Source organism: Camelus ferus, chromosome 25 (assembly GCF_009834535.1).
Source record: "Camelus ferus isolate YT-003-E chromosome 25, BCGSAC_Cfer_1.0, whole genome shotgun sequence".
NCBI lineage: Eukaryota > Metazoa > Chordata > Mammalia > Artiodactyla > Camelidae > Camelus > Camelus ferus.
In genome coordinates this window covers 14844670-15897089 of record NC_045720.1, presented here as the reverse complement: position 1 = coordinate 15897089, position 1052420 = coordinate 14844670, and the positions used below count along the sequence as shown (strand labels likewise).

General features: G+C 38.9%; 5 protein-coding genes and 2 non-coding genes across 17 annotated transcripts; 5 read left to right on the top strand and 2 right to left on the bottom strand.

Annotated features, from left to right (window-relative positions):
• The first annotated feature begins 40772 nt into the window (after window positions 1–40772).
• On the top strand, window positions 40773–225110 carry COL14A1 (collagen type XIV alpha 1 chain). Of its 3 annotated transcripts, none has more exons than XM_014560694.2 (48): window positions 40773–41026; window positions 53912–54037; window positions 62302–62418; window positions 65796–65939; window positions 70144–70233; window positions 83316–83471; window positions 84452–84571; window positions 86084–86248; window positions 88683–88844; window positions 90886–91037; window positions 92021–92150; window positions 93640–93785; window positions 96620–96749; window positions 98759–98898; window positions 104963–105089; window positions 106825–106964; window positions 107442–107574; window positions 108922–108981; window positions 110601–110743; window positions 116402–116531; window positions 118397–118519; window positions 120868–121017; window positions 123945–124061; window positions 132344–132490; window positions 136299–136355; window positions 139684–139823; window positions 141930–142053; window positions 142237–142380; window positions 143206–143370; window positions 144196–144234; window positions 144384–144522; window positions 147917–148059; window positions 151160–151269; window positions 155040–155198; window positions 163153–163230; window positions 165407–165493; window positions 171575–171628; window positions 175022–175117; window positions 176272–176325; window positions 176717–176770; window positions 188946–188999; window positions 189495–189566; window positions 197739–197774; window positions 198766–198832; window positions 201658–201846; window positions 220773–220850; window positions 222476–222631; window positions 224264–225110. In XM_014560694.2, exons 2-48 carry the CDS (start codon window positions 53950–53952, stop codon window positions 224341–224343), a joined length of 5385 nt encoding a protein of 1794 aa, XP_014416180.1. In that variant the 5' UTR covers window positions 40773–41026; window positions 53912–53949; the 3' UTR covers window positions 224344–225110. The 3 variants fall into 3 exon arrangements, with proteins under 3 accessions (XP_014416180.1, XP_014416178.1, XP_014416181.1); XM_014560692.2 differs by having other exon boundaries at window positions 110601–110752; XM_014560695.2 differs by having other exon boundaries at window positions 40774–41026; window positions 110601–110752; window positions 223434–225110.
• Window positions 113919–113990, top strand: TRNAA-CGC. Its single transcript has one exon. It is a non-coding gene; the product is annotated as a tRNA-Ala (tRNA).
• Window positions 225111–238413: 13303 nt separating the features above from the next.
• On the bottom strand, window positions 238414–277403 carry MRPL13 (mitochondrial ribosomal protein L13). 2 transcript variants are annotated; one of them, XM_006186481.3, is made up of 7 exons: window positions 277288–277403; window positions 274128–274251; window positions 269767–269860; window positions 265434–265494; window positions 261460–261546; window positions 251237–251358; window positions 238414–238695 (listed from the first exon to the last, which is right to left on the bottom strand). In XM_006186481.3, exons 1-7 carry the CDS (start codon window positions 277312–277314, stop codon window positions 238674–238676), a joined length of 537 nt encoding a protein of 178 aa, XP_006186543.2. In that variant the 5' UTR covers window positions 277315–277403; the 3' UTR covers window positions 238414–238673. The 2 variants fall into 2 exon arrangements, with proteins under 2 accessions (XP_006186543.2, XP_014416200.2); XM_014560714.2 differs by lacking the exon at window positions 277288–277403 and adding an exon at window positions 277126–277281.
• A 123-nt stretch (window positions 277404–277526) lies between these two features.
• On the top strand, window positions 277527–335442 carry MTBP (MDM2 binding protein). Of its 2 annotated transcripts, XM_006186482.3 has the most exons (22): window positions 277527–277807; window positions 278633–278713; window positions 283928–284001; window positions 284096–284247; window positions 285847–285905; window positions 287411–287555; window positions 288568–288685; window positions 290566–290700; window positions 292508–292602; window positions 293422–293494; window positions 297807–297924; window positions 307301–307474; window positions 309186–309293; window positions 313672–313839; window positions 316989–317106; window positions 320275–320430; window positions 323364–323459; window positions 327820–328086; window positions 329554–329803; window positions 330312–330425; window positions 333252–333317; window positions 334288–335442. In XM_006186482.3, exons 1-22 carry the CDS (start codon window positions 277690–277692, stop codon window positions 334324–334326), a joined length of 2724 nt encoding a protein of 907 aa, XP_006186544.1. In that variant the 5' UTR covers window positions 277527–277689; the 3' UTR covers window positions 334327–335442. The 2 variants fall into 2 exon arrangements, with proteins under 2 accessions (XP_006186544.1, XP_032323608.1); XM_032467717.1 differs by lacking the exon at window positions 309186–309293.
• Window positions 335443–338592: 3150 nt separating this feature from the next.
• Window positions 338593–538531, bottom strand: SNTB1 (syntrophin beta 1). Of its 3 annotated transcripts, none has more exons than XM_032467986.1 (8): window positions 538417–538531; window positions 537137–537893; window positions 444509–444725; window positions 410717–410924; window positions 365387–365526; window positions 348116–348312; window positions 344775–344965; window positions 338593–341850 (listed from the first exon to the last, which is right to left on the bottom strand). In XM_032467986.1, exons 2-8 carry the CDS (start codon window positions 537687–537689, stop codon window positions 341758–341760), a joined length of 1599 nt encoding a protein of 532 aa, XP_032323877.1. In that variant the 5' UTR covers window positions 537690–537893; window positions 538417–538531; the 3' UTR covers window positions 338593–341757. The 3 variants fall into 3 exon arrangements, with proteins under 3 accessions (XP_032323877.1, XP_032323876.1, XP_006186545.2); XM_032467985.1 differs by lacking the exon at window positions 538417–538531 and adding an exon at window positions 538067–538196; XM_006186483.2 differs by lacking the exon at window positions 538417–538531 and having other exon boundaries at window positions 537137–538041.
• A 263-nt stretch (window positions 538532–538794) lies between these two features.
• On the top strand, window positions 538795–960880 carry LOC116659869. Of its 5 annotated transcripts, XR_004315229.1 has the most exons (18): window positions 538795–540280; window positions 540404–540518; window positions 577701–577830; window positions 618557–618743; window positions 630066–630305; window positions 649852–650016; window positions 666276–666382; window positions 768862–768926; window positions 827396–827563; window positions 849684–849993; window positions 851820–851995; window positions 856184–856334; window positions 911561–911693; window positions 920547–920662; window positions 924188–924241; window positions 924625–924776; window positions 924914–925003; window positions 944793–945015. XR_004315229.1 is itself a non-coding variant. In XM_032467987.1 (11 exons), exons 6-11 carry the CDS (start codon window positions 924719–924721, stop codon window positions 960732–960734), a joined length of 765 nt encoding a protein of 254 aa, XP_032323878.1. In that variant the 5' UTR covers window positions 899253–899279; window positions 909550–909671; window positions 911561–911693; window positions 920547–920662; window positions 924188–924241; window positions 924625–924718; the 3' UTR covers window positions 960735–960880. The 5 variants fall into 5 exon arrangements, 1 of the variants encoding a protein (XP_032323878.1); XR_004315230.1 differs by lacking the exons at window positions 911561–911693; window positions 920547–920662; window positions 924188–924241; ... (1 more) ...; window positions 924914–925003; window positions 944793–945015 and adding an exon at window positions 870842–871611; XM_032467987.1 differs by lacking the exons at window positions 538795–540280; window positions 540404–540518; window positions 577701–577830; ... (8 more) ...; window positions 856184–856334; window positions 944793–945015 and adding exons at window positions 899253–899279; window positions 909550–909671; window positions 945774–945867; ... (1 more) ...; window positions 953534–953588; window positions 960401–960880.
• Window positions 904151–904223, top strand: TRNAM-CAU. The gene has a single exon. It is a non-coding gene; the product is annotated as a tRNA-Met (tRNA).
• Window positions 960881–1052420: the final 91540 nt, after the last annotated feature.

Sequence of the window (1052420 nt, the reverse complement as noted above, 5' to 3'; positions counted from 1 at the left end):
ACCATCCAACCCCAGAATCAGAGCACTGACAACTTACATTTAGCTATTGTCTCTTTCCCAATCCTGTCCCTCACTTTCCCTTACCTAAAGTGAGCACAGTGATGAGTGAATTCTGAGTTTACCGTTCTTTTGTTCTTTTTGTTCTTAATAATTGCTTAGGTTTTTTTTTTTAAGGAACTTCATTAAAAGAGCATCAAGTTTTATATTAACTTCTGGGACTTGCTTATTTTCATTCAGGAAGACACTACTAAGATGCTTCTAGATTTGTGTGTGTGTTTGTAATGAATGCACTTTTTACAGCTTCATAAATTATTTGTCTGCTTTCTTGTCAGTGGGCATTTGGGTTGTTTCCATCGTTGTTGTCATTGTCATAAAAAGGATTCCTGTGAACATTCTGATACCATCTCCTGGGAATGACAGCAGGAGTTTTTCTTCGGTATCCACTCAGGAGAAGAATTTCCAAGTCACAGGAAATGTGAATACTAATTTTACAAGGTCACATCTCACTAGTTTTTGAAGTGGTTGAACCAATATAGATGCCCACCCAAAATGTAGAAGTGATAGATGTTGATCAGTAACTCCTCCACCACCTACATTCTGAAACTTCTTAATTTTTGTCAAATGTGTATTTGGTCAATGATACTGAGAATCCTAATTTGCTGCAAAGCTCATAAAACTTAAAGCACAAAGAATGTAAGAAGTATTTTCTGATCCTAACTTAGTACATCCATATCTTCAAAATACCTAGGATGTCTTTGAAATTTACCCTGCATCAACTCTGTGATTTTGATGAGGCAAGGATTATTGTAAGTCATATAACATACTCAAAAACATCCAAAAATAATTTATTAAGCACCTGCTGTGGGCCTGTCATTAAGTCTTTTAGCCAACAGCAGTAAATAAGAAAGGTCCCAGTCCGTACGAAGTTACATACTCTTGGGGGACTGAAAGGAGTTCTGCACCCAATTCCATCAAGGAGAAGGATTCCCTCTCCACCACCACCAAGCGATGCTCGGACATCAGCTGAGTGTCCTGCAATTCCATCCTATTCTGCACTACCTACTCGGAGAGAGCATTAGATTCCACAGGTGAAGGGTTCAGTCCTCCAAGACGGCCCCTCCCCTTCACTTAAGCTGTCAACAGCAAGCCTGGGTTATCACCTGTGCTTCTGACCGAATGGACATAAATCAGGTTCTCATGACCCTTCCTTTGGCTTTGACTAATTTGCTAGAGCTGCTCACAGGACGCAGAGAAATGTTTTACCTATTAGATTACTGGTTTATTATAAAAAAGTATAACTCAGGAGCAGCCAGATGGAAGTGATGCATAGGGCACGGTGTGGGGAAGGGCCGAAGCTTCCACGTCTTCTCAGTGCACACGACTCTCCCCCATCTCCGTGTGTTCAAACCCTGAAACTTTCCCAGCCCCAGCCTTTTGGTTTTGTTTGTTTGTTTGTTTGTTTTAATAGAGGTTTCATTACATAGACATGATTAATTAAATCATCGGCTGTTGATAATCAACTCAACCTCCAGTCCCTCTCCCTTCCCCAGAGGTCAGGGAGGTGGGACTGAAAGCTCCAACCCTCTAATCCTGTGGTTGGTTCCTGGCACCACCACCTTTAGCTATGTTTGGAAAGTCACTGATTAACATAACACAAGACACCTTTATTGCTCTCCTCACTTAGGAAATTCCAAGGGTTTTAGGAACTCTGCCAGAAATGGGAAAAAGACAAATATACATGTCTTATTATGAATCACAACATCACAGGGACACAGAAAATAATTAAATAAATAAAATAACTCATCTTAGATGGGGGGAGTTTTAAGAAGTAAAGGAAACTAGATGGGGTGATAGGGAAGGGCCAGATTTCACGTGGTGGTCAGCGAAAACGGCTGCCACTTTGCTCGATTCCAGTGGGGCACCTTTTACGTTACCGTCCCTGGGAACAGCGCCCCCTGGAGGTATGCAGTGCAACCGCCCTGAGCCAAAGCTTCTGCAAGCTGGATTTTTTTTTTTAATTTATTTATTTATTTATTTATTTATTTATTTATTTATTGAGTTAATGCCTAAAGGATAGGATTGAGCCAGCCTCAGAGAAATCTTGAAGAGTACTGCAGGTGAAGGAAACAAGTCTGAAGCTTGAAGGGTCGTGGGGGTTAAGAGTTCTGGAGACTTACAGGCCTGGATTCAGATTCCAGCTCCAGCACTTAGGAGCGCATCCAGTCCCTGAACCTCTCTAGGCGTCACTATCCTTGTCCGTAAAGTGAAGATGACAATACCTACCCCATTTGACGACTGTGAGCATCACATGAGATAATGCACGTAAAATGCGTATCCTTGTACCAGACCCATAATCATCAATAATTGGCTATTTCTCTTGTTTTATTTTTGCTGTGTGTTTTGGCCTACTAAGTGGAAAAGAAAAAGTTATGACGTTCCCCTAGACTCATGCCAACTAACCTGTACGTGGGACTGGCCCCCAAAATGCTCAGCCAGTTCTCTTATTAACACGATTTTCTGTGCCTTGGTTTTCTCATTTTTGAGAAATAATCTCACAAGGCTATTCTAAAGATTAATGAGTTAGTACATTTAAAGGTCTTACAAGCACTTAACAAGTCATTAAGTGCTCCAAAAATAACTAATGATAGCCATTATAATTTTTATCACACTATACCAGGCTGATCATCTGACATCTTGAAAGACCCGCATTCATCTATAAGGTTGTCTTTATATATTGTATGTACACATATATTTTCATCATCGACAATACACATTTTAGTTTTAACTGTTATAAGACTAGGTAATAGAAGGGTTAGAAAAATAGATACGATCAACTGTATGTTCAGTTGATTACATTTATAAAAAGTCATCCAGGCTGTCACTGTCCCTCTATTCCTCAGGTACTGAGGAGCAAGGAGAGCCACAGGTTGGTAGAAAATTTAGCTCTGGATTCGTGGCTGTCAGTTGGGAGAGAGAAAAACAATTTTGCATTGGATTCTTGTCCTTCTTCCGCTACCTACCTCTTGAAACTAAACATTATATGTAAATAACTTACTGAGCATCATCTTTAAAACTCAAGATTTCGTGTAAAATAATTTCACAAAACTGCGTGGTGTTAGCTATTTACTACCTTATCAAGCATCCCAGCCCTTTAGCATCCTGTTAAGAAAGCAATAAAAGTCTTCAAATGTTGGGCCTTACATCTCACGGCAAACACTGTCTCCCAGGATATATGGGAGACTTAGTCCTGATTATAAAGGAGGTTCTTTTCCTGAGCACGCCTTCATTGAGACATCATTTCATTTGTCTTCTGTGGGCAGCTTCCCAAGCCTAGAGGTTCAGGAGATTCCTGCTGGAATTATGTAAGCAAAACCAGCACCTTGTGCTTCTGTTAGCACATGCTTTGTGCAGGCAGGGAGTGGAGGCACGGGTCGCTGCTTGCCTCGGACGCCTGGTGAAGGTTCTGAGCAAAATAATGGAGAGCTCTGTGCAGAACTTGGCAAAATGTCTCCTGTTCTTCCATCCGGAATTTGGACGACTCTTTCCCTTCGCATGTTATTCTGACTCTCATTGCCTCCTGGGACTCCATATCATATTTTAAATCCCCTTTGTTCCCTGGCGGTTAAATATTAAACTCATTTCTTCCTGAAGTCTGAAATGCCTGGGTCCACAAAGGCTGATTGTTAATATAAACTTTATGAAGGTGTCTCGTGATGCCTCTGGAGGTCCATCTGAGTGGATGGGACTCGAGGTGGACAGGACAGTCAGGAGGAGAAAGGGAGAGAGAAGGAAGGGCATTGGTTCTGTTACCTCAACTTTGACAATGTGAATGTGAGTGTAGCCAAAACTGGGAGATGAGCCCAGCTTTTAAAAGTTCTGGATGTTTCTGCCACCATGCAAGGTGAAGAAGTGCAACACTTGCCCTGGCGAATCCCATGGACCGTGTGACATGGGAACAGGAAAGTTAGTTAATGATGAAGTGGGGAGACCCCAGGTCTGGCCGTTCCCAGCAGGAAAGGGAGAGAAATGCTGTGAGATTAAGGAAGACGGCAGTCCGCGGACGTCAGACCCGCCCATCCATGTGAGACAAAGAACCTCTGTTTTTTCAGATTTTCTTTCTGCCAATCTAAGCTGCATCAGATGTGAAAAATCATTTCTGGTGCTTTCCTTGCTGGAAAGGGAATGGGAGGCAGTGGTACACCGTCTTACTTTTAAAGTGCGTATTATTTCTCATCACCAGCACACAGTCATCCTCTCACTTTGTCAGCCCACCTGCTTTGCTTCCCTTCTTGCTTAAGAGAACTGGCTTGCCCACACTCCACACGCCCATCTTAGTATATAATTGGAAAAAAAAAAAGTGTGAAATCAGAATCGTCTCTTTTTATCAGTGAGAGACCTTGTACATTTGCTGGTTTACCCTGTCATTTTATGAATGGAGAAGCAGTCTTAGAAAAATTGATAATAATAGTAAGAGCTAACATTCATTGCACTCTAAATATACATTATGTCTTCTCTGGAGGATCTCATTTAATCCTCACACGACTCCATAAGGTAGGGTCTAGTAAAAACCCTCATTTTATAGGCAAAGAGCTCTCTCTCGGTGGCACAAGGTCACACAACATCCAAGTGGTGGGTCAGAACTGGAACCTCGTCCCTCTGGCTACTGATGGAATCTGCCTCCTGCGGCCACCAGTTTGCCCCCAAATCCAAGATCCCACGTGCTCGTGGTGGCAGAGAACCATCTAGAGCCAGACGTGAGAGCACTCTGCTTCCGTGATGATGCTGTGGGGGACCACAGGCAGCACCACACTCCTGAGCGGTGAGGATCTGGAGCTGGTTCCCCTTCCCTGGTGGCAGCTGTTTCACGCTCACTTTCCTCCAGCAACATCAGGGCTCACGCCTGCTTTCCTGTCTCTTCTCGACATCACTGCCTATCATTTGGTTCATTCTTAGGGTTCCCTTTGGCCCCAAACTAGGCATGTAGTGGCTATTTCTCCAACTTCCTTCTTACATGCTCTTCTGGAAGAAGCGGACCCCCTCAGACGCTTTTGTGTTCATGCATGCATTTCATTTCATCCATTCAACACATAATAATAGATGCCTCCTATTGCTATGCTAAGTGCTAATCACTACAGCCAGGCAACCAAAACGTCACTTGGGAGTCCTAGAGGATGGGAACTACATCAACGCATCCTATAGCTCCAGGACCTAGTAAGGAACCCAGCACAGTCACCTCTCAGTAAATGTTTGTTAAATGAAAGTATGGGTTTGCAAAAATCTCCTCAAATGTGCAGTGTACTTTCCTGAGATGGAAGTGGGCTTTGAAGTCTTGCTAATGCCTCCTCTTTCCTGCCGCATTTCTCAGATGGCCTGTGAAAGACACTCCACTCTCCTTTTCATTCATTCCTGGGAGCAGGCTTGTGTGTTTTTTAGTTTTCCCAAGGTCCTCCCATGAGGTCAGACTGACACCTGCTGGAGCATAGGAGACCTTCAATCTGGCGTCTTTCTTGGAGCTTAGAGAGAAGAAAGGACAGGGGAGAGGCAAAGGGAACTTCTTTTTTTTTGTAATCCCCTACCCCTATCTTGCTCCTCCCGCCTTCCCTCTCCCCACTGGTAACCACTAGTTTGTTCTCTGTATCTGTGAGTCTGCTTCTTTTTTGTTAAATTCACTAGTTTGTTGTATTTTTTAGATTCCACATGTAAGTGATACCATGCAGTATTTGTCTTTCTCTGACTGACTTATTTCACTTAGCATAATTCCTTCCTAGTCCATTCATACAGATGTCAAAATGTCATTCTTTTATATGGCTGAGTAGTATTCCATTGTGTGTGTGTGTGTGTGTGTGTGTGTGTACCTGGAACACCTTCTTTTAGAAAGACAGACATTTAGGTCACAGACCCACCATAAAAGAAATCAAGGCAAATCTCCAGGACTCCAGGCCTCTAGAAAGTGCTTCTCAATGATACTAGTGGTAGTTACTGAGTGTCCATTACGTGCTGTGCCCATGTGAAGTGTTTTATGCACATTATTAAGTGTTTTATTTATTTCGTGCACATTGTCCCAAGTAACCATTTTCTAACGCATCTCACAATGTTTTATCAACTCCATCTTTAGTTTTTAAAATTGAAGTATAGTCAATTTACAATGTTGTGTTAATTTCTGGTGTACAGCATCGTGATTCATTTATGGACTTTGTGATACAGCTAGACTTTGGACTCCCACACGAATGTTCACACAAACACACACACACACACACACACACACACACACACACAGATTTAAAAGAAATGAAACTCATCTTAATGCAGGTTGTGAGAGTTGCTGCTGCCTTTTAATTCCTGACAAATCCTTCATTCTTAGATCTGTGGTGCTTTTTCTTACATGAGTTAGAAGTCAAGAAGAGTATGTTGGAGTTTACACTTAGAAATGGGAACATGTCCTCTGACTCTTGAAGGCTACCTCAACATCCTAGCGCAGTTACTGACTATGACAGATTTTCTCAGGAGAGAAAGGGACTGTTGATAACCCAAGATCATTAGTGCCCAGAACAAGAAAAGCTCAATGGCTCTGCATATTTACGGTTGCTTAACACAATGCACATAATTGTTAGGGGGCTTCCTGACTTCAGCTCCCAGCTGTGTGAAGCAGGAACAGAATGCACACACACCCCTCCCGCCACGTTCATCCAAGGGCTGAAGAACCCTCTTCTTACTCCTTGGAACTGGCTTCTGTTCACATCCCCTATATAGTGGATGCCTTTGGATGATGTCAACCTCTTAATATGAAAAAGAGCAAGTCCAGAAACAAAGCATGCATTGGTGGGGTTGGGTGAGTCTGGTGGGGCCAGACAATTGTAGGGTTCTGTGGGGGCTGAGACCTTCCTTGTATGAACAGAAACTGCCTCTCATTTGCCTGCTGGAGCTCCCCCGACTCCTCACCCCTGCCACCCCAAAGGGAATTCAATTGCAAAAAATAAAAACAGTGCTCACGCGGCTTCTCATTCCATATTCTCCTTTCTTGGTGAAAAGTTTCTTTACGGGTAGTGTCCAGACTGTAGACTAAGTTCGAGGAAAGCTTCCTTTTTAAAAAAATTTATGCTGACTGTGAGTTGGAGTGCAAGGCTATTTCCTTTTGAGCCTCCTTGCCCATTGTTCCTTTAACCACCAACCGACTTTCTCTCTTACTCTTTCCTTCCCCATTTTGACTTAAAATCTGTTATTTCTCGTTATCAGCTTCTAGCAGCCTCTTTCAGCAGTTATGAATGCTGAAGTCTATCTCTGGGATGCTGGCTGGAATGGGGCAAGCATAAAAATGGGTGCAAAACTATGTAATAGGAAGCACTGGAGAATCCATGTGGGGAGGCTATGTCTGTTGGTGGGTCCAGTGCTGGATGACAAGCAAGAAATAGAGCCAAGGTCCGCACCAAGGCAACAGAAGGGAATCAGGGGACAAGCCCAGGGGCTGTCGTAATTTCTGAAGTAGGAGATGAAGCCAAAAGTTATAACCTAGACAAGGAAAAAATGAATTAGTACGTAAAATAAAAGATATAAAGCGAGCACACGATCTTTTGTCATAGGCAATATCCTCCAGAACATCCTTCCATTTCCATTTGATGTCTTTGTGAATCAACCCTGGTTAAATTAAATCATGGAATTCAAGCAGACTCATCCTTATGCCCTTGTAAGTGTTTGTTTCATATTAACTCTATTTACACAGTTGTTATGTCTTACCATTGAAGACCTGAGCGACCCATTTTGGAATACCCCACAGCCCCATCGTATAACTCCAGAACAAACGATTCGTTTCCAGACACAGGCATTAAAGACAGTACTAGTATGCTATTTTAACATCCTAACTTGGGCAGTTGTCCTGTGGAACGTGAAATGCACCAAAAAAATGAAATGAATAATTACTGATGCCAGCCATTACCACAACATTTATCTTGTTTAATCCTTGTAACGCTCATGAGATTGTTGTGAGGATTAAGTTAAATGAGATAGTTCATGTAAAGAGCTTATTGTATGCATGGTATATATTATATTCTTGGCTTAATATCATTACACTTACTATAATAAGTGTATAATAACATTATGCAGTTTTATTTTCAGCACACACCAACTGGGAAATGTGATTTGGGGTAGACTAACTGGATTCTTGATCACCAATCCTGCTTCCTCTTCCTGGGCACACAGGAAGTCTATCCTTTTCTGCCTGCCTTGCGTCTGGGAGGGGCGGTGCGACTCAGTTCTGGCCGGTGGTGTCTGGGTAGAAGTTACGTACACCACTGCCAAGGCTGGCTGGAGCATAGTCAGTGAAATCCTGTGCTCCTTCTTACATGGGCTAGAAGAGAATGCTTCTGCACTAGAGAAGCCATGTGGTGGAAAGAGCCTGGATCCCTGAGTCAGCTCTGGAGGAGAGCCTCCTGATTCACATCAGGCTATAATGTGAGCAGAAAATAAACTGGTTGTTTAAGCCACTGAGATTTATCGGCTTATTCATTATTGTAACATAGATGATCTTATTCCGACTAATACAGTGATGTTGAAGAGAAGGGAAACCAATATTCTTTAAATTAGTTATATGAAAGCAACTCATTACCAAATAAGGCAGAAGTAAGTATCCACACATGAAACAAATCTGCAGAATTGTCTGTGGAGTTTTGGGAAAGCTATGGGGCATCATTCTGCTGTGGGGTTAAGTCCTAGATTCGCATAATGACAATAATGGCAGAACTGGGACATAAACCAGGCGAGTCTGACTTCAGGACCAGTGCTTTTCTTTACTCCCTCCTACATCAGTTTGGGATGAACCAGTAGAGGTGCCTCCTGCCAGAGCCTGTGATAAGGTGTAAGGCCTCAGGGGCCAGACTAGATGCAATGATGTATTAGCCCATTAGGACTTTACTAGGTGCAGGATGGTGGGGAAGGAGAGAACCAAGAGGCAAAGCTCAAGAGGCAGTACTGAAAGCTCGGATCAGTGAGACGTGGTGTGAGTGAGAAAACGTATGGCAAGGCCAGAAGCCAAAAGAGAGAACAGGGCCGAGTGCAGAGAGATGGAATCAGGAAGAGGGGCTCAGTCTGGAGACTGAATTTCATGTGATGCTGGCCAAGGGGTCAGCCCTGATGGAGACGGCCCAGCAAAGTGGACTTGAAGCAAGAGAATGAGAACAGCAGGAACCCTCCAAAAGTCCCTCCAAATGCCAGCCCAAACTCCTGTGTCCTGATCATGGTCTACAGAAATGCACTGTAAAGACTGGCTCCATTATCACTTGGGGTGGTCAGATTTGGGGATCAATGGTTTTTCCAGAAAGATCGATCACCTCATCTCCATTTTTTCTGAGCACCAGTCACATGTATTTTAAGAGCTCACTCAGCTCTCATTGGTACAGACATACTAATAGCTAGCAAAACTACCAAACGGCATCATTAAATACACATTGTTGAATATGCTTTTGGTCTCCTGGCACTAGTTCCCCCCCTCTTTTTTTTTATTTTTGCTAAAAACTCCTATATTTAGGGGGGTGAATTGCCTCTCCCTCATTTAGCACAGTTATAATAAGATTTCTATCATGGTGCCCTGGTCTCTCCTAGTAAAAGAATGAGCCCCAAACCCAAGTTAAATCAACACTTTCTTCCAGGACCTTGACTTTTGAGCAGAATAATGCATGGATGGGAAAAATAGTTGAAGTTCATTAAACACAACTATTCGCTAAACGTCATTAAACTTGAAGTCCCTCAAACATACCCTGGCTCTTTTCTTCTCTAAGCCTGGTCCCGGAGCCTTCTGATGAAATCTGTGGGCCATGCTGACCTTTGGTGAAGCGCTCAAGATCAGGACAAGGGGGTTGAGTAAGCTTGGAAGAGCACAAGGTGTCAATTCCACAGAGCAAGTGGAGACCGAGAGCCAGATATAGAATCAGGTATCTGCCAAAGAGTTCAAGCAACTAGAAACAGTCAGGTTTAGGAGTTGTACTGTGGAAAGATCTCCTGATTAATTTAGAAAAGGGTGGTAGGTCAGTTAGAATGTTTTTTGATTGCAAACAACAGAAAACCAGCTTGAACTAACTTAAGTGGGTCTGTGGGGCGGCAGGTGGGGGTAGGGGGGAAAGACTTGGTTGCTTTATTTAAGCACACTGCAATAGGAGCAATGGTTATATAATTTATCATCCGCCTGGAACACTTCTGAGAATGAGAGAGGGAGACGTTAATGATTAAGCTGGGATAACAGATGTAAACCCGGCCTGCCTTAGGCAAACTGGGAGGGATGTCTGCTCATCTAAGTGTAAAGAAATCAGAATGAATAAAACCTAAAAGGGGCCAGGGGTTTCTCTTTTTGTTTAGCTGTTACTTTTCTCTACTTTCTACTCTCAGGTGGGCTTTATTTGCATAAGCGTACATAGCAGGGGGCACAGAAAGTCCAGGCTCAACTTCTTAGAGATTACCAATCAGAGAGGAAAAGACGATTTTCCATCTGCTCCAGTATGAAATACCCTGCCCCAGAATTCCAAGTAGTCTGGCCTGAGTCACCTGACCATCCCTGGACCAATCTTTGTGAAAGAAGGGATACCTTCCTACCATCGCTGCACCTTGGGCCATGTGACCTTCTGGTGTCAAAGACATAGGAGTACAATTAATCAACAGCCCCAGTCGTTTGAAGAAGCATTTCCCCAAAGAGAAGAGTTATTCTAGGAGACAAAACAGTGTATATCCACAATGACAGCCTCTTATAGAGTGCGTGCCGCCAAGCCCACTGGTTTTATGGGAACATAAAACACAGCTGTTGGATAAAACACATGTTATGCATGACACAGCTGTCTGAATGCTGGAGCTACCTGGGAATGGGTTAAACCATGAACTCTGCAACCCTGAAAACCCTTTACCGTCCAGTCTAACAAAGTGGATTGCTCTGTCCCTTTACAGTCCAGTGTGTTAGAGACAGGGAAGGCCCTGAGCTTCATGGTCCTACAAGCCTCTCGAACCTCTCAGATGACGTGACCCAGAAAGCCACTGGCAGAAGCCTAAGGGCACTGGGCACCTTGAGTTTAAATGGGGAGCCGGGAGATCAGAAAGGAAAGTGAGGACTCCATAGAAAAGGGTTGAGAAAGAGGATGCTTGAGGTGGATTGCCCTTCCAGGCCAGCTTGGCCAAGCTCCCAATTCTGCTGCCACTGGCTCCTGTTTCAGCTCCGTGATTGGACAGCACCACTGTTTATGATGAAACCTGTAACAGAGAGAAATGCTACCTCCTGCCACCCTGGAATGGTCCTCTCCACCTTGCATGGAGGCTAAAACTCGCCAGCAGCCTGCCTGCTCCCTGGCCAGCCCTTCCATGGGAGAAAAAGGAGTGGATAAATGTGTGGAAGGCTGGCTAGCTGGCTGTGGGCTCCCCGCCAAAGAAGCAACCCAGGGCAGCGGCCAGGTGGAGAGCGAGGGCCAGCAGAATATTTCACAATGGGTCCCTTGCCACCACAGGGAACAGAGTGTTTGCTGGAGAGAGCTCGCCAACCTCAGAGCCCTCTGTGCCTTCCAGAAAACTGCAGCTTGAACTCTAATGAATAACCTCGGCTCAGCCTGAGCCCTGCTGGAGCAGACGGGGCTATCCTTGCCACAGTGCTGAGCAGCAGGAATGCTGCTGGCAAACCCCGCCCTTCGGAACCAGCCAGCAAGGCTGAAAATGCTGGAAGCGGGACCCACTCATTGGAACTCCACATTCCAAATGGGAGATTCCACAAGTGCTGTTAATAGGTAAATTCTCTCCTGCTGGGCTTCAAGCATCTGGGCCAGTCACAGGAAACTCTGCTTGGAACTAAACAGTCTGTGAATAAACAAACAGGCACTGACATATGGTTTAGGAGGAGTAGCTAATGAAATGTCATAGCTCACCTTGGCCTGGAGTTCAGGGTAATGAAACAAACTACTGGTAGTTGATAAAACCATTTCAGTGCTGGTCTATGGTCAATGTACATATTGGCTGTCCCACTTTGTTCATTTGGTTTTTTTTTTCAAGAGTTTCCTTTCTCTTCATCCATTGGTCAAGACAGACTATTTCTTTTTTCAACTTTTAATTCAAACATGGAGTAGTTGCTGTAGACCCCTTCCAGACTGAGGCACTCAATCACCCAGCTGCTGATGGCCAGCAACTCTCAGCTGAGCCCCTCTCCCGTCCACGCCCTCTGCTAAAGAGAGCTGCCTTGCATTATTCACAACAGCCAGGGTGCAGAGAGACCCTCAGTGTTTGTCAATAGGTGAGTGGATCTAGAAGATGTGGCATATCTATACCATGGGATATCATTCAGCCTTAAAAAAGAAGTAAATCCTGCCATTTGCCACAAGATAGATGAACTGGGAGGGCATTATGCTCAGTGAAATAAGCCAGACGAAGACAAATACTGCATGGTACCACTTATATGTGGAATCTAAAAACAACAACAAAAAAAGTTGAATGTCTAGAAACAGAGAGTAGAAAAGTGGTTAGCAGGGGTTGGGGATGGGGGAAATATGAAGAGGTTAGTACAAGATTTCAGTTATAAGATGAGTAAGATCTGAGGATCTAATGTAGAACCTGGTGACTGTAATTGATAACACTGTATTGTAGCACTGAAATTTGCTAAGAGAGCAGAAGTTAAATATTCTGATATAGATATAGATACAGAGAGAGACAGACAGAGGGAGCGTGAGTGCACACTGCCTGGTCCAAGGTCATGACCCCTTCCTTGGGGGAAGTCCATATCTTTAAAGAAAGAACCGATTTGCTGAACAGAAAATTCACCAAGACTTGCAGAGACACTTCTCAAAAAAGAATATGTAGTTAATTTGTGTTTATATGGCCTGACTCTCTCACTTCCGCTTGGGATGACTCTGAAGGGCCATCCTAACTCCAGAGTTCCCTGTGGGGTTTCCAGCCACCTGATCTCTGCTCAGTCATGTCCTGACTCTCACAGATACTGTTCCTGAGAGCTCCCACCCAATCAACTTTTTGCATATAAATCTCCATCTTCCCAGTAACCTAACCCCTGATAACATACAGCACAGACACAGACAAGTGCATTGACCATAACTGTACAACCTGATGAATTTTTACAAAATGAGCACACCTGTATAACCGGCACCCAAATCAAGAGACATCCCACACTGCTCTCTTCCCATCACTAAGGGTAACCACTATTACCACTTCTAATAGCAGAGATTTGTTTCGTCTGTTTTAGGGCCTTATGGAAATGGTGTCATATGCTCTTTTTATGGCAGGCTTCTATTGCTTAACATTTTGTGAGATTCATTCATGTTGCTGCATGAGGCTGTACGTAATTCATTCCTATTGCTATGTAGTATTTCCTAGTGTGAGAATACAATGCCATTTATTTTTCTACTCTGTAGTTGATGAGAATTGTATTGCCAGTGTGAGGCAGTTAGGAACAGCACTGCAAAGAACATTCTAGAATATGTTTTTTGGGGGGGCTTGAACACTCATTGTTGTAGGGAATTTAAAATACTTAGTTTTAGTAGATATTGCCAAACAGTCTTCCAAAGTGGCCACACCAAGTTACACTGCCACTTGTAGACCATGAGCATTAAGACCAATACTTGGTGTTTTCCACCCTCAGTCACTGCAATGGTTAGAATATTGCGGTTTTAACTCACATTTTTCTGGAAACCAATGAGGCTGAGCACATTTTCATGTTTATTGGCCATTTGGATATTCTCCTTTGAAAATGCTCAGTTCTTCGCCCACTTTCTGTTGCGTTATCAAGACAATTCTTTCTTTTCTGTTGGATGTTGGGAGAGACAGCAGAGATCATCTTTGGTCGAAAGGGAAAGAGGAATGGTGTTTTGTCCAAGGACAAAGCATGTAGGGATGTAGGTGATGATAAACACACGCTTCGAAGCTACTGGAAGAGGGAAGGAGAAATGAGATTCATCCACAGGAGCAAAGTCATAGACTCGTGTGGGGAAAAGTAAGTTGAGGTGGGGTCCAGGACGCCACGGACACAGATGGGGTCCAGCTGTTCGACGCAGGAAAGCCAAAGTGGGTGGGTTCCAACAAGAATCCACTCAGTTGGATCCACAGGAATCCACTCAAGTGATAAGACTCTGATACACGAGCAGTGCTATTCATGATTTCCAGAATAGTTAGAAAAGGCTGTGGCTCCTGGGTGGCACCCAAAAACGGGTTAGAATGAAATAGGACTGTGGTGGTTAGTCTTGTATATCCAGGCAGAGTCATGAGATCATTAGGTGGCTTGGCATGGTTTTAGAGCTGCTTCCTCTCTTCTGAGAGGGTGCACTTTTTTTCCAGGTTCACTCAACCACCACACGTGAGAAATAATAAGGGCAGAGTGACTGAGAGCACAACAACCTCATTATCCAGGCAGCTATCTTCCTGGGGAACAGCCCACAACCTCAAACAGCAGAGAGGGGGCAGAGTCAGATCTGCTGTGACTTTGCGCCCTCTTTCTGCCTGCCCACAGAATCAGCTCTCCCCCTACCCCGGCTCCAGCATCAGACCAGTCCTTACCTGCTCCAGGGAGTTTTGAAACTTCTCTGGATCCTGATTTTCTATCAGTTTGACCTGAAGAGGTTCTTTGTGCTGAGTCTTGGGTCCTGGTGGCTGACCCTAAAAACCCGGACACTCTTTTGCCCTTTTCATACCCTGGCCCGAGGACTTGTGCGCTGGTAAAAATCCTACTCTTTTGTTAAGAATAGGTTCTCTTGAGGGACTCTTTTTATTTTAGAGTTGGAGGGAAGATGGAAAAAGAGATACTTTCCACAAACCTAGTCTCCCCTATTGATCCTGCAGGAACCTTGTGCCTGTTAATTAACAGATAAGGGCTGCAGAAAAAGATGAATTTCATTTGTTCATTCAGTGATACTTTTATTGTGCATCTGCTACGTGCTGGGTGATGTGCACCCTGGAGACACAGCAGGACACAAGACAGACACAGTGCCTTCGTGGAGCATTTATTCCAGTAAGTCACAGAGATATTAAGTAGGTAACGTCAATAAAGTATAAAAACAGGGAAGCTCAGATTCCTTTCTCTCAGAGAGGTTAACGTTCTTGTATGTTTTTGTTGTTTAATAGGAAGAATTCATTGAAAACCCTCTAAGCACAGTTTCTCCAACTGTGTTTCTCAACTGGGACTGGTCTTGTTCCCGGGGGGGGGGGCATTTGGCAACGTCTGCAAACATGGGAGCATCTAATGGGTGGCATCCTTGGATGCTGCTAAACATCCTGCAGTGCGCAGGACAGCCCCCCACAATAAAGAACTATTCATCCCTAAATGCCAGTAATGCCAAGGTTTAGAAACCCTGATCATCTGACCATATGACTAGTACCTCAATATCTTTCCTAAAAACTCCACTGTGCACAGGACAGCCTCCCGCAACAAGGAATTTTCTGACCCCAAATTTTAATAGTGCTGCAGATGAGAGAGTAGCTTTTGTTGTTCCAAACCAAATTCTTTGGCACTATATTTACTACAAATAACTTATTAGCACTTACAGGGGGAGGGTATAGCTCAGTGGTAGAGTGCATGCTTCGCATGCATGACGTCCTGGATTCAATCCCCAGCACCTCCATTAAAAATAAATAAATAGACATAATTACCACCCCTTAAAACAAACAAACAAAAGCACGTACTATGGAAAAGACTTTGTGTTAAGACCTTTCCATTTATTATCTCATTTACTCATCAGGAAAATATGGCGTACATAATGTTATCCTCATTTTCAAGTAAGGAAGCAGAGATTCAAAGAAATTAAATAACGTCCCCAAGGTCACACAGCTCATCAGTGGCAGAGCCAGCAATTGAGACCAGGTCTGACAAACCCTCTAACTGACTTATTCTACTTGTTCTTGTGATAATTTCATTACTTTACATTTTCATGAGGTTTCCTAGTTTTCAGTACACTTTGACAAGATCATCCCCAAAACAGGGTTTTGCGGTAAAGCACCGGCTTGAAGTTCAATGTATGAGACCTAGTCCTTGCTTACCTTGTGATCTTAGATAAACGACCTCTTTTGGCCTCTGAATTCTCGACTCTAAAATGAGAGCATTGAACTAGATGATTTCTCAGGGTCCTTCCAGTTCTAATCCTTTTACTGATAAATGACGTATGGTAAAACTGCAGTCTGTGTCATTGGCTATCAAATATCTTGATTACGACATTTAGTAAGAGATTCATTTTGCATCGTGACTCAGTATATGTATATGAAGTTTGAAATGTAGGTTTCACAGAGCATACTGAAATGGTCAGACCCACCAGGTTATGCTGCAGGAATACACAATTCCCAAATCTTAAAGCAATAAAGATTTTGCTCTGGCTCGTGTCATGTGCACCAGGAGGTGGTTGGAGGTACTGCTTTACTTTGTCCTCAGGCTGATGGAGCAACCTCCATATCAAGAACCACCAGTCCTAATGGCAGAGGGGAGGAGACTGGTGAATCCCACACTGGCAGGTGAAGTGCCACTCAGCTCTCTTTCTGCCATGGGAGGACACCGTGAGATGTCAGCTGTTGGCATCCCAGAAGAGGGTTCTCACCAGAAGCTGACCCTGACCTCAGGGTCACACTTCCAGCCTCCAGGGCTGTGAGAAGTAGATTTTTGTTGCTTATTTAAAATAAAACAAAACAAAAAAACTCCCATTCAGACTGGCACACATCACTTCTGCTTACATTTCTTTGGCCAAATCACTTGACTACGTCTGACTTCAGGAAGGCATGGAAATGCAATTCCACCATATGCCTGGGGAAAGAATCAAAAATATCTGGTAAATGGGATGAATGACTCCCACAAATGCGTACCATGATGGTTAATTTTATGTGTCAGCTTGGCTAGGCCACCGTGATGCCCAGATATATTTGGTCAGACATTATTCTAGGTGTTTTGTGAGGGTGTATTTGGATAATATTTACATTTAAATCAGTGGACTTTGAGTAAAGGCCTCACCCAATCAGTCGAAGGTCTGACTAGAACAAGAGACTGACCATCCCCTGAGCAAGAAGGAATTCTGCCAACAGACAGCCTTTGGGTTTCCAGCCTGCAGCCCACCCTGCCGATTTGGGACTTGCTAGCTTCCTTAATCAGGGGAGCTAATCCCTTTAAATAATTATCTTTATACATACATCCTGTTGGTTCTGTTACTCTGGCGAATCCCAGTGGATACACGTACCAATACTGTGTAGGACACATGCTGATGTTTGTTTGTTTCTTCAACTTAATTGAGCTCTAGCCTACCCTATTATATTCTATTTCATTTTTTTTTAATGCTAGTCACAATCCAATCAACTAATTTCAAACTCATCTATGGATTGCAATTATAAATTTCAAAAAGACTGGCTTATATCCAACTGGAAGTGAAACAGTTAAGAGTAAATCCTAATTTTAGCCAATCAGAGATTATTTTACTGGTTTTACACAGGAAATGTCATAGTGTCCATGTTTCTGCTTAAAAGGAAAACAACAAAATAGAACCTTGCTTTATTTTATCACAGTTTAGCAAGGCTCTCTTCTCGTCCCAGGAGGCAAACTCCAGTCACCTTCACTGATACAGCAAGAGCAGATTATTGATCTGGCAGAACAGGTGCAAACCGCCAGGGACTGAACTGAGCAGATGTCCAGAAGTCAGGTTGCAATATTTAGCAAACAAAGAAAAATCACCCCTAGGATGATGGATGTTATGGGTTGCATTGTTAGGAACCCCCTTGTACCTCAGAATTTGTAGGGACAGACTAAACCCACACTCCAGAATGAGAATTATTTACACTTTACTATAGAATTAACATTCCACAATTCTATGGCTCAAACTCCAGTTACTGTGTAATGATAGTCTGCCAGAGAATGCCAATGATTCCTCACCAAGGAACTGCTGAAGGTCATTAGTTTGTGTAAGTCAGTCTGTCCCAACAAATTCTATTGTATAATAAAGCTCCAAGTTAAAGAAACTCTCTAGGAGTTATCATAAATATTAGATATATGAAAGGGACAAACCTTACCTATTTAAAAGAGATATGTTCAGATACAAATAGGAAAAACCACATTTCATAGAGCCAGTGGGTAAAGGCCATGCTGGTGACATGCTGCACAACTGTACTGGACATGGTCACACACACTTAGAGGAGTGATGTCCCTCAGAGCTGTGCAGCATGGTGGCCTTGCCCAGAGAAGCAGTCTCCCTTGTAGAACGTGTCTTGTTGGGCTTTTTCCCTCTGGCTCTAACTAGGTAACCAAAGCTCTGAGCACTGAATGATAGACCAAAAGATGCTCCTCCACTCTATTTCCATATGAAGGAAATGAGACTTTGTGAAGCCGTGGTAGGGGACACCACCAAAGTGTCACAGTCAATAAAAGACAAAGCCATTGCAGTAGTTTAGACCAGCACTTTTCTGTCTGCTCCTCCGTCTACTTTGTCTTGAAGATACTTCACTTCTTCTGGTCGAAGAGCAAAAACAAAAACAAAACTCCAAAAAACAAAACCCAGTAGAACAAAAGAAACAAATGACAATCTTTGAGACATTGCAATGAGTGGAATTCTTAAAGTAGGAAAATATGATTGAACGGAGGTGTGTAAAGATAGAAGAAAAGTCTAACTTCTCTGTGAATGTAACAGCTCAGCTTCAAGGACCTTGACCTGACTCATGATACACCCGAGTACAGGAATTAAAAATGGTTTCACCGACCGCTCCTGCTCAGCATGAAAAAACATGAAAGCAAGGGAAGGAAGCTAAAATCCAGAAGCTTCTCCCACCCAGCCCATAGCTTGGGGTTGTATTTGTGCTCACAGCCTCCCAATGAGTCAGGAGATTTCTGAATGCTTGGATCTGCCTGATATCTTGTTGTTTATCTAGGACAAGACCGAGCCAAGAGTCACATCATTTAAAACATGTGAAAAGGAGCAAGTGATTTGTCTCACCTGTTAAAAAGGTGAGACATAATGAAAAGATTAACAGAGCTGCCTCCCTTCTGCTGAATCCAGCCCTGCAAACTGGGTGAAGAGGCGGGCGTGAACTGTGCAGAGAGGAGAGAGGAAGGGCAGGTCTGGGAGCTGGTGGATTTCAGTTGGGTGTGGATTCTGTGTTTGCCAGAGAGGATGTAGCACGGTCTTTCTGCCACGAGAAGCCCCACGACAGAAATTAAGGTGGGTTGTGATCCGTAGAGACTTTCTGTATGTTGAGGAGATGCTCACCTCAAATGCCTGACTGACAGATGGGTGATGGAAACATGTGGCGAGCCACCACCTAGACTAGAGCGAGTGGCGGGGCTGTGGTTCGTGTAGAAGGCACACTCTTCCTAAAGCATTCAATTCACATCCGTGGTTGTTTTAAAACAACATAGAACAAAATCACTGCCTTAACGAAACAGAACACCTCTGCAGGCACCCCTCAGTGCACACATTATTAATCCCTGATTAAAAGGGCCAGGAGCTGCCAGAGCAGAGCCTCCACTTCTTCCAAAGGCCACAGAGTCGCCATGCAATGTTCTTTTTATTTGCTGCTTCAGCCTTGCTCTGAAGGGCACTCTTGCTCAGGCAATTTACCCAAGAACATGGTGATAATTCTTCTGCAGACAAAGGTAGAGTGAATCATATTAATTACATCCTGGTGTGGCTATTTACTAGGTTAGCGTTTAGAATCTATACCAGGAAATATGAATTAAAGATGATTTTGTATTGATCAGTACCATCTGTGTATGTAAATGCATTGATTTCCAGAGTTGTTTAAATTTTCTCTCTTTAAGTAAACCAAAGTCATTAAGCCAAGAATAATAACAAGTAACATTTATTATCCTTCTATGAGTCAGGCACTATAGACTTTACATGGATTATCTCATTGTCTTGTTTAACGCTTGTTAACAACCCTCTAAGGTAGGTGAGAGAATGTGATAAAACCTGATTCAAAGGGGAAATGAAAACGCACAACTTTAACATTTGCAAACCACATTTTTAAAAACTATCACAATCTAACCGTTCCCTCAAGGCCTCCTTTATATTGAAGATTAGCACATGTTTAAATTGGGAGCATAATTTTACTCTAGAAGTTGATTCACATTTTACTCAGATTAAACTACTCATTTTCAGTAATGGGTGTCACGCACTTATGCCCTAATCTGTGTCCACAGTGAATGGAGATCTTATCTGTGGGTCATCTGGTGGGAGGTTAACCATTTCCAGCACGCAGCAAGTGCTGCGTAACCCAAGGGACCACTTGAGACAATAGGAATAGGAAAGCACTCGATCCACAGTCAGGAAACAAACTGTGGTCCTTCCTTTGCCACTTCTTTTTTTTTTTAAAACACCTTTATTGTGGTATGGTTCCTGCACAGTAAACTATAAATATTTCAGATGTACAATTTGATTAATTGTGATAGATGTATATACATCAATGAAACCACCACCGCAATCAAGACAGCTGACATTTCCATCACTCCCCAAGAAATGCAAATTTCTAATTCCCAATTCATCCCTTCCCACACCTATACCCTCTGGTAAGCATAAGTTTGTTCTCTGTCTGTTTCTGTTTTGTAGTTAAGTTCATTTGTGTCCTTTTTTCTTAGATTCCACATATAAATGACATATGGCATTTTTCGTTCTCTTTCTGGCTTACTTCACTTAGAACGATGCTGCTGTGAACATAGGCGTGCATGTGTATTTTCGAATTATATTTTCCTCCGGATATATACCCAGGAGTGGGATTGCTGGATCATATGGTAAGTTTGTATTTAGTTTTTTAAGGAACCTCCATGCTGTCTTCCATAGTGGCTGCACCAATTTACTTCCCAGCACAGCTAAGGATACCATCAACAAAATGAAAGGACAGCCTACAGAATGGGAGAAAATATTTGCAAATGATGCAACCAACAAGGGACTCATTTCCAAAATATACAAACAACTCATTTAACTTAATATCAAAAAAACAAGCAACCCAATTAAAAAATGGGCAGAAGACCTAAACAGACATCTCTCCAAAGAAGACATCCAGATGGCCAACAAGCACTTGAAAAGATACTCAACATCATTAATTGTTAGAGAAATGCAAATCAAAACTACAATGAAGTGTCACCTCACACCAGTCAGAATGGCCATCATTAAAAAGTCTACAAATGATAAATGCCAGAGAGGGTGTGGGGAAAAAAGGAACTTGCTCTGCCACTCTTGACCTCTGGTTTAAGGGAACTTAAAATGTTTCCTGTAATAACCTCTCTGAACTTTCGTTTTCCTCATTCGATAAAACACTCTCTTTAAAGTCCATCCTCAATCCATGTATCTTTACTAAAAAAAAGCCTCTTCAGCATTCTCCATTTATAATGTTATGAAATGCTGCCCCCTTGTGTTTTCTCAGGGTTCATCCAGTTTTAAATAATTTAAATAAATTCTTCATTTTAAATTGATTAAAATTCTTAATTTAAAAATTGATCTTTTATGCTCAGCTCCCACTGAACCAAATATTCCTGATACTTGGTTTTAAAAATAAGTTTCAAAAAGCTCCCTTGTAAATGCCAACCCCATTCCATTAAAGTGGCTGTCCTTCCATTTGGAACGCTGAAGACCTTCAGGTGAGCCACGGTGTTAGTGTCACCTGGGGACGTATTGTCTTTGTTTTGGGGAAATTGTGGAAAACATTGTCCAAACACAAATTTCAGCACCTCAGGGCACTTCAGGACTTTAAAATGATTTCCATTGTGCAGTCAGTCAGTTCCCTCAGTCAGATTCAGAATGAATCATATTTTTAAAATGAATGTTTTAATAGAAGTATTTCATACATACATAAAATGCATAAGCCGTAAGTGTACAGCTCAGTAAATTATCAAAAAATGACCCCAACTCTCTAACCAACACCTGAGTCAGGAAGTGGGCCATTACCAGAGTCCCAGAAGGCTCCCTAGGTCCCCTTCATGATCACTGCTCCACTCATTCCAAAGGTAACCATTGTCTTGACTGCTAATACTATAGATTCATGAAGTGAAGGTGAGGGAAACACTCTATATCTTGATCTGCGTTGGATGCGCTGGGTGATATCACATTTTACACATTACATATATAAACATACATTAACAGATATACATTACTATATACAAAATAGATAAACAACAGGACCTACTGTATAGCATAGGGAACAATAACTGAATCACTTTGCTGTACACCTGAAACTAACATTGTAAAGTGACCACACTTCAATAAAAGATAAGAATAAAAAACTTTTTGAATACATTAAGGCACCATACACAAAAATAAACTCAAAATAGCTTAAAGACTTGCATACAAGACATGACATCATAAAACTCCCAGAAGAGAACATAGGCAAAACATCCTCTGACATAAATCATAGCAATGCTTTCTTAGAACGGTCTCCCAAAGGAAAAGAAATAAAAAGCAAAAATAAACACATGGGACCTAATCAAACTTATAAGCTTTTGCACAGCAAAAGAAATCATAAATAAAATGAAAAGACAACCTATGGAATGAGAGAAGATATTTGCAAATGATGCAACCAACAAGGGCTTAATTTCCAAAATATACAAACAGCTCATACAGCTTAATACAAAAGAACAAACAAACAAGCAATAATTACCAAAACCAGGAAATTAAAATCGGTAAGGTACACTGAGCCTCTCTCATGCCTTCTTAGATACTGTTCTCGATGATCACAACTGCACCCGCTTAGCCCCCCCCCCCCCCCATTGTAAGACTAGAATGAAGCAACACAAAACAGTTCGTGGAATCTGGCTTCCTCAGTAGCTGCCAAGGGGTTAGATGCTACAACCAGGAAGTACAAAGGACTTAGCTTCTCCAGGATGAAACATGGCCAAGAGAAAATAAAATTCCCCTACCATTCTCTTTCCCATAGACTATTCAAAGATGCAGTTCCTCCTTGCAATCCTTCTAGAGAAGTCCTGCGTGCAAACCAAATTGCTGTGTCTTTTTGCAACATGTAGTGGAATAAGTAGTCAGTCCAGAACACATCCTCTTGTGTTGCTCTGTTTCTTTCCTTGCCTTACCCTCTCTATTCCTCTATTTACATTATCCTGGGTTTTCACCCCCAAATATGTTAGGATCTTAATGCTTGCTTCAGGCTCTGTTTCCAAGAGGACCTAGTCTAACACAAGGGATTTATTTAAATAATAATAATAGCTCATGTCTCAAAATGAATCTATGTTGTGCCTGGCACTGAGCCAAGCCCTTTCTCTGTGTTATTTCATACAAACCTCCCAATAATTCAATAAAATGTCATTATCTTGCAGATGAGGGAACTCATCACTCAGAGCAGTTAGATAACTTCTTTAAGATCACAAAGTAAGTGGGATAATTTATTTTAAGAACACGCTGTAATTCTGACTCACTTTTAACAGGGTTATTTGGAGAACTTGCTTCCCCACAGCTCCACAAATATTAATGACTTGGACATGCAATGCCTATAATATTCATGCAATTAGCATTCTTCACAAGCAATTAAAGAGAATACTTAATCACAAAAGGTTGAGAGGATTTTGTCTGAATGAGGAGCTTATTAAAAATGTGGACAAACACAGAACAAACTCTGCCTTTTTGTGGTGATGGTGTAGTGCTGAGAAATAGATAATTTTGTGTGGAAAATAAACCCATGAACATTTAACAGATAATTTCAGGGGGAAAAAAGTGCTTAAAGGAGGTTATATAAATAATGTAGATAGGTTTTGATCCATTATTGGGTTGTGAAATACATGAGTAGGTCAAAAAAAAGAAGAAGAGAAGTCTTAAAGAAGAAATAGGATAGACTAGAAATGATCTATTTATACACAGTAAAATTGCATATTGTTTTATGAAGCTTTCCTTTGTAGACGTATGTTAGAATGTATGTGTGTATAAGGAATCATGCTGTATTTTTTTTAATTGTGGTGGAAAAGATTTTAAAAACACTGATATATTTGGTGATAGTATCACATGGTTAAAAAAATGAAACAAAACATGTTTTTGGAGTCAAAGACATGTAGGTTCAAATATTTTCCCAACTGTAATTTTTGTAAGAATTTAAGTCTAATCAGCTTGCACACTTGCTGCTCTCCAGTGGGACAGTCTTGTGGAAAAAATTTAGAGACTTCTGAATATTCTTTTCACGAGGAAGCTCATGTCTCTTAATGCTTACAGAACATCACTGAAATGTACTTCCTGGAGGGTCTGCTCCAAACATGTGTCTATGTACGTATGATGGACTGGACCCCATGGACATTTGCACCTGGTTCTCACACATCACCCATCACGGCATCTTCCTCACGCTCTCCACACCTGGGAGAAACTTAAGGTTGTTGAGGGACTGGGGTTAATACTGGACTCGGACTCTGACGTATCTTTGGTATGGAAAACTTTTACTCTCAGAATCATTTCTTTCCAGAAGATTCATTCCTGAGCTCTGACAAAGCACCTAAGCTTTAGGGAGATTCTTGGGCAGGAGAAGACCAGGAGGTCATCCAGTCCTGGTGAAATGGAAAACATTTAAACTCTGAAGGAATTTGAACTCCCTTCTGGCAAGTACCCTCCATTCTTCCAGGCTCACCGCCCAAGCATAGATTCACTCTGCCTTTTGCAGGTGTCTGCATGACACAGCAGGAATCATTTCACGGCCAATGCATGGGCTGGAGAAGACCTGGCTTAATATCAAAATAGATAGTTTGAGGATGTGAAGGAAACTCAGTTTTTTTCTTTTCTTTTTTTAATAAAGGTAATCTTTATTGAGTACTTACTTTGTGGGGGTTTTTTTTTGGTTTTTTTTTTGGAGTTGGGAAGGTAATTAGGTTTATTTATTTGTAGAGGAGGTACTGGGGATTGAACCCAGGATCTCATGCATGCCAAGCATGTGCTCTACCACTTGAGCTATACCCTGCCCCCCATTTCTTTCTTTTTTATGTTATGTTATTTAAAACTTTTTTTAATTCTTATTTTTTATTTAAGTGTAGTCAATTTACAATGTTAATTTCAGGTATACAGCGAAGTGATTCAGTTATACACATACATATATACATATATATTGTCAGTTTCTTTTTCAATATGACTCATTACAAGAAATTGAATATAGTTCCCTGTGCTATATGGTAGGTCCTTGTTGTTTATCTATTTTTCATACAGTAGTGTGTATCTGGTAATCCCAAACTCCTAATCTATCCCTCCCTGCTTTCCCTCTTGATAACCACAGTTTGTTTTCTATGTCCATGAGTCTATTTCTGGAAACTCAACTTCTTAATGTTTCCCCAACACTCACACTTACAACTAGATTCCTCTTTCTTGGAATTTTAACTTCTACTCCTGGAGCAGAGGGCATTTAAAAATGCTTTCAAACGCAGAAAAGACCCACCCACAAATTTTTAAAAAATAAAAAATAACCTGTGTAAAAATTATAAAAGAAAGGCATAATAATTATAGAGAACATTAGCAATAGAGAGAAGTTAAAAGAAGGAAGTTTATATTATCTCGTCACCTATTTTTTCAGTAGACCAACAGATTTAATATTCTATTGCAGTTTCCAGTGATGCAGAATACAGTTGCAATTGTGTTTCAAGGAGCAGCCGAGTACGGCTGGCAGTCCCTGCAGAACGGAGCTGCTCCTGGGCCCATGTGCAGCCTCAGTAGACACCCCTCCATGGTGGTGAGGCCCTGGCCCCACCTCTGGTTCCCCTGTAGTGTCCGCATCATTACAGTTCCATGTGCAAGACTTTCCCTTTTTCATTAAAAGCCTCTCTCTGCTCAGTGCTCTGTAGCTTAGTGTGTGCTCATCAGCTCTTTGGCCTGTCCTTTATCATAAGATTTGCTGAATCACTTATGAGAATAACTCCCCAAGCAAAAAGCTGTTGTTTACATTCTTGGTATATACTCTTCCAGACTTTATGCAAATAAGACACAAGTTGTTTTGCTGTTACAATTTTCTTTGCCATTTCAACGTATAGCTGGGATCATTCCTTTCTTAGAAAAATTGCTACAAACAATAGAAAATAATTACTACAGATAATTACTATATTTCCTGAGTCAAACAGTACACACCTTTTGAAGGTCCTGTCTCTCAGAACCAGTTTTCATACACGTTCCTAGCCTTCCTCTTCCCTCTGTACGCAAACTGGTTGTATGCCAAGGTTCACAGCACTGCTGTTGTCGTTCTGCTGGAGTCTATAATATCCCCTTTTGCTGGGAAATTATTTGATGAAAGTGTCTCGTCATTTCCCCAAAGGTTAGCAGAATCTGCCATCCCCAGCTATGCCCCTTTGGTATAAAGATTATTTTGAACTGAAGGCAAACAAGAAGAAGTAGATACAAGAAAAATTTTCTGCCCTCCTTATTTGCTTACAAGCAGAATATAAATGTATAAAGGTATCTCCCCACTCCTCTCTTGCCTAAAGAGCAGAAGTTAATCACCAGAGACAACTCTTGTCGCTTAGGAGCTTTTGAGATGGAACCAGAGGAATCTACATAACAAAACTTGCTAAAACTACCTTTTATCTACCGTAAGTTGCCCATATATTTGTCTTCCCACAGTTTGCCACCCCTAGAATCTCAAAATCTTTTTTCCTTTGTTTAGTCACTTCTCCAAAAATGTATTGTTCTTTTGTTAAGATGCTCTATAAGCCCAAGTTCTAACCACCTCTTTGAGTTTCTCATCACTGGGTGCTCTCATATGTGTGTACAATGCACATGTTAGTAAACTTCTATTTTTCTCTTGTTAATCTGGCTTTTGTTAGGGCCCCAGCTGAAGGAACTAATAGATAGCAGAAAAAAAATTTTCTCCTCTACACCCCCAAATGCAAATATTTCTATACATATGTTATAGAATTAAAATGAGCTCAGGAAACAATCTTGATACATCTTAGATATAAATACTGTGAACTAAGGTTAATGGGTATGTATATATATATGTATACATACCTGGAAAATAATATATATATATATATATATATTCTGGAAAATAATATGTATATATACATATACATATATGTATGTGTTACCTATATCACCTTGTTGTATGCCAGAAATTAACACATTATAAATCAACCACATTTCAATTAAAAATTAAATTACATTTTAAAAAGAACTTTAAAAAAAAGAGTTCTTTACACATTTGTGATATTAGTTCTTTATTGACAAAACATGCCACAAATATTTTTCTTCCACTTTGTAATTTGCCTTTTGACTTTGCTTATAGAGTTTTGTGCCATGCAAAGCTTTTTTTTTATCCAGTTGAATTTATGAATCTTTTCTTTTATTGCATCTGAAGTTTCAGAGGTATTTCAAAAGTCTTTCCTTACAGGTTTAAAAGGAACATACCTGTTTTCTTCTAGCACTTATATGGCTCCATTTTTATAATTAGGGTTTATATCTATTTGTTGTTATTGTTGTTTTTTTAGTTTTGTACAGTGTGAGTTGGGGATATAGTTTATCTCTTTCTAAATGGCTTTCCAGTTATTTTGGTCTACTTTTGGTCCAGAGATTGGAGATGTCAACTTTATCACACATTACATTTCCATATATGTTTGTACTGTTTAGTCTTTTCCACTGATCCACGTGTGAATTTGTGAGCTAGTCCCATGCTCTTGCACTTGCAACGGCTTTCTGATATATTTGACTCTAATGGAGATTTCTGCCTCTCCCTGCCCTCTAACGGCTCTTCTTTTTTGGTGTTTCTCCGGCTATTCTTGCATGTTTATTTTTCATGTGACTTTTAGTATTAACTTATCTCATTTTAAGAAAAAAGGTTTTTTGGTATTTTTATAGAGGCTTTATGAAACACTTATTAAATTAACTTATAAAAATCTGACATTTTTATGATGTTGACTCATTTTACCCAAGAACAAGCATGCCTGTCCATTTGGTTAAGTTCATATTTCTTCCAGGAGTGTTTTGGCATTTCCTCATGTAGATTTTGCAAATTTCATGTTGTTTATTCTAAGTATTTTATCTTTTTTTTTTGGCTGTTATAAATGGGATTCACTCTTCCATTATTTTGTGAAATAAAGGATATTAATTTTATATGTTAATTTTATACCTTGCTATCTTTCTGATTTTTAAAATTGTATTTATTTTAGTGTTAATTCTCTAGATCCATTGAGTTTTTAATTTTTTTAATATTAGTTTTTTCTTTCCTCAAAGCTCCTTTTTTCTTCCAAATCTGCTCAACTATTTTTATAACCTCTTATTCTTACTCATATTCTTAATTATATCTTTTGTTTTTTAAGCATTTTAAAATAACAGCGTGTATGTTTCACTATCTCAAGTCTTTGTGGATCTCACTCTGTCATCTCTGTTTTATTTCTGCTGGCTGTTGCTCATGCTCTCTTATTTCTTATGCGTTTTGTGATTTTTTTTTTTTTTGGACCATGTATTTATATTCCTTGGAACTCTATCTGAAATTATTTGAGGCCTGCATTTAGAGAGTTCTTCCAGAAGGGACCCAGTTTGCTTCTGCTAGATGTTTACGGACAATATCAACATGTGACCTGTTCAAAATAATCCTTAGCCTTGAGTCTTTCAACTTCACACAGATAGTATGAATTCAAGCCATGAACCTGGATGAGGGCTGTCTTAGAGCCATAATTTCTCAGACAATTTCTCTCCCCACTATTCACCCAGTTCCGAGATGAAAAAAATAAAGCAAAACTGCTCTTCACAGTCTGCTTCTGAGAGCAGGTTTATTTCTGGGTCTCCCTCTCACTGATGGTATGGCCTCCGGGGTTCCCAGCTGTATGTGGGGGTCTCCTAGAGGAATTCCCTCTTGGGCGGCCCTACCCTTGGGCTTGAGAGGCTGTCCAAACAGACCAGTCTCCAGGATCTGGCAGATACCACAGGACACAGCATGCTTCTGTGGTTACTCTCTTCTGGATTCCTGCCTTTTATTAATTTTTGCCTTCTAAGGATTTAAAAAAAAAATTCTTACTGGTTTAACAATGTATTTGAATAGCTTTTATTTAAATAAGTTATAGAGATTTTTGGCTTTTTAATGGAAAAGTTGTTAAGAATACCTAGGCTGTCCCACCTCTACCAGACTTGGAGGTTTATGGTGATTTTTAAAAACATTCAATACATTTAAAATTAATTAAAATTAGCATATAGATATCTATTTATAAACATGGAAACATGGCAGCTTAATGGTCAGTGAAGAAAAAGATATAAATTGTAAAAAGTATGAGCTCATCAGAAAATATTCACAGAGCTCCCTGTGCACAGAGGAACTAGTTTTAAACAATAGTGGCTATTAACAGTGGCTGTTTCAAGGACGTTGAATATGGGGTGATTCTTTTTTCTTTTATTTCTCCTTTTATAATTTTTCATAACGAACATGAATTATTTGGCTAAAATATTTTTAAAAACTACTTAAAAATTATATAAATCTGAATGGAAACATTTCAGAACTAAGCAGGAATGGGGTTAGTTTTCTTTTAAAAGCCATTTGAATATCTTTTACAGTTTATCAGCTTTGATTTAATGTCTCTTTCTCTCCCTGTGTCTCTCTCTTTCTGTATCTCACCACACACATTACACACACACACATATGTTTTTGGTCTATGGGTAAAATCAATAGGGTATAGGCCTCTATTTTCTATAAAGCTATTTGGTTTGTAGGAATGAAAGCAGATAAGGGAGGGTGGTTCTCCTTCATTGGAATCCTCCAAAAGTTTGAGGGAGTTTGAGGAGTTGAAATGACTTAGAAGCAGAAAATAAAAGAGATACTTTCCAGTGGATGATTCTATCATTTTGTATGAGTGTTCCATGCCTGGAATGATGTATTATTTTTTCTCCACTACTTCATTTAACTAATTCCAGATGAAGAATCTTACAGCTTTCAATTCTTTCAGAGTCTATCTTGTTAATGGGTCTTTCTAGAATTGCTTAGGAAAGTGTATAGACAGAAATTAAGTATGGAAATCAGCAGACCACGAGCTCCAGGGACACTCTGATAGACCTGTTTCCGGGCAAATGTGCAGGAAGATGCCCCTCCGACAAGACCAACTGTGTATAAAAGTGGCGGCTGCAAGATCATGACAGAGTTTGGGAAAACACTTGAGACTCCAGGAAGATTCCACTTGCATGCATCATAAAATTAGAGCAAAAAAGAAAGATTGTGTAAGGCCATCCAAGTCAACTGTTTTCTATCAGATGGCCCCACAGACTTGGGGGTGACCAACTGTCATTTAAACTGTGACACTCAAATGTATAAAATACATTCTCAAATTTTATAGGAACACTCTTCTGCGATGTATTTCAAGTTTATCAGAATTTCACACCCTCACCAACAGAATTTTTACTTCCTCTCCATGTGGTTAGGTTTAAGTACTAAAAAAACAATTACCAAAAGCTCTTACAGTGTTACAAATGAATATAATTTGCATACCAGCAGCAAATCTACTTATTTCAAAGATGAGATGGATATGTTTATTTTGATCGTTGATTTGAAACCTCTTAGATGAAAATGCATTTTTGTCCTGTGTGGTAAGAAAATATTTTTGAAATCATGTTCAATTCTGTCATTACAGGTCATCATAAATTACTTCATTATCACAAGTGTTGACAGATCAGACTTGGCAAGATCACAGGAGGTTTGGAATGAGCTGAAGGTTTCTCAGGATTTCTCCCCCAGTTTAAGGTGGGGTCCTGTGTAGATACCTCCTCTAGGCAGGGAATATATCTAAACTTTTATATTCCTGGGCCATCCTCTGGGTTTCTAAATGGAAGTGTTTTGTGTGGTGTTTGGGAAATCAAGCGAATTGATTACACAGTCAGTTGAATCCTATCCTGAAAGAGGCAGTTCTTCTTGGGAATCTGCCATGACCTACAAGAAATCTTTTTCTTATTTACTATCTTCCTGCCTCCATTTGTTTTTCTAAATGGACGATACTGGGCACTGTTTCTAACACGATAATTTTGTGGTGAAGATCGCGCGTGATAGTTTATTTCGGGACACTTTCAAAGAAGAATGGCCATCCCATAAAAATAATTCTTCTGCTCCTCACTCTCAAAAACAAGATTTTCAGATGAAGGAAGCAAGTGAGAAAGAGAAATCTTGGAAGTCTGAGTGATTCTTCTGGTAGTGAAATCTGACCGGACCCCTCCCGGGTTTAGAACTCCCCTTCCCATGCAGAGTAAAATCCAAAGGCTTTGCCTGAAGGCTTCAAGGTGTCTGGACCCAGGTACCTCTCTGGTCTCATCCCTCCACTGTGCCCATCTTGTTCACTCCTCTTATGCCTCTTGCGGTTCCTCTGTCCTCAGGGACTTTGCATGTTTGGTCCTCTCTGCCCTTCCTCGGGTGAGTTCCACCGATGGCTCCCCGCCCTCATTCAGTCTGCTCGAATGTCCTCTCCTGGGACTCATCCCTGGGCTCCCTCTTTAAAAAAGCAGTTTGTCCTCTTCCACCCCTTTGTCCAAGTCTCCTTTCCAGCACTTAGCAATGACATTGTGTTGTATATTTACCAGTTTATGTGTTTTCCATCTCTCCTCCTCCATGAGTAAGTTCCAAGAAGTTCCTGCTTCAATAAGCATTTGCTGATTGAATGAATATGTAAATAAACGGATGGCTCTTGAGGCTTCTGTCACTTCCATCAGACCGCCAGCATGTGCACCACATGTGGATTTAGGTGGATGACTTAAAACTGATGACAGCCACATGGGAACTGAGGATGCATAACTGACTAATTTCATTCACTTCAGTGGAGCAAACACCTACCCAGCCCCTATTCTGAGTAAGACCCTATGTGGGAGTTGATATTAGCACATCTGCTTCTCTGAAGAAGCCTTGTAATGAACAGTTTTACTCAGGAAGAAGCAAAGCAGAAAGACTTTTGCAACCAGTTGGGACTCTCCTACTTTCTGATTCCTGCTGAAATGAATTTAAATTGACAAGCCTTTGTCGAATCCCTGCTACAATCAAGGCACTAGGCAGCTGATTATCCCCACTGATAGGCTTCATAATGGTATTGCTCCTTGACATATGGCAAACCAACACTCAGGAAAAAGAATTCAGTACAGCAATAGAGAATAAGACTATAGACTTTGCAGAGCGGTATTAACCAGTGCTCCTAGAAGTGCAAATATTAAAGCTACTAAAATTCTACCGGAGTCATGCACCCACACTGCTCATTGATGTGCACTTTTGATTGAGACAAGAAAAAAGTACATATTACAAATTAGCCAAAAAACCATATCTTTTCGTCATTATTTTCTGAACACTTAGGGCACACTTTTTTTGCAAGTATTTTGTGCATATACTTATATAGTTTATTTCTGGTCTATTTTATCTATATCATTTGATACGAGTAAATTTTATTTTATTTGCTGTTTTTTTTAAACATTTTTTATTGATTTATAATCAGTTTTACAATGTTGTGTCAAATTCCAGTGTAGAGCACAGTTTTTCAATTATACATGAACATATATATATTCATTGTCACATTCCTTTCTCTGTGAGCTACCATAAGATCTTGTATATATTTCCCTGTGCTATACAGTATAATCTTGTTTATCTATTCTACAGTTTTGAAATCCCAGTCTATCTCTTCCCACCCCCCACCCCCTTGGCAACCACAAGTCTGTATTCTATGTCTATGAGTCTATTTCTGTTCTGTATTTATGCTTTGCTTGTTTGTTTGTTTTAGATTCCACATATGAGCGATCTCATATGGTATTTTTCTTTCTCTTTCTGGCTTGCTTCACTTAGAATGACATTCTCCAGGAGCATCCATGTTGCTGTAAATGGCGTTATGTTGTCGGTTTTTATGGCTGAGTAGTATTCCATTGTATAAATATACCACTTCTTTATCCAGTCATCTGTTGATGGACATTAAGGCTGTTTCCATGCCTTGGCTATTGTAAATAGTGCTGCTATGAACATTGGGGTGCAGGAGTCATCCTGAAGTAGGGTTCCTTCTGGATATAAGCCCAGGAGCGGGATTCCTGGGTCATATGGTAAGTCTATTCCTAGTCTTTTGAGGAATCTCCATACTATTTTCCACAGTGGCTGCACCAAACTGCATTCCCACCAGCAGTGTAGGAGGCTTCCCTTTTCTCTACAGCCTCTCCAGCATTTGTCATTTGTGGATTTTTGAATGATGGCCATTCTGACTGGTGTGAGGTGATACCTCATTGTAGTTTTGATTTGCATTTCTCTGATAATTAGTGCTATTGAGCATTTTTCCATGTGTCTATTGATCATTTGTACATCTTCCTTGGAGAATTGCTTGTTTAGGTCTTCTGCCCATTTTTGGATTGGGTTGTTTATTTTCTTCTTATTGAAAAGTATGGGCTGCTTATATATTCTGGAGAGCAAGCCTTTGTCGGTTTCATTTGCAAAAATTTTTTCCCATTCTGTAGGTTGTCTTTTTGTTTTACTTCTGGTTTCCTTTGCTGTGCAGAAGCTTGTAAGTTTCATTAGGTCCCATTTGCTTATTCTTGCTTTTATTTCTTCTAGAAGAAAATTTTTGAGATGTATGTCAGATAATGCTTTGCCTATATTTTCCTCTAGGAGGTTTATTTTATCTTGTCTTATGTTTAAGTCTTTGATCCATTTTGAGTTGATTTTTGTGTATGGTGTAAGGGAGTGTTCTAGCTTCATTGTTTAACATGCTGCTGTCCAGTTTTCCCAACACCATTTGCTGAAGAGACTGTCTTTATTCCATTGTATATTCTTGCCTCCTTTGTCGAAGATTAGTTGACCAAAAGTTTGTGGGTTCATTTCTGGGCTCTCTATTCTGTTCCATTGGTCCATATGTCTGTTTTTGTACCAATACCATGCTGTCTTGATGACTGTAGCTCTATAGTATTGTCTGAAGTCTGGGAGAGTTATTCCTCTAGCCTCTTTCTTTCTCTTCAGTAATGCTTTGGCAATTCTAGGTCTTTGATGGTTCCATATAAATTTTATTATGATTTGTTCTAGTTCTGTGAAATATGTCCTGGGTAATTTGATAGGGATTGCATTAAATCTGCAGATTTCTTTGGGCAGTGTGACCATTTTAACAATATTGATTCTTCCAATCCAAGAGCATGGCTTACCTTTCCATTTTTCAAAGTCTTCTTTAATTTCCTTCATTAATGGTTTATAGTTTTCTGTGTATAATTCTTTCACCTCCTTGGTTAGATTTATTCCCAGATATTTTATTACTTTGGGTGCTATTTTAAAGGGGATTGTTTCTTTACTTTCTTTTTCTGTTGATTCATCATTAGTGTAAAGAAATGCCACTGATTTTTGAATGTTAATCTTGTAACCTGCTACCTTGCTGAATTCTTCAATCAGCTCTAGTAGCTTTTGTGTGGACCTTTTAGGGTTTTCTATATATAGTAACATGTTGTCGGCATATAGTGACACTTTTACCTCTTCTTTTCCAATTTGGATCCCTTTTGTTTCTCTGTCTTGTCTGATTGCTGTGGCTAGGACTTCCAGGACTATGTTGAATAGGAGTGGTGATAGTGGGCATCCTTGTCTTGTCCCAGATTGTAGTGGGAAGCTTTTGAGTTTTTCACCGTTGAGTACTATGCTGGCTGTAGGTTTGTCACATATAGCTTTTATTATGTTGAGATACGTTCCCCCTAAACCCACTTTGGTGAGAGTTTTTATCATAGATGGGTGTTGAATTTTATCAAATGCTTTTTCTGCATCTATTGAGATGATCATGTGGTTTTTGTCTTTCTCTTGTTGATGTGTTGTACTACATTGATTGATTTGCATATGTTGAACCACCCTTGTGTCCCTGGGATGAACCCCACTTGGTCATGATTCATATGAGTAAATTTTAAATGCACACATATATATTAAGACCTCATACAAAGGATGAAATAAAAAGAGTGGAGGGTACAAGGTAGTATCTGGCAGAGTTAATGTCAGCTGTGAGAACCTACTGGATTCCTGATACTCATCTAGGGCTTTAATGGATTAATTAGATTGGATGAATTCATTCATTCAATTCTCACAACAGGCCCAAGAGGCAAGTACTCTTATCATTCCCATTTTACAAATTAGGAAGCAGGAACAAAGAGGTTCAGTAATTTGTCCATGGTTAGTAGTGGTGACAGAACTCTGTGCCAGAATCCATGCTCTAACCACTATTTCATTGTCTCCCAGGAAGCATGCGTTCTACCTGGGAAGGCAGGAAAGAAATATATTCAATATCAACCAGAAATTGATACCAATCAAAGAGCTCTCTTAAAGTAATATATGATTTTTCTTTTTGCAAAAATAGACAATAATTACTGTTAGAGCTCAAAGAGGGGAAAGGCAAGTTCTGCCTGGGATGGAGCTGACCGGAAAGCAGGATGGCAGCTTTGCCACAACAGCAATGCTGGAAGCAAGAAATTAGGGAGCAATACCTTCAAAATGTTGAAGGAAATGATTTCTAAGCTAGAATTCTATGCACAGTCTGACTAAAAATGAGATTTGTGTGTAAAGTCAGTACAAGGTCTCAAAAATATATTTCCACCTCCCAATGCCCAGGCTTAGGATACTGCTAGAGGATGTCCTTCTTCAAAATGAGGGAATATTGTATCTCTCTGAGATGATGGGTGTTCACTAAACTTACTGCGATGGTATTTCATGACGTGTGTAAGTCAAGTCATTATGTCATATGCCTTCAACTTCTATAGTACTTGTATGTCAGTTATATTGTAATAAAAGTGGAGGAAAGAAATTCAACCAAAAAAAAAAAAAACCAAAGAAAGTAAAATTCAATATAAGAAGATGCGCAAAATTGAAAACAGGATAGCCAGCTGAGAAGAGAAACAGAGAGAACTCCTGGAACAGTCATTGTGGTGTGGATAATCATAATTCAGAACTGAAGGGCAGCCATGCAGATTGAAGAAGCATGACTCAGAGACAAGCTTTTGGGAGCTGGCATCACCATGCCTGCGGCTGCTGAACCATCTTTTTAATCAGAGGAAACTCCTGGAGAAGGTGTCAACCCAAACAAGGGAAAAATTGTAAGAAAGAGGAAGGTATGAGACCCAGGCACTAGGGAAGCCAATCCTAGGGGAAGGCAGAGGGAATCTCAAGTGTCGTAGAAAACAAAGGCCGGAATGACAACTGAGCAGCAGGTCTAAAGGGAAATCTGCCTGGAGAAGAAAGAATGTTTAAACAGATTTTTTACCTGGTACCACTGACTTATGGCACATTGTACTGAGATGTTATTGAAAACAGTTGGAAAAATTAGCAAAAAGCAAATAAAGTAAATGAAAAAGCAAGACAGTTATTAACTTCAGAACAAAACTAAAAGTAGAAGGGAAAATGATCACAATATATCATAATGCTTTTATATGAAGATTTGTCTAGCAAATGAATGGAAACACTGAATATGGAGTTAACCATAAATTGTAATCTAATCACATCGGGAAGCTATAAGAAGAGAAGTAGGGGATGGCAGCCTGAAGGAGCTACATCTTTTTCTACCATAATAGGAAACATCTAAATCATTAAAATTGATTATTAAACACACACCAGTATTTGCATTATATTGAGAAACTAGATACTTCAAAATGTCATAAAAAACTGCCAGAAGAGTCAAAAGTGATTATTTCTCGTGAGCAAGACAATATTTTTAAAAATAAGCTTTTAGTATTATTTGAAATTTTAAATTACATATATGAATTATTTAAAAAAAAATAACATTCAAAAATTTAAAGTGTCCATGTGAACTTTCCCAAAATATTTGGTATCCAAAAGAATCTCAACAAATCTTCTTCTTCTTATGGTATTATTATTGGAAAGGGTCTTGGATTATTGTTAGGTGATACTGAATCTGGTAATATCTGATTCTTTCTAGGGATTTAATTCATTAGACCTCAGTTGCTTCACTTGCAAAGTGAAGAGGTTAGCATACATGTGGTCTCTTAGGCCTGCTCCAGCGCTATTATGCTATGAATAGACCCTTTTATGCAACACGCATCCACTGACAGGTTGCTGTCACACATGAGAAACTTGGCTGTTTTTAAAGTCCTGACTTTGATCTGGGCCATGGAGCCGAGAAGATGAGGAATGCCTTAATCACTGGTTCAAGAACGCCAAAGGTGATTGTGAGAAGGGAGGATTACGGCACTACAAAGGACAGAGTAAGACAACACGATTCTAACCTCCATAATGATTCTTACCTTGCAGAGCTGATGTATTAAAACAGAATGATGTACGTGAATGCCCTTTGCGAGGTGAAAAGCCTATACAAGCATAGATCTCTAGTATTGTTTGGAAAGAGGTCCAGCCCACTCTAATGGGAAAGCTCTTGCCTGGGAGTTAAGACATTTGAACTCTAGTGTTGACTTTGCTATTAGACCTCCGGATAAGTTTGACAAGCTCTCACACGTCCTCTGTCTCTGCTTCAGGTCTGGTAAAATAAAGATTGGCTCAAGGTTCTTTGGTTAGCAGAAAAAGAAATCAGATTTGGCAAAAAATAGGGTAGCTCATAGAACTGAGACAAAAGCTTCAGAGAGGACAGAAGCCAAAGATACTGTAAAGCACTGAGCAGGGCTGATATTCAAACAATTAAACAGCAAATAGCACAGGCACAACCCAACGGGAAAGGGTGCCGGTAGCCACACAGGGACCTAGAGACCCTCAGCCAATGTACGGTGTCTTAATCCATTCCATTTGAGCAACTGTAACAAAATTCAATAGACCGGGTAGCTGATAAATGACAGAAACGTATTTCTCACAGTCCTGGAGACTGGAAGTCCAAGCTGAGGGTGCCAGGGAGGGTGGAAGGAAGGCTGTCTTCCAGGTCTCAGACTTCTCATCGTATCCTCATATGGCGGAAGGGGCTAGGGAGCTCTCAAGGCAAGAGCACTAATCCCATTCACGGTAAGTGTTCCACTCTCATGACTTAAGCAACTCCCAAAGGCCCCACCTTCATATGGCTTTGGGGGAGACACAAGCATTCAGACCACAGCACAAGGGCTACCTCTTCAGTTGTTGGATCAAAGGGAAAGCTGGGGTAGTGATCCTAGGAAGGGGATGGTGGAGAGCCCACTCAGGGTTGTAGGGAGGCATCTATTTGCCAACTGGTATGCAGACCTATCCGAAGTGTCAAAGTGCTTCTGTTGAGAAACATCACAAGGAGAATTATCTGTAGTGGCTGCTGAAGAGAAAATAGCCTTATGCAACAGGCAGAAGGGAGATGGTCCTAGTTTGGGTGGTATAGCTGCCATTTATTACTTAGTATGGATTAAGTCCCTAAAGACATCTGTCATTTAATCTGCATGACCACTCCCTGAGATACTATTAATTACCACCTTCTATACACAAGGAATTACACTCAGAGAGGCAAAATTACTTCACCAAAGTGAGACAAGCAAGGGGCAAAGTCCCTTCAATTCAAGTTTGAGTTCAAAGTCTTCCTGCAGGTTTTTAGGGCACTGAAGGGAAGGGGCAACAGGGTGTGCATGGAGTCCTTCCAGAGAAATAGGATCACAGTCATGTCACAAACTCAGGATGAGATTCTAGGAAGAACTGTTAAGTTCTGGAATCAATTACTGTGGAAAGATGGAATTTTTTGGATATCTTTGAAAGGGCCCCAGCTATTCACATGTTCTTTCAGAGATACCTTTTTTGGTGGTTGTTTTTTATTTTTAGATTGAGGGAGGAGACCATTAGTGGGGTCTTCTGGTCTTGTTTCTATGATTCAGTTTGAATCTGCCAGACTCCAAGGGCTGACCTTAAGATGAATGTTGAATAAACACTCCCATGAAAGGACTGGAAATTCACCCACAACTGCAACTAAATGCAAAACTCATTAAAATCAGCCATTCGGATTCCACATTAATTGAAATATACCTACTTTGAAAGTGAAATAAATGCAAGAAGTCAAAAAGTCAAAAGGTGAAAGAAGGATGAGTTAGAATTTTTAAAAGTAACATTTTATATCATTACAAAATCAATATACATTATCATATAAGATTTTTATGGAACAAAGATTCTGCTTCTCTATTTTCTGTGTATGGATTTTTGCACATATATTTCACATTTTAAAATCATCCGTGAAGTCCTCATTCCCAACTACCTATAATTCCACCATAAGTACTTTTTCTCGCCTTTTGCCTAAAACTTTGCTAACATCCCACTACCTCCCCTGAGGGAACTAAGAGTAAAATTAATGTTAGGCGAGCCTTCTGCATCTTGGTAAAAATGAAGGACATAAGAGTAGATTTCATTAGTTCAAAGGGGGACAGAGTATGAAGGCAGTGTGCACTTCCTTGAGGGGGCAGAGGAAAGGAGATCTAACCAACGTAGCTGTCTCCAGGAGTAAATACTGAAGTTCAGGAATTCTGGTCTCTGCGTGACAATCTAGGATGGATGGGTGTCTTTCCAATTCCCGCCCTATCCCGAACCCCTGGCGCCACCACCAGGTGGCGGTCGCATCCTTGCAGTGCGCGAACTGAGCTCTCGGATTTGGACCCTGTCTCCTAATAAGCTGCGCCGGCTGCGCGGCCCCAGAGAACTGTGTTCAGTGAAGCGCAGAGGCAGAGCGGCGCCCAGCTCGGGCCCCGCCCCGTGGCAGACCTGAGGGCAGTTTGGAAAGGGGCTGACCCACGCTGGGCAGCGGTTGGGGCTGGAGCGGGCCCTTTGCACTCCAGCCGCAAGGCCAGCAGGGAAGTTAAAGGCATGGACAAGGCGATGCAAACACCAGGAAAATCGAGGAAAGCAGAGGAGGTGGCTTGGGAAGGTTAGAATATCCGAAGGACCCCCTTGAGAGGGGGAGGGGTGTCACGGCCCCCCTTACTGTATTCTCAGCTGGGCGTGATGGAAGCAGGTTCGGGGACCTTTTAAGAGTACTGCTTACCCTTTCTCTCCTCTCCATTACCAGCCTTTAACTGTGGTGAAATAATCTCTTTTCAGTTTTCCAAGGCGAGAGTATTTTCTCACAAAAGCGGCTTCTTGATAGTCTGTTTTTATACCTCCCTTCTGAACTTTTATGCGCACACAACAAGCTGGATTGTAAAGCTGCCGCGGGGGGTGGGGGGGAGGTTGTTCTCACAGTTTGAAAAAATGAGTAATGATGTCTTTCCAAGGGGGCCCTGCGGATGACGGCGCAGGGCCGAGTCCTTGGAGGCCTGGCGGGAAGTCCTGGCGTGCCTTGTGGGCTTCACATCTCAAGTAGAGCCTCTTGGAGGGTGGCCTGCAGTGACAGAACAGCCAGGGTGTTTGATAAATGCAGAGTCCCTGGCCTCAGCCAGACCAGAGAAATAGGATCTCTGTGAGTGAACCCATGCAGTTTAGGAAGTCCGACCACAGGACACAGACGACATTCGTCCTTTTAAACCTACAAAAAAAGAAAAATCTCGCTCAACACCCCTAGGTGATTCTCCTGCACATTAAAATTTGAGCATCGCTGTTTTGGCGGTTTATAGCCCCTGTCTGGGAAAAGGAAGGGAGAGAAGGGGAGGCAGTTACCTTCTTTGTGGGTGCCCGAGCCCAGGGTCCTCCACGAGGCTGGTTTTTGGGAACAGGGAAGTGGGCACACAGCGCTAGCGTACAGGAGGGCTCCAGACCTCGCAAAGCACCCCCAGGGCCTGGTTCAGCGGCCAGCCCCACACTAGTCTGGGTCGGGGTGGAGGGGCAAAAGCAGCTCTTGTCCGGCAAGCTACACGAGGCTGCCGCGTGCACCAGGGGCGGCCGCCAGGTCTGGGCGGGCGCGTGTGCGGCGCTGGGCAGGCTTCTCGGAGCATCCCTCGTGGGACCCGGGAGGCGGGGAAAGAGGAGGAGAGAAAATTGGGGGCGTTAGGAATTTAGGCCTGCCTCCCACCTCCCCAACCCCCGCCCCCCGCCCCCCGCGGCCACCCTCTGCTTTATAATTGGCTGCCCGCGGGCCTTCCTTTCCCCTTATCTGATCCCGGGCGCCCAGCAGGAGGGAAGTGCTGGGGAGGAGGAGGCAGCTCGGGCGGCTGGGAGTGGGAGCCGGAGAGAGTAGGGAAGAGGGAGAGGGAGAGAGGCTAGTTACAAGAGCACCAGGGCGGGAAGCGCGTGTCAGCGGTGCCTCGCCAAGAGCCAACTAGCGAGGAAACTGGATCTTCCCTAGACACCGAGAGGTTCCCTACCTGGGCTGGAACCTTGCCCTGCACAGGTCAGTTCCAATCTTTCTATGCTCTTCCTTCGAGTTGGCTTTGAAAAGTGTGTTCTTGAGGAAGGGAAAGTGGAGAGGTCGAGCCACCTGCAGACGCAATTCCATGTACCTTCTCTTCGCGCGCGCCCAATATGGCCCGGACACCTTTGAGGTGGGATGAGACGGTGAACTCGGATCCCTTCTCAAAGGGGATCAGTGCGCAGGGCGGTTGGAGGCGCTGTGTGGTGCGAATGCAGAGGCAGTGAAGATGCCTTGTGTTGCTCTCGGGAGCTTTACCTCCGGTACTTGCGTACTGTGAGCGCACCGCGGAAAGAAGCGAGTTTGGCTTTAAGACAGTGGCGACTCCATCATTTCCAAGTAGAAGGTGCTTAGTAAAGGCGACCATTCTGGTGAGAAAGGGGCTTAGAAATTGTTTTGGAGGGCTGTATATAAACAGAAAGTACAGTTTTTAGATTGTTTTGGGGGTCGCTTGGGAGGCTCGCTGGAGATCATGGGGGGAAAGCACACCCAGGACCCCCGTGGGCGATTAGCGCTGGGGACCAGGCGTTAGACGCAAAGAGGTGCAAACAAACGGAGCGCTATCGACGCAGGATGTTGGCAGTAGTAGTTCTTCCCCGTCTCTGCGCGGGGAAACCCAGATGCTTCGCGCGCTTTGGTGTCTGGACCCAGGTGGTCGCGGCTTTAAGATGCACTACCAGGCTGTGGTGTGAGGGTCTTCTCGCCCTGAGTTTTCTACCTCTCACCACCCCTTCTCTTTTATCTCTCTGGACTGCTCGCTGCTTCAAGCCCTCTAGTCTGCAGCGCCTTGGCGGAGATGCGTCCTGTGGAGCTTCGTTTTAGCGTGCAGGGGTCACCGGCAAGACAGGGTTAGGGCCCAGCAAGGAGGAGCCGGCGTTGGGCCACTAGAGTGGCCTTAATCCTAAGCAAGAGTCTGAATGCTGCCTGCAAGTCCGGGACCACGGGCACTCCGATTTTGGAGCTGGGTTCTTGGGTCCTCTGTGGGAAGCTCACTGTCGCCCGTGCCAAGCTCAGGTTTGACCGGCAGTCGTTTGTTCTGCTTAGGCTTTGGGCTTGTCTCGAGGGCAAGTGTTCAAATGAAGTTTGCGCTGCAGCTCTCATAGGAGCCTGGATTCCACCCCCATCCCAACCCCAGCCGTGAAAAGTGCTTCTGGAGCTGCAGCTCAGAGCCTCATTCCCTCTGGAAGTTTTGGAAACTCTTATGGAAATTTTGCAGAAGGAGGTGGGAGGGGGCAGAAACAAAGAAATATGGAGATGAGACTTTGGGGGCTCTGTGGGGAACAGAAATGAAAAAGTTTTCCTGCAACTCCCCTGTTAAAGGCCCTGGGGCTCCTCATCCACAAAGGGCCAAGGGGGGCACTTCCTGGTTGCAGCAGGTGATAAAGAGGCCCTGCTAAAATCAAACAGGTTTGAGCTGGATGCTGTGAGAAGGGGTGTTCTGTTTCTGACAAGGTGGTTGAGTTCTGCAGGCAGAGCACTCACTGGTAAATTTAAAATGAGTGAATGAATGAATGCATGGATAGCACTTGGATTTCTGGTTGTTTCAAAAGAGTAACTTCAATGGATTTCCTTTGAACTTGGTCCCATGGGAGTGGTTACTATAAAGTAGACTTCAGAAAAGTTTTTTTTTGAGAGCTTTATTGGAATAGAATTCATATACCACACATGTGTGCAATTCAGTGGTTTTTAGTCTATTCATGGAGTTGTACAACCATCACCACAATCAATTTTAGAACATTTTTATCACTCCCCGACTCCCCAGATTCTCCCCCTGTTAGCAGCACCTCCTCATTTCTTCCCAAGCGTTTCTCAACACCCTTGGCAACCACTAATCTACTTTCTGCTGACGTTGCATATAAATGGAAGCACACAGTGTGTGTGTGGTCCTTTGTGACGGGCTTCTTTCACCTAGCAAAATGTTTTCAAGGTTTATCCACTGTGTACAGGACACTCTTTCTAAGCACTGGGCATCTCCTCCTTGTGCCTGGGGAGCCCTGAGCCAGGATAGACCTGAACCTCCACTGCATCCCTGACCTCCTGGGGGTCCCTTCGAAAGAATAAGAACCACACTGGTGAGGCCTCTCAGTAATTCCCTGGATACGACTCCTTGGAACCCGTCAGAATTCCTGGAGCAGTTTTGGGCAGGTCCCAGACTTCAGGATTGATGGGAGGAGTCCTTTGGCGTTTATCCTGCTGCTGCTAACGGTCCAGCTGTTGATTTCAGAGAGCTCGCCGGGCCTTCCGTGTGTGTCTCGGTGTTTGGAATCAGCCAGGGCTGGCCTTAAAGAATTGGCCGAACGAGCTGGTATGATTTGAGGAGGAGCTGGGGTGTTCTTCCTTTGGCTCTTAAATGCTTCCTAGTGTCACCTAGTAAAGCACAAAGATCTTATGCCTGCTTTAAGCTGACAGTCTTTGCAGTTATATGACTCTACAATCACATTTGCTGTCATTTTTATTCAAACTCAACCAGATGACTGCTGTTTTCCTGGCCCGTCCAGTGTAGCCCAAGATTCCTTTAAAGGATGGGGGCCTTCCTGAATTGCTGTGAGCTGAGGTGGTGTTGTTTGAGCACCACTGAGCTTAACAATTATCTGGGATTATGACAGTTCATGGAGAACAAATGGTAAATGACCCCAGGAAAACAGAGGAACCGAGGGGGTAGGAGAGGGGAGAAGAGAAAGTTTAAGGGAAAGGGCCAGAAACAGACTTCCTCCTTGACAGATTTGCCAATAGTGCTGGATGTCAGAAAACAATCTCCTCTTGTTTCTTCTATAATTAAATAAAATGTGGCCTGGCTCCGGTTACTCTTCTATATAGAATAAGCCTTGTGGAGACCAAGCCTCATCCTGTTCTGGTCGGGGGACGGGTATGCTTGTGGTGGACATGCTGATATATGCTTCAAGTCTACCAATTGGGTGCCTGCCCTTTTCTCTTTCAGAAACATGTTTGAGTCTCCCAGTTCCTTGTGGAAGTAAATATCCTTCTTTTAGAGATAAGATCACTGAGCTTCAGGGATAAAAAACACTTTGCTTGGGTTCACAAAGCCAGCAAGTGACAGACACAGGATTAAGAAAAGTCTGTATGAGAGAGGAACCCAGGCCCCATTGGCCACTTTCTTCATCACCTTCTTTGGTGAGGGCGGGGTGAGGGGTGTGTGGCCAGAAGTGGATGATGTCATCACAGAGGCCAGCAAATCTGGTAGCTGGCACAGAGGACGGAAGGCAGAGAAACATGGGTGCAATCGAAACCTGCTCGTTCTGTGCCTTGTCCGTGTCCATGTTCCTTAACCTCCCAGAACCTCCCAGAGCTTCGATTTTCTCGTTCTAGAAAACAGGGTTAACAATCGCCACTCCATAGTGTTGGTTTTTTCTTTTTACTTTATTTTTTTCTAACAGAGGCACTGGGGATTGAACCCGGGACCTCATGCATGCTACGCAGGCGCTTTACCACTGAGCTCTACCCAGTCCCCTCCCTTCCCCCTCCCACTCCCCCATTGTGTTGTTTTAAGGCCTAAAATGATCTAGTACAGAGCCTGGAAGACAAAAATGGTTTCTCTTGTCTCCTGCTTCTTTTTCCTTCTTTCCACTTTTTTTTTCTTTTTCTCACTTTTCCTCTTTTCTCTGTGTGTTTTTTTGTTTTGTTTTGTTTTTTGTTTTTTTTTTTTGCCGGGATTGTGACTAGAAAGACTATGGGAAATTCTGAGAACTCTCTATTTAGGTCAAGGCTTACAGTCTAGACTCCCCATTTCTTCAAGGTGTTTTTTTTAACCTCAATTGCTCTTGATGAACTTTTTTGCCAGTGGGCCTTTGTTGCAGCTCACCTGGCAAATGTTCCTAACTTTTAATTTTAGGGAGTAGTGTTTGGTGATTTTCATCCCAGAAATAACCCGAGTTGTTTAGGAAAATTGATTTAAAGGGAGGCCAGGCTTTGCTTGAATTTATCCAAATGTTATGTGTCTATGACTAGAGGTGTTCAGGGAATCTTCTATTGGATTAAGTCTCTTCCTGGATGGCTTTCTGCCTGCTTTTGCAAAGAGGAGCACACTGAATTATATTAAAAAAAAAAAAAAAAAGATGTTCTACTACAGGTTTAGAATAAAAACACAAAAATAACTATTGTAGGAATCCCAGAAGGGGCATCTAGCCCAGACTTGGAAGATCAGGAAGTCTTCCTAAAGGATGAGATGTCTATGCTGAGATGTGTAGCTACCCTTTATGCTGCTTATACATACGAGAGTTGAGTTAAAAACAACTCTGATTTTGGGAAGGGGCACTGAGCTATACCCTCCCACCAACTCTCATTTCTTTGACCAAGAAGCTATGTTAGTCCTAAAAAAAAAAAAAAAAAAAAGCCAGGTGATGGAACATTCCTGAGTGAAAGGGCTGTCACTCCAGTTCACCATAATTTTGGGATGGCTCTGCTTTCTATTGTGCAGGACATACAGCAACGTAGTTTAAGACTGAGCAGCTTCATTTCTGAGGCTGATTTGCAGTCAAATCCCTTTCATTTGAACCATTCGCTGGGCTGCTGTTATCCTACATAGGGTCTTTCTGTGCCTTAGAAGAGGGTCCTTCTGGGCAGCCCCAGGCCATTGGGAGAAGGAAATAGCATCCTTTCCTCTGGAGAACAGTTTTGCATTCAACTTGTGGAGAGTGTCTGCTAATTTCAGCTATTACTTACCCTAGGCCAATTGTAAATTGTGCAGTGCGCCAACTGTGAACTGTATGCATTAGCTCCATTCATTCAATCATGAATCATTAAATCAATCAGTGTTTATTGACTGCCTGTTATGCACTTTGAAACTTTTTGATTATGGGTTAGACTGCCCATCTAGATGTCTTATAGTACCCAAGATCCAGAAAATGGAAATAGGGGCCATGAAGTTAGCTGGAGAGTTATAATAGGATAAGAGGCAGATGCAATGCATTGGAGATTGATCACTCTTTCTAAAGATTTTTCAACTTTATTAATATTTTGAAGAAACAAATTTTGGCTTTGTTAATATTCACTAATACTAGTTTTAAATATTTTGGGTTTTTATGCTTATCTTTATTAATCCCTTTCTTCAACTTAATTAGGATTTAATGTGCTCTTATTTTTGTCTTCTTAAGGTGAAAAATTAGATTATTGACTATTAAATCTTTCTTTTTTTAAGTGTTTCTTTATTTTAACCTATAAATTTCTGTCTAATCCTTTAGCTGCATCCCACAAATTTTCATGTGTTGTCTTTCTATTCCCTTCCAACTACTTTTAAAATTTTCATTGAGATTTCTCTTTTGACCCATGGATTAACTAGAAGCATATTATTTAATTTCCAAATATTTTTGAATTTGTAAAGATATTTTATTATTATTGATTTCTAGTTTAATTCTGTTGTTGTCAGGAAACATACTCTGCAAACTTGGAGTCTTTTGAAATTTACTGAGTCTCATTTTATGGCCCAGAATATAGCCCATTTTGTAAGACATTAAGAAAAACATTCTGGAGTTATTGGATGTAGCATTCAATAGATACTAGCTACTCATTGACAGAGCTGTTCATGTCTTCTATACACTTACTGATATTCAATCAATTCCTGAGAGACGTTTTAACATCCCTAACTTTGTTATTTTCTCTTTGGTTCTATCAGTTTTTGCTTCATGTATTTTGAAACTCTGTTATTAAGTGCATACTCATTTATGATTGTTAAGTTTTTTTGATTGATTGACCCTTTATTCTGAAATGTGCAGAACTTGAGAGGGGTTTTTATGCAGATTTGATTCCCCCTCATTGTGGCTTACTCTTTTCTGATGCACCCCTTCTCAATTTCTAGTCTCTGGCATTCCTGAACTCTTCTACCCTTTGACACTTTATGCTAATAAGACTGTGGCTTTCCACTTGGTTTCTAATCACAATGCCTTGCACAGTGGAGGGCTGACTCAGTGGGGAAAAGGCTGGGCACCAACCTAATAGTAACAAAACTAGGTCTTTATGTCTAACTTAGAGTTGTTTTCTACTATGCCGTGATGCTAACAGAGAACAGTAATACTAATGACTTCCTCCAGGGTCTGTTTTTAAGTAGACCTCCTTAGCTGATCCTGAAAACCCTTTTGGAGGGGTTTCTGGATGTAAGGAGGGTGGTAAATCACTAGAGAGATGAAATAAGGAATGCTAAACAATGTCAACACACTGGGCTAATACAGTAGCCCAGTTTTGAGTCTTTGCTTTCTTATCTGCAAATCTGTGTGACCTAGATCAGCAGTTGGCTGTAAAATTCTCCTTCTATACAGTGGATATTGAAATATTGACAATGTAGAGTTCAGAAAGAGTTCCAACTTAAACAATTTGTCCAGTTCCCCTGCCCACAAACTCAGGAATCCTTCCTATAACATCTCTTATGTATAAAAATTAGCCAGTAGAAGCTTCTAGTAAAAGAGAAGAACTTGTTCAAATTGTTAGAGAATTTTTATACCCAATTCCACATCTCTGTGGATCAGTCCATTGATTCAAAGTTCTATGTGCAGAAGCTACACAAAATAATCTTATCGTCCACATGAAACTCTTCAAATATTTGAAGACATCCATTATGTACCTCCGATATTTATTTTTCCTAGGCTTAAAATGTGCTTCATCATTCCCATTTCCTTCGTCTTCTTTGCATGGGCTTGTCAACTAGAACCACTAAGTCTTTTTCTAAGTCTGTGAGTTGCTCTTAAGTCACATCTTCCACATCCTCACATGGTTGATGATTCTAACCTATATAGAGCTGTCATCTGGAAAATGATAAAAATGGATAGGAATGTATTTAGAAAAGTTTAAAGTCGTTCACCCATGTGAACAATTGTGCCTCTGTCATTGTCTGGATCTTTTGTTTTTGCCTAAACCTTTATGCCAAGTTGGTCCCACAACCTTCACAAGATGGGAGAGAGAAAGACTTCTTGATTCTCTTCCTCCTTTAGTCTTTACCCAGATAGCACACTCATTGGTGATTATCATTCCTTTTTCCTTTGTATTCTTTCAGCCTGTTGCTAACATGCTACTAGTTAGAACTTTTTTGAGAGCTGCCCGTGTTTCTAAGTACATTATTTACATCATCACAATCATCCTATAAGGTAGATGTTAACCTGCACATTTTACGATAAAGAAACCAAGTCATAGTGTGGTTAAACTAGTCAATCAAATCATTGGTAGATCTGTCTTCCTAACTCCCAGTTTTCTATTCATACCACTAGTTTATGCCACTTCTTTGTTCTGTTTCAGACTTGCTTCATTTAGCTTTGCAATATATTTGCCTGCAGTCTTTCTTTTTCAATAAAATTGTGAGTTGACAGAAGGCAGGGATGGTATAGTATGAACTGTTGGTATCTCTTTTAGAGTTGAGAGCTTGGTTATGTAGTAGGACTCTCAGTAGTGATTGTTGGAATGAAAACTCTGATACTCCAGTAACAGTCTCTCTCGGGGCCTGGTAGCCAGATGGCTAGCAACAATTTTGTTTACATTTATAGTTTTTTATGTCACCACAGATTGAATAGAACTTTATCCAAGTTTGGGGTATATACGTGGGTTAAGTCTACGAGTGTATATGTGTGTGTGTTTATATGAGCAGTTTACAAAAACTTTAGGATAAATATTTTAAGGAATTTTGATAAAACTGGCATGCACAAGGGCCTTTGCTCCTTGTTAAACTTAATTGTATAAATGAGATTAAATAAAATAAACATATGAAGTAGAGGAAGCGTCAGTTAGTTCTAATGGGGATAGTTTTAAGTTACTGATTACAAAGTCGTGACAGTGTTTTGAGAAAACTTGTGCTAAACATGATCAACTTTTCCCAAATTGGGTTTATACCTTCTGAACTTAGAGCTAAATTATCATTTCTAACATGAGGTTTTTAAACCAAAAAAATTAAAAATAAAAATAAAATTAAGGCAGAGTTATTTGTTTTATGCAAGCTTTTAGGCAAAGTTTCAACAAATTAAGCTTTGACATTTCGGTAAATGTTACAATATCTCATGGCATTTTAATAGGAATTGGGATTTTTTCTTGCCTCTATTTTACTACCCAAAAAAGAGTCTTGGCAGAAAACTTTGGGAAGATTAAAATTCCACTTCTCCCAATATGGTATTACTTATCCTAATTTAAAATAAACAACAAAAGGGGAAGAATTTAAAGATAAGCTATGGCTACAATTTTTTTCCATGTAAAAATGCTCAGTTTTCAAAAAAAAAGGTTGCCTAGATTATTTATTTATTTATGTACTTAAATTATGTGAAATGCAGATGAACTTCTAATGTGGCATGTTAAATGTTGCTTCAAAACACCTGGGCACAGGAATTGTAGTGCTTGGATGAGAGAAGACAAAGACTGTTGGATTGTGGCTTGTAAAAGAACTTCCTCTCTTGTGTTAGCATTGTATCATGTGCTGTCTGATCAAAGTCCCTGATCTTAACGGACATGCCAAGAAGACGAAGTGTTTCCTTACCTCTCCTCTTTGCCTTGTTCTGGTTGAAACTTATGGTTATAATAATGTTTGGGGAATAAAATCTTAGAAAGAATATGTTGTTTGAGTTGAGCAAGTGATTCTGCTGCTGTGGTTTTCTTTGGATGTTGTGTCTTGATTGTGATAGCGCTGACACCTGTGCCCAGATCTTTTCAAATCCCCTGTATTCATGCCTTCTGTCAAGCTACTCACAGCCCTTTGGATAACTTACCTAATCCTGTTCTAACTGCCTCAGTAGGGTAGGGGTTCAATAGATGCCTCAGGGCCTTTCCTCCTGTGTTTCATCTAAACTCACTCACCATTTGTCCCATTTCCTCTGTGCTCTGACAAATGGTTGGTTAACTAATCTGTAATAAGTTAATAATAAATTAATCCAGGCTAAAATGCCATATATATCATATATAAAAAAATCACTTAATACATTCCCTATTCCATTAAGAATTTTAGGGGTTTTCCAGTTTGTGAATGTCTTAATTTAAGAAAATATTCTTTAGTAATTAGCATTTTGGAAGTATGGTAGGCTGGTTGAGGGAAATATTTTTTGGATCCCCTAAATATAAATGAGTACATTATAGGATCTTGGTTATTTATATGATTATCAAAGCATGTGGATTTTCCTTTAACTGACAACACAAAATAGTTGCACACTAGACTGTCATTGGATGTTATAAAAAAGTAGTTGCCAATTTTTTTTTTACTGAATGATTTCTTGAAGGAACATACTTAATTTATGCCTCTGGATATACTGTATTACTCTGGAATAAAACCAGAAAATCATAAGTTTAAGTACATGAGTCATATTGTTTTGAAGGTTCATAGAATTATGCTTTGCTACATTCACTGAAATAACTCTTGGGGTAAAAAAGAAATGAAAGCTTATTTGAAGCTGCCAAAGCAGATTCAGGGAAAAATTAGTGACCTCAAGTAGAGAATAATATTGCTTAGCTAATAATGAGCTTAGCGCTGACTCAGATCTACAGTGGCCTTGACAATTCCTCATCCAGTGATGCTCAGCTGAGCCTCAGGGCCCTGTGTGGTACTGCTAGCAAGGCCCAGGTGCCCCGGAGAATGGCAGAGGCCAGATTCTAACATCGGGGAGCTCACTGAAGTAGGTCATCGGAGGTTTGAGAGTCTATAGCTACTACCTGAAGGCTGTACCAGTCCTCCTCCTCACCTTATTCACAGAATTGGACAGTAGGAGGACTCACTTTTACTGGCACCCAATACCCACTCAGTGCAGTTTTCCCATTAAACTCTTCAGACTGAAATAAGGGAAACATGATTGTTTGAAAAATATTTCCCAGGACTGGCTCCAACCTAAGGCCTGGCTGACACATGCTTTACTGGATCATATGCGTTGTTTCAAAGAAGGGGCCAGTGTAGCATCCCTCAAAAGAACAGCAGTCAGGACTGGGCAAAGTAGCATGATAGCAATAAAAAAAAAAAACTTGGATTAAATAAGCAATATGGATTGCTTTAAAAAAAAAATGCAAGCGTCAGAATCCCTTCCTAAGCTTTGTATACTAAGAGAGAGCTCACACTCCACTAGATATAATCCAAAGCTACAGTACGGATTTTATCTGGATCTGTCAAAGTTCTTGAAGTGTTAATAGTATGAACACACTAGGTAAATTTAAAGTGGCATAAAACATCACTGTAATAATAATATTTTAAACCTTACACTCTTCCAATTGGGGATACATGTCACCTGGAATAGTCCTCTCACTCTTGTCCCTTAAACAGAATTAATATCCAAATTTTGTAAGTCCTGCAAGCAATCATGTTCACGGTTAATTTGCAGATGAGTAACTTGATTTGTTTTATTTTTGCCACCACAGACATATTTATAACAGAGAAAATTATAGGTATTTTAAGTTTTAAAACTTTTTGCAAAATCATTAGCATTTAAGAAAGAGTGATTGCATTTGATTGGTTCATTAGGAGTTAGAAAGATGGAATCTTTTGCTGTCTTTGTTGTTGAAGAACATAGGCAATCAAGAGCTCAAATGTTACTGAATCTTCTTTAAAAAAAATTGTATAATTGTCATCTATTTGAAAATGGCTTGGCTTAAAACGAAAACCATTATAATTACACGAAAGTTAAAAAGCAATAATTTCCATTAACAGGTAGGATTTATTTCTTTATTGCAAGGATAGATTAATATTAGACACTATCAAAATAATAAATTACACTAAGAGGTAAAGATGAAAAACATGAACATCTCAATAGATGAAAAATCATAAAGGCAAGATTAAGCTTCCATTTCTGATTGAAAAAAATATTCAGCAAAAAGTCAAGAAGTTTTTTTTTTAAACAGAAAGAGACAATACTTCTTAACCCAGCTGCTAGCAATATGCTTATTTATTGAAATATTTGAGGTATTCCTAGGAAAATAATGGTTTTAAAACTACTGGCCTATACAATTAGACACACACACACACACACACACACACACACACACACACTGGTGGCAAGTGATGTGGTCATCCCAGAACACTCAGGAGATTAAACTGGAAAAATATAGAACTAGTAAGAGTTCAGAATGGTGGCCTACTATAAAATAAATAGATAAAAATCACTGTCTTTTCTATGTTAAAAATAATCCAAGATCCTATTTGCAACTGGAACTTAAAAATTAAGACAAATAGAAATATACTTTGAGGTGGAAAAGACTATTTTACCCATGACACTGAATCAGAAACCATAAAGAAAAAGGTCAGATCAGACGCTGTACCTTAAAAAAAAAAAATTCTTGACCCAGCAAATGGAACTGAAAGGCAAAAAACAAACTTGAAAAATATTGTAATATATATGTTAAAATTAATCATATATAAAGAGTTCTTATAAATCAATGAGAAAATGGGTAAAGGATATGAATAGGTATTTCATTAAAAAGTATAAATAACCAACAAACACAAAATGTTACCTTTTACTGATTATGACGACATTGTGATAATCACACTTTCTCTCTCAAATCAGGATATGATGAAAACAGTGAACCCTGTGATGGTGGAAGTGATGTGCTTTGGTATTCATAGAAGATGCTGATGGAAGTGGAAACCAGTATAAGGCATTATGTACTCATGTTTCAAAAATCTTTAAAATACATGTCTTGTTTTACCCAGCTGTTTCACAATTATTTAGCCAAAGGAAATCAGTAATCACGTATTCAAGGAGATGTGGATAAGGATAGTTGTTGCAGTATTATATGTTTTAGGGAAATTTAGAAACAATCTAAATTTCCAAATAAAGCTAGATAATAAATAAATTGTGATACTGCCTGTGTATTGTAACAGGACATTTACTATCGTTAGAAAATATTCACGCATAGTCTTAATTGTGCTTTTTTGTATTTTCTGATTTTCTATGATTCAAACTCATTATTTTTGTAACCAGAGCAAGAAAAGAGATATCAAAACAGATTGAAGGGGTATGCAGTGTGATACTATAGAAACATTTTCCTACGGTGCTCCTACCGTGTCTGATTGTCATGTCTGTGTGGGCAGAAATTCTGGATCCTGAACTCACTAGTTATATGACTTGAGGAAACTCTGTGCCTCATTTTCCTCATCTGTAAATCAATATTATAATCATACCAACTTCAAAAAATATCCTGGGTAGAAGAAAAATTTTGAGATGTCTTAATCTCTGAAGAAAGGACTCAATTTCTCCTCTGTACTGGCTTGTAATAGAATTATAGTCGACAACTGTAGACATGTAGAAATTAACACCAAACATTCACCCTTTTTCCTCTCTCCCTCCTACTCTCCCTCCTTCCCATCCTCCCTCCTTCCTTAATTTCCCCCTTTTTCATTTCTCTCTCTTTTTCTTGTAGCTTTTCTTTTTCTAACATTCTAACAAAAAGGATGATCTTGGAAGAGTTTCAGACTCACACACATGAGAAAAAAAATTATAAGAAAAGATGAAAAGATTAAGAGTTATTCAGCCCAGTGAAGTGAAAGCTGAGTAATGATTTAATAATAGCACAAACTGGTTTTTCAAATGCTTCTTCATCACCTGAAGAAAGGTCCTTATGTCTATACTCATGATGGCCAAGGAAGTTGTAGTCTGATCATAATGCTCATATCAGGTATACTTTTGGAATTTATCCATCTGGGAAATTCACTGTGCAATTTATGTCTTACAAAGGAGTCAAAAAGTCCCTCCTGAACTTCTCTCCCAAATATTTCCAATCATTCTATTTACAACATCGTCTCAAAATCCTTTCTTTCATCAGTTTCTGCTTGAGAGGGAAATAAACAATGCCCTAAGGAATGGATTACTTCCTGACAATACTAATCCATGTTGGCTTGTTCACCTCTTCCAGATGACTGCATATACTTTATTTTCATTCTTCTCAAGATATCCCTATGCTCTCTGTTTCCAGGACTGCTGCTACACCTCATGTGAAAAGCAGGAAATAAGATGAAGATTTTTCATTGCAAGATGCAGTACTGGCTGTTTCCAGCTTTTCTGGCAATTACTTACTTTTGCATCACTGTCCAGGGTCAAGGTAATGGAAAACTTTAACATTATCATTAGGATCTGGAATGCTAACCATCTTGGTGCTGATCATAATTTTTTTGTTTTATTTACCTGATTGGTGCTTCATTGGTTTAGCTGTATTTTTAGGCAGGGTCGTATGTTGGCTTTTACTCAGTGTTACCAACTGTTTACATTGTATAAATGTGCCTCAACTTTGATGGGGGTTATGACCTCACCAGTGACTGAGCATATTGATTTTGTGGCACTTGGTTAAACAGCTCATTTTTAATGTCCCTCTGGAAAATGCTATGCAAATTTAATCAGTAAAGTCAAATTTGCATGTAGCAAAATCAATTCTATTAATAAGGAGCTATAAGTTGTGTGTATATGTATCTCAATGCCTTATCACTTAAAAAGAGTGTCTACGAAATACTTCTGCCACTTCATATCTGGTCCTTATTTTTTACTCCTTTTTTTAAAACTAAGTAGGCAGTCTAAAGGTAACTAAGGGTCTGACAGAGGCTACTGATATGCCTTTTTAAGCATATATAATGATGTCTAGCTTTGTTTCATTTGAACATAGTTTTTGAAACCTACTATTTGTATTATTGAAACCTGCATCTTTATTTCTGATTCCCACTCATTCTTTTAAAGTATACCAGGAATTGACAAACTACCACTTAGGGGCCAAATCTGCTTTTGTCAATAAAGTTTTATTGGAACACAGCCATGCTGATTAGTTTACATACTGTCTGTGGCTGCTTTTGCACTGCAACGGCAAAGTGGAGTAGATGTGACAGACACCGTGTAGGTCACAAAGCCTAAAATATTTATTATCTGACCTTATGCAAAAAAAGTGTGCTAATCTCTGAAACAAGTACACAATATGTAGAAGTGTGCAAAGCGACATTACTTGATAAACACTGTAATTCTGCAGAAATCACAATGTGGATGCTGAAATAGTCATTCATCAGCTAAATAAGGAGGTCTAAATGTGATTAAGTATTGAAGGAATGTTAATGTCTAATGCTTGGAATTTAAGGTTGCAGAAAAGTCAGAGGCAAGAACCACCACACCCTGCTTCTTTCAAGTGAGGCCCACTTGTTTGGAAAGGAATGGAGCTTGACTCTTTGCATGCTTAAATAGTATTAAAACACTTGAAGTTAATCATCATATTTACAACTATTTCATGCAAGGATTTAGGTAGACAAATTCTCCTTACCTTATTTACACTGAGAAAAGAATGCTTTTAGCTTTTGCAGTTAGAGATGTGATCATAGGAATCCTCGATAACTCACCCTCTAACTATGGGATATGAGACACGGGTCCTTGGGAACAAAAAGTGGGCACATCACAAGGCCTTCAGAGTTGCCATCTCAGTCCGGCTTAATGCAGGCATGGTTATTCATGGAGTAACTCATCATAGAGAGCTCTTCTGGGGTGCTTTCAGGGATGCTGTTTGCCAGATATATGTTGTTAGCCAAATTCTGTTTCAAGTTAACATTCGTGGGAAACATATGATGTGTTAGGTTCAGGATGCCAAGCTGAATAAAACTTTACTCTTTGTCTTCCAGCAGCTTGCTCTCCACTAAAAAAGTAGAAGTACAAGCAGACAACTTGCAATATAAGCTTTGTGGGCGGCGTGGCCAAAGACAAGAGATGGAAAGATGGATTGGAGTCAGATTATGAAAGATTTTAAACTACCAGCAATATTGCCGGTGCTCATCGGGGTTTAGGGAATAGGAATTACTAAACTAAGAGAGGCTGTTAGAAGATTGTATTGTTTCCCAGGACATAGGTGTTGAGGGTTTGATGTAGGCAACCAGAATAAAGAGAAGAGAATTAAATCAAGAAACACTTAAGAAGTAGAAGTAGATACAAAAAAAAAAAAAAAAGACGTAGAAGAAGTAGGACTTGTTTATTGATTTGATGTGGAAGGAGCTGAAGAGATGGAAGTATCAAGGATGACTCAGGCTTTTTGCTGGAGCACTGAGTAGATGGGGCTTTTAATTTCAACCCCTGTGTTATTATTATGTCTGTATCTTTGTATCGCAATTATTTATCCAAGCTCATTAAAGGCAGTGGTTCTCTCTTTAGTGCTATCTCTGGTACAGAGCAAATACCTCAGTTTTAGCAGATGTTTGCTGAAGAAATTAATAAAAGAATAAAGGGTGAAGCAAGTATTGGAAGCTAAAGATAATGAATTCAGTCTTAGACAAATACATGGATCTTGCAGTGCGGTGGGGCATCCGGAAGGAGATGTCTGGTTGGTAGATGGTGTGGATCCTCAGGAGAAAGGGATAAGGGCAGGTGATTATATTTGAATTGCATTGTAGTTGAGAATTTGCTTATGGAAACTTGAAGTCTTAGAGGTAGAATTAGAAAGGGATGGCCCAATGAATGGACAGAAGAGAGGATGAAATCTGGCAGACACCAATAATTAAAAGGTTTTTAAAAGAACTGATTGAAAGTGTTAAAACACACACACACACACACACACACACACACACACACAATTATAAGGAGAGTCAGGGGAATGTAGTGGCCTAGAAGTGAAGGCTGGAGAAACTTTCAAGAAGGAAGATGGTGGGCATATGCTGGAGAAAACCCAGTAAGAAAAGGCTTTAGATGGCATTGGCTTTGGTTTTTAGCAAAGTACGTCAGACCTTTGAGAAACCAAATCTTATTTTTACCGGGACACCATTTATTTACATGAATGATTTTGAACAAATAATATGAATTGCTTTATTTGATTAATTTTCTACTTTTAAAGCAGACATAGTGATGAGTTCTTATGGGTTAGCCAATTTTGACACTAATTTGCCAAGCTATATGTGGCTGTGTTGGATGTTCAGTATTTTGCTAATGCTGGGGTGTTGGCTTGCTAGCTGACACTAATTACTCTCAAACCTTATACTCTTATAGACAACTTGAAAGTCATGCTCATGAACAAAATGAAAAAAAAAGTCAGTGTGGTAGCCTGCAAAGAGGTTCACATCTGAATCCCCAGATCCTAAATATGTTATATTATATGAAAAAGTGGAATTAAGATGTCATATGGAATTAAGTTTGCTAATCAGCGACATTAAAACAGGGAGATTATCCTGGATTAGATAACCCAGTGAGCCCAATGTGGTTCCAGTCTCAGAGTCCTTAAATATGGAAGAGGGAGGCAGAGAAGCCAATGTCAGAGTGATGCCATGTGAGAAAGACTGGACCAACTATTGTTGGTTTTGAAGATGGAAGGGGGCTGAGTCAAGGAATGTGGGAACCCTCTAGAAGGTGGGAAAGGAAAGAAAATGGATTCTCCCCTAGAACCTCCAACACCTTTTTCAGCCCAGTGAGACCCATTTCAGACTTCTGACTCCCAGGACTGTAAGATAATATGTTTCTGTTATTTTAAGCACTGACTTTGTGATAATTTGTTAATTTGCAGCAATGGAGAACTAATATAGTCAGTATCAAAAGACATACAGGAAATTAATTCCGTCCTCTTAAATTGCTAATCAGCCAAATGCACTTTGCCCCCTTAGTCTCTCCGTGTAATTCTTTATGAAGAACTTTCCCTCGGCAGAGAATGTGAACCCACATCGGCTCAAATAACTGTTTATCCCTGGATTATTCCAGCATCCTCTTTTCAAGACAAGCTGTTAAATGAATTGGAACACAGAGAGAGTAATGGTGTGTTGGTTGTAGGGAAAAAACCGTGTATAATGTGACAGAATGGTGGCACCAATACTTCGTCAGAATTTCATAGTAAATCTATACTTGGTTCTAGCAGTGTTTGTTTTGGATAGTTACAAGAAGGAACCACTAAAGGTAAAGTAACTGTCACTTAAAAACATCAAAGAATATAAATTTGGAGACTTTGCACAGGGGCTAGATTTCACTTTATAAAGACTTCGGTGTTAATACATTTCGTCTTACGTTTGACTATTATTAGTATTCAAGTATATTTGGAAGTTTGAGGATATTTTCCTTACTGCTGTCTTTACCATCTTTGTAATAGATCATGAAGACTATAACATTTCAGAGTCTAAGTAAGGTAAAAAGGACCCTCTAGTATAACCCACGGTAAATTTCCCTCAAATTCTAATTTCTCTTATTTATAGAACAAATGTTCTATAAATGCATTTAATTGAAAAATGACTGAGCTAAAAAGCTGTGTTTTGTTGTTTGTTTGGGGGTTTTAAAGATCACGTGGAAAATCAACCAAATACTTCTCTACTGTTTAAATGTCTTTTGCTTAATGAATGCAATAGGTTATTGCATTGATTTAACACCCAAAACTGTGTTGTGAAGGGGAAACACTCTTAGTGTCCACACTTCACTTCTATTAGTCAGAGATTTGGGGTTGCAAATAAAAGAAACTTTCTCTGGCCAGTTTCAGCAAAAAATATATTACTGGTAGACTATGAAGTAGTTCATATAATTATAGTAAAAGTTAAATAATTAAGCTTTGGAAAGTGTAGGAATCTGGGGACACTTGGGATATAGTTTCTAGGAACTAGTGACTTTTTTTTTTTTTAGGGCAAGTCTTTGGAATAAAATGATTGGAGCTATTTTCCATCCTTCCATCATCAGACTCAAGTTTCAGATTTTTGGGAGAGTCTGCCTTACTGGTTTGAGTCATTTTCTCATCCCTTAGCCAAGGGAGGATGGCTGATTGATAGACCAGCCAAAGCTCCATGTAGTGGGAAGGGAGTGCTGTTCCTTGGAAGAAAACCAAGGTGCTGTTAGAAAAGGAAGAAGGGAAGTGATCGTGGGTAGGGAAGAACAGAAGATGTTCACTTCAGTGTTCCTTTGTGAAAAGTAGTGTTTCAAGAAATTAATGAGACTATTTCATTAGAAATAAAACTTTGCATAGGTCGTCACTTGTCAAAACAGCAAGATTTCATTTGAGTGGAGTTGAAGTGAAAGAGAGGATGGAAGGAAGGAAGGGCAGAAAATTAGTCCTTTAATAAATAGTTGTATTATGAAATAAAATTTCCTAAGTACCTGATGCCAGTGAGGCTTCCATGGAATGACATAAACATTCCTTTTCTGCCTATGAGATTTGATTTCTATGAGAATGATTGCAGTGAAATTCTTTGAATTTAAAGAAGATCTCTCCTCTGAAAAAATACAGCACAGCAAAATAAAAACACTCCTATATTTTCAATAACAAGCCTAACCCTGCAGTAGAGGAAGATAACAAATGGACCCTCCCCAGTTTTCCTTCTCAATCCGCCTTTGGGATGAAGTTTATATATTCACAAATGTTGTAATTGGCCCTACCCGACATAGAAGTCTGACTTCACCATATAAAAGATGAGTTTATTGGCTTGCTTTTCTTGGTGTGTGCCAGAATTCAAACTTGACTCTTGACTTTTGTCTTTTTAAAAAGGATATGATTTTAACTGACACAAATTAACTATTGAGTCAAGTTCGTGCAAGCATTTATTCTTATTACTGGGAGTTAAGTATATGTATCGAAGCACCTCTTGTGCTTGCAAAAAAAAAAAAAAATCATGGGTCTGGTATTAAATATACACAAATTTTTTTCCATGAGATAAGAACAACTATTTCTCTACTGCACTTACAGTGTTTCTTTCAGTCTTGCTGCCCTTGCTTTGGCATAAGTCCCAGTGCCTTCCATACAAGGAAAAAGGAGCTAACTTTAAAGTTCAAAGCTGTGACCTCATGCCTCCTTCTTTCTTAACTGGCATTTCTTCTTTTCAGTGTTTTCCCCCTAAAGGCAAAAACCTAGAGGAAATGTAAATTTTATGCCTAACCAAGATTTTCTTTTAATGATTGTGAAAATGTTCAGGCACCCATAGGCAATAGATGGGGTCCACTGATAGAAGAAAATGGTGGTATTGCTTTTTGCTAGTAGTTGTGATGGGACTGTAGTCATATGAAGTATTTGTAAATTGTTTTTAAAAAAAAGTTGAATATTGATGGATTTCGTTGTTGCCGTTCCTTCCCACTGGAGTTCCCTGAGTAGTTCAATGGAAGCCAATGACCCTCCGGGTTCCGGAGCACTGCCCATGTTGTCATCAGGGCATGATCAATGTTATCCTCATCACTTTCTCCTGGAGGTTCAGAAGGTTAGCTATTGACTAAAAAAGATGTTGCAGGCTATAAACTCAGACCACATTTAAAGAACAATGGCCTGGGTAGAAAATGCTACAGAGATTTCTAATCTTTAACCTAGGAATCCTGAATATTGTTAACTTCTTTGCCCTCCTTGAGATGTCAGGACACCTGTGATGCTGACAGAATCAAGTGACCCTCTTGGAACTGTCAGACTGAAGCCTTCATTCTGCTTCTAGTACTTTTCCACTTGACGTTTCCCAAACATGCCCACTTTCTCCCACCAGGGCATTCGTGCAAAACTTTGCAATATGCTCGGCCAGTGATGCCTGTCAGTCCACTGGCAAGATTTGGCTCAGAAACTAGATATGTTGTTTAACCTTTTTAAATTCTTCTTTTAAATTTTCTTCCATAAGAACCCATATAAAAAATTTTTTTCTCCTCAAGTTCCAGATGAAGCAAAATAGTAACAGTTTCTCTGAGGGTATAGCTCTGTGGTAGAGTGTGTGCCTCGTATGTTCAAGGTACTGGGTTCAATCCCCAGTACCTGCATTAAAAATAAATAAATAAAAACCTAATTACCTCCCCCCACCAAAAAAAAATTGTGTCCTTCAGTGCTTACTGATTTTACATGAGCGAAGAGTTTGTGGAGGAGTAAATTACTCATTCTTCTAGTTCAATGAAGGGTGACTTCTTAATATAACTCTGCTCTCAAAGAAACAGAGCATTTTGTTTGGGCTCAAAGATTGTCGTGCACCAGTATGTGAACTTGGATGAATTTCTTAGCTCCTCTTGGCTTCACTTATATATAAAATTGGGGTAGCAATGTGCTTTTGTGAGTATTAAATGAGCTTTTGAGATCACCCATTAGATGAAGTAAGGAGGAAGGGCAATATTTATTGACCACCTATTATAAGGTACTATATCCATTATTCTCTTTAACATTGTCACTTATCCTGTGCAGAAAGTATTACTGTCACCTTTTGTAAAAAATAAGACCTTTTTTTTGTCTTTTTCTTAATTTGGTGGGGCAGGTAATTAGGTTTACTTATTTATTTATTTTAATGGAATGGAACCCAGGACCTCATGTGTGCTAAACACAGACTCTACCACTGAGCTATACCCCTCCCCTAGAAAATAAGGCTTTAGAAGACACAGTCACTTGCTTAATATTTTTTTTTTCGCATGGATAAATATTTTTTAAATTGAAGTATGGTCAGTTTACAATGTTGTGTCAGTTTCTGGTATACAGCATAATTGGTTATTCATGTAATAAGTGACAAAACTGGGAATCAAACAATCAAACTAACGTCCACATCTCATGTTATGCTACATACCTATTAAGGAGAATGTCTGTTTCCTTCCCCAGAAAGAAAGACCAGGCATAAAAATGGGTAATAAGCACTAACTTTTCTGTTAGGCTTTAGATTTTCTTTTTTGGACAAATTAGTTTAGATATTATATAATAAAAATCTTATGAAAGTATTTCTTTTGAAATTCTGGAATGTGGTGTAGAATTCCAAAAATACGTTTTTAAGTTTGAATGACTTACACAAAAAGTAATACAGACCTACCCATTTTGTGAACTACCAGAAAAGAGTAAATATGCTGAGTAATTCATAACCATGTGACGTGTATCTTTCTGAAAGGTATAAATCAGCTACGCTTGAAGAATGAATCCAAGTTTATAAAATGATTATCTTTTATTATTATTATGTTTTATTTTGGCCCTTTACAATCTCAAATATTTTTAAATGAAGGTCTTATTACCGTAAGAGGTACGTAATAGCCCTAAATTATCCTCTCGTAAAAAATACTGCATTAATAAAGTGAAAAACCTAAAAGCATAAAACAGATCCCAGTAGAGTAGATTGCAAAATCTCACATGTTCCAAGTAGAAAAATTCATCCTCATAACATAATAAAAACATTTTACAAGGTTGGCTTCAATTATTAAACTAGACTAGGGTATTAAATTCTAACCCTAAGTCATAGTTCTTTGTCATAAGGTCAGTTTACTACTTGGAAAATGCTTGTCTCTTAAGTAAGAAACACTTTTGGGTTTGTGTTATTTTGCAAACTGATCAATTCATTAATGGGGCTGTAGGAAGAACATGAAAACTGGTGTGTATTTGATTACTTTACTTTGGCTTTTCCATTTAACAAATGGAAGCTCACACGTTTCAATATTTAAACAATTTTTGTTTTTCCTTTTCAGTGGCTCCACCCACAAGGTTAAGATATAATGTATTATCTCATGATAGCATCCAGATTTCATGGAAGGCTCCAAGAGGGAAATTTGGTGGATACAAACTTCTTGTGACTCCAGCTGGAGGTAAAAACAGTCAACTGTATTTTTTAGAGTATTAGCAACTTTTTGCACACAGGTAACTAAAAATGTGTTGTGCCAAGTGTTGCTTTGAAATCATTTGAGTTTTTTTGTTTGTTGTATTTAATCTTTTGGGCTTGAAATCTTACCCTTTACTCAAGAAAATAATGTTCCCCCAAATCAAAAGAATAATTATCAGGCTCACCATAATTCTCCTTGGGTGAAATTTTCAGACTATCAGAAATCCTCACTACCACTGTTCCAACATGGATGAATACTTTTGGTCTATTGACACTTAAAAAAATACCTCCAAAAGTAGTGACCCACTGAGTAAATTATAATTAACTTGATAGAACATTACTCAACAATTATACATTAAATTATAAACTCTAAGTAGAGACATGGTGAAAATAAATGATGAATTAGAGCAGGAAAAACAAAGGTTAAACAGATTTATTGATCATGAAGATTAAAGTAATTAAAAATTTTAAAATTACATTTTGGGTGAATTTTTCTCTTCCCCATTTTATGTTTTTATTACACACATATAATCAGCTAAAACGATACAGAGCACGTAAAGGAATTGCTACTGCTTCCTAAGTGTCATGGAGATGAAGATGGGGTCAACAACTGGGTGGCTTAAGTTCAAAACCAGGCTCCATGACTTATAAGTAATGTCATCCATTGGGGCAAGTTACTTAATTGCTCGGTGCCTCAGTTTCCTCTTCTGTAAAATGTGAAAACAATATTAGTCCCTACCTCATGGAGTTGTTGTGATGCTTGGAACTCAAAACATGGGCTGGGGACCAGAGGCATCAGCATCACCTGAGAGCAAATGTAGAATATTGGTCCCTACACCCTACCTGCTGAATCAGCGTCTGAATTTTAACAAGATCGATGATTCCTATGCATATTACTTTGGGAAGCAAATTGTGAGGACTGAATGAATTGATAAACATACAGCACTTAGCACAGTGATTGGCAGATTATAAGTGCCCAGTAAGTCTTACCCATGATTGCTATATAGGTGCTCATAGTATAGCTCTCAGTTCTCATTTCTTCCCCTAAAATCCATTTCCCATAGTACATAAGTACTTAATAATAGCCTATTTATATAATATATGTGTATTTATATAAATATGTTTTTTTTCTTTTTGTTGGTAATAAAGATGGTTATATGGAGCTGGACTCCTTTCTGTTGGAGACCTTTTCCCAACTCATTTAATGAGGCAGACAGATGCTCTATTGTTTCTAAATGGGGACATCTTACTCAGTAGTGGATTTAAAATCTCAAAAGAAACAAGCAAATGAAACACCTGGTTTCTTGCTCGGTCACTGAAAAGGAATCTTCTTTTATTAACGAATATTGTGCACAGGCTTCTTAAAATGACTTTTGGTTCAGTGACATCAGATGCCAACTTTCCGTGTGTCGGTCTACGTAAGTGACTGTCTTGTGGAAAGCAATATTTTATTCTCAAGCCTGGTTCAGAATTTTCATTTTGGAACTTTGCCCAATTTTGAAATAACTTTGACTTCTAAAAATATAGTTTGGTTTCTAAAATAAGCCATCATGGGAAACTTAAGTTTAAGAGATTGTTGAGTATTATTATGACCTAAAGATCAAAGTATTAGTTAGTAATTTGTGATACCTCTGAGAATTCCTTACGTCTGATTTTGAAAGGTATTTAGTTTCCCTCCAGGTAACCAGGGTTTTAACTTTCCTGGGTTAATTGCTGATAATACCAAACTCTCCCAAGCAGGTGTCATTGAGGAATCAGAATCTTAGAAGTGACTTAGATGACTTAGGCCTTTGAACCGAGCCTCAGCTTCATCCTTCAGTCCCCTCTGCTATAGCACCCCTCAAAACTAGACCTCCAGCTCTTGCTTAAACACCTCCAATGACAAATAAAAATTGAGGATCAAAACAAATGGTTTCTTCATGAAAACTGGATATATTTCCCCTAGTGATCCAGTGTCTTACTGCAGTGGCCCAAGCCAATAAAAGTCTTGACACTGTGGTATCTACTTGATCAAACATAAAATAAATAGAGTAAATAAAAGGAGTAATAAATAAATCTAGACACAGAATGTTTGTAGATGTTTTTGCACTATAAGACACATTCTGAGTATTGTTTATACCAGTCTTTCCCAAGACGTTTCCCATGGTATATGTCAGGATGCTAACAGCTATTACATAATCAAGCGGTTATTAATGGTCAAATAAATTTGAGAAATGCTGTTTTAAACAGAGTTTGAAACTTTTTTTTTATTGCGGGATTCTCAAAGTCTTTAAAATAATACACCCAATGCCTCTCAGTGAGGGATTCTATTACATAGAGATTTTCTAAGGAATTTTTATGTAGTGAAGCACTAAATTAGGGAAGATTCATTTGGTGCATTTTGTAAATGAGTTTTAAACGGTAGGAGAAGTTTCTGAAACCAAACTTAACATCTTGGACATAAATGCATTTAAGGACTTGGATTTTGGCGAGAAAAAGACTCAGTTCTGCCAGGCAGCATGGGTGATAGGAACATCGTATTTCAGACTTAACATAAATAATTTTATTAGAATATGATCAAAATATATTGTAATCTGTGTTGTGCTTGATTAATTAAGCAAGTTTCAGAGCTTTTTTTGCTGTTACTGCTAGAGGGGCAGAAGTTTTAAATTAACTTTCCCTTTCTCAGACATACTAATCACTGCCAGAAATTAGAGAAGAAAGGTGTATTTGGAATTTTGCATACAAGCTGAGTATGTCATCAATAGCATTTTCAGAAAAGCCTTAGATGTTGGTCTAAGTTGATTGAGACGTAATGGGGGCTTGAAATCTTTTCAAGAATCAGGCTAACTTTTAAGTAGCCAGGCAATGAATGGTTCCTTCAACATCCTGAGCCAGTGAAGTTCAGATTTAAGATCATTAAATTGCTAATACTTCGAGGATGCTTTGATTCAGTTCAGAGAGAACATTGGAAAAATTCCAGTGTAGATAATTGTGTTCAGTCTACCCGTATCTTTTCCTTCACTTTAGAGTGATAGTCTTTCTTTGAAGAGTATATTTGATGTTGAGGGCTCTCTGTCTTCTAATCTTGTACTGTGGATTTCCCTAGTGTCTAAAATATAGTGTGTTACAATGAAAGATCTTTCTTTGTGAATGTGTTTTTATCTAACTTAGACAACTGTTTGAGTTGTCCAATACAAAGAGCATAACTGAAAATGGGAATGGAAAATATACTTAAATTTAAGTATCATGTAACATTCAACATTTAACATTTTTTTTTAATGTCTTCACTTTTTAAAATCCTGGCTGCTGGTTAATAAAATTTCTTAGTGTACACAGTTAACCTACTTCTTATAACTGATTTATCTTTCTGTTTTATTATAGGTGGAAAAACCAATCAATTGAATCTCCAGAACACTGCGACAAAGGCAATTATTCAAGGTCTTATGCCAGACCAGAACTACACAGTTCAAATTATCGCATATAACAAAGACAAAGAAAGCAAGCCAGCCCAAGGTCAATTCAGAAGTAAGTATTTACAGGTCTTCAAGTGCTGCCATGGGACTCTGTCCAAGCTCTGAGTTTCAGTCTGTGGTAAATATTGTTAACAAGTTAAAATACTAGATTGTTTAGATTTGAAAAGATTTTAAAACACATTTCATATAATCTTCTATGAGTTCCTTCTATCTCTAATGTTCTGCCCTTCTTTTTACCCATTTCACTGTACTCCTAGTTATTCTTTAAATTTTAGTCTTCAAATGCTCTCCCAGACACTGTCCCCTGAGCCTTATCCAGATATCTCATCTACCCAGCACATAATAGGTGCTCAATAAATAATTTTAGGATTCCGTGAAGGGAGCTGCTCTCTCTACCCCCAAAATGGGCTACGATGGGATGGGGAGAGGCTTCATAGTTGAGCCAGGTCTCAAATAGTAAGTAGGGCTGACAAAGGACTTGGCATACATTCTGAGCAGAGGGGAAAGCTCCAATCCACGTCTGCATTGTTTCATAGAAATCCTTTCCTTATGCTGAATTTAAAAGTTGTCCACACATGTCCTGATTCTTTTGCCTTTTAGGAGATATTCATTCATTCACTCATTTATTTTTTTCATTTAATATATATGTATTATCTGGCTACTAAGTGCCAGAGGCCCCATTCTAGGCACTGGGAACATGACAAATCCCTGCTCCCACTGGACCCTGTATTCTAATGACCAGAGACTTACAGCAACTCCCTCTTCCTGGAGGTGACCTTTCAAACGTGGAGGGCAGAGTTTTGTGTATCGTGAGTGCAAACAGAAGAGGTCTGTCCTACTTAACTTTCTGTGTTGCTTCATTGTTCAGAGAGACTCTAAAAAACCCAACTCATTCTTAAGAACAATTTTAAACATAACTGAAAAAGTCAGCAGAATCTTAAAATGAACCCTTACATATCCATCACTTGTTTGAACAGTTAACCACTCATGGCCAGTCTTGTTTCATCTATACACCTACACCCGCCTCTCCCATATTATTTTGAAGTAAATCCCAGACATAACTTCAAATAACAATAACTTTTAAAGGGTGAATCCACAAATCAGGGAGGCCGTGGGTTGTAGAAATCTATGTGCAGCAATGTTCTATATGGATTTTCTACCCCTCCTTCCTTTTATTCTTTCTCTTCTGAGTAATGTTTTATGAGACATATTTTGTGATTTTTCTTAAAAAAAAAAACAACCTTCAACTTTGTTAATTTGCTGTCTCTTGAAACTTCTGAACTGAGACATTTGGTAAATCCACCTGTCAGCGGGACATACAGATGTTTTAAATGTTACATTCTTTTGGGATTCTCAGTGTCTGGAAGCTCTGGGAAAGGTTTTCATGTTATTTTCAATATAAATCAGCCTTCTGTCTCATTTTATTGGCACTGTGCTTCAGTTTCTGGCCTCCGACATTCCTTCATGAGTAAGGGAAATAACGTTTCTTAAAGTTTGTTGAGAAGCAGTAAAAGGGACAAGGAGAAACAATTCATTTCACTTTAGTCTTCAGGTTTGGTGCAATTGATTATTTCAAATATTCCACCGACTAGCAACATAAGAAACACAAGTAGCCAGCCTCAAAGAGCTTTGCCGATAGTTACTTAATCAAAACGTTTAAGAAGAAATGCATTTGTTTGCAGCTCATTTAGCTCTGCTGAAATAATCTTAGTGAAATTGTCCAACTGGTTAGTTAGTAAATTACGTGGAAGCATATACATTTTTTAGCTGTGTTGTTTTTATTGGTAGATTAGACGGATTAGTTCTCCCCAAATAATAGTTTATAAGAATAAAATTAAAATAACTTTGTTTGGATGGATTCCTTTTGCATTTTGCATTTCAGTTATGTTTTTTTGCTCCTGGTGAGATGGAGCTAAAGCCTGGCCTCCCCTGCCTGGAAAAACCTTCATGCTTGGATGCAGGAAAATGATGATTTAGACAAATCCTGTGGATATTAGTTTGCAATTAGTGTAAGGATGTGAATTTTTCATCAGTCCATCTTCTGATACACAGGGACACATAAGAAACAATCTTTGGGTTTTGAAGACAGAAAGGCATCTCTGAACTGTTGTGATTCCACATCTGGTGCACGTAGTTGGCCAAGCAACTCAGCCACTTCCAGCCTCAGTATCCTCATTTGCAAATGGAAGTGATGACTTTTTTTTAAGACTTTATTTTATTTTTTTTAACATTTTTTATTGATTTATAGTCATTTTACAATGCTGTGTCAAATTCCAGTGTAGAGCACAATTTTTCAGTTATACATGAACATATATGTATTCATTGTCACTGGAAGTGATGATTTGTGCCTATTGTTGTGTGGATTAACTCACTTCAGCACACAGCGGGGGCATGGTTGCTATTGTTGTTATGATTAATACCACTTTGCTCCTGATAGTCTGTTTTCTACCTGATTTTGCCTCCTGCATGAGACAGACAGCAGCTTGCTGTGACAAGTGTTACATCTTGTATGTGACCTAGTGGCCCAGTTCAGGGTGACTGTTATTTTTTTCTTGTTCATCTGTAGAAAGGTTTTTGGTCCTATTTTGGCAAACTTCCTTTTTGGCCACCATTTTCCTCTTTGGAATGACATTTGCTAATCTCTTGCTCATCTTTCAAAGTCTGGCTCTAATGTCACCTTCCCAGTGAAGCTTCCTGGAATCTCCACCTCTGGAATTAATTCTTTTCCAGATATATCTCTACTTTAAGCACAACTTCCCTGACATTGAAGTTGCAGACTTATTTTCTTTTACAGAATGTAAGCAATTTGAGGCCATGGCCTATGTGTGGGTGGGGTTGGAGATGTAGGTTTGGAAATCATCCATGGCAGGGTGAGAATTAAAATTGTAGGATGATAAAATTATAGGCGAGGTGAACAGAGACACAAGGTAAATGCAGTATATGATCACGTTTCAGGAACGGAAGCAGAAGAAGGATCCAAGGGATGAGACTACAAAGGAGGGGTCAGAGGATTATGAGAAAATCCTGGATAATGCCTTTTAAAAACTGAGAAAGAAAATAATTTTAAGGAAGGGGTGTTCCAAAGTGGCCAACCCTTATAAAAGAAGTCAGAAAATGAGGTCTAAAAAGTGGATTTAGAAAATTAGAAGGGCAGTGGAAATAGCAGGATTAAGCCATCTTGTATTTATTGTTGTTATTATTTTTAATCTTGGAATTTAATCTCGAAGTACTAGAAAGCCAAGGGAGGTTTCTAAGGAAAGGAGTGATAGCACTAGAGCAACCTGACCTTGACAGACAGCAAGTCTCAAACCTTTTAAGCAAAGGGATGGAAGCCAGGAGAAAGAAGACGAGGAAGAGATGAGAAGGACAGAGTTAATGGACTAATACCCTGGAGAAGGCGGGAAGGTCAGTGCAGAGGAAATCATTGCTTACCCTACAGAGCCCTCCCTCCAATAGGTTTGCTGTTTTCCATGAAGTAAACGCAACAACTAAATGAAATATCTTTGCCATGGGATCCTTTCTGCCTTTTCACAGGGTATTTTATTTGCAAAGACGTCGCTGCCATTTAGCAATGACTCAAACAACTTAAGATGCCAGGCAAGAGCAGGAAAGCTGCTGTGGAGTGGGACGTAAAGGTCCTGGACTAGATTAGTATGAATGTATTAAAGACCAAGGGTCAGTCTGGGTCCCTGAATAGTTCATAATGAAAGTGACAAAGAAATACTACTACTTGCTAGTAGGGAAACTTTTTTTTTTAAGTTTGAAAAGAAACTGTTATGATGTTCTCCATCTTCTATTGTAGATAGACCAACACCAAATGAGGACACTTGTGGCTAAGATCTTTCTAGAACAGGGGCCAACTGACAGGCCTTGTCCAGGGATCTGAAAATGTGGCTTGAATCCTGTGCCAACACTTTCTGGTTTTATGAGATATGTTAGCCTCTTGGTCCTTCATTCTCTCACGTCTGAAATCCGGTTAATCGTGAATGTTATAGCAGTTAGGAAAGATTAAATTTATTTGATACATCTGTCCATAGTGAGTGCTTGACCAAAGTAATTCCTTAAGTATTTTCTATACCTTCCCATGACAAAGATGAGCAAAAATAACAATTCCAATCTTTTGGAATAAGATTCTACCATCAAGCTAATTTCTACTCATATTTCTCAATACTTTCAAGGGTTTTAGTGAAAACTCATCAAATATTTTCTCTTAGATTTTAACCTAACATGTTGCTTTATTTTTACTTTTCTTCCAGTTAAAGATTTAGAAAAAAGAAAGGAACCAAAACCCAGAGTCAAGGTTGTGGACAAAGGAGATGGGAATAAACCATCTGCACCAGAAGAAGGTCAGATTTTTTTTTTATTTGATTATTTGGGTGGAGGTTGAGTTGTTTTAATAACCCAGGCAATACACACACCCCTGGCCATTGGTCCCATCAGAAGAGCACACATCTAAAATGAAAATCTCCCTCAGCCCCAGCTCATTCCTCCTTCCTTCCTTCCTCACTCGTAGTAACTGTCAGCACTTCCCTCTCCCTTTCTTTTCTGTATTTAATACATTGCTAAGTTCTAGTGGGTTTATTTTCTATCGAAATACTGATAGACTCTGTTCATTTCTTTCCATGTCTATTGCCAATACTCAGCTAAGTTCCCATTTCTTTCCTGGTGTACTGTATTATTTAACAAGATCTCAATTTGTTCTCTACCCAGAAGTTAGCATGATCTTCGCAAAACAAATCTGACTCTATCTGACCCCTCGTCCCTACACACACACATTAAAACCCCTTCAATAGCTTTCCACTGTTCTTAAGATAGAGAGTGATTAAAGAATGACATTCAAGATGAAATCTATCTTCCACCCACGGACTAGAGTTTGAACCCAGAATTTAGCTATAGCTAGGTATTCCTAAAATGTCCTCAGTTCTCCATTCTTTTCTCTGATACACCTTCCTCCTGCCCTTCTAAAACCTAGGACTAGGTGAAGTGAACTAAAAATAGGGAAACGGACACTGAAAATTGAGCGTAATGTTAATATACATTTGATAAGTCCTCGTGAACATCTGTGGAAAGACCTTTCATTCAGCAGTTCATTTGCTTTACTCACTAAACTCATGTTTATGGACGGGCCTTTCCTGAACCCACCATCAGGAGGGCCGGTTTCACAGTATTATTGCAGTGATGAAGCCCTGAGCGAAGGCAAAAACTTTGGGAGGTTTGTAGACTAAAGGGGGCTTCCGTGAAGTGTATGCAGGGGCAGTGAGGATTCTGAGGGCACTGGTGGTATGGGAGAATTGTCTTAAGAAGTAAGTTGTAAACAATGATGACAATCCAGATCAGAGTTAGGGCTCCCAGGAGAGTGAGGCGGAGTGTTAGTAGGGCCCACTGGAGATAAAAGCCCTTCCCCAACTAAGCCTTAATGCATCACTTGCCGTTGCTTCTCTTTCAAGATGTGCAAGTGCCATGATTCACATTGAACTATGCTGCTCCTGGTTTTCCCTACAATCTACAATTTTTTTGGTACAAGAGTCTAAACTGATAGTGGCTTAGATACAATCAGACATATTTCAAATATTTTAGAATTTTAGTTTAAATGCAAAGATCCTTAACAGAAGTTGCTGTGCACTTAATTCCTTGTTTTCAGTCTACGGTACGTGTTTCTTCAATAATCCCAAACCAGCTCCGAAACAAAAGTGGTATTTGCCTTGAAGCATAATATTGGCACATTTGCATTAACTGCTGTTTCTTCTGTGTTATTCAAACAGCTTTCTCCAGTTATTTTTGATGTTTTGCATAAGAATGCAGGACCAGATTTAAAAAAAAATTATGAGTCAGAAAAAGTAGCATTGGGTTTTTTGTTTTTTTTTTAACCTCCTAATGATTTTTAAATTAAGATCTCTGACCCTCTTTGCATTTTTTAATGAATTTTTTATCCTGTGCAGGGAGAAGGTAAGGGGAGGGTCCCAATGCTCTCATTTCTGGGGAGGGGAGTGAGACAGGTTTAAGTTTTTCTTTTCCAGGATTGGCAAACTATGTATGGCCCATGGGCCAGGCCAGTCCTCTGTTTTCTTAAATGGGTAAATGGGTTTTAGTGATGCACAGCTGTGCTCATTCCTTCACATGTCATGTATAGCTGCTTCCCCACAATGTCAGGGTTGAGTAGATGCGACAGAGATCATCACATAGCCTGCCAAGACTGAAATGTTTTCTGTTTTGCCCTTTTCAGAAAGTTTCCTGATTCTTGCTTTAGAATGTTTAAAACTTTTTTTAAAGGGTTTTTTTTTTTTGTAATTAGTTTTGTTTGTTTATTTATTTATTTGTTTGTCTGTTTTTAGAGGAGGTACTGGGGATTGAACCCAGGACCTTGGACCTTGTGTATGCTAAGCATGTGCTCTACCACTTGAGCTATACCCACCCCCTAAAACTTTTGAATGTGTTGCAACAGAATTACTCTCTGAATTGAGTAATTCATTATTTTTCTGAGGATAGCTGTCCATTTTGGTATTTCCAATGAGAATTGCATAGAATGTACTCACATATATATACCTTCAAGGGTTCCTACTCTTCATACTCCTACAGTTGGGTTTTTTCCCCTACCTGAAACATGAATACCAGTGCTTAATATGAAATGAGTTAATATGTGTAAAGTGTCTAGAACATAGTAAGTGCTATGTAGCTATTGACTATTAAAATTAGATTATATAGTTTGCATGAATTAATATAATCATAGACCAATCTTCCGTGTTACTGATTCAACAATCCATGCACAGAAGAGGTTTGGTGATTACCCTCTATTGCTGAGCTCTGAGTTAGGCACTGGGAACTAATTGGTGATCATGGTAGGCAGGATTCCACCCTCATGAAAGTCACATAGTCCAGCAAGGACTTAATGTGTGTCCTCAACATGTTCTCTTGGAAAGGAGTCAGTTTTGAATTATGCTGAGTTGTTGTGGTTGAAGATAGCCAGGGCACTGGAGTATTCTCACGTTGTATTTCCACTTACTGGGGTTGCTTACTTTCCACAATACTTTTATAGTTCTTGGCTTCACAGTTAAGAGATCAATTTGAAAGTTTACCACATTTTCCACTAGCTATTCTGGGTCTTAGAACTACTGAACCCAGGACTGTGAGTTCAGTTCAACAAGAGTAGGGATTTTTTTTAACTTGGGTCACATAGGAACCAGAAGATTAGCCAAATGTCGGCTAGATCTTGGCTTTCGGAGATGAGAGGGATAGGATTGAGTCCAGTCATAAACTGGACTTCAGGATTAGGTTATGGATTGAAATTCATGCATTAAAGGGTTAAGAACGATGTCTGACCCAGAGAGTATCCTCTGTGAGTGTTCCTTCCCCTCCTCTTTTGTTTCTTCTTCATTTTTCCCTTATAAGACTTTTATTATCCTCTTCCTCCTCCTTATTATCATCATAATGATAGTCATCTAGACCGTTGACATTGTGTGCCAGCAACAACACTAGGGTGAACTACAAAATCCCTGCTCATAAGCAAGAGATTTAGGAAGCCCCTCTGTCTATGCCTGTGTCCTGCGTGGGAAAAGGCCTCCTTGAGAATTCATAACCACAGGCCTGTGCCCCACACAGATTAGGCATTGAAATGTACACTCCTCACATACTCTGGGGTCCTTCTAGTCAAGAAATTAGTTTTAAAATTGCTCAGAGCTGGTAAAAGTACGGTGCCTGGCAGAAGCAATCACAGAACCACATTTGAGGCACGTATGTTCAGCTCAAATTCTGCAGATTGCCACAGAGAAAGCAATGCCAAGAATGAGTTTATAATCCAAAATTTTGAAACACAGAAGTAAAACTAGGAGTATGAGTCAGAAGACACAAAAAATGATGGTCTCAGAATCCCATGATTTTCAATTATGGAAAGATTACATAGACACTTTAAAATAAACAACAAAATTATTGAAGCCATAGAAATATTCAAAACAAGCGAAGAATGAGAGACTATTCTGAAGAGCACAAATGGAAAGTTAGTCACAGCCAGCACTTGGTAAAACAGTAGAACACGAAAGTCAAAGATAAGATTTTAAAAGACAAAGTAGGAAGAGGGAGGAATAAAAAGACTTGTTGAAGCCGTTTCTGAGTGATGTAGGTATATCTATGGGCAGCTGTCTGTTCTTCAATTCTTTGGTTCTTTAACATCATTACAAATGATGTTAATTAACTTTATTAATTTATTAATTTTTTTAAAAAGCTTGAGAAACCCTGATCTAACAGAAGTGATTATATTATTTGGCCCTGTTTCTCCTTACCTCTGGCCTCTGATCATTCCATAGCATCTCATAGAAGCACAGAGCAACTCCTGAGATAGTTCATCAATGAGCAATGTCTAATGCTCAAGGCATGAGACATATGGTAGGTCCCTGATTGTGAGTAACCATGCTCAGAAGAGAAATCAGAAAGTGACATGAGTGGCTTTCAAATCTGAGGCTTAAGAGGATAAACAATAACATTTTCATTAGAATATTTTTTTTTTTCCTTCCCATACCGACCTTTCCTTTTTTCCCCTCAATTTCCTTGTTACTTCTTGAGGTCAGTGTGGCTCAGTGTATAGCACACAGGTTTTGTAGTGACACATCCCTTGGAATGAAATCTTCCCTTGCTTCCTACCTAGCTATGTAACCTTAGGCGTATAGACCTGGCTGAGCCCCAGTTTTCTCATTGGCAAAATGAGCAGCGTGGTCATAAGGAGCACCAGGCTTGGGAGGATTAAATGCTATCACGTTTGTGACATACCTGGGGCCTAGCAGGTACTGGCCAAATGTCAGCTTCTACCTCCTTTTCCATTTCCTGTTTTTTTTTTTAATGCCTTTTTTCAAAGAGAAAATATTAGCATGCAAAATGCATCAGAGTGTCTTACATTGTCAATAACTGTTTGTTGACTATTTGTATTTGGCTTAGATTCATGGAGAGAGGTTCACAATCCCCTGAAGAAGATCAAGGAAGACTATTTTTATGAAAAGAATGTTTTTATCATAAAAAAGCAGAAAGCAGAATTCCATTTTTCCCTTGATGTGAAGCATTATAATTCATGTTTTCAGGAACTCAAAAAAGCATGACAGAATCAGTCATTCATAAAATAATCATTGAACACCTGCAAAGTACATTATACCTACGCATTAAATTATAAGGTTTTCCTGAGGGCAAGGGGATGGGATTCACCTATCAACAGACCTTGTTTCCCCTCAACCCTCGACCACTCTTGATAAGACATTTTAAAGCGATTTTGACACCTTTTCGGTTGGTTTCCAGCAAACTTTATCATTCTTAACCCTTGAATTGTCCCGTGGTAATCTATCTATCTATCTATCTATCTATCTATCCAATATATACACATATATATAATATATATGTAGCTCTGTCTTGAATAAGTTTTCAAATGTCCTCATTTTTAAAAGAATTTGTCATATATCTTTAAAAATGTTTTATATTTTTTAATATCTTTTTTTTTTTAATCAGGTATTTTACAACTGTGAACACTGCTATGGATTTTGGCAGGATCTGTTTCCTGGAGCAATGCTTGGGCTTGTCTGATTGATACTTTCCTTCTTGTCTAAGAATTTTCTATTAAACATCTTGTTTCTATACCCAGAGGGATGTCGGTGTCAAACTAAGCAGGTGTTTCAGCCTTAGAAATTATGAAATGTCAGGATCTGTTTGTTATTGATGAATTGGAGGAACAGGGATAATGCAGTTGTTGCATTTTTCAGAAAATCACCATGAACAACTTAACATATAGCCAAATCACGTAATACTATATACAGAGCTGAAAATACATGTGAATACTGCCATCCTGAAGTTGAGCAAGTTTTGTGTTTAAATAGAGGTTCTCAGGCAAAATAGCCTCTGATGGGTTAGCATTGACTTATGAAAGTAAAATTTTAGAACAGACTTTATATAAAAGTGTTTTAAAAGGAGCGTATATTGTCCAAGGAAATACAACCCGTTTTAGGTATCTTGCATTGTGGTAGGTAGAGTTTGGAGAGAGTAGATAGGAAGAGATGGTAGGGGTGAGGAGAATAAAAATTAAGTCAGAAGTCTCAGAGATGGGCACATTGTAGGGGGAAAGAATAGTTAATTGTATTGGGATGAAGTGAGAAATAAATATGGACAGGTCAAGTGCAGTTGAGTTATGGAGAGCTTTGAAGAGCCCAGTGAATAGTTATTAGATAGGTGGGGGAGGGAAGAAATAATCTTAAAATCTGGAGTTGGAAGATAACTTTGAGATCCATGTAGTTCAACCAATTAAGAGGATGGTTGAGGCTCTTCAGCCATGCCATCGAGGGTTGACCAGCATCTATCTGCTTTCATTGACAGAGCTCTCACTACTTCCCAACGCAGTGGTCTATAGAAATCTTGACTGTTAGGAAGTTCTTTCTTGAGTTGAGTTGAGATCTGTCTCCTTGTGGGCATACAGAACATTTCTAATCCCCCTTCTGTATGGCAGCCCTTTAAATATTTGAAGACAGCTGTCATGTCTTCTCTTAGTCCCTTATGGTTTATGAGCAGAGGAGAAATGTGGTGAATGGGATGTTTACAGGATTGTCAGTTACTGTTAAGATGCAGAGCTCTGAGTGACAGCTCAGCTATTCCTTTGGCTGAGGTTCAGGGACTGGGCTTCACATGCCTGCAAGTTGTCATGGCATTATTCATCCCAGGTTGGATATAGAACATGTGAGTATGGCTTTGAATTCATACAATCTTTAATGGCAAGACTTAGCAATCTATCTTTCCTTCCTTCCTTCCTTCGTTCCTTCGTTCCTTCCTTCCTTCCCTCTCTCTCTCCTATTTTTTTTTTTAAAGGAGAGATTAGCGAGAGTTAGGGAGGTGTTGAAGACCAATAGCACCCCCCCCCCAGATATGTTTTCCTTGAAGCAATCAGAAGAAAAAAGAACTGACAAGGAAGTAATTTGTTATCATGTGATTCAAGGTGAACCACCTAATATGTTCTTGGACTGAAGGTGGGATTCATCCCACGCTGGGAGGTACTCTGGATTTCAGTGATTGTTGACTTCTTTTGGCTTCTCAAAGGGGTCTTTGGCCCCCAAAGGATTAAGAACTGTTCTTGTAAGCAAGTGTCTTTTCTAAAGAGGGTGGGAAGAGGGAGGACACCAGAGAGCTGGAGGGTTCAGGGAAGCAATAGGAAAGGACACCACAGCCAGCACAGGGGAACCGTCTGCTCTGATGGAGATGTGCAGCATGGTGGCCACCACCACACGTGATCGTTGAGCACTTCCTCTCTCTCCCTCTTTGCCCATCTCTCCTCCTTTCCTTTCTCCTTTGCTTCCTTTCAAATACTTTTCTTCTCTTCTTTTATAGGAGTTGAATAGCACAATGGCTAAATAGTTCAGGCTTTGGAGTCAGTCCTGAATTTGAATTCCAGCTTTTCTACCTGCTTAGTGTGTGATGATGGGCAAGTTGTTTAACCTTTCTAGTTACTTAATTTTTCTTTTGCAATGGAGTGAGAAGAACACCTACCTTATAGGATTACTATCTGGCTTAAATAGAAAAGACATACATAAATCATCTGATGAAAGCAGTCACTAAATGGAGGTCTTATTTTATACATATATATGGAAGCAATGAAAAGTGTCTGCTATAGTCAATAAATAAATATGTATTAGTTAAGATTCTCCAGAAAAACAGAAACAATAGGATGCATGTGTATAAATATGAGATTTATTATAAGGAATTGGCTCACATGATTATGGGGCTAAGATCTACCGCCAGCCAACTAGAGACCCAGGGGAGTCAATGGTGTAAATTCCCATCTGAGAACTGGCAGGCTCGAGACCCAAGAAGAGCCAGTGTTTCAGTTTGAATCCAATGTTCCAACTCAAGGCAGTCAGGCAGGGGCAATTCCTTTTTACTCAGCCTCTTTGTTCTATTCATGTCTTCAATTAATTGGATGAGAACCAACTACATTAGGGAAGGCAATCTGCTTTACTCAGTCTGTGTTCAAATGTTAATCTCATCCAGAAACACCCTCCCAAACAAACTCAGAGTAATATTTGATCAAATGTCTAGGCACTCCGTGGACCAGTCAAGTTGACATATAAAATTAACCGTTACACTATAGAGTATATTTCTAGGAAGTAAGAAGTTCTGCAAAGAAAAATAAAACAGAATAAGGGAAGAGAGTGAGGGGGAGTGCTGTTTTAGATAGAGTGGTCATCTGTCAGGGATGCTTTGAAAGTCATCGCCATGACTATATGAGTACTAAGCTCACTCTGATTAATGTCAACTCTGAACGCAACTGAAATGAACCCCCTGCTCTCCTTCCCATAGATGGACAACTTATAACATTAATATAGCAGATGACTAGTGACCACCTATGTTGCATTATGTGAGGACATCTTCCATGGTGCTGGTAGCATGGGAGGATGAAAAAGGCAACCAAACATTTACAAGGCCTGGTGTCCAGTCCTGGCTGTACCAGTAATCACTAAGTTATTTGCTTCTCTGTCTGAATCTCAATTTCATTTTCTGAAAATTGAGGAAAATAATGGCTCCCCACAAATATATTGTGAGAATAAGATATACCATTGTATTGAAAGACCTTTTTAGAATCACTGAGCCCCTGGCAAATGTCAAATGATGTTAACTCTTAAAAAAAAAAATTCAGGGATGTGGCAGAAGCCGATCTTGGAAGAGAGCTCTTGGTTTGGAAATTTGAACTCAACTTCACTGGATACTTTAGTGAAAAATTGTTCTGAGGCCACAGTTTTCCTTAAGCTGTCTTGGTTAATGAATAGCCTAGCTGGATATTTTGCTAGTGGCATAGAGAAAAAGAATTCAGAGCCACTAAATGAATCAGACCTGTTGTGGTAAAAATCATCATGAGATTTTCTAAGTGCATATTAAGATAATGTGAGTAAAAATAGTACATGCTCCCCTTTCATTTAGCTTTGCCTCTGGCATTGGGAAAATATCAAAGAAGACAGGCAAAACTGATGCAGTCTCCCTGATCCCTAAATAACCATAATCCACCTTTCTAGTGTGATAATGTAGCAGGGCAAGAGGAGAGACCACATTTGAGCCATTATTGTTCATTTTTCTAGTGCCCTACTAGAGATAGGAAGTATGTGAAAAGAGTTCTTCTCTTAACAAGACAGTTCAATGTTGTTTACATTTATTGATGTACTATGTGCCAAGACCTCAGCCAGACTAAGGGGATAAAAAGATACAAATCCCTTACTTCTCAAGGAGGTTAGTCTAATCAGGGAGATAAAAATGGAAACAAATTATAATAGTGTTCTGAGTACAATAAACCATTTACAGATGCAGAATCAGTAAAGAGGGGCAGATAATGAGTCCAATCTGAGGACTGTTGGAAGAGCTTCATAGAATTGGTGAAGTATAACCTGGGTTTTGAAGAATGAATAAGAGTTTACGTGGTAGAAAAAAGGCTGCTTCTGTCAATTCTTCCTTTTCTATTTTAATTAACTATGTAGGTGAGTACCTTTCTCCATAAATACATTGTAAATATTTTTATACTAGCCGTAATTAGGTCTTTAATTTGAATGTCATTAGAACAAAAGGAATACTACCGCAAAGATCTCCATGTTGCCTTTTTATAACCACATCCACCTCCTTCCTACCCTTCATCCTTAACCTGTCACAACCATGAATTGGTCCTTAATTTCTAAATTTTTTTCATTTAGGAAGTGTTTCTTAAATGGAACCCTCACATAGGTAACCTTTTGGGATTAGCTTTTTTTCACTCAGGATAATTCCCTGAGGATTCATCCAAGTCATCAATAGTTCCTTTTTATGTCTGAGTAGTAGTATTCATGGTATACATGTACCACAGTTTCTTTAACCATTAACTTGTTGAAGAACATTTGGATTAATTTCAGTTTGGGGCTATTATGAATAAAACTGCTATGAACATTTGTATAGAGTTTTTTGAGTGAATGTAAGTTTTCAGTTCTCTGGAATAAATATCCAAGAGTGTAATAGCTGAATTGTATGGTAATTTTATATATACTTTTAAGGAAGCTGCCAACCTGTTTTCAGAGTAGTTATATCGTTTTATATTCCCATGAGCAATGTGTGAGTGATATCATTTCTACTTGTCAGCATTTGTTATCACTTTTATTTAGCCATTTTGATAGGTGTGGACAGTGAAATCTCACTGTGATTTTAATTTGCATTTTCCTGATGGCAAATGATGTTGAACATCTTTTCATGTGCTTATTTGTCATCTGTGTATCTTTGATGAAATATCTATTCAGGTTTTACTCATTTTCTGATTGGATTGTTTGTTTTTATTTACCAGTGCATTTTGAGTGTTCTTTATGGAGTCTAGATACTAATCTGTTGCTGAGCGTGTGGTTTGCAAATATTTTTTCCCTGTCTGTAGCTTCTCTTTTCATCTTCTTCATATGAGCTTTCACAGAGCAAAAAGATTTTATTTTGATGAATCCAATTTATCAAATTTTCTTCTTATGTGTTTGTACTTTTGGTGCCAACTCTGAGAACTCTTATTCCAACCCTTCATTCCAAAGATTTTCTCCTATTTTTTTTTCCTAAAAGCTTTACTTTTTATGTATAAGTTGATCATCAACTTAGTTTTGGTATAAAATATGGGGTTTAGGTCAAGTTTCTTTTTCTTTCTTTCTCTCTTTCTTTCTTCCTTCCTTTCTTTCTTTCTTTTTCTTTTTCTTTTTCTTTTTTTTTTTTTTTTGCATGGATGTCCAATTGCTCCAGCACCAATTTACTGAGGTACTTTTGAACATTTGTTTAAAATCATATAGTTGAGCATATTTGTATGGATCTATTTTTGCTTTTCTATACTTTTTCATTAATGTATATATCTATCCCTCTGAAATACCCACTACTTATGTGTAGTACATACGCTTAATAGCTAGTAAAATGATTCCTTCCATGTTATTCTTCTTTGTCATGATTGTTTTAACTATTCTAGAGTTTAAGCCTTCCCATATAAATTTTAGAATAAGCTTGTCTATGTCTTTAAAAAAACAACCTTTCTGGCATTTTGATAGGAATTGCATTAAACCTATAGATCAATTTAGGGATAATTGACATCTCTACTATGTTCAGTCTTCCTGTCCATGAATATGGTAAACCTATCCATTGATTTATGTCCTCTTTGACTTGTTCTATCACTAGTGTAATTTTCAGCACCAGTTCTTGCACATGTTTTAAGTATATACCTAAATATTTCATCATCTTTGGAGTAATTATAAATGGTATCTATTAATTTTTTCCAATTGAATGAGCACAAATTGTATCTCATTGTGATTCTTGATTTTTTTTATTATTGTTATCATCATGTAGTTAAATAGTCTCTTCATTCATTTATTAACCATATGTATATATTTTCTATTTCTAAAGTATCCTTTTTATATATGTTTTTATATATTCCTTTTTAATATAATCTTGATGTTGATTCTTTTTCAGTTTTTTATATTGCACATGTCTTTTCCCAGTTGTAACTTATCTTTTTATTTTCTTTAAGGTATTTTTTTATGAATAACTTAAAATTTTTATTACTAAGTTTATCAATCTAATTTCTAGTCAATTAATTTTATATCTTAATTTGGGGCTATTTAGAATTTATATCTCCAAGTCACAATGACTTGAATGAGCTAAATTAACACAACATTTTTATTGGAAACAATTTTAAAATGGAAAATACCAGTTTTCATAGTCCTATTCTAAATAAGCAGAGAGAAACTGTTCCCTTTCTAAGACCCTATCTACAATGTACCCAAACAATTAAAAAATTTTTTTGAATTAAAAACTGAAATAATATCCCCAATAGTTTTGGGGAAAAAAAAAAAACTTTCTGTTTCAGGTAAGTTTCCCCATAAAAACTGAGAGAAATAGATTCCTGGAGGTTATCTTAAGACTTTAATTTTCGCTGATTATTTCCAAAACACAAACTAATTTTTATCCCATGACTTCTTACAGTATTCTGTTTTGGAATGTTTCAGTGTGGTACAGAGGGCTGACACCTAAGTTAGTGGTTAAGTATTTGGCTATTAAAGAAAGGAGATTTGGTGCCCAAAAATGTAATATATAAACTTTGGATTGAGCTGCAGTATTTAGCTTCCATAATGAGTATCGGAGTATTTCCTTGGTAAATACATTTTTCTCCCATCTGGTAAAAGGATCTAGGTATTCCACACATTTATGTCTGAGGAAAAACAAAAAACAAAAACAAGATCCTTTTAGTTAAGTGTGGCCTGTAGGTGCAGAGACATATTAAACTGCCTACTCCGACTAGAGTAGTTCAACTATTCCCCCCCCCCAGGAAAAAATGTATTCAATTTATTTATGAACACTTCTTTATTTTGGTTTTCATTACATAAATTATATTTTGAAGACTGTTCTATTGTCATTTTAATATTAGAAAGTAAAGTAGGGGTTTGCTGGGCAATTTCAAGAAGTTGACATGGTTCTTAATCACATTAAGAATATTCTAGTATTTTGGCTCTGTATGAATGTAAGTGGTGGTTTTTACCTCATCCAGCACAGACCTACCCTATATCAGATAGCCTCCCCCTTTGCTGCAAAGACAGCTGTTTGCCTTTTGCATCTTGCCCACAATGACTGTTGGGCTGGGACTTCCACTGAAGGTAAAGTTTAGGGTAGTTCCCCTCCAGCCACTGGGCATCCTTTTGTAGATCCTTATTATGAAACTTGATTTAAAAATACACAAGAAATTGATAAGACATTGTAAACTGACTCTACTTCAACTAAACAAAAAAAATTTTTTTAATCAATTACTTAAATGATTTTGGAGGGTAAAATCCTACTGTCACATAGACACAATATGTAAAAGAATTTGAATTGAGGGAAATTCTTGGGCTCTTTTCCAATTTTCTTCTTCCACAAACCCTTCCTATTTTAGCAAAGGTCTATGTACCTTACTTAGATTAAATGCATGGCCCTGACTTTTCCTTGAATTCAGGAAGCCTGTATTTCTCTTCTCTTATCACTTCCTCCAGCATAGACTTATCAGAATAGGAGAGCCGCCTCTCTGCTTCCTGGCCATCTTCCCATCTCTGCTGACTCCCACACTGGTGTTGCTAAGACCTTTCCTGGAAAGAATCTACAGGCTAAAACCCAAGGCTGGATGATTTTGCACAGACATTACTTTCTGAAATATGTGGAAGGCTTGCGTTGCCAGGATGGTGTGAACCTGCCAGTGTTTTGCTAACTATTTCCAGAACTTTGGCTCAGCTGCCAGCTGTTAACCACGTTGTTTTTTCCCTAGTAAAAATGCATTTAAAAGAAGGGTTATAAAAATATGGTTGCTTTAATAGGAACTTTATTGTATTCTTAGCACCAAATTATCTGAAAGATATTAAAACAGACCCACCCTTTTAAAAGTTCTAACAGTAACACGGATGCTTTTTTGGTCTGTACTTTGCAGAAGTGAAATTCTTCTGTCAAACTCCAGCAATTGCTGATATTGTAATCCTGGTTGATGGCTCGTGGAGTATTGGAAGATTCAACTTCAGACTGGTTCGGTCTTTTTTGGAAAACCTGGTTACAGCATTCAATGTGGGCTCAGAGAAGACACGAATTGGTACATCTTCTATTATTAACAGCAGTTGGCTGTCAATGTAAAACCAGTAGGAAGTTTCTTAAGAAATTTCAAAGATTCTTTACAAAATCGTTTTCAGAATTACAGGTTCAACTATAGTGATGGTCCCCAAAGGGCAAATTTAAATCAATAAATATTTATTCCTATAAAGTTTTGCTATAGCATTTGCCTTCAATTAACCATTGAACACCTTCCAATTTTCTGGAAAGTCAAAATCTTCTTGACCTAATAATAATAATAATAGTAATAATAATAAAACTGTTGAAGTTCCCTTGATTGAAGAATTTATCAGGTAAAAGTTTTCTTTTTATTTAAAAGACGTGACTGAATCCAGTGGAATGATTAACTCAATGGAAATTGGAAATAGTTTCAATAGTGCAAGATAATCTTTACCAATTTAATTCTAGCTGAGATAAAAAGCAAAAACAAAAAAGTTGTAAATCTTTGAGCAACGTTATCTACCTTGTTGTATGAAAACTTGTTGTTTCACTTCTAAATAGCCATTAAGGAAACTCATTCCTTTGGAAATAAAAACAAACACCAAAAGTTTAATTTCATCCACTTTTGGTGGTGAACCTACTATAGGGTATACAGAAGTCAAGATACAGTGTTGTACACATGAAGCTTGTATAATTTTATAAACCAATGTACCCCAATTTTAAAAATTCAATAAATTTAGATCTTTTATCTATAAACACGACTGGACTTAAAAAATGCTCAGTATCTTCTTGGGTGCTCACTTTTAGATGACTAGAAAATATGTCCATTTCCCCAGCCCCCAGGTATGTTGAAATTAATTCCTTAAATTGATGTCAACAATTCATTTGGAAAATACACAGTGAGGCAGTGGAAAAAAACGTTGCAAAGATTAGGCCCTTCATCATTCTAGTTTCTCAAATGGTCCACTAGATCTCTGAGTAACCCGTCATTTCTGGATGGGCTTTCTCATCTTTCTTTTCCAGGTCTTGCACAGTATAGCGGTGATCCAAGAATAGAATGGCACCTGAATGCCTTTAAAACAAAAGATGAGGTGATCGAAGCCATCCGAAATCTACCATACAAGGGAGGAAATACACTAACAGGTATGTTTTGTTTAGTCCACATTTTCAGCAACGTATCTTGCTGAAGAATAGTTTTATTGCTTTCTTTTGCCACTGTGTAAGACTTAGCATGGTATTTTTTTAACCAAACTAGCATCTAAAGTTCTTAGATGGCTCTTTTTCTCAAACTCAGCATTAAGAGTTAAAACTCAGGCATCTTGTTTCTTTTGCTGTATGAGTGTGACATCCCAGGAAGGGCTTGCTTGAGCTAGAAGAAAACGGATGCTGACAGCCTTTCGTGGCTGTCTTAACCTTTGTCAGTTCATCTTCCTTCCTTTTTTCACCAGTTTTCTTCTCCAGTCACCCTGTTAATTAAATAAAAACAAATTTCTGTTTTCAAAGAAGGTATTTCCTTTGTCCTTATCCTGCCATCAGTAGTGATCATGAAAATATTTATGGAGCTTTAGCTCACCAGTATTTTTGATAAATGAGTACAGTCGCCCTTCACATTCACAGATTCAACCAACCAGGGATCAAAAATATTTGGAAAAATATTCCAGGAATTTCCAAAAAACAGAACTTGAATTTGTTGCATGCTGGCAATTATTTACACAGCATTTACATTCTATTGGCTGTCATAAGTAATCTAGAGATGATTTAAAGTATACAGAAAGATGTGCATGGATTATATGCAAATACTATGCCATTTCAAATAAATGAGCATCTGTGGATTTTGGTATCCACAGAAGGTCCTATAACCAATCCCACCACAGATACCAAGGAACGACTATAAGAATATTTAGATTATAATTATCCATGGCCCAACCACAAGCGTTTATCACAGGTTTTAACCCATGCTATTTCCTTCTACAAGCACACAATGTAGATCCTCAGTGTAAACAAGAGATGCTCTCATTGAATTTTAAGTAAACCACTGAAATCCTGATAAACAGCTTTGCCAATTTGAGGCATAATCTAACAGGTTTTTTTGTTAATACAACAAAAATTTATTTAACACAAATCCTATAACAATATTTGGCATTTCCTATTTTTGGGAGGTGAAAAGTGTCACATTCAAAAGGCCAGGGGTTCAGTTATCATTTTATATCTGTCCCGTCTACCCTTATAAAACCGAGAAAGAGCTTGGTGGTTCTTTAGATAATCATGAACAGAATGAAAGTATAGTGATAAGATTTGGAACAGTTGCTTCTGTATGGATATTCTTGTTTCACCCTAAATTTTAAAGGTTTAGATTTTCTTGTACACAGATCTGTCAACATCTGTTGACCATGAATTCAACGTTCATTATAAATGTTAGTTTCTGAAATGATGCAGTGTTCAAGTATTTTTTATTATTTCTCTTCTGGTGGATTTTAGTTTTTCATCAGATCTGTCAAAGAAAAATTCACTGTAAAAATGAAGATGGAAGTTTGCATCTAATAAAACTCTTTTAACTCTAGTAAGTTACTCATCTTGTGGTTACATTTTGCAGAAATGGAAGGCTTTTTATTAGAGATGGTTGGTTTGTATTTATTTTTTCTTGTTTTCTTCCAGGTCTTGCTTTGAACTACATTTTTGAAAATAGCTTTAAACCAGAAGCAGGAGCAAGGACTGGAGTGTCCAAAATTGGCATTTTAATCACAGATGGAAAGTCCCAAGATGATATTATTCCACCATCCAGAAACCTTCGTGAATCTGGTGTGGAACTGTTTGCTATAGGTATGTGTTCATTACGGTCCTGTTTCAACAGTGGGCACAGACACACGACCACTTAACACTACACACAGCGCGAAGTGCACGTCACTGAAAGCCAGGAGACCTGAACACTTTCGAGTCTTGGCCCTGGCAGTAGCCAGTCATGTGATCTGAGTCCAACTTCCTTACATTTAAAACAGAAGGGATGGTACCGGTCCTGGATCCTGCAGTGTGCAGATCTCTAGGAGAGATGCCATACACAAAATGTTGTGAAAGGGGTGAAGGGTGAAGGTTAGGCACATATTCCTTACCATTTAGTTAGTCGAGACTTTTCTCTTTGGTGTCATTTTATAGCTGTCTCTCCTCTGATAGTATAGGGAGAAACTAAGTGACCATTTTCAAGGAATTAAGGTCCTTTATCTATTTAAAGAAAGTACAGGGTGGTAGATATGCAGGATTATTTCTTTGAAATTAACCCTTTGTAAGGTATTAGTTTTGTGAAAAGGATATATATGGCATATACACAGAAAAACTGCAAAATATTTAGTTGATATAACTTTGCTCTTGATTAAGTTGTTTAATTTTTTTTCTTTTTTTGGCAGTAGAAAGGCCTTCCGTTTAGTAGAGGCTGACAAAGAACACAAACAAACAAATCCTCTGACTTGTTCCTGGATTTGTTACTCAAAATGTGCTTTGTGGAATGTTTTATTCGAATAGTATTTGCTTATTTGCTGGGTGGCTTGCACTGTGGTAGGTGGTGGAGCCTAGAGATGAACAAGGCAAAATCCTTACAAAACAAATTCCTTCCAAGTCATGATGACCATTTCCTCACTTTTCCATGCTCTTTGCAAGTTAAACTGTTTTGTTTGGAAAGGTGAGAGAGAAAGAGAGAGAGAGAGAGAGATTTAGAGCTAGCTTCTCTAGAATTTTTAAATGAATCCAAACTTGTTGGTTTTAACTAAATGCCATAAAAAGTATTATTGACATTAAGCTTATGGCTTCAGCATGTACTGTTATTTTGTTATTGTGGACATAGATCCAACTGTGCATTTTATTTGTTTGTTTGTTTGTTTATTTATTTGGGGGGGAGGTAATTAGGTTTATTTTTTAATTTAGTTATTGTTTAACGGGGGTACTGGGGATTGAACCCAGGACCTCGTGCATGCTAAGCACTCACTCCACCACTGAGCTGTACCCTTTCCCAGCAACTGTACATTTTAGAAGCTACAGTAGAAAACCTTCAGGCAAGAAACATCAGAGAGATTGATTTAATTTTTATTGTTTGTTTTGCTATCCTTTTGTTCAACAAAGAAAATCCCTGCAGAAGACTTAAACGAATAGGGGATTAATTAATGTGTTTACTCTCCATGCTGTGGTCTTGTTAATAATGAATGGATAAGTTTAGGTGAACTCATTCGGATGTGATTTGGACTTTTTCTCTGGGAATTACCTGGAAATCAGTAGTATTTATTATCTTATAACCCCCTAAAGCAATCAGTTCAGAAACAACCGATGCTTTGTTATTCAGTCTGTTGAGGTTGGCAGATCAATTAAACGGCACAGCCAGGCATCTCAGAAGTAATTAATGTTGCCCCAAGTAATCTCTCTTCCTGGCTTCTGTCGTACCTCTTTTTAACATCCTTAGTTAATCGCAGTGACAGGGATTTTTAAAGAAATGCTCCTTGTTTGCTGAATCCTGGGGAAGAGAAATCTGCCTTTACACCTGTGAAACCCAATCCTGTGCCTCCTTTTTTTCTATTTCTAATTTCACTTGTAAATATTTGCTCATATTAATGTGCAGTCTTCTGAGAGGCAGCTTGAGATGGTGATCAAGAGCATATGACTTTGGATCTGGACTGCCTGGGTGGAACCCCAGATGCACACCTACCGGTTGTGCTTCCTTGAGCTAGTTAATTAACCTCTCTGTGCTTCAGTGTACTCATCTGTAAAACGGGAGAAACAAGAATGCCAAACTCATAGGGTTAATTGTGAGGATTAAATGTGTTCATATACAGAAGACACTGATGTGCTTGGGGCATAGTAAGCACACCCTAATTGTTAGCACCCATGGCTAAGACAGGCTGGAATATTTCACGAGAGCCAAAGATTTTCTGTCTCAATTTAAGTAAACTAATGTTTTAGGAATTTAAAGATGAAGTTTTGATAGTGTAGAATTCTGGTTTAATTACTATTGCTTCTGCAGTATTTATGAAAGGCAGATGGTAGTTTCATCAATACATCTTTCTGCTAAGATGTACTGAATAAGATTAAAATGTAATCATTTAAAAGTTTTTTTGAAAGTACCTTTTTAAAAAGCAATCTGACTCGAGGTATGCCTCTTTAAAGTACAGATGCTTTGATTACGGTGGCGACTGATGGTTACATGTAAGGCTCGCCACAGTTGTGTTTTCAAATGGGGCATGACTGTTATAACCCCTCCTGTGGTCCTCAATGCCAGGGGTGAAAAACGCAGATGAGAATGAACTGCAGGAGATTGCCTCCGAACCGGACAGCATGCACGTGTACAACGTTGCCGAATTTGACCTGATGCACACAGTTGTGGAGAGCCTGACAAGGACTGTCTGCTCCAGGGTGGAAGAACAGGACAAAGAGATCAAAGGTAAAATGAACGACAGGGAGCAGACGTTCTGCTCATGTGGGTATCACCTTGCACGAACGTCTATCATGGATTATGAAAATTCATATCATGTTTCATGTTGACTTTCTAAATAGAGTCCTTTTTTCTCCTAAGAGGTGGATCATCAGAGTAGAAGAGGGCAAGTTCTGTAGGGGTGAGGGAGGGGTACTTTAAACTACTAGGTAATTTTCTCCATGGTATTGCATTTAGACCATAATATTTTTTTAATTAAATGTTGGATTTTGAGATAATTTCACATTCACATAAAGCTGTGAGAAATTATGCAGAAAGAGATTGTGTCTATCTTTACCCCTTTCCCTCAATGGTAACATATTACAAGGCTGCAGTACAACATCCCAGGCAGGAAATTGGCATTGATACAGTCAAGATGCGGAACATTTCCATCACCAGGAGGGTCATTTCTGTTGTCTTTTTACAGCCACATTCACTCCTTCAATCTCTTCCTTTGGGTAAGTACCCCTAGCAGATAAAAAATCCTAAAGTTCAAGGACTTTGAACATCACATGTCCCAAATCTTTTATAGACTTACTGTTTTTTTTTTAATTTTTATTTTTTATTGAAGTGTAGTGGATTTACAATGTTAGTTTCAGGTGTACAGTGAAGTGATTCAGTTACACATATACATACATATATATTTTTTCTTTTCAGATTCTTTTTCATTATATGTTATTATAAGAAATTGAGTATAGTTCCCTGTGCTACACAGTAGATCCTTGTTGTTTATCTATTTTATATATAGTAATGTGCGTCTCTTAAGCCCCAACCCCTGGTTTATCCCTCCCTGCCCTTTCCCCTTTGATAACCATAGTTTACTATGTCCATGTAAACTTACTGTTTTGATATGTATGTTACACACACAAAGTGCTTACATAATTCCTAGTTCACAGTGGGCATTCAGTACATGTTAGTTGCTTTTTCTTCTCTTTTTTACTGTTAAATATTGGCCATTTGTTGAACTAAAGTCTTCAGGATAGAGGCTGTACCCCCTGTTACTTAAAAACATAGGCTCTTATGTCAAGAAACTTGAGTGTCAGTTTCAGCTCTGATACTTACTGAGTGTGAGACTTGGGCAAGTTGTTTAGCTTCATTCGGACTTGATTTTCTCACCTACAAAATGGGAATAATAAAAGCTACTACTGAGAATTAAACGAGGTGATACTTCTAAGAAGCGCCAAAGAGTACCTTTAGATACACACGAATTCATTAATGTTGTGTTTTTGCTTTGTTTTTTACTATCTTACAGCAATGTCTTTAAGAAAGTTCCTTAGAGTCAAGGACTATGTCTTATTTGTGTCCTAAGAACCTAGCACAGTGATTGGTACCTGAAAGACACTAAAATGTTTCCATGAACAAATGTAGCTCAGGCAGACTGTGTTACTTTGCTTTGCTTTATTGCACTTGGCAGGTACTGTATTTTTTTTACAAATGGAAGGTTTGTGGCAACCCTGTGTTGAGCAAGTCTGTTGGTGCCATTTTCCCAAAAGCAACACTTTTTAAATAAGATATGTACATTTTTAAGACATAATGCTAGAGCACACTTAATAGACTACAGCGTAATGTGAACATAACTTTTATATGCACTGGAAAACCAGAAAATTTGTGACTCGCTTTACTGCAGTGGTCTGGAACTCAATGTGCAATATCTCCAAAGTATGCCAGTAATGAATTACTGAATCAACTTATCTAGAGCTGAACATCTTAGAGGCAGCATAAAATCAATAGTCATTCCCAGAATTCTGCACCTACTCTCTGCCACAGGGAACTATATTCAATATCTTGTAATAACCTACAATGGAAAAAAATCTGAAAAAGAACAGATAGATACATGTATAACTGAATCACTCTGCTCACTGCTGTACACCTGAAACACTGTAAATCAACTAGACTTCAATTAAAATTAACAAAAAAATAATCAACAGTCATTGCTGACTAATAGAGCTTCCTAGGTTCATAAGAAATAACTTTGGGACAGAGTTTCATTTTATGTGTTTCTTTAATTTAGCCTCAGCCCTTGCCACCGTTGGGCCACCTACAGAGTTGATTACTTCTGAAGTCACTGCCAGAAGCTTTATGGTTAATTGGACTCATGCCCCAGGAAAAGTGGAAAAATACAGAGTCGTGTATTATCCTGCCAGGGGTGGAAAACCAGAAGAGGTAATAAGGAGGCAATACTTTCAAACCACTGTTTTCATTCTCTCAAGTCTTCTACAGTAGTGAGGACGAGAGAAATGTATATACAAGGAGATGATTCTGTCACAAGCATTTAAAATGACTTGACTGACGTCATTCCCCTGTGTCCATGTTGTCCTTCCATCTTGGCAGGTTATGGTGTTTACATTATTTACATCTTCTCTCACCTCCATCGAATAATCTTCAGAACTGGTCATGTGTCTTTTTCTGCACAACTTACTGTGACTTCATTTTTTTGGTGTAATTTTAAACATTAAGGAGTTCTAAAGCCAAAGGAATCAGTAGTTAATTATCTGGCCAGAACCCTCTTTTGCTACTCATGCTTTCTGTCTACTTTGGGAGAGGGTCTGAACTTTCTGCCTTAAGGAAGTCTGTGTGTTCCAAATAATGTGTTTACATGGTCTTCTGGGGTTTGGGATTTCTCAGACATTTGTGGAGATTAGCGCAATGGAGAAGCCATAATAAGTCGTCTGTGGCTGGCCTTTCTCATGGGTTGACCATCCCAGTAGAGGACACCTATTGCCAGATCAAGTTAGTGAAGTAGATCATGGGAGTTTTAAATCATTTGCTTAAAAAAAAATCAGAGTGCTTCCAATAGTTCTGTATTTTTCATGACTAATAAACCTTTTAAATTCCTCCCAGAGCCCCATGGAAAAATATCACATGCCAGCTGGTACTAAGTAGATGTGATGAGGATGACAGTTAGCCTAAGAATGACACAGTTCCCATTAGATGTGAATGAATAAGGGACTTTTGGACATATTCCATAGAAGGTCACTTCATGTGAGGATTCAGGGACAATTGACTGCCACCGTGGAAAAGAAGATGTGGTGCAAATAGGAAAATACTTAATGAAAGATTCTTGCTAGAGATAGTTTTGCTTTTTGACTTCATTTCTGTAGGTGAGCTACTCCGTCCTCTCATTCCTCGATTCGTTCTTTAAACAGGTGGTGGTGGATGGAAGCGTGTCCTCCACGGTGTTGAAGAACCTGATGTCTTTAACTGAATATCAGATAGCAGTCTTTGCAATATACGCTCACACTGCTAGTGAAGGCCTGCGGGGAACCGAAACCACACGTATGTATTGAATTCTACCCACTTCTGACTCTGCATAGCACTGTGCAGGGGACTTAGTTGTCACTCTGTATGCAGCACTGGTTCCTGCTGTATCTGTTGTTGGCCGGTGCTACATATTGGAAGGGCTATTATAAAACTGTGGTATGTTTAGGAGAGAGAAGCCTTAGTGATGAAGGATGCAAAATGCATTTATTCATCTGATAAATAAATATTTAGCTTATGCCTATTATATACTAAGCACTGGGCTTGAATTTGTCAGTAGAAATAGAGAAGGACCTCCATAGCTCTCCTGCCCAGTAGAGTATCAGGAAAGTATGTTACATCTATTTTCATTATGAGCATCATTATAATTAAAACAAGCTTCTGAACACTAGTAATCCCTTATCTCAGCAAGATCATGATCACACGCACACACACACACACACACACACACACACACATTCAGAGAATCCTGGGAGAAGATAATCTTAAGAAACTTGATCACTCACTCATTTAGTTATTTTGGACATTAACTGAGTTCCCGTTACACGCGAGGCACTATGCAAAGTTGGTCTAAACACATTGCCTCTGATAGAACAGAAGTGATGTAAACAACAAGAAGAAAGTGCCAGGTATTATGATAATCAGGCTTCATGTCCAACACATTGGGTTTATCCCTGAAAGCAATTTGTAAGGCAAGGGTCAATACTCCTGCTTTGCAGAAACATTTTAGTGACAATCTCTGCCCTTAAGGAAGTTTTAGTCTAGCAAGGCAGAAAATGCAAACCAAGGATATGCAAATGAACTAGCCTGATGAAGTGCTACAGGCAGTCCAGTATGAGTGTGACCGAGGCTGCACGTGTAAGCAAAGTCCTGAACATGGCATTGTGGTTGGAAAAGCAAGCAGATCCTGGAAGTATATTTAAAAACAAAGTTTCATAGATTTTATCACCATTGTTTAAGCCAGGAACTTGCAGTTTATTTTTAAGCCCTTTATCTCTGTCTCTCAAATGTGGCCAATCTTATTTCTTTATTAACTCCATTTTATTCAAACCCTATTGCTCCTGACTTAGTCTTGTTCCCTGACTGTCTTTGGTTGAATGCGTTCAGTGAGTATTTATTCATTCATGCATTTGCTCATCCAGCAACTCATTTATTCTGTCATTTATTAAGTGACCCAACAACTGTTTTTGTTGGCTGCTTGCATGTCAGACACTGTGCTTGGTAATGGCCATGAAATGATGATCAGAAGAGACTCCCTGCTCTCGAATGGCTCCCAAAGAAATGTGCCTGTCACTGTAATAAGATATGAGAAACCAGATGTCATTCCTGCTTTTAAACATTCAGGATGTTGACCCTCCTCAAAGGAGCTTACATGGCTATGTGAACAGATACAAGGATGAAAATTATCTGAAAAACATGTTTACTTAACAGATCTTAACATACAGATACCTTGAAATAAGCAAGCACACTAAGTGACTGACTATTTTTAAAAAATCTTCTCTTGCAGTTTCTTTACCTATAGTTTCCGACCTTGAACTGTACGATGTGACTGAGAACAGTCTGAGAGCAAGATGGAATGCAGTGGCTGGGGCGTCCGGGTACCTGATCCTTTATGCTCCTCTCACGGAAGGTCTGGCTGGGGATGAAAAAGAGGTAACCACTTGCTGCGTATCAGAGTCCCAGAATCTTTGACTTCCTTAACATAGTTTTTTGTTTTTACTACAAAAATGTCATGTATTAAGTCTAGAAAAGTCATATTAGCAAAAGGCAAATAAAACACTTGTAATCCCAACACTTGGAAGTAGCCACTGTCAACATTTAGTTAGTAGTCTTTTTTCTTTTAAGAATACCAGATACTCAAAATTTATTCTGTGGATAAAAATACAGTGACTTAGATGACGAATGTTTAGTTTTTTTTTTTTTTTTCTTTTTAAAGAGAGTTAGAAAACTTAGTTTTAGCATAAGAAACTTTAATGACCAATATGTCATTAAGGGATATTTTGGTTGTTTTGAGATTTGCTGATTTAAAACTTGATGAGGAATAATTTAAAATGCTCACATATTTTAGAGAAATATACGTATTAACCTCACAACTAACCATCCCTTTTTTTTTTCCAGTTAGTGGTCTTTTTAATGCATTTTTAACACAACCAGTGGGAATGGTTTTGTAGTTTTCATTTGGTTTATTGTGAATATCTTTCCATACCATTAAATAGTGTTTTGTATAGTTATTTTAAATAGCTTTATAGTATTCTGTTGTTGGTTTGTACTAGGCCGTGTTCAATTAATATCATGTTATGGGACATTTAGATAATTTGCTGTCTAAATAGGCTTTGAGACCGTTCTCAACATATAAGCTTGCATGGTCGTCTGATTATTTCCTTAGGATAAATTTCTAGAATAAAGTTTCTTTTTTCAAAGAGTATGCAAATTATTAAGCCTTATACCAGGTATTACCACATTATTCTAGAGAAATTTTATATAATTTATACTGCTATATGCAGTTCACAAATGACTGTAATGACCCTATGTACATTGACTTAGAAAAATTTGTTTTACTAATCTGAGAGGTAGATGAATATATCTCATTGATGTGGATTTTATGCATTTATTCCGATTTAAATGATGAATCTTTGACTTTCGAATCACTTATTTTAGTTCTCATTTTTAACTTACGGGGAACGATTACTGTAATACGGATATTCAAGAAATAGAGAGGAAATGTCTGTGCTTGTTGGGAGTGCCTTGACCAGGGGAGTGGATAAAAGAGGACGTTCAGAATTCCATTCTTCAGCGTTGTCTAAAACCTGCCTCTGGTGACAGAAATCTTTAGAGCCAAGAACAAGCATACGGTGAATCTAATGTCAAGAACAGAATATTGGTGACGTGTTCTTTTATTTCCAAAGTTTAGACAGCTTTTGCCCATTTGGATTTAATGTTAATTGGAATTATTTTGGTGGAAGGAAAACTTTAAAATGATGCTGAAAAGACACTCAGATTCACCAGGAAGGAAAAAAATAAAAAAGACGGAAATACCTGTTCACACCCAATAAATTGGCAGAATTTTTGAAGTCTGATAATATTGTGTGTTAGTGAGCATGTGGGAACCCAGAATCACTCATGCAAACTAGGATGTCAATTGGTACAGCTGCCGTGGAGAATAATTTGAAATATGTCATCAAGTTAAAGATATATACAGTTTTTTAGATATATACCATAGGGAAACATTCTTCAAGGACTTTTCAGTGCAGCACTTGGTCAGAATAAATTACTGCAAACAAATGCTGTGTTCATCAATAGAAGAATGGACAATAGCAGCATATTTATATAAAAGAATATCATAAGGGCACTAAATAATGTCAACTCGGCCTCTGTGTATCAACATGAATAAGTCTTAAAACATAATATTATCAGGGGAAAAATTGTAAAAATATTACATTGATATGGTCCCATTTATGCACATTGTTAAACATATGAACCATATATTATTTATAGATATATACATATGTATGGAGAAGAAAAAATGGATCAATGAGATACACCTCAACATCAGGGTACAGGTAGTGAACAGAAAGAGTGAGAAAGAATTTGTGTTTTACCTGACTATGTTAGTTCTTTTTAAAATAAGATCTGAAGTCAATATGACAAAATGTTGATATTTATTAAATTTGAGTGGTGGGTGTGTCAGGATATATTAAGTTATTTCCTCTACATTTATATTATATACACTGAGATATTTCAAGATCAGAAATTTTCATTTGACCATAACGCTGGCAATTGTGTGACTGGAGACAGTCTACAGAGAGATTTTCCTTCTTTCCAAAACAAAGATAAAACCATCCCTGTCGTGCAGTTGTCACTCAGTTGTCAGACAACTGAGAATGTTGGCTGGTTTGACCGACTCCAAGGGTCAGAAAAATCATCCCAAAGTCAAAAAGCAGGTTGCCGATTTGGGCATCAAGGTAGGTTGATCTCTCCTGAATCCTGAAAGGGATTTGCAGTCCAAGTAGACAGGCCCCTGTGTTGAATGGGGCAACAACCGGGCTTGATGTAAAAACTCAGCATCCAGTCAGAGGACTGGTGAGAATCAGCCATTTGGTGAAAGCTGCCCACTTGGCATCCAGCCCCCGCACGCTGGTCTGGAGCTTACACTCCTCCTAGAGAAACATTTCTGATTCAGTTCCACCCCCGCTCTCCTGGGGACCGAATATTTGACACTGTATCCTCTGGATACAGCTGCCACTTGTCCAGATGTAAGGAGTTCTCCTAAAAGAGCATGCACAGTACGTTCAGTTTTATATGGTTTCAGAGCATCTGTCTCTAATATAAAACAACATGAGATGATGAAACAACTTGAGGCCAGTTTGATGAAGGGGGCTGTGAGGAGACAGTCTTATTCCATGAAATCTCACCTTTATTCAGTTCCCCTCTAATCAGCGTGAATAATAGACACTGGCAAACGGTCTGATAACCTGTGTTCTTTTCAGATGAAAATTGGAGAGACCCACACAGATATTGAACTGAGTGGGTTGTTGCCCAACACGGAATACACAGTCACAGTTTACGCTATGTTTGGAGAAGAGGCCAGCGATCCCGTTACAGGACAAGAAACAACATGTGAGCAGTTCAGTCATCTAGATGAAACGCTGTAATAAAAGCCCAAGTAAACGTGGGAATTCCGAATTAGAAACACTGGTTTAGGTTGAAACAACCTCTTAAGAGCTAATTGTAATGTAAGACACTGTGTATTTTATTTAGGGGAAGGAAATGTATTTCTTTTATATATATATTTATATACTTTATTTAAAAGTATGATATAGAGAAAATGCTACTCTGGCATTTTCTTTTCTTTCTCCTACACTTACTCTCTAGCCCCTTCAGTATTGAGAGTCACTGAGTCCTTTACACTCTTTATTGCCATATAGTTAGGACGTATTGAATTAATGAAAGAATTAGCCTTTGGGTGAGGAAGCATCATGCTTTGTGGAGACAGCTGATAACTGTCAGGATTTATCTCCTAGGTTGTTGCTGGTTCTATCAGCACAGGCTCTCAAATCAATTGACCAATTGCCTGGATTGAACTCTAACAGCTCTTCTGCTCCTGCTAACTGTGACCTTGGCTAAGTGACCTCAGTTTCATGATTATATAATGGGGCTAGTTGTAATTCTATCCCTGCCATCTAATGTAAGGGTTTAATGAGATAACGTGTTACATCTTGAAAGCGTGCAGTAAATATTAACAATTGTTTTTGCTATAAACCTGTGAAAGCTCACCAAACTCTAAAAGATTTTTAACAAACTTTACAAGGACTCAGGGGTCCTTGAAGAAGTGTGGAAAGCTATGGAATTGATAGTCAGTAATCTGCAGAAATGCCATCACCTCTTTAAATATGTTTAAAGTCTCAGCAAAGTGTTTATTTTTACCTAGTCTCATGAAGCCATTGGGATTTATCCAGGGCAAGACCTTTACTCATTGATTCTAGAAATGTTTATTGAGAACTTGCTATATTGGGGATAAAGATGGAAACAAAATGAAACCAAATTCCGTAGTCCCCTGAGATTACAATATATTGAAAAAGAGAGACAATAGACCAAAAAATGTGCAGTAAAAAGATAAATCAGGGAAGAGGGATAAGTAGCACTAATGTGGAAGGACTGTTTTACGTAAGGCGATCATGGACAGCCTCGCTGAGAACAGGACACATGTTCAAAAACCTACATCTTAGAGGATCAAGGTTTTGGCCTGAGCCATGGGAAGAATAGGGTTTTCATTTACTCAGAAAGGAAAGACTGAGGGAGGAGATGGAGAGAGGCGGCAGGAGTCAGTGGTTCAGTTTTGGACGTGATAAGCTGGAAATGCCTACTGGATACTCAAGTGGAGATGGCAGATGGGACATGATTTTACACGTGGGAAATTGTGTATCAGAGTAGAATGACTCTGCCAGAATTATATGATAGTTGAATGCAATAGCTGAGATTTAATTTCGGGTGTCCTGGGGTTTTTTGGAGGGGGTGGGGGATGAGGTAATTGCATCTATCTATCTATCTATCTATCTATCTATCTATCTATCTATCTATCTCATCTATTTATCTATTTATCTGTCTGTCTGTCTGTCTGTCTATCTATCTATCTATCTATCTATCTATCTATCTATCTATCTATCTATCTATCTATCTTATCTATCTATCTATCTATCTATCTATCTATCTATCTATCTATCTATGGAGGTACTGGGGATTGAAACCAGGACCTCATGCATGCCAAGCTCATGCTCTACCACTGAGCTATACCCTCCCCACCTCAGATGTCCTGGTTTTTGATCCATTAGATTTTTTATTTATATCAGCCTGTAATAATAGTATTGACTAAAGAAGAAAGGCACAGAAAATTTACTTAAACTTGATTTATTCCAGGTATGTGTAAGATATTGCTACCATTCATTCTGTAGAAGGAAAACTTTTTTTCTTTGTTAATTTGTTAATGTTCTTTGTTATAAGTTATTATCTGTGTGAAATTTTTCATATGTAAGTAGTTCAGATGTCAAAGATGCTGTGTTTTTTTTAGTTTCTGTTTATATGTATGTTATTTAAAATTCTATTTATTTTTTACTCCACTTATTGCGAAGTGCCCTTAAGTCCACCAAGAAACCTGAGAATCTCCAACGTTGGCTCTAACAGTGCTCGCTTAGCCTGGGATCCAGCTTCCAGTAGAATCAATGGTTATCGAATTGTATATAACAACGCAGATGGGACTGAAATCAATGAGGTAAGCTGTGGAACACAATGTCTATTTTTCTGGTGGTTGGGTATTAGTGTTTTATGGCTGTGTAACTGATCATCCCAAAACATTGTGGCTTAAAACAGTACCAGTTGTTTATTTTCTCTTCCATTTCTGTGGGTCAGGATGTGTATTTCTGGCTTGGGAATCACTCATGAGATTGTAGCCAGAGGATGGCTGGAGCTGGTGTCATCACGATTTCCGTATTCATATGTCTGGTGCCTGGTCTGGCAAGACTGGACCAGCTGGGAGATGGAGCAGCTCTCTGCATCTCTAAGTAGATTCTTCACATGATCCTCTGGCATGGCAGTTTTAGGGGAGCTGGAGTTTTTACATGTTGGCTTAGAAGTCCCCAGACATGTAGAAAAGAGAAACACAGAGAGAAGCTGAGTGGAAGCTCAGAAGTCACAGAATCCACCACACTCTAATGGTAGGAGGTATCACAAATCCCTGCTTGGATTCAAGTTGGGAAAAAAAACACAGCACCCACTTATGGTGGCAAGCACATGGGATGGGAGATAGAAGTTGGCACAGCCATCTCTGGAAAATACAGATGGCCGCAGTGAATGGGGATTGAGAAGTGTGTATCTTCATAGAAGTAGTAAGCTAGAAATATCAGTGATTTCCAGTTTAATCCCTCTGCTTTTTAGTAAACTGGCATCTGAAGGACCCTAGTTTGATAAGCTTAAATTGAAAACTGAATAATTCAAATTTTGTATAGGAAGATACTTTCAAATAATGGAACTTATTGAAACCCATGAAGTTACAGTATTTTGCACTCGGTGACTAATAATCTTCAGAAATTCTTTCCTTGGAGATGTACTTTAGCAGGCTAGATAGCAAAGTTATTTTTATTTTATTTTTCTTATCTTGGTCCAAGAAGCTAAGACAACAAGGCAAATATGTTGGATTACATCATTTCTATTTTCTAACCAAATAAAGCAATTATTTTCATGTGCAGAAGACAAACTTTTATAATTAATTCAACTCAAGCAATATTTTCGAGAATGTGCCCTCATATGGGACCTTGAGTAGTGAATGGACAATAACTGCACATTTGTTAACAGTACAGAAATAGTGTTCAACATCTTTCATTAAATTTTCATAAATCTTGAAGCTGGAACCCTTTGGATTAGTTGCTTTGCTTTTGAAGAACAGTAAAAAGATTGAAACCAAAAGCTCTGAGCTATCAATGTCTCTTTGTTATCAGTGATAAATAAATTACTTTCCCAAGAGTTGCAAATTCAGTAGATCAAGCAGATAATATAAGTGAGTGAAGTGCCATTAAGTGTGCAGAAATTGTCACACCTGCAAAGAAATACACTCTCACCTGTTTTTCTTGAAACATGAGGCTACCTTAAGCTATATTTTGTATTCCCATTTTTGGGACATGTGTGTAGGAGAAATTCTTTACTGAAAGAAAGACAGCAGTTCAAGACTGATCATAAGTGACAATGAACAACAGGTGATAGTGACAGGGATGCCAGGGCACGGCGGGCACTGATGTGCTGGGGAATGCATATGTGTTCATCCAGGATACAACCAGCGTCAGCTCTGAAGACTGTTGTTGCACAGAAATCTAGGCAGGGGCTACCAGATCTTGTTACCCTTGATAATGTGACCAGAGATCTCTATTTTTATGTGAAGTTTAAAAATGTTGACTCATGGAGCATCCAAAGTAACATAACTGTATTTACCAATAAGTATTTGTTCACTGCAGAGCATTCTTCTTTGGCAATAATTTTTCATGAAACAAAAATAAACTGTCATATAAGTATCATATGATATCACTTATATGTGGAATCTAAAAAAAAAAAAAAAAGATACAAGTTAACTTATTCACAAACCAGAAATAAACTCACAGACACAGAAAACAAACTACAGTTACCAATAGGGAAAGGGGTTGGCGGGAGAGGGATAGATTAGGAGTTTGAGATTAATGTATACACACTGCTATATGTAAAATAGATAACCAGCAAGGACCTACTGTATAGCACAGGGACTATATTCAATATCCTGAAATAGCCTATAATGGAAAAGAATCTAGAAAAGTATATAGAATATGTATCTGTGTAACTGAATCAGTTTGCTGTACACCCAAAACTATCACATCGCAAATTAACTATAGCTCAATAAAAGTAGATAAATAAATAGAATCATACAATAAAAAATACAGTTTCCTAAAAAATAAACTGTCTTATTATATATGTATATGTGAGTTATATAAATGTAATTCATATATTTTATTGAGGTATAATTGGCATATAACATTATATGTATAATATATTATTGTATGTATTTTATACTATGTATATATTTTATTATATGTATAATATGTTACTTTTAGGTATACAACATAATGATTCAATATGTGTATACATTGTAAAATGATCACAGTAGGTCTAGTTAATATCCATTAAAAAAATTATAGCTGTTCTGGCCTCTCATGGCATTTTATGTTACTTGCCTTTATAAAGAATGACCCCAGACTAATATATTTGTTGAGAAATATATGTGCTTTTTTGAAGTGTTTTTCAATCTTGGGGATGTCTTTGGCACTTGCTATTTATAATTTATAATGTGCTGGGAAATTAGTAAACTTTGGTAATATTGAATTTAAAATATGAGTAAATAGACTAGGAAAATCTGAGAATATTTTATTTGAGTAAAATGCATAAACAATGCATGGATTTTGTAACATTTCTATTTTGACTGGTGTGTGTGCTCTTAATTCTCAATTTTTAACCATGCAATTGAGACTAAAATTTGCTGGACAAGTGTCTTGTCCAAGTTAAATATTACCTTACCTAATTTTGGAATATATGATTTTAAGGGTGAATATTTCTACCATATTTGGTTTACTTTTCTTAATTTAAGGTTCTATTTATAGCTAATGATGCAATTAGGTTCTTAGGAAATTCCCAGAACATTCTGGATTGAACTTTGAAATGTCTCAACTAAAATCTCCTTAGTACATAACATGTAATCGATTGTAAAAGCTTTGTTTTCAACTCAATTTATATTTCCCTCCTTCACTTCCTCTTCCTCCTTCTGTGTCTTTTCTGCGTTACCCCTCTCCTCAACTTTTTTGGAGATACCAAAGAAGAAAAATAAAACAGAGCACTGAAACAAATGTCAGTGTTGATGATGGTGATGATGATGGTGATGATGATGTTGATGGTGATGATGGTGATGAGATGATGGTGGTGGTGATGATGGTGATGATGGTGGTGGTGATGATGGTGATGATGGTGGTGACGATGGTGATGATGATGGTGATGTTGGTAATCATGATGATGGTGGTGATGATGATGATGATGATGATGATGATGATGGCGGCAGGTAACACACGCTGAGTGCTTATCCTGAGCCAGCCTCTGAGATTTTTACAAAGAACACCTTTTGCAATTTTTATAGAAAAAATGCTGCCAAAGCCTGACCTGTGACACTGAGAACAGAAGCCATCTCAGATACCATGTACTGTGAAAGGATTTGGGGAAATGTGCAAACATGATGGAGAACTAAAGTGCTGCCAGTCTGAATTTTGTAAATGAAAGGCCACAGTTTTTAGACTCTGAGAGGCAAGTCCAGTTTCCAAGAGCAGTGACTCGACAACAGAGCCCAGAGCAGAGTCCAAGTCCTTCATTTCTTATCAGGGACTCTTTCTTCATCCCTCCTAGAATTAGTCAGCCTAAAGTGAAGATTTAGCCAGACTATTTGAAAACCTTTGCTCAAAGATAGTTGCATAGCAGTGAGATCATGGTCATTTGTTATCATTTTCCCAAATTCTTCTCCTACATCTTAAAAGTCCTACCGATAACATCAGTTCCAGAACTTAGTCTGAAACATAATATGATAGCAAATAAAAATAAATGATACCTAAAAGTTTTCATTTTATAAAATAAAATAATTAAATGCATAAAATACAGTCTGTTCAGCATCAAATAAAATGCTTTAAACAAATAAACTAGATCTCTTCAATGGATAGATATATGTCTGTTGAAAAGACATATACTTTTACATAATATGCTTTTATATATATCCACATACATATATATAAAAGGTGAAAACTGTGTGTGTATATACACAATTTTTCCCTCTTTGTCTCTTAGTGTACCTAGGAAAATTTGATTTTAACTGCTTTTGTGTACGTTTGATATCTTCACCAAATTCCCATTTGTCACTGATTTGACGTTAAAAGATCAGGGCCTAACTATCCATTCCATTTAATAGCTTTATGGCTCCAAGAAAGTTAATTAAGGCCTTTAGGCCTCCGGTTTGTTCCTCATTCATAAAATCATCATTAAAAATACCTAGTGTTTGGTGGGGGATGAGGAGGCTAAATAAGACAATGAATGTAAGGTCTCTGACATGTTGTAAGTGCTCAGTAAATCCTAGCCATTACAATGCAAAACGGCAGAAAGCAATAGGTAAGTATAGTTTAGAAGAACATCTTGAACTCGTATTTCAAGTCTGGATTTGTCTTTTCAGTGGATTTAAATAATGAAGCCATGATGTAAATAGTATTTACAAACATGGAATTTAGAGTATGAAACACTTGTGTTTAAGTCCTAGGAGCTAGCTGGTTTTCCCTTGGGCAAGTTCCTTAACTTTTTGGAGTCTCATTTTTCCCATCTTCCAATTATGGGTAATAATTAGCTACCTTATAAGGCTGTGGCAAGGATTAAGTGCCACAAATGCAGGTAAGCATGCAATTAACTCCCAGACCAGAGTAAACATCAAATGCTAAGAATGACCCATCGTATTATCAGGTTTAGATTCTGAAAAAGATAATACATATTTTCAGTTTTCTGTTGCTATATAGCCAATACCCTGGCTTAACATAACAGCCCATGATGATGTAACTTGGGCAGGCCTTGCAGGGTCAGCTTGTCTCTGCTCCATGTGGTGTCAGCCAAGGTGACTCTTGCGTTCATCTGGAAGCTTGACTGGATTGGAACTTCCAGGACATCTACACTCCCACGTCTGGGGTGGCTGAAAAGGCTGGGGTTGGCTGGCCCTCTAGAGTGGAGTAGCTCAGGGTTCCAAAAGCAAAAAAAGGAAGCTCCTCCCCCAGATCGGCAGTCTTTTAGTTTTTGGGTGTTTTTTTGTTTTGTTTTGTTTTTTTGACCTGCAGCTAATTCTTTCGAGATGTATATGGTTTCTGGATTCGTTCTTTGTTCAGATGAGCTGTTTCTTATCTCTTGTAAGGATCTTTGGTGCCTCCATCCCAGTTTTCATTTACTTATTCTATTTGGCCAACAAAATATGTAGTTCAACATACAGTAGTAAAGAAGCTAACCAAGGTCCTGCCCTCAAGGGGCTTATACTCTATGCAGGAAATAATAGACATCTCCTATATTGGAAATAAAACAATTTCAGGCTGCAATTGGCCCAAGGGAGAAAACAAACAAGGGCAGTGTTAGAGAATCACCCTGCTGAGACAGATGGAAAGATGAATCCCTCTGACAGATGGCAAAGGCCTAATTTTTTGAAAAGAGCTAGGGAAATAGTGTCCCAGACATTATGAATTGCATGTGCAAAGGCCCTGAGGTGGGAAAGACATGGACAGAAGTTTGGTGTGGCTGACCAGGGATTTCTCTTTTTATGTGAAACTTACCAATTAAAACACATTGACTCATTGAACAACCGAAATAACACAACAACTGTGTTCACCTTCCCCTGTAGGGTTGCTCATCTATACAACTCTTAGAGGGGTTGCTGCATATGACCCACTACCTCCAGCAGATCAGGCTGAAACACTACATTTATTTATATTAGAATGCTAATTGTGTGTACTTCACTTTCTATACCTTTAATGAATGGAAATAATATTGGTTGCAACAGTCTCCTGAGAATGAACTAATAGGTTTTCTATTTAAGAAGGTAAGATTAGAAATGTGACTATATAGGTGGCTTTATAACTTGGTATTTGTTTTGCAGGACTTACAGCTCTGCTGTCAGCCAAGTGAACTGCAGACAGTAAGATGATTTTTGTTTCCCGTCTTTAGAGAGTATCTGATTTAGCTATTATGACTTCTCTCTGTTGCAGGTTGAAGTCGATCCTGTCACTACATTCCCTCTGAAGGGCTTGACGCCCCTCACGGAGTATACTGTTGCCATTTTCTCCATCTATGATGAAGGGCAGTCCGAGCCTCTGACTGGGATTTTTACCACAGGTAAGCCTCATTCTGGTTTGAAAAGTTTCCGAGAGTAACTATCTGGAAACCGAAAGCTAGAGCAACTTCTTCAATTGTGAGTTTGAAAGGTTGCACTTCAATTTTTATTTATTTTATACTATTATTACCAAATGAACAGTTAGGTGACTAGAATGCCTACTGGCTAATTATTTTCTATCATAGCAAGGGAAAGAGAAGTGGGACCATCTAAATTCAAAGGTCTCAGTTAAGTAAGAGTGTGCCCTGTTCTCCTGCTAATCTCATACCCTTTCTTTCATTTTATTGACATAAGATTTTCACATTTCTTCCATTCCTGTGTATATATTAAGCTGTACAATTCCAAAATTATAGCTATCCAACAGCTTTTGATATATGAAAAGGACAGTTTCATGCAATTTAACCGAATATATCAATCTGTAGCCAATAATGTATTTTCATGCAGCTTGCAACTTTAATACAATAAGGGATATCTCACATATTAAAATGAAAAATAAAGCATGAATGCATTGTGTTTCTTTTCCATATATACCCTGTAGTCACTCAATAAATAGAACTTTTCTTTGCTTCTTGCAACAATTCTATTGTTTCCTTTCTGGACCTATCATTAATTGCGCTTGGAAACAAACTGAGTGCTCTATTGAAAAGATGAGAGGATAATTTGGAGAAGGATGAGAAATAAACTGGACTGAGAAGTAATGTTCACAGATCAGTAATTTCCCAAAATCTCCTGAGGGCTAATTCTAGTTGGAATTCTCATGGTGTCCTGTCAAAGAGTGTTAAGATCTTTGATTTCCAATAATATAAAAATCAATGACTGACAGTTCATTTTGGTTGTAATTAGATGTTATGGTCTCTGTTGTACATCCCAGAAGTGTGGAAACAATGAAATAGTAGAAGGTCTGATAAATTATATTTCACTTCTGATGGCAACCATATGTACATGATGAAAAGGATGAACAGACTTCTCTGGGATTTAACTTATTACTGGGGAAGGGATTTAGACACGAAACTGAATAAAACCAAAAGTGGCATTTCTCAGGCCTCTAGGGCATCTTTTTGTTAATTTCTTCAAAATAGTTGGAAAACAGACATAGAAAACAAACTGTGGTTACCAGCAGGGGACGGGGGTGGGGGGAGGATAGATTAGGAGTTTGGGATTACCAAATACACAATACTATGTGTGGAACGGATAAACAACAAGGACCTACTGTATAGCACAGGGAACTATATTCAATTTCTTGTAATGAGCTGTAATGGAAAAGAAACTGAAAAAAATTTATGTCTGTATGTATAAGTATAACTGAATCGCTTTGTTGTACACCTGAAACTAACATTATAAATCGACTATACTTCAATAAAAAATAAGAATAGAAACAAACAAACAAATAAAAAATTTATAATAATTTTTAAAACTTGGAAAACAGTATCTTTATAAAATAACGAATATGGCACTCTTATTTTTTATAGTTAATGAAAAGGGCCAAACAGAATCTAAGAGTTCTGTGAATTACTGGAAAACTGTAAAATTCTGCTGTGTCCCTGGTCTTCCTAATTTATACTGTGGATAAATGCTGGAAACCGAAATCTTAAGCCCACACTGGACTGATCAACCCCATTTTCCTAAAGCAAGAGGCTCCCCAGGGTCTTCTCTCTCTATGGCTCCCAGGGAACAGCTTGAATTACGGTTTTCCTACCTTCTCAATTCCCTAACAAGATCTCCTTCCTCGGCTTACAGAGGAAGTGCCAGCCCAGCAATACTTGGAAATTGATGAGGTGACGACAGACAGTTTTAGAGTGTCCTGGCATCCCCTCTCGGCTGATGAAGGGCAACACAAGTTGATGTGGATTCCAGTCTATGGTGGGAATACTGAAGAGGTGAGTTGTCTGAGACTGAATAATCCAGAGCATTTTATCTGGAAGTGAATGCTCAGGGCTGCACTCAAATTGGCCTTTGCTTTAAAATAGATTGGGAATCCCAGAAGTAATTAATATTTTGCGTGGAGTTTTATAAATGTCACATCACATGGTTTTTCTAAGATTAAAATGCATTTTCACTAGGGCTTTAGTTATATATGTTATGTATTTTCAGATTCTTTGATTTTTGTGAGTGACCTTTAATAAAACTTCAAAATGCCACTTTTGTAATATTAATCTTTTATTTGCTGAAGGAATGGAAAGGAAGAAAGTCTCTGGTTTGACTTTAAGGTTGAATTCAATAGCCCTGGAGTTCTTTATGCTTAGCTGTTTCTTGCTTACACTTGGGATAGCATTTTTCCTTTGTATTATTTTTTTCTTAACTTTCTTTTCTGTTATTCAAGTAAACTCGGTTACTAAGCACTGAATACTTTTCAGGTTGTCCTAAGTGAAGATCAAGACTCATATGTTATTGAAGGTCTGGAACCTGGCACTGAATATGAAGTTTCACTGTTGGCTGTACTGGATGATGGAAGCGAGAGTGAGGTGGTGACTGCTGTTGGGACCACACGTAAGTCTTGATTGGGCCAACATGGACTTCATAAGCTCCTATCATTCATTCTGACACCCTCTTCACCCTACCAGGTTCCCTGCCCATCACCCTTATTCCTGGCTACAGAGGCTTCAGTTTCTCTTTGTCCTCAGTATTCTTCATACATTTTACCTTTAATGAAACCAATATGTGGACATCTTAGACTCGTGGTCTATTATCACCTAAAGGCAGGGACCGTACCTGACTTGCTAACCGTGTTACCCCAACACCTAGCACAGCATTTGGGATGTTTTAACTGTGCAATGAATATTTATTGAATGGATGGATGGATGGATGGATGGATGTATAAATGGATAGTTGGATGGATGGATGGATGAAACAACTTATAAATGAATAAATGAGCAAACCATTAAGTGTAGGGCAAAATGTCCAAAAGTTTCTGGAATTTCCCAAGTTCATCTTGGTTCCAAGAACGTTGTACAAAATTCACTTGCTGATTCATTCATCCCTTCATTTTTTAAATATGAGGTATTAACCACATATTCAATTGTCTTTGATTGGGTTTCCTGGAATCAGATTCTGAAATAGAAAATTGCATCCAGAAGGTTTACTGAAGGGTGTAGTTGGGAGATGCATCTGTAAGAAAACAAGGAGGGCAGGATAGGGCACAGGGAGAAGCAAAAACTGAGCCCTCGGCTAATTCTGTTAGGAATTCTGGACCTGGGATGACCCTTTTGTGTTGTCCCAGATTGAGTCAAAGGGGCCAGGCTTTGTATCCCTACATCCACGGTCATTGGAGGAAGGCCATCCCCTGACAGTCTGCAGCCACAGGCAAGACAATTCCCAGAGCTCTGGGCCCTTGGCAGCCAGTACTCCAGAAGCTGGCGGATGAGTGTGTTGACCCTGAAGAAGGGATCTGAGCAGAGCAGCACACAGCCACTCCATCCACTGGCTGCCCAGGGAGGATAAAAGAAATAGTAAACACATGTCTTATTGTCTTTCTTAGGGGTCCTGTTTGGTAGCCCGTTCACTCCTGGATCTACAGCACTGTTTAATATCCTTTCATCGCCCCATTTCAAACTGGGAGGTTTCATAATTTTATAGATGTAATACAAATGTTTATATGAAGGTTGGGATCTGTGATTAGAAACTAACTTCTTTGGGTTTCACTTTTCTTACCTGTGGAATGGATATCATGCCTGCCTTACACCTCACTTCTTCTTTCCTGCAACCACAGTCAAGGACGTTGTGAGAAACAAGTGAGATAATATAGACGGACTTTTCTTTGAAAACTATAGAATGCTCTACACCAATGTATAGAGTTAATTTCATTACAGAATTTTAAAGTTATGAATTTTTTTTTAGTTGACGATGTTTGGACGGAACCAGCTACAACTATAGCACCTACAAGACCTGTGACATCAGGTAAGGATAAATAGAAACCCATTTACCTGTAAGAAAAGTTTGATTTAAACAACAAGTTATGTTATCCCAGTTTTATTTAATTTATATTACTAATTAGGAACAGGACATGCCGGTTCAAATTTCACTCCTCTTAGAACCTCTCAGCATCTTCTGATCTATCTAATCTATCTAGTCTTTTAGTCTACTAATCTCACTGTTCTGTCTCTCTACATTTTTCGTCTTTGTTTTGGATTCCCATTCAATCTCCCAGAGGATGTTAGCATAGCCAGCCCTAGGAGTCTCTGCCCTACTGTTGATCTCAGTGAGTTCTCCTATTGCTCTGTTGAGAATTACTCAATTGTTCATATCGTGAATTCTTTGCATTTCTATGAGTAACTCACATTTCTGTGGGGAACTGAGACCTGGCTGGCTTATTGGTCTTCCTACAGCAACTGTTTTCTCTCTCAGCTTAACTTTCCCCTCCATTGTCATATACCTCCCAACTAGTTGTCAGAGTCAACTAGGTAAAAGAAGTTTAATGACATCATTTATTTCCCAACCTAAAACCGTTCCATGGCCCTCCATTACTTATTCATCGATTCATTCATTCTTCAGTTAACCTTTACTGAGCCCTTCTTTGTGCCGCCCCCCAAATCTCTTTATCATCGCATCCAAGATGCTTTCTGATTGGGTCTGCTTCCCTTCCTGGACTCAGCCATATTTTTTATGCTTTCCTCATATCCTCCTGCCTTGTAAAGATAGTGCATTCTGTTCCCACAGCCCGGTACGCTCACCCAGTTTTCCCTGGTACATGTCACTCTCCTGCCTCCTCTGTGACCCTTTAATTACTTTTGTCGAGTGTTAACCATTATATACCTTAAAGGCCTGACATAGTTGGACATATAGGAAAAGCTCAATGAATGTTTGCTGAATGAATGAATGAATGAATGAAGAGAAGAAAAAGTCGGTGGTGATGGACCAAATGAAAGGAAGTTAGCACGAGACAGAGAAGGAAAAATGAGACAAATGAGAGAGCAGTCACCTTGGGAGATAAGGAGTGTGTCAGAGAACACGGGTGAAGGAGTGTGGACAGATACCAGAGAAAGGATAACATCGCGTGGGCTGAATGGACAGAGGCTGTCATGGTGGGAGGTAATAGGTAGAGACAGCAGTAATGGTGGCAGATTTGTTAAAACAGAAATGGGGGAGCAGGTGAGTGGATGGATGTGGGATGCTGGATTGCACGCTGAGGCTGACCACATCTGGCCCCTCACACCCATTTCTCCAACTCAGCCCTCACGTGAAGTCCTCACGATCATGTTCCGCTTTTTGCTCCCCTTCTGGCTTCCTAGTCCAATGGCTGCTCCCCAGTTCCCCCCACTAGTGTATATACAAACCTGGTAGTTCCAAAGGGTTCGTGATCTTACCTTGAAAGCATCTCTTAAACCCATTTTTGTTTGTTACCAGTAGGTGTCATGGCTCCCCATTAACCACTAAAACTGAGTTGTTGCTTCATGTGGGTCTACATGTTAGAGATATACTAAATGTACCATTTGCCATGTCCACGAATCACCTCTGTAGCTCATTTTGGAATATGATGGATGAAAAATTCTTTAAATCCTTGGTTGTGTTTATTCCAGTTTTCCGCACAGGAATCAGAAACCTGGTTATAGATGATGAAACCACTTCTAGCCTGCGGGTAAAATGGGACATTTCAGACGGCAGTGTACAGCAGTTCAGGGTGACCTACCTGACTGCTCAAGGGGACCCTGCGGAAGAAGTGGTAGGAACGGTCTGTATAAATCAGCTGACTAGAAACTCCGCGGTTCCCTGACTAACCAGGCTAACGGGGCTATTTCCAGAGATTAATGCCAGCTTCCTTGCTCATTTCTTGGTGACTCACCGTCTCTGGAAACTAATGTTTTTGCTTAATCCAAACTTAATGACTGGTTTCTTGATGACTTTTCTATCTCCAGAACTTAACTTGCTCCACATACAACCTGCTTTAAATTGATAATGTTTCTAAACCTTCTTTCCTGTGTTCCTTCTGCTTCCTTGACAACCTGCTAGAGCACAAAAACTGGGTTATATACAATTTATACACTTGTCTCTGTATGTGTGTGTATATACATATATAGAGAGAAATTTTTGATACATAAATTTTTAATATATAAACTTTATATATATATTTATACATATATATGTAACTTTTTTGCCCTTGGGAATCTGATTAAAAGTTTTTAAGCAAAGCATAACTCAAAGGTTTTCTTTACATAGTTGAAGTGTTCCTGATAAGATGCCATCCATTAACAAATAGTTGTATTTTTCACTGACATTGATTCTCTTTGGGCAGATTGATAGTCACTTCTAATGTATTCATAATCGTGAGTGTTTCCCTAAGGGATTTAGATTTTTTATGTGTTTTCTTTAAGTTGTTTCATCTATATTTGTTTTTCTATATTGAAAACCTGAGTACACTCTATTTTTAGAAATAAAGTATTTTTTAAATTTTAAAAATATTTTTATATAGTTTTAAAGATTATTTTCCATTTACATTTATTACAAAATATTGGCTATATTCCCTGTGGTGTACAATATGTCTTTGAGCCTATCTTACACCCAATCGTTTGTGCCTCCCCCTCTCTCCTCCCCTTACCCTACTGGTAACCACTAATTTGTTCTCTGTATCTATGCATCTGCTTCTTTTTTGTTATATTCACTAGTTTGTTGTATTTTTTTAGATTTTACATACAAATGATATACAGTATTTGTCTTTCTCTCTCTTATTTCATTTGACATAATGCCTTCCAAGTCCATCTATGTTGTTGTAAATGGCAACATTTCAGTCTTTTTATAGCTAAGTAGTATTCCATTGTATATGTATAGCACATCTTCTTTATCCATTTATCTGTTGGTGGACACTTAGGTTGTTTCCATATCTTGGCAATTGTAAATAATGCTGCTATGAACATTAGGATGCATGTATCTTTTCAAATTAGTATTTTTGGAACACTTGGGTATACTCTTAATCATGGCCTTTCCATGTCTTCTTCATTTATACCATACCATTCCTTTTACTCTAGAATCTGAAAATTGTTTTCTAGACATGCTTCCCATCGGACCAGATAACTCCATTTTGCAGCCAAGAGAAAGTTTTCTTTTTAGTCATGGAATATGCTCTTTTCGGCCTCATTAGTTGCATTTCTTGCTTTCTGCTGCATTATTTTTGTGACACTGTAGGAAACAACTCTCCAAATACATTATTGCTCAAGAATAACGTTACTACCCTTTCTTTCTTACTCTTCCTTATTTGATGGCAAATTATTTTTATTTATATGGTCTATAAAAATTATTTGAGCTCAAGATTCTCTCAGGAAAGTACTTAATTTTAGGCTGATAGATGAATCGTCACAGAACACAATGATAACGCAATAGCCACGTCTACTGGGAATAGCCAGAAAGTCCATGAAACTGGTCTGAGAGTACTTTTGCAAAACTAATGGACACTTAAACAAAATAGGTTGAATTATAAATTTACTCGGACCATAGATTTCAAATGATCCATGATTGGAAAATTCAAAAAAATTAAAATTGTGCTTAGCCATGGTAACTAAAAATATTATTTGGATGTTTTATTTTCCCTATTATTGTTCTCATATTTTAATTTGGTCCCTAATATGAAACCCATAAGAATTTCCCAGAGTGAGAGTTTTGTTTTTTGTTTTTTGTTTCTACTCTTTCCAAGAAACACATCAAGCTTCTTGCTAAATTATTCCCACTAATTTGGAATGAGTGACAATTTAATCTTACGTGAGCACTTGTAAGCTGTACAAGGTAAAATAATAATAATATTTACTTTGGATTGTCTCTAGATAATTTTCCCTTTGCTAGTTTCTTTCATTTCACACTGTTTATTTTGAAACACTTGGACACCTAGATGAAGGAAAAAAAGATCAAAAGTCTTCAACACACATGCACCAGCTAAACAAACCCATAGTAAAAATGAAAAATATTGATAAATTTGATGATGATTATTTGCTGTGCAGAAGTGTTTATGCTACACAGAAGAAAGTACTTTAGAATTCCTTAACCATCAAGCCTGTTTAGTGAATTCCAATTAAATTGGGTTTTGCAATCTTAATTTACAGGCATATTTTCAGGGACTCAACTGAAGAGTAATTGAGTATTTATATCTCAGTGTTTTGTAACATGTTACTGCTATATAAATGTAATGTATTATTATCAAAGACAGAAAGTGCATGCGTCTAGATTTAGATTGCAAACCCAAGGTGGGTCAGCACCTGGAGATCTATGTTAACTCCCACACACCAAATGGATATATTAAAATAATGATGCAGGCAGGGAACGAACAATACTATAAAAAGTAAGAAAGAAAATGTGTATGGATAAGAGAAATGCTTCTTACCATCTTTCCAAATTTTCCTTACCTATAAAAGCTGAGTAAATTTGCCTGAGGAAATGATAAGATAGAGTATTGGACCTGGAGAGTAGCATATATGTATACCATTGTAAATCTAAGGCAAGCTTTAGTATATGTGAAACAAGAGGCATTAAATTTACTTTTCCAGTTGAGGTTAAGTGAAATATTGATACAGTTTCTAGGCATAATCCAATCTACCAAATACAATATTCCCAGTAAAAAGCTTTTGAACTCCTAGAAAGTAAAACTCCCTATTAAATATTTCGTAAGGATTGACTTTCACCTCTGCTCTGAAATACGGAGAAGTGGTCATGACATTGACCTGCATTTTGTTGTCAGGGGAGGGAGGTCTCACATATCTTTTTTTGTGAAAGACTGATCAGGATTCCAGACTTTTCTAGAGCCTACCTGTCAAAATCTAAAACCACAACCTGAATTCTGAGTTGCGAAAAATGTTCTCGAGCAGAATGTGGCTCATTAGCCTCTGAGTTCAGGTATTAAGATTAAACTTGAAGGGGAGGGTATAGCTCAGTGGTAGAGTGCATGCTTCGCATGCATGAAGTCCTGGGTTCAGTCCCCAGTACCTCCATCAAACAAACAAACAAACAAACAAACAAGCCTGATTACCTCCTCCCTCAAAAAAAAGCAAAAAGATCAAGCTTTTAGAAACATTTACAGCAATTTGACATTGCTGTACATCCAAGCATATGATCATATTTTCTATCAATTTTGTTTTGTCATATTCTATAAAAATATTGGTCTTCAGGGATTGAGATTGAAACACCAGCAAGCAACACTACGTAGTCCTTCACCATGGAAAGCATGAGAATCACTGTCTAGAAACAGAACTTTCTAAGACGGAAACGAAATGCAATGCAGGGAGTCCTGCTTCTACTGCGGAAACAGCTTGCTGGATGGGATCCAGTCCACTCTGAAGAGCTTTGGGCAGTAATGGATCCAGATATGGAGTTGCATTTCTGAAAAATTGGAAACATGAAGTTCAGCTGGTTAGATTTGCATCTCATTTAACCATGAACATCTTTTATAGAATTGTTTTTATAAACAAAACCATTATTTGCTACGAGCTGTAGCATCTGTTTTTAGTAGGCGTCCATCTTTGCCTTGCTTTGTGCAGACAGAGATCAAGCGGAAGGAACTTTGCATACCCATGAGGAGGTTTCTGTTTTATTCTTGGGAATGAGTATCGCTAGGATAGAGAGGTTTGCATAGTGCAGGTGGAATAGACAGTGCTGGTTTAAAAAAGGCTCGGGCCAGCTATTCAGGATTTCAGTATGGCTTTTTAAAAACTCAGTAGCTGTGTGGGTCTCAGTTTCCCCATCTGTCAAATGAGTGTACTGATACTTCTTGCCTCAAAGGGGTATGGTGAAGAGTAAGTGAATTATTACATTAGAATACTTAGAGTAGCACGTGGCAGACAATACTAACTAGCTAAATGGGGGCTATTATTATAAACCACAGTAACTACTACCTCCAGAATGGTCCCACTGCCTTTCAGCACCCTACAGGCTAAATTTGATTTGTTCCGAGGTCATGTACTTCTCCGTTTGAGAGATGACCTTATTTCAGGAACATCAGCATGGGTGGTTTGCTAGACAGACATCTTGGAACAAATGCCCAGTCTCTGGGCTCCAGAGGGTTGTATTAGAAAAGAAAGGCCCTGAAAGAAACTGCGTTGATGGGGTAAGACAAGTGAGGGCAGCCGCAATTCTTCCTTTACATGTTCTTAATGCCAGGGTTATCTCACTCTTCCTAGAATAAAACAGACCTCCTTTTGTAAAATCTCTCTCCCAGGACTATGTCAGTTCCCACCCCATATATTTCAATGTCATTTCATATGATGAGCAAAAATCATATTAATCTGATATAAATCACCTAATTCAGACTTCCTTTTTTTTGTATTAAGAAAAATCCCTGCTTTTAGAGCTTAGCAATATCTTAGCAACAGCTGCTTTTGAGTTCAACTCGAGGCTTTCTAGGGCTTATTCTATGATTTATAGGTTCCTTGACTCATCCAGAAGTAGACAGCATGCCCTTTGCCTGCTGGCATTTTACCCAGCTCTTGAATCCAAAAGCATCTCCAGCTGTCCCAGTCTTGTGACTCCCTTAAATGCGTTTGGGTCGGTTCTTACATCCTAGCATTTTTTTTTTTCCAGCCATGGTTAAGTCTTTTAAAAGGCCCAGAGATGTGCCAACTGCTAGAGCCTAGGCAGAAAGTGTTGTGGTTTTAGCATTGAGAACATGTGGCTTTTCTGGTCCATATATTCTTTCAGGGATGCCAGGATTTGCACTGCTGAGCCACATGGAACATTGCACTGATCGCTGGGGCAGTGTCCACCCCACCGCTGCACTTGATTTTTTGCAGCCTTTAGAGTCAGAGGAATGGTGATTTCAGACTGAAGACTACATCTCCTTTCAGAAATAAAAAAGCTGCAATATTTATTTCTTAGTGTCACTGGTAAATATGTTTCAACTCAGAAATCTTGGATTTACTGTGTGGTTGTGTTGTTCTTGGCTAGCGTCCATCCTTTTCTAAAATACTGGGATTAGATGATCTCTGAAAGGGGGAGAATGGAAAGCTGAATTCCAGGAGAATACTTAAGTAGAATCAAATATGATACATAGGCTCGGTTATAGAATGAACTCTCCTAAGCCATAAACACCTGCTTTCCAAAGAGATGATTATTCTCTCTTCTGGATACTTTACAAACGCTGAAAAGGTGTTGAGAGAAGACTATTCCTCAGAGCTTAAAAGCTTCCAATTTAAGCCTTCTGCATTAGTGATTAGAATCTAATGGTTGCTCTGAGGGGAATTTCAGAGAAAAATGCTTCTGCATGTATACCCTTTTTCTCTCATCATCCTCCAAGCACATCTCCTTGCTTCTGATTATTTCAAAGTGCCTACAGTCCTACTGCATTTGTAGATCAGTAGGAACAAGAGTCTGACTAAGACCACGCACGATCCTTTGCTTTTCTCCTCAGGTTATGGTGCCTGGAAGCCAGAACGATCTCTTTCTGAAGAATCTGCTTTCCGATACTGAATACAAAGTCACAGTGACTCCCATCTACGATGACGGAGAAGGGGTCAGTGTCTCTGTCCCTGGAAAAACCTGTGAGTGAAGCTTTCTCCCTGTGTTTCCTAGCTGACTAATTAAGTGAAAATGTTTGTCCCTCGTAAGTGCACGCTGGTAGCCGCAGGGTCAGGTGGTGAAAACAGCAAAAGGGATTTGGAGACAGAAAGTCTGTTTGAATTTTGTCTTCACGTATTTCAACCTGTGTGACTTTGGGCAAGTTGTTTAACTGTTCTGGGCTTCTCTGCTGTAATCTACTGGTCAAGGTGGTGATCAAGCCGACCTGCTTCAAAAAGAGCAACATACCCTTCACCTCTCAATGGGAGGAAGGTCAAAAAAACCTGTGCCCATCTTTAATCTCCCACAATTACCAAACCGTTAATACATGATTAGGTGCAGAATGGCGGTAAGGGCTGAATTCTGTACCTGGGCACGTAAACATGGAGTTTTCAAGTAAGTGTGCAAGCCATTACAATTCTGTAGCTGCAACTCAAAGTCCTGACTCTGCTCAGCTGAGCACATGGATGTCATTTCCTCATTTGACAGTGTGGGCATCTCTCCCTCTTCCCTGGGTCCACACTGTGAGTGTCTCCACTCAGACTCACAGCAAGCCTGCACATTTTGCTGCAGATCACCCAGATCAGAGTACGAGGAGCCCAATGAATTGCTCCAGTTTCTTCCCCAGGGATCACGTGGGAGGAGAGAAGGCGAGGGAAGGAGCTCCAGGCTCTTCACTCCACTTTTACGCGTACATTGCCATCTAGATTTGCTCTACACATTGGTGTTCCTGGCATATTTTGGTATTTTGCTACTAAACAGATGTTTGAGAACCACAGACTTAAACAGCAATTTAAGAAGAAAAGCAAGTAGTATTCAGCCTAACATATATGGAACATCTACTATGTGCTTTTAAATTGAAGTTTAAAAAAAGAGCAGGCAAGAATGGTTTTAAAATTAGCAAAATCAGCTTAGTTAATTTTGCTATTCTGAGTTGGTTTGGATTGTGTTCTTTAACACTCTAAAGTTCCATAAGGTTACCTTAAACCCGCCACTGTGGGGAAGGGGAGGGAAGAAGCAGGAAAGTAAAGGGGCTCCATCTAACAGCTGATGACCTGGGCTCAAAAACCTACTTTTAACTTTCACGTGTTAAAGTTTATAAAAGGGTTCCATAATGAACACATATCCACCCACACAAATTAAAAACTATTGAAAGGTGATTACCATAGAAATATGACTTGAGTCTCCTTACGGAAGTACCATCACATTTAACAATCTCTATACAGTAAAATTATTTCAGAATGTGGCCTTTGAAATAACCTTGGATTATTTTAAGCAGTGGTCAACACAACTAAGTTCCATCAACCACAAAATAATAATGATAGTGGTAATATCCGTCAGTGTGCACAGTAGTTTACAAAGGTCGTCCATGTGATGGTTTTAATGTTTTGATAAAAGTTGATAAATGATAATATAAAATTATATAGGCAATACGAAGATGAAAGCAAAAAAAGATCATCTGAATCTTGCCTCCGAGAATCACCATCATTACTGATGCTGCTGTGCAAACATCCTTTGATAATGGAACAGAGTGGTGTGTAGACAGAAATTTTTAATAAACACTATTCAATTCAGCTTTACTTAAAATTACCCGAAGAAAAAGGAACCAAAATTACACTGAATGAACCGCTGACCTTCAGATAAAAGTGTCTCATCACAAGAGCATACATTTAATATTTAATATTTAACACAACCATGGAGTCTCTAAAGGGTGTGTGTTTTAGTGCATTTTCACTTGTAAATAGTTTTCACATTCTGGGAAGATATCTTGGATTTTGTTAACAACGGTGTAAGTTGTAAAGATGGAAGCTACGCTAAACCCGCTTTTTTCATTTTCCTTCCTGCTCAGTGCCACCCTTTGGTCCCCAAAACTTGCGGGTTTCAGAAGAATGGTATAACAGATTGCGCATTACATGGGATCCCCCATCTTCCCCTGTAAAGGGTTATAGGATTGTCTACAAACCTGTCAGTGGTAAGTCATGCTTTTTAAAAAATGTTATCTTTAAAGCTAGATTAGTTTTGTTTTTACTTTCTATTGGTTTTATCTTTGGTTTTAAGAAATGGGAAGAGTGTCTTACCTTTTTTTTAAAAAAAAAACAACAAAAAAGCTTTGACGTTATGACCTCACCTGAAAAAACGACTGGGTATGTTAATGAGCAGAATATATACTTGGTAGACACCTGACCTGTATACACCCTATCCAAGGAGGCAGCTTAAGAAAACCTTGACTCTATAGCAATAGGAAGAGCCCATGGTTTGATGGATAAGAAAGCTCTAGACATTTGGAACCTCTGATTTCTAATTCCTCTTCTACCTCTTCTTGAATTAGTTGGAAAAGGTCCATTTAGCAACTTTTCAGTCTCCCATTTTGGAAACTGTGTTAGGGTATAAAATTCATCAGAGCCCTAAGATTGTGCTAGTAAAAGTCTTCTCCATGAGCCTCTCAGCCACCTGGATAAGGGGACCCTTCTCTCCCCACCTCCCACATCGTTATATCCTGAAGGCGGGAGAATGACCCAAATGGGGGAGACCGTGCCCTTGGTTCACATGCCTGTGGAGACCATGTGCACCGTCACCCACTATGGTATCATCTCCTGACACTCAGCACTTCAAGTTTAAACAAGAGGCTAAAAATAGGTATTGTAAGAGTCTTCTTTGTTTTCAGGACCTGGGCCTTCAGTCCTCTGGTTGTTCAACAGAAAAGGCTTCTCCGATTATTTCTCTTGATTTGGCAGGAAAATTTAAAATCATCCTTTGGGCCATTAAAAATTTCTTCCTGCCCTCAAAAATTCGGAGTCTCAATCTGTCATCCAAGGTGCTGCTCTTGCTTCTATAACACTTTCCAGACTTTTCTTTTGTGTCCCAGTATCCAGGTCTGCACAATTAAAATACCCCACCTCCAATTTCTCCAGACAGACATCTCTGAACCATGAACCTGAGTTGGCAAGAATACACCATGGATGCCCTAGTCTACTCAAGACTGATGCTTTGGGAATCACCACCAACTTTTTTGTTTCTTTTCTTTAGGCCTGAGGCTCATGTTCATGTGCTTGCTAAATTTGTTCTTTGGACCATTCTATAAATATTTATCGGTGGGGGGAGGGTATAGCTCAGTGGTAGAGCATGTGCTTAGCATACATGAGGTCGTGGGTTCAATCCCCAGTACCTCCATTAAAAAAATAAATAAAAATAAAAATAAAATAAACCTAATTACCTCCTCCCCTGGAAAAAAATTTATCAGACTTTCTGTGGGAAAATAGCTTTGTTTTAGGTGAATGATTCTCAGTTGCTACAGTTTTGCTACCCAACAGAGATATTCTTGACTGTCACCACTTGGCGGGTAGGGAGTGGCTACTGGCCTCTAGCAGGAATGATTAAACATCTTACAAGTCACTGTAGGCAACTTTCTTCCCAATTGCTCTAGAATGAAGAATTATCTAGCCCAAAATGTCAACAGTGCTGAGGTTAAAAACCCTGTTCTAGGTCAAGTGGAAAATTGTATAGTGTCATTTGCACCGAGAGGTTGGGGTGTGGGACAATCCCTACCAAGATAACACATACATTTTTCTGTAAAAAATACAAATATGTTGTTGGAAGGGGAGAGTTCTGGGGTAAAGTAATGAGTGTTTTAGGAACTTGTCACTAACACAAAGCTCTTAAAGAATGAGCCCATATGGGGAGAGGCAGGAGGTAAATGAACTTGTATGGGACATAGCAAGGAATGTTTTTAATGCTCAAGCAAAGATTCCACTGGGTTGAAACAGAGGTGAAAATGTAAAAGCCCAAAGAAGCCAGCTGGTCAAGAGCCTTCGAATTAGAGCATCATCTGTCTGGTCTTAAAAATCGGAGGAAGGGTGGATAGCACTGTTAACGGTAACATATATCCTGCCCCCCTCCCCCCGTGTATGGCATGGTGTCCATGATAAAATTCGCTGCTATGGCCACTTGCATGCCTTTGAGGACAAAGCTGGGTATCTGAGAAGGGTAATTGAGAATGACTTCTTCAGTTTGGCACACGTTCCAAAGCCCACGGCCACACAGTGCTGCACTGTGCAGTCCTCGCAGTACGTTCGGTGGAGGGTGGATTGTGGGAGGGACCAGCTCCTTTGAGTAAGTGCTAGGGAAAGAACTGTAATTGAGAAAAGGAGCAGCTGCCTAAAAAGAGCCTTAGTCTTGGAGCTTAAGTGGGGCTGGATGCAAACCCCAGCTCTGTTCACGTTCTGGGAGATCTGAAGAGCAGTTGAGTAAGGACAGTAACTTCAGGAATGGTCTCATTTTTCCATATTCTGTTGTCGCTGAAACACACGCTTTCTCCTTCAGTCGCTGGCCCAACACTGGAAACGTTTGTGGGAGCCAACATCAACACCATCCTTATCACAAACCTCCTCAGTGGAATGGACTACAACGTGAAAATATTTGCTTCCCAGGCTTCGGGTTTCAGCGATGCTCTGACCGGCGTGGTGAAAACATGTAAGAGCCATGTCCTGTCGATTCGGCCCCCACGTGCAGTTTTGCAGCTCTGTTTTCACTGTAACTCAACCCCTGCTTCAGCTTGGTCTTTTGGCTTTTCTTCTCCTCAGCGGTGCCCTTTTCTGGATGGTGTTTCATGGAAAGAAAGGTGTGCTCCTTATTCAGGGCTGTAGTTCAGAGTCCTAGTTGGCAGCCAGAATGTCAGAACCTGGCGTTCAAATACACTTGATGGTGGCGGATGGGATTTCCTTCTGGAAAGTCTTTGTTGGTATTTTTCAAATTAGGTGAAATTTTCCAACCAGCCTGTAGCCTGATGTGGCCAAAGCCTTTTCTCAAAGCCTTTGCCCCTTCCCCCTTTCACACACACACACACACACACACACCCCATCTATAAAAGATACATGCACTACTAGAAAGACTTCTTTCTCTGTCTCTCAAGGATTTACATGCTCTCTGCACACCACCTGGGACTTCTCCTTGGCGTCCACCCCTCCCAGACACCCAGGGCATAATACAACATTTTCCAAACTCCAGCACGTATGTTCCATATTCCTGATGTTTGCTAAACTTCCACACCATCTGTTTAATATATTTCTTTAAGTCTACTTACAGTTTCTTTTTTTTTTCTTAAATGCTTTCAAAACACACATAGTTACTCTCAACGGAAAACCAGTATTTTTAATACACATTAAATATAATACATAAATGACCCAAATAAAAATGGTTTGTCTGTGTGATCATTGAAATCATCCTGAGTGCTGTCAATAGTACATGCCCCATGCTTGAGAATGATAGTCAAGTTATAACCAAAATATAAGCCTTAAAAATATAGAAAACAAATATATGTATGTATGTGCATGACTGGGACATTGTGCTGTACACCAGGAATTGACACGTTGTAACTGACTGTGCTTTAATAAAATAAATAAATAAACAAAATATAAGCCTTAAATCTTCTTAGCTAAGGCCCTGAGCAAATTACTTAATTCTCCAAGCCCAAGGGTTCTCAACTCTGAAATTAAGATAGTAATAACCATTTACATGCTGATTGGGGGGATTAAAGAAGTAATGTATAAAAAGTGTCTACCATATGGCAAGCACTCAGTGAATCACCACTATTATTTTTGTAATAATTGTGCTTTATGCACTTGACGCATATCTCACTCTCATCGCTGATCAAATAATTAATCCAATAAAAGGAATTAGGCAAGAATGGGACCCCATTCTTCAACCCAACCCCAGCCACCTGTATCTGGCCACCTATGTTTTATATTGGGCCTACCCTTTCGTTAGAGGAAGCGTCCTGAGTTCTTTTTTATGGGATATCTTGAGATTTGAAAGGCTAAATATGGAATCAGTTTAACCCCAAAAGAAATAGTCTCTGTCTTCAACAGATCTGGGAAGACTTTGGCTTGTGGTTATGATCTCATACTTGGCTGTTGAAATGATACTGTTTTAGGTATTACTGTAACCTCCAAGTCCCTTCCCTGTGTTATGTATCTTCCCACCCTTTAACCTCCTCTCCCCTCTGGTTTGTCTTCATCTTCCTCTCAAGATTATCCTTCCTGTCTGTGCCACTTTTTCTGTCTCTATGACTTTTTATTGGTCTCTCTTCTCTTTTCTCTCTCTCGTCTCTTTCTGTCCTCCTTTCTCTGCCCCTTCTCTTCCTTCTGTTTCATCCCTCTTCTCTTCTTTAATAAATGTGGTGAGTCTTCCAAGTATATTTTAAAAGACTGGGAGAATTAAATTGTTTTATATTCTGTCCTTAAAGTAAAAAATTACATTGGTTTATTGTTTGTTTTCTCTCTCTCCTAAGTGAAATAAAACCTCATACAATGACAAATAAATTAAGGTGTTTTTTTAAAGTTAACGTAGTTATGCTCTTGATCTTAGCCAAAAGGCCGAGAAGCAATAAAGTTAGTGTGCTTATGGAAATCATGAATGATTTCCTTTTTTGTGGGGCTAGAGTGTTGTCCAGTTGGCCTTAGGGAAAAAGGTCTTCCCTTGCTGGCTGATCTAACAGAAAAGAACATGTGTCAACATGTAAACTGCGATTAGGTTGTTTTTCCATCTTGAATAATAATTTTTAGCTCTTTTTTCAATTTTATGAAGCAGCTAAAAGAGAGGGAGAGGTATGAGAAAATGATATGGATGGAAGTCAGGTCATTGGGGAAGGTAAATATTATCAATGTTCTGCTTTTTCTCCTTAGGTCTAAGTGCTAAACACTGAATGCTGATTCTTCTATTGTACTGGAGAAACAGTATTTTTATTGCTTCTGCAAATAAATTTCCTGTGAATCATTTTTGTATAACACTGTGTTTGTTCTAAGATGAATAAGAATCTGTGTATTTCTTTTGTTTTTAATCATTTTTTATCTGTGTTAAATCTTCCCTTTTTAAATTTTCAAAAATGAGTTCACTCTAACTCAGTCATGTTTTGAAGGCCAGTCCAGGTGAGCTGCTCCTGTTTGAGTGAAGTTCCCTTTTGTTGGCTTTGTTCTTCCCTTTTATTTAAACCATGACTATCTTTCAGTGGTTGATAAATACATATTGTATTTAGCATTTTTATGATAAAAGCATTATATATTAATCGTGGCATACTTAAAAAGCACAAATAAATAAAGAGGAAAGATTTAAAATCACCCATAATTTCACCATCCATTGCATCTGGTCTTCTCCAGAATGTACTTTCTTTTTCCGTTTACAAATATCAAAGACTCCATCACCCATCATTCTTGCAACTGCTTTTTTAAAATCATAAAATAGTTATCTTTTATGCACTAATGTGTTATGACTCAATGGATTTCTCACCACCGGCCATGGAACTTTGAATTCAAATTTTACCCACGTTAAAGTTAATTTCAGACTTGGGGACATTTACGGCATTGTCTGCAGTGTGACATAGTTGTGTTTCTATTTCATTGTAGTGTTTTTGGGGGTGACCGATCTTCAGGCAGACCAGATCCGAATGACCAGCTTGTGTGCTCGGTGGCAGGTGCAGCGTCACGCCACTGCCTACAGGATAGTCCTAGAATCCCGCCAGGGTAAGTGCAACCCATCATGTATGTTTTCGTGAAGCACTCATGTACCTAGCTCTGTGCAAACCACTGAGGGCAATGCACAAGTAACATTAGACAGAAGCATTCTTCTGGAGGAAGCAATATTACCTTATGGATGGAGCAGACTGCGGAGTCAGAATGGCTGGTTAAGCCAGTTATGTAACCTCTCCAAACCCCCATTTTCCCATCTATGGTCAGTGGGTATAACCATAATGCTGATCTTGCGGCATGTTGCGAGAATTAAGCTGAGATGATCCTTGTAAAATATTTGCAGCAGTGCTTTGCACATGTTAAGCACCCAGGAGATGTAAGCTGCTATTAGTGGTAGGATCTGAACAGGCAGGACTAATCAGATGCAAAATGTACAGTGTTATCATTTTGGTCTTTACCCCATGGGGATCTAGGTTTGACTTTCATGTCTTCCTCAGTGACTCTTTTTTCTTTGGGGGATAATTGGTGAGCAGCAAAGTCTCATTCGGGAGGTGATATGACGTATCTGTGCCATCATGGGCAGTTCCTTCAGCATCACGGTTCTCAAGTGCATCTACAACTTGGGACTTGGTTTCCAGGTTGAAACACTAAAATGTCTACTTATCTTCATCAAAAGTATCAAGAACAGCAAAAGACTGATTCCCCAAAAGTGAGTTTCCAGGGACTGTTAATCCTCTTTTCACATTGTCAGCATGGATAATATTCAGAAGATGAAATCAAAGAATGGAAATTACTTTAATCAGATTTGTGTTATTAATAGAAAAAGTGCATCTTGTTATTTTAGGGGGACATGGGAGACACTAGAGAATCTCTGATGAGTTTTTTTTACTCTTTCAAACTTGATAAGAAAATTGTTAAATTTTCTTCTTTCTGGGCAAATGATCATGGTTTCCCCAGTTTAAAAAGCAGAAGGAGCCAATTTTTCAAGTCTGGATAGGACTGAATTTAGTAGCCCACATCCCTGGCTATAACTCCATTCAATATGCAGAAATTCCACTTTTGATCCAATCCAGAAAGTAGAAAGCAACATTTAGTAGAGTGTGGAGAGCATTTGGAGATATGCTAAAAATATGAGGATAGAATCTGAACAACGTGAGAGGAGCTTCCTGCCAACACCAACCAAGGCATTGTCTCCACACACGTGCTAAGCCGCGGATTCTTTAGTTCCCTGCGTGTGCTCTTGTAAGGATTCCTTTAGCCAGGCATTGGCTAAGCATATGGGAGTGGCTTTAATCTGCAATAAACATTGAATAAGGGGAAGTCAGGGCAAATGACATGGATTTTGTGGTGGTATTTATGTGATTTATGGGATGCTTAGGCAGAATTAGATGAAAGATATACAACTGTTTACGAAACAACTATAAACTCTTGATGAGTTATGTTTCATATCTCTTTTTAAGACTAGCTAAGTTGCACTTTGATATAGAAGGGTTGACATTTAGTGGTATTTGTTAAGCTTTAAAAAAATAGTAACTATAAAAATCACACTTCCAAACCACCCTAGAATATTTTTATCTTTTATGTCATTTAAGAAGTTGATGTGATGGGACATAGGCTCCTGTAGATAGTCATTGTCCTTCATAAAAATTGTAATTATGTAGATTGACATAAAGACATCAAACTATATTTATCATGGGATTAGTGAAATCCATACTTTTTTTTAGTTATTAAATACTTTTACTTTAGCATATTTACAAAATAGCTCTGGAATTCTTATCAGAGCTTATCAGATGTGCCTGATGTGTCTAATAACATTCATCTGGTAATTTAAAACCTCAGTAAGCTCTTTCTGAAACCACATTTTCCTCCTTATCTTCCAGCTAAGTTAATTTGTGCTCCCTCAGTATTATTTTCAGGCTGCGAAAAACGTCTTCAGCTGAGCCTCAAGAGTCTCAATTGGGGGGGAAGGATATAGCTCAGTGCTAGAGCATGTGCTTAGCCTGCAGGAAGTCCTGGGTTCAATCCCCAGAACCTCCACTAAAAATAAATAAATAAATAAGCCCAACCCCCGCCCCATGAATGAATAAAAAGAAACTGCCACCTTAAAAAAAATTTTTTTAAAGAGTCTCAATTAAACAAGAATGAACAAAAGTGTTGTTCAATTTATTTTTTATCAACATTTAGAGCTGAGAGGTTTAGAAGCCAAATTAGCCTATGTCTCATTCACTCAGGTGTCCAACTGAGTATCATTCACCAACTAGACAGCAACAGAGTCTGACAGCCTCAAAAAGGACTGTTGGGACTGAGGAGTAAATGTGGGGAAAGCAGTAGGGAATATGTTTAAATATTTTAATTTACACAATTGAAGTCAAGGAGTAGTCTTGTCACTTCGGAGTAGGGAAGAATTAGGTTGAGTTTCTTTATCTTACAGAGGAATGTGATCATCGTCCTGATCACTGCCTTCAAAGGACTGTGATCAGAAGTCCCCTCTCCCATGGGCAGATGAGACCCAGAGCTCCTGCTGTTTTAACTCTGTAATATCTCCCATCGGCTACATATGCTGCCTCAGCAGAAATTTCATCCCCCACCCCCCCAAATCAGAGGAGAAATGGGACCCAATTCCTCCATGTGATGGAGAAAAGTCTTATCCCAGGCTGACTTATTTCGGAAATGTCTCTGCCAGTTCCTTCTGTTTGACAGGTAATTTTTTCAGTGTTGTTCTTTTTTTTTTAATTCCCCATAGTCTGGTCATGTGCACTTCTATTCTAAGATGAAGTCAGTGGGTATGCCTCTGCTCTAACCACAACTGCTGGCCAGTTTCCAAGGGTTTTGTGAATAAAGCAGCCAGGCTATATCATTCAGGTTTGTTTGTTTTGTTGTTTTGTAATAAATGGCAGAAACACAAATAAAAGGGACTTAAGCAAAAGGGTCTGTTTATTGGCTAATGTACTGAGAGATTCAACAGTATCTGGCTTCAGGCACATCTAAATCTAGGTGTTCAAACAGTTGAGAAGCATTGAGAGGAAGCCTTGCTCCATCCTTCTGCTTTGCTCTCCTCTGCCTTCAATCTTAGCCAGATTGGGAATTGGCACCAGTTAGATCCAGAATTACATCCTTCTAGCCTCCAGCTTAATAGTCGTAGTGAAAGACTTGTTAGAGAGCTCCTCTTTCTCAATAATCCCCGCGAAAGTCCAGGAACTGAGTCATATTGGCTGGGTTTTATGTAACATGCCCCTAAATCAGTCGCTGAGTTCAAAGGCATGAAATAATTACTGATGGGTGGGACCTGGTTACCTCCCACACCTGTATCTGTAGAGGGAGGTGGGTGTTCTTATTCAGTCCTTTCCAAATCAAAAAGACCAAGAGTGAGGAGGAATGGATTCAAAGACAGAGAAATCAGATGGAAGACAGGCAAAAACAACAGCTGTTCTCTACCCATGTAAATATTATGACACTTTTTAATAGCCAAGAAGGAAAAATAGAACCATTACCAGAAGGATCGAGTCCTCTCAGGAGAGACTGAAATCAAATCTGCTTTTGATTCAGTCATCTACTTCCCAAATTAAATTGTAGGCTTTTGGTTATTGTAGGAGAAAACAGAGTCAGAGGTTTTGGGTTGGTTTTGAGTAACTCAGAACCTAATGAGAGCCTCTTTTAGTTCTGCAGATGCTCTGGAGGTCTGTCTCTCCAGCTGTTTCTGAGTTGACGTGGCACCCGAGGTTGGATATAGCATTTTCCTTCAAGTTCATGTGTTTATACACCACCTGGGGCCCAATACTGATTTCCTTCCCTAATCCCCTTAACTTGGTAAATTTCTTTCTAGCCCGATGTTTTAAAGTTTTATTAGCAGATAGTGGGGCCCCTAAATAGGAAGTGCACCAAAGTGTGGGTCCTTGCTGCTGGCTGTGAAAGAATTTGAGCAGCAGAGGCCAAGGGACAAAGTGAACAGCTGCTTTATTGCTCAAAAGAGGAGAAGGAAAGAAAAGTGCTCGAGCGGAGAGCTATCAGGCAAGACGGTGGTAGAGACAGCTCCAGCTGCAGATTGGGCCATGTGGACTTTTCTGGGAGGCTTCAGCCATCATGTTGTCTTCTGGGTGTGCTGGAGCCAATTGCCTTTCTTTCCTGTTCTTACATGAGGGCTTTTTGGTTGTTGTCATGGCAATTGTCAACTGTCATGGGCAGGCGGGGTGTGTCACTTAGCATGCTGATGATGCATTACAATGACCATATAATGAGGCTCAAGGTCCACTAGAAGTCAAATCCTCTGCCATCTTGGGCTTCGCAGGTTGTAACCAGCCTTTGTTTCTATTTGAGGGAGTGGCAGGGGTATGATCCTGGGGATAACGTCCTTGGTAACCAGGACCCTGCCCCAAAGCTGCACTATTGTTTCTTGATTGTTCCTCCTTTGTTTCTGTATCCCCTCCCTTCCCTGATTAGCAGCTGTTTGAATCTGCCCTCTGGAACTCAGGGAAGGTCAAGGAGGCTGAATGAAGTCTATTTCCTACACACAAGAAATAGGGAACATGGGAAGATTTGTACCAGGGAGGATCCCACAGGGTCCTGCTCGGTTTCGGTTTTGAAGGATGCTCAACTTGTTTTCTATGTTTAGGTACTGGAATGTCAGTATGTGTCATCCATTGACAGGAACAGAGGATTGTAGCATGGTGGAGAGGCTACCTACCTAATCAGGGACCAGATCCAAAAATAAAAAGATCATACGAAACAAAACTTATTCTTAAGATTAAACTTTTCAGGGGGAAAAAAAAGATTAAACTTTCTGAAGCAGTGATACTATGATTGTGTCAGGGTATTTGAAAGAGCTGGGGAGTGGAAACATGTATCGCAGAATTCTAGCCGAGTGTCCCGAATCCTGGATATTCTTTGCTTATGGATCTCAGGAACTACTCATTGGACATTTTGGTGAGCAAGTTGGTGGCATGATGATCAGTATGAGAGTAACCCAGAGAATGTATTTAGCCTTGCTGCATAGGAATGAATGAACAAAGACAGATTTTTCCCCCCATTCCAAAAAAATAAATTTAACTCCCAGCTTTTGGCACAAGGGGTTGAGGAAATTAGTCATCATTTGATCAGTTTAAATGTTTTTCTTTAAGGCAAAGCCATTAGACCTGAGTCACACGTGCCAAAAGCAACATGGATACACTCCCATTCATGTAACCCCTCTTTGGTAGTATTGGGATCAAACGGATACAGTTTCCCGTTAATTTTACAGCGCCTGTTCCAGTCTCCCAATGAGTTGTAGATTTTTGTTTTTGTTTTTGTTGTAGCAATAAAACCAATTTATATTCTATTGTCAAGGTTCTGCAGAGTGCATGGGCATTCACCAGAAATAGAGGAAATGACAGAAAAATGCATTTCTAGACTTGATGCCTGGAGGGTCTCTGGAAGCTTTCGTGGAGACAGATAAAGATGCTCCACGTACAGGATTTAGGAAATGTTCCTATTACTGGTGGCTCACAGAAGCTTGCAGAAGGCTCCAAAGAGTGGTTAAGGGTCAGAAAGAAGCAACTATTATGGGGTTCTGAGCCCAGGAAAGCCACACTGAACTTGGACATCAGCAAAATAGAGGGCAGGGTTTACTGATATTTTCTTACTATTAAACTCCTTTCACAGCAATAATCTCACAAACACCTTAACAATTTTTTTGTTTCATCATTTTGTATAATATGTGATAAAGAAAATATCAAGATGGACCTTAAGTCATTCCAAACAAATATATTACTAAAGATTATATTATAAAGTTCACTTTTGAAACTCTTTAATATTCACAATTATAAAAATAAATTTCAAATTCCATTTAACAAGTGGTCTTAATTTAATTATATTTAAAAATCAGGATTTGTCCATAGACAAAATTTTAAATGACATATGTCATGTTTGTTCTGATACGTGTATTATAATGAATATATTTTTGTTCATATATATGTTAAAATATAGACTGAAATTTAATACGTATTTCACTTTCAAAAATAGACCAAAATCATTATTTAACATTTTTACATTTTATGTTTAAAACAGCAATGGATCTTTAAAAACTTTTTTTTCTATATTTTGTTTATATTTATAAACTATAAATAACATTTTACAGGAGTTCTTTTTAACCACTAAATAATATGTATAATGTTCAATCAATGTAGATTTTTAGCATTGCTTTTCAAATTCCTAGAAATAAAGCTACATAAGGCTTTGATGAGGTGGGCGCAATTTACAGGTCAGATGAAAATCAATCCAGAGGGAAATTTGCGTGATAGTTTATTGAGTGGTAGCAGTTTCTTCTTTTTAGCAAATTATATGTGTGGTTAAAAAAATAATAAACACTCTATGCCTCTGAAGAAAACCCATGTGAAATTCTTCAGTAATTAAAGCCACCAACATAGACAGCTATGTTTAATGGAATGATAAAATCCTGGAGACATGAGAGGTCCTCCTCTGATCTCCCCTAACCATTATACTTACTAATTTCATCCATATACAGTAGCTCTCAGACTGATTCATTTTGAAAAAAAAAATCATAGATTTAAGTTACGTTATTTTATGATATAGCAATGGAAATCAAAGCAACATCCTCTGAGACTGGGCTTTAGAGTTTGGAATGTACATTTTAGTTCTGCTGCTTAGTGTATGGACTTGGGTAAGCTACTAACTTTTCTGGCCTTTAGTCTCTTGTCTTCAAATTGGGGTAAGTATAAATATCGCAAGGGTCGAATGAGTTCAGACATATAAAATTCTTAGAATACTGCCTGGTACGTGGTAAGTGCTTACAAAATGTTGGCCATTGTTCCCTTGCTGTTATTTTGGTCATTAGTGACCAAGCACAGAACCTGGTCCCATAGTAAGCTCTCAGGAAATGATTAATATGATTAATCCAGCTTCGCACTGACTCCAGACACGAGGGCAAGCACTAATTCTTCCAGGAAGGCCAAGCAATTTTGCTGTAGATATGGGAGTGAAAAAAGTAGCCAACAGTTAATCAGGCCTCCTGAGTTCTTTGTGCCTCTTCGTGGTGGGGATGGGACAGAGAAGGTGGGATGTGGCAAGTCTTTTTGGCAGAACAAAAAGAATCTTGGGACAGGAGTTAGAAGATCGAGTTCTATGGGATTGTATGGTCCTCAGCCACGTAAGCGCACCATGTAAGCAGTCCTATTTCCTCAATTATGATTAAAAGGCTGAAAAAGGATCTTTAAAGTGAATCTGAGGAATTTGGAGAGCCTCCTCTGAGCTTCCTAGGGGTCTCCTTTGCTATTGAAAGAAATCATGAATGTCAGTTAGAAATCAAGACTGAACAAACTACTATATATAAAATAAACAACAAGACCCTAGTGTATAGCACAGGGAACTATATTCAATATCTTGAGATAACCCATAATGAAAAAGAATATGAATATATATGTCTGACTGAATCACTATGCTATACACCAGAAACTAACACAACATTGTAAATCAACTTTATTTCAATTAAAAAAAAAATCAAGACATTGAGAAGTAGAAATTGGACAGTCTGGGGACACCCTGGCTGTCCCAGTGCTGCTTGAAGCTCTTGCCTGCATTTGTGGCAGCTTTGAAAACTACCTGAACCCATGAATGAAACTTCTGAAACTCTGGAAGCCCACCTCTTGGCCCAAAGTCATGAGGACTACTTAGAACCCTACAATTTCTAACTTCATGCTTACATCTTTAGACCACTGTCAAGAAGGTCATCCTATTGTATGGTAACAAGCTGTATGGGGCCAAAAGGATGTATCTTTTTATGTCAACTTTTAATTGTTTGTGTTCTGGAGAATCATGTTGAATAAAAGGGAATTCTAATCTTTTTAACATTTTTTTATTGAGTTATAGTCATTTTATAATGTTGTGTCAAATTCCAGTGTAGAGCACAATTTTTCAGTTATACAGGAATATACATATATTCATTGTCACATTTTTTTTTCGCAGTGAGCTACCACCAGATCTTGTATATATTTGGGAATTCTAATTTTTTTAAAGATAAATATGCTCACCTCCCTACCTGTCCAAAAGATCAATTACGATGTACACATTAATTATAACCATTAACAATTCTCCATTCATTAACGGGTTGACCTTAACAGCCTTTTATTAGTATGTCTCACTTCTGAGCAAATAAAATGTGATTTTCAATTATAAAAAAAAATCGATGGATATATTAACTCTTTTAAAAAAGATACAATACCTCAGACAAGTCCAGTTCATTCTGGAGTTTCTGAATAGGCCATGCATCTTAAGCATTTTAGAAGTAAATCATCTACTGATGGCTGTTTTAAAAAATTTCATTTATGTATGTTTTATTTTTATTATAGATACACAAAAGCAAGAATCCACTGTGGGTGGAGGGACAACAAGGCATTGCTTCTATGGACTTCAGCCTGATTCAGAGTATAAAATCAGTGTTTACACAAGGCTCCAGGAGATTGAGGGACCCGGTGTGAGCATAATGGAAAAAACACGTAAGTCAAGCATGCTCTCTCCTGATCCCTGTCTCCATGAACAAACAGTATTTTAGGTATCCTGTTTTGGTTCAAAAACCATATTCCATTTAGAAAAATATTAGCCATTGCTGTCCAGGAATATCTGTAATACAAGTTTTGCTCATTTTATTCAGTCCCAGAATTCACTGCATGAGGTCCACTGACGTCATCTGTTTGTTTTATTTTTTCCATCCTCCATATGTTGTTACAAGGGACTATAAGGCCTTATGATGGCAAAGTGCTTAAAACAATGACCTATATTGTGATCTATTTCCATTAGGAACACTTGTGGTATGTGGAGTGTGAAACGAAGTGTAGGGTCTGGGTCCCAGCATTAAAACAATGACATATTTCTGCAGCCACTAGGGTGGGAGTGGAGCCAAGATGCTCCAACTGGCTGACCCTAGACTGCCTACTTAAGAGACTCGCACTTTTTCCAAGTTGGCTGAAAATCTGATGCATTGTAGAGAAAGGCAAAGTCTAGAAATGAAAGCAAAGCACTTTTTACATATTCTGAAGAGCAACGAGGGTGTCAACTTCTTGGGAATGGATTTTAATGAAGGATTTCTGATCTAGAGACCACAAACATTGAAATGGTTTGATGTGAACGCTGGGGGACCTTTCAAAATCCCTGTCGATGGGTGTCTGAATAGGTGGTGGGCAGTGGGCTTTCTTGGAGACCCTCTATCGTGTATCTGACGTTACGGAAGTTCTACTGCCCATGTACATAGGTCTTTCAGTTGCTCTTCACAAGCAGAAGGAAATCATCATCAACATGTGAGCTTCAAACACAGAAGGTGAATGTACAGAAGTATAGTTAACTGAATCATCTACTTTTTTTTTCCTCCCAATACAGGGACTTTATCTCATAACACTGAAATATTCAACATTTTATATTATGCATGTATTTTGAGGTATAATTTACATTCCATAAGTTCACCCATTTTAAGTGTGCGATTCAATGCTTTTTAGTACATTTAAAGAGCTGTGCAGTCATTACTGCAATCCAGGCTGAGAATATTCCCTTCCACCCAGAGAGATCTTCCATACTCATTTAGACTCAGTCCTCTTTCCCACAGTCTGCCCCAGGCAATCTACTCTCTCTTCTTATAAATTTGTCTTCCCCAGACATTTCATATAAATGGAAATATGTAACATGCAGTCTTTTGCATCTGGCATCTTTCACTTAAGCATATGTTTTTGAGGCTTATTTATGCTGGAGAATGTATTGGTAGTTTTTTGCTTTTTATTGCTCATTTGAATTTATTTTGTGGATAGAGGATTGTATAACTTTGAAATGCTTAGAGATCTCGTAGTACATAAGATTTAGAGTCAAACAGGCTGTGCTGAGGTCCTTGTTAACACTGTGGCCTTGGCCAGCTAAACATCTCTGAGCTGCTTTTTGCTCATCAATAAAATTAAATAGCTACTCTCTTAACTCCTGGGGTGATGATAAAGATGCAGTGAAAAGACCCTGCTGAGGAACTTTTCAACCTGTATCTTATTGAGCAAGTGCTTTTTGTTATCACTGTTGCTGAATTCCTGGAAGTCACAAACTGATGGCCATGGGGTTAGATCTCACCATCAGGCATGTTGCCTCCAGGCCGTTTTAAAGTATTCTTAAAAATTCAAAAGCTCTGACAACACTGAGCACACATATCTTCATGGTGCTAATTGACAGAAACCCGGTCACTGCTGTCTGTTTTAGACAGTGTGTGTGCTCTCAAGTTTGTTATTCCTTAATGTTTAGGATAAGTTCTAATGCTCACATTCATTACTTGCCTGAGCTCTAAAAATATTTGCATTTGGGGCCCCTGATCGACTTCAACTTCCTCTAACCTTAAACCCCACAACTGTTAACTACCAATCCAGGGTTAATTTGGAAAGCTCTGTTTGATGTAAATGTTTTCCTTCTGTTGGGAACATCTGTCTTCTTGTAGCTTCCACTGGCTCTAGTTCAAACTTCTGAAGCAATGCAGACCAAGACTGCTCCCTCTTCTCTGTGTCAGCTTCTCGCATACTTGAAGACAAGGACCATCTGTGTGCCACACATTGACTATGAACACGTGTTGCCAGTTCATTGTGGTTCTTCTTCCCCAAGATGGTCTTAGACCAGGTGTTCTGACCAAACATATCCATCAGGCTGCCATAGCTGCTCATTAATTTGGTTCTTGATTTACTTACTGAATTTAGGATATGCCTCAGTTTTTCACATTAAAGAAAATGCACAGTTATAAAGATGATGACGCACTGCTTCCGTAGATTTTTAAGGTAAATACATACGGCTTTAGAGCAATTTTATGATGCTTTCAAAAAGTTTTTCAATCCTAGTTTTAATATTAAAGTTTCTCAAACTTTGTTTTTACTTTTGAAACTTTTTAGTTTCCAAAAAATTGCCTTTAAAAGATAAAAGCACATAGTGTCTATAATAATGCAATAGAGTGTAAGAAGAGCAATGTCAGCTTCCCTCTTGCCTCACTCTTCCTTCCCAGAAATACCCATTTGTATCAGCTTGGTACCTTCAAGAAATTCCACCTGTTGAATATGTATATATATATCAGATATACAACCATATAGACATATATAGGTAAATCTATATTTTATATATATATACACACACACACACACACACACACACATATGTCAGATAAATAGAATTTTTTATGTTTCACAAATGGGATCATACCACGGTATTCTGCTTCATTCCATATAATAATTAATTTCAAACAACTTTCCATATCAGTAATATACAGTTACCTCACTTCTTTAAATATTGAATCATTGTACTCAAATAATTTTATTTTATTGGCTCTTAGAATTGGAAGAGACCTTAAAGTTCATCTCTTCCAAATTTCCTACCAGTGAAGGAATTCCCTTTACAACATTCCCAGCAAAGTCTGCCTGAGCTCAAATCCTTGTAGCTATTGGGCACTTACTGTTTCCCCCTGTGTGAATGACTATGATTAATTGAGGATTTTCTCTCATATTACATTGGGATAGTAAAAAGAATTTTCTCAATTTTTCGTAAATCTTTAGCATCAAGTAAGAATTTTAAAAATATATACAAAAAGAATATTAAGAGGTTTACCTAATGATGCCGTAACTTCCTAGTGCTTTGCTGTGTGACTTGGTATGAAAGTCACCACTCTGATGAAACAATACCCATGATCTTTAACCAAACCACATCTCCACATATAACACAGACTTCTCACCCTTCATCATCCAAGTTCTACTGATCCGGGCACACTGTAGCCTCCCAATGTCCTGCCATTTTGTCCTCAGAACTGAAAGTTTTCCAGACACAGTCTGAACAGAACAGAGAGTGACTCGAATTCCCTGGGGACCACATCCTGGGGATGCTGGGTGGAAAGGGAGAAAGTGCTACTGAATAAGGATTGATGGCCAGTCCTTAGGCAGAATGGAAATAAAGTTCATAATATGTGTGAAAACAGCCAGAAGCTAAGCTGAAATAGGTTGGCGGGGTTCCTGCCTTAAATCAGCATTAGAACCACTTTGTAGTTGACAGTTTGATTGCATTGACTCCTGCTGCGTAAACTGAATTGTGGCAAAATGGCGTTTAAAGCCTTAAGTCTGAGGTTGAGGGGGTGGTTGGAACCAGTTTCCACAGGCTTTGGCTAGTTTATAGTGGGAACTAAATTCACGAAATTCTCAATGAAGGCAGTTGTCAAAATCATTGACTCCCCCTAGGAATTATGTCTTCATGATCTCTCTCTCTTCGCCACAGGGAAGATGGCTAATTGATGATCTTTCTCCCTCCCCTTTATAGAATCACCTCCTACTCCACCACCTACTTTTCCTCCAACTATTCCACCAGCAAAAGAAGGTAAAAAAAAAATAATAATACAGTAATGATATGATTTTAGGTTTTGAGTTTCTGTTGGTTTTGTTTGACTGTTTATTTAAAAACCAAGCTATTAATAAAAGATATTTTCTCTTTAATATAAATGCCTGTCAAACCCTTATTGGCTACAAACTTATAATGAGTAGCAAATAAGACATGGAGACCTAATGCACAGTCTAATGATTATAGGCGATAATATTGTATTGTAATTATGTAATGGGATAGAGGTGCTAAAAATAACTACATCAACCATGTTACAATATAGAAATGTACCAAACTAATATGTTGCACACTTTAAATTTATGCAGTGTTATATATCAAAAATATTCAATAAAAAAGCTAACAGTAGATTTTGTACACACAGAGTAGATTTTCTAACAGAATTTCTTCATATTTATTTCACTGAAAATATCAGAGTAATAAATGTTTACCCAGGGAAAACAGTTATATAATTTGTGAGTGAGAACATAGTTTGTAATTCTGTAGACAAGAGTAACCATTTCCAGTTTACCTCTGAAATGCCTCTCCCAGTTTTTTGTTTCTGTCTTCATCACAAGAGTTTCTCCTCACCTCTCACCTGAGCTGTTAAGGTAACTTTCTAAAAGAGCTCCCAAACACAATAGTGATTGTTAATTTTTTTATTCTGTTAATGAACATTTATTAACCTTACTATTTATTCTCAAAGTTCTTCACACTGGCTACTTAGAATACAGTAACAATCTATGGTTGCTGCTTTCTGCTTCTTTTCAGTATTGCAAGAGAAATGGGTGCTTGCCTAGATAATTACCAGTCAAAGACATCAGTAGAAAGTGGAAATTATACTGTGGTAGCCCAGAAATGAGAACAGTTCATATTGGTGCAGGTTAATTACTTGTAAAGGGGAAGGAGGAATTTGATCTACATTTTGAAGAATGAGTTCTACAGATAAATAATGGAGAAATTGGAACCCAAAGTCATGGAGTGATGTAAGCACATAATGTGTTTGGGGAACCATAAGTGCTTTGGTGTGGCCCATAGAAAAGGTAAAGACAGTCATGAAGTGGTTTGTGTGCCTGAAGAAGTCTGGGCTTTATCCTATAGGACATCATGTGCCATGAGGAGTTTTAGGAAGGGAGAATGACCTACAAAAATCTGTTTGAGAAAGATAACCTTGGTGAAATGGGGAGGAGGGATTGGGGCAGGAGGGGGTAAAGGTGAAACACTAGTTGGAAGGTTGCTTTGGAAGACTTCTTCCTCTTACCATGCATTTTAAAGTACTTGTTACATAGTAGAGCTACAATGAAAAGTAAGTTGTTGCCACCTTACTGGAGGGATGTCTGGTCCATGCCCAAAGAGCCTTGATATTTGATCCTGTCCAGAACCATTTGGCATGGACCAAATATGCTCATGGACATTTTGGATAGGACCAAATTTCAAGAACTTTTGGTACAAACCAAGTATCTTTTGGACATTTTGGACAGGCCCAAATGTCCTGCAAGGCACAGCAGCTTAATCAGAGGGATCAGATGCTGGAGAGTATAAGGGTCAAGGAAACAAAGAGGTAATGAGAAACTCTACAAAAATAAAGCTCAGTGTCCCTCCTAGCATACCAGGCAAAGTGCTCAATGAGCAGCCTACACTGTGACATCATTTCCCAAAGTATATTAGTTAACAGCAAAATTGTAGAACTCTGAGTTCCCCCTACATGCCTTATGCTGTTCTGCATCTTTTAAGGCTATTTACGCTACTTGGAATGCCAGACTTTCTTCTGCAGTCATATCTAGCCTTTTCTAGCCTAACTATGATGATTTTTCACTTTTGGAACTGAAAACAGAATCCTAATTGATGAATTTACTAGACATTTCTGGTACAGATGTTGCAGAATTCTCTGAGGGCAAAATATTTTTATTTACAGCAGAGCATGGGTATTATTCAGTCAACATTCATGAATGCTCATGGGAGACGTGAGATTTGAAAGGGTCTGTGAGAGTGAGGGTTGCCAGTGTAGAAACACTGGTCCTGTAGATTTCATCATGATGATTTTAGACAGTGGGCCTTTTGCAACTTGAATGCATTATTCATTTTAGTCTCTCTTTGTCCTGAGTGTATTTAATAAAGCCTGTAAACTTTTTATTATTAAAGTGATACTGAATATTCATTAAACCAATGTTAAGAAATAGAAAAAAGTGCAGAGAAGAAAATTAAAAACACAATTTCATATCCCAGAGGTAATTCCCTTTCATGCATTTTGATGTATTTTCTTTTTTCCTTTGTATTAAAGAAATTTTTCATTCTGAGTATATTTTCAACGGATTTTGCTCTCATTTCGAAGGTGAAACTTAATCTAGATTTCATCTTTCCTTAGAAATGGAACACCAGGTTTTCTTTTATACGCTTATAATTAATTAGCAGATCTTGTGATTCCTTTCAGCTTTAAATTCAAACCAGAAACATGTAAAATGTAAAATTTTGTAAATCATGGAACTCATGAAAATAACCTCACCAAATCCTTACTGTACATGGAGTATTAACTCACTTGGAGATGGTTTATTTTATATTGTAAATAGCTTTAAGGGACTGAAGTTGCACCTAATAAAAACCAAGTGAAATTCTTTTCTAAAGAAAGACAAAAGGTACACTATCTCATAGAATATTTGTGTGCAAATGGCCTAAGATTAAAAGATTCAGATTATTAAAGACAAAATTGTTTCATCATTAAACAGAGTCAACCACAATGATCTAATGAAGGAAAAGAGAGCTGTGTAGATAACCTGAAACAAAACATGAAATAGGACATAGACAGAATTTTTGAGCAAGGCTGGAATTAAAGTTTGCTTCTGGCCTCAGTCCAAATGCATATCAAGTTTCAGATTAATCTGCTTTCATTATGTGGCATGCCTTCCTTCTGGAGGTTCAATCTCTGTGATGTTATTAACTCAAGCAGAGGGTGGGGTGCACAGAGTGATAACTTAGATTTCCTTCCAGTCAGTAGGCACTAGAGGGCTTGCTGATGCTTCTGTGTCTAAATCACTTTCGTTCCACATTTTTCCATCCTCTCCTGTCTATTCTTTGGGGCTGAGATGGGTGAATTTTTTTCCTCTTGAATTCCACATATTCGAAAGAAGCTTCTTCGTCATGATGAGGAAACTTCAGTATAGGAGAGAAATGATGGCCAGGAAGCAGAGTGAGCAAGAATTTGGAACATGATTTATACCTTTCCTTTGGGAAAGAGCTCTAGTTACCAGAGGGGAACCATTACGTGTTTTGTTGGTTTAATAGCTACTACGTTTTCCCCTTTTTCTCTGGTTCAAAATTCATTCTCGGTCTCCAGTATGCAAAGCTGCCAAAGCCGACCTGGTGTTTATGGTGGATGGATCCTGGAGTATTGGAGATGAAAATTTCAATAAGATCATTAACTTTCTGTATAGCACTGTTGGAGCTCTGGACAAGATCGGTGCAGATGGAACTCAAGTAAGGCTCATAGATCAATCATTAATTCATTCTATGCATTAAATAATTATTGCAAGCTGTTATGATAGTTGCTTGTCAGGGAATATGGGTAAAGAACTATACTGATTGGATCCAGCCCTAAATGAGAGAATAGGCAGGTCTGAGTTTGGAAGCAGCTTACTGGTGTCTGATAGAGCTTGAGAAGATGTTAGTCCTGGAAAGCTATTGAGTTCAGCAAACTAAAGCAGGTTAGAATGGCCATGTCAGCAGGTGTTTCTTTTATATACTAGAAAAGAGTAACTCCTTTAAGGACACAATCAATATTTTTTTTTTTTTGCCCTCAGGGACATTAAAATCTTTAAAGAGAGAGATCATGGTCATAAATTACTATGGATCAAGCAGACCATAAAACTAATTTATTCATCCAACTAGCATTTATTGAGGACTTATTTGGGTTAGGTACAGTATTGTCATATGGGTATGACAATATCCCTATTTCATGGTGCTCACTTTCTTAAAGGCAGGGAGAGGAGGAGAGACAGATATAAACAGGCAAACAAATAAATTCACAAGGTAGGGATGCCAGCTTTTGAGCTGAGATTTAAGTTTACCAAAGGTTATTTTAAATTATGTGGGGGAGTTATTTTATTTTACTGGGGTTTTTTTTGGGGGGAGTGGTAATTAGGTTTATTTGTTTATTTTAATGGAGGTACTAGGGATTGAACCCAGGACCTCGTGCATGCTAAGCATGCAGTCTACCACTGAGCTACACCCTCCTTGCCTTGGGAGAGTTATTTTAAGTTGCACAATAACAAAGGCCTCTTTGAGGAGATGTCTTCTGAGCTGAAATGTAAATGATGCTGAGAAGATCTCAGAGTAGAATTTCCAGAGAGGGAGAGTAGTAAGTGCAAAGGGTCTAAGATGAGAATGAGTTTTGAGGCTTCAGGTGCTAAAAACTTGTGGCTGGAATAGAGCAGGTGAGCATGTGGGGGTGGGGGAAGAGGAGAGGTGGAAGAAGGAGGCAAAGCCAGATCATCTTGAGTCTTATGGACCATCTAAGGAAATGGGTGTCACCCTAAATGCAATGGGAAGTTTTAAGGAGAGAAGATCTGATATGCTTTTTTAAAAAGATTATTCTGACTCTTTGTGGAACGTGAGTACTGATAGAGGTGAGAGTGGAAGTGGACAGACCAGTTAGGATGCTGCTCTCCTGGTCTAACAAGGAGATGATGGAGGCCTGGGCCAGGGTGGCAGATCTGAGATGCACTGAAATGAACAGATTGGGAATATGTTTTTGAACAATGACTGAGGAAATTTGGATGTAGGGGGTAACCTGTAAGAGAAAAATAGAAAAGGTGCTCAGAATTTCAGGGAGGGAAAATTTGTTTTGACTAGAGAAATCAGAGGAAGTGTTCTAAAGATGATGACATTTGCAGTAGACTTTGATAAACTGGTAGCAGTTGAAGGCTCATAAAATCAAAGAAAGGCTAGTAAGATGCTGTATTTACTCCCTTCATCATAATTCTGAAAACCAAAGCCAAAAAAAAAAAAATCTAAAATGTCCCCAAAGTTGCATAGGAATAAAAGCAAATTATAGGAAATGAAGCCGGGATGGTTTATATTGAAATGATTAAGAATAGATTTTGAAGTAGAATTACCTGGCTTCAACTGTTGGTTCTGCCAGTGACTATCCTAGTAGTCTTATGTAAGTTTCTTGACTTCGTGTGCCTCAGTTTCCTGATCTGTAAAATGGTAGAATTGTAGTAATTACTTCATAGGTTTACTTCATAAAGAAATCCTTGGAAAGAATCCAACATCGATTCCCTGACCACTGTCAAGGTAGGAGGCGAAGGCTGCTGTTTTTCCATCTGTCAAGCAAGAAGGCAAAGGGCCTCTAGGCTTTAGGGAGAGATTTTAAAAATAAACTACTTCCTGTAAAGTACTTCAGAGAAAAAAATGCTAGTTAATGTCAGATTTGGTATGTAACGTGTGTGAAATTTTAAGCCAAGGAAATTGTGGGTTGGGTTAAAAAAGAAATTAAAACTGTGGTTGTGATCGTGCTTTAGTATGTGCTCCCTGGCCCAGAGGACGTCTGCATATACAAACAAACATACCTTCTCTCTCCAGGTTGCAATGGTTCAGTTCACTGATGACCCCAGGACAGAATTTAAACTAAACTCTTACAAAACCAAAGAGACTCTTCTTGATGCAATTAAACATATCTCATACAAAGGAGGAAATACAAAAACAGGTAAGACCAAAAGTAATTAATTCTTACTAATTACTGAAATGACTTCTTTTTGAAGCATTATAATATGAATTTTTTTAAGAAAAGATTTTTCATCGATTTAAGAACTTTGTTCCTACCCTTCCATCTCCAGCAACACAAAAGTGGGAGGGAATGAAATTGAACTGTCGCCGTCCTTTGTTTCAGGAAAAGCAATTAAACATGTACGAGACACCTTGTTTACTGCAGAGGCAGGAATCAGAAGAGGTATCCCAAAGGTCATCGTGGTTATAACTGATGGGAGGTCACAAGATGATGTGACCAAAATCTCCAGGGAGATGCAGTCAGATGGTAAGTTTTACATAGACAAGCAACAGTGCCTACCAATAATACTCTTAGCATTGTTGTTTTCTGAATACAAATTTAGAAGCTACATCAGCACAACTTAAATGTTTCAAAATCTTAATATTAACTGGACCATGCGATTTTTAAAGTACTTTCCAGATTACAAATCTATTATTTTGCTGTATCTTCTCTAATACTTCCGTTACATACTGGATGCCCTCTGTAAGAAACGCCATCAAACAAGGGCAATACTATAAAAAGGACTATCATGAAGGGCCAGGGAGGGAACCGGATCACAGAAACTCCTCAGTCTCAGCACCACCCCCAGTCTGTAAGATGGAGACTGCAGAATGTGAAGATTACATTGCATAAGATCTTCACAGCGAAGACTAGTTTCATATTTATTTACCAAGCATTGAACTGTGAACCACCTCAGGCTTCTAAGCCTATTAATGTCTCAGTTTCTACTTTTGGAAAAAAAAAAAACTGAAATAAAGTTTCTTTATTTCAACCACACTTTATCCCACCAATACTGAAATAATTATTAAAAATACACAAACATGAAGATGTTTCTCAAATAGTAACTATTTTGTTTCAAGCACTGGCTCTCTTAAGCTTCTTTAAAATGGAAAATTTCTTTAGGGGATGATGGGTTATTAATCATATAGTGAATTATGTGTATCCAGAATTCTGATGAACTGTAAAGAATTATCCACCCCCACTGGCCCTCCTAAATAAACATATTTTAAACATTTGGACGTGTCTTAAGTTGCATTGTTTGTTTTTGGTGCAATTTAAAGTAATCAGGCATCGGTTCCCCTTCCACCACAGGCTACAGCATTTTTGCAGTCGGTGTGGCTGATGCCGATTACTCGGAGTTGGTTAGCATTGGCAGTAAGCCCAGTGCCCGGCACGTCTTCTTTGTGGATGACTTCGACGCCTTTAAGAAAATTGAAGATGAGTTGATTACTTTTGTCTGCGAAACCGCATCAGCAAGTTAGTGCTTTGGAATTTGCACTTAACATGGCTTAAAGGCTGAGAAATTTATACCAGTTAAATAATGAGTCTTATCCCGATCTGAAGAAAGCATATTGACTTGGAGTGCTGTTTGTTATGCAGACATTTCGTTTTGTGGTTTTGAGCATTTGGAAGTAAACCTTACCTCCTCCAAGTTTAGGGTTTTAGGCTGATAAACCTAAGAAGATGAGATTCTGTTTCAAAGCAACTCTGTTAAACAGCTGTAGCAGATAGTTTTCAAGAATGCGTTAAGACTGCTCATCAGTGTAACACATTAGAAGTGAGACTTCTCGCAACGTCTGTTCTCAAGTGACCACCATGGATTTTAATAGATCCAGGAGAGGAGAAGGGAGCTGTGACCCTTTGGGGTTTTTTAAATAATGTATATATATGTCATTTTTAATTTCTTCTTGGAATTGTCCTAGGATGCAAGCTTCTAAACATGGATTTAAATTGTGTGTGTGTGTGTGTGTGTGTGTGTGTGGAGGGGAGGTAATTAGGTTTGTCTATTTGTTTATTTATTCAGTGGAGGTACTTGGAGATTGAACTCAGGACCTTGTGCATGCTAAGCACGCACTCTACCACTGGGCTATTACCCCACCCCTGTGACCCTTTAGTTTTAATAGAAGTGAGAGCCTTTCAGTCTTTAGGAGTCCACAGAAAGCCATAGCCACATCTGGTTTGAATTCCCTCCATAATTGACCTCCACAAAAATTATGTTAGCTTCCTGTTTTCTGGACAAGAGAAGAATATTTTCGAAAAATATCTAAATTAGGGTTTTATTTTGTTTGTTTTCTTTCCCAGCCTGCCCACTGGTGCATAAGGATGGCATGGATCTTGCAGGTATGCAGTGTACCAAATTTTCCAAATGCAAATATATTAAAAATTCCCATTTGGGTTCCAGATTTTTTTTTAATCCTTAATAGACCAATTTTGAAATTTAAAATCCTGAAGTGACTATTCTCTCTCTCTCCCTCTCTCTCTTTTTTAAGGATTTAAGATGATGGAAATGTTTGGTTTGGTTGAAAAGGATTTTTCATCAGTGAACGGGGTTTCTATGGAGCCTGGTACCTTCAATGTGTATCCTTGTTACCAACTTCACAAAGATGCCCTGGTTTCCCAGCCAACCAAGTATGTTTTCATTGCAAGATACTAAAGCCAATTATTGTTTATATCTCAATGTGAAAATGGTGTCAACTTGAAATATGTTGTAATAGTTCCCAGCAGGATTTTCCGTGATGAATAGAGCAGATATTTAAATTTCTTTAAAAACATTAGACTCACATAATGCTGGTTGAACTTTAATATCTATTCATCTGAGAAAATATGTCAAGGTAGTTAATACTTACATAGCACTACCATATACCAGGCAGTGTTCTAAACGCATGTGTATAGTAACTCACTCAAACCTCCCAACAACTCTATGAAGTAGAGTCATTTATTATCTCAGTTTTGCAAATAATGGAACTAAAGCACAAAGAAGCTGAATGACTTGAATGAGATCACATAGTTTGTTAAGGACCATCCTGGGATTTGCACGTGGCAATCGGGCCCCAGAGCCCACCACACCCTGGGTCATTTTATGCAGTGCTATGAATTCAGATGGCTTTTATCTTTGAGAAGTCACAACAGCAACTCCAAGTACTTTATGTAAAAATCACATTATCTAGTCATTCTACAGTCTATGATGCACATAGGGATTTCTGCGGTCATTTTCAGCAGTTCTGAAGACACCAGAGGTACTTGAGAATACAAATTAGGAATTCCTGGTTTGAGGGGTCATCTCTCAAGATGTCATCAACTACTTTACATTCCAAATCAACATTTGTTTTTGTCTCAAGATACCTTCAGTATTTGCATGTGAAACATCTTCCATGTCTGAATCTTGTAGTGTGCACGTGTGCGTGAACAAGTTGGGGAGATCATATTCGAGTATTAAATTCATCTGTCCAATTTATAAACTAGTTGCTTTTCCATCTTCTTCCAAAATACTGTCTGTTGAATTCAAACCTATTACAGTATATGTGGCTTTAGATAAAGCAAACATCTAATGTTACCTTTTGACAGATTTTTTTTTTACACTGTCAAGTGATGAATATTAAAATGGATATTTGGAAATCGTTCCTACAGACCTAGCCTAAAATGAGAATTGGCAAAGGGAACATCTGTTCCTACTCCACTGCAATTGTTCACCCAGTCAGCAGTGCCCTCCACTCTGCTAAACCCAGTCATTGCTTCCCAGCCCTTATCTCAATCGACCTGTCACCAGCATCTGCATTCACTCTCCTCCTTGGGCTTCTGGGACACACTCTGTCTTGAGTTTCCATTACAGGCTGTTCCTTTTCAGTGCTGGCTCCTCTTTTGTCCTCCTCCTCTTTATGTTGGAGGAACCAGGACTCACTGAAGACCTCCTTGTTTACTCTGTCTATATCTGATCCCTAGTGATCTTCTCAGTTGCATAGTGTTGAGCCCTGTATACATGCCAGGGACTCCAAAATGGTACTTCCAGTCCACCCATTTCCCCAAATTTAGACCTGCATATCCAACTGCTTTCTAGATGTCTCTATTTGGATGTCTCATGGGCATTTCATACTTCATAGGTTCAATATCACATCCCTGATCCTCCCTCCAGAGCTAGCTTCACCCTAAACCTTTTTCATCTTAATGACAAATACATCTCACGAGTTTCTTAGGCCAAAATCCCGACTCCTTTCTTTCTCTCATGCCCTAAATCCATCTACTAAGGAATGCTGTTGTCTCTGCCCTCCCACCACCTCCATTGTCCTCACCCTGATGTGAGCCACCTCTTCCCTACGTCACTGCAGCAGCCTCCTCAGTGGTCTTCCTGCTGCTCCCCTTGCTTTCTTAGAGTTTGTCCTGCAAGTAGCAGTCAGAATGATTTTTTTTTTAACTATAAATTAGATCATGTCACTTCAAAATCTGCCGGTGATTCTCCATTCCTCTTGGAATAAAAGTCAAAGTTCTTGAATGGCCGAAGAGCCCTGCCTTATCTGGGTAGCTATGGTCTCTTTGATTTCACCTCTTGTCTCTTTTAGCCAGTTCTCAAAATACACCAGGCACACCCCACTAGAGTTAGTCTTTGTGCTGGCTGGATGTCTTCATCTCCTGTGGGTTTTTCTTCAAATACTGCCTTCTCAATGAACCTTTGCTCCAATGTAACCTTTTCAGTGAGCCTTCTAAGTGAAGCCAACACTGATGACTTTAATCAAAATTGCACAATAGAGCATTCTGGCATTCCCAATCCCTGTTATGCTGCCCCTTTTTCTGTTGTTGTCTTTTGATAGGATAGCACTTACCATCTTCTAATATACTATATCATTCTCCCTGCTAAATTTAAGTGCTGGTACAAGAGTAGAATCCTTGTCAGTTTTATTCGCTGATGTGTCTCAAATACCTGGTAATAGGCACTCAACAAATATTGAATAAAGGAATGAATAAATAAATATTTAATGTATGCAAATCAAACTTTCATTTTAAAATTCATGCTCAATTCCCACATATTCACAAATTTATCCATTTAATTAATAAATATTATGAATCTCCTTTATATGTAAAAGACCATATTTGTTGCTTGAGGGAAACATTTTGAAGTATATAAATGAGCCACTTAATTGTTAGAGAGATGAGGTGGTGTAGCAGGCTGGGTTCCCTAGGAAGCGGATCCAGAGGGGGAGAACAGAGTGCGGGAAGTTGATGAGACTGTGTTCTTGTGGAAGGAAACAGAAGGAAGTGAGATGGGGCAAAGGAGAGAAGCCATGCTGTGAAGCAGTCTCAGTAAAAGCTTCAGTTGGCCTCAGTTGACAGGAGTTCTGAAAATGGAGCTATCTCCTTTAGAATGAGAGACTCTGGTCCTTATATCCCCTCAAAGACCAGTCATTGAAAAGAGGTGTCATTAAAAACTAGGCATGACCTTGGGAGAGGCATCTCTCTTCCACTGAGGCAAGTCTGAGAGCTGTCTGCAGACATCACTCCCAGTAGCAGGAGTAATTCTTAATTCTTGAAGGTGGCTCTGGATGGTGCATCACTGCACACAGCACAGCCAGGAATGCAACTAACTACAACATGTGGTAGAAAGTGACTGAGTTAAGTTTTATAAAAGGACTGTAGATAAACATTATTTATAATATTAAAACTTGAAACTACTTTAATGTTTAAGTCAGATAAATAATGGACTAGCCAAACAAGAGGTTGTACAGACATTAAATATCATGCTGTTGAAAAGTATTTAAGGATATATGAAATGTATAGTAAACAGTGCTAAGAAAAGAAAGGGAGAAAACATATAAATTGGACAAATACTTACATTCTTTAAAGACTGGAGGGAAATTCATGACAGCAACACAGTGGTCACTTCTGAATGGGATTAATGGTGGTCTGTTCATTTTTTCTTTTCTGTTTTTCAATTCTTATATGATGACAGTGTATTTGCTTTTATTAAACACTTTTATAAATAACCTCTTGAAGAGGTAAACAATAAAATACACTCTTTGCTTTCCATTTTCAGATATTTACATCCAGAAGGATTGCCCTCTGACTACACGATCAGTTTTCTTTTCCGGATTCTTCCTGACACTCCAGAGGAACCATTTGCTCTTTGGGAGATTTTAAATAAAAATTCTGATCCATTGGTTGGAGTCATTTTAGATAGTAAGTATATTTATTTATAAAACAGTTGCTCATATGTGTATGAGTAATGTATATGCGTGCCAACTTCCCTCTTTTGTGTGTACTGTAGAGTAATTCACTTATTTTAAGACATTTGGAAATACTAATAATGAATTACGGTTCGTTCGTTTATCTACTCATTCTTGCAGCAAATATTCATTGAGTTCCTACTGTGTGCCAGCACTAGGCTCTGGGACTCAGTAGTGAGCAAGGTGGAGAGATAATTCCTGAGACAGCAGGAAGAGCAAGATTGATGTGGGGGAGGAATCAGCCAGAGGGGTGGGGTCAGAAGTCACTTTTCATACATGGATATGATAAGTGTAAGATGCCTCTTTTGGGTTATTGGACCTGATTCCAACATGTGTGTTGGCGGGTGAGGGATGGAGGAAAGGCTTCTCACACAACACCAAGCAGTTCGTGGACACCAGCAGGGTATCTGAGAATTCAACTCAGATCTGACACTGTTTATCCAGAGGTAGTGTCAGATTCCACAGGTTGAGGGCTCATTCCTACGGGACTGTTCCCCTGCTGCTCCCCCTCCATTTCAGCCACCAGTGGCAAGCTTAGCCTATTACCAGCTATGAATTGGAGGTTCCAACAACCCCCTCCAACTCAGGATGTCAATCACAAATCCAGTAGTTCTGACTGACAGTCTATAAATCAGAGATTCCCACAAATTCCTCCTCTGGTTTGATTCATTTAGTAAATTACTAGAGTGGCTCACAGAATTCAAAGAAGCATTTTGCTATCTAGATTACCAGTTTACTATAAAAGGATATAGCTCAGGAACAGCCAGATGGAAGAGATATATAGAGCAGGGCATGGGAAAGGGGTGTGGAGCTTCCATGTCCTCTCCAAGCCCTCTAATCTCCCAGCACCTCCCCATGTGTTCACCAAACTGGAAGCTCTCTGAACCCCATCCTTCTGGACTGTTATGGAGGCTTCATTACATAGGAATGATTGATTAAGTAACTGGCCGTTGCCAATTAAACTCAGTCTCCGACCCCTCTCCCCTCCCTAGAAGTTGTGGAGAGGGGAGGTGGGACTGACAGTTCTAACCCTCTAATCTTGAGTGGTTCTCCTGGCAACCAACCCTTCATCCTTAGGTTACCTAAGGGATTTCTAAAAGCCACCTTATTAACGTAACAAAAGACACATTTATTGCTCTTACCGCAGGAAATTCCAAGGGTCTTAGGAGCTGTGAGGCAGGAACCATAGACAAAGACCAAGTATATATGAGAAATATATTTTGCTCATCTGAGTAACAAATAAATATTTCTTACAAATCACAATATTGCAATGCCACTTTCATATCCCAGGAAAAAATATCAGATTGGCAGCAGCGTATTTTGGGAAGAATTCTGGGATGGAGTTTTATATGTGTGATGCATAAGCCCTAATACTGGGTGAGATCATCTAGAGAGTGAGTTTAGAAAAGAAAGAGATTGGTTCTGAAGAATGAGAAATTCCATTGTTTGGAGGTTGGAAAGTTGAAGGGGAAACAATAAAGGAAACTTCTTAACCTTATGGTCTTGGATGTCACAAATGATGATCACTTAAGAGAATTATCAAGTTTTTGGTTAATGTCCCTGAGTTTTCTAAATATATTTTTAGTTTAGGATTCCAGTCAAGCTGGGAACCAAAATTGGTGGCTATTGTTAGGTACTAACTCAAAAGTTTGGATAAGGAAAGCATTTTAAGCTTATTTCCAACTAGTCTTTACTAAAGGACTTTTCAGAACATGGAAATAAATCAACAACTAAACATTGTGAAAACATTTGCATTGATATTGAAACTAAGGGAAAGCTGTAGATTAAAAAGATATAGGTTGTTAACTCCATTTATACCCAGGACTTGAAGACAAAGAAATCTCTTGAAATGATTAATACTTATTTGCTCTTTTTGAAAACATAATGAAAAATTAAATTGTAACCTAGGAATGAATTAGTGAGAAAAATATACCTTTTTTTTGTAATAAAATACTCCTTGTAATATGAAGTACTCAAGATTAGAAAGGTTTTGTCACCGAACTCAGGTCCGGCTGCTCACTGCTCGAAAGTCAGTAGGAGAGGCAAGTATTGGTAAGAATGAGAACAGTTGCTTTAATTAGAAAGCTGGCAATCTGAGGAGAAGGCAGACTCATGTCCCAAAACAAACTCTGAAGAGTCTGCTCAGCCATACAAGATCTTAAAGGGAAAGGGGAAATAATCTCAGTTAATCAGTTAGATGGGGGATCAGACTTGTGACCATCTCCCACTGCATGCAGGCTTGTCAACTCCTCATCATCTTTCTTTAGATGCTATCTTGTTTATACAGTTTGTTCAAGAGACTACTAAAAGGGAAGCTAGGGAAAAGAACTAGTCATCTATTAATTCTTTATTCTTCATTTCTACTTCTTTGATCTATGGAAACAACCAACAGGTTAGGCAAGGTATTGTATGATCAAAAGATTTGAAAGGTACGCTTGGGCTGGAGATGAGTAGAGTGTGAGGGTGCCTGGTTTAAGGTTAGTTACAATATAGCTTTGCTGAAGTGACAAGACAAACAGGGCCTTCTGCAAAGAGCTCTTTCCTGAAAAGAACTCTTGCCTGCCAAAAGCTGCTTATAGTTTTTGTCTAGTTGTTTGTTTGTTCATAATAAAAGACACATTGTAATATCACTATTTTGAGGTGGGGTAAGTTACACGTCCTGGGAAACTTGGTTTGTCCAGTGATTAATAAAGCCAAGGATCTGTTATTTATGTCTTAATATTTGATGAACTTCATTCTTCCTTTTTGTCTGCCTGTACTTCCAACTTCAGACAGCCATCTCCTGAAAGGGTGTTGGGGGTGAGAGTAAATAGGCAAGGAAGTATAGAGGAAGGGTATCTGTAGGGGTCCTTGCCTCATCTTCACTATGGCCAATTGAAAGCCTGGGGCAACCCAAGGACTGTAGATCATTTCCTCACCTCCTCATCATTTTATCCTAAACACAGCCTCAAAACAAAGGTTACGTCATTTTCAGTCATGAGTTGACTTTTAGAAAAATTACTCACCCACTTTAATACTTTCTAAAATGTTCTCATTTTCCTTTGCTTGATTAGATGGTGGGAAAACTCTAACATATTTCAACTATGACTACAGTGGGGATTTTCAAACTGTTACTTTTGAAGGACCTGAAATTAGGAAAATTTTCTATGGAAGCTTTCACAAGGTAAGTGATACCTTATATACATATATCCTTTATTATGTTTGCTGTAGGTAAAGCAACAGAGAAATGTAAAAAGAATTCCATACAGCTTTGGGCCTCATGTTTCAACTGGACCAGGAATTGCCTGAGGAGCTTGGTAACAATGCCCAGAGATTCTGATTTGGTAGTTCTGGGATGAGGCCCTAAAATGTACATTTTTAGCAGGTACCCCAGGAGATATTGACAGTGTCAGGAGGAAGACATTTTTCTCTACCCCTTTAGGTTCTTCTGGGTGATCTAAGAATTAAATTGACATGAGACAGATTAATGGGAGAAAACTCAAACAAAAGTTTAATAACATTTATACATGGAAGAGACCCAGGAAAACTGAGTAACTCACTAAAATAGCCAAAACCCTCACCTTTAATAATACTATCTTCAGCTTAAGACAAAAGAGGATCTTGTAGGTTGTGGCTTGGGACTTCAGATAGGAGGAAGGCAAGTCACACAGAGATGGAAAAGCAAATGCTTGATAAATAAATAAATGTTGCTAGGTTCATGCAGAGACAATAGGACACAGTGTGGACTCTGCTTTTTAGACCCTGCCTAGATTTTCCCCCACCACACCTAGCCCTTCTTCTTTGCAGACATCTCTGGTGATAGCTCTGTTCCAGAAACAAGCCCTCTGTCTAAATTGTTTTACACAGTTAGAAAGAAGGTCAAAGTTTCAGGAAGAAGAGTCTCTTGGGCCTTGATTATTTGCAGCTTGAAATAATCCACATACCAAAGAGATATTTTGGCGTGGCAAATTTTGGTCCCCTACAATAGAAGTGGTCCAGGTTTCTACTTTGAGGAACGATGTAGTAAAGGGTACTGTATTATTAAGCAGATAGTTGTTTACAATTTGCTACATCTGTGTGATATAGGGAGGACTGCTGGTCTACCTGCCTACCAACATAGATAAAGTACAATCAGCCAAATCATATTGAAATATGAAGACAGATTGCACTGAGACTTTTATGTATGTACAGACAACCCAGCGCTGCCATCATATAAGCTACCCTTTGGAAGAATTTTGTAAAACCTGATTAGTTGTTTTGATTCTAACCTGGCACTTGTGGTAGAACTCTGTCCCTTAACATTTCACATCTCTGAAATACTTAATTTTGGTGATCACTGGAGTAGACATGCTTCCTTCTAACATTTACTGTTTCCTTTGTGTTTAGTGAATAATCACACTGATTTCTGGCCTGTTAAGGAATGCAACACCAAGACTGTCCGGAGAGCAAAACATTTACTAGGTGGTGCTGCGAAAAGCCTTGCCTCTTAACCTCACCCTTCTTGTCCTGTCAGGGGGAGGGAAGGGATACCACACAGTTGTCTTCATCTTGGCTTCGTCTCCTGACCTAGAATGTGGTCAGATCTGTCTAATTTACACAACTTTGCTACTTTCTGGGGTTTTGAATACCACAACTGCATAAGAACAATTGCATAACAAAATTCTTACTCTTATTTTTTGCATCAGAAAAGTTGCACAAAAATTTTTTTTCCTAGTTTCATACGACTATATAACCAGAAGTACAATGCATCTTACAAACACATGAGATTCAAGTGATTTATTAGTTCATGGTTCCAAATTGTCCCGTGAGAATTTCTTTGGAGTTACTGTCCTTTATTTATCAACTTCTTCTAGACATGATTCTTTTCTTGGTTAGGCAGAGTCAACTGCAAAGTAGTCAAGAAATATTACAGGGGAAATGAAAAGCATGTGAGATTTCATCAGTGTTTGCTTTAAAAAACACACTGATATAGGCATGAACATGTCATTCTTATTCCAGACACTCCTTCATGAATCTTAGGTAAATGTTAAGCTTTACTTATCTTACTAGAAAAACTCAAAGACTAAGGCTAATTGAAAATTGGTTTCAAATTTATATACCTTCAAGTTTTTTAAAGTTGTTTGAGGAAAATCCTTCCTTCATTTTGTTAAGTGTTAGCAAAGCCAAACAACCAAACAAACAAAGTAAAGGCTTATCATATAACAAACTGCTTTATTAACAGATTGATGAATGGAAAATATTGATGCATATTCAATTGGTAGAGATCAAATTTGATTTTTTAATAAACTTATATTACAATTGAATCACTACTTTACCCTAATTTCTCATTGATTTTTCCATTGGCTTTACTTTTTTACACTTTGGATGTGCAGTGTGGCCCCAAGGTGTCTTTCAAAAAAGTTAATAATGACATAAATTGAACCTTAAGTGCAACCAAAGAAGCAGAATATATTTTAAAACCTTTCAATGTCTCCTTTTGTCAAGCAAAAACTGTTTTATTTTTAATATGTGAATAATCTCCCCACAAGAATGATAATAATTCTTAAAGCATGGATATTATACGTTAGGTTATCTAGCACCCAACATGAAAATTTCTGTAATTTACAATAAAGAAAAGTATTCCAAGGCTCAGAAATGCACCAGAGTCAAATTATTCCCTTCTAAATGATGGTAAAGGGGATGTTAATTAACTTGTTAAAGCAAGTAATGTGGGGGATTTCCTTTAGCATGTTTCTCTTTCTGGTTATGGTTAACTTTTGCAGAAAAAAAGAATTCTCAAGAGCCTCCACTGTTGACTTAAATTATTTTTATCATGATGTAACTTAAATAAAGCACTAAATAAAAATTAGTCTAAATCTTTATGCTTTTAGTTCCTATGCAAAACAATGAAATAAAAATAAATAAGTTGCATGAAGCCAATAAAATTAAAAATAACGTTATTTCAATATGAAAAGTGACATTATTTCACTGACATTCAACCTCTGCTCACAATGCAAATACAGTGCTAGCTGTTAATAACTCTCAGAACCACCATTCCCATTGTCCTATGCTTTTTTTCTTTGAACTACCATGCTGCCTTCCCTTATGCAGTTGTTTGTATCTTCTTTGGGCTTTCTCTTGATGTGGAAATCATCATTTGCCTATTAATTCCCTCTTTCAGCTCACTAAATAAGTAGACTGTCCTGGCAAGAGGTATTCACAGGGCAGACATCATGGTAAATTGAAATGCATTTATAAGCACTGAAATATCACGGCAGAACTTACAGTGTTGTTCGTCTAGAATATACTTACCTTTGATGATCATCTACATGGAAACACAGATTTTTACAAATCCTCTCAAGAATGTGTAGACTCCTGAATATATTACCATGGACCTCCAGATTCTAGAGACTAGAGTTTGAAGAAAATTGCACCATACATTAAACCAAAGAGCATTAACTCATTTGGACCTGGAGTCACCAGAAAGCATTCCTCCTTTTCTTTTGAATTCTAGATCTCCTCTCCTCATCTTAAATTAAATAAATTATCAAAGTGTGATTTGCCAACCACTAGTAATATCTTAGTTTTTTTTTTTTTTCCTGGTGAATCAACCAGCATTTAAAAAAATTTTTTTTGTGTTTATTTTAATGTGCATTCAGAAAAGGCATAACTAACAGAAATCTTGTGATTTCAAGACATTACTGTTTTAGAGGAAGGCTAGATATTAAAAAGTGAATCTTTTCAAAATAATTTTAAAGAAAAGTATTAATTACATAAAAATAGGGATGGTACCTGAGTGTGGGACAATCATGGAAATGGTAAAAGTAAAATTTTTCTCCTCAAGCAAAATGCATAGAGACAGAATTCCTTCTCTTCTCTTTCATACTTTTTTGGTGATGAGTCATGCAATTATGTAAATTTGGTTGATATTTTCTCCTACTTCTTAGCTCCTAAAACATCTTTACTTTTACCCAGCTACACATTGTTGTCAGCAAGACTTTGGCCAAAGTGGTAATTGACTGCAAGCAAGTTGGTGAGAAGGCAATAAATGCATCATCTAATATCACATCGGATGGTGTAGAAGTTCTAGGAAGAATGGTTAGATCAAGAGGACCAAATGGAAACTCGGCACCAGTAAGTGGATAAATAGTGAAATTGTGTTATTGTTATAAAAAAAAATCCCCTTAAAATACAATTATCTGTTTTCCAGGGGAAAAGTTTGGTAGAAGGATGGATGGATGGAGGAATAGATGGATGATAAATAGACTGGATGGATTGATGAATGGATAGATAAATAGATAATGACTTCTTCCGGTGAATTAGAGCATGAACACACAAATCTCTTGGCATGTGCTTCTGCTATATTATAAGGAGAATGATCCAGGAATTAGACTAGTTGATTTCCTAAATGCATTTTAAAATTCGAATAGTAAAATAATCATATTTTAAAATTCAAATAAAATATTGTGGCATAGATGGTTTGTTAATGAGAATCAAAACTGTAAATGAACCTCATTTATATAAGCAAACACAAATTTGTACAAAATATGTGGTGGTTATACACAGGAAATTGACATAAGCCTCTCATTTGGGTTAGATTTGGGCATTTTAAAAGTAGGTTTTTGCTATTGCTAATGTAAAGTTTACCCTTTAATCTAATAATTACTGAAATAACAAATCATTCTAAGGTACATTTTTCATCATGCAATATGGAATTTAAGGCTAGGAGACTTCCAACTGGCAAAGAAACCAAATTCCCTTTAGTCACTACCCACAAAAAAGAGTAGTGTATACAAGCTGTTGTTTTAACAACACACATTCACAGCTAATTAGCAACATTCTCTAATTTGAATCATTCAAGAGTTAGGACCAATTATCCTGGAGGGAATTTTATTTTTGGAAGCAATTCCATGTATTCAAATCTACATTTCTCTTGTGTGGAACAGAATAATCAAGTTAATTATGATTTACTATTACGATGATTTATTATTATTGTAGCACACAGATCTGTAGAACTAGCCAGCCATATGGAATTTTAGAAGGACCTGGTGGTTCTTAAAGTTTTTTTAAGCTGAAATCCCTTAGTGCAAATGAAATCTTCTAATATATCAAATAAATGAATGCAATTAAAACAGACCCATGTTGATTGAATGGGAGAGGGGACATGGGGTAGCAGGTGTCCCCACACTCCAATGATCCCTAAGGGAACTTCCAGGAACACAGTTCTAATTTCATTGCTCTAGAGTAACCCATTCAATTTATACACTAGGAAACAGTCCCCGAGTGGTAAAGGGGTTTACTTTGGGACACTTGGTTGTTTCATGGCATTTCTCTTTGCTGTAACAATAGACATGAAATCTTTGTGTACAATAGGGGAATGCTAATGCTTTCAGACCTTGATAGAGGCGTGCTAATTAATTTAACTACTTAGCTTTTAAATATCTTTATAAGTTCTTTTGTCCTACTTTGCTTTGGAGAACTATAGATTAGATGTTTGGAAAGAGAGAATATGAACAGCTGTGGAAGGCTCTTTTGTTTTCAGTTGTGGTAAGAGACTGTTAAGAACATTTACATAATATTGAGGAGTTACCTCCTCTCAATGTGTGGTATTTCATGCTGATTAAGAAACACACCACCTTCTGCTTCATGGAGGATGCTTTAATGACAGCACTCTCCAGAGTTTATAAGGTTCCCGAATTAGCAAACTAAGGATGCTCAGATGGATGGATGAATCAACTCTAACTTAAGAAAAAGAAACAATTCCAAGTGTATGAGATTATGATCCATATCACTTAGTACTATTGTTTTTTTTTTATTTTAGACATAATGCATATAAAATCCCTGACACTTAGTAGGCATTCAGTGAAGAGCATCTATTATTATTGAAGGATGTCCACAATATCTTTTCCATTTTATCTATTTTAAACCTCTAGGATTTGCTTAACAGCTATTTGTAGTCACATATTATTTTCTTGATCTTCCATACATCTGCATTTCACATCTCCACCCAGAGTATAAATCCCTTGAAGTAGAAACCATGTCATGGTCTTCACTTGCAACCACTTGCTTCTACCCTACATCACAACATCTAATAAATTCATATGAACAGAGCAAGTTCTCAAGAAACGCTTGATAGAAATTAAATAGAATATCATCTATTTGAATAGTATATGTTCTTTCTTAAAATGCTGTTTTGTATATATCGTCTTCCATGTGTGGTACCAACAACAAGCCAACAATAATTATCATACCTTCTCCCAATGATAATTTGTATTTTACAAGACAGGTTTATAATTACAATAGCTACACTTCAAATTATGCTCTGTGTAGTAATTGTAGTCCAAACATATCACCAATTAAATATTAAAGGCTTTACTTCTGAAAGCAAAAGGGACTATAGATTTCAGGCCTACCAGTGATGAATCTTTACTTTTGGCCATGAAAGAAAAGCAATTAAACAGAGCACCCTCTGTGGTAACGTCCACCCAGTAGTAGACAAAGGGGAATTTATAGAAGTCAATAATTAAAGAGTTCTTTGTAGAGCTAGTAGAAGAGTTGTGGCTTTTGTTGGAATTTTACTAAATAGATTTTCAGTCTACCCACTTATTGAGGAATTTGATTCTGTTGAAATGGATGATATTAGATTAGATCTCAAGAATGTGATTGGAAACTCACTTGCTTTTTTTTTTTTTTTTTGGCTATTTATTGTTTCAGTGCAAGGCAAGAGAGAAGCTTCAGTCTTCAGTCTTCAATTTAGAAATCACAGATTGCTAACATCATCTTGATATACATATGTAGTCTAGTACCCAGCAACAGGGAATGTGTAATGTACAAGTTTTAGATTATTCCAAGAGACTTAAGTACACAAGAGAAATTAGTAGTTCATAGGTCAGCATTCCCTGACAAATTTAGCAATGATTCAAAAAAATGCCAGATGATGGAAAAACTCTAAATTTTAAGTCTTTGAAGACTATTGTCTTTTTAAACCAAAGTTGAGTGGAGGAAAGATTAATGAATTTAGGAATATAGTAACTACTGTGTTGAAATTACTCATATTCGTAATAAAAACAACTTGTCTTCAGATATGCAAGATTTTACAGGCAGCAGAAGTCCCTAGTGGGACTAAACTAATAAGCAGGTTTAATTTAGCTGTCAAAACACACATGGGAATTTTATTTACAGATTAAACCTTTTATGTAGGAATCAGCAGTAGACTAGTCCATGATCCTATGGAAACAAGTGTTTTTAAATCACAAGAAAATTACTGTGTTTTCACAGGAATTATATCTTTTAATCCTTAAAATGATGATAGTGGCTAATATTTATATATTTTTTCAATTTTTTAAATATATATTTTATTGAAGTGCAGTCAGTTTACCATGTTGTGTCAATTTCTGGTGTACAGCACAATACTTCACATAGAAACATATATACATTCATTCTCATATTCTTCTTCACCATAGGTTACAAGTTATTGAATATGGTTCCCTGTGCTATACAGTAGAAACTTATTTTTTATCTATTAGTGGCTAGTATTTAATGCATGCCTACTATGGACTAGGCAGTGTGTACTTTTCTGAGATGACCTCATTTAATCTTCTAATAACCCTAGGAAGAGATACTTATTCCCATTTTATTGGTACAGAAACTAAGACTTGAAGTTAGGGAAGGATCCCTTTTCAAAAGTGGGGAAAGTGTGATAAAAGGCTGTGCCTGAGTTGCATATATTACCTGCCTTCCATACTGAGCTCTTTTCCACTGAGTCAGACTGACTATGATAGAACTTAAGGCAGAGGAAAGAATCTTGTCTGAACAGCATCAGTGTCTGCTCATTGGCAAGTTCAAAAACTCGCCATTATTTGAATTACAACCTTGAAATAAACATGATCAAAATGTTCCCCCGCCAAGCATGTCTACACCTAAACATTCTAATTACTACCAACAAGTACAACAGCTGTTAATCTTCATCTTCTAATTTAGCTAGTAACATCATGGTTTCCCTTAAATTCAAGAAGTTGATTAAAAGTAGATAAAACACTATGTTCAATAGCTGACAAGTGATAAATGCTTAATAAATCTTAGTTTTGAGGTGGAGTCAACAAAAGTTACACACCAAATCAAAAGCAGAAGCTTGCTTAGGTCCCCAGTACTCTTTCTCCTGTGTTCCCGGGCAATGTAGAGCTCTCTAAATGTGTGGGTAAGTTCAGGTCCAGTTTGACTTCATATTATAAGCTTAAAAATGTTATGCTAGAAAAAAATCAGAAGAAATCTGGTCATGAGTGGCAAGTTGAGCCGAGAGTACATTCTAATTCCCATTCACAGATCACAGTGACTCAACTGCTGAGGAATATTTTAATCTTATTTTTATGCTAACATTTGACCCCAAACGACTTGTCTTTTGTGCTACACCCAGACAAAAATGTCCAATAATGAAAAATGAGCATTTGTAATTGTCTAACTATTCTCTTGAAAGAGATTATAAAAAGTTAAAGTGGGAGGGGTTTTTTTTTTTTTTGCACAGATATATTTTTTCATAATGTTCAGTTAATTACAAGGGGGGAAAGTTCCAAAAGTAAAAAGAGGCTGACTCTTGCTTTAGTTGCTTGAAGTGTGATTTATTTTGAACCACACTGTCTTGCATTTTCAGGCACTCAAATATAAGATCTTTTAACATATCATCTCTGAAATATTTCCTCCATAATTTGTATAAATTTGTATGTAATTGCTTCTGGAATAAAAGCCAGATTTTTCAAAAATCAATCCCCAGAAATGTGCCTTGGAAAAGACATCTCTAAATGAAGGCTGAGGAATCTAACTATTACGAATGCAAAACAATTGTGAATAAATTTGTTGTACTCACACCAAAAAGACTGCTGACTTCATCTAACTTGCAAAAGAAACGACAACCCACAAGCATTCTTCGAATGATAGTATTAGCTTCATTCAGCACTTAGTAGGCATTAAACCTCTTGCATAAATAAAATGAACTCATAAGAATCCCAGTAAATCAATAGGGTAGAAGAAGTTTAGCCAAAGGTTTGTATGGAGACATTGTACTGTTGTAGGAGATTGGGCGATGAATGTTTATTTGAAAAACTTCAGGAAACCCTGGTGTGTCTTAGGACTAGTGAAAGGCCTTTGATTTAAATAAATCTTTCCATTCACTAAAATGTTTTTACACTGAGGGCTCTATTCAGAAATGGAAAATTTCTTAATGGATGAATGACTTACAGAATCAACTGAATCTATGTACTGCTATCATAATAGGACCCATTTAATAAATGTCCCCGGACAAATGGCATTGTAAAGTTAGGCTAGGGTGTCTGGATTTTAAACATTTCACCAAAGATCTGTTCACTACAAAATAAACCACGAGAAAATGAGGTGTGCTGTTCACTTCAATTTTGCAATTGTTTTCGAGGATCTTAAAAGGTCTGGCTACAGAGTGAAGGAACTGGCAGCACCATGTCTGGGAGAAAGGGGACCGATGAGCCCATGACCCTGCAGTCACAGAAGTTCCAAATAGGAGACTCTTTGGACACAGCAATCACCCCTCCAAATCGGGCACCATCTCCTTCAGGGCGCATGGGACCATGTTCAATCTTATTTACTATTTCTTGAGTTTATTTTTCATTCAGTTATATAAAATAAACCTATGCTTTTCCCTCCTCCTCTTATGACCATGAAGCCTTTAAACTGTAAACAAATTGTAATGCCTCTATTTAGGAGTCAGATTTGGATTTGCTATGGGGTGAATATTAATAGAAAGTCCGTATGTTTCAAGTCCTTCTGTAAAATATGAAGAAAAGTGCTCTTAACATTCTATGTAAAATTGTATTGTTAAATTTACATTGCAAGTGAAAAAAGAAAAGAAAAGAAATGAGGTGTGCTGTTCCAATCCCAACCAGAATTCAGCTTTCAACATGGGCTTAAATCACTTAGGGTTTTTTTTGTCCCAGGTCCTAATTTACAGAATGGGGTTGACATTACTATTCTCATACTTCATGATGGTGATTAGAAGATTCAATGTTAGAGGTAAAGTCCTTAGGATTGTGCCTGACACATAGGAAGTTTTTCAATAAATATTTGCTGCTATTATTGTTATTTGCTAAGTTTTTTCTCAACCAAAATATTAAACAGATATGATTATTGTGGAAAAAAACTAGTATTACATTTCTGCTCTCAATACTGCATCACCTTCACTTTGATTCCACTGTTTTGGCCTCTGTTAATATATCCTTCTGCAGCTTGAAGATCTATTAGGCAAGGGCTGTCCATGTTACATTAAAATAATATTTATTATTTATAACTCTATTCCAGGAACTCTTCTAATTATTTCCCTTTGTGAATTCACTTTATTGTTACGGCTACTATTGCTACACTAATGAATAGCTACTGTCATTATGCTAATTTTACAGATAAGGAAAATTGAGACTCCAACACATTAAGTGATTTGTTTAAAATGACTTAGCTTGTGGGTGGATTACACCCAGGCAGTCCAGCTCCATAGCCTCCTAACTCCTATGCTCCTTGAAATATTTTGTTGCTATTGTTGTGTTTCATGAAAATCAGCAGCCATGTTCTTTAAAAATACTTTACTTTTAAAAGCCTAATTTTTTAATGATTATAATTTGGCTCTATGTTTGCTCTAAACAGACTCAGATACCACATCCTTTGGGAACAATTTTTTTTTATTATTCTGGAAAAAAAAAAAAAGAGAGTAGTGAGCCATGCACATATTTCTTCAAGCAGCACAATAATTGTATATAGAAATAAGAAAACATGGTGTTTTGATTTATGGATCTGCTTTCAATATTTAAGGGTTATTTTATTAGTCTTGCAAAACTCACTTAGGGGAGGGATGTTAGCAACCACGTCTTCCTGGATATAACAAGAGAAAGCTTGACTTTACTTTCTTTGCTGTCACGTAGGGCAGGCTCTTTTGTGATGCTGCATGCATTGATAGTAACCTGTTTCAGTCATATGATCTACTTGGGTATTCTCATTTTTATCCAGGGGATCCTTGACAGGGATGAGGGCAAATAAGGCGCCAAGAGCTTCCAGTTCTTGCTGAAAACACCACTTGCTGAAGGAAAGCTACAGATTTAAAATGAAAAGAATTTCATTCTTCTCCCAGCTCTGTAATTGATTTTAATATTTGAAAATAACATAGGAAGAAATACAGTATTAGAAATGGTTGGGTCATGAAGCTACTGTGAGCCCTTAATGATATTATAATGATGTTTCTAAATATTTCAAAATATACATTAAGTTTTTGCCAGCATACATGAGTAGAACAGGACTGTCTAAGTATTTACGGTGTGATCAATGGCTTAAATAAAAATATACTTTGCACAAGTTCTCACAGTCCTGTATGTGAATCTGTCATGATGCTTACCACATTGTAAACAGTCAGTGTGTGTCTGTCTCTTACTCCTTGTAAATTCTTTGAGGGCAGGACTCTGGTTTTGTTCATTTTCATCTTCTGAAGGTCTACACGGTGTCTGGCTTGCATTACGCACTAGAGAAAAAGTTGCCAAATATATGCACAAGTGATGAAAATCAGAATTAATTCGATAAGCTTTCATGAATACCCACTGCATGCCCCATGTTATGATAGAGGACACAAAGATGAATAAGTGCTTCTCTGTCCTTTGACGAGTTCCCAGTCTAAGGAAAAGAAAATATGAATAATTGCATTGTATGGTGGGAGATACGCTATAAAAGACATACAGAGAATTGTGGGACTACAGGGGTGCTTGGAGTAGCTGTGATGAACAGTAGGGAAGATTTCGACAGAAGTACTGAGCTTTTTTAGGTAGAGATGGGAGGGGGCAGCTGTGATAAATAAGGGAGTCTGGAAGGTAGATGGAGTAACTACTGATAAAAATCTTAAATCACTGTGTGTTTGAGAAACAAAATTAGGTTGATATTGTTGGAATGACTTTTTAATTTATTCACCGCAATATTATATTATAAATGTATTGATGTTCTATTTATGTGGTATATACTATGAAATCATTATAATTACAAACACAAGGGATCTATAGATCTTTTATTGAATGACAATTTTCTTTTTAAATTGCAGTTCCAGTTACAGATGTTCGATATTGTTTGTTCCACATCATGGGCCAATAAAGACAAATGCTGTGAACTTCCCGGCTTGGTAAGACTTCTTCTTTCATTATTTGGTCTGTTCTTTATTGAAATTTTCAGAAGTTGTATTTAATGCTCCCTGAAAATGAAATCGTGTTTCACAAAAGCCATGTCAGAGATAATTCATTATGATGATAATGAAAATTAGAAGGAGGTATGTTTGGAATCAGCAGGACACACTGACACACATGGTGGGAACTGCCCAGCTCCATGGGGTGCCACTTACTCAGAGTCCAGATGTTCCCAAGTGTCATGGTTCATGAAGACTTTAGTGTCACAATGCTTTTTTTCATGGCACCCCTAAGCCTAGAGAAAAACCTGACAATTCTATATATGAGATCGTTAGATCCAAATAGCTTCATTAAGTCTTTACATCCTAACAACTCAGTAGCTGTGTAAAAAAATAATGTATATAAATTGAAATTCTGAGATTATATATTTTATTTTTAAATAACCACAGTTGCTTACTAATGGGATGGGTGTGCCTGTTGAGAATGCACAACTTCTCATATCTTGGAATCACTTCTTTTTCCATATTGATTTTTCCCATAGTACTTGCTTTCCTTCATAGGAACTGCTGAAAAACTAAATTTGCAAATATATGACAGCATCAAAAAAAGTGCTTCAAAATCTAATGTTGAGACTGTGAACCACCTTGAGCTAGTTTTTCATATGAAGTCCAATGGATGCTGAGTATTGGGGTTTCTCTTGATTTTTTTAAACACTCGGGGTGCCCCTGTGAGTTTGCGTAGTGCCCTAGGGCATCTTCCCACACAGTTTGGGAATCAGTCATGATCTATATAACCTATGCAATGCTGCTAGAAAACCAAATCTTTTCTCGTTATTAATACCAAATGTAATTCATTGGAGGGTATACCTGTGCATATAAAAACATTCATGTTTTAGAATCCTAAGGGTCGTTGAGTGGAAATGTTGACCTTGTTGTGGTTGGACAGGAGTCAGGTCAATAGCTAAACCTGGAGACTGGGCATGGGGAAGATTTCAGCAAGTCTAAAAGATTTGCTTTTTTAAGACCATATACCGGATCACATCATCTGTTGCAGGCAGTAAATTCATGGTGATTATGTCTGAGAAGGAAGTAACTTCTTTTTTTGTTAAAATAAATTTCCATTAAACTCTGGTGAGGAGTTAAATCAGATACACTATGCTGTTATGCTTAAGAGCAGGTAGATTGGAAATTGGAAGGGGAAATACTCTGAATCTTGCGCTGTATCAAGCAAAATGTGATCACCATGTCCCCTAGGAAGGACCCAGCCCTTCTCAGAGCTCTCCTTTTCATGTCTATTGCTGAAGATGTGGAAATCCCATGGTAGAAAGACATGGATGGAGACACAGTCAAGAGCAATGGCAAAACCATCACTGAGTCTCTGGTCATGGGAGGCCTGCTGTCAGCCTCATTTAGGGGATCTTTCAGGATGCTTAAGTTTGTATTTCACTCCAGCCACCCAAGATATCAGGATAGATATGTTAGCAGAAGTTTTTTTCTGAAACTTTTCGTGAGCTGAAACTTTTGACTATTGTGCACTGTTTAGAGAAAAGCAAGTAAGACCCTTCGCTCAGCTTTCTGGGGGTTTCTATTGTGAGTAGTTTAGAGACTGAGATTATTTTCAACTTGATAAATTAATTACCACCTGTGCTCTATTCGACTCTAACTTCTTTCCCCCAAAGTCTTCAAAAATGAAGCTCACTTTCTCTCTATCCAAAGGGACTGAGGAACCCTTTGAAGTTCTATAGTTTCTTAACCCAGGGTGGACTTCTATTTGACTGCTACTCTAAATGGGATATTCACAAATCCACAAAAAAATAGCTCTTAGCAGGTGCTCTGTCTTCCTCTACACTCCAGTGGCTCATTCAGATATATTCAGATTGACGTTCATAATCCATCTTGTAGTGTCGCCTGGCAGCAGAATTCTCCAAGAGGAAATGACCTTCTATCTCAAAGCTTTAGATGAATGCTGTGATGTTTTTCCTTATTTTCAACCCATTCACTGTTTTTTTTAAAAAGAAGAGTTTATGGTCAGAAGAAAATATTTTCCACCTTTCTAGACAAATGCTCACTTAAGAATTTTTTTAAAGTGTCTTAAATTGAAGTGTTTTCTTTGAGTTTATAAAGCCATTTGTATAGACTAGCTTGTTAACTAGTTATGCTATTTTTTCCCCCTCAGAGGGATGAGGAGACCTGCCCAGACCTTCCACATTCCTGCTCCTGTTCTGAAATCAACAAAGGGGCTCTGGGACCAGCAGGCCCACCAGTAAGTCTTGCCTAGTTTGGGCTTAAGTGTTCTTTAATAGTATTTATAACAATCACTTGTTGCATGTCTAATATGGGACAGCCACTGTGCTAAACACTTACTTAATCCTGTGAGCAAACTGAAGCACAGAGAGGTCAAGTAACTTGCCTAAAGAACACAGCCTGGAGGAGCTGCTCTTCAAACCCAGGTCCCCCGATGCCTGCAGATGAGGCTCTTAACTGCTGTGCCGTGCTCCTCTCACAGTGCTCTCTAATCAGGAGCTTCCCTTTTAAGGCCTGGGCTTTGTTTTCAGTGTGAATGTTCCAAACACTGGCCCTCTGCTTGTAGCTGTAAGATTTACATATACTCCCTCTGCCCATCCTGTCTCAAAATTTATATGTGAAAGGAGGATTTCAGAATCTCTGGGAAAGTTACCTGATGTGAGCATGAAGTTTTCCACTGTGGACTGGAACTTCCTACAGAAAAGGAGGGAGAGAAATCGAGGGAGAGAGAGAGAGAGAAAAGAGGGAGAGAAGAGGAGAAAGAAAACATTTTTTTAATATAAAATATATATATAATTGCACTCTCTGGGTCTTTGAATTTACCATGATAAATCTTTTGTAATATGTCTAAATGCTTATGTCTAACCGGCTAACCTGGGGTGATCAGTGTTTCTTTAAAATAAGTATGATATAGCTGGTCTGTGGTTAGGAAATGGCAAATGTATCGAGGCAGAAAGACAAAGAAAACAGGGAGGAGGTGCATGAGCAGATAAAGAAATTCAGACCTCGCAGGAGGAATATTCTGATCCAGACCAGTGCTTGCACATGGCTTGCCATTGGTGGCCGGGCCCAGTCAGCATGCATGCAGTCGATAACCCTCACTGACAGCTGGCTTGCAACATGAAAGTTGGCTCCAGGTTGACCCCACCTACATAATTTTCCTTCATTCACGTACCACACTTCCTATTCTGAACAAAAAGGAATAGAACCTACTGAATGTGTCTAGACTATATCCCACTAATTTCTCCTTTATCTTTGGCACAGAGAACATTCTTTCAAGCTCTGGATATAGAACCCAAATAGGTACTTTTGATAGTTGTTACCGAGATTGCTAATTGCCCCCCATACTCATTACCGCTGCCTTTTAAAAATAGTAGGATGCCCTGAGTTTCAGCCAAGTGCACTTGGCTGTTCAGCTAGGGATTTGATTATTTGCGAGTAAATGTGACCTTATGACTAAGTTCTGGCCAGTGAGAGAGAAGGTATATGCAGTCACCCGGATGGTTGTTTTTAAATGAAAACCAAATGTCTTCCTTAACCACGCTCACCCTTCTCAGCAGACTAGAGTGGGAACATGTGGTAGTGAATCCACTTTGATAAGCAATGTCCTTGGGCACAGCGCAGCAATAAGATGGGAGCAACCGAGGTTCCATGCTGCCCTGCTTGGTAAATCTACTCTACTCTGCTGGACCAGCTCAGGTTTTAATATAAGAGCATAATAAACCTCCTACGTTGCTTGAAGTTTTAATATTGACGTCAATTAAAGCAGACAGACAACTTCCCAAACTAATAAACTGAGAGTGCAATTCAAGATTAGCAGCTATTTTCTCTGAGCACTTTTCCCTGAGCTATGACAGTTTTATAGCTTGCATTGTTGCTAGGGAAAAGCCAGCTGTCCGTTGAATTGTCATTCTTCTGTGACAAATCTTTTCTCCCTGATTGCTTGCAAGATTCCTCTGTTTTTAGTGATCTGAAGTTTCACTGCAGTACGTTTTGGTGTGGATTTTTGATGTTATTGTTTCGCTGTTTTGGAAATTTTTGGTTTTCATGAATTTGAATCCCAGTGTTTTTCATTATATTTGGATTTTCTTAGTCATTATTTCTTTGAATATTGCCTCTCTCCAATCATCTCTGTGTTTTCCTGAAACTTCAACTAGAGGCACATTAACATTTGTAATTTTACTCTGCCTTTTTAACCTCTTATTTATTTTCTGCTTGTGCCTCCAGGCTTTATTCTGGGTAACATCTTCAAAATTACTTTCTGTGTACTCTGTGTTTAACTATGGGTAATGTGCTATTTAGCCTATCTATTGCACTTCTGATTTTGATTATTGTTTTTAACAGATCTACAAGTTATATTTTGTTCCTTTTCAAACCTTCTGGTCATTTGTATAGTCTCTTCCTCTTTTGTAACATTTTCAAAATTATTTTTTTTAAATATATTCAGTATGGTATTTACATTCTTTATGTGATGATTTCAGTATCTGCAATGTATGTGGTTCTAATTCAGCCTTTATTTTTCTATTTTCTTTTTTTTTTTTTTTGCTGATTTTACTCATGCTATCTTATTTCCACATGTATTTTGTCATTATTGGGGTACATATTTGAATTTGCATTACTGGAACCTTTATCTCTGGGAATATTTTGAACCCATTTTTGAGCTGTATTTTCCCGGAACATATATGTGCCTGCTTCTGCTAAGCTCCTGGGTATACAGCCAACTGAAAACCACCTTAAAAGTTTGACTTTGGAGTTTCGTGTGACCCTCATAGGCCATGTAAATTCTGGTTCCTTGATTGTATGCGAATCAGCTTCTGGGTAATATTTCTTAGTGGAGACATTTTCTTCTCCTCCCAAAGCTAAAGTGGAAACAATATCTTGATTCTCCACCTGCTAGTGGGCTTTTTTCTTTTTTTTTCCTTTTTCCCTAGCTCATTCAGAGTGCAGTCTTTCAATTTCCTCAGCTTTAAAGAATGTTTCGTATCCTACCCTCCCCCACCTGTGATATGTCCAAGTTCACATTTCGTTGCCTTGTGTGGGCTATAAAATACACCCTTTGCAGCAAACCTCAACCATCCTTCCCCATCCTCCCCCATGGCAGCCTCAGTGCACATGCCTGCTGCTCCAGCTTTTGGTTTCTTCTTCATTCCTGATACTTAAGGATTCAGTTCTTAATTAGAATAATGTTTATTTTATTTCAAACAGCATTAATAAGTTTTTTTAGCTGGAGGGTTTTCAGGTTTTTTCATCTGCGATGCTGCTGGAACAAGTTATAAAATATTTACATATGACCTAAGAGTCAAACTTTTTAATGAGAATAAAAGCAGCAGAGACGTGAAGGAGAAGTGTTGAGCTCTGATTTGGGGGTGAAAGAAAAGGTGAAACAGGAGAAAAACTGTTGACATTTTTTAAATGTCAAAAGTTTAATGAACTACTTAAGAAACAGTACCACAAACAGTATGTAATAAACCTTGTCTGATGATTTTACATAGTTGTCATTTTTCTCATTCAAGAATTTACTCTGCAGTATTATGTGCCAATAAAACTCTAGAAGAGCTAGAGGAAGGTGTGGGTGAAAGAAACATATTCCTTTTGCCTAGAATAACCCTATCTTATTGAAAGGATGGAAGTTGACACCACAAAAATTTGTTGAGTTCTTGTTATATACTCAGTGATGAGGGTTAGGGATAAGGTAGAAAATTAGTTAGAAGTATTTTAGATATGATACTTCGGGTATGAATATCTGTGAGCCAATTGAACACATTTGGAGAAAATCTTCAGTTAAAAAACAATCACTTGAAATGAGCAAACAAAATTTAAAAGGTGCCAGAGTGGGAATGTTACTTGGGATGCACTGGGTTTGTTGCGAGAAACAGAAAATTTGACCAACACGATAGTGTAAACAGTTGGGACATGTGGACATCCATTGTTTACTCAACAAGAGGCTTAGAGACAGATGGTCCCAGGGCACATGTGGCTGTTCAACAACTTTATCAAGACCAGAGCCTGTTCCAGCTTCCCAATGTGCTCTCCGTAGGCTTGTGCCTTCTTGATCAAGTTGGCCCAAACTGGTTCACATGCCCGTTCCTGATTGCAAAGGAGGCCAAGCAAGCAAACCTTTGTCTATAGAAGGAGAAATAAAATGGAGAAGAAAATGGAGAAGGAAGTCAGGAAAAACTCTTTGATAGCCAACCAACAGTGTCTGCCACAGTTGGGAAAAATATTCACATTATCTATAACAGTTAAAGATGTAGTATCCAAAGAGATGAAGAATTTCTGCACGTTAAAGAGGAAAAGACTTGCAACCCAATAGAAAATTGGGTAAAGTACATAAGTAGGTAGTTGTGCTGATATGTAATGCAATATATAATGCAAATAAAATGCAAATGGATAAATGTTACAAAAAGGTGCTCAACCACAGTAGTTTTAAGGGGAATTAAAATAAAAATAAGAGTAAAGTGTTATTTTTACCAGTCAGGTTGGTAAAAAAAGTAAAAGTTTGACAATATCAAGTGTAGACTGAGGTTCAGAGAAACAAGGACCCTCAAACTCTTGACAAATAAATAAACTGGCACAGTGTTTATGGAGCACATTTTGACAATTTATCCATCAAAATTTTATTTAAAATTCTACTTGTTGATATCTTTTTTTTTAATCTTGTCCTTTAGATTAAAAAAAATTTATTTTCATTGATTTATAGTTGGTTTACCATGCTGTGTCAATTTCTGGCATACAGCACTTTTTTTCAGTCATACATGAATATACATATATTCATTTTCATATTCTTTTCCCCCATACTTGTTGATATTTTAAATATTAACATTTGTACCTAAATATTACAGTTTGTACTTAAGGCGATTTGTGAGGATATTAATTGCACTATTGTTTAGATAGCAAAAAAATTGTCAGGAAAACTCCTACACTTTCAGCAATGAAAGAATGGTTAAACTATCATACGCCCAGGGTTCAGACAACTACTCAACTCATTAATAATAAGTTTGATTGTATGTTTTGTCACGGAAAAATCTCTAAAACATATTAAGTTTAAAACCCCAGAGATATATAAAAAGTGTGATATCACATATGCAATCTACACATAACAAATAGTACCACAAAAATACTATAGGTCATATTTGCTGTAGAAACATATACACAGGCATAAAGTGCAATTTTATAATTAGAAGTTAAAAGTCTGGAAGATAAGCAACCAACTGATATTGAGGAGGGGCGTGAGTTTTGGCAGTTAAAATAAATTGGAAGAAACCTTAAAGATCACCCTATCCAGTCTTTTCCCAAGTGGTGCAAGTGTTTTGCTGATGGCACATGAAGTAATTTTCAGGAGTCAGTGACATAGCGTGAAGTAAACTGGAATCACATAGTGAGAAATCTATCCTGTTTTCAGCGATCTTTTCATCTTTCTGCTCAAGTGAAGACAATATTCTCAGTCTGGTGCTCATATGACCCTTCGAATACTTATTCTTCTCCCTTTTCAACAAAGAGCAAACCCATTGCCCACAGACTTTATTAGGAACAAGATCTAGCTAGGTTTACTAACATTGTCATAGTGTATTTTTAAGGTTACCTTCCATTCTGACTAAGTAACGTGTTTTTCTATCTACCAGTACTATAATATTTGCCTATAAATGGATTTATTTAGTGAAATAGTGAGTAAATTAAAAAATATTCAAAATGAGTATATATGCATATATATGCACACATATACGAAGAATATGTTCACAAAGGATACATATACATATTTACATATATGCATATTTTTATGTATGTACATATGTATCTATATAAAGAAAATACAATTAAATCATATTTCAGGCAGTGGAGTAATACGACAAAAATCTTGAGGGGAAATGCAAATAACTGAAGTTTCAGAAATACTAACTTTTTACGGTATAAATAAAGAAAATTAAATTATTATTTTTTTATGCTTGTTACAATTTAATTAAATAACCTTCATCTCAAAGTCATGGTTTGAGATATACACAATTTTAGATTAACAGTGTATTTTTATTATTTGCTTCTATTAATAGCAGTAGTCTTACACACTCAAAAGATCTTGTAGCTTTTTTTAATTTAAAGGGATTTGGCATAGAAAGTTTTCTCAAACCATGAAACAAATCATTGGGGAAAGGTGAGTCTGGGGGGCAGATTCCCAGTTAAGGATCATGATGAATGTACACCATTACACAATGTGTTGGCCTCTATACAAAACAAGAATTACATAATCCATATTATTAAGGAAAATGAGTGAAATATATTGCTTTCAGACTTGACTTTGTGCTAATACTTAACATCTGTTTGCCAGGGTGGTCCAGGACTACGAGGACCAAAGGGCCAACGTGGTGAACAAGGTCCAAAGGTAATGTTTCTTCTCCCTCTTATATCACCAGCCATAATATAATTCTGGCGTTAAGTAGTATTTACCCTTTGCAGTTTAAAGCTCTTTATATTTTTAATGAAAGTTGTGTCTAAGACTTTTCCCTTATTCTTAAAAGCTTGTGATTTTTTAACAAAAAAAATTAGTAACTTAGTAAGAAGAAAGGTTTCTGGGTCAGAAGTAGCGTGTCAATGTTCTGAGTGATTTGCTACCCAAGGTAGTTCTCTCTCTTGAACATTCTCCTTTTCCTCTGTCTACAACAAGGATGAATCTTTGGGGCAGCACTGAATCACAACTAGCCAGCAGTCCTCTGGGTAGTTTCACAGGTTTTAGACTCCTCTTTCTCCCTTCCCACTGTGTGTAATCAAACACACAGCTCTATCTTCCATTTTCACTGCCCAAGGCCACCAAACGTGGTGGTTCAGGTTGTACACTGTACAAAGGCACCAGCTAAGAGAACCATGTCGAGGCACACATTTTTCCGCTTTGCACAAAGGCACCCTAAGGGATGGCAGAAGCCCAGCCACTAATTGAGTTCGGGTCTCATCATCTTCTATCTGGCTTTTTGGCAAATCTTCTAATTGGTCTCCTGGCTCCAGTGGCTTGATTTTTTTTATTGCTGCTTCACATCTGCCCCCAGATTTATTTCTTTAAAGTTATACTGGATCACATCATACTCTTAAAACCTGCCATTATGTGCGACTGCCTTGAGAATACACGTCAGCCTCCTTGGCATAGCATTCAAGGCCCTTTATGATTTGACTCCCTATCTCGCTTATTCATGGAGAAGAGAACATGGCAGCTTTTTTTTTACTAGAAAATTGGAAACAAATGGAGCAAGGTAGGAGAGAATGAGGAGGAGAAAAGGAGTAAATGAAAGAAGGCTGAAGATAATCAAGTACAATCCAACTCAAAACTCAAACCATAAAGCAGCTCCTTTTTCTGTTTTAGTTTTTGGTATTGTGACACATTTTCTCAGGCAGAGACCTGATGTATCTTACTTGGCTCCATCTCTCATGTGCTACAAGGGAGGCCAATGGTTTGAAGGCCTCTTCTCAGGCAGTGATACACTAGGTCTTTCCCGGTTTCACCCAAGGGCAGTGCCATGAACTTCTGAGGATCCTGGAACCCCTCCCCTCGGCACCTCAAACACCGTGATCCCATTGTGTTTCTAGTGTTCTTACTGGATGATGATTCTGAACATGAAGACATGTTAGGGGTTCATAGATATTTGATGATCTCAAGATTTACCCCTTTCCTCTAACAATCCCACAGGACCACTACTGATGTGATTATTTCTGTGTAATAATTTTGATGAATCATGGATGCAAGTATGTAGTGGTTTAAGGAAAAAGTCTTGTTGGAAAAAGGATGCTCCTTTGTCCATCAATGTGGACAGAGTAGGAACAGATAAACTAAACCTTCCGTATGGAAAGCCCCGATATGTAATATTTTTTATTTCATGGCTCTATATTTCAACTGCAGCAAAAAGATCATAAGAAAGTAGAAGCTCAAAGCAGCCCTGTCTCTGGTCTTTTCTGCTCATTTTTGTCTCATACAAATAAAATGGGACTACCTACCTTCTGTCCTTCTACTCCATTTTCAATTCCTTAATAAAATGCAAATAATATTATTCAACTATTACAAAGAATAAATAATATTCATAAATCACCTCCATGTCTGTTCCATCATATTTTTAAAAACCTAGCTACCTCTACCCTCCTCTAATACCATGTTTCTTGTAAAAATGTTTTCATTCAGTGCTTCTGCATCCTCACCTCCAACATAGTTCTTTTTGGGGGGGTCCATAAACTTTTTATAGCACCTTTATTCACAGTAGCAAAAAACTGGAAACAGTTTGAATGTCCATCATCAGAAGGTGAATGAACAATTTTCTGTCCATCCATGCGATGGAATACTCCTCAGCAATCAAAAGGGACTTACTACTGAAACATACAACAACGTGGGATGAACCTCAGAAACTCTCTGCCAAGTGAAAGAAGCAAGCAGGAAAGGAGTGATTAATTCCATTTACATACACTCTTAACCCACATGATTTCTGTATCCCTAGGAGTCCTGTAAAATTGCTCTCATTAAAGTCACCAGTCTTCCTTGTTACCAAATTCATGGGCTGTAGTTTCATTCTTATCTTGGGATTTCTGCAGCATTTGGCATGACCGGACACCTCTCTATTTGAAATTTCCCCCTCTTCTGGCCTTTCCTGCACCACTCCACCCATCCATCTTTATTCTCCTCTTGATTTTCAGTCTTTTTCGTTTAAGATTCTTTCCCAGGCTTCTCGTTGTCTCCCTTCTACCTGGTTGTCATCTCATCTTTATCCATTTCCTCTTTCACTCTATCAGCAATCTCCTTAGAGATTCTCACCCAGAAACTTATCTTCAACTACCCCCAAATCCACCGCAGCTCAGATCTCTCTTGACCCTTGAACAACTAGATGTCCCCACAGGGTTATGCTCACACACCTAAAACTGAACAAGTCTCCGGCTGCACCCATATTTACCCCACTTTACGCCATTTTTCTCTTCTTCTGTATTGCTTGTCCGGAGTAATGGATTCATCGATCTCACATTTAAGATTATTCCCAGGTGTTGGGAATCATAATTTATAAAAGACTAGCTTTTGTTGGAGTCACAGAATGAGAGAACGTGAAGATGAAGTTGAGGATCAGTAGGTTTACGGGGTCTAAGATCATAGAGGTGGTGTCGTTTTGGCAAATTACAACAAATTCCAAACTGTAGAAGTGTCAGAGTTGCTAAAGTGAAAGGAATGTCTGATCCTGAGAAGAAAGGAAATCACACAACGTTGCGCCTAGGGCAGATTATTCAGTGGACACGGAAGAGGTATAGGTGATGGCAGGTTCATGATGAGGAAGAAAACAGAGGTTAGGTGCAACGTCCTCAATAAATGCAGGGGACTGTCTCAGAGATGGAGTGTTTACAGTAGTGAAGGTGGAGAGAATGTGGTTCAGCTGGGTACGGTGAACCTTCACAGACCAAGAGGGTGGTCTTATATCGCTTACATCTTTTGGATCTGTTGTGGAGTGTGGGGGGTCTAGTTACTCACATAATTGGCACAGTGTTCTTATGTATGGAGGCAAAAAATACATAAATAAATAAAGTTGCAGTAGGTCCTGTGTGTTTACTCTTTTGGCTTCCTGATGACACTTTGACTGGGGGGTGTGAATCATCTGAGGCTTGTTGTCTTGTTATTCTATGAGTGTTTTATGTCTTAGGAAAAATTATTTAATGAAATAAATTATAAATGCCCTGAGCAGAAATATCTGGGTAGCAGATATTTCTGGGCACCAGAGGGTTTCACTTACCTCTGGGGTGACTTTCCTCTCTTGTCTTCCAGGGACCAGATGGCCCTCGGGGTGAAACAGGCCCTCCAGGACCGCAGGGTCCCCCTGGACCCCAAGGACCAAGTGGTCTGTCCATTCAAGGAATGCCTGTGAGTTTGTGTGAACAGTCAGATGGATTTTACTGTAACCACTTTTCCATAAGTTATAAAGAATGAACTTTTGTCTTCTGAGCCTTAATAATGATCTTTAGTCTCTACCAGCCCCTAAAAACAAGAATTGAGAAATGAAAATAACGATGGAGAGTTCATTCTTTAGCCAATTTTTTGTTCAGTGAAGGGGCCCTCTTACAAATCGATACGTGCCTGGGGAGTAGGTGTATCCACTATAGAAAAGAAATCGGGTCTTGACATGCATGGCCCTTTTTCTCGTTTGACGAGTCCTTAGTGTGTGTGATACAGTCTAGAAAGTAACAAATATTGTGCAAATTTAAGTTATTCGTTTTGTATTTGTAGTAATTGTGGAGATAGATTCACGGAAGTCACTGATGTATGATCTTTAGCTCAACAAGCATCAAAGCGTGATGCCCCAAGTATGAGTTTTAGATCATAGACAATACACTCTCTACAGCTGCCTTTCTTTGTATAAGCTGTCTGTACCTTTGAAAACAAATTTAATTCCACTCGCTGATTTTCATTAATCTTCCTGGAAGGATCTAGATTTAAGGAACAAAACCAGCCTCTGTAATTGGTATTTGAAGCCTGATGCTTTTCAGCACCTTTTTGAGCAAACTTTCTGTGCCTATGGTTGGGTCTCTGTGGCTAAGAAGTCTTCCTTTCCAGAGCTCTTTTCACATTTTAGAAAGCATTGCCCACTGCCAGTGTGTATGATTACTGCTGCTACTACCGAGTACTGGTGGTCTTTGTCCCCACCAGGTACTCTGTTTGCTGTTCCATTCTTATAAATTTCTAGTCAAAACAAAAGAAAAATCTATGTAGATATGAGCTTTAAAATCTAAACTATAAATAATACTGAAATGGTCAAGGATCCTGTCGTATATTTACAGTGTGTGCTGAGCCCTATCAGACTGGCTATTCTGTGTTTAAACTATTCTGATACACAAACATTTAGCTCTGTAAGAATGCTTACATAAGTGGTGTAGCTTATGTGAGAAGTGAAGTATGTTGTATTTGGATGTTAATGTGAAAGCAATTTAATATTGCAAACGTTAAGAGTCAGTGGGGAGAAAGAAAAGGCTGAGAATTTACCTCTGTGAACTTAACCTCACGTCTTTTTGGATATTCAGGGAATGTCAGGTGAAAAAGGAGAGAAAGGAGAAACCGGTCCTCCTGGCCCACAGGTATTAGTTTTTTTTTGTTTGTTTTTTTGTTTTTTGTTTTTTTAGTCTATTGCTCTCAGCTCTAGAGCTTTGCCAGGGGAAAATAAGGCTGTAGCTCCTGAAGTCAGCTGTGGTCTTGGCAATGAGTGGTTTCTATACTGAGGACCATTACCCTGTATTCATTTACCTGAAGCCCCGTTGTCAGAGGGGCCTACTGATGCTCCCCAGGGTGAGCCCTGGTGGGGAACATTTCTTGCCTGTGAGTAACTTCTGGGTTCTGAATTCTCCATCACGAAGACCTCACCTTTATGCTCTCAGCTTTGTTTGGAGGCCTTGATCTATTTCAGGGAAGCTGGGTGAGAGGGTAACTGATTTCCACGATTCTGACTCTTCCTGTCCTTGCTCTCTCTAGGGTATCCCGGGAAGTGTTGGTTCACCAGGACGTGATGGCTCACCAGGCCAGAGGGTAAGGACATGCCCAAGGTTGCTTGTTAAACTAACATAGTAGATTTCACAGAAAGTCACTCTTTGCCACTGGCAAGTTTCTATGCAAGGAAGTCAAATCAGGTTTTTTTCTTTTTCCTCTATCTTTCCTTTCATCGATCTACATTCTACCTATTCTACATCTCTTTCCCTTTTCTGATGTCTTCCATGCCCATTACTTTCCTTCAAACCTAGAAACTTTCATCATACCTGCCCAAATTAGCCATACCTCTTTCTGAACGTTCCTATAACCTGAGTACTCTTTGCACTGAATTCTGTGTACTGGTCTAACAGATTTTCCAGTTGTTTCAAATTCTCAAGTCACAAACCTAAAGGAAATCAAAAATCATATGAATTGAAATTAAATTATGACCATCTGCAGTATTCCCCATATGTTTAATATTTGTTAGTTATCAGTTCATTGAATCCATTCAAGTGGACAGTGGTAAAAGAAAGTATAAGAATGGTGGAGGGCTGAGTTAACATCTAGTATTTGTTTAGTCAACACATCTTCACTGAGCCAGGTTTGAAATTCTTGTACTCAAAGAGTTTATCGCTTATTGGGAGGAAATAGAATCAAATAAGAAACTGTAACATACGCTATAATTGGAGTATTTACAGAGCCCTATGGGAGCATGAAGAATAGATAATTAAGCCAGACTTGAAGGGTCAGGGAAAGCTTCCCAAAAGAGGCACAATGTAGGCTGAGTCTCAGTTGAGGGAAATTAGCCAGATACATGAGCAAAGGAAAGCTATTGCAAGTAGAGAGAATGGCATAGACAAAGAGGTGGAGTTGGAGAGAAGGTGGGCCATTTCCACTACTGCCCATGGTTTAATATGACTGGAGATTAGAGTGCAATGTGCAGTGTGAGTGTGTGTGTATGTGAGTGTGCACATGTCTGCACACACCTAGGTGTGGAGCGATTGTCAAGAGAGATGAAGCTGAAGAGCTAAACACAAATCCACTTAAATCATCTGTTCTTTTTTCAGACCCAGGATTTTGAGCTTTCACAGATAGGCAATAGGAAGCCATTACATTTTCATCAAGAGAGAGAGGCTGATCTTCCTTTAATGGTCACCAGTGTAGACATGTGGGCAGCTACAGTTTCTCTCAAGACTGAATTATATGCGGTGGCAACCACTTAGATCCAATCCAGTGAAAGACTACATATTTGGTGACATTCACTGGTATTTTGGGGGACAGCTAACCTATTAGGTTAGTAAATGATTGGCTGGAAAACATACATCTCTACTCAAACAAGGCTACCTTTAGCAATACTGCTCAAGAATAAGGAAATTATTTTTTCCATAGAAGTGTAGGTGTGGAGACTTAAATTTCTTCCATGTTAGGTTTTGTTTTTTGTTGGGTTTTTCTTTTTGGTTTTACATCAAACTTTTATTTACTTAATCTCAGTTTAGTCTCTATCCATCCATCAAGTGGAATTATTCAGTCTGTAAAGCATGTCCAGGTAAGTGTATCTAAAGGAGGCATTCTCCAACAGTTAGACTTACGTATGTTTCTTGTACATGTAGAAGGAGCGTCTGAAAGTATTTATGTGTTTTGGCAAAGGGCTTAGGCTTAGATCCTGTGTGGTTACACACCTAGATTCCTTCATAATTCCTGAATCTCTGAAAACAGCAATTCTAAAGATTTGGTTCAGTGAATTTACTTCATTTGTCTATGCATAGAGTCTAGTCTGGGCAAAGACCTCCCAAATCAAACATACTGGATTAATGTCTAGATTGTGTGGGTTTGGAATTCTTTAAAAACCAATATACCAACATAAACTTTTTATAAATATTTTGTCATTCTTCCAAACATGGCTTCTTCTATAGGATAAAAAGTCTTAGAGCTGTAGTAAAGTGTTGAGATACCTGTACATGGATTTTATTTCCCTTTCTCTCTCAGTTTGGAGGTAAAACTTTCAAGTATCTCTAATCCTACTTTGAAAAATTCTTGGATGGGAATGGAATTACTTTTTATAACTGGTTTCCAGAGGATACTCATTATTTATTTATTTTTTATTTTTTAATTGAAGTACAGTCAGTTACAATGTGTCAGTTTCTGGTGTCCAGCACAATATCCCAGTCATGCATATACAAACATATATTCCTTTTCATATTCTTTTTCATTAAAGGTTATTACTAGATATTGAATATTGTTCCCTGGGCTATACAGAATAAAACTTGTCTTTTTAGTCTATTTTTATATATAGTAGTTAACATTTGCAAATCTCAAACTCCCAAATTTATCCCTTCCCACCCGCTTTTCCAGGTACACATAAGATTGATACTGTGTCTATGAGAGGATATTCATTCTTTATAGGGCCATGTAAAAGAATTGTGCAAATCCTGTGACAGTTGTTTTAGAAAAGATATATGAGGGCAATACTATTCCAGTGTACAACTCTAGTGGGTGCCATTCATGCAGACTAAAATATAGTGGTGCCCCCTGGAATTGCATAACATGGCTGCCCTGCTTGGGGGAGGGATTGCATCTATATTTTTTGATATCTTATTTAATCAGATATTAGTTGAGCACATATCTTAGTTGAGAACATCCATGTGTCACATACTATGCTCAGCCTGGAGAGAGTTATCCATTACTACCTCCAGAGGGGAAGGGTCCAGAAGAGGAGAGACCTTCAGCAGCTAAGGCAGGCAATTTGTGCACCGTCTACCTGGAGGACGCAGAAGGATGAAGTAGAGTCAAGGGCATGACTCTTTTCTGGGCCAGGAAAACCAATGGGTCTTCATCAGTCAAGAAGGGAGGAAAGATGGGTGAAAACAGAGTTATTTAAGTGGCTCTGATCTGTTTAGTCAAGTATCTGGGGGCTTAATGAAACTAAAAGACCTAAGACAATTAGATAGTTACTTGGCAGGATTATACAGTTGGAGGTCAGGGACCAACTTTCATGGTGGTAGGAAAAGATCGAAGACATGGACCGCCTTTCTTGAGGGCCAGGCCTCTCTGGTGAGGTAGTGGGAGAGAGGCCTTGCTGAAACAGTACTGAGGACAAACAATTAAGATGATTCCTGTTCTGCCTTAGGCCATCCTAAGAGGCAAAGTTGCATTCAGAGAGAAAATAATGATGACAATGACAATGGCAGTAACAACTGTGGCACAGAACAGACTGAGGGCGAACACACTGGATGACGAGACTTGCTGCTGAAATGCCTGAGCCGGGAAATTGCCCATTTGGGCTTAGCTGTCCAGGCAATCAGGAAGGCAGAGTTCTCTTGCCTTTTCTTTACTCCAAGCACTGAAATCACTCACTGTTACCCTGATCCTGAGTGAGTAAAGGCAAACTCAAGGCAAAGAAGGAGGAAGTTGGGTTAAGTATGTGTGATGATGTCCAGTCAGTGCTTCTAGCTCCTTGGAGAGTCGCAGAGGGCAGGTGAGTGAGCTGTGCTATAGGAGTGGTGGGCTGTTCCTTACTGGTCATTCTTTCTTTTTAATCTTTGTCTTTTCTTATCAACAGTTAAGAATTCACAGCCCAAAGCTAGAACCATCACCTTGGCTATTAGCTTAGGGCAAAGTTAGCACCTCTTACCTGGAACCAGTGCCAGTGTGACCCCTTCATTTAGTCTGCAAGAAGGGAGAATTTAGCAGAGAATCATGATTAAGCATCTCCTCTTTAAACAGGAAACATGTTTCCTAATGTTCCTAGCTTATTCTGGCTTTTCCTGAAGGGAATCTTTGATTTCTAGGCAGTTCGTATTCCACCCTGGGCGTCAGGCCATAAGCAAGTCCAGCAAAAGTTGGACTTGTTCATTGAACCAGTCTCAGGCTCTAGCTGGGAAGCCAACAGAGCACAACGCAGGACCACACTATGCAAAGCATCAGTCCAAGTGCAGATTTAATAGCTCGGTGCATCCAGGCATCAGTTTTCATTCTGAGCCGTTCCAACCAACAGCATCCTTGTCTTGTCTTTCTTTTCCATTGTCAATCTTGCCATGTCCCTTTTGCCCCCTTCCTCTTCTTTTCTTGATGTCTGTAAACCCAGGGTCCACCCTGTGATCTTTGGGCTCCTCTGATGGAGGGTGGATCTCTCAACCCCCACCCTAGACATCCAGGTGGTCCTTAGAGAAATCAGGAAGAAAAGGAGAGACATGGACGATAAGTACAAGAAGTGAAAGAAAGAACTGAAAAACAAGGAAAGGAAAAACCACCTCTTTGCTAGTTCTGAGGCTCACCTATGTCTGAGACCACCAGCTTTCTGTCAAGACACTCCAAATAGAAACTTTAGAGAGTATTTTTATTTTCTAATTCCCAATACGGTTTTATAAAAAACCAGAGAGAGAAGAAATAAAAGTGACCAGGAGATACATATTTTATGGCACCTGGAAGATAGTAATTCGTCCCTGGTACCAAGGGTATTAGTTTTAAAATTCCAAGTAAATTGGATTTGGGACGCTTCCTTTCCCCCAAGTAACTGCTCCCTACATCTCCTGTCCTCATGTCATAGCCACAGCCTTCCTTTTTCATCTGGAAAAGATGAAATGCTGTTTTAAAAAATTTCTGCATATGAATTCTGCTGAACGTGTGTGGTTTTGAGAAGCAGGATGGCCCGGTGGTGAATATCATAGGCTTGGACCGTTAGCCAGGCCTGAGATTGAACCTGAACCATATGACTTTGAGCCAGTTACTTAGAATTTCCAAGCCTCACTTTCCTCATCTGTGAAGTGGAAAAAATAATATTCAGCTCCATAGAGCTATTGTGGGAATTAATTTATATAAGGAATTTCTATATAAAAATTCAATTTTAGCTGATAAAAGTATTCACTATTTTCAGTGTAAACCTAATGAGTCAGGACAGTCCACGATTTTACAATGCCTGTCCTTGAAATTATTAAGGTGCCTTAGAAGAGTTTAATGAACTAGGGAAAAAGTCTAAAGAAAAAGTAAGTAGTTTGTTGTCGCTGTTTAATTTTCTTGGACTCCCCCTTGAAAGGATGCTTGGAACACGTTTCCTTTTTATGTGGGTTTGATGTACACAAAGGCCATATTTGTGATGAATGTCCCACTTCATCAAAGTGAGTTGGACTCAAAATCTACTCAAGAAATTGAACCTGAGTCAACGATCTGGATTTAATTTCTGTCCCAAATGCCAAGCAGCGATGAGAGATTCATCTAAGGAATATTTTGTTAAATATTAAGATTCATGATAATTATCCCCTAGAGTTTCTTCCTCCTTTAGAAGAGGAAATGTAAAAAACCATCACAAAGCTCATGGAGACAATGATTGGACTTTCTTTTTCATAGGTCTAGACGGGTTTTTATAAAACTCCAGGAAAACATTCTCACAGTCAACCACAGAGATGATAGTTTATGCAATGGGGACTTGGCAGATTATTTTAATAAAAATAGCAGCAGGCACTATCACAGATTATTGACTAAATTCAGTGCTTTACAAATCTTATGTTCTCTAATCCTCAGAGTAAGCGCGAACGCTAGGCGCTCTTACCCCACTTTACAGATACAGAATCTGAAGCTCAGGAAGTTGAAGTAACAATGCCACACAGCACGTAAGCGCTGGAGCCAGGATTACAATCCATCTCTCAAGCTCCAGCATAGCACTCTTTCTTTCCACAAACTTATGTTAAAAGTTAAAGTGAGATTTTATTAATGCGGGCAGTTCTTCCAGGAGAGACATTGATAAGCCAGACTCCGTCCCTGAAGGTATCTCACCCAGCATTTTGGGGGCAAAAGGAACCCAGTGTGAGTTACTTTCTTGATGAAGTAGAAGCTAATAGTTTACACATTTGAATATGTTTCTTTAATTACTTTTCACCTTTACGTGGATGGTGGCCCATCTGAGGAGAGAACCGTTACTCAGGGAATAAATTTCATGTCATTACTGGCTTTAAAGAAGCTTCTCTTGGGGCACAGGGTACAAATGATACCTGTCTTGCACTAAGATTCTAACACTGTCCTTTGGGGTCAGGCCAGACATTTTAATGTTTGTAAACCAGCAGCTGCACAACTTGAGTCATCAAGTTGTTATTTTGTGTTCTGCTTTTTTTTTTTTTTTTAAATACATGGATTCCTGGACTTCAACCTGAGGGATTCTGATACAAAAGGTCTTGGATGTGGTTTAGGAATGTCCAGTTTTAAAAAGCTTGATGATTCTAATAATCAGCTAGGTTTTGGAGCCCCTGGATAGTGCATTATGTTAAGCCCTTTGCATGTCAAAGTAATTTCTTAGAATATTGCTGTTGTTTTAATTCACTCAAGTCACCATTGCAGTTACTAAAAATATACACGTTTCTATTTCTATATATACATTTAGATTATATGTGTTATATGTGTGCATTTAAAAATAGTGCATGTGAGCATATGCAAAAATATATACATATGTTTACATATACACATGTATACACGCATACATATTATGTGTGTGAGTGAAAATTCCCCATTGTGACTCAACATGGTATCACACATAAGGACTGACCTTGGATCTCTAACCTGGGCCAGTGTTTCCAGAGTCTGTGGCTTTTTGTTGCTTGGCCTCTTAATCTGGTGGTTGGTCTTAATCCTTTGCTGCAAGTAGCAGCCTTGTTTCTTATGGCCGACTGCCACGCAGGTCCCTTGCTGTTGCCCTCAGCAGTCCAGAGCCATGCCACAGGGCTGAAATTGTGCAGCGGGAGCGTCTTCAAGTGTGTATTTAGTCCTTGATGCTTGAGTTTGGTCTGTTCCAACAAGCTCACCAGGTGCCAGCTACTTACAGATCCCACTGTGCCTGAGAGTGTAGAGCTGGTCAAAGGACATTAATTTACAATTGGCTGTGTTCCAGAATCCTAGGGGTAAGTGTCCATGATCCACCATTGCTGACTTCAAAGAAGGCATGGATGGGAAATACCATAACCAAGTCACTGGCTCTGACTGCTTTTTTTCTGATAGCTACATAAACATAAATATTCTAGCTGCTGACTTTAATTTTAGTTACAACACACTCTGTGGGCACATCCATTTCATCCTTTAGATGCCATAGACACAGTCCCTTGAAACCACAAACTTTTTAAGAGCCTACAAAAAATGCTTTCCACCTGAAAAAAGCATATATGTTTTCTCTAGGGTATGGAAAAGAAAACTGAAAAATGGAAATTAGTAAATTAGTTAAAATGTCTATAAAATGTTACATTTTGCTAATTTCAGCCATAGTTAAATTTAGTATTTATTCAAATATCAGTAATTTTGAAAACGTATTTTGGGATGGATTTCCTTTTGCTGATAAATCATAGCCAACCATAACTTAGTAAGTTGCTCAGAGCCAAATGTTTTCAAAACAAATTATAAAAAATCCTTTGAAGTTTTTATAGCAGAAATTATTTTTAATGTGGATTGTGGGTGCATGTTAATATTTTGAAGTAGGAATCTCAAAAAGGAAAAATACTCATGTTATAAAACATCATTGTTTGTTGGTGGCTGTTTTTATGCACTTTAAAAAATATGTGTTGGTTTAAGTGAATTCTTACATTATGCTTATTATTTAATCTTCTGTTGATTCTTCACTGCTTAATTAAGAGTTTCTGCTTTTTTATGAAGGTGTGTAATCCACAAACATACATCTGTTGAGATTGGCTCCCTGATATGAAATGGAAAATTTGTAGATCTAGAAATGTTTCAGGAAGTACAAATTTTTTTTTAATTGAAGTAGAGTCAGTTACAATGTGTCAATTTCTGATGTACAGCATATGTCCCAGTCATGCATACGTATACACTTACTCTTTTTGCATATGTATATATACATATATTCATTTACAAACACATTTTTAGCTGTTAAGTGAGCTTTGATTAAAGTTAAGCTGAATCACAAAACTAGAATTTGCCAATTCTTTTGCCTTGTAAAATGCAGGCATTTGATTTAGTTTTTCTTTTCACCAAGTTTATTGCTTTGATGTAAAAAGCTGCCATTGCTCCTCACCCTGAGATGAAGAGGTGAGGAAAGGGACTGGACTTGGTCCCTCCCTGCCTAAGACTTGACTGGCATGTGAGAATGGGCTGTGATGCAGCTGCCACAGGGGAACTGGAGCAGGGAGAGGAATGCAATGTCCCAGCCATCCTGGGGCCCTTGACTTAAACACCCCTCTCCTGCGACACCCTCCCTGGACCCCCCACGCCTGGACTAGGTGCTCTTCCTACAGGTCCCCTTGGACCCTCTAGTCCATCATCACAGCACATTATCATTTTCTTTCAATTGTTGACTTTTCTCAAAGCCGTAGCCTCCTTGAGAAGAAACTGTCTTGTTCATCATTGTCGATCCAAAACCTAGCAGAATGCCCAGCACGTCGTAGTTCTGCAAATATTTTTTCAAGAATGTGACAAATGGGAGGCTTACAAGTTGAAAAAAAAATCTTTCAAAGGTAAACTTAAAGCGGAATTCAAAAGTTAAAAAATAAAACTATTTCTATGATGTGAGCTTTTTGATTTTTTAGGGTTAAGAAGAAATTTGGGGAAAGAAGGGCCTTGATTATGTTTCTAAAAATGATGTTAAGCCTAGCATCCTTTTAGTCAATAACAAGGTATAGCAAGTAAATTTTAATTTGGAACGAAGGAAACAGGTATCTCATAGTATCCTTAAGAATGCCTTTGTTCTTGAACTACTATATCTAAAATGTGCAATTTTTCATGACAATCCATGAAAGAAAGTCCTAAATAAAGTAAAATGCATTGGAATGGATGCTACTGGTGCCCTGGTCAGATTCCCTTTACCTGGCAGGTGTATTCCATCCCCCAGCTGCTATGGGTTTGACTGCTCACAATTCACAATTACCTCTTCCACAGAGAAATACCCTTGGAAATGCCGCCTAGGCCCCAGTCAATGACCAACTGATGTGGATGTATAAAACCTTGCCCTGGATCAACTCTGAGGTGTAACTCAGACTCCAGGGCTCCCCATGGGATCAGACTGAGGCCAGACTTTAGCTCAATCCAATTCTAACCTAACCTCTTGGCCTGCTTTCTTCTGCCTCCTTCACTAGCTAAAAGGTTTCTCCCAAGAACACACCTATAAATCAAAGGCACAACATCCCCATCTGCTTCTAGGAAACCTCCCTTAAGATTTTCACTGAAATGAAATTACAGCTTCTGAGTAGATAACTCCTGATGCCTTTCCTCTACGCTTAGGAAGGGTTCCAGAGCAAGGAGGGGCGACACTGGCATTCCCCCCTCCCCAACACCTTTCCAGACTAATTATATCTGCAATTCATATGCATTTGTTTCAACACGATAATCCGAGCACTTCTTCTAGGAACCTCAATTTTATTTGCAGTAAACGTTTTATTAGTACCTATTTTGTGCCCAGCATGTACTACGAAGGTATTAGGAATGGAACAGCGAATAAAACATAATTTCTGCCCTCAAAAAAAAGAAAGAAAGAAAGAAACTTCAGCTTCTGAGGATGCTCTTCAGGTGGAAGAATACAGAGCAGATAAACATCTAGTCTCCTCTTGTGATCTGATCATCACACTGAAGCAATAGCCTCTCGGCCAAATTGAGCTCCTATATTAGAACATCCTCTTCCCTTCCAGACAGTACACACGTGGTGTCTGTAAATCGTTCTCAGGGGTATCCTTACGGTGCCAGCATGCAGGAGAGCACTGCCAGATCATTGCTTTTTAAACTCCTTCCACACGACTGGGAGGGAGGCCGTCAACATGTTATTTCCTGCAGGTCTTCCTTGGAATGATGCAGTTATCTTTTAAGAAAATATGCCATGGTTTGCCTCCTTCTGTGAATAAAATTGCCCTTGCTTGTTTTTTGAGATTTTTTTTTTCTCTCTCTGACACAGCCTGGAAGAGTTAGGGAATAATTCCTGCAGCAATGCTTCAGTTTCAGCTGCTGGGCAGTTGTGTTGACCATGTGTCACATGTGGGCTTACCCACATGTGTAAGTGTGTGTTTGGCCCCAGCCAGTGCTGGAAGAGTTTTAAGGCAGGAAGCAAAAGATGTCCTTTTTAAAATATCTTCTTAAATTATTCAATATGTGCTCAGAGTTCATTTTTTTCTTATGTGACTTCATCTAGGAAATAATAATCATTTTTTTTAAATTTTTTATTTTTTTCATGGTAAGGTCTCCTAACTGCTCCTGGTCCCGAGTTTTCCTACTTATAATATGAGAGTGTTGGACTGGACGAGTTCTAAGATTCAGTTTTTCTCTGACATATTCTGATTTTTTATGCCCTCTTTCTGGATATGCTATATTTAAACTCCATGTAAAATTGTCTCTTTCAACCTATGTCATGTCAGTATTCAGTCCTGTTGTTTAGTTAGCAAATCCAAGGAAGGGTGTGTGTGTGTGTCTGTGTGTGTGTAACTTAGTCTGTATCAGGGCCTATCACTGCAGCTTTCTGACTTAATATTGTTAACTGAATAACTGAAATGAAAGAACGGAAGTAGCAGTGACATTGGCTTGTGTATTAGTGTAGGATAACTGCTATAACAAACAACCCTAAACTCTCAGTGGTTTAAAGCAATAAAAAAAAAATAATAAATGAAGCAAAATTAAATTAAATTAAATTTAAAAGTCTGTTGTTTGTTCACAGCCCAGTGCCATCATCAGGATGGGCAGAGGAGTTGGGACGGGGAGATCTAGTCTCTGCTCCATGTAGTCATTTAAAGACTCGAGGTCTTTCCATCTTGAGATAATTTGATCTTCAACACATGGGTCCTAAAGTTGTTCCAGAAGGAAAAAAGAAGATGGAGAATTATCCACAGGGAGTTTCTATGAGCTAGAACGGGAACTGGCCCCTTTCCACTGGCCGGAACTCAGCCCTGTGGCTCCAGCAAAACTGCTGGAACAAGAGGCTGGAAAATGCAACCTCACCATATGCCCGGACAGAAAAGGAGAACCATGAATACTGCTGAGTTCTAGAATCCTCTGCCTTATCTGGTTTAGACTAGCGAGTATTTGAGGTGAGAGTGTGATGGAAGGGCCTTGCTGATCAGTGCGTTTTCTACACACCTACCCTGCCTCTGCTTCAGGGCACCCTTCATTTCATTCCTTTTCTCCCAACTCACACACCATATCCTTTTGTCCAGCCTCATCTTTACTCTCTTTTATCTGATACCTTGAGTTGAGGAGAGAGGATGTGAATGTGGGTGGGGACCCCTAGGAAGATGGATTTTCGTAAGGAAGATAATTGGAAAAGACAGCTCACTGGAAAAGTGGCATGAATTTCAGAAAGGGAATTGAGAGAGGCTGCGAGGAAGTCGGGGGATGTTGGTTTGAGTTGGTTTGAGAGGAGAATGGATTATTCTAGTAAGAGACAAATCCCAGGGTGAAAAGTCCATTTCTCCATGTAGTAGAAGGTGATGTTTTGAACAAAATTTTATGAACTTATAAAATTCAGATTGAAAATCCTCTCTTACGTTTTTATCCGCCTTGGAAAGACCAGCATCCACAATTAAGAACTGTAACCATTTAAGAGTAAGTCATTCCTGTGGCTCTATTTTTTTTTAACATTCACATAAAAATAACACACACACATACACACACTCAATAATTTAGAAAGATTTTTTAATAAAGAACCTCATTTGTTTTCTGCCTTAAACTCTTCCAACGTGGACTGGACCGCAAACATGTACTGGTGATGCCACACATTCAGCAAACCTGCCCAGCAACCAAAGCTGAATTACTGCAGCAGGAAGCCCCTCAGAGTCACCCGCAGGCAGCCCCTGAACAGCTGCAGATACTGTATATAGTCTTCCCAACTGGCAATACACATTCCTGTGATAGGGATTCCCTGCCCCGAAATCTCTTAGGTCCTGAAAGACACTAATTCTTCTTTTTTTGTCTGGTCATTAATGATGACCAAAATTGATCTGTCTTCTCATTTGTTATGCTTAGTTTAATAAAAACAAAAAACAAACAATCCCCCCCCCAACACTTTCTGGAAACAAATCCCTGTTTAAGTTTGTAAGTGACATTTCTTACACCTAAAATTCTTGCACTGGACAATTTCATAGAGCCAACAGACACAAACGCCTTTGCCAAGAACAATTCCCATGAAGGGTTTAAAAGCAGTGAATCCTTGGAAGTCCAGAGCAAATGACAGGACTTGCCCCCTGAAATATTAAGTGGGATTAGGTGCACCTTTTCTGAACGCCATGTAAAGCAACTGCATGGCTGACACACTGTGTTTTTCCTCCCCCAGGGCTTTCCTGGAAAGGATGGATCCTCTGGCCCTCCAGGACCACCAGGGCCAATTGTAAGTGTTTCCAGGAACTACTGGGATGTGTTTTAAAGGAATTCAGGTCTTTTGAGAGATTTTCTTCTCCCAGACCTTTCGTCTTGGCAGCCATCTTTGCTGTGGTGTAACAACCATCCCTTGGTACAAAGCTCTGCCTAAGACATCCTTTAAAAGTCATGCATCCATGCGGCTTGATTATTCTATCTCTGAGCCATTTTGCCATAAGGTTGCTGGCATTGATTTAGTTTTTGTTAGACACAGATAAGGCTTGAATTTGAAAGAACTACATCTAACTGATAGAGTGGAGACTTTTCCAAAGAAAAATGTCTTCCTTGCCTTTTTGGTAGTCGGAAACAGGAATGAGCAGTGAGTCCTGGAGTCTTTATTGGAGGATGGGGTGGGGTGGGGCAGGGGAGGGTTAACTGTATGTGTTTGTTGCTCCTTCCTGAGAGCTGGCTGCTTCCAATGAGAGTGTGTGAGTCTTCATCTTTGCTCCATTTTCCTGTCTCTTAGGGCATTCCTGGAGCCCCTGGAGTCCCAGGGATCACAGGGAGCATGGGACCCCAAGGCGCCCTCGGACCACCTGTGAGTATGTGGCAGTAGCCAGTCGGGATGGTTGCCAGCTCATCCCTTTGGTTTATTATGTGCTTAAATTTACAGCATCTCTGTTGCTCAAAAATGTATTTTCAGTATTGGACTCTGGGAATCCATGAAGGAAAACAGAGAAGCTTCTAAGATAAAAGATTAAGATCAGACTGTGCGTATGTCATGGCTAAGGACAAAGGGTTCCCAACAGGGGATGATCTGCAGCAATGCTTCTGTTTATATATATTTTTACATTGTTTGTGACTCTGCTTTTGGCTAAGTAAACTCGGTGCCATCTTTACAGGGATTGGGTACAATGCTATCTGTTAATTAGACCTGTCTCTGGATAGATTTTTCTTTTCTAAGTTCTACAAGAAAGACAGAATTCACCATTACAACATACACTCACACACAAGGGAACAGGGTGTAAATGAAAGCCCAGTGAATGGAATTAATTACCTCCCATTTTTGTCCGTCTGATCCCTTAGGTTGGTCATTACACGTGATCAGTGGAGGAGGTCGGGTAGGGTAGGATCGGCAAGAAAGAAATGGGCCTATTTTCTTACCTGTAAAATGATAGTTTCATTACAGCCTTCGAAGCCACATTTGACATCTTCTGTGGCTTGCAAGTTGCTCTGTCCAGGGGTAAGGAGTAGTCAGCATTCTGATGTTGTCTGTGATGTACCAAATCTGCATCCATAAACTGAAACAATTAAGACATGTAAATATATATACATTGCAGATATGCTAAGAATTCATGGAACAGTGAAATCTGAAGGGTGAGGGCAGGAGAGTTTAGATTTCTGTTGCTGCTGTAACAAATTACCACTATCTCAGTGGCTTAAACAACAGCAGTTTATTATCTGATAGTTCTGTAGGTCAGAAACCTGAGATTCTCACTGGATTAGAATCAAGATGTCAGCATTTCCTTTCTAGAGATATCCAGGGCCTTTTTTCAGCTTCCAAAGACTTCCCACATTTCCTTGGTTTGTGGCCCACTTCCATCTTCAACACCAGCAACATGGCATCTCTCTAATAATCATATCTCCATCTGAACACAGCACAAAAAGGTTCTTTGCTTTTATTTTTATTATTTTTTTGTTTCTTTGCTTTTAATGACCTATGTGATGACCTTTGGGCCACTCAGATCATCCTAGATAATCTCCCTAGGTAACCTACTCTCCCTAGGTAACTAAATCACATTCTCAGAGTCCCTGTTGCCACATAAGATAATATATTCACAAATTCTGGGGATTAGGGCATAGACACTTTGGCAGGGTGGGGGAGAGGGGGTGTCTGCCTACCACGATGAATAAGACATAACAGAAACACTGGTTCTCATTCAGAAAGACAGCTCTCTCCCTCTCCCCCAGGTACTCAGATAGTCATGTGACTCTTTTCTTGAAACTCATTTCAATAAAATAATTTTGTCCTCAGGGTCCTATTCTAGGTTGTGATTCACATGACTTATACTCAGGCACACAAACACAAGACATGAACCTAAAAATGCCTCCAGATTTTAGCAAACACATCCTAATTTGCACACCCAAATAAACGCTCTTCTTTGCAGTCATTTTACAAAGCCATAGACTTATGCCAACTAGAATGCAGTTACATTGTCATTGTTGAAAACACTTTTAGATCTCCTCTTCTCGAATCAGGCTAGTATTAGGTCACAGAAGAAAATCTGACTGCTTTATCCTCACACATCTTCTTTCATTATCTCGTCTGCTTCCCAAAATGTGCTCCTGGGAGCAAGAGTTCCAGAATATGTCAGCAGGGCTTGGGGAGCAAGGGCTTCTGGGTAAAGAAGTCTCAGAGACAGTACATACTAACTCTGTTTCTTCGAAAGTCATGAGAAATTTTAGGATATCAAAGGCTTTGAGGTATCCTGAAGTGAAACAAAAAACCAAAACAACTAGTTTAATGTGGTTAGACAATACACAAATGTATTTGTGCAGTTTCCCTTAACCCGGGCTGGGGATTCTGATCCCAGAGGAAGGGGATAGGATGGGAAAGAAGAGTGGGGGTGGGGGTGCTTGGGAGAGGACAGTGGGGTGCGGGAGGGGTAGAGTGAGACGTGGAATATGTTAGGTAAGTAGGACCTGCTTCTGCACCTGGGCTTTCTCAGCTGTGGAACAGACTTGAAATGTGGGGCGTACAGAAATAGCAATCTTTTTTTTTCCTGGAAATAAAACACTTCTTAATAATATTATCTTCAATTGTCATAAATCAACAGAAAAGGGCTCTTGGTGGTGGAGACGGAAACCACTCGTCTATAGGCGCTGGATAGCTTCTCAAAAGCCAGTTGTTCTCTGAGCTGCCCAGCCCAGGCTGTTCCCTGTGCTCTGGGCCGTGAGCAGCCTTGTGCCTGCTGGCTTCCAGGTTGGCGAGCCTAGTGAAGCAGGCTCGTGTCATGGTGTGAAGGCCTTGATTGATTTCCCATGGATGTCTGTCTAGGAAGGCAGGAAGGAGAGAGACCAAGAAAGACACACTGCCCTGCTGAAAATAGCTGTGTGTTTCCTCGAGTTGGTGCCAGGAAAACGATTGCTTTCCGGCAACCTGCCTTCAGCTGCCGACTTCCCGGGGCAGAACATGCATTACTGCTATTGTGGTCAGAATTCCTACCTGAGGCTTAAGCATAAGCTAAAATATGGTGCGCCCCCTGCAGGAGAGTACATGGTGAGCAAGTATATGGAGAAGGGGCCATGCACTTAGCTTGAGATCAGTATAGATAGACAGGTCCGGTGCTACATCATTTAAAGAGCACTGCATTAGAAGTTGGGTACCTGGATCCTAGGTATGGCCCTCACACGAACTTGACTAGCTGTGTGAGCCGCATCACGTAAGCAATTTATCTAGCCTCTCAGACTGTCAGTTTCCTAATGAATGCATTTAAAAATATTTACTGAGTAGCCACAATTTGTACAAGAGACATGAGGGAGAGGGGTCCCGAGGGGAGAAGATGACCAAGATATTTCTGCACATTAGTGGAAAATCTAGAGAGAAGGATGATTTTGTTATATATGTAGGTCTCATAAAAGGCAGAAAGTGAAAACTGCCTTAAAGGAAAGACAACGAGGTGGCTATGAAAGTTCCATTGACGAACAGACAGGGACAGAGACGCAGGGAAGGGGATCCCGCCCCTGAATTAGGGCAGCAGGGAGAACAGGTCCTGAAGGAGGCAGCGTTTTAATGTGATCTTGGAAGATGGGTGTAATTTCCACCTACAAAGACAGGAAGATGGCGTCCTTTAGATGGGAATTAGAGTAAAACAGAAAGCCCTGTCTTTTGTACATTGTAATACTTTTCAACACTGTCTCAAGCTCCATCTCCACTGTCACAGCTTTATTTCAAGCCTTGTATCTCTCCCCAAGACTGTCATGAGAAACTCTAATTGGCCCCCTTGCCTCTGCTCCAGCTCTGGTCTGATCCATTCTCCAGCCGCCAGAAGATCTTTCTAGTAGTGATCTTTCTGTGGTGTCACTTCCTGGCTCGAATCTCCTCCCTGGATCCCTGTCACCAGAGGATGGGTCCCAAGTATTCAGCCAGGTATACGTGGCCCTTCATGGTGGGCACTTACTTTGCCCCTGGACCTACCTGGCATCATCGCTTTGCTTGGAGCTGAATCACCCCAAAGTATTTAAAGCTTCCCCAATATATGCCATCCTGTTTCACACCTTTTTTTGGCCTTTGGGGGATGCTCTTCCATTTGTCTGGACTGTTTTCTCCTCCTTTCTCCATCTGGTTAGCTCCTGGCTATTCTGTCTTTGAAACCGTGCACTTGGTGTGAGAGGCCACCCTCCTTGGGCTGAGATGCTTCATTTCAAATGTCGGTGTCCATCTCTCCATGAAAAGGAGAGTTCTGTGAGGACAGAAACCCTATTGTACTCATATTCTTATCCCTAGACCCCAACTCAGTAGCATATGTATCAAATAGTGTATTTGTTAAAGAAAGGATGAGGTATGATTGCATTCTGGTTAGGCTGATGTTCAGGTGAGTCTGAGATGATTCTTATAGATTGAGGGGGGCGGTCACACATGGAAGACCTTCAGAGCCAAGCTAGGGATGTTTTGATTTTGGTTAGCAGGCATCTTTACTGTAGGGGACTTGGACCATGCGATCATTCTTCCCTTCAGAACTAAAATTCTGTGACTTGGTGAATGTAGCCACTGTATTTTCTTTTCTTTACATTCCAAGTGTTCCTGAAATTAAAGGCAATGTGCCACTTTTTCTTGCCTCCACCTACAGGGAATGTGTATTTTCCCTCAAAGCATACTTAGGTGGAGTCATGGACCTTCGCTTGCTCAGGAATTTTTATTTTGTTTTTGTTTTACTTTGCAAAAATCGTAGGAAAGATGTCAGAGAAGTTGGAATAAAAAATAACTTCTCTCCATGCAGGCATTTCACTAAATGGGTCTTTCTCTGCAACTACCTAGCTGTGTCTTGTAGCTACTTAATAACACGCATCGTGAGGCAGATTTTGAGGAATTTCAGGCTCGATTAAACACATCCATCCCCATGTGCCAGAAGGTGCCAACAGCTGATTCTGTCCATTTACCTTATCACTCAGGTTTGCACTGCAGTTTCTTTTTCTAAGTTTCAGACATTTCAAACAAGCCACTGTAATAAATTAAACCAGCAACAGAAATTCAAAGAATACACTGGTTCAGAAATAAAAATATTCAGGTCAAAATGGATTATAAGGACTGATTCAAATTAAAATCTAATTCTGAATTACTAGAGTTAGGTTTGGGAGATGTACATTTTCTTTTTAAAAATTATTATTTAATTAGAAAAAATGCTATCTTCACTGAACTAGAAGACTCTGACCAGCAAGCTTGTTGAGCGGTGCTCTCTTTCAGGGCAGCAGGAGAATACACTGGAGAGAGGGTAGACTCTGGAGCCCAGCAGATGGGGTTCTGGTCCCGGCTTTTCCATTTTCTTACCATGTGACCTTGCACAAGTTATTTACCTTCTCAATGCACCACTTTCCTTATGTGTAAAATGGAAGTGATATCTCATAGGGTTGTTGTAAAGAATAAATGAATTTATCTCACAGAATTCTTATCAGGATTAAATAAATTAATTTTTAGGGCTTATTAAATGACTTAATACACTGAGAACAGTGCTTGCAACATGAAAAAAAGCAGCTTAAATTAAACAACTAGAATTTATAGTTTCTGCATGTATTAAAAATGTAGAATACTTACTTATTTTGGTTTGCTGATTTTTGTTTTTGTTTTGGGTCAAATGCTTGAAAATCTGGTTCCATTAAGGATTTATTTTGTGGTAACATAAGTAGCTCTTTTCTCCAGTTAGACCTGCCAGAGGACGTTACTGCATTTTTAGGGACTTGGCCATTTGGGGCACCTAAGAAATGAAGGAAGGGGACAGAGCCGGTACATTGGTTTCCCAAAAGAATAGTGAGGAGAGGGGTGCTTTAGAAATCTTACTTATGAAAAAAGTTTTTATAATGAAAATGAGACCCTTTTTAACAGAATGAACTCTTTTTCTAATGCTCTCAAAGCCCAGTGCCTGAGTATATCTTAAACATTTTTTTCTTTCTTTTTTTCAATCAAGGAAGTTAAAATGAAGCACAAACTGGCTTGTCATTCACACTTGAAGTGGAATTCAGCCATTCATTCGTTCAGTTAACACGGATTTTGAGCACCTGACATGTCCCAAGTGTTGTCCTAGGAACTGGGGATTCAAAAGCCCACAAGCTAGAAGACACACTGCCTTAGGGAACTCATACGCCGAGAGGGGTCACAAACAGTCAGGGTCTGCTTTCTTTGTTGAGATCAAGATCCATTCATTGCAAGCCCAGCTTTGGTATTTTTCATCAATTTCTGCCCCGTGAGCTACCTCGTTCTGAATATTGACTACATTATGAGATGCTAGACTGTTAGTCTTGTAAGGGACGCCAGGGACCTTTTAATTTAATGGCTTCATTTTAAGTGGCTTGAAGATCCCATGACTTATATATTTTTTCCCCAGAATATTAGTAAGAAAACTTTCAAATGCCCACAAAATTTAAAAAATGTAGTACAAACATCCACATACCCAACACTAAGATTCTACCACTATGCATATGAGTGTGTGTGTATTTTTGAATAAAGTTCTCTTGGACTTCACTGATTATTGCTCTCATTTGTCATACTGGAAAATTATTTTATGACACACTAAAGGGTGGGCTTATACATCTAGTTGAAGTCAGTTAACATTTTCTTTCATTTCATTAGTGAAAGAAAACTCAAGGTCAGAAGAAGTAGGCACCAGTCCTAGGTTTATAGTATTTTAATTTAATATTGGACTTAATTGAATGTTTGAGTGACTCATGCAAAAAACAGCCTAGATGGTTTTGAAAATATAAAGTAATATCAGTTATTACCACCTACCCGGAGAGAAGTCCATGCGTTGACTTGTTGTTAAATGTTAGGACAATAAAAACTTAGCATGGAATAGCTGATACTTGAAGGAAGTACTGCATTACAATATTCCTACTGTAGATACTTAATGTATAAGATCTGTGCTTAATACTTTCCCCACATTTCAAATGTATACACTGAGTAGACCACGTCTGTGGGAATGAGAAGTGGAAATTTTGATGAGCAGGAGATAAGAGAAGTTGGGTCTAAGTAACAAGAGTTTGAACTTGAGGACTTTGTCACACGCACGTCTAAGAATCACTGAGTGGTTCTGAGTAGAGGAAGAGCTGCCGTCAGTCCTCAGTCACTGAGCTTTCTCAGCTGTACACTCATAGTATCTGAGGAAGGTGAGAATGGTGGTTGTGTAGATGGTGAACTGGAAGAGGGAGGTCCTTGTTAGGGAAGCCAGTTAGAAGGAGGTTGCAAATGCCTGGGTGTGAGATGGTTAGGGTAGCACCTGCGTGATGGAGTAGAAGGGATGGATAGAAGAGGAACTGCAGTGCAAAAATACGTGTGTGTGTGTGTGTGTGTGTGTGTGTGTGTGAATAGACATGGGATAGGCAAAGGAAGGGAGGAGAAAAGACAGAAGCAGTGGGACCAGGGGTGGGCTTGGCTGGCTTGCGCCTGCTTGGGAGAGTTAAGCACTTCTCCTCCCTTCACAACTCCATCTTCAGCAACAGCACATTTGTTACTCAAAATCAGCCATAGTGTAAGTATTTACACCTCCAAAAGCAGCAAACACTGCAAATCAGGATATTTTATTTTTCCAGAAAGCCAGTTTACCATACACCATGGGGTGAAGCCAGAATTTTGAATTTAAGTAACCAACTAAACAGAGATTTTGGAGAAGATACTGAGTTTGATTTGAGACCTGCTGAGATTGTAGTAACAACTGAGAACAGTCAGACAACGTCGCAAATTCCATCTATAAATGGCACTCACTATCCTTTCGGTAGAGACTGTAAAAGCGTTGTTCAGTAAATCTATTGCACTGCCCTGGTGTTGAAACGGAGAGATGAAATTCTTCTGAAGACGCATGTTTTGTATTATACGTGTAATTTCATTGCAGAATCACTGAAAAACGCCATTGTTTTTTCAGTAGAAGTTCTTACAGTTATGGTAACATTTCCTATGGGTCAAAGAGTAGATAAGCCACAAAACGAAATAGTAGTTCAGCTTAGAATTCACCTTAATATGAGCTCGTGTTATCAGGGAGAATCCAGGGGAAAGAATTGTGTGCTGTTATTCTGGGCGGAGAGCAGAGCGAGGCTGTGGGATTTCACAAATCTCATCTTTCACTTGAACTCTTTGGTCGCAAGACCTTTTCCTTCCTGGGAGAGAGATTCTTTCAAAAATTAAAACACCTTTTTTTGTTTAGAAGAGATTTGTGAAATAAACTATGCAGCATCAGTCGTGTACAATTCAGAGAGTGGTATTTAGTGTGAAAAGATGTGAATTGGCTTACTTGGTAAAACTCTTGTGCTGCGCAATCCCAATTTTGTATTCAGGTATACTGTGTCTATGCATTCAAGGTCTGGAAGAGGAACTTGTTTAAAAGTGTTATCTGCTTGGTGGGATTACGGGTTACTGTTCATTTATCCCTGTTGTTATGTGTCTATTTTTGCTGCTAAATTACTATAGCTAAGAAAACAGTCTTGATCTAATAAGAAAAGATAAACTATCATTATGCCTGGGTGAGTGCAGTGTCACAAGTAACTTGACAATTTAAATTTTTTACAGGGTGTCCCTGGAGCAAAGGGAGAGAGAGGAGAAAGAGTAAGTAACCTCCGGGCTATTGACCAGCCTCAGCTGGTTGCACAACTTTTGCGGCCTAAGCCTGATAAAGGACGACCATTTACTAGCGTGATTACTCATTGCCCTCAAGCCATTCCTCCACCCCCTCCTCACCTCAGCTCATTTGCCCCTGAGCACATCTTCAAGTGGAAAACACTCTGGGCTAGAAGCCCACAGGAGCGCTGGCTCCCAGGTGCAGGTCTGCTGCTGTCCAGCTAGCTGCCCATTTCTTTAAAAGATAAAATGGAGAGAATCAAACTTGTCTAACTCACAAAGTGGATTTGATGAAGAAATTCTATAATGGGTATGAGAAGTCTTCAGAAAAGGAAAAGCTCCATACAAAATGCCAAGCAGTAGAATGAGGCTCATGTGTTTCCAATACTGGCACCTGGGAAGACGATGGCAGTGTGGAATCAAAGAACTGGATGTGAAACTGAAACTGATGTATCCTAGGAGCCTTCCCTCTCCCTTGAAAATAGTGCCACTGCTAATTTAATTGTGCTGTCGGCTCTCGTAGAAACAGCAGTGAGCTTGGGCTCATCCAGTTACCTCTCTGAAAGCTTGGGCAATATGTTTAACTTTGTTCATCTGTAAAATGGGTTGAACACCTTTCCCCTGAGTTGTTAGTATTAATTAAGCCACTGCTTGAGAAAATGCTGTATTTTATAAGCTCTAAAGAGCGATAAACAAGGCATTCAGTATAGAAGGGTTTGTTTCAAAACTATTACATTTTTTTAGAATCTGGAGCCGGTAATGCTTACTTGAGCTTATTTAATAAAGGCTCCCAGGAGCCTTGTACCATGAGTATCAGATTGCTTCCACCTTCTCTGTGTGCACCATGGTGATCAATCCCACCTGTTAGGAGCCACAGAGCCCAGGTGAGAACGATGGGTCAAGTGATCTCCATCCCGGAAGTCCTGCCATTGGCGGGGCTTGTGGCTGAGGGTCAGGAGTCTGCTTTTTTCTCACCTAGGGTGACCTACAATCTCAAGCCATGGTAAGAGCAGTGGCACGTCAGGTGTGCGAACAGCTCATCCAAAGTAAGTGCATTACATTTACACGTTTTCTATTACTTTTCCAAATGGGAATCTGCCTTTCACATACGTGTAAAGACTAAGCTTTGTGCAGACACACAAGCTTTACAGGTGGCCACCACTAAGCCAACTAAGAAATCATCGGAGATTACCCTAAGTGCTCTGCATCGTTGATACAGAGGCCAAATTTCTCTGTTTGCTGTTTGTCCGTATAGATTTAAGTTGACTGCCTAGATCAAATCTTTGATTCCTTCTTTACCTCTCCAAATAGACTTTTCCCCCCAATTCCTCAGCACTTGAAAGCTGCCAGACTAAGTCATCGGAAGCTAACTTCAAATTGCTAGATTTAAATCAATACTTCTTTCTTATCCATTTCTTTTGGTTAGCCCAAGGTCCTTCCCTTTATTCTTTAAGACTTATGCCAAAAAATACAGACACACAAACACACACGCACACATGGGGACAAGCTTCATGTGTCATTTGGTATGATACTTGGGTTCCGTGTCAGAATTACACTGGAACACACTTTATATCACACCTGTCCCATTTCTTCATTTTAAACTTGGACTTTCCCACAGCCCAGTATTTCAGTGACTGATTTATGCTCGTTCACTTTCGTAGCCATGGATTCTGTACCTTTCTCCCCTGCCCACTGTCTCTATTTTGTTTCAGTAATCTAACCAGAGGGTTACTAGGGTGAGCCCTCCTCTTTGCCAGTAGTTCGTTTAGTTCCACAAAGGTCTGAGGCCACGTAGAGATGAGATCGTTCTCTGAAACCCGGCTCTGCTGTCAAGCCCCACCTCTACCCTGTGCTTATAGCATCCTTTTTCTCCAGGGCTGATATTACCCGAGTGGCTGCCTTAACAACTTTGAGGTTCTATTTTTTTAACCCAGGAAGTTTGGGAGTCCTGTAAGTGTCCAAGAAGGCCCTACTGGCTGAGTCCAAAATTCCATCTGTAGTGGATAAATCCAGATCTCACCCTGGGGAAGGCACAGAGGTCTGTCGGGGCTTGGAGAGTTTCCATTAAGACAAAAATCTCAGAGGAACTGAGTACAAAGCCACTATCTTCAGATGTAGTAGCACACCTACTAGATTTTAACTTGATTTCATTTTATATTATGTTGCCCAAACTCGTGTGTGTGAGAGAATTTACCAGTTAAGTGAAACTACTTAAATTTAATGCCAAAATAGGATTCTCTGACAACCCCGGTAATTATAAAAGGGAAACTGAACATTAAGTAGAATACGTCCAAAGCTAAACTGTATCTTGAATTATTTCGTGGGTTTCTCATTCCAAGTATACAATGAAAATGGGTGGTTAATTATTTTAAGGAAACCTAAGGGTTAAATCCTAATATGACTCACTGACCATAGTATAAGGAAAATTTCACAGTCGTTGCTGTCTTATTCTGCTGTAGAATAAAAATCTTATATAAATATGTGATTATTTGAAACATGCCCTAAAAATTAAGAGTTCAAAATCCAGTTTTTCCCCTCAGGCATTCTCAGATTCTTGTGAACAACTTCTAGGAAATGGAAACCAGCAGGGGTTATACAAGAGCTGAAACAGGTCTATAAAATAGGGAGGTCTGGCCTGTCAATGCCATTGTAAGAGGAAAAATATAGAAGAGACCACATGCAACTTTATGAGCAGGACCCAGCTGACCCAGCTTACCCAGACGCTGGCTTTCTGGCACCTCAACCATCTTCCCGTACACGACTTCACATTTCTCTGGGCTTCTTGTTTCCTTCCATTGGCACCACCTCAGAACTTGATTTCTCATTTAGCATATAATTCCTCTCTTGCTCAGTTATTTGGTTTAAGTCCAGAGCTGGTCTGAAGTGTTATGCTAGGAAAGGTTATATGGGAAACTGTCGAGGCCACGCTGATGACAGCTAGAGAAGTGATAAAGGATGACCCCCTTGTCAAAGGAGGAAGCTGATGTGAGAATGCCTGATCCCACCCAGACCTTCATGAACGTGCCTACTGATGGCTCCTGAGTCATCAGCCAGTCCCTTCCTTGTTCCACTCATGGTTCTAAGCTTAAGAATGCATTGACTACATCTTAGAAATAATCCCTCTAAAAATGGTTACTCTTCTTTATTTAGATTTGAATGTTTAAAAAGGAATAAATAATAGTCATCTAGAAAATTCACTTCTGTGGGGAAACCTTGTCTCCTGATGAAGCTGGAAAAATGGGGCATTATGGTGTCAAATACTTTATCAATCGGTACCTCGGATTGTTCAAGTGCATTCTTCCAGGCACAACTGAGTTACGAGATTATGGGAGAAAGAGCCAGATTTAAAAAAAATAATAAAGCTAGTGGGAACTTCTGCAGCTGGGACCCAAGTAAAGAGTTCTGCAAAAAGGCTTGGCAATGAAGCGATGAATTAAAACAAAGCACTTGTCTGGGGATTTGTGAGCAAGAGAGTGGAGCCGGCTTTGTGGGTTGGAAAAAAGATAAATCACTGGGGTGGAAATTGCTGGAGAAAAGGGGCAGCTGGGTGAGGGTTTAGGGGTCAGATAAATGTTGGGGGTGAAGATCAAATTTATGACTTCTGCTCAGTGATGTTTACTGGGATGCTGACGTGAGCTGCAGAATTCCAAACACATGAGATGCGACTTGAATACAGTCCAGCTGTTAATATCATCCAAAGTAAAATGCAAGAGTTTTTTAAGTTGGAAACCAACTTATCCCAGAGGGGTGTGCTTCTTCCCTTGGTGGGTGTCTAACAGAATCCTTCAGAGTCTTGACGCATAATACCTGCAGTCCTCCCTTTCTGCGAGTGACAGTTCACCGAGTGCTGTCTTTGTCCTTCGTGTCTCAGGTCACATGGCCAGGTACACAGCCATCCTCAACCAGATTCCCAGCCACTCCTCATCAATCCGGACCATCCAAGGGCCTCCTGGGGAGCCTGGGAGACCAGGCTCACCTGGAACCCCCGGTGAGCAAGGACCCCCAGGTGCTCCAGGCTTCCCGGGAAATGCAGGTGTGCCAGGGACCCCAGGAGAACGAGGTAAGCTGGACCCCTCCTCTCACGGTGTGCACTGAAGCAGAGCGTAACAGTAGTGCTTACACAGTGATAAAGTTCCAAATAATGGATGTAAATTAATTCTACTCCATCTATTCTTCAACTTCTTGCTTATTCCCAGTGTTGAGAAAATTGAGTAATCTAAAAGTGTTCATTAAGAGCCATGTCTGCTTGTATGGAAAAGGGGGATCAGAACCCCCAACTCACCTCTGAGAAGCTTTTGAGCTAATAAGAGGCAGCTTTCCACTCTAGATGGATAAATTAAGAAAATATGCCCCTTCCTACTAGAAGAATTAGAAATGATACACCCCCTCCCCAGACAGATGCAGCATCACACATGTGTGTCAACTGAAAAAAAATTGCGCAACCTAAACGTTGAGAATTATGTTTTATTTCGTGACTTGGCTGAGGACTTAAGCCCATAAGACAGCCTCTGAGATAGCTCTGAGGGACTGCTCCAAAGAGGTAAGGGAGGAGCCAGCATATGTAGGAGTTTTACAGCAAAAAAAAAACAGTAGTTAGAATGTGAAAAGATAATTATTAATTAAAGAAAAACAGACATCTCAGGTTAATGAATTTAGCACTTTTCTATGTATGGGAAGATGCAAGAGTCTGGGCTCACTGAAATCATTCCTTTGATCTGCACCTTAAGGATCTAGGGCCACTATCTTGTTCTTTCCCAGCCTGAATCTCCTCAGGGTGCACTGATGAGGGTGGCTGCAGTGGCTGAGGGGGCAGCCTGTTTGTCTCCATCCTGAGTTCCCTCAGGCCTCACCTTCGGGGCAGCTACAGAAGCTGATGGCTTGATGGCTGCATCATCCTTTGCTAATATGGCAGGGGGCATTCTTTGTCCACATCTATCATGGCAAAGTAGCAAACTCTTTTTCAAGATCTGGTGCTTTTTTTTTGTGCAGTGTTCATACTGGGCAACAGTCAGTAGCAATCTTGAGATAATCTCATTAGTCATACCAACATATGATTCACATGTGCCATTATGGACTATGCCAATTCCAGACTCCAAATTAAATACTATTTGTGGCTCATCTTCCTACAACAGGAGGCAGTATTTTATTTAATAGTTCCATGGGCCAATATCTTCTTTCCTACTAAAATTTCTTTCAAATAGAGATCCATCTTAGCCTTTTCGTCTACACTTTACAGGTCTTACAATAAAAGACTCTTGATTGAATTTCACTCAATTCTGTAACTGACCAAGATCTCCCACTCCAGAAGCAGATCAGATCAAAGAGATGTGGCAAAACAGGGTTACATATCAACCACAAAGAAAGTGATGGGAAAACAGATAACCGATAGAAGTATTTTCTAGGATACAAGTTTATAGAATGTAGATCAGGAGAAAAATCTAACTATTACCAATCTGCTCTGTGAGTCATACTGCTTTGGTGAGATGGGTCGGAGATATTCCTTTGATCAGATTTGAGATGCAAAATGCAGACGACAGAGAGAGTATTTCATGTTCGTTCTTGGTCCGTGCCCACAGGCCATGTGCATTTCTGCCTCTGCACTTTGGAACACTTTGTTCTTCCCCCTTTGGAAATGTCCTTTCCTTTCGCCTTACTCTTTTTTTTTAAATTTAATTTTATTTATGTATTTATTTTTATTGGAGTACCATCAGTTATAATGTGTTAATTTCTGCTGTACAGCACAATGTCCCAGTCATGCGTATACATACATATATGGTTCTTGCTCTTAGTTCAAGGCTCAGCTTAACCCCTCTCTCATGCATGAAGTTTTTGTTGGTTTTCCCAGACTGACAAGTGTCTGCACCCCCTGAATACCTAACGCACTGTCTCTCCCACTCATTTTAGCAGTTACTGAACAATACTATGGCCAAAAGCAGAGATCAGGTCTGAATTGCTTTGCACATAATAGATCCTCACTAGATGATTGTTACTTTGATTGCTTTGCACATAACAGGTCCTCACTAGATAATTGTTACTTTGATTGCAACCCAGTTCTGATTTTCCTTTCTGAAGGTTTTTCCTATGCCAGGGCACTAAATCAGCAGATGTAGAGAAGGTTATAATTTCATCACAGCACACCAAAGATCTGGAGGCCAGGAAGGTGGCCACCTCTGTCAGCAGGACACCCTCTAATGGTGTCGGTGATGGATCAGCTGTGACTGGGGAAGTGCAGAGCCAGCACCTGAGTCACTCTAGGCAAGTCACAAGTTGTCTTTGTTCCTTTTGGAAGTCCTGACCTTGGGCTTGCCAGACTGAGTCTTTCCTTCTCTGTAAGAACACTTGAATGCTTAGATCAGAGGAAAATCAGCCAGGGGTTCTCAAGCAGTGGTCCAGACAACCCTTGAAATATGAATTTCCATGATATAATTTTCTGACATACATGTATACATTCGTAAAGAGTATAGTCGACAAGCAGAATCCTGTATTTCACAAACACATAGGGGATGACAGTACGACAAAGTGAGAAATGCCCTTTGAGCATGAGGGGAGGTGATTTTGGTTGATCACCAATTGAGGGGGTGTGCCTTGGGGTTTAAGGCTGGTGTTTATAGTTTAACACTCAGGGGACCTTTCATTCCCAGCAAAGGGCTTCAATCCTGTTGCAGCTGAGATTCACGGTTGCAAGGAGAACAATAATTAAAAAAAAAAATTTTTTTTATTGAAGTATAGTTGGTTTACAATGTTGTGTTAGTTTCAGGTGTACAGCAAAGTGACTCATATTTTGATCTTAGCCTTGTGGTTCAAATCCCCAGGAAAGACTGAGACAGAAAAATGTCTGCCTTTCCACTAAATCAAAGCAATAGAATTTTAAAACTGAAGAAACCGAAGCCATCTTTTCTCCTGACCCTCTCATTTTATTGTAAAAAAAAAAAAAAAAGGAGCATATGAAGGCATTGAGGCCTAGAGATGCTAGAAGTCAGCCAATGTCAGGACTGGATCATGTTTTCAGGTTTTTTTTTCTGTATAAAATACAATTATCACTATGCTCTAGAATACAGGTTTTAAAGGACGTTGTAATGAGTGAAAATACGTATTATTACTAGGTGGTGTACTTAGACAAACAGTAAGCTACAAAAGCAAGACTAAAAGAAATATGGATGTTGAAAATATGCTGACATAGTACTTAAGTGGAACCTCACTCTCTGCTGAGTCTTTATTTAAAAATTCATGGCTCCATTGACTTTGGCTAATTTTTCACCAGAAGTGCTCCGTCTGATTTCCCTCTTACAATTTTTCAAAAGTTTTTAACAATTTTTTAAATGTGGTGCCACAGGAAAAAATACATTTTACATCAACGACACAGTACGTGTGTGTACTTGAATGCATACAAACTAGCAGAACTGAGGCAAATGGAAATAATGCCTACCCTTTCTGTTGTTTCCTGTTTTCTTTAATCAAAAGGCTGAGCAGATTTTATGGATTTTATGACCTCCATTTGAAATACGCTGTTCTAATTCAGGATCTTCAATTAACCCCTTTCTTATCATTGACATAGCCAGAGAATATGCATTTTTAGAGAAGAGAAAAGAAGTGACAAACAATCCTTCCACCTTAGCAAGGAGAAACAGATGCCGGTTCATGGCTTTCCTCATTACCTAACAGAAGGCTGTGTTTTCACTCCATCTGATTGCCTTCCTCTCTCTCGTTAGCCTTTGTCTTTTTCAACTTAAATGAAGTATTTTTCATACGATTGTGTGGAACCGTCTTTTGTCTATCTTCTCACGTAGATTGTAAACAATGTAGAATCCTTAGAACTTAAGCACTCAGAGGGCCCTGAAGCTCTCGTTTATCTGAAGCTTGCACTCCACCTTGGACTTGGCTAATTATTGGCACTGGAATTGAAGGGGTTCCATTTGCATAACATAAGCAAAATGTTCTGCAGCGCAGTTTCTCACCCGCTTTTTCTCCTTGCTCATATTACACCGTTAACTTATGCCAAAGAAAAGCAGTTCCTTTGTGGGCTATGATTTTGTTGCCTCTCCCCACTAAACCCTGCACTGTCTTCGGGTAAATGGCTCTATATCCCCGCTTCTACAATTCAGAAAATGAGTCAGATCAGCTCTGAGGCTCCTCATTTGTTCCCTGAACTGTGACAATTGAGTCCAGACTATTCTGACCTAAACTCACTCTCCAATCCCAGCATTGTGTGATTTTAATAGATCCCCTGGATAACGACTCAGTTTCTATTTCTGATCTCTGCATGTCATTCCCAGTTATTAATCTGTTTATTTCCTTATTCCATTTACTTACATGTTCATTATGCACACTGATGTCTTAAACCATATACAAACCCAGTCGACAGTAAGCTCGTTGGTATATAGTTCACAAAACTAAGTTTCTTTATTTACCTGAAGAGAACTGGGAAATTTTCCTGATTTCAGTCTTTGTGCAACCCCTTCAGTTTCCATGATTCTCCAAAAAATATTGTATCAGAGGAGTCATCGAACTAAGGATTTTTATGTTTAGATTGTGTATCCATAACAGCTGGAATTCAAATCTGTTTTATTTTATACCATAAATCAACAAATATTTATGAATGTAAAGTTTTTCAGTTTCCATGATTCTCCAAAAAATATTGGATCAGAGGAGTCATCAAACTAAGGATTTTTATGTTTAGATTGTGTATCCATAACAGCTGAAATTCAAATCTGATTTATTTTGTACCATAAATCAACAAATATTTATGAATGTAAAGTTTATGTAAGGCTTTTGGTTGGGGAGTGTGTGAGCTAATACTATTACTAATGGTTTTCATTTGTCAGGTACCCAGTGCATCTGCCAATATTGCTCTCAGTCCTATGTACACACTCTCATTTGGATAAAATAGAGGACGTGGTTTGGATAAGGAAAGAATATGAACCATCACTGAATGTACACACTGGGAGATGGTAAATGCTAATCAGCAAGTTATGTAGAAAGTAAATGCTGTTGGAATTTAGAGGCAGACATCACTATGACCTTTGATAAGAAACAGTTCTATCATTTATTAAGCAGTTACTTATTAAACTCTCAGTTGCTTGGTACATTATGAATTCTCATAAAAAATTTTATGAGATCAGTATTAGGCCCATTTTTAGGTGAGGAGACTGAGACTCAGCAAGATGGTCAATTGTCACAAAGCCCACTAAGCTGAACAACAGGGGACCAGAATTCAAATCCAGATGTCTATGATTCCAGATGTATATGTATTCATGCTTACTTCCCTCTGCCCTGTTGTCATCTATGAATTCATTGCTTGGCAGGTGGGGTTTTTACAGAAGAGAGGCCAGAACTGTGCAGTCTATGTGGTGAACTCTATTTCATTATAGATTCCAACTTCCACAATTCAAAGCATGTGAACTGCTGGACTGACCAGAGTGTTTCAGTGGGTTGTGGTCGTACTATCCACAAGCTTCTTGTGCACTCTGCTCTGCTGTGTTTGGAGATGCAGCCTTGGGGCATCCATGACCTGGTAGATAACCAGCTTTGAGGTGAAGTTGGGTGATTGTTTTGGGGAAATATGAATAGGATTAAAAACATTTTTTGTGGTTATACATTTTGGCACTTGAGAATTCTAGGATGTTAGCATGTGCCTAGTAGAGGAATTACCTTTAGGGAAGCTGGTCATGGCTTTGGCAATTTGGGGTGCACTCACAGAAGTTATCCTTCTAGTATAATACCTCACCCTAGTGGCACACAGGGGAGAAACCTGGAACTAAATAATTCAATTTTGTTTTACTTCTGATATTTTAGAAGAGAAACCATTTTTATCTCTACGTGTGATTCTGCTTTAGCTGGAAGCAGCATGATGGGATGGTAAGAATGGAGTCTGGGGCATCAATCACATATGAGCTAGAATCTTAGCTTTACCACTTACTAGTTATGTAATCTTGGCTGCTTAATCTTGCAACTTAATCTTTCTGGATCTTCATTCATTCATCTAACCAGCACTTACTGAGTATCTAATATATGTTAGGTCTGGTGCTGGTTGTTACAACATAGTGGTAAACAGGAGATACAGTTCTTGCCTTTTATGTGCCTAGCATGGAGACAGATATTAACCAAAAATACATGAATAGATTAATTTCAGTTGTTTTAAGTGTTATGAAAAAATGTCAGCTGCTCTCTGAGCACAGAAGAGGGGACTCTGACTTAGTCTTTTAGCCAAGACCTGGAAGTTGAGGAGTTTGCCATATCAATCATAGAGTCAGGAGAGAGCATTCTTGGCAGAGACAGCAATAACATGTGCAAAGGTCCTGAGGTGGGAAAGGACTTGAAACCTGTAGAGCCAGGATTCTCAACCCTAGTAAACATGTTGTCTCCTTTTTATACCAAATAATTTGCAACATCTCCTTTACTGTTCTAAACTAAAATTCATAGATAATAAATGTAACCTACCTTCATACATAATTGAAAAAAAAAAAACTAGAATGCCCTCTGGTGTAGTACAAAGAAGTAGAAGGAAAGTAATCAATGAGTCAAATAATTTATTCCAATATGGAAATTTTCAGCATAGCTGCACTGGAAACATAATGAAGTCAGAATGAACTTATATTCGAGAATTATTAAAATACAACAGCTACAAATTCAGGCTGATATAGTTGAGTTTATCAATTACTTATGTCTCTGTGTTCATCTCTATTGTGTTCACAGTGAAGATCTACTAAGATAGCAAATACATCATTGGCATTATGCAAACAAATGTGAATTACCTTCTACTTTTTCAAACACATGTTCCTTGGTTAACAGACCTCTTGGTTTTCCATTATATTTCTGTTTCCTTCTAGGGCTTTCTCTAGAGAAGCCTTGTAATACTGACTATTCCCTCCCACCCATTGATGGTGGCAGTGTCTTTCCCCATTCCAGTGTCTGGGAAAAGTTAAATGGAAATGACTGGGGGCCATCATTCCAAAGACTTTCCCTGCTGGAATTCATTGGTTTCTATAAAGGTCATTAGTACTTTACATCTACTCTGTGGGATCAAATATTTTGGGTGCTAAGAGCTCTAATCACTCCAGTATTGCTACTGAGGCTAAAAATTATCATCTTAATTAACGTTGGAATAAAATTGGAATGTCATCCTCAATCAAGAGAAAATTTCAGGTTTTTGTTTAAGAGCTTGATGCTAGGACAGTTTTCTCCCTCTGTCTGCTACTTAGGCTAATTTATTATTGTTCTTTGAGGATAAAATCCCTGAGTGAATTTTGAAGTTGGAAAATGAGTCCCCTCAAGCTTTCCCTGCCACAGAAGACAAAAATTCTAGTGATTAAATGTAAAGAAAGATGAGATTTAAGAATCAGTATTTATCAGTTCTAAGGTTCTAGGTGTTAACTTGAAGAAGGTAGACTTTGTTTCAGAAAATGAGAATGGGGGCTGGAAGGAAGATGAGAAAATAAAATACTACTGAACTCCCCCAAGCAAACACAGGTAGAAAAGGAATCAGCCATTCTCTGATCCCGTAAGTCTCCTATGTCATTTCAGGGACATAGAAATGGCAGTCAGGGTGGAAGACGCTGTGCATACATACTAAAGCTAGCATTCAGTCCCCGGGGCTCACGCTACAGTTTATTATGAATCCACAGGGCTGAGAATTCTAGAGAAAAAAACTGGGTCCCCAAAGGATTCAAAACTGGGAGAGAGAAGTAGGGTTCTTATATTCAGTATTCCTGTGGTTGAAAAGAGCTGTTGGCATGGAAGACACATTTGGCGGAAAACTTTGGTCACAAATTCAGAAATGAAGTGTAGTAGTTGTGAGCCAAGAATGCCTCAATGTTTTTAAGCATCTGTGAAACTTCTTAATGTCCCTTGTATCCTGGTTTGTTCCCGGAAAATATTATCTTTATGGGACAGGTCAACTCGATTAAAGATAGAGGGCTGGTAGAGCTCTTATAATAATTTACTGGTTGACGCTTAAATATTTACAGATCTTCCCTGTGTTGTTGTGTTATAGTCGGTATTCAGTTGCATGAGATGGTGTTATTTTCATTGCTGATAAAAATCTGCTGAAATACAAGTTTGCCTTCTTCCTCTCTTGCTTCCCCATTCCCTGCCTCTCATCTCCTGAGAGAGGAATTCCAGAGAAATAGAGTTTTCTCTTTTCTCATCCATTAATTATCTGGTAAAGTCCAATTTGAATGACCTTTGGAACAAGACCTTTCTCTGAAGGTTTGATGGATTGTGTTTTCCTAGTGCGTAGTGACCTTAAGGCATTGCCAATGAATGCTCTTTCTCTTTTTCTCTTTGTACCATCTGTTAATTTTAGGGTTTTTTGTTTTTTGTTTTTTGTTTTTTTTGTCCTGTTGCAGAGTGACCCTTTGCATTCATTATGGCTGCAGAGAGAAGCTCAGTGTGTTGATCTTAGGGTCATTGAACAAATTACCCTAAAACTCAGCAGATTAAAACAACAAAATATATATAACCATGGATTTTATGGGTCTGGGATTCAGGAGTGGTTTGGCTGGGTGCTTCTGGCTCAGGGTCTCTCATAAGGTTGCAGTCAAGATCTCAGTCAGGGCTACAGTTATCTGAAGGCTTGAGTGGGGCTGGCAGATCTGCTTCCAAGACGGTCGGCTCACTCACAGTGCTACGGGCAGAGTCTCAGGCCCTCCCTGACTTCTTCTTACATTTGCATGAGAAGGGTGGGTCTCTCCTTTGGGGTGCTTGAATGTTCTCACAACATGACAGCTTCTTTTTCAGAGCCAATGATCCAAGAGAGAGCAGAGAGGAGTTCATAGTGCCTTTTCTGACTAGTCCCAGAAGTCACAGCTTTTACTTTCAGTATATTGTCTTTATTAGAAGGGAATCACTAAGTCTTGCCCATACTCAAGGAGAGAACTAAGCTGTACATTGTGAAGGGAAGAGTATCACATATTTGTGAATATGTAGTTAATCACACTCCTTTAAATTAAACCAGGGTCTCCTGCCCTTATAATGTTAACTGGGTGGTGCTTTCATCCACAAGAATGATTTCCAAGCAGCCTGACTTCTAGGACACTTGTGAAGGTTTGGCTTATGCTGTGTCTGACTGTTTTGCCCATTTAAATGGGTGTTTTTCTCTCCCACCCCTTTAAATTATTCAAATGCCAGATGTAATTTCTAGAGGGAAATATAAGACATAGATTTAAGCACCTTGAAAGAGCAGTACCTGTTGGAAAAGAATTTTCGTTGACTGACATTTTCCGTATTCCTGTTTCTGGAATTAATTGTAGTAAGAATAGAATCATTTTCCAAACAAACACTAAGCATGATTTTTTAAAAGTCATTGACAAATTAAAATTATTATCAGATTGTACTTTGTACTATTGTAATATGGCTATTACAATAACAAAAATCTGTAACAGGTGTTTTGTCTTCTATTTGTCATGAAAGCTGATGAAGTTGTTTTTATAGCTTAATTTTTTTTTTTTTTTTTTTGGAATCCTTAATTGCAGAGTCTGTGTAGTAGGTCATAGCAGATTCTTTGCATTGGATTTCAGTCCTTGTCTGGAGTAATGAGTATAATATTATGCTAGAAATACTGCTCAACATTAGTGCCATCTCAGTAAGATATCTTTGGGTCATCCCAGGTCATATTTTCCAGTCAGCTTCACTTCAGGTCTGTACCTTTTGCTCTAGCCAAACTGAACTGCTCAGGGCTCTCGGTATTAGTCAGCTTTTGCTGCATGACAGTCCAAAAAAAATCTCAATAGCATACAATAATAAATAATATTTCTCAATACATCTGGGGGAGGCAGGGGCATCTCTGCTCTGCCAGAGCCCTGGCTGGAGAGGCAGTAGCTCCCTAGAGTATGTTCTCCTTGTGACAATGGCAGAAATAAAACAGAGCAACCCAACCACCCAATCATATTTCAAGCCTCTGTTCCTGTCACTGCCAGTGATATCCCATTGGTCAAAGCAGGTCACATGGCCAAGCCTCAATCCAAGGGGTAAGGAAATGCAGGAGCCTATTGCAAGAAAATAAATGTCTAATTCTATTGTAGAGCAGTGAAGAATTCATACCATTCATTCAGTTTACCAAATTCTTCATACATGACTTTTCCTTTCCACACTCAATGCTGATTCCTGTTATGCCCTGTTCTTACAGACTTTCATGGATTTTCACATGCTCTTCCAACTCTCCCGAACTCCCTTTCTTCCTCTGGTTCATTTAGACTCCAACTTTGAAACTTATTTCAAGAGTCACCTCTGCCAGACCACTCCTTCCTCAGCATGGTTTATTTGTTTGGCAGTTGTGTTTGTTGTTGCTACCCTGCGTTCTTCCAGCTGAGTGAAACTGAGTAAAATCTCCCTCGGTCCCCAAGCACAGGCCTCCATCACAGCAGTTTCCCATTATATTGTAATTGTTGATGTCCTTGTCTGTCTTTCTGCTGGACTGTGAGTTCCTTGCATGGGGCTGTGACTTTCATCTCAACATCCCTCCATCCACAAGGAATCTGAACAGATATTTTTAACAAATGAGTGAATGGCTGATCCCTACCTCATTACTATATGAAACATATCACTTAGCACCCAGGTAGAATATACTTTCTTGAGTCAACCTTTATTGATTTCACTTCTGTTAATCCTATTTCACCAATGAGGCTCTGTGCTCCCCACAAAACATATTTAATATGTATTTTCCTTTTATTCCTCATAATACCTGACATCCAGTAGTTACTTCGTGAATCATAAGTGATTTATGGTGCTAATTACCACTTGGCTAGATTTTTGGCTGCCATTTCCCATTCAATCCTAGAGCCATGATAAAAGCAGGAGCCCATGTGGTTAAGTAATCAATCCAAAGACATCCTGTTAATAGCCAATTACTGCCAAGTTGACAATGTCAGCATTTTCTTCAAGTCATCATCATATAAATTTAGCTAAACAAGCAGGGTGAAACTTCTAAATAGAAATTTTGGTTATACTGGGTAGGAAGTGCATATAAAATAGCAAACGCATTGGAAATTTCAGTGCCTAAATTTGTGTGTCTAATTTAAATGTCTGTGGTTGCAAGATCAAAGGACTATATTGCCTCGGGGGGTGTGTGTGTGTGTGTGTGTGAATAAGAGGTAACTCCCTTTTATTTTTAATCATTTTTTTCTTTTTTCCTCTAGTTTTATTGAGATATAATTGACATACAGCACTGTCTAAGTTTGAGGTGTAAAGCATAATGATTTGACTTACTTACATCATGAAGTGATTATCACAGTAAGTTTAGTGAAACTCCATCATCTTGTATAGACACAAAATTAAAGAAACAGGAAAAAAATTTTTATCTTGTGAAAATATTTTTCTCTTAGGATTTACTCTCTTGACAGCTTTCATATATAATGTACAGCAGTATTAATTATTTTTGTCATATTGCACCTTCCATCTCCAGTACTTACTTATCTTATAACTGGAAGTTTGTACCTTTTACTGCCTCCAACCACTTCCCACTCCCTTCACTCCCTTTCTTTTAAATGTAGGAATGTGCTTTGGTGTCTTCTAAATTTCTGGCCTTGAACATAAACAAGTAAAATGGAAGTGTAACATGTACTAGTTTATATGATAAAACTAAAGTTATTTATATTAGCTATGATAAACCATTTTCAGTGAATTTTTTGACATGGCTTTTAAAGCAATAAATATCTCATAATGAATAAAAATACCAAAATACATTTGTGTATCTGGGTGAAAATATACATAGAAAAGATACATTCATTAACCCTTTCCATTTTCATTGATTCTAGATTTGACTTTAACATTTAAATTACTATGAGAATATAGCAAAGTAATTTGACTTTCCTGAACTTTGCTAGCTTGGAAAAACATGATGAAGATCCTAGATGTAAGATGTGTTCATCTTAATAGTGATTCTTGATGCTTGTTGTGAAGGGCTGTTGGTTATAACACATTTTGTTTTAAACTCTGTAGACCCTGACCTTGTCCCAGTGCCCTGACATGGCTCCCTTCTTTCCCAGGAATAGAGAGCATTGTATCACTTTTCAGTTCTCTAAAGAATGAAGACTAGACCAAGCTCTAAATATCATCAACTAGTTGAATATTCATGCTGAATCTACAATGATCATTTTTTAAGCCATAGCAACTGGCTAATTTTTCTGCTAATTTTGGATCATTTATAATTTTCCCAACAGTCAATGTTGGAAATAATATTGAAGGAGGATCAATCAAAATTTTGGAGCTGAAAGTGATAGATTGGCATTTGATCCGACATTCTTGTCATATACCCATTAGGTCATAATATCAGTGGCAATACCAGGTGGATACCTGGTGCCCTGTGTAACCCCTGTTCCTTTTTGCTTTGCACGTGCAGTTGTGAATGGTCCACCTGCAATGAGATGGGGACGGTGTGCATCGATGAGCTGTATGTCTCACTGTCTTCTTTCCCCACCTCCCTTCTCCCTTTACAACTTCCATTCTCCCTCCTGCACTCCCTCCTCCCTGTTGCACTTCCCTCCTCCCCCTCATTGCCCAAATGTAAGTGTGTCTAATTTAGATGTCCATGGTCAAAAGGCCAAAGGACCTCCTGCCTGTATTACCATGTCTCTAAGTGCTAGAAAATCCTGAAGCACAAAATATCCTGTTGTCTTGATCTTGATCTGGTTAATGAGTTCCTTAAGTAACCCTACTAAATGATTAAATGCGCCTTTCCCTGGCTTTCCTGTGGGACTAGCACAGTGTTTATTGGTGGAGTTGAGCTCTGTGGGATTCCCATCCGCCTCAGCTAATTGTATTGCTTTGGAGCACCCAGCTCAGGTAGATCCAGGTTTTGTGCATCCTGAAGCTTCAACAGTTTGAGTTCTCTTTAAGAAAAAGAGTATGACATTACCCACAAAAAAACTAGGTCGGAAGTTCTATGTGCCTGAGGGTCCACATCCAAACTCCACAGTCTTCTACACAGAGTTCGTCATGACCTGGCCTAGATCAGCCCCTTATTCTGCCACTCCCCAGCCTGCAGCTGCCACAGCCATTCCAAACCACTTCTAGTTCCCCAGGCACCTCTCTTCTCTCTCATCTGCGAGTCTTTGTGTGTGTGTTTCCATCTGCCCCTTCTTTCCTTAGCTAATGCCTGCTCATCAAGACTTAACTTCAAGGCGGGGAGGATATAGCTCAGTGGTAGAGCGCATGCTTAGTATGCACAGAGCCCTAGGTTCAATCCCCAGTACCTCCATTAAATAAGTAACTGTAAACTTAATTGCCTCCCCCTACACCCCCAAAAAGACTTAACTTCAAGAGTCAGCTCTACTGGAAAGCCTTCTGAGAGTCCCCACTGATGCTCAGTTCTGTGCCCCCACATTTTGTTGTAGCGATTCTCACCCTGCTTTACAGCTACTTGTTTATCTGTCTGTTTTCCTTACTGCATGGTGACTGGCTACAGGCAGGAAGGATGCTTTCGGCCCTGAGTTCTCCGTGCCTGATATTGGGATTGGACGAGGGAGTTTGCTCTCGGTTGGCTCTTCTCCCTCCTATGGCTGTGGGTCACCATGCCTCCAGGCTCCCTTGCTCTCTGCTCCTGGGCAGTTTAGCCAGTGGGAGGCACTGAGGAGGATCAGAGGGTTTGAAGAGGAGAAAAGTCAATCTGTTTCTCCTCACTCCCTCCCCTGCCTCCTCTGTGACTCCAGTTGTGGGCTACAGCCCCTGTGTGACTCTTGCTTCCACTAGACAATCTCATTCTCATTCTAGAACCTACCAGAGACCACAGGCACTGGGTTCCAGTCACACTATTTCCTCTCAATGTCCCTGCACTCCTAGGGGTGATAGTTGCTTCCTGCTGTAGCTAATGTGTGAGTTGCCTCATCACCTCCATTTGGCTTCACAGTCCTTCTATCCCCCATGTAACCAAGTCCCTGTATTAAATTCCTTTGCCTGAAAGATCTAGAGTGGTTTACCTTCTCCTGGCTGAGCTCTGAGTTACTAGCTATCCAGTTGTTTTATGAAAAAGGCAACAGGGAGAAGGACCTTTAGCAATGATTTGCATATTTTTTTTACATTTAAAATCACTATGTATTTTCCAGTCTTGGCCACTGTAGCATAAAATGTGGAGTCTCACATAATGGTGCTAATCCTACAAGCCAAACATGTAAAAATAGCAGAGTCTGGAAAAGGGCATAAAGTACTGGTTGGATTGAGTCCAATTACTTGCCATCTTGTAGCTAGGTACTTGGTCCAATACCTTGTACCTAGCAGGCATTCAAGCATACATTGAATGAAAAATAGACTTTACTTGAAATGTATCACCAGTATTTCCCAGGCAACAGACAATATAATAACACAGCTGAAGCCGTGTCTCACATTTTCTGTGGCTTTTTGGTAGAATGACAATGAAAGCATTACCAGGCCTTGCCTATCTGCCTGGGCATAAATCCTGGGAATTTCTCAGAACGTCTGGGGTCAAGACGGAGTGAGTGCTCCGTGGAGTAGCATGAGACTCCAGCCTGAGCGCTTGGTGTGGTCAGGGAGGCATAGGAATGAGTAAAATCTCCCTACTCAGAGGCCAACAGGCCAAAGAAAATAGGAAACCCATAAGCAAGGGCTGGACCCTGGACAAGTCATCAACGTGAGCAGGGTAAATCCTCTTAAAATCAACCCTAAGTCTTTCTCAAAGCAGAGGGCAGGTGTGCAAAACAAGAGAAGTGAGGAAATGTGATAAAAAACAGAACTGATTTCTGAGTGTGGAGCCAGTGAAAATGTGCAGACTAATTGGGCCACCAGTTCAGGAAGCCGTGACTACAGCAAACAAGACGAGAAATGCAGCCTATTAGTCTTGCTTGGGGTGGGGAGGCAGGGAGCGTTGTGGTTAAGTGTGTCAGCTTCGGCACCAACCTGTCTGTGTTGAAATCTTGGCTCTTGTTACTTGCTAGCTAAGGACAGGTGACTTCACCTTTCTCTCTCACAGCCTCTTTTGGGATTAGTAGGAGTGCCGCCCTCTTGGTTCTTGTGAAGACTGATTTTATACATGGAAAGCATCTGGCTTTCAAAACCTGATGAGGCCATTTATAGGCAGAGCTGATACACCAGCTAGCTACATTTTTGGTTTAAGTCCGCAATCAGATTTGGTATTTTATTCATTCATCCCTTTGTTTGACAGATATTTCTTGAGTGCCTGATATGTGCCTGGTTCTAGGAATACAATGATGAACTAAAACACAGATCTCTGCCTTAGTAGATCCCTAAAAGAAAATATTGGAGGATCAGTGTTAGATTAGTGGTAAAGGGAGACTCAGGTTGCCCTGATGTGGTTTCTAATGAGACTCTGAAGGAAGAATGACTATGACAAAGGTGAGGGTTGTTGATAATGGTGGAGACCATGCAAGTGTAGTGGGGAGGGGTGTATGGGAAATCTCTCTACTTTCTGTTCTGTATTGCTGTGAACCTAAAACTGCTCTAAAAAAGTAAGGTCTATTTAAAAAGTTTTAAAAAAAGAAAGAAAAGATCTTAAGATTTTAGTAAGAGAATAAGATCTAAAAGAGTAGATATTAAAATTTCTCATTAAAAAAGAAAGAATGAATGAATGAATAATAGAAAAGACCTGTCTTTATCCTAAATATTTTTGGTAACTCCTTAGAAAACTGAGGATATTCTAATCTTAGGTAAATCTCATTTTTGGTAAGTTACATCTTCATTTATATCAGCTGTGCTCGTTTTTTTAAAATGGGAGAAACTTAAATTTAATTGGAGTCCATTATATTCATCTCTAAGAAGCACTCGTAGTTTATATTGCCACATAAGGAACTTGTTAGGAAAAAACAGTGTTCACAGAAGCCAGGCGTGTGAAAGTCAAAGCAGAGCTCCAGCCTAAAGAATTTTGTTTGTTGTTCCTTCAAAGGTCGTGCTTGCTGTTAACAGTCAGCCGCATCTTGATGTAGACTTTCATTCAGCTAATCTTCTAGTATTTTACTGGACCACCTACTGTGGTCTAGCTCTGATGCTAGAGCAATAAATGAGGCATGATCCTTGCAGTCAACAGGATCATAGTTCCAGGCCAGATGAACATGAGAACAAGCAATGCAGTGGGATGAGTGCCAAAGGAGGCACAGATAATATGGAGGCAGATGGTTCATTCACTCATTCATTTGTTCATTCAATAAATATTTGTTCATTAGGTACTATGTGGAAGGCACCACAGAAGTGTTGGGGATGTAGCTATGATTGAGATAGATAATCTTTGACCCCTGATCTGCTGTGCTTCTGCCTGTTATGGTTGTAAAGAAGCTTTGAGTTGAGTCTTGAAGAATGAGGAATATTTATGGAGACAGCCAAGGTAATAAAGATATTTCAGCAGGGAATGTCCTGTGAACTCTGGAATTCCCATGCTTTTGTGGAAAGGATGCTGGTACTTAGCTCTGGTGACCCCCTCTCACACCAGGTGGCCCCACCTTGGATCCTCACAAAAGAGATGTGTGAGGGAGCCCTTAGTATGAGTGATAACTGTGTATAAAGAATGACTCTGCCCAGACTTTATTGTCATCTCATGGACAGTCAGAGGCTGACATTTTAGGATATTTCATTTCCCTCCTATTAATTAGGTCCAACTTACCAAAAGTATATCCAGTTTTATTTTTAGAGATCTGAGGTCATTAACCTTAGCCTTCAGTTTCAGTCCTCATCTTCAATACTTAAATATTGATTTTTTAACATGCTTTTTTTTTTCATTCCAAAAAAAGATTTACAACCAAGTTCAGTTGTCAAGGACATGAATATTCCTTCAGTCTAAGAAACATAAGTGAAGACATAGACAAAGTATATTAGCCTACATGTAGTTGGAACATAACTCCAAGGATAATAAAATCTAAAATTCTCTGTTAATGTATTACTGTATCCTTAGAGTTTTGTTTGTTTTTTAAAGCCGTATTGAGGGACTGGAATGTTCTTGTGAGGATTTTCCTCTTACCTTGACTTGTATTACAGATGACACCAAACACCACTTGGTTTTCTCCACATGACTGGAAAATTAGAACAACCAGACTTTCTACTCCCCAATCTTTTCCACCTTTTGCTTTCTTTGTGAATAAGCAAAGGATAGGCCAGGAAACTCTTATCAGAGGTTTGTTCCCAAGGATACTTTCCTGGATGTCCTGTTCAGCCTAATCTCCTGTGTCTTCCGCTTGTGGAGGATCCCAGAGAAGCCATTCGTTAACATTGAGCTTTGGGTAACGTAAGGTCATGGGAGGTTTCTGAGTCACCATGCAGCTTGGTGTTAGTCATCGGTGTATTTTCTTGTGCTCCAATTCTTTAAAAATCAGTGATTCCCTGTGGGGAAAGTGATTCCAGTTCTCACGGAAGAAGAGGCAATTTCTGCTCGATTTCCAGACGTACATTAGGACACAATCGTTTGCAAGACAGGGAGCACCTACTTCCAATTTTAAAAAGTCCTCACTCTAATTATTACCCAATTAGCTAAATCAGTAACTAATTGGATAACACCCAGTCAACATACTCAGGGTGGTTTTCTGTCTAAACAACTTGATTTAGCAATTGAGTATTAAATGTTAACTAATCTGCGTAAGTTCTGTGCTTTTTAAACTCAGGTCGGGTTTTGAAAAATCACTCCTTTCCTATTAGTCCTTAGGAGAAAGGTCGGGCTCAGAAGAGGAGGTCAGAGGTTTGGTGGTCAGTGTCCTGCCCTCTCCCTGCAGTTCTGATCTTCTGTGAGCTCAGGAAACTCCACCAAGGCCACGTGCAATAGACGTGGGTGTTAGGGAAGCAGAGCAGCGGTGAAGCAGCCTTGAGGACCACTAACAGGGAAGAAGGGCTTTTTAAAAGATGACAGGTATACCTTGACTCCAAGAGGTGGTCACAAGGAACACAGCAGATATCAAAACTTCAAATCAAAGGGGCTGCACATAAGAAGCTGCTATTGCAAGAGAAAATACCGTATCAACACCTTTCTTTCTGGAAGTTACAAACCAAGGTGTTAAAAGTGATTATTTTCTAGGACTGGAGTCCTTGTTTATTGTGTCTTCTAATTTGTCTACAGTGAATATGCATTACACTTAGAAGGGGGGAAAAGTTATTTATAATTTCAAACACTTTCAATCACTTGCATGCCTGCCATCTATCAAATTGATTACTTTCCTTTATTTACATCTGCTAGGCTTTGCTACTTCACCCACAATTTCTTTGTAATTACAGAGAGATGCAGTTCTGCATTCTATTATTTCAAAGTATTGTTGTACATGAAAAATAGATACCAGAGACTTTCTGTGATGTGAGCCAGGGTAACCCAGATCCCAGTCTGATGCAACTCTCTGTCTGACTGGCTGGGTCTCAGTGTAGCAATCCTCTCACCTGTCCAGCAATCTTGGGATAGGACCTGTTTGGACGATGAGGTGTCAGCGTATATGTTTCTTTGTTTTTCTGCCTGTGAAAATGTATAGTTTGTTAATAGCACTGTAAATTATTTGGAATAAGAAGTTTGTTCAGTGGAAAAGAAACATGAATAGGTTTAGATTTTTATGGGGCTGAATCAGCCAAATCAAACACAGGCTTTCCTGAAGCTTCCAAGTTTTTAATGGAAACTCACGCTCTTTAGAACTTTGCTGCCCTAATTATAATTCATGCCTTTTGCAGATATATTACAGGGTGGACCAAAAGGAAAATGTTAGACACGTCCACTTGTGATTTCTATTGTGTTACTAATGGAGTGCCAACTGCGTACGTTGAATGGTCTGGTGCGTGCAAAGACACAAGCCAGTTCCTGGCAGGCTGAGCCACTTCAGTGGGAGGGAGGACAATAAACTTGCAGTATTACAAATGCAGACGCCATGCTCAGATACAGAACCAGCCTTCTGTATGTGGTTGTGCATAAGTTACCAGTGTCAGAATTTAGAAGTCCCATGGTAACCATAACCCCAAACCAACCCTCATCATTGTCTTCATCAGAGAGGTCCTTTTGAAATACAGAAAAATGGAACTATCCAGATTTCAGTTTAAGGGGAACTTTTTATTTTCTTTTTTTAAAAACAGGTTTAACTGGTGTGAAGGGAGAAAAAGGAAATCCAGGCATTGGAACTCAAGGTCCAAGAGGTCCCCCTGGGCCAGCAGGTAACACTTCCTACCTCACAGGGAACTGCAAGGTGGAAATCCTAAATCTTTACATTCACTTGACATTGAGGAAAATGGCCATATTACGTCCTTGTGTCCAACTGGAATGGCTGTGTTTCTCATTCATTTCACTGGAAGGCTAGTTTGTTAGTAAGGGGCCTCCCAACACACAAGCCTTCAAAGTTATAGCATATTCTGGGATCTTATTGGTTGCATGAATTAGGCTGGGCGAGGCTATGCTGTAGTAACAAATAAACCCCAAATGCTTAGCTCATTGACCCTCACCCAAAGTTTGATGTGGGTGGGGTGAGTCCCCTCCCCCACACTTTGGAACAAAAGGCCTTGAGGAGAACGATAAAGGAGGCACATCAGCTTTCTGAGTGCAGGATGACTGATGTCACTTCCACTCATATTTCACTGCCTTGAACTAGTCACATAGCCCCACCTGCACTGTATGGGAGCCTCAAAGTCTAGAGGAACTCATGAGTATTTGATGAGCATTCGTAGTTTCTGCCACCTTGATTGTATTATTCAATGAGTTTTGTGTAAGTTTTGAGTTTTGTGTATTTTATTATGTGCTTCTAGAATGGTCCATAGATGATCATACTCATTTATTAGAATAAGTTTGCAGTCCTATTGGGTATTTATAATCCCAGTCTTGGCCGTATTGAATTAAATGCTTCACAGATTTTCCTTTCCAACCTAATGATGATTGTGGAAAATACTTTTGTAGGAGTGATTCCTAATGCAACAGATTGACCTTGAGCATAAATACTCCTGTTGTTAGAGATTATATGAGGGACTGATCTAGCTTAATGCTTTACACAGAATGAATGGTTGGTGGATGTTTATTGAGTGGAACTGAATGTATCTGAGAGTCACAACACTTTTCAAATATTAGGTGGTACTTGTTTCTGATTTGATTTTCATTTTGGTTCTTGTTGAAGGAGATATACTTTTTAAATTTGTTGAATCTAGGTCTAAATCAAAACAAAACATACACACACACACACACACACACACACACACACAGCCTGACATACTTCTTAAATTCACAAAAATTTTAATCCTCTCATTTTCACTCAATCTAAGTCCTCAGTTGTTATAAGCTATCCTAAAGGAATTTTGGATTCATATATTGGGTCCAATTTCAGACTTTTCATTTTTCTTCTCCAGGATAATTTCTTTCAGACCTAAACTAATTTATCTCAATTATCTGGGGAGATCAAGTATGTTCCTGTGTGCGTGCACATGTATGTGTGTGTGTGCGTGCCCATACGTTGGATGCATCAGGAACCTCCATTGGGAAACAAGCTCCGTAAAGAAAACAAGGTTGACGGTGGTATGCTCCTTTCCCTTTAATACCCAAGAGGTGATAGAGAAGAATACATTCTGCTTTCTGGTTTCCTGAGCTGATTAAAAGCACTGATCTCCACGAGGACGTGTGATTGCATTATGATTCTCTGTCCTGCAAATCCAGCCTAGGAATAGAACTCAATGAGCAGAGAGAGGCAGATCACCCTAGATATCAAGATGTGTAAGATGGCTTCTTGTAAAAGTTAGTTGACGGAAGTCACCCTGTAGTGGTAAAAGACCAACTGTTCTCCTTTGTAACTACTTCTTAGGACCTTCAGGAGAGAGTCGACCAGGAAGCCCTGGGCCTCCTGGCTCTCCTGGACCAAGGGGTCCACCAGGTCACTTGGGGGTGCCTGGGCCACAAGGTCCTTCCGGCCAGCCTGGATACTGCGACCCCTCTTCATGTTCTGCCTACGGTGTGGGAGGTAAGTGTCATCCTCTTGTGGGATTTGAGCAAAGTCTTACTATGCTTAGGCCCATAATGGTGGGGATGCTATGAAAAGTAGACCTGTGATGAGCATGGAGCAGAGCTTGAGCTGCTCACCAACTTAACTTATCCAGAGGCATTTTCTATAAAGTGCAAATTGCTGTAGAGGTTACCCTTTCAGAGGAAATTTAAAATAATCCCACATCTAAGTCTTCCTTGCTTCTAAATGGCAATCCACACAGAGTTGACCTCTTACTTTATATTTGATCATTGAGGGACATGTTTGAATGTTCTTTTGGGCCTCTCATTCTGTGTGACTTCTGTGGTATGGCCAAGATGTCCCATAAAATGTTACTCTTGTGGGCAAACCTCAAACTTAGAACTTCCCCCGTAATTAGGAGGGCCCTGGAGATGCATTGGGTGACATCCTGCCCACCACATGCATGTTAGGTGACCAAGGATAATTTTAAGAAACAAAAGTGACCATGCTGTCCTTGCCTCTTACTAACTACTGGACTGAGATTCTGAAAAGAGTATGCTTCCTAAAAATCCCTGCAGTCTGCATGTGGAGGGTTGGGTAATGGGACGTTTTCTAACATAGTCACTCTTGGAAGCATCAAGAGAGAGGATCAGAGAAGGCTTTGGGGCAATGAACTTATTAGTCAGTGAATTTAAATTTTCTGCTTTAGAAGAAATTTAACCTTATTTACCAGAGGGACTGGTCAAAGTTTTGCTGATATGTTTTTCTCTGTTCATCTCTTCCCTCCCTGTTCTCTCAAATCTCCCTGTCCCTTATTAAGATCTGATCCCTTACAATGATTACCAGCACTGACGTGGAACTCTTCCACTCTGATTACATTGGGCTGGGCAATTGGCTATAGATACAGAACTGTCCTGTTGACCACCACACCCAGCCTCTGCCCCTAACAATGGGCACGCCGCTTCCCTGCCTCACCTGCTTCCCTACCTGCCCACTTTCACATCTCCTGCCCTCCCTGCTCCAAACACATACAACGATAATACTGGAACATAAGCAAATCACATGTGTCAGTTGTCATAGGAACTGACTGCTCCATGTCAGCCTGAGTGTAGGTGTAAGATTGTCTACCAGGAATGTATCTCAGCCTTCCCTAGGTGACGGCCCAGGAATAGTTACTTCAATGTCCTTCTCCTCTTTCCTGTCCCCTCCCACAAGGATGGGCATCTTTCTCCCTGACCAGTCTCCTACCCCTTCCTCTTCTGATCACCTCCCTTCCCTACTGTCCCCTGGTGATGGGCTTCTAACATGAGATTGGTTTTTAAAATTTATTTTTCTTGCATAATTCTGCTGACATTTCAGGGTTTCTTTTGTAAATAAAACATATAATATTTAAGCACTTGGCTGCGATGCTCGTTTGCTAACGGTTTCTGCCGTGTATCTGTCCCGTCCTCCTTTCACTAACCATCTGAGACCTCGTGCGGAAGGTGCAAGCAGCGTGGGGGATAAAGGTGGCTGCTACTTTCTCCCCAAGCAGGATATCTCTGTACTTTAGTGACCAACTCTATGTCTCTGTGGACCCATATGAGGAGAGGATATCAATTTATGGTTCCTGGGTTCTATCAAGTCCCCACCCCCACTCTTCTTCTCTAGTTTCTCATCCTGATCAGCCAGAATTCACCCCTGTTCAAGACGAGCTGGAAGCCATGGAACTGTGGGGCTCCGGGATCTGATAGTCTCAGGAGAACTTGGAAGACCAACCACAAAAGCTCTTAAGGCAACTTAGTCAAGAAGAATGTCGTTGTGTGGTTTGTATGCTGCCTTTTGGGGGCTCGTTTCACCAGCCTACATCTCCTCCTTGGATGTGTTGAATATTGTTATTATCAACAAAAAATTATATTTTTAAAAAATCCCCTTCATCCATGACACCGTAGGATTGATTTCTCTTTGTTGTTTTAATGGCGCACTCAACAAAAAATTGGCAAAAAAGTTTGAGCTCTGGAATCTTTTCTGTGTTAGATGATCTCAAGTCCTCAGAAGCAACAAGACAGGTGTGGTTGTGTTTGAGGGAAATACGGTCCCAGCAGAACAGGAATTCAAAGGAATTCAATGACTATGCCATTTATCCCTGTCCCCTGTACGAATGACCTTGCTGAACAGAAAAAAAGGAACATGATCAGAGAAACTACCTCTTGCTTAGTTGATATGTCCAACTCTGAGATCACTTGGTAACTAGCTCCACTGGTATCCAGGAATATGTGCTAGAATATGACCTTTCTGAATTCGGTGATTGTAAAAGGAGATTTTTGTTTGACATGTAAAATAATGACTTTCCACTGATTCTGACGCAAAGAGATCCAGTTTTGATGAACAGTCCATCCCACAGTACGTTCCAGAGCTTTCCCTCCTTAACCACATGGATTACTTTGTACATGCAGATATGTGTTTGCAAACCTATTTCCATTCTTTTTTTATAAGCAAATAAAAATTTAAAACAATATACATGGGTTCTTTCTATTTTATTGCATTTCTGTGCATCACCTTAAACTTTTATAGTCTTAGCTGAGGTTTAGCCAGAAAAACAACAGTTGCCTTCCTTTAGACAGGCATTCAGACTTTCATTCATTCATTCATTTATTCATTCATTCATTCTGAGTGCGGTAGGATGCTGAACAGGAAAAGCAGCTCACTTGAGCCTAAGAGACTGGCAGAATTCTATTACTCATGTGTAACTCACCAGACAGCAATGACTGTGAAAATGTAAGACTGATGCTAAAAAAATGTTTGCCAGTGGTTGGCTGAAGAACCCATTTCTCTTTTGGTTTTAAAAAATGTCTGAAAAAAACTCTAGAAGACAGAGAGGAAATGAGGCTGAATCTAGTATAATTTGCCTTTTGCTTACAAAGGAAAACACCAGATGTTTGAAAAAGATTTGGATTCTATTAATTGTTCGTTGAGAAGAGAGATGAGAGGGAGCCATAAACTTAATGTATATTCCTTGTCCTCTGTGGCATCTCCCTAATAACAGCTAATTGACAAAAGTAGGGAAGCTGGATCCTTCCTGGATCAGGGATGTCTGTGAACTTCTTTGGGTCCCCTCACTACATAGGTTGGTTTAAGACCTTTCCTTCCAAAGATTCCAAACAGAAGGTCTATGTGTGCCTTTGGGGAATCCAGGCAAATAGGGTTTTTTGTTTTTGCTTTTTATGCCTTTGCAGGAAATGAAAGAAGACTGTGAGCAGATAACCAACAATGGTTCTTTCTAGTTATGGTACATGATTCCACATGTAGAAAGCAGGAGTAATGAGGAAGAAAGCTTGCACAAGATTGATCAGAATGACCTGACCTGGAATCACCAGAGAGAACTCCTCTTTAAATGACTGGGTTATGTCCTTAGTCCCTTCATTCCTTTGTATCTCAGATTTCTTACTCTTTAACAAGTAAGTCTCAAGAAGGATATTCTGTATGTTTCAGTGTTTGGTCTTTAGAAAACATGTAGACTAATGTGTCACTCAGAAGACACTCAGAGTTTGATATAAGTGGTCAAGTGTAAGCCACTGAAGGTTCTAGCCCATTCATATTCTGGAGTTGTGCAAGTGCACTTGGCTTTGATTTTCCTTGGAGATCTAAATTTGTTTATTTAAGCCACGGGAACGTTTCATTAGTTTATGATTTGTCATCAATTGGACCCAGTACACGAGGTTTTTATTGAGTGAAAAGTTCAAAATTAAAGGTGTAATTCAAATTCAAGATTTTTTGTGTTTACAATGCATTGCCTTGTAATAAAAGTTTATTTTGAAGTGCATTTTTACTGACTTACTTATTTTGGCAGGAAGATACTTATAGCTTTATTTATAGTTTATATCATTTCTGAAAATAATAAAGCATCATTTCATTAAACAGATATGACTCTTCAGAATTCTTATCACTTTTGTTAGAAAAGCTCTATTTCTTTAGGGAATAGTCATTTTAGGGTAGAATTTTGTATTCAGAAGGACCTCGATTTAATTCCAAGACAGCCTTCCCTTCCCCTTTCTTTTCTACCTCCTCTGCCTCACCCCATTTTCCCCTAATTAATCTTGCTGTGTACCAGGGACAGTTTTAATTATGAGGATAAAAACCATGAACAAGAGAGATGTGGGCTTGTGCCCCTGAAGCGTCCTCTCTAGTGCTGGAGAACGGCGGGAAATAAGTGAATAAGCAAGCAAAACGAATGGTATGAAAGACACAGGAAACGTGCTAAGACAGGAATAATGAAGAGAGCAGAAAGGAGCACCTGCTTCGAAATGGGTGGACAGAGAAGAGGGAACCATTTCCCCTGCTCCCTTCAGAAGTGACACACATTGCTGCACCGACATTTCAGTGGTCTGAGTAAATGGCACGAGCACATTGAACCCCCCAGCGGGGAGAAGGACATGCTCCCCATGTGTTGGGAGTCAGAGGAGAACTAGAAATATTGGTGAGAAGCAATCAAAGCTACCACTTAATGTGTTAACTCATGTGATCCTCACAACAACTCAAGAGCTAGTTCACTATTATCCAAGTTGTCCCAATGAGGAGACGGAAGCACAGAAAAAGTTAAGTGACTCCCAAGGACACACAGCAAGAATTCCAACCTAAGTATTCTGGCACAATGTATCCATTCTTAACCTCTAGACTACTCTGCCTCACAAGCTGGTGATTCTTTAATCTTCATGGCAGAAAGGGGTGGAGATGGGCCTCATTAGATTATAGACTCCTGGACCCTGAAGAGTTCCCAAAGATTCTGTTGCACTCCTCTGGGTTAGCGACTCTGCCTTTTTTTTTTTTCCCCCACTGAGTATCTCCAGTGCTCAGTGGGCTACAGCTTGAGAAACACTGAGATCATTCAAGTTGCACAGATCATAGTGGATGAGAAAACATTAGTTATGCTATTATAATGGTCTCATGAAAAATGATAGAGGACTGAACTAAGCTAATGGAATTGACAGACCTTGTTAATCAACCGGAAACGGAGACAAGGAGAGGAACGTATGTAGGATATCCCAGGTGACTGGCAGAAGCAACCCGGAGGATGGAGATACATTTATCACTTTGAGAATGACCCACTTGGGGCAGAGTGGCTGACGAGTTCCATTTAGGAGATGACTGAGGGGTTAATTACGTGAGTCAGAGTTTGGGAGAGCAGTCAGGGCAAGAGAAAAAATTTAGGAGTCAGGTGTGTATAGGCAGTATTTAAAGGCTATGGTGGGGGGTGGGAAGGGATAAATTTAGAAGTTTGAGATTTGCAAATGTTACCACTATACATAAAAATAGATGAAAAAGAGCAAGTTTCTTCTGTATAGCACAGGAAACTATATTCAATATCTTGTAATAACCTTTAAGGAAAAAATATGAAAATGAATATATGTACGTGTGTGCATGACTGAGATAGTGTGCCGTGCACCAGGAATTGACACATTGTAACTGACTGTACCTCAATGGAAAGGAAAAAAGGAAGAAAGGCAGGAGGAAGGAAGAAAAGAAAGAAAGGAAGGAAGGAAGGAAGGAAGGAAGGAAGGAAGGAAGGAAGGAAGGAAGAAAGAAAGAAAGAAAGAAAGAAAGAAAGAAAGAAAGAAAGAAAGAAAGAAGAAGAAAAGAAGAAAAGGAAGAAGAAAGAAAGAAAGAAAGAAAAGAAAGAAAGAAAGAAAGGAAGGAAGAAAAAGGGAAAGAAAGGAAGAAAGGAAGGAAGGAAAAGGGAAGGAAGGAAGGAAGAAAGGCTACGGGAATGAACGAGATCACCTGGAGCATTTCCCACCTTCTAGCCCTCTTTTAATTTTGTTTCCACAAGTTCTCCAACCTGGCTATTCTTATTTTATTTTGAAATGTGTCTCTCAGCTAAATATTCTCCAAACTACAGCCACGATGAGCTAGTGGCAAAACCCTTGGTGCGTACTCGCTGTTATTTCTCTATCTTTGGCATGCTTTTTCTTCCCCTTGGAAAGCCTTCTTCTTTATCCCACCCCAGTTTAAATGACCTACTTATATTCATACTCAGCCTTCAAAATGAAGCCAGGCTCCTTTTGCTGTGCGAAGCCTTCCCAGAACCCCACCATGACCACCTCACAACCTCCATAACCACGACACCAGTCCCCTTTTCTAGTTAGTTCTTTCGCCTCTGTGCACCCATATTACTTGTGTGCATTCCTTAAGAGCTCTCAGACCGCCCACAGTGTGCTCAGCACTTGACAGCTGCTCAATAAATGTTTGTAGAATCATCTCATCCTAGCTCAGTTTGATTTATAATCTGAGCCAAATCATGTACTCTGTCTATAATGGGAAGAGTTTCCTCTAGTTATAAGCCAGAATATTTGGGAGACAGCAGTCATGCCTGGGAAGGAGTGATTAGCTTCCTAAAACTTGCGAATTCAGATCTGTTAAGTTCTTCAGAAAGTGAGGGAGAGGTATTTAAATCCTGTTTTCCTGTAAATGTATTCATTCATGTGTTTGTATATTTGTCCATCTTTTGTACATGCATGCATCCATCTATGAAACTTTTAATTATTATCTGCCATGGATTCAGCCACATATTAGAGTGCTGGGGGAAAAAAGGTAAATATGATGACATAGGAGTGTCCTAGCTTCCCCACTCTAAGTTGAAGCAAGATTATGGAAGATCTATCCCATGGTAAGATATTCAGATTTCTGCCTGAAGGCAATAGGAAGCCAGCGAGAGTCTTTAACTAGGGGAGTGACCTGATTGGGCTTATTTGAAGGAACAATTTACATATAAGATAGACAGGTGTGGGGAAAGATCAAGGAAGGAAAAAGACATTTAATGAAGACCTCCCATGTACTCGCTTCTGTTCTGGATACCTTATATTAAGTTGATTTCCATAAGTTAGGTAAGTATTCCCTTTTGACGAGTGATCAAACACGTAAAGTAAGTAACGTGTCCAAGGTGACACACATCCACAGAAGAGGCAAAGAAGGGATTCTAACTCTCCGTGATTTGCTCTCATAGCTCCCCACCCCCTCCCTGCACACACTGCCCTGCCTGTTGCAGGAGTTCAGATGCTGAGGGCCTGGACCACAGCAGTGCAGTGAGGGAGAGGAGGAGAGAGCTTGGAGAGCTGATGAGGAAGTGTGTACTGGGGCATAACTTGATGGCTGATGAGGTAAGGTTGGGGGGATGACAGGCAGAAGGTAAGAATGGCTTCAAAATTTCAAGTTTGGGAGACTGAGTGAATGGTAATTTCACTGAGATAAAAACTTGTGGAGGAAGAGACAATGATGGTTTTGAGGTTTTTCTGCTTTTTTCAGAGTAAGAGCAGTGTTAACAGCAGATAGAGACTCAGGAAGGTGGGGAGTGATTTTGGATGACTAATTTAGGTTGTGAGGACCTTCAGGACTTAATCCCTTTGGGCCCATCCCCCAGAAGAAGGGCTGTTCAAACACAGAATGGAGGTTTCCAAGGTATGAACCAAAATAATTGGTCTAAGAAAATCATAACTTTTTGTTGTGATTTGATGTGGCATTTGAAACCCTGTTGTAAAGGCTCCATGTGTGCTAGAAAGCTCAGAGTTCAGAGAATTCCTTTGCCATAAAATCCTGGTTATTCTGTACTCTCTAGAATAACTCTGTCCTTAATGAAAATTAACCACATGAATATACTTGGAGTAGTTTTACATTATTTATTGGACTAAATAATTTGATTAGAAATTTGGCTGACACGAGATACTTAAACCTATTATCAAATGAAAACAGCAAGTTGCAGAACAGTATGTACAATATTTATCTATTATTCTGTTCATCTACCTGCATTGAAAAAAATTAGGAGGAATAAACTCCAGACACGTAACATCCTTACCTCCTGGGTATGGGATCGTGTAAAGTGTTCCTTCCACTTAACTGTTGATGCTCAATGTTTCTATATTGTCTGAAAAATGTTTTGCAGCAAGCATGGACTCTCAGAAGCTTAATACTTCATAGGATAATCACAAAAGACTTCAGGGCAAAATTCTACTTTACAAATTAATGTATCACCTTTTAAATATCATCATAATTAACGATGTGAATGAAGAAAAATGAGTCACTACTGTTTAGAGGATGATAGGTAATGATAATTTTAAAAGCAGAACAAAAGGGGCAGTAGAAGGGGTGAACTTATTTGCTTGTTTTGGTAGCATTTCTAAATGCACAGATGTTGGTAATGATTTACTGTTTCCTCCGTATCTTACTATGTAATTAAAAAAACACATGCTGGCATGAATAACCATATTTCACTGTTAGTTTCTAAAATGTTTAATGCATTTTATCTTATTGATTTTAAAAAAAAATCCATGACCACTGTAGTGAAATTCAACTTTATTAACCTAACTTAAAGTTTTATAATGAAATCCAGAGAAGTAAAACTATCTTTTCTTCAGCTCCAAAATGAATTTTGCCTAGTAACAAAACAAAACTAATGGAGTTGGATAGAAAAGAGACATGTAATTACTGAAGGCTGTTGTCTCCATTTCTCACTGTCTTGTCATTTGTTCCAGATTCTGTGATTCCTGTTAAAATCGTATCGCAAAATAGTGATAAAACTCATGTCGCAAGATCATTAACCGGCTCAGATTTCACTCTGAGAAGTCATTGTTGTTTGAATGTGCTCAGGTACTGAATAGACATATTGAAGAGAATTTGGTTATTAGAAAATCCATGTGTTTTCACTTTTTCACTGTCTCTTCTCATCTGTATGCTTTGATTATGATACTGAGCTGACAAGTTTGGAGGCTGAGAAGGATTGAACATCACAAATAGAGTTCTTTTTTGACAAACATTCCAATTATCAGATTTGGACAGGACAAGTCAGAAGCCCTGCTGCCTAAATCTCCATTGTCACTGGCCGCTGACTCTTGTTCTTGGAGTGCTGCCAGCACTTTCTATCTCTTATTTTCCTCTTAAGTGTGAGGTGGTTTTATCAAACTATGAGAGAGCCACAACCCTCATAACTACAGGCAACAGAAAAGCTAGAAAAGTGGACAGGACACCATTTAAAAGCTGAATGCTCAGGTGGCAATAATAGTCTGCCCACGTTGTCCAGTGTTGGGGAAGTTTACTTTTCTTCTCCTGGAATATCTACGGTCCGTATCTGGAGTGCTTTCTGAGGGAACTGGTCTATACCTACAGTGACAAAGACAGCTTTAATGAACGGAGTGTGATCAAAGGGACCGTTAACCCAGTAACCATCTACCTGCCAGCTTGGCAGTGTGCAAACAGGCTGATGGTGTCTGCTCTCATATTTCTAGACAGCCGGACAGTGACATTTATGGTTACCAGAAAGAGTGTGGCTGGACACCATTGCTGAAGCTTAATATTTAGTTCTTGTTTTTGAGTTTTTATGTCTATCAAAGCAGGCACTGACTGCAGAAATACCAGGTGTGTTTGGAATCAATCACCTGCTTTATTACTTATCAGGGACCTGTATTTGCTTGGAGTTGTCTGTAAATTCTTCAATTAACTGATTAAAGACTGAATTTCTCTTCTCTCTAACTCTAGTATCACCAAAGAGACACTCCTGCCCAGTGTCAGATAATTTCACAGTGGCTGCTGTGTTAGAGTCAGGCTGGCTTCAGCCAAAACGATATTCCTTTCTTCTTGAGCACACATTAACTTCTCATTTCCAGACTTCCCTAAGTATGGCTATGTGGTATGTTCTCAACCTATGAAATACATCTGTGGCTTCCAATTCAAGAGAGTTAAGAGGGATAGGTATCTCGTCTACCTGTTTTTTTTTTTTTTTTCCCTTTTGCCATCTGAATGCCCAGGACTTCAAGGTCTTCTAGGACTGTCAAGTCGTGAGATGGAAGGTGTTTGACTTTGGGGGAGGCCATGCTAACTCCTTGCTGTTCCTGGAATGCCCCAGCGACCTGCCCATCACAGAGCCTGTGCTCTTGTCATTACCACTGCCTGGAATGCTTTTCCTCCAGATATAACTTCATGGATTGCTCTCTCTCCGTGGACACTGTCCAGGCGTCCCACAGATTTAACTCAACCCTGACACTATCTACCAGGACGTAGCATCAGATACCATAGGTTAAGAGCTCAGCTCCACAAGACGGCCTCCATTTCAGATGTCAATCACGAGGCCAGGTTCTCACCGGTGCTTCTGATCAACTGGCTGTAAATCAGAGATTTTCATGACCCCTCTCCTTGGGTTTGATGTATTGCTAGGGCGGCTCACGGGACTCAGTAAACTTCACTTCACTCACTAGATTACTGGTTTATTACGAAGAATATTAAAGGATACGAATCAACAGCCAGATGAAGAAATAAACAGGGTGAAGCCCTGAGCAAAGGAGCCTCTGCCCCTACGAAGTTTGGGGCCCGGCACGTTGACATGTGGATGTGTTTTGGTTCCCCAACCCAGAAGCTCTCAGAATCTTGACCTTTGAGTTTTTACTGAGATATAACTAACTAAATCATTGACTGTTGGTAATTATCTCAAACTCCAGCTCTGTTCCCCTCCCTGCCATCTTTAGATGTGGGCCAAAAGCTCCTGATTAATATAACAAAAGACACCTTTATGGCTCTCATCACGCAGGAAATACCAATGTTTTTAAGAGCTGTGTGTTAAAAACAGGGACAGAGATCAAATATACACACACACACACATATATTTGCTAGATTATGTATCATAGATTATACATACATAGATTATGTATCATATATGTCAAGTATAGGTTTGTGTCAAGTATATATATCAAATACATACATAGCAAGTATATATATTATATATATTTCTTATTATAAATCGCACTAGCACGCCATGCTAACAGGAAACTTTTATTCACATATATGTCTCAAGCACTTAGTTTCTGGAACATAAATATTGGTTGAATGAGTGAAATAGAGCAGCAGCTGATCTCTTTTTAATTTAATTTAATTTAATTTTATAGAGGGTTGGCTAATTAGTCAGCGCTGCCAAGGTTTAAACCTCCAGATCAAGTTTTCTGTGGGGCACACATATTCACATTTCTCCGTGATTTCCTGGCTCTGCCTGACCCCCGTGTCGGTAACAGTGCATAATGGTAGAGTGATAATACTTTTCTAACAATTTATAATAATATTGGGACTGGCAAATTTGCCAACAAGTAAAAGACAGATAGGCTTTATGCTCAGAATTTCCTCTATTAAAAACCCTTTTTAGTTTCAAGATTGCTAAAGAAGATGCCAGATGGCATCACCATTTCAAAGTGTGGATGCTAAAGGATTTAATACAGGTTGACAAGTTGGAGCTGCGTAACCCCACTCTATAAAGCACAGGTGTTCCGGGAGCAACAGACGCCCTTCTGGCAGCCACTGTTTGCAAGGCTTTAATAGGTATTAACTTTGGAATTGAAAAATGAAGGCAGTGAAAGCAAAGTGAAGACTTGAAATACAGATTTGTTGGAAATCAAAGAGCTCCTCGTGGACCAAATGGCACTGACCTCCTTCAGAGGTCCTGTTTGTGCTGCCTTCATGTGGAAAATGTATCTTAAACCTTCCTGGCAGTCAGCCTAATAAAAATTGGCCCTCACGTGGAGTGACCGTCTGTTTTACTGATACCTGATCACAGGTTTACATTCTTCTAAGGCGAAGCCCAGAGCGGTAGTGATGCTGCAAAACTACTCAGCTCTCTTACTTTAGATTTTTGGGCAGAGAGAGAGAGAGAGAAATAGCATTTCTCTGCAAGAGCCTGCATTTAAGTTGAAATGGAGCCTTAATGTCTGTCTGGGAAGGATCATACCTTCTTAAATAGGGTTCTATCCAATTCAAACAGCATTGTAGAGATTGGCAGCAGAACCCCTCCTGGGATGTTTAGGCTTTGCAAACTCACAACTTGCTATCTGGTCTATGGGAGGATTTTCAGCCAGGAGAGACCTGGACATTCAATGTTGCTCTTGGCCAACTGTGGTACTAACCCTCTTTTCCAGGAGAAGGTAGGAAAACAAGTCATGCAGCAGAGAAAGGAGATGGGGCACAAGCATAGTGACAGTGTCTGGATCTAGCCAGAAGGGAATTAGCAAGAAAGGAGAGGAAGGAGCCATAGTAAGACACTGATAACTGTAATTTACATGCATTTTTTTTTAACTGCCTTCATTTGGGTTAAACCTGACTAGTAAAACAAAAATCTGCTCTTCTGTCACTTTTAAAGATGGTAACATTGCTTCACCACTGCAATCCTAGTCTCTGGGCCAGCTCATGGCCCAGTTCATCTAAACAAGAGACATTATTTATCAATCTCACCAATCACAGTAAATATAAATCACATTTCACTTTGTAAATTTAGTGTAGGAAGTAGGATGAGAAAGGAAAGGATTGCATTCTGGGTAAAGGATGGCTTTAACAACGTACTTTAGAACTTAGCTCTATGTTGGCCCACCTGCAGGTCCTAATTGCACCCAGGATATAACTCATGCCTGGGGATGAGGGCATGCCATGGAACAAGGTCACTATGTCCATTCGGGAGGCCTCACAGTGAGGTGAGCCCTACTCCGACCCAGGCATGATAGGGGGATGGCACCAGACTGTCGTACAGTGTCCCCCATGTGGCCACTTCTGCTGGGGTTGGGGGAGTGTTACCTCTTAGGAGCCTGGAAGCAGAGTCAGCCTCACAGGATGTGCTAAATCAGGATTTATGGTGAGTACAGCTGTCTGTCCTATAAGGTCGCATATGCATTCCTGAAAAATAATCCCTGTGTGATGGATTATGAGTTTATGGGAAAATGGAGTTGAGGCAGAAAACTCAAAACTTGTACCTACGCCTTGTAAGTGATACAAAAGAACCACCATGATTTTAAACGTCTCAAGTTCCTAATAAGCATAGTAAATATAGACTGTTATTTTGACAAGATGTGAAGTTTATTGGGTGGATGTGTCTCTAGTGGAGTTGTTGTTTTTGAACCATGGAGAACAGCTGGGAGGAATACTATGGTTTTTCGAATGAAATGGGAAATCAGAGGTTGATGGCGGTGGCTTATTGTTCTGTTTTTCATTCATCTGAACCGGTTCACAACAGAAATCCAACTGTTGTTTTGTTAATTGCCCCCTCTCAGAAAGAAGCTGTTTGTAGGGCCCAAATGAGACCAGACACACAAAGTGCTCTCCGTTGCATGAGGTTTGACATTATCTTCAACCCACTGCAAATAAGTGCGTTTCCATTTTCAATTCCCCAGAAAGCAGGCTGATTACTGGAGAGTTAGAATTAAGCTTTTGTGTCTTTCTTTTTTTCTTTTTTAGTATTGCCTCCCGTGTTCATCAATGTGATTACTTTAGGCTCGCTGGCTATTGCAAAATCACATTTTCTCTTGTTTCAAAACTCCACAATACTTAAGGCGTTCCCTTTTGTCCTTTGTGACCTATAATGAGGACACAACTCATGTTTATTGGGGAGATGCAGCAGGCAATGCACTTGGGGAAAATGAAGAGATACGGTGTTTTGTATTATTCTTCCACAGGGTCACTGTGCTCAGCTGGATGGTGTTTGTCACATTTACCTGGTGTTACTCAATAGCGTAACACACAGGCAGCTGGTAAAAAATTGTGTATGAACAAATACGATTTTGATTTTAGTGACTTGATGCGTTATCTGCACCGTATAGACACACACAGCAACAGAACATATATACGTCACTTTTCTTTTCCTTCCCATGTGATACTTGGAATACTTATGATTTCCTTATTTTTCTGTAAGAATCCTTATTTTTAAAAGTTCTCTTCTGTTTCTTCTATTCACTTTAATAAGAGCTACGATTCTAGTGGTCCAGCTTGTCTTCCCCCCTCAAGCTGCTGGGTCCCCTACAGCAGGTTGTGATCTTTATTTGGCTACTTGTGGTTGTGCTTTCCTAGGATATGGACAGGACAGGCTGTTAAAACTCTCAAGCAACAGCGAATGGGCAGGACTGTAAAGTCTAATAATTAGTTTCTGCTTCTAAAGGCCGCTTAACTTGGTGCAAGGGCCTCTTTGCTCTGGTTCTCTCTAAATGCAAAAAGTGGAGTTAACTCCCAGCAGCAAGGAGAAGCAATTCAGTTCCAACAACATAGCCCATTTAGATCTACATGGGTCTATAGGATCAGGAAGCCCCTCTTCCTGCCAAAGGGGCTCCCACACAGCAAGTGAGTGAGGTTTACGGTGATTGGTTTCAATATTCTTCATGAATATTTAATACAGTTGTCTGTCAGTATCTACAGGGGAGTAGTTCCCAGGAATCCCTGTGGATACCAAAATCCGAGGATGCTCCAGGCCCATATATACAATTGCGTGATGTAACAGACCCTCTGAATCTGCAGGTTCTGCGTCCGTGGATATGGAGGGCTGACTGTGTTATGATGACTATGCTCAGTATTATTATAAACCATGTTGCTATGACCACACCTCTTCAGATCCTGCAGTTGTGTTAAAAACAAGGGCTTTCTTCAGTGATCCTTTCTCAACCAAGAAAAATGTGCCAGACATGGTTGTAGGTGCTCCGAATATACCAGACAAAACTTCCTCCCTACTAAAGCTGCTGCACTAGGAGCCGGAGGCTCATTTCTGTGACTTACACCGAAGATCACTACATCAAAAGTAAGGAAAGGGTGGAGATTCCTTTTGGTCCAGCAGTTAACGGCCACTTCCTCGTGAATAGGAGCTGTTGACCAGTACCTGGTTATACTTGCTTTGTTACAGAATTTGTGAAACATACTTTTTCTCATCTAGCGGTGGCTAAGTCTATGGACTTCTGAGCCAAACTGCCTGGATTCAAATCCTGACTTTACCACTTAGCATTTCTGTGACCTTGGCCAAGTTACGTATTGCTGCCTTAGTGTGACCATTTCTAAATGGGGAGGGCAACTAAATATATTACAGGGTTGATGTATGGATTAAATGAATGAATTTATATAAAGCAGCTGTGTTTGGCACATTAGCTGGTGCTTACTAGCAATACTTTGTATGTAATGTTAGTTACTATTTTCCCCTAAATGTACTTATATCGCAGCTCATACATCATTTTATCAGTACCTCCAACACTCAGGAACACTTATTTACAAGTCTATTGACAGCTCCTTTCCACCCTGCAATGGCCAGGTACTGGTCAACAGCTACTATTCACGAGGAAGTGGCCGTTAACTGCTGGACCAAAAGGAAGCTCCACCCATTCCTTACTTTTGACGTAGTGATCTTCGGTGTAAGCCACTGAAATAAGCCTCCGGCTCCTATGCAGCAGCTTTAGTAGGGAGGAATTTTTGTCTGGTGTACTCGAAGCACCTACAACCATGGGAAAAATGATCCAAAACTCACTCCTTGATTGGCTAGGGCAAGAGAAGAGAAACTACCATTAAAAATGCCCAAATACAGTGTCTCAACATCTTAATTTCCAGAGAAGAGATTTTGCTGGACATATTGATCCCTGTGGCCCAGTGTCAGTGCCCAGCACAGAAGTGAACAGGAGCCAACAAGAGAGAGATGGACACACGGTGGGGGTCTGCAAACAGCATCACAGGTGGGGCAGTGGGATTTCTAGGGAGCAGACAGGCACTGTTTTGTTATTTTGGTGTCCCAGAGACCAACAGGCTATGTGGGGCATAGAGAAAGATGAAGCATTTTGGAAATAACCTCAGGAAATACTCTATCCTACTGAGCTGGAGGGATGAATTTAGATGGATGGGAGGTTAGATAAAGTAGGCACTGAAAGGAAAAGTGAAGGTGGGGCTTGTTTTCCCAGGTGTCAAGAACAGACATTTGGAACTTGAAGGATGTGCAGATGTATCGGGCACTTGGCAACTTCAACTGCAATGCTATTCAGGGTTTGCTTTTTTCATTAAATGTGAAATTCAATAGTTAACCAAGCAAGCAGTTTTATTCTTATCATTTATAACATTCAAAGCAGATTATCATAATAAAACAATTCTGTAAAATGTAATGTATTTTATTGACACTTCCCATGGAAGGAGTCCCCCTTCCTGGCCTTTCCCCACCACTTCCAGCGCCCGAAACAGCCTTCTTGTCAAAAGGCGGCAGCTCTTTCACGCTGCCCTGCAGGCAGGAGAAACTCAGCAGGAAGAAGTTTCAGTCACCACACTTATTTTCTTGTTCCTACAGCCGATAATCTTCAGGTCTGAAAGACAAAATCAAAATTTATTTTTTCACGAATCATTATTTCCTTTTCTCCTGCCTGATGAAGGAAGATTTATTTTTCCATTTTAAAATGAAAGCAACAGTTCACCAAGATAAATATTGTATCTAAATCTTTGAAAAACACTTTTAAGGCCAAATCATCACAAAGTAGAACAGTTAAGTGACAATTCCCAAGTTCTTTTTGAGAGTATAAATATAGATCCCCCCTTATGTCTATGTATGAATGTATTTAGTAACTTAAAAATGTGAATTCAATTTCTCAAAAGCCCTTTTAATAGAAAGGATTACATATAAAGATACGGATCTACCTAATAATGGCAAAATCTGAGTAATTAACCTATTTGTATTATCATATGCTAAATTTAATTTTCATTGTAATATACAAAATAAATTTTATAAACATTATCCATTTGATATTTTAATTGTACATTTATTATACACATGTAAGTGGTCTTTTCTTCACTTATGTATTTGTAGGATTAATCATACCTGAAAGTTGCTTCCAGTAGTAAGCTAAAGAACACTTTCAGAGAAACGTTAAATAGGGAATTATAAAATGTGTCCTGCTACCTTTTACACATAGAAGTTTATTTGTAGGTATTAAGCTGCTATGGAATTTTTGAAAGGAATTTAGAATAAGTAAACTAAAAAGGTATTTTTGAAACTGCTATAAAAATATTCAAACTTGAATTCTTTTAAGAACTAGATGAACCGTTTGCCCTGAAAAAACTTATTTTGTCCCTTTCTACATTTATAGCATGTTTTCTTAAATAAACATACAAGAGACCAGATAGCCCAGCTGTAAGACCAAGAGTCTAGTAACTAAGTAAATGAACTACGTTACAACTTAAAATTATTTAACTCTGAGGAACACAGGCACTGATCTGGGAAACTAACCAAATATACTTCACCACTTCGTCATTCTAGAACAAGAGACACTGCAGTGCTTTGTCGCTGTTTTTGAAATCTCTTTTCAAATGTAAAAACTGCATCCAAAGTCTGGGAACTAACAGTCTGAAATGACAGCTGAGAGGGGCTCCAGAGTGTACCCTTCTACTCTTCATATGACTCAGTACAATCAAAGTTCCCAGTCAGGAGACACCAGGGCAACGATTTATTCTCCCGTCCAGCTGGCTCACATAATTACAAAAGGGTGGTGGTGATGCCCTTGGAAAGAAATCTTCTAAGATTTCTAACACGAAGTCCTAACAAGAAGTCTCTGCAATTCCCCTCAATAAAATTACATGTGCTTTAGTCACAGTCTGGTTGTTTTCACACCAAAAGGTAATTTACTAACAATGAGATAACAAAAGTACCTTTTAATGGAATTTAGAAGTTAAATAAGAAATGTGTATGGAGGGGTCAACTGTCACGTAAAAAATGCTGACAGTGACCTGAAGCCAATAAACCTCAATTTTGTTTCAAGGTGTTTTGCAGGAAGCGAGGAGGATGAAGATGAGGGCTCTGTTAAGGCTGCAGCAGTGATGAGTGAGAAGAAAGGACAGGGGCAGGGTTTAAGAAGCACAGAAGTAACATGTCAGGAGAAAGGGCGGGAAGGGGCCAGGGAGATGATGCAGGAGGAGCTTCTGGAAAAGGACAGCGCAAGGATGATGCTAACGTTCAGCTTGAAGAACTCAGTGAGCGGCAACGCTGCTTGTGTTTTCAGGAGAGGGAATCTAGGCCGAAGAACAGAGTCCGAAGGGAAGGATCTTGGTTCTGAATGATCGTCTGGACATGGCAGGCAGCTAGTAACTAGGATTTGGAGTTTAGGAGAAATGGGGTGAAGGGGAAGCCATCTGAGGGTCTCTAACACAGATTCTTTCTTATCCCACTTCCACATGTGGCCCTAGTTACGAATCACTAGCCCTCCACTGCTTTGTCAAATTTGAACACCTTGGAATTCAATACAGAGCCCTCCTTCCCATGGCCCCAGTTCTCCCTTCTGTCATGCTTTCCCACAACCTGTCCCTCTATGTTCTGTTCACATTACACTACTTGCTTCTGCCCAGATAAACTTTCACAGCTCTGGGCTTGGGTACTTGAAATTTTCTCCGCTTGGAATATTTCTTATCTTTGCTTAATTCTTCAAAATCCACCCCCAAAATCACATGTCCTGGGAAGCCCTCCACAGCTCTTCCTTTCTAACTTAGGCAGGGCTCTTCTCGCTGAGATTGCCAGAGAACTTCACGCGTACTTCTATTACAGTGTTTCTCAAATTATACTTGCCCTCACTTACGTAAATAACAATGCTGAGTGCTTACTAGATGCCATGAAGTAATACTAACTACCTCACATGCACTATCTCATATTATCCTCCCACCTACATTGTGAGAAAGACACTGGTATCAACCCCAAGTGACAGTTCTTAAAACTGACATTCAGGGGAGCTGAGTGACTTGTCTAAGGATACACAGCTAGGAAGTGGATGGTAGTGATCTAGAGTAGACCTTCTGACTCCCGTGCTTGCAAGCACCACTCTATTCTACATAACTCTTATTAGGCTGTTGGTTCCTTTGAAGGCAGAGTCCCAGCACAATTCATCCTATAATTTCAGCAATTAGCACAGTATCCTGCATGTAGTGGATGCATGTAAGATATTTATCATTTTAAGTGACTGCCTTGAAAATGCCACTTTGTTTGCAAACTCATCCTTTCCTCATTGGGGTCTTTTGCAGATGGTTAATTTGCTCCCCAGGGAGAAAAACAGTATTATGGCCAAGAGACTAGATACTTCAGATGTTCGCCTAGCTAGAAACATCAACTCACGCTGGAAGCAATTAAAAAATATTACATGGCTTCAGGAGGTACCCCTGTAGGGAAAAGTGAGGTTTTTACACTAAATATGGTTCTATGGTTCTCTCCACACAAATGAAAGCAGGCACACACGCAGCACACTTGGACTGCTTATTCCCTTCCGCTAAAAGAAGGCAATCCAAGATAACATGAGAAAGGGGAGGGGAGGGGAGGGCTACGTCCTTGAGTGCTTCTCAAACTTCAGTGGGTGTACAAGTCGTCTGGGCTCTTGTAAAGATGCAGATTTTGATTCAGGTAGTCTGTAAAGGGGCTCATGATGCTTCATTTTTAACACGTTCCCATGGGATGCAATGCTGGTCCATGGACCACACATTGACTAGCAAGGGTTCACCTCAGACCTCCGACAGAGCTATTCATAAGACAGAGGAGATGGCTATTTGAAGATGTTGAAGAAGCAAAAGAAGCACTTTTAGTAAGAAATTTCTAAAACTATACTGTGCCTGACAGAAGGTAACATACTTGCACATTAGCTAGAGATGATTCGAATTGCTATTTAGTGTCCTTCTGGCTCTTTCCCCACCAGAGGACTCATTAACAGGCAGCTTCATGCTTTTCTGATACATCAGTAATTTTAAATTATGATGAACATCTACAGAGGCTAGATACTAAAATTCCTCTGGCATCTATCATTAAAGAGACATTAAACTGTAGCTTTAGTAACTGAGTAGATGTCACTGTATTTAGGTTCTTTAAAATTTGCTAATCTACAGACAGCAATATTACATTTAATCAGAATGAATTCTCAGATTATGCTGCTTATATATTTATCCTATTTTATGTTTATATCTACATAATCTCTTTACTAGATTAAATAATTTTTAAAAGCAAGAAATCTGGCACCAAGAAATCTGGTATATTGTTTTTCCGACTATATAGATGCTTAAATGTTGTCTGAAACTTTAATGAACTTTAATAAGATGGCTTGATCTTTTGCCAGATGGATGATGGGTGAATTTATAGTCTATATTTGCTATAGTTCTTTGTCACTGTTTCATTGCAAACAAATCATGAAGTTTTAAAATAGACAATAATATTATATAAGTTTAATTTATTTATAAATAGTAACAGTTTTCATTTTAGAATAGTGTTTAGAATCTCAGGAAAACTCTGAAGACACATTTCAAATGCTATTATAGAAAGCTAATACCTATTCATTTTTTAAAAGAAATTTAATCCTTGATAGAAATATAACTTATGTTTTAATAAAATTAGCATGATCTTTTCTTTATATGTAATATAAAGCATCCAAAATTGGGTTTATCAGGGTTGCACTAAGTCACAGACTGTTGAGAAAAAGTTCTATTTTAGTTATAGTTATTAAGCAAGATTTAAATAAGCAAAGACCAATATACATGATTTAGCACACTCCATGAATTGAAAGTCCATTCCTCTTTCAGGGAGATAAGATTCCACTCATTCATTCACTCGTTCAGCACAGATTCCTGAGTGTCAAGTCCAGCAGTGGGCATGTGGGACACCGCAATGAGCAAGACAAAGTCTTGTCTTTAGAGAGTGCATTTTGTAACAGAAGAACACACACACACACACACACACACACACACACTTTGATCTCTGAAGTGAAAGCTAGAAGTCTGAAGCTTTCATACACATGCTTAGGGTATACTTGGGAGATTAAAGAATCTTCAAAGAATTAGCCCACAGAAGACTTTCTTTAATTCATTTTCTAAACTGCTAAATTTTCATAACTATTAAATGTTCTACAGCAACAATTCATTTTGCACTTAATACTTGTCACCAACAGAAAACTTTATCTTTGAAAAATAATGCCACTTTTTTGATGAGGGAACAGAACTTACAAAAAAGGCTTGTATGAGCTATAGAAAGTATTCTGTGGTGCTTGTGATTGTTCAAAAACGTTAAAACCATACTACATCTCACATAATTCTCTATTTTCTATGGCAAATCCTTTACCATAGACATCCTTATGCAAAATGTTGCCTGCCACTCATTAGATTAAACAAACACAACACTGCCACTCATTAAAATGAAACAAACATCTCAAAAATGCAAAGATTCAAGTTCAGAACACAAAAATGACAGAGGCCAACACATCTACATCATCTTGAAATGGGGATATTTCTATAAACGAATCTTTGGCTTCAGGAAAAATCTTCTCAGAGATCTTAGTTTTCATTATAAAATGGTAGAAAAATACATTTGGTTTGTGAATAAAATTAAACATAAAGCTATAAAACACATGGTTTATGTCACAGTTCAATTACAGACACTTAATATTCTTCATCCCATCAAGATGAAGTTATTTTCCAAGGGAAAAATAGCATTCAAAAGTTCTGCTGTAAATCCATGAAATTAAGCATAATTTAAGTGTAGTAAATCTCAAAAATATTTTATTCTCCCTTAGACTTTGTCTTTTTACTCCTAAGTAATACTTCTCAGTATAATGCTTACACCAACAAAACATTTAAAAGACTAGAGTAAATTTTGGATAGTGGAATAATGTTATTTAAGAAATATAAAAGACCAGGTTGATCGAATTTTAAGTCATTTCCACCGTAAGAATGGAATTATTTAGAAGAAACCATTCCAGGATATCTGCTCACATCACATATCCCCTGAACTAAAGATGCCAGCTGTACTGGTAACAGTGAGGCAGAGCAAGGGCGCTTCTGTATGAATTCCCCCAGGCACTGCATCACCAGCCTGAGCAAAAAAGTTCAACAGTGCTTTTTTAAAACACTAAACTCACAAGACTGTTAAAATTTTTTTAATCAATTTTTTTTCTCAATTAAGGTGAACAGGAATTATTGTTACTTTCAATTATTACTGTTAATTCATAAGCTCTACTGGTTAGGAAATGTAAATAATTTGGTTTTGGTTGTTCAAATAGAGATTGCTTTTTATTTCAGCAACCAGTCCTAATTTGTTCATCTCCAAAAGAACAGTATAGTGTAGAATGCTTAATTTGAGCAAAATTCAAGATTGGAAATACTGAGGTCTATGATTTAAGCCAATGCTGAGCTGGTTGAAATGATGGAAAAGTTGGAACGCACACTTGCTCCCCAAGTCCAGCTAATAACTTCTGACTGTGAAGAGTAGCAAATTAAGTTAAATCTTATAGGAAAATGCCCCATGACTAGACTAGCGTACAACTATGGAAAATCTTGAAGATATCCAGATCCCATTTCCTTATGGGTTTTGAAAAGGTAAAAATCCTTCTCCACTGTCTGTAAGTCTCTAATTTGAAGCACATTTAATAAAGGCATAGAGAAAATGATTTTTTTTCAGGGATATTCATTTAACCAAAACTGAAAATCTGCAGGTTAGGGGTGGGGTGGGCGGTGAACAGCTTTTACATCAGAGGGCAAGCACAGAGCTGAAACCCTTGCTTTCACATAGAGCTACAGACTAGCCAGGATGCTCACCCTTTCCCAGGGCTACCATTCCTGGCACCTGTTTTCATTTTACAGAGCTGGGTGAATTAACTATTAAATTCCCTAAATCTACTCCTACTTTCAGCAAAGACAATTTCAGAGCCAATCACGGTTGTCTTCATGTCTCCTCTTTTTCATCCTCGCCGCCCTCTCTCTTTGCAGGCACACTTCTAATAGCACACTCTGAGTATTAAACCAGGAACGTAGGTTTTCATCATAAACATCTGTTTTCAAGCATTTACTGATGCTGAAACTTTCCACACTTACTTTATCTACTGAGGTGAGGGTTATGTTTAAAATAAAGCATTACTGATTTAACGAGTTAGGAATAAAAAAATACATTTCTTTTTTGGTTTTGTTTCATCACTCTGTGTATAACGTGAAGCAATTCAAGTTGAAATTTTCCACATACCTCGTTTTTCCTAAGAAAAGCTCTCCTACAGAATTTTGTAAAAATGAAAATTAAAAATAAGTTTCAAACGCACCAAGTTTTATTTTTACCCTACATAATGAAGAATCCTCATTACGGTGACAGCAATTATAGTTTCCATGATTAGTGTGGTTTTGTAATGTGTTGGCGAAACTGCAATGATTACGAAAGTAATTATTGATAGTATTAAAATAAACTGACCATTTGAAAGCTACAATCTCAGGCAACTGAATTATGAAGAAGAGACAGACAGCATTGCTGTTCTTCCTTTGAGAAACGTTCTGAAATATTCTAAGTGCACACTGTACAATCACCACTTGCACACAGCAAATGCGCATTTCCTTTGTACCATCAAGAAACACAAAATACAAGGGGGGGAGGGTGTAGCTCAAGTGGTAGAGTTCTTGCTTAAAATGCATGAGGTCTGGGTTCAATCCCCAGTACCTCCTCTAAAAATAAACCTAGTTACCTCCCCCCACCAAAATAAAATAATTAAATAATACAATAATAAATAAAAACATAAAGCTAAAAAAAAAAAGTGCCTACAAATCGATGTGAAAGAAACACAAAATACAATTTCATAACATATTCTGACACAATTTATGTATCCAAGAGATGTAAAAAAAAGACTAACACACCAAGTATACACACTAAGAAATGAAGGGTAGAGACAAAACTTCTCATATGAGAAAATGGATTTTAGTTATAAAATAAAATTTATAGTTTCCTTATAAATATCAGTGTCTTTCCTTCTGTCTACCATTGCTTTAAAAATAAACAACTAGCATAAGAAAATCTAAAGTATGCTGAAGTTAGCCCTGAGAGAATATAACTTTTGTGATGTAAAACAATGTAAATGAAATATACAAGATCTTATGGTAGCTCACAGAGAAAAAAATGTGACAATGAATATATATGTTCATGTATAACTGAAAAACTGTGCTCTACACTGGAATTTGACACAATGCTGTAAAATGATTATAAATCAATAAAAAATGTTAAAAAAAAATCCCAACAATGGTAGCTTTTAATTAAAACAATTTTGTCAATCACCTACTGGGTTCAAAGTTTAGTTTGACAATTATTACTGTTGCTCAAAAGCTTTTCATTTCGAACAGAAAAGCTAAAGAGCTTATAATGAACCAGATGCTAATAACAGTTGCAATTATAAAATGTACATTTTTATGCTATATGTTAGGTTTTACTGCTAGAGAAACAAAAACCAAAGCAAGCTATTTTTGTGTCTATTTATTTATAGTGCAATCCAGGTACATCTGTTTCAGTCAAGTCTCTGCAGGTTCACCATCAGATATATCTTGAATAAATTCCAATGACTACATCCAAAGGAATATTATACTCTTGGCTTCGCTATTTTGGGTGGAACAAAAGCATATTTTAAGTAGGTTCCTTCTCAAAAGGAGAAAAAAATTTTTTTCTCATAAAGGCAAATCTATTGGTAACGAGGAGTCCCATTGTCAAGGAACTGCCTTGCATGGTGCAGTCAAATATTTTAACTGTGATTCTAATGGATATAGTATTTTATACTAGAACTTTATTATATGGTAAACAACCAGGTAGTCACTAGTCACATGAGGCTACTGAAACATCAATTCAAATTACATACATAAAATTAAAAATTCAATTCCTCCGTCACACTAGCCACAGAGGAAGTACTCGAACTGCACGAGGCTAGTAGTTACTGTCTTAGACAATAGCTCAGATAGTCATTGTGGAAAGTTCTGTGAGATAGCCCTGAACTAAAGCATCATCTATTTCTTAAGCAATAAGTTTTTGGTTGATACCAAAACGCATATTTTCTCCTGGTCACATGCGTTCCAAGGTAAAAAAACAAACAAACAACTGTCAGCTCTAATATGCAGGAGAATAAAATATTGAATAATTTATTTTAATAACTGGTACACCTATACCATTATATATCCTCAAATTTCAGGAAGTGTATACCCATGTTATTTTGAGAAAATAAATTAATGTATATTGTGTAGCTACTGGCTACTAGTGAGAAAAGAGCACAACTTTAATAAGCACTAAGGAAAGCCTGGTGTCCGTTGTATATTCCTGCCATAGGGAAACTTGGAATGAAAAGAAAGGGCAGGAAAATCCATTCCCTGAAAAGTAACTCAAAAATGTATCAAGTGGCTCTAAGTTTCTCTAAAAGGTTCCTTAAAAATAATTATAGAAAAGCCCTTTCTAATTGGATTAACATAATGAAGGCACTCAGTCACCCCTAATTTGTTTTAGATGAATGAGCAATCACTTGGTAAAATGATTAGTACTCTGTCACTCTAATAACGTTAAATATAATTTGTCGTGAATGGTTATTATATTATTATACTGCTTAATTTAACCTATTTAGAATACACTGTAAGATGTATGATATGTAACTCCACATGCATAATATGTGTTTGATCACGTATCTGGCTAAACAGCACATATGGTTTTCCAGTTGAAAAAAAAAAAAAAAGTACCACACCTGTCTTAGGAACATAAGTTGATTGATGAGTTTCTATAAGACAATCAGATATGACATACTTATATTTACAGAATAAAATGTCATATCCTGCAGCCATTAAACATCATGCGTATGGGGAAAAGACTTTATAACTGGGAAAACATTCAGTGATATCGTATTTAGAGAAAACCATGTTTCCCAAATTTGTAAAATACACACAACACAAAAACAAACACAAAGAAGTAGGAAGTTAACACATCAAAATGTTAAGTAAGGGGAAATAAATTTACTTCCTTATGTTTGTATCTTATTTTCTACAATGAATGTTTAGTACTTTTTAAATCACAAGAAGTAAAATATTTTTTAATTGAATGCCCGAGTTTACTTTACAAAAAGTATCATGTTTGAAGTAAATGTTGTCTGTTATATTATGTGAATTCTTAGAAAGGATCGGTTCCAGGGTGGTAAATTTAAGCTAATAAAAGGTTTCTATAAATTAGGGATTAATTTCAATTTGTTGCAAATTTCACATCTCTTTTAAAGAATAACACCTTTCTAGAAAAATGTTCTGTATTTATGTGGGTTTAGTTTTAAGAATAAATATAAGTTCTATGTAGTTTAAGTAGGAAAAGGCACATTAGATATATTTTGAATAAATGACATGTAAATCTTTAAGAACAAGTTAATTAGAATTTCTTTACACTTTAGGAAAAATAAAATTTATCAAAGGAGTTCAGAAGCTTCATCTCTCAGATGCTAAAGTGGAGAATAACTGTAATTACCATAGCATTTGAAACAAACTTTAAAACTATTTATTTTCACAAACTACTGATTTATCTATATGATCTGGATAAAAATACAAATTTAAATAAAAAGAAATAAAAATTCTTAGGTTAGCCAAGAAGGCAAACTATTAAACAGACACCTAAAAAGGAACCAAGGAAAAGACAAAAATACCCCACACTTAATTTAGTTGTTAGAATCAAATCTGGTCACATAATATATAGTTTCTGGTCAATAATTATGTCACTGTCAAGCAATCAAAACCAAAACATGAGAGAATAACAGAAAACACTTCCTCACTTTAGAGAATGTATCCTGATAATAAGCTGATAAAAATATCAGATACCATAAAATCAGTTTTTTCAAGTTTTCACAGTTTCTTAATCCCGCATTTGATATTAACTGAAAGCAGCTGGTTAATTCAGATGATACAGTGAATGGAAACAAAAATAATAAAACCAAGTTTTCAAAGTTGGTCAATTTCATTAATTCTAACATGAAGAATTAGTATTAAATTGGAGAATTTTACTACCTTCACTTTACTAAAGACTATTTCTAGTTCCGTTTATAAAAGGTGATAAAAGGATATTCTACTTCATTTGTTCATTCAGTAAATACTTGCTGAGTGCCTACTTCAAGAGCCAGTCGCTGTGCTCACTGCTAAACAAGACAATCTACAGGTCCCTCCTGGAGTCTAGTAAGGGAATGACATTAAACAGATAATCACACAAATATTTAATTACATGACAGTAAACACAGTAAAAGAAAAGGAAAGTGCACAACTGGACCCTGTAAAGGAGGCCTAACCCAGCTCAAGGATTATAGGAAGGACTTCTGGAGGAAGTTACATTTAAATGCTTCATCACCTGTTTCTTCCAGGAATCTACCAAAAGGTATAGCATCTAGTATAAACTCAAGAAAAACTTGTAAAACTGAACTAAAAAATTGCTTTAATGTAATTTCTCCAGTGTGTTCCCCAGTGCTTATTATAATGTCTTAAACAGAAGAGGTAGGTAATATGTATTTACTGAATAAATAAATTAATGAATTAGTGTGTTTCTGTGGAAAGAACACAGGTTTTGAAATCAGATCCAGTTAGGTTCAAATCCAGGCTGTATTATAAACCAGCTGATATTTGGTTTAGTATTAAAAATAGGGACAAAATATTTATCTTAATTGGCCTGTGAGAGAATTAGATACAAGGCACATAAACCACCTACCACAGTGCTGGGCAACTGTAAAGTGCTCAATAAGTGATCACTAATAATATTATTTTGCTCATTATTTGCAGATTTAGTAAAGGAGAACCTTTATACAAGTCAGCAAACTCAAAAAGATTTAAACAGAATACCCTAAAAAACAGTCTCCTGTGTGGAAAGAGTGAACTTACATACACACACAATGAGAGTCAAAGATCAAATTCCTGGACATACTGGCAATTCTGGGGAAACTTAGATTTTCACAAACCTATCTGGCCAAAGAGCCAATCTAGCGATACAGATGTTCTGAGACAGTGGGTAGTATCCTGTGGGAAGATGAGCTGTATTTTGTAGATCCAGCAATGAGAATGTGTGGTTCCCTCTAGACTTACTGTGTAAATTCTGTAAACATTTCTAAGGTCCTATTACGTGAAGTACTGTTCTACACCCTGGGATGCAATGATGAACAAGATGCAGCCTTACGGAACAAGATGGTCTTACAGAACTAAATGTGGTCAGGAAGGAGCTACATGCCAGGGGCTATGGAAGACGACGGCTGGGTGCCTAGTTTAGTCTGGGTGCTTAGGTGAGCCTTCTTAAAGGAGACTGACATCTGAACTAAGGTCTAAAGAATAAGTAAGAGTTATCCCAGAGGATGAGGTGAGAGACACGTTGTTTTAGGCAGAAGTAATAATAGCAGAACAAAGTCACGGAAGAGTTAAATTGCATAAAACGGGTGCCAATCTTAATCTGCTATCACTAGACCAGTACAGTGAAGTGACAAGAATTTAAGCTGAAGAGACAGGAAGGAGCCAGGCTATAAAGAGCCTGGCAGGCCAGGTAAAACAGCCTGGAAACAATTAGGTGGGAGCAGTATGTCAAATCCAAGCAGCTGTCTGGATCACAGGTAGGGGAAATCGTACACAGGGGACCAAAAAGTATTTTTTATTTTGTTTTTCTATTTGGATCAAGACTATCTGTAAGTATCCAGAATTAATGACTTTCACTAGATCATATTTTCAGCTTAGTGAAGCCATCTGGAAAATGGAGAATCTCTTTGTTTTAGGTAAGGACAATTCATTTTATCATTCCATGAGACTATAATCAATCCAAATTATGTCACCCCAAACGAAATATCTGACAATTATAGGCACCTATGAGCAAACTTGCACTTACCTAACAAAGTCTTAAGACTTAGAGACTTTTGGTTTGGTTCTACCATCTCCACCTAGAGTTTATTTGTAGGTAGAAGGTGCAAAGAGCATCCAAGGGAGTGGAAAAAAGTTCATTCTTCCCACCCTCAAGGATCTTATCATTTGGTTAAAACAGGAGACACTAAACTCAAGTTACAAAACAAAAACAAAAAACAAAAAAAAAATACAAACAAAGATAGGAAAAAATGAAAGACTTACAGAGACCAAACTCTTGGGAAGGCCTCTATTTCTTCCTGTGTGTACTCATCTAGACGTCTGGGCACTTTTCGTGGTTGAGGAAGTTCTTCCACTAAATTCTTAAGAATATCTTCTGGTATGTCCTAAGTTAAATAAAAATTCAGGCTTAACTTAAAATAGATTCCTTAGTAATACATTAGCAATACTTAGTAAGTATTCACAACAAAAGAGCACAGGGAAATATACACAAAATGTTATGATAACTCACAGAGAAAAAAATGTGCCAATGAGTGTGTATATGTCCATGAATGACTGAAAAATTGTGCTGAACACTGGAATTTGACACATTGTAAAATGATTATAAATCAATAAAAAATGTTAAAAAAAAACAATAATGTAGGGCTAAACATAAAACAACAACAACAACAACAAAAGGATGTTTATAAAGTGAGGAAAACAATACAATCTTCAAATTAAAACTTTGTGAAAATTCCTGAGAAGTACATTAAATCAATGACATAAGTAAACTCATTACAATAATACATTTTATATTTTAATCTTGACAAACATTTCTGATGATAAATTAGACATCTTCAATTTTGACATCTATCTGGTCACTAAGTTCTACTTTTTCTAAATACTGTTTAATTTATTCCTATCCTTTCAACAGCAAAAAGGAACTCCCTTGGCTTATTCTCATGATTTTTCATCTCATGAGTGTATGTACAAGGTCTGTTGCTTCCAGTGCCACAACCTTTTTCAATTCATAATTCATGCTGTTGCCAAAAATAACTTGAAAATGAAAATCTGCTGGATCTTTGAGTCACTTAGCCAATAAGCATTTATTGCACTCCTTCTATGAACCAGAAATCACACTCAGTGCTGAGTATGTAAGGGAAAATAAGAAGATCATGGCTTCTAAAGGCTTGCAATTTTTAAAAATCACTCCTTAGCTAAAAATCTCTCAGGAGAAAGTTCTAACTCCTTAGCTAAACCAGGGTCCTCCCTCTTAGCCCACCTCTCCAACTTCATTTCTCCATATATCCCCCAGCCTTCTGACTCATCAGCCTCCTCATCCTTCATGCACTGGTCTACACTCAAATCCTGGTGCCTTTATTAATAATACTTCCTTTGCCCAAAACTACTTACTTTCCTCTGGGTATATAGCCAAATGTTCAGAAAAATAAAACGAAAAGTAAAATAGGAAAAAGTCTGAATTTGGGTAATAAAAAGAAAACTCAAGAGGAAAGCATATATTTGAGAGATACCATAAAAGAAAGAATAGGAACTGGACTAAATAAAGGGAGTGATAAAGAATTAACATTTATATATGTGCTCATAGCACAGGACTAAGGGAAAGGGAACTTATTATGGATCTGGGTGATAAGTTAATTTTGGAGACTATCAAAATCATAGTAAGATACTAACATGGAAGTGTCTTAAGGGGTATTTCCACAGGGATAGTATATATAAGTCCCTCTTTTCACTTTAGTGTGTTCCCAAACATTAAAAAAAAAAAAAAAGGATTATTATACAGCAAATTAGTTGTCTGCAGAGAACAACAGTGTAATTGAGAATCAAATATCTAGGCAAGGACAGGGCATCAAAAAGTCATTGTGTTAACCAATCAATATGTCTTAAGAATCAAAATACAATTTAAAGATATCTTTAAAGGGGGGAGGGTATAGCTCAAGTGGTAGAGCGCATGCTTAGCATGCACAAGGTCCTGGGTTCAATCCCCAGTACCTCCTCTAAGAAATAAATAAATAAATCTAATTACCACCCCCACCAAAAAAAAAAAAAAAGCTTTGAAGAAACACTGAGCTCTACTGCACTATAAGTATATTTTAAAATGTAATATGGCAAAATTTTAAAAATACTTTTAAAAATTTAAAATGACTTTTTAAAATTATGGTTTGGATATGTTGGGTCACTATCAACATATACAAACATAATAAATTCTACTGACAATGTTTCTTCACTGAAAAGCATTTTAAAAATATTTAAATTCCCTTCCCCAGTATATTCAAATATACAAGTATTATTACACAGAATCAGAACATGCAGAGGATGCTTGGAAATATGAAATATTGTTAAGGGGACCTTATTTTTTATTTACTAAAGAAGTCTATCTGCCAGTTTGGTATTCTGAACATTTATGAATATTTCACAATTCCTTGGGAAGCCATTAAAAAAAAATCCTTACAAATTTGCATGGACAGTTTCAAAAGTTGCCAACTGTTCACTCAGCAAGAGAGTTTGAAACATAGTGGGTTCCTGGTAAATGTCTGCTGAATTGAATAGAATTTTGACTGAAATGAACTTACCAAATTTCACCACTATTAAAGGAATCCACTGGGAGAATGGACAAAATCAATGTAAAATTAGGAATGAAAGGTGCAGCTGGCCCTTAGGTGATGAGAGGGGAGTGCACTGCTAGGACACATAGGACATCACAGACAGAGGGCTACTCCTCCTAGGTTGAGAAATGTAACCTACCACACAGAAAAAGACAAATAGAAATTCAGACAAAATGAGGCAGCAGAGGAATACGTTCCAGGCAAAGAAACAAGACAGAATTCCACAAGAACAACTAAGTGATAGACAGGCAACCTAGCTGAGAAAGAGTTAAGGATAAGGACTGTGAGGACCAGGAGAGGAATGGATGCACGGAGCGAGAAGTTAGAAGTTTTTAGCAAAGAGATAGAAAACATAAAGAACAACCAGAGTCGAAGAACACAATAACTGAAATGATTAATACATTAGAAAGAACCAAGGGTAGACTAAATGAGGCAGAAGAATGGATGAGTGAGCCAGAAGACAGAGTAGTGGAACTTACTACTGCAGAACAGAAAAATGAATAATAATAATAAAAAAGATGACATTTTAAGAGACTCTGGGACAACATGAAGCACACTAATATTTGCATCTTAAGGGTCCCAGAAAGAGAACAGAGAAAGAAAGGACCTGAGAAAATATTTGAAGAGGTAATAGCTGAAAACTTCCCTAACTTGGGAAAGGAAACACAGAGCCCTACACAGGATTAACCCATAGAGGAGCATGCAGAGGCACATAGTAACCAAACTGACAAAAATTAAAGATAATGAGAAAATATTAAAAGCAGCAAGAGAAAAGCAATAAACAACATACAAGGGAACTCCCATAAGGTTATCAGCTGATTTTTCAGCAGACATTCTGCAGGCCAGAAGGGAGTGACATGATGTAGAGTGATGAAAGGAAAAACCTACAACCAAGAATGTTCTACCCAGCAAGGCTCTCATTCAGATTTGACAGAGAAATCAAAAGCTTTACAGATAAGCAAAAGCTAAAAGAATTCAGTAACACCAAACCAGCTTTACAACAAATGCTAAAGGAACTACTCCAGGTAGAAAAGAAAAGGCTACAACTAGAAAAAGAAAAAATATGAAATGGAAAAGCTCACCAGTAAAGGCAAACATACAGTAAAGGTAGGAAACCATCCATAAACTAATAGGGAAGTTCAAAGACAAAAGTAGTAAAATCATCTATATCCACAATAAGCAGTTAAAGGATACACAAAATGATTAGATGTAAAATATATCAAAACCAGTAATTGTGAGGGGAGGAGTGTATGAAAGATACTTAAAATGCATTTGAAATTAAGGGATCAGCAGCTTAAAACAATCATATATATATATAGACTTCTATACCAAAACCTCCTGATAACCGCAAACCAAAAATCTATAACATATACACAAAAAAGAAAGAGGAATCCAAAAATAATGCTAAAGACAGTTATCAAATAACAAGAGAAGAGAACAAAAGAAAGGGGGGAAAAAAGGACATACAAAAACAAATCCAAAACTATTATCTAAGTGGCAATAAGAACATATGTATTGATAGTTATCTTAAATGTAAATGGATTAACTGCTCCAACCAAAAGACACAGACTGGCTGAATGGATACAAAAATAAGACCCATATATATACTGTCTACAAGAGACCCACTTCAGAGCTACAGACACATACAGGCTGAATGTGAGGGGATGCAAATATCCCATGCAAATGGAAACCAAAAGAAAGCTGGAGTAGCAATACTTATATCAGACAAAACAGACTTTAAAATAAAGACTGTTACAAGAGACAAAGAAGGCCAGTACATAATGATCAAGGGATCAATCCAAGGAGAAGATATAATAATTGTAAATATACATGCACCCAACATAGGAGCACCTCAATATATAAGACAACTGTTAACAGACATAAAAGGAGAAGTCGACAGTAACACAATAACAGTTGGGACCTTAACCCCCCACTTACATCAATGGACAGATCACCAGACAGACAATCAAGGAAATACAGGCCTTAAATGATGCATGAGACCAGATGAACTTAACTGACATCTATAGAGCATTCTCTCTGAAAACAACACAGTACACATTCTTCTCAGGTGCACGTGGAACTCTCTCTAGGATAGAGCACATGCTGGGCCACAAAGCATGCCTTGGTTAAACTTAAGAAAACTGAAATCATAACAAGCTAGGAGATTAGAAACCAACTACAAGAAAAACCCTGAAAAACCCACAAACATGTGGAGGCTAAACAATATCTTACTAAACAACCAATGGATCACTGAAGAAATCAAAGAGGAAATAAACTACCTAGAGACAAATGGAAATGAAAAGACAATGATCCAAAACCTATGGGATGCAGCAAAAGCAGTGCTAAGAGGGAAGTTTACAGGGATACAAGCTTACCTCAGGGAACAAGTCTCAAACAAATAATCTAACCTTATACCTAAAGCAACTAGAGAAAGAAGAACAAAGCAAAACCCAAAGTTAGTAGAATGAAAGAAATCATAAAGATCAGAGCAGAAATAAATGAAATAGAGACTAAAAAAGCAACAGAAAAGATCAATGAAACTAAAAGCTGGTCCTTTGAAAAGATAAACAAAAACCTTTAGCCAGACTTATCAAGAAAAAAAGGAGGAGGGCCCAAATCAATAAAATTGAAATGAAAAAGGAGAAGTTATAAATGACACCACAGAAATACAAAAGACTGTAAGAGACTATTATGAGCAACTATGTGCCAATAAAATGGACAACCTAGAAGAAATGGACAAATTCTTAGAAAGGTATAATCTCTCAGGACTGAACAAAGAACTAGAAAATTTGAACAGACCAATTACCAGTACTGAAACTGAATCAGTAATTAAAACTCCGAAAAGACAAAAGTACAGGACTAGATGGCTTCACAGATGAATTCTCTCAAACATTTAGAGAAGAGTTAACACCTAACCTGAAAACTTTTCCAAAAAATTACAGAGGAAGGAACACTTCCAAATGCATTCTATGAGGCCACCATCACCTTGATACCAAAACCAGACACAGATATCACAAAAAAGGGAAAATTACAGGCCAATATCACTGATGAACATAGATGCAAAAATTCTCAACAAAATACTAGCAAACTGACTCCAATAATATATTAAATGGATCATACACCATGATCAAGTGGGATTTATTTCAGGGATGCAAGGATTTTTCAATATCCGCAAATTGATCAGTGTAATACACACTAACAAACTGAAGAATAGAAACTACATGATAATCTCAGTAGATGCAGAAAAAACTTTTGATAAAATTCAACATCCACTTATGACAAAAACTCTCCAGAAAGTGGGCATAGAGGGAGCATACCTCAACATAATAAAGGCCATATATGACAAACCTACAGCTAACATCATACTCAACGGTGAAAAACTGAAAGCATTTCCTCTAAGATCAGGAACAAGACAAGGATGCCTTCTCTCAGCACTTTTATTCAACATAGTTTTGGAATTCTTAGCTACAGCAGTCAGAGAAGAAGAAATAAAAGAAATCCAAATTGGAAAAGATGTTTGCAGATGTTTGCAGATGACATGATATTCTATGTAGAAAACCCTAAAGATGCTACCAGAAAACTACTAGAGCTCAGCAAGGAATTCAGTAAAGTTTTAGGATACAAAATTAATACACAGATATCTGTTGCATTTCTATACATTTACAATAAACTATCAGAAAGAGAAATTAAGGAAGCAATTCCATTTACCATTGCATCAAAAAGAATAAAATATCTGTGAATAAACTTACCTATGGAGACAAAGAACCTGTACTCTGAAAACTGTAAGATATTGATGAAAGAAATTGAAGACAACATAAAAAGATGGAAAGATATACCATGATCTTGGATTGGAAGAATCATATTGCTAAAATGGCCAAGGCAATCTACAGATTCAATCCAATCCTTATCAAATTATTAATGGCATTTTTCACAGAACTGGAACAAAAAATGTTAAAATTTGTATGGAAACACAAAAGACCCTAAACAGACAAAACAATCTTGAGAAAGAAGAATGGAGCTGGAGGAATTAGGCTCCCTGACTTGAGACGATACAACAAAGCTACAGTAATCAAAACAGTATGGTATAGGCACAAAACCAGACATATATATTAATAAAACAGGATAGAAAGTCCAGAAATAAACCCATGCATATACGGTCAATTAAGCTACAAGAAAGGAGGCAAGAATATACAATGGAGAAAAGACAGTCTTTTCAATAAGTGGTGCTGGGAAAACTGGACAGCTACATGTAAAAGGATGAAGTTAAAACATTCTCTAACACCAAATACAAAAATAAACTCAGAATGGATTAAAGATCTAAATGTAAGACCAGATACTATAAAACTCCTAGAGGAAAACATAGGCAAAACACTCTTTGACGTAAATTGCAACAATATTTTTTTTGGACCTATTTCCTAAAGTAATGGCAATAAAAACAAAAATAAACAAATGGGACCTAATTAAACTTACAAGCTTTTGCACAGCAAAAGAATTAACAAAATGAAAAGACAACCTATGGAATGGGAGAAAATATTTGCAAATGATGTGACCAACAAGAGATTAATTTCCAAAGTACATAAGCAGCTCACAGAGCTCAATGCCAAAAATCAAACAACCCAGTCAAAAAATGGGCAGATGATTTAAATAGACATTTCTCCAAAGGAGACATCCAGATGTCCAACAGGCACATGAAAAGATGCTCAACATCTCTAATTATTTGAGAAATGTAAATCAAAACTACAATGAGGTATCATCTCACACTGGTCAGAATAGCCATTATCAAAAAGTCTGCAAATAATAAATGCTGGAGAGGGTGTGGTGAAAAAGGAACTCTCCTACACTGTTGGTGGGAATGTAAATTGGTGCAGCCACTATGGAGAATAGTATGGAGTTTCCTTAAAAAAGTAAAAATAGACTTACCATATGATCCAGCAATTCCACTCCAGGGCATATATTTGGAGAAAACTCTAATTCAAAAATATACATGCACCCCAATGTTCATAGCAGCACTTTTTATAACAGCCAAGATGTGGAAGTAATCTAAATGCCCATGGACAGATAAATAGGTAAGAAAAATGTGCTATATTTATATACAATGGAATACTACTTGGCCATAAAAAGGAATGAAACAACGCCATTTGCAGCAACATAGATGTACCTAGAGATTATCATACTTAGTGAAGTTAGTCAGAAAAAACAAATATCATATGCTATCACTTACATGTGGAATCTAAAAAAAAATGACACAAACAAACTTATTTACAGAACAGAAAGACTCAGAGACACAAAAAACAAATATAGTTACCAGGGGGATGGGGGAGGAAAGGATAAATTGGGAGTTTGGGATTGGCTGATACAAACTACTACGTACAGAATAGATAAACAACAAGGTCCTACTGCATAGCACAGGGAACTATATTTAATGGCTTGTAGTAACCTATAATGAAAAAGAATGTGTATATATATGTATAACTGAATCATTATGCTATACACCAGAAACTAATACATTATACATCAAAATAAATAAATAAAGATGATGATGCATAAAAAAAAAAAAAAAAAAGAAAGAAAGGAAAAAGAAGAGCTTTTCCTTCTCCAGAAGGTGAAGGAAAATTATTACAAGTTAAAAATAAATTTTGGACTAACACTGTGGGCTCATAGAGTTTTGTTTTTTATTCAAGGTAATCTATCATTATGACCTTTCATTTCAAGTCTAACACAGTCCCACATTTGGTCAGTGGGCACCACTTCAAGCTGCCTCCTATGTTCTCTTGATGTATCTCCAATGGTTTTTGAGCACTGTCTTGGTTTCTGTTACTTATTACTTTACTATTATAAACAAGGCAGAAATAATAATCTTGTGCATGTGTATATTCCAAAATAACTTTGTTCCTTCTCTGCTCCTGACCTAGAATCAACCACTTCCCTAAGGAGAACCACATTCCTTTTAATAGGGAATGGCACTTATGAAACAAGATCTGGGCACTAGTTGTGCTTACTTCTCCTGGTATTTTTTTGGGTATATAAAATCTTAACATGATAAAAAAAATTAAAGGAAAATAAAATAACCTAAAAGGTGTTCTCCAAAAATCTCATTCTCTTCCCTATTCCTTCTATTTTTCATGCCCATGATCTAGTAAGTAACGTACTTCATTTTCTCATTATTCTCGTGTTTCTTTATGCAAAAAAGCAGATAGATAAATAAATATATGTGTAAACAGACACATGTATAAATGCATATAAAAGACAGTATGCTATCTATGTTTTTTCACTTTGGTTTTTTTCATTTAGCAGTATATCCTAGAAAGCATTACTTATCAAGTCAAAACAATTCCTTTTTTATAACTGCATAGTACTCAATTGAACATATATAGCATAACTTAACCAATTTCCTATGAATAAGAAATAAGCATTTATTTCTATTACTTTACTATTATAGATAACATGGGAACAATAATCTTGTGTATGTATATCTTCAGGGTAAATTGCTATAAAAGAGATTGCTGGATCAAGCATGAATCTTCTTCTGTAGGTATTTTGTTAAATGTTACCTAATCCCAGGAGTCCTTGTGGGCTGCACTATTTTGTACTCCTACCAGCAATGCCTGGGTGACTGTTTCCCCATGGTCATGACAATAAAAGGTGTTGTCAAGCTTCTGAATACTCAGCAATCCATTTTTAGGGAAATGGGCTCACTTATTTCATAGACTAAAATTTAAGTAATTTACATTATACCTGGAAAAAAAATACTATAATATTACTATTTTTTGTGTGCCTTTTAGAAGTTATAGTTCCTAAAAATATGTGAAAGTACAATCAAAATAGGCGTTTTAAAATTCTTGTCATTTCATACCCAAGGTCATCTACCTTTCTATGATGATACTGCTCCCATACTTAATATCTCAGAGGTAAAATGAGTAGTGGAAAATTATTCTACTCATTCATACAAAGCAAAGGTAATAACTTAGCCACTTTGATAAAACCATCAATAATTTACTCATGCATTATTTAAGCTAACAACAGAACACACAAATATCTTGCACAGTTACTATAACTTGACATTCTGGAATGAATTCTACATTATTTCTCTAGTAGGCACTATAAGGACAGTATTGACAGTGACTAGCACTTATGACGCCAGGGCTCAGTCTAAGACTCTATAAGGGTTATCTCATCTAATCCTTACAACAATCTTATAAAATAGGTACTACTATTACACCCATTTCACAGATGAGAATACAGAGATAATAATGACCATGAAATCAGTAAATGGTGGAGCAAGGATTCAAATCCAGACAGTGTGATTCCAGAGCCTGGATTCAACTATTTTATTATAGAATTTCTAGTGTTTCATTATATTATACTAGAGAGAAAAAGCTAAATACTTACATCAGTATAAGAGTTATAAGCAACAATGTTTATTTTTTTCCAAGTACTATTTAGTTGAACAAATTCTAAGTGGAATAAGTATTCTAAGGTTAAATCATGGGAAACAATTAACAATCAAACCTAGGTTATTAATCCACGATTCATAGAAGCAACAGGTCACATAAAAACTAAACTAAATTCGTATTTTTTTTATAGTTCATGAAATTATCATGGAACACCCTCAATTTAACAGGGGCTCTAATTATAGTTCCCTGTTTCAAAGAAAGCAGATATTAAAATGAAAACATAGAACTTATAGCCTTTTGATTTTTAGTCCAATGATGGCTCACTTTATGATTTAAAATAGAAGCAACTGTTATTATAGTGTGTTCACCATAAAAGGCAAAAAAAAATTCAGAAGTTAACAAAGTTACTGAAAATAACTACAGTAATTATTTTAAGATAACAAAATATTTAATTGAAAATTTAGGTAAGCACCATCAATGACTTACTTACTTCATCTGGGAAAAGATGTAACCTCTGCATCAGAGTTCTTCTGTGAAGGTTTTTTGGCAACATGCCATAAATGGCTAGTTTCACAATCTGAAAAACAGACACACTGGGAACTCAGTAAGAAAAAGGTGACATGGGATATAAACAGAATTAGAGATAGTGATGAAAGGAGTGGGCTAAGACTCAAGATGAGTATGAAAGGCATGAAACTGAGATCACTTATCTAATAAGTGGTGGTGCTGGAATTCAAACCAGGCAAGCTTACTCCCAGAACAGACACACGGTACCTGCAATCACACCTATGTTTCTCTCTGTAACTCATCAAGAAGACAAAGTCCATTCTCCCTACCATACCCATTCCAAGGTGGCAAACTACCCTTTCCATGAGTTACCTTTCCTCTTTTAAGGTTATCCTCATTGTTGGCCTGAATGTGGTCTTATGTATGTTTTGTCAAGAAGGCCACACAGTGTCACCTTGTGGTCCATAATTTCCCTGGGGCCTCCTGGTATATAGTGTATACAAATACACTGCAAGCTCTTTGTAAAACTATTAGACATTTGGAGTGTAAAACTGATTTTTACCATCTGTACTTATATTTCAAGGATGTAATTTGGCATATATTAAACTAAATCCACTAAAACAATACATGTTAGAATTAGGCTGCACTATAAGAGGATTTCCTAATCTTTTTATTTTCTCATCAAGTCAGACGACAAAACTTTATTACACACAAAAGCTCACAGCCTCACATATAAATTTCCCATTTATTTCCTATGTTAGTGCTGTTAAGACTTTATGTTCTGGAGACTTTATTTAAATATAGACTTACATTGTTAAAATTAAAAGCAATTAGAAATTCAGTTTCTGAATCACATAAGCCACATTCCAAGTGTTCAACTGCAACATGTGGCGAGTGGTTACTATATTTGACAGTGCAAAGAAAATTTCCATCATAGCAGAAATTTCTGTTGGCCAGCACTGACACTAGTCTTTAAAATTTTTAATGTTTTAAAGTCTTAAGTAGAAACTGACAATGTCAGAACTAGTCAGCATCTTGTCTGGATAAGTAAGTCATTATATCCTCTGAGTATCATCCTAATAGCAATTTTATTGTATAGCAGGGTCACTTAGCATTTGGTCTTCATGTTCTTTAAAAATTTAGTTGTATTTACTTAAATTAATAAATTGGCATTTTAAAAGTGTGCCCTATTAAAAAATGCAAACGTAACGCTCAAATTAGAGAAAGCTGGAAAGTATGAAAAGGTTACGAGCTGCCAGGAGAGAGAGAAGTCAACAGGCATACAAACATATAACCCAAAATAAACGTGACACAACGCGCACGTGCAATAAGTAATTCTAGCTGCATAGACTTAAGCAAAAACTCTAAGGAATTCAGAAAGTGAGAAAGCTAGAACAGAATAAGGTTAAGAAACAATAAAGATCTTCTTCATATAATCTGTAACTTAGGAAACATGATACTTGTTTCACACAAAATAACTTTATAAACCACAGAAGGGAAAATAAAGATAAGGAAAGATCCATATTAGAAGGAAAATGTAAGGACACAGAAATTCCTAAGGAAACTAAAACGCATGACAGAAATAAAGGATGTAAAGAAAGGGCTCACTCAATATATTTGAGTTTAGAATTAGTGATCTGTGTAATTATAAAAATATATTGAAATATTTAAAAACCTACTAATAACTATTTAAATCTATTAATTAATGTACCTTACAAGTAATATTCCAAGATTGTACTAATCAGAAGGATGCATTATGAAACAAATTCCCTTACAAGTAACATATACCAAGTACTGATTAGCAAATTACGTCTGCTGGCAGAAGACCTACTATTCCAGAAAAACACTTACTGTTTGAATTGGAAGTAAAATAACTGAACTTTTCCTTAACAAGCCATTCTTTTTCAAAACATAAAGTCAAAATAAAGATTTAAAGAAAAATTGAGAGCTTTTAATGAGGTAATAATTCAAACAGATTTAACTCAAAATATTTTCAAGGCCTTCATCAGATATTTTGTAATGCATTTCATCTTTGTTCATAAAAAAATAATAATTTGAAACAATTTCTACATGTTTTCCAAAGCCAAATTTTCTTAACATCAAAAGTTGGACTATACTGCCTCCTAGTGTACAGTTAGCATACCCGAATAAACTGGAAATTAACTTTTAAAAATATTTCAAAATATTTATAAAGTAAATTTCTGTTTACTATGCTTAAAGAAATGTAAGAGGGAAGCAAAGTATGACAAAGGAACAGAAGACTATCAAAACTGACCAGCAAACTTGAAAAAGAAAGGAACAATAGAAGCTTCAAGAAAATGAAAAAAATACAATAACTGAAATTAGGAACTCAATAAAAAGGTTAATCAGATCAGACATTGGTGAAAAGATAATCAGAGAACTAGAACATAGATCTAAGGAAATTAATGGCAATGCAGCAGAGACAGGGAGACATAAAATATAAAAGAGAGGTAGTGAATCATGCACAGTAAAATGAGGCAGTCTACTATATGTATAACCAGAATTCCAAAGAGAAAGAACAGAGAATAAAGGGAGCCAGTATTAGAAGATACGTATAAGAGCTGATAAATTTTCAGAACAGAAGACACCAATCCTCAGGCAAGATAAATAACAAAATTCAAAGAACCATAAAAACCAAAGCCAAATGAAACATATAAAAATGAAAGCCAAACAAAATATCTTAAAAGTATTCAGAAAGAAAAGCCAGAATATAGATAAAGAAGCAAAGTGACATCTGACATCAACAGCAATAATGAAATTAAAATATATTTTAATAATAGCTTCAAATAGCCAAGAGAAAAAAATTGTTATTCTAAAATTGCATATATAAGCAAAACTATCTTTCAAGTATGAAAGTAAAAATATAGTTTCAGACAAAAAAAGTAGAAGTTCACTATTCAGAGAATGTTACAATAGGAATGTCAACAAAAAGTACTTCAAGGAGAAGGACATTGATCCTAGTTACAAGAAGGGACTGTAAGCAAAGATCATCAAAAAAAAAATCAGTAATAGTATAAAACAATAACAAGAATGTTGAATTGGAAGCGTTCTTAAAAATCTTGAACAGAGAAAATAATATAGATTGCGAGGGAGAATAGGGATTAAAAAATCTTCTGGGGGCCTTGATTTAATTTTGAGAAAAGTAAAAATATTGCTTAATCTTAGACTTCTAATAAACAAACTCAATCCAAAAGAAGGCAAGAAAGGAGAGAAAAAAATAAAATCTAGCTCAGTAAAGTTTAAACTGTAAGATGATATATGAAGCAAAAATAAAAATAATAAAAAGGTTGATACAGCTATATTAATAAATAGACCTCAAGATAAAAAGCATTATTGGAGATAAAGCGAGTCAATACATACTAATCAATTCTTTAGGAAGATTATAATTCCAAACTTAAATTTATCTAACACTAAATCTTCAAAACATATGAAGCAACAACTGACAGAACTACAAGGAAAAATTAATAAATCCACAACTGAGATTTGAACATTATTCTTTCAGGTCATCAACAAATCAAGTGAACAACAACAATAAAAAAGTCAGTGAGAATATAAGATTGGAACAACACAGCATATTTGATATAATGGAAATATGAACATATATACATACATACATCTATCACCCCAAAACATTTTCAGCAATCATATACTCTAGGTGATCATGCAGATGTCAGGAAATGAAAAGACAAAATACATACAAAGAAACAAATCAAATCTTTGACTAAATATAAAACATATTAAATAGCAATTAGAAAGATATAGAATTGAACGATAATAAATGATACTTATCAAAACTTGTGTGATATTGTTATAGTGAAGAATTTATAGCCTTGAATGCTAGCTAGCTACATTAGAAGAAAAGGAAGATTGAAAACCCAGTGTCTGAACCAGTCTTTCCATAGGAAAAAGTACAATAAAAAAGTACAATAAACTTACTGCCACTGGATCTTTCCGGTGAAGTTCAGCAGCTGTTACTTGTCTAAATCCACCGGGGTAGCTGTTAAAAGAAGTAAAGAGATTAAAATTGAGAGTAGGCTATGGTACAGCATTCGTAAAACGAACATTCTTTTATAACACGAAAGAAATTTTTATTATGAAATTACACCTTTTTCTGCAAACTATGTTGTTCATCAATGTCTTAAAAATTAGGTAGTAATCTATGCTATCTGAAATGCTATTCTCTTAAGTGGTCAAATTAAGAATCATTATTTCATAAAAAGTTATACACCTTGGAAAATTTCTTGGCTAACTTTATTTCTATTTGAAGTTAAAGTTATTCATCATTCTCTTATTCACTTTGAAACATTCAGTCAAACATCTATGACCGATTATCACTGCTTGAATTAAGAAAGGAAAAGCAAAGTGCCAAAATGTTTCCCATTCCCTGACAAATCAGAAAAAGTGTATAAACTAGGGTTCAGATCTGGGGAAGATACTGGTAGATGCTTGGTTCTGAAGGCAAATTAATACTGTTTCCTATTAATATGTTGGTGCTAAGTAATAAAATAATTGTGTTCAGGTCAAAGTTATATATAGAATGGATAAGATGGAAATTAAAAAAAAAATTGGGATGGTACTGGAGGCAGCTTAGTAATTTGGATGCCCCAGATTCAGGTCTGGAATCTTAAGTTTTGCCAGTGGCTACCAGTATAATATTAGGCAACTCATTTCATCTCTTTATATATGAGTTTGCTCATATAAGAAAAATGGTAATATTTGCCCCAACCACCTCTCAAGATTTGTATGAGTCAAATGAGAAAATGTTAGTGAAAGTGTTTAAGAAATTTAAAACAAAAACAATATACAGGTGAAAGGTTTTATTACACTAAATGGAGGAATAAAGCCTAATTTTCGAGGAAGGGAAAAAGATAATGTAAAGGCAGTGGACTCTGCAAGAAAAATTTAAGATTACCTAAATGTGATGCCTTTTATAAGTTTCTTTCAACAAGACTTGAAAATATTTTAAAGATGATTTAAAGAACCATGTTTTAGGGATAAACTCTAAAGAAGCAAATTTAGAAGTCTACTGAGAAAGATAGATAACTTTCAAACTGATATTCTTTCATTTGTTTCATGGAATTTCAGCTTCAGAAAAAGAAATACCTGTCTAGACTTGTATTCCTGTGTTCATTCTCTCCGTGAAAAAAAACAGCAAAAACCACCAACTTTACACGTAGGATAGCAAATTCTAAAGCATAATACCATTTACATTGTATTTCAGGAGTTGGACTTCATCCTGAAGGATTTGGAGAACTACTGTAAAATTCTGAGTAGGAGACTGACTCAAGTAATGATATACTCAGTGAGTTTTACTGGTGGAAAAGTAACCACATTTTTTCCTCCAATAAGGGATAGCCTGAATGAAGTAGAAGAAAATTTATTTTAAATGTTGGCCAAGATTTTTTCAATTCAAGTTAATTCAGTAAACACTTACCAAATGCCTATTATGCTAGGTGCTAGGGATATATACATATAAAATGAGACAGAATCCTGTTTTCAAAAAAACAAAAACAAAAACCACTAAATTCTGTTGAGACATCTAACAGTAACCTGATACTTAACAATAGATATCTCCAACTCATTCCAACACATTTTAGATGACTGGGGAGTTGTATGTTTAAGTTCAAGGTGCATATATACCCATCTCACCCAACATCCAAAACAATTAGAAATGAAAGTTTAAGAAACATCTGGACAAAAAAGCACTTTCTGAGACTGAAAAACAAAGAAGAAATTACAAAGGAAGAGATAAATTTAATTATATAAAAATGAAATAACCAGAGATATTCTCAAGATGGCGAGGTAGAAGGATGAATAGCTCACTCCCAGCCACAAATACAACAAAACCCACATCTATATTTGGAACAATTCTCACAGAAGACCTACTGAACTTTGGTAGAATATCTCTTACAATCGGAAATACAAACAAACCCTCACAAAACCAGGTAGGGGAAAAAAAAGAAGAAAAAGGAAATCAGTGCGGGACCTGTCCCCTGGGGAAGGAGCGGCAAAGGAGGAAAAGTGCCCCCATTCTGGGAAGCCCCCTCTCCAGTGGGGAGGTGGGCTGGGACAGACAGGGAGCTTCAGAGGCTTGGAGGAGAAAGCAGCAGCCACTTGGCAGACAGAATGGAGAGAAACTGGCACAGAAGGGCCACGTGATCCCTAGCCTGAGATGCGAGTTGGCGGAAGGCGGGCTGGGCTGGGCCAGGCTGCTGGAGCTTGGACTTCCCGCAGAAGAGCCTGAGGAGAGGACTGGGGCTGACTGCACAGAGGCAGCCTCAGGGCGCTGGAGTGTGCTTTGGGCTGAGGTTGGGAGAGTGTGCAAATTATATAATGGTAATAAACTGTTATGAGTATAATAAAAGTAGTGTGTCCAAAGTATAAGTGAAGAGTCAACAGAAACAGAGAAACAAAAAGTGATTAACCCTATGGGGGATGAAGAAATAAGGAAGCCATTCCAGAAGAGGTGACACCTCAGCCAGGTTTTAATGAATAAATAGGAGATTCTTGAAAATATTCCTGTCAAGGACAACACATGAAAGAGCAGAGAGGTAAGAAATCACAATATGTTGGATAAAATGAAGAGTAATGAAGCTTAGTGGTAACTGCGTACCAATAATTTGCAAAGATGTTTAGATTTTCCTCCACAGGTGAGAGGACACTATGAGGGGGACACTACCACCCGAGGGCACCTTACACTAGCTGTTCACTACTGGATGTGCTATTATTTTCCTTCCCTTGCAGTAATAGTACAGATACTCTTGCTTTAGGAATTACTACAACATGTGTCAGGACTTCCCTTTATGCTTTTATTACATTGTTATCTTGAATTTTCACATTATTTCCCAATTACCTCTAAATTTTATAAAACTTGGTTTATATATCAAGATTTGCTAAAGATGAATGTGAATTTATTTTTGTTATGTTTAATAAAAATTTCATGGAAGTGTTTAAGTGTAGGAATGAGCAAAGGCTGGTTAATGGAAGCAAAAAAGTTATTCCAGCATTTAAGACCTACTTGGGCAAGAGATGAAAAGAAACAGATGGAAGCATCAAGGCCTGCTTGTCTCAGATAAAGGTACAACTGGAAAAAAAAATTGATAAAAAAATTGATAAACATTTCTAACCATATCTTGCATGATATTGAAGAAGGTATACTTAAATTTGTACATGACCTAAAACTGAGGGGTTAACTAACGCATTATATGACACAATCAAGATCTCAAAAGATCTTAAAAGCTGGAGATAAAATTTCACACGGAGTAAACTTAAGATACTGCAGTTGGATTGAAATGCAATCAAAATACACAGGAAGGCGGATACCTGGTTGAACAGCAGCATGCCTGAAGAAAACCTAGTTTCTAGCTGATGGTGAACTCAGTGTACCACATATTGATATGGCCCTGAAGAGAAGTTCTATTGCAATTGAAGACTGTGTAAATGAAAGATGGAGGAGTCATATTTGATTAGGAAACTGTCAGAACACAGCTAGGTGAGTGTATTTATTTAAAAAAGATACTGACAAGCAATGATTATACCCAGAGAATAGTGACCAAGATATAATGGAGCTACGTGAAGAGAAGTCATGTAAAGAACTCTGAAGGAACTACAGATGTTTAGTCTAGAGAAAAGACAGATCAGGGGGCACATGCTGATCACTGCCTCAAAATTATCTGAAGAATGTCATGTGGAAGATACAATTTCACACTGTTAAAAAAAGGAGAACTAAGACCATTATGCAAGGTAGAGAAAAACAGATGATGACCCAACAGCACAGAGTTCTTTCTGAAATTTAGACCATGTCAAAGGTAGAATCAATGGGCTGACTCATGAGCCAGGAGGCTGATATTATTCAAACACAAGCAGAGAGACCTCTAACTTGAAAGGCATGTTGTGAAGATTTTAGGTATCTTCCAAACCTGGGATTTTGCTTACCATCCTTTCAACATCTCTTGTACTTTCAGACATTCAAGATCTAGAAACAGCAGTAAAATGAATTGTTGGAAGCAGAAAGAAAGTGAGAAGACTGATTGAAAAACGAGAAAAATCTAGATCAGAGAGGTTATATGAAAAGCTTCCAGAAAAAAACACTGTCAGATAATCACTAGTATTAGGCACAGTTCTGTGGTTTTTTTGACTGAGTAAATCATATATATAGCATGAGCAAAATTGGTATTTTCTTAAATTTTAAAAATACTCTTTAAAAAAATCAATAATGTTCTTAAAATACATTTCAACTGCCTATCTTCCCTGAAAAAAGCATTCTTACCCAGTATGTGAGGAGTATACTTTTTGTTCCCATTTGTTTCCAGAAAATGCAATGTGCCTTGTGTTCATTATGACAACATGATCCCCACAGTCACCTAGATTTAAAAAGACAAAGAAAGAAAAAAAGATTTTGTATGAAAAATCTTGACTTTAAGAAAAAGTGGGCTTGATTATTTATAACACTTATCAAAGTCCAAGAAATATCAAAACACATAAAGCAAGTCACAGTGTGACATAAAAATCCTTGAACAGATCTCTGTTTCATCTAAGTATAGAAATAGTTGGCTAGACATTTGGAAAATCTCAACACTGGAAGGTAAAAGAGAATCTAATGAAGTTGCCAATAACAACAATGTATCTTTTAAAGGCAAACTACTGTTATTCCTATTAACTCTGTTCATTAATAATTATACTTCATTAAAGTGTACCATTAATAATTATACTTTACCACCCTTATCTAATACAAAATTTCCCTTAAAAAATAGAAGTGAAATGAAAACAATATGCACATAGATGAAAAAAGGTATGTTATATCAATAGGTAAATTGAAAACAAATGTAAAACATCACCATTGATTATTTTTTTTTCAAATTCAGAGAACAACAGAGTACTGTGATCTTATGCTTAACTACTAACCCAAGGTTTTTTCTAATATTTAGTTAAATTTAAACTGGCACTATCAACTATGAGTACATATACATTTGATACCACTGATGACCTGAAAATCCAAATATATGTATTAGATTAATTTTCCAGTGAAAAGTACTCCTTAGTCTGGCTGTTCATCTAAAAAAGCCCTAAAAGCCAACATGTAAGTTTTCACAAGTCACTCTTTCACAAAACCAAGTATTCAGAAACATTTACTAAATGTCTATTCTACTGGTAGAAAAAGTTCAAAAGATTCTTGAAGCTTATTCACTTGAAAAAAAAACACAACTAAATATAAGTATAAATAAGAACAGTATGAGAAAATTAAAGATTACATTATAAGATTCTATGCAGAAGTCTGAATTTGAACGAAAGAATTTTCAGAGAGAAGTTCATAGTTTATACAGGACCAGAGTAAAGGAAAGGAGATAAAGTAAGTGAGCCTTCTTCCTTAGAGTGTAAGGAAATCCAGGGGTGTGAAGGAGACCTAAGACTTGTTGGTTGAAAAGAAAAATTTGACGATATTTGGTGAATTAAGTGACTTATGTTTCTAAAAGCGACCCATGGTGGGCTACTAAGGCAAATGGCCAAATGAACCAGAAGAACAAATAAAGAGGTGAACAGATATCTATATAGTCTCAAATAATGCTGAAATTACTTTAGCCTTTACCCAGACACTTACAGCTGAAGCAGCTAAGGCCTGTTAAGATTAAGTGATTAGTCAAAGCTCACATGCCAAGGTATTTAACCTTGTTCAGGCTCTTTCCAAATAGGTGTCAACCTATTTGAGGAAAAATGGAGTCTTTAACTTTCTACTGAAGCTGAATTTATTTTTCAAATGTTGTTTAAGCTTTAAATATGCAAAAAGCATTTTGAGCCATTCAAAACACACGTGTAGAAATCAGAAAGGATCTTTCAAAGGGCATTAGAAAGAACACAACAAATCAGGTGAAAATCATGTTCTTTCAGCTCTAAGATATGAACATCTAATCTGGGAGAAAAATTATTCTCCCTTGTTAACTTATGCCAAATCTCTATTGTATTTAATAATTCTTAGGAGCTCTTCTCTGTTGCCTCTAAATAAAACCAGCTAGCAATTAAATCTTTGTTTTTAACAGTGTTACATATTAAAACAAAAGCCAATATTATGGCTAAAGCCTGAAATCCTGGCTATAGTACAATCATTTCTTCTATCCGCTTAAGATAGACATATTTCATTTTAAAATTTTAATTAAAACATTTTACATTTTACAATATGCACCAAATATATATAAGCTGGAACTCTACTAACCGATCAAGAAATGTTGGAAGAGAAATTAATTAGTATCTTTCAAACTTAAAAACATTTTCTTTAAAAAGTTAAAGTTTAGTAAGCAGTTTTTAGAAACAGGAATTTTGAGTTTGTTTACAAAAATTCACCACCTTCGATTTTGGGCCTTATTTGACTTCTTTTTTTACAATATTAGGCACTAAATTAAATGGCCAAATAAAATTCAAACTAATTCAATTAAAGTGAAAACTCAAAAGTTTTATGTCAGGGACTCTAAGGCCTCATTATGGGCTACATTATATCAGTCCTGCAGCTTCAGTGTTCTGCTCTGAGACAGAACTAACTCCAATTTGTCTTCAAAACTGCCTGGGAGGAGGGGAAGTAATATTTTATGGAAAATGTGGTCTGGGTCAAGATGGAAATGATGTGGAATTGGAAAGAGAATTCCCTCCTTCTACAAAATTTGGGAGAAGATGAAATCAGTAGTAGCTACCTAATTTCTTCTTAAAGTGTAACACTTATCTGTCCACTGAATTAAAGTTCTGCTTGCTTACAAGCAAGTCATTATTGCAAAAGTATTCCTTAAGCACCGAGGAATAAACATTCTGCTAGAACACCGGAAGAGCTTCTGTGCTGCCTGTCAGGCCATCCTCTTCTGGTAAATGGAGAACAGCTTTTCTATGAAATTAGAAATTTATCTTTTAAAGACTGAATTGAATTTTTGTTTCACTTACATCAGCAGAATCTTGGACTTTTCATGTCTACAAGATGTCACTAAAATCAAAACTTAAACACAAACAATTTTCAATTTAGAAATATGTTGTTTTAAGTTTTTTCTAACATTTATTGGTTTAATCAGCATTTACCGTGTGTTTCATGTGCTCACAATCACTGTAAACATTTTTATCTGAAAAGTGACATACAATTTCTCAGAAAAATAACATGACAAATGATGGCCATATGGCCATATATATAGGAATTGCTATAACAGTTAACATTTAGGTGTGATAATGGTATTTTGGTTACACAGGAGAGTATGTTTATTCTTAGGAGGCATATGCTGAAGTATTTAGGGGGAGATATAATGATATCTGTAATTTATTTTCAAGTGACTAACTAAAAAAATGTGGTAAAAAATTAACAACTGTGTAATCCAGGTGGATGATAAAAAGAAATTCACTGTACTGTTCTTTGAGCTTTTCTGCAAATGTAAAAATTTTCATGATAAAAGTTAGAAAAAAGTAAAGGACAATCCAGTGGAGAAATGGGAAAAAGAAATGCACAGACATTTCACAGAAAGGGAAAGGATAACAGGCCACTAACAAACTGAAAAGATACTCAGCTCCATGTGCAATCAGGAAAATGCAAATTAAAACCACAAAGAGAGCACTTCACATCTACCAGGATAGTCAAAATTAAAAAGAATGAAAATATCAATGTTACTGAGATGAGAGATAATGAACACTCGGGCCTGCTGCTGGCAGGAGAGGACATCTGCATAAGGGTAAACTAGGTTCCTGTGTGCCTTTGAACTCAGAAATTCTTGCCTTATGGACAGAACTCAGAGAAACTCTTCCACACGTGCACTGGGAAAAACGTACAAGAATACTGATAGCAATGTTTGTAAGGGCAAAAAAGAGGAAAATAACTCAAATGCTAAGTGTATGAGTATTCATTTCATCATCATCATTAACTTTCTTTAAAATATTATCTATATTTACATGTAGATAGATGAATACATCTCTATGTTATGTATGTATGTGTCTATCTCTGTATATTTCATGTTTCAAAATAAAGGGAAAACTATGATCAACTGCAAAACATACTGTTGACAGGTCAAACAAGATAAAGAGTAAGAACTGACGCTTGGATCGTGTAGGGGGACTTCACTTGGAAAATGAAGTCAATCAAAACTACCCACAATAAGCAGAAACCTTTTAGTATGAAAACAACTGTTTTGTTTTGCTTTGGGAAAAGAATATAGAAAAGCAAATCTACTCATTCAAAACAGTGAAAAGTAAAATTTCCATGCCTAGCTAGCTCGATAGATCTTTCTGGGGGAAAGCGTTTTTAGAAGAGAGGGCAAGATTATTTACTCATTTTCAAAACCTCTCTATTCAAATGCACGTTACCACAAGAAGAGACATGTATAAGAGTGGACATTTAGTTTAGAGTCCAAATCAGGATATTTCTGAGATTGAAAGAGGGGCAACTGATCATTTTGCATAAAATGGGGTTGTCTCAGGCAAACTCATCTGTGTGGTTTTCCCATTAAGAAGCTAAATTCATTTTAGTGCCCTAATTTAGGTTTTTAGCAAGAATAGAATATGGGATCCTCAGGGGGGAAAAAAAAGGTCCTTAAAGCAGCCCAGTCAAACTTCTTCAAAATTCTTTTCTGACATGAAGGCTGTGGTTACTAGTGACAGGTCTAAAATGATACTCACTCAGTTGATGGTACACAGGTTTATGCAATCCTTGAAGTCTGACTGATGCCAGAGCAGCCAGTTTGCCAGGGGGCTGCATTTTCCCATCTAAGAGATACCAAACTCGAGCAAAAGTGGCCCATTGCTTGAAAAGACAGAAGAGGAAACAGAGAAAATTCGAATTAAAATGGAAACAATTGAATCTACTGTTATATATCATCACATGTAAACTACAGTTAGTAAATAATCATTCTGAAAAAAATCCTTTAACTAAATAATTTTTTGTTTTGTTTTCATTTCTATTTTTTGAAGAGGGGGTGATTTTTCTCATTATTCTGCAAAGATTAACACAGTAATTTTTCCTGCCTGCTTTTCTATTAGAAATATGGATCATGCTTTATTAAAAACATTCCAAAGATAGTATTTCCCTTTACATTATGACTTGTATTTCTAGTACCATGTAGAATAGAATCTGGAGGGGTAATGAGGAGCTCTTATGAAAGTAGAAATTTATGAAGTTTATGAAGGTCCTCAAAAATATTTTGAGATTAGAAAATACATTACACTGAAAGATGATTGGTCAATTAGGAAGTGAAACTATGCAGGAGTTTAATTCCAAGGGAGAGTTAAATAGCAGAATGTAGCTGGAAAAGTATAGATGATGTTGAGTAAACTTAAATTAAAAAAAAACTGCCTTAGACAGATATCTTAGGCTGCCTCAGGAACAGACCACTGTCTTTGCGGGGTCCATCATTGCCTTCAAACTCTAAGAAAGTTATAGGCGATAAAGATCTTGATCAGATGGTTTTTCTATGCATATACAAAAGCAGCCAAAAAGTGCGGGAACAAAATACAACTAGGCTAGCTTGTTTTATTTTAAATTTAATCATCACAAACCTCAAATTGCCTACAAAACTGTTTACCAATCTGCTGTTTCCCTGTTTTCCTTTTTCTGGTCTCTACCCCACTTCCCTTGCACATTTTTTTGTCAGGTTTATCTCTGTTTAATATATTTTGATGCCACTGTAAATACTGTATTTTCAATTTAAATTTCTGATTGTTGCTAGTATATGGAATACACTTCATTTTTGTATTTTGGTCTTGTATCCTGCAACCTTGCTAAAATCATTTATCAGTTCTAGTAGCTTTTTGTAAATTCCATTTTCCAAATAGATGACATGTCCTTTGCAAATAAAGAAGCTGTTAGCCCATATGCTTTCCATACCTCTCTCAGCTTATAAACTTAAAAAAAAACTCAAAGAGCAGTTAACTGTATAGGACAATCTTGTTTCTTCAATAACTTGCAAGGAAAAAAGATAGAAATAGGAACCTATTTATTAAGAGCAACTTACTGCATTTTGGATCCTAATCCAGAGGAACTGTAAAAGTATTATGTATTTATATAATATACATGATATATGAGAAAGTCAGAAATTTTAATAAATACTGGATATTTGATGATGTTAAGGAACAGTTAATTTTTCATTTAGATTTGATAAATGGTAATGGGAGTTTTAAAAAATCCTTATCTTGTAGAGAACATACTGAAATATTTACTGATGAAATGAGCCTGAGATTTACCTCAAATTCATAAGGAAAAGAAAGAAATAAAGAGGTACAGATTAAAAGGTGTTGGCTATGAGTTTTTTGAAACTAGGTGATACCTACTTTTATATATGATTGAAATTCTCCACAATAAAATTAAAAAAAAAAGAGCAACTCCTGCCTTCCCTACCAGGAGCTGACTCATTTCTTTCCTCTCCTTTGTAGTAAAACTCTTGCAGAGTTGTCTTTTCTCCAACTTGTCTCTCCTCATTCTCTCTTCAACCTACTCCACCCAGGCTTTTGTCTTCCCATAGCCCATACCCATCACCAGCACGCTACCGCCGGCCAAAGTTACCATGACCTTCATGTTACTAAATCCATTGGTCAATTTTAAGTCTTCAGTACAGTAAATCATTCTCCTTTGCAGGGTATTCTTTCTTCTCTTGATTTCCAGGATACCACCCCCTACTGCTTTTGTTGTTTTTTCCCTGTCGTGCTGGTTCTCCCTTTCTCTTGCCTCTCCAATGTTAAAATGTCCCAGAACTCAGTTCTTGGTCTCCTGTCTTTTCCTTATTCACTTCCTCAAAGACTTCATACAGACCTATAACTTTAAATGCCATTTGTATGCTTATAATTCCCTAATTTACATGTCCAGCCTGGAGCTCTTTTCTGAACTTTACACTTGTATTCAGTTGCCCACCTACCACATGCACTACAGTGTTTCTTAAACCAAAAGACTAGTTTTCCCCCAAACCACTGCATACCAATACTTTGACACTTTGATAGAAAAAAAACTTTGATAAAACAATGAAAATTCTGCGACAATGTCAAATTGCTACAGTTTTAAAATGTTTAATTTTACTTCCTATATTTACCTCATCAGGAACAGATAACAAACAGTCCGAGGAAGGAATCGCACTTTTGGCAGGACTAGGCTAAGAGGCATCTTAGACCAACAACCCAAAACGGAACTTTTGCTCTTCTTCCTAAAACTTGTTTCAATCTCAGCCTTCCCTATCTCAGTTGATGGAACAAAATTCTGGTTGTTGAAATAAAAAAAAACCTTGGAATAATCCTTGTTTCTTCTTTTACTGTCGGCCCACATTCAATCCTTCACGAAATCCTCAGGAAATCCTATTGGCTCCACCTTCAGATGGAACGTGACCACTTTTCAACATTACACTGTTGCTAAGCCTGGTTTGCACCACCATCAAGTCTAGCATGGATTGTTGCAATAGCCTCCAAACAGATTCTTTGCTTCCATTCTCCATCAATCCCCATCGCTAAACAGCCTATTCTCGACTCATCAGTGGGAGTGCTTCTATTAACACCTAAGAGAGATCACGTTATTCCTTGGTTCAAAACCCTCCAGCTGGTCCTTATTTTGCTCAGGAAATCAAACTCCTAATACTCTTCCGGAGGAGAAAAAGACATGAGAAGGGTTGACTGAAAAGGGGGTAGCAAGTAGGCGTACCAAGAAACGACAGCAAGTGGTGGTCGGAATCACGACCCTCGTTTGCCACTGAGGCATCTCCTGACGCAACAACTAGGCCTCCCATCCGACTCAGCTTCACTAAATCCGATCTTCTTCAGCCAGCGTAATGAATCCCATCAAGCTACAAGACTCAGAACTCACCTGGGGCGCCCTAGAGAAACTCGACATGTTCCCCTAGTAGCAGGACCTTTCTTTTTCCGGACCCCAAGATCTGTTCCGCAGAATCAAGGGTCCGGCGGGAAACGCGTATAGTTAGGCATGAAAGTTCCTAGGAGAGTTAGCACTTGTCTGCTCCTCCGCTTTTCCTGCATCTCCTCCAATATTAGCACGGTAGAAATTTCGTCATGAAAGGAGGAAATGATGCAGTTATTGGGAGAATAACCCCCGAAAATAACCCGTTTGCTGGAAAAGCTGCGGAAAAACCGATGGAGGATACAAAATTTCCAGCCGACCTAAGTAGAAGGGAACCGGAAGTAGGTCAGTAGCGCGGGCCTGTTTGGATGTGGAAACAGCGACCTGAAACAGGGGCTCAGCTGTAAGGTGATGGATCGGTACCTACTCCTTGTGATCTGGGGGGAAGGAAAAGTCCCGTCGGCGGCGGGTGAAGAGGCGGAGCATGGTCCAGGGGCTTCGCCGGTTGAGGGTACTGAAAAGCAGCCAGGTAAGCGCTGGGCTGAGAAAGAGCGGGAACGGCTTGCCGGGCGGGGAAAAAAGTTGTGATCAAGTTCTGCTAAGGAGGGACCTGAATCAAGTTGTCCCAGGAAGCTGTGACTTTATCTGGGATCAACCTGACAAGGGCTGAAAAAAATATTATCTTCGTGGAAAAATAGGGACAAATTTGTGGATGCAAGATACCACGTCCCAGAATTCCCCGACACAGTAAAAATTTAACTGAATAAATTCTCTGGGCCTTGATTATGGAATTTCTGCTCTTTGGACATATATGCATTCGATAGTTATTTCTGCCTTCTGCGTTCCAAATGCAGGTACTACAGAAAGGAACAGATAGAAAAGGGTCTTACTCTCCTAGAGTTTTCATCCTAACGAGAGGAGACATTTCACACATAAACTAAGTTAAAAACAAATGATTAATTTAAAAGTTTGACCGTTTGAGATTGCATTGCTTTTTGGTGCTCCTGTCTAGAATCTGTATTGCATTTTATTTAGCTTGTTTTGATAGAGCGGTATTTTGAGAAGAAAGTGTATGTGGTTGTTCACAGGGTATTGTTAGTAATGGAATTGCCCTTCTCTGTTTATAATTATCTTTTGGGGGTAATTTTGGATTTCTGTTAACTTGCAGGCATGTAAAAACTGGGAGCTTTACCTGTTTTCTCTGCTTGCTTTAGATTTATTTTGTCAAAACTTGAACAGAATGTAATTCTTTTATATACAACATACTGTCTTTGAGAGGCTCTGATGGTGAAATTGGAATAAGTCTACATTATGTAACTCTTGAGCCTGTTGAGTTTGTTTTTTTCTTCTTCAGACTTAAGGGCAGCAAATGTTTATCACCTCCTGAAAAGAAGCATTAGTGCTTCACTTAATCCAGAAGATAGTACTTTCCCTGGTAAGTATAACATAAACCTCTCTTTTCACTGGCACAGCATATGTATTGGAAATAAATTTAATTAATCTGGTCACAAGAAACACCTGTTGACTTTGTACAAGTCACCGGGATAGGGAGGTAACGAAGGAAATACAAAATGGAAAAGATGTTTTCCTCTTCCTGATGCTTGGATGTCATAAAGTTGTTATAAAAATTATTTTAGTTTCTCAGCTTGAGCTTTGTTCCCTTTATGAGATTTTCTTGCCCATCTTTACTTCCATATAAGGTAGAGCAATGTGGCATTTTAAGGAGGATTTATAATTTTGTCCTGAGTACAAATACATTATTAATGCTCTTACACCCATTTCCTTAACTCTTTTTTCTCCATCTTTACCTCTTACTGATGCTCTTAAAAGCACTTCATAATTGTTAAACACAGGAATCTTTTCTCCATTATCTGCTTTAACTTTTTCAAAGTATTTGACTTCTTTGACCACCCATTACTTTGTAAAATCTTTTCTCCTTTGGTTTTTATTGGCATTATATAAATCCATTTACTAACTTCTTTGATAGTTATCCTCCCTGTTACTTCCTTTTCTTGGCCACGGTCTGGGAGTGTCTTTCAAAAAGGCTCAGAAAAAGGAGATATCAGAACAGGTCTGAGATGCCAGGGAGAGCATGCTTGTTTTGATAACTTCACAGTTCTCGTGATCATGCAGTTTGTTCCTTTCTCTTTTTTTCTTCATCAGAGAACCGCCTGTCTCTTGGGTTTCAACTGTCATTTTTGGGAAATGACTTCTAATATGTATGTGCTAGCCTGGCCTGTTTGCCAAGTCCTAGTAGTACTCATTAATTTTTCAAGTTGATATAATTTAAGTCAGTACTATTATTGCAACAAAGATTTTCTTTCATTTGTGCCCCAAATGTTTATGTAAAAGAGCTGTTGCAAGCATTCTAGGGGCTCTCATGAAAACTTTCACTTTCTGTTTGGGTGGATAGAAGTTTCTTGCAGGCAGTCCTTGTTTGCATGGGAGTGTGGGACTGTATAAATGACTGTGCACGCTGAAGCCATACAAAGCAATCCTAATACAGTAATCAATGGGAGAATTTACAGTTTTTCCATGACGTTTAACATTTTTTTGTCAAAACATTAAAAACTTTAAACTGTTGGTTGTAAATGTATAGGAAATGAAAAGAGTAAAACTAGTATTTATTATATATGTTGTAATTTAAAACATTAGAAACATTGAGAATTGGAGTGTTTCTTTGTACAGACCTTATCAAGAGTAGTTTGAGCAGTGCTTGCTACCTTCTTCTCAACATCAGATAACTTATGATACAGAGTGAGTGGTTTTTCTATGTTTTGGCAAATTGTCATACTCTCACGTTTGTATTAGCTTCCAGTGTTTTATCCTTTGTACTTTTAATGTTGTGAATTATCTCTGAGTTTCTTTAAATGTGAAGGTTTTTGCCAGCATCTTTTTCTCTAGGACCTCTTTATTCCTTTTTTCACAGTATTTTTATCGCAGCAGCTATTGCTACAATCCATGTATGTTAGATTTGAGTATCACTTTCAGCATTATCATTTTTTTTTTGGCTTTGCTTTCATCTTTTCTTTTTCTTTTTGCCAAATCTCTCTTCATCTTATCCATTTCTATAAAATATGTGGACTTATTACTGGGAGAGAAAGAGGCAACAGAATTATATTTTTTGCTATCTGTGTGTGAAGTGAATAACAGATGTGCAGTGATCAGTTAGTAACAAACTATGAAATTAGTAATGTGATTGGTTACTGATTATGATATACATGTTTTATTTATGATTTGTGCATTAAGAAGCTAGCAGTGAAGCTTTATGTTTTGCAATTATAGTTAATTAATAACCCTTGGTAACTGGAATTTTAACTCTTGGGGGGACTGATGTTATTTAAACTGTAGTAACTGAAGTCTACATATTGGAACTATGCAAAGAGAGAACTATCTATATTGGCTTTCCTACTACGGTAGGATTATTGCTTTCAGTAATATGGCAAATCTGAGGTCTAGAAGTGCAGTGTGATTGTGATTGGAATAAAGCTGCAGAGATAGACATGGCTTTGTAGAGGACTTTGTAAGTTATGTCAGGTATTTGGACTTTTTCCTGATGGTAATCAGCAGCTGTTAATGGCTTTAATGAAGGCAGAGGTGGCTACAGTGTAGTAGACAGATTAGAGAAAAGCATAGATGTGAGGGGGCTGCCGCAGAAGACCAGCTGAGCCATAAGAGACAGCCAGGGTGGAGGAAAAGGGATAGATCTGAAGGAAATTATGGAAGTAGAGTCCAGCTGACTTAGTGTTGCATGTGTGTGAATTAGGAGAAGGGAAGAGTGAGAAAGGAATCAAGGGTGACATTAGATTTCTGGCTGGGGTTATAGTGTGATGGTAGGCCTTTAGTGAGATAGAGAATTAGATTTTGAGCATATATGACATGTTTTAAGAATAGGTAATTAGTTGCCTATAAAATTGCAAAGTGAAAATATTTTGTAGAAGTTGGACACATGTGTTGAAATCCAAAGGTGTGGAGAGCTGGAGAAACAGAATCATCATTGTACAGATGCCAGTTCAAGTCATGAGAGAGGATGGGGATTGTTTTGGATAGTGAGAGGAGCAGACAATCTTGAACTGAATCCCAGTATATAAAGGAACTGAACACCAGTTTTTAAAGGAATGAAAAGGAGCAGTGGAAAAGACAGGTTTTACAGAAAGCAAGTGTTTTCAGGAGAAAGTAGTCAAATGTGTCATCTTTGATTCCTTTCTTATGTTGAGAGGTCAGGTAACAACAAGACTGAAATCTATGTAACTTGTTAGACTTGGTGAGTGGTTTCAGTGGCATGTTGGAGATTAAAAAATCAGATTAAATTGGATTTGGAGGGGACTAGAAAAGGTAAACAGGAAATGGAGATAGTCAAATGTAGACAGTGTTTTCAGAAAGTTTAGCCTTTCTGAAGAGTAAAGAAAGAGATATAGTAGTAATTGGAATAGAGAGGTGAATTTAAAGGTGATTAAAAAATAATTTGAGAAATACTTGTGCATATTTAAATACTAATGAGAAGAAACTGACAGAGGAGGGATTGAAGATACAAGAAAGCCAGTGGCCTAGGGTCCCAGCCGAAGTCTGAGGGATAACATTCAATTGGAAGGGCAGTACCTCTTACATGTTAACAGGGAAGAATGAGGAAAGACTTAATGGGAAAGCAGGAAGAGTAATACATTTGTTGATAGGGAGTTATTACCTAATGGCTTCTATTTTTTATGGAAATAAGAGGTGAAGTCTTCTGAGATTTTGGCAGAAATTGATAATAGGCACTTAGCATCTTTCCTAGCTTCTGTGAGTTGAGCCTCTGTTATCACATTTCTCCCTCTCCCTTTTTTTTTTTTTTTTTAAGGGAATCAAGGTTATTTAGAGAGATACACATTCCATTGGCAGTATGCATACTCTCTCAGAAGGCAACGGTGGCCCCAAGCCATGCTGTTGTTAGTTTTTATGGGCTGTGTAATTTCATATGCTAATGAGTGGGAGGGATATTCTAACTATTTTGGAGAAGGGGCGGGGATTTCCAGGGGATTGGGCCACTGCCCACTTTTTGGCCTCTTATGGTCAGCTTCTGAACTGTCAGGCCCCTGCGGGTGTGTCGTTTAGCATGCTAATGTATTACAGTGAGCATATAATGAAGCTCAAGGTCTACTGGAAGTCTAATCTTCTGCCATCTTGGGCTTAGTTGGTTCTCATTATTTTTTGTTGTATCCTCAGTGACTGTGTCATTCTTTTAACCATCGTGTTAAATTCCCTCCTTGGAGATTTTATTCCCATATTCTTATGGGAAGCAGAGGGGTGATGGTCCATCTTCTGTAGCTGCTTCAGGGCTAAGTAGGGGTGTTGACCCTGCCTGTCAAGGGATAAACCTATGGATGTCTGATTTAGGGGCCCCAGGGGGCCTTTTTTTAAGTCTCTTGTTTTAAGTTGGAGGGAGGGCAGTATGGGCTGGAATCCTCACGTAGCCATCATCTTGATGTGGAACTGCTGTAACCTGGAAGATATGAATGCTTCCATAGCCTTCCTATGAATCTTCTTGAAGATGAAGCACTTTTGCAACAGCATCAGACTACAACAGTAACTGCCTATAAATGACAGAAGACTTTAAAAGTCATGGTTAAGCATCTGACTACAGTGTAATCAATAAGGAAACTTGGTTACAATAACTAGAATATGACTCATTATAATTTTGACCCTTAAAATCCTTAATCTCTGGCAAAAACCAAGAAGAAAGTAATTGTGAACTGTTTGTCATACCCACATTTCCTGATTGGAAAACTTCGGCTTTGGTCTTCCTTCTCCTAAGGAGGCAAAAGTAGGTAAACTTAGACTCATTAATGTTCCAATATTTTATCCTATTTGAAATGACCCAAATAGTCAATGAGTTCTCTTCATTTAACTTAGGTTAGTTGCAGGTTACCAAAGTGTGGAAAGACTGTTTTAGATAGATACTTCCCAAAGATAACTATTCCTGTAGAGTTAACTAGAAGTTCTTATCTCATACATCTTCACATCGAATTACTTTCCTTGCTTCCTTCTCCCTCTTTTGAATCAATTTCTGTACATATGTCTAAATTCTTCATTGCTCTTCTGACTTGCACCCTGGGGTGACCCTTAATTTCACATCTTCCTGTAATGTTCCAGTCTCCAAGAAGAGCATCTTCTTTAGCTTTAGGCTATAGTTACTCTTTAACTCCTCTTTCTTTAGCAAGACTAAACCAAACCTTCATGGTCTTTGAAGCGGGAATCATTTTCTGTAAAATGACTTGCATGGTTTCTTATTACCCAATAGTAAATGAGTGGGTGTAGTTTTCAACATCTTTATACTAGATTTTAGTGTTTGAAATGATGATTAATATAATGATATAGTTTTGAATTGTGATGAACTAAAGCAGAGTATTCATAGCAAGTGAATAATTGTGCTTTTTAGGCAGATTCTCCTATTTAAATTTTTTAGCAGAAATTCTAAAATATCCATATTTTATATACATATACATACACACACACACACACACATATACACACACGCTCCCCCATATATATGTATATAGCTTGCAGAACTGCATAATATGTAAAAATTGTACCACTCTCTAAGTGTATATGCTATAACATCTACTTATTTGTGGTATGCCTTTCTTCTAATAAGTATGATTTTGTTTTCAAGCCTGTTCAGTGGGTGGTATACCTGGTTCCAAGAAGTGGTTCTTTGCAGTGCAGGCAATATGTGGATTTTATCAGGTAACATAAATAAGAAAATAGTCATTAGTGAGTATCTTTGTTCATGTAAATAATTCCATGAACCCATTATTTAGTGCAATCTTTTGTATTTTAGTTTTGTAGCTCTGATTGGAAAGAGATTCATTTTGGTACAGAAAAAGATGAAATTGAAGATGTTCTTCAAACAAATATCGAAGACTGTCTGAGTGCTGTTGAGTGTTTTGAGGAAGAAGATAGTAACAGCAGGGAGTCATTATCCTTGGCTGAGTATGCTTATATACTTTCTATAATACTTTTAAAATCTTTGACATTAGATAGTATTTTAGCCCTGAGAGTGAAGATTTGATATGTTAGCAGCTATAGTAAGGGGATTTTACATAATTCAGATTTTCAACTCTTTATTGTGGAAGATAGGCAATTTCGGAATTTGGGCCTTTTTAGAAAAAATTGAATAAAATTCTTTAAAATGCAAAAATTGGTATCTGAAAATGTTTAGCTTCTTAAACTTACATAATTGCAGGAATCATAAAAAGTGATAATTAGCATGTCACTTTCATGACGAAAAATTCTGCCTGATATTATATTTTAAGAGCTTGAATAGATAAGATTGATAACTGCCATTCAAACCAAAGTATTTTCATTTTGCTTTTTGAGGCTAAAATATATAGTTTCTTCAATCTGTGTGTCTCTTCAGTATTTCAGGCACCTTTAAAATCCACAGTTTCTGAGGATTATATAGACGATTGAATTCACTTTCAGGCTTTTTGCATTGAGGTACAATATAGAAAGGGATCCTGGTGATGTGAGTTGTGATCCTTTATTTTTTTCCTTCATGAAATATCCCATCTCTGGCCCACAATTAATTCCTGCATTTTAGTCTTCTGTAATACTTCATTACAAAAAAACTAGTTTTGTTTGTTTTAATTCAAATATTATACTTCTGTAAGTTGCCACAGACTTTAAAATTCTGTTTTCAAATCATATTTGTTTGTAGTGATTAATGAGGGGAGACATTCCAGAACCATTAAAACAGAGGGTGGTAGAGTTGATCTCCAGTTCTATGACCTTGGACCACTCACTTCTACGGTCCTTTATTTTCTCATCTATAAAGTGTTGAGATCCTTTTAGATGATGTCTAAGGTGCTCTCTAGCCTTAGAGCTCTTATTCCATACGTTTTCTCACCACTATTGGAAGATGGCAAGTGTAAAAGTAATTATTTCTAGTAAATGACCTAATAATTGTTTCCACAAGAGGGAGCTTGAAAACTATACTTTACTGTAAGATGCATTAAGTTTTTTAGACAATGGTGAATTTATAATAAAGGATTTAAGTACATTTATGTTATACAAGAAACTATTATAAGAAAAAAAGTCATCATATGGATAACACTAACAGATTTTGAAGAATTGGAGGAGAAAAAATTTCCAGTCAGGGCTGTTGTATGCCAGCCAGAGAAAAGCAGTATCCTTCTTTATTAAACACTTAGTAATACCTTACATTTAGGGTTCAGAAAAATGGTCTCTTAGTTATGATTTATATTATAACTATGATATAATTTAGGGAGGTTCCCCCCCCTTTTTTTGTTATTGTTTGTTTGTTTAAGAGGTGTGGCTAAGAACTTGGACTCAGGGTTTGAATCTTAGCTTCCACACCTACAACTTACGTGAACATTAGGTGAATTAGTTAAATGAGGATAAACTAGTATTTCAGTAGTGCCTCAGGGGATTGTCAGGAGGATCAAGGGAGACAGTGCATCCAGCATACTTAACAGTGTCTGGCATATAGATCGATTTAATTAATATTACCTATTATGATTATATGTAATGTGTATATATTTTTTTCCCTAACCTACTCTTTTACTTTAGCCTATATGAGGAATCTGCAGAAAATTTGCATCAGTTATCAGACAAACTTCCTGCTCCTGGTAATATTTTATGACTACTTTGAATAATTTGTGTCTTACCTTATGCTTTCTGTGCATAAATGATAAATTTGGTCTTTATGTTGTGTTCTTGCTTCTATTTTTGAAATTCAAAATGAAAAATAATTTTTTCTTTGAAGTTGTTAAAAAAAAACTCCACTACTTTAATAAAGTACATTATTGAGACATTACAATATTCTTAATTATTTTCATTTACTTAGACAAAAATTAGAACTTAGAAAATTAAATACGCATCTGTTTCCTTCTTCAGTTATTGCTAAAGAATAATCTTTCCACTATATACCATTGTTTTCCACAGCGTTTTACAGAACACTAGTCCCATGAACAAGTCCTGAAAAAAGAAGTTCTTTAACTTAGATCATTTGGTGGCATTCTTTTATGGTGTGAAGTCACTGTACATATTATCAACTAGAATGTCATGCAGTAAAAGAAGACCTTGACTCAGCATTTTTTTAATACCCATTTTTTTTCCTGTAATAGCATATTTTATGAAATACTGCATTGTACTATTCTTAAAACTGTATTTTGTCTAAGTTAATCTTTGTATGATTCAAGTAGCTGATTCATCTAAAGCTTGGTACAATTTGGCATCCACAAAATCTTTTGAAGAGTTTTCTGAACATTTTCATTATTGGAGGTCATTTATTAAACAGATATTTGTTGTGTCTATTATAAGTCATGCATTGTACTCGGAGCTGAGTATACAGTGATGAGTAAAGCATATGTGATTATCATAAAGGACTTAACAGCTCAGTCTCATCCTTATAGTCAAGATTATGTTTTAGTACAAAAGATCCTATATGGAAAATAACTGAATACACTGATAAATAAATGTGTCAAATTTTTATATGAAGTTCAAAATCTGCATTGAAATGTACAGTTGCTGTTTTGGCAAATTAGAATACTCTCATCAAATTTTTATTTTTATTTTTCTGGTCCTTCAGTAAATTTATAATTTTATAAAATTTAAAGTTTCATGAAATTAACCTTCTTTCACAGGAACCAATGATTTTGTCAGATAATTGAGTTTTCTGAGTGTTTTATTGTTCTTTAAAAAGAGAAATAATTTATTTGAACATTACAATTTTATACTAATTCATTCCCTTTTATATAACAAGATTAAGTATAGAAATATATAATGAATTGCACAGGTTTTTTTCCCCTCTGTTCAGTACAACAATAGCATTGATTTCAAGAGCAATGCATAATTAACCACTGTCACATAATTGGCAAGTAATTATGATATAGTTCTTTGTTTTTCTGGCATATGCTAGGTGTTTCAAGATAATGTGGTTTTAAATCAAATGATGAACATTTAAAAATTTTGAACTCAGATGTGTATTGTTTCAAAGAATTTCAGAAATTAAAGTTAAAATCCTTCTTCATCTTCTAAATAAACATAAAATTCAGTTGTTCAAGATACTATTTTGAGACATCCAGATCTAACATTTTATAAAAATTACAGAAATGCCTTTATCTCTTTGTAGGTAGAGCAATGATAGATATAATACTGTTGCCTTCTGACAAAGATCCTCCGAAATTGAGAGACTGTTTACCTCCTGTAGGAGCCTTAAAACATTTGAAGGAATGGTATTCTGCAAAAATTACTATAGCAGGAAATCACTGTGAAATGTAAGCTGCTTTTTTCACATTTGATTATTACCTGTGTTGTCTGTTTTTAGAATTAACTGCTGCCCTATTTTAAATAGATACAGCATTTGAAGATGTTTTGAATGTGACAAGATAGCTTTATGTCATACTATGATTAGAAATTTATCTATTGAGAAGAACTTAGATTTTTCTTATCTCATACTTTATATATCTGAGAAGTTTTAAGTTTTTAGTAAATACTGTTGATGCTTTTTTATAACTGTTCTTGAGCATTGACACTCCAAACCACTGTGTGCTTTTAAATAGGTTTATATTGTCCAGTGAGCACCATAATATATACATGGGTACATGGATTACACTGGACTTGTAATGTCATCACTTTTTTTTGTTTTATGTGCAATGTAGAAATATAGTGTTGTGTTTTATGACATTTTAGTAAGGACAACTGTATATTACAGTTTCGATCCTTAGTAAGTATTCAAATTAGATTTATTAACTTCATGATTTTCTTCATTCAACAAGCACTGTGTTTATGTTAAGCACAGCAATATAGACTGGTGAGTTAAGAAAGTGAGATTTGATCTTTTCTGTTGAAATACAGAGGGATCTGGAATGCAAACAGTCATGGTAGTCTGTGATAAGTGCTATTGTGGAATTCCATACAAAACTACATGGGAACAATTTAGGAGAGCACTTCTCCTTTTGAAGATAAGAATTTTATTGATTCAGTCTGTGTATACATGTGTACGTATGTGTATATCTGACACTTTAAAGCCAATACATAATAGGAGGAAAATTTATTCATCTGTAGTGTTAAGGGTAACTACTCATAGTTCAAGGGGATGCTGAGATAAATGAATGTGTGATAGCAACTTCTTCAGAGACTGACTTAATTAATGTCCTATAATATTATTAGAAAAATCTGTTATGTAAACTTTGCATTTTTGCCTGTTTGGCTGGTAGTGAACTATAACCACTAAATCTAAATAAAATATAAAACCCTGTATTTAATTATCATAAATTTTATTTGTAGAAGTTGTCAGAAAATTGCAGAATACCTTTCTGCTAATGTTGTATCTTTAGAAGATCTCAAAAGTGCTATTGATTCAAAGGAGTTGTGGAGGGGGAAGATTCGGATATGGGAAAGGAAGGTGAGTGGATTTCTGTTACCACAGTTTGCAAAGCAGGCCTTTCATCTTTATTTACAACACAGATAGTTTAAATGAATTTGAATGGAAATGTACCATATAAAGATGTTCTGGGGAAAACACTGTCTAAATAGAACTTTCTGCAATAATAGAAATATTCTGAATTTATACTAAAATAGTAGTCCCGTGGCTTCATGTCGATACTAGAACTTTGTATGTGGCTACTTCAAATGAGGAACTGAATTTTTTACTGTGTTTTATTTTAATTAATTTAAATGTAAATAGTCACTGTGATTGTTTTGCACTCTGCAGTTCTAGAATGTAACATTCTTTTAAAACATAGAATCTGACATTAGTTAAGTTCGTGTTTATCCAAGCTGCTTTATTTCATTGCATGTGTAAACTACTGGAAAACGCAGAACATTTTTTTTTTCTTGCCTATGATACCACCTTAAGTGACTTCTGCTTTCTACTAACCAGCTGATTTGAACAATTTGTTTTTAACCTTACTAGACCTCAGATTTCTCAACTATAAGATGAGAATATTAGATTAGTGGAACCCCTCTAATCTTAAATTTCTGTGAGGACTCCCATTCTATTTTGGGATCTCTTAGTGTGAATAAGTATGTTCAGTGGTTTTTGTAAGTTGTATTCATGTTGAAATAAATGTTCCTTGTATTTTATGTATTTCTGTCTATAGGCAAAACTAAAATAAAGTTGCTTAGTATTTGTTCACTGGGAGCGTGAGTAGGACCTTGCATTCCTATTTTATTGCACTAATTTCTAGACTTTTTTTTTTTCCCTTTTCAATTCATCCTTAATTATGATTTAATAAAATCTCTAATAAGACAACAGGAATTAATGTGGCTGGGCCCTTCTTGGTGATTTGCATACTGGTTCTTCCTTATCTTGGGCAAGTTAAATCTGCATATAAACCTTCTCTGCAAGTGGTTTTAGTGTAAATAAACCTTATAGCCTACTAGAAGAATGCAGGATATAATTAGCTGGGAGAATTGCCTTTGTAGACATTTTTTTGAAACTGCATCTCCACATACAGACCAATAATGGCAGAGTTCTGTGATTCTTTTATTCTTTTATGAATGGGAAATTAAATGTCCATATCGCCACAGACTACATTTAAAACTTGAAATCACTTTTTTTTGGTAGAGAATAGCTTTTAGCCTAAGTACATTATAGTGATTAAGGACATAGATTCTAGGGTTAGATGGTCTGCGTTCAAATCCCAGTTCTATTTCTTGCTAATTCTGTGTGACATGTTAGATAATGTTTAGCCTCTTGGTGCCAGAGTTACCTTCATCTGTAAGATGGGTGTAATAGCTGCCTCTACCTCACAGATTTTTATGAGGTTTTAATTATTTAAAGCACAAACTAACCACTGAGTAAGTGTCAGCTTTCATTGTTGTTACCATTACTATTAGTGCCCCTACTATTACTGCTTCTGCAGGAATTGATCTTTTTATCAACAACTTATGTTGAAAGCAAACTGGGTGGGGCACTTTCCTAAGGATCTAGTGGTGAATGAGACAAACGAGTTCTATTTTCACAGAACTTACAGACTGCTAGGAAGCAGGTACTGAATAAACATGTGTAAAGGGGATTGTTTAGTTCTGTGGTTGCAGAGAATGGGCTTAATATGCTCTAGTGGGCTAGCAAAAGGCCGAGGAGAGCTTTTCATGAAAAATTCATGTGTAAGTTGAAATATGAATGATGTGTACATAAATGGAAGAACTGCATTTTGAGTTGAGGAATCCAAAATAAATTTACCTATGGTTTTCCTTTCAACTTTTATGTTGCAATAACATGTGTTAATCTTTGTAACTTAATTCATGATGTCTGTGACTGTTCTCTTGGTTTCTTTTCAGTTTGGATGTGAAATTAGCTTTCCTGAATTTTGTTTAAAGGGAGTCACGCCTAAGAATTTTAGTACATCTAATTTAAAAACTTGCTTTCTTGACAAAAAGATAATACCATCAAAGGATAAGAATATTTTGCCAAAGGTAATCTATGTTTAATTTTTTTTGCAATCATCGATTCATGAATATTTTATTCCTATAAGATATGTTTGACTCTTCAATTAACATTACTAATATATGTTCCTAAGCGTGCTCACTTGCATAATTTTTATTATAATTAAGTACTTAAATTACACTGTGTTGTCAGCATTGAATGTTGGCAAAATTATCAGTTTTAGATTATTTTCAAAATGAAATGAACCTAACTTTAGATCAGTATAGTCATGAAACCACCTTTGGTTTGGGCTTTACTATGTGACTTATTTTAAGGTTCAGTTTGGAGGGAGTATCACATAGTAGAAAGAGAACAGGCTTTGATGTTAAGTAACCTGGGTTTGAGACTGACTTTGCCACCCATGAGGTATTGTCACCTTGGGTAGATTGATTAACTCATCTGTGAAATGGAGACAGTAATAAACACTTATCTTACAAAGTTGTGAGGATTAAATGTAGTAAGAGGTTAGCATCTGACATAGTGCCTTGTATTTGCTTCATTCACAGTTTGAGAGGTATTAATTCTTCTCCCATATCTCCACAGGTAGATTCTTAAAATGCAAGTAATTATAAAATATAATAATTAAAAAAGATTTAGTTGGTTTTTTTTCCCACATTGGAAAAATAGCATAAGAAGAAGTATTCGTATTGGAGCACTTAAATTCACTCTAAAAGACGTATTTCAAGAACATACAAAACATTGCAGTCATACAGTCACCAGGGTGTCTCATGGGTAATATTTTCTGAATAAAATGTGGTATGAAAGGTGTATTTCTGACGTTGACACATTTCCTAACGGTTGTTCAGAATTGCTTACTTTAAGTGACTTACCATGGCCATCATCTTTCATAAGAATATTAAATTCTTTTCTAAAGATTATAATCATAAGATTGATGACCTCAATTTCTCTTCTTTGGTAGTGCAACATTCACATATGAATAATGTATCTAATTTTTGCTGCTATCGAAGAGAAATCTAGGGTTCAACCTCTTTAATTAATGTAAGTCTCTCTCTATCTATGATGTACACAGAAATGCATGCATGCATACATACATATGTGTGCACACTCTGTGTTGTGTATTTATGTGTGTATACAGACTAACATACATACATGTAATTTTATATGGTGAAATTACTCAACTTTCTACAAGTTTAAAACTTTGTGTCATTTGAAGATGTGTTTGCTTTTCTTTGCCCTTCTCACAAAGTACTGTTGGCCTAACTGTTGAAATACCTTCTTCACTAGCTTACTCTTAGACTATCCAAAGAAATACTGAATTTTATTTCTCTGAGTGGAACTTTCTTTGTTAATTATCACTCTTGGCTTCACCAGTTCTCTCTCTAGTTATTTCAGTATTTTCTCCAAGGATTTTTTTTTTTTTAAATTATATCTCAGCATGCCAGTCAGAGTTCATCTTGGAGTGTTTTTTCTTTCTCTTTCTCAGTTTTGCAAACCCTCTTCAACATCCTAGCCTCTTGGCTCATCTGCCTGTCTTGCTAAAAATAAGCAGGGGAAGTTGAGAACTCTTCCCTTTGCTGTTTGCCTCTTTCTGCATTTATTTTCTCCCTGTTAAAACTTTCCAGTTACTGAGAAATCTCCATGTCTGTCTCTCTGCTCTGAAAGTTAGAATTGAAATGGGAGAAATTCTTGTCTGCTATAGAGGATTAAGTCTGGCTTACATGATATGTAAACACCTGCTTTTTAAGACCCATTTTAAAGATGTAAATCCTGGTCACTAATTTCTTCACTTTTATTTATAGTATTTAACATATTACATAACTTTAATTTCTATTCCAGGTTTTTCATTATTATGGCCCTGCTTTAGAATTTGTGCAGATGATAAAGTTATCAGATCTACCCTCCTGCTATATGTCGGACATTGAATTTGAGTTGTATCCTTTTTATTTACATGTTTGTTATAGGTTATGTTTCCTGTGTCGGGTAGAATGTTTCCTGGTTCCACCACATTTAAACATGGCCATCTTGTTGTTGTTTTTCTTTTTTTTATAACATCAGTATACTTTTTATTGCCATAATTTTAAAAGAAGTTCTACAACTTGCAAAAAAAATTCCTCCTTCGAGTACTATATTTATGCTTTTAAAATACGCAGAAGACTTCCTGGCATTGTAACTCCTTGCTTATGAGGTAGGGAGGAGGGAGAAATGTTGGGAATCTGTGAAGAAAAACAGAATCATTGATGTACTACTGAAATGTCCAGATGTTTCTCTTGCCTTTGGCAGGATGGGTATATAAGCACTATTCCACTGTATCTTTATAAATACTTAAGTAAACGTGAATGCTATCACATATATCTGCAAATATTCGACATATTTTAAACTCTCTTTTAGGAAGATTCAGCTAAGAAGTTTTAGGAATACACCTAAGAACGGAACATTTTGTATGAAAAGAATTTGTTAATTGGCCAGGAATGAAACACTAGCTCAGTGTTCTTGAATTTTTGTTCAGAAGCCACAGTTTTCACAAATCTCTTGTTCTAATAGTTTATAGTAATGCTGTTCGTACTAGCACTCTTTCTTGGTGTATTTTCAGAATCAGAAAAATAATTGTCATTAAGGGAAGGAGTGAGTTCCTACAGTCAAAATTTTTAACATGAATTTAGACATCTTGTGAATTGGAGAAGCAAACTTATTTTAGGGAATAGAATTACTTGACAGTTCCAGTCCATTATTTCTTTAACTCCTTAGTACAGAGGATTGACAAAAAATAATACCAAACAGAATTCCAAGTTAATGCTGGAGCAGATTTCTTCTCTTTGTGGCAAGGTATAGAAGGCTTTTTTGTTTGTTTGTTTTGTTTTTAACTTGACATTTACAAATGTGTGAGAAAAGGAAATGTATTTTTTTATCTGTTTTTGTGTGATGATTTGGTTTCTTTAACATAACATATAATTTGTTCCTCATTCATATTAAGATACTTTCAACTTTTCATGATAACTCCGAAGTCCTCTGCAAACATGAAGGGGTATTTTGTTTTTAGAAGAGATTTTCAGAAATAAACTTCATGGCTGGTAATTGATTTAACATTTTAAAATTTTAGAACACATTAGATTATTGTTAACCTACTCCTTTCACATCTGATTTCAATTCTGTGAAAAGATATTTATATACTTGCATTATCTTTTTAATGGTAGGATGGGTAGATGGAAGTGAGAAAAATGTCTAAAGCTTCATTGAATTTTTGTTTATGAGTTTTCAGTTTTTCTTTTTTAACCCTGGTGATGTTTAGAAGATTTTTTATCTATTTCAGTAGTTTTATGTATATGAAACGTATATAATCATATGATAAAATTGGTATATTTTAAAAATTTTAACTACAACATAGAGAACTTTAAGTGGAATTATCCGAAGTCAAGTACAATTTTTAATAGGAAAAACTGAAAGTTACTTTCTGGTTATTTGTCTAACTACAATGTTTCAATGAAAACAATTTTTAATGTACAAAATGTTTGTTGGCAATATTTATATAACACTTTCTTATTGTTTCAACAAGGACTCTATTATCAAATAGTCCTGCAGGGAGAAAAATGATTGTTATACTTGTAGTTTCCCCATGGCACTATAATCAAATCTTGGTTATAGTTCTCTTAGAAAATTGATATAGTAATGGAAATATGATTTGGGCCGTAAGATGTTTGACTATACAGTGACTTAAAATTTTGACTTCCTGCCTCTTTTTTCTGTGTAATTAATATTTTTGAATGGTGCATCAAAGTATTTATTTGATGAAATGGCCTTTAAAAATAACAGACTGAAGATGATATTAGCCTGTGTTTTCACCTCTAAAGAACACCTAATGTGCTACATTGTGAAATTTTAAAGTTTATCTTCTATTATTTATCCAACATTAGCTCTACCTTGTACACTGTATTAGATATTAAGGACCCAGTGATGCGTGGTACAGATGAAGACTGTCCTTGTAGAACTTCCATTTGGCGGGAAAAATAGAAAATAAATAAGAGCTATGAAGAAAATAAGCAGGCTAAGATAGGGAAATAGGGTGGAGGGTCTACTTTAGACAGATTAATAAGATCATGCATTTCTATGGAAATATGCACATAAAAGTCTTGTGAAGTGGTGTGGTTGAACGAAAAGACAGAAAAAAGAAAACAAAAAAAGCACTAAGAATAATAAAAAAAAAAAACCTCTGTTCCTATTTTAACCCAAGTAGCTAAGCAGTTCACTATGTTTCCCTGTCTTGGACATGAGAATATCATTTATCATTATTCATCTCACCTATGTTATCAAATATGGGAGGGAGGGAACATGATAGAGTAGAAAGTCTTGAGTGAAATAACATACTTTAGAAAACTTTGGTTTAAGTCCTAGCTCTGTCACTCACTGGTTTATAACTTTTTAAATTGTAAGATGGAAGTAAAAATTCCTGTTTTACCTACTTCAAAAAGTTGTAATGAAAACCAAATAGGAACATATTCTCTAAACTGTAAAGTATGATATAAATAATGGCTGCTAACTAATTCGTGTTGTCTTTGAAGTTTATGTGGCTCAGATCATAGACACACATGTATGAAAAATGTCCTGAAGTGCGTAAAGCACTAGTTATCCTCTAGATATTTTGAAGGTATGACATTTTTTGGAATTAGTTTTATAGGTAACGTTTCAAGTCAAAATCAGACATATACTTTGATTAACACAGGTACAAAATAATTCTTGATCCATCTAGCTATTGATGATAGGCAACACTAATCCTACAAGCAAGCTAAACTATTGATATCTATTAATGCCATATTTTCAGTTGTTTTATTTTAATTTTGTTGTATTAGATGGTCATTTTTATGGCTTCTTGGACAATGACTATAAACTATTCGATTATACTTTATCAGTCAGGGACAAATAAATGGAACTTTAAATATGTTTCTACTTTAATGCAACAAAAGGGATAATTTTTGGAAACATATATTATGTAATTTGTCTAATGTATCTCTAAACGGGAAGTGGTTCGTTTTCCTTTTACATTGGGTCATAATTAATCTTTTACATTTTTGAAAAAATTTGTTTTGAATTGTATGCTAATTCCTTGAATTCTAGTGCTTTATAACGTGGTTTTCATTTACTTATTCACTTTTTTTTTTCTTTTTTGGACTGCCTGTCAGTTGCTTGTTGCAGGTATTGGAGAGAATACAGTGCACAGGGTCCCTCTTTGGGAGGCTGCCATATTGCTTACATTCTAGTGATTTATGTGATCTTAAGTCAACTTTTGAACTTAAAAAAATGTTTGATTAGCCCCAGAATAAAAATTAAAGCCTTTTAGAGGAAAACTTAGAGTAGAAAAAGACAATATAAGATTGTTAGGGAATCATGATATCTAGTAATCATATGGCCAGGGAATATTTTGTTTTAAAAAGGAGAGTTTATAAGGCTAAAAACATGATTGCCATAATGCCTGCTTGTTTGGGGTTTGCCTGTTGAAAAGATTCAGGATTTGAAACTTGGGTTTGAAATGTTATTTGGCTTTTAAATACTGGAATAGAATGTTAACCTAAAAGGATCATCCTCAAGTCTCTCAGTATATCTAATGATTAATATGTATGTGAGAACGAGTTATCAGAATCCAAGTTTGTTGTGAATGTAGTATAAACAATTGACATTAATTTATTTTGTAGGCACTTACAGTTTATGGGATTTAGAAATGCTTATTTTCATATTTGTAGCAAATGTTTAATCAAAAATAGGCTGTCTCAGAAAGGTGGTCACTTCTTTGGCTGATGGGTCAGGGCAAATTTATATCAGGCTGTGAGTTATGCATAGAACTTCATTTAGCAACTCCACATTGTTAGCTGTAACTAATTATAACAGTTATATAATTGTTAAGCTGTAAGCGGGCCCTAGTCTGCTATACTCACATTATGGCTTTGTCTACCCTTTGGGCCAGACAATTTTGTCATGCATTTTTCAACTAAGAAGTCTTATTTATGCAAGAAGGAAGAACTTAGAAAATTAAACATATATCTTTTATAGCTAATGATTATTTTCCATTGCTAAATATTTTTTAATGTCTAATGCTTGACTGTGTGAAGTACATTTGACTTAAAATAAAAAAGTTTATGGCTATAATAATAAAGAAAAATAAGCATATTTAATTTTACCCTCCTTAATTTAGTCCTAATAGACTTATTTTTATATCTGTTAGTTAGGAATACATAGTAACAATAATAAATAACAATTAAAAGTATTCATTAATTTTGTCGTGTATCTCATGTAACCCTTCTGTCTACATAGGACAATTAAAAATGATTTTTGCATTAGATTTGAGATCTATAGTAAATGCCCTGTCTAAATCTCCCCATAGTTAAAAATATATTTATATTTATTGGAATGTGCTGATTTTATAACTTACATTTCTAAAAGAACAGGCAAAACACAGCTTTCAGAGTTGCAGTTTGTTTTATTCAGTGCTTAATGAAACTGAGAATTTACCTAAATATATTCAGTGGTTTTTAGGGAACAAATATTTAATAAACATCTGTGTGCTCAGCCCTGGGAATACAAAGATGAATAAGTTGAGTTTGCTCATAAATCAGTTAGAAGCTGCTGTTTGTTTTCTGGCATATGATTCATGGTTTCTCTGAATTTTATACCTAGTGGCATTAAATCTCTGATATCTAGGAGCAGAAGTTTTGAAATTGCCTTTAGATTCTAATTTTGAAGCCAGAATAATCATCCATCCAGCCAAAAGGTTGTAAAATTCTGGCTAAATATGACAAAATCTTTGAGGATAGAATTCATGGCCTTCATTGATTTGCACGTATACAAAGAAATTGCACCCACAACCTCAACTCAAGTCAAATATTGTGAATAAGGTTTTCAGGGATAACACAACTCAGTGGAAGGAAAAGGGGTATCTGTAGCTTTGAATACCTTTCTCTGTTTTGGGCTTTTTGTTTTCTTCTAGTAGAGGTTGGGCAGCTTTTTTTTTTTTAGTTTTTATAGTGGAATTCTTGAGAAAGGGCGTTACTAAATCATGTTGTGTAGGTGAAATATGAATGGAAAATTATCAGGTGACACTGTTTTGGAGTTGATTTCATATTTCGCTGAAAGTCTGTTCTGTTTCATCCAGGTTGGTGCTCTTTTTGTATTACCATGTACCGTTAGTAGCATACTTCCTCCACCTCCCAACCAACTCAGTTCAAGAAAATGGAAGGAATATATGGCTAAAAAGCCTAAGACAATCAGTGGTAAGTAGTAAATTTTTAAGTTTTAATGGTGCAACATAAATAGTGTATTTATCAAATTTAAATGGAGATAACATTTCTTTATGAGAAAATATAATATTTATTACTACTGATTTAAAAAAACCCACTTCATTTTAAGAGTTTTTTGTGTGTCTAACAGCCTACTGCAGCATAATGTATATACAGCCTTATTCATTCAGTATAAGGCAGAAATTTTGGTTAATTACATGACTAATTGTATTGAAGATGAGTTTCTTAGAGACATTTCAGGAATAAAATGTATATAATTGAAGTGGTTAATTTATTGTATAGTATAGTAAAAAACAAACTTGTGATTAAAATTTTCTGAAGAAATTAGTAGAATTTATTTAACAACTTTTTATATGTTCTGAATACTTTAGAAATCTTGATTCATTTAATTTTTATAATAACCTTATAAACATTTATACTCATTTAACAGATGAGGAAATTGTGACTTGGAGAAGTTACAGAGCTATTAATTGGCAGAGGCTTGGTTCAAATCCTGTCCCTGCCAATCAGTAGCTCTGCAGCTTCTCCAAGGACTTGAACCCAGACAGTGTGCTCTAAAGCACTGCCCTGTGTCGCCTCTCTAATAATCTGTTACATCCAAGATGCCATTCGTTTCTGTTATAAAGTCAGATTTCTTAAATCTAAACTCTGATATTTCATGGAGTAATTGTGGGTCAAAATGTTAAAGTTACCTGGGGGGTTAGGCGGAGGGATAAATTAGGTGTTTGGGATTAACATATACACATTACTATAAATAAATAGATAAATAACAAGGATCTACTGTATAGCACAAGGAATAATATTCAATATCTTGTAATACCTATAATGAAAAAGAATCTGAAAATGAATATATATATACATATGTATATATGTATAACTGAATCACTTTGCTGTACATCTGAAACTAACACAACATTGTAAATTAACTATACTTCAACTAAAAAAATAGTTATATAAATGTTAAAGTTACTTGGCTAAAGGCACATAGCTAAAGTGTGTTCCTTTGTACTTTGCTTCAGTGTGTTTTTGTTTTAATTGGAAAATAGTCTGTTTAAATTAATTTGAGCTCATAGTTAGTTTTTAATGACCCATGATATGGTGGGACTAAGAACTAGAATTGAAACATATCTACTTGGATTGTTCTAAAAGAATTCTCCAGAAATACTCTAGAGCCCTAGAATTCTGAGGAATACAATTTTAAAGTCAGAGGCTTACACAGTACTTTTTAGGAAATAGAATTTGAAATGAAGATAGTATCTATATGGAAATATAAGTCTAAAGTTTGAAGTTTAGATCTTTCTCTCTACAGAGTGGTCAGGGCAGGAGATTTAGATTTTTAGATTACCTGCTCTTTTTAAAATCTGTTCTAGAATGAACTACCCTAAAACTAAGTGGCTTAAAAAACAAACACTTTATTTGCTCATACTTCTGTAGTTTGAGCTGGGTTCAGCTGGGCGGTTCTTCTACCCATCTTACCAGTGGTCATTGATATGTGTCTGCACTGAGCTCGTGGATCGTTTGGAGGTTGGGCTCAGATGGGAGCAGGGCAGCTATCTTTCTCTCCCCATGTCATAGTCAATGCCATTTCCTTACCACTTGCTTTCCTCATGTGACCTCTGTAGCAGGTTAGCTAGAATTTTTACATGATGACCCAAGATTCCAAAACATACAAAAATTGAGGCTGCTAGGATGTTTTAAGGTTTTGTCCCAGAACCAGCCAAGTGTCACTAATGCTCTGTTCTTTTATTTAAAACTACTCACAAGAATGGCCCAGATTCAAGAGGGAGGTGACTGTACGAGGGTCTGAATACTGGAAAGCCACCATTATAAAAGCCTACAGTGGGCATTTAAAGGTAATAGTGGAAGCCTTAGGAGTGAGTAACACACACACACACACACACACACACACAGACAACATGGCTAGAGAAGAGAGCCAAAGATAAGTCTTTTAGAAATACCTGAATTTAAGGTAAAGTGGAAGGAAAGTTAGAAAATGACTTAGTAAATGGTAGTTGGAAGACCCTAAAGAGTTATAATCATTAACATTGACAGTCAAAATACCATTTATTGCATGATACAGAATATGGTGCAAAGTATGGGAAATAAAGGGGAGTCAAACTGCGTTCTTACACTTGGGGAAGTAGATGCATGGTCCTTTTTGTGAAATTTATGGTCAAGTGAGGAAGGTACTTTGAAAAATCATTAGCAATTTGTTTAGCCGGCTGGGTGAAAGTGAAATGGAGGATACTTCCAAAGTGTATGACCTAACTAACCTTAAGAGTTCAGGAAGACTTCCTGGAGGAAGAGACATTGTTAATGTAGCTTATTGCACTGTACTATTTAAAGAAGAAATGCAGCTTTAACTCTTCTCAACTCATAGGGAATAAGTGTGTACCTGCTGATTTTGGCAGATGTTAAGACAAAATCAGAAATAGATTTACTAGTTGGCAGTAGACTCATTTCACTATACTACGTGATATCATGGGGTAATATTTATCCATTTCTCAACATCACATACATTTAAGACTTACTAATATGAATTGAATAGTAACATCAAACTAAACTTGAGTATATTCTGGACAGCCCATTATTTTTCCTCCTGTAATCTTTTCCAAGATAATTTATTGATTTAGAATTTACTTAGGTTTTTTTCCATAATTTTCATTGCAACTTAAGAAAATACCTTATCATGTGGCTTGATTTGATTTTTTTAAAATTATTACCTCTTGAAATTTGGGGATTAATATTGGTAACTTCTAAATAATAATTATACATGTATCACATGGCAGTCTTCGAAGCCAGATTTTTGATTACTGATTAGGCTGTATCATTAAGAGCTGATTAAGCTGACACTTTACAGTACTTCTTTCTTGTTTTATCTTACAAGTAGAAGCAATCAAATTGGACAGTTGATTATTAAGTTCTAGTCTATCCATAATCCTTTCTGTAGGGGAAATTATTTGTCCTCTTGACAGTACTTCTTTTATAAAAGGAGTAGCCAAGTTTTAGCTAGTATAAAAGTTTTGATAGCCCTTACATAGGAAAATGTCATGTCCCATTCATAGCACCACTATCAGAAGCCTCTCTCACTACCAAATATGATACTACCTATCGGATCAGCCCTCTAAATCAAAACTGTTTCTCCATAACCTACTGCATTATGCCCACCTGTTCTGTGCTGTTGCCTTACATGTCTCGTGTCCTCCAAACTAAACTTTATACTGTTTCCTAAAACTATTCCCTGATTTTATGCCTTTATGATCTTGTTATTCATTCATTCAGTCATACCTTTCATTCATTTTTTTGTAGGTTGAGTAGATACTATATATCAGGCATGGTACTACACTCTGGGGATTGGTAGTGGGCAAGACAGAGTTGACTCCTCCTCTCCTGGAATTTATACTGTAACATAGAAAGTAGATATTGAAAAGGAACTGTAAGTTTTACTTATTATAACATTGTATTTAGTAGCAACTAACTAGAAAGAATCCCCAAGAGATATTACATGAACAAAACAAGGTGTGCAAAGTTGTTATGCCACCATTTGTGGTACAAACAACTCAAAGTGTGTGAACATAAGCATTTATACATATTTGTTTGTATATGCATGAAATATTCAGTTTTTCAACAGATAATTTTATTGAATACCTACAATCCACTAGGCACTACTTTACATTCTGAACCAGCGGTAAATTAATTGAACAAAGAACTTGTCTTGGGGAGCTTGCATGATAGTGGAGGTAGCAGGTTCAGTTACCCTGGATAGCCATATGGCTAAGTCTTTCAATTTTGGGGGGCCTTTACTCCAAATTCATTTTCTCATTTAGGACCTTATTTTTGCCATCCCATTTAAAATTGCAAATAGACTCATCTCCTGACATTATCTCCATCTTCCCAGCTTTATTTTTTTCTCCTTAGTACTTGTCACCATCTAATATACTAAAATGTGTGTCTGTTTCTCTCATTAGAAGTTAAAAGAGATAAGATGAAGTTTTTTTACTTTAATTCATTACTTTATTCTCAAGTGCCTGGAATAGTGCCTGACACTTAATAGGTACTCAAAAATATTTGTTAGATGAGTGAAATATATAGTATATTTCCAATTAGTAATTGCTATCTGGAAGAGTAAAGAAAGCCTCTGAATGTCTCTGTCCATGCAGTGTGAACCAAAATTTGTGTCCCAGTTTTTATCAGTTCCTTAGGTTTAACATATGAAATAAAATACATACGTATATATTAGTTTGAACTATATGGTGTTGCTGTATTTGTATATCAAAAAACTTTAAATATCAGCAATTTTATATGATTTGACCTAAAATAGAAAGCTAATGCCCAATTTGAAATATGCTTAGATTAAAAGTAGCAAAAGAATGATTTTTAGAAGTCATTTTCAGTGAAATACCCAGAAAGTATTATGGTACTGGGAAAAATGCAAAAGAACTGTGTGAACAAATGCAATAAACTACACCCTATTACATTTCTGAAGAAAGGCTTCTATATTTAAAACTTGTATTGAAAAAGCCAGTTATATAATGAAAAGAGCCTAGCTCACTATATGTTCACAGAGAAGTTTTATGAAATTGTCAAAAAATTGGATGTTGATCATTGCCTAACTTTATATACAAATGAAAAAGCTGAAGTACAGAGAAATTAAGAAATTTCTCTAATGTCCAGAGTAAAATCAGAATTTCCATCCAAGTCTGAACGCATCTATCTACTGATCATCCATGATCTTTTTACAATCCTGAATTCTACTGTTGCCTTATTTTTTAAAAATTAAAATTTCTTTTGAAAGGAAAAAATTTAAAGGTACTCTTGGGGAAAAAAAAAGTGTTAATAAGGACTAATGAAGTGTTTTGAATTGAGGAAGCATGTGCTTTCTTCATACTAAATCAGTGTGATAAAAGTGTTTCAAGCTAGTGAGCTGAAACTATTAAGGTTAAAATGACAGTGTAACTGATCGATAAATGCTTTCGATCTTAAGCAAAGGTAAAGGATTTGGAATATTTTGAAAAAGATTTCAGTGGCAGAGACAAAGTATTCTTTTAGTCAGCAAATATTTATATTTATTGTGTGCCTGTTGTGTTCAGGGCATTATTCTAGGTGCTAGGAATTCAGTAGTGAAAACAGTCAGCTAGCTTTACTATATTAACTTTTATTAAACATTCAGCAACATACTTAATTTCTTCAAGCACATATGCAACATTCTTCAGGATAGACCATATACATGTTAGGCCATTAAACAAGGCTCAATAAATTTATAGGATAGAAATAAATATACAGTATATTCTCCAGGTACAGTGGACTTAAATTAGAAATCAACAACAGAAGGAAATCTGAGAAATACCTTAAATCTTTGGAAATTAAGTAACACACCTCTAAGAGCCCATAGGTCACATTTAAAAAATAATTTTAACTGAATAAAAATAGAAACAAACATATTACATTTATGGAAAGCAGCTAATGCTGTAAAAGGATTTTTGATGCTTATCTTAGGATGGAAGTAAGATCTAAAATTGATAATCTAAACGTCAACCTCAAAAAGCTAGAAGACTAAATCCAAGTTAGGTAGATGGAAGGAAATTAGACCAGGAAACAATGAATAAAATAATGAGGATTATATCTAACAAGAAGTGCAAGACCTGTGCCCTGAAAACTACAGAACATTACTGAGAGTAATTAAAGAAGATACAAGGAAATAGAAGGTACACCATGTTCATAGATTAGAAAATTCAGTATTATTAAGATGGTACTTCCCCTCAAACTGACCTATAGATTCAATCTAATCTCTAATGAAATCCCAGGAGGACTTTTCACAGATATCGACAAACTGATACTATATTTGTATGAAATTGCAAAGGATCTAGAATGGCCAAAACAATTTTGAAAAGGAAGAACAAGTTCTTGAGAACTTATATTACCTGATTCACAACTTATTATAAAGCCGCAGTGATCAAGACAGTGTGGTATTGGACTAAGATTACACATATATCAGGAGAATAGAGACAAAGATGCCAGTGGGAAAAGGATAGTCTCTTTAACACAGTGCTGGAAAAATTGGATATCTACAAACTCATATATATGTATGTATGTATATAATAGGTATGATTTTTAGACTTTTTTCTTAATGTAAAAATTAACTCAAAGTGCATCATATACCTAAACGTAAGCACTAAAACTACAAAACCTTTGTAAGGAAACATACACCAAAAGGAAGATCTATGGAAAGAAAAAAAAACTATAAATTCACCAAAATGTAAAATGTCCACTTTTTGAAAGTTTCTGTTAAGAAAAAAAAATTTTAAAGGCTACTGACTAAGAGAATATAGTTCCAATCATATCTTACAAGGGACAGATACATAAAGAAATTCTTACAACTCAATAGTAAGGAGACAACCCAATTAATAAGTGGATAGGAGACTTGAATACACATTTCTCTAAAGACACGTGAAGAGCTACTAAAGTACATGAAAGACGCTCAACATCATTAATCTTTTGGGACATGAAAATTAAAACCACAATGTGATTCTGTAATAACTCTCTGGAATGGGTGTTATTAAAAACAGTGACTATCAAATGTTGATCAGGAGGTGGAGAAACCGCAGGTCACACACATCGTTGGTGGGGATCCAAGATGGTACAGCCACTATGGAAAACAGTTTGGTAGTTACTTATACTTAACTCTGCAACTCAGTACTTCCATTCCTAGGTATTTATCCAAGAGAAATGAGAACATATGTTCACACAAATGCTTGCAAGCAACTGTTTATAAAAGCAATATTCGTAATAGCTAAGAATTGGAAACTATGAAAATATCCATCAACTGGCAGATAGATGAACGTGGTCGGTTTCGTCCACATAATGGAATACTCCTCAGTAGTAAAAAGACATGAAAAGTTTTGGGTATACCTAAATATACTAAGATTATAAAGTCAGGCTTAGAAGACTAGTACATGATTTTATTTATGTGAAAGTTCTATAAAAGGTAGACCAGAAAGCAGATCAATAGTTGTCTAAGGGGGATTGACTACAAAGAGATAATGGAAGTTTTCAAAACTGAATTATAATGATGGATGAACAATTGTATAATCTCCTTAAATTAATCAGACTTTGATTCTGATATATGTATGTAAATTATACCTCATTAAAAATTTTTGTTGTTAAGAATACCCTAAAGGCTCTTAGATCTAAATGCAGAGTTTTGTTTCTACCCATTGTTCAGTACTTCCTAACACCAGCTCACATTAGAATAGCCTTGACAATTAGGAAAGAAAGTCAAGCTGAAGAAAATTAATACAAATCTCTGGGGAGGAAACCAGGGCATCGATAGTTTGTAAAAGCACCCAAGTGTTTCAAATGTGCGTCCAGGATTGAGAACCTCTGCCCTAGGTGGGCTCCCTTCGACTCTACTCTAGAAAGCGACTGTTTCTGAAAGTCCTTCAGATGCTTTGAGGCAGAAAAAGGATTAAGAATCACAACTTTAGGCCTTTAATTCCTTGGCTTGAAAATGAGGATAATATACTTGTTTAGTTATCTCACAAACTTGTTTGAATCACTATTGGTGATATTTTACTCTGTTTTCTGATAGATTCACTAAACTTTATAGTGTACCCTTCCTTGAAGTTAAACTATGTATTTCTGTTTTCTTAATTTTAATTTCCATAAGCTTTTTCCTATTTAATGTTCTTATAATGTCTATTCTTACTTAATGAATGCAATATCTTCTCTTCTCTGAGGAGTTTAGTGATCTGATTTGTTTGTTGTTTGTTTTGTTTTTGTGATTTCTTTTTGCTGCATATTCTTTGTTTCCCTACAAGTCATTTTTGTTTGTTTGCTTGCTTATTTTGGTGTATGGTTTTCATACTAGAGACTTTCCCTGTGGTCCCATAATGTTTGGTTGCCTGTTCACATTTAAGAGAGGGTGTGAGAGAGCTGATTAGAAAATCTGAGTGCATGGTTGGAGCTTGTTGACTGCGATCTTCATTTTAAGGTGATCTCACTGAGACATTAGGTGACCTCAATGTTGGGTTTCTTTTGTCTTTCCTCTGGTTCTGACTGTATTTCCAAAAGATGGCTCAATTCTACTATCTGGCTTCCAGAATTCTGAAAGTTATGTAGGCAAAGAAGGGTAAAGGGCCTCAATATCCAGTATACACAAGCTTTCACTTAACACACTGATAATCAACTCCAACCCTAAGCTCTATCTTATATCTCCCAGGCCAGAGATTTTTTGTTTTGCTTTCTCCAGAGAATAATCACTAGTCTTATGAGCTGGGGAAAGGACAGATCATTTGCCTGAATAGAATAAAGAGGGGTCAGGAAATCAAACTGCTTCTCAAACAGATTTTCACCATTTTTTCCTGTTTCACCTTCATTTTGCTTCCAGTACCATCCCGGAGTCTCTTGGGGGTTGCAGTAGAAGTTAACGCTGTTTCTAAGCTTTCTGTGTTGTTTTTCTCAGCTTCCTTAGCAGTTGAGAGATAAAGGTGTCTGTTACCAATTGTTTATCTGTTTTCCTGCTTTCCGAGTTTAGCTGCTTTTGTCCCTTCTCTCAGATATTGATTCTTGTAGTTCTATGCTATTTTAAAATGTATTCTCATTTTATGGAATTTCAGGAGATAGTGAAAATAAATGCTTATGTTCAATTCACCATCTTCAGCAAAAAGGATTCTATTTCTATTTTTAAATTTCAAAGGCTTCACAGTTCTTCTTCGACCTTCACTATAACTCTCACTTGATTTGTTTTTAAAATACACTAGAAACTGTCTTAACTGACCTTCACGTAACTAGCATGCCAGATTAATGAATACTGTCCAGTCCCTCTGTGAAATACATTATGGGTGCACATTGCAAGGACCAAAAGCTATCCTTAGGTACATCTGTACACTTCTGCTCCCACCAGGTGAGCTGCGTGTGCTTGCTGGGGTCAGTTATTCTATGTTAAAGGAGTAGAAGCTGGAAATGGTAGTTGATCCATAATGGGTGTGGATATATAGGAAAGATGTAATGGAACCCTAGGGAGCCACATTAAAAGTTAATGAATGAAAAAAAAAAAGAAAGAAATATATTGAACTGGAAAAAAAAGTTAATGAATGAGTACACATAAGTATACATAGTTTTATATATATATATATATAAAACTATATATATCATGAGGATCATTTTTGTTATGATTCTCTGCTTTAACAGCTTTCTCAGTTAAATGAACAACTACTGCCCTAAATGTATTGGGTAACAGTTTGTTTTAAAATAACAGAAATGTCATTATATCCTATGGATCAAATGTATGACTCTGCCATGTTGCAGGCTGAGTTTTCACTCACTTAACAAGATAATTGTTTCTGTTTAGTTCCAGATGTCGAAGTGAAAGGAGAGGGTTCTAGCTATTACCTCTTGTTACAAGGTGGTGAAAACAGAAAGTGTAAAGCCACACTGATTCACTCAGCCAACCAGATCAATGGCTCATTTGCACTCAGTTTAATTCATGGGAAGATGAAAACAAGGACAGAAGAAACCAAACTGAGTAAGTTGTTAACTTTAGGTGGAAAACAAAGTGTTTTTACATTTGTTTGTGTAAGTTGTTAACGTATGTAGTTTTTAATGAACTTGTTTCCTCCAAACTCCATTTCACTTCCAGTAAATTGACCTTTGTTTTTAACATTTTTGGACAATTTAGAGTGCAGAGATTTAGTCCCCTTTACATTATACCTGTTACCGAGTCCAAACTCATTCTGCTTGCCACACAACAGGCCAGTAAATCAGGAGATGAGGTGTTGGGGCAAGGAAAAGCAACTTTATTCGGAAAACCGGCAAATCAAGGAGATGGCAGACTAATGTCCTGGAGAACCATCTTCTCCAAGTCAGAATTCAAGCTCCTTTTATACTAAAAAAAAGGGGGGGGAGGTTGGTTGTTGCAAACTTCTTGATGTAGGAATTCTTTGTTCTTGGAATCCTTTGTGCTTGCAACTGTCTACACGGGTCAGGTCATGTAAAACCTGTAAAACCTCCAACAAAACAAACTTATTTTCTATTCTGCAAATTGTTATTTTTATATGAATGGAAAAGTGTTAAAATCCTCAAAGGTCAAAGCCTTGAGAATAGGCTCTCCTGTATATTTCAAGATACAGGCAACGTTCTTTTACAAAAGGTGCAGAGCTAACAAGACTAAGCCTAGAAAGCAGGGCACAGAGCTAAAGCCAAAAGAACAGATCCAATATAGAGTCAGATTTGTTCTTCTCTCTTACATACCCAGTAAAATTTCTAGTGGGTCAGCCTTCAATTCCAAATAGGAAATTTTTAGTATTTTCCACTTTGAACACCTATTATGTTTCTAGAATTTATTTCTCATTTATTTTCTCTCAAGTGTCTTTTTCTACTTTGTTGCCCTTTTTTTTTCCCTTCTCCAAGCTCTATGTTTTGGTTATCAATCACTGTATGATAAATCACTCCAAGTTTAGCTTAAAAGCGACTTTATTAGTATGTCTCATAGTCCTGTGGGTTGACTGGGCTTAGTTGGATGTTTCTGGTTTGAAGTCCCACATATGGCTGCAGCCCCACACAGCTGGGGCTTCAGTCATTTGAAGACTTAACAGGGCTTGGTGTGTAAAACAGCTCTTCACCCATGTGTTTGGTGCCTGGGTTAGGATGGCTGGAACAGATAAGAGCTGACTTCCTCTTCACATGCCCTGTCCTCCTGGCCAATATGGGCTTCCTCACGGTATCATAGTCTCCAAGGAGTCTGATTTCTTCTATGGTTGTTGACTTCTCTTAGAGCAGTTGTTCTAGGAAGCTGCAAAGCTTTCTATGACCTAGTCATTGTCGCTTTTACCATACCTTATTGGTTACATAGGGCCAGACTGGATTCCTTGTGCAAGGACTACGCAGCCAGTGACAGGCAGGAAGTGTGGTTCACTGGGAGGCCATCTTTAGAGACTAGCTCCCTACTCTGTGTTTTGTGTAGGAGTTTCAGTAGCTGAACAGGTAGAAGGAAATATGGTGGGGGGAATTCTGCTGTGCTACCTAAATTCCCTCAACATAAGAAGCAGGTCAAAGTTGAAACTGCAAAATAGTTATGCTTATTTTCTGCAGCTCAGTTATTATTTACTTAGAAATATGCAAGATCAAGAATGATGAGTAATTGACTTTTATTTTTTTTAATTATAACACATTTCTTGAGAACTGAGTGTTAGTTGTTACAAAATCATTTTTAATACTAACTTTTTTCTGTTTCTCAGACTTTCCTTTTGACTTCTTGTCACTTCCACATTTCTCTGGAGAGCAACTAATACAGAGAGAGAAACAGTTAGCTAATGTTCAGGCTTTGGCTTTGACAGAATGTTTGAGTAAGTAACCTTTTGTGCTTTTCATGCCACTGTACGAATGTTGACTTGTTCAAACCTAATGCATTGTAATTTTTACACTTTTTCTTATATACTTTGTCTTTTAGATACAATATTCATTTGCAGAACTATTCTTGATAGAGGTGATGTAGAGTGGAAAAGGTCTGTCTGCAACTTCTTTCCCACTAGATTCAGAATATTCCTATTTATTTGTACATCCCTGTTAATATTTATTATATTTGTCCAAGAAAATTTTGCACTTCATTTTTAGCTGTATGTTGCAAAAGATACATAAGTTTTATTGTTCTGGTTAATATAATCGTCTTTACAAAATTTGCTTTTTTTTTTTTTTTTTTTTTGGCTGTAACAGGAGGATAGAGACTGCAAAAAGAAAATACAAGTCTAGAGAAATTAATATGTTAACTTGAACATGATTCTTATTAGACTTTAATCATAACCATCAATAATCACTAAGCACATTTCACATACTGAGTAAAGTTGGCTTTATAGATTTTTTCTTTATTCAGGAAATTAACACTTTTTATTTAAGGTTTTTCCTCTATTACTAAATGTTCACTTGGTTGTCAGTCTTAACATTTAAAAAACATCACTCAGTATCTAATATGGACTTATTTTGAGCTAATTGATACAGAAATTTCTAAGAAATTGATTCAAATTGTGAGGCCTCAGTTGTATATAGAAAAAAAGATCATTAACTAGATATATTCTAAAATGAAAACCACCATTCTTTTCTTTAAAAGCATTTTTAAAATATCTTGAATTCAGTATCTTGTTTTAGTCAATGGAAAATGGTTTTAGAATACTTGGTCTCAATTACTCGTGTAAGAATTACCTACTTTTTCAGGTGAACAGAGCCAGGGTAATTGTGTAGTCTTGAAATCCTTGAATCTTTTATTTTTTTTTTAACGATGAAAATGATATTAGCTCAAGGAAAATATAATTATAAAGGCAAATTAGTTTCAATGAAAGGTAGTGCTTGTTAACCCAAAGGAAAAAATAAATGCTGAAATAGTATTATTTTTGTGGATAAAAAACCTTATTTCACACATCAGCTAGCTTAGTATTATTTACTTCTTGACTTTGTTCTAGCCCTGCTAAATCCCCTTTAGGCCTGGATTCTTTACCATAAGCATCCTGCAGCTCTTTATAACTCACTCCCTTCAACGTCTCCCCCCTCATTCGTCTTCACCTCTCTTCCTTACCCTTCCAACCAGAAAAATTGTCAGGGAGGAAAAACAGGCAGCTCTTTGAAGCTGGTACATATGTCCTTTGGGTAAGAGGAGTAAAGCCCAGTAGGGCCATCCCTCCTGCTTGGTTGGAAGGGAAATATAACTATAATTAGATTGTTGCCTATAATTAGGTTGCTGCCTGTAGGTGTGACTGGAAGCTCTGCTAGGGGGAGGAGGAAAAGGAAGTACTAAATAAATCTGAAAATGTAGAGGGAGCAGCAGCTGAGTTGTAACACAGGCAGCAGCTGTAAGGGTGCCACAGCGCTGGGCAAAGGCAAGGGCAAGTAGGGGGCCTGAAGTTGAAGGAATCCTCACAGCTAATAGCTGCTGGAGACATCAGCTCTCGGGGTGTCCATGCACTGGCCAGTCTGCAATCTGAAGCATTAAATCTTGATTCAGATGAGTGATCCAGTTAATCCATTTGTGATGGAATTACTTGCTGAACCAATCTCTTCTGTACCCAGAGTTAATACTGAGTTGAAAATTTCAGGACAGAGATGCATCTGTTCAGATTTTACATGTCTCAAAAGACAGGAGAATGACATCAAAACAAAGTTTCCAGTGTAAGAGTATTTGAGTGTCTATTTCAATGACTTTCAAAGTGAATATAAATATAAAAATATTTAAATTGATGTAATTGATTAATTTATGTGATGAAAACTAATGTGATAGGAATAGCTTTCTTTGGGAAAAAAATGATTCAGTATCAATACAGATTATAGTCTTTTTGCCAAAAAATGAAAAGTTGTTCAAAATTTTTTTCAAAATTATCCACAAGACATGGAGTAAACGTATTCTTACTGCCCCCAACTCTTTCTCTGACTATACTGAATCAGAACAAGTGACTGGAGGAGTTTGCATGAAAATGTATTCACATTATTGAGTGCTTGGTTTTTTAAAATAACACAAAAGTCAAATAAAATTTGTTAGGGTTTAATTTTTTTAGAATAATTTATTTTCATTAATTTTATTTGTAAAAGTTATATCTAATACTATTGTTTAGAATGATACTTAAGTTTTATTATTTATGTTTTACCTGGTCTTTTGTAATTTATAAATTTTTTTACAGTTAAAAATATTAAATATCTTGTTTCACTGATTTTTAAAGAGAACTTTTAAGAATGCTGAACGATTTTTAAATTTTCTGTTTAATGTAATGCAGAACAACTACCAAAATAGCAGTATTGTGATTTTGCTTCCACTATTGTGGTTTCCCATGCCTTTTTTAAATTTATAGAACCCAGTGCAAACCTGATATGTGCTCAATCTGCTGATACTTTCAGATATTTTATACTCTATTTTTCTTTAACAAGTCCTGAATTATTACTAGCTTTTTTAGGAATAGCATTCTTTTGCTAAATTATTTTTAGACTTTAATATTTTTCTCCCAAATTGTTATCTGCCACTTGTGTTGCAAACTCATTTGTGTAGAGATGATTATTCACCTAGGTAAACCATCCTGCCCATAACCCTCTTAAACTTCATTGATTTTCTCTCTGTTGCTCAGTCATCAAGGTCAATACGAAGTCACATACTGTTCTCCAGATTGCCAATGTTGTAAAATAACTGACAGTTTTAATAAGTGTAGGTCAGGTTCATTATTTAAGTATATGTTTGGCATTAATAAAAATGGAGGGCTAATTTCTAAAGCACATTACTTATTGTGCACCTTTCAGATGAAAGCAAATTATTGATAACTTTTCGTTTTAGAATGACTCCCAGATGATGGCAAGAGAATAAAAGGCTTCACTGAAGCTTCATCTTCACTAAGAAAATGTAATTAAATCAGCACATATTACAACTCTTACTTTACCATTACTACTGTTCTTGACTGCAAAAATCATGTGTTACTTATTTTTGGTCAGAAACTAGAATGACCCTGCCAATATCCACGTTGGTGAGGTGAGATTTCACAGAGGTGTTTATCGTAAAGCTGATGTTCTGAAGTAGAACCTTTAAGACCAGGTAGTCCCTGCATTGTTTATGTACTAGCCTCACACAGTGTGATGGAATGTGCTTCAATCCTCTGTATCTAAGGGCACAGCACAGTGCTTTGCAGGCAGTACGTACTCAATTTTTGTTGCATTGAATTTGTTGTGAATTTATAGTTTACTCTTTTATCACAGAAGAAAATGTTATTTGTCCAGGAGTGTTTTAAAAATCAAGTGTTATTATACAACTGGAGTAGATGGGTATAGTTTAAAATTTCAAATGCTATTGAAAAACCTGAAATGGCAAAAAACTGCCCTACATTTTCCTCCCCATGTTTCTGTCTCTGTCCACAGGCGGCTGCTCTCAGCTCTTCTGGCTGGTTTTCCTTGACATTTCATCCAGTTTTCTAAATAATATTTGTATGCTGTTATTTCTTGATTTACCATTTTCAGGCACTATATTAACGTCAAACTATGGGAGGTAAACATTTAGCTTTACCACATCAACTTTACTTTCCTTTTCCACCCTTTACAGTGGAATCATGATTTGGATTAAACCAGTGGTTAGTTTTTTTTTTTTTAAATTAAGGTATAGTCCATTTACAATGTTGTGTTAAGCTTTAATATTTCTTCCTTTCCCTTCCCTTCCTTTTCCTCTCCCCTCCCCTCCTCACCCCTTCCCTTCCCTTCCCCTCCCCTTCTCTTCCCTTCCCCACTGTCATCTTATCTTCCAGAATTTGTTGAAAACTCATTATCTATCTATTCTTCTTTTGTTATCCTTTTTTATTCCTCTGTTGCAATTTTAGGTTTGGGGAAGGAGAAGAAATAGATGGAAATGGCCAAGCCACCACATTTAACTGAAAGTCTTACAGGTTTTATTTTCACATAAACACCAACATAAGGCCAGTCTTAATACTCCACAATATATTTCTGAAAACTTTTGTAAATTCATCTTTGCTGTTTATCACCTTTTAGAATTAATAAATTATTTATGTTTATGTCACATAACTGGAAATTCTACTGTTACCTTCAAATAGGATTAAAATGAAAATAGTCCTACACAGGAATGTTGATTTGCTGGAGAAATTCATTTGTTTTACTTTTGAAAATATGTCCCATAAAAGACTAGTAGATGAGCTCTAGAGAGGCTTTAAAAATAACAGTTCTAGTGTTAATCATATTGATTTGTTGTCTTAACAGAAAGGAGAAAGTTGGCCAAGCAGCCTGAAGTCTTTTCTGTTGATGAACTCAAAAGTCTGTTAACACTCAAACGGAAATGCTTTTTAGATAATTTTGATGCTATTGTTCCTAAAACAATTCTAATGAAGACAGACAAAACCTCAGGCAACACCTCCAGTATGTCAAATGGTAAGTTTTTTGTTGCTTTGAATATTCTTTATTTGTGTGTAGCATTTGACATTTATTATTAAAACTATTATTTACTTTTTAAAAAGCTTTATTATTTTTTTCTTTCTCTCTTTCTTTTTGCCTTTTTTGGAAGGAGGTAATTAAGTTTTTGTTTGTTTGTTTAAATGGAGGTACTGGGGATTGAATACAAGACCTTGTACATGCTAAGCATGTGCTCTACCATTGAGCTTTACCCTCCCTGCCCCCGACCTTCCTCAGTTCAAATTGTTTTCTTTTATACCCATTCTCTATATTTTTTCTTCAAATTATTTCTGATATTTTAAATCGCATACTATGTATGTGATTATTTATTTGCTATTTGTCTTCTCTGTAAACTATATTCCCTGATATCCCTGAGCCGAGCACACCTGCCACACAGGAATAGATTACCCCCCCTCAAATATTTGTTGAACAAATGAAAGAAACCCTGAAGATTTTTTAGAATCTGAACTGAAATTTGATAGCTTGTGCATTTGAACATGACTAAGAATGACATTGTGATTTTTAATATCCTTTGAGTAAATACAGTTGCCACTCAGTATCTGTGGGGGGTTGCTGGAACCAGTTGAAATCCGAAATACCAAATCTGCGGATACTCAAGTCCCTTACATAAAGTAGCATGGTATTTGCATATAATCCGTGTACATCCTCATATATACTTTAAATCATCTCTAGGTTACTTACAGTAATTTTAACACAATGTAAATATAGTTATAAATACAATGTAAATGCTATGTAAATAGTTGCCAGTGCACACAAAATTCAAGTTTTGCTTTTTGGTACTTTCTAGAATTCTTTTTCGCCTTAAATATTTTTGATCCATGGTTGCTTGAATCTATGGATGCAGAACCTGCGGATACTGAGGGCCAACTATATGCCTGTATGCAAATTACACAGCAAGTGAAGTAGCAAGGTTAATTATATTTCATATTCTGATCCATTATTTGCAACCATGCACATTAGGAGTTATTAGCAATTGTTAGGGTTACTGATCTGCTGGTGATTATTCATTTTTTTTTTTTGTAAAAACTGCAGCATATATAACAAATGAAGGTCAGTATACCATTTTATTTAATCATGGCCACAGCATTGCTAAAGACTTTCATAATGCCAAATGTGACATATGAACTCAAAATACAGTATCCTTTACCTGGGACTGTTAGGTCACATAAACACTGCATAAGAGGCTTTTCTAGGCAATTCTGTAATTAGAGCACAATTTCACTATTTCAGACATTTGAATAAGAATCTTCTAGTATATGTTTATAATTCTTGCCTCAGTGAAAAGAATCAATTATAACCTTTTTTTGTGATTCATTCATATTTAGGTATGTAAGACTATACTGGCCTGTACTCATTACCCACATATCGTTATCTGAAACACTACTTCTGTTTTGTTTGCTGTGATTTGTGATTTTGTAGGGCACTTTTGAGTCCTTACTTCCCTACTGTATCACTTCCATTTCTTTGTTTCTCCTGTTAAGTTAAAACACTTTAAACAATAAAGCAGTGTGCTTGGTTTCTCAGAGTCCATTCTGTGCTCTTTGGTTGTCAGCATGGCCCAGTGTCCAGCTTGCCGCATGAATGAAATACCATGTTTTATTTTACTTAAGAATTCTGTTGTTATTCCCCAAAAGATATGGCACATGTGAATGTTTGTCTATCCATTCCTTAATATTCAGCCTGTCATTTATATTTATGTAGATTGTGTAGTCAAAGTTAGTAATTAATCATATTGTAATATTCAGGAATGACTCGTGTTTGCTTTGACTTAATGTGGCTTGTATTCTTTTGTAAACACAGCCTGTAACTATTCAGAACTGCTAATGATTTTTTTCTTTATACTTTTCTTGAATAGTCATGCCAACATTAGAAAGCCAGATTATTTCATTATAAAGCTCATTATTCTATAAAACAGGCAGTATTTTACACCCTAATTAAGAAATGGGAAGTGCTGTATTTGGATGGTGTTTGATGGGGGCGTTCCAAATATAGGCATTAAAAATCTTTTAAACTATTCAAAGATAAATAGTCTAATAAGGGAAAATAATGTGCAATTGGCTTGTTTTCATTTATGATTAATTTTTTTTTTCTGAACATTTCTTTACCAAATCATTACCACTGTGTAAGACTGCAAAGTTTGAAATGGGTATTTTTGTCAGGGTTGATGTTTAGTCAAAGAGCTAATGTCCAGTAATTTTCAGTCAGTTTATTAGAACAGTGTGTTACAGTTCAAAATAATTTAAAATGCCAGTTAGTCTTAGAATCCAGAAAGTAGTACAGTTAGTAATTTTACCTGTGTTGGGACAGTTTGGATGTACTCCTAATTTATAATGAGAATGGAAGATGTCCGTCCCTTTATGGTTTTGATGAGAATTGCAGTGTTATCAACAATCTCAATGTTAGTTCATTGCAGCTTACTGGCTGGAAAGATAAGCGCACCCTCACATGTAATATTTTATTAGTAGTAAAATAACATTTAATGTTAGTGATTTACTTGAAAATATGTATAGTAAGGCACCTAACATTAATAGAAAAGTGAGAATTTTTTCTGAAGTAACCTTTACTTGCGAACGTAAGTTATTTATACTGTTGTACTTTTGAGAATGAGATAATCTCTTTTAAAGATATGAATTTCTCTGGATACTGGCGCTAATTCCTCTTTGTAGCATGGAGATCACATTGTATTTCCAATGTATTCTCCACAGAGTTGTCTCCTTTTCATTTCAAATGAATTTCACAAAAAATAACAAAGTTATACTTTAATTCTGTGTGAGTCCTCACAGTGTTAAACTATCTTCTGAATTCTCATCACTTTTATTATGAGGAGATAATAAAATAAATAAAGCTTAATACTGTTTCTTTTTTTCATTTCCAAAGCACTTTTCTATGGTATTGTACACAGTTCAGGCCATCAGAGATACCCTTAATAAATGCCTGAGGTAAATATGGTACAATTAGTCTAACTTGCCTTTATACACACGCACGTATGCGTTCACACAAACACGGATGAAATGTATGTATGTAGCCATACATGTGTACACTTTTAATATAGCAATATCCAGTATGTTAATAATTTTCAGTACATATATGTATTTCTTTCTTCTCAGACACCAGTTCAGTAGAAGCTATTTCTTCAAGTCTAGTGGAAACCAATCCTCTGGAGTGGCCAGAAAGGCATGTTCTTCAAAATTTGGAGACTTTTGAAAAAGCTAAACAGAAAATGAGGTAATATTTAAATAGCTCAGTATTTTTTAATGAACTTCTTTTCCTTAATCTTTATATTGTGTTTATGAGATACTAATAGTTTATGGTTTTATTGTAAAAGAAATACATGCTTATTACAGATACATAATACATACATACATACATACATACATACATACATTACAGAGTAGTGTGTCCAGGAAATACTCTTTTTTCCCCTACCTTCTGCTTGTACTTTCTAAGTGTATATAATCACAGCTAGCATTTTAGTGGATGGCTTTCCAGATTATCTTTCATAGACATACACAAATGTATGACTATGCAAGAGAAATCTAAACAATATAGGAATATGTAAAATGGAGTAAAAATACTTCTCTCCTTCGAGTCACTTTAAACTCTTCTTGTTTTATATTCTTGTTCCTTCACTCACCACTGAAATAAGGGGGCTTTATTCCAGGGGCTTCACTGACAGTGGGAGAGGCACACAGTTCTGTATCTTCAGAGAGCAGTTCTTCTGTTTTTAACTTGGAGGTAAAAGCACCAGGATAAGATGTGGTGGGGGAGGGTGGTACTTGAATAGCTGTAGAGTTCTGAAAATGCATCACCTGATTTCTGCCTGTTGCCAGTCTTTGAACCCACATTTAGAGTCCCTGTCTGGCTTTGTGGGATGGGAAGAAGGAGACAGAGTCTACCTTTTTTGTAGGTTTCTCTCTGATTCTTGTTGAGGCTCTTGTTCTAGTTTATCCCTTCTTGAAATTCATTGAACTCTTTGGTCCACTGTTTTTCCTTCTTCCTTTTCTCAACCCTATTATGAACTTAATGTCCAGTACTTCAATACTGTGATTTTAATTTGTTTGCATGGAGAGGTTAATGTGTATGTTTAACCCACCATCTTGAACTAGAAGCTTGTTTGTCATTTAAGTCTAGCCCAAATATCACCTTTCTCTCAAGACTTTCATAACGGCTGCAGCTAAATGTTATCTTCCTTGTTTAAGTGCCCAAAGACTGTGTTATTACTTCTTTCATGAAACTTATCTTATTGTACCTTTCTGCCTCATTCTACATTGGTGTATTTATCTCTTTTCAGTCTCCTCACCTCCTTTCTCCTACTTCAAGTCCTCTCTCTACACAATTGCGAGCAGTGATTATGTGTCTGTAAATTATCATCAGTGAACTCTTTTAGTACCTCACAATGATAATTACAAAGTAAATGCTCAATAAGTACTTGTGGACACATCAAAATATGGGGAGACATTGGATTATTGGTTGAAGACAAGAGTTATGTTGCATATTTTTATAATTTGTTTTGTGTTAGAACAAGTTTTATTGGCGAATAAAGAACCATTATATAGTGAAATTCAGAAGCCATAAGAATTTGGTTTGAGACAAACTGTCACCTGTTGTATGATTTTGTTGCCTCATCTTTAAGAGGGGGTTAAGAATCCCAGTTCTACTTCAGAGTTGTGAAAATTTAATGAGATAATGGATGAAAAAAATATTTTGTAATCTTGAAACGATCAAACAAAATGAAGTGTTGTGGGCGTTCTGTTTTTAACCTAAGACATATCTTGGTAGTGTAATTTGTCACAAACTGGGCTTTTAAGCTGCTTTTATATACTTGTGTCGTGAATTCTATATAAGTACAAATTATACATTTCCCCTTTGCATCTAGCCTATAAAACGATTGAGAGTAATATTCATTAAGATTTTGTGAGTTATTATTAGAGAACAGCTAGATAGAAATTAAACTCATAAGGTATTTCCTGCCCTCCTGGAGTATAGAGTTCAGAGAAAATATTTGAGTGTTTTCTTGTTTGACTATTTTTATTAGATTTATATCTTCAATTTAAAAATAAAGGGAATAGATAGGGAACTATATTCAATATCTTGTAATAACCTTTAATGAAAAAGAATATGAAAACAAATATATGTATATATATGTATGACTGGGATATTATGTTGTACACCAGAAATTGACACATTGTAACTGACTATATTTCAATTTAAAAAAAGAGAGAGAGAAAATAAAAATAAAAGGAATAGAAAGAGGAAAGGGGCACTGCCAGTACATTATTGATTTTTAATAGATAGAAATATAATTCTAAAACAATAGTGTCAACATTTTAATTATATAATTATCAGTAAAAATGCTTGGTTTGGGTGATTAAATAATCAGGAAATAGTTGAATTAATGTAAAGTCAGGAAATTAATGATCTATACAGATACTGAAAGATTTTATTTATCCTTTGATGACAGGGCAGTAGCATGATCTGTGATTCAGTGCTTGATAAAACCTTTAGCTTTTTCTGAAACTAAAGTATTTTCCATTTCCTATTTTATAAAACTTTCTGTGAGCTTTTTGGGTTCATCGAGTGACAGAGGAGAGCTGGTACCTAATCCAGAGTCCATCCACTTCTGACTCTTATTTTAAACATCTTGTCACTCTGGTCACTCTATGATGCAGACAGTCGTGTGTTAGTATCTTTATCTGCAAAGTAGAAGTAACAATAGTTTTTTAGGCTTGGTATGATTTTCACGTTACCAAGTTCTTATTTTCAAGTGTTAACTTCATTTTGAGATAACACCTCTTCTGTCTTTTTCAAGGAAATTTGTGAGGATTAAGAATATATTGTTTGTAAAGTAGTTTGAAAAGTATAAAGTCCTACGTGTATTTCAGGTATAATAATGGTCCAGTACTTAGTCATAATGTCATAGTCATGGCTAGAAGAGACCTTGGAGGAATTCCTGATTACCATCTTGGTTCATTATTGTGCTTCAAGTAAATCTTTCAAGTTCATAGAAAATTGGAACATTCAGTCTCTGCTCTCAAAATTTATAATATTGTGGGGTTTCAGAACATACAAGAGAGTTTAGATTTAAATTTTATTGAATTGATAACTTCATGCTATTAAATAATTAATCATGCCATTATTTATAAAGAACATGATTATGTTTATTTTAGTTAAATAGTGGCATTGTTGACATGGTAACTGCAAGTTTCACTGTGACCTGCCGATTTTTCAAAATACACTTAGATGCTATAAAGATTTTACTTTATTTACTTTCCTAAATGTGTAGTTCTTCAATTTTCTTTGTGTATCTTTCTCATTTCTGCTTATAGCTGCTTTTTCTGACTATGGTAAATTCTAATCCACTTCTAATAAATCTGTGTAATATTATTTTCCCAGAACTGGCTCATTACCTCGTTCATCTGAACAGTTGCTGGGCCACAAGGAGGGTCCGCGGGATTCAGTCACGTTATTGGATGCTAAAGAATTGCTGAAATTCTTTACTTCAGATGGATTACCAGTTGGAGATCTTCAACCTTTACAGATTCAAAAGGGGTAAGTTATAAACTTACAATTTCCAATTAATTTTTTTAAAGAATCATTTTAAAAACACATCGCATCTCATTTCTCCAATTAGTTGATGCCCTGTGCTGCTTAGGCAAAATCTACAGCTTTGATCCCAGTGTTTGTCAGTTGGCTTTAATCCTCACATTTTACCTTGGCATTGGCCAAATGTCCTACTGTTTTATAGTTCTGAATGTAAGGGAAACAGGAGTAATAAATGCAGCCTCAGCGTATTTCCTATAAAAGTCAGCTTCTACTTTGTATACAGATGGCAATACTTTTTAAGAAAAAATTACAATTTGACTTGCAAACATTTTTAAAAGAATATTTGCAAGTCAAATTATATCTCTTTTCTGAATTACTCTCTAGTTTTGATTTTGCCACTGCTTGTCATAACATTGTCAGTTATGCCTAGTAGCAAAAAGGACAGCCTTTCAACTGAAGAGAATGGGAATGAAAATGCTTTCGAAACCATAACATCACCAAGTAAGAACTTGTGTCCACATGAATGATTTACAACTAATTTGACTTCCAAGACAACTTGCATAAGTTACTAGTTAATAAATTTTGGGTATCATTGAACTTGAGTTAATTAATTACAGGTAAAATTGTGACATCAAATACTTGGGAGACTTGAATAATTTGTTTACTGTCCAAATTTCTTTTTAATTGTTAATTCATTATTTTGAAGACCTTCTAAAAGATCTTAAAAAATTAGATCATTTTGATGATTTTACAAAGCTTATTTTGGCAGATATTGAATTTAAGGGTAAGTTTTGGAAAGGATTTATTTGAAGGCAGTTATGTCTGAAAAGTAATGTTAGAGCCTGTTGCCTTCATGTTCCTGTGCACGTTCACTAGAGAGAGATAGGAAACAACTGAAAATGTGAGATTTTTAGTAACTCTGAGTCTTAATGACTTCATGATCTTAATGACATAAAAATTGTGAGATTTTAGAGTAATTTTCCTTTTCTCATAGCTTTGAGAGATTGATAATCTTTTTTGTGGGAATCGAGAAAGGACTATATACACATTTTCATCTATTTAGTTATTGTATTACTGCCCTTCCAAATCATTAAGCATGAACTGGCAGAGTCAGATGGGTTTGCCAAAACTGAATTGTGAAGGTTGTACTTTTTTTGACCACAATGTCTTTGTAGCTGCAGTGTCATAGTGGAGATATAATTAATTCTTTCTGTAGTTTACCAGTGATTTATTTAGGAAAATTTGATATAATTCCGTGGTGTAAGTAAAGAACTGCGTCATTATCAAATATATCTTTTATTAACATTGAGGTTGAGGGATGAGCTTTCACATCAATGAACCAAGAACCTGTGGACTTTTATTAAATGTCTGTCCATGCAAGGAACCACCCAAAATGCAATATTAAGTAGAATTTTAAAACAATTACAATCAATTACAATGTGTCTATCTCTGCTGTACAGCGCAATATTCCAGGCATGCATATACATACATTATTCATTTTCACATTCAAAATGCAGTATTAAATTAAACAAAATACAGGCATGACTCCCATGTATATGCCAAAGAAATGTTAAATTTTGACAAAATATATACTTACTAAAATGTTTCCTTCAGAAACAATAAGGTGTGTGTAAAATTAAACAAAAATAAGTAAAATTGCTGAGAGAGATTAAAAGAAAAAAAGGAAGACAACATGGTAAAAGAAAGAAGTGAAATGCTAGGTACCTAAGTAGTTCTATGTTACAAAAGTATTCACTTTAATAGTCAGTCATTAAAATACTGGGATCATTGCAATTTATTAATGTTACTTTATAGGGAACACTGTAAATGGATGCATTAGAATATAAATTGTGCTTTTTAGGATTCATTAATTTTCATATGTCTTACATTTTAATGTAATCATTTCAAATGCTTATCATAGTACTCTAGATAATTTTCAGTGGCATGATGAACAGTTTTCATTACTAAAACCATAGGAGGGGAAATGTGACAGCAAATTTATTCTTGGTACTCTACTATCTACTTACTTTTCTATATACTATTTGTAAGTCTTCTGAATTCAAGCCCTTGGTATTTCATCCTGCCTATTAACTGTGCAAAGACCACTGTTACATAATTCTCCCATTCCCATCTAACGTGTGCTGAGCTTAGGGAACATGATTCAGTTCATTAGAACAGTGCCTCTCAACTCAGGCAGAAAAAGAGGGCACTTATTAGAGTAACTCTGAGAGCTTAACCTAATTGCAAGGACCTTCTTCTCCCCAAGATTTTGATGTACCCCTGTAGGTCCGGGTGTGGAGGGTAGAGCATGAATATTTTATGTAAGTTCACCACATGACTAGTTCTGACATACCTGCTGATTGAAAACCTACTTCAGAAGAAGAACTGAAGTCAGCAGTTAGTCTTCACATCCTATGATATCTAAAAGGTCACCGACTCTTAAAGTAGGTTTCAAGATGACTACATTCCCAGGCAGAGGAAAATCTGGATCCCCCAAGTGGTGCAGTAGGAAGTAAATACTTTTGTTACTAAAGATTCGAGTTTGACTTTAATTATTCCCCTGCTAAAGAGAATTTAACTAAATGCATAAACATTTCACTACACTAAGAAAAAAAAAGTCCTTCAGGAATAATGCTGTTCTTGAATTTCCACTACAAAGCATGTTATATTCTTGATTTATCCATTTCTCAGAATAATTTTATGAAATAAATAACATCATAACTTCAGAATCTTGAAGCACAGAACATGTAAGTGACAAAACCCATAGTCTTAACCTTACTTGATTTCCTTCTTATGCTTTCTGATGTAATTGAGTTTTTACCCCTTTTGAGATCCACTTATAGAGAAGGAAATCAGATTGCCTTCTTTGGACGGTTTCTTGAACTTTCTCTTTGTCACTAAGTAAACTTTAAATACAAATGAAAAACTTTTTGTTTCAGGGAAAAGACTTTTGTTCTGACACCAGAACTTAGTCCTCGGAAACTTCAGGGTTTACCTTTTGAAAAAGCCTCTGTGTGTCATTATCATGGAATTGAGTAAGTTTTTTATTTTCACTGTACTCTTCTGTGTGTTGTTGACGTAGCTTATCTTATGCTGTAAATTGAGACAGAGAGCCAGAGAAAAAGTATGTCAAAAAACCTCAAAAAACAAAGCAGCAGTACATACACAAATAATTTTATTATAAAACTAATGTAAGTACAATGTGAGGCTGGACCTAAATAGAAATTCCAAGAAAAAGGCAAGAATATATATGAATTTGATCTGATAGAAGAAGAATTTCAATAAGGGAGAAAAATAAGAATGTTTATTTAGATAGTAGTAAGAACATTGATTAAATATTCACATAAAATAAATCTGTTTGAAATGATTCTTACTTCACACCAAGTATCAAAAAAAAAAAAATCCCTGGTGTATTAAGAATTAAAAGTGAGAAACTGAAAGGAAAGAACTAGCATAAAATGTAGGGGAAAGGGGAAAGTCTATTGTACTAGAAGAAGAAACCAAAAAAGAAAAGAATGATAGATTTGTCCTCATTTTAAGACAGCATTGTCAATCATCAACAGAAACAAGACTAAAAGTAAGGATTAAGCTGAGGAAGATATTTTTTAACATGAATGAGAAGGTAAATTTTATTTGTAATTATGGAATGCTTACAAATCAATAAGAAAATAGGATAAATGCCCCTACGGAAGAGTTGGCGGCATCTTAAACCCTTTGTCTTAAACCCTTTGTTTATCTAGCAGGAAATACATATTGCCATTACACATGAGCAGTTGGTTTCTTCACCAGTCAGCTTTTTGAATATACATTAAGAATGTAAATCGAAACAACAGTAAGGATCCTTTTCACGCATAAAATCGTGTTGGTGGTAAAGGGACATGAGTAAGCTAACTTGGAGGATAAACTGTTACAGCCTGTCTGGGGGAGCTGCTCAGTATTTTACCAAAAGCTATGCAAATGTTTGTAATATCAGATTGATTAACTTCACTTAATGATAAAATTATTATGGAAGGGTATTTTTCACAGTGTCATTTAAAATAAGAAACTTTAGAAATAACATCTAAGTGTAGGGACTTGGTTAAATAAATTTCAGTACATCCATAAAATAAAATTCTGTGCAGCCACCAGAATGGCTAAAATTAAAGACTGATAAATATGGACAAGGATAGAGGACAATCAGGACTCTTAGACAATGTTGGTGGGAGTATCAAATATGTCCACTTCAGAAAAGGATCTGGCAGGCTCTTATAAAACGAAACAATTCAGACCTTATGGCTTAGCAGTTCCAATACTAGACATTTTCCTAAGAGAAATGAAAACATAATACCACAAATAGACTTGTAAAAGAATGTACAGAGCAGGCTTTTTTTGTAATAACCCTAGGCTGGAAATAGCCTGAGGTGTACCTCAGTAGAACAGATAAATAAACAAGTGTATGTATACAAAGCAATACTACTCAGTAATAACAAGGAGCAACAGTATATTTCTGAGTGTGAAAAAAATAGGTGAAATAAGAATTTGAGGACTTTAAAAACTAAGACCCCCATAAGCAAATAAACAAATCTAGCCGTGACTACATTTTCTTACACTGGAGCCATTGAGATCAGGGTGAGGTGCAGGAGGTGAGTGAAGTGAATCCAGAAACATGCTTTTATCAAGACTTGGGTACATAGTGTGAGGCCCTATTCATAATAAACATAGATTGTTTCTACTCGAAAAAAATTCAGGTGAAATTTTAAAGTCAGTATGAACCTGCAAAGAAAGTTCTCTCTTTCGTTGCTGTGAGCCTTGGGAATCCTCGAGCTCATCCTCTCCTTGGACAGAAGGAATATTTGGAAGAATACATGAACTGCTCAAGTGCAAAGCAGTGTCTTAAGGCAAAATGAAATCTATCCACTGTTGGCTTGTTTGTTTTCCACTTATCTATCCTGTCCTGGAGTGTAAGATACCATTGATTGTAAGATGCACTGTTTTCCTTAACAGCAAATGAAACTCTGCTGTCAAACTGTGACAATCAGTTGGCCACACCAGCCTCTTGTTGTTTCGAAATTTCTTTCATCTATGCCAAGAGATGTGGCAGTTTTTCTCGCCTTCATCGATGTTGCTTGGTGTGTGCTAGGCAGTCTCTTGCATATTTTGTAGTTACAGGACGAATAGCTTCATCTTCTTATGGGTATTTTTCTTTCTTTGGGCACATAAAGCATTTGGTTCTTGTTTTGCAAGAAAATACGGAAGTGTAGTCATTTTCCCAGAAGTGAATACTTACTTCACCATTATCAAATATGTACCCTGCTAATCTGCTTCTGTTCCTTTCTTATTTGCAAAGTCACTTTTTGTTTCAATGCCAAATCACAGGAAAATCATTTTGAATACATTTTAAATGGCAATTAAAGTCACCATGCATGGTGCACATAATTCAGTCGAAGACATGACGCTTTGAACAACTGTGATCGAGAGATGTTAAACTGGAACAGAAAAATCTGCATCTTAGACTCAAAATCGTAGAGTAGAAAAAAATATGCATCTGAAGTCAAACTATGGATTGTTTTGCTCTCAAGAATTTCCTGTAGGCTAATCAGGGATTACATTTCCGCTTGCCTAGAACCTTTCCTTATCGTTTATGGTTCTTAATTGTATTCTGGATTCTATCAATTGCCCAAGATAGAAATAGGACTCAGTTGTAATCCTTATGGTTGCTGCTGATCTTTAATGAAATATGTTTTGTTAAGCAACAGACTAGAGAAATGATGTTAGACAGAGAACTGAGAGACTTAGGTTCTAGTCACTGTTCTGCCATCAGTTAACATTCTGGCTTAGGAGCTCAAGTTTTCTCCTCTGTAATTTAACTGTTGGGTTCTATCAGAGGTTTATCCATCCTAGCTACACTTTAGAATCACTAGGTAGCTTTTTAAAAAAATGTCCAAGACTGAGTGTAACCCTAGACCCATTAAATCAGAAACTCTGGGCATGTAGGCCAAACATCAGCATTTTGTAAAAACTCTTCGGGTGGTTCTAATGTTCAGCCCTGGGTTGACTCGAGTGAAGATGATCCTTACACTTACACTTTACATGAGAGATAGTATATGAAATTGGTTAAAGTCAGACTCTGAAGTCAGCAGCCAGGGTCTGAATCCTGGCTGTGCCGTGCATCATCAGCATACCGTGAGACTGCCTGTGGTAGAAAAGAAAACTGCTGATGATGGCAGCATGCTTTTACTGACTGCTTTGCTTGCGTGTTCCAGGCACTGATTCTGAGGGCTTACACGTGCCCACTCAAGGAATCCTCACAACAGCGCTTCGAGATAACTACTGTGAATCTCATTTTGCAGACGAGGCAACAGTAGAATAGATAACATTGAGCAACTTGGCCAAGTTCACACAACTAATCAGTGGTAGAGCCAGATTTAAGTCTAGGGCATCTGGCTCTCTAGTCTGTACTCTTAGAAATCACATATGTGTCACAAGGGAAAGAGAAAGTCTTTCAAACCTCCATCAGGCAATCAGAGGTTGGGGTAATGATACACTCCATGACTGTTGAACTAAAAGCTCATGGAACCAAAGTTCTGACTTTAAGGAACTTCTTAGAATTCTACAAATAAAGAAGACAGATAACAGAAAAAGGTTTTGATGTTTATAGTCCTGCCATCGTATATGTGAAACCATTTGTGTTTCCTTGGTGCAGCTGTAGAAGGGGAGAAAGTGAAGGGTTTTCCAAGGTCACGCATCTCATAGGTGATTTTCCTGATATGCTTATTTGTTGTACATAACAACGTGGGATTTCTTTAAGTCCAGAAGCATTCACTGAGCTAACATCGCATTGATTTCTTGAATCAGATTTAGCTAGAAACCAGAGGCACAGAAAACCAAAATGTTTGAAGGAAAATTTGTCAATCAGTCAATAAGGTGGAAGTGAGCTTCAGAGGGAAAATTCAGAATGTTCTGGGCTGTGTTTGGTGAGCCAGTTTAGAATGCCTTTATACCCTTTTAATCTTTGTGTTGGAAATAAACTTGCCCTTTCTAACGGAAGTCAGCATTTCATGTTGTTATGTATCAGCCATGCTGAGGAGTCAGAGGTTGTTAGAGATTTAAAAAGTATTAAAACAGAAACTGTATTATTTTGAAAATAAGCCAGAGGATTAACTTAATCTGTTGCCCAGAAACAGTCAAAGAGGAATCAGATTGTACTTCAAATTTTTTTAATCTTTTGCCATGTCATGTACCAGGCTGGAAAAAACTGAACTTGCGGGGGAAGTTGACCATTCACTCAACCTTCCAACAGTTATTAGGAAGTTTAGTAAGAACTCTTTAAGTAAATGTTTTGCTATTTCCTAATTGGCAGGGAAATGCCCATTGCGGCATGGAGTCTTTGATTTTAATGATCTTCCTCTTGTTTAGATACTGCTTGGATGACCGAAAGGCACTAGAAAGAGATGGGGGATTTTCTGAACTTCAGTCTCGTCTTATTCGTTATGAAACTCAAACTACCTGCACCAGAGAAAGTTTTCCAGTGCCTACTGTGCTGAGCCCTCTTCCATCTCCTGCACTTTTATCAGAGCCTGGAAGTGTCCCTGATGGGGAAGCTTTACAAAGTGAACTCCGGACTGAAGTATCCCGATTAAAAAGGAGACCAAGAGATCTGAATTGCCTTTATCCCCCCAAAAGGTGACATATTAAGTACATAAAAGTAGCATCTTGACAGAAAGCATTTTAGTCCTAGGGTAATTTTTTTAAAATGTTAATCTTTTATATTTTTGAGTGGCTTTCTATATAGATTTTAGATTAATTCTTTCATACCAGGATTATTGTTTGTATTGTGAGCAGTTGATGATTATGCTTATAAGTTATAAAAAGAAATGACTTGGGAGAAAACACATTTTTTTTTGGCTTTGTATGCTAATATACAGTCCATTAGCACAGTGGATTGTAAAGTTTTTAAGCCACAGAACACTGGAGATCTTATCCAGCAGATCAAGCAGCTGAGCTGCTCTGTTGAAGACGGTATTAGGGGTGCACTGTCCTGTTAGCTGTCCTCTCACTATTTCCTACCTGTGTTGCCCCCTTAAACAGTGGGTTCCAGGAGGAACCATTTTAAAACAATATAATTATATATATATAAATACTATAATAGTTTCATGTAAAATACAGCTTTAAAGCCTACATAATAATACATTTAAAATGAAATTTTTCTAGATACTTTATTTGCTAGCTAAATAAAATGTCCAAGTACTTGGATTTATATATCTTTAGAACTTTTGTCAAATTTAGGTCTTTGACATCTAAAACAAACCTTAAATTCTTATTGTATGTGAACCTTTCAAAAAGTATCAACTATCTTAAAGGGAAACTTCAAATTTTTTTTTGAACAGTTAAAAATATTGAAATACTGTTTCCCTGATGTGGAATAACTGAGTTATTTTCATGAGGACTTTATAAATTCATGGTACTTTTTACACCTGATAAAGCTAAAAGGCAAATCCATAAACATTTAAGATATTGTATTTTATAGTAATATTTTTTACTTCTGACTGTGACTAATAGGTATATATTCCAGAAAAGAAAGTACACTGTGGCGTATAGGGTAGCAGAATTGAAGAATATGAGACCCTTTCTTGTAAAAGGAAATTTAAACATTTTAGAAAGATTGAAACAAGAGCCAATTGTATAATTTTATTTATATTCAGTACTGTTATTTATTTTTCACAGGTAGCTACAGCAAGCATGGTTATTACGGTTTCTTCATCAAAATTATCTTGACAGAAAAGCTTAAGTAGCTAACAGATGAGTGCTGAGTCTGTAAACGGCACCGCCTGGAGTGCCGTCCCTGATGGACATGAGAACTTGTAGCTTGACGGAGAAGGCGACAGCAATATTGCTTGTTGCTTTTCCTATCAGCTCTGATTCTAGAATGTTATTCATTGCCTTCTATGTCCTAGTCACACATTTGAAGAACTAAGGGAGCTACTGTATAATATGATGTTGGTTGCTTATTTAAGGCAGCAGTAGCAAGAAATTTTGTTTGCTTTTCTTGGGTTTATGTGTCAATGATATAGTTGTAACATTTAGGACAGAAAATGGACTTCGTTGTTGATTTACTTGATCTATGTTTATTAATGTTTTTCCCCAAAATAGACTTGCAAAATCTGAAAGTTCAGATTCTCTTCTTTGTCAGACAAGTGGCAACAGTAATCACCATCATCACTCAGTGACATCCAGAAAGCCACGGGCAGAGAAATCATTGTCTGTGACTTGTCCGTCTGTTCCAGTTCTTGGCTCTGAAACTCCCAAAGTCACTACAAAGGCCAGTTCAGGTCAAAAAAAAGTGCACGAATCAAAAATATCAAGGCCAACTAAGGAATCAAGATCACAGAAACATACACGGGTGAAGATTTATTTCCTGACCCTCTTAGTTCTACATGGGAAGACATTTCTTTATTTGATTCATTTTAAATGCTTGTCTAAAAATTTTATGAATGAAACGAAATGATGTCTGTAATTTACTTTAAAATAATTCAATGCAAGAAGGATAATGGGAAAGTGGGTGGGGGTATAAATGGAACAGAATTAGCTACAAATGGATCCTCCTTGAAGCTGGTTGATAGATGTATCGAGATAAGGATTTTTTATGGAGCGGATTTGTTCTTTCTATAATGAGTGAAATTTTCCATACACACCTATGTATCCCTGCTGTGTGTACCTTTTGCACAGATTTCAATTCAGAACTCGTGAAATGAATTGCTCTCTTAAGATATTCCAGTCCTCTCTTCCTGACAAATTATCTTTAGCAGAGCTGCATGGTTGTGTGAGTCACAGAACTGAACTCTAAAGCTGAAATGATATGTTTGCACTTTTTCCAAGAAATATTAGTCATATGTTATGTTCTATTCAAGATACTGAAAGAAGTAGTTACTGAAACCCTGAAGAAACACAGGATTACGGAGGCTCATGAATGTTTCACTGCATGCAGTCAGCGTCTCTTTGAGATCTCTAAGTTCTATCTGAAGGTACCATGTCTTCTTTACTGATGGCAAAATCGCGGTCATGTTCTAATGTTCCTATTTGACACAAGGTAATTAATGTATAGTGAGTGTTTTTCACACAGGTAGCTTATCACTTGTTGCTAGATTTTTTTAAATGGTGGTAGAAAAATTGAAGTCAAAATATTTCATATTTGACTTGAGTCCTCATATATAGAAAACGACACCTTAACTGTTTCCTCAGTGTTTCTCTAACAAGGTTTTGACTTAGGTTGATAATAAGCTTCAGCTTATTTTATTTAATTACTCAGTTAATTTTAGCGTATAGTGAAGCTACCAGACTGAGTATCAGAACACCCAGTTTCTAATTTTGAACCCATTGTCAGCTAGTTGTAAGACATTGAACAGATCAGCCATTCCGATGACAATTTTGTCAAACTTAGATGGTGTCCAGTTAGCTCCAGTTTTCAGAGTTTCTGACTTGAATCACAGTTTTATGTGGGTTTTTGGTCAGAACTGCAGATTGACCACACGCATTCAATTCCCTTCCTTTCTAAAATCTCTGAAGAAATCGATATTAAAAAGCCCCAAAGCCAAGAAAAAAGGAAAGGAAAAATGTAGAAGTGTTTTGATACATTGTTGAACAAGAAGCATATGGAAGCTGCTGCAGCCGAGTGAAAGCAGTGACCGCCTCGGGGTTACTGATGAGTCACACTGGGTGTCAGGGAAGGCGGCAGGCAAGGTGCCAGGTGGAGGACAGGGGAGTTAAGTAAAGATCCACTGAGTGAACTGGGGAACCTTCGACTTGCTCTGCATGTCTTCCTCCCACAATGTGAACTACGTGTGGGTGTATTACACATAGTTGTCCCCCCCCACCTCGGTGACAGTGCAGGAGAATCAGAAGCCACAGTGAAAAGGCCACCTGGCCCCTTAATTACCCAACTCTATAAAGCTATCAATGAACAAACTCTACAGCCAGTAAGATTTTTAGTACCTCATTTTAAAATACGACGTGACAGCCAAGAATTAGCAGACTTTTTAGGAAGGATCTAACACAACAGATGCCAAAACAGAAAAGAACAAGGGGAACTCTGAAAAAGCAGAAAGCTAAAGTAAACTTCATTAAACTGTATTGTCTCAGAAAGATCATTGCACGCACAAAACTGGAACGGGATGCTGTTTTCAAAAACTATAGAACATGAAAGGTACTTGAAATTAAAAGTATGATAAAATCAATTCAACAGAATGCTGAACATTTGAGATTAAGAAATTTACTAGAAATTAGTATTAATGACAGAAACGTTAAACATAGGATTAAAAATGAGAGGATTAATCCAAAAAAATCCAATATGCTAAAAACAAGTTTCAAAAACAGAAAATAGAGGAGAGAATACTATCAAAAATGTAACAGCAAGTGATAGTTCTACGAGCCACGTCATTGTGGGATGTCACATCTCCTGGGTACAGAGAACATCTCCTCAGAACTTCCCAGCAGAGAAAGTAGTTCACGTATAAAGAATCAAGAATAAGACCAGCGCTGGACTTCTCTATAGTAACGCTGTGGCCAGAAGACCCTAGACAGTGTCTTCAAGCTCTGAGTGAACGTGATTTACCTAGGATTTTATGGCCAGTCTCGAATTCAGTCAGGTATGGAGATTCAGTAAAGATGCTTTCAGATGTGGAAGGTCTGAAAAAATCTGTCATTCGTGTACCCTTTTGAAGACTCTGTAGAAGATGAAGTTCAGTAGAGTAAGGGACTGAAGCAAGAAATAAAAGAAAAACTAACCTAGATGAGGGGGAGATGAGTCCCAGCTGGACCGGGCCGAGGGGGCAGGTGGGCCAGACTGGAGCAGGCTGTGGCAGAAGGAGCTCCAGTTAATGGAAAAAAAACAAGTTAAAAATACAAAAGCAAAAACAAAAAGCTGAAGTGAGAGATTACCTAGTTTACTTGAGTTTGAAAAACTTTGCTGTGCATTTAATCAATCTTCTACAGTTTACAGAATTATATAATGGGAAACTAAGCAAATGGAGTTCAATTACAGGATAAACAAGACATTAAATGAAAGAAATCGTAACTGTAATACATAACTTAGCTCAGGACTGAACTCTATTTGCTTAGGTGGAATAATGCAAGCAGTGACTATTTAATAAGCAAAAAACTGGTGCTGCTGCCATAGAGAGGAAGAGAAGGGAGGATTCAGAGACCTGAATCCATGATAAGAGCAGTCACTGTCTGTAAGTGTTAAATTACAAAGTAGCAGGATAAGAATATTATTTAGAACCACGAAGGTCTGAATAAAACAGCTAAAAGAATTGAAAGTGACTACTTCAGTGGAGCATAACTTGGAAGTACAGCAAAGGACTGCTTTTTTTTTTTTAACACATCGTTGGATTTTTAAAGTTTTATAATTTGATATAGTCATTAACTTTTTAAGGCAGAGAGTTCAGTTTTACTTCTTGTGTCATTCCCTCTTTGAGAAATAGCCAAAAAGAAGAGAGAGAAAATTGGTATTTTATCTGAAAAATACATATAAACTGTACAATCATTTCATAAGTAGTGAAGCGTTAGTGGCTACTCACAGTTGAGGATGGGGCTTGGGTTTGGTCAGCGCTATTGGGAATGTGAGATTAGAGAGACATGGGTTTATGTATAAATGTACATATTTTGTTAGAGTAATTTGATATTTCAGGATGGAAGCAAAATATAATCTACTTAATTTTTTTTTGTAGTATTTCCATCTTCACATTGATACTTATAGAATGATTTCGGATCATCTCAAGTTTATTTAATAATGACTTTTTCACTGTAATTTAATGTACAAATTTAAAAATGCTGTATTTTGTTATGTTTAGGATCTTAAAACTTCAAGGGGCCTATTCGAAGAAATGAAGAAAACAGCAAACAACAATGTTGTTCAGGTAAATAAATTATTCCCAAGAAACTACATTCAGTTAAATTACTGTTTTATTTCAGGCTAGCTGTAATGCTGTAATATATGCAGTAAATTACTGAGTGGTCTTTTCAACTCTGTCCCTGTGACTACTCTTTAAGGTAGTTAATAATAGACTTATGCAAGCAGAGTATTTAGTATTATTTAAGAGATTTCTCTGTTAACAAAAGAGCTTCTAAAATGATATTAAGAAAGAAAGAAAAAAAGAAATCCAAAAGGCTGGAAAAATTAATCCATTTTGATTAGTTGTTTTCCAAACTTGGTTTAATTTCTTTCTATTGAAAACATGTTTTCAAGTGGAGGTAAGGAAATAGAGCAGAATCTTCATTTTGTCCAATGAGACCAGTATTGTATTCTGTAGTGGAGGTTCAGAAAAGTGTTCTTAGCAAGAAAATAAATGGGGGGGGGGGTGTTCCACTTAAAAATTTGTAATCTAATATGTAATATGTTTACACATATGCAAAGAAACAGTTAAAAACAATTATGAAAAAGAACATCCTTGTGATCCCTATTTAGGCTGGGAAATAAAACATTTCAGGCTTTCTTTTTTTTTTAATTGAAGTATAGTTGATGTACAATATTCTATAAGTTATGGGTGTACAACATAGTGATTTACAATTTTTAAAGGTTAGACTCCATGTATAGTTATAAAATATTGGCGAGGTCCCGTGTTGTATAATATATCTTTGTAGCTTATTTTATACCTAATAGTTTGTACCTCTTAATCCCTTACTCTTGTATTACCCTTTCCCCTTTTCCTCTCCCCACTGGTAACTACTAGTAAAATGTATTTTTAAGATAATATGTATTTTAAGATTTTGACTTTTTTTTTTGTTTTAAATTTTCTACCATATTCTTTTGAAGTTTTAATAATGTCTTTTTCTATTGCTTATGTTTTCAATAGAAATGTACCATAATCATATTTTTTCTTCCCTTAGGTGATTGAATGGGTATTAGAAAAGACAAGCAAGAAATAACACAGGATCATTCTCTTTGGATAATTATAAATTGGACAAAGCTATTATTTATTACTTCCTTCCTTAGTTTGAAAATCACAAATTTCAAACTTTATTCAAAGGATAGGTGTTACATCTTTAAAGAATTTTATAAATATCCTATATTTATATAGTTTTGAGGATAGGCGGTTAATGTATTTTTAATTGTGTACTTATTTTATAGTTCTACTATATTTTAATTTTTAAAGTTAACATTTTTCTATATGTTTTAAAAATTTTACTCTTGGTTATTTAATTATTCCAATAAATAGAAAAAGATATTTCTTTACTTCTTGGTAAATGTCTTTGTTGTTAAGCATATTTAAATTACGAAGTCTTAAGTAAGACATTGCCAATGGCTTTTCTCATATGTTGGGCCAGCATGATTGGCCCCTGATTTAGAAAATATTGGCCAAAAAATTCACACAATTGGCCATGTTCCTTTACCCCTGCCCTGGAGCCGCTGCTGTTGGAGCTATTAATGTTTATTTGGGATCAAAATTGAAGAAAGAGCAAAATTGTGAAAATAAGACATAGTGAAAATGACTAAGTACAAACTCCCAGAAAAAAATATCTTTTCTCATGGCAGAAAATCTGGAAAGTGTGGGAAATGTGGAAATGCAAAGAAGAGTGGGAAAAATTTCCAACATTGTCCTCACTATAGGTAACACTGTGTTTAAAATACTTTTGAAATTGGGGTCATACGTGTGTGTGTTTATATGTGTAATATGTGTGTATATATGTGTATTAATTTATAGCCTGCTTTTCACTTAACAATGTGATATAACAATATGATATAACTTAATAATATGAAATGAACTTTATATCATATATCATTATTTTAATAATTGCATAATACAAATGAACCACAATTGTGTAACCATTGTTGGGCATATAAGTTTAGTTTTTCCATATTATAATTAAAACTTTAGTGACTATTCCTGGTACATCACTGATTATTTCCTTAGTATAACTTTTTTGGGGTGGAACTTGTGAGTCTTAAGATTTTTAGTAAATATTTCTGAATTGCCTTTTTGAGAGACTAGTTTGTACACCCACCAGCAAAGTCCCTTTTTCCTTTTTTGATGACTGAAAATAGTGAAGGTGAACATTTTTTAAATGTGTTGGCCACTTTTTAATTGCCGGTTTTTATTTTGAATATCTTGACTTTTTCTTACTGGTTTGTAAGCATTCTTATATATTAGAGGTATTAGTCCCTTGTCATTTTGTTTATTGTGTTAAGGAGATTTTTAGTTATTGTGCAGTCAGATCTACCATCTTTTTCTTTATACAGACAGCCCTCTGTATCCATAACTTCAACATCTACTGGTTCAACTAACTGCACGTTGAAAATATTTGAAAAAAAAAATTCCAGTAAGTTCCAAACAACCAGAACTTGAATTTGTCGAGACATTTTTATACAAGTACAAGCATATTACATGTGTCCATTCCTTCTCAACTGAGCAGACCCAACACCCCTTTTATAAGAGGTATTTTTAATGTCTCTTTGCTGTCATCAGGTGAAATTGATAAATGAGTCTCAGGCCATGTTCCCTTGAAAATGAAACCTGAGGCACGGATTAGGTGCTGATGCTTTATTTAGGAGGCCCAATTCCAGGGCACCGAGAGTGGAGACAAAGAGGGCAAAGGGCAGGAGAGGCAGGGAAGCGAGGCGGGTGCTGTGTGAGGGCACTGGACACTGTTGTGAGGCCCACGGAGACACAGTCGTCCAGTGGGTGTCTTCTCAGTCACATTGGATGGCTCTCAGGATATACAGTGTATGGAGAAACCATGTCTCTGAGAAGTACACAGGAAGGAGGCAGGAAAGGATTATTTATCTGCTCAGCTCCTTCCTATTATCTCCGGTTTGGCCCCACAAAGGTTTAAATAAATCCCCTGCAGTTCAGAGTTGCTCAGGTCATCACCTTTAGCAGCTGCCCAGCATGCCAGTTCTTATGCCCTACAGGGTGGCTTTTCATTCAAGTCTGAAATTGATGACAGAACCCAGAAATTCAAGCCTGTATCTCCTTAGCCTGGTTGCCTGGCAGCAGCCAAGGGGAGGGGTCGGGGAAGGCAGCATTTCCAGGAAAGCAATTGGTCGGCTCTAAGTGGCAGTAACACTTAGGTCAAGCAGAGCTGACCGTGGTGGTGCCTGAGGTCGAATAAGCAGCTGAAAGTCTAGGAGACCAGACAATCACATTGAGGAAACCTAAGGAGATATATAGGATGTGCCTAGTTTAGTAACAGAAGCTACATGCACTCAGGATTTTTTTAAAATTGATATCCCCTAATTTTAAAGAAGTTTTGGAAAGGGAAAGTAATGATAATACAATAATGTGCATTTCAGCATGGAGATGCTGGGGTACCACCTACACTAAAGACAAAATGAAGCAGTCAAATATTTGGCTTTCAGTTAGATTCAGCATGAATGAGGCACATGTAGTACTAGTCATGCGCTTGTGTTGGTGACTCAAGTACCACAAACACACTTGCTGCTGATGACTTGTTTTTATAAAATGTTTTATCAAACGCCTGGAGCAAAACAAAAACACAGTCTTTCTTCCATATGCACAGTAGTTGTGTACCTAGGAAATTCAGCATATATTGAATCAGTCAAAAAAAATTTTCAGATGTAAAATGTCATCAGGGCCTAGGCTCAGATAATTGTAACGTTTTTCACCTACATGGAATAACTGAGAGGACACCAAAATTGTGTGGGAAATGGTTCTGCTGGATGTGAGGACTGGCATCACACATTGCAGGGAGTCACCATATCTGGTTCTTGTTCAGCAAATACTAATAGTGTCCCCCTCCCCATGTGACAACAAAATGACACTTGCACAGACTCCAAATGCCCCACAGCACCCTTCTCCTTGAGAAACATGTTTTTAAAGAACAAATGGAATATATATCTACATATCTATATCTGCACTTTGCAGAGCTTGCATTTAGAAATTTTGTCCACATTAGATGGACCATTCTCTGTAACAGTTGCAGAATATCCTGATGCATTGTGAGCCAGGATTTATTTAGCTCTATTGATGGTCACATTGACCTTTTCAGCTTCTTGTTACAAACAGTGCTGCCAAGGTGATCTCTATATTAGTCTTTGTGCACTTGTGTAATTATATCTCTAAGACAAATTCCCATAAGTCAAAAGGTGCATATATTTAAAAGTTTTTATAGCTATTGCGGTTATATGCACCTAATGGGTGTGTAAATGCCTGTTTTCCCATCATTTCCCATCACTAGGTATTATGGAAGGTTTTAATCTTGGCCAATTGATTCTTTAAGGATAAAAATGAAGAATGTTAAGTATCCTATGTAAAGCCATTTTCAGATCATTTTATATTACCTGGAAGCCCTAGCCTTGATTTGTCATTTATTTAGGATGCTCATGTAGAAGAGACTGGACTTTCGAGTGTTTTCTAGGGTAGAACAAGGTGATGACTAAAAGTTAGACAGATAAAAGTTTTGGCTCTAAGAATGTTAGAACTTTCCAGCAACTCTAGCCATCCAGCAATGGAATGGCCTGCCTCACGAGATAAGTGGCTTCCTCCCATAGCTGAAAATGTTCACTCTTGGCTGGGATGAACAACTGCGAGGGATGTTCGGGAAGATATTCCTGAAATTTAGTGGAATATTCTACAAGGTCAGTGTTTCCCAAATGTAGTACTTGGATTATAGGGTATGTGAGGTAATGTTAGGTGGTACAGACTTCAAAATAAATTTTTACTTGGCGTATACATATGTATACTATGTTGCTATATTATGAGCCAATCATACATCCTAAGATACTAAGGTAGTGTTGCTACAATGAGAAACTTTGGGCAGTAGTGTGCTTGATACCTCTGAAGTCTCTTCTAAACTGAGATTCTGCAGTTCTAAATGTCATCTCAATTCTACTACATTTTTAAGTAGTGAAAGATTTCTCAACCCCAGCCTGTTACATTTATTACAAGCAACTCAAACACAAACGAAGTTCTGGTACTACAGAGAATTTGTGTATTTAGTGTTTGGTGTACAGGTAAAATCCCGTAAGAATTTAGTTAAAATGAGAGCGCTGAGCCCCAGGTGAAGACCCATCCTGAAACGATACCCACAAAAAACACAAAAATTGCTAGTGGTGTCCCCTTTACCTGTTAGCGCATTTCAAGGCCAAGCTTGGAGGAGGAGAGTTACAGGATGTGTCTTCACACTCCCGTGTCCCTCTGTGGCTATTAGGAAACCACCAGCCAGCCCACCATATTCAGAGGTGAATATTTATTTAATTCATATATAAATTTTACATGATATCCATAGTGCTATAAACATAGGCACATTTTTTTTAAACTCAAGGTACATTTCAAAAATTACTCCCTCACCCCAGTCCACTCCAACCCCCTCAAAATAGAATATCTAATATTTGTAAAACAAGGGCCAGAAAGGCCCTGCTCATTAATTTTAGGAGAAACTTTCTGCCCATTAAGACCATTCCTTCTGACTTCAGCCAAGCAGGATCAACAAACTTTTGGACAAAGGAACATGCATTTTTCAGCATTTTAGTACATTACTTGTTAGAATTAATTAAATGCCTCAGAGTAGTTTTAATGGGTTTATAGTTTTGTTTCTCCTACTTGCTTCAAGTCAGAAAAAAATAAATTGGTATCTGTATTTTCTAATGGCCTTTAAATTCCTATGGGATGGTTTAAAGATGTCACCACACCAAAGGGCTCACCTAATCACATCTACTAACAAATGGGCAGCTTCCCACAAAGTATCTATTAAGCCATTATTCATCAAGTATTGGTTTGCCCTTAAAGGGACAAACATGGTGAATTTAATAATTCATCATCAATTCAAATAAGACACAGATTGAGCACAGAGCAAACTGGACAGAAACAAATTCCCCAAAATGATTCAACTGATTCATTAACTGTACCCAGATGTATGAGTTTGTGTTATTCACAACATTCATAACACACATCAAGACAAGATTAAAATCTACAATGTAAAGTCATAACTTGATGAATTCAGAATGAGAAAAAAATGAGTATTTGAAATTGACTCATCATAACCACCCTGATATGGTACACTTTGACTTGGAGGAAAGAAAAAAATTTATATACACAATTCTCTTAGTAAAATTTTCTATTTCTTGCTAATTACACATTTTAATTCAGAAAATGCATTAATTTTATTCAAATATATTTTTCTAAAATATAAATATTTAAATTAAACTTTTATAAATGCAGAGAATGTAGTTTCTGTTGACCCTACCCAGATATTAATCAGTCCCAAACTCAAGTGATGAAGAAATAATATTTGTAATTATGATTATTTTAATTTATCTATAAATATATAATAGGATCTTTGCAACTTAATTATGAGTAATTCATTCACACTTCATGTAGTACTGAGCACCTTAGATTACATATTGATTTAAACTATTGGCATTAATAGATGTATTTTAATATATTATTTACAATACACAAGTATGATTCTCTTGTATAACAACATTCCAGTGATTTTGAAAATATATAATGAAAGAGTGTGGTATAATTTACAAATGCATCAAAGCTTTCCTACAACATTCAGGCTGGGACTTCACTCTTCAGCATTTGAAAACAGGAAACAAAACAAAATCAGTGTCCCAAAGCTGTGTTTTCCAAAGTGATTTTTTTGTTTGTTTGTTTTGTGTTTGTGTGTGTGTGTGTGTTTTAAACACTAGCTTCACAAGATGCTGTTAGGAGTTCTGTAGGAAAGCATAAGGAATGGCACACAGCCCCGCCCACCCCTTGCAGAATTGCAATGTGCAATAGTCTTTGAGGAGGCCTGCAATCATGAAATCTGTTTAACATTTTTAAACTCAGTATTTAACAAACATTTTTGATTACCAACCCCCTTATTTCGCACCTTCCCCCCCCAAAACATCACTTAATCAATGCCTCTTGGAACTGGTATTACATGATATGTACTTCAAGGAAATACTGATCTAAAATAAAATGCTGATCTAAAGTAAAACTCAATAAACACATATATCTGAGTGAAAAAAATCACATTCTTTTAAAACAATTTCACTTTTTAAAGCTCTTTGCATAGGTATTTGCTAAAATATGGTTCTAAAAAAACACACAAATCTAACCCAGAACATTTGTTTATGTAAACTACAGGGAGAAAAAGGATACAAACACAGAAATTCTACAGCTAATTTTCCAGGTTTGAGGACAGTGACTTTAAAATCAAATAATATTTTTTTTTTGGTGAATTTGTTTTGAAAGATAAAAGCAAAAATGTTAAAGCAGTAATATGCTATATGATATCTGAAAATATTCTTGTAGAAAAATATCAGGTCATTATATTATTTCCCTGGAATTCCAGAAGTTCAGTGGATGCTATCAATGGGTTTGATTGTAACATTGGCTCTCTATGTAAAACTCAGCATAAACCAGAATCATAATAAGGCTGTTCTATCACTTGCTTGAAAATGCATGCATACAAGCACAGGCAAAAACAAGGGCCAGTAAATTGCTCAGTACTTTCACTGAAAACCACAAAACGGGGATAAATGACCCCACGTGAATTATTTTATATATATATATCTCTCTCAAATGGCAATCTTTTTAAAAATATCCATAATTTGCTTTCCATAAATAAAGCTATAAGTCATGGCTCTAAGATAGCAAACCTTGGTGTGAGAGTTGTCCCAGAATTAATATCTTTCACACACGCCACTCTTCAGCAAAGCTTTGTAATTTAAGCAGTCTACTTCGGCTCAGAATCCACCAGCTTATAGTTCAGATCAGCATCTGATGCTTAATGAATTCCCCCTCATCATATGCTAATAAGAACACTTCCGAATCATTCTACATCACTGAAAGATAATTCACTAAGAAAACGTGACAGCTGTTTCATATTTAAATAAAAGGTGGGTTTCCATGTGAAGTACTTTTCTTTCCTTACCGGTGAAAGTCAACTCAATTAGAAGCAGGAAATCACAATAAAACAAGGGATCCTTGTTACTCGCCAGGGAGAGGTAAAAAATGTCCATTTATCACCTTTTCAGCCCTTGCTTACCTGGGTGAACCAGTTGCCTAGAAACTGCTATGATTAGGATCTTCACATGCTGTTCTAATGTTCCTGACCTTGACTGTCATTATTTAAAAGCTATGCTGTGTATTTCCAATCAGCCTCTTCACCCTTTTCCTGTTCTGAAAAGACAGTTTCATTCTGATAGTCCTGGTGGTATTTTCTGAGGGTGCCCTTACAGTTGCTGAAATTGGAGGCGTCTGGGACTGTTAAACAGGACTCTTGGGAGCTAAAGCTGACTGTGGCATGCTACATCTGGTGCATCACTGCAGATGGTGTCCGTTATGTCACTTTTTGGTGGCACCGCAGCCCTCTTCTTCTCAAAGGCAATTCGCCCCTCTCTGTTCAGGCCACCAAACCCAGTCTTGTAATCTTAGCTGACAGGAAGGAATGGATGATGAAAACAATCGGCTTGGGGCAGGAATGAAGGTCCAGTTGCTGAAATTTAAAAAGAGGAGAGCATGAAAGATTTTAAATTAATGCTTGATAAAAAATGGTGATTTCCACATCAAACCGATCTGTGCACTTCCTGCTTTTAAGTGTTAACTGGATCGTGTTTCTAAGCCCTTGCCCCACCCTGAGATTAAAAACAAAATAACTCTTTGAACTTATTCCTTATAGCTCATGTATCTTTTTTCCAAAATACATTCTGTGAAATTTATACATACCAATAGCATAAATATCGGCGTTGCCCATCTTGACTGTCTAAACCATTTATTTTTGGTATCACATAGTGATATTGTTTATGCTGAGGTAGGTACAGTACGAAGCAGTACTAAATTTCACATCCTACATTTGAGTTCTGGTTCTAACACTTTTTAGATATGCACATAATCTTGGACATGTCACTTAAAATTTTTCTCATTCCGACCTAGCTCAAAGGGTAATCAGAGTATTAAATAAGATACTGTACGTGAAAATTCCTTATAAGCTCTAAAACACAGAATCCATGCTGCAAAGCAGCTCTGTCCTCACTGTCTCATACTCTTGGATTCTTGTAAGCATGTACATCACATGTCTGTAAGTCCCCTACTGAAGTCTTATCTTTCTCAGTGTGTTCCTACAGAGCTGGCACATGGTCAGAGCTTAACAGGTTGAATTTTTATCACCCGACCTAATTGAAGAGCATTGAGTGTGTTGTTCCCAATTCTCATCTGCTGTCCCCAGTTCTGTTCTGATGATGACACTGTTGGAGAAAAACAACCTAAGCATAAAATATCATCAAGAAAAGTTAAGTGGTACTTATCATGAGCCAGGCACTGTGCTAAATACTTTCTATGCACTATCTAATTTAATTTTCACAAAATCCCTATGAGGTAGCCATCGTTATCATCCCTGGGTCTTATATGGGAAACTCAGGTTTGGAGATGTAAGAAAACTTTCTGAGATCGTAGATCTTACAGTGAAGAGAAAGCGTGGACTCGAATGCAGGTCTGTCTGATGCCTGAGCCTGGGCTTAACCATCCTATTTTATTTCACAAACACAGACTGCAACTTTTAGAAGTAAACTTAAAGATCAGCTACTTCAGTCACTGAATTTTACAGATGAGGAGACTCAGATCTAAAAGAATAAAAGGACTTGCTCAAGACAATTGGTGAGTGAGTTCCAGACTCAGAAAGAGAACATGGGTCTCCCGACCCTCAATTTATTGCATTTTCTACAACTCATCTCTGCTCCCTAACCCCGCACCGGGAAGCCCTGGCACCTGCTTCTAGGGGATGCTTAGCTAGATACTGGGGAAGCTGCATCTGAACTTGAGCTTATCAGCCTAATATACTGGCAGCAAAAAGGAAAAAAAAAAAAACCCAGTCCTTCCTGAGTCCTTCAAGTCAGGTCGTAATTATGGGCAGAAAGGCTGAAATTTAGACCTAAGTGATTTTCCTCACAGGTAAAAATAGCCTTGAATTTTCAGGCCAAAGATAAAGCAGAAGACTTGCTTCTTGTTCTCTTCCAGGCTGCTAGGGAGTAGCCACCTGTAGGAAGTACACAGCGGGGTGACTGATAGCGCAGCAACTGAACCAGGAGCATTCTCAGCCAAATGGCTTTTCCAGTCACTTACTTCCAAACGGGTGCTTCAGGCTGAATTTACTGACTGAAACACACAAATAAACAACAACAAAAATTCTATAAAATCCTGCAGATCCATCTTAAAGGTCAGCAAAATGACTGGCTGGAATTTGTTCTCAGAAAGTGAGTCCAAATCCACTGTCAGCCACAGGGCACCGTCTTCATCATGACTGCCTGTGGCCCCCGCAGGGAGAACTCTGGTACCGACTGGGGCCAGGAGTACCGTGTGACCTAGAACAGTGGTGCTGACACTCTGAGATTGAAGGGCCCTGTGCTCTTTTAAGTGTGGCCTTGGGCCTTCAGAGAGACCGGGGGAGGGGGGGAGGGATTGTGCAAGGCCAGTAGCTGAGCTTGAAATGACTAGATCTTTAAAACAGATTTATCCCTGTGTTTTATAGATCCCCTGTCCCTACTATCAAGTGTGAGTCAATAAATATTTGTTGACTAAGCCAGTGACTAGGAAGGACCTAACCAGAGACTAGTTGTTAGAATTGAAGGTCCTCTTTGAAATTCTTCAAAGATTCCATGGCTTGAATGAGATGCCATGTCTTCCTGAGAAATGTCAAGAACCACACTTGCTAGAAAGTAGAAGAATGTGCAACTTTCACCCTGCCATGCAACTTTCTTTTTGGTAGGCGGTAATGATCGTGGAAATCATGATTTTAGACACGGGCAATTTGCATTGATATAAGTATGTGTGACCTTAATTGACCAATCTTCTGGTTTGTTAAGACAGTTTTTGCGATGAACTCAAAACTTCTGGACCCTTGTCTGGCCCTCTCTCTGCCGGAGTAGAGTTGACCAGTTTCGCTTGGTGTCCTCACTGCCCCTGTGCTTTGCCCCTCGTCCAGCCCCTCCCCCTCTATGCTTGGCATGCTCTCTGCTCCTCTGAGACCTCCCAGGTGGCCAGGACTATGTATTTTACATCCCTGCATCCCTGACACCTAGCACAACACCCAGGTTAGACTAGATGCTTGACACTTAAAAAATGAATGGCACATTTTGAAGCTGGTGGGATCCTCTTTGAGAGGAACTTAATGCTGACTTTGTTCTTCCCTTGGAGTCAAATATTTCTGTAGTATTTCTGTGGAAAATGAGACCAAAGCAAAGAGCTGTGAAAAAGCTGGATCCTATCCCTATTTTCCAAGGATCAAAAAAGACACAAACCTATAAGTACTTTGTTAATAGTCAAATGCTAAATAAATATAAGGCAGCATTACGTTTACGAGCCATTATGGGTGTGCTGCATGATGAAATACACGAAATCACACTGTACAAAGAAAAGTGTACTTACAATCTCTCCATCTTTGCCTCCAAAATCTAAGTACAGCATCCTGATTCCATCATCTGAAGACATTTTCAGCTTTTCATAAGGAGCCTGTATGATTGTCTTAGGAAAGGCACCCTCCTGTGGTTCAGTGGTAAGAGAAAATCCATTGTCATAATGTATGGTCAAACGGCACTCCTGGTTTTTGTAGGTGCAAGCTGAGAGAGACAGAGACAGGAGTATGAACAGTGGAAGTCCATCCATTTTCCCAGGCACTTAACCTTCAAGTCTCCTCATTCCCAGGGCCCAGCCACAAACTTCTTTCTAAAGTTAAACAATACTAATTGTTCTTGAAAATATTTTTCTTGGATTGATGTTGATATTGTAATTTAGCCTGCCCCATGAAAGTTAGGGAAATAAATTGAAAGGATTTACTGAATTTTCTCTGGGTTCTTGCTCTTATCTGACCATCTGACAACATGTAGAGGGACAGGTAGTTCCTGCCTTCCAATGGCCTCGTCTCAAGCTGGAAAATGACATTTGATTTAGAGTAAGCTACCTCTGAATCATCGTCATCATCACAGTCAATCAATGACTCAATCAGTGCTGTGTGTGTACCAGCCAGTGATAGAAGCAAGCACTCCCCCAGTTACATTACCCAAATAGTAACATGTAAGAAGTCAGGAGTGAGTAGTTTGAAAAAAAAAAAACAAAACCCTAATTTTTAATTAAAAGTCGAACAAAGCCCATTTTGTAAATAGGAGTACTTTTTGAATTTCCCTGATGGTCTGATAATCCTGGGTCCTGGAAACGCTGCTGATGCAGACAGATGTCAGATATGGCACCTTCTGAGAAGGTGCTGTTTCCTCCCTCTGCCCAGTGTGGCAGCCAGGACCCTCCTCTGGTGTCCACAAGGTGCCCTCTGGTCCAACGGAACAGAAGTAAAACCTTTTGATCAGGTTAGGTGCCAGCTTTCACCTGTGGTCTGCAATGCATTTAGGAAGAGACCAGCACTTCAAGATCATGAGCTGGTCAGGGGGACTGCCACCCGAATCCCAGTGCCTATTAGGAAGACTTGTGAGTGTTTGAAACCCTTCATCAGAGAGTTCTGAAAAGCGTTATCATGTATCAGAATGGGTTTTGGGTTTTTGGTTTTGGGGGGGTTTTTTTGGCCTCACGAAACACCACATTTAACAGACCCGGCAAGTAAGTTGGCTCTGGCCGTCACATACATCTGAAAGCTCTTTAGGGAATGTTTCCTTCGCTGGGGATGGGGCTGGGGAGGAGTAAAAGGAACGGCAGTAGTTGATAACTCTGTACCATCGTCAGCTCAGCTCAGCTTTATAAACCCAAATGAACTTCACCTTACCACACTTTGGAAGCAGGATCTTAGCTTATTATTACAGGTGGAAAAAGCAAAGCTCAGAGAAGTGAATGTGTCACAACTCTGTGGCTTAGATTTCAAGGTTCAGTTTCTTTCCTTCCACTGTCTCCTGCATCCTTCTCACACTCTAGGACTCAGGCGGTGGAGGGCTGTGGAGAGGGACCCGGGCCAAGAGTCTCTCAGGGTAAGACTTGGGGTGGGGGAGCCCTTCAGGGCTGGGGGGAGACATGGGGTCTCTGCTCACAGAATGAGGTGGCTTTTAATTGGTTAACACGTATACCCCTTTCTTCGACAGAGCCATCTTTTAACTTGTAACCAAGGGTTGATATTTTCCAAAGGTGCACTCTCTAATAGGTTTATGAGTCCCTCTGGGCAGAGCCCCTTGGCAAACGTTAAGGTATTCTCTCAGAAGGGCCCTGGACCTCTGCCACCCATCAGTCCAAGGATGACCAAACTGTAACCCAGACGCGGCATGGATGTAGTTACGCCCTTCCCAAACTGAATCCTCACTTTTGACAGTTTTTACTTCTAACATCTGCAGAATGTGGGCAACTGGGCTCTGACCATGTTCCCCCCCCCCCACCTTCCTCTATGTCTGAACGTTAAGCCTATGCCACTGGATGGTCTGAATTAACTGCCTGTGATTACTTTTAATGCTAGTTGTCCTAATGTCGTGTTTGTGGCCTTTATATAATGGAATCAAGTTATCTGAAGAGGTTCTTAATTTACACAGGATAAAGTGAATACATTATCAAGTTAACTGAAGCTCTGATGAAAACATAAGCCCCTTTCCCCAACTCTCTGCAGGCATCCTTCAGTTTGAAACTGGGCTGCACCTTTGGTTATTCCCCTCATTTCTTCTCTCCCAGCCCCCAGCTAGCTCAGTCTACGCAGTTCTTTGTCATTCTCCTTTGGCTGGTCTATCCACAGCCTCCTTGTTTTCCTGTCAAAGTAGAGGTCAGCTTATTGAGACAAGGATTTTACTAAATTAGTGGAATGGAAACTCAACCCCTTTGGCCATCTTCATTGCTGAAGTTGCTGCAAGGGGTCTGGACTTCTCTGCTATTACATGTATAACTTCACCGAATCTAGTTTTCAGATGGCTTGGGCCTCTTCCAGCTCTCAGGTTCGAGACCCCAGTTTTCCTTGCCATACAGAATAGGCATCAAAGACAAAAGCTTCCGCTGACTCTCCACGAGACATTTTCAACGATGTTGGAAAACACTGGCGGCTACCAATTCGTTTCAGGGTGACTTTAAAAAGACATTGATGATGTTGGAGACGCTGCTGCTTCTACAAAACATCTAGTTTTTCCTGTTTGCACGAGTAAAGGAGCTGTGGAGAAGCCCTGTCCCATGTTGACGTGTGTCCCATCTTTTACAATTCTCCTGGGTGCCGGAGGAAGTTGTCCCCTAGGGCAGCACTCCTCAGAGTGGTCCGCGGACTGGCAGCATCAGCACCACCTGGCATCTTACTAGATACAGACTATCACACCCCCCTGGGGAACTGCTGCATCAGGATCTCTGGGGGTGGGTGTCAGCAATCCAAGGCTTCTGAGGGTAACACTAAAACACTTTGTGTTGTTGTTTTCAGTGCAATGAGAGTTTGGAAGCACTGTACCTAAGATGTCTTGTGGGAAAATCCTATTCATCTAAAAGATGTCTTGTGCAGAAATCCTCTTCATTTCTACCATGATGGAAATGTTCTAGGTCTGCACTGTCCAACACGGTAGAAATGACTTCTGACTATCCTACTGGCCACCTTTTCCTGAATGAAGATGGGGTACGGCTTTTCACAATCAAACCCTTCGGTTCCATTTTAGTAGGGCATACAGTGCCTTCATTTAGAAGAATTTGTTTACTTCTGGAGTTTGAAGTACCACAAGAGGCCAGTCACGGAAACTGCTCCGGGGCCACAGTGGAGGAGAAGGCGCATTCTTCCTGTCGGAGTGTGACATCTCGAGCCCACGGGCAGCAGTGCTCACCTGCGGTGACTTCAGTAGTCAGTTCAGCTGAGTTGTGGCACCCCTGTACGATGCTCCTTGTCCAGTGTGAGAGGTCCCTGCTGATCTCAGCCCTGAACAGATGTGTTTCAATCCCCTGCCGGGTACCAGTTCGCGTTGCGAAGGACAGATCCACGCCAGCCTGGGGCGATCCTTTCCCTGGACCTGAATGGACCAGCCTGTTGAAAAAGAAAGAAATCATCAAAATGCAAACTACTGTATTCACCTGATATGTCACCTGGTAATAGCCCCCACATGGGTGATTTGCTCTCATTTTTCTGATCTGGAACCAAAAGTTCCACTATACCTTACTGTTCACCCTGGTTTTCTGCCATCTCCTCTCCCAGGCCCTCTTTAATGGCAGAACGAGATTAAGACAGTGGCCAAGACAATTAAAAAGAAGTGAAGTACTTACACATACCACAGCATGGATGGACCTTGAAAACATGCTAAGTGCAAGAAGCCAGACAAAAAAGATGACATACTGTATGATTCAATTGGTATGAAATATCCTGAATAAGCAAAGTAGACCAGTGATTGTCTAAGTCTGGGAGACACGGGTTAAGAAGTGCAGGATTTCTTTTTGGGGGTGATGAAAATGTTCTAAACTTGATTGTGGTGATTACTGCACCATTCAGTGGACATTGAATATAACAAAGCCACTAAACTATTAAAAAAAAAAAAAGAAGATCATAGCCAAGAACTGTGCACCTGGTTGAATATACAGAGGAATTGAATATTATGACTTCAACTATGGTTAGACAAATTCAACTATACTCACTCAGCCAAAAAGAAAGATAATTAAGTAAATGAGAGAGAGAACAATTTAGATAGTGTGTAAAATTCTCCCCACCATTGCATTCCTGGGCATAGAGATGCCCCAACGCGAGCACAAGACAGAAAAGTAAACCCGTTGTCTTCTGGATTAGACTTGTCCTTTGGAGCATCTGGCTGCGTTGAATGCACTTCTGGGTAATGCATTTCTCACGCACATAGCCTCCAAATGCAAGCAAACAACAACGAGACTCAGCTGAAGAAGCAGCAATCTGGGTATCTGTGTTAAAGCTTGAGAAAGAACGGCAGTGCCAGACTTCTTGAGAAACGGAAGAGACTTGCACTTTATGGGGGATTTAAAGAATTTTCAAGAGTGCGTTTTACGGCACACGATTTTCACACTGACTTCAGAACATGCATTCAGCATAAAATGTGACTCCCACGGTAAATATTTCCTAAAAGGCCAGACTTAAAACAATCAGAGTCTCTGAGCGCTACCTTCTGGGCAGCCACTGGGTCCTACTTCTCACTTGTCCCCTCTACACACACGGATTTCTTACATTCTCTCCTGCTCCTCTACTTCTCAGCCTCCTTTTGGGAGAGATTCTCATATCAATAATTTGCAGGGGAGGATGAGTATAATTTAGTAAATGTTACTTCTCTCTGGGATATTTGCAGTTTCAGCCTTATCTTTTAATACAGAAAGAAACACTTTACCATTTGCTAGAGAAATTCCAGGTGTCTATTCACTTGGTGGATGGGGGAGTTATTTTCTTAGGCAAAGGGCTTGTTACTTTTAGATTAAAAATTGCACAAAGGAAATCCAAAAGCGCATTTTCTCTTGCAAGCTGAAGTACTGTAGACCAAAATTATCAGTGGAATAAAACATCGTAGTCCATTGAATTTCTAGCAACAAGCTTACGTAAGTCTGAGGAGGTTTCTTTTACTTACAAAGTTGAAATTTGGTAGGAGGGGTGGTTTGCAATGCTTACTTGAAGAAAAAGTTTAGTTGAAAAGCCTTTTGATTGCACAATTCTTTGAAGTAGAGAAGTTCCCAAGAGGTAACAAATGTTGGCAAAAATGTAGAGAAAAGGGAACCCTTGTACACCATTGGTGGTCATGTAAATTGGTGCAGCCACTATGGCACACACTATGCAGGTTCCTCAAAACATTCAAATTAGCACTACCATATGATCTAGCAGTCACACTTCCGGGGAATATCTCAGAAGGAGGCAAAATCAGTATCTCAAAGAGCTATCAGCACTCCCATGTGCATTGCAGAATGATTCACAATAGCCAAGATATGGAACCAACCTAAATGTCCGCTGATGGATGAGTGGATAAAGAAAATGTGATAAAACACACACACATACACAGAGGAATATTATTCGGCCTTAAAAAAGAAGGAAATCCTGCCACTTACAACAATATGAACCTGGAGGCATTATGCTGATTGAAATCAGACTGAGAAAGACAGATACTGTATGGTCTATCTTTTATGTGGAATCTAAGAAAAGTCAAACTCATGGAAACAAAGTAAAATGATGGTTGCCAGGGGCTGAGGATGGGGGAGATGGGAGATGCTGGTCGAAGGGTACACATTTTTAGTTATATGATGAGTAAGTCCTGAGGACCTAACGAACAGCACAGTGACACAGTTAACAGCCCTGTATTGCATACTTGAAGTCTGCTGAAATTAAAATTGGCAGAAAAAGAAAAAGGTAACTGTGAGGTGATCGATGTGTTAATTAACTTGATAGTAGCAATCATTTCACAGTGTATGGGGTATTAAACCATCATGTATAAACCTATATAATTTTATTTGTCAATTATACCTCAGTAAAAAGATAATAAACAAGAGAGAAGTTCCATGAATCTCACTCATAGGAGAGTCTAGGACAGAATGAAGGGAAATGTCTGCTGACATGGGTGCCCCCACCCAGGGACTGAACACGTAGAGACTGAGTCCTATTTGTCAGGAGGGAGGAGGGCGTTCTGTAATGAGAAGGGAAGGGGGAATGGTGTAACTCAGTGGTAGAGTTCGTGCTTAGCATGCATGAAGTCCTGGGTTCAATCCCCAGTACCTCCATTAGAAAAAAACAAAAATAAAATAAAATTATAAAAAAGAAGAGCACATAAATCAAAAAATTAAAAAAAAAACCTAGCTCTTCCTTTTTAAAATCTTAAACTCTGTTGTCAGTTGGGCACAGCTGGCCGGCTGCACAGTAAACTGAAAAGAGACATAGGTTTGAGAGGCTTAAAAACCTGCATTAGAACCCTCTTGTACCATTAGTTAAATGTTCTAAGAATCACTACCACATAAAGTAGTGTTGTTAAAATTAAATAGATCATCTATGTGCTGTACCTAGAACAGAACCTACCATATGGTTTATACTCAATATTATTTCCATCCCTTGCCCGTATGCACAGCTTCCTTATTTTAAAAACATAAAATAGATAAATAGCAAGGTCCTCCTGTATAGCACAGGGAACTATATTCAGTACCTTATAATGGCCCATAATGAAAAAGAATATGAAAAGCAATATATACATATATATGTATAGCTGAATCACTATGTTGTAACACTAGAAATTAACACAAAATTGTAAGCTAACTATACTTCAATTAAAAAAAAAGAAAAGAATTAGATAAAAATATAATTTCTGCCTCATATGATTAGTATTTAATCTAAGGAAACATATGAAAGACTTAATCCAGTATTTAGTGCATCATAGTAAGCATTTAACAAAAATTAATTTCCTTATGCCTTCCCTGGCCTCACTTTCTATCCACTAAATTTCCACCCAAGGGACACAACTTTGTCATAATCCAGGGCCAACGGAAATGTAACACAGAGGCACAAGAGAAATAAGAGAAAAGATATACCACCCTCATGGAGAATGTCACATTTCTGTGAATTTCTTACCAATATTTATTTTTCTCCAGAGAGACTATAAAATTAAAGCCACTAATAACTGGAAAATGCAATTTGTTAGAAATTTTGCATTTGGTTAAGTCTGAGTAGAAGGAATGGAATCACTAACACCGTGTAACATGGTATGAGAAAGCCCTGTATCTGGCTGACCGATACCGTGCACAGGGAGTCCTTGATGGGGAAACTCACAGTGTTCTAGGAAGTCATGATAAAAAAAAAAAGAACCTTTGGAGGGAGGACCTTGGTGTGCTTTGTCATTTGTCTCATCCCCAAGTTCTTATTGAAAAGAAAACAGAAGAGGAAAAATTTATTTTTCAAGTAACCAAGTGTGAGTCACCTATTTATATTAAAGAACAAGTTGATTTGCCATCTGAAGGATAGCAGACGTGCTGAATTGCATGTTCTTTTGAACATAGCAATATTGGTTAATGAAACGGACGGTACTGCATGTAAACTATGGCATAAAGCAGACTGTCTTTTCTGCTGCCTGGTGTGCATCCTGCTGACCAAAAGATACTTTGTTCAGATTAAAACCAAGTGAACTACATCAGCTATCCCCACAATGCACATGGGTACACATCCTCTGGATGGAGTACTACACAGACTTTAAAATATTATTTTATAAAGACATGTAAATGTGGGGAAATGCATCTGTATTCATTGAAAGGCTCTAGAGATGCAATTTGACTATGTAAAATAAAAGCTTGGAAACATCCATTAAAATGTCAAGCGATTGTAGGGGTGATTTCATCTCTACTTGTTTTAATCCTAAGCGACATATACCACACAATGTAAATATTAGCTTTACAAGGCTATGGGACAGGAATAAATCCAGATCTTTCACTTTAATTTTTTGAATCAGGACCCTGGACGGGGGGATAAGTATAGCTCAGTGGGAGAGCCCATGCTTAGCATGCACGAGGTCCTGGGTTCAGTCTGTTGTTTAAGCCATCCAGTCATGGTGTCTTTTTATGCCAACCCTACAAACTAATAAAAGCACCTACTCTATGCGGACTTGAAGCTAAGCATAGCATGAGCAGAACAGACATGGCCCAAGACTTGAGGAGATGAGTTCAAGAGGAGAAATACTCTTTTCTCGTAGTCCCCACAGCCTCTTCACTCCAGGTTCTGCCCCAGTTCTTGGGAGACTCATTCCTATAATATGGAAGAGAGTTAGCATCAGCCTCTGACAGATGACAAGTGGAGGACAGGAGCTGGGGTTGGTTGGATGAGTGGAGAATTACTCCTCCTCACTGGGGCAACCCAACTGTAATGCAGATCTTCCTCCAGAGGGTGAATGTGAACCTCCAGGAAAAGCAGTTCCGCCCCCAAAATAGAGAGTAGTGGATGCTGGCACAAGGACAAAGAAGGACCCCACATCAACATATTTGTTATTTCATTCCGATCAAGATGCTGGAAGTAATAGATTTCCTTTGTTCTTTATATCATCCCCCACTAATTGCTTTTGACTCTCAACAGCAGTAAGCTGGGGATGACACACAAAAATGTGGACATTCACCACTCTGCCATCTTGAAGACCAAACAGAGAGTTGGTTTGATTGTCAACAGCAATAACAGAGAGTTGGTTGTTTTATAAATCATGGCATTGCAAAAATGAGATGAGGCCACTGGACGAAATTAAGATCAAGATCCTTTCTCTTAGCTGCCGTTGTGATAGGTGTGGCAGCTACTAGGAAGAGATAAAGAAAAACAGTGAGATGATTATGGCTATAAATGCCCTGTGAAATTCTTCTCTTGAGATGAATTTGTATGGTCACACTTCCAACTCCAAGCCAGTAAAATAATATTGGGTATACAATATTGGGTACTGGATTATTCAACAGTCTTCTCACTGAGCATCTCCACTCAGTGGGCTCACAGGCACCTCAGACCCAACATAAGCTAGAGAAATATTGCCTTAGGTCCTTAAGATCTTGAGAACCCAATACCTGGGTTCTGTGTTAAGTAACACCAGATTCAAAGGGCCATGTCCACTGCAAAGGATGGGAAGTTTCATGGGGAGTCAAAACACTACTCAAATAAATAGTCATTTAGATGGGAGATTGAGGATCCAGATGAGGAAAGGTGTTCTAACCATGCCAAAGACAACATGAGTTGCTATCTTTAGATGTCTACGGTGCAAGAAGGTAAGGAAGAGGCTGTTCTGCATCTTCAGGCTAGAAGTGATATTGATGGCTGACTGAAGGAAAATATAATTTGTAAACTCTTGCTTTGCTGCTTTATGAAAAGAATGGGTTTGAGATTTGAGCCTGAGTGAAGAAGCCCAGAAGGGAGTGGCATTTGGAAGAGCGTGCCAGGCTGCTTCAGATGAACTCAAGTCCTTGCTGGGGAGATTGCACTTAGACACTACATAAGTGAAACTCTGGGGGGATCGCTGGAAAATCAGAACAAGTGAGGGATTGGGAGACTAGAAAAGTGGAAATTTTAATCCTGATTTTCAACATTTTTATCAATGACTTGTATGGAGTTTTAAGGGACATGGACATCAAATCAGTGGACGATCCAAACTGCTAAGAAGAAAACATTGAAGATGTAAGATTGTTAAGCACTGCAGTTAGAAACAAAAACAGACAACAATAACAACAACAAAACCAGAATGGGGGAAACGTGGTGTAGAAGCACCACTGGAAATGTAGCTGATGGTTGACTCAGTCCAGAGCTACTGATAACACAACTGTGAACTTAAACTGCATTGGATGGAGTGGAAGCAGGTGATGGTCCTGGGTTCCCCTGTACTGATCAAACACAGCATCCAGTCCCAGGCACCAAGCTTTAAGAGAGGGCTTCTTAAACTTTTTGTGCCATGAATCTCTGGCAGTGTGATGAAGCCTATGGATGCCTACTCTGAACAAGCTGTGTAAATTCACAAAGTAAATAGAATTACAAAGGAAGCCAGTGATACTGAAATACAGTTTCATACAATTCTCATGATGATAGACAAGAAGGATCCAAACAGCAAAGTACCCCAGACTACTTCATAAAGAACATAGTTTGCAGACATTTAGTCTGGAACAGGGAAGACAGCATGGGAGGAATGGGAAGGGGGCAAGGGGTGAGCATAAGTGAGTGAGATCTGTGGCAGTGTTCAAGCACAGGCTGGTCAGTGACTTCCCAGGGATGGGAGAGAGAGTTCTCGCCTTGAGAGTCTATGGTTGGATCAAAGCCATCCCTGGACCTTGGCCCATCTTGGGAGAATCACACTTGGACTAGATGATTTGTTTCTTGGGATCTAAGGTGAGGTAGGAGCTCTTCCGGCAAGGCAGAGACTGTCTAAGCTGGCAGCCAGCAGGCATTCTTGGGCGCCGGCTCTGGTTGTAAGCTTTGTTGTTCATGTGTCAAAGTTGACAGCTCCTGGGTAGGAAGATGTCCGGGGAAACAAACTTGCTGTTGACAGCACAGTGATCTGCTGGAGCTCAGCATCGAGCACAGCGTGAACCTCCTCAAGGTAGGTGCCCCTCCCTGGACCACCCCCACCACATCCCTATCAATCCATTTGCTAACCCACTGCTTTGAGATAACCACCTCATCTCCCCCGATGTCCTGCAGGGTAGGAGCCTTGTTCCACCTCTCACTGATTCTGTGGTGTCTAGTACTCTACCTGACACATGGTAGATGTTCAGTACAGGATGGCTGAGTAATGGCTTGAATGCAAGTGTTTCAAAATGTTTTTCAAATGTGAGTTCATTTTGCAAAGGGAAGTACATACACACAAACACACAAACACACACACACACGCACACACATGCACACAATCAATTGACCTATTTTGAAATCCTTTGAAATTTGGGGCCAGCGAAACACTCCTAAAGGGCTCTTCATTTGCAGGCCGCTTTGGGGAACACACACACACACAAACACACACACACACACACACACACACACACACACATTGTAGCCAGATTCTGGACACTGAGTATCAAGTAAATATCAGCTGGACATTAAGATTTTGAAAGTCATCATTTGGTCGTTTGAAAAGGTAGGACTAAGGATAGACTCTGTCTGCCTGAGTTTTTCCCATTTTGCCAGGAACAACCTTTTTACACTCCTCCGAATGTCTCGAGGGGGCCTCTGAAATAGCTATTATTTATCTTTCAATTATTTTACATTTTAAGCTATTTGTGTATCCTTAAAAAATATGACCATCTGTCTCTTATCTGTGGCAGGGACTAACCTACAGCAACCAAGAAAATGCTATCTCCCAGAGAAGATAACTTTCTTACCCGGCTAGAAAAAATACTGGCACCCTGGGACACGCTTGCAAGCTGCAATTCACACCCAATTCCTAAGTTTTATCTGAAACTTCTTGAGAAGCCCAAGGACATGTTTTGTTCCCTGGTTACAAAATTCAGATACACATTCCCATGGTTGTCAGCAAAGCCACAAACCCCAGCAAGGTTTTACACTCCCTATTAGCCAGGAGTGCAGATAAGTGACCAAATGAACAGGACCATATAATACAAGAGAGGGGGGCATGAGAATGAAGCCATGGATATGAGGGGACAGAGCAGAGAGTCAGATAACCCAGCCTGGCTCTTTGCTAATTCTATGACCTTGACACATTTCTTAAACTCTCCACGCCTTGGGTTCCTCAGTGCAAAATGAGGTTAGCAACGTCAGGACGAAATGAGTCACAGGAATACTGTATGGAACTGCACCTGGCCCAGAATACATAGTATTAGTCATTATTATGATGAATTTGACCAGGGCAGGACTTTTTTATTTGATTATCCCCTGCTGTACACCCAGCACCTAGAGTAGTTCCAGGCACATGGCAGGCACTCGGTAAACATTTGTGAAATGAATGACTACATCAACAGCTCGACTACAAAGAGGACTCCTTTCCAAGAAGTCTGTGATTCATTCCTGCTATGAGATAATCTGAATTCTCTTCCGCCCTTAGGCCCTCAACCACACCAAACAGTAGTTACTGCTAAATCCAAAGAACTTGGGTTGGCATGCACTAAATGCTAATTTCCAGATTAATTCACTCCTGAGAAAAAGTGATCTTAAAACGTGATTCGGATGAGGCGTTTATGAGATTCACCTAACATCCATTTCCTGCTTATTCTTTCAGATCCATCTCTAGCGTCTGGTGTCTTTAGTAGTGGTTTGGTTGTTTAGAGAGTCAGAATGATTGTTCTGGTCTGGAATTAGAAGGTAACCATCTTATTAAGTGAAAGTCATTAAGATTTCGCCTTCATGGCCAGCGTGGATCCAGTGAATATTTAGAGGATTTTATATAAATGGGTCCTTCACTCATTTAGTTTTTTTCAGTAAGATAAAAAGAAAGAGTGAACATTTAAAAATGACTTGAAATGCCCAAAGTGGTGAGCAACGCAAGGCGCAGAGGGGCGGTGTGATAAGCCCACTTTCAAGTCAAATTCTTTGTCCAAGATTTGGAAGAACTTGGCAGGAGAAATACTCATTCCTGCAGAAGGCTACGCCTCATGTTCCTCCACCAATAACTGAGGTCTGCTACAAGGCTTCCTATTGTTTCCTGATCCTTAGATATGCCCCCTTGGCCTGACTGGTTTTGAGAAAAACAAAAACCAAAGAAACCTATCTCACAAGGGGTGCTTAGTTACACACTAACTTAATTCTGGATAGGTGTTAGTGACTGCTGCATAAAATGTTCCATAAAAAACATTATTATTAATATCCTTAATTAAGACAAAAACAGTTGCAGCACACAGATTCAGCCAAATGAGTAAAATTACAGATTAGGTAACTGGGTTGCTAAGCAATATTACATCCTCATTTTACTTAATTGCTGTAATTAGCATCTCCCTGCATATGCCACAGTGCAAGCCACCAAAAAAAAAAAAAAAAAAAAAGAAAGAGGAAAGAAAGAAAAAAGCAACTGGTTACTGGTCAGGTCACATCAGTGGTTCTGGTGCTCCTCTTGAATACTTTTTTTTCATCAACTGGCCACCCCAGGGGGGGTCCAGCAGTCAACAGACTCTTCAGGCAAGAATGAGGGGGAAGAATCATTAGCAAGCGCCAAACTATCAGACAGGAGGGGCTGCCCGGGAATGAGCATGCTGCCCCTCAGCCAAGAATAACTGAACACCCGCCTCATTTCTGTCTTCTAAACGTCTTTCATCTGAATCTGGTGGCAAGAGAGTTAGGCAAGTTCCCATCTCTTGCAAAGCTGATTATCACTGAGGGATACTGAGTGTAAGCAAAGACCAATCTAACATGGAAGAATGGGCCACAGGGCAGATTGGTACCTGGTTTTGACTACTGAGTGGCATTATCCAGGTGAACTTCCAGAGACACGTGATCATTCTCCATCCATTCCCCATGGCTTCATGACCTTTCACAGCCAGCTGCCAGCAGCTGGAGGGAGGAAAGTAGATCCCCACCTACTATGTGGAAGGTTGCACTGATACACTGTCTCATTCAGCCTCCGCAATGACTGTTTGACAGTGTATTACGAGCTCCACTTGACAATCAAGGAACCCATGGTTCTGTGCGGTAAGGTAGCTGTCCAGCACCACAGAGTGAGTGTGCAGAATTTGAATCCAGGTCCACATGACTACAAAGTCTATATTCTTTCCAGTATGCCAGGAAAAAGGGGCCAAACTCCAGCTGGTCAATTATAGGTTGGAAGGAAATTAAAGTGAGGGAGGATGATGAAGATTTCAGGTCATCCATGGATTTAACTCATCCATGTACCTTCCTTCTCCAGGAACAAAGAAGACTTACAATCTGATAAATCCTGTCACATCATGATCGTCCAATGTCTTGGTAAATTTTTTCCTCTAAAGGTAATAGTCTTTATATTATTTAGCAATCTTAGAACTCTAACTTTTAGATACATTCCTTGATTTGTCTGGTTACCCTCTTACATATTCTCCTAGCATAGGAGAATATGCTACCTATGCTTTAATTAGTTCAACATATATCACAATGTGTATAGAATACATATTATAAAAAGATTTTCAAGAACTTCTCCATGTAAGGCAATTAAAATCAGTCCTCATGTACTAAGAAAATAAAACCGTGAATGAATAGCTCTTATCACACTTGGATTTTATTGCTCACATTTTGCTTTTTTCCCCTCTAACTCCCCTACCATCAGCCCCTAGTACAATGTTGGCCTCTAACAGGAGCCTGTTAAGTTTCTTAAACTGACCTGAACATTCTGGCTCTGAGGTGGAAGCCATCAACCACCTGCAATGTGGTTACAAGTGGCATTCAGAACTAGCTTTGGTGTGTGAGGTAAGGGGTTCTGGGCTCCCTATTTCCATCTCACACTTCCTTCTCCCTACAAACACACCAACAACTCTTAATTAGCCCCGTCCTTACATCTCAATGACTTTAAGACACTACAAGTCCCTGATAAATGCAGTATTACAAATAGGATCAAATAGGTCCAATTACTTCTCAGTCATTCATACATTAATTTCAGTTATTTTCTCCAATATTAACAACAGCTAGCATTTATCAATCCCTTATTATATCTCAGTTATATGCTGAACGCTTACATGTACAGTCTCAATCAGTCCCAGCAATGCCTGTGTGACGCAGAAAGATGCTACTACCCTCTTCATGAAGATGAGGACACTTGGTTCACACAGAGTAATATTTTGCCCAAAATCATCTTGCAACTAGAGATCTCAGAATTTGACCACTGGTCTGTCTGATTCCAAGGTCCATGAAACTCTTCACTCTGCCAATCTCCCACTCAGCACCTCTGAAGAGCTCCTGGCTCAGCAGGAGGGAGGGCGGGAGGCTGACAGGGTGAACACTAGGTACATGAGAACACAGGGCCTGGATGGACGTGTGGGCAAACCCCACACTTCTCAGTTTGACAGAGTGCAGGTTCTCGGGCATGTCGATCCTTTTACACTCCCCTAGGGAATGCCCATGGAACATTCACATTCTCTAAGAGTGAGGGGGCCTCCTGGACTTAGCGCGAAAACCACGGGCTGATTATAATTTCATATTTGACAGATGCAACTGGCCAGACTTTCCCAGTGGAAAGCCTTTCGAAATGTCTGAGGCTGGCCTGAGGCATCAGCTACTTTAGCACTTAGAAACAGGTTAGTTCCTTAAGCACCAAAGATTACCTGACACGTCCAGTAGGAACGCTCGGGGTCTTCAGCTCCCGAGTAATATTAAGGAGAGCAGTGCATATCCATCAGTTCCTTTTTTTCAGCTACCCCAAGCCCACAGCTCAGAGAACTGGGCTCAGAGCAGCGTCATTCTTTCCACAAGCTCTGTGCTTCTGAACCTTTCCCCAACCACTGGGGCTGGACGGGCAGAATTTCTGCGTTAACCCTCTTCTAGAATTCCAGAAATATTTCAACCTTAATCCTCGTTCTCAGGAGACCTATCTCACTTGCCAATTATGACAATGGTGACAAACAACCCACACATTCCACACGGGCAAGGCTACTTTTTTTTTTTTTTTAAATATTCAGCAACATTAAATATGCTTTGGCTAAGCAAAAAATGTTTTCCCAAGAACTCATAAAAAGCTGAGGGATGAGAATAGCTAAAATTACAACATGTTTGCAAACTTCCTCAGCATACTGCTATGAATTGCACCATCAGTGCACAGAGGTACCATGGAAGTTTGTCAGTGGGAGAAGTGAATGCCTGTGAACTTCTCTGTGTGGCAGCTGACACTAAGAACCTGTTGTGAGCATTTCTCATGCCACTGCTATGAAACACAATCAAATTTTCATCTTCCAGAAAAATATAAATTAGATGTGCCTGGGCCTAAAAAAAAAACCCTAAACAAATAAACAAATCAACTATGAACTGTCTGGGCTGAGTGATAACTTGATTTTAGAAGAAACCTGTTTCCTGCTGGCTACTACCCCAGCCAATTCTTCTTGCTTAAGGGAAAGACTCTCCAACATTCTAAGTGATGCTTCCCAGCACTGCTAAGGCAAAGGGAGGGGGACTGACAGCTGCCCAGTCCTGCCATGTGCCAAGCATTACGCTAAATAAGGTTGTACTAATGTCATTGCTATGCAGTGACTTCCTGTGCACTGGAGAATCCATGAAATGGAGCACCATGCAATCAGTCAAAGGAAGCTGGGGTAGAGGGCAAAGTACCAGTGGAAAATGCCTGCGTGATTATGTCAGGGGAAAAAGCAGGACAGCCATACTGCACATTTGAGTTGCTGCTGACTGTGAGCACCTGGATCCAGGACTGCCTTTGAATTAATTCATCAGTGGTCATCACAGCTTGAGAAGAAAAAAACCAAGTCCTTGCTATGGCGTTTCCCTCCCACCACGACCCCTGGGAGTATGCAAAGCAGCAGTGGTTCTCATCTCATCTGCCTGCATCCGAAACACCTGGAAGGCTTGTTAACCCACCTCCACAGTTCCCGATTCAGCTGGCCTGAAGTGGGATGGAGAACCTGCATGTCTAACAAGTTCCCAGGTGGTACTCACATTGCTGTCTGGGGACCAGACTTTGAGAACCCCTGGTCTAAGTCATGGGTAGAAACTCCAGGTCTCTGAGAGCTTCCCTAGCTCTGTCCTCGCTCTGTTCTGTGATCTGAGTGGCCACTTATCCATGATGAAGTGGTCAGGAGAGCTAAAGGAAGATTTATATGATCCACTCAGCAAAGAGCCACCAAAACTCCGGGGAATAGGACACACGCTCCTGGGAGGCTGCAGAGACCTGTGGTCAAGAAGATGGACTCGTGTGGCTGTGGGTAAATTACTTACTCTCTTAGCACCTCAGTTTACTCAGTGAAATAGGAATAAAACCTAAACCTCGTTGGGCTGTGAGGATTAAACGTGGTAACCTTGAGGGCTGCATCCGCCTGGTGCTTGTTAAAAGCACAGACTCCCAATTCCTAACCCTGCCCTCCTGAGCCAGAATTCCCAGGACAGGGTCCTCAGGACCAAACCTTTAATAAATATCCAGGTGATTCTTAAACTGGGCAAGTTCTGCATGCTCAGATAGAATCCATGGAAAGCCCTTGGCCTTGATCTATGCTCCGCCCTCAAAGGTCAGCCACTGGTTTATTACCACCTGGGTCAATTTGCAAATGGCACCACCCTGGCCTTCTTGATAATGTCACCCAGCATGATTAATTAGTAGACACCTTACCCTATAAAAGTTTTTTAGAAGACATGGCTCTGTATCCACAAATAAAAATTAATTGAACAGTACACTTCAGATTTGTGTACAGGACTGTTTATAAATTATACCTCAATAGAAGGTTTTCAAAAGACAATTTTTAAAAAGACATGACCCCTTCTTTAGAGAAATACGCTCTAGGGGAAGACAAATAATGCTACTAGACAGGATCTGTGCCCAACTGCTCATCTGTAGAGGGCCCGGCGCCACATGTGAATGTATGGGACACACAGGAAGTAAATGAAAGTCACTTGATGAACTGCAGTATGTGACTGGAGGGGCACAGGTACTGGGGAAACTTCTGTAAGGGAAGGATCCAGAGATTCCCTTTGAATTCTACCACATCTGGCAGTAGATTTTTCTCCAACAGCCTCAGCCCAGCCTCCTGCCTTAGAGAAGCAGCTTTATCTGCAAGGACGGAGTAGTTTCAGTCCTCAGCTGGGGTGAACCCTGCCCCACAGCCTGAAGCTACGAAGAGGCCACCTCTCTCCAGCAGGATTCCACGGGGCAAGGGAGGGGTCATTTTCCTGGCTGTTTGTTTGCTTTCCAAAAGTCTTTTTCTAGACACATCCACAGGGTCGAGGACAGAAGCTGACCATGACCAATGTGTGCAAATCATGGTGGCTAATGAACAAGCCAAAACCTATTCTCCCAAAGTGCATCTCTCCCTGGGCTGCAGAGGGCAGCATCCGCCAAGTGCGTTTAACAGATGGGGACTTGGAAGGAGGGAGGTGGACTGACTGGCCCGGGGTTAAGCACTGTTCAGGTGGGAGGAAATCGAGGACGGAAACTCCAGGGCTTCCATTTCTAGGCTTCTGCTCAGGGCAGCCGGCACCTCACCTACTAGCTCGAGGGGCTGAATTAAGAAGAAACAGCCAGGGCTGCCTTAACATCTTACCTCTTCTTCACCAGCTTCTGGGTGGAAATCGGGGTCATGATTAGGAGTCTAATTTTGTCATTGCTCATAGGGCTAATATGTACATAAAATAACAAATTTTTACTTTGTAGTTCAGTAATTTGGGAGAGAGGTAGTGAGTTGGGAGGTCAAGGATCGCGGGTGCCTCTCCTTTTTGCTTAGATGGTAGACACTGATTTTTTTTAATGTCACATCTTCTGTTCTAAATGAGTACAGTTTACACCGAACGGGGTTTCCATTTTCTATTTCCGTATCAGACACAGGCTTACAGTTTTAGGCTAGTCATACGTTTTGCTCACAATCTAGACCTCGTGAGCCTGTGACAGGTGATTCTGGTGCCCCACCCAAACCTACTCAGATACCATATACTGTCTGTGCACCCAAGCCTCCTTTATGGGTTCATATCCATGACTTTCTTCACTGAGTGCCTTTGGTGCCCTGCTTGCGCACACAGTCTGAAGAGTCTGCAGGATGAAAAGCCCGCCAGGCAGCCTGAGCTTGTGACGGACTGCTGTGGGAGCGTGCAAGTCCAGTCACTTGCCCAAACTGGGACAAATTCTGAGGGAGTCACTTATGTTCTAGGGCAGTGCTGTCCGATAAAACTTTCTGCGATGACAGAAATGTTCTAGATCTGTGCTGTCCAAAATGGTAGCCACTAGCCACAACTGCTGAGTACTTGAAATGTGGCGAGTGTGACTGAGGAACTAAATATTTTAAATCCCGAACGAATAAATGCATGCACCCATTAGTCAGAATGGAATGAAAAAGCAGGGTCCTCGGGACCAAATCTTTAATAAATAGCCAGGTGATTCTTAAATTGGGCAAGTTCTGCATGCTCATATAGAAGCCATGGAAAGCCTTCATTAGAAAGCTCAGAAACTGTAAGGAGAAAGCTACATATTAGGGTAAGTTTTTATTTTCAAGTTGCCTGAGAATTACCTAGATACTTTACCTTCTTGAAACGTTTATTCCTGAAAACCATTCCAAGAAGCATGAGTTCAATTTATCTTCTTAGTAAATGGAAGACGGTGATTGTGGTCTAATCTTTTTTTGGTTTTAATTATGGGAATGTCTCAGAATCTGAACATCAGAGCCTATGCATGAGGACTGCGGATATTAACTGCAGAAAGTGATGGGGTTTGAGCTGAATTTGAATGAACCCCAAGACGTAGCCTGAATCTTCATGGGAACATGTCAGGATGCTTTGATTCTGACTGTTGTGATTTTACTGTAAATATCAACTGCACTTTAACAGCTATCCTGCCCAAAATTTTGAGGCTTATGAGACTCAAAAATTAAATTACTATTTTATTTCATTGTGTTTATTTTGATTAATATCTAAGTGATCTAGGTGTGGTTCTTAGTCCCTGAAGGCTTCCTCTCTTCACCTCTGGGGCCAGTAATTGCCATTTTCAGGTTACCCTTGCTGTCTTCCTAATCATCCATGAGTGGAAGTAAGAGGGGTTTCAAGGAGCTTCAGCTCAGTTCACTGTTGTCACTTCAATTCTATGATACCATTTTGCTCTGCTTCTGGGTCTCACTCTCTTCCCTGTATCTGAACTTTGACTATAACCTGCTTGACACCTCAGTCCCTTCAGAATGGAGAACCCGTCTTGTTTCTGTCTATCTCTTGCTCAAAACACATGCCCCCTCAGTCCACTATGCTCTGTCCATCGGACCAAACTCCTTCCAGAGTTCACCCCACATTGTTCGGTACTTCATTCAATAGACATTTAAGGCCTCCAAATTGCCAGGCACTACACCAGGAAGCCACAAACATTAAATTAGCATGCGTAGCTTCTGGGTAGAGAAACAGAGGGGCCGGGAGTAAAGAAAACTCTACCCATTATCATAAAGCCCTTACAGAAAGGACTGACAACAGAAGCCGGGTCTAAAGGCAAGACTCTGGTCTGATGTGCTTTTGTGCTGAGGATACAGGCCTTTTAAGAAGGGGGCATGCATATGGTGCATTAGGATGAGGAACAATAAGTGTGCACTGAAGGTCCTAAGAAATGGAGAGACCTGGAAGCCCCACCTCCATGGGAAGCCTCCCACAGCTGCAGAAGCATTTGTTATGGCATCTTGTGCTGAGTCAGATTTAAAAAGCACAGTGGGACATTCCCATGAGATCTGTTTTGTGCCACCAAGTGAAGACCCTTGCTAGACTCTACCTGAACTTCAAGACTGTAAACACATGTGTAGAGTTCTTCTCAAAGGGAATGGGATGGAGACCCAGGAAGCTGACTAGGCTTAATGTCAGAGATGTCACTGTTCCTTCATGATGGAGAAGCAATTTGTCTTCTGACTCTGTGCTGCCCCACGTTTGGTTGTAAGTGATCATTAATCTATAAGGCTAAAAATGTGTGGCTGCATTCCGGGGAGCTCTCAACATCTGTTGCAACAGGAAGCAGTAATATTGTGTTGAAATCATTATCATTGATTAAAATAGTTTCGAGCAGCAAACACTTCATACCCAGACATGAGACCACGGCTACCTGGTGGCAAGAAGAGGGTACGTGTGGACTGGGCTGAACCAGGCTTCCTTCCTCCGTGGCATGCTGTCATAAATTAACAGGTCCTTCTCCGTCAGTACAACCAGCGCTGGCTTCCACTGTTTCTCACTGTCCCCAGGCACCTGAAACACAAAGCAGAGAACCATCAAACAACAGCCTGAGAAAGAGTAACTGGAAAAAAAAGAAATTGGCATTCCCTCCCAATCAGAAGACCCAACAACCCAAGTATTTTTTGCTTCATGCTGTAAAATCAAAATGAGGTGAAACCATTCATGGCTGCATGATTCTTGATTTTTAAAAATATGTTTTCTCAAGGGCCCTGATATATACTCAGTGTAGCCAAAAAGTAGCCCAGCAGCCAAACATCTGTCACTGTTTCTCACCTGCCAGTCAGCGCTGAAATCTTTATTTAATAGCGGGACGCATGTGCATAGGGGAATAAGCACTCCCAGCTGGGTCTCTCGTAGCAGTGCTTTGTTTTTATTATGAATCGAGAAGGTCTGAAGGCTTTTGAATAAATACCCAAAGGCTCTAAAAATGTACTATGGGGGCAAACGTCCGTCTGTACAGGTATGAGACATCACAGCCTCTCCCCCCAGTCTTTCACTCTGGTTTCTGTGATTCAGGCACCATCTTGAAATTCTCTTGTTCTATTGAATATTAAGTTCCATTCATTGTGAAGACCTCTTTAACTCTAGGGCTGAGATGACCTGGAAGGGATACGACAGGATTCAAACATCAGTTGGATGTCTGGACCAGATGACCTTCAAAGTCTCCTCCAGTCCTGGGAGTCTGCGTAGCTCAGATCTTGTCTTATGAGCCACAATCCGCCCCGTGTCGGTCTGTCGCCCAGACGCCCTAAGTGCGCTTTCATCTATCAAAACGCCCTCCTTGCAATCTGAACTCTGGGCCCTGGGATACATATTCCAGATAAGCCTGGAAAAACTCAGTGCTCTAGCCTTGCCACTCAAAGCATAGGTCATGTTCCAGCAGCAGTTTTTCCCCCCCAGGAAGCACCAGGCCACCAGCCTAAACATTCTGTCTCTTCCAGAGCTCCCCAAGATGGGCATGGCATCACCATACTCAAACTCTTCTTAGTTTCTTTATCAGTTTTTCAGCACAGTTAATTATTTCTATGCTGACAAGGGTTTTTATTTGTTTTTACATTTTGTCGTAAGGTCTCAGTGACATCAACCACCAGAATACACAAAAGTAGCCTCTTCACTTTGTACAGAGAGGAAATAATAAACTCCATTAAAAGTTCACTTTGACCAAGGAAGAGACAACCTCCAATGGAAAACCACATGCAGGGGGACCCAATATAGATAGATAGATAGATAGATAATAGATAGATAGATAGATAGATAGATAGATAGATAGATAGATAGATAGATAGACAGACAGACAGACAGACAGACGGATAGACAGACGAGATAGATAGATAGATAGATAGATAGAATGTATAGATAGCTCATCTGAAAGAACACAGGATCAGCATCACCTGGAAACTTGCTAGAAATGCAGAATCTCAGACCCAGCCCTCCCCGACTGAAGCAGAATCTGGAATTTTAACAAGTTCTTCAGGTGAGTCACAGACTAATTAAAGATAAGAAGTACTGTCTAGATGAGGTTAAGACTGTCTTTGACACTGGCAATTAATTCAGTGAAGAATCAACCCTCTCACAATGAACCACTATTCCAAATCTAGTTAGAATTAAAGTAAACTAGACAGTAAGCTAAATAAATGATAAAGCCTATTTCTTCCCTTTCTATTCTTAGCATTACCTTTCCTTAAGTGCCCTTGTGAAATCTGTATTGAGGTGGAGGCAAGGGTATGTGGCTTTGGAAATGGCTGACCAAAATAAGAAAGATGTGCAGGATGACATGAGGGTTGAATTTTTAGGTTCTGTGGTTGATAGGCTGCGTGGGTCTGAGTCCCTGCTCCATTAGTTCTTGCCTGTGTGACTTTAGGCAAGTTATTAGTCTCTGTGATTCTATTTCCTCAACTGATAATGATAGCACCATATACAACAGTGGTCGCTGACTCTGGAGCTCAAATGCCTGAACGCAAACCATAGCTCTGTAATCTACTAGCCATGGAATTTTGGGCAAGTCAGCTTATGTCTTTGTATCTCAGTTTCTGTATCTGTAAAATGGGGAAATAATAGTACCTATATCAGAGGGTTGTTGTGAGGATTGAGTTAAAATGTCTAAAATGCACAGCACAGTGCAGAATAAGCACCATTTAGAGTCTGTTTGGTAGCATGTACCTTATAATGCTGGAGAGGAGATTAAATGAGACAGTGCATATAATGTGTTGACCTGGTACCTGACAGATGGTAAGGCTCTACATGAAACTTAAGGTGAGAAAACTGTGGCAGGCTCACTGATTTTTTAACTTTTCAAAAAAAAGGTGTTCTTTGGAAATGGCAACAATATGACAAAGTACTGACTTTCCTTGGGGAAAAATGATAAGTCAAACTAAGAATATCTTTGATGCTGACAATTTCAATTCATTCTCTTCCCAGGAAGCATTCATTGCACAATAATCACCTTTATTTTTTAATGCCAAACTTCCAGCAATTCCAAATAAAAATTTCCTTTTAGAACAAAGAAATTCCTTGTAAAGCTATTTATACTAGAATGTGAATGACTATCTAGCTTATTTCCCCTTTTATGCATTTTACACGTATAAAAAATTCAACTTTAGCTAATTGCTCTTTCCAACAGAACAACAGCCTCTTCAAGACATCAAAATGAATTGTTAGAGAAGGCAGTGTACCAGACCCTACAAGGTAAATAAGCTATGGTCTCAAGGCATAACATGTTTGGGGGGGTTTAGAATAAATTTTTTTCAGCCTCTACATTAAACCTAGTAAATTACTTTTCCAGCTCATTAAATAGGACTGGAGAAGCTACAAATGATCCTTCCATAGTGCCTGTCTTACTTACCTAGTCAGATCTGATCCATTAACTTTGACTGGAACCAGTCATTTAAATGCGAACACAACTAAATATCATTCTTCAAAAACAATATTAAATTTGCAAAGTAAATCTCAACAGTAAATACTAACAGTAAAATTCAGACTTTTCTAATGGTGGAATCATAAACTCACCCACATGACAAGTGGTAAATATAAGTATAAATAATTCCAAAGCCCTAAAACATTTTGCTGTTTACTAAAGAGCCCTGTGTGGGTATGTTAACTCTGCTAGGAGAATACTGAGAGTGAGCACTTCCTACCATTCCTATGTGCAGAACGATCATTTTAATACCATGTGGATGCTTGAAGGTAGAAGTCTGCCTAAGAGGACAACAGACTTTCCAAGGAGAAAAAATTCACGTTGAAGAACAGGTTTTTAACCATACTTTGGGCCATGTGAGCTTCACACTGTAAAATCTTTCAAGAACACTTTTCTTCAGGCTCGAATAGTTAGGCTGTTGTTCAGTGACAACTTCTATTACAAATCCGTATTTCCTAGCACCCAAAGATTCTCCAGTGTTAATGCAACAGTTCTGGGGATGTGTCTGCATTTTAGTGAAACGTGACTCCTGAAACAGAAGTGACAACTTCCCTCTCCATCCCAGCTTCCTGCCATCAGAGGCTGCAGCAGTCAGTGATCAGAAACAAGAATTGATCATATTTCTAATGAAGAAGGTGACGGGAAAGAAATAGGGAAGTAGACATTGAATTCTGAAATTATTCTGATGCATGGCGTGGTGAGCTGAATCCTCTATCCCATAAGGGGGATATCCCATAGTCATCCCTGCAGAGCTCAGAAAAAGTTTACAAAATGGCAAGAAGAATTTAAGAGGGAGTGGAAAGAAGTCACTGGTAAGAATCAAGGGAAGTAGCTATAAATGTATGAAATCAACACATCATATACTTTAAACTCACACAATGTTATATGTCAATTATATCTCAATTTTAAAAAGAACTGAGGCATGTAGTCATTGACTCCTCAATTTGAGACAGGTCTCATAAGTCATCCAGTCATAAAACAAAATGTCAAACAATTGAAAGAGGGTGTGTATGGTGTTGCAGCCTGGCTGGCATCCCAGACTTTGTCTTTATTCTCCTACAGCTCATACCTCCGAGTGGGGGTCCTCACAAACACTGAAATACAGTTTGAAAACTGCTGAAAACTCTTTTCCTCTAAAATGCCTAGAATCTGCAGGTTACTTTCAAAGAGGTGGTTTTACCAAAACCTTTCAGTGCTTTTTTGTAGGTATTTGCAAAGGAAAGAATGATACTGTTGCTTCGTAGAGTTGTAAGGATTAAATGAATTAATATGTGTAAAGAGCTTAGGAAGGTGTTTTGCAAACAGGAAGCAGGCAAGCCTTAAAAATACTAGCTATTCTTGCAGTGGTCATTTTGTAATAAATAAAAATATCGAATCAGTATGTCATGCACCTGAAACTGACATAGTGTTTGTAGGTCAACAATACTTCAAAAGATCAAACAAACCGACTCATGGAAAAAGAGATCGGATTTGCGGTTACCAGAGGTGGGGATGAGGGACGGGGAATTGGATGAAGGTGGTCAAGTGTTACAAACTTCCAGTTAGGAGATGAATGAGTACTAGCGAAGTACAACATGATTAATACAATCAACACTGCTGGATGTTATACATGAAAGCTGTTGAAAGAGCAAATCCTAAGAGTTCCCATCACAAGAAAAACAACTTTATTTTCTCTTTCTTTTATTTTGTATCTTTATGAGATGGTGGATGTTAGTTAAACTTATTGTGGTAATCAGTCCATGATGTATGTAAGTCAAATCATTACGCTGTGCACCTTAAACTTATACGGCACTGTATGTCTATTATATTTTAGTAAAATTGGAAGAAAAACAAACAAATAAAAACTAACGGGCAAACAAAAAACAAGTAAATGTAGAGGTATATGGAATCAAAAAGAAAAAAAAAATCTCAGCTCTTCTTACTCAGAATATCAAATTAAAGATTTGAGTGAACTTGGGCAAGAATTACTTGCTTACAAGCTCTAAGTTCTCATCTGCCAAAGGATGGGGTGAGACTACAGTATCGCTAACAGCCTCCCCAACTCCAAAATCACATCTTTTATTTACTTACTTATTTATTTTTATTTTTAAGTTCCCTGCTCCTAGGCAGGGATTGCTTTAGTTTCTAGACTCTTGCTTTATACCCCTTCTTTGTTCGGTGGATTCTGTTCACAGGGCAAAAAGCAATGTCTCTATTTCTCCCCTCACAGCAACTCACTCTTCCCAACACTCATTTCCTACCTTCTACTTGAGCACAGGGTGGCAGGAGGAGCTCACAGTCTTTGGAGCCAAACAACATCTTTGAAATCTGGCTTTACAGGTTCTCTGAGGGCTCTGAATCGATTACTTAAAGCATTCGTTTCCTGATGTGTAACATGCTAATAATGGCCTCTCATGCACATTATGTTAAGATTAAAGTGAAACGGAGCAGGACCTTACGGGCCCTTCCCAGGACAGAGTTCTCCTCCACGTCCTCCGCCTGCCTCTTATCTATAGAAAAACTTCAGTCCAAGAACGAGTGTTATCAGAGAAATAAGAAAATACAGAAACAAAGGGAAATAGTCAAGCAAAACAAAATAATAATAGTTCAGTCATTAAGCGAAGTCAAGGACCTTTAGTTCCCTCCTCAAGGGCTACAGATAAGATTCTGAGCCATATCCTTTGAGCTGCTTTGTAGATACTGAAATTCTCACCAGGTGGAGGAAGTTAATTACATGATGACCAGACTGTAGCCGTGACAGAAGCTGCCACAATTCCAAGAACTGGCCTCAAGAAAATGGGAACAAACCGACCCTGGAACCAAAGATCATCTGTACTTAAAGCAATCAAGATGACACTGATCAGACCACTGCAAGGCTAGTTTCAAGATGACTCTCAGAGCTGACTGTCCTGTTCTGCATGTAGACCCTGAAACTCCCCTTTAAAAGCTCTTGCCCACTGATCAGAAGAGGGGACGAGGAACTGGCCTTTGGACAGGAGTCTGCCCCTCATCAGTCTCCAAATGCCGGCCTCCAGAATAAAGCAAACTTTCCTTTCTATCAACACATGCCTCTCTTTATACTGGCTTTCAGGTGTCAAACAGCCAGACCCCAGTTTCAGTAACAAAAAAACACAAGTGTGTACAGAGCACTTCCCATACGGAAGGTACTGGTAGTTTAACCATCCCCACTGCACGCTTTCTTCCAGCCATCCTGCTCAGAAAGGAAGGTCTAGATGTAAAGGGAGTGACTAATAGTATAGTGAAAAAAGTTCAAAAGGAAGAAGGTCAGCCACAAGTTCTGTTTTGGAGATCATGGTTATCTCAACAACTTTTTAATTTAAGTCTTTTCACCTTTGGTTGCTAGGTGTTTAGAACAAAGGAGAAGATACCAGGGTAGAATAATTAGCAGTTATCAACTTCCAAATGCTTTCCAAACATTAGATAATTAATCCTTGCACCAACTCTCAGAGAGGCAGACAAAGATCATCTCCACTTTACCAAAAGAAGAAGAGGAAGGTGTTTAAATGAGGCCACAGGGAGCACAGGGAACCAATAAGAAAATCCCACTCAACCTGCAGCTCTCTTTTAGCTGGTCCTGAACCACCCCGAGCCCAAGAGATGGGACATCCACACCTGGATGCGGAGGAGAATGGAAAGAAAGAGAAGGCAAAGGAGAAGGGGAAAGAAATCTACAAAAAGAAGGTTCGGAATAGGATTCGGTGGGAGCCTCAGCCTCACAGGACTAATTCCTGTCCTCTCACACAATTCCCAAATTGTCTGGCACCTGAATCACATGTTGAATTCAAGGGTGGCTTAAGGTGGGGAGCAGACAGAATGATCCATTCGATTTGATGGATGTCAAGACCATGATGAAGAATGTTAGAGAAAGCAGAGTGAAAAATATGGAATGAAAAATACGGTCTGACTGTGGGACACTTAACTGTGGGCATAATTTTTACACGCCAGCTCTCCCAACAACCAACAGCAGAAGTCCCCAATTTCAAGCTTGCTCTCCCCTACTAAATTCTAAAACTGCCTCTGGACTTTTATAGAGGTAAGCCCCCGGATTCCAGGTTCATATTTGAGATGCTCACCACAGTCAACATAGAAGCCAGCCGTGTGAGACTCTGGTGCTTGGGTGGTAAATAAATCACCTTCAGTGCTGGTAGGGCCACGTTCCCTCCTGAGGCTCTAAGGAAGAACTCTGCCTTGCCTCTTCCTAGCGTCTGGTAGCTACCAGTTGGTGTCCTGTGGCTTGATGCCGCATCACTGCCATCTCTGCTTCCACAGTCACATGGACTTCTTTCTGTGTATCTTCATATGGCCTTCTTATGAGGACACTTGTCCTTGGATTTAGAGTCCACTCTATTTCAATATGAACTCAACTATTTACATCTGCAAAGAGCCTGTTTCCAAATCAGGTCCCATTCTGAGGTCCTGAGTGAACATGAATTTAGGGGACAGGGTTAAGACAAGAAATTAATCATTAAGAAAATGGTCTGAACCCACTATACTTTCAGTCAGTTTTCCAGTTTTCTTTCTTTCCCCTTTGAACACTTGCAGACACAGAGCAGACTTTTTTGAAAGTTATCTTATTTACTGAGTATGCAGAAGGTCAGATGCTAATGCACTCTAACAGAGGCCTTTGATGGCTCTATTAAAAGTAATGCCTTGGTCCCTGGGATTTCATAATGAAGCCAACTTTAGGGTAGATCACACATATCCACAGAGATAAATGCACAGCCAGGGTTTTAAATCTCCTCTCGTCAAACAGCATCACGCAAAGGGAGGCGGAAGGCACGTGAAGGTCTAGTCCCCATCACGGCCCAGAGCACTTCAATCACACGGATCTGGCCTTTCAGTTGTTTTGCCTCATTTGCTTACTGCTAATGAGACGGCTCTTCAAAATGACAACATTCTAAGATACATTCCAGGAAGTATCTCCAAGGTCTCTTATTGCTTTAGAAAGATTGTTGGATTCTACTTGCATTACTCTCTCTCTGTTTTCCTGTGAGTTCAGGCTACACATAATCAAGGACCAATGACTTGAAAGAACCAGGTCCATCCACTTGAGCCTGTACGTCGTTAAGTCTGAGACGGTTTTCCACCCTTCGCCTGTCTCTGCCTTTTAAAAAGCAGACTGATGGCCTTGGTGGAGCACCTACTAGAGAGAGGAGGAGCGCCACCCACCTCTCTCTTTCTGCCCTTTTCTCCACCTCAGTCTAATTAACTCTCCCTCCAAGGAGGTGCTATCACTGTAACTGTGCAGCTCCAGGAACTGTCACTGGGACTCTTTAAATAGCAGGCCCCATCATGTTTGTCAAAGGTGGGTGTCTGTGGTCACTGCTTAATCACTCCAAATCCCTGTGCCTGCATGGTTAGAACATCTGTGCCGGACTGATCCTAGAGGGGGACTGGCCGTCTTGGTCCATATCATGGACGCATTTCTGTACCCAAGCCCCCTAGCTTCAAGAGAGGCCACAGGAGGCAAGCACGGTGCATCAGTTCAGCCACGTGCTAGATAATCAGACACTCATCAGAGTTCGACATTAGGGCTTATTGGACACTTGTCCAGCTATTAATAAGTGTGTTCTTTTTCTTGTTTCCCATTAGAACATCATCCTCTCTTCCTCTCTGTTGGGGACCCCAGACAGGAGAAGGGGTGAATAGCAACATTACCCTACTTCTACTCTGAACCCTCCCCTCAACCTCATTCAGCATTCTGGGAGAAATCCTGGCCATGAACTTGAGCCCCGAATGGGGTTCTGCTTTGTGTCCCCCCTGTCATGCCACATTGAAAATTTCTGCCTGCTTTTTTCCCTGCCTACGTTAGTTTTTACTACTAGAGAGCTTCTTCCTCCTTCCCTCCAGGGAAGCCCTGGTTTCATGACCGTCAGACTGTCTCACCTCCTTCACCCAGATTTCTGGATCTCGACCTGACCACTCTGTCTGTCCCTTCTCTCAGTAGTGAGCCTCGAATCCTAGAAGGCTATCTCACCAACCATTCCATTTAGAGTCAAAAGATTTATTTGTAGTCCCCCTCAGTGCCTCGGCTCAACCGGGAGCATGCTGGGTTTTCCACCAGGACAGAGCCACTTCAAAACACCAGCTGTTTGGAACAGAGACCTGCTGTTTGTATGAAAATGGATTCCTCAGACTGCTTCAGAGTCGTTTCTTCTTTTAAACTTGTAAACATTCCCCTTTCAACTTGTTTACTTGTTTGCTCAGCTCAGCCTTTTCTGAGAAAGGTCCAAAAGTAAATTTCAACTCCACGCCTTCCCTGAATTATACAATATTAAATTGAATAAAGTCAGGGTTGTTTGGGATTTGCTATATCTTTGAGTCTCTTAAAAATAGTGGTAAGTTAGAAGAGGCAGTTGGGGAGAAAGGTTTAGAGAGAACATGACATTAAGATTTGGTTTTTATTGAAGTGTTGTTGTTGATGTACAAATATTATGTTAGTTTCAAGTCTACAACATAGTGATTTAACATTTAAATGTATTATGAGATGATCACGGTAAGCCTAGTAACCCCGTCACTGTACAAAATTATCACAGTGTTATTGACTATATTCCTTAGGCTGTTTATTACATCCCTGTGACTTATTTTATACCTCTTAGTCCTTTCCACCTGTTTTGCCCAACTCCTCTCCCTCCCCTCTGGCAACTACCTTTTTATTCTCTGTATCTATGAATCTGTTTCTGTTTGGTTCTGTTTGTTTGTTTTGCTTTTTAGGTTCCAGATGTAAGTGTAATCATACAGTATTTGTCCTTCCCTGTCTGACTTATTTGCTGTTGCAAATGGGAAGATTTCATCGTATGTATTTACCACATCTCCTTTATCCATTCATCCACTGATGGACACTAAGGTTGCTTCCATATCTTGGCTGCTGCAAATAATGCTGCTATAAACATTGGGGCGCATGTATCTTCTCAAATTAGTGTTTTTGTTTCCTTCGGGTAAACACCCAGAAGTGGAGCTGCTAGATCGTGTGGCAGTTCTTTTTCAGTTTTTTGAGGACCCTCCATACTGTTTTCCATAGTGGCTGCACCGATTTACATTCCCACCAACAGTACACGAGGCTTCCCTTTTCCACATCCTCGCCAACACTTGTTACTTGTTGTCTTTTTGATGATGGTCATTCTGACAGGTCATTTTGATATCTGAGGTGATATTAGATATTGAGTCATTTAAATCTGATTGTTTAAAAATCTACATGACAGGAAAAAAAATTCTCTTTCTCAAGGGAGCCTACTCTATGATGAGCACTGTTATGGGTCAGATTGTGTTGCCCCTTCCCCCAAATTGATACATTGAAGTCAACCCCAGTACCACAAAATGTCCATTTCTGGAACTATGGTCATTGCAGATGTAATTAATTACGATGATGTCATACCGGAATACAGTGGCCCCTAGTTTAATATGAAGATGTAATTAATTACGATGATGTCATACTGGAATACAGTGGCCCCTAGTTTAATATGACTGGTGTGCTTATAAAAAGGGTAATTTGGACACAGACACACACACAAAGAGCACGTTCACATGAGCATGAAGGCAGAGGTCAGGGAGACGCATCTCCAAGCCACAGAACACCTACAGTTGCCAGCAAACCACCACAAGCTAGGAGAGAGGCAAGGAACACCGTGCCCCATAGTCGCCCAAGGAACCAACCCTGCCGACGCCTGAATCTTGGGTTTTCTAGCATCCGGGACTGTGAGACAACACACTTCTGTTGTTTAATCCACTCAGTTTGTGGCAGTTTGTCATGACATCCCTAGGAAATAATACAAGCACTGTGCTGTGTTCCATTTCTTTTAGTCCTTTCAACACTTTGAGGCAATTATTATTATTCCCATTTTATAGAAGAAGAAACTGTGGTTCAGAGAAATCATGCGCTAGCCAAGGTTACATAACTAGTTCCTGTCTTCAAAGCTGAGATATTTTCAGATCACAAAGCTGCCTCCCATAAGAAGAGTGATGACGTGGGAAAATGAGGGAAATGAGGGGAAAGGCAGGAGGGATGACGGCTGGGAACTCAGCTGCGATGCCTCCTGCTGGCTGGAAAGCACAGGGTCCCGCTCTGTGTGACGGTGGAGAGGCTGTTTTCGCGGGATCCTTCCCTCTGCCCCTCTTTCCTACCTCCAGGCACGTGCGGCTTCACTCAGGCCAGACATCAGTTCAATCCAAGTGCTTAAATTCCCTTCCTAATAATCAAAGCTTTTGACTCCCCAGGTCTCACATCTGATTAAAGTAATTCAAGACTAAGGTGTAAATGACTCACAACCCTTAACAGGTTGTTCCACTAAAGGGATATTTCTATTTATAACGAGCAGCTGGGATAAAATTAGTCTTATGTTTACTCTTCAGTGCACAGCTTGGGGGGGGGTTAGTAAATGAAACATAGTTTTCTAAAGGCGATGAAGCATAGTTTTCTAAAGGCGATGAAACATTTCATTATACTATACATTTAATTTGCATGCTTTTGTTGTTTTGGTAAGCACATTTCTTCCTGGGTGGTGCTCACCCCAGTACAAACGTTTGCAAATTCTAAGATAGTGAAGTCCAATTTAATGTGCTGCGCAGTTTTAAATCAACCATACATCACATGTTTGGTGACATATGCATACAGTAGGCTATGAAATAGTGTTTGGATATTTGTAACCACCCAACTTTCCTAGATATTGGAACCACTAGGAAGTTGAGTGGCTTCTGACCCTTCCAGCTCACGGCTGAAAAAAAAAACACTAGATTCAAAACACACGTCTTCAGCAATATTATAGTGGCTGCATTAACCACTAGAATCTTCTAGACAAGGAGTCACAAACTCAGAGACACCAGAGGACCAGACATAAGAAGAATAAAAGAAACAAACCACATCTCACTTGTAAGGAGCTACTTTTCAGCATTAGCTTATCATTGCCAGAAAAGACTGTGGGCACCACACTGCCAAATCTCTGATTTTTCAAAAGATATAAATCTGTCTTTTTTTTTTTCTAATGTGACTTCTCCCTCTTTATCAAAGTCTGTGTATTAGTTTCCTATTGGTGCTCTAAGAAATTACCAGAAGCATAGTGGTATTTATTACCTCACAGCTCCGGAGGTCAGAAGTCCTAACATCAAGGTGTGGGCAGGGCTGCATCCTCCTGGAGACTGGAGGGGACAATCCATGTCCTTGTCTTTTCTGGCTTCTAAAGGCTGCTGCCTACATCCCTGGGCTCCTGGCCCCACATCACAGGGCTCCTTCTGTTTCCATCACCGCATCCCTTCTCTTGATTCTGACCCTCCTGCCTCCCTCTTGTAAGGACCCATGTGATTACATTGGGGCCACCTGGATAATCCAGAAAAATCTCACCATCTCAAGATATTCATTACATCTGCAAAGTTCCTTTTCCCACCTGAGGCAACATATCCACAGGCTCTGAGGATCAGGCTGTGGACACCTTTGGGGGACCGTTACTCTGCCTACCCCAGGTGGCAACTAATTCAAGCCGGAAAAATAATGTACGGGGTGAAGTGATACGAAGGTTGGCATTTGCTTTAGAATCTCCAGCATGCTGTCTCCTGCTCCCTGCCCCCAAACCGGGTAGATGGAGGAAACAAGACGGACAAAATATTGACAATTATTAAAACTGAGTTAGGTGCACCTGGCGGTTCCTGATTGGGTTTTCTTTTATACAATTTTTCTAAAAATTCTGTAATAAAACTTACAAGTAAACAATATGGAGACCAAGGAAAATTACACCTGCAAGCCACACACAGCCCACAAACTGCAAGTTTGCTGTTAAACAGTGAGCGTCTACCCACTGAGAAATACAAAACTCACACTCAGTCACCACAAACACACTCACAGATCTAACACAGAGGGTGTTGACAAGTCCCTAGTGTTCCTCAAAGGCCCCAACATTCTGCTCGAGTGCAGGTGTGACCTGAACTAACTGAAGGCTAAGGTGTGAGAGTGGGTAACGGCTACTGAGAGGGACTGGCTAAAAGCAGTCTTCAAAACTCGTGTGTGTGTGTGTGTGTGTGTGTGTGTGTGTGTGCGCGCGCGCACACGCGTGTGCTTTGTTCACAGTGGCCTAGCTCGCGGCTCTTTGGAAGGAATGCCATCCTGGTCTTTATATGAAAAGTGGCTACCAAACCAAGTGAACTTCTAGTGCAAGCGACACAAGTGAAGGAACAGGGAAAGACATAAGTTTGTGATCTTTCTTGGAAAACTAAAATTTGGAGAAAATTTTTATACCATGGCTTCCAGATAGGGACTCTTCAAGTTCTTGAAACAGCACTCACAAAGGACAAAGGTCTTTAAAATACACCTCTAACATGCTGCCCACTCCTATCCCTTTACTTATTCCTTCTAATGTTTGCAAAATCAGCCTTTGGAAATTCTCGCCTTGTGGGATGCCTGTCCCTCATGTACTCACGGGTCCGTGCTGTGTCTAGGGATGCACGGTACCCCCATGATGCCTGGGATGCAGGGGGTGTTCGGTAGACTCTGGCTGAAAGCTTAAGGACTGAAGTCATGACGAGGTGTCTCAGGGTCCCATGAACACTGTACGTGGGACCTAACCATTGTTGCTGGTGGAGCACAGGGGCCTGTGATCATCGAACTCTCCCATGGGCATTCTTCATGCACTCCCAGCTCCTATCCCCTGTTCCCTTCACTAGGTGTGAGCTGTCCATACTCAGCCCCTGGAAGTGGATGAAAGGCTGCTTCTCATCTGTAACGCTCACAGATAATTAAATTAGACTCCTCTCAGTCTGCTGGGGAAAAGCTATTTTATACTTTCATTAACTCCAAAGGGCCATTTAAATTACAGTCCCTGTTTGGTAAACAAGTTATCTTTGACTTACAGCCTTTTCTCCTCTAATACCCAGGAAATAGGCCCTTTAAAGAGATGCTAATAGGCAGCAGAAATTTATAATTTCTTAAAAAGTTATCTTTTGAAAGACAGTTGACAATATCACTAAATCCAAAAGAGCAACTTATTTAAAAAAATAGTCTATGCTCTGGTAGCCCCTGTTTTGTTTTCACTGTATCTCTGCGCTTCCTTATCTATTTCCTCACTTTATTTAGCCTTCGAAGGAGAAAACCAAAAGTTCTTTGAAGGAATAAGCCACAAGGATGTAATATACATCACAAGGAATAATAACTCTGTATGGTGACAGATGGTTACTAGATTTATCATGGTGATCATTTCACACTGTATGCAAATATCAAATTGTTATGTAACACACCTGAAATTAACACAATATTGTACATCAGCTATATTTCAATTTAAAAAAACACTATCAAAGGCAAAAAAAATGTAGAGTGTCTACCTCAACAACACATCAGCATTTTCTTTCTTTTTTTAAACTTAAGTGTAGTCGGTTTGCAATGTTATGAATATCAGCATTTTCTTTTTTTTAACAACAGTTTTTTAAAAAATGTTATTTATTTACTTTGGTGGGGGGAGGTAATCAGGTTTATTTATTTATTTATTTTAATGGAGATACTGGGGATTGAGCCCAGAACCTTGTGTATCCTAGGCATGCGCTCCACCACTGAGCTATACCCTCCCCCCTCACCAGCATTTCCTAAAGTCATGGTTTCGTCTAATAGTTACTCAATAATGTCAAACACCATCCCACTATTTACTATCTGAAAAGAATATCAACATGTTTGCTTTCAGTTGGGTCTATCAAAGTTTTATAACTAAACAAACAAAAACAAAAAAGGATTCATATTACAGATATATCAAACTTTTGGTGTCTAAGGACTGAGTGACAAATTCCAAAGTCCATTTATCCTTCTTTTCTTTAAATGCCCTCCTAAGATCTGTCCCCAACTGGGAAGATTCCTCTTTTTAACTCTGAACTCCTGGAAGCAAGGAGGCAATCTAGTATTAAGATCATAAATTTTGCAGTGAGACAGTTCTAGTCTGCAAGTCAGCTCAGCTATTTACAGGGTGAACTTGGATGAGTTATCTTCTGCATGCTTCAGTTTCGACATCTGTAAAGTGGGGATAATGAAAGTCCCTCCCCCATGTGATTATTCAGAGGATGGAATCAGATAATGTGTATACACGATTTATAGCACAGTGCCTGGTAAATAGTAAGTGCTTAAAAATCACTGTTTCTCAAAATCTGGTGTGCAGATCACCTGCTTTCGAATCAGCTGGGCTGCTAGTTACAAATTCAGATGTCTGCCCCTTCTAAGATCCAATTATTCCAAAGTGCTGGGGGTGGCAGCAGGAACCTGCATTGACAGCAAGGGCCCTGAGAAGTTCGGCGCATCCTATTGTTTGAGAACATCAACAATACGTGTCAATTACCATTATCCACAATCATACTGTACAAAGCACTCGTTCCCTACCAGTGATCTCCGAAGGCCAGTCCCTGGGATTCTCTGCCTCAGTAACATTCGTGCACTCCTTAAAAGTACAGATTCTTGAATCCCAAATCCACTGAATCATACCGTCTAGGGATTTAGACAACACATCTCTATTTTTGTAATTTCTTCTGGAGATTCTGATGCACAGTCTGCTTTAGGATTCCCTGGGCCACGTAACTCATTCTGACACCGGATCGTAGACCTTTATTTTGTAACCACTTAGTCAGCGTCTACAATACTCATAAATGTTGCTGAAATGAGCTGACCTGAAGAAAGGTATGTCAGCTCAAGTAAATCTCTAACTATGACAGACTTGCTCAGGGACTTCCCTCTCCTCATTTTTTCTTAATGTGATATCCATGGACATTTGATTCCTGCACAGCAGTTTTGACAAACTCTAGTCATCAATGTACCATTTTCATGATTTTTGTTGTATTTACTTGTGCCATTATGAGAATAACTGCCAGCTGCCTGCCCAATATCTCTTCTCTCCTTTTTACGAAAAGAATTAGAATTACCCAAATGACAAAGAGCGATAATGTGTCAGTTAACACATTCTGTCTCCTAGCTCCAGCTTTCACATCCCTTCATGCTCGCCCTCCTCCAACAGTTCTAACAGAGGCGTGTCCTCCACCTCCACCCCTTCAGGCTCCTTTAAATCTCCAAGTTCACACTCATTGGCTTGGATCACACGTCCAAGCACCTCCTACACTGAAAAGAGGCCTCTTTCATGTCTGCGGGTGCACTCTTTGTAATTATCAAACAGGAAGCAATATAAACGTTATTTCCAAATAGAAAAGTAACTGTGAAAACACATGGTGACGTGTGTTTTTCCTTCTCTCTCTCACCGAATGATTTCTCGTTCAGATTTCTCTTATGCAATGAAGAACATCTCTGTAGCCAACATGCTCCTTTCTGAAGTAAAAGAATGATGAGGAAAATTCCAAGGACGTCTGAACATTCTACAGAAGCTCAGCAGAATTAAACGAACATAGGAAGGCTTCCTAGTTTCAAACGTAGCATCATGTCAGAGTTGAAATCTTTCCCAATGTGGACATTTTCTGAATGACCCTGAACCCTCTGGGAAGTCTTTTAATAACAGGTTTCATATAAAAATATCCTCATAGTAATTAAATATGAGTTCCAACCTCAAATTTGTAAAACTGATAATGAAGTACACCAAATATTAAGAACCTAAAAACAATGTTGGTTTCTGGGGAAAAAAAAGTCTTTCTTGTCATTTTTTTCTGTCCTGCTTTCAGAACTCATTCATCCATCCATTAAGTATATACTGAGCACAAACTGGGTACTAGGTACTGTGTTCAGTCTCCCAGGCCACCTAATGGTGGTAGAAGGTAGATGAGGCAGAAAAGAGAATAAGCAACAAATCTAAAAAGTAAAACTCAGCCAAGTGTCATGAAGGGGCAAAACAGCTGAATACAATTTAAATATGCTAAAAAATATAGTTGACATTTTCATTTCGGAAATTTTAATTGCTGCCCAGTGACAATTCAATGTTCTAACTCGGTGCAGAATTTTTTAAATCTAAAGTTTGGCCTTTTACATTATTAGTCATCCGTTAGTGCAACTTGGCTTTCTCCCTACTCCTTTCGTCCAGTTTCTACTGATGCCTCACACTGACCTAATTCAAGGAGACAACAGGGTAACTGAGAATCAAACGAGGCAATATATGAAAAGCAGGAAGCATTGTAAGCATTATATAGAGTATTAAGAGGAGCTCATGTTGTAAAGGTGCACACTCTTATTGATCATCTTCCTGGAGTCCCCACATTCCCTGTTGGCCTTGCAGGGTTCATCACATATGAATTAATGTTTTATTGTCATACCAGCACATCCTTAACCACATCTGATCTTTGTTACGCTTGTGCCAATCATAGGTTTCAACTAAACACAATGACAGCAATTTTGATTCTTTGTTATTTTTTGAGTTATTTTCGAGGCATTATACAGTCATCCCTAGGTTATCTGTGGGGAATTCATTCCTGGGCCCCTGTGGATACCAAAATCCACGGATGCTCAAGTCCCTTATAAAAAATGGCAGTACAGTTGGTCTTCCATATCCACTGGTGCAGAACCCACAAACAGAAAGGGCTGACTGTACTTTCCTAAAGAAAACCCCTTTGGAAGGGACTAGCACACAAAACATACACCGTAACATGTCTGACAGTCAGCATCACGGATTTTCAGACACTGGTCTCGGATTTTCCTTGATCCTCGATCATCAGTAAGTTCTGAAAATCAGCCATTCCAAACTCCACAAGAATGTGCGTCTTGTCTTTTCATCTTTTGCTTCCAACACGTACTTCTTCCTATAGCACCTTCTCATGCGCTTCTCATTTGCCAAACTGTTAGATTTAGTCCATTTCATTTCCACCTTTTGACCCTTAGAGAACTGGTGACCTTTTTCATTAGAGTCACTTTTTTCCTCCATCCATTTTAAAACCTGAGGATCAAAGACTGATACACTATTGCAGATAAGATTTACCAGAGACACGTAGAACTCCAGGACCTCCTCGCTCTCTGCCAGGAAGGGGTCCAGGAATAACTCTTGCTTTAAACTCACAATGTGGGGACTGTAAGGTTTGGGATAGAAAATATACTAACCTTGAAAACACAATGAGTTATAGATGTACTGCAGCTGGTATGAACAACTGCCATGTTTTATTAGTCTGTAAATGCACTCATTCTGGTCTCTTCTTTTGCCTCATACTAATCTCACCTCCAACAAATTTTGAGTCCTTTCCAGCCTCATCCCCCTGAATGTCCTACACAGTCCTGTCTGCAGCCTTTTCGCTCACCCACCCCCATAAAAACTCAGTTCTCTCGACTTCATTGTGTACAAAGGGGTGTGAGTTAGGTTAAAGGAAGTGATTTCCTTAATAGGCAAGTGTTTATTCTCAGTGGCTGCAAAGATCCATTCTCATTAAATTAAACTGAAGGGGGGAGGGTATAGCTCAAGTGGTAGAGCACATGCTTAGCATGCACAAGGTCCTGGGTTCAATCCCCAGTACTTCCTCTAAAAATAAATAAACCTAATTACCTCCCCCAGCAGGTCAAAATAAAATGGTTAAATAATAGTATAGAAATAAATAAAATACTAAAAATAAATAAATTAATTTAAAAAATAAATTGAAAAAGGGATCATTCAGCTGAAGATGATGATGATGATGAAACAAGTTAAAAAAAACACAGACCACCTGAGTTTCATTTTACTATTTTCTCATAAAGAGAATGTTTGGGGTTAACCTCTTCCTACCGCTTCTATTATAACAGTCACTAATGATCTCCAGTTGACCCCAGTTATAAGAAAAGCTAAGTTATCTACGAACACAGATTTTTTTTTTTAAGGGTGAAAAAAGCCTGAAAGCTTTGCTGGAAAGCTACTCAGACACAAATTATAAATTAGCCATGTCAAACTAAGAATCTAAACAATTTTAAAAAATCCATTCACACCATTAAAACGGGGCATCCCAATTAAATGAGGTAATCAGTATTCGCTCATGGGACAAATATTCTTGAGCACATGCTGTATGCCAAGCACTGTGCTACAAACTGTGCATGCTGTGACAAACAGAACCAGACAGGACTCCCCTGATGGAGCTTAAAGGCTGGAAGAGGGCACAGATGTTACATGAATTATCAAACAAAAAATACCCGATTTTACACTGTGGTAGCTGCTGCCACTCATCATGAAGCCTGTGTAAGAGTTCCACCGAGTCAAGTCCACCCTTTTCTACTCTGGAAGCTTTGCAGCTCCTAATTCTGAAATCCCCTTTGTATTAAATGCCATTCAAGGCGAGTGTTAACACGGTCAGTGAGTTCGATGTGCACACCTGGAATAACAGGAGCATGGATGTTGTTGGCTTTCTGTAAACATTTCTGCAAACAGCAGATTCCTTTGCAAATGTTCCTTCACCCACACCCTGTTCCCACGGCTTTTTTTTGTTTGTGTGTGTGCGCACAAATGTTTATACAGCTGTTAAAAAGAGAAAAGGGGGCAAATAACTTTGGGGACTCAAAAAAAAAAAAAACAAAAACCCAAACACTCAACCCCAACAGATATCCTTCTCTTGCTTTGACTTTACGTCTTCTCAGACTTTAAAACATCAGTTCCAGAGAGTTTTGATTTACAGAGTGGATAATTAAGAGGACTGTGTGGTTTGTAAAGCTTAACTGTGGTACCAGGAGTGATATTCAAGATATTTAACAACCAGCACAGCCCCACGCATGGAAGTGAGAGTCCTCAGGAAGCAAGTCCAAGATGCTGATCAGTGTGCATCCAGCAAAAGCACAGGCCTGGGAGGCAGCCCACCCTCTCACATGGCATTTCTCCTGCCTTCCCACTCATTATGTTCCAGAACCCTTACGTCTCGTGTCTGATTCCATCATTTCAAAGAGTTCCATCCAATCTATACTTTTTGAGTACATCCTGTGTCATTGTACCTCAGGAACTGGACAGTGAAGAAGGCACAAGTTGTCCTTGTCCTCATGAAACTTGTCTATGGTGGTGACAAAAAGGCAAGGAAACACAACCGTGATAATAAACAAAGCAAGTGATGACATAAGGGAGCAGGGAGAAGGAAAGACTTAATTTAAGACATTCTTATAAGGATTGTTAGGGCTGAAAGGGTTAGCCTTATATGAGGTATTTGTATCTTAAGAAAGTATAAGCCAAAGAAATGAATTGCTAATGGTGGAGTTTCAGCCATAAAATGGCATAATGAGAACATTATTTGGGGAGATGGCACGTTGGGCAGGGCTTTTTCCTAATCCCATAAATCACCTCATCTAGAAAGCCATCTGGGGAGTCTATTTTTAAAGCTGGCTCAAATTCACAAATACAGAAAGTCCTTGTCTTGAAGAAGGGAAATACTGAACTGTTCAAGGATGAGACCAGGCAGGAAGAGAGGAAAAACTTTCACTGCTAATTTACCCAATTCTCTATTGTTTGGGTTTCTGACGAGTCTATTACTTTCATCAATTACAAAGTGCGGGGTTGGGGGGAGGTTGTCTCTTCTAAAGAGCTCATGCCTTCGTGTATAAACCTCCAATGACTCTGATATTTCTAAATCATTTCAAACTTTGAAATGTGTCGCAATTCCTTACAGCAGCTAGAGAAAAGCAGTACAATGTCTGGTGGGCATTAATCTGCCTCCCACAGGTGGCATGATGGATTTTTACAAGCATGTATGATTTGCACATTTCCTATTTCATAGCCAGGGTTCTTGCAAGATTGGCATGTTTACAGTATGACAGTTTTCAGAAATAACAGTGAAAAAATGACTATTGTTCACAACAGAACCACAAGGAAGGATCCTAATTAATGAGTTTGCTAATTGATCACCATTTTGACCGGTAGGCTCTTAATAAGGACATAAGTTGTCAGCTAATTATACAAACCAAGAGTCTGGGAGCACCACCGTCGGACGAGGCAGAGACAGCTAATTTGCTGATCTATGCAGACTGGAAACAGTCCACTGTTCTGAGCCACACACAGAGGCACAGGTACACAGCCCCGGCCAGCGATGAACCCGCGCTTCTAGTCCATCTTGCAGCTTCAAAGGCTTAAGATCTGCAGAGGCCTTAAGTCCTGAAAAGGTTGTGGTTTTGCTTATTTATATATTAATTCAAACTAAAACCAAGACTTAACTTTAAAACAGAATATACAGTGTATGCTGAAATTAAGAGTGTCTTGGTAGATTTTCCAGCTGCAAAATTCTTCATTAATTCCTCAGAGCTAAACCTTTCTCTTTTTGTAAGGGGTGCCACTTTGTTGGTGTTTATAACTGCCCACTGGGTTCACCATCTGCACACCCACCTGAAGCCATCCGGCTTCTACTGCGTTCCTTTCTACTCCTGTCATTTTTCCATGGTTTTCAAAGTCCTGCTTAATCCAGTCTCATGTCCTCCCTCCAGGGTAGAGTGTCCCTGATTCTCAATGAGAACTCAGGGTTTATTCGGTCTTTTTTCTTTTTTTTTTTTGTACCCCCACATCCTGTGTTAACTCTTCATTCTCACCTTTGCACGTTTGCTCATAACAGCGCCCCCTATCTGTAATGCTCTCCTCTACTTTATGCCATGCCAACCTTTACCCGTGATCTAAGGTCCATGCACGCCTCCAAAACACCTTCTCCAACTTGTCTTTGGCTGCAGCATCATTGTGCATACATTTGCTCTATGTCGAGAACCCTACTGGGTACAGTGGATAGAGCAATAAAGACAGGCAAAGTCTCAACTCCCGGGAGCTTAGTGTTCAGTGAGCGAGGAAGGAAAGAAAAAAAAAAAAGATAAGCCAACAAATAATTCAAATTGTGATAGGTACTTATTAGTTTCCTATGTCTGTTGTAACAAATTATCCCAAACTCGGTGGCTTGAAACAACAAGAATTCATTCTCTTACCGGTCTGGAGGCTAGAAGTCCGAAATTAGGGACACAAGTCAAGGTGTCCACAGATCAGCTCTCATTCCAGAGATGCTATAAGATAATTCCTTCTTTGCTTTTCTAGCATCTAGAGCTGCATTCTTTGCCTTTGTTGGTTCAAGGGCCCCTTCCTCCATCTTCAAAGCCAGAGGCATAGCATCTTCTCTCCTTGACTTCTCTCTGCCTCCACTGCATTGCCTTCCTTCTTCCCTGTCTCCCCCTGCCTCCTTCTTGTAAAGACACTTGTGATTACAGGCAGGGTCCACCAGAATAATCCAGGCTTGCCTCTTTATCACATGATCCTTAACTTGATTACATACTCTAAGACCCTTTTCCCATAGAAGATAACATTCACTGTTCATAGGACTTAGGATCTGGCTACATTTTGAGGCTTCTATTGAGGCTCTCACAGGGGCTACACAGTAACAAACAAGGTGGGAAGAAAGCAGACTCCCCCTAAATAACGTGGCCAGGGAAGGTGACTGCCACGAGGAAACTTTAAGTCAAGACTTAAAGAATTAAGAACAAGCCTTGGTCTTAGTGCCTGTTTCAAAATGTAAAGGCACATTAAAAGTTAATCAAAATTCTTCATAAATAACTTGTAGTAATAGTTGTGTAACTGTGTGATTTCCAGTTCATGAGAATCTAGCTTTTACCTCTTAAACTATAAAGTAGACAGAATATGTGCACATGCAGTTCTTTTACATGTTTCTGAAGCTAACTGCTCAATGATGCTTTTGCTAAAAACCCTAATTTTATATTTATTTATGCCTCATTTCAAAACAGGCTTGAAGAATTAAATACCGTTTTGACGATGATAAAAGTTTTGGTAAGAGCAGAGGCCGTTGGTCACTTCACTAAACGTTCAGTCAGAAAGATCCACTTCCATTCATTTGTTGCAAATTGATGGATATTAGTGGAGCCCTGAAATCTATAATTTACAGAATCATTAAGGGTTTGTGGTTATTTTGCAAAAGTCAATGATATGTTTTACTTCTAAAGGATAGAAGATTGGTAAGAATCATTGTTTTTTATGACAGACGCTTCTTTTTAAATATTAAATTTTTTTTTTGTCTTAGCAAAAAGTAAAAGCTATTGAAGAGTATCTCTGGAGTGTTGATACTGTTCTCTTTCTTGCTCTGGATGCAAGTTGCACGGGTATGTCAGTTTGTTAAAATTCATCAAGTTGTACTAATAGCATATGCACACATATGCATGCATTATACTAATTTAAAAAATAGCAACTTATATATTGCTAGAAAAATCAGAAAGTGTAGTGAAGCAACAAGTACATAAAAACCACCATTACCTCCTCAAAATGTTAACTGGAATGTTTCACTTCACCTATTCTTTACTCATCTGTTTATCTGTCTTGATGTGGCAGATTAAAGGTGGCTACAAAGCCATCAAAAAGCAGAGTTTATTTTCCTTCTCTGGACTGGCCCTGTGACTGCTTTTGACTAACAGGATGCAGAGCGACTAAAAGCGATGCTGTGGTAACCTCTGAGACCGGGCTTTAAGAGATCTGCAACTTCTACTTTTGTACACTTGGAACTCCTGGGATCCAGCTGCCCTACTGCAAGAAGTCCAAGCCGCACAGAGAAGGCACACAGGGAACCGAGGTGCTCCAGTCGACAAGCCCAGCCAAGCTCCCAGCTGACAACCAGTGCCCATCAACAGCCATATGCACGTGCCGTTTTGGATGGGGCAGCTCAAGCAAGCCTCCAGATGCCTGCAGCCCCAGCTGATAGTACACGGAGCAGAAGTACTTTCCAGATAAATGCACAGCCCACAGAATTGTGAGAGCTAATAAAACGGCTGTTGTTGTTAAGTCACTACCCCAATTAAAAAAGCACTTGGTTGGTGTAGATATTACTGAGCAATAGACAGAAATTCCCTACTTGCCTGTTATTGTATCTATCAATGTATTACTTAATTCACCTACAAACTGTCTTGGTCAGCATGGTGTATGTCTCTACAGGCAGACCGTGTGGTCTTGTGGCCCAATTTCAGGCCAGCCATGAGATGGGGGAAAACTGGGCTTGGTGGTCAGGAAATGGATGGGCCATCGCTGCAAGACGGGGACTGAAGGGGGCAGAGGTATAAGCCACAGAGGGGGACTGTCCTGATTAACCTGACCCGAGGGCAGAAAGAGAGCCCCACACAGCTATGCCTAGTCTTGCCCAGCCTGAGAAAAGGGGGTTGGTTAGACCGAGGCTGGAAGGAAAGGCAAACAGTTCAGATAAGAGGACAAAACATTCCACCTCTTCCCCATACGCAAGTGGGTAAAAGAGTTTGGTGCCCAAGGGACCCAGACAAAGGGGAGAGGCATGGCAGGTCCGCAGGCTCCATGCGGGGTTGCTGGGAGGGAGGGGCTGTCCCCTGGTATTGCTGGGAAGACAGCTGGGTCAGGCACGGTGGGCACTCTCGCTCTGGGGAATAATCCCACATCTCAGCAAAGAATGCGGCCAGTTCCTGCTGTCACCACCGGACTGGTCTCCAGGGGTAGGAAGTGGTCCGCGTAGGGGGAGGGGATCATTCTGAACCTAAGGGTGGTGAATTTCAATGTAAGCATTTAGATTTCACTAGTCTCATGAGGACATGAGGATGAAAATATCTTAGTTTCTGCGACAGCTGACTTGGATGAGACACTGTAAAATTACCTTAAAAAAAAAAACCCTTAAATTGTAAATGTGTTACTGAAAATACCTCACAGACATCCTTACCTCATACTGAGCCTGACCCCATCTCTAATCATGCTGAGAGCCTCATTACATCCTTCATGCTAAAAAAAAAAAAAGATCCTTAATTTTAAAGCCCTTTACAAAACAAAAAGTACAAAATAATGTATATTATGGACAACTCTGTCTAATTCCTGTGTCTCAACTGATCCAGGACTCATATGGCGAGCCCTGCCTGGGGACACAGCAGGAGGTCAGGACCAACAGCTAAGCACGTAACTGGTTAAGAAATCACAGTGTTTTTATGGTTTGAAGCTGCCTCGTCAAAACAGCCTCCTCACCGAGAACTGCTTTGGCTGCATGTTAATGACACGGCGAGGCTCTGCTTAATCATCTTGATCTGTCTGCGAGACGTGCCTGCCAGCCTACACGTGTTCTCCATTCGGCTCAATCCTCCCCGGCTTGGCATTACAAGCCCTCAGACAGTCACAAGTGTGTGGCTGTCTGCAGTAATAAAGGTGACAGCCAGGTGAGGCTCCTGGGGTCGGAGACTGCTTTCTCTCCACCGGGTCTTTAAATGAGAGGCAAAAAAAACACTGCCTTGGCTCGCATTTAGTGTGCTTTCACTGAAAGCATGAGAGCAGGATTTTGGTTTGTCTGTTTTGTACATTTTATGAAGAAGTTTTCTAAAGCAGAGGTGTTCGTACTTTTAAATCTGTGGATCACAGCCGTGAAGACATTTAAAGTCACAAGCCAGTTCGCCTGTATGCGTGCACACATGCGTAAACATGGAAGCAACACTGTCACAGAGTGACGTTTTCACTGTGTGAGATGGTAAACCTTTTATGTTACATATGTCTGGCTAGGCTATGGGGTGCAATTGTTGGATTAAACAGTTTAGGTGTTGCTATGAAAGTTGTTTTTTTTTTTCGGATGTGATTAACATTTAAATCAGAGTACACCTGAGTAAAGCAGATGATCCTCCAGAATGTGGGTGGGGCTCACCCAATCAGTTGAGGGCTTTAAAAGACTGAGTTCCCCCAAAGAGAGAATTCTGTCTCCAGACTTCCTTTCGGCTCAAGACTGCAACTGTAACTGTAACAGAACTGCCAGCCTGCCCTGTAGATTGTGGCCAGTCTGTCTCTGTCTGTCTGTCTGCCTCTCTCTATATGTATATCCTGTCCCTTCTGTTTCTCTGGTAAACCCTGACTAATATATACACTACATATATACGCTATATAATATACACTATACAAAACACATGCTGATATTTTCTATTTCATTCCAATTAATTAAGATGAAAATGTTGCCTGCATCACATTCTTCCATTTGAAGTATACAATTTGATGATTCTTAATACATCTTTAGAGTTCTGCCACTATCCATCAACTATACTGAGTTTTAAAATATTTTCATCATCTCCAAAAGAATCCCTGGACCCTTTAATAGTCATTCTCTAGTTATCATGTGTTTTGTGAGAAGCATTGTGCTAAGGCAGTGCAGTGTTTCTCAAAGTGCGATTTGGAACCAGCATCAGCAGCACAGTCTGTGAACTTGTTAACACCGCAAATTCTTTGACCCCAACCCAGACCCTACGGAATCAGAAACTCTTGGGGTGGGGCCCAGCCACCTGTGTCTTAGCAAACATTCCAGGTGATTCTCCTGCATAGAAAAGTCTGAGAACCACTGTTCTAGAGGATAGGAGAGGAAGGCACGTGTTCTCTGTGCTCCCAGGATGAGACGGGGCATCTGCTGAGTCTCCCAGAAGTTCTGTGGGATTCAAGTTTCATTCAGGAATCACCTTCAAAATGCTCACACCTAAAATTCAGTTCAGTGATCAACTCACTAACCACTTGGGGGAACAGAGCTCTTTCCAGCAGAGCAGAAAGTTTGAGTCACATCCTCATCTCCCCCGTGGTGGATTCTGACCCAGATGGTGCAGAAGAGGCAACTGCCGCCCTCCTCAGCAGGGCCAAGAGTCGTCAGGTCAAGACTTTAAGCAAAAGGACTCCTGTTCCCCTGAAGGTTCCATGTCCAAGTGTATGAGAGTTGCAGGTGGCTTTGGTCCAGACGCTCTGATTACAAAAAAGGAAAAATGACACATATGGGACCAAATAAAGGAAGAGGAAAGTGAGGATGCAGAGGTCTCAGAGAACCCAAAGACCAGGAGGGAAGGCATGTCAGGCCCCAAGAAGTGGAAACACTTTCTTCTTCCTCAGGTGTCACCTCTGCTCCCCATCTGTGCAGTCAGCGGTCTTTGCAGACAGGCGTCCTCTGCTTTCTCATGGCTCAGGTGCTCCCAGTGCCCAAGTCTCCATCACCTGTCCATCAGGCTTCCACAGCCACTCTCGCAGCCCCCCCCAAACCTCAACTCCTCTTTTCTCCTGTGGTCACATCATCCACCACTGATTAGCCCCTGGATGGGCAGCCTGTGATTTCTGTGTCTTATAGTCATTCATCCAACCATTCCACCAACAGAATATCAGACTGAAAGACTGAACTATGGTAACCATTTCTAGGTAAGACAGGTGGAAATCAGGATTCAAAGCCAGGCAACTGTTTTTGGTAAAACGTGCTTCCTTATTCAAGCCATTGCTAATCTGGAGACTATGAATACATATGGTGTGTGCATCATAAATTGTTACTGAAGGAAGGAAAGTGCTTGAAATCTCATAAGGAGGGGCTTCTTGCATCCCAAAGTAGAGGTCTATATTGCATCTGAGTCTTGACTTTCCCATTACAAGTGTGCGATCTTGGATCGGTTCAGAATATTCCCACACCTGTGTTCCTTCATATGTGTAAGGAGTGCAGAAGGGATGATGTACAAACTTCCTTCCACCTCTATGTTCATTTGAGTCATCAGTGCCGACTCAGCAGCTCCGCTTCTCTGAAGCTTGGCGGAGCAGCAAGAGATGGGCTGAGTCCTCTGCGGTGGATAGACGCACAGACCTCTCTCTGCTCTCTGGAGTCTTGTGCGCGCCTCCCGCTCTTCATAACTCGCTCCGGAAGGAGATTTGACTTACTCCGTCTCCCACAAAGACTGCCAACCTCTCAGGAAGTAGCTACAAGACTAACAGATGGAAATAGGTGGTTTCCAGGGACCCTTGCCATGTCTGATTATGCTTCTTTAGAAATTTTGCTTTAAATAAAAATGACATACATTCACAAGACAATCCACGACACAGAACTTTGGCTGGTGCTTGTTAAGCAGCCATACTAAACATGAGTTCAACTCTTTCTATCCAGTGCTTATGAGTGACCCCTGCTTAGTAAATGCCCAGTAGATGTTTGTTGTTGACAGTGATGAAAATGGTATAATGTTTCAAAACTGAGAGTTACAAACGGGAACCTGAACAAGGAATTACATTCAATATCTTATAATGACCTATAATAAAAAAACAATATATATGTATAAATGAACCACTATGCTGTACACCAGAAACTAACACAGCATTGTAAATCAACTATACTTCAATAAAAAAGGAACCTTCTGCAAAGATTATCTCACATTTGTTAAGACAAAGTCCAGGTTAAGCAAAACCCCTGTATGACACTAGCGTGAATTTGCACTGTAACTCCCGTGACCTGTGTATGGAATTAGGCTTCAGGGGAGCGAGTTTAATCCACGGCTTGGGGTATCAGCCTTATGCAAAAGAGAATTAGGAAAAAGCACCCTCTACTGCAGCCTTGCAGGTGCACCATTTATCTACAGACTGTCATTAGGTTGAAGAAAAAGGGCCCCTTCTTCTCCTGGGGTCACGCTCCTGCCACCGCCCAACGCAGGAGCCTTGGCAAGTAGAATTTCAGTTGGATTTTGCCCCTACTGGTCCCCACTGCTGGGCACCTTTGTCAAATGCACGGAATGTACAACTTTACAAAGCAGCCTTAGTGAATACTGTCAACTGTACAAACACAAACAGAACAGACCAGGGTTTTGTACTACTTTACCACACATCTCAAACCAATGGCTATTACCCTAAAAGTTAACACTGAGACATATATATTTCAGTCCAAAACATTACATTGCTCTTTGATTTTTTTCTCACTTGTTTTTTAGTTAAAGAGAATACCAGATCTGGGTTTTCAATAAGAAATAGACAATGGGAAGTCTGTGAGTAGGCAGGTCTTATTACTACCTCTGATAACCAAAAGTGGATAAAACTTTCACTGGAATGTACAATTGGAGGGCATTGCTCGCTCAGCTACAATTTTCAATAAGTTGTCTTTAAAAGAAAATTGAGCAAACTGGGCATTTTCTGTGTCTCGCAAAACCAAGTGGTGGTGAGAAGTCAACATGACACTGTACAGAAAAGTGCTCTTAAATTCTAACGACCTACATAAATGTCAGTTAATCTGCGAGCTAGTCAGTGTCAAGCTTGACAAGAAACCATGAGTGGCATTCCAGTTTAAGTCAGGGAAAAGAATATCAGAATGCTTTCTACCCTCACTATTATACAACACTGTTAAGAAACTACTATCAATCCAGCAAAAAAAATGATCAAAAAATATTGGAAGACAGAGATAAAGTGATCATAATTGGAGGCTGAGATTACTGTATAACTGGAAAACCCAGGAGAGGCAATGGGAAAACTTATAAATAACAGAAGAATTTGACAAGTTGACTAGGTACAAAATTAATATATAGAAATCATATATTTCATATACACAGTCAGTAAAAATGAAAATTGAAGAGGTCCTATGGATAGTAGCTAAAAGTAAAATAAGAATAAGAATAATATAATAAATAAAGAATAAAATAATAAAATAAAGAATAAAATAATAAAATAAAACAAAATAAGAAGCTCAAATCCATATAAAAGATTTTTTAAAAATCAAAAGAAGGGACTCAAAGAAAATCTAAAAAAATACCCAGTTCTTTTTTTTTTTTTTTTTAATATCCAGTTCTTGGAAGGGAAAATTCATCATTATAAAGATGTCACCTTCCGCTAAATTAATCTATAAGTTTAAAGCAATCTTAATGAATTTGTCATTTAAATTTTCATTCTGGCAATGGAAGACTAGATATCTTGAAAACCCTTAAAACACCTAAAAATGCTGGATAAAATCCAACACGTATCTTTTTAAATTAATACCTGAAAATCTCAGATGCAAGGAAAAAAGGGGGAACTGAAAGCAATGGGTTGATGCCACAGCCAATCTGGGGCATAAAGGCTGGGGTAGAATGCTGGGGAAGTTATTTGTTTCTTGAGAAACATGACAATACTGCTGCTCGCAAACCAGATGCTCAGAGATGGTGAACAAGTGACTATAATGTACATCAACATTTATACAAAATAAACACATGACATTACTTTTATCTGTTTTTACAAGGGTCAAGATGGAGAATTCCAATCATGAGACTCATTTAGGAGCCGGTATGTTAAACACAGTCAGATGGGTTTCTTTCTATCAGGACTTCTCAGAGCCTTTAATAGAGACAAAATATTAAAGGCAAAATATAGCATTGTTTTCAAAGTTATTTGGTCACGGATCCCATGACTCCTTCTTTTCCTCTTATGTTATTCGTTTAAACTGTATTCACAGTTTGGAAAGTGGTATCTCGGAAAATAAGTGAACAATAACAGCTTGTATTTGTACAGAGCTCTACAGTTTGCAAAGTGCCTCCACGTGCTCATCGTTACCGCTTTCAGGGTCGTATGCAACAGCTCAGAGAGACTATCAGTGGTTTGCCCAAGAAGAAAGAGCTCGTATGAGCAAAGTGAGGTTCCAAACTGGGTCTTTTGGGCTCGGTGTCCACTGTTTATTGATGCCATGACAGCGGCTACTTTCCTTTCTCATATAACCATAATGTTTAGGGAAAGCAGTGTAATAAAGTGCAAAGCCATTTATCCTTTCTTTGCCTCAGTTTCCTCATCTGTAAAACGAGGCAGCTGGAACCAATTTAAGAGAGGTGTTTGGTCCAATTAAACAGCTGTTTTCTGTAGCACGACTGACTTTGCAATCAATTTTCTCAACCCCTTAACCAGTTCCACCAATCTGCTTTGAACTAGGAGCCAGTAACAGTGGTAGGCACTTTGCATGCAATAAGAAATCAGGCACAATTCCTTCTCCAGCATATTATGTCTCCCAGAACGTGCTGGTAGAAATCCTTGTGTGCAACTGTCTTCTAAGGCCAGAGTAGCATGGCCTTTTGTACCCTGGCTCTGGCCTGCCTTCTCCTGGAAAAACAAACAAAAAAACAGACAACACAGCACTGCCTTGAAATGTCACCAATGTCCTTGTGGTCAGTGCCACATGGCCATGCCTGATGGACTTAAATCTGTTTAAATCTGCTGTTACTCAACAGCAGGGCTGGAAGTCAGCTTCCTTGGGTAATAAAAGCTATTACTTGACTCTTTAAACATTTCAACTTTCCTCCCTATTTCACAGTTCATAAAACATCTCTCTGATGTGGAGGGATTTTTTTATTTAAGAGGAGATATAAGACAGCTTGTTTTTTCCACTTCTTGATTGCTTATTACTTCCCATAAGCTAAGAAATGGTCATTCTGCAATGCATTTGCTAATTGTTCATGTCTGTCAAGATGTCAGTGCACTGGGCGTCTGGCCACCCTCCTCCCAACTCCATCTCGTTGTGCGTTAGCACTGCCCGAGCCGGGTTAATATGTACACCGCGCAACTCATTAGCTGCATATTAGCATCAGAGCCAAGAATCAACATGATGGATCCAACAATATGTTGGAGCTTGGGTCAGAGTCTCAGCTGAGGACTCCTCAAATGCAGAGGTCAGCAGCTTGGCATCGACTCCACTGTCCACACCGAGCACATCACGCTCAAAGTAGCCATTGGGGAAGACGGCAAATATGGGGCCTCATTAAAAATTGAGGGGAGGGAAAAAATCCTTTTGCAGGACCCACGGGGCTTCATGGTTATTGATTTTCCCTTCCACTCACATGAAGAATTTATTGGGTTTATCACCAAAGAGAGACTGAATATTCAAAGGGCATTATCATATTTCCAGGAATCAAATACTACGCATCAGGGATGCAAGTGAAAGTTTTAAGCATGTCTCTTCAAATCCAAATGTTAATTTTATCCCCTGAAAAACATAAGCTGGTTTAAATCTAATAGAGGTAAAATGATTAAAACATGTGTTTCTCCTTCCTCCCTCCCTCCCTTCTTCCCTTCCTCCCTCCCTCCCTTCTTTCCTTCCTGTTTTCTTTTCTTCCTACCAACTTCCTTAAATTGATATAGTAATGAAGAGCTCTTTAAAAACTAACTGTTCTTTTCAGATTATGCCTCTCAAATATGCCCTGTAAAGTATCATTTGGCACACACACACACAAAAAAAACTGCTCACACACTTCCTATCACCTTTTCTTGGAGGACGACAAACTCTAGTAGGGGCAGAAAAATTGTATCAGAAAAGAAAGGCTTCCTCAGATCTCTAGATCTGTCATGTTTCAAAGTAATTATTTAATAGGACATTTTGGGTAGGACTAGCATGCTATATTACTAACAGCTTCCCTTTCTTTAAGAGTGAAATAAGGAGGTAAAAACAAGCAGAAGTTGGTATTTTAGAGATGACTACCTGACCTTACACGGGTGTTTAAAATTAGCTTGATTTTTGTAGGTATGGTTTGAAAAAGAAAAAAACCCTCCATGTTTAAAATTACAGAGCATGCAGTGCTCGCATCTTCATAAAACCACTTAAAAGTGAAAGGTCAAACTAATCATTCCAACACTGACAATCAGGCTTTCTTGGCAGCACAATTCAAAGAGTAGCTTTTATTTTCAACAATCACACCTTTTTTGGGGCAGAATCGCAATAAGCACTTTGCACCCTAACAACCATGAGGCATGTACATCTCTGATGGTGCCTGTGTTCCTCCTGAAACAGGATGTGGATCCTGCAGAGCAAAGAGGTTCCCACCTCTAAACTGGGCACACAGCCCTGTGCTCACTCATCAGGAGCACAGAAGTCAACTGTGCTCTGGTAGTTAAATGGAGTAGAATCAGTGAGTTCTCCAGAGGGTTGAAGGAAATGAAGATGAAATCACCATAAAGCACTAAGCAAATATTTAAGTGTTGCTATGGTCTGAATGCTTGTGTCACCCCAAAATTCGTACGTTGAAAACTAGTGGACAAGGTGACAGTATTAAGGAAGAGGGGCTTTGGGGAAGTGATCAGGTCATGAGGGCATGGAATCCACATGAAAGCAATCAATGCCTCACAAAAGATATTCCAGAGAGATCCCTCAAGCCTTGCCCCTTCCCCTAAGTGAGGACACAAGTAGAAGTCTGCAGTCCAAAAAACAGCCCTCACCTGACCATGTTGGCACCTTGACCTTGGATTTCCAGCCTCCAGAGCTGTGAGAAGCAAACTTCTGTTGTTGTAAGCCACCCAGTGTTTTGTATTTCGTTACAGCCGACAAAACAAATCAAGACAATTGTTTATTATAACTTGTGTGGTTCCTGCAGTTGGGATGCTAATGAAGAACATTTCTGTGAGAGAGACACTAGAGTGTTCATTTCTAAATCTATTTTGATGCAATACATAAAGCCCTAGACTATATTTCATAAAAAGCAATATGCTACAGTTCTCAAACTTAAGAAAAAAAAAGACAGTCCTGAGCTTACAGATTTATATATACTGGGTGGAGACAGCATTAATATGTAAAACTCACTAGAACTAGTAGTAAAGTTGAATAGAGCATCTGAGCCAGTAGCAGGTGAAGGTAGGCACTCAAGAAATGCTGTTGAATTCTTTTCCGTAAGAATTCACCTTCCTCAGGCATTTTGGATGTGGCGCCCCTAGTGGTCAGGCTTAGTTGGCACAACAGCATGCCCAACCAAATGCCCTGGTCAAGGCACACCTCCAGGTCCCTAGCTCTGTGAGGCTGGAGCTGTTGTTTAAGGGAGTGGAGTGGGCTGAGCTGAGTTCAACAGCGTGAAAGTGAAAGAGAGAGCACACGCGCGCACATATTTGGAGCAACGGGGGATGCCCATGCGACTCTAAAATAGATTTTCATACATTGCTAAGAAATTGTCTTTGAAGGTAACTCCAGAGAAGAATTCTAAAAAAAAAAAAAAAAAAAAAGCAATCCAGAAGCATCCGAGCGAAGGTACAACTGCCTAAGGGGATCGCTAAGAAAGGCAGTGTCACCTGAATGTATATACTCAGTGCTCCAGCCACCCAAGATTAATGGCCGTGCCGTTTGTGTCATCAAGCCTCTGCACACGCTAGTCCTGCCACCGAAAAAGTCCTTCTCCACCTGACCTGTAAGATTCAGCTTCATGCCTTTCTTACCCTCTGAGGCCAAGTTAGCTAATTCCTCCCTAATCCTTCACGGGATTTGAAGCAAAATTATTACACACACAGTTCTATATTCAAATATTCTTAGTTTCTTAGTTTTCAAATTCAAAAATTCTTAGCTTCCACGTCTGTCTTCCCCATTTATTGATGAGTTCCTTGAGAACATCTCTCACATCTTCTTACATATTCATTCAATTGGTTCTTATTGGATTTATTTGACTCCAACCTTATTTATAGGTTTCCAAATTCACCTTAGCCAAAATGCCTGCTGCCTGAAGCATTTTTAATTGCATAAGATACATGCAATTAAATTGTGCAGTGTGTACACACACACACATGAGATAGTTTTGTGCTTTGAGCACTAACACTGTTGACTTCAGGTTGTCTTAGTGTGCCTTGTGTGTCTGTGTTGGGGGATCTGGGTACACAAAGATACATGTTCATCTGAAGGTTTTGTGAAACACAGCCATGCTTACATGCCCCATCTTCGACACATTTTTACCTCCCAAAGCTTCTGGCAAGAATCCAATTCAATTGATTTGCATTTCTCCCTCTTTCCCATCCATTATTGGAGGTACTAACGAGCAGAAAGCAGCCCTACAGGTAGACAACTAACTGGGGAAAAGGAGGTGTAGTCAACAGCCTAGGAAACCTACAACTGAGAAGAATCAGACAGGTTAGAGTTCACACAAGATTTAGTCCATCTGAATACAGAGAAGAGTCAGGAATGGGGAGGTGGGGAGGGAGGTGAGGGAGGTGAGGGAGGTCAAGGAGGAAGATGAACTAGACAGCCAGATGTTTTGTGAGCCAAAATAAAGTTGTTGGACAAATTGTTGTTTGGCAATAATAAGCATTGCCAGTGCTACTGTAGAAGTCTTTCAGGACAAGAGGAAAGTGTCCATTCTGCTTAGGGCAGGAGAGGCTGTGGCCAGTGGGTCATGACCAGAAAACAAATCTCAGCCCATCTTCCTCCTCCTGATGTTCCCCAAGGTTTCACTTTCATTCTCCCTTCTCATTGTCTCAGCGATCTCTTCCACTCCTTGACTCTCCCTCTCTAAAGGTACCCCCTATCTCTTTCCCTACCTTTGATCTCACCAAAGTTCTAGACATGTATTCCCCCTTCCTCCGTAATAGGGAAACAGCTACGAAAGGATCCTATATTCGCTTGACTGAATAGTTCTTATAGTGCTTTACATGACAGTGAGGTGCGCCCAGGTAAGAGTAAATTTTGCCCTAGACTGAAAATCAGAGACACTTGGGTTTTGGTCTCACACTTAATGCAAACTAGCTACATGATTATGGTCAAGTAACATAAAATTGCCAATTCACACTTTATTATTATTTTTTTTGTACCTCCTATCTCTATAAGAATCTATGGTTCTTGAAGCTCATGGAGTATGTAAGACATGTGTCTGAGCTGTGTTATTCACTGGGGGCAAGGGAGCAACTAGTAACCTGAGTTTAGTGCTCTCAATTTCTGATTTCCAATCTAGTGTTCTTTTCATTAAGAAGAATGATAAATTCATAAAAATGAAGTATGGCCACTGAAAGATCATCACACCTGCATCTCACTCAAAATTGATAAGCTTGACATTTTCAAGTAAGGAAATCCCTAAGTTACACCAGGTTTCTGGTCTGAGAGCTCTCACGTGGAAGGCTGATTGTTTAAAACACAGGAGTGAGGGTCAGGTGCCTGGACCTGACCGCTCTGAGCACATCATGTGAAACTGTAATTTATTCCCAGAGAAAATGTGTTGCAGTGTCTACTGGAAACAAGGAATACATGTTCTGACTTGTACCACTGGTCCACTGACTCACACATTTGACCAACACAGACGGACCACCTACTATTTCCCAGACACTGGAGAGGCACTGGGGCTACAGACCAAAATAAAAAATCACCTCTTTTCTCTGCCAGGTTACAACCTGCAGGGCAAAAACAGATCAAGAAATGCTTTAGGGCCTCTCCCTGAATCATGATGAAAGGGAAGTGAATGGGAGTAATTCTGAGAGTCCCACTTGAGCTCTGAGGCTCCATAAAGACCCTCACTTATATCTTGATGCAGAAGAGATGTAGATATGGATGTTCTTAAATCAGATTTTAGGGCTCTAGATTCTAGAACTTATATTTCTATCTTTAATTCTAAATAAAATCAATATAAAGAACAGCAAATCGACCCACCTGATAAATCGGGAAATTGATTCAGTTTACAAAACCTGAAAATACCAACTTGAAGGAGTTTCAAGATGGAAAATGAAATGTATTCATTGGCATTCATTTTCAAAATTGCAGCCTAGTCCTATTAGAAGTAATCAAAACCCCAAGCCAAAATGTAAGGATGCAAAGGGACTCTGGAAATGACATTTGGGAATTTCAAAGCATTAAAAATAGTTATTATCCCATGCAGTGAAAGCAGAAGGAGTGAGTATGCCAGGGTGAGTTACTAGAATTTGAATACAGTTGTAAATAAAACTTCTAGGTAGTGGCTACAATCTTCAGCACATCCCAGGACTGGCCAGTACTTTTGTCTGTCTGCCACTTAAAGGTGCCGTGTACATCTACTGGAATTTTTTTCCCACCATGTGGACACACCAGTGATGACAGTAGATATTGTTGGTCCTCTGTCAAAATTTCCTTTACTAGGTTGGCGCATCCAACCCTCCCCTGACGTGAACACTGACTGCTAACAGCGTAACCCTTTTCCTTCTCTAGAGAATTGCCCTCGGCTGATAGGAGTGGCCTCCTGTGACCTCAAGGGTAGCCCACAGCCAGTGGTTGACTTACATGGGGATATAAAACCCCAGCTCCCCTGGTTCAAGGTGGGAGAGCCTTGCACTACCATTCACGCCCCAGAGCTTCCTGCGGGGCGGGCCGTGGCTGTTTTAGCTGATACACCTCCTGCTTCCCTTCCTCCCTTGCCTGTGCTGCTTCACTCCCCTGCTTACAGACTCCTAAGAGCTGTTACGTTACTCAAACAAGGAGGCCACTAGACTGAGGTGGGTCTTACGCCACGGTGGCCAGTGTAAGCAAACCAGCGTCTGAACCTGAAATGCTAAAGGTGATGAAATCAGAATTCAAAGACAGCCAATCACACGCAGCCACTAGGCTTCAAGCTACAGCCGATCAATATTTTCCTTACTTTGCTTCCACTCTTTATATCAGCCTTTCCCGGCGCTCCTAACCACTTCCGGTTCAAATTGATTTTTGCTCAAATTAACTCTTAAAACTTTAAACATGCCTCAGTTGATCATATAACTGAGTCCTCGCTCAGTAATCACTCCCCGAGAATCTTCATCTCAGACTGGGCTTTCCAAAGAATTCTATCCAAGGCATTAATCCATGTCTTAATCCATTTCATAAAGAAAGAGCAATCTGTAATGCCTAATGAGACAAAACGAAGTTTAGCAGAGTCGGCTAGCCACACAGCCAGGCACAGGAAGCTTTCCATCTCGAGTCTCAAGATCCTCTGTAAAAAGCTGGAGTCAGGCCCCTGTGAACTGGGGGCAACCAGCCACAAGAACTAACGATCCACGCCCCCATCTCTTACATGGTTTCCACCCTGGGGAGAAAGACTCGTTACTAAATCCACTGTGAAGTCAGGGAGCAAAGTTTCCATGCTTTCATCACAGCTGCCTTTGCGACCCACCCACCCATCCATCCCCATCTTAAATCTTTGATTTTTTAATTTGAGGGAGTGGAAGGTGGGGGCAATGTGAATTACACTCATACTGGCACATTTACAGTAAAAGTCTAACAGGAAGATAACCAAGTTGCCAGCTTTTCTCGTCCAGCTCCATCTCAGAGGTGATTCACCGGGGAACTTAATGACTGCCTTCTAAAGCAACACACCAGGCCTGTTAGCACTTAATTGCATTAACAGTCTGTTAACAGTCTGTGTTTCCTAGCATAACAAACAGTCTTGATTCAGGAATGATGCAAGTCAGGGGGAGCCTGGGCAGGAGTTCTGTCCCCCTTTGTCTGATGGGAGTTCCCTCAGATCACAGACTATTTTTCTCCCTGGAAGAAGTGGTAGGAAATTCCTACTTAGGTGATTTTTAGGCAGATGGTGGAGCTGATATATTTAGAGGCTCCAGAAATACCATTCCATTAATTATACTGTCAAGATCTTGATTACCAGCAGCCTGTTTCACTCAGGCCAGGGCTAGTTTACACTTACATTTCAGATTCTTCTAATATAGCTGGACGAGGTAGCTAGACAATGGAATTACTTGCTTGGTTATATTCCACCTGGAATTTGAGAGGATGAATAAACTGCTATTGTTGGAACTGAAAATAATGATGGTCTAGTGAATTACATAATAATATAGAACAATAAGTTGATAGATAGAGATGGATGGATAGACAAAGAACAGAAATAGATTGATAGATAGACAGGCAGACAGACAGACAGACAGACAAGGGCAGAGAGAGGAAGATGCCTGGATAGATGGATGAAGAGATAGAAATGGATAAAGATAAACAGAGATGAATAAGGATAGAGACAGAGATAGAAAGAGAGATGGATAAGATAAAATAAATAGATGACTGGATGGACAGATAACAAGGAGAGATGGATTAAGTGGAGAGAGAAAGAGGGGACCTGCCTTTGTCCAGTATTGCTGAACAATAAAAATGTGCAAGCTGAAATCATCCTTAGTGATCTCAGTAATCAGTTGGAAAAACTGGTATTGTGCTATGCTATGGACTTGCAAAAATTAAAAACTGCTTTACTGTCAGTTCTAAATGCACAGGGAAATTAAAAAATAGTAAAACTAATATTTACATAAGAATCTGTAATTTAAAACATTAGAAAGATTGGGGATCAAAGTGCTTTATTTCTTTGTCAAAACCTTTGGGGGTGGGGATTTGGAGGTAATTAAGTTTACTGATTTACTTATTTTAATAGAGGTACTGGGGATTGAACCCAGGGCCTCGTGCATGCTAGGCATGCACTCTACCACTTAAACTATACCCTCCTCCTTGTCAAAGCCTTTTTAAGAGTAATTTGAACAGTGCTTGTTGCCTTCTTATCACGTAACTTACGAGACAGAGTGAGCATCTTTTCTATGCCTTGACAAGTCGTCATACTCCTTTCGAAGGCTGGATCAGCTAGCAGCCTTTTACACTTGGCACCTCACAGTGATGTGAAATCTCTCTGAGAGTTCCATCAATGTGAAGTTTTTCACTGGCTTCATTTCTGGGTCATGGTCATCCTTTCTCCACAGCTACTCTCTTCATCACGTTTAAAAGTTGACCTTCACTGAGTCTTCTGTCTGCATCTCAAGAGTCTGTTGAAAGGGATGCATGTCAACATTCCCATAGTCAGCTATTTCCTCTAGTTCCATTCATGTTTGATTTGAATTCTGGTCTCAGAATGATCACTTTCCATTTTGCTGCACTTTCCTATTTTTCAGACAATGCCCCCTTTCTATTATCCATTCTTGTGAATGTCAAATAGATTTATCCCCAAGAGACAACCACTCATCTTGCTGCGTGTGAACTAACAGGGTTGCTCTGACCAATCACTGACAGGCTGTGAAAGAAGTGATGGGAGGGTCGCAAACCTGATGCACATCAGCTATGTACACAGTGGTTTGCGGCATGAAAGCCTGGCAACAAAATTGGTACTTTATGAAATGACTTACAGTTAACATACCGCGGCCACTGAGATCTGAACTGTGTTGTTGAGTAAGTGGGGTTATTTGATTAAACCACTACAAGTGAAACTCACAGGTACTAGAAACATGCAAAGTAAGGCCAACTTGTGTGTGTGTGCATGTGTGTGTATACACAAATTATTTTCGTGTGAGTTGTGTGTGTAATTCCAGTAGGATTCTAACCTATGCTATCAAAGATAATTTCAGTCTCTGCAGACCTGTTTTTGGGGGGCGGGGCTTCTGTGGTACAAAACAGGAAGAAAGAGAAGGGAAGAGTTTGTGAATGAAATACAAAAGGAGGGCTCGAGCCAGAGAGGTTCAATTGATTGACATAGTCAAGAATGGGTGGAAAAATACAGGAGAGGATTTCTTCTGCTTGGTTTTCTTTTAGCATCATGGGAGGAATGAAAGCAGTAGAAGATTAGGATGGGTGTGGATGAGAGAGAAAACATTTTAGAAAGTTTTGCTCTGTCCTGGTTTGTAAGTTCCCCCTGCTGTACTCTGAATGTTTGTGTCCCCCTCAAATTTACATATCAAAGCCCTAACGTGATGGCATTTGGAGGTAAGTAGGTCATGAGGCTGGAGTCCCCATGATGGGATTAGTGACCTTATGAGAAGAAGAGAGTCAGCCCTTTTTCTCTCTCTCTCTCTGCCACATGAGAAGACACACAAGGGCTGTCTGTAAACCGGGAGGAGGGCCTTCACCAAGAACTCAACCATGCTGGTACCCTGATCTTGGACTTCCAGCCTCCAGATCCTGAGAAATAAATTTCTGTTGTTTATAAGTCTACGGCACTTTGTGATCGCAGCCTGAACTGGCAAAGACACTCTTTATTTTCATGAAGGCAAATAAAGGATTCGAGTTATTTTGGTATGTCCCTTAGTTCTGAAACTGTGCTTCTGGTATGAGATGCTGCTCTGACACTGAGTTCTTGGGATTGGGGGGGGTGGTTCACTCATGTGGACACATACTCCCTGGGCCCCTGTATTAGCTCAGCTTAGTGGAAAGTTCTGGGCTGTGGAATGAGAAAGAGGGGCTCAAATTCTGGCTCTCACTTACTAGAAGAGTGATTTTAGGAAAGTTACTTAACTTCCCCAAGCTTGCCTCCTAGGACAGGGATTACTTAAAGCGCCTTGCCTGAAACAGACTAGGCACATAATAAATACTAATTACCAGCTTCCTCCCCTCCAACAACACCCTGGGGAGGCACAGCTCTATAAATGTTCCCATTTGAAAGAAACTTTAGTGGAAATGAGGAAAGCTGAGAATTGAACTGGCATCTCAGAGCTCCCAAATAGGTTTTTTTTTTTTTTAATCCTGTTACATTTTTATATTTTTAATCTGACAAGAAACAGTTTGCAAACTGAGATAACAAGGTAAAGCAAAGATAACAGCTGATAAAACAGAATCGAACAATTCTGCCATGTCCCTGTTTATTATTGTTTTTTTGAAAGTATCAACAGGGTCAGACCTTTTACTTTTTCTCTTTATTTTTCTTAATTTTACTTTCTTTAATATTCTTTATTTTCTCTCTATTTTTCTCTCGTCTGAAATTGGACCATTGAAAACACCTCAATAATAACTGAAAAATGATTAACTAAAGAATGATGATTGAAAAAATTTGTTTGGGGCAAAATGCATTTTATAGTTCAGGGTAGGGATGAGCCTTCATGGACCCTTCTTGGGGCGACTGGGGCTTGCAAGGAGTTAAAAGGTTTGAGACTAATATGATGGTGGGAAAGAGTGGACAGTGGCGCACCTGGTCCGTCTACAAGGGAGGGCGCTCACAGGGAAAGCAGCACAGCACCTGTCACTGTGGTGTGGCTCACAGTGCCAGGAAGGCAAGGGGACAAGGGAAAGCACCCCACTCAAAGGCTCTTGGTCCCCGGCTGACCTTGAGTCTGAACAGTTCAGAGAATGGCTGCCAGAGTTCATGGAAAGAATTAAACTGATTCCAACAAATGATGCTGTGGTAGATTCTTCTGAAAATTAAATGAAAGAGATATTACAGCATTGTCCCATTCTCCAATTATTCCTTGATTTAGAGTGTGACCATAAATAAAACACCTTTCAGTTTCTAGGTCCCAGATTCCTCATCCGTAGAAAGAAGAGGCTGGTTTAGATCACTGTCTTAGTTACGGCTACAAGAGCAGACTATCATCAATGTGTGGCTTAAACAACAAACATTTATTTCTCACAATTCTGGAGGCTGGAAGTCCAAGTTCAGGGTGTCAACATGCGGTTCTGGTGAGGGCCCTCTTCCTGGCTTGGAGAAGGCTGACTTCTTGTATCATCACATGGGGGGGAGAGAGAGAGAGAACACTCCAGTGTCTTCATCCCTTATCAGGGCACCAGTCTCATTCTGGAGCTTCATCCTCATGACTGCATCTAAACCTCATTACTTCCCACAGGCTCCACCTCCAAATTCCATCACATTAGGGGTTGGGGCTTCACCTTATGGCTTTATGGGGGGGGGCACAAATATTCAGTCCATAGAAGTCATCTCTAAGTTCCCTTCTCTCTGATTTTGTATATGAAGATTTCCTATTGCCACCAAATCAAAATCAGACCATCGGTCCGGTTTCCAAGATCTTCCATAATTGGATGCCATCCAAGGTCACCTTCCTTCAGGAGGACCCCGCTTCCATTTATACCAGTCTCTGGTCTGCCCTCCCTACAAACTGTATCAACCTATTACCTCCACTTTCTTCTCACACTCATTCCCCTCTTTTGGGGTGTACTGAACTCTTCCCATTGACTCCAGACTTAGTCATTTTCTTGGAAGCCATTCCTCTAGTCCCCAGACCATCTCACAGAGAAGAATAATATGAATATAAAGGTTTTCCTCTGCATAGTGTAGAGGAAGCCTTAGGATTTGCACTGGACAGGATTTTAGAAGGAACATCGTTACTTCATATTGTTTTAGTTCATGTAAATACCAGTTCTAAAAACTTGAAGTTGAATATAATATGGGCAAAACTTGTCCTAGAGCTACTTTTACTAATCTATAAAATCAAAGATTAACAGCATAGGAAAAGACAAAGGATATCAATTTAAGGTAAATTACAGCTGAACATATATAGGATCATACTTTATATCTTTATAAATACCAAGGGCATCCTGATATTTATGATAATATAAGAAAGCCACGTATTAAGGATTTGTCATTCATTGTAACATTTTGCTAAAAAAAACATTCATACATCACCACAGTAGGATTCAGTATTAAATATTTATTCAAAAAATTTCCAGTTTGGATTTGTTCCCGTAGACTTGATCTATGGTAATCTTTTAAGAAGTTCTGAAGTAGAAGGCAATAAAAGACATTCTTGCTTCTGGTAACTGTCCATGTTAAGTCATTATTGCTCTTATGGATATAATGCATAATACAATTTAAAGAAACATGTGTAATGATAATCTGAAATTATATCAAAAGAACAGTAATATTCTAAAAACAGAAAGCTTTTTATGCACCTTTATTACTGCTCCATGGAAATGCCTAATGTGTCTACTGATAATTTGGGACAAGCAAAAGGCATAACCAGACAATTTGTAAGTGAGAAAATGGAGTCTTTGGTAAAAAATTTCAACATCACTAATAATGACACAATGCTGTTTTTGAACTATCTAAATGGCAATGGTTTTAAATGTAGTTTGTGTTAAAAGAGATGAGAGAAAAGTACCTTCTAGAGTTGAGACCATCTCAGATACTTGGTAGGTAGAAGGTCATGTGTGTCGGACAGCACCCCTTAGCCTCCAGATTCAGGCTCCACCCTTTTCTGTCCTGGTCGGAGTCCTGGGAGGCTGACCTTAATTTAACAGAGAGCATCAGTGGGGCTCCCTTGCCTCTGGCTTCCATCAGCCTCAGCCAATGGGAGACATCAGCAAGAGATCAGCAGGCAGGAATTAGCAGACCACAGCTCTTAGTGGGTGGCCCTTTTCTACAGCTACAAGTCTTGCCAGTTTCAGGTGACTGCTCCTCTTCCTGGACATTTCGGGTTAAGGGATAGTAGTGACCTCTCACTGTTTAGCTCTGGAGTGCTTCTCCATCTCTTACTGGTTTCCCTTACCTTGGCCACACCACACACACTTGACACCTAAGTCATGGCTGTGTTATATCCCTTCCAGTTACCCCTTCTGAGTTTGCCATTGGTCTTCTGCCAGGACCCTAAAGTGCACAGTACATCCAGGACCTGAATTAAGTGAGAACATTCTTCATCCCGATCAATTCCTCCTCTTTTTCTTCTATAGCGAATAACCGTTGCTTTTGCTTTCCCAGAATTCATTCAGTCTTTTCCTTGCACAGCAAGGAAAACAAAACAAAACAAAACAAAAACCCACAAGCCTGGAACTCTTGGGCCAAGGAAAAGGGGGCTTACTTGTGTATCAATCAACAAAGTGGACAAAATGCAAAGAGATGGAGAGGCAGGCCTGTTATCATTAGTGAAGTCCCTGGATCCCACCATGCCTGAAGCTTACCCTTGGACTCTACAGTTATCAGAAATGGTATGTCCCCTTTCTCGCTCAAGCTGAGTTGAGCTTTCTGTTACTTTGCAACTGAAAGCTCCCTGACTAATAGGTCTTCTCCTAATAGAAACACATGCATTTGGAGAGAGGAAAAGTGAAGAGTGTTAGAGACTGCGACTCCTAAAATGATATCATTCAGATTGGCAGTGTTGTTTTCATCAAGAACCTTCACGCATAAGGTCGAGAGAGGCTACCTGTGGTTTTTGTTTATTATGATCTTGTTGCTGCCACCACCTGCATTGTCCCTTTGATCCTCTGAAATGTGTGAGAGATGGGACAATACCAAACCAAACAACTCACTTTGCGTTGAACTTTGTGGCTGAGACCCATGGATGAACTGATGCAAACAAAGAACAATGGTGGAAAACGGCCAAATGCTGGGTTCAAGTATTGTTTTCAAGTGCCATTTGCCTGGGCTTTCTCAGATGACATGGTTCACTGGCAGGAAAGTCGTTAATTGTGACAATCATTCCCATTTACCATCTATTAGAATGTGAGTCACTGGGAAGTCAGACGTCTCCAAAACCCAGTGTTCCTGAGACTCAAGGTCAAGTTCAAAGGACAGCAATCAAGTGTAAGGACAATGGCAAAGGCTCAATCCTTTGAAATGAAGAGAAGGGTTAACTCCAAGGAGATGGTTGCAAAGTGAGTTTTACTATCTCCAACATATCACATCCCTTAGAAAAAGAAATCAAAGTGACAGTGTTACCATGACCCTAAGGTCATTTCCATAGCAGCTGTCTTCCCTGGGGAAAGAGGGTAAGTCTTTATTTATCTTTATACACCCCTCCCCCTCCTGCCTAGCAAAAATAGGTGCTCATAAATGATGACATTCAGGGCCTGCTGGCTTAAGAACACAAATTAAATATATGAAAAGAGTCAGCACAGAATAGTTGCTTAAGAAAATCTTGCTGTTATTATTTTTGCTATTATTTGTAAATGTATCCACATTAATAAGCAGGTTCATTAAAACCCACATAAACCCTTCTTTAAGCATCAACTTCCATACCTCCCAAGGTGACAGCTCTGTTGTGAGTTTGAGTTATTTCCCCTGCCCTTCACATGTGCACACGGGAGTCAGAGACTGTCTGGCCGCTTGCTCACTCATTCATCCATTCAACAGACAATTAGTGACCACCTGCACTTTGCCACATATTAGACTGTATGTGGGGGGATCAAAGTTGATGAAGACACAGCCCCTGTGTGATACAAAGGCAAACCTGTTGGAGACGGACAGAAATCCAAATGAGAGAATCAGCCTGTGGGATGAGGTACCTGACTTCAGTGGTTGCAGCCAGTACTGAGAAACCCTGGGGAAAATGATCATTGCAGGGCGAGTCTTTCCCTTACCTTTTCTGCAAGCCAGCCAACATGCCTGATCTCTCGGCTCCCAGCAATGCCCGTTTTCCCCAGCTGCTCTCGGACCTCGGCGATCACTCGGGTCTGCAGGTCATTGACGTTGGAATGGATGGCACTGAACCAGGCCTGGGCAGTGGCTGAGTCCTTGCTCCTGAGGACCACTGTGTGCTTAGCATCTGGAGAGTGGATTTCAAGCTGCCTAGAGGAACAAAGAGTAAAGGATTAGAAGGTTCCCTGGCAGATCATGCCTCCTCAAGTCTTGGCCTCCAAGGTGAACAGATTCTTTACTCTCACTTTTAAACTTTGTCCATTTTGCATGGTTTACCTGAATGGTCCCATCCCTCATTCACTCACTCATTCATCCACAAATATTCACTGTGCCTGGGCATCATTCGAGGTACTGGGGGCACAGTTATTCAACCACCCACTCACCTGAATTAAGAATGTCTGTGTGGCTTATTAGTAGTGTCACATCAAGACTTCCAAACTGTGAACTGATATGAACTGCCTTACCTCTCAATCCACAGAGGATTTTAACAGTATACTCACATCCTTGCTGCTGCTGGTGGGAAGCAGATTGAAAAACCTACCCACTTGCTTAATCCTACTGCTCAGCATTAATTGTGAATATTTTGGCTTCAAAGATGACCACTTTGTATTCTGTGACACATTTCCCTACCATCTTACAGTGCCTCTCCTTTAGACTGGACGCCACCAAGGTGGGGCATCCGTGGTCCTCCACAGCTGTCTCAAGTCATCAACACCAATAAATATGCCCAACAGTGTCCTCCTTAGCTCCTGAGTTTAAAATGACAATTTTGCAGATCACCTGAAAATCAGAAATCCCAATGTAACCTGGTCTAATTTACATTTGAAACCAACCTTTTAGAGTGAGTAAACCTTTTACCCATAAACTTAAATTACAGAAAAAGAATTATTTAAAAAGTGAAATTTCTCTAAGGAAGTTTTAGCCATATATATATATCTATATATATATATTATATATAGATATAGATAGATAGATAGATATAGATATAGATATATAGATATATAGATATATTTTTTTTTTGTAAGAAATGTGCAAAACAAGGCTCTTTGCTAAGACTCCAAAGGTTTTAGGTAATGAAACAGGGAATTTTTTGGTGACATTTGTCCTCACCCAGAAAAAAAAAATCTCAGGCCTCTTTAGGCACTTTTCAAAGAAATGGCCAGTCCGTCTAGGGTAAGTTTTTCTCTCCTTCCAAAGTTCTTACTCTTCAGTAAAGTTGAACAGTCAAACACAAATTAGGATTCTCCAAAAGTATTAATAAGAGCTCAACTTGCTTTTCAACTTATTCTATCAATATCCATTGTTCTAGGAATTTAAAACATGCAAATATTTCTCTTGAAATGTTTTCTTCTGAAGACCTGGGTTTGTTAAAAAAAAAAAAATGGCAGCTTGGGAAGTGGTCATTCCCAGGGTATTACACACACACAGGCACATACAAAAATGATGCCAGCAAAAGAGAAAGAAAAAATAATTTCTTTGTTGGGTTGCCCACATAACCCAGAGGAGAGATGACTTGCAAACAGAAGGACAGGCTACTGAAGAGGCCCATTTTCCCCAGATTTTGACAGCGTTTATCATTACTATTAACTTTTAAGTAAGCTTTTAAAATACAACATTTAGATAGAAAAGGGCACAGATTGTAGAGTACAGTTTAAATATATTTTCACAAAGGGAACATATTCGTGTAACCACCCCTCAGATCAAGAAACAGAACATGAGAAGCATCCCAGATGACCCTTCCATCCCCCTTTCCAGTTATTTCCCCCACAAATGACCACTGTGAGGATTTCTGTCACCATGGATGACTTTTGTCTCAGGGAAAATGGATGAGGCTTTGTTTGTTTGTTTTCATTTGTTGTCGTTGCCTGCAATCTAGGGAGGATCTTGGACTATGTCGGAGGCAAAGTTTAAATACCAGGTCCTATGCTTTTTAGTGATGGTTCTCGAAGTGTGGCCACAGACCAGCAGCAGCAGAATCATCTGGGAACTTATTAGAAGTGTAAATGCTCGGTTCGTACCTGGCCCCGCTGAATTAGGAATTCTGGGGGTCACGCCCAGTGATCCCCACTCCACTTAAGTTTGAGAAGGGCTGCTTAGCGGGTTCATAAGAGCAAAGCACCAAGCTTGGTTGTTTGCCAGGGTCCCCAGTGGTTGAGGTGGACACGCTGAAAGGTGAACTGACCTCCTCCCCATCAGTCTCAAAGAAAGAACACAGAGGACACGGAATAGAGAGGCCTGTGGCTTTTTATAGTTAAAAAAAAAAGCAACAGAATCTCAATCAAAAGTACTCTTCAGGAACCCTGGAATAGTTTGTTTTTTTCAATCATTTAATTACCTACAGATGTCTGGACCCCATCCCAGACCTACTGAGTAAGAATTTCCAGAGGTTGAGGCCCAGGTAAATGCTTTAAATGCTCCACAAATTGTATAGATAAAGGATCACGGCAGGCCTCTCTGAGCCCAAGTTCAAACCCCCCCAAAGAGCTACCTATGTCTGCAGGGGATTGTCACCAGAAGGGCAACACAACAGAAGGCTCTCGGAGAATGTATTTGTAATCCTCTGCTGAGTAACAAACTGCCCCAGAATGAAGCGGCTGAAAACTCCAACTGTGTTATCTCACAGAAGTTGCCTGAGTGTCCTCATGACGTGGAAGCTGGTTTCCCCCAGAGAGCGAGAAGAAACTACTATTCCTTTTATGACTTGGCATCCAAAGTCGTAGCCCATCACTTGCGGTTCATTCTTTGTGTTGGAAATGAGTCATTAGGTCCAATGCACACTCATGAGGAACAGAATTAGGCTTCACCTCTTGAAGGGAAGACAGGCAAAGAATTTGGGACACATCTTAAAAGCATTGAGCGAGGCTTGGGATGAAGTAAGGTTCTGGAAAGAGTCTGTCCTACGTGTAAAGGGCAAGTGTTTGGGGCTGTGAATAAGCAGCCTAGAAAGAACTCATAGGTCTGGGTGAAGAGGGAGAAGACAATTCTCTTTTAATTTTTTTTTTTATGTTTTATTTTATTTAACAGAAGTACTGGGGATTGAACCCACAACCTGCTAAGCATGCACTCTGCCACTGAGCTATACCCTCCCCCTAGAGAAGACCATTCTTTCTGACAAAGCTGCAGCTCCCAGTTCTAAAAAGACAGACTGTGAACTCAAGATAGGGGTCAGCAACAACAGGAGAGATGAGAGCCTCTGATTGACAGCATAAGGGAGCATGAAGCCACCAGAAACAATGGTGGGTGAAGAACTATTGGCTGGTCTGGCACAGGAAAAAATGTCATTTATTTGTGCGATAAATAAATGAAAGAATTCAGTGATCTGCATTCACTTCTCCCTCACCACAACCAAATCCAAAGGGGAAGAAAGAAGAAGAGTGCAAACTTTTTCTTTTTATAGCAATGAGCTCTACACTCTAAAGCAAACAATAAATACCTGGGTTCAATCCCCAGTACCTCCATTACTAAACAAACAAACAAACAAAATTACCTCTCCCTGCCTCCCCCCCCAAAAAAGAAATAAAAAATAAAATTGTATTTAAAAGAATATATATGGATGCTTCAAGGAATTTGTAAGATGCAGATCACTTAAAACTGTGGCAATACTGCTTCCATTTCAACACACATTGGAGTTAAAAAGTTTTCTCCTTGGCAAAATAATCTTGCCCCCACCCACATTCAGTTCTATCACCCAGAAAGAAAAAAGGGACCTTCTGGAATGAGGGACCTCTATAAAGCACCCGGAAGCATGCTGGCTCACAGTAGGTCTATACTCAGTAAGTGCCTGCCACTTCCTGCCTGGCGTAAAAATAAAATCGAGACAACTTCTTCGCTAGCTGATGAGCCCGACATTTCTAGAACTGGGGAAGAGAAAGGAGGGAGGGAGGAAGAGAAGGAGCAGTGAAGTCAGGCCGGCTGACTGGAGCTATTTTCAGTAGGCCAGTCTTTCATAACTCCTATTTTGTTCCCCAGTTGAACTGACCGCTGCTTGATGAATTGTGTTTATCTGTAGTTCAGCGATAAAGTTCTCTTTTAATTCCCTGCTGAATAGAAATATTTAGGGCAATGCCACAGCTGTGTTTATTCTCACACTCCACCACAGTTATGTAAATACTGCCTATGGAACTAGTTCTGATAAAGGCTCATACCAACCCGAGGAATTAGACACTCACTCTAGATGTCTGCCAAGATGAGCCGTTTCCCTCCAGCTTGGCACAGCCTATGAATGGTATCACAGCTCCTCAGAGATCATTTGGCAAACCTCACAATAAAAGAGTAATTTTCTTCCCCCTCACTCTCTCAAAGGCTCTCACGGAGCCAAATAATATTTCCCAGCATCCTCTGCTTCCCCTGTTGAGACACACGAGGCTGACACACAGAACCTGGAGCCTCCTAACGCAACCTTAATAAATAAAACAAAACTTGCAACCTGGCAATGGAAGTTTCAAGTGACCTTTCCCCTCCAGCGTGAGGCCGGAGAAAATACAGATGAAAGTGGTCAGGAAGTCCAGCCTGTGGGCTTGAAGCAACCGCTGGGAGTCAAAGGGAACTCAGACCACATGGTCACTGTGGTTGCTTCCAGTCCCACAAATCTGTGACTCTGCTGGTTGATTAAAAAACTTCCCAACTGACCAATACACAGCACACTGTTAACAGTGGCTAACTCTAGACAGTGGGACTGAGGTATTTTTATTTCCACCTTTCTGCTTTTCTGCAATGCCTAATCTTTTTTTGCAGTATAATCAGAAAAAAATACTAGACGAAAGTTTAAGAAAATAAATGCTCGTTACAACCCAAGCTGGCTATAACTAAAAGACTTGCAAACCATTACATATAAAAATAGATAAAAACCAAATTTCTTCTATAGCACAGGAAACTATATTCAATATCTTGTGATAACCTTTAATGAAAGCATATGAAAATGAATATATGTATATATCTGTGTGTGTGTGTATATATATATATGCGCATGACTGGGACATTATACTATACACCAGAGGTTGACACATTGTAACTGACTGTACTTCAATTAAAAAAAAAAAGACTTGGGAAGAAAGAGATAAAACATTGTAGTAACACTATTCATAATGAAGGTGGGTATTTGTCCTGTGGGGATGTAAACTCCACCACCAAATGAGTTCACTTGGCTCATTTTATCCTCACCGCCATCCTATGAGGTGAACAGTATTAATGTGTCTATGTCACAGAGGAGAAGATGGCGCCTCAGAGGGGTTAGAGTATCCAACCTTCCAGTTAGGAAGAGGCAAAGCTGGAGATGGGACCCAAGTTCATCTGACCGCAAAGCCTGTGTCCTAAGCATTCTGTTCCACTTCGTAGGCTGTTTGTAAAACGCGGTCTGTTGCTTCATAGAGTAGAAAACGTTTTTCACGTTGGTGGGTGCTCACCAACTTTTGAACACCCTTCCTGTGTATTTGGAAAGTCTTCCAAACTCTGAGTTGAGCTTCCCCAAGGCAGAAGCCAGCATTCAAGTTCCCAGCCTTCCTTACTGCTCGGGCACTGAGCCACTCACTAGAAATGGCAGTTGTGAAGGAGGCAATGTGAGAAAGTAGCTGAGGTTGGAATCCATCTTTTGGCAAGTACGGTGGTGGAGGCATCTGGCTCCTCATGGCAGCAGTGCCAGAGCGTGGCCAGCGCCAGGTTGTCACTGGTGCAAGCTGAGGCAGTGGTGTGGGCTGTCGGGTGGTGGTTAAGGGTGGCAACAGAGGCATTTCTTCCCGAAGAGCCTTCACAGTGTGGTTGGGTATCTGAGCTCTGGAAGATGTGTGCACAGCCTGATATTCCCAGCCACCACTGATTCTATTGCTTAAAACTACTATCCCCAGCTAAGGATGAAGGTTTGGGAATCTGGTAGCCACGATGGGAGCTAATGAGATCATCTAAGGAATGTGTCAAGTGTGAGCAGTTAATGGAAAAGAAGCCAGAAAAAGGTGTTCTGCTGTTTTTCACAAAATCCCATTTCAGAAACAGGTCATGCATGATATAGTATTCTGCTGAGCTCTGAGGGAACCTGACAATATCTCTCATGCTGGCTAAGTTTCAGCGTTTCAGTATTACATAAATTTATAAAATATGTGAAGAATTTCAGCACTTTGGGCTTTCCTAGGGGAATGATATCGTTATCAAAGTTTTAGAAGAGGAGTCGGCTAACGTCAAACTAGAGAAAACATTTTGTTTTTCTACTCCACACTTCATCTGTACCTCACAAAGTGTTCTGAGGTTTGACCTTGCTCAACTGGATTTTTCTTTTTTTTTTTAAGCCATCTAAATATACAAGGTGCTATGCAGGTCAAATAAATATACATTTGTCTCTAGACTCTTACTACCATATGCTGACAAAATAAACATCCACCCCATAGTCCAATCCAGAGCATAGCATTTGGAGTCTGAAGACCTATTTTTTCTTTTGAATGAGATTATTTTGGGCTAGAGTTGCCACATTTTACATATAACAATATAAGGTACCCAGTTAAATTTGAATTTCAGATACACAATGAATAATGTTTTAGTGTAAATATGTCTCATGCAATATCTACTGGTGAAAATGGAATAAAGTACATAAGATTAAAAATGTATAGAAAACAGGGGGGAGGGTATAGCTCAAGTGGTAGAGCACATGCTTAGTATGCACAAGGTCCTGGGTTCAATCCCGAGTAACTCCTCCAAAAAAAAAATAAATAAATAAGTAAATCTAATTAACTACCCCCCCCCCCAAAGAAATGTATAGAAAACAAAACTGACAGGACTTCATGATGGATTAGCTATGAGGGTGAGGGAGAGGGAAGAGGCAAGGAAGTTGCCTAGTTTTCCAGCTTACAAACTGAATGAATGACAGTGCCAATTACTAAGATACAAAAAATGAAGATGGTCCAGGTTTGGTGAGAAACATTATGAATTTGGGTACACTTCTCCATCTTCATTTAGGCGTCCTGCAATAACCTCAACCTTGTAGTGTATACACATGCCAGCTACTGTCCAAGAGTAGTGTTCTGTGGTTATTTTGTCTAAATGGGATCAGCGTCTTCCCAATAACCCAGGTTGGATGACCCAATCAACCTTGACGCCGCCTGTCTTCTTTTCCTGGTACTCATTCAGTCTCCAAGTGGCATCAGTATTATCCTGGTGGGATCTCCCTTCCACAAAAGCTAGCCAGACTGTAAGTTACCAAATTTGCATAGTGGAGCTGGAGCAATCACTTATCTAAGAAGGAATGTAAGTTTTACTTTGTAGATCAACTTTGATCAAAAGGCAGTGGTTGCCTGAAATGATGTCTTGCAAAGGAGCCTGAGGTCTCATTCTAGGCTCACGCAGGGAGAGTAGCATAATCATGTTTGCTGTCTGCCATAGACTTGGGAGTGAGAATTGGTGGCACTCATTTTGTCTGTTTGATATTTGGACACTAGGAAGCATTCTGACATGTAGCTCTGACATGTAGCTCCCTACTGCCCCACCCCTGGGGAGAGTTCTGGATTTTGGTCATCTGATAATTTCTCTTTCAAGGTTTATCCTTTTATAATTTATCTCCCCAACTAGACTATACATTTCTTGAGGGCATGACATATACCAGAATTACCTTAATTTCGTCCCCACTGCCTGACACATGGAGGGGGATGTTCCTTATGTATTTGCTGGGCAACGTGAATAAATGGCTCTACTATTAAAAGCTTGTCCCATCTCTAAGGTAACGCCCTTTCTACTCAACATTCTATGACTGCTTCCGTTTACATTTTTGGGGTTTTTTTCCCTTACTAGAAATTAACCTTTTCAGTCTTGAAGGATAGAATTTAATTCTATGGCACAAAGTGCTTCAGTTCTAAGGCATAAGCTTGGTATATAGTAAATCAAGTCACATATGCTTTAATGTCCCACAAGAAGGCTGCTTTACACGGGTTACGTGCAGGAGCAGTCAACTCAGAAATATTTATTGTATTTTATTTCACATTACAATGTTTATCACACAACGTGACATACATGATTTTCTTGGGCTAAAATAATCAATTTGTGATCTTCAGCCTTCCTCAGATTAGATGTAAAAGAAGGCAGTCTTGCAAATGTATAAAACAGGGTAAAACAATGACAGAATTGAAGCAACCAGGAATATTCACTCAAAGTGCTTATTTCTGAGAGGTATGAACAGAAGTGGATGCCATCTGACTCCTTTATGTCAGCGTTTCAAGTGAAATAGTAAAATGTATTCATTCGACTCAATTACAGAATTATGAGATGCCTTTTTCATTCATTAACTTACCAATTACTTTTTGAGTATCTGATACCTACGAGGCATGACATTAGGTACCTGATGAGAAGGGAACCCAACACAGACGGATTTCCTATAATCACTGAGATTATGGTCAAGCAATCTTGGACAAGCTCACAGTTTGTTAAGTTTTCAAGTAACATGAGAAATTCCTAACACAAGAGAAAGACTTGTATCTGTTTTAGGAGCAGAGAATCTTTTATTAAACTCTCAATAAATTACCACGTGAAGTCAACAGCTGCTAACACAGGGTACCCGTACATTACCAGCACCAAAGTATCGCTCGTCCATTCAGTTTTCATTTTGACTCAGTCTTTCTTTTCAAGGAAGGAGTAGAAGAAAAGGGGAGACTGTAAGGGCAAAAGCACTGTATCTCTATGGCTCCCATATAAATAAAGATGTGTTAGCTATGGAAGGCAGCACTTCAAGCCGTTAACATCTGTGAACCCTTCAACAAAGATTATTAATCGTCACCACCCAGCAGAGAAAGGGGCCCCAAGAGAGTGGTGAAGAGGAGACATAAGTTGGATGGGACAAGGATTTGAAGAGGCTCTTCCACCTGAAAGGACTGGAGCAGCCAGTCCGGATTCAGGAAGTGGCAAAGACCACTGGAAATTTTAGTTAGCATGGGAGAAAACTAGATGTAGAGGAAGAGCAGAAACCAAAATTATCCTAGTTTAATGTGTAAATAAACGAGTGATCAAAGACAGAGTCAGCAGTCTATTCCATTTTTTTTTTTAATGGAGGTACTGGGGACTGAACCCAGGACCTCATGCATGCTAAGCACGCACTCTACCACTGAACACCCCCTAAGAAGTAGCAATCTTGAAGGAAGTTATAAATCATTTAATCCAACCATTCATTTTAAAGGTAAAAAACAAACAAAACACTAACTTCTGGAAGAGGAGAAGTGATTTAGTCAAGGTCACATTTACAGGTAGTGTTAGTGAGCCTGGAATCCAGACTTCTTAACAACCATGTTTACCCAAGTTCAGGGAATGGGGAAAGCAGGGGGATCTCACGGTGTGCTGGAGGCAAAGTGAACTTTCTTTACAATTTTCCAGAGGGCTGGTCCTGAATTTGAGGTGAGGACTCTCTAGAATATTTTGTAGATATTTTACTATCAAGGTATTTATAGAAATGACAGCTTCATAATTATTTTCTCTCTGAAGCCTTTGCTCAAAGACACTTTCACCTCTTTTGCAGATAGCAATAATCATTTTCATTACATGAAGGATTTAAACAAGCACAAACAAATAAATCAGCTACCCACAAAACTGCTATTTAAAAAAAAAAATCTATATCTGAGCCATCTAGACAAGTTTTAAATTGTCATGCAATTCTGTACTGGTTGCAAGAGAGGGTGAAAATCAGAATAATGCAAATGATCATCCCGAGTTTCAAAAGGTCACACTACATGATATTCAATCTTCCTCATTCTTATAGTAAATGCCAAGGTGCCAAACAAGCTGGGAATAGAATCAGTCTCTCTAGGAAGCAGCAGAGCTGTGGGTTAGATTTCTTTAATTTTGTTTTGACTTCATTAGTTTTTTTTTTTTAATATGTGTTCAAATAGTGGATGGAATTGGAAATTGTTACAAATGAAAAAATTAACTCAGCTTTCTACTTCTTGACATGGTGGGTGGAGAGGTGGGATGCATGAGGTGGGGAGGTGGCATGGACAAGGTGGGGTGAGGGTGGGAGGGGGCAGGCCTTGGGGGAGGGGAGGGGAGAATGTGGTGACTTCTGTGGTTATGGCCACTGAGACCCATCTCTGCCTCATGGCATTCCAAACATTTGTTCCCTCCAGATGTGCAAGTCAACTGAGTCAACTGATTAAACTTTATATCCAGCTTTGTACTTTGGCAATTTGCATGAATACTGCTTATCAATTAGCCTGGACTGCCTTTACTAAGACTTCAATATCCCCACTCCAAAAAAAATGAAAGAAGCCAGATTTAGGGCTGGGACAACCTAAATCATGGTTGAATCATCCTTTCAAAAATATTCACTGAATGCCTGGTCTCTGCCAGGCCGTCTGCTAGGTGCTGGGGACACTGAGTCCGACAACATGGCCATGGCCTTCAAAGAGTTTATTCCATAGGAACTGAAAGGCTGGGGGAGATAGTGGAGTCAAAGAACTCAATGACTGCCACCCAGGAAAGGTCACATAGCACGACAGTTAGAACATGGTTAATGGAATCAGCTGGCCTTGGTCCATGAGCTTGTTATGGCATTGAACAGCCTTCAGCAAAGAACTAAACCTCTCTGTATCTCATTTTCTTCATCCACAAAGAGGACTGGGCTGAGTTATAGCAAATACAATGGGTAAAACGATGATCCTAAAGCTTACATTTGAAGGAAGAGGGTAAGTTGGCTAAATCAAAAGGAAGGATTAGCAGCTAAGGGATGAGTACTCAGAGGAGAGGGGCAGCCTGAGCACAGGACGGTCGTGGGAAACCTCACGGCACAGTATGGAAACTGTGTGGTCCTCGGCTTAGACGGAGTGTGGGGCAAAGGCAGGCAAGGAAGTAAGGGGTCATACAGGGGAGGGAGGCTGAAGGGGACCCACTGACAGAATTTCATTCAAACAAGTGACATGACCACACTGTATTTTAGTGAGATCATGCTGGGCAGATGGGATTGGAGATAGGTACCAGGACATCTCTGCAGTTATGGGGTGCCAGTGGTAGAAATGCAAAGGAGAGAACACTTGAGATACTAAATATTAAACTCTAGCAGAGTAGGAAGAGCATTCTATTATGACCACTTGATACATAAAGTATTATACTTGTATCTTTGGAAAAATGGGTCCTCTAAATATTGAATTAAAAAACACCCATACATGGATACAAGAGCCTGTTGGGCACGTCGTTGGGTGTGGGGTACAAAGATAAGTTGCACGTTGTCCAAGCCATTTACAGCCTCATGAGGGGGTTGGCACCAAACTAAATTATAATACATGGCGGAACAGGTGTGCCATTAGAGAAGGCCCGCTAGAGCATAAGGATCTGGAAATACTTCTGGAAGGCAAAAGCATCTGAGATGGGGCTTATGGAAGAAGATTTTGACAGGTGGAGAATGGAGAGAGAGCATTGCAGTCTGGGGACACGGAGACCATGACTAGGGACAGAGAGGCACGGAAGCTGAGGATGTTCACAAATAGCAAATAGTTCAGTTCATTGGGAAACTTCCTATATTTATTTTCTAGCAGCATTATTGAGTTATCACTGATTTACACATTTTAAGTGCACAATAGTTTAGACACGTGTTCCCACCATGACTCTTCTTCCCTCCATTTCTCTCACTATAGTTTAGTTTGTATTATCTTGAATTTTAATAAATGGGATCACACAGGATATATTTCTTTTTTTCTGGCTTCTTCTACACAGCACAATTACTTGGAGATTCGTACCTGCTGCAGTTTTTGTCAACAGTTCATTCCTTTTTATTGACAGGTGGTAATTCATTGTATAGCTACACCATCATTGGTTTATTCATCACTTTTTGATGGACATGTGGGTTGTGTGTAGTTTCTGGTTATTACAAATAATGCTGCTATGAACATTTGTGGTTTTTTATGGACACATGCTTTCATTCCTCTTGGGTAAATAGCTAGGAGTGGAATTGCTGGTTTGTATAATAGATGTGTGTTGAACATTTGAAGGAACTGTCAAACTGCGTAGCAAACTGGTCGTAACTATTTTTCATTCCAATCAGCAGTGTATGGAGATGCTAATTCTACACATCTTGTCAACATTAGATATGATCAGTCTTCAATTTTAGCCAGATTAATATAAGTAGTGGAATCTCATTGTGGTTTTAATTTGCATGTCTGTAATGACTAATGATGTAGAACATCTTTTTATGTGCTTATTTCCTACCCATTTACCTTCCACGGTGAAGTGTCTGTACAAAGTTTTGCTCTTTAAAAAATTGCATTATTCCTTTTTTACTACTAAATATAGAGAGGTTTTAGTATATATATTCTGGACACAAGTCCTTCACGATAGATATTCTGCAAATATTTTCTTGTGTTTTCATTCTAAGAATAGGTTTCTAATTATAAAGAAATCCAATTTATCATTTTTTTTTCCTTTATGGATTGTGCTTTTGGAACCTCTGCCTAACCCAAATTTACAAAAGTTTTCTCCTATGTTTCTTTTAGAAGTTTTAGAGCTTTATATTTAAGCTGATGGTGCACTTTAACTAATTTTTGTATACAGTGTAAGGTATGGATTGAAGTCTTTTTTTTTTTTTGCATTTGGAGATGCCATTTTACAGCATCACTCATTGAAAGGACTATCCTTTCTCCATTGTATCACCTTTGAATTTCTCTTGAAAATCAGGTGTTCATCTAATATACATGAGTGTTTTCCTGGACTTAATTATTTTCCATTGATCAATTCATCTATCTTGAAGTCAGTATTCCACTGTTCTGATCATGTAACTTTGTAAAAAGTCTTCTAACTCTTCTTTGAAGCTGCCTGGCTATTATGGGTCCTTTGCATTTCCGTATGAATTTTTTAATCAGTTTGTCAATTTTTACAGGAAAACCTGCTGAGATTTTCATTAGCATGGCATTACGGCTACAGATCAATGAGGGAAGAGTTGCCACCTTAACCATAGAGCCATTTTCCTTTCTGTACATCCCATATTTTCATTTGGTACCATTTTCTCTCTGCCTGAAGGACTTCCTTTAGCATTTCTTATAGTACAGCCTGTGGCTGACGAGTTATTTGAGACTTTGTTTGAATAAGACTTCACTTCACCTCCATTTTTGAAAGGCATTTTCATGAGATATAGAATTGTAACTTGACAAGGTTTTTTTGTGTTTTTGTTTTTGTTTTTGTTTTTTCTTTCAGTACCTGGGAGACATGGCCTGACTCTCTTCTCATTTGCACTGCTTTGGAAGAGAAATAAGCTGCTGTTTTCTTAGTCTATCAGGCTGCAAAAACAAAATACCACAGACTGGGTGGCTTATAAACAATAGACAGTCATTGCTCAGCATTCTAGAACTGGGAGGCCCAAAATCAAGGTGCCGACAGATTCAGCGTCTGATGAAGGCCCACTTTGTGGTTCATAAACAGCGTCTTCTCACTGTGTCCTCATATGTTGAAAGGGGAAAGGAACTCTCTAGGATTTCTTTTATAAGGGCACTAATCCCATTCATGCGGGCTCCACCCTCATGACCCAATCATCTTCCAAATGCCCCCACCTTCTAACACCATTAGGTGTGAATTTGAGGAAGACACAATCATTCAATCTACAGCAGCTGCCTTCTCTTTGTCTTTTTTCTTTGGTGGCTCTTAGGATTTTCTTTTTATCACTGATGTTGATCAGTTTGATGACAAGGTTCCTTGGTGTCCCTTTCTTCATGCTCCTTGTGGGTAGGGTTTATGGAGTGTCTGTGGATCTGTGGGTTTATAGTTTTCATCAAATTTGGAAAACTTTTGCCCATTGTTTCTTCAAATGTTTTTATGTTCTCTGCCCCCTTTGAGGGCCCCAATACAGGTATTGGGCTGCTTAAATTTGCACGATAGCTCATCGATTCTCTGTTTATTTCTCTTAAAAAGTATCCTTGTATCTATTTCCTTGTGGATAGTTTCTATTACTATGTCTTATCTACTATTAATCCTATCTAGTGTGTTTTTCATTTCACACACTGAAGTTTTCATCTCCAGGAATCTGATTTTATTTTTTTTTTTATCTTCCATGTCTTTAACTTTGTGAACATATGGAGTCACATTAATTGTTTAATGTCCTTGTTGGCAAATTCTAATATCTATGCCAGTTCTAGGTAAATTTCAATTGATTGGTTTTCTTCTTCATCAAGGATCATATTTTCCTACTTCTTTGCATGCCTGGCAATTTTTCAGTAGATGCCAGACATTGTGAATTTTACCTTGTTGAGGCTGCATATTTTTATATTGTTCTTCAGCATTTTTTTTTTTCTGGGACACAGTTATTTGGAAACTATTTGATTTTTTCAGGTGTTGCATTTAAGGTTTGCTGGCAGGACTGCGTGGTGTACTATCAAAAGTGAATTCTGTCCCTCTGCTGCGGGGAGGTCCTCTGTGTGCTCTACCCCGTGTCCTATGCATCATGACGTTATCTAGTCCCACTGGTAGGACCGGCATGACTCCCAACCTTGGATGAATTCTGAGCAATGTTACCTCTAATTCTTTGGGGTAGTTTTTCCCTTGGACCTTCACGGGTTCCTCACACACATGTGCTGATCAGTATTCAGCTGAACTCGGGGGTACCCTCTTCCAGTCTCCAGAATTCTTCCTGTGCTGCTCTTCCTTCCCTGCTATCTGACTTTTGGACACGAGCTGTTTTGATTTTCCTGGACTCTCAGCTCTGTCTTCCCAACTCAGGGAGGCTTCCAGGCTTTAGTAGAATTCCTTCTCCCTGTGCCATGGCCTGAAAACTCTCAAGGCAGAAAGTTAGGGCAATCTCAAGGACTGCCTTGGTTGTTTCCCAGCTTTCAGGAATCACTGCCTGATGGCCAAGGCCTTGAGCACACCTCCCGCCTGCTCTTTGGTTGTTTCAGGTGGGAGCGTAAGTCTAGCTCCTGTTACTCCATCTTGGTCAGAGTGGAAATCCTGAACCTTGCCTTTTAAGGTAAGTCTTTACTTTATGTCTTTTCAGCATGGCAGTGTTTATTACGCAGGCATTATGGCATTTGCTATCCTTGATGTATTTAAGTGACAGATAAGATTGTATTCTTTTCAGGTCGGTTCAAAGGCATGTACTAGGCAGCCACCATGTGCCAGGCACTGTGTTTACAGAGATGAATCAACCTCAAAGGGTCTCTGCCTTCCTGGCATCAGTTTACAGATACAGCAAACAACTTCAGAAAGAGCTCGGGTATTATCCATGCTTTTGATATTCCCTCCTTTCTCTGGTGCCTGTCAACACCAGCACTAATTTTGCACCAAGGACAGCTGGAGGAAATAAGAAACTCAACTCACATGATTTTACTAATTGTAAGCAGACCTTAGGCATAGATTTAGGGGCAGAAGTTGAAATGCTAGAGGGACACACTTCATGCGGATGGGCTGTTGACTTCTCCATAACAGAACCATAACCACAACAGAAAGTCAGCTCTACTTCAGATGGGAAAAAACAAAGCCTTAAATGGCTCCACCTTAGATCCTGAAGGAACAAAGCAGGGTGGGGTGAGGGTACAAGGTTGATGACACTGGATGACAAATAAGCATCTCCGTAGTGCTTCCAGTCTTGAGATGAGCATGTCCTAAAAGCTGTTTGAAACAATATGTTGACCCTTCATGAGCTGGAGCCACTGACATTTTGTCTGGATCTGAGTCAGGCTGGGTGCTATTTTAAATGAGAAATCAGTTATCCCCTCTGCACTCAAGGAAAATCTTCTGATCATATGTTAAAGCTTTATTTCCAAGGCACTAAGTGAATTTAATTACACCACCACCATCCCCTCCTTAATAAAGTCCTCACACATGTGATGCGGATTTACTAGGAAATTCAATTTCATCTTTAGAAAACAAAACCAGGACAGTCAACTAAAGGATGAAAGATTAGCGTCGTGAAAGCCCACTGGTTGAGTCAAAATGAAAATGCCTCTCAAACGGTAATGAGATGAATCATATTAAAATGCAGATTCTGGCTTAATAGGGCTGGAGTGGGGCCTGAGATTTGGCATCTCTCACAGCCCCCAGGTGATGCACTGCTCCTGGTTTCTGCAGTGCACTTTGAGTAGCAAGGAGCTTAAAGGCATCAAGACATCATTCATGTCCACTAAGTCATTATTGTAACCTGGGGACCCTTCACAACTGGGCTTCAGTTTAGGATAAATTGTTCCCCAAGGTTCCTTCCAGCTCTTATCATGTTCTTAAAACTATAGGTCTAGCACCCCTGTGCTCATGAATTCACCCATTCTATTGGCAGACATGCACTGAGCACCTCCTATGGGTCAGACACTGAATAAGGTCTTGGCTAAATAAGTATGCACTAGATCAAAGCGCTGCACTAAGAAGTCAATTCAGAGAGAGAATCAGGCGATGATAACAAGACGCCATAAAGCTGCTTAAGCTATGGCTGTTAAGAGCACACAAAGGTCTGAGACTCTAACTGCGTTCGGGAGAGCAGGTAGGAAGTGGTGGTGTCCTTGTAGTGGTTCTCAGACTTGACTGTGCGTCACAGTCACCTGCAGGGCTTGTTCAAATAGAGACTGCTGGATCGCACCCCCAGACTTCCAGGAAGCTGGGTTTCTAATGCATCTCCAGATGATGCTGATGTTGCAAACCTGGGACCATACTTTGAGAACCACTATTCTATTAAAAATCAGGCATCATGCTAGACGTCAGAACACAAAGATGACTGGAACAGGGGGTTCTGCTTTGGAGCAGATGACTAGCAGGACTCATAGCTGTGCAGAGGAAACAGGCTTTCCCTCCTTCACCCCATCCAGAATGGTTAGGGCAACTCTGGAAGGGGGTTGAAGAGAGAGAGTGTAAAGTGATGGTTCTGTGCCACATGAACTTTGGAGTCAGAAAAGGCGGGGCTCAAACCTAGTTCTGTCACTTACTGCCTTGGGCTTCATACAATTAAGTGCCATAGAAATGATAGCTGGGGTTCCTCAGAGTAACAACAGCAACGATTCCGTCTTGAGGGAGGGAGAAAGAAAAGACTTCCCAGAGAAGGTGGTATCTACTCTGGTGTGATGACTAAAGAATGACTGGGAGTTCGTGAAGTAGCTCTGTTAGGAATCAGTGGGTAGGGAGGTGAGTGGATGGTTCTAGATGGAGGATGTCATCAAGGTGTCAAATAACACACTGCTCTAGTTACTGAGAGCTTTCTGGAAAGTATGCATGTATTATAGCTTTGTGAATAGGATTAAATTTAAAATTCTTTGAGGAAACTTAGCTTTTCAAAGAATTCCTATGTCCAGTTCCTCTGTGAAGTCAACAAGAAGATAGGTTTCAATGGAAAGTTCATGGTGGACATGGACTGGGAATTTCTGGGTTCGAGTCCCAGATCTGCCTCTTGGCAGCTCTGCCACACCTTGGAGTTCATGTACATGTGTTCTTTCCATTTTAGCTATCATTATCATTACTACCATTCTACAGATAGGAAGACTGAGGCCCAAAGGGATTCGAGAAAATGCCCAAGGTTATTAACTAGTGAATACATACTAGCACAGCCAGTATTTGATCTCAAGTCTTTTGGATCAAGCTTTATAGTTTGGGATTTAAGCTTCTGTTTGATTATTTCAAAAGAGGATTTTCCATACTTACCCAATGATAAAACATGCCAAGAAAATGTGTTAAAACTGCAGATTTTCAGATTCCTTTCTCGGGAGGTGCCAGTTCTGAGGGTCTGGAGTGGGGCCAGCAATCTGTATTTTGAGTCACTGACTCCTTCTCTCCCTACATGAGTATTATCTTTGGGGAAATTTGAGAAGCACCATTACCTGCTATGGTGGGTTGAATAGTGTCCCCCCAAAATTCAGGTCTACCCAGGACCTCAGGGTGACCTTAATCAGAAACAGAATCTTTGCAGATGTAATTAGTTAAAATGAGGTCATTCTGGAGTAGGGTGGCCTGAAATTCAATAATGAGTTTGCTTATATGGAGAGAGGACAGAGATACACACAGTGAAGACGGAGACAGAGGTTGGAGTGATGCCACTAGCTAAGAGTCAAGGAACACCAGGGACTGCCAGGAGCCACCAGAAACTGTAAGGAGCAGGGAAAGATTCTGCCAGAGATCCTTCGGAGAGAGTGTGGCCCTCCAGGACTGAGAGAGAATACATTTCTGCTGTTTTCAACCACTCAGTTTGTGGTAATTCATTATTGTAGATCTAGAATTGCCTTCTGAAAATTTCAGAGAAATAATTATTATCTTAATTTGATATTCTGACATGGAAACCTGGTAACAGTGGTTTCTTCTGGGAAGGAGAACCAGGGATCTTGGGCCTAAGAGGTAAAGGGAGATTTATTTTTTACTGTATGTCCTTTTGTGCATGTTAAACCATGTGCATGTGTCACTGAATGAAAAAGCTAAAAAAATGATTAACTAAATCATTAACTATTTTAAAATGGTATCTTAGAGCACCATGTAGGTTATTTGGGACCAGAGCCATCAATGTATCTGTTTCATGCACTCCACCAAAAGAATAAACAAATCATACAAAAGCCATTCAACATTTAAAGTTTCATTCTAAAGAGTGACTTCCAGGGTCAATCTTGAGGGTCAAGGTGATTTTTAAGCTAGTGATGGAGTCTTGTACAATACGAACAGAAGCTCTGTAAGATGGCACAGAACTCCTGAAGGACACTAAAGGTCAGAGTCCTTGACTCATTAGAATAGAATGGGGAACCCACATCATCTCTATTTTACATCCAGGAATACACTGAGATTACATGCCTTGCTTCATGTAACACACAGAGTTAAGTATCAGAGCCAGGGGTTAGTCATTCATTCTGTTTAATTTTGTATTTCTTGGGCATTTATACAGAGATGTCAGATGCTTTCCTGGACCTGTCCTGGGACCGTCTCCCCCCAGATTCATTCCTGCGCCTTTGCTCAATATCAGGGGCTCGGGGGATCTTTCCTTGATGCTTCTATGTCACATGGCTTCTACCCACAGGAGGCACTGGGGGAGACTGGAGGGCAGGAAGAACAGAAAATCACAGCACCCCTGCCCCACCCACTCCCAACCACCACCTGCCCATTCATGTGGCATCTCTAGGAGCAGCTGCGTCTTCTCCATGGCTCCAGCTTGCCAGACAGGCGCACTGTGGTTCCAACTTCTACAGAGTGGCCCTGCACCCTGGATGCTGGTAACCCTTCCTCCTTATTTTGTCCCTTTAGCCTAAGAGAGCTTGTTAACCTTTGGGCGGTCTCATCACCCTTGTTGGCTTCTCAGCTTTTCCTTCACCCGTATAACCAACAACCAAGTCCCTGCCTTTAATTCCCTCTGTTTAAAATGCCCACAGTAGTTTGTTTTCCTGGTTGGACCTCGAATGAAATCCCTCTGCAGGCTGGATTTTGGCTTCCTGTGTTTGGAAGCCATCCCCTCTGTTCTGGCTCTAGGGGGCGGTGGAGGGACAGCTGGACAACCTGGAGAGGCACAAACTCTCAGACTCCACCAGTGCTTGTAGCTGGGGTCCTCTGGCTCCATTATGACTAATTAGCTCCAGGACCTCCTTCCCCCAGAAGGATAAGGATGCTGACTTCCCAAAGCCAGTCCTAAGGCCAGTCCTCCCCACACCAGCTGCTCTGGGCTCAAGTTCACAGCTCTTTAGGACAAGTAATTCTAAGCTGAAGGGCTACAACATGCACTCAGAACACTGATCGCATGGACACAGGGAGGCTCCTCACAATATTAAGGCTATCCAACTTACAAAGAGGCCAACACAGGTCAACAGAAGTTCCCTTGAGAAAAATGAATACACCACTCTCTGGTCATAGCTGGAGGGTAATTGTCCTCTCATAAATGGTGCCTCATGGTTTTTGGAATCTAATATACTGACTGAGGCAATCTGTGTAAAGAAGAATTTTTCTATCTTGGGACCAGGAGTATCTTGGGGGAACTTCCAAGGCACCACAAAGATCACAGTTGAAGAAATTCTTAATGTCTGTTTGGCTTTGCCCATGGTAACAATGCAGACTATAGGAATGCTGAATAAGAAAGCTGAGAACTCCTTCCCATCTCCCGGGTCTTTCTTGTGTTCTCTTTCCCTCATTCACTCATCAGTCCTTTTGTCCATTCATCCCTCCATATGTTCATCCAACAAATATTTATGCAGTACTGATCCTGAGCCAGCCACAGACTGGGCTGGGCACTGGGAATAAAATGATGGACAAAGCAAACATGGGCCACTGTACTCAGGAAGCTAGTGGGAGAGTCAGATGTCAGTCAGATAAGGACACAAATAAATGTAAAGTCACCAGGTGGTAACAGCTACAAAAGGATGATTCACAGAGACCCAAGTTGAGGAAGCTTTGGGTTTCTTGTGGGCCCCAATGAAGAGGTGATGAGGTGTAGACACCTTCAAGGAAGGATGCGTTTTTCTTACGTTCTTATAACTTCATAGATTATGAAATACTTTAACATACATCATCTCATTTTATTCTCACATCAATTCTGCAATGACAAGGTTAAAAAAAAAAGCAGCTTGAGGATTATCGAGGTGGAGGCTAATACAGATGAAAACATGAGAGAATGGGTCAAAAGACATGGGTAAAGAAGACAGGAAAGTGTTTTCAAGTCTCTATTCTTTATTTACCAAAAACTGGTGGTCTTGCCTTCAGATGCAAGTGCATACTTATAATCTAGAAAGGCAGAAGAAGTAGCACGAACGCACACACACATTCTAGCATTTGAGCTGTGGCAGAATTTGGTTATACTCTAGTCACACCTAGTTTTGCTGAGGCAAGTCTCCAAAGGCAACAGCTATAATTGCAATAACAAAGGATGCTCTTCACATGTTCTGAGTGTGAAAAGGTCTGATGGTCCTTCATCTGGCACCTCTAAGTCATGCTCATTCACCTGGATGCCGTCAGCTAAAAAGGAAGCTCTAAATTTATATAAAGCGGGAAAGAGAAAATTTCATTTACGAAAGGCTCCTAGCTTCAGAAGAGTCAGTGGTGTCTCCCAGGAAATATTAATCAGCTTGACTGAACAGTTAGCACATGTACGTGATGATCACATTAGTCATGACAGGATAGGTTTATGCTGTGGTATAAAATTATCCTGAAAGCTCAGTCATCTGGTGTGACCAAACTTTATGAAAATAACATGCTGTATGTCCTTAAAGGGCCTGAGGTGGGTGGGGTAGGGATCTGCTCCCTTAGGTCACTCAGGAAGCCAGGCTTAAGGAAGCTTCCCCGGTTTTGTAACTGTACCTCCAAGAACAGGTGTGCCCATCACTGCCGCAGCCCGAAAGGGTGCACACCATTTCTGCTCACACTTCATTAGCCAGAATTAGTCACACGGTGCAACGTAACTATAGAGGTGGTTCCCCCTGGAAATTCTGGGGAACATGCGGATTCTTTGGTGAGCACCGCCATCTCTGCCATTATAACCTATTCCCAGAATCTACAAAACTGACCCAGTAGAGGAGGCACAATCATTGCCACAATTCCCCACGCCCTATCAAGGCAAAGAATTCCCTCTAAGCTCTTACTTTTGAGTCCCTGCAGAGGAAGAGAGGAGAATTAGCACTTTTTGAGCTCCTACCATGTAGCCAACACTGTGTGATGGATGCTATGAGTTGGCTTACTCAGCCTAATTGCACCCTCTTTATAATGTAAATGGTTAAAATTATATATATATATATCTCCATCTTTCCAGATTCCCTTGCAGCTAGGGTTCTGGAGACATGTAAGATTCTGCCAGATAAAGCTTTCACATAGTCCCATGAGATTTGGGAGATGGAAGTGAAGAGGACATATTTCGGATGTTTTGACTACCGCTGCTGGCAAGCATGGCTGTCAGCATCAAAAGGAAGAGGCAGTGGCAGCCGGCTTGGAGCTACAGTGTCCAATCCCCAGCTTTGTGTGTGTCACGAGGCAGGTGCAGGCTCCCAGCACTTTCATCCCTACTTCCTGATCCTTGGATCACTGCTCTGGTGTTTCATCCCTATTTCCTGATTCCTGGATCACTGCTCTGGTGCTATACAATTTTAATAGTTTCAATGGCAACCTCCCAGTTCCCCACTTTCTTGATTATCAGTTTTATAGAGTTCTGAAGGTCATTAAGGGAGACCCAATCTAAAGTCTTCTCATTTTTTTTCCATAAGCAATTAATTCCTGCTATTAAGTCCCTCTGTGTTTAAGTTACCTAGATAGCTTTCTATTTCTTTCACTGGGACGTGACCGACCACATTTGCTAAATTCTCTTATATGCATAAGTTCTTTGAACAACTTTCTGAGAATTCTTTTTTTTTCCTTTTTTTTTTTTAACATTTTTTATTGATTTATAATCATTTTACAATGTTGTGTCAAATTCCAGTGTAGAGCACAACTTTTCAGTTATACATAAACATATATATATATTCATTGTCACATTTTTTTCTCTGTGAGCTACCGCAAGATCTTGTATATATTTCCCTGTGCTGTACAGTATAATCTTGTTTATCTATTCTACAACTTTCTGAGAATTCTTAATTGTTGAAATGAGTAAACTTGTACTTCCAGGGGGCCTAGGTTTGAGCTAAAACAACTACCAGCATAAATTTGCTTGAAGTCTCATGTAAAAGCTTTAAAATTCACATGAATGAACTCTATAATAAACTCCATTCTCCCAAAATTCAGAGAAAAATTCATGTTCCTAAAAGATACAGTTTTTCATTCAGTGGTTTTACATATTCCCTGATAAAACCTACTTTATCTAAGAGGTTATGCATAACCTCATTTCAAGAGGCATTTAATCTGTGTAACAATTCTGAAAAGTAGGTCTTATTGTGCCCATTTTATAGATGGATTAACTGGAGCTTGGAGAGATAACATAAAATGTCCAAGATCCAAAGAGCCAGGATGTAAACATAGGTCCTTCTGTTTCCAAAGGCACAAGCTCTTTCCGCTACAACACACAGCCTTCTAGAAGAGCAACAATTCATTAGTTCTTAGCTGCTCTGAACGTTGGTTTGTAACAAGTTTGGTCAGTTCATTTAGCTCCATGCTGCTAGGTACCAGTTAGTTCTTCTTCCCTGTACAGACTTCAAAAACTATAAGCATCTGCCACAAAATGGTGTATTTCCCACCTTATAAAGAATTCAGAAAGAAAAGATGGATGGAACACAAGAGGAAAATCTGCAGAAGCAGAAAGAAATGACTAAAATACACGTTCTATGTTGCTGGCTGCCCACGAACGGCGCTATTATAACTCTGTACACAGACATAATGATGACAGATTTGTGAAGTCTGAAAACCTGAGCAAATTGAAGTCAGTGGGATCCTGGGATTACTATGGTATCTGCAGAAATATGTTGGTTTGAATTCCAGCTCTGGCGTGTGCACGCATTGTGCCTGTCTCTTCTCTGCATATCTGACAGCTGGCTAGAGAAGCCCGCCATCAAGACTTACTGCATTATTTCCATAAAACTGTATGTGGCCTTGGTAGGACTTCACCCCTGTTTAGTGACTTAAGTCTTGTCTCTATCTTTCCTGGAGAATTTAATCTAAAGGCACTATTGGCAAATTGACACAGTTCTTCAAACTGTCAGCTACTACAGATGCAGTATCAGACAGAAGCGTATAAAATCACGATGGTGTGTTCATCTGCATGAAATGATATTTTATACTTTCCGATTCAATATTGTGCCTAGGGCTTTTCCAGCAGTTAATAAGACTATCTTAAAAATTCGTAACGTATCTTCATGACACTGAGAGAATCTTTTGATAATCTTATTAAGGATGGATATTTCTGGACCAGGAAAAAAAAAAAGGTAAATGGGAAGAGATTACACTTGCTAAGTGCCTACTATGTGCCTGGCATTAGGCACTTAATTTTTTAATCCTTAAAACAGCACATACATAGAGACCCTAGCACCTTCATTTTATATATTAAAAAAAAATTCAAAGAAGTTAAGTAAATTGATCAAGGTCATCTGGATAATAAGCAGAAAAGCTAGCAATAAAACTCAGGTTTGTCTGGCCTGAAACTCAATCATCTTTTCAAGGCAGCACAACAAATCCAGTAAAAAAAAAAAAAAAAAAAATATTGCCAGAGAGCTTGAAAAAACAGCTCCAAGAATTTTAACTTCTGAATCTGGTGTTTCGTTTCCAGGTAACATGAGGAAACATTTTTCCAATTGCCTGAATATTTAATAATACAGGAAACGAAAACAAATTGCACTACTTGGCCTTTACTGTGTGTTTCATAACAGAGGCGAAGGAGAGGGTTTCATTCTAGGAAAAAAAAAAACCAGCACCGTATTCCAAGTCAAATTGTGTCTACAAAGGGTAAGTGATGTGGCATTTTAGATAAGAGCAAATTAACGTTAGAAGATTTTGCAGTTTTGATCCCCCCTGACCAACGGTTACTGCTCAAATGTACCGCTCCCTGTCCTCACGTCTCTGCTTATTGCCTTTTTTGGGAGATTTATTTCACTGTCAAAACCAGCCTGGTATAGTGACAGCCACACTCTGACTTGCAGTTTCTCCAGCCCCCAGCTCTGTCATAACAGAAGAGGACACTCCCTTCAGACCTCTGCTACTTTCCAAGGAGAGGTCAACACTCCTTAAGGCCATCTCTTAGCCACGCTGCCCTGTTCACTCCCTGTATCCCTGCCCTCCTGGCGGCTTCCAACTTGAATAAAATAAACTGTCTTTTTCTCTAGGCCTCTCAGTTGTCATCTCTATATCCAGCTCGCATCACCATGGCGAAAATAAATCTTGATCAAAACTCTAGATGGGGCATAACACTGTTTACTAAGCAGGAACCTACGCATACTGATTGGGGCTGTCCAAGATGTTTTTAGCCAATGAGCTCAGGAAATGAAGTGCTGGGGTTAACCACATTTGTCTTATAACTAATTATCGCTTGTCATATACATATCAGACCTATTTTCAGAAGCAGAATGTAAATACACTTTGTGATTTTTTTTTCCCATGTTTGCCTCCAGATGCATTTTCTGCCTTTCTCTGCTTTGCCCTGTGCTCCAAGATGTCAAACTCTATCTAATAAACAGCACCATTCAGACTCCCTAGCCTCTGGCTCCCAGTGGCATGTAGCTAATAGGAAGCATCAACAGGAGATTCTAGGGCAGGAGATGACCTGCCTCCCACCCTCCCTGGGCCACTGTGTGTCTCCCAGAGCTCTGGTCCTCACTTGTCCCCTTTGTTCCTTGGCCCCAGGGGTGGGAAAAGCTTCCCGCTGTTGCTAAGCCTTGGGTGCTTCTCCATCCATTGTTGGTTCCTTTCACACATCCCACTCTTTGGTAACTGGGGATTGAACCCAGGACCTCGTGCATGCTAAGCACATACTCTACCACTGAGCTATACCCTCCCCTGCCACTAAGTTCTATTTTATGATTCAAATCTCAGCATAGACATCACTTCTTTGGACAGTATTCCCTGTTGCCCTCACCCACCCCGCTCCAAAACCAGAGCTTCGGATTAGGTGGTCTTCCGGTGCGGCAGTGCCCACAGCCCCCTCCGCTCCCCCATCCCTCATCCGTAGTACTGTTTTGTAATTGCTGGTGTGCTTGTGCTTGTCCCCGCCTCGACGGGAAGCTGTGTCAGGGCAAGAACTCTGTCACTGCTGCAGCTTTAGCATCTAACAAAGAATGATCAAAACTCCCTATCTAAAAGTTGAAATTAAGGAAAGAAATCTCAACCCAGCTTCATGGACTGGCAATGTCAAAATTCCTATCCTAGTGTTATTTAGAAACAGAGGGAGTGTTTGTCAACAGACACAGGCCCTGTATGTCCAGGTGGGTGTTGTTCTAAACGTGTCTTCAGCTTTCTGTGCCCAAACCTATCCTCTACTAAGGAAGACAAAATTTCACACATGCATCGAAGGGAGGGAAGGCAGGGACTGCTCTGTGAACCTCCCTCTCTCTCCTTCGTCCCCATGACCCAGTGTCCCAGTGCCCAGGTAGGTGATGCCTGCTTGAGAAGAGAATGCCTGCATGATAGCACTGGGTTATTTTCAGAGGCTTCATTATCTCAGTTGGAAAATCCTGGGGCAGCTTTTTGCAAACCAAATGGAGTCCAATTAATGTATCAAGAGCAAAGTGTCAAGACCTAAATATCGAGAGTCAACATCAGCAAAAATCTCTCAGCAACCAAGTGGTCAAGTTCAATGTCTCGAAGTGCTCTTAGAAGGCGGGAAACTGAGATTTTCCTGGAATGGTGTTTAGATGCACAGGAATGTACTAAAATGGACTCATTTTACTGTGTATTGATGGAAATCACAGGACCACGCTTGGCGAGCCCTCTCCTCAACTCTTTTTCTCAAGGCTAACCAAAGATAGTTAAATTCCCTTTTTTTAAATAGCTCACCATCACCAGGGAAGCCTTACTAATTCATCTCCCACTGATCAAAAATGTATGATAATTAGGACGAATACAGTACTGAAGTTTATCTATGGAGGAAACTGATTTTCTTAAAAAATAACAAGGCTATGAAAATGTTTTTTAAGCTCATTAAGATGAATCTCTGGTGCACTCTGTTGTACACAAAGATGCAAATGATGCAATGGTTATTCTTGGGAAAACACATGGCTTGGCCACTCATGTTCATCTCCTCTCCCTTAAAAGATCCCAGTAAAAAGACAGTAAAATAGGTGTAAACCTGCAAGAAAATAGGAGAGGCCAGAGTTCAATGCATGTTTGAAGGCCAGACAGCAGTGGATTCAGGTAACCGACTACAGAGCAGAGTAAGAGCCAAGGAATTTACAACCTAAAGGGCTGCAGAGAGGATTTCAGTGAAGTGTGAGCCCCTTGGTTCTGCAAACCTGCAAGGGCTTGGAATCTCCATAGAGAGGCTAGGGGTGATGCAGGGCTGAATACAAGGGTCCTACGTGAGGTCTGCAAGTTGAGCAGTGGGACTCCCAGAAAGCTGGCAGACAGACAGTCTCCAACTACCCCACCACGCACACCCAAGGAAAGAGACTGAATGGTTCTCCCCTAAGTCAAGTCAAACTTCCAAACACCAACATTTGCGTAATTGGGAGGGGTCTCTTAGTGAGGCTGATTCTTCAAGCAGCAACTGTACATGAATTCTCACCAATGATTAAGCCCCACACCCCCACACACCGACTTCTTAGTCTCTCCATGTAAAAAATGAATAGACATCTAGATATCTGTTGAGATCATGTGGATTTTCTCTTTAGACTTACTAATATCATGTTGTATTTCATAATATTAGGTGATTTTTGTATTCCTACAATAACCCAATAATGATCATGAATTGTTCTTATATACTATTGAAATTGATTTGTCAGCACTTCAGTTAGAAATTTTATGTCTATACGTGTACAGTGAGAACTGTTTGTATTCCACTTTATGTCATATTTCTCAAAGTCTGCTACAGGATTATACTTGTTTTGTAAAGTGAAATGGGAAGGTTTTAATATTTTTCTCTAGAAAAGTTTAAATAAACAGTTTAAATGTCATAGGAATTATTTGCTCCTTCAAAAATTAAAAGCAAAATCATCTAAAAATGGAGCATGTTTAGATGTCAATTTTTTTTACTTCTTAAATATTAATCCAATCAGATTATCTAATTTTTCTGGAATTAGTCATGAGTTTTGAGTTCCCACCCAGCTCAACTACCTTTAAACAAATTGTAGAAATAATACTATATATTCCATTTCCTATATTTCTCAAGTGCAAAATGTGAGCACAGTTTAAACAAATACTAAGGTCATCTCTTGTTTTTCGCACATTCTTCCTACAGTAACAAAATATTTTGCTGGAGTTGCTTAGGTAAGAAGCAAGAACAGAGAGAGGGATAGAGAGAGAGAGAGAGAGAGAGAGAGAGAGAGAGACAGATGAATAAGCATGACAAAATAGTAATCTTGGTGGCAGAGGGAAGTTCACATTTTCAAATGAAAGTGGCAGCTCATCCAAAGGTTACTACTCATGGTTTTTTGTTTGTTTTTAGTTTTCCACGCGATGGTAAAGTTTAACTTATTTCTTTAATTGAAGTTGAAAAAATAGAACATTGACTTTTGTTCATGATACAGATGGCCAGTTACAAGCAATTCCATAGCCGTGTGTGTGAGGAGGCTTCCGGGTCCAGCACAGTGGTGGTCTACACAAACTCAGAAACCCCTCTGCTATGAAAGCCTGGATATGCTGGATAAGATATAATAAGTTGAGTCTGCTTGTTTGTATTTTAATGTAATACTGAGGTTGCCTGGCAGGACAGAACTGTACTTTTCTTCTTCTCCCCAAGGCTATTTAGTGAAGATTTATTTATTTAATATTCTACTTATTTATTTATTATTGTATTATTTAATAATTTTATTTTGGTGAGGGGGTAGGTAGTTAGGTTTGTTTATTTTTAGAGGAGGTACTGGGGATTGAACCCAGAACCTCATGCCTGTTAAGCATGCACTCTACCACTTGAGCTATACCCTCCCCGACAAGTGAAAGATTTTTTAAGTTTTGAAAGGGTAAGAATATAAAAAATGGGCAGGTAAACATGCCATTTATCATTTATTAACATATCATGTATTTTGCTTTGTATCAAGCAATGTTCTAGAAAGCTGGGATATTAGAATAAAAGCAGGGGATATCTAAGACCTCAAGGGCCTTGTGGCTTTAAGAACTGGGTAGTCATGTTACAGAAAAAATCACAGGCCATTATAAAGGATGCTGTCATGGATGGGTCGACATCTGAGGTAGAGCAGGACCTGTGCTACACCTGTGCTGAGGCTGAAAGGTGACTAGGAAGCCATCAGGGAGGCAAGTGAGGACGTGCACAAATTGTTTAAGGGTCGTTGGAGCATAAAGGACAAGATACAAAGGAGATGGACAGTTAGGAGAGAGCCAGAACCTCATGAGGTTTTTAACGCAATACTGAAAAGTTTCAAACTAGTGAAGGCGGCAGGGAGCCATTTTGACCAAATGGGTAAATTCGGAGTGTTTCACACTCCCCCGACCAGCTGCGTGTAGGGTAGATGGCAGAGAATGGGGAAGGGACAAACTAGAAACTTGAAAGCGCCCAGTAGAAAATATGTCCAATTAGCCTGGAGGACTTAGGAGTGCCTGGGCCTGGACTAGGGCAGTGGCTGTGAAGGCAAAGAGCTGAAAATGAAACACAAGAGACATCTGAGAGGTGGAATTTTTTAAAAAATGTCGTAATTATTGACAAACGCCACTAGCAGTGACATTCCTGTGGATTCAGTCCCTGCTGGGTGACCTTTTTCATGGAAAGAGCAGCAATCCTGCCTGCTGTTCTGTGGCTGTTTCTATTTGACAAATTGAACATTAGTGCTTTTCATGCGAACTCTTAAGTAGCTGTGTGTCACCAACCCAGGGGATCAGCCCCGAGGTGCTGTGGCATTTATCACTGGTTCTCTGGTTTTAGCATCCAGGAGACCGTTAATTCCGGGCCATGGTGCTGACAGTTCAGGTGAGCTGTTCTGCCAGGTGCTAAAACTGAAAGCAGTGGGGTGTCATCATTAAGAAATTGAGCTTGGTGTCAGCCAGGCCTGGGTCTGAACCCCAGATTTACCACTTGCTTCAACTTTTGTCTCTGAATCAAGTTTCATTGTCTATAAAAGAGAGGTTAGAGTACCTACTACCTAGGGTTGTTACTTGGATTAAATGAGATACCTCTGAAATTCATGCATAAATGGTGGAGCTAACATTCCATGAAGGATCCAGGGGACACCAGAGTCGACACTCCCTTTCTCTTTTATATTTAATACATGCATTCTTTTCTCTTTTTTTTGATTGAAGTATAATTGATTTACCATGTTGTGACAGTTTTGGGGTTATAGCAAAGTGATTCAGTTATATAAATATATACACATATATATTTTTTTCTTTTTCAGATTCTTTTCTGTTATAGGTTATTACAAGATATTGAATACAGTTCCCTGTGCTATATGGTAGTTCCCTGTTTTTTATCTGTTTTATATATAGTAGTGTGTATCTGTTAATCCCAAGTTCCTCATTTTACCCTCAAACTTTTCCCCTTTGGTAACCATAAGTTTGTTTTCTTTGTCTGTGAGTCTGTTTTTGTTTTGTAAATAAGTTCATTTATATCATTTTTTAAGATTCCACCTATAAGTGATATCATATGATATTTGTCTTTCTCTGTCTGACTTACTTCACTTAGTATGATAATCTCTAGATCCATCCATGTTGCTGCAAAAAGACATATTTCATTCTTTTTTATGGCCAAGTAATATTCCATTGGGTACATATACCACATCCTCTTTATCTATTCATCTGTCAGTGTGCATTGTGGTCACTTCTATGTCTTGGCTATTGTAAATAGTGCTTCTATGACCATTGGGGTGCATGTATACTTTGGAATTAGAGTTTTCTACAGATATATGCCCAGCAGTGGGACTGCTGGATCATATGATAACTCTATTTTTAGTTTTTTAAGGAACCTCCATACTGTTCTCCATAATAGCTTCACCAATTTGCATTCCCACCAACAGTGGAGGAGGGCTCCCTTTTCTCCAAACCCTCTCCAACTTTTCATTATTTTTTAAAATGCTACACTCTCAGTTTCTATTTCCCTTTTGACCCAAGAATTATTTATTTCATAGAGAGCTTTTAAAAATCCATCAAGAAAGGCTTTCTGTGCTTTGGTTTTGTTATTGATTTTCCAGTTTTATTCCATAATCATCAGCAGGTGTTTTTGTATTATTTCTCATAATTATCTCATTTTTTTGGTGACTAAATGTATGGTTAATTTTGTGAATGTTCTTTGTGGATTTGAAAATAAAAATGTATTCCTCCTTTCAGGGAATAAAGTTTGTGGTGTATCCAGACCTCCCTTAATGATGTTGTTTGGGTCTTTTGTATCTTTATTTATCTTTTGTCCAATTACCCTTACTTGGACTGAGAGAGGTAGGTTAAATTACTTAATATTAATATGCTTCTACTTCTTCTTGCATCTTCTGCAGTTCTTGCTGTAAAGGTTGTTGCTGTGAATTCATAACTGCTGAATTCTGTTCCTAGTGAATTCTGGCCTTTGGCAGAAATCAGTCCTTCTTGGTCTTGTTGTGTGCTTTACCTCTGCCCTTTACCCTGTCATAGGTCAAGATCAAATCGATGCTTTTTGTTGTTGCCATTAGTTTACATTTGCCTTATATAATCTGCCCATCTCTTTATTTTTTTGCGTTTCAAATTCACTTTGTGTTAGGTACGTCTCATGTTCAGCACAGAGTTGAGTTTTGCAGAGTCTACATTTCTGACTGCTGTGTTATACTCTGCCCAGCATGTGAATGGAGTTCCATAAAATAATTTTTTCTTTTCTTCTTATATTCAACCAGGGTCAAGATTCATTGAAACCCCTAATCTTTCTTTTTCAGCTTTATTGTGGTATAATTGACAAAACTATAAGATATTTAAAGTGAATATCATGGTGATTTGATACGAATACATTGTGAAAGAAACCTTTAACATTTTACTATCAGCAGTTTGGGATTTGTCTGGATAGAGGTCCCCTCCTGGAACTTCTGACTTAAGTGGATTCTTGTTTTCAGTCACATCTTCGGAGGACATGCTCTCCCTCACCACCTGGGAGGCCCTACATATACTTCAATGGTGGACTTGAAGAGCACCGATATAAAAGTTTAAAAATGCTTCCCCTCTACTGGCTTCACAAAATGAAGCCTCCAATATTTAAACTAAGGCCTGATGTCTTCCTAAATATTCTTTAAAATGTAATTAAATGCTTGGGAGAAATGTCATAGCATGTAAGTCCACAGCTGAAAGGAACCCTAGAATCAACCACTCAAATTCTTTCCCTAATGCATTAACCATTTCAACAATATCCCAAGTTTCCTAGACTCTGTATTTTTCTGATGATGGTAAACTGACACTGTCACCCATTCTAGAGGCATGAGAGTAAAGCTCAGTTGTATCATATATTAGCTATATGACAACAAGAATTTATGTAAGCCCTGAGCCTCAGTTTTTTAATCTATAGAATGGGGATGATGGTAGAAACTCAGAGGACTGAGCATGGTTACAAATTCAAGGACTAGGCAGAAAATGTGAAGACCCACACAGGTAATTAATTGAATCCTCTAAGTGAAAGGCAACAGGGGTCACTAGGAGAGTTCATTCCTTCCCAAAGTAGAAGCCTTTACTGGTCTCCTACAGATTAAAGCCTTGCCTGCAGCAATGTGGGCCTAATAATATCACTAGGTCTTCTATTCTAGACAAGCAGACATCTGGCTTTTTAATGCGAAATTTCCCAACTATTCAGTGCGGCAACTGATTCAAATTTCTTTGCAATCTTAGACCATTAAAAAAAACATAGCTGTGGGCTGGGGACACCTGTAAGCCACCACTTTGTAGGCTCTGTGCTGCAGTAATTAGCATGATGCCCAGCACAAGATAGACACTGGATAAATTATGAATTCATCAGATCTGAAACCTTAGACTTAAGACTCTTAGGAGAAAGGACTTGTTTGATTGGGCAGGTGAGAGGCCATGGGAGAGGACACTCAGAAGCACCAAGACATCAACTGTAAGCCCAGGAAAGTGGTAGAAATTGGGGGGGGGGGGGCAAGGCAGAGAACAGGTAGAGGTGAACCATCTTAGCATTCTGCCTTTTCTGACTCATCCTTTGCTGAAACTCCCTAACTCTGTCTTACAGTGGCCGATCTCTGATCCTCGTGCAGATACAGCCGACACAGGAGACGTGCGGTGAGTGGGGCAGATCCTGCAGCTGCCTGGGGTCAGAAGGGCAGCAGCTTCCCTTGAGTAAGTTTACTGGGAAGAGAACAAAAACAGCTCTGAGCTGGGGGCCAAGCAGGCAACTTTCTCTCTGCTCCTGTTTCCTTTGGGTTTTCCCCATCAGCAACTCTGAGCCTAGCCCAATACTTCCTCCTCAGTGGGGCTGCAGCTGTCCCACGCAAGTGATAAATAAGGGCCAGTAGCGTGTTCCTATTTTTAGCCTTTGAATGTGGATGCAAAGGTCACCAAAATTCCCCATTTGCTGGCTCCACTCCTCTCTCTTCTCCACATGTCTGTGAATAGCATATTTTCCTCCCCGATATATGTTTTCTGTTCAAGTGAATAAGGCTTTTGGGGGAAGAGAGTGCCTTATGTTTGCTCATCTTGGCTGAACTCCTAATCATCATGGGTTGGGTTATGCACCTATTCTGTGGCAGAGAAGTCAGGTGCAGACTTTGGGAAACAGCACCCCAGGCTTGGATGAAAGCCACTCCACAAGGCGAGGTTCAGAGCAGAAAACAGCATTCGGGACCCTCTCATCCAACCTGACACAGTTGTGGGGACCAAAGCCCAGAGAGGCTCACTCCCTTATCACTACCTAGCACCAATAGCAAAGATCATTTTAGCTTATATTCACAGACGGTTTCCCTGGGCTAAGCACTCTCGGTGGATTTCCAGATCGAATCCTCAAGTCAATGAGGTATCTATCTCCATGATTCCCATTTTACATATGACAAAACTGAGGTTTGCTGCTAGCAGAAACTTGCCCAAAGTCACATAATGGGCAGAGGCAGACCCAGGGGGGACACTTAAGATCCTGACTCCAACGATTCATCTTTTTCCAGAACCAGAGCTCAGTGTATAGATTCTCTCTCACGAGGCACAAAGTGAGGAAGGAGAAGAAGGTAGAAGAAGGGGGGTAGGGCTGGCTCTTTGACGCACACATTCCTGCAGCGTGGCCCTTCCAGGCTGTCCCTTGGAAAGCTCTGAGTGTTTCCGGAACACGAGCACAGCCTGGGATGAGCCCCCTTACGACCTCAGAGGCCAAAGAGCTGCTGAGCTCCGAGGAGAGCCTCTGCCATCCTTACCTGTTCTCGGGGTCGGCCAAGGCCAGGCTCCGCGTGACGTAGCACATCTTGAGCGGGATGCTCTTCCGGTCTCTGTGGAAGGAGAGGGACTGCGATGACAGCGGGTCGGAGGAGCTGCCCCCCAACCGAGGGGACTCAGGCGGAGGCGTCTCCCACCCGATCTCGGACACCGGGGAGCCTTTCCTCACGTAGGGCGTGGCTTCTCGCATGTACTTCACTGCGGGCAGAAAGAGACAGTGAGCGCTTCTCAGAGCATCCGGCCGGTGTCTGTAGAGTGCGGCGCTTCTGACCCTTGAGTCAGACAAGGCTCTTAATACGGAGCCTCTTACATCCTGAACAAGATTCAGAATGTCTGTTCCTCTCATAAGAGTTATTCTGTTCCTTAAATTATGGGCCGATGTGGTTTTTAGAACTTGCCATTAGGAGGGCCTGAACTTGAGAATTACTCTCAGCTTTTTTCAATTATGACAACCTCTACCCTTTCTGATTATAAGGTGCATTCTGGGAAAGAGGCTGAAAACAAATGGGCAGAGCATGAGAAAGCATATCTTAGGCTAAAGGACACACAATTATTCACTTTAGCTGTAGGGAATCTGGTGGTCACACTTACTATCCACGTCACCATTTTTCTGTTCAGAAACAAGGATAAACTTTTCCATTGACTAGCGCTAAGAACATATATGCAAAGAAATATCCAGAAGAACACTTATTTTGTAATGGTACAAATCCATAAGAGCAAAAATATTACTTGTACAAAAAAAACCATATTATCAAATCTATAAAAAATATATATATTACTTGTAAGAGCTGAAAACTAGGAACCACCTAAATGTCCATGAAAAAGAAAAAGAACTGGTTAAATAAACTGTAAGACAACTTTATACTCATTTTAAACAATGAGATAAATATAGATGTGTTGATGTAGAAAGATCTATAAGATCTATCATAATTTTTTAAAAAGTTATAGAGAAAACAGTGTATATACTGTAATCATTTTGTGTATAAAATCATAAACATATATGTTTTTATATCAATGAGTATTTCTGGACAGAAAAATGAGAAAGTATTAATGGTAGTTAGCTCTGGGAGTGGAATTAAAGTCAAGATGATGGAGAAATACACCTTTGTTATTTATTTATTACCCTTTTATACTATTCTCATGTTTAGCAATATGCCTATATCACTATAAAATTTAAAGAAAAAAATAGTTTAAGAGCTGAGTGGAGCAAAATGAAATTCTGCTCTTTGATATATCTGCTTGGTCTTCAGATGTTATTTGCTGATTCTGAATTTAAGCATTTAGTTCTTAGACAGCTTTTGAGTTGATGGGGCAACTGGATTCTTGGTGCATGCAAAATAAACTTCCATGGCCTTCTCTCTGTCACTCACACAGTCTGGTTCTCTGTTGCTTAGGGGTAGGGGAGGGATTTGGCCAAGTCCCTTAGAAGTATGTTATTATACACGGCAGTGGATTGGAGTGGGTACAAAGAGATTTACATAGTTTATTCCTTATAAGACAAATACTATTTTACACATCAGCACACCAATGCCCATTAGCGTGGCTTATGTGGCTAGTAAGTGGTGAAGATGCAATCTGATTTCTCAGAGAGCATATTCTTTCATGAAATCTGGCTACCCTACCTAGATGAATGATGCAAACTGAGAAGCTAATAGGTTTGGACTTTATTCTGTAGGCAGCAGTGATAGCCATGGTGGCCTATGAGCAAGAGAATGGCAGAATAATTGGAGATGAGCTTCAGAGAGAACTCCAGGAGAAAGAGATTGAGTGCACTAGAAGGAAAAGATATTAGATGTAGATCTACCAGTTACAGGGCCATCAGGGATTACTTCCAGAGATAATATGAACACTCAGAATATCCATATAAGGTGCGAGTCATCACAGAAATGTGTGGTTTGATCCACCATGAGCAGAGCCAAGTCTTAGCCTGGAAGCAAATATTTACTAAGTAGCCACTTCCTATGTGGTACAGAACTTGGGAAATTTACAAAGGAGAGAAGACATAGCAATGCTTTGAAGAAAGGGCATCCTATTGGAAATGATATTCAATACAGAGTAATCCTTTTAACTGAGCAACTGAAAATAAAGAAAGAGAAAATAAGTTAACAAGGCTAGGCATGATAATTGAAAGATTCACTCATTCAGCCAAAATTCATCAGTCGATTTTCATGTGCCGTGGACTGTGCTGTCCATGAGAGATGATAAGAAATGGCCTCTGATTAAAAGAAGTTTAAGCCTAGAAAAGGAGGAAGGGGAGCTAGTAGATGACATGAGTTCTTATGTTAAATCTTAAACCTGGTTTAAGGAGGTCCCAAGCTGGACAAGTGCCTAAGCCCTAGCAGAATCAAATGCAAATCCTTATGGCCTTATGGAGGAATGCAGTTTCATCCCAGTCTTCAAAGAGTCACTATGCATTACTGTCCAGGACAATGAGCAGCATAAAATCTAAGAAAATGTTGCATACAAGGAACTAAGGTACCACGAGCAAGAACTCATAAAAATAACTGATGGCAGTAACAACCCCATACAGACTACAAAGCTACGAGAATGTTAACTATGTGTAAAGGAACAAATGAAAGTTGAGAGAATCTTCCAGAGATTTTTTTTTTCAAGTGACCTAACAGATTGGTAAAATAAACAGATAGAATATTAAGTAGTGGTAGTAGTAACATAATCAGAACTAAAACTTCAATAGAGAAACAAGTCAGAAGAAGGAATTAATGACTGAATTGTAGATCAGAAGAAATTATACAAAATGTAGCACAAAAATACAAAAAAAAAAAATGCGGAATAGAGATGAAGAGATGTGAAGTGAAGGTCTAAATCATGTTTAATTGGAGCTCCAGAACTATATGTGGCCAAGACGTGACAGAGGCCAAGAAATTTTCCCAGTGGAAAGACATCAACCCACAAGATCAAGAAACCACTTGATTTTGCTGAACAACACCTTTGTTCTTCACCATCAAGACAAATAGAGTAAGGTATCATCGCACCTCGGGTAGGCACATTGGCTTCACTTTTCCTTAGAACCTATGTTTCCTCTCAGAGCGTTAGATATCATCTCTCCTTTCACTGGTACTGTGAAGAAGGCTCGGCAAAACCCCTTAATGAGTCTTGAGGTCTCTGGCCCCACCAGAAAATACACTTTCAATTTCAAGGAAATAAAGGAGACTATGAGATTATCATCACTGCTCCCAAGCAAGATATGCTGAGGTCACTGAACTGTTTCCATATCTGACCCGATGGAGAACAAGCAGCATCACCCCAGCCCTGCTTCAAGTTCCTTTGTCCAGGAGTCCTGCTTCTTTTTGATATTTATAGAAAATGGAGAAACTTGTTCTTGGGCATAACAAAGAAAGCAAAAGAAAAACTGCCTTGGATTTTTTTCCAAGGGCCCACAGTTTCTGGCCCAGGGGAAGTAATAAATTTGTCAGACTATCCTTCTGAGGGATATTTCAAGTAAATTCTGCAAGGCTTGGTCATCAGTTAGAGGCACAATTCTACTGTCAAGCCATCCTCTCTCCAGTCACCAACCGAGGCCTGAGGCTAAGTCCCCTCATTCGGAGATTAAGAGCAGTGTGGCCATGTCTGGGTGTGGTAAAGCAGCGCCTCTGGTAGGAAATTGAGAGTATGTGAAAACTTTTCATGGTTTGTTGTGTCTTAGTGTCCTGAAATGCCTACACATTGCAATCAAAATAATGAGAGTGTGGTCTATTTCAGGGAGGGTAAGGTGTTACCTAAGACTAGATTTAACTGCAATAGGTGCCCCAAATTACAGTGTATTAAATAATACAGAGGTTTGCTTTTCTTTTACCAAAAGTCTAGAGTGAAAGAAAAGGGCTGCTAGGGCAGCTCAGCTCCCTAGTTTTCAGGCCCTCAGGCTTCTATTCATTTCCTGCTCTACAATGCTAGCCTGCCATCTAATGACCCAGGAGGGTTGCCTGAGTTCCAGCCATCATGACCAAATTCCCACCAGTAGGAAAAAGTATGAAGTAAAGGACACATCCTTCTTCCTGTGGGCCACTTTCCAGAAGTTGACACACTGTATCTACTTACAACCCATCTGCCAGAATTTAGTCACATGGCACTTTGAGGTGGAAAAGAAATTTACTCTTTAACTCTGGACAACTCTCTACCAACCCAGCTAAAAATCTGTGGGGAGGGGAGGCTATTACTGTGGAAGGAAAAGAGACTAGACATTAGAGGACAATTCTTCGCTTCTGCCACAGGGAGACATCCCTAATCCTGCCAGCTTAGCACAACCAGATTTTATAACATGTAAACACCAGTAAATGCATTGGAGCAATCAGTAAAAAAAAAAACAACAAAAAAAACAAAAAACAAAAAACACAACGACTGGGTTCCATGAACTCTACTAAGTGTTTGTTGTGTACTAACTCATTTGAGCCTCACCGCAACTTCAGGATACAGACATTGCAATCATCCCCATTTTTCCCAAAGACTGCAATAGAGAGAGAATAAATTGCACGCCCAAGCCAGAGGGCAAGAAAGTGGCAGACACACAAGTCAAATCCAAGCTGCCTGGCTCCAGAGTCCTTACTTTCAACCAGGAAACAATACTGTTTCTCACACTTAAAAAAATAATAATTGGATATGTGTGTGTGTGTGTGTACATGTGTATGTGTGTGTATTTAAGCCAACGTTTTTATGTACTGGGAGAAAACATCCAATTAAGAGGCTATTGCCTGTAACATAAGAGAGCTTGATTTTGTAAGCCTGAACTATTAAACTGTGGCATTTCAATAATGCCTTTTAAGACACTGTAATATGTAGTATTCATAATAGAAGGTTTAACCTGGCAGGACTGAACAGCTAGTGTCTGCATAATTACACCTCCCTATGCTTACAGACAGTCATTTCAGGCATAGAGCTGTTGAAACTGATCAAGAAGCCGCCGGGCCCAGGCTCATAATCAAAATTAATTAGTAAACCATGCCCTTTCTGAACATCGTGAATTAAAAACCATGGTTGAGCAATTAAAATCCCAATCTTCTGTTGCAAGAAAAGGCGGGGAACAGTAGTCAGAAGTGATCTCCAAACCAATAATGCACCAAGTCACTTTCAATATGTTACTAGTTTTTCATCTGAAAGATGGGCGGTTGTGAAGATTTCAAAAGAACATTCAGCAAAGCCCAAGTTTGCCCAGGCCCCAAGTTGCCACAATTAAATCTTTGTTGAGGAGGCCAGATGACATTTGAAAGGAAAAGCACACACAGGCTACTAATGAGGAAATGCTTTAGGCAAATCCAATCAACCCTCCTACCAGGCTGGTTTCTGAAGAGACAGCAAGTCCGTCTGTTCCGTGCAGGTTTTCTTCTTATAAATAACAACAAAACAACAAGCAAGGGATTTCCAGATTATAGGGAGGAAAAGAAATAGTTCACTACTCTAGGGGATGTGAACAGGAAAGGTACATTTTCTAATGTGATTAAGGCAAAAGAGGATCAGCTGGAGGCAAGAAAACTTGAGTATTCAGACCTTCCGTGAAACTCGCAGACTGGGGACAAGCTGGTGACAGTGGGGTTTGCTGACAAAACACAATCCATATGATACTTCTCTTAGTGGCATTTCCTAGGTCAACTTAGGAAAGATGCAGAGGGGGATCATCAATATTTCCAAAAAGACCAAAAAATGATGAAAGAGGTAATATAAGCGTCTCAGAAACTATAGCTAAACTCTCAGGAGGCTGAGCGGTGAGCTGGAAAGAGAACTGGCCCTCGGAGCTGGGGACCTGGGTTATAGTTCCAGCTCTGCCCTAGTTAAGTTCTCCAGCCCTGGGCAAGTCACATCACCTCCCGGACCTCATGCTCCTCACCTGTCAAGGGTGGGAAAGAAGGTCCCTACCCTTCAAATAGTCTATGACTTCTTGGAAAACTGCCTCTTCTGACCACATTTTTTAAAAAAGAATATTTCTTATCTCATCTTGCTATTTGTGTCATCACCAACAGACAGCCCTGTTAAATGTGTGCCAGATTCTTAGGCCTTAGGCAGAAGTACCTTCTGACTTTTCAACCAAACCCCATGGGCACCTGATAAATATGAAAATAAACCTGTGTTGAGTCATGTATTCAAGTTACTTTTTCTTTGCTTTGGTAGAGTAGTCTAGAAAAATCATTATTCTCATTCACTTACCAATATATATTTCACTTTTATTTTGCCAGGTGGGTCCTTGAAGGTAGGATTTTAAAAGACATTTGAATGATGACCAAAAGGTTCTCATGAGGTCAGAAGGGCATTGCAGGAGAGGATGCTGAGTTTTAATATGTGGACAGGACTAAAAGAAGTATGAATTCGGTGAGCCTCCAATTAAAAAACTATCTCCAAATTTTCCTGTGTTAGATAGTACAGTCATTTGATATAACCTGCCTTGATTCTTCAACAAAGAAAGATCATTACCCCAGGTGGACCCAGGGAAAGTATCCTATTCCATGAGTCCTACAACCACCAGAAGGATGCTGATTGGTTTAATTATCCATTAGTTCAGCAAACGTTTAACGAGCTCCTGCTATGGGCATGGCCTTGAGTGTCGGAGTCCCTTCAGTGAACAAAACAGACTAGGTGCCTGCCCTTGAGGTGTTTACATTCCAGTGTCTATGTGCAGGGTGGGGGCGGGGTGGAGGCACTAAACAAATAGACAGAGAACACTGCTCTGAAAGAGACATCCACTAGAGGACGTGGGTCTGTCCCAATTCACACAGGGCCATTCACCATCTGGCCCCGCCCACTCCCTGTTCTCATCTCATCTGACTACTCCCGGTCCCTACAGCCCACACACCAGCCATAGAGAAGTACTCTGAACATGCCTCTTTGCACACATTGTTTCCTCTGCATGGAAATCTTTCTGGAAAGCTTCTCTGTGTATCAGGTAACTCTCAATTCAGGTAAGACGTCTTTCTTGAAGTCCTCCAGGCATGCCTCCTGTAAGCTCCAACCATGCTCTGTGGAGACCGCCACTGATCTCAACAGCATCAGGACATAAACATTATGATGACGGTTTGTGCCATGCGAGGCACTGTGCTGACTCAGCTTACAAACATTTAAGCACCGACGCATCATGTGCAGTTATCTGTTCACACAAAGGTGGCTCTGGTGGAACCATGATGTCCTCGGAGTTGAGTGACTACAGTAAAAGTGAAAAAACTACATTCTGGAACCACACAGCATAGTTTCAAATCTTGCCTCTGCCACCTGCTAGCTGTGTGAGTTTGGGAAAATTTTCTCAGCCTCTCAGTAGCTCCGTTTCCCCATCTGTAAAACGGGGATAAATAGTAATGCCTGCCTCTGAGGGTTGCTATGAGGATTAAATGAACTAATAAAGGGCTTAGAACCGAGTCCAGCACATGCTAAGTGCTCATTAATGTTAGGAAAAATAAAAAGTTAATATTCACATCTATATCCATAGCAATAACACAAAAGTCTGGCTGGAATTGTTAAGCAAAAATTCAACATTCGACATTCGAAAAAGTTAATAGGATCTTCAAGATACCATTTTTCATAGATTTGTTCTTCAAGAAAGCGTCTTAGAAACAGCAGAGGCCAGAGGGTATCTGTCCAAGGTTTCAAGACAAAGAAGTAACAGATGAGGGTCAAAAATCCACGTCGTCTATCCTGCAGAATGAAGGTTGGCAGGCTCTTTCTGTAAAGGTCTGGATAAGAAATTTGGTGGCCCTTAGAGTTTTGTACACAATCAATTGCACACAATGTCATAATGCCTACCTCACAAGCAAGGGGAGCCTGGCATGAAGAGCCGAAGTGACTTGCCCAAGGTCACCCAGCAGCCATGGGCAGAGCCAGGGTCTGACCCGGAGCAGCCCAGCTCCAAAGCTCCCAGGCCCAGTCACTTTCCCATGTTCTTTCCTTGTTCCCTGGATGTTGTCTCTCCACATGGCCAAAGGCTCACGCCTGAACGAATCCTGTTTGTCCAACCGTAAACATTTCAGAAGTCACGCTTATAAAAAGACCTTTTCGTCTGAAATGTTGTTCTTCTTGTCCTTTTCTTATACTGAACCCAAATCTTACTCCTTTAATTTGTATTCACTGATAGTGCCTCTACTCTGCAGAGATACACAAAGCATCTATCCTTGCAAACAAGCAAAAGATGCATATTCAGCTTTACATAAAGAAAAAGACAAGCCTGGTTGAAAAGAGGCTGGAAGAACCAGCACCTTCCTGGTTTGGCACCCAGTTGTTATGGGGTTCCCGGTCCTCGTTCTCTCAGAGCCAGAGGAGGTCATGGATGAACCTCAAGTATGAATGACAGGCATCATAGGTGGTACTTCTACTACTTTAGGCCCCTGCACAGCTGCTCCTAGAGAGGCCCAATGCCTCAGATGACAAGATAAGGATTTTAAGAGTTTCACCCAGGCCCAAACTAAGAAGATAAAATATAATAGGGATATGATGGAAAGTTACGTCATTGCATGTTCAAAATAAAAATCGCTGTAATATGCAGGGCAGGGAGAATTGTATTATAAGCAGTTTGCGTGAAGAAAGGTTCTAGGGATCTCCATGACAATGGTTGTATAATAAATAGCACATTAGACTCCACTGATAGAAATACAGTGTTCAGAAGAGGACTGTTCCCCTCTTTGCCACCTTGATCAGCCCATACCTGAAGCCCCAATAGGTTAGACAATGTTGTAAAGAGGGTAAGCAGGTTGTTAAAGTTTTGAGAAATAAAGAAAACATAGGTTAAATGAGAGACACAAGAACACAGTAGTGAAGAGCTTAAACTCTGGGGTCTAATCCCTAGCCCTTCTATGGCCTAGTTCTGTGGCCTTGAGCAAATGACTTAGTTTCCTCATGTGTTATTTCTTTCACCTACCTCAGACAACTGTTGTGAGGATTAAGCGAGTTAATATAAGTAAAAATCTTCTAACGTACTTGGCATAGTAAACACCACAAGGGTCAGTTACCATTACCAGAAATTAACCTAGAAAGCGAAGATGTATGGGGCCTAAATGACAGAGAGTTGTGCCAAACTCACTTTGCGTATCTCTGCAGGGTTGAGCCAGAGTCAGTGAGTATAAATTATACGGGGTAAGATCTAGGTTCAAGGTAAGGAAACGCTGTGAAGTAGTGAGTTCCCTATTGCTAGTGACATTCAAGTAGGAACTGGATGACACATCTCCCAGCCATGTTGCAGAAAGGATTTTTTTACTCTGTGGAAGAACAGACTGCTCTAAAATCCCTTCAAGCTGTCATGTTCTATGTTCCTTCTGCAATGTGGCTGATTTAAGATCCAGTAACTCCAATGTTTGTATACCATGTAAAATCATGCTGTACATTCCTGTATTGTTACATGCTGCCATATGCTTATTAGCTACATATTAGTTATGTGACAATGGGACAATTTGTTAATCTATCTGAATCTCAGAATCCTCACCAATGAAATGAGGAAAACAGTGCCTTCCTTAGAGAGGCAACACAATGTACTAGTTTAATAAATGAGCTCCAGAGTCAGAGGATCTGGGTTCGAATCCCTAAGTCTTCCACTTACAAGCTCAAAGCTTACTCCTTTGAGTAAGGTATAAATACCCTCTCTGAACCTCAGTCTCCTCACCTGAGAATAACAAGACCGATCTGATAAAATTGTCATGAGGATTAAATCATTTCCTTGAAATGTATACAAATCTGTTAGAACAGTGCCAGGCACACAGCTCTCACATCTGACTATGACTATTATGTTGCTGCTGTTATTGTTGTGATGAAATTTAAATGAGAACACATATTGCAAGAATACCCATCTCTTCTCCAACTCTAGGAACTGTCAAAATCATCTGTGCTTTGTGCCTAAGGTATCACTTCATTCATTCATTTATTGTGAACATAAATCTAGGAACTGAGATAGACTATAATTCAATACACACACACAATTGGACTAAAGTCTATTCATCAAATATTAGCAAGTACTTGAGAGAATTTGGATTAATGATGTCTACAGACTTGACCTCCCAACAATCTGCCAGGTAGGCTCCTCACCATCACAGATAGTCGTAATCTCTCTTCCTTGGGAAAATACAATAACTATTTTAACAGCTATACCCTAACATCTGAAGACAGGAAGTGAGTGACGGGCAGAAAGGATGTCTGAATGCTCAGGTCCTAGCATTGTTTTGACTCGTTCCTAGGCAGAAGACCACGCTTGAATAGGACTTTACGTCAAAAGGCAGGATGTGCTGCTCTCACTTCCTCCAGACAGGTATCTCTGGAAAATAAACTTCTGTTATTCCAGGTGTAGCTTGGCAATAACATCCTGCAAATCAAAGTTGGGGCTCAGTAAATTTGCAGTTACTTTTCGGTGGCAGAAGCCCAGAGTCATCAAGCTTCTCTGAAAGAAACCACATTAAGTAAACAAAATATCATTACCAAGGGCAGACTCAGACCAGGTCTGAGTTTGTCTTTTTTTGCTTTTTTTTTCACCCTAACCTGGATATGCTGCAGACCTAAAGCAATTGTGGAGTCATCTGAGAGCAAAAGGGATATTGGGAGAGGAGGCTTGGAAACATCAGGGTCCATCAAACTGAACAATGTTATAAATACCTGCTATTTTGAAAGTGCTTTACGGTTTAAAACACTTCTTTGTACACAATCTCATTTCATGCTATTGTCATCCCACTGAACTATGCATGAACCCAACATCCTGTAAGCAACTCATTGTGCATTTATTTGCTTGAGAATTCCATGGTCCAGGTGGTAAGAGCCTAACTTTCCTCACTAAATTCTCCTCCCTTCCAAGCACACGTACACGCACACAGACACTCTTGCTCAACAGAACTAATGCCTATTGGTCTCCCCTGATGCATCGGATTTTCTCCTATGGGTCTAACTTAGCGCAACCTTGCTTACAAGTCTGTTGGGAGAGGAACTGCCAAGAACTACAAGAACTGATCCAGATGGCAGAAGAAAGGTCTAAGCAAGCTTCTTGGATCTGACTACCAGAGCCAGGAGAGTAAAACTTCACACGTTTTTCCTTGAAACCTCCAGAAGCTTTCTTTGACTCTGAGCAGTCAAGATAGAAGGGCTTATTTTTGTTGTGTATTTGTTTTGTTTACTAAGGAGGTAAGGAGGGGGCGATGGTGCACATCAGCAGAGATACAACTTTTTATAATAAACAGACTCAGGAAAATTTCACAATAAAAAAGATGGGCAAACTGGGTTCAGAGAGCTGAATTATCTCTCAAGTAAGAGGCAGAACTGGAATTTTACGTATTAGATGCTTTACATCTAATAGCTAATCTAATAAATCTAATGACCACAGCTGGAACAATATAAATGGTCCAAGTGACATGGAGACATAGGCTAGATTATTGTGAACTAAGGACTAATGAGTTGTTGTTGGTGCCGGGAAAATCTATACATATTGGGGGGATTAAATTAATAAACATATTCGGGAATGATTATATCAGAATTCAAATTTTCAAGATATTCCATATCACAATGGAAAAATTCAAAAGCAGGATAGGAAAGAATAAAAAAACAGAGAACCCCCTGCATGTTTGATGAAATAAAAAGAGGTAATAGAAAATCAGTATTATAAGTAAAAGGGGGAGATAACTACAGATGCAAAGGAGATTAAAAAGATAATAAAGTCATACTTACGACAGATTTAGGATAATAAATTTGAGAACTTAGATGAAATGCACAGATTCCTAGCAAAAGAAGCTTACTAAGTAAAACTGACCTAAGTAGAAACAGGAAGAATAGCTAGTCCTCTAACTCTTAAAGGAATGGGAACACTGGTCAACATTCTTCCTACAAAACAAACAAACAAACAAACAAAAAGACAGAACCAGAGTTTATTAGTGAATTCTACCAAATCTTCAAAGAATAAATCGTGTAAATCTTAATCAAATTATTTCAGAAAACAAAGAAAGAGCCTCCCCAATTTATTCTATAAAGCTAATATAATTTAAAAAAAAATTTGGCGGGGGGAGATAATAAAATTTATTTGTCTTTATTTATTTTTAGAGGAGGTACTGGGGATTTAACCCAGGACATCATGCATGCTAAGCATATACTCTACTGCTTGAGCTATACCCTCACCACTAAAGCTAATATAACTTTAATAACAAAACCAGACAAGAAAAATTTCAAAAAGGAAAACTGTCAACCAATTTCATTCATAAATTAAGAGCAAAAATTATAAGCAAAATATTAGCAAACCAAGCTGAATAATATCGTAGAAGACAGTACAGCATGGCTAAGTTTGGATTATTTAAATAATGCAAGACCAGTTAAATATTAGAAAATGTATAAATGTCATTCAGTATATTAACAGAAAAAAGGAGAAAAATATATGATTATGTCAATGAGAAGGATCATTTTATAAACTAACAAGCAGTTATAATGAAAAAAAAGCCTTTGTAAACCAGAAATAGAAGGTCACTTCCTTAACTTGATAGAGAGTATATACTAAAACAAAAAACAAAACACATACACATATACAAAAAAGGAAAAAAAATTGACATCATTCTAGATGAGGAAATGCTGAAAGCATCTCTTTGAAAATCAGAACTGAAATAATGAAACCCACTATTAACCCTCTATTCAATATCATACTAGAGGTTCTAGGCAAGGCTAAAAGCCAAGAAGCAATGAAAAGTATGGGATTAAAAGATAAAAAAAAAAAATTAATGAATGTATGAATGAGTAAGTGAGAGAGTGAAAAAAAGAAAGAAAGAGAGGAAGGCAAGAAAAGGACAGAAGGGAAAGTACCTAGACCTCATTCTACCTGGATTTCCATCCTGGCTGGAGTCCTAATTTTTTTGTGTGGTCATTAGCAAATCATTTAACCTCTAACGTTCTTAAGCTTCCTTATCTATAGAATCAGGGCTTTCAACTGCCTTGCTTAATTAGGTAGACAGTGATGCCATTACAAAGAACAGAACACACGTGAAGAAGTACAGATTGAGGACATGAGAGTAAACCATTTCAGTTTTGAGATATGGACAGAGAATCCATGAAGACACAGAGGTCAAAAGCCAGGAAAAGTGTGAGTGTGAGGCTTTGGGAAGTGGGGAGAGCTTCGCCTCAATCCCAGGCGAAGGAGGACATACAACAATCATGACGGTTAACACTTACTAAGTGCTAACTACAGGTCCAGAATTTTACATAGACTGTGTCTTTTAATTCTCATAACAACCTTGTAAGGCAGGTACTCTTATTATTCATGGTTTACTGATGAGGACACAGAAGTCAAAAAAAAAAAAATTACTCTCAGACCTCCCAGCCTCAAAGTCATCGTGTTCCACTCACGCCTGGATCTGACTGCAAAGCCCTTCCTCTTCCCCACTGTGCTGTGCTAAGCTGCCTTCTGGAATCAGATCTGACTTAAAATCTTCTCCCTTGAACGAGCTCTGAGATCTTGGGCAAGTTGCTAAGGCTTTCCAGGCCTGAGATTTCTTCTCTTAAAAATGAAGAAAATAGTACTAATCACGTGGGGTTGTTGTGTCTATTAAACCAGGTAATATATGTATAGGGTCTGGTAATTTTTAAAAGGTGCATCATAAATGGTAGCTCCCTTTGTCCTTTAAGACCAAGGCAAACTCCCAGAAACAAACACAGAGAACAAGGGTAGAAGGAGAAGCTGGCAGGTGTGTAACACCCCAGAGCCAATTTTAAGGGATTCCAACCTTAGTGATATTTTCTTATGTTCCAAGGAATCCACATCTCCACCATCCCCCTCAACCATCCTTGCAGACAGCTCAGGGCCAAGTAAAGGGCAAAAGGTAAAAATCAAAGCTTAAGAGGGAAGTAGCTGTTGAACCGAACAGATGCCTTAAACCCTTCCTCCTGTTCTAAAATGCTATCTATGATCTGTGATCTAATCTGGGAGCAGGGAAGGAGAGGGAGGAGGTTGTGGGTGTTATGAAGGGAAAGCTCAAACTAAACAACAGGAGGATTATTGGGTTATTCAAGAACAAATATAGTTCAGCTAAAAGATGACAGACTTCAAGTCAGACCAGTCTGGCTTATGCTCCTGAATCCTCCACAAATGGAACATTTCTTGACCTCCCCAAGCCTCAGTATCTGCAACTGTTAAATGGGGCTAATAGGTGTAACTCATATTTAGTACATATTCAGAACACCATTGAAGAGTCAGCTGGTCAACCTGGAAGGTCGCTCTCCTGCACTTAGAAAAGAACCAAACCAAAAATCTTTCTGGCTTCTGCAAGGGGTAAACTATTATTCAAGGTAAAACACTGGGACCCAGGTGTTGATTAGCAGAGGCTAAAACAGAGTTTTAACAAGCCTGGGTTTTGACAAGCAGCTTGAAAAAATATTTCAAATCAATTTTGTGACTCATAATATTGCTTACAGACAAGTACTAATATGGTGATATGGTTAACTGACTCTAGGCCTGAAACTCAACAGCTTTCTACAGGCTGAAAGAGGACTTAAATCATCTCAACGTAAGTAACATATTTACATATTGCAAAGTTTTAAAAAATCACTTAAAAATCTTTATGTACTCTGAATGTTGTTGCCCTAAGGCAAAATCTCGCCAAATCCCAGCTCCCCCACACCAACTTAAGGGTTGCAAAATGGGAAATCATGGCTGTGAATTACAGACTGAACATGCTCATTCTCTCTCATCTTCAGCATCCAGACTTCCCTCCATGCAAACGTGCCACAGAAACAGTAGCCACACGTGTCGCCCAGTGCCTTGAACCAGAGAGTTCAAAGTATTTCTCCATGAAAAAAAGTAGAAGTGCTTTATTTTCTATCAGGGTCCAAGATTTTCATTCTTTTTTTCCTTTTTTGTTCAACAGATAATGCTTATCTAAGATATATTACCTGTTGGACAAGCCTGCAAGTTGAGTCGAGCAGGATTTGTGACCTAAGCCGGCTCAAGAGGGCTCTGATACATAATAATCAAACATTTATAGTGTAAAATGCTATCTATAATAACAGAAGCAGAACCAGAAAAACAAACTATACCATCAAAACCGTATATCCTCTTTATCAAGTCTCAAAAAAAAAGTTTTTTTTAAATCCTTGGGTAATGCTCACTTTTTAAATGGAATATTCTTCTTAGAAAGTCCACCTACATTAAACTATATAGTACACTAATTACTTCCAAGAAATGGTTTCTTCTAGTTCTACAATCATTTACAAACATTAAGACATATTTCAGTGAATCATACCCAGAGTTCATAGAATCATAGATTTATAAGTGAGTTACACTCAGAATGAATTTTCTACCAGAACTTGGAAATGCATGACATTATTCATACCGTGACTGAAGTACATACAATAATAAATTGTTCGACAATGCCTGTTGCCAAAACAAGGCAGTCAAGGAGAGAAACACTCAAACTACTGAATCTTAGCTTTATATGCATTGCTTTAATATGGCAATAAAATAATTATGTAGCCACTTAGACTGGTAGAATTAGAGACAAAGATTTCACATTATAATACATATAATGTCAAAATAAAACTGTTAATAACACAAGGGCTTTTATTCCTCCTTTAACCAGGATGGCAACTAATTATAGCAAACATTCATTGACAATTCATAGACACCTATGAACTGTCTATGAATGATAACATTTCTGCCTCACAACAACCTGTTTTACAAATAGAAGAGATAAAGCTCAGACGGGTTTACGTGCCCAACATCACAAGCAGAGTAAGCTGCAGAGTGAGAATTTGAACTCTGTGATTTAAGCACTAGCCATTAACCATGGCACACGCTGCGGACCTGTGACACTGGCCCCCTTCTCTTTGCTCTTTCCAGTATCCAATCATGTGCTTTCAGAGGAAAAAGCATCTGAAAATTAACTGACCTCATAACGGAGTAATAGAAATATGATCATTCTCGGAAATTGTTTTAGAGTGGCAAACCCTGGATTTAAGGGTTAGGATCTCCTGGGTTGAGGCTCTCTCCTTCAGCTGCATGACAAGGGACAGCTCATTTGATCTTCCTAAAGCCTCCTCATCTATATATACCAATAGAAATCATAATTTTTTAAATTTAGGAATAACTCACATACAGTGAAGGGCTCCGATCTTAAGTGTGCCATTCAGTCAGCTTAGATGAATGCATAAGACATGCAACATTTTCATCCACCTAGAAATTTCCCTCATGCTCCTTTTCAGTCAACCCTCCCAACCTCACTCCCCAAAGCAACCAGATTTGCTTATTCTAGAATTGTCTATAAACGGAACCATACATGCGTGCCTCTGGCTGCTTTGACTCAGCATAGTATTTTTGAGATTTACTGGTGTTGTAATAGTTTATGCCCAATAACAATTTGATAGAAACATTCAAAGAAATAATGTACATTATTACTTATTAAAGGCTCTACAAAAAATGGTTATTATTATTCAAAAGTGGAAAGCCAGGAACACGAGAGTGCTAGAGCCAAGAGGAGAATATCTGAATCTGTCATGGAGGGGAGGGTATAGCTCAGAGGTAGAGCGCATGCTTAGCATACACAAGGTCCCGGGTTCAATCCCCAGTACCTCCATTAAACGTAAAAGGGTGTGGGAAGGGATAAATTGGGAATTTGAAATCCACACCTCTTGGGGAGTAATGAAAATGTTAGCTATCTTGATAGTAGTGGTGATTTCATTGGTGTACACATTTATCAAAATTCATCAAATTGTACATCTGAAAAAAAATACCTCAAAAAATAAATAAACCTAACTATTAACCGTCTCCAATTTTTTTTTAAAAGAATACATTAAAAAAAAATCTATCACAGATTGGAGTATATTGGAAAAAGGACTTCATTATTAGCGTCCCTCATATCCATTCTTTATATGTTTAAGGATGTCTCATGTCAGAAACACATATATTTGGACTTTGGGGTGGAATTGGATTGAATTTAGCTTTCCAGGCCAGAAATTAATTTTTTGCTCTGCACATATGCCAAGAGGTACCTTCTCAGTGTATTTCTGAAACATTCCCTTTTGCCCTCCAACAGAGATAAAGGCCCACCTACATCAGAAGACTGCATTGGAAAGACCAGCCCGCGAAAAGCCATGCATAATGCTCGCCTTCAGCAAGAGCCAAAGCTTATGCTGTCGATTCTGGCCAGCTGTGTAATTCAATTTTTCCAAGCAAACTGGAGCCTGGCCCGCTCAAGTCTGACACCAATACTGCATTTCACAGAAGGCGATTTGGCCACGATAAATAAATCCATACTAGAAAGAAACAGAATCATCAAGATGCATAGTTCAAGTCCTTTATGGTGGAGGTACTCTTCACTAAAAGCGTGGTTTCAAATCTAAATAGGAAGCAGATACTGTCCCCAAAGAGTTTTCCCAAGAATCGATCTTAGAGGGTGAAGTGTCAATATAAATTCCAAACTCTCAAGCAAAAGGCTCAGAAGCCTCTGTTAACTGAACCAACAGATGAACTTTGGAAATGACCCCTTGTTCATGTGGCAACTTGGGAGAGAATGATGCTGTACAGAGAAGCATCAGGATATACAACATTTATTAAAATATCAAGTCACATTTGGAACGAATTTTAGGAGAAAATTTCCTCAAAGTTACTGCAAGCCTGTGAGTGTAATTTTCTCTCCTGCTTCCTGCAGAAACAACATCTGCTCTTACATTCAACTCAAGCCACCTCTGATATTTATTGCATCTGCTGAATGCTGAAAGGATCTGAAATGTTAAACCTCTTGATCTGTCAGCACTCTGGACTTTCTGTGAAAAGATGAGCTACATAATAGTACAAATTGGAGAAATTTCAGGTACCCAAAAGACCATAAATCCCCATCACAGTGGAATTCTCTTTCAATTCCCAACCCTAGAAGTTGTAAAAAAATATATATCCAACCTTTATCCTGTAATTTTCTCTTTTCATTTTTCCTCAACACGCATAACTCCACTTCCTTTAATAAGTAAGGTACATTCAAGGTCATTCCTTCCCAACTTAAGCCATTTACTTCTCCAAAACAAGTTGAGATCAAATGCATGAAAAAGTCAATCATGCGTCTGGTCTCATTAAGCTCACAATATCCTTAGGAGACAAACAGGGAATGTGGTTCATTATCCCAATTGTTAATGAAGGATACATTGCTTACATTTAAGTGAGGTTTACATTTTATTTTTATCCAGTGCTCAAGTTTCTTGATTCTCATCAAAATGTGAGGCTAGCAGTTACTCAACAGAGTCCAGAAAACAACGGTAAATGAGTTTGCATCACATCTGGGGGAGAAAAGTAGTTAGAAAGAGAGGCTTGGGATTTATGACTTAAAGATGTCCCCTTTAAAGGAATGCTAAACAAAAGAAGACGCCTAGAAGGTATGATAAGCAAAGAGGATGTGTAGAAAGTGAGTAAATTTCTACACAAGATTTCAAGTGATGTCAAGTACTGAGGCCAATTACTTGGCACAGACCAGAGGGTCCCACCACCGGTGGTCCCATCACAGGGGAGAGGTGGCATTCTTCTCCTTTCTTTCTTCTCCTCCTCCTCGTTTCATAATTATTAAGCACTCCCTGTATTCATGATACTGTCTGGCTTGCAGAACATTGGGGAAAATAATTTGAGAAACTAATCAGAGCCTGGACAAATCAAAAAGCCAAATCTCTAACTCATCAAGGAACTAGAGTTTCTAGAGAAAGCAATGATGAAAACCAGCTGATATCCATCTGTAACGGCCCCATTTACCTTGGGAAATTCCCTCTGATTTAATCCAGGTGCAGTTTCCCAGTCCTTGTAGAACCTCCGGAGTCCTCAGTGAGTCACACCGAGTGATTTAAATCATCATCTCTCCCACTGGACTCTGGACTCCTTCACAGAGGAAAGAACTCCAATCTTTCCTCTCTGCTGTTTGAGGGTTGAGTTAGTACCCAATAAATGTTTGATGAATGTATGGATAAATCAATGAACGGATAAACATTTTCCTACCTTAAGCGCATCTGCCACAAACTAACTACCCGAAGATAAAGCATGTACTGTGCAGAATTCTATTATTATTATGACAATTTTCTCTTGAAATATACTTCAAAGTATTGTCACATATCAGTGACTTTAAATTTTTTATCCCTACTTATGCTCTTCACATTAAATTAAGTTCTTTTCTTCATACAGTCACATAGAACAAAACTGATTCCTTAGCCAACATTCTAGGCAGACGACTCTATTTTGTGAAGGTCAATACTTGTAGTTAATCATCTCTTCTGGCAGCTGACTTTGCAAATATACCTCCTTCCTCCCTGGAGGAGGACGCTAGAGGTTAAAATATAGGTCTCTGTTTTCGGACAGTTCATGCTCTGGACTTTAGGTAAGAAGAAGAAGACATTTTAGCAATCAGAGATGCCCACAGCTGCAAGCAGTGGCTCCCTGTCCCTGGAGGGTCCTCGACAAGGCTGGAAGTCCACTGGGCAGCACCTTGGAGAGAACTGAGCTTTACCATGTAGATGTGCCCTTGACCTTCTCTTCTGCCTGAAATTCTAAAATCTCATAATTCAGCACTCAGGATGGAAGTTTTTGCTAGTCCTATGCAGCAGTTTGGGAGACTGCTGAATAATTCACACAAGGTGAAGGCTCTAGAGGCCCAGAGCCCGGGCTTCCCTGAACAGCAATTTCCTTACTGATCCTCTCACAGTAACCTTCACAGATTTTAACATTCCAGCCGAGAAAGTCGATCCTCTCTGAGGAACTCCGCAGGTTCTCAAGAAGTGATCCTTTTGCTCAACCCGCTTCAGGCTTTCTTGTGAGTGACTTTTTCCCCTATGGAAGGTGGTTCAGCCTTCCTGTGCAAGCTAATCACAGGCCTGTAGGAGGTTGTCCGGGAAGACATTAGGCAGACTGATTAGAATGCTCTGATTCTGATCCTCAGGCCACTAAGGACCTCACTGATAATGGAAATGCAGTTTAATGTTCCTTTCAGTCCTGCCTAGACTGATATGAAATATCACCTGCTAACACAGAGCTGGGGATGCAGCCCATTGAACCCATTCAAACAGGCCCGCTCTATATTAAGACTGTTCTCCCACTGCACAAGTCGAGGGCTAAGAACACTGAGCCCTTCCTTGCAGAAAGGCTGCCTGAGCCAGAGGAATGCTTGGGTGAGTCCAAAGGCCTAGGGAATACGACTAAATCTCCTGCTCATTCGCTGCATTTTTGTTCCACTTTGCCACAACACACTGATTTCAGTTTTACTGATGGAGATTCGCAGCTAGCAAACAGTGCTAAGCCTCTAGAGAAATGAGGTCTGCCTTCTCCAACATGGGGAGGTTTCCAGCCTTGCTGCAGAGGCTGGACAAAGTCTCCACAGTTGGCTTGCACTGTTGGATGAGCCCTTCCCACGGCATTGATAGTAAATGGCCAAGAATGAAGTGCAAGGTGGAAGGGAACCAGGGAGGGTCAAGGTGAACTTTCTGTTGTGTGCTCCAGACACCAAAACAGGGCCAGGGTTGGAAGCTGCTTATTCAATCCTCACATTTTTAGAGAGGGGGTCTTCTGGGTATTTTCAGAGCCCTCTTTTCTCAAGTGGCTCAAAAGAGCACTTCCATGGTGCCTGAGGACAGGCTTAAGGTGGAAGAAAAGAGGTGATTAGATGTGTCCGCCCATCAGCTCTGAGAAGTCCTGCCCTTTGAACCAAGCAAGAGAGGCTGTTGTCCTGAGCTCCACATTTAAAGGGCTCTGCTCTGGTCTTTCTCTGGCCGTACCACTCCCCATGGGGTGATGAGTCCTCAGGCCAAGAGAATATGCCCAGTTGGAGCCTGTGTCCCGTCCCCCACTTGAGGTCCCTAAAATTTCCTAATTGGCCCCAAGCATGGCTCTAGTATATGTGAGCATCTCTCCTCCCTGCCTTTCTTCCTGAGGGTCACTGGGCCAGAGTAGGCCAACCTTAGGCTCAAGAGGGGTAAAAGGAATGTATGTTTGTAGAGGCAGGCCTTAGACAGAGTTTGTATGGACTCAAGGTCCCACTCATGTGAGCACAAAGCGCGTGGTGGCACCTGTGGAGCCAAGGGTGGGAAGAGAGAGGATGCGGGCTCCTGGCCAGGCGGCTTCTCTGCCTGCCCTCCTACAAGCTTTCCCCCACTAGCTTCTGGAGTGGAACTCCCAGGGATCTGAGAATTCTACATCTGGTCCAGGAAAGGAGATGGCCAAAGAGATTTTACTTAATTTTTAAAATTTGTTTGAAAATGTTAAAATATTTAGACCTATCGCATGGGGATCTCCATGCGTAGTCATGCCCAGGCCTGGCTCTGACACATCCTTTGCTCACTAACTGCTTCTTGGGAGGGAAAGGGAAAGAAAGACTAAGCACCTTTGGGAGGTGAGAAGTGAGGATACTGGGGTCGGGGGGCGCTGAGTAGGAGGCACTCTCGTGCTACTAGCACAAAAGGAGATGCTCAGGAAAATTAAAACCTCCAAGAAGAAGTCAAAATAGAGCACCTTCCCCCACCCCTGTGGTTCCTTACACTCCAAATATCACATGCATTCGGGCAAAAGAGTGTCAATTCTGTACAAGAAAGGAAGAAAATACTTTCTTCTGCCTTGGCTTCTGCGATTCCAGAACTCCTTGGATACCATGAGTAGGAAAGTGCCATGAAGGGCATCCATCAGGATCTGCTGCAAACCCCAACTCTCTCGCTATCTCAGAAGCAAACAGCGGGGTGTGAGAAAGGCTTGTCCAACTGCAGAGGGATTGAACAGAGAAGCAACTCTTTCACCTTGCGGTCCAAGTTTTACACAATTAGGCTCCAAGCAACCATTCTCAATCCTTCCTCACCACCCTCTGCATGAGTTCCCTGCTCCAGACACGCCCCTACTTTCTTGAATGCATAGATAATTGGCCATTGGCCGGGCTAAGTCCCTCTGGTTTGCTCGGTGGAGATGGCTGTTCCGGCTGCCGTTCCTGCCTTCCGTCATCACCCCGTGGAACGCTCTCCCAAGGCTGCGGCACGTCCAGTGGGAGAGGATGGTCTCGTTGTTGAGCTCACTATCTTAGTTTGGCTCCCCGCCATGAGCAGAGCCCCAGACAAGGACTTGGGTGCTGGTGGATGATTTGGGGGTCATCCCAAGAAGCACAAACAAGGATGCGGACAGAGAGAGAGAGACAGGGGAGGGAGAAGAGCCAAGATGGCGTGCTGGGGTTGAAATGCACGTATTCACCCGGGCTTCACCTCTGCTCACACCATTCCTACCGTGAGATGTGCCTGACTTTTTTTCTCTCTCTCAGGTAGGAATCCAGTTATGTGAGTAGTGGCCAAGGCTCAGAAAACCAAAAGCCCTCGTTCTCCTGTTTGTAAAACAATTTCAAACTATCCATATATTTTAATTAACAATTTATACTCACTCGAAGGATTAGAACATAGCTGCAAATTCTCTTGGAAGTCTGCAGGCCTCTCAGATTTAAATGCCCTCTTGCTCCTATTTGTTTGAAGGGTTGTCCCTCAAGGGGATGTAATTTTTTTTTTCTTGTTTCATTTTGTGATTATTTTTCACTGTATCAGATAGAAATACACCTTAAAAACTCTTAAAAAAAAAAGTTTCAGCTACCACCATACCTTCTGGAGATAGGTGATGCAGTAAATGTATGCGTGGGGACAAAGGGACAGACAGCAAGATAAGGAAGCACTCACTAAATAATTTCAATCACCTCTCGGTGTTCCATGTCCAGAACAGCCCCAGCCATCCCATAAGACTGTGGGGACAAATCCCCATATGCCCTTTGGGGTAGCCCTATGTTAAGCATATTAGACCCTACCTGGCACCCAAACTCTAAAGCTTTCCTTTCTTCCCAGCTCCCTGCTTGGCTCCTGTCTGAGGCATCAGCATCCTGGATCTCATACAAGCCTGACATAAGCCAGAAAGAATAGATTTAAGTACCCTCAGCATAAGACACAGCCAGTCAGTATTAAGTCCTCTAGACTCTCTGACCTTGTGACCCCATTCTGACAACTGGGTCTTTTCTTTATTTGTTAGATCTGTCTAGCATCTCCTGTTTCTATCTGCTGCAAGCGAATCCAAATTCCCAAACTAGCTGGCATAAGTGGACTGGTCAAGTTACTGGCCTTCCCTTTCTGCCTGATCTACCGCGATCACCTCTATCCTAGACTGAGTTATGACAAGATGGATTAGAGACACACACAAGTGGATGGAGGGCACCAACCAGTATCTTTTCCAAACCTAAGCTCTGAAAATATATCGGGTCAAATGTCTTCTCTGCTGAGGTGACTTAAAGAAGATACTACTGCTCTGGCAAGACAATGGGCTAATCAGAAAATGACGCTACTTAATCCTGGGTAACCACAACGCGAAGTTAGGAGTAGATGAGAGAATGTATCAAATGTATTTGGTAAGAAGGAGGGTGACCAATTACCTTACTCCTCCATAGAAGCCTCAATCTACCTGTCATTAAAGATTTTCCAAGAACCTCTATCTAATATGCTAATTTCAGGCAGCAGCTTAAGAGACTTGAGTTAGGCATGAAGAAAATTTTTCTGCACATAATTAGGAGATTTAAATATTCAGGTGTATTCCTGAGGCAGTCTTGGGTAGCCTTCCCGTTTTCCAGCTTTTATAAATTTGTTAGACTTTTGAGGGGATGCTCTGTTAGTGATTACCTAGCTGAGTTCCAGAAAACTCTAGTGTCAAAAATGGAATCCCAGAGTTCTATAAAGCATGCTTTAAGGGGTTACACAAATATTTGGTTAAGATTTCATTTTTTCAGTGAAAATTTACATTTGACTATTATTAAAAAATGGTAATAAAAAAGTGGTATTCGTCTATTTTTTTCTTTTCCATTATGGTTTATTACAAGAGACTGCATATAGTTCCCTGTACTATACTGTATGGCCTTGTGGTTTATCTATTTTATATGTAGTAGTTTGTATCTGCTAATCCCAGACTCCTAATTTATTCCTCCCCATTCCCTTTCCCCTTTGGTAACCATAAGTTTGTTTTCTATGTCTGTGAGTCTGTTTCATAAATAAGTACATTTATGTCATATTTGTGATTCCACGTATAAGCAATATCATATGGAATTTGTCTTTCTCTTTCTGACTGACTTCACTTAGTATGACCCTCTCTAGGTCCATCCATGTTGCTGGAAATGTCATTCTTTCATTCTTTTTTACGGCTAGGTACAGGTGTATTTCATTGTGTTTTATATGAAAATTTGACACGCTGGAGCATACCAAGATTTGGAATTCTTCTACAAGGTTAATTTGTACAGACCGTGAATCAGGCTTCTCCTGCAGCACGTGCTCAGCTAACTGCAGTGGCATCTGTCAAATATTGATGACCACGCACAAACACCTACCTGTGTGGGCCATGACCCTCCTGTCACCACACAATCAAAACAAGATGCTGAGACGTACATAAACAGCAACTGCATCCTAACTTCCAATTAAAAAGTGCTGTCTAGCTGCAACAGCCTTATCACTCTAATTGGCTGCCTTCTTAACAAGTACATATGTACGGCTGCATTTACGAAATAAATTCATACAAATATTACCCTGCTGCCATTTGTTGATAGTCTGTATAGATTTATTTGGGAAAAAATAATATCATGATTAAAAAGAAGTTTGAAACCACAGGGTTAGATAAAGGCGGGTGGTGACTTCAAAAAATCCCTTCCAATCTGATCATTTTATCACCAGACTTGTTCCATCTATCAGAGAAATAGTATTTCAGTATGGAAGAATACCATAGTGTTATGTGAATGAAAAAAGAAAGTTCAAATGAGCTATATACAGCACAATTTTATACATATATAAATACATGCACACATACACACTACATATTACACATGCTTAGAAAATACTTGAAGTGTATATGTCAGTGTCACAAACTGTACAGGAAGGCAACTGGAATTATTTTTAGGAAGCAAAGGAAAGAAACATGGCATTTCCTCAGAGCAGAAGGACAGATGTGAATGGCGTTACTTCCAAATGCAGAGAGTAAATAAATGTGTGCGATGAGCCTGGGGTTTGCTAAGTCCACTCTGTAGATTTCTCCATTCACTCCTAGTTGATTGCTTGGGAAAGAGACACCATACAGCTCCCTGGTCATACGCTCTGACTTAGACAAAGAGGCCACTGGGTCCAAGTTCCAATTCTGTTCCTCAAAAGCTGCATGTCTTTGAGCAAAACTGACCTCTTACAACCTCAAATTTTCTCATCTATGAAATGAAGATAATAATACCTTCCCAGCAGGACTATTGTAAAGGAAATGAAATATGCTTACAGCCTTATAACCATGCCTAGCTCACACTGAATGTCTAATAAATGGCATTTATTACTAGGATGTCTCCTGCCACAAGGTGTTTCCAGTCTAGTGGGAAGGCAGCAGGCATGCAAACAGATAAATGACACAACACTCCCATCACCACTGCTGCAGAAGCATGAATGATATGTTTTGGGAACTCAAAGGAGGCATGCTTGACGGAGCTAGAGCCGGGGAGTCTGAAACTCCTGCTCATTCACCATGAAGGAAAGAGATTAGTTCAGGCTCTGCCAAGATCTTTTGGGTCCCTGAAGGTGGAAAGGAAACTCACAGAAAATAGCAGAAAGAAAAAAGGCTTTGGATATCCATCAGCCTTTCTGCTGCAGGTTCAGCCTGGGTCCCCTGCAAAGGTGCCCTGTTTTAGGGGCACCAAACGTGTGTGTGTCGGTAACATGGCCAGTCAGAGCCCTCGGACACCCTGACAAGGTTCGGGCTTAGGGTGTCAGCCACGGACCGGGGCCTGCCTGCTTTAATGAGTTCCAGTTGGCGCACATTGTACATTCCTTCACTGCTGCTTTAGAACATGGAGTCCCATCACCTCGTGTCACCTGCTAATAAGCAGGGTGTGTGTCTCCTGCCACTCTCAGAATAAAGTTCCCTCCCCAACGAGCTCAATCCCCACCACATTCCAGCTTTCAGGACGATTTAATTTCAGGACGATTTAATTTCAGGACGATTTCTTTCTAGGGGACACGGAGTACGGAAAGGGGTCATTTGATGGAAAGAAAGCTCTAGGTGTTAAAGCTCCAGCTGCAAATTAGCTCAGTGTCTTGTACAATCGCTAACCCAATGTAAAGTTTGAGCTTTGGAAACCAGTTTTTTGTTTTTTTTTTTTTTTTTGGTCTTTGGTTGTTTAGATGAAATGGAAGTCAGGTAAGAAAGAGAAGGCCCCTCAAACAAGGATGATGTTGGCTAGAGAGGGAGAAAAGCGGGGAGGCAGAATCGCACAGCTGACTGAGGAACACAGCAGGAGGACAGACATGGGGGTGGGGAGAAAAGCAAGGAGGCTTCGGGACCACGGAAGCCAGTGAGGTGAAAAGGACAAGGCGGCCAGTGAAGAGCAGTGAAGCAGGAGGTGGAGGCCAGGGGGCGGTGAAAGGGGTTCGGATACTGTGGCCGCTGCTAATGGGGGCTTCGTGCCACCTCCTGGTGGCCCCTTCTGACCTGAACCACATCTGACGTCAGCTCCAGCTGTGGCGGACAGTCCATTAGACACTGAGAGCCTCCCATCTTAAGGCTTCGCAGCTCCCCTGCCTCCGAAATTTCTCCAAAGCTGTGGGAGGCCTTTGTTCAGTCAAGCACGGAGGAGTTAATGCAAAGCAGGGAAGGAGGAGGAGAGGAGAGGGAACGGGGCAGGATGAAGAGCTGGTGGATGCTGCAGCCTTCAAACCAATGAAGAGCGGGGATTATTTTGGGTGCATTCTGAACAAGTCCCCAAAGGGTGGACAATGAGATTTAGTCCCAGTTGCCCCAAGTGGTAACCAGCTCAATATTTCAATCTTACGCTCCTCATGGACTTTACACCCTTCCCTGTATCAATCCCTCTGTCCTCATTCCAGCTTCTTGGGATCACCTCCCAAATAAACTACCTTCACCTAAGTCCTTGTCTCAGAGTCTGGTTTCAGGGATCACAAACTAAAAGAGGACTGAAGGAACGTAGTGGCAGCAGCAGCCGCAGCAGAGAAAGAAAAGATGTTACGCCTGTGGAACGGTTGAACAACACACACTATTAATCACCAAAACGTAGGCTGAAAGGAATCTTAAGGCATTATCTAGTCTGGCTTCTCACTTTAAGGCGGAGACTTCATCAATCTTAGGCAGAAGAGTCTCTTAAAAGTTGCTAAGTGAAAATCCCTCAGTACCATTAACAAAATCTACGAAGTTAATTATTATCATTAACACTGATAATGAACTAGATCACTAGTAGCCAAAGCCTAAATAAAGACATCATTGTTGACTCGTTGTAAACCAATCATTGATCATGGGGGAGGTCAGCATCTCATTAAACTGATATCACTACCTCTCTCCTTTCTCACCTCAATAAGGCTTCTGTTTGCACCATATATTTAACTAGAACCAAAGTTTTCCCTGCTTAGTGGTGCAGTATAACCAAAACTATTTTTGCTTATCCCTGCTTAAGGGCTTTGTGCACATTTAGTTTTGAAAATCTGTTTTTTACCACTTAACATTTCTTTAAAAAATCTTCAGCTATCGCTTAAAAATCCGAATACTATTTTGGCCCTCACTTGATCTCTTCTCTAGTTTCTGAGATGTCCTCAGAGACACTGGTGACCAGTGAGTATAAATTTTATTGGATAAGAATTCAATCTGTTGCTCTGTAAAAGAAAAGAACCATATATCCCAGCAGCAAAGCTATTTTCTTGATAAAATCACCCTCTGTGGATTAAACTCCTCTTCCAACATCGATATCAAATATGTAATTCCCAGCATTATTCAAATGGCTAAATACATTTATGAATGGATTTCTGGTAACACGTAAGATGAAGGTGGACATTTTGAAACAGTCTCCTGTTTAAATAATTGTTACAAGGAATAAAATCACTCTTCAGCAGGAAGGTAAGTTTCATCAGACTTTTTTTTCATGGAATATAAGGAAAAAGTATGAGTTCTAAGAGGGAAGATTAGAGCCATTATCTGGACTGTTTGTGACAGTGCTGCGGAATGAAGCAAGCTATTAAAGATCCACAGTGCAGAGCGTGCACATGGCTGGTTGTAATTGACAATGAACTTTCAGTAGTGTTTTGAAGAGGCACGTCCCGGCGATGTGGAATAGCGGTGGTAATTAAACAGTCATAAAAATCTAAAACTGGAAGGCTGACAGGAGAGCATCCTGGCATTCCTAGCACTAACAGTCTAATAGTCAATCTGCAGCGCTCCTCTTCAACTTAAATAATGTTTGCCAGTCAACACTTTTCTCCCTTTCTTTTTGCATTATGCTGCAGGAATTGTATGGAGCCTGCTATAATCAAGAGATGAAAGGCATGGGGGCTGGAAGATGAGAGTAGGGGAGATCAGAAATGCACCTCAGTGTAAGCCCTTACCTGCTGACCCACACAGGAAAGAAGAACACGGAACATACTGACATGTCCACTCAGTGTGCCTCATCTTGTTATTTGTATTTGCAACAACGTAACAAGGTGCATAAAGCTGCATAAAACCTCAGGGATGTGTGCAGAGAACTGGGCTGAGATGATAACTAGTTCATTTCCACCCCGGGCTGTGTCTACAGGTGTGAAACCATCTGGTCCACACCAGGACAGGCGAGTGTGTTAAGAGTACGCACATTGGTTTCAGGCAGATCAGAGTTCAAATCTTGTGGTTGTCATTTACCGAAGAGGTGACTGGGAGAAAATTATTTTATTTTTCTGTTCAGTTTCTGGTCTGAAAAATAATTGTACTAATCTTGGAGGGTTGCTGTGAGGTCACATGAGATCCTCTACGCAAAGTGCTTTGTACAGCACCTGGCATACAGTAATACTCAGTAAATGCTGGCCACTGCTTTCAGAGAAAAACTACTGCCGGATTTCTTTCACAGTATCTAGAATGTTGCAACGAGATCCAGACTGAAGTAGAACCAAAACACTATTAGAGGAGGTTCACAACAGAGCAGAAGTTTCCACCATTCCTGTGTAAAATCTACCATGTGCCCAGCACTGGACTGAGTGGCTTCCCATAAGAATTCTCAATTTGCTGACAGCTGGGAGAAGAAATGGCTAACAAATTCTGTGTGAGTGTCATTCCAAGCCCTGTGGTCTTTTAGCTACACCTCATAGCTTCCTCCTGTAGCAAGGAACAAATGGAGATTGTTCCTTGGTAAACATTTCCTAGGTAAACCTTTCTGAGCTTTACTGTGGAATGGTATTACCTTCCATGCAAACATTCTTCCCCCATCCCCTCCCTCTTGCCTGTTGCCTTTGTGAATTAATTTGTTGAACAAAATATTTAGTAATTGACCTCTATTCGCTGGACACTTTTTTTAAAATCCTATTTTCCAAACAAGGTATAGAATTGTGTAAAATATATTACTCTTTGTGGAAAAAAAATACATAAATACTTAAGTGCTTATATATGTCTAGACTATCTCTGGAATTTTCTGGAAGAGACTGGTTGTTTCTGGGAGGGGAACTGGGTGAATGAGGGGGATGGCTGGAGGTAGGACTTTCGGTACTTGTTGAATTATGTACCCCATGCATGCATTAACTCTTGAATGTTATTTTTAAAAATACGATTTCCCTACGTAGCTACAATTATAATCATTATCAATTCCAGTTAAAAGCTCCACACTCTGCCTACCTGCTCTATGCTTATCAAAGGTCCCCAAAGTGAAAGTCCTGTCACTTTCGGAATAGGCTGACGGCTTAGAGCAAGGGCCATGAGTAACTTATCATCAACCCCACACAAGAGCGGTGCTACTGAATACACGTCTGAAGTGAAACTCTGTTAGACCTCATCTTTCCACCAACATACTTTAAACAGAGAGTGTAGGTTAATGTCCTGGTGCCCCCACGGCCACCGTGCCAATGACCATGGCATCAGGTCAGAGTGCAAACATGGAGACTGCAAAAGCAATCACCTCAACCCAACAAACAACAAATGCCCTGCCCATCGGATCACCAGCCCCCATGGTGATGTTCTACACATAAATCTCATTTTTATAAATCTGAGTATCTGTTCAACGAAACTGAGAACATGCCCTATGCCAGGGACTGTTGCAATGAATTCTAAATATTCAAGTGGCGAACTTAAAATGAAATTTCATTTCACAACAAACTAGTTTAGACATGGAAATAGAAACAAGACCCTTACCTACATCATCTCTTCAATATTTTTATACATATTTATATATATATGTGTATATATACCTATATACACACACATATATGAAGTACATACAGTACATACTTAATATCTCTGCCCTTCAATTTCATCCTCTGTAATGAGGGCATAATGACATCTATCCTTCGCAGTGATTTTGAAGATTTTAAATAGTATGTCTGGAGAGAGAGCTTAGCACAGTGTCTGCCATGGGTTGGCTTAATAAATAACAGCTAAGAAGAAAAAGTACAGTTGTTTTCAGTTAAATGAATAAATCGCAGTTTTATAAATCCAGGTCAAATTATTCCGTTATTTCAGTTTGCTCAAGGAAAAAAAAAAAGGAAAAAAGATGCTTAGTTCTTTTTTCTCTTTTGAAAAAAAACTACACAACCATAATATCAAGGAGCCACACATGTTCCATAAAATCATAAAACGAGGCAGCAGCAGCTCTGGCTTCAGACCCAGAGAGAGTGAAAGACAGTCACGGCAGAGCATTAGAAACAGAGCAGGAAGATCAACATCGTCTCTCTGGGCCAGTTTATAAATCCTGGATGGATGGACGGGGTTTAGAAGAGAGGACTTCTGAGACTTAAAATCCTGACTGCTTAATATTTCACTAGAAAAGGTTAGCTCTCTGGTCTTGCCAGGAGTCACTGGATGTCCGTGCAGCAAAGGACATCGGTGAATATGGAGACGTCAGGTCATGTCACGAGGGAGGAAACCGGGGCCCACTGAGAGGTGACTTGCCCTGAATTGCGCAGCAAGTAAGGATCAAACCCAGAACCAGAAGCCAAAGCTGCGGATGCCCCTGGCAGCACTTTCCCATCATTCGTCACCCCAGCTGTTACAAGATACCAGGGGTTTAATTCCGGGTAACGATTATGACTTGCTGAATTTTTAACTTCCCCTAAATGAGCTTCCACTGAAAACACTCAGCAGTCCCCAATGCTGTATAATTTCTGCAAAGGCGACTAGTATGACAATTTTATTTCATGGAAACGGGAGGATCGTATAAGCAGGGAGCAGTGTTTCAAAACCAGAGCTTCCTTTGACAGCCATATGAAGCAATTTGGCTCTTTTTAAGATGCTTATCTTTCCATGAGGGTATGAAAATTAAAAGTTGGAGAGCTCAGAACCTTTGTAAAGACTTTATTACCAGCACTTTTAATAGGACGCGCCTACTGTGTTCTTTTCTTCAAAGCACGGATATGACTTGTTGGTACATCAGCTACTTTTTTTTTTTTTTCAAGTCTCCCTGGGTTACTCAATAGCTTCCTATAACTTTTGGTTATCAAATACCTTAACTCTCCTGATTTCTGCAACCTTAAACCGCTGAGAGAAAGATAGCATTACAGCTTATGATTAAAAAAAAAAAAGGGCAAAGACATTCAAACTGATGTTTGTTATCTGTAGCAGAACTTATACTTTAAAATAGACTTTTCTGGTTTCTCCTCATGATTAACCAGAAAAGAGGAAACCTCACCCAGGGGGGATGTGGGTTCTGGGTTCTTGAGTTTGAAAAGTTTTTCTTTTGCTTTCATATCATTGTGTCACTTACCTCCGTTCAGAGCTGATCGTTTCGATTTTGAACAGAGGGATATTTTATGAATAGGGAGCACATACAATATATCTTTGAAACTCTTGCAGGCTGACGAATGGAAAGGACATGGAAGATTACATAATGGGCAGAAGTCAACACCGTCTGTCTGTGCTTTCAGGAGCTTATACTTTGGGGTAAAACACATGATTGCAAGAAGCAATGACAACTATCGCTACGAGGCGGCATCAGGAACTCTAGTTCATGTGATGAACACCGCAGGGATGATAAAGGAAACTGACTGGACCCAAGAGGTCCTGACTGGGAATACAATTAAATGTATGCAAAGTATGAGGTAGATAAATATCACCTGAGAAGTATCCACAAAGTGGTTTAAAAAAAGGACGGTAGTTTATTTCAAAATCACTGAGTGGCCTGTTCCTTCCTCCTCCTGGAGTGAGGGATGACTTTGTGTGAATAAGAATGTCTGCCTTCTGGCTGTGGTTTTTAATTAAGGGCTAGAAAGGCAGCCTGGCGGGCCATTGGTGGTCCATGCATAGGTGTCTGTATCCTTTTTCTCCATAAAACATTGGTTCTGTGTTCAGGACACTGCTCTGTGGAGTCGCACGGCCCAGGCAGGATCGGTGACTCTGGATCTCCAAGAAATAGGTCTATTCTAAATTCCTGTCACCAGCCAAGTAACTGCCCTCTGTGAGGGTGCTGGCTGGGAACCCCAAGCTCTTTGGTCCCTCCTGAAGGAAGGAAAAGAAGGGCCCATGTGTCTCATTTACTAGGTAAGGACACATAAACAGCTCTTATATAACAAATACAAACAACCATCTGCTTTCCATTCTCTCCCATCTCTAAGCTTTCAGGATTTTCATTGATAAGACCCCTGCAGGATGCCAGAGGTTGGGGATATAATTTCCCAACATGCAGCACTTAGCAATAGTAAGGCAAACTCTGTTTCTCTAGGATCCAGTAATGATTATGAAGAACTAGCCAACCGCCTCAAGGAGGGGAGGCTGCTATGATTACCGTAACGTAATTACTAGTTGAACATCTGACTTTCCCACTCTACTGCAAGCTCTGGCAGGAGGTACAGCGTCTGTCTTGTTCAAGGCTATACCCCCAGGATCGTAAAGTTCTGTTCATAATAATACCCACCTCAAGGCTTACGGTGAGGAATTACATAAGATCAGTGAATGCAAAGACCTTCGCACAGTACTTAGAACATACCAGTTATTTAATAAATATTTTGTTGAATAAAAGTAATAGAGGAGCCCAAAGAGGAAGACGAAAGCTTCTCACTTAAGAAGTTCAAGACTGTCACTATGTTTTATTCGCATAACAGACATGAAAGCTAATACTTACTGAGCGCTTACCACGTGCCAGACTTTACGCTGCCTTATTTAATGCCTGACAGCAATGTTAAGAAATAGGCACTCTCAGTACTACCACTTGAGGGATGAAGAAGCTTGAGATCTTTGGGAAATCATACTCCTTAGGTTAACAAATGAGTAGACGGGAATCCTAGGGTTTAATTCTAGGCAATTCTAGGATTTATCCCAGAGCCGGAGGGATGAAAGTGATGTTGCATGCTCTACCGGGTGGGTGGGACTGCCAAAGACAGAGTGTGCCTGGAGCACCTGGACACTGTGGCCAGCCCTACACTGAACAATGGCGACCACTGGACTGTCCAGGAGGTCTTGGAGGAGAAAAGAGTCCCCCATCACAGAGAGTCTGAGAGTTTCCAGCTGATTCTACGATGATGAACTGTAAGTCAGCAGGGAAGCTGTGGATTAAGCACATCCCAGTCATTTTTCAACCCAGCCCAGAGAGCAAACTTGCGCAGTTCTAAGAGGGAGAATATATAAAATACAAAGAGCGAGTCAGGGAAAGCAGTCAAAATACTCAGGCACATTTAAGACAGAACACACAAGCCTGCCCATTTTATGTTTTAAGAAAAAGAGTCATGACTCCGGTGGAAGGGGCCATTGCCCAACTCAGTAGGCCGTGGCCATGTTGACAACATGAGGTCAATGCAACAAAGTTTCCACAAACCCAACAGTCACCCTGGAAGTCAGCAAACCCTTGCAGAAGCCAGAGCACAGGAAAGGGGCTAGGAGGAGAAAACAAGAGATCTCCAGGAGACAATGCTTGGGGTGAGGTGAGGCCAGAAGAATGGAAACCACAAGATGCCAAAGGAACAGAAAACTGAGGCAGCAAAGCATGAAGAGTTGATAGATGACGCGGTGTTCTGGGCTGACCTGTGTCCCCCTCAAAATTTATATGTTGAAGCCCTAACCCCAGGACCTTAGCATGTGACTGTATTGGGGGTGAGGGCCATTAAAGAGGGGATGCAGTCAAGATGAGGCTGTTAGGGTGGGCTTTAATTCACTGCGACCAGTGTCCTCACAAGAAGAGGAGAGAACACACAAAAAGAGGCCAGGCTGTGATTCGGGGGATTTGTGCTCACAGAGGAAAGACTTCAGGAGGACACAGTGAGAAGGTGGGCCATTGGCAGCAACTGCAAGAAGAGGAAAGAGGCCTCAGAAGAAACCAAACCACTGCCAACTTGACCTTAAAATTCTAGCCTCCAGAACTGTGAGAAAACAAATTTCTGCTGTTGCAGTCATCCGGTCTGCGATATTTTGTTCTGGAAGCCCTTAGGAAACTACCACCCAAGGGAACAAGTGAGTCACCCTGGGGTTCTCCTAGGATGGAGGAGCAATGGGGGCAGGCAGGAAGAGACTGGCTCAAACAGTTCCAAAGGTGGTTCAAATATCCACCCCCCGCCCCCCAAGGCTTTTTACTGTAAACTGTGCGCTTGAAAGTAGCCCTTAGACTGGTGAACCATGGGGAATAACAGATTAAGACCCAGGACAAAAGTTGACACTCTGAAGAGATCTTCGTTAAGTGTAAGACTTTGCAGCAGGCAGATGACGGAGATGCTGAAAGTATGGTTGGGGGAACCCCTAAGAAGAGCTGGGAGCCAGTGAACGTGATTCCACTTTCCTCCGAATTCTATCAACGGACTGAAATGTCTGTGGCTGGAAATAACATTTCCATGATGTCTGTTGGGAGGTCAAGAAATAAAGTAGGTATAAAAAGACTTCAGAAACATTTTCAGCTGAACCAGTTTGGACTTTATTAGAGGACCTCTCTCTCCCTGGAAACCCCTGGGAATTGCCATGCCAACCGTCTATTAATAAGCAAGGGCGGATGCAGCAGGACTAAAATGTGGAAGCCTTAGAAGCCAGAAGCTGGAGGAAATTAAATGCCCTTCATCTCTCTGAGCCCGTCGGTTACATTACTATGCTTAAGCCACACAAGCACATGCATTTTTTACATGATACCCAGACTGCACCTCGGTAAGCTACTCATTCTCCCTCACTTGTGTCTTAAGTCAACATTTAAAAGTATCTCTTAGACCTATCGGGCGGCTAGAACAAAACAGCACAGCCTGGGTAGGTTCTAACAACAGAAGCTTTTTTCTCCCAGTTCTGGCATTTGGAAGTCTGAGACCAGGATGTCAGCATGGTTGGGGGAGGGTCTTCTTCCAGGTGACAGACTTCTCATTGTGTCCTCACATGATGGAGGGGCTGGGGAGCTCCGGGGAAGGGGAGGTCGCTTTTATAAGAGCGCTAATCTCATTCAAAAAGGCCCCGCCCCCATTACCTAAGCACCTCCCAAAGGCCCCACCTCTTAATACCATCACATTGGGCATTAGGATTTCAACATATGAATTTGGGGGGCACACAAACACTCAGACCATAGCACATGTTAGCATTCTCTTTTTCTCTCTCTCTTTCCCTTTTCCTTTTTTGGCTCTCTCTTTCATCAACAGTCTGCAACATCAAATCCAAACTTAAATGTCAAATGATTTGACTGTTTGTTGACATGTTCATGGTGGGGTCGCAGTCTGACCGACGGGCCCACCTTTGACTTGCCCTGTAACCTTAAACATATCATATAACCTCTCTGAACTTGTTTCTTCATCCATAAACCAGGGGCATTAGAAATAAGCGCTTTCTGTATGCCACGGGGCTATGCAGAGTGCTTTAAAAACATCCTCTCGTTCAATCCTGTCAATCTTCGGAGGCAGTTAAGTATTATTACCTTCATTCTCCCCAAAATATTTGAGGTACCTACTCGGCAGAATTAATGCTCTAAATAAATTACATAATATTTGAAAAACACTTTGTCAACTATGAAGCACCAAAGAAAGGTTAGTTAGCTATAAATGTGTTCTCAGTTAAACAAATTGCATGACCTGTAAATACTTCTTATTGATGCTTTCTGTTTGTTTGTTTTTGTTTTTATGTTTTTTGTTTAGGGGGGAATAATTAGGTTTATTTATTTCTTTATTTTTAGAGGAGGGACTGGGGATTGAACCCAGGATCTCATGCATGCTAAGCATGTGCTCTCCCACTGCAGATATTATTAATACTTTCAAAGAGTGGGAAAAAAGGCAGTTTGGGTCCAAACCTGATATTATCTCCTATAAACCAGCAATTTTTGATAGAAGAAATGAAAACCAAAATAAGCTCAGAAAGACCTAACCACAAGTAATATCCAGAGATTTGCGGGAAAAGAGAGTTCTGAAGTCACTTAGGGGGGTCAGAGCAGTTGTTGACTTTAAAGGCTGAGGGCAAATCCAGAACCAGTCATGCCAAGATCTGTCTTCACCCCACTCTTGCAAAGCAGTCCTCATTTTCTCCTTGTTATTCTCCAATTCAGAAGTTTTCTTAATCCCGTCTCATGTATCATAATACAGAATTCCATTTTTCATCCCTGCTAGTTCTCCCGGGAAGGTAACATGTAAGCGGCCAAGCCCATCCAGTTGCTGTGCTACCCCCGAAAGTGGGAGCCTCACAGTGCAGTCGGCGGGTGAATGAAACAATGCTGGCTGGACCAGCTTTCCATGAATCACCATAATATAAGCAATAACACCCACAAGGACCCGAAAGCACTTTTTGGATGAAGTAGGACTTTCATGTAGAGTCTAGTGCAGGTGATCCAAGAACTTGTGAAACATATAAAATAAAGATTATCATTATCTTCATTATTCAGGTAAGAAAAGCAAGTCTTGACAAGGCTAAGTAACTGACTTCTTCCTTCATTCCTTCCCTCCAAACATCCTTTCCTTCCTTCCTTCTTAAATGTAAAAGCAATGCCCCCAAACCTCCCAATTATTCATCATAGCTATCTTCTAAAGCAGTTACTGAACATCATCAACCCAAACCCTCAATAATAGTACTTAAAAGTTGAGAAGATCATGTACCTAAAAGTCCTGTGCAAATTGCAGAGCTCAACAGAAATATAAGCTACCCAGCCTCAGATAGCTGTGTGCATCACCATAAAGTTAAAAAAAAAAAAAAGCACAAGGTTTTATTGTTTTTTTATTCTTTTATTCACCAAACACATGCCCATCTGAAGAATTCTCAAATCTATGCTCTATTCTGTCCAATAAAAAGTTACCAGAAGACTTCACTCATCAACCATTTCTGCAATTTAGGAATAAACTAAAACTGCAAAGCAAATCATTGTTCCTAAGAATTGTTCTTCTGTTTGGCAGCTGAGGTGGGTGTGCCATGGGCATAGCAACGAGCAATAAAAGCAAAAGCTATCCTCAGAGTGCAGCAAATTTCCCTGGTGAAACTGTCCAGACAAGTGTCTACTGAAAAACTCCTGTAATTTCAGGAGAAAGAACAGAGCTAATCTGGACAGATCTCCATGTATTATTAAACGTATTTTTAAAATAATCCCTCTGCCTCCTTAATTTACCTCTACCCTTCCTAGGCTCAGTCAGGAAAGCTCGCTGATGGAGTAGCAGGTGCAGGGTCTCGTCTGTTACTAGGACCCAGCAGAGCTGTGAAGTTGGAGGAAAATTACCTATCCTTGGCAATAAGCTAGCCTAACGAGAAGAGAGGTCTTCCAGCAGTGGGGGTTGTTCTGTGACAAAGGCATTCAGTCTGGTTTGAACACAAAGGGACACTTCTGTCAAAAAAAAAAAAAAAAAAGGGGGGGGGGAATTTCCTGGTGATGCCTGAGTTTTTCTGTGCCAGCATTTAGGGACTCAAGATGGAGAACAGGACAATGGGGCTCCTAATGAGCTAAAATTACTTTTTGTGGAGGAATTAAAACGAACTGTTATTTGATGTTGGATGGGAAACATGTGGGCATTGTGGAAGAAGAAAGATAAGAAAAGGAGAAAGGGTCAGAAAAGTTCAGAGTCCCCAGTGTTTGGATGGGGAAATTAAACATACCTAAAGAGCTGTCATAACAAAAAGATTAATGTTGGGTTTCATACTCCCCTGACATTTACCTCAACGACTAGGTATTAAATATTTACAAAGCACTTGGGCTTATAGAGTGCCTTCTAGTTCTTCCTCAGATTTTTGCCTTCTGCTCAGATGGGGAAGTGTTGCCATTACTCCTATTTCATTGGTGAGGACTTGGAGGATCAGAAACACCAAGTGACTTATTCAAGATCGCAAAGGTAATGGAAAAGTTGGGGAGGGGGGGGGAGTGGTACGAATGAAAATAGTATAGTCACGCAGGAGCCCATATTCCTAGAGTAACCAATCCAGACGGAGGGGAAACCTGTCAATAGTCCTAAAAGCAATTTAATAGGAAAGCAGTTGTCTACATCCTTTTCCATAAAAAATTCCTATGATCTGTGTTTGCCACAGACGAGATACTGGATTCTTTCATTTTAGTGACATGAAGAGAGCTAGAAGGGAGGGGAAGTGAGGGGCCACTGACAAATAGGGCTGAGGTCAAGACGAGGACAGTGGCTGCTGCCCTGATCACTTTCTCTGCCTTCTGAGTCACGAAGAGCCTGGCACGTGTTCTAGTTCAGATTTTATACAGAATAAAGCATCCACATTCACGTTCTCCCATCACCTCCACATCTTTCTTCGACAGAACAATCTCTCAAGAAGCCATCATCTGTTCCCTTTATTGGATTTCACAGTCAAACAATAAGAATAGTCATAATAATAATAACTAATAGTCATGAAGCATTTACCAAGTGCTACACACATTTTAAGCCCTTTAAATCCCTTTACTCACTTAGTCCTCCCAGCAGGACCATGAAGTGGTTAAAATTATTACTGCCATTTTACAGATGTGAAAACTGAGGCCCAGAAAGCTTAGTAAGACTGACTGCACCACAGCTAGTCCGTGGCTGAGCAAGGATCTGAACCTTACAGTTCATGCTCTTAACCGCTGGGCACAATAATATTACATCAGCCTTCTGTCTACACCCTAATGTCGGGCAGTGAGCTAGCACACAAGGATGCATCTTCTTTGTGTTCGGTGCATCCACCTCCACTTCTTATAGCTCTTTCCCTTTTGGATGAGGCATGGTTATCCTTCCATGGTTATATTCCAGATGTGCGAACAGGTCAACCAAGTCTTGGGGGCAACTAACTACTCATTAATTTTATCTCCTTGTATTAAAAATCTCTACGTAACTTTGCTTCATGTCCTGTGCATTGGTACTCAGATAAATATGGTTAGAAGTATGGTATTTTACCCCTTCTAATTAAGAGAAAGTATGAATCTGCGAATCTTCCCACTTCCACTCTTTTATATCGGGGTCTACAAGCTTTAGCCCATGGACCAGTCTAGGTGGCTCTTGTCTCTGTACGGCGGGCACGCTATGGAGTATGTGATAAAAACCGCAAGTGACTACAGAGCCTGCAGTGTTTACCAGTCTGGCTCTTTGTGGGGGAAAAATTGCTGACTTCATGTTTTATACAATTTCTGAAGTTTCCCAGGGAAATACATATATTTTTTGCCGGGGAGGGGGGGGTGCACACATTTTGCTCTGTCCATTGCCATAATCAGAGCAACGTCCTCTTGATCAGCTCATATCTGAGGAAATAAATCAGAAAAGATCACAGGTACAAAGGGAGCAACAAAGAGCAGTGTGCTGGGACCGGCTTGCACAACAGACTATGTGCATCTTTTCCCAAATCAGCATTTGATGATTTTGCATTGCTAGCCCAGAATCAGCCACGGTAGGAGTATTTACACCATGGGAATTGGCAAACGCTACCAATTCTACCTGACCACATGGGAGAAAAATACATCACATTAATGCTTCATTCTCCAAAAATATCCTAGGGTCAGGATGGAAGTAGGGTGTGTGTAGGAGATACAGAGGTGGCTGTTTTAAAGTTGCCTTTTATAAAGTTGAGAAGGTAAGAGTTTAAATCAAGAGTCACAAACCCAAATACCGACAGGGGCTGGGGAGGTAGAACATACATGTGAATGAGCTAATGGGAAACAATAGGAAACAGCAGGGTCTGTGGAAACAAGAAAACAAAATCAAAAACATTTAAATTTAAGAAAAAAAAAGTCAAGCCCTCTGCCAGCCAAGCAAAACACTGCCTGATCATTTATGGCCCCTGGCTTCAGGGAAAGCATTCTGAGGTAGAAAACTGTGCCTTTGAAAACCATTTTCCTGCCTCTTCTGGGCATAGTATTGCATTGGTTTGAAAAGCAATAAAAATAACTTCTACGAGATACAAGGAAAAGTGTACCAACCCAGGATTGTTGAGTAAGGGACAAACTGTTAAGAGCAGTGACCGGCTCACCTGTGTCGGAGGATGTTTCCAGCTGAAAGCCTCACATTTATCTGAGGCCATTTATTTTCCAACGGGAGGCAGAGGGACTGAGTGAGGGTCCTGCCACAGTTGTAGGTCTACTAGCCCGGTTTCCTCCTACGTCTGGAGGTAGAAGTTCTCCACCTTTCCAACATTTGTTAACTATTTCAAGCCACACCAGTGGCATTTCATTAGGCTGTCCCTTTCAGGAGCTTTAAATGATCCCCACACAGACTAGAATCATGGGTTTGCTTTTCACGGTAAAAAACTTCCTTGCTCTTTCTGGAAATGATCAGATTGATGAGTATTTTGCAGACGATGAACCCCACACAAACAGAGGAGGCCCCAAACATAGCATGCATTTCTCAAAACCAAGCCAGGGCTCTCTTGTGGTTCTTGCCAAAGGGAGGGAGGAGCACAGATCAACTCACATCTCAGGGGTGTGAGTGGGGGACAGGTAAAACCAACACCTATCCCCAGCGATCAGCCCTCTGCCAAGTCTCAGATCAGATTTTTAATAATAATCGGGTAGAGAGAATGTACGGAGATTTCCAAAGTGTGCAAAAATAAGACATTCCTAACAAATGCAAAATGAAGAGGGGGTAAACTACAGGACTCTTGAGGCCCTGCAGAGGGTCCCCAGAGGGGCTGCCTCTAACCCAAAGGCGAATGCAAAACAATGCATTTAGGGAAAATGTGACAAGTGCACAGGAAGGATGCTGCGCCAGCCTTTGTGGTCACAGAAGAGCGTGGAGGAAGCAAGGAGGCTGCGTCCTAAAGACACCACACAAGGCTCAGAACAGCAAGTAATCTGTTTTCTTCTTTTTGTCCCCATCACTGACCTTATACCTATTACATGTTATAATCAGAAAATGCTGTAGCTAAAACGGTTTAAAATGAAATGACTAAAAAGCCTTTGCTGTTTGTTTGTTTTCACAACTGCTATAAACTGAATGTTTGTGTCCCCTCTGTCCCCAAATTCATGAGTTGAAATCCTAACCCCACCCCCTACCCTCCAGGGTGATGACATTAGGAGGTGGGGCCTTTGGGAGGTGTTCCACCCTCAGGAATGTGATTTGCGTTCTTATAAAAGAGGCCCAAGAAAGTTCCCTTGTCCCTTTCGTCATGCGAGGGTACACTGAAAACATAGTGGACTAGGAGCCAGCAAGCGGGCTCCCACCGGACACAGAACGTGCCAGCGCTTCTGTTTTGGACTTCCAAGCCTCTGGAACTGTGAGAAATAAATGTTTGTTGTGTATAAGCCACTGGTTTATGGAATTTTTTGTTGTTGTTATAGTAATACATGTTTTTGAATGGACTGAGAGAAGCAATCAATAGCTACTTATCAGGGTGCTGAAGACCCTTCAGTATAGCACTACGTTACAGAATTACTCTGCTGAACAAGGGTGAAAGCTCATCTCATGCAGAGAATGAGGGCGGCACCGGGTTCTTAAACACAAGGCCAAAATCCTGAAGGGCCAACATTGCTGGCGAGACATTTCTCAAAGTGCCTGACCTGCTATCATGCAAACAAACTTCTGAAGTGATGCTGGTGCCCGTTCAAGCCCCCAGAACCACCGAACTCCTAAAGGGAAGGTACAAAGTTCTACAAGCAGGTGTCTGGACAATGGAGCCAGCCTTCCTTTGGGGTAACTATCAACGTGTTAGCTGTTCTTGGAAGACAGGTCTAACATGTTCTTGCTTGCTGGGTTTCTGGTCAGTCCATTAATATAATGCTAATACAAATGAACACACTTGCTTTTCCTTTGTGGAGTTGGCAAGGGGCTCTGGCATCTTTGGGTTCTAAGTCAGTGACTGTACTATGGAAGCAGAAATTCTTCTTCATAGGTCTTTCTGCTCAATTGTACTGCAAGGAAACCTCTGATTAGCAGGGACAAAGTATGCGAGGGCAATCCCGAAGAAGCTGAATCTTCAAAGGACATGGGTCTTAAAATGACACCAAGTGTCTGACTGTGTTTCATTATCACTTGGAGTCTGGAAATGGCATGTAACACAGAGGTAATTACAAAAACACGCTCAACAACCCTCCCTTGGCTTCTTGATCGATGTCCCTGATCCCCGGCCACCATCACTCTTTGTTAACTGATACCTGTTATGCAAGCAGGAGTAATCAGGCTGAATTAACAGAAAGCTGAGTGAAGGTTCATGTAAAGGCCTATGTTTAAGGGGCCGTGCATCAGTGAAGGAAGTTGAAAATCTAATGGGAGTTTGATTTGCAACAATGGTACAAGCAGTAATTTCCATATCTCCTGATAAAGTCAGGCCCTCTTGTAATCCATGAGTAAAACATCCAATTAACAGCAGGTAGTCTAGGGACTGAGGCACTGTGGGAGGGGTGGGCTTCTGTGGGTGTCACCATTACTATGTTGGCAGGTGGTGCTGACATAGCCTTGATCTGTTCCCAAATTGTGTGTCTCAGACTAAAGCACAGAACACAGCACTGGGCCCAATAAAAGAAAATGTGGAATGTGGTGCTTTTTTTTTTTTTTTTTTTTTAAGGTCAGGGAATCCCTCCTACAAGGAGCTAATGTGCTGCAGAAATGTCTTCCACCTCCTTTTATTTCTGGTTTCATTAGGAAGAGAAGCTGATTAAATCAACCATTGGAAGAAGGCACGTCCACATCTTTTACACTAAAAATTAGAACTGTGCCACTAAAGAAAGGAAATCCTGTCTAAGAAGGTGCATCTCTGTGCCAGAGCTGTGTCAGTAACCATCCTTTGGGCCCTCTGCTGGAAAAGTGGAATCAAGTCTCAAATAACGCCTTTTTAATCATATCCTCTAGTATTACAGATGTAGGACAGTCCTGTATCATACCTCGGTGAGTGTAAGATATCTTGTACCGGCTTTGTGATACGTAGTAGCGACCGTGCTTTATCAGAGCTGTTTTTGATGACGTTATTCTAGAATGTTTTCTTTCCAGATGATGATTGAGAAGCTAATAAAAAAAAAAAATGGTGCCAGGTACCACGACAGTAACAGAACTTAGCTGTTTTCTGGGGTTTTGTTTTTTACTTTTTTTTTGATGGCGTGTGCTGGATGTCTCTAATTTTGTTCAGATGCCTGCAGAATCTGGAAAGGCTGTGCTGCTACTGATGCATAACATACTGCTACTGGTCTTCTTATATAAATAAAATACATAAATCTATATATATATAATTTGAATTTTTGGAAAATTTAGCTGTGCTGTCAACTTTGGAAAAAGTACCCCAGTTGTACTGTGTTGGGTTGGCATTGTAAGAAATTAACAGCCATATTGGTCTAGAAACGTTCAACATACTTTTTTCCATTTGTACAGGGGTAACGCACTGTATTAAATATATGTAAGGTCTTATCTACATGGGTTTGATTACAGAAACTAATAAAGTATTCTCTAAATAATGAAAAAAAACCTAACCAGTACCCCTCCCTTGCCTCTAAAAGACGACAGATCCATATAAGCGAAGATAAATGGTAACAACACAATTCCCTGCAAAAGAAAGATGTACAGATTCCTTGAGCTACAGACGGAGACAATTAGGAACTGGTATTTGTCTTGGCCACTCTACCAGCCCTAGACGCTGACTCTTTTGGAGAAGATGGATCATTCGCACCTCCTCGGAATACAAAATTAAATTTTTCAGTTACTCTTAATATGTTTGATGTGGCGTAAGTTCAATTTTTTTTAACCAGTAAATATAACATATTGCTATAATTATAATTGCTATAATTGGGCGTAAGATTTTCCTCTTATTTCATATTTTATTATAACTTTTTAGTGTTAGTAAGGTTTTTCCAGGACAAAAGAAACTCTGAATAGATGCCACCCGTAGATTAATTGGGAGGATTTTTTAGCCTCCTAAAACCAAAACAAGAGCAAGCAATCAGTGCAAATCATAGATGTATCCGCTGTCCCCTGTTTCTTTCTACGGCCAAAGCACATCGAATTGTTGCCATGTTTAAAACAAACATGGAATTAAAATAGGAACACGTTTGTTAAATAATTTGGCAGATTTTTAAAAACCCAGATATCCCAAGGCCTCCAGCTTTCTGATGCTGTCCTTTCTTTTATTATCCAAATAAAATGAAGAGTATTCTTAATTACGACTCCATGCCCCCAAGTCCACACTGCTCTTCTTGGTGTCCTGGGAGACTGACCTCTGTGAGTTCCATTGCCCAGTTCCTTGCCTTGTGACTATTTACTTGGTCTGGCCATTGGGAGCGCAGGCAGGAGAACAAAGATGGGAAAAAAGGGTCTGAGCAATGATTCTAACAGCCCTGTCCACCTAGCCATCCTGTCTGATGTTGGCTGCACACAGCTACAAGAGATAGGAAGGGGCCCTTCTCCCATGGCTCCAGCCCTCATCAGCCCCTGGTGACATGATTCTCTCCCAAACCTCCTCACGCCTAGGGATGCTGAGGGCTCCCCACTCTCGCTGGTCCCTGGGCCCAGCTCCATCTTGGCTGGTCCCCTTTGCCCTGCCCACGCCTTTGCTCCACCTTTCCATCTGCTTCCTGCCAGGACCCTGCCTGGTACAGCCCCATCCCACAGTCTGAGAGAAGTCCAGCATTCCCCCAGGACTTCTGAAGACTCCAAGAGAGAAGCAGGATTACAGTGTCCTGTCACTATTTGCCTGGATTCCTTCTCTGGCTTAATTCTCAAACACTCCACTCACCATGGTGCCCCCCACCCCATCCCCTTGGCCAGTGTCTCTTCATCCCACCTACTCCACCCATGGAACTTTCCTATCACCCTGGTTCCTCCAAAGCACACTGCCACAACACAGCAAATGCAGCAAAATCTTCCTGAGGGCCTGAGAAAGATGGAGGAGGGCTCCTGTTTGGAGCAAAACAGGAAACAAGTTAAAATTAATCTTAGACATGACGAAATTCCTCAGCCAGATTTATTCAGCCACCCACACCAGAGGGAATTTCTTTCTGGCAGGCTTCTCCTTAAGCCTTGTTAACTGCCATGGATTTCTCTGGACTTCTCTTGCCCCAGAGTTCTCTCCCACCTCCCCAAATCTTTGCCTCCTCTAACCACTGCCCCTCCTACTAAGGCTTTCCCAGGCAACAGTGACTCCATCCTGCAAGGTACTGCTGTTGTCTTTGTCTCAGTCTTATCCTTAAAGATCATGCTGAGGGTCTAAGCCCACAGGCTGGCAAATCACAGCCCCAGGAGTCAAATCCACCTGTGTTTGTCAATCAACTTTTGTTGGAACGCAGCCACATCCATTACCTACAGCGCTGAGTAGTTGCAACCGAGACCTTTTGTACCACAAAGTCTAAAATATTTACTATCTGACCCTTTTCAGAAAAAGTTTTCCACCTCCTGGTCTAGCCTTTCTCAACCGAAAAGGTCAAGCAGGTATTTTTCTAAATACAAGTTGCCGTCTTAAGATTAATTTTGCCATTTGTCAGGACACCAAATAAAATGAATATGTAGCTGGCTTTTAAAATGATGATTTTCTTTTTATTACTCAGCATCATGATATTCAGTGATAGTGAAGATTAGAGAAATGGTATCTCCTATATTCAGACTGTAGACCTTTCTGAAGACAGTTTAATCTTGAATACATGCAGAGCTTCAGCCCAATAAATGCCATTTTTATCAACTCACCCTAAGGAAATTAGGAAGTATTGCATAAGGATTCAGCCTGCCAGAATGTCAACATAGACAGTTTATAATAGGTGGGCAGAGAGCAATGTACATAGCCAACAACTAATATATCTACTCAAGGAATACTCTGAAGCAACGGAAAACAATCATGTAAAACATTTTTTTTCAACCAGTGAAAAAAATCCATGTTGTATTTTCAAGTTTAAAAAAAAGGCAAGTGAAAATACAGAGTATGCAGTATGGTCCTACTTTGTTTAAAAAAATACATATATATATATATGCATACCCATGTGTACGTACGTATATATACAAACAAAATAATCCAGAATAATACATTGATTTTTAAACATGGTTGTCTCTGAACGGAAAGATAAAAAGTGATTATTTTTTCCTTTTTCTTCTATTTTTTTTTCCCCAAAAGATACATTTTACACATTACTAAGCATTTTCTGTTTGATGAGGTCTTGAATGGACTTGTTCACTGGAGCTTAACTGTTTAATGCCTGCTGAAGACGAACTGTTGACTTTTCTAATTAACCCCAAACGTTCGCTCCCCTTTCTGTGCTGCAAGCAGGCGTTCTCTGAGATAAATTACATTCTGATTCTATTCAAACAAGCTCTGTTGTAGCAACAGTTGACAGCTTGTCCATTCTACTGAAAGTGAAGACTTTTGCATTCTGTGAATTAGATTAGGGGGTTCTTTATTTGGTAGTGCCCCCCCCCTTTTAACTGGCTTTAAAAATATATCTATCCACAAAAATAGGGCTGATGGAATAAAAAAATTTGGTCCTCATCCTTCCGCCGTCTGGGAATTGTGGTCTGGAAATTCAATACGAAGGATCTGTTTTCTGAAGCATCTGGCACATGCAGGAACTGTAAAGACCAAGAGGAAGAAGGATGGTGAAGTGATTTGCTACCTGGGAAAGTAAAATTCCTGCATCGGGGTCACGGGACCACTTTGGGGCTGCCCAGAGGAGAGACATGTTGGGTCTTGATTCGACAGTGTAACTTCAAGGCAGAGAATTCCAAAGGAAAATAAGATATGAAAAGTTCTTCCAGCGGGAATGTCCTTAATACTTCAGTGCCCAGCAAAAGACTAGAATGGTGCTAATGACATATCCTTGTTCGTCGCATAGGGTGGTGCTCTGGTTTTATTAAGCCCAGTGCAGTGAAAACAGCCCCAGCTTTGGAGGCAGACAGACTCCAACCATGTGACTTCCCAGCTGTGGGGCTTTGAGTAAGTCATTTGCATTTCTCAGGGCCTCAATTTCCTCTTCTAAAAATAAAAGAAATAATACTTCCAGCCCTGCAGTGATTCTGTTACTGTTAGCAATTATATATGAAATGGGGAGGACAGAGCCTGGCACCCAGAAAGGAAATAATAAAGGCTAGCTATTCTACTAATGGTTTAAAAATAAGTAATTTAAAATACTGTTTCAAACACTGGTCATAATAACAATAATCTTGCAGTGTGCCTGACTCTTCAAACTCTGAATCCGAGGAAGGTCTGGAAAAAATTTAGAGGACAGCCTTCCAGGGATTAGTTAGGAGGTCTTGGTCAGAGCCCACTTCTAGCTAGTTCTGCCAAAAAACCTTCCTCAACTTTTTAAATTAACTGCTAGGGCAAACCTTCAACAGTTCACTGGTTGCAGGAAAAAGGACAAGAGCAAGGAAAAGCGTCCTCCTTCTTCTGTACATGTTTGCACGATCTTGTTGTGACTGAGGCTTAGTCTTAAATAATTCCTTTCATCGTATGCAAGCCGTTGACCAGACTGCTTACAGAGAAGCCAAATCTCTCTCTCTTTTTTTTAAGACTACTTAACTTGATTGATTTTTTTCCACGTGTAGGAGTTGGATCAATACACTCTTTATAAACCATTACAGCCCCTCTACTAGGTTTGTGCCTCGTGCACTTCACTCCTCTGGTAGCATCGTGAGGTTGGTCGTCTGCACGCTGTGAAGAGCCTCTACCTTGCGGTTGCCTGTTGAGTTTTTTGGTTGTTATGAAAGTCTTGTGGAAAATGTTGACAAAGGTTTGCAAAAATGAAAACTGAAACAGACTTAGGGGAAATTAGAAGCCAAATCTTTCTCATCTTTACATTTCCACCGAAAGCCTAGCTAACTGGAGCTCGGCAGCTGCGACACTTGGGTTGGCTTGAAGTATTAGTATGGAAAAGTCTGTGCTGGTCTGGGATGCCCTGTCTGCTACAGTGGCCATCTATGAACTTACCTAACTTCTTATCAGTCTCCATTCTGCTTCCTCTTTGGGTGAACAGACCGTTCAAGTCTTTGTATCAAAACCTTTACCTGATGCTTTCCAAGTTTTAAAGTTTTTACTTTATAAATCACTAGCCATATCATGGGAGGTGGACAGAAATTTCCCCTTTTGATTTTTCAACAGACTCATTCATGTACATGACTATTTTCATTATTAAGAAGTATTAAGAAAGCTCACTTGGTATTTCAAGGCCGGGTATCTCTACTGGGGACAAATTATCCCATCACTTAGGCTAATAGTCCTTCCTTCCTCCCTTCCCTCCTTCCTCACTGTTCATCTTTTCCTGCCTCCCTCATTTATGCACTCATCAGTGGGCACATGAAGTCAGAGATGGCTCTATCCCTACCTCCTAAAACACTGACAGGCATATAAAGAGCCTCCGATATATACAGTTTGAATGAATGAATAAATCAGATTCCTTTGCTCATACAGCCAGTCCCTCTGTCATTACTCCTCAGTAATAATACCACAGTGATCACACTCCACAGGGTTATTACTATGGAAAGCACAGGTTTTTTCATAAGTTTTACTCTACAGTGATAACATGACATACACTGTGGTCATCACTGTGCTACCTGTTTGGGGTCGAAGCAGGTGATGCAATGGACAAGACAGACACAACCTACCCCTGTTCTCTCGGACCTGAGAGCTGAATGATGGTGAGGGCCACTGAAGACATAATTACACATGCAATAAAATCATTTTATGCTTTATGGTGGAGAGGCATAAGGATGTTTTGAGAACATATATAGGAAAACCATATCTTGTGCAAGAAGAAATAGGGAATGGGCCAGGTTCAGAGCAGGGTACCCTGAATTAGTGACAATTAAGCTGGGACCTGAAGGGTGGGCGAGAGCTTGTCAACAGGGAAATTAAGATCTAGGCAGAGAGACAGCATGTAGAAAGAACTGAGGTGGGAAGAAACAGATCTAGGAACTGTGAAAGGGCTGAGAAGGAATGCAGTGAACAAGAGATGGAGAGGGAAGAATGGAAATCAAAGAATATTTAGAAAGAGGAATTACCAGGGCTTGATAATAAATTTATGAAGGGATAGGGACAGAAGAATCAAGGATGGGCTCAGGATTCTGGCTTCAGTAACTAGGTGGCTTTTTAAACTCATCTATTGGAAGTTGAATTCATTGTATTAGTATCTTTGTGTAGAAGGTGTTGCCAAGAGAAAGAGGCTGTAAACATGCATACATTTCTTAGCTTGCCAAGCAAAGTCCCCCATGGTCTGACCTTTCCTTCTCTCTCCAGGGAAAGATATCTTCTTGCTTCGGGCAAAACCTCACAGTTTCTCTAACAGTTCATGCATTTGCTTGTCTCTCCTTTCCTAGCTCCCTCTGCATGGAACGAGCATCCATCATTTTCCACCCTAATTAACACTGTAGCTTTTAACAACACTCAAGAGTCACTTCCTCTCTGACACCTTTCAAAATAGGACTGACACCTTCCTTCTTCATTCCCCACTGCACCCTACAGCAGCATTTTCAAACTTCAACACTTAGGGTGGCAAGGAGGCACAGATGCAAAAGAGGGTCACGTGTGTAGAAGTGAACTTGTCTGTAGGATGCACAGAGTTGGGATGGGGGAAGGTGGGGCTAATCAAAGACGGACCATCATCTCTAAAAGGCTACTCAGTATCAACCAGATGTCATAATGGGAGTTAAGGGCTAACGTTACCAGATTTGGGAAACTCAAAAGAAGCTCAAAATCTGAGGGGTGCGTGTGTGTGTGTGCGTGTGTGATCTCCCAATTTTTCAATATTGACTCAAAAGAGCAGTTACTTTTTAAACTCTGAGCAGGTCATTCTAAATATGCCAGTTTTGTAAACTCTGCTCTATAAATTTCATCTTCATTGTGTTTATCTGTCTCATGTGCCTTCATCTGAGCTTCCTGAAGTCCAGCATTATGGTATATTCACTCACCACTGCATCCTATGGCAGCATCCCTAAACCTCTCTAATCGCCGGGGCTGAGCCAAGGGTCTGGCCCATAGCAGGAGTTCAACAAATATTTTCATTTAATGCATTTATACAGTTAATTATTCAGCAGAGATTTACTAAGTATCCACAATGTGAAGTGACTTGCTGGATTCCTGACTTCCCCAATACCAACTGGCTTGCCTGAAATTCCTTCATTTGGGATCTATTTGTTGAGCTGGTTTCTCTAAGTGTCGCCTTATGTAGCTAACATACGAAGTGCTTATCATTCATTGATCAAAATCAAATTTGTCTTTCCATGTTCACTCTCTCCTAAATCACTGTCCTCGGATGCCGGTCACTGTGCTCCGACTTGTGATAATGTTGCCAATACAATTTATAAGGTGCTCTCTGACGCTTGGAAGAAAGATGCTGTAGAAAAGGGAATTGATTATAAAATAATTGAATACACTGGGGTATCTCTGGCCTTCTGTTTAAATGGAATTGACTTACTGAGGGTCACGAATGCTCATTTGTTCAGAGAAGAAGGATGCTGAGAGATAAGGAGGAGAAGCGGAAGAGAAATTTCCATCTGTCACAAGGTGTCCATTTTACAAGCAGAACCAGCTTTCCATGCAAGCAAAGGGAATTGTGATGCAAGAATGTGGAAGGGCTCCTGAAGAATCTAAAAGAACTCTGTCCCCTTGCTCCAGCCATCCCCCCCAACCTCATACACAATGATCCAGATGTTGAAAACTCACAGAATTAGCCTGCTGCTTAAATATTTCAGCACTGTGTTCTAAGGAGAGGAATCATACATATTATTGGTGGCGAAGGGATTCGGTCTAATAACTGACCCGTTATTGCCTACTGTCAGCTTTAGAGAACAAAGGACTGAGAGGAGGTTCACAGACTGGAGAAGGCTGGTGGAGGAGGCAGGGAAGTGAGTTCAGTGTGTAAATTAAAGGCTGAGTGAGGACACTGGGGTAGTTATCTCAGGGTAGGAAATAGCAGGGAGCGGAGGTGAAAAGACAAACTCTGAATTTTGATGAAATCTGACAGGCTATGAATGTGTTGCCCACATTACGACGACACCTAAAAAAACTATGCAAAGACATTAGTCACTAATGAAGGAATTTCAGACGTGACAACTGGGCAGGGGAGATAATTTGGGAAAGAAGGGTTTTACAAAGCCCCTCACATCACTCCTGATACATGTTTATTTCCACTTCTTTTTTATACAGCTGCTTCAGATATCCATACCTGTTAAATCTTATAAGCTACATTTTATGTGCAAGGAGTCTGTCCCCTGGATCGTGTCTCTACCTGCAGTGGTGACAATATCGTTAGTGGCATTGGAAGGAAATGCCTGTTCTTAGAAATGGTCTCAGTTTTTCTTTTCACTTATGCATCTGCCTCACGATGAAAGCTTTCTTCCCTTGTGGGCCAATGAACTATTTCATATATTTTTTTAAAAAGTTCTTAAGCCAGCAGCTCCATCAGTCATTAGTTATAACCTCTTGAGTTACCAACTTAAACTCTTTAAGCTTCCATTTCTTCCTCTGGATCATGAGAATGATTATAGTATGAGGATTAAAAGAGAAACATCATGTAAAGGTTGAGTACAGTGTCCGCCCACAATGGGTGCCCAATAAGCCATTATGATCAGGTGACTTTTCCAACCCCTCCTCCTTCGTTCACCTTGTTCCAGCTCAAAGCAGTTAGTCACAAATGGTGCACCACGTCATCTGAAACGTTTCAGAGAATCTTGGCATGGTAACCTCCTGCCTGTTGTTGTGGTGGTCCTGTTTATTCTTGCCTATAAACTTTCCCAAACACTATCTCATGTATTTGCCTTATTAGAAACGACATACAGAGTGAGAAAAGAAGAATATAAAATTTAAAGAGATAATTAACAAAAGCCAAGCCTAAAAGAAGGGCAGGTTTACTTGGTTCATTAGACAGAAAGGTAATGAAAAATTCAATTTAATCTCAAGTCAGGCAACTTGGCTAAGTTAAAGTTCCCAGAAACACAAGGGTTAGCAAACAAACAAACAAACAAACAAACTATACTATACTACATATAATTTAAAATAAATCCCATATAATTTAAAATACACGTTAAATATATAATAAGTATTAAATATATACAATTTTTAAAAATCTCATTTCTGAGATGGTAGCAAGTGGTAACAAGTGGGTGGTTGAGCTGGAATTCAAACCCAGGTTAATCCAACTCCAAGGCCCATGTTGCTTAAAAGCTATGGTGTATTGTCTGCCTGGCTAGTCATTGTTCAGAGATGCTGTCAAAGAGATTCCTAAATTAGGTGGCATTCTGGGCTAGCTGATGTTGCATTTCCCAGTCCTCCAAATCACGGAGACTCTAGGATTCACAATGGGCTTATCTAACACAGTCATTCCCTTGCCCTCCCCATCCTCAACATCATTTTTGATTTCCTTACTTTGTTTTAGTTTTCAGCACAACACATCTGACATCAAGGCATCTATTTATATATGTGTTTTCTGCTTCTTTTACTAGAATGTCCATGAGGCCAGGAACTTGGTGGTGTTCACATCTGTATCCCTAGTGCCTGGAACAGAACAATAATGACAGAATACAACAAATACTAATGTATTCAATGGATGGATGGATGGATGTGGATGGATGGATAGATAATGCGGTGAAGATGGATTTGGTTTGGTGCAGGACACCCACCTGGGTAATGATGTAAGGAAATTTCAGAGGGGGCTTTGGGGACAGTAAATTGACCTTAGCTGAATGGCAGAAGGTAAATATTCAAAAGTAAAGGGAATTAAAGCTGGAAAATTAGGGTAGAGCCAAAATTTAGAGAGCTTCAAATGCCAAGACATTTAGCCAGAATAATAACATGACAGCCAGCCTTCTTCAGCTGAGTTGAGCAGCTGAGTGGGGCTGGCACTCTCAGTAGAGCCCCAGAGAAGAATCATTTCTACCTTCAGGGTCTCTGACAGCTGACCTGGATGGAATTCGAATTGCATCCAACTCCCTAGCTTGGGATAAAAGGGCTTTTATTTCCCTCAAGACAATTGGCCTAAAACCTGACGTGTAGAGGATGAGAGAAAATCAACTGCTACCTGCCCAGAGGCTTAATCGCAGAGATTGAAATCTAAGGCCTATGGGAAAAAGAAATTGAAATCCCAAGGTCCAACTCGTGCCTGCCAATTTTCTCCTTTTCCAGGTTAGGAAAAATCTCATCTTTTTCTCCATGGACACAGGATAGAGATTAAGGTCTCTAATCACATGCCCCCTTACGTGCGGGATGTCAGGAAGTAAGGTAACAATAATGATGACAATAGCCACGGCTATCATTTGTTGGGTGCCTCTTAGAGGCCAGGCCTTGGGCCAAGGACTAGGTGTAGATATGAGTCCATAGTTCTTACAGCAACACTGCTAAGGCCTAAGTCGATTTCTCAAGGTCACACTCTTTCACTCAGTGGGAATCAAAACAGATCTATCAGGTTCCCAAACCTGTTTTCGACTGAAAGGACCGCATTCCTACATGATACTGGGGAATAGGCCCACAGCGGCCAAGGCCGGCTGAGCAAAGATTAAGGGGAACTCTGGGGACTGAAGCAGGGGAAGGTGGAGTGCCAGGGCGATTAAGGAGGCTAAAGAGAAAGAGTGAGTAGGGCGAGATCCAAGAAGGTCCTATTGGAGCTGAAAGGGAGAGAGAAAGCTCACTCAGAGACGGGAGACCTAGTCCAGGAGACTGTTGTCATAGACCAAATGGTCAAACATGGAGGCCATATTGAAATACTTGAAAGATCACAAAGAAGAAAGGACTAATGCATTTTCTGTTTCAAGAGAAGGCAAAGCTAGGAAGTACAAGCATTCAGTTTTAATTTATGAAAGCATTCTCAACCACCCAAAGATCTCTCTCTCTCTAATGTCCATCTCTAGCTTCACTGGCCTAACATTCTTTTCTTCTGTGAAAGACTTCGTTCTATTCCAACCATAATGTTCTAGTGGGGGTGTCTTTTCTTCCTGGTTACTTTGACTGCATAAGTATAGTCACCAGATGGAAGTTAGGCTAATCAGATCTTCTCCCCACACTGGGAACATGGAAAACAGAGAGAGCAAATACCAAACCCTTTCTAACTGTGAAGCAGGGATATGGGAGCTTGGGAAGTTACTGGTGGCCATATTTTCCACTAAGTGGAGAAAGCCAATCTCTACTTAGAAAGAAAGGAGAAGAACAGAGAAAATCAGAGGTGGAAAGAGGAAACGAGGAAAGTAAGGGAAGCAGGGAAAGAGATGGAGAAATTGAGTGATTTCCAGTATGCAAAGCTAGTTTCTACTCCTTCTTGAAACCTGAGCTTCCCAAGTTTTGTTCAGAGCTAAAACTGTTGCTTTTCCCTAAAACTTGTTTGAGTTGGGTTCTGTCACTTACAACAGCAAGATCTCTGACTAACACAATCCTTAGTGAATCCTAATTCACATGGGGTGAGGTGAGGGCATGAGTTCCCCACCTCTGGACACATTCAGGAAGGGCCTTGGTGATGATAACAAGACACAGGTGTCATTAACATGATCTTCGCATTGAGTTGGAAGTCCTTGTCAAGTCTAAATTCTGTGAGAGCTGCAAGACAGTCAGGAATATGCTCTTTATTCATGCCTCAGTCACTCTGCATGGGTCAATTGCTGCATTATTTCTCCAACTCCATGTACATGCATTGTAATCTGTTGAAGGCTCACTTACAAGACCTCCTGGGGGGATTTCATAATCACTCCAATAAAGAACAAAGAAGCAGGCAAGGGAATATACCTTTGTTTCAATGCCAAACCACAGCATAGTGTGCAATCAAGGCTGCAGTTTGGGGACACAGCCAGAAAAGACTCCAAGCTACCACTAAATTGTGAACTAGGCTGACCTTAACACCATAGCCTCCAAAGAGGACCCAACAGGCTAGTGTGGTCATCTCACTTTCCTGGAGACTCTGGGCTTCCTGGAATTTACCTTCAATAAATAAGGAAATCCAGACTGTGTATCTACTTGTTGACTCTACCCTATGACATAAGCCCAGCACAGGTCCTCCTCAGCATCAACCCACTTAAGGTCAGGAAGTGTTTCTGATGTCTTATACCTGTTATACACATAACAAAAGGACTGAAAGAGTTCAAAACAGGTTGTGCCCATGAGTTCTAAACTCCCTGTTCTCTATGGAGATCATAGCAGACCCACTCTGTATTATAGGACATACATGAGGTCAACAGTTAGTGGTTTAGCTTCTTTTCTGCATGAAATCCAAAGTGGGTTTCAGAGGATAGACAAGGTGGCAAACAATGACCAACAGAGTTAAGACCAGTACAGAAATGTCTACGTATTTCTATCTGTTCATAAACATTTAGGAAATTCTCCCTGTTCATTGGTCATTACTTCCTGAGATGAGATTAGTGGTCTGCTTTGAATGCTTTTTTGATAAATGAGCACACTCCCTTCCCAAAGCAGTATATTTCATGGTAACTTAAGAACTGAAAACCACATTGAATACAGGCCTATTTGAAAGTGGTGCTACAATACTGAGGTGGCCACTGCAGTCACTGGGTGTCCATAACTGTTAAGGATTGGTGCTGAGTCATAAAGTACAGCACACTAATGTCCTCCTGACCTTGACACTCTGATACGACCCAGCACTTGGCCCAGCGTCAGATACTTCCTGTTCTCCCAAAGAGGCCGAGCTCTAATGACTTTCTCTTGTCCAAGGCTAACTCCAATGTCTTTCATTCTGAAACAGACCAGTAAATGCCTACTTGGTTGACCCTCAGTCTGCCCCACAAGCCTGTACGCTCCTTGAGGGCAGGCCTATGTCTCTACTCATCTCTGAATAGATCGTCTCCAGCACTTGACAGATGCTCAATGTCAATTTCCAACTCAAGTAAAGTGTCAAAAAGAATTTAAACTTAACCAAGACCCGTGTCTAGAACGTGCCAAAACAAAGGTCAGCAAACTTTTTCTGCAAAGCATCAGATGGTAAATATTTTAGGCTTTTCTGCCCATAGACTCCCTCTCGCAACTACTCAGTTCTGCTACAGATAATACATAAATGAATGAGTGGCAATGCTCCAACAGAATTTTATTTCTGGATACTGAAATTTGGCTTTGACATAATTTTTGATTTGATATAATTTTTATATGTCACATGGTGAACTGTATCCAAAGTTCCAAATCCACAGATTCAACCAACTTTAGATCATGTTGTATGGCAGTGCGCATTTATTGAAAAAAATCTACATATAAGTGGACCGATGCAGTTCAAACGTGTATTGTTTAAAGGTCAACTGTATGCCCAGGCTGTTCTGTTCTCCCTAACAAGACCTACCCTCAAGGGAAACTATTTTACCAGAGCCTAAACTACTGGGGTTGTATCAGAGCCTAACTGAGCTAAGGGAAGGGAAATATCCAACTCCAGCCCCTTGCAGTCTTCCTGTCTCATCTAAGGGGTGCAAAAACTTCAGAGAAACACTTGTGAAGAATTTTATATAGTCAAAGTTATCTTTTTTTTTTTTCATTTTCTGCATGGAGAATAAAAGAGCATAAACAAAGTCAAAAGACAAATAGGAAACATCTTTGCAACCAATGGGAGGTTAATTTCCTTAAACTGTAAAGAACACCTACAAAACTGTATCAATCCAACAGAAAAATTGGCAAAGAATATAAACAGGAAAATAAATTAAAAAGCTCTTAAATCTACAATGATAGAAACTGAGGACTGAGACCTAATCATAAGATAAATGAGTGCTTCCCCTCCTTACACATTCTGCTACCACATCGATGGGGCTACTGTATAAGAACAGGGGATTACTGCTAACTGTAGGGCTCAGATTCTATTTATAAAGGAGTCTCTAGGGAAACCCAAGACAACAGGGAAGACAAAAAACAAGGACATCAGAAGAATTTAGCCTCTGACACCTACAGCTCCAGGGAACAATAAACACAACCTAATTCCTAGGCAGATAACAAACAAATAGGGAAAAAAAGATGGTGGACTGGAATTGGCCATAGTTAACTCACTCCTCTGCTTGGTATAGGAAACCCTGCGAAGCAACCAGAGACTTTTAATATCAGTGTTTCTTTTAATCAAAATGGTAACTCAGACCATGATACAGGATTCATGTAAATCCATGGGTGCCAGCTACTTATGCTGCTGTGGTCTGAATGCACCTCCCCTCCCTACCCGACCCTGTCATTTCATATGTTGAAATCCTAACATCCAGTGTGATGCTATTAAGGGGTGGGGCCTTTGGGAAGTCCTTAGGTAATGGGGGTGGAGCCCTCATGAATGGGATTAGCACTCTTATAAAAGATACCTCAGAGAAATCCTTCACCCCTCCTTCCACGAAGTGAGGATACAATGAGAAGTCTGCCACCCAGAAGAGGGCCCTTACCCACCATGCTCATACCCTGATCTTGAACTTCTAGTTTCCGGAACCTCTGAGAAATAAATTTCTGTTGTTTACAAGGTACCCAGTCCATGGAATTCCAGCAGCTAGAACAAACTAAGACACACGTCCTTCAGCTTATGGATTGCTGGTTCTTAACACGAATAAAATGACTGGAAAAGAACCCAAACGACTCTTTACAAAAATATCTCTAACACATTGTCAAGAACAACCTGTTTTTCTCAATTTCCCATAAGTTCTTCCACTTCCAGTGAGACGACATGCACGTCTAAAATCACTACTACTGTGATGCCAGAGAACTGAGTTTGATTACTCATTACGCCCCGGCTCTACTTCCCGAGTTGATTGTAGTGAGTTTCAAGAGTCACATAAAAGAGCACTAACAGCACCAGCTGGCATGGGGCATGAGACACACCAGCACTTTTATAAATGTCCTCCCTGTCACTCTGGCTCTGTTCGCTGACAAAGGCCCTGCTGTTTTCCACCAACTGCAGGTCCAGCAAATTGCACTTAACTAGGGTGGCGGTTCTGCAAAGCAGGCAAAATGTTTACCAGGATGAGACCAGCCAGGAAACCCATTTCCTTTATCCTCTAATCAGGATGAAAAGAGGGACTGGGCTCATGAAAGCCTGTGTATTAGGACCTGATCCTGGGCTGTCATCTCTCGTTACCTGCATGAAAGAAGGAGACTGTTTGGGTTTGGAGGGTGGGGAGGAAGCTTCTACTTGATTTTCCTACCAGCTGCTGGTCATTCACAGGCTTGTTGCCAACATAAGTTACTCTGCCATATGTGCCCTTCCTCCTCTAGTTTGGGTTATAATCTAGAGTTTGCACAGGGCTTTGGCTTTATTGATGCAATAGGGGGCTTTGTTAGTATTTTGTCCCTATATCTCTGTACAAGCTAAGACTCTGGTCTTGGATAACAGGTACCTTGTTTAATCTTCCTTATGCCCCAGAATCCAATACAGTGTTCAGTACCCCAGTGGGCGCTCATTTAATGCTTGCTGAAAACAGACAAACAAAAAATGCTAGGAAATGGCATTTTATCTAAACAGGATAATAACAAAAATAGCTAATATTTATTAAGCATTTAAGCCTTCAAGAGTGCCTGACAACAATCTCTTGTAGTTGGTTACGTATTAATATCCCCATTTATAAGAGAGGAAATGGAGGCTCAGAGGTATGCGGCCAGGCACACAGCTGGGACTGAAGCAGGCCCTCTGTCTCGTACCACTGCAGGGAACTGTCAGAACCGTCTACCTCTAGCACAAGGTACGTAATTCCCAGGAAATTTCTTCTGGTATTGAGACAGTATGAGTTCTACACATGCCATTACTCCCTGTGCTTCTTTCCCAAGAACTGCTTGGTAATGACGCCCATTTGTAAAATGCAAAACTCTTCCTGAAAAGCAGACAGAGGAATGCAGGCTTCCTGGAATACCCAGAAAAATAGTTAGCTTACGAAGCCACACAGAATCCTGCAATAAGCAGCCGATTTCCATTGTCGGCCTCTCTAATTGTTAAAATATTCTTTCTTCTTGGAGGAGAGGAAATCTCATCCCAAGCCATGCTCAACTGGAATACATACTTGGGGGCAAACCAATAAACAGGTAAGTATAGAGTTTCATATGTGATGCATGAAGCTTCCATCCAAGATAACCATCAGTCCTTTTGAACAGATAGTTTGTTGCCTTCCCAGTATCAATTTTCCCTTTCTCCACTAACATCAGAACCTCTATTTCATTTGAGGTGGCCAAGTACCCAGCTGAAAAAAACCCACATTTCCCTGTTTTTTTTAATAGGGAGTGGTGGATGGAGACATCAGCTAAATCTGTGGGTGGGGATTCCAGGAGAGCTTTTAAAGAGAGAAAACTTAGGTGGGAAAATTGTCTTACTGTTGCTCTTCTGTTTTATCTGACTTGGATTGTGAGTATGATGGCTAGAGCTTCAGCAGCCATTCTGTGACCTTGAACATGGACAGAAAGTGCCAAGGTTATTGGAACTAAAAGAGATAAGGAGCTTGAGTCCTTGATAACTTCATGGAGCCACCCGAGTACCACTTATGTCTGGATTTAACGTACAAAAATAACTCCTAATTTTTGAAGCTACTATAGTCAGATCTCTGTTACTAACCAGGCAAACAGAGTTTAAGAAATACACGCCATTACAAACTATTCAGTATTCACCAGACACTTGCTTGTCTACTTTAACGACAAGGTTTATGCTGGCACTAGGGGGACGTGAAGATGACAAGGACATGGTGCTTGCCCCAGGATACTTACTGACAAAGTGCTGCATAACTGCTGAGAACAAGGCTCTTCCTCATCCCCCACCTCCGCCTCCTTTTCTCCTTCCTTCATGCTTTTTTTTTTTTTCTAAAAAATCAATGGACTTGTGGGGAGGGAAGGCTGACAACTGTGGGTCAGTATTTTACCTACATTCCCTCACTTAATCTTCACAACGATGAGGTTATTTCCATGTTTTCAGATGATGGAAATGAGGCTCAGAAGGATAAATAATTGGTCCAAGCTAATAAATAGAAAAGCCATGATTCGAATGCAGGTATGACTGATTATAAAGTCCATATGCTTACCACCAATTTATCTTGGTATTTCTAACAGTTTTTGCTTCATATATTTTATAGCGATGCTCTTTTACAGCGAGGCACCTAAAGTTTCTAATCTATTATGTCTTCACCATTGATTAGACCATTTATCAGTGTGAAACCACCCGGTCTCTTGTGTATAACACTTTCTGATTAAATGCCATTTTCCTCATATTGTTATCCACTTACTATCTTTTTATTATTGAATCATTTAACACATATTTGAGTGACAATCATATACCAGCTATAGACTGGTGATACCAAAGTGAATAAGACATAAAGTCAATCTTCAATTAGAGAAGTTTATTAACTAATAAAAGACTATACAATGTGATAATTGACCAGACCATTTTTACTCATTGAGTAATGAATGCAAATTACTGCATACTGCTTTTTAATCCACTTTAAAATATTTTATGTTTTAATAGAGGCATTTAAACGTATATATTTGCCATAATGCATACAATTTGGGGTTTATTGCTCTTTTGCTTCTTTGCCTTTTCTTTTCTACTACTTTTTTCTCCCCCTGTATAAGCTGTTTTATGTCCCATATCCACTAAGAAGACAGGCAACTTATTTTTAATTATATGAATAATTATTATAGACTTTTTCACAAACACACAAAAAAGCTTATTCACCTAATCAAAACAAGTGAACAAATAAAAATGTGTTTGCCAGTGTTTAGCAGATGACCAGAAATTTAGCACTGGTATTTCTCTTCCACCCACTCTCCTCTATTATCCAGCCTTTATTCATTTGAGTTCCCAAATCTAGTCAGTGCCGTGTGTGTGTGTGTGTGTGTGTGTGTGTGTGTGTGTGTGTGTGTGTGTGTGTGTTTCATTCTCTTTTAAGAACCCTTTTGGTCGTTTGTATTCTAGTTTGTTTCCATGGTTACAGCAATTTTAGCAACAGTTCTTATGCTAGCCATTAGTATTTTTATTTACCTGACCTTAAAGTTCAAAACCAGCTGAAGGACGTTTCTCTGGGGATCCCTGCATTGGGTGGGAAGCTGGAATAAGCTGCTTCTAAAATCCCTCCCCACTCCAGCGTACTTTATGCTGCACACAATGTCTATAAATTGTTCATACACACACCATCCTTATATAGTTCAAGAATGCAAACAGCTTGCATGTTAGATGTATTAATTGGCTTGCTTATACACTCTTTAGACCTTGAAAATGCTAACAACAACAAAAAAAAGCAGAAAAGGCAGTGGAAGGACCTAGTGATACAGTTGTTCAGGAGACAGGCTCCACAGCTAGGCTATCTTGGCTCAGATTTGGACTCTCACACGTTACTTGCGACCTTGGGCAAATCACTTCTCATCTGTGAAATGGGGGTAATAATTCCTCAGAGGGCTGTTCTAAGCCTTTAACGTGATTTAAAAAAAACACATCAATCTCTTGCAAGATGACCCAATAAAAAGTTTGTTCTGTTACTAGGCTTTTATCAGATGTCGTTGTTCCTTGAGCAAGCGGGCGTTATTATTAATACACTAGTAACTACAGTTCATATCCTTCTGTACTTTCCAACACGAACCTCTCTCATTCTTGATAAATTGTAAATAACGACTCTGATGAATGACAGGACACATACGATTTCTCTACTCCCCACAGGGGTCCTGCAGAGACCACTCGGGAGAATGACCACAACCTGGCCAAGCAGTGGCCCCTTCTGGGGACGGGATTACTTAACTGCAGCTGCATTCCATTGGTTTGTTGATCTGCCCAAGAGCCAGACAATCGTTTTGATGTTCTGAGCGCTCTGCTGGAAAGAAAGGCAGCTGTTCCCGTCGATGAAACTTACCACAGAAAACGGCAGCAAAACCAGGAACAATTAACCTGAGATGGAGACTAACCCACCTGTACATGATCGCACCACAGTTTCCCATGGAACACATTGTCCTGCTGCTCAAGTTTCAGCGAAACAGCACCAATCACTTGCCCCTCGGTCATGCGCTGGTCCCCTAAAGCCAGGAGTGATGGATGCATGGCAGCTGCAACCTCAGAACTTCATCAAGGGGACAGTCTGAAGGCAGAAGGTATTTACTGAATGCTATAGGGTACACACTGGTACGTCCCATGTACAAACAGCACTAGCTTGTATTTGTACCTCTTCTATATTCCAACAACATCATTTGATCATATTCCAGTGAGAGAGGCAGACAACACACACATGAACAAGTATGCATGGACACTGAAAGAAGGAGTAAGGGTTATGGGGACAAATAAACAGGGAGCAGTGTGTGTCGGTGGGTGATGGCAATAAAGTTGGCCAGACATCTCTATGTTCCATTTAAGAGATGCTGAAAGAGAGAGGATGATGCCCAGAAAGCATGGCTCTGCTCCTTGTCAGCCTGTGACCCTGGCAAGCTGGTAAATCCATGCTGAGCCTCAGGTTTCCTCCAAAAGATATCCAGTAATACTCTGCAAAAGATGGCTACCAATCCTCAGGTGTGGGCTTGAAAATCTTATAGGAAGGAAGAATGCCTGAAACCTCCCACCCTCCTTACACTTCTACAAGAGATGGAGAATTGTGCTCTACTCATGAAAGGGCAGGACTGAAAGGAAACCTCTGGTCTACTTCAGTGGCTTGCCACCATGCGAAGAAGAGCAACTGATCAGTTTGAAGCATGTTATCAAAGACTGCCTCAAAAGCACCTCCCTCTGGGTCTCTGGACTTGGACTTGTTTGTATCACTTGGCGGGTCCAGCCAGGCCTCCACTTTCCTAGTTCTGGGCAAGACATTTGACTTGGAGGGTCAGCCAACTTAGACCGAAGAGACCCCCTGCTTTCAATCCAAGGGGTAAATGGATCGAAAGCCCTCATTTCAGCTGGAGAAAGTTGTGACTTTTGACATAATTTTAGCAACAGTAAAGCTGATATTTTGACCATCATTTGGCAATTGTAGCTTATAACTATCTTTTTTCAAATAGATTTCTAGAGACGATGACCCTAGTTGAACTTTTAACAGGAGTATTAAATAAGGCCTTGAGGTAAAGATGACCATGCAATCTTTGACATGCCTCCCATTGAGAGGTGAGGTCTATTTCTGGGTGGACACTGGGACTGCTTCAACCTATAGAATATGTGACAGAAATGAGGTTGTGCCAATTTCTGGGCCCAGACCTAAGAGACTGGCAGCTTCCACTGCCTGTCTCTCAGACTGCTCCCTCTGGGGGATGCCAGTAGACACGAAAGAATTTTAATTGCTTGAGTCCACCATGTTGTAAGGAAGCCCAAGCTAGCTACATGGAGAAGCTGTGTGAAGACAGCTGCTCAACGACTCCTCAGCTGACCCCACCACCACAGCCCAGGTTGCAGACATGTGATTTAAGCCTTCAGAGGATTTACAATTTGACTGCAACTGTATGGAGGGACCCAAAAAAGAATCACTCAGCTGAGCACATCAACCACCAAACTGTAAAAGAGAATGATAACTTTTTTTAAAGTTACTAAGCACTGGATGGTTTGTTACATAACAGATAAACTAGCACATACAGAATCCCTAACAAAATGCTCAATATGTTCCTAAATATATGGTGTTGTTATGATTATGTGATTAACCCAAACTCACACAACAAATTTGCTGTTGGGCAGGGCCTAGAACGTAGGCAGGTCTGCACTCCTGACCCAGCGCTCTCTCTACTATACACAGAGCAGCTCTTCCTGCTACTCACTGGGCGGTTGGTTAGAGTCAGCCATCGCATCTTGTGGGAAACATTTCCATGCATCCTAGCTATCCTTTCTACCATGGAATGCATCTCTCCCTACCAGTTTAGGTCTATAACTATTTCAACACCTGACTCTAGGGTCATCAGTCTTGTGATGCTTTCTTCTATTGCTCTTACATTGCCAAGTGGCTTTTCCTCCTAACATACATTGATCCTGGTGAAGGGACTGACACAAAGCACAAGGGAAACAATCACCATTCACTCCGCAGAAAGTGAAGTCAGTGTGGATTTTTCCCTCAAGTTCTCTTACCTCATTCCCTACCTCTATCCCTGTCTTTATGATAAAAGCCACGCCTAACAGTTGGCCATTTCTTTGCCTGATTTCAAGTGTTTATTGAAAATTTGGACCTTAAAGCAACTCAACCTTCAATATTAGTAGGGACAATATAAATCCTGTATACAAGATGTATCTCTTAAAATATACTCTTAACTATGGAATCATCTCTTTTAAATGGACCATGCTTATTTTCTTAAGCAGTTTATTTCTGGTGCCAATCTTTGCCTACATTTAAATTTAGCTGGGTTATAGGAAACACAGACAGAGGTATGGAATAATGATCTTGATATTCTAACAGGAAGATTCACTTCAGATCATCTGTTTCCAGATTGTTCATTCAGTGGAGGGTGAGGGAAGGCATTATGTGGGGAGATCGGACAGATCTGTCAGCTACAGTGACACTGGATTTGTGGCTCAGACAGAATGGAGCCAGCAGCCTAAAATCTCCAAGAAAGGAAACTGCTCATCTCAGAGGGTGGTGAACGAGGTTTTGGGAAAAGAGAAAGTTCCAGGGATTCAGCCAAAAATTAGAATCTTGGAATCCAGAGAATGAGATAAAAGAATATCAGAATTGATGGAATTGAAGGAAACCCTGGGAGGTGTTCTCTTTTAGTCTCCATTATTTCTGTTATGAGAAGAATGGAACAGCAATTATCCCTCAGGAAAATGCACCTGAAATTTCTGTTTCAGGACAAAAATAAAGAAAAGGACAGATTTAGGGAAAAATGTATAAGCAATTTCTGTTGCGTTAGATCAAAGGCATTTAAATTACTTTGCTAAGATGTAAACACAAGTGTTATATGCTTACACTTCTTTTCAGTAGTCAACCAATTTGGACTGGAGAAGACCCTGACTGGTTTCTGTCTTCTTCCCAACCAAGAATCACTTCAACTCAAGAAAACAATAGAAAAGCATGCTTAAAACAAAATAAAACTATGCCTTCTTTTCTCTGAAACTTAACCCAAATCATATAGCTTTAATTTATATTAAGCTCTTTGAGCATCTTTAGAACAGAATTTAGCCCTATTAATAGAAATCTTCCACAAGAAGCTGCTCTCAGGAGTTCTGTTGGGTAATGATGTTACAATATATGTTTTATCTCTGTCCTATATCTGTCCTGTCCAGGAAATCTGGATTGCCTTTCAGATATAAGTTTCGAGACTTTTTAAACATAAAGTAAAACAAAGGAGGTGGATAAATTTTTCCTGGCATCCAATACCACTGGATTCAGTTGGGCTTAAATGAGAAGAGAAGGAAACACTCAAAATTGTGTGTGCCTGCCACACATAGGACAGAGGAGAGAACAGACCTTAAGTTGACAGACTCTGGGTCCAAAGAAGGAATGGAAGCTCTCCAGTTGAAAGCAGTGATCAAGAACATTCATTCAAGGCTGCAAGGGCCCTTGGAGGGAATAGGAAGAGAATGAAGGAAGGGGGAAAAAAGATGCTGCCTGATAAAAGCACAAGTGTGTTACTTTTGGTGGTACCAACATCACTCACAGACCAGGGAAGAAGGCAGTCCTCGCCACCGACAAGTCTCCAGTCCTACAGAGGATATGCTTGCAAAATAATAGTAATAATGATAATAAGTGCTTAAAAAAAGTAACAAAACAATAAGAACTGAGATCTAAAGGAGAGATCTGAATGCACTTGGGGTAACGTGGGGGAGAGCTTCCTAGGGGAGCCAGTTTTGAATGGATCATAAAGAGTGATTGGCACGGAGAGGAAAATGAGGCAATATCTTGGGAGAAGCCAGACTGTCGACAGTACTGTACAGACAGTACTGTCAACTGTAGTAGAGGATGAACACTTCAGATAAAATGCATGTAAAGAAGCAACTTCTGGATGCTTGATCCGTGTGGAAGTCGCTGAGGATACACGCATGGGTATGGCATAGCCTGGCCCCTTCAGGAATCTTCAAGGCAAAAGGGAAAGAACAATGTAAATAAATGCAACCCAGCATGACAAGTGCGGGGGAAAAAATAATTACAGTCAACACCCACTGTGTGATTCCTGTGTGCCAAACATGGTAACTTTACAGTTATCTCATTTACTATTCCCAAGCACCCTACAAAGTAGGTCCTATGATCACACAGGGTAATTTGCTCGAGAGAATGTCATTGCTCAAGGTCACTGATATGAGTAAGCGGAGGGGCTGGGCTTTAAAGACATGTTCTGGATTCAGGGTCATATTCTTTTAACCACTGTCTTCTAGCTCTGTACTGTTTGCTGTGAGAAGGAAACTGGTGTTTATTTGAAACAGGGCCACTTTGTTTAACCCTAGAATGACTCTACAAAGGTGGCACTGTGTTGATGCTATGGATGAAAGAACTGAGATTCAGGGATGAAACCTGTTCTCAAGATCTGTTTAGCCTAACTCCGAAGCCTATGTTCTTTATAGGAAGCCATATTCCAGGTAAAAGGATGAAGTTACCAACTAACTGGGAGGCCTGTGAAGACTTGATAAGAGTGGAGAGAGTTGAGCTGGATCTGAAAGAGCAGGACGTGACCTAGCTGTAAAAGAATATTCCAGGGACTAAATGGAACAAAGATACAGAAGCATTTACGAGCACACCTCATGAAGGCACGGTCAGACAGTCGGCGTGGCTGCAGAGGGGGTCCTAAAAGGGCTGCAGCCAGGCGTGCAGGGCCACGTGGCTCTACCATGCTCAACGGTACGGGTGTGATGCTCTGAGTCTGGGGGATCCTCGGAGCTTTTTAAGGAGAATGGCACCATCAGATCTGCATTTGCGACGGATCTTCCTGGCAGCCGTGTGGAGCATGGAGCGGAGAGGAGGCAGTGATTGGATTCACAGACATTTGACGTTAGAACTGACAGAACACGGGGAGTGAGAGAGAGGAGGGTAGGACGAGTCCCAGGTTTCTAGCTTGGGAGCCTGGTGGCAGATTCTGAAAACTGAAGAGGATGAGCAGGCTTTCTAGGGGAAAATGGTACATGCAGTCTTGGCATGTTGAGTTTGAAAAGCCTTTGGCACACTGAGTGATGCTATCAACCAGGCAGCTCAGAGATAATTCCAGAACTCCAGGGAAAACACGGAGTGAAGCTTTTGTGATACTGCACTTGTCTAAAACCCAAAGAGAGAGAAAGAGTAACAGGATGGGCAGGTAGAAAAGTCACTCTGGCCTAGTTTGTCCTCTGGCCTAGTGTCTTCTGCGGGGAGGAGGGTGTTGCTTGTTTGCGTGAAGTTTTCTTCCCTCCCTCTCTCCCTTGTGTAGTTGGGACCTACTGAGAAAAACTGGTTGCAGGCTTTTAATACAAGTGATACTCCTTCTGCAACAGGTTAACCGCATCCTGGCCATCCCAGCTCCAGGAAGGAGAACACATGGCCTCAAGTTCACTGTTGTGGTGAAGTCCTGCTCTGGCCCCAGGCAGGAGAGTCAAGATCAAAGCACACAAGACAAATATTGCTCTGATTAAAAGCAAGCTTTCTGCTTTTGATGTGGGCTAACCTCTGTTGTTGGTAGGAACAATGGAGTAGTGTAGCAAGAAGACATTGGCAATAAGTATAAAGCAGGATGTACTCAATTAAACAAGAAAGAAAGAAAGTGGGAAAGAGGGAAAGAAGGAAGGAAAATGAACTGAAGTCAGCCTTTCTCCCAAGGAGTGATGCAGGGGACCACACAGCAAGGTAAAGAACAGTATCTTTTGTTGAGGGTCCCCTTCTACGGAGGAAAGAGCAGAGCATATCAGATTAGGAAGCCTTCATTCCAGTCTCCCTGTGCCATTAACTGCCCAGGGGCCTTTAGGATGTCCCACACCTTTTTGGGTCTATTCCCCAGAGGCTGCCTCCAGCCCCTACCAGCTGTCAAATATTTACAGTCCATGGCCGCTTCTAGGAGATGCTCCTTTATCCTGGCAAACCATTTCTTTCCTTCTTGGGGGAAAAGATGCCTGATCTTCTGTGGGCCAGTGAGACACAGGAAAGGTGTCTGAGCCATTTCTAGAACCTCTCAGAGGTGACCCCTGGCCCAAGTTGCTTCCACGGCTGAAACTCCCAACATGCCTGTGGAATTAAGACATGCCAAAGCAGGGTGACCAAAACTCTCGGATCTTCTAAAATGCTCATACTTCACCAATTACCCATATTTACAACCAAAATAAAACTTCACTTGGGAAGGATGTCAAGAGTCTCAATTTGAGGCCTTTGATGAAGAAGCCTGAAGCAAAACAGCCCACCTACTCTTCCTCCCAAGCATGGCCATTTCAGTGCCCCCAGGAGCTTGGCACATCGTTGTCACATGGTGGGTAAAAAAGAAGTACTTGCTAAATGAATAAACACACACGTGGATGAATAAACAGCCTGCATGTCCTTGGGCTCTGCATCCTTCATTAGGAAAATAACAAGATAGCAATATGGTTATCTGAGAAACATGTTGATTAAAGGCAGGCCCTGGGACCAAGCAGATCTTCAGAAATCACCTTCAATTTATAAATCTAAGGGACAGAAATAAGACTCTTACCTAGAAGTAGGAATGGAATCCAGGTTTCAACTATTAGCATTCAATCCCAGCCTTCAACTAGGATGCATTTCTACCATTTAGATTTAGAATGAGGACGGACAGAGCTCCCCAGAAGCCAGAGACTGGGTCTCTTGAAAGAGCACCCACCATGATTTTATTCATAAACATTTTGCAGGGGATTAAAAAAGTTGGTTAAGCCAACACTTACCCCTCGGATAAACAGGAGACTCAAAAGGCTGAAAAACATGTTAAATTTGGAACAGTCGTGATACCAGGATCTATTCCCCACCCAGTCAAGGAGTTGCTGTTGCTTAAAGTTTTATTTTTCAGCCCATGTCTCCTTGCTCAGTTTACCCAATCAAGACTTCCACTTAGTAGCTATAAACTAAAGAGCTATCTTGGAGTTGAAAGAAAAAAAAAATCAGCTGTTAAAATACGTTGGTTTCAAATGTCTCAAAATGGTGGGGTCACTTCCCAGGACTGGCCAGGATGTGCTTAACCTGCACAAATCTGTGCTTTAAATTCACAGCCCTTGGAAGGAAGAAAACAAGATGTGACATCTACCTTCCTCCCGGGGTTCAGGGAGAGGATTAATGAGTTAATAAGCATTAAGTACTCTGCAAGCCACAGGTGACTGGCAAACATTATTAGGACCACATTTTTCCTACCCAAGTGGTTCAGGCTTTGCACAGAAGGTTAAATCCCAGGAGAAATGTCTCCTTCTAGTACAGGAAACTAGATGCTGACTCTCAAGTAATAGGCTGCCTGTTAAAATGCCCTAGGTTGTCCAGTCACTGGTGGCAGGGACAGATTTAGATAACACAAAGGCAACAGTATCCCCCAAAGCACTATTGAAAGCAACTGAAGTCATGAGCAATTCCAATTAACAGTTGGCATCTGCAGTAGCAGCAGAAACACGTTGGTTAAAAGGATGTTTCTCCGAACACTTTCTCAAGTCTAAAACTTACTTTGCTGCTTTGCAAACTTCAGCTCTGTTAACAATGTCTAGTCATTTGCTTCAGTCACATCCAGGCTGCATATGCACCTGAAACTAACCTAGTCAAACTGCAGTAACTGTATTTATTTGCAACTGTATTTATTATTAACTCAGGTGATTTCCAAGACTCCTTAGCAGGGAAAATAGTCATTAAGTTCACTTTAGGCTTAGATACGGCTCCTTCCCAGCCCCCAGGGAACATTTCTTCCCTAACTCTATATTTACTCTCAAAGTACAAATCCTGTGAAATAGTTTGGCAGCTAAAATTGGTTGAAAGGTCTCCTGTACCCCGCAAAAGGATATTTAATTTATTTTGCAACCTAGGTTGCCTACAGCTCAAATGCAATCAGAGTTGCCAAAAAAGGGAAAACTTCGGATGCTTGCAAAAAGGCAACAACCTGTAAAGCGGGAGTCCCGGCCCCTAATTTTATCAGGGTTCTCACATTTTTGCAAACTTTCCATTTTCAGGACAAAAGGATTAATCTGGCAGGGCTGCGAAGAGTAGACTTTAGGATGAGAGAATGAAGGTGGGGAAAACGCTTATGAAGCTATTGTAGAACTTCAGGGGAGATATAATGAGATTCTGAAAGAAATTAGTGGTGGTGGGAATTCAAATGCAGATTGATTTTCCTACCTGCGCCCCTCTGTGTGAGGGGTTGAGTCTTCATTGCCATAAAGGGTCCCAGTCTCTGTGAACACCCAGCACACACAGAAATACATAACCATGACATATATTTAACTGCTATGACTGCGGCATGAACAACATGTCCCCAGATCACAAACTGAGAGGAAACTGACTGAGTCTGGACAGTCATGAAAAACTTCACAAAGATGACAGATGGAATAGGATTTCGTCCATTCTCAAAGGAGGGAAAGAGCTTTCCTGGAGGCACGAGACAAGCAGATTTGGCAGGCTTGATACTTGTTGAGCCATTCATTCATTTATTCATTCAGTCATTCTTTTATTCATTATTCATTTATTCATCAGGCTTCTATGGTGTGCCAGGCCCAGTAGGGACGGATGAAAAAGTGGCCGATGTCAGGCTTTGAAATTTCAGTTGTATCTCAATAATCACTAGGGACCTAGACAAGGGTCTGAGCAAACAAATGACATGATCACAACTTCTATTAAGTAAAACAGTTCTGGCAAAAAAATAAAATTAAAAAATGGAGGATCAGGGACGCTGATGACTAATATCCCAATTATGAAGACATTGCTACAGACTACAAATAGGATGATAAGAGCTGAACAGGACAAGGACAGTGGGCACAGAAAGAAGCATGAGGATTTGCAGACTGTGTTTGTAGAATGAACTGAACTCTGAGAGATGGGCAGGTGCACAGCCCAAGCGTCAGTTTCCTGGTCTGGGTCAGTGGACAAAGCGTGAGTCTGTCACCCACCTGAGGGGCACTGGGAGGAGGTAAGTTTGAACAGGAGAGTGAAAGATGATGGTTTTGGTTTGGGGCATGTCTCATTTGAGAAACTTCCAGGTCGCTCCTGCAGGAATGCCCAGTTGGCAAGCCAGAAGTTCTGGATAGGGGCCACAGCTAGAGGAAGGGTTCTGAGAGCTGTGTGCAAGTAACTAACAGTTGAAATTTTGGAAGGAGAGAGGAAGAAGATTACAGATAGAACCTTGCCAAAGCCTATTAGGGATGTACGAGGAATGGTAACCTATTGAAAAAAGGACTGGTGGTGGAACAGCAGACCTAGGAATGAGTGTTATTATAAAGTCAACGAGGCAAGAAAGAGTTTCCAGAAAGAGGGCTGGAAAGTAGCAAAAAGCACTGAAAATCCAACTCCTCTTTCTACATTTCTTTTCACCCCACCACCGAATTTGCTTGTCTCATTTGCAGACATATCCTTTAATGTCTCCTTTTAAGTCATGACTTCATATGTATTTGTGGCCACGGGATATATAATAGTTAAATCTGAAACTCCATTCACATCAGTGTTGCCTGTCTCCACTTTGGTGAGACATCTAATGTGACCAAGGGTTAGAAGTGAACAGCAGGTGTCTCAGGTTATTTGAATGGGTTCAAAGGAACCCCAGGTGGTCCACGTTACAACCTCTGTATCTTATGACCATCATGGATGATAAAGATGATTCTAAATGATAAGTCAATGTCATTTACTTAATGGCATTTCCAGAAAAATCTGATTTTCAGAAATACTGTGTTTCCAAGAAACAGTAATGGTTTCTTCAACTCTTTTTCTTTCTCTTTGGAAAACAAATTGCAATTTCCCGGAAAAGGGAAGTTAAAAAACCAAAACAAACTAGTTCAACAAATGAACACCAATTAACACTTTCACACCAGCTGGGTTAGTATTTAAGAATGAAGAATCACGCATCTTACCTGTTAAGCATCTCTCTCTGTTTTTTTTTTTTAATTAACAATGAGCTATCAGGATAGATTTTTTTTTTCCTTTTTACAAAAATAGCATACAATATTTTGTTTCATTTTACTTCATTCAAAATAAATATGTGCAGACAGGAAAATAGAAAGGAGGAGAAACACAACAACTCAGGTCCGATTTGAGGCTGAGTAATTAAACCAAACTCTTCCCTGTCATCTTGTGCTATGCCCTGTGGAAATCACCTAATCCCTGGTTTCCCTTTGACTGAAGCTAGAATTCTTTTCTCAAATTAGATCCACAGAGAGCAAGACTCCTAACGGGGCCCGTTGACCTACAGGCTATCAGGAATGTCTGCTGGATCAGTGGTTCTTCACTTTAAAACTAGTAAGTGGTGGGGAGTGAAGAGATAACGTCTGGAGTTGATCATCAAGTTAATGTAGCATAAGCGTGTTGTTAAAGATGGGGCGGTAACCACTAAGAGAGCTAAATAGGGAAACTGTTCAAAGCGATTCCCTCTGCACAGTGAGCTGGTAGTTAAGGAGGGTGGGGGTTCTTCACTTGAAAACTAGTTAAAACTAGGCTGAAGCAGGAGACTGATATTCATTATAAGATGTTCCATATTTTGCAATTTTTTTCTTTTTGGAACCAATGGCATTTTTATTTGCAAAATATGGAAGTGGAAAAAAAAGCTATTAAATGTTATTGCTACACGTATGCTTACTTTGTCTCATGTAGTATAGATTTTTGAATTTACATTCAGAATCACCTAACAATAGAAAAGATCTATTTTGAAAATAAAAAGACAGAGACTTGGGTAAGTCAAGTGAGCTGTCCAAGGCCACAGAGCTAAAGCCAAAGCAAGAATCCGGTCTCTCCAACGAGCTCTTATCCACGTACTCTCAGGGTGCCTCTTTTTATGAATTTCACAAAACAGGGAATGGATTCATTCTTATTCAGGAAATTTCAGCCTATACTACAGGGCTTTCCGGAAAATTACTATATCACAGCTCGGCCTTATTAGATATTATAAATGTCTGACATTAAAGAGAAGAAAGAAAACCCCAGAAGGTGGCTTAGGGAACTGGAATTTCCAAAATGGAAGTCAGCTTCTAGGGAGGGGGCCACACACTCTGTAGAGCCACCACCGCTGATCTGATGCCACAGCCAGGTGTAGGAGTTCGCCAGAGCCGCCTTAACGAAGTATCACACGCTGGGCAGTTCAAGCAACAAAAATTTATTACCTCTTGGTTCTGCAAACCCAAAGTCCAAAATCAAGGTATTGGCAGGGTTGGTTCCCTTTGAGGGCTGAGGGAAGGCTCTGTTCTGGGCCTCTCTCTCTGGCTTTTAGACAACTGTCCCCTCCCTGTGTCTCTGACATGGTCCTCCTCCGAGGTATGGCTGCATGTCCAGGTTTTCCCTTTTTATAAGGATACCAGTGCCACTGCAAGGGCTCGCCCTACTCCAGGGTGACCTCACCGTAACTAATTACACCTGCAGCAACTCAATGTCCAACTAAGGTTACCTTCTGAGGTACTGGGGATTAGGACTTCAACATACAAATATAAGGGGGACATAACTCAACCCTTTATGCCAGGTGATGGCCAAATCCTTGGCCTTCCTGCAAAGATTTGCAGGGTTTACTGAAGATTTCCTTTTTCTAGGAATATGCCTCAGTAAAAATTAAAATTAATTGGAAAAAGGGATTGAAAGAAGACACTCACTTTAACTTACCTATAGTTAGACCCTTGACTAAATAAAATGGAAACGCTAACCATAACATTATCTCCTCTAAATGAATACATGCTCTAGGTTGCTGTAGCATCAGAGGAAGAAGTGCTAATTTAAATTATAAATACATATGCTTACGTTTATATACATATATAAACACAACAAATGTTATACGCCAAAGTCATCATTCAGTCACCTAAAGGGCATCCACCCAGTAGCCATGCTGAAAGGTTCAACCCTCACGTGGCTATGTCACATTTTAAGGGGTCTTGTCAATTTCAACTGCACAGCTGAATGAAGCCTGAGCACCTCAAACTGGGGAAACACACATAAAAATTTAAAATCCAATTTACTTTTCCATTTGACCATGATATTTACCTTTTTGCTTTTCACTCAGAAAGAAAAGCAAGGGTAACAAGTTTCCCTTTGATTTCCACTCAGCTCCTCTTGTAAAGGTCTCTCCAGGAAGGACACTTCACAGGAAGTTTACAAGGGAAAATTTTTCCTCTTATTTGGTTTATCTAATCAATAGTTCTCCTGTAATACGCAATGGCCTATTTGCCTAAAAAGCTTTTGCAAATGTGTCTGTCTAACTTGGGACAATTATTCTGGGTTAATTTTGAAAACAAGCTCTGGCAGCAAATGAGTAGAGAACAGTAAGTACTTCTCACAAGGGTAAATTACATAAACTGAAGTTTTCCAAATATACCCACTTCTTCATTAGTTCTTTGTTTTCACTAACTCACTCATTCACACACTCACTGTTTACTGAGTCATTCAACAATCATGGGTAAATCTCAACCTAAAAGTGACTTACTTTCCTTACATTTATAGCATTCCTGTTTGGAATTGGAATGCATCATTTAAAATAAAAGCAATGTTACACAATGCAGACCTTGTCTCAGTGTATTCAGTAAATGCATATCTAATCATAATGAGATAATGAGAAAAAATTATGCAAATACGCATAATTAAAGTATAAAATAAAATGAATTATGAAAAATTATGAAAACATTTTACTTATGAAACAAATTATTTCTCCTTATCTTTAATCTTTTCTTAAACGCTCCCTCCTCCGCCTACTTGCCCTGACGGAAGCCTGGCTTTCCCCTGAAAATACCACTTCCTTTGTAACTCTTTCCACTTCTGGCCACTCCTTCAACCTCTGTCCAACTACAGGGGCAAAGAAGAAAACTCAGCTAACCCCTGATTCCCTCCTGCCCCTTCCAGACACCTGATCCACTACAGTCTCTCAATGAACTCTGCTCCTTAAGCTATTCAGAAGTAGGGCAAGTCACAAATAAACTTATTTACAAAACAGAAACAGACTTACTGACATAGAAAACAAACGTATGGTTACCAAAGGGGAAAGGGGTAAGGGATAAATTAGGAGTTTGGGATTAGCAGGTACAAACTACTATATACAGAACAGATAAACAACAAGGTCCTACTGTATGGCACAGGGAACTATGTTCAGTAGCAAGTAATATTCTATAATTAAAAAGAATATGAAAAAGAACATATATATGTATAACTGAATTACTATGCTGTACACCAGAAACTAACACAACATTGTAAATCAACTATACTTCAATAAAAATCTAAAAAAAAAAAATTTTTTTTAAGTATGGCAAGTCATACTCATGACACCCTTTCCAAAAGTACGTTCAGAATCCCCGCTGAGTGGTGAGCACCTGGCCATGTGGCCTGATTTCCTGGACACAGCTGTCTGGACAAAGGAGAGACACCTGACCAAGTCTTAAGTCACACCAGTCAGATTTCCAATCTCTCTCTCTCCCTTTCCCTTTCTGACTTTCTCTTTCTCTCTCTCTCTCTCTCTCAGAAATCCAGAATTGAAATATTCCTAATGTAGAATGCTGTGAAAAATGGTATTAAAAAATAGCATGGGAGAGGAAATACATACATTCATATTGATTTTTTTTCATTCTCCAAATATTTACTAATTGCCAGAAGCTAGCCAAGTTATCAGTAGCAGATCCTTTACTGTACAGTGTTTTTAGGAGGTAAGAAGAAGACTTTAGCTAAAGCAGTAGTATTCATGTGGGAAGAAGAAAGTAGGGCTGAGGCTAAAACTGTAGCAGGTTCTGAGGACAGACTGAAGATTGGGGGTTGTATCCTGCAGTTAAAATTAAAAGGTAGCTGGTTTTACAAAACGTTTCTTAACTGACTCACATCAAGGAGTCCTCTGCGTCTCCCTCACTTGTCTTTCAACACTCATACTTTGAATGTAGCCAAAACTGACTGAAATACAATTCCCACCCACCCTTTTTATTACTGAGATGAAACTGTCTGTTTACACCACGGTTTTCCCTGACTCAGTGCAAGACAATTTCTAACGGAAGAAAAGCACAGGACATGGCTACTCTGTATGTAGGTCTTTTCCCTGAGTGGACTGTAAGCCCCTGGAGGACTTGTTTCGACCTATGGAACCCGCCATAATGCTCCGTACATGGGAGATGCTCTGTCAGTGAGTGCAGACCAAAACTGAATGAGAAACATGCATCATGAGCTTGAAGATGCAACTGGAATGGACTGAGTTAAAAAAAAAAATCACCCAGAATTTCTGAAAGAATACCTTGCTCGGTGTGGAGAGTACGTCTGGGAAATGTACCTTCTTTGGCATAAAGAGGGGGTGAGAGGAAAAAGCAGTGGAAGGAGAGCCAAATACTTTCAAAGAACAACATCATGTCCTAAGGATAGACTGATGTAACAGAAAGCAACACACCTGTGCTTGCCCAGCGGCACAGTGATTAAGAAATACTGTCATCGCCTTCAAAAGCAAGTTTTCTGAAACATTAAATATGATAACCTCCTGGTAGCTTTTTCCATGGCGACTGCAGTGACCACTTCTAATCACGCTTGCTGAAAAGATAAGGTGAATTGAGATCCAAGAGAGAGGACACCAACTGCCCCTGAAGAAATGCTGTTCCCAAAGGTAACATATCAGCATATAATCTGTCAAATGTTCCACTCAAGGGACTGACTCTGGTTCAAAAAAATTTTTTTTCCTTCCTGAGTCCTTGGCTTCTGAGAACTAGAATTATGAAGATTGACGCAGTGAGGGTCCAGGGAGTTGTGCAACTGCAAATCAGCCTACTTAACGTCAAACCCTACATTGTTTTAACTAGTCAAATACAGATTTTTTTTCCCAAGGTGATTAAAAAAAATCCTATTTAGAAGATTCTAGAACACATTAACAATCAAAGATTTAATCTGAATTTTAATGCTGCTGCCAAGGAACGAAAAAATTATTAAAGTTTTTTTTTCATCTTCATCTATTTGTTATTTGAAGCACATGAAAGAACTTTCGTAAATGTGACTAGCTCACAGTGTCTTTCTCAATGATAAATATATGCTTCAACTTCTTTTTAATATAGGTCAAAAACCATCTTTTATTTTTTTTTTAATGCTGTGGAAAGGAAAAAAGTCCTGCAAGTGGTTTAGTTATGGCAATCATAGGGGTAAGATCCAGGAAATGACATTTTCTTCTCATGCGCCTCTGTTTCCCTTCATGAAACAAACCAGAGGAAGGAGGAAACGGCTGGTGAAGTCAGGATTAAGAAGGTTAACCTCACTGGCAGTTAGCAAGAAGCTGGAGAGACATCGGGACGTCCTTCAGACCGTGCACTGTCCTGAAGCCTGACACAACTCAGCCACTTAGAACAGAATGCTGACAAGTTTTGAAGAAAGGATCTTTCTCTCTCTAAACTTCTCTCATCACCGCTCTCAGCCCCCACCAGCCCAAATTAATTTGTAACTGCAGAAATTTTTCAGACCTTCACATAGAAAGCTCAGAGGGTAATTGACTAACTTACTCAATCATTCATTCGCTTATTCATTCATTCCTTCAACTAGTATTTACTGAGTGCCCACTGGATTCCAAGTAATCCTCTAGGCACTGGGAATATACCCTCAGGAAGGGAATCAGACAAGAAACCAATAAATAATATATAATACATGCCTTATACACACACACACACACACACACATTTGGCCCTCTGTAACCACAGATGTGGAAGCTGCAGACACCAGGTACCGAGGGCTGACTCTGCTACCCCATTTTCTATAAGGGACTTGAGCATCAGTGGATTTGGGTATCCACAAGGTGTCCTGGAACCAATCCCTGCATGAATATTAAAGGCCGGCTGTATTAGAGAATATCCTAAGTATGTACTATGATGTGCTAGAAAGAAATCAGGGTGAAAATATAAAGGGGGGGTCATTAATAACAATCTCATTAGTTAGTTTTACAACTACGGCATCAAGATGCCAATTCTTCAATTTTCCACTGATAACTATTTCAGGTGACACTGGTAATATTAGTTTGTATTAGTAATTCAGTCAGTGCTGATTCTCAATTTATGGTCATCTTATTCCTTGCCCCTTACCCCCATTTCGTAGTTAATGCTCCAAACTCTGGTCCCTCTAAAATTGAGGATAAGGAGCAAAGGCTTCAGAGAAGGAACCATATCCTCCGTCTCCTGCTCTTCTTCTGAGACAGCCCTCAGCAGGGCCACAGCCACACCTTCTCAGCAACTTCTTAGTTTACTTGTACCTTTACAAAACCATTTTCAAATGACCTACCCTCTGATTAGTCTACTTCTAGTGACTCATGGTTTTGTCACTGGTTGGGTAAAAGGCTACAATTTTGAAAGCATGTTAAGCTTGATTTTCAGATAAGCAACAATTTTTTTTTTAGCGTAAGTATGTCCCATGCAATATTTGGGACATAGTTATACTTTATTTTTTAAACCAAGTAACTGTTTTGTATCCAGTACCTCTATATGTGAACATTCCAGGGAACTATATTAATGATTTACTTCAGGAGCATGGATATCAGGTTCTGACTCATTCATAAATGAGAGAAATTGCTTCCAAGTAAAGTACTCCTGGCAAGGCTAACATGCATGAGAGCAAAATTCTGCAGTGAGTTATCATTTAAAATGAAATTTACCCATATAAAACTTGTCACGTGTTTAAAGTATTTGAAAACCAACACATCCATTTCAAAATTCTATTTTCCAAGTGTTAGAAGGAAGGATCGGGGTAGAGCATCTGGCTTTGTTAATTTAGTCCCTCTTTCAACAAAGGATCAATATAACAAAGGCCTGTGGCCTGGAGACACTGTTGAGTAGTTGTTGATCCAACACCACGTACATTCAGTCAGTCTTACTAACTGAAGCTGCTTGCTTCTTGCTTTGCCCAGATCCTGCTGTGTTAGGGCCATGGCTATGCCAGCTGCCAATGAGTTAGTTCTGTTCAGTTCACTGATGCTGTTAAGATGAACAAGGCCTGTTCCTTTCTCTTAGGATGACAGAGTCCAGTGCAGGAAGACACACCTACCCCAATGATAACCAGCACACTTTGATGCAACACGCAGTGCTAAATACTGTGCCAAGATCCGTACTAACTCTTCCAGTTCTCACATCCACCCCACAAAGAAAGTCCTATTGTTACCCCCATGTCTGCCATGAGAAAACTGAGCTCTAGACAGGTGAGGCTGTTGCCCAAGGCCACAAAGCTAGACCGTTCACTTGGCTCATGCCTGGTCTAAACCTTTGACGGTCACTCTGAGAGGCAACCGCTTCTCTGTTGCCATAACAGGAATAGTATTATCGAAAGAGGGCTGTGCACTTAATGTCTTTTGTGCACTCCAAACCATAAATAAAGGAAAAATCCATCCATGCGATCCAGAGACAAAACAGAAAAGCCGTCTCTTCCATATGACAGTCAGAGCTTAAGTTGCCCACCCTCGATGAGATCTGATTACCCCAGGTCACTGTGGGCCACACTGCTCCTGATTGTCTTAGCTTCTGTTTCACTGCTTTGTAGTTAATGAACAGATATTTTTGGCCAGTGATTCTCAGCCCTGATTGTACATTAGAATCACCTGGGGAGCCTGTAAACCACCTAATACCCAGAATAAATCTCTGGCTAATTAAAGTCAGGATCCCTTAGGGAAGGATCCCGTCATGAGGGCTTCTAAAGCTTCCTGGGTGTCTGTAATGCACGGCCAAAAATGAGAACCAATGCTGCAGGCTGTACACCAGTGTTGCCTCTCAACTGGGTGCTATCCTGCCTTCCAGGGGACATCTGGTAATGTCTGGAGACATTTTTTGTTATTACAAGTAGGGGGAGAGGATGCTACTTGCATCTATCCAGTGGGTAGACGCAAAGGTGCTGCTAAACATCGAAACATCCCATGTTAGGGAAAGCAGCCCCTCCCCCTCAAGAATTATCCAGTCCCAAATGCCAGTAGCACTGAGGTTGAGAAGCACAATGTTCCCTTTTGGGCCGATTAATCTAACCCGTGCATAACCTACTTGCAGGAACTGTGCAATCAACTAACTGGAACTGCATGACTCTCTGCTAACCACACACTCAAAGAAATTAAAAATCAGGTATAGGTGGCCAAAATTTTGCCTTACAAGCTCTCCTGAGGATAATATATTCAACCTTGATTGCGTCTGAACTAGTCTTTACAAAAGATTTGGGACAGAAATGTCCAGACCTGAGTACAGTATGTCTTCCATCACGATTTCCTCTGAACGCTTTCAAATCAGGACATGAGGTTCTGATGAAGTCTGAGTTAGTACATCACATCCTCTCTGCAGTCAACTTTACATGCAGAAGGCTGGTTACAGGGAATATTTGCACTTCTCTGCCTGGAGGGCATCTTTTTGGTGGGCGGGGGTGGGGGGCTACTCGAGGCCCTCACAGAGATGCCAGCAGAAGTATCGAGAGGTAATAGCCCCAGCAGTAAACGTTAATGAAATGATGGATGGAGAGTTGGTGAATAAATGTACCCACTTCCTCACCCCTCACCTAGGACATCCTATGCTCTAGAGTGGCCAAGTAGCTCACAGTGGGGTCTTTACAAGTTCATTCCCTTCACCATCTCACACTCCTGCTCTACTTTCAGTGTTTTCTGGAATTCCACCCCAAATAAACTTTTTACACGGAGATATACATCTCAGGTTCTGCCTCTGGGAGGACACAAAAATGGAACAAATCTCAAAATATGTGACACTATCAGATATGCGTAGCACACTGAAAAATGAACTGGAGAGAAAGGTACACAGAGCCATCTGAGTCAATACTGGTGCAAAATAAAAAGCCTTCAAGAAACTATTATTCATGTGTTCACAGAGAACAGCAAAGATATTGCATCCACAAAACAAGAGGATGCTATAAAAAAAAAAAAAAAAAAAAGAATGAACGATGAAACCAATCCCAAAATGTTCTTGGAACTTAGAGATATGACAGACAGAAATTTTTTTAAAATTCAATACAAGAGTTGTAGGTATAAATCCAGTAACTGTCCATAAAAGAGAAGGACAACTGGGGAGAAAAAACAAGACAGCAACAAAAATTCATTTATTAGTGTGTCAGTACAGAGGGTCCAATATCCAACTAATAAGACTTTAACACACAGCAAAAAAAAAAAAAAAAAAAAAGTGGAGGAGAGGAATTGTCAGAGGTAATACAAGAAAATATTCTAGAACTGAAGTGTTACCACCTTCAGACCACAGGTCCCAACTGACTCAGTAAATGGCACCCTAAAAGTCTCAGTTATTTTTTTCTTGACACTCTGAGGCCCAAAGAATTACCCAGCAATTCAATGTATTAAGTAGTTAAGTCCAAACAACGTGGAACCTCTTTATGTCCTAAAAACTTAGCATTTGTTGAACACTGTACAACTTCTCAAACCTTGGAATCATGTTGGATACTGCCACCCTCATTTCCTGCTCCACACTACTTTGCATGTGGTACTTGTTTTTATTTTATTTTACTTCATTTTATTTACTTTCTTATCACAGCAATTGCAGAAAACCCCGCTTTGCAAAGATATCGGCACCACTGAAAGAACGTGGCGATCTAATGTTGAAACTCCCATTAATGGCTTTCCTGATGTCCAACAAAAGTTGCTGTTTTCTTTGAAACTTTAAAATATTCTATGGCATTCTTATGAGTTCACTGGGGCATCCTAGAGCACGCTGGCACAGTGTTTGGGAACTAAGGCTTCAGCCTTTAGTGTCCATCAAGTACTTAGACCATTGGTTACCAAAAGCCTCATGCCAACACTAACCATTATATACAACTGAGAATATCAGTGATGAATAGAAGTATTAAAGTTTTCAGAAAGAAGATATAGTTCACATATAAAAGAAAGAGAATGAGAATGGCATAAGACTTCTCACCAGCAACCCTGAATATTGCAGAGGTAAAATGACTTGCTACTTTAGACTATCACACCCAAAGGACCAACCCAGTGAGAGAGGAAAGGTATTATCACACATTTACCTCCCAAACGTTCTTTCTCAGGAAGCCACTAAAGAATGTGCTCCAGCAAAGCTATGGAGTAAACAAAAATGAAAGTGATGGTTAATCCAGGAAGACACAAGAGAAAGCCAAGGACAGCCTGGGGAAGATGGCCACACACCAGGCCGAGAAAGAACCAGTCCAGAGGGGCAGGGCTCCAGGAGGAAAATAAACAGAATGGGTGAATTATTTGATATGTGCAAACATTTGAAAAAAAAAAAATCTGCTAGAAATTTGATACCTTCAGTGCTATATTTGGGGGGAAAAAAATCAAGGTAGGTGTAAGAAAACTACACAAATGGGAAAACAAAAAAAGAGAAGGTGTTAGTAACTGCAAGAAACCTGATTACAGAACATTACTTGGCTGGAAAATGGAATGATACAGACATGATCATAATTTTATAAACACAGACTGACTTAGTCAATAATGGCTAAAATTGATATATCAAGAAATATCAGTATAGGCATATTATTTAGAATACTAGAATCTATTCTAGTATATAAACAATACATACACTTTAATATTCTAAACAATATGCCAGTACTGCTGTTAGAATATTCTAGATAATATGCCTATATGGCTACATAGTCTAATATTCTGGGTAACAGGAGAGAAAGTATGGGGAAGAGTAGGTGAAGGAATGCTACAAACATTATATTATTTTGATTTAGACAAATTCTAAAAATGAAGTAGAGAGCAGAGGACAATAAATGGATATTGCAAGCAAAAAAAGAAAAATCATTAACCTTGATTTCCATTGCAGATGAAAGGATGTTTCAGATGAAAGTATTCGAACTGCAGGGCCCCAAATAGCCAAGTAATTACTTATACTTTAAATTTCACTTTGCTTATGTAACCTTCCTGTACAAGTCACCTCTTCTGTGAAGCATTCCTTTCCACTTCTGATATCCTTAGTACCTTCAGATATTCCTTAAGTTCTGTTACAGCATTTACTCCTTTGTAATTTATTATTATTATTATTATTACAGAACTTATTTGTAATTTATATAAATGTAGTTGATTTCTCTACACCCATCTCCCCTCTGACTATTCCAGTTTAGAAGAACAGGAATTTTATCTCATTTCTCCATAGATTTTTGCTTAATCTACTACTAAGGTCCCACCTTACAAACATTAAAAGAAAAATTATTTTAGTAACTGTTGTGTAACTCTTGTACACCACACCTTATCAATTCAAACTGCCCTTTTTTGTTGTTCATATTTTACCATCTCTAAATTGGGGGATGGGCCTTAAAAGCTCCAAAGGCCTGGAAAGGAGCCAAGTTCTTGCAGAAAGTGTTTATAACTTCCTCCTATCATTCATCGAGGACCTCCCAATCTAAGATCACTTTAAATTAGATTATCTGCCTAAGTATTTTTTTTTAAATTCACACTGACATTGTAAATTCAGACCTAGGTATTTATTAGAACCAACTTGCAATTCAAAATCCTTGGGGACATATTATTCCTTCCTTCTAACAAATTTAAATTGAGTGGCTCTGTTGTCCCTTTCTGTGTGATGAGTTTATTTTTCATTTTCCCTTACATTGAAGGGATAGCGGACCCTTTGGTGGCCCACCTCGAAGTAGCTATCCTATTAGACTTTCCACTTTAGACAGTTTTTTTCCTTCTTCAGGGTACATAAACAATGATATATCTTCCACTGGATGGGCCCTTGGATTCCACGAAACACAATACTAAATATATGATAGGAGGAAAAAAAGCTAAAGTATATTTCTGACTTAGTAACCATTTTGTAAATGTTATACATTTTTAATAAAAGAAACATTTGGGCTTTTTTGGGCCAATGCAATCTCCACATTCCTATAATTACTAGAAAATTTTGCAAAGAATTTTGAATTTTGCTGTATTGGTTAAATCTTGCTTGCCCACTTTCCCTTCACAAAACTCCCTTCTGCATGTTCCTGCCTACCAGCATTTTGAGATAGTGCACATTTGCCCACTGAAAACCACAGCAGCCTACACTGTGGTTTGGTTGATGGAAAACATCTGCTGCTGCTAAAAATCATCAATGAAATACACCCTTGTGGGATCTTAACTCACCCCTGCAAGGAAACCAACCCTCCCAGGCCATCAGTTACACAGTTCAGTTCCCTAACATGGCAAATCCCAGGCTGTCCCTTATGCCCCTAAAAGGCTTTATAAAACATACGACTGAACCCTTCATTTAACTTACATGATTGAACCCTCGATCCGAAAATCATACTTAGCTAAGCCTGAGATGTGACATATTACATAGTCAGTAATTATTTAGTGCAGACTATGTTCCAGGCAATGAGCTAACCATTTTACATACATAATCACCCTACTCCTCTCAATGAAACTGCCGATTGAGAAACTGAAGCTTGTAGTTAAGCAACTTGCACAAGATCACACAACTAGAAAGAGGTCGTGTGTGCATTCAAGCCCAGACAGGATAAATCCAAGACCCACTCTCTGAACCACTGTTTTTTTATCACTTTGAGGAAAAAACAAAAATTGCAACAGGTTGAGGGGGGTGTATAGCTCAGTGGTAGGGGCATGCTTGGCATGCACAAAGTCCTGGGTTCAATCCCCAGTGCCTCCGTTAAGGGAGAAAGGAAAAAAAAAAAAAAGAAAAAGAAAAAAGAAAAGAAAAAAAATTGTGACAGGAAGAAACAATGGTAGTTTGAACAGCAATGCACATAAGCTGGACATGTCAATTACAGTAATCCTCAGCAACCCATTAAATTTTGGACAGAGCCTCCTGCGTTTATTAACATGCTAAGAACGATGCTTCAGTACACAGGGAGGAGAAGTCGTTTTAAAAAACACTGAGCTAAAGTACGGGTCACCTTTTAATCTGCATGATAATCACTGTTAATCAGGAACTTCTCCATCTTATCTGTTCCGCGCAGGGAATGGGGCTCATTTGCATGGGCTTCTTAGGACACTGACTTAGCGAGGCACGTTACATATTTTCTCTTAAGTCTCACTCTGCAGGCCAGAGCTCAAGGCAAGCATTATTACAGATCAAAGCCAGTGAAGTGGGTAATGAGGTTTGGTATATAAAACACTAGTTATGAACACGGGGAAAATTCTGGCTTTTCTTTAACATTAACTGCTTTGAGATGCACAATTGGAAGCAGACTTGTTAGCAGGCCACTAGCCGCCAGAGAATAACTTCCCTTCGCCAAACAGAGCACTGATAGCTTTTTGTTAGATGTCTTTCACACCAACGTGGAGCTGTGTGCAGTGAATTATTTTTGATACACACTCCATGGGGTGACGGCTAAAATGCACCACTGAACAAAAAGAGCGGCTCCCACCCCAGCAGAAAGAAGGAATTGAAGGACCAGTCTGATCAGCTTCACTTAAGCAACACGGTCTGAATTCTCAGGCTGATACCTAAGCTTAAAAAAGAAACAATTAAAATATCTAAGTAGACAGCTTCAATCTCCTCAGGTAGGAAGCATCCTTATATTTTTACTTACTCCGACATGTAGGTCCCTGAGCCCCAGGGGAGCAAAGGAAAGGTGATTATAAATATAACACTAAAAAACATTAAAAGGATAATCACATTTTCCTGATAACTTTTAAAATTGTGTCTGGCTTCTCTTTCGTCAATGGTCTTTCAAGACTGGTCTATGTTAAGTGCGTCCTAGGTTTATAAAAGCCCGCCTTCATTCCTCTTCTCTAAGGGCAAATGTTTCATTATCGGATGCCAAATGTTTATCCCGTGGTCCAACAGCATGAGTGGCAGAGGATGGGAGTCATAAAAAACGGTCGCTAAATCCCCATATTCCTTCTCTCCTGCCCCCCACTTCCCTCCTTTCTCCCATCCATCTGTCCTGTCATTTTTTTCCTTTCTAACACATTTTAACAGCCTAATGTCTGCCAGGTACTATGCTACATACGCTGGGAAAAAAAAAATCACACGATTTGTCTTACTAATCTCAAGTAAGACTCCTGGAACCAGAGGCCTTACTCCTCTGAGACCTGTTTTTGTTCCCCGCACGATATCTTGTGTTTGTTCATGTAATACGCAGCAGGAGGAGCCTGCTGGGGTGTTAGATACCCTGATTTCCCTGCCCCCTCATTGTCAGGGTCATCTAACCTCCAGCATTTCTCTCTCCTGTACAGAAGGGGGATCCTAACACCTGTCCAAGCATCCGCAAAGGGTTGACCTGATGATAAAATCATACTGTGGGTGAAGCCACTTCACAGACCTAAGCTTTGTTCAGGTAGGTGCCCCTTGCATGTAATTCTCCTACATATAGTGGCTGCGCAGCAGGGCGGCTGGGTGGGCACAGGGAGCTGGTCATTTCACAAGAGCCTTGCCAACTGCATGCTAGAAGCACAGCTCTAGAGAGTTGGCTTCTTGAAATGTGAAACTGAGCGTGACATTTCCCTGTTTAAAACACTTCACTCTCAGCGTGAAATCCAACTCTGCAACAAGGCCTACAGCCTTGACCCCTCCTGCTCAATTCTCTGGTCTTTTTTCCTTCCTGCCCTTCAGTGAGGCCTGAAGGTCACATTCTGCCCGCCTGGCCACACTGAGCTCCAGCTGATGCCCAAGCTCTTTTTCGGGGCCGCCCCGAGGCACTTGCCTCCCACAGCCCAAGACTGGGCCAGCTGCCCTTCCCGCAGGCCACCACAGCATCCCCTAATCTCTGGACATAGCACTTTTTACACTTGTAGTTGCCTGCAAGGTGCTTATCTGTGTCTGTCACTAAAATGTTGCTTCTTGAGGGCAGTCCCCTAGTGGTACGTGGCACATGGAAGACACTGAGTAAACAACTTGTTAGATGGGTAAGTAGATGAATAAATGAGGGACTCCTTTGCAATGAGACAGGAAGTGATTCTGTACTGTGGTTCAGAATATTCTTTAGGTCCTACCTGGGAACTCTGGACCATTACAACTTCAGCAAACCAGATGTGGCAGCAGAAAAATGCCCCCCCCCCCAAAGATGCCCACATCCTAGTCTCCAGATCCCTGAATGTGTTACCTTACATGGCAAAGGGGAATTAGGGTTGCAAATTGAATTAGGGTTGTAATCATTTCACTTTAAACGGAGAGATTATCCTGGATTATCTGGATGTGTCCAATGTAATCACCAGGGTCCTTTCAAATGCAAGAGGGAGGCAGAATAGAGGTTGGAGGGATTAGAGCTGAGAAGGGTTCAAACTGGTATCCCAGGCTTAAACATGGAAGGGAGCCATGAGCCAGAAGCTTCTGGGAAAGGCAAGGAAACAACTTCTCTCCTAGGGCCTCCAGAAAGGAATGCAAGCCCTACAGACACCTTGCTTAAATTTAGCTCAATGAGACCTGCGTCGGGCTTCCAACTTTATCAAACTGTAAGATAATAAATTTGTTCTTTTAATTTACCAGGGTTTCTGGTCATTTGTTTTAGCAGCAATAGAAAACTAACATGCCAGACAAGAAAGTGGAAGAAAAACCTCATTAGGACAAAGCATTCCACCTCCTGGAGCTTCACTTTCCTAATCAAGAAACTGAGGATAAGCATCTCTAACCCACTTATTTTATGAGGCTATTTATGAGGATCAGAAGCTTCAAGGCCTGTGCTTGAATCTCCCCCTCAGCCTTTATTCACTGTGTTCTTTTGGCAAGTGACTTAACCAATCGGTGCCTCAGTTTTTCCATCTGTAAAATACTGACATACTGATTGTACTGGGTTATTGTGAGAATCCAATGATTTAGTCCATGTAGAGTGCTTAGAACAGCATCTAGTATGATGTAAGAATCATACAAGTTAGCTACTATCACACATGTAAAAAGAGTTTGCAAAATTACAAGTATTATGAAAGGTAAAGTAGAATTAGCATTTTTATACAACATTGGTTTTCACGAGGGTGGTTCCTGCCCTTCCCCAATAGCAGTTCATAAATTTATAGAGGCATTTTAGAAGTCAAGGTGGCTCATGGTGGCATACTGCTAGCATTTAGTGATAGGAGCCAGGGATCCAAGACATCCTGCAACATCTGAGACAGTCCTTCATAGTGCAAGATTCTTCCAGATCCCAAATGATACCACACACCCCGACCCATCTTCATTTGTGCATTGATGGCGATTTTACACACAGGTACTCGAATCTCCCTCCTTCATTATGACCCCTGTGTACTGGTACCACGCATTTATTTATTGAAACATATTTTTTATAATTTACCTCATTTCTGTATTTTCTTAACGTCAATAATTATAACATAATAGAGCATTATACTGATTTTCTTTAAATTTAGAGTTAGGTTATATTTATGAAATTCATTCCATGACAATAAAAAGGGTGTTAGAGTTGTTATCAAAAGTGTGTTGGGTCTGAATTTATATGATTTGAAGTGAAATAAGGGTTAGAGATGGCTTAACCCAGCTCCCTAGCTTTCCAATGAAGAAAATCAAGGTCCAAAGAGATAAAGTAGCTTGCAAACAGTGTAACTATTAGTTCAAAGAAAACTCAAGTTTCAAGACTCTAATTGCAGGGTTCTTGGATGTTCCTTAAGAATCTGCACATCCTAAATAAAGTAAGACTCTTTGAAATTCAAGTTCCTCATCCAATCCTGAAATTGTATGCCAGCAAAATCACTCTCCTTCCCTTGCACCCCATCTTCCTGCCCTGCCATCCCCACTTCCACCACCGGAGAAAGTGATTATGAAAGTGACATTTTAGGTGATCTCAACAGCCAAGCGTTCCTGGGAGCGGTACTGAGGCAGGAGCTTGGATGGACAGGGTTAATGTCAACAACTGTCTCTGACTTCCTCCTTTCAGTTTCCACTTTTTCTACTCCAGTTCCATAGGACACCTTTGTGCCCAAGGATAATTCTGTCCACCCCTCATCTCCACTTTCAGAATATTCTGCACTCTTTGATGGCAACAAATTTATGAAGAAACTAATTTTATTGCAACTTCAGTTACAAACAGGTTGATACAATCCAAATTATGTTTTTACTATTAATATAAGGGCAAAAAATGCTTCCCCTCATCCCCACTTTTGTACCTAAAGCTGCCAAAGATGTTTATGCAGATGTCTCCTGCCCAAATCCAGGCAGCGTACCCCTGGAGTTTCGGGGTTCAGTACCTGTACGGCTGAATGCAGGGTCCTGTTCTCAACTCTCTAAAATGGAAAATGAGTTCACAGTGTGAAGATCTCTGATCTTAACTTTGATGCACTTTTGGTTTAACCCTGACTTGACTGGCATAGTTTATTCACTCTTTAGGTTTGAATTGCAGTTTAATCTCTTTGCTGGTCATGTTTTCAATGATGGAGGCCCCATCACATTGTAAATTTAGGGCCATATCACACCAGCTCTCTCTTGATAGCCAGACAGTTGGGGATTAGGGCTTTGAGGCTCAATCCTCTTTCTGGTTTCTCCCCTTTAAGTAGCCCACACAATTGCTCTTTGCTGCTCATGGCTGTCCCAAGCACATCAGCATATTCGAGGAGTCGGGGGAAGAACATCTTAAGCCCAATAACTGATGAAGCTTCAACTGATTCAAGCACATCTTTGGAGCAGAAGCTGGAAGCATCAATTCCACCTCAAGCTTTTCATTCTGATAGACCTGGATGCCTTCTAATTCTGCTACTTTAAGTAAATAACCTGCTGTCTGTAAACTTTCGTTTCTTATCAATAAAATGAACAGTAGCACCAGCCTCATGGAGTTACCAGAAGTGTAACACGAACAGGTGTAGGTAAAGCCTGGCACTTACTAAGTGCTCATGAAATGTTAGCTATTGCTGTGATTCTCTTTTCCCAGAGGAATCGTCTCGTAATATTGCAGTTCTATAGCACAAAAAATAAATAAATAAATAAAAATAAAAATTAAAATATAAACTCCAGTAAAGGAAGAGGAAACATGTATTCCTTAGAAAGGGCAATACCGTCTTTATTTCATTTAAACTATAAAAGTAACTAATCACAGCAGGCATTTGATACTTGGCCACCTCCTTTTTTAAAATTCTGAGTGCCCTTTCCATATAGCAATGCCGTAAGTTAGCATTTCTTTATTCTCATTTTTCAGAAGACAATGAGACTCAGAGATGTTAAGATCCCTCTGGGGCAAAATTTAAGTCTAGAATTATAGGCTATGAAAATCGCTGTGCGGGGTTTCACTTCACATGATGCTCCATTAGTAGAGGCAGTCACTCTCCACTAGGGGGCGTATGCACTGGCAGCGGTTGAGACTAGTTTCCATCCGCTATCTCAAAAAACAACCCACCCAAAAGGCAATCTAAGTAAATAAACAAACAGTGTATTTGCCATATAAATATACCTTTAATACGTCCCCCTTAGCTCTCTCGTCCAACTAGATTACATCGGCAAAGCTTTTCCTCTGTAGAGATTCCGGAATCAAGATGGCACTTAAGTCCAGGGGCAAGTAGATAGATGATTATTAAAAGCCCTTCTGGTGGTTCTGCTAATTCCTTTCAGCTAGGAATCCCTGTCCTAGGGCAGCTACAAAAAAGAGGATGTGTGCTATTTGGTTTGATGATCCACGATCACTCCCACCACATTCAGACCCAATACTCATCAGAAGAGATGCTGCTTTGAGAGGGACCTCTACTTGCTTCTCTTAATAGCAGTGGATTTCTGAAAACTCAGATGGAGAGTAGGACTGCTGCCCCAAGCTCAGGTGGTTCATGTCTAAGAGGCCCACAGATCTTTCCCTGGAAATCCTGCCTAGAACACATGACAATCCACTGTAAGAATGTCATGTTGAGAGATTTTTACAAAACACACTCTTCAGTTGCTGCACCAATAAAGTCAGACAACTGCTTGATTTTTTTTTTCTTTGTCTAAGTTTACTTTTAACTATAGGGAGTCACATTTTCTTCCTCTTTTGGGGTGAGAGAGTTTTTTTTTTTTAACCCCTTTGCTAAGTCATTATTCATTAAATTGAAACTTAGGAGAAGTGACATAATGAAGGGCAGTGCCTGAAATAGAAATGACCTGCCCTTTGTGTCCCCGCTATGCTCCAGTCAATATTGCAAACTGAGCAGGTGTCCAGTCGTTTATAGTCCAAACTGCACTTGCCTCAGATCCCACCTGCCTCTTGTCACACAAGCCAACACACACTTGAATCAAGAAAGCTTTTTTTTTCTGTTTACTTATGTTAATCATCAAGCCAAAGCAAATAGCCTTTCATTTTCTGAATCCCAGGCAGCAGTTAAATATGAAGACATCACAAATCCTCTAGATAAACAAGGGGGTTAAAATCTCTTCTGTGTTCTAGGCCAGGAGGTGGGCCATCATGTACCGGAGGGTTGCATCAGCTGTCACACAGAACAGAGTTGTTTTCCAAAATTTGAACTTTCTCAGCTTCACACACCAGCACCAGCTCACAATTGGTGAGCAAGAAATTTACCTAAATCCTTAGTTTAGGACTTCAATCAACCACCAGTTTACAAAGTCTTAGTTGAAACATTTCTGTTTCAGTGGCCATGGGTTCACTTATTCCTTTACTTAGACATTCTTGTCATTGGGCTCAAAGGAGATGGCCCATAACTAAATGAAAGACCCCAGACGACTCAATCTACAGTGTGGGGTCCGGGGGTGGTGGTGGATAAATAGATGAAATAATTACACAATATTAGTGCTATCAGAGGCAGGTACAAAGTGAGCTAAGGGGCAGAGAGGACAAGTATCAAGAGAGAAAATGAAGCTGTGGTGGGAAAGGAGAATGAATTACTGCCTTACTCCTCTACTGCCCTCCTCCCCGGGCGGGCGTAACGCCACACAACCACAAAAGGGTTCAACACGATGCTGCCTATTCTAGTTACACCCACATCCGGTAAATGAGGGGTTGGGGACATGAGAGAGTCGTTTCTTAGACACCTCACACGCAGGGGTAACTGTTTACAAATGAAAAGTTGTTTCCACAACACTCGGGGAAATTAAAAAAATAACCGGGGAAATGCAGGCAGAAAAACCACTTCCCCAGCCCTCCACCCAGAGCAACCTGGAATCCAGACTGACCGGCCAAACACCTGGCAGCAGAAGTAAACTTCAGCATGAAGCTGCAACACTCTTGCCAGCCCTTGGCACAGTTTTCCGGCCAGAAGCTCGGTCTCCAGTTTGAAAGGAGGGAAGTCGGGAAAAGTGCTGGGAGTTTCAGCATTCACGTATAGCCACCTCTCTCTGGCCCCTTTTGAGAGTCAACCCTTTTAGCTGAGCTGCCCGGGCTTCCGAGGAGAAAACTGTGCCAAAGCAGAAAACTGTCCGAGTTGTGATTACTCAGTGAGCTGGCTTGGGAACGTGGACGTATCGCCCTCATTCCCAGTCCCACTTCCCAGCCCCTACGCTGCTCTCGGATTTTGCGCGGATTGCGAGGCAACGTGCACCACGCACGCGACCCCGTGCTCGGCACAGGGCGGGAGCTCAGACCCCGCTCGCCTGGCCTTTTCCTGCACCCTCGCTGGGACAACGCCTGGGACGACTCTCAGGTGGGGACAAGTTGCCCCCAGGTGGGTGAAAGTTGTCAGAACTCCGCCACACGCGCACGGCGACTCCCTGGGGGGTGACGGCGCGCGGGCGGGAGTGAGGGTGAGGCGGGAGGGAAGGGGAGGGGAGGCGCACGTCTCCCGAGCGGCCCCCGCGGCGTTAACCCCTCACCTTCCAGCAGCACTTCCTTGCCAGCGCGCTTCAGCGCCTGCACCGCCTCGTCGTGGGTGGCGTCCCGCAGGTCGGCCCCGTTCACTGACAGGATGGCGTCGCCCACGTACAGGGCCTGGGTCTGGTCCGCCGCCAGCCCCTTGAAAATCTTGCTGATGAGGATGGGCATCTTGTTCTCCTTGCCCCCCTTGATGCTGATGCCCAGTCCGCCCAGCTCCTGCTTCAGCACCTTCACGCCACGCTTCTGGTTCGAGATGGACTCGGGCACCTGCTCGGGCAGGTCGGTGAAGGCGGTGCGGACCCCGGCGGGCGAGTCCGGGGGCTGCGCGCCGCCGGCGCCCCTGCAGAATGAGCCATTGGTGGCGGTCCCGAGGCCGTTGGACGCCGCAGCGCCCTCCTCACAGCTCAGAACCAAGGCGTCCTCGCTCAAGTTCACCAGAACTTTGTGCCAGCGATCCCGCACCAAAACTTCCAGCAACCCGCTCCGCTGAGCCCGGCCGCCTCCGCCGCCTGCCGGCCCCGCCGCCGCTGCCGCCGCCGCCGCTACCGCCATCTTTCCGGCATTCTTAAAATGCCATGTGATTGCAAAAGGGGGAAAAGTGGGGAAGGGTTGTGGGGGGAGCGGGGAGAGCGCGCCGCGCAGGGAGAAGGCGGGACGCGGGACTCCACTCCGGGAGTTCGCCGACGCGCCCGGCGCGAGTTGTCAGCCGCAGTCAGGCCGGTTCCCCTGGCCTGATCCTGGCCGGGGTGGAGCAACCTAAAAGAAGGAGAGACAGAAACAGGGGTGGGGGAAAATAAAAAAGCCAGCTGCCGGTTGCAAAACCCCAAACCCAGGGGAAGCCGCGGAACGGATAAGCGCGGGGGAGGGTCGAGAGGGAGCGCCGCTCCCGGGGAAGGGCGGGGACCCGCCGCCGCCCGGCTGCCGCTCACCTGTTCCAGCCGCCGCAGCCTCGGCGGTCACACGCCGCGCGCCCGCTCAGACCCTCCCTCCCCTGCCTCCCTCCTCCGGGCGCACGTCGCCGCAGGGACAGCTTCGCTCTCCACCCCGCCCCAGTCCTCTCTCCTCTCGCCCTTCTGCGCCGGAGCCCGCACGGCACCTTCGTGCGGTCTGCGTGTCCTGCCTTGGTCTCCTCTCTGGATACACCCAAGCCCCCTTCCCTTCCACACCCTGTGTTAAACCGTCCCTGAGTCCTAACCCCCAACCCTGTTGTATCTAGATGCAAGCCTCCTCACTCTGGCTTCCTCCAGCCAAGTCTTGGCTTCTGCTGCCGAGTTCTTACCTGTCTCCTTTCCGCAAGGACTCTCAGGTAGACTCAGACGGAGGCTCTGGGTTTCCTAGAGTCCCGAAGGAGGACTGTCCCAGGAACCCTGAATGAAACGTCAGCATACCCAGTGCGGGAGAAACTTCCTCTGTCTAAATGCAGGACTTCTTTCTGCCGGGTCTCTGGAGAGGTGGCTCTGCTGGCTGGGGTTTTAGCAGGTCACTGCCTGCCCCAGACCCCAGAGACAAATGTTCTTTGAGCTCTAACACATTATATACTCTCTGCTCCTGACCTATCTTTTTTTTTAACCCCAGTGCCACACCAAATGCTTTCTGGGGCTCTCTCCTTCTTCCCAAGATCCAATATAGAAAGCGCAGCATTTAAGAAGCCAGTTGCCATGAATTGTATCTCAAAAGTTCCTTTACCAGTGACTTATTTGGAGCTCAAGCTCTGTTTTTTTTTTCCTGGGAAACAACATTATAATCATTGGTTACCTTCCTAGGCCAATAGGGTAATGCCAACTTAACCCATATCTTTAATAAACCTGAAATCTTCCGGTCCTTAAACTTCTCAAGTTCTCCCCGACCCTATGCAGGTCTCACGGAGCTCTGAAAGTGTTTCACAGTTCTCATCTACTTCCCTTTCCCACCTCTCTTTGCCTTCTCTCCAAAAACAGAACAAAATAAAACAAAATTCACAAAGCTAAGAATTCCTAAAGGTAAACTTAACCCAGCAAGGTGTCAGGAGGAAAGAAATGTTATTGAACACGTTCCCACTGATGTGTATCATCACTGAAAGTTCTCCAACCCTTCCAGAATGACTCACACTTTTAACTGAGAATATTTAAAAACCCAGACCAATCCCCAAAGGGTGGTTGGTATTCCAGGCAGGGTCCCAGAATGCAATGAAAACATTTGGACTCTCCTTTTCTTTTCTTTTTGAGGAAGGGAAGTGACTGCAGGTAGGTCAAGAGGGAACACTTGGAATAGTACTTCTGTTCGCAAGCATCCTTATTTCCTATATTTCTAACCCACCAGGGTTCAAAAAACTCTTAATTCTGTCACATGAAGATACCCATGGCAGGGACAGCAGCACCAGGATCATACTGCAAGCTGATATGAGCAGCACCACTGCTGGGTGGGAAAACCAGCTGGGGCTGTCTTCTGCTTTGGAGCCTGAGGACTCACGCTTAATACTCTTCAGGAAAACCAGAGCCTGAGTATCTGCATTCTGACCCAATCGCACAGAGGTGGAGATAGGCAGCAGAACGCCAGTGTGATGATTTAGAAATCAAAACAGATCTGTCCCAGACTGAAATCCTCCATTCACATCACACCTATATCTTGCCTCTGTGGTCAAGCAATGTCAGAGGCCCAGGCATAACTAGAAATAATTTATTGATTTGCCATAAGAAATCGCAGGCTCTGGAATTGGAATTTCTCAGAATCTCTGTGATAAGCACATTTTTTCCGGGTAAGCTAACCTACATGGGAAGGAGCAGGTTGCTCGTTGAAAGTGGAGTCAGAAGGAAGAGAGACAAATATTCAGTATTATTAGGCCTGAGGCATGCACGTTAGCCAGAGATGGGATGGCCAATGGAATTAGAATAACAGCTCCTATGCTAAGTGCTTTACGAGTACTAACTTAATCCTCCCAGTAATTCTTGGGGATATGTAACTTTTTATCACTCCTGTTTCAGAGGAAGAAAAGTGGAGATACAGGTTTAAAAACTTACCCTGATCATGTAGCTAATAAACGGCATAGTCAGGATACGAACCCAGCTGTAAAAAATCTGGACTCCTAAAAAACGCTCAGGACCTGTTAACTACAGTGTTCATCTCGCACAGAGGCTGGCCTTTCGGTTGAGAAGGAAGAACGGAGGGTAAGGACCCTTCCCCTAGAGGGCTTTAGCAGGATGCAGCCAGCCGTTGTTTTTCTGGCCTCTCCTTCTTCCAAGGTTAGAGGACACCCTGTCCTCCCCTAATTGACACATTCTTTTCTTTAGACTTGTTTTCAGGTTGAAACTGAAGGCTTGTGGTCTCCCTGGCCTGGAAGCCTTGTCTGCTCCCTTAGACAGCTCTGCATGTCTGGCCTGTGATTGGAAATGCTGACTCTGAAAGGTGAGCTTTATTTACCTCACTCCTTAGTTCTGGATGGGACGGCTGCACTGTAGACCTGTACTATTGACAATTAGGACAGATTATATTCTCTTAGGTTTCCCTTTTTGAAGAATGGTCACTGTCTCAGCTCTGAAAGGCCTTCTAGCCTCCTCATTTTATGAGTGTGGCATTGGAAGCTCAGAGTAAAGCCGTGAAAGATCCAGGGCCACCACACCTGGGGTGTCATGACTACCAGTCCAGCTTGAGCATTCCAGAAGTCACACCTGAAGTCCCCTTCTTTTTTTTAAACAGATTTCTTTTACTTTAGTTCTGTCTCCTGTTCTGTTTCCTTCTTCTGTCCTAAACTTTTGGCTTCCATTTCGGCCCAGCCAAAAGAGGAATCTGCCTGTGTGTGCCTCTTTGCCTACAGATGTTTAGGTGGACTTAGACTTGCAACAGCAGGTCACAAAATCTTTAGCTCCACAGAGAGGAGGATAATGATGGAGCAGCAGCAGCATGTGGCAGAGGGGCAGTGGTCATCACTCATTCCACAAAGTCAGGTCCCAGGCACTGTCCTGGGTGCTGTGATACGGGAGCAGACAAAGGACAAGATGTGCCCTATGACATTCCGTTGTGGTGGGCCATAGGGTGGAGATCTGGCAAGACTGCAAAAGAAGTAAATGCCAGGAAGAAAATAGAACAGAGCAATCAGGTCTAGAGTGACTAGAGCCGGGGACCTCTGGGGGTGGCCACTGGTAAGGAGAGCCTCTGTGAGTCAGTGACTTTGGTCTGAGATACAATTTCAAATACAGCCAGCCCTCTGTAGTGGCAGTTGGTTAAATCCACACACGTGGAATCTGTGGATACTTGCCGCCCAATGCTATTTTATGTAAGGGACTCAAGCATCTGTGGATTTTGGTGTCCGTGGGGGTCCTGGAACCAATCCCCCACAGATAACCAGAGATTATATTACTTCCTAATACTGACTGAGCAAATTTTTACTGGTTAGAACACATGCTCCAGTGTTTATGTTTGGAAAATACGATCATTGTACTTTTGACACTGCTTCCTAAAGAGTAGATGAAACATCTTTAGGAGGACTTATCCAGTTACAGGATGGAGTTTGGATACAAGGTAAATGGTGAAGAGGAAGTGGAATGCTCCTTGATATCTGGGGGGATGAAAGAGAACAGAATGAGAGAGGAGCAGGAGGGGAGCTTAAAATGCAGAACTCCTAAGGTGAGGCGCACCTGTGTAAATCCGTGTTGACTAAATGCTTACTTAGTACCAACGATGCTAGTAAAGATCTGAGGGAGGTGCTGGAGGCGGGCCCACCCAAGGATGCAAGATATATAAGACAGGAAGACAGACGCGTACACAAAGAGTATGTGGGGAGACCGAGGCGGCTGCAGTACTGAGTGTGAAATGAATGGGGAAGTAGCTAGATTCCAGATTCCAAGTCATAATTGTGGGTTAGTGATTCTTATTTTAAAGATGAAGCGCCGAGACTGGGGGATGACACATGAACAGAAGGCTGAGCAGATTCTTTCTTCTCTGCTGTGCCCCGGTAGGCTTGTAGGTACAGCATCAGATTCAAGTGGATTGACCAACGCCCTCTATTGCTTACAGCTGGTATTCAGCTGGGTGGCTCCTTGGTTAACTCCACAGACCACCACCCAGACTCTCAGCCAGCCAGTCAGTCAGGTGAGTTACTTGATTGCTCACTGTGTTTAGAATGTTGTAGTGGTGACTTTTTTGGGAGCAGGGCTAGCCCAAGGCAGAACTGTGAAGTAGTTAGATGTTTATCCTCCACCTTTTCTTACTGAGTTCCACCCACTCTCCATAAATACTGCTCCTGAAACAAACCTTATCCAGTCTTGTAATATATATGATAAAAATGTAAGTCACTTTTCCTAAGGGATTTTATATATTTGATTCTTTTTTTTTTTTAACTGTGGAATGATAGGTGAGGTCCCTTATGAAAGACATGTTGAACACAATGGCTCTTTGAAATCCTAGGAGGTAAGATATAGCCCACCACATACTAGAAATTTTAGCAATTTGACCTAAGTAGATACAGAATATATTCTGGGGCGAAAGTGAAGAGGAATAAGAAATCAAAGATTCTTCCATACACGACTTTAAAATATGATAGCAAGGAAGTGAAAAGTCAAAGGATGATGCTGGAAAAATATTGAAAGTGGAATTGATAGGGTCTAGCCATCGATTTGAATATGGGAGCAAAGGAAAAGTGATTATGGGGAGAGAAATTAATAACTATATGCTAACTTTTGAATTGCTTCTCTGCATAATTAAACTAGAACTTTACAAAACTAGCCCCAATTAACTGCCAAACTTGGAAGCCCAGAGGCAGAAGACATATTTAAAGGCAAAGGGCTACTGCCCTACTTCTGAAATGAAAATTCAAGCCCTCTGAGGCATCACAAGGCACTGTATTTACATGCAGTATCCCCTGGACTAAACTCCAAGTTGGCAGTCGATGCCTGAAAGCTGTGGTCTGCCTGGTGAAGGGACAGAAAACTACAGCAAGCAAGAGGCTGAGCCTGGAGGCAGTCCCAAGCAGCTGTCTCCTTCTCCCATGTCCATGGGTATAAAGACTTTGCACTGCAGGGGCAGGGGACTGTGGCAGAAGTTAGCAGGAGGAGTTCTCCCAGGACCAGGCTAGAATAGAAAGGCAAGTTTCAGGAGCAGCCAGAATGACTGATATGTTAAAGAGCAAGGAAAAATAATTTCAGAAGCATTTTAAATTGTCACAGATTGACTAGAATTTTAATTTTTCATATATTTCTGTTAAGTATTAGTTTCTCCAGGGCTGGGGCTAGGTTTAAGAGTTCATGACTATTATAAAAAGAACAGTTTCAACAAAACACCTAGCAGTGTTCCCAAAGGTTGGAGGAAATTGGAACCATCTGGGAAACATGTTAAAAAGGCAGATACTGAATTCAATCATTCTTAACACATTTATTAGCAGACATACATTCGCAGTGAGGAACTTTCTTCTATATACAGTTACTTTTGTTGTATTGATTTTTAATTTCACTATGACATAGATTCTTATCTAACATGCTATAATTCATTGTTATCTTTCTTTTGTCTTCTTCTTAAATATACCCAGTTTGGGCAGTATGAGCCTCCCCAAGTTGACTCCTGTGTTCTTTTGACAGGTCCCATTGTCTTTAAGCATTTTTCTTTTCTTTCTTCTTTTCTTCTCTTTCTTTTTCTTTTCTTTTCTTTTCTTTTTTGCTTTCTGACATAATAAGCTGTTCCAGGATCAACTTGCATTTTATCTGCCCAGCTCCTGGGATCAGCCATTCCTTAAGGAGCCCTGGTTTCTTTCCATGTGAAATGTTTTTTCAAAACCGAGATCTGGGGACTAGGTGTTCTTGGTTATAGAATAAGTAAATAGAGTTTATTCTCATATTCTCATTTCAAACCCTATACCATAAGGTACTTCCTTACTTTTCCTTATTCCATATTTGTGTCTCCCAATATGTGAGAAATCTGGTTTTCATAAATGTCAATGTATTTATTTATTTTGGTGTGTCCTGCAATATAGAAAGGAGATGTTTCAGAATTATTATTACTATTCGGATAGTAGTACCAACAACAAACCTACTTAGTAAGTTCAAGATTTCTTTGCAGTTCATTTTGTCCTTAGAGTATATTTCAGTAAAGGTGCACAGATCACCACATAGATGCTTGATCCAATCAACCATCTAAATATCTAGATGTGGGGAAACAGGCAGATCCAGATGGCAGGGATTCTATAAAACAAATGGCTTGGGCTCCTCAAAAATGCCAAGTCACAGAAGACAAAAAATAGGGTGGAATTTTCTAAAAGAAAGGAAGCTAAAGCGACATGAAAACCAAATAAAATGCAAGATCTTGGATTTGATCATCAAAGAAAAACTACCAGGACATTTTTTGTGTGGCCGTTGAAGATGTTTAAATACAGACTGTATATTTGATAATATAATTGCACCCATGTTAACTAAGTTCCTTAGGTGAGATAATATTATCGTTGTAGAAAGTATTTCTTCTTAGAAGATACGTACTGATGTGCTTAGGGGTGAAATGATGTCCTTAACTGACTTTCAAATGGAGAGAAGAGAAGAATTACCAAGAAAATGTGGCAAAGTATCAACTGACTTTCAGATATAGAGACAGAAAGAGAGAGAAAAAGAGAAAGAGATCTATGATGAAAATGTGGCAAAATTAACAATAAGTGAATCTAGTGAAAGATAAATGGGGATTTGTTGTATAAGTCTTTCAAATTATTCATATGTTTAATACTTTTTTTTTTTTCAAAGTAGAGTTGGGGATAATAATGCAGAAGCCCAAGCCCCACTCCAAAAAGATCCTGACTATTCTAGTCTTTTGGAGGGCCTAAAAATGTACATTTCATCAAGGGGGTTCTGACGTAGATAAGATAGCGCATAGCCAAGTTTGAGTGTTGGCAAACTATTGACCCTGGTCCAGCTGTTTGCTTTTTGTAAATAAAGTTTTATTGGAACACAGACACAGACATTTGTTTACATATTATTTGTGGCTATTTTCACATTACAATGGCAGGCAGAGTTGAATAATCTGACAGACTATAGAGCCCTCTGACATTTGAATACTTTGACAATAGAGATGGTCCATAATATAAAAATATTTCTAACTTGGCTCTTTACAGGAAAAAAGGATGACCCCTGCTCTAGTGCATTCAAATTTGGGGAAAGGACTAGAGCAACTTGAAAAGCCAGGGAAACTGGAATTCAGGTTAAAGGGCACTGATCTAGCAAATAGCAAACATTCTAGTCCCTGGGAGCTAACATTATTGTATGTAAACGAAACAACAACAACAGAAAGAACCAGCACTTGAGTGTGCCTGTAATGGGCCAATTAATGTTTCCTCCGGCAATATTCGCATCAACTCTGTGACGCAGAAGTCATCCAAGTTTCATAAATAGGGACTTGGAACACAGAGGAATAAAGAAGCCCACCCAGGGTCCCATCAATTTTGAATGGAAGGGTTGAAATTCAGACGCCCATTTGACAAACTCCACATCATGTCCTCTCTCCGCTGGGCCACCCTGCCACCCTCAACCACATTTTAAGCTTCAGTTGATTGAAACTCAGATTTTACATCCTTGGTCCTCTGAGTGAAGGCCTTTACAATCATTTTGAAAGGGAAACCCTCAAGAGGATCAACCTCTCTTCCAAAGAGTGAGTCTTTGGCAGCCCTAACACTGCTATGTTTTAAACTCTGTCCCACGGGCTTTCTGAAAGGTTAAAAAAAAACACACAAAAAAACCCATGGCTATTTCTTTCAGTGTTACTAGCACCAATGCCCCCAAGTAAAAGCAGTTATAGATTACAGTTAGAGCAAGGGAGTCCTGTTTTTACACAAATGCAGAAACACTTTATTGCCATTTATTTTCTTTACAGAAAGTCAAGCAACTGAAAGATTTGTTTTGGGCTGGTTGGGGATTTCTTTCTTTCTTCTTCTTTTTCTTTTTTTTTTTTTTTTTTTCCTTTTAAGAGAGAATTTTTTTTCCCACTAGAATCTGTTTAGAGTGAACTTAGCTTCTGTCACAAAGAGTCCATTATAACCAGTGAGTTCTGAAATCTTTTCAAGGCTGAAGTTATTGTGATTTTGCTTTGGGGAAGGGAGAAGCTTGTGACAGTAGGATGATGATGGTGGTGGTGCTGTATAAATGTATAAATTTAAGCTTGATGTTTATTCTTCATCTCCAAAGGGAAATGTGTCCTCTTTCAATTTTCTTAAGATGCTCTGCCCTCTGTTTACTATTAAGTTCTCCAAATTTTGATAGCAACATAAGTGTAGAAGAGATACTTGTCTGCCGGTGCCATGGTACGTGATCCCAATGTGGGGTAATAACCAGTGGTGAGAGACATGCACATTGAGAGAGCTTCCTATAAAGGGCCAGGCTGCTCAGCAGCAGGCAGTGATTGCTGTCACTTGGGAAAGTATAAGGACCAGATCCTCTGATTTTCCAAGGCAATCAAGAAATATACTTTTAAGTGATTTAAAGAATTTGGCTCAACCTGTTAAAATGGCTATTATCAAAAAGACATGAATGAACAAGTGCTGGCGAGGATGTGGAGAAAAGGGAACCTTTGTGCACTGTTGGTGGGAATCGTGTAGCCACTATGGAAAACAGTATGGAGTTTGGAGGTTCCTCAAAAAATTAAACATAGAACTGTCACATAATCCGGAAATCCCACTTCTGGGTAATTAGCCAAAGGAAATGGAATCACTATCTTAAAGAGATAGCTTTACCCCATGTTCACTGCAGGATTATTCACAAAAACCAAGATACAGAAACAACCTAAATGTCCATTGATGAATGAATGGATAAAGAAAATGTGAGTTATATATAATGACATATTATTCAGCCATAAAAAAGAAATCTTGCCATTTGCAACAATATTGATGGCTATTGAGAGCATTATGCTAAGTGAAATGAGTCAGACAGAGAGAGACAAATACTATATGATTTTACTTATACGTGGAGTCTTAAGAAAACAAACGCATAGAAACAGAGGGTAGATTGGTGGTTGCCAGGTGGGTCTGGGGGTAGGAATGGGGAAGATTAGTTAGTAGTTAAAGGTACAAACTTTCAGATATAAGATGAGTAAGTTTGGGGGATCTAATGTATAGTGTGGTGACTATAGTTCACAGTACTGTATTGTATACTTGAAAGTAGGTCTTAAGACTAAGAGAGTAGATCTTAAAAGTTCTTACCATTAAAAAAAGAGAGATAAGTATGTGAAGTGATGGATGTGCTAACTAACCTTACTGTGGTAATCATTTCACAATACATACGTATATCCAATTATCATGTTGTCCATCTGAAACTTGCCCAAGGTAATATGTCAGTTATAGCACAATAAGGTTGGAAAAAAACTTTGGCTCAAATTTGTGTAAAATAGTATTTAGCCCCACAAATAAAATAAATGACAAGCAAAACAAAGACTCGTGCAGGCTGGACTTGGCCTTTGGCTTTAAACCTCCCACTGTAAGGAACTGAATTAGAGGTCTGGATTTTTGTATGTCTCTGCGAAGTTTGCATGTGGTAGGTTCTGTCTTCAGTATGTAATCTAATACAATCTCATGGTCTCATAGAATGATATCTCTGAGCTCCAAAGACTTCCCATCCCTGCTCATACAATAAATGTAATGCTACAAGATCAGTTTTTATGGTTAACTAGCCCACTGGCCTTCCTTCTGCTTCACGCCTGCTCCATCAACCTACACCAGTGCCCAAACTAGTGATAGAAATAGATCAGTAGACATCCTGTGTTCTACTGTCTGGTTCAACCCCAGACGAGGTGTTTTTGTACTAGGTTCTTGTAAACAAAGGCATCAGATTGTAATTTTCCATCTTTTTCCCAACTCCCAGTTGCCAAGAGTCAAACACTTCCACAACCTTGCAGCAAAAACAAATGAAAAGAAACCAACATGATCTAAGAAGTGGTAAAAATGGGACTTGTATGGAGGTAAATCTGGGGTTTATTTGAATCTATGGAGTTCAAGAATTCTCTGCCCTTTACGTTCTCTGTAAATGTAGTCGACCCAGAGAACATTTTTGGGTAAGTCCTTGGACTTTGCTCCCCACAGAGGCCCCTAATATTTTAGAAATTAGCTTTAGCCACTGCAGGCACAGGGGCAGAGTTTAGAGAGCTAGCAGATCTGGTTCTGAGCAGTCTTAGGAAGTACAACCTGAGCCTCTGTCATCCAGGGGAGATCAGATTAGATACACATTTCAAGGCTACGAATGCTGACAATGCTCAGACACTGGGCAGTTTCCAGGAGGAACACTCTGCCTCTTTCTGCCTTTCCTGAGTAATCATACGAAGTTTCGTTTACCCAACTGTCAGATCTTTCATTTTTATATTCTATTACTGTTTGAAAATGTTTTCGTAAAGATGATGGCAGTTGATCCTCAAAATGTCCTGGAAAGGGAGGCAGGTCAGATACTGTTAAGCATTATTTACTGATAAGGACACAAGGTTGCATGGCTTTACCGAGGTTGCCACGGTTATTATAACTCAGGTTTTCTGGGTCAAATTTGAGCATTTTTCTTCAGTATCTTGAGTATCATACTCTGTCCAGTCCTGTGCTGACTCTATTGAGGCCATCAAGTTTTAAATTTGATTCACATGCCCCTCTCACCTTTTACCTTAATATCATGTAAATAGTCCAGTAATTTCAGAAACAATTATTGACTAATCCATAAACAACCTGTGTGGGGAACTTTTATGGGATTCAAAAAAAAAAAAATAGGACTTCGTTTCTGATCCTAAGGGATGGACAATTTGGATTTTAAAGAAAAGGATTACAGGAAACTACCAGAAAATAAAGATAAATCTAAGAAAAATACATCTCATAGCATGAATCAAGCACAGAGCTAAGCACTTTACATATATTATCTGATTTAATTATTGGAACAGCTTTCCAAGGCAACGGTGATTCTCCACCTGACAATGGAGGAAACTATTAAGTAACTTGGCCAAGATCATAGCTGGCTAATGCCAGAGCTGGGATTCAGCTGCACCTCCGCCTGATGGCAAAGCCCTGGAGAGTTTCACTGTGCCACTCTGACTCCCTGGATGCACAGGAGCCCTTTACTGTGGGGACCGAACACTTCAGTGTCCAGGAAAATGTGGAAGGTGGGCACCTTCAGAGAAGGGCAGGGCCAGAGAAGCGAGTGTTGAGTTGGGGTTTGGAAGAAACAGAGAGCAGGGTTGGTGCAGACCCAGTAGTGGCGAGGAGGGCATGGACGGGGGCGACTGGTGAGAGCGATGTGATGCAGTCTCTCTCAGAGGTCAGATGGCTTACCTGGCTGGAGAGCTGTAGGTGGGCCGGCGTGTTCTCAGAGCTGGATTTATAACTGAGCCTCTTTATTCTAAAGGGGAAATTGTTGCTTTTGCCAAGTGCCCTAGCTTCCTGTTCAGGGACTCCCTAAAGTGGATGAAAAGCAAGGTTTTGCAACATCTGTGGGAAGAGGGGGAAGCGGCTTGCCTGAGGAAGGCAGAGTGGGTTGAACCATGCTGCTTCTTAGGGAACAGTGAAGGACCATTTAAGAGGCCTCTGGAGGGTGTTACACACACTTGTCTCAAAACACACGGCTTTGTCTATGTTCTTGAAAACAAGTTCTTCAAATTTTGTACCTACCAAAATCGTGGCCCACAGATGTGCTTTGAAAAGCTGGAGCTTGGTTCTGTGGCCTCCACTTTCTCTATTATTTCTTCTGTATTGCGAAGCTTCAGTTGCTGCTGGGAGGGGCTGCCAGGAGCTGTGGGAAACGTATTAGCCAGAGTAAACCCTGTGAGCTATAGATGGCCCCAGGCTGGGGCAACATGACTGGGGGACCCTGCCCCTCCCAAGCATTCCCAAAGGGACTCCGCTCTGACACAGGATGGCAGTAGGGCCGAGAGCTGGTTGGGCTTTCTGCAAAGTAATGGTTTTTCACTAGGAAACGTGGTGCTATTGGACTCTGGGTGAGGATCCACACCGACTTGGAGAAAGTTGTATAACCTATTCTTTTGCCTCACGGAGGAGACATGACTTAGGAAAAGAAGGGCTACAGTTTTTCATTCTGTCACCTAACCCTTTTGGAGGAGTGTGTGCAAATCTGCCCACCAGAGCCCCTCTCCCATCTACTTACAAGGGCAGTTGGAACCAGGACATTCAGGCCAAGATGCCAACTGAATGGCCGGTGTCAGAAATCAGAAGGAGACTGAACTACAGCAGAAGTCCCTATGTGAGGTGGCCCAGGACACAGAGAGCCAGGGCCCTTGAGGAAGAGGCCACATGCAAATATCAGAAGTACATGAACAAAAGATACCACATGAAGAAGGAAAAAAAAAAAAAAAAAAACAGATGAACGAGACATTTCCCAAAATCTTCTCAGGCCCCACTCACAATAAAAATTAAAACAACAAAGCCTTGTGTTTTTAATCTCTTAGCTTGGGGAAGATAATACTTAACCTTAAAGATACTGTGGGGACATAGAATTCGCTATACATTAAATAAGCTTTTTGGAGCACTTTTCAGCTCTATCTATAATGCATGTGGACTTTGACCAAACTCTTCTGTTCTTGGGAATTTTTTGACAGATACACTCCCACAAATGCACAAAGGCACTGTGTTGTTGTTGTTTTACAACAGTGAAAGACTGGAATCAATTTAGATGTCCTTGAGTAGGGAATACCAAGCAAACATTTTTGAGATGTCAAAATAATATTAAGTCCAAAGGTATAAACTTCCAGTTATACGATGAATAAGTCCTGGGGGTGTAATGTACGGCACAGTGTACTGTATATTTGAAAGCTTTTAGGAGAGTAGGTCTTAAAAGTTTTCATCATAAGAAAATAAGTGTGTTGGGGGGAAGATATAGCTCAGTGGCAAAGTGTGTGCTTAGCATGCATGAGGTCCTGGGTTCGATCCCCAGTACCTCCATTAAAAATAAGTAAACAAATAAACCTAATTCCCACCCCCCCCAAAACAAAACAAACAAAAAATGAATTAAAAAAAAAGAGCGCCTCAGGGAGCTTAAAAAAAAAGAAAGAAATGTGTAACTGTGTGTGGTGATGGATGTTAACTAATCTTATTGTGGTAATAATCATTTTGGTATATTCATAAATCACATCATTATGTTGTACCCCTAAGGTGAATCCAATGTTGTGTGTCAACTATATCACAATAAGAACAATAATAGTAAGTCAAAAAAGCGAATCATAGAATAGTAGGTATAGTACAGCTTTTTGTATAAAACAACAGCAGGATACATACATCTGTATTACGTCTTTCTCTCTACGTATGTCTACGTGTGTTTCTCCCTGCATGGAACGTATCTGACAGGATGTGTGTGCAACAGTTCACAATGGTTGCCACTGAGAATGAGGGTGAGACCAACAGGTTAAGGAACCTTTTGAGTTTTACTTGATTGACTTGTGTACAGTTTGAATGATTTTACTAGCGAACGTTTCTTTTATAATTAAACCATATTTTAAGTGAACTTATAAAGGATAAAGTAAACAATAACTCTATACTAGGCGCTATCAACATCAAGTACAAAGTGTCAGAGATACTAATGATAATAATACTAATCGTGACAGCATTTATTTAGATAGCACTCCTTTGTTCCAGACGCTGTTTAGCATACGTTAACTCACGTAAACCTTACGACGATCCTATGAAGTAGTTACTATTCACGCCACCATTTTAGCAATGAGGAACTGAGGCATAAGGAGGTTAACTTGTTGTGGGACACCCAGCTACTAAGAAGTTAAGCCGGTGTGGGCGAGTTATATGAGTTTCTGCTTTTGACCTCGCTCCTGCCCGTGTCCCCAGGTAATATGGAAGACCTCCAAGTTCAAAGCTGAGCTGAGGACAGATCTGGATCTGACAAGTGGGAACCAGGAAATTTCTGTAACAGTCTTGGAGGTGCCCCATCACATTTACCAGCCATTGGGTACCTGGTGAATTGTGAGTTGAACTGACTCAAATAAAGCCAGAGAGATAATATTTCTGCCTGTGTGAGTCTGGCCAACTTGATTATTGTATCATTTAGGCTTAGGGGGAGCTGTGTACAATCGTAACCCAACAAAGCGGTTGCTTAAATAAGACAAAGATTTGTTTTTTGCCCATGTGCAAAAAATACAGAGGTTGTCCAGAGCTAACTTGGTGGCCATGTGAAATTGGGGAATGATGCTCCTTTCAGCTCTCCATCCACTTTCCCGTATGTGGCCTTCGTATTCATGTTCAAGGCGGCTACTGGAACCATAGCATCTTTATTTCAAGGAGAAAGAGATAATAAGAAGGGACCACAGGGGTGCACACTAGATACCTAACGATTGCTTCTGACAACCGCTAAACCACAGTTCCCCGTATACATCATTGTTCACCATGTAGTCATTTTTTTTCACAGCTGGCTGTAAGAGGCTAGGCAGATTCATCTTTTTTTCTAGACAGTCATTTGCCTGAGTAACAATTTTGAATTCTATTACTAAGGAAAAAGGAGAGAATGGATTTTAGGATAAGCAACTAGAAGTTCTGCCAACAGTGATCCATTCCTGGGTGTCTGGGAGGACGGAGTTCTCCTCCTGTGGTTTCTAAACATCAAAGGCCATTCTGCCAGTGACTCTGATCTGAGTAGCTGGGCTGGGGCGTTTTGAGGACCCTGGGCACCTAAGGGCGCAGGTAGGGAGGCAGGCACTAAGCCGGCATAACGGACTCTAAGAATGGACGTGCTCAGAAAGTAAGCTCTACCCCTTCACAGTTATTCCAAGCATCAGACTTGGACTTCGACAATTTTACCTTATTTGGGCCTTTCCAGCAAGGAGGCTTCCTTACCGCAGTGTCTACTAGAGCCTTTAACTTCTCCTCTTTGGAAAACCGAAGGAACATTCCAGGGCTCACCCAACACCTCCGAGTAGTAAGGAAATGAAGGCTTATTTTCTGAAGTCATCACTTTTTTTTTTATTAACATTGTCCCCACCGGGACTTATATAAAAAGAAATGAACTTATAACTCAGCGGACTGTGCCCGGGAATAGCAAGGTGAAAACAAAACAGGCTGGAGGAGCAAGAAGAAAAGTTCCGCCAAGTGTTTCGGAGTCACATCAGGGCAGACAGACTGTGATGGGTTCTAATTGGCTCTAGCATCAGCCGTGACATTCTTACTTTCAGCTAAGTGGCACTCTGGGAAGGTGAGAAATTATTTTCTACCTTGGAAAACATCAAAGAAGATCCAGTAGCTCGCACTTTAATAAAAGCAAAATAAAACCAGCAAAGGTCCCCATCGTCACAAAGGAGAAGGAAACCTGCCAGCAAGAATCAGAGAGGAATTTGGGTGTAAAATGATTTCAAGGAGGAGTCAGCAATGGATGGCCCATCACCTGTTTGAACATGGCCTGTATTTACGTGGCTGAGAACGGCTTTTAAATTTTTAAATACTTGAAGACGTTCAGAAGAAGAAGAATGTTTAGTGACATAAAAATTGTATCAAATTCAAAATTTCATATCCATAAATATAGTTTAATTGAAGCACAGCCATGCTCACTGATATAGCAGGCTCTTTGGCTGTTCCCACACTATAACAGCAGATTTGAGGGTAATTGCAAAGTCCGAAATATTTGCTGTCTGTCTCGCTACAGAAAAGTTTGCTGAATCCTGATTTAAAGTACCCAGAAATGCATGCCTCCATCCTCATCACTTACAAGTTGTAGGAGCTGGAAAAGATTCCTTTTTGAGTCTCAATGTCCTCATTGTGCAGATAGGAGCAATAATCTACTTTGTAAATTGTTGTGAGGATTGAGATCATTCATGCAAAGTCTGTACCTGGAACATGATGCATGGTCAATGAATGGTAGGCGTTTTTTGTTGTTGTTATTTATTGCTTTGATGGCTAAATTTTTCGGTCTCATTTAAGAGTCATCTTGCTTCCTGAGCTTTCGTTGAACCCCTCAAGTTGGAAGGTTTTTTTCTTCTGTGTTCCCATAGTACCCAATGCTTGTCTCAGTCACTGCTTACCACTTTATATTGTAATTGTGTGTTTCTGTGTCTGGTCTCTCCTATGAGCCATGGGTTTCTTGAGCGAAGGGACCATGACTTTCTGGTATTTGCAATCCTGATGGCTGTCACAGTGACCATGATACAGTAGTGTTGGAGTTTTAAGCAGTCCTGCAGCCAGACTGGAGGATGTTGCTTCTGAATACTGAACTCCAGGATTAGACAGACTTCCTCACTCAATCCTAGGGTCTTTGGGCCAAGAAAGCCCCCCCAACAGTCCCCATCACAGAAGCAGGGCTGACCCAGTAGTTGTTAAGGAACAGAGTTGTCCTGTCTCTTCTCCCAAACTGCAAGGGTGGTTGTGAGCAGAATGTCTCGTGAGAGAGGGACTTGTCACGTTCTGCCCCTCCATCTTCCACTTCTGTGTCTTATGCCCACTCATGAGGATGCGACCTCCTTCCTCACCTGCCGTCTTGTGGCACCTGCCATCATGAGGTGCCCATTGACAACGTGCTCCTTACTTGGGGCCACTTCATGGCCCTTAAAGAAATGGGAAGATTGCCCATTTCCTTACCCGAGAACCATACTTTCTCTTGTGGTCTTAGAACCAAAGTGCTTGTGCCTGAGGTCAATACAGATCTAACTAAATACTTTTAATTAATTCATTCATTCGTTAACTCGTTTATATAATTTATATTTATTGAGCCAAGTCCTATACTAGTTATTAGAGACAGATTGAAAAACAAAGAAGCCACTATTTAAATCTGTAGTTTTCATAGATTGTCCCACATTAATGGATTAAAACCTTCATTAATTTATGTCTTTTTCTCCTTGTTGTACATCTTGCCTCCTGTACCAGGTAGGATCCAGACCCTTAGTAAAAGCAACCTGAAGTCAATAACTCTTTCTGTCTATTATAAAATACTGTGGATATTTAAAAAGATGGTATCCCAGAAAAGAGGTGAGAAGGTGAAGGCTTTTGAGAGCAAGGAAATGAACAGAGATTTCCTTGAATGTAGAAGAGGAGAAAGGTGTGTGTCCTCAGACCAGTAGGGATTTGCATACCACATACTGCTTTGTGGCTGTCCCTAAAGAGGAGACAAGAACTTGGAAGTTAGGACTATGATGAATGCCTAAGGAGGTGGGACCTCTATTGCACAGCTTCTCAGCTTTAGAAAGAGTTCTCAGACCCCATGAATGACACCTTAAAGGCCAGGGGGCTACTGTGGACTTGAACTCTGAGACTTCAGTGGTCCTTATATAGATTGGAGATTAGAAGACCTTCCCTGTATTTTTAGATCTTACTTACATATCCCACATTGTGGTGCAAACCTGGGACAGAGAGGGGAGACCCCAGGAATGCCTGAGTTGGAATAGTCTGCCAACCTGGTGGGATCAGGTAGAGAATCAGAATTAGGTTGAATTTTTTTAAAAAAGAGAAACAAGGGAAGTGATATTTCTTGTAGTTATTCTCAGTTTATGCATTCTCCATCATGTACATCTTCTTTCTCGGTATCGCACTCTCCTGACAAGTAGTCTGAGGAATAGGTTACTTTTTAGATTCTCAGTAAGTTCCCAAAGCTCCTAACCACCATGGATTTCTGGGCGGAAGATGTTCCGTCTTCTTGTGGGGAGTATGAGACTGTCATCCGTGGTATCAAGTGGATGGCGGGAGCTGATCCCCTTCCTTAGGAATGATTCCTCTTGCCAAAGGCAAGGAGCCCAAAGCAATTACGTCTCCTCAGTCTAACACCTTGTTTCTGCGGGTACAATTTAGAATTAGCTGGGAAAGACAAAATCGAGCTGCGATTCCTCCTGCCTAAGGCCAGAGAGAAAGACAGAACCCAGTATCCTTAGTAGCATCAAACATTATGCTAGCAAAGCCAGATATTGACTTCTGTCCAAGGGGCAAAAGAGGATCCCAAACAAGATGTGATACGAAAGGTCAGAAGCCAAGAGTAAACTGGACTTGCCATGGAAGAAATTTGGAAATAAACCTGCAGAGGAATCCAGAAAACTGTTTCCCAGGGAGGCCCTCAGTGTTTGTTGGATGGAGTCTATTTTCTAGTTTTTTTCCCATTGATCACACTAACTTCTTATTTATTTATTTATTTTATAACACGAAAGCAACAACTGGTAACAAAGATTTAAGAAAAATTTATGAATAAAAAATACTAGTTAAAGAAAACTGTTATTTGACTTTCATCTTCTGAAAACTGAAAAGAGATCATTATTATGTACATACAATATATGTGTGTATGTATTTTAGTGGTAGATCACCACTGTCTAGTTCTAAGAACACCAGGGTTTGGAGAGAAATTTCGACAACTCTCCTTTCCTGTGTTACACAGCCTTAGGTGGTCCCTCCAGCTGCTTTTACTGCTTCGTGATGGTGTGGAGTAAACTATGTGACAGGCACCATCTTAGGCACAGAAGACACAGAAATGAGCACTGGTCTAGAACACTGGGCAGTAAAAATGTAATGCAAGCCACAAATGTGGGCCACATGAAGAGTAACAGATGAAATTAATTTTAATAATATATTTTAAATATACATGTCTACTTAATGCACAAAATATTATTTTAACTTGTAATTAATATAAAAATTACTAATGAGATAGTTTATGTATTTTTGTAGTAAGTTGTACTGAACTTGTGCAATTCTCCAAATCTGCCATCGTATTTCATACCTCTGCTGGGATCCCCCTTGTGCCCCTTGTCCACCTACGGTACTCCTACTCAGCTTTCAGTCTTAGTACAAATACCTCCTTTAGAAATCTCTGAGCTTCCCGGTGGGAATGATCACTTTTTTTCTGCCATCATTGTTTTATAACTGCCCGTCTCCATGTCTGCCTCCCTTCTGGACTTGGGACCACTGACAGCAGAGGCTGTGTTTTATTCACCTCTTACATACCTAACACCTAGTGCAATGTCAACATTCAAAGTTTAAATTACAGGCACATTTTCAGCCCCCTAAAATGTATCTAATGAACTTCCTTGATGGTAGAGAGTTTCTTTGCTCAGCTATTTAAAATTCCTTATTTAGGGGCAGTGAGGTTTTATATAGTATGAAAACTCATAAACCAACTTGATCAATTTTTAAAAGTAAGAAACGAGACTTCCATTTAAAAACCAGATTCTCAACATTATATATCGTCAGTTTTTAAACATTTCATTTAGATTTATTTTATATATGGACTGGAAAGATAATCCTAGGATAGAATCTGATTGCTGAAAATCATTTAGGTGTTTTTCATTGCTCTCTTAGCTTTTCTGACCCTAGGGCACCATTTAATAAATGAGTACTCAGCCCATTCAAGGGCGCCTGGATCCACAAAAGAGTTAACCCAAATCCCCAAATGCCTATTTTACAACTAGCAAATTGCTCATATACTAGGTGGTTTTCTTATGGAACAAAGGCTTCAAAATTATTTTTTTTTTGAAAAGAGACATTTGGATTAAATTTACTTCTAGAATATTCTTTTAGAACAACCCCTTTTTTTTTCAAACAAGTGTCATAAAAAGGTTTATTTTTAGGCTTAAGGTTTATAAGAGCTGTAGTGTACTTGGCTCTCTGTGCTAGATTTTTATAGCCCTCTCAGTTTTCTCAGAAGAGAAGGCTATTAATGTTGCCTTCCAAATAGTTTTGATTCTGTAGGGAAGATTTATTAAAAAAAATCATTTTAGCCCTTGGGAAAAAATTAAGTCAATTCAAATGCTATATCAAGCATTTGATATCCAATGAAATACAGTGTGGATAAAAATATAATTTTGGAAAAAAAAAAGCCAAGGAATTTTTGGGTCACATTTTAGAAAGCATAATACTCTCTTTGCATATTAAAAAAGAACCTGAGAGAAACCTTCTTGTTACTGCTTACTTGTTACTGTTATTTTCATTTAAATGCTGGAAAAGATCACTTAATAATTCCTTCCCCTTTATAGAAACAGATATAGCACAAAACAATATTCAGAGGACAAGTGTTGGGAATGGATTACTTCAGTAAGGTATAGCCTGCTGAGAAATATGGAAATATTTTTCATATATGTAGAAACAATGATATGGTAACAATGAGAATAATGGGTTTTCTCTTGTGATTCCCACACAAGGAACTTTCTATTTTCAGGAGGTTCAGAACATTGCCAAAACGTTCACTTTCGTTGCAGTGACTTTTCATTGGTATTGTAACAGTAAGAGGATATTTTTTGCCTACAAAGTCTTTATTTATGAACTCATAAATAGGATGCCTAGGTATCATGTTTCCAGTCATTAATGCAAAGGTGGAATTATTCTTTCATGGCAGGTGGGCCAATTAGCATCTTTAAAAGGAGCCATCATTATGTTAACAAAAAACTTGGGTTTACTGATAAATAATGGTTTCATCTCAAAAAGCACTTTGAAAACATTGTCTAATTAGTATGACTCAGAAGACTCAAATAAAAATATGCTCTCTGCTCTTAGACTTTTGGTTCAACAGAAACACTTTAGGAAGCAAAAAATGATCAATAGGAAAATTACATTTCTCCTTTGCCAGTTGTAATGCCAGCTGCAGTACAGCTTTTTTACAACTGTTTGTGTCAGAATGAGGACAACCTACATTTTACTATGGAAACATATTTTTTAAAAATAGTCATACTTTTATATCTGGAAACATAGTGGAATAGATAACCTAAAACTTTCCTAACAAAAACACTTCAAAATGCCAGTTAAAATATACTCAAAATCCTTTTGAGTGCATAGCTTAGATTATCAATGAGTAAGGGTAGACATGAGGTGCCATGGAACTATAAAGAAGTGAGTTGATATTATGGAACTATAGGTATCCTAGACTTGGTGGTTGTCAGTCTTAGTAACCTTGGGTGTTAGGTGTGCACACTGGAGCAGGACCACATGGGCCAGTGTGAGACAAAGGATTATAACTGAGACCACTGTATTAAGCCTGATGCTTCATGGCCTACCATTTTAGGGAAAGGGTAGATTGGACACAAATGACCCATTGACACAGTAAGATAACAAGGAACCTTGTTTGTCATCTTGGACTCTGAGTGGGAATAGAGTTTCTTCTGATAAATTTAATCATTGGTGTGTTCTTGCTGGATGAAAGATTATACTTTTTACTGTCTGCATAGTTTGAGAATTGCATTACAAATTAACCTATAAATGGTTCTGACATTTTTCAGAAGGCCAGATTTTTCTTCTGAAGGGTTTACTCTCAACTATGATGCATAAGATTTTTACTGAGCAATTCTTTCTGAAGAAAAACTTGCAATGATAAATCATAAAACAATTTAGGAAAATAATTATTATAAGAATCAGCAGACACAGCAGATTGCAGGACTTCAAATGATGAAATAAGGGCATTTAACCTGATTAAAGAACTACCAAAGAACTTTAGAAAAAAACAAACAAGAATAATAAACTGTAAAAAAAATTACAGGCAAATTTGAAAATGAATCAAATAGAACTTCTGGAAATGTAAACTGGAAACATTTATATTAGAAACTCAATGGATGGGTTAATTGTAGATTAGATACATTAGAAGAGAGAATGAGGGAAAATAGAAGGTAGAGCTGAGGAAATTATCAGCACAGAATGGTAAATAGATAATATAAAGAGAGGTCAGAGAAATGCAGGTCAGTATGAAGAGGCCTAACGTATGTCAAATAGGAGTGCAGAAGGAAAAGAGAAAATAAGAAAGAGGGAATATTTGAAGAGAAAATGGGTGAGGACATTGAGAACTGATGAAAGACAAGGTTTCTTTGAAAGTGCGAGAAGAACCTAACAATATTACTGAGCCAAACTTGGGTTCACTCACCCAGTACGCAGCAAAGCCAAACTACTGACACTAGATTGTGGTAAAGGAAAATACAGTGTTTATTGCAAGTGCCAACCAAGTACAGGCAGCTTGTATGCAAAAGACCCAAACTTCTTACTGATTTTTGGGAAAGGGTTTATAAAGACAGTGGGAGGGAGAAGGTCACAGGGTGTGTGATCAGCTTATGCACAGTTCTCTGATTGGTTGATGGTAAGATAACAGGATGATGTTTTAAGAATCTCAGTCATCAACTTTCTGGTTTCAGTCAGTTGGGATCTACGTGTTAGTGGTTGGCATGTTACTTTCTCCACTGGTGGGGGTTTTAGTATCTGCAAAACAACTCAGGGATATGGCTCAGGATATTATCTATAGCCCTTGAGGAGGAAGTAAGTGTCCCTGACTTTGTTTGATGGCTAAACTATTATTATTTTGTCTTGCTTGACTGCTTTCTTTTGTTTCCACATTTTCTCACTTATCTGATTAGATTTGCTCTTTGAAACTCAGGGAAGGACTGGGAGGTTAAAGTTTTTCTATAAACAAGAGAGGGGGTCACAGGGTATCTGCCCCTAGGAAGGCCTTGCAGGGGCCTGCTTGGTTTCAACAGAAGTGGGGAGGTGCTAGATACATCACTGTCGAACTGCAGAACACGACACAGAGATGATCTTAAAAGCAGCTACAATGAAAATAACAGAGTAACCTCTAAACACTCCATGGAGCAGAGGCAAGCCACAGGTGTGCTGCAGGTGGTGGCCAGGATACAGAACTGCAGGGTGAGGCAGGGCACTGGTGTGGTTGAGAGGTCATTGTATATTGTTCTGTCTAGATGGCTGTAGCATCAAAAGGACAGGAGACAAACCTCCCAGAGCAGGGGCAAGCAGTGGGACTCAGGGTGCCAGAGTATGTTGGAAGTCTGGTGCCCAGGCCACAGTGTCATAGGAGACAAACCTCCAGGGAGGGGGAGGGCTGTGGAGGGAGTTGGGGTGCTAGTGAGCAGGACGCACAGTGTCCCTGTTGAGACCAGGAAATGTGATCACCAGGCCAGGCCAAAAGACCACATAAGTACCGGGTGTGTGGCTGGGGCCAAGCACCAGTGAATGTCCTAAGCCCTGTCCTGTTCCTTGAGAGTGCATCCAGAATTAGCAGGAGAGCTCCTCCCTGCTGCGGTGCCCCGTCCATGCCCTCTGTCGAGAGAGCCTAACATCACACTCATGGTAAAGAAGAAATGTTTAAAGGACTTTCTTCCGCTATCACAGAGCAAATATTGAAGGTTGAATATCCATCTGAGAAGCAATAAATCGATAGCTGACATAATAAACTGTAGATAAAGGGAAGTTGAATATAAAAGAAAGGAGTGTGTTACAAGAAGTTAGGTATGTTAAAAAAAAACAGATAATATTGTGGGCAAATCTAAACGGCAATGGCTATATATACAACAATGAAGATAACTGATTCATTTGGAGGGTGTAAAGCAAGATGGAAGAGAAATACTGGAAAAGTAACATATGAAAAGGAGAGACATGATAAGAATAAAAGATTTTGAAATCTCTCTAGTCTGGAAAGAGGGAAGAGATTCACTTTTTGGAGTCATTTTTTAGTCCCTTCTTTTTCTCATACTCCAAGCGCACTAATCTGTTAGCAAGTTTTGCCAGCTCTATCTTTAAGCCCTATTTGAATACCTTCATCTTACCACCTCTCCTGATACCATCCTCCATCCTGGCCTGAGCTACAATAGTTCTTTTTTTGTTTTTTTTGTTTGTTGTGTTTTTTTTTCACATGTACATATCAATTACCTTTAAAGGATTCTGCCTGGTTCTGCCCTTTGGCTGCTAAAGTTGTTCACACTCTGCCCCCCAAAAGATACCTAAGTGACCTAGTTATGATATTATTCTTGTTTACCACTCCACATGCTTCCAGTGATTTTTCCATCTCACTAAGAATAAAAACCAGAGCCATGAACATAGCTAAGAGGCCCCACATGATCTCCCTCCCCACTGTAACCCAGAGCCCTTCCTTGCGGAACTCATCATCCCCTACCCTTACGTTTTCTGTGGTAGCTTCAGGCTCCCTTGTGTTCCTTGATCCTACCAAGCAGGCTCCCACTGTAGGACTTTTCTACTTACTAATTTCTCTGACTTCAGAAATCCGCTTGGCTCACCCCTCACTTCCTCGAGTATTTTTTCAAGGGTGGCTTTCTCAGAGAGCCCTTTCTTGTCAGTCCTGCTTATCATCCAGCCTGCTTCCCTCTCCCACCTTTGTGTCCTTTTATCTTTTTTCTTCTTTGTTTTTTTCCATTGAACCTATCACCATCTGAAATTCTGCATAGTCATCCCTCGGTATCTGAGAGGGTTTGGTTGCAGGACCCCCAAGGATACTGGAATCCACCAGTGCTCAAGTCCACCGTAAGAAATGGCTAGTACAGCCCTCCATACCACAGGTGCCACGTCGGCAGCTGGTTGCTTGAACCGTTGGATACTGTATACCTCTCTGTTCTTTCTTCTTTCCTTCTTCCTTCCCTTCCCCTTACATCGCCAGGTTCTCCCCCATGGAAAGCTTTCTGATGACAGGAACTCTTATTTTTATGGTGGTTTTCACTGTATCTCAAGGTTCTAAAAGAGTGCCTGGCATGTAGGAGTCACTCAGAACATTTGCTGAGTAAGTGAATGAGTGAATAAACGAATCAAGCAGAAGTAAAAACGAGGAGAAATACTGAAAAATTTAAAAACACAACTAAGAAGCTTCATCCAATGGATTTATATCAAACTCTGTACTTAATGGTGACATTTGTTAATGGCACTGTGGATATGTATATTGATCACTTGCCAGAATTAATTATGTATCTACCTCCAAATCATGTCTCAGTGAAAACCAAAGATTCAGCAGCAAAATATTGATTCTCTTCTATAACCACAATGCAATTTGAAGACTACAACAAAAATAAAACTAAACAATTACCAGACGTGGTTGGAAAGCAAAACGAGCAAAGAAAAGAAACTTCCATCTGACCCATTGATTAAACAGTAGTCATTATAGAGTTCAGGAAATATTTAGAACTGAAATACATGAGCTTTTTACATGCCAAAAATTGGAAACAGTACTACAGGGAAATTTGTAGCCCTTGGAAAAAACCCAGCAGTTTAAACATAAAACAAGTAGAGGGGAAAGAAGTAATAAATTTAAGAGTGAAAATAAGCGAAGTAGAAAAGAAAAACTAGAGAGGATCAATAACCCCCAAATTGATTCAAAGGTGTAAAGCATTATAATAACATAGAAAACTCCGAGTCAATGGATTAAAAAAGAGGGAGAGAGAGAGAATGCACAAACATGCATGATTAGACTTATAAATACACAGGAGAGATTTAAAAAAAATAAATTTCAGTGAATATTTTAATGCCAAGACATTTTAAAAATAAGAGAAAATGGACCATTCTAAAAACGATAGTCAAATTATTTTTCCCAGCTAACAATTTCGTTAAAATTTTTAAATATCTCTGTATATCACGTTTCTAAAGAAGGCAAACATTTATTTTCCCTTTCTAATCATCTTTGGTAAACTGAGTAAAAGGATGTATTTTTTCCAGTTTCTTTTTAGCGGTTAAAAATACAAAGTGCATTAATCAAAATCCATTTAGTTACAATCTCAAATCAAACTTCTCTAGGCAAAAAAGAGATTTATTGGCTCATAAAACTAGAACTTCAGAAGTGTTTCTAGCTTCAGGAGGGCTGGATCCAGTAGCTCAAATAATGCCATCAGTAAATTGCCTTGTTCTCTCTCTATCCTGGCCCTGCCTTCTTCAGTTTTGAATTAATTCTCATGAAACTGTTCTAATGTGGTGGTTAACATGGTCACCAGGATTTTTAGGCTTACATCATCCTCACAGCTAATGATCACAGAAAACAAAGACCTCCTCTTTCCTGGGAGTCCCAGCAAAACTCTTGAGGGTTAACGGTAGCTGACCTGCTGATGTCATGTGCCCATCCCTCAGCTGACCCCTTTGACCAGTGGAGGGAACTGTCTCGCCATGTGTCTCCCCCGGATTAGGGGAATGAAATTCATCCTTTCCACACCATATGGACCAAGAGTTGGGAGAAGGCATGTTCAAAAAAATTTCTAGCTCTCTCCTGTAGAAGCTGTATCGGTAAAAACGACACAGAGATTGTGAGAGTGTTATTTTTACCTGCTTTATCCAGTCACCAGCAATGTCTACAGTATAAAGTGGCAGAAGACCCTCTAGAAAGTGTTAGACCTGAGGGTCCAGGAGGATGAAGATGGCTTTCTCTTCATCCCTGCATCCAGTCTTTAGAGAAAGAGGAGGGAACATAGGATGAAAAGAATGGGAGAAATTGGAGAGAGATAGAGAAAGAATCCTTCCGTTGTTTACAAAGATTATGAGCTGCTTTAATCGAGGGCTGTACGGAATTAGGTAAAATTCAAGGGGGCAGTGAGATCAAAATATCCTATGTTGAGATGCTGTCAGTGAAGTATTGATAAACTGTAGGTTACTGTGTGAAGGTAAGAAATTCAACTATGTTTTATCTGGAGTTCTTATCTCTTTCTTTTCTTCTTTCATTTTTGCAGATAAAACAATGTATGTTGCACAGAACATTCTGTGACACAGACTGTGAGAAATGTTTCCTTATTTATCTCCATAAATATTTCCACATAAATCTGGTAAACCCAACATATTCTGTACTCATCTTGCTTTACGACTCTTATTCACATATTAAAGTCTACAAATATAGAAAATTTCAAATTTTATTTAGTCCAGTAATGACAATAAGACTTCCTATGCCATCCTTCCTTTTTTTTCTTTTTCTTTTTTTTTCTTTTTGCGGTGAAGCCTGTTAACGTCGTGTCACCAAACATACTTTGGGAAAGACCAGTTCTCCCTTCAAGGAAGAGCTAAATGTGGACATTGGTAATGGACTTACAAGTAGATTTTTGTAGTTTCTCATGCAACTGCTTCTCCTTTCTCTTTGTTCTTTCCCTCTCCAGCTCCGGATTCCATGACTCACCGATCTCTAATGATATTAATTATAAAATTGCTGATTGCCTTCAGATAGTCTCATTCAAACTTTACAATGAAGCAATTGGTATGTTTCTTCGCTTCATGAATGGAGGGTGGAGGGGTCAGAAACTAGCCTGAGGTCGTGCGATTAAGGATAACAGTAAAGACCCTGCATTATTGCTGAAAACAAAAAATAGTAGCTGTGTTGTGAGGGTGTTTGAAAAAAATGTGGTCTCGTCAGAGACAAGGGGGTGAAACTTCTCTCTCCTTCTTCCTTTAGCTTCCAGTGAGTTGTTCTCACATGTGGAAGTCTGCTTAGTTTTTTTTATTACCCCAAACTTTGTGGCCTTAAATCATTATTCTCAAGGATAATACTTGGAGACACAATAATACTCATGTGATCTCAACAGGCACAATTGTGTAATTTATGTGACTGTTCAACATGTTTATCCAGATTAGCCAACAAAATGCCTGTGATAGCTAAGATGTAAGGAAAGGTCGGGTTTTGGAAGACACAATGGAGCTACAATGTCAAGTTTGGCACAGGTCAGATTTGGGAATATTGCTTTTGGATTACTGGGATGGGAGTATGGCCACAAATTTGCCAGTCAGTGACTGCACCGGATGTCTACCTGGCTGAATTCAAAGAGTTCAAAGCTACTGATCACTAGGAGAAAGAAGAGGAAGGAGGAAGAAGAAGGGGGAAGAGATGGAGGGAGAGGGGAAGGAGAGCAGGTGCTAAGTCCTCGTGGTAGGTCTGCTCAGCTCCAGGGTCCATGTTTCTCCTGCAACATGACATTGAGCCTATTCCCCTTTATCTGGTGGTCACTTCACATCTTGGAGTCTTTGTTTTTTTTTTCTTAATCTGCAAAATGGAAACGATGGTGCCTTTTTTAGTTGCGTCACAGGATTGTTTTAAGGCTAAGCAGAAAGAGACAGGACATGTAAGGGGTTTGCTATGAGTGAAAAGCAATGCAGATGTCTTTTTTTTTTTTTTGGTGGGGAGGTAATTAGGTTTTTTTGTTTTGTTTTGTTTTAATAGAGGTACTGGGAATTGAACTCAGGACCTTGTGCATGCCGAGTATGCTCTCCACCACTAGAGTTGTACCTTGCCCCACAATGCAGATGTCTTTATACATTTCGTGGCACAGTAATGAACACATTTCTATCCAACTTTGGATCACGTGACACGATAAATTTAACACACGAGCGGCATATATGTACGGCCAAGGGAGGATTTGTGTCCAAGTGAGCAGTCTCCGCAGTTTGGCAGATGGACTACACAAAGCACAGGAGGAAGAAGTCTTAAAAATAGAGATTTTTAAAATGGTATAATTTCATTATTTTAATGAATGAATTAAAAGCCACTTTTAGAGTTACAGAAGAATGATGTTAGCATTGGTCCTGTGCAGTTATTTGGGATCGAATTCAACTGTTGCTCCGTGGCCTTGGCCCTCAGCTTTGGTCTTCACTGTTTTTCTCTTTTCATTTTGTGTGTTCCTAACTCAAGGGACATTTCAGGCTCCCAGAGGAAGCCAGTGGGCAGACGATCACATCGGATGAGTTGATTTTTCTCCCAAACACACCTCTACCTAAGACATATGTAACTAACATTTCAAGCTTGCCACAGGTTAGGATTTGGATTCTTATGTGGGAGCAGGAGCGTGGCCACAAATTTGCCAGTCAGTGATGGAACTATTTGTCTCCTTGACTTAATCAAGGGTGCTTGAGAAGTTGATTTCAGTCAGCTTTTGCAGTTAAAACCAATGGTGACACCTTAAAGAAAGGCTGAGAGCAAACTCACAGAAAACTTTGTTTCTAGATAATTCATCCTGGATATTTAAAGTTCCAGAGAAGAATTATTGAATTAGAAATTTTTGTTGTCAGTTTTTCAGGCTTATTTCTTTCATTTGTTTGTTTTGCTTTGATTTTTATTTTATTTTTTTGCTTGTGGTTAAAAAAAAAAGAGTCTAGACTTGCAAAGGTCAGTTCCTGAAATTTGTATGAGCCCCAGATAAACTTTATCTGGGTTTAATGGACTGAAATTGCCTGGGCCTAGATACAGAAGAAATATTTTTGACAGTGGTGACCACACATCTCTTGATTAAGCTGTCAAATTTGTAGACTGATTGACCTGGAGATATGATTTCAATTATTGCTTTTGATGGTTCTGGAATTTCTATCAGGAGATAAGGCATTGGGCTCTGGGAGACAATTTCTATTGGTGGGTGCTGGGGATATAGGTCACTGTAAGTGCATGAAATTTTACAAACCAGTTTGGTTAGTTTACTCCAAGAGTTTTACAGCCATTTGTGTTTTTTTCTTGCTAAATTGAAGTCAGGTCTGTTTCGTAGAAGTCACATATGCATGGCCTTCACTTCAGAGCTTTTTGAGTCACAGACATGGTGTGAATCCCAGATCCACCACCTCCCTGACCTCAGGAGCTTGGGCAAACACTTCACTTCATTGTGCCTTACTTACTGCTGGTTGTAAGGATATCATACTGCCACCCTGGCAGGATGGCGGGATGATTAAATGATTCTAGTAGAGAACTTGGCATGTTATTTTTATTACTAGCATCCTCCAAGAGGACTGCATTTAAAATCTCAGTTTGCCTTTGAAACGTGATTCACAGTTTTTAAAGCATTGATATTTTGTGTGTGAAAATCTCAAGGCAAATATTAAAACTTCCCATTTTAAAGATGAGAAAACAGAGGCCGAGAGACATAAAATGGGTTTTTCAAAGTTCACATTGCAAATCACTGCAGAGCAGGCACTGTGTCTTAGCTCGACGTCATCCCTTAAGACCTACAACAAAGGTTCTCGTGACCAAACTCTGCTCAGGCTCTCCTGAACTCTGTTTCAACGAGGCCTCCCCTTTTGGGTTTCCATGTTTGTTTCTGCACTGTCCACTGTAGCAAGAATCCTGCTACGTCAGTTTAGCCAGAATCCCCCCACCTCAATATCTGATCACTTGATATCTAATTGGGTTCCTCACCTTTCACTATTCCTCAAGTGATGTCTGCTCACCCTGGCCTGCCTTCAGCAAGAATCCTGTTAGGTTGGTTAAGCAAGAATCGTCCCTTACGCCAGATGTTTCCTCTTAGTAATTTTCTATCTGCTGACCCCACCCTGCTCCTTGGCCATAAACTGCTCCTTGCCCAAGTTGTGTTGAGTGTTGAGACCACTCTCTCTTCTCCACAAGACCCTATTACAGTGGGCCCCGTATCTACCTCCATTGTCCCCCTTTGAATGAAGTCTGCCTCTCATCTTTAACAAATGTCACGAATAATGTTTCCTTTAACACCTAGAATAGGGCTTGGCTTTTCATCTTAATAACGTGTTTGCTGAATAAATGACTGAACGAAGTGCCTGATGCAGAAATTCTCTGAACTCCAAGTTCATTGCTCTTTTTATTGTGCTCAAGCTGCTTGTCTAAACCAGGGTCAGGGTTCCCTGCTAATAACAGGAGAATTATGGATGTGCAGATAACATAGAGCTTGTTCAGTAGAAGTGTGAACTGAATCACACTTGTGTGTTCCAGAATGTTAGAGGAATCCTTTTTTTTCCCAAGGAGGCTCATTGATTATGCAGTCGTCAGGGCACTAGAGCAGGGCTCTCTGGAAAGAGTGATTTACCAGAAACAAACCACTGAGTTGAAGGGGACAGACGCTTGATAGCTGATGTCCGCACAAGCCACAGAACATGCTGCGTCAGGAGACATGCCTGTATCTGAAAGAACAACACATGCCTTTGATTTCCCCAGGCTGCCCAGTGTGTAGGACTTCCTTTCCTCCAGTGGAAAAGATAGCATGACTCAATGAGAAGTCCATGAGAAATTCCACTGGACCTGCTACTTGAATACTAAGAAAAAAATTGCTGGGAGGATGCAGTTATTTGGCATTTACTTGTGGCAAAGAAAATTTAATAGTGAGTTACAGATCCCTTTAACAAAAATATTTCTGATGGCAAAGGCTGCTCCAGTGAAAAGAATGCTGGATGGAAAGCAAAGAGACTGGTTGCCAGTTCCAAGTCCATCATTATGTGGTATTGTTGTTGCTTTAACTAAGTTACTCAGCTTTTCCGGGCTGCATTCTCTTCTATTAAATGAATTGGTTAAATAAATAATATTAACAGTTCCTGAAAGTTTCAAAATTCTGAATTTATATTTTCATGAGACATGTTTTTGATCCACTACAATCAAAAAAAAAAAAAAAACTTCCTGCATTGAAAAAAAAAAAGGAACTGAGTGGCAATCAGCATTAAAATAGAAATTAATTCATTAGCATTTAAAAAATCTCAATGGCAATATTTCCCGAACAATGACTCCCATTGATGGCGTGAGTGGGCCATTGTGCCTTCTGCCAGTAGAACAGACACCACTTTATTCTTAGCAGCTGTGATCCTTAATTGGAAAGGGGACTGGTCCAAAAATGATAAAGGGAAATCACATCACAGAGCTGAAAGTCAGCATAGGGCTTAGGGGCTTCTGCCGCCTTGGTCACTGTTTTTCCCTTGAGGAATTTGCCCTTTGGAGACCGAAGCCCCGAGGTTGCTTAACTTTAGCTTTTGGGGTTTTTTGCTTGAAAATGTTCCTTTTTCTCTCTTCATTGCTAAAAAGAGTAAAGAAGAGTCTTATAACCGATTTTTCACCGATGCAGTATTCCCTACACTCGAGCTTTACCCGAACAGTTTCTCGTATTTTCCGTTTCCAAATAATTTTGAAATAGGGCCGAGCAGCAGAGAATACATTGATTCTTTAATCAGGTATTCAGGTTCCAAGGAAAGATGATTCTCTAGATTTATTGCCAAAAGTAGCCACCAGTTCATGCCTTTTCCCTTTGCTGGGGAAGCGCTTCAAGTGAATGCCCAAAGCTCTTGGCCTCACCCACTCGAGAGCTTTGCTCAAATACACCTTCCATGAGCTTTCCCCTGTCCAAACATGCGCACTACCTCCCACCCCATTGCCTGTTTCCCACCTCTGACTTATTGTTCATCACGGCATGTTTCTCTCCCAGCACCTCATCAGGGATAGGATCTTTCTGGGTTTTGTCTGGATCTCAACACCTAGAACCGTGCTTGATTCATAGTGTGCGTCCTGTATGTACTTGCTAACTGACTGAAGGTTGAATGTCATACGAGAAAGTACTGTAATATATATTTCTTAAAGGGATAAATGAATCATTAAGAAAGGGAGTCCTTTGAATTCCCGCTGGTCCTTTGATTTTCATGCTGGCACAGCACGGAAGTAAATTGTCTTGCCCTTTGATGTAGCCTTTCTGAAAGTCACCTACTTCTGTAATGTTTCCTCACGGCTAGCGGTGATTCACCTGCCCCCGGAGAAGAGGGCTGTTGAACCCCAAAGTGACGTGCTAAAATCTGCTGTGAGGGCCCTCTGGTTCTCTTTCACACCGCTCAGTCTGGTCTTCATTCCTCCTGGAGGCTTTCTTGCTTCCTGTCCTCCCCAGGGATCTCTTCTTCCCACATTCAAACAGTTAATTGTATTAAAGTAACAAAAACATAGAATGAAAACATGTTAGATTCGGAAAGTCATTGAGTCTAGTGGCTCCTAAGCCTCCCTGCCTCTTATAACCATTCGGAGAGCTTTTATGAGTACTCATACTCGGGCCTCATCCTAGACTATTAACCCAGAATCTCTGGGGCCAGATTCACATCAGAAAAACTTTAAAGCTCTCCTGCTGATTCTGTGAAGTGTTGATCTATTCTGCCTCCCAGCCCCAATTCAACAGATGAAAACTTGGACTCTGTTGTATCTTATTATATTAAGTTTCCTGTGGCTGGTGTAACAAATAACCAGAAACTTCATGGCTTAAAGCAGTGGGCATACAGTCTCTCAGCGCTCTGGAGGCCAGAAGTCTGAAATCAGTATCACTGAGTCAAAATCAGAGGTGTTGGCTGAGCTGTTCTCCCTCTGGAAGCTCTGGGTGAGGAATCCTTTACCTTGTCTTTTCTACTTTTTGGTGGCTGTGGGCTTTCCTTCCTCCCACTGGTTCATGCTGACCCCTTCCTCCATCTTCAAGGCCAGCAGTGTAGCATCTTGAGACCTCTCTCTGCTCCACCTTGACATTACCTTTCGCTCTCTGGGTCTCTGAAATCTCCCACCTGTCCCTCATAAAGACCCTTGAGATTGCATCTAGGGACCTGTTGTCTGCTGATCTGATCTGATTTCAAATCCACTTGTTTATGACAGAAGACAAAAAGTTGTCTTTAGAAGTAAAGTTGTTTTGAAATAAGAGTGAAGGAAGCTGTGTCAGGATGTCATCATGTCATCCATTGTCATTGATAAGGGCTCCGAGCTCAGCTGCTGAGGGGACCTGCGGGGACTTATCCATTAAAGCAGATGAAGAAGCAAATCTGGTGTGTGCAGACATCTACACTATAAATACCCGGAGTTTGGGAGGAATATCCAAGAGTCTTATTCTGGGCATGGGGACTCTGCTGACTTAAACAGCTCTCTGAAGATCGTTGGTGCATTAGTCCTACCCCAGTAAAAGCAGCTCTTCCAGGCAGTGGTGAAAGCTGGGCAGCCGCCCTGCCAAGAGGATCATCTTGCCTCCTGACACCTAGCACTTTCGTTCCCTAGCAACGTGCTCTGGCAACGGGGGAATTTCACTCTTGTGCTGGCAGCTCTAGGGTGGTCAAGAACCAACCTAGAGAAGCCAACCTCGTAGAAAAAATACACCTCAACTGAATATGGACTTTATTTCTATCTCCCCTTGCCTGGAACAATAGTGTAATTAATCTATCATGGATTTGGACTATGTTATTTCTTTATTGTCTTATTATGTACGAGACATTACCCTGTGTGCTGTTGGTTTGTGAAACCCCTACAGGGAACCTGTATTAAATAAATGAGATTGTCTTTGAGTGTAATTTGCTGCTCCCCAGCCCTAAACAAAACAAGGCCCACCCCAATAATCCAGGATAATCTTTTTATCTCAAGACTTTTTGTTTAATCACATCTGCAGTGACCCCTTTTCCATATAAGGTAACATTTACAAGTACATGAGATTAGGACCTGGTATCTTTGGGAGCCATTATTCAGCCAGATGTTCAGGGATGACCCCCAGATCACACAGCTGATACTAGCAGAGCAAGATGGTACCCGGGTTCCTGCTTTCCATTATAAACTTCTTTGGCTACTTTTACGTTAAATGTAAACAGAGTGAATTTGACCTTGCGAACTTGCCTTATAATGGGGCAGAGGAGTTTCCACTATGAATTATGCATTGACCAGAACTTTGAATAATAATATTTTTAAGATTTTATATATTATGTTTTGCCTAGTCTGCTTTCCTTCTGAGACCTGAAGCTTTCCGTATAACCAGATGTCCTAAACGTGTATTATCTATTAATTTGGGGAAAGTCAACAGAGAGGAGCAGAGATGAGAACAAACTCCTGACTCTTCAGCTTTGAAAATTTTAGAAAGAACTGGAAGATTATTTGATCCAGTCTAACTTCTCTTGACCATACTGAAATTTTCCCTAGAAAGTTAAGACTTGGTGAATATTTCATTGTGTGGAGAAGAGAGAAAAGGGAAGGACTGCATGGATAAGATGGAGTTGTAGTGCTACGCCTGAACGAGGAAGATCTGCAGCTAATGCCAGGAAGCAGCATGGGGCCCAGTCATTCTTCTCATACTGTCTACTCTGGACAGGTCCTCCTCATGTGCTGGCCATCAGCAGGAGTGGTACCCAGTTGTGCCTCAGATTCACTTGGTCCTTCCATCTATCCCGTGTGAACAGTACACTTTCCATGGTCATAAATGCTCTGTAACAGAGAATAGTGTGCAGAACACCTGGATGGCTAGGGGTGTGGTAGGGCCAGAAAGACTAGATCAGATACTCAGTGGGCCAGTGGTGAGGTGTATCTACCTTTACATGAAGAACTAACATTTGTATAGTGCTTTATGACTTCTAGAGTGCTGTTGTATGCATTTTGATGAATCCCATTATGCTACAGAGATTATGTTATTAAGTCTGAGGTGCTACTTACAGCTAGTATGTGGCCATGGTGGAACTTTAGCCAGATCCTGCCTAACTGCCAATATTAGGCTTCCTCTACCATCTCTATGGTTTGCCCCTGGGGAATTACAGAGAATCCACCAGCTGGATGCCCAGGGATACTCCCATGACCCTAAGGAACCAAGGCTTGCCTTAGGGTTCAGAGTCAGGAATCATCTAATTTGCCTGCAGAAGACTCAGAACCCAGCATCAAGCTCTGAGAATAATTCATCTTGTTCTTCAGACCAAACGTGGTAACAAAGGACCAAGTTGGAATTTTTATGGGCACAGAAAACAGGCAAGGCTAAGTGGCTTTCAAACATTCAGTTTGGATAGGAATGAAAGCAGTAGCAATAAAGGCTTTGGAAAAATAAATCATGTACAAAGAAGAGGCAATATAATGTAATTTTGGATTAAAATCACCAGCCTAGAAATCAGGGTACTCAGAAACTAGGGCTGAAAACAATTGTGTAAAGTTAGGAATGTCACTTACCTTCTTTAGGCTCCTCTTACCTCATACCTGTAAAATGGAAATGATATATGGTCTACCTGGAAAATACATAGAAGTTTTTAGAAAAGGAAAAATGTACTATGTGAATGCAACACAGCAGTATATTTGAAAATAGACAAATCTGGAATGTGTGTGTTGTGGGTAAATTTATATCCCTCCCAAATTCAAGTGTTGAAGTCCTAACCTCCAGAACTTCGTAAATGACCTTATTTGGAAATGTCATCACAGTTGTAATTAGTTAAGATGAAGTCGTAATGGAGTAGAGTGGGTCTTATAATCTTATAAGGGCTGGTGTCTTTCCCAATAAAAGGGGAAATTTGGACACAGGCACACAGGGAGTATGCCATGTGAAGGCTGGAGTCATGCTGCCACGATTCAAAGAACTACCAGAAGCTAGGAGAGAGACCTGCAATGGATCCTTGTCTGGTGCCTTCAGAGGGAAGCATGGCCCTATTGACAACTTGACCTTGAACTTCCAGCCTTGAGAGCTGTGAGACAAAAAATTTCTGTTGTTTGAACCACTCAGTTTGTGCTACTTTGTTACAGCAGTCCTAGGAAACAAATACAGTATCCCCAAAATAGTGTTCCTGTACTGAGGAGTGCCTGGACACCCTATTTTTGTAGTCATCTTATGTGACAGATCCAACAATTCCCTTAGAAGTCCAGACAGTGAACATAATAACACCCTAGTGAAGGGCAAGAAGATGGGTTCTGTTTTCCAGTATGTAAACTTCTTGATTTACAGATAAAACTGAACTCCAAGGAGGTGATGTAGTTTGCCAAGGTCTTCTCAGGACTATAGCTAAATGTGTCAAATTATTGGACCCCAAATAGTGGCTAATTGCAAAGCCCCTCCTAGTGTTGGTGGGGGTGGTGTATACGGATGTTCATGTAATCAATTATTTCTTACTGAATGTTGATTATGCAAAGTTCTGATCCCCTCCCTCAGAATAGTGAACATGTCCATGGAAGGAAAGTTGTGGTCAGAAGCTGCCAACTACCGTTTTTCTCCATATTTGGGCATCTTGAGTAGAGAAAGCAAGGAGGAGGATGGGATGAACCGATCTATGGGTCCTACTTTCTTTTCTCTACTCCTCACCTCTTTTTTCAACTCAGGATTTTCCTTTTCACCCACGTGCCTCATCCTAGATTTGGGCAAGAGGAGCCCTTGACCTAAGGCTCTGTTTTAGAAGATCTCATGTAGCACAAACACAGCTCACACCTCAACAAAACACTTCTTCACATCTCTGTCCTGGGTGGGACCATGTAGCGGAGACAGACACTATATCAGGGCATGGAAACCATTTGAGTGGCCGAACTCTTAGAAAAGAGAAAGATGAATTAATTAAGAAGTACTTCCTCCCAGGTAGCATGAAGTCAATAGATTTTACAGAATGAAATATGTAAAATTTCAAGAGGGGGCAAGAGGGCATTCAATAACTGGCACAATGTGGCAACTGAGAAATATTTTGCAATGTGAAAAATTCATATTACTTTTAAATTTGTTCACCTGTAGATCAAGATCTATGCTGTCCAGTACGGTAGTCTTAGATAATCTCATGTGGCTGTTTGGATTTAAATAAACTGAAATTAAACAAAATTAAAAATCCCGGAGGTCCTCTGTTGCGCTCACCACATTTCAAGTTGGGCATGGCTACCATGTTGGACAGTTCAGATGTAGAACATTTCCATCACTGCAGAAAATTCTGTTGGACAGCATTGGTCTAGATGTGATGAATGTGGAGCACGATACTGATTTTTTATGTTGTCAATTAGATGAGCACTGAAGCTAGGATTGCAAATAGTTTTATTTTTACAAGAATATTTAATACAATTTAACAAATTCTCCAAAAAAAAAAAATTCAGCTTACTTAAGTAATTAAAAGATCACTCAAGAAAGGCCTAGGATAGTGCCACAAACTTGGTGGATAAAGAAAAAAGTGTGCAAATTAGAATGTTGGCCGAAGTACAGAAATATTTTGTATGCCACGTAAGGGACGTCAACCTGAATTTGTTACTAGAATGGTTGCAATGAAGCTCATAGCAGTGACATTGGGAAGAATTCAGAAATTATATATAATGTTTTCTGGATCCAGTCAATGGAGGTTCATCTTGGTGAAACGCATATCAAGTCCAATTTCATAACTACTTTCAGACACATGTTGAGAATAATGACTAAATGCTCTTAAAGCAACGAAATTAAATTTAGATAGCACATGAGATTCACTAGGAGAGAGAAATGAAGCACAGTTCTTAGGAATTTGAACGTTTCATAAAGAGATGCTAAATGTACAATGCAGTTGTGCCCTGTGTGATACAATTAAGATATTTTATGACATTTTTGTGATAATAATTTATTATATGTAACCACATTAAAAGTAATATGCAAAACTGTGGTTAATTTCTGAATCTAAGCATTGCTTAAAGAATTCATTGACAATTCTAGCTGCTGTTGCCTCAGAAGAGGGAAATGTCTCTAAATTGAATTTAATTAAAGAAACTAAGAACTATGGTGACTCAAGAAAGTTCGTCTAATTTGGTTTTGCTGTCAGTAGAACCCAAATTATGTGGAAAAATCTTTAACAATGTGATTAGCGATGTGCTGAAATAAAGGCAAGAAATATTTCCATGAAAAAATATCATAATTTAAGAATTGTATGTCTGTACTTTAGAACTCATTCTGACATTGGCTGCTTACTAACAGAACACTGTAACTTGAATTAAATTCAATTATCTTTGTTATTATATTGACTTTCAATCATTTAAAATTAATGGTATTAAAAATATTTTTCAACTTTTTGTTGTTATAAAGGTATACTTTTCAAGGAAGGAGGATAGAACATATTTTAACCAGCAGTTTGTCAGCTTGATTTGTACCTTTAAAATATATTGTTGGTATGTGGGTCTCCGCTTGTCTCCTGGCCTTTGGTCTAGAAATAAGAGTGGGCCTGGACCATATGACCCAGTAATCCTGCTCCTGGACATATATCTAGAAGGAACCCTACTTCAGAAAGACACCTGCACCCCAATGTTCATAGCAGCACTATTTACAATAGCCAACACATGGAAACAGCCTAAATGTCCATCAACAGATGACTGGATAAAGAAGAAGTGGTATATTTATACAATGGAATACTATTCAGCCATAAAAACCAACAACATAATACCATTTGCAGCAACATGGATGTTCCTGGAGAATGTCATTCTAAGTAAGCCAGAAAGAGAAAGAAAAATACCATATGAGATCATTCATATGTGGAATCTTAAAAAAAAAAAAAAATAGAAGAAGAAGAACATAAATACAAAACAGAAACAGACTTATGGACATAGAATACAAACTTGTGGTTGCCAAGGTGGGAGGGAGTGGGAAGGGACAGACTGGGATTTCAAAACTTGTAGATACTGACAGGCATATGTAGAATAGATAAACAAGATTATACTGTATAGCACAGGGAAATATATACAAGATCTTGTGGTAGCTCACAGCAAAAAAATTGTGACAATGAATATATGTGTGTTCATGTATAACTGAAAAATTATGCTCTACACTGGAAGTTGATACAACGTTGTAAAATGACTATAACTCAATAAAAAAAACTGTTTAAAAAAAAAAAAAAGAGTGGGCCTGGCTCTGTCAGTCCTTCTGGAGGAAGTAAAAATGATGCCTTTTCCCACGGGTTAGTTACAGCCTCCTGTTTCAGACCCCCGGGCAGCTGACAGAGGTAAGTACCCTGAATTCTAGTTCGACTTCCCAGCTCAACTATAATAGCCACATAATTTCAGACATTTGTGGGTTGAGAATATTTAGAGAAGAGAAGATTGTGCTTAAGTGTTTGCAACTTCAGTGGATACTGACTAGTCATATTTCATCTCCACAAATACAAAACAAGAGGAAGGAGACACTATTAGGCTGTGGTTTGAGGGATTTCACTCATGACCCAGGAAAAATGTGTTTGGCAGCAGAGTATCCTTAAACCTTGGAATCAGTGATTAAAGGGAAAGGTGGGAGCCTCCACCCCCTCTTCTCTTGGGCTATGACCAGATTTCTCTGATTTGAATGTTATGGATCTGGGGTAGTCCTGTCTGAAAGCAGGGGAATGGGACAGAGGACCTTTTCCCCCCAGTTTTAGTAAAGTATAATTGACAGCAGTTGGAAATATTTACAGTGTATAACTGGATGTTTTGATATATTTGCACATTATGAAATAATCAAGGCAGTCAAGCTATGTGACATATCCATCACCTCAATAGTTACCATTTTCTTTTTTTTTTTTTCTCTCTTTTTTTTCTCTCCTTACAGGTCTAGAAGATTAGGATGTCGTGGCCTGCTACTTAAGCACTGCACAGTCATGTCACTGCAACTCAAAGCAGGGAATGAGTCTCACCACAGTTTCCAAGGAAGTAAGGAATGGTCTGCATGCGTTGTAAAGGTACACGCTCTTGCTGTTTTGCATTCTTGTTCAGTGCCAAAGGGACCCCTTCCGTACTTGGGCACCTGGGGGCCCTGGGGTTCTGTTTTACCAATGACCTAATCCATTAGGAATGACCAGCAAGAGAGTGGCCTGAATTCTGCTCGCACGGGACACACGGCTGCAATGTGTTGTAGTAAGGAACGCTTCCTCCGCCGCGCGTCCTAAGTGAAAGTGAGCTCTGGCCTGGGCTGGCTTTCTGTCCATCCCAGGCTTGGCAGGCACCTGTCCCCAGAGGGGAGGGACGTTCCTGGAGCCACAGTTTGAAAGGGCTCTGGGCTCAGGTTTCCCAAGAGCAGCTGCTGGTCCTTGAGGCATCTGAAACCTTTGAATAGAACATGTGAGGTGTCTGTCTGACTTACAAGGAAAGCTCTTCGGCTCTGAACTCTGGGAGTGAAATGGCTTTGGAAGGGAGAAATGAGAGGCAGCAGGAAATGGCAGAGGCCCCTGGGTGAAAGGGGCGGGCATCTGTGGGCTGAGGTGGCAGAAGGAGGGACATGCTTCTAAAAAGAGAAAGGAACCACTTCAAATTAGTTTCTGTTCTGTTTTTGCTTTTTGCTCTGTTCGTGTATGTCAGAAGGAAATGGTCATGGTGACAACTGGGTAAAAAGAAGGCCTGGGGCCCCTTAGAGGGTGAGTTGCTTGAGGCAGAGGCTAAACGAAGACAGAACCTGTTTCATTTAACACTACTGCAGGGCCAGGCCCCAGGATGCTGAGTATGTAGGAGGTGATCAGAGAATGCTGTCCAATTTACCATTGAGTGAACGGCTCAGCAAATCTGAATTTCGTGTGTGGCCGTGTGTTCTAGTGGAAAGAGCTTAAAGGTTCAAACAGACATGTATGGATTTGAGAGTAGTGGCTCTTGTGTGATCTCAGTGCTTTTCACCTCAATTTTTCCATTTTTAAGATTTGCTTAGTTTTAACCACTTTGCTTAGTTGGGTGAGAATTAAATAATGTGCCGTATGTAAATTCCAGGTATGTGATTTATTCTGAGGACTTAATTTTCTCTAGTCCTTTTTTTTTTTTTTTTTTACCTTTCTATAAGCTGGGGAAGTATAGCTGTAATACTCCAGACCATAGAATCTGCTTCTTGTTCTCAAAATTATCTGATACTTAGAAACAAGGCAAAGGGGAGTATCTCTTCAGTGTCGTCCTGGAACACCAATAGACCTACCCAACAACTACCTAATAATCAAGGAGAAAATGCCTGTATTTAACGTTATATTTCTTATAGAACACAGCCCTAACTCTTTCATGTTACAGTTTAACTGGTAGATTTTTGTTTAATAGAGATGCAGATTCCAGTCTAGGAGAAAATTTAACTGCAGAGGAGTTTATTCGTTTTCTACCTAACCTAGCAATTTTGCTCGAGTCTTCCTTCTTTAATTTCTATAAATTTTCAGTTACTCAAATGCTTTTTGATAATATTTTTATGATTCTGCTGATTCCCTCTTAAATTAGATAAATTGATCATTCTGTATTAAATTAGCTAAATAAATTGATCATGCGGATCATGTTTTTAACTTTTTGAAAATCATACTTTGACAGTATTTAGCGATCTCCACCTTTTGCTAGCAATGCCCCAAACGTACTGGGCACCCAGCATCAATTTGTTTTTGAATAAATAAGTGAAGAATAAACTAAAGCATGAATTACTAAAGGAGGCTGGAGGGAACCCTAAGTCCTGCAAGTTTTTGATCCCACCCATTTTCTAATATGTTCCTTGGTAACTTCAGTCCTAATCATTGCATTTCACACTAAGTGCCAAACCAGAAGTTTATGTGTGACTCACACATAAACTTTTTATCAGTGTGAGAAGATGTTGGGAGTATTATATGCAGTTGAAGAATACTGTCGGTTGAGTCTATGCTTGGTTGCAAAGCCTCCATCGGTCCGTGGACTCAGAGACCCATGTTAATTCAGTCTAGGCATTGATGGCTGGAATTCCGTGCTTTCAACTTTTAATATCTACCATCTGGTCCACCTCTTAACCTTTTTCTCTACTCAAGTGCATAGTTTCCTTTTTTCCCTCCTTCCCTCCCTGTTTCCACCTTGGAAGGCATCCTACTAACATCTCTTGGCAATTCCCAGAGTTTATATGTGAGCATCCAGTGTTTTTACTTGATACCCTTATACTTCCTTAATATACAAACACCTTTTTAATTAATTAATTAATTAATTTATTTGTTTACTTACTTACTTAAAAAGGCAAGTCTGCATCACTAATCAGTTAGGGATTGAGTTCTGCCACATGTAATTAGAAGACGTCATTGGAAGTCCTTAGGAAGGGGTTCTGGGAAAGCTCTTTAAAAAGGAGATGCACTCAGCTAAAATGTGCTCTTTGCCTTCACCTTTCTCCTCCATTCTACTTAGATTGTGAACTTGATGCTGGAAAAGGAGCATTCATTTTGCAACCACAAAAAAAATTTTTTTTTTTTTGAAAATGAAAACCACATGGCAAGGAAGTCTCTATAGAAACACACAAGAAACCTGGGTTGCTGGTAGTGTCATTTAGCTGCCAAATAAGGCCTGGACTTCCTGCATCAGGACTTCTTGTTAGGCGAAAAAAATAGATCCTCTGATTGTTAAAGAATCATTTTTTTTTTTAAGTCATATTACATGTAGCAGAACTCAAATCATTCCTTTCTCTGCAATTTTTGGAATATTTTGAGGAGGACAGGTATTAACTCCTCTTTAAATGTTTGGTAGAATTCACTTGTGAAGCTGTCTGGTCCTGGATTTTTGTTTGTCGGGGGTTTGTTTTAAAAATTACTGGTTCATTTTTATTACTGATAGTCTGTCTCTTCGTATTTTCTATGTCATTTGGTTTTGTTTTAATACAGAAATATACCACCTATGTCTGATATATTCTCAAAATTCACAGTTTATAGACAAATCAATAAATATTTATAAGTTATTATTTTAAGTTAAATGACCCTATATTATCAGAAATCATTAATTAGAGCATCAAGAAATGGCATATGATCTGACATGTTAGGCAAATACCAATTATTCAGTTTACTGGCTATGTGATCTTAGACAAGCTTGTTTAAGTCTCATTTGTCTTAATCTCTAACATGAGGATAAAAGAATAACACTGTCTAAGCATGGGTTCATTAGGAAACAGTCTATGACAAAACTCACACATTAAGGCTTTACTAAAAGGGCTAGTGTCGGCAGTTAGAGTGGGAGTGAAATGAGAAAAAATATTTAATGAGTTTTTCATAATGTTAAGTTTATAGTAGAATTTTAGAATTCTGAGATAATTTCCTTCTTAACTGTGTTAAAATATTCTTTGTATTATGAAATTATGGTGATAGTAGTTTGAGTTTACTTTTGAATGCTGTCATTGGAAACAAAAGAATTAGAAATTTGTATCCCTGTGTTGGTTCATAGATTTTAGAAATGTCTCTGGCCTTTGTAAAACACTTGATCGCTAAGATTTCTTCTTCACCTGATATTATTATGGGAAGGTGAGATCTTGTTTACTTTAAACAAGTCGTGTAGCTTCCCGTAATATTTCTAAGACTTGCTATCATTAAAAGAAATGGCTATGTTTGAAAACCTTGTGTATGTAAGTGAGCTCTTTTATTTTATTCTCATTAACTCCAGGTTTTAAGTAGCTTCTAGGATAAAGGAGAAAAAAACTTCCTTTCACCATAAAAAGAGACAACACTGTGTGACCTATGTCAAAGGTTCACGTAATATCATAAGCAGGTTCAGTGCCTGGAATATATTAGGTGCTCACTACATGTTTGTGGAATGCATTTAGACAAAGTTCCTTCTCATTTCCTGTCTTTCATTGGTCAGCCTCACCCTCTGGGGTTTTAACTCACCAGCATTTCACAGGTTTGTAGAATGAAAGAAAAATATAGATCCGGTTTAGTTGTCTATAATTTCTCTATATCATAAAATATAACTAGTAATAACCCTATGGGTGTTACATCAGAAAATTATGTGAAGCAGGTTTAGAAATCTTTTTGTATAATTGTCATTACTAGGGGATGATGGGAGTGGACGGTAGCAACAACAAGCAAAGCAAGCCTTCTAAAAGAGGAATCACACATGCTTCACATTCCCTTAGGAGGCTGAAGCAGAGATAAAAGTATTAGCCTTAATTCTCTTTACCACGACAGATGACCGTGCTTTGTCCAAGACAGTTGCTAAGAAAATATACTCTTTCAGGAAGAACCCAACAAAGTCAGAGGGAAAGTAATAAACTGAGTATCAAACAGAAAAAAAGACAAGTGATTGTGAAACCTCTTTATGTCTCATAATGTAATGATGAGATGACACTAAATTTCCAATGAGTCAACACTGATTTGCAGAAAGGTAATTGAAGTATGTTCCCAGTCACCTGTGACTGCCCATTTTTTGAGTTTATTTTATTTAGGCCACTGTAGTGTCCAGAACATTTGATAATTAGGTTTAAATCCAAGCACTCTGTTTTTTGTTGTTGTTGTTGTTGTTGTTGTTTTCTGGAAAAATGGCTTAAGTTGGAAGGTAGCAGCTAAACAAATATTTGGAGTTGGTGAAGGAATAGTGAGTAGGTGAATTTTAGCTAGCCTTTGACAAGATTGGGCATCAAATGATGTTGAGTATTAAATCAATGATATGTGTGTGTTTGTGTGTGTGTGTGTGTGTTGTGGGGCTACACTTTGAACTTGGTCCACATGATTGCATTGTGAAAACTTTCCTGTATTCCAAGAAAATGAAATATATACATGGAGCTTTCAAACATGAGCTCTTCCAACTTGATGTTGCCCAGCTCAGTGAACACCCACAAGGAAACCCACACTAAGGTAGATGTACGGATATTTCCACTGAGTAGCTCACAGCTGCTGCTTATTATGGGCCATTCTGTTCTGTGGTCACAGGTCTGGGTATAATAGTTTGTAATATTTTACAGTGTTGAAGTATCCTAGGAAGAAGTCTCTGCCCTCACAATCAAGGACTAATAACGCCCCCAGATTTTATTGCTTGCAGAAATAGAGTCATGGCTACGACATTTATGACTACATTTTGCAGAATAATCTTTTCCCCTTCATTTTTCATTTATCTCGACGTGGGTCACAGATGATCACATATTTATGGATAAGAACTTCTTGAGACACTCTTTTCTTGTTCAGTTACATCATTGCTGCATGCTTCAAGGCACACATTTGGATGAGTACTGAAAGGACTTAAAATGAGCAGATATTATTCTTTCACTGCAAAAAAATAATATGTGCTCATTATGAAAAAAGTGCTCTTAGGAAAAGAAAAAAATCATCTATATTCTCATCACTTGGTGATAATCAATGTTAGCACTTGAGTGTATTTCCTTCTGTTTTTTTTTAATGAATCCTCTATTTTTTTTAATATGCAAGTTTCTATAGGACCTTGAACTAGACCTTAACGATTCTTGTTAATAAGTGATAGAAAAAGAGGCTAGGATAAATGAAAACCAAAGAAAGATGAAAACTTTCACTGTAGCTGATGGTTTAAAATTCTTCATATTCAGACTTAACTGATAATATTTAGTCCTAGGATTTGAACTCAAGTTTGTGTGATTCCATATGTGTTTCTTCTTCTGCTGCTGTGAAGACCTATCATATATCCACCTCCGTAGTAGCTGTGGAGGGGGCTCAGTAAATGATATCTTTGAACTCTACACTCAAAGAGCAGAGGAAACAAGGCCAAATACAAGAAATAACAATGACCCATGTAGGCAGGAAGGTATAACTCAGCGGTAGAGTGGGTGCTTAGCATGCACGAGGTCCTGGGTTCAATCCCCAGCACCTTCATTAGGAATAAGTAAGTAAATAAACCTAATTACCTCCCCCAAGCAAAAAAATGTAAGACAGTATATTAACTCCTTAATTATCTCCCCTCAGCAGATTGAGGCATGCCACAAGAGTGACTTTTCCAGATAATTGAGGTAATGCTTCTGCAAGGCTTAATACAATTTCGATTTTCTTCATTTTTTTGGTGAGAAATCATGTACTAGGACAATATATTATTTTCTGCATTCTTAAGCAGACAACATTGGACATAATTCTACCTTTTTTTTTTTAAAGATTGAGACATCATTATTTTTGCTCATGAAGGTCCTTAAGACTTCAGTTTATTTCTTCTGTCTCTCTCTTTCCTCTTAGTCTGGATCTCAGTCATCACTTCTGCCATATTTGTGGACCCTTTCTTTCCCTTTTCTTTTCCTGGTTTCTTCTTCTGTTTGCTGGTGCTGGTCTTTCTGGCCTAAAAATAGATGATGACTGAACAAGTTAAAACTGTAGTCAAGGTCTTGTGTCCATAGAGTGCAAGTCTTAATAAGGAGGCTGTTTACTCTATTTTCCTGTTTACTTTGATTGTGGATGTTTTCAGGGTAGCAGGGGAAGGGCGTCTGAGCCAGAGCCTGACTGACCCCCAGATAAGTGAGTATGAAGAACTGTAGTAACAATTCTTCAAGAAAGTCAAGTGCGTCAAGAACAGATGGAGGTAGTAAAGGCTGGGTGGTCAGGGCTGGAGCCAGGTCTCTGGGAATATTTAGACTGGAGCTTGGGGAGATTCAGAAGAGGAGATAAATGACAGGAGACAAAGCCTGCAAAGAATGAGAGCAAGTGCCAGAAGGGAGAAGGAAATGAGCTGCCACGCATTATGCATCATCTACAGTGTGACTATCCCCTTTACTCCTCAGGGCACATTATGTGGGTGCTATGATATTTATAAGTATCCCAACTCCTCCCAAAAAGACTTACTCTCTATCCTTCCCTACCTTTCTCCTTTGTCCTTTAGCTTCCTTTAGTTGGGTTTGGTCAATGGGAGGCATTGACAGGTAAGTGGAGGAGGGAGGAGTGTGAGGTCAGGATACTTGTATCTCTGGGTACTGTGGGTTAGCTGTATACCTCTCCATTCAGCTCCTGTTGTGTGGTCTTCTCAAGGTCCATGTGCCTCACCCAGCCCCTCAGGCTTGGGGTCGTGATCGCTCCACACTGCGGATTCCTCTACACCCTGCCCACGCCTTTGTGAATTGTCCTTATATTAAATTCTCATCAATTATCAGTTTTATGGTGTCATCTGTATCCTGCTGTTACCTTGACTGACCCGGGCACTGTGTTTTTATTCTTCTTTTATAAGTGGGATAAATGAATTTTAGAGATTTTTATGTCCCATGTCCACATCTACACATCTAGAAATAGTTGGGTTTGGGATTTGAAGCCAGGTCTGTCCAATGTCTATGTCCCTTGCATAATCCTAGCCTGTATGAGTATTTCTGGGGGGAAATCAGGAAACCAGTATCTTTAGCTGGGAGGGGTCACACTATGAGATGAAGAAAGAAAAAATTATATTCCATATATATACATTAATTGACTGCCTAACCTGGGCAAGATGCCGTAACTGTAGGATCACAGGACATTAGACCTGACATGGTCCTTACTTGTAAAGAGTTTTCATTCTGTGCTCAGTGGAGCCCTAGCAGTTCCACACACAAGTACCTGGGATTCCAGGAGGAGCAAAGAGATGTTGGGCTGACCTTACACACGTTCACCTGCTTCCCTGAGAGCAGATATACTTTATTTTCTGTATGTATATACATTTTTATTAAGTATAGTCAGTTTACAATGCTGTGTCAATTTCTGGTGTATATCATAATGCTTCAGCTGTACATGAAAATGCATAGATTCATTTTCCTATTCTTTTTCAACATAAGTTATTATAAGGTATTGAATATAGTTCCCTGTGCTATACAGTATAATCTTGTTGTTTATCTGTTTTGTATGTATTAGTTAATATCTGAAAATCTCAAACTCCCAATTTACCCCTTCCCACCCCCTTCCCCAAATATACTTTAATCAGTATTTTTTCCCTTTCTGCTTATGGAATAAATTCATGAGAGAGAAGGTTCTAAACTTTCCTTGGTTTCTTCTTTAAAATGACTCTGTCCTATCCCATAAGATATAATAATAATGTAATAAGGTACTATTATTGAGATCACACATACAAAATACCTTGGCTTTCAATAAATGTACGTTTTCTTCATATTTTCATTCTTTTGGAGTGTATCCAGAGAAGAAAATCCAGTTTAGGCTGTGAAGTTTTTCAGTTCAACACCTGATCCAGTAGAGACAGATTTAAGCATCAGTAATTCCCAACGTGTGGCTTTGGTCTGAAAAACTATGCAACTGGAAGGTGGAGGACAGGGATAGGAATTCTGCTTTGAGCCCTGGCACACAGAACAGGTGCCTTCTCTGGTAAGATACAGCCGTGTGACCACTCCGACTCACACTGTTGAGCATGTGATCAGATGATTAATCCATGAAAGACAGGCCCTTACCCACTAGCAGGCAGCTGCTCCTGATGGCCTTCACCACTTGAACATTATTCTCTACCCTTTTCTTGGGGCTAGCTAGGCATGTCCTGAGCTGGAGAAATGTCCTTTGCTAGGCATTTATCTTGAGAAGTGTTTTTCCAGCAATAATGTTTGAGAACCACTATCTAGTGAGCTGGGTGGAGGGTATACTCCATGTGTAGATGTATACTCAGCTGTGTGTACACAGGCATCCATGCACACACTAATATGCCGCATCCAACCTTTTGTAGTGTAATGCCATTCATTAAATACCTTAGTATAGCAAAGCAGTGGTTTTCAAGCTTGGCAGTGTAGTAGAATCACCAGGGGGGCTTCAAAAATTTCTGATGCCCAAATAACATACCAGACCACTAAATCAGAAACTCTCAAGAGTGACACTCCAGATTATTCCAATGTGCAACCAAGCTTGAAAATCAGTGTACTGGATTCAATGTTTCTTATGATGAGATACCCGTGGAATGCATTTACTTCCAAAATATAAAATATTTTTGTTTTTATAAATAGCCAAAGTTTATACAGGCTTCCTCCTGCTTCTGGCTGTGATGGAGTAACTGTGATGGGACATACCCTTTCACAATAGACAATGAGAAAATTGCATGGAATATGTGAGGCAACTGTTTCTGGACATTAGACATAGGCCGTGCAGAACTGTAATTCATAAGAGTTCATGTGAACTTTATGTTCATCAGGGCTTTCTGTCTGGAAGCATTTCCCAGATTGCAGTGAAGGGAGGGTTATCTCAAGCAGAGAATAGGAGGAGACAAAGGTTGGGATTTTGGAAGAGTGAGGTGTCTGGAATGTAAGGGTCAGAGCACCAGGCAGGAGGGAGCTGCCTGGAGAAGGAGCTCCAAAATCTGCATAAAGCCCTCTCGAGTATCGTCTTGAGTATCAAACTACACGTGGGAAAGGTGAGACTCCGTGAGGCTGGGCAAAAAACAACCAAGGAACTGTAAACTGAAGAGTTCCTAGAACACACATGGGGCTGGAAGGTGCCTGAGTTTCGGTCAACCATAGCAAAGAGTTCGTTTTGAAGCCCTGGGGATGCTGGAGGGTCCTGCCTTACGAGAGAGAATGAACTAGCCCTAGAGCCAAGGACACTTGAAACCTGCCCTAAAAAGCTTATAAGAAGACTTTGAAAAGCTCAAGCTGATTAGCAAGTAATTTAAGCGCCTGCCTGAGTGAAGTCCAATGCCTTTTAAAGAATGTTAAAAAAAAAAAATCCAGCACTCAACATTATAAAATGCAGTGTCCAGGATCTAATAAAAACAAAATACTAGACATGTGAAGAAGTAAGAAAAAAAATATAACCCACTTGAAGCAGAAGCATCAATTATTATAAACAAAATAAAAATGGCAAAGGTAGTAGAATTAGCAGACAGGGATCTTAAAACAGCTAATATAAATGCCTTCAGGGACTTAAAGGAAAACATAAGCTGAATGAGGGGAGGAATGAAGGATTTAAAAAATGGAATTTCTAGAAATGACACAATATTTGAAATGGAAAGTTTCAGTAGAAGGGATTAACCACTGATTAGACACTAAGAAGGAAACAAAAATCACTGATGTTGAAAGTGGAGCAACAGAAACGATGCAAATTGAAGCACAGAGGAGAAAAAGACAAAATGAACAGAGCCTTAGTGGCCAGGGGACAGTATCAAATGTCAACATAGGTATGATTAGAATTTTATAAAAAGTAGAGAGAAAAGAAAGAAAAATATTTGATGAAACACTGGCAAAAATTTGTTTGCAAATATGATGAAAACTATCAATCCATGTATTCAGTATACTCAACAGAACCCCAACCAGGATAAGGAAAGAAAACCTTACATATGATACAATTTTTGAAAATTTGTGATAAAGAGTAAATCTTAAAAGCAGCCAGAGAAAGGAAACACACATTTCAGAGTGAAAGATAAAGATCCGTGGACTTCTAATCAGAAGCAATGTCTGCAAGAAGATGATGGAAGGACATCCTAAAATACCTTTAAAAATAGAAGAGAAAGAAAAACTTTTTCAGATGACCAAAATCTGAAAGAATTCATCACCAGCAGACCTGCACTATAAAGAATATTTTCAAAAATTCTTTTTTTAATATAGAAAGAAAATAATACCACATGGAAACTTGAAACTTGAAAGAAATAAAAGTAAATATATTGAAATGACTTTTTCTTACCAATGTGTAATAAATATATAAAATTATTCATGAGATATTTAACAATCTTTGTTTAGTACTAAGTCTTTGAAAGCCCTGTGTGTTTTATGCTTACATTACATTTCAACTTGGACTAACCACATTTTAAGTATTCAGTTGCCACATGTGGCTAATGGTTACTCTACTGGGCAGCACAGCTCTGGCTCATCAGCCTGGTCTATTTGCTCAATAACAGTTGACCCTTGAACAACAGGGTTTGAACAGCTTGGGTCCACTTATATGTAGGATTTTGTCAATAAATCTGTACTATGGTACTACAGGATCTGCAGTTGGTTGACTCAGAACTTGATACTGAGGGCTGACTATGAAGTTATACTCGGGTTTTTGACTGCACAGAGGATCAGCACCTCTAACTTCAATGTTGTTCAAAGGGCAGCTGGACTTATTGTCATCTGAAAATTATATACTTCATATTTATTTTCTGTCTCACCCTACTAGAATATAAACTCTAACAGAGAAAGGACTGACTTACTGCTATATGCCCAGTGGCTAGAACAGAGCGCAATACATGATAGGTGCTGTTACTTATTTCTTGAATAAACAATGTTTCAAAGAGAAGACCTGGATACTGTATACAGCAGATAGGGATTCTAAGAGATGTATTCTAAGAACAAGAATGGCCCTTAGAGGAGTATCGTACTGGATTTCAGTATCGACTTTGAAATTTGATGGCTGTGGGTTTGAAGCTCAGTTCTGCATCTGTAGTCTTGTGACTTTGGGCAAGTTACTTAGCCTCGATGGAGGGATGTCCGAAGTGGGTGTGATCTAAGACCAGTTGAAAAGTATTTTATCTTTTATATTGTTTTGAATTGTCAGAGCATTATGATAATAAAAAGTCTTATTTTCCTTAATAAAAAAATTCCTGCATACAATGCACCCCATCATTGTCTGTACCTGGAGGGTGGCATGCTACTGTAAGCTTGGGAGTTTTCTCATCTTTAAAGTTATTTTTGTCATTTTTATTTATCAAATATGTTTATGGCCCTTAATATGCACCAGGCATGATCACAATGCTTTATTTGTATATATAATCACAATGCGCATATCTATATATAAAAAACAGATATATATATCTGTTTAATCCTAGCAGCAATCCTGGGGGGAAATTTTTTAAATTTCCATTTTACAGATGAAGAGGCTAAGGCCCAAGTTTAGAGTTGGGAAGAGGCAGAGCCAGGATTTTAACTCAGAATCTGACTCCTGAGAACACACTCATGTTGCCCCTCAATAATAAGACCCAGCACACGAGGCTCAAGATACTGTGTGCAAAGTGGACAGAACAGCATCCAGCTCATATCAAATATTTAATAGACAAGCTGATCTCCTTGTTATTGGTTGGAAATCTGAAATCACAAGTTGGGTAACTGACTCCTCCAAGGGCACACCACTACTCGGAAGCAGAGGGAGCTTAAAGTATAATCTGCTGACTACCAATCAGGCCAGATTTGTCCACCCTCAACTCTTAAAGGGAACTAAAAAGGAATAACCACTGGAGGAGTCAGGAAAGTGTTGACATTTTAAATAAACTGAGAGCTCATGTTTTTCTCCTGTGGCTTGAAGATTCATCTTATCTGATCCTGGGAATTTTCTAATACCCTCCAGAAGGATTTTTATACAGGGAATATTCTAAAAGCATCCTCCCAAGCTCTTACCCACAGAGCAAGAATAGTATTTAGTAACCTGAGGCTGTGATATATCATAATTATTTTATGTTTTTGATAATTTTTAAAGCATTGTTTAAACTTTAAAAACTTTTAAATTATGGTATAATTTAAAACACAGTAAGATGCACTGATTTTAAGTGTGCAACTCAGTGGATCTTTATGTGTGATTACAGCCATATTACCACCACCCAGATCAAGACTGAATACTTTCAGCACTCCAGAAGGCTCCCCCATGCACCTTCCCAGATAATACTTCCCACTAAAGAAGCACCATTCTGACTTCTACCAATTAAGACTCCTTTTGCCTATTCTAACTTAATTTGAATGGAATTTTGGGTCTGGCTTTTTTTGTTCCACATGGTCTATGAGATTTATCTGTATTGTTGTGGGTAGGAGTAGTTCATTTTTAAATTTCTAAATAGCATTCCATTTTGTGAATATATCACAATTTATTTCTCCATGCTTTGTTTCTGGACATTTCGTGGGTTTCCCGTTTGGGGGGTATTTTGAATAAAGCATTTGTGAAATTCTTGTATATTTTATTTGATGGACATAAGAGCTTATTTTTATCAAATACATAGGGACACATGAAACTGCTGAGTCGTAGGGCATATACACATTTAGCATTACTAGTGCAAAACAGGGTTAATGATGCCAAAGAATTTCCCAAAGCAGCTTGCGCCCCACAGCAGTATGAGTTCTTGTCAACTTGCGCCCCACAGCAGTATGAGTTCTTGTCACCCTATAGCCTCAATGATACTTGGTGTTGTTACCTTGACTCTTTAGAATAATGTGTATCTTGAACCCTCTGCTTCATTACCATACCATGTGTCTGATTCCTTGTAACTTATTAATCAGCAAAAGACTACATGCTTACAGTTAAGGCAATTTTTATTATCAGTTAAACTTCAACAACAGAGGTTTTCCATTGACCATTACATCTCTAGGGCTGTGGGCATTTTTTCTGCACTTAAAAAAAACATTATTGAAGTAAAATTCACACCCACTAAAATTCACTAAGTCAAGGGCAAAATTTGTTGAGTTTTAATAATTGTTTACAGCTGTGCAACCTCTATAGTATTCATGCTATTTTCATCATCCTAAAAAGTTCCTTTATGTTCCCTGGAAGTCACTTTCCTCTTCCTGACTCCTGGCTCTTGGTAACTATTGATCTGCTTTCTTTTGCTATAGTTTTGGTTTTTCTAGAATTTTACATGAATTAAATTATACATTGTGTAGTTTTTTGTATCTGGATACCTTTACTTCACAAAAGTGTTCTTGAGATTGATTCGTTTTATTGCTTTTATCAGTAGTAGTTCATTCCTTTTTATTCCTGAATATATACCACAATTTGTTCAGTTATTCAGCTGTTGATGGAAATTTGAACTCTTTCCAATTTGGAGCTATTATGAATAAGTCTACTTTTGAGTAAAAGCATAAACCAATGTTTTCACATCTCTTGGATAAATACCTAGAAATGGGACTTGGGAGTATATGGTAAGGTTCTATATAATTTTTAAAGAAATTCTGTATTTTCACTACCAATGAAGGAGAGCTTAGGTTGTTCCACATTCTTGTCAATAATTGGTATTGTCAATCTTTTTTATTTTAACCACGCTAATAGGTATGTAATGGTGTCTCATTGTGGTCTTAGTTTGCATAATAATGAATTATAAGCATATTTTCACAGGCTTATTTGCCCTCACTAATACCTTATTTTGTGGAGGATAAGCTTTTGCATATATATGTAATTTTTAAAAAATCAGATTATTTGTCTTCTGATTATAGTATTGCAAGAATTCTTCATGTATTCTGGACATAAGTACTTTGTCGGGTACATGCATTGTAAATGTTTTATTCCACTCTGCAGTTGCCTCTTCAACTTTTGAAGAGTAAAAGTTTAAATTTCAATGAAGTCAGATTTGTCCATTTTTTCTTTTAAATTCCATGCTTTTGGGGTCATATTTATTAAATCTATTTAATCTTTGATGAATTCAGAGTTGCTACACTTTTATGTTTTTTTTTTCCCTTGAAGTTTGATGGTTTTAGCTCTTACATTTAGATGTATGATTTATTTTGAGTTAATTTTTTACTTACGGTATGATGTAAAAGTCAAGGTTCTTTTGGTTTTTTTTTTTTTTTTTTTTTTTTTTGCATTTGGATATTCAATGTTCAAATAGTATTACATGAAAACATTATCTTTCCCCACTGAATTGCCTTATCATCTTTGTTAAAAATCAATTGACCATATCTATGTGTAGGTCTATTTCTGGGGTCTCTATTGTATTCTATTGATCTATATGTCTATCTTTACACTGCTTTGATTACCGTACTTTGGAAGTAAGCTTTAAAATTGGGTAGTGTATGTCCTCTGACTTTGTTCTTCTTTGTCAATGTCATGGGCTCTGCTAGCTAGTTCCTTTGTCATTTTATACACAATTCACAGTAAGTGTGCCAGTTTTCACAAAAGTGTCTAATGAAATTTTGGATGAGATTGCATTAAATGTATAGATCAATTAGAGGAGAACTGACATCTAATGATAATTAGTCTTTCAATCTATGGTCTATATCTCCAGTTACTTACATCTCTTCATTTCTTTCAGCAGTATTTCATCGTTTTTAGCTCATGACTCTTGCATATTTTTTCTTAAATTTATTTCTGATTATTTCATATTTTTATGCTTTTGTTAATGGCCTATTTAAAAATGTTTCATTTCAATAGAATATAGAATATACAATTAATTTTTTAGATTGAGCTTGTTATTACAAACTTGCCCAACTGATTAGTTTTATTACTTTCTTTCGTTATGTTCTATATAGACAATCATGTGTTCTGCAAATAAAGAAAATGTTACTTCTTCCTTTCCAATCTGTAAGCATTGCATTTTTGCTTTCTGCTTTTTTGCATGAGCTACTACCACCAGTACAATGTTGAATAGATGTAGTGAGAGAAGGCATTTTTGCCTTGTTTTGATCTTAGGGGTAAAGCATGAAAAATGATGGTGGTTGTAGGTTTTTTTGGTAGACACTTTTTACTAGTTTAAGGGAGTTTAATGTCCCTTCATGCTTAGTTAACTGAGAGTTTATTTTAATTTTTTAAAGTTATGAATGGGCATTGAATTTTGTCAAATGCTTTTTCTGCGTATACTGAGATGATTGTATGTTTTTCTTTTTTCAGTCTATTGATAGGATAAATTACATTAATTGATTTTCAAATTTAAATCAGTTTGGCCTTCCTGAAATAAATATTTGTCATGATGTAGATTATCTTTTTTGTATATTGATGAATTATTTTTTGCTAAGTTTTAAAGAATATTTGCATTAATATTCCTAAGAGAATATTGTTTTCTTATAACATCTTTTTCTGATTTTAGTATCTGCGTAGTGAGAGGTTCTAAGAACAAGTTGAGAAATGTTCCCTTCCCTTCTTGGAAGAGTTTGTGTAAAATTGGTATAATTTTTTCTTAAGTATGTGATAGAATTTTTCAGTTAAGCCATTCAGGGCTGGATATTTCTATATGAGAAGTTTTTTAAGTGAAAAATTCAATTTCTTGAATATAAAGTGTTCAGGTTACCTGTTTCTTCTTGAGTAGTGTGTGCATTTTAAGCAATTTGTCTATTTCACCTAAGTTGTTAAATTTATTAACAAAGCTGTTCACAACATTCCCTTATTATTTTTTAATATCTATACGGTCCTTAGTGATGTCTTTAACTTTATTAGTGATATTGGCAAATTATGTCTTCCATCTTTTTTCTTGATCAGTCTGGCTAGAAGTTTATCAAATTCATTGATCCCATCAAAAAACGAGTTTTTGGTTCATTGATGTTCTCCATTGTTTCTATATTTTCTGTTTCATTGATTTTTAAATTTTCTTTATTATTTATTTCTCTGCTAAATTTAGATTTAATTTATTTTTTGTAGCAATACATTAGAATAAATCACTAGTAATAAACTGGAATAGTTACCTTAATAAAAGATAGAATTCAGATTATTGATTTGAAACTTTTCTTTTTTGTTAATGTAAATATTTAAAGGGATAAATTTCCCTCTAAGTGCTACCCGAGCTGCAACCACATATTTTGATATGTTGTATTTCTATTTTCACTCAGTTCAAAATACTAATTTTTTTGAAGCCGTCTTTGACTCATGGGCTACTTAGAAATGTGTTGCTTGCTTTCCAAATACTTGGGAATTTTCCAGGTAATGTTCTATTTGATTTCCAGTTTAATTTGTTGTGGTCAGAGAATATAGTTCTTATGATTTCAATACTTATAAATCTGTTGAAATTTTGTTTATGGATCCAGCATATGATCTATATTGATCAATGTTCCATGTGTACTTACAAAGAATGTGTAGTGTACTTTTGTTGGGTGAAGTGTTGAATGAATTCCAATTACAACTATTATACTGTTAGTTTCTCATATTCTTTTGATTTTCTACATATTTGTTCTATCAAACATTGTAAGACATGTTACAAGCCCCAACTGTAATTGTGGATTTCTCTAGTTATCTTTTCACTCTAACAGCTTTTTTAATATATATTGAATCTGTTAGGTGCATATACATTTAGAATTGTTATGCCCTCTTGATGAATTTGTTCATTTATCACTAGGTAATGCCCTTTATATTTCAGGTAATATTCCTTTTCTGAAATATGAATATAGCCATTCCAGCTTTCTTGATTAGTGTTTACATGGCATATATTTTCCATCCTTTTATTCTTTTTAGCTGTCTATATCTTTATGTTTAAGGAGGGCTTCTCGTAGGCAACACTAAGTTAGATTATGCTTTTTTTGGTTTGTCTTGCTTGTTTGTCTGTTACACAGTCTGACAATCTCTTCTTGAGAGGGGAAGTGTTTATATTTCATGGGATTATTGAGATGGTTGGATTTAATTTACCATGTTATTTGTTTTCTCTTTGTCCTGTCTATTTTCTGTTGCTTTTTACTTCTTTTCTTGCCTAAAATTATTCTTTCATGATTTTATTATATTTCCATCATTGGCTTACTAGTTTTATCTCTTTGTTTTGTATTTTTATTAGTGTCTTTATATGTAGTCTATTTTTCTGGTGGTTTTGAATGAGAGTGAAGGCAGCATGTAAAGAAAGGCTACAGGCTTGTGAATCAACTTCTTATTCATTATAGTGTCTATATTTACAGACAATGAAAACAACCCTAAATAATGATATGTTACTACATAAGCAATAGAAAAATGACACCAGGAAGTAATGACAACTCAATGGGAAAATTAGTGGACTGGTAGGCAGCCCTCTTCATTTTCATCCTCGATAATCACTCGTTATGAAGGTGTATTTAGGTTTGCTTTAGCATCGCTTCCCTAGGCCTTAATTTACTCCTTCATAAATTGAGGAACTGTAGAAAGATATTTCAGTTAAGAAAAGGTCCCGATTCATAAGGTCTTGGGTTTTGCTCCTGTTCCTGTACCATCTGCAGATGATCCAGTCTCTGGGATGTTTCTGCTTCACAATTATTCTCAGACGTAAGTAGATTGTACTTGCATCTCACTTTCCCAATTACTCTTCGGAGTTAATGGTAGATACTGTCTTTCCATGATAAAATCACTGTTATCATACCTGTTCCCACCCAAATCCAGGAGAACACTTTTGGTATTTCTGCCTTAAATTCTTTTTGAAGTGTGTCCCAATTCCTTCCCTTTCAGATGAAGTCTCTGCTCTGAAAGCATTTGCAGTGAAGGTATGGCTAATGCGTTGATATGTTCCATCTGTTCAGTTTTCTCAGATCCATTTCCTTCTTGACAGGCTGCTCTTTAAAATGTTACTCAAGGTTGAGATGCTGCTAGCTCTAGGGTCCTTACCATAACTTCTGTTTCTTTTAACCCTGCTCTCACCTCTGGAAATAACTTCTTCATTAAATTGTCTTCAGTTAGACTCTTTGGACCTGTCTGTCATTGTATCACCTGACTGATACAATCAATATGCTCAGATATCAGTGAGGCTTCAAGCTTTATCATGCTAGAATTATTATCTCAACCTTTTCTTTTTTAAAAAAAAATCATTCAAAAGTCATCCAGTCTTAAGGGATGGTTGGATACTTCTAAATATCACTTTATAATTCTGTCTTTACACTCAAGCACAGATTTTCTCAAGTGAAATCTGAAATCTGATTCCTCTTCCCCAGCCTGCACACCACAAGAGCTAAAAGAAAGTTCAAGGAGTTGAACTAATTTATATGTCATTTAAACTTTCTTTGTCTCTGGATTTCTCTGTAATGAAATGGAAAGGGTTGCTTGTGAGAATTGAGTGAGATAATATTTGTAATATACTTATTACATTATCTAGAATATAGTTGCTATTTAAAGAATCTTTTAGTTCAAAAGTTTGATTTTATTCTAGCCTATCTTGACCTTCACTTAGTTTAGGATAGAACCTCAGCTTTGTTTCTTCCAAATAGTTTCTGTAATCAGATTGCTCAGCCTGCATTCATAATCTTTAGATATGCCTTCATGAACCAAAGACTTCTCTGCTTTGGGAAATAACATAAAAAGAGTTCAGAATTGAATGTTTCCTAATTTTCTCCTCCCTCTACCTGTCCATTTAACTGCATGCTGCAGTATTAAAGCAAGTTTCCACTGTGTTTTGGGAAGCTTTGTTTGACTACTTTTGATTGAAAAAGAAGGGTAATTATAACAGACTACTTTCTCTTATATAGTTACATAAATTAGCTTTTGGGGCTGTTACCTGCCATTGCCTCTGAGTTCACATTGCTTAAATACAAAGGTCTTCTTATTTGTTCATTTTCTTGGCCATCATCTTCAGTAATATTGCTCTCCTTTCATTATGGTTGGACACATATATATATTTGAGGTTCTTTTGAATTTTAGCTGTTGAATGCTTAAAGCAGAAATAAGGGCCAAACTGTGGGGACATTTTAGTGCCCTCAGGTCTAGGGAAGTTACCTGAGACAACAAGATAACATCGATGGCTAGATTAGACGTTCAGAGAAAAAAATTTCAGAATCTTTGAACACAAAAATGGACACTTCAGGGCTATTTATACTTGCAGAAGGTGAAACATAAAATGTAGTTTCAATTTTTTTTTCTTATTATAGGCAACATATATATATATTCATTGCAGAAAATATTTTTAAAGTATGCATACAAAAATGATAAACATAAATAAGATGTTTATTTTTATTGAAAATATGCAAAATTTGTCTTAAACTGTATATGTAAACATAATTTTTCAGTTCATAAATGTGGTCATATTTGTATCTATTGTTTGTCTGGTATAATTCTTGTCTTTTTGGTTCCCTCTCTTTCTTTTCTTTCTTCATACACCCACCAAAATAATTCCCTGATTAAACCTGATTTACATCCTTAATGTATTTTTTTGTCCATGTTTATATGATAATGATATATAGCATTTATATTCATATTTTAAAAGCTCACATATATTGAACATTTTACTAAATGCTGAAGATCATAGCAAGTGCTTTATGTGAATTTTCACATTTCATTCTCATGAAAGTACCCTCTGTGGTCCCTATATTTTTTCCCCATTTGAAAATGAAGAAATTAAGTCACAGAAATTAAGTGATTTGATCAAAGCTCTTCAGTAAGTGACAGAGCTAGAGCTTATTCTTCAGTTGATATGTCTATATTGCAAAATGTTACATACTGCATAATACTCAAGAGCTTTATTTTTCATTTAATAATGCATAGGAAACATGCATTTGGGTAGATTCTTGTTGTAATGCTACTACATGCCAGATACTGCTCTAGGGAACTTCTCCTTAACTCCTATATCTAATCCATCACCAAGTACCACTAATTTTTCCTCATAAACATCAGGCACATCTTCCCTTTATTTCCTTGTCCAGCGCCACCAATGCAATCCATGTCACCATCGCCTGCCATCTAGATTACAGCCACAGCCATAATCCTAACAGGCATACCAACATCCAATCCTGGGTCCATCTGATCCATTCTCTGCTCTACAGTCAGAATGACCTTTTCAAACCAAAACTCTGATCACATCACATCTGTGTGAAATCCTTCAGTGACTGTAGGGTAGGTATGCAAATCTGAATATCTGGACCTCTATCTACTTTCCAGTCTTCAATTAACCTCCCCAATTTTTTCTCATAGTGCTCCTGTCACACAGAATCACTTTCGATTCCCTGAAGCAGACTCTAGGGCTTTGACACATGCTGGTCCCTAAATTGAAACGTTTTCTCTCTGTCCATTAATCACTTCTCAATCTCAGATTTCCCCTTAGTCATCACATCCTCCAGAAGAGAGGAGGCCTTCCTTTCCTGGAAGTTCGTGACCAGGTCAATCTCCTCATTATAGACTTCTTAACACCTAACTTTCTTTTGTAGCATTTACCAGAGTTCAGCTTTGTGTGTGACCATCTGATCAGTGTGTTTCCCTCAGTAGGCTGTAAGAGACATGAAGGAACTCACCTATCTGGTTTTGCTTACCATTGCAAACTAGGACTGCAATATTTGTTAAATCAATGAATGGTAAACTTAGGCACAATATCTGTCCTTGGGAATTTTGTAATACAGGACATAGACTGGGAACAGAAACTATTATGTTTTGGGTTAGGTGTTATAATGGGATTCGTAGGTGCTGTGAGCAAAGCAGAGGTGCCTAAAATAAACTCGTAGGCATGGGAAGGACATCAGAAAAAAGCAGTGTCTTATCTGAGATTTGAAGCGTGAGTCGGAGTTACCTGGGTGCATTTGGCAGGTATGGGAGGATGGTCTTGGAGGAAAGGAGAACGTTACAGTCCAAGTGAATGGAACTTGCAAAGACAATGCAGTGTGAGATAGAATGGATCACTCCATGAACTCAAAAGATTTTCAAGATATCAGGACCATAGAGGGGAGAAATGTTTGAAAGACAAATCTCATAGGGTTAAGTGGGTATAATATTAATATGAAACCGTGAGACTGTAGGAAGGGTTTTGTAGCTTATTCTGAGGGCAATGGGATGACAAAAGATTAGAAAAAAATCTAATCTGGGTATTTTATTTTTCTCTGTGAATTAGGAGGTAAAGCTGTCTTTCTGAAGGTGAAGAGAAAGGTCATGAGTCTGAGAGTTTGAGACTTTGAGATGGTGTGAGATAGTTTGAAAAAGCTACTAAGGAGAAAAGAAGAGAGTGACAGCCCAGAAATCTCTTCTAGGAGGAGCTTGGCCTGTCTTGAAGTGCCCTGCCTCTCACTGACGTCTGTCTAGCATCTCAATCATGTATAGATATTCCCCTGGAATTGACGGGTGAGTGCAGCATTTCTTACTTTGGCCAGAAGAATTCCTTTGGAGTCTGCGTTCCTCCCTCATTGCGGTTCCAACCGCCTGTATGTAGCATTCTGAAGCCCTGGTCTGGAGTCAGAACAGAGGTCCTTACTGGAATATGCATTTGCAAAAATGACTTAACCAATAGTTAGCAAGTAGTTTAGGGCATTGTGTGTTTTGAGGTTTAATTTATTTCACAGTGGAGTAAAACCTCGCTGTTCCATTCAGTTCTTCATTCACTTCTGTTAAATCAGACTGCAGGATGGGGTCTGAGAGTCCTTCTCTCCCTTCGTGTTGAATGCCTGAAAAGATACCATCTACCCTTTCTTTGAACAAAAGGGAAAGCAGACTAAAGGTGGTCAGGGAACAGCTTGTCAGGCAGCGATTTGGAGGGGCTACAATTACGTCACACTTCTGTGAAGTGTGTCCTGCTCTGGACTTAAAATCTCTTCACATCAAGTGCTTTCATTCCTGTGTTATGGCCAAATATATGCCCATAGTTAGAACCAATCAGCTCTGAAAGGAGACAGATTTTTGTCTTACCCAATTGTATAGCTCCCCAACCCCGAAATGAGTAGAGTTGACCCTCAGACATTTGTTCCCATGGAAACCCAACAGGGACCTAGAAAGAGAGTCCAAAATTATGCCTCTTTCAAGGGGCAGAATCCATTAGGCCTGGATATGTGGCCATAAGTTCCTTTATGTGATTATTTTAAAGTAATGAACCTAAGCCTTTCTAGGGCCTGATTCATGCTTTTAAAAGTTAATCAGAGAGCGCTTTCCCGAAAAAGGTTATCCTTGGTCTAGTTCATCACTGAGGTAGACTTGAGGATCTCGTGCTGGGTAGTGAAGCCCTGTCATCCTGCTGTCATTTGGAAACTGACATCAGCTTAGAGCTTTGGCTTGACAGGATGTGTGCGGAGATGCTGCAAAGAGGTCCAGAGGCTTGGTTGTTTTCTGCGTGATTTATTCCCCTTCCCGAGATAATTCTCTATCCCTGATTGTGTTCTTGGAGCCAAATCATGTTAGATATAGAATAGTGTGGGTGGGTGCTACATATGGAAAACATTGTGAAGGCAAGAAAGTCATTAGCATTCTTTGAAGGTCTCCTATTTTCCAAGTCCTCTGATAGGAGTTTGTATGTATATATATACATAGATATACACACAATTATATTATATATAATATTACGTATGTTTATATCTGATATAAACATATAATGTATGATACATAAATAGAAACTATAGTAAATAATAAAATATATAAAATATAAAAATAAAATTACTTTTTATTTTATGTATGTCAATTATATGTGTATATTTATAACTGAATCTTGGCAGCAACATTTTGAAGTAGATATCATCTCCAGGAAGATCTAAGCTCTACAAGTATTTTTGGTGCATATACTTCTAAAGTATTATATTTCTCTACTCGTGTGTGTGTGTGTGTGTGTGTGTGTTTACACAGCTACATATACATATGTTATACAGAGTTTATGAGAATAGGATTATAGTATTATAATACCTCTCTACCTTTAAAAAAATGGCAATGTGGTATTTTATCATACTGATATACCTAAGTTTATTTGCCAATGTTTTATTCTTAATCATTTAGGTCAAAGAATATTGTATCATATATGCCATCACTGATTTATATAACCACACCATCTTTTTTGAAATATATATATACTTTTTTCCCCCACCATATACAATATTGTGATGAACTTTCTTATACGTGTTCAGTAATTTCCTTGGGGCAAATTACTAAAAGTGGAATTACTGGATTAAAGGGCTTAAATATTTCTTAATGGTTCTAAATACATTTTGCCAAGTTGGCCTACAAAAGGATTATAGTGGCTATCTTGCCCTAAAGTGTAGTGATTGTGCTTGTTCTGGAAGAATATAAGGTTGCTCCTTTCCTCATATTCTTGCTAAACTTGATACTTTCTTTCTTAACCATTACCAACCTGACAGGCAAAAGATAGTATCTTATTTTAATTTGCATTATCTGATGAGGGTTTTAAGGATCTTAATATTTTATCTTGAGCAGAATTTTTTTAGTCAACAAAAACAGAACTTAATTTCTACCAAAATAAGGAAAGTTAAGGATGATCGTTTTAGTACCTGGGATATATTCTGAAATGGCTTAAAATCAGTGAATTGATTAGAACTTTATTTTAGCTGTTCATGGTATTTAGGGAATATTTTTCCCCCATCTAATCATGCTGTGTATAATTGCATAAAGTCACAGCAGGAGATAGACTTTTTTGAAAAATGTTCTGAAGCCAAGTTGGAAAGGCGTCCCTCACGATGTATGTCACTTTGATTTCATGTGGTAATTATTTTTGCAAGCATTTAGCACACAGTTTGAACCTTGGTGTTCACAGAAACCACCGTTCTTTTCACATGTGGCAGAATTATGCGCCAGCAGTATTGGAGGATGACATGGGAAGAAATAAACTTTTATTATCCTCAGCCACAGATATTTTGAGGTTACTGTTACAATGGTTAGACTATTCGAAATAGTGGAGATCAGTGTTCTCCAACTATGAAGGTGTGAAGATGATGAAACAGATACGTCCGCTAAGTCTCAGAATCAGGGACACAAACTTAGAAATTGACCTAGATGCCTTTAAATAAAAGGAGATAGAGCAAGATCTCATTATCCTTAAGGTTTAGGTGTTCCGGTAAATAGGATGTTCTGATTAACTGAAGGCCAGCAAGAAAACCCTTTCAGCCTGGAGGGGAACATCTGCCTGAAGTGTCTTAGACGCCCCTGTCTCAGTAATAACAACATGCCCAATAGCACCTAATGTTTCCTGAGAGAAGGGCTCACAGAGCCTCCAGGTTGTGATTCTGCCATCTTCTCTGGCTCCTGTCTATGGCTTCATTTGTTCTCTGTACGTTGGATGACTCTAAATTTATTTTGTCCAATCCTGACCACCTCCCTGAGCTCTATATTTTTTTCATGGAATTTCCACATAGGTTGCTGTTAGTCCAGACTCAGATGCTCTGATGGCTGATTTTATGTGTCAGCTTGACTGGGCTGTGGGGTGCCCAGATATGTGGTCAAACATTTTTCTGAGTGTTTCTGTGAGGATATTTTTGGATGAGATTAACACTGAACTCAGTAGACTGAGTCAAGCAGCAGATTGCCCTCCCTAATGGGGGCTGGCTTCATCCAAACAGTTGAAGGCCTGAGTAGAACAAAAAGCTGACCCTTTCCCGAATAAGAGAGAATCCCTCTCGTCTGACTGTCTTCCAGCTGGGACATTAGCTTTTTCCTGCCATTAGACTCAACTTGCCAACTCACCCTGCAGGTCTTGGGACTTGTCTCAAGACTCCATAATCAAGTGAGCCAATTCCTTAGGGTCTCTCTCAATCTGTCTCCACACCTACACACACGCTATCGGTTCTGTTTCTTTGGAGAACTCTGACAATACAGATGCTCTTCTTTGTAAACCTTTTCTCTTGATTTCTTGATTTTCTTTTGATGGTATGATTGAGCCATATACCTGGACACTTTTTCTTCTTTACCCTTTATAGCTTACCAGTCATATAGTTCCAGTTTCTCTTTTCTTTAATTGATGTGCTGGGTCTTTTTGCCTGTTAACTCTCAGAAACATTCACCAGTCTCCTTTTCTTCTGTGACGTGCAGGGAACAATATATTTCAGAATATCTTGCCCATTGCCTTCTGTCTAGGTTTGGCCAAAGGAACCACTAGTGGGAGATGGAAGGAGGGAGAGCCATGGTGTTTTCTTTCTCTTGTGTTCTCTCTCCATGGGTAGCATCTCCAGCAGCCATTAGAGCCGCTGCAGGGCTCCAGGTTCTGATTAACGACCTCTGCGTCCCGGCGGGCTCTCTTTGGTTCCAGCCTCTAGACTAGACTCCACTAGTACCCTTCCTCCTTCCCACTGTTGCACCAACCTTGAGGGTGGTAACAGCTTCCTGACGCTGTTAATTCCTGGTTTGCCTCACTGTGCCGTTTTACTTCTCAGTTCTTATTATATCATCTGTGTTGTCAATTCTCTGCATTAAATTCTTTCTGTTTAAAATACTTGGAGCAGTTTCTGTTTTACTAAATAGACCCTGACTAATACAAGTAAACACTTTGATTGACTTCTGCTGCCAAGCACCTAGATAAGAACATTAGCTCTTTAAAAACCCTCCCCTTTTCCAGCTTCTCTTTTCTTCCCCTAGATTGGAAGATAATTTTTTTTCAGTTGTGTTGAAGTATAATTGACATACAGCTCTGAGTGTAAGGTGCACCTCATAATATACATATACTCAACGTACATATACTGGAAAATGATTACACAATAACTTTAGTAACATCCATCTCCTCATATAGTGACAAAAAAAAAAAAAAAAAAACCAAAAGATGTTTTTCCTTGTGCTAACAATTTGTAGGGTTTACCCTCTCAGCAGCTTTCAAATACACCATGCAGCGATGTTAACTACACTCATCATGTTGTACGTGCATCCCTAGTCCTTACTCACCTTGTGACTTTTTCCAGCTTCTCTTTACGACAGTTCACCTGGTCACAAACTAAATTTCCTTAAATGAAGTTTTCGACATAACCAAACTTTTGACGGTTTGCTTTTGTATGGAGCATAAGATCTGGTTTCCTTAGCCTAGAATTTAAGGAATTCCAGCGTGCAGACAGATCAATCTTTCTAACGTCTCCCTGTCACGACCCACCAGCCGTTTTGCACTCTCCACTGTTTTTTTTTTTTTTCCCGATGCTTTGTGCTGACTCCTGTCCTATGTATACTTCGTTCAAGCTCTGCTGTCTGCATGGACTGACCACCCTTTTCCCCTCTGCCTTCTGAATGTCCCTCACTCTTCAAGACTCAAGACCCGCATCTCCCATGACACCACTGTTGGCCATTCGTGTCTATACTGATCCCAGTTTCTCTTGAACCATGAGATCTATATATGCTATTTCTTATTGTTATTTAAATGTCACACATCTGCAGAGGAGGAAAGACAATAAAACTACAATGATTTGTTTTTCTTATTGTATCTATCCCAGAGTTATTGGAAGAATTACAAGAAATGACGTGGATCCTGTATTTGAGAGAGAAATAAATGTTAGTTCCCTTAGTGCCTTTCAAGATTTTCTTGAATGAGCTATTTTTGTTTAGCATTTGGTTATAAATGTAAAAGAAGTAATACTTGGACTGAATATTTATTGCCCACAGGATATATGCTGGAAATTTTTTGTTTTGAATGTATCTCTCAATATGAATTTGTTTTCTTTTGTTTTCCTCATTTTCTTAAAATTGTAATGGGAGGGGTATAAACAATACATTCGATTGTTTATTCAACATTTGTTTATCTTGTATCATGTGAGAGCTACTCTGCTAGCCCTGAGAATAAAATAAGGAGCCAGGTAGGCACTGCATCAGCCTTCATGGAGCTTGAATTGTAGCGGAAAGAAAAGGAATAGCAAGAACATATACAAATAAAGACACTGTAAAGGAGGAAAAAGCTTCCCTCTACACATCTAGATCCTGTGGCTAGTCTAAGAATTAAATTGACAGACAGATTAATGGGAGAAAAAATAAATTTCAATTACATACATACACATGAGAGTTTCATAAAAATGTGAGACTCAGGGAGGTGACTAAGACTTGTATGCTATCCTGAGCTATGGAAAGGAACAGAAGTTTGACACTTGGGCAGGGGGAAGTGAATTAGGAGGGCTGAGGGGAGGCAAAATATGTAAATAAAGTTTGCCTTGTTATGCAGATAAGAGTCTCAGGTGAAAAAAAAATGTCTCTGGGAGTAGCTCTCTTCCTAATACAGATGACTTTACTAATGGAAAATTCTTCTATAAATGTGGATTTCCTTTACACAAGGGGAAATTTATGCTTTATTTTAGGCAGTTAAGGGGGAGATAAAGAGCTTTTTCCTGTGCCTGCTAGATTTGTTTATCTTTACCTCAAAACAATCCTCACACTACAGAGGCATATTTTGGGGTAGCATGTTCCGAACCTCTTTGATACAAAGGATCAAAGATGCTATGAAGATTTGACATAACATTGTAAAATGATTATAAATCAATAATAAAAAAAAATGCTATGAAGAAGACAAAGGACCAAACAGAGGGAGAAGGTCTCCCGTAGATGGAGTGGTCAGAGGGGTCTTGTCAGCGGTGGCAACACTTACCATGAGACCAGAGTTGGTCTTCTCATTTGTGAGGGGCTGAGAGGCTGCCAGGTGGTGAGCCTGGAGCACAGCCAGGGGAAACAAGATGTTCAAAGCCCCTGAGGCAGGCTGGAGCTGGATCTGTTCAGAGAATGGAGACAAGCCCAATGTGGTCAGAGCATAATGAGCATGGGGGCGTGTGGGACAAGGGGCGGTTGAAAGGGTTGGTCCAGATTGTTACACTGAGGGTTCTGACAAACCACACTCCACTTAGACAAGGTTTTGTGAGCGAACTCTCTATAGTACTTATCAGACTCCTGAAATCTACCCTCGAAACTGAGTAGTGTGGTTTGAGGAGCGTTTAGGCCATTGGTCTTCAACTCTCTTAGAAGAATTTAAAATTAACTCCCTGAAAGATTCTTGGAGATGAATGACAGGCAAAAAGGTTCAAAGAAGCTGGTTGTTAAGTCTCGTGTTTACTTATTTATCCTTCATATATTTTTTATTCATTCATTTATTTGTTAATTTACATACCACGGGACCTTCATTAAAATACCTTGAAACAGTCTTCCAGGGACAGGATTCTTGGTTGAATGTACTATGACCTTGAATTAGTGTTTTATTTTTTATTTTATTTTTTGTCCATATAAATATATATCATGAAGCAGCAGACTGCAGCTTTTGGGAACAGGAACTGAATTTTTCATTTTGTACCTGGATATTTGACATATATGTCTACACCACAGCCATCACTAGTCCCAGCCACTCAGAACCCCTTCTTTGCTGCTTTTGTCCATCACTGCAGTCCTGAAGCCTGTTGTGCCTTTGTTCATCTTCCCGAAGAGAGCGCTCAGAGTCTGTGAAACTTCAATGACTCTTTTGTCTTCCCTCTGCAGCAATGGGCTAAATATTCTCTTGAACGTCAGGCGTTATTTATGACAAAGGTTCCCTCAATGTCAATTTGTCCACAGAGAGAATCGCAGCTCCAAGGGCATGCTCTTCTCCGAATGCCAGACCCAACTCCCATTAGCAGTAACGAGCATTATGTGTGTGGCTGCTGCCTTTTCTGGGCCATTGCAGCATGGAGCGAAGCCTTCATCATCCATCACAGCACCAGAAACTCTTGCTCACTCACTTCCCCCTTCTCTAAATAGCCTTTCCAGACAAGAAAGTGGAAACAATCCATTGTTTATCTCTGACCAAAATGTTCTTTCCAATAACAGTAATGAGGTCTTCTGAAACCAAAAGACAGAGTTTGCTCTCCCTGGACACAGGACAACACTAAAGGGATTGATCTCATGGGAAGGTCAAATCTGGACCATGGATGGAGTTGTCATTTCTTGGAGCTCAGGAACCCTGACTTCTCTGGATCCAACACAGTACCTAGCAATCTGCTAGGCAAGCAGTAGAGATGCCCTATAATTATAATATATAATTATAGCCAGGGACTTGGTATACCCTTCCATTCATTATCAGAGATAATGCTAAGATCAATTGGTTTGGTATGTCTGGTGGATATTGTCATTCTTTGGTCCACTCAGTCTTCTCTCTGGTTCCCAGTGATTCATAACCCTCACACATATGAAATACACTGACCCTCTTCTGAGGCCCCTAAAATATCTCATCTTCTTATGGCATCAGTTCAGAGTCCAGAGTTTCTTTATCATTTAGATGATCCAAGTGTGAGTGGGGCTTCCAGGATGTCCCTCAAGAACATTTCCTTGAGGATAGTTCCTTTCAAGATCTATAAAGTAAAAAGACAAGATCTGCAAAGTAAAAAATCAAGCTATCTTCACATGCACCCAACATTTAATGGTAGCACTCCCATAAGATAGTGACTATAAATGCTTCTGTTCAGAAGAGGGAGAAATGGGATGCATATAGGAGCCATAAGTTCACAGCAATTCTGAAGTTCAGCAGGGCACAGATTGGGAGTTAACCTGAGTAGGACTAAAGACTTGGAAACAATTCCTCATGACTCTTGGTTCCACTCTCCGGGCTATTATTTCCACCCTCTGAGTTATCTTCCCCCTTTCATGAAAGGTAGCCATGTTTTCAGGTTTGTGGCTTTCTCAGGGGTTCCAAAGACCTCTTTTCATTTTGTCTGTATCTGTTCCTGTCAACCCAAGCTGGTCTATTTCTGCCAATTCATTTTTCTTAAAAGCTTTGTGAATCTCCTGGGCATCGTAATGGGGTTCACTTCATTAGACAAAAGCCGCCTCTGCACATACCTTTATGATAATGTCTCCTTTCCTTTAGGCTTCTGCAGAGACTGCTGTGGGACAGCACTTAAATTACTTCAAAGCCCTATTGTTTTACTAAATGGGGTTGTCTTATACCTTTCTGGAAGTCTTAATGAATCTAAAGGAGCGCACCCAAAAAGCAGCATCTTAGAGTCTAGTCAGAGGTTGGGCATCAGGGAGTGGGGGAAAGCATTCTTAAAATAAATCAGAACTATGGTGTCTCAAATTTTCTACCACACATTACTTGTGAGGCTTAATTAGTTCTGTTCCTGCCAAAATAGAGAGCTTCCTCAAGTCAAAAAGAGAAGGGCCCTCCTTGTTATCACCCACCTATCTCTGTTGAGTGTTGTGACTCACGTGTCCGGGCAGAGCTGAAAGTCTGTTGAAATTCTAAAAATGAATAATGTATGATATAGTGCTGTGTCCCAGAACTTATTTTATTATCTAAATTTTGCACACATTAACATGCTTCCCAAGAAGGTGACTCGTTTCTTAAGTATCACAAGAAAATGAAAGAAAAATAAGAACTGCAGAGGAAAAACAAAGAAAGGTTTTGCCAAATTATTTCAGTGCTTTGGTAGGAGAATTTGAATTAGTAAGTGCATCTATTTCAGTATAAATTTTACTTAGAGAAAAATCTGCTTCTCCCTGCCCAAATAAGTAACTATTGAACATTTGTTTGAAATAGCACCAAATTATTAGCTCCCAGGAGTGCCTGCATATCTTGGTGTGAACACGCATAAAAATCTGACAAGTAAGCAGTAAAACGGTGGAACAAGGTGTTGTGGAATTGTTCCCATACATTGTGTGGGTTGTAAGTCATGCCTAGAGTTCTTAGGAACCAAGATACCACTCAGAACTTCACCTTAGAAAACTGTTTGTTAGGGACTGAATACTTGTGTCCACAAAAGCCATATGTTGAAATCATAACCCCTAATATGATGGCATTAGGAGGTGGGAGGATGGAACCCTCACGAATGGGATTAGTGCCCTTATAAGAAGAGACATGAGAGAGCTTGCATTCACTCTCTGCTTTCTTCTATGTAAGGGCACAATGAGAAGATGTCTGTCTGCAAACCAGGAGGAATGCCTTCATCAGACCCCCAGTCTGCCAGCACCTTGATCTTAGCCTTTCCAGCTTCCAGAAATAAACTTTGGTTGTTTAAGCCACCCAGCGTGATATTCTGTCGTAACAGCATGAACTGACCATAAGATACTGTTTCACCTCTTCATGTGGATAACATGGAGAGATTTTGCTGCTGTTTTTTTCCTCCAAGAAGAATAGAGCAGAAGATTTCAAATAAAATTATCCACCCACCTGTTTTGTCTTTTTATTAAAGTAAGAATAGTTATTTTTTATACTTCGGACATAAGTGATTTTGCTAACCAGTTGTGAAGTTTTACCTTTGAGAGAAAAATGAGCGTATATATTTATATATTAAAAAGTAAATTGAGAATCAACTCTATACCAAGCTCTGTGTTAACTACTGAGTATGCACCAATGAATAAGGAACACTTGCAGCCCTTAGAGAACATACAGTGCATGAGACTATTTAAATATAGTGCAAAATTTGCTACCAGGTGTGATGAGGGCCAGGGCACACAAAGTTATGAATTCAGCAGCTCAATTCAGAAAAGTAAGTGCTAAGTGTAGGTGGCCATCAGGTCATGCGTGATGACCATTAATAGCTCCAAAATATGTATCAATTTGTACAGATTGTGTTACTTTAAAAATCATGTTGAATAAACAACTGGATAACCCAGCAGGTTCCTAATAGCTTTTTGCTTACTTTGGGATAAGCCCTGTGTGATTCTCAGAAATCTCTTAATTGTTTGATTATTCAACACAAAGCTCTTGCCTGTGAAGACTTCAAAACCTTTTAAAATCCTAGTAAGAATTTGTTTTTCATGCTTGTGGTCATTGTGGGCTCATCTTCCTCTTGCTCCTGGGAAGAGTGATGAGACAGGTTTGTTTCAAGGTGGCTCTCGAGAAGTGAGGTGGTGCCTGGTTTAAGTGAGTCTTCACACTCAAGCAGGCCTCAGCCTGCCTTTGTCTGTGATCAGGTTATTCCAAGTAGGGTCATGGTGATTAGCTCAGTAGGTGATCAATAAAGGTTTGTGGAAAGAGTGAGTGAGTGATTTGCTGTGGGCCAGTTTCCAAGGCCGATGCTCTGATGCTGTCACTTACACACCCAGGACAACTACTGCCCACCTCGTTTTTTTCGATCATGCAGTTCAGTTTCTGTTCTCAAGGACACAAGTGCTATGTTTTTGTTCACGGCTCACCTTGTGCGATGACACGGAGAATTCTGAAGGTAGATGTTACCTTGAAATGATGTTTATCTATATTCTATGAAGTTCAGTCCTAAGCATTAGGCAACACACTGTGAAGATAAACCTTCCATCTAAATAACCAGGCATTGGAATGAGCAGAAGACCTTGTCCCCTGAATGACATGCAGACTCTGTACTTGTGGTTTAATTTTTAATCAAACATTCTGTTCCACATACTCTTTGGGTCCCAGTTTACTCACAGTTTATGGTCTCAGGAAGCCAACTCAAATCCTTCTAACCCCGCCCATCACTAATCTCTTAGCCACCATAGTTTAGACGCACCTTGTTGAGCATCTTTTCATAGAAGCCCCAAGAACCGTATCTTTTTGCTTTTTACTTTTTGAGGAAGTGGTTTAAACATCCTTCTGCTTACAACTTAAAAAATGACCGTAAAAGGCCTGTTAGATCATTAATTTAATTACAAGAGGCAGAGAGAATTACTGTTACTTATATCAAGTTGGAGACCTTATCATTGGCTGTAAAATAAACGATTTTTTGCCTACTGTATTGAGAGACCAGTAGCTGTGATGCCCCGTAGTGTTTGCAAGCCTCCACCTTGAATAATCAAGTAAGCTGTCAATCCCACTGTTTCCTAAAGCCAGTGAAGGCGGTATCTTGCCAGCTGCAGACATGATTGTTAATTCTACATTGTAATACAGAACATTACTGTGGAATGAAGTGCTTAAAGAGAAACTTGAGATTCTTGCCCAAAACAAGGGAGGCTGTTTTTAAGAGCAAAAATGTTGGAGTTGGAATGTCTGGGGCTTGAATCCTACCTCTACATTTTGGGTAATTGTTGCGACTTCCCTGAACCTAGTTCCCCATCTTATTGTGGAAATAGAAATAACATAAATGAAGAGCTCATTGAGTAACTGAAGTCTTCTCCCTCCCATCCCTGCTTTAGTCAAGAATTGGTTTACTCAACACTGATTCTGCTTTGCTTTTGTTTAACATAGAGATGAGAAAGTAAGTATTCACTTTCCCAACTGCAGTCTACCTAGTGGTAGTGATGCGATGCAGTTCTGACCAGCGATAGATTAAGTTTGGTCTGATGGGAAGGGCTTCCATTAGGGAGAAGACCTTTGGTCCTCCTACTTGCTTCCTAATTGTGAAGCAGGCATGATGGCTGAAGCTGTAGCAGAACTCCTGCCCTCATTGTAATGAAGTCATGTGACAGGGATGGTGGGGCAAGAAGATGGAAAAGCCTGGTCTCCAACAATACCATAGAATGGATGTTCAAAGATACTGGGCAGGCAAAAAGTTTCATTTGGAAAAAAAAAAAAAACTTTTAGTAACCTTCATGAGAGATTAGTTTTGTTCCTATTACTGTAACAGAACCTATTGCTTTTTTTTTAATTGAAGCATAATTGATTTACAATATTGTGTTAGTTTCTGATGTACAGCAAAATGATTCAGTTACCTCTCTATATATACATATTATTTTTCATATTTTTCATTATGGTTTATTATAGTATATTAAGTATAGTTCTCTGTGCTATACAGTAAGACCTTGTTGTTTACCTATTTTATATATAGTTGTTTGTATCTGCTAATCCCAAACTCCTAATTTATCCCCCTGCCCTTTCCCCCCAGTAACCACAGGTTTGTTTGTACATAAGTTTGTTTGCATTATATTTTAGATTCTGCATATAGGTGATAGCATATATATTTGTCTTTCTCTGTCTGACTTACTTCACTTAGTATGATAATCTGTAGGTCCATCCATGTTGCTGCAAATGGCATTATCTCATTTTTTATGGCTGAGTAGTATTCCATTGTATAAATATACCACAGCGTCTTTAAATGGTTATCTGTCAATGGACATTTAGGTTGTTCCCATGTCTTGGCTATTGTAAATAGTGCTGCTATGAATATTGGGGTGCATGTATCTTTTTGAATTAGAGTTCCCTCTGGATATATGCCCTGGAGTGGGATTGCCTGATCGTATGGTAACTCTGTTTTTAGTTTTTTAAGGAACCTCAATACTATTCTCCATAGTGGCTGCAGCAAGTTACATTCCTACCAACAGTGTAGAAGGGTAGAACCCATTTCTTATAAATAATCATCTAGTTTTGCTATGCTAAATTAGAATGTGCCTGTTCACTGCCTTGAGTTACATTTCCGAATGATTGAGTGCTGGAAATATTGTGTGGTCCAACCTTAAATATTTGACAGAGTGTGTACTCAGACCCAAGACTTTCTGCTTCTGAGGCCCATGTTATTAATCACTCACATGTTGCCCCAATGCCAGGTACTCAGCAAACTCTCAAAGAAAATGAAAGTTGCTGATTGACTAATGAATTAAATAGGGTCTCTCTAATTTTACATTAAAAGTTCTCCTTTTTCAGCACAATCTCATATTGACACTGAAACCAAAGGTTTCCATTAGCTCATTCTTCTTCTGTAGAAGTGAGAACTGAACTGGGAGACAGCTGAAATAAATTTCGTGTGGCATTGGCCTTGAATGTACTGATGAAAGACACGTACTGAAGTTCTTTGGCTGGGCCCCACAGGATGACACACTTGTGGCCTTAGAGGCATGGGACTGGGGAGCCACTCAGAGAAAATCGTCAGGTGCACATACAGCGGGAATGAGCCTCCACCTCAGATGGCCTTGCTTGGCTCTGTAATCGTAGCTCTTTTAAGGGATCACAGCGGAGACAGCAAATTCCAAATTAATCCACTTTTTAAGAACAGAAGAGATGTTGTTCGGTATCAGCCAGTAAGCTACAGTGACTCAGAATGGGTCACAGATACTGCCTTTTGCCCAGGTTCAAGGCCAAAAACATATCAGACTTTGTGTCCCAAATGGGATTAAGCTAGGCTAGGTCTAGACAGCTCACAGCCTCGATTATATGTCATAGTAAAGCACTGTGTTCATTGGAAACAGAATCTAGACTTCCTCCTACTTGTCCAAATCCTGAAGTATTTGTTTCAGACACAAAATACTTAGGGCAGCTCTGTATTTCCTCTGTTGCTTGTTTCTAACAACATAATGAAGAAAGCCTCAATTAGACATTCATGATAGTAATTTTTTAATCAGGAAACTAGTATGGGCTCATGCTTAAATTTCCAAATAGGATTAAAAGGTGGAAAGCAGGAAATAAAAATCCCCTGTTCTCATAGTCAACTTTTTAGAAGCTATCCCCGTTAACATTTTCTTGAATACTTATGGACACATCGTCTATGAATGACAGACATATTATTGTGGATTGACTTGTATCTCTTGGAAAAAAATCTTTCAGTCCTGGCCCCCAGTAGCTCAGAATGTGACCTTATTTTGGAAGTAAGGTCTTTGCAAAGATGATCAAGTTAAAATGAAGTCATTAGGATGGGCCCTAATCCCATAGGACTGGTGTTCTTATGAAAAGGGGAAATTTGAACCCAAAGACAGACATGCCCAGGGAGAACACCACGTGAAGATGAAAGCAGAGGTTAGGGTGGCATTTCTAGAAGCCAGGGAACACCAGTGATTGCCAGCAAAGCACCAAAAGCTAGGAGAGAGGCGTGGGACAGTTTCTCCCCAACAGTCCCCTGAAGGAACCAACCCTGCTGACATCTTGATTTGGGCATTCTAGCCTCTGGCGGTGTGAGACAATACATTTCTGTTGAATAAGTCACCCAGTTTGTAGTCTGTTGTTGAAGAAGCCCTGGTACACTCATACACACGTGGAAGCTGATATAAGCATACGCATAATATTGCCTTATTTACCATTTAATTTCTTTGTGAATCATAACCCATTCTGGTCCCTTTCTGCATCTGCCTGGTTTCAGTAACTCTATTCCTGATTATTTTTTTTTTAACTGTATGACAGTTGTGATGCCAACAATTCTGTTATCCTTATAAATCCTTCCACACTTATGAGTGTATGAATCACTGGCTCTGGCTTTTGTAGTAGTTTCTCATAAAATGCTGGATGTCCAGTAGATGCCAAGCACTACACCATGCTTTTGGGGGGACGAGAGGTAAGTAAAATAGGAGCAAATGTGCAGCACTCTGCTTGAAGCTAAAGAGATCCCAGGGGAGGAGCACACCCGGGATGAAACAGTGCATTCATGATCTAAGTCCTGATGCCAACTCTTCTTTTGATAATGCACTAGATTAGAAAGAGTAGGAAAATATAAACGTCGATCTCTCAGAGTTAGGGGAAATTCTCTATTAAGATCATCACATTCTGTTTTCTCTGCTTCTATGTGCAACAAGCAGCATTTCCATTTTAAAGAAGGTTCCTGTGTAGACTTTCCCACGGGAGGGGCCCGCCTGATGGCACCATATGATAGGTTTGCTCCCCACTGTCTTCCCCGGGCTAAGCTCAGTGCCTGGCTCACAGCGTGTGCTCATTAAATATTTGTTGAATAGACTAAACGTTATATGAGGTCCATAAATAATGTTGTGTGCCTACTGTGAGTCAGAAATTGGGCTAAGCACTTTTGTATGCTAGAAGTTAAGATTTCTCATAGTAAATTAGCAACTTGACACTCTGGTGAATTAAACAAAGCACTGCTTTCTGAATCAGGTTAAATGGGTCAAACCCCTGAGGATCTCTTCTCATCCCTCCGGATAAAACCTGGCTCCTTAATTTGTAAAGCCGAGGCCCTAGACACTTCTCTAGGGCTTCAGGCAATTGGAAAAGCCCTACTGAGCAGCTTTTCCGACTCTCTCATTTATTCAACATTTATTTATTGTCAGCTATTCGTTCAGTTATTTCCTCAAGTCTTCCTTCATCTGGTTCTTTGCTTCCACGCTTTTATCAGACAGTGACCCCCTACATCTATGACACGTCAGGAGTTACAAAGTGAGGATTCAAAGATATTAAGACAATCTTGTCCTGCAGGAGCTAACACGCAATATCCTTTTTAAAAAGATTGCTGAGAGTTACACTCCTGGACTGTTTTGAAGGTCACACATGGTACTGAGGACCTCTTGCTTCCTTCCCATCAAGCCCATTTCCAGACTGAGGGAAGCCAATGCGGGAGCCTGGGTGCCCCCATCCCTACTTACAGTCTTCCATTTCTCCAAGCCGAGTTCCAGACCCTGGCATCCAAGGCTCACAGTAATGGGAACAATTCTAGAACTTATTCAACTGCAGAGAATTTTAATGAGGCATTCAGGGCAGGAAGTTATTTTTTTATTTCAATCACGAAAGGGAAACTGTTTGGGTAGCTATTTTCAGGCAGGTTCTATCATTCTCTGTTGTACTGCAGTATTTTCAGAAGCTGTTAAAGACTGAATGTCTCCTTTTATAATTATCAAGATTTCAGATACACATTGAGCTTCTCCAGTACACAACTGACCCTGCGATTGTAGCAGTGAGTGTGTGTGCCCCCACCCACTTGAAGAGAGATTTGGAGCCAGCCCACACTCACATATTTCATGTGGTTTTGTAGGAAGAGCCCCATGTGACATACCCCCCTATGGCAGCTGTTAGGGACTTAATGTGTGCATCTTAGTTAATTCTAGGGTTTACGAGACTGGGGGTGTAATCCAATGGAGCCTTTAAAAAAATTCAACAAATGGCAGTACATTGTTGATTTAAAATTTGTACCTTACACCTACATTTAACTGAAATTTATTGAGTGTTTATTACATGTGTGAGATATTTTCACAGATATTCGCTGGGTTACTTCTCAAACCAATACATTGAAGTGATAATGTACTGAATAATCTCATTTTTATAAATGAGAATAGGAAAGTTCAGAAAACTTAAGGAAATGTCCCAAGTTCAGAAAGCTATTACGTATTGGAACCTTGCCTAAATGTCATAAATATTTATTATCAGTGAAGACGATGTACCAGTTTCTTTGCTTCCTTTTCCAGTCTCGCCTTCCTTCTTCCTTCTCCATGTTCAACCTGACTTGCTCTGTCACTGGCATCCATGCTCTTACCCCCTACACTCTCTGCCCCTCCTCTGCTATGCCCACCTTGCCTACTTTACCTGCCTCACCATCTTCCTTAGGGCAGGACACCAGAGCAACAGCTTTCCTAAGTAATTACCACGAAACATAAACTGAGTGGTCAAATAGCCCCCATTTTAATCTACCTCTAAGTTACTCGGTGGTCTCAAATGTGTGTGGCTCTAAGAGGGGTGCGGCAGGTAAAGGGAGCATCCCCTCTGTCTCCAGGGCTGGTCCAGGACCTTGACCCGTTGGTGTGGTTTTCCTACAGATGAAACACACTCATCCACTTGCAGGAGACAGGCTTGAGAGTTTGAGAGGGAGGGCCTTTCTCTTCCTCCAGGGACGCTGAGGACCAAAGAAGCCACGGGAGAGAGTGGTTCTGTCACGGTGTGCTGCTGGGTCTGACATGCTTTCCAACTTGGCCGTGCTGGCTGGAGGTGTGCTTTGAGAAAGTGGCTGAGAGTGGGTGTCGGCAGAGACAGCTGGGTACCTTAGAAGTCTGTAATATGAAAACCGATCTAAGACGTGGGAGAGGCAGGTGAAGTGTCCGCTGTAACGCCTTCTTCCAGGGGAGGGAGGCCCCTCCTGTACTCACAGAGGCGCCCTCTGCATCCTTGCCACGTGCCTGCTGACCACAGCAGCTGCGTGGGACTGGGTCCCTCCTTGGCCTCATGGGTTGGTGGTCGGGGGCATGTGGCGGCTCAGCAGGATGTTTCAGTAGTGAGTTAGCCAAGGAGGCCAGATGGCTTTCACTCTGAAACAGTGGCAGCTGCAGCCTCATTGAAAGTATGCTGCCACCTGTGGGGCTGAGTGGCTCTTCTCTCTGCAAAACCAGCGCTAAATATTTGAACTGGGGATGCCCACGGAGGAAGGGTAACCTGAAAGAGGGGGGAAGAAACTTCTTAAGATGGCAAAATGAGGGCTGGGGCCAGAAAGGTTTAATTTAATGCAGATATTCAAATAGCTAGGGTTTGGTTTTTTTTTTTTCGTTTACTATAATCCTCACAACTTCTGTTTTTCTTTCTTTTTCTATTTTTTTCTTTTATTTTTTTAATAGACTTTTTTTTTTTTTTTAGAGCAGTTTCAGGTTTACAGCAGAATTGAGCAGAAAATACAGAAAGTTCACACATAGCCCTCCCCACCCACACAGGTATACTCCCCGGCCCTTAACATCCCTCATCAATGTGGCATGTTTGGTACAATCGATGAACCAACATGGACACGTTATTATCAACCAAAGTCCATAGTTTACATTAGGGTTCACTCTTGATGTTGTACATTCTATGGGCTTTGACTGATGCATAATGACATGTAGCCACCACTGCAGTATCACACAGAATAATTTCATCGCCCGAAAAATCCCTTGTGCTCCATCTGCTCACCCTCCCCTCCCTCCCTTTCCCCAGACCCCTGGAAACCACAGTCTTTTTATTGTTTCCATAGCTGTGCCTGAGGTACACAGTATTATCTACATTTTTTGGATGAAGAAATTGAAACTGAAAAAGATTAAGTGACTTGCCCAAGGTCATGTAGTTGGCAGGCAGGGGGACACCGGCTTGGCCTGTAAAATGTGTTTTTACCACAAGCTGCAGCATCTCTTCTCGAGACCAAAGCTTGAATGTGCTAGTTTAGAATGTGAGTGCTCAGTTTTACCAGCATGAGATATCCGTCCTTCCGGACCATCTCATAACCAGCAGAAGCATGTAGCTTGCAAGGAGATTCTGCTGTCACTGTGTTTTGTAACAGGCACTATTAGGGCAGAGCAGGATGACCTAAGGTATAGAATGGGTCCAATGTCTAGGAGCCGCTCCACTATTCTTATCCTTTTTAAAATTCTCAGGTCAAGTCCAGTTAGGCTATTGCCATAAAGATTCACTTGCCTTTCAGGCAGCGATTCGCAGAGATACTGGCTAACTGTGCTCAGAAGCTACCTCAAAGTTGTTTCAGGGGTTGCCAGCAGCCATGAAATTATACTAGGCATAGTTTCTGAACTTGAAATTGTGACAGTCCTGTCGTCAGGGACCCTTTAAGTGCCTGTTTCACCATGAACTCCCTTTTGAGAAAAGTGCGTGTAACGCCTGACTTTGGTGTTTGCCAACTCAGATGCCTACAAGGGTCAGGTACATAAGTAAATGAGTGAAGATGGTTGACGGTTGGGAGGTGTGGGGACTTTGTTGAACTAAAGTGCTTATGGGCCTTGAAGGGGGTCACTTACCACTCAGTGTCTATTGACTGTGGTTAGTGTTTTCTGATATTCCAGTTTTTCAAGGGCATCTGGAAATCAGGGTTTATAGATGAACATTTTCTATTTAGAAATGTTGGCTGAACATTAAATAAAAAAAAAATACTGTGTGAGTTGATATTGAGCAAACTGGACCAAACATATCTGTGGCTGGTTCCAGCCTCCTTGTTGCAGTCAGCACCCTGCACAAAGGTTTTGTGCTTAACCCTCAGCCCCTGTGCACCGCGCTCTGCCCACTGGACAGAAAACGGCACCAGAGCAGTTTAGTTTTTCCTTGGAAGCAACTTATGGGAAGCATTCTCTTCCACAGGGTAGCCTAGAACTGGAAGGTGACTGTTCGGCTCAGTCAGGTCCTCACTCTTGTGGACTTGGACAAGAAGACAGTTAAGTCATAATAACAGGAGGAGACACAGAAACTGAGACTCGCCAAGAAACCCTAATGGCAGAGCATTCACACTGGATGGCCGTCGCCGAGAGGCTGATCACGTGATGGAATGGTGAGTGCTTTTGCAGCATGCGGTGGTGGGTTGCTAGAGCTAACGTTGCTTTCTGAATGAACATCAGGTTTTTCTTGACGTCTTATATGCTCCTTAATGTTTTATCTTTGTAGTAAAATCCATTGCCCAAGGTAAACCTGGGTTTCTGGGGAATCTAGTAATTTCAGACATGCTGGCCAGGGTGGCAGTCAGGAGCCTATAGGTATATTTGTTTGTAGTAGAACACCTATTCTTCCTCATGATGATTGGCTCTGATGACCATGTGACCCTGCCCCTCCTGCTGATTGGATAAGCGGGGAATACCTCAGCCAAGTTGAACCAATCAGATTCTATACCTTGTGAGTTTGAAGCCATGTTAGTTCATTCATGACGAATGCTTGAAGAGATAATATAAGCTTAGGACTTGAGGCTCTTCTTGTTGGATGGCCATTTCTAGTAAAATTAATTAACACAATTTATAAGGCCCAGCCAGAAGTGACTTCTGCTTCCTTTTCTAGCCTCATCACTCACCCATCTTCCTGACACCATCTGCTGCAGACATCCTGGCCTTCTTTCAGGTCTACACAAGGCTGTGGTCATACTGCCTCAGGGCCTTTGCATGTGCTATTCTTTCTCCCCAGTGACTAGTTAGCTCCTATGCAACCTTTCAGATCCCAGCAAAGAACGCTACTTCAGAAAGATCTGCTTTTAAGCTTCAGATTAGATCAGAGTCCACCATTCTCCCCTCACCCCTCTTTATACACTTTTGTGGCATTCTACGTTTTCTATTTCTTCATAACATTTGTTCACTAAGATTTTCCTTCCTGCATCATTTCCTTGTCACAAAAGTAGTTAAGAGCATTATTCTGGGGTCAGATTTTTGGGCTCAAATCCTGGTTCTACTGTTTACTGGGTGCGTGACTTTGAGCATGTTACTTAACCTCTCTTAATCTTAGTCTGGTCACCTGTGAAATGAAGATAGTAATGGTAGCCAGAATGTATTCTCATTTGGGGCAGCCACTGGGTTTGAGTGATCTTTCCATCTTTTTGTGTGCCTTCAGCTTACACTTATAGAAGACTAATGCTCTTTAGAGTATCAATTTAAATGTTTTTATTCCTAGTATTTCTTTCTGCTATTATATAACAGAAAGGAGGTTCTGAGCTCATTGTCTCAAGAAAATGATGGTGCATCAGAAGGAGAAACAAAGAGTCCTTCCTTGATATTTGTATTTCAAAAGTCTAGGCATTTAGAGGGACTCCGAAAAGATGTATATGAACAGACTACCCCAGAGATTTGGGAAAATGCAAAGGAGGAAAGAGACATAAACAGCCCTACTGAGTTTCTAGAAGCTCTGTCTGGCATAGGAACAAAGAACGACCCCGAGTGTTTAGGAAATTAGCCAGGAGAAAGCCAATGGTCACGAATAGGGCTGATACATTCCACACATGAGTGAGTCAATGATTGAAGACAGGGAGGGGGACCTAAAAAGGGAGACAGCTTAGTCGATGCCTGTGAGGTTAAAATAGCAAACCAAATCAGATGCCCTCACCTCAACGACGTAGCAAGTCTCTATCAAATCCCCTCAAATTAGAGATAACCCCTCCCAAAGGAGAGCGACTCCTCAACTCCTTGAGATTAAACCTCCAGTTATCGGGGAACTTGCAATAGAAATAAAGTTCAGAAGTTAAAACATACTCTCACACGTTTGACCTTGGAGACTAACATTCTTAAGTATTTTCTAAGGAGAGTATATAATGAGGTTTTTTGGGGTCATTTGGTAAAAAATCGCATCTTTTTTGTTGTAGTTCACAGTAGGTGCTCTAGAGGTAACCAGACCACACACAACCCTTTGAGTTCAAGCATCCTTCCCTGGATAGTCTTGTTTGCAGTGGCAAGGGTGATGGGTGACTATGCCTTCTTAACATTAATGGCAGGTCTGGCAAGGAAGACCACTTGGGACCACTTTCCTAGAAGACTGACTGGGTGTGTGGCAGGCACTTAAGAATTTATGAACTTCTTAGAGATAGGGTATCTTTAGGCCATGAGGCTTTAAGGAGAGAGACAGGACATTTAAGTAGATTAGGATTCATAATATTGAGTCCCATTGGGTGCTCTGATTAATTTCATATAGGACTTTTTTAGTATTTTTAGGAGAGCATTGTTAGAAATTCGGCACTGTGTATGAGGGTTGGGGAACTTTGAGGTGAGGCTGGGCACCCATAAGGTATAGGTTTCAAAACACAGGATTGGTACAGAGTGGGGAAATCTTAATTTGATTTTTGCTATGTTAATAGATTGAGGATGATGAGATATCTGGTCTTCTTGGTGAGGACAGAGGATAGTTGAAGAGGAACATATATAAAATAGAAAGCATTTAAGAGCATGAACTATTAAAAAAAAAAGAGAGAGAGAAAGTGAACTATGTTATATGAAGGATGGCTGAAGGATCTGGGAATATTTACCCACAAGAAAGAGCGCTCCCGGTAACATGATTGTCAGCTTCAAATTTTCAAAAGCCTGTCACTTGGAAGAGGGATTACACTTACTCATTACAGCCCCAGGCCAAATCTAGGTTCATTTGGTAGGAGTCATAGAAAGGCAAATTTTAACACACAACACAGAGCAGGCAATTCAAATAGAGTTGTCTGAGGACTGCATGGGCTGAGTTCATGGCCAAAAAAGGAGATCAAGCATAGGCTGGCAGCAATGTCATAGAAACAAAGTGGTGCAGTGTATTAGCTGAGACTTCGAGATGGAATTGGGTTCCAGTTTTGGCACTTACTAAATATAGGACATTTAACAAGTTGCTTCATTTTTCTGCTTCAATTTCATCATCTTTAAAATGGAGAGAGTGCATAGTTGTTGGCAAGGTTTAAATTAAATAATTAACATTAGTCCTTAGCTGTCTGGAAAGGGGATGTGTGTGTGTGTGTGTGTTGTGTGTGTGGCATTTCTGGTTCTTTCTAACCTGAAGTTCTGTGACTCCAAAGTCTTTCCCGGAGAAAAGCTGAAAGAATGAGCTATTTTTCTGCTTTCCTTAGCTGCTGCCCAGTATTTTGAAATGAGCTTAAAAGCCTCTGGAAGTGCTCCAGTTTCTTATGCAATTCTTTGGATGTGGTTTTCTCCAATCACAAATTCAGTTTAACAGGTGGAAAATATTTGACACTCATTCTGGTACCACCTAAGACTGAAAAGTGTCCCTCCCTTTGCTTGTGTGGAATGAGGTCTGAGGATTTTTTACCAAGGAGTTGGAAAAGACAGAGAAGGATGAGCAGTCACACTTGTCCCCTGGTTAATAGTACAATTTGATTATGTTTACATATCAGGCTTGTGTTTGGGAACCTCTGAGCCTCTGTGTACGTTTATCAAATTGCAAACAGCACCACTTATGCGCAGCTGGTGATAAACCACTACCACACAGCTGAATAGCTCTCCCAGTAGAAGCTGATTATTTCCCAAGATAAAAGCTGGCTACCTGATGCCAAGGCAATTCATCAATTCAGTGACAAAAAAAAAAAAAAAAAAGAATTCAGACAAACCACTCTTTTGGTGTAGTGTGGGGTGAAGGGGTGAACAATTGGCTGATTGACTGGGTTTGGGCGGCACGTACAGCCAAGGCAAACCTGAAGCAGCATAAGGAGTTCATGGGAATTTTTGTTCTAATGTAATCGTTTCTGCTAAGCTTCCTTTACAGTTTCCAATTTGCTCTCAAGTTAACTATGGAGGTTGAAGTTAGATGGTCCCGTCATTGTTCGGGGTATTGGGTTTGTTTGCAAACAGGAATTGTGGTTTTCCTTTCCATTTGGATGGCACTGTGCACTTTTCAATGATAATTTTTATGGATGGCGCGGTTTGGTTTGTAAAGGAAGAAACGCTATCCTGATATCAATCCAGTGCAGGGGAGACATCTCACAGTCTAAGAGCAGCTGCCATTTGAGTTTTGTTTTTCTAGCCACAAGGAAGATGGAGTAGAATAACCCTGGGCTTTGAAGTCAGAAAGAACTCATTCATGTGTTCATTTATTAAGCATATTTTCTTTTTTTTAAATTTTATTTTATTGAGTTATAGTCAGTTTACAATGTTGTATCAATTTCCAGTGTAGAGCACAATTTTTCAGTTATACATGAGCATGCATATATTAATTGTCACATTCTTTTTCACCGTGAGCTACCACAAGATCTTGTATATATTTCCCTATGCCATACAGTATAATCTTGTTTATCTATTCTATATATGCCTGTCAGTATCTACAAATTTTGGAATCCCAGTCTGTCCCTTCCCATCCCCCGCCCCCTTGGCAACCACAAGTTTGCATTCTATGTCTATGAGTCTGTTTCTGTTTTGTATTTATGTTCTTTCTTTTTTTAGATTCCACATATGAGCGATCTCATACGGTATTTTTCTTTCTTTTTCTGGCTTACTTCACTTAGAATGACGTTCTCCAGGAACATCCATGCTGCTGCAAATGGCATTATATTGTCGGTTTTTATGGCTGAATAGTATTCCATTGTATAATTATACCACATCTTCTTTATCCAGTCATCTGTTGATGGACATTTAGGCTGTTTCCATGTCTTGGCTATTCTGAATAGTGCTGCTATGAACATTGGGGTGCAGGTGTCATCCTGAAGTAGGGTTCCTTCTGGATATATGCCCAGGAGTGGGACTCCTGGGTCATATGGTAAGTCTATTCCTAGTCTTTTGAGGAATCTCCATACTGTCTTCCACAGTGGCTGTACTTATTCAGCATGTTTTCATTGAACTCCTCTGTGCTAAGTACTGTGTGAGGCTCTGGGGATTCAGCAACAGATTGACAAACTATTTGCTCCCACAGACATTACAGCTTGCTAGGGCAGTGGAGGCAGAGGGAGCAGATGATGAATATGTAAATATTCTTCAAATCTTGCCCTCTGTACCCTTTCTTTTTCTTTATTTCTCTCTTTCTTTCTCTCTCTCTCTCTCTTTTTCTATTTCTTCTTTAGTCTAGGGTAAGTTATTAACCTACTCAATAGTATCTTATATGCAGCAGGGCTCAGCAAATGAAAGTTTTCTTGCCTTCTCTACTCCCTACCCTAAAAAAAGAACGAACTGTCTACTTCTCAGTTTTCGTTGATGCCTTTTGTGGGACTTGAAAAATGAAGATCCTTGTTGTCCCTGTGAACTGTGTGTAGATTCAGGATGAATTAGATTATTGTCTGATGTTCCTGTGAGGGTCTGTCTTTTAAGTCCCAGAGCTAACCAACTTTTTTTTTTTTTTTCATTTTGCCTTGCCAAAGAGAATAGTTTCAGATGAACTACTGTCAACTACTTTCATAAAGGCTATTTTCTTAAAAGCCTATAGCAAATGGCTTGTCTTGACTGAGAACTTATTCTATCTTTTCCTGAATTTCCACCAGTTAAGGTGCTTAAGAAAAGCTGTGAAAGGTAGTGGATCTTATAATCACTCTTCAGGAAGCAGAGGTTGTTTTGAGGATGCTGTTAGGATGACTGTGTGGTTACCTGGAGACTGGCGCATAGAAGAACTGATGGTAAATCTATTGATAGGGAAACAGATACCATTATTAATTAATAATTATAATTTCGAGAGCAGACACAATTTATGATGGATGAAAACATAGTCTATAATGCTGTCTCTCAAATAAAACATGTCTGGAGTTCCAAACAATTGAATTGAAACAAATATTTATACTACATGCTGCCCATTGGGAAGTTGAAGAAATGAATAAGATATGAATTGAATATTCCCTTTACTCTCTCTCTTACCTTTCCCTTGCTCTAGGTACTTATAATTTATATTCCATCCTCAGTATAGATTTTGAATGTGATACCAAAATCTTTTCTTCTTGGAAATCTATATTCTATAGAGGAAAAATATTTGATAACATTAACATAACTCCCACTCTCCCCTGAAGATGCTTGTAATGATCTGGTAATCAATCTAACTCTTGAGTTGGGTTAATTGGACAAGATGCCAAGAGGAAATCTGGAAAAGCCTGGAAGAGACAAGAGAGATTTTTACTAGAAAAGGCCAAGAGTTACTGGCAGGGGGAAAAAAAAATCCAGTAAAGATGAAGGAAGTAGGAGGCAGAGAGCCTGCTGGGAGAGATCTTGAGAGCTTGAGGATGAGTAGGAAAAAGATTTTGTTAGTAGCTGCTGTATATGAAATACACAGGGTGAATGATGAAGGAAAGAAAGAGGCTTTTAAGAAGTTTGGCTCTGTACTTTAGAAGTAATTTACTCCTGGCCTTCTTTTAGGAGAATACAGTAAAGATATAAATTACATTCCAATTATTGTGGCTGCTGTGTAGTGTTGGATTTTTTTTTCATTTTTCATTTATTTATTTATTTATTTTTAAATTCAATACGAAGGAGAGATGAGGCCTCAGAGTGGCTTCATAAAGTTTAACATTGAATAAGCATTTAAGCCATTCTGGCATTTTTGTACCGTGAAACTGCTTGTTTCTCCAGGCATCCCTTAAGACATTTCTTCCAGCTATAAAATGAATCAATCATGGGTTGCATTGTACAGCATAGAGAATATACTCAATAATATTGTAATAACCCTGTATGGTGACAGATGGTAACTGGACTTACCACGGTGATCCTTTTGTAACGTGTAAAAATATCAAATCACTATGTTGTACACCTGAAATTAACATAATATCATATGTCAATTATAATTCAAGAATAAAAAAAAAAGACATTTCTTCAGTGTTGGGAAGAAATAGCTAAAAAAATCCAAGGGCTTTGAAGTTAGACAGATCTGGGTTTGAATTCTAACTCCTTGCTGGTTCGCTGTGTCTTCTAGGAGAAATCATGTCACCTCAGTAAGCTTCAGTTCTCTCGTCTATCACGTGGGGTTAAGAGGACCTCCCCTGTAGGGCTGTTGTAGTCACTGGAATAAAGGGACGTGTAGCAGAAGATTTTGAAAGGATTGGGTTTCATTGGTCTGAATCCCTTTAGGAAACAGATGGCCTATTCAAATTAGGAAAATTTGAGGAAAGTGTATAGCAGGACTATTTTAAAAAAATGTATAGGCAAAATAAAGGAAAACCACAAAAGATAGTGCAATGCTCTGGGGCTACCTGAAGGTCTGGATAAAAGCAGTGTGTCCTGGGGCCTGGAGACAGAGAAGGCTGTAAACGGGGAGATGCCAAAGACATGCTGAGACCTCCATGGAGAGATATGGCCAGCCCTTGGCCACCACTGAGAGACTGGGAAATGAAATAATATAACTTCCCTCCCTCTCTCTTTTTTTCCCTCCAATTCCTCCAGAGTCCTCTATAGTCAAACCCAACTTGAAGCAATTCGGTAAGAGAGTCCACTAAGGTCCTAGGAAGTGAGCCACGGAGCAGAGTAGAGAAGGATGGAGAGTTGATATGGAGGCAAATTGAACATATCCATCCACTGTGCTCACTGGTATTTCCCTTATCCTTTTTTTCTTTCCAAAAACATGGACAAGTGGGTATCTTTCATATGGAAGAAAAAGCACACAGTAGAGCTGTCACTAGTCTTTGAAAGACTGTGTCTTATATGTGACTTTCACAGATTATGACACATCACAGACATAGCTCTGGAGTTGGAAGTGAACACATATCAATTATTATTTAAAAGACAATGAGAGAAGCACAGATGGTCAAGTGGCTGAGTCTCCAAGAGAGTGAGTGATGCAGAGAACTTGCTATGCTGGTCAGACATAAACAGGAGCTCTTATTTCAATAGTGGCTTTTCAAGTTTGCCTCTTGGCATGGAGCTAGCTTTGGCAGAGGGTATCATGTAAACAGGGCACATGCCCAGGCGTATAAGCCAGTCACTGCTTGTTGGAGACATCTTTACCCTCTAGCCCGTGACCCACAGCTAGCTGAAGAAGCTGATGGCTGGGCATCCTTTCAGAGAATGTACTGTGGACCACTTGGATCTTTTCAAAATTTGTAAATGAGTTGAAGGCCAACTTCAGAAAAGAATGCTTTGTCATCACTGGTGGTCCAGAGCTTTGATTCACTCCTCTTACAAAGCTTCTGACCTTCGGATAAATAACTCTTCTCCTAAAAGCAAACAAACAGACAAACAAACAAAAAGTCCTTCTCCTTTATCTCTCATAATGGGCTGAATGGTGGCCCCAAAGTTATATCCATGTCCTAATCCCCAAAGCCTGCAAATGTTACTTTTTTTGGAAAAGGGGTCTTTGTAGATGCATTTAAGGTAAAGGATACTGAGATGAGGAGATCATTCTGGATTATCTGGGTGGGCCTTAGCTCCAATGCCAAGTCAAGTGTGCTTATAAGAGACATACGGAGGACAGACACAGTGAGGAGAGGTCTATGCGAAGATGGAGGAAGAGATTGGTGTGATGTGGCCATAAGAAAGCCAGCAGTCACTGGAAGCTGGAAGAGGCATGGGATGGATTCTCCCTTAGAGCATTTATAGGGAGTATGTCTTTGATTATGGACTTCCGGCCTCCAGAATAGTTACAGAATAAATTTCCATTCTTGTAAGCCAACAGGTTTGTGATATTTGTTACAGTGGCCCTGGACACTAATAGACTTCCTATGAAACCATCTGTGCTGACACCTTGACTACTAAGCAGATTGAGAATTAGCAGCCTGGAGAATTATAGAAATAGTGCAGAGAACTATGAACACCTTAGAGTGTATGTTTCTGAAGTTTGTGAGAAGCCGTCTCAGACCCTGGAAAGTGGTGCTATCTAATTTACACCTTCAGCACTTGCAGTGAAACATCACTAAGTTGAGAGAGAGGTAGGAGGAAGCTCACTGGAGGAAGGGATCACGGGTCCTAGACTGCATTACTGGATTTACTATTCACTGGCTATTTGACCTTTGAAAAGTCCTTCAAGCACTCCAGCCTAGAGTCTCTTATCTCTAAAATACTAGTCCCACCTACTTTACAGAGTCGGCAAGAAGATTAAATTATACAAGGTGCTTTGAAAGAGTGAAGTGCTGTCCATTAAACAGCAAAATGTTATGTTAAAATTTTCTATTCATAATATAAACACAATATATATTTGTTCAGCTAAACTAGATCCAGCTAACTCAGAATTTGCATGATTTGGGAAAGGGATACATAGGAGTCAGGAGATCAGGGTTTCAGTCCTGCTCTGTCATGAAGTAACCTTGGACAAAGTATTAAATCTTTAAGAGATACAGTTTTCATAATTGTTAAATGAAGACGTTTGATTGGATAATCTCTAATGTTGCTCCTGTAGCTCTTATTCTATATAATTCTAAGAAAATTATGATTACCAGGATGGCTTTCTCCCTTAATGAGCTTGTTCCTTCTCATGGATTAAATTTTCACTAAATTCTGTCAATCCTGAACTTGTCCACTGAGCTTCGGAATTACATAACCCAGTATGTAGATGTCACACTGTATATCAGCTGAGATTCTCTGAATGTAAAGGAAAGGCAAAACAACATTTACTTACACTGAAAGAAGGAGGGTGGAAGGAAGGAAGGAAGGAAGGAAGGAAGGAAGGAAGGAAGGAAGGAAGGAAGAAAAGAAAGAAAGAAAGAAAGAAAGAAAGAAAGAAAGAAAGAAAGAAAGAAAGAAAGAAAAGAAGGAAAAGGAAAATAGAATTTATTGGCTCACTTAAATGGAAAGTCTATGAGTAGAGTTGGAATAGAGTTAATTTTAGCTACAGCTAGATTTATGGTTTAAATAATGTCATCTAGATTTACTTTCTTTCCACCTCTCAGTTCTCCTTTGCACAGGGCTGGCTCCATTCTGCAACTTCACATGGTGCAATAATGCTGTTGCCTTATCTCTTAATTACAAGTATCAAGGGAAAGTAAAAGTCTTTTCTCAGAGTGTATAGCAGGAGTCTCATTGCACCTCATTGGCTCTGATTGGCTGGAATGTCCATCTTTGAACCATCACCATGATGAGAAGGATTTCAGTGTGCTGACTGGCTTAGATCTGGGTCATGTGATTCATTGCTAAACCGGAGGTATAGCCCTGGTATGCTGGAGCCAGTTGATTATAATATTTCAGTAATTTTCTGAATTGATTGTTAAACTGTTGGTAGCATTCAACTGGGAAAGGCTGCAGTATTCACACCACAAATTAGGGCTGGCTTGCTTGCTTGCTTGCTTGCTTGCTTGCTTGCTTTCTTTCTTTCTTTCTTTCTTTCTTTCTTTCTTTCTTTCTTTCTTTCTTTCTTTCTTTCTGGGAGTTCATTTACCAGCACATCACTGGGTACAACCTTGTCCAAGCAAAGTAGGTGAGGGTAGGATCACACTATAAAAGTGAGGCTGTTATCAAAATATGGCAAGAATAAATGCTGTAGTGGCAAAAAAAGCCCCCCAAAACAAAAGCAAAAACAAAACCAAAACAAAAACTATTCGCTAAAACTGGGAGCTCAAACTCAAAATAGCTAATGTTTCATTTACTCTTGTTCCTCAATCTGCTCCCTCTCATGGATTTTCTATCTTGATTGGTAACCATCACTCCAATAAAAACAAATGTCTAAAATATGACATTTAATGTTGGAATGCTTTTCTTTCTCTCAGAGTACAATTCTTGCCTCCTTACTATTTCTTAAATCCCTCCCTTTCTCTGTTGTCACTGCCTAGTACACCGACTTACACTTGTTTGATCTTTCCCTGGGCCATTTTAGGATTCTCCTAATTTGTCTGACTGCCTTCCATCTTACCTTTCTCAGATCTATTTGGCACACCACCACCAGGGTGATCTACCTCAGCTATGTCTGATCCAGCCATTACTTCTTCCTAAATCACTTTCCATTGCATAATGGATAAGGTCTGTTGTGGTTTTAAAATATGTTCACAAATTCTTCAATATATTTCCATTTAAGAGGTGGAGCTTAATTCTCTCCCCTTGAGTATGGTGGGTTCAATGAATAGAACATGACAGAAGTGATAGTGTGTGGCTTCCATGACTCGGTCATAAAAGAAATTAGTTTCCTTCTTGACCTCTTTCTTGGATGACCCGTTCTCGGGAAGCCAGTTACCATTTTGTGAGAATGCTCAAGCAGCACCGTGGAGTGGTCCACATAGCAAAACACTGGAGCCTTCTGCCAACAACCATCTTGCAAGCAGATTCTCCAGCCCCAGTGAAGAGTTTAAATCACTATTTAACTCTGGGTGGATGTCGTGACTGCAACCTCATGAGAGATTCTGAACCAGAACCACTCAAGTCACTCCTGAGTTCCTAACCCATTGAAACAGTGAGAAAACAATGATTATTGTAAGCTGTTAAATTGTGAGTGCAGCAATAGATAATTTAGTCTCAGCTCAACACACTTTTCCCCTCCATCACTGAATTTACATTTTAAAAAACATATGGGTCTGTCTTCCTCATTACAGTCTGAGCTTCCTGAGGGCGGGTTCTGGAACTTCCAGCACACTGCTGTGTCCGTGGATAGCGGATTGTATTTTACAAAGACGGCTGCAGCAATATCTCCTGTTTCAACTGCTCTTCTAGAACCTTGCCACCTCCCCGTCAAGAGGTGGATCCTATGTCTCCTCCCTTTGAACCTGGATGGAACTTTGAGACTGTCTCAAACAACAGAGTAGAGATGAAGAGATGCTGTGTTACTTCCGAAGGTAGGTTGTAAAAATGCCATGTGCTTTCGCTTCTCTTCTTCAGACCGTTGTTCTTGGAATCCAGCCAGTGCACTGTGGGGAAACTCAAGTAGTCTCTAGAACTCCCCACCTGGAGAGGAAGCAAGAGCCCCAGCTCACAGTCAGAGCTGAGCTCTTAGGTGACAGCCAGTGCTGACTAGCCATGTGAGTGAACCATCATGGAAATTGATCTTCCAGCCCCTAGCTGAGTCTGCCAAGCGAGTGCCACGTGGATCAGAGATGAACTGTCCCTGCTGAGCCCTGCTCAAATTGCAGAGTAAAAATGATTGTGATTATTTTAAGCCACTGTGTTTAAGGCTAATTGGTTCTGCAGCAATGTGCAACTGAAACACCTAGCTCGGTGTCTGTGACATCACAGGCATTTGACAAGCAGTTGTCAGCTAGCTGATGATCCTTATGTCCTTATACAGCTTCTTTCTGGGCACATTAATACATTTGTTCATCTTTAAACAAATGTTGAGCTCATTTGATTTGAGATTTGTGTTCAAGCTGTCCTTTCTGCTGTGAATTACCTCCCTACTCTCCTTATACATTTTCCTGCTCAAATCTTATGCTTCTGAAAAAATGCAGTTGAATTTTCCTTCCTTTTCTCCCTTCCTTCCACCCTTTTAATAAATATGTCATGAATGTCTACTGTAAGCCCAGAATATCATTTGGAGCAATAAAAACAAAATCCCCATCCTCTCAGAGCTTTATTTCAGTGGGGGTTCAATCAGTAAGTAAATATGTAATTTAAAAATTATAGAGTGTGATTAGCACCTTAAAGGAATTAAACAGTGCACAGAAATAGAAAATATGGGGGTCGGAGGGGCAGGAATGGGGTCTTTTAGATGGAGTGCTTAGGGAAGATCTCTCTAAGGAGGTGATATTTGAGATCTGAGCAGTAAGAAGAAACAAGTCAGGAAGAAAAGACAGGGGCAACCTGAGCAGAGACAACAGCAAGTGCAAAGCGATGAGATGGGATAAAAACATGTTTTCTGTTGGATAAAACAAAGGATGCATTTATGGCCGCAGCATAATGAGTGGAGAGATGTCGACTAGATGAAGCGTGAAAGATAAGCAGGCACCTGATCAGAGACACTTAGAGTCACGGCAAGGAATTCAGATTTAATTCTAAATAAAACGATAATTATTGGAGGGCTTTAAAACAGGGGCGTGCCACGGTCTGATCTGCATTTTAAGCTTACTCTTGCTGCTGTGCAGAAAATGGGCTTTAGGCTGGCGGGAAGTGGTAGAGGGAGGTCAGTAGGGGAACCAGACGAAATCTGCGATGGTGGTACCTTGGGTTAGAGTGGTAGCTGTACATATATATAGAGAAATGGATGTCTTGGGATATAATTCATGGCTATAACTTAAAGGAATTGCTGGTGACTTGGATGAGGGAAACTGTTGTGTTTTGTTTTTTTTTTTCCCGCGCAGGTCCACCCAGCTGAACTTGGGAATGTCCTGAGCCAGACTAGCTTGGGAGGCTGGTCAGCTCCATGGGGAGATCAGATTCCTACGTGGTAGCCACTGCTGCCTCGTCTGCAGTACAGTGATAATGTGGCTAATTTGCTTGTGCTGTTTGGTTTCAGAAGTGTAGCAGTGGCACAATAAAACCTTTATTAACAAGACTACTCAGGGAATGGTGTCCTCCGACTACTGAGGGAGAAAAGAAAGCTCCTTTGTTTAAACCCTTTTGAAAAATCTCTATAAAATGTAGTAGCTGTCTGTTCTGTCTTGGTAAGGACTGTGTAGTTAATACGATTTGTGTCTTGAAATTGAAAAGCTGCTGGTCCTCATATCTTACAGTGGTTTTCAGGCTTTATTCTAAACACAATTATTTTGGAGAGGAGAATGTGGGAGGAGACTGGGCTAAATGTATTCTGAGATGAGGCACTACCTTGAGATGGTCATTTTAAAATAACATAGTGATATGGACTTATGTTCCATCAGCGCTGACATTTTCTCTTAAAAAATAGAATGATGGGAAAAGGGAAAATTACTGAAAAATTCTAGTCAAAGTCCTAAGGCTTCTTGTAAATATGAACTTAATTTCTCTGGTAAAAAGAGTGTAAAATGATTTTTTACGTATCAGAACTGTGCTTACTTTGTTTAGTTTAGTGTATGTAACTTTTCCCTGATCTGCAGAATAAGAAGAGGGTAGTCACTGATGAGGGAAGAGTTGAGAATGGATTGTTCTGTATCCTTTAAAGGGAGTCTTCAGTGGATTTAGCAGGATAGCAAAGTGCACCGTGATAGAAGGAAAATGATGTGATTTTAACAGGCACTGAGAAGGTCCTTCTGCCAAAAATAGACCCACCTGCTTGTGGATGTCTGGCATTCCTTTGACTGGGGACAATGCCAGAAAGGCCAGCTGTTCCCTCAGACACTCCTCCCACAGGCTGGCTGAGACCTGAAATTCCAGTCTTGAACTTAAGGCTAAATTTTCCTCCACAAGCAACCCGAAAGCACGTGCTTCCCTGTCCCTCCCCCAACACTAAAATAAAGATGTTAGCAGAAATTTACACAGCAGTACGAATTGTGTAGCCTTGTGCAAAGAATGGAAATTACGGGAGGAGAAGAATCTTTATTTTCTCTCCTTCCCGGTTAACTCTGACTCTGGTCAAGTCCTTAAGTGCCTACACGGTAGTTTCCTTTTCTATACAAGAGGACTAAGCCAAACCGACTGGATTCTTGGGAGGGCAAAATAAGACAACTGTAGAGAACCAATTAGCAAAAGGCCAGAAGCAACGCAAATATTTCTCAGAGGGAGACGAGGGCAGCACACTTCGGAGCATGCGCACAAGGCCGTATTTCGTAGCTGTGAAATGAATTAGGACGACCTTTCCGTACTAATACAGAGTGACGGCCAGGGTACATTGTTAAGTTAACAAAAACAAAACGCGCCACGGTGTTTGTGCTGCACTGCCGTTTAGATAAGAAAGGAGGAGACATAGTAAATACATAGTTATTTATCATTTCAGTAGCAAGATAAACCAAAAAGTCATTTAAAAATGGGATAATGGGAACAAGGAAGTGTGAAGTGTGAAAAGGACACAGACTTCTCTAAGAACCTTATTTTTTGACTTTGGAATCATGGAACTATTTTACATAATTAAAAACAAAGTTAAGTCAAAGAGAAAAGCACACCAAAACTTAAGTCCTAAAACTTTAAAATAAACTGGAAGTAAACAAACCAAACTTTATATCAATTCTGTGGCATAACCATCTCAAGAATTATTTCTGATGATTTTGAAACACAGATTTGGACTGTACACCCCTAGGGGAATATATCCTGAGGACAAAAAGAAGTATAAAGACCTCTTAGACTGAGTTCTTTTGGCCAGTTGTTAGTGATCGTATTCATATTAGTATTTTGAATACCATTCTATAGACCGCAGGATAAAGCAACTAAGTAATTAAGTTAATATCCTCAGGAGAGAAGATATTCAGAGTGAACAAAAGATAAACGAATTGAAGTAAAAGTTCTGTAATCTTTGATTTGAATTAGAAATATCGGTTTGAATTTATGATTTACTTTTTCCCTTTCTAAAAACTCAAATTCCCTAGTCCTGCCCACTGGAAAGGCCTGGAAGCATGACCGGCCAACTCAGTTTTAATGATCACTCTGGGTACTCAGAAGGTAAAACCTAAGTACCATTCCATCTTAAAGGAAACGGGCTCCTTAGAAAAATGACTGATTCTACATCTGGGGCAGGAAGTGTTTGAGATGAACCTGGAAAATACTATTTGCCCCGAAGCAAGATTAGAGGAGCCAACGTGAAGGAGCTGCCACTGGCCAAATTTGGGAAGAATATAAAAACAAGTAATGATTACAACACTTTGACGCAGGTCAAGGATATAAAATCCACAAGTTAATTTGGAGGTTGCCTGGGCGCCAGCTCACTCTTCTGAAAATAGACAAATAGAAGGCAAGAAGGAAGCATTTTCCCTGCCTTCTTTGTTTGTGTCAGGCAATGAAACAATTGTGGAGAGAAAATTCTTTATTGAAGAATTCTAACTAATAAATGCAGGAGTAATGATAGGGTTGAAAATGGTGGTAAGCATTTTGCAACACGTAAATACATCAACTCACCATGCATACACAAACTTACACAATGTTATATGTCAATTAAATCTCAATAAAGCTGGGGGAAAAAAAAAACCCTCCATTCTGATGACTTCATTCCAGTCATCTGTGGATGCCAACACCATTAAGTGAAGACTTATGAGAAACTTTACCATGGAAGTGGCCGTGTGATTCTCAAAGCAAACAGCAGGCAGTTCTAATACTACAGGAGACGAGGGTGTAGCACAAAAATGGGCATCTCCACTGTGAACACGGACATGAGCTCCCCATTCACTGGGGGTGGAGGTAGGGAGGAGTTGCAGACTTGTGGTCTGAGCTGGGCAGCAGGTAGGACCCACATTTCTCTACCTCCCACTCTTCTGATTCTTTCCATCAGCTGAACTGGATGGGGAACCACCCGTGGGAGGAGACAGCTGGGTGCCTGAGCTGAATTCAGAGTCCTCAGTGGGTGGCGCTGTCTCTTCCTACTTTGCCACACCTGGGAGCAGCCTGGGAGGAAATAGTCTTGGCCTTGGAGCCTGCATTTCCCCACCCCCTTAGTAGTTGCATGCGCATGTTATTTATCTCTCTGAGCCTTGTTTCCTCTTCCAGGGAATGAGGATGATAACAGGGTGCCCTTAGGAGTACCAGATGAGATGATGTAATTTGTAATTCAAGTGCTTTGCACGTCCAGTGCCTGGAGAGCTCCCTCAAGACCAGAGGCAGCTTGTGCATCTCCATTCAAAGAGAACAGGAGCCAGGGGTGTGTAGCCGCTTTTACAGACAGAGCCTTTATTTGCATGCTCCTTCCTCTCTCAGAGGGACAGTCAGGATGAGTCAATTAGAGCAGAATGTTGGCTAAAGAGAAGTCAGCCCAGCCTACCGAAGTGAAGTAGCAGTTACCAATTATGCTTTTTCAGATAAATCACATTTTCTTTTTTTCACACTGGCTATTCTTCTTCTTTCAGGGACCCTTATTTTATTTAGTTCAAATTTTATTTTTGAAAATGTCTCGTTTCTCTTGGGACACCGCCCTTGGCTCCTCTCTAGGGGAGTGAACTGAAGTCCTGTTGGGTCCATGCGTGTCAAAATGTGACTCAGGCGAAAGGCTCTCCCCAAATGAATCCTTGATGTACCTAAAACCATGACTGGTCTCATCTTAAATCAGACGCATGACCTACTGCAAAGCCATATTTGCTACAGTACTTTTTTTAATACCTCTGATATCACTTGACTAGTCAAAGGCCTGTGATACACAACGGAAGAACACCGTTACAGCCTTCTGTTCTATTGTCCTATTTGGTTTAAGGTTTCCTTACGAGGCTATTGGTCTACTGTTCTTTGAAACCTTCACACGCTGAATACCCCAGAGGTGTTTCTTTTTCCAAGTGAGCTATCAGATGGGGAACAGCGGAGGAAAATGAAAATTTAAGCCTACTGAAAGACTATTTCAGGATACTTACCTTCCACCGTACGCAGCCCTTTACTTCCCCAAGTGTGTCTCTGCATTGCCTTAAAGAGCAAACAAACAAAAAAATTCCCAACCTGGACTACAGTTATTTGCCACTGCTGCCTTCTAATGGTGTTACGTGGTAACACAGGGTGAAGTGAAGACCTGGGGTGATTTTCTGTCCCCTGGAACACGGGTAGACTAGATGGACTGATTATAGGATGTGATTTCAAGGATGATAGGAAAGCTGGAGACTCCCTGGAACACTGCTTGTGCCCACGGATTGGTGCCGGGAAGATCAGCGTTGGGCTTTTATCTTTCACGTCTTCGTGTCAAGCCCATTATCTCTGGGAAGGGTAACCCTGTGTCCACGTGATGCCAACAGATCCACTAGGTGCTCAGCTGAAGGCACTAAGTTTCATTACTGGCAGGCACTATCATAGAATTAATACCCACCGATTCCTGAGGAAACAGCCTCGACAGTCCTGCATGTAACCTATATATTTTTCCTTTCTCTCTACTTACTTGCTACAGACACTTAGCTTCCTGCTTTCTTACATCCACCCACCCCTGGGAACTCTTGGTCAGGCAGCTTTTGCACACCTCACTGACTGAAAAGCTATGACATAGTAAGTTGCGGGGTGGTGTGTGTATGTATGTGTGCATGAGTTTGTTACTTGCTAATGACCATTGACACTGCTCTAAATTTGAGACTGAACAAGCTGGTTTAGAGTATATTTGACCCGAAACGGCTTCCAGAGCAGCACTACTGCCTCTTCTAACTGGTTGACACTTTCTTTAACTTTTTTTTTTATTGAAATATAGTCCATTTACAATGTCGTGTTAATTTTTGGTGAAAAGCATAGTGATTCCGTTATACACATATATATTCCTTTTCATATTCTTTTTCATTATAGGCTATTACAAGGTACTGAATGTAGTTCCCTGTGCCAGACAGTAGGACCTTGTTGTTTATCTGTTTTATATATAGTTGTTAGTATCTGCAAATCCCCAACTTCCAGTTTACCCCTCCTTCTTTTCTCCCCTGGTAACCACAAATTTGTTCTCTATGTCTGTGAATCTGTTTCTGTTTTGTTAATAGGTTCATTTGTCTCATTTCCTCAGATTCCACATATAAGCAATATTATATGTACTTTTCTTTCTCTTTCTGGCTTACTTCACTTAGTATGACACTTCCTTGAACTTTGGTAAACTCTAGGTGACAAGTCAGCTGGAGACCTTGGATCATGTGTATGCCACCCAGGGAGTTAGGACCCAGGCACCTTTCTTCTTCCCTGGTATTGTCAAGACTAGTTTCAGATAAATGGGACAACTTGGACGTTCAGAAAGAAAACAGAGCTAGGAGGAAAGTTACCCCTTGTTGATTCTCATACATGGTTTTAATGGGCTTGCTCTTCCAGCAAATATTGACCAAAGTTTCTTCTTCTGTTCTGTGACAACTCCTTCCCCATTCCCTTGAGCCCTGTCCAAGGGCTCATCTTCCCACTTATCAGCTCCTACAACATTCTTCTTTCATGTCCTCTCTGCCCCCTCCCCCACTGTCAGTATTTATGCCGTAGAGCAACCAGTCAAGCACTGAATTATGATCATTGTTATGGCTGGAACTCGGGACTTCTGTGCAGTGGGCTTTCTATTCTTGAAAATACTTGTTGGGGCAACTTGAATTAAGGAGATTGGAAGTGAATAATGGCCATTGTCTTGTTCCGTGCAGAAGGATATAAAAGAGAAAACTCTTAGATACAGTTACAGGGGGTGGATGGGGTGTGAGGGACAGCCATGGGTGCTGCCCTGAGCTCAGGTGTAAAGGGAAACAAATCTTCTCTAGTTACTGCCTTTGCTATCATTGCTCTTCAGAATTATGACCATGATTATGACTGGTATTACTCTGAGCTGAGTGGGTGGATAATGTGTGCACGGACTCATTGTGTCAGGGAGTGGACCCCTCATCTTTCTGTGCTCCAGGTTTAGTGAGATATTGTTGACATATATGTAAATTTACGATGTACAATGTGATGATTTGCTGCATGTATCTACTGCAGAATGCTGACCACAATAAGGTTAGTTAACACCTCCACCCCCTCATATAATTATACCTTTTCTTTGTGGCGATAACATTTTTAATCCCCTTTCTTATCAACTTCAAGTAGTTAATACAGTATTGGTAATTATGGTCACCAGGCTGTACGTTACATCCTCAGGACTTAACTCATCTTACTGGGAGTTTGTACCGTGGACCAGCATCTTCCCATTTCCCCCATCCACCCGCCAGCCCCTGGCAACTACCATTCTACTCTCGGTTTGAGTGTGACTTCTTTGGGTTCTGCATATGAGCCAGAACATATGGCTCTTGTCTTTCTCTGTCTGACTCTCCTGCTGACTACAAGTCAGTGCCTTCGTTTTCATATATCTAGCATCCAGCACCATACTTGGGTCATGGCTGTCACTCGGTTACTGTTTGTAGAATAAAGAAATGGACTAGTAGACGATGTCTAAAGAAAGCAAGAGCATCTAGTTAAAAAGGGGACATTTCTCAGTAAAATAACTGTCACAATATAAATAAAATAACCTGGAAGGAAGAACTGGAATTTGTGAAATAGAAACACAGAAATTTGTTGTTTACTGCAAAAAAAAATTGCAATTACTAAGTTTTTAATGTTTAAAGACAAGGTGAAACTACACATCCTAGACAGTAACAGGAATGAGGGAAGGGGAGATTTTGGAGAAAAATTAAGTATTTATGTCCTGGTCAATTTCTGGATAAGGATAGAGGTATTTATTAAATATAAAAATTATAACTAAAAAATAAAGGTAAGTTTGTACATGTTAAAAGATAACAGGTAACTTCCAGAGTAGCTGTAATCCCATGGATTAGAAAGTAAAATTAAGTCCATGGTTAAAGGGTAGTCTTGGATTAGAGAAAAAAATGTTCAGTACGATGCTCTTTATAAAAAGATAGATCCAAACCACAAAGACACACTAAGTTTTGTTAAAAAAAAAAAAGTTTTGAATAAAGATTTACCAAGGAAATTGAAAAGATTCAGCACTGTTAATATCAGACAAAATATAGTTCAAACAACACCCACAAAACAGCATATAAGTTTCAAAGCTGCTATTTCACTCAAATACATTTATTCGATTAAGGGGTCACGCCAGTCTCCTGCATTTAGTGTCATTAATCAGGAGAAATCCGATTACCTCCCTCTTCCCACCCCTCCCCCCCAAGTTAACCACCATATGTATTCTTTAAATTAAGCCCAACCCTTCTTCTAAAAGAAACTCAAATAATGTTCTATCTCAGAGTAAAGCTGAGATACGTTGGGATAGCAGAGACTTTCTTCAGATGGTATTCTGTGCCTTTTGTGGGGCTCTTGAGCAAGATTACAAACAACAGTATCATTAACCATGCAGGTTGTTCCCATCTGTAAAAACGTCATTGAATCACATTTTTCAGAGCATAAGTGAGAAGGGCCATTTCTGACATCATACGTTGTGAACAGTTCCAAATTAGTGTGAAACTACCTACTCTCAGTAATCCATGACAGTGGAAGGAAGTAATGGGGCATTTAATTGAAAATAGCAGACAATATCTAGAGCTTTGATAATTGCTTTCGGAATGTATTACATGATTTGGACGGGGGAGTTTTTCTATTTCCTAATTATTTTCTTTGACTTAAATGAGAATGGTTTTTGCATCCCCTTTGGGTTTTCTAGAAGGAAAAAACGGAGTAAGTGGTCCAGATGAGCTGGTTAGCAAGAAAAAAGTCCAAGGTTAAAATGCTGGGATGTGTATGCAAATATATGTGCATATAAAATGTTTTATATGTAAATATAAAAAATAGCCAACCTATTCTATCTTACAGTCACCTTCCCCAAGGTATTTCATTATTTATATATGGTGTGTGCCAAGTATTTATGAATGCATTAGAACCGTTAACCATTTTCTTGATGTTTTTTGCTGAACATCTTGATCAGTGCTTTCATTCCACATGTGCAAATAAAAACAGCTTGTGTTCAGATAGGCCCTAATATATCTAAAAACGTTTGCTGTCTTCCATATTTTTCTTCCCTAACTCTTGCTAACAGAGTTTGCTTAGTAGGCATTTTCTTGCTTATAATTCAAAGCTAATTGTCCAGGCCTTGGAGAAATATGAATTCTACATCAGGGTAGAAGTTGAAGTTTCACTTTATTAAATAGTGTGTCTGTAACAGCAAGTGCTGGATGTGTGATTATGTATATACGTGTAAGTGACATATTTGTGGATGTGTGTGTAAGTATATATATGTTACATATTAAATATGTCATGCATACATATGTGTATGTGTTCATGCACACATTCTGTGTGTTCTCAGTTGAACTTTTAATTTATTATTTACTTATTCTTTTACTGGTAGTATTTTCTTTTTACTGAAAAATTGTATTGTATAAATAGGAAGACTTAAAAAAATCTTTTGCAATATAGTGACTAGGAGGAGTTCATGAAGGTAAAATTATAAAAAAATTCGTTTGCTAAATTCTCCGAGTAGACATGATTCTATCAGGTTCTCATATCTAGAAATACATGAATAATTGATTAAAATGTCTAGTTTTTACCTAGGTGTTTGGCAAAGTCCTATTATGATCATTATGGTGAATGCTGTACACGTGTATTTACTAGAACCTTCTTTCAAGCTCCTTTAGGAATGGGCAATAATTTGGCTAAAAAAAAAAAGTTCAGGTTGAGCATTTTTTTTTTAGGGCAAAATGGCAGCTTCCAAGATCCTTATGTGTGGAGCTGGAAGCTGAAGTTGAAGACTTCCTTTTTACAAATAGGAGAACTTGGTCTAAAAGGTAGTGAGTGATGCTCACGTCACATAGCTAAACAGTCAGAGACGGCACTGGTGCTCCAGCCGCCTGACTCTAAGTCAAGACTTCTTTACAGGCAGTGAGATTCCTCCTCCCTGTGGTGGAAGGTTTAGAGAAGGCCAGATCTCCGCCCTTAAGCAGAGCTAAGAGGGAGTCAGCTTTCTATCTCGTTATTTGTCCTAGAAGTAAATTGAAGTTGGATGTATGTCTGATGGGATGCTGGACACTGACTCAGAGAACAGTCTGGTTAATTCTGGGCAAATTACTTAGCCTTTTTTTTGCCTCCTTTTCTTTATCTATAAAAAAGGAATAGTAACATCTCTTACTGGGTTGGGGTGAGTTTGTGGGGCAGTACAGGGGATGTATTGAGGGCTCAGTTAATGCTATTATTATTACTATTAGGAGGAGGAGAAGTACTTTTAGCCTCGACCTTGTCCTTTCCTTTGTCCTCTGCTGGTCCCCACATTTCCTTCTCCCACAACTGTCTGTGTCTTTTACTTGATTTTTTAATGGAGGTGCTGGGAATCGAACCCAGGACCTCCAGCATGCTAAGTGTGTGCTCTACCACTGAGCTATACCCTTCCCCCGTGTCTTTTATTTTTGCGTATTGCTGTGGCTCTTCTTTTTTATGTTCACTTTCATCTTTTAAAACTCTTCTGAGAAGTGCATCAGAATTTTCGGTCGGAGTAGTCCCCTGAGCCAAAGGAGAATTCTCACATGTCTGGGAATGAACCACTGTTCCTGACGATACTTCACATCCAAATGGCTCATTTCTGAAACATGATGCCTGGGCCTGGTTGCTGAGGCCATGGTGTTTTCTTCCCAGGATAAACTCTGGCCAAGTGCATCATTAATATTCAATATCCATGAAGAGATGGAGACTAGTTGTCAGTGCATGATTCTTATAGAGCCAGTAGGAATCACCACACACTGTGGCTGTGGGATCTGACCAATAACAAGTATCCAGGCATTTTCTTGGCATTTTCTGATAAATCTTGGCTTAATTATTGTACATATATTGAGGCCTGGCTTCAAATATTTGGAACCAGCTTTACAATCCCACATAAATAGCTTAAGCCTCATCACAGGAATTCTTTTGTCATATCCCCAAGGAATGTGGTTTTGCCTCTTATATTAAAAGACCATAATTACTGCTGGGACAATGACAGTCCCTTTTCAACCCAGAGAGAATGACTGGGGTCTCTTTTTGGTGGACTGGTGTTGGGAGAAGTGAATGGGCCGCAAGGACTTTGCATGAATTTTATGGTTCTTGGCATCAAAAGATGGTAATGAGACCAAAGAAGATGAAAGAAGACAAAAATTAAGAAAAAAAAGTTTCAATGGTTAGAGTTGTGTATGGAACAGGTCATTATATAATATGAAATGATGGAAATAGAGGCCATGGTTTTAGAAATAAAAACCGTCGTGGCTGCACATCTGAAAAGGAATCTGATGGACTCCGGCAGCAGGACCATGAGATCTCGGTGGTGGGAGGGGGGCTGGGAAGGGAGTGGGGAGGAAGGAAGTATTTAATATTTCAAGAAAGCAAGTCATCAAAAAGCAGTATTTTTGTTGGCATTAAAGGGAACAAAACTCCAGGATTACACCCAGAAATGGTTCTTTTTTGACCATCATCTACAAAACCCCACACACCCCGCACTGGGAGAGAGTAGTCCTAGGGGAATGGCAGAGGATGTCAGTGGGCCGTTTTGCTCAAGCACACAGGACACTTAGCTAAAGTTACAGAACCAGAAACTGTGTGGTCTCTGACATCTCAAATTTGACCAGCTGTAAACAGAGGGGCTCAGAATAACTTGTGGTTAGATCTGGATTTGGGGGGACGTAGAAATAGTAAAAGCCATTTCTATCATATTGGGACTTGCTGATTCATTCCTTTATTCATTCAGCAAACGTTTAGTGGGAGCTACTGTCAGCCACTGTGCTAGAATCTAGGTATGCAGTGATGGGTAATGCGGAGTTCTTATATTTCTGGCTCTAGAATAAAAAAAGTATTAGTTTATTATTTGAAACTGGTATAAAGGCCATGAAGGAAATCAAGTCTGGTAAAAGAGAATCATAGATGGGATGAGGCAGTCTAATGAGATAGCATCGTCTGACAGGCGGGGTGGTGGGCAAGTGTGAATTAAGGAGAAATCTGGGCATAGTTCTGATGTGTCCTCTTAAAGGAAAGTGTGATTTTATTTATTTATTTATTTATTTATTTATTTATTTATTTATTTATAAATATTTTAATTTTTTAATTGTACTGTTTAATTATTTTATTTTGGTTGGGGGTAGGAGAAGGTAGTTAGGCTTTATTTATTTTTGGAGGAGGAACCGGGGATTGAACCCAGGACCTTGTGCATGCTAAGCATGCGCTCTACCGCTTGAGCTCTACCCACCTCCCTGGAAAGTGTGATTTTAAAAGCTAGCATGATGTTCACAAGCTGGATATGGTGTTAGGATATCAGCCCCGATTAAACCAGACACTGTATCAAAAACTGGAGAAATAATTGAAATCATAAGCAAAGCTGGATTTACTACAACTAAACTCAAAATGATGATGCTTTCAAGGGAAGAAACAACACATTTTCATAGCGACCATCAGTCAAGGCCCTTTTTCAGTGAGCTGACCCAGTTTATTACCAGTGGTCTTATAATTGCCAGGGAGACTTTAAGAGATGAAGCCCTACGTGACTGGGAAAGACCTCTTGGACCTGCAGAGTCTGGACTGGCGTGTGCAGCTGCTCCTGGAAGCGTCAGAGCCCTCTTTGGAGCAGATGGCAGGAGAAATGCAGCTCACGGTCCTGATTCTTTTTCTTGTGCTGCCAGAGAAATTGCCTGGTGTTTTACACCCTGGAATCCTTCGAGCGATCTTCGGTAAATCTGAGACCCAGTTTGCTGTTCACTGTGCTGATCTAACAGAGGGTCGCCCACTAGAAGTTCAGTGTTTCTTCAAGATCTTGGATAACTAGCAGTATAGAAGGTAAAGAAGTCACAGGTTGGGGCATTTAGACGAGAGTGCATCGCGCACGTAAGGAATGTGTTCATTCTTTTATTGCTAAAGAGCAACGCAAGGTCAGCCAAGCACGGTCCTCCTGGCCGTTCTGACATGTGTTACACTCGTCTATGGGGTACAGTTGGGTGTGACTGTTTTAGTTAGCTGTCACCAATCGAGCACCTACTATGGGCCAGGTACTTTGTGTGTGTCGTCTCTGATCTTCAAAACAACTTTTATTCCACTTTTAATATGAAAACTCTAAAACCCCAATCAAATGCACTGACTGCAAACACACGGCGTGTTACCTTGCAGAGCTGTTATTTAACTCAGGTATCTTTTTATTTCACTAGACGATCCTGCCATTTTCCTGCATTTAATGTCACTTACTGGGCGAAGGGGATCCAATTGCTTCCCCCCAACCCAGCTGACCCAACGTATGTTCTTTAAATTAAACCTGTCCCTTCTAAGAGAACCTCAGATAATGTTTTCTCTCAGTGTAATGCTGACGTTGGAGTTGAGAGATATTTCCTTTGGATGGTGTCCTATGTTTATGGGGACCTTGCCCACTTTCCACGTGATTAAACATGAAAGCTGGGCTCCTTTTTGAGTCCAGAGAACAGTAAGTACCTTAATTCAGCCTAAAACATAAATTAATATCTCATATGTATTATCTTGTCATAACCAAAAATTTCCTGTTTTCTCCTAGCTGAAATTCTTTAAAGTCAAATGCTATTCAAGTGAAATCCTTTGGTTCCCCTTTGAGTTGTGGCTTAGGCTATAAGTGTCCCCTGGAAAGGGAATTCACTGTTACAGTGTAGTGTCAATTTTGTTTCGGTCTAAAAATTAATAGCTATTAATTTGATGAAAGGTTTGATTTTTTTGGTTGATCAGTGGGGCAAAAGGCTCAAAATGGGGTCCACCTAGATTTACCATTATTTGATCGTATTAATCACAACTATTTTGTTCCCTGGAAGCTACTTGTTTCCTTATTATGCAGTATTCTGTGACCCTCTTGTCTAAACCTTAAAACCAAACACATTGTCTGACACTGGTTTTTGTTCCCCTTTCACGTTGCCAGGGACAGTCCGAGATACAGAGTTTGAGCCTCAAAGTGTTGGTTTTGGCCATTATGATGGTTAGTTACAGGAAGGGCAAATTTTTCTAGTTTTGTTGTTGTTGTTGTTGTTGTTGTTGTTGTTGTTGTTGTTGTTGTTAGTTAGTTAGTTTGCTTGCTTTTTACCTCAGAAGTCCACACCACCAGAACTGATTGATATTTTTCAATATTGGTATTTTTGGCTCCAAATCATATTTTGTACAGAAAGTTCTAAAGTTGTCAAAACATCTTTTGCCCTATGTCATGTATGAGCTAAGATTAAACTCTTGTTATAAGGGAGGAAGCTGTTTATTTTTTTTAAATTTTAATAGGTGTTTCTAAGTTATGTAAGTGCAAAAACAGTAATAAAATTTTATTTGGTGTCATGTGATTTTTTTTACACCCTTAAACTTCAAACACTTGAATTGTTTAAATACATTTCTCTAGCAAATAATCAGACCATAATGTTCCAATTATTGTTAGTGCTTTACAAATAAACCATATAAATGTCTGACATTTCCAACTTTGAAAAATGCCCAAGGATGGCTGAACATGTGGTCTATAAGCTCACCTAGTGGTTGAAAACCCAGTTTGTTTCTTTGGGTCTTTTTTCAGCATGTGACATAAATTTTCTAAGTAGCAAAATGAGGCAGTGTGTGTTGGATGCCAAAATGACTTGTCTCCTCATTGAAAGAAAAAATAATCCAATACGTCTTTGAGGAGAATAATAAACACAAAAGTCAAAATTTTATTCTTGTTCCAGATTTGCTGACAGCATGTAGGTAAAGACTTGGTCTGTCTGTGACAGCAACGTGTCTGAACCAGGAATGAAAACTGTTTCGGTGCCTTATCTTAAGGTGTGCATGTCTGATTTTCACAGAGTAGAGTGGAAATCAAAAAGTATAAATGGGCAACCGATCTTTTTTTTTTTGAAGAGATCAAAGAATGTCACCTAGATCAGTGTTGTTCAAGATGTTTAGATTGAGACCCTCTTTAAGAAGTGCGTTTTACCTCACAATACAGAGCACCGAGGACTTATGTCTGCACACACACACACACACACACACACACACACACACAGCTGAAACAAAGGTTTACTTAAAAATACTTATCCTTACTGTGTGTGCCTCTGTGTGGTGTTTTACGTTTTATCTGCTTCATTTCTTAAGAGAAGCCGGTTACAACTGACCAGCTTGATTTCACAACTCCCTAATGGGTTGCTATTTCCTGTACTGTGAAAAACAATTGGGCAGGTGACTTGAAATCTTACTTTTCACTGACCAATGGTTTTGGCATCATACAGGTGCAGTTTGGGTGTAACAATCAAATGTGAATCACAGTGATTAAATCAAGTAATTCCTAATGAGGGGTACGTGGAGCAGGAAGAAATGAGAAGTCTGGATTCGGATTCTGACTTCAAACACATGCTTCGTGTACACAGCAAGTTGAAGGCCAGTTTCCTGTTGTGACTGGGGACACAGATTCTGCTGTCAGACTGCCTGGGTCAGAATTCTGGCTCACACTGGCTGTGCAAATGAACATGGGCGACCTAGTTAAATGTGCTGGGCCTCAGTTTTCCCATCTGTAAAATGGAAATAATATGATACATTTTTGACATATTGTGACGGCTTAATATAAGGCGAGTGGAGTAAGCAATACAAAGATAGCTGCTATTATCATTGAAAAGTCCCATACAAATGTAAGCAGCAAGGTGTTTTCACATCTGTGTCTATAATTTCACATGATCAAAACTCATGTAGGTGTTAGCTGATGTTTAGTGTATGCCTGGCACAATGCAAAGCTATCACCTTTGCAGCATTTAATCCTCATTTGATCTTCCCGGAGTGTAACAGAGAAAGCATTTTATTTTTGTTTGTTTGTTTTCATATTCTTTTTCATTATAGATTACTACAAGGTATTGAATACAGCTCCCTGTGCTACACAGAAAAAACTTGTTGTTTATCTATTTTATATATACTAGCTAATATTTGCAAATCTCGAGCTCCCAATTTATCCCTGCCCACCTCCTTTCCCCTCCCCGTAAACATAAGTTTGTTTTCTATGTCTATGAGTCTGTTTCTGTTTTGTAAATAAGTTCATTTGTGTCAAAGAAAGCATTTTAATTCCCATCTTGTAGATGAAGAAATTGAAGCTTAGAGAGATCAAGTAACAGAGTTGGTAAATGGTGAGAGTCTAGCTCAGGTGTGTCTGACTCCAGAGTCCAGGCACATCTGTATGTTAGTCCCCTTTTGATCTATGTTTTTCCCCAAAGCTCACTTTAGTGAGTGTGTAAAGCCCACTCCCATCTGACACTTTGTATTTACTTGCTTATTCCTGGATTATTTACCTTCCACTAAAGCAGAAGCCACCATGGGGCAGGAGCTGCAGTATCCCCCATGCTCAGTTCTCTCTGGGGCACATCTTCTATGTCCAACAAATATCCCTTGTTGAATGAATATAGGAATGAACTGAGGTAAATGAAACAGAAGTCACAGGAAACTTAATATGAAGAAAACTTTACTTACAGATGTCATTATTTTTAGACTTGTTTCTGAAGGTTTTCACATGCATCTCATCTTTTTAATGTTTAAAGTTTGGAATGTTCTATGAGCCATGGTTTCTCCTCAGTAGAATTGGGAAACCTCAGTCCATAAGTTGGGCTTTTCCCTCTATTTAATTTCACTTGGTTTATTGAACACGTACCAAGAAACTGATGTTACTGTTTGTAGTTGCTGAGAAAGTGGAATAAAGCGTCAGGAGGTGTCAGCTGCACTATCCTTGTATTCCACAAGGTGGCGCTCCAATCCTGTAGAAATCAGCTTCTTGCGTTTCCCCAGCGTGTTTCTGTCTGTGACCCTGCCTGGTTTTTTCTTGTTTCTCTGCGTTTGTCTCTGCCTCTGCCTTTTCCTTGGGATTTTCGTTTTCTGTTTCCATTCCTCTTCTACCCTCTTTCTTTCTCTTCTTTTTATACTTTTACCTGAGTAGTTTATACATAAAAGGTGAGTTCTAGGTTCCTTGATTTTATCTTTAAAACCCACTGGATGCACACAAATATAGATGATATACTTATTACCCTAAGGAAAATGGAATGCCTAATTAAGTTGCTTTTGAGGTCATTCATGTGACCGTTGACTGTTGTTTTCCTTTGTTAGGTCAATTTGATGCTTTTTTTTTTTTTTTTTTTAAGGAGTTTTAAGGCTTAGGTAATTTGTCCCAAGGCATACGGCTTCCGGGAAGAAGCAGGGATAAATTTAGGCCAGCTGGCCTGAAGTCTGCCTCACACTCTCTCTGCCTTACAGATGCCCTGCTCTTTAATCAATCCTCATAGTCGAGGGAGGAGTTTAAGAAGTGCATTCATTTAAAAGGCCGAGGAGATGATTACTGAGACAGCACCGAAAACTCTAGGTCCGCTGCTGCGAGATGCCACATTTTGGTTCTGTAATGTCTGCCTATCGTTTGCTTTTTGTTTGTTTTTCTTTTCCATCATCCCTTCCTTTTGGGAAGTGTTCTTTACCACCTTTACATAATTACGATGGGATCAGCAGGACCCTCAGTCTTGGGGCTTTGTCTCCTTCAGTTGGAGAATGCGAAAGTGACCAGACTGACCGATCAGATACACTTTTCTCCCTGGACGGAGGGATTTGCCCTGGGAGGGCAAGTAGCCCGCACAGGGCCTCTTAAAACTCTTTGTGTGTATGTGGGCGGGGGGGCATTGATATGAATGTGATGTTGGGGTTGTAAACACTTAGTTCTACTTGTAACCATTTTCTTGATTGGACTGATTGAATACAAAGAAGAAATCGTATTCTTTTCTGCTTGCTGCTGCCTTCTCTGATCTGCTGACTCTCTCTTCCCTGTCCCTTGACGGTATCTTGGGAAAAAAATCCCATAGCTGTCAAGTCACTTTAACGGAAAGAAACAGTCTGATTTCGGATGTTGAAAAATATAGTCTGGTCCAAGTCTTCAGTCTCACATCCTGATCAGAGTTCTCTCCTGTCTTCAAGCTCAGGTTTTCTCTGCAGTCCACGGTCGTAGAACTGTGAAGAGGCAGAGGCATGCTCCCTCTGGCTATGCTGTTTGCCAGTTTCTCTTCATTCTCCTCGAGTTGCTGGGTCCAGGAGGACTGGGTGGGGACGAACAGGAGGGTGTCATGTGTTTGGTGCTAGTTTAACCTGACCTTCCTACTTGACTTCATCAGAGACCCTCCATGGGCCTTCACTTCCCTGACGTGAGCAATCAATGCATGACCTGATTCTCTTTCAAGTTGGTTTCCCCATCTTGCCTTTTGCTTTGGGTTCCAATCCCGGTCTCTGGGGCTTTTCGGCAGGCTGATAATTCCTTCTTCTATCTTGGCTCTGTTCTTTTGGTTTCAAGAGCTGTTTTAGAACTTCCCAGGGGGTCAGCGATTTTCCAATAGCTTTGATTAATGTAAAGTCTGTACCTTTGGGTTAAAGGGTGTCCTTGTCATTTTTAAATCTCCACCTCACTTAGGCTATTTGAACCTAATTTAAAACCACTTCTCTGTTAGAGTGAAGAGTAACCATATTACCCAACTGACCAGATCGCTGTGCTAGTTTATACAGTGACTGTATAAAACACGAAGTTTATGGCACTTTCGAGGGTTTTTTTTTTTGTTCTATCATTCAGCCTTAGAGAACTTCGACCTCAAGATAGGTGATTTTGCATTCTGTGTATAGCCACTGTCATCCCATCATAGCATGATTAATTACACAGACTATTTTAACTATGGGTGAAGTTATTATGATGATTTTCATTATTTGTACCAAAAGTCTGACAAGGAGGAGTTTTCCTGTAGAAGACAGTTTGGATTCTGTCCCCCATACTGGGGTTATAGGAGGCCCTCTAGTCCAACCGTTTGCATTGTGTTCAAGTTTAATTACTGGGTTTAAATGATATTTTTCTTAAGATTGGGCCTATGGTAAAAAATAAAATCAGGATTGGGTTCACAGGAGACAGTCTGATCATTTGGTTGTTACTTAAAAAGTTTGGTAATGTTTTCCACTAAAACAACTGATTTTTTTGGACAGGTTTTTTTTTTTTAGAGTCATCCTGCCTCGGCCTGAGTGACCCTTCTAGCTCCAGGACTCTATCAACTGCCCTCCTCGTAGGCTGCCAGCGCCGCCCTGGGCACACCGCCTGCCCTGGCCTCAGCTGCTGCTCAGATGGCTCTGTGCTCCAAGAAGCCGCACCAGGTAAATTAGCAGCTTTGTGTTCACAGGGGCTGCTGTGTGCAAGCCAGTCCCGGCACCAGGAGGCCTGTGCAGAGGCTGCTGCAAAATGTTGGAAATCCCACATAAAAGTTGCACTTTCCTTTTTAATGCATGTATATAAACCCCTCACAGTTTACCACCTCTTAGAGTTTGAAACCCCAAAGAGAAACTATATTTCTTTGCCCAATTTATTATGCCTTACCAACAGAAGGAGGAGGGAGACCCAGGAATTAAAGATAAAAATATAAAGCATATAAAATGTCATGTAACAGTGAGCTGCAGGATTGATCAGAGTGGCTTCGATCATGGGATGTCATGCATTCCAGACTCGGCAGAAGCAGGGACTTAGAGTGAGCGTATTGCAGCTCAGGGGTGCGAGACCCGTGAATACACCTCGAAGATGAGACAACTTCCGACTTGGAAACTACTTAGCAGTCTGGTTGGGTCCATTCAGTTCGAAGCAATTCACTTCAATTCTGTTTCATTCAATTCAGTGCAGTTGGTCCACTTTCATGGGTGTTTATGGCTCACTATCTGTGTGCGGGGCACTGAGGGGGATGCGAAGAGGTGCGGAGCTGGGAGACCCTCTGCTCGTGCTGGTACCGCCCCAAATCTGCTCTGTCTTCTCCACCCTGCCCGGCATGCTGGACGCCTGGTTTAGATGGACCACATCCCTGTGTTTCCTTGCCCCGTGGCTTTGGATTGGTTCAGATGATGGCAGACACCAGCAGGAGATGGGAGTGGAGAGGAGAGAAAGGTTGGGGTATTTATTCCCCGACTCTGCCAAATTGCGGGCTCACGCCAGCTTTGCCTCTGTTCAGGCATCCTTCTCTGCAGAGCCCTACCTCTGAGCAACTCACGATCCAGGCTCCCTCCCATTCCGTTTACACCTGCGGTAAGTGCTTCCGTCTGTTCATGTCCTAGGATGGTGCCTCACCCTTTCTGCTTTCCATAGGCTGTGCCCACTCTTTTGGAAAAAAAAAATACACCTTTTATTCAGTTCTTTTTGGTTATGCAGCTTGTGTCCTGCAGAGAAGCATGACAGAGACTCTTGAGCAGCCTTAAATCTGAGTTCATGAATTTGCCTGTAATTAAATACTCATTATGTATTTACTGTTATGGGTTAAGTGACTAGGTGCTGGGTCCTGAGGATATAAACCCCAGTAAATGTGACAGATGCAATTCCAACTCTCAGCTGAACAATATATTTAAAAAAATTAATTTGTGTGTATCATATATACATGTATGTATAGAATATGTATGTACGTATGTATGTATGCAACACGTTGTTCTGTAGATACTCATTGTAAAAATTTGGAAAAGACAGATGTATAAAGGAAGAAGATGCCAATCATCCTGTCACCCAATAACTGCATTTTATCATCTAACGTATTTTTAAACTTTAAGTGTAGTTTATTTACAATGTTGTGTTAGTTTCTGGTGTACAGAATAGTGATTTAGTCATACACATACTCTATATATTCCTTTTCATATTCTTTAAAAAAATTTTTTTAACTTTTTTTGGTTGGGGGGGTAATTAGGTCTATTTATTTATTTATTAATTTTAGGGGAGATACTGAGAATTGAATCAAGGACCTTGTGCATGTCAAGCATTTGCTCTACCACTTGAGCTATATTCTTTTTTGATATAGATTATTGCAAGATATTGAATATAGTTCCATGTGCTATATAGTAGGATCTTGTTTTTTAATCTGTTTTATAAATAGTAGTTAGTGTCTGCAAATCCCAAACTCCCAATTTATCCCTTCCCACCCCCCTTCCTCCTTGGTAACTATAAGTTTGTTTTCTATTTCTGTGAGTCTGTTTTGGTTTTGTAAATAAGTTTATCTGTGTCATTTTTTTAAAGATTCCACATATAAGTATGATATAATATTCGTCTTTCTCTTTCTGACTTACTTCACTTAGTATGATAATCTCTGGTCAATCCATGTTGCTGTAAATGGCATTATTTCATTCTTTTTTATGGCTGAGTAGTATTCCATTGTGTACACACACACACATATATATGTATACACACACACACACACACACACACACATACACAAACACCATGTCTTCTTTATCCACTTCTCCACCGAGACAAGGCGTACAGACATTGTTTTAGGTGTTGGTTACATATTATTAAAGTGTTTTCTAGAGAAGTTATACCAATTTACATAATCCCCCTGTACACTTAACAGAATTCAGTATAATAATAGTATTGACACAACTACAGAAACTTTGGTCAACATGGTATATGAAAGTAGAAACTTATAATTTCTTTAATTTATATTTCTTTTATTATTAGAGAACCTGTACTTTTTATTAGATCTCTTCCTCTATCTATTACTTCTGTGATTTGACTATTTATGACTGTTGCATATATTTTTTAAATGTTGATTAATTAATTTTTATTGTAGAAGAAATATTTATATACTAAGATTATTCATCTTCCGTAATGTATTTTGGAAATATTTTTCTGGCTTGTCCCTGATTTGAATTCATAATCCTTTTTGTGCTGCACATATTTTTAATTGATATGTAGTCAAATATATCAATAACTTACTTTAAGATGCTTTCTTTGCTTCACTTAGAAAGCTTTTCCCACCCTGAGATCAGAAAAATCTTGCCTAAATTTTATTCTGCTGGGTTTATGTTTCATTTTAAACATTGAATCTTTAGTCTACTTTGAATTCATGTTGATTTATATTCAGTGGTAGAAATCTACTCCCCCGCATAGTTAAACCAATTATCAAGTAACATTTATTAAAAGCGTGTCCTGTTTAAATTCATTAAGGTTTTGCTTTTCCCCTCATTGTAGAGCGGAGACCATGTAGGGTAAAGAATATGGACTTGACAGTCTGAACAGCCTTCCCTGGCATTATCTTGCCTTTCTAATTTGCCAGCTGAGGACCAAGATAATTTACTTAAAATTCTCATTTACTTTGTAATGTTCAGTATGCCTAATAGTGTTCCAGAGGGCCATGGAGAGGATTAAATGAGACGAGGCATCTATAATACCTCATTAATAAGTGTTAAAGCTTTTAGGTCGATGCTTTTGTGTGTTGTTTACTTAAAAGCATTCTGGACTGGAGCCAGAAAATCTGAGGACTGTAACAACCCCACTCTCATTCTAAGCACCTCATTTCTCTTTTTTCCTGTGTTCAATAGCTACTTATGTCCCAGAGTCGTTCATTTCATTTTCATCTCAGTTGAGAACGATTCATTCTCTCTCTCTCTGCACACGCACGGAACACACACGTGCATGTGTATATATGGGTCAGTTCTTATATACATGCACACACACGTGTGTGTGCGTACACGTGGAGAGAGACACGGAAAGCACTTTAAAGGCTGTAAGGTACCCCACAAGCATAAAGCACATTTATAAAGAATTCCCCCATGATTGGAAACCTTCACCATCTTCAGAGACCAGGTTCTTACTTATATCCTTGAGTTGGCTTTATTAAACTGAGAAAAAAATTGAACCTATTATGCAACTACTTGGTTTCAAGTAACAGAAACGGACTCTGGTTAACCTATGCAGAGAGGGAATTCATTGGAAGGACGTGGAGTTGCTCATGGAACAGAAGTCATGCTGAAGAACCAGGCAGCAGCAGCTGTGTGTGCGCTGGGGCAGCAGGTGGTCGTGTGGATTCTGTATGGCGGGAACTGATAACGTGTCTTCCCCTAGACACACCTCTTCCTCAAGAAAAAGGTCTAATTATGTTCAGTATTTTTTTTAATCATCTTGCTGAAAATTAAAAATGTTGGGGAGAGGACTTCTGTGGCCCCAGCCTAGTCACGTGCCCGCTCGTTGGTTAGAGATGAGCAAAGTGATTCACTGACAGTTGCCAGGCTGTGTCTCCTAAAAAAGGAATTGGGGTGACACTTGTCTAAGGAGAAGGATATGATTATTGGGCAGCCTACGCACAACAAATGCCACAAAGCACCCTCAGTTCTGTTTTCCGGCTCTGGCTTTACAGGAGCCCAACAGAGAGAAGCAGTTAGGAGAGAAGTCCTAGAATAAAAGCCGAAAAGCTCTTAACCTAGCTTGTCTACTGAAGTTCCAGCCCATAGCATGTAGCCAGCATCACCCTCAACCCTGACTCAACAGCAATCCGCCTCTTCAAGCAGGATGAGGATAGGTAGGGGGATCCGTGATGCTGACACTGTGACAGCCCGTGAGGACTGAGCGTAGGGAAGATGGAGTGTTGAGATGCTGTAGCCGAGGACCACGGCTGCAGGCGAGTGCCAGACTCCCCACAGCGGAGAAATGGCAGAGGTGGAACACCGTTGATTGCCGTCTTAGCCTTAAGACTCAAGACTTTTCTACTTTGGCATAATTAAATCTCCTTAAGTCTCTTTCTAAAGAGGAGGAAAGAAATGGAAACATGAATTCATAAGGCTGCACCTTCCCCTCTGTGTGTATTTACCCCGGCGAGGTGATCCATTAGAAGCAGGGGCAAGCATGCCAAGAGCAATAAAGGGGGAGGCTTTGTGGGCAAAGCGGGCTGTCGTTAAAGGCTTTCCCCGAGAACCCTGCTCATTCATTCATTCTAGCCCTGGAAGCGGGCCAAGCCGTGTGGTCTCGCCACAGCAAGGGGCAAGATCCTAATGATTAAATGCTCTTTGTTGCCTTGCGTTTCACTTTTCCTGGTAATGCACTTTGAAGAATGGAAAATTGAGTTTTCAATACTTTGTTGTTTGCTGCAGCTGAATCTAGAGGTAATTGAAGCCAGTTGGAAGCTGAAGGGAGCAGCCAAGGTAAAGCTTGGAGCACAGAGGAGGCTGAAGGACTCGGGTTTGGTGCCTCCATGCGTCATGCTGTCACCTTCTGTGTCATTTTATTGTGTTGGAAAATGTACTTGAAATGTGTGTTTGGAGAATCAGGTTATTCCCTGGAGAATACGTTCCTTTCAACATTCTCTTTGGGTCAATGACACTTTAGTGACTACAGAAGACATGGTCAATGGGCAGTACGGTGACACCCTTCTTTGCTTAAAAATCTTAGGCAACCAAACTATCCTTTTTACTTTTTCTTAATGGAGGACCAGACCTTAATTTAATTCCATTTGCATTCCTATTTGATCTCCATGAGCACATCAGAGTCATCCTGAGAAAACAAAATGCTTCTGTTTGATGATGTCCAAGTGGAGCAATAATTCAAGTTATACCACACCTGGGCTGGTTCTTGGCACAGAGCAGGTGACCTATAAATATTAACTAAATGACTGAATAAGTTATGTCACTTTTCTCAAACAACTCATAAACACAGAGAAAAGATTCATTCAAACAATGATGTGACTGAATAAGTCGTTAAAATCTTTTAGTCCAGTGACCTTGTTAAAACAAAGTTCTTACCTTCAGCATGTTTGGTTGTGTATGAGACAGAATTCATGTATTTGTAGGTGTGAGATTATGACCCTTTTGGACTGAAAAGCCAGGCAGCTCTGGGTCTAGTTCCTACACCAATACCTACTGCAAGAAAAATTTGCCCACTTTCCACTTCTTTGGGTTCGTTTTGGCCCTTGATTTAACTTGATTTCTGGCTGGGAGGGGAGGGAAGACTCTCTGGCAACGACAGGAAATTTCCGTTTCCGCAGGAAAAGTTAGGGTTCTCTATTTTTCGCTTCTTTCAATTGCTACACTACTTGGAATGTTTATAACACACAAACCAATATGTTGGACATCCCAGCTAGGAACTTGGGGTAGATATAGTTACCACTACATCCAGACATAACTTCGTTTTATCATGTTTCACAGATATTGTGGTTTTTACAAATCAAAGGTGTGTGGCAACCCTGAGTTGTCAGATAATGGTTAATGTTCTTCAGCAATATATTTTTAATGAAGGTATGTGAGGTGGGGAGCCCCATAAAAAGACCAGCAGGACCCCCAGGCAGGGCCACTACTCTCCTGCCAGCACCATCTGGTTCCCTGGCCCTGGGGTTCTATCTCACTTTTTGCCTCTGAAACAGCTTACTTCTAGGAAAGTGGAACTTACCCCTAAAATTCTATTGGTTCCCTGAGCTAACTGCTGATTGGTCCATTTGTAGTACTTCATTTGCATGGAGCTCTCTCCTGATTGGTCCATTTCTACAAAGCTTGTTCCTAATTAGTCAACTTTTGTTATACCTTATTTGCATATGATGTTGCAAAGTGTAAACTGGCAGCCTATAAAAGCCTGTGTAAACCTACAGACAGGGTCCAGAGCTTGGAGTGTTAACTCCTCTGGGCCCGGTGGAGTAATAAACCTGAGATCTCCAACTCTCTGAGTTCTGCTTGGTCTCTTGTCCAGATCCAGGTTGCTGTCACAACTGAGCTGCACACCAAGCTGTAACACTGAGCTGTAACACACATTTCTGCAACAATGTATATTGCTTTTTTAGACACAGTGCTATCCACACTTAACAGACGGTGGAATCATAACTTTTATATGCACTGGGAAATTAGAAAAAAAACACGTGACTTGCTTTATTACAACATTTGGTTTATTGTGGTGCTCTGGAACCAAACCTGCAATATCTCCAAGGTGTGCCTGCATATTCTTTGTAAATAGCTTTATTGAGGCATAATTTACATGCCATGTACTTCACTCATTTTAAGTGTATAATTCAGTGGTTTTTAGTGTGTTTACAGAGTTATGCAGCCATCATCACAATAGAATTTTAGAGTATGTTCATCAACCCCCAAAGAAACTCCACACCAGTTTACTTCTTACCTGCCCCCTACACCAGTTCTTGGCAACCACTCATCTGCTTCCAGTCTCTGCAGACTTGCCTTTTCTGGATGCTCTGTACAAATGGAATCACACAGCACGTGGTCTTTTGTGTCTGGCTTCTTTCCCTCAGCATAAAGGTTTTGGGGTCCATCCGTGTTATAGAATGTATTAGTAGTTCATTTCTTTTTATTGCTGAATAGTGTTTGATAGTGTTTATTCATTCATCAAGTGATGGACATTTGGATTGTTTTTGCAGTTTGGATAGTATGACTCAAGCTCCTATAAACATTTGTGTACACGGTTTTGTGTGGACATACGTTTTCATTTTAGGGGAAATACATACCTAGGAGTAGAAATGCTGGATCACATAGCAACCCTATATTTAACTTTTTGAGGAACTGCCAAATGGTTTTCTGTAGCAATTGCACCATGTTACATTTACATTTACCATGTCTTTATTTAAAGAAATCTTGAGAATCCATTTGCAAGGCTTAAAGGATTTCTGTACTCACTGAAGACTTACTATGTTTATAAAATGTTTAGCACAGTGTCTGTCACATCAGACTTAATCCTTATAGTAAGCCTATAAAAGTAAAGCCCATTTAAAGATAAGAATGCTGAGCAGTGGAGAAGTTCAAGGTCTTGTGACTTGACCAAGGTCACACAGAATCTGGGACTCCTAATATGTGTCTATCTGGCTCCCAAACTGAGCTTTTGACAACTGTACGATAAAGCTTTTTCTCCTCTTTTAGTTCCGGAGGTGCAAGTTAGCATCGCATTAATCCCTACTGGGTGAGTGATATAAACCAAGCTGGGGCGAGATAGGTTCTGGGGTCATGGGGCCGTCCTTCTGATACAGGATGAGAGGCAGAGTCTACCCGTAGGGTGATCATCATACTGTATTGATGGGCTCGGGATATTAGAAAGAGGAAATTTCTGTCTGATCCATTATGCAGGCTCTAAAGCTGAGAAAATCGGGAACATAAAATGCCTAATTACCCTGCACCTTCTGGTGATTGCTTACCAAGCATTATGCTGAGTGGTTACATCAGGTACCTGAAGTCCTTTCATCTTCACAACAACACTCTGAAACAGGCACTGGATTTGTCCCCATTTTACAGATTGGGAAGTACGGGCTTAGAGAGAGTAGACACCTTTGCCCTGGTCGCTCAGTGAGTAGGAATGACTGGGCTGGGGTTTACGCGTATGCAACTGGCTCCAGTGCCTGGGCTCACAAGCACGATGCCATGAAATCCTTTCAGAAACAGCAACCGCTGTGAAATTCACTCTGATATGAGACTCTACTATAAAAAATTGGTTTGTGGTTACTTTGAAAATAGAGGTTTTAAAATCTAGGTCCAGTAAATGCAATTTTAGTTTTCAACTTCAAAGTAGTAGATGAATAGAATTATAGCTTTTTTATTCTTGATGAATGTCACCATTTTATGGTAAACTTTTAGGGAGAAACGTTGTGTTCTAAAAGCTGCAAGTACATTAAATCTTTGGGTCCAAAGCCAAAACCCTTTTCTCTCAGTGGGGTGTTTGTGGAATTCCTGGATAACCCACAGCAAAGGATTATCTAGGAAGGGAGACAGTGTAGAGATGGCATCATACAGGCCAAAATGACAGCCCGTGGGGTGTCCTGGGGCCTTTGCTGGCATCCCGGAGCACACAGCTCAATTCTGCTCCTGGGATAACTGGTCAAAGACATCCTTTGAGGCTGATCTCAGAACATGGTTTTAGGGTTTCACACGGAGCTGCACGAGGACTGGGAAGTTGTCAGGATCAGGGCCTGGGTTGGACAGGTTCTCACCTAACTGCCCTGAAAGAACTGAACAAGCCGTTTCATCCTTCTGGGTCATGCTTCATCTTTTATCAAATAACAGAATTCACTTCATAGAGTTATTCTGAGGATGAAGTGATTTAAAATATGGGTGGCACTTAGGGGCAATACTGGATTCTCGGGTGGCTCGCATGGACTCTGGAGACAGACAGGCCTGGGCTGGAATCACGGCTTCTCTACTTACTTTTTTGTCTAGGGAAGAATGAAGATGCCCATTTATGCTTCTGGTTCCATATGGCAGCCCACGGCTACCCTCAACTCCAGGGAGAAATGCAGTCACCTTCTGGCCATAGCTCTGTACTACTGGGAAGCATAAAGCCACCCAAGAACCCAGATTTCACCTGGGAAACTCCCGAGGTTGTGAACCAACCCTTGTGAACCAGCCAGGAGAGGGAGGCAACGGGCCTCGGAAAGGAGGGGTCTGCAGGGGAAATCCCAGGTTGGCCATTGACCTCTCTGTGGGGAGGGGTGGCCTGTGTGTTTGATGCACTGTGGGGGTACGGGGACACCCCAGAAACATCAGCTGGCTTGATGTGCTTGTTTGAGGAACTGCGGTGAAGAAGGGAAAGTCCTGGCTGGGCAGTGGGCTGGCCTCCACTGTGGGCTGTCCTACGGCTACTGGTGCCCAGCGAGAGGATCCTGTGGAAGCTCCTGTGAGAAAGTTGGAAGAAAAGCCGATGTTAGAGCAAGATGTTCAGGCGTCCACTGCTCTGCTAGTTTCGGGCTGGCAGACAAGGTGGGAGAAGAGGATGGTAAGGTGCAGACCCTCGTGTGCCGTTTTGCAAAGCTGGGAGGGCGAGAGCTGCTTGGATTAAGGTCCGAGTGCTTGTGACACACACTGATTGGGAATGCTTGGGAGGGTGAGGAGAACAAAGAGGAAGATGTTGTGCTGGCCCCATGCCATCTGATTTCTAACACAAAGGAAAGAAACCACCCAGGCCAGCGGGGCAGCCCTTCGTTCAGGAAGTGTTCGTGATGAGAGAATACACTCCTGCTGAGCTCACTGGTGTAGCTGCCAAGTTCCAGCAAAAGGTCAGGGAGAGTGTCCAGGCATGGTTAGTGCAGTTATGGGATACACTTGATCTGTAATCTTGGACAATTACTTATCTTCTCTGAACTTCAGTCTGTAAATACAGGGCAACCATATGTATTTTGCAATTTTGTTGTAAGGATTAAATGAGATCAGATATAAAATTTTCTGCATGGTTAGGTGATGATGATGATGATGATTTATATCCAGCTTGTGTGCAAGAGCTGAAGTGTTGGAAGGCATTTCGCAGTCCATTTACATGGCTGCTGTGAAAATCCTCTCAATTCTGTGCTGGCCCAGAGCTCTGGGAGAACAATGGAGGGAAAGTGTAAGGATCCCTGTTATCAATTATTCCCCAGACTGAGATCCTTCCTGCTTAGAATCTGAACTCCATGAGGGTTGGGGTTGGTCTTGTCTCCCTCCCACAGCAGCTAGCTGAGTCTCTGGTATACAGCAGGTGGTTAACAAATATTTCCTCGGTTTTCTTCATTTTCTAGTATGTATTGAGTACTTGCTGTGTTCCCATCACCAGGCATGTGTTCCATTTTCTTCTAACATAGCATCTCATGGGAGTCTCACAGCAATGCTGTGAAGCAAGCAGTGTTATTTTTCCACAATAGCACAAAAGTAATGAGGCCCTGAGAACTTAAGTTACACGCAGGTCTCGGCAATGGTAGCAGCGTTGGGATGTGAGTCTAGGTCACCTGGCTTCAGAGTCACTCTTCTGCCTTTCATAAATAAATAATGTAATGTGTAGCTTATTGAGGACGTGTCACGTATACACTAAACTCCTTACATGTGTAAGCCCATTTGATACTCGTTACAAAATTTGTACATTAGGTGGAACTATGTTATTAAAAAATGCAAAATGATGCCTTAGTGTCTGTGGTCTTTGGCAAAATACCCATAGCAGAGGAAAAAATCTACCCATGAAAACTGGATAATCACACAGAGAAGAAAACTGACTGTCCACACTGTTAAGAGAACTCGTAAATTCTCATTCGTTCCGTCATCATTGATTGAGCACCTCCTGTGTGTCAGGCACAGAGCTAGGAGCTGAGGATATAACAAAGAAGTCAGTTCCTGCCCTCAGGGCCTTTTCTTTCTAATGGGAGAGGGACGCATGTAACCCTGGCGAACCTAAGACATACCCCAGCCGGAACCAGCTGAACTCCTCACGCCAGGAACAGCTGGACTTCACGTGGCTCGTGCGCGCAGTCAGAAGCAGCTACGTTGGAGGTAACAACTGTGCTTATACATAAAATGGATGATTTATGAGTGTTTTTTGTCGGGGGGGCAAGAAGGCAAGAGAAACAAATGTGATTTACAAGTATTTGTTGGGTTCACTTATTTTAACGTTTCCCATATGCTCAGAAGACAACACTCATGGAGTATATTTTCTTGGTTACATACTCAAGGCTCTGGCATGCCTTTGTATTTCCTCCCTTCTTATAATGTCTGCTAATATATGTTATACTTTTTTTCAAAAAATGACAACAACAAAATACATACACACAACAATGCCAATTCAAAGGATTTCTAATCCACGTTTTCCTGGGAGTATATTTGCCATAAGGAAGCAAATTAATACTGTAGAATTAAAAATTACAGACCGCTAAGGTCCGTAGCATTATTAATAAGATCTTTGATTTCTAGAGCACTATTGAGCCCCTCAAGGCGTGCTGTGTACCTGTTCATCTTCTGCCCTGTATAATGATTTGGGGATGTTTGCAGAGCAAATAAAATTGTGTTCGTTTTCAAGGAAACAAAGTCTCAGAAAAGCTATTCTCTCAAATCAGATCCGTGATTGTTGCAGAACCATGATTTGAACTGAGCTCTTTCTCTGCAACTTTGTTGCGATGCTGCAGTTATCTTGACTTGAATTATGGCCAGAAACCAGTGTTTTAGTAACTGTCATCTATTTTTGTATCAAAAATTTACCTTTTGTTAAAAATTTGTCCTACACAAAGTGATGCTTTGGGTATTTAAACAGATCCTGCTAGGACATTTAAAAATTATTTTTTTTCTGGTTCTTATCCATCTATTTTAAAAAATCGATGCTTTCTTGAGTTTTTTTTCAATCAAAAATATGTCAAAAGATTTTCTGGGTGAGTTTGAGTTTGCCCAGCTCTTGGCAAGGGTTAGGTATTTCAGGCCCGTCTGTACCTCAGCAGCCCAGCAGTTTGACTGGAACAAACGTACAGTGATATGGGCATCTCAGGGTAGGTCCTTCTGTCCTCCACCGTGACATCTGTGATTGAATCTTGCTGACAGCTCCCCTGCCTAGACTGTTAGTGGGGGTTTGTGCTTGTTCATTGCTTGGCAAGGCACAAGAACAATCTTTCTAATCTCGGCATCCAGTTCTCCAGGAGTGCTGTATGAATATTTATAACCTGTACACCCCTCGGTTATATGTGGAATCTAAAATAGTCAGCCTCCTAGAAGCAGGGAGTGGAATGGTGGTTGTTAGGGGCTGTGGGAGGGAAAAATGGGAGGGAATGGTCGCAGTGTACAATGTTTCAGTTATGCAAGATAAATAAATCCTGGAGATCTGCTATACAGCAGAATGTCTATGGCCAACAATACTGTAGTGTGTACTCAAAATTTCCTAAGAGGGTAAATGTTAAGTGTTCTTAGCACACACATGCAATACTACTACCAAAGAGGGGCAGGAGGACAGGTTGGGAGACGATGGACATGTTTATGGTCTTGCTGTTTTCACAGGTATACATTTATCCCACTGTATACATTACATATGTCCAGCTCTTTACATGTCAATCATGCCTTAATAAAGTGGCTTAAAATTTTTTTTAAAGACATACGTACATTCCTGGGGATTCTTTTTCAAAGAAGGCAGGGCCACTGCAGTGTCTTCCATCATTCTTCTTTCCGTCTGTAGAGTGGAGCCTCCACTTCTCACCCTTGGGTGTTATTAACTATTTCCTGATAGTTTTCCCTGCCTCTGGTCCCTTTCTTCTCTAATCCATTTGCCACATTCCTAGTGGAGTTATTTTTCTTTCTGGAATTCTAGAACTGATCATATAATTCTCCTACTTAGAAAGCTGGGAAGGTTTAGTATATCCAATTCAAGGTAAAGTCCAAAATTCAAGGAACTCAGGGTCCCAGGACACCCCCATAATTGACCTCAAGTGATCTTTCTAGGTTCATCACCACCACATCACCTACAACATCCTACATCCCAACACATGTGGCCTCCCTCTTCTCTATCGAAGCCAACATTCTCACTTCACAAAATTTTCTTGTGATGTTTCTCAGCCAAGAATACATTCAGTCACCCTCCCTCCCTCTTAAAAATGTCCTCCCTCATTTAAGGTCCAGTTTAGTTACTTCCTGTTGTCAGTTGCTTACCCTGATTATTCTTTAGAATGACATGTCTATACAATAACACATTACGTGTATGGACATTTAACATAGGTGTCATTCTTTCTTGCTTTATAAGGTTGCTAACTCGTGTCTATTTCATCCACTAGGTTATGAGTGCTGGCTCCAGGGGCATGAGGTACTCCATGTTTAGAAGGACCTCACACTTGATTGACTGCTACATTGTCACTGTCTTGAAAATCTTAAGAATTTTCAAACAAGTGGTCCTGCATTTTCCTTTTGCATGGAGCCCTGCAAATGTTGTAGGTGGTGCTGACCTTCAGGATAAGGGCTATTTTAGATTCATTGTAATCTATACCAGCAGTACACCATTCACCTACTTGCTGCCTATTTTAAAATGCTCGTTTGAAAAAAAAATGGACATGACTAAAGTGACTTGCTTCATTAAAACATATCAAAGCAGAAAATAGACTTGAAGCCTACCTGAGAAGTCTGGCTATAGAGGGAAATAAGATTTCCCAAGGTCTAGTCTCTACGGTATTAAGTTCCAAGGATTTTCCACAAACCACGTTTGCTAATCATTAGGGAGCAGCATATTTCTACCAGAAGCAAATAACAGGCTTCAGGATGAAGCTACCTCCGGGACTGCCCAGTGAAGCTCTGAGGCATGGGACTGGAATCTCTTGTAAAGATGAGAGGCAACGAATTTCCTTCCAGAAGCTCACATGATATGAGATTCTTGGCATGCTTCTTACATAAGCTAGCCACACATTTGGCCAGACTGTCCCACACATTTGGTTTCCTAAGGAATCATCTTTTGGTTTGTTTTTAGATCAAATTGTTTCAGGGAGAGGGAACAGAATTATTCCTAGAAAGGATTGCTTTTGAGTGAGAACAAATTTGCAGTATAGGAAAAAGGAGGTAGATATCTATAAAAAGAACAACCCTTGTAGCTCTAAGCAGCATATTTCACTCTTGTTCCTCCCTGTCATGTCTAAACTACTATCCCCAAGATGAACACAAGGATTTGCCTTTACTTTTCAGAGTGTTTGAAATGCAATATTCTTGCTTTCAAGAAAAGGGACTTTTATTTTTTTAAAGCAGTTGCTAATAATTCAGGCTGATTCTTTAAGGGACTAGAAAGATTATGATTTCTTTTAGAAAATGAGAAAAGAAAAACCAGGCCATTTGAGTGGAGGGATACAGAAATTTTCTGTTAAGGACTGGGGAAGGGAGGCACCATTCAGGAAAGCGAATGGGAGCTCGTGATGGAGTTGTGGGAAGCAAACATAGACAGTGTGTAAATGAGTGCATGTGGCTATTTTCCAATAAAACTTTATTTACAAAAGCCTATGGAGGGCTGGATTTGGCCCTCGGGCTGTAGTTTGCTGACTTATGCTCTGGAAAAATTGACAATGACACACTGGGAAAAATTGTCCAGAAATGCTTCTTTTAATAATGTTCGTAAGAACAAGGATTTCAAATGGTCATCACCAGTAGAATGGCTGCATTGTTTTATAAGCAATCAGTAGAATGCTAGATAGTGGTGAAAAGAAATAATTTCTAGCCACATACATCAGTGTGAACTAATCCTAGACACAGTGTGGAACAAGTGGAATCAGGCACAGAAGGCACACATGATGTGAACTCTACAGTTCAGAGCAGGGAAGCAGGCTGTAAGTATGTTTACGGAGACATAGGTGGGGAAACTATAGAGGAAAGGAAGGGGATGATCAGAGAGGCTTGGAGTTACCACTGGGGAGAACAGTAAAGTTCTAGGAGCTTCATGAGTACTGGTCAGTTCCATTTCTTAATCTGGACCGTTGAACATAAATATATTCACGATTTCCTTTAAGAAGCAGGGCTTTCCCTTCTGCTTCCTCCTCCTGGCTGGGGGGTGGGCAAAGGGCGAAGCACTGCGGTAGTTTGTCCCACGCGCCGACCCCTCCTTCCGCGGAGGCTGCCGCCGCGGCCGCCATGTTGGCAGCGGCGAAGGGGGCAGCTGAGCGCTGACGGAGGCTCGAGGCCTGGCAGCCGGGAGAGGTGGATACCCAGCCACCGGGGAGGGAGAAAAAAGAAGCGCACACCTTTTAGAATACATTTTGGGGTAGATATACAGTTTGAAATAGTAGGGCGAAGTATAGTCATCCCTTGGTATCCGCGGGCATCGATCTCGGGACCCTCCGCAGGTACTGTCGATGAAAATAATCCATAAACCATGGGTGATAAGAATACAAAAGGGTTTTATTTGAGCCAAACGGAGAACTAGCCCGAAGTCCGCTTCCCAGATGAAACTGAGAAACTGCTCCAGAGAAGCAGGGTTTTCAGCACAGTTTTATATCTTGTCAGAACAAAGAACATTAAACAAGTCAGGGATAACATTTCTTCAAGGTTAAAAAAAAAAAAAAAAAAAAAGACCAGCACGTACATGTACTGCACGTACAGTGTGGCCTTGGCACCTAGGAAGGGGGTCTTATCATCAAAGGAGGACCAGCATTGGCGTCCCAGGAAGAGGTGCTTTTAGTCTTTATTTTTAACATGGACATTCTTTACTTCTGGTCAGTGTGCCCTCTCTATAATAATTAAAGCAGATATACAATATATGTTTGATAGGCCACAAACTGGCTATGTTAGTTAGCATAAAATTCAAGTTACTTCTTGTATAAGCCAGAATGACTTCCCTGTATCTCAATATGTGGAAATTTCTTTTACTGAGCAACACAAGGATGCTCAAGTCCTTTATATACAAGACATAGTACTGAGGGCACCCTATATCCCCAGGTTCTGCAACCACAGACTCAGAAGGCTGACTGTAACAAGGCCATTTAACTTGTGAGTGGCAGAGCTGGGATTTGAACTTTGGTCTCTTTGGCTCCAAAGCTCAAAATCTTTCTACTCACTCCTGTGCCTGGGTTTAAGCCAGTATTATTTTATTGTGGTCCTTGCACTTAATCACTTCTCCATTCATGCTGAGATACCGCAAAACAGATTTGTACAACCTCCATTTCTACCCAAATCAGTGAAGCCTGGCAAGTTAATTGGTTGTGACACCCAGCTTCCAGAATGTATAATTATCAGTTGCATTGAGTGGGAAGCTCAGATGACAGTTAATAGTACATGTAGACAGAAATCTGTATGTTGCAGCAACTTAAGAACCAGCCAAGAATGTAACATCAATCAAAATGTCAGTGTAGTGTACCAGAAAATTTCAATGTGGAAATGCAAGCCAGAACTGTCTAGAAACATTCCTGTTTAAAATTCACAATTAATCTCTGTGTATCTGATTCTCCTTTTAACCTCAGATACAGAAGACCAGTATATCCCACTGGGCACAGATGGAAGAATATCCCTGCCCCAGCTTCACAATGAAACCAAAGTTTCAGTGCCTGACACCTGCAGCAGCTGATAGGTAAGTGTGGTTGATCAGTCAGCCAAGCACATTTTCAAATATGAGCAGCCAAAGCTCTGGAAATAGCACATGGCAGCTGATAATGTCTCAGGAGTTCCTGTACCACATGCAGGGGAAGGAATTTTGCAGCTAGACCACCAGGGTTTGTGTTGTGGTTTTGCCACTTGAAAGCTTTGTGATCTGGAGCAAATGACTTCACCTGAGTCTGTATTCTCATTGGTAAAAATCTGTAAAAGAGCTCATAATTTTTAAATCCTGGCTGCTCATTAAAACTTTTTTTTAGAAAACCACCAACACAATGAATGGTTTCATCTCCCCTGGCCCAAGGACCAGTTTGAGGTTTGGGAGAAGAGAGTCCTGGTACTGGCATATTTGGAAAGCTTCATACGTCTTATAAAGTGGATTAGAACTTCTGCCTTACGGATGATTATGTGTCTCCTGCCCTGGAGAGAGGTCCTCCTGTAAGGGAGGACCTTGCAAAAGCACCTGTGCTGATTCCCTCCTTTATGTTGGGAAAGTGACATCCAGAGAGGGGAAGTGACTCAGCCACTGTCCCACGGCAGTGAAGTAGCAGAACCAGCTCTAGGCCAAAGGTCTGCTAACCTCCAGCCTTACACTCATCAGAGAGACATGGAATCTTTAAACCAAAAACACCAGTGCCTCTTTAGAAGAGATGGTATACCTTCTCACTTCCAAAAGTGTCTGGTTTGGATGGTAAATTGTATGCTACTTGCATGTTAAAAAATGCATTACAGGCAAACAAACCAGATGCGTGCGTGTGTGTGTGCGCATGTGTGTGTGTGTGTGCGTTTTTGGGGCAGTGCTAGCAGTGAGAAATAGGGCTGAGGAGTTTTAAAGAGAAATGGTGTATGTGAGTCAGCTTGGGCTCCATGACAAAGCACCATCGATTGGGCTGCTTAAATGAAAAGCATTTGTTTCTCACAGTTCTGGAGGTTTGGAAGTCCAAGATCGTGGTACAAAGCAAGGAAGTTTCATTCTGAGGCCTCTTCTCTTGGCTTGTTATGTGGTCACCATCCTTGCTCTGTGCTCATATGACCTCTTCTTTGTGGGAGCATGGAGAGAGAGAGAGAGAGAGAAAGCATTCTGATGTCTCTTATAAGGGTAGTAATCCCATCCTGGAGGGCCCACCCTGATGACCTCACCTAACCCTAATTAGGTACTAATTCCATCTTGCAGGCCCCACCTCATGACATCATCTAACCCTAATTGCCGTCCAAAGGCCCCGTCTGCATTATGTTGGGAATTACAGCTTCAATATGTGATTTTGGTGTGGGGCGGGGTGGGGAGAGACACAAACATTCAGTCCATAACAAATAGTATGTGAATCTCCTTATCAGATGGTTTGCTAGACCATAAGTTAGGTCTATAATCCTGGCCCATGGAATATTGTAAAAAAAAAAATCCTGTATTAGTGATTCCCAATCTTGGATGTAAATTAGAATAACCTGGGAACTTTTACTTAGTGCAAATCCTCAGCACCTCTTCTCCCAACAACTGAATGAGAACCTTTGCAGAGGGGTAGGGACCAGGGTTGAGGGTTGCAGTGAGGTTGAGAACCGCTGATCTCCATGCAGCTGGGCCCTGGAGCAGAAGGAGGTAGTCAGTGACTTGTCACCTAGTGACAAGAAGAAAGTGAGACTCATGCCATAATTGTCTTAGTTTAAGAGGAGAATTTTCTCCAAAATTGTCTCTGAGAAGAGAGTAGGGGTTCTGTTCCAGTCCTTACAAAGTTCCTCGTGCCATTGGGCGCTCTTTCATTTACTATGTTTTGTGCCACGCTGATGTTCCGTTTCTCTTAATGCTTTGCAAATTGAGCGGCTTGGGATTGCCTTATAGTTAGAGATACACAACTTACATTACAACCAGACTTCTTTCCCTTCCATCGTACTCCTCAGCTTGCACGTTAGCAGGCTATGGACTGGTCTACAGACTTCTAGGACCTTGGGCAAGCTACTGCTCCTCCCTGGGCTTCAGTTTTTATTTTTTTCATCTCCTAGAATAAAGGCATCTGGCGAGACTAAGAAATTGGTAAAATTATAGAAGACCCCAACCCCTTGACCTAAACCCTTTTATCCCTTCCACACGCATGCCTTGGGCAAACCATTGATATCATTTTATTTTCTCTTTATGTTTGCCAGTGTCCACTAGGCCAGATTGTATTTTATTCAAAATACTTGCTGCCCCTCCTTGGGGGTAATTACACTTTCTCACCCAGCTAGACCCGAGAGTGGATGTGGGATGTGCTTTAGCCAGTGAGATGTGGGCAGAAGTGACTTGCATCATTTCTGAGCAGAAACTTTTAAGAGCCAGCTTGTGTTTTTGCAGCATCTCTTATTTTCTTCTTTGCCGGGAAATCATCAATAACCCAGGCAGATAAGAAAAGTGACGTATAATTTTTGTCCATACCAGGCATTTTTGAAAGTGAGGAGCTATACTACTGAGAGTGAAAAGATAACGCTGTTAATAATTACTCCGGGACAATAGACATAAACTAGGACCGTGTTGGATAAACTGGAATGTATAGTCCAGGTAGAGGCTACTTGTCAGCCTGGTTTCTGGAAAGAAGATGACATGGAGTAGAAAAAGAACCAGCCCATAATGGTCACACAGGAGAGAGAAATCACCCTATATAAGTCACTAAGATTTGGGGGTCCACTGTTACTACAGTGCAGCTTAGCCAACTGATACAGAAGTTTAATCAATTCAGTTGATTGATGCAGGAAACTCACTGAAAAGCAGCCTCCTGTTGGCCTAAGTAACTGGGTCATTCAAGTGACTGCTGAACACTTGAAGATATGTTCAGAGATGTCTGGAGTTGCTGGCAACTTCTTCCCATTTAAAACAAGAAAAGATATCCCCTATTGTCTAAGTGGGCCTTGGGATTGTGTCCTGGATGGACTGAATTTGAGAGGATCTGCCTCACCTAAAGTATCATTCCAAGGGGTTTCTTTTGTAAATATCAGTGTTGATTTGTTTGACCGTTTTACTCTGGCCACAAGCTGATAGAACCAGGGTGGAGGCTCAAGTGTGAACAACCTGCAGGGTGGCCAGCAACCTACTTAATGTCATCGTGCAGACGCTCAGACAGTCAGAGGGGATGTTACCACTGGAGTGCCCAGATCCTGTCTGGAAAATATCTGATCTAGAGATATAAGGAGATAACGTATGAGTTTGCAGAGGTTGAAAGCCACACAGGAAAAGAGGGCAAAGCATATAACTGAGTCATGCTGATAGTGGATAATAGAGCATGGTTTGGCAAACTTGGGCTGCTAAAGTCACAAGCAATTTACTTGACTTCTGGAGATGTAGCTAAGTGAAATCTGAGTATATCCTGATCTCGGTGAGGCCATCACTAGAGTTGTTCCTGGGTTCCCATGAAACTTGACTTTCCTTCTTCCTTGCTTTCCCTAATGCAGACAGCACAGGTAAGACCCTCATTAGTCTTCCTTTTATGTGTTCTTTCAGTGCTATCCCTTCCTCTTTCCAAAATACAAACCAGTATAGCCCTGTTCTTGAAACCACAAAATGTTCTAACGCAGACCAAGAAGGAAAACAAAGGCTGATTACAAATATCATAATTGACAATAGCAAAACCACACACGCAAAGTTAAAATTCCTGTCTATTTTGAGTGTGGTGCTCCTGGGTCCAACTCAGCAAGAACCTTGCACCATTTGCCTTCCCCTAAATGAAACTGCTTTGCGTTGGAATGGACTTTTAATTTGTCCGGGTTTGGTTTTATTTTGTTTTGGGGGGTTGGCTGGAGTCTTCTCATAAAAAAAGTATTTCCTCTTACTTCACGTGGTTTGTCCCACATCCAGAGAGTAGCCTTTGTATTTGCTTGTGAGCCAGTATTCCTTCTTCTTATGTCTTTAAAACTGTTGCTTAGAAATGCGGTGGCTCTTTCCTCCTGGCTTCAACTAGGAAAGGGATTCCTGTACCATAGAACTTCATTAGCATGTGAATTAACTCTTGCAACAGGCAAAGAAAGATGTAGATCATTGGTTAGTTTGTTCTCTTTCAAGCCCTATGGTATCTCAGAGTAGAAAGGGATGTCCAAGATCTTTCCTGCGGGAGTCCTGAGGGGTAAAAGTATACACCTTTATAGCCACATCGCTGGTGCGTGGCACTTGGAAAGGGAGGTCTAGAGAGTGTCAGGCCTTATTTGCCATTTTAAGGAGTTTGGAGTTTATTCTATAGAAGTGTAGGTGAGAGGTCCCTCAACAAGGAGGGAGGTGGGGTGGAGACAGAGGGACCAGTTGGGAAGATGGTGCATGCAATTAAAGGCTGAAGAATTCCAACTGTACAAAAACTACCAGTGGTACATAGGTTTGAGGCAGGGGGCTGCTCTCACTCTGTCTTGAAACTCTGTCTCGAAACAATATATTACGGGTTGAAAGGGAGAAGAGAAGGAAAGATAACTCTGAGGATACTACTTTGGGGAAACTGGGTGGCTGATGGCAGGAAATTGTGAACTAAGGAAAGAATGACAAGATTTTGGGGGAAATGATTGGAGATTTAGTTTTTGGATTATCCCGAAGAAGATGATGCTGAAGTGGTATAATTATTTGATTCTCATTTGCTGAAAATAGTCAAGGTAAGATATGGAAGGAAAAAAGTGGAAATTTAGCATTTTAGTGATAATTGTAAATTTAAAAGGAGAGAAATAAAGATATTTGAGTGTTCTTCAAAACTGCCTAGGTTAGGTCACAGAAGAAGGAAGGAGAAAAGGAATTTAGGGTAGTTTGTGGATAAGGCTTTGAAGGATCTTAGCTTAGAAACTGTGTGATCTTTAAGTCAATCACATCTGCAGTACATGCCAGGACTGTCATGAGGATTCGTGGAGATATCAGAAAGGAAAGTATGTTAGACCATACAGCCTACACTCCACTGGGGTAAACACATGAACAGCTAACAAACAAATCTCCCTAAATTGCCATGGCTTAAGACAGATGGTATCTTCATTTACTCAATAACTTTATGAAAAAGATTGATCATCTTCATTTTATGAATGAAGAAACAGACTTGTTCAAGGGCGTACAGGGAGGGAGTGCTCTGTGATCACTCCTACTCCAAAGTCTGTGTGTTTTCTTTCCATTTTCATCTCTCTCACAAGGAGGACACCCCCATTCCCAGACCGTGTGCTCCTGGCAAGAATGGAGCTCTGAAACGGAAATGTCTACACTGTTTTCTACCTGTCTCCTAGCTGTGAACTTCTTCCCTGAGCAGAGAGGAAGGAGAGAATTTATCTCCCACCTCCTCTGTCTCATTGCCTCCCAAGGATGAGGGCAGTGTAGACTAGTGTCCACAGAGTTGACATGGTACGTTGACATATTTGGGTTTAAATCCTGAATCTAGGCGTTTGTCGGCTGTGTGGACCTAGACAAGTTACTTAACATTTCTCGTTCTCAGTTTCCTTTGCCTCTAAAATGGGAATACTAATGGTACTTATTTCAAATGTTTATTGTGAGGATTAAATGAAATAATGCACCTAAAGCCCTTAGCATATTGCTTAACGTGTAGTAAGTAAATAATCTGTACATACTCGATACTGTTTTAGAAACGCTTGACCTCTTGCTTTCCATTTCTGTACACGATGAGTCCCACAAACCATTGACCAGAGAAAGCTGAATTTCAGACAAGAAAATACAAGTGTTTTTTCAGGAAAAGATGGTCTTGTGGGCATGGATTATGAAAATGTTCTGTTTGGATGGGTGAATTCCAATCATACTTAAAAGTTTATTCTAAAGTCATAGAATTGGCTGTATGGAATTCATGAGTCTTATTTAGAGGTATGAAGAAGGATGTGGATTTCTTTGTGTATTTTTTACGGATGTGTAAACTGCATTTGGTAAACTGAACAAATCTTAAGTTACAACCAGATGAACTTTTACAAAAAGTGAACATGTTTATGTAACACCCAAGTGATACTCCAGATAAAAACAGAGAACATTGACATCACCACACAATCTCCCTTCGTGCCTCCCCTAGTCAGCACCTTCCCCCACCAAAGGTAACCACTCTGTTGGCTTCTGTTACCCTAGAGTAGTGTTTCCCCTCTTTGAATTTGATAAATAAGGAATCATAGAACATGTGTTTTTGATCAATATTGTTTTTGAAATCCATTCCTACCATTGTGTATAGTAGTATTTTTTTCCTTTCCATTGTTGTTTGATACTCTATCACATGAATCTACCACCACAATCTTACTTCTCGTGTTTATAAACTTTTACATTGTGTCCCATTTTTAGCTACTTTAGTGACTGCATTGAACGTTCTTAAATATACTTTTTTTCTCTTATATAGACACATATGCATTTGTGTGAAGAAGATACCCAGGAGAGGAACTGCTGGGTCCTAGGCTATGTATCTATTCAGGTTTAGTAGGTATCATCAGTTTCTAAAGCAGTGTCAGTTTTCACTCCCACCACCAGCAAGACATGAGAGTCCCAGTTCCCCACACTTTCTAACACTGATCCATTTCATTGTTATTGTCAACCTTCAGCCATTTTAATGGGTGCATAGGACGTTTTCACTGTGATTAGAATCAGTGGTTCTCCAATGCCTTGTGATGTTGAGCATCTTTTCATGTGCTTATTGCCATGTAGATTTCTCCTGTGTGAACTATCTTTTGAAGTTTTTTACCTATTTTAAAAAATTGGGTTGTCATTTTTTATTAACGTAAAGTAGATTTTTAAAAATTCTGAATATAAGTTCTTTGTCAGATTCATGTGATGCAAATACATTCTAGCAGTTTTTTTCACTGTCTTAGTGATATGTTTTGATGAACAGAAGTTCTTGATTTTACTAAAGTTCAGTTTATCAATATTTCCCTTTGTGATAGTATTCAATTGTCCTGGTTTGTATGCTGGAAAGTAGACATTTGTGAAACAGCTATGGCTGTTGATAGGGATCGGAATAAAAGGGAAGTGATGAAAAGTGTTTGATTAAACTGAAGGGAGTTAGGACATACTTCTGAAGCCATGGTTAAGAACATCACAAAGACCAGAGTGGGTCCTGATTTGGGGTCGGGGAGTTTACACTAGAACAGGATAATCTTGAAAAGACTGTGGAGATCTGACATGGGCAAGGATATGATTACCCCTTTATTTTGCAGAAGAGAGACATTTTCTAAGACTGTAACTTCAAGACAAGACCCTGGATAGAGTCCAGAGTTATGGTTTGATTTTTCTCTTTATTTTTATACTTGTGCCCAATCTATGGCAAGGTGGTGCAGTGCTGATTCAAAGCTTCTGAAGTCTGAGAGGTTGCAGCTGGTGTAAACCCAAACTTAAATTGCTTTCAGGATCCAATAAGTTAGGGGGGCCATGTTTTTTTATGCATTATATGCTTAGTAAATGCCTCTTCCTTTCCTTGGACATAATTATATTAAGTAACAGCATGAGGGTGACTTAGAATTGGGATGGGGTGAAAGCCAAAATAAGTTTTTTGCTTTTTGGGTTTTGTGTGTGTGTGTGTGTGTTCTTTTGTTTTATTTAAAGCATAGGACCATAGTTTCCATTTTATTTTAAAAAGAATCTCACATTTATTTAATTGGTATTACATAATTTATTTATTTAATTTTACATGTGTCACCTAGGTACTTTCACATAGGTTATCTCTTTTAATCTCCATAATTAAGGCCATGTTATTATCATTACTTTACAGATGGGGGAATAGAAGCTAGGAGAGATGAAATAATTTGCCTAAGAACCTTTGGCTAGTAAAAGGATTTAAAGTTCAGATTTAAGCTATATTTTTATTATGAAAGTCTCTGTCACAGTTCTGAATTTTAGGATTAAGAATTATTCACTATAATAAGTCTCTATTTTATTTTACTTATGAATTGCAACTTATATTTTCGATTATTTAAATATTCTAATACCATTGATCAATTATTGTTTTCTGTTTCATAGGCTCCAGAATACAAGCACAAATGTGAAATAGAGATTCAATGTATAGAATATGGCAAGAAAAACTTTTAAACGTATGCTGAGCTCCATGGTAACCATATATACAAGAATGGATAACTTTTTAGGAAGCCAGATATCATGATAATAGGGGAAATTTTGGAAGGGTTCTTGCTTGGGGCATCAGCTCAGTAGGGAGAAATGTAATGAGCTAGTGTGATTAAAGTCAAGTGTGGTTCTGTAATTACAGGGACACATAGAGTCTCAATGATTTTTCTTTAAGTAAAGTCGTTGTGCTGGATTTTGGTTGTCAACTTTTCACTGCTGTCACTCACTTATAAGATTTTCTCTGCATTCAAGAAGCATATTTGAGTAGAATGTCTTGACAAGACAGTTAGGAGTTAGGGTTTTCCAATGATAGAGATTTGAATAATATTTGGAAGGTAGAGAAGAAGAAAGGCTGTTGTTCTCAGGAGATCATTAAAACTTAACACTCATCTTATTGTCTCAGAATCTCTTTCAGCTCCTATTTTATGACTTGGATGATCAGACATGGTAGCTTTACAGACTTCTGTCTTCAAGCTGCCGTTTTTCTCTTTGGTGGCCAGGTGTGGAGGCACCTCTGATATTCTGGTGAGCTCCCACTTCAAGGACACTGTAGGTGAACACAACAGGTTTTCTGGTTCCCCTGAGTCCTAGCATCTCTCGTTGTGCCTGTGCATTAATAATTTTATCTCCACTGTGTTGAGTAAGCCTCTGTTTTAATGCACCCCATTTTAAAAGCACATCGGAATGGTAACCAAGAGGTTGAGTTCTCAGCTAAAATTCTTGGTTACTGAGTCATGCTGACTTAACTCAGCTATTCAGTGTCTGCACCTCATTTTCCTTAGTTGTTAAATGAGATAAATAATGCCAACCTTAAAAGTTACTTATTTATTCTTTCATGTACATACGCATTCATTCAATCACCCACAATGAATGGATGAATGATGTCCTTTTACATCCTTGCCATCGGAGTTACAATTTGGTCAAACTCCTCAATGCAATGCTTAATGACAGCTTTGTGGTCGAACAGGTTTAAGGTCCCCTTCTCTCCCCCATTCCCAGCCCTTCTCCCCATTCAGTCAGGGGTCAGTCCCAGACAGGTCACATTTAACATGCTCTTCCATGTGTTTGGCTTCGGCCATTTATATCTATTATTATCGTTATTATTGCTGCTACTACTACTACTACTACTGCTGCTACTACTACTGCTACTACTACTACTACTACTACTACTACTACTACTACTACTACTACTACTACTACTACTACTACTACTACTACTACTACTATTGCTGTTGTTTAAACCCAGCATCCCTTGTTCTGGTAAAAGAAACCTCAAGTTTTATTTAGAGAATTAGTCCTTTTCAACATTCAGTCTATATCATATGGGCAGAGATGACCCCATCCTTGGACTCCAGCTTAAGTACACCTTTCAACCCTGACCAATCAGAGCAATGGCTGCACAATCTTGGCCACAATACTGGTTCAAGGATGGGCAAGTGACACAATCAGGGCCAATTAGAGAAAATCCAAGGACTTACTAGCCAGAATAATTGGAAAAGAGGTTTCTTTATCCTCTAGGCTTGCTAAGCTAATAGAATATAAGTTTGAAGCTACTGGAAACCCCTTTAGCTGGCTCCAAATGGGACCCGACCTGAGAATGCAGCCAAATACAGAGGAATGTTGAAGGACGGCTGGAGAAAGTGATGCCTTGATGATATTTTTTTGAGGCATTGGATCTAGTGGTTGTTAAAGTTGGGCACATCTCTTAAATATATTACTTACAAGGGGCAATCATTGTTTCAGCCAGTTTGAGAAAGATTTCTATTACTTTTATAAACAGAGTGAGTTCTGATGGGACTGCAAACCGGTGAGCCAGTCTTCATTAACACTGAGATGGATGTCCCATTTCCTCTCATTTCAAGGCCTTTGTTCTCGTTTTCTTTCCTGTAACCTTTAGGAACTCAGTGCCCACTGATGTCACTATGCTGTGCCTCCTGGTGTGGGTGCCGCTGGCTCTGTGAGTGAAAAAAACTCCACCTGAATGATTGTCAGCAAAGCATGCCTTTATTATGCATGTCGTTGACTGAAGTTGGTGAGAAGCATGGTTAAAAAATTAGACTTAAAATGAACAAGACTTACTCAGAGTGTAACTTGATTTCACCAATTCCAAATCCTTGCTCAGTTGCCTGTTTAAGGCTCAAATCCTTGAAAATGAAAGCCGTCAACTGTTGGGCATCATGCACAATCTGTTGTGCAATCTGTTTTCCTACAATAGCACTTCTTACCTTTCAGGTTTTAAGTGGGTATTTAAAATGCAGTCAGAGTTTCAGTTCACCTGTTCGTTTATTCAGTGTCCTCTAAATGCCAGGTGTAGTGCACTGGGGACACAATGGTGACAAGACATAATGCCTGCCCATACGGGGCTCATGTACTGGTTGTAGCCTCTTACTTTCAGAGTCTCAGGCAGCAGCTGCATCCCTGTGTGTGTCTGTGTGTTTGCAATGCCAAAAATTTATACTGAGGCAGGGATTGGCAGGACACTCACAGTCATCTTAAAGCTCCAGGACTCTGGCCAGTGAAAGGCCTGCAGGATAGGTACTGAGAGTCCTCTTGTTGGTGCAGTAGCTTTGCCCCCGGGGTCTCTGTCTCGGCCTTTCACAGATGGAGAATTGCCTAGTTCTTAAGAGCGCAGGCTCCCGTAACAGGCTGGATTCAGCTCTCAGATCCAGTGCTCACTAGATGTGTATACCTGGCCATATTTACCTCACCCCTGCAATGCTCAGTTTCTGCCTTTACGAAATGAGATAATATGTCCGGTGATTTGGGTGGTGTAAGGATTAAGTGCGGTCCTGCATCTTAAGCACTTTGCACTGTGTCTGATAGTCGTCCATCCCTGATAAATGACAGGTGTGGCATTCTGTTCTTATCCTTTGACTAGAAAGATGCTAGTCTAGTTGTCCTTCAAGAATCAGCTTAAATGCTCCCCCCCTTTTAAGGGAGTTGGTTGTATAATTCATCGTCATTCATTCTAATCTTACTTTTATTTTAGTGAATATAATGCTTTTTCCATAAGTTTTTCTGTTTTCATCACAAAACAGGTATAATGTCCTTGTTATCACTTTAATGCCAATGCTTGAAATCGTGTACAACTTATGATAGACAATCATTAATTTTTTGATTTAATGGACATATAATTTATTTTGAAAGGATTGCTCTTACACTGCTGTGCATGGACTTCGGTGGGCCAAAGGCGGAAGCAAGGAACTAGTTAGATGACTGCGTTGATCCAGGGAGACATGGTGGTGGTATACACTGGTGGTGGAGGTAGTTAAAACTGGTTGTGTTCTGGATATGCTTTTGAATTAGAGCTCTGTATGTGGAAGAAGAAGAATAAGAATAAAAAGACATAAAAAGAAGAGTCATAAGAAGTTAAAGAAAAAAGCCTTCCTGTTCTGTGATGACTGATTCAAGAAACAGGTTTTGTTTGATGGTAAATTGGTTTGGCCTGTAGATGGCTCCATTTTCCTAAAGAATCTTAAGGATTCTTTTTGTGTGTGTGTGTGTGTGTGTGTGTGTGTGTTCTAGAAATTTTCAGTGCTGCTGCATGTTTGCTTTTCCCAGACTGATATTATGGCTTCAGTGTAAATTAATAAGTAGTTTGGCTTTCTTTGTTCAGATAGAATTATGTAGGTTGGCTCACATTTCTAACATAAATTCTTCATTTTTGAGCCACTATTTAAGAACAACTAAGAAACTTGAGAAGCCAGGGAAATGTATAGGTTGGTTTTTTTTAAATATGTTTCAAAATGTTTTCATGTGCTCATTCACTCATTTATTTATTGATTGACTTCTGTGTTCCAGGCACAATGTCAGAGGCAGTAAAAAATATTACTATGAATAAAAATGTATTTTCTGTCCTTCATTTATTTTGATTTAAGTAAAGGCACCAAGATACATGTTTTTGGGTAACATTTATGAAACTTTCACCATGTGCAAGGCACAGTATCTTAACACTTTAAATACATCCTTTCACTGAAATATTCAAAACAGCCCTATTAGGGAAATGTCTATGTAAAGATGAGGAAACCAAGGAACAGAGAGGTTAAGCAACCCGTTCAGGTTTAACCAGGGATTTTTATTGCAGACACCAGTCCTTCTGTTTACATGCCTCTGAGTCTCTCCCTGAGGTCGAGCAGACCTGCAAAGCCTTAGTCGCAGGGATAACTCCTCTGACCATTCCTCCCAGAAGCCTGACTCCGTCCATCTGTCCTTCGTTATTCCTTTTGCGTTCACCTCAAGTCCTACCTCTTTGTAAAACTATTCCAGATTATGTGAGTTATTTCCCCCTTTTCTGAGCTCATCTGAGCTACTACAGCACACATACAGGAAAGCCTCCTTATTTGTAGTACATGTGTCTAACAAAACAGTGGAGAATGAGTCTAATCATTGAAACCTCCAGGTGGAAGATGGGCTTCTATATAATTTGGGGAAGTGTCCTCTTAGAAGACGAAAGGGAGGACTCGGTGTAGAGGGAACTCTTCCTAAGGAACTGACAGCTTCAGGGTCTAAAAACCAGCCCAGGAGAATAAAAACCAGCTCAGTCATTTACACTGCTTCTCTCTGTGAGCTCTTTCCTCCCTTTTCTTCTCTCGGCTCCTATTCTGACCTGATGGGTAATGGTAGTAGGGACTGCTGATTCTCCATCACTCTACATCCTCTCTTCTTTAATAATAGATCACCCTCATTTTAGCCATAAACATGCCTACACATGTAGCATCTACATTTTTCCACCATCCTTGAAGCCTCGTGTGGCTACGTGAGTCCAGTCCAATTTGATGAAAATAGAAAGTGTTTTATCATAAAAATGAATCAGTCTGTGCTGCCCTTGCCCGTTTCCTTCTTTCTGTCTCTTGGGAGGTGCTAAGAAGTGGAACAGTCACTCATGGACCTAGAGTTGAAAGTTGCACATTGAAAATGTCAAAACTGCTCAATTGAAGGACTGAACTGCTATGTATGAGAGAAATGAACTTGACTCCTGCAGAAGCGCAGTATTTTGGGTCTTACGTAATTGTGTTTGCTTTCTACAATTGATACAGAAATTGATACTTAGAATTGGGCCACCGTCCTAACATTTAGCTTAGCATTTGGTCTTAAGGGGTGGGGTGCACACAGTAGGCTAGAAAGCTGGTGATCTGTGTTATCTTTTAGTAAAACATTTGATAAAACCCTTATCTGAATACCTTAGAAGGCAGACCATATGCCAATAGAGTCTTTAGCTAAACTTGTTGGGAAAAATTTACACTGTCATTGTATGCTGCTTTTTTTTTTCTTCATTTAGCAAAATTCTGTAAGAGAGAGTTAAAGTCAGGCTAGTCATTAGGGGTTATGCTGATGAAACCATTTGTACAAGCGTGGACCTCAGGCCATTAATGCTTCCCTGCCATTACATGTTACTCAGAAATTGGCAGACAACCCAGTGCCAAAGATCGGATAAACAGTATTGACTACCCAGCTAAACCCATTGTTTCAAATTATCTCAAGGTAGATAGAATTATATTGAGAGAAAGAAGGATAGGAGGGCAACTTCTGGCTGTGGCTACTTATATAGGAACTAACTGGAAACAAATAGGTCAAAACAAATAGATTTTGTCTTACACTAAGTGTTTGGTGAGTACTAGTTGAGAGTGCATGAGCAAATGAATGAATGAATGTGTGAATGAATGAATGTGTCTTCATATTGCTAACTATATGCAATAAATTGGCAACGTACCAAGACTTACAGGGTTTCCCATCTAAGAGAGACCACCCTAAAATTTGAATAACTGGATTAAAGTAGAAGGTTTAGAAATGTGTCATCCATGCAAAGACCTGAAAAATGGGCAGCCCTGTTTATATTTCAAATTGCCCAGAAATATTTGGTTTTGCTTCAGTTCTAGGAAGGGCTCAGGTTTGGAGTGAGGTCACATTTTTATCAGCAACAGTTCACTTAATATTGCTTATACAAACTTTCTAAAGCAACGACTAGAGCATATGTTTAGACTTTCCCAAGTGTTTGGGCTAAAGAAACCATATATATGTTAGTGCAATGATTCTCAGTAGTTATTCCAGAGGTTTCTAAGGTAAGAGGATCACATTGTATGATTTAGTCATACTGAAACCTTTCCATGCCCCCTTGTCATTTTATCTTTGTTCTCTTAGAAAAACTCAGAATGGTACGAAACATATCTTTATTTTCACATTTCCAACATTACTTTCTTTACACACATATACTGAAACCATCTGTCTAAATTGTGGCAAAATCTGCCAGTTACACATTGGCCTCATTAGTCATTTGAGAACACATAAACAGAGGGATTATGGAAAAATAAATAGATCTTGGATAGATCATCCTGGTCTGGGAAGGTTTTTCTCATCATCAGCATCATTGCCAGACATGAAAAGGCACAGGTTTACATGTTTAAAACACTTGGAGGAGTTTTTTTTCTCTAGAAAGTGGATAAAAATTTCTTAGTGACCCACTTGATATCCTTTATCATGTGACCAAGTCACCTCAGCTATGAACCAAAGGAAAAACTAGCATCTTAAGGAGCTGGCAAAGTCTCCCATAGTGAAATTTTACCAGTGTTGTTCCAATAGGAACATATCTAAGGGGTAAGATGAGGGATAAGGAGAGTGTGAGAGTACATGAATATAAATTTTGGACATTATCATCAAAGGGAGTGTTTTTCTACGCTGCTCATAAGCTCACCTCCCCCAGCATTTGCATGTGCACCCACCAGCCATCTCTTCTTTACGAATAGCAGGAGTTTAATTGTGAACTTGAATTGTAAGAAATATACAATGTGTGGGTGAATCTCTGCCACAATAGGAAGTCTATTTATCTATATATTTCCTTGGAACTAATGGACTAATAGATATCATCAGGGGAGATGTTCTAGTAAGTGGAGAGAAGACTGCTAACATGATGTAAAATGAGGGGGCATTTTCTCCTCAATCCCCAACAAAAACAGCAACAAGAATCTCTTCCGTCAGACTTCTGTCATGTCCTATATTTCATTATTTGAGTTTCATCCTTTTAGTTCTCAAACACTTTATTAATCAGGATATTTTAATTTCAGTATGTTTAAATCTCAGTGACTTAATGGAATACAAGTTTATTTTAAATTCATATAAAAGTTTAATGAAAATCCAATACTTTTCCTTCAAAAAACCCTGAGGGATCCATGCTTTTTCCATTTTGTGCTGTTGCCATCTTCAGCACATGCTGTTACTGGGGCAGAGGAAGACAGACTACAGAGTATATGCTGTACCTGGAACTGCCATGAATCCAAGCACTTAGATTTCGTCTTCCCTACAGGGAGGCTGGGAAATGTAGTTCATGTCTCATGTCCAGAAAGTGAAGGCAGAATTGGAGAACATCTAGCTGGTTTCTCCCACAGAGATAGTTGGATTTATGGTAGATTGAACACAGGCGTGATATTTTCCAGCTATTTCCATTGAGAGATGAAGGCTATAATCCTTCTCCTTCAACCCACACTAACTTTGATGTCTTGCTTATGTCAGTAGAATATAGTTGAAGTGGTGTTTGCTAGTTTCAGAACCTAGCTTTCCAGAGGCCTTATAGCTTTTGTCTTTGTTCTTTTGAAATGCTGTCTTGGGACTTCCCAGTAAGGAAGTAGTCTCCCTTATCATGAGAGGCCACAGGTAGGAAAATAAAGTTACTCCAGCCAATAACAGTCATCAATTGTCATGTGTGAATGAGGCCAACTTGAGGCGCTTCAAACTCAACTGACTCTCCTCCTGAAGGCATCTGTGTGAGTGAACCAGGCGAAAGGAGGAGAAGAATTGCACAACCAATGAACAGAATTGTGATAAGTAACAAGTCATTTCAAGTCACTGAGTTGGGGTGATTTGTTATGTAGCAATAGACAACTGATACAGGTTTAAATTTTTTTAGATTAAAATGGGAGAGTCCACTTCTGTAAACCTGAAGCTAATAATTATTAATGGATCCTACTTCAGTGTCATTTCTGGTATTTCTAATGTGTGTGTGATCTTGTGATTGTGTATGTCTTAGGTTGAGTTCCCCCAGAAGCTGACTCTGAGAAGGATGCAGATGTAAGTTGTTTATTTGGGAGCACTAGTGGTTGAGTTGGAAGTGATACAAGGAAAAGAAGGAAGTCAATGAAAGTATATTATTGAACATGTTTTTACTAGACGATTAGGTCTCAATTCTGCTGCAGAACTCTGGTGAATAGAGAGGATCTGACTTCAGAGTTGTCCCAGCAGAGAGGTGAATAGCTGAGGTATCTATTCACCAAATCCCATCAATTTTTGATAGAGGGCTTCTGACAGGTGAGGAGGTGAGGAGGGTGTCTGAACTCCTCAGTACTTCTGATCGGCCTTGTGCACTGCCTGAGTGGTCTTCTGTGATTAGAGAAATTCTTCACCAGAAGAGTCCCACAGCTCCTGTTTGGAAAAATTCGAGTTGACCTTTTATGAAGTATGAGTGCTTATGGATTTGAATGGGGTGCCAATAGTAACATTTGAATTTATTGTCAGTATCTGAATATTCTGAATATTAATATGTCAGTATATAAAGTGTCTATCTCAAATAGTAAATTATCAAGCTAGATATAACTTGTAGTGAAAAATCTCCTTGAATGCTCTATTTGTTGAAATTTTAAAAGTCCAGTGAAATATAAATGTATATTCATTATTGCAAAACTAAAATGCTGCAAATAAATTGTGATGATTTTGAAGTATATTAATTTTATGTTAAAATAATTATTAAGAACTTTAAGTATTAAAAATAAAATATTGGAATATAATATGAATATTGAGAGTGTTTTGGCTGGATAACTTGGAAAATATATTATTTTTGAGTCAAAAATGTAAGTAAAATTTAACACAAAATCAAATAATAGATTATATGATACCGTAATCCGAACTTCTAAAATTATCAGGTGTTTTAGTGTTCTCCGTGTTAAACAATGAACTGCTGAGAACTTTATTTAATTTTTAGTTACTTGATTTCATATATGGATTTTTTTAATGAAAAAGAAATCTTAGAATTATTCACAAATAAAAATAGACGATCAGCTTAGCTATCTAAAATTTTTAAGAGTTGGAAAGAGCTCAAAATCATTTTGTAAAACATCTAGAATATACATTTCTGATCCAAAAATAATAAAATTTCAAGGGCAGGAAGAAAAAGTTCTTTATTACTTTGAAATTCTAACAACCCATTGTTATGTAAGAGTATATTCATTATTGTTAAAGTAAAACCTGCAAGTGTTAGAGGGAAAGGATTATAGTAAAACACATACCAAAACACATTTTGTTCACTCAGTGCAAACTTCAAAACAACAGGCTTCACAAGAATGCTTTTAGGAGGAAATTTCTTATTGTTTTGAGTCTGTGGAGGTTTTATTTTGTTTAAGATGGAAAGGAAGAAAAGCTTAATCACTTTGTGGCAACTTACCATTAAGAGGCACTTTGCACCACAGAGCCAGCCAAATTGTTCCCTTCCCCAAAGCAACTGAAACTATACTTCTGTTTTGTATTGTTAAAGTACAGTTCAGTAACCAGGGGTGCAATCAGGCAGCTGACAGGGCTGAGAAATCATTGTTCCTGTACTATAATGTCAAATTTGTAACCTTAGTCACCAATGCAATTTGTAATAATCAAATAATAGTAATGACAATGAAACATTTATATCAAATTTTGGATTTATTTCTGCATTCCAGAGGTTCCTTTCATGATGGTGATGCAGCTCTATTTAGGCTTTGGTCCAATATTGATTTTAACTCTTTGTTTGCCCTTTGGCACTCAGGCAAAAAGTATATTACACACACCTCTACTCTGTGTGTGCATGTGTCATGCAACAACTATTTATTCTCTTGGTACGTGTTGGCGACCACAAGTTAACTGATGTGGCTTCTAGTTTTCAGGTCTGTGTAAGGTGACATCCAGGTTAAAGGAGTAGTTCTGATGTGGGACATGTTGGTTCTTGTCCGTGTCCTCATAGTTCTGAAGACTACACTTCAACGTCAGGTGTTGGCAGGTTTGGTTTCTTCTGAGGCCATTCTCTTTGGTTTGTAGATGGCCGCCTGCTCACTATATCCTCATATGGTTTCTTCTCTGTGAGAGCATGTCCACAAAGACTGTCTCCTTGTGTGTCCAAGTGTCTTTTCTTTGTAAGGACACCAGTCAGATTGGATTAGGACCCACCCTGATGGCCTCTTTTTAACTTAATTACCTCTTTAAAGGCTCTGTTTCCAAATATAAGTCACATTCTGAACTACTAGCCGTTAGAGCTTCAATATACATTTTTAGGGGATACAATTCAGCCCACAACATTTTTATAGTTTCCCCTCAGATGTGGCCTAGGTCACACCTGCTCAAATACCATCGGTCAGAGCAAGTCACTTGATAAGGTTAGGAATGTAATCCTCTGAGGATTATTGTAATTTCCAAAATCACCTGAGGATTTTCCAGGATGGGTCTGCAGATTTGTTGCAAAGGGTCTCTGACTCTGTGAACAAAGATTTTCCGTATATCATATTAGTAACACATGTTTCATGCAAATTTATTAGTAATTATAAAATAACTCAAGCATACAGAAAAATATAAGTATATAAAAAAATAACACAAGATACTATCTGGTGCCTACCATCCAGGCTTAACACTATATCATATTTGCTATAGATCTCTCCCCCGTATTTTAACACATTGCTGTCTTTGCTTCATCAAGTATCTGTTCACCTTTCCATCCCTCTGTACACCCATCATTCCACCATTAAAAAAAAAATGCAGTTCAAAATAAGTTTAAGTCATCAGTATGAACATCACTAAATACTTCAGCATACAGATCATTACTAATGTTAGATATTTGTTTATGATTATTTTTCTGATTTAAGATTTAAATAGAGTGAAGTGCACAGATCTTAAGTGTTCGAGCCAGTGAATTTTGACCAATACATTAAACACTGTACCCAAAACCCTATCAAGATATAACCATCACTCCAGGAAGTCCCTTTATACTCCTTCATAGCCAGTCTTTACCTCATCTACCCAAGAGGCAACTGTTATTCTGAATTTTTCCATCATAGATTTTTGTTCGACTGTTCTAGAATTTCACATACATGGAACCATAGAGTATTACTCATTTCAGGTTTCTTTTACTCAGCATAACACTTCTGAGATTCGGCTATCAGTTGTTCATTTCTTGTTGTTGTGGAAGTAGTATTCCTCTGTCTGAAAGAACTGTGATTTGTTTGTCCATTTTTCTTGTTAATGGACACATGGCCTATTTCCTGTTCTTGACTATTTTGGGTCAATCTTAAGACTGTGGTGGACATTTGCTTTCATTTTTCTTGGAAAAATATCTAGAAGTTGACACCTAGAGTCACAAGGGAAGCATATGTTAAGTTTTCAAAGAAACTGCCAGAAATTTTCTCAAAGTGGCTGTACCATTTGATATCTCTACTAACAATGTTTGAGAGTTCAGGTTGCTCCACATCCTTGCCAACGTTAGTGTTGTCAGTCTTTTTAGGTCATTCTGGTGGGTACATTGTGATATATAATTTTTTCTTTAATTTTTATTTCCCTGATGACAAATGATGTTTAACGGTTCTCATGTGCTTATTGTCCATTCCTGTATCTTCCTTTGTGAAGTCACTGTTGAAAACGTTTGCCCATTTGCACCTCTACTTTTAACAGAGGAGTTTAATCTTTTATTGAATGCTGGTAAACTGAGTGAGATTTGATTTGTTTCTTCTCCAGTTTCTACTCCCCATGTGTGGGAAGTTATGCATCCTATTTTTAAATCACTAGAGGTTACACTATTGTGATACTGGCTCTGTGTATTTACAGACTACTGGTACAGCAGGCTGTTTAAAAATAACTAAATACTGGTATTTTGTTGTTATACCATTATTTTTATATTTAAAAATCTATATGCTGAATCATGTATGTCTTGAGATATAATTGGAGAGCTGTATATTGAACTAGATTTTGAATCAACTCTGTTTACACTTTTGTCAGAAGCACTATGACTCATACCCCTCTCCTGTTTAAATCTTTTAAAGATATATTATTAGCATGTTAATTATCATTTCCATAAAGATGCTTGAGGTCTGCTTTAGCTGCCATAACAAAATACCATAGACTTGGTGGCTGAAACATCAGGGATTTATTTTCTCGCAGTTCTGGAGGCTAGATGTCCAGAATCAAGTTCATCTGACATAGTTTCTAGTAAGATCTTTTTTCCTGGCCTGCAGATGGCCAGCCTCCTTCTGACTATGTTTTCACATGGCCTTTACTTGGGGTGCATGTGTTTGTGAGTGCAAGGGTTGGGCGGGTATATGGAGAGGTGGAAAGTTAGCACTCTAGTGTCCCTTTTTTAAGGACACTAATCCTGTAGGATCAGGGCCCACCCTTATGACCTCATTTAACCTTAATTATGTTCTTAGAAGCTAAGCCAAGCCGTCATGTCCAAATACAGCCACACTGCAGGATAGGACATCAACATGTAAATTGGTGAGCAGTGGGTGGTGGTGGTGGTGGGTGGGCAAGCAGGACAGTCAGTCAGTCCATAACAAGGTTATTAGTCATTTGTATTTACTAGAAAGGTCCATGACCAAGTCATTTTGGTATGAAATATATGTGAAAAGAAATAAAAAGGAAGATGTGATGGAGGGATGAGGGGATGAGAGAAGAGGAGGGAGGGAAAGTCCCTGGCCCAGTTATTAGTCTTTCCCCTAGAGCCTGATCATTTTATTTATCAAGGGCCAATTTCCTTTGTTCAACTTACCTGTTTTTTTTTTTTTTTTTAATTCTAAGATCAAATCAGTTATTTTAAGAGCTGATTTTTAATTCCCCTTGGATAATTTATTTTGCCCTGGAACGTACTCCCAAGTCATCCTGCCTGGAAAGACTCAAGGAGGAACAAAAGAGTTCCCTTAAGTGTAGAGGCTGGCTCTATTTCAGGTGGAGCAGCATCTGAAAGTAGAGTGTGCATGATAACTGTATCTTATGCATTTATAAAATGTATAGAATACCAGTCTGTTGGCATTCAATACATTGCAGTGCAACAACAATTCTAATGTGTTTGTCTATCACCTCATGTGTGTTTCTGCAAAATATCTATTGTCCAGTTTTAATTATGTAATTGTGTATTTTTACTTTACAGAAATATTATAAAATATATTTATTCTTCTTCCTCGTTCTCTTCTTCTTTTTCTTCTCCTTCCTCCTCCTGTTCTTTTTCTTCTTCTTCTTCTTTCTCTTTTTTAACTGACACAGTGATAGTAATATCCATCCACTGGGTGATGACCTTTCCCACATTATACCTATATGTTCTCCCAGTGACAGACGTCCTGATGACCTCCAACTCCCTGCCTCCACCACAGTTCCACAGTGATCATCCTCATATTCTGTCCCATTTGGGTGACAATGTCTTTGGGATATAGATCTGAGAGTGGAAATTCCGAGTCACAGAGGAGATGTCTACACAATGTGACTAAGTTGCGCCAGCTTTCACCCAGAATGGCTGCACCAGCCTTTCATTTACACTAGCAGGGCTCAAGCATGCCTGTAACCCACCATCCCTTGGCATTAGTCAGCTTTCTAATATTTGTTAGTCTACTCTGTGTCTGGTTATTGTCAAAAATTCATTGTTCTTAAAGTAAAGTTTCATGAGCATAAAGCAAAAAGAAAAAGTCATTAAAAAGGAAAAGTATGGCAAAGCCTCATGGTTTGTCTAAGTATTTAGCTTAAAAATACAATTTATAAGTTAGCTGATGGTCATACAGACACAAATGAATACATTTATTGAATTGATAACGAAAGTGAAACGTTTTCTTATAGAAAGTAAATATGGAATCAATAGATTGGTTAGACAATGAGGACTGACTTTGCCAGTTAGGTTATGTGGTGGATAGTGTCCATAAACTGAATGGGTTCAATTTGTGGTGCCAGGGTTTTAAGGAAAATATATTTTAAGCCACATGGTAAGACACAATTGTTTTATTAAAAATTAGCATTGCCAGAAGTATATTGAAAATAGCAATATTTTGATTTTCTCAAACCTTTCTTGAGGATATTAGGTTAAACAAGGTGCCGCTGTGTGAAAGACCTAGAGCCATTTAATAAGACTTGGTAAAACCTTTTTGGTATATTTCCCAGAAACTGAGAAAGTGAATGACTTTCATGACTGGATAACAAATCACTTCATAGGTCAGGTACTTTCCAATTCTTGGCTTTCAACAAAATTGAAGGAGGAAATAACTAAGTTGTCAGTTGAGAGACCATTAAAAATAATTTTAGATGATAGATCACTATATGAATTTTGCCATATAACTTGGAGGGAATTCAAGGAAATGGGTGATACGTAGTAGAAAAGCTTTTGCATACCATTCAGCTTATTGTAAGAACAAATTTTCTCAGGATTTATGTCTATAAAAATGAAAAATAAGAATAGGTATGGTACTGAAAGCTGTCTTGTTCAAGAGACAAGTAATACTTTTCTACTGACATATGAGCTAATTAATTGTAAAACACAATCTCTTTAAGAGATAGAGATAAACTTCCAAAAATTAAATTTTGACTTAATGAGTTTCAAAATTTTAACATATTTGCTTTTTTGTTTAATTGTGGACTTATGATAATTATGATTATGATAGGATTCAAACAAAATTTCTTAATACTTCAAACTTAAGATCTTTGTTTTAAATTTGTATTAATATTTTTGTTGTAGAATATGATAAGGTGACCTTTTAAGCATTAAAGTATATTATGCTAGGGTATTTTGTGTGTGTGTGTGTGAGCGAGTGTATGTGAAGTGAAATAGGAAGTAGGTTCAAGGAGAAAGGGAAGGAGACAGAGTTTCCTAACTGTTAAAGAAGATTTTTTTCATATATATTTTAAACATATGATGGCAAGTATCTGTCATTATGGTATTAGATTTACAGGACATATTTAAAAAGATGATAGAACCATATTATTTTTAAAATCAATATTTACGATATACCAAAAATCACAGACATTGTACCTATTTAAACTTTTGATTTCAAAGAGTGGAGGCATCAACTTAAATTTCCTACATTTTGTGAAGAATATAAGCATTTTGAAGATCACAAGACTAATTCACAGGAAGGAAGCAGAAAGGGCATTTAAAGCCAGATTTTTGACTCCAAGTTGCAACATTTCATATTTGTTATAATTCAATGAAAGGAGGATCACATGGCAGTAGGAAGCATCTTTGTCTTAGTTATTTTCTTCACCAACCAATTCAGAATTCGAAGACAGGCAAGAGTAGAATTTACATGCCCAGAGATCTGGGGAAGGACTGTTAGCCATAGATTGTATGCACGCTTCTGTCTGGCACAGTGCCTGCCACATGATACTAAGTATTAATAAAAGTTTGTAGAATGAATGGACAAGTATGAAGTCTAGGGCTTTTTCCATTAATTAATAAAATTTCCTTAAATACAGGTATTTCACTTTATGATTGTGTTTTCAGATCTAGGATCAACTCAAGGATTACTGTAAACCTTGTTGTATTATAAGTTTTAAAAATGACAAAAAATAACCCAAACAAACAAATAGCAACAACAACAAAAAATCCCTGGCACTGTTTTCCAGACTGGTGCCTATTTTAAAACCCAATCTTGTATCAGAATTAAAGGTAGTAAATTTAGTGATTAATAATATAAGACTAAATATATGTCCACCCTATATTCAGAACAGGGTCAACTCAGTCCTTAAATAATTGAAGTCAGTGCATACTCCCAAAATAATTTAAAACATTTGCCTGTGTATTTACTATTCCTTGTCCTTCACTTCTTTTTATTCTTCTTCTTTTTCTTTTCTAAGGCAAACATAGTGGGTTGAATTTTACCTACTTTAATTTCTCAGAACCTTTAGGAAAGTTTAGGACAAATGGATTTACCGTGAAGATACTGAAATTTAAGCTTCAGGCTCTTCACTTACATGGGATCTTTTCCAGATCCTGGGAGGATCCCTGGCAATATCTTCACATGGTTATAGATATTTAATATATATAATATATATATGTATATAATTTTTGAAAAGTAAGATATATTTAACTGGAGTTTTGATTTAATGACCTATATTTATGTGATTTGCAATCTCTTCCAGGTATGATTAAATTATTGTTAGCCATCTGATTTTATATTGGTTTTCAGAAATATTCCTACCAGCCATTTTTCTGACTCCACTCAAGGTCATGTCTCGAAGGTTCCAGGAATAGTGTTGCATTTGATATTCATCTGTGGCATCTGGCTGGGGTGTATGTGGATAGAAGGGAAAATACAAAGTTTTAAATATATAGAGTCAGAAGCTCGTCTATGGAATATTCTTCTGAATCTTATAGCTTGTATATGGAAGACACTGGATACAGGTGTCCCTAAATTTGATGACATATTAAAAATTTACATGAGATTACTAATAATGGGTTGTGAAACTAAAACTTTTCTAAATAATAAACTATCAACTATACAAATTTTGATCAACCCTGCTAGAGGAAAGTCTGATTTGTCTTTCTCTTCTCTCTGTGGACAATAATACTACAAAATTATGGTCAAATGAAGACTATGCAGCCAAAGTATGTAGGGAAAGAAGTATTACATAGATGTGCCAGGCAATTAATAAAAATAACATTTCAGTTTTCTCTATGTTTGTGATGTCTGTGGTGTTTGTCATCCTCTTAAAATTAGTAATTTGTTATTTCTTACTATAAATAAATGTTTTCTTTTATATCTTAGTGTTCATAATTTTGAATTTATTTTTCCTATAAAGAGTACCTAAATTATATATACTTCAGTCCTCATAAAACCTACATTTGCCCCTGGCCTTAGATATTATTTGGTATAAGACTTTTATTATGTGGACAAAAAAAAATAGGCTTAGAGAGACTTTCTTAGCTCTTGGAATCACCTATTAAAGACAGAATTTAACAACAATCCAGGTCCCTGGAAAATGAGTCAAATCTCTCACCATTCATTTATGGATAGAATCATTTAAGTTTTCTGTCTATGTGAACCTACACCTAGAATTTTAGCTGAGAAAACCATATTGTAGAGTTTGAACTCTAGGACTCAATGTTTGCTATAGATACAGAGATTGTACAGAAAAAAATGTAAGCACTTGTGCGTGGATTTCCTAGAGAAAAAGGCATTTGTCAAAGTGACTAGGAATGAGGATGGAACCACTTTAGGGTTCTGCTCATTCTTACCAGCCAGATAGTCCCAGAAATCTTGGCTATGAAACTCTGACATTGAGGTGCAAATTCAAATGCCGTTCAACAGTATTGTTGAATAAAGCAGGAAAGAGCCAGATAATGTGAGACTCGTTTGTTACTGATTAAAGTGATATGACGGTGTTCGTATTTCCCAAGGCTGAATTTTCTTTGAATCATACACAAGGGAAACCAGAGGATGTTTCCGAGGCTGGAGAGCGAGAGGGAATTTCATTAACTCAGATCTGTCATTGCAATCTCACCACAAATGTGGTCTAGAAATCTGTTTTAATCAATTATATTCTGTGACTGTCTTTGCATAACTAAAATGAATGTGTATTTGGGGACCTTCAATTACTAACATTGTGCAGAGGGCAAACAAAATACTGGTTTTGTTTTCCAATGAGACAAATACTTTGAATGTGAAAAGCAAATAAATCAGACTTTCTCATACTGATAAAGACTCACTGGACCATAATAGAATTTAAACCCATAAGCAGCAGTGATTTACTGAGGAGGATTACAGTAGCCGTCCTGAGGATATTAGACTGCCATTAAAGACATGCTTTCCAGGCTAAGCAGACTTTATAGGAAGGGTACTATACAGCCCTCTCAAATTTCAAAGGCAATTTGAACGCACATTTAAATGCTAGGTCAGACACAGCCCCTGATGGAGGCAGGGCTGTCTAACATTTATTCCTTGTCTTTGAACTCAGGGAAAGAACTGGGCTTTCACTCTGTTTCTGTTGCTTTAAAGGCAACCGGTCCCTCTGAGCATCTCCTCCGAACACGTCTCCAGTGTTCTCTTGGTACTGAGAAGCCTCCTGTTCCATCCTCAGCTTGAGATTTTGTAAGAGCTGCTTTTGTCTGAACTCCTAGAATCCCCTGTCCTCAGTGGGGAAATCAGAACAGTGAAAAGGAAAATAAAGCAAATCCTAGTAGAAGTGGTTAAAACATTACACTGATAAGGTGGAGTGGAAGCTACAAAGGTGGAGTGGTTTCTCCAAAAATATTTGGGCAGTAGCCTGGGCACATCCTTATTAGTACTCTGGCTCCTCAGAGCTGCAGTTGCTAATTGGGTCAGACTTGCAAGAGCCTGTGAGGGGAAAGGGAGGGAGAGCTGCTGGAAGTTAAAAGAGTGTGGGATCCACATCACTGATCCAACTCTTTGAAGGAAAGAGGGAAGGAAGAAAGATTGCTTGGGGAGAAGAGCCTAAGACAACAAAACAGTTCTAAGAAAGTTCTGCAAGGCTAATGGAAGTCTTAGAAACTTGCCTGCCTGAGTCCCACAGCTCCCAGTAAGGGCCTTCTGTGGTATCCCAGCAGTCAGCCAAGGCTGGGACCAGCCCTTAGGAGGCATCTAATGGATTACTGCTTCCGAGGTGCTTAGTTCATGAGCTCCCCCTGGCAGGGATCTGAGATGGGTGTGCTCATAAGCTCCCATACCTCCATTTACTGCAGTCTTCCCACTGCTTACTGTTTGTAAAGAAAGTGTGATTAGGATCCTGACAGTTTAATTTCCCCCTGTCCAGCTGTTCTCTTATTTCCCAGGCCATCATTGGCATTTATTTGCATTTTTGTTGCAAGCTGGAGAATTTTAAGGCCATGGCGACTAGGTTCTTTTGTTCTTCAAGCTATGAAAAGCCAGAACAGGAACAAAAAAAACAACAAACAATAAGCATTCAAACAAAACCCCAAGGGTTACATTTATATTGTGATGAAAAATTATTATGGTGATTGACAGATTTAGACTCATATTCATTCATTCAACAAATATTGAGTATTGACTATATATTGGGCGTGTAGAACATACGTGAGGGTTCTCAGGTTACCTTTGGAGAAGCTCTAGCCTGTTGGTTTGGAGAAATATCAAAGTATCAAAACATTTTTCCATGCACGTGATCAGTTTTTTCTTTCCTCTCAGTTGAGAGGTGTCCTAGGCCTGACTCCAGCAGGGCATTTTTTTGCTGAGCGCTTCCTTGGTTGGTGATGACATACAGTTTTATTTCCTTTCCATGTTTCTCAGGGAGCAGTTTCCCTCCTTATCATATCATTTTACATTGCTTTACCTCCCTTTTTAGGCACTGGCTTTGTTTTCAAACCTTCTACATCTTTCCACATTACATCAAATAACTGACAGTTGGTGGGAGCCTGGCTGTATGAAGGTTTGTTGGTGGTCCCAGGGGAATCTCTGGAACAGCCTGGTATTTACAGCTGTGGCTTCAGTTAATCCATGTGGTGCCAGCATTGTAGGAAACAGAGAAGAAAGATATGGTGACTCTGCTCGTGAATCCAGAGGGGCAGAAGAGAAAGTTCACATCTTGCAAGTCACCTTGAATGTCCTTAATATCACTTCAAATTGTAAATGTGTTTCAATTTCTGAATATGAATTTTGAGCCCAGAAAATAATCAAAATATGGAATTTCATTTAATGTTCATTTTTTCCCTTTGTAGCTGGAGCACGCTTGTGTCTGGCAGCTTGCGTTGGTAGTGAGGGCCTGGTCACTTTCTTTTCTACCTTTAGCCCACTAACTAGCTGATACTCTTGCCCATCTAAATAAGGAGTGTAGGGAGGGAGGAAGAGACAAGGAAACTGAATTAACTCTTGAATTACGCTATCACAATATAACTTTGCCCTCTCTGGCCTTACAGATGTATGAAGTGTGCCCCTACTCTCTCTGTCTCTCTCTCTTCACTTCTGTGGGCTCACATGTGTCGCTCCTCCTGAAGTCCTCCAGCCACAGCTCCTCCATTCCCAGGGCGATGCCCACTCTTTGGTTGCATCCTTACAGTCCTTGGTTCTCCAGGGGACCTCGCCACAGGTACTTTCACTTTCAGAAACCCATATGCCTTCTAGAAGACCCTCCTGGGCAGAACTTCAGGCTGCTCTTCTCTCCCTCAAGGTTGTAGTCCATGGGGAGTATGCAGCATTTCCAGACCACTTCTCAAAGGCAAGTGCAGTTTCTTTCCAGACGTACCTGACCAAAGCTTGCCCACCCGCCTATCCTGCCCTCCAGCCTTCCAGTCAGGAGTCTGGTCTCAGCCCCTCATGCCTACTAAACTCGTCTGAAGCTCTGCAGGGAGACCTGGTAAGTCTCCTCTTGAACGCCAAAAGTGAAATGGTGGCTCCTATGTGATGCAGAGATGGGGACAGCTCTGTTTAAATCTTCTCTCTCCACTCTCTGGAACTTTTATGTACTTGGTTTAGGACAGGTGTCATTTGTGCAGGGGCCAAGGTTTGGGGAACCGGTTTAGAACAGTCATGTTGAAAGTTTCCTGTTCAGTCTGGGACTTTGGAATGTTGTATCTACTGATCTTGGTGTCCCCATGGAAACGTCAGTGATGTATTCATGATGCCACCTATAGAGCATTTGATGTGCTAGTAATCTTCTCTTCTCAGTTTTCTCATTTATAATTTTGGTATAATAATATCAGCCTTGTGAGAAATAGATAAATAAAAGACAGGAAACACCAACCACAATATCTAGCCCTCAGGAATAATTTAATAAAACTTAATTCCCTTCCTCCCACTCTTCCACCCTACCCTACTTAAATAAAAAGGCGTATTTTGTGATACTGAAGAGAAGCTTGGGGCCAAAGTTATTTTATAAGAATTGTCAAAATTGGTCTTTGAATCATGATTCAGTGATACCTTTCCAACAGATTAGTCTGTTAAAAAAATATTCAGTGTATGGCTATATAGTGTCAGGTAGATGTGTGCCTTTTCTGATTGCAGCGTTGCTTAGTAATTATCAACAAAATGCAGTGAAGATTTCAGCAAAGAAGTGAGAATTTGAGCACAAACCTAATTTTTTTCAACCTATTGTTGTTTCCACCAAATCACAAATTTATTTTTAAGCACATGAATAGTCACAACACTAGTCAGATGATGGTCAGCTAAAGTAGACTTCTATTTTATGCAGACTGGAAAAAGTAATGTTTATAAATATTTATGAAGAATAGTGGGGGCTTTTTTCCATTTCCATTATATCTGGGTCTATTTTTCCTAGTACTACTCGAGATGAATATTTTCATGACAATTAATCTTTTTCATGATCTAAAACTGAATAATAGTACATGAATTGCTACTTGTTTTTTTTTTTCTTTTTGTGTAACTACAAACATAGAAAGATTCTGTTTTATGCTAGGGAAAGCGAGAATTATTCTGTTTGCAGGAGTGTACACTTTTATATTTATATCCAGAATAGGAAAAAAAAAGATGGAACAGCTGTTTCATTGAATTAGTTTCTTCTCAATCATTTACTGTATTAATCCTTGGCCTTTTCAATATCTCCTTTTATTTTCCAAAAGCGTATAACTTTCTTATTTGACTGTTTCCTTATGTTACATTTTGATGTGGTCAAGCTGATGAATTACAAATGAAGTTCACAAAAAATTTATTGCTTCAAAGAGTATTACTTTATTTCAGATCGAGACACACCAATGAATGTCCCCTTCCCCCCTCCCCCCTGTGGACGTCTAAGAGCTCATTGCTGCTTCTCCTTTGCATTTAATTTTAGCATAAAGAATAATGACTTGCATTATAAGACTCTGAAGGCTTGTCCAACTTGTTCTTGATTCTAGACAGTTAGTTTTTCAGTTTAATTTAAGGGTGCTTTAATCCTTATACTTTAGCACTGTAGAAATCAAGACCTTGTAAGCTGACTGATTTGAAAAGGATAGATTTCAAAATATATTGAGGATACATATCCACACTTGACTAGAAAACCCAAAGTTGAAATTTAAAAAGAGAGACGATCAACAAAAGGAAATGTGGAACGTGTTCATATGTCAGTAAAATATAATCTACTTAGTCAATACTTTGAGTCAAGCCAGATGATTGACTAAAATAAATAAAATTTTTTTTTTTGCATCATAAAAATGTAAAGTTTAACTTGGGATATAAAAACCTAGCTCAATATTGTTGTATTTATAAATTAGCCAGAACAGCAGGTTAATTTTTCTTTTGTGGTGTGGGGTGGGGGAGTAAGAAAAAGAAGCATTAATTCATTTGCAATTTAGTACAATTCCACCATTTTTTTATTGAACATCTGTAGTAAAGGTGTACAAAAAGTACATCTTTTGCTAATCACTGGAGTTGAGTAATGTTTAAATCAAATAATTTATGACTGAATATTTTAGTTTCAAACAAACTGATTTTGTTTGAAGAGAACAAAGGAATTCTGTTGCCTGGGACAAACATATCATTATGGAATCACGCTGTGACTCACTTTACTCCATCCAAACTCATAGGGCTGTTCTCACATAATCCAGGTTCACTGAGCAGCTAGAGTCCATTATATCAGCTTTTCTTCCCTGTTGAGAGAAGAGCTGGCCTGAGTATATTCTTGCTAGACAGCCTGTATGAGGTGACATTGTGTAGGAGAGTTTATTATTTTAGGATGATGCCAATAGTTAAATCTATAATTAAACGTTGATGGGACTACACTTAAGGAGGAAGCTGGGCTTTGCTCCTTTCCTATTTCCAAACATTCAAGGTCATTTAATGGTCTACAGTCTAAACATGCACATCAAAATTGAGTCTTTTCTCCCTGAAAGGCATCACAGTAATCTGATCTTTCCTGAGAACATTTTTCATTCATAACTTTATTTTATAGACTCCCCTTCTGTGCTGGAGTAAAATTTGTAGCTGCTGTTGTGGCCTAGGCAGAGACATTTAGACTTGAGGAAATGCGTATCCTGTTCTGCATTATCTGTTCTCCTCTGTACAGAACTATTTTCTTCTGTCTGTACACACTGTTGGAGTACTTGTTAGAGACAAAGATATTAGTGCTGCTCAGGATTTGCAGAGGTAATTCAATCTGACTCCTGCTCTATAAGAGCTGAGGTAATATATGGAATGTGCATGTGCAGACCTGCAAGCAAATAAAACAATACAAGCAAATAGAAATAGACACTCTAAGAGAGGTACACAGTGCTGTGAGGGTGATGCATTCCCCGTCAGGGATGAGAAAAGCTTCCTGTGCAGGTAGTAGTTGAGTTTCTATTGAAGGATGGTAGAATTTCTTTCTTTTTTCTCTCCAATTTTCTGTACATACAGATGTGGAAGGCATTGACCGGGTGGAAGGCATTTCTGGTGGTTGGTTGAGCAAAAGTGTTCAGGTGTAAGATGCCACCGAGGGCACTTTTCAGAAGTCTGCAAAATGCAGTATTCTTCTTTCCACATATATATTGTTTAGATGTCACTGGCTAGTTTAATAAAAGAGAAAGAAATTTATTACAGGCCATTTAGGAGGTATAGAGACTGGACTCTGAGGCTATGAAAGCAGGGACAATGTAGAACAAGGTAGCAGAGGATCTTCTTAGGGTCATTGCTGTCCACCTCCTTAAGGAGCTGACGCTATCTTGGACATGATGTTTTCATGGAAGAGGGAAAAGTGGAAACAGATAGAAAAAAGAACCATAGCTCTTAAAACTTCTGCTTGAGTATGGCACATATCACTGCTAATTTCATTGATCAAAAAAAAAAATGAAATTGTTAAATCTCATACTGTTTGAGTAGTAAAATATAATAATCTTATAGAAAGGACAGTGAATGTTTAGCCTTAATGATAAACTATTTCAGTCCTCCTTCATCCTCTCAAACAGTTGTTTCCCAGACTTACTTAAAAAAAAAACAAAACTGACCCTGTCTATAAGGAATACCCACCAAATTTGTATCCAGTCATAACAACTGGCCTAATCTAGAATACTGTGATAATCTGTGTCTCAGATTTGGATGTGAATCTCTTTGAAATCCATGAACAGAAAAATATATTTTTCTAACCCAAACTTTGTGGGCTACATATAAAGGCATATACGGGAAGGAAACAGGTGGGAGGTACACAGGAATCACATAACAATTCTGAAATCAAGCAGAACAGATGATCAGAGCCTCCTGGGAAAGGGATTTTTTTTTAGATCCAGACTGTGCTTCTTGAAATTATTTCCTTAGTCCCTTGTTCTGCTTGACTCTGACTCTACTTATTAGAAGGTTCCTCCTTTTCCACTGTCTTTCTGGTTCATATTTGAGGAAGGCTTTGGAGAAAATGCCTTATATGGGGGCTCACCAGGTTTCTAATTGTATGTTTATTGACAGAAGGTTGAAGTGGCAAATGTCAGTTTAAGCCTCAAATGGTTAGTCTCTTTGAATCTGGATTGTTGGCTCTTTTAGAATTATAAGTATCTTCATTTTATTATAAAAATAATCACAGAAATGCTTTTTGAAATGTATCTCTAAACCTCTCTAGATTTTTACTTATATTACCTATAAGTAGCTTATTACATTTCCATGGGAGAACCACAGCTTTCATCTCATTTCTCTGAGCCATTTTTCCACCTGAAGTATCTTAATAGGAACTATTTTAATGAATTGAGAGGTTACAAGCGGGCATGTTTTTCTCACCCTTGTATCGGACATTGCTATGAGGTTGAGTCTTCATTAGTTTTTGTTCCTTGAAGTATTTCTCAAATTGATCTTACTCTAGTAGGTAAGAAACAGCTTTACATTGCAACTCTACTTTCCAGCTGCCGCCAGTTGTTTCTGACTTTTCTTTTCTTTTCTTTTCTTTTCGTTCTTTCTTTCTGTAGTTCCTTGTCAAATGCAATTTATAGCAATTAAGTAAATCTAGCAGCATTCTCTTTCTTAATCTCTTTTCTTAAAGCCACAGATCATTTGATACATTATTTTCCATTATTGAAGACAACAGTTTGTCAGTGCATAATATGGGTCATCATTTTTCCAGACTTCAGTAAGTTTCTTTTTCATTCATTCCGTAAACAACCAATACCCTCTATTTTAGCTTTCCTGTCATAGAAATACCTTACTTCAAACTTTTTGTACTAGTCAGCTTTTTCTAGGTTTTGTTGCTATAACAAACAATCCCCAAATATCACAATAAATATTTATTTCCCACATATACCAAAAGTACTTTGGATTGCCTGTATCTCTGCTGTTGCCAATTGTGGATGCTTTACAAGTCTTTCCTTCAGAGTTCCAGAATTGAAGGGGAAATTCCATACTAATCTTAAGAAGGTGGGAAAAAAAGAACAATAATGAGATTACCTGATGGCTCATAAAGTTTCTGCTTAGATGCAGCTTATGTTACTTCTATATTTCTTTTCCCAAAGTAAGTAAAATCACCAAACCTGATGGTCTTGAGGCAGAGGCAGATAACCCTTTTATAGGAAAGACATGTAGAAATAATATAATCCACACATGTATCAACTTTCTAATACTGACTTTTTATTTCTCTGTTAGGGCAGATTAACTTTTCTTGCTAAAAAAAATAGGAGGGTTTATTTATTTAAGCAAATATGTATCAGGATCTTTCTGAAAAAAAGTTCCTATACTTGACATCAACGTATAAAGTAACAAAAACCATGAATGTGATTCTCACAAGCCTTATTAAATTATTCAAAAGGGATTGATCAACAAGCAGTGTTAAACTTTTTGAGAAATATGGTGTCATTTGAAAAATGAATTATCTCCAAGTAGAACTACATAGTATTAATAATAAAAATGATGTAATTATAATAGCTAATATCTCTTGAGTGTTTACTGTTCCAGATGCTATCTTTAATTTCATTTCAACTTTATTTTAAATGAGGAAACTAAAGTTTGACCCAGGTCATGCAGCTAGAAGGCAAAAAAAAAACAAGAATATGATGTCAGTGCTATCTGACCTAAGAGACCAGACCCTAATCATTAAGTTTGGATTTACAAGTTGTATATATGTATCCTTATTTCATAATATATTTCAAATCTAAATTTCAAAATGTTATTAAATGGAGTGATTCATAGTGAATTCATCTTGGTTAGGGTGTAATTCATTGGGCGGGAGACTAAAATTTTTTTATACAATTTTTAAAGCGTATACTCCATTTACAGTTATTACAAAATATTGGCTATATTCCCTCTATTGCACAGTGCATCCTTGAGCCTATCTTACACTCAGTAGTTTGTACCTCCTACTCCCCCATCCCATTGTTGTCTCTCCCCTACTCCCTACTGGTAACCACTAGTTTGTTCTCTGTATCTATGTCTGCTTCTTTTTTGTTATATTCACTATCTTGTATTTTTTTGATTCCACCTATAAGTGATATCATACAGTATTTGTCTTTCTCTGTCTGACTTATTTCACTTAGCATAATGCCCTCCAAGTCCATCCATGTTGCTGCAAATGGCATTATTTCATTCTTTTTTTATGGCTGAGTAGTATTCCATTATATATATATATATACATATATACACACACACACACACACACACACACACACACACACACACACACATATACACATACACCCCATCTTTATCTATTCATCTGTTAATGTACACTTAGGTTGCTTCTGTATCTTGGCAATTGTAAATAATGCTGCTATGAACATTGGAGTGCATGTGTCTTTTTGAATTAGTGTTTTTGTTTCTTTTGAATATATTCCCAGGAGCGGAGTTGCTGTATCATTTTAGTTTTTTTAAAAACTGTATTTAGTTTTTTGAGAAGCTGTCATACTGTTTTCCTTTATGGTTACACCAATTTGCATTCCCAACGGTGTGCAAGAGTTCCCTTTTCTCCACATCCTCATCAACATTTGTTATTTGTGTTCTTTTTGATGATAGCCATCCTTACAGATGAGAGATGATGTCTCATTGTGGTTTTGATTTGCCTTTCCCTGATGATTAGCAATGTTGAGCATCTTTTCATGTGCCTTTTGGCCATCTGCATTTCCTCTTTGGAAAAATATCTATTCAGTTCTGCCCAAGTTTAATCAGATTCTTTTTTTTTTTTTTTGATGTTGAGTTGTATGAGCTGTTTATATATGTTGGATGTTAATCTGGTGGGAGACTTTTGAACCCATGCTAATAGCTAAAATTCTTATACTCTGAGTAAGCGCAGAACAAAAAGTAGAGACAGACATTAAAATAAGTCTACAGACCTTACCTAAAAATTACCGGCAAGAAAACTAAATATGAAAATTCTGCCTACTCCTGGGAGATACTATAGGATAAAAATGTGACAATCTTGGAACCAAAGCTACACTCTTATAGTCACACCTAATACTGCTCTAGAGAAGCATACATGGAACATTTAGCAGTGGTCTGGAGTCTGGAACTCTGGCTTTGTTCAAATTGAACCTTCTGTCAACAGAAGGTGAGTGAATCATTTTGCATACAGATGCTATTAAACAATTATTTGCATCTGTAACACTCTGGATTATGATGATTTAATAGAAAATGGAATCTACTTAATATCTGTTCTCAACCAGGTAGAAATGCCTTCAGGAAAGGCTTAGTTTCCTCTGAGCCTTAACTGGTCCTAAGACCAAAAATAGGAGAAGTCAGGAGGCAAGAAACATTAAAAGGCCTTGTTGAACAAGCTTTGTTGGCCCTCTTTTTTGTTGTTGTTGTCAGCCCTCTTTATTATGTTTTAATTGGCTGCTTTGCTGGAGTCAGTTGAAATTTCCTTATAAGCTCAGTTACAGTTTATCATTTGCCTGTCTATCCATTCGTGAGCCTGGACCTCTTTCCAAGCCTGAGAGGAATGAATTGGTGGGGATTCTCTTTTCCCCACCAGATTTATTGAGATATATTTGACAAATAAAATTGTAATATGTTTAAAGTGTGTATGCTGATAATTGGATAATCATATACATTGTGAAATGATTCCCATGATCAAGTTAATTAACACATCCACCACATCACATAGTTACCTTCTTTTTGTTTCTGTTTTTGGTAGGAATGCTTAGGATCTACTCTCTCAGCAAATTTCAAGTGTACAAGACAGTATTATCAATATAGTCACCATGTTATGCATTAGATTCTCAGGACTTATTCACCTTATAACTGAAAGTTTGTACCCTTTAACTATTTCCCATTTCTTTCAACCTCTAGCCCCTGGCAACCACCATTTTATGCTCTGTTCCTATGAGTTAGACTGTTTTTGTTTTGTTTTGTTTTTTAGATTCCACTTGTAAGTGATACCATTATGGTATTTGTCTTTGGCTTATTTCACTTAAAATAGTGCTCTCAAGGTTTATCCTGTTGTCACAAATAGCAGAATCTTCTCCTTTTTAAAGGCTGAGTAATATTCCATATATTCTGTATCTATCCATATGCACATATATTTACATTTTAAAAATCCATTATCCATCAATGGACATTTAGATTGTTTCCATATCTTGGCTAATGTGAATAATGCTACAATGAATGTGAAAGTGCAGGTGTATCTTTAGGTAAGGATTTATCTTCAAGATAAAGGATTGTTTCCTTTGGATAAATATGCAGAAGTGCGATTGCTTTATTACATGGTAGTTCTATTAATTTTTTGAGGAAACTCCATACTATTTTCCGTAAGGTGAAGATTCCTTTTGATTCGTTGCTATAGAGTCAGTGGGATCAGGCAAAAGCCAACTAAATTATATTAAGGAAAAAAAATCTGTAGTCAGTCTCAGCTACCTCTGTGTGTGTGTGTGTGTGTGTGTGTGTGTGTCTGAAAGACAGAGAGAATTCCATGACATTGTAGGCATAGTAAGATTGACAGGTGGTCTCTGAGGCTACTTAAATGATTTGCTTGGACATCAGTAGCCTGAGCTTAATTCTCTCTGTTAGACATTTAACTTGAATCTGGAATAACCATAGACTCTATAGGTATTTTAGGGATTTCCAAAGCAAAATACTGAGATACATTTCTTCTTTGCATTAAATCCTGGTTTCTGCCTGCTATAAGTGAAAAAAGGCAATCATGTCCAACCCAGAGCACAGTGCATTTAAAGCCTCTCCGTATATGCCCTAGCAGCTAGGAAGAAGGTGAAACATGGATTCAGTGTTTGGGACCCAGATGCTGGGTTGTCCGTTTCCAGCTTGGTGACTGTGGGCTCTGCCAGCTGGGCTAGAGGGCCAGGCTTTGGTGCACTGAGTCTGAGTTTTGGTCAGGGGCAGCACTTTCCTTTTTGGTTCTTGAGGCTATTAACACATGCTCTGGAGCTTTGTAGGGAACCCATTCATTTTTCTTGTTTTACTGTCTTCTTTGTACTTACAGTTTAAAATCCAAACTGGTCCTGAGAAAGGGTACCCATTGATATGAAAATCAGTATCCCCTTTCTGCCTCTCTCCCCATTTTGTCCTCTCCAGATACATCTTTCGAGTATTTTCACTGATTCTTTAGTAATTAGTATTTACCTTTGTATCTCTATACAATTTAAATATCACTTCTTAAAGTTTTACAGTTTTAGGGATTAGTGACTGGTGTTCCCACCATGGAAGATGAGGACTTAGCCTTACTTTCTCCCCCTACACTCTTCATATGTGTACTTTCTCTTGCCTTCCTATCTACCTGCCTCTTAATTAATTATGTTTTATTTTAGTCAATTCAATAGTTAGTATTTGTGTTTTATGATATTAAAATAATACCCAGACTGAACTTGGGTTTGATATCCTCTGTGTGTTTAATAATATTTGCATAATTTTAGGAACCATCTGAAGTGAAGATCAAGGCACAGTTTTCTGCAGTATAGTCTATGGTAACTTTTTTTCATCCTCTGAACACATTTTTGTTTTTCCCAAAGTTTTTTTATTGCTGTTGTTGGTTTATGAATTTGTTTGTTTGTTTAGTTTTCTATCTACTCAGCACAGTGCAACCCCAAATTAAACACTTCAGTTCTACCAACATGCACTCTTAATGGAATTTCTCCCAGAGCATTATTTCTGCCCTAGTCTGACTGGTTGTTCCTCAGCCTGATTCACAGCTCTCTTCACATTTCATTGTCCCTCAGTGGTTTCCTTCATTTCCTTCCTGTGTTGGGTTTTTACCTGTAGTGGTCATCTTGACTGACTCTTTATCTCCTAGTTGATCACTTCCAGTTGTGTCTCTGACCCAGTTCTCAGGCTCACAGTGTTGACTCCAAGATTAGAAAATCCTGTTTCAAGATTATTGAATGACTTCCCAAAATAATCACTTGGGGAGGCATTCCAAAATATTCTGCCTTGGGCATGCTAGCCCTTTTAAAAGGGATTTTCCTGTATTCCTTGGAGAAAAGGGATGTCATATGTCTTGTATTATATGATGCTGAAGATGGATTTTTCTGTGGGAAATGAGTGACTTATCACTGAAGGTGCTCTTAAAGAGCTTGAATAACATCTATGATATTCCAGTGTTTTTATATGAGGGTAGAATAATCAAAGTTTAAAATCCCTTCTAAAGTCTATGCATCTATGAGACTATGACTTTTGATGAGAATTTCCCTGAAATTTGCATCCTTAAACATTGGCTTTGTTATGATATGATGACCTTATGCTGTGGTTGGAGGAATCAACTAGTTACTTGGTCCTATGTGGCCCACTTCTGTGTCCACTGTATGTACCATGCTGTCCCTAGTGGTTAACATTTGTGATTGCACATATAGGTTGTTCATGAAATATTTACAGAGGGAAGAAATGAAAAAGGAAAGGGGAGGAGAGGGGAGGTGAGAGGAAGGCAAAGGAAGAGAAGGGTTCAGAATGTTAAAGCAGTCCAGAAAAATAGCAGCGGATAACAGTTGTGGTGAGCTGTAGTGTTTCATTGTAATTTTGGCTGAAGGTAAGGTCATTCCAAGGTCATGAGGTTCAGTATCAACTTTAGACAGTTCAGTGAGGGCATTCTTCCTGGGTTCTCCTCCCACCGAACATATTTTAACCCACATTGAGATGGAAAAGCAGGCAAACCCCAACATTACCATTGTAATGAGCATTTAGAGCCTCTTCATCTAGCTTTTTATTTTATAGATGAGATAATTGAACTCAAAGAGTTTAAGTGCCTTGGTCAGATAAACCAGGGCTCAGAAGGTGAGTACCATAGGCCATTTGTTCCCATAACATGAAATTTTTCTACTGTTTTGTCTCCTATTGTCTTTTAAGGACAGTTTTGCAGGGAAAAGAATAAAAGAATTCTCAAGATAATCTGAGGGCTGTGGGCTGTGTGCTGTATGGGACACTGACTTCATGATAGTGGAAGTGATGAGAATAAAGCTAATGAGAGTTTGCTTTGTGTTCTGTTGTCATGTGATTGTTTTAAGCACCAACTGGTAGCTGGTATCCAGCCCTGCCTCTTCCTCTGCCTGGAACCCTAGAATGCCTTTATAAATTGTGGTCTTGGAGAAGTTAGGGTTGGGACTTTCATGCCAATAAGCTGTTAACACCATTCTAATTTTGAGGGGAAGTTGTGAAAGAGGAAAGGGAAATCCTTTTCATTCTCAGAATAATTCAGTAGACACCAATGATGTATTTTAGGTAATTTCTTCCCCTGTCCTGTGAAGAATAAGTCAGTGTGCACCCACATTGGAGTAGGAGAGGAGGTGAGAAGGAATGAGAAAAAAGTGATTTGGGCTTTTAAGGATGACCTTGATAATGATGTCTATACAGGGGATTTTATAGTGAATATAATATACCTGGGCATGTTGTTATTCCATAATATTCCCGGACATTTTATAAGGTGTGTTAATAAAAGAACCCCAGATTTTTGAGAATTTAACTCTCTAAAATAGCCTAAATTTGACAAAATTCTGAGTGTTACTTATTGAGAATTGGATCTTCAAAATTTTAAGCAATTATATTTGGGTTTCCCCTAATTTTCCCAGACTTGCAAAACTTGTCTGCATGCATGTTATGGCAAAATAAAACTTTGACTTGGATAAATTAAACCAAGAAATCCCCATGATACTTTATTTTATTGTATTTACTGTGTTGTCTTTCTGTGAAAGTTCCCTTCATTTATCAAGTGTTAATTGGAGGGATTTTACTGCTGTTAACTTGTCCATGACCCATAGTAAATGTAAAAGAAAATATTGTTAATAACTTTTTGTAGAGTATCAAGTTTGGCCAATTTGGTCATAGGTTCTTTAAAGGCTATTTTTTTCTCCTGCCTTCCATATCTTGACCAAGAACATCATCATCTCTTTTCTATTTTTCAAACTTGAAAATTGGACTCTTCCTTAGGCTACATCTGGTTGCTTTTTTAGTCTTGTTATTTTTTTGTTTTCCTAAATAAAGGAGCCATATTAATTCCGTCCCTTCTAACTCCTTTGTTTCTGTTCCTGTCTAAAGCCTTGTTTACTCAAGGCTAGGCTGTTTGATGGTATCTTAAACACAGTCTGTATTTAGGCTTTCCTATCCCATCATCTCTGTGTCTTGTATCAGCGTGACTGTGAGGAGGTGCTATAGATTACAGTGGCTAAGGGCGTCAGTTGTGCCTCAGCTCAGCTGTATGCCCTTGGCAGATTATTTAATTTCTCTGCGCCTCTGTTTCATAATCTCTAAAATGGAGGCAATCACAGTGACTACCTCTAATGTTGTTAGGATAATTGAATTTATACACAGAAAACACTAAAAATAGTACCCAGAATGTGTTCACTATGTGCTAGCTATTATCACATTTCAGTTCTTGTCTCACCATGTGTTTTTTTCTCTCCCCAGCATTTTTAAGTTTGCATTTAATGGACATCAGCTATGTGACAGGGACTCTGTTAAGCATGTTTATATTGTTTCATTCATATATTGCTCTTATAATATGACTATTATTAGCCTCAAATTGCAGATTAGGAATTGATGCTTCAGGAAGTTAAATCACAAACTAAAAATCCCACAGCTAGAAAGGGATGCATTTAGGATTGGCACACAGATCTCCTGGACTCGAGAGCCCATGCACCTGTCTAACAGGCTGCTCCACCTCTAAGGTGAGCTCTGGCCAATGTGGCCATTTGTAAAATGGCCATAATATTGTCTTCAACAGAGGATTGTGTGAAAATTAAATAATGTCATTAAGTGTTTATTCCAAAGGGGTCAAATAATAGCTCCTCAATAACTATTGTTACTCATATTATACACTATTACTATTATTCCATGAATGTTTTCAGTAATAGAGAGAAGTAAACTATTATTAATATTAAACATTGTATTAGTCACTCCTTTTTCAATTTTTTCTTAATCACATCAATTTACTCTCCTAGCTTAACTTTAAAATGATTTCAGCAAGCTACTTACCTTACCCCCCTCAAAAAAATTCATTGATAGTTCTTGTTCAGAACTGTGTTAAGACCACAAACTAATTTCAGAAGAGGTTGTGTCTTTATAGCAGTTTTCTTATCAAGGGACATGGAATGTCTTGAAATAGTAAGAAGTGTTTCTAATTCTTTTGTTCTTTTATGATCTCAATCAAATTTGAGAGATCTCTTTATTATAGGCTGTACATATTTTCTTCATATCTTTTAAGTATTTTATGTTTTGATTCCTGTTATAAGTGCTATCTTTGCTTCATTTTTTAGGTTCTGTTATTTTACTAGTCTTGTGTATGTACTTCAATAGTCTACCATTTCTCCTGCTCTGTAACTGCACAGGTAAGGAGTCGGATGTTCAAGGGTTTCACTGTACTTCACAGAATGGTTCATTTATTTTCAATAGTTTGTGTTATATACTCATATTTTTCTTACATTTATGTGCGCTCATCCATGAGGTCACATGCTGTTATCTCTGTTTGGCTTATGAGGATGTACATATTTGAGTATCACATCGAAAGGCAAACTTTTCCAAACGTTGTCTTTGGTTATAATAAATCCAAGATACTGGATTTCTTTGATTGGATACTGGGAAGGCTCTATGGAGGTGGTATGCTTTGAAGTTGGTCAGAGGAAACTGATAGACTTTTTTTTTTCTTTTTAAAGCTCCCCAGGTTTCCCTGTATTAATGTCCTATTTTAGAGTACCCTGGGAATTTTTGAGAAAAAAAAGATATCTTACACAATAGGCACTGGCAAAAAACCCTAAAGAATGAAAAGTCCTTCCTCTTTCCAAGAATACAGAGGAAATTAAGATACTTTTAAAAACATTTTCATAATTGGTTTTCCATATTATGGAGCTAATAGGTATGATTATAATTTGTATTCAGACATAATTTCTATTCATTGGTGATAATAACTTCAGCCTTTATTATTTCAAATTTCTTTGTTTTTTTTTTTTGACAAATTACCTACATGTTAGGACAAGTTAACTATCTGAGAAAAAAATAAAACTAATTTCTATTTCTTATGTTTCATCAAGATAAGTTATAAATGAATTATGTATTTAAATATTTAAGACATAAAATTATAAAATTAAAATGAATGAATATTTGAATATTCTTAAATTGGGTCAGGACTTCTTATGTTTAACACAAAAACCAAAACCCATAGGAGGAAATGCTGATAGGTTTGACTACATCAAAATTGTAAACTTGTAGATTGGTAATTTCAGAAATATGGTGTATAGGTAATATTTTCTGTACAGGATGCATAAAAATTCTGAATAAAACATTTAAAAAATCTTTTAGAAGCACAACTTAGATGGTAAGAAAATAAGGGAGTTCTTCAGAGGCAAAAACCACTTGAAAGAATCCAAAAAGGTAATCAAGCACTGAAGCGCATAGTTTCCTGGTGGCTTTTGTTGATAGTTGCTGGTTCCTGGTAGTTTGGAGATTCTGATTTTTTTTAAAAAATTTTATTAAAGTGTAGTTGATTTACAAAGTTAGTTTCAAGTGTACAGCAGTGACTCAAAACTGATACTTTCATAAAGAGGAAATATCTTGAAATAAGGCAGAGAGAGAGAGGGAGAAGCAGAGAGAGAAAGGAAGTGAGAGACAGTAAAACAGCATATGATTATGAATAGTTGAGAAGGCATAGGCTGTTAGTATAAACATTTTATGTAGTTAAACTCATGCCTTAGGGAAAAGATGGAAAGTAGGGTTCTTGCGTCAACACAGAACAGCTGATTGAGAGTATCTTGACGTCTGTGTTGTATAGGTTTCTGGGGCAAAGTGTGGGCACCATGGAAAAGATATCAAACTTGGGCTTTAGAGGGATGAGTTTTGGCTTATTTGCTACATACTCCTCTCAATAATTTCTAGGAGTTGATTGAAAACTGTAAGCAAGTTCCCTGGGGATAAAGCCAAATTATGGGTGTCCAAAAGAAGAAGGTGGTTTATAAAGAAGAAAGCTGAATTAACCACACGTGAGAGAAAAAATTTACCTTTGGTACTATTTTGACTAAACTGGCTAATATATTTCTAGTATTGGTGGTATCTGTCGAAAGTATGATTAGTTTTCCCACTCAGACTTCTCTTATGGCTAATATTCTGTTAGAAAGAGAATATTCTCCTTCTCCTCTGCATCTCTCAGGCCTGTCTTGTAGCAGAGCACTGCCTGGCAGTGGCATGTCCTGAATGTCATACTGGCTAGAAACTTAAGTCCATTTTAAATTAACTTGTTCTTCAGGGCTTGCTCCAGTTTTAGATCTATGAAATGAGAGATTTCTCTCACATAAACTTGGTGGCCTTGCTCTTTTCTTAAGTTCTGAAAGTCAGACTCTTATTTTTAGAGTACACTTTTGCTTACTGAGAAGGAAATCTTATGTCTGTGAGATTGTCTAGGAACTGATTCAGTAACTCAGGCTCTGGGTATTAGATAAGAGTCTATGCAGTAATGAGATAATTTTCAAATTTGAATTTTTCATGGGAAAGTATTTCTGTCTCACGTAGCTTTCCGAAATTATTGCCACACGAATTCTTAATGTTATATATGCGATTTTTGTTTGATTTGCACTTTTAAAATATAGTTTGTTCATGGTGAAATTAGTGTATAGAAGATATTTCAGGATATGTTGAGATGGATAATTACATGTTTGGTTTCTTCTGCTAAAAACTGTATTTGAAAAGAATATTTTGAAAGGAATGAGTATTTTTCAGTTTATTTTGTATGCCAGTCTCTGTGATTATATAATTCAAGAGTATATAGTAGGTTCCCAATAGATGTTATTTTTTTAAAATCAGTAGATGAAGAATGGATTTCCTTTTCACTAGGATTAGCCATCCAAATGTTGGAACTTTTATTTAGTATTTCCATCACAGCTGAGATCTTTTTTTTCTTGATTCCCATGATAGAGAAGATGAGTTACAGTAGGAATGAGAAAATATGGCTGAAACATTGCCATGGATCTGAGAAGATCTTCAAGATTTTATGCTGACTGGGGTTGGTCCTAGATAATAAGCCTACGGGGACACATTTGACTTGAATTTTAAGGCAAGGTAGAAAACTTACAGAAGAGATACTCGTCACACAATCAAGACTTAGAGAGAGATTATGGGAGGGTGGGAGTGATTGCTTGTCCTGTTTCAGAAGTTACTATGAGACCAATGGACATTTTCAGACTCAGCTTGCTTGTCATCAACATGTGGTTTAAAATTCAGTACTATCTTTATATTTGTATCCTAAGGTATTTGAAAGTTTGAGGGTTAAGTAGTTTTTTCTGAGATAGAGAGTGAAGAGTAAAGAGGGTTGGTGACACATTCTTGATGGTTCTATGTAATCTGGGTGACAATATAATTTATCACATAAAACAGGAAACTTCTGTGAATGAAAGAGATTATTAGTAATAATTAAGCCTGGAAAACAGGTATAAACCTAGACTTTCCCAAACATAGCAAGACATATGGTCACCCTATGTACACAGATTGTTTTCAGAGTGTTAGAAAGTGAAATCCTAGATTTGGCTTCTTCCACATCTCTACTCCCTTAGTGCTCCCCAATGTGTTATCTATGGTTAAAACACTGGACATTTTTCAGTAGTAATCTTAAAAAAAAACAAAAAACTGAGTGTTTCCCTAGTTTTTGGCATCAGGATCTCTTTACACTTTAAATTTTTTGAGGACCTCATAAAAGCTTTTATTGATGTGGGTTGTATCTATTGATGTTTACTATACTAGAAGTTAAAACAGAGAAACTTAAAAATATCTATTCACACATTTAAAGATAACAATAAGACTACCACTTTTATAAAGATGGAGTACACGTGCTTTTCCCTATTTCTCCCTCTTAAGTACAACTGAAAACCCTAGCCATGATATATACACCAGAAGACTGAAAGTTGAGGAGAAGTCTGGTCAGCTTGGTACCTCAGAATCCAAGGAATTACATATTGGTGCATTTCCTGGATTTTCTTTTTGCCTCATTTATTCAGATACTGGATCCTGGAGAAGCCACAACCCAGACATGCCAGTGGACAGGGACACACACACACACACACACACACACACACACACACACACACACAGCTACTCTAATAGAAACCTATTCTCTGTAGCCAAAAGACCAGGAAAAGGATTACCTAGTAAGATGAAAAGGTGACCACAGTCAATAGACAATCCATTCCAACCAAACACCACAGAAAAAAATTGCCTCCAGTCTATCCCTGCTAGTAGAGGTCAAACGAAGAGCCTAGACTTCTACCTTTACCAGGATGTAAGGGTGCATCCCAACCAGCCACTGCAGTGATGTCAAAGAAGGCTGAGTGTGGAGCAAGTCCTGACTTTCACTAATGTTCACCTCTAACAAGGGTCCTCATCAATGCACACCACATGGAGAGCTTAGAATTTCACCCCACATAAAGTAACAAAACACCCCTGACCCCATGAGGGTGGTGTCAGAATTTTCATGGAGAGTCAGAGCTCTCACCACTGTTCAACAGTAATAAGGCCATTCTCTCCCCTTCTCCCTACCAGTGAAAGTGGATGTCACGTATGGAGTAGTACTGAGGAGCTCCTCTCCCTCCACCTCAGAAGGTATCAGCAGAGACCTAGTGGGGAGCCTGGAAAGTGTCAGCATAAGTAGACTTGGATAAGTTATGAATATAACACTTAGAACAACCATTAAAAAGAGTGATGCAGAGAGATACACGCAACATGATAGAGAAGTTAAAATGGAATTCTAAAACATGTTCTAATAACCTACATGAAAATAGGAAAAAGAAATAGAGAAAGGACAGAGAGGTAAAAAACCAAAAAAAAAAAAAAAAAAAACAAACTTGCAGACTTAAACCATAATATATCAATATGTTAAATGTAATGAATGGTCTAAGTATATAAGTTAAAAGAGAGACTGGCAGAGTGGATTAAAAAAGATTCAATTATATCCTGTCTACAAGAAAATCACTTCAAATATAATAATATAGATAGGTTGAAAATAAAAGGATGGAAAAGATATACTATGTAAACATTAATCAAAAGAAAACAGGAATGACTGTATTAATATTAGATAAAGTAGACTTCAGAGCAAAGAAATTGCTAGGGACAGAAGGGACATTGTATAATAATGAAGGGTTATCTCACAGAGATGACATAGCAATCCTAAATGTGTATGCACCAACTAATGTGAAACATGTGAAAACTGTGTGAAGCAAAAACTGATAGAATGGAAAGAAGGAGTAGACAAATCCACAGTTATGGTTGGAGACAACACTTCTCCCTCAACAAAGGACAACTATTGGGCAGAAAATTAGTGAGAAAGTAGAGTAACCCAGTAATACCACAGATCAACAGGATCAGCTTGACGTTTATAGAACACTGCATATGACAACATTGCACATGACAACAGCACTACACGTTCAGGTACCCATGGACAATAGACTGAGAGGACGTATCTTGTGCCATTCCAAACAATCAACAAATTAAAAATAAGTTAAATCATGCAGAGTCTGTTCTGTGACCACAATAGAATCAAAGTAGAAAATAATAACAGAAAAGTAACAGGTAAATCTACAAATACTTGGAAACTAAACACAACGTTTAAAAATAATTCATAGGCTAAAGAGAAAGTCTCAGAAAAATTTAAAATGTATTGAAGTGAATTAAAATCAAAATAAAGCATATTAGAATATATGGGACACAACTAAAGCAGGGCTGAGAGAAAATTTTACACCATTGAATGCTTACATTAGGAAAGAGAAAAAAATCTTCAATCAATAATCTAAGCTCCCACTTCAAGAAACTAGGTTTCAAAAACAAAATAAACCTGAAGGAAGGAAATAATAAATATAAAAGCAGAAATCAATTCAGTTGAACAGGAAAACAATAGAGAAAACCAAAGAAATGAAAAGCTGGCTCTTTGAAAAGATTAGTAAAACAGACAAACTTCTAGCAAAACTGACAAAGAAAAAAAAAAAAACGCAAGACATAAACGCAGAATGAACAGAGGCATCACTACAGATCCTTCAGGCATCAAAAGGATAGTGAGGGGATCCTATGAACAACTCCATGCACATAAATTTGACAAGTTATTAATGAAATGAAACAATTCCTTAAAAAGTACAACTATAACAACTAATTCTATATGAAATAGATTATTCAAATAGCTCCGTAACTATTAAGAAAGTTGAATTCATAATTAAAAACTTCCCTGGATAGAAATTTCAAGGCCCAGATGGTTTCACTGGAGAGGATGGATGTCCACAGGGAAAACAGGAACCTCAACCTACACCTCACACCTGATACAAAAATATACTCAAAATGGATTAAGTTTAAATATAAGAAGTAAATTATAAAACTTTTAGAACACAACATAGGAAAAATACTTGGGATCTAAGATTTGGTGAAGAGTTTTTAGATGTAAACATCTAAAGCATGATCCATAAAAGAAAAAAAATCAATAAACTGGTTTCATAAAAATTGAATTTTTTTTGTTTGTTCTGAGAAAGACCCAATTAAGAGGATGAAAAGACAAGCCACACGTCTAGAGGATAATATTTGCAAATCACATAGCCGACAAAGGACATATCCCTAGAATGTATAAGGAACTATAAACGCAACCTTAAAAAAAGCTAACAACTAATACAACATTGTAAATCAACTATACTTCAACTTAAAAAAAATCTAATGGGCAAAAGATATGGAGAGATATTTCACCAAAGTGGATCAGAGGTGGCGAAAAAGCAGCTGAAAAGACATTCATCATCACTAGCCATTAGGGAAATGGGAATTAGCACCATGATGATGAGGTATCACTATGTACCTGTTGGAATAACTAAAATTGCCACAAAATAGTGGCAATACCAAATTCTGCCAAGGATGCAGAGAAACTGGATTTCCCATATGTTGCTAGTGGGAGTGTAAAATTCTACAAGCTTTCTGGAAAATAGTATGGCCATTTTATAAAATCTAAACCTACACTTACTACAGGACTCAGCAATTGAACTCCTGGGCATTTATTCCAGAAAAAATGAAAATCTGTGTCTCCAGAGAAACTAATGCACATAGTGATCACACGTGGCATCGCTTGCCTTTCAATCCTCCCAGCCCCAACTTAACTCCAAGAAAGTTACATGAAAGTTTCAGTTTATTTGACTCTAACCTAAATATGCTTCAAATATGTCCTGCTTAAATTAGAAACAATGGTATGTTCTTCCCACTCTCACACAAAATGATGAGGAGGAAAGCTGTGCCTTTGTCGTCCTACTGCTCCTTCTAATAGCTCTTTCTTTTCTTCTGTTTTATGTTCCTGCTGCAAACCAGTGATTCAGCCTGTATCCCATTCTTCTGAAGGGGACAGCTGATAAAGCCTGAGAGTGCTTTCGGAGGTATTTGCATTTAGTAGGGGTATCCTAAAGAATGGACGACTTTAAGACTTGAGTAAGTTAATTTCTAGTGATGAAATTTCATGCTAATGGAGAAGAATACTTGGAACAAGGAGAACTACCCAAGCTAGCCCTGCTAATATAATGTGTAGCTAATCTGTTCCTCCTAAAATAACTTTTTTGCTCCTGCTCCCATTCCAATGATCCTACAGAGATGCCTATGTGGCAAGGAATAACTTTTCTGGAGGGAGAATAGACAAATCTCCAGAAGTCAGGGCCAGAAGTCAGGTTAAGTGAAATAAAATTCTTTGAACCTCAAAAGAATGGCAGCAATTTAAAAGCAGAACGTAAGGCAATGTCAGCACAGAGTCAGGTTGGTTTAGGATCAGCACACTGTCGTCGTGGGTACTTCAAGCCGTGTAAGTTTCGAGAAGTGTCAGGCTCAAGTTTAGTATCTTGGCAGGTCTCCTTCTACTTGGCAGACTGTTCACTTACACACAGAGGGGGAAAACACTGTGCAAATCAGCATGGGAAACATGGCCACCTGTTTGCAGGAATGTGAGGGGAATCAGCAGCCCAGTAACAGTTTGACTTCAGAGAGACGTTGGCCAAGTAGGTGTGCTGAGCCTTTGCTTTGTGCCTTGATGACCCACTAATTAAATCTTTTCTTCTCCAGACTCAGTTAAGAGTATTCAGCATTTTGTTGCCAAGTTTTCTGAGACTTTTGGTCATTAAGCCTTCACTAGTAATCTATTCTAGTCCTGAAAGTTTACTTCCATTGCAAATGGATTGTGACGTTAATAGTCAACATGCCTGGATGAAGAATGGGCCATGTCCATTCTTATTGGAAAGATTTGGGAAATTCCCCTGAATATTGTGTATCCTTTGGACTTATTTCTCTAACTCTGAATGACTGTTTTCCCCAAATGTTGCCAAATCTTCTAGTAATGCCTTTCACCTGTATAATTAAGGAGATTAAAAGTGGCAGCACTTTTCTTGTTGAATTAATGATGGCTTTTACTTTTTTCACTTTTTAAAAAATACAATAACCACCATCTTATGCAAGAACAAGATCAGAACGGATTGTGTGATAAAATCAAGCAGAAAATGCAAGAGAACAGGCAGAAAAATACCAATATGATATTATGATTATAATGGTTTATGTTTTTGTCTCAGATTCTTAATTTGGCAGTCAAGACTCTCATAAATCCAGCACTAGTTTATTTTTCTGACATCATCTTCTGTTTCATAACACATATTTTTTACTTTAATTTATTGAGCTTCTTTTAACTTTTCCAGTGTTTTCCTCTCCTTATCTTTCCGTATGTTCTGCCCCTTCTATATCTATAATATCTTCCCCTTTCTGACCGGGTCTAGGAAATCCTTCCCATTTCTAAGTGCTCAGCAACAATGCCGCTTCTTGGATTCCAACATTGGACACAGCCTTTTTCTCCTTTGAACTCCTTTATTCTTACTATATGTATTGAAGTGGGTTCATATTGTTACTGATAATTGTGTGTAAGCCTGTTTTTTAGTTAAGAACTGAAGCAACAAGAGTAAGTGAAATACTCAAGGGAGAGTGTGCTGATGGAGAAAAGAAAGCGGAAAATGGATTTCTAGAGCACGCCAATGACAGCATGTAGAATTAGCTCACATGCTCCCCTTTCACTGCTTGTTCTTTTGCTGTTAAGTGTCTGAACAAATATTCACCTTTCTTTGGCTATCTCAGTGGACCACTTGAGCTAGTTATGTATTAATATTGTTTGTGGTCTTAAAGCAAGGACTTTCTCCAAGTGAGCTCCAAACTGGTGACTGACAGGATGGTCCCATTTCTGGAAAATCGTCTTGTTTTCCAAATGTGCTTTTCTTTAAGATACAAATACGTATTACATGGGGACATATGCATGCACTGACCTTGTCCACTCACACTACTGGTCATTTTGATGAATGAAATAAAATAGCATATCACCAGTTTTTATACAAATGGCTTCAGATTTTTCTCCTTTTAATTTCCTTCTTTCTCTCCACCTTCTTCCATAAACTAGTTAAGGACAAAGTATTTTATACATAGAAATTTCTCTTTTAGCATCACTGTGGCCTCAACTCAAGATAGTCCTGACTTTGGGATGAAAACTCTTTGTGACCAACATTGGATCATAGAATAACCGAGCAATAAATGTAACAAGCAGCCAGAGAAAGGATAAGAGCAGTAGAGGAAAAGATAATTTACCATAGAGATAAAATGTTCATTTATTTCACCTGGGTAAGCAGCAGAGGGAGGAAAAATCACCCCTTCAAAATAAAAAAAACCTTATTTACTATAATAAAAATAATATAGGCTTATTGAAAAAATAATTTAATAATATCAACTGTTATTCTTACCATGGTCAATATCTTGTCTATCATGCTAAATTATGAAAATTTAAACTGTGCATACAATTTCAAATGATTTTGTTAATATGTCATGAATAAACCATAATATACCAGGAAATATCTTAATATATCATGAATGTCAATATAGAAGCACATAAAAATTTGTGATACCTCTGTATTTTGTTGAATGAACTGTAAACTGTACTATAATTTATACAACTATTGCTCTATTAGTGTGCTCTAGTATTTACTGAGTCCAATTTTTCTATGTGTTAAACAATGCTGTAATGAACATCTTATGTACACTTTAACTTGTCTAATTGTTTTCTTAAGATAATTTTTAGAAATTAACTTGATGTGTCTCAGAATATGCACATTTAAATTTTGCTGTATCTTTTACCAATTGCCCTTGAGAAAAGCTGTATTACTTTGTTTCTGTGAACAGGGTTTGGGATTATCTTTCTTCCCCATACCTGCTGCTTAGAGTATTATGTCAGTTTTTAAACCTTTGCCAAATGATAAAAAAAAATAGATCTTTACATTTCACTATCTCATCATTTCTATGATTACAAAAAAACTTGAGTATTTTTATTTATTAACAATTTTTGTTTCCATATATTAGTATGTATCTAACTAGATGTCTATTTATATTGTTGAATATAAGAAAATACAATTTTTCTCCATATGTTGTCACCACTGGGAAGATATATTTCCAATCCGCCATTAAGATCTGGTGTGAAATAAGCTGTGATAAAACTGTTCACAAGGTGCTGTGGCAGCATGAAGTAAGGTTTCTTTACTTACTCTGGTGGGGTTAGAGGAGGCTTTCTGGAGGAGATGGCACCTCGGCCAGAATCTTGAATGCCTCCCAGTTGTATGCCGAGTAGGCTCAGACTGGCTTATGAGAGCCAAGGGTTATGTTTTTAGGAATTTTGTGAGCCAGTTGCTAAACAAGCCATTGTTAAAAAATCAAATCATATAAAGTTACAATTAAATAAATTACATTAAAAACAAAGGTAATAAATACTCAAAACTCATCACTTCTCTAATTATTCTACGACATTTTGCTGTTATCTGTGCTCTTGAGGTTGTGTACTTCTATTGCATCTGTATGATGGAATTACTCCACATTCAGCATTTATATCATGGACATCAGCAAATACTACAAACCAGGGTATTTTGTTATTTTTTTTTTCCCAGTGAAACAGTTGTTAAACATTTACCAGCACACCTCTGCCCTCATCCACTGTCTCTAATTCATTTACCGTATCCATTTGGGAATTAAGCCTTGCTGATTCTACCTCATTAATATCTGAGGCTCTCAAAAATAAATATCCTCTCTCCATTCCACGGCCCCTTAAGCCAGGCTTTCTCTGCACCATGATTGCAATTGCCTCCTAAATGGTCTTCACGTTCCTGTCTGTCCATCTTCCAGTCCATGTTCTACAATTTACCAGGTCCTTTCTCTTTCCCCTACCCTCTAATGATGGCTCTAGTTTGCACTCATACACCTTTCCTACACATAAGGCACTTTGTTAGGACTCACACTGGCATTCTGTCCAGCTCTTCAGACTTCCTACAGTTTCTCCAAAGAGCATGTTGTGTCCCACCTCTGTGCTAGTCTCATCTTGTTCCCTCTGCCTGGAATGCCTTATACAACTTATTTTGTTAAAGGAGACAGCATAGCTAAGAGCATGTGTTTTGTCATGTTTTGTCCTCAGATGAAACTGTTTCGCTTCTCAGCTCTGCTAGTTCCCTTCTGGGAGAGTTTGGGCAAGTGACTTAACAGCTCTGAGATTTAGTTTTCTCACCTATAATAGTGCTTACCTAATAGGGTCATTGGAAAGATTAAAGGAGAAAAAACATATATATATGTAAAATATTTAGCATAATGTCTGCAATGTAAAACTAAATGAGTGTTAACTTTTACTATTATTATTATCAAATTTTACTCATTCTTTAAAATTCAGGTCTTGCCATTGTCCCCTTGGGATTATCATTCTCCATCATCCCTCTGTTCCTTGCAACGTGATTTAAATATCTTTCTTCTTTTTTGATGTCCTCTTATAAAGCTTTTACAATGTCCTATTGACAAAATTTTATTAATTATTTTAATTGAAAAAATATTATATTTAAGTGGTATTAAAAAAGCTGAAGCAAGTCAACAAAAGTAAAAATAGACAAATAGAAGTACATTGGTATTTAAAATTTCTGTATGTCAAAAGACCCAATCAACATAGTGATAAGGCAGCTTATGGAATGAGAGAAAATATTTGCAAATTATGTATCTTATCAGGGGTTAATAACTAGATATATATAAAGAACTCTTACAACTCAATAACAAAAAACTAACCAAATTAAAAAATGGACAAAGGACTTAAATATTTATTGAAAAATGAGATACAAATGGCCAATGAACATATGAAAAGATACTCAATATCACTAATCATTAGGGAAATGTAAACAAAGTCAAGATCAACATGACAAAACACCTTACACTCATTAAGAAGACTACTATCAAACAATCAAAACCAAACATAATGGAAAATGACAAATGTTGCAAGGATATGAACAAATTAGTACCTTGTGCACCGTTGATGAGAACGTAAAGTAGCGAAACCACTATGGGAAACAATATGGCAGTTTTTCATTAAATTAAAAGTAGAATTACCACGTAATCCAGCAACTCTACTTCTGGATATATATCCAAAAGAACTGAAGGCTGGGTCTAAAGGGATATTTGCACACATTTGTTCATAGCAGCACTATTCACAGTAGCCAAAATACAGAGGTAATTCAACTGTCCAATGACAAAAAATATGTAAGCAAAATGTGGTATAAACCTAAAATGGAATATTATTCAGCCTCAGAAAAGAAGGAAATCCTGCAATATGCTACAACGTGGAAGAATCTGAGTATACTGTGCTAAGTGAATTAAGTTAGTCACAAAAAATGATTCCACTGACATAATGTTCCTGGGATAGTCCAATTCATAGAAATACAAAGTAGAATGATGGTTTCCAGGTGCTGGGAGTAGGGGGAAATGGGGAATTGTTGTTTAACAGGTATGGAGTTGGTTTTAGTTTTGCAAGATAAGGAAGTTAAGGAGATTAGTGGCATGACAGTGTGAATATGCCTAACACTACTGAGCTGTGCACTTAGAAATGGTTAAGTAGATTTTATGTGATATGCATTTTACCACAACTTAAAAAACTAACAAACTGAAAGACTAAAAAAAAACCTGTACCCCTCCATATCTCTAAATAGCCATTTTCTTCACACTTGATTCATCAATTTAGACATAATGTACAGACTTCTAATAACGCCGAATAAAGATTTTAGCTCTTACATCCCGTTGCCCCTCTCCATGCTATCGTGGTACTTATTTTACAGTTTTTCTTAAATCCATGTTTGTGTTTTCATTACTTGTGATCAAGTAAAAATAAACACTACTAATTCATGTATTGTCCGTGACTATATTGACATTCTTCAACAATATTGTTTTTCTGGGAGTTCCTCTGTTTTCTTCATCCCTACCTCCCTTCCTTCCTGTCATCTGTTTCCTTGGTTTTCCTCTCAATTCATCCACCTTGTAGTTCTCAGTCCCTCTGCTCCAAGCTGGACCGTTTGTTATCTGTGACTGCTGTGTGGGGAGTGGTGCTCAGTTCTGCACAAACGTATTGAGGAGCCATGTACATGGTGCCCCAGAACTGTCTGCAAAAGGGATGGAGAAGGAAAAAGGTATCCCCTTGATTCCTCAATGAGCTTCCATGGTCAGGATTTGCCTCGTGGGTTGTTAATCTCCTCACATTTCCTCAGTATATGTACATGAATGCTCAGTAGATTCCTCAAGCCAGAGTATCAGACAAACTCTGGGAAGGAAATTAAAATGTGTGGTGCAGCTGAGGTAAGGTGTGGTCAAGGTACATGAGTGCACCTGTTACATTGTTCAAAACCAGTTGCTTCAGCAATGGCTGGAATCTAAGGCTGGGCACACACAAGGCATAAAAAGATGTTTTTAGCTGTTTGTGTCAATTAATTAGGTATATAGCAGTAGAAAATTAAAATGCCATGCTAAATGCTTGATATGACAATTTTTGACTATTACTGCTAGTGAATTTTTTATTCCTAACTGAAATATGGAAAAGAAAGCAAGCTTCATCATCTACAAAATAATTTACCTTAGAAATATGCTCAGAAAAGCTCAGGCTTAATTTTGGAGATGGAATTTGAGATGTTGAGTTAGATTACCTCAAATAATAAGGGAAACATTATATTAGCTCTGGAAGTCCTAGACTATAAAAATTTTGAGGATTCAAGAGGGAAGAAGAGGTTTCTGGAGATGGAGTGAGCAATGACTTCTGCACGTGGCAGAGGATTCAGGCATATCAGAGATGTGCTGTGAGAGATGCCTGGGAGGGAAATGCTCAGTGGAGTTTAGGAATAGTGAAGTCTGATATTGTTTTGCTGTTCCTGTTTAGTGTTGTAATTTGTCTATTATTCTTAATATTTGGCAAATTCTGTTTTGCATTTATAAATTTGAAAAAAAAATTGGTCTAGATTTTGAGTTCTTTCATACATGCATTTCATATATATATGTGTGTGTGTGTATATATATATATATATATGCTTCTGAGAGTAGACCACCATGATTTGTTAGAAGTTTGGCCTCACAAGTCAAACACATTTCCAGCTCTCCTCAAATATCTTATACTCATGATCATCTTAACACATATGACTGGGAATATAAAAGTCATCTAATTGAAAACAGCCTCACTGCAAACCACATTGCATAGAATGAGCCCTGATATAAGTTGATCACCCTTTGTGTAGATGGCTCACATACAATAGAACATCATTAATGTCAAATACCAGGCACCAGAATATGAAGGCACTCTGAATAAAAAAAGAATGAGTGGATCTGGTCTTCTGGGGAGGAACAATTTATTGCATTCAATTAGACATAACTTGCAACAAATTACCATTTAATAAATGAGATTTAAGGCTGTGTGGCTATGTTTGTATGTGTGGAAGGACCATGAAAAATGAGCAGATTTTTCTGTCTGTCTGGGGCAAGAGGAATGGGGCTCATCACAGCAGGGTCTATGAACTCTGTTTAACTTACAGAAGTTGTGCTTTCAAGGCCAGCCAGTCAGGCTTGGACTGGCCTCTGCAGACCAAGTGCATGCTGCTTTGTGGCAGTATATAAATGAAGATCAGCTCCTAGGAAAAAAATACAAATGTAAAATCCTTGTGTGAGGTTGAATCTGCAAGCAGGATATTTAAAAAGTTAAAAGCAACATGTGAAGATGAGGTAATATCACCTGCAAGGGTTTCATATGAACACAAAATATTTAGAAAAGGTTGGGTTGTCCACAGTGACATGAGTCTTTCATCCAGTCACTGGTAGGATTTAGAAAAATGTTGAAACTGTCAGAGATTGATTTCATTTAAATATATTATTTTAAGAATGATTGATAAGAAGTAAGATGGAAATAATGCATTCAGTGGAACAGAAACATAAAAAAGCTTTGTACGTTTTTGAATGATGAGGTCAAATAAGGGAGATTTGACCAGGAACCTGTAAGCAAACTATAGTGTTTTCCTATGACATGAAAACAAGACTTGTGATTGCAAGGAAAGCCTCCAGTATTTCCAAGAACCTCACCTAAAAGTCAGCACTTTGTGAGGGCCTTCTGTATACTATGCATTTTACATCCCTTATTCCATTTAATCTTCATAAGAACCACCTGAGATGGGAACTTGCATCATCCCCATTTCAAACAGGAGTCAACTGAGAGTTACAGTCACATGTAAGTAGGTAAAAGTGGGAATCAAATCCTAGCAGTGAAGTCAAGGGCACTGATTTTAACCACCACTTACTGCTCGCTCCCAAGATGGTATATGGCAATTTGCAAACAGCTAAAAAAAAAAAAATTCACAACCTAAAAGTTGGGAATTATGTTTTATTTAGCAGATTTTCTGAGGACTTGAGCCCAAAGACATCCTCTCAGATTGCTCTGAGGTACGTTCTGAACAGGTAGGGGAAGAGCCAGGATATATAGTGTTTTTTTTTTTTTTTTTGAAGCAAACACCTGGTAGTCAGAACATTAAAAGATTACTGTTAATTAAAGAAAACCAGACATATTAAGTTATTAGATTTAGCACTTTTCCATGTATGGAAAGATGCAAGAGTCTGGGCTCACTGAAATCATTCCCTTGATCTACACCTTAACTATCTAGGGCCAGTATCCTGTTCTTTCCTATCCTGAGTCCCCTCAGGGTGCACTGTTCAGGGTGGCTGCCGTGGCTGATGGCTTGATGGCCCCCACATCCTTTGTCTGCTGATACGGCAGGTGGGATTCTTGGTTTACGGTCCTATTGCTGACTTTCCACCTGATCCTTCGGATCTTTTAGGATAAAACTGCTGAAGCATCCCAGACTTTGTCTGTGATGCAAATGAAATGGGGTGACTATTGGCTTGGTGACTGATTTTTTTGTCTGTGATTTTTAAAAAGGCACAATACCTGCACTCTAGTGCATGTAATTGGTGCACCAAGGGCCACTGTCTTAGTGCCATTGGTCAATTGCCCGTGATCGTCTTTTCCACCCAACTGTGTTCAAAAAACCCAGTCTCCCCACAGAGCTGCCCTTGAACAGCAATGGATTCAACAACACCTCTGCTACAGGGAGAGAAAATGAGGCAGCATCCTCATTGCCACATGACTTCATTTACCCTCTTTGTCTTAGAACTGCGTTCTTTTGACATTCTTTTAACGATAGATTTTTCTATAAATTCATTGCCTCTCCATCTGATCTTCTATATCATTCTGACAATTTCATTCTTGCAAGTGGCCATACCAACAATCACTGAGACTGTATGACCCTAGGTGAGTTGAGACAGCATAAACGGAGCTGGTGCTGAGTTATTTCTACATATTACCACTGCTTAGAGAAGTAGATCTCATCAGCTGCCAAGTTCTGTGTACATGATCTGAAAGCTCCATAGCAGGGAGGAGCCTGAATTAAAAACAGAGCTCCCCTGCATAATTCATCACCCTAGATTTGAGCCTTCTTGTTAGAAGAAACCTTAGAGATCTTAAGAGTGGAGAACTATGAATAAAAAGTCCCAGATCAAAGGGGTAGAAACATTTATAGTCGTGAATACTTTTAAATAATCCATAAAACAGCCTTTACATAATACGTGTTGCTTAATTTGACCATCCTGTTTTAGATCCTATAAGGGTCCTGTGGGTCAAAGGGGATATTGAATATTGGCAGTTGACGTAGGCAGTGTTCTACTGGAGGGCAACTTGTAGTGGTGTGAGTAGTCATTCTGGAGCAAAAAGCAGACACTATAAAATAATTTTGAAACTATAAATTTGATATGGCTAGAACCTAGGCCATCAGCAAATGCCCTTATAATATAAGCTACTACCTTCTTACTCATTTTTACCCTTTTATAGGATTGTAACTCAATGAAAATAGAAGACCAAAATGGTGGAGTAAAGCAGATCTTCAGTTTAGGAGCAGAAAATTTCTGTTTTTCTCGGTATTTAACTTACTTATTTGTTAATTCATTAACTTATCTAATAAACATACATTGAGTGTCTGTAAATGTGGTAAACATTTCAGATGTTGCCTTATTGTGATATGTAATCCTAGACAAGACATTTGAATTCTGATTCAATTTGCTCTTCCCTGTAACAGAGAAAAAAATGACATATTTCTCATAGCAAAGAAAATACCTAAAAGATTGTGTGCATGTATATGTATGTTTGTACAGCAATAAATTTAGATACTACTTAGAATAATAATTTATAAAATGCCATATTACAAAGTATACCCTAGTAGCATAACTATCTTAAAAGAAATGAAAATACCATATCCCCCAGACTACTTCCCTAAAGAGACATTTATTAGGATAGTATTCAGTAATAGGTCTTTGTATTGTTTGGGTTGACTTTGCACTTGAAGTCAGTGAGATTTTCCCATATGTGCCAGTGTAGAAGAAAGGGCTTCTTATGAACTGGATGCTGGCTGCTTTGACCACGAGTTCCCATGGCTGTTCCTTTCTTTGCCCTTCGTTGATTGGCTTTTCCCCATAACAGTGCTCCAATTCACAGTGGAAACTCTGACTAACGTGGCGTTACTAGGGCTGGGATTACGGTTACTGTTCCTGAATGGATCCCTTATATTTGCTGATTCACTTGTACTTAATTTTGGCTGAATAGTTTCCTACTTAACTCTGGGAGGTTGGGTCAGGGATTAGTATCCTATCTTATAGACGACAGAACTGAGACTCAGAGTGTCATAAGCCAGTAAGTCAAGTTCAGGAAAGCAGCTTAACACTAAAAGTTTTCAGTGTTTATTCCACTACTTAATGATTCTCAATAAGGTGCCGTACCTCAGTCTGGGAGTGATTAGAATCTCAGAGTGTGGAGTTATATAAACGGTCTGAAATTACAGAAGTACTTAACTAAACTGTAATTCATTTGCATTTAGCCACATTTAATTTATTTGGAAATATCAACAGAGAATGAAATTTTTAAGTTTATTAAGGGTGTAGATTATCAAGTCACTTGTATTCCACCTTAGTAATTTTTGTCATGTAAATCTCATATCTACATTATAATTTACTTGATATTTTTCTTTAAATGTGATTCTCTGCTTTTGGTTAAATATATTTTTAAAAGAAACTTTACATCATTGTTGTAGAGGAAAAGCTGGGATAGCTTGCTATAAATAATAAGGTAGCTAATAAACAAAGGACTAAATATTAAAATGAAATGTAGATATATACAAAGACTGCACACAATTGGCAACTTGGTCACTTTACCTAGAATGAACCATACTTTAAGAAATTTGGGGCTTAAAAATATGAGAAATACTATGTTGTTATATAGTGTCTCTCCTAATAACTTCCAGTATTTCAGTGCCTCATGAAAGCTGACTAAAACTTACAGAACCCAGAATTTCTTGTTCTTTATTTTTGTGAAAATTGCTTCTTTATCGCTACAAATTGTGCAGTGTAGTGTCTCATAATTGTCCTCTAAAATCCATCCTTTTCCTATTTTCAGTATTAGGTTCCTCCCCATGTCACCAAATTTTAACTGGATACAAGGCTAGTTAACCATAAACTACATTTCCTAGTCTTCACTGCAATCAAATGTTGCCGTGTAACTAAGGTGTCGCCAGTGAGATGTGAGTACAAGTGATATGTGTAACCTTCATGTTATCAGCTTAAAAGGAAACTATTTGTGTTCTGCTTTTCCTTCCTCTTTTCCACAATATGCCCTAACTAATAAATTTAGTATTCTCTTTTTTTTTCAGTGGAGAGATATTTATTAATGAGAAAATATCTGCAAGAAAAATAGCCGATAAAGGACTGTTACCCAAAATATACAAAGAATTCAAACTCTACAATAAAAAAATAAACAACCCAATTAAAAAAATGGGCCAAAGACCTGAGCAGACACCTCACCAAGAAGATACACAGGTGACACACATATAAGAAGATGCTCTACATTATATGTCATCAGGGAGATGCAAATTAAAACATCAGTGAGATAGATATCACTAAACCCCTATTAGAACAGCTGAATTCCAAAACACTGATACCACCAAATGCTGATGAAGTGGTGCAGCAGGAACTCTCATTCACTGCTGGTGGGAATGCAAAGTGGTTCAGCCCCTTTGGAAGATGGTTTGGCAGTTTCTTGCAAAAGTAAACATACTCTTACCATACAATCTAGCAGTCACATCCTTGGCACTTAGTAATAAAATGAGAATAAGTGTATGAGAGTATAAGAGAAAGAGAGGAGTCAAGAATAACTTGAAGATGGTTAGTGTGAGCAACCAGATGAATAAAAGATGCTTATAAGGTGTGGATTGGGCCTGGAGATAAAAATCTGGGAGTCATCAGTGTACAGCTGACCTTTGAAACCATGGGATTCAGTGATACCAAAGAGGGAATAACTGAAGCTAGTAAGCTGTCAGTAAATGATAGCTGTTATGGACAAATACAGATTGACTTCTTGAAACAAACGTTGACCCTGTTTGATGATTTCCCAGGGATGGTATGTCCCGCAGTCCTTGTGAAACACAGACATTTAACATCCAAGTCATGCCGCTTTTCTGAAAGTAACAAGTCAAAGCATGTAGTCTGATCTTAAGGTTCTATCAGAATCATGCTTGAGAGCATTGGAATTAGAAGGGGATACACATAGAGATAGGCTCCCTGCCTAGAGCTATGGGAAGTTTAAACGATAAAATTGTATCAGGTTAGAGAAACATGAATTCTTTTTATAGTTCATTTATTTAACAAATATGGAAAGTCTTTTCCTTAACACAAGCATTTGGGATATAAAAATGAATAAATCACAGTCCTTGCCCTCAACAAGCAATGACTCTAGCAGCAGGATGTTTACGGTACCATACTATGATAAAGGCATATACTGATGATGGAGGTAAACAGCGGTGCTATGCAGTATGTGGGAAAATACCTAACTCAGCCTGGGCGACAAACAGGTAATTAAGGCAAGCTTTGAGAAGGAGCAACACTCACAAATATAAACAGATGAGTGGAAATGAACTGTGTGCAGGATGTGGGTATGGCATTGAGTCCAAGAAGGTACACATGCCAAGACCACATTTCTAAGTTTTCTAAAGAGATGCCTTATCTAAATAAAACCTTAATGTTAGACTCTGATTTTTAAACTTACGGTTTTTACAGGAAAATTATTTCTATAAAGAATGCTTCTGCATCTGTTTTAAGGTTGCCTTTTTCTATGTTTTTAACTGTCTTTTGAGTAAATATATGATAAATTCCTTCCTGGGAAATTTTTTTTGGTTCTCTTGAGCAACTAGCATCTTCTGTTATTTAGGCCTTGAGTACCTTTTACCTTGGGTGCCAAGAAACCTAGAGCCATATTTAATGCTCAGTCATGATAGCTGTAACCCACATTTCTGTTCAGTTTATTTTCCCTTAGAGTCTACGATGTTTTCTGTTTCTGCTGTTAAATAATCTGATTATGTGCTTATCTTTCATGGTAAGCCAACACAAAACCTTTTTGAAGTAGGTTGAGGATAAACTATATATATATATTATATATATATATTATTATATACATACACACATACACACACACATAAATACTGCATAGCCCAGATGGAAAGCAGGCATCATTTGATGCTTTTGGAACCGCAAAAATCATGTACATATTAGATTATAATGCATTCCAAGGTTCATATTAGGCAGCTGTTAAACCATGCAAAAGCCCATTTGTCATTGTTCCTTCTAGTTTATGTAACAGTTTTGTTGTTTTGTTAATTTTAATTTCCTTTTCCTCTTTCATTGAATCACTTAATAACTATCCTGTTCAAAACACTGGGTATTTTTCCCTCTGGCCATCACCTGCCCAGCTTCTAAGGAGTTTTTCTGGTAACATTCCCTTCCATTCTCTCCTGATATTAGTCCATCTCTATGGTTATTCTGAGAGTCATCCTGTCAGTACAGCCTGACTCCCCGGCTGCAAATCATGGATGCATGGGTGGCTACCTTTTCCAAGATTGGAAAATAAAAATCTTTATCACATTGGACATGAGAAGTTCTAGTTTAGTCTGCTCTCTAAAGTAGAATAAATGAAAATTCAGGAATTGTTGGCTATGTCTGCTGTGTAGCAGAAAAAATTGGTCAGTGAAAAGCGTGAAATAGGTATACAGGGTGGGATAGAGTTGAAAATGGGAGTTCTAATGTATGAGATTGCTGCATAGGCTTGTTGACCTCAAAAGTGGGGGTGGTACCACAAGGAAACCTATAGCCCACCCAGAAAACATGAAACTGGAAACTACATGTTACATGCTAGGGTGTCATAAGCCATTTTCTCATTCTCTGCACAATTCTCAGAGGTAGGACCCCTGCACTCAAAATCTGGACTGTCTCCTTGAGAAATAGGGATTCTGACTTACACCATGGAAATACACTCAGATTACAATATTGTACAAAGTGAACACTCAATTTCTGATATATAAATGTTACCAAACTTTTGCCAAGATATAAGGGTGAAGCAGTAAACTTAACAGAAGCCCTGGCTCCTCTTCAAACAGATTTAGTGTAGGAAGTGAAAGGAAATATAAAACTAGCTATAAATAATAATCGTATAAATGTTTGAGAGAGTAACCCAGTCTTAAAAATGGACAAATGGATTCCTGCAAAAGGAATAGTCAGTCTTTGTATTTAAAAATGTAAATGATGAAGTCAGGGCTTAATAGGTTAGTTGAGTAGCACACAAGACAAAAGAGAAGATAAAATTGACAAAATCAAGATTTTTTGTGTTAGGTAAACAAATCCAACAAATTTAATTATATTCTCTTCTTTTTAATTTTCATGTTTTTTTGGTGTTTTTTGAGGGGGATAGTAGGTAATTAGGTTTACTTATTTGTTTGTTTGTTTATTTAGTTATTTAAATGGAGATACTGGGATTGAACTCAGGACCTCATGCATGCTAGGCATGCACTGTACCCCTGAGTTATACCCTTCCTCCAAATTCAGTCATATTCTCTTTATGTGACACATATGCAAAAGAACAATAAAACAATAAAAAGTAAAACAGTGACTGATCCTTTGTGAAAATGTTAACAAAAAGAATGGTAAGATATGTGACAAAATATAATTCAGGGTGAAAAGTATTACACAGAAAAAAGTAATGATTTTATAGATCAAGTTATAATGTATTATAAGCATTTATGCTTATTTAAAAGAAATACATATGAGAAATATTAGTGATAGAAGAAGATACACACACATATAATGAATATGGAAAAAGCCTATAGAAATTTGTTATGGTAGCCTGAACTAAGACAGGTGGGTCTGAAGCTAGATGCCATCAGCTGTATATCATGAAGCTACCAGGAATCTAGGCAGGGCTGGATGCTGTAGTTGTGGTGGAATACTGGATAGGAGAGACCAAGAGAATGTGAAGTGGTGATTGAAAGGTGTTCAGTGTACTATCTGATAGAATTGTCGTTTTAAGGGTTATATGACAATGTGTGTAAAGCAGTTACAATATTGCTTAGTGTGTTGCACACATAGCTAATAAATCATCATTTCTGTTCTGTGTCGTGCTGTACCTAATCAAGATGTAGAACTTGACTGATGTTGTTTGATCTTTCTCCTAATCGCTGATGCTAAGACATACTCTGTATCTTGATTTCAACCAAGGAAACACAAAGTACACAGATCAAAACTAGGGAAAAATAATGAAAGCCTTCCTGCCTGGGGGTTTTCTCCACGTGGTCTGAGTTTGGGTAAAGCCTATTAAATCTACCGCAACCTTTTCTTATAAGTTAACTATTTTTTAGGACCTACGGATCTTGAATTTAATGTACTTCTAGCAAGCATCTCACTGCCAGTTATGGTTCTTAGTGTCGTGGGCAAAAGAATGCTTCCTAATCATGCCAGCCTTGGAGATCACTTTCCAAATATTTATTTCAAGAGAGAGCATGTCTTCATTGTGTGAAATTGTCCAAAAGTAAAGAAATGGAAACTCTGACACTGTGAATACATCACTATACGGGAAATACAGTGCATTTTAACAAATAAGGTAGGAAATCATTTTTAAGGAAGAAGAGGAGGAATCGTGTCACTGTAATGATAGCAAAAATTATGAAGCACTTACCGTTTTAGATTATGCTGAGCATATGACACAATTTGTCATTAGTCCCCACACAACTTATGAATAAGTCTGGCTTGTGTGGCTGACTCTGCATGACAGATATACATTCTGATTGATCAATGCCTGCACTATATTGGTCATTAAGTGTTTTGAGTATCACTTGAAAGTATCTTTGTATTATAATTATAATTATATACATTCTATAATTATATATATTATAATTATAATTTCCATTTCATAGACAAGAAACCAAGGAATTGATCAATTTAGCCACTTAAGAGTTAGGCCACTTAGTTGTTACGTCGCATGATAAATCCTTAAGTTCCTATTTCTTATCTTGCAAAGCTTCTACCACGCCCTGTTGCCTCTGATATAAATATATCATGCTACTGTGCAGGTGGTTGGGGCATAAGAAACATTGCACGGTGGGTTAGCCAGGCATATGGGTGAGAATTAGCCTAATAAAAATTCATTGAAAGTGTTTTGCCCTGAAGAAAACAAGGTGCCTGCCATTTTTTGGAGTTTATGTGTTGACAGTGTAAAGAACTGGTACAAAGAAGGTTGCTTTGCTTCCGACTTTATAGTCTCCATCTGGTCAGGAAAGGAGTAAATTGTCTACATCTGCTGCAAATCTGTGTCTGTGCTCTTGGGCATTGCAGCTTTGTCGCTAGCTCTCACAGCCTTTCCCCCAGATCCGGGATGCTGTGTCCTCCTGTACAGCAGTTTGCCGATTGTCACACTTTTCATACACCTCTCTAGCACTTTTCAAATGCATATTCTCTTGGGCATCTGTTATGGTACCAGTTAGAAAATTTTTTTTCTTCAAAGAGATGGATAATAAATATGCTAAAATTTGTGGCCCAGTAGGACAAATGGAAGATGATATAAATGATATTATGTGACAAGAAAGAAAGCACATATATACAAATTTTTTAATGGTGAAATTCAAAATATAATAATAATTACATACAAAATTTTCTTAGTATAACTCTATTAGACAAAATTATTTTGGAAGATAACATTTTACTTAAGTAGAGCTCAAAGTTAGCATTCTTTACTATGGAACTGACTACAAATACTCATCTATAAAAGCCATTCTTAACACATGGGCTGTAGCAAAACAGGTGGTAGGCCAGATTTGGCCCACAAGCCATAGTTTTGCAATTCTTTCTTTAGGAAAATCTTGAGTTTCTATTGGGAGACAGGCAAAAATATGTATTTTAAATAAACTAATGGAGGGGAAGCCATCATGAGCAGATTTCTATACAGATTTTTATTAAGGTTTTGTGTGTACAAAGGCAAGGAGGGAAGAATTAGTATTTTGAGGATCCAGTAATACTTGTCTCAATAATTGGTTCCCAGCTCCAGCTCCTTGGAGTCAAGTCTGTGCTTGTGGAAAGTGGGGCAGCAGACAGATTATAGAGGCATGTTGTTGAGGGTTTTTGTGTTACACAGGAGGTACTGTATCTTTCCTTCAGTGCCCACTTTAGTGACAAGCTGTGGCCTGAATGAAGAAGGAGGGATTTTCCACCTTCTTTCATAAACAGTGGGTGGCCAGAAACAGTGAGGATGCAGAAAATACACGTTTAGGGGCAGTGAGAGGCAGTGGCCTTAACATGAATATCTGTGTTTATGCAGAGGGCACCAATTGTGTTGGCAAAACGAAACTTAGTCCTCAAGTAGCTTTAGGATAATTAACATTCAGAAAGTCACAAAAGTACGATTGCATTCTACAGGGTCAACTGGAAAGAAATCTTTTGATATAGTGCTACTATACAAGCATTCTGTCCTGGTAACTGAGGTGTCCTTAGATATTTTGGAGTGGTTAAAAAGTCACACATTGGTGAGTTCCATTTCCACATGACACCATGAGGAGCTGTGTGGACCCACTTCCCTAGAAACAAGAAAAGCTTGCAAAAACTATTTAAAAAACAACAACTATTTAAGTCTTAGTAAATTGTCCCAAGGTAGTAGACTTATTCAGGAAAACTTACTAACTCTTAGTAAGAACCATGAGATTCTGTAGCATTGGAGCCACCACCTGCTCCCACTCTACCCAACTACCTTCTGAATTCAGCTTGAGGAAGCCCCACTCTGGGCAGATGAAGCTTCCCACTGCCCTCAGCTCCCAATCAAGGCTAACAATATCTCAACATTTCTCATCCCCTCCACCTCCAAGTTGAAGAGACTAAACTCCTAAGCGGTGAGATTGGACATTCCTTTCTTTCACCCAGACCCTATTCATAGTTCAAAGGCCCCATTCCAGGTTGTTTTAAAGATTCTCTCTTTGTCCTTCGCTTTTGGCAGTTTAATTATGTGTCAATACAGATCTATTTCGAATTTATACTTCTTGGAGTATATGTAAAATAGGCAGAGTAGTGTCCTGAATATGTAGAATCATGTCTTTTACTAAATTTGGAGGTTTTCAGCTGTGATTTCTTCAAATATTCTTTCTGCCCTTTTCTCTTTTTCCTCTCCTTCTAGGATTCTTTCTATGCTCATGTTGTATATTTGATGGTTTCCCAGTGTCTCTTAGACTCTGTTTCCTTTATTATTTTTTAATTTCTTCTCCTTAGACTAGGCAATATCTTCTTTTTCAGTTTGCCAATTCTTTTCTTCTCCCTGTCCAAAGCTGGTGTTAAACTTCTCTAATTGATTTTTTTTTTCATTTCAGTTATTTTACTTTCTAGCTCCAGTTTCTTTGGTTCCTTGTTGTAATTTCCATTAATTAATAGTCTCTATTTTTCTCACACATCATTCTCCTGGTTTACATTACCTCTTTGTCTGTGGCTTTCTTTAGCCATTTAAGCATATTCAAACTCCCAGATTCTCCTGAGTCTTTTGGGATGGCAGAGTGACCCCCTACTCATTAGATGTACACATGGATTTTATGCACCAATTGGAAGCAGCAGGTAAGTTGTACATGTAACAACATGGAGGCATCTTCAACACACAGATCTTAGTGAAAAATTAAGAAGTGAAATAGATAAAATAAAATTTAAAAGCAACATAAACTATATAGTTTAAAATATGTGTACACAAAAAGTACACATTTTGTATAAAAAATTTGAAAAGAAAGAAGACGTTAGACAGCATATAATGGTTGCCTCTGTAGGGAGAGATTTAGAAGTGAGAAAAGGGGATAAAAGTGCTATAGCCATTATTCTGTAATAATTTACAATCGTGTATAATCTATAAAAATACTGAATCACTATGCTGTACACCTGAGCTAATATAATATTATAAATCAACTATACTTCAATAAAAAAGTACATACATTAGCAAATGAATGAATGAATGAACAAATAAATAGACAAATGAATGAGACTTGCTGGAACCAAAGATAATAAAATATTATGAACTGGGGAAAATGGTTAACTCAACCTTCTGCACCTGAGGTTCATTAAGAAGAATGGCCTACAGAAAACTCTTGAAACATATGACAAGTTTAGACTGTCCATAAATGGAATAGGAAATTTGGAATGTGCCAGGTGGCTGACTAACAGTGAGTGTCTGGGGGCCGGTCTCTCATTTCCGAGGAAAGATATTCCAAGTAATAATTGGCAATGGTTCTTTAGTAGAAGTTCCCACATCCTTTTGGGGCCTTCTTTGCACCTGGATATGGATGGCTTTCATGAGATGTGGACTGCATGTATTAAAAGACTGATTTTTTTTCAAATTCTGAGGGATAGGATGCCCTTTTAGAGGTAACATCCTGTCTTCCCCTCTGACATTTCAAAGAGTATTTCATTAATACTCATGACAGTTAGGTGGGAAGAAAATTGAATACCGGAGCCTGGAAATTTCTCAATCCTGTTTCTCCTTGAACAAGCAGAATTCCTCACATCTGATCTATCTGAGTCGGGGAGTGGAGAGAGGAGGAAGGTGGATCTGGGGTGTATAGTGCTCTTTTGTGCTTCTTAGCAGCTGCTTATCCAGTTAAATGCAGAGGGAAGGAGATGCTAGTAAGATGAGCCAGAGTCGTTATGGCCCCATGGAGGCAGGGGAGTGCTGCCCTGAGAATACAGTGGTGATGCAGAGTGAAGTGTGAGGATCTAACACAGACTGGGCTGAATCCCCAAAGCTCTGCATTTATAGAGAGGTTTTCATTAGCCAGGGCAGGGAGAGCATGTGGGAATGGTACAGGCCAAATTCACATGCTGGAAATGTTGCAGTCTCCGAAAGAACAAGCCAGAGAGTGAAAACGTGAACAGGACATGGGGAAGTTCATTTCTACAAGTTGTTTCATTTTTCACTTTTGTGCTGCTAGGAAATCCTGGCATCTAAATCTGTATAGTGTCAACCTTTGACCACACTTACCTTGGTCTCACTGCAAGATTGACTTACTTTGTATATCTCAGTTTTGTAAGTTTTTTAATGTATCTGGAGCCACATTGTCCACTAAGGTAGTCACCATCCACATGTGGCTATTCAGTGCTTGAATTGGGATTAGTGTGAGCCAGGAAGAAAAGTTTTAGTGAATTAATATGGGCTTTAGGAGAAACTACTGTAAAGAGGCCAGAAGGGGAGGGTACAGGTCAAGTGGTAGAGCGTATGCTTAGCATGCAGGAGGTCCTGGGTTCAATCCCCAGTACCTCCATTTAAAAAATAAATAAATCTAATTACCTCTTTCCCCAGAAGGAAGAAACAAAACAACAACAGTAACAAAAAATAAATCTGTAAAAGGCCAGAAGTCACAAACTTAAAGTTTAATAATGTAATCTATTACTATGTGAATAACTTTTAAAAAGTTATCTTCTTAATTGATTAATGAATATTTTTACACATCCAGTTTCTATAAGTGCTTTACACAAAAATATAGACTAGTCTTAACCAAAAAATATTTCATACCTCCAGTTGTAGACTAAAGACATAAATATACAAAAATTTAATAGTCATATGGAATTTAGAAACTGTAATGGGATTGGGTTTCACCATTCCTCAGTTCCACCCAGTTTCTAGAACTGAACTTTATATTGCACATCCCTCCACGTCATCTTCTGGGAGTTACGGTTGAAAAATCTTTTCTTTTTTTCCTTTTCTTAATTTCAGTAGATTCTAGGCCAATTTCATAGCATTATGCAACTCCAGGGTACAACTTTCATATTGTCTTGGACCCTTGACAGAGGGCGATGGTCCGTTCTGGTGGAGTTCAGAAAATCCCCAGAGCCTGGTGGATTTCCTTCTTCTGGATGATTCATTGGCAACTAAAGAGGGCAGTTGACAGATGGTTCATACCCTACTGCAGTGAAGCCACTCTAATTTGGTTTCTCCTTTAGGGTGACATATGGTACTTTCTTGAATGACCAGAAATTTCCATGTATCACCGTGGTCCTGGCCAGTTATGCTGGTTGACAATCCCAGGATGCTGGCTCTGCAGATGTCTACATGTGGTCCACTAGTAGTTTCCTTTGAGTAAAGATGCAGGAATTAAGGAATGGATTACCTGGTTCTTTTTCATTCCATTTTCAATTTTATTTTTTATAGCTTATATTTTATTTGGTACTTTCTATAGATTCAAAAATCTATTTTGAAACATAAAAATATGAACAAACGTTAAGCCTTTCTTACATTCTTTATTCTTGCTCTAAAATCCTGCTTTCACTCAAGGTAGGATTGAGGTCTCTGAATGACCAGCAGAAAAGTATTGGGAAGAAAATGAGGGAAAAGAAAGCTCCAAGTTAAATATTATCAGAATTTGATCTTGCTACATAAAAGTACAGGAAGGTGCCCCAGAGGAAGTCCTGGGCTGGAAGGAGCAGAGGAGTCTTCTCCAGTGAGGAAGGACTTCAGTTATCTGTTTTCTGCTGGTAAGATTTTGGATACAAGGAAAGTCATGGGGGTAGGGGAGGGGAGGTGGTGGCGGTGGTAAGAGGCATTCTAGCGAGGAGGATCTGTGTGAGAAAAGATCCAGAGGCAAACTGTGTCTGGAGAGGAAACTCCAGCCCAATTCTAATCTGACAGAAGACTCAGGAGAATTCTTTCCAAAGAGGCTTGACAGGCTTCTGATCTCAAGACCAAAGACATGGGTGTGAGTCTTAGTCTGCTGCTTGCTAGCTGTGACATCTTGGGTGAGTCATTTAGTCATATGCTCAGCATCGGGGTCTTCAGAAATAAGTTATCACATATTCTGTTCTTCCCACCTCACAGAATCAAATGAACTTCTGGCAAGAAAGAGCTCTCTGACTCATCATGCCCACTAGAAGTGGGAGGGGCCAGTTTGCTGGGGAATTACCATATTGTTAAAGGTGTTGGAACTATGAAACTCTTAAGAGGTCTCCATCTGGGAAATGAAGAAGTGAATTTTCTTTCTCAATGGCAGCAAATGAAATTTGTAGAGAAGTTTCATTTCAAGTATTCCTCACCCTATGTTCCTTTTTTTTTTTTTAATTTGGGAGAGCAAATTCTATGTCATGCCATCCAGGGCCCATTCAAGGCCCTTCCTGACCTGGCTCTGCTTTACAGCTCCAGCTGTGTCTGACATCACTGATTGCATGCATACCTTGAAGTCTAGCTTTGGCAAATTATTTTAGATACCTAGGTAAAAACATACCAGTGTGTCTTTGTGTCTGTTGTTCCCTTTGCTTCAAATTTAGTTCCATTCTGTATCTACTTGAATAGTAAATCTTGAAGAATCAGCTTAAATACTGCCTCTACTGTGAAGCTTTATATTATGAGTCAGATAGGTGAGCCCCTTCTTCGCATTTAAGTATTAGTCTAGTCTTAATTCAGTAAGACTAATGGCAGTAAGATCTACCACTAATAAGATGCCACTGTGGACTAGACAATGAGTAAGTTACTTTATAAATGCTCTTAATATCCTCACAACATCTTCTGAGGCATTGCTTATATTTCTTTTATATTGACTTTCATATTTTTCACATTTTAATATTTCAGTAATGATGGTGTTTTACAGCCAAGTGTACATTCAATATATCATTAAACAATGTGTTTAAAAATCAATGATACTTTAAAATCAAGGTACTTGAGGCTTGTCCTTAGTTCCCAGATTAGGAACCTGAGATGCATAGAAGATACAGAAATGAACAGTGTAAATAAAGCATGGGCTTGGAAGTGTGATATTACTAGGTTCAAGTTCTAGGTCTGTCAATTTTAAAAACATGGAACTTGGGCAAGTTACTTAACCTCTATGCTCAAGTCACATATATTTCTTTTAAGCAGTTGATCTTATTGTTTTGAAAATACTTGCTTATTTGTCTGTTACCTGGACAAAGCCATGAACTTGTCAAGCGAAGGAAGTAGACTTGCTCATCTCTGTTCCCTCTGTGCTCACCTATAGACTCACAATAGGCATTGGACAAGCATCTTTTGAGTGAAAGAAGTGATTGTTTTCTGTCATTGCCTGTGTCACATTGTTACAGTAAAAGCTTGCATAGAGCAGAAAATAATCCTTAGCACTTAATTCCCCTCCGGAGATATGAGTAGCCAAAACAATTAGTTGCTGAGTGTTTAAACTGCTTGGACAGAGGAAAAAAGATGGGGGAAAGAATTTTCTTAAGGACAAAACTACTTATCATTTTGTTTCGCCTTTTCCAGGAACAGAAAAGGCAGGAAATGGTGGAAGACAGAACTTTCTCATACTCTGCCCACCTTCTCCTGGGGCTGGGAGACTGCAGATCCTTTCTGGAACACTACCATATGAAAAACAGCTGCAGTTTAAATGTGGAAAAGCTAAGTTCAGTCCTGTTGGGAAGTCGTTTTGATTAACTGTAGAAAGAAACACCCAACTTAACTACTATTATTAAAACCTGCAGCAAGGAACAGAATGGGTCCAAAACTGCTTACCCAAAGAGGGGAAATATAGTTACATTTAAGCAATAGTTCTCAGATTATTACTGATTTTAAGTTATCATAATCCTTAGCTCTGTTTTAACTTTATGGTGAAAACTAATGAATCAGGTGAGCAGGAAATAAAAATTAAAAATAAGTGAGTCTCAATGAAGTAAGGTTTAGCTATTTTTATTAACGAATAATAGGCATTTAAGGGAACTGGCAGTTGCTTTGAATTATCCACCAGTCGGAACAAACTCATATCAGAATAATGAGATGTTAGTTGATTACATAAGGCCCATGAAACTATTTGTAGCTTCTTTCCCAACATAAGCTTTTTTTCATAATTCAATTTAAATAGAATTCAAACCCCAAAAGTCTGCCAGCAAAATCAAGGACTTCCTGTTTTGTCTTTAAAGTAAAATGCAACTACTTTAAATAAAGTTGTTAATGTCTTTATCATCCTTGTTCACACACTGTAGCCCAAACTGCACAGGCTGGAGGACATATGCCCACCAAAATTGTTTCCTGAAAAAATTATGAGTCGTTGGCAAAAGAGACTTGAAAGGGTCTACAAATAATGTTACATCTGTCACACATTTTTCCTTTTCTAAAATTACAAATGAAAATGTGTTTCTGTGACACCCGTGTCGAGAACATGAGGCCTGCAAATTTAGAAACAGGTGGATATCTTGCCTTGTTGATTAGCGAACAGGATGGGGGTTGCAAACTCCTACGTGTCCCTTGATTCTTGCTGCACAGTGTATTTGCACAATTTTGGTTTTCTAGCTCGGAACTTCACAAAGAGTATATCAGTCATATATGTGCCAACGATACTGATGTCCTTGGGCCCCGGGGAAGAAGGCAGGGCCTGAGGTGGCCTAGTCAGTTCCTTCAGACAACAAGAGCCTCCTCTGGTGTATACTTGAGACAAGAATCTGTGTGTAAGTGGTTTAATGGGGAAGTACTTCCCAGAGAAACCTGCGAAACAGTGGAAGAAGCAGGACGGAGAAGGGACAGAAGCTAAGCAGATGGAAATTTCTAGTGAGGTCCCAGACTCAGCCTGATTCTTAGGGGGCTCTGGAGCATAAAGTACACCTCAGGTTTTTTCCCACCATGAAGTCAGGAGGCTGAGCTTCCTACTTCTGTGGTAGCCAGTTGTTGGCTGCAGGCTGCCCCAGAGGGACACAGTCTACCCGGCACTTCTGGGTTTTGGTAGGTGCGGGTGGAATGGCTGAAGCAGCACCAGGAGCTCCAGGGTAATCCTCTGAATGAAGTTGTGAGCTGTGAGCTGAAAGAAGCAAAGCCCTTGGAAACAGGAGGCTGAGAACAGAACTATAAGAGAGATCTAAGGGTTTCAAGGTAGGACAGCTGTATTCTGTGCTATATCCTCAGACCACAGTCTTGAGGAGTGGATCTGTCTGTACTTCTCCCACTGTTCCCACGGCAGCAAAAAAAGACGATGAGCCATACGTGGTCTTCAGTTGTCAGCTTTGCCATGTAGAGACCCTCCAGCACTGGCATCACCTGGGAACTTGTATGGAAATGTAGAATCTCAGGCCTCGTGTGGTATTGATGTGATCAGAATCTGAGTTTCAACAAGATGCCTGGGTGATTTGTATGAATCATGTAGAACAAGCTCAGATGAGGGATTTGCCTCCTGGCCACGTTGCAGCAGCAAGCCGCAGGATGACTACTGACCACCATAAATGAGAGATCCTGGAGCTTCTGGGGAATTTCATGTCCCAGGTGCCCAGGTAATATGGGGGTTACAGAAAGGAGTCCAAAATAAACTGTCTTTGGTTGTCATCCAGTAATTTATTTATACATGATTTTAACAAGCATTTATGAAGGTCTGGTTATGTTCCAAAGGGTATGACAGGCATAGGGAATTCAAAGGGTGATATATTCCCCAATGTCCATTCATCTTCAAATGATTGCTCTAAGCCAGTCGGAGCAACCTAACCTCATTCTGCTTGACAAGGATTCGGGAACAATTGTAAGCCCCAGAGGAACTTTAGGGAAGATCTGGGGCTTCACGGGTTTCCTCATTCTGAAGGAGATGTAGGAAGAGATCATCTTATTTTCTTCATTTACACATTTTCTTGCCTTACTGTGATATCTCAGAAGAACTGAATCTATATTGAGACTAAGAAAGTAGCCAGCTTGAGGACAAAGCCAATTTACAAGAGATGATGGATCAGAGAGATGGAAATAATCTGGGTCCTGGATGACATGGTTGTGCTATTAAATCAATCCATGTCCCATGCCTTAGTCTGCACTATTATGAAACTTCTTCTTATGTGGGAAAATGAATGCTCTTATTACTTTAGGCAGCTTGAGTTTGGTTTTCTGTTACTTATCATCAAAGCACTCAAGCCGACAATTTAAGATCCCATCTTGTGGCATTTGTTAGAGCTCTTCACAGGCTTTCCATTTCTCCCCCTTCTGGCATGTGGTGAGATTGCATCCCCTTAATAACCCTGCACTGTCGGGCCATGTAGTTTGGCGTGGCCACGTGACTTCCCTTGACTGATGAAATATGAGCAGAAGAAATGTGAGTCAGTTTTAGGAGAAGGATTTTAGAACCAGAGTATGATTCCTATTTTCCCTTTCCCTTGGCTACATGGACAGGAAACATATGTCATGATGGCTGCTCTGCTAGCTTATGTCCCCAAAGAGAGAATATTGAAGAGCAGATCCCTAGCCAACCACTCTGGACCCATAATGAGAATGACAAATAATTCTTTGTTGCTTTAACCCCGAATATCTCCTTGTTGTTGTTATTGTTGCTTCCTGCGACAGAATCTAGCCCTTCTAGAAGGGACTACTACAGTTCATTTATTTATTTGGTTATCATCAGTCTCGACATTGGACTAGCAGGGGAAGGAGTATGTCTGTTTGGCTCTACATGCAATATGTCGTGCCCAGCGTGGTGCATGACATATAGCAGATTTTCAATAAATGTTTGTTGATGAAATAAATCTAATAGGAGACAGAGGGATAAAAATAACTGTAGTTAACCTAATTTGAGCACATTACCTGTTTCTGCTAAACCAACTCACACACTACCCCAAACTTCCCCAAATACAGTAAATAGATTTCAGTTATATAGAGTCTTAGAAATCAACATGCATATATTTACATTAGGAGAAAAGCCATCATAAGAAAGGGTGGAGCCAGTGCCGGCTACACTGCACATGCATTGACAAAGGAAGTGGACTGGATTATACTTTAAAAACAACTAATGTAAAACAGCTTTTGAGATTTATGAATGAGAAGATGAAAGGAAAGTGTAAGTTGAAGAGGATATTTTGAAGTTGATGATTGACAAAAGGAAACCTATTGAAAACAGAAGGTCTTACACTGCACAAAGCAAAAATGGAATTCATTTTAAAAGAAAAAAAGACCTTAAATGTCAAAATAAAAGATGGCCTGATGTAACAGGTGTGGCATTTGGAAGCAGGGGGCTATGTGGCTGGCTGGGGCTCTGAAGGGAGTTCTGGGGAGTGCCCTGGCTTGGGCAGGGTTTGAAGTATTTCTGTGTTCTGGGAGATGGGCTGAGCTGGGATGAAGTTGGCTACAGTAAACAACTGTGGGGCAGGTGAGGTGTTCTTTTTGCCATGTGACCTGTTATCAGCATTGTTGTGAGAATTAACAGTCATAGAAATTGTAAGTGGAGGTAATTTAGTAGAAGACGAAAGTAGTGAATGTCAGTGGGGAAATTAAAAGCAAATGGTGCCAAGGGCAGAACCACAGGCATTTGTCAAAGCAAGCTGCCAAATGCTCATCCTATTTCTCCAAGCTGAGCTTCGTCTTTGGGGTCTTGTGTGGTGGATCAGTTAGTTATCGCCACCTTAGTGAATACAACATAGGGTAGAGATGCCTGTAAATTCTAGGTTACTGGGGTGTTTGGAGGAGGATATGTTAAATACATGCTTACAAAAAAGGAAAGGATAAGAAAAACGTTTTCTGGCAATCTGGCAATCTTGTGAGAGGGAAGAAAGATAAACTGAAGGTCCTTGGGGAAATAGTAGAAGATGACTCTGACAACAAGGGCTTGGGTTCCCAGAAAGAAATGAGAAGAATGTCAGTAATTACTGAATAAGAAAGGGTATAAAGCAAGATTAAAGAAAAGGAAGTGTAGGAATGGGTCATTGAGAACGATGAAATGGCCAGTAGGTTGATAGCATCATTCCTATTTACAGATGATGAAAACTAGGATTATAGAAATTTAACAACTTGCCCATGATGACATAGCACATAAGTAGACCTGGTGGGCCCCACAGTCCTGCAATCCTTGCAGCTACCCAGCCATGAGCCCAAAGAAAGAACCAGGAGTCAACCACAGAGACATCAATGGTTTATTGGACTGGAATCCAGCAAGTCAGAAGCAAAGGTCCTGCAGTGACACCCTACAATATTCGGCCGACGGCAGGTGGGACAGGGCAGCAGTCTTCACTCCTCAGGGGAAGAAAAGGCTACCAGGTATCATGACGTTAGAAGGGGTCCCTGGTCACCAGGGGAGTTGTTGGAGGAATGCGTCCCCCACAACTTTTTGCATTAGCAACCTTCACAAAGGCTGACCTTTCTTGTTGGTAACCTGACATACTGGAGCTGTTCCAGTCCAAATAATAGAACTAACAGACGAGATCGGGCGCGTTAAGGGTGATATGGCTGTAGACTACCTAAATGTCCATCAACGGGTGACTGGATAAAGAAGAAGTGGTATATTTATACAATGGAATACTATTCAGCCATAAAAACTGACAACATAATGCCATTTGCAGCAACATGGATGCTCCTGGAGAATGTCATTCTAAGTGAAGTAAGCCAGAAAGAGAAAGAAAAATACCATATGAGATCGCTCATATGTGGAATTTAAAAAACAAAAACAAAAAAACAAAGCATAAATACAAAACAGAAATAGACTCATAGATATAGAATACAAACTTGTGGCTGCCAAGGGGGCAGAGGGTGGGAAGGGGCAGATAGGATTTCAAAATTGTAGAATAGATAAACAAGATTATACTGTATAGCACAGGGAAATATACACAAGATCTTATGGTAGCTCAGAGAGAAAAAAAATGTGACAATGAATATATGTATGTTCATGTATAACTGACAAATTGTGCTTTACACTGGAATTTGACACAACATCGTAAAATGATTATAAATCAATAAAAAATGTTAAAAAAAAACAATAGAACTATCATTAGCTGGGGATGAGGCCAATTGCTCCTGTAGTTACTGATTTAATGCTAAGATTCGGAAGGTATGTGAGTAAGTGAAGGTGAAGTAGGACCTGGTTGGGCAGGGAGTGTACAGAGGGCAAGAGAGCAGCCGTCTTGTGGGGCCTGATCATTCAAGACCTCTCTCTGCTTTCCTTTAGTCTTTATCTATTTAAAATTCAGTCATCCTTCAGTATCTGCAGGGGATTTGTTCAAGTACACCCACAGATGCTAAAAACCATTGATACTCAAGTTCCTTATATAAAATGGTGTACTATCGTCTGCATACAACCTCCAAATCCTCCCCTGTAATTTAGGTCATCTTTAGATTACTTATAATACCTAATACAATGTAAGCACTATATAAATGGTTGTAAATACAATGTAAATGTTATTAAAATAGTTGCCAGTGCTCTGCAAATTCAAGTTTTGCTTTTTGGAACTTTCTGGAATTTTTTTCAAATATGTTTGATCTCTGGTTGGTTGAAAGCATGGATGTAAAACTTGGCAATACAGAGGGCTGACTATATATTTACTGATTAATTTACATTATGAACTTCTTTTATTATTATTACTACTACAACTGATAATAGTAATAGTTAATATTTGTTGAATCTTTACTATATTCAAGATGGCTTTCTAAGTACTTTACATGTGTTATTTCATTTAATTTTTATAATAATCTAGTGAGATATGTATGCCCAGTGGTTACATGGCTGGAAAAGAGGTGATGTAAAATTCTCAGTCTGAATGTAAGACTGTGAAACTGTCAGCTGCCTTCAGTGTTTGGCCTTGGTACTGGCTCAGTCGAGCTGTTTAACTTTGGGCAAGTCATTCTGACTTTCAGAGTCTCCATTTCCTCATCTGTCAAACACAGATAGTTTAAAATGCCATGGAGGAATTTTTTTTGAGCATTAAATGAGGTAGTAAGTGTGAAATTGCTTTGCAAACAATGATATATGAATCTTAGTTGTTCCCACTATTATTCTGTGGTTGAATTAGGAAGGGGAAAGCCTTTTTGATAAAGTGGTAGTCGGAGAAGATGCATGGTGCTGATTTAGAATCATGAGAGATGCATTGGTCAGGGTTCTATTAGAGAAGCAGAACCATTGTGATTTCTTACAGGATTTTGACCTTATGAAATCCTGGGACCTTGTTAAAGAGCTGATGTTTAAGTGTGTCTCTTAGCCCAGTTTCAGGGGCTGCAGCCAGAGGTCATTGGGGTTGGTGGTCGGGGAGCATGTGGGAGAGCTAAGTCCTGAGAAGATGAGCTGCAACCAGGAGGAAAGATTGGAACCTACATTGGTCTCTCACCAACAACCAGCCTCCAGTGTTAACAGCCACTGTGAGTCACCACAGACATGGACGTGAACCTAGTGCGAGATTTGGAGAAGCTACAGGAGGATATGCAATAGTATCTGGGGGAGCTGCAGTTCTGGCTGCTGTCCTGTCCAACAAAGGGGGGCAGCAGACCAGCTAGCGAGCTGCAGCAGTGCTTGATCCAGCACCTTTCAAATGTAAACACAGATGCTGAGTATCTCAGCCTTCTGAATCTCAGGCACATTTCTCTACTGCCAAATCCTAACTCTGAAACATGCAGAAAAAGGAATTCTGGGAATTGTAGTCCCAACTTAGTTAAACTGACATAATACAAAGCTCCCACGATAGTCTTAAAACAAGTGCCTACAAGGGTCAGGCCACTAAAAGCAGTGAATGAAGCAGGCTGGATTTAAGAGAGAAAGCACATGCTCCATCTAAAGAAGGAAGACACTTTGGGGAGCAGGGGGACTCAGTGATTGATGTTTTTCTTGTCATTTTGTGGAAACCCTATGTGTTTTGGGGAAATTAATCTCTTACAAACGCATATACTTTTTTTCTCCTCTCAGGATTTTTGATAGTTGCTTTTGACTTTTTTCACCCTAATTTTTATATACGTGAGTCTTCGTTCATTTGTCAACTTTATCAGTATTTTCTCATATGTTTTATGTTTTTGTGTCATACTGAGAATAACTTCTCTACTCCAAGATTGATTTTATTCTAGCTTATTGAGCACAATGTTTTCAGACTTCTTTCTAAAGAAAAATTGAGAATATAGATTTTCATGTGAAGTATCCCAGTTGTTAAATATTGACAACGAATTCAAATCCACTTTTGAAACTAAGTAAGATAGACAAACTTTTGTGCTTATTTCCTGTTCACAGCCCCTTATCATCTTCCTAATGTTTGTTAAGTGTTATGTGTGAGGCTTCAGCTAGTAACCAGGCATTCAGAGATTTAAAAAAGTCTTGATTCCTGTCCTTCCGGACCTCACAAATGAATGGACCGATATTTAAACAAATAATTGTGGTAAATGTGCACAGTACTGCAGGAACAGAGGAGATAAGCGTGACCAATGCAGGTCAGGGAAGGCTTCCTGTATTAGTCAATATTTGAGATTCATCACTGGGGGAGGCAGGAGGGGAAAAGAATCAGGCAATTTCAAGCACGAATACAATACAGATATTTTGAAGTGTTTTATGTGTTTCGAGCTTCCTTTCTTCCTTATTGTGTCAGCTTGATGCTTACTTTCAGAACCCTTCCATGAAGTAGCAGAGAGTAAAATAGTTTGAGGCCATATAATATAAATGTGGTTTCAGATCCATTAGGCAGAAATCCATAACCCTAACTACTCACATTGCTTAATTCTTTAGCTGATGATTTTATAGTAGCCACTATTTTTCTCATTAAAATGTAAATCTCTCTGAGAGGGAGAGTACAATGCAACTTATTTAAGTAATTTTCCTCCCAGGAAATGAGTTTGTGTAATCCTTTCTTGAGAATAGAAGCAGGGGAAGGGTATGAGAGCCCTGAGTGCCCATTTGTGGGGGAAGAAGACTGGGATATCATGAATCATGGAGTGTGCAGAAGAGGTAAAAACTTAGGAACAGATTTCATTACTTGAAGTAGTCTTAATTCTTGAAGTGGTCATAATGGTGAAACTTTTTCCCAAAGATAGATTGTAGACTGAGCTAGACTTTGCCAAAATTCTCTTTGCCATCGTTCTTGGTTTGTTTCAACATGGTTGTGTGAAATATGTGGTCAGCGTGGGTTCATTGCCTCCAACCCTACTTCAAGGTCTGAGACTTTCTGTGCCCTCAGTCTTTTTCCAGATAGGGAGCCAAGCTGGTGGAGTAAACATATGGGCTCAGTGCTTAAGGCTGCTTTGCTTCCCATTGAGTCCATAGATGTTGCCAGATGAGCCCTTCAGCTACTATACCTTGACCAGAGAGAATCTTACCAAGTCCTGGAAAATGGCTATAACACGTTTTTTCATTAGAGGAATATAGAAATTGGAAAACGTGATCAAAAACATTTGTATGTCCTGGTCTTGTTAAAAAAAAAGCAATCACATATGTTTTAGGAGGCTGACATAGGCATATAGTCCATGGACCAAGAAACAGTTTTTAAAAAATTTTTTTAAGTTTGACACTTTCTGGGGGTGTCAAGATCAGATTTTTAAAAAGATACTGTTACCTGGCATTTAAGGTCATAACCATGCTTACTTTTGTCAAAATGCTTGTGTTAGTTGTTGAAAGTAAAATTGTAGGGACATCTTGCTCTTCTTAATATCTCTTCTAATGTTCTACTAACTACCTGAATCCTAGAGTCAGAGGGATCTTGTTCATCTGTATGCTTTATAATACTATGTAATAAACTGGTAAACATAAGTAAATGTTTCTCTGAGACCTGTAAGCAGCTTTAGCAAATTAGTCCAACCCAGGGAGGAGGTCATGGGAACCTCCAGTTTATAGCCAATGGGTCAGATGCACAGGTGACACCTGGATTTGCAATTGGCATCTCAAGTGTGGGCAGTTTTATGGGTCTAAGCTCCTGACTTGTAAGATCTGATGCTATCTCTAGGTAGATAATATCAGAACTAAATGAATTGTTTGATGGGTTGGAATAAACACACATATGAGTCTTTTACATGGGAGTTTTGGAGGTTAAGGGGCAGAGGAACACAGGTTTAAGAGGAAAGAGGAAATTGACATACAATCCGGGCTATAGCAATACTCAGTAATTGTTTGTTGAATAAATATATGGGTCAAACTTAAAGAAGCTTCTCTCAAATCCTGATAATAAACACTTCATAAACCTCAATATTTCAGTAGCCACTGAATTACTTAAATTCAAATGAGAATGATTTAAATATCTTTGTTTAGTACATTTCACAGACCACACTATTGATCTGTGTATGTGTATATCTCCCTGGGAGAAGAGTTTATATCCCCACTGATTTCTACCACATTGAGGTTGAACTTGGCCATAAAATTTGTTTTGGCCAAGATACTTTTTCTTGTATGAATGGAAGTGATATGAGACTCTTTTTTGCAGAACAATTAAGAACCATTGCATAATTCTGCCCTCACTCAGCCTAGGCCATGGGAGGAACAGAGCTGCAATGAAATCATCACCAAAATGTAAGGCAAGCAAGAAACAAAATTTTGTTTTGGTAAACACTGTACGTTTGGAGTACTTTGTTATTTCATCATGACCTAGTGAACACTGGCTAATATACTATGGAGACATAAAATAAATAAAAATTAGAAATATCTCAATTTTTCCTGGACAGTTTTTTAAAGGTGACCTCGGCTTTCATAGCATCCCTTATCCAGCCTGATGCACAGATGACGGGACTGGTTTAAATTTATGGCCCTTTGAGACTGGGCAGCTGCTGAGCTAATCTCGTGAGCAAATGACTGGCTACTTGTCTCATTTTCCTTTCCATGCAGGATCCACAACATGGTATGGTACAATGATGAGAGTCATATATATCAGGAATTTGGGCTGTGATCTTGACTTTGATGGGGCTTAACATTTAACCATGGGCAAATCACTTAACCTCGCTTAGCCTCAGTTTCATCCCTTGTTCTTAGGACTGTTGTCATACGTTTCCTACCTTGGATCTTTGCAGAGGTTGTTCCTTTGCCTGGAGTGCTCTTATTTCTGTGCGTCCTCAGCTGGCTTCTCCCCCTTCAGAAAACCATCCTTTTCTGATTCTGACCACCTTATTTAAACCAGCTCCCCATCCCCTTCCAACTCTGATAACCCTGTTTGGCTCTTTTACAGCCCATATTTCAGTTTGTAACTATGTATTTGTTTGTCTCCTTGCATGCTGTCTTTTTTCCCAAGGCTGCATCCTCCTTGAGAATAGATGTGCATTTTATCTTGTGTGTCACTGTACAGACCACAGTTCATGGCATAGAACAAGTATTTTGAGTGCACAAATGAATATTTATAGCCAATATTTTATAGTAACTTCAAATGGAACATAATGTATACAAATTTGAATCACTATGTTGTACACCTGAAACTAATATAATATTATAGATCAACTATACTTCAGTTTAAAATAAAATGGTCCACACTTATGGTTAACATTGGTCTAAGCATCTCACATTTATTTATCTCATGAACACATTTATTCCCAAAACACCACCATGAGGCAGCAACTATTATTCTTCTAATTTTATAGATGGGAAATAGAAGCTCAAAGATGTTACGTAGCTTTCCCAAGATAACACAGCAGGTAAATGGCAGAGTCAGGAATCAAAAATAGTGAGTCGGGTTTTAAAGTTTGTGTGTGCCTTTAACATATACACACCTTGTCTCACAGGGTGACAGTGAATGAACATGAAGAGAAGTAGTATGCGAAAGTGGTTTGCATAAAAAGGAATGCAAGTATTATAAAATAAATATTATTTGTAGCCAACTTTTTTTTGACCCCCTTTGCTGTACCTCAGTTGAAATCAGAGAAAAGGTGCTGTCTAGAGCTCCTCTTTCAGCCATTCTTTTCCAGAGGGTCAGCATCAAAAACGAAAAAGCCAAGATTTGCTTTGAACGAAGTGTTGCAATTGTCTTGATGTCAACACAGAAGGTACTTTCTGGTAGCTCTGTTCAACATTAAAAAAAATTAACATTAGATAATGACAAGGGTCAATTCATTTATAATGTTTTGCATATTTACATGTGTTTTGGATTCTAGAGATTCAAAGATAAGTCATAGGCCCTAATGTTGGGGAGTTCAGGGTTCAGAAAGAAAATACACAGGGAATTATTTTATATATATAAGCAATATATATAAATTACCTTAAAAGCACAGAAACTGGAACATTTTCTGGGGCAGGGAGTGTTGGTTTGTCCAGAGGAGCTACAGTGTGGCCAAGAATTAAAGAATGAGTAGTTTATCAAGGTGGATCTACTAGAAAAGAACCTTCTAAAGAGGAAGAGCAGAGCTCAGCAGATAGGCAGCGGTTGTACATTGAGTTCCAAGAACCTCTGAGTAGTTTAATGCATTTGGAGGTAAGGGAGGGTGCATTGTCAGGAGTTGAAGATGAAAAGTAAGGGGCATATTGTGAAAGTCCTTGAGTTCTGTGCTAGGCTATTTGTCACGGTGGGGAGCCATACTTAAATTGTGGGTGGATGGAGAATAACATGAGATTTTTATTTGAGAAAGATAACTGGTTGCCATGTGGTAGAAGGACTGAATAGAAGTGAAAAGAAAAAGGAGATATTTGTGAAATCGTCAGATGACATAAAGCTGGGTGGAGTAGTTACAATAATAGATGACAGAAGCAAAATTTATAATGATTTCACCAGATTTGGAGAGTGAATCCAACCAACAGGATGAAATTCAACAGGAAAGAATGACAAAGTTCAGCATTTGTGCTTAAAAAGAAAAAATCAGTTGAGAAAGTCTAAGACAGAGGCAAATGGTTCCGACACAGTTTGTAAAAAATCCCCTAAAACTCGTGGTGGTGAATGTGGGCATAATTTACTTGACCACAAGTTAAATCTGTGCCAACAGTGAACTTAAGAGCTGTGTCTTTGGGTTTATGCATAGAAACAAAATGGCCCCTGAGAAGTAGCACTTTCTTTTGTCTGATAACCTTTTCTCAGCTGTGCCTTTTCCAACCCTCTACTCCACCACTTTATCAAAAGGCATATCTGTAAGTTTCTGATAGTCTAAGGACCAACGCATGTTTACCCTTGGACTGGGTGTCAGGAAGAATGGACATTTTCCCCATAAGACTTTTTTTATATTAAGCCTCTGTACAAGTTTTTCAAAATACAGTCTAATGATATACTTGCTGTTTTCTGCCACCATTGGACAGTGAACAGAGAACCCCTTGAAGAAATAGTTTCCATTCCTTCTTGTGTTCCCAGTTCCTAGCACAGTGCTGGACACAGTCCAGGCACTTAGTATCAATGAGGAAATGAATGAATGAGTAGATGACTGAATTAAATGAATGAATGAATGAGGAGAGTTAGAGCATTAATGTGAAAAAGCCAAAGGGATAGAAGGTATGGAGAGCAGTTGTAACATGTCTTAAAAAGAAAATATACAACCCTGTTATTGTCTTCTCTGAGAAGTAAATGGTCCATTAGCAATATTTTAGTTCTTTCTACAACCCCAAATCATATGTGCACACCCAGCAAATCTGTCCCTACTGAGCTCCCTTGCGGCCTCGACTGCCTTTCCCTGGAGCCTCCCTCCCCTGTGATCTGTGAGAGATTTGTGTTCCTCCCTGTGATTGTTCCCTGGGAGAAGTCACTGGAGCGATGCCTCTGGAGTCCATTCTTCTGGCGTAATCACAGCTGGGCATCAGATGTCAGAGCCCCAGGATGGATAAACATGCGGTCTCTGTCTGTTCAGGTTAAAAAGCTGTGAGGGCCCTGTCTGGCAGCCAGAATAAGGGATTGTAAACCAAGAACACATGATGAAAGCTCTGGTTAAGGGGTGAGCTCCATCCTGAGAGTCACTGGTGTTGGTCTCTGAAAGCCCTCCTCTGCACAGCTCTGTGTGGTTGACCAAAGAGGCCTGGAATAGCTGTCTGCTCTCCAGGGTCAGGACAGCCATTTCTAAATTCCACCACCCTGCTTTATAAAGAGTGCTTTATTACCAGTCAGTCTAATTGTCCTGTGTTTACTTAATAACACAAAATGAAAGCATGGTTGCTAAATACATTTATGTGACATTTAAAAAGCCATGCAAAGCAAAATTGTAGCCAAGCAGGGGTTATGCTCCCAGTGGACATGCAGGGAATTCCTCCTGTTGGTACCAAGGACTGGTGTGAAATTCTTTAATGTTTAAAATGATACTCAACCTTTGCTTTATTGAGTGTTTTAACAGTAGAGTGTTCCTTGTCTTTTTTGCATAACAAGAGCTTTTGGGCAGGAATAAGAGTGGGACAGTTCTTTGCTTTTAGAATGGGAATAGTCACAAAATACATTCTCTATCCTTTGCGATTGGAGAAGTCAACTAGTAAATTAGTTTTTATTATTGTTTTTCCACTTGGCCTCAATTTCATAATTTTTTTACAGCCTGCTTTTGCAGTGGTAGTAGTAGTACTCGTCATTTCCTTTGTTGGATAGTTATTCAGTGTAGGCAATGTGCTACGGACATTAATTAATAATAACATAACTTAATCTCGCAAAAATCCTATACTCAGAGTCTGGTTTATTTCTGGGTAGAGTTTCATCATCATAGTAGCCCCCTTTGAATCAATGTCTTTTCTATTATCTTGTTCAATTGCAGCTTAGCAACAGGAGTGCCAAGTAGTGGGTTATGCTCACATTTAAGCAGAAGTGACATTTTGGTTCTTATTCATCTGTAATTTTCTTTAAAGGACTATGTCAGACAAATGTTTGCTGGTACTCAGCCTCAGAGCAACTCTTCTTTACTCTCTTTAGTACTGTTGGGGCTAGAAGCCTGAAAACTACATTTCCTAGATTCTCATGCCAATTGAGTATCAACAGGCCCAGTTTCCTTGGGACTGAAGGTTTCTAAGAATATGGGACTTTTTCTGCTAAAACCTGAAAAGTCTTTGGCAAACAGGGGTGAGCTGTCACTTTATTTGACAGCTATACTTCTGTTAGCTTAGTGGCAAACACTCACATGGGATTAGAAGACCTGAGGGAGGTAGGTGTCATTTCTACTACTTGTAACAGCATTGATGTGTTGTGTGTGGCTCATGACCTCCTGATTAGCAGTGGGAAGGTGTCACTGGGAATGCCAGATCCTTCAGAGGTAGTGAAGGCAGAGGTTCCCTGTAGTTACAGATATCTGGACAACATGAGCTTTCCTCTTTTGTTTCTTAGCTCTTCTAATATTTTGTAAATAAATCCGTATATTAATCTCTCTCTGCTTGAAACACCTACAGTGGTTTCTATTTCTCTGATTAAAAATTGACTGATAGGCCCAACGAATAACAGGTGAGACAAGAGTTAGCAGGAAAATGAAGTGCTAAATAGAGAAACTGTAGAAAATGCCCAATCCAATAGATTTTTTTTTCCAAGATTGCAGAGGTCAGGAAATAGGAATGATGTAACTTGGAGAACACATGAAGAACCAGGTTACCAGCACCGTAGCAGCAATATATTCTAAGTCCTCTTAGGTCTCTATGAAATAAGCTTTGGTCCTTCCAAGTCCTTCTAAGCCTGACAGTAGAATTAGAAGGGCCCTTGTCCAATTGTTGGGGCCCATTAACAGTTAGAACTGTGAGGGAAAAAAAGGTGAGATTGATTCCACATCTTTGCTTCTTCCTCAGTTTAGATAAATCTTCCTCCGATGGGGTAGGTGGCCCTCTGTATTGCTCCCTGGAAATAGCTTGGCATGGTACTTCATCATATACAGTAGTATTTTGACTATATGCCTGTCTTCAATGTTGGATAGTCAACTCCTTAAGAATGTAATGTTACATCTTTATGGCTAAACAGTGCTTGACATGTAGTATTGTGTTCAATGGTTTCCCATTTCTTTCGAGTATTGAATTTTAATATTTAAAGTAAATTTCTGAATGAAATCAAAATTTTGTTTTGTAATTGCAGGATAAAGAGTAGATGTCAACCAAGTGTAAGTGTAGCTAACAGACAGTGTAATAAAATTTTGTGTGTTGGGGAGTGAGAAGAGTAAGGGGAAGTATGGAGGGTAGGACAGTCAATCTATCATCTTCACCTTATGTGGTTGGCTTTGGTTGAAAACCCAAGTTTCACACCAGCTAACTTCTCTGAGCTTTAGCTTCTTCATCTACCAAATGGCCATGCTATTAACGCCTTCCTCCAGGTTTGTTGTGAGATTGTATTAAGAAAATGATTGCAAAGATCGCTGTATGATTTACAATTTACTATGGAATTATAGCTGTTATTTACCTAAAGAGAACATGTGGAATATGACCACAGAATATACCGCAAGGAAGCACCAAATGGATTAAAGAGTTAAGTATAAAGTAAAGTTAAATCATAGAATAACTAGCAGAACATAAATTTGAGTAGTTGTCAGATCCCTAGTGGGGCAACATTTTAAGTGATGATGTAAAATTTTTAAAAAAATCAGTTGATTCAGTCATAAAACTTTTAAACTTGGAAAGAATGAAAAAGACTAAAATAATACCATATAAAATGATAAAGGTTTTGATTCTATGTTACATAAAAGTCATGCAAATTTATTGGAATAAAAAATAGAACTCTGATGGTTAATTTTTTTAAATTATGAGCAATTTACAAAGAGTACATGCAATTTAAAATTTAAAATTGCATTGAAAATGTTTCATCTTACTAACTTTTAAAATGTAGATCATGTACTCTCACATTACTTGAAATGCACATTAATTTATGTGACAAGTTTGACATGTAGTATCATGAATCCTGTCCTTTGATGTAGTACTGAAAAGAGACACAAAGAATGATGGTCTATCATTTTTGGTAATAAAAATTGAAAACAATGTAATTATTCAATAATAAGAAAATGGCTAAGTTAAAAAGGATATATTGACCTCATGGGTATCATGCAACTATTAAAAGGAAAATATTATAAACACTCTATATCCATGTATGACAATGCTTAATATAATTTTTATATCACATATCATTTTATATAAATATATTTAGTTAAAAAGTAGAAAATAAATTTGTATGTGTGAACTGATTATATGGAAACACAATCAGTTATTTATATAGGCTGAACTGGTAGAGGACTTGAAAAGGAAACATGCTGAAATATTTGGGTAGTAAGATTGAGATAGACTCTTCCTTAAAATATTTCCTTTATATTTGTTATAATGAGGTTACAAAACTGGAAAAATAGTAAGAAAATAACTAAAGGTGTTTGTTCAGTGGTGATTAGGATCTCTAATCCACGCTTCTTAAAAAAAAAACCTGCAAAAAACAGTCTGTTAAAAAACATAATGAAGTTTTAATTCTGGAATAGGGAGAGGGAACACGACCAACAAAGGGAGACTGAATAAGGCTTATTTTGGTAAATGTATATGGAGAAGTAGAAGAAGAGTTCTAAAGTGATTGAAGATCTGAGCATGAATGACTGGAGAATAGAAGTGCCATTTACTGGAAATAGGATTTCTTAAAGACAACTAACCCTTGCTATAGAGGTAGTTGCAGTCTATGTTGTGTTTAATGGGACTTTTCACCTTTATAAGCCAGTGACTTGCTGCCCAAGTTCCTCATTATCCACAGGACAGAACTAAGTGTCTCTGTTTTGAAATTTTGACTAGAAATCATGTGATACATCTGCCAGCAATTACTATGGGTGTTACTGAAGTGCACACAGCCCCCTGGCCCTCAGTAACATTGTTCTCAAACAATAATCTTAGAAAGAGGTACTTTCTAAAACTTTCAAGTGATCTACAGTCTCCCAGACTACTTTCATAATTGACTTTTATTTCTTTCTTTTTTTTTTTTTTTTTTTTGGCTAAATATGTGATCTCATTTTTTGCCACTGACCAAAAGGCAGGACATTGTTGCTGAATTTGTAGCTCTTCAGTTTTACATAGGGCAACATCTGAGCAAAGAGTTCACTTTTTTGTTCCATCTTTGACACTGAGCTGCAAAATGTCATCTTTAGTTATCCAGAAAAGAAGCCAGCTTGCGGAGGGGAAAAAAAAGTGTGGTTTTGCGATGTCTGAGTGGTTTGCTTTCTTCTGCTAAGGCATTGGAAGAGGCAAAAGCAACCTCCCACAAAACGGGGGAAGAAAATGCCCCTCGTTAGCATGATGGCCAAAGCATCCTTACTCATAACCAAACATACTGTTTTACTCAGAAGAGAATTTTAAAAATTAGGGAAACCTAAAACCTGAAATCAGTTGCTCTAAACAACATCTCAGGTTTTGAATTCCAAAGCATATCTGGAAACACTGCCTAAAGATTTGGAGCTGTGTAGTCCATAGACTGGATATTAAGTAACGTTTATCGCAGCCAATGATGCTTTCAGAACTATGCTAGTTGGTTGTCACAGATTCATAATTTAGCTGTCCTCACAAACCCATTTCCCTTGGTTCATTGTGCTCCAGCTGGCACGTCACAGCATATGTAACCCAAGCCTGCTTAGCATCATGCTTTGGCCAGCCAGCTAACACATTGTGCAGAAAATAATACTATATTAAGTGAGAGATCCTCAGATTTCAGTCTAACAACAAAGCTTGTGTTTTTCCTTTAGATGAGAGGAAGCATTTTATTATGGAAATGGCAAAAATTTTAGAGGAAGACCTCTGTAAACTCCAATTCCTGTGACATTTATGTAATCATTCCTACCTCATGACATTGCTTTAATAATGAAATGAAATGAAACGAAACGCCTTACTGATATCAGAAGTTCAGTAAAAGTTTGTCAGCCCTGTGACTTTGGATGTTACTTAAACTCTCTATGCCTCAGTGTTCTTATCTATGAAATGGATATCATGCTACTTACCCCAGAAGCTTGAGTGAGGATTAAATGACTTAGTAAATGACAAGCTCTTAGAATATCACCTGCTAATACTAAATGCTCAGTGAACGTAGCTGTTTGTTGCTCTCGTTATTATTCGACGTCTGCATGCTAATAAGATATTTCATATAAAGAGAATGGCATGAGCCCAGAAGGATTTGAGGTATTATGCACATTTTTTGTTTGTTTGTTTAGAGGGTGGTGGGTAAACAGAGGAATGAATCTGTGGTAGGAGTTGTAGAATAACGTAGGACTAATAAAGAGGACCAATGAAAGGACTGCTGAGAAGTACTAATAAAGCAATTTAGGTTTCAACTGCGTAGGGTCTTGGGCTTTTTTATCTGAGAAGATGGAAAGCCAGCAAAGGTTAATCGGCAGGTCATATGAACATAGCTGTATTTTTGAAAGGTGACTAGAGCAGGATGATAAATGAAGGGAAGGTGATGAGAAGCAGAAGCAGGGAGATATGGGAAGCTATTGCAGAAGGTGGAGCACTCTAAACAAGACAACAGTGATGGAAAAGAGGAAACAGCTACAGGAAACAATGCAGGGGTAAAAACAATTGGATTTGTTGGCTAATTGGATGTGGGGGTTAAAGGAAAGGAAATAGCTAAAGCTGTTTGGAGGTTTCTAATTTGTGAAAATAGTAGGTGATGAAACCAAGATGCACAATGTGAGTACATGATGGACATGTTGAGTTTATCTTTAAGAATCATCCAACGGTTGGAATCATTGGTGTGAAACAATTGGAAATATTGCTTAGGAAGGAAAAGAAAAAGAGCATGGAGATTTGAAGAGTACTTACATTTATAAGAGGTCAGAAAGTAAGAGGTGTCAAGGCACAGCACTGAGAAAGCAGTCAGGGAGTAGGAAGTTGGCAGGAGAGTGTTGCAGCGTGGAAACCCAGACATGCATTTCAAAAGAAACAAAACGTGAATATTTACAAGTTTAGGGATATTTAATTATTGTTAGGAATAAGGTAGTGTATGCAAAATGTTTAATGCTAAAAATGTCTCTCTACTTTTTTTTTTTCATATTCATTCTCTGTATTCCTCAAACACGACAAAGACTTTATAAACTACCTTTGCTTCCTCAGTTCTCTTCCAAGCCCTTCAGTTCCTGGATGGTAGGCAGATGATCTACATACTATCAAAGGGGAGTCTAAAATAAGATATGGGTGATAGATGTGTATCTGGGTCTCGTGACCCCTGCCCACAATGATTTGGAACAGATCTCTGCTGTATTATGTTGCATATTTAGACAAAAACCTGAGAAATTGCAGCCCTGTGTCTAGAAATTTTTTTCTATTTTAAGTGATTCTTATTTTTTAAATACTTGAATCAATTTTTTTCCTATTTGAAGATTGGAATCATATAAATGTAATCCTCAGGATAAGCTCCCAAATGGGCAAAAGAAAACCTTTCATGGTCAGTTCAGTGTGTTAAAGGCTTAGTACAATTTTAATACCTAGGGGGTGATAGTTTCATAATTTGCCTTTTTATCCAACTGGCTTAAAAATCTTCCTGTTTTTTTAGTTACTTCAAATAATACAATAAGTCCATTGTAAACTGTAACATCCTAGTTACCCCAAATGTCCTTACCCTTTCCCAGGATATTGAGCTACACTGACATCAATAGCCCAAAATTTCCTATCTTAACTTTATATCACTAAGCTTCCTACCTTTGCATATAGGCATTTACTTATTCCTTAGCATGCAGTCAGCTGGCAAGATCTACTTCATCTTCCTTTTACTCAGATTTGATGTGGGCTGCTTGTCCCACTGCAACTGCTTTTGGTGCCTATGTGGGGATAACACTGTCCACATCTGAAGTGCTATCTCCCATTTATGAGGCTACCAGTTCTTGGAGTGCTAAAGCCGTCCTAGCTTCTATCTAAGCAGAGATGAAAAAAGTGTCTTTTTTTTCCACTCTGCCCAATGTGGCCCCAGATGAACATTGTTTGTGACCAGGGTCTCCAACAAAATATCTGCTCCATTTGTTGGTCAGTGCCCTTCTAAATAGTAGGGAAGAAGAAGAGTAGAACAAGGGGTTAGGAATGGGACAGGAACTCCTCCTCTTTGTTATTCTTACCTCTCCTACTTCTTTCAGTGTTCCATGGCTCCATACTAAAGTTCTTCCTCTTTCCTTAGTTATAAAAACAGAAGTTTTCTATATTTCAATGGACTCAAAAAACATCCTTGCAGTGGGACTTCCTTCACTAAAAGTATCTATGTCCAAGCAATTTGTTTACATGCCCTATTATACTTGCATAAATATAAAGAATTTTACTACAGTCTATAGATACAAATCTATCTCAATTTCCATTGAGACACCAAAGGCCAAGAGCAATTCAGTAGGTGCTAAAAAACCATCCCATAAAGCTGAGAGTTTGACTGCCTATTCATAATAACAAATTCTACTCAGTCTTATCTCACTATCCAATTCTAGGCTGACTATGAAGAAGCAAGCAAGAGGGACTATTTCAAAAAGTGTTACTTCTATGTTTTATTGTTGTTCCATATCTCCCAAGGTGGGAGCGTTCTTCTGTCTTGATTTAAGCCAGCGGAAAAAAATTTTTTTAAGGAGATCACTTGGAGTTTGAAAGTCTAAATGCCCTAAGCTATGACTGGATTACACTAAGGGCAGCGTGGGGGAGCAAGCTACATTTCCACCATGGCAGGGAGCTAGCCTGGGGTCAACTGCCTGGAGGTCCCTGGTGACCCCAACAGAGGAAGTAATGCTAGAACCCCAGGACTGTGAGGGAAGTTGTGGCATCCAACTGAACAGGCAGCACTGACCATATCATGGGGTCTGTAGGTGGAGGTTCCTGGTGAAAGATCATAAGGAGCTCACACAAACACCCAGTGAAACAAAGAGCCAGCAATTGTATCTGACATTGAAGGGTATCTGTGCCAGAGGTTCAATCCTGTATAACAGTGCTGCTCCTTCGTGCTCCTCGCTAGGTGGGAAACAGCGACTATTGATATGGGGAAGAGGCAGTCAAGAAGTAAATAGAAACTAACCATAGACTGCCTCCCAACCCACTCCAGATTTCCAGGCCTATGATAGGACTAGTCAGAGAAATAGGAGAAGTTAAAATTGAGTATCAGTTTAAAATGTTGAAAATATATGTTGGGGATTTTTTTTCTTAATTACAGAGAAATTAGAAACATCCATGTAAGCTGTCTGAGATTTTGACCAGATCCAGAGAAGGACAATTTGCATAATGTTTCACAAGGAAAGTGTGGTAGACAGAACAATGGCCTCCCAAAGATGCACATGTTCTAATCCCTAGAGACTATAAATACATTATGTTACATGCTAAAGGTGAGTTATGGGAGCAGATGGAATTAAGGTTGCTAATCAATTGACCTTAAAATAGAAGATTATCCTGGATTATCCAGGTTGACCCTGTGTAATCACAAGGCTCCTTAAATGTGGAAGTGGGAGGCAGAATAGTCAGTGTTGGGGTGATATGATGTGAGAAAGATTCAACAGACCATTGCTGGCTTTGAAGATGGAAGAGAAACATGGGCCAAGGAATACAGTCACCATCTTTAAAGTTGTGAAGAGCAAGAAAATGGATTCTCCTATAAACCCTCCAGAATGGATTACAGTAATGCAAAAATTATTGCTCTGGAATCTACTGGAACAAATGAACTGGTTTTCTGCTGACAAAAATTTTGTATAAAGCTGTGCTGATAGCCACACTAGCAAAATGTACTACTAAGCACTTGAAATGTGGCTAGTCTGAAATAAGATGCACTATAAGTTTTAATACACACACTGGATTTCAAAGACTTGGTACAAAAAAAATCAGAATGTAAAATATCTCATTACTTTTAAATTGATTATAATTGCTTGGTTTATGGTAATATTTTAGATTGGGTTAAATAAAATATATTGTTAGAATTAATTTAATCTCTCTTTTTGCTTTCTAAGTGTAGTTATTCGAAAATTAAAATTACATTTGTGGCTCACGTTATACCTCTTTTGAACAATATTGATAATGAAAAAATCCTTCTGGAAATTTTACAGTTATACTTTACATTTGTATAATCTGTAGGACTTTATAAATTTTTCCAATATACACTTAATTCTCATAGCTGTCACGTATGATGAGTAGGGTATAGCTTATCATTCCTGGTTTTTTAAATGTGAAAACTGAGGGTCAAGTATCAAAGACCTACCAAAAAATCACGTAAGTAGCAAGTGATAGTGCTAAGACAAAATCTTGAAACACCTTTCAAACCAGTACTTTTCCCCTGCTATCCCACTCTGTAGATGGTGGAGATTTCAGTGTCTAATCTAGAGTTCTCATTTTCTGTAGGGGAGAGTGAAGGAAAGAGTCCAGAAAACTTGAGCTGATGAGAAAGAGGACTAGTAAATATTATATATTTATTAATATATATATAAAATATATATTAGCCTAAGTTTTTAGACGAGCTTTCACAAATCTGAACTTTGTAACCCATTGTTTTTCACAACTTATTAACGATGCTTCTTTATAAAAAGCATTCTGCAGTCATGTGGGTTTGAGAAGCAATGGATTTAAAGTTGATTTCTTTTAACCACAGGGTATTTAAATGCATTATTAATCTCTCAGAGGGAGTACACTACAATTTCCAAAACTAATTTTTATAGATTGTAGAGTTCTGGAAAAGGCAATTTAGAAAATCTGCCCTAAAACAAATGGAAGATTCAAGGACAGGTCTGACTTTTAGCTCCTTGCCATGTGTGAACCAACCTCCAGTGTGGAAAGAGGATCTAAAGGAAGAAGTGGCAGCTTGTTCCCCAGCTGAGATGCATTTGCTAGCCTTGGCCACTGTCCAGGACAAAGATGGATGTTTAAAAGTGATTTTTAAACTATAGAAAATTAGAATCAGTTCAATAAATAATTTGTTTAGCATCTTAATAAGATTTAAAAACAGAGCCAGATATCTGTTCTTTTAAACCACAAGAACACGTTTGAGTGCTTGGAAGTGTTCCCTGACATTCTAGTGACTTTCTTAATAAAATTAGGGGAGAAGTAAAATGGGAAAAGGACATGTAATGACCAAAAGTTCAGGGGGAGAGTTTGATATCTGAAACTGTTAGATTTGCCAGTGTTAATGACTATCATTTGGTAATAATACATATGAATATCATTTTCCAAAGCAACTTTTCATCAATTGAGTGATAAAAATATGCCAAAAACATATATTAATTTACTTTTTATTTCCTTCAGACTAACCAGAACCAGATACAGAGGGCAGGACTATCAGTAGGAGGAACAGAACAAGAGTCTGTTTATTCAGCATTTGTGCCGAGTGGTGACAAAATAAAACCCTGCCTCCAGTGGAGCTCACAGTATTGAATTCAAGAAATAAAAATATTGTATGTTTCTAAGTAAATCCGTGTCTATATCTAACATTAAGGAAATGCATGAGCACCTCTTTTGTGTCAGACAAAGTACCTAGGTATTGTGGGCACAAAGAGAAAGAAGACAAAACTATTGTCATATAGGGTCCATAAAACAGTGCAGGAAGCAGACAAGCCAACAATTTATTACCAAAGGGTGTTTCCTCTTACCTAAACCTGCTCCAGCCACATTCTTTCCCTGCTCAGTAATTGGGCACTCCATTCAACCATCTGCCCAGGCTATCTTGGGATCCTTGGCCCCTCTCTTTTTCTTATAACCCACATCCAAACCATCAGCACATCCCATTGTCCTTCTATCAAAATATATTCTTAAAAAAACCTAGCACTTCCACTACTATCCACATGGCCTAAACTGTCATTATCTCTTGCAGTAGTTTTCTAACTGGTCTATCAGCTTCCAATCTTTCCCCACTAGTATCTGTTCCCAGTAGGGTATCCAGAACGGTCATAGGATATTATTTCTCTGTTCCAAATCTTCCTTTAGTCTGCCTCAAAGCGTTTGTAACAACCTGCTATGTTTTATATACTCATTTGTTTATTTGTGTATTGTCTGTCTCCCTCCTCTTGAATGTAATTTTTTTTAAGAGGAGTAAGTCTGCTTTTAATATGTAAATCACCATTTCATTTATTCTGTATAGTAAATTATATAGTATAATAAATATTTATACACTGTAAGCAACAGTGGTGTCACAGATGAGGGTTTGATCAGGTTGCTTTGGTTTCAGATGGTAGGAAGATCAGGGAAGGTTTTGCAAAGGAATTGGAATTTATTTCACATGCCATCAGCTGACGTCTACCCTCTCTGTACGAGATCAGCAATAACCTCTTCTTTGTTAAAATATTTCCTCATCACTTACCCTACTCAGCTTCTCCCTTAAGACATCTTTCTTGGTTTGTTGTTCATGTATTTAATAAAAATGTAATGAGTGCCCTCTGTATGCAGGCCGTAAAGAATACATGAGATAAACTTGGAGGCCATTAGAATGACATGAGGTGAGAGCCTTAAGAAGGCAAGTAAAGAGGGGCATGCATCTTTGAGTCTTCTATTTTATTTCTTCCCTCCTTCTCATCTGCATTCTACTTTCTGCTTCAAGTTTTGTGTTTCCCCAGTGTGTTTTTAGCCCCCATTTCCAGCAAAGTCAATTATCATGTGGATAGATTTTCAGTTTTAACTGTAACCACAGCATACATCCCAACTTGACTCAGTTTATTTCAGCTGCCTCTACTGAAGACCACAAACCTATAAAAGTCTATTTTCAGATTCTTAGGTCCCACCAACCAGAGGCTGGAGCTGGAACAATTTTGCTTCACTAACCAGTTGTGTGGTGTGGTGACCACATTGACAACACACGACAATACTTTGTGGTTGCAAATGAATACGAGAGTGGCTAGGCAGGTAATGTACATGAGTGAAGCAGGCTGGCTGTGTTATGGCTAAGAAGTGCACAGAAGGGACTGCAGTGAATTGGAAAACCTATGTTCAATTTCTACAGATCCAGTAGCTGTTGTTGCCACATGAGGAGTGTGTGCAGGTCGAGGGGTGAGGAGAAAACCTCGTTTCCCCCTTCTCTGAGTGGAGGGACCTCCTGGCCGCTCTCCATGGTCTTACGCACTGCTACCTAGAGGTAAGTGACTGTTCAAGTTAGTTCAATTTGGAGGAGGACCTGGACTTCAAAGCTCAGCCACTTTCTTGCTTTTTCTGCCTGGAATGTGCCTGTGTGAGAAGGTGCATGCTTTAGTCTGCCCCTCCATGTGGTGAGCATTAAAGAGTCAGATCCCCACATGGGAAGGCCTGCAGCAGTCTAGTGTTGCCTGCGACTAGGGGAATAAGCTTGATTTTTTCTGGAGTTTGGCATTAAGAAGCCCAGTTTCTGCTCACTTAAGTCACATCTTTCATCTTAGACTTTGTGAGCACAACATGAAACATTTTGACCTTCGCCTACCTTCGCCTTTCTAATTTTTCGATTTATTCATAAACTCAAAGGAGAAAAACAAGGATGAAATTTATTGGACCCCCAACAAATCCCAAGACTAGTGTTGCTTAATTTTATAATTTTTAAAGAGAAACCAAAGGTTCAGATTTTGGGGGGGGGGTATGAAAAACTCCTGATTCAGAAATATTGTTTCTGAACTCATGCTTTTAAAATTTTGGTTGCCAAATGAAATAGTATGTATCTATAGGCCAGTTTTCACCAGATGCTGCCAGCTTGCAATTATACTATAAACCCTATGGTTTGGAGTCAGTACAAGTATGTAGGTTTCTATCCCAGTCCTTTCTGATAAGTCCAGTTCTGATTTGGAGTCTGGATTTTTGATACCTAAACCATGCAACCATCACTCTCTTGCACCTTCTCCTGGAGGCTAGACCCTATTCTCCTCGCCCTCTTTCTCTCCCCAATTACAAACTATAGCTCTTCTTCAATATAGCCACAGCACCCACCAGCCTCCAGAATTACTGCTTCTTGGAGATTTCTGTAGTCTTGCGTCATCTACCAGCTTTGACCTATTGGATCAATGACCATATATTAGACACCCTTAATCATAAAGATTTATATAACTGGCCATCACTGCCCCTTTTGTGTAGGAGGGGAAAGCCCAGTTAACCCATATTCCTCTCTAATCCCAGATTGTTCCTCTCTCCCCAGTCCGCTGGTTGTTGAGATCCCAAAACACATGGTATTAACATGTACCCTATAAAATTTGCGTAAATTCTTTTTCTTGTTTTCTCTCTCTTTACCACTTGATATGTGGCCACTAATAGGAGTTTTTTTTTTTTATCTCTTCCTTAATATGAAACAGGAATCACTGATACAAGGTATTCTAGGTTTCTTGTTCCCATTTCTTTTGGCACATTCTTTAGGCACTTGCTTTCTTTCAAGTCACTTCCTCCACTAACAGTCTCTTTCCCCAGATCCGCATTCAGCCAGTCTGATAGCAGCCCCCAGGAAGGGCCATCTGAATTAATTTGGTTTAATTGTGGATTACTTTCCAAAGTTTAGACAAATCTCTAAGACAACATCTCAGCCTCCCCTGGGACCACCCATTTAGTCTTTGACCCAGCTTCTTTGACTTTTTTCCAGCCATCTGTTTTACTTGGGCAAAGAGAGTCAGTTTTAATGTCTACATGTTTTTTCTTTCATCTGTATTTTTGGCGCCTTTAGTTCATTCGGAGTTAACTACAGAAAGGAAACATTTACCATCCCTCAGCAGCTGTTCAGTCCTGGAGGAGGAAGTGGAGAGTCTTGTTTCTCTTCCCATTGGCCTCTTCTCCCTTCCTCTTGCCATAGCTTTTCCATCATCCTCTCACGCTAGCCGGCCTGACACCTGGACGCACTGATTTTTGCCTTGGAATGAGAATAATAGCTTCTGAGCTCAACTCCTGTCAATTCATTTCTCAATGTGTAAGAGTTCTGAATCCTAGTATATGGTCCAGGATTCAGAGTCCAGAGGCTGGGATTCCACCTGTGACTCTACCAGTCATTATTTAAACCACATCATCTAGTTGGACCACACTTTCCCCATCTATGAAGTGAGAGAACTGATATGTAACAGAGATCCTGAGTTAACTGCTTTTAGATACGTACAGATAAAGGAAAGCAGAAATTTCTAAACAGAGAAACTGCTCTAAGGAGCTGGGCATGACAGGGGTTTAAAAACCGAGAGGATAAATCCTACCTAAAGACATTGCTGGCTCAGCTACATCTATCTGCAAGATGCTTGGCTGAAGACTGACTTTGGCAGACAATTTGTGAGTGTGATACCTTAAGCCCTGACTTTCTGTAAATCCTAAGACTCCCATGTTACATGGGCTTTCTCCTGAGTGATTTTCCCTTCAGTAATATTTAAAATACAATATTAGGTATAATGTCAGATATAATGAATCTGGGATATAATTTTATAAATTGCACTAGCCAGCCCTTTCCTCACAGATAGAGACAATACCTTAGCATGGAGCTGAGTTATTAGTATGGAGCAATCATGGGAATGGGAGCAGATGTATAAATACATTGTGAAAGGGTATAACAGAACTTTTGTGACTTGAGAAAACATAAATGCTCAAAATACTGATTGCTTATCCAGAGCTGGACTTTGGAGAAGGCTGGATAAAATGTGCAGAGATGACAATGACTATAAGTAAGATGACTATCAGCATCTCCTATATCTTAATCTTCCCCTAATTAGAAGCTCTCTGATGGTTTGGAATGGACTTAGCTGACTGAAAAGGCCCAGAGAAGCATAAGGAGTCTTATCTATATACTTTGTCTCCAACATGGGCCCAAAGGTTTTTGGAAGAGGGCCAGTTATAACACAATACGCTGAGGTTGTAGCCGTACTGACGTGGAGGTATGCTTGGTAGACAGTGGCTAAGGAGATACATAGGAATAAAGATTAACACTCACAAAAGCCAAACCTCAAGAATTGTATGGTTAGTACAGGAATCCACACTAAGACTGTTATCACAAGTGTTTAGACTGTGCTGGTCTTCAATAGCAACAGTTCATGGCAGCAAGCAACAATCGCAGTAATGGGCTGCTCTCACTCTCAGTTCTCTCATTACCTTGCATTTCGAAGGACAGCTAATCCATCACCATTTAAAACATATACGTCCAGATGTTCTTGGAAAATTCAGAGTGGAGAAAGTCCCCAGAGAGGGGAAAAAGTGATTTTGTGATAATATGGGAATGCTGGTTCTTAAGCAGAAATTTTAAAACTGAATGAAATATGTTGTACCGATTAGCTATTGCCACAAAATATTGTATGACAACTAACTTGGCATTTCAGTAGCATTCAGCAATAAGCATGCTCACAGATTTATGAGTTCACCAGAATTCAGCTGATCTAGGCTGAGCTCAGCTATGCCACCCTGCTTCTCGCTGCAGATCTCTGGGTTAGCTGCAGCAGCCCCATTCTACCTGTCTCTCATCCTTCTTGGACCATTGGGTTAGCTGTGGCCTGTTTTTCCAATGGTGCGGTAGAGGTGCCAGAGGGAATATTCAAATGCCCAAGTATGTTTGAAGCCCTTCCTTGTGTTATGTTTTCTAGCATCCTATTAACCAAAGAAGTTACATGGCTAAGCTCAAAGTGAAGGGGCAGAAAGTATATTCCTCCAGTAGAGGAGTGAAAAGTTATATGGCAGAGGCTTGAAGAATCAAGGCCAATAATTGAATCTACAACAGATGTGAACATATTTTGTATTCTGAATTGAGGAAAAGGTTTTATCAGACAATTACAGATTTGGATGAGCTTCAAGGATTTATAGTTGCTTGTAAAATAAAACACATTGCTTTTTGCAATAGTGATATGAGGTTGACAAATATATAAAAGATCCTATGTGAGATGTGTGTTTATGTGCATATACACACATATGCTTCTGTCAATTGTAAGTTGAATTCTATGGCAGACATTCTAACTGATCATCAAAGATCCATGCTTTCCCTTTAATATTTAGAATTGTTGGCTAAGAAGTGGCTGCACACCCAGGAACTGGATTTTTTCCAGTCTTCCTTATTTCTAGGTGGTGCTAAGTGGCTAGTTCTTGCTGATGAAAGGGAATGGAAGAAGGGTATTCAAAAGCACAGGTATATTCGCTCAGGCCATGTTAACTGAGACATGGATATCACTTCTCCATCTGTTCTTCCCCACCTTCCCAGAGAATGCAGAAGGTTCTGAGCCCCTGTCTGACGGCTTAGTCTGCAGATGAAACAACTGTAGGTTCCTGAAACTTGCAGAAGACCACCTGCCCACCAGGAACACTTGCGTACTGTTAACATGATTAAGAAATGAACTTCCAATGTGTTTTTGTTATTCCACTATATTGAATAAGAATTTCTTACAACTAAGGAAGTCATGTAGAAAAGATGTTGAAGAGACTCTTTTCACTGTAAAGAATTTATAGAGAAAAATTAAGTCACCAAAGAAAACATTTACTGCACATCTACCATGTGCATGGCTCACAGCTAGTATGTTAAACAGTTAAATGTTTCAGACCTATGATGTGGTCTAATGAGTTACGACTGGAGTAGAAAGAGAAGCTGATTCTTCCATTACCTGCTACACTGAGCTGTGCAAATGATAGATAAAGAGGAAAAGTCTTCTATTTTGACATACATGAAAACTGTAGAGCCATTCTTGGCAAGTCAGTAACAAAACAAATTTAGGACCCTTTACCACAGAATAGAATACAATAAAACAGAATGTGTGAATGAATTTAAACAAGGGAGGTGCCTAGTTATCTTGGGGGCAGTTCAAATGTAAACTTAAGTTATAGAAGTTAAGTAATTAGGAGGATTGGCCTACCAGAATCCTGAGACATTGTCTTGGGGAACCCACTCTCATTTGTGATACCTCAGCCCTAGACAACAGTTAGGGATAACCATATTATAGAGGAAAGTTTGTGGGTTATCAGGCTGTTGAGGAAAGTTTTAGGACTGAGCAGATATTTGCAAAAGAGGAGTGATGGTGTAGAAATTGCTGTAAGTGGTGGTGTTGACAGCCAGATATGCTGGGAAGGAACCATGCTAAAGCTCCATGTACAGCAAGACAAGATCTTCAAGTATTCTTTTTGTGTTTTTCTTTCTTTCTCACAGTTCCAGACTTATCTAAAGGTGTGCATTAGGAAAATTCGTGTTTTTAGAGGAGGAATGCAAAAAAGGTAATCTTTTCATATTTTCATTAGCTGAAATAGACAAAGTCAAAAGGCTAGTACTAAGTGAAGTGGATGGACCCTTCACATATATGAAAGATATGTGTATGTGTGTAACGTGTGTACACAGGCAGGACCAGGGGAAGTCTCTCTGAGACTCAGAGTTTGAACTCAGACAGGAGAGGACTCGGTGTGTTACTTCATGTAAATATTTTCCCAAGAACACAATGTAAGAAGTATCTCTGTTTATTCTGTTGGTAGCAACTTCAAGCTGAGACTGCCAGAGGGAGAGCTGGGGATTATCTTCTGTTTTCAAGCAAATAAACAGCTATTTCAGTCATTCTGATGTTAACCATTGCTTTTATGCTCTTCCCCTCCAAAAGAAAACCTGACAATTTGTAAACTAATGAAATGTTCCTAGAGCTGACCCAGAGGTTTGCTGTCCTGAGTTCCCAGGACTCAGATGGTGTTATAATTTTGCTTTAGGAATAAGAAATCAGCCAACTTCATAGAGAGGGATGACATCATTCCAAAAGCTATTTAGTAGTGGACATTCTCATTTCTCCTTGGTCATGCCTTTGGTTTGGAAACTGTTTTGGAACCTTCAACAGAATGAAGCTGGCTGTGTCAGAAGAGGTCCCCTTCTCCAGTAGCAGCTTGAATTTTAAAGCAAATAGCCCAGTCCACTTTGCAAGAATTGGGAGAGGTTTCCTTGAAGATAAAGCAAATTCACTGAATGATAAAATACAACATGTGATATCCTTTGCTAGGAGAATTTCCCCTCTCATATAATTGGCATAGACCATATGGTCCCCTAACACATATGTAACTTAGATATAATAGGGAGTAGCAGTAACCAACTTTGTTTTTTATCTTCATTCCTTGCATTAGTTTCCTACAGCCATTATAGCTTATTGACACTAACATAGTGACTTAAAACACATATATTTATTATTTTACATTCTGAAGGTCAGAAGTCCTAAATGAGTCTCATTTTTATTTACAAAAACATTTACAAAAATAGGAGGCAGGCTGAATTTAGCCTGTGGACCATAGTTTGCTAATCTGGTATACTGATAAACTAGTGACCATGTCATAGCCATTGTGCGTTCCTCGAGCCAAAAATAACGTATACAGATTGGGGACTCGATAAATGTTATTTTGTTTAAATGATTTAAGATCTCTCCTCTAGAATATACCTGTAGTTTGGTACAACCTCTCTGGAGGGCAATTTGAAAATTGCTCTTAAAACTGGAACAAGCAATTAACTGCTAGGAATTTATGGTTCAGCTGTATTCTGTTGAGTCTTCTAAGTAATGTAGATAAAGCTTTTCACGGCAGAATCGTTGTAATAGTACAAAGTTGGAGATAACCTTCATTTCTTTCAGTATGGGATTACTTAAATCATTTCTTACTGCTTTAATCAAGATGTGAAAACAGCATGTATATTATATCTTTAGTAGGGGTTAGAAAGGATGCTGTGTATACATTTCTATGAACATTAAAATTCTTGTAAAGCTTTCCAATATATGGTTAAGACTTATTATCTTTAGGTTATGACTGGTGATCAGGAGTAAGGAATACTTTCACTTTTCATTTTATATTTTTCTGTATTTCCCCCATATTCATATATCCTTTATAATGTAAAATAAATTGCAAAAATTCCTTATGGTAGAATTCTGCGCCACGTACTTATCTTTACTGGTTCATATGACCTTAAAATGTTAATAACTTTGGTTTCAATAATTCTACAGCTAACACTCTACCCTTAACTGTTAAAGACAATATGAAAACGCATACTAATATATTCATTATAAATCATAATTAAAAATTGATAAAAACTTTAATGTCCAAGAAGAACAGAATGGTAAATAAACAACTGTACACTCCTCTAATGAGAACATTAAAATGTCATTTAAAATTACCCAATGAAAAGCTTATAATATGGGAAATACTTGTTAGCAAAAAGACACACAAAATAATATATACAATATCATCACAATCATATTGAAGAAAAATATACCCAGAGAAAAGGACTACAAAGATATAACATAATATATTCAATGTACTATTTTTGATCTATAAACAGGGATGCCTTTATTCAGAAATGTATAATCGTGTGATATGTTTCTTCTTACCTCTTTCACTTTGCTCCTCCTTTCTCTAATGAATAGTCTATCTCTAGTATGAGTTACAGAAATTGCTAGCTACCGGTCAATGTCTATACTTAAGATAAATGAGAAACACATATTACATTGTATCTCATTAATCCACCATCATAATGAAACAGGGCATTTTAGATTGAAAGAAAAGAATGCCATTGTGCTATACTAATGAGTAGCATGTTTAAAAAAAAGGAAGAAAATCTCACAGTCATTTCCTTCCATTTCCTACAGTATTCCCCCTTTCGAGGAGTTTGTAAAACTGGGCATGTTTCATTCTCTTCCTCCAAAGTGCATTTAAGACTTCCCAACTGCAAGGGCAGTAGTAACTTGTTTCTCTAGTATGAGAGTCAAGGGACAGATACCCTAGACCAGGTATAGTCTAAACTTAGCACACTGCTCATTTTTGTAAATCAAGCTTTATTGGGCCAGTGTCTGCTCATTTGTTTACATATTGTTCATGGCTTATTTTGTGCTATGATGGCAGAGTTGAGTAGCTGTAAGACATGTTGCATGGACAACAAATCCAATTGACCTTTACAGAAGGAAATTTTTCCAACCCCTATTCTAGAGATTTAGGCAGGGAGGGGATGGAAAATAGATTTATAACAAATTAAATTTAATAATATGTTGTTAGTTTTTAGACAGATATTATAAAATATTCGGAGTTCAAACCAATCATATATATAGTAGTAATGAGAAACGCAAGTGAACATCCACTGTTAAAGGCTGTTTTCTCTCAAGGGTAGGATAATGACATGTAAAATGAAGATGGGTCACAGATTTTTAATTAACTCATTAATTAACAAGATGTTACAACCAATTCAAAGATGAATCCAAAGAACAAATATATAAACATCAAGAATACAGAAAAAATTACAAATAGATGGAAAACTGGTAAAATCATTCACTAACCATAGGGCAATAACCACTTGCATTCCACTGGATGTAATTTCCACTTTGATGGACAAGAATTCTTTGCCTTATTTTCAGTTCTCTAAAATTTATAGAATTGTAAAGTAGCTTGAAGACAATGAAAGACTGAGATAATCTAAAAGTTGAGTCAGATGGAATACTTAGTAATCTTTTTGATTCATTTCAAAAGTTTTCACAATTTTCCCCCTATAACACAAAACTGAATATAAAGAGTAACACTCAGCTTGATTGTATAAATGTGATGTCTTTATTCAGGATATGTCTTAAAAGTAAATAAGTCTTCTGATTGTCACACACTTGAGTAGTGGGGTCTTAGCTTGAGCCTGCCTTATGAACCCTACTGAGGATCAAAGGTGAATTGGTAGAAAGCAGTCTTACCAAAAAATCTTACATTCGTGAACAAGTGAGAGCTTCCTTGGGAATTAACTCATCCTGAGGAAAGACAAAGCTAAGCACCACTTTGTAACAGAGAGGTAGGCATTGAAGAGGAAGGATGATTCTGATTATGTAAAAAAAGAACCCAAAAACCTGTTTCTTTAATTTATCTCCTGGCTTTTCCCAAAATTATATTCATGTATGGCCCTAATGCCAGTGTTGTAAGTATATTAAAATACAGAAATCATTACAAAACTCTGTAATATTGTACCCAAGTTGTTGATGTTGAACCAAGTTTAACACAAAAAGAAAAGAGACACTCTCCCCTACTTTATTTTTTCACATCTGGGTTCTAGTAAATTGATAGTTGGGGAGGTAAAAAATGAAGGGAAGAAAATGTCATGAAATATAGAAGATTAGTTTGAACAGGCTATCATATGTTAATATCCATAACCAGAGAATCCACTAATTTGTCTAATATTCCACAGGGGGGAAATTGTATATTGGAAATGTGAAAGAATGTGGAATATGATAGTACACAAAATCAAGCAACCCAAATTGCAAAGCACATGCTATGGTTTAGGTTGGTCTATGCTAATATAAAAATTGCAAATTTAAATATTTCTCAAATTCACTTATTTCTTTGCATTTTCATTATAATTATCCCAGACAAAACCACTGTCTTCTCCCACTGGGACTATGAAGAAAGCCTCCTCAGAATAAAAAGAACAAATCATAAACTAAAAACTGCTCAAAACCTTTAGTGGCTTCCCATGGGCTTTGAAATAAAGTCTTAACGTGCCCTAGAAGACTGTACTCCATCTTATCCATACTTGCCTCTCAACCCTTAGTTCATCCACTTTCTTCCTTAATCCACTGTCTCTCCATCTCTCAGTAACTGGAATCTGCCTTCCTTTCTCCTCTCTCTTCGTAACTGATTTCTCTGTTAAGTAATGAGTAAGAGATAGCCAATGAAAAGAAGGGGGAAGAATGTTCTTAAGTAAACCCCCACACCCAAGCTAGATGACGTGATCCCATGAAACTACTTTTTCTCTGTAATTTGGTATTCTATTACTTAAATTTTTTTTAAAAAAATAATTCATTTTGCAATGTCTATCTCTCTAGACTTTTAGGTGTGTAAAGGCAGGAAGGCATGGCATTTAATAAGAAGGAATCAAGTAAATATACATTGATTAAAATCAAAGGAAGACTTTGAGCACCATCTTTTGGAGGTATCGTCCACTCCCATGTATCTAATTATACTTATATCCAATCATTGCCAGTGTGACAACGTTCTGCTTCCTTTTTCTTATGTTAGGTGTGGTTTCCCTGCATTGGGTTATATGAATGCTCCTTGAATCACAAGGAGTGGCAGATGGTCTATAATGATAGATTCTATTTCTTCAACTTTTCAATATTAATACACAAAATGTTTAGATCTTTAGGAATCCGAGTGCTGCTGAGTCCTTTCTAGGTTCCTGGGCTTTACCTGTAGAAGCAAATGTAGTCTCCAGAACTAGAGCCCTCAATTCTTTAAGTGGGTATAGAGTCAGAGACTTTGAGAGAAGACTCACAGGCCAGGTCAGGAGACTTCCTTTTGTAAATTCTGTGTAGTATTTCTGCCTTCCCTAGAGCTGTGAATGACAAGACAGCCTAGAGACTCCCCTGGACTTGGAATTAGGCAGCCCTGCTTCAGAAGTGCTTTAGACAAAGGAGTGAGTGACCCTTGGATGGCCCCAGTTTGGAGACCAAGTATTCACAGTTTCTGCCAGCAGCAGGAAATCTATTGGACACTCTTGAGACAGTTGTGCCATATACTCACCTATTTTTTAGTTAAAAGAAATTAAAAGAAATCTAATCCTGAGATTGCAAACTGGAAGCATGTGGGCAAGGATTGGGCTTCCAGATATATTTTGTTTGTATTGTAGAGTCTTTTAAAAATTGTTTAATCTCAAATAAGAACACAGATAGTCAATATTTCTTGAAAAGTTAGATCAGGCCACATTGTCATAGGCCACAGTGGGGCAATGGTGGAGAGTAGCTGCTCCTCTATGCAGGGGCCTCACTGTTGGAATACTTGGAACCCACTCAGTTCTTTTATAAGCAATTATTTCATGACCCTTTTTCTAATCCGTTCATCTCATTTCACAATGAAGAAACCATCTCTTTCCAGGGATAGTTTTAGGGAAGGAGAAGTGGAGTGAGATGAACAGGCAACAATAACACAGTGAAGATGTGGGGCTGGAGTCCAGGCCCACTGCTTTCTCTACCATGTCATACTGTGGGTATCTCTGTTAGGACTCTGATGTAGTAGAGGGTAGAACATGGGGATGCACTTATTCAAAGGTATCTCACCAGAGAAGTTAATTACCTTTCCCAAAGTCACACTGCTTACAGATGGATAAGAGTGACTGGTCTTGCAGTTATTTCTACATCCCATGTGGTACCTAACGCAAATAAGTAGTTAGGAATTGAATTGAATTAGATTGAATAGTATAAAAAAATAGTACTTAGGAATTGAATTGAGTTGGACTAAATACCCTTTGTGAACTTTTTTGTCTTATCACTGAATTTTCTTCCTACTCCTCCTTTTCATTTGGTTACATTGAGTCCAGCCAAACACATTAACCAGATGAAGAGGGTTACACGTTGTTTTTACAGGAAATCCTCCCTTCCTCCTTTAGTTTACCTAAAAGGATGGAAAGTAGGGAGGAGGGGTTGCCAGTGTATACATACACATGCCGATGTATATATTTATCCATACACACATATCCATACACACATATGTCTGTAAAACAATATGTGCACACTGCAGCATCTGGCTTTCTGTGAAGTCTTGACCTCTGCTCCCTCACAGCTGTGTTGGCTCAGAGTTTAGAGCAAGGCTTACAAGACTCCCTGAAGAACATATGTTTCTAAGCAGCCCCCTAGTTCTCGATCCTTTTTCTTTTTTTTTTTGCAGAGGAAGTCATAAAAGGTTACCACCTAGGACCTTGTACTGGTAGCCCTGCTTCCCCAATGAGAATTTCTCATGGTTGAAAAAATCACCCCCAAAAGCAGTTGATGTGAAAAAGCATACTCTGTAATCTTCCTCCCTCACCCTCCCTCCCCAATTTATCCACGAAAGCATTGGTAATGTTTTACTTTTTAATTGCTTATGCTCTTCTAATCACTGCTTTGTCAGGAAAGAGGAATTGGCAGCATTGGACAGGGGTGGGTTTCTTAGCCTCATTGTTTCAAAGCAGCAGGTAAAAGACTTCAGTAGCAATCCAAGACATTCCTTTTTGTCTTCAGCACCTTGGCTGTCACTTCCACAAGTGCTGTCTTTATAGACTTGGGTCTCACTTGGTGTGCTTTGGGAGGTCCACTTTCATTTAAAATGGTCTGCCACTATCACTTGCCATAGCTCCTGGATACAGGTGGAAATCCAAGGCAATGAAGACACAGATGCTCCCATTCCTGCTGTGCTTTTGTCTGGGGGAGACATCATGCATTTGATGTTATTAAATGGCTACACAATAATATAATTTTTACAAGTTAAAATATATATTTAAGACAATGTGCTTTAGGAAGGCACAGTGGGGCCTCTCAGATTTTATAAATTAGGTGACATCTTAACATTACCTGAGACCTTTGGATTCCACGGGCTGAGAGCTATGTAATGACTGCAGGCGACAGGAGGGAAATCCATTTCTATATTCACACCTTTCTGAATTCCACACATTTGTCCACCTCTTTTCTTCACTCTCAAACATCTCTGGTCTTTCCAAGCTCAGTAAAACACTTGGAGTGTTCCTTAATTTCTGTTTCTCTTAGAAACCTAAATCTAATGAACATAGATTCATTAAAAAAAAAAAGCCAGCTGGCTTTATCTGCAAAGTGTAAATAGACTCTAATAACTTATCAATGCTTTTGTAATAGGGAAGAACAAATCTGACTCCATATTAGGTCTGTTCCTTTAGCTCTAACCTTGTGCTCAGTTTCCTATGCTTAGTCATGCTGGTTCTGTACCTTTTGTAAAAGAATGTTGCCTATAGCCTGAAATATACAAGAATAGCACATTCTCTAGGCTTTGACCTTTAAAGGTATAACATTTTTCCATTGATATAGAAATAAAAAATTGCAGAATAGAGAATAACATTTGTCTTGTTGGAAGTTTACAGGAATATCATGATCTGACCCAGGTGGACAGCTGCAAGAACAAAGGATTCTGACACCAAGAAGTCTGCAATGACTAACCACACCCTCTCCCCTTTTTAGTATAAAAGGAGCCTGAATTCTGACTTGGGTAAGATGGTTCTCCAGGCCCTCAGTCTGCCATTTTCTCAGTCTGCTGCCTTTCCAAATAAAATCGTTATTCCTTGCCCCAGCACCTCGTCTCCTGATTTATTAGCCTGTTGTGGGGTGAGGAGAACAAGTTTGGACTCAGTAACACTTTCACACCCACCTGCCTTTTATCACAGCTGTGGAGAAAGAGTGAGAAAATGAGTGAACAAACACGTTTAGCTTGGGCTTTTTGCAATCACATCCTACCTGATCTTGCTTCTAAGTCATCCTCTTAAAACTTATTCTTCAAACATTAGCTGGAGAGATCCTTCTAAAATATAAAGCAGATCATGCTCTTCTCTATTCTGACACTTGCTGCACGGCAGACCAGTTAATCAGGAGATGGGGTGTTGGGGCCAGGAATAGTGACTATTTGGAAAACCAGCAAATCAAGAAGATGGCAGACTAATGTCCTGGAGAACCATCTTCCCCAAGTCAGCATTCGAGCTCCTTTTATACTAAAAAAGGCTGGGGGTGTGGTTGGCTGTTGCAAACTTCTTGGTGTAGAGGAATTCTTTGTTCTTGGAATCCTTTGTTCTTGCAGCTGTCTACATGGGTCAGGTCACAGAGTCCCTGTAAAACCTCCAACAAAACAAATGTTACTTTCTATTCTGCAACTTGTTATCTTTATATGAATGAAAAGTGTTAATATTCTTAAAGGTTAGAGCTTTGAGAACAGGCTCTCCTGTGTATTTCAAGTTATAGGCAACATTCCTTTGCAAACGGTGCAGAACCAGGAAGACTGAGACTAGGAAACAGAGCACAGGTTAAAGCCAAAGGAACTGATCTAATTGGAGTCAGACTTGTTCTTTTCTATTACAACCTCACCTCCCATGTTATTTCCCTTAAAGATAGCGATTGGTGCAGGACAGATTGGGTCAGATGACCTGAGGAGATACTGGGCCATACCTCATGGAAGTTCTTGGCTAAAATACTTGCTTATGACCTTATTAATATTTCTAGCTGTATCACTTGTATTCTGCCTGTTTTGCAGGTTTATTGTTTCTTGTTTCAAATGTGTGGCTGAGCCTCCAATAAAAATCATGATGACCAAGCAACTTGAAACAATTAAGCAAAAATATAGTTCTATAAGATGAAAAATTATAATAGTGTAACTCTAGATATGGGAAGAAGCAACAAGGAGGAACCATTTCCTAGACCCTAACAGACTAGTAAAAGAGGTGGTCCAGAGGCTTTTGGCTACTGTTAATAGGGCCTAGCCCAGCCACAGCACATCAAGTGGCCTATCAGTGAAATCCTTGCCTGACATGGGAGTGAGCAGTCCTAGCCCCATGGAACAAACTGATCATGAAATACTTCCCAAACCTTGGTTGAAATTAAAACTGAAAGAGAGGGGATTCTAAAATAAAGAATATTGCCCACCATCCAGTTCTACAGGAGTCAAGTCATTGTCCACTGCAGTTGCTGACTATACACCCGGAAAAGATTTCAGGGCAAAAATTGGGATGAGGCACTTTGTGCTCCAGGAAAACTGGCAGAACTGGCCCTCATATAGTTAGATATTTTCAGGAGAACATTTTATGAGTCCACTTTCTTGTGTCTTCCCATTCTTAGAAAAGCATTAAAACCATTAACTAAGGTATCTGTTCCTCTTGAATAGCAGTAACTTTCCACCAGGATGTGTGCTTGATTGCACATACCACTTCTCCAAAGTCATATATATATTCATATACACACTGGCCTCCACTTTTACCTCATTGAACAATCCTCAGAGCTTTCTGAAAGACTGTCTCCTGGGTTATAATCCTCAGGTTCGCTCAAATAAAAATTTTCATTTCTTTTTTAGATTGACTATTAATCGATTAATTTTTTGTCAACCCTGAGATAGATATATTATGGACAACATTTTACAGACACAGAGACTAAGATGCAGAGAACTTCAGTGGAGTGCCTAAGGCCATATAGCTAGAAAGTGGATTCAAATCTAAATATATCTGACTCCACAACCCATCTAGTTTGGTCCTTTGTACCATGCTGACTTCAACCCTTACCGCAATAATATGTTCAGAATGTGTTTGATGGTTAGGAAAGTACTTATTTTAATAGCCCTGTATTTAAAACCATGGAACTATGCCACTTTTCAAATACAGCCCACACTTTTAACTGCTCATAGTCACTGGAGAAAAATCCAAATGTCATGAAGATGGGAGACACCCAATTCGAGGATTCTCTAGGCCTGAGATGACTGTCCAGGGAAGCTCTCACTAGGGTCTGGGGGAGAGGAGGAGAGTTAAAGCAGTTCTCCACTGGAGCATTGAAAACGCACTGCAGAAAGAGCAATCTTTACCTTGGACAGAGTGTGAAACCAAAGGCAGTTGTCAAATGAAGTAGGACCACCTTGGGATCTGCTTTAGGCTAGAATGCACTCAAAAGGAAAAACAAACCGTCACAGCACCACAACTGTCTCGTATCTGCTCAGAATGACGTATTCACTGTGTACAGGTTTATTTGTAATAAGAAGACAAGAAAATTATACCTTATCGTGTGTTTTTCCTGACCTTTATAAATAATGTGCACTGCAGCTACAAGCAACATTTTTCATGATTTCCCCTGTGAAATACTCCACAACTGTCCAGCCTGGGAATATATTTACTTCTGTGATCTAAGTGCTCTCCCTGGTTTGCATTAGCTTTTACCAAACCTCTGGCCTAGAATTTATCATTGGTCGAAAGCCAGCTGGTCAACAAGAACGTTTAAGAGTTTGTCTTTGTTTAGTTTCCCCTTTCTAGGAATTTAAGCACAAAATGAGACATTTCGGTGTTCTGAGATGGCATCTGTTTCTTTCTGCAGTTTCTTTCCCTCTTTTCCACCCCTTTCACCTCTTCCGCTTGCCCGCCTCCCTCTCCTCCTCCTCTCCTTTCCTCTCTCTTTCCTCATCCCTCTTTTGCTCTTTCCTGACTCTCCCTCTTATCCCTGCCCCAACCGTCTCTCTTTCTATTTCCCTCCAGCCTTTCTTAATCATTTTGATATTTGTCAGATCCTTGTGGCCTTATTAAGCCAGGCAGTTAGTTTTTTTGGTCTAATGTCTTAAAATAATTTCCGCCAACTCCCTAGCTTCCAGTGAACATTGGTGCCAAGAACATCCAAAATGTTTACTCTGCTGAGAATATTAATTGTGACTTTCAGGCACAAACTTTCTCAGCTTCCCTCCCAACTCCTCTGGACTTTTGAATAGCCCACACCCATCCTTTCTTTCCTCTCTGATATTTTGGAGATGTTTGTCTCTTTCTTCCTTCCTCAATCACCCCCTCTATAAAGTTTTGTTTTTCCCTTCTCCGCCTAGAAACATCTCTAAATATCACTTACATTAAAGGTCTTCCCCTACACTTTATTTTCTTCTGTCCCTTCACTACCATAATTCTTGAAATAATAGAGTTTACTCACTGTCCACTCTTTCCTACTTCTATTTTGCTCCTTTACACGCTAAATACTAATTTCTGCTACCCCCACCCCAACTCATCATCCTTCAAAAATTGCTTTTGCAAGATTCATCAAGTATCTGCCATCAATAAATGATAGTCTTTTTCTAATCCACCCCCTCAAGTGATACCACTTGAATTTTCTGCAGTTTAATGCTTTTATTGGCCAATCATTCTTCCTTTCTTAAAGCTATTTCATCCCTTAGCTTGTACAGCAAAGCTTTCTCCTGGTTCTATGAAATCTGTGTACTTTGTAATTCCCCCTCAGTTTCCTATAGCACTTCATTTAATTTATTCCATTCCCTAAGTTTTATTCCTGATGATGCCACCCTTGATTGTTTCTCTTCTCCTCCCTTCTCTCCTCTTCGCCCGCTGGTTTGTCTCACATGCCTCCAGATCTTCAGTGATCACCTGGACTCATGTTCTCTACATGCAAATCTGTACCAAAGGCACCTAGAGGGTTTACAAGTCTGGGGGCTTTGGGAAACAGAATTTTCATAGACATAGCTACCACAGTGGCAATAGATTTGGGTTGTGGTAGGGGAGTGGCAGCACAGAGGAAAGTACATGCATTTCAGATGTACATGTGAATTTCTAGACATACCCAATGGGAGGTGGGTAGGATTAGCAGGGAATTTTCAGGTGGCTGTATGTGTTATGCAGAATGGGGCAAGAAATTTAGGATATTGTTAACAGTATGGTCTCATGCTGACCGACAGTTTGGTGAAGCTTAGGTAAAATCGGGTCACATAGCTATTTTTACAGATACGTAAATTGAGCGCTCGTGGAGGACTTCAGTATCAGGGCAGCTCAGAAGCATTCTGGCTGCACAGTGGACGGCTAATACACTCCTATGAGAAGGGCTGCTAATTTTCTAGCTGGCACTGCTATTTCTACGAAGGTTTGTGACAATATCAAATCTTGGATTGCAGGGCTTTATTTTTTCAAGACTGGTTAGGGCTTGTCCATCACTGCAAGGTAGAGACTAAGGACTGGGATTCAAGCCTTCATAGGAATTCCGTCAGAAATGAGTCTGTGCCCAGCTGCATGCATCTGTGACGACCCGGGACAAGTCTTTATTTCGCATCTTGTCTTCTTGTCAGTTATTTGTTTCTGTTAAAGTGGTGATTGTTCATTCGATTCCTAGTTTTTTGTTTTATTTTCATTAGCGTTTGCTCACTGACATTGTGCTTCTAACATTAACCCCATTTAGACTTGGCATCTTCTATAGTTAACTAAGTACCTGTGCCTTATTCTGCTTGTGCCTCAATAAATGGAAATATTCTGCTGAAAAATGTTATTCCAACACAAGAACTGGGATTTTTCATTGGTCCTAATTAACACCTAGGATATAACACTTCTTGTGATCTTATAACTATATTTGAAATTTCTCTAGTTTGTGTGATTCTCAAACATTAGGGTTCATCACACTATGGGTAGAAAAACACATGTTCTTGGACTCCACCTCTGAAGTTTCTAATTCAGTGGACCTGCGATGGCAAGTGAAAATTTGCATCTCTAAGGAGTTCCCAGGTGATGTTGATGCTGCTGGTTTGAGGATTATACTATAAGAATAACTTCTCTAGTTTATGAGGTCCTTTTGAAAATTGAAATCATTATGTCAAGTATTCGAGGTTATACAGAGAAAGTATTTGAACATTTTTACTTTCCTTCCTACTTTTTCTTTTCTTTATGTATATTTTTTCTTTTCCTTTCCCTCTGTCTCATCCTGCCTCCTTCCCTTCCTTCCACTAAATCCTCACTTTCCTGCTGTCCAGCCATTGTATGGCTTGGGTGTGGAGGTCTCTGGATCCAGCAACAGAAGATTCCTAGAACTCTGATAAATGAGGGATCCAAGTGAAACTTTTGAGGTTTTAGATCCCAAATTAGTTAATTAGTTTGCTTTTCAAAATGAAAGTTACTGTATAGTTTTAGGAGGGTTTTTGCTGTTGAGAGGAAATTTACCCTGAGCTTTTGAAACAACTTAATCCAAGGCTGGGAGTCTGAACACGCTAAAATTCAAAACAGGATCCTTCAGTTAAAACACATGTAGTATCAGTGAACCATTTCTTGAAATGTTACCCTTTGGCCTCTATCTGTTCAGTATAGTAAAGCCTTGATTAATCATATGAAACCAACCAAACTGAGCAATTAATTGCTTGGATTTTTTTTTTTTCATAGCATATGAAGAAAGTCAATCTGAGCAAACAAACTGATATCAGAGATTTATTTTAAAAATAATAAGATGGACCTTGGGGCTTGTTTACAGTAAGCTCAGGCTCTTACATCTTCTTTACATACAATTTTGGGCAACAGAATTCAGAGTTACTAATGCTCAGAAACACCAAACTAAAGCTTCAAGCTTAAAGAAAAAAATGCACTTAAGTTGACTGCTTAAGGCAGGAAGGTAAGTGATTCATTATTAAAACAAACACAAAAGAAGTATCTGAAACCTCTGAAATAAAGTTGTTTGGTTAGTTTTTAATTAATCAGGAAATTTAGATAGCTGGAACTTTCCTTTTAAGAGCACTTGTTTAACTAAATATTACTCTGTCCTGTTGTCTCTCGGCCACTTAGATTCAGATTTAGTTCACAGTTTAAAGGCATTTCTAATTTCAGGTCCTGAGCTAGGTGCTCTCATTATGTATTCATCCTCATAATAATTCTGACTGGTTCTGTGCAGTCAATGAGCAGAGAAGCTCAAATTCAAACTTAGGATATCTGATGGTATAGTTGAAAGACTACAAGGTCTTCAAGTTAGAAAGAAAAAAAAAAAAAAACACTTAATTCCAGTCCCACGTTGACCACTTATAAACTATGAATGTTTGGGTGATATATTATCCCTTCCAAGTCTCAGTTTCCTTGCTTGAAAGTTCAAGGGGAAATATCTTTTGCAAATCTATCTTTCAGAGTTGTTTTGAGATTCAGTGGGAATAAATGTGAATTGGTATATAAGGAATTAGAATTCATATATTTTTGTTACAAAAATGAGTCTAATCTTAGACAAAAGCAGTTCCCACTCCTCCCCCAGTTTTAGCCACAATGCAGATGAACAAGGCTGACAAGGACCTGCCCTCAGGGAGCACATAGAGAATTCAGCAGTGAAGGCCAATACTGAGATGAAAACAGGTTGGACGTTGGTTTAATTCAATGTTTTGTGTCTGGATTGGCTCCAGATTATTTTCCGTCTACAAAATCCTTCAAAGATGGACTCAAGCATCATATCTATCAAATGAAGCCCTGATATGAACCTAATCTAGAGAGGACCCTAGACCTTTTAGGTGTGCATAAAACAGAGTGCTCAATATATTTAAAAGAGCAATATGAACCATAGCAGCAGCAGCAGCAGCAGCAGCAGCAGCAGCAGCAGCAGACTCTCATGGCCCTTACTGTGTGCCAGGACAAATCCTATCCCATGAAATCCTCACCACAGGCCTTCTGATGTAGGTCCTATCATGATGTCCATTCTACTCAAATGGAATTGGAGGATTAAGTAGTAGTTACTGCTAATATTTATTGATATATTGAGTATAATAAACACTGCGTCAATCACCTAACATGAATTTTTCTGATTGATTTTCACAACAGTCTTATGAAACAAGTACTGTTATTATTAGCTCAGTGTTATAAAAGGGGAGACAGAAGCCCAGAAGGTTAAATGACTTGCCTAAGGCCACACAACTGGCTAGCTGTTAAGCTGGGACTTGAAGGCAGAGACATCTGAATCCAAAATGAACTCTACTAACCATCCACTATGGGGCTTGAAACCTTTCCAGACAAGTGATCATTTCAACTAAGCAAGTGATTGACTGGGTCGTTTCACTGGATTCATGGAAGTCCATTGTTTTATTTCTTTGTTTAGTCTTTGCAGGGGTGACTCAGAAGCTTGCAGAGCATGGTGGTTTCAGCTGGCCCTAGCCTGAAACTGAGTGCTTTTGACCTTTCCCAGGACTAACCTCAAACTTAACATGGTTTCAGTGATGGGAGACCATCTGCTGTAGTATCAAAGTCACCTTGGAGAACCTTTTTTTTCTTCCTTTACTTTGGCTTCCTGCCACCACCCAACTTTGTCCTGGCCTTTTGAAAATTCCGTACTAGACCAGAAATACATTCAGTCCTTAGTATCTTCAGGTTCTGCATCTGTGAATTCAACCAAACGCGGATCAAAAGTATCTGAAAAAAAAAATCCCAGAAAATTCCAAAAAACAAAACATTAATTTGCCGCATGCCAGCAACTATTTACACAGCATTTACAACTATTTGCATAGCATTTACATTGTATTAGGTATTTAATTACAAGTAATCTAGAGATCTAGATACAGGAAGCTGTGCATTATATACAAATGCTACAACATTCTATATAAGGAACTTGAGCATCCACGACTTTTGGTGTCTACGGTGGAGTTAGGGGTGCCCTGATACTGAGAGATGACTGTATATTATGTCTCTTTCTAATTCTTCTGACTCAGATTATTTATCATGCCTTTTAAGGAAAAAATACCTAAATTTTAAACTTTATTAAATTTAACATATAAAATTAATAAAATTTAGTAACTTTTGAATAAAGGGATAAACATGAAGGAATATAGGCAGGGAGGGAAATGACAGGGTTTAGGATTAAGTGGCAAAATGTAGCATTGTATCTCCAAGGGGAGGTGGTGGGAGATGAGTTTAATAAAAGGATGGACTTGATGTGGACAGTAATAGAGAAATTTCTTATTGGTCTTCTGGAAGTGGCTCTCAACTCTCCCTGGGCGTGGCATCACAAGAAGACTTAAAAAATAATGGTAAATATCAAGGCCCCACCCTCAGAGATTCTGATTTAATCAGACCAGATGGGGGCCTGGGCACTGGCTTTCTGAAAGCTCCCTAGGTGGTCCTAGTGTGCAGTTAGCATTGGTGTAGAGGCGACACAGAACTATGAAGAATATCTTTGAGACTGGACTATTACACTTTCCCAGGGTCAAGTCCCCCTGCCACAGCCAGGAAGTGTAACCTTGGCTATATTGCTGAATCATCTTTCTGGCCTTGGATTTGCCATCATTTATGACAGTATTATGAATGTCAAAAATGTATTGTTACTGATGACTGCTTTGTAAAGTGTAAAGCACTGTAGAAATTGTGGTAGGAAGCTTCTGAAATAGCTTCCCGTGATCTCACCTACTGGTATTTATGCCCTTGTCTAATTGTCTTCTCTTGTGTGTTAGCTAGACATAGTGACTTGCGTCTAATGACTAGAATATGGCAAAAGTAATAGGATATCACATTCAGATTAAGTTACAAAAGACTATGACCTCTCTCTCTCTCTGCTTTTGTTTACTTGCTTTGATGAAGCAAGCTGCCATGTTGTGAGTTATCCTATAAAGAACCCATGTGGCAAGGAACTGGAGGGCTTCCTCCAGCCAACGGCCAGCAAGGTACTGAGGCCCTCAGTCAAACAGCCCATGAGATGTTGAAACCTACCAACAACCATGTGAGGGAGCTTGAAGGTTGACCTTTTCCCAGTTGAGTTTTGAGATATCTACAGCCACAGTCACCAACTTGATTGTAGTTTTGGGAGACTTAAGACTTGCGGCAAAGGACCCACAAAATATTTATTCTCACATTCCTGATCTGCAGAATGGTGAGACAGTAAATTTTAAACAACCATGGTTTAGAGTAATTTATTATGCAGTGATAGATAACCAGTACAGAAATGAAAGGTGTTATCATTTGAAAATTTGGAGCTTTTAGGGGGAGGTAATGATAGCCATCTGGTTGGATTGTTGTAAGTCTTAAATATAATAGCAGTAATTACACATCAGAAGTGGTTAGCATAATACCAACTAATAGTAAATATTTAACTAATAATGTTCACACTTAGCATAAATTCTCTCTCTGAAATCTTTTCCTACTCCAAAGGTGGGTCTATTATATATTCATGTGGACTCTAATTTTGTATTGACATAGAATAGAGAAGCTTTTCCTTTAGGATGGAGTGAAAGGAGTTTGGATGGGGATAAACTGCTGGATGAAATGGCACCTCTGATGCTTTGAACTTTCCCTTGTTGACTGTTTCTCAAAGTGGGAACACATACCATCTGTACTTGTTACAATGAAGATTCTTTAAACTTGCACTTCTGTAAATACCTCTTACACTGATGTATGGCTTGACAGAAGACTTGAAGAGACATATCCCAATTTTATATATATATATATATATATATATATATATATATATATATATATATATATATACACACACACACACTCACATATATATGTATATATATTTAATATTTAACAGAGGAAGACATCAATCATCAACATTTAACAGGGAAAGACAAATTAAAATTACAATAAGATACATACCCACCAGAAAAGCTAAAATGAAAAAGACTAACCACACTGATGCTGTCATGGAACTCTCATATAAAGGGAAAGGAAAAATGGTACAACCACTTCGGAAAATTGTTTAGCAATTTCTTAAAAGAAGCAGTTAGCTTTAGCAGCTAAACCTCAGTAAGCATATGAACTAAGTATTTATCCAAGAGAAGTAAAATCGTATGTCCACTAAGTTTGGTACAAGACTATTCATAGCAGCTTTATTTATAATACCTCCTGAGTTCATCGTCAGGAAAATGGGTAAACAAACTGTAGAGTAGTCACATAATGGAAAACTACTTAACAATAAGAAAGAACCTGTAATACACCTAAAAATATGAATCTCCAAAATGTTCGTCTGAGTGAAAGAAGCAAAATGCAAAAACATTTCTCACTTACTTATATATTTACTGTATGATTACATTTAGAGAGTATCTTAGAAGAGCTAAAACTAATCCATGGTGATAGAAACCAGGACAGTGGCTGGTTTTGTGTGTGAGTGGAAGGAACAGTGGAATTGATTGGGAAGGGGCATGAGGAAACCTTCTAGGATGGTGGAAACTTTCCATATCTTGATAGAGGTTTGGGATATATGGATGTCTGCACATACCAAAACTGGTGGAACTGTACATTTAAGACCTACTTATTTTACTTTATGAAAATTATATCTAAATGTTAGAGATCTTGACTTTGAGTAAATGCAGACATGTGCTGGGTTTTAAGAGGAAAGAGAAGTGTGTGTGTGTGTGTGTGTGTGTGTGTGTGTGTGTGTTTTATCTTGCAACCATGAGAGAAGGATTATGGTGATTAAATAATCATGCCCACTTGGGGAAAGAATGAAAAAAGATAGAAGGCACTTAATATAGCATTTTCTTTTAATTTTTTTTCTAAAAATCCCTTAAAAGCATAAATTTTTTTTTACTAAGCACACATAAAGATAACAACATCAGTTTTTACTTTGATTCCAGATTCTTACTTGGCAAGTATCTGAATGTCAGGTAGAGTAAATGTTTCTCTACATTATGGGAATTGACCATTCTGCAATCATTTGAAAAATTTAAACAACTCAAATGTAACCACTGTAGTCAAGCTCAAATTGTCAATGTCATGTTGCTATCTTGTAACCAAAAGAAATCATAAATTTTTTTTTTCCTTTGACATTAACTTGCTCACAACCATGTAGAGATACAAAAAAGGAGTTTTGCTCAATCAGCTTGCTTTAGTGGCCTGTGTAGACATAACACTGTTGGTTAAAACCCTACGTGTGAAAAGGTTGTATTTTGAAGACTCCTTGATGTCTTCTCTTTGTAGTCCTACCATCCACTTCTGGCTGTAGGATTACTGCTGTGCTTGCATTGATGCTGGTGGTTTACCATTAATGGAAGCATTCAGATGTCTGTGGGTGGACTCAAGGGAGAAGATGGCAACAGATAGCATGTGGTTAGTAGAACAAAGCCAAATATTGTGCGGTAGAAGCCAAAGCCTGACCGAAATAGATCTTTCCTTGGAGAAAGTGGGTTTTTCGAGCCTCAGCTGTTATATTTAGTCTGATTCTGCAAGATATCAAGGAACAATGCTTGGGTGTATTCAACTGCGGTGGGCAATTGTGGCGTTTTCTCCTTGCTAAAGAAATAATTTGGGGAGTATTTTCTTACTATTATTACAAGCTCAATTAACTGTGGGTTCTGGTAGTAGAATCAGAATGTTAGTAGGACAGGAATTTTAAACAGACAGCAATCAATCAGGACAAATATTGAAGTGCAGTAAGCAAGTGCATATATTGATTCAGACTTTTTTAGTAGCCCCAAGACTGTGATGAATATTGGATGAATATTATTCACTGTTTGATTATTATCCAAATAGAATTAGAGATAATCCAGAGAACAAGCATACCTCATTTTATTCAGCTCTATTTTATGCCCTAGCCGTCTCTTCTTCACAGGGATGGAGAACAGTAACTATTGGTAATCCCTGCATTACGGCAGTTTAAGTAGCTCTAATGACTCTAATCTCCCAAAAATGTTCTTTTCTCATTGTCTGTTGCCATTAGCAGTGAGAGGAAATGTAGGACTGTTTTCTTACATTCTTGAATTTTCAGAAGAGCATTATGAAGGGAAAAATATTTTTAGTTTAATGTTCATTTGGTTAGAGTTACCTCAGAATATAACCAAATGTTTCACAAGTCTGAACTTTTTTTGAGGGAATTAAAATGTGTTTATAGCTGTATTTTAAAGAGAGTCAAGGTAGTAAACATCCAAGTATTGAAAATATTTAACGGGGGATGTTCCTGGCACAGGGAAATTATTTAAAGCTGTTTTCATCCTGCCATTTCATTTGGTATATCTCTATTGAGTGGATCATTTAAAACTGTCAGAGTTTTGCGCAACTCACTAGGGACAGCCTTTAAAGACCTCTTAATTATGTAAATTGTAGATCACTGTAACTTGCCAGATAACACAGTAATTATATTTTTTTTTAAAAATCCTCAGGCAAGAGCACCCAAAATACAAAACTTTTTCTCTCCACTGCAGCAATTGGAATTTTTGCCTGAGGCTCATCATCAGTAAAGGTCCCTTAGTTACCAATCACTAGCTGAATGAATTAAGCTCTTTTATCATACAAAGCAAATCAATCCCTTCCGAAATGAAGGTCTTTTTTTTTTTTTCTCTGATTATTTCTTCACTTTGTAACCCATCTTAAAGTCCATTTCATCATCCTCATCATTATCAAAACCATGTATTGCCTACAGGCAAGGCAGTCACAAAGAAAGGGAAATAGGGAACAGATCATTCAGGATGTAAAAGAACATTTGGCTGACTAAGACTCGAATTGGTTTTCCCTGGACTCCCCCTCCACCTTTTGGTTTTTTATATACACTGATTTTGTTGATTAGGTCATTTCCCCAAGGGAGGATAGTTGGTGCCAGAGACTCATTAAAGATGTGGTAGCACATTCAGGGATGTTTCCTCCATTCTTCAATCAAAGAAATTGAGGACGTAGTGAGAGCTACGGAAAAAGAGAAAGGACACTGCTGATTAATATAACGTTACAAAGAAATCATCAAAGACCCAGGACAACAAATCGCTTAAGCATGTTGATCAGATATTGGTGGGCACACTGCTGAGGAAGAATTTAAAATCTTCATGACTATTGTAGCAATCACTGTTTACATTCTTTTTTTTTTTCTCTCTCTCTCTTCAGGAGTAAATGAACTGATTCTAAACACAAGGATCAATTCCTCTAAATAATGCTACTTACTCCTTGGAAATCACAGTGTGCTGCCCTGCTTCCTCCAAAGCAGGGTTTCTCAGTCTTGGCCCTATTGATATTTTAAGCCAGATAATTCTTTGCTGTGGAGCCTATCCTTTGCACTGTAGAATGGTTAGCAACATCCTTGGCTTCTACCCACTACATGCCTATGTAACAGCTCCCCAGATGTGACAACCGAAAATGTCTCTAGACACTGACAAATATCCCTTGGTACACAAATTCATCCCCAGTAGAGCTATAGAGGAAGAAAATACAAATTACCAATTATACCAGCCAGGCTATTTTGTGCATGACTGTATGCTCTGAACAGAGTACACAACTGATAATAATTTATTGGTTTCCTACAATGCCCCAGCCACTGGACAAATGTGTATTGTTCAGTAGTATTTGGTTAACAGCACAAAACTGAATCCTATGGCAAACATAAGCAAAATGAAAACTTATAGGGAATTCAGTCTTATGAAATGAATCACAGGATTGCAGACAAAGCTAAAGAACCCGCTGTCAGAAAGGACAGGGACCAACGAAGCTCCTCTCCTTTAGAAAGCTTTTGTCTTCTAGGTCACAGGAAATGACGAACTATCTCAGAGCTCATGCATTATTGGGAGGTCATCTTGAACATTATTTTCAGTCTTAATTTTCACTGATTTTGGGATTCAGATTCCAAGAAGAAAGCCTGACACCCTAGCCTGGGTCACATGACCATCCATTGACCAGAAGCAGATGGCCCTTTGATTATCATGACACAAAGTCCTCACTGAATGGGGCAAAATTAGGTACTATCACCACAAGAAGGTGTTAATGTGCTCTGGGAAGAACAATGACATTGTTCTTCAACAAGCTTGGAGACTAAGTAGTATCATTGTTTACAGACAAGGGGATTTCAATTCAGTGTGTAAGTAACTCACTCGAGGTCACAAAGTTAGTAAATGGTTGGAACGAGATTGAAACTCAGGTCTGCTTGACTTTGAAGTCTCTAGTCTTTCTTGCATATCCCACTGTTTTTATATTTATGAAAGTTCTTAGTCTCTCATCTCATCACAATCAACCAATAAATAGGTGTTTATTTGAGGCCAATGAGATCCAGCTTCATGATATAAAGTGAATTTACTTTAAACAAATTATTGTATAGTTCTAGCTCAGGAAAACCTGCATCCTAGTCAGAGAGACAAAGTTAATCACGAAGAAAAGAGAAAATAAGATTGAATGCCAAATTGTGTGATGTATATAGATAAAAATCAAGAAATGTATATATTAAGCTACTAATTATATCAGAAAAGGAGCTGGAAGGAAACAAGGCTGATATAAATTAGTTTTATTAGGCAAGACTATAAAGGAAGTAGGACTTAAGGTAATTAATAAATGACTTTTAAATTTAAATTTACATCAATCTTGAAACAAGGTGTATTAGTTTCTTATGGCTGTCATAACAAATGATCAGAAATATTGTTCTCTCACAGTTCTGGAATCCAGAAATCTGAAATTAAGATGTTAGAACACACTCCGCCAGAGGCTCGAGGTTATTATTTCTCCTTCACTTGGGTGTTCCAGATTCTGGTGTCTATCAGCATTCCTTGGCTTGTGGCCCCATCACTCCAGCTTCTGCTTCTGCCATCACAAGGCTTTCTCCTTTTGTGCATGTGTGTCAGATCTCCCTCTGCCTCACTCTTATAATGACAGTTGTCATTGGATTTGGGGACCACCCAGATAATTCAGGATGATCCCCTTCTCTTAGAATCCTTAATTTAATTTTATCTGCAAAGACCTCTTTTCCAAGTAAGTTAACATTCATAGGTTCTGGAAATTATAAAATGGACATATTTTAGGGGGACACCATTTAACGCACTACAGAAAACTTGATTTACTTGTTGGCTCTGTCCTATAACTCTGTTTTTGTATCTTGGGGAAATAGAGCTCACAGACTTAGAGAAAAATAGAACATGGTCATTAAGTTTACAAATTCTGAAATTGGACAGTGAGTGTTTGATTTGCAATTCCTAGCACATATAAACTGTGTGAATTGAGTTATTATTGACCTTCCAAGCCTCAGTAGTTCGTATATAACAATTATCATAATAATGCTTATTGAATGTTTATCATGTACCAAAACCTGTACCTACATTACATACATCATATTTAATCTTAAAAGAAATTCATTGATAACAGGCAGGTATTGCTTTTATCCCCATCTTAATGATGAGGAAGCTGAAGCGTGAGAGAGATTAACATGTCTAGAGACATAAGCTAGTAAGGGACATCAAACCCATATTTATGAACTATAACTGTCTTAATACTAGGTTGTAACAACACTTAATACTAGGTTGTAACAACACTTAACAACACTTAACACTTAAGATTGCTGAAGTTATTAAAAGAGATACCATCTGGTGTATGTCTCTTAACAAATAGTCATTGTTTAAACAATAACACCTCATCAGAGAAGATACACAGATGTGAATTAAGCATATGGAAAGATGCTCCACATCATATGTTCTTACAGTCCTTGATAAAACCCTAATACCTATCAGAACGGTATTTTCCAAGAGTTGAATTTTTTTTGAAAGACTTGTAGCTTATCAGTTAGTCAGAATTCATGGGGTGAGGGAGTTAGATAGCAAACATGGAAGAAAGTCGGGGGAGCAAAGAGAGAAGGCAATGGGAAAACAAGAGGCCCCCCATCATGTTTGTTTTCGTCCTTTTACACATGTATCGAGTACTTACCACATCCTAGACTCTGCCCTAGGTGTTCACGTGCATTTGTCTTTACAGTCTTTGCAAAGGTCAATCACTGATGGTGAGGATGCTTTGTTGCCATTTTCTGTGTTGACTCCAGTTCCTCACTCTGTCAACTAATGAGCAAATATCTCAATAAAAAAACAGCAGAGAATATGGGGCTCATTTCAATATATTTCCCTTTGCCTCAGAATTTTTACCCTTCAAGTCCCAAGTGTCTTGGTTTTTCTCTGATGTCTACAGTTAATATTTTGCATTTTATCCATATTTTGTAGTTGTTTTCTGGTAGAAAGATGAGCTTGATGCGAACAACTCCGTTTTGCAGAAAAGGGAACTGAGGCTCTGAGTAATTACCTTAGGTGAGGCAGCTAGCAAGCAACAAAGTTAACATTATAATTCAGAACTCTCTAATTCCAGTAAGTATACTTTTAGCCCATTGTTTTCACTGAACTCACTGGCCACTTGCAAGCCTCAGAATGCAGTGTACATTTTATATTCTGATTGGATATTTTTGTGAAATAAAGTTCCCATAAAACGCAAAGACCACTGCAAAGTCAGATCCTGTGTTAAAAGACCTTAGCCTTAAACCATTACCTTTTAATTACTTGTTCTATTTTTAAATTACATCAGCATAAAAATAAAGCATATTCACTCAACACAGTAACCTATACTTAGTGATAAACATTAGGCAATTCTTAAACAAACACAAGGAATTACTAAGACAACTGAAATAACATAAGATTGCAACATGCCAAGAGGTCACATGCATTGAAAAGGAATGGGAAATATGAGTCTGTCTGTATTGTTTACTGCCACTTTTGTTGAAATAAACTCTGGATAGGCAAATTTTCCTATGAGGAATTGTGGTTTTGCTGGTGGTTTTTATGAATCTGTGCAGCATATAATTGATGGTTTTTCAGTTATGAAGAGAATTACTAATATGCACCCAAACACGCTTTATGAAGATGAGAACATTCAAGCACTGACTAGAAAACTGGGAAATTTCAAATATAATAAAAACCAAAGAATTTATCTTTTAAAATTTAATTTATGTACAGTTTCTATCATAGTTTAATTTTTAAGGCTTTTTTTTTTTTAAGCAGTTTTAGGTTCACAGTAAAATGAAGAGGAAGGTACAGAGATTTCTCATATACGTCCTGCTCTGGACACATGCATAGTCTGCCCCATTACCAATATCCCTGACCAGTACAGTACATTTGTTGCAATTGGTGAACCTACATTGACATGTCATATCATCCAAAGACCATAGTTCACATTACAGCTCACTTTTGGTGTTACGCATTATATAGGTTTGAACAAAAGTATAATGACATATTCCCATTATTATAGCATCATACAGACTTTTTTCACCGTCCTAAAAATCCTCTGTGCCCTACTTGTTCATCCTCCCTCCACAAACCCTGGAAACCCCTGATTGTTTTTACTGTCTCCGTAGTTTTGCTTTTCCAGAATGTCATATAGTTGGAATCCAGGGACATTTGTAACAGGGATCAGCAAACATTTAGCATTAGACTTGGGCATAGGTTTAAGCAATCCCTATAAATGCCACTTAGAAGTTCTAAAATATGATTGCAAATTTTTGGCACCTCCAATTGAGAGATGAGATCTATGTCCCCTTCTTTTCTATTTGGGATGATATAAGTGACTCATTTGTCACTGGTAGAATGTGGTAGAAGTGACACTGAGTAACTCCTAAAGCTAGGTCAGAATACAGTTTGCACTTGGTTCTCTTGGAATATTTACCTTTGGATCCATGAAACAGAATGGAAGAAGTCCGGCACTCTGGGGCTACCATGCTGTGAGGAAGCTCAAGCAAGAAAGGCCACTTATAGGTTCTCCAACAGAGCGGAGCCCCAGCAGAGATCCCAGCTAATAGATAACATCAGCCACTGAGAATGTGAATTAAGATACTTCTTAGTAAGTCCAGCCCCAACTGTCCTGTCACCCCCCAGCCATTGAGTTTTTTTCAGCTGAGGCCCCAGGCATCAAGGAGCTCTCTCTGAGTATCTGAACTTCAGAATCTTGAACTTAATAAAGTGGTTGTTTTATGTCGAAAAGTTTCGGGGGAATTTGTATGGAACAATACTAATGGAAACAGCTATCAAACTCTTTTCTTTCTGCTCCTAACTCTTGTGTTAGAAAAAGGTTAGGTGTTTAGGGAAGTAACTGAGCTATTACAACACACCAAGGGAACGTTTATAGCAGGGATCAGCAAACTCAATTGGAATTTGGCAAACTCCATGGATGCTACACCAGACTGGTAGCTAACTTAGGAGCTGTCAAAGAAAAAAAAAACTTTAATGTCTGGGTCACTATTTTCTTCTCTACCATATATCCTGCCAGTGTCCTCAATTTCTCAGTAATCAATGCAAACGACCCGTCTAACTCCACTGTAAGGCATCTTTACTGTCACAACATTCTGTTCCGTGTACCCATTCTGAAATCGTCTGGAATCTGTCTGCATCAGTCTTACCCAGCTTTCACAGCTGCTTGCTTTTCCACCTAAAGGAACCAGCTATTCCTTGTCTTTCCATTTGTTTTTCTATGTGGTCCCTCCTAGCTCCATTTTGCTTCACTATTTAGCCTCGACATCATGGTTAATCACTGCCACAACTCGAATACCAACACTATCAACTCTTACTCTTTTTTATTTCCAAAGCACCTGCCTTAAAAACTAAGACCCCAGATCAACTCACCATCTGCCTTCTCATCTCCTAAATTTGAGCTATAAAGAAAATTGCAGGAAAAACATTACTGTAATATACCAATTGGTGCCACTATAAATGTATGATTTTTCAATTTCATGCAGACATTAACCTCCATTGGCTAACCCATCTTTTCACTCATCCTTAATCATGATTGTTTTCCTTCTGTCAGCAAATACTCCAAAATTTACTCCTTTCTTAAACTCAGCATACATAGTCCCTTCCTCAGATGTCCTCACCTTCTACATCACCACAAAAATGCACACATACTTTTATCCCCTTGCATAATCTTTCATCTTATCTGTAGCATCATTCCAGGACCAGAAGAGGAATTATCCATATTGGAATAATTTGCATGGATCAAGTCTCCATCTATACTCTTATCTCCACTCAGCTCCTTTGGAGTTAGCTTTGTGTAATAGTTCATTTTCTTCTGTATGTCAAACAATTCAAATTCTCCTGGTTCTTTTCTCTTCCACTATCTAGTTTATTTTATCCTAAAAAATGTTCATAAGCCTTCCCTTGACTCTGAGACCCTCTTTACAAACCCTCTTAGTACTCTCTATTTTATTTCCTCCAGGTTAAGTTTATCATGAGAGTCTTTCTACCATCACTGTCTCTATTTCACTTCCCACTCATTCCTCTACATATTTCCATCAGCAAATAAACATGCTATTTTTCCCATCTTAAAATACAAACAAACTTCTCTTTCCCTAGTCCTAAAACTTGCTCAATTTCTTTATACCCATTTATACAAACATTTCTTAAAAGTTGTTCCCAATCAAGCTCTCATCACCACCATTCCACTGAAACTTCTTTGTCAGGTCCTCTAATCACTTCCATGTTGTTAAATCCAGTTGCCAGTTTTCAGGCCACATCCTGACCTGTTGGTAGCAACTGATGTACTAGACCATTCTCTCCATCCTTCTGCATATACTGTACGTACTCAGACCATAGGCTTCCATGTTTTCTTGGTTTTCCTCCTTTGTTCTATGCCTTTATTCTGGTTCCTCTTCTCCCTAAACCCATAGTCAATGTTCCTCTTATGATCTACTCTTGCTGTCTTGTTAATCACAGCTAGTTATAGACCTTCAAGTTCCCTCTATGTCCCAGTGACTCTTTGGCCTGTATCTGTCTCCTAAACACCAGATTCACATCACAATTGCCTTTTTGAAATCTCCTTTTGGATATCTAAGGTGTATCTCAATCTTAACTTGTCCATAACTGAATTCTGTACTTCCACCTAAAATCTGCTCCAGTCACAGCCTTTCACATCTCATATGATGGTCATTCCATCCTTGAAGTTTCTCTGGCAGAAACACTTAGAGTAATCCTTGATGTCTTTCTGTTACTCCTACATAGAGTTTACAAGGAGATATTTGTAAGATATTATTACAATATACTTTAATAATGATACAATATTATAATGTACAACCTACAGTTTACAATAGATACTGGTTCTGCCTTTAAAATACATTCACAGTTCAACCAATTCTTACTTCCTCCGCTCTTATTACCCTAGTCTGAGTCATCATTATCTCTTGCCTTAATAGTACTCTCACTGCATAATCTGTTTATGCCTGTCCTATAGCCACTATTCCAAACATAGTGGCCAGAGTGCTTCATTCCTCTGCTTAAACCCTGCAGTGGCATTCAGTTGACTCAGAACAAGCGCCAGAGACAAAGCAATGACCTTTAAGTATCTCCATGGCCCTCTACCATCACATCTTTGACCTCCTCTCTTTCAGGCCCCTCACTTGTCCACTCCACTCCAGCTGCACTGACTTTTTGTTGTTCCTCAAACATTCCGGGCACTTTCCAGGGACTTTGCACTGGCTGTGTCTTAAGCCTGAAATAATTTACCAAATATCCACATGGCTAGCTCTCAAAAGTCTTCAAGTCTTTGTTCAAAGGTCATCTCCGCAATGTGGCCTGAAATGGCCATACTATCAAAAACAGCCTGTGCTTTCTTGACATTTCTTATTTTACAGGCTTCTTACTTTTGCCCCCTAAGTGTTAGAATTTCCCAGTATTTTTCATTCTTGCCCTATTTATTTTTCCTCTTTTCATACAATTTCTAATGACGCTCAGATATGCATCTCTAGCCTTAACTTCATTCCTGTGTTCTAATTTACGTGCTAAACATATAGAAAGATCTTTAAGGAGAGGTTTGCATTAAACGTGCTTCTACATCTCCCTCCCTTTCATTTCTGTTTTCTAGTGCTGGACCGCTAATAGCCAGTATTCCTTCTTCCAGTTGATTTGCATCTAGCTTGTCTAGCTAAGATCATCCTCCTAAATATGGAATGCCTCTGCTGAGAAGCACTTGAGGCTGCATTTATCAGATGGAAAATCCTTATTCTTGCGGATCTGTGGTAGTATTGAGGCTATTAAAAACCATAGCATAGCTTTGACACATAATCATAGATCATAAATTAGTCTCAGATACTAGTGAAAAAAATGTTAAGTCATTAAAATATTTTTTTCTATACTAAAACTTACATAGGAGGCAAATATTATGTTTAATGATCATCTGAGAAAAAGATGTTTGTTTAATTTATCTTTCTTAGAAGTACTTCTCTGGAAAATTGAGAATAAAGGGCTTATGCTATTAGTCCTATCTGGAGTAACGTGCATGGTAATCTGGGATTCCTATGAAACAATACACCTTTGAAACAATAGGATTAAATCTCCATGATGAAAGAATTTCAGGTACCACAATTACAGATAAAAGAGAAAACTTTAGTCTTCCTCACAAAATGTAGGACTCAGTTCCTCCTCTGAGCATGTGTAATTGAGACCTGGCAAAGATAAATCCAAAAAATAAAGTTTTAGGATTAATCCTGGACCCCTCTTTCTCTTTCCTTCACATCCTATAATATGTAGTCATTCAACTCCATTTTTTTTTTTTTTTGGAGTTTCACATTTGTACTCTCCTGTTGACCCGATTGCTGTAATCTTAACCCAAATGTTCCTAGATCTTCGTGAAACACAACGGTCTCTGACGTCTTTTCCCTCTTTTCTCGGTGTCATCTGCTCTCATCTATTTTCTACACTGACCACAAAATAATTTTTCTAAAATGTAAAGCTCCCTTCAGATGTTTTTCACTATGCACAGTGTAGATCCAGACATCGGTGTCACACAAATTTGCTCCATGATCTTGGTTCTGCTGTTTCCCTCATCTTCTGTATCATTGTTCCTTCACACACCTTCTCCTTCAGCCCCAGTGCTCTGCTTCATAGACCTGTGGAGCTGCTGGGCTTCTCATTTGATTGGCCATTCACATTCTGCTCATTCTACCCTTTCTTCTTCCTCCCTCCTGTCACATCACTCTTACTCATTTTTCATGATTCATATAAAGCATCCCCCCTTTCACAGTGCTAACTTTCTATCTTGACTTGCTTTGTACTCATATAATCTTATATAAAATATCTTTACTATAGTAAATATTATTCAGTTCTACTATCATATATAGTTTTATTTTAACTTTTCTATACCGAGACCTAACTGAATTTAGGGGCTATGTTTTTTATCTCATAGTGCTTAGTACTGTAATAGCCTATTAAATATAGAGCCCATATGTATTTTTGAAGTGGGAAAGACAGGAAGGCAGGAAAGAATAAAGGAAGGAAGAAAGGAAAAAAGGAGGCAGGGAAAAAGGAGGGAAGAAAGGAAGAAGAAAAGGATCAGAAAAAATGTTTCATTATAGAATTAATCATGAGAATGAAATCTCTTGTCTTTTCTGATCTGGGCTTTTCTTTCTGCAGATATTTTAGGCTCCTGTCACTTTACTACTCTGAAATGAGGATATTTATCTGGACAGTAGGGAAGCTGCAAAAATTCTTGGGCTTCAGTGGTTGTGGTTATTTCTTTCTAAACACATAGGAGAGAAACTTTAGCCAGTTGCTGCCTGTGGTGTCAGCTACACTGTTTGAAGTCCCTGGCGAGGAGACAACTGGATGCTATAGTGGCAATTTGGAGCTACAGAGAATTGTTCACTAAACTTGATGTTCTCGTTGGCAAGTTTAACACATACTCTACTCCTACATAATTGGCTAGCGTTATGATCACATCATACCACCATCCCTGTCGTTATTACAGAGGGACAGTTTCATGGTATGAAGGCGTAGTTTGCTTCCTCACGATTATAATTTTGACTAGACTAGCTTCCCTTCTTCTTAGGCTCACAGTGAATTGGCCATAGAAATACTGACATGTTTGAGAAATTCGTTTCACTTGGATTTTTTTTATATCATGAACTCTTTAATATACTTTATTAGTCATGATAGTAGATTCCTTGCAAGAATTAAAAAAAAAAAATAACCTGACCGACTCACCATTCATTTATAGTACTTTATTTTGAAAAGTCAAACAAGAACTACTCTCTCAAAATATTAAAATTTCTAGGGTAGGAACTGTATTTTTATTTTTTTATTGAGTATAGTTGATTTACAATCTTATGTTAGCTTCAGGTGTACAGCAAAGTTATTCAGTTATACATATATGTATATCTATATTATTTTCCAGATTATTTTCCATTATGAGTTATTACAAGATATTGAATATAGTTCCCTGTGCTATACAGTAGGTCCTTGTTGTTTATCTATTTAGTATATAGTTCACTTGGATTTTTTCTGTGTTTAATATAACCAGCTCATATCTGCTTAAAGAAGGAAGCATTTATGCCCCAATTTCAGCTTCTTGATGTTGAAAATATAGTCAGTTTATGAAATTATGTTAGTGCCAGAACTATCTTAGTGAACTAAAATATGTAGAGATAACACTACTTCTTGTAGTTAGAGTAAGGAAGCTTAAAGTGTGGCCCCTACTGACAAAACGTAATAGGAACTCAGCAAACAGGAAAATGAAGTTTTCAGCATCTCAGCCTCACATCACAGCATAAAATATGGAAGGGAAAGGTTTTAACATTCACTTAACTTTCAACAGATGTTTGTTGGGTACCTACTATGTGCCAGAAATTGCCCTGGGTCTGAGGTCTGTAACCTCAGCTTTCTCTTCTGTGAAATGGAGATATTTGTGTCTACCTCAAGGAGATAAAGATTAAATGATATGAAGTACTTGAAGACTTTGCACGGTGCCTGACAGTGGTTATCTACTGCAGCACAATGAAACATGGCAAAGTCCTTGACACTCATCAAATATTGCTGATATTCCAGATGCAGTTGACCTTGACCTTATTCCACAATGGTGTTTTAAATGCGGTGACTTTGAATTTCATTAGGTAGAGAATACACTCTTTAGCTTTCAGTCTCCACCACTACACGTTGCTTACATCTTGTTATATTACATGTTTAAGCCTAGCTCCCAAAGGCTTTTGTGTTTTGAAGATCTGTTCTAGAATGAAATTCCATACTTCATCTCTGCCCTCTCAGGTGACTAATTCCATATTTTAGCAGCTTTGGTTATCAATTTTTAAAATTTCTTCTAGCTCCATGTTTATCCTTTTCAAGCGTGAAAAGCTAAACAGCTGTTTCTACTCTCTTTAGTAGAATAAACCAAAATCCATGAGCAAAAATCCATGTCCATTTTTTTTACAGTTTAGCTCTAAAGAAAAAGATGAAGGATGACTACTGCATTTTTCTTTACAGTATTTTTAAACATGAATTTTACGTGATTAGGTTGAGTATGGTAGTAACTTTGGGGAATTAAATCCATTTCAGTGTTTTTAGATGTACTCTTTAGACATGCTCTTAATCTTTGCCATATTGTCAATTAGTATTTAAATACCCTCTGGCCCAAATACGTCATTTCTATGTTGATTTATTTGGGAACTGATCTCTCTAAATTCTTTGCCACTGAAATCAGGCTAATAAAGGACTGTATTGAAGTGTTCTGTTCTTGTATTTATGCGGTTTTTTGTTAGTTATTTTTATTTAGGAAACATTTTCTAGAGCAATGAACCATAGAATAATCAAGTGACTTGCCATTTTTTATGAAAAATAAAATGCTTCCAGATGTTGTGAGACACATGGAAAAGGGCGTGTTTTTCAGCCTACCCAAAATGTTCCTAAATGGCCAATTCTCGTTTTTGTGAGGCAGTATTTCCAAAGTTGCTACCTGTTTCAAACATAAGGGGGACAGGCTGATGGGGTATGAGGTGGCTTCATATTGGGAACAGCTGGGACTAACTAGGTGCTGTTAACGTAACAGATTAAGGAGAACTATGTGAGAAGAATCGTGCTGTAAGGAGAGGTTAACCAGTTCATAAATCCAGTTGTGAGGGAATCAGGTGTAAACGGTTCTGAGGGGCTTATGCCATAAACGGGTCTCTACTGACCTTACAGAGGGGTCCACAGTCTTGAGCTGCCTCTTAGATTCATGGAATAATCTTTCTTCTGCAGCACTACTGGCCACAACAAGACTGTAAAAATAACTTGTGATGAAAACAAAACAAAATTCACAGAAAAGGTTTGCAATCCTTGCCCTAGTTCAAACTCTTTTAGGAACGGAATTTTCATGAATTCTATGTCATTCCACCCTTCTTTTAGAAACGCTAGTGAGTTAAAACAGAATTTTGATAACTTATAGGACCCAATCATAATACCCATCCTGACATAGTAATTGGCCCAAGGGGTAGACCTGTGACCCAAGCAAGTCAACTCAGGATTCCTTTGTAGGATTGTTAAATACCTTTTTGGAAAAACTTTCCTTCTGCTGACATTACTACATTAGCGATTATGAAGCTGGCTGCTGTTACCATCTTCAATAATATTTAAATAAAGCCAAGCAGAGACCATAAGAGATTAGACATAAATGGAGTCAGAGTGAGGAAGTCCTGATGGGCTGAGTCTCTTGAAACATGGCCTATTTCCTGGAGCTCTTTTCTTCTCTGTACAAATCTGGTATTCTTTCCAGGCACATGAGCCAATAAGCCCTCATGTTAAATTTAGACTTATCTGAATTGGGTCTCAGGCACTTGAAATTGAACATTTTTTTCCATCATGAGATGAGGTAATTTTAAGAAGTGTGTTAGCAGGAGTGGGGAATGGTGAGTTTCCCCTTCAGCGAACTGTAGGGAAGGAGTTTTCAATCTCTTCTCTGTTGAGATACAAATGACATATTATGTCCTTTGGTGAGACATATTTCTGAGTGTAGTTTCCAGGTTAATGGTAGCTGTCATTCTGTCCCTTTTTCCACCATTATTGAAAGGATATTAGCATGCTGGTGTTTGGTTATCTGATGCTACATAACAAACCACCCCAAAACCAAGTATCTAAAACAACAAACATTTTATTAGTGTGCACCTGGATTAGTTGTCTTGGTTCATAATGTCTGAGACCTCAGCTTTAAGGACTCAGATGGCTGGGAGTGACTTGAATGGCTGGAGCCTGGAATTATTTGATGGCTTTTGCCCTCATGTCTTGGCAGGTATGGTGGAAAGAATGAACTTAGCTGGAACTGTTAACCAGAATGCAAGACTTCTCCATTATGGTGGTGTCAAGGTAGTCAGACCTTTTACCTGACAGTTCTGGGATCCCAGAAATAAAAGTGTTCCAATAAGAAAGCAGGGAGTTGCACGACCTTTTAAGACCTAGTTTGAGAAGTCACATAACGGTATTTCTGCCATATTCCTTTGGTAGTTACAAGCCCATGCAGATGCAAGGAAAGGTTATAAAGACTTCACTTCTCAATAGGAGTGTCAGAGATTTGCAGCCAAAAAAAGAGGTCATAATAAAAGCAGTTACCTCCTGTGTTTGTTGTGAGAGGCAGGTAACATGCATAAACGGATGAGGACAGTGATCAGCACAAACCAAGCACTTAGTAAGTACTAGGTATTAGTGCTTGCGGACCTGTGCCATGTGTGGACGAAGCTTCAGAATCACATTTAATGCGAAGTTTCTGTCTAGACTTTCTTGTGAAGTTGAGGATTGTGCAAGAAATTAATAAAACAGGAAAATGAAAACCTTAAAATCATCCTTTCAAACTTGGAGAGAAAACTATTTCCCTGGCCTTGACAGATCATTATGAGCTTTGGAGCTTGAGTGGCCAGAATTTGAATAACTGGCTCAGTTATCTATGGGTCATATGTTTGCGGGAAAATCCTTTCCTCTTGCTCTGCCTCAGTTTCTACTTTTGGGAATAATAATTCTGTATTCACTGGTTTGAGAACTACACAATATAACATGTGTAAGTAACTGTCATGCAACAGATGTGAATGTCGGTCTTCCTTTTCTGCTGAAAGGGAGAATTGGTTTTATTTTCTATGCCTCAACTCTGCATGTTAGTAGAATCGTACTTGGATGTGTCTCAAATTTAAATTACAGTTACAGTTGGTGTGATTGTGTCCAAACAACACAGTGATTGTTTATTCTATTGAGAACATCTTAAAAAGAGAAATATTTCAGGGGATCAGACCCAAAACTCACCCAAATAAGACTTCTGAATATTTGGCATGGGATTTCAAGATTAAAATATTAAAGATATTCAAAAATATTGTCATAGTCTTTAGGATTCTTTATAGGGTGGTTGGCTATTCTTTGACCTCAGTAAAGTTTAGGATAAATGTCCCATATCACAGGGAATGATCATTAAGTAGAGTGTTGAACAGAAATTCCATTTGTGTACCTTTAGCTTGCCTCTCTCAATATCCAGAATTTTCTTCAATTCTAGTTATGTGGTCTTTAGCAAAAGTTCTTGAGACCATAAATGGTTATTGAATGAATGAAGTTAATTTGCTTAGACACCTCCACACTATAAGAACATAGAGGAAATGAATGGAGCTCTTGGAACAAAGAGAACTGAGTTGGCATCCCACCTCTACTGCTGTAGCAAAGAGCCAGTTATGTAGCCTTTCCAGGCTTTAGTTTTTGTGTCTGTCAGTTGGAAAGTGTACTGGTGCCTACTTCTTAGGATTGTCAGAATTCTGTGAGATCGTGGACTAAGAAGTGCCTGGGAATAGCAAGTACGTCTCCTACTCCTTCTCCTCTTCCTTCTTCTTCAGTCATCTTCCCAAATGGCAAGTACCTTATTTATTTATTTTGACCCATACAATGAGTTCTTTATGCTTTTGATCATTTAACTTCTGATTATTTCTTTCTTGAGAGAAGCCAGTGGGGCCTACATGTGGCATTCAGGAAGGAGTAATAGGGTGAGCGAATTTTATACAAGGAGCAGATAATTTCCGATGCTCTATTATGGTCAGTTTCTCTGTTAAAATGCATAATTCAACCATTCCTTTAAGGAGGGTGACATGTCACGTTGCTTTGATTTTAATGAGATCTTTCCTGAAGGTAGAGCTCTTTGAGGGCTCCTTATGAAACACCAACCCTGGCTGTTTTATATTCTGCAGGTGCTATGTAAATGTCAAATATTAATGTTTTACTATCTAGTAAAAGAGATGAAATAGGATTTTTGTTGCTGCTTGTTTCGTGGCTTCAAGTAAGGCTGGGTCATTGACCTTTTGATTATTCAGCTGCAAGGTTTCTTTGCCTTAAAAGAGCACAGTGAAAATAACTGCCAGGGATGCTGTCATATCTATAGTAAGAGCACAGGTCACATTTAGAGAATGCGTCTTAGGCACCAGGAGCTGCACTAGGCCCTCTTCACGTAGTGTGTCTTCTAACACTCACGAAACCCTGTGAAATGAGTAACACTGTAAGCGTAAGGCTAAAGTCTTTGCTTAACATTGCAGACAAAGAAACTGACATTTTGAAACATAAAAGGACCTAAACTTGGTAGTACAAAGCCAGTGGGTGGCTGAGTGGAGAACCGAATCCAAGTTGGTTTGACAACAAAATCTCTGCTCATAGTCATATGTCCAATGCTGTTTAACCCAAAAAGGATCAAAAACCCATTTTCTAATTAACTAGATTTCAAGAGAGACAAAGAGAATTCCAGAGAATAAATTATAAGATATTATGAAGATGGAAAAAATAAATCAGGCATATCTGATATGGTGCATTAAAAAGTATTTTGAAAACACTGGCTATTGATGGAAGACAAGATGTGGCAAGGTCACCTATTTAGAGGGAACAATTCCAAAAATTGAGTGGGAGCAGGATTATCAGGCTAGCAGCAAACTGCTCTTTATGGCTAGAGTAGGGGCCTCAAATGCAAATGTCTTCAGAGGTTTGACAGGGAATGAAAATGAACAAGGCTGGTGTGTGCAAGAGTGATAGGAAATTACGGAGTTTGCAGAGAACGAGAGGATCTGACTATGCACAGGGGACAGCTGCTTCTTGGTGGTACTTGTGAATGCTGTCATACAAGAATGAAGACCCAGTGTTGCCAGAGATTCTGAATTTTTTTACGAAGGACAGAAATCCAGGCTTTCATGCACTCTACTCTGATTTTGAAATGTTGACAACTCATACGACATTGTCTATAGTACTAACTAAATCAAAATTGTTTAGAAACAGCCCGGTCTGAAGACTGTTTGCCTTTTCTGAACTTGAGTTTGAGAAACTGAAGAGTCAGTTGGGTCCAAACTTTAGAAGTCACGGGATGCCAAGCTAGTACCATTCTTAAATTGTTAAGCAAAGAGAAGCAGCAGTTGAAGGCTTTTCAGCAGAAGAGTGGTATGGAGGGTGCTGTGCTGGAGAAGGATTAATTTGGCCATGGTCCACAAATGGTTTGTGGATGAGAGAAAGACCAGGCAAGATGGCCAAGTTGGCAGCAATGACATTCATTAAGGTAGCTGAATGGAATGGAAACATAAATAACTGTGATTCATACTAATAACAGCTACCTATCACTTTAATCAACAATCTAATTCTACTTTTAGAGTACATTAGCAAAGAAAAATAATCTAAGAACAGGGGCGTCCTACTGTGATGGGTCCTTCCCAATCTTGGTCAAACAATGGCTTATCAAAGGACGTGGATGTCCTTGATCCCAAAAGGCCCGTGATGTCTCCCCTCACATGTCCTCATCTTTCCTCAGCCTGATGCACCTTCACAGCTAGACTCTGCTCTCAAGCCACATCTTGGCATTGTTAATGCAGCCAGACTGTGAAAGTCACTAAGGGAGAGGTCCAGTCTGTCTACTTAGAACTCTATGAAAAACTGAGACTTAAGAAAGAAGAAAAATATCGCCCACACCAAAGTATCCCTCACACAGGAGATGGGATGAGATTTTAAAGTCAGGTCCAGAAAATTTAAGCATTTCTTTAAAATGGAACATGCCAGGTTCATTAACACAATTATATATTTCTTTGAATGTCTATATTGTGCCAGGCACTGTGAGAAATTATTAAATAAGATGAAAACCCTGCCTCACAGGAAGCAGTTTAATTATTTGATTGTGTATTGGTGATGTTATGATATGGGAATAAGGTAATCCAATCCCAAATAATAAGTCATGCAGTTTAAAGTGGACAGTAGATAAAATCCTGGTCCTGTGCCTTTCAATGGAGGGAAAGATAAAATCTGTTTGGGAGAATGAGGGAAAATCTTTAGTAAGAAGAGATATTTAAGAAATGCTTTGACAGATACATAGACTTAGACATTATGAGAAGGTGAAGGTTACAGCATTCCCACTAGAAAGAGTGGCATAAGCATTAGCTCAGAGGAGAGAATGTTTAGGGGATGTTCAGTTTGCCAGGAACATAGGGTAGGTGATGAATTATTGGGAAATAAGGCTGGAAGATGGGTTGGGGCCCTAAAGATTAGTCAAGTTTGCTTTTTTTTTTTTCCCAAGAGGCATGAAGGAACCCTTCAATTACTCTGTTCAGAATGGTGGTATGACAGAAGCTGGACTTTGGGAATATTAACCCCATACTAACTCTAACCGGGTTTCCCAAAGTGTGATGTAAGTGTCATTGATGGGATACAGGATGACCTCAGGTGGTTCATTGAGTAAACATTTCCTTAACGAAGCCTTATCTAGTTTAATGTGTTAAATGCACAGAGTTATGAGGGTATTTACATGTAAAAATAAGAATTGAGAAAGAATGGGATCCAGACAATGGGAATGGCTAGACGAATGAGGTTTCAGGAACATGGAGAACACTGAAATTCAACCTCCGTACCCCCGAATCATTCCCGCTGTGTCCCCTTATCTGATGACTTAGTTTCTTTCTTTCAGGGGAAAACTGCCTCTTTCTTTCCAGAAAAATGTAGGATTCTCTTTCATGTCCCACCCCTAATTGTTGCTTGACCTGTAATAAGATACCTATTTTCTACTATTTATCAGGTATCAAGCTAAATGCTGGGGTTAGCAAAACCTGACATGCATTCCTGGAACTGCCAATCTATTGGAGAAGATACGCATTAAACAAAGAAATGCAAAATTGCCACAGAGTAAGGCATATGCAGGGAGGGTGCACAGTGATTTCAGATATAGGAAAATTTGTCTTAGTCACAAAAACAGGGAAATTTTTCCCGAGGAAGTGACCTTTAGCTGGGTCTGAAAACAGGACTGAACAGAAATGTGAGAAGGGGATGTGGAAGAGCCTTACATGGGGAGAAAACAGCTGATGAAAGCCTCGATGAAGAAGAGCCAGGATAGTGAAACACTAAAAGCTGTTCACTGTGGCTGGAGAGCGTGCTGGCAAGGCCTAAGAGGTAGGCTGGGAGAGTGGGCCCACGTGGTCTTCAAGACTAAGTTAGAGAGTTTCTTAGTGCTCACTTTAAAAACTAATTTTTGGTTAATTTTAATTTTAAAATTTTAGTAGCCATGTTTTGTTTATTCTTTAGTGTATGGTTTACTTCCTCTTATGGTTTTCTCTTTATAGTAGTGAAAAAGTTGTTTTAAATAAATTAATGACATTAAAATAATGAATCTATTGAAATAAAAATGTGAATTCACAAAGTTCCTGCAGGTGGCATATGAATGACTGACATTTGGGAAACATGAAACTGGCTTAACTGTCTTGTCTGTAATGACACATCACAACTGTACCAGCAAAGTCTGGAGAATACATCTTGCCAGGGCCAGAGACTGTTTTTTGTAGCCAAACTCTGTTATAGTCTTTTCCGAAGAGTATCCTCTACTGACTGAAAAAAAAAAAAAAAAAAAAAGCATGATGTGAGAGTTGTGAGTTAAGTCTTATTTGGGGCAAAATGAGGACTATAGCCTGGGAGACAGCCTCTCTGATAGCTCTGCTCTGAAGAGGTAAGCAGGGGAGGTTGGTATACATGTGATTTTGGTGAAGGGGGATACATGCAGTCAAGCACACATTTTGGCAGTCTTGCTGCTAGTCATGAGAGGGTTGGTCACAAGGAGCAGATGTCTCCATTCGTGATTTTAGTGTTTTTATAGATATGAGAAGATACAGGAAATTAGGCTCATAAAGTCTTGAAAATATTTAACTATCTGAAGGCCTGTTCTGCCAATTTTTTCCCAGAGCACAGAGCACCTCATTTCTGATCTCCACCCTGAACTCCTTTCAGGGTGTGTTGAAGGTCAGTGACTGCAGTGGCTAGTGATCTAATCCTTGTAGAGGCAGATGGCAAGTGCCAGTTTTTAGTTGGCATCCCCCCTGGCAAATTGAATTTATAGTTAACACTTGTTTTGAAGCACATTAGTCTATCTTGTTTCAGACACAGTGGCCAAACTTCACCATGGGTGGTCGTCAATAGCTCAACTCTTTCAAAGTATGAACTCTGGCCACTGCTGCACGTGGAATGAAATATGAAATAAGGGCCCAGAACAACAGTGATCCAGACATCATACTGATAGCAATTACATTCCATACTAAGCTCAAAAATTCCTCTGAAGACATTATTTTGTGAGGAGGAACAATTAAATGAAAACCACTGCTTTTTAGTGTATGGAGTATTTGAATTTGAGGAAAACGAGGTTTGTCTAATCCCAGCTCATCCAATTTACAAATGCAACAGCTGAGATTCAGGGAAATGACTTAGGGAGATGACTTACCCATATACATAGCTAGCTCATGTCCTGAATCAACCTTCTATTTCACACCATGTCAGGCAAGAAGAGCAGTAACAGAATCCAGGAAGGAAGACTGGAATGTGTAGTATGGTGGCTTGTAGGAAACATTCATCACCAACCTTTCCATGCTGGCTGGATTCTTCATTCCATAGCACATACACTACCATTGTGTTTATTCCATGCTTGAGAGTTTAAAACATTGGGACAGGTTCCTGGCCCCCAAAGAAGTGAATGAAAACAAGAGCGTACAGAAGTTAAAGGCTAACCTCTTCTGTTCCTGAACCACACACACAGATCATCTTCATCATCCACCTGCTGCCATTCAAGCCAAATTTCATCCTGAAAGAGGATGGCCTATAGAAAGACATTTGGCTCTTCTCATTAATTAACGAGAGCTCCTTTAAGAAGTCATAGTCAGCTTTGGGAAGAAACTTCATTTGCTTCCCAAGATGCAAATGATGTAGTCATTTTGGCTAAAAAGCAAAATATGTTTCCTGTTTAAAAAGTGGCACAGAAGAGAGGGTCCTTTGAGATTTTTTTTTCCTCTAAAGACTTTAGATCACTTATCACTGGAATTTTAATGCTGGCACAACCAGACTCCTGTGGCAGGAAGAGACTAGCAATTGGTATTTCCCAGGAGCAGTTTTTTGGTCGTAGAACAGAAAGAGAGAGAGAGCGCACTAGCTTTATCACAGTGTCAATTACTTAATTCTTCTATTTTAGGGTTCTTTTTTTAAACAGGAAATTCCTGGGGCTTAATTGCTCTCCAATGTAGTATGTAACCAGGAAAAGTCACATTAGTAATGTGTGATAATAAGAAAGAAACATTTCTTTGTAACATCTTGAAATAAGATTAATGAAGTGGATGAATAATCATGTTAAAAAAGGATTCTTTGTCTAACTGCATTTTCCTTTAATTCATCAGTCCTCCTAGAATGTTAAAGTAAGACTCTTAATATTTTCTGTTTGTAGACAACAATGCATCCAATAAGATTGAGTAATAGGGAGATTTCTATGCTTTTCCATTTGGATGAAAGCATACTGTATTTTCCCCAGGCTTCTTCACTTCACCATATCTGAGAGCCAATCTATAAAAACCATCTGATTCTTGGTCAGACACAACCTAGGAGACATGCTCTCAAACCTTTCCTCCTGACTCTTCTTTCAAGAATCAGTACAGTCAGCTCTCCTTACTGGGCAGGGGGGAGGCAGGAGCTGAATTTGCATCTACAGTTGGTTGAACAGAACCAACAAGAACGGGATCCAACAGAAGCAGACGGACGACTGTCCTACAGACATTGTATATAAGGGACTTGAGCATCCGCAGAGTTTTGTGTCCTGGCAGGGATTCTGGAACAAATCCCTCTCAGAAACGCAAATGTACACATTTTTGGTGTAATTTTGCCTGTGTTCTGTCAGCTGCTCAAAGAGAGAAGGCATGAAGATTAGATGGGCAGCTGACATTTTGGAAGATAATTTTCCTCAGCTATTTTGAATCCAAAATAAGATTAATGTCATTTTCTAGAGTTACAGTGATGAACATGAGCTTTGGCACCAGGCTCACCGGGATAAGTGGATCCAAATTCTGGAATCCAGCCCCTTATTTTTCCACTTACTAGCTGTGTAATCGTGGGTAACATACTTAACATTTCTGAGCCTCTGTATTTTTCATTCATAAAAAGAGAAACACTTGCTCCCTTGCAAGATTTTTCTGAAATTTGAATGAAATGAAACAATGACTAAATAGCTAGTAAAATTTTGGAACATAAAGCTATGTAACAATAGTCATTGTTTCAATTAAAAAATGTTTTCTAAATTCCTGATAACAATAATTTAGTTCTGCATTCTCAACAGCGCCTAACAAAGTGCTTTGGCAAAGAATTGTGGCTCAGTAAGCATTTGTTGCATTCAATTCAATTCCCAGGTCTGAATGAGCAATAAAACTGACACATGCTGTGTCTGCCAGGAAATACGCTGGCAAAGCTCAGATTGCTCACATGTGTTTGTTCGTTGGAAATGGTCTAAAAGAGGAGAGAGAAGCCAGACCTTTAAAACAGCACTTTGGAAGCTATCCAGCAATCAGCTTCACTTATCCTGCAGGAAAGCACAGGATGGAGACTCTGTCTTTGAGCTTTTCGGTAGCCTTCATTAAAACCAATGTCCAGAGAGGTTGGTCAAGACTCTGTTCTGTAGAGCACCTGGGTCTTGTAAGTCTAATTTATTTCTTACCATGAAGAAAGAAGGCAGAGTCAAGAAAGATACTCTCTTTCGATGAAATAATAATCAATACAACTGTGTTACCAGAAATAAATGAAAATAATGATTCTTACATACTAAAAAAAATAAAATAAACAGAACATATACCTCTAAACAAGTGAGTTAGGACAGGCCTGACACAGCGTAGATACTTGAATCATTTCGAGGGTTGGTAGGAAACAAATTATGTTCTTAAAATGAATGATTTGAAGAGGGTTTAACAAGGTGTAGGGAAATTACAAGTTGATAGCAAAATGTCCCTGGCATAGTAACATCACCATGCTGTCATCGCCTTAAGTCAGACGTGATAGGAACCCGGAATGAGTCATGTGGAGAGGGCTACTTTGACCTGAGTTGTGACTTTCAGTTGAGGGATGCAGTCAACCCCCCAGCAAACATTCAAGAAAATGGCTACATCTCAATGGAGAAAAATACCCTAATCTCCCTTCCCTTCCTCCAGTATCTGCCAGTGTTTCCATTTGGAGCCAGAAGGTAAAGACACCCATTGATGTAATCCATACAAGGGCACAGAGAAGGGAGGATAAAATATGGCATACGTTTGGAGGAGCAAATTAATTGAATCATCTTTGAAACTGGTCCTACTACTGAATATGGCGTATCTTGAGGGGATGCTGCCGCCTAAGTGCTTGTGTCCCCCTGCCCCAAATTTATATATGCTGAAAACTAATGGCCAAGGTGATGATATTTGAATGTTGGGCCTTTGGGGTGATTACATCATGAGGGTAGAGCTCACATAAATGGGATTAATGCTCTTTTAAAAGGCCCCAGAGAGCCTCCTACCCCTTCCGCCATGTGAAGTTGCAGTGAGAAGACAGCTGTCTATGAACCAGGATGTGAGCTCTCACCAGACACTGAATCTGCTGGCACCTTGATCTTGAACTTCCAGCCTCTAGAGCTGTGAGAAATAAATGTTTGTAGTTTATAAGCCGCTTATTCTATGGTATTTTGTGATAGCAACATGGACAGACAAAGACAGGGGCATTCACAGCTCCTCTTTAAAGTGAAAATATACTTGGTAGGAGTTCTGGTGTATTCTTTTCTTCGCTTTCTAGTATAGAGATTCAGAATAATGACAAGTTACTTTTCCTTCTACTACCCTGACTAACTCCTCCCCTCACCCATGCTGCCCCCTACACTGCCAAAGGTGTGTTTCTAATCATTGTTACTCATGTTTTGTTAACCAAGCTGAAATCCCTCCCTGGTATAAGCTGACGTCATTTTCATATTTGTGGGCATAGGGTAGATACTACTTGCCAATTTTTCTTTTGCTACACGTAAATGTGAGTTGGGGTAAAGGGAAATGTTCGTTAAATTTTAAAAAATTACTTTGGTAAATTAATTGAGTATGATTTAACTATGTGGTCAGTCTTTATAAATGCACTGCAAAGTAAATACTATTTTATAGCTTTTTAAGAGTTTGCAAAATGCTTTCCATGTTATTTTTGCTCCATTTCTAAAACATGAGGCCCCAAATTCAAAGAGGTTACATGGCTACCTCAAGGTCACAGAACTATTATGTAGAAGAGTGGGGACTTGAAGCTATGTCTAATGTACGCAAATCCAGAACTGTGTCTGCTACACCATATTGATGTGTATGATGTGAATGGAGGACCATTGAGCATCTTCTTGCAGTCTCCAAAATCTCTCACCTTTATGTTTCCACTTACATATTTCTTTGAAATAAGGCCTTGAAGATGCCTATTAAATTGGCCATGTTGTCAGAGAGGGAAGACAATACATGGGTTTTTACAGGTTTATCAGATTTGTTTTCTAGTAACTTTTTACAGGAGTAAATGCTACAGAAATGTTAAGTTTGCATGGAAGCAGATAAAAAGAGAATTGGGCAGAAGATCCTGAGCAGCCGTGGGACAACATTATACATAGGCACTGTGGGGAGCTTTTATCATTAAAAACAAATGTGAGCAACCCATCCCAGTTTGGGACCTCTTGGATTTTAGCAATAATAAAAGTCCCACATCCCAGGAAACCCTTCAGACCTGGGTAAACAGGGATGGTTGGTCACCCTAGCGTTAATTCCTACATTATTCACTATTTGGAGAGCATTGCTTTCATGAAGGAATCATGGCCACTTCTGCTTACACTTCCTTAACCAAAAGATATCACGTGGACACTCTTAGGTTCAATACGGTGAAGATAAAATAATCATTTTGCTGCGAGCAGCCAAACTGGACCATCTGGCCAAAGGTAATACAATCCACTATGACTGGTAGTTAGTACATCTATTGATCCAACCTAGAGGGGGTATGGAAGAAACATGGAAAAATCTTCAGAGCTCTAAACTCCACTTGTCATGGAGGCCCAGGTTATTAGTCACCAGCATCCTTTAAGTGTTTACCAGCACTTAGATTCAGTTTTAGAACTGGAAGGGACCTCAGAGAACATCTGGTTCAGCGTTCTGTCTTTGGACTTGTAAGGTGTGACTATCATTGTCTTGAGGGTGAGGCATCTGATGCCCAGTCAAGTAGAGGTCCCTAAGGTGTTTCAGATAGGAAGTGGTAGAGAAAAGTCTATGGCCTCATCCTTCTATTTCACAATCCTTCCTCCTTCTTTACTCCCTATGGATTGGAATTTGGCCCAAGGTCCTTTTGTTATATCTCCAATAGTTATTCAATAGTCTTTACTTTTAAAGTGAGGCCAGCAACACCACATCTCATAAAAGTAAATACCCCAAATAATAGCATTCCAAGCAAAGTTTTATTTTCTTGGCCTACTTTTCTTGATTATCCTAGTAATTTTACATATGAAAACATGATTACATTATTGGGTTCATCTCCTAGTCACTATATAAAACACTCCCCCCAAAGAAATGATATCAACTATTGCCCTGATTCCATAATTTGTCTTGGACATAAAATTGATTATTGGACACTGCATGAAAGTTTTGTTGAGGTATCTTCACTTTTTTATTGAAAAAAATCTCCAAATTATATTGTCTTGAACTAGATCCAGAGGAGTAATGAGAAACTCAGAGGTGGTCAGGACATATGGTACAGAAAGCTGTTGTGAATGCCTGAATTTAAGAGGTGAAGGCCAGAGAAGAAAGGCCACTCTTCCATTCTCTTGGGTAGATCTTCAAGCCAAAGTAAAATGACATGCTTACATAGCTGGCCTTTCGTGTCATCCAAATACAATGAAAGATATTTTCAAACAATAGCTAAGGGCCATATCATTCTTAAATTAAATTATTTCCTTGTTGATCACTTTGGAAGCCAGAGAGAGCCAGCAGGAATAAGTGACAAGCCATGCACTAACACCCTCCGAAGTCTTCTGCATGTTTACGTATTGCTAATTCCCTGCACCCATTTCTTTGCTCTAATTCCAGTTCACTCCTTATGCTAGTATTCTTTAAAACATTTCCTTGCCAAAGAGCCTAAATCGCTCTCAATTTCATTGTACAACAAAAATATCTATTCTATATGAGTTTTGAAACCCTCACAGCATAATTCCACTCTGCATATCTGTCCTTTGTCCTGGCATGTATTGGTAAGTGTGTGCACGTGTGCATGTGTGTTTGTGTGTGTGTACATGTGCTTGTTTCCATGCTTCTTATGTTTCCATAGATGGGGATGTACTGGAGCATTAATGCTCCTGGTGACTCTCTATATCACCGTTCATCCCATCTTTGTCACCCCTCCACACTGAAAAAAAAAACCATCAACATCTTACTTAGTGAAATTATGGAGGGTCTGACATATACTGGACCACTTATTCCAGCAGCTGGATCATCACACTGAAATGTAAGAGTATACGTCTCTTTTTTCTTATCTTCCGCTCCTCAAGCATACTGCCCTATTCTCCTCCATCTCCTATCCTCTTGCAATAAATCCAATAAGTTAGGGAATTACCTTTTCAAAGAAGCTCTGCCTTCTGTAAATTCAAATTGATGTGGGAAGCAAGAGACTCAAGAATATTCTCAAATCCAGTCATTTCCAGAAATCCTATACAAAACTGATTCTATGAATAACTTGGGTTAGTTCTGGAGAAAGATAGAAGAGACTGAAAATCCAAAGCCACAACTTACATTTGCAAATAAAGGGAATGGCTTAGGCCAAATAGATTCTTTGTCTGTTTTGGAAATAACGCTGCAAACCAAAAGGAAATCAGAGCCAGGGTTGTGTTCCATGCAGTTTTGGGACCAGATGGAAGATCACGAATTGACTGTGCTAGTTGGAGGCTTTCACACATACAATTCTGAAATATTTCCATCCCACAGGTGCATTGATCAATTGCGAAAAGCCAGGGTATTATCTGTTTTTTCTTTTTTGAAACATTGTACTTGATCAGCAATGCCTACCTGATTCTTTAGGCAGACTTGCAATGAATTTAAGTTGTTTCATTATTTTTCTCTTTGCCCTTTTTTCCTTTCTCTGCAGAGAATCTTTTCTGTGCTTTATTGGGTTTCCCATGGGTTTTTCTTCCCCACAAATCTCCAGTTTCTTTTCTCTAATTCATCTCTATTTTAAAGTGAGTTCTTATTTCTTGTCCCACAGTAGGCTGGCACCTTCATGACTGTAGCCTGTTTTGGTCACCTTTGAATATTCAGTAACGCGCACACTTCCTGTAACACGGTGGGTGCTCAAAAAATATTTGCCCAGTCACTGTTTGAATAAGTTAGTGAATTAATGAAAGAAATTGGAATTGTAAGATTAACTTATTCTTAGTAACTGATGAGCTCAATTAAATATTTAAGATGAGGGAAAAGGAAACAAAATACCACTCGAGTTTTTGATTGTCTGATGACTTTCAATCATTCTCTTATTTTCTCTACTTTTCTATTTTCGTACATGTAAAATAAAATCAGTGGGTTTCAAGACGTGCTCAAATGAGTTCTGGATGTTTTGTTGTACTTCTCGGGGGTAAGAGTGGAAGAGGATAAGAACAGGGGAGGAGAGTAGTTTAGAATCTGGACTCATCCCCTTTTAGGCAGAACAAAATTAAAATTTAAAAATGAATTAATTGTATATTTTGTAAGTCCCTTCTAGCTTTATAATTGTGTAACTGCATCATGGTATTGTTTTCTTTCTATTTTATAACCTGTCACAAAAGGACATTTTTAATCATTCAAGTAGTAGTTTTCCCCAATAATTAGAAAGAGGCAAAACATTATATAATTTTGAATAAGGTTACACTAACTAGCTGGGTGATTTTGCCTTACTTGGTAAATATCTGTATCATCTCTCTCTCTCTCTCTCTCTCTGTATGTGTGTGTGTGTGTGTGTGTGTGTGTGTGTGTGTGTGTATATGTATGTCATATTATAGTTACATACATAATAGAAAAAGCAAATATTAGTCATTTCTTTTTAAGAGACCAACACTCTTTTTGACTGAATTCTTTTTTTTTTTATTGCATTGACCAGCTTTGATTAAATCACTGAAATTCAATCTTTTGGAAACAAGTAACATGGCCTCCAATTTCCAAGAAATTTTGAGAAATACAGTACATTTTTCTGACAAAAAATATATGAAAAATCACCTGTCTCCTTAGTCCAAGCAAGCTTGTCATTGCCACTGTCAGGGATTTTAACATTTGTGTATATGTCTCTCTGTAAAGAACTATATAGTTCTTTCACTTAAACACTGGAGATCATCGAAGACAAATTTGATTACATACAGATGTATAATGTACCAAGTTGGAATTTGACGTAATAGTCTTTTCCCTGACTCATCTACTTATTTTTAATCTGATTTTCCTCATCTGTACTAGTAGGATTAACTAAAATAAGCATATTAAGTGCCTAGAGCATTGTAAAAGGCAGTATGGAATAGGGCCTGGAGCAGCAGCAGATAAAGCAGCAGCCGCTATAGTGATTTTAGTCGTAGAAAGATCCCCAGGGGAAGCAGCAAAGGATGCCCTCCTTAGCTCTTCACTTCACCTCAGAAAAGGGCTGTGTGAGGTGTGCCAGAATGTGCCAGCTGTTCTCCAAAATTCCATGTTATGCTCTTCTTCCTAGCACCCAACTAGAATATATTTCCCATTCTTTTTTGTAGTTGATGTGACTGTACAAATAAGTTCTAGCTAATAAAATAGAAGCAGAAATGAAGTACACCTCTTCTAGGTCTGGATCACAAAAACCTCTGGTACACTCTCCATGCTCTTTTTAACTTCTCTGCTGGGTAAAATGAAGATGATTCTCAAAACAACTTTTTAAACCAAGCAACTTCAACTTGCTTGCCTGCTCAGTCCTCTTGAATAGGCTTGAACGATCATACATGTCAGAGTCTCTTCGTTAAAGCAGCTAGCCCACACTTAGTAGTGTGGATTTGTATCTTAAATATGTACCATATCAAAAACCTGTGGCATTAGCTTAATGACAGTAGGCAGCTGAGAGAAAGGGAACAGGTATTGGAGACTAAGATCTATTTTATGTAGAGTGTATCATCAGTCAGCTCTTGCTGTGTAACAAATGACTCCAAAACTCCTCAGAGGCTTCAACAACAATCATTTTTTCTCACTCATGAATCCATGGGTTAGTTGAAAGACAGCTATTCAAGACCAGGTTTGGCTGGACAACTCCACTTCAAACTGCAGGCCTGGATGGCTTTGGATCTTTGCTATGAGTTGCTCAGTTGTACTCCATGCACATTATTCTGGGACCTAAACTAAAAAGGCAGCAGCTACTCTGAAGAAGCTCTTTGCATGGTGATGGTAGTGATGTTTGTTAAGAGGGCAAACCTAATAACAAAGCACACTTCAAGTATCTGTGTCACATCTGCTAACATCCTGCTAGCTAAAGCAAGTCATGTGTCCATAGTCAATATCTATGGGCTGGAAAAGTATACCCCTTTCATGGAGTTGAAAGATGGGGAATGAATATTTGAGTAATAGTGTAATCTGTCACACTGGGGAAAATATTTGGTGAAAGGTGCCATCAGAAGTCACTTGGAAAACAGACCTAGTACTTACTGAGCTTTCCAAGGGAAATTCTTAAAATTAGAATTTTAACATTTTAATGTTTATAATTTCTTTTAAAACAAGGAACTATAAGAGTTGAGCTCAGAATTTCACACTTTATATACAAAAATGAAATGGAAAGACAGAGTCCAGAAATGTGGACCTCAAGTTGCTGGAAAATGTGACTATGAAAGATGCCTAACTGTAGAAAGTAAGACTAATAAAGGCTTTGAGCACCAAAAGCCCATTAAAACTTCAGAGTTAGACAAAATATCTGTCTCCTGCAGCAAAGTTCAGATTGATGGTGTTACCTTCTCTGCTTCCCACTCCACATCCCCCAAGCCTATTGTTTTACAGGTTTCAAGAAAGCCACCATTAATCTGGAAGAGGTAGCATGTGAGTGAAGAAGTAAAGAAAGGAGTCCTGGGACACAGCCAGGAAGAAACTTTGGGTTTGGTTACTGACACTTGGAATGATTGAAACATAGGTCGTGCCTCTAAAAGACTCTGATTATAAAAGACAAACAAACAAAAACAAAACTAGTGCCTCTAAGCCCCGGGGTTCAGAAGCAGTCTGTGAAAGCTGTGTGTCATGCATCTCAGGGAGTGCTTACACTCAACATTCCCTTCAGACTTGGCCCTGTAGAGGAACCTCCTAGTGTTGAAGCCAAAGCCATGAAGAACAGCTGTCCTGGGACTCACCCAGAGGGGAGCTGGGTCTAATCTGGGTCTAATCAAAGAACTTTTCCTACTCCTGGAGTAGAGGTGCTTCATAATACTTGCCCAGCAGGATTCCATTATTGGCACAGACATCTGAACTTCTCTTATATGTCCATTTCCCAAATAGGAATTTTTATTACCATGATTCTGTCTTTATCCCACCAGTAATCTATTGGATTGTGTGTTCTGAGGGGTGCATATGACACTGCCTTTTTAATGTATAATTTCCTCGACCATGAAGAACCACATCCATTCTTGATACTAAGGATTTCATGCTGCCCAGAGATCCCAGACTTTGAGCTAGATCTACTAATTTGATGAAAATAATTTGGACTGTGCCCTTGGGGAGAGGTGAGTGCATACTATGTGTGAAGTAGGATGCTCATGGATAGATGGTAACTGGAGGTGCATAATGTAAAGGTGACTTCAAACTTATAATAGAAATCCAAATCTTCTTGGGAATCCCAATGTTCAGCTGAGTTAACCTGGAGGAGGATACCTAACATCTCAAATTCCTTGACTGCAAAAAAGGGATAAATTAATACCCAATTCTAGGAGTCTTGAAGATTAATTAGGTGGAATAATGCCTGGCATGGAGTAAATACTCAATGTATATTACATTAAATCATATATTAAATTATATAAATTATCCTTCTCCAGGTTAACTCGGCTGAACATTGGAATTCCTGTTCCGTGAGTAGGGAACACTTGGATCCTGTTCGCTGGAACTTTCTGGAAATTGGTTTATTTTAGAAATTCACCACCATATTTGCCCTGAAGATACTAGGAAATGCTGAAACAAGGAAGCAATGATGCCAAGCCACAGGAATTTCTCTCTCCATTCAATTTAATTCAGTAATTTATTATATCTCAAACTGAGGGTACATTGTTGGAAAACTCTTAAAAATAAATAAAATGATGGGCAAACGTATTCAAACAATCTGAAAAAAAAAAAAAAAGAAAAAAACTGTAAGGGCTTAATCTCATGCCAATCGAATCAGTTACCTCTTTTGTATTTTTTGGTAAAAGCAAAATTCTACATAACACTCTGTACCCAATCCGTGAAAATAGCTGCGTGCATGTTCGTTTATTCCCCAAGGTATGGACGTGGCCTGACACTATAATCTGTGTCCTTCCATGGATAGGACATTGCCATATTAATAGATTCAGACTCAGTCTGTGTAACAGGGGCCCTGATCCAATCTCTGGCTCTAGGTATATTTCCTTAGCAGATTCTGCTGCAATAACTTTTCTTCTATACTTTCCAACAATATTCTGTAGAGAGTGATTCTACCGTGGCCAAGTACAAGGTGACCTAGTCAAACTAGTATCTTTCTCATATCTTTGATACTCAGTAATATATTGGAGACTGTAAATGGAATAGGAACAGTGTGACTTCTGTGCAGCCAGAGTCAATTCTTTGTTATTCTTATTGCTATTTGCACACAAGTGAATCCTGCATTTGCTTTTGAAGTATGTTAATTCCTTTAAAGTTGTACCAGACTGATTGGGGACTAAATTTAAAGGCTGACTCTTCCTCATCTTTAAGATGATCTGTTTCAGTGGAATGATCATAAAATTTCCTACAGTAGTAAATTCTTATTTTCATGAAATATTTTACATTCACTATGATAATCATTTAGGAAGGAGGATCTTCTTTCAATGAAAGTTGCTGCATAGGCAAGCTCCCTCAGAGATGCCCCATTCTTTCCTCTTCTGTTCCTTTATTTCTAATTATGTTGAAAATTGTAAGCAGTATATCCTACTGGTTAAGGCAGCTACTCTGGAACCAGCTCACCTGGTCCAAATGCTGGCTTCACTGCTGAAGAGTATTTGTGAAATAGGCCAATCACATAACCTTCCTGGACCATAAACTCCCCTCTGTAAATAGGTAATAATATTATTACCAGTCTCAAAGTGTTGTTTTACAGATTAAATGAATTAATACAAGTAAAATACCTAATAAATACATACAAGAACATTTTTGATGTTACTTATTATCAGCTATTTGAAACAAAAGCTTTGTGGCTAGATGAATTCTTTGAAACACAACTCAAACATATCTGAAAATATATACTTTGCATTTGATTGGATTGATTTTATTCAATAGTCATTTATTTGAATATTCATCCACAAAATCGAAGATAACTTAAACATCTTTCCACTCCTTGTTTCTCCTGTTCTCACCATTCTCTCCATGTCTTTCCACTGGGAAATGGAAGCTTAAACTTGTTCTATTAAATAATATTTCTTCCAAAAATAATAACGTATGAGTTGGAAAGAAAGGAAGATTACTCTGTTTTTTTGGATGAAGAACTACCCCCTCACCTGGCCTATCCAGATAGGAGCCAAATGTCTGCTCTAAGTAAGTTTTGCTGAGTAAATGAGAATTTCACTGCAGAGTCACGTCTCATCACTAAGTCCATAATAATGCTACATATTGAGAGTTTATTCTGCACAAGACACGTAACTGAACTATGCAACTTATTTATCTCATATCACGCTCTAAACAAATTTATAAAGACAAAACTATTAATCCAATTTTACAGATTATGTAAACAGAAAACAAGTGGAGAATGCCCAAGCTCGCAGGTGAGGTACTGGTAAAACTTAAATCATAACTCAGACTCCAGGTTCTCAGTTCCTTCCTTCCTCCCTCTCTTCCTCCCTTCCTTCTTTCCTTCCTTCCTTTTTTATTTTCTTCCATTTCTAAATCATATCACATATGGGATATGTCACTGAAGGTGGAGTTGATTGGTATGTTTCTCTTGAATCAGAGAACTTTTTCAGCTTCATGCCCAGATTTTTAAGGGAAATCTCTCACTACCAAGTTTTGGCAGGGCTTTCCTGCAGGGCAATTTTGGGAGATGGAGGGTGCATGACACAGCTCTCGGAAGTCCTCTCAAAAGGCAAACAACAGGAAATAAATTTAAAATGACTCTCAACTCCCTACCTGCTCAGGCTAAGTGAAGGCAATTGAAGGCACAATTTGCTTGTTAACCATATTAGGTTGGAGAAATGGTCAGAGAGCGCAGAAAGGGAGGAAAATTGCCATTACAAAAATTGGCTCAAAATCTAGCTATTAAACTCCCACTTGCAGTTAATGGTTAGAGCGTGTATAATATGACCCTTTGAAATTCTATCCCTTATACTTCTAAGGAAAAAAGAAGTATTAGTCTAGAGGGTAATGCCATACACTGGCTATACTGAGGCAGTGTGGCTGTAGTTTTAATTCCACTGGAGTTTGCCATTGCTTTGTGAGCTTCTCCAATTTAGGGTTAAATACTGAAGGTAAGATAAGGAAAAAAAATACAGAACTTAGATGATTGAGTGCCAGACACTTACCAGTCTTGCTATATTTGGAGGCAATATGGTAAGGAGGGAGGGTGGCAGGTTTTGTAGCCAGCAGCCTTATGCTTTTCAAACCTCAAATCCTCTATTTTATAGCTGCACCATCAGCAGTAGGTCACGTCACTTCTTTGACGCTCATTTTTTTTCATCCTTATATGAAAATAAGTGGCACTTGAGAAAATTCTCTTATGCTTTGCCCTCCTGGAACTCTGCCCTCAGTAGCTCTCCATTCTCAATTTGCCCTTTTGTTGAGCATTCCAGAGGATTTTACATCCCTGGGTAGTGCCCCAAGAGTGATTTCAAAAGAAGGTGAGATACGCTTTTATTTTGTAAGCTAAGCAAATGCTGATTGTGAAAGATATTCGGGGAGGGTCAACTCGGAGATCTCTGGTGCTTCCTTGGGCAAATCAGGTAAACATTAGGAAAGAGTACAGAGTTATTGACCAATTGGAATGTCATTCGATGGAAACTAGCCTTTCTGTAGTCTTCCTCAGGAAGTCCTTGAATTCCCAAAGTAGCTCCAGTAAGGAGACACTAAGCTGGATGCTCTCTAAGGTGCCTCAGGGCTATGACATTATTTGGTCCTGAGAACTGACTTGAAGATACAATGCGGGATAAAAAAGGGATAGAAGACTCTTCCTAGGCTCCTAAATCTCCAGGGTGTTGCAGATGTGGATCAAGTGCTTAGGTTCAAGATATCCGTGTGTTATCACAGAATACTCTTAGGTTTGCAAATATGTCATCCAATTTCTCAGCCAAACCTAGAAGAGAATGCAGGCATCCTAAACTGCTCACGCATGAGAGAAGAAGCAGAGCAATAATTTCTTTGCTGCTTTTCGGGAGCAGGAAACACCCAATTCCCTTGTGATTTCTACAGAGCCAACCAATCATCTAATGGTTACAGCCGCTTGAAAAACATTCAAGGACCTTCGGTTTTGTCAACTCCAAAACTCAAATGAGTAAGACCTACCTTCACATTCTCTTTTCTTTTTAGAAAATCTTGTCCAGGAAAAGAAAAGCAATTACGTGAGAGTTAACCCAATTAACTCTTTAGAGGATGTACAGTTGGGATCTAGTGTCCTGACTCCCAGGATGTGGATTTCAATATGATCAAAAATCATAATATAAACTTGCTTCTTTTTAGTTGTTTATTCAAGAATATTTGGAGTTGACTAGACTTTTTAAGCTTTGGATCTTTCAGATACCTTGGAGTATGAGCTCAAGATTTTAATTGATTTCTGTGATTCTCAGTTTCCTCAACAAGGAAATAGAAAAAAAATAATAGCAGCCCAGGTTCCAAGGTGGTGTTGTGGGTATTAAAAACAAAAATGCAAATGAGGGATTAAGCATACCTCCTGGCACTTAGGAACAGGTCCAAACATTGTTGTTGTTTCTATCCTAACTCTGAAAGGAGAAGAATTAGACTCAACATCTCAGAATATCAGGAAAAACACAAAAGAGCATTTTGTGAATCAACTAAAAATTTCTGCAGAGTCCTTTTTCCCCATCTTCTCTCTCTCTCCTCCACTCCCACTTCTTCCAGGCAGCAGTAATCTAACAGGAAAAACACTGGAGAAACTCCAACCTAACTGTGAAACACTGAAGCCATTAGATACACCTTAACTATTTTAGGGCTGCCGTAAAATAATTTGCTTCTGAGAATGAGATTAATTCTGCAGTGAAAGGATGCTATCCACTTCCAGCCCAACATTTATCAAAATACTCATAAAGATTCTCAAACAAAGATTATATATTTTGAGATACTTCAAAGATAGCAAGAAAAATGTATGTCACTGCAGTGAAATAACCCAAATAGCAGCTCCATTATTTTCAGCTTCATAAATGTAAAAATATATATTTTTTAAAAGCATTTGTTGAAAATATTGATGTGTGGAATTCCTCTCATTGTGTGGTCATCTCTACATGACTTTCTGCAGATCTTAAACTTGACTGGTGAATCTACTCCTTTAGGATGACGCCTACAATGAGACTGTCAAAGGATTAGCACCAATTCAAAATAAGTATTTATTAAATAAAAGTAATAAATATAAATAAATTGCACATGTGATAAAATAATAAACATAGCAGTAACTGCCTTGCTATACTTTAGCACCATGACTCTATAGCAAAGTATTAAGTTGGTTGTTCAGCATAAATTATACATTAAAAATTCATCTGAACTTGAAAACTTTCACAATTGGATCCAATCGTTTCCTTGGAATGTGTGAAGTGTTACAAATGCCGCCTAATTCTTTTTGAAGCTCAAGGCAAAGGCAAAAAAGTCTTGTAACATACTGGAATGATTTGAATGATTGTACCATAAAATGGCTTGGATTTGCTCATCTGGCTTCAAGTTCAGAGGAATGACCAACCAACTGACATGTTCTCAGCAGTGTAGACTCTGAAGGGCCTGAGCAGATGTTGAAGGCTTACTCCAGGCCAATGCACGAGGTTTTTTGTGGTTTCTCTTAAGTGTTTGCTAATATCTACCACATTGCAAACTCAATGTCCCTTTTCAACTGGCCTGACTGCTCATAATATAATACAGATGATTTCATCTCTCACGGAGTCTTTTTCCTGAAGTCTGCAGGGCTCAGACTTCTCTAATAACATACATGTTTCTTTAAGAACAGGAAAATCCCTTCCCCTTAAATGTTTTGCTCCTCAGTCTTAGGTTCTATAGTACAATACCAAGTGTAATTCCTGTTTAAATAATGCCCCACTTTTCCTCCGAGGGTTCATTTAGGCTTCTGCTGTTTTATGATTTTTCTGGATAGGCTGTACTTTCCTACTAGAAGACAACGCCATCACTCAGAGGGGTCAGGAATGCTTCATTTTAAAGTAAACAGGATAGAAAGGCTCTCCTTATTCTGCGTGAGATGCAAAGTAAACGATCCGTTCACACAGACAATGAAGAAATTGTATGTTTTTATGCCCTTAGAAAGAAGAAAGAAGAAATAGAAGTCGTGGGTAACATCCGCCCCAGTTCTGATTTTGACCTGATTCTCATTGTCTTTCACCTTTTCTCTTGTTGAACAGAATCAATTGATTGATTCCTGTGTTTGTACCTGCTTTGTTTAAAGGCTCATTGGTAAATGATTACCTCTAATTTAGCTGGTGAAAGAGTCTTAGTCTTACTGATGATACTTTGCAAACATTTCCTTTTAGGTGATCAGAGTGATTAGGGGAAAAGGGCCACTGAAACTCTTGTTTCTTTCGGCTCATACTCCTGTAAGTCTTGCTAAGTGTTAGTTATACCGATGAGTATTCCAAGATCTATCCCTCCATCTTCATGAGGTCAAGAATATACATTTAACAGGTGTCAAATTTGTCTTTTCATTTTGTTTACGGACGCTTACAGAAGGTCTAAAGGCCGAAAAATACACCCCAGGTGCCAGATAACCCTTCATCGTACAGTAAAGCACTAGTGTTGTAGAATAAGACCATGCCATCTGTATCAAAGCATTATTATTAACTTTCTGAGAAACACCTTCCATTGTGCTCCTGGGCCCTGATAAAAGAGATAATGCCTGACCCTGGGGCGTCCGGTGGCCACACCACCAGCAGTGTTCACCACGAGCAGAGTTGAGGCTAACTCCCCACATCATAATGTGGGCCTGGCCAGCAGTCACCTGTTGTAAGGAGACAGGGGTGCAGCTGGACTCAGACAAGAACAGGGCCAGAAGTCCCAAGTGGGGCTCACTGGCAGGTGGCCCAGACCCAGACCCCCACGTTACCGACCACTCTTGTGTGAGCCCTCGCCTTCAGCTCACACCTGCAGACACATGCGGGGCCGAGAAGGGAGTAAACCAAGTTTAGGTCATGAGTGGGTCAGCTCAGTACAGATACAAACCACAATTGGACTAAGGTAGACTACAGCCCACTCAGGACCGGCACTGAAAGACACTGTAAGGGAAAGTCATCTCAATGGCCGGAACTTAAGGCAGCGCACCTAGACATCTACTTTGCGAGGAAAGAGAAGTAGCCCGAGGTAATGATAATATGAGCAGTAGAAAACAGCTTGGGTGGTTAATCAGAAGAAAGAAAGAAGATTGGAAGAAGAAAGAGTAGAAGATTGGGGACAAAAAGTTCTGGGGAAGAGGCGTTTGGACAATCGATTGGGAGTGGTCATGAAGTGTGATGGGCGTTCTAATGCTTATTAATGCCGATTGGAGAATGTCCAACGTAGGAAAGACACTAAACAACCAAGCAGACCCAGTGACTCAGCCAGTGGACGCCAGTCATTCCATTTGGCACGCTGGGCTCGTGAACAGAGCATGCTTGGTAGTAGGGATGAAGGCTGTGCCTCAGCCAAACTGCGTGGATTCTCATTTACCATGGCTGATCTAGCAATCGCCTTTACCAAATTCCAGTCTGCTAACAACAGAAACCAACTCTGAGCCCTCAATATGGTATCATCCTTTGAGGAGACCAACCAGCCCCCCCGATGGCAAATGGACTACATAGGGCCCCTTCCACTCTGAGAAAGGCTGCCGTTCATATTGACTGATATCCACTCCCTTTGGGATATGAGTTTGCCTCTTCGGCCAGTATGGCTCAGCAAGCACCATAACTGAGGAGCCTGCAGAGTATTTGATCCGTGGGCATGTGAGTCCATATAAGGTAACATCAGGATAAATGACCTACCTCACAGCAGAACAGTTCCAGGATTAGCCTGTCCTCATAGGAGCCCTTGGTCCTATCACAAACCACATCTCCCAGGAGCCACCTGTCATTTTAGTAGTAGTACAGCCTCCTGAACAAATATCTGAGGCTTGGAGAGGACACCTTTGTTTAAAGGCTCATTGGTAAATAATTACCTTTAATTTAGCATGTGAAAGAGTCTCAGTCTTACTGATAATATATATACTGTGTATACCTTCAGTCAAGAACCATATACGGTGCTATGTCCCTGAAATACAGAACATATTGGTCCTAGAACCAAGCAGTGATGGTAAGGGTAGCCTATTTAATAGTCACACCAGCGATCCATTTAGAGAATTTGTGTTTCTTTTTCTGACAACTCTAGGCCCTTGTTACCAGAGGAAAAGAGCTTCTACCAGGGAACACAGCAAGAATCCCATTAAAGCTCAAGATTTGACAATTGTTCAGTCCCTTTAATCTTCTTGTGCCATGAGAATAGCATGCAAGGAAAGAAGTCATCAGCTTGGAAAATGATTGTGACTGTCTAGAGGAGGTAAGGATGCTTTTCTGTGGCGATCCATGCTTTTCTATGGATTCAGGTGACCAGTTGGGTACCTCTTGGTATTTCCTTACCCAGTTTTGATAGTAAATGGACAAGTTCAATGGCTAAAGCTTGAAAAAGACATGGTAGCTCTTCGGGAATGAGGGTCTGGGTCCCTCTACCAGGTAAGCCTTTGAGGCTAACAGGGTTATAGGTCGAGGGTGAAGGGAATCTTGAATGGCTGGTGAAGGAGGAATATGAGGAATATCAGGCTGCGATACTCACTCCATTGTTGGTGCCTATAGTTCATCTCATCAACCAGCTTCTTGTAAGCTTCCTCCAGGAACAGAGGGACTGCTCCCAGAACTGATTCTCCGATGCATGTGGAATTGTAAGGCACAAAGCATGGGTTAGAGTGGACTCAGTGTTATTCACCCAGATCATACTCCAGGGCTGAAGAACTGAACTCTCCAGTTCCTGGGAGTGTTTGTGATGAATATCTCTGAGTCCCTCTCTGGGACTTATCTTCAGCTAAAGAGAGCCACCTCACTCAGCGTTACCCTCCTCCCCAGGGATAGCCTGGGACAAGTCCCTACACGGGTATAAAAGGCCTGTCTCCTTGCCATAACTAGAGACAACACTGAAGGGCTATGCCAACTGCAGAGCTCCCCATAGGATCTGCTGAAGTTTTTACTACGTGTTCATCAAAGTCAACTCCTCCTTCAGCTCAATCCTGATTCCTGCACTTTTCTAGAGCTGTTAATGCCAAAAGTATTTCCAAATACTCTTGCAAGCTAATCTGCCCCTAGAAGTCTACTTCCTTGGGGACCCAATCTCAAATATCCCTTTTAAAAAATTTCGTGTGTCAGTTAATAAATCTTGTTATTTTTATGAACATTTTATGCTTATGTAATTTAAGTGTCTGTATGTGTGCTTACACACATGCATGCGTGTTTTTTTAAGTCCAAGGGCATTTCTCCCCCTTAGTGGAATGTATCTTTAATTTTATTTCAATGTCACTTGGGAAATAAGATTAATCAGGTAGAAATCAAATTTCTATGAAAACTTCCTTAAAGGGCCTGTTGGAAAGAGGTACCCGGAGAGCCATGATCAGCATTGAATCTGGTGGTGACTTTGAGGCCAAGGTTGTGTGAAATGTGAGTCTCTCTCACAATGATAGAAAACTCAGTCCTGACCCTCTAGCTTCAAAATTTCCTGAGCAAACAACTTGGATTATTTGAAAATTACCCTTCAAAGTTGATTGTAGTTCTCTGTAACAGTCAGATTTTACAGCAGTGAAGAATGAGAAGGGTCCCCTTACCTCTCTGATGTGCTCTGTGATTTACATACAGGATCTCACAACAACCTAAGGACTTAGGCAAGGCAGGCATTATTATTTTCATTTCCTTAGGATAAAACTGGGCTGCAGAGAAACTGAGCATGTTTCCCAAGTGTACACAGCCAATAAGTGGCACCAAGGCACCTCAGAATTCCAAAATGGTCTGGCCTCCTTTTGACATTTTTAGACACTGCCTCATTAAAAAATGAAAGAAAGGAAAAGCCAAGTCATTGTGAGACAACTGTGCTGTGTTCTGACTATTTACATTTAACACATAAGGCATTTTCCATGCCAAAACCAAAGGACAAACTGAACACCAAACAGTATATAAATTATTTTGGAGATATGGTCATTGTATAACCTCTATGCATATGACACACAAATAATTAGCTGTTTGCGTCTCCTTTTATGAATAGCGGTTCTGGTCAAATAGCTTTCCTTTGCTCTGCCCGCCTGCTACTGCTCCATTAAATTCCAAGCCCTGATCCAAGCCCAGTGCACTTTCTGTAACATTCCATGGCATTCTTCTCTGAATTAGACTTGGGTTTTCATTTTTGACCTCTAGTTTTCCTTTTTACATAAGCTTATTTTCTTAAAAGAGGATTTATTTATTATTGGGGTTGTGTTTTCTTTCATCCTATGAAATACCAATTTTTTTCTCTACCTTGTAAAAAAAATAAATCCTTCACCTTCCTCTGTCCCTCACCTCCCCCACTATTTCTACGCAAGTACACACACACTTTCCTATTTTGGGTAGATTTATTCCTTTGAATGGCTCTGGCTATGATGAACTTTACTTAAGACATTAATAATTCTTGACAAGGACTTCTTTTGTGTTTTAGCTTTGAAAGAAAAACTTACTATGCATAATTGCCCCATTCTTAACTGTGTTATAGATTGAAAGCAGCAGAAGCTGATAACAAACAGCTTTGCCCCAAATATACAAACTTCATGCCTGCCTGGTCTTCCTGCAGAATCTAGCTTTTACTTATATGCGAAGAAATTTTGAGTAAAATTAAGCTTAGGGATGGATGAGAGAAAAAGGGGAAAAAAAATTTAGAATTGGATTTGAATTCTCAGGAATCAAACCCTGTGTTCTTAATACTTTAAGGTAGATAATATTAAATAAATAAGACATTTTAATCAAAAACAAAGTATAAAAACCAAAAAAGTGCAAAAATTACATTTTGCCTTTGTGGGTACTTTAAGAGTCAAGTAAGGTGAGGGTAAAAATTACTATTTTAATAGGTGTGAAGAATTTCTCCCAAAAGATTTTGCCTTTTTTTTTAAATAACATAATTTAATAGAGGTGATTATAAAGAGAAGGCCTTTTTGGAGTGGGAGAAATGATTCAACGATGGAGCTAATGTTATAAATTCATTAATCAATCAATCAGTAAAACAAACCTGTCCAAGAAAGCTGCAAGACTTTTAAAACTGGAGGAGGTAGAATAGAGAAGGAAAGGAAAAATGAAAGGGAGATGAGGGCTGAACAACATGGTTGAAGACTTGAGCAGAAACGTCAGGCAGTGAGTAATTTCAGAAGCAAAAGTGACTGGGGGGTTTTTAAGTGTGGATGCCTATGTAGCTGACTGGATTTTCCTACAATGGCTGCAGTAATAACTCTTCCCTCACTTGCTCTTCAGCGAAGTGACTCTGTCACAGTAAAGTGATGCTGTGCCAATCCCAAGGTGACCCTTAGTGGCCTCGCAGTGTCTGTTCCCTGTCTCTTGGAAGTGTTGGCCAGGGATGAGGGAAGAGGAGAAAGAAGTCAGGACAGAAAGGAATGGTATCAGTTCATAAACACAGAATTAGCTGATTTTATCATTGAGCAAAACAAACACTCCAAATGCATATAGGCCACCAGCACAGTTCCTATGTAATAATTTATTGAATTGTAGAGCTCAAAAACATCAACTCTGTGTCAAACAACTGTTACAATATTTTATTTACTCAAAACGTCTTTTAGGCTTTCATCATTTTCTATGAATATGCACAAATCCTTAGCTTAGTGGTGATCCCTTAAGTCCTTACTTTCTGACAACACTTTAACAGGAACCTTTGTTAAGGTTAGGGGATTCATGAAGAGGGACATGATCTGAGGGAAACAAAAAATCACTGAGAAGACAACTACAAAGTTCTAAGAATACAGGTCTAATTTAGATTCCTTGGAACTGAATGACATAATACTAAAACACTCTGGGACATGAGTAGGTGTCAACAAATGTTAATTCATTCTGTTTCTAAAATCTTCCCTGTTCACATATCAGATCAGTGATAGAAGCAAAGACTGAGTTAGTAAGTCAATAAGTATCTCCAGTCTCTCACATAAATAATGAAAGTATCTGTCAATGTGCTTCACTTATCTTCTGAAATAGCAACATTTCAGGGAACGAGATTTATCTATTTCATCTTTGAACTTCCTACAGAGCATGGTGCCCAGTACATAGTAAGTGCTCAGGAAATGTTTGTTCAATTAACCCAAACTTGGATTCTCAACCACTAAAGTGTGATTTTGAAGTGGTGGTATGGAGCAGGAGAGAGATCACTGTTTCTGTAAATGAGATGTGAGGGGAAGCTGGGGGTGAATCCATGCACAGATAGAAGCAGAACTAGGAAGGAGGTTCCCACCTACTGTTCCATTTATTTTGGTGGTTCAACTAGTCTAGATTTAACATATTGTCATAACATGGACATTAAGCTAGAATCTTTTTTTGTTGCTGAGATAAAAATCTTCTGCCCCAACATGTATTTCAAAAAGTGCCGTCATTTTGAATGAATGCCACTGTGTGATAAAATCAGTGTTTGAAAATCTCTGCCAGTTGCTGAGAGGGGATTGGCTTTATTTGGGCAATCACCTTAATGGTCACATTTTTTCCCTTTCCCTTTTCCTTTTTTAGAATTTCATTTTTATCTGTCTTCTTTTCTTTTTTTCTTTTTCTTTTTTTGTGGATGGTGGTGAGGTGTATATATTCTTACATTTCTCTTAGATAAAGTGTCAATTTCAACCTGTTACATGTTTCTACTTAATTTAGCAAACAAGCTTCCTGGTTAGTTGCTTCTGAAATTGCTGACTCGTTTTCATAGCTTTGAGTTAATGTATTTTAAAAGTAGTTTAAAAATCTTTTTTTAAATTAAGACATATGACATACATCAAGTACACAAAATATACTTAACAGATGTGTTTAACTCATAGTTATAAAATGAATACCAATGCAGCAATCACCAAAGTTAAGAAACAGTGTAGTATCAATACCCCGAATCCAACACTCCCTCTCTAGGCATTTCTTCCTAACATCACTCTCTTCCTCTTCCATCTCAAACTTCCACACTTGTATTCATTTTCTAATGCTGATATCAAATTACCACAAGCATAGCAGCTCAAAACAATGTAAACTTATTATCTCACAGTTTCGGAGTTGGGAGTCTGGGCATGGGATAGCTGTATCCTCTGCTTAGGGCCTCACAAGACTGAAATCAAGGTGTCAGCTGAACTGCATCCCTTTCTGATGGTAAAGTTTCCCTTTCAAGCTTATGTGATTGCAGGCAGAATTCAGTTTCTTGCAGTTGCAGGACAGAGGCATCCATCCTACTGAGGATCACATGAATGTGATGAGTGTCTTTCCTCTCACTGATTTCAATATTCTCCATTTGGCTTTGTCTTCTGTTTGATAGTAACGTGTCTAGGTTTGAATCTCTTTTAGTTTGTCCTATTTGAAGTTTGTTGAGCTTCTTGGATGTATAGATTAACATTTTCTTGACTATTATTTCTCCAAAATTGTTTCTGCCCTTTTCTCACTCTCTCCTTCTGGGACTCACATCATGCATCTGGTGGCACGCTTGCTGGTGTTCCACAGGTAGGAGATTCTGTTAACTTTTCTTCATTCTTTTTTTCTTTCTGTTCCTCAGACTGGATAGTCTCAATTAACCGATCTTTCAGTTCTGTGAATCTTTATTCTGCCAGCTCAAATCTGAGGTTGAGCCCCACTGATGAATTTTTTTATTACACTTATTGTATTTTACAATTCATAGTTTCTGCTTTTTTTTTTCCCTACAGTTTTGGTCTCCTTTTTTGATATTATCTATTTGGTGAGATGCAATTCTTATTTATACCTTTATTTCTTTGGAAATGATTTCCTTTATTTATTTGAATATATTTAAAATAGCTGATATAAAAATCTTTTTCTAGTAAGTTCAGCATTTGGGCTTCCTCGGCAATAATTTCTGCTGTGTACAGGCCATACTTTTTCTAGGTATGTGTTAATGATTTTTTGTTAAAAACTGGACACTTTACCTAATATAATGTTGCAGCTCTGGAAGTAGGTTTACTCCTCCTAAGGGCTTGCTGTCATTGCTATTTATTATTGCTATTGTCACTGCATTTGTTTAGTGACTTTTCTGAACCAATATTGTAAAGTCTTTATTCTTTGTCACACATGGACAGTAAAGCCTCTGCTTGGTTAACTTAGTGATCTGCTAATGACTAGACAGAGATTTCTCTAAATGCCTAGAACTAGTAAGTGTCCCGGCCTTTGCCAAGAGGCTCTGTGTGCACGTTGGGACGTGCCTTCAATGCTCAGGCTGAGCCTTTACTTCCTGTGTTTGTAAAGCCTTTTGGAAGTGAGAGCCATAGCCTTCTTAGGACATGAGCACTGGGCATGCAACACAGCTTCAGTGGTAAACAGCTTGACAAAGACCTCCAGGGAACAGGCTGCTTGTACTGAATGAGCTCTGGGTGAAGAAATACAAAGACGAGTTCTGTGAGTGGGGGTTTCCAGAGAACCGCAAGACAGGTCAAATAATGACAAGTCTCCGAGAGTGGTGCTGCTGGGGAGGTTCAGATCTGTTCTGCCCATTCTAGTGATGGCTGAGCTGCTGGTTTTCCCCATGATTGAGAGGCTACTGTTTTTTAAAGGCTTCTCTGAAACTGGGGAATGGGGTATTGGAATAGGGCAAGTTGGAATATCACAGGACTGGCTATTCTTCCCAAGACTCAGCCATTTCTGTTGAATAAATGCTCCCTAGATTATTGCAAGTCTTTGGTTAATTTCCAGAGTCCTGACAGAGTAGATTTTGATAGTTTTTACCTGTGTTCTCACTGCTTTTATAGGGGAGCAGATTTTTGAATTCCCTTACTCTGGCCTTCCTGCTGATGCCCTTTTCATGGGGTCTTGATGTGTGCAATGTTTCAATAATAGTGTATCCTACTTTATCAAATTTTCTCTGTAATTTTGGGAAATTATTTCCTACCATGAGATCATGATCTGATACATATCACAGAACCTCTGTTTGATCACACTCTTGGGTTCAAGCTAATAATATTTGGTAAATTGACATACTCATACATGAGACTGTGACAGCATTATTATTAAGTTGATTGGTGACAGATGGTAAATCATCTACCATAATTTATGTACCAAATAAATCTTTAAAAAATTATGTATTTTCTCTCCTTTTCTAGTTCTAAGTCTTGGATTCATGGAACCAGAGGGTCCTTGACGATTATCTAATAAATATGTTTTAGTGGGCCAAGCACCCTTGGAATATCTTGCTTGGTGACACAGCCTTTCGGTCATTTGTCACATGACAATCTTATAAAAATTGTCACTAGAGAGCAGAGCTCAACAAATGTTTGGAACATTTGTTTCCTAAGATAATTTATATAAATTGTAAAAAAGAGAAAAGGGGGCAAAAGAGGATGTAATGTTCTGAAGTCCTCACATGTCAGTATTCTTCATTTCATGCTTGCTTCATTGCAATACCTGTGTTTAGAGAGTAAAAGAAGCCAGAAACCAGAAGCCAGCCTCTGAGAGGAAGAATTGTGATTGGATATCATATTATGAATCATTATGAGTGTAAAAGGGTACAATGAAATTCTCCACCCCTGTCTCCCTCAGTGAAGAAATGATCATGTTATATCTACCAAGCTTGACTATGGATGGACATTCTTTGTTGTTTGCTCCCAAAACACACACACACGCACGCACAGGCACACACGCACGCACACACACAACTAGGGATTCTTTTGAATTGTATCATTAATTTAAAATAAGAAATCATAAATGTAAAGGGATGAAAAAGCTCCCGTATAAAATTTTAAGCCGTACATCCCAAACATCCGAGACCCTCGTCAAAAAAAAATCTAAATTTTAGAGGAAGTGCCCACTATCCTGTTGGTAAAGGCACAAAACCAGTCTTTCATTTTTAATTTCATTTGTACTTTAAGGAAAACTAGCCTCTCAGTGGTTTGATGAGTTTTCGTGAGCACAGACCCACAAAAACTTCTGACGAGGGCCACCTGCTCATTCCTTCCCGAGAAGGGTTCCTGGGAGGTTCCCCACATCCATTCTTCTGCTGTTCATTATGTGGCCCGTGTTCTCAAGAACACCAGTGGAGATCTTCCCCAGCTGGTGCTTCCTGTTTTAATTGTCTGGGTCTTTTCCTTTACTAGCTTGGAAGAGTTTTATAAGCTTCTCGCAGGGTGGTCAAATGCGACTGTTTTTCCTAGCAAAGCATACAGTTCCTACTGAATAAGGCCCTCCTTTACCAGTTGCTTATTGCTGACACTGGAAGAGAAAATTCTCAGATGTGCTATGTGTTAATTCTTTTCTTGTTCACACTCTATCCTTAGCTAGAAATACTTTATAATTTCTGTGTCTTGCTCACTCCAGCGTCTCTTCTTTTTATAGATAATTTTCCACTTTACTGACTCAGGAGTTTTACTTGGTGCATTATCAATAGCTGATTTTAAAAATGTACTCTCTCCCTCAAAGCTCAGTTTCAGTATGAGCCATTAAAAAACTCATGTGATTTCTAAACGATAACCAGAGCAAGGCATAAATATTAACATGAAAACTGGTATGTTTCCTTTTGTCCTGTGAAAACTATATAACAGTATATCATTCGTCTTTCTTTGCTGTAATGTCTAGGAAGTTCGGGGCTATTTTTTCTTTTCAAATACCTTATTCTGGAATTCTGGTATAATAATTATTCAGTTTATTCTTTAGCCATGATTCTTAACATTTTGTGTGTCACAAAACTATTTGAGAATATAAAGAAAGCTACATACAATTAGAATCATGCACATATGAATGCAAATTTTGCATTTAATTTGTGAGCTTCTGACATTTTTCTGTGGAACACTAGGTTCTAAATGTTCTCTGATTTTTCTCTCTAATTATAATTTTATATTTTTGTATTGTGTAGAAAAATGCTTTAACATTCTGAATTTACAAAGGCAGTATTATAAACTTCTTCACATTTCTTAGTGACATAGCCAGAAATTTTGAATAAATGGGAAAGTACATTTGTTTGAAAGTAAAAACAAAAACAAAAACAAAAACAAAAAAACCCTAACATTTTGAAGAATGTATTTTAAAATTAGAGCTAGATAAATTGCTATGAGCAAATGAATTGCTATAACCACTTTGAAATTCACTTTGGCATTATGTTATAAAGTCAAATTTTCACACACTTTATAAGCTGACAGTTCTATTCTTGAGTACAAACTCAAGAGAAAGAAACTCCTCAAGCCCTTATGTCTGTACCAAAGTGTACACACACACACACACTGGATTAGTGAATACCAAACCATTGCTCCTAGGAGAAATACAAAGTTAGGTTTTTGTGAGCCTCTAATCACAACATTTTCATCAACGATCAATTTGTACCTTGTTTGATGTGTGCTTCTGTTTAAGGACACCCAATTTAATATATTTTGCTGATTTGTTACCACTGAAGTCATGGCCAGTATATCACTCTAACTCATGCCTGAATAATGCTTTTCTAGCACACGTATTTTCTCTGTGAGGCCTTCTCACATATGAGATAGTACTTAAGCATTATGTTGGGGGTCACTCTAAACAGCAAAATCACCAACCGGAAGCGCAAAAACGCAAAAAAGGAATAAAATGGTGGCACTAAATAGACCATGAAGCGGACACTCGTTTACAGTTGGAGGGCTAAAACGAGAGGGCAGAGGCTCACCTTGTTCTGCCCCAGCTGAGCACGTGCATGTTGGTTGATTGCTGCTCTGGACGTGTCTGTGAGTGACTATGAAAGCTCAAGTATTGATTAGAGCTTACGAACAAATTTTAGGGAATAGGTGAATCTGCAAATGTAGAATCTGTGAATAGTGAGAATCAGCTGTGTACAAAGGATACATACATATATTAAAATCTAGAGCACAAAGCAGGAGGATAAAAAACTCAAAGGCTATGTTCCACACAGACATGCCAAACAAAGACATTCACCCTATTACCAATTTCCACAACAAAGATTTTAGATATTTTAAAATAAGTTTTGCCAAAACATCCAGGAGGTCATACAGATCCTGCCACATTCACCCTGCACAGTGTTCCACCAGCCTTCCTTATCTCCACTACAACCCTCCTCATCTTCTCTACGTCTTCCTCTCTATTCCATCCCTTCTTACTTCAGAGAAGTAAATAACCCCCCTTTTTCTTGAAGGCAGTATCTTTCTGAAACGTTTTGTCCTTTTCAGAGTCTCAGATTCCTGATTACCTAAAAGGCCATATGAGCAATTTCTTCCCCTCCAAGCATAGTGATCTCTTCTTGAAAGAAATCATTTCTTTTCTGCCTCATTAAATCTGTGTCACTTATTATGATAATTAAATCTGTTTTTCTCCATGACTCTAACCTATTCATTCTGGGATTCTGCCACCCTGCATTTCTGAGACTGGCCCATCTCAGGATGCTGGTATCATGAGAGATTGTGTTTATAAACTAAGTCAACGGGTGTTGAGCATCTACAATGTTCAAAGTTCTGTACTCATTGTTGATGGGGTTGCAAATATGAATATAACACAGTCCTTGACCAAGAGCTTACCATCTCTTGAGGGAAGCACGCAATTAAAATGAAGGAGTTCCATCCACTGCAATGCAGATTATGACCAGTGTTAAGCTAGAAGCATGAGGGAGCAGGGAGAATGAACTGTGAAGTCTGGAAGACTGCAGATTATGAAAGCTTCATTGAAGGAGTGATATTTCAGCTGGGACCTGAAGGGTGATCAGAACCGTGCTTTAGGATGAGAACCTAACAGTGGTGTTTTAGCAATGCCCTCTTAGGTTTCCCCCAAAGCAATGCCTGAGACTTGGGCTTGGTAAGAGTAGTTTATCTGGGCAGTGACCTCAGGAAGCAGGTGGAAGGCAGCAGGGAGAGAGCAACAAGAAAGGAGAAAGGGTAAAATGAGAGAGTTTTACTAAGGTTGGTGCCATAGGTAACAAGGGCTTAATTCTACTGAAACTTCTGAGAAGTGTGCAGAATTGACCTTGAATTGTCTGCTCAAAGGACAGGAAGCTGAAGAATTTATTTACTGGTTCAGGTTCCCCATTGGTCAAGGGACTTCCCCTGGGCTTTTAACCTTTTTGTATTTCTGGATGCATTTGCACGAGTACCTACTGGGCTCTTACGGCATCAGAGAAGGCACTTCAGCAGAGAGCAGGGAGGAGGGAGCAGTGAGTGTGCTGGAGGAACTGTGCCATCACAAGGTAAGGATGAGCTCCCACAGAAGCACCCACGAGAGCTGCAACTGAAACCAGTGGTAGCTGAAGGGCTATTACATGGGGGCACCAAAGGCACACGCTAGATGTACAAAGGATGTTCTCAGGCGTTTAGGGTTGGAAGCAAGGAGATCAGTTAGGATATGAGAGTAAGAAAGGATGCATCTCTCTGTGTCTTTCCAACCTTTTCTCTCAACCTGGAACACTATTCCTTCATTGTTTGCCTAAGCGCTATCTTTTCTTCAGAACTCAGATAATAGGCATAGCCTAGAATTGTGCTTGGCACTCAATAGGTGTTCATTACTACCAGCTGAATAAACAGCTAGCATATTTAATGTGGTCTAAAAGTGTGCAAAGGCATTGAATTTAATACCCACAAAACTTTTATTCAATATGCACTAGTGCCTCCATTTTCTAGGCATATTCATGTGTTAGTTCAACAAAACTTACAGAATGTCAAACACTGTGCTGGGTTACAGAAGATGGTAAGGAAATCAATCCCCAAGAAGGTTAAGTCTTTCACTGAAGAACTCACAGTAAGTGGAAAGGAAGTGAACTCAATGATACTTTCCTGCGTCCCTGCTTGTTCTTTGATTCATAATCCTTCCAATTAAATCTTGTGAATTTCCAGGCATCTCATCAATCCTAATTCCTATACCACACTGTGAATTTTTCGTTTGTCATAAGGTGTAAAATACTCTATATTTTAACCTTTTATATTTATTTTGGTCTTTTCTCTTCAGATGAGCCCCTTGAGGTCAAGAATTATGATCTTAGAATTTTCCAATACCTTAGACCAAGGCAAAATACCATAGTGGTGCTTTGTGATGTTTTTGGCAATGATCTAGATGTTTAATAGTATGTCTCAGCACATTCATTTCCCTATTAAAATACCACACAATGAAAAAAATGTCACCTGAGGTGAATGCAGAGCTGACAGCTGAATCATAACCTTTGAAGTTGACATTAGAGCTTTACGGAAAATAAACAAGTAATAGCAATGAGAAAGTACTGACTTGTAGACAAATAATCTTTTGTAACAGTTTTTTAGGAGAGCAAAGTTTGAATTCAGAGATTTGAAAGTGGCTAGAGGGGACCATGTTTAGAGAAAGTTATACAACCAGCTTGGTCACATCCAGACCCATCCCATCTACCTGGTGTCACTCTACTCAATGCAGCAGTCTCTAAAATGCCTCCAGCAGATATGTCTAGACAGCACTGTCCAACTGAAGTATAGCATGATTGTAAAAATGTGATTCATATGGGTGATTATAATTTTTCTGGTAGCCACAGTAAGAAGTAAGAAGAAACAGGTGAAATTAATTCTAATACTACACTTTTTTAAACCCAATATATCTAAAACATTGGCATTTCAGCTTACAATGAATATGAAAATTATTGAGATATTTTACGTTTTTATCACACTAAGTCTTCAAAACCTGGTGAATATTTTATACTTTTGGCTCATTTCAATTTGGACTACACACTTCAAGGGCTCAACAGCCACATGTAGCTAGGGGCTACTATTCGGACAGCAGGAATCTGTCTAGATTTCTAGACTGATCTCTACAGCTGGTATTTCCCGTGTGTGTGTGTGTGTGTGTGTGTGTGTGTGTGTGTGTGTGTGTGTGTGTGTTTCTGACATGTGTTTTTACAGCAGCTTCCCTACAGTCCCTCATTCTTTTTTTTTTTTTTTTAATACATTTTCTTTTATTAACCTAGCCTAATGGTTTCTGTTGCTGGTCACCAGGAACCCTCACTCACAGGAGACCCAGTGTAGACCATAGACAGAGCAACACTGTGGCCTTAGCCCACAGTGCAGGAAGGACTCTCTCTCTCTCAAATCAAATTGTACACTTCATTTTTTAATTACTTTTGAATTTATTTTTCAATTTTTGACGGGAAGGTAATTGGGTTTATTTATTTATTTATTTTAATGGAGGGACTGGGGGTTGAACCCAGGACCTCGTGCATGCTAAGCACGCGCTCTGCCACTGAGCTATACCCTCCCCCTCCGCATTCTTTTTGATGTTAAACTTCCAGAATAGGAACATGGGCCTTGGCTACAATATGTGTATATATTCTAATGACATCACATATAATTTTCTGCCCAGAATGGGCTATCAGAAAATGTTACTTTACGGAAAATTGTCTGCATGTGCCCATGCAGAACCACGTGGAATCTTCTGCATTCAAAAACAACTGAAAATAAATATCTATCTTTTTACACAGAAAGATCTTAAAGAAATGGGCACTGTATAAGCCTTCTGGGAAATGATATTTTTGTAAAAATTGTGTTTTATACTTTAGGTATTGATACATGTTTGAAGACTTCTTTCTTTCTTAACTCTTGGCCTTGACACAGCACATGAGTCAACGTGGACGTTTCAGTCCTTTCGGCAATATTGTGGAGTTGTAATTGTGTACTGGGTAAAAGCAGCGTCTTGGAAACAGACGGGCTAGAGATTAAATCCTGAGTCTTCACTTTAAAGCTGGGTGACTTTGGGCTTTTTCTTTTATCTCGATAAACCTCAGTTTCCTCATTTGTAGAGCTGAGACGTTCCTATTGATTTTTACTCTTAAAAACGTCTCAAAGCTCATTGTTTTTCTGAGACTGTAGCACTGCCACCTTAGTTAAGCAATTGTCAACTCTTTTATGAGTTCTCTAAAACTGTAGACTTTCTCCTATTTTCTTATCCCCCACCCACAATATATTCCTACACAGTATCAAACACATCTGTTTTTCACATTGCTTATTAATGATTTTTTGTCAGGATGGTCCATTTGTTTCTACTGAGGATGGATTTTCATTTTAGCCACCAGGAGGTGCAAGCGATCTTTACATCAGTTAAACTCCAACTGGCTCCTCTTCACCGACATTTTCTTTTCCTCTTGGTTACCACTGCCTGTCTCAAGAGAGGCAAGATTGTTTAGTTCTCTAACTTTGAATAAAATATCTTTTAAAATAATTTTTAAAACTAGTCAACTTACCTAACTTAGCATTAAATACCTTATACTACTGTTCCTGTGTCAGATATTGGAAGAGGACTCTACATAGAAATTAGGAACAAAACTCACATTATTTCACTTGTCTGCTGAACATGCACAATGGTCATTCATACACAAGTTTACCTCCTTGAGTCTCATTCTTTGCTTATTTAACTCAGCACCCCCACAACAGGACACAAGTTCTATATCACTCTGAGCTTGTCTCTTGCTTTTTCCCAACCAAGTTGCAACGTTTACCTATGTTTTCCATCAATTCTTCCTTGATTATGTGCTTTTATTCTAATTTCTCCTGTTTTAGATGACCTATATAACTTGGCTGATGTAACCTGATGCAGTCTTCCATTCATGAAACTATCACTGGATTAAGTCCTCTGACTATGTCTCTATTACCAAGCTCTTGTCACCATTTCCAAATATTCAATTAAACCATCTTGATTCATTGATGGGGATGTTATGTTCTATTGTTAAATCTTTTGATGTGCTTGATATTGTCTCCCCCAAGTAAATGATACATTCTTAAATGGCATAGAAATTGTATTTTATCTTCTTTTGTGTGTGTGTGATGTGAGCAATTCCTTGAAGACTGTTTTGCTAATGTGTTTCTTTCCATACACAGCTTGGGAAGAGAAGCAGTACCAAATGAGTGGCTAACTTAGTAATATTAAGACGTCAGACTTTACCAAAATAGAAAGATATGAGTGGTAAGCAGAATAATGGTCCCTCAAAGACGTCCTAACCTATGAATATGCTGTCTTACGTGGCAAAAGAGACTTTGCATGATTAAATTAAGGATCTTGACATGGAGAGCTTATCCTGGTTTATCTGTGTGAGCAGAATGTAATCACATGGACTTTTTTTAATAAGAGGGAGGTAGAAGAGTCTGAGTGAGAAAAGGACATGTGATGACAGAAGCAGAGACTGGAGTGATGTGGGGCCATGAGCCAAGGAAAGCAGGCAGCTTCTGGAAACTGGACAAAGCAAGAAATGGATTCTTCTCTAGAGAAGGAAGGCAGCTCAACTGACATCTTGATTCTAGCCTAATGACCCATTTCAGACTTCTGTTCTCTAGAGCTGTAAGAAAATGTGTATGTGTTTTCCTAGGTCACTAAGTTTGTGGTACAGGAGCAATGGGAAACTAATATAACATGCAATGTTTAAGTTTAGGTTTCTGTTTTGTGACAAAAAAATTGTTTTCTCATTGTGGCCCATTATTACCACTCCTCAGAGAGCATAACTAATGCAAAAAATGTAATACATTCACATACACACGTTATAAAGTTCGTATATATTCTTTTACACAAATGATATCAAATCATTCATAGTGCTTCATAATTCTTTTTTTAACTTTGTAGTCTATTGTGAACATTTTTTTTCTATTTCAGTAACATACTGAGTTATCTCATTCCCCTTAAGAATTGGACATTACTCTGTAATATGGATACAACATAACTTTACTAAACAGCTTTCCTGCTGATGATCATTTAGATTGCTTTCAGTTTTTCAAATGATTAACAAAATACTTCAATGAACATTCTATGTCACTGAGAATTTATGCAACGATAATCATGGAAAAACTGTTTAGATGTTTAGAAGTGCAAGAAGGCAATATTTATTAAACATTTAAGTGCTTTTTGGATTGTTCATGCCTTGCTAGTTTAGATAAATTTTCCCTTCTTCTTACTGGAACAGTCAGAAAAAAATATAACTTGATTACTAGGGTGGTCACATGCTGGGAGAGATAGCTGGACAAAAAGCAGAGGGTAAACTTGGTTATCCCAAGATATGATATGTACGGACTATTTAATCAAACCACTGATAACATGATGTGTCAGATACTTCATACATCTGTATGTATATGTCTGTGTATAAAATCTTACTTAATTGAATAAATATATATATACATATATATGCAATATATGTACATATATATGCAGTTTTTTGTGTACTTACCTGCAAGGCTTTTAAAAATGAGGATGCTGCCTGGGAGAATATAGATAACTTCACCAGTACCTCACACCTGGTGAAGTGGCGCAGTTGAGAGCTAAATCCACATTTGAATGACACCATAGCCCATCCTCTTTGTTCAGTGGTTCCAGACTAGTTTAAATTTGGGCTTATCCATCAAGTGATGAATAGGTTCTGTCTTCCAGTAGAACGAAGTACTGAGGTCAGATAGGCATTTGATGTTGGGAGTGTGTGTATCTGCATTTGTGCATTCACATTTCTGAGACTTTCATTGCAGATTTGTAGTGCTTATATCTAGCTCCCGTTGAGCTGTAATTCCCCACAATTCCTTTCTATTTTGCTCATTCCTTCCTTCTTTCTCACTCTTTTCTTTCTCCTTTCTTGCCTCCCTCCCCTCCTCCCTATTTCTGTCTTTATTACCGGCATATCTTTACAGTTGCTACCAAAGACATTTTCTTGCTGGTAAGAATCAGCTGGAGAAGCATATGCAGCCATACTCTTTTCTTCCGTTTTGGCATTAGCCAAACAATCCTGAGCTTTAATGGCCTATTGTATAATGATCTGTTGTTTTGTATGCTGAATCACTTTGTCAACTTATACCTTGGAAATATCTGCAAAGCTGCAGTCTCTACAGAATAAATGAAGTAAGCACCACATATTAAAAAGTAAAATAAAGCCAATATATTTGACAAAAGCCAAATATATTTATCCTGAATCAAATGCCCTCCTCCAATATTTCACCTTTCAAAAAGGATCTCAGAAAATAAAATGTTCCACCTTTGCCTTGCACCATAGGGTAGAATGAATCTATTCAAAACATATCTTATGATGTGATCCTGTTTGCTAGAAATGTATTAATTCTCAGCCCAATAATCAGATGTATCTTTGTGAAATACCAAGGGGCTCAGTTGATCAGACAAATATATCTCTTTACAGGCCTTTTCTTTCTAACAGTTCTTCCTGTTCTCACACTAAAAAACTTGCTCTCTGTCATTTTCCTTTGTGTTGTAACTGCAAAGTCTGGGATTCTGGTTTCAGACATGTCTGGACTTAATCCTGCTTCTGACACTCGTTGGATGATCACCGGCCATTTGTTCATCCTCATGAAACCTCAGTTTTCACTTAAGTAACTCAGGAATGTTAGCCTTGCTTGTATTCGACAGATTAAACTCCCAGCAATTATGAGAAGGATGGAGGAAATGTCCCTGAGTTGGTCAGAGTTGCTCTTAGCCATCTCTTGTGCAAAACAGTTCATTGAGTCATGTCTGAAATATGACCAGATAAGGACTGTACAATTGCTTTGTTGTTTTCAGCCAAGCTCTACTCATGGCCGTGTGTACGTTGATACTTTCCTTCCACCCCTCCCTTCTACCCTGATCTCATACAAAAAGGTATACAAAGAGTGTGATACAGAGAACCAGCCCTTAATTAGCCCATCATCTATAGCACTGATGCTTTTGTTGCCAGCTGTTATTAAATCCCCCCTCATCTGTGAGTCTGGTCTTCCATAAAGAGCCAGCCTGGATACTTTTTAGGGATCACCATTTGGGACAAACCAAGTAATTGCACTTGGCCTGCCACACACATTCTTTCACATCCCAGATCTTACATCTTCCTTACCTCTTGGGAGTCACATCTTTCTCTTAGGATGCAAACGCTTGAAAGAAAAATTGAAATTATGATGCACGGACGAAACCTCAAGAAAGTCCTATATTTGAGTTGTGGACATATATATATGAATATGTCAATAATTACAAGCTTCATTTGTTATGAATCATCTTATAGATGTGGGTAGAGGGAAATTTTGAAGGTAAAGCAGACACATACGGAAAACAGATGCTGCATAGACAGGATTTCTGGGTCCCGATAAAAGCTTGTGAACTATTAACTACAGTGACCTCTTCATGAACCCAGAATGAAGGTAATGAGAGCAACAATATTTATTGTGCATTTAGTATACGCCAGGTACGGGGCCACACAACTTAAATGCATTTGACCCCCACAGTGTTTCTGGAAGGAAGGCATACTCATCATTATATATATTCCCACTTTGTGAGTGGCTAAATTAAGACTCAGTACATTGATCACAGTCACAAAGATGGTGTTGCTGGGATTCAAATGCTAAATGGCTTTATGACTCTGACACTGAATTCAAAAAGAAAAAGAAAAAATATGAAAGCTAGGAAGCTGAGAGCGTGCGAGAGGACAGAACCCTACAGCAGCAATCTTTTAATTTTTCTTCAAAGTGGGATCCAATTTGAGGTGAAATGTTTCTCCAACAAATATGAAGTACAATTTTAAGAACAAAGACAATGTGGGATTAAGAAGAATGATTTAATAGAGGAACGAGGATTTAGCAACATCAAGATACTGGCCACATCTTATCAATAACAGGAGAGAGCATTTACCAAAAACACGAAGTTAAACAATAGAAAGGACGCCACGGAACTGTGAGCAAGGATGTGCATGCGTGGGAGAGTTCGGAGTTTCAGGGGAGACACACACATGGAGCGAGCTGCAGACAGGAGGATGACACTGATTAGAGCTGATTCCAACGTGTATTAGAAAAAGCCTTCACTCTCTCCAAAGGAGGGAGCAGCAGTGCCAGCTCCTGATTAGACAGGGACTAGCGGTATCCGTGGTGAATTATCCACATCTCTGCTGTGCTTCACTTTTTTTTGTTGTTACCTACTTTCTTTGCCCTTCCTCTAACAAAGAGTCTGACAAAAGAAGAAAAATCCAGGTTGCAAGTGAATAGCTTTTTAGAAAACTCACATAATTGTTAAGTGAATCCAGGAACCATTGGCCATCTGTCTATGATGAGCAAGAGATGCAGATGTGGGGTAGAAGTTTGAAATGTACACACTTAAATGAGTACAACACAGATTTGCAAAATGAAGAAGAAGAGAAGATGAAGAAAAAAAGGAAGAAGAGGGGGAGGAGGAGAAGAAACCTAACACTTCTCTATATTCAAAATTAACTTCCTCAATCTCCCTTTAAAATCTGATTCAGAAAAGACGTCTTTAACATACAATTCAAGGTAACAACCTCTCATACTTTGAAACACTTTCATTTCACATAAATATTCTTCCAGTTTAAAGTTCAGGTTCCTATCAGAGCTGATTTTCTCCTTCAGAGGGTCTCTCAACTCCTCCTCCTCAAGAAGCTGTCTTGTTGCAGTGGGAAACTACTTTACGTCTGCCTCAGTGTCCTCATGTGTAAAACGGAGAAAAACGTTGCTCACCTTGAAAGGTCTCACCACATAGTTTCAGTTAAAAATACACAAGTTTTGGTGCCCTTTTAAGTTTTGCTGAGGCCCAAAGTGCCTCACTCACCTCATCCTAGGCTCTGCCCAGGATGCGGGGGGTGAAGGAAGCTGACCTGGTAGTGAGCAAGCACGAGGCTCTCGGATCCAGACGGCCTGGATTCAATCTCGCTTCTCTGTCGTAGCTCTCTTTGTTCAGGCTGTCAAGCTTTGGGCAGAGTACTTAATCCTCGATGCTCAAGTCCCTCTTTATAAAATGGGAGTAAAAGTGGTAATCCCTCAAGGGATTGTAAGGATAAATGGGTTAATGAATGAATATATGTAGAATGAATAGAGCAGCCCATGGGACATAGTGTGTACTTAAAAAGTGTGAGTGCCAAGGACTAGGACGATGTCTGTTCTGATGCCAGCCTAGGGCAGATGTTCAGAGTACCTCGGTGTTAAATACGGATCCACCTAGCACCTCAGCATCAAGCACTGCCCTGTCTAGTACTGCAGCATTAGGTACTAGTGAGCCGAGTACTTCAGTGCCAGGTATTGATCTGCCTGGCACCTCAGTCTCATTAAATGTCAAATAACTTCTTCCCACATATGTTCCTCCTACTCCCAAGCACCTCCATGAAAGACATAGTTTTGTTTTTATTTCAGATGTTGCGATTTGTAACCTCCATGTGAACCTTTAAAACAGTGTTTCTAAACTTTGGCTGAACATTAGAAACATCTAGGAAGATTTTGCAAGTCCTGATGCTCAGGCTGCACCCCAGAAATTAACGGGACTCTTTGCGGGAGAACCCTAAGCCTCAGTATTTTTTTTTTTTTTTTTGTAGCTTCCAGAGAGATTTTGTTGTAGAGGTTGATTTGAGACTCGCTGCCCCAAGGTACTTGCGTGGGGCTCAGGCAGACTGGAGCTCCATTTCAAGTTCTGCCTCTTGCTGACTGGGTTAACTTGACCTTAAGGGTCTAAACCTCTTTCCTCTAGGGTAATAAGATATTGAGTCAAATTCAGAGTCTGGTCTCTAATTCTTACGTCTAAAAGTTGTTATTACATCATTCTCTAGACTCTTGCTATTCAGAGTGTGGCCAGTGTGTTGATACTATCACCATCAATTGAGAGCATAATAAAATGCAGAGCCTCAGGCCCCCGCTGGGACCCAATGTACTGGAATCTGCATTTTAACAAGATCTCAGGGTCACATTTGAGGAGCACTGCTCTAGCGCAGCTCAGAGCACTAATATTTTCGTATTTGGTTGTGAAATGTCTCTCCTGAGCGGTAACGTGTCTTTGTTGGGAAAACTCTAAAGGCCTTTCCAAGTTTAATTCTCTGCTTCTGAGCTTATCTTGTCAGGTGGACCATGCCAAGATGTGCTCAAGTCCCTTTAGGAATTGTAATTCTTCTCTCAGTTTCTAAAGTGTTGCTGAAGGTGGTCCTATCTCTATCCCTAAAAGGGTTTCAGGAAAAGAGCGATCCAGGTAGACTCTGTAAAGCTCAGAGTCTCAAAGAATGAACAGACCCAAAGCAACAAAAGCAGAACTCATGTGGCAAACTTCACTAGCTCTTTGATTCTTTCCTCCTGAAACAATTATAACAACTCTTTGCACAGTGATTTACAGTTTACAATAACAGTTTTACATACACAGAGAAAAATACGCATTTGATTAATGTGAGGTTGAAATGCTTCAAATTGGAATATTTCCCGAGGATTACAAAGCCTCTCAGGTATCTGCAAAGTCCCACATTTGTTTGTGAATCACTTCGCTGCCCTTACATAGATGAGCTGGTGACTAGCTGTGGAAGGGAGTTTACGTGGCTGCGGACTTCGAGGAACTATTTCCGAAGGCAAAAGAGAGCAGGCTCAAATCAAAGAAAAGAAATTTGTATCAATCAGTTAGGAATCCCAGATTTTATAGCCATTGTGTATTTCCGCCTTTCACAATTTAGAAATCTTAGATCAAAATTTAGACAAACTATATATAGGGCACACACTGAGTATATGCATTAAATAACATGTAAATATTGGTATACTCGAAATAAGTAAATGTTTTATCTGTCTCCAGAGGGGAATTGGGGAATATGTACTAGACAAAGAGGGCCAAGAGGATTTTTTTTTTTTTTTGCCAATTAATGAGGCAGCTTCCTATAGAAAATATTCAGTGTACTTCTTAGCATGGTGTAATTCAAAATGCTTCTTGTTGGAAGTGAAATCCATATTCACCAAGCCTATCCTGGGTGAGCCTTACAAGGCCAGAGGTTAAGAGAATGAGACAAACTTAACCTTAAACTTTAGTTCCACCTCTTACAAACTTCATGGCTTTAGGTAGGCTGCTTACCATTTCCAAGCTTCCATTTCAACGGGAATCCTAAGAGCACATATCTCCTAGTTTACTGTGAGCATTAAAAGCTATTTAACGCACCCTGGCTGGCATATAGTAAAGCCTCATTAAATTCATGAAGTATTTTTTGAGCACCTACACTGTGGCAGATCCCAGCACTATAACAATGAGACAAAATACTCACAGAAAGCCTTCAGCAATTTTGACATAATCACACAAGTGAATATAAAATTGTTCTGAGAGCTTCTTACAGGATTTGACCTGTTAACCAAGACTTGTTAGAACTAGGCTAAATAAACTAAACCATCTCGGATACTGGATGCACTGCAGAATATACTGCAGACGGAGAAGCAACCCAGGTAAATGGCAGAAGGAGTTCCCTTGAATGCAACATTCACACATGAGCTCTGGCAATTTCTTTTGTAGAAACTTGCCTTGCCTGTGAGTTAGGCATCGAGCTATTATCACGTAATAAAGAAATCATAGATTTTTGCCAAAACCTTTGCGCAACTTAGAGGTGGGGTGTGTCTGCTTATGACTGCATTTCAGACGTGTGGGAAGGGGGAAGTGAGTGAGCTCTGACCGTTTCCTAGCCCACTCAAAGAAAAGAGCTGTTTTCTTATGTCTGCGCTTTCTGGGGATGTAATGTGGTAGCTGGGTTCGTTTTTTTGCTTTCATTTTTATGTTTTTTTTTCCCCCAGCAGAAATGAGGACAGGAAGGCTGCCCTTCTGAACCTCCTCTCTGTCAAAGGACTTCTAGGGATTTCCAGCATGTGGAGGAAGATCAGAAAGTCTCCGCGGAACTTCTGCCAAGCTGCTGGAGTCACAGACTCTTCCCACACTCCCCCTGGGCCTCGTCAGTTCTTATCAAGGATGCAGGGGCGGCGGCGGCAGCCTTTCCACTTCAGAAAAGGAAGCCAGTGAAGCACGGGGAAAAGAAAACTAACACTGGGAAGCAAGGGCTCCTATCAAATGTCAGTTGTTCTGTCTCTGACCATCCAAGAGGCTAAGGTTTGTGTGGAAGTGGGTGTTGAGGCCAGCAGCTCTCAGCTCGATGGGTGCCACGGGAAGAAGTGTGTATTTCTGTGTCTGCTTGGCAGAAGTTGGGTGGTGGAGACCCAGAAATTAAGGGGGGTTTGTGGGGTCGAGTTTTCAAACCACTTGACCTTCCTTAGTCCTGTCTTTAAAACCGGGTCCCATTCATTCAGCACGTTAGGTCCCTGCATGGCTGACAAAGCCCGACCCCCTGGCTCAATACACTGAAGGCTTCTTGGAGGACTTACAAAGCGTTCTGAAGAGTTAAATGTAAATGAATCAGGAACACATGGATTCAATTTCCCTGGAAATTCACATGTGCTTGGAAATGAAGAGGGGGCAGTGTCTGGCCAAATGTGCTTTGATTTATCTGACCCCAAAATATAGCCCTCCCCTCTTCTCTCCTCCCCTCAAAATCATTCAAAACTTTGGTTAGTGTCAAACCATGGCTGGGTTCTTGAGACCCTTGAAACCTGGAGTGGTTTGAGTTCCTGGAATGCTCCACTGGGTTAAAAAGGGCATTCAGGGAGCCATATTCCACTCCCTGCCCCCAACTAAAGGATCTCACATGGTTTTCTTCTATTTAATGGGGTTAAATTAAGGCAAAGATGTGATGATGTTAGTTCAATCACAAAACTAACCACCTAGTGCAATCCATGGAAACCTTTGCTTCCTGCAATGAGCGTTTTTATTCATAGGACGTGGCCCTGCAAATCATTTCTGCAGTAAAAATCAGGCTCGCTTTATCTAGGAAACCACTAGTTAAGACAAAAAAGTAGAATTGTACAGCCATCGTCATCACCATCATTATCATCATACACCTAACATTTGTCGAGTGTTTTAGGAGTTTCAGAACACCTTTTAAAATAATTATCACATTTAATAGCCATAACTGACCCTTGCATGTAGTGTCAAAGATGGAACCGTTTAAAGTGCTGCCAGGGAGAGAGATCCCTTAGTAGAGGAGCAGAGGCCTGGACAGTAAATAGAAGACTTCTGAAGCTTTCAGTCATCAGTTTGACTAAGGGTGATTTAGACTCTGCTATCCTGGTTCCGTTCTTTCTTGGGAATTTCTGATAAGGAAGAGAAGGGAGAATTCAACTTTTCATCTTAGAGTCTCATCACAGACGAAGACCGGGCTGCTGTTTGTCAGAGGCTAATCCTGACTGCAGTAATTACTCGTGTAGCCAGAAAGGAGCTGGATAAAGCATCCCTGCTTCTGGTCCTTCATCAGCATTAATTAGTTCTGCCCTGTCCTTTTGTTCCTTCTTTGGCCAGTTGGAGACCACAACCTATTTAGGGACGCACTCCTTCTTCCTGGCTCAGTTGCTTTCTCTCTATCCACCAGCCTAACTTTGTTTTCTTAGCATCTTCATAAAGATTTCTCCCACTGGTCTGATGAGAATGTTTGCATGTGGCAACCGCCAGAGGGAGTGGTTTGATGACCAAGGGCAGCAGGAAGACAGTGTCGGTGCCTATGGGCTAACTCTCCGAGCGTGTCATGGGCCCCACTCAGCTTTCGTTGCTACGCACCAGCCATCACTCACTCCTTTCTTTTCCTGCCTCTTTTTCCCTTCTACCTGGATTTGCTGTTCCCAGCACATTGGATGACTGGTCCCTCCTAGAATGCTTAAAATTATGGCTTAAATGTCACACTTTCAGAGGTCTTTCTAGATCTCTCAATGAGATGAAGGCTCCATATGCCCCCTATAATATATATAATCCTGTTATTTCATTTATAGTAGATCACACTGCAGTGATATTTTTTATTTTATTTGTTTACTGTCTTTCTCTCCTGCTAGGACTGAAGTCTCTTGTGGCCAAGGGTGGCTTCTGACATGCATATCACTGTTTCCCCAATGCCTGGTGTATAGAAGCTAATCAATAAAAAATCACTGATGGAGTATTCCAGTGACCAGTCCAAAAGGTGGGGGTAGTGACCCTTTGGAGGACTATGGAGCAGAAACCAATCACCACAGTGAGTAATGAATTATCCTCACACATTTTTTAAAGACGGAGTACTTTAGCAATCATTTTTACTCATATTAAATGAGTAGCCATCCAGCTCTAAGAAGGCAATGTTTAGAAGGGGACCACTCTCTAGCCTTGTACACTGTGAGATGCTGAGATAAAGCCTGGGACATGACAGGTTCTGTTTATGGTGTCATCATTCTAGCCAGCGAATAAGTTAGCTCACAAGCCTAATGATTGTGACAAGACAGGAAGTGTTAAAACAGCACCAACTGCATGATGGTAAATTCCTATGTGAAGTAAGTGATCACAAGTCATGTCAACCAAGCTTTTACTGAGCTCTATAATTGTATATTAAGTACATAATTAGCATGTTATTTGATTAGTGACTACTTGATGAGTACATAAGAAGGATTAAAAATTTCAAAGATAAGTGAAAAATAAGATGTTCCCCCTTTGGTTATATAAAGAGATAAAGGAGAACAAAATCAAGAAAACTAAGAAAAAAAGATGGGTGGAAGGTTATTTCACTACTCAAAACATATGCCATAAATCCTCTGATATTTTGCTAAAGTTGGTTGTGAGTTTTGTTCTGATTTTCCTAGCAGCCAGTGTAATGAGTAAAATATGATTTAGTATGTGATTTATAGGCAGGGCCAGCTACATAATTTGCTGGCCCCAGTGCAAAATGAAAATGTGGGGCCCCTTATTCCAAAAGCAGGAAAAATGCCATTAAATGTAATAAAACATGAAGCTTTTTCCTTTTCTCCACGCTCTCACTCTGGACCTGTCGTGGTGGTTTTTATTTGTTGTTTAAGGCTTGCTCCCTGGGGCAGGGGGGTACGGCTGGTAAAGCAGACTCTCAACAGGCACAGGGAACCCCCCCCCCCCCCCCGACTTGGCTCACATGGCCCACCTGCTGCTGCCCTCTCCTTCCTGCAGTCACCAGCCCTGCACACGGTGCCCTTTCTCCGGGCAGGAAGCCAGTCTGCCCTTCCTACTGCCTGGCTGCCCAACCCATTAAGAATAGGCTACCCTCTTAGGAATTCAAAATCCTTTGCGTAGATGCAATCAGTGCCATGGACTGGGGTGAGAAGGAAGCTTGCCCTACCATACACATGGTGCTGCAGCCCAGGGCAGAGACCACCGCTGCTATGCCCTGTGCTGAGATGCTGCAGGGTCTGCACCCGCAGACTCTGACCCTCCCCATGGCACAGATCCCTGCATAAATTCCCCCCGGTGCAGAGCAGTCACTAGGCTCAGAGAGAGAGAAGCCAGGCAGTGCCTGGTGTGCAAAGGGGCCGGGAGCATTAGGAATGTCTAGGAGGGGCTGGGGAGGGGTAGGTCAGGTGGGCTGGGGCCAGCAAAGGCAAGGCAATGGGAAGCCAAGAACCCATCCCAGTGAGGTGGGAAGATGACAGGACGTGGGGATGCACATGAGCTGAAGCGCTAAGCCTGGTGTATCCTCCATTGTCCCAACGTATTTCATGTACAAGATATAAATTTTAAAATAAAATTATTAAGAATTTCAAAACAGCAAACAAAGAGCATTAAACCCAAGCAAGGGACTTTTTTGAGGAAAGGGCCCTATGGAACTGAACCAGTCACCTAAAGTCAAGCCCATGTATAGGGTCTATAAGTTAAAAATAAAACAAAACAAAGTTGCTAAAGAGAAACACATCTGACTTTGACAGTGAGAACTGAAAACTCAGAGAAATTTCTCCCAGGGGTATACATAAAGAAGACACTGTGTGAGATAATCGGCAGTGTCCTCAGAACCTTTCATGAATGCAATAAAACTACCATTTTAAATTATCTACTATACATCATCATGGTATTTACTTTCTAGTTAGGAAAAGCGGAAAATAAACACATAAATCAATAAACTTAAAAAAATCAACAGACAGTGATTCCACAAGCTGTGGGAAATGCTAGACGGCTCTTTTGGACTCTGGTCATGCCTTTCTTACCCTGCACCTCCCTGGCTGTCATTCACTCAATATCTTCCCATGTTTTACATTTCAGCTCAAAGTCTCCTCTCTAAGGAAGGCTTTCCTGTTCTTTGGCACTCCTCATACTCCCTTCTACATTAACATCATAGCGCTGCTCAGAGTTTGCAATTATGAATTTGTTGATATTGTTGTCTGATTTTTTTCTGCTCATCCTTGGTTAGACCAGAGGCTCAGAAGACGAGGGCGTGTTTTGTCCTGCCTCCCTTTATGTTCCTAGTGCTACACTGTTATCCTAGCATTTGTGGAAGCTGCATCTCCCTGCAGTGGGCGAGCAAATTCAAGAAAAACTGCACTGAATATGCACTTGCTAAGTGTCCAGCATATCACTAAATCCTGTGGGGTAACATAATGAACAAAACTCATGATCCAAGTTCTCTCCAAACTCACCTGTCAGTATTTGCCCACCATTTCTCTGCTCTAACCATGTATTTCACTGATTGAACATTTCCATCTCTTCCCACTGCAATATTTTTGATCAAAATGTCACCCTTCCAGATATTTCCCTTTTTCCCCTTCCTGTTTTCCTAAAGCCTAAGAGACTTTGTAATCCTCGGTAAATACTCCAATATTTTTGGATCATATTTATTTAAGGCAGATAAATCTGGATTGCCTTGGGGGACAGTCTCAACCTTTCATACTCAACAGAAACAGATTTAATTGCAAAAGCCTTGAAGGACAAGGCAGATTAAAAAACAACAATAACAACGAGGGACATACAGAGAGACTCCCTCCAAACATCTTTATCTTATTAATCTCCCCAGAAGTCTTTGCTGTATGACCGCTGCTTCTTTCCTTCCCTTTCTTTTCTCCAAACTCTAGCTTCCCTCATTCCAATCCCCTCTCCTTCTTCTCTCTCACTGATTTTTTTCTTCTCTAGAAGCTCCATGGTTTTTACACGATGTGAATCAATTTAGTATCCCTTGGTCAAGTACATTTCTCCACCACCGACCATGGTCAGCATCTCAATGCCTTGAGCAAAGCAAGCGATTGATTCTTTGGAAGATAGATGAGTCAAAATGACTACTTTTGTTTTCCTGTATTGTTCCTGTCATAGTCTCGTGTCTTAAAAAAAAAAATAAAAGGTGAGTAACAGAGACTCAGGAAATCAATATTGGCATAGAGATGATTGAACTGCAAACACAGTCTGAACAGATTGATTGGGAGAAAGTTTTCTTCTGGCGAGAGGGATGGCCTTAAGAGAGCACATTATTTTGTTGGTTTTTTAAAAAATCTTAAAACGTATGGGCTGCCTGATAAATCCACCAGTATTGTATAGAGCTTGAACACTGGAATAAACATATATAAAGTATCCTTCATATTAAAAAAAAAATTACATACTCCCTCAGGAAGTTAAAAACCCATACTCTTCAGGTAATTGTATAATCATGTGTGTGGTTTTATGAACTCTGGGAGGAACGAGGATGTGGTAGATAGACTAATGACCTCCAAAGATGTCTGTATCTTAATCCCTGGAACCTGTGGATGCATAGCAGAGGGGAAATAAGGTTGCTTATTGAAGTAAAGCGACTAACTAGCAGATAGGGAGATCACCCTGATAATGCAGTGGGTCCAGTGCAACCAGAAAGGTCCTATAAGGCAGAGGAAGACAGAAGAAAGGCAGAAGATGTGAATACAGAAGAATGGTCAGAGAGAGCAGTGTTCTTGGTTTTGAAGATGGAGGAAGAGGCTCTGACTGAAAGAATGCGGGTGGCCCCTAGAAGCTGGAAAAGGCAAGAAAATGGATTTACCTATTCCAGAAAAATATGCATCCCTGCCAACACCTTGATTTTAGCCTAGCGAGACCTGTGTCTGACTTCTGTCTACTGTCTACAGAACTCTAAGATAACACGCTTGTGTTGTTCTGCCAACAAGCATGTGGCGATTTTTTCTGCCAGTCATAGAAACCTACTACAGAGGACTTGATCTAAATTGTGGTATTTAACTTGAGTGTTTGCATGTACTGCTTTATTTATGAGTATCCTATCTTTATATAAGTGTTCTCTCTCACGCTAACCACTCTCCCTAATTATCCATTTTCCTACGTATGGAATATTGGACCAATGTCAGAATAACAAATTCCACTTTCTTGAGAAAGGGGGATAATTGATCAATTTATAGTTGCGATGAAAAACAGAATCAGTTGAAATGATCCTGGAGATACAGACCTTCCTCTTTTTTAACAGGAAATGGGGATGAGGAATCTGACATGTTTGAGGTGTTTCTATAGCAGGAGAACTTGACCAGTAATGGATGTACCTACTCTGCCGACCTAAAACAGCATCCCTCATCATGAGTGCATCTGAGGATCAGACAGAAAGCTCTGTTGGTAAAATGGTAAGTCCTAAGGAATCTCTTTTCTCCCCTCAACCTCCAAAGAAAGATCTGACTAACTCTGAACACCAGCATAAGCTTTTCTTCCTGTGACATCTAACTTTAGCAACAGGAGGCCAATGGGTACAGTAATTTAAAATCCTTTGCTCTTAGATTAGAACTTCATCTTTTTTAAAGTAGGAAAATGATGGAGGCAGAGGAAAGCATCTCTGATTTATTGCCAAGCCTTTTGAACTATCAATCTTATTTAGTCAAATAGTTATCAGCTTCACTATTGCAGGGCAGAAGAACCAACAATAAATCCATAATTGTTTCTATTGAAGGAACAGACTCCCTCAAGACAATTAGCTCAGAAATTATTATTGAATGAAACAGAGTGTAATTTTTTAAAAATGTCATCTGAAAAATAAAAATAAAAAATAAAAATATAGGGATACTTTCAATCATTCCCACCAGAGGAGTTTTCACAAATATACTAGATGTTTGAAAGCAAGAAATTCTTCATCTCCTGCTAACTCCCAAAGTATCTCCTAGTCTTAAAAATCCGTGCTGTCTTTTCGTCTAGTGCTTCTCTCTCCTCTTCTCATATTGCTTTGGGAAACATCCTGAGATGTCGTGATTTATGAGAAAAATATATATTTGGCCATGCAGATGATCAAAATACATTTCTCACATATATTTGGTCTTTGTCCAAGGTTCCTCAGTCACAACTCCTAAAACCCTTGGCATTTCCGAGGTGTTGAGAGCGACAAAGGTGTCTCTTGTTATGTTAATGTGCTAATGAAGTGACTTTGGACCCCACCCAAGGAAGGAGGCTGGTTGCCAGGAGAGCCAACCACGTGATTAGAGGGTTGGAACTTTCTGTCCCCTTTCCCCCATCTTCAGGGAGAAGGGAGGGCCTGAAGTTTGAGTCAATCATCAACGGCCAGTTATTTAAATAATCATGACTATGTAATGACATCTCCACAAAAGCCCAAGAGGACAGAGTTCAAAGAGCTTCTGGATTGGTGAACACATGGAGGTGCTGGGAGGGAGGTGTGGCTGGGGAGAGCATGATGCTTTACACTCCTTCCCCATGCTTTGCCCTGTGCATCTCTTCCGTCTGGCTGTTCTTGAGTTATATCCATTTATAACAAACCAGTGATCTAGGAAGTAAAATATTTCTGAGTTCTGTGAGCTGCTCTAACAAATTAGCTGAACCCAAGGAAGGGTTGTTGGGACTCCCCGTCTAGAGCCAGTTGGTCAGAAGTAGAGCTGATAACCTGGGTTTGCGACCAGCATCTGAAGTGAGAGTGGGGCAGTCTTGTGGGACTGAACCCTCAACCTGTGGCATCTGATGCCTATTTCCCGGTGGATAGTGTCAGAACTGAGTTGAATTCTTGGACACCCTGCTGGTATCTGAGAATTGCTTGGTGGTGCAGGGAAAAGCCTCCACACACTTGGTGACCAGAGTTAAGTGTTTTGTGTGAGGAATAAAGGAGTCTCACAGGAACGAAAAGACGTAGCAGGGAAGAGATGGATTTTCCCCTATATAGAAGGTGGAAGGCAGGTTTTTCCATTAAACATCCTTTCTACACTGCCTTCTTTCTTTTAACTGGCGTCTGATCCTTTGCTTACCTTCCAAAAGAAAATTTGTAAGGCTTTTTGTGATCTATCCCCTGCCCTGTCTTTCTGTCCATTCACAGTCTGCCACTCTCCCAAGTACATCTGGGATTTCTTCCCCACGTTTCTTTCATGGCAGTTTTCTCACATGCATCCTCCTCTCCTCTGAAAGACTCAGTTATCCCACTCTACGCCCACTGCTTTGATCCCAACCCCACTTTCTGGCAAATTCTTATTTGTTCTCCAAATCTTGGTTTTCCTTCCTGGTATATTGTCTCTGCCTTCCTTCCTTGCCTGAGATCCTTTTCATGTTCTGCACCTTGATAGTTTTACCTATGGTCTCTCCTGTTGCATTAAATTGCAAACATTGTTTACCACCTGAGGCTTGTTACAGATCCTCAGTAACTTGACAGTTTGGTGGCTATAAATTCATCTCTTTTTTTATCACCAAACCTTAAAATAGTGCCTTCACATATAGTAGATGTTCAATAAATATTGAATTAGTAGATGAACAGATGAAAACAAAAGCTGACATAATATTTTTACACTTCTCTAATTATAGACTTAATCCCAGTTGTTAATAAATGTCAATCTGTGGAAGAAAAATCAGGATCAAGCTCATTACAGCCAACTACTTATCTTCCCCTATAGTTTCAAAGTTCTTTTAAAAGCGGCATTAGCAGTTCTTTAATACATCAGCGCTATAATCCCTTTTCCAAAAAATGCCAGAGGTCACCTGGAAATTGAATGGCTGAGCAAGGATTAAGATGCAAGAATAGGGGAACTTTGGTTAAGTTAACTGGATTGCTGCTCCCATGTCCTTGTTAAATGTGCTTTCTGGACCATGACAAGAAAGCACCATGGGGGGTCATGGGTTGAAGAGGTTAAGAGGGAAAGAAGATTTATTGATTGATAGTACCAGCTCAGCGTATACTCTGCTTCTCTTCTTCTGATTGCCCTGCTTATATTCTTCAGCCCGATAGCCTTCATTAGTGATAGACAATAGTCCCTTGGCCCCAGATTTTGTGATGCTTATTTTAGTTACATACATGACCTACCCAGCTCTAAATATTGGCAATCCCCATATAAACTAAGAAAAACCCCTAGAGTGTTTGAAAAGAGTGGAGAGAACTTTAAATTTTCCTGAAGAACCAAAGATAACGTGAAGTATCCAATTCTTCTTTGGAATTAACCGTTTGCCTCTGCCAAAAAGAGATGTTTACCTATGGCCCACGAATTTTCCCTCTATGTTTAGACTGAAATCTCCCCCTAAAAGCTACCAAAATCACTTCTCTAGTTGACTGGCTTATCTAGTGGGCTGGGAGAAAGTGGGTGGCATTTTGTAGAGATGACAACGTAGGCTTCTGTCTTGGTGAATCTCAGTAGATTTCAAAGAAGAGAACTAAACTACAGGCCTGAGTACTTTCTGCTGGTCATCTGAGCTGAAACTGGGAGCTGTAGACACAGAAAGAGTAGCTGCCTGATGACTAACCTTTATTTACATTTAGTCTAGCCGTACTTCTTGTTGGGTTCCGTGAAGTCCCCTGCTTCATTAAATAGAGCTTCCATTTCCTTAAACTTCCTTGAGTGAGTGGTTATAAGCAAACCACAAAAGACTTTAGTATGCCAAACAATTTCCTTATGTTCTGAGGAGAGAATTAATGCATATTAAGCACTGACTATGTACCAGGTGCCATGATTGGAACTTTATATTTTATAACATATAAGATGAATATTAACATGTATATAGTATATTCCAAAAATTTCACTGATAAAGCAGGCATTTTTAAAGTCCACTTAACAGGTAAAGGAACTGAAACTAAAAGGTATTAAGTCACTTGTTCAAGATCTTTTATCTAGTAATGATAGGAGGAGAATTCAAGTCTTTTTTTTAATCTCACAAAATTTTTTGTTAAAATTGCCACCACTGTCAAAATGGGATTTCTTGCAGGAAATGAAACAGACAATGAAAAACAGAGAGAATGGAAAGGAGTAGTGAAATTTTAAAAAAGAGGGGGTATTGAAAAAAATTAAGCCCCTTCTAGACATAAAACAGACCATAATTGTGTAATTGAGGGTGGTGGTAGGGAGGGCATGAAGAAAAGGAAGAGGAAGGAGAAAGATGGAGAAACGAAAATGATCCCGGGATGGAAACTTTTCTGAATCTGAGTACTGAGGGGATTACCAAAGCTGAATTTTTTAAAAGTACTTTGAGAACAAATAGAACAAAAATCCTTCTCTCACTTAAAATTAAATAATGAAACGTACTCAACAAAAGCAACTGATTCTTTAATGTGTACCTTTTCCTCATGACACTTTATAAAGCAAAACAAGATCCTCATATGAATAATTTAAATATATGCAGTTCTATGGTGGTCATTATCTCTAATTTCCTTCACAGCATCTCCTTATTGCCTGGTCCACAGCTTCCAAGTCCAGCTTCTTAAGATGTTCCTTTCTTGCCTTGAATTTTCATGTACTTACTTCAAGATCAGTGATACCAAATTTAGTTTCATAGATACAGTTTGGTAGAATATTAACAGATACACAGGAGCTATGATTATTTGTGCTTGGAACATACAATGTTTAGCGAAATTAAACAGTTTTGTTCCCCTTGATTATTAAATTATAGAACTTCTCAGAGCTTATTCTGAATTTTCATATGTAGGAATTAAATATTTTTGATCTAGGTTCCTTTCTCTTTCTTTCTTTCTTTCTTTCTTTCTTTCTTTCTTTCTTTCTTTCTGTCTTTCTGTCTTTCTGTCTTTCTGTCTTTCTTTCTTAAAGCTCATTATATTAGTGTTTTTATGGAAATATCATGAAAATTCTGTTCTTGATTGCAAGTCCACAATACACAGACCTAGAAATATCAGTTGATCTTCAGCTTGCCTGGGTATCTACTTCTGCCTCTTTCCTATGCTTCATTTTAGGGTTGATTTTTCACTAGAGTCAGAAGTATAGGAACCATTATTCCTTCTCAAACATTAGCAACTTTCTCTCTCAGAACCTTTGCTTCTTCCCTGAGGATCCGAAATACCAGATATATCAAAAGTAGCTTCTCTTCAGTGGAAGCTTGAGAACTCCTCTTTTAAAGTCAGGGAGATACACTAGAAATACTTTTATTTTGAAATCTGTTAGCATCAGTTGGTAACATTGTGGCGTCCAACTTGTTACTTAACCTTTCTGAGACTCAGTTTTCCCAACTGTAAAGAAAAAGTTACATCTACAACATTGAGATATAGTAGGAACCTATGATACAGGGAATTCTTTCTTAGTGTATCTAGACATAGCCAGTACAATGAAGATGAAGTTCCCTTCGCCTATTTTTTGCTCAGTCTCTGAGTGTCTCTAGGTATTAGGTCTTGCTGGATTGATCCTCTAGGAATCTGGATCATGATTCAAACATGGATTTCTCATTGGCTAATGTCTCTCTTTGCAAGTATTACCTTACCAAGTTGTGTATGAAAACAAACCCAATCAACTGGACAATGGAAACCAAATGAAGAACAAAACAAGGTCTTTGTTCCCAAAGAGCACGTATTAGAGTTGATAATACTTGACAAATTCACATGTAAAGAATATTAATAGCAAAATACAGTTCATGATACCCAAAGAAGGAGTAAAAATAAAAAGAAAGGGCTATACAATTTCAGAAGAGAGAGAAAATGAGGGGGTGGGACTTGAGTTTGAATTCTTGAATAGGTAGGGTCTACCCCTGGAATCTGCAAGGATACTGAGGAGTTGGAGTGGATGGATTGAGATTTGTTTTATCTCTACTGCTCCTTCACTTTGCACGTTTTGGGTGAAGATTTCTGCCCCTGCAGCATAGTGAACTTCTGGGTGGTCTGGATATGAGTTCTTTGCATGACCATTGTCATAGGTGACAGGAGAGAGGGAGGTTGTAGGGGACAGGGTAGAGAAAAAGTAGTATGCCTGAGCACCCCTAAAATTCTAACTATACGGCAGCCCCTCTACCAAAAAAGAAAAGACACTGGCCTCAGAGATCCTAGCCGCTCCTTCCATGGCAGTTGTTTTCGTTCTCTATCTGGTTTCCCAAACATGGGGTATAGAAGTAAGTTCACAGGGAAAAGTTTGGCTAAAGCCAGCAACTTGAATATTTCCTAGATTTAGTTTAAAATATGGAAACCAAACAAAACATTGGAAAGCAAGCATTAAAAGCCTCAAAACAATGAAGTTTTAGAAGCCTCCTCAAAAATAAGTCATACTAATTCAATATAACAATATTACGCTTTTAGTGTTAAGAGCCATGACATATGGTGCTGAGTTGATGCCAAAGGAAACTGAAAAACCTCGCTATTCGCCAAGTCGTCACTAGATGGGGTGGTAGCACACAGATAGGCTTCAGTCCCTGGGCAAGAAGTTCTTCCTTTAACTGCAGATTTCCCACCTCCTCTAGGGGATCGGAGCTTTCCGTTGCCATGGGAATCCCTAAACAAGGGGTAAATATGTCGACAATAGCCATAGACAATTTTATTTTTTATCCTTTTTTTAGTGCATGGCAGTCTTAGAGCACTCCATCTGCAGCCTGATGTTGCTCACTGGCCTGTTAAGTCTGGGCAGCACAAGCCATCCATTATTGCTAAATGGTATCACAGCACGTAGCTCTGTTCACACACTGTGGTGCATTGTAAAGGTCCCTGCTCCACGGAGAGGGAAAAAACCTCTCTTATTTCCCTCCCTCTTTTTCCTAGCTCGCTCCCCCTTCCACAAGTGCAGCTGAATCTTCAAATGTAGATAACTCCCGAGTCTGTCTGTATCAGGCGAGCAGACACTCACAGTGATTAAGCACTGAGAAAGCCAGTTTAATTTGTGGCAAAGAAGAACTGGGGGGAAAAAGGCATTCGATTGATTCTTTGGCGTCAAAGGTAGATGTCTGAGGTGACAGGATGATATTTAAAATAAATCGACTTACTAAATTAGGGTATTCCTTTAAATGGAGCCTGTGATAGAATTAAGGCTAACAGTATCAATACCTTTGCCAAAGCTGGGCATGTATCAATACTTGAAGGAAATAGCTCTAAGCCATTCAGAAGACCCCTAGCCAGAGATGTAAATTAAGCAGAAAATGGGGCTGTATTACCAGTAGCTAATTATCTTATTATCTCCGCCTTGATTTCCATAGTTGTGCTCATCATTTACTATGTTCCTACTAGAGGTCAGGCATTCTTCTGGATAGAATTATTAGTAGAGATGACTTGCACTTGAGATGCTTACAGTCAAGGGAATTTTGCCCCCCTGAGAACTGGACCTGATCCAAGGGGAAATGAAGGTTGCTATGGCAGTAACACAGACTCCTAACTCACAATTAGATCCCTCCTTCCCACCAGTCCCCCTTCTCATGTTAAATGAAGAAGGAGTCCCTTCACAGAATGGCTAGGAGGAGAAACAGGGCTTTAGACTTGGTTCCTTGAGGTCAGGAGCCAAGTCAGCTAGTTCACGGAAGGACCCATTGTGGATATGCTGGTGTGTGGCACATGAAAGACCTTTAGTGAATTTGTGCTCATGAAATGAAAACGTACATGGATGGATAGATAAATGAATGGAATAATGAAATGGGTGGAGCACTTTGGGGATTTTTGATGGATGTGTTTAAAATGGAAAAATGTTGACTACTCACTGCATCACAGAATACCAAACCTGCATAAAAAAATAAAAACACTTTCAACATTCAGTCTTTAATTTTAGCTTAATCTCCCAAGTTTTGTCTTTCACTGAGCTAAAATTTCTTTGATCACTCTCAACATCAGAATATTTGAATCATAGCACAAATAAATATCCATTTTTTAGGGTGATAAAAAGTCATGCATAATTATTAGGAAGGAGAAAGGAAATGAAATAATTGGCTATCCAGTTTCTGGGAGGGGTGTTCCAAATGCCATTCCCGGAGAGAATTGTTGGCCTTTCCTTGAAACTTTCATTGACAATCTGGGTTTCTGGCACTTGGGAAATTCCCGTCTCCATCTGAGCTTTCCCAGAGGATGATATATCCCTGGGAGCTTCAAGAACAAAAAACTAAGAAGGATGGAGGGATCCCAGGATTGTGAGCCATTATCATCCCTCCACTGAGGATGCTACTATGGTGGTGTCAGCTGGTGTTGGCTTCTTCCCAAAAGGGCCTGAGGGTGTACATTTAACTGGAAACACACTCTGCAGTTACAGACCTTTCCCCAAATGGTTCTTGTTTTGTGATTCAGCATGTGAGTCATTCAGTTAATAGCGACTTCCTTTCTGTCCCAGACACCCCCTGGGAAATTTGGATCTCTTCTGATTTGGGGAAGAATCCTTGGGTCAGTTGCTAAAACTGCTGGTTTGAGGTTACTTGTCAGTGAAGTAGAGACAATGGAGACTTGCTGTAGTTTCCTGAATGCAGAAGAGCTAGTAGAATGTTATACTAAGAAATCAGATGTTGGTATCAGAAGATGGCTTGTCTTACAGACAATTTTGAAATGACAGCAGAAGAATGTTGCATCATTATACTACTAAAAATGAGCATATGCGATTGTTCAGAGTAGAAAACTCCATTCATACATCATACATGTCATGGACTTTGCCCCCCAGGATCCACTCCATACCATCTTTATTACACAGTACCCACAGAGTTGAGATGGAATGGACTCGTCTCCAGTTCTGGGGGTGAATCTTAATTGCATAAGCTTATCCTATCGCTTTTGCTGCAATGTTCAGGTTAGAAATGGACATTTAACGAGGCTTAAATTAACCAGGACAAGGGATTTTCTTCGTCCTAAGAAAGCTAGGTTATTCACAGTGAAGCTGGCAGGTTTTCTGTGGGTTGTGATAAGATACCATTTTTTAATTTTCTGGATACAGGAAAGTATGTGTGTAGCTCTAGAAACTGTAGACAGCCATGCTGTGACTGCTTGGGAAGCTCAACCTTGGGATGAACCCACAGGAAGACAAGGAAGCTGGTTAGAAACTGGTAATAGCAGTGAGCTCCTAGATGAAACCAAAGACAATGCTTCTTCTATGTTTTTATATAAGCTGAACTATTTCTTTACTACTTAAACTACTTTGAGTTGGGTTTCTGATTACTACTGACAGAAAGCATGCCTGCTGATCTAATTAATTAACTGCTTATTCCGTCATTTATTCTATAAATACTTACTGGCTATCTACTATGGGCAAGGAATAAAGAGAGGCAGTCCTTTCCCTCCAGGAGGTTAGAGTATACTGGGAAGGCGGCCGTATACATGGCAAATAAACGTATAGCATGGGAAATGCTGCATTCAGGCAAATATATACCAGGTGCAAAGGGAATATGGATGAAGGAACCCCCAGATTTGCCTCTGAAGGCAGTCACGGGAGCTTCAGGAAGGAGATGGCACAGGCGATAACTATTAGAGTAAGGTCTGGAAATAAGGCAGGTGAGGGTACCCCGGGAAGAGGCAAACATAGCTACAAAGAAATTTAGGTACAAGAAGACATGACGTATTTGAAATAGGTGGAGCATGAAACTCATGGTAGGAGAATGAATGGCCATAGATGAGGCTGGACAAATGGCCAAGGTTAATTGTTAAAGAGCTTTTCTTTTAAAGTAGGAGGCTTTGTTTTGTTTTGTTTTCTTGTTGTAATGGAGGCCAAAAAGAATTTTGACCAGTGTTTCCATTTTGAAACCATATATTTTATGAGTTCTTAGCCTCTGTGTGATGGGAAACAGTAAAACATTGTGGTAAATACGGACTTTAGAGTGAAACTCCTTGGTCTTAAATCCTGGTTCTTCTATTTCCCAGTGCTTCAGTTTCCACATCTGAAAAATGGTTGCAATGGGGTTGTTGTGAGATTTAAAGAAGCGTTTGTTCTTAGTACAGAGGCAGGCACATGGTATACTAAAATATATATATATATATATATCTCCAAATTTCCTCTTGCTGGTTTCAGTTCCTAACAATATTATGAGTAAGTTCCCTTTGTCATGATGAACAAACTAAAATATGGACAAAGCTGTCACCCAGCTGCTTTGTTATACAATGTATAGTCTCAAACTTGAGACTTCGTTTTAAAAGTCGGGCATTCATTGTTTCAAGCTGTTTAGTGCATTCTTTGTCCAGCCTGTTTCTTTGCGGTTCGGCTATTTTTGTATTTCTGGAGCAGTGGGTACATACTCATTGGTAGGGTAACCCATTTAAAGATAAATATTTTATCCCCTCCCCTCAAGTAAAACATCTCCATAAACAGTAAAGATAGGGTAAAAGGTAAAGATAGAGCAGGAGGTATTCAGTAGGAGGGTAGGAGACCCATGACAGCTCATGACAGTCCCATGAAGCAAGCAAAATGGGTTGTCTGTGAAGGATTTGGCCTAAATGGAAACGCTTAACCGTGATCTAGGCATGTGCCAGGCACAGTTGATTTCCACTGGTGTCCACATCAGTATGGCCACACTGCTTGTTTATTATTAGTGTCTTTTTGGAGGTCAAGCATTCTTCTGGTTAGCCAAGGTTTGAACCATAGTCCATACTAAACTATCTTGAATATCATCCTTGCAAGTAAAGTTCCCACTCTTTCTACCTAAAACTCACAGGCAGGAAAGAGTATCATCGGAAGGCAAAAACAGTGGGCCAAGTCAGTAGTCATTGTGTGGGAACTGAGTTCAGAGGAGTGAAATTTAACAAATCCCAGATGAAGAGTGTGAAAGAACTGGGGTAGCACCAACGGGATTCTGTGGGGAGTCGGGCATCAGCTCGCCAAAGAAACAGACAGACCTAGGTTTGCATCCCACTTTCTCCTTCTCACTATATGAATTTTGTAAGTTATTTAACTTCCCAGGGTCTCAGCTCAGATGGAGAATGCCAGTAATGATTCTTACCACAAACAGTTGCTAGGGAAATCAAAAGAGATTGTTATCTAGTATGGCATGTGACATAAAGAGTGGATAAAAATGGTATCTGTTACGTTTATTGGTTTCTGATCAGCAGGACTGGGAATATCAGTCACTTTCTATATTATGACCTATTTAGGCAAGAAGTACAGATTATGAATATCTACTAAAATTTACCTGCTTCCAAAGAACTTTTTAAAAAAATTTTAAGAAATATTTCCAGGGCAGCTCATTCCATCTTAGCGTACTATATTTTTCAGGGGTGGTATATCACAATTTCAACAAACTGTTGAGGTTAACTTTGCCCAGATGGGCGCAAACACTAATTCCAGTACATTTCACTTTACTCTATCACTGTATCCCCAGACCTAGCGCCATGTCCTGTACATGCTAAATGCTCAGTGAGTGTATGTTAAGTGGATGAGTACATGGGTAGTCTTGTTACCAAGTCCAAACTCATTCCACTGGCTGCACGACAGGCCAGTAAATCAGGAGACGAGGTGTTGGGGCAAGGAATAATGACTTTATTCGGAAAGCCGGCAGACGGAGAAGATGGCAGACTAATGTGCTGAAGAGCCATCTTCCCCAAGTCAGAATTCAGACTCCTTTTATACTAAAAAAGGGGGGATGCCTGTTGCAAACTTCTTGGTGTTGGAATGCTTTGTTCTTGTAGCTAAGGTGGGTTAGGTCGTGTGTTCCTGTAAACCTCCAACAAAACAAATGTTATTTTCTATTCTGCAGTTTTTTATCTTTATATAAATGCAAAAATGTTTAATACCCTTAAAGATCAGAGACTTAAGAATAGGCTATCCTGTATATTTCAGGCTCTAGGCAACATTCTTATACAAAAGATGGAGAACCAGCCCAGGAAACAGAGCACAGGGTTAAAGCCAAAGGAACAGATCAAGTATGGAGTCAGATTTGTTCTTTTCTATTACAGCCTGAAAACGATTACTACCACATTTCAAGTATTGCCTAGAAAATGTAACTGTTCTTTTCTTGGGATGGTTTCACCCTCATTTTAACTCCTTTACTCTTGTGATATTCTCATCCAGGTCCACCTTGTGATATGACCATTTTGTTGTCTTAGATCTCTTACTGAGTTATAGGCTCCTGAAATCAGAGCCCATGTCTTACTATGTCTTTTCTAAAAATCTTAATGGACGGTTGATTCTCAACAAACATGTGCTGGATGTCAAAGTAATCTATGAAGTGCTGTGTTCAGTTTTAAGATGACTTGACCTGCAGTGGGTGTCTACACTAAGAGCGTATCGTCTCTATTTGAGACATGACATCTGCTCTCAGTTTCAATGGCTTTCTACTAGACCACAAGTGCTTTGCCTCTTGGACTGGCATGGAAAGTGAGAGAGACTCAATTCTCAGAGTCGTACATCTCAAACTTCTGATCATAGTAGTCATCTGTTCTGAGTCACAGTAGCCTTGGCTGCCTCCCTGTAGTCAAGCAGTGGAACAATCTTCATAGCTTACCTTGCCCAGTACTTGCCTCCTGTGGATTGTACCCTCCGAATCATAAGGAGCATCTTGCCTGCTTCAATTGACATTGATGGTGCCTTGCTGTGGAGTGCCAGCTACTGTAAAATACATAGTCGGGGCAAAGGGCATGCAGAGATGTAGGGCTTGCAGAAGGTATGAAAGAAAGCACTTCACCTGGCTGAAATGACATCCAGAATCACATCTGAAACTCTACCATGAACTTGACCTTTCTCCCTCCTGGTATGTCCATTTGGCAGAGCAGATTCACTCAGAGATGCAATGAATGGAGGGGGCTCTACATCCTAGCACAGCAGAATCCTGTGAATTGCTGACATTTAGTTCACAGCAGGTACCAGTTGCCCAGTAGGTAGTTAACACAAGGTCTCACAGAAGAAATTGGGATAAGCCAACGTGACTCGACCTCATGCCTCTGATTTTCTACAGCTCTGCTTTTTGACTTTTCTTTCTCAGACACTGCTTCTATCAATTTCTTTTCTTCTCTGAATAAGCTTCCTACTTCTTGCTATGTCTTTGGGTAGGAAAATGTCTATTTTGGAAGCTCTACAAGCTTATGAAGGCAGTTTCTAACACTTCTGTATATTCTCTTGACCAACCAGGAAGTTTCCACTATGCAAAAGAGAACTTGGAGCACAACTCTAAACAAGTTGTGGAGAAGGGGAGTTTCATCCTGCCATTTACTCATTAAGGAAATTATTGGTTAAATTATTTCTCATTCTAACCAAATTCAAAGAGACTGGTGTTTTTTCATTTTCCATTTCATCTAGGAACAGTATGTTTACAGCTAATTTGACTTATACACAAGGAAAATCTAAAATAGCTTTAGAGGATGTAAACTAGGAAAAAATTGTGATGCCTACTATGTTATCTGTATTTTTATATAATGTTTTATTGAAATAAAAGTGTATCATCTTTTCCCTATAACCTTATCTAGCTTTCCTTATCATCATATTTATTCTCACAAGTGAAATACTTGGTTATTGTAGGAAAAAACCAAGAAGATCAGCAAAGGACAAATAGGATTTTGTGACTTTGAATAGTATTTTTAGCATTTCTGTCAACAAGTAGTTTTGAACCCTGAGTTAACAAGTAGAAAATTTCAAGCTATAATACTTCTTAACCATCAAATTATCATAAACAGGAAGTCTAGCTTGAGCAGAGAAACCTGTGGCAAGAGAGCTGTGCCTTTAAATAATGCAAAATTTTCAGTGTTTTTTATCTTTATATGGAATAAGTCTTTTTCCTAATGCTTAAGAGGAATTCTTGGGTACAGGATGGAACCTGATAAGACAAAACAGAGTAACAGAGTTGAATAATATGTTTCTCAGACCAGATGATGAAAGGCATGATTTTCAATGATAGAAGAACTCATAGAGGTCAGTGTGACTGTTGGGACGCCTGGACTGTGTTTAGAACAGCAATTCAAACAATTTTGGTGCAAAATATTGTTTGATGCTGTTTTATAATAGATTTCATTGAAACAGATTCTGAGGTGAGTTTTTTGCAAAAGGTTATTGGGGAGTGGTCTTGGAAGATATACCTGTAAGGAAGTGAGTAATGTAGGAATAAGCAGGGGGAAAAACTGGCCCATTGGGCAGTTGAAACTGAGACCTCAGCTATCCTATGGTGAGCTCTGTAACTGGGATGAGCCTTTAGGTGACCTCAAATTGAGGCAAGTTGGGAAAACCTTTATTTCCCTCCTTCAGCATGTAACTTGCTTTATGCCAAGTTCTCAGAGAGGTAAAAAATTGGAAGAGGCTGAGAGCAATGTCCAACAAACGTCACAACTATGCAAGATCAGTCAGCCAACAGTACCACTTGGTGGGGGGCAGTGGGGAAGGGTGCATTGGCCTTGAAGAAGGTATTTGGAGCGCTAGAATATGGATACTAAAGTAGTGGTTCTTAGAATCTGCCCAGACTAGCAAAATTAGCATCACCTGGAAACTTGTTAGAAATGCAAATTCTCAAGACCTGTCCCAGATCTACTCAGTCAGATATTCCAGGGATGGGACAGAGCAATCTATGACTTAAGCCCTCATGGTGATTCTGATGTAGATTAAAGTTTGAGAACCACTGTACTGGCATGTCTAGTATGGGCACCCAGCAAGAGAGCGTCAACAAAAATATATTTCATTATCAGAATAAAGTTCTTTGTGTTTAGAATTTCCTTTCTGATAAAAGTGGTCTGATTTCTGCATCTGGTTATTTGTGTTATTTTATGGACTGAAGAATCAGACATGATTTAAGACTCCAGTCAGTTTGGTTACAATGGCCAATTGTCATAAAATCCCAATGTCAGGGAAGTGTGGGATGCTAGTCTCTGTCATGCTATGGGAGCTCAACCAAAGGAAATTGCTAAGAGGAGTGAGTAAAAAAGACACACAGAGGTGTAGACATCATCTCTGTCTTGTCTTCTATTGGATTGTGAAAACTCCACATTGTGAAAACCTCTGACTTTCATTGGGATGAATTTAGATAGGTACCAAATGTCTGCCGTTTTGCTTTGGAGAGAAAAACAAATACAGTTTTTCTGTTCTTATAGAACATTTATACAAATATTGATGGGCCATGAAGATAACACCAATAGCCAAGGAAAAAAAATACTGCCAAATGGTAAGTAATATGGTATTTACAAAGTGTGGATTGTATATAGACCATGAAAATCAGAACATATTTTTAAAATGAGCAAAACAGGAAACTAAAGATGAAAGTGCTTATTCATTAAATCTTGTTTCTGAGTTCAGCTACAAAGTTCATTGCAACGCTGGTATCCTTGCCTCCAAATACGATACAGAATGCCCATGTTTTAAAGAGCTCTGAGATTTGCTCTGAGTAAATCCTTAGACACTGCTTCAGTTTATCCAGTCTGGGTTTCTGTATCTGCCTCTAAGAACTGTTAGAAAAAAATAGACCTATGAGACAAAGACGTTTCAGCTTCTCCCATCTCATCTTGACCTCCAGTTTGCCGTTTGTACTGATACCACCTGTGTTGTTCACGGAATTCACCTTCTTCTGGAATGACAAATGTCTCAAGCCTACATAACTGGACAACAAAAGGCAGTTTTTTTTCTTTTCAAATAGCATTTGGACTTCATCTACTTTTTCAGCTATGGCTCAGTTATCGACTGGGCTGTTGCAGCTTCCCCAGACAACTTTTATTTTGTGAGTGGGAGGCTTAGATAACCAGGAATATTTAATTAAATGCAATATATTTTCCCAATGAATCCTCTATGGTGCATTCATTTTTTAATAGCATCTTAAGCTTCTTTAACTCTGGGACAACTGGTCGTGTATTTACTAACAGGCGGATTCATCACGGAGACACATTAACTCTGGTCCAAAGATGCTCCTGGGTGGCTCTCCACATCTGCTATTGTATTTTTCCCCTTGGGCTCCCAATCAGTTGGGGAAAATTAAAACATTCTCACTGCACAGAATCTCTGGTATAAACTTCAATCTTAACAGCGACTCAGTTCATGCCATAGAAATCCCTTTGAAATATTGAATTCCAAAATCCTTTACTACAGGGAAAATTAATAACAGTTCCGTGGCCTTTTTTTCCCCCCTCCTGAGACTTTTAAATCAAAAGATTAACCTTCCAGTGCATTTGAAGGACTTCCTAAGAGATAGGACAGTCATGCATCTCAAGGGGAAGCTGTATGAGTATCTACTCATATGGTGGCTCACATTCCATTGCCTGAAAGGAAACTTCTTCAGTATTGCACATATAAACAGAATAGTGATAATTAATTATTTCATAATTAAAATCATTTAAAAATTATTAAATGAAAATTATTTAATAAAAAGTTATTAAAATTTTAAACAAACATTTGAATAGAAAATACTAAATACTAAAATACTCTTATTAATATAATGTATGAAGAGTTTTTTTGTTGTTTTGTGATTGTTAGGGGTGCCATGTGTGTGAAACGTACACTGGGATTTTCCCCTACATTACATGAGGCAGCATAGCTTAAAGATGAGAAGCCAGACTCATCTGTGTCCTTTCTTGTGTGGAATCGTGAGTCTACACCATGATCTGACTGTGCATGAACTTGAGAAAGTAACTTAATCTCTCTGTATTATTGTTTATTCGTCTGAAAAACAGGAGATAGTAAAACCCCGCCTCACTGAGTTACTGTGAGAATTAAATGTATTAGACTGTGTAAAGGAGTAAGGCCAGTGCCCGGCACAGTGTGAGTGTTATGTAAATGTCAGCTTGTATGGTTGTATTATTATCACGTCGTGGCAGAAGCAATGCTGTGTGCTCTCTACACCACTTGCTCTGCCACAGCACCAGGAAGGTAATATTTTCTGGCTTTTCTCGTAGGAAAGCTGTTACCACATGACTGAATTCTGGCAAATGCAATGTGAGTGAAAAGTATGTGTAGGTTTCGAGTCTGAAGCATATAAAGGGTCCGTTCGCCTTCTTGATCCGACCCTTCTCCCAGCATGGAAGCAATGTGTTATGATGGTTCTGTTGAAAAACTGACTCCTCACCCATCACCCACACAACTGTTGACAAGATAAAGCTGAGTTCATTGCCTGCTCCTGTAAAATAGACAACTTCACAATCATAATTGATTAGTCCAGGATTGGGGAAAACAAGCAAGGGAAAGATTTTGAGGCAAAGGTGTGAAAAAATCTTAGGTTACGGTCTGTTGATACTTTCTAATGACGGGATTTTGGGGAAGTTCCTGTAATGAACAATCAAACCATTTGCTCTCCCAGGACAGGAGTAGAATAAGAAATGCTAATGATAAGCGTGAATACCGAAGTTATGGTAATTTAACAGTGAGGTGTGGCTCAGTTCTCAGTGTCCAGGCTAAGTGCCTGGATGGGTGATTTTGTTCTCAGTGGCATCATAGATGGAGCAAACCTGGACCCCAGAGTCACTGGATGAAAGAGAGCTTCTACTCATCGGCATTAGACTTCAGGTGGACAAGAAATAAGTTTTTGTTTTATTAAAATGACAAATTTGGAGTTAGCACAGTCTAGCCTAGATTAAATTATATGGACAAATGCATATCAGTCATGAAAAAGTATATGTGAGTGCTGTGAAAACAAATGCAGAATATTGTTATGTGCTGAAGAGTGTGTATGTCTCCCCAGCAGGTAGGAGAGAACTGAAGCATAGTAAAACTTCAGCATGCACATAAAACTGGCAGCATTCACACAATTCAAAGATCTCTATATGCAAAAACTTTTGAAGACACATTGAGAAAACAAATCAGGTTTGCGGTTTTGGTTTGTTTTATTTTTTGCTTCTTAATTTATAGTTTTGGCTTTCCAAAGACAGCCTTTAAATTATGGCAAAAAGAAATAGACTAAAATTCAAAAAAAATAAGTGAATGTCAATGAACCTAACTTTTGCCACGGTTTATAAAATACAACCCCTAGATCTCCTGTATTAGCACAAGACCCTCCACCTCTTATGTTAGTGTCAGTTCAGAGTGGGAGCCATGAAAATAGATGCTATGCAAATATCTGTCCCACATCTCTTTCCCCAAAAGATTCAGTCAATCCAGTGGTGACACATCCAGATGACTGCAGACAATTCCAGAAAAATTCAATGTGTACGCCAAAGATTCAGCTATATAGAGTGTTACGGGGTCAGCAATTGTCTGTCTAAGACACAGTGGTTGCTTCCTAAAGGATGCATCAAATATGTATGAATGGGTAACAGACACCCCGTGAATATTTCTAGAGCATTCAAGGATATTTGACAAGGCTGGCCATTCTGTGCAGGAAAATTCTATGTGTTAATGCTAAGTTCTTGACCAGTTCACTTGCTGTGATGTCCCAAATGCAGGTCATAGGCTCACCTACAGTTACTCCAAGGAGTTCCGAGCTCAAAGAATTATTAGCAGCCTGCATAGTTTCAAAATACAGTTGCTGCCTATGATTTATAGCATACAAATTCTTTTTTTTTAAGTTATTGAAACCAAAGGAGCTTTATAGACTTTCCCAATTGACTGATAATAATGCATTTCTTACTACTACGTCTGAAGGGAATGCCTGAAAAAAAATTATACTAATAAAATATTCAGATACTTTAAAGAAATTAGTCTGTAAACTCTGGGCTGGGAACATCATGTGTTTCCTTTGTATCCCAGCTCCTAGAAATTGTACCCTGTACCCCAGGGCCTGTCATAAAGTGGAAGTATCATAGCTCAGTGTTTAAGAAGATACAGTAAAATGGGTCTAAGGACAATTCTTAGGGTTTTTGTAACGGAGTAAGTAATGGAGGTAACAGGCAATACCCTAAACAGTGATAACCATCATTATTTTTATCAGTGTTTGATAAACCTATATTGAATGAAAGGGAAACTCATACGTGCTGGTCTACCGTTGTGTATTACCTGCCCTATTGGTAGGTGCTTTGAACACTAACAGACGCGCAGTTTAATGATGACCAAGAAGACAAAATTCTGGATGAAAGCTGTGGATCTATCTATGCCTTTGCCTAAAACTAAACTCTTTTTATTTGTTTTCCGCTTTTCTATTTCAATATTTTTGATGAACTCATTTTCCTGTATGGCAGTAAAGGGACTGACAAAATGCAGGGTTTTCCACAAGATCCCAAATGATCCAAATCTGAGTGAGACTGGGCGTTTAAAATAAAGCCGGGCACATCCTTTTGACATGGATAGCTTCTTAAGCAATTACACTGGAGTGTCACAGGAGTGCACTTTAAATCTGTCTGGCATGGTTGCTCTTGTATGTCTTGACTCCCGTACCAGGCTGGGAAAGCCTGGGGGAGAAGCATCACCTCTTCTTCACCTCCTGTTTCCCCACTGCCTAGTCCCTTGCAGGATCTAAGCATGTAGTTTTTGCTGAATTGAGCCGCAGAGCTGAGTGTGGCAGCTGTTGTTGTTGGCATTGTCACACCTGTCTCTAGTCTCCTCAACATCCCAAGGGAAAGATCTGGGGCTGCGTCTCCCAGACATCTCTCCTCTGATAGAATTTGCCAACGGAGAGGTGTGCTTATGAGATCTAGAAGGTGAATGAAGCCATTATTCCCAGCTTCAGCTGCAAAGAGACGTGTGGGCAGAGAGTGGACCAGAGTGCCACGGTGGTGCTTTGCTGCTGCAGGCGGTTGATGTCAAGGGGCAGGCTCTCCTGATGTTCCTGAAGTTCACAGCGGATTTTCAGCAGACTCCTGGGAGTCACAGACATGGGTTCTGCAGGCAACTGAGATCATCATGTTTTTCCTTAGATCTGATCATTCTTGATGTCAGGAACTCAGGCAGCAGCTTTCCTAACCTCTTCAATATTTGTATAGGCTTTTAATTTCCTGTATTACGTACTGCCACTTGGAGTACAATTACTGAATTTTGTTTTGTTTATAAAACTGATATACCGAGGGATAGAGAACCAACAGAAGAATTAATTTGGAGATTCTTCAATACTATATACGCATACATCATTACAAGATTAAAAAAGAAATTCTTGATAATTTCTTGCCTTTTAGTGGTAATGCATAGCTGGTAGCTACAAACTAATGTTTGTAGGATTAAGCAATAAGCAACACAGACCAGAAGAAGTGCAGAGCTAAATGCAGTCATACGTGGCTTTTCACCAGCAACTCACAATCATCTCTAAGCCTGCCAATCTTCCTAGATTGCCAGTTAGCTGAGAAAGGTCTCACAGAGGAAAGGGAGGTTATGTCACCTTGCTAATCAAAGGTATTGTCACTGGCGTGACCTGGGTGCTTGCTGGAAACACAGAACCTTGGGGTTTTTCTATCAGGATCCTGAGGTGGTTAGTACGTGCATTAATACTGAGAACCACTGCTAGGGAGGATTTGTTACAACACAGAATGCTGGTCCCACCCCCAGAGTTTCAAATTTAATTTGTTCAGGGTGTGACCTAGGCATCGGAATATTTAAAAGCTCCTCAGGGATTATTCCACTGTGCAGCCAAGTTTGAAAGCCTCTAGCAGAGCCATTCTGGTCTGGTCTGAATACCTACAGGAGATTTGGCATGGCTGGTGAGTTAACTGTAATGGAATTTGTTTCCATTTGTTTCCAGGTGCATTTTATCCAAAATAGCTGCCCTGAATCCAAGTCCTGGGCTCTTCTACAACGACTGGGCTGTTTGGACTTCTGCCAGCATTTTATGGGGTTGCCTGGCTGAGCTAGCACTCCATTGTCTAGTTCCTCCTAAGCACTGTGGCTGCAATTCAGTTATTAGCTTCAAAGTAAATGGATGCTTTTTGGAGGTGGTCTAAAGAGCTAGTCTTTCTAAAAACAAAGGGTACTCGTTTCCTATTACTGCTGTTAGAAATCACCTCCAATTTAGTGGCTTAAAACAACATGAACTTGTTACAGTTTTTGGAGATCAGAAGTCTGAAATGAGCCTTACAAGGCTCAAATCAGGTTGTTGTCAGGGCTGTGTTCCTTCTGAACACATTTAAAGCTTTTTCAGCATTTAAAGGCTGCCAGCATTTCTTAGTTTCGTCGTCCTTCCTCCATCTTCAGAAAACATCACTCCAACCTCTTCCATCATCACATCTCCTTTTTCTGACTTTGACCCTCTTGCCATCTTACAAAAACCCTTGTGATTATATTTGACCCACCCAGATAATCCTGGGTAATCTTTCAATTTTAAAAGATCCTTAACCGAATCCCATGGACAAAATTCCTTTTGCCATATGTAAAATAACATATTCACAGATTCCAGGGATCAGGACACGGACATCTTGGGGGAGGGGACACGGCACGTTATTAAATATGTCAAAAGAATATTGCACTGAATATTCCTTTTTGTTAAAAAGGAATAATTTATTAAAACAGTAATGTGTATGTAAACAATCATTGTGTTTGAAGAAATGCATACAGCAAGCTTTATACCAATATAATCACTCCAGCACCTCAGGTTGCTTATTACAAATCTTAGTTTTTCTTGCATCATTTTGCAGGAACTTCTTTCGCCATCCCCAACCCTTTGCTTTACTGGGCATTATTCGCTGCCTAAATCTTTGACCCTTTAATGGAGTTCAACTTGTCTTTTACCACAGGTGTGTATTCACTTTAAGCTTTGTTCTAGATCAGTGAGTTTTATTCTTGGCTACACACAAAAATCACCTAGGGAACTCTGAAAAAGCCCAGGGTCCAAGCCATGTCCAAGACCAATCAAAGCAGAATCTCTGGGAAGGAAACCCAGGCATCATTGTACTTTTAAAGCTTTCCAGATTCTTTCAGTGTGCGTCTAAGCCGGAGAACTACTGCTCCAGCGGTCCTGTGTGCTCTTCCAGGCTTCAGCCCTTCTCCTGTTTCCCACTCCTCAATGTCTGAAAGAAAGAAGGAAGCTACATCACACTTTGCTTTGCAGAACTATCCCGTAACGATCCTTTTCCAGCCAGGTAGTATACAAAGCAGCAGCAGTCAGGAGTCAGAAGTTCACCTAGCATCACCCACACCCCTTCAAGACTCTAAGAAGTTAAAAACCCAGATCTCCCGGAGTTTCCCAACATTGACAGAATCAATGGGGACATTTGCAGGAGGGTTGAGCTTTGCCCCCTGGGTTCATTTAGTCTTTCTTCTCTTCCACTCTAGTAACACCCAAGGGCAAATTTGCAGATGAAGAACACATAGTCAACACACTGAGGCCAGCTTTATGAGGAATGGCCCTGGCTCCACTCCTGGAAAGGACTTTGCACCAAATTCAGTCAAAAGGCAGAAGCCAATCCAATTCATCCTTAATAGTTGTCTCTCTGCACAGGGTTTTTTGTTTTTACATGTTCACTGCTTATTTTTTCCTGGAATCAGGGACATCATGAGGTTTTTAGGTAAACCATTTTATGGCAAATTTGGAATGAACATTTCTGTTCTTAATTACAGTAATATTTGCTGATTTTAGCTTGCTCTTATTCTGACAAGCACCTTATTCATCTCTTTATGCATGCTGCCGTATTCAGCATGCCTCTCCCCCTTCCTGCTTGCATTTTTTGTTACAGCACTATTGACATTGAAGACACTACATGCTATATTTATTTCATTTATTTTTTTGTCTCCTACCTTTAGACTGCAAAAAAACTGAGAGTAGGAACCTTAGCATTTTAAATTTGTTGGTTACTCTTTTATCTCCAGTATCTAAAATATAGCCTGCCCATAATAAGTGTTCAGTAAATATTTGTAATGAATGATTAACCATTTCATCTTCAGTACAACCCTGTGAGAGAAGGACATCATTAAGCCCATTCTATACATGATAAAACTGAGACACAGGAATTGTCTCCCTGGGAAGCACCCAGTTAGAAAGTGGCAAATATGACTTCAAAACTAGGCAGTCTGGTGACACAACATGGTAAACTGATATACTGCAATAAAATAGATACATACAAATTTCAAAAAAAAAAAAAAAAAACAAACAACAAAACAAAAAACTAGGCAGTCTGACTCTCAATCCCATCCATTTGACCCTTACTTCCTAATAATTCTCTCTCACCAACTACACTATCAAAAGCAATTCCCTAAAAGCAGCTCCGTGAAGGGAAAAGCTATTCCTCACAGTTAGCTGTGGGGTGGAACATTGCCTCTGACGGTTCCTAGCTGGGTGTTTGGGTGGGAGATAATGTCCTACTCTGAGCTCTTAGCTAACATGTGGAACAGGATCAGTTACCTCCAGTGCTGCAGGTGGATGCAGGTGCGTGCTGTTGCTGTCAGGGTCTCCCTATTCTTTGCCCGTGGCAGGTTCTTGGGCAAAGGAAAGGGTACAGGAGATTTGAGGGTAAGAAAGGTGTTTTGAGAGACACCAAGTTTTTTCATCTTCATATTTGAAAACATTTTCATGCAGAGGTGAATGCAGTACCCTTTTGGTCCCCAAAGAAGCTCTTTCTGTCTACCTACTTTTGCTGTGCATGACTTTATTTAGACATTTGTGCAATTTGAGAAGTGACTTAGAACTTTGTTGAAAGTATCTATAACAAGAAAACTAATAGCTATCATTTGTTTACTGATAAAAGATTTTTTTAAGATAAATTATAAAAAATATCTCTTGTTGCATGACTTGAATCCCCTGACTTGCTTTTTTGAATGAGGATTTAAGAATTATTATTTGCTGTGAGAAGCCATATATTATGGTTTCATAGGTGAGGTGTGACATTGAACATTCTATTACTTTAATAACAGCTTTATTGAGATATAATTCACATAATAAAATTCATTCTTTTGAAGCAAATAATTTATTCATTTTTTAGTATATTCATATAGTTATGCAACCATCACCACTATCTACTTTCAGAATATTTTCGTGACCCCCCAAAAGAAATCCTGATCCCATTAGCAATCACTCTCCATTCTCTATGCCACACTCCCCATCACTGGAAACTTCTAATCTACTTTCTATCTGTATAGATTTGTGTATTCTGGTATAAATGGAATCATAGTCTTTTGTGCCTGGCTTCTTTCACTCAGCATAACATCTTCAAGGGTCATGCGTATATTAGTCCCTCATTCCTTTTTACTACTGCCTAATATTCCATTGTATGGATATGTTAAATCATATTTATCCATTCATCAGTTGATGGACGTTTTCTTTTTCCACTTTTGCCTATTTCGAACAGTCTATGAACGTTGACGTACAAGTTTTTGTCTGGAAATGTATTTTCTGTTATTCTGAGTGCATGCCTAGCACTGAAATTTGTGGGACACATAGTGACTCTGTGTTTAACAGAATTTTTCATTTTGGTAAAATGGCGATTCTAAAAATTAAAGCCATTAAGTAATTTGAGTGGCAGGAGGGGGAGTGAGTTTCAAAGTCAGACACTCTATGTTTATTATCCAATTGTATTCTCACAGTTCCTCTGAGATAGACATTCATATTTCCATTTTACAGATGAGGAAACTTAATCTTAGAGAGAGAAATGATTTATCCATCACCACACAGATAAATGGGAGAGCAGCAATTTAACCCAAGTCTGTGGGACTCCAAATATTCTCATTATTGTGTTGCTTGCATAACTTTTTTTTTTGGTTTTACTTTTGCTTTTTTGGCTGCCTCATTTTTATTTGCCTCCCTGAGACAAATTCAGAGTTCTTAGGATTTGGAATCTTTAAGGAATGTTTCTTTTACTAAAAAGAAAAGTGAAGTCATGGTCTAGGCAGTCCATCCATGCTTTATGTAATTGGGCATTCATGCCAGACAGCAAACATTTCTTAAAAATCAAAAAACTGATAAATAATGTATGTTAATTGCTAATGCCAACATACAATAAACATATGTCCATATATAGTAAATAATATGTGCCTGTTGGTGTTTAAAACATAAACCTTGTTAACTAAATATACTGGGCTTTAGAAAACTGCCTTCTCTGCAACTCAGCGTTTTACTTTGATATTCACTCAAATTCTCCAAAATAAATGGTAATATTTACCAAAGTTCTTTTCCCACAAATGAAAATAGATGGTGCACTGAAACAGTAAAAGCTATTTTTAATGGCTCAGAGATAGCCTTAAAGTCTGCTTACATTAATAGAGATTACTGATTTCCACAGGGCATAAAAATTATTTTCTCTGATAGTAACCTCTGTTAAAACTCATAGTTAGGCAGTGAAATTCCTCAAATAAAGTACTACCTTAATTATTTTTTAAACAAAATTGATAATGTTAAAACTGATGCCTAATGACTAGGAAAAACCTTGGGTTGGATCAGTGAAAGTAGCAATTAATTAATAATATGCATTAATTTCATCACTCAGTAACATTCATTGGAATATTCCTACAAATAACAAAAAATGTGTACGTATATCAATCCATTAATAAGAATTATTTATAATAAAGTTTAGCAAAAACTTTTTAAACAACATAAAAGAATAAAGATAATGATTATGGTAACGTAAAACTATATTTGAGAAATGAAGTGGTATTTTTAACAATTGTGCCTTATGCAGTCCAGGAAAAAGTTTCCAAGTCAACACAATTGGTGGAGAATACTAAAATCATGTTAAGAAGATCTATGATTTTGTATTTTCCCTCTTAAAAATGTCATTAGAAGTAAATAGACAGAGTTGGGAGCAATGAGAGAGATTGAGTAAAAAATAAATCATTGCTGATTTAGAACCTGGATAACCCATCCAGCAATAATTACTTGACTATGTTAAACCTATTCCTTCACAGAACCAATTTTCTTTAAATTTACTTTGCTATAAGAAACCCTTCTGGGTTCCATGTCACCAATTCATTTGTTCATTCATGTAACAAAATTTTATTGACAAGTGCCTACTTTGTACCAAGAACTATGCCTAATGTTGATTAATGCACACAATCTCTACCCTCTGGGACCTTATTGTCTGTTAGGGAAATTTACTCAACAGGCAAAATTAATAGAGGGCAGATTTCCTCCTCTGTGACTCTTGAAAGAGTAGTTCCTTATATCTCCAGTTCTGAAAGCTCTTTGCAAAAATTTAATTGTCCCTCTACACAAGATTTAAAAAAAACAAAAATAAAAACTTTATTTCTTCTTCCATGTGATAATTAATGAAAGAGTGAATCACCTGGTAAAGTATTCTATAATCATCATGGAACATTCAAATATGAATGTATTGGAACACACCTTTCCAAAGGAAAAAATGGCTTGTGGAAGTCTTGCTTACTAGGTGTCTTCTTTTGTAATGACGTAGAGAGAACGCCAATGATAACAGCCAAGTCAAGAGGAACCAAAGTGGTAAACTGAAGGTCACAGTCAGGAGCAGGTGATGAGTAGAATGTAGAGCTTAGAAAGGCTAAGTGGTAAGTTGAAGGAACAGGGTCTTCTATAATTTATAATTTTTAGCATGGGCATTCCTACCCACTACCACTTTCTAAGCCTTCGTCCCGTGGATGGATCCAACCATCTCACGACTCTTAGAATCAAAAGACTTCTAGTGCATGCAGGAAAGATAGACATCTCCTCAATATCTGTTTGTCAAGGGCAGTTTACTGGCCCAAATAGGAAATTAAGACTCTAAAGAACATAGTTTTTTGTTACAAATCTTATTATTTCATATTCCTGTTTTGTATTTGGACTCTCTCTGTATAACTGGATTAAATATCTATTTTATATTTATTTGATGAAAACTTTGGCATTTATAAATTATTATCTGAAAGAGCACCGGGGGACGCCTGGTTTCTTTCCGTCAGTAATTTTGCCTGCTTCCGTTTGACAGAGGCATATTTATCTCAGGTTTCTGCCTCTTGCCCTCTGCAATGAATGACATTTCTTTCAGACATTTCCATTTCCAGATGTGATATTAGGTAGCTTCAATAACATAGGGGAGAATAACAAAGAAAGGAAAACCCTACATATGAGTGTTCTTTGAAACAAATATCTTTCTTAGTGCTAATTTTGGAAAGATATCTTCCAGAGTCTTTTTCATATGTGTGCACACGACACACACACACATACGCACTTTTAATTTGTAGGATGGTTTAAATTACATGTGCAGATAGCCTGTAGTGAATCTTTTAGACATCACACATTGTGGGCTAAGAGGTGGCTGGTGGGTCTCTGCTTTCAGGGTTACATACAATGAAGGGATATAAACACTTTCATCACTCAGTAGGTATCATTTTTTTTTAAAGAATATAATTGTCCCTCGGTCTTGAAAGCCTTTTTTCGTCAGCCTTAGTCATGCATACCAAGTCAGGGGCAAATATATGAAATAATCCCCGACTTGTGTTTGTATTGCTCATAAGACATCAATTTCTATTTTTGGGTAATAAATTTTGCATGTCAAGCATTTCCTTCCTTCTTCTTCCAGCTCTTTCTTCAATGAAAATACTTTCACTCCATAGGGCAGTGGCTAAGAAAACTACATGTGGCGTGACATGACTGTACATGGGGCACAGTGCTGCATTTTCATTAGGGTATTGAAATACGAGTTCCTACATCTCCTCTTGAAGCAAACTGTGCAGGACCTCTGTAGGAGGGTTTTTGAGGAAAAAATATCTCTGGTCAAATAAGTTTGGAAAAATTTGTGTATTTTCTTAGAGAACAGGGTGCTAAGATTTAGCAAATGAAAATACAGAACACTCAGTTAAGTTTAAATTTCAGATAAACAACAAATACTTTTTAGTAAAAGTGTATCTCGTAATATTTGGGACATGGTTATACTAAAAAAGTTAAAATTTATCTGAAATTCAGATTTAACTGGGCATCTTGTAGTTTGGCAATTCTATCAAAAAGACACGTTAGCATTTTATTTATTTATTTATTTTGGTTTTAACCCCCATTTACTATTGAGGAACTGGTAAGATTTCTGAGAAAATGTAATAAAGAAAGAAACATTGAGAGAAAAATATAGAGAACAATGGACACTTTGGTTTGATCCCACAACAAGGATGAGGTAAAATTGGGGGAAAGGATAGAAAAATACAATGGATATCTGTTGTTTTTATCTGGTCAAGATCTGTATCTCTTTTATTTCATAATATCAACAGTATTTCTTTGGAGAACCATCCCTCTCTCCCTGTCAGCCTTTCTGAAGAGGGGTACGGTTGATCCAATCCTAGTCTCATAAATTGGGAAAGCAATTTATGTCTGACCAGCCAGTGTATTTCTTCCTCTTGGCGCCAGTGATTGATTCAGGAAAAGGCTACCAGCCTTGGGCTTTGTTGGCATTATTTTAAGAGACAGTACTTCCCCTGGGGTTACTATAGGATGGGATCTGAGGCCAGAGGTACTGGCAGCCATTCTTTTTCACTTTTTTTTTTTTTTTTTTTTTGCTTCTTTGGAGAGCCTTCCTGAGAATAAAGCCAGCAGAGAAGAGGCTGAGCCAAAGGAAGGAGCAGGAGAAAATCCAGTGACATGACTAAAGCACTTGGGGTTGGCTGGGGCTGAGGCCAACACTGAGGTTAATTAGTTAACCCTTTCCTTCCTTTCTTCTTTCTTTCTCTTTTCCTTCTTTCCTTCCTTCCCTGCTTTTTTTTTTTTTTTTTTTTTTTGTCTTAAGCCACTTTGAGTTAGGTTACCACTTGCAACCTGAAGACTCCTAACTTCCACATAAAAATAGTTTAGACTAGGGTTATTGAAGGTATTTCAGGCTAAGGTTTTAGGACTTTAGTCTGTCCCCAGTCACTGAGTATTTCTGAGCACAGGAGAAATGGGATTAGAGAGTTGACCTAGGAAGGCTAACATGGGGAAGGGTTAACAAAGAGAAGAATTTAAGAAGGGAGAGCATCGATTAGGAGTCTATCAAAAATTCTTCTGTGAGCAGGAGTGGGACATTAATCTGGGATGCTGGACACAGCATGGATACAAGAGAGACTACAGAAAGAGAATTAAGATGAGATAGCTGGTTAATGATGGCAAGCAGGAGGGACATTTTATTATTTAATAGATAATGTTTATTAAACTTCTAGGGTGGTGCAAATTATTATCATGGTAGATCTTTAATTGGCTCCCCTAGAGATAAAAAGAACATTTAAAAAAACTACAGTCTGGAGGACTTAAAGGGGCAAAATAGATCAGTTGTTGAAATTTAATGGAGCTTTATGGTCCTATTATTTGATTATTATAAGATTATGATAGCTATTGCCAGAAGCTTGAGAGACTTCCTCTTTGGACTCAGGTCCTATTTATGTTACTGAATAAACATCCATTTTTTAAAAGCACAGCCATTAATAATTTGTCCATTTGTACATTTATTTTCCCAAACCACCATGTTTTCCCAGGCTGTGGGTTAACATGTATGGCAGTCACTATTAAGCTTTTAATGGCCATTTATTTATTTCTGCAATATGTTCATTTGAATGTTTTCATTGAACATCCAGACATTTATTAGTCATTTGTTTACCATTACACAAATTTATGGAACTGTTAAATGCACCATCTTGGTGAGCTGTCAGAGGAGAGTTATGGTGCAGAGAAGCATATTGTTTGGAATTTGTTAGAAGCTGATCCCAACACTATTAATTCTGTTTATTAGAGAACTGAGACAATTTAAGTAATCTCACACTGACATAAATATCTGACTTGAAAAACATACTTTCCTTCAAATTGAGAGGCTATCACTTGAAGGGGAAAAAGGGGGCTAGGAGGAAGAAGGTTGCTTGTTGTGGGAACCCATTTGGAAAATGAACAAATAACTACATAACTGAGAGTTTAATAATACACAAGACTCTAAGTGTAATATTCTTTTTGGGGGCCATGTTTCAGAATGACCAGTGAAAGATCTTTCTGATAATTCAGTAATAATTCTATCTTGGGTTGTAAGAGACCTTTTATACTGAAAATTCTTTCTTAGCATTTCAGTAAGTTTTTGAACTACGTTTCCCTGGTATCCTGGCTTAATAAAACATGGTCTTTTGGAAGCAAGCAAAAGAAAGAAAGCTATAAACTTTTTAAGTGAGTCAGATTTGTATTTGGATCTTGTCTCTGACTCTTCCCTGCTGTGCAATCTCAGATAAGTACTTTGAACTGTTTGAGTCTGAGAAACCTCTGAGTAATATTCACTGTGTAAGGTAATTAGAAAAAAACTGATATAAAGCATGTAAGATGTTCGGAAGAAAGCCTGCCACGGTGAGGTCTTGCTGCATATATCAGGCGTTAATACCATTATTATTTTCATTATTTCTCTTAAACATCTTATTAGAGTGATGCCTTTGGGTTAGTGATCTGTGCACTGCTTTCATTGATTTAATGCCTGATACCCTCATTACATAGCATCAAAAGAACTTTCTCTAGCGCAGAGCTAGCGCATGATGACAGTTTAACCGAATTTCTGCTTTTGCTCAAGAGTTAAGTTAAGGCTCCTGTTCTTCATTTAAATCCAAAAGTGGGCTTTCTCTGCTGAGATTCTGATGACTGTGTTTTAAGGCAGCATATATGGAAAGCCACAGTATTTAAATGGGGTATCCCTCCCTGCCCACTCAGGAATGTTAGCAAGCTCTCCTTCTGGGTTGAACCCAGCCCTCACAGCTGAGCAAGGACTCAGAATCGCTGCCTCCTGCATATTCTTCCCTCCCACCACCCTTCCAGTCACTGAAGGCAATCTCCTTGCTCTCTCTGCTAAAGAGAAAGCTATTGAGTCCTACTTCAGGGGTGAGCTGACACCTTTTGACTATAACAGAACATCCAGAGTATTCTAAGATGATGAAGAGGAAAGGAAATAAAAGAGTGATGGGAGCTAAGTAAGTGACATCACCTCCTGAGGTTATCATCTGGAAATTGGGCAAATGGCCTCCCCATCTCAACACAATCAACTAAACGTGGCATGGACGTCAAGATTTTTATTCCAACAAGAAACTGTGTTGCAGGATGAATGCATCAATCCTCAGCTTTAATTGTGCGTCAGAATTACCAATGATTCTTTTCAAAAATATAACCGCCACCTCAATAAACTCAATAGGCCTGGTAGGTTTTAGATGGGGCCCCTTACCTGTGATTTGTTTTTAAATCTCCACAGGTCATTTGATGCAGAGCTAGGACTGACAACTTAGTGAGTGATGAGGAAGCTTGGGGTGAGATGCTAACAGAAGGAGGTTAATGACCCTACACATTAGCCTACCCTTTTATAAAACAAAATTTAGAGGTGAGTGAGCTGAGTCACATCAGTATGGACTATCTTCCAAGAACTCATAAGAAAATCAGAATCCCTTTTGAAAGGCTTCGCTAAACACTTACTCCTGTCCTTTAAATAGTGTGACCATTTCTAAACCACTTAAAATTACATATATAGTCAAAATTATCTCTTGGCCCCTCCTTACCTGGCAATTTTCATCACATATGATAGCTAGAAGTGTGGCTGGGAGGAGAGAGGCAGTTCTATGGTAAAAGTATTTTTCGGTGACTCAAATTATCTTTGTTCATCACAAGCAACCTCAGAATTGACTACAGAATGTTTCAGTGTGAACGTAATTGGACCAGAATTCAAACACCATATCTGAGCTTTCTCACCTACAAAATAGGATTGATATTATTTACTTTTTAGGTATGCCACAGGGATAAGAGATACAGACTGTTGAACATCTATTAATATAGAACTCTAATATCATCTAGGAGTCCTGAGTATCATTTGCTTTGTTTCAAATAGGGAATGATGACTTCATTAATACCAGGTAGAAATATAAGCATAGAGAACCAGGAGCTAGGAAAAGGTATGAGGTGTTAGCATTGGTACTACGTAAAAGTCTGGAAGGCAAGATTATAGGAGGCCACCTAAACCTGCTCAGTGAAGTCCCCTTCCATGGTAGAATCTTTCTTAACGAGGGTAAAGCAGCATTCGTTTTGAAAACTATTAACCTCAGGGATTTTTTTTTTTAACTTGGTCAGAAACTCTGGAAATGTTGGAGATGTCGCTTTTTAATGCCCTGACATTTATATCTTGGGTTTTCATCGTACATGTTAAAATAACAGCAGGGCAATAAAATAAGTATATTTATGAAGGCTCAGCCGCATTTTCTGTTAGAATAGTCAAGGAGAGCCTACCTTCTAGTTATGAACTCAAAGCGAAATGATAATCCCCACTCAAAAACTTACGTGAATATGTTGTTACTTATGTGAACATGTATTCCACACTTAACTTTGTGATGCTCTGTCTGGGGACAAATGCTCATCACCACATTAAACTGGACTTTCCTATTTTGTGTTTTACACAATAAAGGTGATACCTACCATGAATTTTGGTGACCAACTGTCCCAGTTGCTCAGGATTAAGGAGGTTCGTGGGGTGCTGGATTTTTCAGATTTAAAGTCAGGACAATCCTGGACAAACCATGACGCCCTACTTGGTTGCTTACCCTATTTGTCACCCAGCGTCCATGGTAAGTGCATCCTACACTACAGAACAGACAGACCCATAGTTAAGAACTAACAGCAACCTGTGGGTCCGCTATGCACTCCATCCTCTCCCCCACCATGCACCGGAGCTAAGCTAGAAACACAAAGAGTGCTACCAGATGGGAAAAAAAAATGTAGGAAGCCTGTATATTGAGTTATCAAAATCATTTGTACTTGAATATTCATAAAAATTGTTACTCAGCGCCTACATATTCAAAGACACTGTTGTGTGTGGAAGTGATGTGAAAACTATTAAGCTCATATAAACATTCCGTATTGTCATGAATATCACTGAGTAATAAAGGAACTTGTCTGCTGTGAGCATTTCAGGTTTATGTTATCTAGCAGGGTAGCTACAGGTCCCCTGGTTGTCCTGGTTCTAAACAGCACTATAGGTATTATTTAATATCCAGAGTATGTGTTGATGCAGAAATCATCTGTTTCCAGTGTGACAGGGACCAGTTGTTTAAGAAAAGTTATACAACTGACTTTGCCATCAGTATCTACAAAGAAAAGAGACAGTTTTGCAGGGAAAGGGTAAGAGTTATTGAAATGAGTTTCCTTTTAATAGTTGCAGTGAAAGTGAAAAAGACACAAGAAACGCCAGGTGCTCCCCGAGCAGCGATGGGAGGGTTAATTTTATTATGGGTTTCATAGCACTGGGAAGTGTCAATTGATTAAGAGAGCTTGCAGTCCTGAGTGTTTTAGCCAGCCACCCATCTGCTTCACAGAAGTTTATTAACACAGCTGGAAAAGATGGAGTTGCCAAAGCTTTCTTAAGCCCTTCAAGCCTCATCTCTTTTTTTCCCAGTAAAAGAGCTAAAACAATTAGAATGCCTTCTCCAAGGAACTAAGTGAGGAAGAAAAAAAATGTCTTTTTTTTTTTTCTATTCCTTTGCCATGGCTAAATAGTATCCATATTTATGGCACTATTAAAATATAAATACAATTATAGTTTTTAGCAGTCCTAAATATACTTATTAGTTGCTTTTTAAAAAATGAATTATCTTATGGCGTCCAAGTATACATCATCACAATTTAGCCAGAGGTCATAATCTCCACTAAAAAACTACCTCTGTGATTGAATGTTTCCAGCCCCAGTCTCAGTTTCCAAATCAGCTCTCTTGTACAGTCATTCGTCTTAAAGCCACTCATAGTCCTAAAATGGTGACGGTCAAGAAAACACATTCTGTCACTTCAGGTTCAAGGCTGTATTCATTATCTTTTTAAATTCAAATTAAGAAGTGCTGTGCTCCCTAAATGTTACTAAGAATGGTGAAAAAGGAGCAGAAGGTGTTGACTTCTTGCCAAAAAGTTCCCTGATTTTTTTTACAACAGTTTGAAACAAGAAATCAGGCAGACAAGGGCTGTCATTCATTGACTCTCCTTTAAAGCCAAGCATAGAGCAAGTTCCCTATGAAGAAAAAGTTACATCTTCTAATTTAATACTGTGCTCACAACTACATTTTAACATGGCTATTGCTTTATAGATGAAGAAACTGAAATGCAGAAAGTTCAAGTAATTTGTCAAAAGTCACATAGTTAATGAGTGCCAGTCAAGTCTTAAGAGTATTGCAAAATCTATTTCCCGATACATCGACTTCTTGGCCGAAATGCGGGAGTTCCCACTTAAAAGGTTTTAAGGCCTTTTACATGTGGGCTTGATCTCCAGAATATATAAGCAGCTCATACGACTTAATAAGAAAAAAACAAACAACCCAAGCCAAAAATGGGCAGAAGACCTAAACAAGCATTTCTCCAAGGAAGAAATACAAATGATCAATATGCACATGAAAAAATGCTCAATATCACTAATTACTAGAGAAATGCAAATCAAAACTATAATGAGGTATCACCTCACACCAGTCAGAATGGCCATCATTTGAAAGTCCACAAATGACAAATGCTAGAGAGGCTGTGGAGAAAAGGGAACCCTCCTACACTGCTGGTGGGAATGCAGTTTGGTGCAGCCACTGTGGAAAACAGTATGGAGATTCCTCAAAAGACTAGGAATAGACTCACCATATGACCCAGGAATCCTGCTCCTGGGCATATAACCAGAAGGAACCCTACTTCAGAAAGACACCTGCACCCCAGTGTTCATAGCAGCTCTATTTACAATAGCCAAGACATGGAAACAGCCAAAATGTCTATCAACAGATGACTGAATAAAGAAGATGTGGTATATTTATACAATGGAATACTATTCAGCCATAAAAATGACAACATAACACCATTTGCAGCAACATGGATGTCCCTGGAGAATTTCATTCTAAGTGAAGTAAGCCAGAAAGAGAAAGAAAAATACCCTATGAGATTGCTCATATGTGGAATCTAAACAAACAAACAAACATAAATACAAAATAGAAACAGACTCACAGACATAGAATACAAACTTGTGGTTGCCAAGGGGGAGGTGGGTGGGAAGGGACAGACTGGGATTTCAGAATTGTAGAGTAGATAAACAAGATTATACTGTATAGCACAGGGAAATATATACAAGATCTTATAGTAGCTCACAGAGAAAAAAATGTGACAATGAATATATGTATTTTCATGTATAACTGAAAAGTTGTGCTCTGCACTATAATTTGATACAACATTGTAAAATGACTATAACTCAATAAAAAATGTTAAAAAAAAGGTTTTAAGGCCTTTTACATGTGATAAAGGTTATCAAACACAATTTCTCTTTTTTCATGTTTAAATAATTGTGGGATTGAAGTATGCTTAAACCCTTTGTCTTTTAGTTTCTTCATTAGAAGAATCAGACTAACAACCGTGTCTTTGATACTCAAATTTTTATTTTTATTTATTTAAAAAGAATTTATTCTAGGCTGATTATGTGCCAGGTACTAAGTCCAGCACTGGAGTATCAGAGCTCAGTACACCTGACTTGACCTCTGCCTTCAGTAAACATAAACTTTAGTAAAAATGGTTCTCAAACTTTAGTGTCAATAAAAAATACATGGGGCCCGTCTCCTATAATCACGATTCTGAAAGTTTGCAAAGATGTCAAGATGTCCAGGAGTCTGCATTTTAGTGAGTCTCCCAGGTGATCTCCATGTGGGGAGGGGTCCTCAGAGCAATCCTGGGAGAGAGAGACTTTAAACAAACACCCAGATTACAAAGTGTAGTCATAAATTGTGCTAATTACATTGGAGGAAAAGAACAATATGATATGAAAGAGAAGAAAAGAGACATTGACCTTAGACCGGGGATCAGAACAGGGAGCTGATTTTCATAGGAGAGGGTTGGAATCAGCCAGGTGGGGCCAAAATCAGGGAACGAATATAAACAGAACAGCCAAGGGTGAGAAAATTATTGCAGACACTCTACAAAAATCTAGGTTGCTTCTTTGAAGATATAACTGTCTGTCTGATAATGCGCAAAGAAATTAAGCTTTGCACAAGGAGGAAGCTGTCATTTCCACCAGTATCACAGCAACAAAGGATTAAGATGTTCAGTGTACGTCACAGACTACGCATGGGCTTGCTCACGTCCTTGAATGAGGCCGCAACTCTGGAGTCAGACTTCAACTCTTCTCAAATAATTTTGGATAATATCAAAAGGCACGATCACTTACTATAATCCACCCAGCTCAACCCATTCCGATCACTTTGATGTATTGGGAACCTTCCTGATAACTACTTCCTGTGAGAAAAGTCTGGCTGATCCTCAAGTTTCTATCCTGAAGCATCTGAGAGGCCACAAACCAAACTCTTCAGCAACCAGACGTGAGGTGAGCGCTCAGACTCTCAAACAAGTCGGATTGTGTGGACCCCATGAATACGATCATTTTGTGCGGCCTGTGCTCTGCAGAAGACCAGTCTCTCCAGTATAATCAGTTCCTCTGAGGCTCCAGCCAGGCCGTGTGACCACACAGTGGAGATGTTGTCAGAGGCCTCAGTTGGCTCACTATGTCCGTGGGCTCTGCACACCCAGAATATAGAGTTCATTGTGTCCTCATGGTACTGTCCAGCTGAAAGCATCATTTGTACAGTAGACAAACAATGGGCCTTCATAGATCAGCCTTCGTGGTGGACTCAGGACAGATTTTGAATTTAGACACTTGGGAAAAACAGGTAAGCAGACTAACTTCATAGGTCATTAAATTCTTCCTCACCCCAAGGGGGAAAAAAAGCAAATAATTTCTTTTCTTTATTCTTCCCTTCCTTCTTTTTATGCTTCACTTAAGGAGACATTCCTTAAGAAGAGCGCACCTGCTGTGCGCTGGGTCTTCTGCTGGCCAGCGGGAAATGGAAATGCAGAATCCTAGCTCAGGTTACCTCACAATCTAGCAGGTGTAACGGATGTTTAATACAGTTATTGCTTTAAAATGATATAAATGTAATAATAGAACTGTTACATCTCCAACTTCAGAAGTATTTACAATATGTCAAGCACTATTTACAATATTTTACAAGAACTGACTGAATTAATCCTCACGTGAGTCCTAAAAGTTTGTCAGGGTAGGTATCTCTATTTTGCAGAATAGGAAACTGAGGTATAACAGGGAAAGAAAGTTGACTGAGTACATATTTAAACTCAAATAATTTGATTCTAGAGTCAGCATTTGATCCACTTTGGTGTCCCACTGATCAAATGTAAACAGAATACAGAGGGAACACTGAGGAGGAAGTCACTCAGGCTACGGGGGTCAGTGACAGCTTCAAAAAAGAGGTTCAGATCATCTGAGCATTAACTACTAGAGTTGAGTTTGTGCTGGGGGAATGTGGGATGGTGTTACCAAGATTAGTAAGTTAGCCTTCCTGATTTCAAGGAACTTAGAGTGGAGGAGACAAACATCAAAAAAAGAAAACTTCCGTATTATGTCTGTTCTAGGCCTCAGAACAGAAGACAATGTAGAAAGACATTTTCTCCCAGGACCTCCTTTAATTATGGAGGAAAATCTTTAAGCCCCCCTCCTCGCCACTTATCCTCCACCCTCCATGCCTCCCCCTTCCCCTGCCCCAAGCCTTCCCCTTAGTTTTTTATCAGCCATGGTGTTCACCAAAATGATGGACTGATCTGATCACTTAAATTAACCAGGATAGAATTAGAATGCACATGATTCGGTTCAGTTTCTGAGCAGGTGATTCAATTTACCTCAGTGCAAGGGACAATAACTATGTGGTCAGTGCGTGCTTTCTGCCAGCAGGGGAGAGGACAGGGTGTAAAGCTATTTGGTAACCAATGGTTCTGTCACACTGAAACCCTGATACGGGTTAAACTGTCTTGTAAAGGGATTTATGACCTTTGAACAAATGGATACTGATGCTTAAAAATCACTGGGGACCTCCTGTATGGTTTTGAGGTGTTATTTATTTTATAGTTCACAGGATACAAGGAGGAATGAAATGGCATTGCTGGGAAGGGTACAGCTCAGTGGTTGAGCACATGCTTAGCATACATGAGGTCCTGGGTTCAATCCCCAGTACTTCTATTAAAATAAATAAACCTAATTACCTCCCTTCTCCTAAAAAATTAAAATTAAAAAAATAAAGAAATGGCATTGCTAAGCAAAGGGGCAATAACTATAAAAATGACAATAATATATATACTAATATTTATATACTTCTGACCTTGTGCCATACTTAACATTTCATATACATATATGTATACACACATATATATTCTCTGTGGGGGGGTGTATATATGTATATATATAATTTGTAATACATGTGTTACTTTAGTTAATCAATGCCATTCCTATGAACTAGGTAATATTATTACCCCATTTGGCAAATCAGCAAACCTAAGCACACTGAGGTTAAGCAACTGGCCCACAGTGACATTGCACAGAAGCAGCACCTGTTTTAGGACACTTAGCCATTATGCTACACGATACCATTGAGGTAGATGCCAATGCCTATTTTTAAACAATATATAAAAAGCCAAAAACTCCAGTCATTTAATAATTAAAGCAAAATTCATCCTATGTTTAACCGTAGTCAAATTTCATTTGTATACTCCTAGAAGGGTTGCTAGGCACATCTGCTGAAAAAAGAAAAGTATGTGCCAAGTCTAGGGCACTACATTTCAGAGCTTATTCCTTGACAGTTTTTGGGTTTTTTTTTTAATAATTTTACAGAAGACCAAGACTCAACCCAGGAGAAAGAATTCTTTACTCCTATTTTGACTCCAAGAAAGGGAGGGGGGCAAATGGGCAGGGATAGGTTGGAATGTGGGGAGATATTCTTAGTCTTAGACACACGTCTATAACCTGATGTTCTTATGCGGAAGTTAAATAAACAGCAGCTCGGTCAAGTTCTCTGCCCAGTGTGTTGCCTTCTGTGGTCCTTTAGGGTTTATTTTGGACCCTATGGTATGTCATTAACTGACCCAGTCACCTGACCCCCACACTCCGTATTTGTAACTTAAATAGGTATTAAGAGAATGGGAAAATTACATATGGGCATTTTTTTAGTTTATGCAAGAGTGAATACATATTTTTTTTTAAAATAAATAGTATAAAAGGGAATATGAGCAAATGGTAATCATTTAAAATTTTAGACAGAGTGATTATGAATGATCTCTTTCTTCTTCCATGTTTTATATTTTATCTAACGTGGATACTAACAAAAATGAATTCACATTTGTAGAAATAATTATCAGCTGGAGAGAACTTAGAGGTGGCTCTACCGCATGCTGACTACTTTCCAGGAGCTGTGCTTTAACTGTCTTATCTCATCTGGAAGAAATGGTGTTGACCTGACACAGCTTCCCCACGTTCTATCTTCTAGTCTATTCTCTTTTTCCAAGCCTCCCTCTCCTTGTTCTCCCATTCCTACCCGACCTTACCAGCAGTGCAGGGACTTCCTCTTCTCTCTTTGTGTATTAGAAAGATATAATTGTGCTTAAACAGAAATGCCTCTCTGTATTACAATACATGTACATTCCTGTAACAACGCCTTCTGAACAACCAGAACCTGAAGGCCGCAGAAGAGAGACACTGTGAGTTGAATCCGAAGCAGTAGGCTTAGGCTGGTCCTCAATCTCATGTTCAGTGTCCCCAGCCATCTCTGATTACTTGGCCATAGGATTTGAAACTTGGGATTGTCCATCCTAAGAAAATAGTTAGAAAAGGAAAGACCACAGATGCCCATTTTCTCCCTCTTGAAACTGTTTCATAAACATAGACATGGGCCTCCAATCTAGGGTGAAATAATAACAAACTACTAAGGAAGGCAGTAGAAATCCTCCAACGATTATAATTAGTGACAGTCAGGTATTTAGTGTGACCTGTGTGTGCGTGTGTGTGTGTGTGTGTGTGCTGGGGGGTGGGAGTCATAACTATTACCAAATCATAAATAACATGGCGTTGAATTGGTCCGTATCGGTTTGAGGAGTGGGGGTGGGGAGAATCAGACTGAAAGCAGTTGTAAGCGTAAGAGAAAGAATACAGGATTCGTGATCATAAGTATACTTCTCGTTCTTTGATCTGCCATTTCTAGACTGTGTGATTAGAATGAAGTCAGTGTCTAAATCAATACATGGCATAGAATAAAATGTATAGATTAAAAAAATGACTTTGGGTATAATAAGTAATAATAAAAAAGAACTACAAATTTTTTATTGCATGTTTTGAGTAGAGCTTTTATAATCAGAAGAACAAAGAGAACTCTGTGTGTGTGTGTGCGTGCGTGTGTGTGTCCTAAATTTTATTATCCATAGTTTCTTCACTTTAACAATAGTGGAAAGAATTATGAATCCTAGGGTCATTTTGAAGGTTTAAATACTTATACAAATACATAACATACTTTATAAAATTGCTAATATGACAATGAGAATTTACTAGGTACTTGGGTACCATAATTTGGGATTATACCTGAGATTATTAGTCAGCCTTGTAACACCCAGATATTCTCCAAGCTTATCAGACTGTCCATACTTTTTTAGTTCCCTTTTTCCCCCTTGGACCTACTCAAGTAATAAAAGTCAATGAAAACTATGATCTTCTTACTCTTTTAGCACAAATTGAAATTCTGATGGGTAGTTAAATGCTCTTTAGGTTTGATTTAATTGATAAAATTCGAACAATTAGTAAAAGAGCTAATATGCCTTCAGGTCATCTTTGACCTTCATTGTTGGTTCTTTCCTCACCATATTTGAGAATGGTGCTCTCTCTTGAAAATCACCCATCTCTTGGTCTGCATTTTTGTGTTTACCAGCTGTTTTGGGTTCCTGGACCCAATTCTAACATGTGTGTGTGTTTGTGTGTGTGTAGGCTTTTTCACACCAAGGAGAAATTCTTGGACACTGGTAGAGTGCTCAAGAATTCAACTCAATTCTGACTCTATTTACCTGGAAATAGCATCAGATTCCACAGTTTTTGTTTTTGTATTAAAATTATTTTTGGTCTGCCTCTTCTCTTCCTTAGCATGTCTCCTGTACATCATACCAGCCTGAAACATTCTAAAGCATGGCTCCTGTCATGTTGTGTCCATGTTCTGGTGCTATTAGAATAATAACAGTAGAACTAGGACATATCAGGTACATTTTCAGGGTCTCAGCAAGGAACAGAATAAGAGATTTTAATGAAATGACTTCTTTTAAAGTATCGAAAAAATGAAGGGGAAAATGAGAAATGTTGAGGCAACTGAAGACTAGCATCAAGGCATGCTGCCTAAGCAGGGAAGGAAATTATGTTATCAGAGCCGAGTGATGTCTGGGGTCATGGAGAAGCTCCTGACCTACAGAGGTGGTTGTTCTGGAAGGACACAAATACTTCCTCAATAGAGGGGCAGCAGAAAAATATTCCGTGGCTTGTATCTTTTCCCATTTTCAAATCTTCTGCCAGTGCCTTTCATTGGCCAAGCCCAACCCAAAGTCGCCAGAGAGTGTGGGAACCCAGGTGAGGCAGCCTCCATGGGGAAAGAGCAAGGCAGAGAAGGTCAGATGATGGATCTGGAGGGTGGGTTAGTGAAAGGTCCATATCAACAACTAGAATATATAACATGTAATGTGCTAAAGATACTATGTTTTTTATCTTTTCTAATTCCATCAGCATTCTTGAAAGTTATTGTCATCTTCTTCCTACAGTTTGCGAAACTGAGACTCATACTGGCCAAATAATTTGTATAGATTCCGGTCCTTGGAAACAGCAAGGATCCAAATTGAGTTACACCTGAATTAAAAGTCTAAGTTGTTCATGAATAAAGTCCTCATATTTTTGGCCCAGTACTCATGGGTTCAAATGCCTTTCCCAGTCTCTTAACTTGAATTCACTTCTTTAGCCACCTGAGTCAGTGTTAACTGAGTTCCATTATCTCCTCCGACCGGAAAGCCCTGCTTTCTTTCCAGTGATCAGATATTTATATCCATCTCTCCAAGCTCAATTCACATTATTCCCTCTCTTTGAAACCTTTCCAGAGGGCACCAGCTGACAGGATTCCCTCTTTCCCCAAATCCTGTAACCCTTAGATTTCTCATTTAGCACTCACTCTAATGCTGCCTTGTAATGATATTGATCTGATGACTCACCAACAGATAAGAAAAATAGAACCCAGACTGGGCAAATAAATTGACTGTGATAACATATCTAGGAGAAGGCAGAGATGGATTTCAATCCATGATCTTAATTGCATAATCAGAAATGTTTTCATGATACAGCTGTAATTATAGGGGTATTCTGGTAGTACTTTACCTAGTTATCTGATATGTAAAGAGATTCAAGTCATTTTTTGAATACAAGTTATAGAAAAGTTAGGAAATGAGCACTCAGTGGGAGACTTTGAGAGTTTGTGATCAATGGAGTAACATGAAAAGCAATATGACATAATTTAGATTATATCTCAAACCAGGATACTTTCACACTTTCCAATCAGGAGATCCTTGAAGCTCTGTCTCTGTTTGGCTGACACTTTTGAGGTCTTATTGTCTGAAAGTTGAGAATCACAGGGTCCTTAAGGAATACTTAACTGGTCTGTCTCCCGTTTTCCAGGCCTGCAAAGCATTTCTTGTACCTTTTGCAATGAAGCAGCCATGGATGTTAAGTGTAAGCTTTAGAATTTTTGAACAGAGCAAATTCATCACTGCACTTGTAATGAGCCAACCTTTGAAAATTGAAGACACCAGTTTTTTTCTTCCATATCCTGTTTGATCTGCTTCAGACACCTACAAGGCAAGTAGACATCATCTTAACATTCATTCAATCCAATGGTGGAAAACCAACAATGTGGCATTTTAGAGGCTAAGTTGTTACTATTATTCCACCTAAGATCTGGGCCTTAAAAAGCCTCTAAGTCCTGTCTCAAAGGTTCTTGTCAACACAGCAAAAAGATTCTAAACCAATGAAGAACTTTAGGGAGTTTTGGATATTCTCATTTAAAAGGTTTCATTTTTCAGGATAGATTTACTGCACCCTATTGATGGGAAAAATGGCTCTGTCTGTCTCAGCGTTTTCAGTTTGACAAAATGATTTTTAAATTAAGGCCAGACACAAGATAACAAGCTTCTTTCTTCTTTTCTTCTATTTTCACTTTTATTCATTACAAAGAAAATGGAAAATCTTACGGACTTACTAAAAAAATGAGAAAAGGAAGTAAGTAGATATGCACTTAAAGAAATTTTACGTATAGCATACAACAACTTCAGTTGTTTTCAGTAAAAAGGAGATTCCTGACTTTCATGGACTCGTCACTGCTTCATGCTAGTTTTTCTAGGAATATATTAACTGGTAACGGTAATACCAGTAATGATCACAGTTTCTATGTGTGAAGTGTCTGCTGGGTGTCAGACATTGTGTTATATGCATGTATTGTTTACCTTAATCACAACATCTATCCAGTAATGTAAGCGTTGTCATTCCGTTGTCCATACGAAGAAATGTGAGGCTCAAAAAGATCAAGTAGCCTGTCCAAGATAACTTATTAAAAAAAAAAAGACAGAATTTAAACCCAGCTCTTTGTAACTAACATCTCATGCTCCTAAATCTAGTGTATACTTCCTAACATGATTAAAAGGAACTGTACTAGATATTATTGAGAATATATATATACATGTGTATATAAAATATATAATATAATTTATAGTTTATTATATATGTATTTCCTTAATTTCAAATATCATGTAATGAATATGCCAGAAGAAATAACTAAAACAGCATATGTATAGAAAGAATGAAATGTGTCATATATCCCCCCAGATATTATGACAGTTCACAGAAGAGCAAACTCATTATAGGTTGGAGACACCAAGATGGCTTCATGAAGAAGGTAATGTTTGAACTGGCTTCTGCTGGATGCATATGTCTTGACTAGGAACAAAAGGAGAGTTGTTTATTTGTTTGTTTGTTTGTTTGTGGCAGGGGGCAGAAAGCAGGGATAGGATAGGGCATGACACAGTCGTGCAATCAAGAGTAAGAACTTTGGAGAAAGGAGGGGGATAGTGAGTAAAGAGACAGCCCTGACACGCTATCTGTGCAGCGATAATAATAGCTAATCATTAGATGAGTGTCAGATGATGTGCTTATTGTCAGATATTCAGCATCACCCTGAAGTATTAAATAAGTATAATTACTTGCCTATCTTTACTAATGAGGAAGATGGGCACAGAGGTAAGCGTAACTTGTTCAAGGTACACAATAGGTGATAAAGCCAGAATAAAGCTGAAGTCTTTTGACTTACAAGCTTGGATTTGGAACCACTCAATATCATTGTCAGGATGTACGGTTTGGGATGTTGTGACATTTGCTCAAAGATGAAGAGTTATCACTAAGATTCAGTTTAAAGTGAGTGTCGCGTAGAGTGGAAGAGAGAAAAGATATTCTTTGTTTCCTTTATGCAGCGAGCATTATTGAGCAAGTACACGGCAGGGCAGTCGTTGGAAGTTCAAGAGAACTGAGGCATGGTCTGTGTGCTAGGTGAGACATGGAGACTAATAAAAAGCATACAAAGTATTACATGACACGTATCTTTGAAGAGGTAAAAATAGACAAAAAGCAATATAGAAGCGATCTTTCCTGAGTAAATGGAAGCAAGTCAGAGACTTCATGGAGGTGTTGGAATCAGATGTGCATAGGATTCTTGCAAGGTAGAATCAGAGTCTATGACACAGAGATAAACCAGTGAGAACTCAGAAACATGGAACAAAATTGATCATACATGGTCTGATTTGACATGTGCTTGAATACATAGAGGTTATAATGGGAATGAAGATGGGAAAGTTCCATGAGATCAGATTGTGGAGAGTCTTGATGTCAACATAATAGTGCAGACTTTACTTTGTATACCATAGAAAGTCGTTAAGACTACTGAGCTAGGAATATGAGCTCTACAAATGAAAAGACTTTTCTGTCTCTTCAACCCTTACAGTCATATATTTGATCTCAATAAATATTTGATGAAAGAATCAATGAACTGCCATCACATAGTCAAGGCTTTGTTTTAGGAAGGCAGCAATGCATAAAATGAGTTATAAAAGGGATTAGGGAAAAGGAATCCAGTTAGGATGCTGTTGTGTTCAATCTGGAAATAAAAAGGGATTTCTACTAGACTGCTGGAGTGGGAATAGAATTCAAAGGAAAGACATGAGACTCACCATTAATGAAGTATGGTCAACACCTGTTGTCTCACAGGCTATATGGGGAAAAGTGAGAAAGGAGTTAGACATGGAATTCAAACTTAGAACTTAATGAGAAAATAAGACACTTAACAGAAATATTTGATTCAGGAGTTGGAGTTGATTTGTTCATATATTCAAAGAATATTTTGGATGGACGATTGTGTGCCAGGAAATTTTCTAAGACTTTTGATGTACATCAGATACAAAACAGACAAAATCCCTGCTCTCCCTTTGTTTACATTGTACAATAGGTAGGAAGAGGATAAACTATGAAAAAGAAACAATGATTGGATTAATTATTTAATATATTTAGTTGCTATAAAAATAGAGCCTGATTGTGGGATTGGGGTGCAGTGGCAGGGAATAATTTTAATCATGGTAGTAAGGGGAGGTATTAGGTTAAGGGGATATTTGAGGAAAGAATTGGGGAGGTAGAAGGGCTAGATGTCTGAGATCTTGGAAAGACAGACTCTAGAAGTTGTTTGCTTTAAGTTTATAGTAGATGCGGTATGAGTGGATAAGAAAAAAGAATGACTTTCTCTTTGCTATTCGAAGACAGAAAGCAGCACTTCAGGGAACATCTACATTTAATAGCTGAAAAATGCCAGAATAATTATGAAGGGACAGAGGAAAAAGATTTATACTCATTTAGAGATGAACATATCACACTGTTTTATCTGATTTAAAACATTTCCTTGCCTAGAAATTAGATCCAAGTATTTAAAGCACCTTTCAAAACAATCCAGTTTCTCCTTAAGCCGAGGAGAAAGAACTGGTTGTTTTCCACGATGAGTCTTCTGTGAACCTTTCAACTCTCATACAATGGAAGAAGCTAGAGGACAAAACTCCAGTTGTAAATACAGTTTGGGAGTGAAGTTTCTAGTTTTGCTCTATTATTTCTTATACCTACCAGGACACCAATAATAGAACTTGGCACATAGAAGATTCTCAGCGTATGTTGGTTGAACTAAAATCAAGCTATCAATATCTGATTTGGGGAGGAAGTGTTGATGGTAAGGCTATTCAACTACTACTTGGCAAAAGAGACTTGAGTGATGCCAACTCTGACTTAGGGGCTCCATCCAGTGTGGGCCCACCATCTGCTGATTCCAGGACCAGAATGACCTTCCTATACAGGGTATAGTCTCCAGAAGGTCATGGGATTCAGTTCCCTTCCTCCAGGCATTCAGAATCTAAAACATCAAAGCTAGTGATTATCTGTTCTCTTCCATTAAGGAGATTCTAAAACCTTTTACATCTTTAAGACAATGCTTTATATTGAACCAGACCTCTTTTAATGAAACTGAAGTTTATTTTCAACAATTCCCATTGTATGTTTGAGTATGTAAGAGATTCTAACATTTACATATTTCTTTGACTGCAAACCTATCAGTATGTTCTCAAAAGAAACCATTTTCTGCTGTATACTGACGTTAATGAAATGCTTTGCTTTCAGGCCAGACTCATTTGCAATCCACTTAAAAACTTTTTAAATTTGATTTTCAAAACTTCTGTAGCTAAATGGACATAACCTTGAGATTTGGTTCTGTAGAAATTTTCCCTCTTGATTCTTTTGCAGGTGAGCCAAAGGTAGCACTAGCAATAGAATCTGGGTTCTACACACAAGTAGGAGGAAAAAAAAAAAACAAACTGCTCTCTATTTTTTTTTTCAACTGAGTTTTAAAAGATTTCATTGAATATTTTCTCTGTTCAGATAAGGGAGCCAAAGCCTATGATAGCAGCTTGTCTGGATTAGAAGGTTGATTGTTTGCACTCTTGTTTAGTTTTGTTCCTTAATGTAGACCAGGATGTCAGGGGTTTTCTGTGAGAGTCACTGAGGGGAGCAGAGATGCAGGGTGGGGCCTGGCGAAGACTGTGAGGTACACGTGGGGGCGGTGAGGGTGAGGGGGATGGAAACAGAGATCAAAGAATCATCCTGAGCTTCCCAGCAGAAAAGCCTTTGGCAACTCTTTGATGTCCAATTTGCCCTCTGCCCCCAATCAAAAGTGTGTCTGGGGGCCTGAGTGAGAACGGATTCTGGTAGGGCCATTTTATAGGTCTGGGAGGCACATAGCATCTTTCGAGTACCTTCTAAAAGAGATGTGTAGGAAAAATTACTTTACTTCCTGACCTTTGGGAGCTAACACCCTAGTTCAGTAAGCAAAACCTTGAGTGACTTCATCAATCAACTTTGTCACGTTCCTCCAGTGAACAACAGAAATATTTGATTGTGTCATGACTGTGATTTTTTAGCCTGAACACAATAGTTTGCTAAATCAATTATTCCCAGGAATAAAAAAGCACCGGTGCACAACATCATCCTTTTGTCTGATAGGGTGTCCATCCTCAGTCGTGTTTCTGTAATTGACCCTCTTTTACTTCCCTGTGATCTATTTCTGGTGTTTTGTATTTTGTATTCAAAGCAGGTGTGAGTTTTATACATTATGGTCATATGTGTATATTTTTTTTCCTCTCAGCAACAAAAATAATTGTCTTACCTGCTCTCTGAACAACATAGGCTTTGGAAACCTTAAATTCAGGGCTCTTGAATGGATGATTCTGAGTAAATATCACAGACAATACAGGACTGATAACTTCAAAATGACAGCTCAGATAAGCTGCCAGTTAAAAGGCAAACAATCAACGCTCTGAAGTAAAGCAGCAACATTGAAGATGGGTAGATTTGCACATTAAATAACAAATATGTAGTTTCCTTTAAAATGTCCTTCCTCCATGAAGTTAACTTCACACTGAATTTACACCTGACATACAGACGGCCCTAAAGAGAAGTGAAAAATACATGAACTTCCTCCCGCTGCGCACCCGGGTCTGCCGGCTTCTGTTTCTTTGTTCTGTCTTCCAAGACTTGCACCTAGTGTAATTCTTTCACCTGCTAGGACGAGAAACACATTCATCTCTCCTTTCATCTTAACTAGTTAGTAGAAAACACAGAGAAGATCTATAGGGAAAAATCACCCAAAACTCCTAGTAGCTTTACAAGGTTACAGAAATTACCTTATGTCATTACCTGCCTGGAATGACATGGTTTTTCAACCAGGACCGTGTTAGCAAGTTAAATACAGGTCTTCAAGAAAATACTAATTTTTTTTTTCTGAACAAAGAACAAAATGGAGCTGTATTCTTCTCAATTAAGTTATGTTAAGTTTCAGGACAATAAGCTACATTTTGCAATCCATCCTCTTCCAGAAATGCTTCCACCATGCCCTCAGTCCTTTCCTGGATCTTGAAGGGCAAGAGGGAATACAAATGAAAGGTCGTGTGAAAACCCTGGTTAGTTTTACTTTATCCCAGTGTCCTGTGTCTCTGCACTAGAACAGTCCAGCTATATAATTAAAGCAACTTTAATTTTGAAAGCCAATTCGAGCCAATCATTAAAATGTACTTTAAAAACAGTGAAGGAAATTTGATGATTCGTGTATCCGGCCAGTTTTCAGTCTTCAAAGGAAAACGTTGTCTGTTGTGTCAGGAGAGGGACGCTCACGGAGCAAGGGCTCCCTCACCTGCCTCCTTAGCGCAGTAGGCAGCGCGTCAGTCTCATAATCTGAAGGTCCTGAGTTCAAACCTCAGAGGGGGCAGTTGTGTTTTGCCCTCATCCTTGCTTCGCCCATCGTCCCCAGGAAGAGAATTTTCAGGATAATTTCCTTTCAGCGATTTTACATTCCTCTTAGTAACTGTACTTTCTCTAATTAATATTAGTTAATAGAAGTTAAAATGGAAATGAAGAGGTGACTAGTATCAAAGAATAAGCCAGCTGAAAGTTATTAAAATATCACGAGATTTCAAAATTCATGTCGAATATTTCATCAAAGACATTGTTTCGGGTAGGACATGCTCCATGAATTGAGATTATAAAATGAAGTGGACATAAAACTAAATATATTGTATAGGAGAATTGTTGTAAACCGAGATAAATACTTTGTGTGTGTGTCTTTGTAAGAAAACCCCATGGAAGAAGTGCATTCCTTTTGACACCAGGAAGGGTGGTAGTGGTTAAGAAGAGTGGGTGGCTGTTTTAACGGGGTGCTTTGAGCCTTAGGGAACATATACTGACAAAAAAATCTGTGTGTATGTGTGTTCATGGGCGTATGTGGGAGTGGGGGAGCAGGAAGGGACCGGGTTGGGTTCAATGTGCATTCAATTTCTAACACAGAAACTGGGCCAAGAGGCCAATACGCTTAGATATACATTAGGATTAGTATAAGCAATCACTCTGGGGCTTTTAAGAAATGGAGTTGGCTTTAAAAAGGAACATTGGGCAATCTGTAAAAATAATCAGAGGAATGTGGAAAGGCTTCCTTTTTATCCCAACACTTTCAGCCAATCACCAAGCATCTTTTTTGCCCCAATTACTGTGGTTTGAAGAGAAACAGAATGGGTTGAAGAGAAATGGAGTGTTCTGGAAAAAATGCAAATGGAGTCTGAGGATTAGGAGGTGAAATTAATTAATCGTAATTTTTCTTTGAAAGAAATGATTAAGATAGAGGTCCATTTCAATACTGGTCATAGTTTGGGGTATAAGTAAAGAGCCTTCATATAATGGTAGTTAATTTACAAAAGAAAAGAAAATTGAGTGATTAAACATTTTATGTCAAAGAAGATCCAGGCACCAAGACAATAAAGTTGAAAACAATGGAACAGGAAAAATAATCATAGTAGAGGACCCCAAAATTGCCCCTCGTGTTTCCTGTGAAAAATAGCACGGGGGGCCTGACTTCGAAAGCCAACAGAGAACAGATGCATCAAAGTCTGGGTTACATTACACTAATCTCTTAAGGGTCTTTTATCTAATCTCTTTCTGGCCATTGCTAAGTGCCAGGGATATGATTGCCACTATATAAATATCAGAGATTATCTAAACTTCTCAGGAGAAATCCATCTAATAGACATCAGAACCAGTCTAGGCATTGTATGTCCTCAGTCTTTCCTTGACAGAAACAGAGACAAAGGCAGATCAATTCTTTCCTTCACAAAGTAAATTACCAACTTCTAAAGATCTTCATCTTAATTTTTCTTCCTGCATCTATAATAGCATTTTTGAACATTAGATCCTCTAAAAGCACAGAACAGTAGAGGATATTTACCTTATTAACTTCTGAGTTAAAAGTCATGCAAATGAACCCTAATCTATAAGCCTGGTCGCAAGGCAAAATTAAAAAAAAAAAAAAAGGAAGAAGATATCATGACGTAGAGAAGTGAGCACTGCAGTAAAAATCATAGTGACCTGCATTCTGCAGTGTGCTGCATGGAGGCATTAGGCTAACAACGTGCGTAAGCTTTGCAGTTCAACACGCTTGGGTCTGAGGACCATCTCTGCCATGTGACAGTGCTAAGATCCTTCCCAAGTTATTAATAACTTTGAGCCTCTGAGTTTCCTTAATCTATAAAATACAGAAAATACAAATCTCACAGGGTTGTTACAAAACCTAGAGAAGGCCACTTAGATAGAATGCTTGGCGCAGTCCCTGGTACCCAGTAAACACTCAATAAAGAGCAGATGTTTTGTTCTTATTACTTGTGACCAATAAAACAAATAAAAGATTGAGGGAAACGGTAGAAAATGGGCCTCTTGTCAAAGAAAGAAATGCTGTCTGCATCTCTAAGGGAAATCTAGGGGGCAGAAGTGCCAAATCAGACCTATTACAGGAATGAGGGGCAGATTTATTTTTAGACCCTTTCTTTACCACTCCGAGGCCCAGCGTCCCATGTCTTCTCTGAAAGACATCAGCAGACGAAGACAGAGAAATCTGCTTTGATACAGTTCTCTCCTGATAAAAGATGTTGATTCCCTCATAATAAAATGTGCCCTCCTCTCTTCATCTTTGTATCTTAACGTCTAAAAAAGCGCATGAAAAATAGTAGCTACTATTTTTGATCGTCTTCATTCAGACAGACACTACGGTACATGTAGTGCTACTTCTTGTTCAATAATCATTTGGCATTTTGGTTTTTGTGTGTGTATGTGTGTGTGTTTAATTATCTTTTTTCTTCTTTAACTCAGTATAGATGAATTAATCCTCAGGATCCCTAAAAGACTGTGTGATTGACCATTGTGACTTTCTTTGGTTATACATAAAAGGGCCCAAAATGAGATTGACTTTTGTTGTCTGTCTCAAAGATTTAATCAAGAAATTAAACTGCTTATGATTTGACCCTGAAGCATGCTTATATTTGCCCTGTGACCGCTCTTCCACTAACTCATTAAAATACTTTGCTGGTACTTTCCTTAATGTGTGCACCTGTCTTTCCTTCCCCATACAGTTGCAAAATGGTGGAGGGCAGGATTATTTTACACGTCTGTTTAGTACCTGGCTCAGTCGGAGATTCCCAGGGAACTGCAAAGCCTTGGCTTCCTGCCTGAGTCCCTCACACTTTCGTTTCTCTCTGTTGACTTTCCCCACCCCCGCCCCCCACCACCCCAGACCTGCCCCTGTTTCTTACCAGCATTTCCATTGGGTAAGGAGAGCAACGGCTTACCTTTATCGACATTTTTCCTCCTATGGTTTTCTGGTACAGAGAAGCAGTAGCATCAAAAGGAAAGTCATCAAAGCATCAAAATATTTATGTGCCGGAACCCGAATTAGTCCAAACTGACCCCCTCTAGTTTTCTGGATGCTTGTTTTTATTCAGGAAATAACAAACCAAATTCCTGTTTGAAAAGAGTATCATTATACACTTTAGTTTCTGAAAAATGATTTCCTGAAAGTGAGGTGCTAGGTCAAATGATATATAGACTTATAGTTTAAAGTAATATAGCCTGATTTATTTTCCAAAATTTATAGAAATTTTTAGACTCATCACTGCTCTTGACAGTGTGTGAGTGTTGCTTTCCCAGCAATCACGTGAGCACTAGGTGTTAACATAGTCTCATATTTTTACCACTAGGGACAAACGTTTTATTTTATTGTTGCTTTTATTTTCACCTCCCTGAATATGAATTTTCCATGCCCTATATATTGTTCATATTAATTTGAAGAACTACTTGATTTTAGGAGTATTAATCACTTTTTTTTTTGGTGTGTGTAGCTAATATTTCTCCCAGTTGGTCATTGTTCTTTTAATTTGATTTAGTTGCCTTTTTTCAAAGGTTTTTGTGTTTCGTTGTTTTATAATTTCTTCTGGTATTTTATTTTTGCATTATATCTTTTCATTTCCATCTTTCTTACTAGGCTTCTCTTTATTCCAAGAATATATACACTCATAATTTAATATTGTTTCTTTTAATACTTTAATTTTTATGATGGGAACTTTTGTCTTAAATTTGTATTTGTTGACGGGCACACAATTGGGGTTACATTTATTTTCTCCCAATAAATGATGATTACCTCAATACCGATTACTGGTAAATTCATAATTTCCCTACTGACTTATAGACTAGTTGTTTCATTTATTGAGTTCTCCTATGCGTAGGGGTTTTTTTCAGGCTTTTGAGTTCAGTTCCTCAATTTAAGTGTACATGCCTAAGGAAGCACTTTATTATTTTGAACATAGTAGCTTTATATTGTTTCAATAAACAATAAATTCTTTCACCATATTACTACTATTGTGTCTTAAGCCTTTTGGACAATTTGTGTGTATTTTTCTCCCACATGGTCTTCAGAATCAGTTCATCAAATTCTAAAAATAATTGCAGCATTTTTTAATTTTAAGAAGCTGGAAGCAATATTTGTCAATAATTAGGGAAATAGTTGAATAATTCAGTGATTTCAAATCATGGAATAAATTTAGATAACCCAAATTATGGAATACTGTGTAGTTATCATAGAGAATGAGGTGCATACCAAGTGTATATAGAAGTCAGCATATGTGTATGCAGGAAAGTTATCAAGTATAATAAATATAGGAAATTATAGGATAAAATATTTAATGTAATTCCATATTGGTAAGAAAAACAAAACAACAATCCCTCTACATGTATGTACGTATTTGAATAAGCAAAGAAGAAAATATGGGATAAGACAAAATTCTTGGTAATGGTTTTCAGGGATGTGGACTTATTTCTGCATGGACTAATAATTTTACATTAGATGCTTTATATTCCCTCATTCATGTACTACTTATTTAATTAAAAAATTCAAATGTCTGAAATTAAAAGAAAAATACTATTTTTGCTATATGCAAGGAAGCAAATAACAAGACAACAGAGATAAACCTCCACTAACCCTTTTATATTGTTACACATTTCACAGCCTGTCTTAGGCAGTAAACCTTTCAGCATGTGGTAATTTACCCAGTTGCCTCCCATGGCATGCAAACCATACTGTTTTTATTTCAATTTGTGTACAAATCTCAAATAGCATATAATTCTAGATCAAAGTATCTTCAGATATCTTATAGATTAAGTTTCCCTATGTATAGATAAAGTGTATACAATGTTAAATATTTTGACCAAGCATTACATGTAATGTGCCTAGATAGAAGTAAATAGGCTTTATAAATAAAACTTCAGGTGATGTACTTTGACTGGTCTGCTAATGTCTTGAACCTGCAAGTCACTGGGATTCACAATTTCAACATTTAATATACCTGTGGAGTTCTTTTCCTTAAGACTGTCTAATGACTACAAAGGATTCTTTGCGGATGGCTGAACTCCACACCTGAATAGAACCACATATGGTCAAAGTTGCTAGCTAGTAACTGATAAGCCAGATGAAGCCCACAAGTGGCTTTGTTCCCCTGAAGGAAATTTTTATAAAATTTAAAATACTTGAAAATGTATCTAAAAATCAGAATTTTTTTTCTTATTGCTCTTGAAAAAAATGAGAATATCTGGGGAAACTGGATTTACTTTTTTTTTCTCTTTTGCCTGGTAACTAGTGGTCAGACTGAAGGATTATTGGGAAATCTCAAAGTTTATCTGCTAATGAAACCTAGCAATTACACTTCCTCCCTCATTCTTAACAGCTGGAAAATCCATTACATCGTGTGATTGGTTTCACCATGAATAAGTGGTCCTCGGTCACTATAAACAACAGGCTCCAATTCTATGAAAACTATAAACCTGACTCCAAGCTAAGAAATTGAAAGTAAGTGTCAGTGACTTCAGAGCTGAAGTCCCCCATGTTGCCTAAAATGACCCTCACAGAAGTTTCTGTTCTTGGATATTAACCAGGGGTCATATGCTGGTTTATCAAGAAGTCCATATCAGCAAGACCTGACCTGTTGAGACCAGACTTTACTGATAAGAGCAGCATGCCTATTGTAGCAAGTGTCCCCTTAGCTGCAAATAACGTGGTGCCTTTTGGATAAGGGGCAATGGGGTCTATTTTACTTTGGGCAAAGATACATAGAACACATATGTGGAGAGCTAGGGAGGGATGTTAAGAAGGTGCAGTTCCTGCTCATACAGACTCCCAGAATGGAGAGCTCTCCCTTCTCAGGGCAGCCTTTTCCCTCCCTAACTGATTTCTGTCGTGACACGGGAACTGGGAACTCTGGATCCTGGCTCTTCCCTCCCTTGTCTCAGTTTCTTAGCTCCACCCCACTAGGGCAGTTGCCCTGGGCTCCTTTCAGTGGGCACGATGTCCAAGTCCAGCCCTCACTCCAGCTCAACCCAGGAAGCATTTGCTCATTCATTCACTTATTCACAGTCACTCAGAATGGCCTAGACGCTAAAGACCTGGGTCCTGGGAACTGACAGCCCTACAGTTCAATCCTGGTTGTGTGATTTCACTCACGTTGCTTAACTTCTATGAGCTTCCCCTTGCTCATCTGCAAAAATGTCACAAAACCACTGATTTCCAGAGTTTTAAAGATTAAGTGGGATAATCACTGTAAAGATCCTAGCACAGGGTCTGCAGGGACTCCTGTTTCTTCCCATAACAGTTGGCAGTCTTATCTAAAGTGGTGTGAGTAGTCGGACGCTAAGACCATGACTTAGGAAAGGAGATCTGTGTAGTTCAGTTGGAGACCCGTATAGATACTATGCACGAATCAGGTTTTATCACCAAATAACTTTGAGAATACTAAATTATGCCAAATTAAATAGACTTCTTTCCTCAAAACTGCTCAGAGTGTTTAACAAGCTAATGTGCACTGTTACTTTCTATGAAGGGTATAGTAGTCAGCATCCCCCCAATTTCCTTTTCATCCAACAAATAATTTTACAAAAGAGCCTCATGAAGAATGATTGTTCCTATGAACAACAGTTTGGGAAATCATCACCTATTAGACACGACATTTCAACCTTCTATATTTTTTTTTGGAAAAAAAAAAATGTCCAGACTAGGGTTGGAGTTTTAGTTTCCTAAAACTCATTTATAATTTGCTTTGGGTAATTTATAATTTTTAATAATATTCATAATAGTAGTAACAAAAATAATATGAGAACAAAAAATTATATAGTGCTTATTATATCCCAGACCTTGTGCCAAGTGCTTTACATATATTAACACTTTTAGATATTTAGAAATAGTTTATCTACCTAGAAGAAAGTCTGGACTGTAGAATGTCAAAGGTGGAAGTCCATCTAGTTCAGCATGCCTGTTTTTCTGAAGCTTATTGTGCTCTTAAATGGTAAAGTTAGGACTAAGATGCATGCCTCTTAGTCCCTTGCACCATTGTCCTTTTAAGTCCCCAGTTTCTGATTCTATGATACGACCTGGTCTTTTTTCTGGTGATCTAAATACTTAAAATAGCTGGGCGAAGTCACTTTTCTCAACCACACTTTTCTACCATTCTGAGGTCTTTTAAAATTCCACGCCATAATTTATTGTCTTTCCAACTTTAATGATTTCAAAATAAGTCCTACAAATTCAAACAGAATTCAGCTGTTCAAAATTTTCCCCTACTGAAAATGTCCCCCAAAGAATTTGATTTAAGACTGTGACCTTACGAATGTTGTGTTTCCCTATCTAAAATCGAAAGGGAAATGACGAGCAAAGAGGCTTTACAAATATTTTTTGTTTCCTTCTAGTGCTCCTTTGAACTCTTGACTCCAGGCTTCTCGAGGAAGAAGCAGACTGCTGGACATGAAAGTCCTCTAATGGGACCAAATGGTAGAACAAGACTTCCTACTTTTCCAGCTCTGTGCTGGAGGGACCACCAAGGTGAGATGTGATTTTAATCTCTGGGCCCACTGTGATCTTGGCCTTTCTGCAGAAACTGTCAACAAGGGTGCTAATGACTGCCAACTGTTATGGGAAGAAACAGGAGTCCATGCAGCATTGAGCTGAGATAACTGCTTCGTTTCCCTGAAAGCATTAAATCACCTTCTGCTGCCAGCAGCTTTCATCTGCTCTCGACATAAGCCAGGTTGAACCAGTGACCCACAAGGCCAAATTACCAAGCGTCACATTACCAAACCAGGCAGGGTCACACGGGCTGGTTTGCATCTCTTAGGCTGTGCGCCGCTAATGATGCCTCTCCCGTTAGACTGGGTTTTCCCTCTGGCCTGTGGGCTTAGTGTCTCCTTTCACCGTTTTGTTCTTAAGGGTGGGATTTACCACTGGAAACTCTCCTGGCTCATCAGATGGTCCACTACTGTATTATAGTATATGAATTTAGAATCTAACATCTTCTCTCCATCATTTGTCTTATACTAAACTTGCTTATGTGAGTGAGATAGGCAGAGAGACAGATTTTCTGGAGATGTTTAAAAGCCTCTTAGATTGAATATCCACTCAAATTCTCTGGGAGCTGTTACTCTCAAGTGTTTAGACTCATAAAGTGTCACTAGTATCGTCAGGACGGTTAATTTTTTGTATCCAGTGAATCCATATCATATCATTTGAATGAGTGTAACGTAAACTAGAAGTTTCCTCATATAACCTAAATTATTTAGGAACAATTTTCCAGTGACTTCTGTTCAAATACCCATGACCCCTGGCAGTGGTATTTATTGGTAAGTGTTTAACGACTGACTATGTGGGGGAATAAATGCACTGATTTGTAGCACTCTGCTATTTCTGTGGTGTCCTGAGGTGGCCAGTTTCAGGCTATCAATATAACATCACTAAAATCAGAGTTGGGAAAAGTACGAATACAATGGATACAGAATCTCAAGAACCTTGGTAATAGTAAAATGTTAATAAAATAACTAGGATTTGGAAATGTAGTGAAATAATATGTGTGTAGTAATGTTTATAGTGTTACCAGTGGTAATATTATTAATGGTAATGATATTTATTAATTTTATTATTAATGTTCTTACCATTAATATTATTAGTATTCAAAATAATGCAGGTCACAAAGATACAAAAGAATTTACCTTTATTTTTAATAGAATTCATTTGATTTTAGGTTTATAAAATTTAATTCTTAATAATGACTATGTTTGACCACCAGCTTACAAATTTCCCGAGAGTTTAACAGTTGGCTTTTGCAAATTGGTGTGAGGTGGCTCCTTCACACGACTGCCCCTGGCTGGCAAAGAAATGGACGTGGAAAGGGTGTAGGGTTGGAAGATGGTTGACCTAAGAAGTGAATAGCAGTAAAAGGCAAAAGTTCATGAGCCAGGCTGCCTGAGTCCAGAGCCCAGCTTCTAGCGTGACCTTGGACAAGTTGCTTAACCTCTCTGAATTTTGGTTTCCTTTGAGGTAAAAAGGGGATTATACAAGAACATAATTTAAAAGGATGTTGGGACTTTTTATAAGATGATCTTTGCACAGTGACTTTGCAAACAATAAGGCTACTGTTGCCAAATTTTCATCTAGGCCAATAAATGCTGTGTAATCCCAGGCAATTTATTTCTCTCGGCATTTCTTCCTGTGTAAAATAAGGGGTTAAATACAAAACAATTTATAAGATTCCTCCAAGTTCTCAAATGAACAATAATGAAGACCTAGAGCTTTGAAGTCAGATGGCCTAAATTCTGATCCTGGCTCTCTTCATACAAGATGGGAAGCTTTGGAGAAGTGAATTCATTTCTCTTATCCTTGCTTTCTTCATCTGGAAGTCAGAAAGAAACATAAGAATTTGTTGCCCAGGATTTTTTAAGGTTAAAATGAAGTCTTAGCCCAGTTTTCGGCACACAGTAGGTTCTCAGTAAAGCTAAACTTTTTAATTAATGATATTAGTTTTGTTATAATATATAATGTTAATAGTAGCAGTACTTTTAGCATGCCTTGTAGTATTAATATAGTATATAGTACTAATGTGCTATATATTTCATATATTACATATACACTATAATAGTATTAGTATTATTCTCATTATTCTATAATTTTGTTTAATATTATTAACATTAATGTTATTAAGAAAATGGAGCAGAAAGTATAAACATTAATTTTTCTGTATATAGTATGCCTTCCCAAACCAAATCTCCATCCAAGGAACATGTCCCATGACTTCTCAAAATTAATACTGATATTAAAATATATGATGGTAATAATAAGATAGGTAATATTGGCTGTTTTCTAGGTGTCAACCATAATAGTTTGTGCTTCATGTATAATTTAATTAACCTCTTTGAATCACAGTTTTATTATTTATAAAATGACTTTAATACCTATCAAGGAGACTTGTTGAGAAGATTATAAATATTATAACACATTCAGTACTGCATAACAAAGTAGGCGTGCAATAAATGGTAACTAGTAACAACAATTGTAACAACAATGGACTATACGTTATAGGCTGTGGGAATATATTTATACTTTTTGAAAAGTGATTACCATGTTGCTTAGGACTTTATGCTAATTAATAAAAGCTATTATTGCTATATAATAAAAATAAGTGATAGGCATTTACCATTAGTGTTTACTATTTACTATCGATTTACCATTGAGAATGATTTGGTAGGTCAGGGTGGAGATCAGAGAGCAACTAAAGAATACAGAGCTGAAAAGTGTTTTTTGGAAAGAGATGCTGTTGTGTTTTAGTCTCTTGCTCCTTGTGGTAGAGGAGGTGGAAGGTGAAAATCTTTTCTCGTGGGGTCAGTCCAGCAGGGTTCCTGCAGCTGGAACAGGTTAGACATCGCAAACACTGGGTTACGAGGTGTTACTATTGTAAGAAAGAGGTGTTACCCTAGCACTGGCACGAGATGGAAATACTGACAAGTATTCTCTCTCATCTATGGGAATTGAATTGGGACAATTGGGTCTTTGGGGGATCTGTTGAAAGCTGTGGGCTTTTGTTGTTGTCATTTGTTTATTTATCAGTACCATGTCTTTTGCTATCTTAAAGCACGTGTTGCTTCTTCTATGAGACATCGATGTACACTGTTAACTGGGGCCGTGTCTAAGATGTTATCAGGTTATTAATGATCCCATTTTTCATGTCTTTATGTTTATCCATTGCATTTACAATGAATCATTTTAATAATTCCTTAAAATATCATCCCCAAGTCAGTCCATATGGCTTTCTGATCTCATACTTAGTAATAAACACAAGGACATATGGTTAAAAAATGAAGTATTTCAGGATGCTCCAGTCCCTTATTCTATTGCCCCTCAAAGGAACAGAGTGAGCTGATCCTTACTTTCAGATAGGAATTAAGAGTGATCTCATCCTCTCTCTTGGCATTGGCTGCCACCTTCTTGGGGAATAATTGCCTAATAAACTCAGGCTTTCCCCTCAATGGCTCCATAAAACACAGGGTTAGCTTTTCAGAACAAATTCAGCATGAATGCTGCTCATACCTGAAACAGAGAAGTCTAAATAGATGTGGTTCTATTGAATGATGTCAGAAAATCCGATTTTTGGTGAAGAATTTTTCTGGAACATCTGAGCTCGAGTTCAAACACACATTGGAGTTCTCAATCAAGTCAGACACTATGATTACATTCATAGAAATATAATTGTTAGGGGAAGTCTCAGAAAGATAAGTAAATCTATCATATCAGGGACACACCTACGTGCATAAGCAAACAGGTGGCATTGAGGACTATGAATATGCATGTCTATGTGTGGGTGTGCATAACACACACATCGAATTTCAGCAATCCTGGGAATCAAAAATGCCAATTAGAATAATGAGGACGTTCCATTTTGCTCATTAAATTTGAAAGTTCAAATAAATAATGCTGGTGTCCTTAAAACTGTAGTGTAGTTTTTAAATAGCGCAGAGGAGAAAGTCAACTTTTACTGTCTTTTTAAATGCTATTTAGAAATGGGAATCAAACAGTAATCAAATTGCCCTCAAAACATGTATAGTATATATTCTTTGTAATAGTAATTTATCTATGACTCTGTGCTTGGAACATGTGTAGAAAATTGTGACAGCAAAATGTATAGTATTAAAAAAGTGAAAACTACCTAAAAATCCGGCATTAGTTAGCAATTTAAAGCAATGTTTTTGATGACACTTTTGGTATGTAAATTACTCTGGGTAAAATAATCAGGGTGAAAATTATATGGAGAACTTTGTGACCTTAGCTGTATTAGAGCATGAAGAAAATACCCAAGAATGAAGTTATTTCTTGCCAATGGGATTATGGTGCACTTTTATTTGAGTATTTCTTTAATGTTCTCCATAAACTGTATAATCAAAAAATGAAAGTAATTTTTAAAAAAGGATACTGAGTGCTCATCTGGAACACCATCATGAACACACAATAGGAAAAACTAAGGACATAAAGGGATATAAAATATTGGAATAAATTGAGTTGGCTTTTCCCAGAATTGAAATAACTCTTTTCTTTCATTAATTGCAGAATTACTTTTTAAGACGATAATTTCACTTTCAAAGATCCGGAGAGCTCAGTTTGAGGTACATTGAGTCAGAGTAGAAAAAATAAATAAATAATAAGAAACGATGTCATTTTTAAGGAGAGTGGTTTCAAATGGGTTTGGCACAATCGAAAGTGTGTCTTTGAAATGTGTTTAGAATTTCAAGACAAGGAAGAACTGTCACCTCATATTGCTTGTGAATCACTGCACATCTGGTCCTCCTGCCCTGGGACAAGACTGTAGCAGGGAAAGGAAGACATTAAAAGATAAAGAACATTGCTTTGCAGTCAAATCTCAGATTTCTTTTTTCCCCATGCTTACCATATTTGACAAAAAAAAAAACCAAAAAACATAAATCATGTTTCTCCACTCTTGGGAACTTAGTGTACAGCCTGACATCGTATTATTCTGCAATTCTTGCTCAGCCAGCCCTCCATGGAGGTAACATTAAGTTTTGCGTGGTATTAGCAACATGGTAAGTGAACTCACTCAATTAACCACCTTCATCTTATTTTCTTTGAAAGTTCCCTTTTCTTTTTTGAGTGCTAGAATTGGCCACCTTCCTTACAGTTGAAATGCCACAATTTAGAAGAGCTAACCTTTTTAAAATAAAGAAATAAAGAAAAGGCTCAGAGCTGCAGTTTTATATCAACAGATATCATTGCTTTAGTTAAAGTTTAGTTTTATTTTTCATTCTCATGATTTTTTTTTGTAGTGATAGGCTTTAGTTTTGTTATGGCATAGGCAATATTTAAAATGATTTTCTGTCTGTGCTGGAAATGTTCCGCACCACTCAGGGTAACAGTACCTGTTAACACAGGGAAAGAGCAAGACAGGTGGGATGGAGACCATGAAGGATGGATTTTTCTTTTTCTTAACAATCCCACCTTCTTTTCCCCTCCCTACTGTTGGGTGTCTTTCATACAGACATCTTTACTCAACTTTGTAGCTACTCATTTCAAAAAATTATTGTTTTCTTGGGACTTTCAAGATGAAAGAACATAGCTTGTCTTCCTCAAAAAATAAATACTGTGATTTTTTTTAATTGTCATTTTCCTTCCCTTCCTTCCTCCTTTTCTTTTCTCAATGACCTATTAATGAACTCCTATTATATGCCTTACCAAAGAGCTAGATGCTGCGAGTGAAAGAGTGAACAAGACAAAGTCCTAAACCTTAAAAAGTTTATAGTGAGTTAGAGGTCACAGAAAAATAAACAAACATTTCCCAAAGAGTGTGATCATTGCCACCTTTAGTAGAGGTAAGAATAGTGACTCTAAAAGAACCCAGTGTGGACACTTTACTCAGATGTTGGGGTGGAGAGAAGTGGTCATATCTGTTGTCATTCAAATTGTTGAATCTATGGTACTTGGGTCTGGAGGAGAAAGAGAAAAGAGGAATTAAGAATCCCACCTAATCTTAAAAAAAAAAAGGACACTATCAACTCATCTACAAAACAGAAACAGACTTACAGACATAGTAAAAAAATCTTATAGTTACTGGGGAAATGGTTGGGAAGGGATAAATTTGGAAGTTTGAGATTTACAAATGTTAGCCACTATTTTTTTTTAAATAGATTTTTAAAAAAGTCTCTGCTGTATAGCACAGGGAACTATGTTCAATATCTTGCAATAACCTTTAATGAAAAAGAATATGAAAATGAATATATGTATGTATATGCATGACTGGGACATGGTGCTGGACACAAGATATTGACACATTGTAACTGATGGTACATCAATTAAAAAAAAAAAAAAAAGAATACCTCCTAACATTGAGAGAAGAAAGAGAGAGAGAACGAAATGCCATGACCATATTATAATTTTAGTTCGGTATAAAGAATAAGTTGGAGAAAGATAAGATTGAATAGAGAAAGTACAGTTGAGGTTCCTTTATAATAATCCAAGCAAAAGGTAACTGTGGTCTAAACAATAGAGGTAGTGTGACTCACAAATAGATGTTAAAAGTTTTTAAAAGACAGAATCATGAGGAGTTGGCAATTGGTTGTAGGTGCTGGGGAAAGGAGGAGAAGGCAGTAATGAAGACGGTGGGGGCTGTGGCTTAAGCAACTGAAAGGTTGATGGATGACATTTACTGAAATTCAGAGCACAGGTGAAAATGCAGTTTGTGGAGGATGAGAACATGAGTTCAGTTTTGGAAATACTGAGTGTAAGAATTTGACCAGATATATGTAATATGAAATTGAATATAAAGGTCTGACACTCAGGGGAGATATCTAGACTATAAACATATGTTTAGAAACATAGATGTGATTGAAGTCAAAGGAACATAGGAAATCACCCAAGAAGAATATATAAAAGAAGAGGGCCTAGAAGAGAATCCTGAAAAACACCAAGGAAAAAGTTCATTTCAAGAAGACATTGGTGTCCAAGAGGCTCCTGATGACTCTGTCAAAACCAGTTTCAGCGGTACAGCAGACACAGAACCCAGACGGCAGGAAGTCGAGAACCAAGGAGCCTGATAAGCTGTAGATGTCTTCATCAGTTGATGCACGTATATCTTTGGGACAGATTTAATCACAATAAACTGACTTCTCTTAGGTTGTTTTGGAAGAGGTTAGCAAATACCATTGGTAGTTGACAGCAAAAATATGATTTGCTTTTCAATTTTTCAATTAGTTTGTTGAAATTATGTCATTTTAGGTTTTTTTTAAAAAAATATTTTGATGATACAACCTGGTGAGGGTAATGGACTAGTTAATTAAGAATTTTACTATGCTTCTCAGTGTGAGCATTTGCTAAATTTCATGTTGTATAAAATCATTTGTTTTGATTGGCCTCTGAATTGGAGAGAAAGGAAAAGAAATGGTTATTTCTTTCTGCTGGGGATGAGATAAGTGGTGTTCCCTAACTGAAATGAAATTTTTAATTATGAAGTATAATGAATGATGCAGAGTTTACTCTAACGGAATAAATACATTCAGTCACTGGAGACTGATAAAGATTAGTAAACAAAACAAAACACACAAATAGATTCCCACCCATAAATCTTCAGGAACACAGTACTTCTCAAAGGAGAAAAAAATATTCAGTGGTTATTTGGTCTTCTTCTTCAAATAATAAATATTAATTCAACATGGCTGAAGTAAATTACAGTATTTAGCTTTCCGAAGATGGCGTGGGAATATGTAGTTAAGTGGGGAGTCCAGCCAGCTGTTTCCTTGGGATAGAAATATCCCCAAAGTAATTTTAAAATGCTTCTACTTTTACACAGGAAAATTTTGGAGGCAAGATCACTTTATAATTACTTTTGAAATTTCATGGATATTGAAATTGTTCCAGAATTGAAAGATTGTAAGATGTCAGAAAGGAACATTTACATTCCTTCCTGAATTTAGAGTTTGTCATTCTTCAGGATACTGGTTGATGATCCAGAAAAGAAAGTTCCCTTTTCTTTGCTTATACGGTGGATTTTATCCAAAAATCTCAAAGTACTTTATACAAATTAACTCACAATTCAGTCCCTTTAATATTGTGAACGAGGATTAATGAGACTCCTGTTCCACATATGGTATAGCATGGAGTTTCTGGAAATCTTGGATGAAGTGAATGAGACACGACAAAGCTGCCAGCAAGTTTGCAGATGAGCCAGAAATAGCAAACGAGATTTCTGCTTTGCTGTTTTAACTGCCAGACACACACAAATTCATAGATATTAAATAATTAAAACAACAGACTAAGACACGGTCTAGAAGGAAGTTTTTGACTCCGAGTATGCCTGTGTGTGAACCTGAAAAAGAGTCTCCTGGATGGTCGTGGTGGTCTCATTTCCCCATCCGAGGTGAGCTGGTTTCTAAGATTCCTTCTAGGTCAGCTATTCGGATTCTCTGTGGACCTGACTCTGGAAAGGGAGGCTTGCCTGAAAATAAGAAAGGTTCGAATATTTATGGAAATAGTGAGGCAGGATGGTCCTGTGTCTCTTCTTTCTTATTCTTTGTGATATTTACTGGATTCTGCCTCTTTCCTGGTAGCCTTCAAAACTAGCTCTTATTACTTTTAAATTGCTATTTCTCCAACTTCTTTCCAACAACGTCAGGTGCAAATTAAGTCAGTTATATTATTTTCTGTATCACTATATAATTCACTTCACTCTTTATCTTTTCTCCAGGGATGAAAACATGGGCAATGAAAAGCAGGGTGGTTAAGAACGTGGGTTCTAGAATCGTACTGCCTAGGAATAAAACACAGCTCTGGAATTAATTTGGTGTGTAACTTTGGACATGATGAATACCCTTGATCCTTCTTTTTTTTTCTTCTTCTCTTTCCTTTTGATAGATACCTGCCCCCGGACTCCATTCCGTGCCATCTTTGTAACACAGATTGAAAAGCAAAGAAATACATCTGCCAGAATCCACTGCCATCCATCTTCTGGTTTAAGTTCCTTTAATGAGGTATATTTGTGTGAGATTTTGGAGGCAGAAAAGAAACAGAAATTAATATAACTCCTCCCCCAGGGACAGGCAAATGCATGAGCTTTGGTAGTAGACAAATACGAGGTTTTGCCAGTGGCTTTACTGAGTTCCCTTGAGAATGACCATCTCGGTGGCATAGGTAGCTGAGATCATTGTCAGTAGTTTCCAGCAATGTCTTTAATATCCTGATTTTTAAAAAGAAAACAGTAGTTTTCAGTTAAATTTTACTTCTTATTTTTCAGCAGTTTTATAAGCACCTAATTCCCTAAATTAAGTGTCTTCCAACTTAAGTGGTTTCTGTTTTCTTGACTAATCCCTGGTTTATATATTTTGTTTCTTCTCCTCCTGCTTATTGAATTCTATCACAGATTACTGAGCAAGAAAGGGAGGAAATAAAATAATTAGTATTAGTAATGCTAATAGTTGTTAACATTTAGATCTTTACCTGAATGACATCTTTTTAGTGAGCCTTTCCTAACTACTCTACCTAAAATTTCAAAACTGCTCCCTTTTCCCTGCTTTTTGAAAATGGCTTAGCGTTTTTCATTGTTTTGAATAATAGTTAACTTTTTTGTTTATCTTGTTTATCACTTTTCTTTCTGGGAATTTATTAAGCCCTTGAAGATGAGTATATTTGACCACTTATTTCACTGGTGAATCATCAGCCCTTCAAGAAGTGTCTCATTTGTATTAGGTGCTCAGTAAATGATTGTTTAATTAATGAATGAATGGAGTGCTTACTATGTACCAGATTGTATTCTATGTGTCATATGCATATTACCTTTTTAAATCCTTGTTAAAAAAAAAAAAACTTATCCAGTGACTATTGCTATTATGCTCAATTTACAAAAGCAAAGTCAGAAACAGAAGTGGTGAGTAAAGCTTGGAATTCAGGCAAAGTCCCAAACCTATGCAGTTAACTATGATAGCACATTGAATATATACTCTTTTTCTGGTACTGAACTAGGTGCTTAAAATTGTCTTGAAATCTCAGAAGGATACCATGTGGTATGTATATTTATACCAATCATAAAATAAGAAAATTGAGCCTCATAGAAGTAAAGCAATTTTTACAAGATGATACAATTACTTAGTGGCATAGATCAAATCCTCACCTAGGTCTGACTGACACTAAAGTCCCAGGACTATGCATCTTACCAAACTAGGGAATGTTTTCAAAGGTCATCATATGCTTTGCTCTTGAATTCAGATAAAACAAATAAAGAAAATTTATATTATATATACTGCCCATGAGTAAAACCAGAGCGATAAGTTTAAATCTGCATATGCATTTATTAGGATGGACAGAGTTTAGTACAAGGGAGGTCTTCTTGTCATATGTTAATATAATCTTGGTTATAGCATATTATTTTCATTAAGCAATAACTGTTTCCAGGGTGTGAGCCTGCTTGGCTTATAATAGAACACAGTGTAAATACCATACCCCCAATTCCAAAGCTCAGCAAAAGCAAAACAGCTGTCTTATATGAGGCATTTTTATAGGATGAATGAACAGCTCACATTGTTACAGAAAGGCCAATTTTATGAAACCACACTTGAAAAAGCAAGTTGGGCTCTGCCCTTCTTCTTTCTTTTGTTAGGAAAAAAAAGAAAGAAAAAAAGCATAAGATGTAGACAGCAGCATCTCTTAGAATGTCTCTGGTTATGGATTCTTCTTTGGAAGAGACCCTGACTTCCATTCAGTAATCATATAAACATCGGAGAGAGTTTAGCCAAAAAGAGGGATAAGATGCTTGAAATGGACACTGATATTTCCAGGAGGGTGCGGGAGAACCTTATTAGACAAGGCATAACTGCAGAGAGAAGTTCTTTGTTGACTGCAGTCACCATTTACATGGAAGAGGAGGATATGATTCAGAAATGAGCTGTCCTTTCTCTCTGCCATGCCATTCCCCCCTAAATGCCCTGAATTTTCACTCTAGTCATGAGAATATGCTAATCCGGAATTTGGTGTAAGGACATTATTTTTCTTTTTTATTGAATGTACATATCCCTCACTCCTCACTTTTTCAGCCCTAATCAAATGCAGCAGGGTTTTAGACCATCTTATGTGATATTTACTTCTTCTATGATCATGTTTTTAGCTTGACAATTATTTCATTTGTAAGGATAAAAGCATTTCAGTATATAAGGAAACATTTTTTCTCCATGTAATAATACTGTTGTTGAATGTGGTCAGACTTTGAAGTTTTTATGTAACGGAAAACTGAAGCCATTGGGCGTATGCAGTGGAGTTTAGTATCAGGATATGCAGAAAAAATCCTAGACTGGGAATTCAAGACCTAAATCCTGATCCGGATTGTTCCACTAATTAAGAGTGTAACCTCAGATAATTCATTTAACCTTTCTGGTCTTCAGAATCTTCTTTTATAAAAGATAGAGACTGTCATGTCCCCAAAGTGTATTATTTTATCTCATCACAAAAGAAAAAAAAAGCACATAGGAAAAAAATGCAAAATTATACAAAGTAAAAAGTTTATTTAACGAATCAGGTTTTTATATAAATCACAGGAATAATTTCTTTTTTAATTCATGTCAGGCCAAGGATGACCAAACAAAGCAAAAGGTAGGATAGCTTATAAAACAGTAATATTAATAATAATAATATCTGAGCTTAATTATGAGGACAGTTTGGTAAACTCAGATGAGTTTGGAGCTTTGTAGATTGTTGTCCTCTTACGTTATTTATAACTATAGACAGACTTCATGATGCATGGCCCCTATATTTACCTATGGGAATTGATGACTAGGGTCTTTATTTGTTCTTACAAGGGATTAGCCATCATAATGATGAGAGATAATTTAACAGATCAGGGCAAAGTCATACACAGGATATTCCCTCACTGGAATAGAATGCAAGTTAGGGCAGATTTTTGGAGTCCTAAAATTATATTAAATTCTTTAAAGTTGGTAAAGCCATTCAGATTAATTGTATTTATAAGAGACAATGGTTTGGTAAGCCAACTACATAATGGCCTTGAGAAGCAAAAGATTAATCTGTCCCTGGTGAGTAGCAACTTGTCTGCTCCTTAACCGTTTCTGCTACATCCAACAGGCATAGTGAGTTTGCGTTCAAATATCTAAAGGAATAGATGGCAGTTTAAATGAGCACTGTGTGTACTATGCTTTTGGTAAGCTGGCATTTTTGAATTTGTCAAATAGCTTGGAACAAGTAGATGGTGTGTAATACTAACATGCCTTCTCATGCTCTGGCATTAAGGATCTTCCATGGTTTCCAATTGGTGATAATCACAAGCTGTGTTTGCACAATTTAGGGTTTAGTAGAATACTTTCTTTGGAAGGAAACTTTGGGTGGTTTCCCAGGTTTGATTTTTTTTTTTTTTAATCACTAAAATATGTTTTTGGATTGATGCAAATTAACTTGTGTCATTGTGCTGCAATTAAATGTGTATGGCCTGGCAATTATTTTCCTTCTCTTTGAAAAACATTTCTGTTTGTTTATTCTTTCTCTGCGGCTCACAGGAAACCCAATCCACACTGGAACAAGTCTCTTCAAGACATGGATATAATTTGGTGGTGAGATGGATTCGGCATTATTCCCATGACCTTTCCCAGTTTCACCTCCTTCCTTGTGCATTCATTTCATCCTCAAGGTGGAAATGTAGAACGATATAGTTGCATGTATAAGATCTCAAAGAAACCTATCTAGGTACTCTTTCAAATTGAAATTGGCAACATGAAAAATGGGCTGACTGCAGTGTTGCTAAAATTTACCAACATCACACAATTATACAAAAATACTATAATCCTTGTAAAGGAGTAAGTTACAATCATTTTTCAGGAATGTGTTTTTAAATAATTTGAGATAAACTCAGAAAGAAATCTAGAAATAAATGTTACTGGAGTGATTCAAAGAGCTCTATAACTTTTCTTGTGTTTGTTTTATTTTATATTATCAGAATAGCTTTGCTTACATCAAAATATGCCCGAGGGCTAACTCCAGGAAATCATAACTGAGATGCAGCACGGTGTGCTCTTAGTCTCTGCAGTTTTATGGAGGAGCACAGTGGAAAGTGGAAGAGAGAATCTACTAATGTAGACTCTTTAGTAGGTAAACCATCATATTTATTTTATTTATTTTTTTGTTCAAGTACTACTTTTAATTTTAATCCACACAGTGAACTCACTGAATACTTAGAACATCTGAATCCCTCATGGACATATAACCTCAGGCTGCCTTCTTTCTAGGTAGAGGTCACCAAAGGAAAGGGGAGCTCCCTGGGGAGGGACTGTGGAGACGCCGTCAACTCCCTGAATATTCTGTAAAATTTGAAACAGGTGAGCATAGTCGGGGGAGGGGGCAGCCCACGGTTTTACCAATCCTCAAAAAGCATAACTTAGAAAAAGTTCAGGACGACCTAGGTAGAAGTTTAACCACCTAGTTTGGGATTCCCAGAGTTTATCTGTTGAGTTACTTCTTTGCTCCTCATCTCCCAAGTCCTCTGGTGCATATCTGGTAGAAGTACCTGCTAATGGAGAAGCGTGATGGGCAGCCAAGAGGATCCACATGAAATGTGGAGGACACGTACGCTGCTATCTGCCCACATCTGTGGCTTTTTCCATCTCTTCCCTTGTAGGAAATTCCCCAAGACACAAAAAAAGTAGAGAAAGAGTCAGGGGTGTCTATGGGAGAACGATCTCCCTTTCACATGTGTCCAGCAAAGCCGACTTTCAAGAGCCCCTGATTAAGGAAGAAAGGCAGTGCCAGAGCAGGTCAGGCTCTCCGAGGCGCTCAGAATGTCTAGGGCTCCCAACAAGAGTCAGTCAAGCTGGAACTCCAGCGGCTTCCCTGAGGTAACACGGGCTCAAGTCTCACTCTTTCCAACTAGCATTCACCTTGCTTTCCTGGAAGATAGTTTTCTATATGCAGCAAAGATTCTGACAGAGAATTGATTCTTGTAAATGTATAATTTGATTTAGATGACCACTCAGTTCAGTTCCAATTATTAGACTGATGTTGTATCTGTACATAACTTAAAATGTATCGAAACAACAGGGACACATCGCAATTGGGTCTTTAAGGAGCGTTTTGCTAACAGACTTGGATCCAGCAAATCATCTACTGTGCTGGTCTTTCATATAAACTTCTTGCTTTTGCCAGTGTCTTTCTGCACTGTTTTTTCTCCACCTATAAATCCTCTTCTGGGTCTATCCCTGATGCTAAATAATATACCTCAGACTTTATCTCTACATCGTCTGGGTGGCAGTCTTATCATTACTTTACGAGAAAGCAGGACAAAAGGGGCAAAGTAATTTATTTCAGCGTTTTTTTTCAGCAACCCTTTCTGTCCTTCAAATGAAAACTCACCTAGAGGTCCAAGAAGAAGAGTTATATAATTAAGGAGGTTTTTTTGTTTTTTTTTTTCAGTACACAGTAGCTCCCTAGTGCATAGGAGTGGGGAGCAAAACTAAGACTCAGGGGAACCCAGTAGAAAAAAACATTAGCAGAGATGTTCTCTAAGGTTTTGATTATGAGATCTGTAAATTATTTTTCACATACTTCACAATGATATTATGTAGGAGGATGTGTGTATTCTTTAGTTTACCCTGTAACCTGATGCTTCTAATATTTAATAAAGAATTCACACAGAGATCATCAGTGAGGGAGCTCTGAGTGTGCTAGTCAGAAATGCAGGGTCCAGAACCAGAATTTGGCCCTCAAGAAGCCTATCTTTGAGAAGCAGCAACTTCAGCTGTTTTGTTACTTGCATCTGGATCAGTCAGTTGCTTTGATCATTAATATACAGAATGTCAGAAACGGAGCATTTATTGGTGAAAGTAGTGAATGATTGAAAAGGATGACTCATGTTAAAAGTGGGTCCTTGTTAGGGACATTTAAAATACTCAGTGTATGTCTATTGGCTAAAATACTAAGAAGATACTTCCCACACATGCATAGACAATAAGAATTCAGGGAGGGTTTTTTCTTTGTAGCCTACACCCTTGGAAAAGATGTCCTAATGTAAAGCCCCAAAGATTCTTGTGTCCAACCTTGGAATGTGGAGGATTCTGGAGGATTCTGGTTGTTTGATTCAGCTGTAATGGTGGAAGAATCCTGGCTGTAGAATGTTATGTCTGCTTCTGGACACATGTTAGCTAACTACTGCCCTTTCAGGATGCTGTTTTCACAAATTGCAAGAAGAGTTCACTTGAGGCAGATAGCAACATTCCAGAAGACTTCCTTGAGTCAATGGAATAGGTTATATGAACAATTTTTGCTTTTGCTTTCTAAGCATTGTTTTGTGTGTGTTTTGTTTGTTTGTATGGCAGAATTTAGACTGAGACCTCATTTCATTTTAACTGGTAGCAAGGCTGTAGGTGGAGTAGCTTGCTCTGACTCACCTCGAAGTTCACTGGTGGTCGCTGGTAAAGACCAACTAGTTATTCATAACCAGGTTGGCTGGAGTCCATTTTCCATTGTCTCTTACTACTAGAAATTTCTTCAGTTTGAAGAATGACAGCACAGTTGTATACCCCCACAATGACAGTATTTAACTTTGACCCTAACTTAATCATTCATATCTGTGATTTTCCTGAAGTAACTTGTTTTGATGTCAAGAGAACTACCAGAATCAGCTGACAGCTACTTTTAAAAATATATTTTTTCCAGTTTTATTACAGAATAATTGCTACATAACACTGAATAATTTTTAAGACATAAAGCATAATGGCTTGATTGACATGTATTGTGAGATGATTACCACAGTAGTCAGCTAGCATGTACCATCTCACATAGATACTGTAAAAGGAAAAAGAAGAAGAGAAGAAGAGAAATCTGTTTCTCCCGGTGATGAGAACTCTTCGGATTTACTCTCTTAACCCTCCCGTATATCACTCAGCAGTGATAACTGGAAGGTTTTGCCTTTTGACCACCTTCCTCCCACACTTCACCCCTGGTAACCACAAGTCTGATCTCTTTTTCCTATGAGTTTGCTTTATTATGTTTTTTAGATTCCACATGGGAGTGAGACCATACATATTTGCCTCTCTATGACATCTACTTTTTAAAGCGTTTACTCTAGAAAAAAAGAAATGTGCTCTTTCCTTAATAACTTTAAAGTTTATTGGTGAGAAAAGATATGCAGAAAAATTACTTATAAAATATGAAGAGATATATAATGAATGAAAGCTTAAATGATAAGGAAATAAATTCAGAAACAATTCGAAGAGAGAGAGAAATCTGTGACTATGGTGAGCAAAGGAGATATGAGTGTGGAAGCAGGTGTGTCACATGCCTGAGATTCAGACAGGGCTTAACACAGGCAGGAAGTCCCTCTAACCAGCCTTTGGGAACAAAGATGGGTCAGGGTGAGCTTATGGAATACACTGAACTGCAGTAAAGAGCTCAGATTTTAAAGTATCTTGGGTGGTGGGGGTATTTTTCTCTCCACTAAATCCCTTCCATTCTGAACGGCTTGCAACCTAAAACTTGTTGAAAGGATAGCAGCCTAGCTCCAGGAAAGTGTTACCAGAAGGATGTTATGCTTCTGGGAGATTTTCTAGATGGGGAACATGAGGCTTCACATCCCCAGGAGCTGGCAGGAAGTTAGCCCTCCTCTCCTCCTTTTTATGTATCTGCTAGGAAATAACTTCTGCTCATTTTCCCAGAAAAAAAGTACAGGGTGAGATTTGGAAATTAACCTGGCCAGTGGTTTCCCAAGATAGGAAAGTAGCATTGAAGTTAATGACAGGTCAGAGGGGAGCAATCAAAAGCATCCTCCCCTGAAATGCTTTGAAATTTCAAATGTTTGGAAGCTCATCTCTCTCTCCTCCCTGTAATCTGTCTCTTTCTTCACCTCTCTCTAATCTGTTTTCTTATCTCATTAACCAGAACAGTCTGATTCTACCCTAAGTAGATAGTGCAAAGTTGTAAATTCCTCAATATTGCAATCAAACCTGCAAAGAAAAAGTGACTTCTCTTTCTTTCTCTGTAATTTCTTTGATCTCCTTCATGAGTTCCCAGGTAGATGATTTGAAGAGATAAGTTTATTCCAGGTAGCTTTATCCCAGCCAGGTGTTCTTACTCTGATTTAAAAGCATAAACTATTTTTCTACTAGGATGACTTAGGTTCTATTCAGTATATTGGAGCTCTGTAGCATCCTCTCTTTCTCTCGAAGTAGGCAATTGAGATTATGGTAGGAGGTAAATTTAGGTGGCATCAGAGCAACTAACATAGTTAATGGAACCTCTGGGAAGCAGGTGCTGAAACAGAGTAGGAGTTGGAGGGATTTATTGCAAGGCAAGACCTGTGAAAACTAAAAAAGGGAGGATGCAGGATTGAACAGGAAATGCCTTCTGATCACAGGTGTGGTACCTTTGAAAGGAAAGATAGCAGGAAGCAGAACTGGGCGGGAAGACTAGGTTGCAGATAAGACAGAGGCTTGGCCAGTGTAGCAGGAAGCTCCCTGGGAGAGACTGGCTGTTAGGGGAGTCTCATGTTCTGCAGTAATAGCCCAACCCTACTACCTCAGCTATATTTAGTTATTGTAAGGGGCCATGCAAGGCTAGTCTTGTCTCAAAAGACAAGTGATACTGTAAGCAGTGAGGAAGCTGCCAGCTGACTGCACTATTTGCAACTAAATGGAGAATTCTGTCCTGAACAGAGGTCTGAGCGGTACATTTCCATCATGACCACAGGTTCTTTGGATTCTTAGGTTTTTATTGGTCTGTGTCCCAGCTGTCCTCTCTCTTCACAGACGACTGCTGAGGGGCAACTGGTGCAGTTCTTAGGGGGTCTGTCACTTTCCCTTAATGAGGCTGGTATAACTTGGGATCTTTTCTTCTCGGTCTTGGTCAGGACTTACTCACTTGGCCACATCTTGGCTTTCAGTGTGCTCTGACACCCTCTGGCTGAGATCCCCAGAGAGTTCTTAAATGACTTCCGCATGCTTTGCAGGGTCCACAGGAATCCCTGAATACATTATACATAAAAATGGACAGCAGCAGGGTTCTATTTAAAATACAAAATGACGGATCACATTTGAATTTGAATTTTTTTTTCAGTGCAAGCCTAACCCAGCTGTTACATGAGACGTTTATACAAAACACACGCACACACACACACACACACACACGCAAAAACAAACTCAAACTAACAAACAAAAAATTCATTTACTGATCCAAAACACAAATGCCACTGGGTGCCCTTTTTATCTTTTTGTTTGCTAAATCTGGCAACCCTGGAGGGTAGCTCTGTGTAACTAGGTTCAGAGTCTCTCTTTATCTAATTACAGTGCATCATCCTATTTGGTGCAATTACCTCTGGGTGAGAGAATAGCTTGCCAGGGGATAGTCTTTCAATGTCCAAAAATAAATAGGGCAAAAGCCCTTCCACGGCTGGCATGACTCTCTACCTATCTAGCCCATGTCCTCTCTCTCAGATTTTGGCCTGCACAAGGGAGCTTGGGACACACGTCTAATCACCTGCTGCCCTGTGGTCTCTCCCTCTTCCACCAACAGCATTTATGGAGATCAAAAAGGGTGGGCTTGGGGCTCTCTGTTTCCTGTTTGTCATGATCTAGTTACTGGCACTATCATGCGAGTGAGACTGCCTTTGGCTAAGTTCGAAAGAAAATTTGAAGAAATGTTAGGAAATCCTTTCTTACTCAACCAAGTCCAGTAATGATTACTTTTGTTGTAGCAAAGAGATGAAGAATATCCGCTTTCATTCATTTCTTTGTTCATTCAAGAAGTATTTATTAAGTGCATACTATATGCTAGGTTCCTTTGTACTTGCTGACCAAGAGCAGGAAACAAAAACAGAGTCATTCTTCTCATGTAGCTTAGTTAGAGTCTAGAGAATTTAAAACTCAAAGCTGGTGAAGGAACCAGGCAGTACCTGCCCTCCCTCCCCTTCTCTAATGTAATTAGCCTCACGGTTCCGCTTTGGTGGTAGAAGATTACAAGACAACAGAGCAGTGAAGTGAGGCGGGGGCCAGAGGCATGAAAAATAGAGATTTGATATTTGAAAAAATATATGGTTGTTTTAAAAAATAACCTCTCTAGTGGATGCCATCAGATCCTTTGTGTGCAAATAGCAAAACCAAGGTATGGTTGTGCTGAACACTGGAATTTGACACAACATTGTAAAATGATTATAAATCAATAAAAAATGTTAAAAAACAAAAACCAAGGTACGGTTAAAGAGGGGATTTTTTTTTTAAGTAGGAATAGAAAGGGATTGAGAATGTCAGAAAACAAAAAGGATCTATAATCCTCAGTGAGAAGAAAGCATTCAGTGATTATATTAGATACCACTTAATTCCACCAGAACCATAACTCACTTGGTAGAATTTTTAGTGTATTGTAGTTGGCTTTGATTATCCACTGATTTATACAAAAACTGTTTATTGATTACCTATTATGTACTAAGGACAGTGAAAGGCACTGGTGACATAACCATGTAGGAAGCATGCTCTCTGCCCTCAAAAGAGCTCTGGAAGTGAGGAGAACCTGTCAACATTTAAAAAATAATTGGAAACATAATGGAGGTACGGAACGAGGTCGCTAAGTAGCCCTGTGTGTTTAGTGAATTCAGAGCCGTCTTCATGGAGGGTGTAAGACTTATGCTCCCATATGAGCTCAAAGCAATTTTCTAGTTGACAAATCTAGGAGTGAAAGGCATTCTGAACAGGATTAGCTTTTCCATAGACAGAGGGACCTGTAAGTAGTTCTGTAATTTGTAATTGTAAAGGGATTGTGGTGATGGTTTTGTGTTGAAAAAGATGAGTCACATAAAGCGTTCAGAATTTTTGTGTAAGTACTGAAGAGCCAAATGAGAATTTTGAGCAGGGTGGTAATATAGAATATTCTATAAAAAAGTCTCTTTATAGAAAATCTTTAGTCAGTCCTCTGAGAAACTTTTTTAAAAAACTAGTCTTTGCTATTTCCCATCAATGAATATTTTTCGGGTTGTAGTCCATTTTCCAAAGAAACTCATTATCTGCATTCTTTTTTTTTTTTAACATTTTTTATTGATTTATAATCATTTTACAATGTTGTGTCAAATTCCAGTGTTCAGCACAATTTTTCAGTTATTCATGGACATATACACACTCATTGTCACATTTTTTTCTCTGAGTTATCATAACATTTTGTGTATATTTCCCTGTGCTATACAGTGTAGTCTATTCTACAATTTTGAAATCCCAGTCTATCCCTTCCCACTCTCCACCCCCCTGGTAACCACAAGTCTGTATTCTCTGTCTGTGAGTCTATTTCTGTCCTTTATTTACACTTTGTTTTTGTTTGTTTGTTTGTTTTTGTTTTTGTTTTTTAGATTCCACATATGAGCGATCTCATATGGTATTTTTCTTTCTCTTTCTGGCTTACTTCACTTAGAATGACATTCTCCAGGAGCATCCATGTTGCTGCAAATGGCATTATGTTGTCGGTTTTTATGGCTGAGTAGTATTCCATTGTATAAATATACCACATCTTCTTTATCCAGTCACCTGTTGATGGACATTAAGGCTGTTTCCATGTTTTGGCTATTGTAAATAGTGCTGCTATGAACATTGGGGTGCAGGTGTCATCCTGAAGTAGATTTCCTTCTGGATACAAGCCCAGGAGTGGGATTCCTGGGTCATATGGTAAGTCTATTCCTAGTCTTTTGAGGAATCTCCACACTGTTTTCCATAGTGGCTGCACTAAACTGCATTCCCACCAGCAGTGTAGGAGGGTTCCCCTTTCTTCACAGCCTCTCCAGCATTTGTCATTTGTGGATTTTTGAATGACGGCCATTCTGACTGGTGTGAGGTGATACCTCATTGTAGTTTTGATTTGCATTTCTCTGATAATTAGTGATATTGAGCATTTTTTCATGTGCTTTTTGATCATTTTATGTCTTCCTTGGAGAATTGCTTGTTTAGGTCTTCTGCCCATTTTTGGATTGGGTTATTTATTTTTTTCTTATTGAGTCGTATGAGCTGCTTATATATTCTGGAGATCAAGCCTTTGTCGGTTTCACTTGCAAAAATTTTCTCCCATTCCGTAGGTTTTCTTCTTGTTTTATTTCTGGTTTCCTTTGCTGTGCAGAAGCTTGTAAGTTTCATTAGGTCCCATTTGTTTATTCTTGCTTTTATTTCTTCTAGGAGAAAATTTTTTAAATGTATGTCAGATAATGTTTTGCCTATGTTTTCCTCTAGGAGGTTTATTGTATCTTGTCTTATGTTTAAGTCTTTAATCCATTTTGAGTTGATTTTTGTATATGGTGTAAGGGAGTGTTCTAGCTTCATTGTTTTACATGCTGCTGTCCAGTTTTCCCAGCACCATTTGCTGAAGAGACTGTCTTTATGCCAATGTATATTCTTGCCTCCTTTGTCGAAGATGAGTTGACCAAAAGTTTGTGGGCTCTCTATTCTGTTCCATTGGTCTATATGTCTGTTTTGGTACCAATACCATGCTGTCTTGATGACTGTAGCTCTACAGTATTGTCTGAAGTCTGGGAGAGTTATTCCTCCAGCCTCTTTCTTTCTCTTCAGTAATGCTTTGGCAATTCTAGGTCTTTGATGGTTCCATATGAATTTTATTATGATTTTTTCTAGTTCTGTGAAATATGTCCTGGGTAATTGGATAGGGATTGCATTAAATCTGTAGATTGCCTTGGGCAGTGTGACCATTTTAACAATATTGATTCTTCCAATCCAAGAGCATGGAATATCTTTCCATTTTTTAAAGTCTTCTTTAATTTCCTTCATCAATGGTTTATAGTTTTCTGTGTATAATTCTTTCACCTCCTTGGTTAGATTTATTCCCAGATATTTTATTACTTTGGGTGCACTATTTTAAAGGGGATTGTTTCTTTACTTTCTTCTTCTGTTGATTTATCGTTAGTGTAAAGAAATGCAACTGATTTTTGAACGTTAATTTTGTAACCTGCTACCTTGCTGAATTCTTCAGTCAGCTCTAGTAGCTTTTGTGTGGACCTTTTAGGGTATAGTAACATGTCATCAGCATATAATGACACTTTTACCTCTTCTTTTCCAATTTGGATCCCTTTTATTTCTTTCTCTTGCCTGACTGCTGTGGCTAGGACTTCCAGGACTATGTTGAATAGGAGTGGTGATAGTGGGCATCCTTGTCTTGTCCCAGATTTTAGTGGGAAGCTTTTGAGTTTTTCACCATTGAGTACTATGCTGGCTGTAGGTTTGTCATATATAGCTTTTATTATGTTGAGATATGTTCCCTCTATACCCACTTTGGTGAGAGTTTTTATCATAAATGGGTGTTGAATTTTATCAAATGCTTTTTCTGCATCGATTGAGATGATCATGTGGTTTTTGTCCTTTCTCTCGTTGATGTGATGTATTACACTGATTGATTTGCGTATGTTGAACCAGCCTTGTGTCCCTGGGATGAACCCCACTTGGTCATGATGTATAATCTTTTTTATGTGTTGTTGTATTCTATTTGCTAAAATTTTGGTGAGGATTTTGGCGTCTATGTTCATCAGTGATACTGGCCTATAATTCTCTTTTTTTGTAGTGTCTTTGCCTGGTTTTGGTATCAGGGTGATGGTGGCTTCATAGAATGAGTTTGGGAGTATTCCCTCCTTTTCAATCGTCTGGAAGAGTTTGAGAAGGACTGGTATGAGTTCTTCTTTGTATGTTTGGTAGAATTCCCCGGTGAAGCCGTCCGGTCCTGGACTTTTATTTGTAGGGAGGTTTTTAATTGCTATTTCTATTTCCTTTCTAGTGATCGGATTGTTCAAGTGTTCAGATTCTTCTTGATTCAGTTTTGGTGGACAGTATGTTTCCGGAAACTTGTCCATCTCCTCTAGGTTATCCAGTTTGGTTCCATATAGTTTTTCATAATATTCTCGTATGATATTCTGTATTTCTATTTTGTTTGTTGTAATTTCTCCATTTTCCTGTCTTATTTTGCTAATTTGTGCTCTCTCTTTTTTCTTCTTTGTGAGTTTGGCCAGAGGTTTGTCGATTTTATTTACTTTTTCAAAAAACCAGCTTTTGGTTTGGTTTATTTTTTTCTGTGGTCTTGTTAATCTCTATTGTATTTAATTCCTCTCTGATCTTTATTATTTCCTTCCTTCTGCTGATTTTTGGTGCTTTTTGTTCTTCTTTTTCCAATTCATCCAGGTGGTGGGTTAAATTGTTTATTTGAGATTGTTCTTCTTTTTTGAGGAAGGCCTGTATCGCTATAAACTTCCCTCTTAGCGCTGCCTTTGCTGTGTCCCATAGGTTTTGAGTGGTTGTGCTTTCATTATCATTTGTCTCAAGGTATTTTTTAATTTCAGCTTTGATTTCCTCATTGATCCATTGTTTTTTCAATAACATATTGTTTAATCTCCATGCTTTCCTTTTTTTCTCCTTTGTTTCTCTGTTGTTGATTTCCAGTTTCATGGCATTGTGGTCAGTAAAGATGCTTGAGATAATTTCTATCTTCTTAAAATTGTTGAGGTTTCTTTTGTGCCCAAGTACATGATCGATCCTGGAAAATGTTCCATGTGCACTTGAAAAGAATGTATATCCTATTTTTGGGGGGTGTAATGCTCTGAAAATATCCACCAAATCTAGTTTTTCTATTGTAGTATTTAATTTCTCTGTTGCCTTGTTTATTTTCTGTCTGGAAGATCTATCTAGTGATGTTAATGCAGTGTTAAAATCTCCAACTATGATTGTATTCCCATCAATATCCCCCTTTATCTCTGTTAGTAATTCTTGTATGTACTTAGGTGCTCCTATATTGGGTGCATATATATTAACGAGTGTAATATCCTCATCTTGTATCACTCCTTTAATCATTATAAAATGTCCTTCTTTATCTTTCTTTTTGGCCTTTGTTTTAAAGTCTATTTTGTCTGAAATCAGTACTGCAACACCTGCTTTTTTGGCTTTTCCATTTGCATGGAATATCCTTTTCCATCCTTTCACTCTCAATCTATATGTGTCCTTCTCCCTAAAGCGGGTCTCTTGTATGCAGCATATTGAAGGTTCTTGCTTTATTATCCAGTCTGCCACTCTGTGTCTTTTGACTGGAGCATTTAGTCCATTAACATTTACAGTAATTAATGATAGATGTGTGTTTATTGCCATTTTGAACTTATCTTTGCAGTTGAATTGGTATATCCTCTTTGTTCCTTTCTTCTTCCTTTTGTGGTTTGGTAATTTTCCTTTGTATTATCATGGATTTTATTTAATTTTTGTGACTCCTTTGTAAATTTTTGGCTTGTGGTTACCCTTTTTTGTAAATCTATCAACCCATTACTATAACTGTTTTTATTAAACTGATAGTAACATGATCTCAAACCCATCCTACTGTTAAAAAAAATAAAAAAAGAAAGAAAAAAATATTCTATATTTCCCTGCCTCCCTCTCCCACTCTCAGTGATTTGTATGTCTTCTTTTATAATTTCATGTTTACTTTATTTGTAATTCACGAGTTATCACCTTTCCAGTTGTGTGTTTCTCATTTCTGTAGCATCCTGCTGCTTTTCTATTTAGAATAGCCCTTTCAATATTTCTTTTAGCATGGGTTTAGTGTTGCTAAACTCCTGCAGCTTTTTTTTTGTCTGTGAAACTCTTTATTTCTCCTTCTATCCTCAAGGATAACCTTGCTGGATAAAGGATCCTAGGCTGCATCTTTTTTTCATTCAGGGCTTATCTGCATTCTTAAGAATCAGAAAAAAATAAAGAAAAACATATTGCTGGTTCAAAACACTTTTTTTTTTTTTTTTCAAGTGAGACATCTCCTGCTCTCTGTTTTGTAGTTACAGATAAATGCCTGGCCTGACCTATTTCATGAGAGACCACAGTGTGATGTAATAGCTTTGGAGCCAGATGAAAACATCTGTTCCATATGAATTCCCGCACAGGTCACTTATTATCCTTAAGCGTCAGTTTCCTCATCTGTAAAATGTAACTAGTAACCCTTTCCTCTCAAATTAAGTGGAGTTATAAATGATATTGTAGATATAAAATGCAGATATGAATTAGGCAGGCAGATTATATTGGTTCCCCTTCTTTTTTTGACCTAAATAAAAGTGTGTGTGTGCGTGTACACATACTGGAGCAGAAGATAGATTGCAGTCAGCAGAACTAGAGGCAGGCCCATTATTAGATCTAATTTCTATTTTTTTAATGGATAATTTTGACTCCATCTCCTCAGGAACCTTAAAAAAAAAAAGTGAATCTTTGCCATTAGTGAAAGTTGTTTAGATCATTGTTCTTTTCCCAAAGAAATGCATTACCTGAATTCTTAGAGGACAGGAAAATGAAAATATAAGGACAAACATATATTTAAACATATATGTATCTATATAATATATGTGAGTATATATATGTATACACATATGTGTGTGTGTGTGTTTGTGTGTGTGTGAGAGTATTTTGTTGTTGTTGTTGTTACTATTAGGAGTGAGCACCAGATAGGGAAAAGCAGGAAACATAATGGAGGTACGGAACGAGGTCACTAAATTAAAATTTTGATTTTTTTTCCTACACTGCCCATGAATTCCTTGTATGTTTTGACTTACCTCTTAGCTTTCTTGTGGTTAACTGTGCTTTAAACCATGAAGTCAGAGAATGATGTCAACCCCAACCCCCACACAGGAACCCCCTCACACACTGACACCATTCCTCTGTTCTCATCTGTCCCGGGAACCAGAAGAGTCTTTGTTCTTCTGAGTGGGTGGGCTCCTTGGAGGTCATTAAACCTTAATGACCTTTGCTTCCAGCAGAGAGTATACTCTGCCTGGCTGTCAGGCCAAGACACTTGCTCCCTCAAGTCTCATCTGCAAAAATAGTCCTGGTCCTGTGAGTCTGGAGTGCAAGGCTGCTCCTCGCATTACTCGAGGGGAAAGGATGACGAAAACCGCTTGCACATGATGCAGCGCAGCCCTGAGAGTCTGGTTCTTACCACGGAGATACTTCGCACAAATGTTAACTGGACGTTTTACTCTCCCTGTTCAGATCCCATCACGTGAGCCGCGTTCAGTGTGTTCTTGATTGCTTCCGGATGTCATTAGTTGAGGCATTTGTATGCAGCTAGCATCATAGCGTCATGCATATTCTTATAAGTAACTGCCAATTGGGAGCTGGTTAAAAACTGCAAATCAAAAATCAGTCACTTATCTAAGGCAGCTGTGATGTGGTAGAAAGAGTATTGGAATTGCATTTTTTAAAAAGCTGGTTATGAGTCCTAAATTTTCTCAACAATTTAGCTGAGTGAACTTAAGCAATTTATTGAATCATTTCATTTCCTCCTCTGCTAGAAGGGCACAGTAATACTTTCATTCCAGGGCAGTGAGAGTACACATGTGAATGTATCTTTTGTCATAAATCATAGGTGATGTATTCTGCATGATATACTATGGCTTATACATTGTAGAGATATTACATCACCCGTCTTCTACTCTCAGACTCACTATGACCACCTAATCCCAGCCGTTATTTCCTCCCTTGTTAGAAACATAGTGACACTTACATCACAGTGAAGACTCAATGAGAGAATGTATGTGAAATAACTTTGTAAATTATAAAATATGGTATATATTGGGAGGATTATGTATCACCTTAATATATTAAGGCATTATATGTACAGTTATTATACATTATATATTCTGTTACATAAGTATATTATATACTGTGTTAAAATTACATATAATATATAAACACATAATATTTTTTCCTTGAAGCAAATTTATTTCTAGATTCTCCCACTCATCTCCCTAATATATTTATAATCACCCTTTGAAAAATTCTTAAAAACTACTTTAAAGTTTAATTCCACTGTGACTGAAATCATATTTTATACTATTTAACCCTCATAAATATATTGAGATTTGTTATATGGCCCAGAATATGATTTATTCTGAACAGATATAATGTATTTAATTATATTTTATATTAATATATAATAAACATATGCTATGTTATATATAATATACTAGATTGTATTATTTATGCATGATTACTTTGTTATATTATTATTATTATTACTATTATTATTATTATAAGCTAAGTATGTCAGACAATCTGATCATTAGATAATACAAAAATAATTTTAAAGTAGCTTTTACTTTTTTAATAATAATACTGTTGATGAGAGAAAAACCTAGAGGGTTAACATAATTAATAATTAGTCAGCCAGTTTTAGAAGCTGTATGAGAATAATAATTTTACTCACAGTGGCAGAATCTAATGAGCAGAGAGGTTTGCAGAATGATTTTGTTGGTTCTTGTGAAAACGCTTCCAAAATGTAATGTTATAAAACACCTGCCCTTGTATAATTCCTATTACTCATAAAATTATGAAGATGGGCTAGAGTGAATTATTTCTAAGTTTTTTTCACCCATATGGATCTGCACTTGAGTCATCTTTGGCTTGAGGGAATTTTGAATTCATTATCCCCTTATACTTTATCATAATCCATGTGTGGTGTGCACTGTAATTTATAAACTGGATGTTTGAGCATTTAAGATCTCTCCACCTACCAGGTTGTCTCGCCACCATGAAGGTATAAGATCAACAAATGGCAGCAGGGGACTAGACTACAGATCCATGCATTTTCCAATGTTATTACAAAAACAAAAACATCTTTATTAAAATAGCTAACAGAAATTGTTAGAGAGTAAAACTAAACCTTCTATAAGTTCCTTCCATCCATTTACAAGAGCCTGAAGAATAGACATCATCTTTGACATTTTTCTCTACTTCACTTCAATGTTGCATTTATTGCCAAGAGCAGTCAATTTTTCTATCTAGAAATGGACATGATGATCCATCCTCTTCCAGCCTCTGCTGTGACCCCCTAACCCCAGCCATCATCACCTCTCCTCTGGTCTGTAGGAGTCGTCTGTTGGATGTCTCCTCTCATCCACTCTGTTCTCTTTAGTGCAAGTGATCTTTTCACAGCAGAAATGGAAATACATCAACTCCAACCTCCAACCCTTCCCTTCACCCTCCTTAAACCCTTTAAAACCTCCTCTCCCTTCCTAGGAGAAAAATCAAAACCTTTATCTCAATTGACAGACCTTTGAATTGTCTGCTCATCTACCTGTGTCACTTTGTTCTTCCAGACTCTGTCCTTGTGCAACTCTTATATTCCCCAGTTGCTCCTCTGTACCAAAGCCCTTTCCTTTCTGCCATCTGGTCTCTGCACAGGTTGCTCCCTTTGCCTGCAGTATCTCCACCAAACCCCCTTTATATCTGGCTAATACCTATTTGTCCTTCACATTCCCCCTCATGTGTCACTTCCACAGAAAGTTGTCTCTAAACACCCAAGACAATTCAAATCCACTCACATAACTAACTTAATAACTCTAATCACTGCTGGATTTCATTCTATTAATTTCTGTTGCCTCTAGCAATTATAGGCCAGCAGTTAGTAGGGTTAGACTATCCCTACTTACCATGTGTCTCTGGCACAAAAAAAGGGTCTTATCAGGACAGACCTAGACAAGTCAGGGTGAGTTGGTCATCGTAGTGTGCACTCAAAACTGAGTTTAAAAAATGAAATTTAAGGATTAAAGTCCTTTTGTTCAATCTGCTGTGTTTGTTACAAACATTTAATTTATTAAGATCCTAAGTCGATCTCTTTTTTTCTTCAAATTTAACAGATGAAATATTTTACTCCTAAAGTTAATTGCTTTCATGAATTTCCCTAACTGGGGTTTCAGTTTTCTAGCTGGTAGGTTCATGACAAGGTAACTTTTAAAATAAAATCAATTATTTTGTTGAAGGGAGAAGTTCATATCCCAGTTCTGCCACTTACTATATGACCTTGAGGAAAATAAAACTCAATCTGTTCTCCCATCTGTAGATCTAATAGTTCCAAGTTCAGAGAATTACGATAGCAATCAGGTACAGTTGTGTATATAAAACACCTAAAATAGTATTTGCCATAAAGTAGATGCCCAATGCATCTGTTTCCCTCTTGAATCAGCATCTCTTTTAATTGGCAGTAACAACCTGAAACCTTTGTGATTTGCAAAGAAGTCATTATTTGTCACTTCCCTGAGAATACTTTTTCCATTAATTTTTGTATTATTTTGGACATATAGAAAGAGGTTTTGTGCCTCTTGGTGATTTTATTAGTAGATGTTCTGCATTCATCTAAGACATTATAAGCAGCATGGGGCAGAAGGCCGTCTCCCAGCTGCAGGCAGAGCAAGCCCCCGTTTCAGGTGGAAGCCCCACGCTTTTGTTTCCATGAGACTTCAAGGGAAGGCTCTGTGGTGGTATTTATTTGGTTTATGGTAACCTCTCAAGATGTGTTGCATCTGCTTTGCAGTAAAGGATGTGGGGCTCCCCTCTGGTGACCGCTGCCTGCCACAGACAACAGGCATGTTTGTCCTCTCCAGCTTTGATCTTTGTCGCCTGGTATCTAAATGAAGCCTTTCTTGTGCCTTCAAAGCTCAGTGACTTGTTTGGCTTCCAGTTACAAAACAGCTCTGCTTCTGCCACCACCAGGATTCCCTTATCCTCACTTCTGTTCTAGCGCCTGCAGTTGGAGGACTGCAGGGAGCCAAGAGAAGATAGGTAAAAATCAAGTGTAAGTAAGCAAGAGAGGAAAGTGGTTCTTCCCAGGCTGGTGCATATCTGGAGAGTCAGTTTACCTGATGGTGAGACCTGGGAGTTGAGGTTTTGGAGGTAGACAGAGGGAGAAGAGACCATAGAAAAAACTGCCATGCTTAAAAAAAAATACAGCATACCATTATTGCTAGGGACATGGATGCCAGATTTAGACAGCCTGGAATATGAAAAATTAAAAGCTGTGATAAAGTCCCCAAGTTGCCACTCTCAATTTTCACGTCTATAAATGAAGGATGATGAGATTTCTTATCTATTTCATTGTATTAGATGAGAAAATACAAAATAGTGCTCAGCACACCATTGCCCAGAGAGCAAGGACTCAGTGAATACCACCTTTTGGGTGTTAACAGCAGTGATGCTTATTTTTATCAATGTCACTTAGTGTCCAGATGAAATGATCTCTCCAGTTCCCTCTCTGGGGAAATGGTACCGATTCCTAAAGGCCAAATTTAAGTGTCTGCTTCTGTGAATGTTTCCCGATAGCCTTGCCATCTAGTCAGCGTTGATGCCAGTAATAGAACAACACAGATAAAAACATAGTGTCTGCTCTACAGAGAGATCTACTCTCTTTTCTGTCTTCCTAAAGTTCATTATTTATAATTTGACTATAAGACTAATTACAGTCTGAATTGAATGGTATTTGGTTAATTGGCTAGTACATGAAACTACAAGCTTTCTGAGGTCAGGGTGCTTGTATCACCTTGTAGCTACCCCAGGTCCTGCTTGATCATAAAGAGTAGGATTGTGTAGGGACTGAGAGCTCAAGACCGCCATTCACTAGCTGTGCAATCTTGAGCATGCTGCAAAAGCTCTCTGTTCCTCAGTTTCCTTCTCTGTGAAGTGGGAATAATGAAAATAGACGCTTAAATCAGCTGTAAGAATGCAACATGACAAGATGTGTAAAGGACCTGAAACGTACTGATTGTTCACCATTAATTGTTGTCAATATTATAACAATGCAGATGAATGACTTAAATCATAGGATCCTGATAGCTTCTGCATCTTCTGTCACAGAAAGTTTCCTGCTTTATTTTAGTTTCTTATTTTGCACTATATTTAACTTATCAATTTCATTATATCCATTTAGAGGGGAGAGAGTGCAAATAAATCCTACATAAGTAAGTAATTAAATAAGTAAATAGTGAAGACAGAGGAATTTTTGGATATGTTTGTGTATGTGAAACGAGAATATATCCATGACTTCTAAATATCAGTGGGTTCCTCACTACTTATCACTGAGTTTACATGACAAACAGGATTTCTCAGCAAGTATTATCTATTGGTTTTACAGTTCTTTACATTTCCTCTATTGTAATTCCAGTACTTTTAAATCTCCCTATTCTGAGGTCTTCTTTTCTGAACTCTTTTTCTGCAAATGTATGGTGCTGTTTCCAACTTGGTTAGAACTTAAAGCAGAGAAACAAATAGGATGTGTTTTAATTCATCCCTTCTGTTTTACTTCTCCCGGTGAATTGTCCATATGAGAGTTTACCTTTAAAAATGATGAGGAGTCTTTTCCTGCTCATTCAGATGTTTTGCAGTTTCATCTCATTAAGTAATATTATATACCATGATCTGACTGATAAATACATAATATTCTGAATTGTCCCTAATTTCTTTATAAACACAACTGAGTGACCGATTCTTGTCATTAAATTTGAATTCTTTGTACTAGATTTATTTTTTTACATATAAAGTTTTAAATATAACACATTCTATTATGCTTGTTTGCATTAATACACTTTCTTAATTAAATTAAGACATGACATTGGAAAGGTATTAGAATAGAAAGATATTAGATAATGTTGGGTAATAAAAAGAGAAAGATATAAGAAAGAAAGAAAAAGGAAAGGAAGAAAGAAAGAAATTAATTTTCCTTTTGCTCTCTGAGGCTAAATATGGGCTCAGGTTTTTCATATTTGTTTAATGAGTATGTGAGTGTGATGTAAATTATGTCACCATTCCATGTATCAGTAGTTTTCAAAGTTTTTGTTCAGGACTCTTTTACATTCTTAAAAAAATTAAAGACATCAAAGATCTTTTGTTTATATGTATTATAGTTATTGATAATTTACTATATTCAAAATTTAAAAGCATTAAAAAGCTATTAATTTATTTTAAAAACTCATAAATCCATTATATATAAACAAAAATAACCTACTTTTATCAATAATCAATATATTTTCCAAAACAAACAAAAAAGTTTTAGTAAAAAGAGTGGCCTTGTTTTACATTTTGATAAATCTCTTTAGGTCCTAGACTAATAGAAGACAGCTGGATTCTCATATCTGATTCTGCTTTCAATCTGCTGTAATATGTTGTTTTGGTTAAAGTTTATGAAAAAGATCTGTTCCCACAAAATATATAGTTGGAAAAGGAAAAATATTTGAATAGCCTATTCAGATAGTGATGGATGTTCTTTGGTAATACATCAAAACTCTACATGTGTTGTTTTCTTAAAGATCAGTTGCAATGTGCAGTGAAACTGGACTAATGAACTTTTTGTATTTGATATACTTAAAGGATAATGAGAATGGAAAAGGCAAATCATGACTTAGTAATTCTATAAAAGTAGTTTTGTCTTTGTGTATCCCATGAAAGTGTCCCAATGATACATACAGGTGCCCAGACCACACTTTGTATATCACTGCCATACACTTTCATCAGTTCTTATAATCTTATCTTGGGCCACAAAGAAACCAACATTATTGAGAAGAATGATGAGTCCTTTCGTTCTCATTCAGATGTTTTGCTGTGAGGTAACTTGCCTAACCATTGCCCAGTTAACTCAGGGTAGAACAGAATTTGAATTCGTGTTCCTCTTTTATCTCTCTTATGGGACATATTCCTTCCCCAAAAATGTGGAAATGAGAAAACATAGAGGCATAAAGGATGATACCCCCAGGTATCATAATTATTGAGAGATAAGTTGGTTTTTATAGCTACCGAGCATCAAATTCTGGAAGGAACATGGTTGGTCTTTTAGCATTGCTCTGAAATTTCATTGGATGAATAGCTCTTTCAATTTAATGGGACACAGATTCCAGGATGAAATCTAGGAAGCCGCAAAAGGGACCAAGGTTAGAATGTGGAAGGAGAGTCAAAGAATAGATAATACAGTCCATAACTAAAGCTCCAAAGATCCCAGGGGGAGGTTAAGTCTTTCACTCATGTCAAAGTAAGGCTGCCATTTTCTCCTAGAATCCAGAGGAGATGGATGGGGAGGTTACTGAAGATCTATTACTTTAGTAAGTTTTCTTTGACCTCTTCTTCCCTGATGTATCATTCTCTCATTCTAATTTTCTGTTCCAGGCCAATCAAAGGACAGAGATTTTTGTGATGTCCACCAGTGCCTTTGTCACTTTAGCAATGTTAAATATAGCAGAAAAGATAGAAGCAGAATGAAGGAAATCAAAGAAATAGAAAATCAAGAAGTATCAATTTTAGTGCAGTGTGTTTAATATGGTATTGTGATATATGCAGATATAACATTACCAATTTCTTTTTTAACCAGGAGATGAAGAAGGGAATTGCCATCTACTGCACACCTACTGCACACGTGGCACCCTGACTCATGCTGGGCAGAAAGTAATGAAAAAGTTAAGTCACCCAAGGGTGACCCCTAGCAGAAAAACTGGACTCACTGAGAGAATGTCTAAGAAATCTTAGACGATTCCCCTTAAACCTGTATGACACCTACAGATTCTTCCAAAATTGGAAACTGCCCTGAATGTTAAGGAATTAAACCTTTTGTGTCTCATGGCCTATATTTGACTACTTTGCTTCTTTTCAGTGAATTATGCAAGGTAGACAAATAGTGCACAAGGCAAATCTAGGTAGGTTTCTATTTTTAACGTTAGGTTAGCAAATAGCTGAGCTATGTTGTCATGTTAAGAATAAAGTTATAAGCATAAAATATCCACTCACTGTTCAATTTGGTTTACAAAATTCGATTTGGTTAAAATTAAACTACTAAACCAGCTGTAAATAGAAAAAAAATTATTAGGCATCTTTAAAAACATTTTAATGAAAAACATTGATACACGGGGTGAAGGAGAAAGCTGTGTGTTGGTTAGAAATTCCAAAGGCTTACAAGAACTTTATGATATTTTCCTACGACTAAAAGAAATACAAGCTACTATACATTTTTTCTATTAAATATGTTGTAATTTATTAACAGCAGTCCTTGGTAAAACCATTTTAGAAAGTGTATTGTTAGTAACCAGGTAATGCTGTTGATCAAATACACTAGTCTGTAAGCTCCCCGTCAATTGGAACTACCTTGAACTTTTACCTTTTACTGTTCTGCATTTTATTCCTAAGGTCTTGCACACTGCCTGGGACATGGTGCTTATATCATATTTGTTAAATATTTTCAATGAATAAGTGTATAAAAGAGTACTGTCTTTATTATTTATTTTTAAGAAATGTAGAAATTGACCAATGCTGAAAATGATAAATATGGAAAATTCTAAATTTCTAAATATTTACCCAGGTTTTTACTGCCTGAATGCCACCTGTAAATCAGGGATCTGGATGGAGTTGTTTACAGAGGAGAGCCAGGAGAGGTTCTGCCCAGGGTGTCACAAGTAAAAACACAGAACCGAGAAAGAAAAAAGAAAGCCCTATCTAAGACTGCTGAATCCGGAAGGAAGAGGGCCAAGAAAAAATGGAGAAATGAGGTGATGTCAAGAAAGAAAGAGCCTGTGAGGCCCGTGAGGTAATGAGGTAGGAAAATTAATTAATTGGGGAGTGGGCATGATATAAATCTATGCCTACTGACCATCCATGGTGCTATTTCTTTTACATGGAAGTGTCTGCATTTTCCAAATAATGAAAGAACTCCCAGTCTCACCAAATCAAACCAGACATCACCATTTATTCTGTTTAGTGCTTTCTTTGATGGAAGAGAATTTCTGAGAGCCAGATACAACCCTCTCCCTGCCTGTGGGAATAAGGAAAATAAAATAGTGTAACTGCTCCAACCAGATTATCTTTCCCTACCCTCAATGGGTCTATGGAAGCGGCCCTTTGGAAGACTCACCCATATGAAAGACAGCAGGACTAAGCATTTAAACCCAGAATGTCTTATACCATCTTAGACCTACCAACCCAGTTCTCTCCTCTGTTCAGAGGAGGGAATCCACTTAATACTCTTTTCATTTAAACTCACCCCTCTTCTTTTCCCCATGTCCCAAGTCGGTAAGACCTAAACTTGAAACACTTGTAGTAAGTCATACTTCCTTCACAAAAAGACATTTGGCATATAAATGGATAAATGAATCAATGAATGAACAAATCAACCAATACATGCATGCATGAATGAATGAGTTCTTTTCAACATTAGGGCAAGAGGGGAAAAAGGTGACAAGTTATTTCAACATCTATATGCTTTGCCTGTATCTATGAAGATGCGTTGTAATTTCAGCAGTGATTACAATGACGTAAGTCAGGGAAAATAAAGTAGAAAAATGGCAAGCTTTATTATGGTTTATATATTAGAACGAGCTTTGAAGACAGAGTGCCTAGATGGAGACACTTGCTCTGCCACTGATGAGTCATGTGAACTTATTAAACAGAGACAACAAGGGTACTCACCTTGGAAGGTTCAAGGAAGGATTAAATATTTCAGAGCCGTACCTGGTGTATTGTGAGGGCTGGACTACAAGACTGAGACTCTGGCTTTCTAGCAGAAGAGAAGGTAACTGGAAAGGTAAGGCAGTATAAGCTCAGTCACAGAGAAATTACGTATCTGTCTGCAAGTACTCAGAGAAAGATGAAGCCCCTTGCTGTTCACTGCTTCTGCTTAGAGTGCACTGGCTGATTCTAACACTGGCTCTTTATTAGCCCTTTAGTTTATTTTGGAGTTTTCAGATTTGACAGTGACCATATCCTCTGACACATGTCACACGTTCATGCCTCTTAAGGGTCTGCCATGCTATTCCATCACGGCTTGACTTCTTGCAAAATCAACCAGTCTTCTTATTTTCAGTGGGTTTGGGGCACCGTATACCCAGGAAGCTTGGTTAGATCTGACTTCTACAAAATGGCTTGGCTGGCGTTCACACCAGATATCCAGAAAGAAGCAACTGTCTTCGTACAGTGCCACAATGTTAACAAACGTAAACCACTAAGTTGGGCTTAAAAATGATTTGCTTTAAAAGCGCTGTGGTCACAGTCCCCTTTCCTCTATTAGACCTCTGCATTCCAGAGCTGTGCCAGAAACTCATCCTCCCTCTCTAGGATCCATCCTGAGGAGGGAGATACAGGGGGATTGCTGGCAGAGGGCAGAATACCATGTCAATCTTGTCTTTCTCTGTAAACCAAGTTTCTCAGTCTACCAAAACATCAGGAAATGTGTTCATTTCAAGGTCTGGATCATTTGAGCTCAGAATTAGAAAATTGGCATTCCTTTTGTGGATTTCAAAACACCCTGGCACGCACACACACACATCACTATTACAGGTTTTTGATTAAGATTTTCGAATGACACCTCCTCTTTCCATCTCCTGTACCCCTCTCCTGCCCACCCCCCACCTTCCCCAACACAAACACACATTTCTTGGCCTTTCATTTGTTTACAAGCCTTGCATTTCAAGCCACTAAAGAACTCAGGTCTTTTTCGCTTGAAAAGTGACTTTCCATTCAGGAAGGAAATTCTTAGGAGCAAAAAGGCTTAGCTGAACCCGTACTAAATAGCTCCATGTCCCAGTGATTCAAGAAACTGGCACTTGGGCAATCCCTTGCATTATTCTCTGAATGCCATGACCTATATGTCAAAGTGAGAGGACGCTCGGGAGATGTTTCTTGTCTTGGAAAAGCAACGCTCCAGGGACAAAGGTTCTTTGACAGGGCGGTCATGACGGCCACGAGGGGGGAGCCATAAACCAGGCAAGCCTGGGCAGTGTGCATGCTGACATCTTTCATTCCTAATATCCCACAAGTATTTCAGCTTCAACAGAGCCTCTGTGCAGATGAAAAGAAACTTTTTTGTTTCTTGATTTTGTTATATTATGTTTGAAAATTCCTACCAGCCTCCCAATTACTCATTTGAAGATAGACTAGCAAAACTATTTCTCACCACCTTCATATCCTCCATTTTACAAGCAAAAAAGAAACAAGAGTATTGGTGGTGTTTCCTCTAGGTAAATGAAATCTGTACTTCCTCCTTCCCCAGACTGCCTTACCTTTTTGCCTTTGGAGCTTAGACATCCCAGCAGCTGTTGTTCAGTCTAGTCTGCCCACAGTCCAACCCTCAGTGATGTTGTGCAAGTAAGCAGATTAGATCCCAGACATTTAAATTAAAAAAAAAAAAGCATGGCCAAATTTTGTAAACATGAATGACCTATTCTAAGAAGAGCACAAACAACTTTGCACAAAGATAGACTGAGATGTGTAGGGGGACAAACAGCCCACGTCAGCAGGGTGTTGTATACATGTACTGTCCATGATTTCAAGAAGCAGCTGCAATGCTTTTTTTTTTTTTTAAATGGGAGAGGAATGCAGGATGATTTTATAATGTTAATAAACTAGGTACTTGTTTTTGTTACTTATTTGGCTTTTTTTTTCCAATCTAGAGATAGTCTGCAAGACTTTTATACCCTTTGCTTCCCCCTCCACCCCCCCACCCCCAGATCACTCAACCTGTCTCTCTGGTGGAAAACTCCATTCAGAGTCTCCCTCCCTCCCTCCCTCCCTTCCTTCCTCCTTTTCCCTTCTTCTTCTCTTCAAACATTTTTTGAATGTGTGCTATGTGACAGGCACTGGGCTCAGTTCAAAGGAACAAAACCATCCAAAGTAATGACACAGCCTTTTCCCTGATAGTTTATAGGCTGACTGGGAAGGGATATATATAGATAATGATGTACATAAATACACCATTGTAACTGCTGGGAAAGCCAAATCTAAGGAGTTATAGGAGCGTACACTGACGGCTTAATCTCATCATAGGTGTCTGAGAAGTTTCCCTGAGGAATAGCACTTAAACTGATACATAAAGGGCAAGAAAATACAGTGACATATCATAGAAGGCTGTTTAGGATACTGTAAGACTGCAAAGGAGGGTGGATAAATTCTACCTGGGAGAAGAAGAGAGGTATGGCGTTTTCTAGAAGTTATGTTTGAAATTGAATTTGAGATCGAAATATTGAAACATAAAATATTGAAACAAATTTAATCTCATCCAAAATAATATTTATTTCCCTTCAACAGATGCAGTCTCCTTAATTGTCTTAACTTCGCTGTCTATCGTACAGAATTTTTTGGTTTTCTCCAGTTACTGCCTTTATCTTCACTTTGTAAAGTCATAGTAAAATGAAGAAACTACAACAAAAGTCAGCTCCTTTTTTTGTCCACTTACAATAGCTCACAGTAATCCTGACTATGTTTAAAAAATATCAGAAGGAAGCAGTGATAACAAGTTATCAGTGAGAATAGAATTACAGGTGAATTTTCCCTAAAACTAAACTAAGAAATTTGTTCCGATATTTTTCAAATGTATATTCTTTAGTTTTAACCAGAAGTTTATATATTTCCATCTTAAAAAATTCAGTGTTTATGAAGTATCACTATTAAGGCTTTTGCAATATTATTCTTGGTTGTATCCAGGTCATCTGAAATTCACAATTCTTTAAAGCAAAGGTATTAAATGTAGATTTCCAATAGTTGAGACTTCTTCTCTGAACTTAGTCCTGTTCTCCAACTCAGCCTAAAATTCCCACTCCCATGGCATCTTGAGTTCCTGCTCTGGAGCCATAATATTAATTGTATGGTAGTGTCATCTAAGTGATAATGTTATACAAATGACTTTTCCTCTAGACTGTGGTTTATATGTTATTGCGTAAATTTTCATTTTTGTCTTGACTCATGTGATTTATAACTATCATTAAAATAATCATTTTGGAGTTTTTATTTAAAACTGAAAAATTAAGAGTATTTTGACTTTATAATTTTATACTATTGTGTATTTCATTTTTAATTGTAAAAGGGATCAGTAAAAGCATTTTTCTAATCTTACAACCTTATTAGACTTTATTCCAATGACTAAATTAAATCAGTCATTTCTCATTATTCATCTCATCGGTGATAAGAAATAGCAGTGCCCAGCATTTTCTCAGTGTTTGTTGAGCACTGACTACTTGCAAGGGCTTGTGCTGAGTGCCCCAGCATTGGCTGTGTGCTCCAGTGCAACACTGCAAGCAAGTAGTGATAGTGATTCTTACCTTGTTTACAAAGATAATTCTTGTCTTTCTCACAGTGAGAAATCTTTAATTTTGCTATGAAATGTAATACGTTCTGGTTTTTTTTTTCCTGACTATTATTTAACAGACTAAGAATGTTATCTTCTATCCTGAGTTTTCTAAGACTTTATCCCAAGGAGGTTGTAACTTTTGTCAATTTTTTTGTACTTACTGAGATGATGGTAAGTACTTTTCTCCATTATTCTGTAATATAATAAATTACCTTGATTTATTTTCAAATGTGAAATCACCATTGCCTTTATGCAAGGAACCTAATTATGTTGTGATGTACTGTCCATTTTGTATATAACTGAATTTGATTTTCTAATATTTTGTTTAGGGTTTCTGCACCTATGTTCATGAGAGTGACATTGACCTTCAATTTTCATCTTTTGTAGTATTCTTTTAAGATTCATTTGGAAATGCTTCTCCTTTTAAAAATTATCCCTAAGATAATTTAAAAGGTGTGAAAGATTAGTGTATCTCTTCCTTAAATATCTGTAAAGGCTCCCCCCATGAAAACATCTGAAACCATGGATAAAAACTGATCCCTAGAAGTTAAAATCGGATGCCTAAAGTCACCTAGCAAGTTAGTGACCAAATTAAAGCAAGAGCCCAGGTTTCTAGGCTTCCAGTTTGGTGCTATGCTCATCTGGTTCTCATTTCAGTGCTATTTTTATTACGCTACCTATAATAATCAAAATTTGCCTTGAAATATAGAAGCCATTCTGGGTAGATCGAGTAAAACGTAGTTTCATGTATGGCATTAGATGCATATATCTGTTGACAGTCTGGAGCAGTGATGGTTAGAACGATCACTTTCAGGAATTCTGGAAGTCCAAGGATAGCAAAGAAGTAACTGCCAGTGGCCTCAGTTGCCTGTTGCATTGGGGTGGCAGATTCTCAGAAGGAATCATGGCTCCATGAAACAAACCCCACATTCACTATTGGCTCCTGGGAGCCACTGCCATGAAGTAGCAGCTTACTTCTCTCCTACCATCCAGATCTTCCATGAGTGCCTCCCATTTGGCTAATTAAACAGGACACTGCTGGCCAGGAAGTCTGGGAAATTGTGTTTCCTAGAGTCATACCCATAAGATACAAGAAAGAGCTTAAGAGACTGGTGACATTTCTGTTACAATCAATAGCTGGCATAGTATCAGAATTTGAAATGAACATTCCACCCATTTTTTTCTTAATGTGCTTTGCTAATGCACTTGAAGATGGACCACAAGAGTAAATAGCCTTATTACCTTGTTAGCTATTTAATAAAAATTTCTTTTTCCTCTTAGTCCCTTTCCTTCCTCTATTTAGCCTTTTTAAATTGTAGTGTCAGTGTTTTTCAGCAAATCAAATAGTGGGTGACATTATCAAATAACTCTTTTGCACACAGGCATATGTGTGCAGGCTATTTGATTATTAATACTGAGACTTAAATACTTGCAAAATGCTGCTTAAGTTTTTCCATCAAGCCAATAATTACTAAATTGCACCTGAAAGTTTATACGGCTGTATGAAGACACCTAGGGATTTTGACACTATTAAAAATAACCATGAAATGATTTTATTTATATAAAATAAACATATCTTGTCATATAAGCTATATCAAAACAAATAATGTGGACAGATAAATAAGTAAGAGATTGCTCTATTTCAGAGGTAGGGAATCTGGAAAAAGTCAAGAAACGTCTCTCAGGAGGAAAATGTCTATAGCAACGTACAGATAAAACTTTGCTTATCAGTTAGGGGTCATGGGTTTTCTAAAATCTATCCAGTCATGAACTTCTTTAACCCAGGTTAATAAGCCCTGAAAACCAATAATGAAAAACGCCAATAATGAAAACCAATAATGAAAATAAACTGCACATAAAATACCTTAACATGTTTCTTCTAAATATTTCACATAAAATGTGTTGCTTGACTTTTTAGAATAAATATCTCAATTCTCCACATTTTACTAGGTATAAAACTGTCTTTCTAAGACAATTTCTCCACCTACAGCCAGTATGCATGATAATAGTGACTATTTGGGGGCATTCACTGTGTCTTTTTCTATTCGTTCTGTTTTAATTCTCATGGTGATGCAAATATTTTTCTCTTTGTGTAGATGAAGATGGTGAATTTTGGATAAGTTATGTAAATGACAAGTTCAGATGTCTCACCAGTGTTGGAAAGAGGCTTTGCTTCTGAACAGCCTCAGCCCAGAATCCATGTTCTTAACGATTCTGTGAACTGCCTCCCAGTAAAAGACAGTGACATGAATAGAGCTAAGCTTTAGTAGAAAGAACACAATATTTGGTGTCCGATAAATGTTGTTTAGATTCCAACTTATGTGTACCTTGAGCTAAAGATAGTTGATTTTTTTATTCTATATTTCATTTTGGCAAGGATACTAACCTGAGATCTACCCTCTTGACAAAATTCTAAGTGTACAGCACGGCATTGTTGACTCTAGGAACAACGTTATACTGCAATCTCGAGAGTTTATTCATCTTACTTAACTGAAGCTTTATGCTCATGGGTTACTAAGCAGTGAACTCAGGGTTTTTCTAACCTTTCTGAGCTCCAAACAGGGAAAATTATTTAGAAAACTATAGAACTCAGCATATCCAGAGTCAATTTTAGAAGCTAAAGATTTAAACAATCCTCTCTCCCTCAATGCCTTGTCCAAACATGCTAAAGGGAGGTGACACCTGAGGTGGAAGGAAATACTGACACTTTGTTTATGTGGCTTAAAACCACATACAATATAATGTCACAATTTCCCAAACTGCGTTCCACAAAACATGAGAGTTTCCTGAAATATTTCTTGAAATATATTAATATTTCAAGAGGCCAAATAAATATAGGGACTTTTGTGTGCTATTTAATTCTTTTTGGAGGATCACAATGTGTATTAAAACATTAAACCCATCTGTAAGTCCCACGATAAACTGACTTAACATTTTTACCCAGGATTTTTTGAAAAACTTACTTCATCAGGGATTAAAACTTAATTTTTTTTTTTTTTTTTTAGAAAGAACACCAGTTAACCTCTTACCTGTTACTCATGTTCTGCAGAAGATATTTTGGTAAATGGTGCTCTACATACCTCATTTGGGCTTGTGTTTGCTTCAGAGTAACTAAAATGACAGTTACCTCATTTTTAAAATAGAAACATACAGCAATCTGCTTCATAGATATTTTAAGGGCTAACTAGGAAAATTCATTATGAACAGTGGGTCCTCAGAAAAGACATAGCCCATTATTGCTGCTTCTGTGTGATTTATAAGCAGTGCTTGGCTGGCTCATGGAAAAGAATAAGGCTGAGCTTGTGTTTGTATCCACAGATGTATTTTGGTCACAGATTCCAATAACCCATCCAATATTGAATTACAGAAAGATGATTTTGTTTGGTTTCTGTCTAAGTCCCCTGAGTCACCATGATATTTTCTAGGAAATAATGAGAACTTTACTCTTGAGGATAACTTTTGTACTTTGTAAATATTTTTTTAATTCGATTATATGTTAATGCTAAATATTGTTAGCACAAATATTTTATACTTTACAATTCTTGTTCTACTATTATGCCTTAGCTGTGATTTCCTGTGGAAAAATAATTTAAATATACTTTTAAGGTTTTTCATAATCTTCTTCTAGGCAATTCTTAAATATCTTTCAGAAATAGGCATTTTCAAGGCCTATATCCCTTTAAGTATTTTACCCTTTTTGCCAGGAAACTCACTCTTAAGCTAACTGATCAATTTGTGTAATCATTCATGAAATATGTATTGAGTCCCTCATGTGTTCTTGGCACTGGGATAAGTATTGAAAATGGGGGGCAAAATCAGACTGTTTCTACTCTTACAGAGTCTACAACCTAATTGGGCAATAGATACTACTCAAAACATCATACATGAATGTAAACTGACAACATTAATAAGAAAAGGTACAGGGTGCTATGTAAATTCAAATTGGGTAATTTGATTTATTCAGTGTGATCCACAAAATTTCCAAGAGAAAGTAACAGCCAAGTTCAGACCCCCAAAATGAAAAGATTATTAGATGAAGATAAGATGAAGAACATTTCAGTTTGTGGGGACAGCATGTACAAAGGCCCTGTGGTGGGAAGAAACATAGCATATTTAGAGTTGTTAAGGTCCAGAATGTCTATAGCAGAAAGAGAGAATCTTGGCACAAACGAGGCTGGAGAAACAGAGACCACATTATCCAGAGCTATGTTGACCATCTGAAGAATTGTGTTCTTTATCTCCCAAATAATGGGAAACCACTGAGATATTTTAAGCATAATCAAATTTACATTTTGAAAAGATAACTCCAGCTGCAATGCGGACCATAGACTGGAAAGGCACATGAATGACTGTCAGTGAAGTGTCGATGAGAGAGAAGTCGAGAGAAATTTAAAAAGACTAAATAAAGAAAGAAATAGACCTTGATTGTGGATTAGGATACTAAATATTTTTAAGATGTCTTAATTGATCTTCCCAGATTCAATTTGGTACCAATCAAATCCCACAAAATTTTTATAGAAATAGATAAGCTAATTAAAAAATTTATCTGGAAAAGCTAAGTTCTAGAAGGACAAAAAAAAAAAAAAAAGAAAGAAAAGAAAGAGCAAAACTGGAGATCTTATACTACTTAAATTTAAAAACTCATATAAAGCAAAACTTACCAAGACTATGTAGAATTTTTGCTTAATGGAACAAAACAGAGTTTAGAAAAAGACCTGAGCATGTATGATCAATTTATCTTTATGAAAGAGTGAAGGATGGGGGTGGAGGTTATAGCTCACTGGCAGAGCATGTGCTTGGTATGCACAAGGTCCAGAGTTGAACCCCCAGTGCCTCCATTAAGAGGGGAAAATAGAATGAAGATAAATCCATATGGAACAATAAGCTATCTCAACCCTCACTATGCAAAACATATAAAAATTAACTTGAAATAGATGCTAGATCCAAATGTAAAAACCAAAACTGTAAAATTTCTAACAAAAAAGGAGAAAACGTTTGCAAAATTGGGGTAGGGAAATATTGATTAGCTAGGACACAGAAGGCATACAACCTAAAAGAAAATGATGAGTTGGACTTCCCCCAAATTAAAACTCATGCTCATCTAAAACACTCTGAGCAAAGTGAAAAGACACACTGTTAACTGGCCAAAAAAAAATGCAAATGCAAGACAAATGTCTAAATAAAGGATTGCACTCAGAATATGTAAAGAACGCCTACAAATCTTTAGTACAAGCAATAACACCTCAATAAAAAACAAACTGAGCAAAGGCTAGAAGAATGACTTCTCAAAAGCAGATATATGGATGACCCATAAGCACACGAAAAGGTACTCAACATCATTAATCACCCAGAAAACGCATATTAAAACAACAATGATTAATGATTTCACACCAAGCAGAATAGTCAGAAGTTATTATACCAGCAAAATCAAGCTTTGGTGAGGATGCGAAGAAATTGTGGCATAGTTAAAGTGTACAGTCATTTGCAAAACTCTTCTGACATTTTATTATCCTGATTCTACAACCCAGGAATTCCACTCTCTGAGAAATGAAACATATATTGGTATGTCCACCATTAGGAGAATAGATAAACCAAATGGAGAATAATCATGTAGTGAAATATCACTCAGCAATAAAAAATGAACCACTGATACACTTCATAACATATGAACCTCAGAACCTTTATGTTGAATGAAAATAGCCAGTCAAAAATAGTACTACATAATACTCTTTTCATAGACATAAAAGTAATAGTTGTCTATGGGAGGTTGAGTTGGACTGGAAAAGGGCAAAAAGAGCAACATAAGATAAAGGAAATTTGGGTTAGTGAATGAGTTACATGAGTGATCATATTTGCTAAAAATCATTAACCTGTAGACCTAAGATTTATGCATTTAACTGTAGGTAACATATACCTCAGTAAAAAAGAAGAAATACATACACATAAAGCTGAACCAAAAGCAATGCTTTTGCTGTACAACAACTAACTCATTTGTTTAGCTTATATGCTTGTAATCTTAGGAGAAACAGCCTGGTATACTGTAGTAGGAAGAAAGTTTGGCAGATAGCATATAAATACATTTTATTTATTTAGTTTTGTATTAAAGTATTGTTGATTTAAGGTGCTGTGTTAGTTTCTGGTGTACAGTATAGTGGTTCTCTTACACATTTATATATAATATATATGTGTGTGTGTGTGTATATATATATAGTCTTTTTCATTTTAGGTTATTAAAAGATATTGACTATAGTTCCCTGTGCTATACAGTAGGACCTTGTTGTTTATTTATTTTATATACAGTAGTTTGTACCTGCTAATCCCAAACTTCTCATTTATCCCTCTCCCCTCTCTTCCCCCTTGGTAACCATAGTTTGTTTTCCATGTCTGTGAGTCTGTTTCTACTTTGTAAATAAGTTCATTTGTGTTATTTTTTGAGATTCTACATATGAGTGATAAATGGCATTTCTTTCTCTTTCTGATTTACTTCACTTACTATGATAATCTCTATGTCCATCCATGTTGGTACAAATGGCATTGTTTCATTTTTTATTGCTGAGTATTATTCCAGTGTGTGAGTGTGTGTGTGTGTGTGTGTGACAACTTCTTTATCCAGTCATCTGGATGGACATTTAGGTTGCTTCCATGTCTTGGCTATTGTAAATAGTGCTGTTATGAACATTGGAGTGCATGCATCTTTTTGAATTAGAGTTTTCTCTGGATATATGCCCAGGAGTGGGATTGCTGGATCTTATGGTAACTGTCTCCTAGAAGAGAACAGACAAAACATTCTGACATAAATTTTAGCAATGTTTTACTAGATCAGTGTACCAAGGCAATAGAAGTAAAAGCAAAAATAGACAAACGGGACCTAATTAAACTTATAAGCTTTAGCACAGCAAAGGAAACCATAAACAAAACAAAAAGGCAACCTCTAGACAGGGAGAAAATATTTGCAAATGATGTGACTGACAAAGGCTTAATTTCCAAAATATACAAACAGCCCATACAGTTCAATAACAAAAAACCTAACAATGCAATTAAAAAGTGGGCAGAAGACCTAAAGAGACATTTCTCCAGTGAAGACACACAGATGGCTAATAGGTACTTGAAAAGATGCTCAATATCACTAATTATCAGAGAAATGCAAATCAAAACTATAATGAGGTATCACCTTACTCCAGTCAGAATGACCATTATTAAAAAGTCCACAAACAATAAATGCTGGAGAGGGTGTGGATAAAAGGGAACCCTCCTACACTGCTGGAGGGAATGTAATTTGGGGCAGCCACTATGCAAAACAGTATGGAGATTCCTTAAATATATTTTAAAATGACAGCTGCTTCAACACTGAACAGTATTTACTTGCTTCCCCATTGATACTGTATCAAGTTATCTGTCCCAAGAATCTGCATTTGTTTTAATTGAGAGGAAATTGTCTTTTTTTTCTTATCTAAGCAAGTCAGCTACCCAAATCCTCCATGGACTCAAAACAGTATTCACTTTTGAAATTAACCTTCACTGTCTTATCTTGAGAATATAAGGCAAAGAGAGATGGAAAAGGCTCTTCCTGGGACCTGAATCCCATTAGTTAATGAAGGTGGGTGTTTTAAGTTTAAAGCTAGTACTGCACTTGCAGTAGATAGAAAATAGTTACTTTCTATTATATAGCTTTTCTTTGTCTCCGTATAATAAGTCTCATAAATTACCTTATAGTTTCCCGTTTATAATCTGACTCCTTTCAAAAAAAAAAAAAAAAAGGACCTGTAACAGCAGGAATTTCTTCTGTATTGTTCACTAAAGTAACTCTGATGATAAAACAGAGCTTAGCACATAGTAGGGTCTCAGTAATTTTTTATTAAAGGAAAAATAAGCTGCTTATTTAACTGATTTATTGGGCATCAGAACTACTCCTCTAAAATGAGCCATTCTTTCCTCATGAATATGCTCTTCCCATTTCTCAGTTTTGAAAAGCCATTTCCCATAGATATGGCCTCCATTCTGAAATGAAACGAGTGAACTACAGAACACACCACTGTTCCTAGAAGTGAGGGGTATGAAAGTGTCAGAACAGGCGATGGAAGGCATCATGCAACATTTTCTTCCTGATATATATAGTGTAAAATTCCACTCATTAAAATTAATTGAAACTACTCTTCATAAGTTCAAATGAGTAAAATTTTAAAGGTGCTAACTTCTTGGCTTTAATTTTCAGAAAGAAAACTCCTGGTCTTCAAAAGTAAAGGATTGTGTCACAACATTCTTAGAACAATACAATAAATTTCAATGAGTGAGACCACAGATTTCAAATCTGTGATCATTTGAACAAGAACAGGTCAAAATCTCCTTTTGATTTTATCTGTGGAAAAGGAGTTTACGACGCATGTAATGCCGTCAAGATTATTTCAAACAGGAGGTTTTGAAAAACAACTGATTTTATATGCTTCATAGCAATTTGCGCCACAAAATAATACACTAACTTCCATGATCCTTATCTGTTTCCAGTATAAACCTGTTCAAGCCACATCTGGAAAATTTAGTCGTTAGTCCCTGTTATTGTTTGTGTCTGGGAGTCATAACAAAATTGCTTAAGAAAGTCCTGCCATACAATCTAAGCCATAAATTCAACTTTGCTATTCGCACACACAAAACACACAAAATGGAGGGATTTTTTTGGAAAAATGACTGTTTAATCTCCTTTAATAAATTTATATTACAAAAGGAAAGGCATGATTTCCAGAAATAATGAGAGGTCAGCTTTTAAGGGATTTTTCTCTTAGCTTTTTAAAGTTAATTAGGTATGTAGAAAGGACATGTTTAAAAGAAGAGCTTTAACATTTTAAAAGTACACAGACACAATACATTCGCACAAATACACACACACACACAAAATTGACGTATTTCCTCATTTTAAGAAGTTCACATTATAATGGACTTTAAAAATACATAAATAATAAATATTTGGTATGGACATTTTTTATTAATGTATATGTGATAGGAAATGGCTTTGCCACTTTACCTAAATAAATTCACAAACTTCAGTCATTTGAATTCTGTCTTCTGATATTTCTCTTTTTGAATATATGAACTATGAGGTATTTAATATCTTCCCATAGATTGATCCATCATTTCCCCCGATTATTGACAAAGGAACATTTTATAACACCTGTGTATGAATACCTAATTCATTTGCCACAAAGGAACGTAACCTTAAAAACAAATGCAGTTAAAACAGTGTTATAGAATTCTGGCTGAACAGTTTCACCAAGCCAAGGTTCTGAGTCTGCACCTACTCTCTCTAGGTTAAAAGGGAGAGGTTTGCAATGTCACAGAAAGGCTAAAGACTTCTGTCACCAGTTTGGGATTTCTGCCTGGTTTGATCAGATGTTTGAGAGAAATTGAAAAGGGAATTACTTTCTCACTGTGTAATTCAGTATTTGTTTTTGGTTTGCTCTGGTTTTCTTTTTTGTCTCTGTTTTCTTTTTCCTGCCTTCCTGTAGGTTGCTTGAGCATTTTCTAAAATGTGATTTTGATTTATCTGTAGTGCTTCTGAGTGTACATTTCACACTCAAGAGAGTAACTTTTTAGTGATTGTTCTGTATTTTTAATTACAGTCTATCTGTGTCATCATTTTACTAGTTCTTGTGAATTATAGATAACTTCCCTCCCTTTACTTCCCTTGGTTAACCCCCATTTATAAAATAATTTTCTTAAACATTCCGTCTACATTCATTTAGAAGCATATTAGACAGTGTCATAATGTTTGCTTCCACTGGAACAATTTAGAAAACACAATTTTGATAATCTGAGAGGGAAAGCAACGTCTATGTATTTACATGTATTTCTGCTTAATTGTGTTCTTTCTTCCTTCCCAGGTTTCTCCTTTATTCTTTCTGTCTAGAACATTCAGTCAATGGTGCCGGCTTCTTTGGCTCCAGGAGTGGGATACATGAGGTAAGAAGAAAACCCAGGGGACTGACCATCATGTCATTCTGTGGCTCTCAAATCCCTGGTCAGGTTATCAACTTCTCTCCACACTTGAGAATCTCCCTATATTTGTTATTATATACTGCACAGGGCTTGTTGTACTTAGTGAGATGCAGAGGAAAAGGTGCATCTGCTCCATCTTCCCAGAAGCAGCAGTCTAAGTCAGGACTACTGTATCCCCTGATAGAGTCCACCCCAAATTATCCCAAGTACCACCAGTAAGTACACCCCGGCTCTGAACGTGTTTGCCTAAACACTTTAGCAGTATTTACTCTCACCCAGCACATCTTTTAAACTAGTATTAACAGTTGAATCTATCTTCATTTTATTGAATTGATTTTCTAAGCTTATAGAGTAACATTGTGAAAGGTATACTGAATTTAGGGCCAAACAACCTGAATTTGTATTTTGTTTCTACCATTTGCTAGCTGGGTGGTCTTGAAGAATGAGTGTAGTCACCTTATAAAGTATATTATTCTCCTGTGAAATCAATATAGATGTTGATGATATTAGTAGTATCAATATCTTCCTCCCTATGGATTTTTTTTTTTGGTGAGGTTATAAAGTGTAACAATGTATATGGAGATATAACATCCTTGGAACATAATAGGTATTTAATAAATTGTTTATGGAATCCAGTGTGTTTAGAGCACACTGTTTAGCTGGCACTTCTTCCTTAAATAAGTGTGCTTTTACCATAGTTACTGAAAAGAAAGGTAAGAACATCTAGTTGAAGTGGGGATGAACTGGAGGAGATGGTAGAATAAAGTTACATGATTTTTGTGCCTAGTCACATTAGAAGAGAAGTGGAGGTAACTCCACTTGACCCACCCTAGCAGTCATATGACAGCATGTTAAGCCAATATGCTGTAAAAATACAAATGAGGTTCAGCAGGTTACCTGTGCCTGCTGCCGTAGGGTAGGCACATGCTGAACCAGTCAGTGGAGCGTGCATGCAGCCGTGGACATCTGTGGTAATCACAGACCTGTTACTGGTCAATCCCGGGTGGCTGAAGGCCACTTGTCCCTTTAATAAGTTGGAAGACGCCAGCTGCTCTGAGGTTGCATAACTAGTTAGCATGCTAGAGTCTTCTGTGTTATTGGAATTAACTAGGCAATTGCTCTACCAACTAAGAACAGCCTTGCAATACCACGCTCTTCTTCCCTTCTGTCTTTCTGACATGGGTGTATGATGTGATAAAGCTGGGAGTTGCAGTGTTCACTTTGTGACCTTGGGTGGGCAAGCCTGAGGCAGTCTGTCGTGTGGAGAATAATAGAGCAAAGAGATGTTAGGAACTTGCATCATCCATGATTTTGTTGAATCGCTGAATTCACTGATCCTGTATCTTGACCGTGTTGCTATGCTATACAAATGTTTGAGTCATTTGTATCTGGGTCTTCTCTTATTTGGACAGAGTTTGGAAACATCTCATAAATTACTATGCATATATAAAAAAGAATTACAGAAACCATTGAATATATATTATATCAAATGTAGTATCAAAAAAATTTTAAAACAACATACGAAGGTATATTGTTTTCTCAATCTTGCCTCAAATAAAAAAAAGTGAAAGGAAATTGCAGCATAACCCATCTCCCCATCTGTAGGGCCGTAGGCATTCTTTGTCCCCAAAGCTGAACCCTTTTGTGGACGTAGATGATGCTTAAAGAAAAAGTCTACTGACAGTTCTGCCTTTGCAGACTGTGTAAAGCCGGAGAAGAAATTCTATCGCAGAAGCCATCTGTTGACTGATTAACATCACTGTGTGAGGAAAGGGGTGGGTTGTTCTATGCAGATCCCCAAGGTCTAAGTCCTCTGACACCACCAACTGCTGGTGCTCCTCCTTCAGACGTTAGCTTTAACCTTTGGAAGGTTGACACTCCCAGTGGGTGAGCACTGACGTGCAGCCTGAATGGTGTGTGAGGTCAGTGATGCACTCTTAATCTTTTTGGAATTTAACTTCAAAGCTGAGGACTCAATTAGGGGGATTAAAGGTAACTAAAGCATGACTTAAGTCATCTTTCCTTACACTCCTCTAATATAAGCAGAATCATTCTTATGTCAGGCTCTTTAAAAACCCATTCAGAGAAGTGTTGATCAATTCTTCAGTTATTTATCAGACATTTATTGGGCAGAATGTAAAGTCCTCTGAACAAGACAGAGCCAATGGGACCTGGCCCCAGTCATCAGGGAGGTCACAAACAGCCCACCAGGGAATGCAGAGAATAAGAGAAAATAAAACAAGAAAAGACTCGGGATGCGAGTAAATAAGAGAAGAGTATGTTTCACATCTAGGGGTGATACGTGGGGTAATTAAGAGAGGTTTCTGCAGGAAGTGACCTTGAGGTGGTTCATGAAGGAATGACTGAGTCTAAACCTAAGGAGTCCCAGGCACAGAGCATTTTAGCATCACAGTACAATGAAGAGCAAGTGATTCGTGTCTGAACCAACATAGTTTGCAACCTGGCTTGCTCTTAGTAACTAGACTTCCTTCAGGAAATGAGTCAATCACTTTGAGTCTGTCTCTTCATCTTTAAAATGGATATAATAATATTCACCTTATAGACTTATTAGAAGAATTAACTTTTATAGCTCATTAAAAATATTAGTGTTTACCCTAGTTTTTATCAAAAATACATTAACTATTATTATTACTTGCATCAAGTTTTCTAAAAGGTGACATTTGAGATGGGTTCTTGAAGGAATTATAACAAATGGAAATATGGGCACTATAATGAGAGGAAATAGAGATAAGAGCATAAAATGTAGGTGTGACTCTGAGAATGGGGTCTGGGAAGACCAGAGTTCCAATCAAGATATCAAAACATGGCATTGGTCAGCTGGGTGTATTAGCATCCCAGAGCCACAGCACAAACAATAATAAAGGAAGAACGTGTCAAACTAAATAGTCCAACAGGAAGATACAAGAGAACAGCTGCAGTTGATCCGCATTGCTGTAGCAACCTTCTTACTGGGACTTAATTTTCTAAAACTCTCCAATATAGAAGAGAATTCAGAGAACAAACATTTGAGTCAAACACTGTGAGAAATTTGTGGTGTTATAGGTTGTACATTAGGTGCTGTACTGCAAATGCATGACCCGCATGCAGAGAACTCCTATACCCAGGACCTCTGGATCAAACCAACAACACACAGACAACACAGCTAAGTATCCCATTCAGCTTAGGTCTTGCTGAACTTCGGTGCAGACTCTCTGAGTTTCTGTACACAGCCTGTAAGACAGCCACTAGCCTTTAGTTAGAGTTGAAAACTGGTTCTATCTCTTTTTTAAGTCCCTTGCTAGTTTGTTGAACCATGAATATACTGAGAACTGGCAAAATTAAAATTTTTGAGCGGTGAAACTGATGACCAGGCAGAGAGATGTGGCCGAAGACGAAGGAGGTCTGAGAGATTTGAAGGTTGACTAGATTCACCACGGCTGGCTTTAAACATTGTAATGAGAGGTCATGAGTCAAAGCATGTAGGTAGCTTCTAAGAGATGGGAATGACCCTCAGCCAACAATCGGCAAGGAAATGGGGACCTCAGTCCCATAATCACATGAAACTGAATCCTTCCATCAACCTGAATGTGTCAGAAAGGGATTTATCTACAGAGCTTCCTGAAAGGAGCACAGCCCTGCTGATACCTTTCTATCCATCCTGTGAGACTTTAAGGAAGGAACCAGCTGCCCCATGCTATATCCAGAATTTGACTTTCAGAAACTGAAGTAGTAAATTTGCATTGTTTCAAGCCACTAAGTGTGTGGTAATTCATTACAGCATCGATAGGAAACTAATGTACAATTAATTGAAATTCTCTAAAAATTTCATCCCAGCTACTGAGTAGCATGAGAAAATACTCTGCCCCAGTACCTTCATACTGCAGCAGGCAAGACAGCACTCGCTAAACACTCAGACAGGCAGAATCGTTTAGGTGACCTCCAGTTCAAAGTAGGGATTAATGTACGTGGCAGTTAGATTCCCGAGCTCATGGGGCTGTGGAAATCCCTCCTGTAACCGAAGCTTCATGGCATGTGAACACAGCTGCAGCTTCCTGGTATAAAATTCCCAGTGTCAGTTCTGAAGAAATGGAACAGGAAACAATGGAAGTAGAAAACCTAATTAGTAAGATTAATCATGATAAAACCCAAGGCTAGTTTTCTACTCTATATAACTGTGGATGATAAGGATCCAATGCATGAAATGGCAGATAAGCCCCCACATTCATGGGAATTATTATGTAACAGGTGTTGCCCAGCCAGGGGATACAACACCGTGGAGGGTGGGGTGGGATAGGAAGAACTAAGAATAATCCTATGGCTGGTTTACATTGGCTAGATGGCTAGGTTGCAAGAATTGTAGCTGATTTCCTCTTCTTGTCCCCTTACCCCTCGTTTCAGCACTTTCTGCTCCTGCCAGGTCACTGAGGGATGGACATCAATAGACTTCACCTTGAAGTTGATGTCAAATGCAGTGATACCATGCACACATCGCCTGGCCTGTGTAATGCTGTTGTACCATCGTCATCATCAGTCATCACATGTATTAACCATTTGTGACATGCCAGGCACGTTGTGTACATTATCTCATTTCATGCTCACAATAACACCCCAAGAGGTAAGTAGTACTATTATCCCAGTTTACAGATGAAGAAACTGAGGTTTGGAGAGGTTAGATAGCTTGTTCAAGGACTCAAACTAGCAAGTGATGGTTGACCCCTAGAAGTCTGACTTCAGAGTTCTTATTCTTTAACACATCCCACTTCTCCTTGTAGCAGGTGCCCCAAATCCTCTAAAGTGGCATCTGAGGGCTGTACTGACCAGTCTGAGAGAGTGACACAACCTTGAGTTGCAGGAAATGAATCTCCTGCGCTGGTGCTAAATCACAGCCTCCTGAAATGTGCTCCTGTCTGTAGTGGCAGAGAGCTGGGAGTCAAGGTCCTGTCCCCAGAGCCCCAGGGATCCTCTCCAGATCTGCCTTCTGAACTTGGGACTCTGTCCTCACTTCTCTCATTTCCTCTCCTTAACAGCCTTCTCCTTGTCTCTCCAGAGGAAGTGTTTTGGCTTCCTCTGCAGCCTCGTAGCAAGGCTCTAGCTTCCTAATTCCAAAGATCTTCCCCCTGCTGCTCAGACAGCCTGGCCCTGCACCTAGAAACACAAATTTCTGTTACGTCCTATGTTCCAGGCTCTTCCGTTCAGCCTGCTGAGAAGACAGTGGGAACAGCCCTTGAGCCTGCCAAACATTCTCACCAGCGTACCGCGGGGGTCCCGCCTCCCAACCTGAAACCTGGGATGATTTTAATTGATTCTAAGCTGGATCCCACAGCAAATATTCATATTCAAAAAGTAGGTCAGCTGCTTCTCCCCACTTTAAGTGTGTCTCTGGAAATGTATTCACTGAAGTTTCATCGACATCAGCCTCCTGGGTTTCTCTCCCTCGCTCACACTTTCCTTACCCAGATGGAGCGTTTTATTTTCTGCAACCACAGTGCATGCTCCATTTGGAATTCCATATCCCTCGGTCTACACTCCAGCACTTCCGCTTTAACCCAACCTGGGACTTTGAAACAACCATTTGTTTAAAAAGTAATAAATGCATATGGTAAAAAGCTAAAACAGGACAAAGGGTTTTTAATGAACAATGTACTTTCAACTCCATTTGGCCAAAGATGCTGCTGCTAACTGTTCTTGCTCTGGCTGTCCAGAAATTTTTCATGCAGCTCTATAATCATAAATACACAAGTGTTTATTTTAAATAAATGAATTATTTTATACGCAATATAAAATATTTTATGGATTTTCTCACTGTGTCGGAGATAGTACCTTACCAGTATATGCAGAAAACTCTACTCATTTTTTAATAGCTATGTGATAAACATTATTTACCTAGCTAGACCTGTTTTTTTTTTCAACCAATTGCATACCAATAGACACTTATTTGTTTCCTGGGTTTTTTGCTACTATAGCATTATCTTGGTATACACACACACACACACACACACACATATATACATAATGTCCCTATGCAAATTGGCTTCCAATTCCCACTTTATCCCCTTTATATTATTATAAAATTATCTAACTACATTTATCTTGAACTTTTTTATTTTGTGCTCTGCTTTCCCCCATTAAACTGTAACCTCCTTAAGAAAAGACTTTATTTTTCTTGTTTACTTCTGTATCCTTTGCACTTAAAATAGTGTCTGGAACATAAGCCATATTCAACAATATTTTTGAACAAATGAATCACTGAAGAAAGACGTTTTCTTGCACACTATTTGGAGTATACCTGTGGGATAGCATCCTCAAGAGGGGATGTGCATTTAAGACATTTGCTAGGGATTTGCCAGGGATTGCCAAGTGTCTTTTAAGAAAGGTTGTACCAATGTTTATTTCACCAAGAATTTTGAAAAGGTTTTTTTTCCCACTCATTTTCTCCATCCCTGTAGACAGTTCTATGCCTAATATTGTGAGCTTAGGGCCTCCTTTCCCACCGCACAGCTGAGTCCTTTCCCTCTGGGGCCTTGTGGGCATGTGGACACGCCATGTTGTACTTTAATTTTCGTTCACGACTTTCCCCACAGGTGTCCCTTAGTCTCTGTGGCACTTGCTCACGTCAGTGACACAGTCACCATCAAAACTATAGATATAGGGACGATGGCCACACAGGCCTAGAAGCAGGCATTGGCCTTTGGACAGGGAACCCCATAGTCCCTCACTCCCAGAGCACAAACTAAAAAGGTGTGTGTGTGTGTGTGTGTGTGTGTGTGTGTGTGTGTGTGTGTGTGTGTGTGTGTGTGTGTGTTCTGGGTGATCGTGTGACCCTGGGTATGTCAGAGAAAGGGTTTTGTTTTCTCGAGTCTAATTCCAATACTGCCAATATTGGAAAATACTGGTAATTTAGATTCTTTTTATGAGTGGGGTTGAGCATTTTTCATATATTTGTCTTTCTTTTTAAGCACTTAGCAATGAGTCTCCTTCCCTCAAAGTTTCTAAGAAACAAAGTAGAAATGTCCACAGGAATTGAGAACGTTGGAAAAGATAAAGGAAGTTTGTTCTTTAATGTAAATGTTACTATACTTTTTGAAGCAAGTACATTCAGGAAAAATAAAAGGATTAATGTGCTGCATTATAGGTAATTACTGTATGGGAACTCTAACCCTGAAAAGGGATACAGATTGAAAGTATAAAATGCTACATATTTCTCTTAACTAAGAGGCTATATTCCCAAAAAAGTTTTTTGGAAAAAAATCGCTTTTAAAAATAATATGACATGAAAGTAAAACTTAAACTAGGAAATGGAAGAAACATAAATGCAACTTTCAATGGCCTTATAAATACATACTGCATATATATCAAAATAAAAAGGATAAATTCAACATAATATTGAATAGGATTGTCAAGGGCATCTTGCATATCTTAAAATAGGAATACTGGAAAATGTAAAATTAATCTCCATTTACCTCCTCTTGCTGGTAGAAACTTTATATTCTTCCCCCACTATTTTAATATGATCATTGTAAATTTGCTATACTTTATAGGAAAAAAAAAACCAAACCATTCATTCTAAGACAGTACTTCTCAAATTATCTATGGAAAAGGGTCAGTTTTTTCTTCCCCAATTCATCCTTGACTGATTTTTTTATGAAATAAAATAAGGAATATATTACTAGAAACAAAATAAAAAACAAAGGAATATATAAAATAAACAAAAGGCATACATCATGGCCATATTTTTATAATCAAATGGAACAGATATAAAATTACTTCCAAATTGCTGTATGACTTTCTTCAGTTTATTCTCAATGTCTAACCTCTAGCAAACAGAAAATAAACCTTAAGGGATCAGCCCTGGTCCACAAACCTCAATAAAGGACTTTCCCAAGGGACATATTTATTTTCTAGGGTTTGATTCCTTGTCCATGTATTTCATCCATTTCAGACACTTTAGGAAGTTTTGACTCTCATCTTTGGTGTACTCTTTAAATCTTTCCTGTAGTCCTAGAAATTCAAGTTATCCTTTGGTGGAAAAGCTTTGGATGACCTTGATTTAATTCAGTAGCCAGAACCAAGTTGGTAATTCCTTTTACCGGTTTCAGCTCCCTGCTGAGCAGTGCATTTCAGAAGGCCACAGAGCCCAGCCCCAGCCCTACCAGGCTCTGTCCACTCAAACCCCTGCTTCAGAGAGGCCCTCAAAGCGTTTCTAAGGCTCGGGGTGATTTTCCTTTACTTTCCTTTATTTCTCCCAAAGCTGAATGGCAAAATCCTTACTCCTACGCTCCCATTCTCTTGACCTTCAATTTTATTTCCCTGGTATTTTATTTCTGCTTTGGCTAATGCTCCACAAGAGAAGAAATGTAGAACTGAGTACACGATGAATGCAAAACTCTCCTAGCTGAGGAAGATAAAAGCAGCTGAATCTACTCATGCTAGAATCTCAAGTAAAGGAGGAACTTGTGGCTAAAGAAAATTCATTTTAGATACAAAAATATTTTAGCTAAATTTAGGGAAGGTAGATCTTTAATGGACAAAATACAAATCACCTATCTGGGGAACTTTTCCTAAAGCTTTTGGTATTGGCATCAGTTAAGACTATGCATTCTACACTGGCCGAGTGGGCCTTGGGTATGATACAATTTGTCAAAATACATGTTCTTAGAAATAGTTGAAAGTTGACTCTTAAGCCCTTTACCACGACACACAGCCAGCAGTGAGTCGTCCCTTGAAGAGATTCAGTTAGGAAATGCTATGTGAGATCAAAGCGTCCCTGCTCTGAGGCCAGTTCTGGTGCTGACAATTTGTGTAAATTTTAGCACGTCCCTTAATATGGGGCTTCCAACTTGCTATTTGTCAAACAGTGACAGTGAAACCTTTCAGAGAAAGAATGAAGACCAAAAAGACGAGGTACGGCTAAGATTTAAAAGCCAAGTCACCTCCTTGCAATAAAACAGTCACTACTGACTAACGACTTAATGAGAATTTAATCTGAGCTTTTCATTAAACATATGCATCTTGCCAGGCTTTGTTCTAAGTGCTTTATAAAAAGTAACACCTATACGTCTCAGAACTACATGATGAGGCATGTGCTATCTTGATTCCTATTTTGCATTTGAGCAAACCAAAGCACAGATGGATTGAATTACTTGCCCAGAGACACATAGCTAGGAAGTCAGGATGCTGGGGTTTGAGCTAAGATCAATCCAGAGTTTACATTCTGTGTAACACTATGCTATGTCTTGTCCTGACGCTGCCTATGATCTGATTAATACAGGCACCCCAATGTCATTTTTAACTTTGTGTGGCAGGTCCTGGTTAATTTTACCTTTTGAATATTTAAAAAATCTATCCCTTGCTCTAAACTTCTTCCCACTGCTTTCATCCAGGTAACTCACTCGTATATCAATAAATAATCGTTCCCTAATAAGGCATTGTCGGGCATTTGCTAAATGCTAGGGCCGTGGTGGTGAATACGGCATGTTCCCTGACATAACAGTGCTTATTGTCTTGCAAGAAGATAGCACTGAAAATGTGTATACAGAAAGAGATTATTTATGACAGTGACCATCTTCTATCTTCAGTTGCTTCTTATACTCTTTGCCTCTAGATTCTATGCTGCAGTAATTAAAACTGCCTGTAGTCACCAGTCTCCTTATGCATGTTCTTCTTCATAATTCTGTACCTTTGTTCAGGCTACCCTCTTCACTTAAATCCTTTTCCATCCTTTATCTATCTCCTAGCTCATACTTACTTTCAAGAATCACTTCCTCCAGGAACCCTAGCCAAGACACTAGTTAAGATGGTCTAAAGGCCAACCACACTGCTGCGTGTCCATTCCTTGATCAAGCCCTGTGCCTTCTCCATTATTGAATAAAGATGCTGTCTTAGTCTCTTCAGGCTGCCCTAAGAAAATAGCTTAGACTAGGTGGATTATAAAGAGCATAGATGTATTTCTCACAGTTCTGGAGGCTGGGAAGTACAAGGTCAAGACACCAGCAGATCCAGTATTTGACAAGGACCCAATTCCTCATTCATAGGTGATATCCTTTCACTGGGTTCTCACAGGGCGGAAGAGGAGAGGAATCTCTCTGGGGCTTCTTTTATAAGGGCCCTAATCCCATTCATGGGGGCTCCACCCTTATGACCTAATCAGCTCTTAAAGGCCCACTTCTTAATACAGCCACGGTAGGGGTTAGGATTTCAACATATGAATTTTAGGGGGCACACAGACATTTAGTCCATCACAAATGCCAAGGGCTGTATCTAGTGCATCATTGACACTTAGCATATATTTGTAGAAATAAACCAGGGAAGTTGACATGTTCTATGTTTTCTCCCAAATCTGTAGTTCCTGCCCCATTTCCCCCCTACTTGCCTGCCAGAGGAGAGTACTTATAGCTACGGCCTAGACAGTATAACCAACATTCTTTCCAACCACCATTCTCAGGCATTTACTAAGGTCTTGCTTCACTCCAGATTAGGCACCTCAATTCTGCAGATCTGAGAAAATTCACAGTCCTGATAATACCCATCATTCACACATTTGAAGCTAGGAAAACGATGATTCACTTTCAGTAAGCATAGAGGAAAAACAAAGCATCGAGATGATTCTGTAACAACAGGACATTCTGGTTTTTTTTTTTTTAATCTTGAAAATGCATTGAGAGGGGTTGAATACATAATATAGCATACAACAATTATATTTTGCCATATTCAAGGACCAGATTTCACATACCCGACAGGTGTTTGACAAGCTGATTCTATTCATTCCTCTAAGTTATCAAGACATCTTCTCTTTGTTCAGTATAGTGGGAAGGCCCAGAAACATTACCCAGAAAAGATCAGGGCTGAAATAGCTTCCACCAATAATGGGATAGAAATTAAATTGTTCAGAAAATAAATTGAAATTACATTTGTAAACCAAGGAACTAGCTCCCCCAGCCTATTTGCCAATTGTGTCCTTTATGGCCACACTTTCATTAATAAGAAAATCTGCAGGGATTTTTAAAGTCTAATTTAGATTCCCAAGGATCTTCTATTTTTGAAGTTTCCATTGTTGTATACACAATGAAAAGTAACGTACTGAGTTTTTACTTCCATGAAAACAAGTTTCATGTTTAAAGCTTAAGGAGAAGAGACATTGTGCTTTTCTGCCTCAATCTGTGGAAAGAAATCAAGAACATTTTCTTCAAGTTTTTGAGAGGTCTTATGGGAAAAGCCAACACAACCAATGAGCCAACAGAACTCTGCATTATTCCTGAAGTTATAGTTGTGAGCAGTGTATTCCCATTTTAAGACAGGAGCAGTACCCAACCTTCAAAGCACAACGAGGAGGGAATCATTCCCCGAGAAATCAGTCGCCTCAGTCCTTCTGTATTCTGCAGTAGAATGTGGCACAAAGCAAATAAGAGTTTATTTATTGCTGCATAAAACCTTGGCTGAGTAGGCAAAGGGAGGAAGTCTGCTTTCGATTTCAACCATCTGGAAATATAACAGCTCAAAGCTAAGATCTTCCAGTTTTCTTGTAGGATAAGTAGTGTGTCTTCTCCTTAACGCTACACTCTGGAGGCCGGAGCAGAGGGCACAGAAATGATGATCGTTATAGGTAAATTGCCCCCACGTAACTGTATCATTCCTCAAGAATGTTCAAAAACTTGAGAAAAAAACGTATTGATAATGTCCTTTTAAGATGTCAAATCCCCACACGTTTTAAATTAGAGGAATTATTTGCAAAGTCATCACTGCTCTGTTTTGTAATCCCTTGTAAATGGAGAATGTCACTCTTTTACATCTATTTCCCCTCAAAACTATGTTTTTTGAGAATATCTGGATAAGGAGATTTGCCCCATTTTTGAGATCAGCCCTCTGAAGTACTGACATTTTACAAGTCACTTAACCCCTTGGAACTTCTGTTTCTCTTTATGTAAAGTGATGCCGACCACCCACTGAACCCAAGGACGTGGAGGCAGCCCTGCACTCGGGAGTGTGCCAGTGCGCAGGACGAAAGTGTCCTGCAAATGCTAGGGAGGCAGTGTGGACTGGTGTGGAAAGCGTTCAGTTAACCCCCAGGAGACCAAGAGGTTTTGTTCTCAATTCAGAGGCTTAAATGACCTTTGAGAGCCCATCTACTCATTCAGCCTCAGCTTTCCCCCAAAGACCGTGTCCAAACTTAATCACTACCCAAAAGAATTTCAGACTTGGTTATTTGTCTTGCTTATTGTGTTTGAATTACTTTTTTTCTCCTATGCTCTTAATATCTCCTTCCATCTATTTTCTTAACACATTTTAGTTAATTAATTTTTTATTTTGCTTAGAAAAAATGAAAATTGTTATAAGATCCCAGAGCTATTCCTGGGAAAAGTCACTTGGAAATAATGAACACAGAGAACAATGAGCACTTGGAAAGATCGTGGGACAGATGAGGTCCTTTTGCTATTTCCAAGCACTAGACCAAAGTGAAGTCAAGTTTCTTCATTTCTGTCTTTTACTAACTCCCAGTGTATTCTGATCTTGGAGGAAAAGACACTATATTTAAATCCCCACACCATTTTAGTCTTAACACAAAATTTTGTATTGAGAGTTGAGATACAAACTTTACCCAAGGGATAATATTCAGAGCTCATCGAATACAAATTTTAAAATAAACAGCAGCAAAGACGTTCAAGGTGAGATAATCATGTAAGTCACCACTCACTAAAGTTAATTCAGAGAGGCAAACCAAATTCGTTTTGTCTTGTGATTGGGGCAATACTTAAAACAAGATGACTTTCCTACAGTGCTTAACAGTTCTACTTATTATTTGATGATTTGAGGTTTTCATATTTGCTGTTTGGGGACATGATTTTTTTTTTAAAAGAGGTTTGCAGCTCTTACTCTTCCTAAGCAAAATAATTAGAAATGTGGTTTTCGTGTGATCAGTATAATACATTTTCAGTTTGTTTCTGTTGGGTGCCTCTTTTTTGTTTTTCAGTGTGTTGATTACCTTCATTCCTGGGCACCATTTGTAGACCCTCAGATGTTGAATGGAGTATAGAAGAGGCACCTGTGACAATAGCCCCAGGTGGGTGTCAAAGTGTTCAAACGAGAGCAGCAGAGAGTGTGGTTCATTGGCAGGAGCTTTGAAGAGGCCGTGTTCACTTGGATCCAGTTGTGCTTTTCTTGGAGTGGACCACTGGATCTTATTCCCCTATTGAGAGAGGAAAAATAGAGAAAGAAGACAGAGAAATCATAGGATGTTTTTAGTCAACATCAAGAAGTACGTACTTAAAACAGAGAAATGCATCTGGTTTGAAAAAGGAAACCAAAAGGGAAAATAAAAGAAAATCCTTTAAAGGACATAGAAGTAGAAGCATCCTTTGCAAAGAATCATAGTACAAAAATCAGGACTGCAAATTAAACACTTAGTCATGTAAAATTTGCTGTGTTTTTCTGTTTTGCAGTTCACTCCAAAGTATGAGTAGACACAGACCAGAAACACATGCTGGTCCCAAAGGTGATAGAAGTTGTCAAAATAAGTGGGAGAAAAATAGAAGCTAAAAAATAATGTGGATCTAGTGGGGTACAAGAGAGGAAGAGTAAAAAGGCATGAGATGCCACATCCTTCACAGGAGAATTGCACTAGGGATGTGAAAAAAAAAATTCCGAGCACCCTGGGGAATAAGGAGCTGCAAAATAGTAAAGGAGGAAAGGAAGTGGGGAGAAGGAAAATTGGAAGGGCAGTGGTTGATCTGTGAGGTCCTCTGGATGAAGTCCAAAGAGGAGCACCGAGGTACCTCAGCTGAGAGGCGTCATCAGTCAGCAGAGATGTGACGGAAGCCATATAGGATCTCCTCGCCAAATCAATCCACTGCTCTCAGACTGCAACTGCCTGAGAGATTCCTGGCAAAACCACCAGAACCAACTTGCCACTCATAGAATTGTGGAAAAAATTAATTGTTGTTCAAAAAAAAAAATGATCCATCTTTTTGAAGTCTGAATACCCCAAACAAAGGAGAGGCAAAAATTCTGATTTGAATCATGGTATCCTGTGCATAATAAGAACAATGCTTTTTAAAAAAACTGTTATTATTTTGAATCTGTAGTCAGTACTTTTGGCAAAAATATCTGTAAATTCCAAACAAGATAATTTGTCACCCAAAACATTAATTTTGCATTCATCCAAAAAGCAAAGTCAATTGACTATCAAGAGTATATTGATTTCTTTTGCAACATCTGCCTAAGCCATGGAAATCCCGAAGACTCAGATTCAGTATGGAATTTCAAAACCAGGCCATGAAGGAATGTGTTTCTCCATGAATCCTTATGAAATTTCTGAATTTCCTAATGAAATTATCTCCGTGGTGTTAAAAGAGCCAGTGATGTGAAATAATGAACAAATGTTTGCATGACAAATGCTGGGAATATGGAAATATGTTATAACATAGGGACACTGGTTAATGACCACTTACCCATGTTTCCTTAGATGTACACAAGTCAAGTATATTCAAGGGACATGTACGTATGGGTTTCTTGCCATTCTTTTAAATTGTTGAGCCCTTTAAGGCAGCTTGAAGAACCATTATTTTCTTTGTGAAATGGAAATTATGGTTCTCATATTACACAAGACTTTTGCCATGACAACATAATAGTCACAGAAAGAAACAAATCCAATCTTAAGCTACCATAAAAATATTTAACCTAGTATCGCAGAGCCCTCACGGGTACAATGGGCAACCGCAGCTGAAATGAAAGCGTGGGAGGGGAGGATTTTCAAGATCAAGACTGGCCCCCCAAAAACACAAACCAAGGTTTTTCTCTGAATGACCATTAATAATCAGTTAGTTATACCAGTTCAAATGTAAAATATACCACTTTACCCTTTCCTCCACCGTTTCGGGTTTTTTTTTTTTTTTTCATTTTTAATGTCTCTGCATCTTTTCCAGCAGCCCCTTCGGTACATTCAGTAGAATCCCTCTTTCTGTCTGTTGGTCACTGAAATGCCAAGGATGTAAAAGTACGCCTTAAACAAGCAAACAAACAAACAAGACCTCTATTCATTACTTTTTTTTCAAAATTACTCTGGACCTACCCTACTTTAAGCATTGCAGCAAATGACTTTGATTCACAGAAGAGTAAAATCACCCATGGTGAACGATAGCAACCCTTGGATGGTGAACTTTTTTTTTCTAACATTGACCCAACTATGTAGTTTGGCCCCAGTAAACAGGACTTGTATTACCGACTTCCCTTGAACAGAGCTGGCTATAAACGCTCCTCTAGCCGTTGCTGCCATCGAGGATTTGTCTGCATATTTGAGGAGGAAAGCCAGGAAAAACAGTTGTCTTTGCCCAAGAACGTAAGTCTATCCAGTAGTGGAATAAGCCAGGGATATCTAAGTGAGCTTTGGGTTTTGCACTCAGCTTAGAAGTGATCCTTCCCTTGATCTTCTCAAGGCATTTTCTTAAAGGTATTGAAAGCTGAACGTCTCTGAAGAAAGGTTTCTGCCAACAAAGCCAAGAGCACTAAAACCTCAAACCCACGTAAACGGGATCAGCTGTTTGCTCACTAGTAGCCAGTCAGCAATCTCCACCCTCCCACACACCCCAGGATGTTCTTAGAATAATGATTGTATCTCAGGAGGATTAAACAAGTGGCCAGAAATCACACAGCTAGGGCTTGGCCTAGCAGAGTGGGAGTTAGAATCAACGCCCAAACCCAAGCCCGTTCCTCCCTGCCATGCCGTTTCTCTGTGCGCGGGACACCGTTCCTAGTCTCTACAGCAAGTTGAAAAAAAATAGGAGAGAAGTAACTACTCTGAAGGGGCTTCATTCTCATTCAGGAAACAAGATGAAAATGCAAAAACGACAATAAAATACGAAAGTAGTCCAAAAGATCACACAGCACAGAAGTGTTGTTAACATCAAAATTTCCCCTGAAAGTTTCAACTGTAGAAAACGCTTAACGTGTGTTCTGGAGGTGATCGGTTGAACAGGGTAACTCTTAAATGTGATTTCACCTAGGGAGAGGAAAGAAGACAAGAGAACTTTGGGGCCTGGACCAAGGAGGGCCTCGAGACATCATCTGGGCTCTACTTTCTGATCAGGGCATTCTGCTGTCTGGGGAAACACGTGCTCTCCTTTTAACATATGCTGTGTATTTTCCATTGTCTGTGTGTGGTCAAGGTTTCCCTGTGTTTTAAATTGATAGTTACTAATTGAATAAATAGCTGTTAAATTTTTAAAAGGCTAGGAAAGCACATACTCACTGATAAAAACATATAGTTTACTCTTGCTTCTTGGAGCCAACAGTCCCAGCTTTTACTTTTTCCTCCTACTGCTGATTTATAGGTAGAAAAAGTAATCACTTTTGCAAATGAGGTGGTGTGATGTTTAGGTTAGAGAGAGATTCTTTGGGTCTCTGGGTTCTATCCAGAAGCCTACTTTGGGCATAATATTACTATCTACAGTAAGTTTCTGTTGGGTACTGAAGCTCCAAGTGCACTAGAAAATTAATCTAACATTTTAATTTGAGGTTTATTAAACTAACACAGAAATGGTCATTTCCTTTTTAGAAGCCAATCCTTAAGTCCAGGAACTTCTAGTTCACAGACAGGGCTGCTGGGCCCTGGAGTCATCCTTGCTCATGCTGAAGTACTTTTGTGATAAATGAATTTTATCCATGTATTTATTTATTCACGCTTTTATACAACCCCAAGAATTTCAGATACAGTTTAAGTAAGCCACAAATTGCTCTGAAGTCCTCACACTGCCCTCCCAAATTTGTAAAATAAAAATAACATTGAGTATTTGGATAAGACACATGAACAAAAAGCCTCTTTGCATCTATATTATTTAGAATTTTTTTATTTTTCCTTTTTTGCTAAAAATATGCCATAGTATAATTTTCTAATAAGCAAAAGTCAGAAAACGGAGACAATTTTATACTACCCCATTATTATTTATTTTAGATACATAAATAACAATTTTTGGACTTAGCTTACCAAAAAGTGTCACCAAATAGCTATGCATTTGGCCTACATTGTGTGGATTTTCGTAGAAACACTTTCACTAAATGTGTGATTTGTCTTTATTCTGACAGCTAGCAGTGAAAGGTACAGTAAGACACAATGTTATTTAACTGGCTTTTGCTTGAACTCTGAAGATGTTATTAAAATGGGGGAAACAGCTTTCAGGCCTTAACTCTACAAAAATCTTTACTTCCTCTCAGAAGCAAATATGAGTTTACTGCTCTTGTGGGTTCCATAACTGATGCTGTTTGCGTCTTTGCCTCGGTCAGTGGGAAATTCAGAATTAAGTTGCACTATTACAATTAGTCAGGACCTTATAAGATACATTTATTTGCAGTAACTTAACCCCTGGCTTCATTTGCTATTCTACCCTTTTATCCCATAAAGTTTTAGTTTCTTAAAACATGATGTCTCCTACTGTATGGGCTGAATTGTGTCCCCTCAAAATTCATATGTTGAGGCTCCACCCACCAATGTGATTATATTTGGAGATGGGACCCTTAAGAAAGTAATCAAATTTAAATCCCTTAGGACTGGTGTCCTTATAAGAAGAGGAAGAGACATCAGAGACTTCTTTCTCTGTGCACAGAGGAAAGGCCATGTGCAGACACAGTGAGAAGATGGGCCTCTGCTAACCAGGAGCAAAGGCATCACCAGGAACCAGCTTTGTCAGCACCTTGATCTTGGACTTCCAGCCTCCAAAACTGTGAGAAAATAAATTTCTGTTGTTAAATCCACCCAGTCTGTGATGTTCTGTCAAGGCAGGTCAAACAGACTAATACACCTACCACAATCTTTTTTGTTGTTGTTCTTTATTTTTTCAGTAGTCAGCTATTCAGGGTAGGAAAGATTAATTGCACTATGTAAGCCATGTGTCCATCTCTCCTTTTTCTGTCCCGTTAGAGGTATCAGTCTATTCAGTATCCTCACAGAGAGAGGTTAATGTGGGTGGGACATTTCCCTGGACCATTCCATCTAATATTGTGATGTTCTCTCTCCCTTTAACGACATCTTCCTCTTTTATTTGTTGGGTGTGTCTGGGAAAGGACAAATCCTAAGGAACTGTGCCTTTTTATTCCCATGATAAAATCTCAGTCCACGTTAACCCATTTTTGTGGCTTTTCCATGCTGTAGTCTTAGATGTCAATGGCTTTCTTGGCTCTCGCTCCCTGACCTAATAATAGCTACTCCATAAGAGCTGGGGATGGACTGACCAGCGGCTTCTGGCTGCTGTTGTCTTATAGAAACAAGATATGAGAGAAACACGCACTTGGGGTGACATTTGGTGTTTTATAGAGTACTGAAAATCAGACACATCTTGCCACTTCCTTCTGAAACAGTATAAATTCTCCCAAATAATTCAAAGGCTGAAAAAAAATCCAAACACCCTTTACTGTGAAAACTTTATTACTTATTCTTATGAATGAATAACCATGACCTTATTGTGTCAGGAGACTGTCCTTTCCCTGCCTTTAGCTACAATATGCATTAAAAAGATTTCTGCACTGACTACTAATATATGACATCCCACCAAAATGCCATCTCTCTAATGAAGAGGCAACTCCACTGACCACAAGAGATGAGAGGAGATTTATAGTTCCTCTTACCACAATGATTGATATGAACTGAGTTATTTCTAAGAAGTAAAGATGACAGAGAATTGCAACATCGATTTCTCAACACTGTGCTATCAACCTACGGCATTTGTAACCTCAATTTTGTATCCAGGTAGCTTGCTATGTTAAGATCACGTGGTTGTTTGATTACCACTTGTCTTAGTCAGCTGATACAGTAAAATACCATAGATTGGATGGCTTAAACACTAAGCATTTATCCCTGGAGGCTGGGAAGTGCAAGACCAAGGTACTAGCAGGTCCGCTGTCTGGTTAAAGTCTTCTTACTGGTCTGCAGATGGCCGCTTTCTTACTGTATCCTTGCACGGCAGAGATCATTTCTCTCACGTCTCTTACTTACTCTAAGGGCACTAATCATGAAACCTTCACCCTAAGGACCCAATTATCTTCCAAAGCTCTCTCTCCCAATACCATCACTTTGGAGATTGGGGTTTCAACATAGGAATGCTGGAGAAACACAATTACTCAGTCCCTAACACTCCTGATTTGAGAGAGAATGAGACAAAACCACTACTGTAGGAGGGGTTTCCTTGAAGTTGAGACGGAACCACCACATACTCTGAACACTTTCATCTGGCTTTGGTTGTTGTAAAATGTTGGCCTTGCCTTTTTAAAAGAACTTTTGAAACTCTCAAAAAATGACCTAAAAGGTCGAACTTTTGATTAGATGAAGGGGTGAACACTTCTAGTGAGATGGTCCAAGAGTATACTCAGTAGATGCTTTTGTGACCAAGAGGTCTCAGAGAGCTCAGAGCTGTCAACAGTTTCAAAGATTTCAAAGGCCACTCTTTCTACTTCTTTTAATCCTAGACTTTTAAGAGCCACAAAGTTCTCAAATGGATACATTCTGATGTGAACCCTTGAGCAGATACCAGCTATTCTTGAAAGATGTATGGCTGTTAAGAGCTGAAATATTGACTGTTTTTGGCTTTGGAACCTGAATAGGACAAAAATTTTCTATCAAACTATTGAAACAAACATGTGATCTTGGTTTAGCTCAAGAAAATGAAATCCAAAACCCTCAATTTTTCCTTGCAGCTAAGGTTCATTTCAATTTTTACCTCTAATTACTTTCAGCTTGAGTAGTAAAAGTCTCTAGGATTAAATTTTTTTCCAACCCTATAAAATAAATACACAATAGCTGTATAAGTATACACATATATTTGTATATGTGTGTTATCTGTTTATGCATGTATGTGGATATATGTATGTGTTTTTAAAAGTTTACACTTGCTTATTTTTAACTTTTTTCCTTATGAAGCATATTGTTTCTGTCCTTATTTCTAATGTGTGTAATGCTTATATATTACAGAACTTCAAGGATATGAGTGTTTTAGAGGACACTGTCCTCAGTCATGCATACTAACTGATTTAATTCCTTGGTACTTACACTCTATTAAACCATTAGTTTGAGTATGGTGACCTATGTCAATTAAGAGTAGGCAAAGATTAGAAGAAATGTGTGGAAGTAGAATGCAGCTGACTTTCATTTTCTTGTCTTTTAGGACCTAGATATATGGTCAGTCTTGTGAGGAAAATAAGTCTAAGAGTGAAATAGCTAGTGATGAAAATTTAGTAACTGAGCGTGTATTTTAAGCTAATTATTTCCAAATGTTTTCGATTGCTTCTTCATCAAGCAAAAAATATCTTTATCACGCAACCCAAACATATGTATATTGTACTACTTTGGAAATATATTATGTGTATTATTAGACACATGCAAAACATATAGATTTTAAAAACATTCCATAAAGATAAAATTACATGAAAATTTTTATTACATTTAACAATGGTATAAAAACATTTTGCTCTCATTAATATATTATTAGCAATCACATTAGTCTGAGTAGTCCTTTCTCTTTTGTAGTAACCCTGGTCTTCACTGGCTTATCATCATCAAGTTTATTTCTTACTCACATTAGAATATGGTGTGGGTATGCTTTTGTTGATGATTTTCTCTCATGTGACTCCAGGCTGAGTCCATCACATAAGGCTGCAACATGTGGTCTCCACAATCCACAATTGATATACACACTCTATTAAAGAAATGCAAAGATCTGCTTCTCAACTTAGTTTATTTCTAAACTGGCTGTAAGAGCCGTGATTTTTGAAAAAGTTACTTCGTAAAGTTGTGTAGATTTGAATGGGAGAAGCGAATTTGAAAAAGGTATTCTTGTGTTTTATGGGCCTTCAAACTCTTTTGCCTGCCGAAGGATTGTGTTTTAGCTTTTGGTCGTATTCTTGTCCCTTACTTCCTGCAGACATTTCTCTGCAGCAGACCAAACAAGTGTTTCTCTAGTGATTTCAGTCTTTTGCTCTTAAGGGATCTCAAAAGTGATCCCTAAGCATAAAATTACCTTGAGGGAAAATTTGAGAAGTACTTATTTTAGTACCAAATGTCCAAAGCACTGCTAGAAAAATGAAAGAGCAGCATCTTAGTCACAGTGGCATCATAATATTATTTACCTGTAAACTATCAAGGCACAATATGCCCTCAGGAAGAGCTTCATAATTAATTAAAATGGTTTAAATCCATAGTTGGAATAGTCTTCTTAATGAATGTAAATATTTTCATCTTGTTTTTACTTTGTAGAAGGGCTGATCAAGAACTTGTTCTACTAAAATGCTTAGCTTCTCTATGTTCTTGGATTTTGTTGTGCTTGCATGGTAAGTATTACCTTCAACTTTCAATTTCTTAGTAGAAATATTTTAGGACACATTTTATTAGGAGTAGATTGTTTAAGAGTAGCTCATATAATTTATAAATTCACTTAAGTGAGTAAAAATAAACTACAAGTTATTGCAATACAGTGAAAGAGAGAAAAATGAATGAAATTTCCACTGCCAATCCCTCTGTGTTTTAAAGGTCCCACTCTTCCCTGTGGATGTTTCTTGAATACTATTCAAGTGTGACCATGTGACCCATCTGCTGGTTGCCCTGTGTCAAGCCTCCCATGTCCATTTATGTTTTAAATATCTGTAAAATAATCGACTTATATTTTCAAATAAACACAAGTAGAAGTTCTATATGTTTTCTTCTTTCAGCCCAATGGAAGTTCTTATGAGGGCACAGGTCCCACTTCAAAGATGCTGCTTTAGGAACTGGAAGAAGGTTACCTTCCCCAAATGATAAGAATTGTTACAATGGATTAATGCTAAAAGCTTTGGGTAGAAATGTTCCCATAAGGCTATTTGTTTTCACTCGTATAGTAATTTTAGCTTTTCAATTTGGTATTATTTTCTTTTTATTTCAAATTATAGTCTTTCAGTTTTTAAAATTTCTGAAGCCATAATCCAACTCTGGATGTTGGCCTAGCTAAATTATGTTTACGTGAAAAGTTTGGGAGTGGAAGCAAGGAAATGCATGAGGGGTTGAGGATGGGGAGACTGTTGGTCAGCAAGACTATTTCTGCCCAGGCACTAAGTTCAAGATTGCTTTTGGGGGAGGGTATAGTTCAGTGGTAGAGTACATGCTTAGCATGCATGAGGCCCTGGGTTCAATCCTCAGTACTTCCATAAAAACTTTAAAAAAAGATTGCTTTAGGTTTTGACTACCACTTACTGGCAAATTTATGTAAGAAACAGATGTGGTCCCATGTTTTAATGTTTATCCAGTTTGATGTTAAAAAAAATTAACTATTATTCATGTATATAGTAAATTTCCTAAATTTGTATCTGGATTTTACAATATTTTGGGTACAATGTTATTATATCTACTAAATATACTAAAAATATTATAGTGATTAATACTGAGGGCTCTGAAGTTGAATTTTCTGGGTTCAAATACTGACACTGCTACTTAATATTCACACAGCTTTACCAACTTATTTAATGTCCTTAACACTCAATTTTGTATCACACAAAATTATTTTGTCATTAAATAATATATAAGCCTGAGTAGAATGCCTGACAATGTCTTCAATATGTTAGTTTTATTATAATTATTACTCATATATCTATGACTACTTCTACTGAATATATGGAGATATATCTATATCTATATCTATATATAAAAAATTTTGCAAAAAGTATATTTTTTGCAAAATTTATTCTACTTAAAAATATTTAAGTTTCTTGATTCTTTCTTAGGCCATTCATGCTGAAATCCTTTGTCTAGCCTACATTATGTCCATTGTTCCTCTAAGGGTAAGAGTATGGATGTCAGAATGTGGGTTTCATTGAAGCTCTTAGAAGGATTTGCTAAGCCCCTGGTGCATTTTATTTTTTAAACACTATTGTTAATTCCCATATGTATATGTTTATTTTAATGTTTTACATAATATTCTATTATGATTTCTTTCAGTGATCCATTGAAAAGGCACTTCTGGATTTTATTGTAGAATACAAAAAGAAAACATAAGAACAACAATAAAAAAATGGTTCTATTTGTATCATAGTCTACCGCATGACTCAAGGTCAGTTTTGAAGCCAACAAAGAAAAGAAAAATAAGCCAAGGACTGAATTCATATTTGGACTGTTGCATTCTGGGTGTGTCATGGGGCCTCGCAGTGTCGTAGGTTAGATTACTTGCTCTGTCCTCATTTCCCCATTCTCCATGTGTTTTTCAGGAAGAACTTCCAATGGAAAAGGCACTGGTCCATATCGGCTGCAAGAAATTTGTTTATAATGATCAATTCAAATGAACAAACAGTGATTGAATGCCAGTCGTCCGAAAGAGTCTGTGCTAAGTGGCAGCACACAAAATGAGGAACCAGATTTTGGGTCTGCCTCTTAGAGGCTCAAACTGCAGTGGAAGAGAGAGGAAGAGAGTGGGAGAGGGAAAGAGGGAGGGGAAGGGGAAAGAGGGGGAGGGAGGGTGGGAAGAAGGGAAGAGACAAGAGGGAGGGGGACAGGGAGGGATGTCCCACAGGACTTGCACAGAGATAAGCACTGTAACAGAAGAGCAACAAAACTGCGTAGAAGAGGAGGAGATATGAGCTAAATCGTTTAAATAGTTCAGAGAAGATAGGAGTCTTGAACCCACCTATAAAACTAAATTTTCTGCTTGATTTTGAAAGAGTAGCGGAACATCCAGTTTATCACTTCTTATTCTTTTATTTGAAAATAAAAAAATTTTAACTCCTAAAGATGTGAGTTTACAAATGGAGATTATACTTGCTGAGATTATAGTGTATCTCACTACTTTCAACAAACCTCCCTAGTTTTATACACGGTGTTAATAAAGCCGGAACTCTTCTAATCTTCCCAGCCCTTGCAACTTAAAGCAAAGAGAGACAGCCAGTAAGAGAGTCTTCCTAGAAGGAAGTAGGTTATTTTGGGAAAGGATGAGTTGGGGAAAAATTCTGCAAAAGGCTGCCCAGGTATAGCAGACAATGGGTCATCAAGATTTGCATTTACATTCTCATCTTACAGTTGAGAGAACAGTTACAGAGAGGAGTGCATTAAGCAGGTTCATACAGCTAGGAAGTCCAGAACCGAGATTTGAACCATGTCTGCCTGATTCCTGGGCTAGTCCTTATTTCTACTATATCATCCTCATCTCCCAGCAACAATCAAAACCGCCCCGATAGGGGACCGGCTTTTGTGCATTGAATTGCAAGTAAGTTTTATTCTGTGTAAACCGTGTTCTTATAGATGCTAGTTTATTATGGATCAATTATTAGAGATGAGCAACAATAAAGAGAAAAAGTGACCCAGGGATTTATCTATTAGGGAGAGGGGCGTAGAATCTCCTAACTTAGCCAAAAGGCAAAGCTCATCAGGTTCAGCCTCCTTAATTAGTTGATAAAGTCCAGAGAGGTGACATGACTTATCCTAATTCTCTTGTAGCTGAGTTAATAGTGAATCTGGATCTTCTGATACCTTAGCTAACAGTTTGTCAGCACACCTTGTTCCCTCTGTCTTTGGTACTTGCAGTGGCGATGTTAGAACAACTGACATTATTTTCATCTTTCTTAAGTATTTTCTTTGCTGAATAGGTCTGTGCATCCAGGGACAGCTAAGACTCTCTGCTATGGAATCACCTTTACCCTGCATCTATGTTTGCTTAGGAGCAATATATAGATGCAACTATTACAGCACAATCTTCCAAGATGTCCTTTTTGTTCTACACACCACTCCATAGATTTGATTGTTTTAGATAAACACTGAAGCATAGCATACTGCTTCAGAGCAAAGCATTGGGAAGCACATCAGAATTTGAACCCTGGGTCTGCCCCTCGCCAGCTGTCTGTCTTTGGCCAAGTTATCATCTCTGTGCCTCGGTTTCTTCATACGTGAACTAGAGGGAATGATAATACGTCACAGAGTTGTTATGAGGATTGAAAAAGGTACTACGTGAAATATACATTGTGTTGATGGGGCTTCCATTCCTTCTTTTTTATTGCTGAGTGATGATCCATTATATTTATTCATTCATCTATTGGTAGGCAAGCAGGCTGTTTCCAGTTTGGGGCTATAATAAATAAAGTTACTATGAACATTTTTTGTGCAAATCTTTTTGTGAATATACATTTTCATTTTTCTTAACTACTTAGCAGTAGATCTTCCGAGTAGTAGGCTAGGTGTATACTTAACATTATTAAAAACAGCTGTCTTTTCCCAAAGTGGTGGTACCATTTTATATTCCCACTCACAAGGTATGGGAATTCAGTTGGCTTTATTAATTTTCTCTTTTATATGTGTTTTATTTTTCATTGATTTTTGCTGTTGTCTTTATAATTTCCTTCATTCTCCTGACTTTGGGGTTACTTATTTCTTTTTCTTAGCTTCTTACATCAGACGTCTTCAGGTTTACATCTTTTTTCCTTTTTGAATATAAACATGCAAATTTATACATTTCCTTCTAAGCACGGTTCTAGCTAGATCCTACAGGTTTTTACATGTGTTTTCATTATTATTTAGTTAGAAATATTTTCTAATTTCTCTTTTCTAAGAAACTTTGAAACAGGGTTTGATTTACAGAAAAATTGAGAAAGTAGTACAGAGACTTCTCATATACCCTAAACTCAGTTTCTGTATCATTTTTATCTACATTAGTTGGCAAATTTGGCGCAATTAATGAAATCACTATTGGTACAGTGCTGTTAACTAAAGTTCACATTTTATTCAGATTTGCTTAGTTTTTACCTAATGTACTTTTTCTGTTTCAGGATTCCACCTGATACTCTAATATATCTAGTAATCGCATTGCCTTAGGCTCTTCTTTGTTGTAGCAATTTCTCAGACTTTCCTGTCTTTGATGACCTTGACCGCACTGACGAGCATTGTCCAAGTATTTCATAGAATGTCTCTCCACTGGGATTTGTCTGATGTTTTTCTCTTGATTAGGCTTGAGTTATAGGTAACTTCTTTTTTAGTAATGGATTCTTTCTAAATGTTCTGTATACTATCCACAGGTTTGGGATTATTTCCTGCACATGTTATTATTATTAATTTCTAACTTAATTTCATGTATAAAGAAAGAATGCTATTACTTTTTTTATGTTTGAGACTTAAACTCTGGTTCCTCATGGTGCCATTTTTAAGGCACCATTGTTTTTTTAGATCTTGATGAATATACCATGAGCAAGCAGTATTCTGCAGTTACTGAGTTTTTTGTGGCATATTTATCAGTTAGGGCCACATTAATGCGGTTCACCTAATCTCTATCTTTTCTGTTTTATTTGTCCAGTTGTTCTATCAGTTGTTGAATAAAAGGATAATAAAATCTCCAACTATAATTGTAGGATTGTCTTTTCTCCTTTGCTTTCTGTCAGTATTGAAGCATTGGTATTAAATACACACGTTTATGTCCTCTGATGAACTGGCATCATTATCATTCTGGAATATCTCTAATTATATCTGGTAAATCACTTCACCTTAAAATATATTTTATCTAATATTAATATAGCCACCCCTTGCCTTCTTATACTTATTGTTTGCATGATATAATTATTTGCATCTACTTTCTTTATTCATATCTGTGCCTTTTGATGCAAAGTGCATCTCTGTTAGAGTGGACAGTATATAGCTGGGCCTTACAGTTTTGTGCATTGTGATCATCCTGGCCTTTTCGTTTGAAGAACAGTTTGAATTTTTTACATGGCAGGACTGTGTTCCACAACAAAGCACAGAATTATTTGTTTTTAACATCAAAATCCATATTCTAGATTTTTTTCTGTCTTCAGGTTAAAGATTCCATGTGGATAAAGAAAACAGGAGGGCAACACACAGAGGATGAAGTTTACGTTTTGAGATGCTGTCCAGCTCACTCAGAGTTTAGCAGCGTTTGTTCCCAGAGCCAGTAAGTTTGCAGCTGTTGTATAATTGCATAGAAACGTCCTGGGTTATTTGTATCTTCCCTGGACAACCTTGGACAAATTGCTTTACTTCTCGAACTATAATTTTTATTTTCCATAAAATTTCCAATTTCTTGGATTCTTGAGTTCTTAGCTTAAAAATTCCTTCACCAGTGAGATCTATCGCCAATGCATGATCAGAAGTTTGCCTCTGTTCCTTTTTCCTAATATTTTTTATCACGGCACTAATCACAACTTGTCATTTTTATTTACTGACGTGTTAAACTTTTTCAATGTCTTACTCTTCCAATAGGCTGCAATATACTTGAGGACATGTCTAATGTATATTTTCTTCTGTAAGTATCTAGTGTCTAGTCCAATACTCTGACAGTATAATTATCATTTGTTGTATATTTAGAATGTGTCAGACATTTCTCTAAGTATTTATATGTATTTTCCCAGCAACCCTATGCACCACGTATAATTATTTTTATGCTTATTTTACAGGTGAGGAAAATAACATAAGATCCAAAATGTTCAGTAACTTGCCTCAAGATAAAAGCTAGAATAAAGTACAGAATTTGGCTATTTTCCTAACTAGTTCTTAGAAATAGTCTATACTGATTTGTAAAAATGGGGTAGGTGCTCAGACAGTATTTTTAAATGAAGAAATGAAAGCTTAAAAGCTAACACTTTGAGTTTTGTGCTAAACAATTTACACTAAGTCATCCAATTTAATTCCTTCGACAATGTCATGGCACAGAAGCCATTGTAACTCTACCTAATGAGGAAGTATTAAATGACTGGACCTAAGTCACACAACTAATTTGTTTAGAAGTTAGAATTTAAGTGCATATCTTCATCATTAATCTTCATAATACAATTTTTGAGAGGATAAAATAAAGGAGGGTTGTGAAGTTTCTTTGTAAAGTGCCGAAGAGCTTCTGGTAGGGAATTCGAATAGAATAGTGTCATGGAGAGTCTGTAGTTGAGGGTAAATATCACCTCAACTCTTCACATCTCCAAATATCACACTGTTTGCTATGAGAGCTCGCAACTCGTCCCACTAGGAGTTGAGGTCTATTTAACCATCCCTCTAATCTGCGCTTGCTTTTATGACTTGTTTTGCCGATGGGAAAATAAACAATGTTACACAAATAAAGGCTTGAAAAATCCCTTATTTATTGGGACTTTTCTGCTTGCTGCTTTTGGGAATACTGCAACCCTGACCACGTGAAAAAGCCTGGGCGAGGCTGTGGGATAATGGGCGACATGTGGCCTGTCACCCCACTGACACTGACCCAATCACCAGACTTGTGAGTAATTCCTTCCCGACCCCCTGGCCCCAGCTGAACTGCTAGCTGAGCCCAGGGTACCACGGACCAGCCAACTCACAGCATTGTGATGAATAATAAATTTTCTTGTTTAAGAAAAAATCTTTTGGAGTAATCGTTACACAGCAAGAATTAACTGGCACAATTCTCGCCATTGGTTCACCTATAATTTTCTCTTTGGGTTTGTACCATTAGATGCAAGTTCCACGTGGTGGTTGTGGTGGAGAGAGGAGGAAGTGGTGCAGTAAAAATAAGGTAGGCAATTGGGATAAAGGTGCCCCATACAATGTAATACCCTGATTCACTTGTATTTAGAGAGAGGGAAATACGAAACCAGTTGCAACTCAACACATTCTAACCTTAATTGCAAATAATCATGTTGGAGATAAAATATTTTAAGGTGATTGTATTCTATTTGAAAAGTTATTATAGAGAGTCTTTTTTTCTATTATCCAAACACACTAGCTGACTTATTTTGTAAGACATCTTGGAAAGGACATTAATTAATTTTCATGCTAAACTTTAGCAAGAGATGTTAAGAAGCACACTTCTGCAGTGGTTTCTCCAGATCTTTCTGCCTAATCCTCTTTTAACCGGAAGACATCTCATATCAGTGCAAATATCTGTGGTTAATTAAAACAATTAAACCATGGATTGAATCTATTTACTCAATGGTAAACATTGCCAAGATGCTTGCGGTGAGCTCACAAATCTAAACATACAGTGGACTATCATCAATCAGAAATAAATTGGATATTTTTATCATAAAGCAAATAGAAGTCCACTTAAAATATACAATACTTATGAGCTATAGAGTTTATATTTGTCATTGTATGCGAGAACTCATTCAAACACCAAATGCCAGGATTCTTTCTCCTCGGGCAACTCAGTCTAGTCCTTTGTCTTTTTGGCCGAACAGCTGATGGCCCTGCACATGGAGCAGACACAGGGCTCAGAATCTAAAGAATTCTGCCTGAGTCTCAGTGCTGTAATTAGCAAGCTGTGTTCTGTGGATAATTAGACTGCTTAATGTCTTTGCAAACAAATTTTCTTACCTAAAATAGCTAATATCTATTGAATATTTATTACGAGCCAGGCACTGAACAATATGCTTTATGTGAGATGTCTCATTAACTCTCACAGAAGCACTATGAGATGGACTTTTCATTCTTTTCATGTTACCTAAAAGGAAGTTAAGGTTTGGAGAGTTTAAGTAACTTGTCTATTTTTAAATTTTTTTTAAACGGAGGTCCTGAGCACTGAACTCAGGACCTCCTGGATGCTAAGCATGCTGTCTACCAGTGAGCGATTGCCCTCCGCTCTGAGTAACTTGTCTAAAGTGATAAAGCCTGTGATTTATAGAGCCAGGATTCTAGGCAGTTCTGATTCCAGAGCCCAAACCTGTGATTACTCTCCCAGTAGTTCTCTCTGCATCTACCCCCATTTCAGTTCTTTTGGGAATTTTCTTCCTTTTCAGTATCAAAAGATGATAATAAGGATAAAAAATGAGAATGCATATGCAAGTGTTTATGTACTTGAAAGCACCATACATAGTAATATTCATTCAACAAATTATAATAAGCAACTACCACTACCATAATAAGCAAGTAACAACTGCCAGACTGGGTTTCAACCAACCCAGTGTATGGATACAGACAGCTACTCCAAGGAATGTGTGCTAAAAGTCAGAATTGTCCACCATGACACCAATGTCAAGAAGTTAGCAGTGTATCCAAAATATTTTCGTTGCCTTTAATAACTGTGTCGATCATCTGTGAACATATATAAATAGCTTTGAATTAGTATGTGTATCTTCAGTTCCTACCTCTAGGGTAACAAGTTCCATATGTTTATTCTTAACTCAGTTGTCCTTTTGTTTGTGGCTTAAGGTCTTTCTCAAATTTCAAAGAATGTTTCTAGTATTCTGATTTATGAATGGTTTATATTCAATTTATTTAAATCCTTCATGATGGTGTAGACTTCAATTATATCTTTCGAGGTCTTTGTTTTCCCATCTTCCCAATTTAAGGAGTCATAATATTTTTGAAACTCTTTTTAGAAACATTAGGTGTTGTCTATATAATGCCAAACAGCTGGCTGAAAATGGAATAAAGGAAGGAAACATCAGGATGTGTTCACATATCCAGCTGTTTGGCATTAGGTGACTGAGTTTCTAGCTCTTCTCCTGATATTCAGAGGCAGAGAGTATGCAGCCAGATCATTCTGTCTCTAAAGGTCGCCAAGCGGTGCAAGAGGGTAACAGGGCTTAGAAATGATAAATCAGGATATCGTGGTGTCAACACATTGAAAGAAGTGATTGGATTCAATTTCTGTTCTCTGGCTTTGAAACAATAAGATGATTTCCCTCCAGTGACTTACAATGGCAGAGAACTGAAAATGAGTTTCCAAAAAGGAAGCCTCCAAGAGTGTTTAGTAACCAGCCTGGGGTTTTGTTGCTGTTGTGGCAGGTTTTAAAGTAAGGACATCCTGTGGTTTGGTAAGGATTAGAGAAAGTGGCCAGGAAGAGATACTAAGGAAGTGTTCTTGAAAACCCTTTTCTCAAATGAGGCCATAATTGTCTAACTTGTATATAATCACACTACTTTTGTTGTGTACTGCACAAGACATCTTACAAGATAAATTAGCTACAAAATTTGGATAATGGAAGAGAAAGGCCATTATAATATTGCATACAATGAGTAAAGTCCTGCAGTTTCTAATTAAGTGCTCAAGTCTCTTGTACAATGAACTATTTGTTGAACTTCTAAAATATAATTTGGAATCTTTGAATAAATGACTTACAGCCATGCAATAAAAACAGAGACATTTCTGCTGGGACACATGGATTGCATTATCTTTTCTGAGGCTTGCTTGCTCTTCCCCTGACTGGGTCTGACAACCTGGAAGAGCAAGGAAGCAAGGACCAGGTGGCTTGGCAGGAAGGACCCTGCTCTACCTTAGCTGGCTGTGAGCCAAAGGCCATTCTGAAAGGAATCCTTAACTCACACTAGCTGTTGTTTGGGAGGTGTACCTTCTGATTTTGAAATGTCAGTGCCATCAAGGACAAACAAATCTCAGTAGAGCCCAGGGAACTTTGTCATATTTTAAGGATTCCTTGGGTCATGTTGTGCAACTACCCACTTCCTGAAATTTACCTTCAGGGAGAAATTGAAAACTATCCTTGTACGTATGTATGAAAGACGAGAGAGCACATGCTAGCGTGTTCATGCATATATTTTGATCCCTCTAACAGTCTTAAGTAATTTGAAGTTCTCGTTTACTTGCATATCATGGCCAGAAACAGTCTCTCAGTTCTCAGGAGAAAAAAAAATGTCTTAAAGATCCACAGAGGAGCATCAAACCTCTCTTACAAAACATTTTTGATGAGTCAAGTGTAAACAAATCAAATTCATAGCGGCCAAATTTTTCTTGACACACATGAGCTTGATAACAAGGGGATGGGGGTTGGGAGGAAGAAAGAAGAGATGGGGGGGGTGAGTCTTGGGAAAATGAGTGCTGAGTTTTGCAGATCACAAAGTATTATACAGCAGCAGGTGGGGGTATAGCTCAGTGGTAGCATGCATGCTTAGCATGCAGGAGGTCCTGGGTTCAGTCCCCATTAACTCCATTAATAAAACAAACAAACAAACAAAAGAATGGTAGATTACTTGATACTTGAACACAACCAGAGCTGGATTCTCTCAGCCTTGCTATTGTTCCAGAACGAAATCTGGTGATAATATTTGGTTCCGTTGCTATTTAGTATTTGCCCAGAATGACTCATATATAACCCCCATATCACAGTTCTGCATGGTAATTGATACAAGTATCCTTAGGTGTTTTCCCCAGAATTAAAACACTTTTTTTTTTTGCTTAGTAAATGTAAATATAATCATATCTAGAATTCAAGAAGTACAAGTAAAGATATCAGAAAAGGCTTCCTATATAAAAGATGCTTAAAATGAGTTGTAAAGGATATGAAGGATTTAGCCATTTTAGAAATATGGCCAATTCAATGGGGTTAAAAAAATTGCTTCAAAGTTCAGTCAAACTGGACAGCATATTCAGGAAAGGACAAATAATCTGGATCCCTAGAATGTCAAATTTGAGAGGAAATAGAAGGAGATGAGATTGGAAAGGAAAGCAGGGCTATGATCATGGCCTTATATTGAGGGTGATGTTAACCTTAGAAAGATTGTAATGAGGAAGAGGAGTGACTGTATTAAACATCATGCTGGCTGCAATGTGGAAAATGGATTAGATGCAGCTAAAACCATAAGCAGGTAAGAGATTGTAAAAGGTTTGAGTGATGCGGTAGTTTTCCAGGAAAGAGCTGAGATGGGATGACAAGATGGGGAGATTTAAATAAAAAGAATCCCTTTAGCTCTAATTACGATACTAAGAGCTAACAAATGTGGAAAAGTAGTATAGAACTATCCAGTAAGTGCAGATCTGGAACACAGAGCTCGGGTCCAGAAGTGTGGGTTCAAATTCCACCTTCATCATGTACCAGCTGTGTGACCTTAGATAAAGCATTTGATCTCCCATAATTTCCCTACCTGTCAAATGGAAATAAAAAATATCTAACTCATAGGGTTGTTTTGTGAAGATTAATTAAGTTAACATATAGAGCACTTAAAAGAGTGTCCAGCGAAGAGTAAGCCTTTTATTATTAGTCTTACACAGAAATATCGTGCCAAGTTTTTCATGTATATGCTCTAAGTTAATTTTTAAAATAACCTCATGAGACAGGCACGGACATCCTTATTTTTCAGATGACCAGACTACAGCTTGGAGAGTTTGCATAACTTCCGATAGTAGCAGAGTTAGTAAATAATTAAGATGGAATATAAGCCTAGGACCCCATGCCCTGAACAGTTTGTTATGACTTTGTGGAAGTTCAGGCTTCCTCATCATTGAATAGGGAGAAACTTGGGAACAATGTAGAGAGTAAGATGCATCTTCTCCTATTTGTGTCAAGAACAGAGGGCACACAGCACTACTCTTCATGGAGATGGCCTGGAATAGCAGAATAGGCAAAAGTTAAAACTTAGGACATCTCATTTAAATGTCAGCTCCCCAGTTTGTGACGATTACTTTGAGACATGTCTTCATCGGGGTGTGGTTGAAGATGGAAAATAATCAAGTTGGAGAAAGCTCTTTGTAAAGAGAACATACCAGATAAACATTAGTCACTGATTGTCCCCTTAAAATCAGTGAAATAATAGTTAACTATGATCATAAGTCCCCTTTTTCTCAGCCACCAAAGTAAGCCATAAATGAAAACATCTCTCTCCAACGTCATTAATTCTACATGTTCGGAAAGAATATCTCCATCACTTTGTATTGTACAAAAACTTGAAAAGGTAATTCAGTGTTGCATCTTATATGCTTCTAGCCAGCAGTACTTCAGTATGACTCAAATATTGATCTAAATCATTTATGGCATAAATTAAAGTTCCTTCGAGACAGGAGGAGATAGCAGTTAGACCAATAGAAAGCAGCTCCAAATTTCCTAAAATAAGATCTTTGGTTCTCTGGAGGAATCCTGAGCATAATCTCAAGAGTCCATGAGAATTTTTCATTTGAGTATTTCTTATCAGTAGCTACCTAAAATATGTGCATAAGCATATTTTTGACCATTTAATGGCAACCTCACAACTAATAATTTTCCCCATATTCAAAGACCTTAATAGTGTTTTTGTCTTGAGTTTGTTGTACCCAAGTAGTTCTATTTCATCCTGGGCTAAAGTGAAAAATAAAAAAAATGGAGGAAGAATTACTATGTAAATGGTGAATTTCTGCCAAGTGAGGGCCAAATGACATCATGTTATGGTTTTGCAGTAGCTGGAACAGAGAAGAGAGGTGGAAAAAATGACTGATCTCACAGCACACAGATGTATGGGAATGATGACCACAAAAGAACTTGAAACTTAACAGTGAGTACCATGTTCCTTTGTGAGTGGTTTTTAGTTCAAGTAAACAACGACATCCATCACATTGAATAAATGTTACTAAATTGAATTTAACTGGGTTGCATCTTTTGTCTGCATTTAATTAGTAAAAGTGTTTGAATTTTATAGCTTAAATGATTTATAAGAATAAGAAGTTACATCTAGGTTTAGATTTGCACACATTTTAGTAACATTATAATAAAAATCATTTAAGTCAACATAGGTATTAAACAGAACTTTCATTTCTTTTGAAAGGAGTCTGTCCACTACTCAAATTAGAGAAACGTTAAAATAATGGAAAAGAACACAGGGTTTGGAATCAGAAAGAACTGGGTTCAAGGACCCAATTCCTCTGCTACCTGGCTGTGTCATCTGGGGTGTATTGCTTGACTTTTCTAAGCCTTAGCTTCTTCTTTTGTAGAAGATGTTCGTTACAATAATCACAAACACTTATTCAGTTCTTCCGATGTGTCAGAAATGTTTAAAATACTAAGCCTAATTAACCCTTCTGTTAAAACAGTCCCATGAAGTAGATACTAATATTATTTATACTTACAGGTAAAGAAACTGAGGAATAGACAAATTAAGCAATTTGTACAAAATCACAGTTATTAGAACACGGATCTAGATAATCTGACTCTAGAGCTCACTTTGTCACACAGCCTTTCAAACATCCACTATGGATTCCGATGTATATTTATCTTATGTATGTTCATATGCAGTCTTCCAGGATTAGTTTCTGAGCTCTGCCCTGACACAAGTTCCATGATTTCCATTCTCCAATCTGATAGAAGCACGTGTGGGAAAAAGCTGGGAACAGTTCCAAAGAAAATCCCTACTGGTGTCAGAATGAAGTCCACTTCTTCCTGAATGTTTACTAAACATTAGGCACTGTGTTTAGCAATTTACATGACTTATTCAAACATGAAACAACGCTGCTAAAAAAAAAAAATTTCATTTAGAAAGAAAACTTTTTAAAGGCTGAATAATATTCCATTGTATGTATACGCCACATTTCCTTTATCCATTGATCTGTAGATGGACTTTGAAGTTGCTTCAATTTCTTGGCTACTTGAATTCTGCTGTAGTGAACATGGAAGTGCAGATGTCTCTTCAAGATCCTGGCTGCAATTCCTTTGAATATATATATAGCCAGAAGTGGGATTGCTGGATAATATGGAAATCTTTTCATTTGTGACAACATAGATGAACTTGGAGTACATAAGGCTAAGTGAAGTAAGCCAAATACATTAGGACATATACTACAGGATACCATTTATAAGAACAGTCTAAAATAGCCAATCTCATAAAAACAGAGAGTAGAATGATGGTTGTCAAAAGCTGGGAGGAAGAAGAAACATGGAGATTGTGGCCAAAGGGTACAAAATTTCAGTTATGCAAGATAAATTATGGAGGTGTAATGCACAACTTGGTGATGATAATTAACAATACTGTATTGTATACTTGAAATTTGGTGATCAGACCAATATAGTATCAGAAAGTCTCTAAAAATTAAATTGTCATTGGAACCACAGCACACAGAAGGAGGCAAGTACTATGTGCTAAACCTATACAGTGTAACTGTTAAAATTTTAAGCAAGACCCATAGTCTCCTAATGTAATGGCCTAAATGTCTAGGAAATCATCCTTCATACCAAGAAACAGGAAAATCACATCTTGAAGAAAACAATCAAATTATACCAACACTGAGATAAATCAGATGTTAAAATTATTTGACAAAGATTTTAAAGCAATTATCATAAAATGATTTAACATGCAATTATGAATTCTCTTAAACAAATGAGAAATTAATAAGATCTCAGTGAAGAATTCTGTAACAAAACAGAGTCAGATGGGAACTGCAGAGCTTAAAACTACTCACGATAGAACAAATACAAAGACATATGATGATACATCATTGTTAAATTTTTTAAGCTAAAGACAATGAAAAAGATCTTGAAAGCAATCTGAGATAAGCAATGCTTTGTCTGTAGGACAACACCAATCCAAATGACAACAGATTTCTCATCTAAATCCATAAAGGACAGAAGAAATTTACACAATAGTTTTCCACTGCTGAAAGAAAAAAAATCTGTCAAGAATGAATTTTATATCCAACAAAAAAATATCCTTTAACAATGAAGGGTAAATAAGAACAGTCTAAATAAAGGAGAACCAAAATAATTAGTCACTAACAGATTTACCCTTAAGAAATGGTCAAAGACGTTCTTCCAACAAAAAGGAAATGATAAAAGAAGAAATCTTGGAGATCCAGAAAGAAGAAAGAGTAACAGTAAGACAAGAAAAATAAGTAAATACAATAGGTTAGCCTTTTCCTCATGAGTTTTCCAAATAGTAGGTGAAAACTGAAACAAAAATTATAGTTCCATCTCACTCAAGATAGGGCTATTTTAAAGTGAGGTGGGTAAAGGGATCTAAACAGAAGTAAAGTTTTTATACTTTCCTCAAATTGATAAAAATGTTTTTACCAGAAGATCATGGTAAGTTACACAAGCATATTGTAATACACAGAGAAACCACTAAGAAAAAAATTATACAAAGCATTGCACTCAAAAATACTATTAAAAATCAAGATGAACTCATAAAAATGTTTAAGTAGGTGGGTTACTTAGGCAAAAAAAGGCAAATATAGGAATGACAGAAAAAATGAAATAGATGACAGCTGATTTACCCTAACAAATCAGTGTAAATGTATATGGTCTAAATATGCCAATTAAGGGGCAGAAATTGGAAAAGTGATGAGAAGTTACTAAACTACACTCTGTTTAAAAGAGTCTCACTTCAATTTCAATGATATAGGTAGGTTGAAGGTAAAAGAATGGATGGAAAAGTTGTTCCATGCAAACACTAATCAAGAAGTCAGGATTGGCTAGAGTAATATCAGATAAAGTAGACTTCAGAACAAATAAATTGCTACAAAGAGGGCCACTACACAATGATAAGTGGAATAATCCACTGAGAAGACATAATTCTAATTTTATAAGCAGCAAACAACAGAGCTTCAAAGCACATGAAGCAATAACTGTTGGAGCAGAAAGGAAAAGTAGGCAAATCCATAATAATAGTTGGGGACCTCAGTACCTCCCTTTCCGCAAGTGATGGACTTATTAGATAGATAATCAGCAATAATATAGAAGATCTAAAAAACTTAATTAACCAACAGTATCTCCTTTGCATATATAGAATACTCCACCCTGTAAAACAGAATGCACATTTTTTCCAAGGTCCCATGGAACTTTCACAAAGGTAGACAGTATCTTGAGCCATAAAACAAATGTCAGCAACTTGAAAAGAGTGAGTGATTCAGAGTATATTCTCTGACCATACAGAATCAAACTAGAAATCAATAACTGAAAGACCATAGGAAAATTTCTATGCATTTGTAAATTAAACAGCACCCTTCTAAATAATCCACAGCTCAACTCACTTCTAAGTAATCTACAGATCAAAGAAGAAGTCTCAACAGAAATAATTCATACATAGAAACTAAGAGAAGTTCAACATATCAAAATATGTGGGATGCAACTAAAGCAGTGCTGGGAGGGAATTTTACAGCACTAAATCCTTACCTTAGAAAAGAGTAGATAATTCAAATAAATAATCTCAACTCCTACCTCAAGAAACGAGAAAAAGAATAGCACAATAAACCTAAAGGAAACACAAGAAAAAAATGAAGATAACAGAAATTAATGATATTGAAATGACAAAACAAGGGAAAAAGTTAATGAAACAAAAATTTAGTTCTTCCAAAAAAAAAAAAACATTAATTAACCTCTAGCAACACTAACAAAAGAGACCACAAAACACCAGTAGCAGAAACACTTCCCATCTTATGAAATAAAACTTAACGTGATCCTGATACCAAAAGCAGACAAAGAAAGTAAAACAACACAATGAATAAAACAAAATGAACACAGACACGAAATACCTCAAAAATATTGTGAACTAAATACAACAATGTATAAAAAGAATTATATACCATGACCAAGTAGGATTCATTCTAGTTATGAAGGTTCATTCAATACTCACATGCATGTCAGTAGGCTAATATATACTACCATATCAATAGGCTAAAAAGAAAAATCATATTAATTAATGCAGAAAAAGAATTTGGCAGAATACAACAATATTTCATGATTAAAAAGAAAAGCTCAGCGAACTAAAAATTGAAAGAAACTTCCTCAACTTTGTAAGAGTCTACACAAATCTGACAGCTAACATTCTTCATGATGAGAGTAGAATGTTTTCCCTTGAAGACTGGGAACAGGTCAATGATATCTGCAGTCCTTATTCTTGTTCAACTGGATATTCTATCTACAGCAATAGAGAAGACTAGCACATAAGAGACAGTAAACTATTTGCTGATTCGCTGGCTGAATGAATACATGAATGAATGCCATCAATGTCTAACTCACCTATCTAAAGGATTACTGTGATCTTATATGTCAGTTTGACTCATCCATGAAGTGCCCAACTATTTGGTTAAATACTATTTCTGGGTGTGTCTTTGAGGATGTTTCTGGATGAGACTAACATTGGAATCAGTAGACTGAGTAAAACAGATTGCCCTCCCACATGGGGGTAGGTCTTATCTAATCCACTGAAGTCCTGAGTAGAATAAAAGGCTGAGTTAGAAAGAATTCTGTCTCTCTTGCCTGAACATCTTCAAACTTGTGACATAGGTTTTCTCCTGCCTCTGGACTCAGACTCAGACTGGAATTTACACCATTGGCTCTCTTGGCTCTCAGGCCTTCAAACAGACTGGAACTATACATTGGCTCTCTCAGCCTTCATAATCACATGAACCAATTCCTTAAAATAAATCAATCTCTCCCCCCCCCCCCACCTCTTCCATATCACTCAGCCTCATAGTGCAGAAAGCCAGATTTTCCACTGTGTCTCTTGCTCTTAGACCAAAAGTTGACATCCTCTTCTATGTACTTGTGGGAAGGTTTGAGGTTTGCCTGGCTCCAAATAGCTAATCCAAGGCAACATCTTCCATTCCTCCCTGGTATATTTATCCAAAAGAAAATTGGAGGCTGCTGTGGCTGAGCAATTGGAAACACTTTCCAGTTAACACGTCACAGTTCCTCATTAGTCCTTCTCCTTTCTAGAATTGTAAGGGTGCATTGAATTTGTTTGTGTATTTATAAATGGATTGGGTGATTTCTATGTGGGGGGCACTGTGTTGGATGTTCCCTAAACATTATCGCATTTATTCTTAACAACAGTCCTGTGATGTCGGGCACTAATATCCCACATTTACATAGATGAAACTTGAAGCTCAAAGAGCTGAAGGAGCCAGACTTTAAACTCAGCTCTGCCTGAATGTAAAGCACCCCTTACCACCATGTTATGGTGGACAGCTTTGTTACCGAATTTGACGCTGGAGTGCGATTAAAATGACTCAATTTGGTGAGGAAAGCCAGGCTCCTAGGCCCATAACCTTTGGCCATGGTGTTAATCCGAGTCTGTTTTAACCCTGGAGGGCACTGCATTTTAACCACAGCGGTGCTACTCTCAGAGCAGGGGCTGTTTCTCTCCACAGAATGGATGCAGTGGAAGGCTTGTTGATTATGCCTTGGGCCACAGAAAACCTGCAAGCCACGTGCTCCGAAGAAAAGCCAGGAGAAGTTATCTTTTCCAGATTGTACAAACTTTGGAGAGCTGAGCTTAGTCAGGTTAATGCAGTTTAACGCAAAGACAAAGTAGGAGGGGCAAGAAAGCCAAACTAATGAAGGTCTGCCTTTGATCTCCACTAATCAAGGCATTTCATGAGGTACTTTATGATCATGTAGTACTCAGTTCCTAATGAAAATGGTTTAAGTATGATTTTACTGCAGAGATCTAAGAAGCAGCCATCTAGGGAAGCAAGCCAGATATTAGGTAACTCAAGACCACTCAGGAAATCAAAACAAAGTTACAGCTCCATTAGCCAAGTGTAATGTTTTTGGAGGGAAGGCAAAGGGGCCCAGGTAGCCAGAAATTTTCCCTGCTTGCATTTTCTCCAGGGAAACTACCAAGTGCAGTGCACGTTCTGGGGCATCCTGATCCCTATTCTTAACCCTCGTTCAGGCAGGGCTACCAGTCTTTTACCACCTTTGCACACTGACACTCAACCGCTTACCTTATAATAATTTGACTTTCCACTCTTGGCAGAGTCTGACTTGCCAGATGGACACTTCATCGAGTGTACACGTTCTGGAAGGAAGGAAGTGTCTCTCGGGATGTGTCTGATGGAAAACAAAGATGTCCAGTGTATTAGTCTGCGTTTCAATAGCACTTCATATTTGCAGAGGGCTTTATCATCATGTTTTATTAGCGATTGCCTACAACAGCCCAGCGAGGGAGATGGCGGTGCTTTCACCGTGCAAACCGAATCGAGGCGCATGCAGGCTAATTTGCTCCAGCCCACACAGCAAGGATTGGAAATTCCATACCCAAGGTTGCTGTTTCCAGAGCCTCACTTGTTTCAGGTTGTCTGAGGTTGCAGCTCTGGTTACACAAGTCCAAGCAGAAGTTGAGTAACAGCTTAAGGTGGCACTCCAAGAATCCACACTAAGTATAAATTTTGTGTGACATGTAAGAAATACGTCGTAATGGAGAGAACCTCAGTGGTTTGCCGCTTTTTTCTTTGTTTTCACGATCGCACGTTTTTCTGGTTCTCCCAGATGATCTTCAGTGATTCTTCTCTAATGCCCCCCTTCTCCACTGTACCGCCAACTGTGAACATGCCCGAGGGTCTGGCTCCTCTCTTATGCCACTACTCTCTCCAGCTTCAAATAACACCACAATATTAATAAGTCCCAAATTACCAAATTGTTCTCTGTCTTCCAAATTCTGTCTTTTATTTATTTGTTGAGTCCACACATATTTCTCATATCTATCACATGCGAAGGGCACAAGACAAAGAGATGATTAAAACTCTGGTTTCTTTCTTATAGTTCACAAGCTATCAACACATGGCTACATAAAGAGATTCCAATATTCCATGCTCTAATGTCATAATGATCTTGGCATTAGTAGAGCCGAGAAGCATCTTGCCCTGCCTGGGGCTGGGGAGTTATGGAAGGAATCCTAGAGGAAGTAAATTTGTTCTTAATTCTCAGTCACATTTTATTATGCAGTCATTCATATATCTAGTGATTAATAATTCAGAAGTTACTGTGTATAAATCCAGAATGAGAATGCAAAACATTATATAAGACCCTTACCTGTGACCTCAAGGGTTTTACTTGGACATAGCTACAAAACCAGAAGGTTTTCCCATCATATTGATACTTGTCTTTATCTATCTAGTTAAACAATTTTTGTCCCTCATCTTCAATGTTTTTTTTATTTTGTATGGTTTCTAGTGGAAAACCAGAAAGATAATTTCTATAATGGAAAACTATGTGTCCACTGATTATTTACCATATAGCTGAAAGGAAATTTCAGAGCCTCTTTGAATTTATTTCCTTGTTTCCCAAATGGGAATTATTAATAGTATTGATAAAATAGGAATGCTTTGATCATTAAATTGTAGGGATGCTGTTATAAAAAGTACTTTTCAGATGTAGCCTGCCCACCATGTGAATAATGGTCAAATAATTTTTACATTTAAGTATGATAAATTTATCTTAAACTTTAATGTTATTTGCAGATCTATGAATAATAGTATGTTCAATCTCTTTCAAATAAGACAGATTATAAAATGTTTAATAATCTTGAGTCTATTTTCATCATATGCTCCAAATAACATGAACAGTGTTAGTAATTGTTAAAAGGCCTTGAGAATCATAATTTTAATTTTATAAGAAATATTCTAGAAATTATCAAGTAATATTGTCCATTTTTGCAATAAGATAGTTGGGAGTTGAAGTGGTCTAATATATTTCCTAGGATCATAGAACTAATTAAACATAGATGTGGTATTAGAGCTCAGGTCTGCTGATTTCTTATGCATCACACTTTATTTGTTCAATTGGGTTAATTTCTTACTGGAGGCAAATTACTTAAGCTGTATTAGGCCGAGGCAAATTACTTAAGCTGTATTAGGCCAAGGCAAACAAGATCCCATCTGTGTGATATGTGATCCAAAGGGTTTTATTTCTCTGCTGTTCTGCTTTACTTAGCACCATGTTATACTCGAGATGGAGTGGGAAACATGTTGGCACCAAGAATAAGGGACTCTTACAGGGCAGACATGGAAACTTACATCCTGTTACGAGTCCCAGAAGCTCAGATCACTTATTCCTAGGACTTAATTCACTGCCATCTCTGAGTCCTGCCCCCACCCCACCCTGACGCAAGACACAACAAAGGCCTGTTTGAAATGATCCTCTGAATGGCCTTCCGAGAGAAGGAAGAGGTAGGCATTCATTCACCAGTTCCCATTCCACAACGGTCAAGGGTTGCAACACAGGGAGACAATTCACTCACACTTCCAGATTTGACGCCTGGTGGATGCAGATAGAGGAGCCACAGCGCAGGGCCAAGGGGGGCCCAGGGCAGAAGGTGAGACGTGTGAGGAGCAGCTGTAGTCCGTGTCATCAGGCTACACTGGAACCAAGCTGCTGCAGAAACCATGGCTGGAGTAGGGAGGGCCAGGAAGCAGTCAGACCTTACTCTGTATCTGTCATACATTCTTCCATGCAAACACCAATAAAATCCTTCCCCCAATCGTGTAGTCTTTTATACAAACACTGATACAATGTTAATGAATCATACAAACACTAACGTAGTACTTCCTATGCTTCGTATATTCTGCATGTTTTCCACAAGTGAAGTCATTTAATCCTCCCAATAACTCATGAGGTAGGCACTCGAACTCTGTCCATTTTGCAGATGATGAAATTGAGGCAGAGAAGTAAACTAAGGTACCTAAGCTCACATGTGTACTAAGTGGTATAGCTGGAAGTTAAAACCAGGCAGTCTGGCTCCAAGGACAGTGCTCAGAAGATACTGTATGACGCAGTGCTTGGGAGTTGAATTAAAGAGGAGAAATGCTTTGATTTCTCAGTTGGCATAGAAAGAGTAACTGTGCAAAATGCGCAGGACTCATTTTAACAAATGTGAGAAAGTTTAGTCAAATAATTCAGATCATGAATTTGGGGTCAGACAGGGATTAGTTCACTTTCTCATCCTCTTTCTCGTTACCTTGCACGAGCCACTTATCCTTTCTAAGTCTCAGTTCTTCCATCTGTTTAATGGACTGTATTTATTTCACAGGGTTGTTATGGAAAATGTTTTTAAAGGGCCTGGAGTCCTCCGTCAGTCCTTAAGAAATAAATAGTATTTTAATATTGTGTATTTGTGTAGGACTTATATGATTTCACATACCTCTTCTGCTTTTGAAAGGCCTCTTTAAAGAAATGGGAAAATGCTGGCAGCATATTTATATATTTGCCTTTCAGTTGAAATTTTTAAAAATGTTCTTCATGCCCTTGGCCAACATAAAAAGCAAACAGTCCTAAGGCTGAACATGACTGGGTTCTCTCAGAAGAAAAGTTCAGGGGCCGCAGCATGTATGGAGTCCTGGAGGCCACAGATCTGGTTTACAATCCCAGCCCCATGATTACTAATAAGTGTAATAATAATAATGCTTCTTTAGCAGTGTTGTCCTGACCATCAAGAGATAGACAGCGAGGTCACAGTAAGTTACAACATGTAGAAAGCTGATAAACACCATAAGCATTATCAAAAATCCACAAAAAGATATTTTTTATTAACTGTAACACCTCTATAATTCTTTTTTTAAATTACTTGGCTGCATATCTAGTCATAGAACAACATTTTTGTGCTCTTTAATAGAGAAAATAGAAAGCTTAGCTTTTGCTCTGTTGAATCTGATCAATAAAACATGCAACTTCCCTCACAAACATATTAGCTTTTTATGGTACTTTTCAGGATTGTGCCCTTACAGACACAGAACTGTAATAAATTTCACTTTTGTGATTTACATCAAGATGAAAACATACAGTACATTTAAAATTATCCACGCCACATCATCAAGTATGTTTTGACAGAAGAGAACTTCCATTTTCTCTAGCCTTTCATGGAAACTAGATCCTCTGCTCAAAATTTTACATATTTAAAATATGGTGGAATTTTCCAAAATTAGCTCCTGGCTCATATATTTCAAGCTTGTCCCGTCCTTCCCTTTAGCCCTATAATTCTAGTTCTGGATGCCACAGGGCTCATTAATATTGAAGGTAAAAGCATGGGGCTCTAGAATCAGACTGCGGATTTCTTTCCCAACTCCACCACGTACTAGTTGTGTGTTGGGGGAAGAGTTATGCAATCTCTCTGAGTCATAGTTTCTCATTTATAAAATGAAGGGGATAATAGCACCCTATAAATAGTAATGGTAGAGCAGTAGCTGTTAGTACTCTTCCCACCATCATTATTATTGTATAGTTGACTCAATATTTATATTTATTAATAGTAATAATATATAAATCATCTGATAGAATAGTTGATAATGTAAATAGTAGTATAATACACATTATATTTTATATACTAATAATATATATTATTGGTATTTTTAATATGTACAAATATTAGTGTTATATATTAGTATTAGTACTTATATATAATAATATATTGATATTAGTAATGTGTGTTGGTAAACATGTATATTGTTGCTATCAGTAAAGTTGGACAAATCTTATGTATATTTGTTCTTGATCATATTTTTAGGTTTTGCAAATCCAGTTTTTATCCCATCTACTGGATGTTGATGTTATAATTGTAATTGTGTTGAAAATATTGTTAATCCACGAGGTTGTTTGATAACATTTTTCATAAAGAATGACTACCCTTTACTTTAGCAAATATGTGATCCTATCAACACACTGTGAGGTGTGAGTGTGCTGGCCACCGACCTACCCAAGGATGCACACAGGTGTCTTATGTGGTTGGTTTCTGCTTCTGCTAACAAATCATGAAGTTACGTCATGACTTGCCCTCCAGGAATATGTAAGTCCAATCACATGATTGTTGTCTCTGTCTCTGATAGAAAGAGAAGTATCCAGGATTCCGAACCCCCAGACCTTTTGCCAGCTCCCAGGTGTGGCCACCACCTCAGGATGGTGTGATACATCAAGGTACGATACCTAGAGCACAGGAACGCACATGTGACAGAAACACAAGCGTCTCACAAAACAGTGAGAGCGACAAACATACAAATCAGTACCAAGTGTCTCCGGTAGAAGGGAACCCCAGAATTGTGGGGTCTACTCACCCCACAGAGTGGCTAAGAGACTAGCCCTTAAGTATAAATGTGTCCAAACCCTATGCCACTTACTGATTCCACAAATTTGGGTAGGTCATCTAGTATCCTTTGTACCTAGTTTCCTTTTCTAACTAATGGATATAATAATATCTAACACAAAGAATTGGCGTGGGATAATTAGATAATGTATCTAAAACAATATAATGGAGACTCAAGTGATAAATTATTTTCATTGTCAGGAGACAAAAAAAAGTAGAGCAGAAAAGAGGAGTTTAAATCGATGATTATAATTGCTAACATCCCTGTTACAGTATTTGGCAGCATCCCTGGTCTCCATCCACTAGATGCCAGTAGTACCCCCACTCCCAGCTGTAATAACCAGAAATATCTCTGGGCATTGCCACATGTCCCCGAGGAGATTAAATCACCCCTGTGGAGAACCACTGCTGCAGAGAGCCATCACCTAGATGTAGATGGAGTCTTGGCTTCTAGGTATATGAGTTCATAGCTCTCTGTCACACTAAACAGTTAATACAGTCCCCAGCTTCCATGCGTGAAGCTTGGGAAGTTGTAATTTTGCAATCCAAATTGCTAGCATAATGCAGGGGGTCCTAAACTTTGACTCCCACTTAAGAAGTAGAGTTTTGCAGGTGGTTGTCTCCATGGGATGTTCAGGGGCTTTGTCACTGTCCTCTAAAGCTGGAGCATGTCTTTGGGACACCTTCTGGCTGAGTGCCTCCGTAATGTTTTCAAGCTGTTGTGTACACCAGGCCAACGCATTCAAGTCAGAAAGAGAGCCCTCTGGGGAGCTGGAATTAGGTCTCCAGATCTCAGAGGGAGCTCTCTGCCAAAGGAGTCACAACTGAAGCTTCTCTTGGCCTCTGGTGTGGCAGAACTTGCAAATGTTATTGAAACATATATTCTGGGGTCCAGAGGAAGGTGAAAATGAGATCTTTGTCATAAAAAGTTGCCAATGGATCAACTTGGGCCTTCTCAAATTGGCTCTGTTACATAGACACATCCTGTCAGACACTTGTTTTTTTAAGGAAAAAAAAAACTATATAGCCTAAAAATCTGATATTAGCTCACACTCCATCATAAATTTGGCCTTTTGTGAAAGAATTTTGGAACTGAAAAGAAAGGGAGTGCATTTTGTGGACTGCAGAGGTCCGCTTCCTGCAGAGTGGTGGTCAGTGTCAGCAGGAAGCTAAGGATTTATTTCTTGCCAAGTATTTGCTGAAGAAAACATTTTAGTGTTAAAAGGAACTCAGGTGGTGCTAATGGTAGGACTTGCTGTTTGAGCTTGGGAATGGCTCCTCCCTCTCTGAATCACACTTTCCTCACTTGCAGTTTAAAGGAGTCTAATTAGATAACATCTGATGTCCTTCTCAACAAAAGAGTTTGGGAATAGTATGGCAGGAACCTGGATTTTCCCAACCCTGGCCGTTTGTGCCTTCTCTTGAAAGATAATGGAATCCTCAGTAAATCATCCTCAGTGAAGAGATTTAGTCCACATTTCCAAGGGTCTCATAGATTTGTTCTTGTACGTCATTAATTTAAAGGAGGGTTTCTGAGAACAAGTGAGAAGACTTATAATCGAGATATTTCCATAACTCACCTCAGAGAGCTTCACAGCAAACACTTTGATGGTATTTTTGGTGCTGGGAGGGCTCCTTTTGCTCAAAGTAGGGATGATTCCCCGTCCTCGTGGAACGTATGGCCTGGGGATTAAGAAAATATTGAACCAAAAAACCTACAAGTTCCATGAGTCCTCTGAGCGAGAAAATGCATTTAGAGTCAGAGATAATCTGGTTTTCTTGAGCTGTAGTTATTTTTCTCTGGGTTTTTTTTTTCCCCTCTGCCCTGAAAAGTAAGTTAGAGGTGATTTGTGGCATTAGAGAGAAGAAACTGCCGTAAGTTTTGGAATCAAATATCATTAAATGACGTACTAGCCATTACTCTTGCTTTCTGTTTGATCTTGAGCTTCAGTTTTCTTCATTTGCAAAATAGGAACAGTATTTTCTCTAGGGCTATTGTGAGAATTAGATTTAATATAAATGCCTGGCACATAAAATTTGTACTATTATGTATAGTCTCAGAATCACTGGACAAATGAGAAGCCAATAGTTAATGGTCACTCACCATTTTAGACAGAAGAAACTCTCAAGACTGTTGGAGAAGATTGGGTTCATGTAATTTGCAAAACCCAAGCAATACAGGCTTCCACAATGTCAAATACTTGTAAAGCTTAGAATTGTGTAGAATTATATGGAGAGCTGAATTTTAATGTTTTCATGCGGATGTTTGACGTTATATACATACAATCAAAGAACAGTTGGAGTGTTTGCTTTTCATCATCATGTATCCTTTAAGATCAGTCATTCCACATCTAAATTCTCCGGGACGAGCAGGATAATGATGACAAAAAGCATCTGAATCTACTGTTTTCTGTAGCAGAGTTTTGGATCCAGCACTCGTTGTTCAATGACACAGTTGAACAGATATGAAAAGTATACAATTTGACCTTGCATATTTCCAGAACTCATTTTTACATTCATTCATTGAAAACGATTTGTTGAATTCCTGCTGTGTGCCTAAGATAGTGCTAGCACTGGGGAAAGCATAGTCCTTGCCTTAAAGGACATTTGTCTAGTGGATAGACATATTAATTAAATCATCACATAAACATAAAAGTGCGACCAAGATAAGGTCTTTAATGGAGAGAACCATGGTGCTGTGAGTACACATAATGAAGATTTGACTTTTCAATTATTTTGCTGAGGAAATGGAATTGCCATCTGGGGGAAGATAAAAGAAAATTGAGTCAGTTGAAGTGAAGAGGATTCAAGGCAGATAGAACAGGATGTGTTAAGACCCAGTGCTATGGGTGAGTATGGGAAGTATATGAAACTAAAGGAAGTCTTCGTGGCTAGGGAGGCTCAGTGAGAGAAAGAGAGATGGCACTTGATTTTCAAGAATTAAGCAGTGGCTACCCAAATCATATATAACTGCTTTAGTTTTATCAACAGCCAACTCTTTCCCATTATCCTAAGAAAACTGGAAAGACATGTGACAGTTATAAGGCAATGGAGATGATTGATCAGGTTTATGCTTGGAAAGGTCACTTTGGCTGGGAGGTGAGGAATAGATTTTGGAGGGAGGTAGACAGAGGATGCAGTGAAACCTGTTAGGGTCCTGCTACTGGAGTTTATGTAGAGGATAATCATAATTCAGAATCCCGTTTTGTTTGAGATAGAGAAGAAAAATGCAAATAGAGAAGAGACACATGAGATGTAAAACCCACAGGACTGTGGGCATGGGATAAGTGAGAGGGGGCTGTGGATGATTTTTAGGCTTCTGATTTATGAAACCATATCTAGAATGAATCCTTTGTTGATCTAGGGACATGAGATAAGGAACAGGCTCCAGAGTATTAGAAAACCATAAATTAAGTTTGGAACATAACTTTAGCAAGCCTTTGAATTACTGAAGAAGAGATATTCTGGATTGTGGAGAGAAGTTCACGTCAAATCGAACATTTTTCCATTATCACGACACCACAGAAAGTGTAGTACACTGGAGAAAGTGAGGCATGGTAGCTGTAGGAGGCAGGTAGAGGAGAGATGGGTGTTGGTGGCCAGCCAGTCAGCCTTACCTCCGGGCTCAGTGAGGAGCCAAGTGCTGAGCCTCACGAAGAGATCTGGATGATCTGGGCAGTTTCTGGGACAACCACTCACCTCTATTTGTGTCATCTCTCTCTCTTTTTTCCCCCTAGATTCATAATTTTAGCTTCTTTTCCCCTGGGACTGTAGGTCTCTTGGGTCATCTGGAGAGGGCGTTTGCAATGAGAGCCAGGAAGAATGTTCCACTCGAATCTAGAAGGGATACCTATAATGAATTTTTTTTTTCCATTCAGAACTCAAAATCAAACACAGGGCTCCTTTGAAGGCGAGAATAAAGTCAAGTAAAAGTGGCACGTTGAAAGGAACGTATGCAGAAGAGGGAGTCTAGGAGAGGCTGTTTTTTCCTTCCCTACATGGGAGATGGCTTTATCCCAGTGTGAGGAGGGAAGCCAAGCCAAAAAGCGTTACTTGAAAGTGCTATTTTTGGTGAAAGTTACAAACCTAAATAATGTTGCATTGCTAGACAATGTCACCTCTCACTTGTTCACATTCTGTTTTCATTTGCTATATTTACTCTTACATGCACTTTGAGAAAAAAAAATAAGTGTATTTGTGTGATAATCTTCTCCCCACTACCACCACCTGTTTTTTTCCTTCCCTGAAAATATGAACTATTACTTTTAGTAGGGAAGTAGCTCGTGAATGGGGTCCCAGGCAGGAAAGTGTAATATTAGAGATTTGAGGTGCTTTAAGATGCAGATTCTCGGGCCTTAATTCTGAGAGATTCTACTTCATTAAATCTTCAGTAAGGCCAAGTGATCTGCATTTTAAAAAGCTTCCTAAAATAGAGCAATGCATACCACATTTTGAGAACAGAGGAAATGCTGAAGCAAAGGAAGAATTCTTCTGTTAAATGGTTTGCATGATACTTTAAATTGGCTTGCTTGACCTTTTCCATCCTTTGTTGGGTGTGTTTTTTTCCCCCATGTTCACAGGCTGCAAAATTGTGAGATGCTCCAGATGTGATTTAAGTTCTGCCAATTGGGTGCAGTGATTGGCAGTGAAACTGAATTCCAAATGGAAATATGGAGAAAGGCAGCAGGATTTGAGACACTCATTTTTGGCTTGTGCAATATAGTAGACACAGCATAGCTCTGGAGATAATAATTCTAGAGATGGTTACTTGTCTTTTGATATAGAACTTTATTATCCAGAAGGTAGGCATTATTTCCAATTGTCTAGCCATTTTCTGCACTAGAGTTAGCCATCTCCTTGGCAGATCAGTTCTGCGGTGTTATCCTAGAAGTCAGTCCTGGAGTCACAGCTTTTCCAGTCAGGAATTTGGAAAGTACCTTTAAGTACTTCTTCTCTCTACTTATAGGCAGTAGAGCATAGTAATTAGGTACATACACTCTGGGACCAGATTATTTGCTTTGAAATCCTGGCTCTCCTAATCAGTAGTGTGTTACTTTAGACAATTCTCTGAACCTCAGGTTTTGCGTTTATAAAATCAAGAAATCACATACCACTAGGACTGCTGTGAGAACTAAATCAGTATACACACATAACACTCCAAGCAGAGCCTAGTACACAGGGAGTACTCAATAAAAACGTTAGTTGCTATCAATATTAATTTTTTCTGCTTAAAATAATAAAAGTAGTTCCTGTTTCTTGCAGCTAAATTCTGACTGATACAAAGTGCATTCAAGTTTGTCATCAATTGTGCAACTCCGGATGAGTCATTTCTTTTAGTTACAAAGTTCATAGTCTCAAAGATGAACTTGATTTTGATGGCCAACTCACTAGATTTGAACACTTTCAAAACATATTATCCAACCCCTATAATATGCAGAAAATATTAAGGAAATAAGAAGTAAAGATAAAACAAAAAATTTAGTACTCTGTATGATAATAAAAGAAATTATTTTTTCTAATATACTTGTTCTTTTAAATATAAACTCAATTTTCATGAAATCCACTTAAAAGTTATGGTTCACACTTATGCACCTACAATTCTGAAGTGCCACATCCCTATCCTTTATAAAATATTTGTTCATTTCTTATTGGTACATGCTACCAATCGGGGAAAGTGTTTAGAAGCTAAAGAAGGGAGCTTGTATGAATTTTCATGTAAAGATTATTCTTAGGGATTAAAAACTAGTACATGAACAAAGTTACAGGCAACTGTAGTAACTTTCTTATCCTTTGGAGACATACCTTGTGCTCAATTAATTAACATCAGATAAAAAGGAAAAGAAAAAGTTAACCAACACTAATTATAATGGTTACTACTGGCTATGGGTTCACTATTTGCCAAGCCCTGTCCTCTTAACACAAACAAGATCCCTGTGAGGTAGTATTATTATCATCCCCATTTTATAGATGAAGAAAAGTGAAGCACAGAGAAGTTAAGTGCTTTTCATTGTCACACAGTTACGCATGACCGAGTCAGGGCTGAACACAAAATGTACATAATACCGAAGTCTGTGCACATGATCACTACATCACACTGCCTCATAGGTACCAAAGTAGTCTTGCCAATTTTTAGTCTTTAAATCTAAGGTATAGTTTCTAATATAGAGGGATATCTGCTCATCCTCTGTAGGACAGAGTACAGACAGCTTGGAGATTCTTCTGATGAATCAGGGCTAAGCAGCCACAAATCTTTTTTTAAACACAGCAGAAGCCAATTTCCTTGTTTAATTGTGTGTGAGATGTGGCTGTTTATAAACTATGGCATATTCAGTCATCCATACACAGGTAAAACGCTCAAGGTGAAGAGTGAAATTACATCTGTTCTCTCACAAGCCTGGTGTCTTCTTAAATGCTTTTCAGACTAATTGCTCTAGGTAGAGGCAAAACGTGCTTGAGTTTCACAGGGTCATTAGTCTTCCAATGAACTTCATCTTTCCCACACAGGAAAACATCCTGACAGCATGTTAAGTGTTGATGCTTCTTAACAGGGAAGAGCTTATAATTTTTCATAATTTGGCAAGTGTTCAGGTGTCACTAACATTCAAGTTTTAGAAACTAAGTGTGTATTTTCTTATGAAAATATATACTGATTATTATTAGGAAATAAAAGGGAATTTCTGTTGGAATGTTTGGCTGCATCTGTATAATCTCAAACATATTTCTTTTCTTTCCTATCTGGTTAAGAGCTTAGTAGGTACTGTGAAAAATAAATGAAATTCTCATTTTGCTTTTCAATATTAAAGTTTCTTCTTGAAAAAACACATTTAATACACACAAACACACACACACACATACACACAGAGCCATCATGTATTACAAATAGGATATATTTCTGAAAACACTGTGATGTTCAAAATTCAAAATAATACAAAACAAATCCTAATGAAGGATGGCCATTTTTTCTGCATATTTATCTTAATCACTTGGTGATCTTTAACTTACATAAATATTCACACTTTTTTTCAAATTATGCCAATAAATTGAAGCTCAATGGACATCTCCATTACCTTATTTAAAAACTTTGAGATCAAATTTATGTAATATACAAACCAAAAGTAAGAGGAGAACTGCATTCAGTCTTTCAACACTATGTGCACATACGAGAAAGCCTATGTGTAGAAACCAGCCTGTTTATCAACAAATAGGTCTGTTTGCAGTTGGGCCACATGACACTGGTCCAGTATGAAAGTATAGAAGGTCCCCTTCAAAAACAACAGATATGCATGCACTTTGACAGACGTCTGTGAGTGATTCAGACAGAGGGACATGTGAGCAATTTGGGCTTTAATCTCGAGGCCAAGAGGGAGTTGGAGCTGCTTTGAGCAGAGTTTGTTTATCCTGTGTATCTAAAGTCAGAGCCAATAAGTCTCATTTTGAATAGCTTTGAATGTCTGCTCCCATTTGAACAGGGTTGATAAGCCTATTTGCAGATTGCTAAGACTCACATCGGAGCTGGTGCATGTGCATTGGTTGGACCAAGACATGTTTTGAAAAATAGCTGTTTCTGCAATTGTATCTGTATTTGTATTTTGGGCATATGGGTTTCCTTCTTCCTTGAGTGTTCGAGGTAAATGTATACATTGGCAAATGTGACTCTAATGGTTGGCCTATCAACCGGGAGATTAATGAGGGGGCACTGAACAATAGATCAAAAGAAAGTTGTATTGCTGTGTGTTCCTGGGGAAGGATGGGTCAGGGCACAGTGAGAGGACCCAGGTTTCAGATTGTTTAGTCCAGGGAGAAGAATGAAGAGAGAGAAGACATTAGTAGTAGAGCAGATGGCTAGCAAAAACCTAGAGAGAACAGGAAAACAATTTGAAGGCAGTTAGCTGAGAAAATTTTGAAGAAAGATAACACTTTTGCAGGAATAACCAGTAAGAATTACGGACTTCAAAAGGTGGGTGTTGGGGATCATGTTAACCTTAATGAATACCTTAGGTAGTTTCTAAACAGTAGCAGTTGTTCTTGTTTTTAATAGTTATTTGTTTTTAATTGAATCTGTTTTGTTTTGTTTTGCCCTCTTCATACCTGGTAATATTCAACTGATCCTCAGAAAATCCAATATATCTGTGTCTGTAGTCCAGTCAATTGCAAAAATGGACTCAAATCACAAAATTAGTGTAAATATTATGAGATTTAATTTTCATATTCAGCTATTAAAGCCAGGGTCAATTTCCCAGACATGTGACCAATGCATTTGCACAGACCTCACACTCAGAAGGAAGTTCGCCCTTGAGGTTCAACGCTTTGTGGACACCATCTTGAAATTCTTTGAATTGGAGTTTTGTAGGCAAAGTTTGGTGGGACAGTGGAGCATGAGCTAGGGAGTTGCAGACTTGGCAAACACAGTCCTGCCCCCCTCTGCCTTCCAGCCTCCCTGAGATGTATTCTTAGCCATCTGCTCCCTTCCTCCAGCCAGCAACCACTGTCCCCCTTCACAATCCACCTGTGAATTGGCTTGGCTCGGGTGCAGGGAATGTTGGGCTGTGGTGCATGTACTTTGCATGTTGAGTAGTGAGATGGGGACCTGAGTCCCTGCAAGGGTCTGACTCACCCTTGAATATCCCTGGGCCCAAGGGAGCATAAATAAAAAATAAAACCACCACGACGGAGAGAGAGAGAGAGAGAGAGAGAGCGCCTAAGACAGGAAACAGAAAAAAAAACCAAAAACCTTTGTACTGCTTCTTGAACAAGGGGTTCTACATTTTCATTCTGAATTGGGCCCCACAAATTATGTAGTTGATTGAAATTAAAGATTCCTCTAACAGTGATTATCTAGTCCAGTGTTATTCAAATGTTGCTTAAGGAATAGGACTCACTCTTCAAAGAAACATTATGAGAATCACCAATAGTTAAAAGAGATCAAAGCAAAGCTGCTTTTTCCTGACACGTGCATAAAGAGCAAGGCTCCACTGGTTCTGTTTCCCTGCTCCTTGTCTGCCCACAGACAACCTACCGCACAGGTCTGCAAACCCTGTGGCTGTGAGGAATACAACTTGAAAACCCCATTGACTCCCCCAAACTCTTCAGTACGGAAGTGGAAACCTAAGCCCAGAAATTAAGTAACTTTTCCATGTTCACAAAATGTTTTATGGTTAAATCCTGACTGGAGTCCAGATTTCTTGATTTCTAGTACCATGTCTTTTCTCTCTCTCTCTCTCCCTCTCTCTCTCTCTCTCTCTCTCTCATGACATCCATTTACTGCTTCCTCTAAGATATGCTCTTGCGGTTTAAGGAGGAATGAACCTGCCTTCTTTATGTTTAAGGATGCCCGAGATGGCCTCCGTCAGCAGCACATTGGTGTGGCTGAAACTTACCATGGGTTTGTCCCATGCCAGGACATAAATCCTTCTCATTCACCTCTATTTCCCCTTCTCTTTCACATCTCCTGCCTGTCCACTGTGTACTTTCTGTATGCTAGATACTGAGCTGAGAGCTTTGCGAAGCTCAATTCTGACAGTATCTCTGTGTGGTCAGAGACCCTTAAAATGGTTAAGTGAAGTTTGCCCACTGGAGAGCAGAGCTGGGATGTGAACACAAATCTGGCTGCCTCTGTAGTCCTGGGCACTTCTCTTTCGGCATGCAGCCTCCTTTTCTGAAAGGAGGCAAACTCGGGACTAGTCACTCCTGTGTTCTCAGTCCTCTGGAACCCTCTTCAGCCAGCCACCAGGAGAGATTTGAGGCATCAGATGGACCTCTCGTTCCCTCTCGGAGGAGATTACAAGACTCACTCATTGCAGGTGGCTGCCTGGGCACCAGCATCTCCTGGATTCCCAAGGATGGGAAGGAGATGACTGTCATTGGGACCTCAAATAGGATTGCCGAAGGTGTGTGTCTCAAGAGTATGCCCTAGGGGAAAACAAAATCATAATTTTTAATTACCGTGCAAACTTCTGAGACTGCAGCCCCAGTTGGAGTTTAAGAGTTGCCAGAGCCTCCTGCTGCCTTGGGCTGTTTTCCAGCAGCCACTCTTGGAAAGTTGACAGATTTTACCCAAGAGGGGCAACCCTGCTGCAACTTCTTATTTTGATCAATCATAACATGTAAGGAATTTGCTACAATTGATGCCCTGAACCACTGGGTCCTGGGCACCAAGTGTGTTTACTGCACTAAAGGAAGGGGGAAGTTTAAAACATTTGTCATCTGTTTTATCAAGATTGCTCTTTTTTATGCCTCAAATAATTGAAATACGAGCTTTCACAGCCTCTAATCGCAATCTTCAAATATCACCTGTTTAAAAAATAATCAGCAGAGGTTTGGAAATGTCGTTAGCCAAATTTTAAACTATTTTACAGAGCGATTATGCTTGACTTCTGTGTTTAAGTAAGTACTCATTTTGGGTGGCTTTATTATTTTTGGATAAGTCTCTCAGCTTAATCAACACTGAAAATTTCCTTCCCAGACACACAAAGAATGAGGTTCTCATGCTAACATTCGGAATGATTGCATTGCAACTTAAACATTATTTAAAATATAATACCCCTATGCATTAGAAATGCTCAGTATATGTGGAAGGTGGTTTTCTGATTTTGAAATTTGTATGGTATTTCCAGGGGCCCATAACTACCCTGTCCTTGATTGCTTCAACTGAGCAATACAAAATAATAATACCCCTTCCACTGTCCGCATTCATGTATTTGTTCTACAATGTTTATTGAATATCTGTTATTTTCCAAGCTTTGCACTAAGTGCTGGGGATATGGGGATGGGTTGGCTCCACCCATTCCCCCGTAAGTAATTGATAACAAAATTTTTAAGTGTAATGATTGAAATGGGTACTGGGTACAGCAAAGACAGGAAAGAAAGGGTGGTTGGTACTCCGTGGGAGTTGGGAAATAATGTGCTGGGAGAGAGGAAGTTCAAGACACTTCATAGAAGGGAGAAGGACAGAGGAGACAAAGAAAAGCTGTAGGCAGAATTCAATTAATTTACACATAGTGCTTTATTAGTCCCTGCCTTATTTAATTTACATGATTCTCTTTGGCTTTTGTACTACACCAGGAGTTACAGAACCAGGGGATTGTCTCCATTTTACCAGCGAAATTGTTTGGGGAGAAGATCAAGTAGAAGGTAAGAGACAGAAGCAAGACTAATTCCAGTACTTCTTGCTTTTATTTTTAACCTTAGTCAGTCTCTTTCCGTTATACAAGAGGGACCTGAGCAAAGTGAGGGCCGGGCACCGGGCTGATCCTCTGAGCTGTCACTGTCCTTAATGCCCCCTGATAGTCCATCTTCATGACTCAGGGACACCCCAACAAGAACACAGTCGCTCATCCAAGCTACAACACAACTCTGGTGTTGTAAAAATAAAGGAGCCCTTGGAATCAGGACACCAAATTCATATCAGTGCACTGCCATCCACTAGCAGGGCAACCAGGACTGAACCACTTGGCCCATTAGTAAGTTTCCTGTTCTGAACAATCAGTCAGGCCCTCGTCACAGATTTACTGCACAGGCATGTTTCTGCTTAAGAAGAAGGGAACATATTTCATTTTAGTTGAATCTAAATTTTAATCACTTGCCAAGATACAGAAGCAACCTAAGTGCCCATTAACAGATGAATGGATAAAGAAGCTGTGGCGTGTGTGTGTGTGTATATATACGTGTGTGTGTGTTTATATAGATGTGTGTGTAATGGAATACTACTCAGGCATAAAAAAGGACAAAATTTTGCCATTTGCAGGGCCTTAGATGGACTTGGAAGGCATTATGCTAAGTGAAATAAGTCAGATAGACAAATACTATATGATATCACTTATATGTGGAATCTAAAAAATACAACAAACTGGTGAATATAACGACAACAACAAAAAAAAGCAGACTCACAGATTTAGAGAACAAACCAGTGGCTACCAGTGGGGAGGGGCTTGGGAAGAGCAATTTAAGGGTTGGGGAGTGGGAGGTACAAACTATTGGGTGTAAGCTAGGCTCAAGGACAATATGGTGAATATAGCTAATATTTTATAATATAAATGGAAAGTAACCTTTAAAAAGTGTTTAAGTTTTAAAAATAATTTAAAATTCAATTCCTCACTAGACTTCTATTCCAGACTCGTCTTCATAGCAACCTGTAATCCATAGCAACTACCTCCACCGACCTCCAAACCCATCAAAATGACGGAAAGCTATGGAAAAGTTGTAAGCTGTGGAGTGACAAGGTCAAAAGTGCTTTTAAATTCATCTTTCCTCTTCATATCACATTTCCTTTATAGCTTTATTCGTCTCATTGAAAATTTTTTTACAGAAAAGATTTGACTTACAAACCCTTACTCGTGTCCAAGTACTCCATCCCAGTTCCATTACTGAAGGGAGGAGGTCCAGCATCTCACTACACGGATACAGGGAAACATGGACCATTGAGGCCACTTTTGGAATCAATCTACCGCAAGAAAGGGGCAGAAATGAGGAACCTCCCTCCACAGCTTCAGTAAAATGATGCCCAGAAGTAAAGTCAGCCATGATTTTAGGTGATTTGTTTTCCTTAATGGATCAATTTCTGATCATTCTGTCTACACTGAAACTGTGGGTCTGAACATGGGAATTCCTTTAACATTCAGGTTTGGCAGGGTCATCAGAAATCAAGTGAACAAGGATCCAGTAGGCAGGGGAAATCACAGGCTGTAGCCAGGCCCCATCAAGTTGGCATTCAGAAAACAGGGCAACAAGTTAGAGGAGGGAGCAGATGGATTTGTACAAGTTAGGAGGGGCAGGGAGGGGGAACTGAATGACCTAAGTGGCCGAACAGTCCAAGCTCTCTCCATCGCTATGAGTAATGATTTGATAAATGAAAAAATGTTCTCTAGCTGACAGGCCACTACATCACCATTGTGTGTTTTGCTTTAAACCACGAGAGCCAGAGAGGAGGTTCCTTATGCTGTTTGCAAATGGAAACTAATGATTTATGTTCTCACACATGGACTTGCAAGCCGGGACTGCGTCACTGTTTTCCAGATTGTAAGCTGCCCGCTCAAGTGGCCCAGCAGGCGTTCCCAGCATAGCATGTGTCTGCCTCCAGCCTCTCCCGTGTGTGTTTCTGCTATGGTGATTTCAGATCGCTTACATTGTGGAAACAGACAGAAAACAACTAAGCATGACAGTTTATTAGAGCTGTCTGCCTAAGATTCTATGGCATGCTGCATCAGATTTGAAAGCAAAAACGTATTATTTCAATGAAGCGATTTGGTAAAAGATTAAGATGTGTGAAAGGCATCTTTTATGACATTAGAATATTGTGGCATGGAATTTACAGTTACAGGTGTTTAAAATGTTTACTATCAAAACGCATGTTTCCCTACGATGAACAAACTCGAGACAGACACCTCCAGGTGTTTTTACTCTTTTTTTTTTCCTAGTCATCTTCCAGGAAAAGTAGGTTTCAAATATCTCACTCATTCTTTAACCATATCATGTAACTATGAGTCAGTTACATACGTGGGTGGATCAGAGTCCAAATTATGTTGCTTATATCTTGGCACCGGATTAACAACTATAGCTTCTTAATGGAACTTTAAATCTACTTATATTGCTTGAATGTCAAATGTGATTTCATCATTTGGATCAGTGATGCCTAGATACAGGTTTCCCAATTCCAAATTTTCTTTCCACAGTATTGATATAATGAATCTGTGACTAATCTAATTCCCATCACAAATTTTACATATATTAATCAACATAAATACAAACCTTTTACTAAGAGTTGTCATGTAGAATGTGAAACATTTAGACTCACTGGTTTTGTTTTGCTTTTGATCAATGACTAAAATTCAGAATATCTCTGCAGTCTAAAACAGAGTTTCCTGCTGGGAAGTTTGCTCAAGAAAGAATTTCTTACGAGTTACAGCTAATACAAAAGATTTGGGGGCAGATTTGCATATTCACCCATTTTAAAAATTATTCCAGAACCATTCTCATAGGACACTTTGCTAGTTCCCTGTGATCAAGGAGTTTAGATTGTAGTGGCCACTTGCTGGATCTTGTTGAAATAATATTTTTAAAAGAGATATATCAGATTGTGAAGCATTAAACATGAGAAAAATCCAGTTTTGGCAAGGACTTGGGGGAAATGGCTGCTCTCAAATATTACTGTTAGAAGTATTAATTCTTAGTACATGTTACAAATATTAATTAGTACAATCTCTCTGGAGGGCAATTTGGCAACAGGTATGAGAAGCTATAAAATATGCATCCCCTTCCACTCATTAATTCTACGAAGATTTTCACTCAATGGATTGGACACATATTTATGCACAGATATGTAGAAAAGTATGTTCAATTCAGCATTCTTACTTCCAGTTAAAATAAGAAGCAATCTAAATGCCCATTAGTTAAAGATTGGTCAAATAAACTACTGTACATTCAAAAAAGCAAGCAGTATAACCAGTAAAGTAACGGTATAAATTTGAATGAAATGATGTTTAAAATGGTCTCAAATATTGTTAAGTGAAAAAGCAGGATACAGGACAGGGCATTTTTGATTCCACTCCGGTAACTATAGAAGTAACTTTACGTACATGTGTGCGTACTCATTCATATATGTCAATATTCATGTGAATTTACATGTGTATGCACATCAGGTCAGTAGCAAAGTGAACAAAGTATAAAGACTAGTTATAAAGGGATGCTATGATGACAGTAAAGATGATTGTTGCTTTTTATTTCTATTTTCAGATTTTCCGTTTAAATTTCTTAACTTGGATGAGTTGTACAAAAATAAACGCATCAATGTAGAGTAGGCTTATTCAGCTGAGTATATGTCCTTAAAACAGAAACTAAGCTGCTGCCCAGATATAATTCATTGCCCAGACTAGTCTGGCTGCTAACAAACTCTTGAGACCACTTGAATAACTTATCCCAAGACAGGTAGGTAGCTAATACAGCATCGGATGGATGATTTATCCAAAGTTATTCTTATAGAAAATCTCTCAATAACATATTTTCCTTGTTTCTTCCAAGTTTCCTTTCACCCAGAACATTTTAACCACTCTTTTTTTCCCTGTCCTAATGATTAATTTGTGCTTGGGACAGAGACACGGACCCCACCGCCACTCCCTAGCATAAATCAGGATATAGCATTGCTTGGCACTAACACACAGTGTCTTAGTTCACAGTGACCCACATTCTCTAGCTGTATTTTCTTATAAAACCTCTTCCATCCTCACAGCCTCTGCCTCAGACTGAGAAACGCAGCAAGAATTTGGATAGATTCCTCAGACAACTTACTAATTTTTTTCTTACTGGTTTCTGGCTGAGATATGTGATGCTGGAACATTATAAATCCACATCTCAGTTTTTTTTTTTTTTTAAATGAGGAAATACCTCAGTAAAGAAACAAAAGCTCCTGAATTGGATGCCCTTAGAAATCTATCCAGCTAGGAACAACCTTTGAAAGAAGCAGTCTGAGTGCTAAAAGCACTTGTACGTGGATATCTGCTTTTTCATGTTATTGAGAATGATTTAGGGAAGTAGAGATGGTTCAGTGTCAAAGTACTTTCTGCTTACTAAGTCCTCAAACTGAGATGCAGAGGTTATCTGGCTTCTCGTCATAGCCAAAACATGACAATTACCAGAGGAAGTAGCTAGCTAGCTAGCTAGTGAGATCCTTTTGTATAAGTGGTCCTGATAAGTCCTTTTAATAAATTTGCCAAGGAATTATTTAAAAAAAAAATACTGAAATATAGTTCACTCACTACAAAATTCACCTTTTTAAAGTGTGCAATTCAAAAAACAAATGCTTCTTAGTATACTCACAGAGCTGTGCAGTCATCACCACGGTCTAATCCAGAACCTTTCATCACCCCATACGGAAGTCCCCTGCCTGTTAGCAGCCACTCCCCATCCCTGCTTCCTCCCAGTTCTAGGTGACCACTAGTCTGTTTCCTGCCGCCATGGATTTAGTTATTGTGGACATTGTGAAGGAATTCTTAACATGTTCATTTTAAGGATGATGGAGCCCAGAGACTAAACAAGCTGTCTGGGGTTATAGTATTTGCATGTGGCCCAGCCAGAATTTGACCTGACGTCTTCACATTGTTGGTCACATTTGAAAGAGGGAGGATAGAACTGGGGAGAAAAACATTAACAGAGTGAAAGGAGGATATGTGAAGTTGCTGAAATTAGAACCAGTAATAACTCTCTTCTTTGACCGAGGTCTGAACCAATCAACAGATGAGAGTAAGGCAGATGGGAGAGCAAAAAAATGCCTTCATTACTGACAAAGCTCATGTGGGAGGAAGTGGCTAATAGCTTGGGGAAAACAGACTTATCAATACAAAGTTCAGAATTAAGGCAGGCATCCTCATCTAGATACAGAACATTCTGGAAAACCACAGCCTCCCCTCTGGGAGCAGGCAAGGAACAAACAATAGCCTCTGTTCTCGGTAGGAAGACTACCGCCAAGAAAGAGGAAAAGAGTGAGGCAAGCTGAGAATGCCTAGTTTATTCTTCCTCCACTTACCAATAAGGAAGTCTTTCCTTTTCCCCGTGGACAAGAAAAGGAAAGGAGAGAGGCCTTCACGCGTGGCGCTTCCTCCGCACAGAGGAAACATCAGAAGTGGGGAAGAGTCTTTCCCACACAATAGTTTTAGACCATGCAGTCTGATAATGTCAAGCACCAAATAGTGTTTTTTTCTTTTTTAGCTGTCATGCATTTTATGGATTCCTGGGGTAAAAATAAAGAGGCTGTAACAAACCAGGAGAACTGTGTCTTCTCCAGCATTCCTCCTCCCCTCCATGGCATCACTTCCTGCCACTCCCTGCCCCAGAGGAAGGATGTATAACTCTGACTTCGAGGAGGAAGACTTTATTTGCAGAAGGAAGGAGGGTTTTAGAGGTGAGATTCCCAGGTAGGAAGGGCAGTGGAGGAGCACCTAACTGATACGTCCTTCAAGTTGGAAGAATCCACAGGGTAGACAAGGAGGTGATTTTTCTCCACAGGTGGAGTCAGATGAGAGAGACCGTAGATGTGTCCTGGGACTCTGGGACGTGAAAGAGAAGGAGGTAACAGCTCCAGGACCCACAACCCACAGGTGGAAGAGAGGAGATTCAGAAGTGCATCTTGGCAAAGAGATTACTGTAAATTAGTTGACAGAAAGGCTTGGGTCACAGGCCCTGGATGTGACATGGTCAGGAGAAGTGAGTCTCCCAGTGCAGGTGTGGAGCATGTCACTGAGTGGTTTCACAGCTGAAAAGTCTGAGGAGAATCAACAAGGTTGAAGATGCTGTGTGGAAACTCAAATAGTCTCTCAACACAGCCAGGCAGAGCAACCACTGAGTATCAACCTGAAGCAGACAAGAGTAGAAATTGAATCCCACCAGTAATATACCAGCATGTGGCCAGTCATGAACCCTTGGCCCTCTGCTTGCATGAGAGGCTGCCTTCTCCCCTGCTTCTGTTCCATTCTTAAGAATTCAGGATGGACATCAGGTGAAGAAAAGGACTAAGAGAGAGCTTTGAACTGAATTGAACCTGAGATAGCAATCCTGAATTTACACAGAAAGTCCTGGATTGAACCAAGAAATTCCCCCAGAAAGACTTTATTAGTTATTCTGTTAAGAAATGAGGGCTCACAAACTAAGTTTAGAAAAGTTTCCTTTTGCATATATGGGTTTTGTAAATTATTTTAAAGGTGAGTCAGTATAACCTTATCCACAATTTTATTGTGCTGTTGGGTTGTGCTTTTCTTCTAACCACTTCCACTTCAACTGGGTCTTGGGGGCCAGTTGAATAGACAAATTACAAACTATCAAATATGCTGTAATTAACAGAGGAGCAGATTTTTACAGACCCAATTCAAAAGTGTTCCAAGGAAGATAATTGTAAGTGCTTTCACAAGAGTAATCATTCTCAGTGGGTCTTTGGATTTCAACCAAGACCCTCCAATGCAATAAATCCAGCATTGCAGCTCTTGACAGCAGTAGCTGAGAAGTGGATGTTTCGAGGATGTAATCTCTATGACAACCTTGTGCTTAAAGAGAGTTCTCTTTAGATTACATCAGTGATGCAAATTTCCTTGATGGATGATGTAATGGGTTTTAACACTCATTTTCTATTTCTCTATTTTGTGTAGATGATGATGTAAAAGGCTGAACCAAAAATAACAACCAGTCTTACATATGCCGTTTCTCTGCTGCATTGGTAAGTTACAGCTGTGATCTCCACAGGGTTAATTAAAAGGTGTTTATGAATTACCGTCAGCATATGGATTTGTCTAGATGTTCCACAATATATGATCCAAGAATCTTAGGATCAGAGAGCTAAAATAGACTTCAGGATTGTTCTAGTCCCCTCTCGTGACCCCAGTCTACAGATCACGGTTCCAAGGTTCAGAAAAGAATCGTTACTTGGTTAAGATGACTGAATTTGCTTGTGGCAAAACCTAGGTCTCGGGAAAAGATGTATTTGAACTTCTTGTACTTGCAAGCAATATAAACTTATTTCAATTTGGTTCCACAGAAAAAATAATCAATGAAGATGTGTTATTAATCCAAAATCAGGCAGGCCGCCATAGAGCTTCAGCGCCTGGCTTCTGAGCTGAGACTGCTTGGTTTCAAAACTTGATACTTTCTCTTGTCAGCAGTGTAAATGCATAAGTAACTTAACCTCTAAAGCCTAAATTTCTCATTTGTATAACGGAAAAATTAATAGGGTCTACCCTATAGAGCCCTTGTGAGGGTTAAATGATTTAATCCATATGAAGAATTTAGAACAGAGGGCTATGCAGTGAGACCCAATAATGTTATCTCTTCATATATGTAGGGACATGCACCCAAGGAGGGATCATACAATGATTCGAGCCCAGTGGAGAGTGTGGGGGCCCACATTTTTGTATTTATGTGTGCAGTCTGTTCACACACAGACGCAATGTTACTGAATTGGGTAGGGATGTAATATTACTGAGAAAGACTAAGGATTCCTGATTAATTCAACCCCGTGGTTTTGGATATCACCCTTTTTTTCTCTTGGCTATTCTTCCTTTCTTCCTTCCTATTATTTCTAAGATAATTAGGAGAGTTTTAAAGGAAAAGAGAAAATTAAAAGCAGCTGGTGGAACTCTTCAGACTCTTTTACTGAACTCTGAAAATGTACAGGGAGTGACCTAAATTCTAACACAGAACATCCCATGGACATCCTAGAATTCCAGATGCAAACCCTTTCCCCCTGACGAGCCCAGTTCCCCTCCCTGGGTCTCTCTGCTGGGAAATTCCTGTTTGCGAATCTTAGTGCGTCTTCATTTGGATGAATCCTGGGAACCCAGACATTTCACGCAGCATCTGGGAGACATGGGAAACCCTTCAGCTTGCCTCCCCAGAGTTATCTGGAGATGAGAAACATCTGTCATCATCCTTTCAGTAACCGGGTATTTGATGGGTTTATTTTTCTGCTTTGCTTTGGATAGTCTCAGCTTAGCAAGATATTTTCCATAAAGAAGTCATTGAAAATAAAGTATGATAAACTCATGAACTCAAGGTGTTATCAGTTGCAAAAATACTGTAAAACATCCCAGCTATATTCATCTCCCATGATTAGACAATTACAGTTAAGATATTTAAAAGATTGTGCTTTTGGCTCTTTGGAGAACAGTGCCCGAGAAACAAGCTATCTGTTAGGGGTTTAAATACAACTGGAAGAAAGAAAGCGTGCAGTGAAGCAGGTGCAAGGGTGTTAGAGTCATTGAAGCATTGATGTAACTGTCTTAAGTCCCATAAAAGAGGAGCATTTGGCAGGTCTCTACATAAGTGAGGTTAGGTTTGCCAGAAAAGTAAAATAACACTAGTGGTAAGTGGGGAAAAAAAAAAAAACATACCCTATCAGAATTTCCCTGCATTCCATCCAAAACTTCTATGAAACCTTAGTAATAGGCTGATTCATCACATATAAATTCCATTCCCAAAAATAAAAAGGAGCTATCATTTTCCCACTATTGCTCTGGAGAGAAGCAAAGAGCAATATTGAAAATAAATTTAGTAATTTCTTGTTCATAAAGAAATCTGGCATTTTGCTTAGTGGTCATTTCTCCCTTCACCTCCACCTCACTAAGGTAGTAATGTGAAAGTAAAGGGAATAGCCAAAGTGATCAAAACTGAATTATAAACTATTATTTTTTAATTGAATGGCTTTGGTTTTATTACATAGATGAATATAGGTAAGCTGACCTGATCACAGTTATTCACCTGAATTTCAAATTGAAGTAATTCACCTCATCCATTCAAGCAGCTAAGCGACTTACACTAAGTCTATGGCTGCAAATCGGGTGGATGGCTTTAATTGGGGTTTAAATTACATGGAATTCATAGATCACAGGATCTAGAATTTTTTTCCTCATGGGTGTGGGGAGAGGACAGGCTGGGAAACATGTCCTTGGATGAATCACTGGAAACATTTTTTTTTTAACTATTAAAGATCTGTTTACAGTCTCCAGTGTCCCTTTTGGATTGCATGTTAGCTAAATAAAATGACCACCATCCTCTGTTTATAACTGAGAGATTCCTGCGGCTGTGGACCTTCAACTCTGGAGACTAAACTTAACTCACAGAGACACTTCCCCCTCCAAGTCCCCGCTCCACCTTTTCTTACCTGTAAGACTCTGTAATGACTCCCCTTCAGTTCAGGAATGAATGCTCTAGAAGTATTGCTTCGGAGTGTATACTGGTGTGTGTGAAGATGATAATGCTGGAAGTTACTTGCTTAGCTGGGGACCATAAATAAAAGTGCATTAGCTAAACTCATTAAGCATAGATTGGACTGAGCTAGCACCCAGAGGAAAACGAATTGTTATCATGTGCGTCACCTCGCTTTAGAGGTAAGAAGGCCATAATAAAGAGATGATAAGGGAGAGGGTCTTCCCTGGGGTCAGCAGTCTAAGCTTCTGACGGCTGATTCATATGAAACAATTTCCCTAACTGGGTGGATAAAACGTCAGTAAGCCAACCCCAGAGAAGAGCTTCAAGACCGTTTCCATGGCAACTGTTGGCTTTCCCCTAACATCTACTCATCAGGTTGAGGAACTGACCATAATTTGATTAAATGTGATGGATTCCTTATGGAAGGGAAGACAGGTGGTGGGGGGGTTGGGGGCAGGCAGTGGCTCTATCTTTGTTCAGTAAGAAGACAAAGGGTCTGAGAGAGGGTTTGGTCCTGCCTCTGACCTCTTAGTTTCTCCACTATTGTTCTCCAGATAAATAGAGTTAGGAAGAAGGATGAAAATGAACACCTTACATGTCATGCCTGTCTACCTTTGCTCTCTGTTTGTTGGCCAGGGTCAAACTTACATGCTACGAGCAAAGGTTTTCTGTATGCAGTGTTGTGCAAAAACAGCTCAGGTTTTGATATTCAAACCAAAAAGACAATTTCATTGCCATTAATCAAGCACTGTGAGTTTTTTTTTTCTTTTCAATAGAGGTACTGAGGATTGAACCCAGTTGAACCCAGGACCCCATGCATGCTAAACAGGTGCTCTACCACTGAGCCATACCCTCTCCCCAAGCATTGTGTTGATAAATGTCTAAAGAAAACTTTCTAGGATGGACTAGTGTCTTCTGAAATATCAGTATATTCATCATTTTAAAAATTCTGTGGTCTAATCCGTTTGGAATTCACAGGTGAAATGGTTAAACCAAGTTATGTAGGTTTATTTTCTGTAGGAATTCTCACAGCCTTTAATATATTAGCTATTCTAGCTCTAAAAAGTATTATCAGACAGAGAAAGAGATAGGAGAGAAAAAGTACATATGAATTGCTTTAGGGAGGCAATCACCCACATCTGCCACAATGTCATCATATGCATTATGGCCCCTCTATGGCCAGGGAAAAGGGATACATTTTATTGCACTTAAGCATCAGTTATGTTTTAGACAATGGCCACTAGCATCTTACAGTTACACAGTTTGGGAAATGGAGGTAGAGTGTACAGCCCTTCCCTCAAATCTTGTAGATCATTGTTATGTGAGTTCATCCAAATTATTTAACTTCTCAGAGCCTGGATTTTTCTCATCCGTAAAAGTGAGCTAATTCCTAGCTCTCAGGTTATTGTAAAGATTGCACATACTTCTGAGTGCACCACTTGGCACAGAAATGATCAGTTATTTCCTTCTTTGTCTCCTGGACCTTTCCCCTTTCCCCAGCCTCAATCAGCCTTTTAAAACTAAAATGCCTGAGATAGGAATGAGGGGCACTGTTCTGCTGCAACAGAGATGGTTTTCCCCAGAGAACGGTCAGTGTCCAACAGTGATTGCCCCTAAAGTATCTTCTGTCATCCATTCCATTTATCCATTCAGCAAGGCAGCCAACACATCTTATGAGGTATCTGCTACAGATCAGGCACCAAGGATAACGACAGACATGGTTTCATGCCCTTTCTGAACTTACTGTCCAGCGGTGAAAACAACCATTTAGAGAAGCAGCAGAGGGCACGTGTGACAACAGACGTGATGGAGAATGTTCAGATTCTAACTTTGAGCCTAGGGCGCTAAGGAAGGCCCTGGGGATCTAGTCCAGCTACTCTTCCTCTGCTCCACAGTGAAGGAGCTACAGTAAAAATCACACCTGCAGTGAAATAAGTGAGAGACTGGAGTGAGGAAAAGAAGGGGAAGGAACTTTGCCTTCCAACTGGGCTTCTCACTTGGCCTCCATAGCAGCTCGCAAAGGTGGTAAAGCAGAGTAAGCAGTTCTTCTCAAGGATGAAGAGTCAGTTCCCAGGGGGCCAAGGCCATTGCCCAGGGTTTCTGAATTCTAGCCCAGACTCTTCCCCATTGCACAGTATTAAGTGGTCACAGGGGGGGGTAAATAGAGGAATTTCCTTAAAATTTCCAACTGAGGAAGACCCCATCATTAATTTCTTCATAAATAATGCTTCCTCGGAATTCTGTCCTTTACTTTCTCACTTCTCTTGCTACTCCAAAATTTCACTGTCTTTTTACCTATGTCAGAACATGCCAGATTACAATTCCACAGGGCGAAGACTAGGTTATTTTCCTCTGTATATTGTCAGTACCTGGCTTGCATTGATGATATAATTAATTAATTGACATATTAGCTGAAGTTAACTTGTGTTAAATCTATATAAACAGTTAATAAAACTTTAGCATTACATTGGATAGTCTTTTGTTAAGTGTAAGAAGTTCTCATTAAAATTGTTTTCACCTTCAATGTGGCCGTCACTGTGTTCATATAAATGACTAGAGCAGAGAAATTATAGAGTAAGAGAAAAAGTCCCCTCCATGCTTGATATACTGGAGTCTAAAGAATTTATAGTATTCTTCTCACAATGCCCTCTGGGGAAAAATATATTAAGGAGCAGCAGAAATTATTCTTGACTCCCCCATTTCTACTCAGTTGGCAGTTAGCTTTTAGTGTAATAAAGGTGATCAGTTAAAATAAATAAATAAATAAAAATGTAAAAAGATAACCAAGCTAAAAATAGTCTAGAAAAATGATCAAGACTAGTCAAATAGAACTCAGTTCAAGTCCCTTAAAGTCACTGATTTCAAAGATCTTTCTGGAAATAACTTACACTGCAAAAGAAAAAAAGAGAGGGAATATATTTATTTAAGATACCATGTTGGCCTTGGGCTTAACGGTCAGGTCAGTTGCAGACTTAGGAATCTACAAGAAGAACTCTCCTGATGATGGATGGAGAGTCAGGGATGAGATGCTTCAGCATACTTTATCATCTTATAGTTGTGTCTCAATTTTGAGGACTTGAGGTTCACCTGGGAGTCTGGTGATTTCATTCATAGAAGCTATCTGGTCACTTGGCAGAGGATGAACAAGCTAATTTTATCATTGGGCTTGTTTCGGCCCTGCCCTGGGTGACGAACATCAATCCTCTTAAACTGGAATCAGAAAGTCAATTTCCTTCTTATTATTGGGAGGCACTCACTCTGAATTCATTGAAGTCTTCCTTCATTTGGCTTGGTAATCAAAATTTGGTTAAATGAATGTTCACAATAAACAGCTAGTGTACTTCATACAAGTCAGAATAAAATGGGCCTTGAGACATTTGTTCATAGCTTTTCTGGAATATTTTGACATAACTCTGGTTTAAGTTAAGCATTGTCACTGAGGGTGGACATGGAAATGTTTCCTTTACTCATCTTCTGAGGATGTTTATGTGATTCCAATTTGTCTGCCTCCAATTCCTTAGAGATAGAATTATATTATTGGGTTTCCTGAAGGGTGTTTCACATATTTAGATGGTTTGTTTAATTTTTCACATTGCCCTTTGCGGACAGGACTATTTGTCTTGCCAAATGGAGAACCCACACAAAAGTCACACACGCAAGTCTAAGGAAAGAACTTTTAGATCATTTGCTTGATTCAGAGACACTACTTCTTATTCTAAAAAAAAAAAAAAAAAAGAAGGCAAACATTGGCTGTAACTGATTATTAAGAAGTCCAACTTGAATTATCTCAGGACAAACATGCACATGAACCAAAAGCCCTTCAATTACAAGGCTTTATTTATTGATTTACTTTTTTAATCAAAGGTGGAACATTGAGTCAAATACACTGCAGGGCTGGTGAAAACAAAAATGTTTGATAATTTGAGATGCAAAATTCAGACAAAATCTGAATAGCCAATATACACAAACACCACTTCAGAATAATATGAAAGACAGGGAATTGCTTGGTAATTCTGGTTCTGGGTCTTTCTTCCCTCATGGTTTTTCTGTAGGTCTGAGCTCCATATTTACGTAGAACTAAATGTTTTCAGTTAGTTCCTGGAACTACATGTTTTAGAAGACTATGGTGTGTTATAACGTATTAGCACACATGAAAAATAAAATAAAGTGAGGCTAATCTTACACTTTCATGTCATATGCTATTTCTGCACTCCTTGAATTCTTCCCTTCTATTTTAGCAAATTTAGTTTTTTTTTTTAAATAAGTTTATTTCCACACAAAAATGTTATTCTTTTTTGGAAAAGGCCAGATTACTGAATTTCCCTAGAGATTCCTATTTAAGAAATAAAAACTAAAAATAAGTAAATAAACAAAAACAACAACAGCCACAAAAGAGGCCCTTTTGATCCAGAAATTTTAGCAAAATAATCCATGACTCTTAAGATAGCACGGATCATCAGATATTCTCCTGCTAAAGGGAAAACATTTCACACAGAGTTTATACACAGCCCCTAACTGTTGGCTAGGCACCCCTGGAAGCTCCCTTTATAGTGTTGGACTGAGTCGCAGAGATATTTAGGGGTAGAGAGGTTTCCTTGTGAGAGTGCTGGCCCAGTATTGGTACATCTGCTATACTAGGAAAACCTAAAAATCTGGATTTTATATGAAATTTTCTTATTTTAAAATGACGGCAAATGATTGAATGAGACACACACAGACACACACACACACACACACACACACACACACACACACACTCATAATCCCCAAGCAAACAAACAAACAAAAACTTCTAAAGCCCAATTTGGCCCCTCAGTTACTGCTTTGCCTTAAACTGTTACAATATGGCTTTTACTGACAGAACTTGATTGAGGCGGCTCAGAGTCAGATGCTTCGTAACAAACCACCTCAAAGCTTAGTGACCTAAAACAATGAAGATTTGTTGTTTCTCATGATTTTGTTGGTTTGCCTCCACTCGTTCAAAGAGCTACATTCATTTGGGGGTGTCAACTGAAGGTGGCCTCACTGGCACCTGATGCTGGCTGTCAGGTGGGTGTGTTAGTTCTCCACGTGGCCTCCCCTCCTCCAGGAAGCTATGTGCCTGACTCAGGGCACCGATCCAAGAGAGTGAGATGGAAGTGGCAAGGTTCCTTGAGGTCAAGGCCCCTAAACTGCAAAAGCACTCCTGTGATATGACCCTAACAAAGTCACAAGGGGTGAGAGAGGGGTCTCACCTCTTGAAGAGAGGCGCTGCAATGAATTGTGGGCATATTTAATTGGCTACAATTTATTTTTTAGTTGATTTCCTTACTTGCATGCTTGCTTGCCTCCCCCATTAAAATGAAAGCCGCAGAGAGCAGGGACTTGATTGTATACCTAACTATATCCTCAGTGCATAGAACAGTGCCTACGACATAGTGAGTACTCATTAAATACTTGAATGAATGAATAACTGAATGAATGGATGGATGATCTCATTTATCTTCACAACCATTCTGAAAAATAAGAATGGTTTTAAAAGACTAAATTCCTTGAGGCTAAGGGTAGGCTCTGTCTTTTTTTGTTTTTTTCACTTAAGGTGTTCTGGACATGGAATTTTTTTACATTGAAGTATAGTTGAAATATAGTGTTTCAGGTGTACAGCCAGGTGATTCAGTTGTGTATATATATATTTCAGATTCTTTTCTATTATAGGTTATTACAAGATGTTACATATAGTTCCCTGTGTTATATGGTAGGTCCTCGTGTTTAATTTTGTATATAATAGTGTGTATCTGTTAATCCCCAAATCCCAGTTTTTCCATCTCTACCCTTTCCCCTCTGGTAACTATAAGTTTGTTTTCTATGTCTGTGAGCCTGTTTCTGTTTTGTAAATAAGTTCATTTGTATCATTTTTTATATTCCGTATATAAGTGATATCATATATTCGTTTTTCTCTGTCTGACTTACTTCACTTAATATGATAATCTCTAGGTCTGTCCATGTTGCTGCAAATGGCATTGATTCTATTTATGTCTGAGTAATATTCCATTATATATATATATATACTACATCTTCTTTAGCCATTCTTCTGTTGATAGACATTTTACTTCCCTGAAAAACTAAAGATAATGTTACCAGTTCCAGCTACTCAGTACCTGGGCATATATTCAGAAAAGATGAAAACTCTAATTCGAAAAGACACATGTACCTCGATGTTCACAGCAACGCTATTTACAATGGCCAAGACATGGAAGCAACCAAAATGTCCAGGCTCTGTCTTTTTGAAGCAGTGTCTCCAGCTTGTAACACAGGACCTGGCCCACAGAAATTGGTGCTGAAAAATACTTGTTGACTGTCTGTTGTTACTGTGGTTTTACAGATGAGAAAACTGACCATTGAGTTGCTTTCTGCCCCAAGAGCTTGTAATAATTGTTAAAGCTGGATTTAAAATATAGGCCTTCTGCCTTGAAATTGAATGTTCTTTTTGATACCGTATTCCATATTCATGTCACCAGCTCACACTGTGTACAAACAATGGATCAGACATGCTGCTCTGAGCCAGAACTACAAGGAAGAAAAAAAAAATTAACCCATGGGCTCAAGACATTTAGTGTGTATGGAGGGAGTTAAACATTGATTAAATAGGCACGCGAACTGCGTAGAAGTGGTACTATGATGCTGTCTACAGAGGACGGTATTATGGGGAGCCACAGTAACTGTCACAGCAGGACAAGGAGACGTTCCTGTTTTCCTCATGGAGCGTGTAGGTAATAATACACTAGTGGTTCATTAGTGAGACAGTATTTTAGTGATATAAGCACTCTGCTTTGATTCACAAGACCTGATCATATTAACTATGGGTATAACCAGGGGCAAAACACGTAACCTTCCTGCTACGTGAGGCTACAAACGCGTCCCTTAACTTGTGAAGAACATAAGTTACCAATATTATTCAGATGCCTGCTCTCTTGCCATACTTATCTGCTAGATTCCGGTAAGTCCCCAGTTTTAGATCTCACTGGACTGAGCTTGAAGTAGACTTGACCTCTTGAATACCAAATTAGCACAGCTCGAAGAAGGAAGCATCAATCCTGCGGAAGAACAACCCGGGTCCTAGTTCTGACCCAGCTCCTGGTGAGTGGTTGCTTTTGTGCAAGTCAGCGCCCCCTTAGGACCTCAGTGTTCTCTTTTCTCAGTGAAGGGATTTAGCTGGATTTGTTCTAGGGGCTAATGCTCAATAGAAGGTCTGTTTCTCCTCATCACCACTGTTCTCCAGCTTCACATACCTCCCGCCCCACTCGAGAATCCACCTCTCCTATTGTTCTGTCAGCATGTATCACAGGCTGGGAGGAGAAAATGGGAAATAGGAAGAAGCCCCAGGCACAAAAGTGATGTCATGTGTACCCCATGCTGAGATACTGCTTGCTTTCCAGTTACTAGACTCCCTGTAGCTTCTAACAAGTGCTCTTTTGGGGTAGGGGTGAGGGTGGAGGTGTCTAAGTTCGCCCAGCATTGTGCTAATCACCTTTTCAGCATTCGCTCTTTGGATCAGGCTTTGTCTCTGGGCTCCATTCAGAAATAAAACTCACGGTAACCCTCTACAATCTCAGCTTTAGGGGAAATTTGTTCCAGGAAGGAAAGTGCTATTAACTACAGAATGCTGGGGTAAGCAGAGTGCCTTGCAAATAAAGCCTAATAAACAGACAGGGCCAGGTGTGAAGCATGATTTATATCCTCCCATGATACAAAGCCTTTTAATGCCTGGGCCGCCAATGGTCATCTTGGAAACGTGCCATTCTCCTCCAGGACGTTGTTGCAGCCTAACACACGAGGTGGGAAGCAGCTAGTCCTTGGTTTTTACCCACCTTGAGAAAGAAAACTCCAGGCCAAAATTAATAAAAGAACAGGAGCGGGAGGAGAAAAGGAGACATGTGATCAATGGTGAAAGAAAATGCTTTACGATGAAAAGTCATCTGGCCTGAGGCCTCCAGTGGCCTGAGAAAAAGTCCTGCTTTGAGCTGCAATGACAAAAAGCTCCTCCCACTCCCAACATTCTTTTTTTCCCAGGGTTTCTGCTATTCCAGTCTGTTTGGTGCTCAACGAGAATAGCCTTATGCTAGGTCATAGCGGAGATAAACTAGAAGACATTATTTCATCTTCTGCCGGGCCTTCGCATCTTACGCAGAGTAAGAAAAGCCGTGGGGGTGGGGGTAGAAAGTGAGCATTTAGGAGAAAAGATCAGGAGAGAAATGATTGGAGACAGGGGTTGGGAAAGAGTAGAATTAAAGAGAAGACAAGGTAGAAATGTGTCATGTTGGACTGACGTCTGGTTGACCTAGTTCTCATTATATGTGACTCTCAACGTTATTTCTTGTTTGTAAACCCGTTTTCTTATCTATAAAATGGGTTCTATAGTACATAAATACCTGTGAGACAGCTTAGATTTTGAATGTTAAAGGGTCTTTCTAAAAGATGGAGTAACGGCCGTGGCCTGGAGACTCAGGAGACACGATAATTAAAGGCAACATGCTATCCTGGATTGGATCCTGGAATAGAAGCAAAGAATGTGATTGGAAAAGCTGTTGAAATCTGAATAGTCTGTAGTTTAGTCCATGGTATTACACCAGTATTAACGTCTTAAGTTTCGATAAATGTACTGCGGAAATAGAAGATACTAACACCAGAGGAAGCTGGATGAAGCATGCACAGGGACTCTCTGTCCTATCTTTGAAATTCTTAAGTATATCTAAAACTATTTCAAAATTAAAAAAGAGCAGAAGTTAGTCTTTCTGCTAAATACCCTGTCCTATCTTTGCAACCTGCTTCAATCCTATTTGTCTTGCAAAGCCCAGCTCAGGTTATGTCTCTAGTAATCTCTTGCCCAGCTTCTTCAAGAAGAAGAAATTCTTCTTTCAAGACAGAAATTCCTGTCTTTTTCTTCAGTTTCCTTCAATGTTGTATATCGCAAAGGCTGAAGGTCTTCATTTCTATGGGATGCTTGAGCCAGCACTCATTAGAGATTCATTTGGATAAAAGACAGGTTATTTTGAAATGTAAATGTGTGAAAAGCTATCAGTCACTGACGTCTGCGAGTGAGCTGCTTTGACGGGATTGGAAACTCCCCAACACCTCACTGAGATAAGTCAGGGTATAGTTAATGAAGGAGATGCTGGAGGAAGGAGGAGGCAGCTGGCAGCCGGAAGGCATGTGGTCACCTGCAGAATAAAGACAGAGAAGTCAGAAGGAGGAAGAAAGATGAGGAAAGGGCACAGCAGGGCAGCACACGTAAACACATCCAACAGGTTCCCTTCCATCTGCCTTCGAGAATAAGGTTGATTTGCAGTATTTCTGAGCTTGGGTTTCCCCAGAAAGTTACCATGCCTCAAGCAATTTCTGTTAGAGGTGACTGCACGTTATACACTCATAGTAAGGGAGGAAAGCAAGACAGGGAAGACATGTAATAAACGGGCATGAGGAAGCCGGTCGTCAGCCCACATAGCAGGAGCGTCACCCCACTGGAGACTTCTGAGAGTCAGTAATTTACGAGCTTCAGAGTTTTCCTGCCCAGAAGGTATTGGAGTCTGAGTGTACGCACTGCCTACCATCCTCCATCATCAGCTGTCTGCTTTGTGTGTGTATATGGTGGAGGGGACTCCTGGGGAGTCTCTGGGACTCCTAGACTCCCTGGTACTGCCACGGAACGTTCTCAGACAGGGCAACACCTGGCTTACTCACAGGAAAAAGGAATGGGAAGGGTACCAACAGCTTCTGCTACAAGGTAACAATGTGCTTGCTCCAAACTTCATTTCTTCTACTTGCTGCCTGGAAGAGCTCGGACCTGTTACACTGCGCCCTTCCCTGGGGTTGCTATGAAAATAAAGAGACTGATTGTGCAACACATTTAATTCATGGTCTCTGACACAAAGTGACTCAGTGATTCTCTCCCCACCCAGGCTCTCTTCAGACCATACTCACTCTGCCTGTGGCCCAGACCCGGAGCTACAGCCTCAAGGAGTGTACTGGGGTAGGGAAACCAAGTGCGCAGAGACAGCGTAATTCTAGGCAGAGACAGGGGACATTGCCCCTCGCTCGAAGCGGGGAAATGAGGGTAAAGTGGCAAACAGAAACCAACATTATGGCAGTTAAATACCTCTTGCACTGGATTTCTAAGGCCCGTGCAAGGAAGCAGGAAAGTCTGTTTCAATGAGTATCTCTCCCATGGGGTCTCCATGGGATCATTCCCCCATAAGGCCTCATTAGCCCCTAAACATATGTGTTACATATTCCAGCCCATGGGTTGGCGGCACCAAGATGTTTTTAATGAAGCTCATTTACAGCGTTTTGCCAAAAGCTGCTCCTAGAAAAACTAGTGTATTTTCCATCTCTTGGGTCCTTAGGGAAAGATAATGTTATAAACGGTTATCCAGAGGTTCTTTTTAAGACTTTCCTAGCCTGACAACCCTTTTGATTTCATCATCTTTGCCAGGTTTCAGCTGTTTACACACTAGTGTTTCCTGACATCCTCCTTTTCATCCGAAATCCAACAAAGCTAAACATGAACCACGCATTTTAACCATGAGCCTCATGTTGCAAAACTTCAAATAACTGCTACCAAACAACGGAGGATTCTCAAAAGACTGACATTTGGTGAGCAGTTCTTTAGGGAGCATAGAAGAAACTGCCAAGACATCAATCTGAGAATTCTTTTCAGCAGCATCTTGCAGGGAATTGTTTGAGGTTACTTACATTCAGTTTCATCTTTCAACCATCTTGTATTTATATCTCTGTTTAGATGACCCCAAGAAGATTACTAGGCGGGATCATCTGAAAAGATCCTTTTGTGCAAACAATCAGCCTGCTAATGAAACAAGTAAGTCATTCCTTTCTGGCTGCTTAACTGAGAAAATTATGCTGATGTGCTTCTCTGGTTAATTCTCGGACTAAACAGGGTTTATTTCCCACAAGAGAGAACTCAAAAATTACTTGTCCCTAATTAGTTATAAAATGCGGGTCATTTCTCCTTTGTGTTTTACACCAGGACCTTCCTTTCCATTCCTTTTACCATCTTCATCTTCAAATTCTCACTTCCGCATAATCAGGATTATTTTAGTGGGTATTTAACTGATCAACCTGCTTCTATCAAGCAAGACCTGATTATTTCAATTCATTATGTCCTGTTCTTCCTCCGAAATCATAGCAGTTCCCTCCTCAGAAGAAAAAGGGCAACTCTGAGGGCTGGGGTACTGGATGTGTTACATACGTCTTCACTTTTTTTTCAGGCTAATCTCTGTACAGTCTCCCAGACACATCTCATGATTTCTTATTTCTTCTTGCTTTTTTTCAAATATCACCCACCTATCTAAGGCTAACTAAAATCACACCTCCATAAACCTCACTGAGGCATCAAAGGCATGCTGAGAGAGAAAGAGGGGGGAGGGGGGAGGGGGGAAGAGAGGGGGGAGAAAGAGAGAGAAGGACAGGAAGAGGCCAACCGAAATAGAGATAGGAAGTGGCAGAGAAAAAGAAAGAGACGTAGGTTCTAGACAAACACTAAAGAGGCTTTGAATCTCACCTTCGCAATTTACCAGCTTTGTGTTGGAAGGTAAATTTCTTATCTTCTTTGAGTCTCCTTTGTATACAGTTACCTGTACTTTATTAATTTTTTTGACTAGAATGAAGGTGAGATGCAAATTGTCCAGAAAAAAATGAACTGATTTTTTTATTCAACAATGTTTGATTAAGTGCCTCATAATATTTGGCCAGTAGAGCATCGTGAAGCTACTACTGAACTCAGTTGTGTAATTTAGATTCACTGACTGCTCAGTCATTGAATAATAATACTACAATATTACTTAGTCATTCCACTCTTAAATATTTACAAAGAAATGAAGATACAATGTCCATACAAAGATTGTACCAAAATAGTCATTGCAGCTTTATTTGTAATAACCCCAAAATGGAAACAACCTGAGTATTCACTAAAGAGGTGGGTAATATATTCATGCAACAAAATACTATGTAGCAATAAAAAAGGAATAAACTGTTGATATAAGCAACAACCTGGATGAATCTTAAAATACTTACTTTGAGTTAAAGAAGCTAGGCTCCCTGACTCCTATGTAGAAAAACTGCATATGATATGAGTCCATTTATGTAGAATTCTAGGAAATTCTAGGAAAACTAATTAATAGCGACAAAGACAGATCAGTGGCTTCCAAATGCAGTGGGTGGTGATCAGGAAAGGGGAATTACAATGGGACATGAAGAAAGTACCTTGATTATGGTGATGCTTTCATGCATGTGTGCATGTCAGACTTTATTAAAACATACACTTTAACTTAATTGTGCAAATTATTGTATTTCAATAAGGCTTCTTTTAAAAATTAAAAGTAGCTGCCTTATTTATTTGGTGCAAATAGTCTTTGGAATCATGTAAGGAAGAGATATCGCATTTTGGCAACAGCTTCAAATTACTAGGAATGTACATATTTTTGGGGATGGATGGTAGGCCTGGGGGGCTAGAAAAAGAATGTGCTCTGGAGGAAGAAGGATCTTTATTCTCCTTCAGAAGAATTTAAGTGAGAACCCATACACCAGATATTCAGAATTCAGGATACGTCTGAAAGATTGGAATTTCCCCCCCCAAATTTTTTCATTTATTATGGAGTGTTATAACATATGACCTTCACATGACTTTTATATTAAATGGCTTTCAGAGAAAGTTAAATACTGTCCTCATTGTCATTATTGTTTGAGGGTGTATTTACATTTTTAAAAAGTGGCCGTCATAGAAGTGTACGTCTTCCCTATTTCTCATACCTTAACACAGGGGCTCCGAATTCCAGAACTGAAATGTCCCCAGGAAGAACAAAGAACAGTAAGTAGAATCTACAGAGAGGATTTTGGCCAAACACCTAAAGGAGAACTTCTAACAGTCAAAAATGTCACGAAGTGTTGTGAGCTGCTTCAGTACACGGTGAATTTCCTGTCACTGGCACTATCTGAAATACGCTACATTTAGCAAGATAACATCACAGGGGAATGATGATGGGGGAAGCGTCACAGGAGACACTGGAACAGAAGATTTCATTCTGTGGCGATAGCCTCAAGCCCCCCAAACCCATAGCCTCAGTAACAATGGCAGAATTGCAGGGGCATGTCTCTGATCTAGTGCAGAGTTCCTGCAGTTTCTCCATAGTCAGAAAGAATTACCAGGAGATACGCCATCTGCCCGCAGCCTGCCATGAATTTCCAGGGTATTTTCTCCTCACTGTTCATGGCATAGAGTGGATGATTTTAACCTAGGACAGACATTGCACAAATCCTCCTTAGCATTCTGGGAAATATACATTTGGCATCTTTCTCTAGTTGCAAAGGGGAAAATCCAGGAGTTGGCAGAGCCAACAAAAGACAAGCCCAGATGAGTACTCTTTCCTATATCTGTCTTTGGCTTAATTTACTCCAGAGTTAAGGGAAAAGATTCTGTTCATGACCTACTAGCTACTAGCGTTTCCTGAGTATCTACTTCCCTGGAAAAGAACATTGAAATCCCCGATAATCCGACGCCTCTCCTCCCTTTCCATTCCCAGGTCACTTTCCTCCTCAGAGGAGGATCTTCTCATCGGTAATAACAGCTTCCAGGTGGGAAAGTTGGCATGTTCAAATCTGTTTCCTCTTCTCAATCCCCTACTAGATTTATCCACCCATCTGCCTACCCACCTTGAATCTTACTTCCTGGATTCCCTGAAATATTCATAGCCTAGACATATTGGGGCTGTCATTTTAAATGGGAACTAAAAAGAGGAAGTAGGGAAAGAGGGGGCTGTGAACTAGAAGACGGTATCCACAAAAGGATATGTAAATGAGTCTTATTTGCAAATTGTGTTACATCAACCCTCAAGTCCTGCCCTTGCTGAAAAAGGAATGAAGCTACAGAGAGAGACATGTCCTAGAATGGAGTTACTTGTTTTTCTCCTGTTCTGCCACAAACTGGCTCTGGGACCAAGTAATTCCTTTCATCCTTTGGGGTCTCAATTTCTTTTTCTGTAAAACGTTGCTCTGAATTAGACGGTTTCCTGAATAATGAAAATTTAAGATACATGTTTATGGGAGGCGGGGTGGGGGGCGGGGAAGGAGAGAGTAGAAAACAGAGGGGGTGTTCAGCTCCTCAGCAGGGGTGATGCTCTGTTTAGCAGGGTGGTGGGGGTGTTGAAATAGCGTTGTCCCCAAATTACAAAATTCTGAAAATTTACCAATGTCTCTTTTTCCATGGATGAGGAACCAGCAAAGCATGGTGATGAAGGGGCCAGGGCTTGATAAAGATCCAAAGCAGAGCATCATTCGGACACTGCCGATGCTATTGATGCTGGTGAAGCATGAGGATTTCTTTGTAAGTGATGCTAGTAAGTCCAGCTTCGTGGCTGTGTTTTAAATTATTTCTGAACTGTCTGTACCAAAGGTATGATAATTGCTTTACTTTATGGGGTAAAACTTATCAGCCTCTCCCAGTCTTCTTTTTTGTTCATGATTATTGGTTTAAATGTGAAAATTTTGCACTCATTTTTGTGGAGGTGGGGTTCTCATCTGTATCACCTCCTGGACATGTCAGTCTCATAAAAAAGACACAAGTATACATCTCTCTCTCTCTCTCTCTCTCACACACACACACACACACACCCAGTTCTGGATCAGATCTTTAAGCCAAATTTAACTCTTAAATGTCACACTGTCTTTCCTTATATCTCTACATTTGCTATTAGTCTTGTCTGAGTTACAAAAAAAAATTAAAATTAAGGCTTTTCTCTCACCATCAAAGATTTCCCTATTTGACGGCTTAGCCAAACAAAAGTGTTCTTCATCTAAAAGAATCATGCCCCAAATCCCACAAAAATCATCTACTCATCTTTGGTCATTGTTAGAGGAATGCCAAGTCTGTGAGTCTCTTCAAATCTGAGCAATAATATTTCTTTAAATTATTTTGTAAAATAAGCCTCTGAAATCAAACTGAGGAAGAGAATGATGTAAGGTCTGAGGGAAAAAGGAATGCGGAGTAAAAAAAGAAGCAAAGATCTCTGCTCACAAAGAGCCGTGAAGATCATCAGAGAGGCACGGTTAAAAAAAGAAAGGAAGAAAAAGAAAAATGCCTCAAATCACAGGACAGACAGAAAGCCAAGTTAGCAGGAAGGACAAAGCACGGAGCTTAGGCGATGTTGATTCAACAGCAAGCAGGCTGGCGATCTGGGTCTGACCTGGCTCTGGTTGGTTCTCCTGGGATTTCAGCTCATCTCCTGCCACCTTCAGCCTTGCACCGGCCCTCCCTCCGTGATGCCCTGTTCCTCCTTTGTCACGTGGCTCTTCCGCCAGCGTTCTCTTTCCCTTCTTGAGCTCACAGGAGAGTTCTAGTGCTCTGACCGCTCCCCTCCAATAATGCCTTCACTGACTAGGGAGGGCTTGGTCAGTGACCCTTTTCTCCTAGTCTCCGTAGCCATCGATGCATGGCTCTCAGTGCAGACATTTTAGCCATCTGTCATCATCATTGTTAGCACGTGGCTGTGCTGTCACTCTGTCTTTTTCCTGGGAAATCTCATTCACGTCAGTCACATCAATGACTGTTTAGGAACTGAAGCTGATTCACAGACATGTGACTCTGGCCAAGGCCTCACTCATGACTCCCTGGTTGCCCCACGGAGACTCAGGCTTCCTGAGCATTTCCACATGGATCTGATCCCTATCAGGCTTGCACGACGGATCAAGGTCCAATGTGTGTATTTATCAGCAGTTTATTTTCCATCTCCCCAAGCTCCTGCTCTTGCGGACCAGCTACCTATTGCTTCAGGGAGTGTCTGGCCTGCAGTAGGCACACAATGCAGATTTTTAAAGTATTTACGCCAACACAAACTCATTATCTTTCCTGTGAAGCGTGTATCATGTTCCGAGCTCCCTACTTGGATTAAGGATGTAACCAAACCATTTATCCCTTCTCTCAAAACAGGAGTCATTTCTCATAAGTCTCATTTTGACTCCTGACATCCAACTGGAGGTTAAGTACTTCTTAACATTCTCTTACTTCTCTCCAGGATGACTGCCTCAGTGCAGACGCTTATCACCCCCGGAATATGACAACAGTCTCTTAACGACTCTCCTTAGCTGTGGTCTTGACTGTCCCCAGGTCACCTACTACACTGCTTCAGAGCGGTATTTTTGAACACCAAATCTTAGTGTATGATTGCATGACTCTAAACTTTTAAATATTTCTTCCTTCACTTATGGGTTAGGCCCTAAGATGATGAATGTTTGGAAACATTAGCTATAGTTCCCTCTTTCATTTTATTCACTTGGTAAATGTCCACTAAGTATCTATTAACCCAAGCATCACCTCCTGCATGAAGCCTTTTTTAAATCTCAGTGTTCCAGGTAGAAAGGAACACTCTCCCCTTGGTGTGCCCACTGGGCCTTGAGTGTTGAGACAATGTCCTGTTCATTTTTTGTATCCCTTTTGTCGAGTACAGTTTGGGCCAATAGCAAGGATTTTAGAAAAATGTAGTGAGAAAATGTTGAATGATAAGAATAGGAAAAGGAAATGAACAAGGATAGCTTTTCTGAGGAGATAAACACAAGGCTGGGAGGGTATGAAAGGAAGAGCAGGGAGGTATGACATTTATTATGTGTAGAGAGGATAATGACCCAGGGGACCTGTCTGGAGTAGAGAAGTCTTCTGGAGAATCAGTAGAATCAGGATATGGTTGAATCCCACATCTGGCCATACCACCACGCCTTTTATGATGTCCCCCTGCTTTGCCATTGCAAAATCAAGATCCTAGACAATTGCAAAAGATGAATAAAACCCTCCCCTCCTCCCCTCCCCCCGCCCCGGCCTGTCCATTGCAAAAGACAGAGCTTAGACTCTCAACCAAGACTTGGCCTGCAGGGTTTCTGTTGAGACATTGTATTTCACAATGGCAAATAAATCTTTCAGCTAAAGTAGGTGGCGGCTTGTCTTTTGAGGACAGAAGGAGGCCTCTAACACTTATCTAGCTGCGCACACTTTCCTTATAGCTGTTGGTTTTGGTTAGCTGCACAGGATGACTGTTTGCTTTGGCTAATTCTTAATTAATTTTCTCTGGAACATTTTTCATTTCAGAACTTGTTTTGAACAAACAATCACTTATAAATCCCAGTTGTGGACTGTAGATTGAAAGCAAATAAGTCTAAGTAGAGAGAGTGAAGGGGCTGATGAATATATCTGTATCAAACATTATGATTAGACTGGAAGAGTCTCCTACATGTGAAGTGCATCTGTAAGTGCAGATAGACACAGGTAACGCGTTTTTATTCATTTAAAAAGGGAAGACCTCATAGCGGCTTTGCCTCAGGATATTCTTTGGCAAACAAATGATCCTACAACTGCAAAACTACTGGGTTAATGTTGTGGGGTGGATCTGTGATATCCTTTGGTATCATAAAGTGACACAGACTAAAACAATCGGCTAGCGTACAGTTTCAAACTAAGGTTTAGAGCCACATGATTGCTTAGAGCTGGTTTATTTTTCTACCTTATTCACAAACTGTCTAACAAAATCCTAAACAATTAATTGGATAGCTACTGCTCTCCTTTTTTCCTTACTTTGTCTGCTTGTCCACCTTCCTATCTGCCTGTCTACCTTTGTGTCCCTTACTTTCTCCACCTTTGGCACAAAATAGTTCAAGACTTTGGTGACTGAGAACTCAGTACCACATGAAATAGGTTTTCCATGCCTCACTCTGAACTCGCTTTGTCTCTCCGTCCGAAACCTGTTCCTCCTGAGTGGTCCCCATGTCAGTTGATGGTGACTCCATCCATGTAGTTGCTTTCCTTGAAAATATTATAATATTCTTTTTTTTGGGGGGGGGTGTCACTTAACACATAGGAATTTTATTTTTCTCTCAAGCTCTAGACATCCAGAGATAGTGTGGGGCTGGTATGGGTCACCTTGATGGCAGGGATGCAGGCTCTTTCAGCTTTATTTTGTTGCTTTGTTTCGTGTGGCTGCTGTTCCCAGGGTTATCTCATGATCCAAGACAGTTCCTGGATGTCCAGCCAGTCTCTCTGTACTTTATCCAGCAGGAGGGAGGAAGGAGTAACGGCAGAGGGAAAGCCACACAATCTTAGGGATGGCTCTTGGAAGCTCCCATGAGACACTTTCACTTTCTTCTTGTTACCAAACCAAACTCAGATCCTCTCACCCAATGTACAGCAAAGTTAATCTACTGACTCCAGGTTATGGTGAATGAAGTACAGCATTTACTGCAGGGCTCCAATCAAGGACAATGGGCAGCTCATGCTCAGAAGACCCAAGCTCCCTTTATGATATTCTTGACTCACAAATCCTGTTGGTTCTCTTTCCAACATATACCCCAAATCTGCTGTCTTTTCACCATCCCCACCACCAACACGCTGGAGTGAGCCACCAAGGGACTTAATTGGATTCAATTGAAATTCCAAAGTTTACATACAACAAATTACATGTCATAATTACATAAAAAGATATATAGAACAGAATTTTGTATAGAAAAAAATTAAAATTGGTTTTTATACTCCTATAATTTATAGATTCTAAGTTAACTTCAGCATTTGCTAAAATGAATCAATTAACAAGACTTCATAGATTTAATCAATACTGGGACTAAAATTCTACTTGGAGATCTCACTAAATTGAAACATGAGAACCCATATAATCTTAAAAAGTAAGTAAGTATAAAATACAGAGGAAAAAAATAGTTATGCTTCACTTGAACTGTAGCCTTTCCTAAATTTCTCATAGTCGTAGTATCTATTGCCCTAACATATCTGCAATGGACTGAATGTTTGTGCCCCTCCCTAAAAAGGTTCATATGTTGAAATCTTAATTCCAGTGTGATGCTATTTTGAAGTGGGGCCTTTGGGAGGTAATTAGCTCATGAGGCCAGTGGAGTTCTTATGAACAGGATTAGTGCCTTGAATGAAGAGAGCCAAGAGCTAGCTAGCTCTTTCTGTCATGTGAGAATACAAGTCAGCAGTCTGCAATCCAGAAAGTAGTTCTCATTAGAACCTGACAATGGCAGCACTGTGATCTCGACTTTTAGCCCCCAGGGTGCTGTCAAATGAGCTACCTGGTCTGTGGTGCTTTGTGATAGCAATCTGAACTAAGACAGCTTCCAGAGCTGGGCATAGGCTATCTAATACATCCCATAATAAAGTAAAAGTAAAAGTAAGTCTTTGGCTCTTACAGACTTGCTTAATAAAATGGGATCTCATGGATCCCAATTTAAAAAGCCGGTTAAAACAAATTCCAGGTACATTTTAAAACCCCATGGAAACAAGAAGAGAGAGAAGCCAAATACTTAAAGTGTTGAGAGAAGAACTCCACCAACCTAGAATTCTGTATCCTGTGAAATTATGCACCAGAAATGAAGAAGAAATAAAGACTTCCTAAGAGAAAAAAAGATTTGGGGACTTTCTTGTCAATAGACTTGCGTTGTGGGAAATGTCAAAAGAAGTCATTTGAAAGAGAAGGAATATAATATAGGTCAGAAACCCAGGTCTACGTAAAGCAAGGAGGAGCACTAGAGACGGAGTAAGTGCAGGAAAAGCAAAGACTTATTTTTCTTATTCTAGATCTGTCAGATAACATTTTGTTCAGAATAATATAGCAACAATGTATTTAATGATTATAGCTTCTATGTGAGTGAAATGAATGATAGCGATGACCCGAGGAATGGGAGAAGACATTTGGTTTTGTTATTATAAAGGACTTGCACTACGCTCAAAGCTGTATAGTGTTATTTGAAACTGGACTTGGATAAGTTGTAAACGTGTATGGCAAATTTTATGGCAATCATTTAAAAACATATAAAAAGAAGTATAATTGATATGCTAATAAAGGAAAGAAAATGGGATCACATAAAATGGTCAATTAAAAGCACAGCAGGCAGGGAAAGACTAGGAGACAAAAACAGGAATAAAGAAGGGCAACAGATTAAAAAACTGACAAATATGACAAATCTTAATCCAACTATATCAATAATTACTTTAAATGGTTTAAATACACAAAGACATAGATTGTCAGAGGGGATCATAAAACAAGAACCAACTATATACTGTCTACAAGAAACCCAGTTTCAATGTAAAGACACAGTGATTAAAAGTAAAAGGGTAGAAAAAATAAAAATTAAAAAAATAAAAATTTTTTTAAAAATAAAGGGATAGAGAAAAACATACCATGCTATCTCTAATCAAAAGTAAATATGAAAAGCTATTTCAATTTCAGACAGAGCCAACTTCAGAGAAAATAAAATCATCAGGGACAAAGAGGGACATTATATGATAAAGGAATCAACTCTCCAAGAAGAACTGACAACCTTTAACATATATGTGCCCAATGACACAATGTCAAAATACATTAGGCAAAAACTGCAGAACTGCAAGAACAAAATAGATCAATCCACAATAATAGCTGGAGACTTCAGCATCCCTTCCTTCAGAAATGGACAGGTCCAGCAGACATGAAATCAGTAATGACACAGTTGAACTCAACAGCATCATCAATCAAGTGGATAATGTTGACGTCTGTAGACTATTTCATCCAACAATAACAAAATACACATTATCCTCAAGCTCATATGGAACATTCACTAATATAGATCACATCCATGGCCATAAAACATACCTTAACTAATAAAAAAAGAATAGAAATCATATATGTTCTCAGACAATGATGGAATTGAACTGGATATTAATAACAGAAAAATAGCAGGAAACCCCAAAATACTTGGATATTAAACAACACATTTCTAGGGAACAAATGGGTCAAAGAAAATCTCTCAAGATAAATTAAAATATGTTTTCAAATTGAAAATGTAACTTAAAATTTGTGAGATTCAATGAAAACAGTGCTTGAAGAGGAATTTATAGCATTGAAAGCCTATTTTAGAAAAGAAGAAATATCTAAATTCAATAATCTAAAACTTCCACCTTAGGTAACTAGAATAAGAAGAGCAAATTAAATCCAAAGTAATAGAAGACAATAAATAATTGACATTAGGATGAAAATCAATAGAGTTGTAAATAAGAAATCAATAGAAAAAACAATAGAACCAAAATCTGGTTCTTTGAAAAGATTGAGAAACTCACAAAGCCTCTACACAGGTTAACTAAGAAAAAAAAAAAAAAAAAGAGTGAAGAGATAAATTACTAACATCAGAACAGAAAGAAGGATATCACTACAATCTCATGGAAAGCTGAAGGATGATAAAGAAATACTATGAACAACTCTATGACCACAAATCAATAATTTAACTGAAGCAGAGAAGGTCCTTGAAAGATACAATCTGTCAAAACTCATACAAAAAGAAACAGACTATCTAAATAGGCCTAAACCTATTTTTAAAAAATGGAATCAATGATTAATAACATTCCAAAACAGAAAGTACCAGACCCAGGTCAGTTCCCCGTTGGTGAATTCTACCAAACATTTACAGAAGAAATTATACCAGTTCTCTATGGTCTCTTTCAAAAGGTAGGAGCAGAAGGAATACTTTCTTACTCATTCCGTGACACCAGCATTGCCGTAATACCAAACCAGACAAAGACATTACAAGAAAATGAAGCTAAAGACAGAAGCTTGCTCTATCATAGTATAATTATTATAAAATAGAATCGAATAATCAGTGGAGGTGTTTTGTGGGGTAAAAGGAAGATATTGCCAAAGCAGCATTAAACCATGAAATGATCAGATGTTTTAAAAGCAAATAAAGAAAAAAATACTTAGAAGCAGCAAGAGTTGTTGACTGTAACTGATTTTTACTATATCAGCAATTTTACCACAACTGAAAAATAATGTACCAGTCAGAGGGGGAAATGTCAGCTTGGAATATTGGCCAAAAATGCCTCAGAGGCAAAATCTTTGGCAGTATCTGACCAGGTCTGTGTATAGGAAGGGAGGTCCTGGCCTCAGACTTGACCTTTGCAACCCCTGTAACAGGTATGACCTAACTTTGTGCTGAGAAATAATGTGCAACGATTAAGAGTGTCAGCAATGATGTCCACTTCCCTGGGTGTATACGCATTTAGGGTCTGCATATCCCAGCAGAGTAGCGTTGTATCAGATATTCAACCCATTTCCCAATTCTCTCATATAAAAAAAATGGCATTGATGAAATTATTCCATCATATATAATTGCTATTAAGATTAACTAATTTGGTACAATGCCTGACAAAGTGCAGTTTCTCAATCAACGTAAGCTGTTAATTTCATCTTGGATGATTAGACCAGGAATTTACTGTACTGCCATCTCCTTCTACAGTGGTTCTCAGTCTCATTTTACAAGGCAACCCTAAAATGAGGATCAAGACAATGTAATCATAGTTAACGTGTCTTTATGTGTTTATATGTTCTTATGTGTTTCAGTACCTGGCCTCGGATCCCTCAAACAATAAGTGTTCAATAAAGGTTAAATTTTAATTTGTCTTCCCCATTAAATCTGCCTGTGAAATGGGATTGTAAGACGTTAGTATTCTGATTGTACATCTGCACCTTGTAAGCTTGCTTGTAATGACAAAAAATAAATTTGCAAGTATTTTAGGAAACTGAGAAAAGAGAGGGAAGATGGTCCTGAAAAGTTTTAGAGAATAAAAATAGTTAATGGAGATGGATCAGTCAATATTTATTTAAGGTCAAGAGAGACTGAGTGCCATAGAACGGTTCGTGTTTAGATTCTGTCTGTTTTATTTTAATGAACTGTAAATATTCATGATCATTTTACAGGTTTATGTTTGACATCAGATTGTTCATACTATTGTTTGCATAAGAGGTGAAATTTCTAAATTATCCCCTCTTGGATTCGTTTACACCCTAGTTCATGTGCTAGAGGAGAATCTATCATAATTTGGCACTAAGCTTTATGAGATAGAAATGAGGGAAACAGTGGCTCTCTGGAAGCAAAAAAAAAAAAAAAAAAATGTAGTTAATAAAGAGATCTTTGTGCTGGGAGTCAGGAGACCAAGTAGGGACAGGGTGTGGGTGAGTCACACAACCAAGGGGGACCCCATTCTCTCATCTGTAAAATGAGGGGATTTGAAATGTCAGTAAAGCTCTTTGAGGTCTCACTTTCTGAGATCCTGTTACTCTGTTTAGGAGAGACTCTGAGAAAGGTGTAACACTTAAATTTTCAAGAATTTCAATGGGTTCAAAGAGAAACAGGGTTTTATTAGATTTCTGTGGTTGCTGTAACGAAGTATTACAAATTTGGTGGCTTCAAACAATGAAAATTTATTCTCTTTTGATTCTAGAGGGCAGAAGTCCAGAATGAGTTCCACCAGGCTAAAGTTAAATGTTGGCAGGGCTAGTTCTTTACAGAGGCTGTGGGAGAGAATCCACTTCACTGCTTTTCTCTGCTCCTGGAAGCTCCCTGCATTCCTCACACATTCCTCACCCATCACCTCAGCTTCTTGCCTCCATCATTTTATCTCCTATGTGTGTAGTCAAATCTCCCTTGGCTTCTCTCTCATATAAGGATGCTTGTGATTACATTTAGGGCCACCACGTAATCCAGGATAATCTCTCCATCTCAAGATCCTTAACGCAATCACTTCTGCAAAGTCTCTTTTGCCATTTAAGGTAACATTCATAGGTTCCTAGGATTAGGACTTAGATATTTTGGGGGGTTATTATTCAGCCTACCACAAGAACCATCCCAAGAATCCAACAAATGAAGTCATATTGGATCCAGTGGAGAGAGAGAGAAAGAGAGAGGGGCTAGAGGTCTGTTGGCATCAGATTATAAAAGATTTTAAAAATCAGTAGAATTTAACCTGTCACAGTAGGATAAAATTAGCATCTGATAAAATCTAGTGCTAACATGTGAATATGGGAATATGGAAAACAGACTTTCTCTTATATTATTTTTGTTAGTGTAACTAGGTTACACCCACTTTTGGAGGGCAGTTGGCAATATCTATCTAGAATGTGTAATAATGTTTGCTCCGCTAGTTCCACTGCTTTAAATTTTTACTACCAACATAATAGTAAAAAGTACAACTGCCTTTTAAATTCAAAGATGTTCACTGTAACTTTGTTTATAGTAGCAAAACAGAGAATTCAAGATACCCTTGCTGAAGAGCTGGCTCAGTCAATTTTGATATAGACATAGAAAGGAGCATTCTTTGGCTATTAAAATAAATGATATAATAAAAATATTTACAAGATATATTATTATATAGCGAAGTTAAGGTACACAGAAAAAGCGTATATTATGACCTACTTTGTAAAAATTATAGGTTATTTATAAATTGGAATGGGTATAATTTATTTTTCTGGAAGCATGTATGAAAAACTATCAATAGCAATTTCCCTTGAGAAGAGGAACCTCAGGAAGAAAGAATACGCTTCTTTTCTGCGTTACACGTATGTTCTAGTTATGCATATATACAGTGCAGTTTTTAAAAGTGCAGCCTTGATACCAGTCTGCCAGAGTTTGAGGTTGTGCAAATAAGGTAAGTTAATTATCTCTCTGTGCCACAGTTTTCACAACTGTAAAATGGGGATTATAAGGGCACTTCATTCATAGGCTTGTAAAAGGTTTAAGAGCATCTAAAGCCTTCAAAAGAGCATATGCCATATTGAAAGTTTCTAAAATATTATCTATGATGACATTGTTTTTATTTACCCAAAGTCAATCAATGTTATTGAGGCAGAACTATGAGATATTTTTGTGTTTTTGTATTTTAATGAAACCCTAACAAGTGGTATTTTAAAAAAATATGTGTATAGAATAGATCAGTACAAGTCTGACAGTTTAGGGAGCCTTTCGAGGTTTTTGAGCAACGGAAGCTCATAGCACAGGAGAACACAGGTAAAACTTTCTCTAGCCTTTTGTTTTTACAAAGCACTTTCAGAGATCACTTAATGCTTTAGGGTTAGGACAGTGTGATGCCAGTAGAACACAGGTAAATTGCAAAGAGAGATTGGCATCAAATGGGCCAGAGGTGGGCTGACACAGAAATTCAGATCTGAAATGAACGGCGGTGGAAGCAGGGGAGAGTACAGTCAGGGACGAATGGGGCCTGATAATTAGTTGGATAAGGGCTGTGAAAGAAAAGGATGAGTCAGGAATTCGCAGTGTGAGAATGTGTTAGGACGATGGTATGAGCAACGCAGAGAAAGTTTAGTGACAGGTAGGAAGGTAAAGGCTAGTGTCTGAGGCTCAAGGATGGGACTGGGATTAGTCTGGACAGAATGTTTTCATCGTCAGGTTATGTAATTAGAAATTCATAAAATTCAAAAGCGAATGAAGTGACTAAAATTTTAAAGCAAGAGAGATCTTTATTCTAAAACCCAGCAGGTTTTTATGTATATCTTGGGGTTGATTACTTCAGTCTAATGTTTTGAAAATCTCAGATGTGGATGTCAGGTGAGCTGCTCTGTTTTACAATCAGTAGTACCATGTCACCTGTCACTTCACTGCTTTGAATCTCACTTCCCTCCTACATAGAATGGGGGTCATTATACTTTCTATTGTATAGGGTCATGTTATCAAACAAGGTGATATTTGTAAAATGCTTGGATGTGATAATACTCAATAGATTTTAATGGGGATAAGAATGGGTGTGGGTGGTGGTGTTTAGTCTTGCTGCCTTCTGACTGTATGTAGACTTTCTGACCATCATCTAAACAGTCCAGACAAATTTACAGCACGCCCCATTTCAGCTGTTGCTGAGAGTTAGGGGAGCAGGATTTTGAATGATCAAGAATCACTGTCTCCAGATGAAGTTCAGTGAAGTTGCAGACTAACTG

What these genes read in the sequence shown, in the direction of transcription:
- COL14A1 (XM_014560692.2), top strand. Translation starts at nt 53,950, where the DNA reads ATGAAGATTTTTCATTGCAAGATGCAGTACTGGCTGTTTCCAGCTTTT. An exon ending in AGGTCCCCCTGGGCCAGCAG is followed by an intron (nt 220,851 to 222,475) that starts GTAACACTTCCT and finishes ACTACTTCTTAG; the next exon opens with GACCTTCAGGAGAGAGTCGA. An exon ending in TTCTGCCTACGGTGTGGGAG is followed by an intron (nt 222,632 to 224,263) that starts GTAAGTGTCATC and finishes CTTCTTCTCTAG; the next exon opens with TTTCTCATCCTGATCAGCCA.
- MRPL13 (XM_014560714.2), bottom strand. Translation starts at nt 277,182, where the DNA reads ATGCCTCAGTGGCAAACGAGGGTCGTGATTCCGACCACCACTTGCTGT. An exon ending in ACCTGTGTACCATCAACTGA is followed by an intron (nt 269,861 to 274,127) that starts GTGAGTATCATT and finishes TTTTAAATCTAG; the next exon opens with GTGACTGTGGGGATCATGTT. An exon ending in ACCGGAAAGATCCAGTGGCA is followed by an intron (nt 261,547 to 265,433) that starts GTAAGTTTATTG and finishes TCTGTTTTTCAG; the next exon opens with ATTGTGAAACTAGCCATTTA.
- MTBP (XM_006186482.3), top strand. Translation starts at nt 277,690, where the DNA reads ATGGATCGGTACCTACTCCTTGTGATCTGGGGGGAAGGAAAAGTCCCG. An exon ending in ATAAGAATATTTTGCCAAAG is followed by an intron (nt 290,701 to 292,507) that starts GTAATCTATGTT and finishes TTTCTATTCCAG; the next exon opens with GTTTTTCATTATTATGGCCC. An exon ending in TGCCTTTATCCCCCCAAAAG is followed by an intron (nt 328,087 to 329,553) that starts GTGACATATTAA and finishes TCCCCAAAATAG; the next exon opens with ACTTGCAAAATCTGAAAGTT.
- SNTB1 (XM_032467986.1), bottom strand. Translation starts at nt 537,689, where the DNA reads ATGGCGGTAGCGGCGGCGGCGGCAGCGGCGGCGGGGCCGGCAGGCGGC. An exon ending in TTGGCCGACCCCGAGAACAG is followed by an intron (nt 410,925 to 444,508) that starts GTAAGGATGGCA and finishes TTGTTCCTCTAG; the next exon opens with GCAGCTTGAAATCCACTCTC. An exon ending in GACTACTGAAGTCACCGCAG is followed by an intron (nt 344,966 to 348,115) that starts GTGAGCACTGCT and finishes TGTCTCTCTCAG; the next exon opens with CTTGCACCTACAAAAACCAG.
- LOC116659869 (XM_032467987.1), top strand. Translation starts at nt 924,719, where the DNA reads ATGGAGGAGCACAGTGGAAAGTGGAAGAGAGAATCTACTAATGTAGAC. An exon ending in TAATGTAGACTCTTTAGTAG is followed by an intron (nt 924,777 to 924,913) that starts GTAAACCATCAT and finishes CCTTCTTTCTAG; the next exon opens with GTAGAGGTCACCAAAGGAAA. An exon ending in AAGAGAAGGTAACTGGAAAG is followed by an intron (nt 946,992 to 953,533) that starts GTAAGGCAGTAT and finishes TTTTTTTTTTAG; the next exon opens with AAAGAACACCAGTTAACCTC.